The sequence below is a fragment of the Canis lupus genome, chromosome 31 (genome assembly GCF_011100685.1).
Source record: "Canis lupus familiaris isolate Mischka breed German Shepherd chromosome 31, alternate assembly UU_Cfam_GSD_1.0, whole genome shotgun sequence".
Lineage (NCBI taxonomy): Eukaryota > Metazoa > Chordata > Mammalia > Carnivora > Canidae > Canis > Canis lupus.
In genome coordinates, this window is record NC_049252.1 from 17,080,952 (window position 1) to 18,234,384 (window position 1,153,433).

At 34.2% G+C, this 1,153,433-nt stretch overlaps 1 protein-coding gene, 1 non-coding gene and 3 pseudogenes across 3 annotated transcripts; 2 read left to right on the plus strand and 3 right to left on the minus strand.

The window, feature by feature from the left end:
• Positions 1-215,594: 215,594 nt before the first annotated feature.
• On the minus strand, positions 215,595-293,103 carry LOC119877787 (annotated as a pseudogene).
• Positions 293,104-293,351: 248 nt separating this feature from the next.
• On the plus strand, positions 293,352-808,868 carry NCAM2 (neural cell adhesion molecule 2). Of its 2 annotated transcripts, XM_038581267.1 has the most exons (18): positions 293,352-293,602; positions 587,778-587,852; positions 591,251-591,457; positions 593,701-593,844; positions 599,328-599,465; positions 628,132-628,249; positions 639,463-639,623; positions 640,244-640,389; positions 670,059-670,209; positions 702,220-702,407; positions 707,382-707,478; positions 725,510-725,683; positions 750,808-750,927; positions 754,975-755,096; positions 765,414-765,594; positions 793,733-793,937; positions 799,302-799,421; positions 803,404-808,868. In XM_038581267.1, exons 1-18 carry the CDS (start codon positions 293,548-293,550, stop codon positions 803,513-803,515), a joined length of 2,514 nt encoding a protein of 837 aa, XP_038437195.1. In that variant the 5' UTR covers positions 293,352-293,547; the 3' UTR covers positions 803,516-808,868. The 2 variants fall into 2 exon arrangements, with proteins under 2 accessions (XP_038437195.1, XP_038437196.1); XM_038581268.1 differs by lacking the exons at positions 793,733-793,937; positions 799,302-799,421; positions 803,404-808,868 and adding an exon at positions 771,982-774,017.
• LOC119867124 lies at positions 642,170-642,271 on the minus strand. The gene has a single exon (XR_005382494.1). It is a non-coding gene; the product is annotated as a U6 spliceosomal RNA (small nuclear RNA).
• Positions 808,869-823,771: 14,903 nt separating the features above from the next.
• On the plus strand, positions 823,772-835,427 carry LOC100685106 (annotated as a pseudogene).
• Positions 835,428-1,068,785: 233,358 nt separating this feature from the next.
• LOC100685182 lies at positions 1,068,786-1,069,170 on the minus strand (annotated as a pseudogene).
• Between the last annotated feature and the right edge of the window lie 84,263 nt (positions 1,069,171-1,153,433).

Sequence of the window (1,153,433 nt, forward strand, 5' to 3'; positions counted from 1 at the left end):
AGATCAATGGAATAGAATAGAGAACCCAGACATGGACCTTCAATTCTATGGTCAACTAATCTTTGACAAAGTAGGAAAGAATATCCAATGGAAAAAAAAAAATGTTCTCTTCAACAAATGGTATTGGGAAAATTGGATAGCCACATGCAGAAGAATAAAACTGAGCCATTTCCTCACATCATACACAAAAGCAGACTCAAAATGGATGAAAGGCCTAAATATGAGACAAGAGTCCATTCAACTTACATATTTTTAATAAAACCTTCAGGAGTTCCCGATGTTGCTGCTAATAACCAATCTCTATTACATATTCACCAAACTCCAACTATAAATTCATTTCATTTTAAATAAATATTTGATAATAAATAGCTTAGTTTCAACCAAATTATCTCAGTTCTTGGTTGAGAAGTTTTGTATATCCTCTGCTGATTGACATCACTCATAGAAAATGATGAATCAGTACTAGGAATACCTTAAGAGTCAGATAACAATTTCTTACAACCCAAGGTGCCATCAAGGCAAGGTTTCATGTATTAGAAAGAAAGAGAAAAAAAGAAAGAAAGAAAGAAAAAAAGAAAGAAAGAAAGAAAGAAGAAAGAAAGAAAGAAAGGAAGAAGGAAGCAGGAAGGAAGGAAGAGGAAGGACGGAAGGAATAAGGAAGAAGGAATCGCAACGTATCTCCGAATGAAGCAATTACTTACGGACCGGCTTACCTGGCGAAATTATTTCCTTCTCCGACTTCCTGATCCTTCATGCGTCCTTCCTTCGGACTCCGGAACTTCCGGAAGGTCCTTCTTCCTTCATCCCGTCCTTACTAAATCCTTCACTTCCTTCGGTCCCTTCTTGCAGGAAGGAAGGAAGGAAAGGAGTTTAAGTCCATACAATGTTCTCTTTTTCTGAGTAACAAGCAGTCCAGGAGCAGAGCAGCAGTCTAACCTGAGCCAACTGTGAGCTACCTGGAATGTGTCAGAATCTGTCCTTAGCAATCTCCATTTCAAATTTGAAAAAGGGAGTCTGGTTTTATGTTTTAAGTGCAAGAAACCCACATGTGAAAAGGAGAATTGAAAAAGGATATTCTTTTTGACAATATTAAAGAAATAAAGGGATTCACATTAATGTTTTCTATGTAAAACATGAGCGATTGGCCTTTCAATTCCAAATAAGAACTAAAATTTGGGAGTTTGCATTTTTTATGATGCTATCAAATATGTAATAGCATCTAAGTTACAACACACCTAATGCATTTAATTTCAAATGCATGACAGATGGATATCAAGATAGGAGATAAATAGAAGGTTTGTCTGAGTTGGTCTTAACGAAACTAAAGAAGAATATACGCAACAAATAAAAACCTCAGCACACACATATGTCCAAAAATTCAACCCTAATTTCTTCTCCTGAAAATGCTAACATGAGAGTCAGCTCTAATGTGTGTGTTAATTCAGTGTAAAAATGGTCAAATAAGGGTATTCTCAGGCAACTCATCTTTCCTTTGCAGGATAGGTAAAAATTGAAAAGGCAGGTGCACAGTTGGGGCATTGACAGCGACACCCCTCATATATGGTCAACATATCTCCTTATATTTGTCCAAAGAGATATAAATGGTTGGGATGTCATGTCATCTGGTTCTAACATTGCCATCTCAACCCATTGCATGAGCTGAAATGTCCTTGGTCTGTCTCTTACTTTAGTCTTATGGTCAGTCTTTTATTTGCCACAACAGATTTTTCTACCTCAACCTATGACACTTCTCCAAGCCTCACTCTTTCTCATCTATCTACCCAACTTAAAGGCCTTTCAATGTGAGGCAACAGAATACTTGTTGAAAAGTGAGTTAAATAATATGCATTGATTTTAAAATGTAGTAAGTACAGGAATAATTTGTCATATAATTGATTGATCAAAATGACATTATCAGTGCTATGGGTGACTTTAATTTACTGTTCTTGCCTTCCCCTCTTACACATACACTGGGTGCTACAGTTCAAAATATTATCTAATCTTAAAATGTCAGCCTCTTAGGGACATCTATCATAAGGACATTGATGAAACACAAGAAGTTGTGCTTAATGGCCAGCTTCATTTATTAGCCCAGCTTCATCTATTACACACCAATAAGCATGTATCCTTTAACTCTATTGTTCTAAAATATTCAGTTCATTGTCAGGGTAATGCAGATTTGAAACACATTGGGAGAACTCTCAATTCCTATGAAAATGACTTAAATTGGAAATACTGAGGTCCCCCAAGGAAATGAAGGCGTATTTAAAAGAAATAGTCTTATGCATAAATATTTGTAGAAAAGAAATTATTTTTTATGGTATCCCAAACTGAAATAATCCAAATGTTCAACAACACAATAAGGGATAAACTGATTATGATATACCAATCATGGAATATTACTGAATCATCAAAAAGGGAAAACCAAAACTGTATTTACCACAATGTAAGTAATCTTTAGTAACATGCTGAGTAAAAGATACCAAACAGAAAAAAATAATGCTGCATGATTTCATCTTTTGAAGTGGGGAAAGGATAAGAATCCAAGTAATTATTCGTTGAGGAATTGTAAAGATGAGGATTGTCTGGGAGGGACTTGAGAAATCTTTCCACCTGAGATTTTAAATTTCGAATTTTCTCTATCTGTGTACCAGAATTGGTTACTTAGGTGTATACAAATATAAAAACTCAGCATACTATATGTCTTTTATAAATGTTATCTCAAATATAAAAAGAAGATTGACATACTGGTAGAAAATTGTAATTTTGAAAAGACATGCTGTATTTTCTTTATATAAGACATGCTTTGGGTGGGGCAGGTTGACAATAGTACCATGAGGTGAATAGTACCATTCACCTAAAGTGAATGTTTTGATATGAGTCATAAAAGAGTAATGATAATTACTCTAAAACTTTTTCCTCCGAACTAAATGAAACATGCCTCTTTAAGCATCAATGACATTCCAGAGTTGTATTAGGACATGAGATGAAAACATCATCTCCACTAATAACTAGCAACTCATCAAAGCTAACAAAAGCTATAATAGATAAAATTTGTTCATAAATATTTTGATAATTCATTTTATTGTTTGGATTTTATTGCCTATAAATAAAATCTGACTCATTGGACATGGTGCCTTATTGCACATAACAGGTCTGAATATGCAAATAGATTGGGGAAGCATTTGAGAGAACCTTGTGATAAAATCCAAATAAGTACAAGAATATAACTTGAATTTTGCTTTTTTATTTTGATACAAGAATTTTCTCTATATTATTAATCTATCTCATTATAATTATTTGAGGTAAAAAAGTCTTCAAAATGAACATTCTAAATTAAATGCTTAGATTTTTCCCCCTATAAAGTGTATACTATTGTTCATTATGACAAATTGCCTTTTAATTTGACAAATATACATACACTTAGGTAAAAGTACACATGCTTTTCACATAAATCACTTTTTTCTGTTTTTGTTGAAGTTATACATATAGTATAACAGCCAGTACTCATCCCATCAAGTGCCCTCCTCAGTGCCTGTCTAAATCATTTTTTTAAGTTTAGATATTATCACCTGTCATCAAATCATCTCACTTCCCTCACCTCAGTGTTTCCAATCTTTTCTCGATTTCTCTCAGCTTCAATTAGTTTGTGTGAAGATTAAAAGTAGAAATACAGTGGAGGTTTATAGAGGGAACTATAAAATAACTTTAAAGATGTCAAAATCACATTAATTAATGTACTTTATTATGTGACATTTTGAATTTATCTTCTCACTTTAAGAGAGTAAAAATAAATATGTTCTCAGACTCTCCAAAAAATATTTAGTCTGGAAAATTTGTTCTTGCTTCATTAGTCATTTTCTTTTAAACAAGCACAACATGTATACTATCCATATGTAGAAGAAAAGTTATCCATTGTCTAACTGGTGGAATAAAAGGATCATTGATATTCTTTGAAATTGCACCACCAAGAGGTGCTCCTCTGTGATCAGTAACATTTTTAACAAATTTTCAATACAGAATTCAGTACACTACATTTGACTTAACTGTTTACTTACATATTTTTCCTACTAGCTTACAAACTTCCTAAATCCAGGGACTACCCCTTTTGTCTATTTTAGTCCTTAGATATAGTTAATGGTCAATAAATATTTTTTAATTGAAATGTTCCTTACCCAATTTTTAAACCACCCAAAATTTGTATTTTTTAACTTTGTTTAGTCACATTAGCCCAAATATTATCAATTATATGTTGATTTAAGTTAAAAGTTCTCCAGTTTTTAAAATAATAATCTGATAGTTCAAAGGATGTCCATTTTGTACAGCTCTGTTTAGTTGGCTATTTTCCTTCTACCATTCTGAAGTAAATAGAAAAAAATGGGCATTTTTTTAGTTTAGTTCAAACAATATTACATGAGTTTGGGGTGTACAACTTAGTGATTTGCTAGTTTATACATTATGCAATGTTCACCACCAGTGTAGCTGCCATCTGTACCATTACCTTGCTATTACAATATCACTGATAGTGTTCCTTTATGCTGTGCCTTTTATTCCCATGACTTCTTCTATAACTGGAATTCTGTATCTCCCACTTACCTTCACTCATTTTTCCCAACTCCCACCCTCCTCATCTTTGGTAACCATCAGTTTATTCTATGTATTTATAGATTTGATTCTACTTTTTGTTTGTTTATTCATTCTTTTAGATTCCACTTATGAGTAGAATCATATGGTATTTGTCTTTCTCAGTCTGACTTATTTCATTTTGCATAATACCCTGTAGGTTCATCTATGTTGTTTTGAATAGCACAATATCATCCTTTTTGTGGCTCTATAATATGCTTGTGTGTGTGTGTGTGTGTGTCACATTTTTTTTATCCATTTGTTTATTGATGGACACTCAATTGCTTCATATCTTGGCTATTGTTTATAATAGTGATAAACAGGGGTGCATCTATCTTTTTGAATTAGTGTTTTGGCTTTCTTTGGGTAAATAGTAATGGAATTATTGAATCATATGATAGTTTTATTTTTAATTTTTTGAGAAATGTCCATAGTGTTTCCCACAGTGGCTGCACCAGTCTGCATTCCCACCAACAGTGCACAAGGGTTCCTTTTTCTCCACATCCTCACTAACACTTGCTGGTTCTTGTCATTTTGATTTTAGCCATCTTAACTGGTGTACGGTAATATCTCGTTATGGTTTTGATTGGGGAAAATGGGCATCTTAATGACATGTATGGTAGTGGAAGAAAGAAAGTGAACATTGAACTATGTGTGAATTTGGGCGAAAAATGGAACTTGTAGGGGCTATTTTACTGACTCAGAAAGAAATCTGAGGACTCAAAGTAACTGGGATAGGAAAAAAAGTGTATAAAATAAAAGTAGGAGATCTCTAAAAACAAGCATCTGCTCTTTCACATTTTTGCCTAGATTATGTGGCAGTTCTAATTGCCCTCTACTTCTTCCATCTTCTGACTCACATGTCACATACTATCACATGTGTGTTTGTCTCCCTGAATCCATCTTCTATTTTTACAGTGAAGCTCAGTGTAAATTCTAGCTACTATACATACTTTAATATTCTAAAGAGATCAAATAAGTATTTGATCAATTCAGATTCTCATAAGGATTGTTAAAAGTATGTGTTTCTATATCATATTTTTAAATTTAGTGTTATATTTTTTTTTGTAGGGCTTCTCTGAAGCATTGTTTTTCAAATCTGGCTGCTTATTCCTATAACCAGGGGAGATTTTTAAATGCACTAATATTCACACATCAGTATATTTTTTAAAGCACTCCTGGTGATTCAAATGCACAGCTATGGGTGAGAACTAGTGCCAAAAATCGACTAAAACAATTGATTCACTTAGTGGACATTTCATATATAACTAATGACATCTTCAAAATCACGCAAGGAAATGATTTGGTAGAATGGTTTCACCAAATGAACTGAGGAAAAAGCATTTACCATGTTTACCTGAAAAGAAAAATAAAATATCACTTTCCAAAACAAAGATTTCAGGAAAGCACCTTTGAAAATACAGGGAGTTTGCTCCTTATTAAAAAATGTTTACTTTTAAAGTCAAGGATATTCCATTTGTCCTCTTCCTCCTCTATTTCTTCTTTCCCCAGAACAACACAGAAGCTACAAAGCAGTGATCTATTTTTACTTTTCTATTTGTAGAATTCTTTTAAAAAATCGACCTGTAAGAAAAGTGGTACTTAGTGTTGCAAGCCATTCTTTTAAAAATTCAAGATTTGTATTTGGATAACTCTAGTTTGAAAAATTATTTATTTTAAATGCCTTAAAAAGGAATTAACTTGATAAATGCAGGTTCAAAAACACAGAATATTTTAAAGTGGTTTTAAAAATGAATGTGGCTCAGAAACACTTTTTAATATACATTTTCTTTCACTTACCACATATTTTCACAGGGCTAAAGTTCTATTTTCTCTAGAGCTAAGGTGATTTGATATCTCAATTTAACCTAGAAAGCTAAAGTTTTTACATCCCATATTTTAGGGAATGTCCAGGTCAGAGCAGCTTACCCCAGAAATAAGTACTCTGTGTATCTTAGTGATTTATCTAAGATGACCTCATTTTGTGCTCGTTCACAATGTGATTCATGATTCCTCATGCTTTGTTCACAAATTATTTAGTTTCTCTTCTAGCACTCGTTCATAGGATGAAAGAATGCTGGTTTCCAGAAAATTTTAAGATTTAAAGATACTTCGTATTTTCTATTCGTATATCAAGACCACATGCTTAACTTAGAAGATACTGACTTTTAAGACAAATAGTTAATCTGCTAACTACTGTTTCAGGCAGCCTCTGTTTTCCTTAATTTGCATTTCTCTGAGGATAGTCTTTACTCTCAATTTGTTCCGAAGTGTGGAAGTGAAAGAATAGTTCTTATTTAATTGATTTCCTGAGACCTGCACATTTTGGTGCATTAACCAGGCACCATGAGAAACAGATGAGGAATTACTTTTGAGGAACACGGCTACATACAGAGATTCAGAATCTTTGTTTGTCACAGGACCTGATTCTCAATGTGTGCCAAATGAGTTTGAGTTGATGGTTTATGGTTAGTTTCTACTGACTTTTATTATTATTAGTTTTTAATGATTACTTGACTAGTTCTAATTGAGCAGACATTAGGTAAGTAAGACCAACTACTTTGACTAGAATTTGTGAATCTGATTTTGACCAGCTTTAACTAGATACTGCTGAAACAGAGATTCATTTATAAGGAAGAGTCTTTGTGTATCTAGGCCTCTTAGGTATCCATGACTGGTTTCTCAACCAGGAGTACAAAATCCATGTTCCAGTGGGGGCTTCCACTGTATTGGCAAGTGCTATCAAGCAAGCACTTCATCTCTATGTTGTTTTAGACATTTTAAGAGCCAAAGAAAAAACTATGAATAAGCTAACCTCTTGGATCCATGTGGCTTTTTTCATAGACAAAAGATTCCAGCACCCACATGGTCTCTAGTTAACAAGGAACATAAACTCAGAATATGGCTTTGGGTGGCAGGCATCAAAAATTTCTCTTCACCTACAGAAAGAAAAGTAGTACACTGTGTAAACAGCAACAACAAATTTTCAAAACAATGATGCCTGTCTTTTATATGTGATATTTCTTGGTTGAAATAGATGAACAACTTTTTGAAATTATTCCAAACTGAAGACCAAGAAGGAAACTTCAGGAGCACCTGGCTAGCTTAGTTGGAAGAGCATGAGACTCTTGATCTCAGGATTGTGAGTTGAAGCCCCACACTGAGTGAACAGATTACTTAAATAAGCAAGACTTAATTTTTTTTCTGTACATATCTATAATAATCTAGAATTCATTTTTTCTCCAGAAATCAAGAAAGAAGTGGGAAGATTTCAATGAAAAAATCATTATCAATATCAGAATGGAAAAGAGGAGAGAACAAAATACTATTTTACCCTATTCACCTGGATTAAATTAAGGAATCTGAGGACACAAAGAGTTAGGGTAGCTGTGGATAAGAAGTTTCTTGCCAGTAAAACTACTTTGGAAAAAACAGATTTATTTTTTTGTTTTTTTAAAGATTTTATTTATTTATTTGAGAGAGAGAGAGAAAAAAAGAGAGAGAGAGAGAGAACAGGAATGGGGGGAGTGGCAGAAGGAGAAGGAGAAGCAGACTTCCCTCTGAGCAGGGCGTCTGACTCAGGGCTCAATCCTAGGACCCTGAGATCATGATCTGGGCCAAAGGCAGAGACTTAATTAGGTCACCCAGGCACCCCTCAACTTAGACTTATATAGTTAGATTGAACAGTTATATATACCTTTAGTTATAGCCATTTCTTTCTTATCTTTAATTTTTGTGTACCTAGAGGTATCTAGAGAAGAGAATCCCTGATTGTTCTAGTTAAACACTCAGACCAAACAAGACACTACCCCATAGGAAATGGGTAAACATATTGTAGAAAATCCCACAGGCAAATAGTAGTGAAAATGAAGAGAGCACCTCAATGAATAATACTAACAAATACTGTGTTAGAAAAGCAAGTCTCAGAAAACTATTTATAGGAGACAATTTTTTTACATAAACCTCAAATATAAGTAAAATAGCCTATTTTAGATACATACATATTGATTAAAAAATAAAATGGGCCATGATAAACCACTCATATTAAAGATTACATCTAGGAGTGATATGATAGGTGGGAGCACACATATCCATGGGAGTTGTCATCAACTACACCTTTTCTTTGGCAATGTGTTGTGGATGTTCATCTGAACATTACAATAAATCTTTTTAGATGCTAAATTACGAATAAATGTCCATATCTTTACCAATGAAGTTAGCGTGCAATGAATCAAAGATTTTGATCAATACAGCTTTTTGACCTTGGGTTCCAAAAGGTCAAACACATAAGCAAAAGAAATAAAAATTAAAATTAAAAAAATGGGAAAGAGTTCAAACTAGCCAAGCAGAAGTTTGAAGATTACATCATAAGTGAGCAGTGCACACATATTTCTCGCCATAGTTGGATTTTGACCATAATGAAACCAATATAGTCAGAAGTAACTCCAAGTAAAATTTTTCAGAACCACATCTGCAGTTTAGGCAACTGTTAAATTAGTTTGATGTAAATAAAATCAAACTACAAACTTATCTAATCAACTATAGATAAGAGTAATAAATAAGATTTAGTTTAGTTTTTCCTACCTCATGAAAACTTTGAAATAAATGGGGAAGAAGTTAAACAATACATTAGATGTTACAAGTTCCAAACTACATTATAACTTTTAAGGCACTATTTTTGTGGCTGCATGTATTTATGTGAAGTTGTGTGTGTATGTGTGTGTGTGTGTCCCCATAATTTAATTCAAAGTTACTATCTTCAACTCTAGATAATAGAGTCAATAATAATAATCTTCAACTGTATCAAATAGCTTGAAAGAGACAGAAATGGCAGTAAACTGGCTATTTCATTTGTTTCCCTGCCTGGGTGGGTTGGATAGGGATATAATTCAAAAGAGCATTGATTGGCAAGTCTTTTTGTCAGACTGGCAAGTCTTTTGTCAGATTTTTTTTTTTTTTTTTTTTTTTGCCTAACTACTATTTACCTATCTAAATAAAATGCCAATAAGAGCTAAAGAGACCAGTCTATTTAAGGATGGAAAGTAATCCTTTCTGCCTCCAAATAAAATTGAATTATAACAATCTTATCTTTCTGGGTATCCATGTTGTTTAAAGATTGGAAGTTAAATTTTTTAAAAGTGGGCAGAAGTTTGTATCTAGAACATAACATTTTCACTGTAATAGTCATCCTTATTGTAATGCTAGTAAAATCCAATCAATGATAAATGTCAAAATCATAAGTGAATATACTGTGTTCTATAATAAGGGTTGAGAAACATGGAAAAAAATCTACTCTGGAGTAGTAAAAAAGAAAAGAAAAGAAAAGAAAAACTATGACGGCTCTTCCCTAGGGAGTATTCTCTAAAGACAAATGGCAAAGGTGTACATGAAAGGGCCAAATTTTAAAAGAGTAGAATAAAATGGAATATTTCCATTTGTTTTCTACCTTTTTCCAATCAGTGTTTTACTGAGTAAGATTAATAGTACCATTTAAAATTACAGTAAGGCTGTGTGTTAAGGAGATGTGATAATAGGAATACTTGAATTAGAGCAAAAATTACAGTAAGGCTGTGTGTTAAGGAGATGTGACAATAGGAATACTTGAATTAGAGCAAAGTAAATTAAAATGAAATTGAATGCTAAGCAAAGGTTATCAAAGTGTTTGAGAGCTTACATATGTCAAGAACTTTAAATATAGTGTCATACTTACAATTCACATCAGTATCATACTATAAGCATCGATACCCCCTTGTTCAAATGAACAACAGCAAAAATAAAAAGTGGTTAAATAATTTGCAAAAACTGTATAACTTACAATCCTAACACCAAGTGTTTGCTTATTCACTGACATTCCTCACCCCCTCTCCTGCATAAACGGGGTGAAGAATGTTGTAGCATATGTATTTGATGAAGTAGTATTTGGCTGTGATACCGAATTCAGCTGGGAAAAATTGTAGAGCAAAAAATGTGTAATAAACTAAGAGATTCTGGAAGACTGGTCAAAGGTCCCTGGATTTGTTGAATTTTTAGTCTTGGCTAAATTGTGGCTGAGCAAGCACTAATGCATGGGAGTTCAATTGAGGTTAAAAAGGATCTTATGAGGCACTGTCAGGGGAGCTTAAAGACACAATTCCTCTAAGAACCTGTGTAACTAAGAATCTAGATTCATACAGTTAACTGACAAAAAAGAACTTTTAGAAATGTGTTGGGAGAAGTACAATGAGGTCACTTTGGGATTGTGAAGTTACAAAAGGCAAAGACACTGTTCCAGGGACCTGCCATCTGTAGGTCATGTTGACCTTTCTGCTCAGGGGCCCTCATTATGTGTATGTGCTGTGAACACATTCTGAGCAGTCTGCTGAAGAAGAGTTTGAGGAAAACCAGCTCCTCTCAAATTTTTACTGTGTCATTAGAGAAACTGGGTGATTGTGAAATATGATACAAGAAATAATTCTAGTAGAAAGTCACACATCCTAAAATAAAAGGTTTTTAAAGAAATAGAGCAGACTTAGGGTTATTGCCAGGATGCAAGGTGTGGTAGACACAGAGATGTATGGGCCCAGATGCCCCTTTAAGAAAGCCCTTGTGGCCAGTTCTGGGAAGTCACTTGCTGCCAATTCTGGGAAGTCACTCAATAGATAGACTACAGCTGTCAGTTCTTTTAAGGACCTTGTCTCTTCAGAAAGCTGACTTTCCAAGGCCACATTCTTCCTGAGCAGTCTACATTCAGTGACTTTTCAAGTAGGGAGTATAAAGGATTGGAAATATCAGCTCAATGTGGGCACTCTTACAGGCAGTCTTCACCCCAGAGCTTCCCATGGGATGGGCCCAGACTTTGTCAAGCCTGGAAATGCAATTTCATTCCTTCCTCTGCCAAATCCTGAGTCAGCATCCTTCCCTTCACAGGTATTGATTCTTATTAAATATTTTGCACCCCAAAGTCCATCTCAAAATCTGCCTGCAGAAGATTAAACTTGTAAAATCAAGGTTAGTAGATCACAGAATGTGCTTCCTAAAAGGGAAGAGAGAGAGAGAGAGAGAGAGAGAGAGGAACATTTAACCATTAGTGATACACACTGTATTCAGAAAAAGGTTAATCTTGGAAAAATAGCAATCCAAGTTACACTTATTTATGAGAATCTGAGAAAATGCCTGATCCTCTTCAGTGATCGAAGCATCAAGACTGGAAAGAAAAAAAAAACAGAAGTCAATCTCAAATCTGTCATTTCAGTTGCATGGCCTTGGACAAGTCTCTTATCTCTTCAAGGTCCCGTGTCTTCTTTGGTAGAATGGTCCATAACTTATGTAAACAGACTATCTTTTTTTCTTTTTTCCCTTGAAGAATTTAGCTTTCTACCTTTTTTGTTCAGATAGCCTTTGTTCGTTGCACTAGAATGTCCTAGCAACTAGAAAAAAAAGATTAGTACTCAATGATTGAGAGGAATTGTACGGAAGATATGATTTATTAAATCAATTGATCATTACTACTTCTGCTATACCTCTGAAAATAAAGCTTCTTACCAAATGTCTCAATTTCACCTGAAATAATTTTGGAATTTTTGTTGAAGGATTTTTCATGTATAAATGAATTTTTTCTTCTAATGTAATTTAGGTCATCGAGACAGAATTATATTGATCTCTCTAACTAAAGATTACTTAGAAGCTATAGAAAATATTATTTCTTTCCACGCAAAACCATTGAAAACCTCACAAGGCTTTTTAAAGATACACATGAAGAGTCACCCACATTATGATGATTCTTTCAGGCTTCCTGAATAAATTGACAATTCTTTTCTTTGTCTATCCAGTGTACATGTGCCTATTTCTTAAAGGGTACATAAGATGTGTAGAATTTCATTGCTTTCATATCTGTTTCTCCTTGCCCAACTATGGGACCTTCAAAACAATGACTCCTTGGCCTGTCTATCCCCAGCAGCTTTCAACTGTTTGACATATATTATAGGTAAATTGGTTATGAGTCAATTATGTACATCCTATAATTAACATGTGGCCTGCAAATTGTTCTTAGCTGAGTTTTGTTTTTTGGTTTTTTTTTAAATCCTTTAAAAGTTCCTTAAAAAAATAGAGAAGGAAAAGATAAAGAATTACTCCCTTTCCAGATTCTAGCCACAATACATTGGTTAAGAATGGTTAAACTAGGGCAGCCCGGGGGGCTCAGCAGTTTAGCGCCGTCTTCAGTCCAGAGCCTGATCCTGGAGACCTGGGATCAAGTCCCACGTCAGGCTCCTTGCATGGAGCCTGCTTCTCCCACTGCCTGTGTCTCTGCTTCTCTGTGTCTCTCATGAATAAAATAAAATCTTAAAAAAAAAAAAGAATGGTTAAACTATTTAAACTGGTATAGGTTCATTGCATATTTTTGCACAAATTCTGATCCCCTGAAATTTTTTGAATTTCAAGGACTTTGTCTTTACAATGGGTTTAGTGATTTTTTCAGGAAGTGGTTTTAAAGAATAAATGTTATTTACACATGCAAAGTCCTAATATAATTCCTAGCATATAGTCAGTATTCCATGGCAGTTACTTTTTTTCACATCAAAAAATTAAATAAGCTGCCTCATGTGATGATTTTCCTCTAGATCACTAGAAGATGTTTGTAGCTACCAAAATCACTTTTGCAGTAGAATCTTGGATTCTAGATAGTAACTCCTACATAGAATTTATTTTGGCTCTCAGAATCTTAGGCAATTTATCGAAACTCTGATGTTTGTCCTATCATGGGAGCTAGGTCCTGGACTTCTTCCATGCAGCTCAAACATAGACATTATAATCAAAAGTTATAAAATAAAAAGTGCTTCTCTCAATGCAGTATTTCACAACCTCTGCTTATTTTTAACTCCTGCCAACAAAATGGTTAACAAGGCTGCCACCACAAAGTTAGGCCTTAATTTAGAAATAATTAAATTCAAAATTTCTTATTCTCTCACTGTGCATTCTTTGTATCATCTATCAATAAGAATACATCTCTAAAGTTGTCATAGCAAGATTGACTTCATAGGAATTTGTGAGAACTAATGAGGCAATTTAAAGTTCTTAGTAAAATAATACATTAGTACATTTCATCTGTATCCTTAAATATTATAGTATTGTTACTAGGAATCTTATGATTATATTTAGCTACCCTTCCCAATCTTTGAAATAGATAAATATTAACTTACATACACTCTACTTATTGGCTTAGGGAAAATCAATAGCACAATAGTAACACAGAATTTTATATAAAATAAAATATCTAGATTCATATTAGCTACTTTTGTGAGACACTTGTAACACTTTTATGAGCTACTTTTGTAACACTTGCATGTTATCCTCTTCTGCCATCTTTGTACCCAAATTTTTGTTAGTTTGAGTGAATATAATGAGATGCATAATTATACCATATGGCTTTACTTCTAGATGTATATATATTACACAACTCAACCCAAAATCCAGACTGTATCTCTTAAATGTGACCTAAAAACTCCATGAAATAGAGTTTGATGACCAACTGACAGGAATATTAAACAGAAACTCTCTACATTGTCATGAGTTGAAACTAAGTAAAATATTCAAATAATTTTTTTGTCTTATGCTATTCAAAACCTTTTGTGACTTTGTAGATCATAAAAGACTTTTTTTTTTTTTTTTAGATTTTGTTTCTTTTATTTTAGAGAGAGAGAGGGCAGGGGAGGGCAAAGGGAGAGAATCTCAAGCAGACTCTGTCCTGAGCATGGAGCTAGATGCGAGGCTCCATCTCACAACCCTGAGATCATAACCTGAGCTGAAACCAGGAATCAGACGCTTAACCAACTAAGCCACCTAGGCACCCTACAAAGTACATTTTATTTTATTTTATTTTTTATTTTTTTATTTATTTTTTTTTTTACAAAGTACATTTTAAATGCTTATAATACATGAACACATTATAGAATATATAGAAGCCTTATTATGTGCTTACATAATTGGGCTTGGTAACTAGTTTATTAACAAACAAATCAGTTAACAAGGAGAATCATAAGACAGATGCATTGTTATCTATCAAGTTAGTACCTATATTCATTTATTGTCTGAAGTTCTTAAATGGTTCCAAGGCTATACAATCTTTCTTTAATAAATCCGCATATATTATATTGATTAAAGGTTTCAATAAGAAATTAAAGTCAAATAGGAAATAACTAAAAAGACAAGATTTTTTAAAACATCTGGATATCCAGTAAATTTTATGACTTTTACAGTTGCCTTATCTAATTCTAACATGACAATTCATTAAATGAATGCCCTTTTTCCAGTTAACCATTTAATTTCAATAGAATAAAAAAAAACCTATTTGCAAGCACTTTTCACTAGTTTACTAAATTATTCATTAAAATTAAATTAGTAATCACAACATGGCAATGAAAATGTGTATTAATTCTAATGGCTACTTTAGTGCCACCTAGTTGAGAGAGCTTTCATAGCAAGTAGATACTACCATGTGCAACATCTATATGGGGGATTTATTAAAATAATACCTATTTGTACATAAGAAGTACTCTCCTTACCTTTTTTTTTAAATAGATATTAATCCCATAGTTTCATTTTGATATAATGACTCTGAATTCATAATTATGGGATGATCTTCCCACAATTAAATAAGACTTCAGAGAGTACATATTTTTTTTCCATAGCAGTGAATAAGATTTCTTAAAAAATTAGTGAAGCCACAATCCCTAAAACTTTCTTCTCCAAGAAGTTATAGAAATATGCTTATAACTTCATTTTAATATTCAGTGATGTCAACTAGTAGACATGATCTCCGTAATACAGATGAAAAAAACTGAAGACTTGTGTTCAAAGATCCCTTGAAAAAACTTGTAGAAAGACTATTCTTATAAAGTAAATGGAATACTTTGAGTGAATTTGTTGAAGTTAAGGACAGTAGATTAAAAAAAAAAACAGTAAACTTCCTCATTAGGTGCATGGTCTTTGCTCTTGAGATATGCTTTCTTATATTCAGTTCTCTCTGAATATTCAGTGCTCACCTTTTATCTCTGAGTGACAAATGTGCCTCCAAATCTCATACTCAATGTCAACTCTCATGTATTTCCTTTAATCTCTTACAGCCTTAACATCAGTTGAATTATTTTACTTGGGTTAGATTACAATTATATCTTTATTCATACAACACATATTAATATTTTTCCAGAGATGGTTGACAGTTTTAAATATTATATACATTTTAATTTCTTCTAAATTGCACATTTAAGATATGTTTTGATAAAGAAATTCAAAGACATATATTCAAAGGTTAAAAATTATAAGTAGAATCTCTTTACAGATTAATATGCCAAAAACTACATTTAAAAAATACAGTTTAATTCTAAGGATATATCACTTGTATTGTACAAGTGAACAGCCTTAAAATATGGAGTAGTTTACCAAGAAGAGCATAAGATTGATTATGAAACTTTTTGGATTCTGTTCCTAGCTCTGTTGTTGCTTGACTTTGGCAAGATCTAAAATATAGTCAACTTTCACTTACTTCATGCATATGAACTAAATTAAATGATTCCCCTCCCACCCATATGGTGGACTTTCTGCACAGATGCAGTTAGTATTACATGCTGTGCAAAATCCCAGCTGTAAACTGAAAACGGTGCTTTCATTTATTTTCTATTGTTTTTAGTTTTTTGAAAACAAGCTTAAGAAGCAAATGAAAAACAGAAAACAGAACCAGAGTACTGGCTAGGTCCACAATTTAATGATGAAAGATAGAAAGGGCTGGAAACAAAAAGGAAAAAAATACAAACATATTTAAATGTAAAGAATGTCAAAAATGGGGAAACTCACATTATTTGCAAGCTTCTGAAAATATATATTCTTTAAAAAATTGTCCTGCAGAAGAAAGACTCAGAAGTGCCAAAATGTCCTCCAAAATTCTACTGGAGAAAATATGTTCTGAGCGAAAATCCTGTGCTCTGTTTTCTTTCAAGGAGTATAAAAATCTGAAAACAGGGTAGGGAATCTGTGTTACCTCAAATGTATACCAATTCATATTCAATTAAGGCCGGGGCAATTGTCATCTTTAATATGAAGGTCTAAAAAAGGTAGGTTAAAAATAAATTAACTCTTTACTGTAACTCAAGGCTTTAGCTATTCTTATGAGGAATTTCTGTTCAGAATCTACTTTCAGATCTCTATATGTGTTGCAGTAGAAAACCAGTTTTACAATTCCTCAGGCTAAAAGCCAACCTGAAATCTGGAAGGATTCAGCATAATCATGTGTGTGTGTATAATAGGCAGAGAGAGAAAGATATGCCTGAATATGCATGTGAATTTTATAAAATGATGCACCCAAAATCTCTATCATCCATTATCACTTTTTCAATAAAACCATTTTTCAGCTAGGTATTTAGTTCTGTCATAGGCACAATCTATTTTATCTCTGTCTCTGCATCTATCTGTATCTGTGTCATTTCTATTTCTTCTCTTAGTTGAAGAAATGGCAAAAGTCTGGCCTCCAGACCTTTAGGAAACTTTATTTACCTTGAGATATTTCATCAGCTTATAGTAATGCAACTTGGTTGAAATAAGTAAGACTGCAGAAAAGTTTGTATTTCCACCAAGTTCGTCTCCAGCCTTTGCTATAATGGCACAAGTAAGGATTAGGCAAAATTAACAAAAAAAGGTATGAACTTTGTTGTTTATTCTTTTGAGTCTCACATGTGATTCTATTTACCTAAAAATGGAGGTTTAGTATCTATTATATGATATATTTTGCCAAATCCTTCCCATGAAAATCTTAACTCTATCCAAATTGCTCACATTTCAGTGAAAAATCTTATCTATTCTTGCAGATGTTCAGCATCCTTATATCAAATAACAAACATTAGAAGCACAAAAAAATTCAAGAATTTTAGCTAGACCTCAGCCACACATAGATATTGAAAATATATTCTAAGTTCATAAAGGGATGCTGGATTGCTCTGAACTACACCGAACACATATAAGTGAAGTAGTATCAGAAGTTGGAAACATTTCTATTCTGGTTATCTATTGCTGTGTAGATAACTGCCTCAACAGTTATGGCTTTTAAAGCAACAACAGTTATTTCCTTTGATCACAGATCTGCAATTCCACCAGAGTTAGGGTGGGATGACTCCTCTACTTTAACAAAGCATTATTTGGTGTGGCTAGACAGTGGCTGGAGAGGCGACCACTTCCAAGATGTTCTGTTCATATATGGCTGCTATCTGAATCAGAATTGCCAGTCGTGGATCTCAGTTCCTTTTCTAATGGGTATCTCCTTGAAACTACTTAGGATTCTTCTTAGGATACAGCTGGGTCTAAGAGAGATATTTCCAAAAGACTGACGTGGGAATTGTTACTTTGCTAAGGCCTGAGCCTAGAAACTGTCATAGCATTATTCTGATAGATATACTGTCAAAGCAGCCATACAAACCTCCCACATTCAAGAAGAAGGAACATCGGCTCCACCTCTGGGTAGAAAAGTGTCAAAGAATTTATGGCCAGCTTTAATTTTCCATGAACATTAACAAAGCCACATAAGGCAGATTATATGGAAAATCAGTGAGCTAGATTTGAAATACCCCCAGTTTCATGTTTAGTCCTCAAACTGTATTCCTTGTTAGTGCACTCCAATTTTATGTGAGTGTAACCTTTTTCAAGTGTCTTCAAAACACACAAATATCTTGGTGAATAACTGACTTTGGATAAATTCAACAATTTTGAATACCTTCAAGACATTTTATATATGAGACAGATACAGTTTATCTTTCCTAGAGATCCTTCACTATTTTGTTAATAAAAATGCAATTAAATATAGTTAACATAGTTATGGTTTACCTACTACATTATAGCTAAATTATTTAGTATTTTAGTAATTATTTGTTTCTGGCAGCTAATTGAAATTAGTTATAATGTTATAATTTTATTTACTAATATTATAACCTATAACAGTAATAATGATGCATTAATTTTAAGTACCTTATGTCATCCTAGACTGTCACATTCTTAATGTGTCCTTCATAGTTTAATAAAATCAAAAGAAAACCCAAATTAAAATCTAATTAATGTGTAGTTCTCAGTTGGCAAGACTCAAAGCTAACCGTTGTCATGGCTTCTAAAATTTGAAGTGCATGTTTAAGTTGTTTGTGAAAAGAAGTGTAATAATTTTATGGGCTGACATCCGACTATGAGAAATACTGCAGTAGGCCATCATCAGGGATAGCCCAAATGGGGCAGAAGGAATCATTTCATTGAAGATTGAAACTCTGGCAGGGAGGCATTGTTGTTTAGCAGAGATGGAGTCCTTGGGTAGCTGAAAGTTATAAAAGGCAGCAAGCCCATTGTTTTCCTGACCTGTTTAATTTTTCATTCTATCTGGGATTCATTGTTCAACAATGAACTTCACCCCGGCCTCAAGAAGGCACTTGGAAAGCACCAGAAGCTGTTTCCCTACACGTACACCTGTATCTTGTAGACCTTTTATATTTCTTATTTGCCAGGATAGTGGTAAACCAAAGTGACAGCAACTTTAGTTGAATCTGAGTTGTCATTCTTGCCAGTCTTTGAACACTGATTTGGCTTTGTAGTCTAGCTCACCGCTGACAGAGCTGTCAAAGGCAGATATTCCATACTCGAGAAAGAATTTGATGCTCTGAAAAACAAGAGAACTTCAGAGGTCATATTTTAATAATCAAAGGGCAAATATTTTCTCTAGTCTCAAGACTACCTCTGAAATACATTTCCTTCAGTACATATGAAAAATAGTATACTTAACTGAAATATAAACCCCAATCTTTCAGGTGGAAGAGATGCTCAATACTGGCAATTATTTTACACATACTTTACAAATGAGAAAAATACTGGGAAGTGTAGGACCTTGCCTCAGCCACACAGCTTATTAGAAGGAGAGCAAGAATTGGGACCTCGGCTTCTAGGCCTTTAGTTTAGAGCTTCCTACGTGGTTATCACAAGTTAGGATTTTCTACTAAAATATGTGATCAGTATGAATGATGTGACAGCCTATTTTAAATTTTTATTGTTTTAGCAACTGTACATGGAAGTCTCTTTTGTTGAGTACTAATATTTCTCTGAAAAAGCAGTAGAATTATGAAAGGAAGCATGGAACGAACATCTGGCTAAGATAGAATGCTATGTTTCAGCTACTGAGACACACAAATGCTGAGTATATGAAAAATATGTATAATATGTAACATATTTAGATCTGGAGAGAGAGAGAGATGTGTGTAAGGTGACGTGGTCTGCCTGGGATGTTCTAGTGTTCGCCTGTTGTGCTGCCATAACTATTAGCACCACCTATAAAATAATGGCGGTTACAAGGCCACAGACCATGACAAAACCAAAAGAAATCATCCTTTCTGTGAATGGGCAAAGACACTGCTAACTATTACCAATTAGCGGACTGAAGTGACAGATGATGAATGGAAAGAGTGTCATTTGTGGATAAACAGAAAGCTAAGCCTGAACTCCAAAGTTTCTGGTGATAAATCTTCTATTTAAAAACCTAACTTAAAAATTCAAACATAAATAATTTATATAGGAATTTGTATCAGTCTTGATTCCATTGGGAAAACAAGTCACTTTAATGAAATAGTTGGCTTAATAAGTTCATTGGAATTATAGGACTGTAGGGAGAGATAGCGGAGCTGCCATCAGAGGAACCAAATACAAGGTCATTACAAGTGGGAGGGAAGGAAAACAAACATCAAAATCTTCATCTCAAGGGCTGGCATGAATAGTTAAAAGCTGTTATTGGCTGACTCATCAACAGCACCAAAATGGGAACTTCTCACGTTCTTGCTGAGAAGCTCCTGTGACTCTTCAGTCTGCCCAGAATTCTGGAAGAAAATACCTTCTAAATATTACATGAGCTCTCTTATTGGTAAACTATAAATCAGGGGTTCTAAAAAAATAGTTCTCAGCTTTTCCTCTACAGTGAAGAGGAAACTATAAAAAGGGGGTGCAGTTGATACTGGGCAAGGCCCCAAGAGAATTGAATGCACTCCAATTGCCCATAAATGTTTCCACAACCCAGGGAACCCATGAGACACCTTGTGAAGACAGTGCCTTTTAAGAAGGGCTAGCACAGAATATCAAAAAGCAGAGACATGAATCCTTTCCTCTGATACTGAATTAAGAGAATAAAAGGAAGATTCATAGCCAGAAAATGGAGATTTAGGACATTATGAAATTTAGTTTACAATAAGTTATTCAGAGAGATAAATGGAGAAATAGAATTTATAATGGGCCTAGGACATTTTAAAAATACATAAATTCCAGAAACAAATAATATTGGTGTTTACATTAAAAAGTGATGTATTAGAGAGTTAATTAGTTACTTGTTGGTTAATTGATTATTTGGCCAATAGAGCTGAGGAAAATACCAAGAATACATCACAGTGAGTTTAAAGACTGAGCTAAGGAGACAGGATAGAACCTAGATATATATCTTTATTTTTTTAATATTTTATTTATTTATTTGAGAGAGAGAACATGAGCAGAGGGGGGAGAGGGGAGCAGAGGGAGAAGGCAAAGCAAACTCGCCACTGAGTGGGAACAATATGTGGGGCTGGATCCCAGGACCCCAGGATCATGACCTCAACAGAAGGACAGCTGCTCAACTGACTGAGCCGCCCAGGCACCCTGGGATATATGTCTATAAATGAACACTAGAAATTGGGGAAAAGAGACAAGGAAGAGAGGCTATACTTAAATAGAAAGTGGATTAATTTTTCTTAACAGATATAGAAAGACATGATCTCAGACTAAAAGACCACAAGGAGTTCTGAGTAGGAAAAGTAATTTCCACTCTCGAAACATCTAAAATAGAGAAACACTTTTTTACTTCTATAGATATACAGGAATTATGGTAACATTTGAGTAATTATAAGATATAAGTTAACATGTAAAAGTCCCTTCCAACTCTATTGACTAGCAATTTGATCATAATCACATAGTCTTTCCACATTTGGAAAGTGGGAAGAGTACCATTGGTTCTACCTACATCGGTGGGATATGCTTAATAAAAAAGAAGGCATACTATCTTAAAGTTAAGAAACTGTGAGGGAATATGTGGATATGAATTGCTAATCTCCATCACTGATTTGCAACCTCAATGTGCTGTTACTTCTCTTTCATCCATCTAACCATTCTTCAAATATTAAAATGTTTATCAGTATGAAAAAATAAAATTGGGACAAGTGTTGGAGTGTGATGACAGTTATTTAGGGAGGAAAGGTGTAAGACAGTGGGTGAGTGACAATTTGTTTAAAGTTCTCATTTCAAAAAAAAATAAAAAATAAAAAAGTTCTAATTTCCATTAAAGCATCATAGTTATATTTAATGATGTTATTATATGCATTAAAATGTTGTACAAAGTTCGAGATCAAAAACTGCTTTCAAGTATAAGAATCACCAGTGATGAAGACTGATGGCTTCAGGTTATCCTGACCTTCTGAGAATTACATCTAAACAGACAAGTCCTCCAGCTTTGGAGATACCACATCAAATTATCACTTTTCAAGATTGAACCAAGTTATATGGAAGGTGAATATGAGGAATATTAACTGTATTAATTTAAGCATTTACTACTGGTTATATTCTAGGAAAGAATGATGATTAGGAAATTAAATGTAAATCTTTCTGCTCTGTTAAAGTACTTATATAAGCCATCTTAAATTTCGAGGACCTGACATTTAGCAGTAAATCAATCAATAAAATAAGTTGTAGCAAACCTGAGATTTTAAAAATAGAAGATGGAAAGAAAAAATTGGTTTTGGTTTTACTTTTACTTTTTTACAATGCATATTACAAAGTTAAACCTCAAATGTGTTTTGTAAAATATATAGTATTTGTAAAAAATAATTCAGAAAAATAATCAGTGTACAAAATATGTTTCCTCAAAGAACAAATTCCTTTAAAATCAAATTATCTTATTCAAACATAGACTGAATATTCATACTGAAAACAGCTGTCTATATAAGTCTTTTTTTTTTTTTTAATGGAAAGGCCTCAGTACCTTTTTCCCCAAAGAAGTTAAAATAAATTGGGTCCACCTTAATCAAGGTTATGACTTCCTTGAGGCTTATCTTCTGACAGAATCATTTTCTACAATCATTTTCTTTTCTGTTAGCAACTATTGTCTAGGGCTTTTCTGCTTCCATCACAGTCCTCTGTCTGTAAGTAAAAAAAAAAAAAAAAAAAAAAAAAAATCTGATATCCAATTATTTGTACTTTTTTTTTTTAATAGTCTAAACTCAATTAGAATTGATTCACAATTAGGCATAAATTAATTATAGCTTCTAAATTTCTGGTTTACAGGTGGCAGTCTAATTAGGTGAGCCTTAACAATGATGCCTGACTTCATTGGCAAGCAGTGAGATTGGAGAATTGGAGGGGAAAGAGGAAGGCAAGTCCTGAGAGCTGGTTTCATGTAGAAGGAATGGACATTTCACCCTGCCTGGATATCGCACCCAGCAGCAGGGCCTACTTGCCTCTCCTTTCCCAGCAAACGACACAAAGCATTCAGTATTTCCTATCTCCTAAAAGACTTGTTCAAAAATAAGCAATATTCAATGTTGATTTTCTAAAATATCACCAAAAACAAGTTGATGAGACACACCCCAATTCATTTCTTGCCGTGGTAAACAATACTACCCTGACAGAGGCAGAAGAGCGCTTAATGAGATTTTAAAGTCTTCTATATGGTCATTCAGTGTGGAGGCTTGGTTAGGATTGGGTAAAACCATAACAACATTGGTTAGGATCGTGCACAACAGGGAGGAGAGAATTTTGAAGTACTACAACGGGTCTTCACATTCAGAAAGATCCGAGAGTGAAAAATGAAATTATTTCCAAATTTTACCTTCTGGGGCAAGAGATTTCTGTAGTACTAAAGTTAAGTCCATGAAGTCAGTGGAGGAGCAGAGACATGTTAATGCAGACAGTAAGCTGTGTGAATGTAGTCTCCATTCACAGCAGGGAATCTCAACAAAACAATATCAAGACTGATGAAGCAAGACAGAAAAGCAGGCACCAGAACAGAGAAACAGCAGGCTCAATGAAGGGAAACATTTTAACACAAAGAAACAAAACTGTAAGATTGGATTTTAAAGTAAGCAAGGCTTTAAACGCACATACACATACAAATAGGGTAACATAGTAAAATAAAAAATTTTAAAAATAGCAAAATGGATGCTGCTGAAGAGTTAATAAGCAGGTGTAGTTGATATTGAGGATTGCTCTCCAAAGGAAAAGGGTTCAGAATGTATAAAGAAAGAGGTAAGAGATTTGAGGAAATCATGTAAGTTTCAACATCCAAATTGAAGAAATGCCAGAAAGAGAAAACAGAATATCGAGGAATCAGTGATACAAAAATCCATTTCACCTAAGAATGTCTCAAGACAGAATTAACTTTGCATTTCCATTCTAATGAAATATGTTTTTAAAGATTTATTTATTTATTTGAAGGAGGTAAGGGCAGAAGGAGAGAATCTTCAAGCCGACTCCCCACTGAGTGCAGAGCCCGATGCAGGGATCAATCTCATGACCAATCAGATCATTACCTGATTTGAAACCAAGAGTTGGATGCTTAACTGACTGAGCCACCCAAGCACCTGTGAAATATTTTGTTTTTAATATGGAATAAAAAGAGAACATTTATACTTCACAAAACAAGTCTCTGCTATTGCAAAAAGCCAGGAAATATTTGAGCTGCTGAGGAGCCCATGAAATCACACTCTGACAGTTCTAGAAAGTGACTGTTGCTTATGCATTATGCAGAATCTTGTGTCAGAGATGGTCTAACCCTACGATGGAAGTCTCTTTCTTCTTCAATATCCTTGGCACCATGACTGCTGGGAAGCTTTTAATGTCTAAGTGACCATGAGTGACCAGAAATTTTTAGGATGAAAAGTTTATAGTCTTCATGTATTACTTAGAATTCTCTTGCTTATAACTGGTACAAAGTATATTGATGGTCAGTCAATTGTCTCCAACTTTACTTAGCTTCTTTGAATCTCAATCCAGTCAAAGATTATTTTCAGAAGCATTTGGTGGAATTATTTTAACTAATTTCATAACAACTTCCTACCAACACCTGTGTTTCCTATTACCACAAAATAATTGTTTTATACCTTTTATTTCTGCATTTGGTTGTAAAATTCCTTGAAAGGGGTACTATCAAAATGAATCCATTTGGGTCACCTGGGTTGCTCAGTGTTTGAGGGTCTGCCTTTGGCTCAGGTCATGATACCTGGGTCCTGGGATCAAGTTCCGCATCAGGCTACCTGCAGGGAGCCTGTTTCTCCCTCTGCCTATGTCTCAGCCTCTGTGTGTGTGTGTGTGTGTGTGTGTGTGTGTCTCATGAATAAATAAAAAAAATATTTTTTTAAATGAATCCATTTTATTAAGAAAGGTATTCATGTTCCTTCAAAGTGGTTATTCAGAAAAATAAGTACAACCTGTCAACTGCTCATCACAAATGCCACAAGGCAGTTATAATGCTATTGTGGTCCAAGAGCCACAACTTCATCTTTGAGCAGCTAAAGAAAATCCTTACTGAAATCACATTTTATTATGAGCTGCATTCTCTCTTTAGATTCATAAAGATTGTTAGCTATGTTCACAGCAAAAAGAGAAGCATCCTGCCTTGCTCCAGGACCCACCATTAAAGCCAGGCTTAAATGACACCTACTAATTTTGATCTGTATGAAAGCATCTCATTTTATTCATTTTATTTTTCAGCACTAAAATAACACCCCTCTTCACACACTTTATCATAGAGGCTACCTACTAAGGGGATGAAGGTACTGTGTTTCCATTTTTTCATTATCATTGTCAAACCAAATCAAATGTGGACCTAGTATGGAGAGACTTGATTTGAAAGGATTATTCCAAGGGTAAAAAGGACTATTGCAAGAGAGGAGGGGAATAATTGAAATAATGAGAACCCTCTGATCATAAGATATTAGAGTATCTCAAGGATTAGGCAAAGAGGGTTTTTCTAGAAAGGAGTGAACAGGGGTAAAAGGACCCATGTGGGGGAAGTGCGATGAAAGGATCCAATAGGAGATCAGAGTAATGTCTGATCTGAGGCCAGCCTAACCTCAGGAAGAGCTGTTAAGGGGTTGCATGCCAGCCAAAGCTAGGGACCCAGGGAGGAGGAGAAGATTTACCCAAATTATTTTGTTCTGTTTTGTTTTGCTTTCACAAGCATTTTGTTCTTATTGACCAGTGGGAACAGGTAGTTCAGCTAATGATTTATGAAGCAAAGAATAAGGAATTTGGAGAGTTTGTCTAGTTTTGTCATAGGACAGCAAGGGAAACATCCATGAACCTTAATTAAGTCATGTGGGGAAGGGTGATTTATTAGAGTTGGCCTTTTTTCAGAACACAAGAGGGTGGGCGGTTTCTTAACCTTCGCTGTTGCCAGGATCACCAGGCTAAGGGAAAATGCAGTATTGTCACCATCAAGGACATTGTAGACAGGAGCCAGAGATGCCTAAAAATATGTCTTGAAAGTTCAAAGCACAATTCTGTATAACCACTTAGTCATCCATTGAGGTTAGAAATAAAGCATTTAGAAATTCTTTGAGTAAAAGAAGGTTTGAGCATAGCCTGAATCTGGCTGTGGCATTTAGTATTTGTCCTAATAGGCACAAATAAACACACAAAAACAGAATAATGGTGTCTGTTAGTGTTTAAAAGTCACAAAACGATAAGATTTCTATCTTTAAAATTGGTAATGCTTTTATAGATTACCTATGATGTGAGTTTTGTCAACCTACTATGAAATATTCACATTTTATTTCGTCTTAAAGAATGCCTAGAATAAGTGGCCAGGGCATCTATGTTCTCATTTAAAATGTAGCAAATGGGTAAATAATTATTGGAAAGTGAATATAGAATGTAACTTTGAAAATAGTTATAGAATATAGAATATAATTATTCTATAACAAAAAATACAAAGTTCTAAACTACAGATTTTGAGTGTGGCCTGTCTTCCAATCCTGATTCTATAGGTGACGGCATTAGTTTTGTCATTTTGGTAAGTTATTAAATGCTCTGTGCCTTATTTCCTATGTCTGTAAATTGATTACACCAATGTCTACCAAAATTAAATAGAATAGGTATGTAAAGTCCATTTACTGCATGTGGATTAGAGTCCCAGAAAAAAAAAAAAAAAAAAAAAAAAGAGCAAAAATAAGGGGTAAAAACCATTGTTTTCTTTTTTTTAACAGTATAATAGTTTGGCTTACATATATTGTGAAATGATTGCCACAATAAGTTTACTTAGCATTTATCATCTTATATACACACATTAAGAAAAAGAAGCAAAAAAAAAATGTCCTTTTTCCTGAGGAAAAAGGAAAGAGTTAAGAACTCTTAGAATTTACTGTCTTCAAAATTATCCCTATATGTCATATAGCAATGTTAACTCTAGTCATCATGTACATTTCATTATATTACATCTGGAAGTTTATACCTTATGACCACCTTTTTCCAAGTCCCCTTTCCAACACCCCTGCCTCTGGTGGCAACACCACTGATCTCTTTTTCTATGAATTTCATTTGTTTTGGGTTTTTTAGATTCCTTATATGAGATCATACAGTATTATTTGTCTTTTTCAGACTTATTACACTTAGCATAATCCCCTTAAGTTTCATCCCTGTTCTTGCAAATCCAGGATTAACTGAATTAATAAATTCCCCTATGAATCTCGGTAATATGGACAGTCAATACATGATATCTAAATATGACAACTGACTCAGTGTATCAAGTAAGGAGACCACAATTCTGAATCTGCTCACCTAGAGCAAACTCCCCTTGGTCTGCCTACATACCACATAACTATTCTTATTCTTGATTACTTTTTTCCTAGGTCAAAATCCAAAGGCATTTCAAGCTCATATATTTTTTTTAATTTTATGAAATATTTTTTCTACTAGCACTAAGAAAATTATGACAAATACACCCAATTTCAAAAGCAAATCATTTTCATGTCATACCCCTAGAGTTTCCTCAACGAGCATAATAATAACTGGGTCATTATTCCTCTGAGAACTGAAAATGAATGTTCATAAAGAATTGAGTTTTTAAAAGCCATAATAACAAGGACTTTTAAATGTCACATTTACTTACCCAATTCACCTTTTGTTCTGACATGTAATTTTAATATACTCGTCTATGTACTGTGCATGATTCCTTTCTGTAGCATTATCTCTAGAAAATGGTGGATTTTCTATAACCAAGCCTGCAAGGAAAATCTAGAGGAATCTTTGAGATTATTAGTTAGTTGTATAAAGGGAATTGTGATTCAATGCTGGGGAATTTTTAGTCTTTATGGGAATCCTTGATAATATTATTATACTATTTAATAAGAGTGCCACGGAACAATGGAGTGAACCTATAATCATTTAATAGCAATTAACAAGAAAACGTTTGTGCCTTATTTCTTCCTTGCATGTCTGTTTTTGTCAGGGAAATTTCACTACTGGAGTATAGCATGTCTTTTTGGCAACAATCATATGAGTCTGTTAAAAAGTAAATTGGGCAATAACACCAGAGAAAATGGGACTATTCAAGAGCTGTGTGTAATTATCTGAGGGCCCTGAGGAGAACACAGTGGAGCATCTGCTGCTAAGGAAAGAATCAGCAGTTGATGTCTACATGCAGTGAAAAATCAACCCAATCATGTGGGCAAGCATTTTAATATAGTATCCACTCTGTAACCTCAGCTCACCCCTCACCCTGTATTTAACCCTGGACAAAAAGCCACAGAGCCCAAAGACATAGTCCCTGTTAACATTTCATGAGGCAAAGAAACCAACTTGTATTCTAGTGCACTTAATATCTGTTGTTTTAGCCATTCTGTTGTAGTCTACCTGGTGAACCAAAGAGGGATGTAAGAACCTTTAAAAAAAAAAAAAAGAAAGAAAGTTAAAAAAATGCACTAGAGTTCATTTCTTCAAAGTCATTTTCTCTATCAAATGCCTGTATAGGCCATAGACACGTACCAATCAGTTGCCATTTAAATAAGTACCTAGAAGAGGTCTGTTTACAGTATGTTTTGTGGCTTGGAAAAATTAAAGAATGAAAAGCAAATCCTTATGTGTTAAACCCCATCTGATTCACGGCGTTACTAAATGCTTAATACATGAACATACACAAACTCATAGTGGATTTTTTTCCTCTTAAATGATGATATTTCTATGTTCTGAACACTAATGTTTCACCTTATTGTCACTGTTCAGATTAGTACTCCAAGATTCAAAAAGAGGAAGTGAATTTCTAGGGCTGCAACAGTTAAAAGTACCTATCTTGTAGGGTTGTAATGTGACTTAAATTAATATATATGACTTAGAAACGATGTAGAATGATGTCTGACACATAGAAAGCACTTTGGAAGTGTTTGCTATTATTATGACCCCTGTTTTCTCATCTTATATTATAGTTTGAAATGCCAGCTACTACTAAAACATCAACTGCCCTTTTAGAAGAACTGGAAACACTCCAGGACTCCCCTTCAGACAGGGTGCACTGCACTTTCGGGAACAATACTAGGAAAAAAGCAATGCTCATACAAGATAATGAAGTACAATATGATGGCAAAGGCAGAAATGTCTAAACCCCTGGAAATACAAGAAGGCACTTGATTTAGATTTTCACTATGCTTGAGAGAATAATTACTATAAGGCAGGCAAGGTCCAAACAATAGATGGCACAGGTAATGAAAAGGAGACCCTGGGGATGGGAGGATGTCCCCAAAGAACACCCTGACTCAGTTGTGACATTCCTGACAGCTAGACGTAGAAGCTGGCTCCAGGACCTAGGTCCCAGTTTACAAATTTCTTAAGTCAAAAGTGATGGAACAGAAGCAACTCAAGCCATGTTACTTTTTTTTTTTTTTTTAAGATTTTATTTACTTATTCATGAGAGACACAGAGAGAGGCAGAGACAAGAGAAGGAGGCTCCATGCAAGGAGTCCAACATAGGACTCGATCCTGGGACTCTGGGATCACACTCTGAGCCAAAGGCAGATGCTCAACCGCTGAGCCACCCAGGCATCCCCGTTTTTATTCTTATACCAGCTAAACTTGGTGCAGTGTTTTTGACATTTACAAAAACTTTTTCCAATATATTATCTTATTAATTCATCTGTGAAATATAAAGGGCAATATCTTTATTAAAAATTCACAATGTAAAAATAGGTTTAATTAGGAGGAAGGTACAAATTCCCATATTACCACACAGGCCATTTCCAATCTTATTCTTCTTAAAATAAACAAATAAACAAACATAGAGTTGTGACGCTAAATCTTCAAAATTACCAGGACTGGAATCTAGGCAGTCTGATTCTAGAGGCATTTATCAAAAATCCGTGCTTTTGGAATTGAGTATGCCAATCCCAACAAGGGTTAAGCAAGTAACACAAGCAAAGGGTTGTGTTGGGTTGAGTGACCCTTTCTTAAGGAGTCAAGTGCTACTGAGCTCAAGCCAATTGATTCCATCAGGGCATCAGCACAATATTTCTAGATCTTATGACATTTTGCAAGAGCTAGAAATTGAAATTTCCTATTTTTTTTTCTTTTTTATTCATGAGACACACACACACACACACACACACACACACACATAGGCAGAGGGAAAAGTAAGCTCCCTGCAGGGACTGATGCAGGACTCCATCTCAGGACCCCAGGGTCACAACCAGAGCCAAAGGCAGACACTCAACCACTGAGCCAGCCAGGCGCCTCTAGAAATTGCAATTTCATGTTAATTCCCTACATTTTAAAGTAGGCAACTGGGGCCTGTGGGTAGCTCAGTCACTTAGGCATCAGGTTCTTGATTTTGGCTCTAGTCATAATCTCAGGGTTGATGTGATCAGCCTTGCATTATGGTCCATACTTAGTGAGAGTCTGTTTGAGATCCTCTCTATCTGTCTCCCCATGCCCCTTTCCCTGCTCCTCTCTATAAATAAATAAATAAATAAATAAATAAATAAATAAATCTTAAAAAATAGTAAAAGTAGGTAACTGATCCCATTTTATGAAAACACTACTTCAAACACAACACTTTACAAGTGAGATCCTGCTGTAGGCAAACTCTTTACCCAAGTGAGTGGGCACTTTAAATCAGAAAATAGAATGAGCAGTGGGTGAATTTTGTAGCAGCACTAAGGCGTAGTGGTGGGACAGTGTAAATACTAGTTAAGCATTGAAGTGACAGTGTTGCTGCCAAGGAATGACTTAGGTAGACGTGCAGAGGACTTCAGTCTTTTACCGTCTTTATCTCTACCAGTGAAATAACTCAAATTCAATATATATATATATATATATATATATAAATATAATCATTTGCATATATATGCAAATGATTTTATTTAAAAAATTGAAAATATTGTGTTTTCAAGATGTTTAAATTTTAGAAAAGATTTTAGAAGTTATTAGAAACCAATTTAATAAGATTAGATATAAATGAAAAATTTTGGAAAAACTTGCCATTTTAAGGGTTATGCTACATAAATGAAAAACAGTTTCCTTCATCTTGGTGGGGGGAGGCAAAGAAAGAATTTCCAGAGAGGATAATGCTAAGTGTGCATTTTGACACCATTTTTTCAATTTGAGTAATTTAGGCTATGTTTGTAATGCTTTAGCTACACTCTAAGCAGTATAGAATTAGACATAACTAAACATAGCCAGCAAATCAAAAAGTTCTGTTTTGAAATAATATTTTAAGGCCTCAGAAGATAATTCTTTAGCTCCTGATATTGAAGCTTTCCTTTAATACAATCTATTCCAGAGGTATAAACCTTCCATAGGAAGTGGCTGTTGATGTTTGAAAGGATATTTTTAAGGAGTCATAAAGTAGGTGACATGTAGCAATGAAGCCATTTGATGCTGGGGTTTTGTTTTGTTTTGTTTTGTTTTGTTTTGTTTTCTGCCGAGAAATTTTGATTATATACTTTGCCCTCTAATTGACTTTCAGTAACCATTAGCTTTCAATCCAAGCACATTTTCCCTCAGAAATACTAACCATGACAGGAGCAAATCTCCTTTATAAGAACACGTTACTTTCTCTTTCTTTAAATATGTCACAGATGAAAGTCAGAAGCTCAGATAATGAATGAATGAAAAGTTGGCTTAAAACCATAGTTATTATTGTAAAATTAGCAATAACAAAATCAAGTAGTGTTAGAAATGTCATGCATCCAGAAATCTACAACAAAATTTCCTCTATAATTCTCAGAAATAGTTCTCCAAACTGGTGGAGACACATTCACAAACTGAGATCTTGCCCAAGCAAAAGGAACAACATCAAATTAATTAGTATTATAGACAATTACAAAGAATAGATGTCAAGTACCTGGCAGAGTGCTTGGCACATGCCTAAAACTTATTTAAAAAGATGGACTGATGAATAAATTAATACTATTTATCAGTCAAAATATCTTACTGCAGATAAGATTAGTGAACTCCAGCTAACTGAAGTAGAGAATAAAATCATTAGAAAGATAATAGAAGGATCAGAGGAGCTGGAAATCTTTGAGAAACTTAGATATGAAAGCTGATGGAGAAAATGTCCAAGCAGTAAGAAGTAAACTCAAAGATCTCACAGAAACAGTTGGCTGAGATATCATGTTGGTGGCATTTGTGTAGTTCACCACCACTCACCTCATAGTGCCACCATCTCTGATGAACATCCATTTTGCTGAATCCTGGTCACCTGCTCATAATCTGAGCATTATCTGGCCCCTTGAGATTCTTCAGTAGAATGGAAAGGCATATATGCTCTCAACCAGACCACACAATAGAAATACTGCTAAAGTAGGTGAATTCAAAGGTAGTAAAAATTAAAAAGTAGCAAAATTCACTATAATATTATACAATGAAATACCATCTATGTGACATATATATGATATATATATATCTTATATTTTTGTGTTAAAATTCAGTATGATTTTCTAGACTAGAAACTATCTTTGTCATATGTCTATATATATATAGGTATACATAGATATAGATGCTAAAATGGTAACCATGATTCATTTACATCATGGAACTTTGAATGAGTTTGCTTATTTTTAGTTTGTGTCTTTATATTTTAAATAAAAATAAAGAATTGGAATAAACCAATTATAAAGACAATTTATAGCTTTAGATTATTCATTCAACTCATTCTTTCATTCATTGGTTAATTTGAGAAATGCTTATTGAATAGCTACCATTTAAAGGCTATGTCAGAAGTTAGACAATGTATTGCAGTGAACAAATGAGACAAGTTCCTTGTCCCTATGAAATATATAGTTAATTATGGAGGGCATGTTATAAAAATTCATAAAAAACTACAAGGTTTTGATATGGAGAGAGAACATAGTTTACTTTTTTTTTTTTTTTTTTAAGATTTTTATTTATTTACTCATGAGAGACACAGAGAGAGCCAGAGACACAGGCAGAGGGAGAGGCAGGCTCCATGCAGGGAGCCTGATGTGAGACGGTCTCCAGGATCATGCCCGGGACTGAAGGCGGCTCTAAACCGCTGAGCCACCCAGGCTGCCCAGTTTAGTTTGCAATATAAAATCTAACTAAGTAATGACATACAAGATAATAGTCAGCTAAGAAAATTAGAGATAGAGCATTACAAACCAGGGGAAGCAAGCTTTTCTGTAAAAATGTCTTAGAGAACATATTTCTAACTTTGCAGGCCACATGGTTTCTGTTGCAAGGAAACACAGCCACTGAGGATACACAATAAATAAATGAACATAACTGTTTTCCAATAAAATAGGCAGGGAGCAGTTAGCTTACCCTTGAGGTAGGCCAAAGGAACATTCGGCATGTGTGAAAATCTTGAGGTAAAAATCTGAGTATATGGCTTACTAAAACACATGACATTTCCCTGAGCACTATGTCTGAAATAGGATATACAGTTTAGACTTATTATCTCATTTAGCCCTCTCAATGATAACTTAATAGATGCTCTTATTATTCTTATTTTACATATAACTATACTATATATTTTAAGTGCCTATTGCCAAAGCAGGGGACATCTATTGTTTGTACACTTAAGCTTTCTACCACTTATCTATCATTATCTAGAAGTTATTTATAAATGCCATTTGAGTTTTCTAGATAATTATGTCACTAGAGAGCTTTTTAAATTTATATTTTTTATTTTTTATAAATCATCAGTATTCTCTTCCCAAAGCATGTTTTAGTAATTTCAACACTGTTAAATAACAACAGTGAAAAGGGACAATCCTGTGTATTTGTTAATCTTAAGAAAAATGATTGTATTATTTCAATATTTAGGATCTTACTTGCTATTATATTTTGGTACATTAGTTTCCTTCTAAATATACCATTTTGCTTAGTTTATAATAAGAATGTTTGCTGTAGTTTATTAGTTTTTGCAGCAATTATTTTTTTAATATTTTAATTTTTTAAGATTATTTATTTATTTATTTATTCATACAGATGCAAAGAGAGAGAGAGAGAGAGAGACACAGGCAGAGGGAGAAGCAGGCTCCATGCAGAGAGCCTGACGTGGGACTCTCGATCCAGGGTTTCCAGGATCACGCCCTGGGCTTCAGGCGGCGCTAAACCGCTGTGCCACCGGGGCTGCCCTTTTTGCAGCAATTATAACTGGAATCATATTTAGTTATACTTGTAATCATCACTTCGATTCAGCATTGTTCTGGATGTACTGGCTAGTAGAATAATAACAAAGAAATGAACATATAATGATGGAATGGAAAGAAATAAAGCTGCTATTTTTTTCCTCAGGTAGAAATATTTCGTGGAAATTACAAAATAAAGATAAAGAATTAGAAATAATAACAATTCAGTGAAATCTTTGAATTCATGATCAGTTTACAATCATTAATTTTGTTTTCATATTATCAAAAACAAAAATTGGAAAACAAAATAAAATTATTATTTATAGTAATTCAACAATCATCTAAAGGCTTAAAATTATTCTAAAAATATACAAAATCTCTGTACAAAAAATACAAAGAACTAATTGAGAGTAATGTTGAAAGTAATTTGATATATATTTTGTTTACAGATTGGTATACTCATTGTTTTAAGATACTATTTCTCTATATATACCAAAATCGATATCAATTCATTATAATCTCGGACAAAATCTCAGCATTGTCTGAATGTGCATGTTCATGTATAGGTGTATAAAATTGTACAAATTGATTCTAAAATTGATTTACAAATACAAAGAGCAGCCAAAACTGAAGTGCTCACACTGCAAGATGACATGACTTATAAGTTTAACCTAATAAAATAGCATGGTTAATTACAAAAATGTCATTTAAGTACAAGTATTGAAAAATAATCCAGTGGAATAAAATAGTCCAGAAACAGTCCTACACTTATATAGACTTTTTGATTATGACAAGAAGAGCACTATAGACCAATGAGTAATCATAAATCTTAACTCTGTGTTATATCATATACAAAAACCCACTCCAGGTGGAGGGCAGAAGCAGAAGATGTAATTCTACAAGATAAAAACCATAAAGCTTCCAGCTGATACTTTAATAAAAAAGTTTCATAAACTTGTAATAGGGTAACATTTCTTAACCAAGATTAAAAAGTGCTAAACACGAAGAAATTATACAGTGTCTAAACTGGGACATGTTATTATCAATAGCTGTCATTAATCTGTGAAATTGGGACATGGAGGTGACCTACATTTCCTACCTATTTATTCATTAAACATAGCCTTGGATTATATAGTGTCATTCTCTAAACAAATTTAAAATAATACAAGTCAATCTTAACACAGAACAGAAGCCTTGAACAGGCATTTTGCTAAAGAAGATATTCACGTACCCCACAAATACACGAACAAGTACAAAATCTTACTAGTTTCCACAGGAAATCAAATTAAGAAGACAGCAGTACTCACCTACCCAAACATCTGAAAATTTAAAAATCTGATATTACTGAGTGTTGTTGAAGATGTACATTGAGTGAAACTCTTATACCTGCTGGTGAGAACATAGATTGTTAAATCGTTTTGGAAACTTCATTGGTATTTGCTACGAAACTTGAACATAAATATGCCAAATTATACAGTACTTTTATTCCTAGGAGCATGCCCAACAAAATGTGCACAAAATCATGAACTTAAACACTGATAGCACATTACTTACAAAGCTACATAGTGTAAATTTATCTCAATCAATAATAAAACGGGTAAGCAGTGGTAGTAAAATATCATACAGTGAATTACCTGTATGAAATACCTGGCAATAAAAACGAGCTAACTAGAGGACTCACAACAACATGCTTGAGTCCACAAACATAATGGATGAAGAAGGCAATAAGAAAACAATGCATGATTTCATTTATATAAAATTCAAACTAATCTCTGAACATAAAATCAATTCCTGGGTTTCTGGTGATTTTCATTTTGAACTATTAAGTGTAGTAGTTTAATGGATATCTTTATTAGTTTTTTTCTCCCAACTTTTTCATTGTGGTAAAATACACATAACATAAAATGTATCGTCTTAATCATTTTTAAGTGACTAGTTCAGTGTATATTCATAATGCTGTGCAAATATCACCACCATCCACCTCAGTAACTCTTTCCTCTTGTGCAACTGGAACTCTATGCCTATTAAAAAAATAACTCTTCGTTCCTCCTTCCCCCAGTCCCTGGCAAACAATATTCCACGTTTTTCTGTTTCTATGATTTTCACTACACTAAGTACCTCATATAAGTGGAATCAAACAACATTCCTCCTTTTGTGTCTAGCTTATTTTACTTAATGTAATGTCCTGAAATTTCATCCACATTGTAGCATATGTCAGAATTTCTTTCTTATAAGCTAATATCTCATAATATACATATAGCATATCTTGCTTATTCAGTCATCTGTTTATGGACATTGAGTTGCTTCCATGTTTAGCTGTTGGGTTTATTTTTGATACAATTCATTGAACTGGTTAAGTTTGATGTGTGCATTAACCTTTATATGTGTGTGTATATATATATTTTTGGTTTGAAAAATGAATATATCCATACTCAAAATCTTTCTCAATATACTGATCTCATTGTGAATAATCCCATGATAATTCTGTATTTTATAATATAATTTTTCTTGGTTTTTATACTTTCTTTTCTCAGAAAAAATGATATCAGAGATTGCATTAAAATAATCATATTTTAAATTACAATATAAAAAGTCCCACATATTGAGATAGAGATAGTTCAGATATTTCCACATATTTTTATTTTCCACAGTGTGAGTAAAAGGCTCAGTTTATATGTGGGCCACCCTCCAAGGATTTAGCATCTCAGAATACTAGCTAGCAAACCTTAGAAAACATTGAACATAACTGCTAGTATAACTGATAAGAGAATAGTAGCCAGAACATCAAAATAAGCACAGTTATATGATTACTATGAACACATATAAGTAAATAGGAACATGATTAAATAATTAATACATGGAAGAGCCTGAACTTGGTTTTCTGATTGTAAATTTATTTATTTATTTATTTATTTATTTATTTATTTATTTATTTATTTTTTTTTCTGATTGTAAATTTAATACTCTGCTCTTGGCACTCTTGTATACTTCCCAGGAATTCTCTTGCAATGGTAGGTATTTCTCCAATCTCTCATTTCTAAGTTTGGTACTTGTAATGGCTTGAGATATAATCCCACATAAGAAAAATAAGTGCTTTTTGTCATCAAGGATAAAACTGGATCTTCTTTTTCTTCATGTTTCCCTATAAGGAGATACTCAGCTTAGAAGAGGACAATCAATCAAAGTGATTTTCTCTGTAAATATTAAATCCGGGGCAGCCCTGGTGGTTCAGTGGTTTAGCGCCACCTTCAGCCCAGGGCGTGATCCTGGAGTCCCAGGATCAAGTCCCACGTCAGGCTCCCTGCATGGAGCCTGCTTTTCCCTCTGCCTGTGTCTCTGTGCCTCTCTCTCTCTGTATCTCTCATGAATAGATAAATAAAATTTTTTAAATAAATAAATAAATAAATATATATATATATATATAAAAGCAGAATTACATTAGGATATCAATTATCAAACATAAAATTAATAACTGTGTTTTCCTTGAAGAATATAGTAGGAAATGGTGAATTTTCTGATCATTTTTGTCTCAATTTGTAATATAGCTGTACCTTGCTTTGTGCTACTGATAGGTTTTAAATTTTAAATTATAAATCAGATAATATTTAGAATTTTCTAAAACACTTCCATTAAAGTATATCTATCGTGAATTTTTTAGTAAAACTAAGGTAATTTTATAACATAATTTTTCTTTAGTTCATTTGCTTACATGCCTAGTTTTCTGAAATTTAATTTTATAAAACTGGAGCTGAGTGGCAAAGGATCTGAACAGATATCTCATCCAAGAAGATATCCAGATGGCAAAGAAGCATATGAAAACATGATCAGTATTATGTCATTAGAGAATTGCAAAATGAAACAATAATGAGTTAACCATGATATACCTGTTAGAATGTCTAAAATCAAAACACTGACAATACCAAATGCTGACAAGAATGTGGGGCAACAGGAGCTATCATTCATTGCTGGTAAGATTACAAAATAGCACAGACACTTCAACAGAAAGTTTGCTGGTTTCTTACAAAATAAATATATTCTTGCCTTGCAATCCAGCATTCACACTCCTAGGTGTTTACTCAAATAAGTTGAACACATATCAACACAAAGACCTGCACCCAAATGTTTTATAGCCACTTTATTCATAATTGCCCTAATTGATGCAACCAACATGTCTTTCAATTGCTAAATAAACAAATTATGGTATATAGTAAACTAACCTGCTTTACGAATTGAATATCATTAATCAAAGGAAGAAAAACCCAGAAACACAAACACATTTCCACACCCCTATTTTTTTAAAGATTTATTTACTTGAGAGAAGGAGAGAGAGAGAGAGAGAGAGTGAGCAGTGGGGAGGGAGAGAGAGAGAGAGAGAGAGAGAGTCTCAAGCTGACTCTGACTCCACTGAGCTCCAAGCCCAATTTGAGGCTGGATCTCATGACCCTGAGGTCACGACCTGAGATGAAACCAAGAGTTAGAAGCTGAACTGAATAGTCCACCCAGGCACCCCTCAATGCTCCTATTAATCATGACTTTAGCTGCCAGATTCCTTGATAGAGGCAAAAGATTCTTGCAGAGCGAACATTGAAGTAAGAAGGAGCCACGGATTTGAGCCTTTCTTCCATCAATTATATAAGTGTTACTTCCAGACTCCCAGACACCAAAAGCTCTTACGTGTGTTCAATTTTTAAAAATGTAAGTTAAGATATGATTAATTTATTTAATCAATAATTTAGTTTATTCCTGGATCTAACTATTTATTGCCTTTTGTACTCTTGTTTGACCAAGGGAATGATTTTAGTTTAGGGGCAGCAAAGTTAGTTTACTAAAACATAAATAGTAAATTAATCTTCTCAAAGTAGTATAAAAGCAGTGCTTTTGTTACTGGGACTTGTTTGGGATGTGTAGTCATGTGTGTGTATGAAAGATAATTTGCAAATTTGAATAGCGAATGAAAAAATTAATAATTTTAATAGTATAGGGGTTCTGACAAATGTTAAAATATGATGAAATGGAAGTTATCAAAACTATAATTACTATAAAAGTAAAGAAATAAAAGCATGTTATTTGTTACTTGAAAACTACCTTGGTAGTGTGGACAGTTGTTTTCCTTACTCTTTACCATTAGTTGAATGGTATTGTTCGCTTTTAAAATCATTTATTTGTCATGAAAATAATAGGTGAGATTCAACATAAAAAGAAATAATGATACTCAGTTATGAGACTGACATACATGTTTTTAGCTTACATCAAGTTCAATAGGTATTATGCATATTACAGACAAAATATAAATGTTTACTCTTTTTGTGCATTCCAGGGATTATTTAGCATTATTTTTTTTTAACTTCTGGGTTGATTATCAAAAATACTCAAAGAAGAAACAATGTAATGTCAACATATTTTCAGACACAAATCATATACTATTTCCCATAAGAATAGTCTTTTTTAACCTTTAACAAGTACTGTAGATCATTCTGTTTAAACTTCCTCATAAGTAAATTTGAGACTGCATCTTTAACTGAAAATTTTAAGCATGTATTTCAATTACCATTGTGTCATTAGGTACATATGGTATTCCAGATTCAATCATTTCATGACTTGCTACTCATGCTGTTGTTAAGCCTATGGAAAAAGATTAATGTAATAACTTGTCTGTGCTTTCTCTTAATTAAGTTAGAATGTGCTTCCTTCTCCCTGTGTTTGATTGAAAATTAGCATGATCAGATCACAATTTAGTGCAGTATTTTTAAAAGAACAGGTTTGGGACACTACTTGTTCTATGGATCAGGATCCACTCAGGAGGTTCAGGTCCACCTGGTTTAGATGGAGCTCAGGAGTCTTCTTTTTAAACACTCCTCAGTGACTCCTGTGCACTCTAAAACTTGGGAAATTTAATGCATAGGAGGAAAAATAATATCTGTAATTCTCTCTCTACATTGTACTTTGAAACCAGTAGCTTATTGAAAAATTCAATATCTAGTTATTCAACACATATTTAATGAGAGCTTCCCAAATAATAAGACATTGCTGTGTAAGCATAAATAAAAATTGAGTCAGAAGAATATCTATGGAAACCTCACAGGTCAATAAAATTTTCAGGAAAAGACCAATTAACAGAACAAGCTCATGGTCAAATTTCTTCTGCAATTAAAGAAAACACATTTTTCTTTTTAATTCAAATTTGAAAAGGTCCTTTAGATAACTCATGAGGAGGATTTTGATTCAATCCTAAGTGGATAGTATTTATAATAATAGCAACAGAAACTAGAAATATTTCAGAATGTTTCATGTAATGTGTATAACAGATTATCCCATTTAATTCATACAATATTACAGTGAGGTATGTATTCTAAATTTTTCTTTCATTTTATAGTGAAATATTAAAAAGATTAAATAATCAATTCAAAATCATACAGTTTGTAAGTGGTAAGGCCATCAACTGAATCAGGATCAGATGGCCCTCTGTGCTATTTTATATCTCACTAAATGGCCAGAAAACTTCCTAAAATATTAAAAATGGTTCTAAAACTTCTAAATTGGGTTCAACTACATAGTGGTAGGAATCTTTAGAATCTTCTAGGAATTATGACAAAATATCAGAGACAGGGTTTATATAACAAACCATGCTAACATTAAGGAGAAATCTTAAAGCAAGTGTAAATATTTCATAGTCTTCATACCGCCTCATTCAATCCACTACATCATTTCAAGAGAAATGAGCTGTTGTATGTGGAGTCCTCATATTATAGGATCTCACAAAGGTCTATTCATAGAAGGCTATCATGCATTTGGAAATAACTAAACACATCTTAAGGGAGTATAGACAGGTCACTATTCACATGTTTAGTCATCCTTTAAATATTTTTTTTAATTATTTGTGTCAGGCATGATGAGAGGTATAGGAAAGTGTTTTGAGAAAAACAGAGTCATTATCCTGGAGGAACTTAAGTTTAGTTGAAGAAGTAAAATAATAAATAAATGAACAAACTAAAGACTCTGAAATAACAAAGTATATGGCCCAATAAAGGAGCATCGTCAGGGAAAACCTCTCTGGGAGATAAATTTCCCATGATTAATATGGTAAAGACTTATTAGAAAAAGCAGATAACATAGAGGAAGAGATAAGTATTTCAGCAAAGAGAAGGGTTTATAAAAAAAGGTCAAATTGAAATAGTAGCATTAAAAGTCATGATATTGACAGTGAAAAATTTCTTCAACCATCTCCAATAGGTTGGAAATATTTCAATGGGAATTGTCCAAACTGAAACACAAAGAGAAAATATATTGGAAGAAAAAATTTAAATCCACAAGACAATAGCAAATAGTCTAACATGTAATTGGAGTCCAAGAAAGAAGAGAGTTATTGATAGAACAATTAGACAGAAAATTAGTAAGGATACAGAAGTTCTGACAATACTACTAAAAAGAAAAAAAAATGGCACAAAATAAAGGACTAATAGTAAACAAACTGCAACAGAATAGACCAAAATATTATAATATCCATAATCACATTAAATGTAAATGGTTTAACATATTACTTAAGAAGCAATATTAATCAAACTAGATAAGAAAGCATGCTCTAAATATATGACATATATGAGAAATTCACTTTACTGTGCTGAATGTGGGATGATATCAGCAAAATAGAGAAATAAGAAACTCAAAACCCCACCCCTCTACAAAAGCAATGAAAAAAACTGGTGAAACTCCATTTTCTTCCAAAGTCTGGAATATAACTAAAGACTTGGAGCAAGACAGATAGTGCTTATTCAAGAAAAAAACAAAACAAAACAAAACTGAATGTTAGTAAGCACAGCGACCTGTGTAGTATTTTAACTTAACCCAGTTTGATACCCCATTCCCTAGCTCAGCAGCATCTATGAAAATAAAAGCCCACATTCCCAGTACTAGACGAAACAGACCAGACCTCATTTGCAAATACTTGTAATTATTACTTTTTTATCATTTTTTTCCATCTAGTCATGACTTGGAACACTAGCTCAAAAGTCTTGCATGTCACCACCCTCAGAACTGGTCCAGTGCTAAAACTGCTACCATAGGTTGTTTATCAAAAACATTTACAGAACAATCTTTTAGTCACAGCTGCCAGAAGCAATAAATAAAAACTGGAGCATGTGAAGGACTAACTGAAAAGCTTGGGAGAAGTGGATATTTAAGGACATGTTCATATGGGCTTTGACAAACCCCAACATATTTCTGGGACACTAGAAGGTCACACCCATGCCCTGAGGCATGTGCATACCCAGAAATGACCTGAGCAGGTTCTCAGCACTCAAACCTGACTAATCTTGAGTCTATGTAGAGACAGAAAATGAATGTTAAGGTAAAGTTATAAACTGCCTCTCTGAGTGTTGAAGGGGCACCCCAACATATACAGAGAACCATTTGGCAAACGCTAGAAGATTGTTTTGGTTCTAGGTATTTAAGGAAATTCTGTCCAATCATTAACGGACTATAAAGCCAATAGAATAGAGACTTCAGTGGCCAAAACAACAAAAAATGCTAACTTTACAAATTTAGTGAAGAAAAGTCACTAAACAAATAACAAAAAACAACTACATTAAGCAGCAGCAATAAAAACCCATGACAAAGAGGTGTATCTAATTTTCCAGTGTATCTTACGTCCAGTGTTCAATAAAGAAATGAAATGGTGTGCAAAGTAATTGAGATAGTATGGCCCATACACAAGATGAACAAGCCATTAATAAAACTATACTTGAGGAAGCCAGATAAGAAATTCTGGACAGATACTTTTTTTTTCTAAGATTTTATTTACTTATTCATAAGAAAGACAGAGAGAGGCAGAGACATAGGAGAGGGAGAAGGAGGCTCCCTGCAGGGACCCCGATGTGGGACTAGATTCTGGGACCCTGGGATCATGCCCTGAGCCAAAGGCAGATACTCAACCACTGAGCCACCCAGACATCCCTGGGCAAATACTTTAAATCAGCTACTTGAAATATGTTCAACAAGCCAAAGAATAGTGTGTCTAAAAGAGGAAAGTATGAGAATGATATCTTACCAAATGGAGAATATAAGTAAAGATCTAGAAATTATATAAAAGAACCAAATAAAAATTTTGGAGCTGGAAAGTATAACTGAAATGAAATAGTCAGTAAAAGCCTCAATGGCAGACTTGAGCAGAAAGAATTAGCAAACTTGAAGATAGGTCAAATGAGATTATCCAGTCTGAAATAGAAAATATAATAAAAAAAATGGATGGATTTCAAAACCTGTGGGACACCATGGAGCATATCAACATATGAATAACGGGAGTCCCAGAAAAGAAAGGAGAGAGAGGGGACACCTGGGTGGCTCAGCAGTTGAGCATCTGTCTTCAGGCCAGGGCATGATCCTGGAGTCCCAGGATCGAGTCCCACATCAGGCTCCCTGCATGGAGCCTGCTTCTCTCTCTTCCTATGTCTCTGCCTGTCTATGTCTCTCATGAATAAATAAATAAAATATTAAAAAAAAAGAAAGGAGACAGATAAAAAGGGAGAAGTAATTTTTGAAGAAATGGTCAAAATCTTCCCAAATTTGATCAAAAATATTGATATTGCTTACATATTTGGTAAACCAAAACCAGCAGCATACAAATTGTACGCCACAGCCAGGGATGCAAGGTTGTTTCAACGTATGAAAATCAATCTATGTAATATAACATATGTAAACAGAATGAAAGGGGAAAAAGGATCATTTCACTAGATGCAGTTGACAAAACTCAGCATGTATTGTGTTTATGATAAAAACAAAACACTCAACAAACTATTATCTGAAGGAAACTTCTTCAGTCTGATACAGGGCATCTAATCTACACAACCCTGTAGCTGCTATTATAGTTAATGGTGGAATCTTGGAAGCTTTCCACCTACTCTCTGGAACAAGACAAGAGTGTCTGCTTTTGCCACTTCTATTCGATGTTGTACAGTATTGTTCTAGCTGGGGCAATTAGGCAAGAAAATAAAATAAAACCTACATATTGGAAAGGAAGAAGTGACGTATCTCTATTCACAGATTATAAGATCTTAAAGTATGCACATACATACAATTATTAGAGCTGATAAATTATCTCAGAAATGTTGCAGGATTCAAAATCAACACACAAATCGGTTGTGTTCCTGTAGAGTAGGCATGAACAATGTACAAATGAAATTAAGAAGACAATACCTTTTACAGTACCATCAAAGAGCATAAAAATCAAAAATTGTAAGAGATACACTGAAAGCCACAGAGAATATTTTAATAAGAAAATATCCTAATGGCGAATAAACACAATAAAATGCATGAGGTAATTAGTGAGATGCAAATTACAATCATAATAAAATACCACAACAAACCTATTAGAATTAATTTTTTAAAAATACTGACAATATTAAATGCTAAAAAGGTTCCAAAACAACTGGAGTGCTCACACATTACTGGTAGGAATGCAAAATGGCACAGCCAGTTGGAAAACATTTGGCAGCTTCTTTTAAGGTCAAACATGTACTATTTATATTACCCAGCAATCCTATTTCTAGATATTCACCCAAGAGTACCAAAAACATATCTCCACACAAAAACCTATATCTGAATGAATATTCATAGCATCTATATTCCTGATCACTCAGGACTGGAAACAGCCCCAATCTCCACCACATTTTGAGTGAGTAAACACAGTGTTGTACATCTATGCCATGGAATCCTACTCAGCAATAAGTATCGAATTATTGATACATACAACATTAATAAATCAATGACGTTACACTAAGTAGTGCCACCCTCAAAATGTCATATAGTTTATGATTACCCTCATGTAACATTCTGTAAAAGATAAAATTCAAGGGACAGGAAAATGTTTACAGGTTACCAAAGACTGGGGCTGGAGGCAGGAGATTGAAAACAGACACAAAGAAGCTTTTTGAGATAATGGAAATTCTCCATATATTGACTGCAGCGGTGGTAACACAACTACATATGCTTTTCCAAATTAATAGAACTGTATACCTAGAGAGAGTAAATCTTACTGTATGTAAATTATACCTCAAGAAACCTGACTTAAAAAATAAGTACCACTGAATAATTAATATCACCTGCAAAATGATTAAATAAATAAATAAATAAATAAATAAATAGTCCTTCTTTTATATTCACAAGCTGTTTAAGTAAGATATGCCTTTGCAATTCTGTATGCTTTCAAAATTTATCCCCAGGCCAGATAGTTTTTCTAAGCCTCTCACCCAGGTATCTAATTGCCTAATTGCTATTTTCACTGATATGTCCCATAGGTAATTCAACCCCCTCACAATCAAGAGATCATAAACTTTGTCACCTCTGCCTCAAACTTGCTTTCTATCCTTTGTTTCCAATCGACTATTTGATAGTCGAATCCTGGATACTATGCTGGTATCTTTTTTTTTCCCCCTTTCCCTGCACTTGATCAGATCCAATCTGTATCTAACAGGTAGTAGAGATTCAAAATATATATTTGAATGAATGAATACCTTAAGGAATTCTGATCCTGGGAATAGAATAAATGTTTGAATGATACTGAAACATTAGCTCTGCTTTTAGAAACAAAATGATGTAATTAAGGGCGGGGGGGGGGGGAGGGTCAAAATTAACCTGCTGCCAAGATGCAGAAGTTAAATATTTTTAGAGAAATGAGAATAGATTGATTGAGGCTAACATGTCATAAACTCTTCTGTGTTTATCTCCTTTATGCTCTGCATCCTGTATCTTATTTATAATTCTTATATCTGTCTCTATTTATGAATTCATAACTGCCTTGTTCTCTCATAGGCACTCCATTTCTCTATATTTTATGCCTGGCTTTGCTAAATCAATTAAGTTCAATTGAATTTAGCCAAATAAGTCACAAAACTAAACCCAGAAGACCACATTAACAAAGACATACTGCTGCATTCACTCCCAATGAATATTTAGTAGTAACCATATTTCCTCAATCTGAGAGTTTATTTGATTTATTATTTAAGCCTGTAAATAGAATAAAATTGATTGGTTTTAAAATAATAGGCACTCTTATCTAAAGGAAAGAAAAATGTAGAAAAATGTAGTAAACTGCAAGTAGAGGTATTTGTGAGAGCTGTCGGGGTCATTCAAAAATAAAATTTAAATAGGAGTCCTACGGGATGCAACAGGCCTTCCCTGCCTCCCCCACACCCCCTTATTACAGTTTCTGTAGAGCTCTGTCTGCATTTGGAAGCTGAACTAGAAAGGCATATGACTTGTTTCCACAACCCGGTGATGGATAACGGCTAATGGGTAGCACTGTGTTAACGAAGCACTGTCTTTTGAACAAAATAGGAGTGGGACTTGAGGATATTTTAGTACTTCTTTTGCTTCACAAATGCACCAGGTTTCCCAGAAGAACTGGCCAATAAAACTGCCAGATCGGGAAGGTCAAGCACAAAAGAACTAATAGGATCTCAGGGGAAGAGTGATATAGCTAGTGGTTATTACCACTCATGCTTAGACCAGGAGGTCTGTTAAAAAAAAAAAAAAAAAACAGAACTTTTTCAGCAGATAGAATAAATACACTTATTCTGCTCCTGTTGATGTTCCTTCTCCTGTATATAATCAAGATCATCGTTTTTGTCTATCAGATTGTCAGACCTGTAAATTTTTTCAAAGGCAACCAACCTCAAAAGTGGAGCACTTATAATTTGACTCATTAACAGTTTTTAAAAATCCTAAAGTAGTAAACACCGGATGATCCAAGGAATAATTTATATCACCAGATTTTTATTTTATTGCAGACTTACAGTCTACATCCATAGTCTTCCATTGACACTAAACAATAATATGTTTTAGGGACCTCTTTCTCTTTGTTAGGGCATTTTTCCTGGGCTTATTAATTAAATCTTTTTTTTTGGTATGCATTATTACTGCTTTCCATAAAAAATAAGATACTAAGATCAGCAAGAAAGAAATTTTAACATGCTAATTAATCGGACACAATTCCTTCTTATCACTTAGAGCTTCTTAGACAAATTAGACACAGATTTTATTAATCAGCCATAGCCACTGTACATAAATAAGTAGAAATATAAGTAAAAGCAATTAGTTCAGGTATTCCTAAAATGTATTAACATTCAGAATATAATAGTTCATCACTTTTTGGTAATATTGACAATATTTTCCTCTGTGTCATTATGAGTTCACAATATTCCTTAAAAGACTTTATGAGCTAACCAAAACCACTGATGTGGTGTTAAGCTAACTTCATAAAACAGCACCACTCTGAGTTCATTGCTTAACATGTTTGAGTCACCAACTCTCTGATGCCTGCCCCAAATTAGGTCAATCTAGAAGGTAAAAAGAAAACTCCAGTGTTATCATTCAGATTATCTTCTATGCCTCTGCCGGCCATTATACAGATTTTAAAGCTGGATATCCATTTTTCCATTGTATGGACAGTGACAATTATTCCATGATTACTCTCTGGCTGTCTTCAATTTTAAGGCAGTATTAACTATAAGATATTGATATCAGAGATGTTAACATGTATGTGCAAACGTATACAATATGTTACTAACACCCGAAGATACACAACTAATTAATGGTCAGGACAGAATCCAAACAAAACAAAGCCATCAGACACAAGAACCCACACTTTAAACAACTTTTAACTAGACCGATTTCACATATGCATTTGCCTGTTCAATATTCTGGAGAGAAAAAAGACGAGAATTTAAAGTTGCATTACCTCAATCTACTTTCCTAGCTTAATTTCTGCTGTATTTCCCTAACTGCCATCCTATTACCATCAGGTACACAATACCAGAGTACTGCAACCATTAGAAAATTACTTATCTATTTTATAGCTGACTGGTTCTTTCATTGCTTTTTGCACAATTATATATTAGTTAGGGTATTACTACTGTAACAAATGGGCCTCCAAAATAAAATCATTTTAAAAAGAGTTTAAGTACAATCTTGCTTGAGAGTTTAATAAATTCTCAGGAGTGACAGAGTGGTGGAAGAAATGTTCAAGACACAGTTTCCGAGATTGCTTCATTCTACCAGTCATAAAAGAAAAAGACTACAGAGAGCAGGTGTACAATACTTGTGGCATGCGTGAACGAGTGCATGAATCTCGTGTTCATTTATCCTGAATCAAATATGAATTTTTTATTATATTTTTAAAAATTGAAGTAGAGTTAACATGCAATGTTGTGTTAGTTACAGGTGCGCAGCATAGTGATTTGGCAATTCTATACATTATGCTATGCTCACCACAATAAGTGTAGTTACCATCTGTCACCATACAAAGTTATTACAATATTATTGACTATGTTGCACCTTGTCCTATGCTGTACTTTACATTTCCATGACTAGAAGTTTCTACTTTTTTTTTGTTTTTTTTTTTTAAGTTTCTACTTTCTAATCCCCGTCACCTATTGCACCCTACCACCTAATGTCTCCCCTCTGACAACCACGAGTTTTCACCAGTTCTTGGAATGTATGATTCTGTTTCTGTTTTCTGTCTATTTTGTTTTTTAGATTCCACATAAAGGTGCAGTCATTTGGTATTCATCTTTCTTTGTCTGTGAAATTTTTATTCTTGATGAAACAACCTCTCCAGAGAAGTCATATTGACAGCATCTGCTTTTTAATGAATAAGTCCTGTTGATCCAGTTTAAGCCAGAAAAAAAAATATTAGAAATTAGGTACCACTTTCACTTTTACTAAAGAATATTTTCTCTTAGGACAGAAAGGGTTATTCCACTTTTGGTGGTTGGGTGAGGATGAAGATGATGAAGTGTGAATGACAAGCTAGTGGAAATGAGAATTTAAAATGGTTTCCAAAGACATAAGCCTATACCTTTCAAGGATATCGTGAATCACAAAAAAGATAATGGAAAAATGATGATTCCTAACATATTGATCTCACCCAAATCAATTAGCTCTTCAAAAATTAAAAAAAAAAAAAGAACCCACAGGTTTTCTAGAGGTATTATGATTGTGTACCACTATGTTCTTGAAGATCTGACCACAGATAAAAATCATATCTAATAACAAAACAGTAGAAGTTTTGCTTTTCAAACTCCAAAACATATGCTTTTCAGTGTATATTCACATTTACTAGGCCACCCTAGATTTTCAATTCAAAAGTTAAGTTAGGATGAAATTTATAATGGTTTTACAAATAAAGAAGGTAGGACTCAAATCGTGACAGACAAGTTTAAGAGTTCAACTCCATGGTCTTACTTTCCATCATTTTCATTATTACCCCTTAAAAGAATGAATCATGGGGGAATGCCTGTGTGGCTCAGCGGTTGAGTGGCTGCTTTCAGCTCAGGCCGTGATCCGGGGATCCAGGATCGAGTCCCACATCTGGATCCCTGGAAGAGCCTGTTTCTCCTTCTGCCCATGTCTCTGCCTCTCTCTCCTCTCTGTGTCTCTCATGAATAAATAAATAAATCTTTTAAAAAAATTAAAAAAGAAGAGAATGAGTAATGGGTAAAGTCATTCACTTACTTCTAGGAGTCATTTGTGGTGTAGGAAGCCTGCATATATCATTATGAATCTGATTCCTCAAAGCAATGATTCCCAAAGCTGCCTCACATATTTTACTCACCCAGATGTAAACTACCTTACAGGTACCCTACCTCACTATGGTCCATTTAGAGTCATCTGCTGCATACAGCCATGGCTCTCTAGAAGTTGGCCAGAACTAAGCTCTTGCTTCTTTGTCTAGGTTTAGCAATGTTTTGACTGCTTATCTCCAATATTGCTTCACATTTGCTTCAGTTCTGCTTATATCTAAAACAAAAATTCTCTACCTAATCCAACTGTTTATTGGAGATTTATTACTTCTGTGTTTTTAAGACAGAAGCAGCATAAAAACTTAAAATATAAAAGTCTCATTTCAGTCCAAAACTTCCCTAAGGAAAGCATCATGTCTTTAAAGGACTGGCTTACTCAAATAGTTCTGACTATACTACAAAGGAAGGACGCTATTCTGTTGTGAATTTTTCCACTGAAAATTTGGTTTGATTTAAAGGCCCCCTTCCAAGGGCACTTGTGATAAGCACTGAGTGTTGTATGTAAGTGATGAATCACTAAATTATATTCTTAGAAACTAATATTGCACCATATGTTAACTAAAATTTGTTATACACGTAAATTTTTCATATATAGGCATAAATATAGATATGAAAAAATAATGAATGAATGAATGAATGAATGAATGAATACATAAATAAATACTCCCTTCCAGTCATTTTGTAGTGAAATGAACAGAATTCTTCAAAAATGACCATGGACATTCACTCTGAATTTCCTGGTTACTGAGCCAGTTGACATAGGAGGCTGGGAGGCTGGACCCACATTCTCTTACCAGAAGAGGCTGCACCCAACCTCAGCTTCCCAAGGGACAAGTTGTTGCTGCTCCTTGACAAGGAGGATATAACACGTCACGGGAGCCAAGCTCCCCAGGAGCTGGGCAGCTGATATTCCCATACTTCTGTCAGTAGCTGGCATCAAAATTCTAGGTTGCTTGAGACCAAACTCCCTCTGTTTTTTCCATCCATAAGACTATATACTCACACTTACTCCATATAGTGAAGAATAAGAGCAGGCAATATCCCTTAGGACATAAACGACCTTGTATGTCCCTAAACTCTGATGATTCTCCCTGTAGGGAGATGGAGCAATCTCAGTTTTTTCTTCTCTTGCTGACTATGCCTTGCAAATAGGACTTAGTTGAATTCATCCAGAATCCCAACAGGGGAAAAGATAGAGACCCAGAAGAAGCATACTTTGCAAAGTACATTGCTTTGAACATTCTTTCTTCTGAGCCCTAGATAATCAGGTAAATATCCAGGCCCAGAGCAAGCAACTCAGAAGCAGTTTGCACTAAATGTTACGGCTCTCACCTTCTAACCAGTGTGTTGTTACTGGTATAAAACTAGCTCAACTTCTCATTTATCTCCAAGCTACCAATTCCTTTTATTTCCCTGGCTCTTCTATAATAGAGGCTTAAAAAACCTGCAATATTTACTCTTATTTAAGAAGAACTTTCAAATGTTTTTGAAAACTTCCTCTTCAAATAATATAGTATTTGGTTATTTTTTTGTTGGGATACTTAGGCACCCACCAATAAACATTTTTTTACCAATGCTGTTGATTAAAATTTATGTCATCATTTGCACTCAAAGAAAATGCTCTGTTTATTTAAAAATATATAGTTCAAAAAAATTTAAAAAAATAAAAAAATAAAAATATATAGTTCAAATTTTTATTACTACTACAATAATAACTTGATTGTGTAAGTTAAAATTTTTGCTGCTTTAATGTTTGCTGTTACACTTTTTTCTGTATTCTATCCTAATACCCGCAACAATGTTACCCAAGGTAATTATATAATATACAGAAGTATTGAACCATTATTGTTATACACCTGAAACTAATATAATATCATATGTCAACCATATTTCAGTAATAACAATTTAAATAGTTAAAAATGAAAAATAAGCCCCCCAAAATAATATTGCCCAAATTCCAGAGAACTAGAATTGAACATGCATTTTTTTATATATTAATGATGCTATATATTTATATTCCTTCAGTTCACCATCAAGTTTTCATTACTAGCTATTTTTAATATATGATTGATCTTTATATGCTTTTTAAAATGGCTAATTACATAAACAGGAAAATATAACAGTGGCTTTCTCTGAGTAGAAAGTTTACATGTGTCTTATTTTCTATTTATTGATTAACTACAGTTCTTTAAAATAAGTACTTATTATAAGAACATTTTAAAAATGCCTTAAGAATTCTAAAGCGGGGCAGCCCCGGGTGCTTAGCGGTTTAGGGCCGCCTTCGGCCCAGGACATGATCCTGGAGACTCGGGATCGAGTCCCCCGTCGGGCTCCCTGCATGGAGCCTGCTTCTCCCTCTGCCTCTCTCTCTCTCTCTGTCTCTAATAAATAAATAAATAATCTAAAAAAAAAAAAAGAAGAAGAAGAAGAACTCTAAGGGGGCATCCGAACAGTTTGGAAAAGGCTTTTTCACCACATATTACTATGTGTCAAATATTGTCCAACTCAGAGTCTGTGGGATGAGAAATATGTAGAAGATTTAGAAGTAAGACATACCAGATTCCTTATGCACTTAAAAAAAATCTTAATAGGGAAGAGTCAGTCATCTCCTAGGGTCTCAGTTTTCTGTTATTCACCGAGTATATTCACCGCTTTATCACTTTTTAAAGTCACGATTCTATTATCACCCTGTCCTTTTTGCTTGGTAGAACTATCTTTTTGATCCTTATCTTTGTAAACTAGCATATTTATGGCTAATTTATAATAGTGAGTTATAGCCACAAATATACATATATATGCCTGAAACTGTTTTCTATTTGTCACAAGTAACACAGAAGTTAGGTTTAATTAGCCCAGGTTTAGGTAACAAAAATTAAAACTACTATCATTTGGGGTAATTTGTCCAAGGTCACCTACAGGTAAGCAACAAAATCAAAAGTCAGACCTATTGTTTTTCCAGGGTCACCATCTTACACGTCCTTAGGGGGCACCATTCACACGGTGGCCTAAAAGGAAGGGCAGCAATGTTCCACCACCTACCTCTCTGACTATGGAGTTGCTGGCATTTCCTTCTCAATATACCAGCCTGCTTCCCAATCCCTCCCAGCTAAATGTGGCAAATAGTTTGGATTTAGAGCATAAGTATACAGGTGATCATAGACTTATCTACTCCCTCTGTGAACTCATAAATGAAGACAGCTGCTTTATCACTGGTATGAGAAAGGAAGCTACTGATTCAAGATTGCATTGTTGTCACTGTTTCTAACTCAGAAAAATAACATAAAATGAGATAGTTGACCTCTCTGTGGATGCAATTTTATTTAACAAAAGCCACATAAATGAAAGTTCTAGCATTCATATTTTGCCGGCCACTGGTGCATATTGAGGTTGTTAGTATCTGCTTGACCGTGTCCTATGAGGGGCTGCGTTCCCTAACCTTACACCACTGCTATTACTTTACTATGATGCTGGAGCTATCTGCCCTGACCATGAGGAAACTTGTTTTTAGATGAACAGATTTCTCACCTTCCTATAACACCTGAGTGATCCTCCTTGTTCTAGAGATAAAGTGCCCTTGTTTAAACTACCCAGGTAATTTTCCTGTGGCTTAAGTGAGGGTCTAGGTGCTCCTTTGGATAACATAGGATGATATGATGGTGGTAGAAGTAAAGGTGGAGAAGAGAAGTAAATGGCACCATTTGCTTTAAAATAAAGCCTCAGGCAAAAACTCTAACTGCCGAGTGCTTAAGTATTTACAGAAAAAGGCAATTGTTTCAGGAAATTACACAAGATGAAAAAAAAAAAAAACACAAAAAAACAAGCAAACAAACCTATACAGCTGCTTCATACCACACGTAACTCTTTTCTGAGCTAATATGCTTTGGTCCAAGAATTTTACCTCTAAAGAAGATATTCGACATATTGCCATCTTGTTATCCTGTGTTGTACATAATGAAATCTTATCAGGGTAAGAATTGATACCATTAGTTAATTCTAAGAGATTTTAGCATCTCGTATTGATTCTTTATATTCAGAATATTTTTTTTCTCCATTTAGCGTATTGTAGAAATGTTATAAATAGCCATATCAGCAGGACAAGATTTAAATATTGTTTGAAAAAATAAACGTCTTTCCACAACTAGTTATATTCATAGAACAGAATTTATTTATATTTACTGTGGCTGTGGGCTTCTGTAGAACCATGACAGAATAAATAAAAATATTTAAGAGGTGGAAGAAAGGAAGTACCACTTTAAGTATTCATGACCTTGTTAGATTTCATGAGAAAAGCAAAAGGGTTTAGATGAAATTTCAGTACCCTTAACAACTAGTAGTTGAAATAGTAGTTGAAATTTGCTAAACAGATTTGAGTGGAGAAATAGACTAGTATTAAAAGAAACAAGGGGGGCAGCCCAGGTGGCTCAGTGGTTTAGTGCCACCTTCAGCCCAGGGTGTGATCCTGGAGACCCAGGATTGAGTCCCATGTCAGGCTCCCTGCATGGAGCCTGCTTCTCCCTCAGCCTGTGTCTCTGCCTCTCTCTCTCTCAGTCTCTCTCTGTGTGTCTCTCATGAATAAATAAATAAAAACTAAAAAAAAAAAAAAAAAAAAAAAAGAAAGAAAAAAGAAGAAGAAACAAGGGAACAAAGGATATTGCTTAACTGAAACCACTGTGAACTGTCCTTGGTGTTCCTCTGAGACTGAAGGCTCTTTCTCTCATGTGTGTTCTTCACACACTGCTCCCTGTCTCCTGTTCTTCCCATACTGCTCCGTACCTCACATAAAGTCATACTAGATTTCAGTACGACATCTGCTCCAGCTCACCTTGAGATTTGCTATAGCAAAAGTTACCTATCTACAACCATTCTTTGGTCCCCTCACTTTCCAAAGTAATCTGCTTGGAAAAGATCAAAATACATCTGAATTAGTTTCCTTCTACTATGTCTACTTAACTCAGTAAAGGGCTCCTTATTTTTGCCACATCAAACTTTGGAAACAAAGATGGCTTTCAACACAATCTGGAAAAAGATTTTACTCTCATCAAAGGCAACTCAGAGCAGCCTCTCACCTTTATTTAGATTTGTCCTGGAAAGAGTCAAGCACGGTTTTCATGCTCCAAAAACTCCAATAATTCAAGTCATTCCCCTCAAGATTCTTTCTTGCTCTACTCTTGTCCCATGACAACATTGGACCTAGATTTGTTGATGAGAATTTGTCTTCCTCCTGGGAAACACTCCCATACCTCACAAGTCCTACAATTCAATCCCACTGTACATAGATGGCTTGTAGGTACAGAATGGGCAATGCACAGCAGTGGCTAGTACAATCTTTAAACAAATAATACTCTCTCTCATAACTGCTTCCCTGTCTAGATACATTGGCTAATGGCAGTTGCAGGATAAGAGTCAGAGAACCTGTTTTTGATCACTGCTGAGCAAGTCTTGCTAATTATGTTTTTAGAACTTCACAATGTCATCGATAGTCCCTCCCTTTGGATATTCAACCAATGTTTTGAGCTCTTATGAGAAAGTTTGGCCTGTTGTGCTTCAGAGAAGACTAAATCTATGTAAAAAAAGAATTTATTTGAAAGTATATATTAGGAATTTTGCAAATGGACCTATCTAGTAAGTTTTATACCTTACAACTCAAGATAAACAGATAGCTTAGTCAAAAATCTCTTCCATCAAAGATACTACAACTAAAAATTAATAACATTAATGAGGGAGACAGGCACCAAAGTCAAAGGAAGCAAACCAATATTTTCATTGATCTCTATATATAATTTTAACTGAATCCCTAAAGTAAGGATCGTGACTGAAGTGAGCATAGAGTCTGGAGATAAGACTCTCATTTACCTCCTATTCTTCATGTATATGTGAAGAATATGTGTGTGTGTGTGTGTGTGTGTGTGTGTGATGTAAATATAAGTGTGACACATACACATATATATATGACTGAACATATATATGATGTTTGGCATCAAATTTCGCCTCAGAGACAAGAGTCTATAACTATTCACATCTGTAAAAGAGCTATAAAGTTAGTCAAAGGCAAAATTGAACAAGTTAAACCTGCTTAATGGTGAAGTAGAAAGGAGCAGAGAAGAAAGAAAAGCCAGTTGAGACAGATATGAGAACATTTGTATAAAATTAGAATTATCATTTAGGATTAGACAGAGGAACAAAAAGATAGAAAATTATCTAACTTGATGTGGCAGTTATCATATCTCAAAGATAATTTGCCATAACAGTTCTTTAGATTTGGATGTCTTACTTTGGTATGTTAAGTACCATTCACCACTTGCCAAGGAGAAGAAAACAAGTTGACTATGGCTTCAAGGAACTGTCTACTGAAAAGACTGAAAGTAATACTAAAATATATACTGTGCCCAGACAGTTAAGAATTAGCAAAGGGATATTTTAAGGAAGATTATTCTGAGTTCTAGGATTCATTTTAAAAATCCAAAATCTAAACATTTTAATAAACTGTTTTTTCTAATATTAAGATTATTTTTAATATAAAATGTATTAGAAATTATTTTATATATTTTGTCATCCTCCTTTATTCCTCCCTCCCCTCCACATAGACTTATTGCTAGATATTGTGTATACCCATGTTTAGATCTAGATCCCTGGGACATCACAGGTTATGTTAAGAGAATTAGGTCTTTAGAAAAACTGAAAAGAAAAAAAATAGATATTTTTGAATAATGACACAAAAGGATAGTTCATATATTTATTAATTCATAAAATATTTATTGAAAACTAATTATGAGTTGCATATATACTAGGTTTGGGATTTCAATGGTCAATAAACACAGATGTGTCCTACTCCCAAGGAGCCCAGAGTTTTGCAAGTAAACAGTACCTAGATAATCACATATAAATAAGTATAATTTTACAAATTACACTTATCTCCATAAAAGAGAGATGAATTGTGTCATTAGAGTCTTAACAGTTGGATTTGACTTGGTTATAACCACTATGGAAGGCACCAGAGAGGAAAAAATGACCGAGCTGGGAAATGAAGAAATAATAGATATTAAATAGACAGAGTTGGGGAAAGTTGTTCCTGCATACAGTTTTCCTTGTGCAAATAAAGGGAGACAGGGTGCTTGAGGAACCAAAACACTGGAATATAGAAAGAAAGCAAAAGAGCAATGGAGAAGAGATCATGATACATGATCTCAAATAGCTAATGGCTCATTTTTTAAGGGTATAACCTGTGTTTTGAAGCCAACAGGAAGCTGGAGAATATTTGACTGAGGTTAGTGATATGATCAGATTGTATTTCAAAATGAACAATGTATTCTATCATGTGTGAAGGAGAGATTGTATAGGATCAAGATTAAGTTAAAAGTGATTATTCAGAAGAATATTGCAATATTCCAGATGAAGATGTTGGTTGTAGGGAGAGAAAGAGAGAAGACGAAGTGACCTATAATTCTGAGGTAAATTGTTAGGGCTTGGTGAAGGATTGATTATTAAGAACTCTGAGAGGGCAGTCCCGTGGCTCAGCGGTTTAGCGCCTCCTGCAGCCTGGGGTGTGGTCCTGGAGACCCGGGATCGAGTCTCATGTCGGGCTCCTTGTGTGGAGCCTGTGACACTCTGCCTCTCTCTCTCTCTCTCTCTCTCTCTCTGAATAAATAAATAAATCTTAAAAAAAAAAAAACTGAGAAAAGAAAGTGCCAAGGAAAACCTCTAGGTTTCTTATTTATTTACAAAGATGGAGGGAGATACACTGAAGAAGACTATGTTATGAATAAAAGAGTCAATCATGATCTTAATGTGGGACATGTTTAAATCATTCAGAGGTATCAAGAACAAAATTTATAGGCAAATTATGAGATGGAAGGATGTTTTTATGGTCAGATGCAGTGACCAAAATGAAAGTAAAAAATGAGTTTCATGGATATAGATAATTCAAGTCATGCACATTAATACCACAATTTGATCAATATAAACCATGGAAAGTTTGGGTTTTTGTGAAGGGTCAGGAAGGACATTATTGCTTACTTCCCTGTTTCCTTAAACAGAAATGTAATCTATTTCCAATCCCAATCCTTTTTCCCAGTGGAAGAAAAGGTGAGAGAGCAAAACAAAAAACAGTCTCAATCAGAGAACAAAAGGATGAAGAAGTAAGCTCATTGCAGAAGTTGAGCAGAAAAGTTGGAGACAAAGGAGAAAGAGAAAAAGAGATGCCAGAGAAAGAATTTCCTTCTACCTCTCTGAGTTGCATTTAGATACAGACTGATCAGAGCAAAGGAAAATTGAAAAATGCATTGTGTACCCTCTTTATGTCAGAGAGAAAGAGGACAATTTGATCATCTAAGACCCATGGGCTTTACTTTGCTTTCTTCTAAACTTTAAGGCTAAGCCTTTTAGAGTGTTCATCTATAGGAAAATTGACCTGGAATGCAGGATGTCTCCACATGTAGTATAGTGCTGAATTTGAATACAAGCACATTATAGGATTAAATCAATTTGCAGGTCATCATAACAAATAAACTGTTAATTTTTGTCAAATTAAAAAGGCATTTGGCAAAAGCAATAATGGCCCTGGGATTAACCCTCTCAGGAAAAGGCTATCATGGTAAAGAACAGTGATTTCAACTCTAGAGCTTTGTTAATTGGTGGGTCTTTAAAAAAATAATAATAATAATTTATTTATTTATTTGTATTTATTTATTTATTTATTTATTTATTTATTTATTTATTTATTTATTTATTTCTGTTGCCATGTGATTTTCTCATACAAGGCTCTATAGGAGACATCCAAGGCAAAGAAGCTTATGGACAATAGTTCACATACATGCCTTGTCCAACACATAGCTGTTTAACAAGTAGGTTTGCTTCTGGAAAAGGAAGGTAGATTCTTGAGCAATATCATAAAGTTGGTGGGAAGATTAAAAGCAACAGTTTTGACATAGGAAGCACCAGGTATCTGGACTAGTGCCCTGGAATAAAAGATGTATCAAGTGATGCATGCTGTGTTGTAGATCTCTATTACTAACACCAAGTTTAGTTGTTTTTCACTAGGGGGGCTCACCACATAGTCCTACTCAAGGATATAATTTTTATAGCAGAAGGATAAAGCAAAATTAGCAAAGGGAAAGGAGTGTGGGGCCTGTTATTGACTGAATGTTTATGTTCCTCTCAAATCATATGTTAATGCCCTAACTCCTAACAGATAATCTTTGGAGATAAAGATTTGGGGAGGTAATTAAGATTAGATGAGGTCGAGAGTAGGATTCTGGTCTGATGGGATTACTGAGCCTGCTTGCTCTCTCGGGCACACACACATACACTCTCTTTCTTTCTGGATCTCTATATATAGAAAGACAAGAAAGATACCCTGAACTAAGACTTCCAACCTCCAGAACTGTTATAAATTTGTTGTCTCAGCCACCCAGTTTATAATATTTTGTCATAGAAGCCCAAGCTAACTAATACAGCACTATTGCCAAGGAAACTAGTACAAGCTTCAGAGTCCTCTTCCAGTTGAGTCACACAGTGTGTGCTTACTTCCTCCAGTAATGAGCTGTGACACCATGTGTAAAATGTTGTCTACCAGAGAAATTCATGGAAGTCTCAGTACTCGGGGGTTTTATTTGAGAACTGGTCACAAAAGGCACCCTCTGCCTTGGATGTTCCAAAATTCCAGGTTCCCAGAAAGTAACCAAGTATTCAGTATAAATCATATTGTTTGTACAGTCTAGGCACAGTAAGCCATTCTAACTGATTTAGACAATGGTAGAAACCCCCCCCCCCCCCATCTCGGATGCCAAATAAGAACAATCTTGCAAGCAGGAATTTCCCAGGGTAACAGCTATGTTGACACTTTTCTACAGATAGCCGAATTTGGATTGTACCAGGTACAAAAAACTGAGGAATTTTAGAAGGAAAGAAAGGTGAGGGTTGAAAAATGAAGCATTTGAATGGTGCACTGAACATAAGAAAGAAATAGTATAGCATAAGATTTCTGAGAGCTGGAGAAATGTTGACAATTGATGTAAGCTTTGGGGGCCTAGTCCTGAAGTGGTGCCTGGAGTGAAAGCCAAGACTCCAACATTACCTGTACTTGACTGGTTACTGGCACTCAGTGAAGAGTTTGACAGCAGAGAAATTGCCAAGGAAACATATGTGGAATGTGAGACCATCTGGCATAAGAAGTTGAAAAGAATTTTAGCTTTGTAATAATATGAAAATATTATTTGCAAAAGGCAGTGCAGAGGGGAGTCCAAGGACTGAGTCCAAGGACTGAGATTCAGCAAGCCAGGCAATGATTATCATATTCAGACCTGGGTTATTCTAACCTCAATCCCTGATTCTCATGGAACTTTTAGAGTTTCCTCCCAACCAAGACTTTCTTTTATTTCTAGAATTAATTCAGGTAGAAAGGAGAAAGTTATAACACACAAATACTCACCCTACCAATTCCCATATATACACACACATCATTCATAGCATGAGTTTAAGATGATATCTTGACTCAAGTTCATATTACGCTGAGTAAAACAGAGGGCCACAGGGCAAAGCAGATTTTTACTTTGGTTGCCACATTAAAGTAAGTAGAAATTGGAACATTACTAACTTTACCTTCCACAACCATCACAGATGCATACAGAACTTTTATATTCTGAACATCTTGGATTTGGAAAGGCATATTTTTCACTAATTAATAGATACTTTAATAGCCCAATGCCCTGGGACACCTGGTAACTCAGTCTGTTAAGCATCTGCGTTTGGCTCAGGTCATGATCCCAAGGTCCTGAGATAGAATCCCGCATCAGGCTCTTTGCTCAGTGGAAAGTCAGCTTCTCCCTCTCCCTCTGCTGCTCCCCCTGCTTGCACTTTCTGTCAAATAAAAACAAACAAACAAAAAGTATAAAATAGTCCAATGCCTTATACTTGAAGCAGGGAACCCTAACTTCAGGGATACTTCATTATGAAAACTGTGGACACCGGGGAAAACATATATTTTTTAGTATGGGATGCTCTATTCTGATGCATTTCAAACAAATAAAACAATATTGAGATCATAATTTTTGGAAGTATTCAAATTGATGGGAATCAAAAACTCAAGGACTATCTCCAGACATTATCAAAGATATTTCTAAATAAGATATGTAGTAGAAATTTATTAAAGAAAAAGAAAATTTTTGGTCCAGAGCAGAGCAGACAGTGAAGCTGCCATGTATATTTTCCTCTGTAGTTATTAAAAATCATAATAAATGGAAACATAGTTTCATACTCCATTTCTTGATATTCAGGAGGGAGAGTGCATTAACGCCCACAAAGGAGTAAGTGACAAATTCAGGAACCATTTCCAAGTAGCATGCTAGTTAACAATTTTGGCAGCATAAGGATGATTTATATATACATGTACATGCACATAAACATAAAAATATGCATATACAAATATGTGAATAAGCACACACACACATACACATTCTCTGCCAAGGAATTAACTCTGAATATTTAGTCTTGATATGAAATCTGCTAGTCATGGGTACATGTAAACTACCAGCAGGTCAATTGTCATATAATGACGAACCCCAAGAAATATAACTAGAACCAGTTCTGGTTGGAAATTTCAACTATATAAAGTCAATCTACTACAGGACTGGTCGGAAGGAAATCTTCTAGGCCTTAGGGCACTTGTGATGATGACTATGATGATAAGTTTATCACTTGCCCTGCCCTTCAGAGATTGAATTTGGGAGTTAAAGTTTGAAGAAATGGAGTGGAAGCAATTGGGGATGCCCAGGGGGAGTATGTATATAATACAACTGCTACTTTGGGGATGGTAAATTCCTTCTATAAACTTATATTGAAGGTAAAATGATCAAGACTATGAGGACAGTATTCGTGTCTGAGTAACACAAAAGAAAGGCTAGTTTGATTATTGAAGGGAAGAGGTAGAATCTCAGAGAAACAGAGAAACAAATCCTCTAAAACACTGATAAAAATATAAATATAGGCATAGGTATAAGTACGTCCCAAAACATTTATGATCAGTAAATAAAATAACACAAGTGTTCACACTGTTAGTTAAATTTGAATTGGAGATGAGTTTACAAAACAAATATAAGTAGATAAATACTATTATAGAGTCATAAAAAAATAAGAAATACTTGGAATTTAGTTTTGGCTATCTTGTGGATTTTACATATAATACTTGAATGAAAACTTTACTGTGTTTTTTTTCCCAAGAAAGTGTTTTCTTAACATCATATAGAAAAAGGGAGAAAAAATGAAAATGACAGTTTTCCAAAAGTATGTTCCTTAAAACCTTTTTTAAAAAAAGCTTTTTAGTAGTCATTTTGTGGAGGCCGAGAAAAATTAAGGCCATTTCACCTCAAGTGTAGCATTAGCACAAGTACAGTCATCTTAGGCCCCTGTGAATAAGAGCTGAACTTTACAGGAAAAACTGCAGAATGTCCTCGGCAGGGAATTCCATATCAGAAAGACAACAGCCCAAGCCAGTGGCAGAAAGTCCCATATTAGAATGAGAACAGAGCTCAATGCCCTTGAAACCCCCATATCAGAATGTAAACAGAACTTGAGAAATTCCTCCATCCCTTCTGAAAATCCCCTAGACCAGCCTATAAAAAACCCAGCTGTAACCCACCTCGGCTCAAAGTCCCTGCTCCTGCTCTGTCGGGTATACCTGGACCCAAGCTCGAGTTTGCTAATAAACCCTCGTGCCCTTGCATCGGTGTCGCTCCCTGGTGGTTTCTCTGATTCACAATCTTGGGCACAATAATTTCACAAATGCACAAAAAAACATTATGTTTAGTAGATGTGTGGAAAACACTGGTCAGGTGAAATGACAGTTTCCCTTACTGCAAATAGGGAGAGAGCTGTAATATATTGTTGTGCCTACAAATCAGCAAAAAATAGATGGTGCTTCATTTCCAAAAGGATTTTTTTAAGTGAAATCTGATTTAGAGAAACACTCAAAAGCTGCAGAAGATTTGGAAAAAGGCAAATCTCAGGAGAATTTTGCAGCCTCTTCATAACTAGAGAATGTTCTTTCTAAAGAACTGTGTAATCACATGTATTTGGTCTTTGTTCTTCGTTTCTGACACAGAGCTCCTCCTAAAACCCTCAGAATGCCCTGGAGTGAGAGAAGGGTCTTGCTATTCATGAAGAGCCACACACCTGAGTTCACGCTATAGGCTTTAAGTCATGGTGAGGCCCCTTCATAGCTTCAGGATGGGGGCTGGTCACCAGGAAAGCCAAACACAGGATCAGAAGATTGGAACTTTCGGCCCCCTCCTCTGAACCTCTGGAGAAAGGAGAGCACTAGAGGTTGGTTTCTAAAAACTCCTGAACAATGAGACTTGGAAAGCTTCCTGGTTGGTGAACTTGAGATATATGGGGAACAAACAGAACTTGGGTAGATATGTAGCGGGACACTGGGGTACAAGAATACCCGATTTCAGGGCTCCCCCATGAACCAGATTCAGCTACATGTCACTGACCAAATCCAAAAGCAGAGAGACAGTGGTGGTGAAACAAGAAAGGAATTTATTTCAGTGAAGCCAACATGTGGAAGACAGCCGACTATCATCTCAAAGACTGTCTCCAAACTGCTGCTAATATTTCTACATTCACGTAAGGAAAATGTGGAACAAAGGTTGGTGGATACTGCAGGTGGCCAGTAAAGGTCAGGTGGATCATTGTCAATCTCGATGGGTCTTGCTGGCTCAGGGCAGTTCTTATTGCTGGAAGAGATAGTTTCGGTTCTCATCAGGGCATCCTTTGCCTACTAGGTCTTCAGCCTAGGTTAAGAAAGAAGGTAGAAAGAAGAACTTAATCAATTAGAAAGTTTGAAGTCAACCTGGAGGTAGGTGAAGTCCTCTTTCAGATAAATAGAATCATACTGCCATAATGTTATCTAAAATGGCTTTAAAAATATACCCCCATTGGCATTTGTTTAAGCTCTTATTGCTTTCCATCCAGAGTGACAATTAATGTTGTCTTTTCTATTTCTGCCATTTGGTCAGTGAATAGTAGCATCACCTTGTGGCTTTAGTGTGTATTTCCCTGATGATTACTAAGATTGAACCACATTTTTAATGGTTGTTGGCCTTTTGAACCTTCTCTTTTACAAGGTGTCAAAAGTGTTTTGCCCATTAAAAAAAAAAAAAAAGATTTATCTGGTTTTCTTTGATTTGTAAGAGTTATTTATTTTTGCTATAAGATCTTTATTAGGTATATGAATTCTGAATATCGTTTTCCACTTTGTAGTTCAAATTTTCACTCCGTTACTGGTGCCATTTGATGAATCAGAGCTCTTAATTTTAATGCAGTTTAATTTGTCTGGATTTCATTTTTGTGTGTAGTGTAAGGTAGAGGTGAACATACTTTCTTGTCATAAATTGATGTTCAATCGACATGTATTGATAGCACAATCATTCTCTCATCACACTGAAGTAAGACAGTGGTGTCTGTCATGATTAGATGTCATAATATAGATTATGATGTACCCCCAGAATTTATATCTGTTCCATAATGATTTTTTCTATTATTTTTTCAGGACACAAGGTTTTAATATAGATGTATAGATTTAAGTAGAATTACATTTGGTACTGTAATATCCCTAGATTTGTTCTACTTGAAGATTACTTTGTACTTGGCACTTTGCATAACCTTATGAATTTATAATCTGTTTACCAACTTCTGAGAAAAAAAAAGACTGAACATTCAGTTAGCATTGCCAATAAGTAAATAATTTGAGGAGAACTGACATATCTACCATATGGAGTCTTCATACATAATCATGATATTTATTTTGGTCATTAGTCATTTCTTTCAATAGTATTTTATTTAGTGTAAAGTCCTTGTAAACCTTTATTTGATTTATTACAAGATATTTGATTATTTTTATTGCTTTGTAAGGGTATCAGTCCTTAAATTTCCAACTGTTTTGGTTTATTTCTATAGAAATACAACAATTTTTTTTCATATTGATCAAGGGTTCAGTGATGATTGTAAATTCATTAATTTAATAAAGTTATTCATATAATATTTTAGAGTTTTTAGTTGTCATCTCCAAGAAAATAAGTTTTATTTCTTCCCAATCTTTATGATCCTCTGTCTCTTTTTTTTTTTTTTTCTTGCCTTAATGGATTGTTTAGACTCTCCACTACTATATTAAAGTGGAAATAGTGAGTATCTTCTTTCCTTTCTATAGGGTAAAATCTAACTTCTTTTTTAGATACTAAAGGTATACCCCCTCTAGATTTTCTGTAGGTATTCTTTATCATTTTAAAAATTTCACTTTTTCTCTGAGTTTACTAAAAGATTTTTCATAAGGAGTTTTGAATTTTAGTCAAATGCTTCTTTTTGTTTTCTTGGAGTGATTTTTTTTTTTTTTCTTTCTTGATTGTTCTTTTTTTTTTTTTTTTTTTTTTAATTTTTATTTATTTATGATAGTCACAGAGAGAGAAAGAGAGGGGCACAGACATAGGCAGAGGGAGAATCAGGCTCCATGCACCGGGAGCCTGATGTGGGATTCGATCCCGGGTCTCCAGGATCACGCCCTGGGCCAAAGGCAGGCGCCAAACCACTGCGCCACCCAGGGATCCCTTTCTTGATTGTTCTTGACAGGATTTAGGATTCAAGGTTTTGTTAGCCTCATAAAAGGAGTTAGGAAAGATCACCTTCATTTTTTTTTCTGTTTTCAGAAGATTTTATGCAAGATTGGGGTTATTTCTTTTTTAAATATTTGGAAGAGATTTCACTATTAAAGCCATCTGGTTGTAGAGTTTCCTGTGGGAATTGTTTCTTTTCTTTCTTTTTTTTTTTTTAAGTAACAAATTTAATTTCCTCAACAGATGCCTCACTACTGAGGTTTTATATGTCATTCTTTAACTTCAGTAAATTGTATTCATGGGGACATTTGTTCATTTTAACTAAATTATCAAATCCCTTTGCTTAAAGTTGTTAATAATGTCATTTTATTAAATATATTATAGTCCTATATTTATGCCCCCTTTTCCATTTTTATTTTTGTTTTACTCTTTACAATCTGTCTTGCCTGATGAATCTTGCTAAGGATTTATCAAATCAATCAATATTTTCAATATTTTCAAAGTTCTAACTATTGGCTATATTATTTGCTCTATTATACAATATTTTAAAATTTTTATTCATTTCTGTTTTTATTTTTATTATTCCTTTTTTCTATACTCTTATTCCTTAAGATAGAGAGTTAAAATGTTGATTTTTATCCTTTCTTTTTTTTCATATATGCATATAAGGCTATGTTTCCCTTTAAATATTCCTTTAGCTATATTGCACAAGTTTTGGTCTATCATATTTTATTATAATTTTGTTCAATAATATTCTAATTTCCATGATGACTTCTTCCTTCATCCATGAGTTGTTTAGGAATGTGTTATTTAATTTCCAGCGGGTACATCTTTTTTCTAGTATAATTTTGTTACTATTTACCATCTTAATTCTATAATTAGAAAATATGCTTTAAAATACCTCAAATATTTTAAAATTTCAATTTTTTCAAAGTTCTAAATTTTGTTGAGGCTTTGAGATGGCTCACTGTATGGTTGATATTGATGAACCTTACATATAAACTTGAAGGTAATTTCGATTGTTGTTGGGTACAGTGCTCTACACATGTCAATTCGTTCCAGTGTGATAATTTTGATATTCAGATTTTTTTGTCCTACCTTATTTTTGGGTGATTTTCTATCCACTATGCAAAGATACTCCAGACAATTCAACAAAATCCTTTCAGATGGATTTCAAATGAATTTTTAATATTGCTACAGGTGATTTTAATTTGTGTCCATCTCTAAGAAGATTCAGTTGAGAGATCCATGTTTTGGCCATTGAAATAATCCTTAAATGGATGACAGTATTCCATTTATGGCACAAGTTTATACTAAACACATATCTTGGGAAGCTCTGCAGTATAATCCATTAACACTATGTTTTTAATAAGTTTTGCAAGCAGATGCAATCAAGTGAAAGCATGTTTCTTTCACAGATAAATATTATTTTTATCAAACGTTATAGCATTTCATAAATGTATGTGGTTAGAGTAATAACAGAACATATTATTTCCATAAGATCTATCTTTGAATCTCAACATTTTGAAAACAAAACAAAACAACACATTTTAAATATTCTTTGCTAGTTGTCCTATGAATCACAAAATAATTTCCTTATTATGAATTATTTTTCTCACCAAATAGTCTCAGATTATATATGGGAGGAACAACTCATCAAAAAAAGAACAAAAATCAAGAAGCAAAAACTAATCTGTATATTAAATGTGGCAAACTGGTAGCCTAAGGGCAAAATTTGGCCCTCAGATATGTTTTGTTTCATCTGTGGAATTTTTTAAAAATTAGTCAATATTTTGACATTGGGAGATGTTACATAAAAATAGCAATGTTAATTCTTTTGAAATATTAGAAATTTAACAAAACCAATGTCTGCATCCCACCACCTCCTAAGTCAGAACAAGCCTCTGCATCCTTATAGTTTCACCTACTTAAATTTTCTGCCTGGCAAATATAGAGAGGTATTTGCAATTCCTGCCATAAATAACTTCTATGACCTTAAGCATCCTAACAATTATCATTCATTCCACATCTTATCAAATGTAGTGTGTTTGGGGTGCTGATTGGGTAGAAGATATTGTAGGTCAATCCATGATAGAGATTGTGGGGAACAACTGGCAAATAATATGCAAAGCAATATGCATCGAATTTGTAAAATCACATGCTTGGATATCATTCTAAAAAGTTGTTAGTGGAATTTTAATTAGGTTAAAGTTATATGTGAGGATTTTTAATTTTAAAAAATTAAATGCAAATGAATACCAAAACTCTAATAGTGGTGACATGGTATCAGAAATAGGAGCAGAATGGAAAACAGACCTAGAGGAAGAAACTGGGACTTAATTACTGTCCTCCAAGGAGTCTCCCTTTCTTCTCATGTTCCAGGTCTTTGAAACAGAAGCAAGAGAGAATTCCCTACAATGACTAACATAATAATATATTATTTGGGTTGCCTGCAGTGGTCAGGAAGTTCACTATTCAAAATCCAGGGTGTATGTTATATAACACCATTTAATATCAGCAGAAATTAATGGTAGCTTCTGGAATGATGACTATTATAAAAAAAAAAAAGTGCCATTTTCTTGAACCAGAATGTTAGTTTAGAGGGAACCTGAAGGAAAACTGACTAATCATAAGTCTCTGAGCCATGTGGAATCAGTGATTATAACATAATTCTGCCTGGAAATATTGTTTTTCAGGTCTAAGATAGGGATATATTTTCAGAGAAGGAGGACTTAAGCTGCCCAGCAGCTGTAGTAGATTAAATAGTTATTCATGTTATTTTTTTATGTTGACAGAAATAATTCACTGTGGAAGTTGTGTGCTTCTTTATATGTGGAGACACATTCCAGCACAACAGACTTTGATACACTTTTGAAATAAAAGAAAATCATTTGTCTGATTTCCCTGAGTCCATGTTGATTCTGGAATGTGCCTTGACTGAACAAAACCAAGTAGCAATATTTTAAATATTGAGGGCTTCTTAGTGGAAGCTTCCACTAAGAAAAATGGATGAGACCAAATCATGGTTTAAATATAAGACAGAGAAAGAAGTGCAATTGGAAAGTATAAAGTTTAAATAACTGGACAGAAAGCTGAAACAAGCATAACACTGTCATGTATAGTTTGAAAATTGACACAATACCCATAGTTAACTTTTAAGATATTTCAGGAAGAATAAATGTATTCATTTAACCAACATTTTTTGAGATCTTACAGTGTGTCATGAACTAACAGTAAAAAGAACTGGGAGGGCTGGAAGAGTAACCAAAGAATGAATATAGAATGAAATATACAACTGGTATAATACGAGTCAGAAGAGGTATTATTTATTCATGTAGTTTTTTAAAGTTGAGCAGAAACTAACATGGGAAAGAGGTGAAGAAACTTCCTGGTGGCAATGGTAGTGAGGCATAGAACAACTATAGAGAATAATAGTAGTAGTCTGCTATGGCTGAAACAAAAGTATGACTGGTGGATTGGTGATAAATGGGTTAAATAGGTCATAAGAAACCAAATCTCAAAATTCCAGGTGAAAAGTTTATACTGAAGCTATTGAAGAATTTAAATGAGAATAATCAAGTAAGACTGCATTTTAGAAAGATTGTTCCAGCAGCTATCTTGAGCATGGATGGATTGGATGACGGTGAAACAGGCAGAGACAACTAGGCAGTGATAAAGGGGATAAGGAGAAAGTAAGAAGTATATTACAAGGATAACAAGTAGAGTAGAAAGGATTTGGGTGTGGAGAAGAGAAAGATAAGATAAAAAATTTCTTGGGCAACAGGCTGAGTGGGTTTAGTAGTGATGTAGTGATTGCCTCCCTCTGAGTTAGAATTCAGATGAGGAGGAAAATATATTTTGGAGGGAAGATAAAGATATTGATGTTGGATATGTTAACTGAGATTTCAGTATGATTCCTAAGTTAACAATTAGTCAAATTATTTTTTGATATTCAAAAAATGCCATAACTGATATAAGACAAGCAGTGGTAGCTAATCAGGGTGGTTCCTTGGAGTAGGGTCCTGCTGGCTGACAGGGAGGATAAGAAGAGTGTAAGCACTGGATGGTTGGTGATCCATCTTAGCAGGGCTGGAGCAAGGATCTCCTGTCCAAGGAGCTGGCCCTTCAGTGTACAGCACAGCAGCTTTAACTGGCTCAGATAGTATATTTCACATGTTCACAACTATATCAATGCAACCAGGATGAGTACAGCCCTGAATATATGGACCTGCAAATTAAGAGAACAAGCTGTATTAGCAATAAAAGTTTGGGAGTCTTTCCCCTTTGCATCAGTTCCCAGAGTCCTTTGCATCAACAGACTTCCAACACTTTCTATTGTTTTTTTTTTTTTTTTATTGCATTATTCAATAGTGCTTTTGCTCATTTCTTACAGGCTTAAGAAACAGGGGATACTCCTTTCTCCATGCTTTACACTAAATTAATTAAATGGGTTTTTTAATATAAAAGTGCCAATGGAAGAATTTTTAAAATCCCAAAGACACTCATATTCATAGGGAGTTTTAAGCAAGTTTCTTTCAATTTTCTACTTGAGATAATATTAAGTAGTGACTGGATATCATCTCTATAGGTTTTGTAATAATATATATATTTTTTCTTCTTAAATAATAAGAACCGGGCTATCTATATGCACAGCAAGTCTCAAAGTGTCAAGTACTGAGAAGAAGGTTAGATAGTCTCCTTCTTGCAAGCTGACAAGTTAGCCTGCCTCTGTTTCGTGGATGCCAGCAAGACATGACATTCCCAGGTGGGGCACAAATGACTTTATTAGACACAACAATTTCAGTAGCCAGAATATCAACATTTCCTTGAGCAAGTTCCTCAGGCTCCAGCTCCCACAGGGCAGGGCAAAGATGGCCAGGTGAAGCTTGCACACGAGTGAGTTAACAGGAAAGAAACCGTGAGCTTAGGGAACTTCATCTTCTACTATGGGCACTAAGCATGACTTCCCTTTGATCCTGATATAAACATTATTTCACTGTACTGAACAGCTAACAAATCTTCCCTTTGTGTTGAAGGAAGATATTATTTCTATCTTCCAAGTCTCTTTGCTGTGCAAACATCATTAAAAGGAACCTATACCAAGATATGCAGAAATAAAAGACATTCATTAGGATTGTCTCCTAACAATATCTGCCCCTCATTTTTTATAATCTTGATTTCTGGGAAATTTCATCATGCGTACACCTTTCCATTGACTATTGTGGTTAATCAGATAGTGAGTAGCTGGTATCCAACCTGTTCAATTTTTTTCCTTCAGCATTTACCTTAGGCTGTTATCGACATGACTCCAAGCAGCAGGATGGAGCCTGCCTTCATATTTCAAACATGCCCTATCATCTTGGTCTTAACCAGCTGAACAAATCAGGGCATGTCCTAGAAAGCCACGTACTGCTCTCTTCAGGTTTCTGAACTGGCCAGTCCACATGGCCTGAGGCATTAATTCAGTATCACAGGGTATAGTACCTGGATGCAGTACCAATTACACAGATTCCATCTTTGCTTGCAAGAAAGAATTCTAGGACATATCAACTTCTAAAACAGGCCAGTGAATTGAGGATGACATGAAAGTCTTCCAGGCCAAAAGGAGTATTTCCTTAAATATTTGATGAACAAATCAACTGTATTTTTAGAAAGGAAGGCAGATAAATACCTGGCTTCCACTCAAGAACTATAGTCCGTAAGTTTTCAGTTTAGTCTGAATACTTGGATTAGTCCTTGTTTCTGAAGAATGAGGGTGTTAAGTTCAATTTACACTATCTGTCAATTCTAGCAGTCAGGAAGCCTTACTTTCCATATGATATGACTGCCTGTCAGTCATAGAAATGGGCATGGAGGAAGTAGTAAACTATGTTGACAGATGTTTTGCTTGGAAGATGCAAGATCAGTAGCCATCCTCTACTGCTTTCCATAGACTTTTCTATAAAGTGAAGGAGAATAGTGATCAAATTGTGGACAGAATCAGTGGGCATGGCACACAGCAGTACATTCAACCATTCTTTATCTTTATGGTCTCGGACTATGCTGATTTAACATAGAATCCAGGTAACTAAACCTACAAAAGGTAGGTTCCCTTTTCCAAGTTGCCACTCAGAGTATATACCAATCAAGCTGACCTGGTGTTGCCTTTAGGAAAAAGATAGAAACATCATGCCCAAGAATGGTTTGGGACTGAAACCTGACATAGATGTATATAACTCCTATTTAACTCCTATTTTGTTCATCCTAATCAGTGCCCAGGAAGCAACTGAAAGCAGATTATCCCTTTCTGGTTATAGTCACATTCAATGACAAAACTCCCTTACTAAAATGTGTGAAGAAAGAAGAGGTCAGAGTAGTAGTCAGAAAACTTTTTACACCAAATTTTAAAAGATCATTTATTTATTCATTAGAGAGAGAGAGCACATGAGCAGGGGGTAGGGTAAGAGGGAGAGGAAGAAGCAGGTTCCCCACTGAACAGGGAACACAATGCAGGCTCCATCCCAGGACCCTGGGATCATGACCTGAGCCCAAGGCAGATGCTGAACTGACTGAGCTATTCAAGCACCCCCTTTACACCAATATTTGAAGAGACCTTTCTAATGTTCAAAAATACCAAATGTCTATGGATGGTAGGAACATGGACTGCTCCACTGACTATCTTGAGAATCAGTTATTGTTGAATCGTTTTTGTATCAAGAGGTCCACCATTGATTTCAGATTAAGATGGTCCAGAAAGTTGGAAACATGACACATTTTAATTCTAAGAGCTATGGTGGTGGTGTGGCCAGAGTCAGCAGTTTAGACAAGAGCAGCAACTCTCTAACCTAAAATAGTATCAGCATGGTGAGGCATGATGTTTCTAGCTCTTCAAGTGTCCCCCTCTCTGTGAGTTGGGTTTTCTAAGTTCAAAAGCAAATGGAAGCTGGTAGTTATTACATAGAAAATTCCTACAAACATGACTTTTCTCATGCCAGTACATTCATAATTTCAGCTCGTATATTTGTTTTCGAGGGACATCAAACAAAATACAACATAATGGTTGGCTGAAACAATAGAAATTTATTTTCTCACAGTTCTGAAGGCTACAAGTTCAAGACTAATGTGTCAGCTGGTTAGATTCCTTCTGAGGCCTGTCTTGTTAGTTTTCTGATGGCTACCCTTTTGCTGCCTCTTCACATGTTGGTCCTCTGTGCACATATGTCTCTGGTGTCTCCGTGTGTGTCCAAATTCCCTCTTCTTGTTTGGACACCAGTCAGTTGGATTAGAACCCATCCATGACTTCATTTCTCTTTAATTGCCTCTTTACAGGCCCTATTTCCAAATATAGTCCCATTCTGAGGTACTAAAGTTAGAGTTTCAACATACGAATTTTAGAAGGATACAATGCAGCCCATAACAGCCTACATCCTTAAATATCCATGCTCTAAAAGATCCATCTCATAAGAGTCACCACCTTTCATTTTTTAGGTGTCAGGAAAATTTCCATACCTTCAATAGAATGGACTCAGAGAAAGGAGAATTTTAAAAGCCAAGACTCAGCAAAAGGAGAGGAGGCATGTTTTGCCCATCTTCTCATCATCCCTCAGAGGGATATGCTGGTGATTGGGTGATCCACCAGGTGCACAAGATGGGTTAACACTCTAGTGAAAAGATTCTCTCAGGGTAAGAAGTCTGATCCATGGAGGAAGATCCACATGTTACAGATATGGATGCCAAGCAGTCTGGATTGGCTTGCACTTGTTTTCAAGAGTTGTCTGAAAATAGGGACATCTTGAAAATTGAATCCCTCTCAGTTCTGCAGGAGCTAAATGTCACTGTGGTCACTGCTGTTAGAAAAATGATGGTCACGGTCCTGTGTAGGCAAGGCCACAGTACATAAGGCCAAGGCCAAGTTTGACAGTTCAGCAAATAAAGATACAACAGCCACTTTAAGACTCAGTTTATTACTTAATATATACAGTGAAAGGAAAAAATAGCCAAAGGTACCAACTCCTTATATCTATAACCACATACTGAAAAGGATAACACCGAAACAAAAAAGCACCAAGTGGCTGCAGTGCCAGTTGTGGGGAAATCTAAGTATCAATTCTCACCTGCAGCTCATTGTTTTCATAGTCTGTAGCTATACCCTGAGTGAAATGGAGACACCTCTTCAGAACCTTGGAGACAATGAGAAACTCTCTCAATATGGCTTCCTGGGGCAGGGGGGCAGGCAAGTGAGAGATAACCCTGAGGTAGTGCCTCACAAACTTCTCATCTTTTCCCACTCAGAGGAGACCACAAAGCAATCTACAAGATTCAGACAATAGGCTTTAAGCTCCCCCCCGCCCCATGGCCTAGGTAGACACATGTAAGGTTGCCAGAACACCACGGTGGTGTCATTCCCCTCCAGATACCCTTGAATCATTTTCCATGCAGTCAAGGCAAAGTTTCAAGGTCATTTTCAAACAGTCCCATTCTTTGTGTCAGTTAGATGTAATATTTGTAATAACCAATGTCCATGTGATTCTTATGCAAAGAGTGATTTCTAGGTATTGATTACAAGATGGAACCTATCATAGTCTATAGAAATAACTGGATCCCAGAGAGCAAAATAACTCACTTTAAGGAAAAAAAGAATGAAGTTTAAGGTTGAAGGCAAAGATGCAATTTTTGAAGATTGCCTGTTATTTTTGTCTTTGTTATTACTGACCTTAATATTACTGCCAGGAATTTGGTCATGCTACGGGAGGTTACTAGGGTGCTTTGTGAAAAGCAAGTTTTAGCAGATGTTTTAAATTTCAAAACACCACGGTCCTTTTTAAGTCATTTTGGACTTAAATTATTCAATGTTGGCAGATAGTTGGAGCCATTTCATTAATGGCAGCAACTATGGGTTGTTTTTCCTCTTTCATGTAAATTAAGGCCCATTGTAATGATGGGTTAGGTCACTTGGGGTGTCTGGAGGCCAGAAACCTTGAAAGAAACCCAGGATTTTTAGAAATAGAAAAGCTCTGTTCTACATTTCACTCTAATATGAAAAACCACAAGATTGACATCATCATACTGAGATTAAAATAGACTCATTCAACGAAATGTCTTTTTAGTTGTGGCATGTATATTATCTGATTTTTCAAAATGTGAGAAACTTAATCTTATTTCCTGCCATAACAGCATATGATTTTTCAAAAATATATATTCACACAGATAAATTAATGTCATTAGCCAAATGATCATATAATTTTAGTTCATCACCTTTGCAAATTGAGAAAGAAAATGCATTGCATCATAATACCTTTCACTGAAACATTGCAGAAATAGACAGTTTTAATAAGCTATAGTGCTCAAGAGACATGAAAATAGAGTATTAAGAGTCAGCTTGGGAATACACAATGAGGATTAGTCACATTGCTTATTCAGTATCATACCCCATAGCATCTAACTAAATCTGTACTACATTTGGCATTAATATCTCACAGTAGAAAAAGGAGAGAATCATTAAACAGTAGGAAGTGATCTGTACCGGTTATCTAATACAGTGGTTTCTAATGCAAGGAGCAAAGTTCCAGGGGATTTACAATATGGCCCAGGGAAGTGCTGAAGGAAGTGAAGGTATTAGATATTCTATTCACATATATTCTGTTTCTCCCATTTTAATTTCATTTTTGATCTATTAAATATGCTTATTTATTAGTGTTACATGAATATGAATATAAGTTAGATAGTCACACAGGCATGTAATCAAAGAAATATAAAATGTTAGCTCTGTATGATTATTTTTGCTCATGAAAATAAGAAAACAAGTTTTAAAAACTAAAGGGGTAAAAATGGCAAGTATATCACACTACTTATATTACTGACAATTGAATATTCAAAAATATTTCAAGGACACGAGACATTGATAACAGCCTATAAGCTCAAAACTCAACTGTTTTAGAAAAAAAGAACTCAATGATCTTCATAAAAATCATCATTCAAAATAACCATGCTTGCTTCTGATTATCACTAACAAATTACCACAAACTTAGGGGCTTAAGACAACACATACCCTTTCTGCAGGTAAGAACTCTAAAACGGGTCGCCAGGATTGTGTTCTTGGAGGCTCTAGGGAGATTTCATTTCCCTGTCCTTTCCATCTTCCAGAGGTTACCTACAATCTTTGGCTCACACCCTCTTCCTCCATTTTCAAAGCTCTAAGTGTAGAATCTTTAAACCTCTTTTCCAGTCTATTTTGGTACTTGCATTACCTTCTGTCTGACAAACTCCTCCTGTATCCCATATACATGGACCACTGTGCTTATAGGCCCACCTAAATAACCCCACATTTATCTTCCCATCTAAAAATCTTTAACTTGAGCACATCTGCAAACTATCTTTTGCTGTATAAGGTAACAGCCATAGATTCCAGGGATTTGGATGGGACGATTTAGGAAGCCATTATTCAACCTACCGCACTAAAACTTTCTTAGCTTTTAAAATCTTCTGATCAAAACATTTTTTTTTATTTAGTCCTGATACCTACTCAAAAATATGTCTTTAGTTCTTCCTTCTATTAATTTCTTGATGGAGAAGAAGAAATTGGGTGCAAAATCGGGTAGAACTTAGTTTTACCCCAGAGATGTAGAATCCAACCGAAATACTTACAAAATTCCACATAACAAAATTTATTAGACTGGGATTTAAACCAAGTGAGATAAGTTTAGATAAGCCATTTTTATATTTCTCTCAATCTTGAGTTATCAATGTTGATTAATGTCTTTTCTTTTGTCTAGGGTCTGTTTTTCAAAGGGTCTGTAATTTCAGTGTTCTTATATAGAAGAATATTTTTGTGACCTTCACATGTAAAAGACAAGCTCATTTGTGATAAACTTATTGAGGGAGCAGGTTATTTCCTTCTTAATTCTGAACACATTACCCCTTTTATTCTCAAATTATGGCCTATCTCATTTTCCTCCCATGTTGGAAAAATTTCCTGTACTTATAAAATGTTCCTTTGCCTAGTAAGCTCTGAATATGGGCCAGGAGCTTTCAGATCTACTTTACTTAGATTAGCACATTTAATTCTTAAAAAACTGAGTTATGTATAATCATTAACCATATGAAGATAAGAAAACCAAGTTATAGAAGGATAAACATATAATGTCACTCAATGTATAAGTGCCTTATTGGTTGATACAACTAAGTCATGTTGTAGTAACTAACAACTACAAAAATCCACAAAAGATCACTTTCTGTAAAAGTCTAGTCCAGAATCACGCAATTTTCAAGGCAGCTATGTTCCTTGTATTGGTTCAGAGTTCAACTACTTTGATCTGATGGCCCAATGTGTGCTTCCATGCCCAAAGCTGTAGGGAAAGAAAGTGCCAAAGGGTCTTGCACTGGCAATTAAATGACTCAAACAGAGTGACATAAATTGGCCAAACTCACAGGACAGAACTAGCACATGACCTTGACTACAAATATGATGATACAGAAGTATGATCCTATCACATGCTCTGGAGGAAAAGAGAAATAGTTATCAGTAATCTTTACAAGCATTTTTGATAATGGCAAAACCAGAGTTTCAATTCCAGACATTCTAGCTCCAGAGTACTCTTAAAGCATATGCTAAACTTCTTGGAACGATATATATATTTTTTAAAATATAAACTGGTGTCAGAATTTATGCAGTTAATTGAAAATATTTATTTGTTCTGATTATATGCCGGGCAACTTTCTTGGAGCTGTGAACACTATACTAAATAAAGCCCTTAACTTTATGGAACTTAAATTCTAGGTTCTGATCTCTGCTTGCTGTGAGGACTCCTTTCAATTTATATCAAGATTGAAATTCAATCGTTTTAATTTTTCTTTTCTTTTTTCTTTTCTTTCCTTTTTTGATAGTTTCTTTTCTTCACTTACCTAATTTTATCAATTCTATATCCCCATCATGGGTACAACATGCCATTGTTTTATATTTCACTATAGAAATATAAGTCCTGCCAATTAAACAATGACATTTGTTGTAAGTCTCTTCTTTTCTTTTTCTTTCAAGAAAATTAAAATGTAAGGAAAAATTTAGGGTATTAGGATTAAATATAGTATTTCTTGAATTATTTTGTTCTCATTTCTTTTTTTCCTAACTTAAAAAAAAAAAAATCTTACTTAAAAAAATAATTCTGTTTCCTTTACTTCATATTTATAAAAATCTATCTCTTTCCTTCATCTCTTTTGACTTTGCTTAAATTTGAACAAAGCACTTCAACAAATCCTAGATTTTAATATTCTTGGTCAATTCTCTTTTTAAATTAATTTATTTAAAAAGTTTTTCCAATCCTATTTTATTTTACCTTCTTTTTTATTTCATCTTATCTGGTCTTCATTTTTACTCCTATAATAAGTACATTTTTGGGTGTCTGTACAATTCCCAGTTTCTTTAATATAGTCCTCTATGATAGATAGTGAGATATGACAATTAGATAGTACTCAGGAAAAAACATACTATTCACCTGCAAGAAAGACAGTTATCACTCAGCCTCCAGCTGTTGACTCCTTCAGGGTCAATCTTCATTGCAAAAAAAACAAAAAAACAAAAACAAAAAACTGTCTTGCCCCTGGTCATGACTTTCCTGGGACAATCCACATCTGGTGACAGAGTGTGGTGGGAGTATAATGCCTAGCAATATCAGCCCAGAAGGGGGAACCTCATGAGCAATATTCACTTCAGCATTTACCAAAGCCTACATTGCAGTTCGATTTATTCCTCTGCATAATCTTATTTCCTTTCCTTTAATTTTAAAAGTATTATTCCCTAGTGAATATTTCGCACTCTGAAGTGTGTGTCAGTTTACATGATCAGGATGAATGACCCTGCAGCACCAACAATATACATTTAGAATTTAGCCTACCTCTGTCATAGTATTCTCTGTCCTAGACCAATTGGAAGTTTTGCAGAATATCACATTGATCCTTTATATGGATGAGGTCATACCTATTTAAGTGGGGTTCAGAGAAGGACAAGGGTCTGCAGCAGGTCTAGGTTTCAGAGGAAGTAGCCTATCATGTGGCCCATATGATCCAACAGATCCTGTAATATAGGAAGTGTTCATGAAAATGTAGAGTTTGGGGATGCCTGGGTGGCTCAGCAGTTGAGCATCTGTCTTTGGCTCAGGGCCTGATCCTGGGGTCCCGGGATTGAGTCCCACATCAGGCTTCCTACATGGAGCCTGCTTCTCCCTCTGCCTGTGTCTCTGCCTCTCTCTCTGTATCTTTCAGGAATAAATAAATAAAATCTAAAAAAAAAAAAGAAAAAAGAAAGAAAGAAAGAAAATGTAGAGTTTGTATTAAGACTCAGTGAGAAATTATAATGCCGACCCCTGCAGTTCTGGAACAAGATGATGTCATCAGCAGTAGAGAATTATGAAGCTTGTGAAAAACAGATCCTGGACTTATACTAGACCCAGGTAGAGAGGGAATACCTGGCCATGCAGTAGTATATGACCATAACACCAGAGAAGCCCAGGATTAGCCAGACCCTATCAGATACACCAAGTCATAAGGTGAGATGGACCCAGCACCATCCATTTTAACAATGAAATGGTACATTTGGGATTGAGCTTGAACATGACTATATGGCTGAAGTAAGATGGGCAAGCAGGTAGACCAGAGCTCCATGGCTTACAACACTGTTACATCAGTGCTTTCTTTGAACTCGTGATGAGACAAACATCATTCCATAAGAACATTTTAGGAAAATAGAGGAAAAAAATGTCCTTTGGTTATAGATAGCCTGGCTTTCTATGTGATTAAAAATAAAAAAAAAAATGGATGATGACTGCATTATGCTTCTTTTAAGGGTGATCTTCAAAGATAGAGTTCAGTGAAAATGCTTCCAGTGGGCAATTTCAGGAGCAACATCACATAATCTACTTTATATAGAACAAGGGGAACCCAGAGTCATTAAATTTATGGTCATATGGCAGTTGCAAATGTCTTGGTCAGTTAGTCAAGGAGTTGGAATGAAAAGGATTAGAAGAAGCCAGGAATTCAGGGGGAGAGGCATGAAGATGCCACACTGGAGTGGGCACAAAGTGTAAAGATCTGTCTATTATGTGTTAACAATCACCAAAAGACATTGGACTATAGATGTTAAACAAAAGGACAAAAATCACTGAGTAGATTAATATCAACAGCTTCTGCCATTGACCACTCCAGCACTAACAATAGGCGCAAGAAAGACATGGTCAATATGGCAGAAATGGAGGGTGTGTATGGGTCCAACAGAATGGATACTCATTAAGATTAATCTAGGACCCAGTGGGACACTATTCTAGGAATCAATCCAGCCACTCACTGGCAAGATATCTAGGTTCTTTCCATATTGGAATGATCACTGGTTTGGTCTCATAGAAACGAAATACATATTCTGGATTTGAATTTGCCTTTCTTGGCTTCAAGACCTCAGCAGACAACACTACTTGAGGGTTTGCAGAGTGTTTAATCCATTGGGTTGGATCTCACCTAATATTCTCTGGTACCAGTAGAAATGCTTTTAAGCACATGTATAGACCCATGACCATGGGATCTACTGATCAGATTACATTCTATACCAGTCAGGATTTCCTGACCTTGATATGCAATTGACCTAGAGGCAATATTCTTTGAAAATGGGATATCATCACCCAAGAGGCAGGATATACATGGATTCAAAGACCTTTATATGACTCTGTGTCCCAATAGAAATAATCACAGAGTACAAGGACAGGAAATAGGAGGATTCCCATGGGCTATTATTCCCATGACCCACTAAGGGACTTTATACTTCCTATCTCTGTAACCCTGGGCTCTTTAGAATAGAGTCTTTGGGTTTATAAAAGATTAATGTTTTTGCCAGGGCAAACAGCAAGTGTCCCACTGTAGTGGGACCTACTATAAACTATTATTGTCCCCTGGGAGCTTTGGGTTCCTTGGGCCAGACACAAATGGATAAGAAGTAAAGTCACCATCTTAGCAGGGGTAGATTCTGATCATCATGAAAAGGTAAGAGAAATTAAGACTATGTATGGAAGCCAGGTAGTCCAGTTAGGTGCCTCTTGGGAATTCCTTGCCCAATTGTTACTATAAAAAGACAAATGTAGCAACCTGGCCTGAGAAGTCATGATGATAATGAGATCAGATCCTCTGCAATGAGGGTCTAGGCCCAATCACTAAGGTACCCTGGAAGCCAGTAGAAGTGGTAACTGCAAGATGAAGGTGGTAAGAGACAGATAATGGAAGAAAGAATCTATGAGTGTCAGCTGGGCCTTGAGAATAGCTCTAGAATTGAGTCTGTAGTTCATCCAACTAATCTCTCTTTTGTTTCTCTTCCAGAAAAGAGCCCCATGGATTCATGGAGTTGCTGGTCACCAAAAGTGTATGGAGAAGAAAATCCATGTGCACAGAGGGTGGACTGTGGTAATTACAGGGATGCTCCATCCAGATTGCCCTTCAAGAAAGAACTTGGGGCTCAGCTCTGTTCTCCCTCGTTTCAGCCATAGAGAGTTGCCTGCCCGAAAGTCACAATCTGCCCAGGACAGCCTGATGACTGAGAGAGGTGGGAATGTAAAGGAATAGAGAGCACGTGATATCTGGTAAATGATATTTGCTCCAGGGCTCCAAGTTACGTTGATCAGAACATTGTTAGGCTTGTGTTGCATTGGCAACTGCTCTGTAGAGAAAAAAAGTGAAGCAACTGTGAAGACACATGCCTGAAGGACAAACAGAATGACTATCATCCTACAGGTTCCCAAATATTTCCCATTGCCTAGACAGAGATCCTTTGAGGGATTGCTACCCTTGAGTTCCGTAGCACAGTCTGGATCCTTTCATAAAATCTCCCCCATGTTTTTTACCCACCTTACTGTTGGTGTAAGTGGATTTCTATTTCTTACAACCAAAAGTTCTTAGACTTAGGCAAGCTACCTATTGTGCTTACTAGTTTATGTTCTTCTTTTATAAAGGTCACTTTTTTTCTTTGACAAAAATATCCTGACTTTCTTTGGGTTTCTGCAATAGGTAATTTTCAAATACTCGCCCTTCTCTTGCATCTTCCTGATAATGCTTTCTTTATTTCACGTAACCTGAAATTTCATAGGAACTTTTTTGCCTTTTTCTTTAATTTTTAGTTATAGATTGACCAAGTAGAAATTTATTCAGGTGCATCATTTTATTAGTCAATATGTGAGAATGTGCCTTATCTGGGAACACTTTTCATATAAGCTCTAGTTAAATCCCCTCCTCATATCTGGATCTGAAAGATGACCTACAGAATACAAATCTGCCATATTCCCATAAGCCAACTATAGCTGTAGAACATAGGTTTCTTGTATTAAGCTCTAACTAAGACCATTGTTTGGTTTTCTGATAATCTAAAATAAGGGATAGCAGGATGCTGAGAATGTACTATTTCCAGGAATGTTTTCATTTCCACCCCATTGAAAGTGCTTTATTTGGGATGAAAGTGCTTCTAGGTTGCAATGCTGTATCCTTCTTCACCACTTTCAGTCTTCCTGACTCCCTGCTGCCTTGATTTCTTAGCATTGCAATTCCCAAATGGCTATAAAACTATGGGCAACAGTACAAAAAAACCTCTTCAAACTGTATCAATTGTACAGCATAATAATAACTATCTGGTTTTCCAGAGAGTAGAGATCTGGGTCTCTGGGTCAGACTTTAAAGTTAGAAAATAAATGAAATTTCTTTCTGTGTTTCTGCTGGTAAATCTGCTCGATTTCACCAGTAAAGTATGGATAAGCCCATGATTACTTTTCCCAATCTAGTTCATTCACAGTTGAACTAGATTGGAAACTATAGAAATAGCTTCCAAATTTTGGTATCAATATCTCTATGTTTCCACTCTGGCTAGTTAGTTGTTTATTTATTTAAGCAAGCTACTGGCCTCAGTCTACCAGAACTATTTTGAAGTCATAAATTACTTTGTATTTGCTTAATCCATGCTCTTTCTTCTCTTACATTCTCACCATTTATGAGCATGCACTATCAGAGATTATAATAGCCTTCATACTCACCCCTTTGCTTGTGCCATTAATAAACTACTGTGAATCTGCTCCAAACTTAGCTTTCTATGTTCAGGTTTGTTATGCTAAGGCTAAAACTCTACAAACTATCTCTCTTAGCTGGCTAGCTGGTGCCTATGAATTATGAAATGACATGGATGAATTTTAATTATGACATGCTGGTTGAGAAAGGAGACAGACACACACAAAAATACATGCACACCACACAATCACATTTATATGAAATGCTAAAGCCAGGCAAAGTAAATTTAAGGCAACAGAAATCACAAAAGCCTTTGTCTATGGTGTGCATGGATGGACTAGAACAGGGCACCAAAAAATGCCTTTAGGTGATTCTGTCTCAATTGAAGTGTTCATTACACAAGAATGAACACTTGTCAGAACTTATCAAATTGTACACCTGTTATTTGTATATTTAACTGTGTGCAGATTTTAATTCAATTTTAAAAATGCATGAGAGAACAGTTCCATGCCTCAAAAAACAAAACAAAACAAAACTGAATCAACAATTACCAAAAAAATCCAAAACCCAAACCAAAAAACAAAAATAAATTTTAAAAAATGCAGAACAGAGGCCTAAAAATTAACATATGGTTTTAAAACTCAAAATGATGGTTATCTTTCAAACACTCAGATAGTGACTAATTGTCAATTACTAGCATTTAAAAATATTTCTTGAGAGAATTATCATAACTAACACAGAACCTAGTCACTCGCAAACTGGATTATCAGAAAAAGAAAAAAGGAAAAGCACAGAAGAGGAAAAAGGAGAGGGTGATTATCAACCAGACAAAACAAAGGTAATCTTATAGGAGGCAAAGTTTTGAGCCAGCACGGCACCCCCTTGAGTCTGAAGGAGTACTGAGGTCTGTCCCACGCTTCCTGTGATGTGAACAATAAATTTCAGCTCTGCCCTCCTGGCTGACAGCTGTTTTCAGGGTAAGAAAAAGAGAAAAGAGAATAAATTCTACTCTAAGAAAACAGATGGCTATTTAAGTGTATAAATTTCTGCAATTTAAGATTACGAAAGCAGAAAGAAATACACTTTGTACATAGTCCTTATTTTTAGACTTTGATTGAGACTTTCCCTCTAGCTGCATTGTCCATTGCCACTCCAGGTTGTCAATAATGTAGCCAATTTTAAAATGAGAAATAAATATCATAGTCACTACAGCTATTGCTTTATTTGATGTGCATATATATATTATCTGTCCAAAAGATGTATTTCTTTTATTATGTTTATTTTCCAATTTTACACATCTGTCTATGTGCATTATATTTCTATATATGTTAATAGATGCACTGCTAAGCTATTATTGGCATAAATATTAATAATTGAAAATCTGCTGTAAAGCCATAGTCATCCAATTTTTCTATACACAAGAAATGTTTTTGCTCCATTGAGATACCCTGGAATAAAGCTGTAAGCACTTAGGTTATTGCAAAGGTGTTTTAGCGAGTTAGCAATATTTTTCGTGAGCTTTACTGGAGGAACCAAAAATATTGAGGCTGTTATTTTACCATAAATCTGCCAGCCTGAGTTTCTAGAATGTCTATTGTAATCCCTTTCTCAGGTGCATTTCTAGATTGTACTGTTACTAGAGACTACACCTGATGTAGATCCTTGTTGAATCAGGTTCTTTCATCCCTAAAAAATAAAAAATTAATAAAATCCCATAGCAACCCTTCTCTTCAGATATTTCTCTTTTTTAAGATTTTATTTATTTATTCATGAGAGTCAGTGACACAGGCAGAGGGGGAAGCAGTCTCCTTGCAGGGTGCCTGATATGGGACTGGATCCCTGGACTTCAGGATCATGCCCAGAGCCAAAGGCAGACACTCAACCCCTGAGCCACCCAGGCATCCCTCTTCAGGTATTTCTAATAAGATAGAAAATATTCAGAAAGGGAACTGCTTAAGTGTGATATAGAAAAAGTCATGCTACACTTCTCAATATCCAGGTCTCTTTCCCTTCATGTCACCTGAATAGTAATGTCAATGTGAAGTCATTGAGAGAAGAGTTGTATGTCTATTTTCTGGTTGAGCCAGAGAGATAACTGATTCTTTGGGGAAGGTTGGTAAATCTGAGAGAGATTTAAAAATAAGCTAGTATCAAAGTAATGCCCTTCATTCCCTATCCACAGGCATAGATAATCTTTTAGCTTGCAAAGAAAGATGTTTCCAAATTTGTCTTTATTAAGCATGATCTGTTGACTGTTGTGTGTTTAGACTGGCTTATAGACAAGGAGATATATCCAGTCACCCTACAAAGAATAAAGGAAATAAGAAACACAGAGAGGAGAGAATCCACTAAAATACATTGGTGTTAGGCAGCCCCAGTGGCTCATGGGTTTAGCGCTGCCTTCAGTCCAGGGCATGATCCTGGAGACCTGGGATCAAGTTCCACGTCAGGCTCCCTGCATGGCGCCTGCTCCTCTCTCTGCCTGTGTCTCTGTCTCTCTGTGGCTCATGAATAAATAAATAAAATCTTTAAAAATATATACATATTAGTGTCATCATCTCTATAGAATTTGGAATATAGCAAGGATACAGCTGCTTTATCTAACACAGGTGCCTCAGTGTTAAAACAAACAAGCAAAGAAATGTTCTTATTCTAATTTGGACAATTTTAAATTATTTCTTGGTCTCAAAAATATGAGTTGTTTTCAGTAAATTTCTGTTGGATTATTCCTTAAAACCAAGGCATGATTGAGGGTATCTGTCAATTAAATATATATGGATATATATATATATATATATATATATATATATATATATATATGGTTTAAATACACATATAATGTATTTATATATGTATACTTAGCTTTATAGTTACTCTTGGCTTTATAGATATACTTGGCCTTTTATACGTGTATATGTGTATTTCCTATAATTATTGTTTTAATATAATACTGTAATACATTAATGTAATAATTATTAATATAAGAAAGGAAGAATATGTGTACATTTAACTTTAATTGGGGCAGAAGCTTCCAAACGTGTTTATAATTATACATACCTTTGTGTCTAAATGCTTACCTGGATATTTAATAGGTAATTCTCTTTTTTAACATAGTGATTACTATAAATCTAGATAATCTCTAGCAAGAACAGAAGCTAGAAGTAGTATAAAGAGCTCAGTTTCAGTATAAATATTTGAGACTATATTAACCAAGAAAATATTCCAACTTTTCATTTTATTTTGAATAACAACATCAATCATTTCATGAAAGTTTACATGAAAACAGTCTACGTTAATTTCTCTCTGAAACAGAGTGTTTTCTGTATTAGAGCTTTAAATTTGAAATTTAGTATCTGTGCATGTCCTATTCACTTTATAAACTATATTACACTATACGCCATGGAAAACAATGGAAGAAATACAGCAAGTGGATTTTTCTCAAAATTATTTTTTATGGGAAAGGAGGGTAATAGCAAATAGTTGAAAATAGCTAACACTATTTCATTACTTAATATATACTGTCTGGTTTTCTAAGTGATTTATATTTAATAACTCATTAAATCTACATTAAATTCATGGGAAGTAGCTGACTTTATAAATGGATAACACAGGGCAGAGGGAGGTAAAATAACTTACTCAGGTTCACAGCTGATTCAGGGTCACAACTTCCGATGTCAGGAATTTGACTCCTGACATCCCAGCTAAATTAATCACATGCTTTATCCTGTGCCATAAACTTTATTTTCTTGTTACAAATCATGTTTCCCTAGATTTATAGATTTAAATCTTTACTAGTCTTACTTTCTGAATTTTCAACTAACATGATATAAATTATAAAAAGAAAAAGTTTAAATTGTGTGTAATTTTGTTACTTCAAATTTTTGAGGAATAAAATTAGACTGTTAATAAATATATAAAATTGATAGAAACAAATATAATTCAAATTACTTCATTTGACAAAAAAATACAAAAAAAAACACAAATTACTTCATTTGAATGGGGTTTTTAAATCTTAAGACAGGGATCCCTGGGTGGCGCAGTGGTTTGGCGCCTGCCTTTGGCCCAGGGCGCGATCCTGGAGACCCGGGATCGAGTCCCACATCGGGCTCCCGGTGCATGGAGCCTGCTTCTCCCTCTGTCTGTGTCTCTGCCTCTCTCTCTCTCTCTGTGACTATCATAAATTAAAAAAAAAAAAAAAAAAAAAAATTAAATCTTAAGACAAATAGGTTAAAGGAAAAAGGAAGTCATAAATACTCTAATATCCAAATCCTGGAAAATTCAAAAGGAAAGATAATGCATGCAGAAAGTATCCAACTTTTCTTTGTGCTTTCTCTTACTGGTGATGTGTTGAGGAAGATAGAGAAGTTTACTCGTGCTCGTCTCTGACACCATCCCGTGACATTAGAGCTATTCCTGATCTGAATCATGCTTTCAAGCTACTTCGTAAACAATGAATGCAAGCATGATGCCTAAAAATAATAAGTGAAATGTGAAGTCTTAGATGATTTGCATGCCCCCAAAACAAGAACTACAAAGAAAAGTCAAGATGAATCGTGATCTTAGCTATTCCTGGAAACTCACTCTAGAAAGTATATTGTTAGACCTTTAATCTTACCCTACTCTACTTTGTGCTTGAAGTTTCAATACCTTTCAAGTGATACATGAGACCGGATAGGAGACATCGCTAAGTGATGTTCAAGTCGTGGTTCTTAATGGGGATTTTGTTCTTCTTTGGTTCTTAAAAATGGAATTTCCTTCTCACTCTTCCCTCAGTGATGGCTTTAAATCCTTTGAAAGACCCTCTACCAATCACTCTTGTCATACTTATCACTGAATAGCTCTGCGCTGACAAGGGAAGAAGAAACCAAATGTTTTAGTGATGTTCAACTAGAGGCATATGTCAAAATAGATATGTACAGAATCAAGATTTATTAAAATCACTGTCAAATTTCTACCCCCTGAAAATTTATAATTAGCTACATGGGAATATAAAATTGTTCTTATGGTGCATATCTCCTCCCTTTCTCTGTTTCTATCTCTCTCCCTCTCTCCCTCTCCCACTTCCCCACTGTGAGAAAAAAAAAAAAAATCACGATTTAGATGTGATGCAACCCTTATCTTTCTAAGGAAAAAGACTGATAACACTGACATTGCCCCGAGTGAAGTCTAAATTTTTCAGAAAAAATACAGGAATATGAACACAACATTTTTCCAACCCTAATTCTTAACTTGAAAAAGCAAGAGTTCATAGGAAAATCAAGTATGAATCAAGTATGCAGTTCCACCGGAAAATAATCAGTCTATTTTTCCTATTGAGGAATATTAATTTTATTCTCATTAACTTGTTTTTGTATTATCTAATTAACATGAAAATAGTTAACATTTTCAACAATGAAGTCATTCAGTTCCCTGTACACACATATATCCAATTTCCTCCATTCTTGAATTTTTTACTTCTTGAAAATCCAATAATAAGCTTAAGTTAAAATATAATACAGACTGTATAGTATTGTTTTAGCCTTTCCTGATGATTATTAATTATCCATTCAGCAAAATTTATCTCCAAAACTATAATAATTTTTGTTTGTTCTTACTTTCCTCACCATCCTCACCATTCTTGGCCTGTAAAATTTCTCATCATCCTTTACTAGGATCATTTCAGAATTGTTCTTATGCATTTGACCCCCTTAAATAAGCCTCTATAAGGTCCCAAGAATAATACATCTAAGAAGAAATATGGCCATGCCATAACCCTGATTTAAACTCCTCCGTGTCACCTGGCATATATTGTGGTGCTTCTCAAATGGAAAAGCTTAGCTACAGAAATTTTTTTAACATGAATATTCCCAACCTCTCCCATTTCCTTCCCCAATATTTTATGGCATAAAGTGAAGTTATTCCTTTCAAAATCTTCCCAGATGAATCTGCTTCAGACCTCATGACTACTTTTTAACTATCTTTTCTCACCCTGAGTTATGGGCAAAATTTAAACTGCTTAAAGTGATAAATAAATCCTATCTTGTTCTCCCTTCAATATGAAAATCTTATTTCAACTCTCATTATTTCTTAAATGTTCACAAAACTTATCACTAATAGCCAATCATTTCTAGATCCCTCTGCAAACTATGTTTAGCTACCCTTACATGCTAATGTCTTTGCCTAAAACAGAGGTCAGTGTTTTGCCTGTTTTTGTAGTTTTATGGGAACACAGCCAAATCTACTCCCTATGCTTGCCTATGTCTGATTTCATACTACATTGCAGAGTTGCAATAGAGAGTGTATGGCCTTTAAATCCTAAAATATTTACTATCTGGCTCTTCCTTTACAGAAAATGTCTGCCAACCTCTGACTTAAAATAGTCTTTTACTCTTTCAACTATCTAATCTGTATTTATATTCCAGATTCAGATGGGCAGTAGTTCTACAAGAAATATAAGAAATGTGCACACTGCATGCTGAAAGTGGGTCTTGTCTGAGCAAGTGTTTCTCCTAAACAACCATATACTTTAAGCATACATCTATTCTACTGAAGTTTTGTGTAGCTTTTCCTGTCTTCTTTACTTTGTAAGAGACACTTTCTTTTGACTTCTGTGTCACCAAGTGTTAGAACACAGCAAGTAGACAATATTGCTTGGACATCTGAACTAAATTAATACATGCCAAAAATCGTGCTGGGAAGTGGGGATTCCAAGATGATGAATATACTGTGACTGTTGTCAAGGAGATGACAGTGTAATAAAAAATTGTGATTATAAATTATTAGCCTACAACATAATAATGAGGCTAGTTGTGATAATAAAGGGAGAAGAGGAAAAAGTACTTGCCAGAGGAAGTATGTTAGGAAATTTCATACCAATAAAAGAGATAAAAGATTTGGGCACTAATCATGTACCAAATGTGTCTAGCTGGGATAGAATTAACAGTCCAGTTTTCTAACATAACTAAAAATCTGAGAGAAAATGATGACTAAGTCACAAACTTACAGAATAGATGGATATTGACTTCTATCATTTTCTGAAGCTTAGGCTCTTTCCACTTGATGAGGTCAAGTTGCTCCCTTATCCCTCTTTCCAAGACTGTGATGAAAGCCTGGATGAAAATACCAATCTTAACCTTGACTCAAATTCCATCTCCTGTGCTCCCCCAGCACTATGCATGCTTATACTGGGGATGTGGAGTGGGTGAGGAAATGTAGCCAGTTTTTCACTGGGCTTGTAACTCCAGTCTCCTTGAGTGGGTGATGGGGCAAGGGGTATGATTTCATTCTAGAAAAACTTCTCTTTCAACTTCTGGCACCTAGTTTTCTCTCTTTTTTAAATAACAATATTTTAAGTATTGTTCATTTGTCTCTATCAGAGTCTCAGCCTGTGCATCCAGAGACAAAGTATACAAATAATAAGTCCGTCATAAGTATAAAACTCAACAAATGTATTATTCAATACAAATTCAATGAATGTATACATTATTAGAATATAGGAATATATATTGCCTATCTTTGTAGACGATTATATTAACTGAATTTTTAATATATTCAGGAAAATATATGTGAATAATACATTTGCAGAACAATTTTAGAAATATTCAAGAACAATGCACTCACAAGGAAAGTATTCTTGAATTTTGTCTTAAATAAGAAAATTCACAGAGACTTCCAAAGTCTTCATTCTATAGGCTGTTAATTAATTCATCCTTTCTCATTCTGATGATGTGAGTTGCTTAAATCAATATTTCATGCTCAAACATCTCCAGCTAAGAAGCAAGTACCAGGCTCTGTGGTCAGAGTCATCCCCCATCCCACCCCAAAATTGCAAGATATTAAGCTGTCCTGTGGACCTTTCCCCCCATACTCTCCCCAGTTTGGTTAAACTGCTAATTTCTCAGTTTATCAAACTTCCTGCCAGGGATCAAGATTTCATTTCCCTTGTCTATAGACACTTTGATATCTAAGAGTGATTATGTATAGATTTGGCTTAGGCGTGGGAAAGGAACTGTCTCAGAAATCTCTAGGTAATGTGATTCTCCATTTATTCTTCTCTGCAATCTATATAAACAAAGATGAATGGGAAGCTGGGGCAATGAATGGTCAGGGGGTAACAGACCTAATGTGATCATCTTTTAGTAACTTCTCATAAATGTTTGTGTGATTATTAAAATGCTTTGATGGTTCTTTCTTGGGAGTACAGAGTACTGTCTCTTTTTCTTTATCCTTGAATCCTAATTGCCAAATCTAGGGCAACTGGAAAAGGTATCTTCATGATTATATTGCATAAGCATTGAAAGTTGGATCATTAGAGAGGAAAGGCCAATTGTGAATAGAGCATTTACCTTCCAGGGATTAGTAGAGTAAAATATATGGAGACATAAAAAGACGTGGCATGTTGAACAAATCTCAGTGTTCAGAATATTGGTATGTAAGGATAACAAAGAAGGAAGAAAGAAGGTGAAAAAGATAGGGTTAGTGGGAAACAGATAAAGTGTTTACATGCATATTTAAAGTTCTCAAAGATAGTTATGTTTTAAATTTGTTTTATTAAACATGATCTGATGCATATAGAAATTTTCAGAAAACATGTCTTATAATATTATCCTTTAAACAAATTCTACGAAATTTGAGTCTTTTATCTTTATCCGGAGGACCTAATGAGTTTCCTCTGTATTAGTGGTAAAATTTATGTAAAATTATTTTTTCTTATTTTCTATGAAATGTTTCTTTAAACAGAAAGCACTGTCAACATGATTGTTATATACTTTAAATGTTAACATCAGGATTTCATTGAAAGTGTTCAAGACAGTTTAATTTATAGCTCTATGGGAAACTCTTGAGAACTAGACCTGAAACAAATATCTAATCAGAAGATATTAAAGATGGCTTAAAAAATAAAAATAAAAAAATAAAGATGGTTTAACAACAGCATGGTATTAAGCTCGAAACCGGTTCTCTCTCACACACACACATACATACACACACACACACACACACACACACAAATGTAAGTGCAATGGGTGTTCTTGAAACTATAAATTACCCTGAATTACTTACCTATTTAAGAATATGATCTCTGTGGGTTTTTCAGTGATACTAAAGGAAATCTCATTATGCAAAGAGCAGATTTTTATAACTCTGGAAAGAATATGCCAAATAGTACAAAAATCTGGATGCATGGCTGAATAACATTATCAGTTTCAAAGGTAAAATAGGAAAATTCTAAAAATAAAAATGTCCATTTTTATGCCACAGACTCCAAAATAGCCAATGTCTCAAGTGATGACAATAAGTAGGAGCTAGAATGTCCAATTTAATTCCATAAATAAGCTATATTACATTTTTAAAAACCAAGAATGCATATTCAATGAAAATAGACAAATATGTATAAACATGAAATGGAATCTTCTTAATGACTCAGATTTTGAAATCTGAATAAATATAGACTAAACAAATGTTATACTTTCTTTTTTAATGATTTATGTGCTCAGATGAGAAAAACCTATTGCCACTTGTGGACATTTTAGAAAGTTGTTTTCATTCCTAATGAAATAAATATTATATTAATAAAAATATTTAAATGTTAAGCTAAAAAATAAAAACATTTGGAGGGCTTCATTGTTACTTCCACAAAGGATGTTAAAACATCCTTTGGCAGGACAGTGATCAGGGGTCATTCTTTATTTTATAATTTAAAATAAGGGGCTAGGAAACAGATAAGAAATGTTAATTTGCAGATAAGTTTTTCAAGAAAAATAGTCTAAAGTAGTGACATCCTAGTGTCTTGTCCTTTAGACACAAGCCATGACATACATTTCTTTAATGTCACAAACTCCTCTGTTTTTGTTTTGTGTCTGTTTTGTGTTGTTGTGAATCTTCTGTAAAATTTGACTTTTGAAAATAACTTTACACATTGACTGTTGACATGATCTCTAATCATCAAAAATTGCCAGTTCTTCATTTTGCTCTTTGAGCGTCTGCTAATATTTAGCTCTACACTTGCACTAAACACTTATGATAATTCCTATAAAACTACTTCATATAATAAGCTGCATATGTAATAGAGGAAAAAAGTTTGCAGTTATGACAAAGTATATCTGCAATTGCTTTAATTCTCCATTTTTATTTTCTACTAGATTTCTGAATTCATACATTTCCAATTCAATGTGTATTCTAAACTTAACATAGGACACTTTCAATGATTTATTTTCTACACAGATACTCACTTTATTTGATTTCAGTTATGATTCAATATAACTATCTTTATTGAATCATCTAGAGTGTTGATGTAGAATTTATTTATAGCTTATTATCTTTTGAGAATCTTATATAAAAGAGGCATGTGTAAGACATGAAGATCTCAAAATGAATACAAAAACTAGAGTTAACTATCCAGTCCTATGAGGAAGACAGACACTTATCAGATTATTTTAATAACATATAAAAGTACAATAACAGAGATAGTCACAGCGCATTGTGGGTTCACAATGACAATATTTTACTCACACTAAGAAGTGGATTTCTAAGTAAGATGCCCTCTAAATTGGGAAACTGAGAAAATAATCTAGTGTGGGACTGGGGAGATGGTTGAGAAAGTATTTGTCTGAGAAAACCGCATGAACAACAAAAAACAAAAATTAGCACAGTGTGAGTCATTCAAAGAATTTAAAAAAGAAATACAAGACTAAATTCTAGAGACAGAAGATGTAGAAAATACAGGAGAGAAAGTTCAGGTGGTAGAGATTTCCCTCAGCAAATGTGGTTTACAAAACTGAAGGAAGGGTATAAATTGGAATGTAAGAATATATTTGATGTGAGAAACTGGAGAAAATGAAATGACAAACATTAATCCAAGACTTGCACATTTGGCGCCTGGGTGGCTCATAATAGCACCAAAAGATACAGCAATATAGGAGAAGGATAATGCTGATGTGGTTTGCCAGTTAGAGACATGGGCCACAAGCAATAGGAGCCACCCTGGCTATCTTAAGCAGAAAGGAAATGTATTGAAAGGTATGATTGGTGCCCTCTAAGATGCCCCTGATGATCTAATTCCCCTAAGATTAGCATCCTTGCATAATCTGCCCCCCTTGAGTGCAGGTTAGATTTCTTGACTCACTTGGAATATACAGAATAAGGCAGAAGTGATGGGATGTCATTTCAGAGATTGGGAGTAAAAAAGACTGTGGTTTCTATCCTGGCTGCTCTCTCTTACTTCCTCTTAGGTCACCCACCCTGGTGAAAGCGAATTGCCATGTCCTCAGAAGGTCCTATGGGGAGGCCTACGTAGCAAGCTTAGATGCTCTGGGGCCTGCCAACAGCCACATGAGTGAGCTTGGAATTAGAGTCACCTGCCTCAGTTGAACTTGGTGATGACTGTCACCCCATCAGCAGCATGATTTCAAGAAACCTTGAGCTGGAGGCAACCAATCAAGCCACTCCTAGATTCTGGGGCCACAGAAACTAAGAGAGATGATAAACATTTGTCCTTTTAAGTTGCTACATTTTTTGATGATTTGTTGTACAGCAACAAATAACTAATAGAAATAACTAATAGAAAAAGATAACATATACACTATAACTAATAACTAATAACTAATAGAACTAACTAATAACATATACTAATAGAAAAAGATAATAACTAATAGAAAATAACTAATAGAAAAAGATAACATATACACTATATTTAGAATAGCACCCACAAAAACAGGACAGAAACCAGGAAAGGAATGAGGCTGCTAGAATGACTTAATCATGCATGAAGGATGCCACCATGGAAATCAATAGACTTTGAGTCTTCAATCCATGCATCACAACTTTCAGAAATGAAAGAGAGAATCTGGTAATGATGTTGCTCATATGCTCACCCTTAGACAACACAGGATGGTAAAAGAAAGGATCTAGCAAAGACAGCCTTTTTTATTCTCCAAAAATTCTTCTGTTGCAAGATAGCAGAGCCCCTGGACTGACTGACAAGATACATTCAAATGAGATTGAATTATTTCTACAAAATAAAACTGACACACTATCAAGAATAGCATGCAAATTGATGCTGGGTGGTCAAGATACAATGAATGTCCAAAGGAACTCAATATGGAACACGTTTTTCTGACAACCTAGTGACACGCACAGTTTAGTATGTGAATCTGACATGAGAGACCAGAGACTTAGTTGAGAGGTATCAGCACTTAGATGGTATTTGAGTTTAGGTAATTTCATTTGATCACCTATAGAGCACAGAGCGAATAAAAAGTACCTTTAATTGAGGAAAGAATGGCAATGAAATATTAATATTGCAAAGAACTGTCTACATTGTGGAGGAAAAGATAAGCACATAAAGATGAATAAGAAAAAATGGTCAGAGAGATTTGAGGAGAATCAGCAGAATCCTAGGGACCAAAGCTGAAAGATAAGAGCATTTCAAAGAGGAAATGAGTGGCAGTATCAATCGTATTAGAATATTTCAGTAAAATATGAAAGCAAAATGGTCCTCACCTCTGGAAATTGAAATTGATAGATTTCTTTTCCTAAAATGAATCATATCAACGGCCAAATTCTGGTCATAAACGTTGGCGCCTCTCCTTTGTACTCAGAATCAAGTTCAAAATTTTGAGCATGGCATTCAAGATTCTCCTCTAATCTACCTATTCAATTTAGTGCATACAAATACGGCTTACCTCCCTGACAAGATTATATTTCCCTTGAAGACAGAGACTATATCTTACTTTTCTATTTACTATACTATCTGCTAATATAACAAAGTAAAATATAGTAGGTTGCCAATTAATCAGTCTTAGATAAAAGGTTTTAATTATCATTCACTAGATGTATGAATGTATGCATCTATCTCTCTACCAATCCATCCATCATCTATGTACTTATCTGTTTTTACAAAGCCTAGACTGTTCACAAGCTAGCTTGATTATAGTTTAATAAGGCTGACACTTAACGAAGTCCCCCTCCCTCCTGGTGTTGTCAATAAAACAGAATTCTCTGTATCTTCATTCTTCCTTTCATTTTTTACTAATTAGCAAGACAGCAAATTGTGTGTAGACACCAACTTATGCTCTTTATAGTTTTCCATCTCTTCTTGATAACTTACCCTTTTTATTATAGAAAGCAAACAAAAATAAAAACAACTAATTGCCTCTGTATGGTTTATGCCGTAAACTAACTTTTATGAACTATAATCAGCACTTCCTTCGAAAAGGCAGCCACACTTTTATAACCACGATAGTTTTTTTGTGTAAGTCCCATTAATAAGGGTTTTTAAAAGCAGGCTGTAATACTTGGACAAAGAGAAAGAGAGAAGCCTGAAATAAAAGTGTATAATGTGTTATCTACACCTTTTCCACTTGTTAATTTAGGAAATGTCTCCTGTCTGCAGCTCTGCCAGTCCATGGCAACAGAGAAGCAAAGTGTAGGAGGAGCTGCTTGGGAACACACAAGCTACCAGCTTTTCTCTACCATTTGAGTCACCTGCCTAATAATCATACAAACTTCAGGAAAATATTTCATAAACTTGGTTTGAAAACTAAAACTTTTTTTCAGTATTTATTTTGTTTGGATATACATTTGGAAGATCTTTTCCCAGGTTAATAGTAATACTGATTTGTTTCAGTGTCTCCCGATGTTAATATTTTATAAGGCTTGCATGCAATTTGTGACATGACTTATTTAAAGTTATCAGGAGAACAGCCATCCTCCTTTGCCAATTTCAGTTCGCATACTAAATGCAGATTTTCTCATGCAGTACAACACCTGCATAAATTTGAAAAATTGAGAATCATGAAAATGGTATTTCAATAGCAGTTCAGTTCAGCAAAGGGACAAAATTTGCCATGCAGTATAACACTGTGAACAAGGTTAATGCTCTGTGGAAACTACATTTCCCTGAGATTTTGTTGTTGTTGATGATAATTTTAAGAAAATACATACATAATCCTTCTATTCTACATTTTTTTCTGTCAGATGGATATCAAAATACTGCTAAAATATGACTGTATCATAAAAAAGGGTACTATAGCTACGGCAAAAATAGTGCACAAGACACACATAAACAGCACACATATATAGCCGAGTGAGAATGAGTCAACAATGCTCTTTAAATAATGAGAATATTATGCAATTTTACTTTACTGAAAAAATAAATTACTTGTTAATTTTTAAATTTCCTTTATTCATTCCCTAATTCAAAGGTAATGACAACCCTGACCAAAAAAATTATAATACATTTACCTGAATTACACAGTAAATTATCATTTGTGTATTCTCATTTTAAGTGAGAAAACTGTCCCATTTTAGTAAACACACATGAACATAGAAAGGAGAGAACACAATAATATGTCCCCTGCTATCAAGTTATGAATCATCATGATTACAAGGAATTAATTGTCAGAGTTTTCTAAAATCTGGTGCTTTCTAGAACTTGAAAATATGTAATAAATCAAAAAAGACTATTCATTAGAAATGAATTTTTGTACTTAGCCTAGGTACTACACACATTCTTCCTATCCCTGTTTCTGTCTGTCTGTCTCTCTCTCTCTCTCTCACACACACACACACACGCACACTTTTTTCCACAAATAATCAAAGCAAATTACTAAATTTCTCTAAAAATCTTACTAGTTCTTAGCACAGAAAATAACAAACATCAGCAGAAAAATCTTATAGAGAAGCTCTAGAACATCAAATAAATATAGACTAACTTTTTCAATAAAGATTTATAAAGTTTCTGTTTCGTTTCATTGATAGGAAGGTGTTTGGAGGGTATAGCTGGCCTGCAAGTTTAAATTTCCACACATACAAAATTACAAAAGTAAGTCAATGTCAATTTTCTTTAGAGAATATAACACTACGGTTTCCTAAGAACTGAGGGAAACTTCTCTTCAGTCCAAGTAACTACCAGGGACGATAAAAGGAAAGCCTAGATAGGCCCTTTGCCACTCTTAGATTCAGTTTGATTTAACAATTATTTAAATCTCCATTAATTTCTTTGGAAATATTCTAGGAAATTATAGCTGGTCTTCAAATCTCTTCATTGTGTTGACAAAACATATATATTACTATATATTATATGTCATTAGTAAATATATACTTCAATAGGAAATGACTCTTTATTCAAGGGTTTAGATTTCTTATGGAATCTTGCTTAAGGAATTTGTGCCATTTGTACCATTCTAATTAACACATTAGAATGGTATTCGATTTTCTTTTAAAAAATTCTATTTGGTGACTGTGGTCTAGGCAATATGAGAAGATGGTGACACATTTCCTACATTTAACCTGCTAATAAAGTTATGGATCATCTTTTACTTTTAAAGATTTATTTATCTATTTATTTAAAGGTGGGGGAGGGGTAGAAGAAGAAGGGGAGAGAGAATCTTAAGCAGAGTCCCCACTGAGCACAGAAACCTATGAAGGGCTTGATCTCATGATCCTGAGATAAAGTTATAAATAGTCTTATTAATAGTGCAGAACTGAGTAATTATGGCATAATAACAGGCAAATGCATTATTGCTATAAAAGGATCTTATACTTCTCTATACAACTTCTTATTCTAGTAATATAAAGAGAATATAAAATAAAAACTTTAAATTATAGATGATAGATGATAGAGAATATTTTGGTTTGGAAGTACTAAAAGATGTGAAAGTCAATTGTAACTGTCTTAGAAAATCATTTTTCTTTGGCTTTTTCCTGAGTCAGTCTCTGGGAATAAAAAATCATCAAGTTGTATCGCTTACCTCAAGAAATTCAGTCTTATTTTCATGTTCCCTATTTTCCTTTCATTCTCTTACAAACATATTTCCTCTACTTACAAACACTTTCATCCCCTTTCCTGGCCACACACACACACACACACACACAGTCATATAGGTGACATTGTTGGATTCCTCTAGAGCAATGCTGATTGTATCAAGCAAGTCCAAGTCAATTCTTTCCTAGTGGTCCCTTTCAGTTCTAAGTAATCTAGGTAATTCATTTATAAGAATGAAGGCATGTTTTAGCCAATGTGTCTTCTCCAATTTATAGTTCCAAAATGCATTTATTTCAGGAATGGATTATTCATCCATGCATTTTTTCATTTCAGAAACATTTATAAGCCATTTCATCTATATCACATACTCTGTCATGAACTAAAAAAATGAAAGGAACTTAAAAATCTGAAGTAGAGACAATCAAACTAATAAAAGAAAAAAAGATTAGAAAATCAGTAAGAAAATAGAAGACAGAGAGGAGGATATGTCAACTCTTTCTGCGGTTTGGCAAGAAAGCTTCTATAAGGAGATCAAAATTGAGTTGATTATTTTAAGTCAAGTGAGATTTTACCAGATGGAACCTGGAATTGAGGATGTAGGAGTAGCCACTTCTATCAGAGACAATATCATATGACAAACTGTAGAAGAGAGAGAGAGGAATAAAAATTTTGTAGATTTGAACTATAAAAGTAAAAAAAGGTCAGATCACAGAGAGACTTATGTGTTAACAGTAAGATATTTAAGTCTTTGACAATCAGGAATTATTGCAAAAATGAAGTATGAAAATGTCACTCTTAATTTTAGTTTCATATTTTAAATTTTAGTTGCTTGACTTTTAATTTCATGTTGTAGTTAGATTTCTTATACTTCCTAAATGTTGTAGGAACAATGTAGAGTCAGATAACACTGGTGTTTGTTCCTCCTGAGTATTCTCATAATGTACTGAATTAGTTCTGTCTTCTAATATGCCACACTGGAATGTAATTTCTTGCTTATAGTCTTATAACACTCATACTTCAAGGATACCTACTATATTTCTGATCCACCTAGGTGTCTCTTAACGTTTCAAATAAAATTAAAGTATAACAATTATTTGGTTGAATAAATGAATGGATGATTTACTCTCCTCTCCCCCTGCTTGTAAGAAATACTTGCTTCTTATCCATTATCTTCCATCTCAGTAAATGTCACCACAATCCATCCAATTTCTCAGGAAATTTACTTTCAAAATTTTCTTTATTCCACTCTCATTAATCCATGAGGAAATTCTCTTGGTTCTTTCTAAAATTATATCATGATTTGACAACTTTTCATGGTCCACTATGGTCTGAACTATTGCAATATCCAGTTGATTAATTTCTCCCGTTTCTACTTTACAGTACTATAGACCAGCAAGTGTTATCTTCTAGCAAAGATATACAAATAAGATCATGTCACTTCTATTTTCAAAATGGTTTTCTAGTTCAACATCTGCCTATGATGTAGAAAATAGGAAAGAACATCACATCCACTTAAATAGGAATAAAACCTCAGATAAACTACAATGTTATAGATTTTCTTGAGACGTTTCTACTGTTCTACATAGATAGTTTAGGATTCAATCACAAAACACGAAACTCATGAAAGAAGAAAGAAAAATATATTACCAATAGACAAAGTAATCAATAGGACCAGACTCAGAGATGATCCCTATGTAGGAATTTCAAGAGAGATAATCCTTTTTTAAGATTTTATCTATTTATTTATTTGAGAGAGAAGGAGAAAACATGGGGAGCACAGTAAGGCAGAGGAGTGGGGAGTGAGGGAGAGGAAGAGAAAGAGGAGAATCCCAAGCAAACTGTGCTGAGAGTGGAGTCCAACACCTGGGCTCAATCCCAGGACCCTGAGATCATGACCTGAGCTAAAACTAAACCACCCAGACACCCCATCCCAGAGAGATAACTTATAGCATCTATGATTAATATGGTAAATTACCTGGTAGAGCATGGAAAAATAGATGGTCAATTACAAGAGTAACCAGAATGCTGTAAGGAGTAGTGAAATAAAAATACTCAGGGTAAAACAAAACAAACAAACAAAAACCCCACAAAAACATTACTGAAGATAGAAGTGTGAGACAAGGATACATAATCTAACATGCACATAATTCACATTTCAGATAGAGAAGAGAGAGAGAACAAGCCAGAAGATTATGATGACAAAGAGTACATTCAAATACAAAAAATGAAGGGCTCTGCAAGGTGTTGTAATACAGATAAACATACAAATACTTTTTTTTTTTCCTTTGTTAAATGACTTTAAAGTAGAAGTTCTCAGTCAGGACAATTTTACACACACACCCATCCAGGGCACATTTGGCCATTTCTGGAGATATTTTTTTTACTTTTATGACTGGGTGAGTCTACTAGGTAGGGACCAGAGATGATGCTAACATACTGTAAAACTGGACAGTCCCAATAGCAAAGAATTACCTGATCCAAAATGTTAACAGTGCCAGTACTGAGGAACTCTGTTAAAAGATATTTGATGTTTTAAAAAATAAAAGTAATGTTCTGTGGCATAGGTAAAATTAAAAAGAGTAAGTATAGTAGCACAATTGAGAGAGTAAGATTAGAAGCATAAACTGTAAGTTCATTACAGAAAAACGTAATATTATTTGATGAAAAGCTGTGATGTATGAAGGATGTTATTATAAACCCTAAGATAATCACTAATATTTTTTATAAAGATCCAAAATAATAAAGCAGTAGTAGAGATAAATGTAATAAAAAATAAACACACAAAATAAACATACAAACAAAAAAAGAAAAAAATGATCAGGGAAAGAAAAGAGAACAAATAAGAACAGGGTGATAGATTTAATTTGACTATATATATTAATATTACTTTAAATTATATAAAATAAGTAATATAAATAATACATTATTATATGTATTATTATTATACTATAGATAATTTATAATGTTATGTATATTTTATTAATTTGATAATCCTCTAGCTTAACTGGTGAAGAGAAAAAGAGAATATACAAACTACTGGTATCAGGAATGAAAAAGTAGCAGTTATCACAGATCATAAAGACATTAAAAGTATAACAATAGACTCTTAGAGCAAGTTTATGCCCATAAATTTGACAGGTGAGGTGGAATGGTAAATTAATTGAAAGACACAAAGTACTGAAGAGCACATTCAAGAACAAATGGCTGTGCTGAGTTGTCTGAAATCGATTAGAGAAACTGAACTTAATCATTAAAAATATTTCTTAGCTCCAGGCCCAGATGATGTCACTGGCATATGCCACTAAGTTTAAGAAGAAATAATATAGATTCTACAAAAAACTCTTTCAGAAAACAGAAGCAAACAGACCACTGTCCAACTTATTTTATGAGGCCATAATTACCCTAATAAAAAAGTGAAAAGATTCTACCAAGAACATACAGCTATCATTATATCAAATGATAGGGGACTAAACCTTTCCCTACAAAAATCAGGAACAAAGTAAAACTGTCCATTCATACCACTTCTATTTAAAATTATATAGTACAAAATACTGATGAGAGAAAGCCAAGGGTATCTAAATAAAACATGGTTTTGGATTGAAAGATTCAATATTATTGAGATGGCAATTCTAACGAGTCCATGCAAATCCAATAAATTTGACCAAGTTTTTTTTTTATTATTATTATTATTTACTTGTTTTGTTCTTTGTTTTTAAAAATCAACAAATAGATTCAAATTTTATTCAAATGAAAGGAAGTGTAATAAAATACATTTGGAAAGAATAAATATTGATAATTATTTCTTCCAGAGACTTTGGTAAGAAAATAAAATGACAAGCCACTGACTAAAAGAATATTTGCAAAACGCGTATCTCATCATGCACCTATATCCAAAGTATATAAAATATTCTCAATATTCAATAATAAAATACAAAATGAACAAATTTAAAATGAGCAAAAGAGTTAGTTGATATAAAAGAAGATATATGAATGGCAAATAAGTTCATGAAAAGAAGTTCAACATCATTAGCTTGTAGGAAATTGCAAAGTAAAATTACAATGAGATAATACTATACTTGGAAGTGCACAAAGGTTTTTGTCCCTTGGTTTCTTCTAGAAATTTTACAACTTCAACTTTTAAATTTAAGTCAATGATTCATTTGAGTTAATTATTTTATATGAGTTTTTGTTTGAGGCTTATTTTCATTTTGTTTTTTTGTTTTGTCTTTTTTTTTTTTTTGCCTATGATGTCATCTTGTCCCAGCACCATCTGTTGAAAAGACTATTGCTTCTCCGTTCAAATTGCTTTTGCAAATTGGTTGAGTATATATTCATGGGTCTATTTCTAGAATCTCTATTCTGTTCCTTTGATCTAAGTTTCAGTCTTTTTGTTAATACCACAATCTCTTGATTATTGTAGCTTTATAAAGGATTAGAATCAATGAGTGTAAGTCCTTCAACTTCATTACAGCACTTGTTTTAAATTTTATTTATTTTTGTCTCTTACACTAAAATATAAAACCCAGGATTGTAAAGTAAATATAATCTATTTTTGTCTATTTTGTCACAAGAACATTATTAGGCAAATGTCAGATGTTCAATGAGCATCTGTTAAGTGAACATTAACATGAAATCTATTCATTGGCATCACCATAGGAATGAAGATTTTTATTATCATTGTAATTTTTTAAGTATATCAAGAATCTAAAATTTCTTAGACTTCTGAGGTTTTGTACTGGGTATTCTTAAGCTTTTGTTTATTAATTTTTAAAGGGCTCTTTTGGCAATTGTATGGCACCTTTGGTTTACTTCTCAGAATATTTTTAAATCTTTAAACTAAAATGTTAAGAATAAATAGGAACACAAATATATTGAAATAAAGTTCTAAAATAATTTTTAAATTACATAGTTTAATTAGTACCTCATTATTAAATATATTAACATGCTTTAGCAGAAAGATTCTAAAAATTATAATTACAAATTAGCAATGAGTGTAAAATGAAGCACATATACAATATCTCTAGTGGGCTAAGAATAGAAAAATATGTATGATATCTTCTGGTAACAAAGTACTGCAAATACTGCTGTGATTGGCTATCCAGGCTTATAATTAGGAAAAAAAAAAAAGTGTTAGATTTCATTCAGACTACTAAAAACAAATATGTAATTTTTTTCCCATCTAAGTTCATGAATTCCTTATATTCTATCCATGAAGCTCTTGAACCACTAAAGACACCAAATTAAGAATCTATACTTAACAGAAATGTTTTTTCAAATGATTCTCATTTTCAATTGTAGAGAATACTGTCTGTAAAAATTTTGTCAGCAACAAAAAACAAATGAACAAACAAACCAGAAACAAAATCATAAATACAGAGAACAAAATGTTAGTTGCCATAGGGGAAGGGAGCTAGGGTAAAAGAACAGGTAAAAAGAATTAAGAGGTACAAACTGCCAGATATAAAATAAATAAGTCACAAGGATGAAAAGTGCAGCATAGGGAATATAGCCAATGACATTGTAATAACATTGTATAGTGACAGATGGTAACTATACTTCCTGTGGTGAGCATAGCCTTGTGTATAGAATTGTCAAAATCACTGTGTTGCACACCTCAAACTAATGTAGTGTTGTATGTCACCTCTACTTAAAAAAATTTTTTTAAATAGTCTACAACAATGAATAAATGACCTGACTCTGTATATTTATATCTATCTACCTCTCTATTTTTCTGAATCAATCTAATACTCCATAGGAATTTTGTAAAAGGATGCAAATTAACAAAAATGAAATTTATAGAAAATTTTCTTATCATGAGTGAATCAAAGAGAGTTTTCTGCCTTTACAACATGATGGTTGCTTTTAAAATAGGTATCTTGGGATGCTTAGCTATTTCACAGAAAAAAAGATCTGAAACAGTCTAGTGCTCAGGCTCCTCAAGTTGAGCTCCAAAATAGTTCTCTTGAAAGCATCTGATAAAATGCAGAGATAAAGAGCCAAAGGTAACAGGGAGGTCTGCCAAAAGAGTCTATAGAATTGAAACTATTTGCAGAGAAGTGCCCCTCAGGTAATTGATAAAAACTAGAGATATAGTCCACTGAGATAAGAAACTACCAAACAGAAGAGAATAAAAATTTCTGCTGGGAAATACTGAGTTAATCCATCAATTTGATTTTTTTTTTTAACTCCTTTTCTATTTCACTTTCCTTCACTAAAGTCTTTATTTTGACACATAGGTTTACACAAACAGCCTGTAATGGAAAAAGTATATTAATCTCTAAATTTATTTTCAAGGACAAATTTACTGGCTACAAAGAAGGCAGAAAGTTAGCAATTTTTAGCACATTTGGACTAACCATAAGCAAACAAGCTTTCACAAAAACATTGTGGAAAGTTAATTCGTTCGGTTAGTTGAATGAACTCTGGCTTTTAGTGGGAAAAAAAGTAGAGGTTACAATAAACAGCCAAAATGCATATCACCCCTACATAAGGCTCCATGCAATATGAAAACCCCTGCCTTAAAAATGTGTACACTAAAGCCATTTTCCAACTTATATAGGATGGGTTATAGAGTTGTCAGGGAAGGAATGGATATTTCATGATAACAATATTTACCAGATACTTTACTTGGTGTAAACAAATGTGCCTTAAGTTACATTAGCTTCAGGATCATAGGAAAGGCACTATAGCAGTTAACCCCTAATTTCATGGATCACTGGACATCACTCACCAAAAATAAAAGTCTCAGGTTACTACTCTGCTTGTGTTTCTAGGAATCCCCAAAGAAGGGCCACAAAATTCTAAATTACTGCCTGGCGGCCTCTAGTTCTCTGACCTCCTTTTCCCCTTACTATGCCTTTGCCTTTCTGTTTGTGTCACTTTTGTTCTGCATTAATCCACCTGCAGTGGTCTCTGCTACATGAGCAGTGCTTCCCTTGAGCAAACTCTTTTTTGGATTTGGATATCGCTGGACCCCGACAATCTTAGGGAAACTCTTCCTTCTGCAGTCACCACTCTGAGTTCATCATTATCTCTGCCTATTTCTGTATTCTAGAGGCTTCCTTCTTTCTGGAAGATAGGAAAATATATTCTCTTCAACATATATGGTTCTTGTAAAAAGAGATTACAAAGTAGAATTGTTTGCCACCTCCCTCCCCCTGTCCAGCAATATAGACTTTTTATCTTATCACATAGTCTTCTCCTTTCCAAGATGCCCAAAATGAGAATGTTAACAGGTTAATGAACAGCCTTGCATTCTGTGCAATATGACTGTTTCATTCTACCAGGTAGACCCTCTGCTCAGTCTGGATCCCATACCAGGGTCTTTCTTCATTAATATATTTTTTTAAGGTATCTCATGATCTTTTCCTATAATCTTGTTTTATAACATTACATAATCATCATTCTGTCAGATGGGTTTTGTGTCTCTTTCTCCTATATTCCATGGACATCTGTGACTTGAAATCTGGGGAAGTAGTGAGATACAAGCTTATAAAAATACCAAGCATTTGATAATAATTAAGGAATTTGTACTTGCCCAGAAATCCATTTGGTGGTACTCATGAGGCAATCCAATCACATTGACCAGTATAGCTAGCATACCTCAAACTCAAAGCTCTCCAGAAAGAGCAACATGTTACAAAGTCCCTTGCACATGTAACATCTCCCTAATGCTCACTGTAACTCGGTCATGTTTAGAGTTACTGTTTTATATTTTATAATAAGAAATCATGATGAATTGAAGTCACATAAGAAGTAGCAAAGTTAGAGTAAAATAGATATCTCTAAACCCCAAAATAGATATATTGTTACTCAAAATGTCATTGGCGTTATCATAACAATTGACTGACTACCAAGACTAATACAGTGCAACACAGCCTTTTTCCTCTGTGATCCCCGCACATAGACAACACTATCAAGTGAACTGAGAGTGTCTGAGTGTTTTCTTTCCTGTGTGATAATCGCTCTTAATGTGGGAACCTTAGAAGGCAATATAACCTTCTTTATTCCTCCTGCTTCTTAGCCGAACTGTTCAAACTCTTTTCAGTATGTTGTGGGAGGCATGGACCTAGCCCTTAGATAATGATCTCTCGAATCCACAATCAACTCCTCTCCAAATTCCACATCTATTGCTGGCTGAATGTGTAATTTGAGATAGAATATTTAACATCTTTGCCTACATTTTCTTATATGAAATGTAGATAATGATAGCCAGTAATAGTATTATTTTGAAAATTAAATGAGATACTACCTATAAAAAATGTAATGCATTGCCTGGCACTCAGCAGGCACTAAACATATAATAGCTATTTAAAATTGAAAGAAAAAAAAAAGCAATGCATAAGTTAAGTCAGATAGTAAAAGAGGAGCCTTGAGGAGCGTGTGTGTTAACTCTCACATTTCTACGTCCCAAATATATTTATTAAGTCATTAAGGAAACAATGATCACAAACTATGATTGATATCTAGCTTTAATGGATTAATACTTCTTCTAATACTATTATTACTTACAAACTATAGAAGAAGATGTTTGAGGACAGAAGAGAAGGTATATAATAGTTGCTTGTGAGTGGGAGGTTAAACAGACTAGGAAAATAAGGCTGGATTGCAGGGCAGCATTAAGGGGTCACATACTGCTAGAAGTCCTGAATTTAAAGAAATATCAGTCAGCAAGACTTTTTATTCTTTTTCAGCCACATTCAGCTGCATGCTTATAGTTATAATAAAGAATAGAATTTAACCAATCTAGATATTTTGCTATGGGGGAGCAAAGAATGGAAAGACTGGGTGCATCCATGAAATAAGCCAGGTCAGGCTGCTGAAAATAAAATAAATATGACTCAGCAGCTTAAAACATCCAGTTTTTTAAAAATCCAAGATTATTTCTTTCATGTTATGGGCCCATCATAGTCAACATGATTAATTATGTTCAGGAAGGTCTGAACTTGATAGTTAAATGCTCTAATTTCAAGGGACCCTTAAATCACTTCTAATCAGAACCCATTGACCAGAGCTAAGCTAAAGGCCCCACCCAATAGCAAGGAGACCAGAAAATGCAATCCTACCCCAATAAGAAAAAATCAGAATACCTGATAACAGCACCGAATGCTTGCCACACTTTACAAGTGGAAGAATCATCGGTATATGCACTGCTATCAAGAATAACTGTGATAGGATCTGTAAAGGAGTAACGTTCAGTTAGAGAAGAGTTAAAATCTTAAATGAAGGGTAGGTGATCACAGAATCTATAATTAAGTTTTTTAAAAGATGGAGAGCTGGTAATGAAATCTAGTAAGAAGTGTTTTAAGGGAAATAAAAGTATTTTAAGCAGAGATGAAGAGATGGGTTCAGCCTGAAAAAAGGAGAGGAGGAAAGATTGAACCTTCAGGTTCAATTTTATGAGGGCTACAGGTAAAAGATCTCAGGTATCATTTGAAGCAAGAAGGTAAGTAAAATGACGAGGGAAGTTTGGGCTTAGAAAAGTTTTAACTGTTAAAAGATCATGTGATTTAGAGGATACAATGGAAGGATTTCAGAAGTTGAGGAGCAGAGCAGATGAAGTCAGATTAAGCCACATACAGATCCATCTCTGCAGGATGTGTTTCCAGGGAAAGAGGCATGACCCTGGATTTCTAGGAATCTTATGATGCTTGAATTACAAAGACAAGGGGCATAATGAGATTTGTGTCCGGGATCTCCAAGACTGATTGTAGTGGTGATACTGTGGTCAGAGAGAAGAAAAACACTATTTCTAGGAGCACAGAAAACTCGTTGGCTTCACCTAATCTGTACCATCTTCACCACTGGAAGTGTTGAAGAAGTCAACAGCTCTGGGGATGGTGCTGACAATTGCTGAAAAGATTTGCACAGTAGTAGCAATAAATTCAGACAATAAAAATCCTAGAATACATTTAGTGTAAGGTAGCCTTTCAGTTTAGTAGGAAATCTGACCAGAGTTTAATTTTCTATATGGATGAAGATCCTAATAAAAGTCCTAATTAGCTTGACGTTCACTTCTGTGAAATAAGTAATGGGTAGATACATAATTAGATGTTGGACCAGAGAAATTGCTGGAATTGTGTGTATGATTTCATTGCTAAAGATTTGTTAGAGTGATGAGGTTTTTGCCTGTGTGTTTTATCTAGCAGCATAGTTGAGAAGGTAATTATTTTAAAAAATAGATCTATTCGACTAAAGGATTAGAATGGAAAGCTATTAAAGAAGATAGTGGTACAATTGGTTTCTGACCCAGTAAATGGTAACTTGAGAAAATAAAAATTTAAATCACTTAATTTATCACATACCTTTTTTTAGTTTCCTGTAATTTAAAAGCATCATTTCCCCATCTTTACTTTTAATGAACTCCCTACCGATTAGATCAACCTGAGTGCTTTCTTTAAATTTGAATTAATAGATGTTTATACAATAAACATCTCTATTGCATATTTCATATGACCAATTAAAAAGCCTGCTCTAAAAATAAAAGGTTTGAATTAAGCAACTTATAAAAGACCAACATTTTGCATTAGCATAAAGCAGAAGTAGTATGTTATCTTAAAATTAAGTTTAAAACTTTTCCTATAAATAATATAAAAAGGGGTATGTTTTATTAATATGCAGAAATGAATATTTGGAAAATGTTTCTAAAATTAATAGTAAAAGAACAAAACAATAAATAACAATCATCCTGGCTTTTTAGGGAACTGATGTATTCAAGTCACTTTCTATTTACCTCTAATCAACCCACAGTGAGATTGTGGTTGGCAGTGAGATATCACGGGATAGCACCTCTTTTGTAGTTCCAAATCCAAGATAAGATGGAACCTAACAGGCATTCTGGGAAGAAATTCAATCTGTGTTACCACTATTTTCAACCTTCTTGTTTTCAATAAGTATGTTATTTCTGCTGAGGTAGTTTAGCTAATGGAGTATATCTTAATGGCCTTAAGTATAACTTAACCACCTTTAAGTAAAAAGTATAAAATTTGGGGCCTACACTCATAGCTTGAATGGGGGCATCTGAAATGTACAAGAAAAGAAAGTTCTGGTCAGAAGGGGCCTGTGTACCAGGTTTCCACTTTATTCTTTATTATGAAAGTTTGTGTGCTAAGTTTGTAAATCAAATTCACTGCTAGAAGTGATGATGAAATTTAAAAAGCAATAAATATTTTGACATTCACACTCCTAAAAATCAATTGAAGAATTTTAAGAGGATTATAAAGATTTTATTTATTTTGATATATGCTCCTCAGCTGTGGTTAACGTGGTTGCCATCTCTTTCCTCTGGGACAGAAGCCATCAAGCCAATGAACCTGCAATTGCAGAGAAAAAACTGCTTTGCTGATTTTAAGAGATTAAATAACTTCAACCTTAGACTTGATTAAGCTGTAGGTAGTTTCAAATTGAACCGGTTCCCCTTGGCTGAAATGCCTTCAACTCAATAAAATCATGATTTCAAGAATTGCTGAGCCATTTGTTGATTATTAAGTCACAATTTCAAAAGTGATTCATTGATTTAGGTCAAACTCCTTAGAATATGAGCTTTGTATGAATTACAAAGCTTCTCCCCTATAGGTATGCTTCAGGTTCAAGTGGAGCTAATTAGACTAAAAGAAAATGTTTTGCCTCAAAACTGATGATATATGCTTAAGGTTTGGGGTGGTGAAAAGCTTATGGATTCAAGAACTATCTAAAAATTTGTATAAACAATTCTAGTCCAGTTTGGGATCCTTGGACTCTGTCTAACCATTGATCATATAAATTGAAGTCAGAAATACATTACCGATTTTAAATTCCTCAGATTCTTAAATACTTCAATTCCTCAATAAAGATACTGACAAGTACCTTTATTCTCATTAGCTTAACAAAAAAATCTGTTAATAATTAGTGTTAGGCCAAAAACTATATCACTGCTAAAAGAGTACACATTTTGAAGAGTAAAAATTATATTTAACACTACATCCCACAAAATTTCAAATCTGCAACATAACATTCCAAGCCCATCATGATCTTTTCCCTTGTTTTTCAAACTTGTTTCTTCTATACCTTACATTATGCTTTATATTCTAGTAATTCAAGTTGAAATAGTTCCTGGAATCCAGTCCACCATGTTATTTTCTACTTCTTTTCATATATATATGAAAAATTATATAACATTTATATTTATAAATTATATTCATAAAATATTATATTTACTATATTATGTTTATGTTATATATTAATCAGGTTTGAAAGACATACTCAACTCCAATCACTAAAGCATAAACTACAGAAAAGACATGAGCCACAAAATCAATGAAGACAAAGCTTTACTGAAAGCACCAAATCAAGGCAGAGAAGGAGAGATGATCATCCAGCTGTTTGCTAAGACTTTTCACTGACTTGTGAGAGAAAAGCAACCACATGTGTGGGCCCAAGGATGCCTGGTAAGATCAAAATGTTTATGGAGAAGTCTAGACAAAAGATAAGTCTCAAAAAGAATTGTGGGTGTGAATATTGGCAAAATCGAATAGCTAAATGCCACCACATTTTTAAAGCTTTATTTCCAAAAAAGTGTCACCAGGTTTGTTTGTTTGTTTGTTTATTTATTTATTTATTTATTTATTTATTTATTTATTTATTTATTTATTTATTTTTACCAGCTTGGTTTTAAAGAGACTGTGACTAAAAGATGAAACAATCCTTAGGCTCTCAATTTTCTAATAGCAGAAATAGGCAAAATTACTGAGCTTCCATGGTGGACATATTCTCTCTGCCTTTCTGATGTGGCCAAGGAGAGTGAAGGAAAAAGAGCCTCTCTGAGGCCAGAGTCAAATAAGAAACAAGGAGGGTCACCTGGATGGCTTAGTTTGTTAAGCTTCTGGGGTCACATGGAGGTGGCCCTCCACTCAGTGGGGAGTCTGCTTCTCTTTCTCTCTCCCTTTGCCCTCCACCTGCTCATGCACTCTCTCTCTCAAATGAATAAACAAAACCTTAAAAAAAAAAAAAAGAAACAAGGAATGGTTATTACTACACAGGAGTGAGTAGAATTGGGGTCTAATTAGGATACATGCCCTATGTTTAGTAATGATGGACTTGCACTATTGTGACACAGATTAACTACAGGGAACAGTGACTATGAGTGTGTCACCTTCTTCCTCTCTCTAAATGAGTATGTTTATTTGGTTATAGCACACTTGTTTTGCCATAAAATCTTTGGTGTGGATGAGGAATATACTTGTATTATTTATTCATTTGTTTTTAGATCAAAAGAAATTGCATCTGGGAGTGATTTAAATCGTGAGATACAGGCTTTTGCATCTTATGCCTTAATTAAACCCATCTGGGGAAGTACTGAGTGCATTTTTCACATAAGAGGAAAGCCCATTATATGGCATCAAGAGTGGAGATGGAAATAGTGTTATTATTTGAATATGTGCTCTTTCCCCTCTAAGAGTACTATATAATCCTATCTCCCAGAAAAATGAAGTATACTTTCCTACTCTAGTGTAAGGTACCATTTCTAGATGGTAATTTGTTTTAGCCAATGGAATGAGCATAGACATGACACACAAGATGTTCAAGCTGAATCTTCATGTACATCCATGTAATTTGTTTCAGACTCTTCTTACTTTAAAAACAAATTATCCCAGTTCTTGGTCAATCTTTCACACTGTGTTCTGGAACTGGAAGATGCATGGAGCTAATCTGAGTCCAGTCAAGTCCAGCTTAATAGAGCAGAGCTCAGTTAACCTAGAGCTGACCTATATAGCCTACCTTCAGCAAACCTGTAGAGTCGATTTTATCATAGTGAAAACAAATGTTTCCTTAAAGAAAGAGTAATCAGGAAAAGCTTTATACAACCAGGTGGAATTTAAGTCATATTGTGAAGATTTGGCATCTCTATAAATAAAAGGGTGAAGCAAAATATATTTGAAGCAAATTTAAGAGCAACTACAAAGGCAAGGTAATAGGAATAAAGTTGGCTTGTTGCAGAAAGAATAAAGCAGTAATTCTGATTACAGAACAAATTGCGTGATGAAGAACAACAAGATATAGACTGAAACTATGCAAATTGGTAAGATCCACCATCTGGGGCCTTATGTACAGCATAGTAATTCACACAGCCAGCCTATGTTACCACGATGTGTTCTAGCTTCTGTAGTTCTATAACTTATGTGTGTGATGTGACATGCTGTCCTCAGAGTGCCCCTGATTTTCACAAATAGGCTCTAGAAAAGCAAAGATACTTCCAAGGTTTTCACTTTCACATTATGATTTGTTAAAACATATTCAATTCTTAATTTGTTAATGTGAATGAAATCTTTTAAGTTTTCATTGATTCTGAGTTAACATAGAACCATAGGAATTGGTCTCAACATTAATCTGAATGCAGAAAAAGGTAATAAAAAGGCAAAACATCATTTCAGTTCCTCCCTTACATAACTGGATTTTTACTGCTAAATACTAGTATGTATTAGTTTGTGTAAAACAGTAGTAGTGGTATTTCATTCAATAAGAGAATAGCACTGTCAGCTACTGAGGAAGGTTATCTTTGAACTATGTGACTTAATGAACTGTGGTCCAGAGAGTAGAGGCATCAGTGACATTTCTTTCAGTCTTGATGTCCTCAGAGCCAATGTTTTGGGGACATGAGTTTACTTCAAAATGACAGGTGAGTTGTTGTAGCAATTTTTCTTTTTCTGTTTCTTAGAAATGATTATTTTTCAGTATAGTTAATATCTGGTTATCTTTTTCTAGATGGTAAGTAGTCTGCAATAGTGATATTGATACTTGTTTTTATTTACCCTATGAACTCCCTTTTACCATTAGATGATTGAATCCATCTTCCAAATAATGCAATTGTGTCTGTTGCCACAAAGAATAGTTTTAGCATGAGCAGATATTAAAGTATTCAACAGCGTGGCTCACTTCAGTAATCAATGACTCATTGATCCCATTGAGTTATTTTATTTTTTAATCCCAACTGAGTGGTATCATTTCCTCTGATTTAGATGTTACTTCACAGAAAAATGAGCCATTTATCTTTTTCTTTCTCTGTACAGTATAATTCTGAGATTGGCTTAGCAACCACATTTGAAAACCAGTCAGGTTACTTTAACATTAAATCTCATATTTACATAGTCATGCACGTGAAGTAATTTGTAGACCATTTATCTAAACACTGAAAAATGAACATATAATTTGGTTGGTTTAATTGAATAGTAATATAGGTTAAGATTTGCATTCCATAATAGCTGTAGGAATGCTGACACCATCTTTGGCCCTCCACATTGCTCATGTTTGCTCAATGGCCTCTCTTGCTGCTACCTGTTCTGGGCCCCTTTATTTTTTTATTTATTTTTTATTTTTTTTAATAATTTATTTATGATAGTCACACACAGAGAGAGAGAGGCAGAGACACAGGCAGAGGGAGAAGCGGGCTCCATGCACCGGGAGCCCGACGTGGAATTCGATCCCGGGTCTCCAGGATCGCGCCCTGGGCCAAAGGCAGGCACTAAATCGCTGCACCACCCAGGGATCCCTCTGGGCCCCTTTAGACTAATGCACATATCTTAGAAATATCCACCAGGGTCAGAATTGGGGTATGCTTGGTTAGGCCCTGCACAACTTTGTTAAGGTTTGTATAATCTCTTCCCATCCTGATGCACAGATGATGCCACAAGATCTAATTAAAGATCAGTTAGGTGCATTCAAGCTCTTTGAGGTGGATGCAAATCCTTTGAGATCACTACAGTACCCTCCCGCACATTCTCTCACTGTATAAAATTATTTGTGGACTAAGGTCTGGACTTTGGGGAGAATAGCTATGTAGCTACCTGAATCATCAGGCCTGATCCCCCCGTCAGTAAATTACCCTGAATAAAATTCTGTGTAACATGTATGGTTCTGCTTTATTTTCTGGTTTCAAATGTCTTCCTTCTCAGTTTTGGGAATTCTTTACTGCCCCTCACCCACCTTCTAACAATAGCACAATAAACAAAATGGCATTAAGGTTTTCAGGAGACTTTCTGGAAGTGCCTGCTACTGACTCAAAACAGTTGTTTCGGGCAGCCCCCGTGGTGCAGCGGTTTAGCGCCTCCTGCAGCCTGAGGTATGATCCTGGAGACCTAGGATCGAGTCCCACATCGGGCTCCCTGCATGGAGCCTGCTTCTCCCTCTGCCTGTGTCTCTGCCTCTCTCTCATTCTGTGTCTCTATGAATAAATAAATAAAATAAAAAATAAAAACAAAACAAACAAACAAAAAAAACAGTTGTTTCCAGATACCTGCTCACTCTTCTTCCCCTTTACCCTATTTCTGTCTCCTAGGAAGAAATACATGGATCTCCAAGTATTATTATTTCTATTTAGAGCCTGGATGTTTGGAAATTTAAAAATTATAACCTAATCAAAACACTTGTCAGACACTTTAGTACTTCTCAGGTGCTATTTAGACCCTTGAAAGTTTTTTCCTTTCTTGTAGGATATATTAGAGTCTCCATGTAATCTCAAAGTTCCCTTACAGACTGCCCCTTATATCCCTCTACAGATCATTCTACACTCCAAAGCCACATCCAATCCCTTTGATCTTCTTTTAATTCTTCTAAATTTCGGGCTTCACAGGGCCTCCAAGTACGGGACTACTATTCCTCCATCCCTGTTTACCCAGCCAATGTCACCTCAATCTGCGTTTCTCAGGACTTAGATCATTTTCTCTCTGAAAATTTTTCTGAAGTTCTAGACTAGATTAGATGATCCTGTTAATACTCTCTCAAAAAGAGTGTATCTTTCTTCCTAGTGTTTATATTCTAATCTTAATTGGTTTATTTATCTTTAAAGCTATAATATGGAATAACCTCTTACGTTTGCCAATTCTTTATTTATTATTTAAATTTATTTAAATTTGGGAAAAATAGTGTTCCTAATTAATTCATCTGGTTCTAGTCACCTAAGTTGGAGAAAAAGTGTCTGTGGCTGAAATGAAAAGATTGCTGAATTCTAGAATTACAAAACCAAACATGACTCAGGAGAAGTTCGAGCACATGAAAAAAAGATGTGTGATGAACTCTCCTGAGTATTTTTAGAATGTCTTACTCCATTTGAGAAAGATATTTGCAGTGGGTACAAGCTCTTCACTAGCCCACTTTAATTGCTTGTCTTGGCAGATATTTGGAAATTGCAATGCATAGGTCAAATAAACTCCCTAGTATGTTTTTCAGCACTTTTATCGAGCTTCCTGTAAGTTAAATATAAGTATCAAATAAGAAATTGCAGTATCAAGCTTTTTTTCCTAATTAGAGAAGAACTTTTTATTGCCGTTTAAAGTATTGCTATTTCATCTGTGATCTTGAAGTTGCTACTGCCTGATGACTCTGGTAGAGGAAAAAAGGTCATAGCTAACTTTTATTGGCATCTTGCCTTTGTCTCATCACAGCAGGAGCCATTGCTCTCTGCAATGCTTAAAGAAAAGAAATCTGTGGCTTTTATGTTGATTGAGAAACTGTACAATGCCTGGGCAAGGGGTTAATTGGGAATGAAAGGGCTTAAAATCTCTCTCAAAGAAGACCTCTTTGGGGAGGTCATTTTCAGAAGGATTCAGATTTATGCATCGCTGAAGTGTTTTTTAAAAAGCATATTCTTTTAGGGGCACCTGAGTGGCTCAGTCAGTTAAGGATTCGACTTTTGATTTCGGCTCAAGTCATGATCTCAGGGTCCTGAGATGGAGCTCTGTTGGGCTTGTGCTGGGCATGGAGCCTGCTTAAGATTCTCTCTCTCCCTTTCCCCCCAGCCTTCCCCCAGTACCCTCACCAGCACATGCTGTTTCTCTCTCTCTAAAAAAAAAAAAAAAAAAAGTAAATAATAAATTAAAATAAATAAAAAAAAATTAAAAGCATAGTCTTTTAGAATATAGAGAACCAGCCAAAAATCCTCAGGATCAGAATTACTAGGGATTCATTAATGAATAAGAAGTAATTTCAAAAGTCAGTTAAGGGGGATCCCTGGATGGCTCAGCGGTTTAGCGCCTGCCTTTGGCCCAGGGCCTGATCCTGGAGTCCCGGAATCGAGTCCCACGATGGGCTCCTGACATGGAGCCTGCTTCTCCCTCCTCCTGTGTCTCTGCCTCTCTCTCTCTCTCTCTACGTCTATCATGAATAAATAAATAAATAAATAAATAAATCTTTAAAAAAAAGTTAGGAAATCTAATAATGTCTGATAAAATAGTGCGATTTGCATGTATTTTATGGAAGATGTGATGAAATAATACTAATTTATGGCAGGCATTTTGTAATTGGTTGTTTCAGTCATTTTTCTCAGTTTACACTAAACAGATGGTTATTATTATGTTTGTATTTGTGATTAAATTGTATTCAAAGTAGTTATAAAAATTATCTTCCAGGGAGAGTCAGTTAATTTTGTCCTATTCACAACTCAAAATATGGACAAGATATCATTGAAACTATAAAAGGAAATTTGATTCATTGAATTTTCAAATGAGAGTAGAATCTTATGCTAACTACAGAGAAAAGAAAAAGGAAAAATAAATTTACATAAATATTTTCTACATCCCAGTAGTTTATAATCTACTACAGCATAGATGGCAGTTTTAAAAATTAGTATGAGACAATAGGTGTCTACTACCAGGTCTGGGAAAATGCTACCATAATAACATGTAGATCCAGCAAAGCCCAAGTTTATCAGGACTGCAGCCCTGGGAGCTACTGATTTGACAGAGTTTTAGGAGAGTCCCAGAAGGAGACATCAATTACCATTGATATATTCAAAAGGTTTTGGATATCTCATTTACGACAGGTTTTCTGTAAGACAAATATAAATTAAAAATAAGAGGCTTAATTTGTTCTGTTTAAAATAAGGGAAGAGAACCTGCCTCCTTCCTTTTTCTTGGAGCATTTACATTAGAAACTTGTAATTTTAAGTACTTTCTCCTCTCTTTGAAATGTACATAAGTCCTTTTGAAGAGTAGATTGGCATCTTGTTAGTGTATGACCTAGAAATGTCTTTCTCAAGGACCCTGGAACTATCTCTTTAAAATATGATGACCAAGGGAGATAGCACCCCTATCCGCCAGTCTCTGTGGGAGTGAAGAAGCTTAACTTCTGTGGGCACCTTGCTCCAACTTGCAAAGCCACCTCCTATCATAAAGATAGTTTGTTTTCTTCTGGATAGAGCAAATTAGTTCACACAGATGGTCACCCCAATAATAAGATAAGGTTAAGATGAACTAACTCTGTGTGACAAATAATGCTGTTAAGTCCTCTGATTTGAGAGGAGCTAGTCATTGCTTATGTTGAAAACATGTAAGTAATGGCCTGTATCTGCATGGATGTATAAAAGAGTGGCATTTATTTTGGTCTTCACATTCTCTTAGCATATTGCTTGTGATTCATATCAAGTTTTGGTTTACTTAAAGTTTACTCAAAAAAAAAAAAAAAGTTTACTCAAAATGAATGTGTTCTTTTTCTCTACTACCTTTGTAGAAAGGATTTCCGGGTTGGGATGTTTTGTTTGTCAGTGTATTTGCCCAACACTTCCAATGCAGGGGTTCTGTTTGGGGCTGGGTAAAGATTGTGATACAGTAGTTTAGGATTGGTGGCACAGTAAGAGAATGGTCTTAAGTGAGTCTAATGAGTAAAGATTTGTTGGTTCAGCTGAATTGAGCATTATTATTCTGAGAAGGAGCTATTTACTCTCACAGGGGCAAATAGACTGGCCTGTTCAGATAAATGGCTACCCGATAAGTTCCAAAACCAAATAAAAACGTGTTATAACTTGATCTCTCTGGGTAAAACATTTCTGAAGTATTAAATTCATGTTAATTGCAGGCAGTAGAATATTAAATTCATGTTAGTGTAGACAACCAGCTGTGTGGCTGTAAATGGTTTCAATTCTCATGTAGAAACTTGCTGTTTAAATGGTATAAGACAAATGCTAGTGTTCAGAGTACAGACGCATCATATTTCAGTTAGGATGAGAGAAAGCATGTTCACGATTCTGTTGGAAATCATGACTATTAATGAAGACAAGAAAATTCAATAGGAAGCCATGAGGAGAAAAGATGTTCTAACTAGAATTAATTTAAAGTGTGTGAAGCTATAATCTGGGAAGAGGAAGTGAATATTTAGCTCCATTGATTAGTAGCCTGAGGTGAGCCTGGAAAAAACAAAAAAAAAAAAAGGAGAGAGATTCTGAAGAATTCTGACCATTAACCTTAGGACTTTGGTTTTACTTGGTAGGACTTGGGGGTGGCAGAGGGAGGATCAATCAACAGTTGACTTAAAAAAGACTTCTCTATTTTTTTAAGATTTTATTTATTCATGAGAGACACAGAAATAGAAAGAGGCAGAGACATGGGCAGAGGGAGAAGTCGGCTCCATGCAGGGTGCCCAATATGGGACTTGATCCTGGGACTCCAGGATCACGCCCTGAGCTGAGGGCAGATGCTCAACTTCTGAGCCACCCTAATAGAGACTTTTTCAATTCAGTAATATCACTAGAGAAAATATACCAGCTGGGACTGCTTTAGGAGCAGAATACACTATTATTTACTTTAATTATTCAATATTAAAAGATGTCAGGAGCAGGTGATTCAAGGGTTACATAATTCAGTTGCTTAACAATGTCAGGATTCTAGGTCACCTTTATATCATTCTCTTGTTGATAAAATGGCTTTCCTGTGGATTAAGCCCCACATATTCATATGACCAAGTCCAATCTGAGACTTAAGAAGGTGGTTTTCTGTTTGTTCATCTCTCTCTCTCTCTCTTTTTCTTTTAATTAGAGAGGCACACCCTTCTAGAAATCCCCCCAGAAGACTTCACTTCAGATTATCAGATCAGGACACATGCTTACACTCTTGCTGCCAGGGAAGGAATGTGAAAAGAAGTTGAAAGAAAAAAAGAACGAGGACAAGAAACTTCCTCCACAAATTTTAAATTACATTGCACAAAGCTACAAAAACATTAAGAAACGTCATTTTGCCTGAAGTACTGACATAATGAAATGATAGACAACTTAATGGGGTAGTCAAGATAAGATAGAACAAATGATAATGATTATATAAAATGTCAGAGGAGTTGTGATAATAAGCTAACTAATTAGAAAACAATCAAAGTATACCCCAGTCTCATGTCATATCATGGCATAAATTCCAGAATGATTAAAACAATTAATTGTAAAAACGAAGCTATAAACTGGATGTTAGAATATGTTTTCAATTTGGGATCAGATCATATCACAGCATAAAAGTGATAACATAAAGGAAAAGAGAAATCACAAAGGAAAATATATATAATTTAAACTATATGACCAAAAAGCCCCAGAAAAACATGTAGATGAAAATGTTCTTGAAATACTTGCCATTTATTTTATGTATTTACTTACATATCATTGTATTCATCATTAGTTTATGTATTTACTTACATATCATTGCTAATTTAAAAAGGATTTTTAGAATTTTTAAAAATTATATAGATGCCCCCTAAGTGGGTAGAAGAAAATATACAAAGAAAAAAATATGAAAAGAAAACTAATAATAATGATTGCAAATTTGAGCATAATGATGTTTTCTACCATATTGTCAAAAAAGAATAAAAATGAATATACAAGAAATGTTAAGAATGTTGGAAAATCAGCATTTTGTATCTTACTCATCGAGGCAAAAAATGAAAACATGCCTGATTTCTAGAAGATGCTTTGGTAATATATATCACATTATTAGAATATGCCATGATTCATTATTAAGTCCTGTGAGTGTTGAGTAATAGTGTAGAAAAGTACTATTCCAAGTACTTCCTATACAGCAACCTGTGTCATCCTTGCAAGGCAATGAAACAGGAATCATTCTTTTTTGCTTTTACAGATGAGGTAACTAGCAAGAGGTAGAAGAGATTCAGGTAAAACAGCTGATAAGTATTGGAACCAGATTTCAAAACCATGGTGTCTGTCTCAAGTGCTCATACAGATGAATGTCATATTACTTGGCTCCTGTAATTTTAATAATCTTAAAGAAATAAGGAATTGTGAAAATATTTCTAGAATATATTTACATAAGCAATTTTTAAGTAGTTAAAACTTGGATATGAAGAGATTGTCCAAACAGAAGAATTTTGCTTAAATTGTTTACATTTCTTGGGGTGCCTGGAAGTCTCAGTTGTTAGAGTATGTGACTCTTAGTCTTGGGGTCATGAGTTTGAGGGTGTAGAGATTATTTTTTTAAATGTTTACAGTTCTCAAAATTTTCAGCAGTGATCCTTTTTTTCTGGCTGATGATTAAAATCACTCATAACCTTCATTTGAGAGATCTTAAGTAAATGACAAAATTCAAATTCTGAAAATATATAATCTGTAGTCTTTCTTTCTTTCTATCTTTCTTTTTTACTCTTCCATTTTTTTTTTTTTTCTAAACAACAGTTTGGCAAATTCTTGGCAGTATGTGGAGAAGCATGGATCTCTGAGACAGAGGAGGTAGGCTATAGGAAGGATAGAGTGTTCAAATTGTTCAATTGAATGACCTGTTTTCAATTTTCCTCCTTATCTTCCCTCACCAACCAAAATATTTCATTGCAAGTTGTTTCCCTATTGTTTTCTATTTAGCAAGTGATAACACTATCATTTTGTCATTTCAGGTAGAACTCATAGACTGAGCCTGTTTATCTGCCTATTCTGGGTTGCCCTATCCTCCTCTTAGGGGATGGTTAGACTGATGAATGATGATACTTAGAGATAGATAGATAGATAGATAGATAGATAGATAGATAGATAGATAATAGATAGAGTAGACAGAGAGCGAGAGAGAGAGAGAGAGTTCCTGTATCTCTATCCTCAGCTTGACTTATCTAACATCAAACCAAGAGATGGGAGAACAGAACTAGCAATTTTGGCCACTTACCTTCACTCTTTGTTCTTCTCTTTTTTGTTCTCTTAATCCATACAAGAGGGGAAAAGCATTCTTTCTGCCATGTCATATTATCCTTTACTCAAGAATAAATGTTATATAGCTCAACTGACAAAGGCTTCATTCTCCACTGAATTCTCTGCTCTGAATCTTTCAGACTGGTTCTTCAGGAATTTAGAATCTCTCTCTCTCTCTCTTTTAAATCTGAAACTGGATTTCAAACTACTGCCTTACTAAAGGGATCAGGTACCCCAGGTGTTTTGGGATGTTATACTCATAATTCAGCCACCAATAGGGTATAATTCAAAGGGAAATTAAAACACATTTTACTTATTTGTGTTATACAAGTGTATTAATATTAGACAAACATCAAGGTAACAACAATATTTTTTTCCTCTTGGGTTAAGTAGTTTGGAGGAGGAAGAGTTAAGTAATTTTTTAAAATGACATGCAAAACATTTTAAATCAGAATAATGAAAGTCATAAAACATTTGAAACCAAGAAGACCATTAGGAGCCTATGAAACTACAAGCTGTGCAATATTATTTTCATAAGGATTAAGTGGAAATTTAGATGACAGACTAATTAGAAATTAAGGAAGGGAAGAGAAGATGTGGCTACCGCGAAATGAAATGGGCTCACATGCCATAGTTTGCCTAAGAGTTGTAGTTAGAGACAAGGGGGGATAGCTGTGTAATAGAAATGCTGTGCCCGATGTTCCACTTTCCCTCAACCTCAACTAATCACTGTTTCTGCTTTGTCTGTGAGGAAAAAAAAAAAGCATTCATTCAAAATCATTAGGATTTGTGTTATATAAAATACCTGTTCTGATTTTTATTCTTAGTTCTATCACTAGAAAGCCTGATGAAATTAGAAATATGCGATCTGAATGTTTACATTTAAATGATATTTTATACAGTTAAGCCAATATATTTCTCTTTTATGCAGAACTTGATATCCACATTTGAAATGAACTCTATGGGATGTTGAAGAAGATTAAAGATGTAGAAGATAATTGGAAAAATAGAATTCTGCAGTTTAATTTTGTATTGAGGGATTTCTTGAATCTAGTTTTGTTTGGGTTTTAGTTGAGAAGTGGCATTATATTTTATCTCTGTGGAATACATTTTAGGGCAATATTCTCCTTTAAAACTATAAGAGATACATAGAAATGTATGAATCATTGATATATGAACATGATTAAGGAAACTAAGTTGCCCATGCCTAAATAATTCTTTAAAAGTATGCCATTAGAAAAATCATAACATGACAAGTTGTAATTATTACCTTTTAAAAATATCATTATATTTAGAAAATAAATATACTGTGGTAAAATAACCATTGGTTTTACAGACAACAAAGAAAAACTAATGCTAATAATATATATATATGTATACATGTTTTTTTCCTACCTAGATATTTTCTTAATTACCTTTCTTAATGACAAATTTGGATTAGTACAACTAGTCTTTCTATTTCAAATCACATTCTTTGAATTTTTTAAATCTAGAGATGAAGTGGCTTCCTTTGAAATATCAATATCAATAAACATATGCCCACAACTTATTAGCACCAAATTAAGTGAAAGAAGAAACAGACAAGAGAATATTTAAAAATTTAAAGATGTCACCTAGCTCATCTCTGCATATCAGTAAACTGATTTATACTGAGGAAATCCAGGCATCTATCTGCTATCAACTCACAAATACTAGAAAAATAGATACAGTACATGAGTGGGGCACCTGGGTGGCTCAGTGGGTTAAGAGTCTACCTTCGGCTTAGGTCATGATCCCAGGGTCAGGCTCTCTCTCTTTCTCTTGCTCTCTTGCAAGTAAATAAATAAAAATATTTTTTTAAAAAGACGTAGTACATGAGTTTAAATTATATAGATGAGGGGGAACTCCTGGGTCGCTCAGCAGTTGAGTGTCTGCCTTTGGCTCAGGGTGAGATCCCAGAGTTCTGGGATCAGTCCCACAGCCAGCTCCCTGTGAGGAGCCTGCTTCTCCCTCTCCCTATGTCTCTGTCTTCTTTCTGTGTCTCTCATGAATAAATAAATAAAATCGAAAGAAAAAAAGAAAGAAAGAAAGAAAGAAAGAAAGAAAGAAAGAAAGAAAGAAAGAAGAAAGAAGAAGAAAGAAAAGAAAGAAAAGAAAGAAAGAAAGAAAGAAAGAAAAAATAGATGAGGAAGCTGAAGCTGTACAAGTAGAATATCAATGCCAGAGGTATAATCAAAGCAGAGTACTTATCTACTATTATTGCTCCAAAGAGTAGAATGGTAGTTGCCAGGGACTAAAGGGTGAGAGAAATGGGAGATGATTGTCAAAGTGCTAACTTTTAGTTATAAGGTAAGTAATTTCCAGGAATCTAGGGTACAGCATGGGACTATAGGTAATAATATTGTATGATCAAACATTGCTTTGAGAGTAGAGCTCCCATGTTCTCACCATAACAACAAAATGGTAATTATGTGAGGTGATAGATCTGTTACCTAATCTTACTGTGGTAAACATTTCCTAATATATATGTGTGTGTATCGATTCATTACATTGTACACTTCACTCACACAACATTGTATGTCAATTACATCTCAATAACACTGGACAAAAAACTAAGGAGATGGCAGTTTCAAATTTAGCTCTTTAGAATCTTGGTGAGTAAATCAAGAGTAAACATGCTTGATATTTAGATTCTTAATTCACTCAAGCTAAAAAGAAACCACTCATACAGGGGGAGCAGAATTTGTTTGTTTGCTTGCTTGTTTGTTTTCTTGATACTAATACTTGAATGAAATGTCTATAGGGAATCCCTTAGGATATAGAAACATATGTCCTGAAGATACTGTATTGAGTTCATTATATTTTTTTTATAACTTTCCTCAATTAAAGACAATTTTCCAAAGGACCAAACCACTTATCAGTACTCCAATTGTCTGATTTAAGAGTAAAATTAAGACTACCTGGAGAACTGATTATTTGGTTAAGACCACACTACTGTTTCAAGACCAGCCCCAATATTTGGAGTCATAGGTAAGGATATCTCCAGTATTAAATTTTATATGTAATTGGTAATTCCCTGGTCAACTGCATGGATTCATTCTTATTTCTCTTCCATTTTTCTTTATAGAGTTATTTTTCAGCATAGTGTCTGATAGATTTTTTTACTTTGTTTATTCTTTGTTATTCTTCAAAAGCAGCTTGTAGATTTCCCAAGTTACAGGTGAGGAAATAGATTCCAACTGAAAAATAAATTGACTGAATATTCAATTTAGTCAAACAACTGCATGTAGACAAAGTCTGAAAAGAATCCACTTGCAGAGAATAAGTGTACAAGTTGTCTGCATTACGAAACTTGAGGCCAAGTTTACCCATGGCTCAGATACTTCTTGGTTGTAATTTTACAATCTCATTTGATCATTATTTTATTTTATTATTTTATTTTAAAGATTTTATTCATTTATTCATGAGAGACAGAGAGAGAGAGAGAGACGCAGAGATACAGGCAGAGGATGAAGCAGGTTCCACGCAGGGAGTCCAACGTGAGACTCCATCCCAGGTCTCCAGGATCACGCCCTGGGCTGAAGGTGGCACTAAACTGCTGAGCCATCCAGGCTGCCCCATGATCATGCTTATAGATAGAAACAATTTCTTTTTTTAACATTTTGTGATTTATGGTACTTCAAATAACTACGTAACACGTAGTACATATTTAATAAGTTTTATATGAATATATAAATGGTAAGTCTTAAATCACTGTTTTATTGTCTATAATTTGATTCATCCATTAATTAATTATTAATGCCATTCATGTAAGATTTCAGCAATGGGAATAAGTCTCCTAATAGTTACATTTTATCAATGAGAATGATTTCAGGTAAGTTACAGAAAAAAAATGGTTCAAACAGTAAGATATATTATCCTGAATACAAGAATGATCCAGGGAAGGATGGCTTTTCTATTGGTTAATTTACTGGCTCAATGATATTATTAAAGATCTGAGTCCATTTTATCTTTCTGTTCTATCATTCCTAGTGTACTTCTGGAAAACCTCTTGGATATGAGAGGAGTGAGGAACCTCCAGGTAATACATACCAATATTTTAATATGTAGAGTGTCATGCCATGTCCAATCACTGGCAAAGGGAAAGGGACGACAGATTACAATTTACTCCTGAGTTTAGGGCTTGATATTGACTAAAATAAAGAATAGTAAGATGAAACCATTTTGCTGGAAACATAACTAAGTCTGCTGCCCATATTTACATTGTATTGAGTTATGAAGTTATTAATTTTCATAGAATAATAGAAGTCAGAATCATTGATTACATTTTTGTAAGTGGAACAGCCTGCCTTTTGAAAATGTATCCATAGTTCTAGTGCTACTCTTCTATGTCCACTTAGTTTGGGATTATCTAAAACTCAGGTTTGAGTGTATCCAAAACAGTTTTTAAATTATCAATTTTTAACCTAGGACCCAAGTTTCTAGATTATGAAAACCAATTCTGAGCTTTCTTGAATTGAGCCCAGCAAGGTTATTTTCCTATCAGCTTTTCATATATATGGGCTTAAAGGGAACCATCTCAAATGCTTTTATAAAATACAAAGAAAGAAAGAAAAAGAGAGACAAAGTGAGGAAGGGATGGAAGGAAATACCCAAATTGCAGAGAATTTTGTCTTTTTAATTTTTTTGCTAAGAAAGGGATATTTAAAAAAAAAGAAGTCAAAGTCATTACAGAAATCATTTGAACATTCTTTTTACCTTTTTAGTCATTCTGCAGCCATGACTGAGTGCTCATGATATGCTTACCATGTGCCAAGCTACTATTTTGATTAAGATGATTAAGATATATTTGCTTCTCAAATTCTTTAGCTATTTTATTTTATTTTATTTTTAAATCTTTATTTATTTATGATAGTCAGAGAGAGAGAGAGAGAGAGAGAGAGAGAGAGGCAGAGACACAGGCAGAGGGAGAAGCAGGCTCCATGCACCGGGAGCCCGACGTGGGATTTGATCCCGGGTCTCCAGGATCGCGCCCTGGGCCAAAGGCAGGCGCCAAACCGCTGCGCCACCCAGGGATCCCTCTTTAGCTATTTTAAAATTTATTTCAGTAGAAGATATGTTTTCTTTAGAGGATGATGATTATTTATTTAATAAGGAGGATCCTCTTTTTTTTTTTTTTTTTTTTTTTACCAATGTTCTCAAAATCTAGGGGAAAAAATGTTTATGAATGAGAAAACACACAAATTTTGTTTTGGGCAGTATTCACCAGCTACACATTATCTAAAGAAAATGTGATGTGAATTTAGAATACCTATGTTATGTCTAAATAAAAAGCAAGAATGTTGTCTCATTGTCAGCAGAAGTAATGTAAAAGTGAAATAATTAAAAATAAAAATACAGGAAAATACATATCCAAATCTCTCTTTGTTATCAAAAAGGCGCTTGAAGCATCTTAATTATTTTCTCTCTTCCATTTACTGTACCCCCAATGAAGTATAATGATGGTTAGTACAAGGGCAAGAGCTTTCACTGATGCAAATTTAAATTTACATGAAGATTTTTTATTGTGGTAAAAATAAAAATAACAAAGGTATTGCTATGGTACAGAATAATTGGTTATGATGTGACTAAAATATGAGGAACTTGGTGGAGAGTTGAGGCTGAATGGGATTACATTAGAATTGGTAGGCAGCTTAAATTATGTATGATCTTCTGTCATGAGCTTTGGAAGAAACAATGATGTATATATACTGTGGATTACTTCCAAGAGATGTGGAGTATGAATTGGAAAACTGTTTTGAATCCTGGTACATCTATTCATTCATTTATTTCCTACTCATCTTTTATCAATTTATCTATCTAATATAATGAAGTGATGATTTTAAAGCATTTTACAATGGAATATGTTTAATCTAATTTTGAGTTGTTACTTTCTGCAGGTCAGATTTTCTTTATTAGTTATTTCATTTATCATCAGCAATAATATAGTCACATGATAGCAAAACTCTGATGCTGCTGAAGAATAATGGGTAAGTCTCCTTTGGGAATCTTTTTTGGGAAATTTGTTTCCTAACCACAACATCTTTTCCTTGAGATGCTGGATATTGCTGATGGTAATTTTGAGTGATTGTCACTCACATAAAGAATGCAGGGCTCTGGATTACTGATTGTCCACCACTGACCCTGGGGCTTGAATTGCATATGTAGGTTTTGGTTATAGTTCCTGCTCAACCTTGTTCCAACTAAAGTGCTGCCTCTGACTATATCATCCCAGAATCTCTGGGGAGGTAGCAAGGCACTCTTTGACCCTGTGTCTCCCAGCCTGTCACTGAGCATAGTCCACCCACTCCAACTTCATATTTTCTTTTTTTTTTTTTTTAAAGATTTTATTTATTTATTTATTTGAGAGAGAGAGAGAGCACAAGCAGGGGGAGCGACAGGCAGAGGGAGCAGGAGAAGCAGACTTCCAGCTGAAAAGAAAGCCCGATAAGGGACTGGATCTCAGTACTCCAGGATTATGACCTGAGACAAAGGTAGAGGACTTAACTGACTGAGCCACCTAGGCACTCTCATACTTATATTTCCTGAAGACTTTTCAGATCTTGTTGCTTCACAACATCAGTGAGGTCTCTGGACCATGCCATCTAATTGCTTCTGATCAATGTGATGTCATGCTTTCCCAGGTAGTTTATAAGCTGAAGTAGAGTAGGGGTAGACATTACTTGGGTGATTGGGAACATTCTTCTAGCTTCATTCAGACCTGCTCATCTGGTTCTCATTCCCCCTCCTACATGATGATTTGTACAAAAGTAGTATGGAATGTCAATATTAAAAGAGATTACAGGGCATCCCAGGGGGTTCAGCGGTTTAGCACCTGCCTTCGGCCCAGGGCGTGCGTGATCCTGGAGACCCGGAATCGAGTCCTGTGTTGGGCTCCCTGCATGGAGACTGCTTCTCCCTCTGCATCTCTCTGTCTCTCATGAATAAATAAATAAAACCTTTAAAAAAAATAAAAGAGATTACAGTTTTAAAATGCTGTGATTATTGCCTAAAGAGTATAAAACAATTAATATGTGGTTGAAGATATATTATTCTACATGCACATTATAAACTCCCAGTTGGGGGGGGGGGACTCCCAGTGGTAAATATAACATGACAAAAAAACTGTTTTTCACTCAAATTTTCCTGCATACTCTGAAAAACATTGTATGTGTGGTCATTATCAATGAAGCAGAGTCACATTTTCTTTATTTTTTTAGTTATTTTATTTAGTTATTTGATGGAGTCCTTTGAAGTCAGTACTCATGAGTGACACAATGAATAACACAGTATCATCAGTAATGATGTAGGTAACATTAAATAAATGACATTCAAGTATTGCAGAGGCAAAAAAAAAAAAAAAAGTCCATATAGTTTCAATTCAAATAGGCTGAGAAGAGCTATTTCATTAGGTATAATAATGATACTGTTATCTTTTTTCTTATTGTATAAGTTATGAAATTAACAAGAAATGACACATTTGACAATAAAGAATGAGAATACATGGTCTCTGGACCTGAATAAGAGAAGATGGTTTACTATTCTACAAAGAATCTTCTTGTGCACTATGGAACAATAAATAAATACATAAATACTGATTCACTATTTTAAATCTTAATTAAATCACTCTACCTCACATGGGTCCATGAATTTTTAATACATTTTTAAAAATCAAACTCTTTGTAGATCTTTATGGCCCTTGCAAAAATGTTCTGCTTAAAGCTTCGCATAACCCTGGGCTAGTCCAGAAATATGCTATTGATACAGTATATCAGTATAATCACATGATCTGGAATCTACTTTCTAATGTCCAGTCCATACTTCAGTGCTAGCAGATTTGGAGAAAATTAATCCTTTTGTATTTCTTTTTTACCTCTCTTCAGAATGTATTTCTTTTTATTTTTCTTATATCTTTAGTATGGTGTGAATACTAATTACTCATATAGAGTGTTTAGTAATTGTTGACTGATATTATTACTACTAGTCTAGTGCTCCATTAATATAGTACTAGTACTATACTACTACTACTCTATTGGTAGAAGATTTGTTCTTGATTTAAAGAGATAATAAGGAAAAATTTCCTGGAGGCAGAAATGTTTGAGAGAACTTTAAGAATACATTCTTAAATATTTAATATTACATTGTTGTTTTGCAAACTCTTTTGTGAAACTCCTCTATGCTTCTCATGTTCAGTTAATTCTGGTATATACACAGCCTTGTTGAGTCCATAGTCCCCGAGAAAAAGAAATGGCTTGTGGGAATTGGCACAATGTGGAGAAGAGTGACTTCTGGGGAATGACATCACAGAGAAAGTGGACTATAGGTACAGAAGAAGAAAAAAAAATCCAGAAGAGAGCAAGAGAACCTGAAGTAGGAATTTAGAGCTTGAGGCCCTTAGAACAAGTGTGTAGGCAAACTTTTCTCCAAATCCTCAGGATCTCTAAGGACATTGGAAACAAAGTTATCTTCTCCTACCTTCATCATATATGGAGAGATGATTTAAGACAATTTTACCTAAATAATAAAAGAAAAATTGACAAGCAACTTGGAGAGTTTAGGAATGCATAGCAAGTTGCATCTGGTTATATGAGCATTATTTTCCTGGATTGTAATAGTGAACGAGTCAGCTTAACTCAAGTCTTCACTCTGAAAATAAATGAAGCACGTATATGCTACTCACTAGAATACCATTTTGAACGTATTGAAGACTGAGTCATGAGTTCATGTGAGCTTTTTTAAATAATTAAATTTGATATTTACCACATCTTTGATTCATTAGTGTTAATTTTTTCCTCCAATAAAATCTCCCTGAATGTTATTTTTTTGCTACCATACCCATGAGGCACCTCTATGGCAAGAAAGCTGAGCATTTCAAGATTTTAAGACTTCATCTCTACACCAAGGCTTTCCTTATAGAACCTACAAGTAGGTTAGCACTTCTCACCCAGGTTCAACCTATTTTCTGATTACCAGCATTTTACTACCAGTATTTCAGTGTGTCTGCAGTCTATGATCGGCATTTCCATGTATGGTCCCTCATCCTGACATTCTGTCTGTGGGCATCTCTTCTCTCCTCTGTACTTTTCCATACTACTTCCATGTTTAAAGAGCACTTCCAGTTTTTTATCATTTCAGTGTACTCATTTATAAGTTATAAACTTACAGTACTTATTTTCCAAAATGCTACTGGAACTTGTATTTGAATATTGCCTAAGGAGGACCAATAGTGCTGACTTGTATCATCATTATTTTTTATGTGCCTAAATGTATTGTGTTCCTTACTAGATTCTCATCTCAGGAGGATTAGGTCCTTGCCATATACTCATTTGCTTTGCACTGTGGTCAGCATATAATAGCAATAATGAAGGGCTGATTTGATGTTTTCCTAAAAAATTAGTAATATCATATACATTTAGGATAGAGATAAGCAATAAGATCACTGAAGAAATTTTAGTGATACATAATTTAGGCCTAATTTTCAGAAAATGAAATATAATTGGAAGTTGATATGCACAAGTATACTTTAGATCAACTATAAGTTCTCTAATAATTAAACTGTATAAACACTCTCCAGACATTTCACACTTGAGATGATAAATGCCTGGCTAAATCAATTAATAAATAAACAAGCTAATAAAATGCTGATGAACAAATATTAATCAACTAGAATATAGATCAGAAAAAGTACTGGTAGTCACCTAACTCTAAAAGAGTGTAATTTTGAGCCTGGAATCTGAGCTGTTGGCTATAAAGGATTTATAAAATATGTCAAATGTAATTATGAGTAACAATTTTTTGGGAAAAAACTGCTTCCATATTTGCTGACTTTTTCCTCTGATGACAAAGGGCTGGTAAGTAGCAATTTAATTTTAAAATGTTTTCTTTAATATATAAGTGACGCTAACAATAAATAAGAAATATCTCTGAAAGAGATTTATGCTATAGAGAGATCATTTTTATAACAGAATTTGGAAATTTTTCATTGTATGTATTTTGTTATTGAAAATTATGTGTGTGGTAAATGTGTCACTTACTAAAATTCTCATTTAGGTAACATTTTTTTAAAACATTTTAAAGCCATATTATATAGCCTGGTGATATTCTAGTGCCTTAAGAGTCTTAATGTGTTTTGTATGTATTTATAAAATGTCATATAATATAAATATAATATATGTAAATATAAAATGTAACATAAATGTGTAATTGCAAAATAACTCACACTATTAGCTATTTAAAGTATCTGATAGATATTAGGGAAAATTGGAATTTTCATAGCTAAATTAAAACTATAGCTGTTGTTAATTTTTTTATGCTTTTAAATGAACATCTTGCTTTACCATGGACAGACAGTAGTAATGTTTATTTACCTTTGTATGTAATTGCAACATCTATTTCTGAAGTATTATAACCATTAGGACAAAATACCCACATAATCTGAATGTAAAATCTGATTTTTTTACTTTCTGCATCACAAATTCTTAAACCAACTTTAAATTTTAGTAGTAACAAAGCATGTTACTTCTTACAAAACATTATCATTCATTCATTAGCCAATTAATTAATATATAACTTAGAACAAGCTGTTTAATTGCATTAATAAAGTTAATAATTTGAAGTAAGTATATTTCATCTTGACCTGATACGTTTACATTTTTATTTTCTTCTCTATTTATGAGAATAGGAGATACCCTCCTTTTTTTTTTTTTTTTTTTTTTTTTTTTTTAGAATATTAGTTCCTCTTTATATATGGGGAGATACATTTCAAGACCCCTTTGGATGCCTGAAACTGTGGATAGTAGTAAACACTATGTTTACTATGTTTTTTCCTATACATACATACTTACGATAAAGTTTAATGTACGTATTAAAGTAAGAGATTAACAACAATGCCTAATAAAATAGAATAATTATAACACCATACTGTACTAAAAGTTACGTGAATGTGTCCTCTTTCTCTCAGAATATTTTACTGTACTGTACTCATCACTTTTCTCATGATGAAGTGAGATGGTAAAATGCCTACATGATGAAATGAAGTGAGGTGAATGACACAGGCATTGCGATGAAGCAGTGTTAAGCTACTACTGAACTTCTGAGAATACATCAGAAGCAGGATCATCTGCTTCCAGACTGTAGTTAGCCTTGGGTAACTGGAACCCAGAAAGCAAAACCGTGGATAAAGGGGGACAACTATATATAATATTACCTTATGCTATATAGTACCTTACTGTATAACAATAATACCTCATGTTATATACATACATAAATGCATAGTGAATTGCAAAGATTTTCTGTCAATCATCCATATTCTGAAAACATGTTTAGCATCCTTTGTATGTCACAGAAGATAATTTAATGTTTGTAGAGTGTATTGTTTTATACAACTAGGTAAATAAGTCTGAAGAAAATCCCTTGCAGGTAACTTTATTCAAGTTTGGGCTCTTTGTAAAGTTCTTGCTTACCCCAGAATCTTGAGGATTTCCAAGCAAAGTTCAGGTACTCCTTTAACAGATTTTTCTCAATAGTATTCTCTTAAAAGCCTGTTTATATTATTATTGGCAGCAATGAAATGAGTTAAACCATGATAAGTGTGATCTTGAAAGAAACAGTTATCACTATTTCTAACCTATATGTCTTTAAGGGAAATACAGTATTTAGAAATACAATTGAATGAAAATTTTATGAATATGACCTTTTCCTTCACTAACTCTCTTTTATAATGATGGCCTAACTCTATTGGGCCCCATTGTCCTTAGGATTTGACAGAAATATATTGTCTGAATTATGTGGTATTGATTTTAAGATACCAGTTGGTGATTTTAAGAAATAGAGATGCAATGATTTGCTAAATAAGAGGATTTTTTTCCCTAAATGTCTCAGATGATATATAAATAGAACCACTATCCCTGCAAGTGCCTAGTTGCCATCACAAATAATTCAGTCATTGCATTAGTCCACGATTCCGTAGGTTTGGAAGCTATATCAATACCATAAATCCACTCATAGTAAAAATCATTATATCTCCTGCTATAGAAAGAAAAGCAATCAGAATAAAAATACAGTTGATCACTGACTGAATATTTGTACTGGCAAAATTGAGAGTTAAAATCATCTGTGATACCCTAATGTAAATAATATTGTTTTATCATTTGATATACTTTTGCCTATAAGTAACAAAAATTTCAAATTAAATTATGTCTTAATGAAAAGATTTACCATCAGAACAGAAAATGCATGGTCAGAGTGTAGTGACACCCATAGGGTATGCATGGTCCTGGGAAAATATTTTTGGCAGAGAACCCATCAGTATGAAGAATTTTATTTTTTTACAACTGAGTTAAACTGTCATGGCATATGTGAGGTATAGTGATTTACTGATGACTGTTTATCTTAATAGTAGAGAAGAGGGCCATAAATATTTGTTCATTGTCCAAGAGTGCACTTGAAGATTTTTTAGTGTCCAGGCACTATCTCTTCCTGTGCAAGGCTATCAACAATCTCTTTATGTACTTTGCTGTCATTTGTGCCCTTCCTAGGTATATTAGTTTTCTACTACTGCAAAATTGACACAAACTTAGTAGCTTAAAAATTCAAATTTATTCTCTCTCAGTTTTCAAAGGTCAGAATTCAAGGCACAAAGTGATTGGATTCTCTGCTGAAGGCCTGGATAGTCTGGAATGAAGATGTGGGCAGGGACTGTGTTTCTCAGCTGGGCTCTAGGTTCTCTTCCAAGTTCACTAAAGGATGATGGCAGAATCATTTCTTGTGGCTGCAGACTGAGATCCCTGTGATCTTGCCACTCTTGTCTATAGACTGCTCTTAACTCTTGGAGGACACCTGAATGGAATTTATCACCGTATAGCTCCCCAGACAGTTCACCAAATAGATGTTTGCTCTCCTCCAGAGCAGCCAAAACCTTTTGTCTCTGATGTCCTCTTCTTCAGCCAACAAGATAAAGCACTCAGCTTTCAAAAGGCTTAACTGATTATGCCAGGCCCACCCAGGACAGTTTCCCTTTTGCTTTACATGTGTCATCATCACAAGAATGATATCTCCTTATTTTCCTAAGTCCTATCCGCACTGAAGAGGGAAGGGATGATACAAGGGCAAAAGTCATTGGGGTCCATCTCCACATTCTACTTACCTCACTGTCTAACTTTATATCGAGCACAATGAGAAAAAGGTAGTGAAAAAATATGACATAACTACTGCTCACATTGTGATTGTTTAGAAATGATCTGTATTAAAACCATACAGATATTTTTTGCACCTGTAGTTCCCTAAAATCATTTACTTAATGTTGTCTTATCCATATCTTTCACAATGTTAGGTCCCCTTTGCTTTGGTGCAGTGGTCTCAAAAACTCAGAGGATATAGGTGCAGCCACCCCTGGAGGACTGGTGCATATGTGCCAGGGCTCGCTGCTGTGGTGAGGCGATTGCCAGCATGCCTGGTAGGGTGTCACACAGAGTAAGGAATGCCCTCTACCCCAGGCAGGCATCTAATGTTAGCCAGAGACAGTGCCTTGTTCAACACATGCTCCCACTCACCCACAGCTCAAGCCAAACCTCAAAATGTGAAAGTAACCAGTCCAGAGTCCTGCATTTGCAGGGTCACCACATGACCAGTCATTCTTTCTTGATGGCCCCCATCTTCAGTGAGCCTGTAGAAATATGCAGCTCTAACCGATGGAGTGACTGGCTCCTATGCTCCTCTCCTGGAGCCCAGTTATTCACAGGACTCCACATGACCCAATAGGAGTTAAGCCCTGGAGCTCCCCTAGGCATCTGGTTGACCCCAGGCATTTGGTTTCTATAACCGAATGGACCATCAAAATATTTTACTAAACAAAGACAGTCTTTCTCCATTTCTCTGATTCTGTTGTCACTTTTTAATTCCTGGCTATATGCACTTAAATGCTTCCCACATTATTTCACAAGTGTTATGGGAATGCAAAACTTTTGTTTTGTATATGGCAGAGACTGACTGCATAACATAAAACAGACAATTTTCTGTCATTTTCCTTGTTCAAAAATATCTCAAAATCAAAATTTTTCTCTAGCTGGATTTTGTAATGACGTATGACTTTTAAATCTGATTTTATCATAGCCTCCAACGTAAATCTAAAACCCACAGGGGTAGCAAATTCCATTTGTATTCATCAGATCTATTATTTAACTGTTAGTCATAATCTCACCCAAATCAGTGAGATTTGGGTAATATAGATAGGGAGATATTTCAGGTTCTAAAGTCCTACAGTTTTATAAAATCCTTTAGGAGCTTGTTCACATATTTAACAACCTCTCTTGTCAAGAAGTTCATTTTTCTATATCACACTCTGTCAAGTGTGTTATTTTCCCCTTTAAAAATCTCTGTGAGCCTCTGCCTTGGGCATTTTGTGTTTTTATCCTTTAGTTGAACTATACATATATTGAGCATTATTAAATGGAAGAAGGACTTGTCAATTTTAAATTTCTTGAGACTTGATTTAATGATACCAACCTAAATAAAAATGAAAAACTAAGTTCAGAATATATGATAGGATGTTAGGAAAGTTTCTGCCCTCCATTAATTATCCTTCCCCTTGAAAACCAACATCATATTAGATAGCTGCAATAATGTATAAATTAAGTTTCATTGCACTTTTAGATCAGAAAATTGTGAAGCTATAATAAATTATGATTGTATATATTTAAAGTAAGCTAAAATGTGTAAATATTTAACCCACTATTTTTGGGGGCAAAAATTTTGTCTCCAACTTTACATCTAAGTTCTAAAATAACATTTTCTAATTTTTTCTTGATTGAAATTGACAGAATCTGTTGCAAATAAATAAAACGATTAGGTGACTATGTATTGGTTACTCAGTTTACCTCCTATTAAAGCTAAATGAGAAGGAAGTCTCCAACTCCAATGATCTTGTTTTATAAGAGAATCAAATTAATATCCTGAGATGTCATGTGATTTGCACACTTAATTTTAGGTGCAATTAAAATCAGGCAAAAACTAAATGTCTAATACTGCTGTCCTGGCCCAATAAATCCAATTATCTAAATAAATATGTGTATAGATGGTAACTAAATATATATGTTGAATTAAAAAGCAATTAATATGGGATCCCTGGGTGGCACAGCGGTTTGGTGCCTGCCTTTGGCCCAGGGCGTGATCCTGTAGACCCAGGATCGAATCCCACGTCGGGCTCCCGGTGCATGGAGCCTGCTTCTCCCTCTGCCTATGTCTCTGCCTCTCTCTCTCTGTGTGTGACTATCATAAATAAATAAAAATTAAAAAAAAATCTTTAAAAAAATAAATAAATAAAAAGCAATTAATATATCATTTTCTGATGTATTGACAAAAATAATATTACTGGAGTTAATGGAAAGCCTAACAGCCCTACTAGTCTTCCTCAAGATTATTTACTTCTCTAATTATAATGAACATGTAATTATTATCTCATTTCTAAAAGGACAGGTGCAAGATCAGTATATTTGGGTAATATAGATATGAAGATATTTCAGGTTCTAAAGTCCTCCAGTTTTCCAGGAAATTTCCAGAAAATTTAAGGTCTGTATGGTGAGACTAGAGGGCTAGAATATAGCAGGGGTTATGAGTGAGGTAGAGTCATGATTGTGGAAGCTGTTGTAGGCCAGGTAGGTCTGCTCCCCCAACATTGCCCAGCCTCCTGACATCAACTATACACTGAGGAAGATAGGAAATAAATGCAATTTCTACAAATATGTACTTGTTGGTTACCAAATTATTAAGAATTATTAGGAAGACAACATATTGACTATAGCGTTTCCTGACAGGAAAAAAAGAATGTCTTTCATCGTAATGACTGGGCTAAGAATAAGCATTTGTTACTGTTGTGACCTCTTATTCTGCTGGGTCCCTCCCTTCTCCTCAGTATACCATCACCATCTATACACCCAAGGAAAAGAAAGAGAAATAAAAACAAAATGACAAAAATCCTTAAAACCTAAGTAAGCTAGAACATCATGTTGGTAACTCTCAATTTCCCAGAACAAAATAATTACACAAACAGGAATTGCTATTCTGACTGTAGAAAGCATTTGAGAGTTAACTAGGAGAGAAGTAAGATCCATACCTCAAAACAAGATTTAATTGGAAAGTTCTGAGTCAAATTGCTATGGGTTGTACATAGTTACACAGAGTCGGTGCCTTGTTAAGAAAGTATTGGACCAAATTTAATGCACTTCTGTCATTGTAGTGGTGGACAAATCTGTTTTATTATTGCTATTGTTGGTTTGAAGGGATTGGGTTTTGGGTTTTTCAGTGTTTTGTTTGTTGTTCTTTTTTTGGGGGGGGCGCTTTTTGGTGTCTTTTTGTGGGGTTTTTTTGCTCTATATGTTTTTCTCTCTTCATTTGACTGTTGAAAATGTAAAAAGGGGGAAGGAGAGAATCTAACTAGAAAGCACAGTGTTTGAGAAGGAAGAGAAATAGAGTTAGCTAGAAAAGTAGTTAGGAACACATCTACAGGAGTTTATAAGGACTTTATTAAATAAATAAACATATTGGGATTATTTTGTGAAGTGTTCCATGATACCAAAACTACAATAATAAAACAATAATAAAATTATTAAGCAATAAATAAAATGAGGAAAGATGAAACCTGGACTCTTTTTCAAAGAACTATTTTACTGTTGAGAAAGGAAAAAAAGCTGGGTGGGTGGGAAATTGTAGGGACATTGTCAAATCTGCTACACTGCTAATGTGAAATGTTGGGATTTGGAGCAAGGGAGCAAGGAGTCAGGTAAATCAAGAAGGGGTTTTCTTTCCTTCTTTCTTTCTTTCTTTCTTTCTTTCTTTCTTTCTTTCTTTCTTCTTTCTTTCTTTCTTTCTTTAATTTTTTTTTTTAGCAGCATAAGTTAAGTGATTGGTGAAGGAATCATCCCCAGCAGTTCCATGACCATGTAATTCATGGTTCAAAGCAGCATATGTTGAGACTGAAAAGAATGCTATGTGTTAAGACAGGAATGAACCCGAACTGTCTGCAAACTGGAAACTTATCACAGAGCAAAGCATCAGAGCCTCAGCAGTTGTAGTAATAATGCTAAGTATAATAATGTCATCATGTCATCATCGCCATCTTCATCATCATGTCTTGTGTCGCCTTAATTTTGATGTTGCTGTCATCTGTTTTGTTATGTAGTTTAACCTCCATAGCTACCTGATGATAGGCGTTATTGTTATTACTATTCTTCTCTTGCAGAGAAGAAAATAGTGACATAGGGAGGTTAAATAAATCTGACAAATGTATACAGCCAGGAAGTGATAGAGTCAGAATCTAGGTCCTATCACCCCAAAGGTCTACTTAACACTATGTCCTATAACCTAACTCTAGCAAGGGAGTCAACTAAAACTTCCTTACAAATTCCATGTCACAATGAATAGAGGCAGCTGGAAAAAGTGCTTAAAAGAGGAGGGGACAATACAAAATTAAGAACTGAAGATGCACAAATAAAAATAGAGTTCTCAGTTCCTCAGAAGTAATAATTTCACTGAATTCTACAGTGAGTTTCTTTTTTTTTTTTCTGAAATAAAGGAGACTCATGAGAAGTTTTCTTGGAAAAAGAGGCAATCCAAGTAATCATAGGACATTATTTTAGGCAAATGCCCAGCATAGCTGCGAAGAATATTGCCTTGAAACTGAATCCTCTCTCTCAAAGAGATCTCATACGTTAGTAATATTACTACCCAGCTGTTGATTTACCCAAATGTTTCTTTTTAAAAAAATATTTTATTTTATTATTTATTAGAGAGTGAGAGAGAATACAAAGGGAGAGGGAGAAGGAGAAGCAGACTCTCCACTGAGCAGAAAGCCAGATTTGGGGCTTCATCCTTCCCCCAAGATCATTACCTGAGCCCAAGGCAGACCCTTAACTGATTGAGGCACCCCGATGCCTCCCAAACGCTTCTGGAATGCTTCTTTCTAGCCAAGGTAGCATATTAAAAGGTTACCAAACATTTTTACTCATTTCATTTCTTTATTTTCTTGGCTACAATGTTTCATCTTTTATACATTTCATCAGACAGCGTCTCCCCAAACCTCCACCTTCTTCCCATTTTGTCATTTTCTGTTTAGTACCTGTGTGTTCTCCCTTGTAGGCCTTTCCTGACCACCTTCTGCTTTCATGTACCAACAACTGTCTTAACTATGATTATAATTGTACCCAAAGAGCCTTATTGCATTCCCTGTATTTTTTTCTCAACTTATGTCTCCAATTTGAATTTTTAATATCTGTTTACATATGTTAAATTATTGCAGGGTTGGAAATATTTTATCCATCTTTGTACTTCCACCCATCACCATTTCCACCAAATCCAAACATTAGAACTTACACAGTAATCATTCAGTAAATTTTTGTTGCTTTTATTTATGGGTGTTCCTTTCATTAAGGATGTTCCTTTAGGTCGTTTTTTTCCTACACTGTTTTCTTTGGTTCCTCTTGTTCCATTATATTATATACATGTATATAATGTATTTCATATATATAAATGCTCTATTTATACGACACAAATGAATTAGGGAGTCTTTTATAGCAGGAGACTAACCATTAATGTGAAAATTTCAGAAGCAATGAAATGAAAGGAGTGCATTATCCTCATCCAACAGAGCTGGATTTACAAATAGCACTTTCCAACTCATCACTGTGAGATTTGCATTACATGACCCTGGAAATTTGGTAGGAATAATTTCCTATTCATTGCCTTCTCTTCCTTCATGTGCCCTTCAATAAAACTAAGCATACATCTCGATTAAGCTTTGCGTTTGGAACTGACAATACCCATGTAAAAGCTCAAGTGGACAGATATTCCCCAATAAACACTTTTTTTATGAAAAGATCAATGACGTATTATGCTGTACAGAGCTGAAGGTTCTAAGTACATTCTGGTTTTTAACAAGCAACAGGAAAATTACAAACTAAATCAATACATCCAACAGAATGCCTGTTCATTTGCTACTGACTCAGGCTATTTCTGGAGATTCTTGTACAGCTCTTTTTTCTACATTTTGTTTTCAGAACTGACACATGGAAACTTAAGGACTGAAATACTAAGACTTCAAAGCTCCCACTCTGTGTGGGAAGCATCTTTCACTGGCATCAAGGATGACACAATCGCTTTCATCATTGGGCTAAATAATAAGCCTTCCTCCAGGGGGCAACTCCTTGGAGGAAGCTCCCTGCACCCATAATGTCAGACTACAATTTAGCAACTTGAGGGATTGTGGCCTACTTGCACATAAGGCATTCGTATTTTTCTAAGGCTTTTGTCCAAGTGATAATTTTAAGGCTATATTTTGAGATTAAAAAAAGAAATTGTCACCGAAATTTCTATTCTGAACATTTGAAAAACAGAGCCCTATAAAATAATATTGTTGTCACATGAAAATATTACTTTTAATACATTTGTTCCTACAGAGAATATAACAACAGCCATAGAAAAATCAAAACTGTGTCTCAAGTATTTGAAATGGAAGGAACATTTAAAATTTTGCTTTTAGCTGAATACAATAGAAAAACATGATACAATACTGCTTTTAAACACATTTACCTCACAAATAGCAATTATGGAAATTAAGAGAATTTTCTAGATGTTGTATTATGTCCACACTTTTTAATTACACAAATATAGCTACTGCTTTTAAACAGCTATTTTCAAATATGTTATTAGCCAAAGTTCTCAATAATGTACCCTTTATGGACGTTATGATACATGCTTTCAATTAAATCTTTTTTCAGTCTACCTGAAGCATTGGAATCTTTGGTATAAGCCAAAATTACTAAGAAATTGGTTGCCTTTACTTTCTTGCAACATAAGCCTACTGTTTGCAAACTTAACATTGGATATATAATCTTAAATTACTAGATATAGTCAGTCTCCTCGTATTGGTGGGACAGAGTCTCAGCTCAGCCCTCTTTACTCAAGCCTACCTAATTGGCTACCTTATGGATTCATTTGGTTGGGCTTTCCCAGCATGGTAGCACTCCCACTCCCTACACACGCATTCCCAATGGTTATGGTAGACTCATCACCCCAATAGCTCTGGGCTTTTCCCTACAACAAATGCAAGAGTTTTCTAAGACTATCAAGACGTAAGGGAATTGGCTATACTCCTAGTGATATAAAAACATTTGCTATATTTAGAAAGTTCCATTGGTTCTTTGAGACTAGAGAACCATTTCACCACACTGTCAAACTGGAGAACCTTACAGAAAAGGTAGCTATAGTACAATTATACATTAATGTGAAAAGTTCACTTACTAACTACTATGAATGAATGGCTATTCTGACGGTGATACAAAGTATGAAAAGGAAAAAAAATCATAATTCATATAACTTTGGATGTTGAAGCTGATTTAAATAGACTATCATTGGGTTGATGCATCGAATTTATGACTAGTGTATATATGTAGTAGTAGTAGTAGTAGCAGCAGCAGTAGTAGTAAAAATATCATAGTAATAATAACAATAAAATTTATTTCTTCATCCATCAGTATTATCATCAAAATCATCAGTATCATACCATAACCAAACTGAAGACATTTTCCATAAGCAGATGAAGCCACTTACTCAATAAACTTAAGAAGGTATTGATATCCAAGTATTCTTAGTATCTTATATTAAGTTCACTCAGATTAAACATCACATTTGAAATTAAGTACTCAGTAGCTGGTTGTGACTGGAGTGAGCTAGCTATGAGCATGAGGTGACAATAAGGGGAGGAACCATGAATACTTTAAAATTTTGTATAGAATTTTAGATACAAATTTAGAGCTGGTGTCTGTAACTTCTCCTTTGTCCTTACCATAGTTTCCTCTACAACCTTCTGGTGCACCTACTTTGAGTGCTTTTTAAATTAGACAAACTTTGATACGACTTCTGCACTTAATGGTTTTATAGACATATATTTTTACATGCATATACATATTTATCATAAAATGATAGAAATACTGAAATTAAAAAAAAATACCTTGAAAACTCCTTTCCATTCATGCAAATTTTGTACTTTATTTGTAAATTGTTGTAATTTGTAATTGCTGTAAAATGTGTTGAAATAAAACTGTATAAAGATACAAAATGGAAATATTGACACAATGAAAGCCTGCTTCTCCCTCTGCCTGTGTCTCTACCTCTTTCTCTCTCTGTCTCTCATGAATAAATAAATAATAAAATCTTAAAAAAAAAAAAACCTGGTTTCTGAGTCTATAATCTTTATCAAATACTTTATGTCCAACATCTAGAACATTACCTGCCTGTTAATAAGCATTTATGGTAGAGCTTTTTAATGAATAAACAAATGTATGTATTTTCCTTTTAATTTAAGAAACTCATGTAGTATTTTCAGGCATACTTCTAAATACTTTATAACTGTGTTCCTATTTAATTCTTATAACAACATTATGGGGTAAATGCTGAAATGGACCAACCTTGCCAACACCTTGCTCTCAGACATAGGATCTTCTGAATTGTGAAAAATGAATTTCCTTTGTAAAGTACCCCGGTTTATTAGGGCAAGCCTTGGAAACTAATACGGCATGTAAGCCAGGTTAAGTTTAAAAAAGAACAAACCTAGGAATCTAAATATAAACAATGGATTTAAATAGTAACAAAATACAACTGCTTGCAGTGACCACCAAAATCCTTGACTCAGTAATGTAGTAGTTTTGTTAGTTTTCTCTTTTAACACTGACCATTTAAGTGTACTCCTTAATTAAGATTTTTAAGTGTGAGAATAAAAAGTTTTTCCAAACATAAACCATTGTGTTTAGCAATAATTTTATTTTGATAGGCATTGAATTTTGAAGTTATTCCTATTCCTATCTATTGCAAACATCAAATTTTGGAGAAATTTCAATGACTTGTTTAAAAAACCACACATCCAATTGTAGTATCTTATTATGAATCCTCCGAATCTCAAGACCATATCCTCACCATCAATTAAAATACACTCGGAATATTATTAAAGCCTAGCTAGTAGCTGATGATTTTGGTTCTGTTTGTATATTACAATATTTTTTTTACACTTTATATTACACTTTTTTTTTTCTCTTTTTTACTTTGGAAAAATAAGTTTCATGGGATTTTTTTAAATTTCAGCATTTTATTGCTTTTTCTTTTCTCTCTCTCTCTCTCATTTTAGATTTCTCTCTTTACTCATGGGCACAGTTCCCTATATTTTCAACACCTACTAACACTGATAGTTTGCCTGGTCAGTTAACCTTCAATCTTAGATATTTGGGTAGAAAAAGGGAACAGTAGGAAGCAGTCAAGAGAAGGTATCATCTGTGTGATGATGTGAGCATCATATCTCGAGTGAACCAAGGGTTTTAACTCACATTAGAGTTTTTGGAATCCTACAGAAAGTACTCTGGAGAGGTACCACATCTAAATTCTATAGACATTGCTACAGATTTCCATTCTTATTCAGATTGAAAGCTCACTGGTTTTCAGCTGGCTATTAAAATGGAAATTCAAAATACACTCTGCTAATTGTGTTTAAACGGAGCCAACTGCACGAGACACTGCCCCCTCCTCCAGCTCCATCAACAAAGAAAAAGATATTTATGACTTTGATTTTTATCTATGAAAATATGCATTTTTCTTATAGTAATTCTTTTAATTTATGAGCTAGGTACATTAAGTTAAATACAGCATAGCTTCTAGAAAAGTTTTATGTTAAAAATAGTGTCAAAATGGGCAGCCCGGGTAGCTCAGCAGTTTAGTGCTGCCTTTGGCCCAGGGCCTGATCCTGGAGACCCAGGATCGAGTTCCACATCAGCTCCCTGCATGGAGCCTGCTTCTCCCTCTGCCTGTGTCTCTGCCTCTCTCTTTGTGTCTCTCATGAATAAATAAATAAAATGTTTAAAAAATTCATTATAAAAAAAATAGTGTCAAAGTTAGTAAAATCATTTAAAGTTTTCTAGTCACTATATAGATTTTTTCAGATTTTGTTTCAGACTAAAAACTGCATGATAGCTTTTTTTCATCTTTTATACAATGACGCTATTTTGAATCAATCATTACCATATTTGATAACAGATTGAAAACATATTGTTATGTATGTATAATACTCAAATTTGATATTTTACATAAGCCTCATTTTGTATAAAAGCTTATAACTAGGAAAGTTATAATTAGAATATTAGAAAAAAAACTGTCTTATAATTAAAGTTGGGCTGTCCTTTAAATTCATATCTATAATATTCACATACATTCATTAACTTCAGATCTAATTGGAAGGCACATAATTAATGCAATGGCTCTGAATATTTGTCAAATTACCACCAATCATCATAGTTTCTTGATGATGCTCTACAACACAGGGCATGGACATCAATAAAATACTAATTATGAATTACTAATTATAATGACTCCACAAAGCCTAAAAAACAGCATTGCTATTTAAATTAAATTTAGTTTTATTTACTTAATTTATTAAAGGATGAGCTGTTTCAAGCTGTAGAATTTTGAACTGATATTTTAAATTATTTCTGTTATAATTAATGCCTATTCTTCTGAAAGTAGGAACCACAAACAAAAAGATGCTAAGGATGTAAGGTCATACAAATTAACACATGCTTGCTTAATAGATGCCATGAAGTGAGATAAATGTTAAAATATATTCATACATTTTTATTTCAGCTCTTAATTAAAAAACACACACATGCACCCAGAAATGTAGAAGTAATGACCTTTCAAGAATTTCTCAGAAAATCTTTTTTAAAATTCTATAAATGCAAACGTTCTAAAATGTATTGAAACAACAATAAAGACCACCACTGATTTTTTTCCTGGTATTATGTAAAATACTGTTATAATTAATCTGCTTCTCTCCAAGCCTGAAGTCCCCTGCTATGCATCAGCAAGGTGATCATTCTCTAATAAGTCTTTTCATAGTATAAACTCTAGAAGAGTAATCTTTTAATCAATTAAATTATGTATTTAAGGAACAATTCAAACTTAATTAATTTCAGAACTCATCAGATTGAAACTTGGTTCAGAAACACAGGTAATTCCAAATTGTTTCCAACTTCAAAACATTACTTTTAGCTGGAAACACATGTTAATTACTGAGGCACACGGAAATTAATATCTTAACTAATTTTTTTCAATTCCCACTGACAAATGGAGTACATTTACAAATGTAGACTGTGTGTTAAAGGATGCTTATGTCAATTCACATATTCAACTCCCTTTGGGGGTGATTAACTCAGGGGATCTCCATATAGGAGACCCTACAAGGCTGTGGATGGAAAGCAGAACTAAAAAAAAAAACAAAACAACTTCAGTACTGATCACTATTCCTGATTTATTTTTGGTACTTTTACCACTGTCAGGTTTAACAAATCTTTTCTAGAACTTGTGAAACTAAAAGAGGCCTCTCAGGTTATTTGAAAGGTACCAGTGCCCTTCTTCATCATCTATGAAATGGAGGATAGTTGGAAGAAAAGCAGGCAGGGGATAAGGGCCCGGTCCTAAGAGCAAAAAGGAAAAAGACCTTTAAAAGGTAGACCTTTTTCCTTTAAAAGGAAAAAGACCCCATCCTGTTATTCAACACTACCAAGGAAAGAGCCCTTCACGCTTGCTTTCCCATGTAAACAACTACCTGATTGGTATATGAGCATGTGGACAAAAACCTGATTATGTGACAGGCATCTGGAGGGTTAACCAGATTAAAACAACCTGTCAACATTCTCATAAAATCCCCTAGATGTGGAAACTTTAACGACATTCCTCTCAGGTCCCCTTCTTCTTCAGGAGTTTTGTAGTATCACCCAATAAACTTTGCTTTGCTGCCCACCACTCTTTGTCTGGTCTACTTCTTTATTCTTCCCAGTGGTGTGACCAAGGACTGGGCACTAAAGGAAAAAGAAATCTTGAAACATACATATTTCTGACATTGCAACAAAAGCTATATTATCTATTGCCTGTGTGTTCTTAGTGATGTAATTGGTCTAGGAATAACAGTGTCTTATATTTTGGATTGAAATAAGTCTAGTTAAAGCTGAACCCACTAAATACTAGATTATAATGTTGGTGGTTTTCTTAAAGCTTCACTGAAAATTTTCAAAGAAAACCAGTGTGTCCACAATATATGTCAGCTGGTATCACATTTCGAGACATAAAATGCTTCAATTTCACATACACTTTGAATTCGGTATTGCCTTATTTTCTAATTTGTTATCTCTCCCTCATGTGAAAAAATTTACCTTATTTGAGGTCCCTGCTGGAGAGCTTCTAGAACAGTAATTTCTGAGTAGTATGGGATATACCTTTATTTTACTCTAGAAAGGCTTTCCTGCTGTCTCTGAGGGCAATTTAGGATGAATGGTGCTGACCAAGATGTCCTTAATATTCTCCACAATTTAACTAAAATTTAGACAGGCTTTTTCCTGCCATTAGATCCCTGACCTCCTTTTCACACTGGACTTTTCAGAATAGAGGTAACCTAATCACAGAGAAAAACATTCCATACCAATGGCCCTAATCACAAACTCAATAAACAACCCAGTGCACTCAACACAACCCATTGATCAACCTTCTCTAACACCCTCTGAAACTCTGCCCCATAAGGTTAATGAAGTTGAAACTAACAGAGAATTTAAACTTGTTTTTCAGAGAACTGCTTGGCCCTTAGCAGCCAGTATGTCTTTTCAGACCCCACTAACAAATATGCCTGAATTCAAGGTCAACTGATATGTTTCCAGCCGATGAACAAGCAAGGCCCTGCATTCCTAACCCTAGATAATGAGCCCAAGACCTTATCCAGTTTACACTGGCTCTTGGAGCAGGTCTCAGCTCCTCTTTATCCTATGATAATCTCCTGACACCAGGCACTCAACTTTGCTTTGTTTTTTTTTTTTTTTTTTTTTAACTTTGCTTAGTTCTAATGTTAAGTAAGTCTTGAGACTTACTTAGAAGTAAGTGAGCATGAGATCTATGTTACATACATGTTTGCTCGTGTGTATGCTCCATCTTTCCTCATGAGTAGTCATAAGTTTCCCTACCCTTTTCATCAATATGTATGTAATCTCAATCCCTTATAAAAATTGTTCTCTCCCTATTCCAGGTGGCAGATTTGAACCTTATCCTCCTGTTTTCTCTTGACTGCCTCTCAAATAAAGCCTTTCCTTGCTGCATACTTGGTGTCTCAGTGATTGGCTTTGCTGCATATCAGGCAAATAGACCTGGCATCAGTTCCTCCAGCACTTTTCCACTAGCTCATCCCAGCCCCTAAAAACTTTACCATTCTTAGTTCCAGCAAAACTGAGTTCAGACTTATTTATGACCTCACTCCCCTATTACAATAGTTTCAAATAAACTCATCCTTGCCAGGTTAACATTGTCCAGTGTAATTTTCTTTGACAACCTGGAAAAACCCACAGTGCTGTTACTGTACTTGTTGCACACAATACTTGAACTAGGATGTACAATATGAGAATTTGGGTGACTTTTGTCTGTGAACACTTTGATAGTTATGAACAATGATGGCTTCTTTGGGGGAATGCTTATGCTTTCTAACAGTTGAAGTTATATTGGCTGTTGATATTAAGAGACTGAGACTGAGAAATAAAGTGAAAGATGTCAGAAATGACACCTGGGTGGCTCGGTGGTTGAGCATCTGCCTTCAGCTCATAGCATGATCCTGAGGTCCTGGGATCAAGTCCTGCATCAGACTCCCCACAGGGAGCCTATTTTTCCCTCTGCCTATGTCTCTGTTTCTATATATCTCTCATGAATAAATAAGAAAATCTTAAAAAAAAAGAAACGGTCACAAAGCAATAAATATGTCAATTATTAGAAATTATTTGCATTAAATTCTCATAGGACATTTAAAAACTGATGAAATGTGAGCTGTAACAGGGACGTGTGTCTCAGGTAAAAGGGCCTGGCTATAAACTAATTAACTGATTTCTTCAGTTAGTGTAAATTACTAAACAATAACAACCCTTCTTTGCACTGTATTGTTGATTAATGGACATTTCTATTTAATTATTTTCAAAATTAGACATTTGTCCAATGTTTCTTTTCAACAAACTAGCCTATCTTATGTGGACCTGCTGCCCTGCCCTGCCCTATGTTTATTAATGCAATTACATGTAAGAGTTCATTTTCTCTTTCAAATTGTAGGATCCATTATTTTCTGATAATACTAGTTGTGGAGGCCGAGAAAAATCAAGGCCATTCCACCTCAAGTTTAGCATTAGCACAAGTACAGCCATCTTAGGCCCCTGTGAATAAGAGCTGAACTTTATAGGAAGAACTGCAGAATGAATCCCATATCAGAAAGACAACAGAGCCCACGACTGTGGTACAAAGTCCCATATTAGAATGAGAACAGAGCTCAATGCCCTTGAAAGCCCCATATCAGAATGTAAACAGAACTTGAGAAATTCCTCCACCCCTTCTGAAGATTCCCTAGACCAGCTTATAAAAAAACCAGCTGTAACCCACTTCGGGGTCCAAGTCCCTGCTCCGCTGTGTCGGGAATACTTGGACCCAAGCTCAAGCTTGCTAATAAACCCTCATGGCTTGCATCGGTGTCAGCTCCTTGGTGGTTTCTCGGATTCGCAAACTTGGGCACAACACTAGTAAAGAATTTGATTCTGTTCACTCTGCACTTGTCCTAGAGATGCCCATGGGTGTAAAAAGAAGAATTATCAATGCATATATGTATAGTTCTGAGGGTATTTGTTTGTTTTATTTTCAGTGGCATCTATATCTCCTAGAATAATTAAAACATTAAATTATAATTTACTCCAAAGTGCTATAAAAATATTATTCTCTTTACTATATTATGTCTCTGTATTTATACATTTATTTTTCCAGAATGACTCAATTTATTCCTCTTACTGTCATATTGAAGAACAATGTGATTTTTGAGCCCACAGCAAGTCAACGCATATTTCCTAAAGACATCTTCATGTGATTATTTTTTTCTCACCTAAATATAAACTATCTCCCACAGAAACCTAGCAAAGAAGTGGGATAAAATATTAATGAGAAAACCTCAAGGAAAATACTCACCAAAATATTCCAATAAGTAAAATGTTGTAATCAAAGTATCAAACTGGGTTGTCTGACTCCAGATCTCTTGTTCTCAACCATTTTCTTCAGGAAAGATGAGTAAGAAAATGGACTTTCTTCAAAAAGGTTACAAATCAGTATGAGATGAAGATCTGTATGGAGGTATGTGATTTGAGCTATTTACAATTTAAGAAATATATGAAAAACAAACTAACAATAGTGGCAACATCAAGACTAATAATAAGTTGTAAAAAAAACCAATAGCTAATATTTGTTGAGCACGTATTGTGTGCAGGACCTTTTAATAAGCATTTACCTAAAATATTTAACTTTATTTTTGTTTAATCCTTGTCAAAGCCATATAAGGCCTACAGATGATAAAATGGGGAAAATATAATATAATTTGCCTAAAATCATAATTGTGGTGACAAATGCATCTGTATTTTTTTTTTTTTTTGACAGAATGTTGAGCTCAGCCAGGGAAATGTCAGTCTTTACCACTTTTTTTTCCTCAAGAGTTCATATTTGGGTGGACAACTAACCTTCCTATGTGTATATGAAATAATATGAAAAGTAATGTTTTTTTCTAGTAGAGAAAAGCAATAATTCGAGAATTTGTGGAATGTTATTGACACAGGCTATCACCCAAAGTGTGAGGAAATTCTTCCGATTTTGCCACTCACACAGATACACACACTCACTCCTTCTACAATGATATGGGAGAGCTTGGTTCATGTCTCACAGAGTCTAAGAATGTATCTCACCGACCAAGGAGAAGTGAGTAAAGCAATAGAAATTTAGATACAGAGAAAGCTCCTAGAAGTGAAAGGGGTCCCCACAGGTTTGCCACTGAGTGCTTGTAGGGTTGGCCTTTTCTGAAAGCCAACCAGGAAACCTAAATCTTTTAACATTATCTATTGATATCACCATTGAGTAAGGACTAGTAATAATACCTTCAAGTGGCTTACTTCCTTTTTAGGGTCTGGGAATTCTTTGTTGGTCACAAGTAGCTGTTATAACAAGACCCCACCTTGGGCATCTGGGACAGGATGGTCTTGTTTATTTATCTCTGGTTTACTTTCATCTCCACATTTTGGGGATTTTTGTGAGTCTAGTTCTGTGACCCTCTACTTAGCCCAGGCTAGCCCCAATTGTCCTTAACTCAACAGGATGATAATAATCATTATTTGTGGGCATGTCTGTCAGGGCTTTTCAGAATGAGATCTACATTGGAATCTGTGAACTCAGCTCAGTAAAATGGATTGCCCTTCCAAGGGTGGTGGTGGTGATGAAATCCAATAAGGACCTGAATAAAATGAAAGGCCGAGGCAATGTCCACACTAGCCAAACTACAGAAAGAGCCCAGATGTCCATCAACAGATGAATGAAGATGTGATATATATATATATGTACATATATATATATATGTACATATATATATATATATATACACACACACACACAATGGAATACCACTCAGGTATCCAAAAAAAAAAAAAAAAAGATATCTTACCATTTGCAACGATGTAGTTGTAACTAGAGGGTATTATTCTGAGTGAAATAAGTCAATCAGAGAAAGATAATTTCATATGATCTCACTCATATGTGAAATTTAAGAAATGAAACAGAATCATAAGGAAAGAGAGGAAAAAAATAAGACAAAATCAGAGAGGGAGACAAACCATAAGAGATTCTTAATCATAGGAAACAAACAAGGTTGCTGGGGGGGACTGGGTGGGGGTGTGGGGTGGGGATGGCGTAAGTGGATGATGGGCATTAAGGAGGGCATGTGATGTAATGAGTACTGGGTATAATATAAGACTGATAAATCACTGACCTCTACCTCTGAAACTAATAATACATTATATGTTAGTTAATTGAATTTAAAATTTTTAAAAAGCTGAGGAAGAAGGGATTAACTCCTGTTTTTTCCTGCCTCACTGTTGAAGAGGGACGCCTCATTTAATCCTTTCCTACCTGGCCCAGTGACTAGGATTTATACCATTAGCACCCCTGGTTCTGAGGCCTTCAGACTCAGACTGAATGATTTAACTGGTTTCCTGCGTCTCCAGGTACACACAGCACATCATGGGACTTTTCAACTTCCATAATCATGTGAGCCAATTCCTCAGGTCTAATCTCTTTGTCTGCCCTTCCATCTCCTATTGATTCTATTTATCTGGAGAATCTTGATTAGTACTCTCACTCAGACACACACACAACACAGCAGCACACACATACAACATTTGGGCATTCTCATATATCCACACTTAAAGAGTTATTTTTAAAAACATCTCTAATTTTTAATGTGTAGCACCTACCAAAGTGGCATTCAATATATGTGCAGATTGAGAAATGCAGCTGAAGACCGAACAGAATTCAGTCAAACTAAAATATCCTCAGTGACCCTATGGATTGCGGGTTTGTGACACGCCTCACATAATATTTCCCCTTAAATGTTTTGGAAATTGACTCTGAAAATATACAGATATTAAATGCTATGAAAATTTCTTCAACAGACAAGTGTTTAACTTGATCCAAAGTATTCCAGTTCCTGTTTTAATTTTAGTTGTTGTATTGTGTAATTTTGGCAAAGGAAATACTATGGCAATTTGTTCTAATTTTTTTTTTTTCCTTTCTTATAAAAGATCCATGACAGTTGTTTTTTGAACTGCTTCTTTCTCAGTGGTCAGAAATGCTTTTTTTTTTTTTTTTTTTTTTTGTCTTAAAAAGGAGTTATAACTTCCCTTTCCTATTCTAAAGGTACAGACTTTGATGCACTGTTAGGGCAGACCTTTCAGAAGTGGAGCTTTCTTTTGAACAAGCATAACCCTGAAGGGGCATGACCATGTGTCTTCAGTAAAAATGGTCAGATACGGAGCTGATGGTTTTCATTTTAGTGGTCCAGCTCTGCAACTCTTCCTTAGAAAATTATTCTCTGAATGCTTGACTGATTGTTACCTTGTATTTTTCTCACTCTAAATCAATAGAATTCCAAGAGTATTTACTCTCTTCTCCAGGAGATTAAATAAAACAGACCTTATATTAACTGCACATGTCTAGGAAAATATCAAGTAAACATATTCCATGAAAATTAAGACTAAACATTTTGTTTTAAAGTATATGTGAATATTATTGGAATCAATGTATATTTAGTCCAAAAAAGAAACTTCACATAATTTTGTCTCTAGTTTAATTTGTGATTAAAATTTAAATGTTCTCCATAGCCTCCCACTTAATAGCATGACTTTTTGTTTTATACTAGAGAAATGCACATAGAGAAATCCTGTTTTATAAAATGCGCTACCCCATGCCAGTTTCTCCAAACCATATAGTCTTGACACCTTTGTACCATGAGGGTCATGTTAGCAGAGTGGTCTAAAAAATGTTAATACAATTATACTTTTTCAAGTACAGTTTACAGCTCTTTGTGGGGACAGGTTTCTGTTATTTGATAATGCTTGAAGATTGCCAGGCTGCCAAAATGGTAAAAGTTCTTTTGTCTTTTGGGGAAAATCCTTAATAATAGAACAACGTGAACAACACCCAGAGATCTATGGCAAAAAAGGGTGAGGACGGAGGAGGAACAAATTAAGAACTTTACAGAGAAGGATTTAATGTGGAGTTTTAATTTGGAAGCAATAAATGACATACTTTCAAGCAAGAATAATTTTATTACAATGGTCTTTGCTTATAATATTTTTTTCCTGACTAGAAAATATGAACATAATAATTACATAAAAAATAAAAACACATGAAAATACAACTCGTATTTCACAAGCAGATTTCAGAATCCTTTAACATAGAGGATTTTTCTTTACCTATTACATCTAAGCTAATCTGACCTTTCTAGCCTCTCAGTGAATGTTCTTCATATCCTTGTCCAATTCATGCCTCATTCTTGGAAAACACATCCCAAAATACTTAAAGGTTTTCATATGTAAAGTCATAATATGAGTTTCCCATGTGAGAGAAACATTTGTTTTCTTGCTGATGTTTTATTTTTCTGTTTTCATGGCCAGCCATGCAGAGTAACCTATGAAATATCTCTTACATTTAAAACTTCAGACTGATATTTACTAAGGAATATCAGAATCTTAACACAATAACTTTGGAATGTATATTTATTCATTTTACCGAGGTCAATTTTCTCAAGGTGAAATTCAACTTACAATGGCATAGATAGAAAGTTATCCTAATTTTTGAATTTTGTTATTCAATTTTTTAACAGGTACAACTATATATGGATAAAAATCAAAAGGCACAAAAGGGTCTAGAGTAAATATTGAATTCTCCTTATTTATATTCTATAGCCTCTAGATTCTGGTGTCTGAGATATCTATTATTACCAATTCTTTTGGTTTTTTTTACTTGAGATATGATGTGATTATATTGACTCATACCTAAGTACTTTCTTATTTTACAGGCTTTTTTAAAACCTAGAATCATAGCTTAGGTATTGATTGTTATCAGCATATAGAGACTTATTTCACTTGTTTGAAAGGAAACATCCTACTGTGTTAAAATGGTGCACTTTAATATGTTCATCCAATCTTTACAGAGAAGCATTTAAATGTTTCCAAAATTCTTTCCTTTCACAGACAAGGTTGCAATGAATCTTTTCCAGTTTGGGTTCCTCCAGAAACAGAACCTAATCAAAGGTCTTGGGTACAAATAGTTTATTTGATAAAGACGCCAGAAACACAGGACAGGGGGTGACAAAAGAGACACAGGGAAAGGAGAGAATCTGAGACAGAGAATCCAAGTTTCAAGAAACTTGCCATTGTAGGTCACTGGATTTCAGTCTTGCTGGGGAACTCTGGCACATAAAGTAGAATATACCTTAGTTATTCCAAATCAGGGGCTGGGAAGTGATAGCACTTATCCACAACTCCTCATCCAGTCCATCATGGACTGTGAGCTGCTCACAGGGATCTTATCTTATAGTACTTTTGGTATTCCCTGTACATGGTCTGACCATGCTCTTCTAGCTAAGAAGAGGTGGAGGGTGGGAAACCCTCACACTTAAAATGCACATGTTCACGTGAAATAGTTTTTGGGTTTTTTTTGTAAAGATGAGAAGATGTAAAGCGGAAACTGACATGATCTTCAACATTATCTTTATTGGTGTCTTTTTGTACAAGGGCTGGGGGCATGTCCACTTTTAGTTTTCCAAATGATCAATATACCAGTTTTCCAAATGATCAATATACCAGAAGCAATGTGTGCTTCTTTCAATGTATTTTCCCACTGACAGAATTTTTGGTATTTGACATCATATTTTCATAATTATGATATTTGACATCATATTTGCTAATAATTGAAAAAATTAATGCTATTTTACTTCTGTTTTGGTTTGCAGTAGTGTCACTAAGGTTAAGATTAAGCTGAAAAAAAAAAACAAAACACCAGAAGCAGCCTGAGTCATTTTATTTACTTATTATGAACTATCTGTTCACATACTTAACCAATTTCAAAAATCACATTGTTGGTCTGTTCTTTATTGTTTATGACAAGCTCATCACATGTTGAAGAGATAAAACATTTGTTATATAGGAATTATATTTAATAAGATTCATCAAGTATTTTGAGTTTCAAATACTCTGCAGGAAAATAGGATGGTTTTTCAGAAATTGATTGGTTCATGGAAATTATTCAGCTCAGGATAGAAATAATCAAATCTATACTGTAGAAAGTCTTATCAATTTAAATCATCTCTAACAAGTTCCATGAATTTTGTAATATACCATAAGATTTCCATGCTATAATTTTTAATAAAAAATATTTGGCAATTTAACAGTATGTTATTATAATAAAGACCTAGGAGTGGGAGTAAAGCATAATATCACTGGAGATAAACTCAACACACCAAAATAAAAGATGATGGATAGAGGGTTATGGGCCATAGAAATCTTAGAAATCCCTGTGAAACTTCTAAGAATTCAACCATGACTTGAGTGGAATAACATTTAATGATCAGGGAAAAGTTAATTAGGGCAGTTTTGGTTCTAGGAATGGCATAAACAAAACCATGGCTATAGGGATAAATAAATATTTTGTGCCTGCAGATCAATGAGGAGATTAGTCTTGACTATATTCATGTTTTGGGCAAGAAAAGGTCATTGGAGATTCTTGAGTCAGGAGAGAGAAAGGTGACTAAAGAGATGTTTCCAAAATCTAGCCAGGGATATGTATGCAGTTTGTATTGGAAGGGAATGAAATAGGAAAGAGAGACACCAGATAATGATGAGTAAAGCATGGCAAATAATCTACTTGAAAGAATCTCTAAAGTTTCAAGTGGCTCCATGTTACACATACAAAACTATAAAATGGATTCCTTCTGAGAACCAAGTTCTAAAGCCATCAGAAAAGAGATGACCACTGTATAACTGTATTTTCCAGCAATATTTGCAAGGAGTACCCATAGAAGAGAAAAATATTGAATATATATATTTGTCAGCCTTTAATTATTTCAGTATCTCATTGTAAGTGGAAGAAACTTGTTAAAAATTTAATACCAAAGCTTAGATTTAGTACCTTTATACAGCTTTGTTTTTGCAGATGAAGAATTGCAGAACTTTATAAGGCAGATTTTGAGAAGTACGGATTTTGAATCTAATTTTGCCTCTGTAACATCCGATCTGCAATGAGATTTTTAGGTCAGGTTTAGTAACCTCTTTTCATTAAAAGATGAAATATTAACTAGAACATTAAGGGAAACCACAGTGCTCTTCCCCCGACAAGAGACAGAAGTCAACCACATTGGTCCTAAATAGCTAAATGAGCAGATTCCTTTTTCTTTACTGAAGTGGCTGTGACTGACACTAACTCCTCTTGCCTTAAAGCAAAATCATGGAGATGTGCTTTCCAGGGAATCTCAATTTGTTGTCTCATTAATCCTCATTTTTATTTGAAGAGTTCCTAGGCACTGGTGCCTCTGCTCCTTTCAGCAATACTATTTTCATTTTCGTTTGGCACTGATGTTAGCATTTAAAACCTTATACCGCATAAGCATTGAGGAATGCTCAAGGAAATAAATAAATTCATCAGACCTGTAGCAACTGGATACTCAGTATCAATTTTCTCTTTGTGGAAAAATTAATGGGTTTGGTAACAAAGTGCCTACAAGAGGCAATGTAGTAAGATTTACAATTTGGTTTTCTCATTCAACCCAATGATTTCTCTTAATGTAGGAGTCATAATATTGAGAGACATTATTTAATATAAAATTGATACTATCATAACATCGTATGTATACTCAGGGTCAAGGTTCAATTGACAATGCAGTAATTGGAGATAAACAGTAAAAGGATTTCTTTATTTCTAGATAATGACACTTCATAAACTTGAATTAAGAAATATCACAGAACTACCATACATCACTTAAAATTGAGCAGTTGTAGGCAATTAGTTTGATATCAAATAAGATCTAAGAACTTTTATATAATCCTGGTATGACACATATTACTAGGTAACCATCAAACCCATTTTTTCTTTATTCTGGGCAGGCAGACTGTTTTCTAGTTTTTCCTACAATTAAGAGGAATAATATGATTAAGTTCTAGCCAATGGAATGAGATCTGATATGATACACCAATAAACTCACAAAGTATTAGCCATGCAAACATTCCCATCCCATCCATCATGACCTTGGTTTTGATGCACTTTCATTGCTTCTTTTTTCTCTTATGACACAGCTATCAGCAGCCAATGAGGCAGATGCCCAGTGATGCTTACCCTCATTGAAGTTTCAGCAGCAGCCCACTGGGTAAATTTCTAGTGAGTCCACCCTAGTGGTCCTCAAATGACATTTTTGATGCTTTTCTCATCTGTACATGAGAGATGTGTTTACTGGTTAGCTGTTCAAGCCTTAGTTTCCTGACCATCAGTATCAAAAAGGGATGTTACTTGCTTGCCAGTCCTGGCTGTGGTTCTCTGCCTGCCAGACTCAGCCATCTGTATCCCAAAAAGTTTGTTTTGTTTTGTTTTGTTTTGTTTTCCGTTTGCCCAGCAACTGTGAACTAGTTCTGGCCTCTATAGAGCAACCCAAGATGTCCATTATCCGGTAGGCTGCAACCATATCTTCTCCAATGAGAATCTGGACCCCAGACTTGACAAAGGGGTCCATCTTCCAAGTTTGTTCCCTTCTATGGGACACTCTTTCTGCCAGAGGATATTCTTTAGAATATTCTTTACCCTTTATAGTTAATAATTCTTTATATATTACACACTCTGTTCAAATTACTATGTGGTTTCTATCTCCTAATTAGACTCTATTGATACAGTAGGATTAAGTATCTAATTAAGTATTCCATTTTCTGAGATACCCAGACACAATTCTACACAATCCTCCAATTGCCAGCAAACATATCTTTTCTCTACAGATAGGAAATTGCCAAATTCTCTGATGGGATACCTAATGAGGCCCAAAGACAAAAAGACCCTGACAGCTATGTTTCTTCAACTAAATAGGCCAATCACTTTACCCTAGAGTGAGGCTCTCAGAAGACAAGTAACATCCACAAATCCAGAGTTTAAAATCAGCTATTCATTCTCCACTTTAAATGCAAGCAAACAATGAAGGATTACCAGACATCTAAGGGAAACCTCTAAAGGAAAGAGAATAAAACAAAGAGAAAACAATTTGGATGAAGTAGAAATTATGTAAAGAATAGAAAAGCTTTAAAAGAAAATAACATTGATAACAGAGAGTCAAAAGATATTACACTGCAACCATGCAAAAAATTACTATTTCAAAGATAAAAGGACACTCTGGTAATTGAACCAACCATAGGAAATTAAAGTGAGGATGGCAGAATTAATAAAAGTAACAGATATATTGAAATAAAAAGCTGGAGAAATCTCCTTGAAAGAGAGCAAATTCTCAAAATAAGGAAAATAAGGAGATGGTATGATCATCAGAGGCCTGCTCCAAGAAACCTAATATCTGAAATTTATGCTATTTCTTACAAAAAATAATTTAAAAAACCAGAATATCATACATAAAATAATTAAAATGTTCCCCAAAACAAGTACATAGTTTGACAAGCCTAGCACATGTTTGAAAGTAGAACCACATCAACGCACATACAATTCTAGATCATTATGGACAAGGAGAAAATTCTGTAAGATCTGAAGGAAAAAAATAGTCACATACAAATGATAAGGAAACACAATGGCTAGAGATCCCTAAAGGATGACACAGGAAGCCAAAAGCAATGGGACAGTGTGTTCAAAACGTTGAATCAAAATTATTTCCAACTGTGAATATTTTTCAAAATTTATTTATTTATTTATTTATTTATTTATTTATTTATTTATTTGAAAGACAGAGGGCACAAGCAGGGGAAGTCGCAGAAGAAGAGGGAGAAACAGGGAGCCCAATATGGGGCTGGATCCCAGGAAACCAGGATCATGACCTGAGCCAAAGGCAGACGCTTAACCAACTGAGTCACCCAGGCATCCCTTTTCTTGTTTTGTTTTGTTTTGTTTTGTTTCCATTTGCTCTGTTTTAGATGGTTCTGGCAGATGCTTGTCACTAAAAAAGGAACAAAAGAAGGAAGAAACTGTTTTAGGATACATAAACTAGAGATCTAATGGAGTCCCCAGGAAATGGTGAAAGAAATCTCAAGATGGCATCTGTGCAAGTGGCACAGAGAGCAACCAATCCAGAACAGATCAGACCAAGTGTTCCAAGAGATAGCTTGAGAAAGATGAATAGAATACATGATGGTCTTCATGTTTTAAGAAGGGATTTAGACATGAATGAGTGTAGTAGAAAGTGTACATTGAAAACAAAGCAAAAAACCCAAAGCTGACAAAAAAGAAGGCAAGTAGAAAATTACAAGAATAAAAGGAAAATGTTTAGTAAAAATTTAAAGTATTCATACTTTACTGAATTTAGTTAATTATGAATTATCTTCATAAAGTAAACATTGGTCTATTCCAAATTATCATGTAACTGAATTGGGAGGGTGAGAGCATTTAAGTAGATGATGGAGAGGGAAACAAATGGTTAATTCTTCATCTTTTATGTTGGGAAACTGGTAATATTTAAACCTAAAAAATCAAAATACAATCACATAACTTAGCCATCAAGAGATAAAGTCAAAAGTAGAAAGCTAACCGAAATGAGACCTTAGAAAAGAGGGACAGAGGAAGTGAATGGCAGAGACTACACTTTTTCATAAGAAATTTTAGAATTGGGATCCCTGGGTGGCTCCGTGGTTTAGCGCCTGCCTTAAGCCCAGGGCGTGATCCTGGAGACCCGGGATCGAGTCCCACATCAGGCTCCTGCATGGAGCTTGCTTCTCCCTCTGCCTCTATCTCTGCCCCGCCACCCCCCTCTGTGTGTGTCTCTCATGAATAAATAAATAAAATCTTAAAAAAAAAAGAAAATTTAGAATTATTTTACTCTTTAAACTGTATGTATACATAACTGCCATACCAGACAGTTTAAAATACTAGAGTCACTGTTTTAATGGATTAAATCTGAAAAGCATTGTATGAGCCACATTTTTAGTTTATTTAACCTTTCTTTTTTCATAAGTTATGTAGCAGGGGTTTGGAGAAGTGAAACTTTGATGATGTTGATAACCTAACTTGAAATATCATGTGATATGAAATTTTGAGAGAAAAAATATAATGTATGGCATAGGTATATTTTTGCTATTTACTGTAAACATTCTTTTCTCTATAATTCAAATGAACCTTGGCCATCTTTTAGTTAGAACATGAGGTTCCTTAAAATGTTATCCACATGATAGAGAAATACCTCTTTACTTAGTTTTCCCTAGAGAATAGTCATCTTTACTAGCATTTTACTTTTTGTAACAAACGTCTCCTTCATTTTATTATTAGTGAAATTTAATTTCTTTATAAATCACATATTGTCTTCAAGGGGTATTCTTTCCAATAAAGATTTCATGTCTTTACCTAAGTGCTCTTGTTTGAATCACATGTTGATGGTGTTTCATAAATTGGAACCATAAAATTTCCTTAAGAGTTCAGCTTAATGTATTTTCATGTCCATTACATAAGTCAGTAAATAATAATTCTGTAAGGTGTTAATGGGCATAGTGGGTAAACTAGCACACCATTTGCCAATCTCCTGAAATTGCTGATTCGAGAATTCTATTTTTATATTGTCTCTAAAATTATTCATGTCTTAGAGTTTTTATGTTGTCTGGCCTAGAATTAGTAGGATCTTGTTGAAAGTATGTATTTTTTTCTTTTATTTTTCAGGGGAGACAATGATAAGAAGTGATAATTTAAACATTGGGACATAAATGCTGAATTTGGCAAAATATTATTGGATATTGTATCCATCATTGGATATTGTATCTTACTTTTTTTTCAAAATCAACAAAAAGGCTCTTAACATATTACTCCAAATTTCGTTTTGACTGTAGGATAAAAGAAAAGAGAGAGAGATAGTTTTACTGTGTCACTTTTATATGTTATACTTATGAAAAGGACCTAATTAAGATGCCTATAAGAAAACAAAAGGGTGTGGTTGTTATCAGTTGTTCTCTTTATGGCTTCCTGAATATAAACTTTTTTTTTTTTTGTCTCCTCCCTATTTCTTTTCCATCCCATTCCTAACCTCAGTGCCTGATTTCAAAGTCAAGTGGGTGTGCAGGAATAGCCCCAATCATGTTCTACATTTTGGTCCCTTTTCAAAAATCTGGAAATATATATCTTATGTAAGTCTGACAAGGTTATCTTTTTATATTCTCATTTTCATTTTTTCTACCAATCTATGCATTGATAGCACTGATATATAGAACCAAGGTATGAGCTTACTTAGCTATCTATACACAAGTTTGATGTAATCATTTTAATAAAATTAACACGGAACATATAACAAATGTTTTTCAGAAAAGGATACCAATTTGTCTACCAACCATTTATGAATGCCTATTTCCTATAGTCACAAGACACTGACAGTTGTTATATTTAAAAATATTTCGGACATGACAGAACAGACCATCGAACCCCAACATTGTTCTAACCTGTAAGATTATACATTTAACCATTATATTCTTAGCTTTGATTCAGATGAAGGTTAATATAATGTAAAGTAAACTTTTTTTTTTTTTATGATAGTCACACAGAGAGAGAGAGAGAGGCAGAGACATAGGCAGAGGGAGAAGCAGGCTCCATGCACCAGGACCCCGACATGGGATTCGATCCCGGGTCTCCAGGATCACGCCCTGGGCCAAAGGCAGGCGCTAAACCGCGGCACCACCCAGGGATCACAATATAATGTAAAGTAGACATAGGGAAACTAAGCCCCAGAAGTAGAACATCAAGTCCAGAGTATGTAAAAGTCTTCCTACACTTGCACTGTCTGTTGACCATATCCTAACATAGTATTTGGCAGACAAAAAATTCATGTTATTCCTATCTTCACAATGTTCAGTGCATTTCTGAAGATAAAGATGTGACACAGAGTTTTTAATACCATGGAGTCAGAAGTCAGGCAAATGTGGAATCATAAACCAACTTCTTTAAAAGTTGTTTGATTTCTCTAAATTATAAAATGTTATGTGTAAATATTATAATATATAAGAAGCTCTGTCTTAGATTTATAGAAAAGAAAATAAGGAGTAGTATGAAAAGTTCTGGGCATGATGCCTCAAACAATGTTGATTAAGACTGAAAATCATGATAGAGACACCTGAGTGGCTCAGCAGTTGAGCATCTGCCTTGGTTCAGGGCATGATCCTGCAATCCCAGGATTGAGTCCCACATCGGGCTGCACGGAACCTGCTTCTCTTTCTGCCTATGTCTCTGCCTCTCTCTCTGTGTCTTTCATGAGTAAATAAAAATTAATCTAAGAAAAAAATCCAAAACATTGGAAATCATGATATATAGAGTACATGATGCTTGAAGCAGAGTAGAAGGTGTTATTCCAAACATTGGCATGACAAGCAGATCAAAAAGGAAACAGATATTTGGAATTCCTTCAAGGGAAGAACTAAGACTAATGATCATAAATTTCAAAGAAGATTTGAGGTTAATAAAATGAAAACGATTCTAGATATATAAATTTTTGAACAATTTAAGCTGCCTAAAATATTTCTGATCTCCTCTTCATTTATTTAAGAGGTTGGATAAATTTTTGTCAGAAATCTTCAATGGAGATTTCCCATATATGAAAGGAGATTGCATCACGGTCAAAGAAATTTTAAGTTTTATGGTTTTGAAGTCTGGAAAATTCTTTGAAATATTTCTGTACACCAGATGTACTCAATATATCAGTCCAGGGTGAAGATAAAGTCTGAAATAGATGCATGTGCATAACAAATAGTTACATTGCAAAATGGTTTTGCTAGATAAAATTATTTGCCCTATGTTTCCAGATCTTTAAGTCTATGCTGTATAAATAAAAATGAACTTTTAATTTTATCCAATTAATACCATGTAGAATATAGAATTCCAAATTCTCAACCATTATACTTGGTTTTATCCTACATGAAATTTAGGTAATTGCAAGTTTTGGCTAATGATAACTGTGGCAATTCAATTTTGAACATAACTGTCGATGTAAGGCATTTTAGAAAGAGATAATGGATCTTGAGATTTCAGGAGCTGTTGGTCAAAAGTAATTACTGAAAATTCAGATTTAATAAAAATGTATACATTAGGAGAGATGGAGATGAGCCTGCCTTTTGGGTTTTCTTTTAAAATACAGCTAATTTTGCACTGTTCCTTCTGAGAAATTTGTTGGATATTTGGCTAATAAAGATGTAGAGGTAGAGCCTAGGGAGCTGCCTACTGTTCACTAGATACAATTGCTTATTGACTAACTCTACTCTAGGACAGCTAATATGCTTACATTATCATTTGGGAGACATGTTCACTTCATAATCTGCCTGAAAATGTCATGACTTTTTTTTTATGGCAAAGAAAATATGTGAACTGTTCCTTTAATTTGTACTTTCTCCCCTTCACTTTTTTTTTTTTTTTTTTAATCCAAAAGAACAGGTCTCTCAATTTGGTACCTAAAGACTCTCTTTTATTGGCCCATGAGATTTTTTTTTTCCCATACTACAGAACTTTTTGTTTTCCTATAATGTTTCTTTCAGGGTTTTTTACCCCTATTTCACTCAGTCTATACTCTTTCAGTCCTCTTATTGATCCTTGGTTGTTCTCAAAGGTAAATCATCTGAAATCTAAAACTTCTTGGCAGCAGAGACAGCATTTTTTAAATCTACAAGAGCAGCACTTTAAATTTTAGAGGCTTCCCCCCCTTTTTGAATAACAGTAAATCTGGTTGATGTCAGTTTCAGACTGCTCATGTTAAAGCAAATTGGAAGACTGCATTCATTAAGCATTTTGATGAGAATGGAGTTTTCTTAAATCCATTTTCACAATGGATAACTCGCAATGTACTCAAACAGCAGAAACTAAGGGTTATTCTCTAGAGGAAATTAATTATTTAGGTTGGAAGAACATGTAAAAATATTGGAGCAAAATGGTTTTCAAAAAAAGAGAAAGAAAAAGTGGTGATGTATTCAGATCCTAGACTGAGTCTAGAATAGAACTTGACTCTGCGACATTTTTCTCTAATTTTCAAAGCTTTTAGTATTTCTGTCTTTAGGACTAGGGAGTCAGATCTGCTAATAAACAAACCTCCCTCCAACTCAAAACAAATCTATAACTTCAAAGAATAATCACAAAACTTGTGTTGATATTGATTCATCATTGGAAATGATGAAAATTGTTAACTCTCTTTACTTATAGAAATGCATTATTTTAGTGTTAAAAATAAAACAAAACATACCACTTAAAGTCATCTTTAAAATAGTAGGTTTTCAGAGTTAGCTGAACCTACTTATATGTATATTCTCATGCATCCATGGGAAAGTAGCCCCCCAAGAATTCAATCGTTAAATTACAGTTAAATTATATTATAGTTAAAAGAAAAGATAAAATATACCCCAAGACACCAATATTTTTTACAATAGTATTGAATATCATAAATTTTAAAGGATATTTGATTTATGTTTCAGGTATCTACTGTCAAAAAATCATTAAATGTTTCAGAAAACTTTTTAGTTGAAAAAAATGATAGTCGGATAATTTAAGCAGATAAGTACTTCTAGTTTCTTGAAAATGCCTGAATGTAAAGATACATCTAATATAAAATGGAATGCCAAATGGTAACTTTATAGACCTATATTGCAATAAGGAACAACCATTTATTCCTCTGTAATATCATTTATGACATTCATAATCCAAAAAATTTCACATCAATTTTGATTCTAAAGCATTGATAAGCCTCATAGGAAATTTAAACTTGTTATTTCACACCCAAACTTCATATATCTACACCTCTCACTTAAGTAAACTTTCCTTAAGCCAACCTTGCTTAAATAAATATTCAGTTAGTTAGTAGTATATTTGTGCTTCTGTTTTAAAGTGTAATATTTATCCAAACTATAGATATTATCTCTAAGATACAAATATATCCTCTAAATATTAAGCAATTTGAGCACTAATACATTAGCATGCAGCTAATACATTGTCAAAGGAAATATATGAACACAAGCATCTGATCTCAACATCCATGCTCTTCATCACTGTGCTGCACTGTCTCTGATGCACCGATGTAAGAAAAACAAAATATAACAGATATAACCATAACTCAGTACCAAATTATAGTTTTGTATAGGTCACAGATGAGTTTATAAAATGTAAATATGCATCAAGTGAAAGGTACTTGGAGTTCTCAGACCCACTTGCAATGTGAGGAGAGTATGGGCAGTTTCCCCACACATAATACCAAGCAATTCTCAGATACCAGCAACTATGCAAAAATTCAACTCAATTCTAACACTATATACTTAGAGATACTATCAAATTCCATAGGGCAAAGGTTCAATCCTATAAGACTGTCCCCCACCCACTTTAGAGGCCAGTTGCAAGCCCCAAAATGTTACCAGTGCCTCTGATGGACTGGAGGTTCCAACGATCTCCTTAAGTTTTTTTAATTTGCTGAGAGATTCATGGAACTCGGAATCACTTTAACACATTTACTGGTTAATTAAAGAATATGATAAACAATACAAATCAACAGCCAGGAGAAGATATATGTAGGAAAGGATATGAGGAATGGCACAGAGCATCCACATCCTCTCCAGGCAGGCCACTTTCCCTTAATCTCCATTTGTTCACCAACCCAGAAGCTCTCTGAACCCAGTACTTCTTGGCTTTTGTGGAGGCTTCACTGCATTGGCCACTGGTGATTGATTCCTAGGAGCTCAAGGAGGTGTGTTTTAAGGTTCCAACCCTGTAATCACTTGGTTAGTTCTTCTGGCAACCAGCCTCCATCCTTAAGTTACCCAAGGGCTTCCTAAAGGTCACTCATTAAAATAATAAAAGACACCTTTGTGATTCATATCACAAGAATTTCCAAGGTTTATAGGAGCTGAGAGCCTGGAACTGTGGACCAAGACCAGATACATATGAGAAATATATTTTGGTCACCTGAATGGCCAAATAAACATTTCTTATAAATCATAAAATCACAGATGGAAAACTCAGAAACTAGGAAAATGCAAGAGGCATGTTAAGGATCATGCAAAACAGAAAAAAAATCAAATATATTTTCTCTTTTCTCTTTCAGGTAAAGTTTAAAATGAGGCAAATATTAAATGAAATGTAAGAATGAGGGGAATACCAGGGATAGTCGTGTGGTGTAGTCAGTGACTGTTCCCACAGCTAAAGACTTTACTCTGAATTCTCCAAGTGATGTAGGAGATGTGTCCCTTGAGAAACAGATAAAGCCAAAGGGTGACTTTTTCCTCAATTTGAAATAGGAAGGCATCGGAATAAGGGATTAAAAATATAAGAGAGGGAGAAAAAATTGACTGCAGAATTTCCCAGAGCAGTTACTAACATCCAAAGCATAGCCTTCTAGATTCTATTTTTAGGGGAGTAACAGGGAAGGAAAGAATGAGTGAGAATTGATGAGATAAAGGGGAGCAAATTCTGAACTCTTCACACTTAATGTGGTGACTATGTGCCATTACTTAAAACACCGTCTTTCATTCTGCAAAATTGTCATGACAGTGTATTGAGTGATCCTTCACAAAGGAAGAAAACTCTCTCAATGAATATTTAATATTTCCTTTGACAGAAGCAAAATCTTTCTGATGTACATGGTTACTTATTAAACCAATAAGTAACAACCATAAGAAAAAAATAGGAGCCTCAAATTTCCACTTCATGTTTGCCTTAAAAAATGCGAGGATGTAAACTACCAAATAACAAATCTGCTAGCATAGCTTTATTTCCATGATTAGGCTAAGCAGGTTAAATAAGCTCTTCACTTTATTTGACAATTACCATCAGTGGACACGACACAGTTATTAGAAAGTCAGATAAGTTATATGTTAAATCTGACATCCTCATGGAATACTAAAGTTTGTTTCTCTTGTATAAAAAGTTTTAAAAACACACTGCCTAATCATGTTTTAAATGACAATACGTGTTCTACAACAATCTTTCTCATTTTTGCCTTGATCTAAGAATGAAAGTATTTATGTACATAAATCAATGGCACAGTGTCATGCAGTAAAGTTCTAAACAGAGTAAAGGAAATGTGCTTTTATCCTTAGTAACTGCTACATATAGGCGTTTTGGACCTATAGGAGTTCACCCTTGGATGGTGACTCTCTTTGGGTTCTAATAGAACTAGATCTCTGATGAGAGATCATCTATCTCCATATCCATAATGGGTACTTGAAACAAGCCAGAGGTGAGTAGCTATGGGCAGGACACCATCATATCAGTGCTCTCTCTCATAATGCTGTAAGAATATGGAGCTCATAATAAATAGCCTCAGAAAGAGTTGTTGAAAATTCTCCAAGTAAAAAACATTGGTAAGGCAAGATGGTATGTATGCTCAGTCAGCACAGGCTTTCATCACATACAGTGCTGAAGACCTTCCCTGGTGCTCTGTGAAGTCTCTTCTTGTTCTATAGCTTGAGGCTAAGAATTGTGTTGATTATGCTGCTAAATCTATACATCCTTTTCTATTGTTACAACTCTATTTCCCTGCACTGAATTCATACAGTAATACTCATGTGTCTCTTCCTCTTGGTCTGAAAAATCTAACCAATTATACCAAAAATATTGAAAAGTCTAAATTAGGAATCAGATGATCTAATGTATAACTTTTTCTCTACTATTGAGTAAGAACATAGCAAGAAGTAAATCATTAAAATCCTTTTGCCTCAATTTTCTTACTTATAAATTAGGACTAATAGTATTTCCATTCCTTACCTACTTCATAGATATGATGCAAATAAAAGACCATATGCAAACATTTTTTTAAATTGAGCATATTATAAGGAAATTAGCTGAACTATTTTATGGAACTAGAAAGGACTATATGGTAATTTTACCATCAGATCAAGAGGTCTCCTTTGTATAAAGACAGGAGAGTAAGAAGCTATTTATCTTGTTTTCTATTTGTAATGTATATGGTTTTTTTACATGACAAATTTTTGAAAGACAAAACATAAGATAAATTTTAAAAAAGGTTTCTCCAACATATCTTTTAATCAGATATATATATTTTTAAGATTTTATTCATTTACTCATGAGAGAAACAGAGAGAGAGAGAGAGAGAGAGAGAGACAGAGACACAGGGAGAGGGAGAAGCAGGCTCCATGCAAGGAGCCTGACATGGGACTTGATCCCGGGACTCCAGGATCACGCCCTGAGCCAAAGGTAGGCGCCAAACCACTGGGCCACCCAGGGATCCCTAACCAGATATATTTTTAAGCAAAAATAAGAAGAATCTGCAGATAGAACTTAATTTTATAGTTTAGAATTAGGAACACCTTATAATTCATAGATTTCATCAATAAATTTAGACTTTTGGTCTTGGATGATCCTACAACTCTGGCTTATACAATGACATCCTACTTCTTCACAAGGAAACTTTATCTCCATTCAAATGAAAAATAAGCTAATACAATTTGGATTAAACTTTCCCATCTGAGAAGCTCTGGGCTATTAGAACATGCAGGACAGTGTCATAAAGACTTTACATGGTCCACCATGCAAACCATTGATATGTTGATTGAGACATAATGGAGTATTAGTAATGATAGATTATTTAGAGCAACATTGTGATGTAGAGACATACAATACATTATGGATAATAAAAGTGAACACATTAATACCTCTTGTGAGCAGGCATTATTCTAAATGTTTTACATGTATTAACTTAATCCTCATAGAACCCAGTGAGATAATGCACTAGTTCCCTGTTGCTACTGTAATAAATTGCCATAATCCTAATGGCCTAAAACAACACAAATTTATCTTTTTACAGTTCTGGAAATCATAAACCTGAAGAGTTTCATGAGGCTAAGATCAACATGTCAGCAAGTCTAATTCCTTCTGGAAGCTCCAGGAAAGAATCCCTTCCTTGTCTCTTGCAAATTCTAGAGGCCATTGGCATTCCTTGGCTTCTGGTCACATCATCCCAAAATCTGCTTCCGTTGTCAAATCCTCATCTCCTCTTCTATAGCCAAATCTCCCTCTTACAAGGGTACCTGTGATGGGATTGGACCTACAGAAATAATCCAGTATAATCTTCTTATCCCAAGATCCTTACTCACATTTGCAAAGTTTAACATGTAAGGTAACATATTCACAGGTTCTAAGCATTCATACTTCAATATATATGGGGGGCATTATTTTGTCTACCATGAATAACTATAATTATCCTTATTTTATAAATAAATGAGAAAACTGAGGTTAGAAAGAGATCAAACTTGTGTAAGGCTATTTAGCTAATGAAATGATAGAGCCTGAAATCAGTACAGTAATGTTCAAGTTCATGACCACCATGTCATTCTGACTTTATGCTAATTGAAGGAGAATAAAGCCGTGAATTTGAAACCTTGGTTAATCCATTATCATAGACAAGGATTCTATGTCACAATACTGGGTCCAATCTGAGATGAGCTCACTGAGCATGGGTGAGCTGGCTGCTTTTTCTGTCTGCCCTCATTAGTGTATATGTCAGTAATCCCTAGGTTCCTTTGGTGACACAAATATCTTCCTGGCTCAGGTGTCCTTGATAATGTGGATCAACCAAGCCAGATTTCCTATGATGCCTTTCCTACAGAGAGTCTACTTTTGTGTTCCTCTAATAGCAAAGCAACATGTTCCCTATTCTCTAAGATGGTGTTTCTCTGTCTTGTGCGTGTGCCCAGATCACCTGGGGATTTCACATAGAAGTGACTATGTGGACACACTGCAGTCCTACTCCATCAGAATCTCCCTATGTTGGGACCATCTAGAAAGGTTTGAACAAATTTTTCTGATTATTCTGACATACACCAAATTTTTTAAAGTCATTCTAGATTACATCTTGATTCATAATCTTAAGTATTTGTTCACTATGTTGTTTCCAAGGGGACATTTGCCAACATTTTAAGAGATGTTGTTTTGTTGTCACAAATGAGGAGATGCTACTGTTATTTAGTACATGGAAGTCAAGTTATTACTAAACATCCTATAGTGCACCAAATAGCTCTCTCACAATAAATAATCATGTGGCCCAAAAGAAATCTGTTCCAAAGGAATGTTAGGAGATAATGTGATATCTATTACTTATCCTAGATCCAGTCTTCTCTACTCAAATGTAGAGAAGAATTTCTTCACATCAATAATTTCATTTAGCATTGACTTTGAAGAAAAAAAATGCAGGAGAGAAAACAGGTAGGCAAAAGTTGAAAAACTTCCTACATGTAGAGGGTTAGAGATAATAAGCTGTCCACATTAATATTTTAAACATATTTTATAAGGAGTAATACTATATTCAGTTGTCTCCTAAGAGCAGAAAACACTGTAGGAAATAGTCGAGCAATCTATGCTTCTCTGACTGAGGTTCACTACCATTGTGTGAATGGTTTCCAGTTTCTAATATGATAACAGATTGAGAGTGGGCATTACCAACTTTTATAGCCTTTAGTCATTGCCAGAATAGTGAAGCTTGATTTTTGGTCTTGGATCTATCTACTCCGGTCAAGCTATATATCTATGAGAAGGTTAATTAACCTCTCCAATCCTCAATTCCCTCATTTAAAATGACTGCTGATTTTGAACTCCAATATCACATATATTCTTATATCTTCAAATGACAAGAGACTGACCTGTGCATGGAACTCCATCTGTTTCATGGGACTCATTTTATTGAGAACTTACTATGCACATAGGCATTGTGTTGAGCATTTTATAAATATTCTCCCACATTGCTCCTTTTTAAAATAACAAAGCTAAGAAGAAAACAATATGTTTTTTTTATTTTAAAATGTCTATAACACTTATACTGTTAAACATTGAGAATCTCAGTAATGATTATTCTGATTTTGAACAGCCAAGAGTTTGAAGAACCTAGACATATAAGGGGAGTATTAATTAAATCGTTCAATAAAAATTCTATTATTGATTTATGGTGCTTGGGACCCTGGAAATAAACAGCCAACAGAGCAGAAAAAGCCCATGCTTCCTGGGGGCTAATGTTCTGGTTGCAAGAAACACTCATTTTCCTGGAACAGAAAACAAGAGTCACCTTACCTCCTAGGTATGTGTGAAAACCCTGGGAAGGGACTTGGAGAGAATGCAGATTAAGCTGATTGAGTCTGTTTGTTCTATATCACAAAGGTCTGGATTGCATAAATGGATTTGGTTTGGGTTTGATTGCCCATATATTATAGTTGAGGGAATTGAGATTTGGTAATTGCGGATTAAGAAATTTGCCCATGGACACGCAGTTAGTACGTGTTAGATCAAAGAATGCAATTCAATTTTGCCTGATTCCCAAACCAGGATCCTAATGACCTTGCTGCAATATATTGAGCTGTGATGAGGAATACAGTGGAAGTTAAATTGATTGTCTCAGTGTTGCTTTGCATATCAAAAGATGGTCTGTGCTTAAAAAAAACTTAGTGTGGTTTGTAATTAGAAAGGTCATAGCAATTCAATAATATGTTTCATTGTGAGTTCCAGTTACATGTTACAGGTTTCTCCTGGATTTCAAACATCTTGTGTATTTTAAAGAAAATACATCTGGAGTGTTTTAAAGAAAGAAAACCAAATGAATAATCTACAAAAATAATTATAATGCCTAAAGTTAAGTAACATCTCCCAAATGTCAGGTACCATTGTAGAAACTGCATATATATATTTTTTATAATTCCGAAAGGCAGTGTTACTGGTTTGATGTTGTCATTTGAGATAATTGATATTTTCTCTAAATTTCCACAAATAGTATCAGAATTAAGATCCAAATCTAGGTCTATAGATTGCAAAAGGTAAGAACAGATGGTTTTAGATTTTTAAATAAAACTGTTGCTTTTTTTTAAATTTGTAGTTTTTAGACAATTTAGACCTTCAATCTGAGGGTCCAAAATGAAAAAAAAAATAAAATAGAATTTTTTTATTGAAAATTTACAAGAATAAATGAATGTCCAATAAATTAAATGTCAACTTTCAGTTTTATTTAAAGTTATACTGTTTATGCATCTGCAGTTACCAAAGCTTAAACTTGCACTGAAACTTTTGGGACAAGTGTGCTACTGCTTCTCCTTACTGGCCAATCAACTAATGACCAAGAATTACTATTTACAGGGGCACCTGGGTGGCCCAGTAGCTGAGCATCTGTCTTTGGCTCAGGTTGTGATTGATCCCTAAGTCCTGGGATCCAGTCCCACATGGGGCTCCTCACAGGGAGCCTGCTTCTCCTTCTGCCTATGTCTCTGCCACTCTCTGTGTCTCTCATGAATAAATAAATAAAGTTTTCAATAAGAGAGAGAGACAAAGAATTGCTATTGACAGAAGTAGAATTCAAAAAGAACTTTTAAAAAAAATACTGCTAGAAAGTGTGTGGGTGTAGCCAAACAATCTGAGCACTTTCCTTCCTCAAAGATTACTCCTGATATATGACATGATTTTGACATTTGACTCAAAATCGTCCTATTTCTTAGGCATAGCAGGGGGGGGGGGGGTGTTGCTTCAATGGAGAAAATAAGTTATTACTCTTATTTTTAATTCTTTTAGTCTTACAGAAAATCTGGATACATGCAATACCTATGTTTTATTTTTTAAATAAATTAGGCAATAGCTGCAATTCATTTCTTGCAAAAAGATGCCACAGGCAAAGCTATTAAAAATCTCTGTAGCTCTGCACACTATACCTGTTTGTAAGGTAGATCATTAAAAGGCAATTTGCTACAGTGAGTTGAATCGCAAGACAAATAATATCTACAAATATGAGCAATTAAATTGAAAACCGCTCACTTTACTTATTCTGCCGTATGACATTGAATCTATAAATATAAAACTTAAATTGTATTTAAAGTATAACAGAATTTTGGGGGGTCAAGGGGTAATTCCCTGGAATGTAACTGAAAGCAAAAATTTACAAAGGTGACTAGAAAAACAGACTTTGGGAAAACTACTGCTTAAGAAAAATACTTTAAAGAGGAAATCGTGTTTATAGTGTGCAGTGTGGACTTTAGTGAATTTCAAGTAGTTGCAGCATAAACATTTTCAGAAGTCATGTCTCTATGTTTTAAACACTAGAATGGGGAATAGAAGCTAAAATAAGAACCACAGGGAACTTTGTGTATGTATATAAGTATGTATGTATGTATATTTTTAACAGGGGAAATTTTTAAATGCATAATATTACTAACAAAATTTCTTTGAGTTGGGCATACTCTCTTCAAGGACAAGACATATTTATCTCGATACAATAGTGTTCTCATTTAATAATTATGAAACACTGAATAAGTAAAAGTATTGAGGAGACAAAAATATTGATATGAAAAGTTTTATCCCATTCTCCCCACCCTGGTTCCCCTTGAATTATCAGTTTAAAGTGATTTTTTTTCCGGTGGTCTTAAATTCAAATTTATTCTCTGCATTACAATGGCAGTTTGTATGATCAAAAACTGTCGTTGGGAGGTTGGAAACAGAGTTTCTAGGGGTGGGGTAGGAGCATCTGCTTCCCATAAGGACCAAGGCCTCATTTGCATGGTATTCTCCACACAGAGCAATCCACATGCAATCACCTGCTTGCTCTGTGATGGGAAGAAGACTTTTCTCTACTCTTCAAGAGTCTTCTGGCCATTTTAAGAATTAAATCAATATGGGATAGATTAACAGGAGAAAATAACATTTAATTATATACAATGGAGCTCCATAAGAATATGAAGCTCATAGGCAGTCAAGTAGTTAAGACTTTATATGTCATCCTGAACGAAGGGGAAGTGAGCAGGGGTTTGGGACTTCAAAAGGAAGGAGGACAATTCATAGGAAGATGAAAAGAGTAAATGTTTGGTAAACCAATTTTGCTAGGCCGTACAGAAACAATGGGACATAGAAATTTTAACAGAGTTTGCCAAGTTCCTCCCTGTCTACTACACCTAATTAATATTATACTGTGGCTATCTACAGTGATGGCTCCCTTCCTGGAACAGGTCCTCTATATAAATTATTTTAGGCATTTAGTGGGGAAGGCAAAATGAAAACCTTCTTGAGATTTCTGTTTCTTAAAAACTACTCCCCCAAACAATCCACATGCCAAAGAGACACACTGTGGGGCAGTCAATTCCATTCACCTACACTCCTTTGCATGATGTTTCTTTTATATGTTAAAATAGCCCAGAGGTGTATATATTTCTCTATCTCCTGTTTACAATTCAAGATAATCTCAAAATTATCCACTTTAAAATCTTACTTCTTCCAGGCTCTCCCACATCAGACCTGGTTAAACGCCTCTTACTGGAAATTACATAATACCCAGTATTTATAGGTATGATAACAGTTATCATACTGAGCTAAAAACAGGGTTATTTTTTCTGAATTAAAATTAAAAGCCCTCTAAAATGAAAAGTTCCTTGAAGATGAAGACTATTTGATATCAGAAATACTACCAGTCTGTCATTATAATTGACATTTTGAAGATGCTTGGAATTTTAGGATTAATGATGACATTTATTTCTGCCATAAATGTTGTTGGGTTGCACATACATTTAATAATATACAGTTGAATGTATAGATAGACACCTAATTGCATATCATCAATTGTATAGGCAACATATATTTATCATGTATGTACCCACATATACATACTTGCATATATGGCTACATATATGTATATACATACACATGTGGTTTTGTTTATATAAAATCATATGTGAATATATTTCTTCCAAACTGGATATCTCTTGTTTGTTCATTTAAGTAAGACTACCTAGCATATCTTTGCTCTTTGAAAGGACTCCATGTGACAGAAGAAATCAAAAGTATGGTTAAAATTCATTTCTAAAATGTTTTTTTTTTTTTTTTTTTTTAATTTTTTATTTATTTATGATAGTCACAGAGAGAGAGAGAGAGAGGCAGAGACACAGGCAGAGGGAGAAGCAGGCTCCATGCACCGGGAGCCTGATGTGGGATTCGATCCTGGGTCTCCAGGATCGCGCCCTGGGCCAAAGGCAGGCGCCAAACCGCTGCGCCACCCAGGGATCCCTCATTTCTAAAATGTTAAATAAATTTTTAAAATGCACCATGACTGCACATAAAAATTGAGTACTCACCTAGATGAGCATTATATGAATTATTGTTTTTGTGCTAATGAACAAATTTATTCAGTAGGATGAGATTGTGGGAAATTGCCATTCACTATAAAATTAATGAAACAGAAAAAATTTCTCTTTGCAATCTAATGCATTTTAAAACTCAACATAGATACTGAGATTCAAGTTTTTATTAAGTGCAGCTTGATCAAGTTTCAGCATGCATACATCACCGTTGTCCAGCAGTAATTGAAGATTTTGTTGCCTACACTATTACCAGGAACTTCATGTGAATATGAAAATGAGGTGAATGACTATGAGGATTGATATGGGACCTCCGGAGGGTGCCAAGCTCTTCATTTTCATAAGGACTTATTTTCAGATGCCTCATGAAGGTTAAATGCTTCTCAAAATTTCATTACAATTTGGATTTTGGAAAGCTAATCCTGGAAATAAAAGTATAAATCAGATCTTATTAAGCCCCATGATAAAGGAGTTCTCTGTTAGTATCCATTTGTGGAAACTGACACTGACTTACAGGTCGGCTCTGAGAAGGAAATGCTCATTAAACGTATTAAACATATTCAATGAAGTAAGATTTTCTTATGTGAATGAAAATGGTTGAAGTTTCTTTGTTTTATTCTTTGTGTGTGTGAGTGTGTGTATGAGAGCATGTCTATGTGTGTCTCTGTGGGCTTAATATTTGAATTCATATGTTTAGAAAAGACTGCGTTTGATCTTATATTGGACACACACAAATTAAAGCATAGGGATAAAGGCATGATTTGTTTACCATATGCAAATATTTGGATATTTGCACTAAAATGGTAGTGAATTTTCCTGAGTATATAAGGAAGACTGAAGGCTAAATTGATGTCAGAAAAAGTCTAATTGCTTATAAAAAATGGTTGGTATTTCAACAATTCCACAAAGTTAAGCACGGATTCAGCTTGTTGCTCTCCTTTGCTGAGGCCATGATCCTCTTCTGCATCAGTAAGAATTAGTCTAGTCATCTCGTGCCAGCCCTCTGCAAGGAAAGAAAAGAGAGAATGGGCTACCTCATTAATATTCTGTGCCCGTTTCCATTGTGTGGGTTTTTTCTTCCCACACTACCAAGCAATTCTCAGACATGGGGTTGGCATCCTACAATTCAACTCAATTTTGACTCTAACTACTTCATCAGATTCCACAGCAAGGGCTGAGTCCTACAAGATACCCTAAACACTCACCCCCTATACCCTCAAACAACACTCACAATTCAAGCTTGCCCACAGATTTTAGTGGTCCATGATGTCGTCTTTATGTTCAGTTAATTTGCTAGAGGGGCTCACAGAAATCTGGGTAACATTTTTCTTGCTGGATTACCAGATTGTGATAAAAGGATGTAACTCAGGAACAGCCAGATAGAAGAGATGCATAGAACAAGGTCTGGGGAAAGGGTACAGAGCTGCCATGTCCTCTCCAAGTGTGCTACTCTCCTAGCATCTAAACGTGTTCACCAACCTAGAAACTCTCCAAATTTCACACTTTTGCAGTTTTACAGATACTTCCTTACAAGGACATGATTGATTAAATCATTGACATTGGCCATTTATTCAATTTACATCTCCTTCCCTGGAGGTTTGTTGGTAGGAATGAAAGTTCCAACCTTCTAATCATCTGTTTGGACTCCTGGCAACCAACCCACAAGCTTAGATGGAACCCAAAATTCACTTCATTAACATAATAAAGGACACTTTTGCCCCTCTCCTCACTTCGGAAATTCCAAAAGTTTTAGAAGCTCTGCTGGGAATGGGGCTGGATACCAAATATATATTTCTTATTAGAAGTACAATATCACACTCTCACATAATACTTAAATGCCAAGGCCTTGAAGTGAAATGTGTCATGTTGGTCGACTCCTCATTGGCCAGAACTCATTTACATGAGCATTCCTAACTGTAAGGAAAGTTGTGAAATGCAGTCTCTGGTTATGTGCTCAGTTTAAACTTTGGGTGGGAAGTTCATTGATTAAAAGGAAGAAGAGAAAATGCATGCTGGGTGATATGTTGTGTCAGTCTAATATCTGGCAAAAGTTTAAAAATTCTCTGGTGTGTGTGTGTGTGTGTGTGTGTGTGGTTTTGGTTTTGTTTTGTTTTGGTTTGGGGTTTTCTTGCACTGTTTTAACCTGTAGTCTGTTCCCACTCAGAATTCCTCAGATATTAAATAATATCCTAATCAAATTCAGAATGTTATTATTCGATTGTGGTACAGTCAGTAGTCTAAAACATAGTTTCTGACTATGCTTATATTGTTTTGTGTGACTTAAGTCTTGGACACTGTCCACATTTAACTGTCATTTTAGAGTTACCAGTTACAACATTGGGCATATTATCCAGAATGATCTTATTATACTTCCTATTATGTTTGGACAGTTAATATTATAATCAGGGTTTATAGAAAAGATAAACTGGTCTAGAGGATACCTATTATTGGATATACTATTTCTAATATGTTATATATAAGATATATAAAATACATAATATGTATTTCTAATATATTAGAATATATAAAATATGTAAATATATATAAATTAAATACATAAAAATATATAATATGTATTTGTAATATATTATAGAAATGTGTAGAGGTTACACTACTCTGATGTAGTGGATACACTAGTGTATCCTCTATATCAGTTTATCTATTCTGTAAATCCTCATTGTAATGCTATTATATAATTACTGTTTATAAATTAGTATTGACTAATAATTATTAATATTAATCAGCAATCAATACAATGAATATTATTCATAATTAGTAATTATAAATATAGTATGATTATATTAGACAGAGAGTGAGAGAGAGAGACAGTGACAGACTCTGGGAGATTGAGAGAGACCATCATAAATGCAGACATAGAATTAGACACATCAGGCATCCCGGGTGGCTCAGCGGTTTAGCACTGCCTTCAGCCCAGGGCCTGGTCCCGGAGACCTCAGATCGAGTCTCAGGTCAGGCTCCCTGCATGGAGCCTGCTTTTCCCTCTGCCTGTGTCTCTGCATCTCTCTCTCTCTCTCTCTCTCTCTGTCTTCATGAATAAACAAATAAGATCTTTAAAAAAAAAAAGAATTAGACACATCTGTGAAATATGAGTCAGGTTAAAATATCTCAATTAACTCTAAACTTAAAAACACACTTTAGCAAATATTCTGCTAAAAACTACTTGTTTACTTAGATGTAGCCACCAATTAGGGTTACTGTATGTTACTCTTATAATGATTTATTTTTTTACATCCCCAAATCCCCAAGTGTCTGTGTTTTCTGTTCAAACCATTTTAATTAGTTTTAGCTAAAAGTATCCAGTGTTCTAGAAAGCTGGAGTTTGAAGAAGGGCTTATGAATGTGGTTGGCGGAACAAGATTTAAGGCCCAAGGAAGCTCAAGGACACTGGAACTATAATGGTTTCATCTGAACCAAGGTGATAAGGAATGATAATTGTGGCAAGAAGAGAAAAAAAAAATGGAAGAAAGGAATGGAGATAGTGAGGTTCAATGCAAATTCAAACTGTTTACCATGCTTCTTGGTATGACAAGAAAGTCTTTTCTAAATTAAACTATAAGAAAATTTTCTATTCCTAAAAATGCACCTATATGAGTTGGGATAATTTGGGGGTTAAAGATTGACTTATTGAATCCTATAGTCCCTCTAGCTCTACTCCCCTAACATACACTCCATGTGGCTACTCTATTTTTAGGCGGTAACAACAACAACAACAACAACAACAACAACAATGGAGTAACAGCTTTTAAAAGTTTTACATGGGGTTAGGGAAGACCTGTCCAATGTAGGATAATGAGGAAGGACCTCCTTAAAGCCCCCACCAAATACCTTTTTGATGCACTGCCACAAACTGGACCAGGAGCTCATTCTTTTTTTTTTTTTTTTTTTTCAGGAGCTCATTCTTGAACCAAACATTCAACAATGACCTTACATTCCAGTTTCCTCCAAAATGTTACCTGTTTTCTGTCATAATTAAATTAAATGGCCCCTTTCACTCTTAATATTGTCTAAGTTTGAATAATAAATTATATTACTGTTCTACCTAAAGTCATACTGGTCAAATCTTGAAATTGGAAATGTGATCTGGTTTTGTTGGGGCAAATGTGCAAGATGAAGAAGGGAGGATTCCTTAATGAAATCAGAGTTCTTTATGAAAGAGAAAGAAAATGAACATCTGCAAGAAATCCAAGTGTCCTGCAAGGTACAATTTTTGAGTTATGGGCCGGATTGTGTCCTTCTCACACCCTACATTGATATGTTGAAGCCCCAACTCCCAATGTGACTGTATTTGGAAATAGGGTCACTAAGGAGGTAATAAAGCTTAAGTGAGGTCCTAAGGATGAGACCTTAATCCAATAATAGTGGTGTTTTTCTAAGAAGAGGAAAAGACACCAGAAACCTCTCTGCACACACAGAGTTAGAAGCTACTTGAGGACCTAATGAGAAGTTGGCTGTCTTCAAGCCAGGAAGAGAGCTCTCTAGAAACCAACATTGATGGCACCTTGATCTTGAACTCCAAAACTGTAAGAAAATAAATCTCTGTTGTTTAGGCCACCCAGTCTATAGTATTTTGCTAGGGCAGTCTAAGCAGATGAATATGCCTGCTATATATTTTTATTTCTCTAATAAGAATATGGAAGTTTACCTATGGGTGTGCTGGGCACTTTCAACTGTGAATGCTTTGGGGGAACTGGGCTCTTCTTTTCTACTTCTTCCACTCCATCTACCTCTGCATTTAGAATTCTCCAATTCTCTAATTATGGCACCATATCCTCAACTCTGGATGAGAAGGCTACATGTACAATTGACCCATAGTCTCAAAGCTTTCAAAAGGCTATATGTTATGTATACATTCTTGGATAATTGTGACCCATTTTAGACTTCTCTGATGCCTTATTTATGAGGTGACTGACATGTGGTAGCTTAAATGGACTCAGTATAAATTTTGTCTGCCTTATAAAAACTAAAACCAAAATCAAACCAAACCAAAACAAAATCCCCGTAAAAAATAGGAAGGGTTTTTTGTTTGTTTGTTTGTTTGTTTTTTCTTTTTGAGGGTGGGGAGCTTCTAATATGAGATCAAAGAATATCAAGGAGAGGTTAAAAGAGAAATGTTTAATCAGAAGCGTAGTGAAATATATGCTGTGAATTTGAGAGAGATGTTTTTTTAACCTAACCTCAATTTGGATTTTCCCTATGTTTGTTTGCACCTTCTTCTACTCACTATTTTTCCCCTCAGTTGAAAAGACTTTTTGATGAAGAACAGCATTTCCCATATGCTGTATTTGTCTTTAAATAAACAGAAGCTCAGGTTAAATTCCTCTGAGGCTATATTAGATTTGCTCTCCATTAAGTTTGTTGTTAAGGCATATTTACCAATATAGTGACTATCTAATCTAGGCATTCATTTTAAATTTAATGTACAAGTTCTGAAAAATGCAGGGCATGAAGGGGTGGAAGATTTATGCTGGAAATATACAATTAGACCGAACTGGGACTCTCATCATCTAATTGTTAAGACTGCAGTTCATTGGTTTCTAAATATTTCGTTTACATACCACTATTGAGGATACAAGAAAGTATTTTAACGTGCCCAGGAGGATCTGAGAGAGCAACCTGTAATAAAACACACTAGTACTTCTGGAGTAAAACGTGAGTGTTCACACTAAGTATGAAGAAGATTATAAGATTAATTCAAGTCAGCTTTTGCTTCTGAAAGAATTTAGGTCAGGTCGAATTTGCAGCTGTCTGAGTTAACAAAAGAAGCCTTTACCTTTTGGAGAGTTTTAGATTTCAAAATTGGACAAGGGGTTATGGACCTATAATATCTTCACAATCCAGATTTACAAGGAAGAAACTGAGAAACAGAGAGTAAAAAAAAAAAAAAAAAAAAACATATTCAAAGTTTCACAGCTGGTCTCTGACAGAAGCATGATTTAAATTCCTGCAGTGCAGATTCATTAAGTCATCTCTATGAGATAAGTAACAAACCAAGAGAAACTCTACTGTCTCATGGGGTGAGGAAGGTGTCTTGGAGGTGGTGGCACTTGAGGTTTACTCTGTTGATTTTTAAAAATGTGTTACTGACTCAATATTTTTCCTCACCAAGTAAATAAAAACACAGTCAGCATGGGGAAGACATTCAAATGTGACCTTGACTTTTGGATGAATTTGGAGGGGACAGAGAGTTGGAAATAGGTTGAGAAAGGGAAGAGGGGCCAAGTTGTAGACTCTACTCATTCATATAGTGCTTAGAAATCCAGGCATGATCCTAGAAATAACAGGAACATGACTGAATGATGAAATGGGAGGTTTGGAGTTGTGGAGAATTAATAAGTTTACAATACATGAATAAAGAGAAAGGCACAAATTAGCTGAACACCTTCATAAATATAGCTTTCAAAACAAAGCAAATTAGTTAGGTGAAGTCTCCATCAAACCCTGCCCCTAAGTCATTGCCTAAGTTTACATGAGAGGTGCCTGGGTGGCTCAGTCAGGTTAAGAGTCTCCCTTTAGCTCAAGTCATGATCCCAGTGTCCTGGGATCAAATCCCACATCAGGCTCCCTGTTTAGTGGGGAATCTGCTTCCCTCTCTCTCTCTACCCCTGCCTCCTACCCATGCTCTCTCTCTCACACACATGCTTTCCCTGTCTCTCAAATAAATAAAATCTTAAAAAAATTTACATGAGTTCTTTCTATTACCTTTAACAAATCACATTTGTACTAGGTCTATAAATATTAAATTATGACATGACCTTGTCCTCACCAAGCTAGGATACAGTCTGTAGTACAGACTGTGGTACAAATATGGAATATGCTCCTTGAAATTTTTAAGTTTGGAGCTAATTTGAGAGACATTTTTAGAGAGTTCTAGTCAATGTTTGGTATTCAGTTAATACTTTGACTAGTTTAAGAATTCACTGTTAAAGGTGTTAGAAATGATATTATGGGGAAATGTCTTGAGATTGCTGGTTATCTTAAAAGCCCAGTTGTAATCCTATGATATAAACATGACCAGTTGGATTGATTGGAGGATTCTATCTAAAGACATCATTCGCTGCGTAAAAACACAATCCAGTGAGTTAACTAAAAATGTAGTACCAAATGGGGGAAGAAGGAATAAGGAACTAATATAAAGTAAATAGAAAATATCCTTTCTCAACATGTTGAAGTAAATCAAGATTGAGTACAGAAAGGGAGTCAGGCAAAATAAGGTGCCAAAATCTATAATGAAATATCAAAATTGTAGAAGGAGTTAATAAAAATGTGCTAGCTGCAGGTTACAAGTCACTGTTGCTTTTGTTATCAGTATATGAGAGAATTAACTATAGTAGCACTCAAATAACACCAGGGTAATTAAAGTTCTGTCAACATTCCTATTATAAAGCCCAGTTTTTCATGCTCAGCCATATAACTTGGTCCAAAGATAATATTTAGGGCACAACTGAAGGCTAAGAAATTTTAGGTTCTATATGGATACCTTGGATAAAAGTGCACACATTATGTATGTTGTGTGCATATTTATCTATATATGTGGATCTCTGTGTGTGCATACATCTGTGTGTGTATATATTCTAAAAAAGAAAAATAATTTATTTAATATAAGATTTTTCAAAGTTAATTTAATTTGAAAACTTCATAGAGCTTAATCAGTTAATCAGTAGTTGTCTATTTGTCTGTGAGCTACTAATTCTTTTTTTTTTTACCAGAAGCCTTTATTTTTGTGTGTGATATCACTTCCATTAATTGTTAAGTTCATTTACAGAAATTCATCTTACATTGTTTATAATCATGCTTTATCCAGTTTTCCATTTATCATTTACTTATCTCTTACTTTCTGCACCAACTCTGAAGAGCGTTTTAGAATTTAAACATTAAATTGTGAGGGCTGTTCAACAGTTGATAGGTGCACACAATGTGTTAATCATCCACAAAGGCCAACAGACCTTTGCTAGACCTTGAACTGACCCATCCCATGAGTCATGCTTATGTGTCATTCATTAAAGGATTTTTTTCTTAATCCCAAGTTTATTTTCATATTTTTACTCTTTATTATTGTTCTTTATTTTACTGATTAAAAAAGGAAATACTTATGGCATAAAAAATAAATTTTATGATAAAACATTGTTATGGACTAACAAGGAAAAAAAAGAAGCTACATGCTGAGCATTTTGGGGTTACTTTTCTGTTAATCTTCTGTCCCAAAATTACAAGAGAGTGTTTGGGCATAAATTATGTCCACTCCTAGATGAAAAGGAGTTTGTAAAATGGTCTATTTCAAAGATAGTTCTCTATCACAATAATAATAATATTTCTATTATATAGAATGCATCCCATTGGTATTAGTAAGAAGTCTCTACTGTAAATTACATAACTGTGAGAATTCAGCATGTGTCATCTCTAATTTTCACAGAAGAGTCCTGTTTGCTAAACAAGCTCAATAATTTCAATCATGATCCTATTGTTGAAAATCCATTAATATGCAAGCCACTATGCCAGGTGCAGGAGAAACTAAGTGATAGTATGATCAGTTCAAAGCTCTCTGACCTCAAAGATCCTATCACTTAACTAAAGGAGATAGATTACAAACAAAAAAAGATATTTACCAATTTAAAACATCTTTTCTTATGAAGCATTAAAAATTTCAGTATCCCCCTAGCTAATTATTTCATTTGTCAAAAAAAGCAGTTTACATGAGGTATATGCATACAAATTTATATACAAATTTAAAAATTACCTTAACAACTTTTAATATAATCAATAGATTGAACTATACCTTGAAAGTAAAACAGGACTCTAATCATATTTAATATCAAAGTTAAAAAATTCCATGTAACTTTCTTAGAGCAAACAAGATACCAACATTTGTTGTCTATAATTGGGGTTGCTAAGATAAAGAATCACTATTGAAAAGGAGTTATTTCAAAATATAATCACCCTTATTTCCACTCAGAAAGTAATCATTATTTCCAAGCTACATTGGGCTGAATTTCCTGCTAACAAATGTGATAATATAGAACTCTATGAAAATTAATGTTGCAATGAGAGCTCCAAAAATGATCTCCTCAAAAAATAATATTTGTGCATTAAAATAAAGAATTACACATTGAGTTCCAAGTTAAGCCCTCATGGTATTAATGCAAAAATAGGCTTTGATGTACTCATCTTATATTTTTTCCTTTTGAACATTTTTTAAAATGTTGGAAGTTGGTTAGAAAAATTAATCTATGTACCAAGATTAAGATCACAGTGAGGCTCATTTATCAGGAATGTTCAGAAATAGTATTTAATTTCCATTATTGATATAAGGCTTCCTTTTTTGCTATTGATTATTTCATAAATTTTTTGATTTGAGCTTTCAGACCATTATGGTACTCAGTTTGATTATACCTGAGCCATCATGTGTTGGTAACTTACTTTTATTTGTCTTAGAGAGGGTTTTCTTCTTCTTTATTTATTTTTTTTAATTTTTACTTTAAAGAATTATTAGACTTGGTTTGGAATATTCTTTGTGATTTGGAAATGAGCCAAAAAGATACAAACTCTGGAAAACAAATATTTTTCCATATTCTTCACTACATCCCTTTCCACATGTATACATAAACTTCTGTAAGGTAGTTTTTGCTCTTAGATTATTCTCTAAGAAGCAAGGAAGTATAAAATAGTGAATATTTTACATTAAAGATACCAGTTCTATTATTTTATAAGATGCAGAAAGGTAGTATGCAGAGAAGAGGCTGTGGCAGTGTAAAATCAGCAACAGCATGAGCTGCTCGGATTTGATACAGTCTCTGCTGAAGAATCTATATTTATTCTCCATGCACTAGCATGGCTGTGCTCAGTAACCAGTGCTCATTCTGATTGACTGATGCCCCATTTTGATTGGTTGATACCCAGCTGTACAAGTTGTTAAATATTTTAAATATCACTCTTCCTCTGCTGGTGAACATGGGCAAACTAATCCCTTCTTAGCCTCAGCTGTGAAACAAAAAATTTGAAGTGAATAGTCTTCCAAATTCCCTTCAGTCATTACAGTCTATCACTTGGGATTTAACTCCAGACAATGAGTAGGAGTCCAGATGCACAGTGAGAAAGGCATAGAGCAAATTTTTGAGAACATCACAACTTGACCACTGGGTTAGAATATATAATATCAACTGTTAAAATAGAAATTGAGTGCAGGCACTGCAGAGTCTTGTGGAGATTATTTTCTCAATTAGACAACATGGGCCTACATGGAGATGGAAGCCAGCTGGTTTTGTAAAACCAAACCTCGAGAGTATAAAGACTAATGTTGAATATGTTCTTCTTTTAGAATCTTGCCAAGCAACTCCAGTCTCCTTGAACAGAATTGCAGAGCCAGAAATTTCCAAAACGTTAAGTCTACATTTCTGTTTGTGAGTTATTAGGTTTTAGAAAAAGATAGAAAATTACTCCAACTGCTTTAATTAATATGATGGATAAAAAACATTTCAGTAATGTAAGCATACTAAGCAAATATTAGTATGCTATTATTTATCATCATTAACTATCATTCTCTGGTTCATAAATACATGAGATACGGCCTCTACTATATCACATGCATTGTGTTACTTGTAGGGGACACAAGTAAACTACTTGTACTCAAATCTTTTTCTCAGGATCTGCCTCTGGGAAAAGCTGGCCCAAGTCAGTTCTGTGTGTGTGTGTGTGTGTGTGTGTGTATGCATGTACATATGTACATGGTCATATGTTGGAACAGTGTGGGGGTGGGAGGTGAGATGTAGGGTATTCTAGATGGCTAGAACACCAAATATAAAAATGTGGAGGTGGAAAACAAAGAGAAGAATGCTAACAATACCTAATAACTCACAGAATGACAAAAGGATATAACATACAGAGTGGTAAGAGAACACACTGTAGTGGTTGTTAGAAGCAAGAACATAAATAGCCTTCTATGGATCGGTAAAAAGAATCTGCACTTGCTCATAAAGACCTCTGGGAACTTGCTTGGGTACAAGTGAGTTGGGTACAGAGGAGTTTGTTTGGGTACAAATCCTATTAAAGAAGTTTTGTGTATTCTTTTAAAATAATAGAGAAGTCTAAATGTGCTAATGAGAAGATGATAAAGGAGCAAGATACGAACACAATAGTTATTAGAATTGTTTAATGTCCATTTGTTTTATGTTGATCAGCACATATTGGCTACCAATAGGAAAACAAAACTGAACATCTGCTCTTCTATCATGTTAACAAATAGGGTAACTGATTTCCACAGCTCTGTGTCCCAGTTAACAGACCATTTATTCTGCTTGATCTAGTACACTGTTGAACTCCTCTCCTGAACTTTTCAGTTTAGTTCTTGTATTATTCAGCTTTATGATTTCCCTTTGACACTTTTTAATATTTTTATGCCTTTGTTGAAATTATCACTTTGTTCATGTACTGCTCTCCTAACCTAAGTGAGCATCTTTGTGACTATTATTTTGACTCTCTATTGGGTAAATTGTCTATCTCCATTTCATAAGGTTGGTCCATATCTCCATAAAGTTGATCTCTGGATATTGATCTTTTTCTTTTGTTTAGAAAATATTTCCCTGTTTATTTTCTTTGACTCTCTGTGTTGGTTTCTGTGTATTAGGTAAAACAGCCATTTCTCCCAATCTTGAGAGAGTAGTCTTACGTAGGAGTTGAATCTTGTCAATCAGTCTGACCAGAGATTCCGATCGCCTCTCAAACTTTGGTGATTGTCCAAGTCATGTTTTTTGTTCTTAGTAGCTTCCAGTAGTTCAGGGTGTGCCAAGACCCATCAGTATCCCAAAAACATGGGGAATGTCCATCTGCCTGTTCTGGATCCCAGGCATAATTATCTGGTCCCTCAGCTCTCTAATGCAGGCAAATTGGAAGCCTAACTTTCAGGCAGCAGTGGACATGAGATAATGCAGTCTAGCTTCTTATTGGGGAGGAACTGGGACTGAGTGTGTGTTCATTCACACAGTGCTGTGCCAGAGGGAATAGTTGCTGAAAATTTTTGTGCCCCACAATAGAACGACCTCTGTATTTTGTGTGGCCCTGGGAGACTGGCTGCTGAGCCCTATCAGCATTCAGAGGTGGTTGATTTGGAATCCAGTTTCTCTAATGGAAGCTGTAAAAATTGGAGTGCTATATATGTGACCAAGCTTCTTCTAAGGAAATACCAAAGACTTGGTTTTACTGTTGGAGAAATCTGTATTTGGAGTGGAGAGGAGACAATAAAGGACATGCTCAAAATCTCCTTCAGGCTTCTGTGAGGATTCCAGTTTGGTCCCATGTACAGAGGGATTAGAAATTGGAAGCACTGCCAGCAGCTGGGAAAGTATTCCATCAACTTGTTTCCAGAGAAACTGGGAGATGGGTGCTTTTGCCTATGCCCTCTGCACTGAGCCCAGGTGGGTAGCTGCAGGGAGTGTTTGTGCACTCATTTAAAAACTGCTTCTTTGTTTGCTATTGTTCTGTGTGACTGAAGAATGCATGGCCCATTGCCCATCAGAAATAGGTAATTGTGGGGAAGACATCCTTGGGGTGACAGTCTTAAATCCCTAAATGTTGCATTATTAAATTATTAAAGGTATGAATAAGATCCTTCTAGGGTGAAGCTGGAAATTTGGTTTTATTGTTGGAGCAAGACAGAGGGAGGATGGGCCCTTTTGGGCTCCTGGAAGGATCTCATTCAGCACTAGATGCAGACTAATTTGAAGCTGGACCCTCAAGCAAAATCTGGTAATGTATGCACTCAAACTCTTCCAGGGAAAAACTGAGAGATGGCCATTTTTGTCTGCTCCCTCTGCACTGAGTCTCCGGGCAATAGCCAGAGGGAGTGCTCGTGTGTCCTTTTAACAGCTGCTTATGTGTTTGCTATAGTCCTGTAGGACTCATGAATACAAGCCCCACTGGCTATCAGAGCTGGGTGATTTAGGGACCTGTCTCTTGGATGACAGCATTAAAAGTTGGAGAATTACATGTATGGTCTGAACCCTTTGCTCCTCAGGGGAAAGCTGGGAGTTGGGAGTGCCCAGTTGTAAGGCACTGTGCCTGGAATAAGGCTTATGGTGAGAGTGTCTCATCTGTTTCTACTTGTTTCAATGTGGGCATTTTCTCAGTGTGTAGGAGCTATTCAAATCTGGCTTCTGGATTTCTCTCAGAGGGAACTGCACCATGTGTAGCTGTGTATTCTGTGTGTCCATGGGAAAAGGGAAATTCAGGAATCACTTATGACATCAACTTGGTGGTATCACTCTCCTTTCCCCTTTTTATTGACTACAATTGGAAAATTGTGGAATATTGCCGCTTTTAGTTAAGTTGATTTTCCAGGAAAATATGCAAAAAAGGGAGGAAAATCATCACCCTACTAGGCTGTGCAATGCTATTATTAGTCCTGCTAATTGCAGTCTTACAGTCTGCACTGTAATTATTGTTCATAACTCTCAACTGCATCATTAAGATAGGTTCGGGACAATTCTATATCTATCTAGTTTGCCATGGCCACAGGTCAGCCACCATTCTATTTTACTGTTTTCCCACCAAACTGTAAACTAAAGTGCAGTAAGCTTTATATCTTTTTTTTTTTTTAACTGCTATGCACACGTTGTCAGTGTAAAGATGTACATGAGCATGGCTTTCCTCCAGAAACCAAGAAAAAATACCTTCCAGCTCATATCAGCTACACCACACCGTTTGTAAACAATTGCTTGTCTCTTTCAAATTAGGACTCATCAAAGAGTATTGGAGATCCTCGGTTTAAAATGTCTGGCCAAAATTCAGATATCTACTTAGTCCTGAAAAATTACTGGGACAGAGCTGACACTTAAATTTTCATGAACAATTCCATTATATCATTATGATATTTTTAGTCTGAGATTATTTTTTTCTTAAATGAGGCAGTAAGCAAAAATCTTAGTGTGCCATGTAAAAGTGTATTAATTTTAACATGGCCCTTTGTCCCTATTTAAATATTATATCCATTTATAAATGGGTTACTGGGCTGATAAGAGAATAAGAAATGGCCTCCCAGGCATTCAGATATAGAACCAAGAATGAAAATTAGCAGTCTTGTTTCAAAAACATAAGATATTGTGAATTCAAAATAATTTGAAAATTAAGTGTGAAAAACAATTGTTTTAAAGATTTTTGAATCAAATATTCAGAGTTAGTCTTTGGAGTCATGCTGAACCCATATTTTGGGTAAGCCTAAAATTATGATGTAGCAGGTATACTATTAGTAGATTTGTTTTTATCTTCAGTCTTTCTATCACACCGTTAAATCTCCATGTCTGACATTTCTGGAGGGAGAATACATTAAAGTCCCAGAGCAGCAAGGGTACAGAAGAAAGGGAGCCTACTTCCAACACAACGCTGATAAGCTCAACATTCTGTCCGCCCATCCTTCCGGCACGTTCCATTCCCAAATCTCTTGTTTGTAATGTCTTCATTCTAAAATAGTTGATACTCTAATTCTCTGATTCACTTCCACTTTTTTCTTAATTATCTATCCACAAAAATTGGATTGAACAACTATGTATAACTTCAAGGGAGGCGTGCGCACACACACACATACACCAACACCTTTAGATAAAACAACATTTGGAGTAATTATGTTACTCTCATAGGTTGTAAAACTGAAATGAAAATCTCTACTGGTTTGCTATACTTTCTCGGATATTTTTCTCCCAGAGTGATTAGCATTTCATTCAAATGGCATTTCATGAACCCAGTATAATTTATCGTTATAGGAATTATGCTAAGTATCAGTGATATGAAGGTATCATGCTCAATGTTGGAATTCTGATATAATATCCTATCCAATTATAATCAGGGAACTCATGGTATTAAAATAATCCATCCTATTTTTATTTTTATATTTTCAGAAAGATCTTATATTGAATCCCAAACTATTATCTTCCACTTGCTGGTATTATTTGTACATATAGGCCACACAAAACTAATCTCCTTCTGAAAAATGATACCTGTTCAGATATTTTCAAGGTATTATGATTTCTTATATTAACATTTTCTTTTCAAGATGATATCCACAATTCAGTGAACTATCTTCATGAAATGCTTTCCATACAGCTCAACAAATCTGTGATCCTTATACCACCATGGTCATGCTTTATGGTCTCATTTTTTTCCCCTAACTTTACAGTACTTACAACAATGTTCATTTTACTTACCACTTACTCATTGTCTCTTTTCATGCATTGAAATAAGTTCCCTGCAAAATGAAACTTATCTGCCTTCTTCATTATTAAAGTCTTAAAATATACCACAATTCTTGGCGCATGGTATATTCAATAAATACCTATTATATGAATGAATAAAAGGATGAATCTTGTAGCTCTAAATGATCCTAGGGAATAAGCATTGAACTTAAGCCCCTCATTTGATATATGATACTGAGCTTCAAGAAGACATGTGAATCACTTTAAATCATACAGTTTGCAGCCAGGTTTGTACTAAAATGCAGGTTAATTCATTCTAGGGCTTGCTGTTATTATACCACACAGGTTTATCCTTGACAATAGGAGTCTGCATAATCTCAGTTACATTGTGACATTTCTAATTAGATATGATTTTTATGTATTATTCCATACACCCTGAAATAATAATAGCTCCTATGATTGAAATATTTTAAATGTAGTCTTCTAAAATTGTGTCAATTTTTTAAGTAATTTATATCCTTGTTGTCTCTTACTTGTGACGAGCAAATCCTCCACAATTTTTAACATCCACTGGAGTTTGTGCATTTTTCACACTTCATTTATCTCCATTAAGATGATAGCTGTTGGTTTCATCCCATGTTTCCAGGATATTGAGGTAATTCTAAATTTTTAATGCTGATATCTATGATATTAAGCAGCAATTTCACATTTGTGTTGACTACAAATTTGATTAAAACGAATCTAGGCCTAAGGATGCAAAACAAAGTCTCCAGGGCTAAATTTGATTCATATAAGTATTTTCATTAGCCAGTACAGTTATTTTTTTTATTTTTTTATCTTTTTTTTTTTAGTTAGTTATTTTTTTTAAATGCCCAAGGCGGCATATTCATTTTCTAAGGCTGGTGTACCAAAATGCCAAAAACTAGGAGGCTTAAAACAACAAAAGTTTCTCTTTTCCTAGTTCTGGGGGCAAGAAATCTGAATTCCAGATGTTGGCAGAGCATTGTTCTGTCTGATGACTCTAGGGGAGAATCCTTACTTATCTCTTCTGACTCCTGGTATTTGACTGTGTAGGGGCCAAGGACAGGCTGCCCAAATTGTGCCACTTTGGCATACTGATTATTTTAAATAAAAGTCACTGAAGAGGCATCCATGAAGAAGGGATACCCACACCCTCCTCCATCCCCCTGAAAGCAGGTGAATATTCATTCCCTCCGTATACCAGGAGGTGAAGAAGACACCCTTATCACTAGAGAAGCAGAGAAGGGTATATACACACTTGTTACTTTTTAGCAATTTACTACCACAGCCCAAAATCTGTTTAGAATTCCTTACTAATTGAAGTCCAAGTTAAGCTTTTATTATCCTGTCTATTCCTCACAGATTTATTGTCTCTATTTAAAAAGCACAAGAACTGTGCACCTTGGTCATTTCTTTAGGTCTCGATGTCATTGTTGGACCTCCATGGACACAAAATAAAACTGATTTTTTTTTCTCCTGTTATTCTACCTCATGTAAATTTAATTCTTAATCCAGCTGGAGGCACTGTTGACATGAAAAATTTCACCCTCCCTGATATCTGCAATCTTTGTCATCTTGTGGCTTGTAGGTACATCGTTCCAGCCACATGGCCATCTTTTCCCTGTGTAGCTTCATTTTGTCTTTCCTCATTGTATGCCTGCCCCTGTGTTCAAACTTCTCCTTTTGATAAGTATGCAGGGCATATTGGATCAGGGTTAATGCTAATGATCTTATTTTAAAGTAATTACCTCTGTAAAAACACTATTTCCAAATAAAGTCACATTCTGAGTTACTAGAAGTGAGGATTTTAACATACTTTTGGGAGAAGAACATGATTCAATTTATAATAGAAAGCATTTAGATTTGTGATCTCTACTCATTTGTGGATATATACTGTGCTATTCATCATATTATACAGACTATGTCATGCAAATCATATATGTCATACATCTAAATCCTAAATGCATATATGTCCTAATATACAATGTATACACATTGTATATGTATGGCATTTTTTAAAATTTTATTTATTTATTCATGACGGGCAGAGAGACAGACACAGGGAGAAGCAGGCTCCTCATAGGAAGCCAGATGCGGGACTTGATCCCAGAGCCCAGGATCACATCCTGAGTGGAAGGCAGAAGCTCAATTATTGAGCCACCCAGGTGTCCCAATGGCATGTTTTATATATAGGTATGTATATGTGTGTATATGTGTGTGTGCGTGTGTGTATCAGCACAAAGTTACAGACTTTCTAGTCTACACACACAAAAAAAATGTTCTCCTTTGACAAAAGCTAGTGGTTAAGAATTTAAGGTAATTTTTTAGCACATAGTGTTTTATCTGATCGACTTAATTGTGAAGCTGGTTTTTATGACTTCATTTTATACACAATGATATCACAAGTCCTCATTCTTCTTTTCAATCTGGTAGCAGATTTTAAGATGGAGCAAAAAGTGGAATCCATTATCATCACCATGCTGAAGTACTGAGATGAAATAATGCCTGGCAATATTTTTATAGATCGAGTAACATCTAAGAGAAAGCACAAATTTTCTTTAAATGACTCTGACTTTGAGAAACAACAGTTTATAGATGAATGAGACTGAATTCAGACATTTTCTAGCAAAAGTAAGTCATTTTCTTATTTTCCTTATTTATAGCTTAATATTTGAAAAAGCAGAAGTCATCAACTTGCATATTTGTCACAGTTAAACATATAGAACTACAGTGGTTTCAATTAAGAGTTTTCTATTTTTACCAATGATACACATTGGAAAGTAGATGAAAATGGAGCATCAAATTCTAATTCATTAAACAGAATAATGCATTTGTCTAATAAATCTGTCCAAAGTATTTTAAATAACATAGGGGTTATCATGAGATTTGTTATGATGGGATGAAATATGATATATAGTGGAAGTCTTACCTGCTAAAATCTTAATTTAAATTACAGAGACATATTTTCTTATCTTATGATCCATTAAAATCAAAGTGTCAACCTGATTTTTTTTTTTTTTATTCCTGGAAAATGGTTCCTGTTCACATTGTTCAACAGCAGCACCTACTGGCTAAAAGCTCACCACTGACTTCACGTTGGGTGGATTTCGGTTGTCTTGTATGATCGAAACATCATTCCAGAGCATGGTGGTCAGTCGGAGGGTTGGATAAAGCGGGGAGAAATAGTAGATAATCAAAAGGGCTTGAGTGAAGATTTCTTTAATAGATTATAGTTTACTTTCATACCTAGAGAAAAATGAGATCTTTCCATTCAGGGTTTCTACAGTCTTATTGCTTACGTCACACACAACATGGCTATAGTTTAGAAAGTCTTTATTACCATTGTCTCAGAAGTAGCTACTTTATTTATACATATGAAACATAGTTGTAAAATAAAAAAGAAAAAAAGAAACATAATGTATACAGATGGAATAATAGGATCTATAAATATGATTAAAAGGAAAAAAGTGCTCTATCATAAACATTAGGACTTAAAGGGTACACTTTACAACATAATGGTGGTTATCACAGGAAGAGTTGAAGATTTGGAAAGATATCTTGAATCTCTTTATTATTTTCAACATACTAACTTTGAATTCCAAATACAAACTCTAAATATTATCCTAAAGCATAAATGATGCTTTTGATGTAGTATATCTACATCAACATGTAAGTAATAACTGCACAGCCCACTGATATGGATTCCTTGCCAACACTCTCTGACATAGACAATTGTCATTTTTTAATTGGGATGTTCAGCTTGCTAAATTTGAAATTTTGCTTCAATAACTTTTTTTCTACAATGAAATTACATTTAAGGAAGCTGAATTGAACTTGAGGTTTACTTTAGCCTTAAGAATTTTTATTTAAGAAGAATAAATGTAAGCATTCAGTATTCTAGAAGGGTTTCTTCCTAACACAGTATAATATTCATATTGCAGAGATAAAAGCTGTTCTTTTCTAGCTCTATCAAGTTATCATCTGGTTAGTTATTTCTGATAGTTTGAAGAGCTATAGCAGTAATATCAGTGTTTCTTTTAGTACCGGGGATATATATATATTACTGGAAAAACTATTTGCAAATTTGTTTAAAAAATGGATTTTGCAAATGATCACTGGTTGGTTTATTTATTTATTTTTATTTAGCAAACTCTTGCATAATATGTGTTTTGGATCAGAACTGCCCTAAGAGATTAAAACATTAATTAACTTAATCATTTAACAACCTTAGAAGGGTGTAGGATAATTTGTATTAAGTTTATTCACAAATACTCATTCTCTCTTCTACCCATTGTGGGTGGGTTTATTACCCTGCCTGATGAAGTGTGGGTTGGACTTGAGACTTACTTTTGCCAATAGATGGGGTTATCTGCTTAGAAAAATGTGTGCACATTTGATGGCAACACAGGTCTTCAGTGTGTACTCATGTTTCGGCTTACTTCTTATGCTATTATTATGTATTAGGCACTATTCCTTTAGCTAAAGTGAACAGTTTGAGAGGACCTAAACCCAACCTCCAACTTTAGTACCTAGCCAAGCAAAACCTCCTAGATAAACACATTCTAGGTCAACTGAACCTTTCTTAGGCCTTCACTAACTACTGACTCTGGTTTTCATGATAGGGTAGATAGTTGCAACACAGTAGGAACAGGAAGGTGGACAGCTGGATCTTAGTTTACTCTTTGGGTCTCCTCTTGGCAATATCTATGTTGGGTAACAATCATAGGTAACCATAGTTTGACAATGGCATGGAAACCAGAGTTCCAGTCCCTTGAGAATGAAGATCTACATTATCCCATGTGGTGAGCAACCTACACTTGACCAAATGTTAGAAAATAATATGATGAGCATTATTTGTAGCCTTAGTATCAATTGCAACAGTGACTACTATGGATTGTTTTATTACTTTTCCTCTTTAAGTTTTTTTGTTCCCTAAAGAAATTATGCTTTGCTGCCATCATGAAAAAGAAGCATTGTCAGCATAGAGAGAATTTATTGTGAGGAACAGGTGGATCTGAGTGTCACAAGGGTGAACTTCTACAGACTGTCAGCACCTTTCCATGAGTGTGGTACATTATAATTGATTATATATTATAATTATAACTGATATTATAATTGATAAAACAATATTGATATATTTTTAAGTCCATAGTTCACATTATATTTCCATTGTATATTTTATGGGTTTTGACAAATGTATAATGACATGTGTCTACCATTACAGTATCATATAGAATAGTTCCACTATCCTAAAAATCCTCTCTGTTCCATATATTCAGTCCTTTCTCCTAACCATTGATAACTGATCTTCTTACCATCTCTATAGTTTTGCTTTTTCCAGAAAAAGCAATGTAGTGGGACCCACATTACCCTTTTATTAATTGCTGAGGCTGCTATCACAATGAGCTCGGGGACTTTGAGGAGTGATGCAATTTATTTTGGGCTGTAGAGTTAGCCTCTCAGACTGAGTCTTTGGATTCTTGGTATGAGACTGTAGAAAACTACAAGTGGTAGGAGAACCTGTCTCTGACTTCCAGCAAATAAGTTATTCACAGCTTTTCAACTGTTCTATTTACCTTCAAGAGATACTTCAGCAGCAGTTGAAAACATGAGCAGCTTGCCCCAGGGAGAACAAAAATTGGAAAAAATATATATAAAACCATAAATCTACCAAAATTATAGGTGGAAAGTCCCAATCGAGAGTCACAGTTAGGGAGTAAACATAGGAGCCATAAGTATGCAAGCCTTTTGGTTTGCTTTCAAATTCATCCTTTTCATAACTATGTAAGTTAAATATTATGATCAACCATACCATTTCTCCTAAAAGGTATGCTCCATTAATCTTTTCTGGAGTAGTTCTCCAACATACCCTATAGCCACCAACTTGAATTGGCTGCAGTTGTTCTGCTACATGTGAGGCACTTCAATTTTTTAAGGGATTATATGTTGTGCTACTTGAAAACATGATCACTATTTTTATTATTACTTTATCTTTGCACTTGGAAAAATATAACCATCAAATTGCTGCCTCTGTCTAGCTTCTTTCTCTTGGTATTATAACTGCAAGCAAAGCAAACAGATGTTTATGTCACAAAAACATGCAGAAAATATGCTAGGCCAAGAGAAATAACAGGCGCCATGTGCAGTTAGCATTATTCTCTCCAATCCATTAAAGGTGATTACCCCAAAAGGGAACTACCTACCTGTTTGTGCTACTCCTATATTTCTAGGAAATTGTTGATTGATTACTAATTATATAGAAAAAATTGCTTTTCTTGGGTCATACTGAATCTAGAAAAGCACCAGTTATATATCAATGACTGACTTTCTGTGATACTTCAGCTAATATGGAATAATCTGTAATTTAAAATTCAGTTAGTTATAACATTATAATCAGTATTATCAGTCATCCTCTCAAGAAAAAGCATATACTGCATTTAATATTAGCTAATTTCTGAAACTAGTAGAGTTTAATCCTGAACACAATTTAAAAACAAAAGTAGAAATATCACAAATATGAACAATTGTACACAGTCTGATCTTACAAGCAGATTAATTATTGTCTCTCATTTAGATGGCTTTTGGATAATTATTGTATGTTAGCATGTAAGACCTAAGGTCTAAGTTTAGAAGGTCTAAGTTACTGAAAAAGGAAATATTGTGAAGTAATTATTTGAAAAAAAGGTTTAAGTATGAAAATAAGCTATTCTTTATAGAATATATATGTCAATTTTAAGGGAAATCCAAGTCCATCATATGCAATATATTTACACAATGTGCCAACCAGCAACCTGTAGACAGATATTCAATCTTTTTTTTTTAAAGATTTTATTTATTTATTCATGAAAGAGAGAGAGAGAGAGGCAGAGACACAGGGAGAGGGAGAAGCAGGCTCCACGCAGGGCTTCTGACGTTGGACTCAATCCTGTGTCTCCAAGATCAGGCCCTGGGCTGAAGGCGGTGCTAAACTGCTGAGCCACCCGGGCTGCCCCTAGATATTCAATCTTTTTATGTTACCACTAATTTTCTGAAAACATCAACTTTTTCAGATAATACACTTAATTGTCTAGAAGTTTATGTTATTAAATACATTCAATATTTTTTACAGTAAGTTCATAGAAGTAGAATTATAGGCCAAAATTTGAATATCTATTTAAATATATGATTCACATGGTGAAAACTTCCTCTGTAAAGTGTATAGCATGTGGTACTCCCACCCACAGGTCTAAGAAAGTTCTGAACTCCTCTACAACTAAACTGATATTTAGCTTTATTATTCCTAGATTCTATTCCAATTTAAGAGATAAGCACAAGTTTTGCATTTAGCTTTTATTTTTTTAAGATTATTTATTTATTTATTTATTTATTTATTTATTTATTTATTTGATAGAGGGCACAAGTGGGGGATGGGGGAAGAGGGAGAGAGAGAAGCAGGCTCTACACTAAGCAGGGAGCCCAATGGTCAGGGCTCAGTCCCAAGACCCTGAGATCACGACCTGAGCCAAAGTCGAAGGTTTAACGTACTGAGCCAGAAGACATCCCAAGTTTTGCCTTTGTTTAAATAATATTTTCTTCCATTAGTATTGGTGTCAGTATATTTTTCTTATGATTATCCCTATGTCTCTACTATATATAGATAGATAGATAGATAGATAGATAGATAGATAGATAGATAGATAGATATACATATATATACACATATAAACATGTATATTTATCCATGTACATATGTATGTATCTATCATCTACGCTGCAAATCCCATGATCGTAACCCCTTCTCACTTACATAGTGAAGTATTCCTTTTTTACTACTGACTTAAATTAACTCCTTTAGTAATGATTATTATGATTGTATATCATATATGCTGTTTTCTCAATTTTTATTTACTTTTCAATTTTGCTCATCCATCAGTATTTAAAGCACAGAAGTTAAAATGTTTGTGTAGTCCAATCAGCCAATCTTTTCCTTTATAGTTTCTGTGTTTGGCGGTAAAGAGTGATTTTGAGGCAAGAGTTTTCATTTTCAATAAACTTTTATTGAGCACTTGTCCTAGCTTAGAGGCAGAGAGAGAGTCAATTAAGTGCTTGTCCTGCACGAAATTTCAATCCAGTTGTGGAGATAAAAAAATAAATGTACATTCACACAACATTAAGAAATGTTTTACCAACAGCGATCTACAAATAAATGCAAATTGATACAGTGCAAATTGAGAACATATGTGCTAAGAATAAAGGAATGGGTAATTGAATAGAGTTTTACAAAAGAGGGAAATTGGAGATAATAAAATGCATAGGGCTTTCAAAATTTTCATGACTTCTTTCTCAGTAGTTTTTCTATGCATGTAAGAATTTTTCCACTTTGCACGTATTAAAACAAGCTGGACATTGCTGGACAAATTTTATATACTTTCTCCTGGGACACAAGGAGTTGACATGCTATAAATAGTTAGGTAGAAATGCTGTTTTCAGCATCTTTCCATGAGAAATTGAGAGTGTTGAATATGGACAAGAAAGAGAAATTAATTATTTCTCTTACCAACCATGAACACACTCCACACCACCTAATGCAATTATACCTTCCTACCCATCTACCAGACACTACTCTAGAGGCTTAGTTTCAAAGGTAAATATATAATAAGAAAAAAAATTGTGGAAGTGGCAATAGTATTATGAAGTCATCAAAAGAATAAAAGCCACAAAATAAGAAAACAGAACTGTGTACTTTTACTTCCAAAAATATACATCATAATCTAGTTGTCATTGTTCATGTCTGGTGCTCATTTAAGTGGTGGAAAAAAGAATTGCAATTTTGGTGAAATATGTTAGTACTTTCTAGTTGTCACTCAATTTTATTCTAATGTCCTCCAGTGATGTCCTGGGAGTTGTCCCTGCTCTGACTCCCTCCAACACTAATCTCCAACGCTCATTGCTGATGCCAAATGAAGCAGGAAGAAGTGATAATATTGTGACAGTGGCTTAGTTTCAATTCTTGTGCTTGCTGTATACCTTACCTTTGAATTTTCCTACACTTAAGTTCTGAATGATTCTGTTCAGAGCCATAATTTTTATTCTTACCTGGAGTATCTGTCATGGAAACTTAAATTCCATAACACTAAAGTGAGCAGGACAGGCCAACCTAGGGGAAAAACTCATGATAATATATCCATGTGAATTCTTTAAACCAAAGAAATTAAAATTATATTTCTCCTTCTAGGGAGCTAATTGATGCTAATGTGAACCCACCAATCATAGTCTTCTCAAGATAAAAATTCTAAACCACAACAGTTTTGTGGTATCTTCTCCAAAGGCAGTATGGAAAATAAACTGTAAAAGGACATTTGCTTTCATTCTGACTTACAGTAACATACTTTGGTTCCAGTAATTGCCTATTGCTAAGACGTATACCTATTATTTCATAGTTTAGGGTTTCTGACAGTTCTATGAAAGCTGCTTATTTCTTCCTTTATAATCCTTCTTCATATGACATTTATGTTTTTATGACCCCCCTTTCTCCATCCCTTGACAGAACTGCATTTAAAGGTAAAATATGGAACAGCCAAAATCTCTTACAATCAGGTAAAGTGATAACTTACTTTCAAGAAGCAACATACCAGGGATGCTGGGAGGCTCAGTGCTTGAGCATCTGCCTTCGGCTCAGAGTGTGATCCCCGGGTCCTGGGATCGAGTCCCACACAGGGAACCTGTTTCTCCCTCTACCTATGTCTCTGCCTCTCTCTATGTTTCTCATTAATAAATAAATGAAATCTTTAAAAAATACCATAAAATATGTTTTGTTGTCTAGTGTGTTCAATTAGAAATGTGTCTTATTTTAGAATTCAAAAAAATGTGTATTGTGTGTTTTGCAAAATTGTTTTTTGACTCTGTTTATCAAATTCTAATGAAAATAAATTTTAATTTAACAGAGTGTGTCTTAAGATATTCATTTTGATTCAGGAGGTTTCTTCTGAAAAATGTTTCCCATTTTGATATTGTCAATAAAAGCATATCTTACTACATTGTGATGGGATAAAAATGAAGGAAGAAGGAAAAATCTTTTATCTGGACTGAATATTTCATGCAGTTACTACTCATGAGAATAAACCTCAGAGGACCTAAATGTCACTAAAACCATCTTGAAAGTATAATTGCTTGCAACTCTTTATCCTTAAAAATCTTACATGCTTCTATGTTTGTTGTAACTGCAATATGACTCCAAGTAGGGTAAAGAAGATCAGAAACTCAAAACAAATGCTTGGTAAATTTAAAAATATTCTCCTTAAAAGCCTTGGAAATATTTGAAAGAGGAAGAAACATGAACTATTTTATAGAGATAATATAACCATCACTTACAAACTTATTGAAAAACTACTAAGTTACTATCCTTTCCAACATTTCTGTTTTGTTGTGATTAATATATTCCATTCCTTCATCATCTATAAGCATTGGTCTCATCTTGAATTCAAGTCTCATGTAAGACAGTATGAAATAATAAAAACTTATTCTCAGTTAAGGAGGCAGAAGATTGAAATAAATATGAATACATTTTATAAAAATAGTTCCAAATTTTGAAATTAATGTTAGTGTAAGATATATGTTATATGGAGTTAAAGAATCAATTGTTCTGGAGTTGTTATATGGGATCATATACAAATATAGGCTTTATGAAAATTTAAACATTCTTATGCTTGATTCTTTGTGATTAAACTTAACCTGCCTTTTTGGTCTTATTTCTGGAAACTACACTCTTGAAATCAAAGTTCCATTTAAATTGAACTCCCTTCTATTCCTGAAAAAATTCTACACCTGCCCCATCTGTTTCCTATACTGTATTTTCTATGGGCAACACTTTCTTTCACTGTCTTCAACTATTTAGTTCCTACTTAACCTCCCAGTTTGGTATTTCAGAATGTTTCTTGATCCTCCAAATCCAGGGTAGTTACCATTCCCATTGCACCCTCTGGTGGTCATTTCCATATCCACCTTAGTTGATTAAGCCAACTGGTATATTCCACACTCTACACCACTGGCAGTTTGAGGAAAAGGCATGTGATCTAATACTAAACAATAGAATGAGAAGCATATTCTGTTAGAAGATTTCTAATAAAAGTTTCCTCATTCACAAAATAGAGCCACTGGAAAATACAGTATCTCTTCTATTTTTAAAACATATTATTGTTGCTTCTGCCATTATTGCTGTTGATGCTATTTTTTACATGATTTCTGAGACTGTTGTTACTATATTTTAAAGAGCTTGATGTTGAAATAAATCAAAACGGTGGAATAATGAAGACATGAGAAAAAATTAAGTTTCTGTCCACATTATGGTGCCAATAAATCAGACACATTTGAGGTCAATTTTAGCAGTTATTAGCATTCCTCTTGTCTATCCAGAACCTGACTTGCTTATATATTTGCAGAATCTTCCACTTTTTTGAAGAAGAGCCTGAAACTCAGTATCAAATCTGAAAATGCCTTATGTTCTTTTTTTTTAGCCTTTCTGGTGTTGGAAGACATTTTCCCATGAATTGCATTCCTGTACAGCTGGAGTCCCTTGAGCAAAAGCATGTACAGTCAATTTTTATGTAAGGAAACAGTCCAGGATATTTAAGTCTTTTTCCTTTTTGTGGGGGGAGGGATTTGTTTATACCCCAGGATATTATACATAGAGATGGCTTCTCTTTCACTGTCATATTTCCTTATATATCACAATGAAGATAATATTCCTGTTGCTCTTTCTTTCTCTAGAGGGGAGGATAGACAGGTCATGAGCAGCCCCACACAAGATCATAGTTTACTAATTTTGACCTTTTTATCCTATGATGCACTTCATGGCATGTGCAGATAACTTCTGGCTCTAGTTATATTGCCCTGAGGGAATTGATGTATAGGGAACAAATACGGATGATAAATGGTGTTTGTCTCTGATTAAGGAGTCATCTGTATATTATTAGTCTGCCCTGGTATGTATTCAACATTCTGTCCCAACACTAAACAGAATGGACTTAGCATGGCAGTATGGTCCTTGACTATTTTTCAAAACTATTTACTTATTTGAGAGAGAGAGAACGTGCACATGGTTGGGGGGAGGGGGAGTAGGGAGGGGCAGAAGGAAGGGGAGGGAGAGAATCTCAAGAAGACTCCCCACTGAGCATGGAGTCCCATGTGCAGTTCCATCCCACAACTCTGAGATCATGGCCTGGGCTGAAATCAAGAGTTGGACACTGAACCCACTGGGTCACCCAGGGGAGCCCCAATCCTTGACTTTCTACAGCGGGCTAACTTGTTAGTTGGCAAGTATGGTAAAATTACAGACTTTTCATTGTTTTCCGCTTGACATTTTATGGCTAGAGCTTATTCTCATGACTAAATCCAACAATTAGCTACATTGCCCATTTTCAACTGGAAATGTTGATATGAAAATTCAGGTACAATACTGAATTTCTAGACACAGCAGCTATATTTTCCAGCACCCACTGGTAGTTTTCTCAACTATGTGAGCTGCCTGACTTCTGCCTGTTGGTGTTGGGAGCCCTGGGATCCTACTAAAACATGTCAGTTCATATCACACGGAAACCTTCTCCTCTTGCCAGAGGGTTTATTATTCTCCATATTACTCACCACACTTTGATTCACTTCATTCTTCACTTTCTATGTCCCCACTCTGGAATGTAATCTGCATGAGGGAAGGCATTTTATATATTATTATCTCCATCTGCACATACTAGGCTCTCAAAAATATTTCTGAGGGAATATCGGGAATTTGGAAGAAATCAACATCAACTCACTGTTTTTCTCTTGATGAAATGGCCCGTTGTGTGAAGCAAGTAGTTTTTTTCTAACATCTATAAATTTTAAAAAATTAAATATCTGGAGAACAAGTGGAAATGTGATCATAAAGAATAAAATATGCCAATACATACAGTTTGCAAACACATTTTAGGATGTAAATTACCACTATGATTAGCATTTGTGTTAGTTCTCTAGCTGCGCAAGGGATTATCCAAAAACTTAATGGTTTAAGACAATAAACATCATCTCACACAGTATCTGTGGGTGGGGAATCCTGGAGTAGCTCAGCTGAATGGTTCTGGCTCTGAATCTCTCATAAGGATCCTGTTAAGATTATGACTGTGGCTGCAGACATCTGAAGGCTTGACTATGGCTGGAGGATCTGTTTTTATGATGGGCTCCTTTCCAGAACTGGCAAACTGATCTGGCTGTTGGCAGGAATTTTCAGTTTTTCACCACATATTCCTCCCTATCCTTAGGGGTGTTAGGGATGACTTACAACATAGCTGCTGAATTCTCCCAAAGGGAATGATGCAATAGACACAGAAATTAATATGCCTTTTATGATTTAGCCTTGAAGTCATATTCTGTAATTTCCAGAGTGTCCTCTTGGTTATACCAGTCAGCTTGATGCCGTGTTGGAAGGGACCTGACAAAGGCCTGACCACCACCAGGTGAACCATACTGGGGCAATAGTGGAGGCTGGCTTCCACAGCAATAATGATTTCCTGCAAGTCTTATCTTCTTGTAAGGAAAAGTATAGATATTTAGAACATTTTTAAGACCCGTAAAGCATTTTTATTAGTGGACAAAGGAAATGGCTGGACAAGCCAAATAAAAAGAAGTGTGTAGTTTTCTGATATAAGAGATTCTTAATTTCTCTAGGTATCATTTTTCTTTAGCCACAATTTAATCAACATAGAGACTGAGTTAGTGATATGTTTCTGCTGAAATTTGTGGATGTTGGTAGATTATATAACAAGCTGACAGAAACCAAAGGTTTCCTCACACAACAGTGAGTGCTCATGTTATTATTTACTAATTTCAATCCCTGGCAGATATTTTCTTTAAAAGAATTATAAGCTCTAGCGAAGCCTAAGTGTATGACCATTTATTAGATGGCATCCATCTTGTCTTTACACTTTGATGCATTCAAAGAATTATGTAGATTCTTGCAGGATGTGTTGAAGAGACCTTAAAGTACATTATGTAATATATGGTATATTATGAAAGTAATACATTTCACTAAATTGTATATGGTAAATTATGAAAATGTGTTTCTTCTCAATATATAGAAGAACTATGAAGAAAGAATATGTCAGATAAAGCAGCATTTATTTTGGCCCACTTTCTATCTCACCAAATTTCATCTGCCATTTTGATCTCTTCATACTATATTACTTAGCATCTGTTAACCCGAAAATAAAGAACCACACAATTAGCAGTTAATGGGGGTTTCCTGGGATCAAAGAACTGAATTTCAGGAAGCACAGATTCAGGTAGAAACTCAAGTAATGTCCTGCTGATAGAGTGAAAGTACAGGGTTTTTATGAGAAAAAGGAAGAGGGAAATTCTATGAGTTGAAGAAATATGAGGGAAAAAAGTTTTCTGTGGATCTTAACAAGCTAAATTACTCTGGATTATACATTGATTGACCATTGATTCTATCTTTAGAAAGTCTACAACCATCAGCCTGTGATTAGGATGTCCCTCCACCCTCTGACTTCTCAAGCAATTTCATTAGACAAATGCCATTTTGCCAAATCCAAAGGTTTTGGCCCAGTTCAAACAAAGGTGGCAACAGTAGTTTCTCTGCAGGCACAGCTCTGGCTCTGTTTTAAAATGGCTCTAGTCATGTCAGTCTTTCACACTGTATCCGGTGCCTACTGAGATTATTAAAAAACCTCTTATGCATTTCCACTTATTTATTTATTTATTTACTTATTTACTTATTTATTTATAGGCACCACACCAACATGAGGCTTAAACTCATGATCCTGAGATCAAGAGTCCCATGCTCTACCAACTGAGCTGGCCAGGTGCCCCGAGTTTAATTTTAATTCTCTATCGTCAGACTTCTTAAAACTTGGATTTCTTAATATCATTCTGAATTTTTACTGAGAGTATTGGTCAACATGGTTAACCAAAATTTAAATTTGTACTCTAACTTATGCCAAATATGATATATATTTTTTTCAAAACTGTTCTCACTTGTATCCTCACATGCTTAGATGTTCCAAAATATTGTAAATATTTAAAAAACTAATTGAATGTCTTTAATTTTACTATTGTTAAAAAAGGGTGGTTCTTGTGTTTTCAATAATAAGAAAAATTGTTAAGCTGTTGTGATACTGGGATTTATAATAAATATATATTGAGTCTTCTGGCACAGAGGCTAAAACCCTTGGAATTTCTTAAATTGTGAGAGAGATAAAAAATGATTTTTGTTCTGTTAATGAGGTGACTTTTATATCACTCAAGTATGAGGGCTGATCTTTTGAGAAAGCAGCCAAGTGATTAAAAGGTTAGAACTTCCAGTACCATCCCACTCACCTCTAGGGAGAGAAGAGGGACTCGGGGTTAGGTCAATGGCCAATGGCCAATGATTTAATTAATCATGCCAATGTAATGAAACTTTTATAGAAACCCAAAAATAGGGAATTTGGAGGGCTTCCAAGTTGATGAATATGTGAGGATTTGCTCCCAGAGAGCACTGAAGCTCTGCGGCCTTTCCGCATACCTTTCCCTATGCATCTCTTCCATCTGGCTGTTCCCAAAATATATTCTTTTATAATAAATTAGTAATCCAGTAAATAAAGTGTTTAAATTCTGTAAGCCTCTTTAACAGAACCCAAGGAGGAGGCTCCATGATGGAAATCTATAATCTATAGCCATATGGTCAGAAATACAAGCAACAACCTGGACTTGTGACTAGTGTTTGAAGTTGGGGAGAACGGAGTCTTCTGAGCTCTGCCCTCTGGGGAATCTGATGCTTTCTCTGGGCAGATAGTGTCAGAATTGAGTTGAATTATAGGAAATTTAGCCAATATCCTGAACGTTGTTTGTTGGTGTGGGGGAACCCTCACCCTACTACATGCACATTGAAATTGGTGATCAAAACCCAAGATAGCAATCTTAAAATAAAACAGGTAATCTGGACTTTTTGTGTCATATTTTCCTCCATCAGTCTGAATGGGTACCTTTGTTTGGGTCAATGGCCTATATGAATGACCAGTATTTTACAGATTTATGACTTCTGTCTCTTAGCACTACACATTTTCGTGTACTTGAACTTAAAATTTTATACGGTTAAAAATAAAGTAGATGGAAAATTCAAAACAATTTAAGGCTTTTAAAAAAACTTTCACATTATAGGCACCTGTGTGGCTAGGTTGGAAAAGCAGCAGCTCTTGATTCAAGCTCAGGTCATGATCTCAGGGTTCTGGGATCAAGCCCTGTTGTGAGCTCTTTGCTCAGTAGGGAGTTTGCTTGAGGATTCTCTCTCCCTCTCCCTCTGTCCCTCCCCAGCTTGCACATGCTTTCTTTCTCTCTCTCTCTAAAATAAATAAATAAATAAATAAATAAATAAATAAATAAATAAATATTTTAAAAATTCACATTATATGTGCTGTGTAATTCACTGTTTGTGATTGTTTATGCAGTACAATATTCGATCTTGTTCCTTCCCCCTGGAAATATTCTCATATTATTTTTTCAAGATAGCACATATATTTTTCAAAGTTTAATCTTGCAGAATTTTCCCCGATTTTTTTTTTAAGATTTTATTTATTTATTCATGATAGACATAGAGAGAGAGAGAGAGAGGCAGAGACACAGGCAGAGGGAGAAGCAGGCTCCATGACGAGAGCCCGACATGGGACTCAATCCTGGGACTCCTGGGCCAAAGGCAGGTGTTAAACCACTGAGCCACCCAAGGATCCCCTCCTTGATATTTTTTTTTGTTTTTTGTTTTTTGTTTTTTTGTTTTTGTTTTTTTTGTTTTTTTGTTTTTCCCTCCTTGATATTTTTAAGTAAAATTTACTAATGATACAAAATTAATTAACAGTTTATGATGTCTATCTTATACATCTATAATGTTAATCAAAATAAAATTTGACTGGAATTAACAAGGAAAAGGCCAAAGTTTTCTTTTTCTCAGGAGCAAATACAAGATATAAAGCTTATATCATTACCTACATACTAATGAAATGCTTCCCTACACAACTAATTAAGCATTTCACACCATGTCCTTTCTTTGCATATTGAATCCATATACCTGGAGATTAAACTGGTCAAGCATTCAAAGGTGCTTATAAAAACATGGTATTAAGCTTTGATTGCCCACACAAATAAGCAATTCATGAAACCAAAGAAATAAATCTATTATATAAAACATGTTGCTAAAAAAAAGACTTTCTTAGTTTTATATAATAGATTTTTATTTAGTTTTCAAATTTAGTTTGACTTGGAACTTTTCGATATCCTGAGTATAACTCTGGCTTTACAAAAAGCCAACATCTATTTTTTTAAAAGATTTATTTATTTATTTATTTATTTATATATTTAGAAAGGGAGAGAGAGAGAGAGAGCACACGCATGAGAGATCATTAGTGCGAGGGGCAGAGGGAGAGGGAAAGAGAATCCCCAGCAGGCACTTCACTGAGCAGGGAACCTGACACAGGGCTCAATTTCAGGACCCTAAAATCACGACCTGAGCCAAAACCAAGAGTAAGTCACTTAACTTATTGTACCACTCAGGGACTCCGAGAGCCAACATCTATTTTTTAAAGCTCTTAAAAATGTTTTATAAGTATCCTTAGATTTCATCTTCTCATTTATAAAATATATTGCAATTATCTATTTTCTTTCTCCTCAGCTAAATGTTCAGCTCCATGATATCAAGCATATATCTATTCATTTGGTATCTCCATATTAAAAATGCAAGGTAATTATTAGCAGTTGGCAGCATTATAGTATTCTAAACTTTCTACAAAGTGATTCCCAAGCAATTGAGGTTACTAAAGAATAGTAGACATTTGGGACTGGAAATGGACTATGAGATCCAAAGGACTTTCTTATTTTTACACATGAGGCCAATTGTATCAGATATTTTCCGAGGTCATACAGCTTATTAGTAAAAGGCAAGATGAAAATGCAGCTCCCTCATTCCACAAATGTGCATAAAGTGCTATGCAACAGGCACATTGAATTGGTGTTACTCATGGGATGTAGTTATAAATTAACTTTCTTCATTCTTCTATTTTTTAAACCTTCCCAAAGTGAATAGTTCTCCTCTTAATCTTGACTGAAAAGCTAGAATGACTCCATGACATTTTTTTTTTTTTATCACTATGAGATAGCAAAAAGTCAAATAGTTGCTTTACAATGAAAATACACCTTCAATTCATTGATTAAAACCATCCAGGGATGCCTGGGTGGCTCAGTAGTTGAGCATCTGCTTTCAGCTCAGGGCCTGATCCTGGAGACTCGGGATCGAGTCCCACATCGGGCTCCCTGCATGGAGCCTGCTTCTCCCTCTGCCTGTGTCTCTGTCTCTCTGAGTGTCTCTCATGAATAAATAAAGAAAATCTTTTTTTAAAAAAATACCCAACATATTTTTTTTTAATTTTTATTTATTTATGATAGTCACACACAGAGAGAGAGAGGCAGAGACACAGGCAGAGGGAGAAGCAGGCTCCATGCACCGGGAGCCGAACGTGGGACTCGATCCCGGGTCTCCAGGATCGCGCCCTGGGCCAAAGGCAGGCGCCAAACCGCTGCGCCACCCAGGGATCCCAAATACCCAACATATTGATCAATACTGTAACTATCATTCAATGATAAGATTCCCCCCTCCCCCACCCTGCTAAAGCCAGCTATTTAGTTCATTTCTAGTTGCCTTGAAATAGAGCTATGGTTCTTCAACTGTTAGGTATCACTCACCAATTTCCCTTCCTTTTTCTGCTATTTTAGCACCATCTGAAACAAAGAGGTTGGAGAGATAAGAGGTGAGGAAATCAGAAAGAGTTAATTCTTTGGTACTATGAAAGATAGCTTTGTGTTCTCTTGAGTAATAAACATTTAAAGCCGTTCCTTCACAGATAATTTTCTGAATTCTCATTGGTTCTCTTGATTGTCCTGGCAAGGGCTTTGTTTTTCAATTAACCAGCTACCCAATTTGCAAACTTTAGCATATTCTCCCTGTGGAGCAGGCTTTAGCCTCCTACTGTTGGTGTCCTATCACCCTGTAGATTATTTCCTGTGCTGACTTCCTAATGGTGGTTGTCTCACTGGGCCCCAGGAATTGCACATCTTTGTTTCTCTGCTGTTGGGTAGTTACCTTCAAGTTTTAGACCTTCTTCCTCCTATTGTCACTGGTCACTACTTTTCTTAAGGATGAGTCAGAATCTCATTCTTTATGCCTTTCCAATGACATAAAGTATATAATAAGCTCCAGGAATGATTTAGTTAAAAGCACCTTCTGACTAAGCTTGAAGTTAGAAAAAGAGCCCCATCCTTATATTGCTACTTACTTTGGTAGAGAACTGATTAAGAATCAAAACAGTTCCTATCAATCTGACTCAGAAATCTTCCCTCAATCGTCATTCCCTCAAACATTTTGCATCACGGATAGGAGTAAGGGAACCACTTACCAGTCACTTGCTTTAAAGAACCCTATGAACCAGCAACTCTTTCAAGATACAAAACATGGACTTACTGAAAGTTTGAGTTTAACTTTTTGTTGTAGCTGTTATATATTAGACATTGCCATGGAGAGGCAATGGTGAACTGAAAGAGTCTGGTCCCTGTCCCCTTGGAGGTTAGTGTGTAGAAGGGAAATTACCATTATTCAAATGATAAAAATAACAATTGTAATAATAAAGTGTGAAATTACAACTGAGTAAATGCTTAGAAGGGAAGGTAAATGCTGCTGTGAGTCACATCCTGAAGATGGTTTGGACCAATAAAGAGGTTGGCTGAGCCTTCTGTAAGAGACCATATAGTGGAGGTCTGAAAGTTGAGTACAAATGAACTTGCTGAAATAGAGTGGAGTTTGGGGAGAATTAGGAAAAACATCTTAAGCAGAGAGACTTTCTCATTCAATAGTTTAGTGCTGGGACAAACAAAAACAGGCCAGTGGAGATGGTTTTGAGTGAGGATTCCTAGGAGCAAAACTTGAGGCAAAAGATTCTTACAGAGAATTTAGAATATGCAAGGCCTGATAAGCTATCTTAAACATTAATTTTTTTATTTTTTTAAATTTTTTAATAAATTTATTTTTTATTGGTGTTCAATTTGCCAACATATAGAATGACACCCAGTGCTCATCCCATCATTAATTTTTAATCTTAAATACAGTGCTAATCCATTAAAGGATTCTACACTGCGGATAGAAGTGGAGGATAAAACTACTCTTTTAAAAAGAGTATTTTAGGCTGTGACTTGGAAAAAGATCTGATGGGGAGAAGCATACAGACATAGGTGACAGATTAAGGAGGTAATCTCCGTATGAGATTTGTTTCAATGTGAGTGGTTGGAAAGCACTTCCAATTTTACCATAAAGCTTATAACCTCACTTTTCCAGCATTAGTTTTAAGACTGCCTGGTGGCCTAAACCAGTTATAGTTTTGGCCAGGTTCAGAAAGACACATTTTATAAAATAATAGGGTGACAAAGGTAACCTACTAGTGAAAGCCTGCTTAATGGCAATGCAGAAATTTCCACTGATTCTACACTCCTCAGTTCAAGTATTATCAATAATACTTTATGAAATTCAATGTTATTTACATTTTGAAAGTGGTTCACATTATATAACTAAAAGCAAAGTAAATGGGTTCTAACTTTCTAGCTCTATTACTAGATGTTTGTACAGCATATGATAAGGCAATAACATGCATAGAACAACTTTGTGTAAAACACTATATCTGCAGTGATATTTTGGGCAGCCTCCGCCACCTACTCTTAATCCTTGCAGACAAGGGCTTCCATGACATGGATGCTTTCTGTCACTGAAAAAAAGATGTAATCTTCTACTAGTCCCCATCTCACAATTTACACTCCAACTTTAATGATCTATTTCTGGTTCCCAGACCTACCAATTAGTTTCAAGTCTCTGCAACTTCACAAGTCTCTTGATCTGAAAAAAGAGCATTCTCTTCCCATTCTCTTGGATTCAGACTTCTCATTCTTTAGCATGTGGCTCAGATCTTACCTTAACCAGAAAGCCTATTTCTTATTACTATCTCAACTCCAGTCCCCAAGGCAGGTTTATATATCCTTCTCTTTTCTCCCCTAATGCTCTTTTTTCCCCTAAAGCACTTGACATTTGTAATTAGAATGTTCTTTTTGAATATGTAATTTTCCAGCTATAAACTCTTTGATGAAATTACTTTTATTTATTTTTTAATTTTTCTTTTAGCATTCTTTATTTTCATAGTTCCTTTTTTTCTTTTTCTTTTAATTTAAATTCAATTAGCCAACATATAGTACATGATTAGTCTCAGATGTCCTGTTCAACAATTTATCATTTGCATGTAACACCCAGTGCTTATCAGATCACGTGCCCTCCTTAATGATAAGATTGCTTTTAATTCACTTGTGCCTGCCTAGAACTTAGCACATTGTGTACATGATAAATTCTCAGGAAATATTTGTTGGAGTAAACTAAACTGACATCCCATAACATCTTTTCAGAAATCCTTACAATGAAAACATTTCTTTGAAAAATGTATCTCATTACATGTATTTTGGCCCTAATGGTTATTGTCAAGTGCAATCTTACATTCAGGACCTGTACCTTGCTTTTGACACTAATTAGATTAAATCAGTTAATAAGGCTGCCATGGCATATTTATGGTACAATACTGTGAATAAGTTATTACCCCAGCAGAGATATTTTGAATTAATCTTATATTTTCTTTAGCTCGTTCATCTTTAGAAATGCCAAATAAGGCAATTGAGTATTCACATTTTTCAGAATGCATTTTAGGAGCAATTCTGAAGTGTGAAGGGCTGAAATAATATACATTTATCTTTTTTTCTCTTAGAGCTCAAAATGATAATTTACCATATTGAGTTTTTGGGAGCTAGTACTATGGAAATGAATAAAAATAAAGAACATAAAACTTTTTCTAATAATTTGCTCTTTGGCAAACACAGTTGAAATTATCTTTAAATTCAGAAGGTATGTTTTGAACAACAAGCCTCACAATATCAATGTCTTATATTAGTGTGCATTTTACAACTGGCAAAGTCCCTTCAAACATATTATTATTTCATTCATAATAATACTTTGGGTATTTTGGGATCTGGTTCTGTACTCTGCTAAGAACTTGAGGCTACAAAGATAAATGTGACACAGTCTGTATTTTTCTGGAGCTTTCACTCTCATTGGAGGAATAGATAATGGATGATTAGATTTAAGGATAGTAAGTGTATTGGGTAAAGGGAGGTGACTGAGTTTTCTGTAAGAAATTTAATGTAAGGTAAACAACATTACCTTTTGAGTGATAAATGAAGTCATGAAAAAAACAATAGTCCCAAAGCCTGAAGACATAAGCAATAATTTACTGAATGGAAGTATCAGCTAAAGAAGGAAAAGGTTACTCAGAAGAAAGGCCGGCCAATGGAAAAAAAGATACAAAGATCATAGAAGCTAATGTAGACAGTTTGTTTTTGATTTTTAGAGTGAGACAGTGAGAGTGTGCAAGGCTCCATGCAGGGCTTGACCTCACGACCCTGAGATCATGACCTGAACCTAAATCAAGAGTAGGACACTTGACCGACTGAGCCACCTAGGTGCCCCAAATGTCAACAGTTTTAATCAAAGAGCTATCCATGGGAGTGGGCTTAGCTAAATTTAAAAAATTATTCTAGGTCTATCACTAAATTTGATCACATCAGTAAGAGATGTATAAGAAGTTAAGGCCAATAACTTCCAAGAATCCACTCTCATATTTAAGACCACACCTCATATGGATATGAAAGCCATTAAATATTTTATTCCTTAATTCTTTTCATTATTATCTGAAGATGACCAAGCAAACTTTAATAATGATGTGGCTTCCCCCATAGATCTCCCACAGGACAGAAAAACAGTGCTAGTTAGCCTGAGATAAACATTTCCATCTATGTGGGAATTACATCTCTTTTTGTATTAACAGATGGCATTCTGGTGTGAATTCCTTTAATGTAAATCTACTACTAGCAATGGAGTTCCAAAATGTTCCAAAGAAATCAAGTTCCAGTGCCTCTAAGACTGAAAACTACGGCAAATTTCGCAACATACTAGAGATCCTATATGTAAAGTTTTGGATAGAATTTGGGAGAGAGTGCTTGAGTTCTTGTCCTGGATCCACTGCTGTCTGTGTAACCTTGAAAGATTTACTTTCCATATCTAAGCTTCTTTATCCATGAAATGGGAGACAATTATGTTATTTACCTGATAGAATTGTTGTGAAGAGGCCAGCCTGGGTGGCTCAGCAGTTTAGCGTGGGCTTCAGCCCAGGGCCTGATCCTGGAGACCCGGGATCGAATCCCACGTCGGGCTCCCTGCATGTAGCCTGCTTCTCCCTCTGCCTGTGTCTCTACCTTTCTCTCTCTCTCTCTCTCTCTCTGTCTGTCTTTCTGTGTCTCTCATGAATAAATAAAATTAAAAAAAAAAACACAAGAATTGTTGTGAAGATATTTAGCTTTTTAGGCAGAATATGGTTTAAGATAGGAAGTGCTGTGTTCCGCAATCACTGGTAAACCTCAAGCAGAGTATACTTTTTTTTTTTTTTTTAACTTTAAAGATCAGATGTATTTGGAGAAAACGAAACAACAACAACAACAAAAAAACCCACAACCCAAAGGTTGGGATTTTACATCTCAAGACATTTCCCAGGTATTAAGTCTACAGATTACAAATCATTTTCATAGAATATATTTTGTACAAATTTTACATGTACTAAGGAGTGGGACAGGACCCCTGCTACTGTGATAACAGGAGGACAGGTGGGGAGTGGGAAAAAAACTGCTTTTTTGGATACAACCATTTGGAAGTAGACCTGAAGAGGGCAAAACCTACCTTTTCAATGGTTCAAAAAAACCCAACCAAACCCTTCAGCCTTGGGTATCTCTCTAAAAGCCACTTCCTGGCTACTGGCCAATCTAAGCCAATTATTTTAAGTTACTCCACTTGGTAAGTCTTTTCTGCCCCTGGGGCAAACGATTCATTAGCTCACTGCTGCAGCACTCCCACAATGCTCGTCTGCATGGCCTGGCAGGGGATAACCTAGGACTGATGGGAGGAGGGCTTGCCAACAAGAGACAGAGGTATCACTTCTCTGCCAGTGCAGGTATCACACATAAGGATGCCGGCTCCTGGGTTGACAGTATAAAGGTGCACATAAAAGCAGGCAAATGAAGCTACTATGTTGCAACAGAAACCAGGCCCTTGTTAAGAAGTTCTCTCCTGTATCATTTGTTCTCTCAAGGGAAGCTTAAAAAAAAAAAAAAAAGAAAAGAAACCCTCCAAACCCCCACAGCCCCCCAAAACCGCACATTGGTCAAGGCCACATTATAAATACAAACATTGGTGTGGGATTTCAGTGGAGAGAAAACTTGCCAGAACAAAACCAAAAAGCTCCCATCAAGGTGGTAAGAACAGCCCACAATCCATCCTTATTTATTTGCCCTCACTCACCAGCTAAGCCATTAATTCTAGAATTTTCTGAGGTGTAAAAGGGGTCAAAGAAGTAGAAGCAGGAATGGAGGGAAGGAGTGAGAGTCAAAAGACATGAAGGAGCCCCAATCTGCTGGAGAAGAGCAGTGATTCTTCATTTGCCTCTGCTCTTGGGGCAGATAGAGAACACCTGGATCAGAAACTGCTTCTGGGGAATGACGGCAAAGAGCATGAGGCTCAGAAGCCCAGGACAAGAGTCTACATTTTTTAAAGCTTCAAGATTTCAATGGATTATGGGTATGTGTGAACTTTCAGAAAGGACAGTATTTGAGAGAGGGCAAAACCAGGACATACAGAAGACTTGGGAATTCCCACGACCCCTAAGTGCTTCCTGTTCCAGGGATCAGTTGAGGTCATGTCATTCACCCCATTACTGGTGCAAAATAATCCGTTACTTCCCCAGAGCCTCTTTTTTTTTTTTTAAGATTTTATTTATTTATTCATGACAGACACACACACACAGAGAAGCAGAGACACAGGCAGAGGGAGAAGCCGTCTCCATGCAGGGAGCCTGACATGGGACTGGATCCTGGGACTCCAGAATCACACCCCGGGCTGAAGGCAGCGCTAAACCATTGGGCCACTGGGGCTGCCCCACCCCCCCAGGGGCCTCTTTTTAAACCATGATGTCCCTGCTCATTTTGGTCACCAAGCAGCCCTGTTATTTAGTGGCCTACAGACTCACTCTCAACTACCCCCCTGGGTGGTAAAAATGAAGGAATTCCCTCAGGCTGGCCCCAGTAATTCAGAATTAAATAAGAGCGTGGGGGGGGGGGGGCAGGCAGCCATCTGGAGATTACAACAACTTCAGAGACTAAGCCTACCTTTCCAAAGATGGAAAATTTGATAATGTCTGAGAATTCATACATGCCACAATAGGATAATGAGAATCAGAAGGTAGAAATCGCACTCTTCCTTAAGCCCGCCCTACTGCCCAACCAGATTCCAGACACTGCATCACTGTCACTGCCATTTTGCTAAATGGAGGCCCCCAGGCACTAATCACACAGGCAACTGCATGTGCTATAAAAATGCACAACTTTTCCCTTAAAAGCTGTACATCTCTTTCTCTCTGGCTACATTGGCGATTCTCCAGTTAGTTCAATACTTTAAAGGCTGCAGCAGCATGCAAAAGAATTTCATTTCACTGTTTTTTGTTTTAAAAAAAGTTAAGAAAGGTCTCCAGGAGATGGTGAGTTATATTGTCTTCTCTGGATAGAGGTTTGATTTGCTCTTGAACGTTCCAGGGTGGAGAGACTAGGAGAAAGAAAGCACAGGATGCAGAGGCCTATTCGGTGTAATCTTCTCCTTTGTTCTCATCTTCACCATCAATGGAGAGAGCAGCATACTTGCTTGCAGAACTGAACTTGGAAGCTGGATTTTCTTCAGGTTTCTTTTAATTAGGTGTAGATCGGGAGTCTTGATCCTTTTTACCGTCTTTCCAATCTGGCTCCTTCCAGTGGTCTTTGTTCCCTCCATCTCCTGGACCACGGCTGGAGTTCCCACTGGGGCCTTTTGGGACACTCACCCCATCTACTTTGTTTTCATCTGCTCTCCTTGCTGGTCCTCCCTCCTGTGATTAGGCTGGGACTGCTTTCCCCCCACCACCTGTAGGGGACTGCTGCTCTGTGTCTGAGCTCTGAGATGGAGCAAGAGGGTTAGAACTTCGCTTCATCCAAGCATACTCCTTTGGTGGAGGGGCTGGCATTACCTTCAGAGGCTGTTCAGATTTGGGTGGCTTAGAAGTTGGAGAGTGACAGTCTTCCTCCTTATTGGGTGTTTCATTTTCTAGACACTTCTCACTCTCTCTCCTTCGTGCATTTCTGCCAGATGTGGCCGAGGTCCCAGTCTGTGATGACTCACCTCCTGTCCTGGACCATTACCATCCCTGAGTCTCTTCACTTTCTCCAGCTTGGGTGTCTCTCTCGAGGCCGTCACTCTAGTTTTGTTTGGCTCATCCAGCTGGCGCTGCAGCTTCTCCTGCTCCTTCTGCAGCTGCTCTTCTACTTCTTGCTCTCTAGCAGCTGTGTCAACAGGCTTTGCCCCTCCAAAGACAGAGGCCTCTCAACTGGATTGGGAGGTGCTAGCAGAGGAACCATCTTCCTTAGGAGTACTCCGAGGCTTTAGATTCAGTTTGGGTCTTTTTTTGGGAGGGGGACCTCTATCATCATGCCTATAGTCATCCCGAGAGTAATCATCACTGGAGCTCCATCCCTGGTCATCTGGTCTGTCATATCTATCTTCATAGCGGTCCCTGCCTCCTCTGTAGTCATCATCCCTACGGTACCCACTACCAAATGCTCTTCTGCCACTGTCTATCCTGGAACCATAGCCTCTGTCATAGTCTCTGCTGCCTGGGTCATCATAACGATTGGTCCATATCTTGGCGTGGACCATCCCGATACCCATCCTGATACCCATCTTGATACCCATTCCAGTATCGGTCTGAATCATAAAGGTCTCGATACTTGTCTCCGAAGCTCTCATCACCTCTCCTAGGTGGGTAGTCATCGAAGCTGTCTGTGGCAGGAGGTGCCCTCCAGTCTGTATCTGTTTTGTCAGAATTCTGATTTCTATCTCGGCCAAAAGAACGATCATCCCTGTCTTTATCCTGTGCTTGATCAGCAAAGTCCACTCGAATTCTCCTGTTACCTAGAGACTCTTCTTGAGGCTCAGGGCACTGAGCAAAGAATCCGGGTCCTCAAACTCAGCCTAACCAAAACCTTTCAACCTCTCTGGATTGCTGGGTTCATGTGGTAAACGCACTGCACTGATATTTAATCCTCTAAAGAATTCCTTAATGGAATCATCTATGACACCATAGGGCAGGTTGCCTAGAAAAGCAGTATAGGATGGCGATTTTGGAAGACGGCTCCCGTTGACATTGGGTTCCCGAGCAGCCCGTGGAGCAGTGGGCAGGATGGAACAGTCAGCTGGAGGTGCCCTATACATGTTGTTGTCATTACTGTGCCAAGTGGTTGAAACATCTCCTTCCAGGTCGTCTGTTTCATCAGCCCAGCTGACTGGTTTGGGGACATAGGTGCTTCCTCCCCCAGTCCCTCCATCCTCAGCTGGAAAGTCTGTTAGGGAGATAGTTTTCCCCTTCTTATTCTTCTTTTTTTGCTGAGGCTGCCATGTTGGCAGAGGGTAAAGCAGAGTATTCTAAGGTCTGGTTAAGACTCCAGAAAAATTTTGAGAATGGGTCCATCTGTGCCACAATCAGGAAGTTGGGGGATGAAAAAAGCATCAAAAAAAAAAAAAAAAAAAAAGAAAAAAAAGAAAAAAGCATCAATACAGCTGTTGTCTCCAGAAATATGCCATTACCACTTCTGTCCATGGATCAGAGACCCACTGCTTCCATATTTCATTCTAGTACCACATCCTCTCTTTTAGATCATTAATGGCAAATGGATGGCTCATGGAGTACAAAGTGGTGGCAATCTATCTTTTCACAAATCCTCTCTAAATTTAGATTTTTTTTTTTTTTAGACTGCATCTGATTGACAGAACCTCAATATATCGATAACCCCAGTCACAAGGTGGTCTGGGGAAAGAAATTTAGCTTTCCAGACTCCATAACACAGAAAGTAAAACATAGGTTATCACTATACAGTATACAAATCTACTAGCAGATGACCCCCTTCTATCTTCTTTTAATCTCAAAAATTTATACAGATTGGGTAATCTGTATAAAGAGGCCTCCTAACAGTGGATGGATACAAACTGATTTTTTAAAGTATGTGAACAGAAAAACAAAAATACTAACTGGAGTTAGTAGCAAAAAAAAAAAAAAAAGTGTTAGGCGATCCCAGACAAAGAGGCAAACTGTAGTTAATTGCTGAATGGAGATCTTATGGCATATTTATTTATTTCCAAGATCCTCCTGTTTTCTAGAAGCTACTTCTGTTTGTATAGCTAGAGAGCAGAATTTGAAACATGGAATGATGAACTAACTTGAAGTTCTGTAAAGAAATCAAGGCATGGTGAGTCTTATAGCCATAGTAAGAACATGAATTTCATCCTGTGTCATTAGGGAGTTACTGGAATTATTTTAGGTACAGAGCAACTAATTATATTTGCATTTATGGAAGGACAATCCACAACTATATGAAACATGGTTTGGGTAGGAATGGGTGGGTATTCCAGGCAGGAGGCAGATAAGACAATGAGCAGTGAGATGAGATGAGTCTTTGCAGATCACTGAATAAAAATGATGAGAATATGAGGAAATTTTATGGCAATGTTAATGGAAAGAAGACAGTATGTATTTAGGGACTATAATTATATGTCTAAAAATACTTAAAGCATTGGAATTAATTTAGATTTTAAAAAATTGGATTGTAGAACTATTCATAGCTATAGGGACAGGTTTGGGAGAAATGATGAGTTCAAATCTACATATTTAATTGACTTGCCTGAAGGTCTTCCCCTAGGAGATATTTCACATATAGCAAATTACATGGACAACAAGTGGTACCTGAGGGAAAGATCTGCTTAGGACATAAGTATTTTGTAAGTCTTTATACATAGGTAATAAAATGCCATGGTTGTACCCTTTTTTTAGATAATGTAAATAAGGTCTGACATATCAAGTTGTGTAGAGGCAGACAAATACTCAATACAAACTTCAGAAAAAAACAGTTTTTCTGTCCAGTAAAAAGGAGCCTTCAAAAATAAGAAGGTATGACTTAAGCTTTGGCAGAAAATATAAGAAAAAGCCCTAGTTCAGTGGCTGAGAATCCTAAAGGTTATAGAGGGGTAAAAGATCATATTGACAGAATATATATGGGGATAATCCCTAAATCATTGGAAATCTTGGTAAGTATTTAGAATAAAATGACAAAGGAAGAAAGTGGAATTCAAGTTGTTGAGGGTGGAATAATTGATAAGGGAGAAGGAATAATGAGAATAAATCACTTTCCCAAAAAGTTTGGCAATAAAGCAACAGAGATATTTGGTGATGTCCAGTTAGAATCCATGATCATAGAAGCAAAAGTATAAGAGCTGTGTGTGTGCATGCGTGCGTGTGTGTGTGTGTGTGTGTGTGTTTTCTTTGATTGTTTGTTGATTTACTTATTTGTTATGCTAAGAGGTAATGAGTATACTTACATAATTACACTATAGGAACAAAAATGCTAAAGTCTATTTGTCATAGTGTGTTTTGCTGGGTTGATGCTGCTTTGTTTCTGGATTCATATTGGGATGATCTTAGGTTGGAGGAAAAAAACATGGAAGGAGGAGGAGAATCTAAACAGTTGATTTTCACTGGAGAACGGATAAAACAAGAGTAAAATCACTGGAAGGATCAAGGAAAAGGGAAGAGAGAGAGAATAAGTTGCCTCAATTTTGAGAATTTTTTTTTTTTTGCAAGGAGAAGCCAGCAGCCAGATAACACAGTAGAAATTATGAAGTAAAATATCAAAAGGATATATTAATAAAATGCTTCTTTGTGGTATAATTTTTTTTTTTTTTTGTCAAATTTTACGTCTTCTGGGGTAAGATTTTATTCACATTTTAAAAGCTTGGCATAATGAGATCTCTCCAAGGAGGGGGCAAAATTTAATCAAGTTATATTAATATGATGATGAGAAAAAGACAAGAAAGGAGTGAGATTGAAAGAGCAACTCACATTTAATCTTTACATGAAATTTCAGGTGGATATGGCCCTTTCTGAATTGCAGATGAGAAAGTGGTGATAAGCAGGTTGTAAAAGAGCAGAAGCAGGATGAAAACACAGAATTTAAAAATCTGTGAAAACTCCCACATGTTAACTCATTCATCACTATAAAAGAGGAAAAAACCCACTTTTTAGAAGTAACAGAACAAAGACTATAATTGGTCCCCCCAAAAATCTGTTCTATTCCTTTTTTTTCATTTTGAAAACTAAAACAAAAATTTCCAGATTTTACTCCAAATCGTTGGCTTTCAGGAACAAGAATTTATCAAAAGAAAGAAATAATAACAAAGAGCTTGAGTAGAGTAACTTTGAAGAAAGTTGTTCAGAGTTCATTCACATTGAATAAAGAAATATTGTTCATTTATTGAAACACATGCATGGTGCTATGTTCTCCTGACTTTGTAAACTTTTATTCATTTACTCCTTATCTGTATCTATTTACTTCTTTTATAGCAAAGGAGGTTCCACTGTATTTGAAAGAAAGGAAATTTAACCCATTGATCATGAGCTGAGCACCCAAACAGGGAAAGTTGGGATATCCCAATTAACAACAACAGAATTCTGTATTAGTTCTCAAGTGGGAGGAAAAATGACAGGAGCAGGGATAGGCAGGGCCCCAGGCCCAAGTCACCAAGAGAAGCTGGAAAAACAGAGATCTCTCCAGTGGTAGCTTGAGTATTATCCCTAGAGAGCTACAGAGCTCCCAGTGGAAGATGAACCCAAGGAGGATACACAGTGGTTCTTAGAGAAGCTACAGAAGCAGAGAGAGTGTTGTGGGCTCCATTATGTCCCCATCTCTCCCCTCCCCAAGTTCTTACGTTGAAGTCTTACCTCAGTGCCTCAGAATATGACTATATTTGGAGATAGGGCCTTTTAAGAAGGAATTAGATAAATTATATTATACAGGGGAACCCTAATCCATCGATCTGATGTCCTTCTAAGAAGACAAGATTTGCACACACAAAAGAGATGCACCAGGAGTGCATACATGTGGAGGAGAGTTCATAGGAGACACTGTGAGAAGGCGGCCATCTACAAACCAAGAGAAGGGCCTCAGAGAAAATAAACCTGCTGACACTGTGATCCTAGACTTCTAACTTCCAGAACTGTGAGAAAAATCTTTTGTTCACGCTGCCCAGTCTGTGGTATTCTGTTATGGCAGCCGTAGCAAACTAATATAGAGTGGCTAGGGATATACTCTGGCTTCTTTCCTACAGCTGGAAGATCCCTTCTCTCTTTCTCCCATGGGCAAATATTGCTGGGGAATGAAATGTATGGCCTGCAGGAGTAGCCCCCCTTGTGGTATAAAGCAGAACAACTGAAAGCTCAGGACAGCTTGCACTGTGGCAGCCTTAAGTATTAGACTATCTTTTTATCCCATGCTAAAGAGAAGACACCTCTTAAAAGGCTCGGATACATCAAGCTACTCACCTGAAATCACAGCTCGTTAGGGTTCCAAAGCCCCTGCTTTAGCCAGTCACTCTGCTGACTCTTGGTAATAAACTCTAACATTTCTGAAGGTTTATGAGATAGCAACCTTCCTTTGCTACCTCTTTCACCATTTTCAGTGAGAACTGGGCTAGGACAAGGAATATGGTACTTGCACAATACTAATGGTATCACTGAGAGAACATCCAGGTTCTCTGTGTGTGTGTGATATAAACCCAAACTGACCCAATTAAGCTGAGTGTTTCAAAATGTTTGAGATAGTAGTACCACATTTAATGTTATGCTTCATTTCCTTCTAATCCCCCTTTTTTTTTGGAAGTAGTATGCATTTATTTAAATTGAAACTCTGTGTGTGCACGGGGAGGCAGGGTGAGGGTGCTGAACAATAATACACAAGATCATTGAAATTAGACATTTCCTGGGGGTAAAAATTGTGTTGTTTAAATTGTACTGAAAGACATTTTGTCATTCCTTTCATTGGCTAACCAAATATCTACTTTTTTGCTTTGTAGACACATCTGACTGAAATTCATCAGCCTTAGTTTTGCCGAAATAATTCATTAAGGGAAAAACTAATAAACTGGTGAGGACTATTACACACACACACGCACACACACACGCACACACACAAACCACTGACAACCTAGCTTTGCTACATCTGGTCCAGGAATTTGAGTGGCTTACAAACATTTACATGTTAAATCCATAATCTTGTTTCTAATAGATCATCTGAATCCACTCTTCTGTGATTTCTCAGAATTAATCAGTGTCTCCACTGCCACTTGCGTGGCAGTGTTATTACTAATAATTCCAAATGTTTGGCAATCATTCTTTAAAGTATTAAAAGAGACATAAAAAATATACTGAATTTTGCCAGATAAGTAAGTATAAATTCTCATTGGGTGGTATGTTGTGCATATTAATGGAAACTTCTTCAAAGCACATGCTCTAACCAATGACATCACTGCAGCCATCAGGCTATTGCCTTATAAATTGTGCTCTTGAGCAAATCAGTGGCCTACCTAATAAATGATTTTTATTACTTCATCAAAAATAATTTTTTTCTGTAATGTTTCTCTTCTACCAGCATATAATTTGCAATATATTCTTACTTCCATTTAAAACTTTCAGACTCTGAGGATTTCTGATAACTCCGTAATAACCTTGAGAGGAAAGCTCAAATGGTCTTCATGTCTTAGGATCCCGAAGATGTATCGCCTTTTTAATAGGATCTCTTGGTTGTTTTGCATAATTCATGGCTCACATAAGACTTTAACAAGGAAAAATGCATAGTTTATATGATGTTTTGCTGGCATCCTGCATATTGATTGTCTATTATATTTTATGTCTTGATTGTAATATTTTTCCAAAATAATTCACTTTTAAGTGGTAGGACTATAATATCAAGAGTGACTCAGAAATCTATATGCTAGAAATTTTCATATTTGCATGCTCTTATCCTTTCTCATTTTGGATTACAAAGTAGAGGCATTTCTAGATGCTATATAAATGTATGACATTAAGGGAGTCCCCTTTCAACAGAGTTTCATGGTCTTCTGTTACCAATACAGAAAAACAGAAGAAAACAATGCTTTTACTAAATTTCACTCAAGAAACTTTCTGGAATATAAATATCATTTAAAGCAAAGCTTGGACTTAGTAAATTATTAATCATGCTTAGTAAACCATTGTTACCTTCCCTTAAATTTTAATCACAGTATAATGCCAATAAGTAATCATGAAATAAAGTAAAGCTAGAGAAATAATTTTTTCATTGATAGTTTAAGTGTGTATTATTTGTCATCTTTAAGGGGAAAAACAATAAAGCAATCAGCATGTAAAATTAAAAGTAGGAAGATATTTAAAATAAACTTGAACTTTTCTGTAATATAGTTTTACTAGTTTAATAATTTAAGCTTACTAGTTTGTGGTTGAAGTAACTATTCTTTCTTAATCATTTTCTTAACTTCCATTAATGGAAAATGTGTAGAAATAGCACTAAATCCCTTATTGTCTGTCGTGCTCTAGCTCTCATTTTCCAGGGTAAATATATTTGGTTTTGAGTTTTCTGGAATTCTGTTTCCAGGTGAATTTATCTTGAATGACGGAGAATCAGGAGATGTTAAGTAAAGGCTAATTATAAGGAGATTTTTTTTTAAATAGGGAACATAACTGTGTAGATGTATGTAATTCATTCTTCACTAAAATATATCTAAGCACATTCTCTAGGTCAGCCAGTTGAATTGAATCCATCCAAACGGCCCGTTAATTCATCCTTTATCTACTCTTCAAGTACAGCAGTGTGATTGCTTCACCTTTTGAAGGTAAAGACAATCATAAACATAAGAGATCCAAGGAATCTGTGCAAGGAGACAGTAAAAAACAATCAGTGAAAACAGCTATGGGTTCATCTTTTATGCAGCTGTTTGATTTTCTTCTTTGTTCAAATGGTTGTATTGTTAAGCAGAGACAGCCTGAGATGACATGATTATATGAATATGTGTGAGAAGTGAACAAATGTTCAGCTCCGAAGACAATGTTGCCTTTCTTTCCCTGTTTTGGCATCTAAGAAAGGCACATTTTGACCTTAGTACAATTTGTGATATTAGTACAATGACAGCGGAAGTAATATGCGAGCTTAACATGCCGAGGCACTATTCCAGGCCACACCATTTTAAAAGTATTTTTTTTTCAATTTAATATTAAAAAATCAACACATTCATCAGATTGGAAAGATTTGTTATTATATCAATAAAATAGAATCTCTATTTCATTTGTCTAATATGCTTTCTCAGGGTAGCTTTACGGATTATTGCATGAAAATTCACTGAGCTCCTTTGGGAAGAATAAAGGGAAATTCAGCCTGAAAATCTGATATATTTGTTTTAGATTTGTTTTAAAGCTGTGGTTCTCCACCAGGGGTGATTTTTCCCTCCAGGGAACATTTTGCCACGTCTACAAATATTTTTGGTTTTCGCAACTGGGAAGGTGTTACTGCCATTTGGTAGGTAACAGCCAGAGATGCTAATCAACGTCCCACAGTGCACAGAACAGCCTTCCCATGATTATTCAGCACAGAGGTTGAAAAGCCCTGTTTAAATGAATTAAAGGTAGAGATGCTCTCTACTCTTTCAGAAAGAAATGTTGCTGTGTGGAATGTGAAAACTTGTCTCCCCTCAAAAACCTGGTTATTGACTGTGCTCAGATGTCTATATAATTTCGAAATCAAAACCATATCTCCAAAAAATCCCTATACACCTGGACTGAGAAAACAAATGATTACATGACGTTTTTTTCTCTATGACCACATTAGGCTTTAGTGGTAAGTTTGAAAATTTCTGAAATATTGCTGCCAACCAGACATAAAGAAAGTGTACTTGTAAAAGGGACACTATTTGTGAGTAAATAAGGTAGGGTGGGTATAATGTAAGTGGAAGAAGGAAAAAAGTAGATAAAACAATACATTTAAAAGTATATCCTTAACATTTTGAAATAGATGACAATGATGGCAAGCATGCCCTTTGACAATTCCCTGTCTGGAAATACTGTGAAGATCTTTTTAAGAAGCTGATGGTGTCTTGATCCAACAACATCTTAAGCCTTAATGTTTGACATAGTAAAAGTGCTTTGGCATGTGAAAGAGAATGACTATATCAAGTATTTCTAACTATCAATATCTAACCACATGTTGGGGAACACTAGCATAAATGTTGCCAAAGGATGTACTTAATGGTCTACATGAAGTATGCTAACTTTGATGCACCAGAGGAGATAATGAAGCAAATGTCTATTTACATATTAGGTAATTTTTAGGCCAAATATTACAACAGGTTTTCCTGTCCTTAAAAGTACAAGGACATTCTAACAGTATTAATTCTTCCAAACCATGAACATGGAATATCTTTCCATTTGTTTGTATCATCTTCAATTGCTTCCATCAGTGTTTTATAATTTTCAGATTACAGGACTTTCACCTTCTTGGTTAAGTTTATCCCTAGGTATTTTATTCTTTTTGGTGCAGTTGTAAATGGAATTATTTTCTTAAATTTTCTTTATGTTCCCTCATTATAGTGTATAGATATGCTACAAATTTCTAGGCATTAATTTTGTATCCTGCAATTTTGCTGAATTCATTTACCTCTTCTATGTTTAGTATCATGTTATCTGCAGATAGTGACAGTTTAATGTCTTTATCAATATGGATGACTCATTTCTTTTATTTGTCCTATGATTGTGGCTCAGACTTCCAGTACTATGTTGAATAAAAGTGGTGAATATGAATACCTTTGTTAAAATATCCACAGTACCCAAAGCAATAGACAGATTCAATGTAACTCCTATCAAAATGCTAACAGTATTTTTCACAGAACTAGAAAAAATAATACTAAAATTTGTATGGACCCACAAAAGACCCCAAGTAGCCAAAGCAATTGTGAGAAAAGAAAACAAACCTGATTACAAGATACACCACAAAACTGTAATAATCAAAACAGTATAGTTCTAGTACAAAAAATAGACACAGAACATTGAAACAGAATACGGAGCACAGAAATAAACTCATGCATATATGGTCAATTAATTTATGAAAAAGGAGACAAGAATATACAATGGAGAAAAGGCAGTCTTTCCAACAAATGTGCTGGGAAAACTGGACAGCTACATGCAAAAGGAATGAAACTGGACCACTTTCTAACACCATACAAAGTCAAAATGGTTTAAGGATTTAAATGTGATACCTGAAGCCATAAAAATCCTAGAACACAGGCAGTTATTTTTGTCTCATTAGTTCTAGCAACAATTTTTCTAGATATATCTCCTAAGGCTAGAGAAGCAAAAGTAAAAATAAACAATTGGGGCTAGATCAAAATTAAAAACTTTTGCACAGTGAAGGAAACTATTAACAAAACAAAAAAGGCAAACTAAGGTTTAATATCCTTAAAGGTTAATATCCAACAAGGTTTAATATCCAAAATATGTAAAGAACTCATACCACTCAAAAAAACAAGCAATGTAATTTTAAAATGAGCAGAGGACATTTTTTCCAAAGAAGACATGGCCACCAGACACATGAAAAAAGATGCTCAACATTACATTTCATCAGGGAAATAAAAATAAAAAATACAATGAGATATCATCTTATACATGTCAGAATGGCTAAAATAAAAAATACAAGAAGTAAGTGAGGTGAAGATGTGGAGAAAAAAGAACTCTCATACTGTGGGTGAGTATGCAATTTGGGGCAGCCACTGTGAAAAACAGTACGGCAGTTCCTCATTAAAATGAAATGCTATATGATACAATAATTCTACTACTGGGTATCCATCTACCCAAAGAAAATAAAAAACACTAATTCAAAAAGATTTATGCAGCCCTATGTTTCTTGAAGAATTGTTTATAGTGGCAGCCAAGATATGGAAGCAACCCAAGTGTTCATTGATAGAAGAATGGATATATATCAATATATATTCCAATATATGTATAATGGGACTTGTGTATATATATTGGAATACATATATAATGGAATATAGAATATATAATAATATATATAATGAAATATTATGCAACCATATATTATGAAACCATAAAAAGGGCAAAATTGTGCTATTTGTGTCATGGATGGAGCTACAGTGTATTACGCTAAGTAAAATAAGTCAGTCTGAGAAAGACAAATGCCATTTGATTTCACTCATATGTGGGATCTAAAAATGAGTAGGGAAAGAAAAAGCCTAATCAGACCTGTAAATACAGAGAAGAAACTGATGGTTATCAGAGGGGAGGGAGGTGAAAGGGTGGGCAAAATTAGTGAAAGGGAGTGGGGGATACAGGCTTCCAGTAATGGAATTAGTAAGTCATGGGAATAAAAGGCACAGCATAGGGAATGTAGTCGATGATATTGTAATAGCACTGTATGGTGACAGATGGTAGCTACACTTGTAGTGAGCACAGCATAATGTTTAGAGCAGTTGAATCACTATGTTGTACACCTGAAACTAATGTAACATTGTGTCATCTATACTCAAATAAAAGATTTTAAAACATAAGGAGAAAGCCCACATTATTGCTTTTAGTTTTCAAAATGTTTCAGCTCTTTTTTTAATTTTAAAGTAGGCTGCACACCCAATGTGGAGATTGAATTCACAACCCTGAGATCAAGAGTCACATGCTCTACTGACTGAGCCAGTCAGGCCCCCCTCAGCAATTTAATATATAAATATATAAATAAATATATAAATATATAAATATATAATATATATAACTGGTCCAGTTAACCCAATTAGCCTAATGTTTTAAATTTACAAAGCTATCTCTTTAAATAACACTACCATGGAATCAAAGATAGTTAGACATTCAACCTTCTGATTGCATCTTCATAAAATTAACTCAGTAGAAATTCACCTTCTACTGCTGATGGGGCATAAGTGTCCAATTCATGAGTGTGCAACCTCTGCAATCATTCAGAATTAGGTCTGACTTAGAACTTCATTATCACTATCTTGAAGTTTGTAATGATTGAGTTTTGGACAAGGTTCCCTGCATTTTCACTTTCTGCACATTTATACAGCCAGTTCTAAGCATCATCCCGGGATAAAAGAACTAGGGAGGAGCTGTTTTTGCTGTAATGAATACCAGCAGAGAAACATCCATAAGGACAGGCCTGCATCCTGGTGGCAGAGAGGTACTACCATAAACAGTGTAACATTCATCCCATTAAAAAATAACCCCCCACACTATTATCAATTTAGGTCAGAAAATTCCCTGTTGAGGCATCTGTCCTGACTACTGAAGGATGTTTAGAAACATTTATGGCCAGGGTACCTGGAAGGCTCAGTCGGTTAAGCATCTGCCTTCAGCTCAGGTCATGATCTTAGGGTCCTGGGATCAACCCCTGGATTGGGATCCCTGTTCAGTGGGATGTCCCTCTCCCCCTACCTCTTCCCCTTGCTTGTGCTATCTCTCTCTGTCAAATAAATTAATAAAACCTTTAAAAAGAGACTTTCATGGCCTTTTCTGACTTGATTCAAGTAACCATAGCCTCCAGCCCTACTCTTAATTTGTAACAATCAGAAAAAAAGTTATCATCTATCTATAATATATCTGTATTTAGACATTGCCAAATGTCCCTTGGGAAGCAAAATTGCTGCTGATTATGAAGTACTGCCTTTTGTGATTCAAGACCCTCTTACTCCTCTTCTTATTCCCAAACAGGAAAGAAAGCCAGTACACAACCGACTCTCTATACACTCTGTAAGTAGGTGGACTTTTCAACTTATTTTTTTTTAATTTATTTATTCATGATAGACACACACGAGAGAGAGAGAGAGAGAGACAGGCAGAGGGAGAAGCAGGCTCCATGCAGGGAGCCCGATGTGGGACTCGATCCCCGGACTCCAATATCAGGCCCTGGGCCAAAGGCAGGCACTAAACCACTGAGCCACCCAGGGATCCCCCTGACTTCTCAACTTATTATTCAAACGAAGCCAATTCCTGAGTTAGAAGGGGCGTTATTAATAACACTGAGAAAACAGATGTAAACCAACCCTGTACTGGTCAATGGGGGAAAATTGGTCACATGACCTTATAAGCTACACACAACCAAAGCTGATCCTGAGAAAACCTTTTACTTGAGCTGAGTGCTGAAGCATAGACTGAATGAATAGGGCAGTTTGCAATGTGTGCTTTATGCCCATGCATCCAGTAACTGGACTAATTAGAGGGATCACTTTAACTGTAGTGTGTTCGAGAGTTGGTAAGAATAACAGGACATAATCTTCAAATTCTTGGCATTAGCTTGTAGAAGCAATTCTAGTACAATGGGCTCTGAGGTTTTCAAAAGACACACCCAGAAGTCATTCAGTTCCAGGTTTACACACAAGGGAACATGCTTCTCTGGCAACATATCTGCTTTAACTGATCTCAGACCATCTGGAATGTTGGTAGCAAATTGGACATAGTATTTTCTTGTAGTTCCCTTTACCTCTTCATATTGGCAGATATATTTATTGTTGTTTTGCTTGTTTTCCTGAAGACTCAATCATAGGACTTAATCATCACCTTTCCCACTGCCCACACTTTTGGGGGCCAAATAGTATTGCCAGCAGAAGGTAAAACATATGTTGCAGGAAAATGTCATAGATTTCCTTAATATCCCATGAATAAAAAAAAATTTCATATTTGACATAGACTTACAGCAGTGACAAAGCAGTGAAAATTTTTATAAAAAATACGATTAAAAATATAAATATTTTTATAAAAATACTAGACATCAGTTTACCTTTATTTGCATATCTTCATATGCCTCGATAATTTAAAGCATGAAGAAAATTTTTTTCCATCCAAACCATCCTTTATGCTGGTCTGTAGAGAGTGACATCAGGATTTCAGTAGTAAGAGAAAAATAGTGTGGTATTGTTCCTTTGTATAAAATTATCTTAATAATTTATATTTAAAGCAATGAAAAATACATCTTAAAGGACAGTGATTAATTTAAATATAATTTTCTGTTTTTATAACAGTAATAAAAGTATTTTTTGTTTACTATAATTTTAACTTATTTTTTTCTGTTTTACCTTACTTTATATTAAACATATAACTCATTCTAATTACTATTATATTTGTTTTTCAGGGCAATGGCATTTTTACATTTTGAATCCTCAATAATAAAATTAAATCTTGACAATATTCATCTTTATTTTCTTGTTCTTCAATTACAAACAGTAACTATCAAATGGTCTAACAGTTTAGTCCTGGATGTCATAATATAAACTTGATTCCTTTAACAGGAGAGGTTACAAGAAGTAACGTAAAATACTTTGAATCAATCACTAGACTTGAAAAAAAATGTATTTTTAGCACAAACCAAGCTGATTGATCTCATTTCCAGTTATAGGTATGCCCTGCTTTCTGAAAGTTTGCCTTATGCCACTTGCCTTTTATGAAGTACCTACATTAGTATAGTAATGGCTTGTTTTTTTTTTCAAAAGCAAAAATCCTTCTGGATTTTTTTTGATTAGTGAAAAACAGGTATTCATAAAAATGAAGTGGTATAACGTGAACTTCCAGAAAGTGGGGATCATCTTTCAGTTTAGGAAATGTTTCATAGGAATGCTCTACTTTGCTCTACTTTTATAGTGGGGGAAACCTGTTATAGCCATAAAGCTCAAGTGGGCTCTTCCTATTACCCAGAAACCCTATTTTACTTGCTCTAGTCCATTCATATTCTTACTCCTCAAGTGACAATTTCATAACTCTCCCAAGTTCCACTTTAATATGTTCAAATTCTACCTATGCCCAAATCTACCTTTCCTTCTTCTTCCCTTCCTCCTTCTTCCTCCTCCTCTTCCATCTTCTCTTAGTTTTGTTGTTATTGTTTCTCTTGTGGGAAAATTTGGTTGTCATCACCCTCAAACTTTCTGTCGAACTTTTATGTGGTAGATGTGACAATTCCTTTTAAAAATTTCATGCTTAGTTGGGCTTTACCTGTCCTAGTTGCAAGATATTTGGAGAAGGGGACATTGGAAGGGGTCAGGTTAACTTAAGTTAATGCCCCCCTCTCTGTTGCTTCTCTGATGGATCATTTGAGGCCTCTGTGTAGTCTTCCTTCCTCTATTCACACCTCCCCTGGTTAAGGATGGCTCCTTGTCCAGCTCTGAGTTACCCATGATCCCACTTTCTATTGAGTCCACAGCATGCCCATTTTTTAGGCTGGAGAGATTTGCTGGTACATTCTGGGATTTTCCACCTGCAGGCTACATACATCCTTTATGAGCCTTATCACTGTACCTTATCTAATGCTCCCACTCTGGTTGACCTTGGCCCTATTCACAATGATTCCCACTTGGGGTGAGGTGCTTCCCTTCTGGAAATCTGTTTTTACTGATTTTTTCTGAGATCTGCCACTACTAAGGCCTCCTGACCACTTCTATTCCTCCTTGCTGCTGTGGTCACAGTTCTGAATGTCTTCCCAAAGGGCTCTACTACTCCGAGTGGATGTGTGATGACTCAAAAGTGATGTGAATTATGAGAATATTTTTGTCTTCTAGTTTTGCTGAAAGGCAACTCAGCTTATAAGGCTTTGATTTTCTGTTTTTTTACAATTATTCTGTGCAGGCCAAAGGAGGAAACGCAGGAAGCATCAGAAACAAATTGCCTCTGTATCCACACCGCTCATGACTTTTTGAAGCTGGTCACAGAACAATTTAATTTTTATTCCAATAAATGTAAAGATCACATTCATTGTGATAGTGAATATAATCTTTCTCTTTTTTTTTCTCTCTTTCCCTCTCTGTGTCTCTCTTACCACCTCTCTCTATTTCTCAAGGATAGCATGTACATTGCAAAGAATAATAAATAATGAGATAATAAATGTTGAAGATTTGGATATACCAACAAAAAAAAATCTAGTAAGTTAAAAAAATGCAATAGATTTAAATGTCACTGAGTGAGTTATTAAACCAGAAGAGTATAAACATTTATACTTTAGCTACAGAAAAAAAAGAATATTTTTCAATATTCTCTGTTTAATAGGTACTATAAAACTATTTTTATTGTGTGAACCTTATAAAATGTTTTCTAATTTGTTTTTAATTTAAAATGTCATTTAAATTTACTTCTCAAACATATTTTCAAGTCAATGTGCAAAGAAAGCAGAGTTAGATGCACTAAATATTAATAAACTGTGCCAAACCTCAAAATGAATTACCAATATAAGAACATATACAGAATGTAGGAAATAGTATATGGATTATTTTCTCACTGTATATTTTCTCTGCCCCACAGAAACAGACTCTACATAATCTGAATTATTTAGAAGAACATTTTTATTGTTAGAATTCTTATTAAACTACTAACTCTGAAAAATTCTTTTCTGTTTTCTACAAAGAGGTTCAGATTCACCATGCCAGGAATTATTTTGGTTCAATTTATTGCAGATTTTATTTGCCTTTATTTTTATCGATAGCTTTTATATGCACACTTTTGAGAAAGCATGGCCTAACATATGTAGTCAATAAATAGTACAGATTCACAACCCCTTACTCAAAATCTTTGGGGCCAGATGTATTTCAAGATTCATGCTTTCTGTATTTAGTAAGATAGATTGACACAGATATGATATTTATCATTGACACTCAGTCAAATGATATCAGTAGGGTCATGGCAGTACACAGTAATATTTCTGAAGGAAAGTGGATGAAACAGACACTCCTTAATTGGTGTTAAAAATAGCAACACAATACAAAGAAAATCTTCTAAATAACTTCATTGTCATCCCAACCACATTTTGTCATTTAATTGAGTTATAAGAAAATTCTGATTGCGAAGTTTTGGATTTCAGAGTGGCAGATGAAAGTTAAGACCTGAGGTGAAGACCATCTCTGCAGTTCAAAACACCTTTCAACACAATAATAAAGAGTTTTTGGAGCATTTTAAGTGCCATCCACATGTCAGGAGAGAGTACTTAGCTATAGATGTGATAAGAATCTTATAATTCTATATATGAAATTTGGGGCATTTAAGTCTTACCTTTGACTTAGAAATTTGCTTTTGCTGCATCTGCAAGTCTTCTAAACAATCAGAACTGTGCACCCACTAAATATAAGGTGGTGTTTCAACCCTTGCAATTAGGCTTCTTTTTCCTTTTAGTCGGGAGAGTATGGCTAATAGAAATAAAACAATTTATACCAGCATGAAGTTGTACATATTTGAAGTGTCAAATGAACGGTAACGATGATAAATTCTCAGACAGCTTAGAGATTCAAAAATGAAAGTGACACTAGTTCTCCCAGTCCCCCTACTCTGCTCCCTCAAGAGCCCAGGAAATATTTAAGTATGAGGGAGGGAGGCATTTGGTGGTGATAATAGTTCTCAAAGTTCTCTAGTCAAAGCAGTATCTGTCTTCATTGGGGATTATATAAGGTTGTGTATGGGGTGAGTGGGTTTTCACACAAATGTATACAAGAGAAAGAAAAAAGAAAAGAGTGAAAGACGATAGTCTTTTGTACACATTCTAGGAGGTTTAAAAAGTAATCCTATGTCAAATGATTGTGATATACATTATGGACATATTGAACATTTTCCTTTGAAAATGTTGAACACTGTCCATTCACTAATTCATTAGTTCATTTATTTATCATTTAATTGTTTGTTGTGTGCCAGATATGGTGCTAGGCACACAATAAATGCTGGGAAAATGTGCTGACATTTTTTGGAATATCCCACAAGCCTTTTAGATCAAATTGCTTGTAACAGCAAATAGCAATTGAGTAGTATATTCAGAAAGTCAAATTAAGTTCAATTTATGGCAGAAGGAATATTCAATACAAGACAGTTATTTGTCATTTTTATGCTTTCCAATTTTCTCATAAGACATAAGTTCAAGAAGTCTATGTCCATTAATATTACAATTCCTAATTATCTATTCTTTTTTTTGCCAGAAAGAGAACTAACTTTTCCTTATGGAATCTACTTGACAGCAAGTTAGGTGTTTGCACTGAAAAATAGCATCTGTTCATTTTTCTAAAAGAAAGCTATAGATAAAAAAAAAAAAAAGAAAGCTATAGATAAATTTCCTTTAGTTACAGACATCCGTGTTAATTTTTCTTAAACAAATATTTCCTGTGTGATATCTAATATGCTATAATTACATATGTTTTGTTAATTATATACATTCTGATTAAAAAATAGAGTTAGCTTAAAAAGCTTTTCTTAAAATTAAAATGCTGCCCATACAATATCTGTTTCAAGAATACCTATACCTCATATTTCGGGATTTTTCATATTTTGGGTCCCGGATTACCAACTTACTTACGAGGGCATAATGAAGAGCAGTGATGACACTGTATTACTCACAAGCCTGTGAGAGTTTTTGTTTTGTTTTGTAAGATGCTATTTATTTATTTGACGGAGTGAAAGAGCACAAGAACAGGGGTAGGCAGAGGGAGAGGGAAAAACAGGCTCCAGCTGAGTAGAGGCCCCAACGTAGGGTTCAATCCCAGGACCCAGAGATCATGATCTGAACTAAAGACAGACACTTAGCTGACTAAGCCACTCAGGTGCTCCAAGCCTATGGTTTTCAACAGGTGATTTGTAGAACCCAAAGGTCCCATCAATACTTCTCCAGGTCTTAAATTGAAGAGAAGACTCCATTAGCTGGGCTTACTTACAAAAGTTTTTAACAACTGTTAATATAATAGCATAATCCTCTCAAAACAACTATATCTGCATATTTTTAAAACATATTTTTTACTTTTCGACTTACTGTTTTGGCTGGGGACATTATACCATGAATATTTATCATTTTTCTGAAGATACCTGGTACAATTGTGATTTGCCATTTGCACTGGTCCAATAATTCTTCAGCATGCCATTGGAACAGGATTAGAATTCCTGTGGAAAATGAAATGGCTAGCTCTGTATCCTGCATTCCAAGCTTTCAATTTGCTTCATTTCAAAATTACAAGCAGGCTCACATGCCCATGTATACATATATATATGTACATACATATATACATATTTTGTTTTACATAAGAATAAATATGAAAAAGATTACAACATCAGTAAAGGTTTGGATATATATTACAATGTAATTTCAAATTGAGCAAATTGAGTCACTAATATGAATATTTTAAATTATTATTTTTTCAAATCAATCCAGAATCACTGGAGATTTAGTTGGTTTTTCAGACAATGCTATGAAAATAAAGCTGCTATGAATCTGAGACCTGAATTCTTGACTTGTATACATGATAATCTTGAAGTAGAATTGGTAAGCATTAAGCATTTATATACAATGCTAAAGAATCTTCCTGTAACATTGTGTAAAAATCACAATTATGGATACATTTAAAAAAATAGAATGTACAGCACTGAGGGAACTCTAATATAAAAAATGGATGTTGGGTGATAATGATGTATCAGTGGAGTTCCATCAACAGTCACTGATAGTGAGTAATAGTCTCAATGGGGAGGCTATGTATATGTGGTGTCAGGAGGCTTATGGGAAACCACTGAAACTTCTGCTCAATTTTTCTATAAATCTAAAACTGATCTAAAAATAAGATCTATTGAAAAAATAGCAAAAGTGAAAATATTACCAAAAAATATAGGAGTGTAACCAATGCTGTGTCAAAATAAGAACAATTATCCTTAAAATGTCTTATTTAAAAAGAGGAATAGTGAAGGCATCTATCTCAAGAAAGTAAAACAAAAAATAAAATTAATAGTAGAGAGGCAGTTGTTAGGATACAATTTTAAAAATGTGTAATTTAATGAAGTTGCAAACTGAAAAATTGAGAAATAACACTATCTTTAAGTTCCTGAACTCTTCTCAATGTCAGACCTTGCGTTCAGTGTTCTGAATACCTTATTGCATTGGATCCTCATAAAAGCTCTATGAGGCTGACACTTATTTCCATTTTACATAAAGAACTAAGACTTAGACATTGGAAGGAAGTGCCAAGGTCAAACAGAAAGTAAATAGTGGATAGAATTTAAACCAGTTCTACTTGAGCGCACGCTTTTAATAACTAAATCAAAATATGTATAATATACAAATCTAATGCAATTCTTCAAAGACATCAGTGAAATGAATAGTTTCTGGATAGATAGATACGAATACAAAATTTTTCTATAAAGGATCACATAACTCCAAAATATAGACAAGAAAAAATTGGCATAATATGAAAGGTAAAATGGATAAACTTCATCATTTTAAGAAATATATTTTATTTATTTCAGAGAAAGAGTGAGAGCATAAGCATGGCAAAGAAGAAGCAGATGTCCCACTGAGCAGGAGGCCTGATGGGGGCTCAATCCCAAGATTTCTGGATCATGACCTAAACAGAAGGTAGACACATAACCAACTGAGCCACTTGGGAGTCCCAAGCTTCATCATTTTAAAATCATATTTCTCTTTAATTAAGCATATGAAAAAAACTAACCAATGCATCTATAGTAAAATCAACAGAATTAGAAAACAATTCAGTTACCTAATGAATATAAGTAGATTATTGCACCCAATAATTTGAGATTACATATTATTCTCAAGCAACCCAATAATTTGAGATTACATATTATTCTCAAGCAAAGTTAGAACAAGTTTTTTAAAGATTTATTTATTTATTTGAGAGAGATAGTGGGGGGAGGGGCAGAGGGAAAGAGAGTATCCTCAAGCAGACTCCCTGCTGAGCACAGATCCTAACACAAGGGGACTCAATCCCAGGACTCTGAGATCATGACTTGAGCTGATGTCAAGAATCTGCCACTTAACCAATTGAGTCACCCAGGTGCCCCAGAACAATCACTTTTTTAAAAGGCTGTGCCCAAGGTCCTACTGTAATAATTTAAAAAGGATAATTTAGAACATAAATAAAAATATATGAAGTACATTCACATTAAAAAAGAATTTATGTCAATGGTGAGATATAACATATTGTTAAATAAGAATTGTAAAAATCAAATTAAATAAAAGTCACACAGTTCATCATAGCACTGGACAAGATAATTTTGAACTTTATATGACATGACAACAGCTAAAGGCCATGAATGGATGAAGTGCTCCTGAAGGAACAGAAACACTATAGCTGGTTTACTTGAAAAATTTTTTGGTTCATGGTGGTAATAAAGTTCTAATTTATTAGAGACACATCAAAAAGTCAAAAAGACAATCTAAGGTTTGACTTTCTAATCAACAGGAAACCTGGAAGCTATACTAGGAAAAGAAAAAATATTTAGCTGTATAAAACTTAAAACTTTTGTAAGACAAAATATGTGACAAACAAACCCAGGTTATAAGAATAAATAAGAGGGATGCTTGAAACCCAGAAAACAAATGGTTAATGTCTCTATTATACAAAAGCATGTGTCTATTGATAACAAAATTAAATACAATGCAACATATAAACAGAAAAATTATATGAAAAAAATCACTAATAGGAAAACTCAATAGCCAATTAACATATGATGGCAAATGGAGCATAATCTTCTTAATGGTCAAGGAAATGAAAATTCAATTCACAATGAAAAACAACTGTGCATCCAGCTGATTACCAAAAAACAAAAAAATAGCTTCTACATTTGGAAGAGAAGGTGGGGGTGGGTAGAGCTGGCAACTATTTTAAATAATTGAAAAGCACAAAGTTTATTCCCAAATACTTAAAATTTATATCAAAGTACTATACAAATGTCTATGTGACACATAATAACACGGCATTTGCATTCATAACAACAACCACAGAAGACAAAATAGAAAGAGAGAGACACAGTATAGGAAAGACATTTTACTATACCTCCATAATTCTATGGCCAACCAAATGAGATGATAACATAATGACTTAACAGCAAGTCAGATCAAATTCCAATATGCTGTATTGTATTTCTTGAAAACATAAATTAGACATTCTTTTCACTTATACATGAAACATTTAAAGAATGTTATCTATTTCTCCACAAAGAAATTTTCACTCAATTCTGAAAAGAAAAATGAGTACAGAGGACATTCTCTAATCTCAATAAAATAAAACTACTTATGGATAATAAATCAGAATTTTAAAAGCCCACCATATGTAAAAATTAAAAAAAAAAACAACACAAATCAACAACAAAATTCTTCTTCAAAGTGGTTGAAAGGAAATCGAAACTGAATTTTTACCTGGGATACAAGTTAAGCAATTATTAGGAGAACAATGAATAACTCTAAATTTTTATATTAAGTTAAAAAGAAAATTTATATATATATATATATTTTTTTTAAATATTTTATTTATTCATGAGAGACATAGAGAGAGAGGCAGAGACACAGGCAGAAGGAGAAGCAGGTTCCATGCAGTGAGCCCGATGTGGGACTCAATCCTGGGACTCTGGGATCATGCCCCGAGCCGAAGGCAGATGCTCAACCACTGAGCCACCCAGGCATCCCAAAGTTAAAAAGAAAATTTAACATTTTTTAGCATATAACTCAAAAGCTTAAGGAAAAATCATAAAATAAAGATAGAAGATGGAAGAAAAATATTGAATTGTTGAAATAGATGAGCAGCAAAATAGTGTTACACTTAGTAATTAAAGCTTTAAGCCAATTATTTGAATAAAATAGTAAAATACATAAACAGCAATAATAATCAGAAATAAGAAGGAACATGCACAACACACATACAGAATTATAATGGGAAAATAACCATTGGCACACTGAAAATTTGAAGAAACCGAGAACTTTGCTGAAAACCATGAAATACTTAAGTACCTATAAAAATTTAGTGTATGGTAGAGGTCGAGAAGTAGATCATTTGATATATTAATGACAGTTGTCTGGGGAAAAAAATGCTTGAATCTCTTTCCATATGGATATGTTAGGAAAATTATACTTATTATTCACCTAAGAAATGCTTTATAAACATGTGATGCATGAGCCTGTTATTCTGTATATTTAGAAGCTAGTGTTAATTACTAAAAGGCAGAAGGCTATGAAAATATTTCCTCCCTATGATCAAGTTCTCTTCACATCACTGATTTATTTGTAAAGATAAAAAGGAATTCCATATTCATATCAGATGGGAATCAAATGGATATGGTTAAAGCTAAGAACGAAAAATGCTTCTTAAAGACATTGTTTGAAGGGGGCACTTGAAAGAAACAGAGGTAACTTCCTTAAGACTTAACTCCTCTGCTTCATTTTATACACTGAGTTCTAAGCTTCTTAGCATATCCTTTTCTCAGAAAATAAGTTTGGTTTTAGCATAGTGACTTCTTTTGTATTTAAACTTAAATGTATAAAGTCCTTTCTCCAGGCCTTATTTTTATGAGTATGCTTCAGCAAATTCAAAGATCCAAGAGATAGTCAATGAATTCCTCTTTTACTCAGCTTTTTTTTCTTCTAAATGTGGGGCTTTTGCATAAGAAGATAAATATTATGAGAGCAAGGGATATAATGGAAATCCATAGGTTTTGAGGCCAGATCATTTTTCCAACCGTAGGACTTATCCATGTCCAATTCTCCAACTTCATTTTTGTCCTCAAGGAGTGGGGATAATTTTTTCTTTCTCTTGCTCTCTCTCTCTCCATCGATCTGTAGATACACATACATATATATGATTTTTCTATATATCGATGTCAAGTACGTAGTATATAAGCAACTAATCATGGAAGTTATTAAAAAATGGAGGCTAATCCATATTTGTCTAATTGACAAATATTTATGGAATGCCAATTATGTGTTAGGGTTATTATTATGATCACTATTATTTTTTGTGTAAATTAATATACACAATAAACAAATCATTTTTGAAAAATAATATGGCTGATAATTTTCCTTTGGACAAGCAGGACAATTTATTTTGTTGAGGATTCATACAAACAATTACTTTTAAGCCAATACAATTTAGGCATTAAAATTCAAAGTAAAGTACTAGAGGTTTAAGGATTAGTTGAATTGCAATCATTCTAGATAAAATATGACAGGAAAGAACAAACTGGAAACAGCCAGTATAGTAATTGTTGAAAAAATAAGTAGTAAATGCAGGTTGGACAGAAATGTTAAGCACTGATTATAGGAAACAATGTAAGAAGTAATGAATAGCTTTTAAATATTGTTAAAATAGATTAGAGAGGACCAGTGGGTAAATCTCCATATTCTTGAAGGACGATAGTAGTTTTAATATATGTGCAGATTTAGCAGTAATAAGTTTAGTAAACTATTAACCACATAAACACAGATTTCTGGCATGGAATGATGATGGGATTTCCCACTGATTAAATGAAGTATACCTAAAAGAAGATCATGAAGTAAAATATAATTTTATTCACCACAATACACCTTTAAGTTAATGAACTAAGCTTTAAGTAGTTTAATCACTATCTATCTTGTATCAGAAAGTAACAGTGAATAAGACATAAAAATAAATAAAATTTACATGTTGAATATTTAAGAACTATTTTATATATTGGAAATATATAAAAACTTAAAACGCTAAGATACTGTGTATGTATGCACAGTGTGTGTGTACGCTGCAAATCTTCCTCTCTATCCATCAACAATAATTGTTAACAAATATTTTGTCTAATTCACATATGGTAACATAATAACATAGCACTATATTCATAAAGATTTCATTTTTGAAAATACAGGTATTAAATTACCCTGATGCGACTTTGAGTAGAAAAATATTCCTTCAGATTAAGCTCTTGAAAAAATTCTTCCTGTAAAAAAGATTGGGGTTTTAAGAGTTGGCTTATTTCTCACTCAAGTTTGTCAATCTTTTCCAAGTTGCTTGTTGTTTGTTTGTTTTATGAAATGCTCTTTATCATGTAGTTGATAGAATGCCCACACCATATTTGCAATGTCACAAAGTTTTCTTTCTCTTCTGAAGAACCTATCCAAAAAGAAAGGAAGCATGGTTTTTCTTTTTTTTTAAATACAAACATTTCTAGCCTGTTTAATTGTAATAATAAAACCAGCTATGGTGAAATAGCATTTCTTACTCACAGGTTTTATTATAAAAATTATGGCATTATAGTAGCATAGTGTCCACTTTGAATTGCTATACAATTTGGAAATAAACTTTCCTTCCCCAGTTTTCTTAATAGTTCTTTTTATTTTTTACCTAAAATATCCTCCAAAGTCTGTGATTCAAAGATGCTGAATATTAAAATTTAGTTGAAAGCAATTAAGAGTATTTATGAAAATCTCCTTAAAGAGGTTTAATAAATTCAATAGCCAAAATGAATAAGACTGCTAAACAAAGAGTTTAAATGTTTATTTAATGCTTAATTTGAGCTCCTTCTATTTAGTTATATTTTAAACATCATTTTGTGATACTCAGCAATTTATTTTGGTGTAGTTTTTGTTGGCAATTATTTATTGATTTAGCAAAGTGGAAATCCAGGTTGGTTCTTAATTTATGACAATTTGGCTAAGTCAAAAAGTAGTTTTCTTACAGTATAATGATTATCAACCATATTACCTGATAAGTTTATAGGAAACTATTCCATGCCTAAAGTGGTACAAATGATGATACTCACATATGAAATTCAATGAAATATGCAATGGTGTAAGCACAGTATACGAGCACTCCTGTGGTTATGGAAACAGGCATATGGATATTAGCTATTTAAATGAGTCTCCACACATTATCCAGTATATTTCAGCATGTTTTATTGACAAATACCATATGATAGAAGTATATGGTAGTTTTGCCTCAGGAAATTCAGAAAGTTTTATCTTGGGGTTCTCATTCTTAAGTTTCCTTGAAAGATGAGAATAAGACAATTCTGGGATTATTAAAAGAAAATATTTAGTAATGTAAAATAGGCAGTGTAATACTGTCAAAGATTTTCAAAATGATTTTTCCCGAGACGTTATATTTTCAAAAGATATTGTCTTCCTAAAATCCACCACAAGCTATATTGAACTGCCTCACACATTCATTTGTGAGCATCTCCTCATCCTACTCACTTCTAAAGATCATATCTTTGAATATAACTGGAACATCAATATAGTCATACTAATAAACCATATCCATTTGAATAAAATAGGAATCTCTGAGTCTTCACTGATGTAAATATACAAGTTAAATACAAATAGAGAGGGAAGTTCTTTCTCAAGATAAAATAATAAGTCCAGAAGTAATAAATGAAATAGCAAATCTCCATTTGGCAATCATCATAGTAGTATTTAACCAGAGCATCAATGAAGAATAGAGGTACTATGTGAAAGTTAGTTGAGCATTGGAATATTTGCATAGTCTCAAAGTACTTTCCAACAAAATTCTTGTTAATTATAAGGAGGAAAGAGTAGATAAAGAGTAGATAAAGCTAGCACACATTGAAATTCACTCATAGAAATGCAATGAGAATACATCATCAATTCTATGATTTTCCTGACAAAAAATGTGTAACCTGACTCTAATCATGAGGAAACATCAGACAAACTCAAATTCTGGAACATTTTACAAAATGACTGGCCTATACTTTTAAAAATCTAAGGCCATGAAGATCAAAGAAGCCCTGAAGAGGTATTTTAGGATGAGGGAAACTTAAAAAACATGGTGATCAATGCAAGGAATGATCAAGGGTTAGATTTTTCCCCCAAACCAGCATCATTGAGGAGATTGGTAAACTTGAATGCGGTATCTTGTGAAGAGTTTACGGAACTATTTCATACTATGCTTGCAATGCTTTATTTGCTTTTTAAAATATTTGTTTATTTATTTGAGAGAGAGAGACTTGAGGGAGGGGCAGGGGGAGAACCAAGCAGACTCCCTGCTAAGCATGGAGCTCCATGCGGGACTCCATCTCATGATCTATGAAATCACGACCTGAGCCAAAATCACCAGTCAGATAATTAACAGATTGAGCTACCATGGCAGCCCCTTATGTTTTACTAAGTTTGAAATCTTACCAAGACAAAAGAAAAATATCGTACTGATACTGCTACTAATCTATAAAGTTACTCCAAGCCTCTTGGATATATATTATTAAAGTAAAATTAGAAGATTAAGGACCAATTTTTATTTATCTATCAATCCTTTGTCATGCATACTGGTGTTCTAAATAAAGTAGCATTCTAATTTCTTAACTAGATTAACAGACACACTAATTGGGGAAAATTAGAATTTTTTTTCTGTGATCAACCACAGAGCCAACAATCCAAAGGAAAATATATTAAATTCATTTCTGCCAAGTACTTTTTAATGAGTTAGTCATCTGCACCACAATGCTATCAGGCTGTATGTCTATTATACATGAAACATACTTAGTTATTTTTTTATTTAAAATGATGAAAGATGCAAGCATCATTGGCCAAATAATTATCAATCAGGACAACATTCTTTTATAAAGCACAGAATATAGATTATATTGTATCACACATGAAATAGAGTTTGAGACAGATAACATGATACAGAGTGTCATTGCTCTAATTTTGATGATGATATCAGAGACATTATCTAACACAAACTTAAATCATCTGTAATGACAAATATATATAACCCTTACTCATATTTCCAACAGTTCATCAGTTATTAACTTTCAGATAAATGTGAAATTATAGGAGATTTGCCGTATTACTTTTCTCTGGACTATCTCAAGTATAGAGACCTATAACAACTTAAAAAGGACTCAGCAACATTTAAGTATGTGTGTTTATTGTATAATAACCTTCATCCCATGAAATTTTACTCAGATCACAATGAAATGTATTTTATTCACCATGTCAGGAAAAGAAATCATCACTAAACAGCTTGAATGTTATGTTCATTCAAATTTGTTATGGCTGAAAAGGAAAGGAAAGAGGTTTTCTATGCAGTTGTATTTTTCAATTTCAGTAAAACAAAATGAGATTATATTAGTTATAGAAAACACCTGAGTTCTGGTAGACAAGTCTTGTCTTCAAGCTTACATGTAGGTGGGAAGTCATTTAGAGAATATCATTTTCTTTATGCAGTCTACCAAAAATTGTGAATGAAACGAAATGCAGCAGTTTAGCTTTAGTAAACTGTCCACTTCTTGTTAAAGCCTAAGGTGAACATCTGGCAAAGGAATTGCAAATCACAAATTCTAGTGATTTCTTCCATTAATTTGTAAATACATAGCAAGCAAATATAAGGTATTTACTTAGAGAACATCTCAGTTATTGATAATGACAAATAATAAGTACTTTTCTAAAAATCCATATAGAGCCATAGTAATGAGCTTCCATGATAAAGGCAATGCTATAACTTGTTTGGACTATTTCAATTTCCTTCCGTGCACAGGAGATGACTCCATTTCATCACTCGCTTATTGACGAGATGGGGCCAAATAGCAAGTTCGGAACAAAGGAATATGGGTAGATGTGCTGTAGTGAACTTTCACTCCTGGTCCTAAAATTTTCAGTTTTCAGTGGCAGGATGGCAAGTGCTGGAGTTCCATAGACCCAAAAAGTGAAAGAAATTTCCTTCTCTAAATTATCCCTTGAAGGAGACTGGCCCCGAAGAGTTCTCTGACCAACCACATCCATATTGGACTATGACATAAACTTAAGGATGTTCATCCATTGATATTAAGGGTTCTTTTTTTATAGTAGCTCATCTAACTGACTAAAATAGCTTTCTATTTGAATCATAAGGTAATCTTGAAACAAACAGTAAGTATGTGTGCGTGTATTTGTATGTCTGTGTGTGTGTGCAAAAGTGAGTCAAATTGTATAAATTTCCCATTGCCAGAGTAAATGGATTTTTCCTCCCATTTTCACAGCTAATTTTATAAGAAAGATTTGAATTGTATACAAAATATCCTGATTGTGACTTATTTTTAAAAGAAACCTGAATTCAACACAAATTTGGCTTGGCTTTTCAACCGCCTTTATCTATAGTACCACATGATCAGTGTTCATTGATGTTTGAAATGATGGCTCTGAGAAGGTACAAGATGCTTAACCTTTGGGTCAAGATTTTATCCCAGGGACAAATCATGAAAATTATAAATCCAATGGACCAAATATTATTTTTAGATAGTAATGTCCATGTGAAGTATATAGAGTTTAATATGGAGTAGGTGAGAGTTGGTAGGTCCCCTCCACACATTGATCATCCAGAGAACAATGTCAGGTCTGTTAGCATAATAACAGAACAGACACCTAATATGTAGAGAGCTTGGCAGTACAGAGAACACTTTACATGGACCATCTGATTGAAAGAATCAGAAGGCCACTATTCTGAGACTGCCCTGGTGGGAGTAGTGTTACTGAAAATAGCCTCGACATTTCACTCAGTGTCTGACAAACAATAAATACTGGAAGATCTTTTTTGCAGAGCTAAGTAATCAAGGATTTCTTGCATGTCCTTTGATTCCAAACTCATCCTGTTTGCCAATAGTACTGATGTCACCAGCTGGCGGACTCTCATGATGTTTTAGTAGCATCCCTTTCCTGGAGCCCTTGCTGTGCTTCTTCCTTGAACTTCCAATAAATGATAACAAAATATATGCCCTATAATGAATGAATATCCTACTTCTGAACTGAGGAAACTAGAACTCAAATGCACTCATATGAACTTGTTGTAAGTTCATACTGGAGTTACCTCAGACTCACAGATAAAATAAGCCAGGGCTTTGCACTTTAGAAGATGTATCTTGGCTTTCAAGCCTTTCTACTCTATCCCAACCCCATGGGACTATGGATTATATTCTAATAGTAAAAGATCAAAGTAAGAAAAATTAAGAGCTGACCTCAGCGACCAGTTCCAAAAATCAATGTTCACACCCACCCAATCTCAAAATGCTGCTTCAGCCTGGTAAGGAGAATGGTGATCTCAGTGGAAACTTCAAGATAAAAACAACAGTATGTTGTGGGAGTTAATCAATAGCTTTCTGAGGAGGAGTAAGTCATTCAGCTGAGCTTTAAGTAGGATGCTTCTTCCTGTCAAAGTTTTAAGAAAGGGGTTTGAGGTATATAAACATAAGTTACATCTTAAATGTAGCATCTCAAGGCTTCGGTATTTGGTAGCTTCCTTTGCTAATTATTAGGGAAAAAAACGACAGGATGCATTCCTGTTTCAGCTCTGTTTATGGAAATAAAGAAGAGAGGGATGTATTGTCAGTAATTAGGGGACACCAAGAAGAATTGATATTGAGATAAACCTAGTGGCTATATCAATATGGCTTATATATTGGGGATTTCAACATGCAGATCAAGTATCATATTTCTTTTGAGATATAGTTATTAATTTGTGTTCATTAGTTTGAAGCATAACTTTATTTTTATGTTGCCATCCTTTCTACAATATAGAAGAGTCTGCAGCCCAATTCTCCTATAGTGAATTCAACATCCAGTTACTTACACTGTTTTATTTTCCTTGCATTAGGGATGGACAGGGATGTATTTATCCTTAAATGTTAAATTGTATCAGAAGGTGAGATGTTCAATTTAAATTGGAAGGATTTCCATTATTAGTTTATTTCTATGTGAAGCGTGGGTAAAAGGAAAGAAGTTAAAATTTATTTTGATTTTGAGAATTTTACAAATGTTACCTAATTTAATTCCCATGATAACACTATCTGAGATAGATATTGGTGTCTTCTCTCACTTTTTCCTCCTCACTCCCAGTTTTTAGTTTAACGTGAGGAAAGTGAAACTATGAATTTAATTACTGTGTCCATCATGACTCAGAGCTCTGTCTGATTTCAAAGCTACTGCTATATTTTTCTTTATTTAAAAAAAAAAGAAGAAGATTCATCCGGGAGCTACTCCTTACAGGATAACATTGAAATAAATTGTCCAATCTGCTTAGAGAGGATAGCTTTTCTTAAATGTAACTAATGAAATGCTCTTCTTATGAATATGAAGCAAATAAACTACCTCAAGAAGCAACAAGGAATTCTGATCATTTGCTTGTCCAATTTTTGTCAATATGCTCCTATTTGCCACGATGGATATTTAATATCTAATTAAGTTGTGTCTGTATAACATGGGTGACCCAAATTCTGACCACAGTTCTACCAATTGTGACCCAAATTCTAACTCAAATTTGTCTCACATTATCTCTTTATGCAGTATCCAAGGGGGAGTAATCTGACTTGCCCCTGGATGAAAACTTATAGATTCCATGGGGGTCCCATAGGAAATAGATACATATATGGTGTCTCATTGTCCTAACGCATCTTAGTTCAGGAAATGGAATGTCCAACCCAAGACATTAACCAATACTATGAACGTGATTTAGTTTCAAATCATCTTCCTTTGGAGATTAGGTCTGGTGGAGGTGAGACTGCTGAGTGACGTAGGCAGACATGACAGCTTTTTGTGTTTTATCTTCTATGCACTGATCTTCCTCTCTGCCCTTTCCTCCACAAAAGCTAACTAGCTAGCTTACCTGTGCAATAGTCTTGAGTGAGTGGGAGGGGTACTGGCAACAGAAGAGGAAAGATCTTATTTGAGCAGATGCTGTTAGGAGTTGGTTTCTCCTTCACTGGACCTGGCAAAGGTTTCTTTGGAAGTTCCCTGCTCGTGCTCCTTTCTTTCGTAATTGCCTTGCTTTGGATGGAGGCATCTCTACACTTTAATAAGTCTGGTCCCCTGTAACTGTTTCCTTAGAAACTGGTAGCTACCTGCAGTTTCTTTTGGCTGAGATTTCCCCACCCATCTGGACAGTCATCTTGCACAGGACACAAAGGAACCACTTACTAGATTGCTCTCACCAACATGGGATGCATCTGAATCATAGAAAATACATATCCTTTGCCTCAATACTCTGGATTATCGGGCCACTCCTGGTTACTAGACCTTTCTTGTCTCTGCCCTGCAGAAGGCCACAGTGCCGGAGTGACCCCAGGGCAGGAGCTCAGGCGAAGCCCCTCTGCCCTTGGACTTTGAGCTGAAGGAAGGAGCAACAATCTCTTCTTTTAGTGGAGTCACCACTTTTTAGTGGAGACTGAAATGGAATTAACAGTGTATCTTTTTGCAAAATACCTTCCTCAAATCACCTTCCCTTCTGTGTTTTAAAATGTTATTTGAACAAAAGAAAAGTATTGAAGAATCATGAAATAAGTTCTTAGACATTTCCCTTTAAAACTCTGTGCATGTTGATTTACTAATTTTGGACTCAATTGATATTAGCTCTTCAGTTAAACTCAGTCTGGAGATGGAATTTTTTTAAAGAATGCATTTATTTATTTGACAGAGAGAGAACACAAGCGGGGTGGGGGGGGGGTTCAGCAGGCAGAGGGAGAGGGAGAAGGAGAGGCAGTTACCTGCCGAGCAAGAAGCTTGATGCAGGGGTCCATGCCAGGGCCCTGGAGATCATGACCCAAGCCAAAGGCAGAAGCTTAACCAACTGAGCCACCCAGCTGTCCTGGAAGAATTGAATTTAAGCATTGTATTACAAGCATTGAAGATTTTCCCATTTGTCAAGCTACCAGCTAGCCATAAGAATTTGTGTCACAAATAAGAAAAACAAGATAGTAAATACATCTGATACCTGCTTTATATTAACATGAAGGGTAATTAGATATCAGATCTTAACATCACACATCAATATTGAAACAGTGGGCTGGTTGGTCAGGAAAACAAAGAACACTCTGGGAGCATTTAACAGGAGGGAGTATAAAGTAGGGAGTTTTAGACTTACAGAGTATTTTGGAAGATCTAAAAGATACTCTGGCATATTATCTGAACTTACTGTGGAACTAAAATGAATGCTTAGCTTATCTGGAAACAGGTAGCAGAACCTCAGATTTCCACGCACCTATCCACAGAACCCACTGAAGAATAGTGTTTTTTCATTCAGTGTTACTCATCAACAGGGTCTAACTTTGAACCCTCCTAAAATGATTAGCCTGTGTTAGCAGGGAAAAGTATAGAAAAGGATGGGAAGGTGTGAGTAAACAGCAGACATCCCTGCACAGAGATATGCATGTGGATTCGGTTGCTAGAACATACCAAAGAGAAAGTAGAAAATATTCTTAAATGTAAAATGAGAGTAGTTGTGAAAAATTATAAACCATCTTAGAAATATATGTGACCTCACATAAATGTACTACAATGCCTATAAAAATAATGTCATGCAATATGAAAGAATATAAAATTGAGTTCAAAGAAACTATGCACGTATGGTTTTTCTGAAAGAGAATTGATGATGATGTGAAGCAGTTCTTCCCAAAAACATGCACACTGATTAACCTATTGTAAAAGCACCTATTTATTTTTCTAATAAAGGTGACTTGCAGAGAAAACACATTTGCACACTGAAATTTTGCCAATCTGAGATATGATAAACATGGGGGCTTTGTAACAGACTTCAATTCATCTTCCTTTGACATTTTTTTATACTCACCAAAGACATCAGTAAGGCTCTCAAATAAGAGGCAATAAAACCTTTTAGCAAAAATTGAGATGAAATGTCGCCCTGTGTGTGTAGCCAGATTCTGTAGACTAGCCACCCTTGGCAAATACTTTTCAAGAGCTCCAAAGTGCAAGGTAGCAAAGGGAAGCCTTATCAGTCAGCACAGCGCACACTTCATTAACTAGATCACTAGGGATATGCTAAGGAGCTCCTGACATGCATCAGAGTATAATTCTGAAGTGTTTATTTTACATGTACACACACACACACACACACACACACACACACACACACACCATATGGCATTTGAGAATTAAGACATCCAGATTTTTAAAAGTTATTGCCCCGAAAGCTAGAACATTTTGTATTCTGTTATTCATAATATTAAACTGAGAAACTGGAATTGGCAAGTATAAAGCCAAGTGTAGCATATTATTTATTGCTCTCTTTGAATGGTAGGAGGACTTAGATTTCACCCAAGATTCTAATAGTACTATTTCTTCAAAGAATGTGAAATGAGCTTTCAAACAAAAACTGTGTTTTTTCTTGGGCTACTGTTATCTTTTTTCTTCCACCATGGAAATATAGCTGAGATTGAAAAAAAAAAAAAAAAAGCATTGATTCTGACAGTTTTTAAACAGTTTTGCCAAGAGCTATATTTTATAACAATGTGTATGCAGAATAACAAATATTATAAGAGTTAACATAATAAGAATTCTTTGCAGCTGTGCTTTTAACTGATGGCAATTCAAAGTAGAGTAAATGATCACCAAAAAAAAAAAAAAAAAAGAGTTTTCAAGTACAGAGTGCTCTCTTATTGGTGTCATCTTACTGGTGTCTTCTGTCTTCTGTTTAGTTACTAGTTTCCATAACGTACTTTCAGTTTCTCTCTCCCTTTCTTTCTTTCTTTCTTTCTTTCTTTCTTTCTTTCTTTCTTTCTTTCTTTCTTTCTTTTTCTTCCTTTTTTTTGAGCTAGATCTTTGTGAAAGTGTTGGGATTTATCTATGGTTGCTCATATAAAGAGGCTTCTTGCATTTGCCTGGAAGAACTTGAACATTAAAATTCAAGTTGTCAAGAAAAGCCTGCCAGTGTGGCAGCTGATTAAATGTGATTTGTGAACTCAGGCACCTTGTTCTCCTTTTGGTGGGTAAATTGAGAGCCAGCATCATTTATGGTGAGATCAAGGATGATAATGCCACTCTGTGTGCAACTGAACACTGCGGCTTTTACAGAATTCTGCAGATTTAAACTCCCTATGTTCTCTGAAAGTCCAGGAGATAATAAACTTAATAATTTTAGTAGAAGAACCTGTCTGAAGCTGATATACAATCCATAATAATAATGCCTAAGGACACATTATTCAATAAATACGTGGTGAGGGCCTATTCTGCTCCAGGTACAATACCATGACCTAGACATGGTATGGTGTAGAATAAGAGATGGTTTTAAGGAGATTAGCATCCTGACACCAATTTTCTCTGATGAAAAAAATTTAATTTATTTCACAAAGACCACAGCTATCACATATTCTCCTGAGTTGGCAAGTCTGCAATAGGCACTCATTTATTCATTGTTTTGACCAATACTGCTTATCAATGTCAGGTTTTAGAATCATCCTAATTCAAATAGTCTTTGTATATATATATATATATATATATATATATATATATATATTGTGGAAGAGGCAGTAAATCTCATGTTTTTTCTAGGCCTTTGAACTTGATCACTATGCTTTTGTCTATCACTTAAGGGTTACTTACTTTTAAACACCGAGGGCCTTTTGTGTCACAAATACATCACCCAAACCCTGGCATTGGGAGTTCAGTATCCATCATCTTTCCATCTTGTGGCTCAAACCTGTTTAATGATACATGAGAAAGTTTGGCCCTGTGCTAAATCAACACTTCCTTGACAAGGGAATAAATAAATTCTGGGGTTGGATAGCTTTGTCAGCTCCTACACCAGTCGGATTGCAGCAGGGACTGGGAAAGCCTTGTCAGCAATTTGTCTGACCTAGCCCCTTCAGGTGTGACCATACTTCCTCAGCTTATCTACAAGAAGGGGACATTCATACCAGGTAAGGTTATATTTACAGCCAGAAATTAAATCACCAGATATTGCATGGGACCCAAGCCAGGAGGAATGGCACTTGTATTGGTATGAAATGAAGAGCAGGTCAGTGAAAGCTCCAGGTGACAAGGCACTCTCTTATTACATTGAAGAGGTGATGGCAGGGCACTTGAAGTTATCCAGCTGGAAAATAAGCCCTGCTCTGGAATATTTATTTCAGCAGCACAGAGATGCTTAAAACCAGTTTCTTCTTTTCATAGGAAGAAATCCAACTGCAAAGGTATCTATTTAAAGTGATTTTTAGGGATCCCTGGGTGGCGCAGCGGTTTAGCGCCTGCCTTTGGCCCGGGGCGCGATCCTGGAGAACCAGGATTGAATCCCACATCGGGCTCCCGGTGCATGGAGTCTGCTTCTCCCTCTGCCTGTGTCTCTGCCTCTCTCTCTCTCTGTGTGTGTGTGACTATCATAAATAAAAATTAAAAAAAAAATAAATAAAAAAATAAAGTGATTTTTAGGTTGGGGCACCTGGGTGGCATAGTCCGTTAAGCATCCATCTCTTGATTTCAGCTCAGGTCATGATCTCAGAGTCCTGCGATCGAGCCCTGCATCAGGTACCTCCCTCCGTGGAGTGTCTACTTGAGATTCTCTCCCCTTCTGCTCCTCCTCCCTGCTCTCTCTCTCTCTCTAAAGTGTATAAATTAACCTTTAAAAAATAAAGTGACTTTAGGTTATGTATACCAGTGATTGAAGCATGAACTGTAGTTCTATCCTCAAACCTTAAGGCTAATTTGCTGCCAGTCCCTTCCATTATATAAATTACGTTCCAAATTCAGATAAAATGTTACTCCTGCTTTTCATTTTTTTTTAAAAAAGATTTTATTTATTTATTCATGAAAGACACAGAGAGAGAGGCAGAGACACAGGCAGAGGGTGAAGCAGGCTCCATGAAGGGAGCCCGACGTGGGACTCGATCCGGGGTCTCCAGGATCACGCCCCGGGCCGAAGGCAGTGCTAAACCGCTGAGCTACCAGAGCTGCCCTGCTTTTCGTTTTTATACATAAACACACACATGTGTGTGTAAATACACATATGTAAATATACATATATATATATATCACTCATCACATGTATAATCATAAGCTGCAATTCCCATATTCAAAATATAATGTTGTCTGCACCAGTACCACAGAATGCCAAAAAAGGAATTATAACTTACTTAATTCTACATGAATAATTATAGTTGGATTTCAAATATTATGACATTGTTTTCATAGCAGATGGCATTTTCATTGTATTAGTACCCCACTTCAGACCATTAGGAATCTGACAATGTATCTGCAGTTGAAAATGGAGTTATTTCAGACTTTTTCAAATATATTTCAGGACTACTCTCTGTTCCCCTTGCTGTTTATGAGTTTTTGCCTTATTTTGTTCTGTTTTGTCTTTGTGGCTGACTTATCCAGCTTCATGAAGAAAACATCTATGTGTTTACTCTATATTGACATACAGCTGAGCAATGGTAAAGAGAGAGTGAAAAAAAAAAGCATGTTTTCATATATTGATGAAGATATGCGCTGGAGAAACAATGGCATACAGATCAATCTGTGGCTCAGAAATCTGGAATTGTGTTTCTGTTGTTAAGCAGGCAGAGAATAGAGAGCTTTTCATAATGCTTTGTCAATAAAAAGGAATCATGACCCAAAACAAGCAATGCCTCATATTTTCAACTAAAGCTGTTTGGCTTTTGAGGTATTAGCATTAACTACATTTGTTAATATTGTCCAGTGATTACCATTTTTGGGGGTCATGCCATGCATATGGACCATGTGCACTTACAGGTAAAAATGCCAGAATGTATGCATTCTCAAAGGAATAACAGCCTTGACTGTATTGTTCACAATTATTTCACAGACTGATGTAATTGGCCTGGGCATGCTTCCAGGCATGGCTAATTTTTCAAAGCACCTCAGATTCTTCCAATGTGGTAGAGTCAAGGTTGAGAACCACTAGAGTAGTGCTTCCAAAATTTGAATGTGCATATAAACACCCTGGCTATCTTGCTATAATGCAAATTCTGATGTAGTAGGTATTGAGTGGGTCCTGAAAGTATGTATTTCCACAAAGGCCTTAGAGGATGCAGATGCCAGTGTTGTATGTACTACACATTGTGTAGCCAGAAGCAAGATGATATGGCAGCTACAATTTCCAACCCACCAAAACTTCAGTTTTAACAGGGCTATAATGCCCAATCTCCCTCTCTCTCTCTTTATTGTTGTTAAGATTTATTTATTTATTTCAGAGAGAGACAGAGCAGGGTGGGGAGAGGCAGGTGGAGAGAGAAACTTAAGCAGATGCCACACTGAGAACAGAGCCTCAAAAGGGACTCCATCTCATGACCCTGAGATCATGACCTGAGACAAAACCAAGAGTTGGTCTCTTAACCCACTGCGCCACCCAGGTGACCGCCCAATCTCCTTTTTAGCAATGTTATAAGCCTCAGAATTTCCAATTGCAAGTTTTTGTTTGTTTTTCATTTTTTAAAGGTTTTATTTATTTATTCATGAGAGACACAGAGAGGCAGAGACAGACAGAGGGAGAAGCAGGCTCCCTGCTAGGAGCCCGATGTGCGACTTGATCCCAGGACCCTGGGATCACGACCTGAGCCAAAGGCAGACACTCAACCACTGAGCCACCAGGTGCCCCTTTGTTTGTTTTCCAAGTAAACATTTATATTGCTTTGCCACATTGGTCCACAATCCGTTATGTGATCTACGCTCATGTTTCTAGGATCCCATGATGAACAAACATGCTTTCTGAATAAGTCACCTGTATACCTATAAATTTTGGAATACTTTACAAGGCCCAATATACTGAATATGCTGTAAGGTAATAATAGAATGAAACTCATTGGTGCACCTTAACAGAAGCACAATCTATTGGGGCATTATTGGGAAACATATTCCCTAAATAATCATTACATGGGATACCAAAAATATTACTAATCAGAATGTTGTCTATTGTTCAAATATATTTTCTAAAATATACAACTAGGGTATGTATCTGATTAAATTCTGAAGCATTTCAAACATTTTATCAATGAACAAATACTGGTCATTATATTATTTAATTCAGAATTTTGTCTGATACTTTCATAGTTGTTAACCTGTCAAATACATCAGGGAATTTGCTTTGTATTCATATTGTGAGTCTTTCTATTTGGTTTAATATAGGAAATAACAAATATAGTAGTTTGTCTTCATCTATCTCTTAAAACATTTTTTAACCTATGTTATGTTTTTCTAGGAGCAAGACCAAGGTTCATATTTGTACTTTGGCAAGTTGTATTTTGGCAAGTGCTTTTTATTACTTGGTTCAAACAAGATGTGTTCAGAAAAGTAGTGAAGTTTCATGCTATCTGTGCAGAATCCCTTCTTTGTTAGTGGTGTGTGCAAAGCCATCTGTTCTCTTTAGAGCAGCAGTGATGACTTGTGTGGGACAGTGAGTGCTTGTCAGCGCCTGGAAGCTGGTCCTCTGCATAAATCATTATCCTGTCTTTATGTCTCACAAGCACTGAACCCTTTTTAGGTTGCATTTCTAGCTGAGGTTGGCATACACTGGGGGAGGAGTATCAGAGTCAAGGAGAGTTTCTTATTAAATTACTCATCTCACTTTTACGGAACAGCTGCTAAACCAAACTGGCTAAAATATCATAGTAGTTATCCATAGCATATGTTTGAATACAGATGCTCACTCTAAGCAATTCAAAGAGCCAAGGCTGTGGAGGTTGATAAATGTTCAGCTTTTAGATACAAAGCAGAGGTTAAATGGATATGTCAAGATGCTTAGCTTGCTTTGCTACTTTGAGCTGAAGAATAAATGGTGGCAAGCTTACCACTAAGCTATCTTCCAATCCTAGCATGTGAGAAAAAAATTAATGAAAACATTCATCTATTGCTTTTAATAATGCATTGGCCTCATTTTATTTAATTTTTTAAAACTAAAATTTAAATTCCATTCAAATCAAGCAACTCATAGAATGATATGTTTATTTATGCAATAACCTATGCCAGTGCATAAATCCCTAATATTTCTTGTAGGATTTACCTTATTGGAACCAGACAGTTCACTCTAAAGGACTGTTTATTAAAGGTTGATGCATTAAACTGTAACTGTCGTGTGCATGAGCTTGAGATATGACAGTTTGCCTTCCAGATTTGAAATCAGACCACTAGCCAATTCCCAAGGGTCACTTAACATCCATTAAATTATAGCAACTTTGAGTCACAACTAATCTTGAAGGTGTTTGGACTGCTAACCTGGAGATGAAATGTTTTATAACTTATTACGAGTCTCTAATCAATTAAGTGATTCTGATTTGAAGAAGGAGGCATTGTTTTTTGACCAATCCCTATTTAATGCCTACATTGATTTTAGCTACAATATGAAGAGTAAAAAAAATATATATATATATATATACATATATATATATATATATATATGAAGAGTAAAAAAAAAAAAACTATTTGAACTATTTCTTCCTGCATAAAGAATTGGCTCAATTAAAGTCATTCTTATTTTTAGCAAATTAAGAAAATATTGATGATTATGTTGCCATAGGCTGCCTAGGTTGAGTTTGAATTCTATTTCCTGATGGGATTTTATTAGGAATTCCATTTCCTGATGCCTATTAGATGATAGGCATTTGATGGAAGTTCCTTATTTTTAGTACTTATGCATGCAAAAGTGTTCAGAGCTGCAGCAATTCCCTAGGCAGATATAAGTCCATGCAGTCTTTAATATATTCTTTGATTAGCTAGATAATTAATCACTTTTATTCATATGCTCAGTACCACATTCACCACTCAATCCACAATACCACTACTAATTTAAACAAAATTCTGCATCTGACATCTTTTTCATATGCAGATTCAGTTCATCCTCAATACTTTCTATCAAGAAGAAGGAGAATAAAATAAAGCTCAAGAAAAGTTAAAATAATCCATGACTGCATTATTCTTCAAAGGAATTCTTAAGCCATCCTTTGAAACATTGTGAGCAATCCCTTTGTGGAAAGTGGATTCATCATATCTGCAGGTTACTGAGATAACAAAATGTGTGGAAATGTGACCCTAATATTAGCAAGAAAGATCAAAGTAGAAAGTTAGAGTGACAATGGTCCACTCTTCTGTTAAAATATTAAAAACAAGATCACTTTCAAGCAATAGCATTATGATCCAAATTGGTACAAAGCAGGCAACACATAAGGCATAAAAAGACATAAAGCTATGTTAAAATTTGTTTTTTTTCTATAATTGTTTCTACCTTGTTATTAGTGAAAAAGGCTCTGTCTTTAAATGTTAAGCCATTTTTCAAAACTGAAATAAGACTCATTTGTCTTTATTTTGTTTACATACAGATACAAGAATTTTATTTTATTGAAGCATAATATATCTTTTCAAGCCTTTTACTTAAATCTGTGTTCATTTGATTTATAGCCCTTAAAGCAATCTATGGTTGTATTTATGTTTACTCAAGGCTGACAATCTTGAACCTTTATTCTGAATATTTAGTTCATAATTAAATGATTACTTAATGATACATTTGACATGTATGTCTTTCTAATACATTTTTTTCTATTTTGCTCACTTTTTTTGTTTTCTTCTTACTCTCATTCTTTCATTCTTTTGCACTAAGTCTTTTTAATTTTTTCTTTACAAACTATTAGTTACAGAGACATTAAAATGTTTAATGGTGGGGCACCAGGATGGCTCAGTCAGTTAAGTGTCTGCCTTTGGCTCAGGTCATGATCCCAGGACCCTAGGATATAGCCCTGAGTCTGGCTCCCTCCACAACAGGGAGTCTGCTTCTCTGTCTCCCTTTGCCTCTCCCCTTGCTCCAGCTCGTGCTCACTCTCTCATTCAAATAAATAAATAAAATCTCTAAAAAAAAAAAAAAGTTTAATGGTGAAACTAGAGATTACAAAGATTCATTCTTGAGTTATTACTACCTCTATAGGATAATTTACCTCTGGAAATTAACCAACCACTGAATTATAATAATTTTTGTTTGCTTTTAAAATAATTATGTTTTTAGAATTTTTTTCATTTCAAAAGTGTTCTAATTTAAGATTTAATTATCACTGTCCAAAGTCAGTGATCATCAAGGGCCAGAGATCAAACTTGCCTCTGAAACTTCTGAAAGCATGGGAGAGAAATAATTATGTACTGGAAAATAATTGTCAGACAAAGAGTAGGGAAAGAAAGACTAAGTGTGACCAAGAATAAGGCCCAGGAGATGTATTTATTTTGAAATTCAGGTATAGCTAATGCTCACTTAGTTTTGGGAAACTTAAAACCATCTTAGCAAGGTCCAGCAAAATAAATCATAAATATTTTAAAAATTCTTATCTTAATTCTTATTTTTGATAAATTCAGACCTCCTATGACAGTTTTTTACTTTTCTTATTCATGTTACCTCTCTCAACACCAGTCAAAAATTGAATACTGTTTGTTCAATGATATATCTGGCTTTTCTACTGATTTAGCATTTTCAACAGTAATTATTTTCCTATTCTCCTAAAAATAAATTTATATGCAGTATCTACTTCAAACAAATACCGTAAATTTCTGAATGCATGTCTTACTGATCAGTAATATTAGTTACTGCATTTAAATTACTTAAGTGATCATTCTGAACTTACCTATAATGAAAATTCCAAGATTGTACAATATAGAATGGTAGCTAAGAGGATATACTCTTTATATAATGAAAATTCCAAGATTGTACAATATAGAATGGTAGCTAAGAGGATATACTCTTTAATAGTTATGGTAGTAAATGTTTTCCATAATTTAATATAAAAATCTAACTCCTTATATTTTGAAGTTTTACTTGTATTTAAAAATTATAGAGGTCTCCTTTTAAAATAAAAATGTGGTTGGAGACCAAAAACTGATTATTAATACTTAGTGAATCTCACAAATCAGTCACACTAAGATTTCAAACTTACTTCTCTAACAAGTTGAGGAAAAACAGATTAAATATTCCAAATGCTATCTTAATTTAAAACTTGAGTGTATCTGAATTTGTGTCAGGTACTAATTTTATTTCTCAACTCTGGTCTCTGACTATGCCAATTATCCCTCTTGTTCTTACTATGAAATATAGAAAAATTTCCCCATTCAGATAATATAATATTCTCATAAAACTTTTCTCTTTAAATAAAATTTGCGTGTACTTTGAATCTTTAGTAAGGTAAGATGAAAGTGTAATAGAATATCTGTGATTGGCATTAAAAACAAGTTAATTAAAACCATTTTTCGTATCCTATTACAAACTAAAAATGGCTTCCCATGGCAAAATAATAAACAATATCTTATAGCAAAAGAACTGAAGATTGTGCATTGACTGTGAAAGAAAATTCAATTTGCTTTCACATGACATTTATGCATTTATTATATTAAAATTGAAAAGACAACAAAGAATATAAAGATGATGAATATTTGCCAAGATATTTATATGTAAAACCTCGGTTTCTTTCAATTTTAATAAATTATCATGCATGTTTCAGAAATTCAAATTACTTCCTCTCTGCAGGAATTCCTTTAAGTTTCCCATAATGCTTCTAAGATAGAAGCATTAGTCATTAGTCAAAATGGCAACTAAAATCCATAGCATATCATTGACTCTCAATGACATTGCAAGATGAAAACTTACCCTGATTTTTACAATATAAGTAACTAGAATAACATACTGCATCTGACTCTTGATTTTTAATTTTGGCTCCAATCACAGTCTCAGGGTTCTGAGACCCAGGGCTCTGTGCTGGGCTGGATGTTGAGCCTACTTAAAAGTGTCTCTCACCCTTTAGCCCTTACCATCTCACCTCCCTTTCTCTCCTGAAAAAGAAAAAGAAAATTCTGTGAATATATATAGTAACTTTTACATGTAGGCCCCAATTCACTAATTTCCCGGCTTTGACCTAGATCAATATTCCTTATCTGTTCTAAATTTCATTAAATTTGGGCAGGTAGTCTTGATCCTTTCTAGAAAAATGAAACACTAAAAAATGGCTGAATTGTCTCTCATAGCACAGGTCTAATCTACTGTGCTTCACTGTCTCTTTGATTGGATCTCAAGATAGGACTTGCATCTGATTCTGCTTAAGTTTATCCTTTTCATAATCTATGGAATTATTTATTTTGTACTATTTTGGAGAAACAAACAAAAATCCTGATTGCCTAAACTTTTAGAAACACTAAAAAGTGTGAGTTAGCATATATGGCATAAAGCGTTTCCCTTTACTTAAGCCTTTAGAGACATTTGAATGTCCCAAAGAAACTGTTTAAAATAGATAAAGAGGTAGGATGTTCTTTTGTAAATTTGTAAGTGTTCACAACAAAGTTAGGTTTTAGAATGCAAAGCTGCCCAGGGAAACACATGTGTTTTCTTTCTTTTTTCTTTTATTCTAAGATTTTATGTATTTATTTGAGAGAGAGAGAATGAGAGAGAGAGAGAGAGAGAAGGAGAGCACAGAGGAAGAGGCAGAAGCAGACTTTCTGCTGAGCGAGTCTGACTTGGGTCTTGATCCCAGGACACCACGATCATGACCTAAGCCAAAGTCAGATACTTAAAACTGAACCCCTCAGGTGCCCCAACATATGCATTTTCTATATTCTTACTTTTATTCTGATAAGATAGAAGAATAGAGGTGTAATGTGTTATTATTGAAGATATTACACTTACTATTTTTTAAAAAACCTTAGAGGGTCCAGCATTATATTATATGCTCTTGTCTTTTGTTTATTTGTTTGCTTGTTTGTTTTACAAGGGAATAATCAAGGAAAGATAGATTTTGGGGTATCACCTGTTTATTGTAAATGTATTTTATAATTCAGGACTTTTTATAATCTTGATTTAGAGAAATACATGTAACCATGACTTGAGAACCCCTAATCAAGGTGCTATTTTTATTTCATGAAGTGATGAAAAAGTTCAGGGTATAATCTGGGCACTGGATCTTCATTTCTCCAACCTAGGGTTATCATTTACCTCCCTTCTTGGGTGTCCTATCCCAAAATAAAATTCTTTTAATAAGATTGTCTTTCTGATGTCACTCCTGGAAAGACCCACTCACATTACATGTGTTCAAATCCTTCTTTTTCAGCAATTCTCCAACCCCCTTTTCATATTTATCTCTGCTTGTTCTTATTTTCCAATGCGGTATACAATTCTGCATTTAAAGTGTGTTGACTCTGGAAAATATTGTTTGAATCCTGGTTCACCAAATTACTAGACAATTAATAATTATTAATTATCATCTGACCTTTGTTTTCTCATCTGCAAAAGCATGATACAAAATATGACCTATAAGAGTGTTTTTTTTTTTTTATAAGAGTGTTTTGAGGGAAAGATGTCACAGTGTTTAGTGTATGGTCCCTAGCATGTGGACTAAAATCAAGGAATGCTTTAAAAATGATACATTCATCCCTTAACTCCCTGTCTTATATTTCAATTACCTAAACTTTGTTTTTTTAACAAAATTTAAACTTCATATTATATATGTTATATGGTATAAAAATGTAAGGAAATGGTATAAAATATGGTAGGGGATATTTATTTTGTTTTTACATTTGTTTTGTTTTGTTTTTGGACAATTGTTTTGTTTTTATATTCAGAGACATAGCCTCTAGGATTGTTTGGGAATGACCAACAGATTTTTAAGTTAATTTTGGGAGACAGCAATTTAAGCGTCTTAGCTGCAAGATATTCTTTAACCCTTTAGAACAGCCCTTTGAAATTAAAGATCAGATTGTTGCTAGAATGTGATTTTCTCTATTTTGAAAAAGGGATATAAAAAGAATTTAAAGGATTTAGTTACCTTTATTCTACCCTGGTAAGGTATAGAGAGTTATGTGAAAAACTAGACAGGTAAGTAAGAAGTAAGGGAAGTTAATATAAATAGTTTTCAAAGCAATATCAGGGAAGTGTCTCAGATAAAAATTTTAAAGTGAGCAAGAGAGAGCCCGATAGTAGCCCCTGAAGGAAATAAATTTGCTATCAACAAATTCCATCCCGTATTTTTCAGATGCTCAAACCGAAGATTAAAGAGTTTAAATTGTTTACAGAGAGTTAATTATGGTAGATAATATCAGAGCTAGATCTGTAATTCAAGTTTCTTAATAAATTATCTTTTTCTTATCCCATCATGAAAGGAAGAGCAAAAGCCATAAGCCATTTAATTGTTGCTCTTAGTACTAATACTGGAGAGCCCAAGGCTATGAAATACAGGCTGAAGGGATGCTCTAGCAATAATTTCTCAAAGTATGTTCCAAGTGATAGCGGGTCCTATGAGAGGTTTAATGGAAAACAACATCTTCAGCATCTAAAATATTTAGAAACTCAAGTCCTTGGCAAGATTCTCTCCTTGACCAACTTTTGGACAGGCTCTTCTGAGCTCTCTTTTTGATGAGGGCTTCCACATCCTTCTTTGTAGAGTCCAGTTCTAGCAAGAATCCTGCTAAGTCAATTTTGTAAAAATATCAACCCTTGATATCTGATCAATTCCTCACCACCATCTTTGGTATCTGATTACCCAGGCATACGTTGAGCAAGAATTCTTTTAGGTCCCTTTAGCCAGAATCCCTCCATATCTCTGATGCTTCCTGACTAATTTTCCATCCAACAACACCTCCAACCTTGCTCCTTGGCTGTCCATTCCCACTTGTTCATGCCGTATTCAGAATGCAGCCCAGTTAATAGTAAAGTCTCTTTTTCCCTGCTGCAATAGTTTTTATAAATAATATCTGCTTTTACAACTTTAACATCTATCCTCCTCTGGTTTTCTTTGACATCTCTCTCCATATTTGTGTTAGCATGTTAAGGGATCAGAAATATCCTGATGTAGATAAACCATTCAAATTGGTGCAACCCCTTGACTATTATAATTAACACATTTTTTGCTTATTTTTATGCAAATGTGTAATTGACGGCCTAGGCACTATTGTATTACAGAACATGTTTTGAGAATTGCAGTTCTATGTCCATTCACCGTGATTTGTGACAGTCAAACAGGAACTCAGATTCAGAGAAAGTTACCATTTGTTCGGCTTTTGGTCCTGGTAATGCTTTCTTTAATGCATTTGAAGCTTTCCTTGAACACATAAACTAGAGGATTAGGGTCCTAGATTTTAAATTTTCTTTACTGAAATACTTTCATTGCAAATATTCATGTAATTTATTATGAATAAAATACACCCTCTTGAAATTATTTAACAAGTCAACCCTAAAGTACATGTATAGTGATTTGTATATTATAGTTAGAGGCAACATTTTAAGACAAGTCTATGGGGAGTTATAAATGTGTAGAACCTCTAGGTCGACCCATAAAGCTAATCTTCACTGATTTTAAAAATGTATTTTCCATTTGAACCATTAATACTTAGAGTTTATTTTCAAATGGCACCGTTTATCTGAATATTTTCAGGTGTCTCTGAGATCACTCTGTAATAATTCAAAATCATTCAAATACAGGCCCTCTAGTGTAGAGATGGTGACATTGCTTTTGGCTAAACCGTATATTGGTGCAGTGGAAGGGAATCCTAGAGGAGTTCTTGCTTCCTCAGTCATCAGTTAATGACTTGGAGTCTCAATTTTTCTCACTGGTTAATGCTTTACTTAACGCACTAATTTACTGATTTGAAAATCAATGAAGTATGTAAGAGTTCTTTTTAAAGCCCACAATATTCTAGAAACTTCAACTGGGATTTTCATCATAGTGCTATATGTACATGATCCTCCTCTACTCTGTGAATACCTTGAAAGAAGTTCTGTTTTGAGAAACAAATATTCCACATTTTATCCCCAGAATCTGAAGGGATATTAAACATACCGACAAGAAAATGAGTTAAAAAATAAAACAAAAGTGATTAAAATACATTTCCCAGGACAAAAACACTAGAAAACAAGTATCTCCCATTAATATTTGAATCTCCATTGAGATTCAAACAAAATGCTATTTATTAGAAAGTACTCAGTGGGGCACCTGGGTGGCTCAATCTGTTGGATGTCTGCCTTTGGCTGGAGTCATGATCCCAGTTTCCTGGGATTAAGTCCCATATGGGGCTCCCTGCTCAGCCAGGAGTCAGCTTCTCCCTTTGCCTCTCCTCCAGCTTGTGTTCTGTCTCATACGCTCATTCATTCTCTCAAATAAATATATAAAATATTAAAAAAGTAAAGTACTAAATGAATTCAAGTTGCACTGAGTTGTGAAAGGAACACAGACAACAGTCTTTGAAAATGGTGTGGTATTAGCAATTGTAGTGACTTTTTGATATTTCCTACCTCCTTTAAAGCTTGGATCACCTATTTTTTTTTCCATTTGTTACAGGCCTTATCAAAGGAACTAATAAACATTCATAGATGCTTTGTTATTTTAAAGTTATTAAAATGCATACAAATGTCAGAATTCATATAGGAAGTGAGATTGTTTTTGAGAACATAGAGATTAAAGATCTGATCACTCCTGAGCATCATGAAAGTATTGAAGGGGTGTTATCTCATTTCCATGTGGGTAGCTTTATGAAAACGCAAAAAGTATATATCTGTAACTGGAGAAAAAATACAATTGTCTAGATAGGCATTGTTCAATATGAGAGACAATAGTTACATGTGGCTCTTTAAAGTATTGGAAATTAAATAAAATGTAAAAATCAATTCCTCATTTCAAGTACTTAACAGCCACAGGTGGCTAGTGGCTATTATATTGGATGGCACCAATTCTAGAACATTTCTATCATTGCAGAAAGTTCAGGAAGACAGTGCTGATCTAATTTTTTTAAAAGAGATAAACACACACAGTACATCATTTACATTCAGTGATCAGATTGTATATTTTTGATATCTCACTTGGAGTTTTAGATATTTAAAATCTCATTTTAATTTTTACATATTTATTGATCCTCTGTTCTGCATTGTGCTGGAAAAAAAGAGAAATGTGGGACATATTTATATTATTAACATAAAAGTCAGAGGGTCCATTCTTCTGTATATATCTTACATCTCGGTATTCAAAATTTTTTCTAAAAACTGAGACAATTTTTGTTTTAAAAAATGCTTAGAGAACTCCTTAGTATAATGTTGTAACTCAATAAACATTGTCTTCCCTTTAATTTAATTTAATTAATTTATTTATTTTTAAAGATTTTATTTATTCATGAGAGACACACAGAGACAGGCAGATACATAGGCAGAGAGAGAAGCAGGTTCCCCAAAGGGAGCACAATGTGGGACTCAATCCCAGGACTCCAGGATCACGCCCTGGGCCGAAGGCAGGTGCTCAACTGCTGAGCCACCCAGGGATCCCTTTTGTTTAATTTTAAAGGAAACCAGAACCATCTCCACCACTAATCAATGAAACCAATTACATACATGCAGGTTAAATATCAAATATTCATTCTTTAAAAGTCTTTCTTCCATAAGCTTTGCTAAATTTTCATAATTTTCATGTCTTGAATGTATATTTAGGGAAAAAAACAATTTAAGTTAATTTGAAAGGATTTTGTAATATCCTCCCTACAATTCATTTCCTGTCCTACCACCTGCCCTTACTGAAGACAGATTTTTCTTTATTAGCTTTAGTATTTGTCTACAACTAGTATCTGTCAAATTATCAAATTGTTTGAAGTAGAATGAGGATCAGCTAAAGATCTTTTCATACTCAGAAATTCTCTTAAAAATATTGAGGCTGTACAGGAATTTCAAGTTCAGTTGCTCATTGCTACATTCAGGATTTCAGCACTATTTTTTATCACTCTGTCCTGCTGTGCTAAAAGAAATAGGCAACTTTCTATTGAGATTTGAAATGATGACATCAGCTCACCTGGTTCAGGTAAAAAGGTAAAGGACACTATAAAAGGTAAAGATGATTCTATCATATGTCTGCATGAGCATGCGCACACCCACGCACACATCCCCAACATATTTTTTCTTTATTTAATATATTATAACCTTGAAGGATTTGACATTATCTTTTCTTTTCTTTTCTTTTCTTTTCTTGTCAGTGGCTTAACTGTCCCAGTCTTACTCCAACAAATAACATTCAAGTCATTGGTCTATTAGAATCATTGTTCAATTAGTATGTTCAACATAGTCTTGCCAAAGCTTTGAAAAGCTAGTGACCTTAATCCTTGAATGAATTGTTGGCTTTAGACTCAAAGTTTTTTCAAATGAACACTTGTTTATCTTGTTGGGTATTCTGCTTTCACATCACTGGTATCTAACTTTATACAATTGGAACTAATGTGGGTCTTTGATACATCGCACTTGTCACTCCTATCCATGCGAAGGTTTTTCTTCTTTTGTTATCATTTGTCTTCATTCTTCAAGACAGTTCTTTATCCAAGTAGCTGTCTTCCACATCTCTCCATAATGGTTGACCTTGTAGATTTAGTTTTCTATCTGGTCATTTAGGGAACGATTTGTACTGTAGGAAAATTATGTCCCCAATTTTCTCTGACAACTGTATTATTTTATCAAGCAAAATACTATCAGGTTTGTCAGGTGTGGTTGTCTTCCTGTGATCCAGGCTGATTTTCTTTAAACAATTCATCACTCTCTGAATGTTGTTTTCTCAGTTCTGATCAGCATTTCCTGTTATTTTCAGTGTACCTGAATTTATTCTGACAGGAAAAAAAAAACTTGCAATTCCTTTTCTACTGAAAATACTAGATTTTTCTTCAATAAGATATTTCTTATACTCCTTTAATTTGTTATTGTAATAACTCTATGTTTTGTTTGCAAAGGGCTTCAGAACTGGCAGAGCATTTTCACATACATTATCTCATTTAAATTTACGTTTTTTTAAAAATATAGTTTACAAGATAGTAGTAAATGAGTAGATTTTGTTTAAAAAAAATCATTTCCAGAAAAAAAATAAGCAAATGTTAACTGTTTATTTAATGAAGGGTCCATGCAGATGTTACATTTGGTTCAAAAGAGAATACAAAAAATAGACACATTTATAGATTAGAAATATTCAGATTAATATGTACTTGGAGGAAAGATGGGTTTTCTCTAGGGTAAGAGAGAAAAGTCAATTGAACCTCAACTACCTAGGGTGCAATTTGCATCTTAATCAATGACCTACAAATTATGATTGAAAGTCTAGAATCAACCCAAAAGGATATGCTGTAGACAGCACATGGTTTTCCACAGGAGTACAATTTTTCCTATAGTTTTCATAAATTAAATAGCAATGCTTAGTAATAAAAGTATCTTCCCATTGAACACACACAGGTGTGAATCAAAATAACTGCTAATATAGCATAAACTAAATTTTATCCTAAGTTTTAGGTACAAAGCAGATATTCATTAGCCTGTATTTTTAATTTAATTTATTGTTTTCATTAACAGAAGTCGGAATAACAATGCTCAAGGGGAGAGCTTTCTAGATCATATACTATGGTATCCTTATATGTTCCAAATGAGTAACATATGGGACATGAAGAAATTGATAACCTTAGCTTCTAAGGGATCCTGATAGAGACTGGGCAGCCAGGGATCATGGGCTAGTCATTTGTATCTCAAAGAGTGACCCCAAGAAGCAAGATCTGAGTTTGCACTCCTCCACATCTTACAGTCAGTGTGTACTAATTAGGAAGATCTAAATTTGATGTTCTGTGCACCTGTGGCTAAAAACATGCTCAGTTCTTCATCTTTTTCAGTAGCTTCTTGCAACACATGGCTCTATCCTTTCTAAACAAGAGGCCCGTGGGACTGCAGGGAGATTCTGGGATCTGGTTCCCAGGTAGCCCAGCGTGCAATTGAAGGAGCAGAGAGTGCACTGGGCAGAGAGGTAGGAAGACAGCACGGGTAGAGCCAATGATGACCTCAACTCTGTGCTTTCCTGTATACAATACTCTTCTTTATTTGCAGCTATTCTATTCTTATGTGGTACAAAATTCAACCTCGTGATGACTTTTTTAATACAACATGCATAGTGTTCTTTATTAATTTTAAATTCTTGACTTGTAAAGTTTGATTTGATTTAAAAATAATTCACATTATCATGAAAAATTTTAGCATGTTTTTGGAGTGTAAGAGAAAAGCAAAAGCCATAGATTGTGTAAATATAATGTCAACTAATTTACACTGTTCCAATAAAGTTTCTTATCAGTGGGTATTACCAAGTCGCCTCACTAACTGATGTCCACCTGGCCTGAAGCTCTTACACTTATTGAGTCAAATAGGATCACTCACCTATCATGAAAACCATCTATTTTTTTTTTAATTTTTTTTTTATTTATTTATGATAGTCACAGAGAGAGAGAGAGAGGCAGAGACACAGGCAGAGGGAGAAGCAGGCTCCATGCACCGGGAGCCTGATGTGGGATTCGATCCTAGGTCTCCAGGATCGCGCCCTGGGCCAAAGGCAGGCGCCAAACCGCTGCGCCACCCAGGGATCCCGAAAACCATCTATTAATTTTATTATGATATAATATTAAATTATAATGAAGAATACAGTTCACAGAATCTTGCTACTACAATTTAATATCTATATGACTCTGGGCAAAGCACTCAATGTTTACAAGACTTTGATTCCTCATATATAACATGGGAATAAAAATATTGTCTGCTTTAAAGATTTGTTATGACAATTGAATGAGTAACCCCTGCAAAGCACAATAACTGTCACAAAGTTAAATTTAAAGAAAAAAACTTTGCTCTGTAAATTAAATATAATTTCATTTACTTGTTTCCTAAATCTAGTCAGCTCCAGGCACTTAAAGAAGAGGCTGGCATTTTAAAGACTTTTTATGAAAGGGCACTGTGTTTAATCTCTTTCTCTTAATAGGCACCCTGTTACACTTAGATGAATAGTTAATATGAAGTTTGACAAAATTAAGATTCAAAAATCTCTAGGCAGTTATTTGATGATCATAGATATGCAGTGCACTAGCTATGAGTAAAAAGAAAAGACACTCTGGAATAAAGAGCCAAATGTTTCTTATAAATAAAAAAAAGAATGACAAAGGGAGTGATCAATTCCTATTGCTACCAAGCCTTTATGAACAGGGAATTGACAAATTTCTAAAATCCCTTCACTTCTAGTCTTTTAAAACTAGGTTTTGAAAGCATAAATTCTTCATGCCAAAACAATGATGGAACAGTGAAACCTCTAAATCACTTAAGAGGAATTCAGGCCAATCCTTACCCTCCATTCTTCTTCGAGGTGGTGAATAGGGACCTGCTTGACTGTCAGGTACAGAGCATTTTCAGAAAGCTTTAAAACACTGAAGGATCCCCAAGGTCTTGGCCAAGGGATGAGATAGAAAGGGAGTTTACACTGTGTTACCTGGTGCGAAATCATTTTCCAAACAAACAATTAAGTTGGGTGTCCCCATTGATTAATCTTTAATGGAATTTCTGAGCTCTGTGATGACCTGACTAAAGTCTAGTAACATGTCCTAAAATTCCTACAGACATAGGACCTCGGAGATCTACACAAAGTTAATGACCAGAGATGACTCCAGGATCTACAGAGACACTGTTCCAGTGAATAAGATTTGGTACCCAGTGTAATACTGCATCTTTGACAGATATAATTCAGTATATGTCATGTTTTGTAGAAGATTGGGGTGCATATTTTTAGAAAGTAGACTTTAACGTCGCAGAACAAAACAGTCTTTAAGTTTGTAATCCTATTTTCCATTTGAAACTCATACAGACTTTCTCACACAAAGGAGAATTATACTCTGCACAATCTTTTCATCTTGGTTGATTTTATTGCAAATGTTTTTGTTTCTGGCATTGTTTTTCAACATTCTATACAGTTTCTTTGGTGTTTTCAAATTTTATACTTTAATGAAACTGTCCTTAACATAGTCTGAGTCATCATTTAAAAGTTTGGCCCACGAAAATTTGGTGTTTATTTATATGTTGGTGCGCTTCAAATTTACTCTGTTTTCTAAATGATAGTCATAACTCATGACCACATACTTCTTAATAAAATGGTGTGATTTTTTTTTCATTATTTTTTGCAACCTATATGCTCTTTTTTCTTACCAGCAATTTCTTTTCACTTCTGTTCTATGATTTGCCATGTGTTTTTGATAAAGTTTAATTTCTTTATTTTCTTAGTTTTGCTGTTAATTTATCCCTTAATCAAAATATACGGTAAAAGATCACATACTTAAATTTGCTCCACAATTTTTTTTTCTCTTCTAGAGTTTGTGCAGCTTAAAAACAAGCTGATTTCTTTATCTCCATGAAAAGCAAGCATTAAAGAGACGTATATAATGATCTCCATGTTTGATTGTAAATCGAAGAAGCTAGCACTCCTGGTATGCTAGTTGTAATCATGAAAAAGAGAGGAATTTTATATTAAGAAATATATAAACTTTATATTTCAGACAGAGCTTAAAATGTTCCATTTGTATTGGAATTTTATGTCAAGAATAACTCTGGCAAACTCAATGTTATTTAAACTCGTTAGTTCTTTAGATATTTTATCACCTTTTATAATGTTCTTTAAATTAGTGACACAAATACAGGTATAGGTATTTTACTCTTAATTTATCAAAGTTATCCCACTTCCTCCTACCATTTTCATTATTTCCATAAAAAGGTATCTTATTTACAGAATTGTACATTTTTCAGAAATGCCAAATATCCACTCATAATCAGCTCCAATCACTGGATTGTAGGATGAAACTACTCAAAGGAAGCCCCAGACATACCCCTGGTTATGTTTCAGCCCATCATTTCACAGAGGGAAAGCCCTTCAATGGAAAGTATATAAGATTCAATAACAAGTATTGGAAGATTTTAGAGTTATCTTTAATATCATCTGACAATTCTCAACATGTCTATGACTGAGAGTACCTGGAGATAATATTCAATGTGGTTTCAAATTCCCATCAAAGCCACTAAACAAACTACTCCATAACCAAAGCACTGATGTTGCCTGATAATTGTTCTGGACTGTATTTGCTATGCCCTCATTCTCATTTTGTAGTTTTGTTTCCATATAGATTTTTTTTTTGAATTAGAGTTATTACATAGTAAGGCATAGAAAGCTGTTTTTTTTTGTTTGTTTGTTTTTTTAAGTGACTGCATGAGGCTTTCTGGTTGGAGTAGGTAAGACAAAAGAAATGATTGAAGAAGTTTACAGTATTGTTGGGAATTATTTTAGGAAGATGCAAGTAAATGTGTATGTGTGTATTTGCATGTATCTAAAATATAAATTTGGTATAACATGTCATAATATTTAGAACATTCAAACAATTACTGAAAATAGCTTTATTTTGTAAAGTATAAGTAAATAAGAGGAAAAGTGATGCCAGCTTAGTTTTTTAAATTGCAAATGCAAAGCTAAATGTAATTGAAAATTAAAGATTTGTATATTATTCATCACTTTGAATTACCTATGCTCTGGCTACACTCCATTCCTTCTGATAAGCAAAATTTTACTGGATGCTGAATTTTGGAGTAATTGCTTATCAGTCAAAACAATTGAAAAGGAATGTAATCTATTACATGGAGAGACGAATTAGCTGTTCCTTGACAAACCATTTCATGCAGGTATATTGAAAGCATAATAAAACCCACAAGAGAAATTAAAAAGAGAAAAAGAAAAACTCTATTCAGTTTCTATGTGATGACTTCCAAAAGTTACTGATAGCTTCCAAATGAATCTTTTGGTACCCCCACCTCCCACTTTCCCCCTCACAGTAAAGTTGACTGAACTTTTCTGAAGTGTGTGGGGGAAAGATTGTTTGGAAAATCAGGTCTTGGGCATCCCGGGTGGCGCAGCGGTTTAGCGCCGCCTTCGGGCCAGGACGTGATCCTGGAGACCCGGGATCGAGTCCCACGTCGGGCTCCGGGTGCATGGAGCCTGCTTCTCCCTCTGCCTGTGTCTCTGCCTCTCTCTCTCTCCTCTCTGTGTATTCTCATGAATAAATAAATAAAATCATAAAAAAAGAAAAGCAGGTCTTTTCCAGTTGTCTAGGTATAAATAGTTCTAAGATTTTCATTCTGAAAGTAAACACAGAAACTCAAGTCCTCATGGACTGCAGTGGCTCATACAATCAGCAGTCACTAAACGATCATGCGTCCTTTAATGCTATGCTGCCCATGGCAACCACCTGTTCTGTCTGAATGATGGAGAGTAAAGGAGCATGAAGGGGCAACTCCCAAGCACAACCTGTGCAGAGGGAATTGGATATACAGCTCCCTTCACTATAATTGAATGCCCTGTCTCTAAATCAGTATGTAGCAAATGCACCGCCTGAATGTCATGAAGACAGAGAAATACCTCTTCCCTCCGAGTTTGCTATACATTTTGTAAAATGGCTAAAATGCATCAATGTAATTTTTCAACAGGGTTTTAAAAATAGGGTATTGGTAAAACAATGTGCAAATTACAGGGACACTTCTTACTGCTTGATATAGGTAACTCACATAGTTTCAAAACTTTCCCTGTCTTTCTAAGTATGTACAATGGTTATAAAAATTAAGGATATACTTTTAATTTCTGCTTTCTTGTATCTGCGTTATCATGAATAAAGATTTTTTTTCAAATGCTATCAGTATTACAACTGCTATCAGTGGTTTTCTGTATTTATTGCATAGCCACTATGTGCCTAGGATTTTTTTCCTAGCTATTATTGAAGGAGATGGCCATGTTTTTCATTTTTACTAAATTTTCAACAGTCATGGTGCTACAGTACATAATTATTCATCAAGTATTTAAATTAAACTAGACATGTACTGCCAACAGAAACTAGTAATCCTCTTTATCAATTCTGTGACATGTTTTTGAACATTCACCTAATATTTTTAGGATGTGGTTTTAAATCCCAAATGAGTAATCAGAAAATGCTTATAAACTTAGACCAGATATACTGGGAAAGGTGCTTTGAGCTATGAAAGGCATGCTCAGATGCCAAACTGGCTGCCTGGTACCTTGAGCTGAAGTGAAAACAGGCCTAAGACCAAATACGTCATTGTGACGTGCTCAATCACAAATCCTGTGCTAGGGCTTTTCTTACCTACTCCAAAGGGGTAGAGCACAAAGGATACAGTACAAAGTGAAACCCTTTTGATGAGCTTCTGTTTTTTGTTGGCTTTTTTGTTATTTTTTCAATAAATCTCAGTGTGATGAGAGAAACTTCAGAATATAGGGAAGAGTGCTTGCTGTCCGTGACCCAGAGGAATGTGAAGGGCCAGGAGGCAAGGGTGGAGCATGCAAAGTGAACTACAGTTAAATATACTAAATAGAAACTCAGGATTTAAGCTAACACAGAATGTATGTTGCAGACTATAAGTGGATTTGATGTATCTAATAACTTACAAAGGTATCTACTTTCTATTGACTTATTACCAAGGGAAAACATATATATATATATATATATATATATATATATATATATATATATGAGAAATTTGGGGGAGAAAGGGACATGTAATACACATTCTGACTGACTTGTATTATCTTCTTTGGTACCCTTCAATAAAATGCCTCTATCTATCTATCTATCTATCTATCTATCTATCTATCTATCTATCATCATCATCTATGTTGGTAAAAATTCAGTACAGTATGCTAGAGTAAAAATTTTATAAAGTTGAAAATTTATTTCCAATATAATCTTTCACTTAGAGAACAGTGTAGTTATCTCACATTTATTCAGGAGCTACTAAGAAATATAGTATGGTATTTCTTATAAAATAATCCATTACCTTCTGACAGCATTTTCATGAGATACCTAACATACATAAAATTTTACAAATATGGAAACTGAGAATAAGAGGATCTAAGAAATGGGATCTGGATGGTTAATAGTGAATGGTGCCGGTGTATATGATGATTGAATCTTGTTAATAAATACCATACCATTTGCCATCAGCCTAATTAAACTTCAAAACATTTGTATATTGTCAAATCTTGTTAGCAAAAGAAAATTGGACTAATTTCTTGAAAATATAAATGTAAATATTTCCCAAATGAATGATTATGAAAGGAACATACACCTTTTTTAAATATGCTGGCCATATTGATAACGAGTGTACCTATTTTTTTAAAATAAAGCATTGCTCCTTCCAGATGCACAAATATTTGTCCACTATAAATTGTCACATGTAATCAAGAAGTAACATCTTCACCCCTAAAGGTCTGTTCTTCTTGAGTGATAATGCCTTTGTCAGTTTTAAAAATCCAAGAAATAAAAATATTCCCTACATTGTAAATGTACAGATTAAATTTGCTATTTAGTGCAACAGCTGATATATATTCCTTTTCTTACAGAAGATTATTTCACAAGCAGGTAGAGAGGATTGTTAATGGTGAGAAGGGGAGGTTGGCAGGAACTTGCCACAGCATGGAGGGAAATGGTGGCAGTAAAAGAAGCTCTCAGTAACTAAGATAAAGGTTATCAGTGGGTGACAGAAAGACCAGAAGGGAAACTAGATTAATGAAAAGGATCAGATATATGCATTAGAATGATTTCAAAAGAGATGTAGATTACAATTACCATTAAATTGATTTTTGAAAATAGTTTAGGTTTTTAAATCACTAGCAAGATTATCTTTAAATAAGGTTTTAACAACATTAATGAAAACTTCTTTAGGAATTTGGAAGAATGATTTCCAAAAAGGAGACTCTGAGAGTCTCATATCTGGATTAGTTCTAAATAAGCCAGAAATTTTTTCCCCCTCCACCACTGTGAAAAACACACTATGTGTTCTGATAGAATGTTCCAAAAAAACAAAAACAATAACAAAACCAAAGAACATTAAACATTCATGGGAAATAGGATATTATTTTCATATGATGTGGCATTAGAATTATTTTAAAAACATGAAATCAATAAGCACTTTTGAGAAGCTATAAAAGGGAATTTAGAAATTCTTTTTATTGTTCAGCTCACAGGCTCTTCCAGTCTTTTGCCTGGTGTGCCTGTTTCAAAGAGACCTTGTATCACTACATTATGATTATGGTAAAATGTTGCAATTTCTATTTTGTCATTGCCCAAGGCTCAAATAAAAAGTGAATTGCCTGAGTGCTAGGTTTTTTTTTTTGTTTTTTTGTTTTTTTTTTACATGCATTCGATTTAGGGGAAAAATAAAGTTTGGGTGGTGAGTGCCCTTTGCCAAAGTGGTAAAGGGGCTCAGAAAAGGGTTTCTTCACCTATAAAATAAAGCCAAAAGATAGCCTATGAATACTGCAAGCCAACATGTTCTCACAACAGGGCAGGGAGATAGACCTTTTGTCCCAACTGCACTGAAATTCAAACCTTAGAGGAGTGGGACTTTACCATTCATATCTCCTTCTCTCCCTCTAGATTCCAAGTGGTTTAGAAATTGTTCATGCCTTTGCATTTTAATGGAAACATTTCAAGTAATTATATTTATATTGATAATATAAAGTAATTAAAATATATTTAATTATATTAAATGGCAGTGTTAAGGAGTGTAGATATATAGTGCAGTTTATTTTTTATAAACCTCAATAAGTTAAGCTATTTGTTGCTTCCCTCCCCTGAATTCTTAGGTGTATTGGGCTGTGCCTGAATATTAAATTTACTCTTTATAAATAGGGCGATGGATGATGTCACATTAGTTCCTGAGATAGGTAGGTAACGTGGGCTCCCTCTGGTGTCCGCCTAGTTCCTTCTGAGTTACCTACAAAGGACAGAAGACAAGATCAAAGATTTAAAATATCAACTTCTATCATAAACACGAGGATAAAAAGAGCAAGAATAACGTACATTTTATAAAGACTTACATAAGAAGTGAGCATGACTTTTAATTAATTTGCAACAAGGAAACAGGTATTCCTAGGATAGACACTTATTATGCCCAGACTGCTGTTTACTGAAAATGAAAACATAAGATCAATGTAATTTAGGAATGGTCTTTAGAGATTTTGCCATCTAAGTCTCTAAACTGTAGAAACAAGTTGTTCAATGCTAAAAGAGTCAGTGCTTAAATTTATATTTAATAATTGAGCTCATTAACATCACCTATATTAAAACAAAACTATTTGTACAAAAACCACCGATATTTGTGTCCAGAAAAGCCTTTATTTAAGAACAGAGACAATTTCAGGAAACGTTAGAAAAAATTCACGGTTTTACAAACTTATAAAAGGCTGTTACGTGGTTTAAGAAAGGTAACAATAAGAGGTGGCAGGTTATAATTATATGGAAGACATTCCATGTCCTGATATTTTACCCTGCTTATTTCATTAAATTCTGGTGTGAATGAGTACATTTAAATCTACTTGACTTTGATTTACCAGTCACACAGTGCTAGGAATCTCTGCTCCATATGTATGTATATAATTATAAATATATATTATATATTTATGTGATCATGTTATATATTAATATAAATTATGCAATTTTATATAGATTAATGTCAGTATTTGTATAAATTACACATTAAAAAATATATATATAGCCACTGATATTTTCTCATATGTGATGATAAATTAGATTATGGGATCCAACTGCAACATGTTTGTGTGGAATGGGGGGCTTCCCACACAACACTAAGCAATTCTCAGAAATCAGCAGGAGGTCCAAGAATTCAAGTCAGTTCTATCTCCTGAAGATAATAACTGAGGGTTCAGTTCTATAAGACTACCTGCCCTTCCTCCACAACTGCAGATGCCAATCACAAGCCCAGGTTGTCACCTGTGCTTCTGACCTACCAACCATAGATTGAAGGTTCCCACAACCTTCTTCTTGGGCTCAGTTAACTTGCTAGAGAGGCTCACAGAACTCATAGAAACATATGACTTACCAGTTTACTGGTTCATTAAAAAGGATATCATTTAGGAACAGCCAGGTAAAAGAATGCATAGGGCAAGGAGCTTCTATGCTCCCTGCAGGGCACCACTCTCTCTACAGTTCACATGTTCACCATCCTGGAACCTCTCTGAACCCTGTCCTCTTAGGTATTTATGGTGGCTTCATTACATTGGCAGGGCTGATTATATCATTACCAATTGGTAATTGATTCAACTTTCAGGTTTTCAACCCCTCCCTGGATTTTGGACTTAGAGCTCCAACCCTCCAAACACATGGCTGATTCTTCTGACAACCAGCCCCCATTCTAAGCAGATCCTAAAAGTCATTGCATAAATATAACCAGAGACTTGATCAGTCTCAACAGTTAGGAAATTTCAAAGGTTTCGGGAACTCAGTGCCTGAAACAAACAAGAACAAAGACCTAATATGTGTTTCTTCTTATAATAATCATATCTTATATATCATAATATATAAAAATACTCTCTTATATAATAAAAATATCTATAATAATATATAATAAAATAATATTATTATATATAAAAATAATATAATTATCATCTCTGTAGTGCTATTTCAAAAGTAAATAAAGTTGAAAAAATATGCAGGGAACAAAATACACCTTTATAAATGTAAATATAATTCTAGAGTTAAATATACCACTCTTGTAAGAATCAGGCCATCATTAGTTTACAAAATAATTCAGCTCCAAAGTCAAAAGTACACACAGGAAAATAACGACTGGATGACGACTGTCAAGTGTTTAGTAAGCTATGCTGTGGTATTGCTGCCTCGGCAACCATTTTATATGACTGACAGCCTGCTGAGACCCTAAACTGAGGCTAGTCCCCTCAGGCAAGTTCCCAACACCACCCCCCTACAGCCCTTGTGATCAAGTCTCCTCTGCTTCCCAGTGACTTCTCTTTATTGCGCCTTAGATAAACCCTCCGTGTAACTAACCAAAACTCTGACCTTTTGGTTTGAATCAACCAATCAAAGGCATGTGCTCCATTTATAAGTACACACCTTATACTAATACTTTATAATTATAAAGTATAATGTACTCGATTGCCATATTAGGTATGGAGAAAGTCTTCCTGGAAGAAGAGACAAACATGTGCAAAAATTGTTTGCTATGATAGAAATAATCCATGAGTCCTCTGATCAAGGCTAGGGAAGGTTTGATATTAAAAAACAAATAAGCAAACAAAAAAATCCCAACAACAGAAAAGCCCAAGATCTGCACTTTTGTCAAGCCTTATCAGATATGCCACGCCAAGAGAAATCCACAGCTGTTTTGTAAAACAATGACATTGTTTTCTTTTTAAGATTTTATTTATTTATTTCACACACACACACACACACACACACACACACACAGCACACAAGTAGGGAGAGCAGTAGGCAGAGGGAGAGGAAGAAGCAGGCTCTCCTTTGAGCAGGGAGCCTAATGCAGGGCTTGATCCCAGGACCCTGATATCATGGCCTGAACTGAAGGCAAGACACTTAACCAACTGAGCCACCCAGGCATCCCAACAATGACATTTTTATAGTTTATTGTTGCCTTTAAGCAGCCCTATAAGAAACACACACACACACACACACACACATGCACACACACAGGAAAAATGTCTTCTCTTCTTTTAAGAATCTAGTGTATTATTTATGAAAAAAAAAATGCAAGTTTTCCTCTGTGAGATGTGCTTGCTTCTTGGGTGAACTAGTGAGAAAATCCTCTCCAGATCACTCCAGTGTGAAGAATGGAGCTGAGTGTCTGCTTTAGTCCCTGCTTTTCATACGGCTTCAGCCTTCACCTCTCAGGGACAGCAGCATATATGAACAGAGAATTCTTTCTAGCATCTGGCGGAAGTCTGAGCTGCTCCATTGACAGGGAGATTATAGTAAGAGATATGAAAAAAAGGGTTTTGGAAAGAGAGAGAGCTTAGTGGATGATCAATCTTTTTTAAAAGCCTAGCTCTAAAGCTTGATCCTTCTATGGTAAAAGGAACTACTCTGTTAGAAGGAGCTGCAAACTCTAATCTCTATTCCCCACACTTTCTTTTGCTCATTTGAAATCCATGTGACACACAGTAAACAACTTTATGTTGGACTCGATTTCTGCAAGTGTTTAGACTAGAGAAGTTGTATAGGGCATTAGATTCTCAGGAAGGTAAGAGAAGGGAAGGAAATTTATTCATCTTTCACGGACCACAGATAAGATAAATTCTTTCTGCTTTCACCCTAGGTTACCCTGTGGAATCACCAGAGGCCATGACAGCAGAGGAAGGACAAGAGGAAAAAATATCACCCTAGCAATGCTTCTCCCGTGCCCAGGTACAAGAGACAGAAATACAGATATAGAAATAGGTTTCCCTGACTATTAGCAAAAACCTCACCATTTAGGTGGAAAGCTAAGGGCCTTATCATGCTTCATCTAGATATTGACATAAATTGGCGCTTATTGTTTGCTTCTCTGAAAAAAAACATAAAATATGAATCTCATATATACCTTATTTATTTATTTATTTATTTATTTATTTATTTATTTATTTGTAAAGATTTTATTTATTCATGAGACACACACACACAAACACAGAGGCAGAGACACAGGCAGAGGGAGAAGCAGGCTCCATGCAGGGAGCCTGATGTGGGACTCGATCCCAGGTCTTCAGGATCACACCCTGGGCTGAAGGCGGCGCTAAACCACTGAGCCACCCAGGCTGCCCATATATACCATATTTAGTTGTATCATTTTGATAGCATTGTCTGTCATAATATTGCCTTGTAATTCTAATTTAAACTTTTGTGTTTTGTAAGTTTGTTCAGCCAAAAACATTGCTTTTTGTCAGACCTAAACACATCTCAAGGTGGAAGTAAGAATCTTCATATAAGCTCTGTTGTAGTATTCTCTCCAAGTTTAAGAAAAGAAGAAAAAGCGCAAAAGAAAGTAAAATAATATGTGTTAGGTTTAATAAATCTTCAGGTAATGATCAAGTGATGGCATGTCCATATTAAGGAGGATATGTATAACTCCCACATGCGGATTTAGTATAGAGGCAAAAATAGTGGCATCACTAATTATTCTAATTATTTTTATTTCAAAGGGGCATGAGAAAAGGTCCAGCAAGTGAGATAAGGCAAATGAATGGTGAACCAGAATGCATTTTTATTTCTAAGTAGATAACCCGTCTTTTCCAAAAGTCATAGTTATGTATGATCCCAAACTATAAAATCACATTCAATTGTTTGTTCCAAAGTGTTACCTATAATTCAGCAATCAGCACAGGTTGTAGAGGACTTTCATCATACGTAGCAAATAACATACAGGGAATAGCTTTCAGGGTGTATGATTACCAAGATTTTTAACCAATATTACTTCATTTGTTATCATAATTTTGTTGAAATTGAAAAAGACCCAGTGGCTACCTTAATATAGGGTAGATCATAGTACTCTGCCCTGAGTCCATTACCCAAAGATAGAAGTGTTGAAATGCAGTTGTTAATGTATCCAATGCTACTATTATTCTGTTATTTCGTATATCAGAGTAATGGGTCTGGAGAACCAAACCAATTATGAGCCTTGGATGGGCAATCAACACCCCACTGGGAAGAACACAGGATAGAAATCGCTTCAAGTAAGTGTTCAAAATAGCAGAGGAGAAAAGACAGGTATGGGGAAGTCACAACAAAAGACTGGGTTTTCCCACAAATACTTGAATGGTATCCAGTGATCAATATCATACCATTACATTACTTTCCCCACTGAACAGTGGTGTAGCAGTATTCGTTTGATTTATTTTCTCTCTAACTAAATATAAATATGGACAGGGATGAAGTTTAATTTTTAAGAGCAATATATAAAATACCAGGTCACCATTCAATACATGAAGGACTCTGGGCACACCACTTCCTAGCTCTGGGGTTCAATTTCAAGCTTCCAGTCTTGGGTCAGTTCTGCTGAAGGTCCTGCAGCTATAGAATCCTGTAGTCCTAGGGCCTGCTCTTTAGATACTCTCAATGGCCACATACCTTACGAGGACAGCACATGGCACACGCATTGCCTCAAGGACTGCATCTGCTTTGTGAGTCTCACGCCAGCCTTTTCAGGGAAAAGACCAAAAAAGAATATGGCATGTGAAGCCTGCTCTTTCTCTCTCCCACTTGCACTTCATTCACTTCAGAGTTCACTGCTTTGTTCTTGTCTATTATAGACAGAAAGTGCACTCAGGAGACACATGGTATTTTCCTGTAGGACAGAATGACCCCAAGTATAGCATATTCTTTGCTAAGCTAGATTTTTTCCCTACAATTCCTAGAGATAAGAAGGAATTGCCCTGCATAAAGACCTACATTGCTAATATTAAATTGATTTCTGTAGATTATTATTCAACACTTAGTGGAAATCCAACTGTGCGCCAGGTGCTGTCGGAACACAAAGTTAGTCACATTCTCCACCCAGTGGGCATAATTACAATCCAAATTAGACAGGTAAATCAAACCAACACAAACACTGACAGCTTTCCCAAACACAGTGGTCATTTCTGAGAGGGAAGGGGGCCTCAAGGTGAGGCTATGGAGCACCACAGCTGCCGTCACTTCATCAGGCCGAATTTAGCTTGAACACAACCACTTTTTAAAGGTGTTAGAACTAAAGTAGAACCAATAATAGATCCAATCTATGGCCGTATTCAAGATTTTTTTTTTAACCAAGTGAAAAAATACAAGTGATAGAGTGGTACACTGTGGCATAATTTATGTTAGTGCCTCTTTAATTGTGTTTGCAGTATTCACAAGGAAGCATTCTGTTTGGATAATTACTCATCTTCGTGAAGATCGGTAATTTGGTTCATGAACACTTCAGAAAATTACTCAAAATGTTGCAAGAAGAGGATTTCCTACAAACACTCAGACCTACAAAGTATAAATAAGTGCTTCTTTCATCCTCTTTCTACCAGAATACTTTAAGACATTTCTTCTAAGCATTTTGTGCTTTTAAAGTTGTTCATAAGAGTGTCTTTTTCGGCAAAATAACTGAACCAGTTATTTCTTTCTTTTATGTGGACAATTGATAATGCCACACACTAAAAAAATTATAAATGTTATGACTTAGGGGAAATTAAATATATGCTAAAGATACTTCTAAGTGATAAATATATCCAACATGCATAGTAAATAAAATTACTAAATGTCATATCTCTACATATATACAAATGTGCTGTCATTAATACTTATTTAACAGTACATTGGGTATTTTTCATTTGTAAGTTATTTTATTCTTTCTAATGCTGACAACTAATAAAATAATAGGTTTTCAAATTATAACTTTTATATAACTTCATGTTAATATATATTTAATGTGTATGCCATAATTAATGTGTCGAAACTTGATAATTGCTATTAAAGATCAACAGACTAATATTATTAACCTTTTTAATGTTAACTTCTCCATCTTGAATTTTTGATAATTTAATTAGATCATTCTCATTTTGGTCATTTGGTCATCTTAAGTAATTGAAATTATAGTGCATGTGGAGAATTTTGAAAATTGTCTACTTTTTTCCTTTTACATCATCTTTGCTTTTTTTTTTAATTTTTTTCATCTTTGCTTTTGAAGAGCCTTTAGTAGATGGCTTATCAGCACGTTATACTTAAAGAAGAGGTTTTAAACTGATTGAAATACAGATATTTGCTGTCAGGTATGCCTGAGTCCAAACCATAACTCTAGCACTTCATGTCTCTGACCTTACCCAGTAGCTAGAGCTTTCTGTCTTCTAGCATCTCATATATAAAATGGGAATAGTAATCCATATCATAATGTTTCTATGAGGAATAAATTGCATGATGTGTATGTACCAATGCCTTAACTCAGTACATAGGACATATTACCTATTCAAAATTTACTAAAATGCTGGGGCGCCTGGGTTGCTCAGTGGTTGAGCATCTGCCTTCATCCAGGGTGTCATACCAGAGTTCCAGGATCGAGTCCCGCATGAGGCTTCCCGCAGGGAGCCTGCTTCTCCCTCTGACTTTGTCTCTGCCTCTCTATGTATGTCTCTCATGAACAAATAAATAAAATATTTTAAAAAATCCTCAAACCAAAATTTACCAAAATGCTAATGGATGTAGTTGGAGGAGCTCATGGAGAGGACATGACCTCTGGTGGACACTTGAGCTGGCCTGGGCCATCTGAGGCTCCTCATCCTCATCCTCTCCTCTGTCCTTGGAATGTATATTCTATCCATCATTACCACAGTCGGACCCACTTTCAAGGATGTAGGCTTGAGAGAGCAATGTGTTCTTGAGAATATCTAGATGATATATATGATGGAACTATGTTAAAGCTACTGTATTTAACTTTTAAAACTCTGGCAGAGTGAGTACAGCGAGCTGCTCATCTTGTAGTCATTCAAGACAAACCTCATATGTCCATCACCTTGTTTATTAAATCTCTCACCTGCCAATCTGTAGTGGCCTGCTTCTTTCTTTGTTCTCTCACTGCCCTGCATGAAGGGGAGAGGGTTGGTTTCAGACCTCACCTGGGAAGCTCCCAAGGTTGCAAACCAACACATTGCCAGAATTAGTATATTCTCTAGCTGCAGATAGGATGCATACTTTATATTATATTAGAAAACATAATTAATGGGTATTTTCCTCTTATAGTTACTTCCCTCTACCCGATGCCACTTTTCTCATTACATTATAACCATTGCACTATTTAAATTATAGGCAAGTCAAATTTTTATTTTCCATAGACGTTTAGTAAGCACTTACAATCAAAAAAGCAATTCTTTTTTTAAAAGATTGTATTTATTTATTTATTTATTTATTTATTTATTTATTTATTTACTTGAGAGACAGAGAGAGAGAGAGAGAGAGAGAAAGAGAGAGAGAGAGAGAGAGAGAGAGAGAGAGAATGTGCGGGGGAGGGCCAGCAGGAGAGGGAGAGAGAGAATCTGAAGTTGACTCCCCACTGAGTGCCAAGCCCAATGTGGGGGCTCCATCTCATGATCCCATGACCCTGAGATCATGACCTGAGCCTAAACCAACAGTCAGACACTCAACCGACAGAGCCACCCAGGCATTCCTCCAAAAGCAATTCTGTATGCTACAGACAGCACAGAAAAAGGGGTTTACTTTTGAAAACTAATAGTACAATGCTTTCTGAACTACCTAACTGCATTAAATATACCCTACTTTAACTTGTGCGCTCTCTCTTTGCATTATGCTTAAGGAGGTGATTATAGCCAATTACCTATTATTTATTGAGCATCGATTTTGTTGATCAGACCCATTTAGAAAAAAATAAATAAACTAGTTATTTGGGAATTTTAGCCAATAATTTGTCAGCCTGTGATGATTTGGCTCAGTTTTGTACTTTTAAATCAGTTTTTGGCATTGGTAGCTATAGTCACTTTGGTAATTAGAGATGAAAGCTGAATTAAGAAGAAGGAATCTATTAATATATAATAATGGCATCAGAGTCACCAATAAATAAAACTGCTCCTCTGAAATCATTAGAGTGGAATCTAACTTTTAAAAAATATCTTAACAGCAATACTCTCACACTTCATTTAGGAAATAAATTATAGAATTATATTATGTAGTGATTAGGAAATTGATCTTGCATTTTTCCATTTTTAAGCATTCTGTAGCAGAAAAATTATTACTCTGATTCAAGTTATAGTTTTGCTCCAGAAGCTCAATGAAATTGGGCAGGTCATTTAATCTTTCTTAGTGTCAATTTTTTTCATTTGTAAATTTAGAGAGCCAGACTCATATGTTCCACCTAAACTTTCTCATCCCTTTGACTGACTATGGAATACAAATGATGATGGTGTATAGAACAAAATGTTTAGTTTACTACCATGTATTTGTCTGTAAGTAAAAGGAAATCCAGGCATACGTGGCTTATAAACAATTACGACTAGTAAGTCTTCTGATTTCAAAGAAGAAAAATGTCTTGTAAATCTACCAAATTATATATTCAAGTAAATGAAGTTAAGACAAAACATTGAATTAAACACCACTTTGGCCTTTCCAATACTGAGTGAACCTGATTTTACTATACTATACTTAGGTGTTACTGTGATACTTTCTTGAGACACCACCTGTAATTTGAAGAAGATCTACTTAAAGGTCAAATTTTCTGAACATTGATTTTCTTTCTTGTATGAACAATGACTTTTGAAGTTACATTTTATGACCACTCTTTAATATTGCCATTTGCTAATTTCAAGGTGCATTAGGTATAATTATTTTTTTAATAAAGGCGGCAGTAAAAAGTGTATTCAAGTATCAGGCTTCATGGAAGTTACCATATTCCTGCTTCCTCCCTACAGCATTTTCCACTCTGCAACCCTTATTAGCACTAGCTTCTCAATATCTCAAGATTCTTAAACATGACTCCTCTATTTCAGGGGTGAGTTAAAGAACAGATTCTCCAGTGTTTTTAAGACACCGTTGCTTCAACTCTGATGCATTCAATAACTCCACAATTCATTTCAGAATGACCCCAGACCTTCAGTACAGGTTCTGTAGCTTAAGTAGGAGCACTGCTATGTTTGCCTTTCTGGGAGCTGGTCTTGATAGCTATTCATTTGTGTTATGGAAACAGTTATGAGGGCAGAGGAGGGACTGAGCCCTAAACTGGTGAGTGAATACAGGCAAGGGACAGTTTCCATGCGAGGAGGCGTGAGCTCATTGTGAAATATCAGAAGACCTGATTTGAAGTGGTAGGAAGGGATGGAGTCATATCAAAGCTGAGGAAGACAGTATAAAACTGGCCTGCAAGGCTGATATGCTAAAAGGAGATGGGTAACTATAAAGCCAGAGTAGGGAAACTAAGAAAGACACTGGGGTTGTAGGCAATTCTGGAGCAATTATATGAATGGATCAGAAGCCTCTAGGCACATCCCTATTTCCTCAAGAGCTTAGTAGTCGAAGTAAAATAAACTGATAAAATTATCTTAGCTCTCTGGACATATAACAGTTTGTTAAATGGGGTCTGAATCATAATGTTTTGAAAGTAGCCATGTCAGCAGGCTGTTGGCAATTTCTGCATTTTTGAGCATGGGTCAGACATGTTTTCATTCATAAAGGGATTCCATTGATAACTCATTTCAGTAGGGAGAGAGAGGGCACATATGCATCTGTTTCTCTGGGATATCTCTGACTTAATGAAGTTGTCTCTGTGTAGCTGTTTCCACCTTGAATGTCGAAGACATTTTAAAAAATAAATTGAGTGCATAATTAGCAAACTGGATGTTTCCGGACATATAATATTTGTCTTTTTGCTTTTTAAAAATATTTATTTATTTATTTATTTTAGAGAGAGAGAGAGAGTGGGAGAGAGGAGGAGAGGAAGAGGGAGAGGGAGTTTCAAGCAGACTCAGCACTGAGTGTGGAGTCCAATGTGGGACTCCATCCCACAACCCCGAGATCATGACCTAAGCCAAAACCAAAGGACATCTAACCGAAGGCACCACTCAGGCACCTCTGTCTTTTTGTTTTAATGAAGATGGAGTGTGCTGGCTTCATAACAATAGTTGACTCTTTAAAGTTGCTTTCCCTAACTCTGTCCCCAAATCATGCCATTCCAAAACTTAGTTTATAAGATTGAAAGTGTCAAGTCAGTAGGACTTGCCAGACTGGGCTCTTTTAAGTTGCTATGCTCATAGACTTATGTTTAAATGAAGACATTTTATGTAAAGAATTTGGAGCCCCCTTGGGGTTGCTCTACTGAATGCATTTTTTTCTTTGAGGTCTAGCATATAACATTATTTAAAATGAGGGGAAAAAGAAACTTCAGGAAATTGATTTTCCATTATAATTATTGCCTTTTTTGGGAAAAATGACAAAGTAATGACAAAAAGTCACACTATATCTAGGGTCAAATTTGGTTTTGGAGGATGAGGATTGCACCATTAAAAACACTTCTGAGAAGAAAATGGGGCTGGCTTTGGTTTTAGAGAAGCAAACAAACAGCTCTTTTTCTCAGGACACAGGCAGTTGTTTCTAGACCCATCCTGAGAAAGATTTTTTTAATTTTATTTTAGAGAGAGAGAGAGAGAGAGAGCAAAGTGAGAAAGAGTGTATGAGCAGTGGTGAGGGGCAGAGAGTAGATGCAGACTCCTCACTGAGGAGGGAGCCCAATATGGGGCTTGATCCCAGGACCCTGAAATCATAACCTGAGCAGAAGGCAGATGTTTAATCAAATGAGCCACTCAGTGCCCTAAGAAAGATAGTTTAGAGCAGGACTTCTCACCCTAATATTTTGGATAATTATTCATTGTGGAGGGCAGCTCTGTGCATTGTAGGATGCTAAAGGATGCCAATAACATCTTCCTCCCAATCACGACGATCATAAGGGCTCAAGACATTAACAAATGTTTCCTAGGAAACTGAATAGTCCTCAGCCATGAAGGATTAGGTTAGAGAAATTCTTCTTGGGAGGGTAATTGGTGCCTAAAAAACCTCCCAGCACCGAGAAAGAGAATCCGTTAAGGGGATTCACTATGGAGAGATGAAGTGGCCCATGGTCTCAAGAATGGGTATCTATTTCTTTAAGACTTAGCTTTTTTCGGAACAGTTTAAGTTAACAAAATTGAGAGGAAGGTAAAGTGATTTACCATTTATTCCCTGCCCCTATACGTGCAGAACCTCCCTTGTTATAAAAATCAAACATTAGAATGGTACATGTTTTACCAAGGATGACAGTATACTGCACTTCATAATCACCCAAAGTTCATAGTTTGCCTGAGGGTTCACTCTTGGTGTTATACATTCTATGGGTTTGGACAAATGTATAATAACATATAATCATCATTATACTATCATGCAGAGTATTTTAATTACCTTAAATGTTGTTTGTGCTCCATTTTTTCATCTCTCCCTTAACCGCACTGATCTTTTTTTGTCATCTCCATAATTTTGCCTTTTCTAGAATGCCATATCATTGAAATCATACTGTATGTAGTCCTCTTAGACTGGCTTCTTTCACTTAATACTACACATTTAAATTTCCTCCATGACTTTTCATGGCTTGATAGCTCATTTCTCTTCAGTGCTGAATGATATTCCACTGTCTGGACATACTACAATTTTATTTATCTGTTCACCTACTGAAGGACACCTTGGTTGCTTCTAGTTTTGGCAGTTATGAATAAGGCTGCTCTATAAACATGTGTACAGGTCTTTGTGTGAACATAAATCTTCAACTATTCTGGATAAATACCAAAGAACACAATCGCTGGATTATACGGTGAGAGACTATGTTTAGCTTTCTAAGAAGCTGCCAAACTGTCTTCCAAAGTGGCTGATGTACTGTGGTATCTATTATTCAAGGTTGGGTTTTCTTTTTGTGTTTTATTGTGTCTCTATTACTCTCAAGCTTTCAATATGCTTTACTGAACATCTCTGCTTGAGCTCCGAGCAATTAAGGCAGGTGGCTGTTTTTTAGGCTTCAAGTGAAGTGATACAGAAAGGAGAGTACAGCCTTGGCTAACCATTTATAAGATGGCAAAAAGTAACCTCCGGGGAGGGAACAGCACAAGGTGGTGTTGGGATTACACACAATCACCAGGTTTTATGTGTGAAAGATGCCTCATTTCTCAGGCATCCACAGATGCAATACAAATCTAGTATCTACAACTGGTCATATCTTTAAACCAAGTTATACAACTTCTAGTGGTCTACAGAAATAACCTCCACTATGTTCAACGCTCTATGGAGAAAGATATTCACATTGCAGTGTTTCTCATAAGAATAAAATTACAGAAAAACACTAAATGTCTTAGGGTAGGAAAATTGTTAAATGGATTAGACTATAGTTCATGTAATCAAACGAAATTATTAAATTTATATTTGTCGAAGTTAATGGCAGTATAAAATACTGATTTCCAATATGAAACAAGGTGAAATAGGCCAAGTAGTATTATCTCAAGCCATGCTAAGAAAAACATATATATGTATGAAATTTTGAAGAAAATGGACCAAAGTGTTCAAAGGTAGTATCTGTCAGGTTGATAGGGTATAGACATTTTTAATTTCTTAGTTATTAGAATGCAGGTGTTTGGGGAGAGTAAATATTAATCTACAATAAAACATGGACAGATATATTGTTTCATTTCTCTATTTTATTTATATATTGTCAGGTCATTTTCTTCCATAAGTGTTGAGTTCCTCATTTTATGGAAGGTTATCAAACCCAGTATTAAGTACATATTCATTTAAATATGAGGACTAATGATTAAAAATGGTTGTAAGGAAAATGTATCATAATTTTTTAATGAGTGAGGATCATCTCATGTAAATGTAAAATGCAAGTATTTTTCACCTAACAATACACATTAAAATAAAAGTAAAAGAATGTGTATATTCAAATAATGTGCATTGGTTAATTATTAGGACATTATTAATGGTTTGTGGACATATAAGAGGGAATCCTATTGCTACCAGTAGCTTTCTGATTACTAGGAGAATTGCATATCTAACTTGAAAATTAACAGAAACATAATTTTATTAAGGAGAGAACCAAATAATCCTACGCAATAAGAGATTTTCAAATGTAACTACCTATTGTCCTGCCAAAATGCATTTGGTTGGTGTTGTTTCCTCTTAAACCTATACCTGCATGGAATCACTTGCCAGATATGAAGGATTTGCTTTTATCTAGGATGTAAAAACTGCCCCCCCATGATAGGATTTGTGCAGACATCACCTTGTTTAATATTACCTATGGACAAAAAAATGTGATTTCTGAGTGCTGTGATTAATATTTGGGCAATCAGCACTTTCCATTATGATCCTTGTCATATCAAATAGGCTCATTGCTAGCCATTGCTTGATTCCTTTTTCCCGTCTCACTTTGTCCTAACTATATTCTTAAAGTTGTGTCAATCACTGTTTTGTCAATGGGTAATAGGTTTGTTACATTATCTGCTCTGCCCATCATTATAGGTGCCAGGGATGTCTTGGTAAAGAAAAATATAATACCCCTTAGAGTTAAGAAAATATTATTCTGGCAAGTGGCAAATTATAGGCAGTTAATGCATAATTTCAGAGTGAAGTGAGCAGTTATTTGCCCAGAGGGAACATGAAGTAGCCATGAAGGAAAATGACCCCATGTATCTTGAAAGAAATTAAAAAGTAAGAGTCTGTGACAATTAGGGTGCCTCAAGTATCATAAATCTCTCCCTTCTGTTTCTTAATTTCAAGTAGAATGAATAAGAAAGTAAAGCATTTACAAAGGAAGGTGTTAAATCTAAATTCTACTGCTATAGTAGCTACTGTCAGATGCTCACAAGTAGCCTGATAAAACATCTAAAGTGCTGTTGTATCAAAAAAATTGAAATTATTTTCAAAGGGATGACCGTTAGAAAAAGTGGCATTAATGGAGAAGGAAAAGCAGTAGCAGGATAATCTATTTATAGAGGTATCAGGCTATCTGCCTATATATACAGTGGTTTTTTTTTTTCCTTTGTAATAAAAAAAAGTCAAAACAGGCAATTTTCTAGACAAGTAAATGAATAGGTATAATGGTTTATGACATTTCAAAAATATAAATGAACACACAGAATGTCCCATTTCCTAATAGTAAGATCCTAACACACATAGATTTTGTTAACAGAGACTAAACAAAAATAACATCAGAAATACACAAACAGAAATGATGTTTAAATCCTGCCCACTACACACCATTCATGCCTGGGATCTATGTGTGGATTATATGCCTGCATGCCTTTTGCAAGAACAGATTGCAGTTGGAAGAGTTAGAACCTCTCTGAGAAGATAATTTCCACACATAATGCACCTTATCGTTTTCTATCTTTGTGCTACTCCTTCATGTTCATTTTATTGATTTTTTAAAAACAAATTTATCTGCTTTCATTTAACCATGCATCCCGTCCTGTTGATATTTCCTACTACTCAGCTCTTCATAGCTTCTGAGTTCTGTTCAACTTTCTCTTACTTTTATAAATGAAATAATTAAAGCCCCAGCTCAATCTCTGAAACACTTCCCCAAATGGATGGAGACTATGATAATTTGTCTTAAATGTAATCATGGGACACATAAAGGAGGGAGGATGCATTTCTATACTTTTTATATCCTGCCCAGGACACATGGCTTAGTCATGTTCAGAGATTTGGCACATTTGGTAAGAGTACTCAGTGTCTGCACATGGGAAGCATGCATTTGGAGAGGGGAGGAGGACAGCGGGCAAAGACAATTTTTCTACAAGTTGTCCTCACACTGGCAATCTGTTGTGGAGCAGGAGTGACCAAGGCAAATGTCAGGTTGTGTATCACTTTGTCACTGCAACAGGGAATGAATGTGCTTCTGATGGAGCCCTGGAGAGACACTCCTACCTCTGGCTAAGAAGCAGTTTGAGCAAGTGTGGGAAGGCTTTCTTTGAGTATGTGTCACCCCGCTATTGAGACCCCACAGCAACATAAATTCAAGATAACTATGCATAAAACGCCTGAGAGCCTATGTTATAATCTTCCCATGGGTTCACAACTCAGACTTGTGTCTCAGGGATGGAGAGATAGCCAGCCTGGATCTTCTCGACCATGTATGTCTGGACCTTTATTTGAAGAGGGTTGTACATACTATTATGATTTTTTTTAGCATAACATAGTCCTACACCCCTTTTCCGACTCCAAACAATCTGTATATTTTACACCATACTTTTTTCAAATTAGACTTCTCTCTGTTCTCCATGCAAGCGGTGTGCTTTCACATTTCCAGGCTCTGCTTAAGCTTCTCTCTGACCTTCCCTGTCTCTACCGATCAAATTTATCCTCTTTCTTCAAAGCTTCCTGAAGCCTTTCTCAATCCTCTATTCAGAAATCATCCTCTCTGTTTATGTCCCAATAACAGTTTGTTTTCTATTAAGATATTTTCACAACCTGATTTATATGATCGGATCTTGTGTTTATTCTTGATCTAGTCAATAACACTATTAGCAAATTGAGAGTAGGATCAATACCTATATCACCTTTGTATTTTCCTGAATATCAGCGCTTTATTTGTTCATTGTTTCCATACACATTGGTGCATACACACACACACACACACACACACACACATTCCCCTTCTCTCTCTTTCTGCTTCTCACAGATAGTTTGTACGCATCTTATAAAATAAGCTTCTACTCAGAAATTTCATTTGTGTTTGATGGATCATTTTTACCTTCTCCCCTTCCTTTACCATATTCTAAGAAGATTTAATAGCTAAATCACCTCAAAGGACACCAGGCAAATTCTCCCCTGGCAAAGTTCAACCCTCCGTAAAAGTAAATTGACTTCCAATAATAAAGAACGGGATCTAATTGTCAAAACTATCAGATGTGAGTATGTGTGTGTGTGTGTGTGTGTGTGTGTATCTGTATGTCATAGGTACTTGACTATTCCTGGTGTCACACTGAAACATTTCAGGTTTTGTGGTGAAGGGGCTATTTGGCACAGGTAGCACGCTTTCAAATGTCTTCTGTGACCCTGTGTGTGTGTGTGTGTGTGTGTGTGTAGTATTTCTTGATTCCCTAGAGAAATCAAGAACTGGTGAAAATAAAGGAGTCATTTTCACACCTACAAATGTGCTGTTTCCACCCTTTCCCGCAAAGAGCTGACTGTGACCTTACTTAAGTACAGTTGGTGCCTCCCAGAATGAGGAGAGGACGTAAGGTGGGAGCTTTGACAAAAGAATCTCCTAAATATACTGTCCTAAATACAGTATTGTCAAAACCAAGCGAAAGAAGAGGCTCCCAAACGGAGAGGCGCTAAGAGGGCCGTTGGTCAGCGTCCAGCCCTGGGTACCGGACGGCTGCCTTGGCCTCCCCTCCTCTCGCAAACCCACCCCAGATGCCAAGCAGGTGGATCTCCCGTGCAAGGAGCCGGTTCCGCCTGCGGAGCACAGGCGCAGCCGACGCCTGCCCTTGCCTGTAAGCGCGTTTCTCCCTTTGCCCCGTGGGCCCCCCGAAGCAGGGACACCTGCATTTCAGCACCGAACCCCTGTGTGTGCGGGGCGGGGCGGGGCGGGGCGGGGCGGGGGTCTGGGCGCTGGATTCCGACTTCTACAATGTTGCCGTCCCCTCCTACTTCCCACTTGAGTGTCCTCGCTCCTAGGGAAGCGGCCAGTGGTCTGGCTGGGCGTGAAGCCCCCCGGGAACCAGGACGAACGAGTAGATGGAAGGACGCACCGTCCGCGGCAGCCGCGCCGAGCCCCCGCCAGCCCCCGCCGCAGGCCCGCCCGCGCCCCGACGAGCCAGGCCCGGTCCGCAGCCCAGGAGAGCTGGTTCTGGGCGCCGCCGCGGCTCCCCCGGCCCGGCCCGGCCCACGCGCGCACACGCAGGTGTGTACGGGAGGCGGCGGGCAGGGGCGCGTCCCCGCGCACTCCTCGCGCGTCCCCAGGTCCCCGCGGTCGGTCGCCTCCGCCCGGCCTCTCTCGCCGAAGTACCTGCTCTTAACGCGGCGGGTCCGCGTGGACGGGAGGCAGCGTCCACATCCCTCCGCCTCCCCTCTCCAGCCGGAGGAGACGGGCAGTGTGGACACTAGAGCACAGCTGCCTCCCGTCCGCCGCGGCACCGGGGAAGGCGTGGGGAGGGGCAGCCGGCCCATGGGTCGGCGGGGGGCGAGGCCCGGGCGGGACGGGCTCCCCTCGGGGGGGCGAGGGCCGCGGAACAGCCCGCCCGCCCCCCGGCGCCCCGCTCCGGCTAAGTGCGGACGCGCGTAGAGCGCGGGCCCGGCGGCCGCCCGCAGCCCCGGCATCGGCTCCCGCGGACTAGCCGGCGGCGTGCAGGGCTCCGGGCCGCCTCCGTCCTCGGAGGCCCCGGGGGCCGAACCCGCGGCTGCGAGCTCGACTGCGGACGAATCCCGGGGCCGCGCGGCGCGGAGGGATACGCCTCGGCCGCGCCCCCCTCCCCGCGCCCGCGCCCGCGCCCGCGCCCGCGCCCCGCGCCCCCGCCTCCCTCCCGCCCGGCTCTGCTGCCGCCGCGGCGGCCGCTGCTGCTGCCGCCGCCGCCGCCGCCTGGATATAGTGCGGAGAGGCGCGGAGCTCGCAGTCACTTGGCGAGGAGGAGCGCGCGGGCTGCGGGCGGCTGGGGCACCCGGGAGCGGCGGCGGCTCCAGCAGGCGGCCGAGGCGGCCGAAGGTTCTCTCTCCGGGGCTGGACTCAGTAACTTTGGAACTGTCCTCCGGGGTCACGTCCTGAACATGAGCCTCCTCCTCTCCTTCCACCTGCTCGGGTTGCTTGTCAGTAGCGGGCAAGGTAGGAGCGCGGTGCTTTATCGCATTTACTTTCCCTCCCCCTTCCACCCAACCCAGAGAGGCAGAGGCAGAGGCAGGCACCGAAGAATTAAAGGAAGGAACTTAAAGTTCTAGTTGCGGTGCTTGCCATTTCTGTGTTCCCTGTTTATTTTAGCTGCCGCTGAGAAGGCTATCGGTGCTGCGGAGACCCCTAAATAAGAGAAAATACGGGATTTGGAGATTGGCATCAGTGAGCAGGAGATCTAGGCAAACTGCTTCTTCTTTTTTTTTTTTTTTTTTTTTTTTTTCTGGGCTCTTGGCTTTCTCCGATTTTCATTATCAAAAATTGGATGAGTACGTTGGTGTGTATTCACAGTTAAAGATCTGAGGTTGCGGAAGGAAAGGGAACGACGATGTTTTACAGAAGGAGCAAAAACTATCAGCATCAAACTCGTTGGTGAAATGTCTCTGCTGTGCAAGAAATTCAATTCTTAAGAGACTCTTTTTTTTTTCCCCCCTTTCCCGAGACCCCAATTCCTGACTAGGAAGTGAACGATGATGGTTTATTTCTATTGAAACTAAGAGAGGGGCCCTGGATGTTGTGTGTAAGACGGCAAATGGATAAAACTAGGCATGTGTTGCAGTCATTCATTTTCAGCTCCCCCCCCCACCACCCTTGTTAATACATCAAGGTTGGAAATTTTTATAGCGTCAGATTGTAATTACACCTGTGAGGGATGCTTTAGCTTGTGGAGAACTGGGTGAGATTTTTATCTCTCGAGGGGTAAAAAAAAAAAAAAAAAAATGAATAGCTTACTAGAATAACCTGGGAGAATTTGTGGAAGCTACCTCTGTTTATCTGTATAGAGATAGATCTGAATTTATCTTGCTTTGTTTGGGTAGTTCGCGTTCACGTAAAATATATTTGTAATAAATGGAAGCATTTTCAACTGTCCAGACAAGTTTGGACATTTAATTGGGAACACAACATGCTATAAAGCATGCATTGGTGGAAGTCTCTAACGAAAAAGAAAATAGCAGTAATTTTGTGGTGTGTAATAATTGCGTAGAGTGTTATATTATTAGTATGGCATGAAAATTGTCTTTTGAGAAAACATAAATTACAAGACAAGTTAAAATATCTCCACTGTCTTCAATACTAAGCGTTTTCTCTCCTCCTCTGTGTTGCTCGTGTGGTCCAGCAGGGGGTAGTAGAACTCCATTTTAAACCCAGAAATGGTGGTTTCTGTTCTTCCACACTCCCTGGGTCCTTCTATCATTCTTCAGCAGGGCTTGACATTTTGGATATGAAGCCTTCCTTTCTCTGCCCTCACCTCCCTAAAGCTATACGGTGTTAGTTGCTGATGAAACACGATTGGATGCAGATTTTTATGTTCAGAAATCAGAATGCAAACACCGAATGTTGCCATAGTTTATAAAGTGTCTTGGAAAAGATGCTGCCCATTTTCCCTTAATAACATAGAGTATGCAAAATTTCAGTCACAGCGAAATTGCAGATGTGTCCATCCAAAGCTGATATCAGCCCAGTTAATTTAATCACTATTATAGCAAAGATCAACATAGACTTTATGCCCTACAGACATGCTGCTTTCATTTTGGCAGAGCTGCTGATTATGTTTAACTGTTCATTTATAACACGGACAGGTATTAGTGAATCCTAAGAAGCAGCCCCTGAAAATTGCAGTTAAAATAGCACTGCAATTAACCGAGTGTGGCTAGTGAGGAGTAAGACGGGAGCATAATAGAAAGCAAGTTTATGCAGACTTATGATTGCATTGTGACTGGTTTGGGGAAGAAATATGTCTCAGTGGTGGAGTCTGTGAATTTACAGCTATAGACACTAAGTGTGTTGGGATTTGGGGGACAAAAGAGAAATCTGGGAATGTTTAAGGATTATACGCAGACACGATTTAATTTGGCTCTGTATGTGTGACATATCTGAAATTGTGATTCCCCTAATACATAATTCAGAATGCAGAGTGATTGTAAAGAGGGGCTCTAAAACTAAAGCATGCCTGAAAGGGAGCCTATATTCACTGTAATGAAACAGAGAAGGAGGAGAGCATCGTTCTAAAGATCTCTCTATCTAGTGCGATTTAAAAATGCATGGCACTCATAGAGGCGTAGATGCATGTCAGAGAGACCTAGCTTTTGTGAAACTGAACATGTAGTACTTCTGTGCCATGTGTCCTAATGAAGTCAGAGATGCGTGGAAACAGCAATCCTGATCCTGGAGTCCAATTCTTCTATGCTAGTGTTTTGTTCTTCAATTAAGGATGCAGAAGCAAGTATCAGACACACCACTGGAGCAGTTTTTGAAAAAAAAAAAAAAAAAAGGGATCTAGTGTAACTCATAATTTTGTTTATTCTTTTATAAATGGGGCCACGGAAAAGCCTCCAGTTAGTGATCCCTGAGCTTGCCTTAGAAATACTAAAATCTCAGCTTGCTGATTTATGTTTCCAACAATATACTTGCAGGGGATTTTATGAAGCATGATTGAAGCTATTGCTTTGGAAAGTGGTGTGCAGTTAGACTGGGGAAAGGCAACGATGATGTATTCCCTTTTAAGTAGTCAAAACGTTTTGAACTGCAGCAGTTGAACAGCAGAAAATGACAGAAGTGAAAAACTGAGCAACTTAAGTGGATGCCAATACCATAATTAGCTAACAAGGTCTAATAGTTCTAACTTTCAACACAACATTATTGTTCTGCTGTAGTGAGAGCCTTTATTATAGCAGAAATGCTCCCCTCAAAAGCCTCTCATTTCCACTGCAAGATTAATATCCAGTGAAGTAAGGTTGGGATTTACCTGTCAAGTCTGAATTTAATTGTCAATGGAAGGGAGATTCTATAACTCTTAACTTTTGCAATTATTTTTCTTTTGTATTCAAAACTTGGTCACAGTCTCTTGTCATCGTAAATCTCAATCAGTAACCCGAGTCTGTGATTCTCAGTGCATTTGCTGTTCGGATCTGTGTAAATTCCAATTCCCAAACTGTAATATGTATGGGCTGCTTTCCTGAAGCTTTTTCACTGCCTTAAATTATTGTCTTCTCCTTTTAAAAATTACTCAAGTATGATTAATAAATATCTATTCCTGGATGCTTACATATATGAAACAGAAGGATTTTTGTATGAAACTGTAAGAACAGAGCTATTCATCTCTTTTGCAGTCCAGTTCAGCCATACAGTCAGAGCACTTACCTAAGCCAAAATCATGGGGAGAGGGAGGTGACTTGCCCAGTTAATTAGCTGAACTTACAGGCATCTGCTTACATTTTCTCTTTCTGGTGAAGTGCTAGTAGGACATCCTTCATTAGAGAAGTGTACCTGCTAAAAATAAGGCTTGGGTGGGTGTGTGTGGCTGTGTGGGTGACTACTAGGTTCACTTCTACAGGAAGTGTGGAGTGTGTGTGGGTGTGTGTGGGTGACTACGAGTTTCACTTCTACAGGAAGGTCTCCACAAACCTGTCTTCAGGGTAGGCTGTTACGCAGACAGCCTCTCTCACATCCTTTCTAATCTACTCTGCTCTAATTCTTTGATGTCAGCCTCTTGTGCAACGTTTCTATTGAAGCAACTCCATATGCATTTGCACTTAGAGAAGATAGGCGGTGTGAATTAATATTGTTATTGTCAATGAACAACCCAGAGGGTTTTCTTTCCTGCTTTATGTCAAAGGAATTAAGCAGACCACTTGGCCACTTTAGTTTCTAAAGCCGAATCGGAGCCCGGGAGAAGAGCAAGAAGGGAAGGTGGTAGGTCCCAGGGGGTCCAGTGAGCCTTTCCAGTGACACAGGGGGCTAATGTTCTTCCAGAGGTAATGTCCTATTAGAGAAGCAATTAATGGAAGAAAATGACCTCTTTCACTACAAGAATAAAGTCAAACTTCATAAAATTTAGTGAATAAAATGGCTTTCTTTCAAACATACAGCTAGTTTGTAATGGGACTGAGAAATGAGCTATAGAAATTGAGGCTGGTAACCAAGCCTAACAGTCTCATTTGTTTTTGTCTATTTCCTTGTGAGGGAGCAATGCGAATGGAAACAAGGCTGCCAATCAGAAGGCCCTGGAACTAGTCCTGCTGCTCTCTCTGGCTTTTGACATTTGGGAAACGATTTTAATTTATCTGTTTTCAGGGTCATCTCTCATAGTAGTGAACTTTTGAAAACATGAAGAAAGTGCTTGATAAGTGGTAGAGCAAGTTTGAATTGCTTGTTGTTGTTGTTGTTGTTGTTGTTTCTGTTTTGGTCCAGAATAAAATGAGTCCTCCGGGTGTTGGTGTATGTGAAATTAATTTAATAATTTAAATATACTTATAAAGGGGATACCGTCCGTTGTATTTCAAGTTTTACTAACCTAGATTGTACGTTCTTTGTGCCCTTCATACTATCCCAATTATATTGAAGTTAGACCTATTTAAAAGATTATAAATTAGTTTTAATTTTCCAAATTATATGATAGGAGAACACTTTGAGATGCACCCAGTGCTTTTAGGCTTTTATTAAATGTAATATTCCTGAGCTTCATAGAGCTAAGATATCTTTAATTGTTCAGCAAATAAAAGTGCTTCTATGTGGCACTATTTAAAATATTTTAATGACTTTTAACTATTTACAGTTTTACAGTTGTAATAGTGCTGATTCCAAATGGCTATCAACGTACTTCCTGGTGTCACATATTCACCTCTGCCAGTAGTGAATGGTTCATCAGCCATTACAAGGCATTTTAGAAAGCTATGATGTAATGAAACAAACATGTCTGAATTTAAATAGTTCAGAAGTCTAGTAAGGAATTTTATGAGTATTTACAAACACAACAATCAATAGATGACAGTTTTAAGGGTGTCAAATCAGTTGGTCAAAATTTTCTTGGCTTCATTTTGTTATTAAAACTAGCAGGGAAGCGGAGAGAACATTGAATTTGAAATCAGAGGACTTAGACCATTAAATCTCTTGACTTTGAAGAAACAACTTAAACTCTCAGAGCCATCATGTGCTTATTTGAAAATCAGACATAAATATATCTAATAGTTGCTATACCGCTGTGAGGAGCAATTGTGATAATAGATATGTGTACGCCTCCTATAAAATGTCAACCCTACTATGCCAGATGTTATTATGCCGGATGTATATTATGAATACAGATAAATCTGTTCATGGTTTAAAAATATTCCATTTATTCAATTTTTTAAGTCATTAAAAACTGCTCTGTGATTATAAACAAATATTGAGGGGGGGCAGAGATAATGTAATTCATGGATGAGTGGTTCATTCATCATTTACTCATTTATCTAACATTTATTGAATCCTTACAGTGCCTCAGACACCTTATTCAGCGATATTCAGAGGAATGGTTGTATAGGTTGCGTGATGAACAACTGCAGGGGGCGCCACTCATAGTCATGGTAATAGAATACATATTTATTTTCACAGTTTTCCAGCAGATGGCAGTAAAGGGTCTTGAGGAATGGATTTCTTATTGTATCTTAAATCCGTTTTATGGGCCAACACCAGGCTGAAATTAGTTGCAGAGAGGCTTAGAATGGGCACACAATTAGGAAAAGTGATTTAGTAAAGATCAAATAGTAACTAGAGCTCTGGTCTCCAAACTCTTGATTCAGTTCCCTGAACACCAGGCTTTTGCACTGGTTTAAAAAAATTAATCTAACATTTCTTCAGCTCAAAGTAATGGTGATATTTAAATTTTGTGCCATTTTGTCAGTTCATTGATTAACAAATACTTGTGCAGGCCTTATAATGAATACAATGCCAGCATCTTGTAACAGTATAGACCACTAGTTCAAAGTTCATACAACGTCCTTGTAAAGAATGCTCAAGAATCCAAAGGAATATTTATTTTGTGGATGAAGAAATTGAGGTACAGAGGAATTCCCTGATTTGCCTACATCGTTTATAGTTAGTAGTTTTCTGGAGTTAGGATTCGATTTTCTCACTTCTAGTTCAGTGCCTATATTTTAAATGTATTTAATGTATTCATTTGAAAATTTGCATGTGTGTGGGAGCGGTAGTACACAGAATTCAATGCTGGTAGTTGAGAAGGCAAAAAATATAAAAGCCAAATCAGCATAACAGAGATCAATAAACTTGGTCAACAAAATGCTGCAAAATGAGAAAATTTATATAATTAACTAAAAATTAAAAAGCCTAAATAAGCCCTTAGGAATTCAGCACCTAGAAAGAGCTAAAATTTGTTGAGTGTTTGCTAACTGCCAGGCTCTATGGTAAGCACTTTACATGTACTTAACTAGCTTAATATGTAAAACAGCCCTCTAATTATTATATTGCTATTCCCCTTTTACACTTGAGGGCTATGAGGCATAGAAAATTTAAATGACTATCTGAGGTTGCACAGCCAAGAAACAAAGCTGTGAACTCAGGACACATCCAAAGACTTGCCTTTTAACCAGGACCCCACCTTGCCATTCACTGAAGCAGAAGGGTATTCAGCATGGAAAATGGAGAAGATAAGACAAGGGATTCAAAACAGGTGAGCATGCTGTGAGAAAGGATGCCCCAAGTGTTCAGAGGACAGAAATGATCCAATTCAATTAATTTAAGAGTTTGGAAAGGTTAGTTGTTGGGCATGATTGTGGAAATATTGGTGGGACAGAGAGGTAGAAAGGTCTTGAGGCCAAGCTCAGCTTGGCTCTCAGGTCTATATCTTTAGGAGTTGTTGTTTGGGCAGGAAAAGAACATGATTAAAATTTGGTTTGTTTTTAAGTCTCCTGGCCATGCATGGGGTGGACCTGAGGGAAATGATAAAGGAGTTGAGAGGTCATGTCATGTGTTTCTCTGGAAGAATTAATGGATCTTCATATGTCATTCGATTTGGGAAATTGGGAAAAATGTAGTACCTGAAATTTTAAGCTTTTTTTTGACAGAAAGAATGATTATCTTAATAGAAATAGGGAAATATGGGATCCCTGGATGGCTCAACGGTTTAGCGCCTGCCTTTGGCCCAGGGCGCGATCCTGGAGTCCCAGGATCGAGTCCCACATCGGGCTCCCTGCATGGAGCCTGCTTCTCCCTCTGCCTGTGTCTCTGCCTCTCTCTCCCTCTCTGTGTCTCTCATGAATGAATAAATAAAAAAATCTTAAAAAAAATTTTAAAAATAATAAAAAATAGAATAAGGGAAATAGATAAATGCAACCACTTATTTTAGGCAAGAGGGTTTTTTGTTTTGTTTTGTTTATGTTTTGCTTGTTTGTGATTTTCTATGTTGATATGTTGACTTTGAAGTATCCATGAAACATCTAGATGGTAATGTCATCATTAACTTTGGAAAGGCCAGCTGTTGATCTTCATTTCAGAATTTGTCTCCACTTTCATTTAACTTTGCTCTCTTGTCTTCCATCATTGTTTGCACTCTAATATTAATTGGTGTGTATGTGTCTGGATTTTGAGTAAAATTTCAGAAGCATGTAGGTCAAAATTGCTTTTATTATATGTTCTTCATTTTTCTGTGCTTATACATAGCTTTTTATCCCTTTTTATTCTGGAGAAATAAAACATGAAATAAGAAAATTAAAAAGAAATGAAAATAAACTAAAATAAAAACTTAAAAAAATCTTGATATTAAATACATAGAATTGGACATTTTTCTGTGAATCTTCAAAGGAACTAGTATTTTTGAGTGCCTACTGTATGCCAGGTACTGTGCCAGGTATTTTCACTCATTGTCTCCTTTAATCCTGACAAAATCACCATTGATAGATGATGTCTTGAGATTGAGAATGTCAGATTGGCCTTGAGCTATTAACTAGGGTCTGTGGCTGACACCCAAAGTTGCAGCCAAAGAGCATCCTATGCATTTAAGATATACTTCTGTTTCTTTGTGTGTGTTTTTGATACATGATTGGTTAGTAGGGGGATGATACAGGAATTGTGTTGCTCCATATATTATTTCTTTAGCTCATTAAATTTTAAGTGATCAAGAGCAAGCTTTCTCACTGTTAAAGAGAAAGCCTTGGCAATCTATGAAGATGTTAATAAAAAATATGAAAAATTAACTCAAATGCTTTCCTTTACTGCAAGTATCTGTTTAGCAGTTTAAGAACCACCTTGATTTCCAGTATATTATATATCTGGAAATACTGAGAGTACAGCTTAAAAAACTGGAAAGTCATTTTTTCCTGTGTTAAAATGATGTGTTTGTTTTTACTTTTTAAAAGGCTACACCCTGATTATAGTTTTCATTTTAAAGTGAATGCCCTTCAGGCCCTGTATCTTGAAAGAAAATGCAAATGCTAGGTACAAGCATCAGGAAAGATTTAACAGTGCTAGTATTTTAATTAGGATTGTTATGGTTGTTGTTAGTGCTTGGTTACACATTTCTGTAGGTCTGGAATGTTCTGACCTCTAATCCTGTCTTTTCCAATAAGCCATGATATTTTTTACTGCGTAATTTTGCAGGCACCAGCGTTTTTCAGGAATGCAAATGTGGTGTTAGCATAGAAATGCATGCCACCACTTGTACAATAAACCAATGTAATAAAGCTAAGACTTACAGTAGAATAGAGTATATCCTAATTTAAGAAAATAAGCGCATTTATACTTTGTTCTAAGGATTAATGAGGGTTTGTGGACAGTGTTTCTATTGTTGTAACTTGTCCATTCTCAAGCAGTTTTCTAATAATACGGTACTACTCTTTCTGATTACTTTTATATATATTGCCTTCCTTAATCTCTCTCTGATTATTTTTATCTACCAATGACAAGTATTGAATATACTGCCTCAACAGAGCAAGTAGCATCTTTATATTATAGTGATAGCTTTGTGTCATTGACGAGAGAAATGTGAAACACAAATTATGTGAAAATTAGATATAACATGAAGTATATGCCATAATCTTTGTCAAAGTACTGATCAAGATATTGACCTGTTTTTTTTTTTAATTTTCTTTACTTACGTAAACCATATATAATTTTCTAATGCTAACTGAAAACATTTTCAATCCTGTTTACTTCTTTTTTATATTCTTTATTGCAGAATCACTGGCTTCACCCTACCTATTGTATAGATTATATATTAATACTTTAAACTAGGTTACACTTTTGAATTATCAAAGGGTTAGGGTTACCTTGTAGAATTTAACAATTTTGAGTGGATATATTATATGCTGAGATGGTCAACTTAAATTTACCTACCTAAAGTCCCACAATTACCCTGAAACGTAGATACTATTCCTGATTTAGAAAAGAGGAAAATGAATGCCGAAGAGGTCAAATTACTTGTCCGGGAAGAAAGACTTGAAAAATGGTTGGCCCAGGACTTAATATAAATATTTTATTCTTTATACAGCATTTTTCCTATTCTAAAGTCTGTGCTTTTGCAGAAATATATTTTACTCATATTAATGGAGCAATTCTCAGAAATAACTTTGTGGCAGGATGCGTGGGTGGCTCAGTGGTTGAGCATGTGTCTTTGGCTTAGGGTATGATCCTGGGGTCTGGATCAAGTCCCACATCGGGCTCCTTGCTGGGAGCCTGCTTCTCCCTCTGTGTCTCTGCCTCTCTCTCCCTGTGTCTATCATGAATAAATAAATAAAATCTTTAAAAAAAAAAAACAAGAAATAACTGTGGCACAGAAGATACTTTATGTTATTCGGCTCTTCAAAGTTATTTTTGGACTGCGTTTACACGTGCTGTTCATTTTAGAGGACTCCCTTTCACTTGAATTACTTGGAAGTTCCTGACTTAAAACTGTTAAGACATTTACCTTTTATTCATTTGCAGGATCTTGTTTCCTTAGCCTCATGCCTGTTACCATGCCCACCAAGCAGTTTTGCACCATTTCTGAGATCCCCAGACTTGGGCTCTGTGTTAACACAGCTCATGTATTTTACACTTTTCCTAACTTTCTTCGGTCAGACAATTCCCATTATTTTTCTTCAAAACTCAGCTAATCCATGTCATCAGTGAAGACATCTTTCTTTCTCTCAACAAATATACCTAATCACCAGTCAATGTGCAGGACACTGAAGATCCAATCATAGGTGGTAATATACCTGAATTCTGCATGTCAGACTTCACTGTAACTGTATGTGACCTTTTTTGTGATCTCCCTGAGAGCAAGAATGCCTTTCCATGCTGGCTTGCTATTAAATACAGTGTAATAGTTAGGGAGTTCACTGTAAATTCATATGTGTATTCCTGGAACATAGTAGATGTTTAGTAAATATGTGCTAAATGAATATTTATATATTACCCACCGAGAGTAAAACAAACTATTTAAAAATATATTTAGTTCTGACTGTTGGGAATATATTATCTGTTGGTCTGTGTGTTTGTTTTAAAAATTTGTTTATATCACTACTGCACGTGATAGGCCTTCACTAAATATTTGAGTATCTATTAAATAATCCAGTCACAGTGATTACTTAATTCGGAAGGAAAGAAAAGATAACCTGCTTTATCTCCAATACCGAAAATAAGTTAGACCAGGAGTAAAGCAAACTTTTAAATCTTACTGTAAGATTTGTTCTTTTGAAGCCTTATCTGAGGAATAGGAGACCATTACGTTGTTGAGGTTTCAAAGTCTTCAATACGTAGAAATAAATGAGGAAGATATAATATGTTGATAATGGTATAATTAAACAGATTAGATATTGTCAATAGTAAATGTCTGATTTGTCAATGCAGCAAGTATTTAAAGCCCTGAAAAATCAAGATAATCCCTGGGGTTAATTAAAAGTTGATTATTCAATCAATGATTATTGGAAGCCAATTTTAAACTGTATGTATAGGAAGACAAGTAAGATAAGAGTATTTTACCTTATTGTTTCATAGACACTTGGGTTTTGCTTCTTTTTAAAAAAATGAAATTCATTTTAACCTAAAAAAAAAAAAAAATCCCCTCCTGTCTGGTAGCCATGTTTTGTCCTGATTTTCTGATGTTTCTATGTCTGACTTCAGTGGTAAGAGCATTTAAGTTAATTGGGTTGAATACATTTTCAGATACTCCAGAATGTCTTTATCACCTATTTATTTGTCTTCCTTCCATTTATGCGCTGTTACCAGTATTGCATATGCCACTTCTAACGTGAAACACAGTTGGAAATTAGAGATATGACCACTGCTCCTGATTCATCCATTTTTACTTTCATTTCCCCCCTTAAATCTCACATAATTTATAATCACTTTAATTGATTATCCTCTTGAGTCATTTTATTTCGGAGCCCCCTCACGAGAGCCCCCATGCTAATGCATTTTACTTCTGTGGGCATTGTGTGTGGTCTGCAATTTAGCAACAAAACTCAGCACAGGCTATTACATGACATTATGTCACTCTCTGTGCTTTACTGAAAACTCTCACAGCCATATCCAAAGTGGATAGAAAGTATTCAACTTTAGTATTCTTATGATATTTAAATAATGTTTAGAACAGAATTCTGAGCAATTATGAAGTACCCTAAATTGCTCATGTATTTTCTCCTTCAAGTCCTTGTTCTGTTCCTATTTTATGAAACATTTTATTAAAAATACTCTCCATCCTACGCTGTACATGAATACAGATTATTTGGTAAAAGACGCCTTATTTAAGCAGAATGTCTCTCTTGCTAGGAAAATCAAGGGATTAAATTTACTGACTATGGCTGGTCAGGGGACTTATGTTAAGGTAACTTTCACTTGTCTCTTCCTGTTTGGCTGCCTCTCAGAAGGCACCTCATTTAAAAGTCTTCACATCTCAGATGCTGTACCCACACGTGGGTGTGTGATGGGAGAAGAGAGGTTGTTGTAAGACGTGTAAATTATCTTTTACTAATTGTGACTCCAGAATGCATTCTGACTCCTGAGCAGAAAGGCATGCAGGGAGCTAAGAATGAGAAAGGAAAGTAAATACTGTTAGTAAAGATCATTGTTTTGTTTCAAGGATAACTCATCAGCTAAAAGGTAATGAGGGAAGTGGATGGTGGGGTCAGACTTTGAAGAGCTGGGATCAAGTCTGACAGTTACATGTGTGCAAGGGGAGAAGGAGATGCCCAACAACATAGAGAGGGACAACAGACAACCTTGTGTCCTCACGGAGCAGTGTCTGTTTGTAAATATTTAATGGGTTAATTGAATGAAGAAGTGTCAGAGATAAACAAAGCAAGGCACTGGTCACAGCAGTTAAGGACAGATTTTAATCAGTAATAGACCATGTTGGAAATGAAGTATATGACTATATTCAGTAGGGTGAAGAGCTTAGTGTGAGCTGAGCTCAACTTTGATTTGTACAGAGGTGACTGGGTGTTGTTTTCTTTTTTAAGATTTTATTTATTTACTCATGAGAGATATAGACAGAGACGGAGACATAGGCAGAGGGAGAAGCAGGCTTCCTGTGGGGAGCTCGATGTGGGAGTAGATCCCAGGACCCCGGAATCACAACCTGAGCCAGAGGCAGATGCTCAACCACTGAAACACCTGGGTGCCCCAGACTGGGTGTTTTAAAAGGGAGAATGAGGGAATAGCAAGCGAGGTATGTGGGGGCTCAGTAGAATTAGGGAAGTGAAAAATTGCAAAATGTTAGAAGGATGGTTTGGTCTGTTTGAAATCTACCTGGGTTTGTTAACTGGTGGTTATCAAACGTTCCTACTTTCCCACAGAGGTTGGGAGACAGGTGTGGACTGGAGCAAATAGGAAGTCTTTGGCAGCCTTAAGTTTTCTCAGCCACTTTAAGTCATTCCAGGGATGCAGCCTTGAGCTGTTAAAAATGCTAGTGTTTCATTCAAATCTTTATAGGTCAAAGTTGAGGCCTAGGTGAGAGGAGAGCTAAGTGTAGTCTGGTTAGAGTTTGGTAAAGCAGAGAATGTTAGAAAAAAAAAAATTTAAGTCACCCTAAAGGGTACTTTCACATGCATTACTTCATTTTTATATTTGCAAGATATATAGAATTCTGAAGTATTATGTTACAGCTGAGGGAACTGAATTGCATAAAAGTTAAGTGGCATCTAATAAGTAAAGGGCTTGAAATTTCAGATTTAGTTAATACTTGGTTCTAAAACTTGACTCCTTTCTCTGACTAAAACATGGTACCTTAGAAACAGAAAGGAGAAAGCAGAAAGGAAGTACTAGGAGTAGCTCTAGTTTCAGGTTTTTACTGCTCTCAGACTATTTCTTTTGAATGGTTAAACTCTGGGTGAGTGACTACTAATTAGTAAACAAGTAAATCTTTTAGGGACTTAAAATGTTAATGAGCACAAAGAACCAGCAGGTTTTAGAAATATTGGGTTCATGGTGGCTGCAAGATGGGGCAGTTTAATTGTCCAGGTTAGTGTAATTCATTAAGGGCTAACATTAATATTTAAATATAAGTTGTATTTTTAAATGGCTTCTCTTATTGTAAAACATTATCATTATTAATAATTCAGTAGGTCATCAGTTCGTGGTTGACTTACTGAGTACTTTGATAATGAAATTACATCAGTTTAGGATGCTTTTAGGGGCAAATAAGAAAAGGACATATTTTATAGGGCTTAAAAATAAAAATCTATTATAGCATATAAGAAACCACCTAGAGGCAGGTTTGGACTTTTTCTCCTTATTTTTTTTGCTCTTTTTCCTTGACTTCATGGAAGAAAGGTGGCTGCAACAGTTTCATGTATTATATTCTTCTGCAATAAAATCTGAATTTAGGGAAGAAAAATATGTCACTGGCCTTGTATTACAAAAAAATAAAAATTCTCATATATCATTGATCAGTCTTCCTTCAGTTCTCATTGGCTTGAATTCTATCATATGAACTCCCCTAAACTAATGGCTGGTGAGGAGAATGTGATCACCATGATTTCCACTTACTAATCCACTCCTTTCTGTTGCTGAGGGAAAGGTTAGTCTCCCTTGGAGCCTATGATTGTTCAATCAAATTCAGTGTTCATTGACTAAAGAATGAGGGAGAGGACATAGGGTGCAGTGGGTGGCCAGATGTGTCTGCTACAGGGATGCTGAGAGGGCCTTTTTTGACAAAGAATGTAAACTGTGTCAGAAGTCAATATTTATGGGGCACCCGGATGGCTCAGAGGTTGAGCATCTGCCTTCAGCTCAGGTCATGATCCTGGGGTCATGGGATCGAGTCCCACATCAAGCTCCTCTCAGGAAGCCTGCTTCTCCCTCTGCCTGTGTCTCTGCCTCTCTCTTTCTGTGTCTCTCATGAATAAATACAAAAAATCTTTTAAAAATAAAATAATTCAATATTTATTAATCACTTACAGTGTGCCATTTCAGTGTACTTTGTATGTGTGATCTAATTTAATTCTTCAGACTAATTGTGAAGATGATTCTGTTGTAGAGAAGGGGCTGGGAACAGGTTTTGAAGTGTTTGAATGACCTGTCAAACTCACAAAGCTGCTCAGTGGCAGAGTTGGGATTGGAACCCTGGCTGGCTGGCAACAGAATCCTCTTTCCCTGCCAGGTCACTGTAAAAGGAAACTGTTAACACTGTGCATAGTTTTACTATTGTTAACTTGAAGAATGGTAGGTAAGAATACCAACTTCCTTTGTGAATAGGGTATATCCTGGGAAATTGTCTGAGAAAGCTGTTATACTTGATCTTATTTAATATGTGTTTATACATCTTTTACCATTTTTTAAAATTTTACAGATAATGAAATTAAGAGAGAGTAGATAAAGCAGTTTGCCTGAGGACACATAGCTATGAAGTGGCCAAAGTGGGATTTGATTAAAAGTTTACTTTTAATTTGAGGCATTGAATGCTTCCCACTATATAATGCTTAAAGATTGTAGTCAAAGTATGGCAGGGCTGGGGTAATAGACTTGGAATCAAACAAATTACATAAACCTGATCAGTCTTCCAGAATCTTATGATATAAAATAAACTCATTTTTTTAAAGGAAATATATTTCATTTTTACCCAAACTAGATAGGAGAATAATGTTCTCAAATTTAAGGAGGGCAAGGAAAAATTCTCACTTGGTCTCTGGAAGAGTTGAATGAAAAATAGAAATGGGGACCAGGGTCTCCTTTAGAAAGAGAAGTGGAAATTTTAAACAAAGAATATTGACTTGATATTTACTGATGAGACAGGCTAAGTATTGAAATGAGTAGACTCACTAATCAGAGTGCTAATCTACTACATGCCTAGACCAAGATGTGAACTACACCAGTTCCTGGCCTCTAGAGATGGTTTCTTCCTGAGACTATACAATGAATTAAAAGGCAGGATAAAGATTAAGATGCTTAGGGTATAAAACTGTGTGCATACTCTTAATTACTTTTTCTTCGAAAGTCATTCTAGTTCCTCCCACCCCCATCCCATGCCAGGTACTCTCATCAACACTGTTTTTCTGAATGGCCAAATATATAAAATATATATTTGTGCATGTGTGTGTGTGGGAGTGTGTGTGTATACCTTTGTGTGTGTGATATATATATATATACTGGAAAATCATTCCATCATTTTATGCTGTGTCAGAATCCTTGCTCTATTTATTGCATTATTTTCATTAGGGCTGAAATTCATGAATATTTAAAATGATTTGTTCTTTGCTGCTTTTTGCCTCTAAGAAGAAAATGTACTCCATGATAAAACATTGGACTTATTATTCACACTTAGTGTAACTGAAGACTAATTAGCTAGTGTTTAATTTCTCAAGACTACAAAACAATATCTGTTGTCTCTCTGTAACACAAAATGAACAGCTAAACAGCTCTCCCACCTTATTTTTTTTAAACAAACTCCCAGCACACAAACATTCATAATTTATGATGTTTTCCATCAAAACATATTCCCTGAATATAGATAAAATCAGCATTTGGAGCATGGATGCTTTGGTTCCAGCTCAGGGACTGTGATTGAAATGCATGCACATGCTTGAAAAATTCTTCATTTTCATTTTCCCCAGTTTGCAACTGAAGACATGAAGCCTGCTAAGTTCCTAGCAGTGTTATGCTCTCTTTTACATTGCTCTGTACAACTGAGTTACATTTGTTTCAATGCTGCTGAACAAATTGTTTAACATATTTGTAATATCACAATAAGGATTGGATCATAAAATTGTAGATACACATTCTCTTGTATCTGTGTTTGATTGCCATGTCCCTTTTGAGGATTACTAAGCAGATAGTCTGCTTCTATTTCTGATGACAGAGAACAAATTCATTTGTGTAAAGAGCTTTTGTGAGATATGTTGCTAATGTTTTTCATATAAAGCATTTCTGTCTTTGCAGGTATTCAAGACAACTGAGTTTACTTATTTGCAGCCAAATAATAGTGTTCAAATTAAATAGTTTCTATTAACTTTATCATTGACTGGTTTATGGTTTTATGGAGATAAAAAGTGTTTTGAGAGGAGCTTTCCCTTTCCTCTAAATGGCATTGAATGGTCCCATTTTAAAAGATTTTTTTGATATTCTTCTAGTCCTTATGGTTTGGTGACACCAGTCAAAATTGTTTTGGAAGTGTTCAGAATTCACATCGCGTGGCTGCTTGGTGAAGCATTCTCTCTGAGTGGTTGGGTACTAAATGAATTCGTGCCAGCACATGGCAGTTCCAGCCACTGAGGCCAATGGCTGCTTAGTGCTGGGGCAAAACTCTTTCCCATGCACAAGTTGGTAGTGGTTTCCTGTGATTAAATTTGGATCCTGTGGCCCAAATGATGTCTTCAAGAAATAACTCAACATCTGTGTTTTATTTCCAGCTCTGTTCCATACTCAGTGAAGCCCAGATCTCTACTTAGAGCTAAATATCTGAATATCTTTACATTTCCTTTAGCGTCAAGGCAAAAGTTTTGTTAATTTTACTTGCAAACATTTTTATTTTGATTTGTGGGCATGCAAATGCTTTGGGCCCTCAAAATATTCTTTCATATCAGTGGCTGTGAGATGGGGAAGAGCACAGACTCTGATCTCTGGCAGATTTAAATTCAAATCCTCTTCACCCACTTGCTCAATGAGAGGCCACAATCAAGGGATTTACTCCTCTATTCCTTAATATTCTCATCTGTAAAATGGGGATAGTAACAGCACTGCTTACGTAGTAAGTGTTCAATTATATTCACTACCATTAATATTACTATAAAGCCAAGGTATAATTACCTGTTTGATAATTTATTAACCAACCTTCCTTAAAAGGCTTCTTTTTTTTAATTTTTTTAAATTTATTTATGATAATCACACACACACAGAGAGAGAGAGAGAGAGAGAGAGAGAGAGGGGCAGAGACACAGGCAGAGGGAGAAGCAGGCTCCATGCACCGGGAGCCTGACGTGGGATTCGATCCCGGGTCTCCAGGATCGCGCCCTGGGCCAAAGGCAGGCGCCAAACCGCTGCGCCACCCAGGGATCCCCCCTTAAAAGGCTTCTAAAGAGAGTCTGGCTCTATGGAAAACAATGCTGTGGTATAGTGTCTCGATTTTTTTTTTTTTTTACATGATTATTAGTTTTGGAGAGCTGTGTTATCACCGCACCATTGATTACATTCTGTTTAGTTTTCCCACATATTGCTAAGGGTGGGTGACAACTGGTAAGTTTAGCATTTGAGACCTTTATGGTCTCCCTGCTGTTCTTTGTTAGCTGTGTGCTATCACAGTGCAGGGCTTCACAATTGAGGCAGAACAAGGAATTAAGGATAATTATGCCACTTAGTATGTGACCACCTCAGAGCTGTTTAAATCCTGAATCTAGTGCCAAGTTCTGTTTCCCTCTCAAGGACTTTCCTCCTCTTCACATAACCCTACTCAGACTCTTGTCCTGGTTTAGGTGGGAGCTTATTGTCTTGATTTGTTTCTCTACTCTTATCCATCCTTAAGTCGAGTGTGCCTCTTGGTTCTGCTTAGATTTGGGGCAGTATCTGTACCACTGGCCAGATGGTTTGCAACCTGGCCCACACACATGGGGGCGGGGCAAGAAATGATTAAGGAAAGAGGCAGATTGGGAGGGATCAGGCTTCATAAATGCACAGACAAGGCTTGTCTTGAATGGCTGCAGACAGTAGATCTCTACACCTATCTGCCACAATCTTGAACATTTATATAGAGGCCTTAACTGGATGCAATCATGAATACCATCCAGATGGTCTCTCCAACACATTGTTCGCTCAAGGCTGCATACTTGCAAATGGCTCCCATTGTGGGAACAGTTGGCATAGCATCCTCCCTCTAAGGCCTGGGGAGGGAATGAGGAGCCTCCAATTGCCCGGGTCCAGCTTGTGGGTCAGCTGGCAGTTATGTCCTCCTAATGACCTCCTTCAACATGGATGTTTCATTTTGGTCCCTTTCCATGATAGGATCAATGAAGGTGGTTCCCACACTACTGAATAAGGCTCTGCCTCAGCTCCCACTGACTCTGATATGCAAAGAGGCTGAGCCTTAGTAGTTCCTCCCTCATGACTTACCCGGTGGTGTTCCCCCCATCTCCTGTGCTACTGGGTTTTCTGGTTTAAGTTTTAACATCTCCTTCCCCTGGCCAAGGTAGTTCAGTGACAATTTATTCTCCTTTAAGATCTGCATCATAATAAAGGGGTTATAAGAACACACATTACATCTGTTGCATATCACAGTTGAGTCACTGAGGTCTTGGGGGAAGGGCACCATTTGGGCCATGTGGGGCTAATTAACCTTCCCAAACTTTGTTCCCTATTGTCAGACATGCTGGTGCCCTTTCCATGCTTACAGCTGGAAAACAAAGAAAAAAACCCTATTCTGCTCTCAAATCTCTGAGTGAGTGGTGATGGTAGTAGAGATTATGGTGGTAGGGATAAAAGGACAAGCCAGCCTGTTGCCTCCTGGATCCGCCAAGAATTACAACACAAAGAAGGAAAAGATAACTCTCTTAAGAGACACTTGACCATCACCTGTTTTATCTTTCCCCAAAACTAGCTGCAGTTCTTCTCTTTTTAGGAAATAGGAAACTGTCCTTATATTGGGTGTAGTCTTCCTTCTCTGTGGATATTTTATAACCTTTTTGCTCTGAGTCATCAGTTACTGATATTGAAAGGGTCACTTACTATGAAAATACTCTTTTCTTTCAAGTGCCTGGATTTCAACTCTAAAGATCTAGCATTCAAAGCTATCCATCTGCCATGCTCTATTTAAAAGTGCTATTTGAAAATCACCCCTGATAGTGACCTGTTGGTTCTCCACTCTTTCACTCTCTGTCAAGGGCTGGATGGTTCAGTGCAATGAGTGCAGAGCCCTGGACGGCAGGTTCCCAGAGCTGCAAGATGATAAAGACTCAGTGTGTAGACATATTAGAAGGAAATGGAAATATGAAAGAAAGGGCAATGAGTGAATTGTGATCATTACGTTTACAAAAGTAGGAGGATTGATTTGATCCCCCACTAGAAATTTCAGAATAATTTTCTAGAGGTAGTTTTTTAGATCCTTATAGTAAGATGGCAGTTTTGGATTTGCTCAGTTTATCATATAAAATGAAGCTCAAATCCTGCTTCATTTTTGAAACCTTTCTTAGTCATTCCAAACTGCCTTTCTCTTATAAACCGCTAGAATATAGATTAGTACTGCCCGTTTATAATCTCATATAAATCTCATATAGTCTTGGGTTGTGCTTTAATTTCACTTTCACTAATCTTGTCGTTTAAATCAGATTCTAAGCTTATACACAAAGGCTTTATGTTATGTGATACACATAGTGGATACTCAGTAAATAGCTGTTGAAAAAAAATAAGTGAATGATGCTCTTACAGTGCTATTTCTATTTGTAGTAAAAGTAGAGATTAAAAACTGTGACAAAAGGAATTTGTGTTAAATAGAAAAGATAAGTATCGGGCAGCCTGGGTGCCTCGGCAGTTCAGCGCCACCTTCGACACAGGGCCTGATCCTGGAGACCTGGGATCCAGTCCCACGTCGGGCTCCCTGCATGGAGCCTGCTTCTCCCTCTGTCTGTGTCTCTGCCTCTCTCTCTCTCTCTTTCTCTGTGTGTGTCTCTCATTAATAAATAAATAAAATTTAAAAAAAAGATAAGTATCTGGCTGTGGGGACTGCTATTTAGCATATTTTACTGATAAATGTTATAGAATATTTGTACTTTTTTACAAGAGTATTTTTTAAAAGGATAAATATTTAAAAATTTATTAATTTACTTGAGAGAGAGAGAAAGAGAGAGAGAGAGAGAGAGAGATTGCATGCCTGAGTGAGCAGAGGGAGGGCTAGAGGGAAGAGGAGAAAGAGAATCCTCAGCCAATTCCCTGCTGAGCTCAGAGCCCAATGCAGGGCTCAATCCCAGAACCCTGGGATCATGACCGAGCCAAAAATCAAGAGTCAGTTGCTTAACTGACTGAGCCACCCAGGTGCCTGATTAGAACAGTTTTGGTAGAAATATAAATTAAATAATCAAAGTTGCCTTGAAGTTCACTGAAAATATGTACTTAAATATTAAACTTCTGTGTTTTTCCTCTTTATATTATTTCAGTTGTTTGAGTCAGCAATTTAATAAGGAATATTTACACTTTTCCTTCTCAATGATCTCTCACAAACTTTTAGAAAAGCTATTAAGTAAGTGTAATAGTCAGAAACCCAGAATCATATCTTCTTGTATATACTCTAGTTACTTATGTGCATTCCCTTCTTATTTATTTATTTATTTATTTATTTATTTATTTATTTATTTATTTATTTATTTTTAAAGATTTTATTTATTTATTCATGATAGACATAGAGAGCGATAGAGAGAGAGAGGCAGAGACACAGGCAGAGGGAGAAGCAGGCTCCATGCAGGGAGCCCGACGCGGGGACTCGATCCCGGGACTCCAGGACCGCGCCCTGGGCCAAAGGCAGGCGCCAAACCGCTGAGCCACCCAGGGATCCCTCCCTTCCTATTTAAATTTGTACAATTTTTTCCTGACCCTTAATATTCTATAGCAAAAGTCTATTTCAGTTATAAGAAATATAAAATGACTTTTCAAATGGCACCATCTAGACAAATATTTGAATTATTTTGTTACTAAAACTATCATATTAATAAGACTTATACCCAAATTCATTCATTCTGACTACTAAATACCTCCAAAGAATACTCTGTAACATACGTATTTTGAAATAATTGTAAGATATTAAAAGATCATTTTTTTCTAAATACTCCATTTATGTTCATGTAATATTATAGAGTATTGACAATTTCTGAGTAATCCATTGTTGATTACTTTCAGTGTTTCCCTCTGATGAAACAAATAATAAAGCTCTTATAATCTCTTTTCAGTTTAATTTTAACAGGAAAAAGGTCAGAAGGTGAGAAGTGATTTGTATATGAATATATATCTTATAGTAATTAAATAAGCAAAACAGCTATAACAGAAGCACAGTAAAAGTTAAAGTAGGAGAAATTAGCCATCCCAAAAATGTCTGTGATTTAAAATAAAATATTCCTAAATATTTAATTTGCTTTAAAATGCATTAAGATTTTTAGCCTGTAAATGTGAAAATTTATCTGTGGTCACACTGTGAAAGATATACACACAACAGTACTCCTAAAAACTTAGATAAGAATATGAGAGGCAAGAAAGGTACTACCATAAAAATTGAAATGAGCCATATCAGTGCATTTGAAGTTATATTTAATTCAGAGTTCTGGGATCCCTGGGTGGTGCAGAAGTTTGGCGCCTGCCTTTGGCCCAGGGCGCGATCCTGGAGACCCGGGATCGAATCCCACATCGAGCTCCCGGTGCATGGAGCCTGCTTCTCCCTCTGCCTATGTCTCTGCCTCTCTCTCTTTCTCTCTCTGTGACTATCATAAATAAGTAAAAAATAAAAAAAAATCAGAGTTCTGGGTAAAGGGGAAGATGGGATATGTAATTTTTATTATCAAATGATCAAATTGTACCATACTGTTTATCCAGAAGGAAGATTAAAATTGATTTAATGTGTGGCATCTAAGGTCAGATAATTTTCAACAGTTTAATAGATGATGACTTCCATTCCAGTTTTAGGAAAGATCCAGATATTTTATATAGTGCCATTTCATATAGCTATATTTGGAAAGAGCCTAGGGCAGATCAGATTATGTTAATCTGTATCATTTGTTTGTATGTATATATTTTATATACATATAAAATATAAACAAAGAGATAAACATTCTTCAGTGTTTAGTGTTTATATTTTTAGGTAGTTCAGTGATGCTAGATTTTTTACATTAAATCAAGGTGTTAAAACACAATTTTGAGTGATGAATAATGAAAAGAAAAATTCACAAATGCATTTTTCAGAATTGAGTTTGTATATCTTGTACTCATTCCTATCCTTGAAGCCATTGAAGCCTACGGGTAATAAAAAGATATATAAGCCCTGAATCATTTTCTCCAGGGATTAACCATCTAGCATCAGTAATAATACACTTATTCCCAAAGCAATAATACAAAGAATATATGATCTTTCCATATAAGTGACAAAATGCGGTATCAACCTGTGAATGCAATTTGATTATATGTGTGTCCACCAAGTGCTAAGAATTTGATTGAAACAACACAGTGCAATGAAACTCTGACTCAGGAAGAACCATAAAATCAACCAGTTTTTCCTGCCACCACAACATACCAGTTCCTTTATGGTTACTATTATTGTTGGGGTCAGGCACCTTGCTTTTGCTCATGCACTTCTCCCTGGAGCCAAGAAGATGGTTAGGTTTTGTGTTGTCCAAGAATTCCTATAAAAAACAGGGTGACTTGAAATATTTATTCATAAGAAAAAGAGTTACAAATCATTTTAATCAACAATCTGATTTTACAAATGTAAATAAAAAAATCCTCTAAAGGGATAAGTGACTTGTTCAGTTGTTGGGAGCTAGAAGGTAGCATAGCTTAATCTAAATTGACTTTCAAATTAAGTACAAAAACTTTAAATAGTTCATATTAGGAGAAAAATTGTGTTTGGCCAAAATTTCATGTGCTTTTAAAATTCTTTTATTTTTAAGATTTTAATTTATTTATTCATGAGAGACAGAGAGGGAGGGGCAGAGACACAGGCAGAGGGAGAAGCAGGCTCTTCGCAGGAGGCCGATGTGGGACTCGATCCCGGATCCCGCGATCGCAACCTGAGCCGAAGGCAGCCACCCACTTGCTGAGCCACCCAGGCATCCCTTAAAATTATTCTAAATGTGCCAGATGGGCTCCAGTGTTTTATCCAAATATCCACTATAGTTCTTTATTCCAAAGGGAAGTGATTTAAAACTTAAAGACTAGAACTGTTGTAATATGTTCTCTTTCTCCAGTAGTGACAATACTTTTATATCAGAGAAGAGATTTTCGGGATACTGAGTATCCCACTATTTTTTTTAATATCTTGTGATTAATTGGAGGAATTCAATTCCTATCTTTTTTAAATACTAAAATCACTGTTAAAATTAAGTCTTTATTGCATCTGAAAAAGTGTGTTAAGTTTACCTGGAATCAAACCAGTATATTTTATCTTCCAGGATTTTATTATGTGATGTAAATATTTATTTCTCACAGAGAGGGGGCATTTTTAAGGAAAATTAATAGAAATGCTATCACCCTTCCAGGGGAGAGGAAGCTGTATTGGTAGGATAGAGCCAACGAACTGGGTATACTAGAGGTTATGAGCTGTTGTGAATCAGAATGAGAGAGTAGGTCAAGAGGAAATTGATTTGTGGAGTGTATTATGAAGTCTTGGCCAAAGAGTGTTAAGCAAATTGATAATGTCTTTTGGGAAATTATAGGAAGACAGAGTTGAGTAAGTTCAAGGACAGTCACTATTTTTTATTAAATTGTGAATGATAACAGACTGAGAACAATGTAAACCATTTTCTATGCTGGAGTCCTTTAGAGGTTAAACTCCAGAAATAAGTTTAATGAGAGCATTGAGAACTTGGAAAATATTGGCGTACGTGGACTCATTCTGAAAACATGGTGGTTAAGAGAGGGACTAATGGAGCTTGGAAGTAAGGCACAGAGTGACCATTTCCTAACATTGTGTTAAAGGCAAGCAGAAGAATACTTAACTAGAGATAGCTAGGGTCTATTTGAGAAAAGCAAGAGGTTGGAGAAGAAGGTGTAAAAACATTTCAAAGGTCAAAATCAAATGCTCAGAATGGAAAGTTCTCTTGACATCTTGGGACATCAAAGATCAAGGCACTAGCAGAGTCAGTGTCTGGTGAAAGCCCATTTCCTAGTTTGTAGATAGCTGTCTCTCTGCTGTGTCCTCTTTGTTAGGAGGGGCTAGAAAGCTCACTTCAATATCTTTCATTAGGGCATTAATCTCATTAATGAGGGCCCACCTCATAATCTAATCATTTCCAAAAGGTCTTGCCTCCTAATCTCATTACATTGGGGGTTAGGTTTTCAACATATACATTTGAGGCAGAGGGAGCTTGAGGAGGGCCACAGACATTTATTCTATATAGCCATGTTTAACCATGACAGCTTTCTTATTTTCTTGAGTTCTGACTTTTTTTATTTGACCACAGGCAGTCTGAGGTATTACTATATATTTTCCATTGTTAGATAATGTGAAGTCCCTTATGGATTTACTTATTTTAAGACCTCTTTGGAGAATCAGCTGTTTACCAGCCATTTTGATAAACGTTTGATATATTAGTTTATAGAGATGAATCAAACTTTTGTCTTTTAGCTCAGGAAGCTTTAGGTTTTCAATAGAGAAAACACTTAAGCAAACAGTTCCAATAAATTATTCTAATTATTATAACCAAGCTCTCAAATGGTTCCAAAAATGGAAGCAATTTTTGAACATGAAATAATACTGAAATATAATTTTATCATATTCTTTGACTAGTCTGCTTTCAACTTTGGAATTGTTTCCTCAAGTGTGGAAATGAGAATGTAGCTTTATTTCAGGCTTGCTTTATATCAAGGGAAGAACAGTTAATAAAAATACTTTCCCTAGTTTAACACAGTGCTCATCACAGATGTGTCACATTGCAAATATGTTCAAAAATGGACATATTGTTTGAACTCTCTGCACTTCCTTTTAATTACTCAGGAGCATATCCTGTGTTATATACATTACTTTCCTACCTAGTTAAGTAATTTTTTAAAAAATATTTTATTTATTTATTCATGAAAGACACGGAGAGAGAGAGGCAGAGACACAGGCAGAGGGAGAAGCAGGCTCTATGCAGGAAGCCCGACGTGGGACTCCATCCAGGGTCTCCAGGATCACACCCTGGGCTAAAGGCAGCGCTAAAGGCAGCGCTAAACTGCTAAACCACCAGGGCTGCCCTATTTAAGTAATTTTAATATGCCAAAGTGGGTTCCGAACATGAATACATAGTTCTTTAGGATGCCCTTTTTTCTGAATTGTATTTATTTCTTAAGTTTCTAGAGTGAACAGGACTGTTGCTAAAATACCTCTTATGCTCAGTTGGCTTGTTGATTACTTTATAATTTTGACATTTTTCCTATGTACCAAATTTGTTTTTTTGATTCTTTAGAAATTATATGAATCCCCCAGATCCAATCATCTTATTATTGCACAAATACCATTAACTGATAATCCTATTCAAAAATATATTTTGGGTGAAACTATTTACTTATTAGATTCTTTAATGAGGCCTGGCCAGCTCTTTTGAGTGAAAACCAAATACAGTGATTCACATTTCCCAAACAGACCTTCAGTCTAAATGATTTTGAGTCATATTTGAGGTCACTTTGTTGTTGTTATTGTACTTAATCTTCCCAGCATCTTGTCCTTCTCCCCGGAAAACTTTGGTGTGCAGCCGGCATGTAATCAGGGGCAGAAAGCTGCAGCATAGATTACCTTAACTGAATTAAAATGAGACAGGGCTGTAAGATACGCAGACTTACGCAAGACAAACGTATTAGGTTTGTACACAAAATGTCCAAATAGTCTGTCTTTTGTAATATATAACATCAGTAAGTGTACATGTCTATAGTATACCAATATTGTTGAATAAAAATCAATGTCTCATATGAGGATACCTGATTGTACTTAATATTCTCCTGGAGCATAGGGAAACAAAACGTGTGTGCGTGTGTGTGTGTGTGTGTGTGTTTGTGTGTAAGATGTTTAATGTTATAAAAATTTTAAAATGCAATCTACCATCAGAGATACATGTAATTTATATTTTTCATAATTACGAATGTTTAAAATTACTCTTAGTATTAAAATTCAGTATGGGAGGAACTAAGTTCCGAGAGAATTAATTTGATTGAAAATATAGCTCTTTAGCTGCCTTGAAGTGTGGACTTAGAAGTGTAGGAGAATGAGTTACGTGTAGCTTCTGTAGAAGGGTTGTGGTCATAACCCATAAATACAAATCAATGCGCTTTGATTCAAAAAACAGAAACTGTTCATTAGCAAAGGTATGCTCTTGTACAAATATTTACAGTTTTCTTTTTCTGTCTGTTTTGACTTCTTACCTTACGTGAAACTTTAATTGTTATATTTTTCAGATGAAATCTGTGACAGTGGTCAAGGTATATTTTGACTTAATCACAAGCATTTAATGCAATCAGAGAACAATAGATTCTTTCTGATGTAAAATTCTCAGTTGTCATGTTGCTAGTGTGCTGTTTGTGACTAGAATGCAAAGTAGTTTTAATCCATACATCCTTTTTTCTGTGCTGGGATGCCTGCCAAATCTATGTCTGCGATTAACTTTTGAGGTTGTCAGCTCGAAACAAATGTAGGGGCAGGAGAACTCAGGACAGTGGGTCTGTATTTGATGCATATTTAACCATAGTGTTAGCTTTCAGAATTAGAAAACAAATAATTATCTTCATAGACTAAAAGTTTCATTGGTATCATATTTGCTTTTTAAAATTGCTTTTAATCTAAATGTTCAAAAATTTCATGTAAAATTGATGGAATTTAATAAAAATAATCTGTCAAAAATTGTATTACATAATTATCCATGATATTATATTATCTAGAACTCCCTGCATCTGGCTGGAGGTGAAAGTCACAAAATTCAAGAACAGTGTTGCCTGATTTGCTTTAATTCCCTAATTGATTGGTTAATATTCTAGCCAAATGTGATTTAGTGAAAAAATAATGCTTGGGTTCAAAACAAAATTACTGGGTTCATATCCAATCTTGACTTAATTTCACTGGGAATCCATATCTTTGTCTATATACATCTATTTTGTTACCTGCTTTGAGGGTATTCACATCATTAGTGCTGAGTAGGAATGGAACGTAAGAAAATTCACATTAAATGAATACAACCCCTATATACTAGTTTCTGTTAGATACTTTGAATCCTATAGCTAATCTGCAAGGAATGTTCATTTTATATAAATTCCCAATTAATGAACTAAGACTCAGAAAAGGCAAATCACTCTTCCAAGGTTGTCCAATTGATAATGGTAAAATCTGGAATTCAAAAACTGTGATTGTCCTTTCTGCTTTCAAAATTCTTGTTCACATGACTGCAGACAGCCTTGACTCTACCTTTAGCTAGAACTTCAACTCTCATTTCTTACTACCTTCTTGACGACAGAAGGGAGGAAGTGATATTGAACATTTGAGCAAAGGTCTGTAAAAATATATTTCTTGAGCATTACCTATCCCAGGCACTGTGCTAAACATTAGACATATATAATCTCACTTGAGCCTAAACATAACCTTATAAGGTAAATTCTATTACTGGGCCATTTTCAGAATATGAAAACAATGCTCTGAAGTTTTAAGTGACTTTTTAAAATTTCAAGACAAGGTAGCCTGACTTCAAAGGCCTTATATTTGACTGCATGATATTAGTTTTCTTTTACCACAGAGTTAGTGGTTTAAGCAATACTGATTTTTTTAAAATTCAGATTCAATTTGGGTAACATATAGTGTATTATTAGTTTCAGGGGTAGAATTTAGTGACTCATCAGTTGCATATAACACCCAGTGCTCATTATACCACGTGCCCTCCTTAATGCCCATCACCCAGTTACCCTGTCCCACCCCCCTATCTCCCCTCCAGCAACCCTCAGTATGTTCCTTGTAGTTAATAGTCCTTTATGGTTTGCCTCCTTCCCTGTTTTTATTTTAATCTATTTTTCCTTCCCTTCCCCTATGTTCATCTGTTCTGTTTCTTAAATTCCACAGGTGAGTGAAATCATACGGTATTTGTCTTTCTCTGACTTATTTCACTTAGCATAATACCCTCTAGTTCCATCCATGTTGTTGCAAGGAGCAAGATTTCATTAATTTTTTTAAAGATTTTATTTATTTATTCATGAGAGACAGAGAGAGAGAGAGAGAGAGAGAGAGAGAGAGAGACAGGCAGAGGGAGAAGCAGGCTCCATGCAGGGAGCCTGACGTGGGACTCGATCCCGGGTCTCCAGGATCACACCCTGGGTTAAAGGCGGCACTAAACTGCTGAGCCACCTGGGTTGCCCAATTTCATTCTTTTTGATGACTGAGTATGTATGTATATCCCCTCACATCTTTTCATTCATCTCTTAAAGGATATCTGGGCTCTTTCCATAGTTTAGCTATGTGGACATTGGTGTTATAAACATTGGGTTGTATGTGCTCCTTTGAATCGTTATTTCTGTAGCCTTTCAATAAATACCTAGTAGTGTAATTGCTGGGTTATAGCGTAGCCCTACTTGTAACTTTTTGAGGAACTTCCATACTGTTTTTCAGAGGGGCTGCCGCAGCTTGCATTCCCACCAATAGTGTAAGAGGGTTCCTCTTTTTCTCATCCTTTGCCCACATCTGTGTTTCCAAAGTTGTTAATTTTAGCCATTCTGACCTATATGAGGTTGTATCTCATTGTGGTTTTGATTTGTATTCCCTTGATGGTGAGTGATGTTGAGCATTTTTTCAAGTGTCTGTTATTAAGTAATACAGATTTATTTTCTCTCCGTTTTAGAGGTCAGAAAACTGGGATAAAAATGAAGGTGTCGGCAGGAGTGTGTTCCTTTTTGAGGCTATAACTGGGAGGATCTATGTCCTCTCTTTTCCCAGCTCCTAAAGGCCATCAGCAGTTTCTTAGCTCATGGCCCATCTTCAGAGCCACTGGTGTAGAATGTTCACATTTCTCCCTTCCTCTCTTTCCCTCTGTCTGACATTCTGTCTTCACCTGAATCACCCACCTCCCCTTTTTTTATAAGGGCCCTTGCTATTATTATGGGTCCATATAAAGAACTCAGGATAGTCTCTCCACCTCAAGATTTATATTTATTTCTGCAAATTCTCTTTTGCCACATAAGGCAGCATTCATAGATCCTGGGGATTAGGATGAGGACATCTTCAAGGGCCATTTTTTTTCCCCAACCACCAGTGTATATTTTAGAATGTGTGATGTTAAAGGAGGTAAGTTGGAGAACATAATAGTCCTCTCTGTGGAGAGCTCAAAAGAGATTATTCAGTATTAATTGTTTAATCAGGGAAATATTAATACATTTATATTCAACAACCAGTGTTGTTTAAAAAATACAAAACTAGAGTGGAGTTCAAAAGCTGTATAAACTGTATGACAAGAAACTCATCACAATAATTTTTAATTAATAAATATTAATACCAATATATCACTTAATTAATACACATATTACCTCTCTTGAGGCATGACAACTAACATGTATCATTAGTTTTACCATTTATTTTTTCTGTCATTTTTAATCTTGTATTTGCCATTTTCTATTGAGTCATTTTATAATCTGCTGCAATGATTTTTAAAGACTAGACAGGGTATTAATCCTAATAAACAAAATGTCATCCTGAGACATGGTGAGTTTTAGTAAATTCCCCAGAGACACACAACTAATTGGTAATAGAAGCTCACTTGCTGCCTTATTCACTGGACTCTAAAGTGATTGATGTTCGGTCCAGCCACTCCCTAAATTCTAAGAGAGAACTTAATGAGCCCTTAGCCTTCTGATTTTACTGCCTAATCAGGTTCATTTGTGTAATATAGTAATTGGCAAGAGTTAGACTTCTTTTGTGACCTAGATCATCTTGATTTTGGTGGAGGAAATCTGCATGATATGAAACTCTTAAAGTAGGCCTCTATAAGAAACACTGCAGAGGACTATAGGGGAAGGTGGGGAAAACTGAATGGTCAGTCATCAGAGAGGGAGAACAACCATAAGAGACTCTTAGCTATAGGAAACTGAGTGTTGTTGGAGGGGAGGTAGGTGGGAGGATAATTGGGTGATGGGCATTAAGGAGGGCACATGATGTGATGAGCACTGGGTGTTATATGCAACTGATAAATTATTAAACACTACATTTGAAACTAATGCTGTACTATATACTGGATAATTGAATTTAAATTTTAAAAAGTAGGTCTTTCACATGCAAGCAGGCAGTGATGGTCAGTGGAATTGTCAAGTAAACTAGAATTATATTTAATGGTCCCAGTTAAGCTTTTACTGAGTTAACTCACTTTTACCTCAATATGCATTAGTATATTTTTTATTAAATATATTCTCCCTCTGTCCCTCTCTCTCACACATACACACACATACACAATTTCATTATCTTTATAAAAGTACACATTGAACAGTGTCATATAGTCTTTGTACAGTTTCAGTAGATTTTTTGGTAATATTTATGCAGATATCTTGATAATATCATGCTTTATAGTAGAGGAACATTAAGGTAAATGTGGTTTGCTAAATTTCAATATTGATTAGATATTTTTAAACTTAGCAAGGATTGTCTGTTCCTCTCCTTGATGTGATGTCAGTGTAATATTGAGCATATGAATTTAGGAAAATATCTAGCTGTTTATGACTTTTAAATTACGTTATTAAAAAAATGGTTTCATTCTAAATTACTCCATAGATAATTTTCTTTAGGGAGTGATTTCCAACTAGTAACGATATATTATAGCCAGTGATTATAGAAATAGAAATAAAACTACAGTGGCTAAACTATTTATATTTATTATTTAGTAAGGAAATTAAATTACAAGTTACGTTTACTTAAGCATAATATATAAATGGCTATTTTAAAGTTAAAGTTTTCTATGAGATTTCCCTTGTCATGTAGGCTAGGAAGTCTCTATGATTCCTTCATCCAGAAAACCACTCACTGGCATTAGTCTGTGAATTACAGGGTAGCTATCTATTTAAACACCAGGAAATGTTATTGTAATTGCTAGAAACACTATCAGCAAATAATCCTAATGTCTACAGTATCTCAGTTTGAAAAGAAAAATATGTGTTGACTATAGCAAATCAAAATAAACCTCTCAGTATTTCACATCAACATTCTGCATTTTGCCTTAGTTCTAAAATATGGATTAGCTCTTAGTGTTTTGTTGAAGGAATATAATTACAGTGCATTATGAAACTATAACATAATGTTATTTCATGGAAGTAGCCAAGTACTAATTTACTCAAACAATAGAATAGTCAGAGACATAATTATTAACTTATTTCATGAAGTAAATTAATGGTTATTGGTAGCTAGTAACAGACTCATCAGTACTGTATTGTGACCTTTAATCTCTTTTTCATAAAATACATTTAGAAACTTATCCACACACCTTGACAAAATGGTGTTCTGTTTTGTTTCTGGTAGTAACTTTAATTCCTAACAGTTTGTTCATTCGTTAGGTTGTGTTTTTACACAAAATTCATAATGTGCGCCACATTGTGTTTAGGCACTTGGGATGATAAAGTGTTAAATGGCTATAGCTAAGATCATGATGTCAGAGGAAAATGTTCCTATATTTCTTATATATAGAATGATATTGATTATAGAACGTAATTTTCAGGAGTAGTGCATGCTTTCCTCTTACTTTGTAGGTTCACCTTCTTCTTCTGACAGCCACTAAGCCAGTTAAGAAGTCCAAGTCCTTCTTGATTTCCAAGAAGTCAAATGATTTTATAGTTAGTATTTAAACTCTTCAAAATGAGAGAGTGAAATTGAATGATTTATAATTGATTGTTCACTTCAAGTTGTTTGTTCTATATATTTCTTAGATAATAAATAATTAGAAATAAGAAGAAATAAGAAATTGATAGGCATTTATTGGTATTTACAGGCTCTATGTTAGGCTACATGTCTAATAAAACAGTACAAATAAGCAGTAATTTGCTAATTTGCAGCCGTAGACTAATTGTTTAAGTCTTCATGATTACCATAAATGAAAGTCTGAGAGAACAGTATGGAGATATTACTAGAGCTCAGATTTTGTCAATTAGAAATTCTAACCTAAAAGTGGGGTGGATGGAGAATAATAATTTTGGTTTGAATGTACTGATTCATTTTGATATATAGTTCCTTTGTACACCACATACTTTTAAGTTGGTACTTTATGTTTACCTGATTAAAATTGGAAACGACAGAGTAGGATGATTCAATTTTCTGATAATTTTGATCTTGTGAAAACAGAACTTCTTTATTTTGAAAAGCAGAATCCCCATTTTAAAGACATATTAATACAGATAATATCATTTGCGTTGGGATGTCTTACAAATAATTCTGCTTTATCTGCTTATGAGATTATGAAAAATGGGAGCAAAAAGGTATTGAAGATGGTCTCTCCTATTTTCTGGCCTTAATAATGGTTTACTTCGTGTTGTTTCTGCTCACAATTGTCTTGAGATTTTTTTTTTTTCCTGCTGTTACTGTTAAATTACCAATTGGCATGATCCAAATCTGGATTTGTTTTAGTGGCTGACAAGATTGATTTTTATTAAGAGTACAGAGATTAAGAAGCAGATCAGTCAGCATAATAAGAACCATTTAGTCATTTACCCCCCAAAAAGAATAGGTACAGATCTTCAGAAAATGATTTGGCTGAAATATTTGTATGTGAAAGGCAATCAATCCATTGATTAATTTGATTTTAAATGATTTCATTCCATAAAAGAAATAAAAATTATAAATTGCTCTTTTCTGAGAGAACCTAAATCCTGATCTTCCACTGTCACTTTTGAAATTTACTGATTTATTTAATCCCATTTTGACTGTGGACTGAATGCACAAGCAGTCTTCATGCTCAGTAGGTTTCCATTAGGATGGCTCTGCACAGGAACACTTTGCCAAGCAGAACCTCGTTCTTCTCCTGGAAGACGTTCTCTCAATGTTTATCATCTTAAAACGTTAAGCAGACCACTCACCTTTCCAGCCACACTAACAACGGATATATTTCTTGGTCAGAGAAACTAAGACCTGTAACTCTGAGGTGTGTCTATTCCATTCATCTCTATAAAGTAATGTTTCCCACACGTGTTCTTTTACAGTTTCTGACGTTTCCTTTAATTAAGAAAGTAGATATAACAGGCACATTAATATCAATTTGTTCTTTGACAATAGTGGATCACTATGGGATAGCTTTTTGAGAGGGAACAGCAAATCTTGAAGAAAAATAATGTAACTTTAGGAAAAACTCAGGGTTATGTTTAAGTGAATGCATATGTTAACTTAGTATTTTAATAATCATTTGGGTTTTTGATGTGTGAAAACATTAAAAATTAAAATGAGAGTATTTTCCCAGCAATTCCATAACTTTCTGCCTTGGACGTATGCAAATCACTGAAGTTGCCAGAGGGTCACTTATGGTGTTCTCTCTCAAGTGCAGCACTAAATGTTAGGATTGCTTGTTGATATCCAATCCTCAGTTAACATCATAAATCAGCGCTTGTCAGATCAGGGAAGCATATTAACTAGAGTTATTATATTTCAAAACAGTTAGGAGTGTTTCTTATTCTGACAGCTTCCCAGAGAGGGGAGTCTGTGATGAGTAGCTGCAGATATTTTACACCGGTAAGGAGGCTACACATTGCCAGTTATTACTGTTAAGGGCAACCTCAGCTAGCACGTCGTAATTCTCTCTAGAATCCTCCATTTTAATTCTTGTCACGCCACAAAGTTATTTACTCCCTTTACCAAGCTAACAGCTGCCAGCCAAGTGCAGTTTTATGGAGTTATAGAATTTTAGAAAGGGTAGAGGAGGAACTGTACAGGATACCTTATGAGTGTTCCTTTTCCTGTTGAAGATCCTAATGGCTTTTCATGACTGAGGACTTACTATGCGCTGGCCTAGAGAAGGTGTTTAGTTTGCTTGCTTCAAATTATACAACTGACATGTCCTGTTCTAGCATCCAGTTCATTTATTTTCTGTCTCTGCCTTTCTCAGCGCACTGTTACCTACAAAAGAATTATTTTTTAATATATTGTTTTGCCATAAGCCAGTGGAAACCTATGTATAGAAATAGTGCCATGTCCTACAATCAGTATGTCACAAAATTAATGTAATTTATCCAGATTAAAAAAAACAAGAAAAGTATCAATTGAAAAGAGCTTTCTGATGCACATTTACAGAGGGCCTTAACAGTAAGTAACACAGAACCAGTGGATACAAAACAATATTCCCTATTCTATAAGAATAATACAAAATTAGTGTAGCCAAGAATAAGGGGAGGCTTTGGAGAATGTTGACAACAATAGAAAGTCACTTGGCGAAGCTGTGGTGTGATGTTAAAAGATGCTGTCACTCACTAATTATGTAAATAGATGGTTTTATTTTATTAAAGATTTCTTATTTATTCATTTGAGAGAGAGAAACAGAAAGAGCAAAAAGGAGGGGGATGGACAAAGGGAGAGGGAAGAAGCAGGCTTCCCGCTGAGCTGGAAGCCTGATATGGGGCTTGATCCCAGGACCCTGGGATCATAACCTGAGCCAAAGGTAGACGCTTAACCCACTGAACCACCCAGGTGCCCCAATTGATGGTTTTAAATAAAACAACTGTATGGTTAGCTAATGATAGAGATAAAGTAGATGTACTATTTTTCAATTCTTTGAGAATGATTTTCAGAAGAGAGAGCTGAGGAGCATTGGCAAGTAGAGTGTGGTGAGTAGTCTTTAGGAAAACAATTACCATAAATGCTTTTCATCTTCTTTATTCCAATAAATTCTATCACAGAATAATACCTGAACTTAGGTGAGAACATTTTATTCTGCAGTCTTTGAAGTAGTGAAAGTTGCTATGAAAATGTGAACTTTTTGAGTTTTTCACAAAGTAGATGTACCAAACTATATGTATGTGAACTTTGATTCTGGGTAAGACTTCAGAGTACATTAGGTAGCATGCGTGTGTGTGTGTGTGTGTGTGTGTGTGTGTGTGTACCCTCAAACACATGAGCTGAAAGAATGAAAATAGTGATTATTCAGATGTTGTTTGACTTTATTTATGGTTAGTCATTGGACTGACGAGTAGGGAAAGTTTTTAAATCTGGTATATCTGAATGTGAGCTCACTGTTTAGTAGAAGCTTACTTTGTGGGTAATATGGAGAAATGTGGACCAAAGAATTGATTTGTAGCAGGTTAAATGACTGTGTCAACCTTCATTAATTTTAAGCACAGTGAAACATTTTTGAAGATATTTACACATTTTTCTTAAACAGTAACACGTATACAAAGACAAGGATTGTGATATATAAACAGATTAAGAATCTAAAATTTGGAAAGTGTCGGGATCCCTGGGTGGCGCAGCGGTTTAGCGCCTGCCTTTGGCCCAGGGCGCGATCCTGGAGACCCGGGATCGAATCCCACATCGGGCTCCCGGTGCATGGAGCCTGCTTCTCCCTCTGCCTATGTCTCTGCCTCTCTCTCTCTCTCTGTGTGACTATCATAAAAAAAAAAAAAATTGGAAAGTATCTGGAGATTGTTCATTCTGACTGTTGAGGGGTAGATAGGACATAAAATTCTCATGGGGTCTTATGGGGTAAGCATTTGGTATTTCTAGGAATTAACAGGAAAGTAAGGTTTATCTTTCTAAATTTAGAAGTAAGAGTTATTGTGCAAAAATCTCAGGGATTCGTCTTTTCGTGTATTTTAAATTATTTGAGCTTGAATTTTTTATCTATAAATGAGGAATGTTGCCAGGTACAAAATGAAGTGTGAATTACTCCCTTCAGACTCTCCATCTCACATAGCAGCTGTTACTCAGGTTGATATTAGAAACCTGAAATCAGCTTGGTTCTAAATAATGAGGAATTGAGTTGGCTAGGTAAATGGAATGCAAGCTTTATATAGATCTTATTTTCTGCAAGAGCTGTCCTTGATCAATAGGTTTAAATAACAACAAGCTTAATTTTCTTAGAGAACACATTACATTTTATTTCTTTGAAAGCTTTATAAAAAAGGCAAGAGAAACAAAATAAAATGCCTGAAATCGAAATATCAATATCAATATTCAATTTTATTGTAACAGCTGCCATCAACATAACTTATCCACAATTAATGTTTCTGAAATCACTATACCAAGGAATGGCAGGCATTCTTTTTATTAAAAGATAAACTGAGGCACACTAAAATTTTCCAGAGTCAGAGCATGAGTTGATTCAAATGGCACAGCACCAAAGTTAAGGTGGTTTAGGATGACTCCACTAAAGGGAGCTAAGGGAGAGGTTTTTTTTTTTTTTTTTTTTGTGTGTGTGTGTGTGTGTGTTTTAAGATTTAATTTATTCATGAGAGACACAGAGAGGCTTAGACATAGGTAGAGGGAGAAGCAGGCTTCCTGTGGCAAGTCTGATGTGGGACTTAGTCCCAGTATCCAGGGATCACACCCTGAGCCAAAGGTAGGCACTCAACCACTGAGCCACCCAGGGGTCCCAGGGAGAGGTTTTTTTAGAGAAGATATGGAAATAGAGCAGATATATTGTTTGCCTGGCTACAGTTTTGAGCAGGTTCCTTATTTGGGAAAATCTTATTGGCTGTTTGTGACTGTTTTTACCTCTAATTTTTCTGAGATTTTGAGTTCATTGACTCTGGCTTTGGTTTACCAGGCTACCAAGGCTTCAGAAACATCTCAGCCTAATGGCTTCTATGTTTAACTACTTTAACATTTTTAAACACATCAAATTGTATCTAATTTACAAATATGAATTATACCCAGGTAAGGAGTTGTGTATGAAGCCACAGCCTCTGATTTAAAGGAACTGATTATTCCTTTCCCTGTCTCATGCCCCTCTATAAATGGCTACATTGAAGTCTGTAAATATCACAAACACAGTAATTGGATTTATATAGGAAATACAGTTCCGTGGTTAAAAACCAGGGCTTGGAGCACCTGGGTGGCTCAGTCAGTTAAGTATCTGACTCTTGATTTGATCATAAATCATGATCTCAGGGTCATGAGTTCGAGTCCTGCCTCAGACTCCATGGTTTGTGTGAAGTCTTGCTTAAGATTCTCTCTCCCTCTCCCTGTACCTGCTCCCTCTCTAAAAAACAAAAACAAAAATAAAACAAAAACCAGGGTTCTGGTCTCAGTATGACTAATATGGAATTCTAGTGACACAGTGTGGAATCTTGGATGAGTAATTTAATTATCTGTAAAATAAGAATCATTATATTTATTCCATGGGATTATTTTGAGAATTAAATGAGAAAATATAGATAAATTGGATGGTAATTCCTGGTACCTAGTGAGTAAATTTTGTTTTCAAGGAAAAAAGTATTTATGAAGAAATATGTGTAATGTTAGTAATTTCTTGTTAGAGTGATGCTGTCAAATTATGTTTTAATTTAAAAGGTAAAATATGCATTATTAGTCTTTGAAAAAATAAAAAAATACAAAACTACAAGTTTATGGAACTTACAACAGGGTTTACTGGAACACGTTAATTAAGTATTTTGGATCAATGATGATAATTTTGACTACTTTTAGCCATAGAAGTGTTTTTTCCAAATATTTTATTTAAAGACTACATGTATGTGTATGAGAGAGAGAGAGAAAGAGTAAGAGACAGAGAGAGAGAATAAGTTCATTCATGTGAAATTTCACTGTAAAATGTATTAGTACATTTTATCTACTAAAATATGAATTTCAGTTAATATGTCCTAAGAGTATGTTTATAGCTACTGCAATCTTAAAAAATATAATCTTGTGGCAGATTTATACTAGAAGGAATTAGTCTTTCTTTTCAAAGCCATGGAATAGCTTGAATAGCAATAGAAGAGCAGGGTTTGTAAAAGATGGTCTGTATTACTCTGTTGGTTTTTCTAATATTCTTTATTACATTTAAGATATGTAAGTTTAAGCTGATGACCATAGTGAGGAAATGCAAGCCCACTCCATCCCACTGGGGATGCCACTTTAATCTCCTGTTAAGAGTTGTATACCCTTTAAACATAGACAAAGGTGAAATAGAAACGCCATAGGATCGGTGTTTCCTTTTCTGTAAAAAAAAATACAGTAATTATTATAGATTTAACTGATTTAATATAAATCAAAGTGAATGTGCAAGACTTGTCTCATATTAGGTAGTACTAAATGTTAGTGGCAATGAATAAATCAATGTTTCTGTCATCAGATAGGCTTGCATTTAAAATCAAAGTAGGTCTATTTAAAAAGAATTAATAATCTGAGCCCTCAACTTATTTCAATTTAACATGGACACATATATCACATGCTGTCAGCTGTGTTCTCTTCTTCCTTGCCTATCTGCAGAAGTATTGCATGTTTTCAAGACCATGACCATTCTTTTTGACCTATCTAGTATACCAATATAGAGAAGATTTATACCAGATATATAGTCTTTACAAATACAAGTTCCACACTGTCTGGGTTTAAATTTTGGTAACATCACTTACTAGTGGTCTTCCTTCAGAAAAGTCACTTAGCCTCTCTTATGCTCATTTTCTTACCTGGAAAAGGAGGATAACTATGGGTCCTCACTCCTAGGATAGGCATGAGAACTAAAGGCAATGTGTAATGAGTAAAGCACTCTGAAAAACTCAGATCTCAATAGATGTTACCTATTGTTTTCTACATCAGGTAGAGAAATATCTTATGATACTAGTTTGCATGTCTGTCTTCTACAGGAGACTCTGAGTGCCTGAGCAGTAAGGAAAATGTTATTTACTGTTTTAAGTCTATTCTAATTTCAAGCAAATGGCAGAAAGTTAATTATTTTGACTGCTGTTATACTTAATTTTAAAAGAGCTTTCTCAAATGTAGATTCCGTATTTTTGTTTGGTTTTAATATTTTTTGAAGATATTATTTATTTGAGAGAGAGAGAGAGAGAGACCACTAAGGTGGGGGGGGGGGTCAGAGGGAGAGGAAGAGAGCCAAGGCCGACTCCCTGCTGAGCTGGGAGCCTGATAATGGGGCCCAATTCCAGGTCTCTGAGATCAGGATCTGAGCAGAAGTCAGAAGCTTAACCAACTGAGGCACCCAGGTGCCCCTACATTCCCTGTTAATAGGTGTTTATAATGCCTTAAATTTTTGGGTCCCCTGTAGATGACTAGAACTAAATTTTATTTGAAATGCCATTGGATTCTCTCTTCACAAATCCAAACATTTAAATCTCAAATCCTGCCCCGTAAAATCATATGTATTTTTCTCTTACAACTTTTAAGATAAATCCTTTCCTTCTCCTTTCCACTGATTCCTATTACCATAGTCAGGTCTTGTGATACAGAGCTCTGACCCTTTCTGCTTCATCTCTTGGTTTAGATTTTTTGCCAGTACCAAAAAGTGCTTGTAGCTCATTTCTTAGTTACATGTCTGCATTGATGCTGCAGTTCAGGGACACTTTATTCTTACTGATTTTTTTTTCAGTTTAATTAAAAATAATGTTTACAAGGGCATAAGCTAAGTAAAGAAACAACTCTATGGGACGCCTGGGTGGCTCAGCAGTTGAGTGTCTGCCTTTGGCTCAGGGTGTGATCCTGGGATCCTGGATCAAGTCCCACATTGGGCTCCTTGTGGGGAGCCTGCTTTTCCCTCTGCCTATGTCTCTGCCTTCTCTCTGTGTCTCTCATGAGTAAATAAATAAAATATTAAAAAAAAAAAAGAAACTGAGCTCTAGTTTCTGTTGTTTGACAAAGAAGAAAGTGTGAGGAAAGAGAAGCAAAACCAAACAATAATAGCAAAATATCTGAGAAAATTTAGTATTTTTCTCTAAATGGTGTTTATTTAGTTATTTTATTCTAAATTTATGTATTTCCTTTATTTAGTAAACTAACCTCTAAAGGAATTGAGTTAGTATTTGATGGTAAGATATACTACAGCTTCTGAAACACCATTTGAAATAATCTGTCTGCATTTGGATAGCTGCTTTATGAAACAGTCTGTACCCTTTTTCAGAAAGATTTTGTGTTATCACTGGTTTGTATAAGTTAGGAAAGCTATTACTAAATAGTTTTGTTAGATTTGCTTTAAATAATGATTATATATACTTAGAAATGCAATAAAGAAATTTCTATTTTTATTGGGGCATTTAAGACAAAGCTTGTAATTCTTCAGTGATTTCTTTGGTATGATCACATGAATTTGGCTAAACAAATATTTTTTCTAAATAACTACTATTTGAAAAATAGAAAAATATGCTTGAAAACAAAACTAGTTTTGCTAATAGGTTGTCATTTAGTTTCTAAGTATTCATTAACCAGGAGGTGGCTAATGAGCAGATGTTTAATGAGCAACAAAAATGAATAGACAGGTTTTTTGCTTGTTTATTTTACGCTGACGGAAGGTATAGCTGTGGTTGATGAAATAAAATTAAAAAACATTCAGTTTGATGTGACTCAATGGAAGGATGTTCTAATAATAGAATTGAATATGGTGTGGAAACTTGCATTAGAATTTCAGAAAAGTATTGATATAATTTTAGAGGTAAATGAAAATAATTCATGAATAGCATTAATAAAGGTATAGAAACAAATGTCAACTCATGTCAATATATTATGCGATGTTTTAAAAAATATTATGCAATGTTTTCTTGCCCTCTTTTGTATCTCATTAGGTAATTGCCATGTTATTGCTCATTTACGGGGGTGGGAAATTGTGTCACTTTTTGGTTTTTCAAATTCTGTATATCCATGGATTCTTCCATCTTGAACTCAAGTTTACTTACCTGAGATTTCTTATATACTGTGCATCCCTCATAAGATAATCACAAGGCTATTAGAAGAGCATTAGAAAGATCTGCACACACCTTTAGTCGTAAGATATTCGGAAAATTAAATGAATTTGCATTTTATAAAAGGGAGAATCCCAGTCTTCGGATGACTTTTCCATTTTGAGACAGCTGTTTTTTTTCACTTTCTTCTATTTGGTCTATCATTTAAAGCTAATTTTCAGATACAGAACTCTTAAATTTTGGTCTCCTAAATGAAATTTTTCAAAGAAGCCAGTTGTTATCCCTTTACCTTAATAAAAATCCTTTGCTGGTCCATCTGTGCAAATATTTCCTTTTATGGGCCTTCAAGCATTATATTTTATTAATGATCTGTTGTAATTCTACTTCACTTCCCTACAGTAATTACCAAAGCAAAAATTACAGCTTTTCTCTGAATTTTACCTTATGCCTGTTGATGAAATCAAATTGTTTTCTTTAACCCCCTTCTCAGTCTAAATCTGGAACACATTTTGGGGAGTATTGCAGCTGAATTAATCATAATTTATTCCATAATTTATCTCTGCAGCCATAAAGGAAATATTATAATATTATACTAATATATTTGTCTTTATTTTTATATTTAATTTATATGCTGATGCAGCCAAACTGTACAGATTAAATACCCTATAATGATCAAATTCAAGTGTAATTTTTCATGTCCATAAAATACCACAACATTAGGCTTCTAATTACATGTTTGATTCTTTTTAATGGATTTATAATTGATGGCAAAGACCCCTCTGAATTGCCTAATAAAAGGAGCGTGAGAATTGGAATCAGCCACTGAATACCACAGCCACTTCTTCCTCTGTGTTACTATAAAGGATTTATCTGTGTGTTACTCTAATGATGTTTTCATTTAATATTCTAGTTAATATTACGTAACATTATGCATAGAAATGAGCTTTGGAAAATGTAAATAGAATGCAAGTGGAGGTGTTAATATTGTAGTAGGAGTGTCTGAAGACAACCTAATTATTATCCTAGATTATTAGAAGCACAGTGATCCTACAGGTCTGTCTTGGGTCAAGTGACTGATTTAAGGACTGGACTGCTTACATTGACTAGAACTTGCAAAATTTAGATGTTTATCTAATTCACACTGAGTCCTGTATAACACAAAACTAGGTCTATTCCTCATGAATCCTCTTTAGTATGATCACTTCTTAATTTATTTCACAAACTCTCCCAATCTATACCAGAGATAGAAAAATGAAAGTTATAAATTTCTTTAAGGAAGCCCTGGAGAAATTATCATTTTAGAATCCATGTCATTTAATTATGCCAAAATCTATTTTCAGCAGAATTTAAGTCAGAGATTATGTGCTACGCATGTGACTTTTTTTGAGGAGGGTTTATGAATATCAGCAGAATTCTAGAGCCTCAAGAATATGCATTAATTCACATTGCTCTCTGTGTTCCTCATTGACCCCTTTGGTTCGTTCTTTTTAATTCCAGCTCAATGTTATGCCAACCCCACTTAGTCTAGTATTCACTTTTAGATTTGCAACATTTTTGTCTTGCTGGAATGTAAGATACTAAAGTCAGAGCCTGTGTCTTATTGATCTCTGGATTCCCCGTAGAGTTCATCACTGGTCTAGCAAGGGAGCTGAAAGATGTTTTAGTACTGAGTGTTTTACCTTCTTGGTGCTTTACTGTCTTGATCAGGGAAATGAAAACGAACACATTATAAAAGTCCCTGTGTGATTGTTAGAGTTAAATGAGTTAATGCCCTAGATTAGTGCTTAGAACATATAGGCATAAAAATGTTAGCTATTATTGGTTATCACAAGTGTTCTTTTCTTGGAGGTTGTAGGAACCCTGATAGTGCTATCCAAAATGAATGTGCCTGTGATATTAAATATTTGTTTGGTAACAGTATTTGAACCTTGATTTCTTTTATCAAGTGACTTTGAATTTGTCAGTCTTCAGACCAAGTAATCTGGGCCCAACCTCACTTGGTTTCCACTAAAAGGGGGGTTTGTACCAGCTACAGAGAAGGCTGTCAATAGCAGATTTTTAAAAAGTTTTTATTTAAATTCTGTTTAATTAACATATGGTGTAATCTTAGTTCCAGGTGTACAATTTAGTGATTCAGCATTTCCTTATGACACCAATGCTCATCACAAGTGCCCTTCTTCATCCCCATCACCTATTTAACCCATCCACTCCTCACCTCCCCTCTGATAACCACCAGTTCTCTAGATTTTTGTTTCTTCAGGAACTGCTTCAGTTGTAGATGATCCCATGCTTAAGGTCATTCCCTTTCTCTGGGTCTGTCTATAGCCTATAACAAGTAGAGGTGATATATAAAGGTCTGGCTTTCACTACCCAGCTCAGAAAATAAATTATAGCACCCCCCGCCAAACTCCAGAGATTCCACAGGGTTAGTTGAAGCTGCCATTGGGTCCATATTACAGTTTGGCATCTCTCTCTTCCATTTTAGAAGAGAGTGAGAGCTTGTGAGTGAGGGGGAGAGGGAGGAGAGAGAGGATCTATTTTTTTTTAAAGATTTTTTATTTATTCAGAGAGAGAGAGAGAGAGAGAGAGGCAGACTCCATGCAGGGAGCCTGACGTGGGACTCGATCCTGGATCTCCAGGATCACGCCCTGGGCCAAAGGCAGGCACCAAACCGCTGAGCCACCCAGGGATCCCAGAGAGAGGATCTTAAGTAGGATCATGGCTCAGTGCAGAGCCCAGCTCTGGACTTGATCTCACAACCTTGAGATCATAATCTGAGCCCAAATCAAGAGTCAAACGTTTCACCCACTGAGTTACCCAGGTGCCCCAACATCTCCCTCTTCTTAAGCCTGTATCTCTCCCTCCAATTTAACAGGTGTTGATCCCAAGAGCATACCTTAATAAATATCCTAAATGCTAAAGCACCTCAGAATCTGTTTCTAGGAAACCCAGCCTGAGATACATAGTACTAGTACTTTTCACATAGTGGATGTTTAATAAACAGATATAAAATTGAGCGGAGAGACAAAATACAAAGCATTTTATCTTCAGCGTGCAAACTCAGGTGTCCTGGATTACATTTAGCTGCGGATAAGACTAAGTCACAATAGGTGCTCTGGCTCAGTGTTGTAGCTTCCACACCTGGTGAAGTGTCTGATGCCCTAACAGGCTCATGGCAAATTCTTCTCTGCAAAACAGCAGGCAGAATGTTTCTGGCTGTTTAACAACTTCTGTTGCCCGCTCCTCTTTTTTTTTTTTTTAATATTTTTTTAATTTTTTATGATAATCACACAGAGAGAGAGAAAGGCAGAGGGAGAAGCAGGCTCCATGCACCGGGAGCCCGACATGGGATTCGATCCCAGGTCTCCAGGATCCGCCCTGGGCCAAAGGCAGGCGCCAAACCGCTGTGCCACCCAGGGATCCCCCGCTCCTCTTTTTTGTCAACCCTTTGGGCTCTCACAAAAGTGTAGAAATATCTTTACTGCAAGACAATGATTAATGTCCTGTTTTGCATGGTTAATATGTAACAGAAACCGTGGCTTGGGTAGTCAACCTCAAGACATTTCTCCATTATTGTTATTGTTGATAACAGGCTAGTGTCTCCAATGGAAGGAGAGACCCTTTTTTTTTTTTTTTTTTTTTTTTTTTTTTTAAGGAGAGACTCTTTTAACCATGATCTTAGTGAGCTCTATAACTGGGGACTCCCATGAAGCCTTTTTCTTCATGGATCCCAGAGATTTTCATCCAAGTCCTACGACAGGTATGACTTGTAGCATCTTTCTAGCACAGAGTAAAGATTCTGTGGCATCTGTGCTGGACAGAGTCCAAGAAATTGTCATCTACACTAAGCATTGAAAATCTTTCCTTCCTCCAAACCCATAAACTCCATCTTCCTTAGAATGAATTTCCTCCCGGAAAGACTTTTGGTCTCTTAGGCAAATAGACCTCTGGTGGCCCACACAGTAATCCTGCCAACCAGACAAGCTCAGACAGGTTAGAAACCCTATAATGAATCTAATTTAGGTTCCAGCTGGAGTTTCCACTATAATTAGAAAGTAAATGATTGTATAGTATCTTGCTTATTCTTTCCTTTAAAGCGAAAATAAAACTAGACAATAATAGACTATTAGTACAGAACTCTTGACTTTTAAGGAAATTTAGAGATAATAAAGGGTTCATAGGCTTCAGATGGTCAATTCTATTTTTTTTTTTTTTTTGTATTTTGGTGTTTTGCTGTGCTTCACTATTCCCATTACCATTTTTCACCATTTACTTACTCTTTAAGGGTATGCATATAATTTCCTTTACTTAGACACTTTTTGAATAGAAGCACAAAAAATTATAAGCCAAAAGCCAAAAAATCAGATTTTTTTGTGTGTTCTACTGTGAAGACATTGAGAATGGTTATTATAATTTTATAGAATAAATAAATTATCTTGATAGACTTATTTAAAAATTTAAAATTTGCTTCTGAGTATTTATATAGTAGTTATACGTTTAAATGTTGAAGGAGAAAATGAATTTGTAATATAAAAATTGGGGGTGGGCATCAGGGTATAGGTGATAAATTTTTCTAATCTTTTCATGCCAGCTGTATTTCCAAAATTTTTTTATTACAAATTCTGATGAAACTCATCTGTAAAGCTTATGGACTAGATACCCTTTTAAATAGTTAACATTTATTAATTTCCAGTTCTTTTTATGTGTTTTTCCTTGCTTAGTTTTCCTGAATTCTGGAGGTCAACTTTGTGGACTACATTTTATAAGTAACCTATTATTATTATCTCTAAATTTAATTTTTTGCAATTTATTTTTATGTGACATCTTTTAAAATTATTAATTTACATACTTATGTTATTGGCCTCTTATATTCCTAATGCTGTATATTTTTCTCTGTTTTTTTTGGTCACAAGGATATTCTAAGAAACTAGCTTTTATTTTTAACCACTTCTTTCTGTATTTTTGTGTTTAATATTCTATTACATTAAATTAATTTTTTATCCATATTGGTCCTCAAATTTTTTCTTTATTTTATTGCTCATTTTCTTCTTTATAGTATATACTATCAGTGAGTATGCAAATAGTATAATATATACATATATATGTAATATATACACACACATACTATATACATATACTCTTCCCATAGGTTTAGATTTGAACTATTCTTTTTTTTAACTCTGTATCTTTATATAATTGGGAATCTCAGTTTTTATTTCCTTGTAGGTTTAGAAGATGATCCTTAGAAATACCAATTACTCAGCCAACTCAACATCTAGAATGAAATTTCTTATTTTCAGTGGTTTGACTTCAGAATTAGAAACTAATTTTGATAAAATAAGCATTGTATACTACAGGTTATTATTCCCCAGTCAACTGTCATCACCAAAGCTTTTTGTCATTTTGTGCTATTGCATAATCTTATCACAAATATTTTTAATAATATTGTATATTAGGAGTCTAGGCATAAATATAAATTCATTGTTGAGTATAGTTTGGACAATACTTCCATACTGTGCAAGATATAAGATATTCAGATGTCTGAGTATCTTGTATCTTATATAAGGTAAGCAAACATCTGTTTGCTTTTAAAATTCATGTTAACACTTTTACTTCAGTTTATAAAACTTGCTACTAATATACTCCTGTGCTCTAACTTCATCCATTAATGTAAAATGTGAAGATTATAACTTTGATTCAGTACATGAAGATATACTACTCATATATAATAGCTCATGACGATTATAACAAAATATATAGAAGTATGATTTGTAATCATAGACTTAATGAAATTTGCTGAAGAGTAATTATCTATGTATTAATATTAACACATATACATGTAGAATCAGTATATATTAATACCTCAAATGTTCATGATTTATGATTTTTGGGCATTCAATTATTAGACATATTGGAGAGTTCCATTTCCAAGTCTGTGCATAAGTAGAAATAAAATACCACGGCAAAGTTTAAAATATGAGAGAAAAATATTGTTTCCAGGCGAGTTCATAACTGGCAACTCTATAGTAGTAATTCAAAAAGTAAATAAATTGGTTCCAAAAGAAGTTATATCAAGCTCCACTTTAAATTGTTAGAAGATAAATGAATTGAAAATTTGACGTAAGCAATATATTTTTGTAAAAGCTAACTCAAGTCTTCCCATTAAATTTAGATTCTGAGTATTTGTCGTGAAGAGAAATATTCATGTAGGAAAAGCATGACAAAACCCAAATGTGTACTACTTACTTATAGCTAACCCTTAACTTTTAAAAAATTCTTTCTCATCGTCCTGAGAGAATAATCAATGAGAGTGTTTATATCTCATACATCTTTACAGCTAAAAGCCTTCTTAGGGTGAAATTTCTTAAGTGCAGAAATAAAGAAGCTATCACTTAAAACATCAAGTTTGGATCATTTCCTTTTATTTTAAGATTCATAGGAAAATGTATATCATAAACACGTTAATGGAAAATGAAACAATGAGCTACAGGAAAGAAATTCATGTATGGTATCTCTTTTTCTAGCATTTCTTAAGTATGGAAAAACCCAACTTTTTTACCTGTTATGTTTGGTATATATTTGATATGTCTGGATAAACAGAGAAAAGAGATTAAAACAGAGAAGCCACTGGGGCACCTGGGTGGCTCAGTCCATTAAGCATCTGACTCGATTTCAGCTCAAGTCAGGTCATGATCTTAGCATTGTGAGATTGAGCCCCATGTCAGGCTGTGTGCTGAGCGTGGATCCTGCTTAAGATTCTCTCTCCTCCTCACTCTGTCCCTCACGTCCCCACTCTCTTTAAAATACATACATACATACATACATACATACAGAGAAGCCAGTAAGGTAAGCTAAATTACTTCCCGAACACTTAGACACCAACTATGTGATCAACCTGTGATGCCATTCAAATAACTTATGGATGTGTGTGTATGTGATTATGTTCACTGGGCAACTTAGTACAATAGTTTAAAAGTAACCTTATCATCTCTCTTGATCTAGCAAGATATTATTTAATAGGTCATGAGCAGGAAACTACACTGATGATTCCCTTTACTAAAAATAATGGTAGGTTTAACATATTAATAAGATATGTTTTAGGTAGAGGATAATGATGGGAAGCCCTAGATAGTTTGAGAGCAGTCCTATTTGATCAGTGTCTTCTTAGTCTGTGCTCATTAATTAGAGGTAGAATGAACTCTCAAAAGGACAAACAGTTTCTTGGTTACTTTTGTAAGTACAAAAGCATATCATATCTCAAAACAAAATGGGAAGCATTGGGGGAACTACTGGTAGAGGTGAGTGGTTAGGAGAAGGCTCAGGAGCCCCCCATGTGGGATTAGACTAATCACCTCATCACTCTGTGCCTGTTATTTACACTGCCTAAACCTTAATTTCCTGATTTGTAAGATCATAATAAGGAGCCTAACTCACAGACTTGGTAGAAGAATTGAAAGAGAAAACCCATGTTGATACAATGCCTGGAATATCCCATGCTCAGTAATTATGAGCTCTTATCACCATTATTATTACACTTACATATCTCTAAATGTATATTACACATTTCTATGGGACTAGAAATCCATCAGGATGAATAAAAGATAAAATAGTACACCTGTTCTTAAAGTACCTCATTTTAGGACTAGCTTTATATCCAATAAACTATTTTCTCTCTGGGGATAGATATTCTGGCTTAGGCATTCTTACTTGCACTGATTCAACTACTGTCTGTGCCCATGGTTAAAAAACAACAAACAAAAAATGAGAAAAGCCAGTGTCTATATAATAGAAACCTTATGAAGGCTGACAGGATTCATTTTAATATCTAAACATGGAGTCGGGTTGTTGTATTTATTTATGAAACTTCCCAAGAGTGTATACCTTGATCAACAACATATATTGAATATATTTGTGAAGAAAAGGGCAGAAACATTGTGGAATTCCAACAGAAATTAATGAGGAAATATATTTTATTTGACTTTTCCTTATTTTCTCCTACAGTGTAATTTTATTTTACATTTGTAGGACTATGTTGCCCGTTCTTCTAGCTCATTTATCAAGTTGCAAAAATTCCTCAAGAGACAAATTAAAATAAATAGATAATTGCCAGTGGAGAGCAAGTGACAGAGATATGTGTTGTTTTTATCACAAAAGACTTCTACTATTACTTCTAAAGAAAAAACTGATCTGAAAGGCAAGGAAGAGACAGTCTTGTTCAGGGTTACTTAATTCATTGAACTGTTGCTACTCTAGAAAGTTGGAGTGCAGCTTTGATTTATGCAGTTAAAAATTGAGAATAAACAGAGATAGAAATGGATATTGTAATGAAAAGGCAAAGGGCAACCTGCAGATTTGAGAAGGATACACTTCAGTAATTGGAACTGGAATCATGTAACATCAAAGAAACCAAACAGTTGGCTCTTTCTACCTTTTTTCCTCTCCCATCTATTTTTTGGCATTATAGAACCTCTTTAATAATATGTTGGAGTGAATACTTTTTATTATCCATAATCCTAATTCTTTGAAAAATACCTTTTAAGGAGTGTTTCTTTGTTATATATTTTGCCTGGAAACAATCTTAAATATAATTATTGAGTCACTATATTGTATACCTGAAACTATTAAAACACAATGTTAAATATACTGAAATTAAAATAAAAAACAATAAGCACAATCTTCAAGAGCAAAATGTATAATATTACGTTTATGGTAAACATATAATATGCTTATATAAATAAGCTCATATAAATATATAATATATATAACAGATGCATAAAATATAAATTATACAAACTTATAATACTAGAAAAGATTCATTAATCTAAGATCAGATATAAGGGCAAACTTCTCTGTATGTTGGCAAATTGAATTTAAATAAAATATTTTAAGGACACCTGGGTGGCTCAGCAGTTGAGCGTCTTCCTTTAGCTCAGAATGTGATCCCGGGGTCCAAGGATCCAGTCCCACATCGGGCTCCCTGCGGGGAGCCTGCTTCTCCCTCTGCCTCTGTCTCTGCCTCTGTGTGTCTCTCATGAATAAGTGAATAAAATCTTTAAAAAAATATTTAAAAAAATAAAAATAAGACAACAAATAGATGGGTCCTGGTTTTTTTTTTTTTTTTTTTTTTTTATCCAGTCTGAAACCCTGCGCCTTTTGATGGGGTCATTAAGCCCATTCACGTTCAGAGTTACTATTGAAAGATATGAGTTTAGTGTCATCATGATACCTATTCAGTCCCTGTTTTTGTGGATTGTTCCATTGGACTTTGTCTTAAAGAGGAATTTTAAGAGTCCCCCTTAAAATTTCTTGCAGAGCTGGTTTGGTGGTCACATATTCTTCCAGTTCCTGCCTGTCTTGGAAGCTCTTTATCTCTCCTTCTATTCTGAATGAGAGCCTTGCTGGATAGAGTATTCTTGGCTGCATGTTCTTCTCATTTAGGACCCTGAATATATCCTGCCAGCCCTTTCTGGCCTGCCAGGTCTCTGTGGAGAGGTCTGCTGTTAATCTGATATTCCTCCCCATATAAGTTAGGGATCTCTTGTCTCTTGCTGCTTTAAGGATCTTCCCTTTATGTTTGGAATTTGGAAGCTTCACTATTAAATGTCAAGGTGTTGAACGGTTTTTATTGATTTTAGGGGGGGGTCTATTTCCTGGATCTGAATGCCTGTTTCCCTTCCCAGATTAGGAAAGTTTTCAGCTAGGATTTGTTCAAATACATATTCTGGACCTCTGTCCTTTTCGGCGCCCTCGGGAACCCCACTTAAACGTAGATTTTTCTTCCTCACGCTGTCACTTATTTCCCTTTATCTATCCTCATGAGGTTCCTCAAAGAGTTAAAAATAGATCTGCCCTACGACCCAGCAATTGCACTGCTGGGGATTTACCCCAAAGATACAGATGCAATGAAACACCGGGACACCTGCACCCCGATGTTTCTAGCAGCAATGTCCACAATAGCCAAACTGTGGAAGGAGCCTCGGTGTGCATCAGAAGATGAATGGATAAAGAAGATGTGGTTTATGTATACAATGGAATATTCCTCAGCCATTAGAAACAACAAATACCCACCATTTGCTTCGACATGGATGGAACTGGAGGGTATTATGCTGAGTGGAATAAGTCAATTGGAGAAGGACAAACATTATATGGTTTCATTCATTTGGGGAATATAAAAAATAGTGAAAGGGAATAAAGGGGAAAGGAGAAAAATGAGTGGGAAATATCAGAAAGGGAGACAGAACATGAGAAACTCCTAACTCTGGGAAACGAACTAGGGGTGGTGGAAGGGGAGGTGGGCGGGGGGTAGGAGTGACTGAGTGACGGGCACTGAGGGGGGCACTTGATGGGATGAGCACTGGGTGTTATTCTATATGTTGGCAAATTGAACACCAATAAAAAATAAATTTATATAATAAATAAAAAATAAATTAAAAATAAAAATAAAGGCACACTTCTAGGAGTTAAAATGTTTTCTTTATAAGTAGTTTAAACTTCACTTTATAAACGTTGATGAAAATATTATACAGAATTTACAATAGCAATTACACGAAGGTCAAAAGATTACAGGCAAGAGGAGAGAGATTGCAACGAGTACTAATAAACTGTTGGGATGTAATAAAGAGATGGGATTACTTGTCAGTGGATGAATTGTATATTCTGCTTTCATAGTTTGAAATGGTTTAGTTCCATTTTCAAGATTTCATATATATAACCCTAATATACTGAAGTTTTCCAGACTTCAGAGGAGTAACCTCTACTTTTATTGTCCAATAGTTGAACGCTTATAATCCATAAGTGTAAGTGATCCCCAATCAGGACAAAGTATTTACACATTCTGCAAATCTGATTGTTACTTGTCATCTCTCATTTGATTTTTCTCTCAGTTTCTCCCTGGTTGTAACTGGGCTTCTGGGGGAGCATGTCCATGCAACTGATGCTTTTACTTTAACCAAGGCATTTCTAAAGTTGTCATTTTTAAAAGACTTTTTCCTAAGGGTTGAAGATAATATAATGCAGTGATGACACTAACTACCACAATCTGGAGATCACTTAGCTCTGCTCCTAGAGGCTTCAGGCCTCTCACCTTCCCTGGGATTTTTTTTTTTAAGCCATTTCTCTCTTTAGACCCTCTTCTTCATTATGTGATACTCCCCAGATGTTACCCTACCTACAAAAGACCAGAAAATCCAACTCCTCTATCTAGATCCCAACCACTGGGAAGAAAACATGATATTCCTGCAAAGAATTTCATCCTCTCAATCAAAATGACTTCTCTGTAATTAGGCATAATGCTTACCACTTCATCAAGAACCACTGCACCAGTGATCAGTAATGCTCAAGAACTCCCGGTGGATTGATGACAAATACTGTACAAAAAGAATGTACCAAAGTGGCCCCCAAGTACCTTTCTCTCTTACCACCTCCAAAAAACAAACAAACAAAAACAAAAACAAAAACAAAAACCTCTAGCTTTCCAAAGTAAAAAGAAAAAAAATAAATGAAAGCTTGTATAGCACTTTGTTCCCATTTTCAGTACTTTCTTTTCTTTTCTTTTTTTTTTTTTAAATACAACTGACTCTATTCCTACAGTGCATTCCCATTTTTAGTAGTTTAGATTTCAGAAATACTGGGATCTAGTTGTTGAGCGTGTGTGTGTGTGGTTGTGTGTGTGTGTGTGTCTGTGTGTATTCTGTGATGTTATTTCATTGTGCTCATGGATATCTAAGAGCAGTTTTTACATTATTATGTCAAGAACACCTAAAATACCCATACTCTCTAATAACACAAAGTATATTTTATTGTGCAATTTATATTAAAGGCATCACCAAACATTTGTTGATACACTCAAAGAAAAGAAAGAGTAACATATAGCAGTTGTCTATAGAGTTAGAAGTATGTTATGTCAAGGATAAGATTTACATAGATTTTGAAACACTTTGTTTTGTCAGCTATACATTCGGGTACTTGTGAAAGCAGGCTTACACTGAAATTCACAAGAATTGTTTTTCTTTTCTTTTTTTAAACTTCATTTATATATTGACTCATCGGGTCATGTTTTTCCATGTTGGCTAAACAAAAAAAAAATCAGTTTTTTCTCTTATAGTCCATTTTTTATTTTTTGATATATGAAAATAGCTTTTCCATTTTTCAATGCATTTCTTACTGCAGCCAACCAAATACAGATGTCTTCATATTAATTTGCATTACACTATTTTCTCCTGCCTTGTTTGAAGATTTCTTCTGCCTTGTGCTGGTGGCAGGCTGGTTGTGTTTCACATTTATGGACAGTATTTTCCAAGGTGTGTTTCTAGGATATTTAAGTGAATTTTAAGCTCTGTAACAGAAGAAACCCAACCTGAAAGGCAGCCAAAAGCAGAGTGGGGGAGAATCTATGGTTCAGATCCTATGTTCAAGGCTCTTCACTGACCCCAAAGCACTTCTAAGGACTTCCAAGGCTTTTCTGAGCAGTTTAAAAGCATAAAAATGTAATCATTTAAACCTACTTATGGGAAATGTCCTGAAGTGCTATCTATTATTTCATCTACTTATTGAGAGGGTCCTTGTGGGTGTCCCTTCTCCAAGCTTGCCCTTAAAAATGTATTGTGGTCCTCCTACCTGCATAGTGGATGGTGCCTTTACTCAGGTTAGGTTCCTTGCTTGTGGTCTGCTGCAGTAGCACGGGGCAAGGGATGGGAGAGCATGCATGGATTTCCTGTCGTTGCCAGGTGCACCACATACACATGAATTCCTCCTTGGTCAGATGAGGAAACACACCTGTGCTGTTCAATGGGTTATTAAATTTAAATTCATGAAAATTAAATAAAATTCAATTCCTCCATCAAACTAGCCACATTTCAAATACTTAGTAGTTGCATACTGCTAGTGGCCACAATAAAATTTTTTTAAAAAGGGAGGATCATCCATGATCATTGGTTTCCAATAGTTGCTTAAAATGTGACACTCAAACTTGACTTTAATAACCCAGATATTCCTTGACCATGGGTGAATGTATTTCTCCCTTTGTTCCTGTCTTTCTCCTCCTCTCCTCCTCATCCTCCTCTTTCCTCTTCCATCTCCTCTTCTTACAGTTGACTTGCCGACTCTCACTCTCTTGCTGTGGCATAGAAATTATTTCTTTTACAGCAACTTCAGTTTTCATTAGCTATTTCATCTACCATGTCACACGTTTGACTCTTTTTTATGCTTGAAATGAAGAACTTCTTTTTATCTTATGTATGTCAACTTCTTTGCATTTTTGTGTTTTTTGATCTAGTGCATAGCAGTTGAAATATAAGAGAAATATAGATGAAGGCAGGGAAAGAAGTTTATACTATGTCAGTTGATTCAGAAGAGAATTTTTAAAGCTAAAGTTTGAAGCTAAATGTGTCAGAGATTTGGGGACATTAATAAGATATGGTATTGGAAGAAAGTAGTGTGAGCAGAGATGAAGTCTTTCAAAATTTCAGATTTGACTTTGGTTAACTTAATTTAAAACTCCAATGAGGGCAGCCCAGGTGGCTCAGCGGTTTAGCGCCGCCTTCAGCACTGGCCGTGATCCTGGAGACCTGGGATCGAGTCCCATGTCGGGCTCTCTGCATGGAGCCTGCTTCTCTCTCTCTCTCTGTGTGTTTCTCATGAATAAATAAAATAAAATTAAAAGTAATAAAACTCCGATGAGATACTACCTAACACCTCTTAGGATGGCTATTACAAAAACAAACAAACAAAGAAACAAACAAAAATTGTTGGCCAGGATGTGGAGAAACTGAAACCTTTGTATACTGTTGGTGGGAATGCAAAATGGTGCAGCTGCTACAGGAAACAATATGGGGGTCACTCAAAAATTAAAAATAGAACTACCGTATGATCCATCAATCTCACTTTTGGATATTTATCCAAAAGACTTGCAATTAGGATTTCAAAGAGATATTAGTATGCAGATGTTTATTGCAGTGTTTTTCTCAAGAAACAACCTGTATTTCCATCAACAGATGAATGGATAAAGTACAATGAAATATTATTCTGCTTTAATAAAGTAGCAAATTCTGCAAATGTGACAACATTGATAAACCTCATAAAAAGACAAACACTGCATGATTCCATTTACATGATATATCTAAAATTGTCAAACTCATAGAATTAAAAAAATGGAGTTATGGTTGCTAGGAACTGAGAGAAGGGGAAAATGGAGAGCTACTAATCAATGAGCATAAAGTTTCAGTTAAAGAAGATAAGTAAGTTCCAGAAATCTGCTGTACAACATTGTACCTATAATCAACAATACTGTACTGTAGACTTAAACATTGTTAGGAGGTTATATGTTTTATGAAGCATTCTTAAAAATAAAAATATTTTTAAAAGTTTTATTTAAATGGAATTAATATTTCATTCTAGACTTTGTGTCTAAGAAGATGTATATGGGAGTATTTTGTAAATAGGAACGGAATTAAGCAATTATATTAGGGAACATTTTAACCTAAGAACCTTTTTATACTTAGAATACAATAGCCTGTTGTGTGTATTAATGTCATCTTTATCTTTTACATAGCATTTATGATATAAGCCATATTTTATTGAGAAGTTAAAAATGGTTTTGCACAGTATCCTCTTTGACTTTATTTTTTTTTTCCTCTTTGACTTTAACCTATTCTCAATCTCTAAAATAGTGGTTCTTAGAGAGGATGTTTTGTTCCACAGATTTAACATCTAGGGATATTTTTGGCCTTCACAATTGTGCATGAGTGTGGAGTGCTGTTAGTACTTAGTGGACAGAGACCAACAATGCTGCTAATCTTCTGCCTTGAACAGCATCACCACTGTAAACCAAGAATTATCCAATGCAAATTGTCAATAGAGTGGAGGTTGAGAAATACTGCTGTGGAAGTTAAAAGGTTGTAATGTCTGAATGATTGTTTTTGGCAGTATTTTTGGTCAGATGTAGAAATGTCCAACTTAATGGATTTTGTATAATTATATTTATTACGTGAAATATATTGTACACATGTCTGAACTATAATCTGATTATGAAGTTAGGGTTGTGTTTATACACTCTTGACATATATTTTTAAAGAGTGTCTATTATAGATACACTAATCATGTATATTTATTCCATTGGTACCAAGTTCAATAGGATTTCTTATGCATAATACTCAAAGTGGTAATATTTTATTTATTTATTTTATTTCAACTTACCACATCACTGAAAAACAACAAAAGGATCACATCATTGAAAATAGTCACTGATAGTCAAACCATTTTTATATCTATTCTGATGTTCAACGACATGTAAATGTGCTACATTATAAATGCATAATCGTATCTGTGTATGTATCTGTACATTTTCTCAATCCCCTAAGTTTTAGAACATATTACTTAAAAATTATTTTATCTGAAGAAAAATATTCCAATTGAAATATGTTTAATTGTCCCTTTTAATTTTCTATCCAGATGTTTAAATTTATTCTGAAGGAGATAATTTCAGGCATCAAAAATGAGAAACATGAGTTTCAAGACGTATAGGAACATTAGTAATATTAAATGCTGAGTAAAACTGTCTATCTGGACAAGGTGTAATCTATCACACAATATTAAGCAGATGTAGAAGGTGACAAAATTGGAATACTGAGATATGTCTATTTTTTCAATAACTGTAGCTTAATGGAGGGGAGTAAGGATGGTATATGTATGTACATATGTGTATACAGATATCCTCTACTTTTGGAAAGTTCATGCTAAGCCACTTCACTTTTACAAAAGACCTACATTAATACCTGTTTTTGCTAACTGAAAAATCCAAAAAGGATTTTCACTGTTATAAAAAAAAAGGTTCAAAAGCAGAAAATATACTTCAGTGCTTGTTTTGCAGCGAGGCTTTATCAGAGGCAGGACACACTCCAAGCAACAAGAGTGGCCCCACCAACCTGCTTCCCTGGAAATTATATTTAGCATCACATGATCAAGCAGCCATAGCTTGAACTGTGCCTGTGAGCATCTGTACTCTATTTAGATTTATTTTGTGCATCTGTTAGCAAGATATGCATCCTAAGGCATTGGAAAAGCTTAAGAAAGGTTATTTTTTGGGTCTGGGAAAGCTAAAGATTTTTTTCTTCCACGTAAGTTAATGTTAATTGTTTCTTTGCTTTACACTATTTCAACTTATGAAAGGTTCCATATACATGTTCTACTTTCAGATAGCAGGGGAGATAAAGATATAGGTATAGGTGTATATATGCATTCTTATTGGGAAAAGGAATACGTTTTTTTTTTTTAACCTGTTCACTGGCAAATTTTAATATAACAAACTTAAGCATAGGACTAGTAGAGAAGTGGGAGCTATAAAATGATGAGGAATTCCTTGATGGAGAGTGCTTTTGAAAGGAGGGCAAGTCATCCAGGATCCTAGTAAACTTTTTTGGGCAATAGCCAAATAGCAAGAAATGCTAAGAGGGAAAGGAAAAATCCAAATGAAGATGGGTCTAAAATTAAATTTTTTCTTTTTTTTCCAAGCATTTATTATATTCTGGTTAGTTAACATACTAATATTAGTTTGAGGTGTAGAATTTAGTGACATCACTTGCATACAACACCAGGTGCTCATCACGACATTTGTACTCTTTAATCCCCACCACCCACTTAACCCATCCCCTTCACCTCCCCTCCAGCAACCTTTAGTTTATTCTCTATAGTTAAGAGTCTGTTTTCTGTTTTGCATCTTTTTTTTTTTTCCTCCCCTGTGTTCTTAAAGGATCTTCTCAGCTGGCTTCCTCTTCTCTCCAAGGTATAAAGAGGCTTAGTGGGAAAAGAGAAAGATAGTATAAGGTTTAAAAGATGTGAAGGTTCAGAATAGCTATTCATAGCGAAGAAACTAGCTATGGACATAAGCTGGAAGTGTGAAGAGTTCAACTGAATGGTACCAATCTACATAATATGCAGCTACTTTGATATTTCTATTCTAAAAGAGAGTTAAAGGCCATATTAAATATTAAACAGTCTCTTTCAGAGTGTTCTTGAAAATACAGTCTTAGTGTCATTTCAAGTTATTGCTGAGGCTTGGCTTGATTGTTAGTTGGCTGCTGTTAACAACCACAGTTATAGATACTGAACACATCATTTTTGTTCTATTGTAAGGTGTACTTCTGTTTTTTTCTGGTTTTAGAGATAAAGGCCAAGACCATTTAGATTTAGGTGCATTTTATACAACTAGATTTGATCAATGTTAATGACCCCTTTCTTTTCTGGGTTGAAGGAGGGAGAGCTTTCTTATATTTAAAAAAACGAAATTCTCTATAGATAATCTGAATGGAAACCATTCATTCATTCATTCACTGATGAATTAGAATTTAGATAGATAATTTTGCTGATGCTTAAAAGCAAAATATCCTTTAACCTTTTATTTCTTTGAAACATATACTAACTATGGCAAAATAATAGAAATTAAATAGTTATTGGTATTGATTAGATGTTTAAAATATAAATTTGGTTTGACGTATAGTTGTGTCTTAAAGGTCTATTTATAGTCCTCTATTTGGGTCTGGACTGCTGTTATTTAATTCTGTTAATCTATTAAATATTCATGATGCAGTTTAAAAATAATATTTTTTTACAGTGTTTTGATATTCAGTTACAATAATATCACAGAAATAATAGTAGTACTTTGCTGTAATAGCAATTACCATCACACTGTACATTCTATATTGGAAAACAGGCGTAATAGAGAGTAGAGAGTGGGAGAGCACCAACTTTACAAAATAAGGATTGTCTAGGCACTTTTAATCTAGATATTCCTGCTCTCTTAACTTAAATGATAAAGCAAAAAAACACTCATACGTTTACTTGGTAGTCAGAAGTGGTCAAACATAAAGCTAAACATTAATTGGGGGAGGCTGCTTTTTAAAGTGAGGAGAATGTCTTGAAAGAAAGTTTTTTTTTTTTTTAATTTTTAACTGTCCATGTATACAGAAATGTAAACAAAGCTGAAGGGTAGTATTTGGGCATACATAAAATTATCACCATTTGCAAAACACTAATAGCAACATCTCAAAATATTTTTTTGTCTTTTGGGAATTTTTTCTTAAACACACAGAAATCATCATTTCCACATAGAATATCATATCCATAAAACATCTATTTTAAAAACATCAATAAATCACTAAAAAATACATTTGGTGGTAAATCAAATGATATACACCCAACATACAGTTGGCATCTACTCAGTGCCACATCTTAGGCAGGCTGGGATACAGCATGCCTGCCCTTTCAGGACTTGATAACTAAAGAGGAAGCTGGAGGGAGACAAATAATTATATAAATAATAAGAGCATTGTGATAAGTAGGAGAAGAGATGATACTATTTTTGTTTTATTTATAAGGATACTGAGCCTCAGAGAAAGCACGTGGCTCCAATGAGGTTGTTAGACTGGAAAAAAGTAGACAATTTGAGATCAAACCTATTTTATTTCTGGTTTTATATCCAGTACTCTTTTGGAGCTTTCATTGTATTTACATTAATTTAACTATGTTTTGACGTATTCCATGACTTTTTTTTTCCTTGAGTGAATGTGACATAGGTCTATCAATTGAGAATTATTTTCCAAAATTATCTTACAGTGGTCTGGTTTATGTTATATAATATTTACTTGCAATATCTTTTATTAATTTTTTTAAGATTTTTTATTTGTTTATTCATGAGAGACACAGAGAGAGGCAGAGACATAGGCAGAGGGAGAAGCAGGCTCCCCGAGGGGAGCCCGATGCAGGACTGGATCCCAGGACTCCGGGACCACGACCCGAGCCAAAGGCGCTCATCCACTGAGCCACCCAGATTCCCCTTGCAATATCTTTTAAACTTATTGTTAATTAAGTTTAAGTTTAATTAAACTTACTTGGAACATTTTCTTGAATTATTTGTTCTGTATGTTCTGATTGATGGCCTGTGAAGTTATGTGATGTCTTAAAACAGAGGCTGTTGCTACATCAAACTAACAGTGGGAGCCTGATTTGTATCCTTCCCTAAATTCCTACATTGAAGTCCTAAGTACCAATACCTCAGAATGTGACCCGGATGTGCAGACAAGTTCTTTCCAGAGCTCACTGCATTAAAATTAGGTAATTAGGGTGGGCTCTAATTCCAATATGACTTATATCTTTATAAAAAGGGGAAATCTGGAGATAAACACCCAAGAATAATTCCTTGTGGAGATGGAGGCAGGAATGGAGGTAATTCAGCTAAAGCCAAAGGCCACCAAAAGATTGCTAGTTAGCTACCAGAAGTTAGGAAAAAGATACAACAGATTCTCCCCTCCAGACCTCAGAAGGAACCAACCCTATTGACACCTTGATCTCAGACTTCCAGTCTCCAGAACTGTGAGACAAGCTTCAGTTGCTTAAATCACCAAGTTTGTAGAATTTTGTTAATAGCAGCCTGGCAAGCTGATACATCAACTAATAAGCAAATGTTTTGAATGAGAAAAATGTATTATTTGTTTTTATATTTATACTAATACAGAGGCCAATCATAGCTTGCTTAGAAAAGAAAGCCCTCATATATGGACGATTGCAAATAATAATCTAATCATTTTCAGAAAACAATTATTATGCTTATCTGGGTTTGAAAAGTATATTCTATGTCAGACAATGAGAAAGATGATTACATATAATATATATGAAGAAGTATGTGTGAAGAAAATAGTGTTTTGAGTTCTCAAAACGTGAAGCATTTAAATTTACAGATCTTTGCAGTGTTAACCTTATACTGTTATTTATCATAATGAAATGTAACGTGAAAAGAGAGCATTAACATTGGCATAAAATAATAAAATTTTAGTTTTTTTTCTAGTCCAAAGTAATCCTACTTAACTATTTTTTTTTACCCACTGCTGGCAAAACCAGTTCTGTAGTACCTACAAGTAAATAGATTTATAATCTCAGAATTAGAAGTAAGAAAACTGTCTTTACAGTCTTAACACCAGGGAGATGATGAAATGTGGAATTTGAAGTTTAAAAATCACATATAAATTTAAGTGTCAGAGGAAAGAATAAATTTCCCAGTTGATAAAATTCCCACCTTAAATGTGTGACAGACTCTAAAAGGAAAAAAGAAATAACAAAAACAATCCAAACAAAACAAAAATCAAATCTCATGAGATAAAATGTGCTTAGTAAATTATCAATGCTTTCTATAATATTTGTTAATGAGGTACCATTCTAATTAATATATATTTGCATTTTAAATAGCATTAAGAGCTTATTAATTATGAGGCACATTATTACATTTTGGGAATAAAATAAAAATAAAGGCTTTTTATATCAGTAGAGGCTTTGGTCTGGTGGCATGGGATATATGCACAAATGCTGACACCAGAAAGAAAGCAAAATTGGAGGATATAATGAGAGATAATAACAGGCAATTTTTTTGATTTAGACATGTAGGAAGAGATGTGTTATCTGAGACATGAGTGATGCTGGAGACTTCTGAAGAATTGAGCATATATGTCAGTAGAAGGAATAGGACCTATGAAAACTGTGAGCTGAGAGATTTTAGTACATGCTGAAAATAAAGTAAGGTCAGTGTGGCTATAGCACAGTAAATGTGGATGTTCTACAGCTGCAGATATAGAAGGTGTAAGACTACACCAGTCCCTGAAGGACATGTAAAACGTTTTGATATTAATCCAAGTACATAACCTTAATCATCCTTCAGGTGTCTGTTTAAGCTTTGAGTGCAATAAAAGGAGACCCAGTCCAGCTGTCCCAAAGAACAAGGTTTATCTTTATTCTGCTTCTTAAAAAGACTGACCTAGCACTTTTGTGGAATGTGCTGTGCAAAAGACTTCTTAGATATCTTTTCTCCAAAGTTTCTCAATTATAGCACTCATTAAAGATTACACTCCTTTGTCATTGATGTATTGATATAGGTCCCACATTATGGTTTCTTGTCATGTATGCCCTTTTGCTCCACCAAAAGCATCCTGGCTTCCATCTGCAACCATATTAATCACTCTAGGAATTGCTGTAGGTTCAGAACCCTTTGAGAAGAGTGGTTTCTCTTGCACTTTGATTGATTGTTTATTAGAAAATCAAGGGGACAGTTTTTAATAAAATTCTACATTGTGTTCCACTATGCTGAGAAATGTTAATCTCAGGTCTCCAGACATAGTTTTTAGTTTATTGTAACTTTGTATAGTGGTTGGGCTGTTACTGCATTTTCCCTTGTGTTAACCTAGACATCAAATCTGTAAGATCTTGGTCAGTTGACTGCTTGATTACCCACCATCACCTCTTTTTAGAGCCAAGAGTCTCATTTAGAAATAATAGAATATTATAGAAATTATAGGCCAACAGTACTTCTGTTCCTTGAGTTCCATTTAATACAGGTATTAACCTGAAAATCCTAAGTCTTGTGTGCCCTGGTTTTTCATTTTCATCATATGAATAACAATCTTAAAGAACTCAAGCTTTATGGTTTCCAGTGATAGCTGAGAATCACAAAAGACCCTTAAAATAACACCAAAGACAAATACTTGAAGCAAGTCCACAGCTGAAGCATCATAAGTTTGTAGGCAGACTGGCATTGTAGGACCATTTTTATTCACTTTTGAATAAATGAATCTCCTTTACAGAGTGTTTCTACTCATGTAAATATTCTTTGTTATTAAAAATGGTGGCTGTCATCCTGTATGACAGGGTGTCCAGAGTCCCAAGTCATTGAGGCTGGCTGTTACTAGTTAATTTAATATACATAGTTTGAAATTGTTGAGTACTAATTATTATTCAAGGTCATGAAAGTATTTTGTTATTTAGATGGAAATATGTGCTATGACTAATATATTTATTGTTAGCCATTTACAAAATGGCTTATATATAAGAATTGTATGTCAATAAATTTGAGCAAATTAGACAAAGGAGTGTTCTATTTCATTTCAAAGATAATTTTAATTCACTAACTCTTAGCTAGATTAATGCTCCTAATAAAAATTAAGCACTCCCCAATGCATGGCATGTGTACCAAATGACCTCATTAAATAGGTATATGGAGAACAGATGCCTCTATGACCTGTCTCCAGATTTACTGAGGAGGGAGTGTCCTTGTTTTAGTGTCCCTATGATCAGTGAATGAATCTCCAATTAAAGACACAAGGACAAATATTTCCTCATGGGATATTCTCTATGCAGTTTGGCAAAATTTGAAACGTTATACAAGATTCATTTTTTGCTGGAAAAAATTTATGATTTTCTTTAAAAACCAATAAATCCTTGATTTTTTAATCAGATTTTAATCTTTGAATATATTTTTTTCATTAGAATGCCCTTTCCAGACAATGGGGGTGTCAGTCTTTGGGTTCCTTTTTGTAAATATTACCAGATTTTAAAATGATACCTATTTTGATTTTTTCTATAACTTTTTTATTTTTTCTATAATATTAATCACTATGAATGATTGTTTTCTGTAACATACATAGGTGTCTAATGAAACCATTATTTTTTGTTGTTACTGTTGCTGTTGCTTCTGCTATTGCTATTGGTTTTATCGGTTTCTCTTAGCTAAGAAAAAATAGAACTGTTAAACCAATACCTGACTTTGTGTCCTGTTACCAATGGTGCCTCCATGTACAGGAATAATATGGATTATTAACTGAAGAGTGAGCTATCTCCCCTTAATTATGATGGTAGCAGTATATACACTTAGACAAGTAGTGATTCACTTTAAGTCATTATGTTGAAGATAAAGTGTAACAAACTGTTGACATAGTTCAAAAAATATAGAAGAATCATTTTCTTTTTGGCCATTAGTTTAAATTGTGCTTTCAATTTTAGAGAATTTGATTTTTTTAGCACCACTTGGGAGTTTTTTAATTAGAAAAATCCTAAATATTATAATTCTTTACAAACTTGGTTTGAACTAAGAACTTCTAATGATTTTGGAGGAAAGTAGATGGGGGAGACCTAAAAGGAGTGGTTTAAAAGGTATTAGATATAATTTTCCCTTCTGGGAGGTAAGAACTTGGATTTATAACTCTCTTTTCCTTCATGAAAAATAAATAAAAATCATTGGTTAAAACAAATGTGATTTATTTTTATTTCAATTTTTGAAAGTAAGTTTGAATTGGACTCTATGAAGGTAATCAGAATAACTGTTACTCAATGAAATCAAGATTTGATCAAAACAGAATGTTTCCCAAAATTATATAGAAACATTCCACTCCACATTCTTGAATTACTGTGTAGTATATTCTGGAGAATAGGCCCTCAGCTATAAATTGAATGAAGGATGAGTGATACCATGCTAGAATGGGTGTTGAGAAACCCTCTAGCAAAACTGCATTAGATAGATATATGAGGCTTATATCTATCTAATTTTATTTTCACTGAATCACTTTAAATGATTTCTTCTATAGGTCCTAATTTCCTTTAAGTCCTTTCAAGTAGAAATAGAATATATCTTATAAAATTATAGATTCATAGATTTTTGTTTTTTGTGATGGCTTATTTTACTCAGCTTAATGTCGATAAGGTATATCAGTGTTATAGCATGTGTCAGAATTTCTTTCATTTTATAAGAATGAATAATATTTCATTGCATATATACACATACATATATATGTAATAAAATGTATACATATGTGTATATAAATCATATACATTTATATACACATATGTATATATAATTATATATACACACATATATTTTGTTTATACTTTCAAATTTTATCCAAAAAATTTTAAAGTATATTGACATTGCATTAAAACATGTCATATCTGATGCGTCCTCCTCAGTCATAGTGAACAATTTAGTGTATAATGCAAAATTGCAGTGAATGTGGTATTATAATTCAGCATTTCCATTAGTCCCTGCACATGTTTACTTAAGTACCACAGAAGAGTTGGGTCTCAGATTTTCACTATACCTTTAGTATACCCAAATTGAACAAGTATTTAAGAGTTTCATGTTTCATATTTAGGACCTCAAAGTCCACTCTATATAACCACATTGTCCAAATGAGTTTTGGAAATTATCATTAAACAGTTTTCTCCCCATTCCAGCATAACAGAATGGCATGCCATGTTGTTGGAACCACTCCAGGTGATCTTCCCCTACCCTGTCAAGTGCAAGCATTTATAGGTCACTTAATGTGATCAATAAATCAAATATGTGCTTATATGTCTAGTCTTTGTGACCATAGTATGTTTTAGGCATACCTGCCTAAACATCTTTCTTATTTTATATAAAAGGGATCTGAAACTCTGAGGTTTTAAGTGACTTGCCTGAGGATCAAGTGCTTTTGTCAGTCAAGAATAGAACTAAGATCTCTTGATTCTCCAGCCATAGCTCTTTCTGTAATACAGTGTTCTTTGTGGTTTCTGATGTATTATTTTTATTACAAGTTTGTTTGCTTAGCCTTGGTTTGCAATAGCCACACTTTCGTAATTATGTCTTGAAATTATCACTTAATTAAAGCCATGTTTAATGCCTTATCTCCCAAGAAAAATATCCAAGTATGCCATATTCCTGTCTGAGATATGATATGTAAAGAAATAGAACTGCTTATCATAAATGTGTTGATATTACAAAAATGGTAATATATAATTCATTTTAATGAATTTAAAATAAATGAATTCATAAGATAAATGGTTAATACAAGGATACCTTGAAGATGTGCTTTAATGTTCAATATCAGTTGGAATGCTGATTTAATATTAGAATCCAGGTCAATTGACTGGAACTCTTCCAGTGGGTCAGGATCTAGAATTCATCAGTGGGTCAGGGTCTGGTAGATGGATAAGGTGAAAATCATAGTCACTTATTGCTTCTGAAGAACCATCCCTGTGACCAGATGGAGTTTAGCTAACACTTGTTCTTTGTTGTTTCCTGTGTCTTTACTCTGTGTTCATTTTGGTATTAATAAAATCAGATTAAAGGTATTTCTTTGACAAGATTGATTTGGAGAAAGTACTAAAGAATCATCCTTGTTAATGGTAGTTATTGTTTTATGTGTGGACATTACCTATACAAGATTCAGTTCCCATTTTTTAACAATTGCTGACAGAGCCACATTCTCATACCTGAGTCATGCCTTAATGACAGCATAGGGACAGATTCATTATATACTGAGATAGACTGTGATAGATAAGTAAGAGCTGAATCCTACAAATGTTTGTTGAGATGGATAGAATCAATATGTATTGATGATGTAATAGCTGATAGGTAATACCCAGTGAACATAAGTAGGTACCATACAGGATTATATAAATAGGTTTAAAGCCTAGGAGACAGTAATTTTATATCAGCCACAATGGCAAGAAGGTGATAAAAGCAAAAACTTACTCTAGGACAGCTACTGTTAATTCATAATCAGTTCTGTGTGTGGTCCCTTTAGATCTACCTGTGTTAATGCCCAAATGAAATCCGAGGCTTCCAGATAAGCCTGACTTTGCTACAATGTGGAATGGTTGTGGTAGATATAAATGGCAGTTCCAGAAATCTTCAGCATGTTGTTCTAGTAAACTTCTACTTTGCCCCAAAGTCACAATAACCTGGTCTAATTGCTCATGTTTTAAATGTATGTAAATTTTCCTTTTTGGAATATTCAGTCTTTAAATCCCATATGAACACAATTCAATACAGAAATATAAAATAAGAGAAACTTAACTTAAAAATGAAACTCTCGAAAGAAAAACTTGAGAAACGTATTTTTAAAAATGGAAAACTTTATGATGATGTAATTTAAGAATATGATCATGAAGATCAGCATTTTCAAAAGAAGTTTGATAAAAGTATAATTTGTATTACAAGGGGAATGGACTGAAAACATTCTTCCATAGTGCTTTTATGGGATTTTTAAAAGCTGAAAACGCATTTAATGCTGCACATAATGAAACTTGGACCTTTACAATTTACTAAAACAACAACAACAACAAAAACAAAAAACTTAAACAAAAAGGATCTCTTTAGTTTCTGTCCTGATCTCTTTGCGTGCTTTGCTAAGTAATTATTTCAGGCTTATATTTGCAAAAATTTGTTAGAAAATTAGAGCCATTAGATTTTTTTTACTGTTTTCTTTTGTGCACATTTTGCTTTGTCTAGATTTCTCTTTTTAAACATCTTTATAGCTCTTTCAGTTAAGTTTGAGACATGTCATTCCCTCTTCCTTCCTTTGTTTCTTTCCTAAATATCATTTGTCTTAAAACTAGGTCAGTCTGCTTTGATTTAATTTCCTTGCTTTCTGAAGATTATTGATTCCAAAATAAGTTCCCTGACATTTAATATTATATATGATTCATAAAATAGTTTTTAAAGTCCTCACAACTGGGCATGTGCACATATGTAATGTTTTCCAGGCTCCTAACAGGCTACGTTTTTTCAGGCCCCATGGGGGGGGTGTACGGAACATAATTTTTTTTTTTAAGATTTTATTTATTCATGAAACACAGAGAGAGAGAGAGAGGGGCAGAACCACAGGCAGAGGGAGAAGCAGGCTCCATGCAGGGAGCCCGATGTGGGACTCGACCCCAGGTCTCCAGGATCACACCCTGGGCCAAAGGTGGTGCTAAACCGCTGAGCCACCCGGGCTGCCCCAACATAATTCTGTTCAGACGGGCCCTTTTTTCTTGGAGTAAAATGAGCGGAATCCCATAGGGCACAAATTCCTTCTCAGCTGTTGTCTCCCATCTGGTCAGGGAGGCTCAGAGAATTGGGAGGCCTCTCGTTTGCAATGAGTACATTGACAGAGAGTATGAGATGCCTGTAACCTTGGCCATATTGTTTGGGCAATTTCTTCCCATGATCACAGATTGTCAGGAAAAAGGAGGCAGTGTGTTGAGTAGAGAAGTCAGAGAAAGGAGATATGGAATCATTTTCCACCTCATGTGAGATTGGTGATCTGAGACAAGTATTCAGCCTCTCTTAGTTTCAGATTCTTATTTAGGAAAAAAGCGGGGGGGGGGGGGGAATCCCTGGGTGGCCAGCGGTTTAGTGCCTGCCTTTGGCCCAGCGTTGTCCTGGGGTCCCAGGATCGGGTCCTGCGTTGGGCTTCCTGCATGGAGCCTGCTTCTGTCTCTCTCTCTCTCTCTCTCTGTCTCTGTCTATCATGAATAAATAAATTTTAATTTTAAAAAAAGTAGAAAAAGAAAAAAGGGGGACAACTCCTACCTTTTAAGAAAACTTTATGACAAGATATTTTAGAGGAAGTGCATGGCATAGGTTTTTCCATAATTTGCAACTCAGGTGATAATTACTTAAGGTAGATAACATGTAGCACTGGAATTGACTTAGTGCTTTGCTTCATCCCAGTATTTCCACATTAGATGATTTAAACCTAAGCAAAGAAAATACTCTGTCTTCTGTTGCAGATTTTAGGTTTGGATTTTTTTTTCCTTTTCTTTAATAGGATAGGCCTTCAGTTGCCTTTCAAAGATAATTGAAGGATTATTGAAAAGGAATCATCTTCTGGCCTTTGCACACAATTAGGAACAACATACCCCTGTTTTTCTGTCTTGTTTCTCAATTTCAGATTAATGAGACTCATTACCTTTTGAGGCTGTTACATTTTTTAAGTGATAATGCCCAGATGTTATCAATGTTACATAACCTAAAAAGTAAAATGGATTGTTTGCTTTAATATTTGCACATTTTATAAGTAAAAACTAAGAAGTACAGAATGAAAATTCTTTTTCCCTCTATAAAGAAATAAAATAGTTCAAACACATAGAAAAAGCAGGAACTCAAAATATTAAGATAAATTTGAGATAAACTCTCACTGACTACATTGCAAAAGAGATACAGGTATATTTTAACTGACCTTTACTAATAGACCACAGATCACTATTTTATGGCATTCAACTTTATTCATTCACTGGAACACCATGTTACTCATTTACTTGATGTAGAGAGAGGAAATTGTCATGTGACTTTTATAGGCCAAATTGTAACTAACTCTTTAGGGTTTTGGTGAAGTCAACAGTGAAATTTGAAGATTAGAATTTAGGGAAGACTGTAATCAAATTTTGAATTTAACCGAACAAGAATGGTAGCAGAATTATTTAATAGTAATAGTGAAATTGAAGTCAGTAAACTTCTAATTCATAACAGTTTAAGAATATAGGTTAATTTTAAGTGAAGGTGTTGTCTCACATGTAAGGGGAGTGTGTTTGATTTTGTTCTATGTTAACGTATAACAAAATAGAAGCATTTAGTATTACTACCTCTTACTTAGACTCAGTTATTTTTGGGGCTTGTGTATTTGAGTGCTTGTGTATGAATTTGAGGCTTGGCTACATACGTGTTTTTTCATGTAAAACAGTATGGTGTTATATGGATTCAGCCTACTTTTGTATTGAAGAATTGATTGTAATTTCTGAATTGTTTTTAATTGTGGATCATCATCTGACCATTGACATAAGTGGCACTTATTTTAGGTGTCCTGTTTCACAGAATATTTAATCTCTCTAACATTATGGCTGCTAAATTTAGTTTGAAAAGTAGTTTTTATTAAAATTGGTTTTTATTAAAGACTTCATTAAAAGTCATACTAAATGTTACTATTACTTTAGCTATTACTACTGCAGTTACTATACCTAACACTACTACAGCTAGCAATAGCTAAAGTGCATTTACCATGCACTGTCAATAGTACTTTTGGAGCTTACCTGAGCCTTTGCAGTTACCTGAAGGAGTCACTGGTCTGATTTGTTGTGGTCATCTTTATATCACATGTTTCCTTGTAGTAGAACTGTAGTTTGTCCATCTCCTTCTCTACTATATTCGAGATGTACTAGATGCCTTAGATTTTAGCTAATTCACCAGTCTCTTAGCCTCTAAGCTTTTGCACTTCGCTTCCACTGCCTGAAAAGCTCTTACTCTTTCTTTATTTCAGGATGGGGGACATATGTCCAAGCATTGTATAGTTCAGAAATCCCCCTAGCTTCTCCTAAAAATCTGAGTGGGAAATCTACTGTTTGCTCCTTCCAGAGTCTTTTCCTTCTACCATGGCATTTGTCAAAACAGAGCATCTGTTGATTTGGGTCTCTCACTGGCTCCTTTATTCCCTGAGGTTAGAAATCTCCATTATGATCAGTAGTAGTGATAGTAGTAGTGGCAACAGTCCTGGTAATAATAGTGGTAGTGGTAGTAGCAGTTTTAATAGTAATAGCATTTGTATTTCCAACGTGTTACTATAGGACCTGGAGCTCATTGCAGGCCTGATGTTTGAATGGATGAATGAATACATGAATGAAAGAATGGATAAAATATCTTTGTGGTAATTATCATCTCCATTTTACAGGAGAGAAAGCTAAGGTTTCGATAGGTGAAACTATTTCTTTGCAGACCTATCAGTTGAGCTTGGAAACTAGACTCCAGTGAACTCTAAAATCCATCTTTTTATTTAATGGAGATTTTTATTGATATAATTGTAGATTCAGTGTTGTGTTAGGGTTTTCCAGAGAAATCAACCAGTAAGAAGTGGGTGGATGGATGGATGGATGGATGGATGAATGGATGGATGGATAGATAGGTAGATAGAGATAGATCTAGAAAACATTTGTTATAAGATACTGGCTCACATGGTTATGAGGCTAAAAAGTGTCATGATCTGCTGGTCTGGAGACCCAGGAGAGCTGGTAGTGGTGTTTGAGGATTTGAGTGCTGGAAAGCCAATCATTTAGATTCCAGTCCAAGTTGAAAGCCTAAGAGCTAAGAACTGAGGATAGGAGATCAATGTACCAGATGAGAGAAAATTCAAACTTTCTTTGCCTTTTTGTTCTATTTAGGCCCTCAAAGAATTGAATGGTACCCACCATATTGTGGAGGGCCATATACTTTACTGAGTCTACAATTCCAATGCCAGTCTCTTCTAGAATTACCGTCACAGACACAACCAGATAAAATGTTTAACCAGCCATCTAGGTATCCTCTTTGACTCAGTCAAGTTGACATATAAAATTAATCATTGTAAGAGATCAGAAAAATTCCTTTAAACCTTGTCCAGTTTTCCTCAATGGTAAGATTTTGCAGAACTCTAGTATAATATTATAACTAGGAAATTGACATTGATGTACCTAGCTGATTCAGACTTTTCTCAGTTTTACTCATTTGTTTGTGCTTTGGGTGTAATAAGTTCTATACAATTTTATTATCTCTGTAGGTTCCTGTATCAACCAACATAGTGGAAATACTGAACAGTTCCAGTACCACAAAGATTTTCACACTGTGCCTTCACAACAACAGATATTTCCCTCCTCACACCCCCACCAGTTCCCAACTCCTAGCAATCACTAATCTGCCTTCATTTCTAAAATTCTGATGTTTTAAAAATGCTATGTGAATGGAATTATATTAGCATGTAACATATAAGAGTCTTCAATTTATAATATTCTTTAATCAGGGGCTCCTGAGTGGCTCAGTCAGTTGGGTTACTGACTTCACCTCAGGTCATGATCCTGCAGTCCCAGGATTAAGCCCAATTTAGGCTCCTTGCTCAGTGGGGAGTTTGCTTCTCCCTCTTACTCTGCCCTTCCCTGCTTGTGTTCTTTTTCTTTGGCTCACCCAGTCTCAAATGGATTAAAAAAATCTTTAAAAAATATTGTGGTAATCAATAAAGAAGTAGTAATAATATTAATAATTTACTTTCATCTGTGCATATTATATATATCACATTGATTAAGAGACTATCATAATTGGATACTTCTTTTCCATGCCATGAAGATAGGGACTATATCATCTGTCCCCCACTCCCCATTTTGTTGCTTCCAAATTGACTTGTAGAGCACACATCATGTAGTTGATAATAAATATTTGTCTAAAAGAATGAATAACATTGTAGTTAAAATTGTAGAGCTTAAACAATTGTTTATAGTAAAAACTGGGTTTATAGTAAAAACTCTGGGTTTATAGTAAAAACAGGACCCTTTCATGTTTGATAATTTTCACTCTGGGTTTATAGTAGAAACAGGACTCTTTCATGTTTGATAATTTTCACTCATGTAAATAAAATATTTTTATATTGAGTTACAGTAGTTGTCACTGCACTGGTGTGATTTTACAGATACCAGAGAAACCGATGCACCCATCCTGCCATCTCCACTTCTGCTTCAATCAGTGGTTAAAATTATTCCATTATCACATTATCATAGGATTCAGAAGGCCAAAATTTAATCTTTCTTAAAAATTGAATTATAATTGATGTTAGTATTATTAGTTTAGATTATTAGTATTATATTAGTTTCAGGTATACAACATAGTGATTCAACATTTGTATGCATTGCAAAATGATCATCATGGAAAGTCTAGCTGTCATTTGTCACCATACAATATTAATATAATAATGACTGTGTTTTCCATGTTTCACATTGTATCTCCATGATTAATTTATTTTATAATTGGAAGTTTGTACTGCTGATCTCCTTCATGCATTTTTGCCTTTCCTCACTCCCCTTCTCTCTGGCAGTCACTAGACTGTTCTTTGTATCTAGGAATCTGAGTTTTGTTTTGTTTTTATTGGTTGTTTTGGTTTTAGATTCTTCATATAAGTGAATTGTGCAATATTTGTCTCTCTTTGTCTGACTTATTTCATTTAGTATGATGCCCCCAGAGTCCATCCAAGTTGTTGCAAATGGCAAGATTTCATTCCTTTTTTATGACTGAGTAGTAGTCCATTGTATGTGCATGTATGTGATATCTAAAGATATCTTATTGCATATGTGATTTGCAAATATCTTCTTCCATTCCATAGGTTGCTTTTTCATTTTGTTGGTTTTCTTTGCTGTACAGAAGCTTTTTAGCTTGATGTAGCCCCATTTGTTTATTTTTACTTATTTTCCTTGGCTTTGGAAAATTTTAAAATTTTAAAGAAGTCACTAAAAACAAGCTTATAGCTTTTGTTTTCTTCTATAAGTTTTATGGCTTAAGATCTTACATATAAATCTTTAACCTGTTTTGAGGTAATTTTTGTATATGGTGTAAGGTAATAGTCTAGTTTCATTCTTTTCAAATGTAGCTGTCCAATTTTCCCAGCACCATTTATTGAAGGGACTGTCCTTTTCCTGCTGTATATTCTTGCCCCCTTTTTTAGATATTAGTTGACCTTACATGAGTAGTATGGGCATTTGACAATATTAATTATCCTGAGCCATGAGCATAGAATATCTTTTCATTTATTTGTGTTCTTTAATTTCTTTCACCAATGTCTTAGAGGGTTCAATGTATAGATTTTTCACTTTCTTGGCTAAATTTATTCCCAGGTGTTTTATTATTTTTGATGCAATTGTAAACAGGATTGTTTTCTTGACTTCTCTTTCTGATAGTTTGTGGATAGTGTATAGAAATGCAATGGATTTCTGTGTATTCATTTTGTATCTTACAAGTTTACTAAATTCGCTTATTAGTCCTAACAGGTTTCTGTTTGTTTGTTTGTTTGTTTTTGGTGGAGTCCTCTATAGTGTTTTCTATATGTAGTATCATGTCGTCTACAAATAGTGACAGTTTTACTTCTTTCTTTTCTATTTGAATGCTTTTTATTTCTTTTTATTGGCTACTTGCTGTGCCTGGAGCTTCCAATACTATATTGAATAGAACTGCGGAGATGGGCATCCTTGTCTTTTTCCTGATCTTAGAAGAAAAGCTTTCATCTTTTCACCATCAAGTATGGTATTAGCTGTACATTTGTCATACACAGCTTTCATTATGTTGAGGTATGTTCCCTTTATTCTCAATTTGTTGAGATTGGGCACATTGATGTTGAATTTTGCCAAATGCCTTTTCTGTACCTATTAAACAATCAGATGATTTTTAACTTTTATTTTGGTATTGTGGTATATCACGTTGATTGATTTTTAAGGATGTTGAACCATCCGTGCATCCCTGGAATAAATTCCACTTGATCATGGAGTGTGATTCTTTGTATTGATGAATTCAGTTTATAATATTTTTTGATATTTTCTGCATCTATGTTACTCAGGGACTTGGCTTGTAATCTTCTTTTTTGTGGTATCCTTCTTTGATCTTGGTATTAGGGACAATGCTAACCTGATACACTGAATTTGGAAGCATCTCTCCTCTTAAATTTATGGAAGACCTTGAGAAACATAGGTATTAAATCTTTGAGTATTTGACAGATTCATTTGTGAAGCTGTCTGGTCCTGGACTTTTGTTCATTGGCAGGTTTTTGACTATTTATTTAATCTTCTTATTAGTACCTGTTCTATTCAGATTTTCTGTTTCCTCTTTATTTAGTATTGGAACACTGTAAATTTCTAGGAATTTATCCATTTCTTCTAGGTTGTCAAGTTTACTGGCATGTAACTGTTCATAGTAGTCTCTTATGTGAGTATTTATTTCTTTATTTTTTAAAAGATTGTATTTATTTATTCATGAGAGGACACAGAGAGAAAGAGACACAGGCACAGGCAGAGGGAGAATTAGGCTCCATGCAGGGAACCCAATGTGGGACTTGATCCCAGGTCTCTAGGTTCACACCCTGGGCTGAAGATGGTGCTAAACCACTGAGCCACCCAAGCTGCCCATTCTTTTGTATTTCTGTGGCTGAATTTGTAGCTTCTCTTTCATTCCTGATTTTATTTATTTGAGCCTTCTCTTTTTTCTTGGTGAGTCTAGCCAAAGGTTCGTCTATTTTATTTATCCTTTCAAAAAATCACCTCTTAATTTCATTTATCTTTCCTATTTTCTTCTTGGTCTATATTTTCTTTATTTACACTATGACTTTAATTAATTACTTCCTTTGACTAAATTTGGGCTTTACTTGTTCTTTTTCTACTTCTTTTAGATATAAAGTTAAATTATTTAAGATTTCTCTTATTTCCTGAGATAGGCCTATATTGCTATGAATTTCCCTCTTAGGATCACTTTTTGCTGCATCCCATAGATTTTTGTGAGTTGTATTTACACTTTAATTTGTCTTTAGGTATTTTTATATTTGTTTTTGATTTCTAACATGGCCTAACATGTGATCTATCAGGGAGAATGTTCCATGTGTACTTGAGAAGAATGTGTGTTTTGCTTCTGCATGTATCTATCAATTCCATCTGATCTAATGTGTAATTGAAAGCTGATGGTTTTTTACTTATTTTCTATCTGAATGATCTATCCATTGATGTAAGTGGGGTTCTAAAATGCCCTACTATTGTATTGGTGTCTTTTTCTCCCTTTAGGTCTTTTAACACATGCTTTATATATTTCAGACCTTCTGTGTTGGAGATATATAATATTTTATCTTATAATAAGTCTTTATCTTAAAACATAAGATATATATATATATATATATATATATATATATATATTCTTGCTGAATTAAATGCTTTATCATTATGTAGTTCCCTCTTTGTCTTGTCCCCCCTCTATGGTCTTTTTTAAAGATTTTATTTTTACTTAATCTCTACACCCAACTTGGGCCTCAAACTCACAGAGATCAAGAGTTATACACTGCTCTGACTGAGCCAGCCAGGCACATCTCTACAGTCCTCTTTAAATTCTACTTTGTCTGACATATTATAGGTATACCAGTTTTCTTTTTGTTTCCATTTGTGTGTAATATCTTTTCCCATCTCTTCACTTTCATTCTGTGTGTGTCCTTACTTCTGAAGTGAATCTCTTAAATTTAGGCAGTATATAGATGTGAGATGTGTCTTTTTCTTTAACCCATTCTTCCATTCTGAAAGTCTATTTACCTTTAAAATAACTATTGATAGGGAGATACACACTTGCTGTCATTTTGTTGATTGTTTTCTGGTTGTTTTTGTAGTTCTTCTCTTTTCCTCTCTTCTGTTTATCTCCTACCTTGTGGTTTGGTAATTTCCTTTGTTATATTTAGATTCTTTTTTTTCTTTTTCATTTTCTTTTGTGTACTTACTATAAGGTTTTGTTTTGTGGTTATTGTGAGGTTCGTGTATATCATCCTATGTATAGAATGGTTTATTTGAAGTAATAGCAACTTAAATTTGAACATATTCCAAAACTCTACCTTTTTATTCTCCTTCCACATTTTATGTTTTGATATCACATTTTATATCCTTTTAAATCTATTTCTTAACTAATTATTGTATTAATTTTGCTACTTTTGTGTTTTAACCTTCATAGTAGCTGTATAAGTGATTGATGTACTACTTTTACAATATACCTTTCCCAGTAAGATTTTTACTTTCACGTTTTCTTGTTATTAATTAGTATGGTTTCTTTTCAGCTCAAAGAAGTCCTTGTATAGATGATGAATCTTTCTGTTCAGTTTTTCCCTAGTTGTTAGTTGACCCTTGAACCTTTGTGATTGTCTAAATTGCCTGGTTCACTATTGATAGGTCCCAGTTGTTGAGGGTTTTCTTAGACCTGTCAGTGTTCCAAGGCTAGGAATCTCTTTTAGCATGAACTTGCTACTTATAAGGAAATGCATAATGGTAGAATTGTATGTGCACAATAGACCACTGTTCAAAATACATTCTATATCTTAAATGGCCAGGAAAGGTTTATCTCATTTTCCTATACAACTTCATTTGTTTGTACTACAGTACTTAGGATGCATAAGGTTAATTTTGCAATGCTGCAAGGGTCAGGGCTATCAAAAAGCAATGTACAGTGCTTCAGTGTAGTAACGTCACCACCTCAGAATCTGTAATTAGACATTTTGAAAGATTTACATAATAAGATGTGTAACAGTAGTTTGGTGGTGTTTAAATGTGAGTTCTAAATAAAATGGACAGTTAATTCAACTAGAAGAGTGAAGAGAGCAGTTTTATTTGGGTTAAAATGTTGTAGTTTGTGCTTCAAAGAGTTCCTGATTTTATTCTTGATTTTTTTTCAAATACAAAAATCAATCCATCCTTTTAATAATGATATTTATCCTATTGTGGACATATCTAACATTCTAGTGTCTTTCTGGCAAGACGAGAATTGCATAAGAATTTAGGTTGTCTCTAACATTTAGATTATGCATGGTTGTTTTTCCTCTTAAATTCTTTAGTGATAATTGTGAGGAGTAGAAAAGAAATTTCAGGTTTGAAAAATATTATAGCATACTTTTTTGTATTCCCTAAGGATTTATGTTGCTTGCTTTCATTTACTTCTTCAGATCCCCTCTATACTTCTGCACCCTTCTCTTGTCCTAGAAACTGTCTTGTATTTTAGTCAGTTGGGATGGGCCAATAGGGAGTCCTTTCAAGAGACAGAAGAGAAGGGGATCTGAGTGTTTATTCTTTGACTTACTCTTTGAGACTGTGTCCTGCCCTAATGTCACTGTTTCCCTTCAGGTAACTCATCCACACATCTCTCCTGGACTTTGATATCCACTCCTTTCATTGAGGAGACTAGTGGTAACTGCTCCTTCCCTGTTAGCTCTGGTGGCAGAACTTTCCCTCATTGTTTCCCTATTCCTTGTCCACATCTTTGTAATTAGTCCCTTTGCAAATAAGATGCTATCTTAATTTGAGTGTACCAGCTGTATCCTGTGTGGACCATGGGGAGTTACAGCATTTTGGATAGTGCAGACAGGATATGGAATCCAGTGAGACAGGAAATTGTGCAATTATTGCATAAGGTACTAAGAATGCCTCTTATTTGGAACTTCTGTTTGGTTTTGGTCTTTGAGAGGCAGAAATGATGGTCTGCTTTCACATCATTTCTGACAAAATCTCATCTGTGTGTGATCAGTAATTGTGTGATCACATAAAGACTCAATATGACTAAGAATGGTGTATCAGGAATTAGTCATGTCCTCAAATTTGTCCTTACTATCTGAGCATTGTTTTTCAAATACATATAAATAATCTAAATTTATCTTGAAATATATATCTCCTCATTGGTTTTATATGTTGAAGGTCTTTAAAGTGCTTTGGAACCGTAATTACATTATACCAAGAATATGACACTATATTAAATCATAATTAATTTGTATGTAAAGTTAATAGCTTTCAAATAATTAAATATGATCCATATTTGCAATCAATACAAATATTAAATGTACTACCCAAATCACTTTAGAAGAAGCATTACCTCCTTTTCAAACTAAGCATATGTCAATAAAAATTTAAATAATGCAAAGCTAATATAATGGATATTAGGTTATGCCAAAATTATAATTCATGTTGCATTGTTTAATGTACTAATATCCATGATATCGAATAATCTTCCAGGACTATATTTAAATTATATATAATTGCATTTCTCAGCTGTAAATTTTCAAGAAAAAATTGTGTTGAAATTCTTCACATTGTGAAACTGAACTAAAAACAGAATGTCCATGTTGTTACTTCATACTTTCATATTAGAGGAAAGCTCTCAATCACATATAACAACCCTTGTGATCAATCATTGTTGCAAACAGAGAAGTATTGATAGTCTTATGTCCCAGGGGTTCGTTTTGTTATCAATTTTTTTCCTTCAGGGTCAGCTTTTGGGAGTTTTTTTTTAATTGAGATATAATTGACATGTCATTTTATGTACACTTAAGATGTACATGTCTTGATTTGATTCATTTATGTATTGCAATATGATTACCACCATAGCATTAGTTAACACCCTTATGATGTCACACACTTTTCTTTTTTGTAGTGAAAACAATTTAGATCTGGTTTCTTAGCAGCTTTGAAGTTGATGATATAATATTATTGACTATAATTACTATGCTTTGCATTAGATTTGCAGAACTTATTTATGATTTTAACAATCAGTGTTCACTGAAACTGATTACTGAGCACATCCATTCACAGCCAGACACCTTCATAGGTAGTGGTTTTTAAGCTTTAGGGATCATAGATTTACAATTTGGGTAGCTAGCCATATTATTGTAATCTTTTGTGAGTTTTTAGTTTGTTTTGTTTTGCTTTTTTAGTAAAAACTGACTGTTCAAAGCCTTCCACTCAATACACAGAGTTTAGAACTAGAGAAATTATGCTTTGCAAGAAAATGGAATCTTTATTTGAAAATACAATAAAAAATTACCCCAATAGAAGTATTTGGAACAATTACTGTTAATAAAGAAACCTACCTTTAAAAATAATTTTGTTTTCTGAAAAACTTTCTCCAATAGCATTTTGCTATTCTCAAAGTTATGGTGTAATTTAGAATATAACTGCTTATTTTGGCCAGAAAACTTCTATGTGCTTTTTTCTCCCTAATGTATCTATCCCATCTGCTGCCTATTAGTGGCAATCAAACCCACAATAAAGAATCACATTAAAAACCACCACTTTTTTTTTTCTGTTAGTTTTCTGAAATTATCACACTACTGGTAATGATGGAGGCTGAATATTTCTCTGAACATCTATTTGTAATTGAAATTGGATACCTATACCAGACTGTTTGTCTGAAACTGAGATTTGATGCCCATGACATCTGGAACAACTGTTGTCTGCCTTCTTTCATTTTCTCTGTTTCTCTGTTTCTCTGGTTCAGTTAGTGTGTCCCTCTGCTCTCCCACAGCATCCTCCACTGAGATCTGTCACTGCTCTTTACATAGCATATTTAAGCTGTCTGTCCATGTCCATGTGTTCCTAAAGGTCAACTGACAGTATACGTCAATGGTGAAATATGCTACTAATTTTTTTCTTTTGAGTTTATAAGTATATCCCCTGTGTGCATAAATTGCAACTCCTAGTTTAATAATTGCCATCCTCTTTACTTCTTCTTTCATCCAACAGATCATATTCTCAAACAAAGAATAAATATTCAGAAACCAACAGATATCAATACAGTAACACTAACAACATTAGCAACAACAGCGGGTTGCTAATGGGTTGGAGTGTGGGAATTGGAGGAAGGGACATGAACTGCTACTGTCCTCCAGCTCCTTTCTACTCAAGATTTGGGTTGAGGATCAGCAACATCAGCAGCCCATGGAAGGTTGTTGGAAATGCAGATTCTCAGGTCCTGCTCCAGACATAGTCAGAATCTGCCATTCACAATTTCCAAGCAATGTGTGTACATGTTAGTGGTTGAGAAGCACTGCTTTTCTCTCTTTTTCTAATTTCTTTGTGTCTTTCTATCCACGATTGTCAAATCTGCTGAAGTCTTTCTGGGTATGTGGATTTTTAATGTGAAAGTTCTTAATTTTCAAAAATTATCTAATTTGGTTTTTGTTGTTACTGTCATTTTTTCCCCCTATACTTTCTGGGACCAGTGAAACAAACTGAAAATATCATTAGGTCTGAGAGGCCATCAGTTCGCAAACTGTTCCAAAACATCTGATGTCAGAAGTAAATGTGGGCAGCTTTATTGTATTTTCAGGAAACTGTAGTACCTAAAAAATTAAGCAAACAATAAAAAATCAAGTATTGCTCTCTATAGATATGTCAAGTTTTGTTTAGTTTTTAATAAACAGCCCAAGTTTATTTTATCCATAATGCTGGTTGCTTTCACTATTGTACTGTGTGTATCGTAGTCATACAGCAGCTGGAGTGACCCTATCAGAAACAGAGTCGAAACTATCATTTTCTCCAGTGGCCTCTATATTTCTCAGGAATAAAAGTTGGCACCTTGCAAACTTTTTGAAAGACCGTCACTCCAGTTTCTCTTGTTTAAAATTATGTCCAGGCACCCGAGCAAGTTTGCTGTTTCCTCAACCACCTAGAAAAACTCCGCCTCAGTGCTGCTTACCCAGATTCAAGCATGACTCGCTCTTCAGCTACTTAAGGGCTGCTGCGAATGTAATTTTCACAATGAGGACTTCTCTGATGAAAACTGGAAGTTGATAGCCTTCCACTTTCACTCCAGCCCCCTTCTTCTATGCTTTCCTTCTAGATCATTCACCATCATCAGACTTCTGTGAATTGGTTTATTTGTTCATTTCCTGTTTCTCACCACTCCAGGGTTCATTCTATGAAAGGGACTTTTGGTCTTTTTTTTTCCTGATGTACATCCCTGGTCTGAGTGCGAGGCTTGGCACATGGGTGGTAGCTTCTTAATAACAGGTGTGGCAGAAATGGATTACATCCTTGCTTAAAAATTATGTGACATTACTCACAGGTTTTAGTTTGTTTGGTGATAGTACACAGTTGAAGGGGATTTTATTAAGTAAGTGTGTAGTGTAGGTATAACATGATTAGAATCTTTTTTATTCCGTAGGTTATATGTTTCTGTGGGTTATTTATTCCTCTGCTATCCTGAAAGTTTTATGACTATATTATTTTACTTTTAAATGTGCCCATAACATATCTTATCTTCTTTAATAAAATTCTTTTAAACTGTGAGTGCTAAATTGTGATTATCAACTCTATTCTAAATTGTATATCTCAGCTCTATTTTATTATTTGTTTTGAACAAATAAAATAGAAATATAAATAAAAATATAAAATATAAAATAAAAATAAAATTTGTTTTGAACAAATAATAAAATAAAATAGGAAATCCTTCAAATAAAATAGGAAATCTCATACGGTATAATTTAAAAAGTCCAGTTATCCTTTGAAAAGTTTTTTTCTCCCTAAATCAGAATGGCAAAGAAATGATCTTACATAATTCTTTCTTTAAATATTTTACATTTTACTGAGAATAACAAGTATGATTCTGAGTACTATTTAGTTATTAGCATAAGAAAGAGATTTGAAACCGTATGTTACTTTTCTCAAGTGCACTATCTAGCCTCATAATCATCTGACACTGAATAGGTTATTCTAAATAGAATATCTTTTTTAAAAAAAGATTTATTTATTTATTCATGAGAGACAGAGAGAGAGAGAGAGAGAGAGAGAGGCAGAAACATAGGTAGAGGGAGAAGCAGGCTTCCTCGCGGGGAGCCCAATGCAGGACTCGATCCCGGATCCCAGGATCGTGCTCTGAGTTGAAAGCAGGTGCCTCAACCGCTGAGCCACCCAGGTGTCCCATAGATAGAATATCTTAAAATGCACAATGTGATTTATTCCTCTAATTACATCTCAATATTAAAGAAATAATCCTTTTAAAAAAGATTTTTCTTTTTCTTTCTTTTTTTAAATTTTAATTTTTTTTTACTTTTTATAAAATCCTGAGAGATGTACACAGAAACCCCTTGATAGCTAATATTAATTTATGTATTCTCCATCAAATAGGGAATAGTTTTAGAAACATTGTTTTTAATGAATAAATTAAACCCTAACAAACTAGATGTTCAATAAATATTTGATAAGTAACAAATTAATTCATTAAAAATGAATTTGTGGTTAGTGATAGGTGGGGAACTTGCCTGTCATGAGAAGGGTCATGAAGCTCTTTCGATAAAATGGAATTGGTAGTGGGTAGTTGGTAGAGGGTCTCTTGACTTACAAGTTAATTAAATGTACTCAATGAAGCATTATCAGATGTTTCCACTGTGATAGACAAAAATAACCTTAAAAGAATGACAATTTTGAATTCTCATTTAATCTATGTTAATGATGTAGAATACTTAGTAGACTTCTTATAGCTTCTTTTGAGTTGAATTTCAATTTAAGCATTAAAAATAATTGTAAATATTTATTTTACCCTTATATGCTGCAAAATAGATGGTTAGGCTAGAAGAATTTACTGCACTAATAATTTAATTTTACCTCTCAGTCTTAGTGGAAATATCTATTAGCACGTATAGTTATTTTTATTTTATAAATAATGACAGCTTATAGTAGCTATCTGCTTTGGTGCTAGTAAGAAGACACATAAATGAGTAGCATTTCTCAGAATACTTATAGAGATATTAGGTTAAATATATCAAGTTAGTTGGCTTAATACTTCTGTTTTAATCTGGAAAACAAAATATGAGGCAAAAGAGTGATACAACTTGGGAAATCTGGATAGGAACTCAAATCCCTTGATTCTCAACTAAGCCATGTGTATACATGTAATATATAATTACATACTGTAGACATTCCCCAGAGATTAAGCTGATATATAATTCAGCTAGTATATAATAGAAAATAATACTTCATATCTCTTTATATATATGTTGTTTTTGTTATTTGTGTAGTAAAATTTTATTTAATATCATAGAAAATATTAAAATAAAAATAGCAATGTCAATTACAAGTACTCAGCAGAATTTTTGTAGCAATGAGTGGAATGTCAGTTACTTGACATTACCTATAGTTTTCATAACTTTTTTTTAAAATATTTTATTTATTCGAGAGAGAGAAAGAGAGAGAGAGAGAGAGAGACAGGCGAGAAGCAGGCTCCGTGCAGGAGTCTGATGTGGGACTTGATCCCAGGACTCCAGGATCACACTCTGGGCTGAAGGCAGACGCTCAACCATTGAGCCACCCAGGTGTCCCAATTTTCATAACTTTTTAATAACTTTTCATTATGTGTCAAGTCCAAAGATACCAGAAAATACAGGAATTAGAGGAAGGTCAGGAAGACAATTGGTTATGCCCAGGAAAATTGATAGGAGTAATAAATTGGGTCAAAGTTTAAATGGTATGGTGCTAAAAGGAGGCATGGTTGGTATATGAATAGCAAGGAGGCTGAGATTTTGACATCTTCCTCTTGACCTATCATTTTGCCTCTTCACTTTCTCCTCCCCTAGAATAGTATAGCCTTCTTTTTTTACAACTACCTCTCTATCTTCTCTAGATGCTATTGGACACTGCCATCAACTAAGATATGGACATGTGCTGTAATCTCATACAGTCATTGTTAAGTTTATTTCCAAGGGAGATAGCAGAAAAGAGCCTGTTCCTCTTCGGATCATGGGTTAATAGGATGTGTACATGAAGGGCTCTGTAGATAACCCTTCAAGGGAAACCATGAAAAAATGATAATAAAATTCTTTGTAGCATACAGGTCCTTGCCCCACTAGTCCTCAGTTTCACTTTGCCTTGCCTGCTATGTGGTTACATGAGCCAGTAATTCTTACTTAGACTGAAACTAGGTTCATTTAATTCTCAGCTCGAGTTTTGATTAATGCATCTTCTGTGGCAAGAATAGTTCCTAATAGTGCTGAGGTCAGATTATATATTAGGATATGCTATACTGAACTCACAATTTAAGGTACAGAAGAAACAGGGAACAAATATAATATAGGAAAATAGAACATAAAGATGAAAGGGTGTTAGCAGGCATCAAGTTCAGTATCCATTAATGTGGACAATGAAGTAAAAATTTCCATAATATTTTCAATGAGATGTCCCCACTCATTTAATTAATGAATAATCATATTGACCTCAGATCTGGAATCCCACAACTTTCCATAGAAAGCTGCTCCTTTCAGAGCTCTCTCATAATCAAGCAACAACCTAAAGCCAAGTAAAAAGGAGATGTGCATAATCAAGATTTGTCGTCTACCTAGGTCTTAATCTAGCAATGTCTGTCATACTTATTTCTTGAACAGGACTTCTTTAGCTTCTAACCTTGATCAAGATAGGGATTATTTAATATTTTGGCTCACTGTGTGTCTCCTTCCAGCCTAGCATTCAAATTCTCTTCTGAATACTCTTTCCTTTGGCTTTTGGTTTGGGAAGACTTTATGGATCATTCTCTTAAATCACAAATTTCCCCTATGGTTTTCTCCACAGAATCATTCATTGGACTGTGTGCATGTGGGGGAAAAGGGAGACCCAGACAGATATTTTGCAGTATTCTTGCTTATATGAATAATTTGAGTCCCCAAATCTGCATATTGGGACAATTCTGGTGAGCCAGTTTTGTAATTTCAGAAAAGAAATCCCAGACTGACCAGCAAGAGTGATGTTTTCATCAGGCCACTCTCTTAAAACCTCCCTTACCACCGAGGTCCTAAAAGATCACATAGAAACAAGTTTCAGAGACCTTCAGGGCATTAGATTGACCTCTTAAACAGGTTGGAAGAGAGTATCATAAAACACAGAAATGTGGAAGGGAAATCATATGGGTCCTAGTCTTAGCTCACAATACCCCATCCAGAGGTCACTTCCAGCTATGCTCAGCCTTCAGCACCAAAGGGGTACTTAGAAAATTTTCAAGGCATCAGGAAGCCTGAGGTCTAGTGTTTTAGGACCTCATCAGGGGCCCTGCTTTTCTACTCTAAAGGTATACTTGGCTTACTTGTCCCTCTTTTTGGGTCCAGTCATAATGGTTACAAAGATAGCTTTCCCTGAGTCAGGAACTTATTATACTCCCATCCCCACCTTCTGACCTTCTAATATTTTATGACTGTGACTAGCATTGCCAGTCATTCCATTGCCCAAAAAGATGAGTTGGAATCATCTCCTATCTATTCATCCTCCAATACACAATCCATCACAACTCATGCAGCCTGGACCTCTTAAATAAAATGATCTTGGATGTCATTCACTAGTTTCCATCTTTATAACCTCCTTCATGGACCAAGACAACAGTGCTATAATCACTTTGTAATTATTCACATCCATTCTAGTCCCTCTTCTTGAGAGAGCATCCTTTATAAACTGGAGGTATGATTATATCACGTTTGCTGCCAAAAAATTCACATTTAGTCACCTTTCAGTCTTAGAATGAAGTATGAACAGACTAGTCTAAGGACAGTTTCCTTACTGGGGCCTGTTTTTGCATTGCCTCATCTTTCCCATCTCTCTCCCTTAGCAGCATCTTTCTCTGTGACTGATGTTGGTCTCCAGGTTCCAAAATACAATCTGTATTTCAGTCCTTTGTACTTTCATCCTTTGCCTCTAATGATCTTATCTTCCTTCCTTGCTTTTTACATTTCATCTAGTATAATTTCCTCAAGGAGACCTTTTTCTCAAGGAAATGTCTCTGAGTGGGTCAGATGCCTCTTCTCTAAGCTCTCATTGTATTTTGTACTCATGAGATATTTCATCAAATTTGCAAATTTAATACATTTGCATTCCCCACTGTGTCAGCTTTTATGAGAAGAGATCCAGGACCTCATTTTGCCATACACTGTATATTTGACCTTTATATTGTGACTGGCTGTACAGGTTGGATATTGAAAAAAAAATCACTACTTGGAAATTGAAATTTATGACAGATAATGAAATTAAAGTGTTTATTGTTAAATTTATATGCACAAATATACATTTGATGATAACTTGTAGAGACATGGATTTGTTTTAAAAGCATACAAAAACAAAAAAAACAAATGATTAGCCAGATAGTTCAAAAAACAAATGTATTTAGGAAGAAAAAGGAGACATATGCCCTTAAAAAAGCCTGCAGGAAAGGTAACATAAAGATAATCCCAATGCTTGGACATTATTTGTTTTTTTACGTGAAGGGTAAGGTAAGGAATATGCTCAGTCATTAAATATGATTCTTCTAGGTAAACTGTTACTTAGAATATCAAGAAAGTGAGATTTGCTTGGATGAAAACACTTCAATGTGGTGTTATAAATGTAAGTTATTTCAGGGTTTTACAATACGCTTTTAGAATGACTATAAGCTTTATTTTGAACTTAAAAAAATCACGTGTATTACAAGGTAGCTTTCTGCAGAGATATTAGATGCGACATTATTTGAAGGTTTATGTATAGATGTAAGTCAGCATGTTTAAAGACAATTCTCAAAGGGTAGATTAACTAAAAGATTTAAGAAAATTCAAATTAAACACTTCTAATTGGCAAAATTTCCATAGGGATATTAATCATAATCAGTGAATAATAAAGAATATTGGTGTATATTAGAGACGTAATTGTTGACTTCTAAGAGAGTTTTAGGTTTCTCTGAGCATTGATATTTACCATTAAAAAGGAATCAGTCTGTTAGCTTTCTCCAGATAGATTTATTAATTAACATTTGATTAGTTAAATATGGTCACTTTCCTGAAGTAGAACTGTTGTCTTGAATGTCTTGAGAAATATTAAGTCAATTCAGATTATGTCTACGTTTTAAAAAATGAAGTGTATACCATTTCTAAGATGGGAGTGCTAGTAACTTCATTGTCAAAAAATATAAGTCAACAAATAAATTCTTTCAAAGCACGTATGCTACAGTTTAATTTTTTCATTTGGAGGGATTCCTGGGTGGCGCAGCTGTTTGGCGCCTGCCTTTGGCCCAGGGCACGATCCTGGAGACCCGGGATCGAATCCCACATCGGGCTCCCGGTGCAGGGAGCCTGCTTCTCCCTCTGCCTGTGTCTCTGCCTCTCTCTCTCTCTCTCTGTGACTATCATGAATAAATAAATAAAATCTTTAAAAAAAATTTTTTTTTCATTTGGAGGTGTATTTTTTGGAGGAGGGTATAGATCACATGAGTGACATTAGTCACAGAAGAAAAATTAAGGCATACATATATACATAAGATTTTTGATACTTGAAGCACTAGTGTGATTATGTTAAGCATATAAACATATTTCATAAGTTTTTCAGAGTCATCTATCAAAAGATGCAGCTAACTTTGCTTTTAGCAAAAGATGAGAAAAGGGAGAAAACATGAAATATATGGACAATGAGTACATGTTCAAAAAAGTATGGAAGCAAACGTAAAGTGAAACTAAAAAGATAAGATCTTTAAGGGAGAATGACTGATAAAATATTTCTCAAATAAGCCTGTTTCTACAAAAAGCCTGTACACTATTGTGTACCTGTGAAAATATAAATAAAATCATTGGAACATGGGTATTGTAAAGAAAAATATCAGTGAAAAATAAATATTAAATACTTGTGTATAATTTATTAAATAAAGAAAATCATGTTAATTTTTATCCTTTGTTTCAAATTTCAAAGTATCAGCTTTCCCATAGTATCTTTTAGAGAGCCATGATTTATCTTTTCTTTATATTTCTAATGTAGCACAGTATCTGATAGAGAGCAAAACTCATTAAGGATTGGCTGTTGAATATTATACTCTTCCCATCAGAAATTCACAGATGTACTTTTTAAAAAGAAAGGAAGTGAGAGACAAGAGAGAAGAAACTAATGAGGCAGATTGCATCAGACAATATGATCAGAACATCTGTTTATGGGACACTAAAAAGTCCTTAATTATCCTATGGGAAGATCCATGAAGATTCTTCATTTTCCCCTTGCGTTTGTCTTTGTCTTACCTAAAACCCCTTACCTATTACCGTTAATTTTATTTAATACATTAGATAACAATGTCACAATTTCTTATCAACAAGGGTGTTTGCCAGGTTTTTTCAAAGTTCATTATCTCAGACAGAATAGATTAGATGTTGACTTTAAGTGTTTTAATTCACTTCGTTTTAAATTCCCAATTGTTTAGTGTCAATTTCTTTTGACATTTTCACTGTAATGATCTCTCAAAGTACATTTGCATAGAACTGCAGGACCTGTAAAATGACACTGCAAAATGAACCTATGCAAACAAATCAATGGGAAAATTATGATTATTCCCATTTAAAATGTTTTGTTAAAATATTAAAACATCTCTTACGTTGTTCATAAATGCATAGAGGCATGAAAAAATAGTAAAACTAATATTTAAGACACTATAGTTTAAAACATTAGGCATATTAAGAATTCAAATGATTTCTTTTTTTGTAAAATACTTCTCCGGATTTGTGTGAACTTGCCTTCTCATTGTTTAGTTCATGGTTAGTATCATTTTTTCTGATGCCTTGGTGGATTGTCATATTTCTTTCTAAGTTTGGATCAACTTTCTAATATTCTTTGTCCTTTCAATATCGTGAAATATTTTTGAGAGTTCCTTTGATGTGATTTTTTTTTTTTTTTTGGCATCACTTCCTTTGGAATATCTTCCTCCTTTTTGTCACAATCAATTTTTTCATCTGTGCCAAGTTTTGCCTGACCCAACTTCCTTTGGCTAGAAGCCTCTTCAATGGCAGCAGTATCTGCATTCCCAAGTAAGTTATTTCTTCTATAACTCCATTTGCCTTTGACTTCACTTCAGCATTATTACTTTTAGTTTCTTCCTTAGTTTTCACTGGCCAGTTCCCTCATTGTTGATCCATTTCTGTGAAATATCATACGAGTTTATCACTGGGACACCATGAGACAATACAACCATTGGCTTTGCTTTTGGTTCATGAACTGAATGGGTTGATCTGACCAATCCCCGAAAGACTATAGAAGAAGTGACATGATGGGTCATTGCTCATGATAAACATCTGTTATTTACATAGTACTTTATGTGCTGAGGAGCTAGCGGTTACCTGTGTACTTAAGGCAGTTATGGTCAACATGCCATTGTAACAATATAGCCCTGGACCGTGTTTTAGTGGCTATTATTTAAGTGAACTGTGGTAACCAAAATTCATACACCCCGGAACTGTGTAAAGCAAAGACTTCCTGCATTTTTGTTATTTGGTATGGATATTGCTTGTACGGACATACATGTAAAATTATTTCCATTTTTAATTTAGTTTTTTTAAATTAAATCCATTTTTAAATTTAGTTTCTCTAAAATAAAAATATGTGAGTTTATGGAAATTAAAATAGAACCTAGTAAGACTAAGCACAGGCCCTGGCTCTACCATTGGCCTGAAGGCTTAAGGTCTGTTTCCTCTACTTCTCAGGATTACTTATTTTTTTTTAAGTTTTTATTTAAATTCCAGTTAGTTAACATCCAGGGTAATATTAGTTTCGGGTGTACAATTTGGTGATTCAGCACTTTCATACAACACCGATGCTCATCACAGTAAGTGCCATCCTTAATCCCCATCACCTATTATCTCATCCCTCTACCTACTTCCTTTCTTGAAACCATTAGTTTGTTCTTTATAGTATGCAGGTTCCTTAATAAATTTAAAAATATAAATACCCTGCATCTAGCAGTTGCACTACTAGGTATTTACTACAAAATACAAAAATACTAATTCAAAGGAATAAATGTACCCCGATGTTTATAGCAGTATTATCTACAATAGCCAAATTATGGAAGCAGCCCAAGTGTCCATTGACTGATGATGCATGGCTAAAGATGCGGTATACATATACCATGGAATATTACTCAGCCGTAAATTAGAACAAAATCTTGCCATTCGCAAGAACACTGATGGAGTTAGTATTATGCTAAGTGGAATAAGTCAGCCAGAGTAAGACAAATACCATCTGATTTCACTTATATGTGAAATTGAAGACATACAAAAAATGAGCAAGGGGGGAGAAAGGCAAACCACAAAACAGACTCTTAAAATTATCCATTATTAACAGAGATGTCACTTAAAACTTCTCATATGCTTACTGTTTTAAACACAGACTTTTCTGTATTTTATTTTTTTAAAGATTTATTTATTTATTTATGATAGACAGAGAGAGAGAGAGAGAGAGAGAGAGAGAGAGAAAGGCAGAGACACAGGAGGAGGGAAGAGCAGGCTTCATGCCGGGAGCCCGACATGGGATTTGATCCCGGGACTCCAGGATCGTGCCCTGGGCCAAAGGCAGGCGCTAAACCACTGAGCCACCCAGGGATCCCCAACTTTTCTGTATTTTAAATTGCACATAAATTTCAGTGATGGTCCTGTTTATGTTGCATGAACTTGGACACATAATAGATACCTGTTGGGTGAACAGTAAAAACCTATCTGGCTGTTTCAAGCATGCCAAGGCCAGTGACTATAAGAAGGGTCTGCAGACATTCTCTTGCACCAAACTAATTCTTTACCAGACCTCAGGGATTGATTCATCCTACCAAAGCACAAAAAAAGCAATTGATGAGTCAACTCAAATCTTTGAATTGGTAACAAAAATAACTATGAATTAGATGAATATTGTCGCACTGCATTTTGTAATACATTCTTTCACAGATAGGAATCTCAACACTACTTTCAGTTGTCATGTTATGGGCTTGGACAAAAAGCTAGAATTAGAGGGCTCTACCCTCAAAGAGAAAATGAGTACATGTTCTCATTGACAGGCCCCTCAAGAGGCAGGATGCCTGATACCTGAAAGCACATATTCTAGAGTAGTACATCACATTATGGTAGCCATTAACCACCATGGCACTTGAGCACTTGAAATGTGGCTAATCCAAATTAAAACATTTTCTGAGTGTAAAACACCAATAAAAAATAAATTTACAAAAATAATGTGCTGAATTTGAAGGATTACTATGAAAACATAATGTAAAAATCTCAATAATTTTTGTATCAATTATATATTGAAATAATATTTGGATGTATTGGTTTAAATAAAATGTTATTTGTATTAGTTTCACCTATTTCTTTTTACTTTTCTCAGTGTGTCTACAGGAACTTTAACATTGCCTTATGTGACTCAAGGGGTGAGCTTGGCTCCAGAGCCACATAGTGAACTAGGTTAAACTTCCAGCTTCACAATTTCCTTGTCATGTGACAGTGGCCCTGGCACATAACCTTTTTGTTCTGTTTCCTTATCTGTCAAATGCAGAAAATAACAATTACTAGAATGTAATTTTAAATGCTTTATTTAAATAAGTTAATAATAAGTATTAAGCACTTAGATATTTGCCTGACATTTACTTAAGCACTATATGTCAGTTACTATTGTTGAGCATTGACCAACAGAGGAAATGCATTGAACATTTTTTCTTTTAAACTCTTTTGTATTTTTGTGTTCTTACAATCAGCATCCTTTACTCTTTCCAGACATATTGCTGTATAATTGGATCAGATTATACTTTGTTTACGTCAGCCATATCAAGACATCTTTTCTTAAGAATACACACAGGACTGTGGACAGAGTTGAAACACAGCCCAATTTCATCACTGTCATGTTTATATTTCATCAGGAGCATATTCACACACCATACTACTTTTTGGTTTACTTCTATGTATAATAATTGTATCCATTGTGTGTGTGTGTGTGTGTGTTAATTATAATTATTTTCCTGACCAAAGGATGGCTTTTTTTTTTCCACATTGTGGCAAAATAATGGGAACTCTTTTATTTTTTATGAGAGCTCTCTTTTTAGTAAGAAATGATTATGCTATTTAGTTTCAAAAGTAACTTTTTTCAATATGCATCTACACCTATGTTTATTTTTTTAATTTTAATTTTAAAAAGTAACAATTTCCATTTAATATAAATTAAATAATATGTAACGTTAACTGGAATTTTGAATATAAGAATGTTTAGTACTAGTGTGTGGTACTGTGGTTCCTATTATAGTGCCAAATAACCACAGATGTTGTATGAATTTATAGTTTATAGGTTCATTGGTAAATTTAACTTTTAGATATATTTATGAAAAATATTTTACTGTAGATATGATTTCTAAATGTAGTTGGCTTAAATAGATTTCTGTGGTAAACCAAGGAGGAATTGCATTCATATCTGTTTTATGTTAAAAACATAACTTGTGCTTAGATGTTTAACAAAATAATTCTTTTAGGTATCTGTAATATAATTTTGCATTATCTCACCATAAGTGATGAGTGTATGTCAATTTTCTTCTCTGTGTTTTATTTAATGACCAGTACTTCTACAACTGGAATAACCATAATCCAAAATAACCATTCCTCAAACACAGACTTCCAATGACGTGACTCTAGTGTTTTTACATCCTTCTCTTTTGCTCAATGTCTAGGTTTATGATGTAGTCATAATAGATATTCACAGGTAACCACACTCATCTTTCATTATGTACAATGAAAACAGCAAGACTTTGGCAGTTTTTAATCACAGTTATGAATTTTTTCAGTTTGAAATATTTCTATTCTGATGTTAATTTTCTCTTAAAAAGATATCCTCTTATCTAACTCATTTTACTTCCCATTCTATGGTTAATTTATCTATTAATAGCAGATGATAAACTTCATCTAGAGCTTTCCTAAAGTCTATACTTTATGAATTGAATTTGAATGTATTGAGGCAGTAAAAACTTCAAAGTATTGTAATGGGTTTGTTAAGCATGAATTCTCCTGCCTGAATTCATGTTGGCTATAATTAATCAAATTATGCTTTACCAGGTGTGCATTTGCTATGCTCCCTAAATACTTTTCCATGAATTTAATTCTACAGCAGATGTTAACCTTTGTCACTCTTAATTCATCTTCTATTGTTCATTTTATATTACATTCTGTGATTTAAGTATCTGTTTAATGAACTAATAATACTCATTAAGGTAATAGAATAGATTATTTATTCCAGTGAACTTATTAGTTATTTTAACTGGAATTTCCCATGGATTTAATCTTAACTATGTCCTTAAACTCTGAATTCTTATAGTCAACAAATATGCGGGAAATAATTATTATAAATTAAATTCTAAGTTTTAAAAGGTATCATTCCATTTTTTTTTTCAACTTAGTTTTCACTTTAATCATGTGGACAAAGAAAATGAGACTTTCCGTAGTAACATTTATCCAGATGGAGAAGTATCATAATCAATCCCACAAAGAAGATACTTGAGCTCTATGCTGGGTTCTTCACGTAATGAGAAAACATTACAATTACAGCTGATCTTAAAACGTGCCTAATTCAAAAAGTAAAGAAAATAATTTAATATATTTATCTTCTGTTAGATAGATAGCACTATGACATATGCCATCAATCTTTAATATTGTCATAGATTATCATTATTTGGCTTTGCAGTAGGGGAACAGTTAAAAGCACAAAAACAATGTTCTATTGGTAATTTTAAATAGAACACAAAATATTTTGTCTGTTTAAAACTGTTATCTTTGTGCAGGTACAAGTGATGAGTAAAAAGAAAGTGTGGCCATAATAAAAAACAATTAACAAGTACCACAACTGGGTGACTTAAACAACAAAAGTATTCTTTTATTTTTTTTTTAAGATTCCATATATTTGAGAGAGAGAGAGAAAGCATGTGTGTGTGAGAGAGAGAGAGAGGGAGAGAGAGAGAGAGAGAGAGAAAGAGAGAACATGGGCAGAGGGAAGGGCAGAGGGAGAAGCAGTCTATACTTTATGAATTGAATTTGAATGTATTGAGGCAGTAAAAAAATTCAAAGTATTGTAATGGGTATGTTAAGCATCCCTGCCCCAAGGAGCAGGGAGCCTGATATGGGGCTCTCTGTGGAGCTGGATCCCAGGACCTGACCTGAGTTGAAGGCAGATGCTTAACCGACTGAGCCACCCAAGTGCCCCAGTGAAAGTGTTCTTTTTCATGGTTATGTAGGTTAGAGTCTGAGGTCGATGTTTTGGCAGAGTTGGCTCCTTTTGAAGCTTTTTATCCTTGGCTTGTAGGTGACCTTCTTTTCCATGTGTCTTCACATCATCGTCCCTCCTTATGTATTTGTGCCCAACTTCCTTTCTTAATTTTATTTTTATTTATTTATTTTTATTTATTTATGATAGACATAGAAGGGGGGGCAGAGACACAGGCAGAGGGAGAAGCAGGCTCCATGCAGGGAGCCCGACATGGGACTCAATCCCGGGGCTCCAGGATCATGCCCTGGGCCAAAGGCAGGCACTAAACCGCTGAGCCACCCAGGGATTCCCCCCAACTTCCTTTCTTATTATAACACTAGTCATATTGGTTAAGGGCCTATCCTAGTAACCTCTCTGTAACTTAATTACTCCTTCAAAAACCCTATTTCCAAATATGGTAACATTTTTGTGGTATAGGGGGCTAAGACTTCAACATTCATTGTTTTAAGGGGACACAGTTCATCTCCTAACACCCTGAAAAAATTTAAATTTAAAAGAACATGCAAAATATTTGACATTAAGTTTATTAAATCAGAACTTGTGTTGTCATTTTTATTTCATTTGCAAAAAGATTTCATTAACAAGATATATAATTAAATGTTATGCTTCAAATATAAACTGAAATTTTTGATGAAAGAAGATGCTTACAATGTCAAAATGTTCCTTTGTTTCTGACACCTGCAGTGTTTCTTGATTTTTCATACATTTGCAGGAGGCATTAAGTACTGTAGAACTCCACGCACAGTATTACTCATTAATAGATATTTTTAATAAATAAAAATGGAATATGGTTCTCTAGAATTTTTTGGAATCATAACAGCGTTATTTTTTCTTGAGTCCAACATAGATCTTTTTGTCTACTATATTTGTCTCACAAAAATATCCAGCATACAAATATTTAGATAGTAATCATTTATATAAATTTTTACTCATATTTTTCTATTTATTGGAATTATAACATTTTTAAATGTAATTTGTTTAAATAAAAAATAAGTGAATATTAAAGAAAGTACTTTACATTCTATTCTTGCTATGATATATACCTTTAGAATTTAATTTTATAAAATTGAAAGTACATGTTATATAATATAGTTCTAAACTATTTTTAGTTTTTTAGTACTGTATGAATAAAATTTTTGTAAATAGCTTCATTTCAATTTTTTGTTTTTTTGTAGCTTTTTTGGCTCTTATAATACTATAAATATTGAAGTCAATTTTTAGAAAACTTAATTATTTATAAAGATGTGCATTGATATTATTAGATAAATGCAAGTTTAAGGATCTATAATGCTATTGTTTCAATGCTATCACTGTATTTTCTTACTATTAGACTTATTAGCTTTTTTCTCTATATATCTTCATAATAGACCTATTTTATAATGTGATGAATTATGTTTTCATAGAACTACCCTTATTATTCTTACTCACATCTGACATTATATTAAAAATATTCAAATATATTTCAGAGCAAAAAGGGATGATCCATTTTTAATGTGTTACCATAGATTAGATATTAAACCTATTAACAGATTTATTGCTACCACTAGCTCTATTAGGGAGGTATTTTTGTCTTCATTTTACAGACAAGTAAGCTGAGGTTCAGTGGATTGAGCTGAGGAATTAGTTCCATTTCATTCCAAAGCTGAAATATTTTCTGTGATGTGCCCTGAGACATGAGGAGGAATGTATTTCATACACTTTCTCTTAATGTTCCTTAACCTTATTTGGCTGGGATGTAAAAGTTGACAAAAAAGAAATACTTTTGAAGTTTACATCAATATGGAAACCCTTTTATTAAATCTATTATTTCTTAGAGGCCTAAAGTGGACTCATCTAGTGCACTCATTTCAAGAAATTACCAGAAACTGATGGAGGGAACATTTCCTGCCTGAAATGTCCAGGCATAGGAAGAGCTAGGGGATGAGGTTTGGTGGCAGTACCAAGAGAAGGTTAGGAATCCAATGGGGAACCCATACCCAAGTGGAGTGACCATCCATGAATTCACTTGTTCACTAGTATGTTAATAGGCAGGGTATTGTTGAGCTCTCATAGTGTGTTAGATATTATCCAGAAGGCCGTGGAGGCAGAAGGAGTGAAAGAAATGAGAAAGAAAGCCAAACCTGAGATCTGTAATCAAACAGAATTCTAGACCATAGAAAGGTGGATGGATCCTGGATGCTGCCTTGAATTGTAGTGAAGTACACATATTTTGCCTTTATTTATCATTAATTTTGGAGTACTAGGGTCAGCCAACCTACATTAAATGTATAAACTAAGAGTAAGGAAATGGGATCTAAGAAAAGGGCCAGTTGTTACCTTTAATCATTTCCAAGTGCCAGAGGGAATCTTGGTAGATTTCCTCCATTTCTTCCTTTGGACCTAGAGTTTATAGTAGATATCTCAATGCCCCTAACCCACCTGTCATACCATAGTTACTTCTGCATTGCTGGACATAATTTAGTCATGACGCTTCTGCTTATCTTGCCTTTATTTTATTTTAATTTTCATTTTGAAAATAAATGCTATATAGCCTCTAGTTGCCTGTATTCCAGCATGATACCTTTGCCATGGGTGTAACTTGCCATGTTTTTTAAGCATCTTTTGTCTTCTTGTAGCCAGCACAGACTAAGAAATTAAGCAATGTTTTGGTTGTTTATTGATATATTTTTAATTTCTCCCTCCACCCCTTCCCTCTCTCACTCCCCCCTTTCCTTCCTTCTTCTTTCCTTAATTTTTTTTGCATTTTTCAAGCTTGAGTCCAGTTCCTCCAAATATGGACTTTTGATATAATTGGCCTCTCGTTCTACTCAGATTGCCTTCTTTTCTCCTTTCTTGTTTCTCTGGCTTGTGACTTCTAGTAAATCTCCTTCCTCACCTATGCAGGGCCTAGAGATGTAGATAAACATCCCTTTTTTGGGGAGCACACTTCTTTCAGGGATCCCTTTGCCCTTTCATTTGTCTTAATGTAACAAATGTGCTTCCCTAGGATTTAGTTTGCTAGGCCTAATACTTTTAATCTGTAACATTGACTTACTAAGCCCTAAATGTCCCCAACAGTACCTCCCAATGAAATCTACGTAGCATGGTGGTATTTAAGGGCACACTGTGTATGTAATGTATGATACTATCTATTTTCTGAGGAAGTAGTTACTTAATGGTCTAATGTGAATCTATAATATTTACTCTTTAAAAAATACTTTCACAAACATTATTTCAATATAAACTTTTATGTGAATAAATACTAAATAGCACGTGTCAGTTTTCCTTAAAAATTAATATGCAGAAGCATGCGCACCCCTAAGCTATACAGATAATAGACAATAAATATATGTTGTTTGTACATGGGAAAATATGCATGAAAAATATAACAAATACTTAATCATAGTTAATTATAAAACAGAAATGATCCTTCATTTCTCTTGTGTTTTTCCTTTGTGATTATGATTCCTTAGAGACCACTTGTTATTTTTGGAAGCATAAACAATGAATACTACCCTACTTATAACAAAATATGCATGTCCTTAAAGGATCAAGGACGACTCAATATAACCAAGTGCTTTTCTGTCTCTGGAGTCAGACTGCCCATGTCCGAACACCATCTTCAATGTTTCCTGGCTGTTTGACTCTGTGCAAGTCACCGAACTTCTCCATACCTCAGTTTCATAATTCAAAAAGTATTCATAACATACATAATTTATTGTGTTGTGGATTAAACGGGATAATGTGAAGCACCTAGTAAGCACCAAATAATTGTTATTTATGAATATTCTTTTTATAGATACTATAACTTTAAACTTTATTTCAAATCTAGATTTCTGACATCATAGGGTAAAACATGGCACCTTTGTTGGACAAGTAAAAGAAAAATTACTTATGACTCAGTAGCTAATACTGAGAAGTGAGATATTTAAATGTAACCTTTTTTCAAAAAATCAGAATAATGTTCTCTAACTTTTGCACTTGATCTTAGCCAAAAGGCCAAGAGCTGATGTGTTCTTTGACTTTTGAAGTAATGAAACAAACAAAAGCCGCAGAAATTAAGAATGAATTTAGGTGGTTGCACAAACAACTGAATAATCCAAAAAAAGAAAATTAATTTAAAATCATTAGTTTTGTGATCCCACTTTTATTTTTTGAGTTTATGCAAGGCTGCTACCTGAAACTACAGATTTTACAATTATTGGTCGAATTTATCAAACATCTCCAGTTCTCACCTTTTTTGGGTATGTTCCGGGATTGTATTTGCCTGCCTCTGAAGTTAGGCCTTGTATGTAACAAATTTTGGCCCGTGAAGTAGTGAAGTACGAGGAGTGGCAGTTGTTACCTTTCTTTGTTCTCCTCTGATGATCCCAGAAGCTCTAGTCAAGAGGAAGCTTCCATCATCCTGAGACTGTGACCATGATCAGAGAGCCCCCTGCTGACCTTCATTGGAGATGAAACGAAAGCAAAACATAAACCCTTTAGTTAAAATAAGACTTTGGAGTTGTAGGCGGACTATAACATAGCAAGCCTAAAGCTGTCCTGTCACAACATTTATTTAGATTTTAAATTTAAATGTATAGTATAATATGATATATAGGATATATGACATGACATAAAACTTTTTATTAGAAACACTATTTACTTATAATTTCAATTTGAAAGATTGTAAGAAGTTGACAGTCTAATTTTTTAGTTCCTCAAAATATACTACTCAAGTGGTAGTTCATGTATGTTATGGTTCTCGTGTATTACAGAAAACTTTAAACCGAGTAGCTTAAGGGAAGTGAATTGGGCATTTAATAAGACTCTTTTGCACTTAACTAATAATTCATGGATATGCACCAAAACAATTACAATGAAAATTGGTTTCAAGTGCAAAATATGTGTAGAGCACTGTGATAAGTTTTTGAAGGAAAAGAGTAAATGAAAATAGTGGAAATGAGATATTCTCATTTGATGGTTTTCTAACTTGATGCTGAGTTATAAAAATTCCAGTAGAAACTATCATTAATGTATTGTGAAACAGTTTGAAAAGGTCTTTCAGTGAATCAACCTGTCTTTGGTTTTGGGGTTTATTTAAAATGAGAGTAATAATAAAAGAAAGAAGGAAAGACAGAAAGAAAGAAAGAAAGAAAGAAAGAAAGAAAGGAGAGAAAGGCACCATTCTCTTGCTGTTGCTATTTTCCTGATAGATTTTAGGGAGAAATAAAAAAAAAATCCTTATATATAATTATGTGATATATCCAAATGTCTTACATACTATTGTGACTTTGCCATTTTTATAAAATCTGTCATAAATAGTTTTAAGTCTCATCATCTAATGCATGCATTCTTGTCTTGTCTTTTTATCAAAGGATTCATTCTTGTGAATCAACAAGGCATAGACCCAGACCAAAGAGAGCTTTCATCGTTTTTAAGAAAGTGACGCTAGCTTACAGTCTCCTAGGAAACTCAAAAATTCAGCAGCTGTAGAAAGTCCAAGTTTTACAAAACAGCTATTATTGGGGGTAAAATCTTCCTAAGAAGCCTTCCCTGTAACCTCACCTTATTTTTAAATTTAGTCTAAGAAATACTTATACAGTATTAATGGTTAGTCATTTGTTACAGGAAGAAAAAAATGAACAAAACCCAGATTTGGACAGTTTCCATATTCCTTGATCTGTGTGGAACTGCAATTAAACTCAGGAAACTTAACAAAAAGCTGATTATTTGAAGGGAATGGTCATCAAACAAACAGAAAAAAAAATACAAATTCAGTAGGCACGAACAGAATCATTAATGAGGCAGTATAATAGCAATTAATTAGGAGAAATGTATATCCATCCCAGAGAAATATGTATTTCAAAATATAAAATATAAAATTAACAATACATGAAATAGCCAATTTCTCTCCATGAAATTAAGAGCTTGAGCTAAATGAGCTTCAAAATTGCTTTCGAGAGAAAAAAAATCTACAATACTTTTTTTTTTTTTTACTTTTGTAAGTGTCTAGCATGCTCAGTTTGTTACTTATGTTCTCTTTTGGATGCTAAGAGAGAAGTACAAAGGAATATTGCTTTTAGAAATATGTACCTGTTTTACATGCTGCTATGGAAGATGGTTATACATTTTGCTTTCAAAGGAATATTAACTTTTTGTAATTAGGTGAACACGGCCTAATGTTAGTCATTTCATTTGTGTGTGTTAATGATTCCTTAAATATCAATGGATCTTGATGAGAAAAAATCCTACTTTTAAGAATGAAAAATTAAATTCTAAAACCATTTCCTTGACAACAAAAAAATAACAGCTGTGAAAATAAACATGCTTGTGGAATTTTCAGCATGTTGACTCATGCTTGTCACAGTGGAGTGGAACAACGAAGAGGGATGTCTGACATCCAGCAGATCTAAATAGAAACCCCCCCCCTTTGTTTTCAGTATTATTTCTGGGACTTTGGTAAAGTTAAGTAACTCCTCTGAAACTCAGTTTCTTTATGTGAAAAATTCAGTCATTTTAATTACCTCAAAGTTGTAGGATTTTTTTTAATTGAGATACTGTCTTAAGTTTTTAGTAAATGTTATTACCCTTTATCCTCTCTCTTCCTAAAGAAACTTAAGTAAGTTCTTTTTAAGCAGTTGCTATAATGTGATATATATGTGTATATATCATTATTGGATAATATATATATTCTGATATATGTTTTATATATATTAGTGTGTTTTGTATATTTGCATGTGAAATGCAAAATAGATAAAATGGAAAAATAAAAACAAGGAAAATATTTGCCATACATCTTATATAATAAAGGCTTCCGATCATCTATGTATTTTTTCTCATAGGTAGTTCCTTATATGTATACTTTTTATAGAGTTTTTATTAATTGCCATGCATTTACTTTAATCATGGCATTGAACAAGGCAGACACATTTTGCTGTCATGGGATATGTATTCCAGTGAAGAAGAGAAAATGAGAAATAATAAGCAATTGCACTACTAGGTATTTATGCAAAAGATTAATTGCAATTAATAAGTAATTGTACCACTAGGTATTTATGCAAAGGATACACACTGCATTCTGATGTTTGTAGCAGCATTATCAACGATAGCCAAATAATGGGAAGAGCCCAAATGTCCATTGACTAATGAATGGATAAAGCAGTCATTATTTTATGTATATATAGGAATATTACTCAGCCATAAAAATAATGAAATCTTGCCATTTGCAATGATGTGAATGGGGCTAGAGAGTATTATGCTAAGCAGTATAAGTCCGAGAAAGACAAAAACCATATGATTTCACTCATGTGGAATTTAAGAAACAAAACAAATGAATATGAGCATATGGAAAAAGAGAGAGGCAAACCATAACACAGACTCTTAATTCAAGAGAACAAATTTAGGGTTGCTGGAGGGGAAGTGTCTGTGTGTGTGTGGGGGGGTGTGGGTTAAATGGGTGATGGTCATTAAGGAGAGCACTTGTGATGAGCACTGGGTCTTGTATGTTAGTGATGAATCACTAAACTCTACACCTGAAACTAATGTTATATTGTATGTTAACTAACTGGAATTTAAATGAAAACTTGAAAAACTCAAAAAATAAATGCATTAATGTGGAGAGGAACTAAAGACTCCTGCTATGAACAATGAAAGTGAGCTTAGAATGGATTCTCTGGCCCCAGACAAGTCTAAGATTGCAACCCTAGCAGACAGCTTGATTGCAATTTTATTGGAGCCATAACTACTTGTTTAAGCTCCTGCTAGATTCTTGGCCTTCAGAAATAGTGTGGAAAATTAACTGCTTATCGCCTCAAGTACTCATGTTTGGAGATCTTTTTTATGCAGCAGTAAATGATGAATACACAAGAGTGCTTAGAAATGAAATGACTTGATGTAGGATTTCACAGACTTCGGTAGAGTTTGAATTTTAAGTTATTAAAAAAGCTTAAGTTATTAAGTGATTTGAAATTATGAAATATATATACATATACATATACATAAAGGGATCTGACTTTGTTATAAATAAAACTGAATTGATTCTTAAAACACAGTAATTTGAGGACCATAATAATTCATCAGGATGTCAAGTTAATTAGGAGTAAAACAGATGTGTGTATGATAATGATTAGAATTGAATAGAACAAACACAAGTGGAACTATTGGGTACAAAGGTGATAGAACTGGCAAGAAATGCTAAAGATGGGGATATCCTTAATATACATGATTACTTAAGATCGATGAGAAAAATAAAAGGCACATAACTAATGAATTTATAAATGACAAAATGCATTTGCAAAAGATGCTCAATCTCATTATTATGGGCAAAAAAAATCAATAATAATGACATTTTCATCCCACAGATTTAAAAAGACTGATAACCTCTTCATTGGCAAGCCCGGAAAACTGTTCATTCTCATTTATTGTAGATATGAGTCAAAACTGATATAAACTCTCTGAAGCTAGTCTGAAAAATGCATACACTTTGTTCCAGAGATCCTTCTTCTAGGAATTTATTCTAATGAAATATTTGAAATATTGATAGAATACTCATTGTTCACTCCAAGATTATTTATGTTTGTGGAAATTTGGAAGTAGTTGATAGACTCATCCTTGTATGTGTAACGAATCATGCTAATGGCATAATGTTAAGCAAAATAATGGTTTCAGGATGGTGTGTTGATCATGAATCCATGTATGTAAAATATCCATGCCATTATTTGTGTGTGTATGTGTGCATGTGCGTGCATTAAAAGGTAATATTCAGAATAATGTTCAGCGGTTGTCAATATTTCTAAGTAGTGGAGATCATTTTTTGCTTTCTTTAGATTTTTCTCTCTAAGGTTCTTTTTGCTGACGTGTTGTTTTTAATATTTTTTTGTATATAGACTTTACTTTTTATTATTTTTATTATTTTTTAGACTTTACTTTTTAAAGAAATTTTAGGCTCCCAAAGATATTGAGAAAAAGGTAGAGAGATTTTCCGTATACACTCTGCAAAATGTGCCTCTCTGCTTCTCCCATTAACATCCCTAATCAGACTAGTATATTTTTTTAAATTAATCAACCTACATAGACACATCATTGTAACCCAAAGTCCATAGTATCCTTGATATTGTACATTCTCTGGGTTTGGACAAATATATGATGGCGTGCATCTATCAATCTTTATAGTATATTTTCACTAAAAATCCTTTCTTCTCTGCTTACTCATTCCTCCCTCCTACCTACCCCCTGGCAACCACTGATCTTTTTACTGTCTCCATAGTTTTGTCTTTTCCAGAATGTTATATAGTTGGAATAAAACAGTGCATAGCCTTTTTCAGATTCATTCTTTCACTTAACAATATGCATTTAAGGTCCCTCTCTGACTTTTCAATGTTTTATAGCTCATTTCTTTTCAGCACTGAATATTATTCCATTGTCTAGACTTGCTACAGTTTATTTATTCATTCACTGGAGAACATCATGGCTGCTTCCAAATTTTGGCAATTATGAATAAAGTTGTCATAGACATCTGTGTGCAGATTTTTGTGTAGACATGTGTTCAACTCCTTTGGATAAATAAATACTAAGGAGTTTAATTGCTGTATCATATGGCAAGGGTATGCTTAGTTCTTTAAAAAACTGCCCAAGAAGCAGTCTGAGCCTGGGTGGCTCATTTGTTAACAGCCTGCCTTCAGTTCAGGTCAAGATCCCAGGGTCCAGGGATTGAGCCCCGCATTATGCTCCATTATACTCCATGCTTAGCAGGGGGTCTGCCTTCCCTGTCCCTCTGCCTGCTGATCCCCCTGCTTGTGCTCTCTCTCTCTCTGTCAAATAAATAAATAAAATCGTTTAATAAATCAATAAATAATAAAATTTTTAAAAACTGCCAAAATGTCTTACAAAGTGGCTGTACCATTTTGCACTGTCATCAGTAATGGATGAGCATTCCTGTTGCCGCACATTCTTCTCAGCATTTGGTGTTGTCAGTGTTCTGGATTTTTACAATTTTAATCTACCACAGGTGTTAGGGGTATTTTATTTGTTGCTTTAATTTGTATTTCTCTGGTAAAATTTGATGCTCAGTCTCTTTTCATATGCATATATGCTGTCTGTAGATTTTTTTTGGCGAAGTATCTGTTAAGGTGTTTGGCCTTTTTTTTGGGGGGGAGTGGGGGTTGTTTATCTTCTTATTGCTGAGTTTTTAGAATCCTTCGTATAGTTTGAGTAACAGCCCTTTATCAAATGTGTCCTTTACAAATGTTTTCTCCCAGCCTGTGGCTTTTATTCTCATTCTCTTGACAGTGTCTTTGGCAGAACAGGAGTTTAGATTCCAGTGAAGTCCAGCGTATCAATTCTTTCTGCGCCTTTGATTGACATGTTATTTTTACAAATACAGATAATCCAAAACTATGTAAAAAAGAAAATAAACTGAAGAAAAAATACTTAAAAGTCATAATCTATATCGTGATTTTCTAGTGTAACAAATAAGTACAGAAATGATTCTCTTGCAGTAGTCCTTTTCCCTATTCAAATCTTTTCTTTATAGTGATAATTTAAGATTCACAGTTACCTACCTTATTTACCTTTTCAAGACTTTAATAATCGTTCTTTGCATTTATTGATTTTAATTAGAGCAGAAAAATATAAGAATAATAAGAGAAAATAAAACTGGATTGATCATTGAGGAGAAAATAAAATATCAGAACATAGTTTTTTTTTTAAAGGAAATATATATATATATATATATTTGCTACAGACTTATTACAGATATCAAATTTCCTGGTTTTCAGATAAATCATGGACCAGGCACATATGTTTCATAGAGATTGCTAAAGTGATGTATTCGTTCTGTCAGTTTTTGCAAAAGAATTTAATTGGGTAAAAAGTATTTCCCAAAACTTATTCTCATGTTAAATGGTAGTTTATTCAAGATCTAATGTAGTAATATTAAGAGAATTGTATCCACTGAAATGCTGCTTTATAATTTTGGTTTTCGAGACTGACCAAGAATCATATTTAAAATCAGTAAGAAAGTTCTGCTTTCCATATTTATTTGATAGTAATGTATCTAGTTCAGGGTTTACTAGAGGTCTTAACCTTTCAGGCAATTTCATCTGGCAATAACAGCCATAATAATAATGTGTTACTTTTGTAATTACTCATCTCATTTGTGCTTTACATTCAGTGTCTCATTTTATATTTATCATAACTTGGGGTAGCTTTGATTAATGGCATCCACTTGAGAAATCAGAGAGCTGAGGCTCAGAGGGGTTAAATGGTTTATTCACCATTATAAATCTAATAAGTAGTGGAGAAAGAAAATAACTCCAGAGCTCAGAATGAAATAATGCCTCCAAAAGAGTAAATCAGACTTTCTTTTTTTTTTTTTTTCTTTTTGCATTCAAAGCTTGTATACTTATTCACACAACTTTCAGAATGTCCCATTTGGTTTCACTATTGAACAGGGACAGGAAATTATTTCTGAAAAATGTTTTCCCACTCCAGCTTCTCAACCTACACTTTTCTCTCTGTATAGTAAATATCGCAGTTTTAAATAGAAAATATGGCAATATTCTATTTCTAATAGAATATGGCACCTGCCATGTTTTCTATTTAATTTTTGTTTTGAGTATACTTATTAATTCAATTAAAAATGACTTCATATAAGTCCTAATAAACTGTACTTACTACATTTAAGCGTCTAAGACAAGACTGTAGTCCTACAGAGCTTACAAAGTTGATTGGGGATATAAGGCATGTTAGAGAAATCATTGAACAGAAACAACACCTTCTAATCAATGCTTTCATTATTGACAATTTGGGTCTTATCTCTTCAGCACTACCCAGTGAATATGACATGAGCTGAATTTACTTCAACCTCGATGTCATTGCTAAGATTTACAAGATATTTATTGGAATAGGAGTTATATTTGACTTCTTTAATCTGGTCACTTCATAAGAAACTTATTCATAAGATACTACTTGATTATAATCTAGTATTGTTCTACAGTTTATTAGTGTTTTAATGAACATTTGAAAGTTCCCAGTATACATTATTGCACATGTGAGTGGAAATATATTTGTTCTATGTAAAGCACCTGTAATATCTGAATGACCATGAAGTTTATTTTAATTTTATGTTTTTATTTTATTCATTTTTTGCATATTATATCTCAAGAATGTCCTTATGTTCAAAGGCTAAATTGTTTCACCCAATCATAATCAAATATTTTTAAAAAACAATTTAAATCATAAATGCTTTTATTTTTCATTAAAAGCATTAAAATGTACTGCCTGCCAGGTTTTAAGTTTCACTCAGGAATTCTACAAAGTGAGGCCGTATTTTAGACAACTGAATTTCTTTCACAGTTTAATTTCTGTTATAAAAGTTGAAAAACAGCAATGTAGAATACATTTGGCCATCAGTGGCACTTTTAATTTTGAAGCTATACAGAAGCTGTCACACTGCCATCCAAATGGTTGTCAAAAACGAGTATGCTAATTGAAAAGCTTTGGCTATGAAATGAAGTGTTGCAATTTTATCAAGCAGAGATAAGAACTCCATATAATATGTGGGTTTTAAGGCGAATTGATTATCAAGTTGTAAGACCGGGCCACAATTAGAAAATTCTACATAGATAGGTTTTTCAATTTCTGATTTGTTGTGAAGACTACACAGAATTTAGAATAAGGATATTTCTACCTGGATCTGAAATTCCTCACTGCCAAAGCTCATGAATCTTTTTGTTTTCTGTTGGACCTGGAGGACTATCTGGCACACAAAATACTGAATTTCAGGAATTTATAATCAAACTCAGAAATCATATGCTTTTATCTCTGAATCAGAGTATGTATCCAAAAAATACAGGAATAAATCAACCTCATTATTTACTATCTCTCAAATACCACCCAAGGTTGTGTTTGGGGTCAGAGTCAAATGTTTTTGATTGTAGTTATGGTAATGGTCTCTAGTTTTTGTGTTTTTTAAAAATATATGTTTCTGGTATCTAAATTATTATAACAGTAACATAACGTATATGCAAGGGTTGTTTAGTGGCTAGGGTCACCACTAATAGGAAAAGATAATACTGTTTGCAGTGGCTGGAATATATATTTTGTTTTAATTAGAAAGAAAATGTCTTGCTTTTAAAATGTCTTTCCAAGGATAAGTCTGGTATAAGTGAGATATGATTCTGTTGTTTAAGATTAATGATATAAATGGCCAGTTAAATATGGTTCTGCACTTCCTGGAAACTCTTGAATAAGATAATTTAAATATTTGAGTTGCATTATTTGACATATACATACACACATATCTTAGATTTTCTTTTTTTTAAGGTTTTGTTTATTTATTAGAGAGCACAGGTGGGGCGAGGAACAGAGGGAGAAGCAGACCCCCCACTGAGCGGGGAGCCCGATGTGGGACTTGATCCGGGACTCATGAACTGAGCTGAAGGCAGATGCCCAACCGACTGAGCCACCCAGGCGCCCCATATCTTAGATTTTCTAATTTAAAAGTTTGCTAAATGCTTGAAATGCATGATTAACTTTCATAAGATAAAAGTGAACTTCTTTCCCTGCATAGAAACATAACACAGTACCTCTATTGTTTAGTACCTAATTCCTAATACTATATTCCTTGTCTTTTTAAAAATTTCATTTTAGTGTTAATAAAACTATTATTTCATTTTAGTGAAATAAAACATGGTGGCTAACATTCAGTGAAGATACTTTTCCTTCTCATTAAAAAAAAATTCTACTTTTTTATTTGACACAGTGAGAGAGTGAGAGAGTGAGTGCAAGAGTATGAGCAGGGGGAGAGGCAAAAGGAGAGGAAAGGGTTGAAGGAGAGAGAGAAGCAGACTCCCCACTGAGCAGGAAACCTGACAGGGTACTCCATCCCAGGACCCTGAAATCATGATCTGAGCCTAAGACCGGTACTCAACTGACTGAGCCACCCAGGCACCCACTTTCATATCATTTTTTAATGTAGTGATAAGATTGACAACTTGTTGAACTCCTAAGCTTATTTGTTAAGCTTGAACTTTCTTATAAATAAATATATAATTTAAATAAATATATAATCAACTTGTTGGGGTGCCTGGGTAACTCAGTTAGTTGTGTCTGATTCTTGATTTTAGCTCAGGTCATGATCTCAGGGTCCTGGGATCAAGCCCAATTTGGTGGTCCAAACTCAGTGTACAGTCTGCTTGAGCTTCTCTCTCTTTCCCTCCTTCTGCCCCTCCCCCTGCTTGTGTACTTTCTCTTTCTCTGTGTCTAAAATAAATTTCAAAAAAAATCTTTAAAAATTCTTTTTAAAAATTGTTAATTCAGTCATAGGATTATCGTATTTTTCACATCTATTAAATTTTGAGGACAAACTATAATTCATCTCTTTTTTCCTCAACTGTTAATGCAATATTTGGAATGTAGTAACATCTCACTTAATATTTAAAGAGAAGAACCTTAAACATAGAATGCCAGTCCAGTGAGGTGAAAGAGAAAGGGTTAGTATTTCCTGTCCAAACTTCTATTAAATGTGAAACATATGTGAACATCACACACACACACACACACACACACACACACTAATTCTTTAAATTGAGGTATGTAATGAAAGAATAATTTTATCAGTGTTTTATGAACTATGTTTTATCACAGTAACATACCAAATTATCATTAACCTATACTTTTCATGAATGTCCCACAGAATGCCTTCTTCTGTGAATTAGTTTTGAAAACATCCTAATATTTTACTAAAACATTTGTTTGGAAACTGCATGTTTCCCTACTACAAAACTATCACTGAACATTGAACAAGGACAAGGAAAAGAATTTGTGCCTAAATACTGGCTCTACTAATTATAGATGGAGCAAATTTAGTACCTTAATTTAGAAGCTTCATCTCTTACTCCAGTACATTCAGACAATGACTACAGAATTGGTGAGATTATCAAAAAGTTTGGGGAAAAGAAGTGTCTGGATATGGTGCATGTTTAATAACAATAGTTGAATAACGTGGCATGCCATAGTACTAAACTAAAGAATCATTATGTAAATATTAGTTCAGTAAACAAATTCTTTGTTAGTTAACACACTGTAGTATGAGTTTCAGGTAGACAGTACAGAGATTCAGCACTTCCCTACAACACTCAGTGCTCATCACAAGTGCCCTCCTTAATCCTCATCACCTATTGCATCCATCCACCTACCCACCTCACCTCTGGTAACCATCAGAACTATCCTTTGTTTAAAAGCTGATGAAATTAATTTTTCATTGAATATAGTTTCAGGCAAAGCATTATTCTCTGAACAAAAGATTATGCTTACTTTCATCCAAAATAGGATATTGTAATATCCATCTTGTTTCCCTTTCTAATCAATCTTTCTACATTTGAAGAAACTCAAACCTAAATGAATAACATATTGCAGTGACTATGTTTTTCCAAGTGCTGATTATTCTGTTTTACTTTATTCATACAATACTGCTCCTTTAAAATATCAATTTCACTCCAGGGATCAGGACTAGAATTGTGCATTTGGAACTGAAAGCACAGAGGTATTATTTAAAGCTATGGGATTGGATGTGATCCATTAGTCAGGGAAATGGATAGTGGAAGAGATTCCAGGCTGAGCTCTGGGACATTGCAGCATTTGGAGGTCTTCAGGATGAGGTTCGTCTCACAAGAAGACTTAGGACCCACATGGAGGAGAAGCAAGAGAGAATTGCTCCAAAAGCCAGGTGGAGAAAGTGATGCAAGAAGGGGAAACTGGGGGATTCCTGGGTGGCTCAGTGGTTTAGCACCTGCCTTCAGCCCAGGGCGTGGTCCTGGAGTCCTGGGATTGAGTCCCACGTCAGGCTCCCTGCATGGAGCCTGCTTCTCCCTCTACCTGTGTCTCTGCCTCTCTGTGTGTCTCTCATGAATAAATAAATAAAATCTTTTTAAAAAGGGGGGAAACTGGTTGATCTTCTTACAGATCAGGGCAGATCAGATACAGTGCAGGGATAATCCACTCACTGGAACAAGAAGAAAGGCAAAGTGCAGGTGGTTACAGAAACTAGATGCTTGGTGAAACTGTGGTTAGATGGGGAAGGTGAAAGTTCTCTTATGATTCTACTATTTCTTTTTCTTTAATTATATTTACTTATTCATGAGACACACACACACACACACACACACACAGACAGAGACACAGGCAGAGGGAGAAACAGGCTCCATGCAGGGAGCCTGATGCAGGATTCGATCCCAGGACCCTGGGATCGCAACCTGAGCCGAAGGTAGATGCTCAACCACCTAGCCACTCAGACACCCCCCTACTATTTCTTTTTTTTTTTTTTTTCAAAAATAAAGTCCTATTCATCTGATAAATGTGAAGAGGTGGGAGGGAATGTTTGAGATGAGGAAAATGGAGAAGGCATGGAGCACTCCACCAGAGGACTCGGAACTCATTGACTAAGGACGTTATGTGTCCTCTCATTGACTTGTGTGTTTTTCAAAGCAAAAACTGCGCTTCATGACCAGTAGATATAAACTCCAATAGATTAATTATGGCAGAGTAGATTTTTAAAATATTTTATTTATTTATTCATGAAACACACACACACACACATAGAGAGAGAGAGAGAGAGAGGCAGAGACACAGGCAGAAGAAGTAGGCTCCCTGCAGGGAGCCTGACGTGGGACTCAATCCCAGGACCCCGGGATCACGGCCTGAGCCGAAGACAGACGCTCAACCACTGAGTCACCCAGCTGCCCCTATGGCAGAATAGATTAATGTTTATTGTGTGAATAACTCAATCATTATTTTAATGAATCATGTAATACAGGCATACCTCCTTTTATTACACTTTGCTTTGTTGCACTTCACAGATACTTTATATTTACAAATTGAAGGTTTGTGGCAACCCTACCTTGAGCAAATCTATTGGTTCCATCTTTTTCCAACAGCATTTGCTCGTACTATGTTTCTGTGTCACATTTTGTTTTTTCTCACAGTATTTCAGACTTTATTATTATTGTATTTGTTATGTTGACCTGTGATTAATGATTACAATTCACCAAAAGTTTAGGTGATGGTTAGCATTTTTTAGCAATAAAGTATTTTTTCATTAAGGTGTGTACATTTTTGAGACATAATGCTATTGCATACTTAGTACAGATTATAGTATAGTGTAAACACATCTTTTATAGGGACGTCCAGGTGGCTCAGGGCTTTGGCGCCGCCTTCAGCCCAGGGTGTGATCCCGGAGACCCAGGATTGAGTCCCACATCGGGCTCCCTACGTGGAGCCTGCTTCTCCTTCTGCCTGTGTCTCTGACTTTTTCTCTCTGTCTTTCATGAATAAATGGATAAAATCTTAAAAAAAAAAAACACACATCTTTTATATGCACTGGAAAGCCAAAAATTTCACTTGACTCACCTTATTACAATATTTGCTTTGTTGCAGTTATCTGGAACCAACCACGGTTATCTCTGAAGTAGTGTGCCTGTAGTTGTATTAAAGCCTGCCTTAATAATATTCTGAATGGTTGAACCGTTGTAATTTAGTATAGACATCCCGTTGTCATTTTAATTACTATATTTATCATATACAAATTTATTTTTTGCCTTCTCTGTTAAAACAAAATACTATATTCTTAACATTTGAAGTTTCTTTTTATAAGATATAATATTTTATAGTGATTCCTTGTGTTTTATTTCTACTTTGCCACTCTTTTCTCCCTCCCTCTCTATATATATGTATTTTCCTCTGTACCCCCTAAAACATATTTTTTCCTTACATTCTGCTCTGAGTTCTGAATTTTGTGTTTAGAACATTTTTTTTTGTCTGTAGAGAATAGAGGCAGCTTGAAAAAGGTAACTATTTTTCTAAAAGCATGACCCATCCTCATTCTTCTATTACTTACCTGTTTCTATTATAACTTCTATCAACAGTGTTGCTTTCCTATTTGAAATAAAGTTGAACTATCACAGGCAGCCTGAATGTACTTTAAATATACCTCAAAGGGAATTGAAATGTATCAGTTCCTTCTTATACTTCCAGGCCTGCAGTCACTCCTCTCTGGTAGTTATTTTGTGACACACTGATTGCCAGATGGTATCAGTCCTGATAACTCCATTTAAGAAATGTACGGAAGAGAAAACTTTATCAGTGTCACCATCAGGCCTTATCACCCACAAGCCAGTGGTCAAGCTAGAAGAATAGTGCAGATCATAAAGAATGTCCCGAAGCAGATTTTTATAGGAGATTGGCCAGTAAGATTGAAGTTCCACAGGATTCATCTTTTCACTCTTGAATCAATAACAAGTATTAGTAAAAGCATATCTTGAGGCCTCCTTCAACTACTTAGGTTTAGAATTGGCTTCCTAGGATTAAAAAGGATGTGGTGTGTTCTGTGGCTTTCCTACACCTGGCCCTTAAATGTGGCACCTCTGTTGCTGTCGACACATAGCCATTTATTCACAGAACAACTTTGTGAAGAGTTAGCATAAGATATTGGGTCTTTTAGAATTTAAGACCTATAGCAGCGGTTCTCAGAGTGAGAATATCCTCCAAATGCATGTACTAAAACTTTCAGGGGATTGTGAATTAAGCAAGCTATTTTCATAATAATGCTAAGACAGTAATTTGACTTTTCTAGTGTGTCGACACTTGCTCTTTCTAGTGGTCTAAAAGCAGTGGTGGGCAAAAGTGACCCTTAGCAAGAATTAGTGCCACAAAATTATTCTAATGGTCATTTTCTTCACTATCACACAATCACAGGGAGAAGAAAGCCAATTTCATTTAAGAATGTTCTTCAATAAGCAGTAAAATGTAACGTGCTCAACACTTGACGACACATCTTTTCAATATTTAGTGTGACAAAATTGCAACAACATATAGAGCATTTCTGCTCCAAACAGAGATATAATTATCTCGAGGAAGAAGCAAATGTGGGTTATTTCAGTGTGAGCTAAACTAGCTATCTGTTTAAACATGGGACATTATTCTAACTTGAGAAAAATGACTGACAAAACATGGTTATTCAGATTTGGGTTACCAGACATTATTTTTTTTCCCTAAAATGTGCAAAGCAAGCCTGTCACTTCTAGGAAACTAACAATATTTGTTGACATTCTTATAATTTGTGCTTTTAATCAGCTAATTCTAAATAGTGAGAAATATACTGCACTATGCATATTTGATGTGGGTTTTTCCTCCAATTATTTATCTCAGGTTTTAAGACTTAAATTAATGCCTCTTTCATTTTGATTGACCTTCTGGTAATCCAATATTAATGCTGGTTTTAACTAGGTATAGTAATATAGTTAGGCAGTTGATTTCAATTTGAATGACCTCAACTTCATCATAATTGCTGTATTTTAGAGTTAAGGCAGTCAAAAAGTGTCATATCATTCTCTGAGTTATAATCATTCATTTGAGTTCTAATCACTCAGGTGAATCAACTAATTTTGCCATGTCTATTTTAGCTCCTGTTTCTATTTCTTGTTTAATCTGTGCTTCCAAAATTTATTCTTACTATTTACTCTGGGAATACTCATGAACCAAACGAAAAACACCTCCCAATTTATATTATATAGCATTTATTAGAAAAATGATAAGCTTTTTGAGTATGCCTTTTACATTACATCTGACTGGCCAAGAACCTCACTCCTCCCAGGTTTTGGGAGAAGAGTGTGGCAAGCTTCCTCGAGAATATTAAGGCATATACACACTTGAAAGTAACATAAAACATCTGATATCTTATTTTTCTTTTGATATTAGTTTTTAAATAGACCTTTGTTCTGTATATAATACCTTATTCTTTTTTTTTTTTTTTTATAATACCTTATTCTTTAAATAGAATGTAGGCTGTTATAAGCAATATTTCATTTTCCTATATGGTACTTTTAAAAGTATCATTTGTAAGTTGCTTGCAAGTGGTTTTGCATGAATGTGTTTCTAAAATTGGGAATACAAGTGTGATCATGGACTAATGAATCTCCTGGGATATAACCCTTATTTTACAAGGGTCGGTGTTAATGCACCGCCATAGGAACACGTTAGTAATAAGGGTGGAGGTGTCATCTGTGCCAAATATGTTTCTTAAAACTAAAGAGCATGACAAACAATGTGGTTCAGGCTATTTTAATGATGCCAAGAGCACTGAAAAAGCAGTTTTATCAAAAGCTGTCATAATGAACCACTGAGCAGACTTTCTAGGGCAAGGGTGGGAGACTAGATGACAAACCAAACAGACCTCAGAGTTTTCCACAGCTTCCTCACCTTCAACTAAAGCATCTCTGCCTTTTTTTTTTTTTAATTTAATGACCTGTTTACTCATTTTGTCTATTGCTTTCATTTGAAGACATAGTGAAATAGTGTGAAAAAGATGCAAGAAAGCCATAATTAATCACTGTTCCTGCAAGTCATTGTTACATTTACTTGAGAAATTACCCACTGATGTTAGCTAGCATGAAAAAAGAAATTTTATTAGAGTTTTTTCTAGTCCATTCTTCTAGCATTAGTCTTTACTGTCTGCCCCCAGCCCTGAATGCTCAGTCACCATGTATCGCCCTTGTTGTTTAATTACCATATAGAGAATACTCAAGAAACAAGTTCTATAGGAATTGGTTAAGTTAAATAAAAACATTAAAAATGTCAAATTTATTTTTAGTTACCCATCCCATTTAATTCTTCACTGCATGTCTTCTCCACAGTTAAAATATTAGGTTCATTCTGGTTCTAATGGCCAGATCAGTTATTAAAACTGCTCTTCTCACAGGTAATTAAATCCCATTACCAGCTTCTGTAGGTAGGTTCATGGAATGTCTCTGTATTCAGTGTTTATTTTCCTGGTTACAGGCTCCTTTAAGAAAATCTTCTCTAACATGACTTTTCTGAGATTGCTATCCTATAATTCTGTATTCTGCATTAAGCACCTTCATTTTTTGGGTACTCATGATTCTAAAAACTTCCTTCCCAACAATTGTACATGGTTTTCCTGGAAAAAAAAATTGAATTCAGAACCATAGAAATTGTGTCCATGTGTATGTGCATGAGTGTACATGAGAGAGTAAGTGTGTGTGTGTGTGTGTGTGTGTGTGTGTGATTTGCAGTGTCTTCTGTGGAGAGAAGTAAAATCAATTCAAATTGGCTCAAAGATATTGAAATGTTATCTTGTGCGATAACAGGAAGTTCATGAGTAAGATTGGAGTTTAGGGTTCTAGCTCCACTTCTCTAGGATTCTTTTTCCTTTTTCATGGGTTGGGTTTTTCCTCGGTTAGACTGTTTCCAGTTTGGATACATCAGTTCTAGGCATCAAATCCAGATACAGTAATGTACAAAGGAAGATACTATATCTTCTATCCCTGCATTTCTTACCTGAGGATTAATCAATTTTCAGATCCTCCCAGCAGATAGATGTCTCTTTTACCATAAGTGAGTTATGTGCCTTGTATCAACAGATTATCATGATTGCTTGAATGAATAATTTAGGGAAACCACTGCTCTGACTAGTATAGTACTGAAGGGGGAAACAGTTATTTTCCAGAACATTGTTAGATTGTTTGGAACATGACATACAACAAAGAAAATGTACCCTTAAATACTTTGTAAGTTTATTGATATGTATAATAATATATGATGTCTAAAGGGAACTCACAAAGTTGTTTAGACATACTGGCCTTCATTTGATTTCTTTCAGTGTTAAGTCCTTTCCTTTGTTGACACTCTGGGACACCCCTTTTATTTGTCTGTTTAATTCTCTTCACTAGTTTCCTCAGATCACTTCCTTGAGGAGTCTTGAAGAATCTTCCTAGATCTTCGAAACTGCTTCAAGTCTCTCTGTATTTTTTTTTTCTATCACTTAAACACCAGTTGGGTAATCATTGATTTGATGGCTTTCATCTTATTGAACTGTATATTTAGTTTAATGTCATGTCAATTTTGGTCACTATCTTTAGCACCTATTTGGCCCATTTAACATAGTGCTGCAAGAAATAGTTGTTCACCTACTGACTCAACAAATATATTAATGAATGAATGAATGAATGAATGAATGAATGAATGAAGTCACAGAAAGAATTAAAATTACAAGGCAGTGGTCTTTGAAGAAAAACCAGAAACCACCAGTACTAGTCTTTATACAGAATCTACTCTTCCATCATTTGATTTGGCTTATGAAGATTTACTGAGAATTAATGGATGTATCACAGTTTGTGGTCCACATTTTTTTAAAAAGATTTTATTTATTTATTCATGAGAGACAGAGAGAGAGGCAGAGACACAGGCAGAGGGAGAAGCAGGCTCCATGCAAGGAGCCCGATGTGGGACTTGAACCTGGGAATCTGGGATCACGCCCTGAGCCAAAGGCAAGCACTCAACCGCTAAGCCACCCAGGTGTCCCATGTGATCCACATTTTTATATGTATTTCTTTGAAATCAAGTGGTTTTTCTCACTTAATTTCAAGTTCTATGAAAACAGCTTGTATCTCATTTGATGGACAACTGAAACAAGAGCATGACTCATTATTAGGCACATACTAAAACTTGAAAACTTAAATCCAATTCTGTTTGACAACTGGAATAATGAAGAGATTAAGTTATATGATATTCATGTCTTTTAATTATACTGACAGAACTAAAATAGTGCATTTATTTAGGAATAACTTTCAAATCTTAATGGAAAAATCAGTAAATATGAAATTGGAAAAAAATTGTCAATTTTTCCTTGTCAAAGTGCCCACCTGTTAGAATGCCTACTGAGACGCAACAAAAAATAGAGTAAGTTCTTGTGATGACATTGTTTGGTACCTTTGAATGTTCTTCAGAATGAGAATTTGTTACCTTCTTTTTATGCTCAATACTCTTGATGGTTTAAATGGATCACATCATCAGCATGAAAGTTCAGGTTATCACTGCACATACCCAACCACCTGTTCTAAGGAATTATTTGTTACAAACAACCACCAAGACATAAAGAGTAAGGATATGATTTGATCTGAAAATGAGTTTAAGAACAGGTGACTTAATGGTATAGGAATGGGAGAGGTCATTCTGTCTTCCTGCAAGATGGGTGATCTAAACTGCCTCTGAAGCTTAACCAACTCAGATGAGCTAACAGAAAGGAACATTTTAGGTGGAGAGAAATTAATAAGGGAGAATGCTCCATATTCAATTACTGTATACAGTCTGAACTGATCAGTAGCCATATCAATTAGAGTAACACTGAAAGAAAGGCTTTTGCCTTAATTTTCTCTCTTCTCTTTTTCCCTTCTTTCTTTTTTCTCATCCTCCTTCCATCCTCCTTCATTTTTCTTCTTTGTTTCTTCTTCTATCTCATTCTTATTTTTCCCTTTCCAGCATTTCCACTACTGAATAGTCCCTTCTCCATCTCCACCCCCCAAATACACACTTCTGTGCTTGTTCTTGTTGAGATAGCTTGCTTATACTCTCCCCACACTCACTAATTTCTGATGTAAAAAGATTAGCACCTTATTCCCAGTGATTTTGTATGACAGTGTTTTTAGGAACACAATTATGTTTATGTTGTGCAGGTTCTTAATTTTATACTCACTCCTAGTTTTTGGATTAGTGAGCACTATCCTATGGGTACCTGTAATCATTTTCATCCTCCGCTTTTTTGTTTAATGGTTCCTGTTTTTGTTTGTTTTCATTTTGTTTTAAGCATATTGTGGATTACTTTTTTGAAAGTTCAACTGTCATTTTTCATTTGGAAGATCATGATACTACATTTGAACTTCATTCAGAGCAAGGTAATTGGGCATTTTCTTTCAGTTCTAATTCTCTTTTTATATGTTCTTTTTAGCATAATGATTACTTCACAGTAATATTATAGTTTTCTTCTTACTTTAATTAATGTCACATCTCAATTCTAAGTGCTTGTTTTCAGCCCCAGGGTACTAATTTCATATCTTGTTTCTTAAATTAGCTGACTGTAAGCTCAGATTTCTGGTGGTTCTGATAGTCATATAGCTATTCCGTGTTCCCATCATAAGAAGAAATTAGTGTTTTAATGAAGGATTTTATGCTATTCTGTTAGGTATTTGATTTTAAAAGAACTGTAGTATTGTTTCATAGCCCTAAGTTGCATATTAAGCAATAATTGCTCTTCAGCTTATATATTTTTGTTATTGCTGGAATCATTCATAGTTTATAAAGTGGCAGAGAATGTACAAAATGCATCTTAAAATAACTGTTTTATTTTATTATTATCCTATTTAATAAGCCAATATAGAAAATAATGCAAGTTTTTTACAAGCTTTAAGATGATTTGTTTATGAACTCAATTTTTTCTTTGATAATAAGGTCTAGGAACAAAAGAAGAGATTCTCTAGAGACATCTTATTAGTGCTACATCTAAACTATTAGAAAAAATAATTACAAAAGCAGCTCATAGATATTGAGATTTATATTTTTATATTTATACCACTAGAAATTTGAATCTCAAAATATAAATAGTTTAGCTTCATATTAAGTAAAATCTATTGTTCGTGTTCAGGTATAATCTTTCTACTTTGATTTAAATTTTTGCAAAATCCCATTGTGACCTCATTCTGCCTTGGTCCCTAAGCACTGATTTTTCTCCATTACCTCAGTGTTTGATTTGTTGCCCAGTTAGTAGTGATGATTATATTGAAGCTCCATTGTTGTTATAATTGCTTTAATAAGTGTATTGTCTTTAGTTAGAAAGTTTTACCTGTTGCATTTGTTCCTTATGTACTATAAAGAATGCAAGATACTTTCTTAGGCTTCATTATTTTATTAGGGGATATAATGCATTTTCTGAATATAAGGATTTTGTTTATATTAATAGCTTTGTTATTGATTTCTGAGGATAATAACATATGAATTTGAGTTTTCCAGTATTTTGTTTAAAAATGAAAAGTTGAAAAAGACAGTGATGTCACTTGACTGTTAGCAGTTATATCATTATAAAAAAATACAAGTTATATGATGAAGGAAGTAACATTAATTTAGGGATGGAAAAGGAATTTCTGTGGTGTTGCTGTGTGCATGTCTGTGTGTGGGTGTGTAATTCCTTAGGACATGGTTTAAAGATGATATTGGGAGTGTGAGGTGAAAGTAGGAAATATGTACTTATAGGCAGTGGAAGCTGTTCATGCAGAACCCTTGCAATAAAAGGGAGCTTGGGTTTGACAGGATGGGGAAAAGACCAGCTTGGTCCAACATGGAAAGGAATGTAATAATCTTTTTAAAGGCAATGAAAAATTTTAAAAGAAACAATTTTTTTTAAAATGTTTTTTGTTTGTATACTGTGAATGACTTTACTGAGAATACATTATTTCTTTATATGCTTGTTGAATTTCTCTGTTTTTCATTGATATTTCATATGATTACTATTTACAATATTGTTTTCTAATATTTCAGAAGTTTCTCTCAAACATCATACAAGTTTCTTTTTATAAAAGTATGAACAATTACACTCTAACAATGTTGATTTCAACAGCTCTAATGTTTGCAGTGTACATCACAGATACTTCCTCCTTTTTTCACCTTCTCCCTTTTTGTCTTTAACCTACTTATTAAAAATTATTCTTTACATTTTAATATAGTTATAATCCTCCAAGTACATTAATTGCCAAGGAGAGAGTGGATGAAATTAGTAGTCTTATTTAATATTTGCTGTTTAATATAAACTCCAAATGATGAAAGAAATTCTTCTATATCATAATTTTATATTTAGTTGCATATCATAGCTAAAAATTTGGATAACTTTGACAAGGCTCTAATTGTGATTGGTAAAGTTATGGAAGTTTATTTACTCTGCTGTGTTTATTAAGCAATTAAAATGTGTCCAAATACGATTAAGGATACAAAAGTAATCATGATCCTTCTTTTAAGGCCAGAGCTCTGAAAGATAAGAGAATCCATTCTAGCCAGTTTAAACAGAAAAGGATTTATCATGGATTATAGCTTGCTCACTGAAGTGTTTTGAGAGCTGATGGAAAAGGCTATATATAGGCTGAGCTTTCAAGAATGCCTCCCAGAATCATGTTATTCAGGTGGCCCACCAATGGACCTGATGCCTCCATCATGATGTGGTATATGATAAATCAGGAAGCTAATACCGGAGTTATCTGCAGATTCACATTGCTTCAGAAGAGGTGGTGAGACAAATTGAAGGGAAAAGGACAATTAATTGAGCTGAGCTGTTTCCAAAAACAACTGTGAAAATATGAGTGTGAGCTTTGAAGACAATGCATTCTTACGAGGATTTGACCCACTTGTGTTTTACAAGGAGTTAAAACCAATTACTGTTATTACTAGAGGTCTGGTAATGCTTACAAGTTATAAAATAAGATATCAGAAGTAGGAAACACTGATAGGCTAGGAAAAGAATCAACCTTTAGTTAGAGGAATTCTGTCCTATGATTGTCCATCTGTAATTTAATACTAATTAGTAATTTAACAATGATAACAAACACATTTTATTAAATTTCTTAATATGTTCTGCTAAGGCGATTACATGAGATGGCACATGGTTCAATATGGGGAAAAAAGATCCTATTTTCTGTATATAGTCAAGGTACTCCATATACTATATAAAGCCTGAGTTTCATAATGCATGTAGTCTGGAGCCCTAATTTTAGTAATAGGCAAAAGATAAATAGTTGTGAATATTTTGCCCTCCCCCCCCCCAGTGCATCATTTCTCCTTATATAAGTTGTAAATTTCCACAATAATGCTATACAAAAAGCTATCCCAATAATTATTGTATAAAACATCAACTATTTAGTATTTCTCACAATTCTGAAGGTTGGCTAAGTGATTCTTTCTGAGCCTACATTGGCTAATTTGGGCTGGGCTTTCTGAGGTATCTGCAGTCAAGTGGTAGGTTGACTGGAAAACTAGCTGGGTCTTAGCTGGGCTAATTCAGTTTTCTTTCACTTGGCCTTATATCTTCTAGCAAGACAGCCCTGTGTTAATAAATCAGAGGCAGGAGTCCAAGAGTTTTGGAAGCATGCCAAACCTGTTGAACCTTCAGATTAGAGCTGACACACTGTGACTTCTCATACATTGTAGCCTAGGAAAGTTATTAAAGACTATTCTAGAAGTAAGAGAGAAATAAACTACAACTCTTGATAGATACTGCAAAACTGCATTGCAGACCATTCACCATACTCTCCTATACATTCTCCTATACAATTCAAGCAAGCTTATTACTCTCAATGAATTTACCCTCAGTGAGTTTTCCTCAACTACTTCTCCCTTATTAAAATAGCAACTTAGTTTCAAATAAACACATGTCTTAGCAGGCTATGTATTGTCCTTGCCAATAAAATTATCCAAGTGTAAGTAAATTTTAAAAATGTTTTGAGCACATATTATTCGAAAATTCTCCTATGCACAATACAAAATTGAAAAACAGAAACAAAACAATAATTTCCAGTATAGCCTGTAAGAAATTTGGAAGTTTTCATGTTATCTTAACAAATAAAAATTGAACAAACTGAAAAACAAAACAAAACAAAACATTTCTTAGATCTGAAGAGAAATGAAATCACAGGGTTTACCATTGCCCTTCAAGTTGAAGACAGGTGTTTACTGACAGGTGTGCACAGAATTACAGCTTAACCTAAGCAGGGTTGAAACCTCCTCAGAAACCAGTGTCTGGGTAGGGAAGCCTGCATTGTAATTGAAGAATTGCTAGAAGCTCAGCATGGAAATGTCAGAGAGAAATTCTCCAGAGAAATCCGCTCCTCGGGGGTCCCCATATTTCTGTGAATTTTATTTCCTGGAGTTATACCAGTTCTCTGTCACATGGTCTCACAGTGAATATCAGAGAAAAAGACGCTTGTGCTCACCATAGAGAGGGCAAAAGGAGCCATTTTGAAGTAGGCCAGAGCATTCTGTAGTTTTCAACAAGGTCTGTTCTCAGTAGAGCCTAAACTGCTGAGATTTTATTGGAGCCTAAATGGCCTGGGTTATAGTAATACCCAACGGCTCCTCCTTCTACCCTTCCTTATAGGAAAATTCTCAGCTCTTGTTCATCTAACCATCCTGTCCTACTTAAGAGAGAAGGGGGCCTGAGAAGCATATATAAAGTTCATAATCTAGAGGCAGAAAATCACAAAAAGACTGAGATCTAATTGTAGGATGACAAAATGCTCCTTTCCCCCAACACCTTACCATCACTTTACTAATGACTTATTTACAGCATTGTGTAGCCAGTACATCATGGCTAGCAATCAAGAAAAAAATTACAAGACATACTAAAAGTCAAAAACATAATTTGAAAAGACAGAGCAACATCAGAAACAGACTCATGTGGAAGGGATATTGAATTATTAAATTGGATGTTTAAAATAACTTGATTGATATGCTAAAGACTGTAGTACATAAAGTAGACAGACTGCAAGAACAGACGGGCCATGTAAACAAAGAAAATGTCTATGAAAGAAAAGGAAATGATAGAGGTAAGAAACTCTGTAAGAGACAGGAAGATATGCAATTGATGAACTTATTGGTAGACTGGACATTTCTAAAAAAAAATCTGAGATAAATAGAAACCTCCAAAACTGAAAAGCAATAGGAAAAATGATTGAAAAAAAGAAAATATTCAGATCTGTGTGACAAGTCTAGAAGCTATACTAGTATTGGAGATACCAGAAGAAGAATAGAAAGGGGGAAGAATGGGAGAAATATCTGAAACACTGAGTAAGGATTTCCCCAAATTAATATCAGACACCAAACCACAGAACCAGGAAGCTCAGAGACACCTAGCAGGTAAAATGTCAGAAAAACTATACGTAAGCACATTCAAACTACAAAGAAACCAAAGATAAGGACAAAATCTGAAAGAAAAAAAAATACTTGTAGAAAAACAAAGGTGAGAATTACATCTAATCTCTCAGAAACTATGCAAACAAGAAGACAGTGGAATGAAATATTTATTTTTTTTTGTTTTTGTTTTGTTTTGTTTTGTTTTTTGGAATGAAATATTTAAAAGGTTGAGAGAGAAAAAAAGAAAAAATATATAATTTTGAACCCCAAAAAATTATCCTTCAAAAGTAAAGGAGAAATAAAGACTCTGATATGAACAAAAATTTAAGGAATCTGTTGCCTTGCAAGAAATGTTAAAAGAAATTCTTTAAAGAAAAGGAAAACAATATAAATCAGAAAGTCAGATCTACCTAAAGAAAGGAAGAGCATGGGACAGGAAATAAATGCTAAGAACATTTATTATTCTTAATGGACCTAACAGAAAAAGTTTGTTCAAAATAATAACAGCAATGCGTTTGAATATGTATGACCATATAGAATCATGGGGAAAAGTGTTCAATCTCATGTCACTAGGGACTTGGCACCACCAAATTCTGGCAAAGATCTGGAGCATCATAGACTCATATTCAGTGATGGTGGTAATGCAAAATAGTACAGCAACTTTGGAGGATAGTTTGGCAATTTCCTACAAAACTAAACACCCTTACCAAATGATTTGGCAGTTGTGGCCCTTAATATTTACACAAGGAATTGGAAAATTTAAAAACCTGCATACAGATGTTTATAGTAGCTTTATTCATATTTCCCATTACTTGATAGCAACCAAAATACCCTTCAGTGGGTAAATGAATAAATGAACTGTGGTGCATCCAGAAAATGAAATATTATTCATCATTAACAAGAAATGCACCATCAGACAATGAAAAGTCATAGAGGAAACAAATGGATATTACTCAGTGAAAGAAGTTGATCTGAAAATGACATACACTGTATGATCTTCAAGTATATGACATTCAGAAAAAGGAAAAATTTTGAGAATAATAAAAATGAGCGGGTTCCAGTTGTTAAGAAAGGAGGATAAATAAGTGAGCCAGACAGGATTTTCAGGGCAGTATTCTGTATACTATGATGGTGGATATCTATCCTTGTATGTTTGTCCAAACCCATAGAATGTACAATATCAAGAGTTAACTCTGGAGTAACTGTGGACTTTGGATGGTAATGATGTTTCAATATAGGTTCATCAAAGTTCATTAATTGTAGCAAATGTGTCACTCTGCTGGTGGATGTCCATAATGGGGGAGGTTAGGCATGTGTAGCAGGAGGGAGCATTTGGGAAATCTCTGTACCTTCTGGTCAATATTGCTATGAACTTAAAACTACTTCAAAACATGTCTAGTTAAAAAAATAAACAGTAAGTGGTGTCTACATTTGTCCTCCTTTAACACCTGTTCAATTTTATCTTCTTTTTCAATTCTAAATTGTATACTCCAGGATTAAGGATTATATAACACACTGGCTACTAAACTTAACCTCAAGTGCTGTCCCCTGATGGGAATGGATGTCTTTGAGATATTTTGTTGCCTTCTTTCTTCTTCTTTTTTTTTAAGATTTATTTATTTATTAATGAGAGACACAGATAGAGAGGCAGAGACATAGGCAGAAGGAGAATCAGGCTTCCCGCAGGGAGCCCAATGTGGGACTCAATTCTGGATCCCGTGAGCCAAAGGCAGACACTCAACAGCTGAGCCTCTCAGGAGTCCCTCTTGCTGCCTTATTTCTTTAGTAAATATCTATGATGGATGTTGCAAATAACATGTTTTGCTGTATATGAAGAAATAAATAAGTTAGAAGAGTTAAAATATATTGGTTTTTATATTAATCACTTTAGTTATTCCTTATGACAACTTTATGATTTAGATGTTATGGCTATACCATTTTACAGATGATGAATCAGAGTCACAGAAAGAGGATAACATTTAATTTAATTTCATATTGTTTTCAAATTACATTCAAGTTGATAATTTTTGGTACATTAAGGGCAAAGATTACCCTTAAAATGGCTAGGTTATGTTGCCCAAACTTACTCTGTTTAGCACAATGCCCTTCAATCATTTACAGTGAAATTATACTGAGTTCTTATACAATATTTAGAATTTAACAGTATCTACACACATTATTAGACAGCCTGGATTTTGTCTGGCTTACATAAAGAAAGCAATATCAAATAGCATTTGTTACAGTCTTTCAGTAGTTAGTGTAGGTTTCTAAAATTGTAACCAACCATCAGTTCTGGAAGGTTATGCTTGCTGATTGAACTAGAATAATAGGGCAAAATATGTAGACATCAAATTAGGGAAATACCTTATCCTCACAAAAACTTTGAACGTAAATAAAACAGGACACCTGGGTGGCTCAGTGGGTTAAGCATCTGCCTACGGCTCAGGTCATGATCCTGGAGTCCCAGGATTAAGCTCCACATTGGGTTCCCTGCTCAGTGGTGGGTCTGCTTCTCTCTCTCCCTCTGCACTCCACTCCCTCGCTTACATTCTCTCTCTCTTGCTTACTCTCTCTCTCTCAAATAAATAAATATAATCTTAAAAAAAAAAACTTAAATAAACCCATTGCATTGAATTTCTGAATCATGAACCAAACCTAACATATAGTTTAAAACTTGAACCAGGGATCCCTGGATGGCGCAGCGGTTTGGCGCCTGCCTTTGGCCCAGGGCGTGATCCTGGAGACCCGGGATCGAGTCCCACGTCGGGCTCCCGGTGCATGGGGCCTGCTTCTCCCTCTGCCTGTGTCTCTGCCTCTCTCTCTCTCTGTGACTATCATAAATAAATAAATAAATAAATACCTTAAAAAAATTAAAAAAAAAAAAAACTTGAACCATGTTGTTATTTTAAGAACAGTTTTTTTTTTCTTCTTCTAGGCTTTCTTTCTAGGATATGACACCATTATTTCAGTTTACCTGAGTTCCAACTCTAGTTCTGCAGCCATCCTATTAGAATAAAGAATAAAACTTGATCCTACTTCTCTAATGAATGGTCTTAGTGAGTCATTAATGTTACCATTTTTACCCTGGGAAAAAAAGGAATGTGTAAAACTGGAGGGTGAGATCTTGCAGGAGCCTGTACCAATTCTCTCCATCAGTCACAGTTGCTAGGCAGAGCTCAGAAACAATAATCCAGGGTGCACAGCTTACTTTATAGCCAGAATGCTGTTGATGCTCAAAGCCAGATAAAAGGAGACAACATGGGGACACTTGGGCATTCTCTCCATGAGGGAAACTGTGGAGTGTACACTTGGCCATCTGCCCTCTAGAAGTACCAAAATACCAAATTGTATCAGTGATGGCCAGCTGGGACATTGCCATCCTCTATCCCTCCCCATCCTCCTTCCTACATTCGTTTGCTACTAGAATATACTGGTGAGCTGGTTGTTAAGCACAGACTTCAAGAATTAAGTTACATAAACTACAAATATAAATTTTATTAAAAACAAAGAGGGGCAGCTCGGTGGCTCAGTTAAGTATCTGACTCTTGATTTTGGCTCAGGTCATGATCTTGGGGATCATGGAACCTCATATTGTACCCTGGGATCCATAAGGAGTCTGCTTGGGGTTCTCTCTCCCTCTCCCTCTGCCCTTCCCCACCTCTCTCACTCAAATAGATAAATCTGTAAAAAACACAAAATCTAAAGATAACTCAAACTCCTCGTTTTGTAATTATTTCATTACACATCTCTATTTATGTTCTTTAGGTTATACATCTATTGTATATGACAGAAATACTATATAATTTAGTATTACTCTATGTCTTCTTTAAATGCCACATTTAGTAATGTCACATTTATGGCTGTTTAACTACTTTTGTGTGAGACCTACTATGCAGTTATTTCCCAGTAAATTCTTACTATTTCTCTACATAGGTTCTTCCTTCAACTATATCATATCCTGCTGTGAGATTTAGTTTATCTGACTGCTTTGTGGAAACCTAATTTAAAATATCTGCATGGAGATAAAAATACATTTTTTTGAAAAATCAAGCCATTTCAGCCAAAGTAGAAACCACATCTTCTTTTCTCTGTGAACCCCTTGACTCCAAACAAACCTTGTTTTCCAAACTTGTTGAACTGGCATGAAATCAGCACAGCACAATGGTCTCTAAATTGAACTTGAATGAACTTCATATTTCATTCATTTTCAGATTTGCTGGAAAGAAACATGGAAAAAGAGTTAAGCAAATACCTCATTTTTTTCTTCTCCAGTATATCAGGTTCACCCAACAAAACAATTGTCTGTAAAGCTTTTCCTCTAGCACTTACTCTGTTTGTGCCAAAGAATCCCAAAGCTTCTACTAATATTGTAATGTTTAACTAACATGCTTTCAAAAATTGGCTACATCCAATTATGTTTCTTAATAAGAATGTTCTATTAGTCTCATTTATAAAGGGTGTTTTTCTTAGTAAAACATAATGAAATAATTGCCTTCGACAGTGTTTAGTGAGAGAACTTTGACTGGGGTAAGTGCTGTGAAAAGATGAGGTCAGATTGGAGTTTCATTTGTCATGTGGTCATGGAACATTAAAAATATTTATAGAGAAAAATTTCTTTGAGTTAATGTAACCTAGTGAAAATATATTTTTTAAGATTTTTATTTTATTTTATTCATGAGAGGCACAGAGAGAGAGGCAGAGACACAGGCAGAGGGAGAAGCAGGCTCCAGGCAGGGAGCCCGACGTGGGATTCGATCCCCTGTCTCCAAGATCAGGCCCTGGGCTGAAGGTGGCGCTAAACCGCTGAGCCACCAGGCTGCCCAGTAATTTTTAAATTATTATGGTACTCTTCTCAGATTGTACAAAATGATAAAATACATCCAAATATATTTGCTTATTCATTAAGGCTAAACATATGTAGACCCATATGCACACACACATATATGTGTACTTTGAAAACAAGAAATTATTTTTTATTTTTTTATCTATATGTTTATATTTCTTTTTCTTTTTTTAAGATTTTATTTATTTATTCATGACAGACACAGAGAGAGAGAGAGAGAGAGGCAGACAGAGACAGAGAGAGAAGCAGGCTCCATGCAGGGAGCCTGTCGTGGGACTCGATCCCCGGTATCCAGGATCAGGCCCTGGGCTGAAGGCGGTGATAAACCGCTGGGCCACCGGGGCTGCCCCTATGTTTATATTTCTGTCACAGTTACATAATAACCAAAGTATAAGCCTTTCATTAAATATCTTCAGTACAACGTCATATGCATGCTTTGTGTGGGATATGTGTAAATGTATGTGTGTTGTGGTTGTATTGTGGAAAATCATATATTTGATATATTTGTTGAAGCCCACTAATCTAATGAACCTGAAATTTCACAGTCACTTCTGTGGAAAGAGAAGCTCATCTTGTCATGAGAAATCTTGCTATATCACATACATATATATGTGTGTGTATATATATATATATTATATATAAGCTTTATAAAAATTAATGGCCTTATAATAGGAATATTAGCAATTAAATAAAATAACAATTTATTTGCTAAGCAGTAATATTGAAAAAAACTCAAATGTATGTTTAGACTTACAATTTTATTTTTCTAACTGGTATAGATGTGCATTTTAAAAGTCATTGTCGGGATCCCTGGGTGGCGCAGCGGTTTGGCGCCTGCCTTTGGCCCAGGGCGCGATCCTGGAGACCCAGGATCGAATCCCACATCAGGCTCCCGGTGCATGGAGCCTGCTTCTCCCTCTGCCTGTGTCTCTGCCTCTCTCTCTCTCTCTCTGTGACTATCATAAATAAATAAAAATTAAAAAAAAAAAATTTAAAAGTCATTGTCATATTTTGTAAGTTCGAAGAAACACCTTAAAGGTCAGAATAATGGTACTTTTGCTTTCCAAAAACAAACCAATAAAAATACATATCAAAAAACTGCAACTAAATTTTAGTCTTTCAAGTATTTTTATCATAAAAACTTTCAAAAATAAGTAATATATATACATTGTTACTCTGTTTCATCTATGTTTTCCTATTATTAAAAAAGAATAGGAATCAGTCATATATATATATATACCTTATGATTTTTACATGATTTTGTTTTGTTTATAAATAGTTTTGGCCTGACCCTTATGGAAATCATCACATAAGTAATAAATTTAGTACAAGTATAAAATGAATACATCAATGAACATTTAGAAGTAAATATCAGAAAACAGGTATCCTGAAATAGAAGAAAGAGGCCAAAGTGAAACATTTCTAAATATGGTCAAGTGATTGATTATATCTTTATTTAAACACATTTAAATAAATAGAAATATATCTATTTGTCTATCTAAACATATATATTTTATAACAAACTGTCCAAATTACTTAGAGAATGCACAATGATATTAACAACTGGAAACTTGGCTGGCATTCAGCTCACAGATGGGATTGGTGTTTTGGGATGGCAAGTGCAGTATGTTTGCCACTCTATGTTACTACTACTGTTTCTCTTTAGTCAAGAAAAGGATTGTATGCCATGAGTGAAGTGTGTGACTATGCTACTATATACTACATCTGGTATGTGTGTTTTAAGGAAGGTGAAATCAGAAAGAAATCTGTGAATGGTAGACTGTAGTTAATACTGGCTTTGCTTCTTTGTGTGGTCGAAGAAAAAATACAGAGTGAATCAAATTTGTGCAGGAATAATTATTTTTATTATATTTCAAGGATAAGGCCGTAAGAGTAAGGTAAAGTCTTTAGTTCAGAATTAAAATTAATGCACACCTGGTATTCACAGATTTATCTAAGTATTATACATGTCACCATGACTTCCAACTTCACATCTGATAGGGAAACTTCGTTAGTATGCAAATGGAGACATGGGGTGGCTGATGGAGTAAATAAAACATGGACTGAGAAGATCAATATCTCTTCTGAATTAACTGTTGAGACAAATGAAAAATAAAGGATGAAGGAAGATAAAAGTAAGAATTCTATACAACCACATGTAGAAGTTGAAATTTATAAGAACCTATAGAAACAGAGCAGGAGTAGTATGTGATAATATACAGGTACTTTTAAGCATTTGATTTGATTCTGGATGAAATATGAAATAAATATAAAATATAAAATATTTGGACTTTGTGAAGCAAGAAATAAAAATGAATTGAAAGCATATCTCAAGATAAAAAGTGATTTGACATAACAAGATAGTAATGAAACAAAAGATCAGGCTTGCCTGAGTGGCTCAGTGGTTGAGCATCTGCCTTCAGCTCAGGGCATGATCCCAGAGTTCCAGTATCAAGTCCCACTTTGGGCTCCCTGCAGGGAGCCTGCTTCTCCTTCTGCCTATGTCTCTGTCTCTCTCTGTGTCTCTCATGAATACATAAAATCTTTTAAAAAGGAAGAAAAGAAACAAAATATCAATAGCTAAATTAAATCTACCCTTTGAGATGGTGAAGAACATAATTATTGCTGTACAAAATTGAATCAGAATTGTACAATAAACAATAAAGGAAATAAGGAAATGTTTAAAGTACTAAAGACACTTTAGTATATTATATATGTGCAAGATCAAGCTAAAAACCAAAGAAAGAATAGTGGATAGAAATGATCTAAAATAAATACAGCAAATACTGCAGATGTGTGTAACAAATATTAAATTATAAAATATGCTTAAATTGCTTCTTGAATAACAACCATCAATTTTGCATATAGACAAATTTTATGACATGAATTTGCAGCTGCTATTTATTGTAAATATATTGGTCACATTAATCTGTATAATATCACAATTTAACAAGTTTTAAACAATTGGTAGATTGAAAATAATTTAGAACAGTTACTATATTTTCTTTATGAAAACCTTATTAATTAGAGCAAATGAGAAGGTTATAATAATAATTTAACTTTTTATAAATTTTTAAGCTGCCTGTTAATTCTGCAGGCAATAGAAAGTTTGACATAAGAAAGGAATATAAGTATGATAAATAAATTGTATGATGAATCTACTTTTTTTTTTTTTTTTTATCAGAATCCGCTATAGCTTCTATGGTACTTGTTTTGGGTGATGTAAGGTGGATTATGGACTTAGAACATGCAATCATGTACAAGAATACATGAGCCTTTGCCTGAGACTTGAAGAAGAATTAATTAGTTAATTAAAGATTTATTTATTTATCATTTTAGAGAGGGGGAATGGTCAGCGGAAAAGGGAGTGAGAGCACTGAATACAGAGCATGACACAGGGTTTGATCCCAGGATGCCTAGATCATGACCTCAGCCAAAACCAAGAGTCAGACACTTTAAAACGATTGAGCCACCCAGGCGCCCTGGAATATCATTTCATTTAAAGAGGAATATGAAACCAATATCTTTAGAAAAATGAATATATTTTGTTAGATATGGACTTCTCTAGCCTTTTTTTTTTTAAGATTTTATTTATTTATTCTTGAGAGACAGAGAGAGAGAGAGAGAGAGAGAGAGGCAGAGACACAGGTAGAGGGAGAAGCAGGCTCCATGAGGGGAGCCCAACGTGAGTCTCAGTCCTGAGACTCCAGGATCCTGCCCTGGGCTGAAGGCAGGCAGTAAACCACTGAGCCACCCGGGCTGCCCCTTCTCTAGCCTTTCTAATTATATTGTCAGATATGCACACATAAAGATGTTAAATAAGAAAGAAACAAAAAATATATATAAAATAAAAAACAAGATAGTTTATATGGTCTAAGTATGTTTTCAACAAAAAAATTGTTCATGAAATGTCTTTCATTTCTTACAGTTTTGTTGTCTGTGGAACAATGCTAACATAATAATTTGCCAGGATTGAGCACTTTGTAACTCAGTGTTTTATACAACTGGAAATTATGCAAAAGTTATCCTGTTCATCTTGGGAAATATATAGCTTCAAGAGGATTTTTTTTTCAAGAGGATTTTCTTAAAGACACTTAATAAAATATTCAATGGAATACCTCTTATTTTAGAATATTTTAGTCAATATTGGCCAAAATTGTGGAATAAATTTTAAGTTTATGGGGATCAATATCCCAAACTCTTAGTGAGCCGTGCAATTGTCTCTCTTATAATTTTTTAGGATTAATATAAAAGCCTCAACATATGAAAAAGAAGCATATATAGTTAAAATTAATCCCAAGTGTTAATTGATAGCCTATAGGGGATAGTCAGTAGAAATTAGTTAATATGGTTAAATATTGACTTAATTTGACATGGTACAATATAATTGCCTTTGAATACTATCCATAGCTGAGGAAATACTTTAGTTTTGCTCACTTTCTCTGTACTATAACCTTGCTTTTATGTAAATTACAGACTATTGTGGTATTTTTTTAAAAGACATTAACTTATTACTTATTAAATCAAAACCAGTTGAAAATACATTCAATGGCATTTTTTTCTTAGTCATTTTATTTATTTATTTATTTATTTATTTATTTATTTATTTATTTAAATTTTTTATTTATTTATGATAGGCACACAGTGAGAGAGAGAGAGGCAGAGACACAGGCAGAGGGAGAAGCAGGCTCCATGCACCGGGAGCCTGACGTGGGATTCGATCCTGGATCTCCAGGATCGCACCCTGGGCCAAAGGCAGGCGCTAAACCGCTGCGCCACCCAGGGATCCCTTCTTAGTCATTTTAAATTCACAGAAAAATTGGGGGGAAATACAGAGAAACCCATATACTCCCTGTCTGCACACATGCATAGCCAACCCCATTATCAACATCACTTACTAGAGTGGTACATTTGTTACAAGAGATGAACCTACACTGCTAGATCATTATCACCCAAAGCCTGTAATTTATCTTAGAATTCATTCTTGGTGCTGTACATTCTGTGGATTTGGACAGATGTATAATGACATGTATTCATCATTATAATATCATACAGAGGAGCTTCACTGCCTGCTATCCTATTTATTCCTCTCACTTCCACCTCCTGGCATTTACTGATTTTTTCCTGTGTCCATAGTTTTGCCTTTTCCAAAATTTTATATAGTGGAATTATACAATATGTAGTCTTCTCAAACTGGCCTCCTTCAGTTACTAATATGCATTTAAGATTCCTCTGTAACTGTTCATGGCTTGATAGATAATTTCTTTTTAATGCTGAATAATATTCCATTTTCTGAATGTACCATAGGTTATTCATCCATTTACCTGCTGAAGGGCATCGTGACTGCTTCCAAGTTTTGGAAATTATTAATAAAGCTGCTGTAAACATCAGTGTGAAGATTTTTTTGTGGACTTAAGGATCAATTTTGGGGGTAAATATCAAGGAGCATAATCGCTAGATCATTTGGTAATACTGTGTTTGGAAACTACCAAACTCTCTTCCAATGTGGCTGTACCATTTTGCATTCCCACCAGCAATGTGTAAGAGTTCCTACTGGTTCATAGCCTTGCTAGTATTTGTTGTTATCAATGTCACAGGTTTTGGCCATTGTAATAGATATGGGTGGTATCTTATTATTTCTTTGATTTGCCTTTCCCTGATGACATGTGATGAGGAGTATCTTTTTGTATGCTCATTTTCCATTTATATATCTTCTCTGATGAAGTGACCATTAAAGTCTTGGCCCACTTTTTAGTTTGGTTGTTTGTTTTCTTATTTTTTTTATTTTTAAGAGCTCTTTTTATGTTTTGGATCACAGTCTTTTGCTAATTGTGTTCTTTGCCATTCTTCTGACACTATTGTGACAGAACAATTGTTTTTAATTTAAATGAAACCCAGCCTGTCAGTTCTTTTTTTTTTCATGGATCATGCCTTTGATGTCATATGCAAAAAAGCATCACTATACTCAAGGTTAGCTAGATTGTCTCCTATGTTATCTTTTAGGAGTTTTATAGTTTTGCATTTTACAGCTGGGTCCAGCCATTTCAAATTAGTTTTTGTACAGGATTTGGAATCTATATTTAAATTTGTATGTAGGTGTGGATGTCTAATTGTTCTAGCACCATTTGTTGAAAAGACAGTCCTTTGCTCCATGGTATTGCCTTGGCTTCTTTTTCAAAGAACAGTTGGCTCTGCTTATGTTGATCTATTTTTAAGCATTCTGTTCTGTTTCAGTGATCTATTTGTTTCTCTCTTTTTTTTTCCTGATACTAACACTATGTTGATTACTGTAGCTTTATATTACAACTTGAAGAGAGTAGTGTCAATTCTCCAACTTTGTTCTTCTCTTTCAAAATTGTGTTAGCTATTTTGAGTCTTTTAACTTTCCATATAAACTTTCGGAATCAGTTTGTCAATATCCATAGAATAACTTGCTGAGGATTTATTTGGGATTGCACAGAATCTATAGATCAAGTTGGAAAGAACTGACAACAACATAGAGACTTCCTATCCATGAACATGGACTATCTGCAATAATTTAGTTCTTTTTTAAGTCATTGGTTTTATAGTTGTTGGGTTTTTTTTTTTTTTTTTGCAGATTTTACACCTATTTATTTAGATTTATACCTACATATTTCAATTTTGGGCATGCTAATGAAAATGTTACTGTATTTTTTACTTCAAATTCCACTTTTTATTGCTGGTGTGTAGGAAAGCAGTTGACCTCTGCACATTAACCTGTCCTGGAACCTTGCTAAATTGCTTGTTAGTCTGGTAGGTTTTCTTTTTCAGTTATTTTGGATTTTCTACATAGACAATGTCGTCTGTCAACAAAAACAGTTATTTTGTGCATTTTTTGGTTTTTGTATTTTTGTTTTTAGAGCATCTTTATAAAGCTATAATTCACATATATAATTCAACAACTTAAAATAATTGATTTTTAGTATACTCACAGAGTTGTACAACCATTACCCTAATCAATTTTGTAACATTTTCATTACCCATCAAAAAACTCCAGTTTTTGATCATTTTCATTCCCCATATCCATTTATCTCTGAACAGTCACTCCCCATGTCCCTCTAATACTTCTCTTATCCCTGAGAGAGCACTAATCTACTTACTATCTATATGAATTTTCTCACTATAGACATTTTTGAACTTCTGTTTCTAATTCCTTTCATGTAACATGATGCATTCAAGATTCACTCATGTTGTAGCATGCATCGGTACTTTATTCTTTTTTGTTGTGTTATTTATGATATCCAAAAAAGTATAAAAACTCATGTCCATCAGTGGATGAATGAATAACTAAAATATATATCCATGCCATGGAATATTACTTGACAAAAACAATTTTCTATAACTTTTGCTTCTTAAAAAATTACCAAATTGTCATAGTATCTAAAAATATATTAGGTTATTAAATGAAAACCAGTAGACAGCTACTTCTGTCTTTAGAGCCACCTGTGGGGAGTCTTCAAATGAAAACCAGTTGACAGTGTGATTGAGTTGAATATTAAAAATGGTGTGTGTGTGGGGGGGGCAGACATTTATTAATATTTTAGTTCATATGCATATGAATTAGTGGTGCAGAAATAATGCTGTTAGGTTAAACTAGGTGTTTTAGGTGTACAGTGATTACTTTTGATTTTAGTTAAAATAGAGGACAATATATTTAAATTTTTATTGTGAAATTCCATAGATGTTTTGCTTACCTCTAAGATCTATATGTGCATATGCAAAAATGTAATTATATCATAAAAATTATATTTATTTTAATAAGGTTAAAATTATTATCTAGAAACTTCGAGCTAAGCTACTACCTATGAAAAAAGTAGCTGACACAGACATACCTGACTGATGCCTGGGGAAAATGGTAGGAGTAGTGGTAAAGACTAAAGTATTACCATTCAGTAACCATGTCAAGAAGCAATGCCAGATTAGTAACTTTATAACTAGAGCATTATATATATATATATATATATATATATATATATATATATAGGCCTTTATGCTGTACTATTTTAAAAATAATGTATTGTGGAGCACCTGGGTTGCCCAGTTGGTTGGTCGTCCAATACTTGATTTTAGCTAAAATCATGGTTCAGGGTTGTGGGATTGAGCTCTACATCTGGCACTATGCATGGAGCCTACTTGGGATTCTTTCTCTCTCTCTCTCCTTCTGCCCATCCCTGTCCCCATTGCTCACATACATGAGTGCACACACACTGTCTTTCTCTCTCTAAAAAATTTAAAAACTAAAAAAGTTATGTGTTGATTTATAATCTGTGTAGAATTATATCCTAGTTTTCTCTAATTAGAGATCTATTAACTACTGCAATTCTATATATAGGTGACACTACCTACAGAATAACACTGTATGAAAAATAAACAGCTATTCAATTTATATTCATATTCATATATTCAACTTATATTTCATTCAAAAGATTTTAACTTAAAAATATATGTAATAGGGATCCCTGGGTGGCGCAGTGGTTTAGCGCCTGCCTTTGGCCCAGGGCGCGATCCTGGAGACCCGGGATCGAATCCCACGTCAGGCTCCCGGTGCATGGAGCCTGCTTCTCCCTCTGCCTCTCTCTCTCTCTCTAACTCTCTCTGTGACTATCATAAATAAATAAAAATTAAAAAAAAATTAAAAAAATATATGTAATAAAAGTTACCACTTAAAATATTCTTACAAGATTAATTAAAAATTAGTAGCAACTTTGCCTAATTTTTCTCTTTTTCTTTTCTTGCCTCAATACCCATTCATCTCTTATACCTCATTCATTTATTTCAATATATATTGAACTTCTACTATGTGTAAGATCCTGTGTAAGATTCTGGATATATAGAAGTGAAAAATATAAAATATATATCTATGTAAATAACTATGTAGGTATATTAGTTTTCCTAAATACTGTAACAAATGGCCATAAAGCTGGTAGTTTAAAACAACACAAAATATAAAATACATATCTATGTAAATAACTATGTAGGTATATTAGTTTTCTATAAATACTGTAACAAATGGCCATAAAGCTGGTAGTTTAAAACAACACAATACTGTAACAAATGGCCATAAAGCTGGTAGTTTAGTATCATTCTGACTGCTGGAAGTTAGAATTTTGAAATTAATCGCAAAGAACTAAAATCTAGGTATTGGCATATTTTCCTTCTTGAGGCTGTAGTGAAGAATCCTTTTCTTTACCTTTTCTAATTTCTAACGGCTACCTGCATGTATTTGCTCAAAGTTACTTCTGTCTTTAGAGCCTCCTGTGGGGAGTCTTCAAATCCACCTCTCTTGCTTTCCCTCACTGTAGGTCTTGCTGTCCTTTTCTCTTTTTTCTCTGACCTCCAATTAGTCACAGGTTCTCTGACTCCCCTGCCATCCTCTTTCCCTTACATAGACCCTTGTGATCACATTTGGCTCCACACAAATAATATACAATAATCTTCCCATCTCACTTCAAAATCTTAACTTAATCCCATTAGCAAAGCCCTCCCCCCCGACCATGTAAATGAAAAAAATTCATGGGTCCTAGGGATTATAAATGGACATCTTCAGTTGAGGGAGCATTTTTCTGTCTACTTCAGGAGATATGCTTATATTTCTGTTACAACTGCATTTATAATATATGTGTGCATATTGAGTGGGAGAAAAATGTTCAGTATTCTAATTTTAGATTTAACAGAGTCCCTATACTTATTAAAATAAGTTATTATTAAATTTCATAAACCTTGCTAAAGATTTTGATGGAAAGTTCTTTATGGTATAAACACAGATTTTGGTTTTGTATTATTGTCATAGATAAATATCTCTTTTTATGAAAACATTTTGTTATGGAATATAAAACAGAGACAACTACATAAAGCAGGAATTTGCACCATAATTAACATTTAAAAAAAAGATCATCACATAAACCACAGCATAGTACAGAACCTTATAAGAAGAACTCTGCCAGCACTCTAGAAGCATTTGCATGTTGCTTCCAGGGCATACTCTTTAGAGATAACTGCAGTTCTACCTTCTAGTAATCATTTCCTTGATATTTTTAGCCCTTAGACGTATGGCCTTAAACAATATATTCATACCTGCTTTTATAATATAAATCAAATTACATTCTGTGTATTATGATATGTCTTGCTTACTTTTCTCAGATTATATTTATAAAATCCATCCATCATTTTGTATATAAATCTGGATTATTTATATGATATCTGTACAGAATTCCACTGATTTAATTTAAAATGCAATAGTCTTAGACTGGAACATATGAAAACCTACAAATTGAAATAACAAGATAGGATAATAGTGATGATAATAACCAGGAATTATGTTGGCTTTCCTATCTCATTACACTTCTATCACCAGTCTATACAACATGTTCTTTACTGTTAGTATGAAAAAGCAGCCATATCTGGGACATTTACCATTTCTGTGGCAAAGGAAACAAGTAAATGGTTTGAATTGGATTTTGTCCTTTAAAGCATCTTCCCGGAACTGACACAGAACTTCCATTCCTAATCATAACCCAAGTAGGTCACAGGCTCATACGTGATTTCAAAGAGAGGCAGGGAAGTACACAATTACACAAAGTAATTGTGTAGCTGGAGTGGAAAGGTCTGGCTGTATCTCATGAACTGCAGTAATCAGTTCTGTGACTACAGTATTAATTAGTCATCAGATACTCAATTTACTGTCCTTTCTTCTCACAAAATAATCAAGTACATAGTCATTGTATAAAAAGTACATTATTAATTGGTAACAATATTGGGAAAATGCAATTACTGAGTTTAAAGTTTGTGAGCCTATTTTAAGATGTAAGTTAAACATGCTGCTTGTATAGTAAAATTTAAAAGAGGGAACATTACACTACGAAGAGTGTGCTAAAAATATGGCTGTATATGCCAGAGTATATAAAAGTGATCTTACCTAAAAACATCACTTAAAAAATTAGAATTTTGGAAAGAATCATGCTTTTTTATATTGTGACATTTCACATCATAGCATATTTCTTAAAAACGTTAGTCCTTTAAAGTGCCTATAAAATATTTTAAATCAGGTGAGACTTTTGTGTCATTCAGTATGACTTAGGAAAATATTGACAGCATGAGGATGAGTTCCTTCTGGTTGCTTCCAAGCCTTAGAGGATATCCTTTGAAGACAGTAGTCAGTTTTAGGGGATGTTTTTTGTGTACATGCTGAGATTCTTTTCAGCGCTCTTTGTGATGGATGGCTTCTTTTCTTTCACTTCATGGGTGTAAGGTATTAGCAGGAAATTGGCACCATACTTTGGTATTGGTACATTTGGCAAGAGCATTTTTAACAGTGTTTCCTTAAACTCAGCTCACTCCAGGCATCAGCTTGCTGCCATCTTGTCTAGGGTCTATATTCCTAGAGCTGAGAAACACATCTTATGTCCCCCTTCCAAACTCTAATCAAGGTACTTCAAAAAGCAAGTTCTGCCACTTGCTAAAGCCTTATCTTGGAAATAGCTACATTTCATATTCCCTGAATGTTTACAAGCACAGACTTCATTAATTGTTGGTCTAAAATGTCAAAGTGAAATTTCCCCCATTGGTTTGCCTAGAGCTGACCCAGGTATTATCATTCTCTCCAATCCACTCTGTAAACTGCCTTTACAGCACTTTTCAAACTTGGTGTGATACTGAAAAACAAAAACAGGGGCTTTAGAGACAAATAGGCATGTTTGACATGCCTTTTCTATGCCTCATTTTCATTATCTGTAAATTGGAGATGATAATGATAATAGTTCCCAAATCTTAAGCTATATCTTCTGTTTAGTGTCTTTATTTGCCTACCACATTGTGGGAATCAATTAAAAGTAATTGTTTATATCAAATGACTGGCTCTCACCCCCACCATTTTGTGAACTACATGAGAATAAAGGTTGCATTTTTCACATTATCACCACCCAAATCAACAGCAGTATTGCAAACAGAATGCAATCTTTATATACCAGCATTAGACTCTAACAGATAACTGCGTTTAGCTGTGACATATTCATATTAAAAAAAAAAGTGTATGTTCGTTTTGGTGATTTTGAAAAATATTCCTAATAATTAAAGCACAGTTTTATAGCTAAGCATACTTATGCCAAAAATATGTTTCATGTTTTAGTATTTGGCTATTTGACATTGTGGTCATTGACTTTAGGTGATATTAAATATCTCTGCATTTACAATGCAGTCATTATATAGTAATTTTTTGCATAGTTATTCATCACTTTGTTCATGCTAGGATATTTCACAATAAAGAATGTAGTGAGTTGGATAGTGGCCTTCCCCAGAACCTGTAAAAGTTACCTTCTTTGAGAAAAAGCTCTTCACAGATTTATTTAGTTCATTAGGTCTACCCTAATGAAATATCACAGAATGGATGACTTCAAATACACAAGTTCATCGTCTTACCGTTTTGGAGATTAGAAGTCCAAGAAGGAGGTATTAGCAGATGTGGTCTGTGATGAGGCCATTCTCCTCGGCTTACAGATGGCTTCTTGGCTTAGAGATGGTCTTTCCTCTGTGTGCCTCCTTTCTGTGTACACATTTTCTTTTCTAATAAGGACAGCAGTCAGATTGTATCAGGACCCAAACATGTGGCCTCCTTTTACCTTAATTACCATTTTAAAGACCTTATTTCCATATACAGTTACATTCTGTGGTACTGGGGAGTAGGCCTTTAACATAGGAATGTTGTGGGGACACAGTTCAGCCCATAGCGGCAGATGTAATTGAATTAAGGATTTTGATATGAAGTTTATCTGCCTGGGCCCTAAATTCAACAACAGTTATTTTTCTAAGAAAAAGATAGTGGAGGTGACACCTGGGTGGCTCAGCGGTTCAGTCTGCCTATAGCTCAGGGCCTGATCCCAGGGTAGAGTCCCTCATTGGGCTCCCAAAGGGAGCCTGCTTCTCCTTCTGCCTGTGTCTCTGCCTCTCTCTTATTTCATTCTCATGAATAAAAAAATAGAATAGAATAAAATAAAAATATAGTGGGGGATTTGAGGTCAACAGAAAATAAGGAGGCAACATGACCACAAAGGGAGATATTGAAGTGAGTGCCCACAAATCAAGGAATGCACATAGCCACTGGAAGGTGCAAGAGGTGAGGAACTAGATTCTCCCCTAGAGCCCTGGAGTGTAATCCTGCCACATTTCAGAATTCTAGCCAACAGAGCTATGAGAGAATACATTTCTCTTTTTTTCCCCCCATTTTGAGTTTTTTTTTTTTTTCAATTAATTAACATATAAGGTATTATTAGTTTCAGAGGTAGTGTTCAGTGTTTCATCAGATGTATAAACACCCAGTGCTCATTGCATCACATGCCCTCCTTAATACCTATCACCCAGTTACCCAATCCTCTCACCTTCCTCCCCTACAGCAGCTCTCAGTTTGTGTACTATGATTAGGGGTCTCTTATGGTTTGTTTCCCTCTCTGATTTTGTCGTTTTATTTTTCCCTCCCTTCCTCTATGCTCTTCTGTTTTATTATTTTTTAAAGATTTTGTTTGTTTGTTTATTTGTTTTTGAGAGACAGAATGCTTGTGAGCATGAGCTGTGTGTACGTGGGGCAGAGGTGCAGAGGGAGAGGGAGAAGCAGGCTCCCTACTGAAAGGGAGCCTCTGATATGGGGCCCTATCCCAGGATGGTGAGATCATGACCTGAGCCAAGGCAGATGTTTAACTGACTGAGCTACTTAAATTCCACATTTTGTATTTTGATTCTTAAATTCCACATATGAGTGAAATCATATGATAATTTTCTTTCTTTGATTCACTTATTCATTTCTGTTGTTTTAAGCCACCAAGTTTGTGGTAATTTATTATGGCAGCCTCAGAAAACTAATACAAATTTGTTAATGTCTCTAGTTCTTGGCACCTGTTCCTGAAGATTTAGAATGATTTTTCATAAACACCCTTAACCTGTTTGTTTCTGTAGAAAACAAGAAGGAAATTAACATACAAGATACACAATAATATCCATATGTATACATATATAATTGCAACAATCTATAGATGTCTTTATTTTATATTCTGTCTTTTACATTGATGTAGGAGAAATATGTAAGAAATTTTTAAATTCTTATTTTTAGAATTTTAAAGTGCTGGAAAAAATTACGATTGTTTGAAAATATGTGTACAGAAAAGAAGTCTACAATATAAATTTATAAGAATTCGCCAGTAACCTATATATGCATATATCTATATATTAAAATATTTAAAATGCCAATACATAATGAATTTTAGTTCTATGTATGAAGAATACTACTACCTTTGTTAAACTCAGTTTGCTAATAATTTAATTATAAAATTTAGTTATCTAGTATAAACAAATCTAAAATTATTTTCAGTTTATTATTATCAAGATTTGCTTTGTTGGAAATATACTGGTAACTTCCATGTTAAGAAAGTGTTCATGATGAACAGTTTATTCACTGAGGAAGATGATATTCCAAGAATTTAGGACATGGTAATGATGGATTCTGAGATTTACCCAGAGTTTCTTTTCAAAGATTATTTTCCTATTGCTAGAGTAAATTGTCAGGCTACTTACTACTTAGAAAGTAAGAAAAATCTTGAAATCCACTTCTAAATCATTAAAATGGGTATAATGTTGTTAATTGTATCAATTTCAAAAGTCTTAGACTAAAATAAAAAAAGTCTTGAAAAATAAATGGTACTGCAAATTTAAACACAGTTTTGTGAGATATAAGGATAAATTATTGTATTGCAATACCTGGATATCAAAGATAAAAGTTTCTATTTTAGTAATGTTGGCTAGAGCAACTGAAAACTCCATATGGGGCCTCTGGGCACAGCAAATATATTAAGTAAGGCAGAACTTCAGTAAATGATTCTTAGTGAAAATAGAACTATTAACAGAAACATGATAATTTGTATCCTACTATTAGTGCTATTTTCCTTTTGGGCTTCAATAAATTACCATCATGATGTTAACATGATGTTAACAAGCAAGGTATATTTTAATTTTGGAAATACAGAATAAAAATCACATGAAGTCTACAGGTTTTTCTTCACTGTGAATCTCATCAACTGCTTTCTCTTAGTGGGATCACCAGAGTTCAGAATCTTGTACTCTGATTACAGCTGTTAGTTTACTCAGAGGTTATCAGCAAGAGCTTACATTATTCTTTAGTGCTCTTTTTTCTCCCTTTTGTTCAAACTGCCTCCTAGGAAGTCTTGAAAAATCACTTTATTTTTTCAGTATTTTTAACATGTTACAATTTCTGAATCCATACAGTATTAGGAATGCTGTCTAATTCAATTTAAGGACTGTCAAAGCAATAAGTTAATAAAAATCTCTGCATATTGCTGGTGGCACGGGTGCAGAGGTCGCCCTAAGACAGTGTATAGTGAACAATCAGGAATGGAGGGAAATGATTTCCTTAATTTAACCCTGACTTGAGATGCACCCAGTACCAAAGGCCTTTTGCAGCCATCCAAATGGACTGTTTACCATAGTCCTAGAGGTTCTCTCCATAGTATCTTAATTAATATTTTCTCATCTTTGCACATTTTTGTGAGTTTGACTTTGCTCCTGACAAAATTGGAGGACATGGCGTTTCATAATTGCAAAATTTATACTACGTAAAATATATTTGATTTTGTTGCTAGAAAACTTGTAGAGTGGCTACAAGTGTGTGTGTATAAACATGATATGTTGCCGTTTGACAAACTTTTCTATTTCCTGTAAATTGCTCTTCCATTAGGAGGGACAGCTTGTCGGGTGTCTCTTTTTATGATGCTACCAGCTGCTGGTGATCTTTGCTTAGATCCATTAATTCACCAACAGTTAGAAATGATGCTATTTTAATTCCATCATTCTATCCTCACTTATTAGTAGATATCTTTATAAAGAAGAACATCCCTTTAGCAAGGCTCCAGTGATTACCTGAACATAATAACGGAGATAAGAACCACTCATGCCCTGACATGATGAAAACCACCACATCACTTACACACACACATTTTTTCCTGTGGACAGTTCACTGTTCTGCACACCACCTGCCCACTTCCCCTCCCCACCCTGCTCCCCAGTACAGTTAGGATATACATATGTGCTCAAAGTATGAGAAGCTTTGTTATGATGTGATTCTGCTTTCATGACAATGATAAGCTTTAGTTTTAAGTATTTACTGAATGCCCTCTAGAACTTCTGTGCAGTTCATGAGGAAAGATTTCAAAATTGTGGGCTATGAGGCACCCATGAGTATAATTCCACAATTAGGATTACCATTTGAATCCAACAAGAGCATTGTAATGTAGGTGAGACTGGTATCATCACTTCTGTTTTACAGATGAGACACAGAGATTTCGAGGTCAGCTTGTTCCTGGACAAAACACCTGGGAAGAAGTAGGGCTAGGATTGACATCCAGGTATTCTTAGTCAACTGCCTGTCTTCGTGTCTTTCCAGTCCTTTTTTTTTTTTTTTTTTCTCGTTATTTCCTTTCCTTTCACCCTAAAGATCACCTTTATTCATATGCAAATGGAAAAAAGAAAGAAAACATTCCTCCACCAACTATATGGCTACTAGTGGTATCAGAAAGGCAGGGGAAGCGCTTGATTCATTCCTATCAATGACTAGGTTTCAGAATAAAGATTTGCCTATTTAGAACCTTCATTAGTGAACAATTAGTTTATATAAACATTGTTATGAACTCTTGAATATAAATGAATATGATGGATTTCCTTCCATCCACTCAGATGATTCTCATTTTTTGATACTCAAATTTTCTCAATTTCTACTCGTAGGAGCCTCTTCAGTTTAGTTAAATTCTTCGGACACAGCCCAACTAAGTCTTTGGTAGCTTCCAAGCTCTCTGGAATAACAGTGTTCCAGGTTTAAGTTATATATCTCCTTCTATTAACCAGAAATCAGACATATCTCCAAAATGAACTGCTTCCTTTTACTGGGCAACTGTATCTGGACTCTAATCTGGGTGCTAGGGATGCTTATTACTATTGCATTCTACCTTGTTCTACACACTTCAGAGAACAGAGCTATGAAAATAGATGCTAGATCTCTTATCTGACATAGCTACATAGATGAAATAAGTCAAGTCCCTGCTGAGTTTTCCAATTCAAATTCAGCCTTTAAGGGTTTTTGTATAATTGATTCATTTCACATCTTTACTTTTCTCCTCCTTTTCAACAACATTAGAAATAATTGAATTAGAGTAATATTTGCTGTACTTCACAATGTACATACAAGAGCCTCAGCAATACAAAAAACAAAAGAACAACCAATAATGAATACTGTAAATAGTTTATTTTTTGATAGTTTTTTCTGTCCTTAGGCTGTATCTCGCTATAAACATACAGTCAAATTGCTCTGGCTAAAGTCACTTGGAATCATTCAACCGTGTGTGTGTTTGTGGGTCATGTGTCTGTTCAATAACTAGACACATATTTAAGTTCACTTTTCCGTTTTTTTCTTTTGTTCTTTTCTTTTTCATTGTATTTGTGTAAAATATTTTGAATGGGTTTCCAGCCAAAAAGCAAAGCAAAGTGTGTATAATATGGATGTATTATTTTTCTCCCCTTTTTCACTTATGATACATGGGGAGCAAATCATAGTTATATACAAGAGTACTTGTTCCTTTGTAGAGCTGGATTTCAGAGATATAGCACACTTTATTCAATTGAATCTTCATTGGAAAAAAATGTGGCTTATTGCTAGTTTTGTTGGGTCCCACTCCATCCCATGGATGCTGCCATTATTTGCTTAGTTTACAAAAGATATTCTTTTCAAAAGTATTTTTGCTAGTGTATATTTTAGATACATTCCTATGAAGTTATATTGCTGGGTCAAAGGGTAAATAATTTAAAAATTTGTCATGTTGTTGGTTCATAGGCTCCTTGGGCGCTTCCCGGGTGTATTCTTAAACTGGTTCCTTTACTTAGAGGGCTCAGAGGTACTGAAGAGTCAGACCACTCCAGATTGGTAGATGGCAGGTTTAATAAGCAAGGATATTCATATAACAAGGCTTGTCTTGGGTGGCTGCAAGATGAGTAGATCTCCACACCTGCCTGCCAGATCTTAAAAGTTTACGTAGAGTCCTTAACTGGGTTCAGTCAAATGTACCTTCCAGATGGTCTTAATACCACATTACTATCTCAAGGCCATGTCCTGCAGGCAGCCTCTGGGATCAGGCAGGGCAAGCTGAATCCAAATTCCAATGACAGAGGAGAGGATGTCAAGCCTCTTATCACCTGGGTCCAGTTCATGGGTCAACTGGTGGTCATATCTTCTTGATGACCTCCTCCAACACACATAGGCCAAATTACTCTTTATAGTGATTTTATCATTGTATCATCCTGTCAGCAATGTATGAAGGTTAATATTTAGCTGCCCCCTAGTTAGTTGAATATGTTGTTATATTTTTGACTTTTTGCCAATGAAGAGTTGAGAAAATGGCATTTCAGTTTCTGGATTATTTCCATTTCTTTTTTCTAGAAAGTGTGTGTTCCTTTCTCTACTTTTTAGTGTTGTTGAAGATTTTCTCTAACTTTAGAGCTCTTCATTAAGCATAGTAGCTCCTTGATATTTTAAGTTCCAAATATTTTTCACAGTTTGACATTTGTCTATTTACTTATAGTGTCTTTTGCTATGCAAGTTTCAAAATGTAATCAAGTTTATCTCACATTTTCCTTATTGCTTCTGGATTTTGAATTATAGCTTTAAATAATTTTTCTTCTCCCATTTGTAAAAAAGACAGCCAAGTTTTCTTCTGTTATGTATATAGTTTTATCCTTTTATATTTAAATCTCTAGCCATTTTGGAATTTATCCTCATGTATCATATGATGAACAGATACAATTTTATCTCTTTTCTTTACTGTCTCCAGTTATCCAAAAACCACTTACAAGAATACATTTTTTGTCTTTTTTTCTAATATGCCATTTCCCCTTTGGAACCTTGTTTTTTCTTGCACCCAAACACAGTTTAGAGTATTTAAAATTTTTGGCATCCTGTGGACCTTTTCTCCTTTTTGTTTATTTTGTTTGTCCCTAAGATGTTTTGGACAAAAATTACTTCTACTTATTTGTTTTTACAAATAAACTTTTGAATCCTATTCTTATGCTTCAGATAATTGATGTGATTTCATTGGCATTGCCAAAAATGCTTAACTTATAGATAATTCACATTTTCATAATGTGGGATTTTCCTTTCACGGGATATAGTATTTGTATTTTGGTTCTGTGTATTACTTTTATGCCTGTTTGTGATTGTCCTTTTTTTTCAATATTTCAAAGTAAAATTGGTTTGTTTATTTATTTATTTATTTATTTATTTATTTATTTTGTAAAATTGGTTTATTATATGCCAGCATTATAAAGGCAAGTAAAAAATTAAAAAAAACATTTAAAATAAAATTTTAAAATGATATATTAAAAAAAAGTTCAAGATGTGTAAACTGCAAACAAAAGAACATTGCTGGGAGAAATCAAGACTCAAACACGTGCAGACACACCCTATGATCATGTAATAAATTACTCAACAGTAGCAAAGTGGCACTTCTTTCTAAATCTGTATATTCCACTTAATCTCAATATTTACATATAACATAATTTTATATAATTTTATATTATATATATTATAAATAAGTATATATTTTTAAAATTTAGGATGTCTTATTCATGACATGTCTTTGAATTTCTTTTATCTTACAACACAGGAGAAATCCTCTCCAGCTTAGATCAACACTCCTGCTCCCAAATGCCTAACACCATGCCTCCATCATTCCTTTTAACCTCTTTTTTACGTTTGTAGTTTTAACTAGAGACAAAGAAGGAAGAATACAAAATCTAAGCATCTTGATTAATAAAATGCTTAGTCAGTAACTGATATATGAGGAAATCTAGAGAAACAGGCAGAAAGTGTTCCAACAGTAATGGAACTTTTCCTTGAAAAGTCAAAGATTGGCTTGCATATATATGAAAAACAAACCAATGTGTGAGAAGTTGAAAGAAAGATTGATCACTGAGGATTGAAAAACTTTATTGCCACTGATATGAATATTAAGCAATCTTAGTCTCTGCATGAATGAATTCCTAGTAGAGAATTCAATGCATTTTGATACATCAGTCATTTTATTTTATGATGACTCCACTGAACTTTTTAAAAGTTTCTTATCATTGAAAAACAAGAAAACCTTTGGTAATGACAAAGCAAAAGCAGAAAGAAAGGCTTTGAAGCTAATGCTAACATGAATTGCAAATATTTTTACAATGGCTTCATTCAATAAAACAAGAAAAACAACAAAAATTTTAAATTGTGTTATTTGTTTTTATTGGTAAGATTTTTCAGCATCTTGAATATTACTTAGATGTTTTTAAGTTGAATAGTTATGAAATGGAGTATAAATTATTAATAACTTATTGAAATTTATATGTGTAATCACAATGATGAAAACAATCTTGATGTTCCCCATGTAACCATGCACTGTCTTCTACAGAATTAAATATTGATGAGAACTATTTTGATTTTGGTTTTGTTATGTAATATAATTTTAGTCGTTTGTTATTTAGGGTAGCTTATAAATCTGTATGCTACGGACAATAAGATGAAGCCAAAATAGAAGAGGGTAAAAGGATTATTGCAAAAGGAAACTATGAATAGTAAACTATGGCCAACACAAGAGAACTTATAAATTAAAGATTTATCTATAAGAGGTTTATGATCTCCAGTATGCATGGAACAATTCAAGACACTGAAGATAAAAAAGATGAATAAATAAGATTTTTTTTAACCTAAGGACTTTACAGTCTAGTAGGAAAGATAGGCAGGCAGTGACTCAGGTGAAGTATGATACATTTAACAATAGCAGTGTACTTAAGGAGTTTCAGAAAATAGTGAAGACTATGATTAAATTTGCCTGAGGGAACTAAGAGAGCCAGGAAGGCTTCACAGAGAAGCAGGCTTACAGACAGTAAAGATGGCAATATCTTTAAATAGCAGCTGTGCCTGGAAACTTTTGCAGTGGAGAGGCACATTTTTCTACAGTCTTCAAAAATAAAAATAATAATGGATCAAGTGAAAATATGAATTGAATAAATTCTCTCACTGTATGCTGCTGTACAACTATTAGAAATATAAGAATAAGCATCTGTGATTACCTAAAACATTCATAATATTTTTACTGAAATAAAATATTCTATTTCATTTTAACTTTAAGAAGATAAGCTATTTCTACAGGTAAGATCACAGCCTTACTTTACCTTTAGCTTCTATTCAGGTTTCTTTTGCTTGTTTTGTCTTGACTATTACACATTATAAAAAGCAAACTGTCTTTCTGACATAAATATGATCTGATTCTTTTGAGCAGGTGTTTAAGCCTTCTGTGGTGATCTTAAATACCTCATGTGGACTGAAATTACCTGAAGGGTTTGAGCATAAATATTAGGACCACAGAAATGAAGGCTTTCTCTATTTTAAATATTGTTGAACAGGAAGGAGATTGCACAAGCCTGGTTTGCTGGAGAGCAGATACTGATTACTTCACAGTATCACCTTTATTTCATTGCTATTTTCTCTGGAAAATTTTTTTCTCCTCTAAGGAGAAGATATTGTTAAAATGGAGATTTTAAAACAAACCCAAAAGAAGACAAATATAGCATTTCATTCCAGAAATATTTATTTATTTATTTATTTATTTATTTATTTATTTATTTATTTATTGGAATCTTTCAAAGTAGAGAATAATGCTGGACAGCAGTTTTCTTTGTGGGAAGCTTTTTTTAGCAACTGCTGTGAGTAGTCACATGTGCTTAAGTTGTCATAGTTATTAATAGTTCTGAGAATTTCCCTGAGTTTTCCCAGTATATTCAGTTAATGCACAGATTTTTGCATACACATTGACTTGAATGCATTTACTAATCTGCAAATAATTCTTAGAACAGAAATAGAAACAATTGTGATTCTAAAGTTGTATATCTCATACAATATTTACTATATTTGTGCTGTAAGGCATACATAGCTACCTTTTTTAAATTTTTCAAATAGGAATTCACTTTATCCACCAACACTTCTTGAAAGTCTATTTTTCCAGTTTTAATATCATAGAGCCTTTGTCAAAACCAGTAGACCATGTATATGTGGATCTATTTCCAGACTATTATGTTCCATTAATCTAAATTTCTATTATTATTCCAACACCAAACTATCTTCAGTTCTTTATGTTTATATAAATTACTGAAATTAGGTATTATGTATTTTCTTACTTTAAGTTTTCAAAATTGTTTTAGCTATTCTCTTTTTTTGTATAATTTAGAAACTTCTTGAAAATTCCCTTAAAAATGTCTGCAGAGAATTTTGGGAATATTGCATTGAATCTATAGATCAGTTTCCTCAGTTTTTTTAGAACTTTAATTTTTCTTGGGAATTTTTTGCTACTTTTAAGTGTTCAGGTATTGTGTGTAATTTGTTAATATTCTCCCTAAGTATCTTATGTTTTTATATTACTTTAAAAGTTACTATTTTTCAAGCAAAGATATATTTATTTGTTGATATGTGGAAATACAATTAGTTTTTGTATATTGACCTATGCTCTGCTGACATATTTACCTATTAATTCTTACAGTTTTTTGTGTTAGGTTCTATAAGTTTGTTACAAATCATCTGAGAATCACGTAGTTTTACTTCTTATAATATTTATAGTATCTTTCTCCATATTTGTTTTCTTTTTTAAAAAAAGATTTTATTTATTTATTTAAGACAGAGAGAGACAGAGAGAGAGAGAGAGAGAGAGCATGGGACGAAGAGGGACAGAGGGAGAGGGACATGCAGACTCCCTGCTGAGCAGGAAGCACTATCAGGGCTCCCTCCCAAGACCCGAGCCTAAGGCAAATACTTAACCCACTGAACCACTCAGGTGCCCCTGTATATTTGTCTTTTGCCTGTTTTACTGCTTGAGAACTCCAGGACAATGTTAAATAGAAGTAGTGAGAACAGACATCCTTGTCTACTTCCTAATTTTATGGAAAAAACATTCAGGTTTTCACCATTAAATATAATTTTAAATGGAGGCATTTTGCAAATATTCTTTATTAGATTGAGAAAATGTTCTTCTGTTTATGGTTTAGTAACATATTTAATTATTAGTGAATGTTGAGTTTTGTCAGATGCTTTTTTGGCATCTCTACCGATGATCATATGACTTCCCTTTTATTTTATAAATATGGCATCTTATATTGTTTGATATCCATTCTTGGGATAAATCCAACTTGGTCATGATATGTTATCTGTTTTATGTATTGGTTTCAGTTTGTTAATGTTTTCTTTTTGATTGCCATATCTATGTTCCTGACTGTGCTATTATTTTCTAGTAATATCTTTTTCTGTATTTGGTATAAGACTAATACTCTTTTTATTAGTTGGGAAGTGTTCTGTGTTTGTTTTCTGGAAGAGTTTATGATGTTTGTTCATTCTTTCTTTTCTTCCTTCCTTCCTTTCTTTTTTGATGCTATTTCTTTCTTAAATTACTTGATGAAATTCACCAGGAAAGTAATTTTGGTCTGGAGTTTTCTTTGTAGGAATATTTTTAAAATATCATATTTGTTTCTTTAATATTTACATGTTTATTTAGTTGATATTATTATGTTACTTGGTTTTTGTCTTTTTTAAGGATAATTAAATTCGCATCTTTATTTTCTAATATTATTCAAACCAAAACATTTTAAAAAATACTTCTGCATCTGATAAATTTTGATATATTTCACTAACATGATATTTTATAATTTCCTTTTTTGATCTGTGGGTTATTTAGAAGTGGCTATTTAATTTCAAATATTTGTAATATACCAGATATTTATTTTGAATTTATTTACCATATGTTTAGAGAATATACTTGGGTTGATTTAGTTATATCATACTTACTCAGACCTATTTTATGGCCCAGAAGATCATCTATTTTAGAGAATATTCAGTGTACACTAGAAAAGAGGTCTAGTCAACAATGATTTGTTATAGAGTACTATTACTGTTTTTTTATGTGAAGTTTGTTGATAGGACCATTCATATATTCCCATTTTTTTCCTATTTTGGCTGCTTGTTTAAATTACTCAGAGAGTAGTGTTAAAATCTCTAACAATATTGTTAATTTGTTTTTTTAAATTGTGTCAGATATTTCTTTTCAGTTCTTCCTTTATATTGAAGCTCTATTATTAGCAATATATTCATAAAGGTTTTCTTAACACAAAAAAATTTTAATGTCATTCTTGTGAAATTAGTCTTTTATTATATTGAAACACCCCTCTCTATATCTGATCATATTGTAATGAATTTTGTTTTGCCCCATAGTAAGATAGCCTTCCTTGCTGTCTTATGATTAATGTTTACATGGTATCTTTTTCTCATGCTTATATTTTTAAATATGTGTTTTCACTATTTTCTGATTAGTATTTTTTCTGATACAGTATCAGAATTCTCTTAAATTTGTTCCTCTATGCATAAATTGATTTTTTAATCTAGCTGTTTGTAAGGTCTTATCTTTATCATTGATTTTTAGCAATATTGTCATGATGTACCTCAGTGTGATTTTTAAATTTTTAAAATAAGTCTAATTAGTAGTGCCTTATCCTTTTATGTGGGTTTTAAAAAATATTGCTGATTGATGTATTTATCCTAATTAGAGATTGCTGAGCTTTTTGAATTTGTGGGTTTATATTTTTTCATCAAATATGGAAATTTTATATTTTTCTTCAAGCATGTTCTGTTTTACTTTTCCGAGACTCTTATGTAATGTATGTTGGATTTCTTGGTGTTAATTCAGACCACTGATACTTTATTCATTTATTTATTTTTATTGGTTAACATTACTGATATGTCTTCACGTTCATTAATATTTTTTCCTACAGTTTCAATCTGCTATTAAACTCATCCAGTGAATATTTAATTTTAGATTTTGTACTGACAACTGTTAAATTTCATTTAATTTCTTGATTTCTTTTTTCTGTAACTCCATTTCTCTTTATTATAATTCATATTTCCCTTTAAATCCTTGACATGTGTATTAATTCCATTTTATTTGTCATTTTCATTTATTTCTTTTCATATATTTTTCTCCTAGTCCATGATTCTTCTTGAGTTTACTATTTTTTGTTGTACTGGTCATCATGAGTGTCACATTGTTAAGTTTCTGGTTTTTGATGTTTTCCTCTAAAGAGGATTGTATTTTGCTGTGATGACGGTTTATTTGAGGATTAAGTTGACCTGTTTAAGCACCTTCTTAATGAGTTTTATGGGAGACTTTGAGGAGGCAGTAGTTTAGAACTAGCATAGCTGGACTTAACGGTCTTGGCCTTTTATAAGTCCCTACTGAATGTTCCAATTTCTCAACAAATTTCTCTGTCTTCTTCAAGTTTGGAACTCTTTCAGCCTTGTAAGTTGTAGTGTTTTTTAAACTTGTCATTCCTTAGTAGTTGTTCTTTCCCTCTGAAAGGTTAGTTTAGGACTCAGCAATAGACTCAAGGGGACTTATGTGATGCTGGAGTTCCTTATCTGTGTGGCCTTTTTTCTTTCTAATCCTCTAACACAAATTTTAGCTGCCTTAACTCCTCTGAGCTTAACTTTCTGTCTTCATAAATTATAGAAATTGTTGTCCTCTGTCACCACCGTGTACTGGTGTCTAGTTTATGCCTCTAGGCAGAAAGTTAGGATGATCTTAAGCCTCATAGTTATTTTTCATTTCTCAGGTCAGTGTACTGTATAGCCTGTTGTCTGTGAAAATATTTTGTTCTATTTCAGTTTTAAGTTGATTAGATAGAGGGTTTGTCTGGAACCAATTATACCATCTTGGCCAGCAATGGAAAGTCTACTATTCTTCTTTTTAATAATATATTCTTTATTAGAAGCCTTTACAAAACCATATTCTTTTAATATGGAACATAATTCCCTCGTCATTTTGTGTGTCTCCTTCTGATCTCAGTTTAAATGCCTCCACCCCATCTCCCCCTCCTCCCCAACACCCTAGAAGCTGTCTGGGATCTGTGAGTCCTATATCCTCTGTATTTGCTGCCATGGGATTCTGTGCTTTCTCCATTAATCCATTTGTTATACTACACCATGTTTATTTGACATTGACTTGTTTATGTACATAACTGGAGAATATGATCAAAATATTGTAATAGAAAAATAATGAAACATTTAGTTCCATAAATGTAAATAATTAAGCCCAAGTTTAGGGACAAAATGAATTAATTTCAAGTTCAGGAAAAAAACCATCATGACTTTTATAGGATATGACTGTGAGCAATATGGAATGCTAGGAAGCCACATTATAGGCATAGGAGATCATGTGAACAAAGGCACAGAAACTGGAAAATTAGAAAACATAGAAGTGAATATAAATCTAACTTGGGGAAAAATCTGAAGGATATTGAATAATACAATGATGATTGGAAAATTGCATTCAACTCAATCAGTTTTTCAGCAAAAGACCAATGGGTTCAGATACTTCTGGTCGCATACAGGTAGAGGAAGCAAATTTAATCAGAAGCTATAAGAGTAGAAAATAAGATACAATGCTCAGATAGATGTGTGGTAATGAGGAAGGTCCAAAGTGTATGCTTCATGTTTATTTTTCTTGCCTAATACCTGCTTATGCTTTTATAACTGAGCTAGAGAATATACAACATAAAAAGTTGAGAGGATGAAATCACATAACTTTTAGCATGAAAGATTGGAGAAGCCTGCTTCAAGTTTGGGTAGATATATCTATTTGGCAATTGGATTTGGATTTTCCAGGTAACAAAAAAGCATAGGACATAGAATAACATGGTAGATAACACCATAAAGAAGCAAGTAGTCAATTTCATACAGGGAATTACATCAATAAAATAACCCATTTTATGATATCCAAAAAAGGGGAATTAATATTGAACAAAAAAATGCATGCACTTTTACAACAATGCTATATATGAATGTTACTTGATAGTGGTTTGCACAAACCAACTCTAAAAAAATTAAATTAAATATGGATAGCATATTATTTGATACTGAAGAAGTATTTTAACTTAATTCAGCATAAGGATGGCAAAGTGGTCCTGTTCAAAAAGAAGTCTAAAATAATAGGTCTGTGTTAGCAAGATGTGTGATACAAATTGTGTTTTATCTGATATTTGCTTTAAAATACTGTAGAAAAAAGCCAAAAAGGGAAGGACATATAAAATTAATGGAAAAATATTGATCATTCTTGACGCCATGTGCTCTAGTTTTGTCTATGTTTGACAATTTCTGTGAGATTAAAAATTCAAGTGTGCAATTTAAAAGAAAGTTTTTGATTATAGATTTTAGAAAAATACACAAATATACTAATTTATGTACACATATATGTGTATGTGTATATATGACACTTTAAGTTATAAATTATATAAAATTGCTATAGGATGAAATAAAGAATTAGAAGACCAACACCAGATATCTTGAAGCTAATAATCGTTTAGGTAGTTGGAAAATGATTAGCTATAGAACCCATTAAAAAATCTGGAGAAATGGTGGTGAGTGGGGCTTTCATTATGATAATGAAAATAAAATTATGAAGAAAGGAAATGCACAAATGCACCATCATTTTGGTAAAAATACCAAGATTGGGCAACTGCTTCAAGTTTGGAGGGAAAAGAGGAGAGCAAATTCAGTTTTGAAACCAAAGTTTTGGACTTGACTGTAGTAATGCTGTCAACCAAAATAGCAAACGGGGAAAGGATTGTAGCTCTAGGAGGAAATATGATGGATATGATCTCACTCTAAGATAGTCCATTAAAGAAAAGACACTTCAGAAAATGCGTTCCATATGAGTCCTCACACAGTTAGTGACAACCATTATCTCTCCCTACACACTCTAATTTTTGAATCTGCTTAATGCCACTATAAATATTTTTATTTGAATATATTAAAAAACTGGATCTGGGCAGCCTGGGTGGGTTAGTGGTTTGGTGCTGCCTTCAACCCAGGGTATGATCCTGGAGTCCTGGGATCGAGTCCCATGTCAGGCTCCCTGCATGGAGCCTGCTTCTCCCTCTGCCTGTGTCTCTGCACCCCCCCTCTCTGATGAATAAATAAATAAAATATTTAAAAAAAATTGGATCCATTTAAATTTTTACATTTTATAGAAACTCATTAACATGTTGAAATTAAGTATACATTTGTCTATATCTTGTGGATCTTTTATTTTTACTTTTTAAAGAAAATTAGTACAGGATGCTATAGTTGTGTGTTAATCATGATTATTCATAATATCACTATGACTATCCTGGTGCATTTTATTTTACTCTTCTTTTTTGTCAACCTCTGGCTAAATAGATGATTTATTAGTGGCATGATGAAGTTTGGACGTTTACATTAGCTTTAGTATATTGTAAGAGCTCCTTTTTTGAAGTAAGACCTTTAAATCAATAAACTTAATAGAAATCACTGTAATATACAAAATATGCTGAGCAAGATGCATGAAATACCAGGAAAACCTGGGGAAACACCCTTTAAAATAGTTTAAAAAATTAATAATTAGTCTAATTTAATTTGATATGTAGAACAACCATATTAAACTTTTATTTCCATCTATGAAGAAGGTTCTTCTTTCTTTAAATTATCATTGATAATAAGGGTGTCGTAATCTGTACACCTCTGCTTCCTACCCTAGGACTCAATATCTGGAAAATGTTCAGAGACCACTCCAAGCCATACTGAATATTCATCAATCTTTTCAGACACCTATACACAATGATATAAAAAATAAAAATGGTCATGCTACTGTAGTATGCTGCTTCTATAATATTCCTGTCTCCTATTATAAGGGATGAAGCATTTTCTCTTCTGTTTAATAGAAACAAACCAAAATAAGGTAAATTCCAAATTAGTAGTGTTTGAATTCCAAAGGAATAAATTTATTCTGGACACACCTAAACATCTTTGGTTAGATGGTAATGAGGCCAACAAGAACAACAATATTTTGAACATTAAATCATTTCATAACAAATGTTTGTCCTTCCTATTTGATCTGGTATGGGAGTCATATATGACAACACAAGTGTGGCATGGCTTATCAGGAACTTCTTGATAATCCTATGAAAGTGATATTAAGGGGAGCCTGGGTGGCTCAGTGGTTTAGCGCTGCCTTCAGCCCAGGGCCTGATCCTGGAGACCCGGGATTGAGTCCCACGTCGGGCTCCCTGCATGGAGCCTGTTTCTCCCTCTGCCTGTGTTTCTGCCTTTCTCTCTCCCTGCATCTCTCATGAATAAATAAATAAAATCTTAAAAAAAAGAAAGTGATATTAATTGGTTGCTAATTTGCCTATAATACTAAGTCATTAACGGTGGAATTAGTTGTAGATAGATAAGTAGGTAGATAGATAGGCATAAATAGATGCATAGATGCATAGGTCCATAGATAGATATATAGATACAAAGATTAAGGTATAAAAGTGGATATGGCTATCATTATAGATATATGTCATGCTATCTAGATGGTATTCTTTTATGGACATTTTCCAGAGAAACAAAACAAAACAAAGAAAATTAGTTGAGAAGAACTTAACGTATCAAAAAGAATGGAGGGTTACTTCCAGAAACCACAATCATAACTGTTTACAAAACTATGACTATGATGCAGTTGTAATTTCTCCTAACAAAGGCACTGGGGAAATTCCTATACAGGGTTGGCCAAGGAGATGGCGTCTATTCTAATAAGGACTTATTGTCTCTTCTTTATTAATTGTCTAAGTCCCACCTTTCTTCTCTCACAGTTGCCTAATACCTTTTTTACAGAATCCAAACTATTACTGGTAGAAATTTCTGTTTCTGTACACACAGTTTTTCATTTCACCGCAGAGGACCAGCTGTATTCCTACGAATTTTTTTCCCACTTCTCTCTAATAGACTCTGTAACGTACCTGACACATGTTCCTTATTCCCATGGAATGGCTTCTCTATTCATCTGTGGACTCATAGCTGTATCTTTCACTCAACTGATGTGTTACTGCTGCATTAATAGAAAGGAATTATGTCCTGCCCAGAATTTTGGCAGGAAGAGTAATTCACCACTTGAATCTGAGCTAAAATTAGCCTCCACATTGGTTAGAAATATGAACACCTTGTTATGTCCTATGCAATACCATTGAACGTTTTTCCCTGGCTGCTGCACTATGGATTTGTCTTAACTATATTTTACACTCAATGTTATGGATTGCAGTAGCTCCAAAAGTTGGTAAAATTCTGCTTTTGTACCATCACAAATTATTTTGAACACAGGACTGTTGGAAGTCTTTAGGATGCTATCTATGTAGGCTTATGGTCGCACAACAATTATATATTTAGATTTCAGAGAGTAATCATGTATCACCATATTTGTACTATCATCATATTTGTGCATTGTCAAGTAAATGAAGGGAGAGAATTAAGTGCATTACACTTTATAATGTGTGCCCTGTTACAGAATCTTCAGAATGAGAACTTCCTTTATATGGAATAATCTGCGTTTTTAAAAAAGATCTTCATAAAACATGCAAAGAACAGCTGCCTGTACTTGCAGCTGCAAGACAGAAATATTTTGGTACACAGTTTCTATTTGTACTGAGGCAGGTGAAGGTTAGAAGGATCCACTCTAGGCAAAACGGTGAAGTCTTTGAAGTTTTGTTGTCGTTCTTGTTTAATTTCTACTAAATTGAACAACCTTACAGCAGCTCCTTCCTCAATTGCAGAAATGTGAAGCTTGGAGGCACACCTCATTCTCTCAGGCATAGATATTTGTACTTAACAGAAGGGAGCCATTTAGGTTAAGGTCTGGATTTTGAGCTCACCTTGATCTGGGTTTGAATTTCACCTCTGAATCTTTTACTGGCTGTGTGATCTTTGAAAGTTTAACATCAATGTTTTTTCATATATTTGTGGGGAGCCTCAGTGGCTCAATGGTTGAGCATCTGCCTTCAGCTCAGGTCGTGATCCAAGGGTCCTGGGATCGAGTCCCACATCAGGCTTCCTGCAGGAAGCCTACTCCTCCCTCTGCCTATGTCTCTGCCTCTCTCTCTGTGTCTCTCATGAATGAATAAATAAAATCTTAAAAGAAAAAAACAAAACAATGTTTTTCTCATGTATTTGTTTACTCAAAAATTATTGAACTATGATAGGCATAGATATAAAATACCAGCAAAGCCTCCCATCTTGGCTTATGAGAATTAAATATCGTAACTGATTTAGAATAATGAATTAAATATATTTGGAATAGAGTATGTGCTGAATAGAATTTAAATTCTACATATCGTGTGTGTACACATTGTGTATGTGTGTTTTGTTCAGTTAATTTTTATTATGTGAATATCTTATCAAGTAAGATAAGAATCTATATGTACATACATAAAATATTGAACTCTGACATTGAAATTGGACTGGATGAGTGATATATACAGGGAAAGAAAGGGCCTCCAAAAAGTAGGCATTTATCAATATTGAAGGAAGGAACAACTGAGAAAGTCAATTTCTACTTACCATGTTTCCAAATATGTTGTGCCTTTATGAACCATAATTAGACAAGGGTTCTGCTTCACCATTTCTCATTATCAAATTCTCTAACTATATGCATTGTGTAATTTTTTTTCTACTGGATTCAATTGTTATTTTATTTAATCTTCATGTGACTATTTAGTGTCACCATGTGAAAAATGGAAAAAAAAAAGATAATTTCTGCAAGTTTAAAATAAGCATAGAGAAACAGTAGCTTACCCAGTAGTGTCATTGATCCATCTATTTCCATGATATAAAATTTGACTTAAGTATCATTTCTTGTAGCAAAAATATTTTTTAAGTCCATGCTTATTTCAGTCAAGAATTTTACAAATTTTAGTTTGCATTGAATATTCATGCTACACGACAGATGAAGCTAAATTTAATAAAGGACATTTTATTAAAGATAAATGTTTTATTTCTTTCCCATACAAGATTCTAAAATCTTACAATATTTTCTAAAATATTTATAAAAGTTCAAAAGAATGTTAACATTAGTTAAACAATTTTAAAGATGAAAACAAATTAAAAAAAAAAGAAAAAAGAAAACAAATTTAAAGGTGAAAAGATTTATGGACTATATTATGCCCTCATTATCACTAAAATTGAATAAATCTGATCTGTCCAATCATTTATTAATAACTTACTATTTCCTTTTTTATATTTTAACTCCATAATACAGTGTTGTTTGTACAAGAAAATATTGCAAAAAGTGAATTTTCTAGGACATCACTGGGAAGTGTGGAAAAAAAAGCTCCAACATCATTACTTTTTAGTCTTTGTTTGCAATGGCATTTGCTTCAGTTGTTCATGTAATCATTTAGTCTTGTTATATATCCTACTGAATGAGCATGGGAACACTGAAAAATATTAGAAAGATTTTTGATTCAGTTTAGGTTACTGACTGAAAGGATTCTGGCCATAAATTCATAAGATCACTTCATGTTGTAACAGTGAAGTCCCTGAAATATTGATTGAGAACTTTGTATTCTCAACCTATGTGTTGGTTTTCTCTTGCTATCTGGCACACCTCCATTACAAAACACCGAAAGAAATTTTCCTATAAATCAATTTAGACAAAAGAAAAAGTTAGATCAATAAAAACAAAATTATAATACATGAATATACAATTGATTAGATAGAAAAAAATCAGTAATCTTAACACATAGAAAAAAAGACTAAGTTAGGAACTAAAATGCCAATAAGACACTGGCTTCATTTTTTTAATTATATAATTTTCATGTATTTGACAAATATGAATTAAGCTCTTCTGAAGTCCAAATTTTAGAGTAACTTTTTGGGAGTTAGAGTTGATTTTAGTATACTAACAATCAGATGATCACTAAAAGTTTCTTCCAAATGATAGTCCACCATACTAGATTTATGACAATCTCATAATTGTGGAGTTGAGTGAGCTGAGTGAATGTATCATCTTGTATATTATATATTAATATATCTTAGTGTTATTGTAAGGGCCAAATTTAAACATGAAGGCCAAAAGCTAAAAAGAAGAGCTAGCAAGCCTGAGGCACCCTTGAATAATAGATAAATGCATTCAGACCCCGGGAAGGCCAAATGAGCAGAGATTCGGAGTCATGCAAATCAGGCACCATTCTAGGTCTGTATGACCGATGCAAAAGCATTTGTGTGTTTCATGAGTGTGTTTCATTATATTAGATTTGTACTTTATTACTTTTACATTAGTTTGGGTTTTTTTAGTCAACTGATATTTGTTTGAGGAGTTCCTATCAAGTTAGCCAACATTCGGTGTACATGAAAATCTTTTTCTCGTAGGATTTGTATATATTTATGTTAGGAAAAACTTTCAATTTACTACATGGAATATATATTTAGGATATATGGTTTTAAATATTTTCCACCATTCTGTTCTGACCACAGTTGGTGTACTGTGATTTAGTTCTGACCCAGACAACTGCCTGGAGATAGTGCAGACCCCATGAAGTAAGGCCTCAGTTCTCCACAAGACTGCCTTCACTTGAGACAAGCTGCAAGTGAAGTCACCAGTCCACCCATTCTTCTGAATGCCTGAATTCAAATACTAGGGTTTGCATGACTCTCTCAGCCTTGAAAATTTGTTAGAATAACTCCTAGAACTCAGAAAAGCATTCAATATCTGTACTTTTATTATGAAGGATACAACTTAGGAAAAATCTTAATGAAGAGCCATAGAGAGTAAGGTCTGGAAGAGTCATGAATAGTGCTTTCATGACCATTTCTTATGGAATCCGGACAAGTCACCATCCCAGCACTTTAATGTGTGCACTTACTAGGAAGCTCCACTCTGTATGGTCCAAAGTTGAGGTTGCATTACCTATGGCATGATTGACTAAATCAATGGCCACGTGACTGAAATCAGTGGCAATGTGACTGAAAACATTGCCTAGATTCCACAGAGTTAGAATCTCCTTCCCAGGAACCAGGAATGAAACTAGTCAAAAATCTTTATTATATAACAGCTACCATTTACATCATATTTGAATTCAAAGCCAGATGCATGTGGATTAGAAGTATGTGGTACACGGGTACAGTTGAGACCGTTTTGGAATAATTTGGTTCATGAGATATATGATAGAATGTAAAAAGTAAAAATATTTCATATCTCATTTGTTTCTTATTTACTCTCTGCATTATATCTCTCAAAAACAATTGGGATTTTAGCAGGATGAATTCTATGACTAGAATCTTCATGTGTATCTCACTGAATTTATGATATATTTAGAGATATTTATTACAATATTCATATTTGCACATTCAGTTATTTCTTATCCTGCTTTAAAAAACTTACCCTACATCCAATTGAAAAGCAAATTCAGAGAATGATTTATTTCACAGAGATACTCATCTGCACCACATTTGAAATGTAATCATATTTTCACAAAATAAAATTCTAGGACATGATTTCAAAACTATTTCATATAATGAAGGACAACTCTCGGCAGAAGTTTAAAAAATATTCTTCCTGTGAAATAGGAAAATAAAATGGGTCATGTGTCTGAAAAATATACATAAAACATAGAGACGAATGTTTGCTGATTCACCAGATTGTACATTTTCATGAGCAGTTGTGCTTAAAACTTTGTTTAAATACCAGTTTAGCAAATTACTAGCATAAAATATCACAATTTACATATGACTGTAGGCTGTTAAGGGATTGGAGTTTATTTAGATCATGAGAAACTGCATGAAAAACGAAGGTCCTCTCAAGTTCATATACCTCCTCTCTTCCCATTTAGTTGAAAAGCCCAAATTGCACATTACTCTTTCCCGGTATTATACTTGACATATGTACTTAAATGATTACAGGCATAAAAAAGAAGAAAAAAATTCTTGGTAATGATTGGCATGTACCAAGATGTAGACAAAAGCTTGTAAAAAGCTTTGCTGGATTACCCCAAACCCTAGGAAGCAAGCAATTGCTATTTCTAAATGTTACCGGCATCAACACTGATATGAAATATATCCTTTATTGATAAAGAAAAAACAGGTGGACGTTTAATCTGTCAAAAAGTATCATGAGTAAGGAGTTTAAATTTTTCACTTGGAAGAAATTTGGCAGTTCCTGTGAGGAGATTAAACTGCTTTTATGAATAGATAAAAAAGGGAAGTCCCAATTGCTTACTCAGTCCTTGTGCTTAAAATAATGAAGTGTCCAATTAGCATATTCTTTCATCCCCTTTCCTAAATAGTAATGTTGAAGCAAAAAGAGACATTTATATAATCATATATTTCTGTCCTTGATATATGGCATTGAATTAATGATGTCAGGGGTACAGACTGAGAAATAAACTAAGCAATTCCCCTGAAGAAGCTTACACTCCAGTAAAAATAAAGATAAATGCATTATTTTCAGTGGTGACAGCCAAAATCAAGGTCAGTGATTACCTGTAGGAGAAAGCATGATTGAAGTACTTCAAAGGCCGTTCACTAGAAGAGAAAGATGTACAAAGATAGAAAGGAGGATAAAGCTCCGTGGTTAAGAATGCAGCCCACTTATCTGGTTCCCTTACTATGCTAAATGTGTATTAATCAGCACTCTTTCTCATTGAAGACATTTTGTTTAGTAAAAGTGAAATTTTATGGTTTTAATTCTCTTTATCTCTCTCTCTTTCTCTCTCTCTCACACACACACACACACACACACATATGTATATACACACACACTCTGCAAACCCAGCATTCTCATGTATTTTTAGTTTGCTTTTTTCTTACATTAAAGAGACACAAAACATCTGAGAGATGCAGTAATAAATGTGTAATCAAGTGTGTTATTATTGATCACAACTTATTTTAAAATCAAGAAAAGCCAGCAAGAGTCAGGCAGAACAAATATTTGATTATGCCACGTTTCCATGGGATGTAGACAGCAGCACTGAGTTACGGAATGAGACCCTGCTCACTTCCTTTCCGCCTACCTGGCAAAATTTTTGTTAGATAAGGCAAAGGATGAACAGTCTGAATCACCAGTGGTTTGAAGCATACAAGAACAATTACAAATAATAAGATAATAGGTGGGCAGTATCTGATTACTGAATTTGGGCTCAAAAAGGCAAGAAGAAAAATTATCCCCACAGAAGGTAATGCTCAGAAGGTATTTCAACTCATAATTTAAGAAAAAGAATGCAAGGGGTGTCTGGGTGGCTCAGTGGGTTCAGTTCATGATCTCAGGGCCCTGGGATCCAGTTCTCTGTGGGGGGTGGCTCCTTGCTCAGTGAGGAGGAGTCTACTTCTCCCTCTCCCTTTCCCTCTGACCTGCACCTGCTCGTGCTCTCTCTGTCTCTCAAATAAATCACATCTTTGAAAAAATTAATGCAAGAAATCACCTTTCTAGAAATGTCTTCTTGCACATTTACATGGGCTAGCATATCCTAAAGGTATATTTGTCCTGTAATTTTTTTAGGTTGATACAGAGTGGTCTACTTCCACCTTCTTTTGTTCCACATGAAGAGAAACACATAAAACCACCTAAAGCTTACTTACTTATCTATCTATCTATCTATCTATCTATCTATCTATCTATCTATCTATCTCTATCTATCTATCTATCTATCTATCTATCTATCATCTATTTAATGTGCCAGGAACACTTGTAAGAACTTCTATGAGTTATCTATTTAATCATTACAAAAGATCTATGGAAAATTATTATTATTACTTCTCTTTTACACATAAATTAAGGCCAAATTTAGGTAAAGTAAAGGTTTTTCATTTAGCAAGTGGTGGGATAAAGATTTGATCCTGACATTGCTTTCAGAAACTTGTGTTCTACCCCTTAATTATTGATGTGGGACTAGATCAGGACTTGATTACTCCAGTTTTCTCCTGGCCCAACATATCTGAGTTGGACTATTGTAGTGAAATGAAAACTGAAAAATGCTACTTGCATCGTTGAGGTCTACTGGGAGTCTCAACTAAGACTCCGGTACCCAAAAAGTCTCTCATTATAGATAAACTCGAGTGGAAAGTTGCCACTAGGTGGCACCAAATACAATCAGAAGTAGAAGGATAAGCTCGGGTCCCAAGGTATCAGGTCCTTTAGGTCAGTTTGGCTGAATAATGTGTTGTAATTCTGAGGTTTACAATATTGAGAATTTTTGGACTTCACTTATTCTTGTTTCAGTGGGGTTTTCTATATTTGATTGGAAATTGAAAAAAATTCCAGAAAGAAGATTATTAAAATTTTATGGATGCTTGCAAATACTTTCAGAGAAACTATATTTGATCATTTGAATCAGAATCTGAGACTTGCAAGGAAGTTTAAAGGCAATTACTCTGAAAAGATGGAATGACTGAATTCCTCTTAAAATAGCTAGGGTTTTTTGTTTGTTTCTTTGTTTCTCTGTTTTTAAGTAGAGTTATTGCCTGCACTTCTCTAATAAGAAACACAGTCCCTGAAGACTACTTGTGCCATCTTTGGTCAAATCACAATTAGAAAGTGCTCTATGAGGGTGGGCAGAAAGATAGAAAAAGAGTCCTAAGCAGACTCCACAGTCAGCATGGAGCCCAATGTAGGGCTCTATTTCATGACCTTGAGTTCATGACCTGAATTGAAGTCAAGAGTTGGACCTTTAACTGACTGAGCTACCCAGACACCCCAGAAAGTGCTTTTTTAAAATTGAGCCAAAATCTACATTTAAATAACTTTTACTTTACCACAGTTCTGTTGCTTCTTAGTCATGTTTATATTTATTCATTAACTTATTGAAGAAGTATTAATTCAGTGATTTACCTTATGCTTGACACTGTGTGAGATGCCAGATGGTTAAGGGGTCAGATAGTGAGTCAAACAGACAAAACTCTTGCCATTGTGGGGTTTATAGTCTAATGAGAGGAACAGACAATTATCAGCTAATCATTGTGATTGTAGATTGTGTTAAATTCTCTGAATGCAACAGAGAAAGGTTTGAGATAGTAATAAGGAAAATAAGACGATCCAGTTCTTACCGTGTGCCAGACACTGTTGTAAGTACTCTTCACACACTGTCATATTTCATTCTTACAACAACCTTGTTAGTGTTTATCCTCTAAATCACCTTTGATAATTCACTAGATAGAACTCAGAGGGCTCACAAAAGCTTTTTCTGATAATACAGATACAGTATTTGTATTACTGTTCATTACATTGAACAGATACAGATTGAAATGGGCAAAAGAAAATGGTACATAAGACAAAGTCCAGGAGAAGCCAAAGTGTAAGCTTCAAAGTGTCTCTTCCCAGTGGAGTCACACTGGGACACACTGAATTCTCCCACTGATGATATATGGCCATACACGCAAAGTGCTGTACTTCAAAGTGCTATACGTGCAAAGTACTGTCAACTAGGGAATTCACCCAAGTTTTGGTATGTAGAAATTTTATTGAAATCAGTCCATAGGCATGCAATACCCTCATGACTAACCATAGCCACTCGAACTCCAGTCTCCTGTCAGATCAAAAACAAACACTCACTGTAAATCAGTTTGTCCAAACTGGTTCCACATGGCCAAAGGGCCCAGGCGTACAAACACACTCTTACCAGGCAGATCATTCCAAGAGTTAGGAAATTATTCTCCAAGAATCAGCCAGTGTCTTTCTTTGGAATGTGAATAGTTAGAACAACTCAAGTCTGCTAAATTAAATTTGACTTCTCAGTCCTGTCCTAGGCTCTCTTATTGTAAAGCAATTATTATTTTTTCTGAACATCTGCATTTAGTATAGCATTTATATATCTGTCATACAACAAACCAATGAGAATTACAAGTGTATTTGCTATGTTTTCCCAACAAAATCAGCCCTTGCACATATATCAGATATATTATGGACAAGCATCATTAAAATTGGCCATTATTCAGTTATTTTTTGGGTTCTAAGTTGGTTGGCGACAAGCCAGTCACTCTACACAGGCTTGTAATGAGACTGATTAAGTAGGGATAATAATTCAGTTTCAGCCTTCTTTGTATTTTTAAAATAGGCTCATCCTCTGTGGCATTTTGGATTCATTCTGTGATGCTTACTGCTTTATTCCCATTAGAAACCATTGTCTTTTACAGTTCTGCTTCATAACTTTCTACCTACAAAAACACAGATGATAAGTATTTATGCACAGCACAATGTGGCCTATTGGGCATGCAGTTACCTATTTTGTCCATATTATCAGGGGCCCTTCTAAGCATTTAGTCATCACTGTTTATAGTTACATAGTGATTAGTATGCTAAGAATTATATACCACCTCATACTCTGATGACCTAATGGAGAAGAGTTTTTAGAAATTTCTTCACAAATGGTATCTTTTGTAGTAGATGTAACCAGAAAAATGAGAGCCCAAACATTCTGGTACAATACTAGAATTCCACTCAGTCATCAATGATTGGTTTGGATCATCATCATATTGTATGACCAAAATATCTCCCAGAACAATATAATTCAGTTTTATAGGTTTTCATTTGAACTTGTTACTTTCTGAAAGTAGGGATTGTCTTGGAAAACAGATGGCTTCACCCTCTTGGACATCTGGTATAATAATTGTGCTATAGGCCTTTCTTTGGAATATGCAGAGTTTGAACAACTCAGGACTGTGGAGATCACTCTTTACTGCCCAGATAGCTACTATTTGTATCCCCAGATGACATTTCGACTTGGACATGTGATTAATGACCTTCTCAAAATCCAATGATGCAACTTTAGAAAAGTTGATCAAAGAAGGAAAGAGTGACATTTAAACAAAGCATAAGGAGTGAAAAGGAACTAATCTTAGAAAGAATGGAATGGAAAGGCACTCCAAATGAGGAAGTAACTGGTATAAAGTCCCTGAGATAGGAGAAAACCCTGAATATTCTGGGGATTGTAGCAAGTTAAACGAGGATGTAGCATAGTCAAGAATGAGTGAGGGAAAACATGATGTGAGGTAAAATTCAAGAGATATACTGGGCCAGATTATGTAGGACTTTTAACATTTTTTAAGAGTAAGGAATTGTAGAATTGATATATTTCTTTTTCAAAAAGAATCCTTCTTTCATGTAAGTGCTGGATTATGGTAGAGGAAGAAGAGATTATGGATGAAAGTAGGTTGCAGTTTTAGGTAGGATGATGGAGAACAATGAAACAAGAGATGAATTCAAGTTAATTTTGGGGAAATAAAATCCAGAGCATGAGATACATCAGTGAAAAATCAGGCATTTAAAGCTTTGTTTTTACTGACCTTACATTCTGTTTGAGAGAGACACAATAAATATAACAAGCAAGCAAATTATATATTAAAGATATAAATAAAATAGAAAAGTAGAACAAGGCAAGAAAGATTATGAGTACAGAATGAAAAAGAAACACTGACTTGAATGGAGTGGTCAGTGTGGTCTTATTAAAAAAGTGGCATTGGAGCCATTGCTTCCATTATTTCTCCAGATAACTTGATCCTCTTCTCTGAACTCTAATTTGGTTCTTTTTGTGATGTGTTTTAAGAAAAAAAATACCAATTTTCTTTACCTGATTGAGTTTCTAATTGTCATAATCTATACTATAACATTTTATTTTGTTGCTTTTCCTTACTTAATGCTTCATGGGCTTCTAAGCAGCTGTTTATTTTTCACCATACTACATCTGTTTCTAAAAGATATTTTTGGTGGAACAGAGTCATTCTGGTTAGTTAGAATATTCCATTTCATCAAGTTTTATCAATACCAGTGTAAGAAATAGTCACATCCTTTGCCATAACCTGTTAAGTACTCTGCTCTAATTGGTGCCTTATCTCCCCTTGATGTTCTTAGTTGCATTTTTTTTCTCATTCCCTTTTTCTTATCTACCTAATCTCTGTAGAAATGGTTTTCAATTTTGGGGGGAAGTAAAGTACAGAAAGGAGGTTTTCCAGTCAGTGGGTGGGAATTAAAGTGAATGTTTTTGTCCTGTTTCCAGAGAGGCCTGCCAATCTTACCTAAAACAGAATGACATCCTCTCTCTCTTCTTGAAATTTATTATTCTTTATAATCAGATTATCAAAAAGCTTTACTCATGATTAGAAAATAGATTTTGAAGTGGAGAAAAGGCATATCCCAAGGTAATAGGATTTGCTTTCATATGACAAATCTTCGTTTTTAGTTTGAGTAATTTAGAAGAAAGATACTACATATTGTCCATAAAAATCTTATGAGCTTCCACTTTTGAAAACTAGAAAAAATAAGAGCAAATTAACCCAAAGGAAGTAGAAGAAAATCAGCAATAAAAATTAAAGCAGAAGTCAATGCCATTGAAAACAGGAAATCAGTAGTAATAACAAAACCAAAGCTTTTTTTTTTTTTTTTTTTTTTTTTAAATCAAAAAATTGATGAGTTTCTAGCCAGGCTGAGAAAAAAAAAAAAAAAAAAACACACACAAATTGCTCATATCAAAGGAAATGAAAAAGGGGCTATCACTACAGATTTCATGGACATTAAAAGGATACTAAAAGAATACTATGAATAACTTTATAGTGACAAATTTGAGAACATAGATGAAATGGACAAATTTCTTGAAAGTCACAGTCTGCCACAATGCACAGGAGAGAAAATAATCCAAATTAAAGACATCAAAACAACAATTAATAACCTTCCAGAACAGAAAGAGCAGGTCTAGACAGGTTCAATGGTGAATCCTATTAATAATGAAAGAAGAAATCATACCAATTCTCAACAATCTCTTTCAGAAACTAGAAACAGAGATAATTTCTCCTACTTTATTTTGTTAGTCTTGGATTACTGAAACCAGACAAAGTCATTACAAAAAAGAAAGAAAAAAGAACCACAAAGCAATATCCTTCATTTATATGGATGCAAATATTTTTTACTGACATTCAATAAAATGTCAGTAAATTAAATCCAACACTGTATAAACAAAATTATGTACCATGACCAAGTGGGGTTTATTCTAGATAAAGGTTAATTCAACATTTACAAATCAACTGATACGTTTTATCACATCACAAGTTCTTGAAAATCACATGGTGATATCAATAGCTACAGAAAAGTTTTTGACAAAATCCAGCACCCATTCATTACTAAAATCTCTGCAAACTAATAATAGAGGGTAACTTCTTTAACTTGATAAAGAAGATGTACAAAGAACCTACAGCTAACACCATACTGTACAGTGAGAAAACTTGAAGCTTTCCACCAAGAACAGGAATGAGGTAAAGATAGCCTTTCTCACCACTGCTTTTTGAAATTATACTGGAAGTCCTATCTAATGCAATAAGACAAGAAAAGGAAGTAAAAGACATACAGTTTGGGAAGGAAGAAACAAAACTTTGTTCATGGTTATCTATATAAAACTCTGAAAGAACCGTTGAAAAAAAACCCCCTAAGTACTAATAAATGGTAATAGCACAGTCACAGGATACAAAATTAAAGTACAAAAAGTACTTTATTTATCAGCAATGAACAAGTGGCACTTGAAATTAAAAATACATTACCATTTACAGTATTACTAAAAAGATATGCTTAGCTTGAATCTTTTTTTTTTTTTAAGATTTTATTTATTTATTCATGAGAGACAGAAAGAGAGAGGCAAAGACATAGGCAGAGGGAGAAGCAGGCTCCCATTAGGGAGACTGATGCAGAGCTAGATCTCAGGACCTCGGGATCATGACATGGGCCAAAGGTCACCACTGAACCACCCAGACACCCGCTTAGCTATAAATATAATAAAATACGTACAAAGTCTATATGAGGAAAAGAAGAAAACTCCGATGAAAGATATCAAAGAAGAACTAAATAAATTGAAATATATTTTATGTTCATGAATGATAAGATTCAATATTGTCAAGATATCAGTTTTTCCCAACTTGATCTATAGATTCAGTGCAATCCCAGTCAAAATCCCAGCAAATTATTTGGTGAATATCAACGGACTGATTCTAAAGGTTATGTTGAGGCAAAAAAGCTGGCATATCCACCTCAGTACTGAAGAAGGACGATGTTAGAAGACTAATAAAACTCTGCTTTTAAGACTTAACAAAGAGCTTCTGTAATCAAGACATGGTAGTACTGCTGAAATAATACACAAATAGAGCAGTGGAACAGAATACAGAGGGAATGAACATGTCCATATAAGTAGAGTCAACTTTTTTGACACAGGAGCAAAGGCAACACAATGGAACAAATACACCTTTTTTCACAAATAGTGAAACAACCAAGCATCAATATGCCCTCCCTCCCCCAAAAAAACTAGACATATACCTTACAGCTTTCAAAAAATTAACTCAAAATGAATCTTAGACTTAAATGTCAAATATAAAATTCAAAACTATAGAAGTCCTATGAGATAGAATAGAAGAATACCTACATAACTTTGGGTATGGTAGTAACTTAGTAGACACAATACTAAAGACATTACCATGAAAGGAAGAATTAAGCTAGACTTCATTAAAACAAACAAAACACACACACAAAACAAAACCTACAAAGACACTGTCCAGAAAATGAGAAGACAGTCCACAGACTGGGATAAAACATTTGTAGAAGACACAATGGACAAAAGATTGTTACCCAGAATATACAAAGAACTCTTAAAACTAGTAAGGAAATGGATAATGCAATTAATAAATGGGCAACAGACATGAAGAGAAACCTCACCAAAAATGATATGGCAATTAAGTATATGAAAAAATGGTCATTAGAGGATTGCAAGTTAAAACAGCAAGATACCCTACGAACCTATTAGAGTGGCCAATATCCAAAGTGCTGACAATACCAAATGCTGGTGAGGATGTGGAGAAAAATAAATTCTCATGCATTGCTGGTGGGAATGCAAAAAAAGGTACCGGCACTTTGGAATATAGCAGTTTGGCAGCTTTTTTGCAAAACAAACAGTCTTGCCATATAATCCAGCAGTCACATAACTTGATGCTTACCCACATAATTTGAAAACTTATATTTTTTTAAAGATTTTATTTATTCATGAGAGAGACATACACACACACAGAGAGAGAGAGAGAGAGGCAGAGACAGGCAGAGGGAAAAGCAGGCTCCATGCAGGAAGCCCAAAGTGGGACTCGATCTCAGGACTCCAGGATCACGCCCTGACCAAAGGCAGATGCTCAACCACTGAACCTCCCAGGTGTCCCTGAAAACTTGCACTTATCACAGAAACTTGCATGTGGGAACTTAAATGCATTTTACTAATTGTAAGAAGCAATCTGAAAAGGTTACATACCACATTTTTCCAACCATATGATATTCTGTAAAAAGCAAAACTGTGGAGATGGTTAAAGATCAGTGTTTGCCAGGTGTTGGGGCACAGCGAGGGATGAATAGGCTGAGTACAGAGGATTTTTAGGGCAATAAAAGCATTTTGTATATTACTACAATGGTGGATACATATCATTATACATTCATCAGATGGGACACCTGGGTGGCTCAGCGGTTGAGCGTCTGCCTTCGGCCTAGGGTGTGATCCTAGGATCCGGGATCAAGTCCCACATTGGGCTCCCTGCATGGAACCTGCTTCTCCCTCTGCCTATGTCTCTGCCTCTCTCTCTGTGTCTCTCATCAATAAATAAATAAAAATCTTCAAAGAAAAAAAATATATTATACATTCATCAGATACCAAGAGTGAACTATAACATAAACTATGGACTTTGGTGGGGATGTACCAATGTAGGTTTATTGGTACAAATATACCACTGTGCTAGGGGGTGTCGATATTGTGAGAGGTATGTGTGTGTGAGAATAGCAACCTTTCATACTTTCTACTCAACTTTGTTGTGAACCTAAGACTGCTCTAAAATAAAGATTATTTTTTAAAAATGTGATGTGATTGCAGGTGCCTGGTGCCTCAATTGGTTAAACATCTGCTTTCAGCTCAGGTCATGATTTCAGTGGCTTGGGATGAGCTATGTTGGGCTGTGCTCAATGGGGAGTCTGCTTCTGCCTCTTCCTCTGGCCCTCCCCCACCTGTGCTAGCTCTCCCTTGCTCTCAAATAAATAAATAAATCTTAAACAACAACAACAAAAAAATTAGGTGATCAGTTCCAAACTTCTTCCTTTTATTTTAGAGGTACTTGGACACATCTTCAGCTTTAAATTTTGATATTGTAATAGATTACATGGTCAATTAGACAAGGGTGTGGTAATACATTTATAATGTGACACTTTCAGCTTCTGCTGTGATTAATTGCCATGCATTAAACATTGGCCGAGAAACCACACTTGGTAATGATCATGGGATTATTACTTATTTGAACAGGGTTCTAAACTGGAGGAAGGCAAAGACTTGTAGGATGTTTTCTTAGGAAATTCTTTCAAATTACAAATACTGGTGCTGCAATGCCTTGTAAATGGTGAGACATTAGTAACAGTAATCTAGGAATAAAAACTAAACTGTATTGACCACTCCAAGTGTGCCAGACACTGGTATTAAGAGACATCACATGAATAATATTATTTTTGTCCTGGGAGTATCCTTGTTTTGTAGGGTCTATTTCAACCTGTTGTGGCATTAAGGAATTTGTGAGGCACCCAGGCCTATAGTAATTGCTTGAAGTCACATAGGTAGAGAATGTTGGAGTCAGATGATCACGGTCTTGCCTCCAGAGTATGATCTTGTCTTCTACCTTCCTCTTAACTGTCACTGACTGGAAATGCAAGAACAGTGAGTTTTAAAGAAAATATTTCATTCCCTTGTTTTCTAGGTCAGTAGGCACCTGAGAAGATTGATGGGTGAAGAGAAACAAAACAAAACAAAACAAAAAAAAATCTCAAATATTTTCTGTAGCCTAAAGATTGTGAAGTACAGTTGATTGAATAACAAACTATTTTAACTGAGAACACTAGTGTGGGCAGACAGAAAAGTTGATGTTAAATCAGCAGAATATTGTTTTGGTGGCTAGAGTAAATGGAATTCTACTAACTAGTGTAGTAGCAGGATTATATTCTGTTTATAATTTCATATTGCAAGGACTTCTCCTTATATTTTTAAAAAGCCCAATCATCGTAAACAAATGAATCACTTTTTATGTCTTTTTTTCCCCCAGTAACCTTAATAAATCAGCGTAGCCCAGACAGAATGTGACTCTTCCACATATTTATTTGCCTTACCAAATATAGATGATCTTATTTTTCTCCCTAGTCTAGTGTCCTATTTAAACTTTTTTTTAGCAAGCTTGCATTTGTTTCCAGTTGTTTTCTGACAGAATAGTGACAAAGTCATCAGTTTGGTAAATTAGGAGAAAAAAATAACAGATTTTTCACATCTGGAGCCTCAGGCTACATTAAAAAAAAAAAAAAAACCTCTACAGACACTCATAGCACCTTTATTTAAAAGCATCATAATAGTTTGTGATGTCTTACAAATCGTCCAATAAAAAATCATTTTCTTCTTTCATACATTTATATCATTTTGATCTAACTTAATTACTTAATTTTAATCTTTAGGAGAAGTTTCTTTTTTTTTTTTAGGAGAAGTTTCTTAAAGTAATATATGTATATATTACTTTAATATATATTAGTATATAAATAAATAATATATATTTATATATTACTTAAAATTTATATATATATATAATAAGTATAAAATTAAGTATATATATTATATATGTATATATGTGTGTGTATATATATATATTATATATATATATATATATATATATATATATAAAGACTTCTTATTCCTACTCACATTCCATCTATAAGTATGAAACATTGTCCTGTAGAAATACACATTAAAATAATGGCTTCTTAGTATACACTTTACATACACATTGCATATTGAACAGTTGAGGTCATATATAAATATATAATCAGTCGCCATTTATAAGGTTTGACATAATTATATGGAAGAAGCAACTGCATTGGCTTAAAGTACTTCAACATTGAAATGGGTGTAGTGTTTCCTCTCACTAACTAAATGGCACCATCAATTTCATCTAGAGCTTCAGGCAATTCATTAATACTTTAGCAGATGAATATATGACATTTAAAATATTCATCTAACTGAAAACTGAAGACATAAACTGCACCAAACATGCTATTGGCTGAGATTTTTCAGAAAAGTTACAGATGTAGAAATCACTTTTCATATGTATCTCATAATGTTGTTTTCCAGATGTGTATTTCATAAAGAAGAAATAAACAGTAAATATGAAACTATATTTGTTTAATTCACTTCTCCTACTTGATCTGCTCTTGCTTTCAATTTTTACCCCGTAATATTATTTATGAGACTCAATAATAGTGGACTTGACTAATGGTAACAGTGTAAAATGTATCTTCACTTTGCTTTCTTGCATGGGGATTTGAGAGGGCAAAGTAATGTAAATAATTAATATAACACAATGCCTAGAGCAGAAAGAGTATTTAAGAGTTGTACAAATGAAAAAATGATGGCATTTTGTATTTTTATTTATGAACATATAAGAACATTGCTCTGTTGATAAAGAAGTGTATCTCAGAAAGGAACTATTTGTACTCAGGTGTTAATTTCTTGCTCTTCATTGGAAAGGAAGTGGTTGAAGCTCAATGGAATTAAATATGGTAGTATAATGAAGAGTTATATATACAGCACTGTACTTTAGAGTAGCCATATATCAGCATAACACAAACTTACTTAGAGATATATTAAAAGCATTTTAGTTCCTTTAACTTCTAGGGTTGTCAGTGACACTGAGTCTGGTATCCATTTAGAGGTGCACCATGGCAGTGAGGTAAAACATAATGCATTTTGCACACCTTCATTTATCTTTACTGACAAATATAGTAGAGAATGGCCTGAAGGATACACTATGAAACATGCGAAGTTGCCTTTATTTAGTTATTTCTCTAGGTTTCCTTGCAGGAAGTCAAGAGCAGAACTCCAAAGGCAATGCCATGAAACTTCTTTTGTAGGAGGCCTAGACAATTTCACAGATATATGCTAATTTTCTGAGGTATTATTACTATTTCTTAAGATTTTATTTATTTATTCATGAGAGACACATAGAAAACCAGAGAGAGAAGCAGAGGGAGAAGCAGGCTCCCAGGACTCTGGAATCATGCCCTGAGCCCAAGGCAGATGCTCAACTACTGAGCCACCAGGTGCCCCCTATTCTGAGGTATTAAATCCTGCATTTTCCTACATCCTTGGAGTAACAAGTAGTATGCTTAGTTAAAGAAATATTCCTGATACTTTCAAAGTATCTGTATATACTACTTTTTATTAATCAGATATCTGGTAAATATTAGCAGGAGTCTGTTCACAGCCATCGTTCTAGCAAGCCTAGATATCATACATAGTATCATAGTACCCATGTGGCTGGTAAGTAGTGTATCAATAGGCTTAGAGGTCATGAAACTTAGAGTTGACCTATAATTTTGAAACTTAGAGATTTAAGCAAAGATTCACACCCTATTGACAATATGTTTAGTGGTAGAATTGTCAGAGTAAACAAATGCTGATACAATGCCTACTTAAATTTGAATTTTAGGTAAATAATGTGTAATTTCTCAGTATAAGTATCTCCCACACTCTATTTGGAACATATTTATACTTTTTAAAAATCAGTTTTTAGGGGATCCCTGGGTGGCCCAGCAGTTTAGCACCTGCCTTCAGCCCAGACCATGATCCTGGAGACCCGGGATTGAGTCTCATGTCAGGCTTCCTGCGTGGAGCCTGCTTCTCCTTCTGCCTGTGTCTCTGCCTCTCTCTTTCTCTGTCTTTCATGAATAAATAAACAAAATCTTTTAAAAAAATCAGATTTTATCTGAAAGTTTTTTGATTGTCCTACATTTAATCATATAGCACCCTATATTGAGTATCTAGGAGCAGATGAGGCTGGACATCATTTTTGCCACATGACCAGCACTGTTTGAGGGATAATGAACTTACCACAAAACTATGTTTCTGGAAGGAAATAAGCATGAATTTCATTTTAAAATTCAATTCATTCAACAAATATTTTTTAAGTGCCGACTGGATGTGAGGAATTCTGCAAGGTACTTGGCAGTGAAAACATAGGATCACTGACTTTGGCGAGAGAACATTATAGATAGGAGACAGATAATAAACAAAATGAATCAGTAATTTTAAATGAAGAAAGATGGTATGATATAAATAAAACACTAATGTGAAAGAAAGGAGGCCATCTTTAATGGCCTTTAAATAAAGAGGCCAGGGAAAGGCTGGCTGAGGGGATAGACATGACCTAACACCTAAAAATTAAGAATGATGTGAATTAGTCATAGGAAAATTGGAGATAAGAACATGCTTGGGAGTGGGAATTCTTCTGTAACAATGCCCTAATCACAAAAGGACTCAATATGGAATGTAAAGGAAAATAGTTATGGAACAGAATGAAACATTTTATAGAAACATTAAATAGGTCTTTGCGAATCATAATGAGAATTTCTTTTTTTTTTTAATTGTGTTTTCCTGTTTTACTTTTCAAAGTAGAAAGCCATTGGATTCCTCAAAGCAGAAAAATAGCAAACTTTGGTTTCTATTTTCAGAAGATGAGTTCAAGTAACACAGGGAGAGAACATAAATACAAACTGGCAGACAAATTAAGATGCAAATGCAGTAGTCTAGGGGGCAGGTAGGAAGATGGCAGATTTAGAAAACCAGAGTGGGGGATCCCTGGGTGGCGCAGCGGTTTGGCGCCTGCCTTTGGCCCAGGGCATGATCCTGGAGACCCGGGATCGAATCCCACGTCGGGCTCCCGGTGCATGGAGCCTGCTTCTCCCTCTGCCTCTGTCTCTGCCTCTCTCTCTCTCTCTGTGTGACTATCATAAAATAAATTAAAAAAATAATAATAATAATAAAAAATTAAAAAAAGAAAACCAGAGTGGTAGCAATAAAAATGACAAGAAGTGGAGAAATGTAAGGTTTGCTTTCAGGAAGTGACAAGGGCTCCTTAGGCCTACAAAGGAAAGGGCTCCTGAGATCTACAAAGGGCTGAGTGGTTGGGACTAAAAAAACAGTAATGAAGGATGACTCAGCATTCTAGCTAAGAGTAGTACCAGATCATAGGAAGAAGGATCATAGGAAGAAGGGGGTTGTGAAATAAAATCAAGTGTTAATTTTTAAAAGTGACAAATGAACATATGCTTTGGTAGATATCCTAATTATTGTTGTTATTATTTTTATTATTTTAATTAATTAATTAATTAATTTACTTTTAGAGAGAGACCCTGAGATCATACCTGAGCCAAAATCAAGAGTCAGATATTTAACAAACTGAGCTACCCAGGTGCTCCCTAATTATTTGTTGTTTGATTCCTAGCATGAAATAGTCTAATATTTCCATCTAATAGTCAAAACAATGATTTTAACTTTTTCTCCCCCTTATCTCCTAGAGGACTAATTCTCTGTAGAAACTTTGGTTCAAAACAGATATATCTAAAAATCAAAGTTCCTTAAATTTTAGGAAGACGAAGTGTGTTTAAGCAATACATGGTACTCTAAAAAAAGAGCACTGAGGTAGCTGTGAAATGATTCTGAAAAACCCAGTTTTCCAATCAAGAGATAACACCTGTGAATTATTTGATTTTGAATAGGCTCTTTGTATTACTCTGTTACCTTTCCCGAGTCATTTGTCTAGAGATCTTAGATGAAATCAATCATACTTCATAAGTGTATTGATGACTTCAGTGCCATTTCCAGTTTATTTGACTAAAAGTTATCATCAGAATAATTCACAGAAAGTTCTATAACCATAAATACTGAGAAATAGGAGTGTAATTTCAAAAATCTATATATAATTGAGATATCCTTCTAATGATGATGGATAATCATAATTGAATTTCATTATTAGCCATCTGTCTTTCATATCCATTTGCTGATTTGGCTTTCTAATAAAATCATGACAAATATTAATCTGGTTTTTAGAAACATTGACTTTACAATTTTTCCATGAAAAATGTAAATAGGCATAATACATATGATAATATAGTGTTAAAAGAAACTGAGACATACTGAAATTTTTAAGAGTGTATTAGAACAAAAATAAGTATGAATGGGCAGCATCTAATCTAGCAGATAAAAGGAGCTCCTAAAAGCTGCACAAAATGAGAGACTTTTATAGGCAACAAAGCAGGTTGGTTATTGCAAAGTTACTTATTTTTGGGGGGATGGGTGGAGTCTATCAGGCAGACGGTTTAACTAATGCTAATGAAGTGATTTCTTATTGACTAGTTTAAGATTCCACTACTGGGAGAGCTGAAACTATAATAAACTGTAATTAAGTCTCAGTTTGGTGACACAGGACTTTGCATAAGTGACTCATTTTGAGTTTGTTGTCTTAACTTTGACAATTCTTCTGTTTGATCAGCCTCACAAAACCCAAACTAATCACAATCAAATAAATCAGATGAAGACCTCATTCAAGGAGTCATTTTTTTAAGCCAATTTGTTTATTCAGTGATGTTACATAACTGGGTTTCAATTTCCCCAGAAGTATTAATTCAAGTGCAGCAAGGGTGTTGGCCATAGCACAAATACCTCCTTACTCAGCTAAAAGATAGTCAAGGGTTATCCTATTATCAAGAACAAAGCTGGGGCAGCCCGGGTGGCTCAGTGGTTTAGCGCCATCTTCAGCCCAGGGCGTGATCCTGGAGATCCGGGATGGAGTCCTGCGTCAGGCTCCCTGCATGGAGCCTGCTTCTCCCTCTGCCTTTGTCTCTGCCTCTCTCTCTTTCTCTCTCTGTTTCTCTCATGAATAAATAAATAAAATCTTAAAAAAAAAAAAAAAAAAAAAGAACAAAGCTACCCAGAGAGTTTAGGGATTTGGGGGGCCACTATTGCTTTCACAGAGATTCTGCAATATCTTCAAGAGTGAAGAAGTGATTCCTGATCAGAGCCTCATTTGTACTCATTTTTGCCAGGGGAGTAGAAACCCACCAAAGGAAGTGGATTTTGAATCATGAATGCTTCCTGGTAATTCCTGACTTGGGACTGGGAAGATGGCAGACAGCCATGGAGGCCAGTAGAATTTAAGGATGTGTAGACTACCCTGGTGGTTTTATTCTGGTTTCCCTGGATTTATGTCCCTTTCTTTGTACAGACTCTTGACTCAAGGCTCCCCAGGTTGGGGGTTGTTAACTAGAGAATAGGAAAGGGACCTCCAGGATTACGGAGTGTGACACAGTAGAGAGGGGGCTGACATTTTTCCAGAGGAACTGAGGCATTAAAAATCAGAGAGAAGTTTATGACAGGAGAAACTACAGGATCACCATCAAAGTGGCAAACACAACACTGGCGCAGAGGTTGGATCAACCTCCTTTGCAATGGCCTGAGACATGTGAACAATGGGATTATCTTTCCAGGGCAGAGAAAAGCAAAACATGTCCAAAAGAATAAAGACATTCATGATCTAAAAAAAAACAGGAAAAGAGTGTTCAGAGAGTGAAGGAGGGTTAGAATAAAACATTCTTGATTTAACATCTTGGGAGGAAGCAGACTACCTTGATGGCAGCAACTTCTCTGATTTTGAGATCTCCAACTTTTCCTCAGGACCAGATGCACTGTGCCATATTTTGGGGAGCCCCAACCTACTGGTTGCCATGCCAAGTTCCCAGGATGCAAAACAAGACAAACTAAAAGCAGTAGTTATCCCTGGGATAGAAGGATCAACAGCATGTGGACACCCGAAAGCAAATCCATGAGTCATAAATTCAAAGATCTAATTCTTACAAATGTGGAGGGTTGTTTTTTTGGGGGGGTGGGTGGGTGGGTGGGTTGGTTGTTGTTTGCCTGCCAATCTGAATTTGGGAAGAAAGGGACAATATGAAATGTTACCTTTCTCTCTTGACCAGGCACTATGGATAAAGATTTGGGAGACTTGGCTTTGGCAACAATTCTCACTCTTTGCCAGCTTCTGCTAGTTGAATCCCACTGATATGCTGTAAAGTGAGTCTGGGTGTTCTAGTCAATCTCATCCTGGTTACACGCAAATGTAGAGGAGGAAATTAATATTTCCTCTACCCTTTATGGTGAATACTTGGCTGAGACCCCTTTTTCTCTAGGCATCTCAAAAATGGATGAGGTTATCTGGATTAAAAGTTCCCCACTGTGGCCACTGTAATTCAAGGTTATCTTTGATAAGGTTAATCTGCTTGTTCAGCTTTAAAACAAAATTTTGTTCTTCTCTTGCCTTACACTGGACCCAGTCCAGTTTCTAAGTCAGACCCAATCTGATGCCAGCTGATTTCTGGGCTCAGTCTGGGAAAAGAAATGCTCTCAAATAAAATCTGGAAGCATATAATGTAAAAGCTGCAAAGCTAGATCTGAGAGGGACTTAACCCACAGCCTTAAGAGGCAGCAGGAAAGCAGTGAGTTTGCAGGGCTTACAAGTACCTAAACCTGGTTGCTTATTGCTCTTGGGAGCCTTCAGGGGCCTCTTTCAGTTCTTCCTTCTGACACCAGAATTGCTTAAAGATAAACTGAGGTGTATTAAAAATTTTAAGAGTTTATCTGAGCAAAAATTGATTCGAATCTGGCAGCATCCAATCCAGGAGATAGGAAGTGCTATAGCACATGAAAGACTTTTATAGACCGAAAAGAATGGAAACAAGGAAGTTATACAAGACAAAAAAAAAAAAACAACAAGTTGGTTATCAAGGGAATTTTCCTTTAGGGGATAGCTGGGGCCTATCATGCAGATTACCTGACTAGCTCAGATTAGGTGACTGTTGACTGGTTTAAGAATCCATTTCTGGGAGAGCTAAAACTGGAATTAGGCTTGATTTGATGATGTGGGTTTTAGCATAAGTAACTCTCCTTTGAGCCTGCAGCCTTGTTTTTGACAATAGAAAATTAAAACATGATCAAAATGTGAGTAAACTTACTTAGAGGAAGAAAATAACATAGTTTTAAGATAGCTTTTATGTAAAATGTTTTTTAAATTTGAAAAAATATATTAAAATGTATTTTTCAGAAGTTCACTGTCCATGAAGAAGGTTTGAGATTTTATATATTCAATATATATATATGGCTTTTGTGATAAATCCTTTTCCAAATGAGAATGTATCATATACTTTATTTTCCAGCTTTTATATACAATCATGAAATTGTAGTAAACCATGGTTTTGTTAAAACAGCTAGATGATGTGATATATTTTTCTTTACAGAATCAACATTTAACTGTACTAGATAATTGTTGTACTAGTTATTTATTACTGAGGATTATAGAGCTATTTGTTGATGTAATGATAAAAGAGAAAAAGAAGAAACCCATAATTTAGAAATTAAAATCTTCTCAACATCATTCTCTATTACAACCAAAAATTGCATCTAAATAGAAATATCTAAGTCATATTAAATACCAATGCCTATTTACCTAGAATATTTCTAGTCTTTTTATTGGCACAACTCTAATGTATTTTCTTTTTATTTATTTATTTATTTATTTATTTATTTATTTATTTATTTATTTATGACAGATACAGAGAGAGAGAGAGGCAGAGACACAGGCAGAGGGAGAAGCAGGCTCCATGCACCGGGAGCCTGACGTGGGATTCGATCCTGGGTCTCCAGGATCACGCCCTGGGGCAAAGGCAGGCGTCAAACCGCTGCGCCACCCAGGGATCCCTCTCTAATGTATTTTCATAAGACAATGCCAACCACATTGACAGAGAGGGAGAAAGAGAGGGAGAGAGTGAAAGAAAGAGAAAGGAGAAAGGGAAGGAGAGACAGGACAGATATATTATAGGAGCTATTATGAAAGTTTTCTCACAAACAACTAATTTATTTTTTCTTTTCTTTCTTTCTTTCTTTCTTTCTTTCTTTCTTTCTTTCTTTCTTTCTTTCTTTCTTTTCTTTCTTTCTTTCTTTCTTTCTTTTTCTTTCTTTCTTTCTTCTTTCTTTCTTCTTTCTTTCTTTCTTTCTTTCTTTCTTTCTTTCTTTCTTTCTCTTTCTTCTTTCTTCTTTCTTCTTTCTTTCTTTATCATCTTTAGCTTTATCAGAAACTTAGAGGATGACCATGTTGTACAGTCTATGTTTATTAATTTGGTGTTAGTGACTTATTTCCTACAAATAAATTAATGTTAAGCTTCATCTATTTTTCCTTTGTATTCCTGCAACTACTTTCTAATTATCAGTTAAAGGTTTAATCCTCATGTATCTCTGTCTCAAAATTTGGATCTATTCATAATGTTTCTAAGGGACTTAATAGAATATCTAGAAAACGCTATATTCTTCATAGAGTTATCTTGAACTGCTGTAGAAACATTAATTAATTAGGTTTACCAAATACCTTTGAAATGCTTATCATTTTATGTGAAGATAAATGAATTATGTAGTTATTTTTGTTTCATATTCTTGTATCAAAATTATTTATAATGCATATTTAAAGCCAATAAAATGAAATCATATATTACAATTTTTGTGAAAACTTATTTTATGTAATATATATTAATATAGCACAATATATTAACATATATCCCCCTCTTTTTCTCTCCCCACCCACCCCCCTGGCCCTTTCTTCCTCCCTCTCTCCCTCCTTTTCTTCCTTCCAACAATGAATGGGACATTTCCCCTTCAATGAAATGAACTGTACTTCATCTTCCTTGTCACACTGACCATCACTGCTTTTGCCCTGGAAAAATATTACTGATAGGTAAGTTCATAATATAAGAAGAGTATTTTGCTGTATAATGCCTAGCATATATTTTGGGAAAACATTTTACACATGTTTGTAATTCTCTTTGGGTAGGATTGGATAGGAATTAAATACTAACAATTGTAATGTTATTATTTTGGAGTTTAATCCCGTAAGTTGAAAATCAGTCTTTTGTATCTGAAGATAATAAGGATAATAACAATAAGGATATTGGAAAATGAATTACTTAATATAAGGCATATTACTATTTTCTTCTTGTCATGATAATTCACATAACATTTTTCTCACCAAAGCAACCAATCTGGATGCATTATTCCATTTTCATTTCTGATAGAACAGTTATAAGCCTGAATTTTAACTAGTGCTCTGATTTACCTTTTCTGAGAGAAAGGCAGAGACCAAGACAATGAGGAGTTGGGGGATAGAGTGGGAGGGATGGAGAGAGAGAGACATACATTAGTTCAGCTTATAGGAAACATCAAACATGGCAAACACGTCTTTCTTTTCATTTTAATTTAAAGATTTAGATTTATCGCTAACTTCTGATTTCTCCAACATTCCCTCTACAATTTTCAGTTCTTATATAAACTGTTCATTCAGTTTAGGAAAACTTTAATTTTCTGAATTTTTGTCAGAAAGATATTTTCTAAGAAGGTTATTTAACACAGAATACTCTATGTTGAATACATACTATGATCCTATCACTGAGACTTAAAGAGATAAATTAGACAAGTTTGCTGATCTCATACTCTAGTATTTCCAAGTGGACCTTTTAAAGTGTGGAACAATTTATAATCTGCCTTCAGTAATCATTTGGTTTAAACTCTTAATCTAGTCTTATATAATTCTTTAACACTGGTAGAAATTATTTTTAAAATAATAGTATTATAAGTACATTGTTTAAAATAATACATTTTTAGTATTTAAAAGATAATTAAGGATTACCTATTGTTACTACCTCTGACATGGCCTTCTTATGCTTAGGTCTCATACTTGAAAAGCACACATTTTGGCTGCAGACTAGTGTCACATATTGGCATAGAGCAGGGCAAAAATTTGTCACAAAGGTTGTGTCTGTCTTACAAATATTTGCTAGTTGTCTTAGAATTAGTGAGGGCAGATTCAGAGGTGAGGGACTGTAATATCTGAACACTGCAGTTTTGAAAGTTTCACTCATATCCTGATAAGTACTTTTCAGGGATGCCTCTCACTTCTAGGAATGTTTTCATGAAATTAAGGTTTGAAATGTTTTTTCCTTCTAAAGAACTTAAGAACTTTTGTGTTTTAAAAACTATTTGGAAAGTATATTAACTATAGTTTTTACTGCATTATTAAATTAATGTTTTCTGATGGTTTGCTTGAGGTATTTCTCAAATCATATATACCTAAAAAGAATTGAATTTATCCTACAAATTCCTCTTTTTCTCCCTTCACAAACTGCTTTGCCTTAAGAAATTTTTTTTTTTACTATAAAAATACTAATGAGAAATTCCAGTCAATACTAAAATGACATTCTCCCAAAATGCTCGGGTGTTAACTATAATTAATCCCAATAGCTCTTGTCTTCTTTTATGTGTGACATTTGTCAAAAAGCCATCCTCATACTTTTGGCTTATTATGGTGTATCTGGGCAGTTTTATTCAAATTAGAAAGTATATTAACTTCATGACAGATACAAATATCTCTGGTTATTACATGTGTCATTTTCATGAGGAATATGTAATTGCTTTATTTTATTTTTTTAATTTTTTTATGTTTCAGGTTTTTATTTAAATTCTAGTTAATTAACATATAGTGTAATATTGATTTCAGGAATAGAATTTAGTGATTCATCACTTACATAAAACACCCAGTGCTTATCACAAATGCCCTCCTTAATACCCATCACCCATTTATCCCATCCCCCATCCACCTCCCCCCAGCAACCCTCAATTTGTTCTCTATCTTTAAGAGTCTCTTATAGATGGTTTGCTTCCCTCTCCTTTTTTTTCTTCCTTCTCCCTATGTTCATTTGTTTCATTTCTTAAATTCCACATCTGAGTGAAATCATCTGATATATGTCTCTCTCTGTCAGACTTACTTTGCTTAGCATAATATCCTCTAGCTCCATCCATGTTGCTGCAAATGGCAAGATTTCATTCTTTGTGATGGCTGAGTAGTATTTCATTTATATATACCAACCATCACTTCTTTATTCATTCATCAGTCAGTGGACATTTGGGCTATTTCCATAATTTCGGTATTGCTGATAATTCTGCCATAAACATCAGGGTGCATGTATCACTTCAGATCAGTATTTTTTCTATCCTTTGAGTAAATACTTAGTAGCGCATTGCTAGGTCATAGCGTAGTTGTATTTTTAACTTTTCGAGGAACCTCCATACTGTTTTCCATAGTGACTGTACCAGTTTGCATTCCCACCAACAATACAAGGTTTCCCCTTCTCTGTATCGTTACTTGTACCTGTTGTTTCTTGTGTTGTTGATTTTATCCATCTCAGAGGTGTGAGGTGATAACACTCATCATCAGGGAAATACAAATGAAAGCTACAATAAGATGTGTAATTTTTTTAAGATTTTATTTATTTATTCATGAGTGACAGAGAGAGAGAGAGAGAGAGAGAGAGAGAGAGAGAGAGAGGCAGAGATACAGGCAGGAGAAGCAGGCCCCATGCAGGGAACCCGATGTGGGACTCGATCCTGGGACTCCAGGATCACGCCCTGGGCCAAAGGCAGGCGCCAAACCACTGAGCCACCGAGGGATCCCATGTAATTGTTTTATAGTCAGCGTTGCTTGTGCAGATATAGAACATTATGGGCTAACTCTGGAAGCAGTATGGTATCTAACACAGAGGGACCATTCATGTGTTATTTCAGTTCTTTACTGATGTGTAACAAAAACAGACCCAAACTTCATAGTTGTTTTAAAAACAACAACAATGTATTATTCCTCATAATGTTGTTGGTTCATTGGGAATTTGCTTGCATTGCCAAATGGAGCTCCTACAAGGTTCAAAATGACCTCATAGAAATGCCTAACTATTGTGCCCCTGCCATAGGAGAGATCAGCTGGAGTTTTGGGGCAGGGACAGCATTTGTTCTCCACATTGACTTCTTCTCAGCACTACTTGGGCATCCTTTGAGAATAATGGCTAAGTCCCAAGGAGGAGTATTGGCAAAAGCTGTGCAGCTCTAAAGAGCCAGACCTCACAGTTACACAGTATCACTCTTGCCACATGCAATTTTTTCAAGCCTTTGTGGATGGAGACAGAGAAGGGGAAGGAAAGTAAGTTTTCTTCTCCTTGACTGTGAGTTAATTCTATTTATTTATTCAGCAAATAATTGCTTGCTGTATTGAAAAATCTTGTAGATTTTGAGTGCTTAAAGATGAGTGTTTTCTCATGCATTTATGTATTAATTATTTTGCCTTGTTTCACAAAAGGTTAGCATATGTATTAGAACTTATGATAAAACACTCTAAAATAATATCACAAACAGAGCCACACCATATAGAAAACTATCGGCCTAGGAAATAGGAAGAAGGTCATATAAAGAAATCCATACATTGCATTGATGTCTTTGCCCTCAAACTATAGCAAAGCTATGGGCAATTCAGGAACATTCTCTTATGAAAAAGCTATCAATATGATGTGGTGGGTGTATGCACATGTGTGTTTTAAAAGAATGTTGTGGTATTCTGCAATCACATCAACTCTGAAAGTGGCATTTTTTTTTTCTTTTATGTCTTCTGTTTTGGGCACTGGGCTTCAGTTCTGTTGAAAACAAGCTATCATCTCAAAACTAGATCACTGATACAACTATACATTTTCACATTAGAAAAAAAAAGATTGATGGAATTACATTTTATAAAGATACAAACTCAGTTTCATATGCCTTTCCTACATGTTATTCCCTGGTGTTGAATTTCAATGCAATAAGGGGATGTGCTGATAGAAGGAAATTTACTTTTGATTTAAGTTCTAAAATCATACTGTCTTTTACAGAACACAATTCTGTAGTTTTTCTGTAAATATGTAGTAGTTGAGTGTGTCTCTTCACAAAATTACCACTTTGTTGCACATAATCTCAGCACTGTAGGCAAGTAAAAACCTATTCTGTTCTCATCTTACAATGTCTATTTAATAGAAGTGGAATATTCAGTGTTGATGCAGAAATATATAATTTACAATAACTAATGCTGTTTTCATACTTAACCTAAACCTTTTCGGTGTGTGCATTGCAATGAATAAAAATCTTTTACAATGTGCATTTTCTTTAAAATTTTATTTATTAATTCATAAGAGACACAAAGAGAGAGAGAGACAGAGTCACAGACAGAGGGAGAAGCAGGCTCCATGCAGGGAGCCTGATGTGGGACTCGATCCTGGGTCTCTGTAATCCTGGGTCTCTGGGGTCACGCCCTGAGCTGAAGGTGGCGCTAAACCACTGAGCCACCGAGGCTGCCCTACAATGTGCATTTTATGGGTATGGTGATGAGTGTGATGGCCCCGCACCCTTTGTAAGACTGCTGCTCGCCAATCAAACGCATTCTTGTATTAGGGCCTTTGCACTTTCTGAAACTTCTACTGGAATGCTTTTCTCCAGATACTTTCATAACTAGGCTTCTTCCTCCTTTGCTCAGATGTTTACTGAAATGTTGCCTTCTCTGTGACAACCTCTCAGTCTTTCAGTATTTCTTGTCTCCTTTTCTATTTTCTTTTTACACATTATTTGTTACCATTCAGACTGATAACGTATTAATTTATCATCCTATTCTCTCCCTGCTCCATTAGATGTAATCTTCGTGACTACCAGGAATATTTTTTAGTTTAATATTTCTCATAGCTATAGCCCTAACACCTACAATAGCTACTGATACATAGTAGTCACTTAGTAATCTTTTTAAATAAATGAATGGATCATTATTGAGGCATTGATAACTCCGCATTAATCCTAAATGAAATATTTAACATATATATTTAACTGGTGTTCACATAAAGCTTTTTATGTTGATTCCTCTAGAGAATTACTTAGTAACCTTATGACAAGGTGAATTCCCAACAGCAATAGGAAATACATATTAATTTGCACTTTGACACATCTCACTAAATGTAAGAAACATATATAATGTGAAGTCTCTGGACAGTATGAAAACATTTTAACTATTTTAGTGGGAAAGCTATTTTCATAATAATTTCAGAATACATATTTTGAGCCATTCAGTCACCCTATGTCTTTTGATCAAAGCATTTAGTCCTTTTACATTTAAAGTAATTACTGATAGGTATGTACCCCTTACCATTTAGTTACTTGTTTTATGGTTGTTTTTGTAGTTCTTTTGTGTCCCTTTTGTCTCTTGCTCTTTTACCCTTGTGGTTTGATGGCTTTCTTTAGTGTTATTCTTGGATTCCTTTTTCTTTTTTTGTGTGTGTCTCTATTATAGGGTTTTGATTGATGGCTACCATTAGGTTCCTATGTAACATCTTAAACATAGAGGAGTCTCTATATTAAGTTGATGGTTGCTGAAATTTGAATCCATATTTTCAGAATACATATTTTCATATGACATAAATCCCCATAGTTTTACTTTGGTCTTGGATTGTTGAGACAGTAGCCCCAACTTTGATATTCATCTCCATTATACCAGCTATTAATGTGCTTCATGATCCCAAATAACATCTATAAATTTTGTCATGTGTCTGTTTTAAAATGTTCATTAGTGTTTTGCTCTCTTTGAATTGGCTTTGATAAAATTTATATTAGCAATCTTCACCAACCCAGTTTTATTTTAGCTGTTCAATTTAGAATATTACTTCACACACAATTGCTATCATAGTCCTAATGCACTAGAAAGCCAATATCTTTGTAAAATATACTTTAGATATGATTTTGATGGAGATTGGCACTTGACAGCTCGACAGGCTGGGCAGTATTTTTCTATTAAGATGCATGTATGCCTTGTCCAAATCATTTTAGTCACTTGCTCAAAATGTTCAATGGAACATTTGAAATAATCTCATAATAACAATTTCCCTTCTGTGAAATAAAATATTCTAGGAAAAGTTAAGATAATTTTTGTAGTAACCTTTTGAAAATTAAAGTTAAATTTTGAAAGTTAAATTTTGAAAATGTATTTATGATATCTGTATTAAATAGTACCATACAAATGATAAATTCACTCAACCAACATAAACCGTACATATGTTCCATGACACACATGGTGCTAAAAATAGGAATATAATAATAGGTAGCAGTTCTTGGGATGTCACTATCTTAGGCACTGTGTTATCACTTTATATAAATTTGTGCATCCTGTACTCCTACTTATGATGCAGGCATTAATTTATTATTTCCATTTTACAGCAGAGGAAATGCAGGGACACCAGGGTTAAGTAATTTGCTTGGGTCATACAACTGATAAATTATGAAGCGAGGATTCAAATGCTGGTGGTTTGACGGTAGAAGCCAGTCTCTTAATCCCAGTGCTATGCTGCCTCCCATATAACTGTGAATAACTAGGCCACAGCAGTGATTATTAATGAAAGAAACAAACAGATCTATCTTTACTTTACTGTGCAGTGAGTTTTATGAGAAGGGTAAGTAAGGATGCCATGAGAACATGTTGGAGCAGCCAGCTAAAGGAGCTTTGGGTGGCAAGGAAATAAGTTGAGGAAACTTGGTGAGGATACAGACCTACTTTGTCTTTTCATTGTTAAATTCTTCAGCCTGGCCATGACAGTGCTTTGTGGGAAAATGCACTAAACAAATGTGACATCTAAACAAAAATCTTAAAAGTATGAAATATGGAGGATTCTCTCTTGAATATTTCATATGGATCTGAGCTGAGAGGAGCTGAAAGTATTTGTTTTAGCTCATGTCATATTCTTAATCTTTTGTATCTAAAAGAATACCACAATCTATACTGACCAAAAATAAGTAGGTGGTCAAAGTCCAATTTGCTGTACTGAGACCAAGTTGGAAAAGTAACAAAAATGTAAATAAAAAAGAAAGTAAATCTTACTCCACAGTCTCACATTTTCATTTTAATGATATGGCAATTTAATAGAAGTATAGAATTGGATGCTAATCACCGAGTTTTGAAGTTTCTCACCATAATAGGAGTTTACCAGAATATTTATTTGCTAAGATACTAAAATATGAGAAAGGAAAAAATATTCACTGGCTAATACATACATACCCATACAAATATTACAAAAAAAAAGGAAGAATATGCTTCAACATTTTTTTTTTTATGATAGTCACACAGAGAGAGAGAGAGAGGCAGAGACATAGGCAGAGGGAGAGCAGGCTCCATGCACCGGGAGACCGACATGGTATTCAATCCTGGGTCTCCAGGATCACACCCTGGGCCAAAGGCAGGCGCTAAACCGCTGCGCCACCCAGGGGTCCCTGCTTCAACATTTTTTTTCAGGGCCCTGGAAGGGTTTTACTATTATTATACAATTTTTTTCTGTTTTGTTTAAAATGCTTTTAAGAGAGGTAATTTAGTTTATTGGGTCATACCATTGACAAAAACATACAGTTAAGATTAGGAATCTGAAGAGAGTAAAATTAAGGAGTCCATTTCTGTGAGATATGGGAAATGCTAATGACTTCATATGCCAAGGTAGGGCTTTAAAGTTGGTATTTGTAAAGAAAAAAGAAAAAGAAAGAAAAAAAAAAGAAAGAGAAATAAAAAAAAAATAAGAAAGTATCCCTTAACTTAAAAGAACTTGAACAATTTCTGCCTTAACTGTAGAGTATATTTTGACACATGAAAGACTGATGACTTCATGCCCTGGTTCTCAAAACAGGCTGCTTCTTAGAATCACCATGGGGATGCTTAAAAATTACAGATGCCTGGGCTCCTCCTCTAGATTAACACTTAAGTGGGCCTGATGGAGACCTGGTCATGAATATATTTTTTAAAGCTCCCAGGTGATTCCAAGGCACAACCGTTGTTGAAAACTAATAACTCAGGGCTTTATAGCAAATTAAAGTTGGGAGGATTATTTCTTGGGAAGAGTTAATATTCTGATAACAGTGTCCCTACATGGTGGCCCTGTTTCTTGCCAGTTTTTCAATCTAGTAAATACTGAGAGTGTTAATAATTAAAGAAATTGTCCCATATTCCCAGGGAGCTTCTAATGAAATGAATCAATATTGAAACGCATAGGCTGTTTCTAGGAAGAGCAAATGAAATGTATTCTTTGGGAAACTGTTCTGCAAATTACTGTCATTATAGTACTTCTGTAGCCTTTTTTTTTTTTTTTTTTAACAAAAGGAGCTTAAGGTTTCAAGTGGAGGAATAACTGTACGTTTACAGATGGATTTGTCAGAGGTGATAGAGGAGTCAACACTAATTTGGTCAATGTGGACAAATGACACCATATTCTCAGTATGAGGAAAATAATATGCAAAATATATATACAAAACAATGATGCATGTTTTAGAATTTTCATAGTACCACATAGCAAGTTAAAATGCTTAATCCTCTATAGTTATGAAGTCTAACACTTAACACACTTTTAATACCTTAAGATATTTGCTATAGTGTTTTGGTTTTCAAATGTATACATATACATTTTTAAGAATGTTTGCCAAAAAATCACATTCATCCAGTTTACTCTAGATGTGGCTTTGTTCTATGCTTGTTACTTTTGACATTAGATGGGGGTTAGCAAAGACTCAGGCTAGAAGGTTTTGAAACTCCTATGACATGTGGTCATAAGACATTTTTTATTCAGATACTCAGCAAATTTATCCTTGACTAACTTGTCCATCATATTTAATTTCAAGCTTTATCTTTTTTGACTTTTAAAATTGCTATTTTTCTTTCAGAATTGTTTTTACTTTACTTATAGAAGATTACCTTTTCCATTATATTCAGTGACCCTCTATGGAAATACAATTATTAATGTTAATTATTTGCTTTTATCTTTAAAAGTTTGCCGTATAGTCACTTTGAAAAATTGTTTGACCATATCTTCCATAACTTCATTTGTAGTGTGCTATGACTCAGCTTGTCTGGTCTTAATTGTGGTAGCAACTGAAATGAAAAAGTTATTTCATAGTAGCACTATTTCAGTTAACCCCAAATGGCAAAACTATGCCAATCAGTAATAAAGTGGAAAAAATACATTGTGTTATATTCACAATAATTATAATATAGCAATAACAAATAAAGGCCTCAAGTTATATGCATAATATCAGTTGATTTTCTATACATCATGTTGAGGAAAAGGAATGGAAAAAGTGAAAGCATATGATATATAATTACATTAACATACAATTTACAAAAAGCTATTGTATTATTTTGGAAGGCAGGATAATGGCCTGGGGCAGATTGTGACTACAAAACAACACAGGAGGTATTTCTAGGCACAGGTACTGTCATCGTTCTTGATGTATAGTCTAATTATTCTCAGCTGTGAAAATTCAAAATGACATAATTTTACAATGTGTGTATTTTTCACTATATCTGTTGTACTTGAATAAAATGTTGAAAGAAACATCCAAAATTTTGCCAAAACTGAGCTACAATCCTAAAAATCCAGATAGATCCTTTTATTTTTTTCCAGTATTTTCTGAAAAATAACTTAGAATACAAACAAAATATGGAATTTGTAATTATTACAAAGAGCAAAATATATTTCATCAATTTTTCACAGGCCAAAAATCAACTACTCCTGGGGTGCCTGGGTAGCTCAGTTGGTTGGACAGATGCCCAGTTAACATAATTTCAGCTCAGGTCATAATCTCAGGGAGTTGGGATTGAGCCCCCTACTGGGTTCTGTGCTCGGCAAGGAACCTGCTTGGGATTCTCTCCTTCTCCCTCTGCCCCACTGCCTGTTCTCTCATGCTCGTGCTACCTTTCTCTCACAAATAAATAAAGAAAATCTTAAAAAAATAACTACTCCTTAAAAAAAAACAAAAACAAAAAAAACTACCCGTTTACTTTTTTATTTGTGATATTTGAACTAATACCATGATGATCAACAGGAGGTTTAGTAATGTATGTGACCCAGCAGGAACCATAGGATTTATTCTAGGTATACCATTATTCTTTCTCCTCCTAATAGGCTTCTAAACTTTTCAACTTATGTGCATTATGTACATTCTAAATGAGGTTTAAACTAACCTCTTATACATATATATATGATATATATAATATATATATATCATATATATATATCATATATAATATGTATATATAGTTTTTAAAGATTCAGTGAGACTTCAGGTGGTTGGCAAATGAGAAAACTATCTTTCAGAATTCATTGTGAATCATAAAAAATAAGTTTTATTTGTAGGAAATTTTAGTGCTTTTATTTCAATTTAATTATTGACTTAGTAACTAATTTAGGTAGTTTTATATGAGATAATCATGATATAAAAATAGTAAATAGAAATTAAGATCGCTAAAATTTAGAAATTATTAATATAAGAAAATAAATGTGTTCCTGATTTTTAAATGTAGTCTTATTATCATTGTTCTTTGAAAGGGTAACTCATGCTAATTAATTCCGGTAGTAGAGTATTACCAGCTTTTTATGTATGATAGAATTACCTATTTCTTATTTATATATCTTGTCTGCAGAATTGCCCCAGGAATAAACTAATCTTAGCAAAACATGCTATCTTTTTTTAAAGAGACGTGTGACAGCCTTATAAAAACATAGTATCATTTAAGTGTAATTTTTTTAAAGAACAAATGACAATTTTTTTAAAAGATTTTATTTATTCATTCATGAGAGACACAGAGAGAGAGGCAGAGATACAGGCAGAGGGAGGAGCAGGCTCCATGCAGAGAGCCCGACAGGGGACTCGATCCCGGGTCTTCAGGATCAGGCCCTGGGCTAAAGGCGGCGCGAAACTGCTGAGCCACCCAGGCTGCCCACAAATGACAATTTTTAAGAGATTCTTAAATGTAATAATTATGCACATAAATAATACTATGATTAGAAACTTCTGGTTTTGGGCAGCCCAGGTGGCTCAGCAGTTTAGTGCCGCCTTCAGCCCAGGGCCTGATCCTGGAGTCCCAGGACGAGTCCCACGTCGGGCTCCCTGCATGGAGCCTGCTCCTCCCTCTGCCTGTATCTCTGCCTCTCTCTCTCTCTCTCTCTCTGTCTCTTTCTCTCTCTGTGTCTCTCATGAATGAATAAATAAAATCTTTAAAAATATATATATTAAATTAAAAAAATCTTAAAAAAAAGAAAAAATTTCTGGTTTCAAAGTCTTTCTTGATGTTCAATTATTTTTATTATCTCAAATATACAATAGTTCTTGTATTATAATTTATCCCAATGTATTTTTAGGATTTGGAAATATAACATTGTTAGAAAAAAAGAGAGGGAGAAAGCAAGAGAAAGAATGTGTGTATGTATGTGAATTACAAACTTAAATGACATTTTAAGAGTACATTTTAAATATTAAAATATGCACATTTAAGGTAGACCTATTTATTTAAATATTTATGAATCTTGATTTTAAGTCATGTTGAAAAGACAGTTGAACTTTGATCAGTTTCTCTCCTATATTGCCTTATCTTCTTTTCCTTTTTTATTTAGATGCTTTGCAAGAAGACATTTTATTTTGTTTTGAATACTTGTAAAGTAATACTTGTAAAATAATGAAATTTGCTTTAGCTACTAATTCTAAAAGTTGTCCCCAGCAAATATCTATTTTAAGAACTCATATCTTTAAGAAAAGTTTGTAGACATTTGCTATTTTTAATGTACAGGGCACATTTTTCTAACGGCAAAGCTATAGATACTATTTGGAAGACGTCTGTGCTCACCACTAGACGACCAATGCTGCAAATGTAGACACCATTTGAGAATGATTTCCTTATTATTAACTCCTGTCATTCTGGAACAGACTAGATTGAGTATGTATAATGGGATGGGGGGAGTATAGTTTATTATTGATTGCCCTGATAATGAGGAAGCATTGTTATCAGTCATGGTTAAACATCACTGATGATATAGTGTATATTTGTGGGTTTGTGGATGTTAAAATTGATTAATTTTTTGTAAAAGTCTGCAAACACTGTACTCCAACAGCTACATAAAGCAGTAAATACTCCACAAGTTTAAAAATTTATAGTTTTCCATGTGTTTACCATTTTGCTTTCTCTCATTATTCTCAAATGTATTGTTTTTAGGAAAACTTTAAAGAGTAGGGAAAATAAATTATTATTAATCTATTATAAACAGAAGCAAATTAGGACCCAGATGGGTTAAATGGCTTTCCAAAGGTCACAAGGGTAATAGTTGTTTGAGTAAAGACCAGAATCTGTGTCTTCTAATTTTTGTTTGTTTTTTCTCCAATTAGCTTGAAATGTATGCCTGGATTGGCCAGGAGTTTATAGAACATGATCTCTGTTAAAAAGAACACTTCAAGATTATATTTGAAATTGGCCTAATTTAACAAAGTAAAAGAAAACAATGAAGTTTTTTTGAGTTCTGTGACATCCAATTACATTTACAAATCCTGGAATTAATTTAAATTTCATAAATTAAAAAATACATAACACCATCATATCTCATACCACTAATATATAAGAAACTATTTACTTTCATGGTAATAATTCATTTTATCTTGTTTTCCATCTATACAAAACAGCAGTAAGTGTGAACTTTAAGAAATTATATTGTAAGATTGTTGAATATACCTCCCTTCCAGTATAAATTTATAATGTGAGAAGAATTTTTACACGGACATAAGTCTTGACGATGCCCAAGCATCCATCCTCAGTAGTGAGTGAGCTGTGGGTCATGAAGGGCATTGAAAAGAGAAATCATCATTTTATCTCCTTTTTTTGCTGTCTGTTTTAATGATGTCATTATAAAGTCAAGAGCTAAATAAATTTTTTGTTCCAAATATAACTGTTATATGACATAAACCAAGCAAATAGAAGGTCATGACACAAATGGTTCTAGTTATTAAAACTTTATCCCTTCCTTGGGGTTATGCCATATGACTTTGTATAATCGTTGTGTCTTGGGTATTCATTAAACCTGTCTCCCTGGTAAATGAGCACATTAGTGAAATAACACATCAAATTGTCATGAGAGTTGAAATCAAAGGGGTAGATTATGTCACCATGGTTAGATAGATAATATCTGTGAAATTCTATACTGCAAACTTTATGTTATGTTGCAAAAAAAAAGTAAAATATGAAGGAAATAACTTTAAATATTGGTCAGTATAGCTGTTAATACATATACATATTTGTGGGTTTTAGCAAATACTCAGTAGTTTATGGAAATCAGGACAAAGTTCCTAGTTAATTATTTTTCATATTCAGTGATGGAATAAAGGTATAATTACTACCCATTAAAGTTCTTTAACAAATTTATTTTAAAATAAAAATGAGTTATTTCATATGGAAGACTGAAATGTTTCTGTAATTGGCTATGCTTTACAAAAACCAGCAATCTCATTTCATGGTATTTATCTCTAAAGGAAGCTCTTACTAAAATAAAGCTGGATATAATTCTGACTAGAGATGCCCATTAACAATCAGCAAGATGCTGGATTAAAATAAGTGTTTGATAAATAATTTCATAAGGGGCCCTTGGATTTTCTAGCCGTGAAGCAGTACCTATATTTATGCTCTTTGCCAATGGCAAAAGTAAATAAAGCCAGTGAATTGCAGGGAAGGACGGGGCTCATTGCCTCATATGGGTCCCATGGATCACCAAGAGTACCATGAAAAGAGATGAAGGGTTCCATCCAATGGTGAATACTTTAGTCCATTTTAAAAACAATAGCATACGAGAGCTAGATACAGTCACTCTGCCTTGAGCAGTCGAAAAACAAATGAAATATAAACCTTCAAAGTACAGAACCTTTTTGTCAAGTGCAATTTATGTAGAGTCCCTTGGTACACAAAGTATAAAAAGGAGGGCTGATTAAAATGGGGCAGGTGTCTTGGAAACCAGCCCAGAAACTTATGAGAATACTCCAGGGATCCCAAGCCTTCAGTAGAACACATGTGCATTTTAGCTTATACGATGTTAGACCTAATAAAACTTCAGTATTTATCTAATCCCACTCCTTCATTGTGCAAATGAGATATTAAAGTTCTTCAGGTTTGGGGGTTTGCCTTTTAATCCCAAAGGAAGTAGTCAGAAACTTTCTGTCTTCTGAAACCAAATGAGGGGTATTAAAATCATTTGGCTCTTAAAAATTTGCTCAGTTGATACCTATTTTAGTAGCAAATCATTTTTTGAAGACAACTCTTAAATATATAATAAAAAATGAGAAAAAACTGTGTCATCTCTTACAGAATGGCTTTGAAGTTAATAATGAAAATTTTAAAAAGAAAACTACTTCTAGATAAGATTTAAATATTGTGTAAGTAAGGGTGTCAAGGATTACTAATTGGATGTTAAAGTTTCCAGACTTGACTATAGTTGCAAGATATAAACAATATCATAAATCCAAAGTTAAGTGAGAGAGAATCACGTTTTCAAAACAGTTATTTTAAACCTGGTTACTTCTGGATTACTCTTGAACCCTCACCCACTAAAAGGTGTAAAAATGAGGAACTGTTTGATGTTGTGACAGAAAGATATTTTTGAAGTGCGCCTCTTTGGATAAAACTGCTAGGAATTTACTCATTTCTGTGCCAAAGGCAAATATGTGAATTGGTACTCTTGTCTTCTCTGATCAGCCTTTTATGGGACCGCTTAGCAATGTGTCCCTGGCTGTCAGGGGAAGACTGAAAAATAATGTCCACCTAGTCTTTGAATATTCTGTAGGAGAGAGATGGGCAAGTGGGTTGTATTGGTGATGGAATAAAGGAAGTTAGTTGTTAAATTGCAGTAATTCTTGACTTCTAGAATTATCCAAGAGAAGAATGCCTGTGTGTTAATAATGACCAGATTCGGGCCATGCAGAAGTGATGTATTGGGGAAGAGAGGGATTTATTTGGGCTGTATCCAAGTGAGCAATGAAAACTGACAAAACAGAATCTGGAAAGAGACCATTGGATTCCTAGGTGTTAAGAAGTGAGCAAACAGCAGCTGGAAAAATTACCTCAAGTGAGGACAGGTCTCCAAATACTGACAGACATGTGCTGTGAATAAATAAATTAGTTTGTACTCTTTCCTAGTTCCAGAAAGCACAGCACCACCTCCCGATATTGCTGGCTTACCTTTCTTATCCACCTACCCATCCACACTCCACTCCCTACCACCTACTTCAACCCACAAGCTTTTAACCAGGGCCAAAGAGAAGAAATTTCCCCACTAAACAAATTTGAAATGAGGCAATGGGGGAATATAAATTTGCTTTATGATTAGACCCTGAATCTTGTTTCTTCAGTATTGTAGTTATTGATGTAAGAACTTATCATTGATAGTAATAATACATTTGGGAACAAGATTAAGTCCACGCTCCTAGGTAAGATTATAAAGCTTCTGGATTCTTTTGTATTGCCTGAATTCAGTGTGTACATGCATGTGTGTGTGTGTGTGTTTGTCTGTCTCAGGAGTCTAGTGCAGGAAGTTAAGAGAACAGACTCTAGATCAAGACTAGCTGGGATTACATTCCAGCTGTACCACTTACTAACATTGTGACCTCTAGTGATTTAGTTAATTTTTTGATGCCTTAATTTGCTTCTCTTTAAAATGTGTGTAAGAATAGAACCTACCTTATGGGGCTCTTTCAAGAAATGAATAAGATGAATGATTCTCAGCACATGTAAAGTTCCATAAAATTATTTATTATTGCTAACACTGTTATAAATGAGAGTGCTGGTTAGTTGGATATCTTGTTACTGACAATGTTAGATCAAAGGTCAGACATATTTACATATTTATTAAAAACTGTCAGACTATGTTCTGAAAAGCCATTTACAAATAATCTCCCTTTAGATTTAAAAGCAAAAGCTACATATAAATGGAGGCCATGTGAAGGGAAACATCAGGAGGTTCCTTTGGCGATGAATGATAGTTTGTAGAGAGCCAGCCACTTTGAAAGTTATTTGGGAGAAACACACAGAACAGGTGGACTGTATGACCTGTTTGCCCTGTGAAAATTAGTATTTGAAGTGACCCGATTCTCAACCTGAGAATTTTCAAAGTGACAAATTATGCTCATTTGGCTTGTAATGATGTCCTGATTATAGGCTATAAGACCAATGATGGATTTCCTTGACTTCTTTTCTTAATGTTCTCAAATCCTGTTGTGACCTTTCCATATCCAAGTATGTAGCAATGTTTTCAGAAACAGCTAAAAGTTTCATAATTATATGTTTAAATATGTATTTCATGTCAGAGGATAAACTGACATGTTTTATTTTATATCAGTCTTTCTGTAGGTGTCTTAATCCTTATTTATTTATTTTTTATTTAAACAACTGTGTGATTAAAGCAGTTTCAGGAATTACCTAATTTCTCATGTCTTGGGTAAGACGTACTTTAGACATACCTGTGAAAAAGTATTTAAGATTTTTAAAATTTATTTATTTATTTTAGAGAGAGAGAGGGAGGGAGACAGCACAAGCAGGAGGGGCAGAGGGAGAGGAAGAGAGGAAGAGAGCAGTCTGTGCTGAGTGCAGAATCCATTGTGAGGCTCAAGCTCACCTTCCTGAGATCACGACCTGAGCCAAAACCAAGAGTTGGATGCTTAATCGACTGCGCCACCCAGACGCCCCTGTTTTAAGATTATTTTAAAATTATTTTCATTAGTACATTCTTAGTATTTATTGAGTTTCTGCTGTGCAGCAGGCATAAAGCCAGGTACTGGAGAAACAGATGTGAACAACAGGCAGACTAGCTCACTATCGTCATGCTGCTTACAACCTAGGGACAGAATGGACTGTCAACAATCTCACATTTGTGACTTGCTGGCATTTTGAGGACATGGATTAGATCACCTGGGGAAACTTGAGAAGAGGCTTGGTTTTAAAAACTGAAGATCAGAGAAGCCCATAAATTAGAAAGAGAAACAAGTGCGGTGGAATAAAAATCCTGAGTGCTCTAAAACGGAGCAGAAGAGATTGTTTCCTAAGGGGGATGGTGGTAAAGTCCACAAACACCACTAATGCTTGGTGTATGATGTAGAAACATAGAGGTTATTGGAAACCTTGACAGAGCCTGTTCTGACCAGGGTGGCAGTTGAACCCAAACTGAGGAGGATTTAGGAGTCAATCAGAAAAGAGAATTGGAGACAGTACAGCAACCAGAAGTTTAGCCAAACAGGACACAGAGAATTGGGATGTTTGCTGGAGGGACATGTGGCCCCAGGGTGAGTTCTAAAGACAGTGAATCTAAGAGCAAGACCGAATAAGCCCTGTGGGGCTGAAATGATGATGTGAGAAGCCCGAGAATGAATGAATGAAGGTTCTTGCATGGGAGGAGGGTGTAATGAAATTACAGATTGAGGTCAGCAATACCAATCTACTGCTAATGAGAAGAGACTTGACAGGGAAGGGATTTCAAGGGGCTGAGCGCCAGCCTCAAGCCTATCTCAGTGCGGTGAGGCTATTGGCATAGGGTAATAGACCAAGGTACGCTGCTTTAAGGAGGGTAAAATAATTCTTTTATATACTTAGAAATAATGGGCTATTTTAGTTTCTTCTTCAGGGTAGTTTGTTTATGTGAAATACTTAATTTTGAATTCAACAGATTTTGGCCTTAAACTTAAGCTCCTTTTATTTCTTTCTTTATTTTTTAAGATTTTATTTATTCATTCATGAGAAACACAGAGAGAGGCAGAGACATAGCAGTCTTCATGCAGGGAGCCCAATGCAGGACTCGATCCCAGGACCCTGGGATCAAGCCCTGGGCCAAAGGCAGATGCTCAACCACTGAGGCACCCAAGTGCCCCTTAATCTCCTTTTCTTGATTATGCCAGTTACCTAAAATATTAATTCTGTGCCCAGCTTTCTCCTTTATCCCAGTCCATCCAAACAGATTATGTCTCTATCACTTATGTCTAAGCCAAACTGGGTATAGAATGGACACTCAGATTTCAACTGGATGAATGAATGGGTTGTAGGTGTATCATATTTATATTATATTTAGTTGTTTCCTTCTTTATTATTTAATAAAATGTCCTGTAAAATCTGACCTGTTTGAATCATGCTAAGAGGAAGAAAAGATAAGCTTTTTTACCTATCACTGGCAGAAACGTTAAGGAAAATAGACTGTTCTGGGAATAATCGTGGCCATGAGAGTAAAAACAAACATGAGAACTTCAAAGAACAGCTGAAAATAAGTGGAGAGGATATATATACTTCATTTAATTTTCATTACAGTTAATATCACAGTCTATTTTCAGAAGTTCTCAATAATGAGTTACTATTTCAGGTGTAGAGGCAAATATAGTTAAATGTTGGTATTGAACTTAAAACATCTTTGTCTTAGTGATCATTTTGTAGTGAATTATGTTGCATGTGATACAGTTTCTCTTTCATATGAGAAGACCACAGTTTTTCAAAAAATATTTAAAAAGATAATAAAATATGATAATTAAACAACCCACTTTTAATTTTATCATATGAAATAGATTCCCAGTATATGACCTTTATCTTTACTAGAAAGAGTCTGACCTTAGTGAATAGTTCTAATTTCTCTTTTATTAAAACCATAATTGTAATTGATGTATAGCTTTTCTTTACTTTATAATATGGTTGATCATTTCTTTAATTTATCAGAAAAGCATTCCAGGTTGGAATGAATTTGAAGTATGGCTAAATAAATAAATAAATAAACACACACACACATACATACACACATATACACTTACACACGTGTGATACATGCACATACAATATCATTTATAATCATAGTTACGGAGTTCTCATAATATGCTAGGACTTGACTGAAGCACTTTACATCTATTAATTCATTAATTTTCATAAATGGGTAGGTATATCTCCCATTTTAAAGACAAGAAAACTGAGACAGAGAGATAAAGAGTTTAATATATATATAATATAAATAATTAACTGGAGGGATGCCTAGGTGGCTCAGTTGGTCAAGCATCTTACTCTTGATTTTAACTCAGGTCATGATCTCAGAGTCTTAAGATCAAGCCTCACGTGGGTCTCTGCACTGGGTGTGGAGCTTGCTTAAGACACTTCCTCTCCTTCTCCCTCTGCTCCTCCCCCTCCTAAAATAAATAAATAAATCTTTAAAAAATAATTAACTGGAGCTGACCTCCATTTTGCAAGGGAGAGAGCTGATACTCCAGGTATACGTTATGATAATGAAAGGATAGAAAGTGGTATTGTAAATTGAGGGTGGGGAATAAATTTTATAGCAATCACTGAGGCAATAAAGGAAGGACAACATTAACTACCATTGTTCATTTTTATTGCCATATTTCTGTAGAAAAACAAATAGAAATAGAAGGAAATAAATGTGAATGAATGTATAAAATTGTTAAGACATAAGAACTATAACATTTCACTTGGTGTCCTAAAGTTTAGAATAAAAGTAAAAGAATAACTCTGAATTAAAGTATTCCATGTTTATGCCTTTAAGGAAAATTTTATTCTACAGAGAAGGCTTCGAGTATTTACCTTATTCTTAAAGATCCATATAGAAATACATGAATAAGAACCTAGAATAATCAGTTAAAAAACAGAGTCAAGAGGGAAAGTAAAATAATTAGGTCACTGCACCTATCTTTTCAAAACCATTATAGTTTTGTTTCTGTGATGACATGATGTTCCGTCTATAGTAGATCATCCCAAAGGTGTGCAGTTCTGAAAAAATAATATTAATACAACATCATTAGCAAGAAGCATTTTTTTATAGGAGTAAAGAATAGGATCTGGAATGTGGAACACATTTTGTGTTTTATATAAAATGATAAAAAAAAGACTGAATAAAAATTATTCTGATGTATGTTTGATCAACTAACTCTTTAACATGTTTTTTGACAGTTTGTGCAGTGTTGCAGATATTGCTGTAACTGTAATGAACAGCTCAGTATGTGAATATGAAATATTAGACTTCAGTAATATTTCCTTGATTTTATATTTTCAGATACATCAAACCTAGGAGGGAAGTGATTGAATGGGAAATAAAACTGTGAGCTAAATTGACCTTATAAACTTGTAGTAGGGATGGAAAGACTTTTTTTTTTTAAGATTTTACTCATTTATTTGACAGAGAGAGAGAGAGAGGGGGGGAGAGAGAGCAAGAACCAGGGGAGAGGCAGAGGAAGAAGCAGATTCCCTGCTGGGCAGGGAGCCCCACACAGAGCTCAGTCCAAAACCCTGTGATCATGACCTGAGAATAAGGCAGACACTTAAATGATTGAACCACCAGGTGCCCCAGACTTTAAAATTTTGATAGGATTGATTAATATCTGAGTTTAGATTGTTAAAATAATCTGACTTCTAAAAATACATTTCACATTCTTAGTCATCCTAAGCTGCATCAGAGTGTGAATCAGCTAGTTGATCTAAGTTCTAACCAATCCCACTTTGGGTTGAATAAGGTCATATGATGTGTTAAACATGGGCAGGCACCATTCAGAGCCCCAAGAAAGGACTTCTGCTTCCGGGAGATTTGTCAAGAGATAGACTTTAGCTGTCAGCTCACTTGAGGATTTCCAACTCAAAAGTCATTTCACCCAAAGTCATATCCTTCTTGGAACAGTGTGGATCTGACGACTAAGTAGGGATAAAAAGACTTGAGCATTTCAGTCCAATACAAGATAATGCTGAGGAACCATTTAAGTTCCACAGCTCTCTCTCTCTCTCTCTTTTTTTTTTTCACAGCTCTCTATGAGGATTGCTGAACCCATTGTACTTACAACCAGCTTTGTAGCTCAATTCTTTTTTCTCCACCTAATCCTTCATTCCTCGCTTCTTTTTCAAAGGGGTTGACTTCTGAACACTAAATATTTCTTGGAGTCTGCTGCACAAAGGATTCAAATCATAACATAAGGATCTGGAGCTCTTAACAAAGTTACCACCTGGGCCCAAGATCAAATTCTATAGGAACTGTCTCAGTTTGTTTGGGCTGCTATATTAAAATACCACAGACTGAGGAGCTTATATATAGCAGAAATTTATTGCTCACAGTTCTAAATATTGGAAAACCAAGATCAGGGTGCCAGCATGGTCGGTGAGGGTGCTCTTTCTGTCAACAGCCTTCTTATGTCCTCACATGGCACAGGGCAGGGGGCACTGTGGGATCTTTTTTTATGGACTATAATCCCATTCATGAGAGCTCCACCCTCAAGACCTAATCACCTCCTAAAGACCTCACCATTACGTTAATACCGTTACAGTGGGTACTAGAATTCCAATATGTTCATTTTACAGGGACGCATTTAGACCACAGTGGGAGCCAAGTGGGTAAGTTGAAGTAAGTGAATCAGCCTAAATATAAAATAATAGCAAGTATGACAATGAGACCATGGGGACCAGAAACCGGAGAGCACAGGCCTTCTCTAAAAACAAATGAACAAAATATATTGCGAGGCAAACAAAATATATTTTCAATCCAAAAGGGAAGACTCACTGTTGCTAAATCTTCAAAGCATAAAGTCGTGTGGAAAGGGAGGGAGAAAGAAGTAAAGCAACACTCAGGATTTTCAAATCTTAAACTCTGAATAACATGTTACAGTTTCTAACTAAAATATGACAAAACAGAATTTAATGCAAATTATTTCTGCACTTTTTGTGTAAAGAATATACTTTGCCAAGTTCCTTCCTGTTCCATGGCTAAAGAACTGTCAGTATAGAAATGATGAAGGTCAGTAAAATACATACAGTAGACTGAGTTGAGGAATTTGCCAAGAAAACGCTGAGACAAAAATCAAAAGCCCCCTTGAACACAGTTAACATGGAACTGAAATATCAGGCTTGGTGAAATGGAAGCATTGCACATTTGGTGACAAAAGATTCGGGCTGAAGGTGGTCTCCATAGTTACTACAGCGAGGGATATAAGTGATATTTTCCATGCCTTGATCTTTATCTCTGTTAAAAAATGCTAACATAAATACTTTCCACTTTACCTGGTTCATTACACTCTTGTGAGGATCATCGAAGTTAATGTATATGAGAACACTTTATCAGTGTTTATTTCTTCATCACACACACACACACACACACACACACACATTCTTTAGGATTTTTTCAGCTGTTTCTCTTCTATCCAAGACGAATTCACTTATTTTCTTAAATATAATGTCTTTCCATTTAGAGATCTGTCCTTTTTCACCTTTTACTATTGTTAACTCTATATATTTGCATTTTAATGCAATTAAAGTTATTATAAATTTCTCTTGTGCATTACTTTGATTTAGTGTAACCATACAGAATACAAAGAAGAATAATCTGTTCAGTTTAGCCAAAATGCATTTTAATGGGGAAGAGAACTATATAACAAAGTGAGTTGAATTAGAACATTCATACCATGAATAGAGAATGACCTTATGTAAAGATGAATTAAAATGCTTTGGAAGTTGTAAGGAAACTTGCTGTTTCTCTTAATAAAATCAAACATTGGTCATTCAAGGCTAGCAATAGAAGAGGAAGAAATTTTACTGTTCTGACTCCTGTCCTCAAGATTAACTTTCTTCTCAAGGTCTGTTAATAATAACCACTGGTCTAAGCATATGGAGCAGAAAAAGGTATTATATTCTTTAAGGCTCCTGGCTGTGGCTATAAACTTCCCTGTGCTCCTCTTTATATTATATACAATATACCTCAATCAACAGCACAGAGCTCCCCATATAACAAATTCTTGATACATAAATTCTTAATGAGCATAAATATCAGAGACCAAAATGGAGCATTAAGAAGTGTTTTTACTATTGTTGCATGAATAAAACAAAAGCAATGTAAACACAGAGAATTAACATTCCACCATTAACCTTGAACTTAGTGTCCTTATTCAGAGGATGGACCTAACGAACTGTGGATGACCTTATTTCATGACCTCAATAGAGAACAAGATAAGAATAAAATAAATTTAACATATATATATATAAGAAATGCACATATATACTGCGTAGAGACTGTTTGCCATATAATAGGATAGGATGTCAGATAGTTTGTAAAAGATTTATTATACAGGTTTGTCTTTTTGTTATATAATTGTCTAAAATTCTGAGAAAATACTTAAGTCATAGCTATTTATGTCATATCATGTGTCTCCTCTTAGACAAAACACTTCAAAGCTAAAGCCTGGATATCCTTTGAATATTCCACAGCATTTATACAGTGACTTATGCAGTCTAATAAATGGCCATTGAAAGATAAAATAAAACTCTAGGATAATTAAAACTATTCACAATTTTACTGGTGCACATATTAACTGACTGTATTTCTGTGCCACTACATCAAGACTGCCCCCCAAACTTGAGGGATTTCTAATAAGAAAATGTTTCAGTTTTTGTTTTATTCTTTTTTTTTCTTTTTTTTTTAAATTTATTTATTTATGATAGTCACACAGAGAGAGAGAGAGAGAGGCAGAGACAAAGGCAGAGGGAGAAGCAGGCTCCATGCACCGGGAGCCCGATGTGGGATTCGATCCCAGGTCTCCAGGATCGCGCCCTGGGCCAAAGACAGGCGCCAAACCGCTGCGCCACCCAGGGATCCCTTATTATTATTTTTTTAATCTTTAAAGAGGCACACCTAAAAGTAGAGGAAAAGAAAAAAACAAACCAAGGCAGGATGGACTGGACTAACATAGCTGATAGATCCAATAACTATGCCATGCATTCCTGGCTTGACCCCTGGTAACAGCGCCGTCGTGAAAGGATAAATAGAAAATGCACTTGGAAAAGGGGTGCTTTACTTTGGATAGCAATGAAATGAACTTGCATTGGGGTCAACACTTAGTTCATACCAGGAAACACTGCCTGATGGTTCTCAGAAGTTGCATGACTCATGTAGCTGATCAACCGTTAGGAGTAGATTCTGAGAATTCCAAATGAGACAACACCATGCCAGTAAGAAAACTGAAATCTTCATTTGTCTTTCATTAGTAGTTTTCCCAGCTATTATTTTTTCTGGTTCTAAGAGATAAAAAGGATAGAAAACAGTAAGTGGCCAGATAAAACTGTCAGGTACAATTTGTTAAGCCTTAAGCTTTCTGCTCACTATGGAACAGGGGATCAGACACACCAGAAAATGCAGATCACATCTTTAGACAGTGTATTTGCTGTTTAATTTATCTTCTATTTATCAGGTTATGATATAGCTAAATTAGTGACAAGGCTCAAAATGTGATTGCTCTAAAAATAATCTTCTAATTATGTGAACCTTGACCTCTATGAACCTCAAACCTCTCAAAACATCTTGATTCTTTGAGAAATAAAATTGTCTTTTAAATGTGTGTGTGTGCATGCACATGCACATGTATGCTTATCTTACATTCTCCTAACTTTATAAATTTTTAGGTTCAGTGATAATGTATCTATAGATCTTTTCTTCTACAACTGTATTGGAGTGCATAGTAATCAGTAAATGATTTAAGAATACATTTTATGATTTTATGTGTATTTCCACCTCTCAAGTAGTTTGCTAGAATAACATAATGCATGTGGAATATAATGAGACTACTGTTGCTTGTTGATACTATAGGTGCAGATAATTAAGCCCACCTCTATAGTAAAACAATATTCCCAATTTAGTTTCATTTCTTTACCATACATTTATTTTATGAGTTGATATTAGAAGATGTGGGAGCTAATACTATAAATGTGACTATAGCCTCTAGTTTCAAGGCTCTTGTTTTGGGGCTGATTGAAATAGTCTATCAGGACCTAAAGACAAGACAGCTTCCGAAATTCATGATCTTGAGTTATGCTGCTTTCTCCCCTTTTAGCAAGGAATGCCTCTTTTAATAAGACAAATGTCATCCCCTATGGTTAGTGGGTGAAAGCCAGAATTCTAGAACAGCAGGTGTACCACCAAATGATCTCAAATCAGATAACCTAAACATGGCTCCATAACAACAAATGACCCCGGACCTTTTTCTGACAGAAAAAGGACAATAATGATAACTTTGTACTGTCAGTTAATGGAAAGAAAAACATAACCCAGAAGAAAGAAAAAAAAAAAAAACCTGGATGACTCAGGCAGTTTCAATATCTACTAAATATGAGTATCTGTGTTCCTTAGACTGGGTACACAATGTGCTTCACTGTCAGTTGTTTTTAATATACATATTAAAATTTTTTTTCCAACAATGGCAATGAAATAGATACTGTAAGAAAGCAGTGGTTCTCATCCCTGGCCTGCACTTTTTAATCTCTTAAGGAAATATACCCACACTCAGATTTTCTGTTTCCATTGAATGAAGGCAGCAGCTTTGGATCAGTTTCAGAGAGGTAACTATCTAGAATGTATACTGTTTTATCACATTTTTATCAGAGTATTTTGGATATAATTATTTGTTTCTCTGGTCACCATTATGAATACTAGTTGTCTGCCTCCAATTTCAGAGGCTCTTGAAATGGGCCAAGAACCTGGGGTCCAAGAACACCAATGATTTCATGGATTGAACTTTAAATGTAATTAGTATTTTGGAACTCTATTTTAATTTGTATTCAATTCTATATTATTTTATCTTTATTTATATGCAGTGGATAAATATAGTTATATATAATGTGTACAATACAATATTGTACATATTATATCTATTTAATAGTTACAGCTTATTTAAATTATAATTCAGAGACAGAGTCATCAGACTGTCAAATGAATCATTGACACAAAAAATTCAAAAAGATACAAAAAAAAAAAGTTTAAGGAATCCCATGTAAGTGTAATTTGACTTTTAAATTAGTTGCCTCCTCAGAGCTATGGTCTTTATTTCTTTTGTTGTTTTTGTTTTCTTGTCTCTCTTGTTAATAACTAGCTCTAGATTCGCTTATATATTTACTTGTTCTTGTGTATTTCACCTGGGAAATAAAAAACTAGTATACTCTAGAGTGATTTTCTGAAAGCTCATAAAAGTCAACTGTACAAACTTATCACACATAGATTTAATGACATTTATTTTGCCAGTCTTAAGGTTTTGGGGGGTATCACTTCATATACACAGTAAGAACCTCAGAGTAAGTTTGAAATTGCCCATAATATTCTCCAGTAGTATGATTTCCAATAGGATAGAAATTTTGTATTATTCATTCCTGAATCCCAGGAGTCTAGTGCATTTCCTAACACGTGGTAGATGTTCAATCTATGTTTGGGCATAAAGGCATAAAAAACATGAGATGATGCTGTTCTGTTGTAAAAAGCCTGAACTACACAACAGTGAGAGAGTTTTGCAGATATCTTTGCTTGAGATAATCCTCAATTTTGGAACAAATAGAATTTAATGGCTTTCTTAATTCCTTTAGAAAATGTATTGATATTGAGAAGTTGATTTTTGCTCTATCACTGGGATTCAGAATTGATTGATTTATAAATATAGAGACTTATTTGTAAGTTAAGTTTACTGACATTTATTTTAAGAGTTCTTCCTTTGGATCATGACAATTTAAAATCAATAACTTTTCTGTTTCTTCTTATTAATCAATACAAGTTTTTGACATTGTTATAGAATGTTTGACATATTTTTTAACACTGAAAGTCATTCATTTATTCATTCAATTAAGTGCCTGTTGGCTTTTAGCAAGTATTTCCTGATATAGCTGGTTACTTTGACCTCTGCTTACTACAATGCTCCATCTTCAATTTTGAAATATGCTTACCTACTGAGTCAGAACTCTCATCTAGAAGTTATTTTACTATTGTCTTTCTTAATTCTTAAAATTTTTAGCTTTAAGCTCTGACTCTGACATCATGACATAAGCATGACAGTTATTCATAGAGAACCATGCCAGCATAATAAAAATATAAAATGAATATTTATGGTTCTCAAGATAGTTACTGCTGAAATTATTTTTATGGGCATGTTTTTGAGATTTGCTTTGAGATTTCCAATAGCTTTGTTATATTTTATAAGAAACACATTCTCTATAACCTTGTGGTACATAATCTGTATAAATCAATGAGAACAAAGAAATTTCTTTGGAAGCCTGTTTTTTGTTTTTTTATTTTGTTTTTCTTAAATAATATTTTCAAGCCTGAGATAATTTTTAAAACTGGAAGAACGGCCACACTGGAAATCAGATCTGGATTCCAGCCAATATTCTGTTAAAGAGTCTTCCAACCTTGGCACTAAGGTTAAAATGGACCCCTTATATTGTACCATGAATATTTGCATGGACTGAAATGAAATCATCCTATTTGAAATAACCTTTTTCAGACTTCTGCTCTCTAACATATATAGTGAAAGGTTTTAGAAAAATTGGCTTGTTGCCAATGTATTCATATCATTGCATACAGCCATCTGGCAAATATTTTCCTTAATTGCTTTTTGGGGTGTTATGCATAGCAAGGAACTACTGTAGCTCTCTTGACTACAATTTCTACATTAATACGGAACTTGATCCTCTGATAGTAGTTACTTGCACTTTCCATTTTTCCTTTACACCCTTTGCTTAATTTCTAAATTTCCCTTTCATAGGTACGTGAATTACTATTTGTAATAAAAGACGTGAGATATTTACTGGATGTTTCAATAAAAATTATGTACTTATATGAACATATATACATGTATGTATGTTCATATGTATAGCTGTATAACATATAGTGAATCCACACACGTACACTAAAAATTCTGATGAGAAGACAGACATTTATTGTTCACATAATGTACCATTAATGATGTGGATTTTGTAATATTTTACCTGCTGAAGAAAGCTTTAATATATTTTAATATTCGAACTGAACATTAGCTTTTTTCTGTATGTCTTCAGACATTTTAATCATAAATTTCTCATAAAACCATTCAATAGCTTACAACCGAGTGTTGTAAATACTAAGTATATCAGAACTTTGGACCTATTAATTGTGGACGTTTAAAATTTTATTTAAATTTTTATCAGTGCTTGGCTACTACTGCAGACTGCCTGAATCAGAATATGCTGGAATATGGTCTAGACATATAATTTCCTTTAAATTTCTCACATCACTATGATGTGTATAAACTTCCTTGAAACCCACTGCTTTTTATGTAGATTATACCTCGTTTAAATCTTGTTTTAAGTTTAGAAACTTTTTAATAAATCATGATATTATAAAGCCTACTTTTTTCCTTTAAAATAGAATAAAAATGAGATAAAATCAGCACAGTGCATAACCTGCATTTGACTGCTCCAAAGAAGTTTCCAAAATCCCTAATTTTCTTTTTTTTTTAAGATTTTATTTATTTATTCATGAGAGAGAGAGAGAGGCAGAGACACAGGCAGAGAGAGAAGCAGGCTCCACGCAGGCAGCCTGACGTGGGACTCCATCCCTGGTCACCAGGATCACGGCCCGGGCTGAAGGTGGCGCTAAACTGCTGAGCCAGCCGGACTGCCCCCAAATCCCTGATTTTCAAAGAAACTTTAAAGTTTCAAGAAACTTTTTTTTTTTTTTTTTAAGATTTTATACTTTATTCGTGAGAGACAAAGACAGAGAGGCAGAGACAGGCAGAGGGAGAAACAGGTTCCCTGCAGGGAGTCTGATGCGGGACTCGATCCAAGGACCCAGGACCAGGGATCATACCCTGAGCCAAAGACAGACACCCAACCACTGGGCCACCCAGGTGTCTCAAAAAACTTTAAGAGTACTCTTAGCAGTTTATCCAATTTCATGTCCCCTAAAATACTTGCTATGTTTCTTGGACATAGTAGATATTAGCACCTATAAATTCAATAAATGAAGGGTGTTTAGAAGAGTATATAGAAGAGTATACAAATGATAGAATAATATTTATTTTGCAATGCATTGAATTCCACATCATAGTTGTAAATTTATATGTATTAATAAGCTCAATTTTACGTCATGATAGGTAGATTTTCATAGGATAAAGTTGAATATTGGTTCTTAGAAACTTGTCTTATTACTAAACTAATTCAAACTATATTCAACAGGTATTTAAATTATATTTATATATGGAAATATGAAAGCCCACTTTATAGTTGATTCACCTAATTATGCTCCACAATGCTACTATAGTAGCAGACAAAGACACTTGAAGCACAGTAAAATGTCATATAGCCCTACTAAGTCAGAACATTAATGGCATCAGAAATATTATCTCCAGTAAGTTCTTATAATTTTTTTAAAGAATCCATTTTTACAATACTGATGTTTTATGACTTCATGTTATAGATGTTATATGCTTCTGCAACATAAAATGTCATGCTTAATAATTTTCTTGATTTTGTCACAATTTGGAATCCAGGTTATTTTAAATTGATACCTTAGTTTCTTAGCATATAAATTGGAGATAATGTAACTATTTTGGTAATGATTATTAAATGAAAGGATAAAAGCACTGATTCATTCAGTAGGAACCCAATGCTGCTTGGTTTGGTATCTATAACATCTGCAGTTAACTCAGATTATTATAGATACTAAATAATGTCTTATTAAAACTATGAGGGGATAATTTGAATATGGATGAGGAGATAGCCAGTGTCTCTTTCTTTAGGATGTACAAAGTATTTATAAATGTCTACATAAGCCAAAATCGTATTAATGGATATCTCTCAGAATTTTAACATTGTCTTTAGAAAATTAAAAAATACATTATGCTGATTATTGAATATTAAAAACAAATAGGGGCTTTTATACCAAGAAGAGCTTAAATAATGTTTGATACACTTAATGAAGCAAACTTGGTTTTAGCTTTGACAGAAAAAAAGTTCTGGGACAATTGGATCTTCTTTAAATTCAAAGGAACCTGGGCCATGATAATAAGCACCGTGAGTGCTCTGTGAACAGTGATTTAATGCATGTTAAATTACTACTGGTTTTTAAATTTCATCATGCTTTAGTTTTACTTGTATTTAATTTGTAAACTCTAGATTTAATATTTGTATTATAATTTCTAAACAGGAAACCTAGAAAACATTTTCCTTTATAATCATACTATTTGATATACTATAATCCAAATACAGACTCTGCAGTCAATAAGGATGAAGCAGTTAATTCTGCTCAGGGGAGTGCTGGAAGGTTTTGCCAAGATGATGCCATTTTGAGAATTCTCATCTTGAAGAATGAATACAGGAATGGTAGGCCAAGACAGGGCAAGAGAAAGGCTAAGGGCAGTAAGATACATAAAAAGGCAAAAAACAACAAAACAAGAGAAAACTTACTACATGAGGAAGTGACAGAAATATAGATAATTGTTAAGGATCTTTTGTGCTCAGTGAGAGAATTCGGATTTCAATACATTGCCACTGAATCCAACAAATACAAAAAGCAAGGGAACATAAAATAGACATTTATAAGTCACTTGTATGTATATTGGCTTTTTGTAAATTAAATCATGTTTTATATAACATTAGAACCCAGTTGGGTAAGGCCCCCTGAAGTAAATGGTTTGTAATAGAAATAAATTGCCCTACCACTTGTGATGAGCATAGCATAACAACCAAAGTTGTTGAATCACTTTGTTGTACACCTGAAACTAATGTAACATTATGTGTCAACTATACTAAAAAATAATAATAAATAAGTTTTTATTTTTAATAACTGCTAAAATAAATTAAAAATGAGTAGTGATCCTCGTTTCAGAAATACCTGAAACATTTATCTGCTTATGAACAATTCTATTATCTGCCTTCTCTGCTGAGTAATTAGATATGAAACTTTTAGGTATTACAGAACCATATCATTCAAGATGGACCTTTGTGCCCCAAGAAAAAATACTACCCAATCAGAAAGCAACAAATTCCAAGTATTAGAACTGCTCAATGAGAGTACACTGTATGCATAAATCCAAAGCCACGTTTCAGTGTGCCTTGGCTACTTAATCAACAATCAGACCTTCTTTGAGAATTTTTTCATGGTAATTGTTTGCTGATTTAACTAACTTTGCTACCTTATTTTATTTATAATTTTATTTTTGTTTTCTTAGTTTTATTACATTGAGGACCATATAGTAATTTTCCATAATAATTTTGCATGGAATGTAGAACCTGCTAAATCAGATGGCTTGACAAAATATGTTTAATCTAGATTGTTTTCTTAAATAAACTTGGTGTAACATTGTAAAAAAAAAAAAAAAGATACCACCCTATAAATTATCTAAAAAATAAAATAGGGAAAGCAGAAACAAGACATATTGTAGATTATGTGGTCAAATTTTTTGCATACATATAACACATAGCACAGAATCATAATATTGTTATGTTAAAATGCAAATTGTCCCATTAATTGGGCAAAACTTCAGCAAAATTGAGGTTTAATTTAAAGGGTAGGAAAGAGGGGTGCCTGGGTGGCTCAGTCGGTTAAGTGTCTGCCTTCGGATCAAGTCCTGCTCCCAGAGTCCCGGGATCAAGTGCCCTATCAGGCTCCCTGTTCAGTGGGGGAATCTTCTCCCTCTGCCCCTCATTCTGAATGTTCTCTCTCTCTCCCTCTCTCTCTCTCTCCCCCTTTCTCTCTCAAATAAATAAAATCTTAAAAAAAAAAAAAAAAGGATAGGAAGGAATGTGTGCAAGGGTGAGTTTTGGCAGTCAAGAAGAAACAGTATTATCTATGCCAGATGTTTGTCTCCGTCTTTGCACCGTTTTCCTATGACTAGGCACTCGAAGACATGGAACTTTGGTGCTTGAAGGGAATTAAAGCCATTCTGTTGAATCTGTCATGCCAAGCCAGGGAATCAAGTCTAGGACTCTAGCACAAAGGGGCAAACTAGATTGTCCACAGAGAGCTGTGGGGTTTGCCCACAGAGAGCTGAATAAGAACCTGATTTTTAGAAGCAGGACACAAAGTTATTATGAGTCTTCAAATAACCAACCTGTAGTATATATTGCAGCTATGAATTATATTGGTTTATTCAGGTATTTGTTCCCAAGTCAAGTATAGCATAAGAACTTGTCAGCTGGTAGGAATGAATATGGATATGATGGCAGAGAACTAAACCTATAAGCATAAGAAGACCCTCCCCAAATGATAAAATATCACACAATTGAAGTGCATAGAAATTGTTGACTGCAAAATTCTCAAAAAGGTAAACTGCATATCATAATGAAATACAAATGTTCTAGACTCACCGAAAGCTATAATATAATCTGTTTAAGAAAAGTATGACTGTCAGTTTTCCAAGTTAAATAATAAGACTATGCCTCTGAATTATGAAGCAACTTTTTAATACATTATTATTTTTTTGTGACTATGAACTTAAGTAACCAATTAATGGAAATGCTGTTGACACATAAGTCGCTTTGAAGTTGATTACAATTAGTTGCTAGAAAGAATTCCAAGGAATATTGAAAGTCTAACAGCTATAAATATTTCCAGGGTATAAAGTGCAATAGAAAAATTTTAAAGTGTGGAATGTAGCATTGGACAATTGTATGTGACCTTGAATCAATTGACAATGAATAGAATAGAACATATTAAAGAAACATTTTAATTATCAGCTCAAACCATTTAAATGTCTTCACACTAATAAAATGCAATCTGTACTAGGCAGCAGGGGAGGATGGAATTGTCTGTCTCAGTTGTAATATTAATACCAATTAAAAGATTTTGTAATATTAAGAGCCTGGGCAGGCAGATATCTATTAAGTATCATGATTTTATTCTTAGTCCATTTTTAAATTAGAATGACTTGAGTAAAATACTTAGAATCTTCTTTATTTTAGCTTATTTGTAGCAAAATGTATATAAGTTTCAAGCCTTATTTAATGGATGTATTTGACAATAGATCAAAATTTGGTTATAAGATAATATGAGTGCTTGGTAAGTGGTACTACTTATTTGGAGATTATTATAAGAGAGATCTTAAGGAAAAAATCTTGGACATTCTCACCTGTATACAGCTACTTAGTTTATGTTCAAAGAGACCCATGGAAAAATAAGTAGCTGTTTAGTTCTTAAAATTCCCAGCATAAGTTTTCTCATTGCATCATTTCATCTCATGCAGTGTTTTTATATTCAACTAAAATTATCTACTTAAATTTATAAACATATTTTCTCTTTCTGTGGTTTATGTTTAGTGAGGTAAATGTTGAGAGTGGACTATAAGAGTTTCACACTTAATAAGCAGCGGTTGAACAGGATTTTTAAAAATCTGAATTCGTACATTGATACTTGTTTATGTTTGGGCTTAACATAAAAATAATCCTGAGTCTATGATCTATACTGATGTTGCATTGCTATGTGCTTGCTTTATTTACACTGTGAAATTTCTACTCTCAGTATCCTATCAAGAGGTAAATTTGAGAACATGAAATGGTAATGAGCAAGAGTTAAGAACTGATTCCCATTTCTGTGTTGATAATGGGCTTAGGTTGCATTTTAAAGCATAGTGGTACATCTGGTGCTGGGGAAGCAGATCTTGGTTACATGAAGCAGGAAGATTAGAGAAACTTTCAGCCAGTCATGAGAATGGATCTGTGCACAGACATATGGACTGGTGATATCCCTTCACAGGAGGACTGAGAAGAAGACGCAGTGGCAAATACTAGAAACCCATTATCCTCAAAAAAGTGGTACTTGACACACTTTTGCTGTCCACCCACCTCCAACCCCCTCGAAAGCAGCGTAGAATTATGGCAAAGTGGTCAGAGTGGAAGAACCTGAGAAACTTGTCCTGAGCATAGTCTCTGAGGAGTAGACTGGGATTGGAAGTGCTGGATAATATTTTATTATAAATTCAGTAATTTATGTCACTGTCATGGGTTTGGTTGAGAACAAAGAAGATAAACAGTTGTTCCTTCTGCCACACAATAGTCGACATACTATGATAGATAAAACTTGGCCATGCAGTTCACTGTTTTTCCTTATCTCCCATCAAGTTCATTTTACCTTGAGACATTTTATTAGTTGCAGAACATCACCATCTTGGTAATTATTGCACTTAAATTTGGTAATAGATTTGAAATACATACAAAAATACACTATTTACAAGTTATGATAATTCTAAGCTATCATGTTATTTAATGTTCATAACTTAAAGTTTTAATCACCTAAGGTCTACAAGCTGAAAGAATTGAAGTTGACTCTTGAACACAGGTTTGAATTGTGTGGGTCCATTTATACATGGATTTTTTACAGTACAGACTGTAAATATAGACTGTCTTTTATAACTTTCTTAATAAGCTTCTTTGTCTAGGTTACTTTATTGTGAGAATACAATATTAATATGCATAACATACAAAATATGTGTGAATTTACTAATTATTTATAAGCCTCTGGTCAGTAGTACACTATTAGTAGCAGGGAAATTGGGGGGGAGCATCAAAAGTTATACACAGACTTTCTACTACACAGGGGCATCAGCACACTAACCCCCATGCTGTTCAAGTGTCAACTGTAATTTCTTAAACACTTCTTCAAATAGTTACTTAAGAGCACTGGGCCACTCCATGACTGATGTACTGTAAGAATCTTTCATGGAATACAAATTCTTACAGATTCAAGAAAAATAAGAGAGCTAAATAACTCTCTTTCCAGAGTTATTTCATGAGTGTTGTGAAAGGTGAGCTTGTATTTGTGAGGACAGATTTACCTGTATTAATCAACAGGCAAGATTTCTTTGTTGACTGGAAACAAATGAAGCAAGCATTCCATTCTCTGGGCAACCAGAGAGATTATAGGACAAGTCAGCTACACGGTTGCCCAAGACTATAATCTACAAGGAGTGTTAGAATGTCTTTGAAAGGCAATAAGGTAGAGATCATCTTATTTACCAGAATTCCCCTTGAGGAAGAATATGTTTTGTAGTTGAAGGAGGTCCTTTGATAAGTCACTGATGTGTAGGTGTAAAGGGAAGAGAGAGAGAGAGTGAGTGAGGAGAATGGGAAGTGGGGAGGAACCACCAAACTGGGCAGTAAGGGGGCTTTCTATATAAGAGAAGTACATGGCTTTTTATTAATCTCCCCAAACAGAGACACATGCGCGTGTGCACATGAATTACTAATATCAGGAATTGCTACCAATACTTCTTTCCCATCTTTCTTTCATAAATCACTGAATAAATTTTCCTAAAAGATTTTATTTATTTATTCATGAGAAACAGAGAGTGAGGCAGAGACATAGGCAGAGGGAGAAGCAGGTTCCTCGCAGGGAACCCGATGTGGGACTTGATCCCCAGATTGGCATCACACCCTGAGCTGAAGGCAGACGCTCAACCACCCAGGCATCTCAATCACTGAATAAATTTTAACAGTCTTAAACTCTCTGCTAAATAAGCCTAAATATTATTTTTTAAATTATGCCTTTTTTTTTTTTAGGTTCAGCTCCAAGGTCAACAACATCCTTTCCCCAAATATAAACTTAGCAATTGATGGGCAGTTTCATCCAAAATCCATGAAAACTTTTTGCTTAACAGTAGTGCATCTGATTTTTTTGTAAAGCATTTTTATTATTAGAAACAATATGCTGTCATATTCACCAGGCATGGTGATAAATCATTTAGGAACAAGCTTTATTTAATCTGTACAACAGCCATAGGTAACATATGTTATGAGCCAGGATTCAAGTTTAATTCAAATCTGACTGACCCTAGAGTCCTTGGCACCTTGGTATTTTCAGTGTATTTCAGGAAATAGCCTTAATTTAGGTACCAAACCTATAGTTACACTCTTTGCCACCTAGTGTGTTAAACAGGATTATTTGTTTCTTTTGTGTTGAGCTATAGAAGTTATCTAGATAAAGAGAGGAAAATATAATGAAATATCTTGTAAAATCCATGTTATAGGAAGGGCAGCACATATTTTCTGAAAAAATACATAGGTCTGAGATTGAGATGCTGTTAATTTCCTCTCTCCTACAGTCACTGCTTCTCTCCTCATGTTCCTTTTATTGTCCTCTCTCTCTGAAAATGAGCTTCTTTTGCTCCGTAGACCTATAATAGAAATATACTGTCAAGTTCAGCCTGTAAAATGCTGTTCTGGCCAGATTATAAATCCTGACAGATAGAGCCTTGTTAGTGCTCTTTGCCCTGAGTCTTTATACCTTTATACTGTTGAAGATGCAGAGAAAATTACACATTATTGGTACTGATTTAAAATGATACAGTGACTCTAGAACTCAGTTTGGTAGTTTCTTAGAAAACTTCATATGTGGGGCACCTGGGTGGCTCAGTCAGTTAAGCATCTATTCTTGGCTCAGAACATAATCTCAGGGTCCTGGGATGGAGCCCTGCATCAGGCTCTCTGCTCCAAGGGGAGTTTGCTTCTCCCTCTCCCTATGTGCCTCCCCCATTCATTCTTTTTCTCTCTCTCAAACAAATAAAGTCCATAAGAAAAATTAAAAATAAAAAAATGAAACTGTATATGTAGTTAACCATATGACCCAACAATTGCATTCTTTAGTTTGTATTCCAGAAAAATGAAAATATGTATTTACATAAAACCTGCATGCAGGGCAGCCCCGGTGGCACAGTGTTTTAGGTGGTGCAGTGGTTTAGCGTCGCCTGCAGCCCAGGGCGTGATACTGGAGACCCCGGATCAAGTCCCACATCGGCTCCCTGCATGGAGCCTGCTTCTCCCTCTGCCTGTGTCTCTGCCTCTCTCTCTCTCTCTCTCTCAATCTGTGTGTGTTTCTCATGAATAAATACAAATAAAATCTTAAAAAAAAAAAAACCTGCATGCAGATGCCCATTTCAGCTTTATTTGTAATAACCCCAAACTGGAATTAGCTCAGCAATCTTTCAACAGGTGAATTGTTACATAAACTGTAGAACATACATTCCATGGAATAGTAGTCTGTTTAATAGGGAATGGTTAAATTTGTAACAAGTTTGATGAATATCAGGTCATTGTGCTGAATGAAAAAAAATCCAGAAAAGTTCTATACTGTATTATTTTATTATCTAAAATTTTTGAAGTGGCAAAATTTGGAAATAGAGAACACATTATTGAGTCATAGGGTCAAAGATGTTAGTGGGACAGGTGAAAAGAAGAGTGTATATGAGGACAAAAAGCAAGAGGACAGATCCTGTGGTGTTGGAAGCATTCCCTATTGTTATGACTATGGTGGTAGATTTACAAAATTATACAGTTAATAAAATCGTAGAGAGCTTAATAAACATATAATACACATACCAAGTGACTGTAAGCTAACTCGAGGAAATCTGAATAATATAGGTGGTCTCTACCAATGACAATATCTTATTTGTGACGTTATACTATAGTTTTGCAGAAGGCTGTCATCAGAGAAAATTGGGCAATGTGTGTATGTGGTGTATTTGTGTTGCTGTATTGTATTTTGTATCACATCTTCATGTGAATCTTCAATAATCTCTGTTAAAATCTCAACTTGAAAATATACATAACTAAGTAAATACTTGTCCCATGAAAGAATAAGTGAACAAGTCAGTGAAGAATTTCTAGCTATGTGTGGATCTGTAATAACTTATGACTGCTTTCTCTTAAACTTATTAAAAACCTAAAATTACTACTAAACCTCCTAGACACATAGGAGGATAGGCATTCTCATGTGACTGGTATGGATTTAGTATATCTAACTTGTAACTTTAGTACTGTTTAGAGTTGCCAATTATTGACTAAAGGTTAAGCTACAATTTGAAATTGTTTAAAATAATAATTTTTGGTAAATGCTTCCCAATTTCAACTGGTTTATAAATAACATTTTATATTGTTACCTCACTTAAAATATGATACGTAGTTCATGACCTCATAAAATATACTAGGAAGCCATATTTCTCAAACTCTGAGTATGGCATGCTATATCAAGAACTTTCAAGGTAAAAGCATTGGGATGATGCTATTATGAACAGTGCTTTTGAGTATATGTTCATATTATACAGCCTTTTACACCTTTTACTGAAGAAAAATCTTATTATTATTTTTTTTAATCTTATTTTTCTGTCTTCGGTTCTCCACAGGCTCATTATCATTTGAAACATGTTTTGTAAATCTTCGGGTTTCATATAAACATAGCTACCCATTATGTCAGAACTTCACAGAAGTATATAAATATCACATAGATTGACAACATGAAATAACTAGGTGCACCCCACATGCAATGGAAGAGTACACATCCTGTTTTTTGATAGATTTTATTTTAAAAAATTGCCTAACATAAATAAAAACATGATATTAGGGGTGATTCTTTGAAGGACATTCCAGACATTCTACAAATGAACCTTTTGATCAGCTCAGATCAATGGAACTGAGTTTTTGGCAACCACATATTGACCGCTGCCACTAAATATACATATGCACCTGAAATCTTGGTGATTTATTTGATAGGACAATATCTGAAAATCAATTTCTACTTTGAGTGCAACCTGCTAAGATATACCAAAGCTAAATTCTAAGTGTTTGTTTTATTTTCCTTCCTTCTGTGAATGAATTTCACTTACACTAAAGATGTGTAGGAAGTGAAGCTCATGGTACTGTGTGGGTGTTTTTGTGCTTTCCACCTATTTTTTGTGTAACTTTTCAATTTTTGAGAATTACAGTCTTTCCAAGTAAAGCATTTTATGAAATATGCTTGTGGAGTCCAGATTGTTGAAATAAGTATGGTAATTACCCATGCTTTGCATTCTTTAGTAATGTCAGCATTTCTAAATAGCCAGCTCCAATTTTCTTTCTATGATATCTAATTTCTATGAAGTACTTATTAAATTATACAACGGTTAGTGAAAAGTTAATTTGAGTAAAGTCACATATTTAATATGGATGCCAAGACAATTGGCAATGTAAGTACAATGTCTTAAGATTGAAGTTTTTTTTCTTCTCACTCAAATAATTACTGTTAACTCTTGAGAAACTCCCAGAGAGTTTTATTTCTTGATACAATACAGGCTGTGCTCTCAGCACAAGACATTATAATGAAGGAGAAATATTTGCAATCAAGTTTAGACCTTGAAATATATTTGGGTATTTGCATTAAAGGAAATCACTAAAATCATGACTGCCGCAAGTAAAGCAAACAAGTTTGTAAAAAAAAAAAAAAAGAAAGAAAGAAATAATGAAATTAGGATTAGTTTCTTAGAGGGACTTAAGTTCTGATATAAATAATTTTAGTTTGAAGTTACACAAAACAATCTCTTGGCAAGAGCAATAATGATGTCACTGGAAATACGCTGATTTTAGAAGTCTTTAATATATTTAACAATAAACATTGAATGTAAAAGGATAGAACCGATATTTTTTACTGATCAGTTTATTTGTGAAGATCAAAATCTACAGAATAAAAACGTGTGATGATGGAAAGATCATAGAGTATAAAGAACTTCTATAGAACCAACTCCAAATGTTAAGGATATTCTAAGAGAAGCTCCATGAATCTAGTGAACTTATGTGCTTCAGATTTTCCATATATGTATGTGTTCATTTTTCTACAAAGAGTAATACGTGCTGTGTCAGAAACTTTCAGGATAAAACAGTTTGGGCAATGCTGTCTGGAACAGAGCCATAGTGATGTACTCACATTAAAACAGCAACACAGCTAAGAGCTGTTCGAAGAACACACTTAAGGATTATTTTTAATGTAATCAGCTCATTGAAATGCCTATTTCTTAAATGTTGCTTGAATAAATAAAATAGAGCTTTTCATTCTTTGAGCCTGAGCAAAAAGATATGAAGATCTCTCTCTATATATAGATAGAATGATAGATAGATAGATAGATAGATAGATAGATAGATAGATAGATATAGATATATATGTATATCTTCTGGGTTATCAGATATTTGATGAAGATTCTTTCCATGAAGGATAAGAGGAAAATCTCTCTAATAACAGAATCTTTCTTCTCTTTTTCCTACCTCTATCCTATTTGCATGGGAAGAAATATAACTAGTTTGACCAAAAAAAAAATAAAAAATAAAAAATAAAATCTCCCCAAACCTAGAGAGAAAATTCAAGCTAAACTGAAGTAGAAGACTAGTAAAATAATTATTTTGATAACAGAAACAGGCATCATCCATATCGTCCATTTCCCAGACCTTTGGGTCTCAGGCCTCTAGATCCAATTTGAGCAGAGATAGTCAAGAAATCTGTAGTGGGTTTTGACTGTGTGTCGGCCACTGTGCTAAGGCACCAGGAAAGTATCAGTTAGTCTCGAGCTAGACATTTAATTATCAGTCAGAAGGAGCTTAGTGAATAAAGACGGGCAAGAATTAAAGGAGAAGACAAGAATATATAGGACACCATTGACAATAATAATAATGTCACCTGCCACCAGGGCATTGATAGCTCAGTATACGAGCAACATTTGGGGAGAATCACTGCTGAGGCAAATTATATACAGGAGTCTACATCTGTGTACAAACTCTAGAGCACAAAGTCTGGCACACATCAATGTGAAAGGTAACCATCCATCTAGCCTTGGAGCATAGAAATACTAAATACCAACTAGTATATGCTACTGATATTGAATCCTGTGTTTAAATATACATTTTTTATTTCTTTGATTTATTGAATCATATTATCGCAAAAGTGGAGGTGTGTAAGGCACTGTAAAAATGAAAAGATAATCTTAAATGTAGCTCCTACAAGTGGTAGAAGGAACTTTAGAAATAATCCCCCAAATTCTCATCCTGTAGTTATTCAGTTAAACATGAATCTAGGTACTGCTGGGAAGGGACTTTGCAGATGGAATTAAGAATACTCATCAACTGACCTTAAGTAGGGAGATTATCCTGGATCTAGTGTAATCACATAAGCCTTTAAATCAGCAGAGGAAAACAGAAGTGTCAGTTAGATAAGAGAAGACAGAGGCAAGGAAAAGGCACAGCCAAAGGAGAGGTCCGAAATTCAAAGCATGAGGAGAACTCAAGGACATCTGCTGGCATGGAAGATGAAGGAAAGGAACCTACAGCCAGGGAATGCAGGTGGCCTCCAGAAGATGACTGTAATCCCCGGCTGAAAGCCGGGCGGGGGGGGGGGGGGGGGGGGGGGGGGAGGAAAACTTAGTTCTACAACCATATGGAACTGAATTCTGTAAAACCTTAGAACCTCCAGGTTCTAAGGAGCCCAGCCCTACCAACACCTTGACTTAGCCCTTGTGCAGAGGACAAGTTCTGCATGTTGTCAGTACTTTTGAACCACAAAAACTGGGTGATATAATAAATGGGTGCCTTTAAGCCACTAAGTTTGTGGCCATTTGGCAATAGGAACCAGATACATTGCACAAGTGCATTTAGAATATACTCTTAGGCGGTGCCTACTTGTGCTTCCAAGCATGACCAGTATGCTGAACCAAGAGAAATCCAGTGCACAGAAAACTTAATCACCAGATTCCAGCTAGCATGCGTTGAAATAGTAGTATTAGAATTATTTCTTACTTTAAAGATTTGCAATGCAGTACACTTTCAGAAAGCCCTCTTGGAGTTCTAGTTCATTGCTAGTCAGACTTTTATGTTGGGCATTTTCACTTTGAAAGAATATTCAGGGGCTAGAAGTTATATAGAAATAAACCAAGTATGTGGCTTAATCCTAGCCTGCAGGGCAGACCAGTTCAGCTGTGCTGCGTCACTCATTACATTGCTTAATTTACTTTTAAAAGAAGAGCAGGAGGCTATCCTAATACTACCTAAATATCTAATACAGTTTGGGAAGTAAATTTGCCCTCCTGAATTTTCACAAAAGAAAATTAAAACAAAAACAAAAACATACAGTGGATGACAATGAGAATCATCTTGTATGTTGTTTCTGTGAACCAAGTTACCATTTGATTTCCTTTCTCAGACATACACCAGCATATCAGTACCACAGATTATGGACAAAATTTGAAAGCATTAGACTCCTTAATATGCAGAGAAAATGAGATGAGATCTTTATAGGGACATTTTTTTTTGATGACATATGTTATGAGCTTTTATAACATAGAGTAGGCTCAAAGCTTTGAAGATCCTGTTATAAATATCAGGTATCATTGAGCCCCTGAGGCCCAAAGATTATATTTGCCCAAAATCATCATCATGAAGGTTTCCTTTTTGATATTTTTGCCACTATAATGCTCATTAAATTGGTCTACATATTATTTTAAAGAGAGAGTAACAAGATTTATGTGAGTGTCTCATTAACAAAAATACACCCATTTGCAAATAGCAGTTGTAATAAAATGAGAATTTTCAGATAGTTTCTAAATGGCAGGCCCATTAGCTAATATTCTGTATATTTTTATTCTATGACTTTCTTCTACTAGAGATCAAGAGAAACTCCCCTAAGAGGACACACAGCCTTTTACATTTTCGTTTCCTCCTAAGAGGCTGCCAGTGTCAGCTGTTCCATTGGACACTGTTTGTCAACTATATAGTAAATAGTTGCACTGAAGGTTGTGTTTGGAAGAGAAAATGCCCCCTCCCCCAAAGATGTCTCTATCCCTGGAACCTGTTAATATGTTTTGTTACATGGCAAAGGAGAAATAAAGATGGAAATAAGGGGTTTTTTTTTGAGATTTTATTTATTTATTCATGAGAAACTGAAAGAGAGAGAGAGAGAGAGAGAGAGAGAGAGGCAGAGACACAGGCAGAGGGATAAGCAGGCTTCATGCAGGGAGCCCGAATGAGACTCGATCCCAGGACTCCAGGATCACGCCCTGGACCAAAGGCAGGCGCCAAACCGTTGAGCCACCCAGGGATCCCCCAGAAATAAGATTTTTAATCAGCTGACCTTAAAATAAAAATATTCTCCCCTAGTCTCTTCATAAAGATACATGGCCTTACTGATACCCTAAATTTAGCCCAGTAAGACCTGTGCAGGCTTGTGACTTAAAGACAGTAAATTTGTCTTGTGTAAAGACACAAACAAGTTTGTGATAATTTATTATAGCAGCAAATAGAAAGCTAATTCAAAAGTGAATAGTTGCATGCTATTAATTTGGTTCTACTCAATTTAAAATATTCACTTCAGTCCCTTAAGGAACTTTACCTCCTATCACCCCACCTTGTCTTTAATTCTATTCTATTCCATCTGCCAAATCTATTTCCATTTAGTGATCCTTCAAAATATTCCCCTGTACATCTCAAAATGTAATATGTACCGGAATCTCCATTTTATGTTAAAAAGCAAGTTCTTTTTCAATCTGGGCTGAGGTATGGATTCTGCATTTGTACCAAGCTGCTGGTCCACAGATGATACTTTGCTACCCTGACTCAAGTGAGTTTGCAACAGATAGAACTACCTTCAAACCAGCAGCTGAGTCATACGTAATTATCTCTCTATAATTTTAAAGAACTTATTAACAAACATATACATTATATATATATATATATATATATATATATATACACACACACATATAAAACAAAGGTGTATTTTTGGAAAACTCTTGTGTATTCTAGGAGTTCTAAAACTCTTAACTTCCATATTGAGAAAATAAATAGGTTTGAGAGATTTAGTAACATTGTCAGGATTAGAGTTGCTCATGAAAATCTCCCAAAATATTGTGCTACAAAGTATCCAGAATTCTAAATAAAAACAAACAAAACAGTTTGGCTACCTTTCTGAATTGTTTGTACAAAGAGCCTTTTGATAATTAGTGGTTAGTGTTTAGAGATACATACTAGAATATGAAATTTCTCTTGCATTGTAGCTTTTTAATTGATGTGCTCTCCAGAACTCAGTACAGATTACAAAATCAACTGACTATGTCTGCTATCATGACTAAGTGCAAAGATAACCACTTCCCTTTGAAAGTCTGCATTTATCTTCACACATAGTCATTATCTCCAAGGAGAGCTATAGATAGATGGTGGTGAAAGAAATAATAACTTCCCAGTAATTCCAGGAGATGATCTAAATAGACCAGTACACATCATATCGTGGTTTCCAGTTATCCAGGGACCTTTTAAAAACCAGTATTTACACTTCCTCCCAGACCAGCTAAAATAGAATTTTTAGTATTGGACCTAAAGCATTAATACTTTTTTAAAGCTCTCCAGGTGATTCCAGTGGTCTGTCAGGTCAGTGTTGAGGTTCATTGGTCTGGAACTGCACTATCTAATATAGTAACCACTAGCCACATGTGATTATTGAGTAGTTGACATATGTGTAGTTCAAATTGAGATATTCTGTAAATGTAAAAACACACCAAATGTTGAGGGCCTAATGTGAAAAATGAATGTAAAAGATATCATTAGAAAAAAAAATTTTAAAAAAGATATCATTAGTATTTTCTATATTGATATATTGAAATGATAATAATTTGGGTATATTAGGTCAAGTAATATGTTATAAAAGTTAACACCTTCTGTGTCTTTTTACTTTTTTTTTTTAAGATATTTACTTATTTAGCACAAGTGGGAGGAGGGGCAGAGAGAGGAAGAGAGAATCTCAAGCAGACTCTGTGCTGAGTGTGGAGCCCAACATGGGCTCAACTCAAGACCCTAAGATCATTACTTGAGCTGAAATCAGAGTTGAAAGCTTAACTAACTGAGCCACCTAGGCATACCTTTACTTTTTACTAATGTAGCTGCTGGAAATTTTAAAATTATTTTTGTGGCTTATACTTGTGAGCTTCTAAAATTCTTCTATTCAGTGCTCCTCTAGAAAGTCATATAGGCTTTTAATCTGTTAACTCACAGAGTACTTCTTTCTTCTGCTGTTACTTCACTCTGTCTTGCAATGTATTTTAAGCTGCTGGTGCTCAGACTATCCTGCCACTACTTTAGTAGAAATTGAGTGAAGCAAGTAGCTATCATTGACATCTCCAACTTTTGCCATATAGAACTTTCCTTCTTCCTATTCCTCAATGAATATATGGAATCCACAGATGATGTCATTATTTGATTATTTATGGGCAAATGGGTAAAGTTTCACTGCATATCTCAGTATGATATATAGCAATATTCTACAATTTTTTTCAGGAGAAATTCTCCCTTTATTTTTTATTTTTTTATTTTTTTTAAATTTTATTTATTTATTTACGATAGTCACAGAGAGAGAGGAGAGAGAGGCAGAGACACAGGCAGAGAGAGAAGCAGGCTCCATGCACCGGGAGCCCTGACGTGGGATTCGATCCCGGGTCTCCAGGATCGCGTCCTGGGCCAAAGGCAGGCGCCAAACCGCTACGCCACCCAGGGATCCCCATACCTTTAAATATAATAACCGAAGAACCACTGATTATTAAATACTGGTGAAATAAAATTAGGAAAAACGTAATCTTTTATCTTGGAAAATGATCATGGCTTCTTTTTTTTAAGTTTTTTTTATTTATTCATTCATGAGAGACAGAGACAGAGAGAGAGAGAGAGAGAGGCAGAGACACAGGCAGAGGGAGAAGCAGGCTCCATGCAGGGAGCCTTGACATGGGGACTCCAGGATCACGCCCTGGAATGAAGGCAGCGCTAAACCGCTGAGCCACCCAGGGATCCCCTGATCATGGCTTCTTATATTCAAAAGGAATATGGTGATATGGGATAAATGTACAATAATTGTATGTGTTTCTTTCTACTCTCCTTTTTATCTGTCTTTTGGTTTTGTTTTTTTTTTTTTTTTTTCTGTCCTTAATTCCATTTATGTTTTTAGAGGAGTAGGAGAATATAAATCTTTTAAGACTGTATATTTTCAAGTGAGCTAGATAAATTATGTTATTCTTCTTTTGTTTGAAGAGTTTGCTTCCTTAGTCAGTCCCCTTTCATTTTATGAGAAAATTTATTTATTTGTTTGTTTATTTATTTATTTATTTTTAAAGATTTTATTTATTCATGGGAGACAGAGAGAAAGAGAGAGAGAGAGAGAGAGAGAGAGAAAGACACAGGCAGAGGGAGAAGCAGGCTCCATGTAGGGAGCCTGATGTGGGACTTCATCCTGGGACTCCAGGATCATACCCTGAGCTGGAAGGCAGACACAACCGCTGAACCACCCAAGCATGCGTCCCTTATGAGAAAATTTAAGGAAAATATATACTCTGTCATTTTCTTTTTTACTCTTTTTCTACATTTTTTCTTTTGGGACAAAGGCTTTATTGATCCATGTGAAGCCTGACTATTATCCTACGTATTTTCCATTACTTTTACTTTTCTCTTTTAGAAAGGTAATTATTTTCCAATGAATCATGAAATACGAATTTTAAAAATATTTCTCTTAAGAATTAAAGTTATGCACATCTGGGGAGTATATGTGTATGATAAACACACACACACACACACACACACACACACAGATATCCCTTGTATTATTCATGGTTTTCCACAGAAACAGAATCAGTAAGACGTATATGGGGAGCAGCTCAAGATGGTGGCATACAAAGACCCTGAACTCACACAGACATACCAGATCTACAGCTAAAATACTTCTTTCTGAAAAAGACCTGAAACTTAGCTGAATGGCTCCTTCACAATGAAGGATAAAAAGACCATGTCAAGATGAGTAGATGATGGAGAGATGAGGTCTCACCAGAAACAACCCTGGTGTGATGACTCACAAGCAGGAGAGATCTCACAAATATGTATCATATCCCTGAAGAGCAAAGGGCTTGAGCTCCACATCAGACACCCCAAGCTTGGGACCTTCACCAAAGAGATGAGCCCCTAAAACATCTGGCCTTGAAAACCAATAAGGGAGACGTAAAGGCTATAGGAAACTGAGACTTGTCTCTTGAAGGGCTTGTGCAGACTCGCCTGCCCCAGAACCTAGCACAAAAGCAGCAGATTGAAAAGTGTCTAGAATATATGTGAAGGAGATTCATGTGGGTTGGTTTTAAAGCATTTTTTGGACAGGAAGAGGTCTGTTGGAATTGACTCTGGGGATGCAAGTTTTGGCTATTGCAATTGTTGTACTCTCTTTCTATCTTGCTAATGCCTTTGTCCTGCCCCTGTACTCTTCTGTGGCCTTCCCCTGCTAAACTTAGCAAGAAGGCTTGCTCCACCATGGTGCTCTTATACAACCCGTCTCATTAAACCCAGTAGGCAGGCAGGCATGCCCTAGCCTGGAACTTCCTCATGACCCTCCCACCACCGGTAAACTTGCTGGGAAGGTTTGCTGACACCCATTGTGCTCCACAGCCCCACCAAAGCCAGTGAGTGAGCACAGTACACACAGGGGACCCCCTTTTGAATGCCTAGCTCTGGTGGCCAAAGGAGCATGCATTTCTGGGCCTCAGGGGACTGAAACAATTAGAGAAACTGTTCTTGGAAGATTATCATCCCCCAGGGTACTGCACAAACAGCAGACTGAAACACACAGATCTTCCTGTGACCACTCCTTCAAGACTGGGAAAGATAGCTTTTCTGCCTAATATGTAAAACAAATACAGTGTTCAAGCAAAATGAGGAAACAGAGGAATATGCCTCATACAAAATAATGAAATAAAACCCCAGGAAAAAAATCCTCAATGAAACAAAAGTATTAGGTATAGTGAAGGGTTCAAAGTAATGATCATAAAGTAGCTCACTGATTTCAAGAAAATGAATGAACACAGAAAACTTCAACTAAGACATAGAAAATATAAGAAAGTGCCAAAAGAGTCACAGAGTTAAAAAATACAGTAATTGAACTGAAAAATACACTAGAGGGCATGAATAGCAGACTAGATGAAGCAGAAGAAGGGATCATTGACCTGGAAGACAGTGCAGTGAAATTCACTCAGAGCACCAAAAAGAAAAATATTTTAAAATATAAAGATGCTTTAAGGGACTTCTTGACAACATCAAGCAGAACAGCATTCATATAATAGAGGTTCTAAAAGGAGAAGAAAGGGACAAAAAACTTATTTAAGAAATAATGACTGAAAACTTCCCTAACCTGGTGAAGGAAACAAACATCCACATCTAGGAATTTTTGAGACTTCCAAATAAGATCAATCCAAAGAGGTCCAAAACCAGACAAAATGTCAAAAATTAAAGATAAGTAGAATTTTAAAAGTAGTAGTAAAAACAACTTGTTACATACTAGTTGAACTCCCTAAGATTGTCAGCAGATTTTCAGCAGAAACTCTGTAGGCAGAAGAGAGTGGCAAAATATAAAAATGCTGAAAGCAAAAGCACTTAAAACAAGAATACCCTGCCTGGTAATGTTATTCAAAATTGAAGGAGAAGTAAAGAGTTTTTTAGACAAGTGAAAATTGGAGTTCACCACCACCAAACTGGTCTTACAGAAATATTAAAAAACCTTCTATAAAATGAAAAGGAATGGTACAGATTAGTAACAAGAAACTCTATAAAAGTAAAAATGTCACTGGTTAAAGTAAATATATAATAATGGTAGTAGATTCATCACTTTTAAAGCTAACTTAAAGGCTAAAAGCCAAAAGAAGCAAAAATAACTATAACTACAACAATTAGTTAAGAGATACACAAGTAAAAAAAGAGAGAGATAAAATGTGACACCAAAATCATAAAAAACAACAAAAATGTAGAGTTTAGAATGCATTCAGACTTCACTAGCTACCAACTTAAAATAGACTGGTAAATAAAAAAAAATAAAAAAAAATAAAAAAAATAAAATAAAATAGACTGGTAAATATATTAGCTAATATATTTAAGCCTCATGGTAACCACAAAACAAAAGCCTATAATAGATACACAAAAAAATAATGTGAATGGATCTAAATATGACACTAAAGTAGGGTACAGACCACAAGAGAAGAGATCAGGGAAAGAAGAAACAGAGAACTAAAAATAACCATAAAATCATTAACAATATGTCAGTCAGCACATACCTGTCTGTAATTGAAATGTAAATGGACCTAATTATCCAATCAAAAGACATATAGTACCTGAATGCAAAAAAAAAAGTAAGACCCACCTATATGCTGCTTTTGAGAGAGTCAGATATAAAGACATGCACAGAATGAAAGTGAATGAATTGAAAAGTTATCCATGCAAATGGAAACCAAATGAAAACTAGCATAGCTATGCTTATGTCAGACCAAATAGACTTTAAAGCAAAGACTGTAATAAAAGATGAAAATGTGCATTACTGAATCATAAAGGAGTCAATCCAGCAAGAAGATGGATTTGCAAATATTTGTAAATATTTAAACACCCAATGTAGGAACACCTAAATATCTAAATCAAATATTAATTTGTAACAGATATTTGTAATATATTTGTAAATATTTAAGCATCCAACATAGGAGCAACTAAATAAAGTAAATATTACCAGATCTAAAGAGACAAAGCAATAGCAATATAATAATAGTAGATTTTAAGACTCCATAACATGGATGGATAGATCATTCAAACAGAAGATAAGAAAACATAAGTGACACCTTAGACCAGATGGACTTAACAAATATATACAGAACATTCCATCCCAAAGCAGCAGGATATACATACTACTTCTCAAGAGCACATGGAACACTTTCTAGGACAGATCATGTATTAGGCCGCAAAATAAGTCTCAATAAATTTAAGAAGGTTGAAATCACACGAAGCATCTTTTCAGAGCGCAGTGATATGAACCTAGAAATCAATCACAAAAAGAAAAGTGGAAAAGTCTGCAAATATGTGGAGATTAAACAATGTGCTACTGAAAAACTAACAGGCCAATGAAGAAATCCAAAGATAAATCAAGAAATACCTTGAGACAAATGAAAATGAAAATACGATATACCAAATTCAGTGGGATGCAGCAAAAGTAGTTCTAAAAGGAAAGTTCATAAAGGCCTACTTCAAGTTCAAGAAAAATATAAAACAAGCAATTTAATTTTATATATAAAGGAACTACAAAAAGAGGAGCCAATGAAGCCCAAAATTAGTAGAAGGAAGGAAACAATAACAGTGGAAATAAATGAAATAGAGACTAAAAAGACAATAGAAAAAATCAGTTAAACTGGAAGCTGATTTTTGAAAGGATAAACAAAATTGATAAATCTTTAGTTAGACTCAGTAAGAAAAAAAGAGAGAGGGTTGAAATAAAATCAGAAATGAAAGAAGCAAAGTTACTACTGGTACTGAAGGAACACAAAGGGAGTGAGACTAATGTGAAAAATCATATGCTAACAAATTGGACAACCTAGAAGAAATGGATAAATTCCTAGAAACATGTAATTTCAAGACTGAATCATTAAAAAAAAAAATAGAAAATCTGAATAAACTGATTACTAGACCAGAAAATGAATCAGTAATCAAAAACTTCTCAGGGGGATCCCTGGGTGGCGCAGTGGTTTGGGGCCTGCCTTTGGCCCAGGGCACGATCCTGGAGACCCAGGATCGAATCCCACATCGGGCTCCCGGTGCATGGAACCTGCTTCTCCCTCTGCCTGTGTCTCTGCCCCTCTCTCTCTCTCTCTCTCTCTGTGACTATCATAAATAAATAAAAATTAAAAAAAAAAAAAAAGAAAAAAAGACACTTGCTTAAAAAAAAAAAAAAAAAAATCCTCCCAGGGCAGCCCAGGAGGCTTAGTGGTTTAGCACCGCCTTCGGCCCAGGGCCTGATCCTGGAGACCCGGGATCATCTCCCACGTTGGGCTCCCTGCGTGGAGCCTGCTTCTCCCTCTGCCTGTGTCTCTGTCTCTCTCTCTCTGTCTCTCTCTCTCTTTGTGCCTCTCATGAATAAATAAATAAAATCTTAAAAAAAAAAACACCTCATAAAACATAAGTGTCCAGGACTAGACAACTTCACTGATGAATTTTATAAAACATTCAAAGATGATTTAAAATCTACCCTTCTCAGGCTCTCCCAAAAAAATTGAATAGGTGAAATGCTTCTAAACTGAAAAACTTCTAAACTAAACTAAAATGCTACGAAGTCAGCATTATTACCCTGATACTAAAATCAAACTACAAGGACACTACAGAAAAAGAAAATTATAGGCTGATATACCTATGAACATATATGCAGAAATTCTCAACAGAATATCATTGAACCTAATTCAATAATATATTAAATATATTTAAAAGATCATACACTGTGATCAGTTGGGATTTAGTCCAGGAATGCAAGGATGGTTCAGCATTCACAAGTCAATCGAAGTAATCAATGTGATACACTACATTAACAAAATGAAGGGTAAACATAATATGCTTATCTCAATAGATATAGAAAAAAACATTTGGAACAGTGGGTATAGAGGAATGTACCTAAACATAATTAAATCCATATACAAGCCCACTGCTAACATCATACACAGTGGTGAAAGTTGAGAATTTTTTCTCTAAGATTAGAAAGAAAAGGATGAGTATTCTTTCCACTTTTATTCAACATGGTATCGGAAGTCCTATCCAGCCAATTAGGCAGGAAAAATAAATAAAAAGGATATATATTTTAAAGGATAAGTAAAACTGTGACTATTTGCAAGCAATGTAATTTTATATAAAGAGAAATGCTAAACACTCCACAAAAAAAAAAGCCCTATTTGAAATAATAAATTAAGTAAAATGCAAGATAGAAAATCAATATACAAAGATCTACTATAGAGCATCTGGGGGCCTCAGTCAGTTAGGGTCTGACTCTTGATTTTGGCTCAGGTCATGATCTCAGGGTCATGAGATGGAGCTCTGCATTGGGCTCTGTGTCTAGCAGGGAATCAGCTTGAGATTCCTTCCCTCTCCTTCTCCTTCTATCCCTCCCCACCCTTCTCTCCCTCTAAAATAAATCTTTTTAAAAAATCCGTTGCATATTTTGTACCACTAGCAATAAGATATAAAAGAGAGAAATTAAGAAAACCATCCCATTACAATTGTATCCAAAAGAATGAAATATCTAGGAATAAATTTTACGAAAGCAGTGAAACACCTGCTCACTGAAAACTACAATATACTGATGAAAGAAATTAAGGAAATAAAATATATTCCATGCTATGGATTAGAATAATTAATATTGTCAAAATGTCCATAAAGATGTGATATATATATCATATATATAGATATATATTATATTGTATATATAAATATAATATATACATGATATATATAATGGAATACTCAGCCATCAGAAAATTAAATATTGCCACTTGCAATGATGTGGATGGAATTAGAAAGTATTATGCTAAATGAAATAAGTCAACCAGAGAAAGACAATTATCATATGATCTCACTCTTAGGTCGAATTTAAGAAACAAAAGAGAGAATCATAGGGGAAGAGAGAAAAAAATAAAGACAAAATCAGAGAGGGAGACAAATCATAAGAGACTCTTAATCATAGGAAACAAACAGGGTTGATGGAGGGGAAGGGAGAAGGAGGGATGGGATAGCTGGGTAGGGGGCAATAAGGAGGGAATGTGATGTAATGAGCAATTGGCATTAAAAAATAAGTTAAAAAATAATTTTAAAAGTCCATATTTTCCAAAGCAATATATAGATTCAATGTAATATGTGTCCAAATCCCAATGGCATTCTTTTCACAAAAATTAAAGAAATTATTCTAAAATTTGTATGAAACAAGAAAATATACCAAATATCCCAAACAATCTGAACAGAATAGAGAGCTCAGAAATAAGCCCATGCATGTATGGTCAATTATTTTCTGACAAAAGAGATAAGAATATATAATGAGAAAAGGACAGTTTCATCATATGGCATAATCAGCCATATGCAAAAGAATGAAATTGGACCATTATCATACACCATACATAAAAATTAACTCAGAGTGGATTAAAGGCTTGAGTTTAAAACCAGAAACTATAATACTCATAGAAGAAAACATAAGTGCTAAGCTTCTTGGCCCTGCTATTGGTGATGTTTTTAAAATGTGATTTCAAAGACAATGGCAATAAGAGCTAAAATAAACAAATAAGACTACATCAAACTAACAAGCATCTATCTGCGTGGCAAAGGAAATTTAAAAAAAATTAAAAGGCAACCTACTGAATGGGAGAGATATTTGCATATTACGTATCCAATAAGTGGTTAAGATCCAAAATATATAAAGAATTCAAAAAAAAAAAAAGAATTCATACAATTCAATAACAACAAAAACATACAACTCAAAAAAAAAAAAAAAGCACATCATCACTAATCATTAGGGAAATGCAAATCGAAATCGCAATGAAGTATCATTTCATGCCTGTCAGATGGCTATTATCAAAAAGAAAAGAAATAATGAGTGTTGGCAAGGATGTAGAGGAACAGGAACCCTTGTGCACTACTGGTGAGAACGCAAATGAGTGTAGGCACAATGGAAAAGAATATGGTGGTTCCTCAAAAAACTATAAGTAGAACTACCATATGAGGGATCCCTGGGTGGCTCAGTGGTTTAGCGCCTGCCTTTGGCCCAGGGCATGATCCTGGAGTCCTGGGATCAAGTCCCATGTTGGGCTCCCTGCATGGAGCCTGCTTCTCCCTCTGCCTATGTCTCTGCCTCTCTCTCCTTCTCTCTATGTATATCATGAATAAATAAATAAAATCTTAAAAAAAAAGAACTACTATATGATACAACAATTCCACTTTTGGATATTTATCTGAAGAAAATGAAAACACTGGGGTGCCTGGGTGGCTCAGTTGGTTAAGCTGGGATCAAGTCCCACATCAGGCTTCCACCTTAGTGGGGAGTCTGCTTCTCCCTCTCTGTCTACCCCTCCCCCTGCTCCTTCTCTCTGTCTCTCTCTCTCTTTCACTCTCTCTCAGATAAAAAAAAAAAGAAAATGAAACACTAATTTGAAAAGATATATGCACTCCTGTGTTCATTGTACAATTACTCTTTATAGCCAAGATTGGGAAACTGCCTAAGTGTCCATTAATAGATAAATCGGTAAAGATGTGATATTTATTTAAATATATATATTACTTTATATATGTATTTGTAAATACATATCTATTCATAAGTTTATTTTATAAATATTTATATATTATTTATATTTATTTTGCATATGTGTATTTATAAAAAACTATATAAGAAAGGAATATACTCTGCCATAAGGAAGAATGAAATTTTGTTACTTGTAACATTGATGGGCCTTGGGGAGCACAGCATTCACTATATTTCTCTCAGTAAATAATTCTTATGCTAAGTGAAATAATTCAGACAGAGAAAGATAGATAGCAAATAATTTCACTTATATGTGGGATCTAAAAAGTAAAACAAAGCAAAACCAGTCTCATACAGAGAACAGACTGGTAGTTGCTAGAGGGCAGGAGGGTTGAAAGATTGGTGAAATGGCAGAGGTACAAACTTCCAGTCATAACATATATAAATCATGGGGATGCAATGTACAGCATGGGACCATAGTCAGTAATATTGTATCCTATATAATGCAACTTTATATCCTGACAAGCGAAAGGAGACTTATTATATTGATCATTCCACATTGTATATGAATATCAGATCATTATGTTGTACTCCTGAAACTAGTATAATGTTATATGTCAATAATATCTCCAAATAGGATATACATGGGCTTATTAATAAAAGATTTATTTTAAGGAATTACCTCATGTGATCTTGAGAATGCAAGTCTGAAATTTGTAGGACAACCTCTGAGGTTGAAAATGGGATTTCTGTATTATAGTTTTGAGGCAGAATTATTTTGTTTTGTGAGAGTGTGTTCTTGCTCTTAAGATCTACTGATTGGATGAGGCCTACCCACATTATTGAGGGCAATCTTCTTTACTTACATCAACTAATTGTGAAAGTTAGTTACATTTACAAAATACTGACACTGCAACTAGACTAGTGTTGGATCAAACAACTGGCACCATAGGCACTTAGCCAAGTGGATATATTATAATATATATATATATATTTTTTTTTTGAAGCTTTTGTTCTTTATTAAATTCTCTTAAGTGTTACCAATATTATTATTCGAGTTTAAGACAGGGCATATCTTATGAACTACTTATGGGTTCTCTTCTTATAAATAAATTTATAAAGAACACATCCACTAATTTATCTCTACTTTCCCTAAGCTGCTCAATTTTCTAAAATTGAAACAAACGATTCTGGTGTACTAAAACCAGAGCTGAGGCTTTTCAATATGTTCAATTACAATACTTTTAATTTAACTGAGTGGTTGGTGTGTTTTGATGATTTTAACTATTACACAGCAGTATGTACTCATCACCCCGGTCTTCTTCAGCCTCAATTATATTAAAAATTTATATATATATATTATATATATATATCAGATATATATTATATATATATAATTACATGAAGTATATATATGAAGCACATCTATGGATCAGATATATATTATATATATAATTACATGAAGTATATATATGAAGTACATATATGAATCATTTAGAACTACTTTTAGTAGAATAAATTATATTTATATATACACATATATATACACACAAAAATTTATATTTTATTTATGTCAATCTCTCCATCTAAAAATTCATAGGAGAGTAACTATATTCTGAAGTGATTAAAAGCCTCACATAATAAAAATATCTAGGGATGCCTGGCTGGCTCAGTCAGAAGAGGCATTCAGCTCTTGATCTTGGGGTCATGAGTTCAAGCCCCATGTTGTGTATAGAGACTACCAAAAATAGATAAACTTAAAAAGATATCTAAATTATTTGGTATCTTAAATTACACCAAAATTTTTGTACATCCGCACACACAGACACAAGCACACACACGGATAAATATATCAAGTCTTGGAGGATCCAGAAGAGTTAAGAATCACAGAAATACAAACTCTACATGAAGAACACATAATTCTATGTTCCCATTCTCAATGAGAATATAACTAAGCTCAATCATGATTGACATATTTTTTATTAAATTCATATATACTGTTGGAAGTGAGCCCACTAGATGGAATCCAAACAAATGGGTCATTTAGAAGGATTTTTAGTAAAATAAATGAAATTTAAAATAGGCTTACAAATTTATTGAACTGCAAAACTGTTGGTAAAAAAAATTATTTGGGGTAATTTGTCAGTCAGAAAGTATAAAATTAAGTACTAATGAAGATATCACTTTGGAATAGTTCATATGTACATAGGTCAGTAAATACAGAAATACATTTTATCAGCTTGGGAGAAAAACACATAATAGTAATGATTTCAGCTCACTAAACAATTCTAAAAATTCTGGCTGTAATCACTTCTCTCATTTAAACATCATGGTTATATTATGTAGTGTTCATTGACTATGAGTAGCTGTAATGCATTTTTGATATAGTCTTACTATAATAAAGTATCGATTAGCTTTTTACATATTTGGTCTTCCATCAGTATATTTATTATATTTATTTTTCAACTTTGTATTGTTCTCTTGCCATATTGGGATGTTTCTATTCATTCTGGCTTATTTCTTTAGCACCATTCATGTTTTTAACACTTTGGCTTTACTCAAGTTAGAAGCAGTGAATAAATTAATAGATAGATCTGAACAGTTATATAATTTTATCCACTAAAACATTTAATTTTCTTATATCCTGCTAATGCCTATTAGAGCACATCATAAAATTCTTTTCATTAATGCCAATTGCACAAAAACTAATTGAGTGAATACAGTGGAAGGAAAATATAATGAACTAATTGGTATGCAAATCATTAGCAAAGTGAAGCTAAAAGATTTAAAAATGTAATAGCTTCACGTTCTTTTAAAGCAGAACTTCATATTATACATACTCAACCAGAAGAATCCCATGTGTTTTTAATATTACCATGAAAAATAAGAGAAACAGTGTTATTTTTAAATTGATGGCCACTCTGTCTCTTTGAATCCTTGTCTTTGACTGAAATCTGTTGACCTGAGTAGTAAGCTTCTTTTCATCGATTAAGTTGTGATGTCATTGTTATAGTACTTAGTAAGCAAGAAACAAAGATAAGGGATTGGCAAATGTGAATTTAAGTCCTTCTTCTGATAGTCAATGACTGTGACTTCATCTCTCTCAAATTTTAAGAAGGCTAGTCTATAAAATAGGGAAAATAGCATTTTCTACATGGTTGTGATAAAAGACAATGCTTTATGTGGTTGAACAATAACATGGGCTTGAACAATGCAGGCTCACATATTTTTTCAATAGGTGTATAAACTTATAGTATTGATAGATACAGTATAGTCCTGTAAATGTAATTTCTCGTTTTCATGATTTTCTTAATAACATTTCATTTTCTCTAGCTTACTGTATTGTAAGAATACATTATAATACATATAGCATATAAAATATGTGTTGATTATTTATGTTATTGGGAAGGCTTCCAGTCAACAGTAGTCTGTTAGAAGTGAAGTTTTTTGGGAGTCAGAAGTTATATGTGGATCTTCAACTTTGTAGGGTGGAATCAGCACCCCTAATTCCTGCATTGTTCAAGGGTCAACTATAATTATTCTCTATAATATCCAATCTGTTGTACCTATACTAATACATAAATGACACATTTGTATTATATTGTTGATGTGGCTTAGATACATGCATCCAGCCATCCTTACAAATGATATGCACAGACACATCCCTCTCTAAGTCTTATTTTAAAGAATATTCTTTATATCCTAGTATATTAAATTGTCTACCATATGATCACCTGTGTTTAGTGTTTTGTATATACCATCTCAGTATCCATAACAACCTCAAAGAGGTAGGGACTCTACTCCCCATTGTTGATAAAGTAACTGATATTCAGAAATAATAAGCATCTCTAATCCCTCTAGATATTAGTCACAGTTCATGTGGAAGGCTGTCTGAATATAGAACCTGCATTGTAGCACAATACCTTATTTTTCATGTTAGTTGTCTAACTAGTTGTCTGTTAGTTGTCTGTTACTCTTCAACATGACATCTGCTTCTACTAAGCCATTGATATTATTCATTCAAATACTGTCAATATCTGAAACGTAAAATCCAAGTTTTCTTAATCTTATTTTATGTCCTAAAGCTATTGACACTGTGGAAGCCCTCCTCCTTTTTTAATATTCTGCTATCCTATACCTCCTCAACCCTCCCCTTCTCTCACTGGGTGTATCATTAACTTGTAGCATATTGTGGAAGAAGGGGACTGGACTATGGATATGGACCTGGATTAGAATCCTATATCTCAGGAAAGTCACCTATTTCTCAACCATTGTTTGTTCATCAATGGAGAATAATGCTACCTATCTTGCAAGGATGTTATGAAGATTGAGTGGGTAACATTTGTAAAGCACCTAATAGTTTGTATGCCACTTCAAAATTTGGTTGCATTACCTTACTAACTTACTTTTGAGAATGAGGCCAGGAGATGTATGGGTTTTCTAAAGTTCTGCCATTGAACTCTCTTCTCCTACACATTTTATTTCTATTGTACGTTTCATCTACACTCATGTTTCTAACTATTATTTTATTTTTGGCTACCTCTAATTATTCTATTCTTCTGTTCTAGGTACTGCTCTCACTTTCTCATGGCTTACCTGACTGTTGCATTAATCTCTGCTCTTTTTTTCTTTCTTAAAGATTTCATTTATGTATTCATGAGAGACACACACACAAAGAGAGAGAGAGAGAGAGAGAGAGAGAGAGAGAGGCAGAGACACAGGCAGAGGGAGAAGCAGGCTCCATGCAGGAAGCCCAATGTGGGACTCCATCCCGGGTCTCCTGGATCACACCCTGGGCTGAAGGCAGCACCAAACCGCTGAGACACCTGGGCTGCCCTCTGCTCTGTTTTGTTCATTTTGTGTCACCCTATACTCCATTCTCAAAACACTCCTCTTAATACAAACATTTTATTTTAATATATAAATTCCAAAATGGCTCGTGACTATCCACTGCTATCCAAAAAACTAAAATATACCTATCAAAATGTTAAATTTATTTGAAAATCCCCCTGAAATCTGTCTTCCTAGTAAACATTGTCTATTTTGTCTATTCTTGAAATCAAACTCATTCAAGACTAAATCAAATGGTTCCCCATAACTAAATGGTTCCCTAATAACTAAAGTTATTGGAGATTTTTCTAAAGAGATGATGTCCTCATCACACATTTTTATTTATTACATACCTGGTTAACAACTTTCCCAGAAAACTTTCTCTAGCTCTTTTCTCATTTTACACAACACACATAGGTACATGGTGTGTACATATATCTCCCATTACTATTCACTAAATTGCCTTGATTAGATGCCACATTGGTTGTCACCATTATATAATTTCTTACATGGTTCTTGGTTCTAGAAATACTGAAAATTAATTAGCAAATTTCTAGAATAACAGAAATGCCCAAGCAATAAAGATAGATTCAATAACATTTAATAGTTTTTAAAATTCTACTTTTTCTGATTTTTCCCCTCTTTTATCTGTGGGAACCATTAGACACATCAATACCATCCTTTTAAAATCCTGACCATCCTGTTATATTGTCTAAGAGAACATACTTACTTTCTCATTTCTCAATAAAACTCAGAGGTTTTTTAGGTATATAAAAGAAATGGTGAAGAAGTAGAAAAGAAAACATTGCCCTTCTTTCTTTCAAGCCAAGTATACATGTCTTCAGATCAGTAATAGCCACCTTAGAGAGTACTAGAATGAGGATTTTGTGAGCCATGCAGTGCCTCCCTCTAAAGAATGTATAAAACAGGAGAACATAAAGCTTGAATTAATGTACCATGCAATGTTCTATGATATATAGAAAATTTTGTCAGTACCATTGAAACAGCCTTGCTTTGCAAGTTCTTTTCAGACTAGAGCTTGAGTGAGCCATACAATTGAAAAAGATAATAGTTATATTAATGAGATTCAGAAACTATGCTTTATCTCAAAACACTGCCAAACTAAATACAATGTAAACAGAGATAAAGTGGCATGCTTAAGAAGAATCAAGCATACTCTAGAAACAAAAAATAAAGCAGAAAAAGCATTTGCAATCATCACGTTTCAAACGCAATTGGAGAGATCTGAAATATAGCCCATCAGAAGGAAAAAGCAATCACTGAACACAGTGCATGACAGGGTTGGGGAGTGGGAGATTCAGAGCTCTGTAGAACATTTGTTATCATAGTGGAGCTCCATAAGTGCTTTTCTTACAAAACCACTGATACTGAGTGCTCAATCCAGCCACACAAATGTGCAGCAATTTGAATGTTAGCACAGAAAGTCAAAGACAAAATTTCCCCCCATGGGTGTTACCAAATACTGCAAAGCCTTTATGACTTAAAGGATTTTCACATTTGTTCTCATCTGTGAATAGGATATGAATCTTTCCAAGGGAGAAAAACAATCTTATTTACTGTAACTGGCACAGAGTAGCTCTGTGCTTCAGATGTTACTGAATTTCCACTATGCTTAAGATGTTTTAGTTGTATCTGGAATATATAGGATGGTCAAAGATAATCTAGATAGAATGTAAACAAATGTTTGGATGCTGTTATCTCATATTTTGTTTCAAGTAGATGTCCTTCACCAAGGGATTATTTTAAAGAATTAATTTTTTGTACAAATATCTGTAATCTTTACAGAAACACATAGATATATGTTAAATATATTTTAGAGATAATATATAACTCTATCCATAAGACTCACTTAACCTTTTGAATTTACATGAAATCCAAAGAAAATTAAAAGAAGGAGATTAGCATTTATATGGAGGCTATTTGGAACAATCTTATTTTTTTAAAAATTGTATTTATTCATTAGAGACACAGAGAGAGAAAGGGAGGAGGCAGAGATACAGGCAGAGGGAGAAGCAGGCTCCATGCAGGGAGCCCAACATGGGACTCAATCCTGGGTCTCCAGGATCACACCCTGGGCCAAACACAGCACTAAACCACTGAGCAACCGGGGCTGCCCTGGAACAATCTTATTTTTAACATATGATTGGCCAACAAAGACAGGACCTGGACAGATATCCTTGTTGATTCTTATGGAGAAATAATAGATTTTAAATTTTTTATATGGAACTATTGTCAGTAATATCACTTCTCTCAAATATTTTTAAAGTGATTAAAGCTGATGAAGTAGAAATGTTCCTTGCATATTATCTTTAAGTTAAATAATAAAATATTATGTATCGCAATAGAAACATGTGAAGAATTCTGCTTCATTATATATTTATTATATATTAGAATGGCAGTCACAAAAGGCTCATTGCTTTGCACAGCAGAGAAAGTCAACTTAAAAATCCTAGAAAATACTTAGATTCATCTGGCATGCATTATTTATTTTGAAGGTGAAGAAATTCACATATAAGAGAGGTTGCAGACTCACCCAAGCTCACATTGTTAAAGTCACAGTTGGACCTTTCTACCTTAATGTACTAATTAAAATAATGTTGAATAATCTATTATAGGTGTCAGAATATATATGTATAATATAACACTGATACTAGATATGAATCCTACTTATTCCTTTTAATTTTCTTTTTACATCATATTCTGTTTAATTTCTTAATCCTTACCTTTAAACTTTACCTAAAGTTAAAATTATAAATATACAGCAAATCAAAATGGAACCGAATTTGCAATACTGTTATTTTCCAGTAACAATATTTCAACAGTTGATTTGAATGAGGTGACACACTAAGAATTTGTATCTACTGTCATCCGTAGTAACATTTAAAATAACTATCCTAGGATTTTAGAAGAGGCAATGCAAAGAGAAACTGAGAAATAGATGTCCAAAACCTATGTTAATATACATTGCTTCAGACTTAATTTTAAGTAAATAAAATTCAGAATAACACTTTGAAATTCCTGACATAATTCTAACTACAAAGAGCAAAACTGTGAGATTATAAGAATTGCATGGCAGGCAGGTTTTGTGGACTAAATGCTGTAGGCTCTACTGTGCATATTCCAGAAATAAAAATGTACAGTGTCCCACCTAACCTAAAGAATAGCAAGAAGACAAATGTCTGGATGAAGTCACTTTGGATTTCCTTGTATCATCCGGAGATTTATGTGTGTGTGTGTGTGTGTGTGTGTGTAATCATGTCCATATACTCACAGCATTTGTTATTCAGAAAGAACAGCTTGCTCAAAAAAAAAAAAAAAAAAAGAAAAAGAAAAACCTATATATTCACATCTGAAAGTAATAGAGTAGAACATTTGGATCTCTGTATAGTTAAGAAACTTTAGCATGAGCATTCTTATAATTCAATAACTGAATGATACATTTTTTGTTATATAGATTTGGATATTTTCACATTAATTCAGAGATTGCAGAATAGCCTTCGTTCATCTCAGTAATACTTTAAAAATATCTTTGCATATTGCATCCAGGAAAAAACTATTCCATGATATCTATATCTTCTATCTCTAAAACCTCATAACAGTTCCAAATAATATCACCACACTAGTCAGAAAGAGTTTTCTTTTTAGTCACCATTGTACAAGTTTTGTCCTTCACAGTTTACCTTGACCAAGGAAGGCTAATGAGAGATAAAACCCAGATCTGTTCTACTCCCCAAAGTTAAGGACTGTGGTTCAGAGCCACATCAGCTGGTAGGACAGGGCAACTCTTTGTAATATCTTTTCCCAGGAGTTGCATCTTTTTAAAAATTTGTAAACTTTGAGTGATAGCTGCTGTCTTTGGATACTGGCCACTCAAGAATGTTTGTGAATACTCCAGGAGCTATACAAACTATACTGTGCCATTCCCTATGTATAGAGAGATGACTCAATTAGGAGATAGTCTTTGATTATCCTCTGATCATTTACATTGTCCTACCAAAAAGCAGGAAGACTACCCGTTAGAATCATTTTTGATTCTTCATTCATTCAACAGATACTCATTGAGAATATATTATTCTGAGTATATCTTGGTGAATAAATAGCTTAAATACTTGTACTCATGGACCATCTATTCCACTAACTCTAAAGAGATAACAAAGGTAAACAAGTAAGTTGTACAGTGTGTTAAATGCTGGTAAGGAATATTAAATAAAAACAGCAAATTAATCAAGCAGGAGTAGTCAAGGTGGGGGTCAAGATAGAGGTTTGAGCAAACACCGAAGAAGGTAAGAGAGTGATCAGTCTTCCTGCTGGACTCATAAAAGATCTTTGATTTTTATTCTGAGTGAAAAGTGGAGCCACTGATAAAATTTGATTAGCTATGTAATAAGATCTAACTCATGTTTTTACGTAATTACTGTTCAAATAAACAATCTTGCTGCTGTGTTGATCAAACTTCTGTTTTTAAGAGATTGAACTTACTACACTATTGATAATGGAATCAATTGTTGAAAGAGGAATGCCAATTAGACATTATGGCAAATATCCAGAGTGAGAGAGAATTGACTTTTGAGAGAATTTTAGCAGTGAAAATGGTGTAGAGTGATCAGATTCTACGTATCATTTCAAGGTAAACCCACAGTATTTTCTGATTTATTACATGTCAGTTGTGAAGGAAAGAGGAATAAAGATTATGAAAATCCATAGGATTTCCCCATCAAAATTATCGAACCATAATATTTCTCCATCAGTTTGTCTATTCCTTAAGGAAGCAAAACACATTCCACCATGCCATATATGCGTAATCCACCAAATTCTCACTGTCTGTCCAGCTCTACTATTTTATTATAGAGAGGAACTGAAACTCATGTTGAAAGTAGTACCAAATATTCACTATGACCAAATAATGGCCATCAGTCAGTAAACAGCCTCATCATGATCAGGGAAATGCAGATGAAAACAGCAGTGAGATACCATTCCAAACCCGTCAGTTTGATGAAAAAGTAAAAATATGTTAATGCTGAATGTTGGTAAGGATATGACAAAGGAATCACTCTCATGTATTTTTGATGGGAGTGCAAGACAGCAAAACAATTTGATAAAACATTTGACAATACTTGGCGAAGATGAAGTCCTCATGTTTACTTTAATGCAGCACATCTTCCCCTAGGTACAGATACTATAGATTCTCCTGCACGTCTTCTCAAGGAGGCAGCAACAAGAATGTGAAGCACATAATACTTTGTAATAGACAAAACAAAAACAAAAACAAATAAGACCCCGCAAAGAATAACCTTGATGTTTATTAACATGTAAATGCATATAATTTAGTATTTATACAGTGCAATTTTATTATTTATCTATTGTTATTTAACAAATAACCTAATATGTAGCTGCTTAAGACAACACACGTTTAATTATTTTATGTTGCTGTGCGTCAGGAGTCTGGGCATGACTTAGCTGAGTCCTCTGGCTCAAGATCGCTCATAATATTGTAGTCAAGATGTTAGCCAGAGCTGTTCTCTCATCCCAACATCCCAATCTGGGGAGAGTCTGCTTCCAAGTTCACTCAAGTGTTTGTTGGCAGGATTTGGTTCCTAGTGAGCTGTTGAGCTGAGAGCCTCAGATCCTTGTTGGTTATTAGAAGCCTCCCTTACTTCCTTGTTATATAGGTTTCTCACCACATGGCAGTGGACTTCCATCAGAGCAAACAAAAGGGTAAGAGAAGGTGAGCAAGAAAGAAGCCAGAATCTTTGTGATCCAATGTCAGAAGTGTCATCTCATTGCTTTTGATTTTCATTCCAAACAAGTCAGTGGGAAGCAGGGTTCATTGACATACATCTTAGAAACTGTCTACCACAGCTCATAAGAGCAATTAAAATATAGAACAATTAAAACATATGATCTAATGCTGCAAGTACCAGTCTCTGTATAAATGCCAAACATGCAATGTTGCATGTTGAATGAAAAGGACAAGGTGCATAAAATTATATACAGTGTAGTACTACTTCTATAAAACACAAATATATATATGATAGATGATAGATACATAGTAGATAGATGATAGACAGATTTAAAGAAAACATGGAAATATAAACACTATTCAGGGCAGCAGTTTTTTTGTTTGTAGAATAGGAGGGGATAATATCAGGAGGTTTAAACAGAAGGGTTTAATTGTTTTTGCAAGAATTTATTTCATACTCTGAGTGTTAAGTATTACATGATTATTTATACATGTTTTAAAATGCTTCAGAAAAAAATTGAGAACCTGCATTCTACTTCAAGAGGGACTCAACTCAACCATGTTATGGAATTTTATCTACAGAGTGAATGGAAAAGTCCTGCTCCATACTCTAGGGATAAAGCATACAGTGCAATGTCTGTTTGGCTCATTCTTAGCTCCTCAAACTCATGGTACATGCAAATTCATTACATCCTCACTGATTCTCAAAAGCAAGCCTCCAACACTGTATGAATCTCATTGTATCCCACTTATTTTAGTTTGCTGGAACCAACTTGCTTTCTTGATCTGTTTTCACAATTTTATCTGGACCACTTTACACCAAATTATGAGTATTATCGTCAAAAAAAATTTTTTTATTCCAACACTTGTTTCTAGACTGACTTTCAACATTGAGTCAATAGGAATACCATACAGCCTTTGCTATATTATCTTTCTCTAGCTACAAATGTATTCGTGGCAGTTTAGCTTGTATAAATAAATACCGAAAGATGTTTTCTTAAATTTGATTTGACTTCAACCAAAATTTCATATTTTTTTTCCTATTTTAAAGAGGCCATGGAACCTGTCTTGGGGCAAGTCATTGTCATTCTGTCTACCAATATACTTTTTTTAGTTTTCAGAGTAATGATTATGATTATTTTTTTAAATAAGGAGATACCTTTCAAAAAACAGACATAGCAATGATAACGACATGTAATGTAACTTTGTACTTATATAGAGGGGAATTTTATGTTTCTCAAAGAGAATTTTGCATTTATAGAAAAACATTTTAGATTGAGTATGAGGTTAATATATTCTGTAAGATACTCTGTATCCAGTTTTGTATGATTGGGAATATATCTATATTTTGTTGATAAATATCAACAATCATAATCAATGAAGTTAGATGAAATATACTTCTAAATTAAATTAAATTTGTGATATACCTGAAGATCCAAATAGAATATAATTTCTGCACCTCATTTGCAATCTTGAAACCAAACAAGAGTAGCCCAAGAAAATTAAATCATAGGCCTGTCTTCCAAAACTACATAAAGAAATAAAATAAAATATTAATATAACAAATACACAGACACACACATACATACACACACGACAACTTTCCCAGAATACATGGGTACTTTAACATTACAGAGACTATTAATACAATTTTCCACATTACTAGATTAAAGGAGAAACAAAGAAACATGCATAGGATTATTTTAGTTGACGTAAGAAATGGAAAAATTTTAAACTTGTTTATAAGTACTATTAGCAAACTGGGACTAAAAGTTAGCTTTCTTAATCTGATAAATTGCATCTACCAGTAGCAAATAGAGCAAGTATAAATAATGGAGAGACTTAGGTCATATTTTCTTTAAGAAATAAGACAAAGTTCCTGCCAACAATCCATTTTTATTGAACATAATATTAAAGTTGTCACGGGCACACTAAGTAAACACAAATAAACCAAAAAATTAAAAAGGACTGGAAAAGAAAGATAAATGGTAGTACTTGTAGATGACCTAATTGGTGACAAAAAATACAACAAATCAAACTAAGTATCCTTCAGCTAAAGAATAAAGAACTGTGATTTATTCCCACAACGCAATAATATTGTGTACCCATGAAAATGACTGAAGTGTATCTTTATGAATCACTATGGATAAAGTTTTCAAAATCCAGTATTTAGTGAAATGCTAAAATTTTAAAACTATTTAAAATAAGATATAATTCATGTAAGACTTAAAAACACACAATATATTATGTGGTATGTGTTCAAACTGTGCATATATGGCCTAATAACAAAACTGCTCCTGGGAACCATTTACTATCTTGGGGATAATTTTTATTCCTAGGGAGGAAAAAAGGAGAAGAAATGGGGGTTGCAAATTTTCTGCATTTGCTGCAATTCTAACACTTTTTTATTAAAGAGAACAATTTAGATAATATATAAATGCCACTTAACATTACATCTAAGTACAGTATCATAATTAAGTGTTATGTTTTTATTCTGTATTTTTTTAATGTTTGAGGCATTCTGTTGCTGTTTTTAAAAGCTAAAACAAGTAATTTTTCATTACAAATTAAAATGTTTAAAATTATTTTGTATATTTAAAATCTTAACTATGAAATTACTTTTTTTTGTATTTCAAAGTATGTATGTGCACACACATGTATGTGTGTACCCTTGTGGAAGTCTTGGCTTAATAATTATAGTGGGCCTTTGCTTCTTCAGTCACTTTTGCTGCCACTTGTCGACCAAAAACATATTGAACCATTAGAGGGTTTATTGTAGTATTTGAGAGGATTTTAAATTATCAAGTAAATTTAAAAATAAAAAAATAATACATTCTCAAATGCTTATCATTATATTATCTTAAGAACCTATGTTGACTTGCTAGGTTGATTACTATAGATCCTAATTGACTATTAAGCTATAGAGACATTTTCCTTGTAATCGACTGACTTTCATGTCAGAATTTTATTTCAGATACTATGAGTAATAAACTATAAAACTATTTGTAAGAAGCTACCAGTTTTGCAAAAGCTTAGTTTATTGGCTGATATCTTAAGCATTACAGTACAAATACTACACTTCTTTTCTTAAATTCCACATAAGTGAGATCATATGATAATTGTCTTTCTCTGATTGACTTATTTCCCTTAGCTTATTATTCTCTAGTTCCATCTACATCATTGCAAATGGCAAGATTTTATTTTTTTGAGTAGTATTCCACTCTCTATATAAAGCCACATCTTGTCTATCCATCTGTTTGTGGACGTCTGGGCTCCTTCCATAGTTTGGTTTTTGTGGACATCGCTACTATAAACTTTGGAGTGCAGGTGCCCCTTCGGATCAGTACATTTTTATTAGTACAATTGTTGGGTTATAGGGTAGTTCTGTTTTCACATTTTGAGGAAACTCCATACTGTTTTCCAGAGTGATTGCACCAACTTGCACTCCCACCGACAGTGTAAGGGGTTCCCCTTTCTCCTCATCCTTGCCAACATCTGTTGTTTCCTGACTTGTTAATTTTAGCCATTCTGACTGGTGTGAGATTTACCAATTACCACTGGTAATTGTGGTTTTGATTTGTGTTATTTACCTGATGCCAAGTGATGTTGAACATTTTTTCATGTGTCTGTTAGCCATTTGTATGTCTTCTTTGGAGGAATGTATGTTCATGTCTTTTGCCCATTTCTTGATTGGATTATTTGTTGTTTGGGTGTTGAGTTTGATAAGTTATTTATAGATTTTGGATACTAGCCCTTTATCTGATTAGTCATTTGCCAATATCTTCTCCCATTCCGTTGATTGTCTTTTGGTTTTGTCAACTGTTTCCTTTGCTGTGCAAAAGCTTTTCATCTTGATGAAGTCCCAGTAGTTAATTTTTGCCTTTGTTTCCCTTGCCTTCACAGATGTATCTAGCAAGAAGTTGCTGTGCCTGAGGTGACAGGGGTGGCTGCCTGTGTTCCCCTCTAGGATTTTGATGGATTCCTATCTCACATTTAGATCTTCCATCCATTTTGATTCTATTTTTGTGTATGGTGTAAGGAAATGGTCTAGTTTTATTCTTTTATTCTTTTATTCTTCTAGTTTTATTCTTCTGCATGTGGCTGTCCGTTTGTGGAAGAAACTGTCTTTTTATCCATTGGATATCCTTTCCTGCTTGTCAAAGACTAGTTGACCATAGAGTTGAGGATCCATCTGGGTTCTCTATTCTGCTCTTTTGATCTATGCGTCTGTTTTTGTGCCAGTACCATATAGTCTTGATGATTACAGCTTCGTAATAGAACTTGAAGTTCAGAATTGTCATGCCACCAGCTTTGGTTTTCTTTTTCAACAGTCCTTTGACTATTCAGGATCTTTTCTGGTTCCATACAAATTTTAGGTTTGTTTGTTACAGCTCTGTAAAAAAAGTTGATGGCATTTTAATAGGGATTGCATTGAATGTATAGATTGCTCTAGATAGCATAGACATTTTAACATTATTTGTTCTTCCAATCCATAAGCATGGAATGTTTTTCTATTTCTTTTGTTTTTCTCAATTTCTCTCATGAGTATTCTATAGTTTTCTGAGCACAGATCCTTTGCCTCTTTTGAGGGCGGGTTTATTCCTGGGTATTTTACTGTTTTTGGTGCTTATGTGAATGGGATTAACTTAATTTCTTTTTGTCCCATTGTGATTGTTAGTATATAGAAAGGCAACTGATTTGTGTGCATTAATTTTATATCCTGCCAGTTTCCTGAATTCCTGTATGAATTATAGCAATTTGGGGGTGGAGTCTTTGGGTTTTCCACATAAAGTGTCATGTAATCTGAGCAGAGTGAATGTTTGACTTCTTCTTTGCCAATTTAGATGCCTTTTGTTTCTTTTTGTTGTCTGATTGCTGAGGCTAGGACTTCTAATACTATGTTGAACAGCAGTGTAAAGTGGTCATCCCTGTTGTGCTTTTGACCTTAGGGCAAAAGCTCTCAGTTTTTCCCCATTGAGAATGGTATTTGCTGTGGGCTTTTCATATATGGTTTTTATGGTGTTAAAGTATGTTCTCACTAGCCTTACACTGTGAAGAGTTTTAATCAAGAAAGGATATTATGCTTTATCAAATGCCTTTTCTGCATCTTTCGACAGGATTGAGAGGATCATATAGTTCTTGTCCTTTGTCTTATTAATGTAGTGTATCACATTGATTAATTTGTGGTTGTTGAACCACCCTTGCAGCTTAGAAGTAAATCACACTTGGTCATGGTGTATAATCCTTCTGGTTAGTATCTTGGTGAGAATTTTTGCATCCATGTTTATCAGGGATATTGGCCTGAAATTCTTTTCTTTTTTTAAAAGATTTTATTTATTTATTCATAATAGAGAAAGAGAGCAAAAGAGAGAGGCATAGACATAGGCAGAGGGAGAAGCAGGCCACATGCAGGGGGCCCGATGTGGGACTTGATCCCGGGACTCCAGAATCACGCCCTGAGCCAAAGGGAGATGGTTAACCCCTGAGCCACCCAGGCATCCCTTGGTCTGTAATTCTTAAGCTTAAACCCAGCAAGAGAAGAGAATTAATAAAGATTAGAGCAAAAATCAATGAAATAGAAACCAAAAGAACAGTATAATACTTCAACAAAACTAGCAACTGGTTATTTGAAAGAATTAAGTTTGATAAACTTCTGGCCAGATTTATCAAAAAGAAAAGAGAAAAGACCCAAATAAATAAAATCATGAATGAAAGAGAACAGATCACAACCAATACTGAAGAAATACAAAGAATTATAAGAACATTTTATGAGCAACTATATGCCAACAAATTAGATAATCTTGAAGAAATGGATGCATTCCTAGAGATGTATAAACTACCAAAATGGAGACAGGAGGAAATAGAAAACCTGAACAGACCCATAACCAGCAAAGAAATTGAAGCTGTAATCAAAAATCTCCCAACAAACAAGCATCCAGGGCTGGATGATTCCTAGAGGAATTCTACCAAACATTTAAAGAAGACTTAATACCTACCTATTCTTCTGAAGCTGTTTCAAAAAATAGAAATGAAAGGAAAACTTCCAAACTCTATGAGGCCAGCGTTACCTTGATCCCAAAACCAGATAGTAATTACGTTTCTACTGGTTTCTCTATTCTGTGGACATTTCTAAGTACATTGCATACATTAATTTATTTAATCCTCATAGAATCCTGTGGTCACTACTTCTCCATAGGAGGAAGTGAAGTGAAGAGTATCAAGTTATGTGGCCAAGGTCACAAAGCTAGGAAGTGATATATTGGTATTTTTAGTCTGATAATCTCTCTTTAGAGATAAGCTCTCATCTCATCTCATTCTTTGTGATATCAGTCCCTTTTGTTCTTAATATATATTAATCTATTCTATAACTAGGTCAAAAATATTTAGTGAATGCATTCTTATATTAGTCATTATTTTTAAGTTGGAAACATGGAAGCAATACAGATTTTTAATGCTCTAAAAATTAAATTAACTATCTCAGAGGTGTTTACAAGCTAATAATCACTTAGTTGGGTTTTTGGAAATAGTATTAAATTAAATATTGAATAAAGACAACAAAAATGATACATTTAACATTTTGAGCATATATTATATGCCCGGGAACTGTTTTTTCTAAGGGCTTGAGGTATATTGATTTATTCAAAACACACACATACACACACACATGACATAATTACATTATCCCATTTAACAGTGAACAGTTTGAAGCAGATATTTTTAATAATTTGTCTGAAGTCTCACAGCTATAAGGTACCAGATTTGGATATGGGATTGGGCTCTATTAGTAGTCATCAAATGCCATACTTTTGCTATTTCTTTTTAAATTAATAATGAAAAAATGTTTTATTTTAATAAAGCCAGAACGTATTAAAAATAATATCTTATATGGTTATATAGACTGTATTTAGTCTATATAGTTTTAAAATGATTATTACTTAAAATTTTTTTCAATTAACATTCTTTGGGTTGTTTCTTGACCTGCAGACAACACTTTGCTATACAGATGATGCTGTGCTCTCTCACTTGCTATGATACCAACATTGTTTTGGTCTCGTATCTTTTCTCTTTACCCTCTTGCGATATATTTAATTTGTTTTTTAAATAAATCTCTCCCTCTCTCTCTTCTTTATTATTTTTTAATTTTTTTTAAATTGTGGATGGTAAAATAGTTTCAGATTTGCTTTATTTTAATGTACTTGCTTAAAACATTAAAATTAGAAACCTGTGTGGCCCTAAATTATTGTTTTGTTTTTATTATGTGATTTGGCTAACCATGAAATCCAAGTCTGTGGCCTAAAGATGTCAAAGCATTACTTTCTAATCGCACATTGTGCTTTGATGCTAAAAGTACAAACATGATTTTGTGATCATTTTTCCTTCTCCTCTATCCCTTTATTTCCATTCTCACTTCATTATGATGAAAATAGCAAGTCCACCTTACTCATCTTTGTAAAATTTTTATTGCTAGTGAGATGCTTATCCATAATTGTCTAAGAATTTTGTCAAAATTGAATTGTATTGTCCTCCAAAATGTTTCCACCAATGCACATAGTTGTATTGTAGGTGGATAGGATATTTCATTATAGCAATAGGCATATGAGAGATATGTAATAATGATTTGTACAATTATAAAATATTTTTGAAGACATTGCTTCAGTGTTTGCTGGCTGCTAAAATTTTGACATCCTCACAAAATTGCCAAGCAATTAAGAATGATGGCAAGACTAGCAATTGGAAATTAATCATTGCTAAAAACGTAGAAGTGTTATATTGATTTGCACTAAGAAAAAATTAAAAGTACAATGCCAAAAGTACCTGGTTGTCTAACTATTGCAGCTAAAGAGCTGATTTAGTAGATGAGGGGGCAGTAAATTTAACCGAACTTTTCATAAAACAGAGATGTGCATGGAACATTCAAAATATTGCCTAATAAATTGAACTGCTGTAGAATTTATATGACAGTTCTCCCTTTTAATAATTTAATGGGAAAAGTTCTGACAAAAACTTACAGGAATGTATGTATCATTATCATATACTTCCTGGGAAAACAGCATGAGATATGCACTTTTGGAGAAAGTAACAGACTATAAAATTAAATATAAAGGCCAAAACACTTGGCTTATTTTAGGTGTAATTTTATACTCTAGCATGAATGCATATTTTTGTAGATTATTGCTGTTTAAGGACTCTATCTACTTTATTATGTTTCATGGTTTAATCATTGCCAGAAATTATTAAAAGGGCAAAATTTAGGAGGAAGTTAACAAATCTTATTTCTGAAAACTTAAAAACACGAACTGATTGAAGTAAATCTTGTGTAGGATCATCCTGCTTGATTTAGGAGCAATCATGAGAAGATACTATTTATGGATATTATGTAGTTTGTACTGTTTCCAACCAAAATGATCTTACCTTAATGTGTTACTTTTCCAGCTGTTGGGAGGTCAGGAATTACAAAAACTGATGTATATTTCTTTAGATATCTAACCTCATTTAGGGGTGTATATAACTACTGTTTCTCACAAATATTTCTAATGCATTTGTATGTTCCATGCCTACCTAAATAGCAAAAACAGAACATAGTACTGAGTCTTCTTGTGTCATTATAAAAGCCAGCTTTGTTCATTTTAATGAAATTCTGTTCTCTTGAAATTGACCATTTCTCTTCTGGCTCTTGGGTTTTTTTTTTGTTTTTTTTTTTTTTTTTAGCTTCTAATTTAGGAACATACTTCTGCATATCCACCACATTCTTATTAAATGCATAATTTTTCAGATAATCTTAAGCCTTTTTGGGACACCTGCGTGGCACATGCTTAAGCCTCTGATTTTGACTCAGGTGATGACCTCAGAGGCCTAGGATTGAGCCCTGGGTAGGGCTCCTCACTCAATGAGGAGTCAGCTTCAGGATTCCCCCTCTGTCCCTTCCCCTGCTCGTGCTCCTGCTTTCTCTATCTCAAATAAATAAAATCTTATAAAAAAACATCTTAAGCTTTTTCTTCCCATTTTCTTGCACTAGTGTGCCACCTGTGACAATACCGGATCCAAACAGAGGTTCCTAAGAGGCTTTCAGATGGTCGATGGTACTAGATTCCTATCATACCCATAATTATAGCATTACTTAAATATAAACCAGTCCTGCATATTCGAAGTTTTCTATTACACCCAAATTATATGACATAAATATAAAAAAATTCTGAAAATAAAGTGTATATAAATACACATTTATATTTAGTTGCCACCAAAAACAGAGATTGATGACTTAAAAACAAGAATTATATTAATTTACAAAATTAATGTTAGTCTAATTATAAAGTCTTTGAACGAAATAATTTCGTATCTCTTACTAGAAGAATCAGTCAGTAAGTATTATGACTAAGTTATACAGCTATGTTTGAATATTACTTGATTTGCCACCTGATGGCAGTCGTGTGTTTGGTATCAGAAGGGCAGTTCGCTTCTCTTCTGGTGAATGGGGTTTAGGTGATTTAGACACATAGTCAGTGATCTTAGGAAAACTAAACTTGTTATGTGGAGAATAATATCAATTACCAAGACTAAAAAAAAAAAATTACCAAGACTAATTTTTGCTAGATATAGGAGGATATATTTACGTGAAAGTTTTTATCCACTTTATTGAGAGATCATTTGACAAATAAAGTTGTGGGATATTTAAAGTGTACAACATGATGATTTGATGTAATATGCTTTTAAAAGGATTCCACCTATCAAGTTAATTAACTCATCCATCTCCTCACAGATATATCTTTTGTGTGTGTGAAAACATTAAGTTCTTTCATGTTTCAATTATGCAATATGGTGTTATCAACCATAGTCACCATGTCATATAGTAGATCTTCAGACCTTATTTATCCTATAATTAAAATGTGTTACCCTTTCACCAATCTCTTCCTATCTCCCCCTCCCCCATCCCCTAGCAACCTCTTTGTTACTTCTTATTTCCATGAGTTCAACTGTTGTCTTTTTATTCCGCATGTCAATGATAATCATGATTCTATTTTCTGTCTGGCTTATTGCACTTAGCATAATGCGTTCCAGGTTCATCTATGTAGTTGCAATGACAATTTCCTTCTTTTTAAAGGCTGTATAATAGTACAGTGTGTGTCTGTGTGTGAATGTGTGTGTGTATAGACACCAGATTTTAAAATTCTTTTATCTGTTGATGGACACTTAGAGATTTTTTCCGTATCTTGGCTATTGTGAATCATGCTGCTATGTACATAGGAATAGTACATACTATTAATATTAATAGTACATACTAATAGTACAACATATCTCTTGGAGGTAATGATTTCATTTCCTTTGGACATATACTCAGAAGTGCAATTGCATCATATGGTGGTTCTTTTTTTTTTTCTTTTTTTTTCATATGATAGTTCTTTTTTTAATTTCTTGAGGAATCCCCACAATGATTTACATTGACTCTGTAGTACTTCACATTCTCACCAACAGTGTACGCGGGTTTCCTTTTCTGTACATCTTTTCCATCTTTTTGATAAGACACATCATTACATTATTATCTCATCATGGTTTAAATTACATCCTTCTGATATTAGTGATGTTGAGCACCTTTTCATGCACCTGTTGGCCATTTGTATGTTTTCTTTGGGAAAATATTTATTCAGGTCCTTTGCCGATTTTTTAACTGAGTAATTAGGTTTTTTGCTATTGAGTTGTACATGTGTCTTGTATATTTTGAATATTAATCCCTCATGAAATCTGTGGTTTGGGCTTATTTTCTCCCATTTCATAAGTTGCAGGTTTTTAAATAAAGAGTAAACATTATTTTAAAAATATTTTAAACAGGATTTTATCTTTTAAAATCATTCCCTGGTGTAATACCAAGATTGTTTCAATTATACAGGAGATCCTTTTCATCACTAACCCTCCAGTCAACTCCCTCTTATGAGTATTAACGATTTCTTGCTGTCAAGACACTGATATTGAGTATACTTAAATTTAAATTGGAATTGTTTAAATGTACTTTGTGTGGCAGATGAAATTTTGATATGACCAACCATGAAAAAAAAATTAAAAGTAAAAGCACAAGAAGTTATATATGCTTTTTCTTCTTCATGAAATTAGTAATTTTGGTTATAATGCATATTTTTCTTGCTATGTAGAGATTGTAACTAAAAAGATAAATTGTGAGGTTTGTTTTTGTTTTTTTTTTTTTTTGTATTTAGTAATGGAGGTTAAATCTAGTAATCATACCAAATAACTATCACTATACATATTCAGCCCTCTGAAATAAGATATAATTTCTATATAGTGTAATGGAAAGTATATACTATATTTAATAGCATACCTAAAGCTCATAACTTTCACACACATTGAAAATAAAGAATTATGATTAAATTGATGATTAACTAATATTTTAGAGTATTATATATTTAGAGTATTATGTATTCAAAGAAATGATGAATAATTATTGACCAACCATGACCAACCATTATGAAAGTTTCATTAACATCCACCCCTAGTAAAGAAAAGGAGGATCTGAGGGCTAGTTTTTAAAATATTTTCAGAGGTTTTACTAATAGCCAAAGTAAACATTAATATTGGAAAAATTAACAATCACCTCTTGAAGGATATTGGATATTCCTGCATTAATTTATTTTTCCATTTATTAACAATATACTATGTACCAGAAAAGCACCTTGCCTGGGAGGTGCCATGATTGGTGCAGAAATAGGGTAGGACATCTGCCGTCATGAAATTTATACTCTTTACGCAGTAAGAAAATGAGCAAGATGTGTGAGGATAGGAAAAATACAAGAAACTATATGAGCCTGCAATGAAAGTATCTTAGAGTCAGGATCAGGAAAAATCCCCTGTGGGAAAAGATACTAATATGCACTGAAATATCTTTTAAATGGGTATGTGTGTCTTAGGAAAGAAATTTAAATCACAATGTGAATGAACTCCTCTTCTTAAGAGAGTGTTTAAACTATTGATTCATTCCCAAAGAAAATTTTTATGTTAAAATACTGTGAAAGATGCTGATTTTCAATTCTATAATAACTTTTTTAGTGATGACATTTCTCATTTGCACATTATCCATGGTGTGAACCATATATGCACTTTTTTTTTCCCCCAGCATTAATGACCTCTTAGCCCAAACTTTCCCTAAGAGTTAATGAGTATCTGGAGTAGAGGAGCTTTTTTTAAGAGGAGTTGAGGACCCTTGATCCATATGGTCATTATGTTACAGGAAATGCCTGACCAGCAGGTCATTATTGCTGTTATTGTGCTGAGAATTTAAATAAATGATGAATAAATTGCTCAGTAGATTCTTTTGCAATTCACATAGATATTTAGTAAAAAGTAAATTGCAGCTAATGGTATTTGAGTTCCATATTTTACTTTTATAGTGGCTACGTTTATAATGACATAACATCGTCTATAATATTTTCCAATTTTATAAGTGAAACATTGCAGGAAAAGAGTTTTCAAGTAATTTCCACGTATCCATCTGGAAGTTAAAATAGGACATCAAATTTAATTATTCAAACACCTTTAGTGTTAGATGACTTTATGGCAGGTATACAAGAAAAATAAAGGATATTTAACATGAATATTGATATGCTTTGTTAACAAAGAAAAATAGCTTTATCTTTTTGCTTTTTACCAATTTAAACTTTTATTAGAACTTAATGAAATATAAATGTTCACATATTTTACATCTTAGGTTTGGACAAGTAAGAAACACTTGGGATTGAAAGATTTCCAGATATTTGTAAGGAAATTTAATGCATAGTTTATTTATTCTCAGATTGAATAATCTCAAAATTATTATTTTATATATGGATTTAATTGGCCAGTGACAAAAAAAATAGATCAGTAGATGGACCTAGTCCACTTCATTACTTCTAGAAATTCTATTAAATTAAATTCATTAATCATGAAACTCTCCAGAGATATCTAAAATTATGAACTGAAAATAGCATGAGTGGAAGTGATCAATACACTTCCAAATCAATTAGGACCCTTTGTATTGAATATAACAGAAAATTCAGATAAAACTGGTATAAATAATGAATGGAATTAATTCACTTAATTAAAAGTATAGTGGGATGATTGACTGTAGATGCACCTTCATCCAGCTGCAGTTTGCTTAGTTCCTCCTCCACATTCAGATCTTGGCTCAAAGGTCAATACCACTAGGATGACCTGGCATCAACCTCTGTCTTTACCGGACTAGATGAAGTCCCTTTGCTATATGTTCCCATAGCACATTCTAGTGTTTTCTTGTTGTACTTAGTAGTAGTAATAAGTGTAAGAGTAGTAGTAATCTTATTATTATTAAAGTTTGTAATTAATTATTTCCTTGCCTGGCATATCTTCAGCATATAGTCTGCACTTACTGAGTCTAATGAATGCTTCAATGAAATCAAGCACCCTTCACCTTTCTTAACACATAACATGACCATGAACATCAGAACTGTCAGTGTTACTTTCTCTTGGCCTTTGTTCGCTGTTTGTGACTGCATTGCTCTCTTCTGAAATTCTGCCTTCCATGAAACTTCCCTGATTCTCAAAACAAAACAAAAACTAAACTATCTTTGAAACCCATGAGATACTCTCTTTTTTTTAGTATTGATTATGGTCAAATATCCTCTAGTGATTTGAGGATGTGTGTTTTTTTCTCTACTAGATCATTAAATTTGGAGAGTATGAATTGTCTTGTGCTTCAATTTTCTATGGTAGAGAATTCACAGCTATAAATAAATATATTTGAGTTAATAAATAAAAGATGCACTCCTCTTATTTGACAATTTGATGTCGTTTACAGCTACCAGTGTTTCCTTGTAAATGTGAAGGGGATCTGAATCTTGATTTGGGTAGTTAGTGCTCTACAATATCATATTTAATCAAATTTGTGCAAATTACATTCCATAGACTGCCTGCTTTTAATTTTTTTTAATTTTTATTTATTTATGATAGTCACACACAGAGAGAGAGAGAGAGAGAGAGAGAGAGAGAGAGGCAGAGACATAGGCAGAGGGAGAAGCAGGCTCCATTAACCGGGAGCCCGACGTGGGATTCGATCCTGGGTCTCCAGGATCACGCCCTGGGCCAAAGGCAGGCGCTAAACCGCTGCGCCACCCAGGGATCCCAAGACTGCCTGCTTTTAAAAGAATTATCCCGGGATCCCTGAGTGGTGCAGCGGTTTAGCGCCTGCCTTTGGCCCAGGGCGTGATCCTGGAGACCCGGGATCAAATCCCACGTCGGGCTCTCAGTGCATGGAGCCTGCTTCTCCCTCTGCCTGTGTCTCTGCCTTTCTCTCTCTCTCTGTGTGACTGTAATAAATAAATTTAAAAAAAATAAAATAAAATAAAAGAATTATCCCTTAATAAAAAATAAAAGAGTAGATTTTTATTATATAATGGTCTCCCCATATCCATTTATAAGTGAAATAGAATGAGATAAACTCAGTTCTTTTTTATGATGACTTATATTTCATAAACATGCAATACTTACTAGGCAACTTCATTGTTCTCTTTCCCATGAGATAGAATCTCAATAACATCAGTAGATATGTAAGACATAAAAAAATCAGAGTTTCACTCTGATAGGTAGTTACTAAATCCAACATGTATAAAATGAAAATGTTTCTGTAGGTTTTCAAAAATGGTTCTTTAAAAAGTATTTTCTGTTTTTTTTTTTTGTAATTTTGTAATATCTAAGAAATATGTATAGCCATTAGTAGGTGGAGGTGTTGATTTTGATAAGCAAGTGTAAAATGTTTCCAAAATAATTTATATCTTTATTTTTATACTTAGTAGTTTTGCTTCTATTTATGAAACTTGGATATTCCTGTATAACTCTTAAATCATGAACATTATGCTCAGATAAAATAATTATTGATATACTTTATGAAAGACTGTTTCCTATTTTTGTAGGCATTTTCAAAATAAAATCTTTAAACTTGGGAGCACTGGATTTAAGCTTATGACACTGTAGTATTTATAAATCTTTTTATAATATTTAGTATTTATTTTTAAGAGAGAAAGAGAGGATGCACAAGTTAGGTGAAAGGCAGAGGGAGGGAGAGAGAGAGAGATAGATAATCCTCAAGCAGATTCCCAGTGAGCATGGAACCCAACATGGAGCTCGATACCAGGACCCTGAGATCATGATTTGATTTATTTTTGAGCCAAAATAAAGAGTTGGACACTCAAGCTGAGCCACTCAAGCTCCCAAAACTTTTTATTTAGGATTATTAGGATTGTTTGAGGTCACAGCATATCTGATGACCTAATAACACACATAATAATAGCAAACTCTTGAGTTTAAGCTATACCCACAGAGATCACTATGTGTGCCGATCCGTGTGTGTGTGTGTGTGTGTCTACATTTTACAAATAACATCTGGAGTCCTATGTTTTCTCTATTACCTAAAATGTCATTAATAATTACAAAATATTTAATGTAGACATTTTGGCAGTGTGGAGGTGCAGGACAGAAAACTAATGTTAAATATGCAATTCTGTTTGTGCACATCTTCTGTCTTATGTGTCCATTTTCAAAGTTCTCTCTCTCTCTTTTTTTTTTTTAAGTTCTCTCTATTTTTTTTTTTTTTTCCCTTAAGGCCTAAACTGTTAACCTTGGAATTCTGCCCCTTATTTATGTTTCTATCCCTGGTTTCTCTGCTTTCCAAGCCATTAATTACTGATTGATAGTTAATCCTATTTCTGGAGGCACATGGTTGGTATTTTCAGGAGAAGGAACAGAAATAATACAGCTGTAATGGGCATGACTACCTAATTCCATAATCCTTTCATTAGTCAGGCATCCCGTTTAGTAGAGTATTTAATCCTGCAGAGAGCCCTGAGGGAACGGCTCATATTGTCACTGTGATTTCGAATTTTTTAAGGGTTCATATCATTACATCTGAAGAAAAGTTCCATTTAACTACTTTCTATAATAAGCTATGGCAATAAGTAGGTGCAACATAAAACTTTTGGCATATTTAAATATTTCATAGCAAGTGGTGGTACAATGATGAACCTTGGGACTACTATTTTCTCTTTCTAGCATTCCAACTCCAAATTCTCAATTCCTTTATGAATCAGAAACCCATTTGCTAACTTCCGACAGTCTTCATTTAAATGCTCCTTTAACCTGCTTTATAGCCCAAAGTTATGTTGAAATAAAGAATTTCTCTCCCAGATTAAGAATATCTATTTTATATACTGTTTTCCACTTCATGAAAGCACGTGTTTCCAGAAGTAGGATCAGTTCAAAATTTACAGTTCTCCAGATTAATTTGAGACTTGTCTTTCCAGAAATTTTAAAGGTAAATCCTATTTGCTGTACATTATATTATCCTAATGAAGAGCATTGCTACAAAAAGAAATAAAGTTCATTCATCAAATCATGGAGTATAGTTATGATTTAAGTAGGGTTTTTAAAACAATATTCATATTTAGTGTTGCTTCACAGTTTTAAACATTATTAAATACTAGATTGCAGATACTAAAAAAATAGGATAGGATTTTTGGAGGATATTCTATTCCTTTGAAAAATTATATTCAATGCATTTAAATCCTTAAAACCAAAACCCACAACATCATGCTAAATTTGCAAAATGAATTACTTTGATTTTCTATAAAAGTTTGCCATACAAATTGATAATTAGGACAAAACATAAGAAAATTATTTAGATTTACATCTTTATGTTTCCCTTAAAATGATTAATAAAATCAGTTTTTCCTTAATCTAACAGTATTCTTCTAACACTGAATATTGGAAGTTTTACAAATAGTCTTTTAATTATGGAATAGAGTTTACTTTTGAACATAAAGATTGTAGAAGACCAAATATATTATCATAAATGAAAATACAAAAGCAGATTAAGATGAAATCATAGAAACATTTAAAACTATGAATACTTTAGTTTTGAGCATAAACTTAATTTTAAAAGCAAGTTTTTGTTTTTAATTGAGTAGAATCAGGGTGCATCAATATTTTTTTCTTGACATTAGTATTTGTTAGCTCAGACCTACATCAAATCACCTTTGAAGAGGGTGAAATCTGTAAAAAATTTTTGAAAAAGGAATCTTTAGTCACTTTTAGCAACAAACATTAGAGCAGTAGTCTTTCCTGTAAAGAGTTGTAATAAGTGGTCATTTTCCCTTGAAATAATCAACTGGAAGTTCAGAGAGTTGTTTACCTCAATTTCCTAGGGTTGCAAAGTAGCAGCTCCTCAAATATGTATTATAATACTGATAAAGGCTTCAATCGCGTGGCATAATCTTCTCAGAGCAATTCCCCTTGGTGGGTCATTACAGCAAATAATGGAAGCATTTGTAATCTCTAGATAAAATTGGCCTAAATGAAATTAGATTCCCAGTTTTCTCATATGAGAATATTTCCTAATGTTGTCAACATTTATTGAGCAATAAACTGGGGTGTTGACATTGTACAAAAGAGAGACACAGAGCTCCCCCATTTCCTTTAGCTTCATCTCTAAAATGTTTGTTTTTTAAATTAAACATTTATGCAAACTGTAAATTCAGATGCTGTAGAAACCCAGCGCAGAAAGGGCTGGTGAGCAGTTTTTTCCCTGCGGCATTGGCAACTCATAATTTTTTGTAAAAAAAGTTTCTGTATGAAAAGGAAGAGTGTGCATGCCACCACAGCCATCTTCAGGCAACACTCATCCAAGGAGACATCTGGAGCAGAAAATTTTAAGAGGGGAAAAAATGTGGTTGGTGGCAGAAAACAGTAGGCAAGCAGTCTGTTAGCCATATTCTATATATAGGGTATTATGCTTTGCAACCAGCAAGTATTCATAAAAATTAATGATCTACCTATAAAGAACTTATTGGATAGTCCTGATAATGATTCAGTGTCATGATTGTTCAGTTTTCGGTTGGTATTAGTAAAATGTAAAGCTTTCTCTGTTTAAACATTGAATTTGCAGGTACCATCTATCTAATTATTGAAACTTTTTGCAAACTTGCATCTGATGTATGTATTTATAACCACAAATTAGCGACCATTCAGAAATAACATTTGGACACTCATTCCCAAAATGGTGGGAATTTTTTCTGCTCTTACAGCACATTATATCATTGATCAGTCTGTACCTACAAGGCATGGCGGCTTTAAATGAAAATATTCTAATGTATAATATATATGTGATTTAATTTGGATGCATTTTATGGAATAGGATTTTAAAAATTAAGGTCAGAGATACTTTAAGATTATATATATAATTATATTATAATTATTAAATTACATGTTAATAGGTAATAAATATATAAACACAAATAAATATAAATAATTTTAGGTAATCTTACATGTTTTTCATTCCAAACAGCAATTGCTTTAGGAAAATCTGTGGCTAATTTTCTCTGTCTCTGTCCCTGTTTCTCATGCACACCGACACACACAGACACAATAACACCATCACCTTGCTTCCATTTCTTCTAGAAGAAGTTGTGTTGTAGCCAATACATATTTTTGATATTGCAAAGTGCTTGTACTGAAGAAGTACTAAAAGAATAAAATAAAACTGTTTTAAATGGGAATATATCAAGTGCCCAATAGACTTCTTTTAGCCATTTATGAATTGTAAACTCATCCCATTTATGGTGGCATACATACCTAAAAAGTAATGTGCAAAAGCCTAAATGCTTTCTCCCAAAAGTTTAGAAAGTTTCAGTGATTAAGGCACCTGGGTGGCTTAATTAAGTGTCCAACTTGACTCTTGATTACAGCTCAGATCGCAATCTCAGGGTCATGAGATGGCACCCTGCCTTTAAGGTGGTCTCCACCCTGTGCATGGAGCCTGCTTAAGATTCTCTCTTTCCCTCTCCCTCTGCCCCCACACAACATATGTGCTCAGTCTCTCTCTCTCTCACAAAAATAAAAATTAAAAAAAAAGAATTTAGGGATTGAAATAATATTAGCATGCAAAATTATTTCAGATGAATTTGCTAAAAATTTTTTAAAAAGCAAAATTCTCCAATCTGCATTAACTGCTTCCAAAAGAAAATTGGCTTTTGGACTACACTATTGCATATCCACCCTATGGAAAAACTACTTCATTTTTCTCCTTCTTTATCTGACAGGTGGTGTGGTAGAAAGTATGCTTAACCTAATTCTTGTTCTGTCACTAATTATCTAAATCATCTTTGGGGAAATCTCTTATTGGAGTGACCATTTATCCTTTTGGAAAATTGTGCTATTTATAATAGTTTATGAATTTATATTTTTATATCTGCCATCTTATATTATTCTTATATCACTCCTATGAGACATTGGGGAATCATGATTATATTTTTATATCTATTATCTTGTATTATTCTTACATCAATCCTATGAGACATATTGATCATCCCATGATCTCTGTTACCCATTAAGATGTCATGACTTGTTGGGGACTGGAAATGAATGTAAGCAAGTTATCTATCTTCTATATATCAACTCTCATCTGAAGAAACAAGGATAATTATATCTATTTCACAGGGTTGTGAGGATTGAGTTAATATTTATAAAATTTTCAGAATAGTCCTTGGCAAGAGTAAGTACCAAATAAATACACAATTATTATTCTTGTTATTATAAACAACATCATCATTAGCATTACCATAATACAGTTAAAATTACTAGGACCAGAACCCTTACAGGACTTTATTTCCGTGATTAGATTAAAAACCTATATAAAGGATTTGGAACTGTTTTAGGAAGTGTAACTGTTTTTTTTGTACAGTATAATTAATAAATTCAGAGCACATTTTGGACCATAATGTGTCTCAAATATCTTCAGTTAAAAACAAACAAACAAACAAAAAATCACTGACCTTTAAAAGGGCAGTAAAACAATGGCAACAACAGAAAAATGATTTTTAAAAACATATATTGTGCTGGGAATCCCTGGCTGGCTCAGTGGTTTAGCACCTGCCTTCGGCCCAGGGCATGGAGTCCTGGAGTCGAGTCCTGGGGTCCTGGAGTCCTGAGGTCAAGTCCCACATCGGGCTCCCTGCATGGAGCCTGCTTCTCCCTCTGCCTGTGTCTCTGCTTCTCTCTATTCTCTGTACCTCTCATGAATGAATAAATAAAATCTTTAAAAAACAAACAAACATATATTGTGCTTTAGGAGATTATTTTTATTGACCTTAAAACAACCATAGTTTCCTGATGATTTGTCTATGAGAAAAGTCTTTTAGGACCCCTTTCTAAATGATGAAAGAAGTATCACATCACAATCTATATAGGCTAGTCCTGTTTACTTAAACTTCTAAGTTCTATGAAATGTTTCACATATAGCTGTTACTTTACATATTTTATAAATTATGGAATTAAAACACGTATATGCAAATTAACTTAGCCACGCTCAATGAGGATGTGTGATAGAGTTTATGCTGTAACCCAGATTTATTCTGCCCAAGTTCCACACACGTGCTTTACCCTGCTGCAGTAGGGCAGATGGTGGAGACGACTCTAATGACAAGCTGTTTGGGAAGTCTTGCCAACTCCATTCATGTGAAGCACTTGCCAGGTTGTAAAGGGTTTATTCCAGGTAATTTAAGGAGCTGAAATAGAGACTGATTTAATTTTTAAAAATGTAACCCATGATTTGATACAAAAACTTGCATACTTCTGAACATCCTGTTGACCAAAATGTCGGCTTAGAGTATATTGTGCTTGTAATCAATAAAGTTTGGTCCTGAGAGTTCAAAAACTGTCTTCATTACTTGGTTAGCTTCCCCACTAATTGATGGTACAAGGAAAAAGAAAAAAAAAAAAAAAAACGACTAATTGTAAATAAGGTCTAGCTAGAAATCTAGGTTGAGAGCTTGAAGAATAATGTTATTAAATAAAGATTTGGAAACTATTAAAATAATATATCTCAGAAGAAGACTGTGGAAATTCATTCATTCAGCAAGTTATACCACATTATACTTTAATTGTTGAGCACCCATTAAAGTGCTGGAACTATTTTGAGTGGTAGGAATACGAAGACAGCACAGGAAGTCTATTGACAAATGTTTACTGGTTATTTGTTCTTAATATTTAAATAGGAGGTAAGACTTTTGGAATCACCACCAAGTGAAAGAGGTAAAGGAAAGCTTTTCCAGTCAGAGAAGAAATAAGAATAGCCAAGAAATGGTGGAAGAAAAGCTATAGAAGAAGATAATTGTTCCCTGTGTGTTCTAGACCTTCTTATTTCAAGCAAAACCAGATAAACTATCAGTTAAGCTGTCTTAAATACCTAAATTAATACTTCATACAAAGAGATAATTGAGAGATAAAAGAGAGGATCTTGAAAGAAATACAGAAAACCCATAGGGCAGATGCTCCTAAGGTTTTAAAAACCAAAGAAACGATCTAATGCCAGTGCATACAGGCAGTGTTTGCATGAAACTCAGTGTCCCAGAGGTTCAATATTTCTATTAGTGAAGAGCAAAAGTCTTAAAACTGAAGGAAGGAATCATTTAGAATGCATATATATGTTCCAGACCATTTGAGAAAGAGAGTTACACCTTGAAAAAATCATAAAATACTATTAATTCTTTGTAGGGGAAATATTATAGCTCATAAAGTTTAGCAGAGGTTCTATTATTACTGATTGAAAGATATTTGGGGCTGTATTACCTTTTTTTTGGATTTTAACAAGTACAGACATGCTTGGGCTTACCAGTTGATGAGAATTTATTTTACTGTTAAGATATGTTGAAAAATAAGTCTTCAAAGCCATTTTGTCTATCGTAATCGGCTAGGTTTGACTTTGGTCCTGACACTTAATCCTGACATGAGTGGTCATAGTAATGCAGTCATATGACCTTGTAGCTTAAGACATAACTGAGGCCATTTGCCAGCACTTAGATGCTGATTAGAAGTTGGAAGTATAAATTACTTGCAAATGTCATAGCTTGTCCTCTAGAACAGTCATAAAATACATGTTTCTGGGAAAGAATAGAGGAGAAGGGATGGGTCCTATTCGAGGAAAGTAAAATAGAGCCTATTTTACAAATAAACAAAAACAAAGACAAAAAAAATGTATGGGGAAAGACAGAGAGCAGGGGTTCTAATTCCAAGATGTACATCTGAACTACCTGCTGAATGTTTTTTCTATCCTTTCCAAATTCTGTTTTAATTGACCTAGGATGGTCCCCAAACATTGGCATATCTTAAAAACAGCCTAGGTAATCTTATGTAGAAACAGAGTTGATTACCATTTGTCAAGATTAGAAGGAATATTTTTCTGCCTATGTATACTAAGATGAGACCTGGTCAAAGTTGGTAGAAAGCCCTGGAAGTACACAGAATATCCTATTTTCTGCATTAGTTTTGGCTAACTAGTCAAAAGAATAAATTCCCTTCAACATGAAAGGAAATTTTCCTTCCTAGAAGGAAAAACCAAAACTTAGTCAAGGAATAGCTATGCTAAAAACTGTAGTTATTGGAAATACATAGTTAACTTAGTTTTGACATCAAGTTTGTAATCTATACAAATTCTAATATCTAATTGTAAACTTTTCAAGCACATTGCTGCTTTATCTTCTTAGAAAAAGATGAAATTTTGTTATTAACTCAATGAAGTTTCCAGGGGAAAATAAAAACCTTTTAAAATTTTTGTTTTTAATTGAATTTATATATACCCTCCACATTAAATGCTCAAATTATGCATAAAGAAAACAAAAAAAAATAAGGACTGCTGTATCACAGTACTTCATTATGATATTCACAGTACTTCACAGTACTTTATTGGTTAACTGAAGGATACTGATTTGAAGGGACACATGCACCCAGATGTTTATAGCAGCATTATCAACAATAGCCAAACTATACAAAGAGCCCAGATGTCCATTGACTGATCAATGGATGAAGGAGATGCAGGGCCTTTTGTGTGTGTGTGTGTGTGTGTGTGTGTGTGTGTATACATACACCATTATACATACATTATCCTCCTTGCTCAGGAGGGCTCGGTCCCAGAGGACCCCAGGAAGATGACGGAGGTGGCCACTGACTGTGCACATGGGTGTGGAGGAGGAGGTAGACAGGTGTGTGTGTGTGTGTGTGTGTGTGTGTGTATGTGTGTGGTATAATGGACAGGTGTATATATATATATATATAATGGATTATATGTATTATATAATATATATAATGGATTATCACACAGCCATCAAAAAGAATGAAACCTTGCCATTTGAAACAATATGAATGAAGTTAGAGTGTATTATACTAAGCAAAATAAGTCAGTCAGAGAAAGACAAATACCATATGATTTCACTCATAAGTGGAATTTAAGAAACAAAACATATGAACATAGAGGAAGTGGGAAAAAGGAGAGCAAGAAGCAAACCATAAGAGACTCTTAACTATAGAGAACAAACTGAGGGTTGCTGGAGAGGAGGTGGACAGGAAATGGGCTAAATAGGTGATGGGTATTAAGGAGGACACTTGTGATGAGCACTAGGTGCTGTATGTAAGAAATGAATCAGGAAATTCTACACCTGAAACCAATTTTACCATATATGTTAACTGACTAGAATATAAAATTTGAAATTAAGATACAAACAACTTCATTGGGTGACTCTTTTCCCAGCTTCCCCCTTGAATTGAATCCATGACAAATGATGTGCCTCCTCAGTAACAAGCACTGACGAAAAAAGTCAAAATTCTTCAAATCATGATTTAAAATAAATTGAGAATACCCAGTATCCAAGGAGGATACCGCCTGTAAGATCGGTGATTGAAATAAGGTTGAGAAACATCTTGAACCACTCCTTACGTGTTTCTCCACATTTCCATGGGCCAGCCATCACAGTCGCATTTCATGTGCATGCGTTTCTTCAAGCTTTAAGCTGTTTTCTCTGCCCAGATGCCCTTTCTCTCCCTGTATCACTCATTCTTCATTCAGAGATCAAATATCATAAACCTGTGAACTCTTCACTATATACTGCACTCACCACTTCTGGGGCTAAGATAATGACTCATTCTTTTGTGCTTCTATTAGCTTTTGCAGTTTTATCACACTGTATGTTAATATTGGTGTGATTGCATATGTGTGTGTGTGACAGAGAGATACATATCTCCCTTATTTGTTGGGGGGGTAAGTTATTTGAGAACGTAAATGTGTCTTTTTCCTTTGTCATAAGCATAAGTTTTTTTTTTCCTGTTTTGGGGTGCACATGAAAAGTTGTTCTATTGCCCAGATGGACTGGGCAGAAAGCTTCAATGGCCAGATAAGCCATCTCTTCAGTAAAATTTCTGGGACAAGACATGAAAATAATATAGGTCCGAGTATCTCTTTCCTTGGACCCAGATTACCAGAAATTACTTCTTTAAACATGTGCCAAAGTCTTTCACTCCCTTAAAATCATGTTGCAAATATCAGAGCTTATAATTTATTGGTTTATTTTATACCATATATTTCTCTGGTATTTTTCTTATGAAAACCATTATTTGCATTCTTCCTCTCTCTTTTTCTCCTCTCCTTCTGAGAGAGGGAGAGGGAGGAAAAGAGGGAGAGAAAATGAGAAGGAACAAAGGAAGGATAAAAGGAAAATAGGTAGATAGACAGATGGTAGGAAGTGAGATGTGAGTACCCAGATGGTGGATATGGTGGGTTGTTTGTTTGTTTGTTTGGTGGTTTTAAAATAAGCCCATAAATTCATAGTTTTCCTTTCAAGTGATGGAACCTAATTTTTCTTCCTTTTTGAGTGGATTGTAGTTACTGGCTCACTTCTGGCAAATAGAATAGAGGGTAAAATGACAATGTGCTGGTTTTGAGACTAGGTGATAAAAGCACTGAGCGTTCCCCCTCCCTTTCTGTCTTGGATGCCTCACTGCATGGGTAGTGAATTGCCATGCCCTCAGGGCACCCAAGCAGCCTGTAGTAGGGTGGATGTAGCCAGGAACTGAGGTTTCCTGTTGCCAGCCCTGTGATTTAAGTTGTCTTGGAAGTGAATCATCCAGGTGACATCCCAACTGCCACCACATGAAAAATGTTGGCCTAAACCACCCACCTAAGCCTCTTTTGACATCTTGATTCCAGAAACTGTTAGATAAATATCTGTTGTTTTAAGTTATAATGTTTAGGGTAATAATGATTTGCATCACTATATACTACAGTAAATTGGAGAGAAGTAGATATATGATACATCTGAGAGAAGTAGAAATAGAGAAAAATATTACAGATTTATGCTTACAAATTCATAAATATATGCAATAACAGAGCTACAGCTACCATATTTTAAATAAGTTTTGCCTCCAAGTTTTTGTTTTGTTCATTTTTTTGTAATTGCCAATTTTACAGAAACCTGCAAACTCTTCCTTTTTCTAACCTATTTCATACTTACTACATTTTCTGGATATTGACAATAACCACATTGTAATAAAGGAAACAGAACAATTCGGTGAAAAAAAAAACACTTCCTTACTCATTTGGCTCAAATTTTTAAATTTTAAAAATGAAGTTTTTTTTTTAACTTTCGGTGACACCATCAGTATCTTTACTTATATAAGCCACCTTAGTTTATCTACCTAATATTAGCATTTCTGTGATTGAATTGTCTAATACCTCTATTTTATTTTCCCTAGTACATTCAGACCCACTACAATATTTATCACCACCACTGGTTTAGACAGCAAACACATGATTCAAAATTTTTAGAACAGAAACCTATAAGTCATGACCTCCATCTACTTTTTGGAGAACAATGGATGTGAGCTTTATAGATGGAGGCTTAGAATTCTAAGGCTACATAGCTAGGATGTGACTAGTGTGTCACATTACACTGTCTCTATAGTAGTTTATTATGTTAAAGAATATGAATTAAACAGAGAGACTGTGGTTGTTTGGCTCCTTCAGACAAATCTATTAAAGACAAGAAGAAAAAAAGTTCAGAATGAATCTTTGATTTAAAAGTTAAAATCTATTTTATTTTGGAATATTTGTGTTTCACTAACTGTGTCTTTGATGAATGAAATTCTATCTAGGTAGACCTAAAATAGTTACTGTGAAAGTGAAATATAACTACCCTGTAATTTCTGATGAATTATTTTTTATCCCCTGAGGAACTCTGTGTTGAATGAAATGAGTCACCATATAATCATATTGTTTATCGTAACCAGTGCTTGTAGATTCATATTGCCATGTAATTACACTATTAAAGTATAAAGTAGGACAAATGCACATTCATTCTTATTCACACCTGCTTTTCTTCGATCATCCTGTTTGATGTGATTAACTCAGGGGAGAATTTTTCTACTACTGCTCATTACTGTACAGAGGCTTTCTTTCTTTCATTTTTAAAAACATGAGTTTAAACTGACTTTAAAGGCCTAAGGTTGGAGGAAAGAATAGACAGAAGGGTGACAAGGGGTGGAGAGGAAGTGTGCCCACGCTTGTGTGTGTGTGTGTGTGTGTGTGTGTGTGATAGAGAGAGAGAGAGAGAGAGAAAGAGAGAAAGACAGAGAGAGAGAGAGAGGAGAGAGAGATCATTGATGTAAAGAAAGACCATAGGCCTTATTATCTCCACGTAGAGCATCAATCCTCCAGAAGTGAGAATCTAACTTACTGATCCAAATGCGTAGTCCTTCCCTGATCATTGACTCCCACCTCTCCTAGAAAGCAGTCTTTTTTAGAGAACATAGTTATTCTAACTCCAGATGATGATCTCTAAGTCCCTTTGTTTTGCTTTCTGTCCATTTAACTAGTTGTCATTATCCTTTCACGATTTAAAGAATATCATTTTGCTTCTCATTAAACAATTGAGTAGCTTTCCTTTTTCCCTTTATAACCTTTTAGTGCTCTTCTACTAAATGTTCTTTGACTCATAAGACGAACCATCACACTTAAGAGTTCTTGCTTTCCTACAAAAGTATAGAGTTCACTAAGATTTACAGTTTTCTTCATGTACCAAAATGCTTTGCTCTCAAAATAGAAACATAAAACTTTGATGAAAACTTTCAGATGCTAAAAAAAAAAAAAAAAAAAAAAATGCAAGTCAGGTAATGCTAATTTCTGAAAAAGACTTTATTTCTCCTGATTTCTATCTCTTTTTATCTTTTCCAATAATGTGGCAAAGAATAGTAATAATAATAATAATAATAATTATTATTATTATTATTATTATAAATCAAGGTGATAAAGTAATGTTACCTAGGAAGTAAATCAAAAAGAATGTAGTTTTTTTCTGCATCTGAACCAGTTATTCAATAGCCTTGTACTCCAACATTTTCACATGGGATTCTGCAGAAAATTAAGTTTATAGAAAATGATTTGATTGATTCTTTCAAGCAAGGTATATTGCTAATATTATTATTGATGCATATGAGAGGAGTTAATAGGTTGCATATAATGCCTTGGGGCACTGGACTTTAATTCTCCTGTAGAACTGTGGTTCAGTAGAGCTCTTCCACTCTCAGGGTATGAAAAAATTATCTGCCTGTCCCATCTCCCTCCTTTTTGGCCAACCAGGGAAGGCAGTTGGAGTCCACATTAGGGCCTCCATCTTCATTATATTATAAACATGTTCTCACATTTCTGAAATTTGTGTTGTATAGCCAATGTGTACATTCAGTAAAGTAGTATTTTCTTTGTTTCATGATACACTTCCGCTAAAATGATGACCCTACCTTATAATAAATGTCTTACTAGGGTTAAGAAAATTGAATACCTTCTTTTTGCATCCCATCAGCATCCCCTTACAGATTTATTTTTCTCCCTCAATCCTTTGGCACTAAAATAGAATGTCTCTGCAGCAAACAAGATTTTTCTCTAAATAAAATATTATGACAATTGTTTAAATTTAAATTGGGTGAAATATTTATAATTGAATTGTTTCTTCTGTTAAATTCTTTAGATCTGTGATTTTTCCTACTGCGTGGATTATAGAATGAAATGACAGTAGATTTAATGCAACCAAATATATTTAATGGTTATAAGAGTAATGGATTAATAGTGCATGGTTTTCCACCAAGTTTACCATGCCTCTCTGTGGTCTAGCATTTGAATGATTTCAAGAACCAGTGCCCTAAGGCCTTTTTTTTTTGTGCTGGTTGATAATGTGCAGTAATAGGTTCAGATAGACTAATTTGTGTCTAAGTGATAGCTAATATATCTTCCTCCCAGATAGTATTTAACTTGATTAAAATGGACAGGTCAACATAAGGCATTTCAAGTGGGAATTTCAAGCACCATTGAAAGCTAATTGGGCAAGACAAAGCTTATAAGGAAGAAAGTATACTTGGAGTCGCCAAAATTCTAAATGGTTACTAGGAAAAATTATATTTGCATCAAATTTGATACAAGCACTTTGGTCCTCCTCAGTCCATGCTGCCAAGGGAGCTGCTTACTTTACCTAGAAATTTTACTTTCATTACTGATTAACAAACTGGAAAAAATGCGATTTGACTTATATAATGTGACCACATGTGCCACATGTTTCAAAATTTGCATTTGATAGTTATTTAAAAATATGTAAGAATTATGACAGTCTTTTTTTAAACATTTTTCCTAAAAGGGAAAAAGAAATAAGCAAACATATCAAGATACGCAGTACATGTGTCAACAAGTCTAATGTTTATATAGACCCTGGTAGATAACTGCATTAGTGAAGAGAGGAAATACAGATACCACCACAGACCTGGGCATGCATGATCTCCCAGAAGACATTCAAATTCACTTTTTGAGACAATCTTGTGAGCCAAACAAGACATTTCTACTGGCCATCTCATGTCAGTGGATTACCAGTCTGTAACCCCTGAAAGGAAATTTCAGCTCCAAATCTTCTCTTAATTTGTGAATATGTTATTAAGTATATTACATTTCTCTTTTTTTAAGATTTTATTTATTTAATCATGAGAGACACAAAGAGAGGCAGAGACATAGGCAGAGGGAGAAGCAGGCTCCCTACAAGGAGCCCAGTGTGGGATCCAATCCCAGGACCTTGGGATCATGACCTGAGCCAAAAGCAAATGCTCAACCACTGAGCCACCCAGGTGCCCCAAGTATATCAATTTTCATTCAATGTAATTGTAAGGATTATTTTATAAGATGTATAAGTAACTATTTAACAAATTCCCTTTCTGGTCTGGTTATATTTTATTCACAAAAAAACAATTTTGATCATAGATTTTTTTTTCTACAGCTAATCTAATATTACATTATTACAACTGCTTTGTTTATTAGATAATATGTCCTCCACTAGTGCAGAACTAGATTAAGCTAAGTGCATGATTCTGTTTAACACCTGACTTGTCTATTCTGTCTCATAGGGAAAGAATTAAATGCAGTTTTTTTTTTCCTTTTTGACTATATGTCATTAAAAAAAAGCTAAGTGCTCCTTCTCTCTTTTTCTCTAACGTGCATAAGCTAGAATTATTCTTAACAGATAACTTCATCTAAGGCTGACTCTGACTATCTTTGCTCTATAACCTATCTAAATATGTTCTTTAAAGATAGAAAATAGATTATGGAAGATACCAAAACAGGAGATGCACAGGAAATTCTTTCTAAAACTAAATCAAGATAAAACAAGAGTAATGTAAATACGGCAGTTGTGACTTAAGTATTCATGCTATTTTATATCAAATAATTAAACAATAAAAATATTTCCACGCCCATGCTCTCTTTTTGTGCTCTTAAACACGTGGGAAATTACACTGAATAAATTAGTAGCCAGAATCAGGGCACCTCAGTGGCTCAGTGGTTGAGCGTCTGCTTTTGGCCCAGGTCATGATCCTGGGGCCCTAGAATGGAGTCCCACATCAGGCTTCCTGCTGGGAGCCTGCTTCTTCCTCTGCTATGTCTCTGCTTCTCCCTGTGTCTCTCAGCAATCAATCAATCAATCAGTCTTTAAAAAAATAAAAACGAATAGCCAGAATCAATTATAAAATGAAAATGAAATCATCTTCTTTCAGTCTTCAAAAACTCTTTTTTTCTCTCTTCTCTCCTTCCCACTCATCCTCTCCTTACTTCCTTCTCTGTCCCTGTAGAGACATCATTTCCCTACCACTCAGCCAGATCCAAGACTTCCAGTTAAGTTCTAGCATATACAATAAGTTCAGCCTATTTTTGGGCCATTAGAAGTATCACCACCATCTGGCTCTAAATTGTTGAATCTACCAAAACCCCTGGAAAATGGCTTCCTCCTACCTTCCTTGTGTTTTTGATTGTATGGTCTAGAGGTAATTTTCTTTCTTTCCAATTCCAGTTGTTGCATAAGTATGTCTTTGGACTGCTTCTTCTAAAGTCCATCCACAAACTGTCAGTTTTTAATGTTGCCTTCTTTTTATTTTTTTAAGATTTTATTTATTTATTCATGATAGGGCAGGGGAGAGACACAGCCAGAGGTAGAAGCAGGCTCCATGCTGGGAGCCTGACATGGGACTCGATCCCGGGACTCCAGGATCATGCCCTGAGCCAAAGGCAGGCGCTGAAACGCTGAGCCATCCAGGGATCCCCTAATGTTGCCTTCTTTATGCTAGTGTCGCACTTTGCTTATCCATGTTTCTCACATTCTTTCTTGAACATTACATTGGTTGGGTATGGCTCATCTTTCCACTAAATTAATTTTTTTTAAGATTTTATTTATTTATTCATGAGAGACATAGAGAGAGGCAGAGACAGAGGCAGAGGGAGAAGCAGGCTCCATGCAAGGAGCCCGACATGGGACTAGATCCCGGGACTCCAGGACCACACCCTGGGCCCAAAGCAAGCGCTCAACTGCTGAGCCACCCAGGGATCCCTCCACTAAATTAAACTGAGCATAATCTCATTATCTTCTCCCCCTCTTTAAGTGTTAGTTTTTTATTCTAAAAGAGAATGACCAGAAACATTGAGTACTGAAGAATCTGTTTGTGGCACTTTTTGTAAAAATTCTTAATGGAGTGTGAATATTTTATTTTCTTATGTATCCTTTTTGTATTAATGATGAGGTTAATGAATGAATGCAAATACTTAATTTGAACTGCAGATGATTTATTTTTGTAATCCTAGCAATACCTAGAACCATTTCTCCTTTATATGGTAAGTCCTTAATAAATACTATTTAACCAAATCTAATATCAGTTCTTATATTAGAAAACTATTAAAATTAAATCGCCTACACTTTTAAACTGGTAGATATCAAGAACCAGCTTAAAAAAAAAAAAAAAAAGAACCAGCTTAGACACTGGAGTTCTAGGGCCCAGTAGGCATCTGGCCAAGATTTCTGAAACAGAGTTGCTAGTGATTATAAGCCCAGGCTTTGGCATCAGAACTCAGTGAGATATGTTAACTTTCATCTGAAGATGCTAGAAATTTTGAAACACAGAGGAAAAAAAAAGAAACACAGAGGAATTACAAAATCCAAGACCTGTATTGAATTCCCAAATAAAAGAATCAAAAAGTACAATATTAAAAAAGAATAGTCAAACTAATAGAATTGATCAGAAGCAAATACCAAAATAAGAAGTCAACTGCAGGAGTCCCCAAACCAAGATAGCCCAAATTTTAATTTCATTATATTTACTTTGTTTCTCTTACTTATTTTCTTTAATTGTGTGTCAAACACTGCATTAAGCTTGTCACGTTATTGTTCATTTTAATTCTTAGAAAGACTCTATAAATTCAGTGGTATCCATCTGCTAAAACTCGGAGACATCAAGAAGACTAACTGACACTTCAGAGCTATTGGGTGGCAGGCCAGGATCTCTTAATCAAGTCTGACCAATACTTGAGTCCTAATCACTCAACATTTCCTTAGAAATCTTGACTGATAGCCTATAATCAAAACTGTGATTTGTGGCTTGGATTTTATTTGCCAAATGAGTTGTGTTTGTGAATGATCAGAAAATGGCATGTTGGTCATTTGGCATTATCCTCTTGCTGAGATTCCCACCTCCAGAACATCTTTTGGTAAGAGATTGGGTTTAAAGACTAGACCATAACCATCATCTGGCCCGTAATCTTCTTATAATGCAAGTCACTGAAGTTGGCCCTATTCTGCTATGCAGTATGCTTCATTTCTTCAGTTGCCCAGTCTAGGTTTGGAGTAAAGAGTTGTACCAAAGCAGGATACTTCTAAGATGGAATAAATATACATGAAGTATTTGGGGAGTGGTAGTGCTAGAATTAGGGAACCACTTCAATGATTTCAGAAAACTCGGGGTGGTAGGTCCTCCATTTGTGACAAGGTTGGTTTTATATCGCTGTTGTGAAAACAGACATTATTCCCATCAACCTATTTGTGGTTGATAGTAAGCATATGTATTAGGGATTTTTTTTTTTACAATTTTTTTTTTCCTCCTAAACGAGTTTGATTCCAAGTTGAAAGCTTGGGTAGAATAAACCACAAGCTATCAAAATGACATAGACAACACAGTTAGGATGCAGCAAAAGTGTTGGTATCCTGAAGTCTTTTGAAGATTGAAGGTCATAATATCTCTATTCTTTTTGGGACTGGTCATGGCCCTGGCACTGGAATCATGCTTTCCTATACTGCAGAGTGCTACAGCTTATCAGTAGCTTCCAGACTTCCCTGGGAGGTATGCCCTATTTAATGAAGAGACTGGAGTGCTTTCTGTGCCTCACTTTGTTAAAGACTTGTCCTCCCAAGATCTAAGCTGGTGGTTTTAATCAAGCAGCGCTTCACCATCCTATGAACCCTCTATGCTATCTCTGCTTGCTTCTGCATCCCTGGCACTATGGCCAGCAGGAAGTAATAATCTGCTGCTAGCATTATATGCTGTCCTTCAGCTAATGGTGTTTTTTTCTTTTCTTTTTTCTTTTTTTTTTCTTCTTGCTTATGTGATAGAGTGCCTTTCAAAGTACCTGACTAGAAACACTTTATCAAAGTATTCTGAAGAATGCTCCCTATTTTCATCCCCCCCATAGCATGGTTTATTTCCCTAATTCATATTTTTTTCTATAGCATTACTTTTTTCTCATGTTAGTCTGTCTCCCACCTGCTAGAATGTAAACTTCACGAGGGTAGGGATCTCTGTCTGTTTTCTTCACAGATTTACCTGATTGCCTGGAATAGTACTTGGCATGTAGTAGATTCCTTGTAAATAGTTGCTGAATGATGTGGCCCAACGATTTGGCATAGTGTGAGCTATCCCTACCTACTCTAGGCTATGGTGATTAGGTCTAAGAGTCTTAGGATGCCAAGCTCATTCAATAATTGTCATCATCCCCCAGAAAATAGTTTTATTGAAAAATTTGCCCTGAAATACAATCCCTGGTATGACTGACACTGGATGGGTAAGTACTGAGGTAATTGCCTTTATATATATAAGCCCATGTTTGAAGATGAATTTTCTATAAGATAGGGATAGACTGCATTAGGATATCTCTTAATCCAGGCTGCTATAATAAGACTGGGTGGTTTAAACAGCAAGCATTTATTTCTCACAGTTTCAGAAGCCGACAGTCTAAGAACAGAGTGCCAGCACAGTCAAGTCTGGTGAAGACCCTCTCTGGTGAAGACAAGTATATTGTTGTATATTCACATGGTAGAAAGAGAATGAAAAAGCTCTTTGGAGTCCCTTTTATAAAGCCACTAGCTCCAGTCACATGATCTAATTATTTCCCAGAGACCTCACTTCATACTACCATCACATTGAGATCAACATAAGAATTTCAGGGGAACAGGGACATTCAGTCCTCTGCCGGGCAGACCAGGATGGGGATTGATTGAAATAATATTTCCAGTTATTAGAATACTATAAATGTTATGGGGGTTCAGACTAGTCCCCTTCCTTGCATACAGAGATCAGTTATTTTACCTGGGTTGTATAAAGTTGGATGATAGATTGCTTATATCTTCTTGCATACAGAAGGGCTATTGGATGCCTTTGATTGTTGGTGAGTGTTCACGCTTAGAGACTGAAATAGAGTCCCTTCTCCCTCCACTTGTTGATGACCTAAAATTCAACCTTAAATAATCATGTGCATTTCTAAAGGAATGCTATGTTTTCAAATGCAGAGAACAGAGGCTCATACAAGTCCAACCTAAAGAACAAGTTACAATATATTCAAATATATTATAGTTCTTCAGCCTAGAGATTCAAGTACTAACCTGTTAATTAACCTCTAGATGAAGTCACTTCTGTGTGTTGGACATACCTGTGATACCCCATCTGTATACTTAGTAACACTAGAAAAGCAACAGTCCTCTGTTCTTTACCACTAGTGTTTTTGATAATGTCATTGTCTGTTCTCTCCTTTGGCTTTCCTGCAGTAGACCTGCAATCATTCATCTTTTTAATCAAGCTGCTAATATAGAATAGAACTCTGCAGTGATTTAGTATGTCCTAGAAGTCATTATCATAGGGTTTCTGTATGTAGGAGGAGAATTTGACCCTGTTCCAGTTTTTCAGATAAACAAGATAAAAAAAGAAACCACTTGCCTGGAATTGCCATTAAACCGTAAACTCTTTGGCTTGTAAAATTAAGTGATGGATTGAATTAGAATACAACCGATTTCTCTGCAGATTAGGAGCAAAGACTGGTCACTGGAGTAATCACAGAATTGACAGCTAAGCACTCCCTTCTGTCAATTAAGTGGGGAGTGAATAATTGGAGAGACAGAAACTTCAGGAACCTCTGAAGGTGGATAAAATGTCCTATGGAATCCTTCTGGCTGTGATTAGAGTGTGTTATTTGCCATCTAAGACTGTAAAGGCTCAAGAAATCTAATAGTGTCTTCTAAATTTTTACCAGACCAAATGGTACAACAAATAAAATAAAGAATCCAGGAACCAAAGATGAAAGAGAAAGAACATGAAACTAGATTTTTTTTTTTTCTGAGCTAGCTATACTTATATTATCTTAGCTAGCATATATAGTGGGGAGGGGAAACCCACTTATGTAAATTTTCAATGATTGGGAGATCCATTGATACATGCATGATTCTGTTGTTCTTGGGTCAGTTGCCCATTTGGGGCTCTGCTCAGTTTCCTGACCCCTTGGACTCATGTCGAGAGGGACTAACTGATGAAATTTAAAAGTACCACTGTAAGGCAGAGTCACATAAATTTAATTAATATTGAAAAAGTAGACAAAGTTGAGCACTATGAGTTATATAATATATGGTTTTACTGTTAATATTCTATTTAAAAGTATATGTATTCAAAATTCACTCTTTCTTTACTTCTGTTAAGGTTCTAAGCTAGGTCACAAAATATTAAAGTGCAAAATACTTTTATCACCCCCAGTACTCAGTATTCAATTGCATGAGATGTAGTTGTTTTGAATGAAAAAGGTTAATGAATAGGTGAGCATGTTATTTTGGTTTTGAAACCTATCATAGAACTCACTGATACAGTAATAATCATCTTTCTTTGCAATCAACAAATCAATCAATCAAATAGTACATATTCAGATTTGCTTCTTTCATTATTTATATGATATCAAAATAGAAAGGTCTGATTATAGAAAATATTTAAAAATATAAGTTAAAATAAGTACCCTCTCTTTCCTGGCAGTGGGAGTGGGGAATAGATTTGTACCCTTTTATTTGACAAATTTAGATTTGAATGTGTTGATTAAAAAAAAAATCCAACTCATGTATACATTTTTTCTTTAAGAAATGAAATAGATGCCGGCAATATTCCAGATTATTTAATACATTTAGTAAAGCATTGTGTTTTCTCAGCAAAAATTCTAATTAGAGATAAGGCCATATAAAACAAATAATTATCCTTCAAATATGGTAGGTTAGACAGAGTGATATGCTGAAGGAGCTATAGACACAAAGAGACAAAGAGAATGAGGCAGACAACCTAATTCTGGAAGGTAGAAGAGAAGAGAAAAATAGGAGGCTTGCCATGTTGAAGAAGAGGAGCTGCATGAAACAGGTGTAAAAAGGGGAGACTTCTGATGTACAAATAACAATTTTCCAGGGGTCTTGTTGGAGAAGGAGTCATATGCACATGTGACAGAATTTGAAACATATGATACCCTGAAATATTAATTACTATACTAGTTTGGCAGAAATCAATCACTTTGATACTATTATAATTTTTCTTAGCACTGATTTAGAAATTTGGTTACTTCAGGTGTGTTTATTACATTATAATAGCTTAAGAGTAACTATCTCGTCCACAATTTTCTGCATAAATGCTGACAGAGACAATAGCTTTTATTTTGTTCGTAAGGATGAAACTTCAACTTTTACAATAGCATCCTAATGCCCGAGCTGATATGTGAGAAGGTGGGGCATTTGGGAGGTGATGAGGTTATGAGAGTGCAGCCCTCATGATGGGATTAGTGCCCTTTTAAAAGGGACCTCAAAGAGCTCTCATTTTCTTTTCACCATGTGAAGACACAAGAAAGTAGGCAGTCTGCACCCTGGGAGAGAGCCTTCGCCAGGGCAGAACCATGCCGGTGTCAGGATCTTGGACATCCAACCTTCAGAACTGATAAATTAATGTTCGTTATTGATAAATCACCCAGCTTATGGCATTTGGCTATAGCAGTCTAGGTGGACCAAGACTGAAGTGAACAAATCTTGCTTAAATACATTCTAACTATATTTGGATTGAGTAAACAATTTCTCAGTTTATTTGGGATGAAAAACGACCAGTACAGTTTGAATGGCAATCTTAGTGGTGTGCAAACATGGAGCAGTCGTCTTAGGTAAGAGGAACAAAGATACGAAATTTGTCTTTGTGAGCACCTCTGGAGCTAACGAAGAGGAGGTGTTCCAGTGATTGCAGTTAACATTCATTTGGTATTTACTTTGTATCAGACACTTTGTTTCATCCCAAAGACAGAATATGGGTTTATTCCAGTTTATACAATTAATTCAATATCATTCAGGTAAATTCTGAATCTTTAATACCACCTTCCTCAGATAGTAGCATCTGTGTGTCTGGTATGGTAGGGAAACCTTCCTTTTTTTCCCTCTCTCTCTGTCTTTTTCTATTAAAGAGAGAATGGGGAGGGAGAGAGAGCGAGAGAGAAAATATTCTTTTTTTTTTTAAGATTTTATTTATTTATTCATGAGAGACATAAGCAGAGGGAAAAGCAGGTTCCCCATGGGGAGCCTGATGCGAGACTAGATCCCACGACTCCAGGATCATGCCTGAGCCAAAGGCAGATGCTCAACCACTGAGCCACCCAGTGCCCTATAGGAGAGAGAGAATCTTAAGCAGGCTCCACATCTAGCCAGTGAGCCTGAAGTGGGCCTAGATCTCATGATCCTGAGCTCATGACTTGAGCCAAAATCAAGAGTTGGATGCTCTACAGAAAGCCCCTGTACCCCAAGGGGAAACTCTCCTACGTAAACTTGGAGACACTGGCCAGTCTCTGGTCTCTTAGTTCTAACTGTGGTCCTTGCTTCAGCTGCTTGGTTTGGTTTGGTTTGGTTTCCAGCCCTGCTAGGGTTCCTGATTCCTTGAACTGGTGTCTTAGAGAAATTGCTGGTGAATATGTGGTTTGTCCTGTGAACCAAGTCAGGGGTGAGAAATTCTCTCATGCGGCCTCAGCTGCACTTCAGCTGCTGTTGGTGCTGAGGACTTCTGAGTTCTCCTACATTTTCTGCCCTGTCCTTGGCGGGTGTGTGCCTCACTGTCAGTCACTCACCTCTCAGCAGGGAAGCCTCATGCCTGATGCTGCTTTCTGCTCCATGAGACTTGTGTGGGTTTGGGGACATTACATCCTCCTGCACCACACAGGAGTCAGGAACACACCCTGCAACAGTACTAACTCCCTCTCTTTTTACTCACTCTGTCACTCTGAGTTCTCTGTTGCCTTGGGTTGTTGCAGTCACCAGTCGTGGAGTTGCTGCTGTTCACACATAGAGCCTGTTCACACGTAGAGCCACACAAAATTGCAAGGTTCCATTTCTCTGATTCCAGCCTTCCTCTACACCTGTGGACAGCCTCTCATTCCGTTAGCCCAAAGTAGGAGGCTGTAGAAGATGAGTCCTGGCAGCTCCATGGTTTACATGTCTTTTCTGATTCTCTTGGCTCCCTGGAAGAGGGGGTAGGCTATCTGCTCTTTTCCCATCTGGAAGGGATTATCCCCAACTTAATTTTTCCGCCCCTCTGAGGAGGTAACCAGTCTGCTCTTTCACTCAGTCTTCAACAACATAGCACCAAGTATTTTGGAAATCGAACATTACTTCAGATGGAAATCGAACGTTACTTGGAAGTAGTCTAAGCACAGAACTACTTCTGGTTTATCTTGGCACCTGCTCAAATAGATAAACCTTCTGGACTCATTTCCTCATCTGGAACCTGAGATCACTAGACTAGAGATCCTGTAGACACCTCCAGGCTGTAATAATCTGACGGAGATGTTTAAAATGCTTTCATTTAAAAAGAAAAGTCAAGGGGTGGGGCACTGGGTGGCTCAGTGGTTGAGCATCTGCCTTTGACTCAGGTCATGATCCCAGGGTCTTGGGATTGAGTCCCCCATCAGGCTCGCTCCTTGCTTCTCCCTTTGCCTGTGTCTGTGCCTCTCTATCTGTGCATCTCATAAATAAATAAAATCTTAAAAAAAAAAAAAGGCTTCTCTATATTTAACGATCCAAACTAATTTGCTCTTTTTAAAAATTTCTCTGGCTTGCCTCCATGACTCTCTGAACACATTGGAATAAATCATATGTAAAACCTCCTTTTTTGGGTAATATTTAATCTTAGTATTATATGCTCCTGGTCATAATATAAAGTTATCATTGATTTGGAGGCCTAGGAAACAAAACTGTTGTTGACTTCTTAAAACATATAAATTACTTATTTCATGAAACTATAAACTTTCCAGCCTCATGAAATATTATTGTGGTTATATAACAACAAACTTGATATATATGTGCTCAGGCAAATCTACTCCATGATCCCATATATGGTTATTGAGTGAGCCACTCAATGAGTAACTAATTGCATATATCTTTGAATGATAAATGTCAGTTTTATTCTAGTAATTGCTGTTAGTTACCCTGTGCTATTGAAAACTTTTAAAAATATTATGACTCATGCCTATAGTCTTTCAAATTTGTTTATTTTAATGGAGTGTATTCCTATAGAAATATTTTGGACTCTGTGACATAATGTACTCATGTTATAGTAATTTTATGATCTGCACTGAGCAAAGGAAATTAGTATACTCTTACATTATGGATGACATCTTTCATCGGTCCTTTATAATTATGCTTCTGATTTAAAACATTTTTGTTCCTAAAGTTGCAGAATACATGTTCTTTCTTTTTTTCCTCAATATTTCACACTAGAATTTGCAATATCCCGATAGGTTTCACGTTTTCTGACAATGTATATCAAGGGAGGCTGATAAGCACTATTAGTGTTGAATACCCAGCCCAATGAGACGACTCAGGGAAGGAAGGCAGGTGAACATTCTGGCATAGCTGTGCTGTGATGGATGTTTGATTTTTGATTTGTCAGGCTTATAAATAAGGTTTAGACTAACCTCAATCTGGAGAGAAAGTCCACACACTTGAAGTAGACAAAGCACTTACATAGGCATCCAGACACTTAGGAATTAGCCCCAACGCAAACACTCTTCCTTAATTTAATTTATTACCGCATAGTATTAGCAGTGATTCAAAATTTCACACAATGTTCTATGCTGGTTTCATCAAGGCAGCTAATAAGTTACATGTCTAAGTGGTGTCTGTTGAAACAAACTTGGATTGGATGTAGAACTTGGACTTAGCTGCCACTTCATGATATTTTAGTTTTAATTAAATGTCACACTCAAAATAAGTGATGAGTGAGCTGTGCTTGGTCTGGTAATGGACTCCAAGCCTGCCCACCACGTAAGCACAGATTGCTTCACTCATCACTCAGACGACATCTTCTAGACTAATTGGCATGAAGGGATATTTTTTCACTTTTATTTACATTAAATGATTTAAGAAAAAAGATTTATTTTAAAATATGGGACAGATGGTATTTTTCCTTCCAGTTTTATAAATATAAAGTAATGCCATTTTTTTATTTTTATTAATGAACTATTTTGTTGAGTGTGCTGTGTGTTGAAGTTTATCTAAATTTGGAGTTTCAAAAAATAAGTATTGACATATTTGGAGTTTCAACTTCTATATTTCATTCTAAATTTATTGCATGCTATTTAATTTCAGACAATGGATTTTGGGAAAAATCATTTTGTCTGTTACAACAAAAATATATTTGAATCTGCAGTAACTTCATTTCACAAACACTTCCTCTTTGCTATGATTTATTCATAATTTCTTGATAAGCCCAGGTTTTTAAATGTTTGACATGTTGGAAAATCTCAATACATAAGTGATTGATTTTTGTTCAGTGCTGTGGTTCCATGACATATGAGTGTAATGATCATAAAATGTATTGTCTCACCATGATGGTCTTCCCAAGCTGATCATTTCTTGACATTTCTTTATAGACATTCTCACTTTCCTTTGGACTTCTTTCTTTCTTTTTATCCTTATTCACTCTTTCTTTTCCTTCACATGTCTCTTTTGAACATTGGTTACTTTTTGAGTACCAATCATTTGAATGACATATTTGTACACATATTCACGAGTAAAATGCATGTCTGATTTGAAACACAAACACTCACAATTACTGAATAATCCATGGTAGCAGAACATTTTACTTGAGTCACTTAATATGTCACTAATGTAATTTATGCAAATTTTTATAAATTTAGCAAGATCTAGATTCTCAAAAATAGAATAGTCTATAGAAAATAAAAGTAGATTTAAAACTCCTTTTTATTCAATTCAACCAACAGAAACATCCATGGAGGAATATGAATAAGAAAGTTTCATTTGTTTTTATTTCATTGCCTATAGTATCACTTCATTTATGTATACATTTTTTTAAGTTTTTATTTAAATTCCAGTCAGTTAACACACAGTGTAATATTAGTTTCAAGTGTAAAATATAATGATTCAACTCTTCCATACAGCACTCAGTTCTCATCACAAGTGCCCTCCTTAATCCCCATCCCTTATTTCACCCATCCCCACCCATCTCCCTTCTGGTAACCATCAGTTTGTTCTCTATAGTTAAGAGTCTATTTCTTGGTTTGCATCTCTCTATATATTTTTCCCCTTTGCTCATTTGTTTTGTTTCTTAAGTTCCACATATGAGTGAAATCATGTGGTATGTCTTTCTCTGGCTTATTGTCCTTAGTATAATACTCTCTAGGTCTATGTACACTGTTGCAAATGGCAAGATTTCATTCTTTTTTACAGTCAAGTAATACTCCATTGCATATATACACCACATCTTCTTTATCTATTCATTAGTAGATGGACACTTGAGCTGCTTCCATAATTTGGCTATTGTAGATAATGCTGCTATAAACATTGATGTGCATGTATCCCTTTGAATTAGTATTTTTGTATTCTTTGGGTAAATTCCTAGTACTGCCAACTGATTAAAACATTGCCCAGCACATAGTAAACATCATATATGTGTTTGGAGTAGAAGAGAATATGTAGGACTCCAAGAGAAGAAATCAAAGAAGAGATCACTAAGAAATGCAGAAATTCAGAGCATATATGGAAGAAGAGATGTATCCAAGAAGACTAAAATAGGAGGATGTAGAAAAGTGAGCAGAGAATAAATATGTAGGAATCAAGGAATGGGACAGTTAAAAACAAAATAGTCAGCAGTGCCTCATCCTTCATTAAGTCAGGTTTTTTTTCAAAGCTGAAAAGTGTTACTGAATTTGGAAATTGGATGATTGTGGTTGACCTTAGAATAGCAAGCCTATTAGTTGAATGAAAAGAACTGAGTAAAGTGGAATAGAATAAAGAATGACTGGGGGCCTCAAGAGTTTCTTTCTTTCTTTCTTTCTTTCTTTCTTTCTTTCTTTCTTTCTTTCTTTCTTTCTTCTTTCTTTTTCTTCTTTCTTTCTTTCTTTCTTTCTTTCTTTCTTTCTTTCTTTCTTTCTTTCTTTCTTTCTTTCTTTCTTTCTTTCTCTTTCTTTCTTTCTTTCTTTCTTTCTTTCTTTTTCTTTCTTCCTTTCTTTTCTTCCTTTCTTCCTTTCTTCCTTTCCTTTCTTCCTTCTTTTTCTTCTTTTTTTGTTTTTTAAGTAATATGATGAAGACAAATAGGATGTACCATAGTAATTTCAGAGAGAAGCAAGGAAAGGATGATTTTTCTTTTTATCTTATTTGGTTATTTTGTTTTGTTCTCTTTTTTGTTTTTGTTTTTGTTTTCACTTAATAATTAGGATGAAATTTTAGGATGGAAGCCCTTAGGTGGAGTCTATAGTTTGACAGGAAGGGGCCAACTGAACAGAAGCATTAGAGAGTCAGGCTTTTTCTTTTAGAAGCCAAGTGATCTAGCAACTGCGACATTTGTTTTCCTAACTTAGGATAGGAAAATTGAATTCAAATATCAAAACAAAACAAAACAAACCATGCAGCTGGAGAGGAATTACACTAAAAAGTTTAACTTCATCTTGATAAACTTAGATGAAAAAATTTATTTAAAAATAATTCTCATGAAACATTCATAGCATCAAATTTCCTAAAGTGTTTGATGACAGAGTATTTTTTTTGAGTATTTATTTCTTAAATGTTTCAAAAGTTCTGAATTTTCTTGAACATTTTCAAAATCTAATAAACCACTTAGACGGTTGTACTATAATGACATGAAAATTCAATAATAAAAATGTGAACAAGTAAACTATTTACATAATTCTCTTAAAGCAGGTAAGTTTTAAAACGTTTTCAATGAAAAATTGAGAATATCATACTCATTTGGTATCAGTAATTTATAAGGACTTTAAGTGAGTAAGATTCCTTGAGAGTTTCTGTAATTACTAGGCAAGTGCCTTCGTTCCCCAACTCCCTGGATGTAGAGGCCAAGGAATAAAAGTGCTTGCTTGAGAAATGTTACAAGTCATTGTATCAAGATAAATCAGTGCCTTAAGTTCTCTCTGCATGTCTGTTGAATTTTAAGTGAATCCAACTCTGCTTTGTGTCAGGCATATAGTAGACTGATGAAGTTGTCAGCTTTTAAACCTCTGTAGGTGATAAACTGGCCCTTTTTAAATGCCATTGTTAAATGTTGTATCAAACTGCAACAGGCTCTTGGGCCCCTCATGGCACTTAGAAATGCCAATGACTTCATTATATTTATATTCCTATGAATTAAGAAACTATTTCGAATATCTGCTACTTGATATGCATGCTTAAAGTTATAAATATTAATTTAAGCTTTGTTATGATAGCGATTACCTTTGTGTTGCCTGTGTTCTATCTTGAGAAATAATTTTCATTTAGGAAATAAATTGCAGTTCTGTATATTCTTTTCATTAGCTCTCCTCCTGATATTCTTTTCCATGTTGGTGACCTGTTTCACTGAAGTAGAAAATCTTAATATCTTTGACTTTTTCCCTATTCATCTTAATTTTCTAATTGATCCCAGGTGTAACTTCTATTTTGATCTTTCTTTGTTATTACATCTGTTCCGGTCTTTCCAAATTCTTTGCCACAAGCCAACTCAGATACTCAACATAACTACCCTAGAGTGCATGTCCCCTTAATTATTGTCAGTCATCCTATCTTTGCCTAACCTTTACTAAATGCCAATTTTGTCATGTCAGTATCTATTTATAAATAATTAATGAAGAAAAATTTAAGGTTTGACATTTACCATGGCTTTTGAGATCCTCCAATGTCTTTTCAAAACTATTTCTCCAATGATAATATATTACCAATATTATACATGAACTTAACCTCCTCTATATTGATTTACTAACTATCCTCTGAATGTTCCTTGAATACTATTACCTTACCTGGAATGTCCACCAGCATACATAATCCTTACTTGGAATGTTTATCCTCTTTCTGTCTATTATAATATCTTTCATATTTTTTAAAGTTTTATTGTCCACTATGCAGCCTTCCTGATTATAAATCTCATGATGGCCGTAATTGATACATGTCATCTTATTATTTATCGTTTTATGTAGTGTTAATCTTTGCAAATAAATTATAATTCCTTTGATTTTGGAATTATGGTTTATTATTTTTGTATACCACTGAATTTAAAAGAGTGATTTGCAAAATGCATATAGTTAATAAACACTGATTTTTATAGACAATTTTTAATTTTTTAAAATTAAATCAACCTTTTAAAGTTGATATTACATTCATTTCTTTGAGAATAGTTCACAGAGAACATAGGTTTATCAACGTTCCACTTTTCAGTCTGTGGGTTAAAGTTTTTTCTTACCCTTCAGAATCTTTCATAAAGAAGAGCACCTGGCTGGCTCAGTCAGAAGAGCATGTGACTTTTGATCTAAGGGTTGTGAGTATACCCACATAGATGGGGTATAAAGATTTCTTAAATAAATAAAACTTTTAAAAAAAGAATGTATTGTGAAGATGCATTTTTTTTACTATTCAACCTTAATTCTAATACAAAAAGATGATTTATTGGTTGAATTTTAAGAAATGCCATTATGTAATCAGTAATGACTTATAAGAGGTGAATCTATGAAATATTATACTCTACACAGTCTTCTTTAAAGTTATTATGTCTATTCCAAATATATAAAAAAGTAGAACATCAAAATGAGATTGTTGAGGATCAATGAATGCCATTTAAGTTTCAAATTCCATCCTACATAGAAATTTTAATTAGAAATGCTTAATATTATTTTTTCTAAATGAGATAAAGGCCTCATATTACTATCCACTTTCATTTTTTGTGTGTGTAACTTGAAACACCAGAAATGAAGGAGAGATTAACAAGGTAGGTATCAAATAGAAGAGTCCTATCCAGTTTTTTATGGACACAACTTTTGACACTACAAAACTTTAATTTTCTTCTGATATTTGGGTCCAAAATGAGACTATTGGAGGTGGCCATGGGGCAAGAATGATTACAAGGGACTCTGGATGTTAAATCACAAGAGCCATGATTAAGACATGACCTTAAATTTTAGTTCTTCAAGTTTTTCCTAATATGCACATGTTTTAATGTATCTATAGAGGTCAATAGTGCAAATTGAGCCTTTGGGAAATGTATTAAACTAGGTTATTACATATTTTCTTTATATATTTTAATAACCTGAAATATAGCAGTGTGTCTAGTCACCAAAATGTCCATGAAAAATATGTTCTTGATTAATGGGTGAATTGATAGTTTTGCTTAATGAAAAATTAACCAAGTATTTTAATATAAATTAACTAATTAATTTCAGGCTCAATTCCATTTTATTACAATGATAGGATATTTATTATACACATCAGCAAATTAATATAAAATTATCGAGAACTATATTTAACATTTAAAGTGCTTACATCCTTCAAGTTTTGTCTTTTCTATAAACTTTTCCTTAAGAAAGCAAATTTACCACAAAGACCAAAGATGGAAATTATTTAAACAACAATTGGCAGACATTTCTCAAACTGTCTGATATACTTAAATTCAATTTAAGGGAATGAAGTCATTCCAAAATTTTATAATGTCAATAATGTCAGTGTCCTGTATCTGCCATGTAATAAGCTCTTGGTGTTTATCCATTGTTCTGCCATATAGTCATATTTTTTATCAGTTTAATTAAGCAAGGAACAGAAGTGAGGTTGATGAGCCTTCACTTTCAGAAATTTACATTTAAATAAGGTAGAGAAATTAATATAAGTAGCTATTATGTAAGTTTGATGAAAATGCCTAATGATCAAAGATATTTATTTATTGATAGCATAAAGAAACTATCAAAGAATGTTTTGTAAAGTTATTGATATTTTACTCTTGCTTTGAGGATAGAATATAGCCAGCCATGTGAAAAAGGGAGAGAAAGCCAGAGGAAATAGGTTTGAGTGAATACATAGTGGCAGGAAAATAAGAGTCCATGGAGAAAGGGCAGGGATAATTAATTGCAGTTGTCTCTAGCTTCAGAACATTGAGAAAGATTAATTGGAAATAAACTTGGAAAGGTAAGTTTTCTTTCAATTAAAATTTGTATAATAATTAAGTGGGCTCAGTAAATCCACTTTGAGGAGTTTTGAACTAGGAAGGTGAAATTGAACAGTTTTAGAAACTTATGCATACAACAGCCTGAGAAATACTTCATGGAAAAAGAGATTGAAGAGAGAAAAGTCAGAAAAAGAAATAAATAATCTGATATATCACCATCTCAGATTAAAATAAACGTCTCACATCAAAATTAATGAGTACATGTATTAGGGGAAAAGTATTGGAAATTAATAAGAATGCAAGCAAATGATATTTCAGAGGCTGTATCTCCAAGACTTGAAAACTGATTGACGGTGACCAAAACATGGAATATAAACAGAGAGCAAGTTTTGGTGGAAGGGAAATGGGTTCAGTTTGCACATAGGAAATTTGAAATTAAAACATGTTGTCCAAACGGAATTCTAGCTGAGGGTTGGAAATCACAAGATTAGATTTTGGAAAAGCGCATACTAAAGATTCAAAGAAAAAAGCAGGGGCAGCCCCGGTGGCTCAGTGGTTTAGCGCCGCCTTCAGCCCAGGGCCTGATCCCGGAGTCCTGTGATGGAGTCCCATATGGAGCTCCCTGCATGGAGCCTGCTTCTCCCTCTGCCTGTGTCTGTGCCTCTCTCTTTCTGTGTCTCTCACGAATAAATAAATAAAATATTTAAAAAATAATAATAATAATTCTAGTTACCTTCTAAAATTTTAGAATATTCAGCTATTTAATTTCAACTTTGACAACAAACTTATTGAACATCTCTATTTTATTACTAGTTTCCTGGTTCCTTCACTTATTTATTTATCTTCTGAAAATAATGCTCATTCACATTTCTTATGTAATATTTTTCTTCTTTTCATGGAAATATTTTAGTAGATGGTTAAAATGTAGTTTATATTTTTATTGTTATGATGACAGTATAAGATTTACTCTTTCAAACAAGCCTCCATATGTTAGGCAAACATTTTCTGTAATTATTGCCCAATGTGGTAGTACATATACAACCAAGAATGCAAATATGAAAGTGAATATGAATTTACTTATTTACATGATCAACAAATTTCAACATGTTAGATTTAATAAGTCTTATATTTGGTCTGGTTGTGAATTACATCTAATCAGACATAATGCTGTTAGACTGTATTTTATAATAAGATTGTATTTTATAAAACTTCCATTTCTTTTTACAGGTAACAAAAATTTACAGGGAAAATAATTTCTGTTTGGACTGTGGAGTTTATAGATCATGTAATAAAATCTTAGAATTCATGTTGAAAGCCATACTAAATTATTATTTAATTTTTTTTCAGCTCTTCTTCAAGTGACAATTTCACTTAGCAAAGTAGAGCTTAGTGTGGGCGAATCTAAATTCTTCACATGTACAGGTATGTATTTCTACAAATATTTTCAGATGATGACTTGTTTTATGCTTTAATAATTTAATATTATATATTTGCAAAATTTAGATAGTGAAAAATTCTCTGAAAATAAAACCTTATTATCATTGGGCTTATGGGACTGGGAAGTGTTAATAACCATATTTTGCATGTTAAAAAGTATGAATTTTATTTGTTAATTCCAAGTTATTAATTTTTCCTGCCAAACAAACTAGCTCATTTATTTTGAAAATAACTTATTAGCAAATATATTGTATGCACAATAACTTAAATAAATTCAAATATTATTCTTGTATAAATGGTAATATGAGGATGAATGAAAATATTATAACTGAATTATCTTTGTAAATATATAATGAATAAATTAGATATGGCACACTGCATTATAGTTGTACCTGAGTGAAAACTTTGGGACAAAGAAAATCAAATCTATCCTTATGAAAAGTGAATTTAAAAAAAGTTAATATTGAATCAGCAAAACTTTTTGCAAGAATTTTGAGACTATTAATCAAAAATATCATATATCATAATACCTGTGGGAGGTTTATGGACCTCATTTAGTTTAATCATGCATATGCAGATTTTTTTCAGAAGACATTTAAATACCTAAGCAATGAATTCTAATTCAGAGTACTATAGAGCTCACAAATGCACACATTTGACTTCTATTTATATTCATCAAATTCATTTTTATGCATACAAGCCTTCATAGCCAAAGTTTTAAAAAGTATTCATCCAGTGCCAGAATTGCTTTTTAGAGTATTTTATTTTTTTAAAGATTTTATTGATTTGTTCATGAGACACACAGAGAGAAGGCAGAGACACAGGCAGAGGGAGAAGCAGGCTCCTTGCAGGGAGCCGGATGTGGGACTTCCAGAACTCTGGGATCATGCCCTGAGCTGAAGACAGACGCTCAACAGCTGAGCCACCCAGGCATCCCAACTTTTTAGAGTATTTTAAAATTGTTTGTATTCCTGATTATGCTTAAGTCATTCAAAATTGGCTTAAAATAGGCATTTCTGACATAAAATGAATTATAAAAGTCTTGAGAATTGCATGATTTTTACATCATTATTAAAATCAATAAAGATAGAAAGTTATAAAATTTATAAATAATATATACTATTTTATATATATATTACATGAATTATGAATGTGTAATATCACATTTTATAAAAAACTAATAGAAGCCATGATTCTTCATATGTTTGCCTTCCTAAAGGTCTGAATTAATAGGTCTATTGATACATATTTTTGCATATTGACAAGTAGAAAGGCAGAGAGGAAGTGAGATATTGGTTTATCATCATTTATTATGTTAGCAGAGCTTTAGCATAAGAAAGTAGATCATTGTTTATGAATCTCATCCATGTTTTATATACACAAGTGCACATATGCACACACAGCTCAATTGTGTCACATATTCACAGAATAGTAGTTAAAAATTTTGTATATACACAGCGATTTAAATTATATAATGTTATTACCTCTGTAGGTATTACATAAGGTCAGATTAAGACATAATTTTAAAGAATGAATTAACATCATTCAGTGGTACTAAGTTTCGCTCTTAAAATAAGATAAAATAATGAAATATTTTCTTTTCCTTGTATAAAGTTGCATAACCAAGAGCCATACTGTTGTCATGTAAATTTCCTTATATACATTAAATACAGTAATAAAACAAGAGTCTAAAAATCAGATGTGGGAAACCCTTGCAAGTCGGAATGCTTTCATATATTTTTTCCACTACAGTGCTGACCAAGTTGATATGACTCTGAAGTTTCCTAACACACTAAAGCATAGACATCTGAACTCAATAAAATATATGTCCAAAATTGATATATCGGACCCTCAGAGAGCTAAATAAAAGTATGTCATAACTAGCAAATGAATTTGTATACCACATTTTTAAGAAAATACAAAATTTAATGATATTTATCAGTATGTCCAATAGTCTAGTCTTAATAAATAACATAGAAAGTTTCACTGGAAATTAGTAGTTGTTAGAGATGACATAAAAAGAGAATCATGGCTGCTCTATGAAAATCCATAATAAACTCTCCATGATAATGGAATTTTATACCATATTATTAAGGAAAAGAATGCCCAAAATATTTCACAGAATATCCTAGTTACTGTATAAAATGAGATTTTTGTACTGTTCAAATTTAAAGTGCTACTCATTTAAATTATTCATTTGTAACTTCTCTGTGGAGAGAGGAATTAAAACACATACCTCCCCCAAATGAGTCATTCCATAACTCTAAGATTTTATGGTTCTGTCCAGAAAGAACTGAAGATAACATATCTAATATCCATTTAAGATTTAACTAAACTGTCTTTCATACTTTTTGCTCAAGCATGTCTAATTTGATATGGTAAGCACAATAATTTGTTCGTAAAGCCATTTCTTGGTAATAAAATAAGAAGGAACAATGTTTTTCAAAGTTGTCCTGCCAATGTTAGTTAACTTTATGCATTTTCCCCTGATACTTTTGAGTTAATAGCATATACTGCTTCCACAAATTATCTCTCAACTAATTAGGTGAAATACATCCTTTTCGTGAGTAAAAGCAAATATTGGAAGTTTTTATGAAGAGGATAAGAACCTGGATTCTAAATTGGAAAACTTAAATAAATGTTTACCCTATAATGATTTGGTTGTAATTGCCTAACAGTAGAAGTATCATTTCAATGTATTCTAATTATCGTATGATTAAATAGTTAACAGTTTTAGATTAAAATGATGAAATTATTCATTTCATTTGAGAAAAGAGATTAGGACTCCATTTCAAAAAATAATTATTAACCTTATCTGTATATGTTTAACAACTTGGGAAATTAATTCCAAATTCAGTATTATCAAAAGCCAAAGTTTATTTTGTGTAAGATTTACATTGTTATGAGCTGTACTTAATTGGGAAAAAAGTGCTATCTCCTGACCCTAGCAAGGAGAATTGGGAACAGGTGAAATCATGTTAGTAATCGTGTTTCTGTTCAGATGTATTGATCACATTTAATTTATGTCTGACTCGGTGGCCAAAGCAAGCTTCGTAACTTAACTGCAGTAATAATTCATAGATTGCTATGGTAAAATTTCAACTATCAGAGCTTAAATACCATACTGGAAGTTTCCTATAGAACTTCTGGGTTTTGCTTATGCAAACAGGATTGAATTCTCAACACTGAATAAATACGAATGAACATGTGTGCTAACATTTGTGTTTACTTTCAATTTCGTAAGATTTTTCAGACTTCCAGCCTTCTCTTATTTACATTTTCCCCAAAAATTGTTAAAAATTGTTACATAATAGTAAATGTCAATGCCAAAACAAACACTTGAAACATATTTTCAAACATTTCTTTTCCATTGCTCTTTGCAGCAATTGGTGAACCTGAGAGTATAGATTGGTATAATCCTCAAGGAGAGAAGATAATTTCAACCCAGAGAGTAGCAGTGCAAAAGGAAGGTGTTAGATCACGATTAACCATCTATAATGCGAACATAGAGGATGCAGGGATCTATCGTTGTCAAGCAACAGATGCCAAAGGACAGACACAAGAAGCTACAGTTGTTTTGGAAATTTACCGTAAGTCATGCATTTATTAGTTGATTGAAATTGTGGTTGTATAAAAACTTGAACAAAAAATGTGTTTAATAAAAAATAACACCCATGAAGAACTATGTGATAGGCAACGTTCTAAGACCATTACAAGCATCAGCTTGTTCATATTTTACCATAGTGCATCTCTAAAATAGAGTGGATAATGGATAATAGTTTATTATAAACACGTAGATGGAGCCACTTCTGTTGGTTAAATAAGAGAGATGAAAATGTTTTAATATTCTCCACCCATTAAACATCTGTTGGACAAATAGAAAACAGTAGATTATTTAATGTTAAGAAATTTATAGGGAGTACTTTTTCATTCTAAAATAAAGTTCAGGATTAGAACAAGTGAAATAACATATATGGTAACACTGAACAGTCTAGAATGAGAACTGAGTAAAGGTCAGTGAAGAAGAGTAGACACACAAAAAACTGAAAACTCATCTACTGGAGAATAATATCTAGCTGAATTCTTCAGCATCAGAATTTTCATTAACAAGGTTCCACACTTACACCTCATTTTATGACTTGAGATTGCCCACTCTCTGCATTCCTTCTCCCTTCTTACACTTAGGAATCCTTAGCCTATTTGTTTGTTTGTTTGAAGATTTATTTATTTATTTTAAAGAAAGAGAGGGAGAAGGGCAGGGTGCAAGGGTGGGGGGGGGGAGACAGTCTTAAGTAGACTGCTTGCTGAGCAGGAAGCCCAACACAAGGCTGAGCACAGAGCCCGACACAGGGCTCCATCTCATGATCCTGAGATCACAATCTGAGCCCAAACCAAGAGTCCAGTGCTTAACTGACTGCACCACTGTAGTGGCCCAGGAATCATTAACCTGTTTAAGAACACTGTAAAGCCTGTTGACTCCCTAGGCTGTATCACTTACTTTAGTGGCTTTGAGCAAATACCTATCCTCTCTGTCTTCAGTTTTGTCATCTATAAAATGGATATAATACTATTACCTACCTCATACACAGAGTTATTTTGAGCAGTACATTAATTAATATTGTACAGTGCTTAGAACAATGCCTTAAAATTATTACGTGATAGTATTTCTATTATGTATTAAGAAAAATATGTGAAAATCTATAAAATTTTAAATACTAAGTCATAAGACATCTCTTCCTTATAGATTTATTATTATTATTATTATTATTATTATTATCATTATTGAAATAAGACAGGAAGGAAAAGAAAGGCAAAGCATTCCCACAGCATGACTTCCTCTTTGATGCCCAGGGCAAATTGTTGGCATATTACTGCCCTCTCTGTTTCTGATTTAGATTTTCACCCCACTCCTTTTGGCTTCTAAGCTCCTTAAGAAAAGTTAGTGGACCTATTTATGTGACTCTACTGTACCTATTTCATAAATAGAAAAAAAATTAACTGAAGTGATCCTTTCACAGACATAGTATTTGGAAAGATTTTTCCTTACTTTGAATGATGCCTGGCATTTTGAAGATGCCTGGTGTTGTTTTGTAAACTAAAGAAATGACTTTTTTATTTTTCCTGGCAAAAACAGTGAACTATTTTTGTGAAAACTTATCAACAGGCATAAATACCCATGTTCATTCATTCTTTCAACACATTTATTGGGTGTCTACTACATAACAGACAATATTCTGAGTCCTAGACACTCATTAAAACGGAAATGTCACTGGCCACTTGGTGCTTATATTTTAGTGAGCAGAGAAAGACAAGCAATGAATGAGCTTAGAAAAATACATGGATGCCATATATACATGCTATAGAATTCTATAGTGAAAAAAAGTTAATAAGATAAAGAGATGGAGAGAAGTGGATTAGCAAGGGAGATAGTTATTTTATTCGTGAAGGTTGAGCAGAAATCTGAAGGAATTCAAAGGATCACAAGTGCCTGAGGATGAGAACAAACCTGAAACGCAATTCCTTGAATTGCAAAGACAGTTTGTCTGGATCACAGGTACTAGGAAAAGAGAGAAGAAATTGAGATCCAAGTTGTGGGTTGACTCCAGTTCACTTAGGATCTAATATGGCATTGTGAGGACTTTGACTTTTCTTCTCAGTGAGATGTGAAGTTCTTGGGTAGAGGAATTACATTATTTGACTTAAGGTTTTAAAAGATCTAGAGTTAACTAATGATTTAATCATAGCATCAATCAGCACAGATTTTGGAATATGTTATCGGGAGAACTGAGCAAGCAATAATACTTTTATGGTTTGTTTTACTTTCTTGATACAGAAAAACTCACTTTCAAAGAAGTGGTATCTCCTCAAGAATTCAAACAAGGAGAGGATGCAGAAGTGGTTTGCCGAGTCAGCAGCTCACCTGCCCCTGTTGTCAGCTGGTTGTATCATAATGAGGAAGTCACCGCTCTTTCCGACAGTTAGTATTTGGGTAACTCCCTAAATTATATGTTCTAATAACATTGCAATTTTTAGAAAGACTGGATCCACCTTGTTGAATATAGATTTTTTTTTTAATCCTGAGCATCAAATAACTGTTCTGAGGACTTTAAAGTTTTAAAGTAGGGATTGGCAAACCATAGACCTTGGGCTGAATTCAGCCCCTCTGCTATTTTTGTGTGGTATCATGAGATTGCAGCCAAACTTCACTGTTACATAGAATGCATGGCCACTTTGGGGACAGGGTAGAGCAGCTATGACACAGATGGTGTAACCTACCAAGCCTACAAGACTTACCATTTGGAGATTTACAAAAAAAGTTTGCTGACTCTATCTTATTCAAGAAAAAGTTAGTACAAACAGTATAAAGATAAGTGAGTGAAGGAATCAATCCTGATCCATTCAAATTCTACATATTATAGTTCAAACATCATCCCGTAGGCTCATCTACATAATCTTATAATAATATCTATAAGAATCCTGTTTATTATTCTGGCACTGTTCTTTCAGAGACATCTACGTGTTCTAAATATTATGGTAAAATGCATATGGATAATAGACAAAAAAGTACATTCATTCAAATTGTCTTCATAATTTTGATTCAGATTGAGCTAAAATTCCAGAATAATATGACATCTGAAATTGAAAGCATAATTTGCTTATATTATGCTACTTTACCATTGTGCATTGGGAAGCATTTTCAATTTAGAATATTTTTCAATGCACCTGCATTGCAGAGAGTTACAAAATAATTGAATCTTTTTAAATACTCTCCATCTTGGATGATTCCGTTGTGTGTTTTCTAGGAGATAAAACTTATAGCATAAAGGAGAGAGAGCAGATAGTATCTATTTTTGAATATGTACAGAGAATGTGCCATAATCATGTTTAATAGTCATTTTTTTTAAATTTTGAGACAATTTTTCTGGTCTTAGCATTTTCAGCACCTTGTCATTTATTGACTACCTCTCTTTTTTCTATTATAATAAGTTAGTGAGAAATAATACTTTATTTCCTCTGACTTTATTTCAGGATAACTGCTTTATATCTTATTAACAAATCACATGAGTACATTGTGCAATGTATTTTCAGCAATTTTTACCTCAATAGTAAAGAAAAGGCAATTCTTTTATAGCAGTTAAATGACAATGTCTAAACATTTTCAGATTGCCTCATCTTAGACTTCAAGTGTGCATCTGGTTTATTGTGAACCTTAATTACATGAAGGTTTTGAAATGAATTATAGTTTTTAAAAGACACGTAGAATAAAAGCCTCAAAGCAGAGATTGATAGTCAAGTGTGTTGGTGACGGAGGAGCGCTGCTTCTGTGATACAGCTCACACATTTTTTTTTTCCCAGTATCCAGGGATGAGATGATTTGAAGCTGGAATGCCATTATGGTTCTACTCCTTTCCTTGGCCTAGAAACTTTGAATCTTCTAAGTGCTCTGTATCTAATTCAGATTCCCTATCTGTAAACAATGGGTTATTATCTCCAATTTCAACAATAGTTGTTGAGTTTCAATAAGACTTTAGGCACATAATAAATATTTTTTAAATGAATGAATGTTGTGTATATCAGTTTCTCAACACAATGACATTCATCTTTATCCTCCCTTCTCATTGAGTTTTGAAATCTCAAGAATCAGTGTTACCAGAATTATATGCACTCGGCTATAACTAGAACAACAACAACCAAAAAATCCAATGCAGGGGAAGTGACTAGTCTAGAGTAAGCATGAAATGAAACATGGCTCTGAGTTGTATGGCAAGCAAAGAAAAAATAATTTTTTTTTCTTTTAAACTCTAGGATATAAAGGATTTAGGTGAATTGTGAGGAGGGACAAACTTTTCTAATCTTTTAATATTGAAGGAACTCACCACATAGTTCATTGTGGAGCAATTTGCAAATTCATAATGGATTTATAAGAAATAATATTCTTCACCTGATTATACCTTGTATGGCCCTTTTATTAAAGCTAATGGAATAAGATTACATTTATAACTATGAAAGGAACATGTAAAGAGATTTAGAATAATGTAGTATGTCCAGGTAACTTCCTAAAGCCTTAATGTGGTACGTGAGTAAAGTTTGCAGGCTCCAGATGATATAATGAAAGGTTGGAAATGTCCATCTTATTAGCCTTGCTTTTGGTAGCAGCTGTATGGCAGGTATTCATAATTAAAATTCCAATAGAATATTTGAAGTGGAGGTTTTCCATGTTGCTTGTTGAAAGGAATCCATCTGCTAAAGAACCCAAGCATTTAGGGAGTAAATGTGCCACTTTGTTACAAAGTTGAATATCTTGACTTAGTATCCTCAGGATGGAGGGATATGCTATTGCAGCTGCTCATTCAACTCAGCCAGTTTGAAAGTTATCTCTAAAATATCCTAGATGCCTTTATAATTGCCTAATGAAGTACCTTGTTTGCATCAAAAACTATGGATCATTTTGTTCAATATTTTTTCATGTAATCTACTTCCAGTATAAAAATTCATTCCATTTTAAACTAGTTGTTGAAAACCTAATGTGTGCCATTTAGCATGCTGAATGGTGGCTAGTCATAGTTATCAAGGTAAATAAGTACACTGCCTTCAAAATGCTAATAATTGGGCAGCCAGGGTGGCTCAGTGGTTTAGCGCCACCTTCAGCCCAGGGCCTGCCTGATCCTGGAGACCCGGGATTGAGTTTCTCCCTCCTCCTTGTCTCTGACTCTCTGTCTCTGTGTCTCTCATGAATAAATAAATAAAACCTTTAAAAAATGCTAATACTCTAGTAGAAAAGATTAATAGAGAATCAATGAAAAGGTATATTGAGGTCTATGAAAAGAAAAATGCAATGACAGAGGATGATTTAAAAAAAAAGAATACCTCAACCTGTTAGGGCAGGGGAGGGTGTTCAAGATGTCTGCTGAAGAGAGAAATAATCCTTAAATATGAAAAGGAATAAGCCAGGCAAAGAGTGGTAGGGACTTTTCAGAAGGGGAAAATGCCATCTGCAGCAGCCTGGAGGTAAAAGACACTATGAATGATGCTTTTAAGAAATTGGAATTAGTTCATTATAATGGGGATTTATGAATAAGTGCAACTAGAATACTCATACTAATAGACAAATATAAACTAGGATTGATCATAAAGGACTAATAAGAAAGGAAACTGGAAAGGAAGGTTGAGCCAAGTGATTATGGCCTTAACATCCCTGCTAAAGAATCTGGAGTTTATCCAAAGGGAACATCACTAAAGGATTTTAATCAAGGCAGTAACATGACCCAATATGAATTTGAGAAAGATATTAATGCTTCAGTGAGAAGAATGAATTGGATGGTCATCAAGGCAAAACTCCAGGCAGTGATAACAATTCAAACCCTAATGAAATAGTTGCTGAAGGAGAAGGAGATTTAGACTAAGTAATGATCAAGGCAGAAGTCACAGGACATAAGGTTTGATTAAATATGCAATGGAGGAAGATGGAGAAGTCAAGGATGACTCAAGGAATTTGACTTGGGCAAATAGTTCAACGTAAAGATGCGTGAAGACAGAACTGGGGAGACCATATGCAAAATTCCAGGGATAGATAGTAAAGTAAATTTTTCATTTGATGATTTTGAAGTACTTACAGTCCTTTTGAGTAACGACATCCAGTCTACTGTTAAACACTTTTATAATCATTTAATGGTCTGGTCTGAAGAAAAATTGCTAGTCTCAAAATATAGATGGTGATTGAAGCCATAAGAGTAGATGAGACCAATCATCAGTGGCTGGGGAAGGAGAAGAGAAGAGAAGAGAACTAGAAAACAATTTGCCTAAAGAAACATAAAGCAGATCACTTACTGAGTATTATCTTATTTTATTTATTTTTCTTAATGCAGTAATGAAAATTTGCATTTTAATAATGAAACTTCTGTATAATTGAGTGAAACAAATAGTCTCTAATAATCAAATAGTTCTGATATCCAGAGTTATGTGTGATTGACTAAAGCAGTGCCTTCTGAGCTGAAAATCATGGTTGTTGCTTTATAATCAACATTTCTGTCTCTGGGATCTTCTGAATCTAGATATTTCCATTCTGTGTTAATTATCTCTTGCTTACCCATATGAAGCAAAGTCCTAGTCTGATGATTCCCCTATTTGTGTTTGTAGCCCAAACTAGAATCGATATGGTATTAAGGAGTTGCATTAAGGAAACACGATAGCAGATCAATCCCAAATCTGAACTGAGCTCCAAACTGGCTGATATCAAAGTAGTTAATTTCTCATTTATACAAAGTCCAGTTAGCAGCAGATCTAGGGGTAGGACTGTACCCAATGCATCCATTCATCACTCTAGGCTGAGGGAGGCTCTACCTTTATCTCATGTGCCTTCCATGTTTGCCCTAACCTACCAAGCCACCAGATAAGGAAAGAGCAGTAAACATTGGAGTAGATCCAAAAAGTAAATTTCAATGGTATAACAATAAACAGTTCATCCCAGAGATGAATACCTTAAACTAATCGGCGTTTCTACTTTACCAAAAGGTCCAAGGGGGTCAAGGACATATTTCTCATATTTACCAAAGCATCTCAAATACTGTACATACCAAATAGATGATGTTTAATGATGTATTAATTAATGAAATTTAAGATACTGCTTTTGCAACGTTTTAAAATAGGACCAGATATCAGACTATTCTTTACTTGATAAGAAGAGAAAAGGTCTTAGCACTACGATAAAATTGTGATGATTCAAAAATCAGGCCAGACCTTCTAGAAGCACTGTCAGGCTGAGATGATGCCTAGGCCAGCCAGATTATTTTAAGCAATCTACTAATGCATGCCCTGTAACAGCTTATTTTTAATGTATATTCATGTGCATATACTCACATGTAAAATGGAATATTCAAATAAAAATAATCGAGTCTAATCTGTTCATTCCTAAAGTGAATTATCTTGCATTCAGAAAAAAATTCAAATAAATTCAGTATGTGGCCATTTTATATATCCTCTATGTGAATTGAATATTATTGTATCATTCAGCTGCCTCCTCAGAGTATACAAAATTATTAGTTTAATTATTGTGTGAGGAAGACTGTTCAATTTTCTAACCCTTTCCCATACACAAGTTGCTACATATTTGCAGTCAAAATGTCTTCATGTTTGCAATATCTAATCTCTCAGCATTGTTCTTTTGTGTATCATTTCTGCATTCAGAGTACCAAGGGGGAAATAATAGCCTGACCGTTTTATGTGGAAATAAAGTCTTGAATGTGTTTTAGAAAAAAAAAAAAAAAAAGGTGTAACAAGGCAGTGTGGAGTGGAAAATTGAAGCCATGAAATTACATTTTACTTTCAAATTTGAATTTGTTTGTTGATGAAAAGTTTAATAGTGTCAGACAAGTGCCATATTTTAACTCTTAGCAATTTAGAGCACACTGGACTCTGCTTTCAATTACTGATATCATTTCCTCCCCTTTGCTTACTTTCCAGATCGCTTTGCTATGCTAGCCAACAATAATCTGCAGATTCTCAACATCAATAAAAGTGATGAAGGTATATACAGGTGTGAAGGAAGAGTAGAGGCTAGGGGAGAAATTGACTTCCGTGATATCATCGTTATTGTTAATGGTAAGCAGAGAATACTTTGTATGTATCTTATTATTATTGCATGTTGGGAATATGTTTATTGAAAGGGCAGCCATGCACACGCAGCATTCTAATACACCTCTTCTTTACCTGGAGGAAATCTCCTCATCCCAGCAATAGAATCTGTTACATTGTGTGTAGCCTCAAGGACAGGATCCGTGACTTATTTAACACCATCCTCTTCTTTTACAAAGATTCTCTAAGACACTAGCTGCCTTTTTCTGGCTTTGTAGTTGTTGAAAGAATGCTAAATGAAACCTAGTAAAGTATCATACTAGATTTTACTTTTAAATTGCATGAATCACTTGTTGCTTAAACTAATCTATTTAACAGTTTTGTAGGTTTTCTCAAATTTAAATTTAATAATTGATTCCACAGGGAGATTGATAACTAAGTTTATGATATCACGATGACATCTCTTCTTCCAAACTTGGCTTCTCCTGCTATATTTCCTGCCTGTGTTAACATGACATTCTGTGAGCCCAGATGATATATTAATGTTATCCTGGTTGTCTCCATTTTGGTAATCTAATCTGTAAATGACATGTGCATTGCATACTTTTAACATCTTTAAATATATTCTACTATGATATCCCTCCATAAGAGTGAGCCTTTCAAAAAAAATTTTTTTTCTGGAATTGCTACAACCTTTTTCCTTTACTCTTAGTCTCATGATTTCAACAACTTTTTCTCCATCCAGCCCTCCAACACTTAAAATTGTCAATGCTTCCCATTACCTTTGAGCCAAAATCAAAACCACTTTTTTTGCTATAGGAATCCTTTTATGATCACCAGCCCCTCTTCCCTAACATTCAGCTATGAGCAGCCTACGCTTCAGCCATATGGAAATACAAGTAGTAACAGTACACAAATGCAGTTTTGTTTTTTCTTCTTCTTGAAAATAACACGTTAGGGGTGTCTAGGTGGCTCTGTTGGTTAAACAATCCGGCTCTTGATTTCAGCTCAAGTCATGATCTCAGGGTTGTGAGTTGGAGCCCCACATCAGGCTCTGCACTAGTCATGGAGCCTGCTTAAATGCTCTTTCCCTCTCCTGCTACCCCTCCCACCACAAAAAGTAAAATAACAAGTTAGTGATAACTATAATGATAGGATTCTGTAAGCAGAATGTCATTTGTTCTTTTTAGAATAGACAAAATATAATATTAAGGAGTTAGCCACATGTTTCCTGTGAGTTAGAGCAAGGACAGAGAAATGAATCTGTGTCTTCTTCTGTATTCTATCCCCATCCCACCATGAGCTCTCTCTCTCCAGGGTCTTGAAGACTGGAGAATACTAGGAATCTCATATAAATCTAAAAGAGTTCATTGGTCTTTTCTTACTTGCAGCAAAGGAGTTTAACCACAAAGTTCTTGCTGAAGGAGAAGGAGAATATTAAAATACTGCTATCTTTTTTCTCTCCTTCTCCAAGTTGTAATTCATTGGGATTTATGGATAATATAATGGAATAGACCAGATGGTATGACATGAAAACTAGACAGGCTGGTAAAAATTGCACATGCTCATGAAGGAGGCCAAAGGGCCAGGCTTTCAGAGAAGAAGCTTTTCTCTTTTAGAAATGCAGAGTCCAGTATCTATTAAGAGTACCATACCCCAGATGTTTTGACCTTCAACACAAGGGAACAGTTTCAGTGCATGAAAAATAGTTTAAAGTGTAGATGTGTATCTATATCTGTATCCCCATCTACTTCTATTACCATTAAGCATCTTTAAACTATTTCTATTATGTCCAGTAAACAAAGATAACTTACACTGTTTAATTATTGACATTTTATACTGTGCTTTATTTTCAAAATAATTTAAGCTGGCATATGTTAAGTATATTTTGTCACAGACAAATCATTGTGCTGAGTATTATTTTATGAAAATGGGGATTATAATATTCTTACATATAAAGTTTTGGAGGCAGTATGTAAATATTTACTATTATATGTTATATATATGGATATATATGTCAAATTATGCACATATTTTACACTAAAACATTAACTGAAGTCTGATACTACAAAAGAAATGTTATCTAGCCAACATAGCATGTTCACCCTTCATTAACTATTTTGTTATTGTAATTTCTCATGTAATACACTTAATAAGTGTTCTAATCCATTTCCATACTAGTTTAGCTGTGAATGTTTATACATGATTACATTTATTTCAAAAGAGGCATTATTTGGGTATGAGTGTGTTGGGTTAACAAAGTTTGAATCTTCAAGTCCATCGTGGTGTACGCTCAAAGTGGAATATTTAGTTCTGAATGTCTATTCCTATTATGTCAGGGTTCACAAGTAGATAAACATGAGATTTTATTTTTTTTGTACCACTCAAATCAATCATGTAGACGGTTTTCTGTTCTGCCTGCATCAGATGGAGCCTCCCAAAGTCAGGCAAATCATTCTCCTTCCATATCCCAATTTCCTCTAACAGAATCAACTACAGATCCTAATCTGACCTTTGCTCGATCATTGCTTTATCTCTGCTTCTTCTAATTAGTCACATTTTCCCTTTCTGGTCACAGACACTCATACCTTAGAGTTCCTGGTGCCACTACTCTTCAAAATAACAGTGTTCACAAAAATCAGCCATTGATTTATTTCACTTCTGGATGATGCAGTTGGACCCTGTCAAGGGAATGCATTGACTAATGCCACCAGTTCATCTGTGCTTTTCTCTCACATTTTGCCTTTACTTCAGCCAGAAAAATCATTCTGTTCTGGTCTTATTGACTCTGGTGCTGCTTACTGACTACTGGTTCCTTTTACATTTTGAACTCTTATTAGAATTATCCCCCTATTAATTCTCTCTAATAAAACCTCTTAAAGATGTTTCAATGAAAAGTTCAAGGGTACAAAAATAATTAATAATAATAATAATAATAAAGCAATAGCTTTATCCACATTATCTTATCTCTCTTTTTAATTACAAATTTGATTTGTTCTATGACTTTTTCCTTAATTTATGTTGCAAGCCCTCTCTCTTAATTGCTAATAATTTTTATCCTAACTGATCTGGATTTTATCCTGGACCTCCTTTACTTGTCCCCTATTCCTCAAGTACACTGGAGTCCTGACCAAAGGCTCCAGGCAACTCCTTATGTACATTTCACTACTTCCTGTAAAATCTTGGCTCTGGAAGAAATTCTTCTCTTTCTTCTATATTTTGCTTTTGAAAATGTTTCCCTCAAATTTCCTTTCTTCCAATTCATACTTTTTGTTTCAATAATTAGTTGAAAGATATATTAGCTAGGTTCCTCTGTGGTACCAGCAGTATTAAATGTTAGGAATATTTTTTCTTTTCTTTTCTTTTCTTTTTTTTTTTTTTTCTAAAGATGTGTTTATTTGACAGAGAATAGGGTGAGCCAGAGAGCACAAGCAAGAGGTATGGCAGCAGGTTGGGGGAGAAGCAGGCTTCCCACTAAGTAGGGAGACGGATGCAGGGTTTCTTCCCAGCCCCCTGTGATCATGACTTGAGCCTAAGGCAGATGCTTAACTGACTGAGACACCCAGATGCCCCAGGAATATTTTTTTTCTTAACTTCCTCAGTGACTTTCTTACTATATTTTTTAATGCCTGTGTACAGTTTTTCACAAATACTTCTCTCCTCCGCTGAAAAGGTTATATATCACTGCTCAATGATATGTGGATTATGGTGCTTCTGGTGGGAGAGTTATGCATCCCCACCCAATTGATGATGTGACTGGTCTGGTCAATGGCGTATAAGCAAACACAGTATACATTATGATTGAAATAAGCTGCAAGAAGAATCACATGTTTCTTATCCTGTTCTTTCCTTCTGACATGAAACTAACATGACACAAAGAGAGACTTCTCATTCACCTTGGACATCATGTTGAAGACATGTGCAGCAGAGTCACAGCTGGTCTGCAGGTGCAGACACGTAACATAAATAAGAAGTTAAAGCATGATTTTTTTAAGCTCTGAAATTTAAGAATCATTTGTTATCGCAGAAAAGCAGACAATGCAATGCAGTCTTTTTCCTACTTAAAATAAGCAAATTAAATACTGTTTAACCTAGGGGTACTTCTAAAATTACTTCGCTGACTGTGGCACAGGCATCTTATAATCCTACTTCCCCCTGATGGTGATCGTTCTTATGATTTTTTTATCACCTTATCAAAATATTGGAAATTCAACTGAAGACTCTGGATAGAAGTTTCAATATTAACTTATATTGCATTTGTATATTTATTGAACAGGTACATATGAAGTGCTAACTGTATGTTTCACAGTATGTTATGCTCAAAATACTAGTAGGCTTAATGTAACATCATTTCCCTCAAAGCACTTAGATTTTTATCGTAATAACTTAAGGTAATCAACTTTACTAAAGTCCTTTATTGTTTATGAGGCAGTTGGATACAAAAGCATATACTAAGCGCAATTTATATGGATATACATGGACTATTTTATAATAAGAAGAGGCACCTAATGTGGCTTAAAGGGAGACATGCTTGGTATTTGGGACAAATCTATTGATGAAAAAGTGTTGCCTTACAGAACAGAGAGAGAGAGAGAGTGATAGAGAAATAAAACAGTATCTACAAAAGAGAAGAGAGGTATGACATGAAAAAGCATCCAAAAACTGTGACTGGATGTGATATTTTGGGGAGGGAGTGATAGTAGTTTTAGGTGAAGATACAGCTGGAAAACAGGTAGGGCCAGATCATGGAGGACTATGGACTATCTTCTATGAGACGGAGATGAGCTGACATGGAAGAACAGGAAAACTAGAGAGCAAGGGCATTGACAGAAGGATAGAGGCAGGGAGAGAAAGTGAGTTGGTTAAAGTGAAAGATAATTAGGGCCAGTGCTAAAAGACAGAGAAATGGAGAAGGAGATACATAATCAGGTATTATTTGAAGCAAAGTCTTTGTGTTACGCATGTGTCACAGAGGCTAGAGCAATCAAGGGTAATTTGATGGTTTTTAGTGTAGATTCTAGGTTTTCTGTATAATAAATGCAAACAGAAATGACCAACAAAGTGAGAACTAAAATATATCTGCTGAATTTGACCATTATGAGATTACCAGAGACATTAGAGTCAATGATAGCATTGAATAGCCTGGAAAAAATTCATACTGCAATGTCTTGAAGAATGTACATTGTACATTCATTTGAAGAATGAAGGTAGCAAAGGCACAGCATTTGTTACCCCAGCTCATTGGAATCATTTGTTAAATAGGAAACATCACAAGTTTGAATTAAAGACTTGAGGAAATGGTTGGAGTATTAGGACATTTGTAAGGAAGATAGTCCTTGAACATAAGGAGGATATCTTTTATGCTGAGCCTGGAGCAAGAGAGTCAGAAATGAGTTAGGATGTGGATAAATTAATTCAAAGATAGGTCTGGTTGATAATTTGAGAGAAATGTTGCCACATGAGTTCACTATTCTATTTCCAATCACCTGGCTTCGTCACTAGCAAACATTGATATACTCTGGATATTGCTCAAATATTTCTCCACGGTTTTATGTGTTTACATCTGCTCTTTATTGGATTTTCAAGTAAGCTTTCTAACATGCCTAAAATTTTGTTCACAAATCTTCCAGTGGCTCTCTTCCTTTTATTATTATACCTTACTTTATTACATATTTGATAAATTGGCTAGCCATATTCTCTATAAATTCCTGGATGCTTTTTACTAGATAGTTATATTATGCACCCCCCCACAGACACACTACTACAAAATCTTAGTTACATTTCTTAAAAGAAAATCAAAATCATTTCTGTCTTTTTAACCCATGCCCCATCAGACTCCTAGCCCTTCGTTAAGTAGAACAGTCTCTAAAGCTGCTCAGAAAATGTCCATACAAATGACAGGTCTGGAAATAAGTCTTAAATTTAAAGTGTAGTCAATAGAAAGTTATTTTTATAAAATGCTCTTTTAAAGTATAATGATTCATTATTTTCCAAATCTTTTGTAAATTTGTGGAGAGTGATCCACTAATTGCCAATTCAAACTTGGGATAATGGAAGCAGGAACAATTCAGAGTGGATGAAAAACACCTAGTGGTATAATTTTACAGCAATTGTGTCTTTAGTCTTCCTTTGAACATTAAAATCAACAGTAAGTGACAATGGCCAGAGATATTTGTGCAAGTACATGTCAGAATGGATAGTGCACTTTGTTAATGCAGTGGCCTTCAGGCAGTGATTTTGTATTCCTACCCATTTTCTACCCATTTCTGAAAATTAAGAACATTGGATACTTTTCTTTAAAAAAAAAAAAATGAAAAGTCAGAATTTTCTTCTTTAAATTTTACACAATGTTATATAACATAAAGGATATAGAAAAATAGAAAAGATAGTGAACTAGCCTCTTTATCAATAATATAATTGAATCAACCATTCAGAGCAATAGGTTAAGTCAGTTTAATGACTGCAAATTATGATGGGATTTCTAAATAATGGCAATAATATGTAATTCACCAAAGAATTAGTAAATAGCATTTATCAAAACCAGACTATTTTCTGATGTTATTATTATTATTTTTTTACCCCTAATGGTCCCATTAATTTTGAAAGATTACAAGTCTAAGAATATAAGGTAGAATTTTTTTTTAATTTTTATTTATTTATGATAGTCACACAGAGAGAGAGAGAGAGGCAGAGACAAAGGCAGAGGGAGAAGCAGGCTCCATTTACCGGGAGCCCGACGTGGGATTCGATCCCGGGTCTCCAGGATCGTGCCCTGGGCCAAAGGCAGGCACCAAACCGCTGCGCCACCCAGGGATCCCTAGAATTTTTTTTTTCTTTTTACTTTTATCCAATGCTATTTTAGAAATTTCCAGGGGCACCTGAGTGGCTCAGTCAGTTAAGCATCTGCCTTCAGCTCAGATCATGATCTCAGGGTCCTGGGATAAGCCCCAAGTCAAGCTTCTGCTCAGCAGGGAATCTGTTTCTCTCTCTGGCTCTCCACTCTCCTGCTCATGCTGGCTCTCCCTCTCTCACTTTCTCAAATAAATAAATAAAATCTAAAAAAAAAAAAAAAAGAAAGAAATCTCCATAATATAGAAATGTGACAGATATCGGGACGCCTGGGTGGCTCAGCAGTTGAGCACCTCCCTTCAGCCCAGGACGTGATCCTGGAATCTCGGGATCAGGTCCCACATCAGGCTCCCCATAGGGAGCCTGCTTTCCCCTCTGCCTATGTCTCTTCCTCTCTCTGTGTGTCTTTCTCATGAATAAATAAAATCTTAAAAAAAAAAAAAAAGAAATGTGACAGATATGTTAGCATGAGAATCCACTTCCCCAGCCTCAGTGCTTGAGTTCAGCCAAGAAAGAATTCAGAGCCAAACTCTTAAATAAGCAAGGGTCAAAGTGAAACACTCAAGGTGGGGGAGTGGGCAGGTGTGACTGCATGCCAGGGGCGGGGGTCCAGGTTATCCTTTCTTTTTTATGTTTGCATAGGTTATGAGTCATAGCTAGGGTGGTCTCTGACTGAGGTTGCTTTCAGTCATCTAAGGGACTCCTCCTGCCTGTTGGGAGAAGTCTTTGGCTCTCTATGGTCTTTGTTGGAACTGCCATGGCAGCCTTCCCCCACAGGGAGGGAGGGTCAAAACAGCAATGTAAATGTATCAAAATGAAGCTAGAGTTTGCTATAGGACTGAATTTATAGGGAAGAATGCATGTGGATCCCCTGGGGTCTTTCCTTGCTGTTTGGAACTTGGTTTCCACCCTATATATCAGTCTGAAAGCACCTATTCCCTGCTCATATCTAGCTAACTGCCTATTCTATCAGATAGATAGACAGATGAATCACCTACGTATATCTAAGGACATTTTTTTTTTTGCCTTTCCCATCAATATAAATAATTGGGGTGAATATTTAATATAGTTTCTTCCTTTTCTTCAATCTGTATTTCTTTTTTGCCCAGAATTTCCTAGGCACAAAGGGCATAATATTATATTTGCAAGGTTGTAGAAAAGCATACATTTATTTTACAAGGTATTCCTTTCCAAAGGCAGAATTATCCCATTGTTTGAATCAGATCCCAGCTCTGATCTCAACCATCCTCTGAATGGCAGTTTCCTGCTGGTTAGGTAGAGATCGGTGATCGGTCTTTGTAATTTTTCTGTAACCCTTGGTTAATAAGTACAGAAGTGAATACTATCATTTGTGAAAGCAATAACAAAAATTTCAAGAAATCTATAGTGGCTACAAGATTCTGCAACGATGGAAATATTTTACATTTCATGGAATCAATCAGTAAAGTAAAAGACACCATCAGCCTATTATCTGGCATTGTGCAGATGAATGACATTGAGGACAATTAGTGTCTAAATTACATTCATGATATTCATGAGTTCTGTTCTTCAAAGTCTGCTACACTAAAGGATAACTTAGGAAGCAGTGTCACTATTTTATTCATACTGCAAGTTACTTATGACCAGTATTTCTTGCTTTCACTTACTATTTTTTTTGCATCATATCCTATGATTTTCAATAAAAGTGTAGGTATCCAGAGCATGTGTATTTTTAACAGTGGAAATAGTTAAGAAACAGAAAGAATTCCATTTAAGTTAAGTATGGATTAAATAAATACCCAGTTGTAAGTAAAATTAGTTCCCTAAACTGAACACATTTTTAAGTACAGTATGGTTTGCCCCTTTATGTAGGTACATTTAGTTTTACCAGGGTAAAGGAGTGTGTAGGCTCTATATAAAGTGAGTCTTCTGTCTCTGTCTCACACACATACACACACACAAAAGTAGCCTGATTTCTATTTTCTCTGTAAGACTTAATTCAAGTATCATGTCTAGCAAGCTTTTCCCAATTTTATCTGCCTCATTACCTGACTTTCTCTCCTTGAGATCTCATAGCACTAAGTTCATCTCTAAAATTTTCCCAAGTTCAGTTATTTGAGAGGACTCACCAAATTCCATACAGAATACTCACGGAAAGGTCTTATTTTAAAGGAAAGAGTATGCATGGTGCAGCAAGAGGAAAATAATGCAGGTGAACATCAGGCAGGCTTCCGGACACAGTCCCCAGTGTGAGATCCTCAAAAACCCTCTTTGCTCTTTACCTTGAACCACCATCTGAGTGAGGAATCTCCAAGAAGCCTTCAGTGGGGGTCCTTAAATAATTAAAGCAACTTTTATAAATTGGCCAGTCCAGGTTCAAGCTGTTAGGGCAGAAAATGTTTGGAGATTGCTAGGGGAGTTTCTGGCTCATCATAAATTTTAAAGCCTTTATCTTTGTCCAAAGTCAAACAACAGACATCCAAGTATGCCCAAAGGTCTTTTAGAACTTTCTCAGCTGAGCTATTAACCACCTCCATCTCTACAATCTCTCTCTCAGTGTACCTTTCACACTGATTTGAAATTATCTATTTGTGTGTGAAATTATCTCAGACTAGATCATTAATGCTTCAAGAAAAAAGGTAATATTTTATAGCATCAAGAAATACCTTAGAGTTTTGGAACTCTTAGAAAGCAGTCAACTTTAGGAATAATTTCTTCAGCTTTTAATTATGTTATACAAAAGTATCAGTACCCCAGTCACAAAAGACATTTTATTTGATAATTATCATGGCTTACTTTTTTTTTCTCCTGAGGTTAAATAATGCAAATTATCTTACTATTACCTTGAGGACGTTTCTCCCTTATATTACTAATCTACCAATCCAATTTTAGTTATGTTGCATATATTTTAACAGTCTTATTGAGTTATATATAATACATAATAAATTGCATATTTAAAATGCCATATATATACATATATATGTATATATGAATGCCATATATATAATATGACTAATGACAATCAGGATAATACCCATTATCCACAAGAGTTCCCAGAATTTATATAAAACTAAGCATGTGGGAATGCCTGGGTGGCTCAGCGGTTGAGTGTATGCCTTTGGCTCAGGTTGTGATCCCAGAGTCCCACATCGGGCTCCCTGCATGGAGCCTTCTTCTCCCTCTGCCTATCTCTCTCTCTCTCTCTCTCTCTCTCATGAAATAAATAAATAAAATCTTAAAAAATATAAAAATAAAAGTAATCATGTAAGGGTGCCTGGGTGGCTCAGTCAGTTAAGTGCCTGACTCTATTTCAGCTCAGGTCTTGATCTCAGAGTCATGAGATACACCCCTGAGTCAGACTCCATACTGGGCATTGGAGCCTGCCTAAGATTCTCTCTCTCCCTATCTACTCCTCCCCACCCCTCCCAGCTCACTCCCTCTCTCTAAAACTAAAATAAAGTAAAATAAAAATAAAAAATAAGAGTAATCATACAGTATATACTCTTCTAAGTGACTTCTTTCACTCAGCAAAATTATTTGGAGATTCATTCATGTTGTTCCATGCAAATAATAACTTTATTCCTTCGTATTTCTTAGTAACATTCGATTTTAGGAATATTTCACAATTTGCTTATCTATTCACCCAAATGACTATTTGGAATGTTTCAAGTTTTTGCCTTAAAAATGAAGCTTCTATAAACATTTGTATGTATGAGTCTTTGCATGGATATATGTTTTTATTTCTCCTGGAATAATACCTTTGAGAGGTATGACTGGATCATAGGATATGTATGTGTTTAACCTTCTTTTTAAAAAATCCACCAAATAATTTTCCCAAGTGGTTGGACTACTTTATATTCCCAAAAGCTATGTATTGGTTGTTCCACATCCTCAACAGAACATCCTATGGTCAGACCATTTATGATTACATGTGTTTAGTAGTTTCACATTTGAAGATTTAATTTGCATTTCTCTAATGACTAAAGATGTGGAGCAACCATCAGTTTTCTTTTTTTTAATCTTTAATCCACCTTTTTTTATTACTGGATTATTTTCTTATTATGGAGATTTCAATTGCCTTGACCCTAATCTTTCAGAGGAAATATTCATTCTCTCAGTATCAAATATTTGGTTAGGTATAGGCTTTGCAGAGCTGGTCTTTATCAGGTTGAAAAGTGACCTTTCCCTAGATTGGTAAAAAATTTCATCAATAATGAATTATGGATTTTTCCAAGTACTTCTTTTCTGAATCTAATGAGATAATAATATAGTTTGTGCTCATTTAATCTCTTAATTTGGTGAAATACATTGCTTGATTTTAGAAGTGTTAACTAATTTTATATTTCCACATGGCCATAATGTGTTATTCTTTCATATAACGTTGGATTTACTTTTCTGGGATTTTTGCATCTGTATTCTAAGCGATATTATTCTGCAGTTTCTTGAGGAGGGGTTGTTTGTTTGTTTGTTTTTCAGTTTTCTTCTTTTGTTATGCATTTGTCTTATTTTGGTACCAGAATATTATTGGTCTCATTGAATGAATTGGAAAGAACTTTCTTTATATTGAGAAAGTTTGTGCTTAGTTTATTTTTTCATTAAATATTTAGTAAAATTCATCATTAAAGCCATCTGGGTCTAGAGTTTACATTGTGGGAAGATTTTAAGCTGCTATTTCAGCCTTTAATAGATAAAAGTTTATCCACTTGAAGTTATCTATTTTTTCTTAAGTGGAATTTAGTGGTTTATACCTTTCAAGGAATTTGTCCATTTTATCTAAGTTGCTGACTTTATTGGCATAAAATTGTTCACAATATCCCACTGTTATCCTGCTAATACCTTTAGAATCTACAGTCATCTTGACTTTTTCAGTTCCACTATTGGCAACTTGTATCCTCTCTCTCCTCTTTCTCTGCCTTGTCTCTTTTTCTCTCACTTTCTCTCTCTGTCCCTCACTCCTCTCTCTCATCTTTTCTGATCAGTGTGGCTAGAATTTTGCTAGTTATATTGGTCTCTTAAAGGAACTGATTTGGTTTAATTAGCTTTTTTTTTTCTATTTTATCTTTTCTTGCTTATTCTGGGTTTAACTTGATCCTCTTTTCTGTTTTTTTTTTTTTAATTTAAACCTAAAGACACTGGTTTGAAATCTTTTTTTGCCTCTAAAGCATACATTTAATGCTTGAGAATTTCCGGGGTTTTTTTTTTAAGATTTTATTTATTTATTCATGAGAGACACACAGAGAGAGACAGAGACACAGGCAGAGAGAGAAGCAGGCTCCATGCAGGGAGCCCAATATGGGACTTGATTCCGGGAGTCCAGGATCACTCCCTGAGTTGAAGGCAGACGCTTAACCACTGAGCCACCCAGGCGTCCTGAGAATTTCCTATTTGTACAGTTTTAACTGCATTCCACAACTTTTAATATGCTGTGTATACTTGCCATTCAGTTCAAATGTTTTGCAGTTTCCCTTCTGATTTCTTATTTGTCCTGTGGGTTATTTAGAATTGTGTTAGTTTTCAAATACATGGGGATTTTTCCAAATATTGTTCTGTCATAATTTTTAGTTTGGTTCTAATGTGGTTAGAGAACCCACTTTATTTGGTTTAGATCTTTTCAGGTATATTCTCTGTAGAGTAGAAAAGAAAGTGTGATCTGCTGGTTTGGTTAGAGTCTTAATAATAATCAGTTAGGTTAAGGTCAATTGATAATGTTAATCAAGTCTTCTTTATCCTTTTTAACTTCTTGTCTGCTTGCTCTATTAATTATTGAGAGAGGGCTGTTCAATTTGTTAGATTTGTGTATTTCTCCTTGTAGTTCTATTAGTTTCTATTAGTGTTTCAAAACTGTTATTTTATGCATAAGTTTAGAATTATGTCCTCTTGATGAATTGACTTCTTGATCATTAGATTAGGCAGTATATAGATGGTTTAGTGGTCTTTTTTTTTTTTTTTAATGGTCAATTCTAACAATCCTTGACTTTGTATTGGAATATTCGCACAATTTATATTAAATGTCTTATTGATTTAATTGGGTTTAAATCTTCTATTTGTTTTCCATATATCTTATTGTTCTTTGTTCGTTTCTTCTATTTTTGACTCCTTTAATTTTTGAAGTATTTTGTATCAATCAATTAATTTTCTATCCTGGCTCTTTAATTATAAATCATTGTTATGTTATTTTAGTAATTAATTGTCACAGTCCTTTATCAAGTGATGTTATACTATTCACACATTGAGTAACAGTATTTCCTTCCAGCTTTTGTGTAATTATCATCATATGTTTTATATCTATATAAATTATAAACCTTGTATCAGTTCTCCATCTATGGTAACAAAGTACCACAAATTTGGTGGCTTGAAACAATACAGATTTATTACTCCATAGTTTCTGTAGATCAGAAATCCAAGTAAGCTCAGCTGGGATCTTCTCAGGGAATTATAGGTCCACAATCAAGGTATTAGTGGGATTGCCCTCCTTGCTATCAACTCTGAGGAAGAATCTCTTCTAATATTCAGATTGTTGACAGGTTTGTCCTCTTTTTGCTGTAGGACTGAGGCTCTAATTCCTTGCTAGATATCACCCACAGGAGACTGTCTTTGGCTTTGAGGGGCATTTCTGGTGCTTAACATGCAGACAAAGGTGTAGTCCATCCTTCTCATACTTGGAGTATTTCTGACGTTCACTTCTGCTGCATCTCCTTCTGCCTTCTGTTTGGTATTCCAACTGGAGAATGTTCTCTGCTTTTAAGGGCTCATGCAGTTGGTCTGACCTGGATTATCTAGGATACTTTTCCTACTATAATGTTTTAATCCTATTATCATCTGAAAATTTTCTTTGCCATTTAACTTAACATATTCATAAATGGCTGGGCTTATGGCATGGATGACATTGACATCTTTACAGATGAAGGGGACATTATTATCTACTACCACTTTTCTATGTATTTATTTGTTTAAACTGTCAATGAGCTCTTAAGGTGACTTTAATAAGGAAAGCAAATTTTTTATATATATCCACATTGTTACCATCTCTAGAGTTCTTCATTATTTTGTATATATCCAGATTTCTATCTGATATCACTCCTCAAATGTCTGATTGACTTCCTTTAGCATCTTTTTACAGGGCAGGTCTGCTAGTAATGATTCACTTCACCTGCTGTATATGTGTGAAAATCTTCATTTTGCCTTCATGTTTGAAATACAATTTTGCTAAGTATAGAATATAAAATTGAATTCTTTAGCCCTCCTAGATTCTCAACGATTTTTCTATCACTTGTTTTAAGCAATTAGGATTTGATATACCTTGGAGTAGTTTTCTTTATTATTCTTGTATTTGGGTTTTGTTGACAAACTTGTATTATAATCTTTATCAAATTTGGAAATCTTTTAGCCAGTAGGTCTTCACATATTGTTTTCTGTCCCACACTCCTCTGGAACTCCAATTTCACATAGACTAGGCCAATTGAACTTACTCCACATCTCTCAGAGTTCTGTTCATTTTCTTTTAGTCTTTTTTTTCTTCTTGATGTATTAATTTTCTGGATAGTTTCTGTTACTATTTTCAAGTTATCTTCTACAAGTTTAATCTACAATTAATTCTGTCTTGTGTATTTTACCTTCAGACACTGTAATTTTAATATCTATAAGTTTGATTTTTTAAGTCTGTAACATGATCAGCCTTTGCTCTAAATTCTTGAACATATGGAATGCAGTTATAGTGACTGTTTTAATATTCTTTACTGCTAATTCTATCATCTGTGCCACTTCTGGGTCACTTATGGTTGAATGCATTTTTTTTTCCTCATCCTGTCTCATATTGCCTGCTTCTTTTCATGGTGAGTAATTTTAAATTGGTTGCCAGAATTTGTGGATTTTACTCCTTTGCTGTGCTGAATATTTTTGTATTTATTTTAGTTTTTTTTTCAGAAATGCATATGAATTACTTGGAAACAGTTTCATCCTTTCAGTTCATGCTTTTAAGTTTTTTTAGGTGGAATCAAAATAGTCCAGAGCTAATTTTGCCTCACTCTTGAGGTAAAAATCTTTCTAAATTCCTTATTTGACAAATTTTATGAGATGTTTGGTTTGGCTTTGTTTTTCTCATTAAAAAAAAAAAATTCTGGCTGGTGGGAATAAAAACTATTTGTTTCTCTGAGCTTTGCAAATTGTTTCTCCTGAATCTTTTGGGAAGTTCTTTCTCTGACCTCAGTAGTTTCTTCTCATGGACAGATGTGAAACAGTACTCATCTGGAAGCCACAGGGAAACTCACTGCAGATCTCAGGATGTCCTTATTGCACACCTGTCTCCTGTCTGGCACTCTGCCCTGTGAACTACAGCCCTCTTTGCTTCCCCTGAGTGCGTTCTCTGCCTCAATTCAGAGAGACTTCTCGACTCCAACGGGGCTCCTCTTCCCTTCACTGCAGCATAGAAACTCTCTAGACAATTAGCTAGGGCAGTAATAGGACTCACTCATTTCCTCTTATATTTCAGAGATCACTGTTGACTGCTTTGTCAACTGATTCACAATGTCTTGAAGACTTGCTTTGTACAGTGTGTCAGATTTCTTGGTTCTTTTACTTAGTAAGATAAATTGGGCACCTCTTTCTGCATCTTGGCTGGAAGCTTACTTTTTTTTTTTCTCTTGTATTCTTTCAGCATAGTAAACATAATCCTAGAGAGAATGGTAAGAATTTTAATAATGTTAGTAATATGTTTCATTTAATGTGATGTTGCTCACTTGTACCTAAATCCTAACTTTAAAATATTACAGTCTCCTGTTCTGTACTGAATTCAAAATCATTTTGTATCTACATATCTGTGTCTAAATTTCATTTTCTGCCTATGTTACCCACACATTTTGCTTTGAAATTAATGTATTTTTGTTAATTAATTAACTTAATTGTACTCCAGTTTTGACGCTGGACTATTGCTAGCAGGGTGGCCAAAACCATGAACTGAAATGTGGACAAATTTCTAGGTGTTTCAGAAAACAGGAAGAATCCAGAAGCTGTGGAATCTGCAGTTCACGATAGATAAAAACAAGCAGCAAGAAGTGAAGGGATTTTCAGAGTACATTTGGCAGATAGGAGTAATGAGTTAAAGAAAGGGGAGGAGTTTAATAAAGTAAAGTTGAAAACAGCACACCCTAATGTGAGTCAAGACTCCCTCAGATTTTGGGAAATTCCTGAAATTTTCCTGCTTCTTTTTAAATTTTATTTATTTTTTTTATTTAAAGATTTTATCTATTGATTCACAAGAGACACAGAGAGAGAGGCAGAGACATAGGCAGAGGAGAAGCAGTCTCTTTCAGTGAGCCTGATGGGGGACTCAATTCCAGGACCCCAGAACCAGAACCTGAGCCAAAGACAGACCCTCAACCACTGAGTCACCCAGGCTATATCGATTTTCCTGCTTCTAAACGATGAGGAACTGACTTCTCCAGGAGTTGTGGATGATTTCAGATGTCACCTTATTGAATCTGGTAGATAATTGCCATACACTTAATGATACATTAAATAATGCCATTATTTAAATTATACAATGATAGTATTTATAATACAATTATAATTTCGTAAAACCTTAACACATAATTTTTTGAAGTTTGCCTATTTGCTTTATATTAACATCAGTAAAATTTACTTCTTTTTTATATTTACTGTACAGTTCGATGAATTTTAATGTATACATAGATTCATGTAACCACCTCCACCAGATTCAGTAACACTTTTATTTTTTTCTCTTTGAAGTCACATCTTCCTGCAACCTCTCAGCCCCACACAACCACCATTCCCTTTCCTTCACTCTAATTTTGTCTTTTCAAGAATGTCATGTAAATGTAATCATCTAAAGCCTAGCCTTATCTAGGGTAAATACCTTGGGTTTGGTTGCAGGGCCATAAGGTAAGTGCATGTTTTTATCTTCATGAGAAACTGCCAAGTCATTTTCCACAATGGCTGTGTAATTTTGAATTCTCTCTAGAAATACATACGAAGTCAAGTTGCTTCTCATTCATACCAGTGCTTGATTTTGTCAGTTTTGTAATTTTATTTTTTGTTTGTTTTTAATGTGACACATCAAAAGAGGTGTGTAGTGAAATCTCTGGTCCTAATCTGCATTTCTGCAATGCATTGCCATGGCTTTATGCAGTGGCCAAAGATAGTGCACTCCTTTTCCTGTTCTTATCTCTCATTTCTGTTATGGTATCTCCTCTTCAGTGAAATGTCTCTCTGCAATGTCTGTACCCATGTTCTAATTGGATTTTTTTTCTTCACTATTACATTGTTAGAGTTCCTTACAAATTGTCAGTGCAATTTTGCCTTCTAAACAGCCTCTTTAGTGATGTATCTGTTCACTTCTTAGGCACTTTTTTTCTCCTATTGTTGAGTTTAGATTGTCTTTATATATTTCAGATACAATTCCCTGTTTGGAGATGTGATATGCAAGTACTTCCCCCATGCTGTGGCTTATCTTTTCATTCTCTTCACAGTGTAACTCAGAAGGCAAAGCCTTTTAACTTTAAAGAAGTCCAAGTATTAATCTTTTTCTTTATGGACCATTTTTTTGAAAGTGTCATGTCTAAGAACTCTTCACTTAACCCCAAGTCACAGAGACTTTTCTCCCAAGTTTTCTTGTAAAAGTTCTATACTTTTATGTTTTCAGTTTAGGTCTTTGATTCATTTGAGGCTCATTTTTGTATGAGGGATGAGTTCTCTGTCCTCAGGTTCATGTATTTGCATATAGATATGCAAATATTTAAAAACCATTACTAAAACATTACTGTTTCTCAAAGTATTGAAATACCTTTGCAGAGGCATCTGGGTGCTTCAGTGGTTGGGTGTCTGGCTTTTGCTGTGGTCATGATCCTGGGGTCCTAAGATTGAGTCGTGCATTGGGCTCCCCACAGGGAGCCTGCTTCTCTCTCTGCCTGTGTCTCAGCCTCTCTCTGTCTCTCAGGAATGAATAAATAAAATCTAAAAAAAAAAAAAAAAGAGAGAGAGAGAGAGAAAGAGAGAGAGAAAAATGGCTTTGCACCTTGTAAACAAAATTTTAAGACATTGGTTGTATCATAAGAGTCTATTTCTGGGCTCTCTTTTCTGTTCCACTGATTTATGCACCTATCCCTGCGCCATTATTATGCTTCCTCAGTTGCATAGCTTTACCCATACCTTAGAATCAGATAGTACAATTACTATTACTTTGTTCTTCTTTTACAAAAATGTTTTACTAATTTCTCTGCCTTTCACTTAAACTTTAGAGTCATTCTGTCTACAAAATGGTATACTGCTGGGATTTTAATTAGAATTGTACAGAGTCTTGATAGCAATTTTGAAATATTTGACATTTTTTTCAATGTTGAGTCTACAAATATATGAACGGTATATCTCTTCATTTATTAAGGTATTTTTTCATTGATTTAATCTGTAGTTTTTAGCATTCAGATGTCATACATGAATGCTGTTTGATTAATACCTAAGTGTTCTATTTTGGTGCTATTGTATATGGTTTTATATTTTAATATGTTTTTAAAATAATATAAATATTTATAATATAAATGTATGTTAATATATAATTGTTCACTGCAAATATGTGTACAGAAATATGATCGTGTTTGTATGTTTTCCTCATATCTTGTGACTGTGTTATGGGCATTTATTAGTTCTAGTAATGCTTTTATAGATTTTTGGATATGCAGTGAAGACAACTATGCATCTGCAAATTGGAAGAAAATGATTTTTTCCTCTCCAATTGTCTGCCTTTTATTCTTATTTCTTGCTTAGTACTGGGTTCAGTATGATGTTAAACAGGAGTGTTGAGTGGGGACTTCTTTACTTGTTCCCAGTCTTAGAAATAAAATATTCATCCTTTTACCTGACCATCATATGGGTTTGGTTTGTTTTCATTTTATTCTGTTTCTCATTCTTCTATTTCCTCTTCCCTGCCTTCTTTTGGATTATGTGAACATTATTTAGTATTCTATTTTATCTACTATGTCATTGGCTATATCTGTTTTTTTTTTTCCTTATGGCTATTGTGATTACAATGTGCCTATTTATCTTGGAACCAATAGTTTACTGTTTCAGTTGAAATGTAGAAGCTGTAGCACCATACGTCCTTATACCCCCTTCTTCTTTGTCTTAATTGTCTTATGTACTATACCTGCATTAACTGAAAACCTCTATTATACAACGCTAAAGTTCTATTTCAATCATTAAACATATTTTTACAAAGATATTTACCATTTCTCTTGCTCTTTCTTCATCCCTGAAACTTCCTCTGATAAAATGTGTCTTTTGTCAGAAGAGTTTCCTTTTCCAGTTCATTAAGGATCAAATCTCCTGGCAGAAGTTTTAATTGTCTTTTATCTGAGCATGATAATGTATTTTACCCTCGTTTCTGAAGGATATTTTTGCTGGACATAGAACTTTTTCTAAAATATCTGTCTTTATGACACTTTAAAAATATTGTATCACCGCCTTTTAGCCTCCATAGTTTCTGATAAGAAACCTACAGTTATTTGAATTATTGTTTTCCTAAAACTGATACATCTTTTGTATTTGTATGGCTTTGGTTTTTAGCAATTTTATGATGTTAATATCTTTATTTTCACAATCTGTAGAAATTCAGGCCACATATTGTGACCAGACTTCTGTGGGGTGTGGATTAAAAATTAGTTACATTTTCACAACCTCTGCAGTATTTTCAGATCTGTATGCATGTGCACCTGGGGCCATTTCAGTACCTGTGTGGTGGTTTATCTCTTAGTTCAATTCTCAAAGTCTTGGGACTGTTTAAGATCAGATCTCCAAATGTACAGCTCAAAGCTGAACCCAATAACCTTTAGTTCCCTGAACTAAAACCTGGGGTTTTATCTACCCCTCAGTGCCACAGATGTGCCTTTATTGAGGGTCAACTAGCTGGAGGAAAGAGAAGGAGCAAAGCAATGGGATTTGCCTTGCCCTCTTGGGAGCACAGCTCTTCTAACTGATGAGAAAGAATTTCTTCTCGCTGAGACTCAGGCACTTGCAGGCTTTGCAGGCTCCCACTGCTGTGTCCCAGGAGAACTCTTCTGTTCTCTGAGACTGAACCAGAAGGCATCTCTGGATCAACATCAGGCCATATTGATTTTTTTTTTTTTTTCAGAGTATCCAGCTGCCTTCAGTCCAGGCCAAGGGTTCTGAAGGAAAAATAAATAAATAATAATAATAATAATAATAATAATAATGTGGGGATTTTTGTGTTTGTTTGCTTTTTACAGATTTTCTTATAGTATTTCAAATTCTGTTATTTTTCTAGTAATGATGTGCCTGCTACTATTTACATTTCGAAGTCCTCAAAAGAGATTATCCATGCGTGCTGTCTAAGCGTTAGGGAAGAATTAAGTGATACAGGCAGGATGCATTGGGGCGACTCTCATTAACCCAGAACTGGAAATCTGTAATATTATTTTTAAACTTGTTGACATGTAAATGATCAGAATTTTTTGTTGTTCGTTTTTTAAACTCAAAATGAGTATCTTCTCAATAAAGATATTAACTGAAATGATTTACAGCAGCTCACTTGATATTTAATTTGTCATTCAAGTGTGGCTCTGAACTTTTAGCTCAGACTTTAGGATGGCTCAGACTACTTACTAACTTTTTCCATAAGTATATTTAAGACCATTTATATCTACTTAGAGGGGAACAAAGAAAATCTGTAACTCTCTTTCTGGCAGCATATGACTGATGGAAATTATATTGGTCTTATAAAATCTGTTCTTCTAAAAAATATATAATAATTGTAACTTCCTAAAATTATGAACTGTATGATCATTTGATGATTTATTCTAATATCTATTCAGATTTTATAATAAACTGAACAGTTTTTAATATAATACCAAGATAGCCCTTTTCTCCCAAAGTTTTTGTCATCAGCCTTACCTTCATTCCTGTCATATAAATGAGCCAAAGAAAAACCCCTTCCTCCTATTTTAATTGTCATGTTGTTTTTGCTTTCCTAGCATGCTGGGACCATTAGCTCAAAGCCTCATTAGCACCAAATTCATATTTTTACACATCTATTGTTTTAAATATAGCCAAAATATGCATATTTTAACCATTTAGAATCTGTCTGCTTTGCACACCTTGCAGAAGTGCACTCACTTTCTGCTACCTGTAGACAAGACAAACTCTGGGCCACCCCAGGCCGCTGCTGCCCTCCGGAGCTCCCCTGCTGAGCTGCTGAGTGACATCACCTACACACAGAAGCCTCCCTCTCAAACCCACCTCTCCCAGTAGTTTCTTTGACCTCCTCCCACTCTGGAGACACACACTGTCTCTGGAAGGTCTCCTGCCAGGAAGATTTTACCCTCTTCTGCAACCTGTCCAAGCACCACCCAGATATAACCTATTGTCTACTGCTGCCAGCTTACCATGTCTTTTTCCTTGGTCAGTCCTGAAATCCTCTAATTGATCACACTTCACAACAAATTCACTTCTTCAGAATTTTTCACAAGTGATCATTACTAACTCTTTAGGAATGTGTTCTGAAACAGTACATATTAATTTTAAACATATGGCTTTGATTTTAAATTACTTTTCTTTATATAATATGATATATATATCATATTAGGTATTGAAATGGGAAGTTTTAAAAATAGTTAATTCATTTAAATTTTAAAATGTTAATTTATTGTCAAAAATAATAAGTATACTAATCTAAATACCATGTTAAAGAAAATAACATTTTCAAAAATACAGTTACATAGGAGCTTCTTTTTACATTAAAAAATTATTATTGTAGTATAGTTGATGTATAATGTTACTCGAATATACACCTTAGTGATGTGATAATTCTATATGTTATTCAGTATTCACCATGATAACTGTAGTCACCATCTGTCATTATACAGCATAATTACTGTATTAGTAATTATGTATTAGTGACTGTATTAGTGACTATTTTCCCTGCTACAATTTTTATATAATATATATTATGTATATATGTGAGTGTGTATATATACACATATATATATATACACAACTTTTCGTTCTCCATTCATCTATCAGTGGACACTTTGGTTGTTTCCATATCTTGGCTATTATAAATATTACTGAAATAAAGAGAGGGATACATATATCTTTTTGAATTACTGTTTTCATTTTCTTTGGATAAATACCCAGTAGTGAAATTACTGGATCATATAGTATTTTTATTTTTAATTTTTTTTTAAATTTTTATTTATTTATGATAGTCACACAGAAAGAGAGAGAGGCAGAGACACAGGCAGAGGGAAGGCAGGCTCCATGCACCGGGAGCCCGACGTGGGATTCGATCCCGGTCTCCAGGATCGCACCCTGGGCCAAAGGCAGGCGCTAAACCGCTGCGCCACCCAGAGATCCTTATTTTTAATTTTTTAAGTTTACTTCATACTGTTCTCCATAGCGATGCACCAATTTACATTCTGACCAACAGTACCTGAGGATTCCCTTTTCTCCATATCTTCACCAACACTTGTTATTTCTTATCTTTTTGATGCTAGCCATTCTGGATGTGAGGTGATATATCATGTGTGATTTTGATGTGCTTGTAGTTTTGATTTCCCCAATGATTACTAAAGTTCAGCATCTTTTCAAGTGTTTGTTGGCCATCTGTTAATGTCTTCTATGGAAATGTGTCAATTTAAATCCTCTGTCCATTTTTAAATAAGATTATTTGGATTTTTGGTGTTGAGTTGTAGAAGTTCTTTAAATGTTTTGGGTATTAACCCCTTATTGGATATATCATTTACAAATATATGCAATATGTCTCTTCATGCAAGGAAAACAGAAGGAAACAAACTATTGGGACTAGTCCAAGACAAAAAGACATCCTTTTGTTTTGTTTTGTATTTTAAATTTTTTGCAAGTTTCTCTAGTGTGTACTATAACAGAAGATAGGGAGATTCTTGTATCTGTTGCTGCATTCAATCTTCTGTGATATATTTTTGAACCCGAGAAAAATACTCTTTTAGATTAGGTGGTTATTGAGCTTTTCCTCCATTAGCACAATCCAATAACTGGGATTGTAAAAACTGTGGGAATTTTGCAGAAATCCATATTCACAGAGATATGTGGTTGGTAAAGGGTTTTGAGGGCTTCTGAGGTTCTTGAAACATACTTTGAGTACTATAGAATATTGTTGATATAAAGCGTACTCAGAAAAACATAAAAATGACCATGCTTAATTGTGAAAATATTCCTCAGCATGTCTAAGACTTTAAGACTTTTTATAAAATTTTTCCCTGAGGTATCTTCTATATTAACTTGAGTCTTTTATTTAGTTATCATCTCTTACTGTGGGAACAAAAAGAAAATCAAAGTAGTGCTTTCCATGCTTCCAATTGTAATCTTTTTATTTGGACTTTCTTTAATAAGGGTTATAATGCTTATAGACATTCAGCTATGGATTAACTTTAGGAATTATCTGAAAATTATTTACTTCAACTTTTATTGTTTTATTTTCTTATTTGTTCATTTATACTTTTTTCTGGTGATAAAAATAATCCATAGCTGAAGTCAAAAATTGTGTAGTGACAACTTTGATTTAATTTTCTTCAGTCAAAATTATATATATATATATATATATATATACACATATATATATGTATATATATATTTTTACTCCTTGACATATAAATTTTACTTCTAGATAATTAACTTGAGCATTGATTGCAGTAGATAAAGATTGTAATAGATAAATATTTGGATATTCTCAGGTGACATACACATGTCCAGTAGTTTATCCACAGGGTAAAAGACTGTGCAATTTGAACAGGAGTGAAAAGTTCTCTACATTGTGACATGAATATATCACTTTATTAGTAGTACTATTAGTTTGAGAAAAGAAGCATGGTATAAAAAAGCTTTATTTTGTAAAAGGAAGAAGGAAACAAAAAATATTAAAAATGTTAATATTTGCATAAAATACAAGTAATTAATTAAGTGGTTAAGGAGGAAAGGAGAAAAGTCAAGAATTTGCCTATCAATTTTATTTCATTATTGAACCTGTGAATATGATCTACTTTGAAAGTCAAAGTAAAAGAACATAAAAATGAGATTTATTTGACAAAATTTGGAAAATACAGAAAAGCATAATAATGCAACAAAGCTCCAGTTAACATTTTCTCTTTCCTTTTATACTTTCCACTGAAAGCAATATTTATTTGCCAATATTTATGACATTTTCCATATTAGAGTTTACTATGAATAGAATTTGATATGCTAACAGAAATATCTCCCTTGAGTTTTTTTTTTTTTAAAGCAACATTTTGAGCCAATTTTGTAATCAGATGAAATCAGATAAAACCCTTACTGTTTTCCTCAGATAGGTTTGATTTTAAAACTCAGTTTCAACAAATTATTATAATTATGTTACTATTTTACTATATTTACATATTAGGAAAGTATATGCAGAAAATGCCCACCAATGAGTTACCAATTCTCAGTCAAATACATTAAAAATTGTTTTTGATTAGATTTTATAGAAGGAAGTAGTAAGTATGCTAACACTCTGCATGAGAAACTATGTCTATTTGAAAAGAAATGACTATAACACTTAATTTACTATTATCAATGCGCTAGATTTTCTTTCAAAATGAAATGGTATAATATATTAGCTTTTCTTTATGTTAATCTTATATTTTGTATTTGTTAAATTTATGTCTTGAGTTCCTCAAAAAAACCTTATTCTTACTTAGTAGCACCTTAAATTGAACATCCTCATAAATACCAAGTGAAGGATTATTGCAAATAACTAGAATGAATATTAATGAAAATTGAGAGAAGTTAGATGATAGCCTATGAAACAGAAGTAAAGAGCAAAACAAAAAAAATAAAAAATAGAATAAAGAAAAATCCATGCACATGTGATATCAAGGCCTGATAAGACTATTAGATAGTATTAATCAAATGAGCAAAATCATGATGAGAATGCATTATACATAATTTAAATATCTTACTGCTTAGTGTCTACATAATATTAAAATACCAATCATTCTTTTACTACAGATTATCAGCCACTAAGTACATGAAAAAGTGCTGAAGAGTTAAGTTGTACTTGCTTCCGTGTCAAAGGAGTAGTCTTAAAATTAAACTGAAAAAAAAATGGACTTTTCTAGCATCCCTGAATAATATGAATCAGCTTTGCCAATGTAGTTTCCTAGTTGTTTCATTTTTTCTCTCTTCAGTGTATATGTAAAATGGAAAGAAACACATGTGGATGAACTCATGGAAAGACCTGAGGAAAGAAATTAAATTACTTTCCATATACATTAAGACAAACAATATAGAATATTAAAACCAGAAGGTACTTCAGTGTTAACATGATCTATCTCTTCTCTTGGGACTGAGATAGCATATATGATTTTTCCCTCTTCTTTTTTTTTTTTATTTTGGTAAATATTGCATAAGATAAAAATTTACCAACTTAACCCTTTTAAAATGTACAGTCAGGTGGCATTAAATACATTCATAATGTTGTACAGTGTTTAGGACCATCCATCCCCATAACTCTTTTCCTCTTATAAAACTGAAACTCTATACCCATTTAACAATAACTTGCTATTCTCCTCTTCCACCTCTTGTCCTTTCCATATTCCTCTTGTTATTCCACCTCACCTAGCAGCCCCTGGCAACACAATTCCACTTTCTGTTTCTATAATTTTCACTACTCTACGTACATAGTAAGCAGAATAACAAAGTATTTGTCGTTCTGTGACTGTTTTATTTTACTTAGTTTAGCTTCCTCAAGGTTCATCCATGTGCAGTATATGTCAGAATTAACTTTCCTTTTAAAGCTAAATAATATTCCCTTTTGTGTATACCACAGTTTGCTCATCCTTTCATTCATTGATGGACATTTGGGTTGCTTCTACTTGTAAAATACTGTGAATAATGCTGCTATGAATATGAACATAGCTGTGCAAATACCTCTTTGAGACTTTGCTTGCCGCTTACCTTCCATGTCTTCTCCTGGAAGCTGTAAGCCTTCAATAAACTCCAGAGATGCAAGACAGTTACGTGAGCCAGATTCTGCAGTTGCTGCCCAGGTCGGGAGACAGATGACTGGTGCTTACTATTTTACCATTCTTTTCAAATCTCCTCTTGTGCTAATGTCTGAGAGTCACATAGCCTTAATAGTAAAAACAAGGAAAAGTAAAAAACAAAAAACAAAAAACAAAACACATGAGTCTTAATTTTAGTAGTCTTCTGCCGGATAGAGAACAGACCTGTCAATTTATTTGATGATATATATTTTGGTCAGATGTGGTTAATCAATGAGTTATAAAAGAGTAGCTTTCCTGACAATGGTGGTGATTGGGGGTGAGGATGTTGTTACCCTTCTCTTGAATAAATTTGGAGGAATTATTGGTAGGTGGTCAATTTGAACCACAAGAGTTTTCCATAGTTAATACCATGTTTTCATTTTCTGAGAAATATTTAAGGGGTAATGCGTGGAGGGAGATTGTAAGACATAAAATATATGTGGAACTGCTAGGTGCTATTGTTGATGAAAGGGAATTAAGCTATCAAATTAGTGGGATCTTTGATTCCTGAACAGCCAGTGAGGGGAATTAGAACATGAAGATGGACCAAAATTTCCACTTAAGTCAGAGTTCTGGGGCTATCTCCCTCCCATTCTCATGTTTCTTAAAGCTAAAGTATGAGAACTGAAACTTGCCAGAAAACATTGACTACTTAATATATGTGGAATATAAATATTTGTAAAGTTATTAGAACTAGATATTTCAGATACTGTCAAATACAAAAAGTATTTTTAAGAAGTTAAAATAGAGTAGAAAAATTATACTAGATATGGGTCTTATGAGATGACAAGATGACAAGATGAAATATAATTGTAATCCCTTTTTAAATTATTTAATCCAACTAAATAGCAAATTCAGAACCAATGAGGTATTACACATAAAATGCTCCATAGTCTAAAACAGTGACTAATGAATTCTCTGAACATGTTGGCATCAGAATTAGTGAACACTTCTGCAGGTTTTGAATGCTGTTATTCTTCAGAATAGCTCTTGAATTACTCTTCAAAGTACCATATAAATAAGCAATAATAATATTGTTCGACAAATCCACATTGTAATTAAGAACGCACATTTCATTAGCAGAGTCACTCTATCATATAACATAAACATTAAGATTTTACAATTCTTACAGGTCATCCAGCGTATGCAGTTTACATTATAGAAAATTATAATAAATATTTGTTTAAGGTAGTAAAAATAACAGGATAAGAACTGGAGCATGTGATTCTCCATTTTGAAGTCTTTCTTTAAAATAAAAAAAATTTGTTTATTTATGAGAAAGATGTGTACAAGCATGTGGGAGGGGCAGAGAAAGAGAAGGGAGAAGTAGGCTCCCCACCAAGTAGGGAGCTTAGTGCAGGGCTCAATACCAGGACCCTAGTATCATGACCTGAACCAAAGGCAGACACTTAACCGACTGAGCCACCCAGGTGCTCTGAAGTATTTCTATTTACACAAATACTTTACCATAGAGAGAATTTCTATTAAAGAGTTCATTTTCATTATAATTATCTAATGGGTTACAAATATTTATTGTTGTAATAAAATGTAGCCATGATGCTATTGGAACCACTTTTATTATAACAAAATGAAAGGCAATACATTTTGATTAAAATGTGCTATAATTACAAAAGAAGTAAAACAAATTACAGAAAGTCTAATTTCATTGTAGTTAAAATGCAGAGTTAATATCTGAAAAAAGGTCCATCCTATTGTAATACTTGTAATTATTATGTTACTTTAGAGACACCATGTCAGATCATGTCCCTTGTATCTAAATTCATAAAGGCAGAAACTTGATTTATTGTGCTTAATTGCTAAGATACGTATCAGTTCCCATCCCTACCATCGATGGCAATGATACAGCATCAGTGCTGACCTGAATGTTATTGTAGATGTATTTAATTTTTATCACACTTCTAAATGCCTGTCTGGTCATGTTGTTTAGGATATACAAAAAAGCAATTCTAATAATATAATTAATTTTAGGAATATAATTTTGTCATATTCAATTGAAAATCATAAAAGTGTGCATTAAATAAAAATTTATGCTCTACTTTGAAATTTAGCATCTATTATGGACATGGACGCTATTGATTTGTTTATTGCAAACAGTACATTTTAGCAACAGTTTCAACATGTTCAAAATGTGCAGCCTATACAGTTTTTGCAATGTAATTAGTTAGAAATTGGGAAGCTTAATTTTAAAATTGAATTGTTCATGAAAATCTATTTCATACTCTCTATGGCTCCAGCAGTTTCTCTTCATAAAATGTTCTATAGTTGTATGAAGAAATTAAGTGCAGTTAATCAGAAAGAACATTATAGTTTGACACCTAATTTGAAAGCCCTGTCTTGAAGCAGTGAAGGATTGCTTATAGAATTACATACACCAATGAGAACCCAAGTAGGAAATCCATTTATGCTCCAAGTAGATCTCAGTGTTGATGTCAATCAGGGCGCTATAGTCTGTCTTTTTGTGAGAAATATTTCATAAACGTAAGTATATATAAATTTGTTAAAATGTCTAGTTTCTTGTTTCATCTAGTTTGATACGTTAAAAATAGTAACATAATATTAAGGTGAATCATCTACTTATTGTACATTGGAAGGCAGGTCAGTGGTCTTAAGGTCACTTACTGTGCAATCAAGTTCGTCCTGTTGATACAAAGATATAGAAGTAAGCTATCAGGTTCTGAAACTTAGCATTTTAACAACAACAAAAGTAGTTGTAAGAAAGTCCCAATTGTGTTGATGAAATGTTTTTCATCTCTATTTAATCTGCGTTCATCTCTTTTTCTCAGTGCCGCCAGCAATCACAATGCCTCAGAAAACCTTTAATGCCACAGCAGAGAGAGGAGAAGAGATGACGTTATCTTGCAGGGCCTCCGGCTCTCCTGAGCCCTCCATCTCCTGGTACAGGTAGGTTATTGTGCGTACATATCCTTCTGACTTGTGTCCAGAATCAATTTCATGGAACCGTATTTCTGATGTGATTTTATCAAGAATAAAAGTATTCTTTTGAATTTTAATAAAAAGTCATGATGGTTTTGTTTTCTCTTAAATTGGTTAGGTTAAATTGTTTGAGAGATTAACAGAGAGATGGAACCCAAATCAAAGGCTACACCCATTGCATTGGTTATTCTTTGTATAAGGCATGTTTGAGCAAAATGGGCCCAGAAATCTAATGACTGATTCAACTACATTACATTAATGTTACTGCTAGAGAGTGTCTAGAAATAGGAATATTAGAATTAATGGCACCATCATTGTATGTGTATAGAAATCATATTTTATTAGAATGTAATTACGTATTTTATTTATGTACCATATTATTCAGGAAAAAAGCTCATTATGTACAGTTAAATTTCCATAAATATAATGTCATTTTTAAAAAGCTTACTTCATCAAATGAAGAAAGTCTCTTTTCTAAATCTATTCTTTGACAGTTTACTTTTATATATTTGTTTTAGATTTTAGAGTGTTATTTGATTTCTATTAACATCAAACAGCTATCAACATATTTCATTCTTTTAGGTTGTGGATCTGCTGTTTAAAGGGAGACAATGGGGAATCCCTGGGTGGCTCAGTTGTTTTGCGCCTGCCTTTGACCCAGGGTGTGATCCTGGAGTCCTGGGATCAAGTCCCACATTGGGCTCCTTGCATGGAGCCTGCTTCTCCCTCTGCCTTTGTCTTTGCCTCTCTCTCTATCTCTATGTCTCTCATGAATGAATAAATAAAAACTTTAAAAAAATAAAAAAAGAGAGACAATGAAACTTTACAAATGGATAATGTTATTAATACATATTAGTTATTAGTTCAAGGTTACCACTCAAACATGGCTACAGATATTTATAGAATCTCTTCTATACTTCATAAACCAATAATGTAAGAATAATCACAAGAAAACAATTAGTAGAAATATATTCACATTGACAAAAGTAGCCATGGTGAGGATTAGATTTTTTAAAAAACTATTTTAAGAAGGATAATTGCAGTCTGATTCCCTTTTTTTCTATTACTTCCTGAAGCACTTACAGATATTCTACCCATTTCAAACTTTTATTCATTTAATATGGCAGGTAACCATAAACAAGATGTTTCTTCAAATAGGGAAATAGATATTCTTTGCAAACATTAATTCCTTGCTGACATACTATTAGTATATTTTAAAGGATTATACATCAAACATGAACATATTCACCCCACATAATGATCATGTATCTCAGAGACTTCTGGTTTCTGATGTGTAACCTTAAAAGTCAATATTACATCTAATTGCAGCAAGAAAAGCTCTTGGATCATTCATTACAATGAACAAATATTGTTCTAGAATCTCATTCTCATCATTGTATCTTTCCAGAGAGACTTCCTTCTGTTTAGATTTCTGTCTTAAAGTTCAATATTTGTTCAAAATTCTCATATTTAAGTGGAAACATAATTATCATAGAGGCTAGAATAAATCAAAATCAGAACCTAATGTAGTAAGTCATTTAAATCTATAATGTTTTTATCTTTATATTTATATGGCATTTGTTTCATCCCTCTAATGGTGTAAATAATAATTGTTATATTCTCTGGATATTTAATATATAATGGGAGAATGGGAATGAGTATATGATAATGACATCAACAAATTTAAAATTAGTATTAGCAAAAGTTTTTGTTTTTATATGCAGATAAAAGCATGTTATCCTTGCCAAAAAAAAAAAAATCCTGTAATCATTAGGTAATATAGAGTAGCAGCCCAACGAGAAAGACCCAGTCTCCCTGTTGCACAGAGATAATATGTCCAAGGGGTATGAGAGAAGCCAAAAAAAGAAAATAGTTAAGGACCAAAGAATGGGGGAAAATTAAAAAAAAAAAAAAAAATTCACAAAGAGAATCAGGAGCACTTGGTGACGTGGAGGCCAAAATGCTAGTAAAAGCAGCTACCTCTAAAGTATCTCTCTCTTTGTTCCATTCAAATGCTTCTTCTCTGTCTGTTGAGAATACCATATGGATTTTTATCATTAGCCCATTAATCAGGGAATTCCATTAGTTTTCAAATGTTAAAACAGTTTTGTGTTCCTTGAATGCACCCACTTGATTATGCTGCATTGTCTTTTTGATGTCTTGTTGGAGTCATTATGCTAGTATTTTGTAAAAATTGTCACATTCAGTTATGAGAGAGAACTGTTTTATTGTGTTGTTGTTCTTGACTTGCTTGGGATCAGGGCAATACTGACCTCACAGAATGAGTTAGGGAAGCGTTCTTCTTTTGTTTTCTGGTAGAGTTTATATATAATGCTTGTTATTTTTTACTTAAATATTTGGAAAATTTTCTAGTGAAACAGGCTGTGCTAGGACTTTTCTTGTGTAAAGGTTTAACTACAAATTCAGATTCTTTCATACATCTAAGTCTATCCCAGTAATACATATATCTGTTGATATATATGTATATATATTTCCAGCAATTTGTCCATTTCATTGGTTTTTACTAGCTTAAAGTCATTTATAGTATTATTTTATTATACTTGTAATTTGTGCATTATCTATATTGATATTCCCTCTCTCATCCTGATAACCTGGTAATTGGTTATTTATTCTACTCTCTTTTTCATCCTCATCAGTCTAGATAGAGGTTTCTGAAAAGAATGATCTTCTCAATGATCAGCTTTTGATTTCAATTATTTTCTATTGTGTTTTTCTATTTTCTAGTTCATTGATTTCTGCTCTTATTTTTATTATTGTCTTCTTTTGTTAACTTTGTGTTTAATAGTCTCTTCTTTTTCAGTCACTTAAAGTGGATACTTATTGGTTTCAATCATTTATACTTTTTATAATATAAGCATACCTTTTCTCCTTTAAATAATACTTTAATTGCACCTTACTAATTTTAATATGTCACAATTCCATTTTTGTCCAGTTCAAATATATTTTTAAAGATTTTATTTATTAGAGAGCTTGAGTGTGAGTTGGGGGTGGGGCAGAGGGAGAGAGAGAAGCAGGCTCCCCATTGGGTGCAGAGCCTGATGCAGGGCTCAATCGTAGGGTCCTGAGATCATGATCTGAGCCAAAGGCAGACACTTAACTGACTGAGCCACTCAGGCACTCTTAGTTCGATTATTTGTAATTTTTTTCTTGTCATGTTATTTTGTCTGCTTCAAATTTTATTTAAATTCCATTTAGTTAACATATGGTGTAATATTAATTTTAGGTATAGAATTTTAGAGATTCATCACTCTGGTATAATACCCATTGCTCATGAGAATAAGTGCCCTCCCTAATCCCCAATACCCATTTAATCCATCCCCCTCATTGGCCCTCCAGCAACCCTCAGTTTGTTCTGTGTAGTTAAGAATCTGTGTTATGGTTTGCCTCTCTTCTTTTTTTCCCCCATATTCATTTGTTTAGTGTCTTAAATTCCACATATGAATGAAGTCCTATGGTATTTGTCTTTCTCTGACTTATTTTGCTTAACATAATACACTCTAACTCCATCCACATTATTGCAAAAGGCAAGATTTCATTGTTTTTGATAGCTGAGTAATATTCTATTGGATATATATATATATACATATATATATATATATATCACATCTTTTTCATCCATTCATCAGTCCATGGACATTGAGCTCTTTCCATAATTTGGCTATCATTGATTATGCTACTATAAACTTGGGGTACATGTGTCCCTTCGAATCTGTTCTTGTAATGTTATTTTTGACATTGGTTATTTATAATGCTGTTGATTTGTTTCATATGTATTTCTGTTATTAGTTTCTAACTTAAATTCCATAACTGTCAGAAAACATACTTGCATATATTATCAATTTATTTAAATTTATTGGGTCTCATTTTATGATCTATATTTTTAAATATTTTGTTTGCATTTGACCATACATACACACACACACATCCATGTGTATACATATGTATGTATGTGTGTTTGTGTATATGTATATATTTATATTCAACTATTGTGTGGAGTAGTCTCTAAATATCAAATAGGTCAGCTAGTTAGTATTCTTCACATCTTCTATACTCTTACTGATTTGACAACTATTGTCTATATCTGTGCTCAGTTCTGTTTTGTTCCATGTCTTTTGAAGGTCTGTTGTATGTTTAGATATTTATCAATATCATAAAAATTATTAAAGAACTTTGTTTAGAAATAAAATGATACCAGATAGAACTTTGAGTACTTTTTTCTGTTTCCAATTTTTTGTCTTTAAACTCAATAAATTATATTGACATATTTTCAAGTTCATTGATAGTTTTCTTTTGCAATGTTTAATCTGCTCTCAAATCTATCAGAGTATTTTTCATCATCCCATTTTTTATCTCTATAAGTTTGAGGAAGGACTTTATTTTTGAAGCAAAATTGGTATATAATATTATTAGTTTCAGATATACATCGAATTTGATTTTTGTATACATTACAAAGTGATCACAACAATAAGTCTAGTTACAGTCTGTGACCAGGCAGTGGTTTCCCTTTACCCGTTTCACCCACCCACTGTCTCCCTCTCTGATATCTACCAGTCCATTCTTTGTATCCATGAGATTGCTGTGTTTGTTCATTTCTTATGTTTTTTTAGATTCCACATGCAAGTAAAACCATAAGGTATTTATGTTTCTCTATCTTTTACATCAGTTAGCATAGTACTTTTGAGGTTCATTTGTGTTGTCACAAATAGCAAGATATCTTTCTTTTTCTATCGGATTTTTCCTTTTTTTTTTTTTTTTTGTAATTGATTTCTAGTTTCATATCACTATGGTCAAAAAGATACTCAGTGTGATTTCAGTCTTCCTAAATTTATTGAGACTTGTTTGTGGCCTAATGCCATTTATCCTGGAGAATGTTCCATGTACACTTGAGAAGAATTTGATGCTGCTGCTTTTTGATGGGCTGTTCTGTGTATATCTATTACACCCATCTGGTCTAATGTGTTAAGGCCAATGTTTGCTTATTGATTTTTCTGTCTGGATGATAATATATTGGTGTACAGGGGATATTAAAGTCCTCTGCTATTATTGCGTTGCTGTCAGTTTCTACCTTTAGGTATGTTAATACTTGCTATATATATTTAGGTGTTCCTATTTTGGGTGCATAATTATATATGAATGTTATATCCTCTTTTTTGAACGACCCTTTTATCATTCCATAATACCCTTCCTTGTCGTTTTATATAGTATTTGTTTTAAAGTCATCCTTTTGTCTGCATAAGTATAGCTATGCTAGCTTTGTTTTCATTCTTATTTGCATGGAATATCTTTTCCTGTCCCTTCACTTTAGATCTCTGTGTGCCCTTAGGTGCGAAGTGGGTCTTTTATAGGCAACATATCAATAGGTCTTCTTTCATCCATTCAGCCACTATATGTCTTTTGATTTGAGAATTTAGGCCCTTTGCATTTAAATTAATTGTTGATAGGTAGGTACTTAGTGCCATTTTGTTCCCTGTTTTCTGGATGGTTTGCAGTTCCTCCCTGTTGTTCCTTTCTTCTCCTGCTCTCTTCCTTTGTGGTTTGATACCTTTTTTTAGTCTAATGTTTAGATTCATTTCCCATTGTCTTTTTTTGTATCTGCTATGCAGGTTTTTGCTTTGTCAGGCACACCTATAGCAGACTGTATCTATAGTAGTTTATTTTAAGTTGAGAGAAGCATAAGTTTTGAATACATATTAGAGAATCTAGATTTTTACACACCCCCACCACATTTTATGTTTCTGATGTTGTATATTACATCTTTATATTTTATGTATATAGCTTAATAAATTATTGTAGTTATAGTTAGTTTTACTACCTTTATCTTCTAGCCTTCACTGTAAGTTTTTAAGTGGTTAATCCACTATCTTTAGCATATATTTTCCAATCAGATTTTTACTTTCATGTTTTCTTGTTACTAGCTAGTACCTTTTGTTTTCAGCTTGAAGAATTACCTTTAACATTTCTTACAAAGATGGTCTATTGCTATGAAACCCTTTAGCTTTTGCTTGTTTAGAAAACTCTGTCTCTCCTTTATTCTTAATAGTAGTCTTGCTGGGTAGAATATTCTTGTTTGGAAGTTTTTCTTTTAGCACTTTGAATATATCATGCCATTCCCTTTTGGCCTTTAGAGTTTATGCTGAAAAATCATCTGAGAGTTTTATGGGGCTTCTTTTTATGTACCAAGTTGTTGCCTTTAAATTTTCTCTTTTTAACTTTTGACGTTTTACTTAAAATGTGTCATAATATGGATCTCTTAGGATTCATCTCTTTTGGAGCTCTCTATGCTTCCTGGACCTAGATGTCTATTTCCTTCCCTAGGTTGGTTAAGTTGTCAGCCATTATTTCTTCAAACAAGTTTTCTGTCCCTTTCCTTCACTTTTTAAAATTCTCTTTGTTGTTGTTCAAGACAGTTCCACTGTCTTGTCTTCCAGGTTGCAGCTCTGTTCTGCTTCGTCCAAACTGTGGTTGAAACACTTTCTATTTTTAGTTCAGTTATTATTTTCTTTAGTTCTTTGACCTCTTTGATACTTTCTTATATTTTCTGTCTCTTTGAAGTTCTCAGTGTGTTTGTCCATTCTTCTCCCAATTCAGTGAGCATCTTTATGACCATTACTTTGAACTCTTTGTCAGATAAATTACTCATCTCCATTTCTTCAAGGACTTTTTTTTTTCTTTTCTGGGGTTTTATCTTGTTTGTTCTTTTGGAATGTATTCTTGTTTTCTTATTTTGCTTTCTCCGTATTTTTGTTTCTGTGTATTGGGTGGAACAGCTACCTCTCATTCAGAAGTAATGGCCTTGATTGGATGATGAAACTTTTCATCCAACCTTATCCTAGTTTTTGGTCATCTCTAGAACCTTTGTGCTTACCTATATAGCCTGATTTATTCTTAATCAGGAAGCACACACAAGTTGAATGAGCAACTTGCTCCAGTGAGACTCAGGGAGAGACAGCATATGGGCAGAGTGAGCCTCCTGGGTTCAGAGAGGCTATGGGAGAACCCAGAGGGAGCCCAGGATAGGAGGGAACAAATTGGCAATAGTAGGGCCATCAAAGCTCATGGGCAGGACAAGCCAAGAAGTTGAAGCAGGGTTATGGTAGAACACAGGGAATGGAGGAAGCCCTACTATACTATTAAGATTGGGTAAGAATGTAAAAATCATCTTCTCCCCTGGAGAAAGTCCTACCAGACCCCTGTGTCTCCCGGACATGCTAATGAATCTCCACTGCATATGGAAAGATGTTTTCCAAACCACATATTTTTTTAGATTCCTAGGGTGAATGAGTCTGCATAAGACCTTTAAAAGCAGCCTCTCTATTTCTCACAGCTTTTTGGATGTCTGGGATGTAAGCCTTTTTACTTTACAGAGTCAGATATTTTGGGTGCTCATCTCTCCAGTATAATACCTAAGGGCTGAGGTGTCTGCTATGGGGTATAAACTCCTCACTCCTCACTTCGAAACTATAAATTTGTGATCCCTCCGAGTAGTGATTTGCCATGCTGAGGATAGGGATTTTGGTGAGACCATGTCTCTGCCTCTCTTGCCTATCTCAGTGTAGCCTTTTATCTTTATTGTGAAGAAGCTCTTAACTAGTTTTCCAGTATTTTTCAAGGAGAATTGATCCCTGTGTAGTTGAAGATATGGTGTGTCTGTGGGAGGAATTTAGGTCAGGATCTTCCTATACCACCATCTTGAACCACCACTCTATTTACTTGATATTTATTACACATTCTATCATAGAGGATTTTCTTTTTTCTTCTATTCCTCTCCTACAACACTCGTATTTAACTTCCTTGAACATACAGAATATATTTGAATAGTTATTTTAACAGTCTTTTCTCCATCATCTGTGTCATTTCTGGATCTTTTTAATTGATTGAATTTTCTCCTTGTTATGTGTCATATTCTCCCACTTATATACTATCCTGATTATATACTATCCTGGTAATTTTTGGTTGAGTGCCAGGTACTAAGGATTTTATGTTCTGGAGTCCTGGATATTCTTGTATTCTCTTACTCTGGTTAGATACAGAAAGTAACTTGGGAAAAGTTTGATATTTTGAGAATTGCTTTTAGGCTCTTTTAGTGGATGCAGAGCAGCCTTCAGCCTTGAATTAACTTGGTTCCATTACTGAAGCAATATTCTTCTAAAGAGGTGACTTGATGTCCTGCATTTTGGAAGGTCTTTATACTCTGGATGGTTGAGATGCAAATTATTCCAGGTTCTGGGATTGTTGTGCTTTGTCTTTTTCAATGGTTCCTTCCATATACTGGGAAAGCCTTACTGGCATGCAGTCACTTATAAGGAGTTAGTTAAAGATGATTTGGGGATGCACTGCAAATCTCTCTGCCCTCTTTCTTGTGTAGCTGTCTTTTCTTAAATTCTCTGATCCACAAATTCTAGCTACTTTAACCTCCTCCAGCTGAGAACTCTGCCTGGCTTGTGTTTTGGGTTCTCTCTCTGTGAGCTACAGCTTGGAGCAGTCTTTAAATAGTAGGCTGTGGTGGTCCTTACTGGTCACACTCATGAGCTATTTGTTGATAGTGTTTGAAAACTGTTATTTAGTCTATGTCTAGTGTTGTTTGCAGTTTACAATGAGAAGGTAGATATGAACCCTGTTACTCCATTATGGTTTAAAGTGGAATTATCCTCACTTCCTTATAATTTCTACTAATTCCCTAGTTCTAATCCCTATTTTATTGTGCCTAGAAAAGGGATACTTAGAGAATTGGTTTGCATCTTAAAGTATGGGCTTACAGAATTCAATCAGAATTCTTTGGGAATCTTTTTCAGGCATAACATTCCTCAGAAGTGGATAGTAAATAATAACAAGTATATTCTATATCACAGGCTTATTAGGAGATAGGTATTAAAGAGCTATTACTTTGGTTATATCCCTTGCTGATATTTTTAAATTGACCATAGTCTTTACATAGTGATTTCCTCTAAATCTCTTTAAGATCTACCCATCTGCTTCAGAGCCCAAGTCATAATTTTTTTTTCCCATGAAAATTTCCGGAATTTTCATCCATTATTCTTTTTCCTTCTCTCCCACTATAGAGATCCTTCCTTGCCCCTACCCAACACAAAAAAAGAATATGAAAAAAATTCATTAATGGGATTTTCCTTATCCTTTGGTACTGCTGTTACTGCCAATTTTATGAATTCTTCATGATAGGTAGCCATGTCTCACTTATTTGCTGTACTTCAAACATTTAGCACAATATTCCAAATGAGGTGGGGAAATAACTCTATCAAAAAGAACACTAGAATGTATTTAATCTGCTGCTTATATTACTGTGTAAATCTAGGTATCTTCATCTGTGATTTCAGGATTGGGAAAATCATACTTAAAAATTTAGTTCTCTAATCTGTGAATGAGGGTAGGAGTGAAAATGAACAAATGAGCTAATTGTGAGTTTTGAAGTCAGTAGAATACATAAGGAAAGTGTTTTATAAGGCATAAATTGCTTAAACCTCTAGTGTATTATTATTATTGTTCTTCTTGTTCCACAAATGAATAATTTCTATTGACTAGAGTAAGAAATACATTGTATCACTAGTTGCTGTGAAAGTTCAAACTATACATTATATTCTAGACAAAATCACTGAAACATCATTTTTAGTTGTTATGAGATTTAGACTAATAAAAATATGAATAAAATATAAAAAAAATACAAAGCAGGGAAATCCCTGGGTGGCTCAGCAGTTTAGCGCCTGCCTTCAGCCCAGGGTGTGATCCTGGAAACCCTGGGGTCAAGTCCCACATCAGGCTCCCTGCATGGAGCCTGCTTCTCCCTCTGCCTCTGTCTCTGCCTCTCTCTCTCTCTGTGTCTTTCATGAATAAATAAATAAAATCTTTAAAAAAAACAAAGCAATATATATACATATTAGTATTTTACAAACTCTACTTTCGAACCCTGCTCTTAGGAAATTTTTGCACATTTCGTGATATCTTTAGAGATATCAATAGAAATGGAAAAACAGATGTTAATGAGTCATAAAAGGAGAAGTATTATATTAGGATATGTGCCAATGCTTTCTGGAAAGTGAAACTAGAATTCACTGGAAAGATCATTTATTGTATTGAAGAAATATTCTCTTTCATTCTAGGAAATATTTGTTATAATTCTTTCAGAATTTTTTTTTTTAATTTAAACTTGTATGGCTAAATAGATGTCTCATCCCCTTAGGACATATCCTTAACGTTTTACATTAATGGGCCTTAAAATCAATTCAATTCTTCAAAATACCATTATAAGAAAAACATAGAGGGAAAACTAAATGAGAAAGAAAAGGAGGAGGAAGAGGAAATAAGGAGAATAAATTAGAATGGAAGAGAATGTACAGTATAAGAAGGTTTCACACGTATGAAGGGAAATTGTAGAAATAGTTTAAGATTTAAGTGTATTTAAAGTATTTCTTACTATAAGTTATTATACAAAGTTTGAAAGACATTGTTTTAATAGGTAACAAAAACTAGAACTGGAAGAGAGTGAAGACTATTTCAACTCAAAAAGAACTTGGAAAATATTGAAAATTATTTGTATCTAAGAGGGAACATATATAAGAAAAGTGGTTTCTTCTCATAAATGATTTAAATCATCATATTCAACATAATTTTTCTAGCTGCATTTGCACATAATTGTTTCATCTTACCCTCTACCATCACTAGTACTTATTTGCGATATAAATTTGTAACATATTTAAATTGCATTTACTTTGAAACTTCTTTAATGGATGTTTCCATAAAAATTCTGTTAATGTGTCCTAGGAACTTAGTCAATAAGCATGTGTTGACTTACCAAATAAAAAGTATATAGGGAGTTAAGATCAATTAAACAAATTTTTTTTTTTTTGCTAGTAAGCAAAGTAAAAATTGAACCAGTGTGCTTTTTTTGCCTAAGGTCAGTGTTAAGATTTCAGCATAGCTCAGATGTTATTCTTGTCTCTAAATTCAAAGCAATTTTCAAGTATAATTTGAATATCTAATAATTGAGATTCACTGGGCTATTCAGAGTATACTTAACGATTAGAATATAGCTTTGTCTATCAAAAGCCATGAAATGGATGACGACTACTGATCACAAAATGGAATACAATCTCCTCCTGAGTTACAAAGTCAGATTTATGAAGATCAACCTCTGTTTTCTTCTTTAGGAATGGCAAGTTCATTGAAGAAAATGAAAAGTACGTATTGAAAGGAAGCCATACAGAGCTCACTGTCAGGAACATAATTAATAGTGATGCGGGTCCTTATGTCTGCAGGGCCACAAATAAAGCAGGAGAAGATGAAAAGCAGGCATTCCTCCAGGTCTTTGGTAAGTATTCTAGCATAGTGGTTAAAATTATAGTGTCTAGAGGGAGGTCTGAGTCAAATTCTCCTCTGTGACTTATATGTCACTAACTTTTCCAAAATTAAATGTGTTTTCTCATCTGAAATATATTTTAGCATTGCAGCTACCGGAGAGAATTATTTTAAGAATTACATGAAATGATACATGTATATTCTTGCAAAATATTGGCTAACTCATAATAGTAGATGGAAATTTAAGAGATAATCACTAAATATGCAAATGTCACACATAAACACATATATACTCCTCAACATAGGTACCATATGACTTTAAAAGAGGAAATTTTTATTTTGTAGTTTAAGAGAGGAAGAAATATCTAGAGGTCTTTTAAATTGCAAAATTTCAAAAGGAATTATAATTTGCATGTTTGTTTCTAAGCCACTTCAAATTATTTTTATGATAATCAATGAGAATTATTTTCTAAAGCTTTTTCTCCTGTACTTTGCAAGTCTCTTGGCATCTCTTTCAAGCAAAGTGTGCTGCTGTAACGCTACAAACTTAAAAATTCTATACTATACTAATATGGACTTAAATGGAAGTATTTCTCTTCCAGACAGATTGAGTAACGTATGTATTCTTTACAGTACAGCCTCACATAATACAGCTTAAAAATGAGACTACCTATGAGAATGGTCAAGTCACTCTTATATGTGAAGCAGAAGGGGAGCCTATTCCAGAAATCACTTGGAAGAGAGCAGTAGATGGCATCACATTTTCTGAAGGCGATAAGGTAATAAGAACTCAGTATATAATGATTTTCAATGCCATTGTATTTTCAGAGTTTTGTGTATTATTAAATCTCATGGTGGACTCCAATTTAAGTAACTTGTAGGAATGCAAGAAATGGTTTAATTTTTAAAAAGGTAACTACCACAGTCAGCCTAAAACTAAGTGGAGGAGAAAAAAAGTGAAAGTGTGATATTTGAAGATGTTTTCATTAAGCCACAAAAATCTTAGGTTGCTAAGACTAGGTTGCATGGACTTTTAGCATACATTGAATCTATAAATTGTGTTATTACAATTTTAGCTCACCCACTTCATGCTGTGAAAATGAAAATCATTCAAATTCACCAGATTCTGCTTCATTATTAACTCTTTCCTCTTTAGAATTGTTGTTACACAGTGGGAGATTGGTTTTGGCTTTCATGTAATTTAGTATCTAATAAAGAGAAATAAGCCCAAACACAACAAAATACATCATTTTGGCAATTGCCATTCCCCTGTAAATAGGCAACCTGTTCTGAGAATGCATTAAAATTTCTAGCAAATTAATTAATAGGTTTCTTATTATTGTTATTTTTCATTATTCATATAAAACTCCAAAGTATAGACAAAAGTGAAGCAGAAAGGAAAAGATATTGAATTAGTGATATGATGAGCTGACATTTCACACATGTAAAAAGGATAAGATTAATATTACAGATCTCTTCTTAATATTAAGGAGAACCCCTTTTAAACTTTTCATTTATTTAAATCAGATCTGTGACGGACAGTGATTTCTACAATATAAATACCTTTGACTTACCAACATTGATAGCAGAAAAATTTGAAACCAATTTATCTAAAAGACATTCTCTATCCCTCCAATTCATCATGTAGTTTTTAACAATATGATAACTCCATAAATTGACAAAACAGCTACCTCCCTGCCTATTTACTGTTTATTCTTTGCAAGAATTGTATTCACATATGTGATATGTACATATGTATGTATCATACGTATATATGATATACATGACATGTATTCATATATATCTATATATCACACTTCTTTGCCTCATTTCCTCCTCATAATGGCATTTTTAAGAGTTAATCCTTTTTGGTAATAGTTATGTTATTTTGGTATTCGTATTTTATATATACAAATTGAAAATCAAATTTATAAAATATCTTCTGGCAATCCAGAGAAACCATAGAGTTTGCCTTATATTTTCTTGTTAGAGAATCACAGATATTATTAAGGCATAGTTGCCAAATCTGAAAGGTATATTTCCATAAAACTATTTAATTTTTTCTAAGATTTTATGTATTTATTCATGAGAGACACAGAGAGAAAGGCAGAGACATAGGGAGAGAGAGAGAGAGGCAGAGACATAGGGAGAGAGAGAAGCAGGCTTCTCACAAGGAGCCCGATGTGAGACTCGATCCTGGCACTCCAGGATCATGCCCTGAGCCAAAGGCAGGCGCTCAGCCACTGAGCCACCCAGGCGTCCCTCCATAAATCTATTTTAAATTATATATATAAAAATAAATAATTAATTATTAATTAATTAATTATATATAAATAGATATATAGAACTGTAAGTAATTGTCAATTCAGTACATTTCTTTAGACAAGATCACTCAAGAATAATGATTGTCATGTCTATAAGCCCTTATCAATTATACGTCCATATTCCTACCTCATGCTTCCATTATTTTCTTGTCCGCTGTAAAATTTCTAAAAGTTCTCATCTTTTTTTTTTCATTAGTAGCTGTTTATTGATGAATGATTTGATGTAAAGTTATTTAAAAATATGGAGTACTTGACGAATTTGCATGTCATCCTCACACAGGGGCCATGCTAATCTCTGTATCTTTCCTATTTTAGTATATGTGCTGCCAAAGGGAACAAGCCAGCAACTAAAAGTTCTCATCTTAAAGATAGTGTTCACTCTTCATTTAATAGATGTTTCCTTATGTGTATACCAAAAATGAGAGACACATTATGTTCAGTTTTTTTAATCATGAAGTTTTCAAGTAACTAGAAGGCTGTGATATTTTTTTCTACACTATAAACTCCAAACCACCCAAAACATACAGAAATTTCTTCTCTAGTAGGTATGAACAATAATCAACAGGTTTTGTTTGAACAAAACTTTCTCGATTAAATAACTCATCTTTTCTTGGTGGGGTGGGGGGATTATTTGTTACCACAATTCTAGAACCCATATACTCTTTGGTTTTTCCAAATGTTTTTTCTTTTTGTTTTTCCAAATGGTTTTTCTTTTATCCAGTATATAAGAAATACAGGTTATTCACTTTCTATCTTGACATTTCTCCAAAGTTATTTTAAGATTCATATCTTATTTTCTGCATGGTAAGCCTCCTTTCTCCTAACATTACTAGCTTCTTCAGCAGCCAAAATTCAAAACCTGAATGTTTGACCTAAGCTTTGAAATAAGACATATCTCGTTTGAATCTCACCCCTGCCATTTGACAAGATTATTTGAACTCTATTATTAATATGAGTTTCTTCATCTTTAAAATGTGGATAGTAATAGTTCCCTTAAAGAACAAGAAATGAGGAGTATGCCAAACTCTATATTTTGTAAATATTCAATAAACTTTATTTATCTTTGTTATATTACTTTGCCATATTACATAATTTTCAAAGCATACTTTATCTTATTTCTGTTATTTGGAACAAATTCTAGTTGTTAATAGACTCCATAAAGTCTGGTGCCTAAGATTTGATTAAACAGTATCACAGAGTATATTCAGGTCCTATCTCTTGTCACGGAAAGCATGAGATTATATTTTCAACAAGAATCATTTGGAGAGCCTGTTAAAATGCACTCTCTAGAATCCCATTTCCCAGGGTTGATTTGGTAATGCTAACACAGGACCAAGAAGTACATATTTAATAAACTTATAAGGTTGGTATCATATGCATTGAATTCAGGCCATACTCTGGAAAACAATTCTCTAAGTCAAATGATATTTAACAACTAATCCTGTCAACAGAAATATGCTCTTAACAGATTACTTGGCAGCTGATAGGGGCTTGGGAAATACTGAACAAAACATATCAAAACTTCCCATCATGCATACACTATCAAAGTTTAATGAAACTGCTAATTATTTAGGCCATAGACAGTGAAACAACATCAGTGCAATATGGCTCAAATTTATAGCTTCGCCCAGAAATATGACAATGCATTTAGCAAATATGTTCATCAATGTAGATTTTCAAAGTATGTGGTCTCAATCAATAGTATCCACTTTCCTTGCCTAATTCTTAATCCTCAGCTAAGACAAAAGAAATAAATAGGGATTAAATGTCATGTGGCTTAAATCTGCAGGTAAGTGAATGTCTTATACCAAACTAGAGCATTAGACAGACTTACACAGCACAGTCCTGAATAGCATTAAACCTTGTAGCCCTCCACTGTGGGAGACTGAGACTAGGTGTCACTGCTAAGGTTACCACCATGGCTGAGAGCAAGGGAAAACCTGAGTCCATTCTGAAAATACAAAGAGAATATCTCAGAAAAGCATATTCAGTATGATGTCCCCATATTTACCAATAAAACATCTGCCTAGTTCTCATGGGGGGAGAGTAATTAAGGAATTGGAAAGTCCAGTACGTATGTTAGCAGAGCTCCCTTCCTATGGAAGTAAATGTTAGGAGTCCATGAGAAATGTGCACTGCCTGACAAACTTTATGTTAATAACATCTTAAAAAGCACTGTATATGCATTGTTGCAATTTAACTTCTGGTATTCTTACTGCATGGTAAATAACCTCAAAACATAGTGGCAAAAAACAACCTTTTTCTTTTGCTCATGATTTTGTGGATCAGGAATTTGGGGAGGCTTGACTAAGTGGATGAGGCACCTCAAATGGGCTCACATGTAGTTGTTTTCCATATCTGTAGTTTTGCTGAAGACTGAATGAGGCATATTTAGATACCATAAAAGATCTGTGCATAATAAAGCATCCTTCAGAAATGATAACAAAAAATATGGTACTTAAATACAGAGTCCTTTTAAACTTATGACTATATCATCTAATCCACTTTAATGAATCCTATCTACATTTAAAATAGTATATATAATTTTTAAAACTTCAGAAAATTTCAAACATATGTGTAATATGTAAGAAAAGGAGCTTTAAAATTTTTTTTAATATTGTTATTTCAGAAAAACAATTCATTGTTCATTTTATTATTAAAAAATTCAGTTTTAACTAACTTTTAATTACCCATGTATTGAAAAATTTCTAGGCACTTTAGTGCAACTTAAGTATTATTTATGATTTTCCATAAAAAATATTGATTTACCTGGTGTTATCCAGAAATTCATTAAACTGACAGCTTAATATTGGCATATTATTTTGGAGTCATCGTAAGATACATTTGTTATAAAAATCATAAATCACTAGCCCTTTCATTTAATAGATATTATACACGTAATTTTAATAATATTTAAATATATATATATATATAAAAAGTTTAAGATACAACCAAAGCTATTTTTATGGAATATAAAACAGCCATGAATTAAAACTAATAAATTGTTTTGTAATTTACAAACTAAGCAATCTAATTTTATATTAAAAACTTTATTTTTAAAATAAAACCATGCTTCTTTCACAGAATTGATCTATGGATTATGTAAGATTATATTTCTAGAGTGTTTTGACATAGTCCCTGGCATTAATTCTTATCATCTATTTTGAACCTGTTTCTTTAAATCATTCCTTCTTATAATTCTTATTACTCAATAAACGTTAGTGTATGTAAGATTATAGGTTTTGATGAATTAGTATGGGATATCATGCAAAATGTCACACAAGTCAAAGTTTAATCCTAATTTTGTCACTTTGGTGTGTCATTCACTATATTACTTCTTATATCTGACCTCAGTTTTTGCAGGTCCAAATCAGGATAATAATGAAATGTCCCTGGAAAAAGTTTCTGGAGATGAAGATGTTATGTTTCCTCATAACTATATGCCAGACACAAATTGAATATCTTAAAAATGTTTTTTTTCTTGTCCTTAGGGGTATCCAGTCTTCTGATATTTTATGCATGAGAAAATGATCATATTAATTCCCTGTTAATGACTGCTGTCACAAAGGAAACCAGTTAAAAAAATTGAGCATGGTCATATGTCCCGTATGAATAACACAAAAACAGGAGAATAGTGTTATAGTTTTTATAGATTGTGCTTCTATGACATAACTGTATATGGAAATTTACTATAAAATCATCTCTAGCAATATCAATTCCAGATCTTGTAACTATATATCACATTCCGTTTGGAAGTTGACAATCTGAATTTCAGTATTCATCTTACTGTACATTTGATGTCAATCTCCATCCCTGCAAGGGAGCGCAGATGAGGGCTCAAACTTCCTGGCTTGGATGAGAATAGGTTTTATGCTAAAGAAAGGCTGGTGTTTCTTCTTAAAAGACATCAAATATCATAGATTTCTTTCTGCTCTCTCAGTTCTGTCTTCTCCTAAACCCCCAAATTTTCCTCTGTAGGAAGTGATTCATTTTTTTTTGGACCCATGTAAATCTCCCACATTACATAGCAATAAATATTGATTCTAAATAAACCCTTATGCATTGTAATAAAGAGTATACAGGTCATTAAAATAGGAAGAAAAAAATGTCACACTCCACAAAGCAAGATGACTTAACAGTGCCTGGTCCATAAGTTTTCAAAATATGGTTTCATAGTCATCTGATAAGCCTGATATCTTTTAAACATTTATTAAAGCAATATTGTTACTTGTTATTTTAAGAGTAAATGGAAGTAAAAAGATCTACAGGGAGTGATTTTTACTTTTAGAATTCTTACAAAATGGTAAACATGACAGCATGAAACCCCATCTATACGAGTAGAATGTTTTATATAATAATTATAAAGTGCTTATAATATTGTCTGGGAGATGACATCTTACACATGCCACTTATATACTCTTAAGATACGGAATCTATAATTATCTTATTCCTGGTACACTTGTCCTGCATAATAAATTATAGGCCTTCCTCTACTAGAAATTAATCCCACCCTACATTGTATAAGAAGTATTTGAAATGTATAGCAGTAAGTTATAACTGTCTTACAGCAGAATTTCTCAAACATTAGTCATTTGACAGCTTCATCTCCTCTGTAATCATGTGCTGCCTGTTATGCACTTATTTTTTCTTTAAATTGAATTAATTTTTCATTTATTCTAACCCTACCCCAAAATGTCAGTGGAATCAAAAGTATGATTATATACTAGTTATGTTTTAAATATCATTAAATAAATATAAAGCTATAAGATAAAATTGTTGTTCAAAGTCATACTAAACATGTGTACCTTCACTGGTACACAGACTATACTTTTAAAATGACTATTTTTTGTGTCAAACATACTTTGAATTAACATGATACAAAGTTTAGGTATGAAATTTTGTGGAGTAGAACACATTCACACATAGCCTGATTAAGACAAAAACCCATTTCCCGTCCTCTTCTTGTTGGGACCAAACACTTCCCTAAACAAACATGGTTCATTATTAATTAAAGGCAAAAGAGATTACAGATACTAGTAACAGAAACTCATTTAGTAACAGTCCTTAATACCAAGTGATCCTTTCAAAATGATGCCAATAGGGCAGCCCTGGTGGCTCAGTGGTTTAGCGCCACCTTCAGTGCAGGGTGTGATCTTGGAGACCGGGGATCAAGTCTCATGTCAGGCTCCCTGCATGGAGCCTGCTTCTCCCTCTGCCTGTCTCTGTGCCTCTCTCTCTCTCTCTCTCTCTCTGTCTCTCATGAATAAATAAAATCTTCAAAAATAAAAAACTGCTTCAAAATGATGCCAATAAACTCAGTACATAAAGTGGAGTGGTTAACCTCAAAAACAATTTCTTCCTATTTTTTGCTGAAGTAAAACACCGAATTCTACTCCTAGTCTGAATTTAAATTTAGATCAAGTCAAAACTTTGTGATTAAAATAATAGGATTTTCCATTCTTTTACATTCCTTTTGAAAAGGGTGTCTGTGTCCAAGAAAGCTAGCTGATTCTTCATCAACTTTTGTATTTTAAGCCCATATTGCTTTTTGTTACTTCACAGTATTTAAACTGAAATTTAAGATTAAAAATAATTAAGTATGAATACTTTAACATTTCATTATGCACTTATGTACAGAAGTCATAGTTGTACTGAAATGTCCCTTTCTATTTTAATATTGTAGAAGTGGTGAGCAAATTTCTCCAGGTATTTAGACACTGTGATCTGGACAATACTTACTTAAAATGCTCTTGTAGACTAAAATACCAGGTCAAAGAGATTTCTGGCAGTAATAAGGATAGGCAGTTCTTTCATACAACAACTTTTTTTTTCATACAACTTCTTGAACAAAATATGACACTTTAAATTTTATAACAATTTAAATATCTCAGCATATATTTATTACATGATTATATTCATTATTATATTATTATTTTATGCTTTGGGATATTATTACTTTTTATCTATGTACAGCTTTGGACCTAAGGAAATGTCCAGTCTATTTTTTTTTTAAGATTTTATTTATTTATTCATGAGAGAGAGGCAGAGACATAGGCAGAGGAAGAAGCAGGCTCCTCTCAGGGAGCCTGATGCTGGACTCGATCCCGAAACGCCAGAATCACGCTCTGAGCTGAAGGCAGATGCTCAACCACTGAGCCACCTAGGTGTCCCGGGAAACTTCCCATTTAAAAAATGATTTATTTAAATCCCTTCTAATGAAAAGCAGAAGGTAATGGATTGAATGTTTCACATCACATGAAAAGCTACACTGAAAATTCTGAGATCTTTTATATTTAAAATGAGAAGATTACATTAACCTTTTCTGTGTTTCTCTCTTTTTTTTAACTCTAAAGTAAATATGACTTCTTAAAAAGATAAATTTCATAAAATGTAAGCAGTAAAATAATCTTTAAAGTGATAGGGTTTTATATGACTAATGTTTTCTTTATCATTTACCCAAATTCATTTAACAGCTATCAACAAATACTACTGAGAACTGTTATGTTTGCATGAACTCTGCTAGGTACAAAGAATGCAGCAGTGGGAAAAAAAATCTTCTACATTATGGTGCATACAACTTCGGAGGGAGATGGAATCAAAGCATATTTAAAATCAGTAGTCTTTTCCCTATGAATATGCAATTCTGAATTATGCAATTTGCACATCCAAAATACCAATTTTGAGTATGTAAGTGCGTTTTTACAAGACTACAGATATTGCTTTGGCATATTTTTTTGTGCTATCGCAGACCCAGTTCAACTTGTTCTTCTGGTTGGCCTGTGTATCATGCACCTTGGAGAGTAGGTCTACTCTCATAGAATATCTCCACTCCGCTTGCTCCAGAATGATAAAAATTGCATAGACTGATTTAAAAACAAAAACAAAAACAATGGCATAAGTGGCTGCGTCTTTGTATTATAAGGAAAAATGAAAGATTTTCAACTTCATTTTCCTCTTTAAATAGAAATTACCAAAATAAGACCAACAAATCCACAATTATTGATTTAAAAGAGAGACTGTAGAGTTTCAAATATCTGAACTTTATTATAAATACTCTAGTGAAATGAAAAGCTAAAATATGGCATATTTATAGCATCATCTTTAAGTATGAAGGACAGAATGTCTGTATCTTTTATATATCTTTTAAGTAGCTATACTTCTGGGCAAATTTTTTACAGCTGTATTTTTATCACTTTTATGATGAATTTTATTTATACCTTTTTACCAAAGCTAGAAGATCCATTTGGCATGCAGTTATGGGCAATTCTTAGTGCCTGATTCTGAGACCGATAAAACAAAACAAAAACACAGGAATAGAGGTCAAGGTGAGAACTATAATGTAAAAAAATAAATAGGCAAATAAAATCAATAAAATGTTTTAGTACAAAATTGAAAGAGCACTGATGATATATTTGTTCAAATATTTTAAAGACATCCATACATACAGTTGAACTAGCTGTATTGCTTAATGCAGGTAATCGTATGACAAAAGGGTAGAAGTTATTAAAAGGCATAGACTTTCCATGAATCAAGGATTACAGATAATGAAATTGTTAAATTTCAAATGAAAGAATGCTTCCTTGAATTCCTCTAGCGCAATTTGCAAAATCAATGTCTGAAAGGAACACCTTTCTTTTAATGTGCTGTGCGTTAGAGGATCTCAAGGAGCTATCCATAGAGTAAGATACATTAAAAAAAATAATCTGCATAACCCATGGGTTCCTAACTACGTTAGCTTTGGTATTCCCAGTTCATTTAAAATACAGTGTTATGAATTAGTGCTATGTATAAGTCACAACATTGAAATAATAACTTAGTATAGTGAGGCAGTGTTTGCAATCTCCTTTTTCTATATAGCTTTTCCATACAACTCAGTTATAAGAAAAATTAAGATTACTTTAGTAAAATCTTTACATTGGGGGGGAAAGTCAATTCTGATTGTAGAGAAGAATGCCAAAGAACATAAGTCTGGCACCTGTAGATTTTAAAGCCTGTATTTTTTTTTCCCTTTGTAGAGATAATGGGCTTTTCTGAAGGATTTTGTATTTGAATGACATTTTTAAGGTCCTCCTAATGCATTTTTTCATACTAGTGCTCTGAGAGCAATATTATAGGTCCCTGCTGGGCAATAGGCAAAATGGATACTTCTATCCCCCATCTGATGTAGGTGGTAGAATAGAATTAGGCAGGTTGGAAATCTTCCTGGATGCTACTGAGCTTGCTGAGAGGTGGGTTTTCAATCATTTACAGCTTCCTGAAATTCTGTTTCCAGCCCACAGCTTGAATAACAATTATCAAAGAAGTCAAGCCATAAGTTCAACATATGCTTTTAAAAACTACTTTTGATAAAATTCGGTGAAATATTTTAAAAATAGGAGTGTCATTATTCTTTTAAAAAACATTATTTATTAATGAACTATTATTTTTAAATGTATTATAAGAATTTCTACTTGAAAGAAGCCGTCATCAGGTTTGTAAGATAACAGTAGTTCACGATTTCGCAGGAATTGTTCTGGGGAAACATATCATTTATATACTGAAAGTGATTTTAGTATGGCTTTGTAGCAGAAAATATTTTTTTCTTGTAAATACTTTGTCCTACATCGAGTTCAGTTGATATTTATTTCTTCTTATGAAGCAATCTAGTACTGTCCCCGAAAAAATACAAAATCATATAGCTATAAGGAAATATGGAGGTGTCAGTGAATATTAATAGACCAAAAAATAAATTTTCTGGTATTTGTAACTTCTTTATTTTAGTAAATAATATTAACAAAATTCAAGAAACAAGATGAAGCAAATTTGAATAAATGCATGACAGTTATGCAGTCATTTGGGTATGATTTAAAATAATATATATGAAAACTAAATTCAAATTACTATATAATAAATGCAGCATATCTGAGAAAATATTTAATCCAATATCTAATAAACAACTTGCATAAAAATAATACATCTGATGTATTTCGTTGTCAACTTTAAGCATCCAACAAAAACAGGTGCATAAAAGAATGTTACTTTCACAATAATTAACAAATAAAACTGAATACATTTTAATGAAAATTACCTTAGCATAGTTACTGCAGTGCCTTCATTGCCCTTGACTCAGAGGTGAACAGTAAAATTAAATGATGTATTAAACAAAGATATTCAATAATAGCTGTGTTCAGCCATCTTTTGAGCACTGGTGTTTATGATAGGGGTTCAGGGTGGGACAAAAATGTTTTACATGTAAATCAGTTTTGGCTATTAATGTTACATTGTCATGATCTACATCTTGGAGCAGCATTATTACTGTTGCTTTGTAATCCACAGAAAGTTCTTTCGAGTTTCTAAATCTCTTATCCTCAGATTATTTTTAGATGCATATTTAATAGTGCATATACTTATAAGAAAAATGTATTTATACTCTATCAGATATGTAGAAGCAATGCATTTCTAATATTTGTGGATTCTACTGTTTTTTCCCTGACCTAGACCACTCATCTTGCTCACCTTTTTTAATCCCCAGCCTAAAATTTCATTGTCTATTATTATAATTAGGACTTCATACGCATTGCTCAATTTTTTTTTTTTTTTGGCTTCGTGAAATGTTTCTGGCAAAACAGCACTCATGGTTTAATTAACCTCCACATCTATTCCACACATGTGGTAGGACAGCTGAGCTTACATGGAGGAAAAGCTTGTAATCATTCTGAATGGTCTCTCCTTAAAGTTGTGGTGCATACCCTGTGGGCATTTTGTTGTTGTTGTTGTTGTGTACCATTCATTCCACATTTTTCTGGTCCATTTTCTTGACCAGTTTTAGACAACTATCTTCAGTTCATTTCCTACATCCTCAAATTTGCAAATTTCCTCTATCCCCAAAGTTTTGCTGATGATCTGCTCTTTTATTAAGAAGCAATCAAAAAAAAACTTTAACAAATTCCTACTACTACATCTACACTCATACATATCTGAACCTGTATGTTACCATGAATGCAAAATCTGAGTTTTTTACATGGCTCCTAGTATGCTTTCTAACATATGAATATCAGTCCAGTAATTCAGATCCTTATTCTCAACAATATTTTTACCCAGTACCTTATTTATCATTCCTGTCAACATCCAAAAATATTCTATTATTTTTCTTTTATTTATATATTGCATATAAAACATATGCATTTTATATGTATATCTGTAACATACACACATACCTACTACACATATCCTTCATATATGTGAATATATGTGTGTATAACATATAGACAGGCAGAGGATGGATGGATGGATGGAAAGATAGATATCTCATATAGCTTCCACATGCCATCTGATTTTCTATCCTGTGTAGTCAGCAAAATCCCTTAAAAATGTTGTTTAACCTTGCTCTAATTTTTTTCCTCCAATTATTTCCTGAACATAAGCTTTGATCATATCACCCCACTGAAGCTCTCTGACAAATTTACCAGTAATGTTCATCTTCTTAAAACTCAGTGGTAAATTATCAGTCCCCCCCCTTTTTTTTCTACCTAGTAACAACAGTGACCCAATGAAATTATCTCTTTTGCTTAAATCTTGTTCTTTAGCTTGCAATATACTTCTGGGTTTTCGTTTGCCACACTTCTCTCTCCTTTCAGTACCCTTTGATTAATCTTTGCCTTCTAATTGGCCTCTAAGTGATTAAAGGCCTTGGTTTGGGGCCCATTCTTGAATTCCTTTCTCTATGCTTATTCCCTTGACTTATTCATCTAGTCTTATGGCTTTGTTTACCACTTGGATCCAGTAAACTCTAAATCTCAACCAATGGACCTCTTCACTACTTCCTAGTCTTTATCCAGTCATGTACCAGACAACTTCATTTGGATATTAAATACGTAGTTTAAAGTGAAAATATCTAGTACAGATCTGTCCATTATCTTCATATTTGCTTCTTCCTCCATCATCTCAACCTTATTAAATGGTGACACTTTCCTTATAGTTACATAGACTAAAATTCTTGGAGTTATCTTTGATTGTTATCTGTTATTACACCCATATTCTTTCTTTAATCTTCTAGCCCAATTTTAAATATATTCAAAATTTGTTCATTTCTTAACACCTACTTATTACTGCTCTAGTCCAAGCCATCATAATTATTTGGCCTAGATTATTACAATGGATTTGAAGAGATCTCAGTGCATTAGTCTCCTTAAAATAGCTAGATTGCTTCACTTGAAACAAGCCAGATAATATCATTCTTTTGTTCAGAAGCTTCCAGTAGTTTCTCATATCGTTTGGAAATTCCTTCTATTACCTGCATGTCTCTGTAGGTAGGCCACTCTTCCAATCTCTGTTATCTCCTTTTTTCCCATATGTCCTACTATTAAGATTAATTAGTTTCAACCAAGTAAAATTTCACATTCCTCCATCAATCCTTGAATATTGCAAGTTTTTCAATAGTGTGTCTACTATATCCATCTAGAATATTAACTGCACATAGCAAGTAATAAGTGTAGTGAAAACTGTCACAAATCTTTGATGTACTGACTACAGTTTCCAATTACTTTTGAATCTTCTGAGAGTCCTTGACCGACAAACTGAGGTCTATATAATAGATGGTTGATTTTTAACAGGTATTAACTCTGAATATATTTTGGTTAATTATTGAGTTCTTCATGTAAACTAAGGATAAGTTGCAGACCACTGTTCTTTCAATTACAAAATTCAGAGCCACTTAAGAACTTAAATATCTCTAAAACACGAGAGTTAATTTCCTCTCTGGATGTTTGCATTCAACTCTGAAGTTCACTGTATCTATCATAGGAGCTGTGATGATTCAGGAACAAATTTTAATTATAGAGACATGTAATGCTAAAGTAATAGTAGCATATCTATTGATCAAAATTTGAATGAATTGATATAATTGTTTGATTACTTAGTAAGTTAATAATCTGTTTATCCATAAATTAAAATGCACTTTGGAGTCAAGTGATAGATAAGGTGATAATTAAGGGGATCCCGTTCACAAAATGAATAGAAATAGGAGATTATCAAGCCATTAAATTGCACATTTTTTGTATGTGTATCATGGAGATGTTGGAGATTTATTGAGGCCTTATCCATCTCTTCCTATATTATAAGAAAACTGCCTGGCTGGCTATTTTGATCAGCACTTTGAGATATAGGACGTTACATATTTATTCACTAATAGTATGCTTTTTTAGTACCTTCTCATAAAATTACAACACTCTGCCCTATGTTATAATTATTTGACCTCTTCTTATGCTTGCATATTCCAGCACACAATTAGAGGCTTGATGAAAGCTGTTTCTCATCAATTTTATGTCTTGTAGCCAAGGTAGTATAATTTCCCAGACCATCTCTGATCCCTGGGCATTTAGTTTCACCAGATCTCCCTTTAATGATAATGTTCTTAATTTTTTCATGGTCTAATGATTGATACAGAACACTGTAAAGATTCACCACAGGCATTTCTGATTTATAATTTTTGGATTGTTTTAAGGAAAATTACTACAATATAGAAATACAAGATGCTTTATCTTCTCCTAATGTCTTTGACAAATTCCACACAGTACCTTCTCTTTTTCATGGTTTCAGGTTGCAGCATTGATTCATTTATCCCATCAAACATTTTTAGTTCTCCTCCTCCTTTGCATTATCATTTTAATAACTTCTATTATATCCTTTCTGAAGAGTTCCTTCTCTTTAATTGAAGGCTTCTAACAATAATAAAAAGTTCTCTTTGCATATGCATTCTTTCTTGTAGCTTACCTATTCTTTATGGAGGATTACTTTATTTGCTATAAAACAAGCAAAATCCAAACCAAAAGAAAAGCAGCTCAATGGAGTTTATATATTTGTTACATACAGTTTTAATTTTTAGCCATTTCTTGGAGATAGGTTGTTTCTGTGTCTGTGTAATGATTTGATGAAATTGTGGTTTTTGGTATTTTGGTGCATAGTGAGTAATTTTTGGTTTTTACATTCATGCCTTATATAAAGCATTTCCAATAAATATACACTGCTTTCATTTATGATAATTATGTTCATTTGCTATGAGTCAAATAGCAACACAGCTACCCAATGCCTGGTTATGAGACTTTGAAATAAGGTTTTAATCACTCAGCATAGCTCCCTGTTCAAAAAGGAGCATATATTTGCTATAATACTAGTGACACATATAATAATTATATATATTAGCTATATAAGATTTCTTATATATCCAATGATGTAGACATTTAAATATATATTTTGCATGATGTAATTTAAAAAGGAAGGAAAAACATACACATACATTGCCAGGTACTTTTTTTCTTCCCTTTATTTTTTTGTTTAAGTTTTTATTTAAATTCCAGTTAGTTAACATATAGTATAATATTAGTTTCAGATATAGAATTTAGTGATTCATCACTTATAAATAACACCCAGTGCTCATCACAAGTGCCCTCCTTAATCTCCAACACCCATTTATCCTATCCCTCCACTTTCTTCCCCACTAGCAATTCTCAGTTTATTCTCTACCATAGTTGATTCTCTACCATAGTTGGTTTTATGTTCTCCCCTCCCCCATCCTTTTTTTTATCCCTATGTTCAACTGCCCAAGTATTTCTTGTGGTTGACTTCAAGTTTCATAGTGTTGTGCTTGAAAAATATGCATGGTATGATATGAATCTGTTTGTATTTGTTGAGGTATGATTTGTGATCCAGTATGTAATCTGTTCTGGAGAATGTCCCATGTGCACTCAAAAAGAATGCTACTTTAGGATGAAATATTCTGATTATATCTGTTAAGTCCATCTCATCCAGTGTGTCATTCAAAGTCATGGTTTTCTTAATTGATTTTCTGCTTGGATGATCTGTCCATTGCTCTGAGTGGGGTGTTAAAGTCTCTTACTATTATTATATTATTATCCATGAGTTCCATTATGTTTGTTATTAATTGTCTTATATATTTGGATACTCTCAAGTTAGGGGCATATTTACAATTATTAGATCTTCTCATTGGATAGACCTCTTTATTGTGATGTGGTGCCCTTCATCATTTCTTGTTACAGTCTTTGGCTTAAAATCTAGTTTGTCTGATATAAGTATGGCTACTCCAGCTTTCTTTTGTCATCTGCTACCTAGATAATGGTCTCCATTCCCTCAAGTTCAACCCGTAGGTATCATTAGGTCTAAAATTAGTCTCTTGTAGGCAGCATATAGATGGATCTTAGTCTTTCTTATCCATTCTGATACCTTATGTCTTTTGATTGGAGCGTTTAGTCCATTTGCATTCAGAGTGGTTATTGATGGATATGGACTTAGTGCCATTGTAATACTTTTTTAAGTCTTTGTTTCTGGAGATTTTTCTCTGTTCTTTTCTAGCCTTTGTTGCTTTTCATCTTTCTTTCCCGCTAAAAGAGTTCTCTTTACTATTTCTTGCAGGGCTGGTTTAGTGATCACAAACACCTTTACTTTTTGTTTGTCTAGGCAGCTTTTTATGTCTCCTTTTATTCTGAATGACAGCCTTGCTGGATAAAGTATCCTTCCGCATATTTTTCCCATTCAGCGCATTCAATATATCATGTCATTCTCTTCTGTCCTGCCAAGTTTCTGTAGAGAGGTCTACTGCTAACCTTATTTGACTTCCCTTGTAAGTTGGAGACTTTTCTCTTGTTGTTTTTAGGATTTTTTCCTTATCTCTGTATTTTGCAAATTTAACTACAATATATCTTGGTGCTGGCCTGCTATTGATTTTGCTGGAAGTTCTCTGTGCCTCCTGGATTTAGATATCAGTTTCCTTCCCCAGATTGAGAAGTTTTCAGCTATAATTTACTCAAATAAACATTCTGCCTCTTTTTCCCTCTTTCTTCTGAGATTCCTATGATATAAATGTTTTTACACATTATGGAGTTGCCGAGCTCCCTAAGTCTACATTTGTGATCCAATATTTTTCTCTCCCTCTTCTTTTCATCTTCATCATTCTCTATAATTTTATTGTCATCACTTATTCATTCCTCTACATCTTCCATCCTTGTGGTCATTATATCCAGTTGGTTTTATATCTCAGTTATAGCATTTTTATTTCTGTCTGACTAGTTTTTAGACTTGTGCTCTTTTATCTATGTGGTAAGGGATGCCCTGTTGTCTTCTATGCTTTTTTCAAGCCCAGCTAGAATCCTTATGATTATTGTTTTAAATTCTGGATCAGGCATATTACTTATATCTGTTTCAATTAAATCCTTGACCTTTTCTTGTCCTTTCTTTTGAGATGAATTCCTCTGTTTTGGCATTTTGTCTAGGTCCTTGTTTTCTTTCTGTGTTAGGAAAGCCTGTTATGTTTCCTGCTCCTGAGAGTAATGGCTTTATTAAGAAGAGGTCATATGCTGTCCAGGGCCTGGCACTTCTGTGTCTCAGGTGTGTGCTGTGTGCACTATGCTGCTGTGTTTTGGCTGCTCTTTCTCTCAGGTCAGCCCTCTGCAGAATTTCTCCTTGCCTGCAGTAGGAAGTGTTTGGACTTTGGCCAGAGTGTGGTGAGTTTTAACTAGATGTGCCCTAATCTGCTTGTTAAAAAAGAGATTTGATGTTATTTCCACTAGAGCTGAAGCTTTGCAGAGCTCTCTGGTCAGTAGATGTGGTGCATGTGGGGAGGGGAGAGCATTGTGCTGGTTTTCTGGGTGATGAGCCCGCTGTGCTAGTTTTCAGGCACACTTGCCCAAGAAGAGCAGCACTTGCAGAGCCTAGGGGCCAGGACTTGGTGTATGCAGTTTAGGCAGCCAATGTTGGCTCTTTGCTGCTAACTGAAGTTAGTTTATGCTGAGGAATAGGGGAGAGAAATGGTGTTACTGGCTCTTTTGTCCCCAGAGAGGAAATGCCACCTATCCCAGATCCACTCCAAAGATGAGGAACCCTCTCTCCCATTATGTCGCAGGGCATCCTTACATCATGCCATTTGCCGCTGGGCTATCTGCCCTTATCCACAAGAGCACTGCAGTGCCCTCAGGGGCTTCACACCAGCCATTGTGTGTACCTCCAAAACTCCACTCTTTGAGCCTGGCTGGTGGTAAAAACTCACAAAAATCAGCTCCTCTCATTTTCCCAGTTAGTGACTTTGGGGAAGTGTTTTCCTTGTGTGATCCCCTATGTGTCCCTTCCCCCTTCACTCTCTCTGTGATCAGGGCTCCCTCTCCTCCACAGCACCCTCAATCCATTTCTCCCCCCAAACCACATCTCTGCACCTCCACAATGCGGCCTCTTTACCTCTAGTTGTACAGTTCTGTCAGCCCTCAGATCAGTTTCTTGGGTATACAGAATGATTTTATATTTATCTAGCTGTGTTGAAAGGATAAGACAAGGCTGGTGTCCTCCTACTACTCTGCCATTTTAGCTCCTCCTAACAAAATACGTTTTAACTTACGGTTTCAGTCTGATGAAAATGATGTTAAAAGTGATGTGTACTCTAAGAGTTTTCATATCTATGACAAAAAGTGATCATTGGAGGGTAAATAGGTAAATTTTCTGATGGTCGTGTGGAATTAGTGACAACTTAAAATACTTGTTGGGGCCCCTGGGTGACTCAGGCAGTAAGGATCAGACTCTATTTTGGCTCAGGTCACAGCCTCAGGGTCCTGGGATTGAGCCCATGTTGGGCTCCCTACTCAGCAGGGAGTCTGCTTGTCTCCCTCTCCCTCTGCCCCTCCTTGTGCTCTCTCTCAAATAAATAAATCTTTAAAAATTACCTATTAGAGCTTCTCTTTTATAATGGATAAAGCAGGGCTTGATTTATGCTCTGGATTTAAACAACAAGTACAATTTATGACATTATGGGCAGCACATTGATCCCTGAGAGAAGAGAAACAAATGATATGAGTCTTATGATTGCTCAAGCATAATGTCGGGAGAGTTTCCAGGCTACAGCAAAGAGATGAATGGTCTGGTTGTTTCTCTTAGTTGAAGAAACAGTGTTCCAAATTTGAGTCATCCATGGTGCTAGAATTCGCAGTATGGAATACTAGAGAGGAGAGAGCTCTGTAGGAAAGAGGGAAATTCACACACAGAGAGGTCCAAAGATCTTCAGTATTTTTCCCTGATGTTTTAAGCTGAGTACCAATATGTGTATGTGTGAGAGACTATTCAGAGATATAGAAAGAACCACTGGAATACTGAACAATGTTGCTTTAGTAGTGTGACCAAATTAGTCCTGAACTAAAGATTGCTCCCACCTCCCCTAACAAAATTTAAAATTTCAAAAGAATAAAATAGTTTTCAAGGATTTTAACAGTGTCTCAGAGAAGAGACCAAACACACTGAAAGGAATTAAAAAAAAAAACACTGCACTCAAAGTGTCTGGCACCCTATCAAAAATTATGGCAAGAAATATATAACGAATAGCAAACAAAAATACATCAATTAATATAAACAAATCCATTAATGACGTAGGAAATAGTAGATAAAAATATTCATATATGGGCAGCCCGGGTGGCTCAGCGGTTTAACGCCACCTTAAGCCCAGGGTGTGATCCTGGAGACTCAGGATTGAGTCCCTCATCTGGCTCCCTGCATGGAGCCTGCTTCTCCCTCTGGCTGTGTCTTTGCACCTCTGTGTGTGTGTGTGTGTGTGTGTCTCTTATGAGTAAATAAATAAAATCTAAAAAAAAAAAGAATAATCATATATGTATTTTTTACATATATACTGTCTAAAAAAAAGCATGAGCATAATAAGGAGACACAAAAGAAACAAAGTAAATAATTCTAGAGATCAGGAAACGTCTGAAGTAAAAAAAGAAAAAAAACATGGAATTAATAGCAGATTACATACTACAGAAGAAAAAAATTAAAAAAAAATTAAGAATTTTTTAAAAAAAGATACTACAGAAGAAAAGATTAGTGAAATCAAAGAACAATATAACTTATTCAAATGTATATGGAGGAAACAGACTAATATATTCTTTCAGTAGTCCTGTCTTTTTTTTGTTTTGTTTTGTTTTGTCTTAAGTATTGACCAAAGATGACATAGGATAAGGGCTCTATTTGTCCCATTAGTTAGAGCAAAGAAAAATGTTCCCAAAATATTTTTAGTTTCTTCATACTAAAGTGGAAAAAAATCCATTATAGAATATCTTGTAGGATTTGTATAAAGATATACTAATGGAAAAGCATAGTGACCTCAATTAACATTTATTGAATATATGGTATATGTCAGGTATTTTTTAAGCACTTCATATAACATTATTGTATTACTTCCTATTTGATATTATGCTTCTGCTTTTAAAACTTCTTTGTCTAGAATTTGAACTGGATTACCATACTCCTTAAACTGGTTACATAATTGACTATAACATTTTTCATGTACCTAGAACTGAGCTTACCTAATCTTATATGATTCTAACTAGATGTGGGAAAAAGCAGCAAAGAGTAAATACTCTGTATTAGACAACTTGTACTGTGATAACTCTAGCAAAATAAATGACATTGAAATATCAGTGCCTTTCAATTAAGAATTTTATGGATTTTTATGTATTGACTTTGGATTCAGATCTTCTCTACATTGTTCTAACAGTTCAGGAAATGATCTAAAGGAATAGATCCATCTTGACTGTGCTGTTTATAATTTCCCATGGTAAATGTATGATGTAACTGAAAACAAAGGCAAAAGATTAGAGAACAGTATAATGAAATATCATGTCTATTCTTCACCTTTACAGGTATTAATATTGTGTTATTCCAATTCTAGTATTTTTAATATTGTGCTTCTTCTATTTCCAATGACTATCTTTGTGCTAGATAGTAAAACATTTTAAATTTTAGAATAAAAAACATGGAACCAGGTGACCTATGGATTCTTCAAAGCCTTAAAATCATGGAATCTGTGCTTATTAGTGATTACTCATATTACTTCCAGAGCAGTATGACTTAATAACACGATATCAATGTTCACAAGTTAAGTTCAGTTATGTGACATAAGTCATTGCACTACATCTGAGTATCTTATAATAAATGTTGACTAGGAAGGTTTAGAGTATAATGTGCCTCATTTTTTCACAACCCTTTTCTGTCTTTTCATGGTTGTATGACATGAAACTAAATTTTACCTTAATAGAGGATGTGATTTTTGGATCTGAGTATCTTCTTGGCTTCATTACTTCTTATTGATTTTTTGATAACCAGTTTTTCTTACATATCTTATTTTCCATTATAAAGGATACACAGAAAAAAAATGAGACTCCAGAAATGATAGTGACCATTCTATTTTTCTTGATTTCTTAACCTTGGAAAAACCACTGGAATTTTACATAGATGATACTTTGAATCAGTGGTATATTCTAAGTCCTGACTTTCTATTCTAGTCCCATACTTATGACTTAAATTCGTGTGTTTTGCATTTTCTAAACAATCCTGATATCAAATATTTTGTTTCATTATCCTTAGGTTAGATTAAAATGCCATACATAATTACACAACAAAAAATAAGTCTTGTCAGGCAGATTAGCCAACAGTTATGCCAGAATTATGGTCAGTTATACTATAAGCATATTCCTCTTATTCAAATTTACTTTCTTGGAGCTCTAATCACAATGAATGGCCATAATAAGTAATAGTGAATATCACAGACATGGGGTCATGTTACTTTATATGGCTTTGACCAGTATAAATTTCAGGAAGGTGATGCATAATCATTGGAATCTTAAAATTTTAAAACCATTGAATGGTATCATTGAGTTCATATCAATGTAACACTTACAAGACTGACCTTTCATACCAAAGTCATGGCCTTTGAATAGGGAAGGTCATCCTGATGAAGAGCAAAGTCAAGGATACATGCAAACTGTCCACAAATGTGATGGCAATTACAGACAAATTTAATATCTAGAGTTTTATTTTAGCATTATGGATATAATAAAATATGAATCCCATTATTCAGTAATTTAATTATTTATGTGTGAAATGTTTTATCATTTATCAGTAGGATTTTGCTCTCCTATGGTAGTTTCTTTGTCCTATTTTAATTTTGTTCTTTACTGAATATATTACAAATTTTTAATTGACAAAATATTATAAATAATTGGGATGTAGCTATGGGACTGTGAGAAAAGTCTAGCAGTAGTAATGCACTGGTGAGTAAAAAGAAGATAGGAGAGTTATTATTTCTCTGTGAGACAGAATACCCTTCGCTATCACAATGAAATGGATGTTGTATAAACTTATATATTTATCTCTTGGATATGGATATCAGATGTTTTATGCCAATTTATTTATCATGTAATAACACATCCTAAGCTCTTTACAAATACTCGTTTAATCTGCATAGCAGATTATGAGTGTTGCACTCCCATTATACAGAGACAGAAACTAAGATACAACTAAATTAAGTAATTAACTCCAGGTCATAAAGGTTGTAGGTGGCAGAATTAGGATATAAACTTTCCAGTCTGGTTCTGCCGTCTTAGCTGCTATGTTATGCTAAAGTTGGCATCACACTCGGGCATTAATATGAAATAAGCAGTTCACATTCTGAAAACCATCATTTTGACAACTGTTAGTTGGAACCCACCTTATATAATTTTTTTTGAAATTAAAATCTGTGAAGAGTTTATTCTAGTTTCACTTTATATCAACATCTCATTTATTAACATTTCAATTTTAAATATCAATTTTAAAGTACTGAAAATATAATATGGAACAGAATTATCCCAGTTATTAAAATATGGGTACATATCATAAAAGATGAATATATGCATGCATATGTATAATTTATAGACATACAATAGTTTACTAATGATAGAGAATATTTCCCATCCTGAGCTCTGTGACAGAAACCTAGAAATACTCTCTTCCCTTTTTCTTTCATCACAATTTCTCATCCAATCATTCACTAAACACTGTTGATTCTCCTTTAAAGCATTTATAGAATGTATTCACTTCTCTCCATCTCCACTACCACTACCTTTTCTTAGCACCTTATCCATGCAGTATGCTTCCATGGGCCTCTCTTCTCCCTCTTGAATTCATCCTTCACCCCACAGCATGAATGATCTTTTCAAAGAGCAAACACATTTGCCTTGTAGGCCTGAAACCTTTCATATCCTTTTCCAATTGCTTATGGAACACCCAAATTCCTTCTTTAATTTTTAGCAGTTTTATTTACAAATAATCTATGCAGGATGCAATTCACTCATTAAAGAATACAATTAAATGCCTGTTAGTATATTTGCAGAGCTGTGCAATTATCCACAAAATCAATTTTGGAATATTTTTCATCATCTGAAAAAGAAATTCCTCCCCTCTTGGCCATCACTCTCAATCTCCCCAAGCAGCTGCCGATATACTTCTGTATCCATAGATTTGTCTATTCTGGAAATTTCATATAAATGGAAGCAGTCAATATGTAGCCTTTGTTACTAGTTTTTTTCACTTAGCCTAATGTTTTCAAGGTTCATCCATATTGTAGCCTGTGTGTAAGTATTTAATTTCTTTTCATTGCCATATAACATTCCATTGTATGACTAGATCATTCTATTTATGCATGCAGTAGTAGATGGACATTGTAATGCTTTAATTTTGTGGTTTTATTAATAATGCTATTATGGACATCCATGTATAAGATTTTGTGTGCATATATATCTTTAATTCTCTGGTGAGTGTAATTGCTAAGTCATAAGATAACTCTGTGTTTAATATTCAGGATAACTGTCATATTTTTTTTTATCCAAACCACCTGCTCCATTTTTCATTCTCATCCACCAGCCAATTTGTCCACAGCTTCACTGATACTATTATCTATCTTTTTGATTACAGCTAGCCCAGAGGGTGTGAAGTGGTATTGTGGTTTTGATTGACAGTTTCGTGGTAGCTAATGATGTTGAGCATCTTTTCATGTTATTACAGGTCTTCCTTTGACTTTTGAGCCTCATTACAGCAGTCCTGTCCCTCTCTGGCCACTTTATCTCTTGCCCCTCTCCACTTTATATTAAGTATTCTAGTTCCAGTGAGCTTCTTTCATCTTTCTGAATGTGCCATTTTTTTCCTTCTAGTTCAGGCCTATGTAGTTCCCATTTCCTTCCTCCTTTGTTTCTTCTTTTAGCTTGGCCAGAGCAATTTTGTCAATGTGTGGTGTGCACAGTTGTGCAGAGCCTGACACTCACAAGGGCCCTGTGTGCTTCCATGTATTGCTGTGGTTGCCTTGAAATTCACAATAAGTTTTAGACAAGATATCCCACATTTCATTTTGCAGTAGGTCTTGATAATTATATAGTCAGCCTGGTGCTGGACCCATCTTTATTACTTATCCTTCAGATCTCAGTTTAGACAAACATACCTGTAAGACATTGTCCCCCACCTCCATAGACTGTATCATGTGTGTTTCCTGAACCTCATCTATACCAGCATGCATTATGATGTCATGTTTTTCATCTATGCCCTTTGACCTATAAGACTAAAGGCTCTGCCTTTCTGATTCATTATGATGTCCTCAGAAACCAGCACGGTGGTAAGATATGTAGTTCAACCCCATAGTTATGGCTCAGCAAAGGGCCACATAAGGAAAGTAATTCCAAATATGAACTCCAGGGCCAGACAGCCTTGACATCCAGTGCTATAATTTGTAAGATGTGTGGAAATTGCGTATTTAATGTTTTTGTTCCTCCATTTCCTCATCTTTATTTTTTTAAATATTTTATTTATTTATTTATTTATTTATTTATTTATTTATTTATTTATTCATGAGAGACACAGAGAGAGAGAGAGAGAGAGAGAGAGAGGCAGAGACATAGGCAGAGGGCAGAGAGAGAGAGAGAGAGAGGCAGAGACATAGGCAGAGGGCTTCCTGCAAGGAGCCTGATGCAGGACTCAATCCCAGGACCCTGGGATCACGACCTGAGCCAAAGGCAGATGCACAACCACTGAGTCACCCAGGTGCCCCATTTCCTCATCTTTAAAGTGGGAAAAATAATAGTCTAAATCTCATAGTAGTAGTATTAGGATTAATTGGGGATTTAGTGAACTAATAAATGTAGAACATTTAAAATAGTATCTTAACTACCACTGTTACCTGCTATCTGCGCTATATTCAGTTCCTATTTGTTGAATACATTATTGACTCTATATACAAAGAGAGAAGAGGGCATTAGAACCTAGGGAAAAATTATGTAAATTAAGAAATTACATTGTTCATATCACTCTTCCTTATATGATTTTGCAATGCTAGAAAGAAGGGTAGTTGTACAAAAGTTCAGTTTAGGGAATCAGAGCAGGAAGAAAATTAAGAAGCTGGGAGCAAGCTCAGAGGAAAGAGAAATTAATGCTAAGAGTAGGTATAGGAATCTTATAAGGAAGGAAGAGAATCTTTCTGTTTAAAATTCTTGCAGAAATTATTCAACTTAACCCAATGTTAACATAATTTTGAGAGGTTAGCTTGAGTAAATTAATACCAGTAACCTTTGGAACATATTTCCTTGTTTATGTAATTAACAGTTATGCTTTTACATTACCTCAAAGTATTTGAAGTTGCATTTAATTTACAGTCAATGAAGCTAGAATGCCATTACAAAAAGGCAAACAGAATGTATGATATAGGGATGCATGGTTTCTGTGTGTCTGTATTTGTCTTGGGTCCGGCGTGCTGTCTCTGTTTGCCAGTTCAACATCAGGAGAGCCTATGTACCCTCACTCTCTTCTCTGTGCCTGCTGGCTTCTCTCAGTTGCTTCATATGCCTTCTGGGGGCACCAGTTTTAAGTTCTCTCTATAAACTGTTCCTCTTTCATTATTCTGAGATCATAATCCAAACCTCCGTTTATCAGGGAACATTCTTCTCACTCTACCCCACCCCTCCATTTACTCATCCTTAAAATGGAATTTTGGCATTCCTACATGGTACTTTTCAGTTTGTTTGTATTATTTTTTCAAATTAATATCTGCCGAATTTTAATCTCCCAAAGGGTAAAAATGGTTCAGTTTTGCTCAACATGTATCTCCAGTGCCTGGGTGCTTTTTGTAGAATAATTGCACAAGAAAACAATTGCTGAGTAACTAAGTGACATAATTCACAAAACTCCCAAAAGGCCAGCCAAAGGGGCCAATGACATCAGTATATAGAATACAGATAGGGAATATCACCACGTCAAATGTGTTGTATACTACAATTGGGTTCTAAACCTGGCAATAAATATCTGGTCAGTATGGTCACAAAAACAACCTGTAAACATGATACATTGCATAATTTCAACAGTCCAGCAATTAAAATTGACAACAAAATATTTGTGTTGGAACTAAACTCTAGAAGGTAGTTATCACATAGATGTATTTCATTAAGTGATTCTTTTTTTTATCATTAAATGATTCTTGATTGGACAGTAAACTATCAATAAACATTTTTTTCAGTGCACTCTATAAATAACCATTTTATAAAAATATTGAAATATCATTCAAATAAGCAGTTCTTAAATTGACCTTTTGGAAAGGCAAAGAATATAACATTAAGTCAAATCAGAGTGCCTTTCTGTAAAGGATTGGAATAATTTTGTATAGTCAGGCACTTTACTTTCTAATCATCTTACTTAATGCAGTGATATAACCTGAAAATACTAGATGGACAGCTAATATGCCCATTAACCTGTCTCAATCAAATATCAGATGTCTTGCATGAATATTTGGTAGGTGGTGAATCAAAGCCAAGATATAAATTAATTTTCTCTCAGAAATATGTAATGCCTTTTTGTAACACAAAGAGAAAGATGTCCTTTGAAATGTCAGATATGAGAAGGAATGACTTTGGTCTTCTAATGTAAGTATTTGAGACAAATGCACATTGTAATTATTACAGAGTCAATGTCAAGTCTGAAAATGACTTATGATTTCTCAGGGAATCACACACTTTCCCAAAGAAATTCTGTTCTTCCAGAATTTCTGTTAATAATTTCAGATACATTGAAAATAACTTTTAAATTCCAACATCTTTACTAGTATCATACTAATTTTTAAAGATACCAGTTTTTCATAAGTCAAAAACCATATCATTTACAGCAGGTAATAACATGAGGACCTGTTTATTTTCAAAGGAGGCATATTTTCTCTATCAATTCTGTGAAAGAACAATACTTTTCGTAATAGAAAAATGAAGAATTTGTTTTGTATTATTAAAACGGTATTTTATCACATTAATAAAGTTACTAACTGCAAATTTTTAATTCATAGTAAATAATAACTGGAGGAATACTTTTCCTTTACTCAACTATATCTAAATTTCACTATAACTTAATTTGCTTTAAAGATATTAGAATATAATGGCCCTGTTCTTGGTACTAGTCCAGGTGACTTTAACATAAAGTGCCATAAAAATAAAAATGTTCTCACATTTGTTCAACTATAATATCCTACAAGATGAATTCTGAAGTTCCAATTAGATTAGAAAAAGTAGTGTGTTCTAAGAAAAGCACAGAGTTCAAAGTAGTACATTTAATAATTATATAAAACAGTTGATTTATTTTGAATATAAACTGATATTTTCCCAAGAAATTAAAGGGATGATGACAGAACCCTGTCATGTAAACATAGAAGAGGTAAAGGGGCAAAGGTTGAGACAGGTCTATGGAGGGTGCTTATGGAAATGACAGTAATTCAGATTAATTGGAATCCAAATTAATGGTATCCAAATTATAAAGTGGGCTTAAACAAAAAATCGATGTCTTAGACAGAAAGGAGATGTCACATGGAAGTCCTTAAATGTCAGGCTGAGACATTGGGATTTTATTCAGATGTCAGTAGAATGTTATTCATGATTATAGAGCACATGGTATATGAAACCTTCATGAAGTTGTTAGGAGAATTAAAAGTTTGCTTTTAGAAAAACTTATTCTTAGCTACACAAGAAATAATTTCTGCATCTGCAATGAGACTTTGCTAAAGAAACATAGGAAATAACATTATGCTGATGGCTTTTGCAGAGTCAGGGAATCTTTTTCAGTCGCATTCACCCTGAGTGTGATTGTTCTCTCTGAAACCCAGAGATGCCCGTTAGCATTCTTCCAACTCAGCAGCACAACTAAGCTTACAAATAGGAGAAGCAGAGAGCAGATAGGTCCCTGGAAATACAGTTGGTAGACATTGAACATGATAATGTTGAACAAGATGATAAACTGAGATTTATCATCACTTACCATGTAAATGGATAAAGACTTAGCAACTGATCTAAGACTGAAGACATGGTCTACCATGGAGCATGGAAAACAATTAGTACCATTCATGGAAGGAAAGACCACAGGAGTAGATCGTGTTGTGCTGGGTGACCGAGTGATATGTTCAGATATACCCATGCTGGTTGAGAAACATCAAATGGGCATGTCCTGAAAGAGACATATCTGGTTCCATAGCTCTCCCGGGAAAGAGGAATCTTGCCTAGAGAAAGAGTGACTACAGGTCATGACAACTGCTAATATGGGAGGGGATGAGAATGTCTAAGCAGAATTCATTGGCTGTGTTCAGGACAGAATACAGGGGCCCCCAAAGAGAGGAAACCTCAACCCAGACTAACAAGTAGTCAGAAAGTGACACTGGGAGAAAACACAATAGAGTGTGGGTGTCCTGAAAGCCAAGGGAAGTTTGCACATAAGGACGGAAGGGTAGTTTGTAGGGTCCAATGATAGAGATGCAGTAAGATAAGAAAATAATACTCATTTAGTTATCAAAAAGTAGTTACTTTGTATAACAAATTGGCCATTCTGTTTGAGATTACTCATTCTAATTTTTACTTCTGTGAGTTTCTGCATTTTTTTTCTCTTCAGTATGTACTCGGGTTGGCCACTGAACATCTTAATTATTGGAAAAAAGAGAATGTCTTTTGCTTGAAAGCCTTACCTTACTATTTTTTAGCAATACTTGAGAGTTGAGGAGCATATTTTTGGTCTGATCTGGGTCACATAATACATTCCCTGCATGTTTTTGTTTCTTTGTTTTTGAAAACCATTTTTACGATCATGATAGTAAATGAATTATGAGTGGCTGATATGATTGTATAGTAATTGCATTCCTTTATAAAACTAGAAGGCAAAAAAGTGATCCTACTGTGTCCCAATCAACTTCATGTTTGAAAAGGAGCTTTAAAATAGTCTTTTGATATTAATAAAAGAAAATAAACAAATTTTAATGATACAAAGACACATATTGAAATTCATTTGAATTTCAGTTATATAGAAAATTAAACAGCCATTATGTTATTACATAATAACTTACATATTTCAAATTAAATGTATGGCATGTAGTTTTTATTGAGGCACTAAAACCTCAAATATTGAAAATAATCAATTCAATAATATTAAAGTACATATTACAAATGAATTATAAAATGGCAGATACCACTATATTTCCTGATTGTGCAAAGTAAAATTCAGTAAATTAACTACCTCTGTTTTAACATGTGTGCTATCAAGGTATTTAAATGATTTAAGAAAACAATTGTAGGTATACCGATTAGGTTGCACACAAGAATTCTTATTTGAAATATAATCTCTAGGCTTTTGGATTATGAGCAACTCCTTGATTTGCATCAATATTCATAGGGCATGTGATTAATCTTTTTCATGTTGATTCCATTTACTTTCTAAGAATGACTTACATAGTGCTGTTTTTAATAATTTATCTGTTATAAATATGGTACCTAACAGACTTTGGAGCAGTGCTGTTTCATGCATTCAAAATAAATATAAATTCTTCTTAAAGCTTTAATTTCCATACATCTTTGTACACTGACTTTACATGGTGAAATGGAAACTAAAGTGAAGGAGGAATATCATTTTCACTGGTGGGTTTCAGCCAGAATTGAATGGGCATTGTTGTTCCATTCTGTTTGTGAAGAGCATAATTGGAAGCCAACAAAGCCCTTCCTAGAACATGCAAGCTTTTTAAAAAGCAAAGAGTGCACTAAATAAAGAGGTTGATAAAATATGTGTTGAAGTTTTTACTACATGTTGGTGTCCCTGTAAGCAAGTGGGTGGGTAAAATGGAAAAGCTAAAAACAGAAAGTCATAAACACAGAAACATTGGTTTTTAAAAAAGTAATACAGGTAAGACTTTATTTTCGTTTATTATATATGTGATAAACACCCTATGTTTGGTCATAATTTTGCACAAAACAAGCGTAAAATCTTTCTTTTTCCTGAATCGATGTAAACAGAGCCCAGATGGTCGTATCGAAGTCAAAGGGCAGCATGGAAGCTCATCACTGCATATTAAAGATGTGAAGTTGTCAGATTCAGGGAGATATGACTGTGAAGCTGCAAGTAGAATTGGAGGGCACCAAAAGAGCATGTACCTTGATATTGAATGTAAGTTATTTTCATTTTGTATGTTTATTAAAACAACTTTTTCTGCTTTGACAAGTATGAATTTTGGTAGGATCATCGAAATACCTGTGTAGTTCATGATTTGATGCATAGCTCTAGAACTATTGTTGGCATTCAAAGTCAGTTTTTAGAGACATCTAGTGGATGTTATAGGACACTTCACAGTACTATATAGATTTAATGGTTTTGATACTACTTATCCTGAAAACTTTGATTTTCTTTTTTGAAGTGTTTAACCCAAACACAATACAATTTGAATTGCATTAGTTATCAGTAATTGGTCAGTATCTTCTTAAAGTTTTATCTGTTTATTTATAATAGTAATAGTCCTGTGTATCACCTGTGTATTTTGTTAAATTATTTTGCATCCTCATAAGATATGAAATACTGTTTTTAAGATGATTGTATCAGCATTCATATTTTATCAGAGTAGTGTTTATTGTCTGTAAGTGGGAATTATGACAAGGAGATGTAATATTTGGGGAATATGAAGGCTAATGCACAATCCACCTTCCATCACTGAGTGGGATTTTAGAATAATTTCACATATATGTTTCTAAAAAGGAAGAAATTTAATATTATTTTCAGTGAATATTCAGGAATCATCAATGTTGGAGATTCTCTGATGTTTGAGAGGACATAACGGTCATAGTGGGGATGTATAAGATGCTCTTATTCACAAAACTTTGGAGAATTTCTTGTGCATTAATATTGATAAAATGTGATTAATAACTGTGAAATAAGATGTATTTTCATGGAGAATGCCTTTAGAAAGTAAATATTTCCTCAAGAACAGACACAAATAATCCATGTTATTTTACATATTCATAAGTGTTCTTGTTAAGAAATTCATGGAAAGGCCAATTAATTACAAAAAATGTGAAGGATATTAAATAATTATTTCACAAATTGCAGGTTTCATTTTCTAAAGGTAGAGAACTTCCAAGAAAGTCCTTTTATTGTCACCATACATCTTAAAAAAATAGAGACCAGCAAAAAAAAAAAAAAAAAAAAAAAGCCATAATAACGGTACGCACAGAGGAAGAAGTGATACTGATAACTTATTTATTAGCTTTATTTCCTAACACTATTTTCTGCTATTTTCCCATTATTTTATATGTATTAATATGTCACATATTAATAGATATATCTTTTTCAAGTCAACAGCATTTGTACAAATTATGAACATTTCTCAAATTTTCAACATCTTTGTTTATATTTTGTAATTCAAAATAAGTATTTTAAGTCAAAATTTACCTTACTATTTTTTTACTTTTTTAAATGTGAACCTGCATGAGCAAAAATTTAAGGGTGCCAAAACATGATTTATATTAGAGCTGCCCAACCAGTTTGGAGGGGCAGTTCATAGAATACTTCCAGCCTTTTCTCACTGTGCCAAAGAAATGGTAGGCATCATATTCTCTTAATAAAACTTAACTTTAGGGCTTTTTTCCTTCGCATTTTGTAAATATTTAAATGCTTATTTAATATATCCTAGAATTACCACTAAATTATTGCTATAAGTACTCAGAAAAGTGGAGCTCATGAGAAATGAGCATTGTTGATATTTCCAAAACAGAGTAAGGCTGACTGGGTCCTATAGGCAATATTAGGTTAATATATCAGTGCTAGGTTTGGTGCTAATTAGTTGTTTGACATGCATCCCTGGGACCTTGATTTCCATATACGTGAATTAAGAAGGTTAAAGGAAGAAATTTGTGGGGCTTCATTATACTTAACCATGTAAAAATGCTTTTACTCAAGCATAGTCACATCCTACAATCCTAGAACTTCTTAATTGTCCTCCATGCATGCCTACCTGAGTTTTCATTATGAAATAAATAAGTTAAATTAAGGTCTACAATTTCTGTTCTGTTTTAAAACTTCATTGAAAAGAATTTTAAAATGCCATACTGGAACAAACCGAGAATCTTTTCATTAAGCTGTTTAAGATTTAGAATTGGTACTGAGTGACTGTAGACACAAAATGAATAAAACAGAGCTCATGCTTCATTAGAACACTGGGATTGAGAGAGATTTAAATCAAACCTCAACTTGAATTCAAATTTCCAAAAGATAGGTGGAGAAAAATATCAAGATAATGTGAAATGCTGATGTATAATGACATGAGATTTTTAGTTATTACTGATTTCAAATAGGTAGAAAGCAATAGGGTAAACAAATGATTGTATATTGCAGTACAAATTGCATGTTCTTGTGATCTTCTAATAGCATGAATACTTTAACACACACACACACACACACACACAAAACATGCTTAGGATACTCTTTTTCAAGGACTAATATAACGAAGTACAAGTTGCTTTTGATCACAGAGGCATTTCTCCTTTGCTTAAAGGTATAGACATTGGTTGGCCTGTTTAATTTTCTGAAGTATATGTTTAGAATAAAGCTCACCAGCAAATTATACAGTATCTCTTATTTAGCCAGGATCAAAAAGAAACAATTTTCTTTGTAAAAGAATGTTTTGAGAATTCTTTGAACATTCCTTGAGATTGTTGTTGCTACCTGTTGATTAGAAGCTGGCTAGGTAAATCTATTTCAAAGATAATAAAATACTTTGTTTCAACTATTGAACCATTGTCTTAATAATTTTTGTTTTATGGATAGCTTTTAGAGCATGTGATCAATTTTTCCTTTAAACAATTAAACATTGAATTTTATTTTTCTTTATTAAGAATAATTAGAGAAATAAATACCCCTTGTTGACAATTTTATTAAAATATAGTTGGATTGTAGTTATGATGCCAATATATAAAGGGCAAAATGTTAACAGTTTTGACATATGGAAGTGCCTGCATATGTGTCACCATTATCTAAACAAACATTTACATAACCTCCAACGATTTTCTCAAGCTCCTTTGTAATCTGTTCTTTCATTCTCCTCCCAAGCAACTGTTAGTCTACCTTCTATCACTATAATTTAGTTGCACTTCCAGAACTTTATATGCATAAGTCGTACATTAATTTTAATTTTTTACTAAGCACTTTCAGGCAACATACATTGATATGTTGACTATGAATAAAAATTTATAATTTGTTTCTGTCTTTGCATTGTGTGAATAAAACAAAGTTAGTTTATTTAGTCACCTGTTGATGGGCATTTGGTTGTTTTAAGTCTGGGCCTATTATGAAAAGCTCTTGTGAACATTTTTGAACATTGTGTAGAGATTTGTTCTTTATTCTGGAATAAAAATGTCTCTTTGAAGAGCAAAAGATTTTAATTTTGTTCCAGTCCAACTTATCATATTGGACTCATGATATTTTTCATGTTCCATCTAAGAAATCATTACCTAACCTATGACCACAAAGATTTATGACTAGGCTTTCATTTTATTTTATTTTATTTTATTTTATTTTATTTTATTTTATTTTATTATTTGTTTTAAAGATTTTATTTATTTGAGAGACAGAGCACAGACAGTGGGGATGAGTGCAGTTAAAGGGAGAAACAGACTCCCTGCTGAGTAAGGAACCTGATGCAAAAAAAAAAAAAAAAAAGGAACCTGATGCAGGGCTCCATCACAAGACCCTGAGATCATGACCTGAGCTGAACGCAGTCACTTAAGCAACTGAGCCACCCAGGCACCTCTAGGCTAGGCTCTATTTTTAATGTTTTGTTGATTTGATTTTTGCATGATAGTCTATGATCTGTTTTGGATTCATTTTTGTGGAGTTAATATATATTATTTTTTCATACATATATCAAAATGACTCAGCACTAATTTTGACTTTCCTTTTTCTAGCTAAGGATTTGTCAATATTGTTGATATTTATAAAATACTAGCTTTGGACTTTTTTAATTTACATTCTTTGTATATAAATCTATTTTCTAGATTGTTGATTTCCATTTTATTTTCAATATTTCCATTCTATATATTTTGGACTTACTTCGACCTTTGATTATATTATAATATTTCCTTGAAGTGAAATATTAGGTCATTTACTTTAAATATTTCTTATTTTCTAATACCATATAAGACTCTACATTTGCCACAAAACAATACTTCACCACAATCCAAAAATAATAATATGTTATATTTTTATTGTCATTTATTTGAAAATGTTTTCTAATTTTTCCAGTGATTTCATCATCGGTCCATAGTTATTCGTAAGGATTTAATCTCCAGATATTTAGTGTTTTCCTACATATTTTGCTATTATTTACTTCTAATTTAATTCAGTTTTGTATAAAAATACCCCCTTAGGTCACTTGGGTGGCTCAGTGGTTGAGCATCTACCTTTGGCTCAGGCCATGATCCTGGGGTCCTAGGATTGAGTCCCGCATCAGGCTCCTCATAAGGAAACTGCTTCTCCCTCAGCTTATGTCTCTACCTCCCTCTCTGTGTCTCTCATGAATAAATAAGTAGAATCTAAATAAATAAATAAATAAATAAATAAATAAATAAATAAATAAGAAATAAGAAATGAATAAACTCCCTTGTGTTATTTTTAGCCATTTTTGTTTATTGAGACTTATGCCCCAGTATATGATCTATCTCAACAACTACACAGTGTATATGAAAAGCATATATATTCTGCAGTCATAGAATACTGTGTTCTATAAATATCCATTAGATAGAGGTAGGTGACAGTGTTGTTTAAATCTTCTGTCTTTACTGACTTTTTTGTATAGCTGTTTTATGACAGTGAGAGTTGTTAAAATCCTCTACCATGATTGTGAACTTTTCTCTCTCACTTTAATCTGTTGCTTTTTGCATCACGTATCTTTAAGTTCAGTGAGGCCATGCTCATTTATAGCTTGTATGTTGTATTCATTTTCTATTTCTGCTAAAACCAATGACAACAAACTTAATTGCTGGAAACAGCCCAAATACATTATTGTTCAGTTCTGGAGGTCAGAGGTTCAAAATTATTTTCACTTGAATAAAATGTCAGAAGGGCTGTGTTCCTCTATGGAGGCTCTAGGGCAGATTGTTTTCTGTCCATTTCAGCTTCTAAAATCTGCCCACATTTTTTGGCTCTTGGTCCTCTTCCATCTTTAAAGCCAGCGATGGCAGATGGAGTCTCTCTCACATCACCTCATCTAATTCTGGGGCTCTTCTCACTTCTCTGTCTCTGACTTTCCATTACATGAGACCCACATTGGATAATCTGGGATATTCTTCTCAAATTAACATATTTAACTTCATCACAGCTGCAGAGTTCCTTTTGACATGTAAAATGACATGCTTGCAGGTTCCAGAGATGATGATGTGAATATCTTTGGAGGGGCAGGTCACTGTTTGCTCTCCCACATATGTTTTCCTCATGAATTATTTCCCTTATTTTCTCCACTAATCATTTGCCTAGAATTATTTTGTCTAATATTCAGATAACTAGTCATACCTTCTTGTTTTTACTGTTTATACACCCTTTTTCATTTATTTACTTTCTGCCTTGCTGTATTTTTATGTGAAATTAAAATGTGTCTTTTTAGGCGGCTTATGACAGAATATTGCTTTTTCATTCATACTGTCAATCTCTAACTTAACATTAGAGTGTTTAAAGTAGGAATCAGTGATAAGTGGACCAGTTAATAAATATTTTAAATTTTCATGATATAATCTCTATCACCTACAAACTATCTTAAAGGCTCATACATTTTTCTCTTACAAATGATTAAAAATGTAAAAAAAAATTCTTAACTGTAAGCATACATATAAGAGATCCTTGGAGTATATTTTGTCCATGGTTCATAGTTTGTCATAGTTCATAGGCTACACTGTTAAATTGAATGCTGTTATTGATATAATATCATTCAGGTGTAAAATTTTGTTTTCTACTTTTTCTCTCTGTTTTTTCATGTTCTGTTTGATTTTTCTTCATTATTTTTAGTTATATAAGATTTTAATGATTTATTTTAATTTGTATATTGGCTATATATTTGTATGTTGGCAATATATTTACTTTAATTTTTATGTTGGCAATATAGTTGTGTTTTTTTTTTTTTTGGTTTGTTTAAGTGATTCTCTAGGAATTATAATACACAAACCTAACATTTCACAGTCTTACATTGAGGTAATATTTTGATACCTTATATTAAATAGAGGAGCTTCACAACCATATAGATACCTTTACACCTGCCCCACCACTGATCTTTTTATTTTTTATTTCATATGCATTATATCTATATTCATTGAAATCTCACCAGAAAGTATGTTAAATTTCTATTGAATGGTCATACATATTTTTGGGAACTGAAAATAAAATATTTTAATTCACTTATCCATTCACCATTTATTTTGCTTGTCTTCATCCCTTAAGTTCTAAATTTCTTTTTGATAGTATAATCCTTCAGCCTGAAGAAATTTCTTCTCCATTAATTTTAGAGCATATATGTTTGGGATAGACTCTATTTTTTTTTCATCTGAAAATATTCTCCTCATCCCTCATTCCTGAAGGATATTTTTCCCCCCTGGAAAGAATTCTGGATTGACATTTTTTTTTTTAAAGTTTGGTTCCACTATCTTCTAACCTCCTTGTTTCTGATGAGAATTTCATGATTATTTGAATTGTGAATTCCTTATATGCCACATGTCATTATTCACTAACTACTTTCAAATTACTTTCTTTCTCTATTCTTAGCTCTGAATGGAATGTGTTAGGTGCAGTTTTCTTTGAGTTTTTTGTTTGGGGTGTACTGAGCTTCTTAAGTCTGTAAATTTATATTTCTCAATCTATTTGAGCAATTTGGACATTATTTCTTCAATTATTAGTTCTTTCCTAATCTTTTTCTCATCTCTAGGGCTTTGCTCAACTCATGTGAGACCTTTTGAAATTATCTAAAAAATCCCTGAGGTACTGTTCAGTTTTACACATTTTAACTATTCACTGTTCTTTAAATTAGGTAATTTCTGGTGTTTTCTCTTCAAATTAACAGAACCTTTATTCCACTATTTCCTTTCTGTTCCTAAGCTCAATCAGTGAGTTCTTTGTTTTAAAATATTAATTTCTGTTCCTGAATTTATTTGTTCTTTTTTTTTTCTGTTTATCTCCTGACATTTTTTATCCTTATTCATTTTATGCATGCTCTCCTTTATCTCATTGAGCATAGTTAGAATAGCCAGTCCAAAATCTATAAATCTAAAATCTGATAGAATCAACATTTGGGTCATCTTGGAATACATTTGTTGATTGTCTTTTCCCTTTAGAATTGATCATATTTTTTCTGGTTCACTGAATGTCAAGAAATGTTGGATTGAGTCCTGGTTACTATAATTATTATGTTGCGCACACTGTAAGACTTTTGACAAACATCTGGAAAAAGAGTATTGAGCAGATATTCACTCCTAATTCTGTATTGCCTACTGTGAGCAGTGACTCAAATCTCAATTAACTTCTTAAAGCCTTTTCTATATAAATTTGTGCCTGTCCCATACATTCAAAGTTCAGGGGTTAGGTTGATTTCTGTGGTTTATTTTTTAATTTTTTAAAAAGATTTTATTTATTTATTCATGAAAGACACAGAGAAAGATGCAGAGACATAGGCAGAGGGAGAAGTAGGCTCCTTGTGGGGAACCTGATGCAGGACTCAATCCTGGGACTACAGGATCAGTCCCTGAGCTGAAGGCAGATGCTCAACCACTGAACCACTCAGGCATCCCAATTTCTGTGGTTTATGTGCAGAATTATGGTATCTCCTCTATGACCCCTATTTGGAATTGCCCCCTTGCTATTCATCCTGTATTGGCTTCTTCCAAGGAACTGCTCTATTTCTAGACAGATTTTAACTCCAGTATCACTGTGAAGCTCGACTAAGGCCTGCCCTTTAGACAAAGCCAGGAGAGAGAAAAAGAAGTGGGAAACTAATTTTGATTCCCTTCCACAATGTCCTTGATTTTGTTTAATCTACAGAAGTCTTATATAGTGACTTTTGTTATTGTTTTTGTGTTTTTGTTTAATTTGTATCATCTCTAAAGCTTTTAATCATTACTAGTAGAGGAAATGGACAATCAGATTTATACTGCCATTACGGAAGCAGAAATTTCTATATATTATATTCATATAATTTTAAATCACAAAAATATTTGGTTTCCCTAGTTTCCAGAATTGAGGTACAAATGTTTTAATTTCAGTCTTTTGGAGTGTTTAGTATATTTCTTCCTTTCACTTTTTTTTTTCAAATTTCATGTTTTTGATTTTATTTTTTATAAATCATATGTTCTCAAATAAAGCATTATACTGATCAAAGATTATTTAAAATCCAAAGTCCTAAAAAGAAGTAGAGTTTCTTTTCTCTCTTTTACTACTTTGATCTTCTGTGCAATTTCATTTATCTATACACAAACCTTAATTATCCTGAAAAGTGTATTAAGTTCTTCCTATGTAAATCATTTCAGATTTTAAATTAAGAAATAGGATAGCTTTAGCTGAAGTTTAGAGTTAGATGTTCAAAGTTTTTAATAGTATCCCTTAGAAATTATCCTATAGAGAGATAATTCTAATTCTACTGATACAGGCTATATTTCATGTAAAACAAAAGAAAATATCTTCTATTTTAAGATGAATAAATACATTTAACGGTACATTCCATTGACATTCTTTTTCCATCTTTTTTTTTAAAAATCTCCAATTGAAAGGAGTTTTTCCTGCGGTTATAACCTACACACAGATGCTACGTATTAGCTATCTCCTTTTGTTTTCTCCTCCAGATGGATACCTTTTAAGTAGCCGTTACAAATTATCGATAAATCTCTAGAAGTCTAGCTTGCTTTGATTGATCCAAATTGTTATGCTATTTCTTCATATACTTTAATGAGAATTCCTTATTTTTCACAATTGAAATTACTCATGAATTCTAGGAGGATACAAAATATGTTGGAATCCTAACCCACTTTTCCACCCTTATATTACATTTAAGAATAAATTTTAGCTTTAGCATGATAATACTTTGTCTATCCATGTGGCTAACCTCTTCTCTATTGTATGTACATGAGATTACTACCTCATGGGTAATATAATGTATTAAAACTGAATCATAAAAATGCTTAAAGTTGATGAGAATTATAGTGGAAAATCCATTTATGCTAAGTTATGTAAATATGCTGAGAGATGAATTTTACCTAAATCAACATAATTATTAATCTTAATTCATTAATTGCTAAAGTTCAGATTTTATTCTTGTGATAGAAATAGAGGAAATGCCACAATGTTATCATTTGTCTACAGTAGTTAACATTATTTTGGGGTGTTGTTAAATGATCATTTGGAATATGTAACCATGGTCATAATTTAAAATATAGTTGGCCTGCTCTTCTCTTCCAATTATTTTCCTTGTAAATTAGTGTAATTATATTATGAAATTTGGAACTCTCTTTATATTTGTGATAACACTATTGTAACAAATCTTCATCTTCTTTCATATAAAGACTAGTAGAAATTTTGATTTTTGAATATTGCACCAATATAAGTACTGAAGCTTATTTCCTGGTAATTAAAGCCTATGTTGTTATAAGATAGGATGTTTTATTTAGCAGCTAAATTACAATAGCAATAAAACTTTTGGAACCTGATAGGCAATGCTATGATAAGTTATTTTTGTAAATAAATATTTATGAATGAGAATGGTAAGAATATTTTTATTCTGTTTAAATCAAAAACAGTATAGGAACTATGAAAACTACAAAGGCATTGCACAATGTTATAAAACACTGACCAGAACAATCTTCATTGCCTGACTCAAGCAGCTACAGTCTTATTTCTAAAAAAGAGTGAAAAAGAATCAAGCCGTTTATAATTGATACCAACTGTATTTACTGTAATAGCACTAAACTTAAAGTATTTAAATTAAACTCCCTTTTTAAAATATTCAAAACCTCTTTTATGTTTCTCTGAAACAGATTTCTTGGCTTCCTGCCAGTTCATTTTCAACATTTCAAAGGCATTACTTTTACGAAGAAACAGAAGTTCAAATAAAGTTCCAATTTATAAAACAAAGGAGACAACAGGCATGTGATTTGTGGCTTAATGCAATAAGCACCGATTACATAGTACATTTGATTGAAATTAGGATATCATTAAGCTTTGTGACTACAGACTCATTGCATATTACCTGTTAATTAGACTTAATTATTTTATGTGATAAATTTAACAGTTACAATGTAACAATGCATGTTAAGAAATAATGAATTTTTCATTTACATTTTTTTCTCATCCAGCTCTCTGCACCTGCTTTTATTTCTTGTTAGACTAATAGCAATAGTTATACTCATTTTTCCTGTGATATAAAAGCATTAGTAATATCAGAAACTGTTTAAGGATGTGGCAATATTAATTAATCTTATAACAGACTCATGTTACTTCCATATTTACATGTGTTTCATAGAATTGATACATCTTTCATCACATAAATTATTTCCTCACATTTTGCACTCTCAAGATAACAGTGATTCTGGTAGCATGATCTGCTGCATGTACAAGATGAGGTAGATAAAATGTGAATTCGATTTTAATATTTAAAAAATTATCTTAGTAAATACTTTGAAATTAGAAAACCTTCTTGGTCATAGTAGACACACACTTATATATGTGATTGAAATCTTGTATTATGATCCTAACTTTTATACTAACCATAATAATTTAAGCTGTCCAGACTCTAAAGAAAATGGCTTATTTGTAGAAATAAGTTGGTTCTAATGCTACCAACAGCTTAGGTTTTATATCCAGTATGATAATTTCAAGGACAGTATTTGAGAGGCATATAAAGCTTATACCTACATGCAGATGATAAGAATAGAATATTAAGGAAAAAAGTGAAAAATCTTTTACTGCTCTGCTGTATTTTTTTAACCCAAACTTTCCATGTATCTCCTGGGAAAATTTGAAATACCATGCTCCTCAAGTAAAGATACTATCAGTTATTCCAATCTTATTCCATTTTTGTCTATTTCTGATAGACATCATCTGATTCAAATAAAATCATGTTGAAATGTACTTCAGAGATTATGATGATAAATTGTTAAGGAATTTTAGGAGATATCCAGCTCTTGAGAGGATAAACCTTAGAAATGAATAAGCAAATATCAAACAAAGAAATAAAAATAGCCATATCATATAGCCCCTGAATTTATCACTGCCTCTTGGCACTTGCTTAACTTAACTGCCCAGAAATAGTGAGCTCTACCTCCAGTTTGCCACAGTTGTCCATCCTTCCTCTGGATTGATTCCTTTCCCCAGGAATCCCAGTTCACACTAGCAAGTGAGTGTCTCAATTTGAGCTGCTATATAACAAGGTATCATAGACTGAATGGCTTAAACACAAACATTTATTTCTCACTGTTCTGCAGGCTGGAAGTCCAAGAACAGGATGCCAGTGTGGTCAGGTTATTGGTCAGAACATTTTTCTGGTTATGTCCTTATATGGCCTTTCCTTGATGCAAGCACAGACACACCTTCTATCTCCTCCTCTTTTTTTAAGGACCTTAATCCCATGAAGGGATTCTACTCTTTTGACTTCATCAAAACTAATTACCTCTCAAAGGTCCCCCCCACCTCCAAATCCCATTATATTAATGATTAGGGCTTTAACCTATGAAATTGGGGTGAGGTGGGAACCCCCTCATTCATTCCATAGCAGTGAACTTTCTGGATTTGACAGAGAAGATCACTTCACAGATGGAACTAGAGCACAAGTTCACAGAGTGAAGCTGTCCACCAAGATCTCCATCACAGGATGGAGAGCAGGGCCCAGAAACAATGTTCTCTTCTGACTCTTACAGGGCACTGCTCCCATTCATGAGAGGTCCACCCTTACAACCTCATCTACTCATCATCTCCCAGAGGCCATGCCTCCTACTGCCATCATATTGGGGAGTAGAGTTGCAGCATATGAATTTGGTAGGGATGGGACACAAACATTCAGTTTGTAACAGTGCTTCTCCACTTTCCTCCTCTTCCTTGAGACATGGTGCCAGAGATTTACCTTGTTGTATTTGCCACTTTAATTCTTAGTCTGCGATAGCATGGCCACCAAAAGTTGTGATATTGATTCTTGAAAAAGACCACCAAGGGCTTGAATCCAATGAGCCAGAACTCTGTGGCCATAAATCCTTTAATCTTCTAAATTCTATTCTTTAATTTCTTTGGAGCAGTGGCAAGGACAAGCTTTTCCTAATATTATCTATGTATTCTTGATATCTATCCACTGACTGAAGTCAGCTTTTGTTTGTGATGATTTGAAATAGATAGTTTTCTAATATATTGAGCTTTACAAAAATATTTGAATATATTAGTATTAGCAGCTTTCCTTACATTTTAATGAATCTGCTGGATCTAATCCTAGGATGGTGCTAATTTAAATTATGGAAACTTCAGTTTCCGGATTTGTACAGAGGGAGAGAGAGAGATGGATCTAAACTCATTATTTTATGAATTTAGGCATATTGAGGTTAGGATCTTAATTATATATTTTTTCACTCAACAGTATTTATCAGGCATGTAGTACAAACCAAGCACTTTTCCAGGTGTTGAGTATAGAGAATTAAACTAAGCAGGCAAAAATGACTTTATAAACCTCACCCTGTTTCAAGGAAAACAGATAATAAACAAAACAAAGTTGTAAAATATATAATATGGGACAGTGAAAAGGATCAAGGAGAAGAAAATAGAGCAGTGCAGTGAGATGCAGCTAATGCTATGATAATCAGACATAATAAACATCCCAGAACTCTGCGGCACTTGATAATAATTCCCATGCTCAAATGGAACCAGCTGATACGGGCAGGCTTTCTATAGGGAGCTCTGTGTCAAGCAACAAGGCTAAATTCCATTCTATGGATCCAATGACACTTGTAACCAGGCAGAAGAGGTGACAACTACAGGGAGGAAGCCGTCTTGTGACAATGACAGAGGCACAAGAGAACAAGCCCCATACCGAGAGCTGATTTCATGTGTCTGCTCATGTCACATCCAAAAAGTCATGTGGCTAAGCCTATCATCAGTCCAGCAGGAGAACACACTCCTACTGGGAGGGCTTTGGAAGTGACTATCTGCTGAATATATCAAAAGTATATACCCGTGAATGAAAGATAATTTTAAAATGATATTCAAGTTTGTGAAAACCTATGTATCTACAGTTTTTCTCTAAGTTGCTTCAGAATTGTTGTATCATCACATATCGAATAAGGAAAAACATAATTTTCACTAAGTTGTTTTAAAGATATTAAAGAAGTAAATGGTATTTTTGTATCTTCATTTAATGACCATAATAATTACTTGGGTTAATAATATTTATTGTATAACATTAGAAGTAATGTATTATTAGGGCTCTTCAAAGATGCAAAATGATTGAAGGGATATACAAATATTGCTATATATCTAGGTAACCGGAATCCATTTATGTGGATCAGCTTAGAAACTATTATAAAATAACATATAATTTAATGCAATTATAATTAAAAATGTGTCATAGAGACTATACAAATGAGCAGTAATAGAAAAAAAAAACACATAAAAGCCTCTTAGAAATGCAATATCATCAAAATATCCTGAAGTAGAAACTAAGATCAGATAATGTGGATTCTATATCCATACAACTTCAAAAACCTATGTAACTCATTTGCCTTACTACATTTACTCATATGGATCATTTTTAGTTGTTTGATTTTGTACAATGAAATATTCTTTCCTAGAATAAGTGGAGATTTTTCCAGTATAATGTAATATGCACAAAGCCAAAGCCAATTATTTTGAACATCTCTCTTTTTCTAAAGTGGGGTTAAAAAGAAAGTAAAAGGAACACATATTTGTGATTTTCTAGAAGCTCTCTGGGAAATCCCAAAACTATTTTTGTATGTAATAGGTATCCTTAAATCTTTATTTCTTTTTTTCTAAATTTAGAGTTTTATTTTGGGAAAGCAAAATCAAAAGCACTTTCACAGGTTTGTCCACCTGCTTGAATTTAATCAAATTGACAATAAACTATTTTAAAATAAACATTAGAGGTAAAAAAAAAATGCTTCCTTGGTCAAACCTTCATTATACATTGGTATTTTTCTTTCAGACTATGGTTTACAATGTGTTGTTTCAATATTATTTTCATTTAATTCTCTACTTCCTAAACACATTAATGTTATTATAAAACTGTAGATTATTTGTAATATGAATTTTGTACATAATAGTGTAATACCAGCTGCTTGATACTTTTTGCCATATACATTCATTAAATTAATATTTATTTAATGCTTACTATATGCTAGGCAGTATATTGGCCCTGGGGAAACCCAAATAAAGGATGCACATTTTTTAGCTCAATAAAAGAAACAGCTGAAGATGGAGATCTATGTCAATATTATTTTAGGAGAGACTGTACATTTTTTGTTTTTGTTTATTTTACTGTGATGCAGTGCTCTGAAAATATATCACACATGATTCATTTCTAATCATAGCTTGAATTACTTTTCTATTTGGCTCAAAATATTTTGCTATGTTATGTAAAAATAATTTAATTTTAACAATAGCTTCTCACCTCTTTAAATAAAAGAATGTTCTAATCAAATACACATTAAAAATATACATGTCAACATAAACAGCAGTTAAGCAGGAAGAAATTGTGATCTAAGTCCAATTAAATAATACAATGAGGGCGCCTGGGTGACTCATTCACTTGGGTAGTGGACTCTTGTTTTCAGATCAGGTCATGATTTCAAGGTCATGAGAGCCAACCCCACCTTCTGCATTCAGCAGGGAGTTGACTTGATTCTTTCTCTCTGTCCACCCCCCACACACACACTCACTCACACTTGCACACTCTCTCTCTCTCAAGTAAATAAATCTTATAAATAAATAAATCTAATACTATGATTCTTTGAGAGTTAAAAATATGTGATAATTGATACCAATTTTTATTCAAGACATTTAAAGGAAGATAGAAAAGGTTTACATAATTCCCTGCATTTCAGCCTTTCAACTAAGAGGCAATAAATATAAAGTAGTGATAATAATAATATCTAATGTAATTGCAACTAAATTTGTTCATTATACAACATGCTTAAACATTGATAGGTCATAAGCACCACATTAACTGTTATCATTATTATTATTATTATTATTGTTGTTGTTGTTGTTGTATTATGGCAATAATACTGAGAGTTTTTGTTTTTGGTTTCCATTATTGTGACCCAGACATTCCTTTATGCATATAAGCAACATTCTAGAATACACAATAATGCACTTTGAAATATAATAGTGAAAATGTTTTAGTTTGTTTTTGAAATCTTTTAGCTCATCAGTGTTTGATAAGTTTGGGAAAAGAATTAAACTTACTGCATATAAGATTAATAACCTAGACATCAAATTGAATCACTAGAAAAAAACTGTACTTTTAACTTGATAGGGCTTTCTTTTCAATTCTAATAGTAGTGACAGACTCCAAAATTATTTGACATGAATAAGCACAAATAACATAAATAACAGAATGTGCTATAGTTAAATTAGACTCTGAAGAAACTAACAGTATTGTTATTTATAAAACAACTGTAACACTGCTATATCCATATGTCCAATCAATCTTCTTTTGACAACTCAGAAATTTTTACCAAAGAGATCCACTCAAGCTTTCTTTCCTAAATGTCTATGTAAAATTGTGCATAATAATAATACAGTCCTTAAAATACTGCAGTTTTATAGAAAATTGAATTATATCAAGCATCAATAGAGGAAAAATTAACCATAGGTAGTAAAATACTTTTATTAGTATACATATGTATGGTTTAAGGAAGAGAAATATTAAGACAAGAAAAAGAAGAGTAGTAATAGAAATAATAATTCACTGTACTTGAAATCAAGCTTTTCTTATTAGTAATAATTATATCACTAATATTAGTCAAATTAAAGAGAACCCCAATGTGTGCTAAAAATCCTATATAAGTTTTATCTTCATATGACACTTAGGACTCCAGGGTCGTAAAATATGCTGAGGGTTATGCATTACTGGATTGTTCAAATTTGGTATAGAAAATGCACATCCAACACTATGGTTGGTTAATTGGCAATAAGCACACATCTAATTTAGTATTCCATGTAGCCACTAGAATTCCCATGATACATGGACTGAATCCAGTTAATTGCCGTAGCTGATTCCACCTATGAGTGAACATGCAGTAGAGCTGGGTCTATGAAATTATTAATTGAATTATCCTCTAAATGTGCCAAAGGATATATTAGTTTTTATTCCCTTGGTAGTTTCCCTCAGCATAAATCAAATGAGAAAATTCAGTGACTGAAAAAAAGCATCAAGGTGTTTTAGATATTAAAAAAACATGTGCAGTTAATTCTTAGTTAATTTAAGGGGCTGGCTCCTTCACAAAATAGGCAATCGGAATCTACAAAAGACAATGTATTAGCACAGAATTAATACAGGATTAAAGTCCTAAATTCTGTGATACTAGGAAAATGAAACGAATGTTGATATACCTTACCTTTTCTATTAAATGCAATGATAATATTTAGAATCTATACTTAACCTGGATTTTCATTCATTTATTTAACTGTTATTTACTGAATGTCAAATATTAATTCAGGTGCCATACAGAACTCAGAAAAGATACAAGAAGCTAGTGCAAAGTGCTGAAAGCAGGAAAGTTAGGGATGGTCCTCACCATCCCTCATCCGTCTTAGGATGGATTGAGTTAACTCAGAGACAAAGTAGACGCAGAAATAGGCATAGGCCAGCTAATGTGGAACTTTATAAATCTTTTAAAAAGTTTTTGATTTAAGAAGTGTGAAGAGAATCTTACAGCAAGGATTAATCAGAATAGTGACGTTATCTTAAAATAGAAGCTGGTAGGCCAGGAAACCAGTAAGGACCAGCCTTCTAAAGTTAACCAGGTAATGATGATGGCCTCAACCAGGGATATAATAGTGATAACTGGAAGAAGTGAATGGTATTTTTATATGCTGTGATTTATTGGTGAGGAATAAATGTCAAACTTTTAAGAATATTTCACTTTATTGTGTTTCTTAAAAATCTAATATTAAATAAAAAGAATTTGAAAATTTTGTGCCAGAAAGTATGATGATTAGAAGAGGGGGTGGTATTTCGTGGTAGTATAGAAATTATTTGGAGAGTGTGTGAGACAGATTCGCTATATGATTTTCAAAGTCAAATCATGATTTTCAAAGTCAAATTTATTTTTCATCGATTTTAAATCTTACCCTCTCATATGCCTTTCAATTTGATTCACAAAATGGATAGTGTATAGTGTGTGTGTATAGTGAGTTGCCTGATTCTGTTATTCATGAACCTTTGGAAATTCAGGTCAAGAATTTTTATAGATCAGATCCCAGAGCCTGTGTGTTGTGTTTTGTTATCAGCTCCAGCCTGCTCATGAGCAAGCAGAATTCAGGAATCCAGGCCAGCACCCAGCGAGAAGTAAGACTTTACTTAGGTCACAGGTACCAATCACAGATAAACCATGTTCAGAAAAAAGCCTTCAGAGACTACGAGAGAATGACAGGAGAAAAGTGAAAAGCTTGCATTAAGCAAATAATCCAGGAGGGAAGTTTCGTGCAGTGTCAGGAATGCTGTGATGAGTGCTGGCTGCACATTCAGCCCTAAGTCTCAGCCATAAGACAAATAATAAGGCAAAATAAGAAAACACATTTACCAAACAAGAGTAACTTGGCACCAAGTCTGAAAAGTTTCTTTAATGTCTCCTGGTACTCCTGGAACATGCTTTTCCTGATCCCCACTTTGAGGAAATGACAAAATCAGATACTGACACACTCTGCTGTTTCTTCTTATGCTGGCAAATTTAAATTAGAGATTCAGTTAAGGTCATGGACATAAGTACTGTTGAAATGTCCTAGCTCAGCTACCATTTAATTAAACATAAATAACTTCTCTTTAGAGATCTTCCTGTTGTGATAATAGCTAGGAGAACACAGATCCTTGATTTTTAAGGTCTGTTTTCATTTTATATTCGGTTTTACATGTTCTCCTTCTCACAGTCTGTGCAATCATATATATAGTTTTATTAATCATATTCATAAGTAGAATATATGGAAACCTGAAAATCATGTGCTTCCTAGTATTTTCACCACCAAGGAACTCATGATTTTCTCTCATGCACTCTTCAGTTTTTTAAAGATATTAACTTATTAAAAAGATATTTAGTAAGAAGGCTTATTCTTCATTTGTATTATATGTGTACATATATATGTAATTACATGTATGTGTGTACAGTAAACTACCAGCCATGAGATAATTAACTATCCTGAAGTATTTATAATTCTAAGCAAAAGCAAATGTCACTTTTATATGGTCCAATGCCTCTTTATATATGGTAAATATTATCACCCTCTTTCTATATTTTTAATTTGTCCAAGACATATTTTCTGTGTTAGTAAACTCCTAGAGTTAAAGAAACAAGTTCAACTATTAGTTCTAGAAAGAAAAAAATTAAAAACCCAAAGCTCAAATTAATAAACAGAAAATTAAGGGGACATAATTGCTATCTGGCATCATTGGGACCTGAATCCAATAGAAGGCCTGACACTATTTTGAATATTTTATTATTGTTATTATTATTATTAATTATTATGTATTATATAATAATTCTAATATAATTATATTCACTTATAAACAGTAACTGCAAATTTCTGTCTTCTATTATAGTTCAGCCTCCAGTCTGTGTGTGTGTGTGTCCAGATTCTTATTGTCAGGCTTGATGGGAAGATTCAAGGTTCAGTGCTAATACCTTTGAGACAAGAACCTTGCCCATTCCACTTCCATTGCACTACATATTGCCTTCATTATAGTTATGTATTTTTGCATCTTCCTGATCCACTAAGATAGGATTCCCTGCTGTCACGAATCCCCCACATTTTAATAGAATTTAGCATAAAATAGACAAACAAAAATAATTTGGGTAATTAGTGCAGCAGCCACCCCTCCCAGAGCAGTGCATTAGAATATTTAAGAGGAAGCTTTAGACATCTGATTTTTTTTTCCCCACAAGCTCAAAATATGATTTGATGGATAGCCAGGTTGGCAAAACTTTTATACCTAAACAGTTATATCCACACTTACTAGTGGTAGCTTTGTGTCAGTGGGCATAAATTACTGCTTAAATCTTAAGCATATTACCTCATGTGCAGTAGCTACAGTTTTTGAAATATGAAAATGAAGCCACTTATGAGTTATTCCAAATAATATTTCTCAACAAATAAAACAGATTGCTTAAAATCTCCCTGAAATGATACATATATAAGTGTTTGCACTAGAGCAAATACACAGACACACACATGTAAGTTTGTAAGGCTTGTAAGTTCACTAAGACTAAAAAAGTATCAAAAGTAGAATTACACTGTTGAAAAGATACAGAATGAGAAAGATACCAGTATATATGTTTGCTATTTTTAGAATATGCAATTTTATGTTCACTATTTTTGGGATATTTTAGAAAAATATCCTCTATCTTAGCAGTTACATTTAGTATTTTTTTGCTATATCCTACAAGTGATATTTTTAATAACAAAACCCCATGTTTTTCATTATATTCTAAAATAGTCTTTTATTAGAGGCAATATATGTGCAAGTGTATTGACATACAAAAATAATCTATAAATCATAATTATCAGATTCAGATATGAAGAGAGCATATTCAAAATGTCAGTTTCATAGCACATGTTAGTAATTATAATGATAGAAGCAATGTAACATATTTTCAACTCTTAATGTTTTGAAAAGTAATAACAACCTACTTTCTTCATAAATGTCCTAATAGGAAGTTGAATATCAAGCTCAACTTTGGAAATTCCAATGAATTTTCCTCATATAAAAATTACATAGTATATGCATTTTGTATAGATTATTTATTTTAGACAGAGACAGCATGGGGGAGGGAAGGGCAGAGGGAGAGGGAGAAACTCCCCTCTGAGCATGAAGTTGGAATAGAGGCTTGATCTCAGGACGCTGAGATCATGACCTGAGCCTAAATCAAGAGTTAGACACCCAACAGAATGAGCCACCCAGGTGCCCTAGTAAATAAAAAAATATAATTTAAAAAGTGTTAAGAAACAATCATTACATTTTAAGGCACTAGTAAATATGCTCATTTGGGGATTAAATGTATTCTTTATTGAGATGTTGAATGATATCTTCCATTTATGTTAGGAATTTTAATGCAAGACTTCATTTATTATGGATCAAGAGCAAAAGTGCTGTGGCTAGCTTATTCATAATTTCTTAACCATGAGAGGGCCAGACAGCAAATTTTGAGATTACTTTGAAATATCAATTTATATATAAGCAGCAACCAAACAAATTTTATACACTACTTTAATATATCTTATTATTCAAAATGAAAAGTATGTTCAAATTTCCACACTGGAGCTGAGGGGATTACCTTTGACTTTGATATTGAAACAGTGAATTAATTTTTCTCCCTATTTGCAATTTTAGTAAACTTCTAGTTTATTATTTTAGTTTTTTGTGTCCTGATGCTGATAATGATGTATCTGTAAGTTCTTTCAAGTTACCTCAAATTATAAAATAAACTTGAAAGAACATATAAACTTCAAGAAGGTGGGGAACCTTGTCTTTCATGTTCATCATTCGATCCCCATATGCAGAAGAGAATGCAAGTTGAAATCAGGAAATATTTATAAGATGTAAATTCTACAACGAAGCAAAATATACTTTATTGTCTTCTTGTCCTTGCTTTTATTTTCCTTCTTCTTTTCCTCCTCTCTTTTCTTCATCCTTTACTCCTTCTTTTTCTCCCCACTCCAGATTTCATTATTCTCTATTAACCTTAATGTGAGATTAACTTTCCTGAGTTTTTATCCAAGAACTATTTATTCAAGGATATATTGCTTAAATGCAATTCTAACCGTAAAACCATTAGTGCAGAAAATGACTGCTCTGCTCCAGAATACATTTATTCTTACATCATAGCTTCTCATACATGAACAGAGAAATTGGAGAAGTGGTCATGATTTAAATCATTTCATTTTATTGGCATCACCTGGACATAAGTGAGTGTGCACTCGTTTCCATCAAATTTTTTTTCTAAACCGCATACATGTTTCTTTTATTGCTTAAATATAGCATACAGGAGTAATAAATATTTCCTTGATTACTTGGTATAATCACTTCAAACTTTAATTTTCTATTAATGATCTTTAGGAATGAGTCTCTGAAAATGTACTTAGTTATTAATAGAATAACTGTCATAACATGATCATAAAGAGCCAAAAGTCTATGGGTTGGCTCTGCCACCACCTTCCCAAATATCCCAGAATCAAGTTTCTTGTATGTGGAACAAAGATTTGTAGATGACTCTCATGTTCCTTTTCAGATATTAGATGCTATGAGATCTGTCTAGTTCTGCCAAACTTGAAATGACCATGTACACAAAAGACAAGTTTAATTTTGTTCATAGGTAAATACAATAAATACAATAGGTAAATACAATAAATACAAAGATCTCTTCACGTAACGAGAACTTGGTGAATTCACACACAGTTGGGTGTTAATCTTTCATATCTCCTCCTCTGAAAGTCTGGTTGGGGTAAATTTCTTTTTTTTTTTTTTTTGTTTTCTTCTAGTATTTGTAGTTTCATATTTTGTTTTAAAATTAATAATACAAATGCAACTAGTTTTGGTGTGGGGATGAGGTAGGAATACATTCAATCTCTAACTCACTATTTGTTGTTTTTTTATTTCTTTTTTTTAATTTATTTTTTATTGGTGTTCAATTTACCAACATACAGAATAACCCCCAGTGCCCGTCACCCATTCACTCCCACCCCCCGCCCTCCTCCCCTTCTACCACCCCTAGTTCGTTTCCCAGACTTAGCAGTCTTTACGTTCTGTCTCCCTTTCTGATATTTCCCACACATTTCTTCTCCCTTCCCTTCTATTCCCTTTCACTATTATTTATATTCCCCAAATGAATGAGAACATATAATGTTTGTCCTTCTCCGACTGACTTACTTCACTCAGCATAATACCCTCCAGGTCCATCCATGTTGAAGCAAATCGTGGGTATTTGTCATTTCTAATAGCTGAGTAATATTCCATTGTATACATAAACCACATCTTCTTTATTCACTCATCTTTCGATGGACACCGAGGCTCCTTCCACAGTTTGGCTATTGTGGACATCACTGCTATAAACATCGGGGTGCAGGTGTCCCGGCGTTTCATTGCATCTGTTATCTTTGGGGTAAATCCCCAGCAGTGCAATTGCTGGGTCGTACGGCAGGTCTATTTTTAACTCTTTGAGGAACCTCCACACAGTTTTCCGGAGTGGCTGCACCAGTTCACATTCCCACCAACAGTGTATGAGGGTTCCCTTTTCTCCGCATCCTCTCCAACATTTGTTGTTTCCTGCCTTGTTAATTTGCCCCATTCTCACTGGTGTGAGGTGGTATCTCATTGTGGTTTTGATTTGTATTTCCCTGATGGCAAGTGATGCAGAGCATTTTCTCATGTGCATGTTGGCCATGTCTATGTCTTCCTCTGTGAGATTTCTCTTCATGTCTTTTGCCCATCTCATGATTGGATTGTTTGTTTCTTTGATGTTGAGTTTAATAAGTTCTTTATAGATCTTGGAAACTAGCCCTTTATCTGATACGTCATTTGCAAATATCTTCTCCCATTCTGTAGGTTGTCTTTGAGTTTTGTTGACTGTATCCTTTGCTGTGCAAAAGCTTCTTATCTTGATGAAGTCCCAATAGTTCATTTTTGCTTTTGTTTCTTTTGACTTCGTGGATGTATCTTGCAAGAAGTTACTGTGGCCGAGTTCAAAAAGGGTGTTGCCTGTGTTCTTCTCTAGGATTTTGATGGAATCTTGTCTCACATTTAGATCTTTCATCCATTTTGAGTTTATCTTTGTGTATGGTGAAAGGGAGTGGTCTAGTTTCATTCTTCTGCATGTGGATGTCCAATTTTCCCAGCACCATTTATTGAAGAGAATGCCTTTCTTCCAATGGATAGTCTTTCCTCCTTTAGCGAATATTAGTTGACCATAAAGTTCAGGGTCCACTTCTGGGTTCTCTATTCTGTACCATTGATCTATGTGTCTGTTTTTGTGCCAGTACCACACTGTCTTGATGACCGCAGCTTTGTAGTACAACCTGAAATCTGGCATTGTGATGCCCCCAGATATGGTTTTCTTTTTTAAAATTCCCCTGGCTATTCGGGGTCTTTTCTGATTCCACACAAATCTTAAAATAATTTGTTCTAACTCTCTGAAGAAAGTCCATGGTATTTTGATAGGGATTGCATTAAACATGTAAATTGCCCTGGGTAACATTGACATTTTCACAATATTAATTCTGCCAATCCATGAGCATGGAATATTTTTCCATCTCTTTGTGTCTTCCTCAATTTCTTTCAGAAGTGTTCTATAGTTTTGAGGGTATAGATCCTTTACATCTTTGGTGAGGTTTATTCCTAGGTATCTTATGCTTTTGGGTGCAATTGTAAATGGGATTGACTCCGTAATTTCTCTTTCTTCAGTCTCATTGTTAGTGTATAGAAATGCCACTGATTTCTGGGCATTGATTTTGTATCCTGCCATGCTACCGAATTGCTGTATGAGTTCTAGCAATCTTGGGGTGGAGACTTTTGGGTTTTCTATGTAGAGTATCATGTCATTGGCAAAGAGGGAGAGTTTGACTTCTTCTTTGCCAATTTGAATGCCTTTAATGTCTTTTTGTTGTCTGATTGCTGAGGCTAGGACTTCCAGTACTATGTTGAACAGCAGTGGTGAGAGTGGACATCCCTGTCTTGTTCCTGATCTTAGGGGAAAGGCTCCCAGTGCTTCCCCATTGAGAATGATATTTGCTGTGGGCTTTTCGTAGATGGCTTTTAAGATGTTGAGGAATGTTCCCTCTATCCCTACACTCTGAAGAGTTTTGATCAGAAATGGATGCTGTATTTTGTCAAATGCTTTCTCTGCATCTAATGAGAGGATCATATGGTTCTTGGTTTTTCTCTTGCTGATATGATGAATCACATTGATTGTTTTACGGGTGTTGAACCAGCCTTGTGTCCCGGGGATAAATCCTACTTGGTCATGGTGAATAATTTTCTTAATGTACTGTTGGATCCTTGGCCAGTATCTTGTTGAGAATTTTTGCATCCATGTTCATCAGGGATAGTGGTCTGTAATTCTCCTTTTTGGTGGGATCTTTGTCTGGTTTGGGAATTAAGGTGATGCTGGCCTCATAGAACGAATTTGGAAGTACTCCATCTCTTTCTATCTTTCCAAACAGCTTTAGGAGAATAGGTATGGTTTCTTCTTTAAACGTTTGATAGAATTCCCCTGGGAAGCCATCTGGCCCTGGACTCTTGTGTCTTGGGAGGTTTTTGATGACTACTTCAATTTCCTCCCTGGTTATTGGCCTGTTCAGGTTTTCTATTTCTTCCTGTTCCAGTTTTGGTAGTTTGTGGCTTTCCAGGAATGCATCCATTTCTTCTAGATTGCCTAATTTATTGGCATATAGCTGTTCATAATATGTTTTTAAAATCGTTTGTATTTCCTTGGTGTTGGTAGTGATCTCTCCTTTCTCATTCATGATTTTATTAATTTGAGTCTTCTCTCTCTTCTTTTTAATAAGGCTGGCTAATGGTTTATCTATCTTATTAATTCTTTCAAAGAACCAACTCCTGGTTCTGTTGATCTGTTCCACAGTTCTTCTGGTCTCGATTTCGTTGAGTTCTGCTCGAATCTTTATTAACTCTCTTCTTCTCCTGGGTGTAGGATCTATTTGCTGTTTATTCTCTAGCTCCTTTAGGTGTAAGGTTAGCTTTTGTATTTGAGTTCTTTCCAGTTTTTGAATGGATGCTTGTATTGCGATGTATTTCCCCCTTAGAACTGCTTTTGCTGCATCCCAAAGATTTTGAATGGTTGTATCTTCATTCTCATTAGTTTCCATGAATCTTTTTAATTCTTCCTTAATTTCCTGGTTGACCCTTTCATCTTTTAGCAGGATGGTCCTTAACCTCCACGTGTTTGAGGTCCTTCCAAACTTCTTGTTGTGATTTAGTTCTAATTTCAAGGCATTATGGTCTGAGAATATGCAGGGGACGATCCCAATCTTTTGGTATCGGTTCAGACCCGATTTGTGACCCAGTATGTGGTCTATTCTGGAGAAAGTTCCATGTGCACTTGAGAAGAATGTGTATTCAGTTGAGTTTGGATGTAAAGTTCTGTAGATATCTGTGAAATCCATCTGGTCCAGTGTATCATTTAAAGCTCTCGTTTCTTTGGAGATGTTGTGCTTAGAAGACCTATCGAGTATAGAAAGAGCTAGATTGAAGTCACCAAGTATAAGTGTATTATTATCTAAGTATTTCTTCACTTTGGTTAATAATTGATTTATATATTTGGCAGCTCCCACATTCGGGGCATATATATTGAGGATTGTTAAGTCCTCTTGTTGGATCGGGGTAAATTTTAGTTTATCTGATATAAGGATGGCTACCCCTGCTTTCTTTTGAGGACCATTTGAATGGTAAATGGTTCTCCAACCTTTTATTTTCAGGCTGTAGGTGTCCTTCTGTCTAAAATGAGTCTCTTGTAGACAGCAAATAGATGGGTCCTGCTTTTTTATCCAGTCTGAAACCCTGCGCCTTTTGATGGGGTCATTAAGCCCGTTCACGTTTAGAGTTACTATTGAGAGATATGAGTTTAGTGTCATCATGATATCTATTCAGTCCTTGTTTTTGTGGATTGTTCCACTGAACTTCTTCTTAGAGGGGAATTTTAAGAGTTCCCCTTAAAATTTCTTGCAGAGCTGGTTTGGAGGTCACATATTCTTTCAGTTTCTGCCTATCTTGGAAGCTCTTTATCTTTCTTTCTATTCTGAATTAGAGCCTTGCTGGATAGAGTATTCTTGGCTTCATGTTCTTCTCATTTAGGACCCTGAATATATCCTGCCAGCCCTTTCTGGCCTGCCAGGTCTCTGTGGAGAGGTCTGCTGTTACCCTAATACTCCTCCCCATAAAAGTCAGGGATTTCTTGTCTCTTGCTGCTTTAAGGATCTTCTCTTGATCTTTGGAATTTGCAAGCCTCACTATTAAATGTCGAGGTGTTGAACGGTTTTTATTGATTTTAGGGGGGGGATCTCTCTATTTCCTGGATCTGAATGCCTGTTTCCCTTCCCAGATTAGGAAAGTTTTCAGCTATGATTTGTTCAAATACATATTCTGGCCCTCTGGGCGCCCTCGGGAACCCCAATTAAACGTAGGTTTTTCTTCCTCAGGCTGTCGTTTATTTCCCTTAATCTATCTTCATGGTCTTTTAATTGTTTGTCTCTTTTTTCCTCAGTTTCCCTCTTTGCTATCAACTTGTCTTCTATGTCACTCACTCATTCTTCCACCTCGTTAACCCTCGTCCTTAGGACTTCTAGTTTGGATTGCATCTCATTCAATTGATTTTTAATTTCTGCCTGATTAGCTCTAAATTCTGCAGTCATGAAGTCTCTTGAGTCCTTTATGCTTTTTCCTAGAGCCACCAGTAGCTGTATAATAGTGCTTCTGAATTGGTTTTCTGACATTGAATTGTAATCCAGATTTGTAACTCTGTGGGAGAGAGGACTGTTTCTGATTCTTTCTTTTGAGGTGAGGTTTTCCTTCTAGTCATTTTGCTCAGTGCAGAGTGGCCAAAAGCAAGTTGTATTGGGAAAGGGAGAAAAAGAGAGAAGAGAAAGAGGGAAAGAAAAGAGAAAGAGAAAAAAAAAGAAAAAGAGAAAGAACGGAAAAAAAAGGGGTGGGGGAAGGAAACAAATGAAAAAGCAAAACAAAACAAAACAAAACACAACAAAACAACAAAAAAGAAAGAAAGAAAAATGAACCACGGGGGGAGTATCTTCTGATTCTGTGTACTGTAAGTCCCTTGGCTTCCCCTGGAACTTGTCCGTCTAGCTGGTCTTCTGGGGGAGAGGCCTGTTGTGCTGATTTCCAGGTGTGAGCACTTGGGGGAGCTGCTCTGCCCCTGCCTGGTGCAGGGCTCAGTGGGGGTTTTTCACCCCGTGAGGCCCCAGGAGGAACCACCGCAGTGGCGGGGCCAGCTCTGCAGCCCTGGAGTCAGCTCCCGCAGTAGCTCCGGAGCTCTCCGTCTGCAGGGCCTGGAGGCTCCGGGCGGGGCCGCTGATCTGCTCAGCTGGGGCAGGAGCGTCCTCGCTGTCCTGGGCCCTCCCGGCCTCTGCCTGTCCCGGGGGAGGCCGGGTCCTGGGCTGTGTCCCTGCGCCCTGTGCTCCGGGGCCTGCGCTGTTGGATTCTCGCTCCCGCCGCTGAGCCCCCGCCCCCCCCCCCCGAGCTGCTCCCGCCCCGCAGCCCCCTCCGTGGAGCCGCCCCGAGCCCCCCCGAGCTGCTCCTGGAACCGCACAGCCCCCTCCGCACGGAGCCTCTTTCTCTGCCCGAGCCCCCCCAGCTGCTCCCGCCCCGCAGCCCCCTCCGCGGAGCCGCCCCCGAGCCCCCCGAGCCGCTCCCGCCCCGCAGCCCCCTCCGCGGAGCCACCCCCGAGCCCCCCGAGCTGCTCCGGGTCCCCCATGCGCGCTGCAGCCCTTAGGGAGCTCGGCGCACTCTCCCGGGGCACAGGTGCCTGTTACTGTCCCGGGGAACCCGAGGGCATCCCCGCCCTCCCGGGTCCTGCTCCACCTCCCCGCGAGCCCCTTTCCGCCCGGGAAGGTCGGTGCAGCTCCTGCTCCTCCGGGACGGGGCTCTCCTGTCCTGGGGACACTCGCCCCGGCCTCAGCCCGGCTCCTCGCGGGCCCCTCCCCCTCGGAGGTCTTTGTTCCTTTATTTCTTTTTCCCCGTCTTCCTACCTTGATAGAAGCGCGAACTCTTCTCACTGTAGCGTTCCAGCTGGTCTCTCTCTAATTCTCAGGCCGAATTCATAGATTTTCAGGATAATTTGAAGGTTATCTAGGTAATTTGGTGGGGACAGGTGACTTGGGGACCCTACTCTTCCGCCACCTTGCCTCTCCTTGCCCTGAGGTAAATTTCTTTATTGTGTGATTGATTTTTAAAAATTGTCTAATTCTAACAACTTCAATTACACAAAATATAGGAGATATTTTGTATTTTGACAACCAAGTCAGCATCTTAAACTATGTAAGCTATCTGATATATAATTGTGACCAAAAATTAAGTAGTTCTTAACGCTGCCATATTTGCTTGAGATCTTTGTTGTTGTTATTGTTCTTGTTTTCTTTCCTCTTAAAAGGAAATAAGTTTTTCTTTAATTACCTTTTTTGGGGGGGGATACTCTATCTTTTGTCAAAGAGAAATTATACTGACACTTAAAAATAGTAAGGAAGACTTTATTGGAATGGGGGTCAAGACTGTTGCAATAGGAGAGAGAGATTGAACTCAACTCCAAATACAATAAAGACAAGTGAGGATTTATAGCCAAGGAGCAGAATGACAGAAGTCAGTGGATGGAAAATGACTAACAGAAACTTTATTCAATTTCAGCTGTAATGTGATTCTCGCTAAACTCGCATGCTAGAATTCTCACGAAAGGCAGGCCTGGGTCATGGGCTTTAAGGGTGAGTAAGAAGGAACTTGATCAGATTTCAAAGATATTCAGATATCAATGCTTGAACGATTCCCACTAAACAGACTTAGCAGGATTCTTCACTAAAGGAAGAAGCAGAGCAGGGCAGGACCTAATCACAAAGCCACATCCCTATAGAAAGACTTATAGAAGCCTGACGAAAGTTTTGTCAAGGAGGGCATTGTTGCCATTTTCCTTGCTTCTCATTGTTACCAGAAGGTTTCTAAGGGACGCCTCTACTTTTCCATGCCATGAATGAAATATTTCATCTTGTCACTATATTGATTTCACTGACTTTTTTCTCTACTTTGCTCAGATAAAACGTTCTTCCAATAAAGTGATTTCTGCTCATTGAATTTTTTAGAATTATTTATTTTGGACTTGAATAGGATTTGGAGGACATATAATGCCTTGGGAGAAGTTTCCACTACTTTGTGTTCTGTTTATGCCATATTCTTTACTCCTCTTCCTTCCCCCTGCTGTTTTGTTAACTGCTCAAGTTTATTTCCTCTGCACAATATTTGAAGCTTTTCATGATGGGAAAGGCCTACTTCTTAAAAAGGCCGATTCTCTGAAAATTACTATATTTGATTTATCAACATGAAATATGGCTACTTGTTTCTAGCCTGAAGTTTTCACATGCTGCCTGTGCCAAAGTCACATCCTTCTTCAAACAGTGACCCAGCACTAATTGTTGGATTTTATTAACATGCCAATCTTGTGCCAGTGAATATTGGTGCCTTGCTACAGTATCTGGTTTGATATCTACAAAGCATATAACATATAGAAATTTACTTTGTGTTTAATTGTGGATGGAAATTATCAATATTTTCTTGCCTCACACCACAAATATATTTTTTTTAATGTGGCTTTCAGAATAGCATGTACTGCCTGTAAGCATGTTTGCATTCAACATCAGTGATTCCAAATTAAATTCCTACTGAGATCATCAGGCAAACAATTAGCAGCAATTGCTTGCTTTTATAGAAAAATCAAATCTTGCCCTAAGTTTATGGTTAAATTATAATAACATAATACATATTCACACAGATGCCACATCGTGGACAGAGTAGACTGTGAGTCAGCTATTAATAGTTCCGCTAGCATGTATGATTTTCATACTGAGCTATATTTATATGCAAATAAATTACCCATAAACCTTTCCTTAGAATATTATAATATTAAAGAGATTATATTTCATATTTAGTAAGTGTAATAAAATGTTTTATAGATAGAGCTAGAGATAAAGATATAGATATAACCTAAGCTTTTGACTCTGAATATCAGGAACTTTGGTTTCTCTTACAACTGCACCCCTAATTAGTTACACATCCTTAGATTTTTCACTTAATCTTCCCAGACCTTGAAAAAGTTTTTGTTTTTGTTTTGTTTTGTTTTGTTTTCTATTCTCCTTGAAAATACCTTCTGTTCAATATATGTGAACTGTTGAATTGAAAACTCATCGATGGCTTAATTTCAAGTAAATTTGATATACAGTGTTTGAGAACCAAGTCACCATCTTACACTATGTAAGCTATCAGGTATATAATTGTGACCAAGACATATCTTAGCTCCTAAGATTCAAATCATTTGGTGGAGAAACAGTGATGTAGATCCTCTCACTTCCTATTACTGGGCTAAGAGAACACACAAAATCTGTGGGAGCACCAAGTACAGAAGCTCACTCACAATAGAAAGTCATGGAAAGGCTGTGTTTAGGTAGTATGGAGGTTAGTTTTGAAAGCAGCCAGGTGAAGGAAGGACGGGCACATTACAAGCTGAAGGATAATCACAGAAGATACCTTTATGTAATATTCAGCATACCTGAGTGCCAAGATGTGTTACTACATAGCTACACAATTCTCTTTGGAGGGACAGTAAGCTGTTTTTGAGTTTTGTTAAGATAACAATGCATTAAAAGTCCTGTGTATAAACTTTAGATACTTCTATGTATTTTTCTGGAGAGATACCTAAGACTGGATTGCAGAATCAAAATTATAAGGCTTTTTAAGATTCTTTATCTTCTGAGGAATTGTTCAAATTGTACTCACTTCAATAATGTATGATGGGATCCACATCACCAAAATGTTGCTAGCAGTGAATAATATAATTTTGTTCCTGGGGCGAATAGATATAGAATGAATGGTCTCTGGTTAAAATCACCCTAAATTCACATCCCAGACCTACAACTTCGTGCTAGGATAGCTTGACAGCTCTTACTCCAGATCCTTCATGCTTACAACAGGATGACATCTTCCACACAAGATTATTGAAAAGATAAAATAGAATAAAATATATAATCTTACTGTCTTACATAGAAAACATTCAATTAATATTTCATACTCCTCTGTGAGACTGGCATAACAAACATACACTAAAAAAAGGACAAGAATTTTTAAATCACTTGTGCATTTGTACTACAGATTATAATCTGTATACAGATTCTTTTGTATCTTACATAAAATCCTTTGGTACAACAAAATTACTTTAGCTCAGTTTTAAGTAATTAGGGGTAGTAAAACAAAACATTTAAGTTAGATTACTGAAATTGATAATTTACGAAGTGATACAAAGTTTTTAAGGTTAATAACAATAATAGTATAAATACCAGCAACATTTTATCTACCGCTTAATATAGGATTTTGCTTTTATGCAAAAATTTTAAAGGTGAATTCTTTCAAATAATAATATAGCCAAAATATTGAGACTAGAAGAAGTTATAATTGATTGGCATTTGTGCTACATCATAGTTCTAGATTGGAACAGGACTAAAAACTACATTTGTGTGTCTTCACAATTAGGTTATTTCAATAAAATAATATAATAATATTGTATTTTTCTCTTAAACTATTTTTATATAGAGGTCTGACGTAGGATCCTGAGAATTGACAGAGCTTCATAGGGATTGGTTAATTTTCAAATCAACTTTGTGGATTAAATTAAATCATTTCTGGTTTAATTAAAACTGGAAATGATATTTCAGGAAAAAACTATTTCTTAATTGTGATATTAACATTTAAAATTAGATTTTATATGTTTCAAAATATCTGAAAGAAGAAATTATATGAGTAAGACAATATTTAAAAATGACACAAGACCACTGATTTTGTTATCCTGAACTTACACTTTATAATGAGGTTTGTTTCACAAACAGATTTCACATATATAGATAGCCATTAATTAACTGGATTGATAATTTTTTGTCTGGGCACTAATGTTTCATATTTTAACAATTGGCCAACTTTGAATATTTCTATATTAATTTTAAAATTATTTGATGAGACAGTCAAATGACATATTATCATGAATTCCAATGTCGTGTATTAATAAATATATGAAATTAGAATTGTTGCAGCTTCTTTTTGTAGTCAAGTAGTAATTACTATTGTTTATACTAATTAAGTGATTATCTTAAAGAAAAGGTCTATAAATGTTATGTTATTTTGCTTTACAGATGCTCCCAAGTTTATATCAAACCAAACAATTTATTACTCTTGGGAAGGAAACCCTATCAATATAAGCTGTGATGTGAAATCTAATCCACCAGCATCAGTCCATTGGAGAAGAGAGAAATTAGTCCTGCCAGCTAAAAACACCACTAATTTAAAGACATACAGTGCAGGGAGAAAGATGATATTAGAGGTAAGTCTTGTACATATGAATAAGTTGTATTATTTTAGGAGTTATCTGCTATTTTAGAATATATATAAATATGTTAATATAAATATATTTATATAACAAATATATAATATCTATACACATACAAATCTCATTAGATATCTTTCTTGTGTATTTACTTAAAAGGGAAATTTTATGTGTTTGGACCATGGCCCATTAATGATTAATATCTCACTATTTACTTATATAGAAATATGAGTGTATAGCAAAAGCCATTATTTATCATAAATTTATTTTTGGAAAAAAATTATATCAGGACAAAATAGGGTGAGAGAATGAGTAATTCGTCATTTATTAAGGGCCAGTAGTTCAATTTCAGTGTTGATACTAGCTATTGATTCTGAGACCATGCCTTCTAAGACTGGCATATGTAACTTCTTGCTGGGTACATACTTAGAACTTTCTAAATAAACCAGATTTACTTTTTCAGTGCCTTATTTTTTTAATTTTTTAAAGATTTTGTTTATTTATTTGAGAGGGAGAATGAATGATGGGGAGGGAGAGAGAGAGAGAGAAAGAGAGAGAGAGAAGGGCAGCCTCCCCCTGAGTAGGGAGCCCTGATGTGAGCCTCGATCCCAGGACCTGGGATCATGACTTTAGCTGAAAGCAGGTGCTTCACCGACTGAACCACCCAGGCACCCCTCACTTCATTTTATATTATATTATTTTATATTTACATTTAAATTAAGATTGTAGATAATTGTCTTTTGTTTGTTTGTTTGTTTATTTTTTTAGATAATTGTCTTTATGCTGTCAAGTGCCTGGCATTTAAATTCTGTTCGAATACAATGCCTTTTATTTATTAATTGTAGATTGTGTGTGTGTGTGGCAATTCACAAAGTTTGTGTGTCCATGGTCACAATCATGAACCCTTCTAATTTATCATGCTTTCGGTACAATTGGAATCTTCCTTGGATAGCCTTCTTTCACTGAAAGTATACTGTGTTTTGTTTCACTAAAAGGATACTGTGTTTTTCCTTGTGATTCAATTTATAGACATTTAATATATGCATGTTTTAAAATAACATCTGATACTCCTAATTCATTAACTTAAAGGTATTCTAATTGGTGCCACATTAACTCTTTTATCTGGTAATAGGACTTCATAAAATGTTGGTTAATGGAAGGAATTAGCTAGCACTTCCCCCAAATATTTGGGTAACTGACTCTTTGCTAATTAGGCAATTGCTTAATCTGTTTCTTTTTTTTTTAATTTTGCATTTTATTTATTTATTAATATAGCCAAAAAGATAAAAGGCTAGACTGTAAAAAGAGCTATTGTTTTACATTCGATATTCGAGGCCTAGGGAAGAGAGGCTTTGACTATTACTTATATATATGCCCAACAAATACACATATTATAAAATATTAGTAAGACAAACATCTGTGCACACCACCCATCCCAGAGGATTTAGACACCTTGGGGTGGGTGGTGTCTATATCTGTTTTGATTTAAATTGGCTTCTTTGTAACTTTATTAAAATTAACTGGGTGAGTTGACACAAAGGTCAATTTTACAGACATTTGGGTAGATTTAACTCACCCAAATTTAAAAACAGGTTAGGTTTAACTTTAGTTCTGGACACTGTGTTATTGTGTTTGGGCTGCTGTAATGAATACCACAGGTGGGGTAGCTTAAACAAAATAACTTTCTCCCTCCTGCATATTTCTGTAGGCTAGAAGTCCAGATAAAGATGCCAGAGGATTGGCTTTTGGTGAAACTCCTGTCCTTGGGTTGTAGATATGCCTTCTAACCATGTACTCACATGGCCTTCCCTCTGTGCACGTAAAGAAAGAGGTCTGGTGTCTTGTTATCTTATAAGGACATCAGGGCCCATTTTTATGATTTCTTTTAACCTCAGTTACTTCCTTTAAAGACCATATTTCCAAATAACCTTAAGCGGTTAGGATTTCAACATATGACTTTTGTTGGGTGACACAATTTATTCCATAGCAGATCAGTATAAGTTCATGTTTAAATAGCAGACTAATCTGTGATTTCTGCTTTTGGTTCATTTTACCACTTTTCAGTTTCTAGGATAGCTCATAATTCTTCATAGTCAATGTCAAGCAACATGTTATAAATCTGACATTTAAATATTTTAATTTTTTTATATTTAAAAATTGTATTCATATAAAGCTCTCATTTTATTTACTTTTCTGCTTAAATAGCATTCCTCCCCACCCAAAAGTGAAAACGAAGCAATTTTTGTTTATACGTACCACATGATCTGTTGATTAAAGCATTGACCTTGAACATATACTTTTATGTATATACTATTTTTTAAAACAAAATTAAAATCTTGAATAAATAACTAGAGGGTAGCTAATACAACTTAAAAACAAAATAATAACTACAAAAATGAAAAAGCAAAGATAAGCATTACTAATTTGAATTAATAGCATACATCGTTGCTTAGGATAGTGCAGTGTTATTTTTTGTTAGTACTCATAATAGTCACGTAACTGGTAATTCTTAAGAATATTTTATACATTTAATACAATATTAAATTTGCAACTGATAACAAGTTGATCAATAACAGATTTCTTGAATTGATTTTTTAAAGTTTTTCATTGAGTAAATATATATATTAAGTCTTTCAAATTTATGAATTCTTAAACATAAAAAGTAATCTATAAATCTTTGGATTAGTGTCAATAAAATCATCTATCTGTAAAGGTCATCCATTTTTTTTCCCTGAGCACTTTCTCAGGTAATAAGTCAACATTTTAATATATGGGAAAAAATTTGTTGTAGGAATTTTGTAATAGGTTGATTGGAATAATATTGTGCTTTTGATCATTTATATTGCTGTTCTTTGCCCTAAGTAAAATGCTAACTATTAAATATGTGATTTTCTCACCATGGAACACAAAGAAAGAGGAAATCAAATTTTTGCAGATTTAGGAGAAAGAACAGTGAGCTCCTTTATTAACACTGTACTCCCAGCTCATATTTTGATGTTAAAAACTATATCAAACTATATCTGATTTATTATATACTATGAAAGCCCAGTATCTTAGGTAAACTTGAATTGTTAACTGAATATTAAAGTGTGAAAAAATTGAACCATATGTAGATATTCCTACCACTTCCTGGATAAATATCAGCAATTCCTGATATATTTTAAACATTTAAATATGTTTAAATTAATGCCTTATATGTTTGTTGTATAATATTTCATTTTTGACAAAATTAACTATCATTTAATTGTGCTGGGATTGGGTGTAAAGCCACTACTGGGCGTTGCATTCATACTGTTTTCCTAGAACACATCAGATAGGCTGCAGAGCACATGATTTGATCAAATTATATCTAGGCCTTTGGGCTTGTTTTTTTTTTTTTTTTAATACTCTGTGCTATTAGAGGTGTTTTCTGTATTTGTTAATCATACATGATAAAGAAGTTATTTCAGATAAAACTGTAAAACTTTTATCTTTTGATTAGTGAACTCCTGGGAACAGAAGACAAAACAATCAAATGAAAAAACCCTGAATTGAGCCTTTTAAAAGTTGTTCCAATTAAACTAGCTATATTTGAATTACTTTTTTAATACTGAGGGGCTGCACAATATTCCTGATTCTCTGTCATGGCCATCCTGTCTACATTTTATCAGTACAGCATACATTATTCCCTGTGGACTATACAAATAACCCCCCTATGCCTGTAAATTGTAGAAAAATTTTTGGCAGATTCCTTTCTCTCTGGTAAAGTTATTTTCAAGTTAAATTAGCCTGGTATATTAAAAGCTGAATGTAAGAAAAATGAATGTTTTAATCACTCAGGAGTACTTACATAAGAATGATTAAAGCTTCTAATCCTTAAAACTTATGATCTATTCCTAGATAGACAGCTAACCAGAGAATGAATGACACAGCTTTTTTGTACTTTTTTCAGAATCACCATCTTCAATGGACCTCAAAATTACACTTTTAGTTAATAGCCTCCCATTACCACAAAATCATTTTCCCCCTTTTGGGATAGAGTTGAAATTAACAGCAACTCTTGTTGTAAGCATATTCTCTCTTAATAACAGTTACTGGGATTGAAAATTATATCTATTACTATCATCAGATCTCTTTTCTGAATTGATACTTCAAAATTTCGGTACATTTGAATTACAGGGTTGGTCACAATGTTCAGCAATAGATTCCTGGAAGGTTAACTTAATTATGGATTTCAAATGTGTGAGGACTGAGGTCAGCTATTTTCCACCTAAACTGAAAGAGAATGATACAAATTGAACAGAAATGGAGGCAAGATACTGTTATTAGCTATCCATATAATGTGCCTGTCTGCAAGGATTGCTACACAAGGGTGACATTTTCTTCCAAAATACTTCCTGGAAAGATTGATTGATTGATTGATTGATTGATTGATTGATTTTAGAATGAGTCTTCATCCTTCATTAATATTTCACAATCAATAAAGTCATGAGAGGGAAAGAAAACTGATGCATTTCCTGGCTTTCTTGAACTTTAAATCTGCTTGACTTCACGCTAAAAACAAAACAAAAACAAAACAAAAAAACCAGAGGGTTAATTAACATTGCTTTTGGTATAGTGTTCTGTTTTCAAGTTCATGTCGGCAGCAGTTGCAGAATATATATTTTTTTCAAACTGTGTTCTACTTTCAGAGGTTTACATGCATAAATATCTAATGATTTTTTCTTTTGAATAGATGTAATCAAATTGTGGCATTGTCTACTGACTAAATTATTGGTTAACCTATGTTTCATCTAGTCCTGTGGAAATATGGGTCCATTTCTTACATCTTAAAAGGTTGTGATGCTTACTAAATACAGAAAAAAGGAGTTATGGCAAGGCATTGTGAATAATTGAACATGTGTGAAGTTGGTAGTCATATTAGAGTCTATTTTAATACTGCCATGATACTGTTTCAAAATTGTTAAACTTTTATTATTATTAATATTTTAGATAGCACCTACATCTGACAATGACTTTGGACGATATAATTGCACAGCCACTAACCGTATAGGAACAAGATTTCAAGAATATATTCTTGCTTTGGCTGGTAAGTATAGCACAATAATTTCTGAGATCTCATAAAATATTTTTATAAGCAAATAGCTTTACATTTTTTTAGGTCATAATACATGTTATAATTAGGATGAATGGGCCAGTGCTTAAAAATTAGGAATAGTTGCATCTGACAGATAGTGAGGACTTAGAACACTTTTACAAATCAAGATTGATTTTAAACCCTGATTCTAATCCCCCAACTTTACAAGTGAGCTATCTACGAAAGAAATAGGAAAGATATATCTTAAGAAAGCAAATTATAGGGATCCCTGGGTGGCGCAGGGATTTGGCGCCTGCCTTTGGCCCAGGGCGCGATCCTGGAGACCCGGCATCGAATCCCACGTCCGGCTCCCGGTGCATGGAGCCTGCTTCTCCCTCTGCCTATGTCTCTGCCTCTCTCTCTCTCTCTCTCTCTGTGACTATTATAAATAAAAAATTAAAAATTAAAAAAAAAGAAAGCAAATTATATTTTATGTTAAGTAAGAATCCTATCAAAAAATTTAAAAGACCTCTTGAAAGAAAATACACTAAAATTAATCTATTTTAAAATCTTAAACTTGAAAGTACAAATAATCTTATTTTCAAGAAAATTTGGAGCTTACATAACATTCACTGAAAACTATTGCATTTTGTGCATGAAAACATTCTAGTTCTTCCTCAAGAGCTTAAAGATATAGAGATCATAACTTGTAGATACAACTTATTTTAACTAGAAACTAGTTATGTTTTTATTAATATAAATAAGTTATATATAAGGCACACATATATATTTATAGAATTTGCATTATGTTTTACAAGACTGATTGGAAGTCTGAAAATATACATAGCAGTATATTTACATAGCTCAGAAGATACAAAAACATGATTTATTGTCTTTAGGGCTAGTTAGAGAAATATCAGAAAATTATTGTAATGTTCTGTTTTAATAGAATAAGTAGCTTCCATGAAAATTTTTAGAATGTTTTATTAGTGTTCTAGTATATAACTATTAACTTGATTAAGAAATATGTTTCCTTCTATTGATATGTAAAGTCACATCATTAGTTTGAAAGACCAAACGAGAAATTTAAAAGTTTACAAAGCAAGTAATACTAAAATTATTATGTGACTGAAATCTGCTTATCTCCAATTCGGGTTTTTCTACACGAAGGAGAAGGGAGAGAAGGGATTGTGTGAAGTGCTTTAGGGAAGAAGGGGGGTAAGGAAAATATTGAGATGAAAGGGAATTTAATTTAGGGAGAAAAGAGGGAGAAAAGGATTAAGGAAGAAAGGAAATAAACAAGTATTTATTGCCTACCATGACATCATTAGAAAATTGATCTCAATGAAAATCATAGGAAATAGACTATCAACATTTAGATATATGAATAAACCATTACACAAGCATTAATTGTAGGAAAATTAAATGTGCTAAGTCATATCAAAATTCACTGATAATGAATTGAAGTGAGCATCATCTGTACTGATCAGAAGCATTTACTCCTTACATTAATTCCAAGCCTCTAAAATTAGGCAAATTTTCTTGTAGTTAGTATGAACTTTTTTATAAATATAGCTATAAATGTGATCAATATATGTATATACAATTAATTAACATTGATATACCATTTTACATTGTTTTCTTACAAATCATATACGTTTGGATCTATTAGGTAAACTTATTAATGACAAGATATGTTTTTTAAATTTTTAAGTGCTTGTAATTCCAGAAAAATGAAAAATAGAACATTATATTCATGAGATTTTAATATCTTATTAAATTCTCAAGAAATATTTAATGCCTGTACATTTTCATATCTCACATTTCTTATGGTAACATTTTTTATTGAAAAATATATTTGATATGTATCCTTCTAATTAAGATATTAACTTAATGAGTTTCCCTCAGCCTAACCATAAAAAAAAAAATAGAATATGTTCACTCAAGCGAAGAGCTAAAATGTTATTGGAAATATTTCTTAAATATGCAACTTTCCTAATATTTCAAAATTTTGTGACAAATACATACTGAATATTTGTTTCAGAAAGAGATAGATTCGGGGGGATCCCTGGGTGGCGCAGCGGTTTGGCGCCTGCCTTTGGCCCAGGGCGCAATCCTGGAGACCCGGGATCGAGTCCCACATCGGGCTCCCTGCATGGAGCCTGCTTCTGCCTCTGCCTGTGTCTCTGCCTCTCTCTGTCTCTCTCTCTCTCTCTCTCTCTGCGTGACTATCATAAATAAATAAAAATTAAAAAAAAAAAAAAGAGAGATAGATTCGGGGGATCCCTGGGTGGTTCAGCAGTTTAGTGCCTGCCTTTGGCCCAGGGCGTGATCCTGGAGTCCCAGGATCAAGTCCCACATTGGAGCCTGCTTCTCCCTCTGCCTGTGTTTCTCCTCTCTCTCTCTCTGTGTCTCGCATGAATAAATAAATAAAATCTTAAAAAAAAAAAAAAAAAGAAAGAGATAGATTCGACTGAAATTGTAGCAGAGATATAAAAATGAATTAGACCCACAGACTTAGAGGGGAAACATACATTTAAACATCAGCATTTATAAACATTATTCATTTGATGGACCTTTTTATTTAATGCTTACAAAATTAATGAAGAATTTGAAAAATGAAAGTGCAATATGATTTTAAATAAAATGTAAGAGAAATGTTATGTAGAAATTTAAATATTTCAAAATAGATGTAAGTATCACAGCTCAATATCTCATTAGTTTATCTGACCTAGTAAAAGGTCCAGATCATTTGGCATATGGTACTTTATAACAGATTACTTTGATTCAAAATGTCAATAAATTAAAACAGTGACAATTAAACATGAAATGATGTGCTATCTATTCAGTGAAAAATACAGCAAAAAGCTACCTTTTAAATTCCCTTTGTTTCAAAAATCTTTGTTTCCTTTTTCTTTTCCGTTTTTCTTTTCTTCCTTTTTTTTTTTTTTTTTACCTCCTTTATAATGAAGTCTTACATCTGAGCAAGTAGACATCTGTATGCAGGTTGGAGCGAAGCAGCCCAGCATAGGATGTCTGACTCTCAGCAGAGTTAAAAGACTAATGAGGGGTCCAGTGGTCTAGTGTGGGTGTTGGAGTCTAGGCAAGTGAGAAGGATTTGCATGTGCCAAGACAGAAAGAGCAACTCAGAGAGGAGTGTTGGAATCTAATCAGTGTAAGGAGAGGCCCAAATAAAGTGGTGGGAGCAGTGATGGGTGATTCATTTCTACAAGCCTATGAGTAACATCAGTAATTGCATACAGACACACAAATTAGAATGACCCTAGGGTAATGGTTGGGTATTGGAGTTATTGATGTGAAATCAGGTTTTAATGTATGTAGCTAGATATAGAAAGGAGAAAAGAAGTAAAGGAGTGTGTGTGTGTTTACTCAGCCATGTCTACAAGGAACTTCTTTTTGTCAGGAATCTTACTTAGAAAACAATTTCTGTATGTGTAAGTGATGAGCCACTAAATTCTACACCTGAAACCAATTTTACCGTATGTGGTAACTAACTAAAATTGAAATAAAAACTTAAAATTAAAATATATATATATATATCGCTGAGCTAGCTCCATCCACTGGGAGAACTTGGGAGCTTCCACACAGCAAAGCACTACATGTCTCTGGCAACCACATCTTGGTTTCTAAATACTGTTTTTCACTAAAAATAACCAAGATTTCTTGTACAATGGCTGATTCTAGGAGTGGGACAAAGAGAGTACAAGATAAGCCTGGAACAATGTGTTGTGCCAGGAGGAAAGAAATTTAAAAAAGAATAAAGACATGTCGAAAACAAACATCAACTGTTTTTTGGGGTTTTTTTTGTTGTTGTTGTTCTTAAAGATTTTATTTATCTTATCTCTCTCTAGAGAGAGACAGAAATAGCAAGAGAGAACTTGAGTAGGGAGTGTCAGAAGAAGATGACTACTCGCTGAGCTAGAGAGCCCAGTCCCTGGACTGGAGCTCAATACCTGGACCCTGGGATCATGACCTGAGCTGAAGGCAGACAGTTAACCAACTGAGCCACCCAGGTTCCCCCATCAAGCATTTTCTTCTTCTTCTTCTTTTTTTTTTTTTTTTTTTAAGATTCCATTCATTTATGCATGAGAGACACAGAGAGAGAGAGGCAGGGACACACAGGAAGAGGGAGAAGCAGGCTCCATGCACTGGGAGCCCGACGTGGGATTCGATCCTGGGTCTCCAGGATCGCGCCCTGGGCCAAAGGCAGGCGCTAAACCGCTGGGTCACCGGGGCTGCCCCAATCAAGCATTTCTAACAAATGCCACCATACAAATGAATTCACCTGAGGGGCATCAATGGTTGCTAATGCAGGTGTATATTGAAAAAAAAATAGCGAGCTAGATGACCAAAAAATAAACGGAAATACTTTTAAAGTGCCTATCTTCAAATTATTTTTTAATTACAAAGGAAAAATAGCAACATTACATTTGTAAACCTACCAAATCCCACTTTAATTAAGTGATCAAAATTAGCATCACCAGTAATGAGAAAATTAAACTTGGGCACTGTCAGAAATAGGCAGCAAGAACACAGAATAACAATTGTAATATTCCTGCCAGAAATGCATAACCAGAATCTAGTATGAGGAAATAGAATACAAACCCAAATTGAGGTACTATCTACAAAATAACCAGCCTTCGAAGTGTCAAAGCCACACAAAGGAATGATTAAGGAACTTTCTGTATTAAAGGACAGTAAAGATAAATAACAAATAAATGCCATGCCTGTATCTTTTGTTATAAAGGACATTACTGGGATGATAGGTGAAATTTGATTGCAGTCTTTGGATTAGATAGTAATTTGTTTTATAGAGCTTATGTAGGAGAGTGTTTTGTTATAGTAAATACTAAAGTTAGCACCATATCAATTTATTTTAAATGGCTCAGATTAAAAAAGATAGGTTCTACACACTATTCTTGTACATTGTCTATAAACATGAAATTATATTTTTAAAAAAGAAGTAAGGGCACCTCGGTGGCTCAGTTGGTGTCTGACTCTTGAAGTCAGCTCAGGTCTTGATCTTGGGGTTATGAGTTTCAAGTCCAAGCCTTGCATTGGAGTCCACACTGGGCATACACTCTACCTTAAAAAAGCAACATAACTTGTGAATATAGGTAGCATTCTTGATTTTTAAAAAATCCGAAATTAAACAAAAAAATTTAAAAAAAATCCAATCTTTTGTGTGTACATACATAGCTTCATATATGATCTTATAGTTTTAAATACTGAAAAGAATGTTTGCATATTAAATAATTAAATAATTAAATAATTCATTGATTCACAGACACGTGGTGTTTCAAATATGGAGGTATAATTTTTATTCTAAAATATAGAATTTTATTCTAAAATAGATGTTATTCGAAATAAAATTTAGACACTTTTCAAAAATATCTTAATAGATATGATGATAATACTGTTCTTAACAATCAAGGCATAGACTTAGTAGGATATCGAAGTGTATGGTATAATAGGGTATCAAAATTGGCATATCGACACCACTTATATTCATGTGCTGGATATTTTACCCATGTGCTTCCAACTTAATTTTCCTTTATCTTTGCTGGGAAAGAACAGCTTGATAAAGTTCTAGCAAGAAGATGCATAGGAGTGATTAACTAAGTTGAATCTTGAGTAGTCATCAATATAATTCTCAAAGTACCTCATGGAAGTACATGAGATACTATTTATACATATTTTACAGAAGAAAAATACATTCAGAAATTAAAAAACACAATTTATAATAATAATTATAATTATTTTTATACCTATTCTGATGATGATTTAAATAGTAAGTAGGATAAAATACTGGCTAGTCCGAGGTCTCCAATGATTAAAGTGTCAGTGAGAAAACAACATTTTGTTTTTTTTTTTCTGGTCATGTTTCCTACATGTGATCTTAAGGGGCCAAGTACTAATTTTAATTTCATTTTTGTTTTTACAGTCTCACAATTAATATCAAGGAACTTATATCCATTTGTCAAATGATTTTTTAAAATAAAATTTATTTAGCTGTGCTTAGATTAAATCAGAAAAAACTTGAACAAGATCTTCCTATCAGGCCCTGGCTTCATATTTAGGAGCAAGGATTGTTTCAGTTCTCTTTGATTTATATCCTGTCTTTGGAAAACTACAATTAATGGGAAATATCAAGTATTTCCCATATGTGTTTGATAACAATTTTGTTATATTAACTTTTTACTAAAATATCAGATACAAATGCAATTAGATGAAGAGAGAGAGGGGATCCCTGAGTGGCTCAGTGGTTTGGCACCTGCCTTTGGCCCAGGGTGATCCTGGGGTCCCGGGATCGAGTCCCGCATCAGGCTCCCGGCATGGAGCCTGCTTCTCCCTCTGCCTGTGTCTCTGCCTCTCTCTCTTTCTCTCTGTGTCTATCATAAATAAATAAATAAGTAAATAAATAAATAAATAAATAAATCGATCTAAAAAAATGAAGAGAGAGACAGAGAGGTGGGTTTTTTTAGGATTTATTTTTTTATTTACTCATGAGAGACTCAGAGAGAATAGCAGAGACATAGGCAGAGGGAAACGCAGGCTCCCCACTCAGAGCCCAATGTGGGACTTGATCCCAGGACCCTGAGATCACAGCCCGAGCCAAAGGCAGATGCTCAACCACTAAGCCACCCAGGCACCCCCTTTTTAAAGACTTCTTTTTTAAAAAAATATTTTATTTATTTATTCATGAAAGACACAGAGAGAGAGAGAAGCAGAGACACAAGCTGAGGGAGAAGCAGGCTCCATGCAGGGAAGCCCAACATCGTACTCGATCCTGGGACTCTAGGATCACTCCTCGAGCTGAAGGCAGGTGCTTAACTACTGAGCCACCCAGGCGTCCCTAATCTAACTTTTGAACATTATCAAATGATTCCATTAATAATTTTAGTATTCTTAATTCATTTCATCTTTAACTCTTAACTGTAAACTTTTTCTTATTTTGTCAGTTAATATATTTTATAGTGAATTTTTTTGTAACCCCTTCTTCTCTTCTGTTTCTTTTTTTTAATAAATTTATTTTTTATTGGTGTTCAATTTACCAACATACAGAATAACACCCAGTGCTTAATATAATGAGCTCCCATTTGCTTCATTAGTGATGTGCTTTTATGATAAAGTCACCTTTTCCTGTGCACTTTTAGGGGAAGGACTCTGCTGTAAGCTGTTAGGCAACATATCACACATTGGGGAATGGGTGCTTCTGTCCTGAAGGGGGTTTCAGTGCTCCACAGAAGCCATTCCAAGATCCACCTGATCAGAATTGTGTGAAAGTTAAGTGAAAAAATGAATTCAAAGCACCAGCACAGGGCATGTACTCAATAAGTATTAGCTAGCTACTATTATGGCCAAGTTGTTGTTCATATTGATTACTTTGGGTAAAAGTCAGTTTGTTAAATATCTCTTTAGATATAACACGTAGATCTAGAAAAAAAATACATAGATCTAGACACTGTAGACCAATGCATAGTAAAACTGGATAATGTGATAATGACCTCACTTATATGGAGGTCATTACTTTTCTATTAAAGGATACAAAATTTCATTTGATTTTGCCACGTTTTTCCTTTTGTTCCTACATCTTTTTCACACAAACTGCTCTTAAGTGAGTTCTCCTGTGCTGTACTTCACAATTGATTTTTATTTTAACCTCAGTCAGGACCCTGTACTTAACCCTATTAAATCTCATCTTGTCCATTTGGGCTCACCTTTTTAGCCTACTGAGACCCTGTCAAATTCAATGTTTTAGCCCTCTTTCCAGGATTGACTTAATTCAAAAATATCAAGTGTGGTCATCTCTATTTTCACCTAAGTCATTGAGAAGTCTATCAAGTCATTTTTGAGACTAGAAACCTGCTTATATGCTAACCTGAATCAATTGAACAGAATTCTGTATTTATGGAATTATAGTCAGTCTACTTGTCCTTATATCTGAATCATATTTTTTCTGGACCCTTATTATATATAAAGCTTGAAAGCAGATTCAAGTTTGTTCATTTAGAAACACACTTTCTTCAGCTGAATATAAAGTCAGGTTTCTTTTACATGATCAGTTTTATTATCTAGCCTGGAAAAATCTACATCTTGCTCTTTTTTTAAAAAAAACTATGAGGCAAATTTTTGTGTGTCGTCAGAAATTATTTATGGCTTAATCAACTTAATTTTGTAATTCCCCTGATCCTCTGAAAAAAGGAAATTAGAATAGCTAGATATTATTTTTAAGGAGCTCATGCTTGCATCAATTTTTAATCATTTCTTAGTTCACTCACTCAAAACCTGTATAATGAGTTTCTAATAAGTGCCAGGTACTGTGTTAGATCTTGAGAATCAGAAGATGAGTAATATATGGCCCCCACTCTTTACATTGAAGTAAGAGTACAAAATAAAAGGGTGATGATAGAAATGTAGGTGAAATATTTAGGAATGCAAAATGGAATTCTGTTTAGAATTCTTGGGGAAGGTTTCAAACAGGAATCAATTTCTGAGTTAAGTCTGAAAGACACTAGAAACAGATCCATTGAAAAGAAAGGGAGAAATGGCAAGAATCAAAGGTACCATGCTGTGGAATGGCATGAATTGTACAGTAATGAGAGACAGGAGGCCATATTATGTGAGGGGATCAGTGGTGGTGACGCAAACAGGAAAGTAGCGAGATGGTCAGATTATGCATGTCCTTAGAAACTTTTAGCATGTTTGCATTCTCCTGCATCATGTTTATAGCAAGGGAAGTTTGGAGTTTTTAGTTATAAAGCAGCATGATCCTTTTATGTTGGTAGCATTGTAGACATTGATCTCAACATGGCCTAGATACCGGTATGTGGCAATTGCCAATTTCCATGTTTCTCTAAATATCCTAAAATTTCTAAGTGTAAACTCAAACGTCTTAAAGTAATGTCCTTTGTTCAAGAAAGGGAGATGATAGAAAAAGAATGTGTATATATAAACATATATATATTTTATATGCATATATATATATATTTTATGTATGTATATGTGTGTGTGTGTGTGTGTGTGTATAACAGGCAGATGGATTGCTTTTATTTTGTTCTGGAGGGTATCAGTGTGGGGAAAAAAAGTAAGCTTTTTATTTCTGTAATGAAAAATAATTCTTATCTTTAAAAAAATCATCCTGACCTTATAAATTCTTCTGGCCACTACATAATTTCTCTGCCTCTTACTCTTCCTTAATAAATAAACTTCACAAAAGAATTGATTATATTTTCTGTACCTAATTACTTTCCTCTTATTCTGGCACACATCTTCCAGTCAGGTTTTTACCTCTACTGCTCTATAAAACCTATTATTAAGCTATCCATTGAGCTGCTCATGCTCAATCAGTGGCCCATTTTTCAATCCTCATACTTCTTGATCTAATAGCAGAATACTACCCAGTTGATCATTTCTTTCTCCTTGAATAATCTCTCCAGCCCCCAACTCAGCTAGCATGTCACCATGCTTTTCTGGTTTTCCTTCTTCCTCATTGGACCCTACTTGATATTTTTTGCTAGTTGTTATAAATCTCCCTGACCTCTTAAAATTCACTAGGACTCCATTTTTGGATCTCTTTGTTTTTATATAAACTTTCATCCTTGATACATTAAGTTCATATGGATTTTTTTGCTTTTAATTTTTTTTAAATTTTGAGGTAGTTGTAGATTCACATATAATTGCAAGATATAATACAGAGATCCATGTACCCTGTACCCAGTTTCTGCCAATGGTAACATCTTGCAAACTTGTAGTACGATATTATAACCATGATATTGGCATCAGTACAGTCAATATACAATCAAATACAGAATACCACCATTTGTATGGATTTAAATACCCCTTGTATTCCACCTGTAACTCTAATATACATCTTCAGCTTGGATCTTTTCCCTGAATGCTATATTTTTATATCCAACTGCTTAATTCCCTCTCTACTTAGGTGTTCTGTAGGCAATGCAAATGTTAAGATATCCAGATATCCAAAGCCAATCTCCTATATTCACCCCTACATATCTTCTTTTGTCATTCTTTCCATCTCAGTAAATGGCAACTGTCTCTTTCCACTTGTTTGGGCCAAGAAACACACAGTTATCCTTGAATCTACTTACTTACTCAGGCCCAACCCTTTGACAAGTCTTGTTGATTCTGCTGGCAAAATATTTCAAGAGTCTCATTGCTTTCATGTCAAATTCTGCATTCTGGTTGTTTTTATTTGTTTGGTTGGTTGCTTTACTTTTGCTTTTAATATAGATAGTTGCATAAATTCCTAAACTGGTCTTCCTGCTTTGGCCTATGTCACCCTAGAGTATAGGCTAAATTTAAAAAATAAATAAATAAAGAGGAGTTCTTTAAAAACTAAAACAAGCAAACAAAAATCATAAGTCTCTTCTGCTCAGAGCATTTTGGTGGCTTACCATTTTGTCCAGTGATGAAGTCATCATGATTATAAAGGCTTCATAATGTTTCTTCCTACACTGTCTTCATTGGCTTCTCTGACCTTTGTCTCCTTTTTCCCACCTTAGTTATGCTCCTACGCATATATCATCCCCTTCTTTAAAACTCCAAGGCATATGTAATTTTTGTACTTACTATTTTCTCTTCCTAGCATTTTCGAGTTGAATTTTTTTCTCCTTTAGGTCCTTGGTTAAATATTACCTTTTTTAGCAAAGATATTCTTGTCCACTCAATTTAATTTTTTAAAATTTTTAACTTTTATTTAAATTCAGTTAATTAACATATAGTGTATTATTAGTTTCAGAGGCAGAGTTTAGTGATTCATCAGTTGCATATAACAGCAAGTGCTCATCACACATCACACATCACATGTCCTCCTTAACACCCATCACCCATCTCCCCACCCCTTTCCTCTCCAGCAACTCTGTTTATTTCCTATAGTTCAGAGTCTCTTATGCTTTGGCTCCCTCTCTGATTTCATCTTATTTTGTTTTTAAAACTCCAACACTCCCAATTCTCATCCCTATACTCCCAACCATCTCCCTTGCTTGCTTAATTTTTTACCACAATATTTACAATAAATAATTTGTATATATAATTTCTTCTATGTAGTTACGATATAACCACCATAAGATAATGATTGCTGTCTCAGTTTTACCCCAGACATAGAAAACTGCCTAGCTCATAGTAAGTTTAGATGAATTATTGAAGGTATAAAGGATTTAGTATACTCTATTTAATTTGCTGATTGAGGGATCCCTGGGTGGCGCAGTGGTTTGGCGCCTGCCTTTGGCCCAGGGCGCGATCCTGGAGACCTGGGATCGAATCCCACGTCAGGCTCTCGGTGCATGGAGCCTGCTTCTCCCTCTGCCTATGTCTCTGCCTCTCTCTCTCTCTATCATAAATAAATAAAAATTAAAAAAAATAATAATAATTTGCTGATTGATCATAGTTGAATTGTCCAATTAATAAGGGACATAGGAGTCAGTGACTTGTGAGAAGGGTCCACACTTGACTATTATAGAAGGTAATAATTTCCACTGGTATCTCAAGAGTAAGTGAGCATTTCAATGGACAATATTAGAGGTAAAAATGATGTAATTAAAAAGAGATCCCTGTGTTACTTCAGTTTAATTGTTGGACTTAGGATAGGAACAAATAAAATGAAAAACAATTATTCAGAGTTAATATAATCACTTGTACAAAGAAAAATTTAAATGTGTGATCAAATGCTGTGAAAAGATTGGTAGACTAATGCTTTGGATTTGCAATTGGAGAAAAACGGATAGGTTGTGAAATTTATAAGGTTTCAGATGTGTTGCAAATTTTCTCTTATGTCAAATTAAGCTTACAATTTAAATAGGAAAAATATATACAAAATCTTATTGGAAATAAAGTGGCTACTCAGAGCAGAGGCCAATGGAACCCATCTCAGCATAGTTCCCCATGGGCATGCAATTAATATGATACTGCATATTCCATGGTCTTGCTAAATTCAGGAGGGTCAATCCTTTATGTGACAATTCCTTTAATATTTGTGTCTTTTATCACATGGGAGACTGAGAAACAAACCAAGCAGAAAAGAACTTCATATTGAGAGTTGGGTGGTTATAAAATCATTGGAGAGGCAGAGAAAGGGGAAGATAAGAGAATCACCAGTCTTCCAGCTTCAAGGTCATAATCTAGCAAAGTACAAGCTCAGAGGTCAGGTCTTCAACTGTTAACCAACCGGAGGTCAGGAAGTCCTACTGCCAAGCTACCCCCTGCTGACTTCACAGCCACCCTGCACCAGAAACTGTGTGAATAGACTTGGAGTAGGGAGTACAGCTTCTGTCTTCATTCACAGTTAGGTCCTCTTGTTCAGATGCACCTCCATCGAGAAGTGGAAGTAGTGTTCATTCCTCTTCAGTATTCTAAACCACTTACTTGTGCATCTCATCCTGAGCTTTTGTGGCACTTCAAACCATACCAGCAAGTGAGTCTGGAAAATGAAAATTTTATCCTTCCATTTCTTATGATAAAGGGGAGTAGCTTAGATGATAGAAATGGATGTGATGTGTCAACAGAAAATGTCTAAGGTACTTCTATTACCTAGATTTAAAGCACCATTCTGGACACATATTCAATCGAGTACTTCCACTTAAGAGAAGTTTGAAAAATACTGAACTCTTCCAACTGATCTAAGTTTAGCAATACCACATCCTCATCTGGGGGGAAAGAGCTGAGTCAGTGATTCTCAGCCTTACCTTTGTCACTGGCACCCCAGCATTTCAGGAAACCAAATTGCCAAAGTAAAGTAAAGATGCCAGGCCAGAAATCAGAGATAGCCTGTTGGAACAGCATGACAGGGAAGCAAAAGAAGAGTTTATGGCCTGAGAAGAAAGTAGGGTGAAGACAGTTTGTCGTGTGAGATTTATAGTTCATGGTAGCAAGATGCAAAAAGAAGTAAAAACAAAAAAGAGAAGAAGAGGGAAGAGAAGAGCTCTCTGGCGATGCAGTGTCCTGGAGAACAGACATGTTAAAGAAATGGAGGGCTTGCCCTTCAAAAAAAGAGGAAGGCAGCCTTCCGTTACAGGTTCATTCAGAAGCCATTGAATACAATTTGAGTGAGCTTACTTGACGACTTCTATTTTCCCTATTGATATTAAGGTCTTTTTATATTTGCTGAGAATTGTGGATGCAGTCGAGGAATAGTTTGAACAGTTGAAACACATATACATGCAAACACACACATGCACACACCACAGCTAATCTTTGTTGTTGCTGTCATTTCAGCATATCTCAGCTTATCCTGAATCCTGAAGAAATATTATTTTGTAATTCCATGATTCATCTCCTTTTAAAAATGTTTCTAAAACATTTACTCATCCGTGATTTCCTATGCACTCACATTATATTCATGAGTTCACGACCTTCCCCTTCACATGAGTATCTTTGGACATATATTTTCAGAATTTTGCTTTTTAGAGTGTATCTTTACTTTGGGATTCTTTTGTTATTGTTGTTAGAAAGAGGAATATGATATTTGATGTATTATTTTGAATCTGTTTTCACACATCTATGTATATATCTGATTGTTGTACTCTTTGTTGTTTTAAATAAGACTCCATGTAACAAGTACTTCCATTTCACTTACTAGTTGCTCTTTTTTATTTATCTATTTTTAAAGATTTTATTTATTCATTCATGATAGACATAGAGAGAGAGAGAATCAGAGACACAGGCAGAGGGAGAAGCAGGCTCCATGCAGGGAGCCCGATGTGGGGACTCGATCCCGGGACTCCAGGATCTCACCCTGGGCCAAAGGCAGGCGCCAACCGCTGAGCCACCCAGGGATCCCCTCGTAGCTCTTTTTTAATTCCATTATTTTATTTTATCAGTATTAAAGTCAGAGAAGCAACTTTTTCCATTGTGTTGGTACCTTTCACAAGATAAAATAATCACCAAAGCATACTTTTTAGAAGTTTCATTTTTATACTTTGGCTAAAGGCATATGTATGCATATCAAAATGTTTATTATATTTGTTACATTATAGCTGTGGCTTTAAGCATATATATAAATATCAAAATGTTTATCAACATTATTTATACACTGACAGCCTTTTTAAAGAAAGGATAAGTGAAAATAGGATTTATGAATTTCCAGTGGTTTATGTCCATCAACTTATCCTCACAACAGCAATTTATAGTGTTCACTTTGTTACCTTTTGTGTAGGAGGAAACTAATAGTCAATGCATTTAATTTGCCCAGGGTCATACAGCAACTCCTACAACAATCTGCTGAAGATTGTTTCTGTCCTGCTCCTACATCATGGCATTCTTTGCTATCATATAATGTCCATGTCTCTAAGCTGAACCTCAGGGTTCTGTCTCTTACCTTCCATGTAACCAAAATATTGACAATAGCTGTGGATACATAATAATACAATAGAAAGGGTGTGGCTATCAAAGAGAGATAACAAAATGGCAATGATTAACATTTACTTAGTCTATCTCAGGTTCTGTTTTGTGTACTGCATTACTTGATCCTTATAGCAATCTTAGCAGTGGGTATTATTCTAATCTCCATTTTAGAAAGAAACAGGTGAAAAGACAAAGGATTTGCCCAAGATTGCTATTGAAAAAAGTAGCAAGGCCAGTCTTTGGATCCATAGATTCCGATGATATAGTTCCAGGCTCTTCATCTAGCTCTATGCTGGTTCTAGTAGAGGTGAAAAGAAAGAATAAAGAAAGAAACGCATGTTTGTACAGTTGTTCTATTCATTTAGTGATGGGTGGCATTCATTAATTATTGAGATGGAAGGTGCTAGGAAGTAGTTTAGAAAAATAGGCTAACAACGATGGGAGTTTTGTTTATGGAATTCAATACCCACAAGCCCCATTGGAAACATAGGACTGTATTGGATAGTCTTCAACAATACAATCCTCTGTTTGCATAGATCCAGTGAGGTCGATAATTCAGGGTATTGGAAGCCAGACTGAAAAGTCTAAATTTGATATTATAAAGAGGAGGAAGCTTCTGAATACCTTGCTCAGGGAAGTGACATAATTAGAGTGGTGCTTTAGAAAGATTGATTTTGCATTTACACACCATATGCATTGAAATTTGGTGGGATGTCCAATAGGAAAGGAAACCAAGAGCCACTAATGGCATTGGACTTAACTAATAAGCCTTGGGCTTAACAGTGGAAACAGGAAGGAAGAGTAGAACACAAGAATTATGATGTGGGAATGATGAAAATAATTTTGTGACTTATTGTGATGTATATAAGAGAGACTCAAGGATGAACGTGACTATAAAACAATTGAGATAGTGGAGGGAAGAATTAGAGATATTGGTTTTAGGCATCTAAGACCTGAATATGTTCTGTACCTTTGTATACTATTTTTTTTTGTATACTATTTTTAATTCTAATCTCCATTTTAGAAAGAAAAATACTGGTGAAAAGACAAGGGATTTGCCCAAGATTGCTACTGAAAAAAGTAGCAAGGCCAGTCTTTGGATCCATAGATTCTGTTAAAATGAAATGTTTAATTCATCATCTATTTCCCAGGGGTTGAGTATAGTCCAGTTATTTTTCTCAATGGCATATATATACACATAAGTATGGAATAATTTGATAGTCAGGAAGTGGTTGAACATACAAAACCAGAATGTAAAAGAAAAAATATTTAGGAAGTTCCTAGAGCTGCAAGTCATAAGCATGTCTTTTTTTTTTTTTTTTCCTTTTAGTCAGGTAACAGAAAGAAGAGATCAACAAAAAATAAATACAAATGAAAAACCAGGGTAAGAGTCAGCCCATCTGAAAATAGACTATCTGGCTAGAAAAAAATATGTACTGCTCAGGTTTTGGTAATGGTATCTTTGTGCTAAGAAAAAAAAAAAAGACTCTTATTTTTCTGTAGTTGTATTATGTCACAGGCACAGCTCAGCTAATGTTGCATACCTCTGTGGTCAGAGTAAGAACCAAGAACCATGTCCATTCTGAACGTGTGGTCAAAGGTGGAGCCCAAGAGGTATCATATGTCTCCCTCCACGAACCGCTCCCCCCTCCCCCGTACTTAGTACCTTTCCTTTTTTAAATGTAACCTTAAATTGAAGATTATAATTGCTATGATGTCCAATTTAGACCTGACTGACATTAGAGAGTCTTGAGCATGAGGTGAAGAATTGGCATCTTATTATGAGCAATCAGAGTGTGGATGTATGTTTTTTTTTCCCCTGCAAATTTTAGATCAGACCTACAGATTAAAAAAACCTATAGTCATAATCTAAGAATTAAAGAAACATGAGGATATAATAATGTTTATGTATGGCAGCTTTCATAGATTTTTTAAGGTAACTTAAAATTTTTATTTCCAGATAAGATTTTAGTAACAATATGACTTTGGGATGCATCAGTATTCTGCACATTAATTTCCAAACCTTTGAATTTTTCCATAATACACTTAATAGGATATCCAAATAATTTACAGTTACTAATTAAAGCTAAAATGTACACTGTTACATTTCTCTACAATATTCTTATCCAGAGGCCATAAGCCTGTCTTTCTGGCTCTTGCCCAGTCCCATTTATAAGGCATACTTTTATGTGATCTGCAGTGCTCTCTTTCAACTCTAGCAAATAAGGCACACTTGACTTTTGACAGCCATTAGAGATTTTTATAGGAATGTTTGATTGTATCAGAACAGGAATTTGCATTTACTGCATTATTTTTAATCAAGTTTTTTTTTCTCTTTTTATAAAATTAATTTCAGAGATATATTTTTATATATACATATATTTTAAAGATTTATTTATTTATTTGAGAGAGAGTGGGGATGAGGGGCAGAGGGAGAGGAAGTCTTAAGCAGACTCTGTGCTGAGCTGGGCTCATTCTCACAACCCTGAGATCATGACCTGAGCTGAAACCATGAGTCTTATGCTTAACCGATTACACCACCCAGGTGCCCCTTACTTACATGTTTTTATAATATATGTATATATTTTATGTAAATTATATATAAATTTCCAACTTTATGATGATTTCAAATGTGGTATTGAAAAGAAAGAAAGAAGGGTGCACCTGGCTGACTCAGTTACTAGAATGTGTGACTCTTGATCTCAAGGTCATGAGTTCAAGCCCCATGTTCAGTGTAGAGATTACTTCTTTAAAAAGGGGTAGAGGAAGAGAAATTGAGAGATAGATATCCCTTCAATGTTTAATTGCCTCTAATTCTTCGTGTTTCTGGAGTAGATGTTTCATTGATTTCCTCATAGGACTTTTTTCTCTATTTTTTACCATTTTTTATAATTGTTTATAAAGTTTTGTATACTGGAAAATAAAGTTTAATGCAGGATACATTATTGAGCTTGAAATAAATGTGAGTAATGGATTGATACAAAAACACACACAAGACAGATTTTATAGCTGTTTTAAAATATAGGGGTTACAATTTAAATATTCCAAATAAAGCTTTATTCTAGTAAATAATATATAAGTGAAAGTAAACCAGGTCATGTGCAGCTTTATTTAGTTCATAATGACATTTACTCTAAACACTTTCCCCAAAATTATTAATAGAATTTTAATGAACAAAAAGAAATCTCAGATCTTCACAAAAGTTACTTATGCTAATGATTGAATAAAGTCTTTGTTCTTCTTGTATTTTAACTGTACCTACATTCTCCTTTCCTCTCTTTCTGTCACACATACTTAAATACACACACATACATACTCATATACACATAAGAGCTTGTTTTCCTTGAATGCAAATGAATCCTCATATTATATAGAAAAGGCAGCAGTAAAATTATTGCCAAAATCAATGGAATTTCATAATGAATATTTTACTCTTTATTTGCTGTAGTTAAAAAGATTGATTAATGTATACTTCTTTGCCATTTGAAGACATCATTCAGCAGTTTATGCAAGCCTTCTAATTCAAATATATTAAGCAACATGGGAAGCAATTTTCCTTTATTCCTAATTAGCAGAATACCATTAAGTCTTAATAATGGCCATCCATATTAAGCCATCCATTATCCTGGCTTATATTTCCTTTGTTTTCACTTTTTCATAGATGTGCCATCCAGTCCCTATGGAGTGAAGATTATAGAGCTGTCACAGACCACAGCCAAGGTTTCTTTCAACAAGCCGGACTCCCATGGAGGTGTGCCTATTCATCACTATCAAGTGGATGTCAAAGAAGTGGCATCAGAAACCTGGAAAATAGTACGCTCCCATGGAGTTCAAAGTGAGTCAGTGATTTCAAAGTATGTTGGTTAATTCAAGCTGATCTCCAATGTTCTTGTGTGATTGGGTTTTTATTTTCCTTCAAAATGTACCTTTTTTTTTCTTTTAATAAAGTAGAGCTGAGAAGACATTTCTTACTGCCCTACTCTTCTTGAGAATGACTTTAATAGGAGTTGGAAAGTTTTCATCTTTAATAAAGATGGGAGAGTTTAACAAAATCACCAAAGTTCAATTTTATGGAAGAAAAGTTAGTATTTAGAATTGTGGTGGTGGAAAAACAACTCCTGACATGTCAGATTTGATGATCCAATATTCTGAAATATCTTTGGCTTTCATTTATTAGTAAGATGTCTTCCAAAAGTAGGCATAAAAGTCATACTATAAAATGTGGATGTCTTATCGTATGTATTTATGAAGCCATCTATAAAAACTCATCTGTCTACTAAACTTTATTTCAAAATTGTGTTTTGAAACTCAGGTTTTTATTACCAATTATGGCATTTTGGAGAATAAGCTAATTCTGGGAAGTTAAAACAATTTACAGCACTTCTTTTCACTTGTATAGAATTTCATCATGTTGTAAAAATGTGATTTGTTTTCCCACTAAAAGAAGAAACTAAAGTATAAAATCATAATAAACTATGAGAACTGGACTCTATTGGCTGGGATGTAGAACTACATTGCATAGCCGAAAAGGATAGTAAGGAAAATAGTGAGGAAATGATGGTTCCATAGTGCCCCTTCTCTGCTGGCCCTGGCCTGGGGCCCTGGCTGGATCCTAACATGTATGGTGTAAGGGAGCTGTAAAAGCCATGAGCTGTCCTATGAAAAAAGTATGAGCCCTCCTGTGAAGAATTGTCCTAGTCATTCCAGTTTCACCTATGCTGGCACCTACTTGTTCCGTTTTTACTGGGATCAACTATATGTTTTTGATAGAAGTGCCAGAAATATTAATCAATATGTCACAAGTCATTTACCACATGCTTCAAATAATGCTCCCCAAACACATCAGCTCTTATCATTTATTTCAATGATGAGAGGCTTTGCATAAGTAATATTCTTTGTGCAAATGCTGTGTGGTTTAGGAGAGAAGACAATGTCCCAAAGGAATGAGCAAGTGAGTTCTTACTCTAGGGGAAGAAACTATTATCCTAGATTCAAGAATAATTTTTTTTAAGAGAGAGGTGAAAGCTGAGAGATAGCAAGAGAAATGAATTCTTTCTGACACTATGGAACACTCAAAGTGGGTGCTTGTGCACAATCCTGAGGAAATGTGATGTTAAAGCTGAATATTAGAGACATTAAACTTAGCAAAATAGTATTGCCACACCTAACCCTTCCTCTCTGGGGAAGAAGATTAACAGAATCTCTCACCACTTCTTACAAAATAAAACCCCATGAAGAATGTTTAAGGCCCTGATCTGGCGGAGTTATTCCTGTTCAAAAACCTGATGTTGGGGATCCCTGGGTGGCGCAGCAGTTTAGCGCCTGCCTTTGGCCCAGGGCGCGATCCTGGAGACCCGGGATCGAATCCCACGTCAGCCTCCCGGTGCATGGAGCCTGCTTCTCCCTCTGCCTGTGTCTCTGCCTCTCTCTCTCTCTCTCTCTGTGTGACTATCATAAATAAATTAAAAAATTAAAAAAAAAAAAACCTGATGTTGTTACTCCATGCATCCATCTCTCAGAAGCAGATTTCCACGTTCATAAAACAGGCATATAAGAAAGAACATATGTGAATTCACAACAAGAAATCACTGTCCTCGAAATTAGTTGGTTAGAATATCTATGATAGGTATACTCTTTACCTGTGAGTATTTTATGGAGGAAAGAAAACATGAGTCAGAAACCTGTTTGGTGAGTCTTGAATATCAGTCAGGGAAGTTACACAAATGAGCTATCTAATGCCCTCAGACTGGGACACCGTAAAGCTTGCCAGTGAGACTTGAGTACTCAAAGTCCTGGTTTCTCTTCCTCTTCATATAAGAACACTGATCCCATCACAGGGCTCCACCTTCATGACCCATAAAGCATAATTACCTTCCCAAGGCCCACCTCTAAATACCATCACATTAGAAATTTGGGTTTCAACATATGAATGGGGGGGTGGGCACAATTCAGTTCATAGTGCCAAAAAACTCATTTTATTTTAGTCACTGTGTTAAGAACTGAAAATAAATCAATAGATTTTGAGCACAAACTGAAGAATGTGGTATTATCAATATCTTCTCTTTTACAGAGTATGAACCTGAGGGTTATCTATATAAAGGAGAAAACTGAGACTAGAAAGTGTAGCTTCTTATCTCTAAAGTAATATGGATAAATAATAGAGAAATTAAAACTCAAGCCCTAGCAGAAAATCTGATTCCAGAGCCTGTACTGTCGACTCTTATGCACCTTTCATCCTCTATTCAGTCAAGAGTTGAGAAAGTGTAATAGAAATTACTGCTCTGTAAAGTATTAATATGACCCATTATATCTATGTGTGCATGTGTGTGTATATATTATATGTATATATATATATATATATAGTTTGAAGGTATATAATATAATTTTATGTACATTTATATATAAATAATTTTATAGTATATATATATATATAATGTGTAATATGTGTGTGTGTGTTTGTTACAATATGTTTTAGAAACTTAGTAGAAGGAGTTACATAGAGAATTTAGGGAATGATTTGCCTAACCAAGTTAAATATGAATTAGAGTTGAAATATCCCTATTATTTAGAAGTTTCTTCTTAAAAAGAGGAAAGCAGGAAGGAAGGGACAGGAAGGAAAGGAGGGAGAGAAAAAGGAAAGAACAAGAACCTGTCAGATGACTATGGTTTTACATCTTAAGCATGTTTCTTCACTCCACCCAATATATGTATGGTTAACTAGGTGACAGGATCCAGAATACGTATGATAGATATTGTGTACATGTGAGTTGTGAGATTATGTGATGTATTAGTTGGTGGTTTCAAAAGGATTACAATTGGGAGAAAAATTGGGTTTTGGCCCAAGGCCAAGACAAACAATTTTTTTTTCTGGTCCACACTTCTACATTCTTCCAAAAACTTTGAGATTCTTGGCTGCATACAGGGGTCTAAGCCTTAGATCTCCCTCTCTCTTCTTTCCCCAGTGGCGACATTCAAACCCAATCTCCTCTATTACACATCTGTGCAAAAGCTCTCAGCTGTCTGAGTATCACTGATAATTTCCACAAGACTGCAGTAATTGATAGAAAAACAATTGCATGACTAATCCTCTAGCTGCAGGTCTCACCATTCACGTCATTTTTTTTTCATATCTCAGAGTTTGCCTTCCTTTTCTATGAGATAATATGTGCATTTAAAGAGATTTTTGAAAATGGTATGTAAAATTGCAAGCATATTTTAAAAATTTGATTTTCTTGCTGTATAGGTGACCATATTGTTGAAATTCTGAAGACGTATTTTAAAACACATACATGGTTTTGAATAATGGAGAAATGCTTCTTCGGTACCTTTGTTTTATAGTTTGTACTTCTCATTCATTTTAAAGCTTAAGAGAGTTTTGTAAGCATACTTATTGTCTTTGAGACATTTGTTAGAAGATAAATTTAGGTTTATCTATGAAAAGACAGTTACTATGGTCATGAACATTTCAGCTACTACTTTTTACCCTCACTTGGTTTTATTTATTTAATTTACGTGAGTTTAGTTGATGTTCAGTTATTTTTCTTTGTTCATAAATATCTATAATTCATTATGTACTGTTCCTGTGTCTACTTCTACCTAGAAGTAAATATCAGCTCTTGTTTGATTGTGTTAGCATAAGCAAGAAAATTTTAGCAAAAAAAAAAAAAAAAAAAAGCCTGTTAGTAGAGTCTGATTCTAAATAACTCATTAATTAATTTCCAGTGAATTTCACCTGCTTACTCTGCACCTGGTCCTAGGTTTAGAGTGCAATTGCAGTCTGGACCAGTTATTATATTCTTCAAGGTTTAGCTGAAGTCTTACTGATCATCCCAATCACTGATGTGACACAAAACCAAATTTCAAAAACATGAAGAATTATGAACAGATCTGATATCAACAACTTGAACTATTTAAACCTGTGAGTCATTCTGACATTTAATTTTGAGTGAAAAATATGTAGCACAGGTGTAGCAAGACTTTTTGATTGGGAGGGATACATGACATTTTCATTACCCTATCATTTAACACTTTGTAAGCATGTTCTATATACTTCATTGGGCACAAATGAAGAGAAGATAATAATCTTGCAAAACAGCTACTCATTTTTCAGTATTCAAAATAAAAATGAAAAATTAACACTTTGAAATATCAGGTTCTTTTTATCAGAGAATAGAACAATTCTTCAGATAGCATAATCTATTTCTTTTAATTTTGAAATGTTTAGCCAGATAGAATCACACACAGACATCCTTTCAATCTCAACCAAGATTATTATATGCTCTGCTTCATTTGGGTCTAAGGTTATAGTAGAATTTCTCTTTGTTCCTGAAAATAAGGGAGATAATTTTTATTTGAAAATAGTCGCATTTTGTAAATGGGACACTCATTAGGAATATATTCAAATTTTTACCATTTTTATTAATTGAAGGATGTAATAATAACTAACTACAATTTGAAAGTAAGTTCACAGTTGGACTCTACAGTTCATTCATTGCATAATTTCACTAAACCTTCAATATGACTTCACAGGTTGCAGTTGCAGTATGTATATTTTAATCTGTAAATGGTAATTTTAACATTATAGCATTTAGTTTGTAAATGTTGTGATTAAGGTTATGTACATGGTTCATTATTTCATATAATGCCAAACTTTTTATCCAGGTTTTGGTTTTAGTTCTATTTTAATTAAAATCTAAAGGAAGGGATGCCTGGGTGGCTCAGTGGTTTAGCGCCTGCCTTTGGCCCAGAGTGTGATCCTGGAGTCCTGGGATTGAGTCCCACATCGGGCTCCCTGCGTGGAGCCTGCTTCTCCCTCTGCCTGTGTCTCTACCTCTCTCTCTCTATGTCTCTCATGAATAAATAAATAAATAATTTTTAAAAATAAAATCTAAAGGAAAAAATATCAACTTATATGGTAGATAAATCCATTTTCAGCTTTATGAAGGAGTTTTTCCAAGATTGTTTTGAAGTATAGGTTTGGATTTATAAATTATATGCCTGTGTCTGATAGGCCCACAAACTTATTTTAAATAGGAGCTTAAAATGGAATAGAATGAAAATTAATCAAATCCTTAGAAAGATTTCAGTGCAACTGAAGAGATGCTACTTCCCGGTGTCTTCCTTTGTCTCAAGGGCGGGGGGGCGGGGGGTGCCCTTAATTCAATGGCATCAACAGCTCTCTTGGAATAAAGAATCTTTCTGGCTTGAATTCTCCCAAACCACAAACTTAATATATATATATATATATATACACACACATACATATACATATATATATTCAAGCTGACTCTCCACATAACAATGATAAGTTTATTTATTATATGCATGGAATTTCCTTGTACCAACAGCGCTGTTACATATTCCTCCATATTTTAGTTTTTCACCAGAAATCACCTCCATGCCCTGCTGTCCTTTCACCACCCCACCCCTATTCACTTTCTCTTAATGTAACAGGCTTGATATGGCCTACAAAGTGTTCTTTTACATTATTTGCCTCAGAGAATTGTTTAGCTTTTAAAGCTGGACATTAATGCCTTTTAGAAAGTTAAGATAGATTTTGGTACAGTTTTTTGTAACTTTTTCCCATTGTTTTGTATTAGAATTTCTTAATCAAATGTTACATTTTTTAAATTAATCCTCCTATGTTACCAGTGTTTTCTCTCATTGTCTCTACTTTTATCTTTTACTCTGCCCTGAATTTTTCAACACTTATTTTTTATAGTTTACCTATCAACTTTTAAAATTGTTAAATCTTCCATTATCAGATAACTTAATTCATGTGTGCAATATATTCTCTTATCGCTCTGATAACTGTAATTATAATTCATTGTCAGAGTTATTTTTGCTTTCTGATTTCATTTATTTTCTTAGGCTTACTTTGTTTTTATTGTTGTTACTTGTTTTGTTCTCTGTCATTCACATTGAAAATTTTCACCAAGTATTTGGTGATCCTTGCCTTGGATATGTGCATTTAAAAGTGAAAAAAAAATCATGCCTGAGCTCTATGCAAAAGGCAGGGTTTTTCAAGCCTTGACATTATATGGGTTTCTAACTTCCTCATCAACAGAGGTCTGTGAAATAGTAATTATTTTCGGATATCCTTTTTGAGGCTTTTCGATTATTATTGGCATACCTGGCTACCAGGACACTGTGGAAAAGCAGATTGTGTCATATGGAGTCAGATGCTTTCCACAAAGTTTTGTCTAGCACATCAACTCCATGCTCTCTCATGTTTAGAATTCCAGAGCACAAAACTTCTTAGGTCCCAGTTATCCAGGTAATAGACCTATCATCTTCCTTTTAGGTGAAAGTGAGGAATTCATCTTCTTTTAAATCTGAGAAGAGGGCAGGATAATACAATTGTTTAAATGTTTGATGATCATCCAATCTCGTGCTTTCATCTTTTTGGACTTAAAATTCCTGAGACTTTCTTGACTTCTGTAGGTCTAGTTTACCTCTCCTTATCATCTCATCTTATACAGAGTTTTATAATTTTTGATGTAATATTATATTTTTATATGTGGGTTTTTCAACTTTTAAAACAGACAATATTAAATTAATTTGTTTACATATTGATGACATAGTATTGAAAATCACACTTTTAAGAAAAATGAGCATATCAGTGTTACTTACTGAGTAATGATTAGCACCTATAACCAGCTAATCTTCTTACTCTGTTGTGGGTTTATAGGCAAAAAGAAATTCACATTTTTCTTGGAAACTGGATAGCTTCATAGGCACATTCAGTAGAAATTTTAAATATAAATTAAACTTCAATATTTGACAGTTTTTCTAACAATACTAAAAATAACAAAGGCCATTAGATGTGGACACAGTGTAAGGTTGCATATATTGTATAATATATCACCACAAAAAGAACTATTTACAATAGACTGTGATATAAGGGAATCCACTGAAATCATTACAGTAATTCTGCCTACTGGTAGATATTATTACATTGTGCAAAAGAACCTGTTAGAGTCCAAAGATAATTTAATACAACCAGCTCTTTTTTGAAAAACATGCTATTTGATATTCATCTCATTTTTTTTGTTCAAAAACCCATTAATTGTGCTATAGAGTTCAGATTACTTAATAGTTCCTGTATTCTTCAGTGGTAATTGAGGAACATTCTGTATATATACAATGCTATGTCGACAAGGAGGGAATGATAATATAATAGTGCAGATTTCTTTCTTTTAAATTATTAATTCATTTTCGTAGTGAAAATATAGAGGATTGGGCTTCTTCTGAATTGTGACTCCAAAAAAAGTAACTTATTGTCAGTGGAAACATTATATTAAAGTTATTGTTTATAAATGTTTTGCTGTGATTATTATTGAATATAAAACCTTCTTGCTTTTGTTCATACTTAAGAAGGTGGCCAGTGTTTATTTAAAATACAGAAGGAAAATACTGAGAACAAGCATCATAACTCAACTAAACCAGAGTAAGCCCACCCAGGTATTTCTTCGAATGTGTGACTTTCCTAAATTTATCAGGAATTTTCTATGTTGTGTTACGGCACCACTAAAAATAATGAAAGAAATAATTGATAGGTCTTTGTTACTTAAAACTTTTTTTTCATTTTTTTTGTCTTTTTATTTTTTTTGGAAATACATCTCAGATGTCCCTGTGTAACAAATGACATGATCATACTTTTAGGTTCTTTCTGTCTTCTGTCTCTCCTGTCTACCAACCAAATACATAATGGTTTCATTTAACTATAAAAAGGAATTTCCTGGGATCCCTGGGTGGCGCAGCGGTTTGGCGCCTGCCTTTGGCCCAGGGCGCGATCCTGGAGACCCGGGATCGAATCCCACATCGGGCTCCCGGTGCATGGAGCCTGCTTCTCCCTCTGCCTGTGTCTCTGCCTCTCTCTCTCTCTGTGACTATCATGAATAAATAAATAAAATCTTTAAAAAAAAAAAAAAAAAAAAAGGAATTTCCTTTTTCTTTTCTTTTACCTTTGTGTGTGTTATGCCTGTGTTCTTGAAACACAATTATAAATTTTCTTTTGTTTTGTGATATTTTGGTAGGCATTATTTTCTAAATAATGAGCAAAGGGTTAATGTGGTACAGTGACATGAACATGACAGTTACTTATGTTTACAATGCTATATTATACCAGGTCTCAACAAACTTCCTTGGCTACCAATTGTGTTGAAAAGGGTCTGAGAGGGTTTTGGAGTTTGTTTTTTAAGTAATCTGTAGCCATTACTCTTTTTTATTTTAGTAGGAATGATTTTTCTGTAGGAGGATGTATAGTTTTCCTATTGTTTTCCAATGGCTAAAAGTTATCACAGCATCATTTCCAATTACATTTAAGATTTTTATTCCAATATTTCTTTAATAAATGTTATTTATAGTTGCCTGGGTGACACTGGATTTTCATATATCGTACTACTAAATATTACAATTTTAGAAACAATTTTAAATAACCATTGTTTAAAATTAGTTCTAAACTACTGCAGATTTTAAAATCTTAGTAAATTCCAGTGCTTTTAAAAATTCTCCACAAGGAATATCTTCTACAATTATACTATTTTCAACATAAATGCTCCTGAAGAAAAATGGTTATCATTTTAATGACTGTGTTTCACATGGTAAAAGAGTGACTACAAAAATCATCTGTCTATATTAAATACAAGTGCAATAAGCTTTTATAATTGCAAAAGAAAGTATAAAAGTAGTCCACATTAATTCTAATTATTTTCAGTGAATGGAACTTTGTTCTTTTTTTTTTTTTTTTTTTTTTTTTTTTTTATTCATGAGAGACACAGAGAAAGAGAGAGAGGCAGAGACACAGGCAGAGGGAGAAGCAGGCTCCATGCAGAGAGCCCGATGCGGGACTCGATCCCGGGACTCCAGGATCACGCCCTGGGCTGAAGGCAGACACTCAACCGCTGAGCCACCAGGCGTCCCGGAACTTTGTTCTAATTTGAATGTAATAGAAAGAATTCTGTAGGTTAAAAATCTAAACAAGAATATCTTGGATTTTTCATTGTGCCTGTTTTAAAAACAATGAGCTAAATTAGAAATTTATGTATAGTAGAAATCTTAATGAATTTAAACTATATAGATCTAAATATATGGGGAATGAGACTAAGAAGGAACTTGAGTGAAATAATACCCTTAAGTAAAATTATTTGTATGTTAGAAACTTCCCCTCACATCTCAGTATGAAGACCCAAGTCATTTATAATTCTGCACTCAGCCTGGTCTCTTCTATAATGATAAAGAGAACTTCTACACAAATAATTCTTAACTTTTTAATAAAATTAAGGAACAATTCTGTGTGTATATAATTTTATAAATCAGAGAAATAACTGGTATAAAAAAATGAACTTAATTTATATAAAAAGATGTTTGTGAGTAATGAGAAAAGAAACATATTTCGTGAGTGTTTTATAGGAATTTACTCCACAGAAGGATGGCAGTATTCATTGTTACTAGAAACTTAAAAAAAATAAGAGTCCATCTCGCTGCTCAAACACTTTTTTGAACACCTTAATATTCAGTGTAAATATAATTTTTCCTAGAATATAGCTCATAAATTTTTCTTAATTCTGACAAAGAATCACTGTGAGCTGACCATCATGGTTATTTTAATAGTGAATTTAACTAATAGGGAATCTTAGAAGACATGATTAAATTTTATATCCCTAAAATTTTTAAAATCATACCTAACACATTTCACTTTATTAAATAAATATTATTTGATTTTTTGATTGTTAAGGTTCAATATTAGTAACAGCCTTTTCTGTATTATAGTAAATAAATATTCTCAAAGTTTAAGGAGGAGTGTAGAGCTTTTCCTTTATATGCTAAGTGGCTCAAGATTCTTCTATCTTTGGAAGGGTTCTAAGGCCTTCCTCAGGAGTGCCATCCTGTAAGCAGGATGATTGTCATGGACTGGCATGACCAGAAATGGTTTCAAAGACTGACAATACTCTGGTTCTCAACTCTTGTACATCACATGTGAACCATGGAGATAATGTTCTTTAATATCTTGCCATCTCATATGTTCCTTAGTTTTTCTGTATACACAGGTCTGATTAGCATTTTATACTAATAATGCACCGCTTTGACTTTTCTCACAGCCCTTTTTAAAAATCACTATTATGTATAGCAGTGATATCGAAATAGGATTCTTGTATTCCACGATATATAAAGGATCAGCCATTAAGGTCCATTTCTCTAATCAAATTATATGTTATGATTCAGATAACCACATTTACAAACAATTGGCAATATAAATATGTATGTGTGTGTACATGTATGTGAGAGTGTATGTGCTTCATATGTCCCTTTTCTTCATCTCATAAAACGTCCCTAAATAAACATATGGCACATCAAAGCCTTTCCACTCACTGTGTCATACATGTGTTCTATGTTCTTATGGCCATACTTGAGTTTGTGTTACTCCTTCCACTCTCTTATCCATCCTTCAAGATCCAATATAAATTTGAGCTTTTTGGTAAGGGTTTATTTTTTAGTAGAAATATTTTTACATTCCTTTGAAACTCTAGAGTAAATATTGCTTATACTAGTATTTGCCAGCTTCTCACCTCATAATATAAGTATTAAGGCACAAGTCACATTTCTCTATCTTGATTGCACATTTGAGAGCCTGTGTAACATATTGTATGAACCTTTGAATCTTCTACATCACCTGAGATGAATGAATGGATTACTTAATTACTAGGTTTACTTATACTCAAATAAAATTATATCGTTTTTAACTATTTCCAAATATCTGTAAATTATTAGTGGGTCCCTGCTAAATTAAATGGAGCCATCTAAGCAAGTTGGTTGTTTTTTCCTTTCTTTAAAGTTTTCAGATTCCACAAGCTTTTCTGGATACTAATGTTATGGAATTTGCTGTTCCATAAAATCTGATGCTATTGTATATTAAAACTCCCTTTCAATTATTAAGATTTTAAAAATCTTTTGTAGCTTTTTTAAAAATAGTCTAAATCTAGACATAAGTAGACAATTGAGAAAATAGAGACAGCAGTTTATCTTTCCCTAAAAAAGCAGCCTTAATTATTCCTGTTTTTCTCCACACTTCAGACCAAAGGTAAGCATCCAACCACTGTAGGTCATGTACTTCTGCTACTTGCTCACCTAACATTAAAAACGAAGACCTCCTTACGTGATAGAACATCCTTGTGCAGTTCTGGCAACTGGGCATGTCAATGGGCAGTTAGGATATCTATCACATCATAAAAAAATTAGTATGCTCTGTAAAACTGTGTCCATTTAGCATATTTTACTAGAGATGATCATCCTCACAACTGGGTATTGTGACACAGACACACATAGCAAGAACTTTGGAATCGGAGTTCAAGACATGTGATCTCAAGTCCAGGGTAGCATTGTTTTATCCCCGAATCTATCGGTGAAGCTGCTTATCCTGCATATATCTAATCCATGGATATGGGATGTATTTCCATTTATTGATTTCTCCTCTAATGTCTTTCACAAAATTTTTACAAAAAATATTTTGTAGTTTCTGTTGTGCAAGTCTTAAATTTATTTCATTGAGTTAATTCCTGTTTCATTCTTTTTGATGCTATTAAAATGGAATTTTTTTTTAATTTTCCTTTTTAGATTGTTCATTGTTAGTGTACAGAAAAGCATCTGATTGCTTTGGAGTGTTGACTTTGTGTCTTTTCACTTCATTGAATTCATTTTTTTAGTACTAAAAGTTTTTGTGGGATTTTTAGGATTTTCTACATATAAGATCACATCATCTCTGAACAGAGATAAGTTTACTTCTTTCTTTCTAATGTAAATGCCTTTTATTTTTTCTTGCCTAATTGCTCTGGTTAGAAATCCCAGCATTATGTGAAATAGAAGTGATGAAATCATCTTTGCCTTGTTCCTGATTCTGGAGGAAAAGATTTAATATTTCACCATTAAATATGATTAACTGGAGATTTTTAATATTATGCTGAAGTATTTATTTTTCCCTAGTTGTTTGAGTGTTTTTATCATGATGGTTATTAAATTTTGTCAAATGTTTTTTCTGCATTAGGATGATGATATAATTTTTTATCCTATAATTGTAGTGTTTAATTTTGTATGTTGAAATACCCTTGCTTTTCAAGAATAAATTCTACTTAGTCATAGTGGATAAACTTTTTAATATGCTGCTGAATTTGGTTTGCTAATGTGTTTTGAGGATTTCTGTATCATAAAAGATAAGTATCATAAAAGTTCATAAAAGATACTGATTTGTAGTCTAATTTTTTTTTGTAGTGTTTTGTCTGGTTTTGGCATCATGTTAATACTGGCCTCAGAATGAATTAGGAAGTATTCCCTTCTCTTTGTTTTTTCGTTTGTTTGTTTTAGGAACTTTTGAGAAAAATTGTTTATAGTTTTTCTTTTTATTTTTAAAAAAGATTTATTTGTTTAATAAGAGAGGACGCAGGGCAGCCCCAGTGGCGCAGCAGGGTCGTGATCCTGGAGACCTGGGATCGAGTCCCACGTTGGGCTCCCTGCATGGTGCCCGCTTCTCCCTCTGCCTGTGTCTCTACGTCTCTCTCACTCTCTCTCTCTCTCTCTGTGTCTCTATGAATAAATAAAATTTTAAAAAAAATGAGAGAGGAGGCAGAACAAGAGAGAGAATTCTGAAGTAGACTCCTTGCTGAGCATGGAGCCTGACTCAGGACTAAGATCATGACCTGACCCAAAATCAAGAGTTGGCCACTTAACCAACTGAGCCACCCAAGCACTCCAGTATTAGTTTTTCTTTAAATGTTTGATAGAATTCATCAGAAACTTTTGAGTCTAGGGCTTTTCTTTGTCAGGAGATTTTTGAATACTGATTCAATCTTTGTACTAGATATGAGTCTATTCAAATTTTCTTTTTATGATTTAGTCTTAGTAGGCTTTATGTATCTAGAAATTTGTCCTTTTCATCTAGGTTATCCAGTTAGCATACAGTTCATAGTAGTCTCATAATCCTTTTTATTTATGTAAAATTTATAGTAATGTATCCAGTTAATATCTGGTTTTAGTAATAGAGTATCTTTTATTTGTCTTAGTCTATGTAGTTAAAGTTTTTTTTTTTTTTTTAACTTGTTGATCTTTTTTGAAGAATCAACTTTTGGTATCATTACCTCTATTATTTTTCTATTCTCTATTTCATTTTTGTCTGTCCAAATTATTATTATTCTTTAACTTTGCTGGCTTTGAGATTAGCCATTTCTTCTTTTTCTAGTTCATTAAGTTGTTGATTTCAGATCTTTCTTGTATCTTAATGTAAGCATTTAGTGCTATGATTTCCTCCTGAGCCCACCTTTTGCTGGTTCCCATTAGTTTTTCATACATGATATTTTCATTTTTATTCATCTCTAAGTTTTCCTAACTACCCTCATGATTTCTTCTTTGACTTGTTGGTTTAAGTATGTAATGTTTGATTTTCATGATTTTGTGAATTTTTGAATTTCCCTCTGTTACTGATGTCTGACTTTATACTGTTCTGGTCAGAAAAGTTACTTGATATAATATATATCTTTTAAAGTCTCTTGAGACTTAGTTTGTGGCCTAACATATGGTCTATCTTGGAAAATACCCATGTGCAGTTAAGAATAATCTAATTGTTTGGACAGTGTTCTATACTTAATTGGTTTATTTTTTTGTTTAATTCCTCTATTTCTTTACTTACCTTTTATCTGAATGTGCTATCCATTATTGTGAGTGGAGTATTGAAGACTCCAAATACTATTATTAAACTATTTCTCTCTTCATTTCTGTCAGTTTTTGCTTCACATGTATCTTGATTATCTGTTAATACACATGTATATTTTTATAATTGTTGTATTTTCTTGCTGTATTGAAACTTCCATTAATATATAATTTCCTTTTTGTCTCCTGTGACACTTTTTTATTTAAAGTCTGTTTTCTCTGATATTAGTATAACCAGCCCTGCTTTCTTATGGTTATTATTTACATGGATAAACTTTTCCATCCTTTCACTTTCAGTCAGTTAGTACTTTAGGATCTAAAGTAAATCTCCTATAGATTCTAGTCATTCTGCCAATCTCTGTCTTTTTATTGGAGAGTTTAATCCATTTACATTTAAAGTAATTATCAATAAGGGGGAACTTATGTCATCTTGCTGTTTGTTTTCTTTATGCCTTACAGCTTCTTGGTCCTTTGTTTTCCACATTGCTGTCTTCTTTTGTATTTAGTCAATTTTTTGTGGTGAAATGTTTAAATTCTGATCTCGTCTACTTTTGTGTTTATCCTCTTTTCTTTGTGGTTACCATGGGAACTTCATTTAACATCCTAAAGTTATAATGCTTTAATTTGAATATATACTAGCTCTACTTCAGTAATATACAAAAAGTCTACTCTTTTATAGCTATAAGGATGGAGACATCCTTTTTGGTTGTTGATATCAAAAAATTACATCTTTATGCATTATGTGCCAAAAAATTACATCTTTATGCATTGTGTGCCCAAGAACATGAATCAGTAATTCTTTTAAATTAATAATATTTTAATTATGTTAATATTAATGTTAATGTTAATGTTAATATTTTAAATTATGTTAATTATGTTAATAATTATGTTAATAATTATGTTAATATTAATTATTAATTAATAATTAAATTAAATTATGTTAATAATTATGTTAATATTAATGTTAATGTTAATGTTAATATTTTAAATTATATACAAAAACAAAATTTGGAGTTATGAACAAAGTTACAATAATATCAGCTTTTAGAATACTTAAAAAATATCTCTTTAATCACTTAGAAAACCACCAGTGCAGTTATTAATCATTGTTCTAACAGTACCAGCTTTTGTGATTATCTCTGTATTTGCCTTCATTTTTTATAAGACTGTGAGTTATTGTCTTGTCTTGTGTCCTTTTCTTTTACTCTGCAAGACTCCCTCAAGCTTTTTTGCAGACTAAGCCTAGCAGTAACAAAGCAACTCAGCTTTTGTCTATCCAGAATGTCTCAGTTTATCCCTCATTTTTGATGAACAATTCTGTCAAATATAGCACAGTTTTCTTTTTTAGCACTTTGAATAAACCATCTCTCTGCCTTTGGCCTTCACAGTTTCTGATGAGAAATCTGCTAAGAATGTTATTACGGATGCCTTATATATAATGAGTAACTTCTCTCTTGCTGCTTCCAGATTCTCTCTTGGTCTTCAGCTTTTAAAATTTTGATTAAAATGTGGCTTGATATGGGCCTCTTTGAGTTCATTTACTCTGAAATTCATTGAACTTCTTGGATATTTACATTCATGGCTGAGGTTTTCAGATATTATTTCTCCAAATATTCTGTTTCTTTCTTGCTTTTTTTCTTGTGGGACTCCCACAATATGATTATTTTGCCCCCTGATCATGTCTCACTGGTCCCTTAGGCTCTGTTCATTTTTCTCCAATCTTTTTTTCTTTCTATTCCTTAGATTCAAGATTTTTTATCATTTATTTTCAGGTTCATTGGTTCTTTCTATAGCTCACTCAGATATACCTGTGAAACCTTCTAATAAATTTCTCACTTTAGTTATTGTACTTTTAAGCTCCACAATTTTTTACTGGTTTCTTTTTAGATTTTCTGCCTTTATTTTGGTCATAGATTGTTTTTTGTTGTTTTGTTTGTTTTCTTTGTTCACATCTTCCTTTAGTTCTTTACTTAGAACTAAAGGTGGTTGTTCTAAAAATCCTTTTCTGGTATATCCACTATGAGATATTTTTCAGGAAAAGTTTATGTTGATTAAAATTTTTCCTTAAATGGGCCATAATTTCCTGTTTCTTTGACTGCCTTGTGAAACTTGTGTTAAAAACTGGACATTTGAATTTAATAATATGAAAACTCTGGGAATCATATCTCCCCCTTCCCTAGCATTAACTCTTGTTATTCTTGTTTATTATTTTTAAAAAATATTGTTGTTGTAGGCTATATCTGTGCCAAGGATCAGACTGTCGTGTAAATGTAAGGTCTCCTTAGGTCACCAGTTCCTTTAATACTGGGAAGTCACTTTGGCCAGAAGAGATGGGGCATGCAACAGTGAAGGGGTGTGCAACAACAATGGCTGCCCCCCTCCTTGTCTGCATTTCTGTGATGAAAAGCAGCAATCAAAATCAGAGTAAGATCCCTGGTATTTAGAGGAGAGTGCCCTTTTTTACCCAGCCTGACTCCCACATGCTGTGTGCAAGCCACTCTAGAAACATGTGTGCAGCTGCCTTCTATTTGACTGCGGTGGGAATGGGTAGCTGCTACTGTGCTAACAGGTGAAATTGAACAAAATTTACCAAATTGGCATCCATATCTTCCCTAGAATTTGCATGCTTTTAATAGACTCTAAGTTTCCAAAATATTTACATCAGACTGATTCTGCTAGTACAGTTGTTGTTTAGGTGGGGAGACAAGATTCCTGGTGCTTCCCCCTTCACTATCTTCCTAGAATCCTCCCTTTCCATTTATAATTCTTCACATTCATTGACAATTTAATTATAGACATTTGTTCTTTTAGCTTTAAAATTCAAGATTCAGATGATTTTTTTAAACACTTTCATGAGAGGTTCCAGTGGAATTGTTCAGATGATCATCTTCAGTTTATATGAAGTATTCATAAATAAATGAATTATGCACATGAGTATTTAGCCATAGAATTGTCTGGCTCAAAATATAAATTCTCCAAAAAACACTTTAAAATGCTCTAAGTCAAATAATTTGATAGCTTTAGAAATAGCTATATAGAAATATTTTCATAAAATACTCCAAATATTTACAGATAAATTTTTGACAGAAGTTGTTAAAGGATATGATATTTATAAAATATGAATGGCAAGCATTCATATTGACTGACTTGAAATGCTTAAGGTTTGATGGAAAATGAAATACATACATGTTAAACAAGATAAAGAAAGGAACATACATGATCCAAAGTATCTAGATAAAGTAAAATGTTTCTATGTTCTCAAATTCATTAAAAAATAGCGAGCAATTGATTAGAACTAATGGGGATGTCTGGGTTAGCTATAGAAAAGCATGGTTTCTTTAGATGAAATTTCAAGTACTGTTACGAATTTTAAAAATACTATATAACTTCCTTGGAAATAGAGAAAGAAAAGTTTTTTAGAAGAAACTAGAGAGGGATCCCTGGGTGGCGCAGCGGTTTGGAGCCTACCTTTGGCCCAGGGCGCGATCCTGGAGACCCAGGATCGAATCCCACATCGGGCTCCCGGTGCATGGAGCCTGCTTCTCCCTCTGCCTGTGTCTCTGCCCCCCTCTCTCTCTCTCTCTCTCTCTCTGTGTGACTATCATAAATAAATAAAAATTAAAAAAAAAAAGAAGAAGAAGAAACTAGAGAGAAAACTGCCCAAGTTGCACTTGGTTCTGATAAATGATAAAGGATAGAGCAAAACCAGTTAATCCCTCATTATATGGAAAAGTGGCTAGGAATATATGGGCTTGAGTGGGATATATGAAATAATCTGTTTGATTTAGTTTAAAAATAAATAAGACAGAGTAAATTAGACAAAATGCCCATAAGCAGACCCAGCTGGTAAAAGCCTCTCTCCAGTGACAGGGCTCAGACTCTGAACTCAGGGATCAGATAGTCTGATCTAACTTTGCTTTGAATCTCTCATCATTGCATTTTGGCTTTTATTATAATATGCTCCTGTGAACTAAAGGAGAAAATCACTGAGTTGTGTTTATTTTATGTTGCTCAGAATTTATGAGGATCATCAGCATGCATTTACATTGTTCTTTCTGATAACAATCCAGAAATGCGTGAGTATTCTAAGAGATTGTGTTCTCTGATAGCTTAAATTAAATTTAAAAGGCATATACATTATTGCCATTTTTGTTAGTTTACCATTTTTAGTTTTATATGTAATTAGTGTCTTTGGGAAAATGGAACACATTTTCCTACATTTAGGTTTATGAGGATTTTTCCAATTCCTTTTTTACAAAGGATTTTCTGTACTCTGGTTTTAAAGGCCAGGATTAGGTTGGGGAAGGATGTAAAGTTTTAACTCTAAGACAGAATCTTGTTTAAATCTAAGCTTTGCTACTTAGTGGCTGGTTGATCTTTCTGAGCTTCCATTTATTTATCGAATGTAGAATACAACCAAACTATACTAGTCGAAGTGTGAAATGAATAGCATCAAATGGAATTTGAACAGTGGATTTCCCCAACCCCCAACAAGAAGTTTTTCTTGGAGAAATAAAATGTACTTTTAGTGTTCAGCAGTGTAAGAGTAGAGTCAATAAGTGATAAAGGATACCAGCTATAGATTTAGCAGTGCCCTCTTTGGGTCAGTTTCTGTAAAGTGATGTTTTCTTTGGCGTATTCTTTTAAATATGCCATATCAATTCAAAAACTATTTAATTCTTGCTTTGCATTCAAAATGTGAAGCCTCTGTAAGGGGTGGAGACTCTCCCTGTATATATATAAACAGCTTACCAGATTCTTACAATAAAATGCTTCCAACAATTACACAGTCAACTACAAAAGTAGGGAGCATAATCAATGAGAAAAAATATATATGTTGTGAGGAGATTAAATACCTGAAATGTAGCTTAAAGTTTCTATAGGCACAGTGGAGGGCAGGGGCAGAGGGGGGCATTTAATTACAAAAGCTTAATTTAGGCTGACAACCTCTGCCAAACAAACAAACAAAGCTATAGCAACAAAAAGTTTGTAGCATTAAAAGTTTTGTGGACACGGACATTTTAAGAAATTAGCCTATTTATAAATGAAAAGTAATACTCTGATTACTTTTAATCATCAGGAGATTTCATGAATATTTTACAAAAACCTATGGTTTAAACTATAGAAAGAGATGTTTGGTAATTATAGATCTATCATATTTTACATACCAAGTGGGTCCTGAAAACAAGTATCATTTGAACTTTTGAATAGTAAATTCAATGAATAAATTTTGTGTCCTAAGAAATATATTTGAAGTGAGAAAAGTATGAATTGTTTGTGAAAAAAATATTCTTTGATGAAACCATCCTGTTTTGAAATCAAAGTTTTTATCTAGAGTTACTTCAAAGGGAAGCCATTTGATTTCAAGAGACAGTATGTGTTTCTTATGTAAAATCCCATGTCAGTTAAAACTGACTTGTTAAATTGTTTTTTTATGCATAGTTTATACTCATGATGAAAAAGAACATAAAGCGGTACAATAAAGAAAAAATTATGAATATCCTAAGTGACGATCTGTGGTCTTAAAATAGTGCCGTCAACATACTGTTTTGAGTAAAAGTCACAGACAAACCAGATAATTATTTGATTAATTATTCCTTCTGCTTTTCATCAGTACATATCAATATGAATTATGTATTACACAGAATCTATTCATAATAAATGTTATACATCTCAAAGTATGTATCTGTGCAAGTTATATATTATGATTCATAGAAATTTTTAGGCACTTTTGAAAAGATGAGATTATATTCTTTTGCAACTAATGGAATCTTGAAACACAATGTGATTTGTACAAAAATGCATATTTTACTTTTCAAACGTAAATGAAAATCTAACTGAACTGAGAAGGTTGCTTATATAAACTTCTTAAAACTTAAGAACACTTTGCACTGTTAATGGAATAATTCCACAAGTCATTTATATGTATGTAGAGAATAACTGGAGTAAAAGTATTTAATAAATTCTACATTATGGATAAATACACTTTTATTTAAACCTATTGCAAACTCCTGCAGAAGACAGTATGGTAATTCTCTCTCTCTCTCTCTCTCAAAGAAAAAGAAAAAAAGGAATGAAAGTTTTTTGTTTTATTTTCATTGTGTAGAGAACAAAAGCTGAATCTTAGGTGAGAAACTTCAGGGAATTTTATTATATTTTCAGATTTATCTGAGGAGATAAGCAGCAAGTGCAATTTTGAATGCTGAGTCCCATCTTAGCTAAGCTTTATGATTTCTCATAGCTGTCTGACATGCCTCACAATTCCTGACAACATAAATAAGTGGCATTTCAGGTGGGTAATAAAGCACTTCTCCATCCAGGGAGTCGTTATCTGCTAATATTGACTAGTTGGAAAACCCTATGGAGAGGCCTGAGGTTTTAAGAGAGCCAAAAGAGCATAGCTAAATTTAATCTCACTTTACAACTTTACTCAACCTAATTAGTTTGCAAATATGTAATTTATTTTGCTCTGAGGGTCATAAGGATTCTGTAGCCTCTGCTTCTCTTGACAGTTGAAGGGATGGGATTTATAATACCTAATTTGGACAAACAAAAACTTACTTTATTCAACTCCCTTTAATGAACTCTGATTCCCTCCTTAAAGGGAAAATGAAACTTCATATTTTTCTCTCTAGCAATACTATTTCCATACTTGCAAAAGTAACGTAAAAAAAGTTTCTGTTTTCCGTCATTTGCTAGTTTAAATGTCATTATTTTATGCATTTTAATATTTGATGCACCTTTGCATTTGCAGCCAGGTGACAAACGGTCTTTTATGAAACTCAATTGTATTAAACCAGGCAGAAACATTAAATTAATGAGGAAAACCAGAACCTTTACAGAACCAATACCTATTGCCATGTCACAGAAAAATTCATTGTGGTTTATAATTTTCAGAAGAATTGCATTGTGATTTCCAAATCATGCTGACTGAATGTAACTATAAAAATACCTTAATTTGTGCCATTTTTCCTTAGAGAACTTGTAGTAGTTTGTAACCTAGATCTACTTTCACCTAATTTCTGAGTTCAAATTTCTAACAAATTATAGGGAAAGAACCCATCCCACACCTCAGTTTGTGGTTCTTTTGTTGTATTGTATGGGCACATTTGGGGAAAGCAAGTCTTCTATTAACTAACTTCATAATTTGAGGTATGAGTCTATTATAGAGTACACAGCTTTCGTTTTTCAAGTGGTAGTTTGCTTTCAATCTCTACCTTGGGTATTCAAAAACCCCGTGTTTGGTAATATGCCAGGAAATTGTGGATGACTTAATGTATATATCCTCTCATTTAAGAAAGGCAAGTCAAATTACAGATTCGGGCTTTGCCTCCCCTGAACCTTTTCCTTTACCTCTCTTTGAATTGGTCCCAATTTAAGAAGTTCTTTCTATTTCAACACAATAATCTTTATGTTCGCACAATGTTAATAAGCCTCATAATAAGTGTTATTGTACCGAAACCCTTACAGTCAGAACTCAAAAACCGACTTCTTCTTGTATATAAACTTCGTAAAACTTGCTTCAATAGGTTTACTTCCATGCTTCTCCCCTATAATTTTGAAGGCCCTCCATCAGGCCCCCTCATCCAGTTTACCTATGAGTGTTGTAGCTCAGCACTGTAATAACAGTTCAGCCAACATTTAAGCTCTTTGCTGTTCTCCTCCGTGCACTGCTCTTAGACACCAGAGAGGGGGGAGTCTAACATGGAGAACAGCAGAATATGAGGAGACTTGATTTCAAAATAATTATAATGTAATTAGAGAAATGAGTTTCCCCTGGGCAGAGACAGAGGGACACTCAAAGCTCCTCACAAGCCCTGTGAAATGGTAAAAGAGGAAGAATGCTGACCAGTTAAGCCAGAAAGAGCTTTCACTAGAAACATTCAGATAATTCAAGTAAATGTGGGAGGTATTTGGGAAGGGAGAGGAGGTTGTTGTTTTCATTGTTTAATCTAAAAACCTCATTTCCCCCTCATTGGATAAGCTCTGATACTTTGCTAGCTCTGTTTTCCATTTTTAACCTAAGAAGATGAAACATCTGATTTTCACACTTTTGGTTTACAGATAATTTTATTTACGATTAAAATTGTATGATTTCAGTTCTACTGTTTTACTTGCTGAGTTGTATGAAGACAACTAAACATACACATTAGGGATTGTTCTCACCTACATTGCTGAGTTACAGAGTATCAATGATCTTAAAATGATGACAGCAGTTGCATCTTTACATCATAGAAATATGGACAGGCATAGCACAGAGCAAAGTGGTCTGCAACAGGAAGACAATTTCTCCTATATCCTTATGTAGCATACTGCCTAAATAGGTATCTATGCAAATGTTAATATTTATCAATAAGTGTATAAATACAGAGTATTTTGCCATTAAATGGAGGCAAAGATGAACAACTTTTGTATGATCCATTATTTTGCATCATGAGCAGCATAGATCATCAGTGCATGGTGATGATTATTTCACAGAGCACAAACTATTTTATCTGAACATTCTTTCAATTTATTTTTGTACTTTTGTTTCTGTGACACTTAATAAAACTGTCTTCATTGATGAGGTGGGAGACTAACTCAGCCATGAGACTTGGTGGAATCTCAGTCAATGGTAGAATAAGGCTCAGAACCAAATGACTTCTTTCATGATTTTAAAGCATGCATCACAACAGTGTCTTGCAAGAGTTTGTGTAGTCAAACTAATACCTGTACGAGTCTTCTATGTCCCTATGCTACATTAAGTCATTCTCCAGTAGGGTAAAGGAAATGGCAATCAAACACTGACTGTTCCATGACAACACGTTGAACATTGACTAGTCTGTGAAAGTATTGATTGTCCAAAGGCATTTTTATTACAAGCCCTGACGAACAAATATGTTCGTCGTTATAAAGCTTTGAAAATCTCTGCAGAATAGTAAGCCTATTTCGTATTGGCTTTAAATTTGTTATATTTATTTACTGGGAAAATTGGTAAGATATGATGACTTTTAAGCTCTTGAATTCCTTGTTATACTAACCTTGAATGGAAGCTTTCTTTCAAGGACAGTAGGATTCCAACTTCTCAGCATTTTAGCTTTCTAACTTTTCATTTTATTTCCTCCTCCCTTTCCATAATCTGCATGATCTAATTCACTAACCTCTCAATTGTAGCTATTTATTTTTCTTGGACTGATGTTATATATTCACTGATTTCAGGTCACCAACCAACTGGATTTGGGTTTCTTGAAAAAGCTCACAGGTTGTTAGCTTGTCAGCAACAGTTGGATTCAAGATACAATAAACAGTTGTATTCTCATTTATCCTTATGGCTTATAAAAAGTCAGATATCCCTTCCCATCAGTTCTTTCCCACATGACCTCCTGTAACTTTGACACCAAGTACTATAATCTGAGGTTTTGACAAAGCAATGGAAACTCCAAAACAAGATCAGTTTTTGTTTTTGTTTTTTTACTTACAAATTTATTTTTTTTATTGGTGTTCAATTTGCCAACATATAGAATAACACCCAGTGCTCATCCCCTCAAGTGCCCCCCTCAGTGCCCGTCACCTAGTCACCCCCACCCCCCACCCACTTCCCCTTCCACCACCCCTAGTTCGTTTCCCAGAGTTAGGAGTCTTTCATGTTCTATCTCCCTTTCTGATATTTCCCACTCATTTTTTCTCCTTTCCCCTTTATTCCCTTTCACTATTTTTTATATTCCCCAAATGAATGAGACCATATAATGTTTGTCCTTCTCCGATTGACTTCTTTCACTCAGCATAATACCCTCCAGTTCCGTCCATGTCGAAGCAAATGGTGGGTATTTGTCGTTTCTAATGGCTGAGTAGATCAGTTTTATTACAATGTAGAGAAACAGAAATACGAATGTCAATTTTACCAATTGGAAATATATCCTTTCTGCTGGTCTTAGAACATCTGTCCTGTATTAAATAAGGTTTGGTTGATGTCTTTTTCTTTTTTTGCCATTAAGAATTATCTGTCACATATGATAGAATATATCAGATACATATTATATATATATAATTTTTATATATTTTAATTCTGCATTTTAAACAAAAAATATCTTTACTGTGCATTCAGCAACTTTTTTCTTTTCTGTAGTTTAATAAGTGATTCAGTGAGATTAAATAATTATAATAAAAAAGCTAAAGAGATGTCATGATAATGAATATTAGGGAAAAAAGGAAACAAGGAAATATCAAAACAAATTCATTAAGTATATTCATAAAATGTGGAATGAAATATATCATCTAAAATCTATAATTAGTTTTCAGAAATATGTTAATAAATAATGTATATCAGCTTCACTCATGGTTGATATAAAGCAGTATTTGTACAGATATGTTCCTGGTTATCTATGATTTAAGCTTTTTTCACGATTGATTATATCTTCTATTATGAATTGGTCATTTTACTTAGAGTTATTGTATAAGCCAGATATAATTTCTTTGTGATTGTTTTTGAAGGCGTTGCCACTTCCACTGGTAAATTTTTGCACTACTTAGCAAAAGCAGTAAGACAGCTATGAAATTTTGTTGGCTTCCTCAGAGGAATTTGTAAGGATATATTTTAAAGCTGCAATTGTACCCAGAATTCTTTGGCAAATGGAAGAGATTGGCATGACCCAAGAAACATTTCTAATAACTTTTTTGGATTCTCTCTTATTGGTGTCTTGTTGAATCCAGGTCTGATAAAGTATAGAATTAAGAAATTCAGAGAGAAAATACAAGAGGTGACAACTTTCAAAATAGCACTAAAAATAATTTGACTTAATTTGATTTGATATTTTCAAATAAATGATCTACTTTGGTTGTAGAGTCAGCTTTGTGACACTTTTCTGACATGAGTTGAACACCTTATACTGGAGGCCAGAATTCTGTGTACTTAATTCTACATCTTATGAAGTCCCATAGAAATAATCAATTTAAAGTAGATAGAATATTTGGAATGCAAACAGTAAGGATGTTTTGCTTAGCTCACTCTTATTTCTTGAATACATTGTGAATGTAAGAATCATAAAAGAAGCTACTAATTTTCTTCTTTGGAAGTTATTGCATAGAATTAGAAAACTAAATGAAATAGAAATGAAAGGGGAGTGTTCACAAATCATTCTCTTTTTATATATATTTCCTATTTTTTCAGGTATTTTCTGGAAAGATTTACAGTGAAATTGTTTACTTAGCTTTGTAATAGATCAATTTGTTTACTTATTTAAATATATTAACCATACACACATATATTTTTTTTTCTTCTTCTAGCAATGGTTGTTTTGAGCAACCTAGAACCAAATACAACTTATGAAATCAGGGTTGCAGCAGTAAATGGAAAAGGGCAAGGAGACTACAGTAAAATAGAAATCTTCCAGACATTACCAGTTCGTAAGTAGTCATCTCTGTTTTGCTCTCTTTCACTATTCTCTTCACTAGCAAATTGAAGGGATCTTGAAATGCAGAGAGGTGTTTCAACACTTTGGGGAAGTGAATTATGTCTTTGGTGAAGTAGTTTCTGAACATGGTGGCATCTGAGATTTATAAAAATAACTTTTCTCTGGAACAAAGGCAAAAAGGAAAAGGTGCACTATGATACAGTAAAACTGCCCTCAGGAAATTTTCCTCATCAGGAAGGTATCCTATTCATTTATAGCCTGATTAATTGGATTATATTGCTCAGACCATAGTCTGTGAGAAAGTAAAAATAGTGACTTTGTAATATGTCCAATATTCCATTCTTTTGATGAGACATGACTACTGCCTTTATCCCCCATAAAGGGCCCATTTAGGCTGTAAGTGTGAGAGAATGACACCACTGAATTAATCCATTATCATGGTGACTGCAGGGATCCCTGGGTGGCGCAGCGGTTTGGCGCCTGCCTTTGGCCCAGGGCGCGATCCTGGAGACCCGGGATCGAATCCCACATCGGGCTTCCGGTGCATGGAGCCTGCTTCTCCCTCTGCCTATGTCTCTGCCTCTCTCTCTTTCTCTCTCTGTGACTATCATAAATAAATAAAAATTAAAAAAAAAGAATAAATAAATATCATGGTGACTGCAGAAGATTAACTATTGTATCCTTATCCCCACTACTATCCTTTTTCAGGATATTGTAAATCAATTGAGTTATATAATGCAAAGATAAATTTGAAAAGACCTCTGTTTCCTTTATGCTTAATAAATTATTTGAAAATGTGAGAAATTTGTCTGTGACTCAACAAATGCTATTGCAAAATCTATGTATCACCCTGCTTCTTATATACACCTAATTTGACAAAATGGCCACAATAAATCATCTTACTCTAATTAGTGACCTACTCTTGGTTTTCATAAAATCTGTCAGATGTCTCATTTTTTCCATTTCCAATGCCTATGTCTTTTTCAGTCCCTCCCTATTTTCTCTCCAGGATGACTGCTGGTACATCTTGACTCACAACCGTACTTTCAGACTAAAATAATTCTAGAGCAACTTTACACAAATTTAAGCAAATCTGTCCCTTCTTTACTTAGAATCCTCAACATCAGCCTTCACCTTCACACCTTCTGTGCACACACACATTTGCCTGCCTTTCCTCCTCTTACCCCTTCCTCTGGCCATAGTGCTCTGGGCATCAGTAGGTGAAAATCAAGTTTGATCCAGCTGTATTCCCTTTCCAATGTGCTGTGCATTCTGTCTTGATTCCTCTCTCCTGGTCACTGCACATCAGCCTCCAAACAGGGACCAGTAAGACCCTGACTAACCACTCCAACTTCTCAACTTCTCCTCCTTCAACTCAGCATGATTCCCTTCCTTCATACCTAGAACACCCTCCTAGGTGTTTCTAACATAAAACCCCTCTCCTTTACTATTTTTTCATCTTTCCTTTTTTAAATTCTAATGCTTCTGGGATGCCTGGGTGGCTAAGCGGCTGAGCCTCACCTCTGGCTCAGGACGTGATCCCAGAGTCCCGGGATCGAGTTCCATATCCAGCTCCCTGCATAGGGGGCCTGCTTCTCCCCCTGCCTGTGTCTCTGCTTCTCTCTCTGTGTGTCTTTCATAAATAAATAAATAAATAAATAAATAAATAAATAAATAAATAAATAAACAAACAAACTTAAAAAATCTTTTTAAATAAAATAAATTCTAACACTTTTAATTTCTTAGTGTACTGACTGCAGTTGACTTGCAGACTTCTGTCCTAGACATTGAGACTTTAAGGGCCAGGTCTTAGTGTTTTGAATAGTAAATATATATTTTAGTTGCTTCGCAAGATTTTTTTTTTAATTTACTTATTTAAGAGAGAGAGAGAGAGAGAGAATCCAAGTGTATGGAGGGGCAGGAGGAGAGTTCTATGCTGAACATGGAGTCCATGACAGGCTCCATCCCACCACCCTGAGATCATGACCTAAACCAAAACTGAGATTCAGATGCTTAACTGACTGAGCCACCCAAATGCCCAGTAGCTGCTTCTCATGATTTTTTTGAAGTTTAAATGAGATGGTATATGCCAAGTACTTAATATGACATAACTATCCATTATTACTTCATTATTATTTATATTATTACTCTTGTATAAACATTCCATTAAACTGCTAATGGAAACCTTATTTTGATCAATTCCTTTTTGATAGCATTTACATTTGTTTGGAACTTTGTTTTCTTTTCAAGAAATAACAACTGTAATGGAATCACAATTTTAGAATATTGTAAAGGTTAAATGTAGACATAAATATTTTAAATATATATATTAAAACATTTGTGACTGAAAATACAGTTCCTACTGTATAATTATTGTCTCAAAATGCTATTGTCAAAATAATATGATTACAGTATTATTAAATGAATTCATGCTATACAGCATACATTCTAAAATTTAATTTATAAATTATACTAAACTGAATATAAAATTCATTTTACAATACTTAAATTTTCCATAATCTCTTAAGTCTTTTAAAGAAATTATTGTACCAGTTTTTACAGACATTTTAATTCACTTATTGAAAATATGTTACATTGAATACAGATTGTATTATATCATAATATCTGAACACTAATTAATTTTAGCAAAATCACTCCAAAATACCTCTATTTACTTTGTTTCTATATGGCTCTAGTATGCTAGGCTGCTTTATTTTTTATTTGCACATCAACATATTCTACTGGCATATTTCTTTAATGATATGCCTTTTCTCAAATAAACTTCTCACTTCATAGGTTTATAAACACCATATTAAGAAAAGATAACCTGCTGAGAAAAAAAAAAACAGATCCCCCAAGTTTGGATACATAAAATCCTCTTCAACTCTATTCTGTTTACTTTGTCTTAACATTCCTCTGAGTAGACCCATACTACCAGTTTCTGGAACCTTGCAAACTAAAGCATGTCCTTAGAAAGTTCCTTAGTATTGCTATATTCCTATCTATATGAATTGGAGGAATTAAAGGTAGAGAATGCCAGCACATGCCAAAGGACATCACATAAGTGACACGCAGCAAATAGTTCCCATTCCAAGTTGCTAAGCAGTGATGGTATCTTTCACATAGAAAACTCTTACATTCCACTAGATCCCTATTCAGGTTAAACATATAAGCATCTTTGTTATAAGACCACCTCCATGGGAAGAAAAACATCAAAGGCAAGTATGTTCATGATGTTAAAAGAAAAAAAAAACATATTGGAACACATGTCTATCAATTGGATACAACAAAATTTCTGTAATTCAAATCTACATCTAGTTAAAAAATACTCAGTATGGAGTGCCTGGATGGCTCAGTTGGTTAAGCGTCCAACTTGTGGTTTCAGCTCAGGTCATGATCTCAGAGTAAAGAGATTGAGCCCCATATCAGGTTTCATGCTCAGCATGGATTCTGCTCGAGATTTTGTCTTTCCATCTCCCTCTGCTCCTCCTCCTTCTCACATGTTCTCTCGTCCCCTCTCTCTTTTCTTTTCTCTCTCTCTCTTTCCCTAAAAATAAATAGATAAATCTTAAGAAAATACTCATTAAAGCAATATGTAATTGCTAAGCCATTATCTTTCTTGGGAAGTATGTATTCTTTATAGTTTGATAACTTAATATGTTTGTATTAATACATATGTACACAATGTAAACCAAAATTACATTATTAAATATGATTGCTCACTATTAATAACACAAGAAAAAAATTTACATTTGTATAATGCAGTAATATTCTCAGAACTTTTGCATATCAATTTGAATAATATTTTGATTCTCAGGTGTCACAATTTTGTCATGACACTTTTAGATTTATCTAGATTTATGAATGTTGCTGTTTCTTGAATGGGGAGAAAGGACCAGAGGTTTTATCACACCAAAGGGTAAATTCAGGATCACATCATGTTTTTTTATTACATGACATTGTTCTCTTTATTAGAATGCAGTTTCTCCAGGTGTCTGAGGTGTGTGTAAACATCAAGAATGTTGTTTTGCTTATTAAGGTGAACCAAGTCCTCCATCCATACATGGGCAGCCAAGCAGTGGGAAGAGCTTTAAACTCAGTATCACCAAGCAGGATGATGGAGGAGCCCCTATTTTGGAATACATTGTGAAGTATAGAAGTGTAAGTACCTTTTTATTATAATCTTTGTACAGTGTTTCCAAATTGCATTAAATTTGCATTAAATTCATAAGCATATTAGGTGTTGATGTATATTAAATAGTAATGATCAACAGTTCTCATAGAAATTCAACTGCTAATTGTCCATTGCTGAAATTCATCATTATAAATTGTGAAATACTTGTCTTTTGAGTCTGTGTGAAAAATCATTATAAATTGTGAAATACTTGTCTTTCGTATCCGTGTGAAAAATCTCAGCATTAATCATGCAAATCATGCCATGTATTCAACTTGTGCTTTCTAAACTTCACATTTCAGAAGTGAAGTAACATTTCCTTGTTTTTCTGACAAGTTTAACAGGACATTTCACCTTCCATTCTGCTTGATGTTAGTAGCTTCAAGCTAAGCCCCTCTTCTCAATTTAGTTATTGTATCAAAAATGTTTTATTTTTATTTTTATGAATTATTAAATTATTAGTACCTTAACTTTATTAGGTATATGATATTAATAATTTCATTAAAAACAAATTATTCTCATCAACATTTAATAAAGAATGGCCACATTGAACTTGTGGAAGAAGGATTAGTTTTTTTTAAGTTTAATTAGCACTAGCTAATATGGAATTTTGGACAGCTAAGAACTCCTTTGGAACTTATACATGTAGGGGTGAAGGACATCTGCTTGTAGAGTGATGAAGAAAATGACCCAGTGGATTTTGCCTTTGGCTGAAAATTATGTCAAGAGCCACTAAAAGTGACTTCTCTTAACTTTGTAGTAAGTGCCATCGAATATTTGTGTCTATTGTGGAATATATTAAAAGTGAAATGAAATTTTAAATTAAATTTTATAATGTTTATTTATTAACATTTATGATTATCCGTGTCATACAGTGTCAATTTTAAGTTTATATTTGCTGGACACCTCATAATACTTTCTAAGTTTATTATATTTTAGCAAATATATATTTTAGCAAATTATACCAAGTAATTGCTCCTTAATAGTCTATAAATGATTTTCAGCTGTTTCCCACAAATTCATAATTTTGTAAATTGTAGTATTTTTTAATTCAAACATCTAAGTTTTAAAGTTTAGTAAAAAAAAGAGTTCAGTTTTATTTAGAAGTTTGATATTGAATAGCATACTTAAAATTATTAATTTTAGACATCAGTCTTTTAAATTTAAAATTAATATCCCCTTCCGGGACCTTTTTGTTGCAGGTTTCATGCTGGGAATGATGAGCAGCTGTGGGTATTTTGTGGCTAATTGTCTATGAAGGTTTCATGCCTCTACCCCAAAATGGCTCTGAATGGCTCACCAGTCTTTCTATGAATTTGATGGTTTCATGCTACTCAAGCCAGGTTTCATGGCCATTCTTATTTGACCATCTGGAAACTCTTTGGAAGGGAAAGAGTCCTAAAGGTCATAGGCCTGAGCAGAATCATGAATTAAACGGGGGGAACAGACCTCAGTGCAGATTGTGGCCTACCATTGGACAGAATTTTTGGCACAAAATACAGGTGGATGATAGGAATTCATAGGCAACTCCAATAAAATCCCATTTTTAAACTGAGCTACAATGAGGAGTTATAAAAATACATCTAAAATTTGCTATGAATATAATTTGTACCTAAAATTAAAAGTGATGTTTGACTTATCCTTTCTAAAGAGTTTGATACTGGAATTAATACCAATGCTATGTTGAATTCAACCAGAATCATTTATTTCAACTGATGATAGCAAGTATTTATTATTTCCTATTGTATCTTTTCTTCATATACTAATGGCTTTTATTAATGCAGCATTATATTTTAGGAATGTATGACTTTTTCATCTTATAAAATCAGGCATCCATAATATTTTTCTTCATGTCTTTCATCTTTAGCACGTTGGCTTTTATCTTCATGTAGATTATCTTGTGTTTTAAGACAGTGGATTCACATCCACATTCCAAATGTAGAGAAGGTAAAAAGCACAAAAGAATAATAGGCTATTTTTGTCTTTCTTTTCTAGCAATACAGTACAAATTTTCCAAAAACTCCACTGAGCAAAATTAAAATTATGTCCCATTAGACAAATAGTTCTCAAGACTGTCACTAAATGAAAAATCGTTAGTTGGGAGTTAGGTCAACTAAATAATAGGGTCTGGGATCTGCCACAAATTGTTAAAATAATTATCTTTATTGTCACAACAACTGTCTTAGTCCACTAGGGCTACCAAAACAAAATACCATAGTTGGCATAAGCAACAGAAATCTGCTGTCTCACAGTTCTGGAGGTTAGAATTCCAAGATCAAGGTGCCAGCAGATTTGGTTTCTTCTGAGGCCTCCCTCTTTGCCTTCTTCCTGTCATGACCTTTTGTTTGTATACATACATCCCTGACCGCTCTTCATCTTCTTATAAAAATATCAGTCATAAGTGTTCCATCCAAATAACCTCCTTACAGACATATATCCTAATAAAGTCACACTGGAATTTAGGGATTTAATATATGAATGGGGGAGGGACACAAGTCAGTCCATAACAAGTTATCAGTCATGAATCCTGTGTATCTGAAAGGACTCACTATTGGCATTTTAAATATAATAGTGAGCCCTCCAGATATCTACCCCCTATTACAGAATGTTTAGTATCCCTGCCCTCACTCACTATATTACCAGTTGTGTCCTTGATCATTATTGAACCCAAAAATGTCCCCTAGAATAGCACTGCATCTGTTTAGAACCAATTATATTCACAAAATGGGGGGGAAATGGCATTTTAGATATTCAAGGGGAAATTATAAATATTATAATAATTTATTTTATCATTTTATTATCTATTTTTAGTATTTATTATTTTAATTAATTAATAATACAAGCCATTTAATATGCTGCCAAATTAATTTTTATTTGTTTTACATGGATTAGAATTAATGTCTTATGCAAAGTTTTGTGTGAAACATATGGATACAAGTAAGTTAAAGTGTTAAGTATAATAGATTCAAAAACATGGAGTAATTCAAATTTCCATAAAGATGATGTAAATATTTTTTACATAATTGTAACTTTCATTCTTTTTCCCTTCTCTCCCCCTCCCCCCAAAAATAGGGGGGGAGGGGAAGCCCTAATAGCAAGGGAGCTCTATTTTGCCTATTTACTCAACATCTATGTTTACTCTACCAGTAAAAAGTTTTACTCTCTTTTCAATTCCATCTTACTTCTGCCTTGCCATACCTCTCCTCTTCATTTCCAATCCCCAGCCCTTTCTAACTTGAAAAAGTGCTGAAGGATTTGTTTTTAAATGCCATAATGAAAATAATTGGTTGCATAATTAACGCATAGCTACAAATGACTGATAATCAATTAGTGTGTTAGTACTCTTAGAACTAATAGCATTTTAGATGGAACACTGTTGTAGTAGCAGAATTTTCGGCTCCTATGGCAAGATTTATAAAAGTAATTCATCTCCATCCTTTGTACTTCATGCAAGGCATTCTACTCTTGGATACTATAAATATAAGTATACACATAAACGTAAACCATTAATTAAACATTCAGTGAAGGGAAGTGGGAGACATAGTTATGGGATACATAAGTCATTGGAATAAAACACATAGCATAAGGAATTGACATAATATCATTGCCTGTAGTCCACAATATTGTAATAGGGATGTGAAATACCTGGACAGATGGTAGCTACACTTGTGATGCGCAGAGCACAATGTATAAACTTGTTGAATCACTACTTTGTACACCTGAAGCTAAGGTAACATTGTGTGTCACCTATACTAAAAAAAATTGATACCTTTTAATACTTTCTAATGGGCAAACTGTACCCTACACAATATGGGTGACTTAGTGGGCATGGGGAGCAGATATCAGAACATAAGACTTTATAATCTAAACATTAGTTTTGCAGCAGTAAGTGTTGAATTGAAATACGCTTACGGAGATTGTATCGACCCCTCAACCACTCTCCCATCTCACTTCAAATGACCAGCTTAGCTCTGTACATCCAAAATACAGCCATTCTGACCCACTTTATCTTTACCATATCATTTATGGTATGTCTTCTACTTAAACACATCAACATTATGTCCATATTTCTGTTTATTTTTCTTTCCCTTCCTTCTCTGCCTCCTTCATCCTACAAACATCATGCTCTGCAGGTCTAATTAGGAAATTCCATGATTCAATGTAAGTTCAATTAAGGTGGTCAAACAGTAGCAGATCTTGGGAAGGAATAACTTTCTCCACATATTCTTTCTCAATTGATTACTTCATCACATTTAAAAATTTGCATTTTAAGATTTGGTAGCTAGATATTCATGGCAGCATTTGCCTTGATATTTGCACTTGTATAGAAATAGTAAACTATTTCAAAAACGTTTTTAATCATCTCTTCTCTTTGTATGATTACAAGCCCCTTCATCTATTAGTTTCTCAAACTGGATGAATTCCACAGTGGAGTAAACTACAACTGAAAAACTTGAAAAAATATTTAGCTATATGCAATGTATTTTTTTAATTGTATGACCTCCATGGAAGGAAGTAGAGGAATTCAGAAAGTAAACATTATAAGGATTTTAATCTTGATTGCCTCTTTGACCCTATCTTTCAATTTCTCCATGTGCATGGGACTGTATATTTAGGAACACATGGGAACACATCTAGGAACAACAAAACTAAGCTAATATATTCCTAGTGTGAATGTTGACTGCTAGCAGACATTGAATCTAAGTATGAAACCTGGATTTCACCAGAATGAGGATAAGACAAATCATATCCTAATATAGAGAATGTGTAACTCAATATAGACCAGGAACAACATACTATTCCATGTTATCTTATAGTAGATAGAGTACATGATTTTGTTCAGTTACACATTACGAAGACAGAATTTATGAGATCAGAACTAGAGTAGTAAAAGAATTAGATGTCTCTATGGATTCTTTGTGAAAATTAATGTCTGTAACAGTAAGTCAGTAGGATTAAACCATGTATTTGGAGAATAGACAAGCTTATTAATTTCAAAATGTATATGGAAAAATGAAAGAAATTATTTTATGAACAGAATATTTTACACCTACTTTGTGTTGTAGAGTCAATGTAACTGCATATAATTTAATAAATAGCTTTTTACATGCTTCCATAAGTTTTTCACTGTTTTCTCCCAGATTTGATGATAGCTGTGGGATCATAACTATCACTTAGTGTTGGCACATTAAATAAGTTTCCTGAGCTGAGAAGGACTAAAAAAAATTAGTTGCTTAAAATCAATTGTGAAGAAGGTACTTTAGGGACTAGCAACAGTGCTCTAGCATACGTTTCTGAGTCTTAATTGACCTTCTTAAGCTACTTGGAGTCTCTGGAAGGTGTATCTCAATAGCCATAGGAAAAGAAAATTTTTAAAAGGATATTAAAATGATACCTACGTAAAATTGAGTTCTTGTTGTTGAGATAACTTATTTTCTAATTAATTATTAATGATAATAACCTATTTTCTGATTTTCTTGTATTTAGGTGGGTATACTGAAATTTATTTAAAGCCATCAGTATAGTTTTGAAGCATTTTCAAGTAATAACTATGGCCATTAAACAATCCTAAGCTTTTTAGGATTTTTCCTTTGCACCTAGTGAAAAGGATAAGTTTTATTCATTCTCGTATTGATATCTTCAAAAAGACTTTGTTGTCTGAATGAATAAAGCCATCAAAGAATCAATGAATGAATCAGTCTGTGTTGAATAATTGTAAGTAATTATATAATTAGATTAACAAATATAAGAAATAATGCAAGAGGAAAAAACACTTGCATTGGGTGAATTTTTATGGGTTTCGAGAAAACAAAGTGATTAATAGGAAAAATTACATTTTAGTTTTCCCTAAAGAGATATGTGAGTGATGGAGACTAGGAGTAGGTTAAGTAAGATCCAGTTTACAACATTTTATCAAGCTTCAGGAAATGGAATAAAGGCAATTTGAATCAGTTATGACAATAGAAAAAAGGAAATTAGAATTTGCATCAACTGTGCTGATTCAGTTAGAAAGAAAGAAAGTAGAATTTGAAACTTTACTAAAATCCTCCAAATGTTATACCTTTTCAAATCACAATTGTGTGTGTGTTTGTGTGTATTTGTGTGTGTGTGCATGCATGCACGGGCGTGTGTTTGTGTATGTAATTGCCAGGTTACCTCTCCTATAATCAGAGTAATAAATGGAGCTGTAGGAGATTCTGGGATGATTCTTACAAAAGATCATACAAATAGTGAGTAGCTGAACCATGCTACCAGGTAATCCAGGAAGCAGAAACTGCCTTTCATGGAAACACAAAATCTTAAAGCTTAACACATTGGAGGAATGTCTGGGTGGCTCAGCGGTTGAGCATCTGTCTTCCACTCAAGTCATGATCCCGGGGTCCTGAGATTGAGTCCCACACCAGGCTCCCCATAGGGACCCTTCTCTGTCTCTCTCTGTCTCTCTCTGTCTGTCTCTCCCTCTCTCTCTCACGTGCATGCAAGCACTGTCACTCTCTCTCTCTGTGTCTCATGAATAAATAAAATCTTAAAAACAAAGCATAACACATGAGATTCACAAGAACCTTAAAATTCATCTACTTAGTACAAGCACATTGCCTCTCCTGTCCTCTGCTGATTCTACTTTCATTTAAGATGATATTGACCATATATTCTCTGACACTTGCAAAAGGATTAGTGAATTACTTCTTATAAATAAATGCAGTCAGCAAGTCCTCTGCAAATAAAACCAACACACCCTTTATCTCCTCTCAGCTTTCCTCCCTAGACAGATGATAGCAAGTATTTCCCCACATGCTGATATTATGATTTCAAAATAACTATTAAGGAGAAATCTTAATTGTCATTTGGCCCTGCTGTCTATTTTCTGAGAAAAAGGATTGCTTAAGAGAAGCTATATCAAAGCAAAATGGCCATTTTTCTTTTAGTAGCTGCCCTTCAACATTAATTGGCTTATTAATAATAGCCCTATTCAGCAAATCATCTCATTAAGTTACCTAGGGGAACATTTTGCAACTAGATTATCTTAAATCATTCCCTAGGCATTTAAATTCTGTAAATTAGGCACTCTACAGATGCATAATTGAGATTTTGATACCTAGGGGAGTATTTGGTAACACCCACTTTAATTTTTTTCCCTATTCCCCAGGAACAGCAATTAAAGGATTAAAAAAGCCTCCTTGTCTAATATTGAATGGAAAATGAAATTGACTTAAATGGGGGGAGATATTAGGACTCCCTTTGGTTCCTTATGCCATCAGTCCAGCTACCTAAAATGATGGAGGGGTTTTTAATTTATCATACTAAGAGCTTCAGCAATTAAGAGTTAAATGATAGGTATTTCAGAAGAGACTATCTACATGTCTTATGCTTGTCAGGAAGTATCACTTCAAATGCTCAGTTCCCAGAAATACTATTTTTGGAGGATTATGTGAAGGACATGAAGTGTCTCCATCACTATGAAGAATAAATTTTATCCTGGGATAATCCAGACCTCAGCTGTTGGCTCATTTTCTGGCTCTTTTACCCGCATCTCTATTCAGATCCAAAGCAAAACTCAACTCTGGATTTTCATCAAGATATTCATTCTCAGCTGACACGTTGTGTTTTGGCGACAGACAGGCAGACAGAAAAGATATTCATTCTCACCAAGCACTTCATAGTTACTTAGAACTTATGGAATTATTAGGGTAAAAAGAAGGCCACAAGGGCAGCTCTTTCCTGCTCTATGTACCCCTTGTCTTTATCTAACCTTTCAACTCTCCTATTTCTCACCCATTCCTTCCTATAGATGTGTATGTGTATACACAGTATAGAACATATCAGATATTTATGTTACATAGATTTTATTGTGTCTATGTATGTGTTTATATATGTGTCACACATACACACATATATAGACACAATATATATGTCTATACACACACAGTCCTCTACAAATAATAAAACCACTAAAATCTATACATACACATATGTATACACATATGCATATAATATGTCCTCTAATGTCATTTTTGAATAAATATTTTAAGGGTTCTTTTTGGTCCATATCTATAGCATTTTTACATTTACTGAAAACAATAAGCCTATAGTGTGTATCTTACTATCTCCCAGTGTTCATGCACCTTTGTGAGATTTTCATCATTGCGCTTATGTTTGCGTCTAAACCACTGTGAAAGAATCACACTTTTTTGTTAAGTTAGGACAAATGAAAAATGGCACTGGAGTTTATTATTTCCAAAGAGGATGATGTCACCTCCCTAGAAGAAACATTCCTAGCCCTGGGATTTAATATTAAGTTTCCCTGTTTCATGCTCCCAGAGCATTCTTGGTTTTTCAAAGAGCTCATGTCTTTCTTCTCACTTGATGTGAACTCCAAGATGAGCATATTCTACGTGTGTTGTTCACTACTGTGTTCATAGTTCTAGAACAGGCCCTCTACCCAGTAAAGGTAGAATGAATAGTTGATGGATGGATTGATAAGGAATGAAGGTGGTGGGAAAATCATGGCTGTTTGGCACAGCTGTCCCAAGCATTTCAAAAGCATGCCTAACCTCCTTTCTTAGACTTACTAGTCATGTAGTGATGTAGGCAAGTTACAAGCATTCTGGTCCAAATTATTTGTTTTTCCACTGGTCTCTTCAGTATTCCTCATATTACCTTAAAATAGCAATGGACAACAATGTATTAACTTAATCCATTTATAAGCTTCAAAAAGCAAAGGAAATGTCTCTTGTTTATATGGCTAACTTTAAGTGCTTTTCCAGAACTCATGGATTCATTAGGGGTACTAATATCTTTAGTTTTAGATGAATTATCAAAATAGCCTGATGCTTTTGTAATAAAAGTTCTATATAACCAAAAATAATTAAGTAGGAAGATAGAGTAATAGTATGGCATCAAATTAATAACGTCTTCTTGTCTCCTTTTAATGAGCACTTCATGTTTGTAGCACCATCAATTTAATGCAATCATGCATTTAACTTCCATAATTTCATTTCAGAGAATAAATCCTCAATTTTTACCATAAATGCTGAAAACATTGTTATGCTTTATAGCCAAAGAAACATTGTAAAATATTGGCTCAACATAAAGTAATACTGGGCTGAGCTCTGAAGTTAAAAAGGATTCATCTGTCTGCCCTTTATCTGTCTATCTACCTACCTAAATCTATCTATCTATCTATGTATCTATCTATCTATCTATCTATCCATCTATCTATCTATCTATCGCCAGGCTCTAATTTACTTATAATTATATCTCTGGGAAATTGAGTTTTGCAGTTTCAGTGATAATTTATTAAATACATCATTCCAGAAAAATATTATTTTATTTTCATACAGTTATTATGGAAATAAGTTCTCCTTAATAATGGCTGTCATTTGTTAAGTGCTTATGATTCCTAAGGCCCTGGACGACCCAAAGTACTTGGTTTTCCTCATTGTTCCCTCATGAAAGCTGACAGATGCAACTGTTACTATCATTTCTATAATAGAAACAAGGCATTGAGGTTGAGGAACTTACCAGTGTTTAAATGGTTAACATGGCACAGCCAAATGTTCACATTATTTAGGATAGTTTGTCACTAAATTGTATAGATTTATTTTTCTGTGTTAATTGTAATCATAGTATATTTTTGAAATAGAGGGTAATTATAAAACACGTTCTAAAGCCTTTATTTTAGAATCAGGATTTAAGTGTAGGTGTCCAAGGACAGCATACCATATTTTATTTTCTGATGCTAATAACATTTTTAACAGGTAATAATATTTCTTACATATTATTTTATTATGACTCTAAAACATCAGAGTAATAAAAATTTAAATCTATAAAAAATATCCAGCCTCCATTTGCAAGACATTGTATCTCCCCCCACACCACCTCAAACCTTAAACAGTAGTCTCTGGCAATTATTTTAATGGATATACTAGACTTTTTCTGTAAATCATGTCTTATTTTTTCTGCACACATGACTATTAATAATTGAAAAATGGCCAAACAGTAAAATTATACCTGTGAAATAAAAATAAAGATATTAATGAGGGTGAATCATCAACCACTGAATTATCAGGAATTAATTAGGAAATCATTGTTTGGCTAAAATTTTAAAAATATTACATATATTATAGAAAATTCTTAGAAATGACTTCATTGATAAAGCAACTTTATCAACTTTCTGTAGATGATAAATATCTTTTTTCACTATTAATAAACCACTTTTTCTATCTGAAGATAAATTATTGTTTTTTTTTAAATTACAACTTTAGTATATGGGTATTTACAAAATATTTGTATTGCCTCTACAGAAAGATAAAGAAGATCAGTGGCTAGAGAAAAAAGTCCAAGGAAATAAAGACCACATTATTTTGGAGCATCTACAGTGGACAATGGGGTATGAAGTTCAAATTACAGCTGCCAATAGATTGGGATATTCAGAACCAACAGTCTATGAGTTCAGCATGCCACCAAAACCGAACATTATTAAAGGTAAGCAAAACTATATGCTTTCTTAGGCTGGCAATAAAAACGATATCATCTTTTTTTATAACTCCTCTGGATTTTTTCTTAATATTGAAAACATAATTTTATAGAAGAAAAGTGTAAATTCCAAGTTCTAATCATGATTATTGTGACATGTCTTACTCAAGATTTCTCAAGTCATTCTTGTCATGAAGTATCAGTTAACTTGTAAATACACGCTGACAATTTTGGTGAAGTGATGGAGATAGGATAAACGGTGGGGGTGGGGGGGTGGAAGGTAAGAGTGAAGTGTCAAAAGTCAACATGAAAGATTTCTGATGAGACCAAAAAATCTTTTGCAAAGAAGACAACTTTTCTACCAAACACATGGAGGCTGGTCCTTCACTTTTGGAAAAATGTGGTCAAAGATAACGATAAGCCCATCCATGACTAATCAAGCAAGTTGATTTTGGAAAGATAGACTCAAACACACAATGAGGCAGAAAGGGCCACAGACATAGCCTTAGAAAAAAAATTAATTAGAGTTAAAGGAGGCTCGCAATGTTGCAGGACACCCTACATCCATATTCACAGCACACTAGTGGATTCTACCTTTATTAAGTAACAATGCTTGCATCATTATATGCTTGTGATATGATCAAAGTCCACAGAGGGATGTTAACATTTTTTTCAGATACATGCTGTAGAGGTAAAGATGCAAGAATTTTCCTGATTTATAGTCATATTTGACTCTGTGATTGTCACATGGATCATATTTTAACATCTATCGTTCTTTTAAATATAATATGTAATATTTACTGGGAAATTTTAAACATACATGTATGAATATATATAATATACATATGCTCTTCATATGCATATATGTAGACATGAGAGCAGCATATTCGTAAGCATGGCTTATTGGAGTCATATGAGAGTATCAGTATTGTTACATAACATTTTTGAAACTGGGTTAAAAATAAAGTTTGTCAGTTCAGTCATGCTCTTTAACCCTCTTGTAACTTCAAATTGATATTAATATCATTATAATGAGCTTGTGATCCGTATATCTTCTCTTTCAAATTGAAAGGATTTTTATATAGTTAATCTTCCTATTAAAAAATAATTATTATTGGTTATGTGGTTTAAAAGTAATTGATATTTTGACTTTGCATTATTAATATTAATTAAGTGCTTCCAATTATCATTTGAAATTAGGAAGTTGGGAGCATCTAGAACTAATATTGATATAATATCATTTTTAAAAATTTATGAACTAAAAAAAAAAAAAAAAAAAAAAAAAAAAAAAAAAAAAAAAAAAAAAAAGAAAAAAAAAAATAAAATAAAAATTTATGAACTACTTTTGCATTTATTATCTCATTATTTAATTCATATATCTCTGACTCTGAATTGAACAAGGAAAAGTTATACTCACTTTACAGATATAAATTTGGGGGTTAAGGGATCTGTTCAAGATCAGAGCTACTTTAGTCATATGACGAATCCAGTACCCTTATAAGATGATACACCTAACCAAGAATAATGGTTGAATACACTGTCAGGTTCATTGCCTTGGTGACTTTGAAACATTGGTAACTACTTCTACAATTACAATGTTTTATATTTGTAGTAATTATCCTCTATACAAATATCTGCAGCATGATATAAATATGATTCTAAATCTGAGTTAAAATCTTCAAAGGATGATCGCAACAGTGTACTCTATTTCCTAAATCTTTAATTTAGCTAATATGTTTGGAGGAAATAATTATTTTTATTGAGATAAAAATTAATATTGTATGAAGTTAGAAGACAACATTTTAATGACATTTTATAGGTAACACAGAAACTGTAAAAAAATAGATTTTATGCAGGTTACTTTATGTTATACTTTCAGAGTCCCTGCTATTTTCAAAAAAATTGTTAATAAAAGCCAAAAATAAGTATAGAAAAAAGGATAAATAAATAAGAATATATGTATATACATATATGCATACATATATAGATACATATAATTACATACATACATATATATACCTAAGATATATTATGATACATTTACTATAAAAAAATATTTTGTTTCAATTTCAAAATCAATTTGTGGGAAGTACCTGGAAGAAAAATGGAAAAATTATGGTTTATAGTTTCAGCTTTGCTTTTGTTACTTAATTTCTCTTGATATGCTTTTTCTTATCTCTGAGTTAGTTCTTCTGGATCTGCAATGTTAAGATTCATTCATTTGTTCCAGATATTTATTGGGATCTTGCTTTGTGACAAGGACGGAGATGAGTAGAGAGGAATGACCTGTGAAAAATACAGAGCTGGCCTCTGTCCTCAAAGATTTTACAATCTCCTAGGGAAGATAGACATAAAACCAGAGTTAGAATAACCACCAAATAATTACAACTAGGAGATGTGCTGGTACTGTATGCTGCCATGAGGGGGGTTGGCATTTGCACCTAACTTGGGGTGATAGAGTGGGGGTAGGGAGGGGTTCTCGTAGAAAGTGCCTTCCCAAAAGAAACTTACTGGAAATGAGCCTTCCAGGGAAAGTGTCATATATAGAAGAAGCCTTTAAGGAAGAGAAAAAAAGTTGATCTGCTTTAAGAACTTTAAAAAACATGGCCAAAGAGAACCTGGAGATATGTGAACAGAGATAAAAGATAGAGAGGGATATAATCCAAGGTCTTCTGAAAACTGCATAAACAATCATAAGAGAGTACTCACTTCAGCAGCACATATACTAAAAAAAACAATCTTAAGGGAGATCTTAAACGCAATAAGAACTCATTTCAAGCAAGGACATTATATGAGTAGATAGGCATTACCGACAGATTGATCTTACTCATATGGGTAAAAGGAAGAGATGGATGAACAAGAACACTTAAAAGAAAGTGATAGTGGTAGAAAAAGAAAACCATGAATAAATTCTGGACATAGTATAATGTAGGTTAACCTTAAATGTGTAACAGATCAAATTCAGTAGATATTGATGACTTTTGCGTCTCCTGCTTGGAGGTTGGAACAATGTTGGCATCATCTCTCAGGATAAAGAATTTGAGGAGCAGGATTTGGAGAATAGGATCAAACATAAGATCAGTGTGTTATTCACTAAGTTTGAAATGTCAAGTAGTAGTTATATGTGTGCATTAAGATAAGAAGACTATCATAGACTGGAAACATACATTATGATGTTAATACTAATTGAATGGTATCTGAAGCCTGAGTGAGGATAACAATTACACGATGAATAGTGCCTAAGTTCTATGAAAAGGAGTCAATGTCTGAAATACTCGAAGATATCTCCCTGGTACCTAGAAGGGTGACTGGCACAACATATATGTCAAGGAGTACTTCTTGGGATTACTGAGTAGAGAAGAACTGAGCCCAAAAGGAATTAAAATAATATAAGAAAGAGCAAACCACATCCCTCCCATGAGAATAAGATGTTGTAGAGGTCCTGTAAAAAGAGACGACTGTAGTATCTTGGAAGTTAAGAGAGAGTCATCTTTCAAAAAGAGAAGCTGTAAATCGCATTTGCCACTTTAGATGCTGCTGAGAGGTCAGTGGAACTCAATTGAAAGAGATGTGAAGTGTCCTTCGTACAAACAACTTTGCTGAAGTGGCTGAGAGAGAAATTAGGTAGGAGTGGAATGAGGATTTATGTGAGGTTAGGGAGGTTTAGACTCCATGTTTATTTAATGCTTTTAAGAAGCTTCGCTATGAAGGTGAGCAGAGTTTAAAAAAAGAAAAACAGTGTCAGAAGGACTTTTAGGATGAAAAAAGCTGGAGTCTGTTTCACAGCTGATGAAGCAGATCATGCAGTCAAGGAGAAGTCAGAAAAAGCTATCTGAGAAGGTAGGAGAAAGAATTTCTCCTCTCTAAACTGTGCAGCTGATGCAGAGCAATAACAGCTTCCTGAAAAGGGGAAAGAAGAAGAAAAGATTAATTTATCTATAAAAATGTCACAAGATGATGTCTAATTAACTATAGCCACCAACTTGAATCCTGAATCCACTGGCTGCAAAAGCCTTGTGGAAAGCCACATTAAAGATGTGCCTTTATAGTTTAAGAATTGTTCGGTTTAGCTCCAGAAGGTTTCTCTGGGCAATTTTAAAGGCTGTGAAGAGAGATGGTGAGTTTGGGAGTCTTTATGCCAGCAGAATCCGATAGAGTTAAAATTATGTATTGGTAAATAAGGAAAATGATCTGCATGTGCCTTCACCAAAATTACTCTTGTAGCTGTACGATTTCTTATACCATTTTAAAGTAAATATTATAAATTCAAACTCATATCTGAAATATGTTATCTATAATAAACTAGCAGACCTTAAGTCTTTCTATCCAGTTTTAGAAGATGTGAACTTTCCAAGTTAATTTAGTTTTAATTCATTTTTGGTAGCAGGCATTGCACACTGTCTAAATAAGTTTATGGACTTTTGAATTTAAAAAGTCATTGCTCATGTGCATTCAATATATTTAACTTTTGTAAGCAACAGGCTAAATGTAAAGTACACATACTTGTTGGACTGAAGAACTATTTTTTAACATTATGCTCACCTTCTGTTTATATATATTATATTGATAATAATGGCCTTTCTACATATATAAATTAGTGGATATCACACTTCTCCATAGTGTATTATCCTAACTTAAAAAGTACTTTGTGATGAATAGTATTTTCTCATTTTCACTTATTAAACATGTGTTTACTTTGAAAGATGTGTTTCTTGATTTACATAGAAATAGGGTGCAAAATAACAATCTTGTTCCTTTTTGGAATATTCACACAGCATAATGCTGTCTCTTTTTATTTATGACCAATGAGAATATTCAAATGTTATGACTCGTTCTTATAAAATGATTACAAATCTATAGGAGGAGAGTCTGATAAAATGACATTTATGGATTCATTCTATAATCTCTCTGATTAAAAATACTCCTAACTTGGTGGAATGAATATAATCTAATGTTTTAAAAAATCCTTTAAAAATAAATGCATAAAATAAAAAATCCTTGATGATTTTATGTATTTCAATTTATTTGAAAAACATTTCCCACCATTTCTTTTGGTTTGTGACATGTTTAATACTGTTTCTTTTAATCAAAAAGAGGGAACTTTTTTCTTTTAATATTGTTCCCTTTTTCTGCTTTTGTTACTATGAATTGAACACATGTCTAATTTTAGCACTATCAATATAATTTGGGAAGAAAGAATTCCATTCATACATTGTTAAGATCTGATGATAAAATAATTCTACCATCTGAATTCAAGCATGTAATACATCTCTGAGAGTTCCTCAAATTTAAGAAGATAACAAATAAATTATATAATCACCATCACTAAATATATTGCTACAAATTTTAGGTCTTTTCTTTTCGTGTTTTCATGGTTTTTTTGATTATACCTCTAATGAACTGTAGAGGAAAATTATCTTGATGACGCTCAGTCTAGTTCCAAGAAACCTAGTATAACTCAACATAAACAAAAACAACTCATTCAAGTGCATGGCCAATACTAAAATGTCTTCTTAAAGTTTAATTTATGATCTGTTTGGAATATAAATAAGAGAAATTTTAAAACAATGGTGAACTTGAAGTTTATTTAATTGGCGAAAACTTCTTTTTAACTATCTGGAAATCTCAAAGCTAAATGTTAATACTACACCCAAAGCAATATTTCTTTGAAGCATGTAATGAAAAAATAAACCTATATTTTTATGCTTTTTTTTAATTTTTAAAGAGATTATTTTTAAAGAGATACAATAACATATGTCTAGAGTTTGCCTTTGGTCTGTTGGGCCAGTGCTCCTTGCTCTTCTATTCTTATGGCAAATTTTCATTGTGTGAAATGTAATTTTCACTGCTATTTCTTGGTAGTTTTATTCACTGTTAAAAATCTACTTTTATTAAATGTTTTTTCTAAGATAAAATGGCAGCTAAAAGTACTATCAGTAAACACTGCAGAATGTGACGAGCTCAAATTAACAGTAGCAATGTGAATTTACCAGTAGCCCAGTGATATGACAGCTGCCTGCCTCCTGGCTCATAAGTTACATCTTCATTAGAGAATAATTAAGATGCTTATATTAAATAATCAAAGACAGAACTATTGTCTGGTTTATGTGAAATAAGAATAACTAATATCATGGCTCAGATATGTTTTTAATATGTGACAGCTATTTAGAAATGTTCTATACCGATTTTAGCCATTCTTTGTCTTGTATCAATGTAATTTTTTTGTAGGTAATGTGTAACGGCTTTGTGTAAATCTTGCATTAATTATTCTCTTTTTTTTTTCTTTCCTACTGTCACTTTTTTCCTTTTCTTTACTTTCATGTTTGTAACCCTACTCTTTTCTTCCTTAATTATTTTATTCTTACTCTATTTTCAAAAACAATTTCCGTCATGCAGATAAATGCTGTGAAGCGAATAAAGGCGAAAATGGAAGCCAGTCATGGCAGCTGAATGCTGCTGGGTTTTCTTTCATTATAGCCATAAGTTTGTCTTGGATGTTTTAATGTTGTTGTAATATATTTCCTTTTATGCCTTGCAAGTTTACAAGACTAATCGGGAATTCTGATAAAAGATTTTCTATGGTCCAACTAATTATGCATGTATTTTCACCCATGAACAATTAGCCTATTTTCCTTTCCGCAAATTGTCAATCTTTAAAGTAGATAATTTGTCAGAAAATCACTGAAAGAAAGAGAATCAGGAATGTTTCTTCCAGGATACAGTTCACTGCATAACTTGCTTCGTTCTAAAGTTTCCTTTAATTTCTAAGGTTGACCTTGTTAAATATCATGTCACTTTTACTTGAAACATAAGCATTTGCTGCATCTAATCTTCTTTCATTTGATTATTTTGCAAATATAATTCAATATCCATGACCATACACTGTATAAATAGTAATTTTATTATGTAGAATTGTGGATCTTTTATATTGGTTTTCATTGTTACTCTTTCAAATGTAAGTTTCTAACTTCATGGACATTTATAAAATTTCATGGTGTTTACCATTTATATAGAACATAAACCTGGTAACTTTTATTATATTAGATGTGTATCCCTACTGTGCTGCCTATTTTTCTTTTATTGACCTAAAATGCCATAGGAATAAAGTGAAAGTGTTTCCTCTTTTAAATTTGAACACCAATTTAAAATATCCAGACTTTTCATTAAGTGAAAATATATCTCTGCAAATATCCCAAAGTAAATAATAAATTAATTTTGAATGTGTTTAAAAAGTTGCACCCTGTTCACTGGTTATGGATTGTGCTGTGAGCTGGCATCAAAAATTGATGTTGTAACAACATATACGTATACTTATTTTTCACATCTTTCTGGACATGTAAGAGTCAATATCTTTGCAAGGACCAGAGACAGAAGTAAATAATTTAGCTACTACTTGCAAGAAGATGAAACTGAGTTCCATTTTTCAAAGGAACCTGGATTTGAGGGAGTATCATGAGTAATGATTTCAGTTTTCACATTTTCATGCATTATAAAATAAGAAGTGTTTTGTGCTTTTCACTCCCAACCACACCCTAGTAAATGATCTTACTACTCATTCTGGATAATTAGAAAGCAATCAGATTTACATATGTGCGCAAAAGTGACCATACTAATATGGTAAATCATATTATTGGATTCTAGGCTTTGAGAATCACTCATCAAAAACTATTTACTTTTTTGCATGAAGGTATTCTCTTACTCTTTCAAAAAACTAGCTATAGGATCCTATTATGTAAGATCTAAGGCTAGACTTCTCTTTAGTAGTCTATCTTCTTTATCTTTTCTAAACTCTGCAGTGCACTGCTGTCTTTCTTTCTTCTTACCTAGCAATAACCCATCCACAGATTAAACATACTTCTGCCTCCTTCCCTTCTCTTCTGCTGACACAAAGGAACTTCCAGACTTTAGTATGAAAATCTAACCTGCTTATGGGGAATGTTCTATTTTTAAAATCACCATAGCCAACTTTTTGTTTTTTATTAAAGAACTAATTATAAGTGCATATAATATTCAAGGATATCTGTGCTTATAAAAGATATGTAGACTTATTGGTTACTAATATGTAGAAAGTGTTGGGAAAAAAGTTTCAATAACTCTTCCAGGAACAATTTTTCTGTTCACTATAACCTGACTGGATCTTTCCAATAAGATAAATGCTTCTTCAAGAAAGTCATGTAGAAATTATTTTGACATAGTATATGATAGCAAAATATTCTTAAGAACATGGAATAGGTCTCCTATAAGATAACATAGTTGATTTTTTAAATTTAATATTCTATGACTTAAGGTTACCAACAGTGATATGAAGAAGACTCGAAATCAGGTTTATATGATACCTAAAATAATATTTTGACAGTTGATAAAATAATCTAAAATTAAACTTTTATTCTCACAGAATTACATTTAATAAATTCAGCATTTAGTTTTTTTTTTTAAAGATTTTATTTATTTATTCCTGAGAGACAGAAAGAGAGACAAAGACAAAGGCAGAGGGAAAAGCAGGCTCCTGCAGGGAGCCAGATGAAGGACTCCAACCCAGGACCCTGGGATCATGACTTAAGCCAGAGGCAGATGCTCAACCTATGAACCACCCAGGAACCCTTCATTTAGTTTTTATAAACATCTAAGTACAGATCAGGTTTTTAATCCTGAAATTAATGAGCAACCTTTCATTTGACCAAATGTTTATGCTTAGAAGACGTTATTTTACAGTTCTGAGAAATGCATACATTCTTGAAAATAGATCCTTAGATATCTTAAAATACAGGCTCTGTGCTTTGGTTTATTTCCACAAGAAATAGGAAAGCACAAAACTCTGAACAGTATAGCTATAGCATTTCAATAAACAAAACCTTAGGGATTGTAAATTACCATCTCTGATTTAAAAAAATAATAATAAAGTGTAAGTGTTGCTAAGTTATCTTTTTTATAATCTGAGTTTTAGTCTTTAGTCTATATGCAACCATGTAATTTGACAGTGCTTTTTAGTCTAATTAGTATCTGCCTATAAGTCTAAGTGAATGTGAATATTGGTAAGCAAAACATAAAAATTCAGCTTATTTTATGTCTCTCCCTCATATTACCCAATGATTTTTTTTCATCCAATAGATTTTTAAATAAAATGCTGTGTCTGAAATGTATAAAATATGAACTTGTGTGTTAAGGTGAGTTTTATGTTAATCATTACATTTAATGTGTCTATGTCTATTGACATGTATATCATATCTCCAAATGTTTAATCATTCCAAAATTTTGTTAACGGGCATATTATATGAGTTATTAGGTTAGGCTGATTTACTTATGGATGATTGCAGCTTTGGCATGTGGAGCATCAGGGTTAGTTTCTTGTATAAACATAGATATCTCCTTTTTTTTTCCTCCCAGCTCTTACTTGGTCTGTCTTCTTTTCTCCTTTAATTATTCAGTGCTACTGGTTTCTCTACCCCAAACCAAACTCTGTAATTATTCATCAGATCACTATAAAGCGCACCAATACCACGTGCCAGATGTGCCAGGAGAGTATGCCTAGCAAGTAGCAGTAAATTCTTTTCTATGAAACTTCTTACATGGGAGATTCATAGGTCAATTAACATTTTTCATCCTCTCTCCTCATATTAGTCATTGGGAATAGCTATACTTTATAAATGCTACACTCATACTATTTCCAAAAACATTACACAAAAGAACATATATGCATTCATTCCTGGTAGACATGGACAAGATTAAAATGTCTTATGGCTTTATTTTTTTAAATTTATTTCCATTATTTCCTTCACCTAAAGTATCTTAAGTATTTTAAAAAATGATATAAGTAAATAAATATATTCTAGACATTGGGTTAATAGTGTATGTATGTAATTTCAGTTGGACATATAAAATGAATACATATGCAAATAATTTAATTGCAAATAGTTTTTACTATTTAAATATACAGAAGATTTTTTTAATTAAGAGTTAAAAATACAAGTATGCACAGTAGTTCATAGGTTCTACAATTTGGATCAATTTGGAAGCCATTAAAATTTAACTCAAATATTTTCCATATAAGAATGGCCACTTACCGTATTTAACTAAATTAAAACTGAAATACGGAAAATTCTACTGTAGTTTCAACTTTATACAATTGGATTTGTGATTAGTCAGTTATATTCAACAAAACAGAGTTGCAAGAGGTAATTAATCATTTTTGAGTCAGGATGAGCTCTATTATGTATCTGAAAAGCGTCTTATTTATAATATGGTATACCTACACTGGGAATTGAAAAATAAATTTTAAAATTACAAATGATTTTAGTGATTTAAGGTAGATATTTATATTACCAATACAACCATTAACTATGTTTGGGGCGAGTTTTCAAGAAGAGTTAGCTCATGTTACCTATAATAGTACTTGCAGTTTGAAGTAGTTAAGAAACCTCTCTAGTTATGTAAAATTATCTGAAAATTTCCACCTGTTTGTTTTTGGTTATGATATTGGCAGCACTGGGAGCTTTAGTGTGTTACAATACTACCTAATTAAATGTTATTTATAATTTTCTTTAGCCCTTATGTATTATAATTTTGCTTAATGAATAAAGATATCAGATCATAAGGTTATATCTAAATGTGCCATTTTATGCATCTTATTATTATGGCTCAAATCTGTGAGGTATAATGTAATACCCTTCAAACAACCTTTGAATAGGTACAAATTAAGTAGGTTTTCTCTTATTATGGCTTAATTCCTTCCTTCATTCTTTTCTTCCCATTCATTCCACCATTTCCTCTCTTCTTCCCTCCCTCCCTCCATTCTTTCCTTCCAATTTATAATTTCTAATAGTCCCTCTCTTTCCCTGTCTCTTTCCTCTATTCCTCTTTTTTCCTCCTCTTTGTCTCTCTTACTCTCCTCTCTCTCTCGCCCACCCTCCAGCCTTCCTTTCCTCCCTCTGGATTTCTAGCCATAAATAAATAGGAATAGGATGTATTTTTTCTATTCCTTTTCCATTAATCAGTGGTAAATATTAAAGTCTTAGCATTTGTGGTTTGGATATATGTCTTAAAACCTTCAGAAAGACTAACGTATTGAATGGGTAGCTCAAATTTGCATAATTCATATGACTAGAGATGCAAATATTTGACAAATCGCCCTTGAAATTATTTCAGTATGAATTGAAATTAGTAAAAATTCCATTTCCAAATCAGCTGATGATGTCATAAAAAATAAAGAGAATTATTTAGTCACTATTAATTCTTGATAGTTTATCATAGAATTCAGAAGATATTACCACAGTAAATTTTAGGATCTAACTAAAGAAAAAAAAAATCTAATTAACCTGATTTCTTTTGTATCGCCATCTATATTGGTAGAGTTAACATTTAGAGTTAATATTTTTTTTAACTTTTAAATATAAAGCTTTAGTACTATCTCTTTTTAATTTATTGTACCTAAAAACTTGATGAAATACATAATGTTTATTATAGTATATTAAGCAGCATCTCAATTTTTATCTAAGGTAAAAAATTCAGTAATCTTAAATCTAATTTAATTGTTCTGAAATAAGAGATGTGAGTGTAATATCAATGCTTCATTTTCCAAATGCCTTTGGTTTTAATATCTTCTTATCTAAGATGAATCAGATAAAGATTTTTTGATAGTAGTCCACTCTTCTTCTATAGCTATTCATTAATTTCAAAGCCCAAACTGAAAAAATTGAAATAGCCAAGGAAAACTCATATGTTTAAGAATTCTATTATTATAGCTTCACTGATCTGAACTGCAACTGATGTCCTTACTGCTTTGTTGATAGACTATAATTCATAGACTATTATTTTACCTAATTTTAAAAGATAGATTCATTCAAGTATAATCAAATTTCATTTTAAGTGTGAACTAATTGTATTATAGGTATATTGTAAATTTTCTTAATTTGTGTGTGTTAAGTTATTCTTTATCATTCCATTTTAACTAATAAAATATAAAGTTACATATTTGCAAGCACTACATAATGTTAAGAGATAGCATCTTTTTCTTAATTATATCATATTTATTTTTATTCTATACCTGTACTAAATGGGAACTATGAAATAAGTCTCCTAGCTAATTTTTTTAAATGCAAGCAATTAAAAATTACTGTTTTAAGTAACATCCATGATTCATGAGCTTCTTTAAGAATATTTTTATCTCACATCTTACAGATTTTATGTATAACACTTGTGTTTTAAAGTGACTATTTCTGATCACTTTAATTGCATTTGTTTTCATCATAGCTTATTTTCTTGAAAAAAAAATGTACGTTGTAAATGTATTGTCTTCAGTATCATCTCTTATTTGAAACCCCCAACATAATATCCAGCACTATGTGTAATCCTATGCATGTGTTTCATAGTATATTAAATGTCATTTTATTTTCTGTACCTCTGTGTCTCCATTGTTGTAATAAAGAAAACTGAGGAAAATCTTTGTTATATGTGTTTTCTTTATTACTGGTACAAATCTTTTCTGTCCTTGTTGTGTGTTTTCATTTCTAACTTGGTCAAATCCAATCTCTCAATGTAATAAACATATAATCATTGAGTGACTTCTTTTTGGGATAAATAAATACATCATCAGTCGGCTGATGTAAAATAATTTAGATACACTATTAAATACTGTTTCTTTCATAGTAAACTAGTTCAAGTGTTCTTAGAAGACTTCGATAACCAGTACGAGATGAAAGTAATTGATACTATCTTAATAAAATACAAGAATATAGTTAATAATTTTAATAATGCAAGCATTGTTAAATAGTTTCCTTTCCTAGCAAAAGTTTATAAAGGCAGAGATAAATGCTTAAAGAGATTTTTAAATGTCTTTGGTTAATGTATTGCTATAATTTGGTTTAAGCACCATAAGAATAAAATTATAGAAAGTTCCTAAGTTTCTCTGCTTATACACAGCCAGGGTATGAAACAAAAATGACTTTGGTTCTATTCTTTAATTAATTCTATTTTTTAATGTGTACTGCCACACATGCTGTGTGGAATATTTAATTGACTCTTCATAAAGTCTCTTTAAAGTTTCATTATCCCATATTTTAGATGAGAATAGTGAGGTCTAAAGAAGTTGAATAATTTATGTAAAGAGTCACAGTTAGAATCCAGGTCCAGTGCTCTTAATGAAACATTATATTTCTTTTTTTGTTTTAGTAGTGGACCTGGATTCAAATGACAATTCTTTAATATGGAAATTATTCAGTTGGTTTTTACAAAGGACAAATTGCTGCATTAGATATGAATATGTATTTCTCTTATATAAATAAGTCAAGTGCTGCATTGCCAGATAAAAATGAAACAGTGTAGAAATTACAAAGGAGGAAATGTTCATTTTCAAGATTTGCATAATTTTAAGGCACATTTAATCTTTCTTATTCCAGAACAGCCTAGTCTTAAATGTAGGTCTTAATCTATATATCCCCCATTAAAACATATTTATATACATTTCAAAATGAAAATTTTAACATAATATTTTGTTATAACTTTTGAGCTCTTTCAGTTGATTCAACAGTTACAGAGGTTTTAGATGTGGGGAGAGAAAGAAAGTTGTTTTTCTTTGCTGTTCTTATTTTTCCTGAAACCCTTTGACAATGAGACAGTATCAAAAGGGAAGTATCTGGGAATTATTGGACATTTTTATAGTGACTGTCACAGAGACTTTACATTACTCTATTAGCTGTATATTACTTTCTTGTTTGGGATCACCATGAAAAAGCTAAAGAGATTTGAGGAAATCTACTCGAATAGCGTCATCAATACCAATTATTTTATGTAAACAAATTGAGGATCAGAGAAGCCAAATTGGGAGGCATTAACTCTCAGCATTCTTCCTGTCTTTGTTTTATCAAATTACACTGAATCAGAGAAAGAATAACTCAATCCCTAGTCTATAATTCATACAGACTTTGTCTTTGTCCCACTTCCTTTAATTTCTTCTTGATTGCCTCAAAGAAAAAACAATGTGAGTTAGGAAAGGCCATGTATAAATCAACTACAGTTCCTTCCAGTAATCTCCATACTCCATTCAACAAATCAGTTTACCTTTCTCACTTCCACTTTTATACAAAGCTCCTTTCCCATGATCAATGTAATATAATAAACTCACACTCAGTTTCTAGCTCTAAAGGAATATCAAATTAAATGTGATCACTTTATGATTTTTACATATTTCCTGAAAATACCTTATAAAATGACGTTTTTGCATTGTTAGTGGAAAGAGGTCATTTTCTAGTAATATTTTTGTGTACTGTCTAATAAAGACTAAAACAGGTGTTTTCATATCAGCATCTGTCCTTTTCATTTTAGGAAATCAAAATAAACAGCTTCAAACCAGAATTTACATAGTGACTATATGCTTGCTTCTCTACTGATTTCTCATTTATTATTACAAAGAGAAACAAAATATTTAAAAATTCATATTATAATTAATATAGACTATTTTTCCTTACTTAGATAAGGTTAGCAAAAGTAAAAATCAGCTCTTCAAACTAGCATTTCTGCTTTGAATGCATGAACAACAACTTTGAATTTACTATTGTCTCTATATAATTTCACAAAGGCTAAATATATATGTTACATAGAAGATTAAATGCAAAACTCTCTGATGTTCTTGAAAAATGCTAAGAAAAATTTTTCACAGTGCTTATTGGTGGAAAACAGAAAAAAATATTGTGGCATTTTTATATACTGGCCTGTTCCATCAAATGGCTCAGACATGAAGAAAAGTTTATTTAAGGGAATATAGCCATTGCTCTACAGCAAGGGCTGGTCTGGTTCATCGGTGAGTCCCATAATACTAAAACAGGAAGCCAAAAATGTTTAAGACTTTCCTGTGTGTCATCACTTAGCAGGTCATTTTTTTTTAATTAATGAAGGACATAAAAGATTGTTTATTGAATTTATAGACTTTCTCAGTCAATTGAGGCATGTTAGCCATTTTTGGGGGGAAGATTTTCAAGATATGACATTGTATTTTTTTCCCATTTTTGGAAAGACTTTACTTTTGAGAAGTTTCAGGTTCATACCAAAACTGAGAGGAATGTACAGAGTTCCCCATTTCTTCCTGCCCCAGTACATGTATAGCCTTCCCCTTATCAACTTGGAGAATGGTCCATTTGTTACAATTGATCGACCTCGATTGATACCACTGACATCGTTTTTACTCAGAGACCAGTTTTTGCATTAGGATTTATTTTTGGTGTTGTCCATTATATGGGTTTTGATAAATGCATAATGAAATGTGCGCACTATATAGTATTATAGTATTTTACAAAAGTTTCACGGCTCTAAAAATCCTCCATTGTCTACCTGTTTGTCCCTCCTTCTCTCCTAACCCCTGGCAACCACTGGTCTTTTTTACAGCCTCTATAGTTTTCCTTTTCTGTAATGTCATGTAGTTGGAATCACATAGCACATAACTTTTTCAGAAGATTGGCTCCTCTCACTAGGTAATATGCATTTAAAGTTCTTTCATGTCTCTTCATGTTGTGATGGCTCATTTTTTTTTCAGCATTGAATAATATTCCACTATCTGGATGTACCACAGTGTATTCATTCACCCAGAGGAGCATATCTTAGATGTACTTTTTAAATATATTGAAAATCTGCACTTCTATTTTAAAGTATACTATATGATATATTATTTTGAAGTACTATGTACTATGTAATAATATACATTATAAGTGGTCTTACATATTTAGATGTTTCATTTTAATAATGTAATGGGGGTTTTAAAATAGAACCCTAAGGCAGAAATTGAAATCTCTACAACTCAATATAGTGAATGTCTAATGCTGGAAAATTTTCAAAACTTAGTGTTATAAATTCCTTAGAAAATAATAGGATCTATATATTTGTTCATATTTTTTCATTTATTGTCTTATATATTTATAAAATTCAAAGGTCTGTATATTTAATAATTTTGCAATAGATTAGTTTTTAATTTAAACAAACAATTTGTAAAATATTGTAGTTTAATCTTATACAGTTATGATTCAATTTTGTAATATAGAGTCTTTAAGAAAAAAAGTATTTTGGGGGCACCTGGGTGGTTCTGTCAGTTGAGCGTTCGACTGCACTTTAGCTCAGGTCATGATCTTAGGGTCATGAGATGGAGCCCACGTGGGGCTTCACTCTCAGTACAGTCTGCTGTCCTTTTCCCTCTGCCAGCACTCATGTGCACTCTCTCTCCCTCTCTCTCTCTCTCAAATAAATAAATTAATTAAATCTTATTAAAAAAGAAAATATGGTATTTTTTACCTGTGCAAAGTATTCCATATTCAATAAATGGAACTAACTAATGTTAACAGAAAAAAAAATGAATTTGGCCAGTTAATGGTTAAGCCAAAGAACTAAAATTTAAGTTATTCTATTCTTTAACACTGGTTCATGTCTGTTTTTATCATATTCATTCCAATCTAAGAAGTTTTCTTCCCTATAAGTCAATAAAAACCTTCATTATCTTATGAGAAATACTCAAATCATCTTCACCAAAGAAAAATAACACATACCATAAGATTTAAACTGCATATGGAAAAGTACAGTTAGTGAGATAACAATAAATTTCCAAAGTAGCAGTTTGAATAAATAGTTATGACATATAAAATATTTTATATCTTGCATTTTTTTGTGAAATGATCAGTGGTTTCCATTCCAACACACTTAGCAATTTGAAATGTCAGTGTAGTTAGGAGCACAGGTATTCTGTTGTGGAAGGACTCTAGATATTTCACAATCTCTCATGGTTTGTTGCACCAGATTTATAAAAAACACTTAGAAATATTCATTTCTAAAGTTTTCAGTTATTTGAAACATTTACCAAAAATGTGCTGTTATCTATTAGATAATACTTTTTTTTCCAAAATCAGGACAGCTTATATCTTTAATTCCTTTCCTTATATTAAATATACTACTTTAACTTTTTCTGCGAATGTGACAAGTTTTCATCAACACTCTCATAGAAGAATAATAACTTTATATTTTAGAGTGTTCCTTTTTACAGGGAATTGTTTTCAAAAGATAAATACTAAAACCTTAAGAAGGATTGTGTAGATAATAAATTTTTAAAATGGTGTGAAAGAGATGAGCCACTTAGAATGTCATTCCATTACAAATTACACAGAACAGTTATATGTAATTATAAATATATATTATGTAAATGATAATACTTTATCTTATACAGTGTCCATTTTTAAAACATATTAATGGTCACTAATTAATGTTCTATCACTAATCACATGTTCTAGGCTAAGTCTATTTTCTCACTGCTTCAAGTATCAAGTAGAGATTGACAAGCCTGGGTGCATTATGGAAATGGAGGTGGAATAGGAGACAGGAAAGACTGGACAGATGTTTGAAGCCATAGCCCAGGCTTCCACTAGCTTCTTTCCTGCAACAGATTCTAGTTCCCTTCCTATGTATCTCTAACAACTCTCTACCATCTTTTGTGAAAAGATCACACGTTTGAGGTTCTGTTAGTGGTGGTGACTAATTTGGTTTGGGTGATTTATTTATCTACTCAGTTTGCAAGGTCCACATTTTTAATTTCATCATTTTTATCACTTCACTTTGACCTTTTCAACCATCTTCAGTATTTTATCTCTAATATTTATATATATGCTAATTTAAAAACATACCATATATTTTCATACATTTTCACATTTACTCATGGCGTATTCTGTCAATAATCACTTCCTGTCATCACATGGAAATGTTCTCATTCTTCAATACCATTTCAAGCATTGTCTTCTCTATTACGTCTTACTTGACCACGAACTACTAACATATATGATTTTCCCCCCATCTGCTCAGGTTACATTAATTTTTACCACTAGTAAAGCAATCAATTGCATTGCATTTCAGTTTCCAGTTACATGTCTTACTCTACTCTTCTCAATTTAATGAGTCCCCAGTGAAGAGAGTCTTTTGCCTTTTTCTTATTTCATCTTCACAACTGCTTGATAAGATTGTTTAATAAGATTGTGCTAAATTAAAGGATGATCATGTATTTTGGCCCAATTCAGCCTTGGGCAAAAATATTTCTGTATTATCAAAGGAGAAGAAGATATTTTGAAAAGATATTTTATAATTCTGCCTTTGTAAACAAACAAACATTCCTTGTCTAGGAAAAGACATTCTTAGGAAAATGTATAGAGTTTTGTAATTATAAATAATACACACACACACACACACAATTCTCTTCCCATTACCAAACCAGATATCCTCAATTAGCTAATTAGCTAATTATCTTGCCCCAAATCAGACAGTAAATATAAGTAAGTAAATAGATAAATAAGTAAAGTCTGGTTTATCTGTGCTGCCCTCTCAACCTACCTTCTCCCAAATAATACTTCCTAGTAAGGATAAGTGACTTGAAGGGAAATTTGTATTATCATTGAGTGTGTGTGTGTGTGTGTGTGTGTGTGTGTGTGTATTTGTTATATGTGTAAAGAACATATTGACGTAAGAATCAAAATAACTAAATAATAGAGACACAGAAACACAATGGTAGGAAATAGATGATATAAAATACAATCTTCACCCCCCCACAAACAAAGAAATTTGGTAGTAAGCAAGAATACACCTACATCAATATCGCTTAACTGAGTACACCCAGAAAAGACAACACCACCTTATTAAAATGTACTGAAATATATTGAGGATTTAAAACACATACAAATAGTAACAGTAGGCTTTGTTAATATATTTGAATAGTACTGAAAAATCATTGGTAAATTTTACTTATAAGATTAAAAACCTGAAAATTTCAGGAGTGCCTGGGTGGTACAGTTAGTTAAACATTCAACTCTTGGTTTCAATCAAGTCATGATCTCAGGGTCATAAGATCAAGCTCTTCATTGGGCTCCACACTCAGCTTGGAGTCTGTTGGGTTTCTCTCTCTCTCTCTGCTCCTATATCCTGCCCCCTACATTCTCTTTCTTTCTCTCTAAAATAAATAAATCTTTAATAAAAATCTGAAATTTCACCTTTTGAAATTAATGTGTGGATACACAAATAGTGTTATCAAGGATTATCAGATATTAATCTCGGACATGAACTTTTATAATTTGTTTTTGGATTACTGAAAGAGCTCCAATAAACTCAATACATGTTCTTTCAATACACAGCAAATTACTTTTGTGTGATCCTAAAACTCAAACATCTGTCAGGCTGATCACAATGCACTTATAAATAGTGCAATTTCATACAATTAAATACTCTTCTCATGATTATAACTTTTAATTTTTAATATAGTTCTAAAGATTTTAAATTTTAAAATCCTAAGACTCCTTTCCCCAAATGCAATCCCTTATAAAAGACTCCACAATTTTCTTTTCACCATTAACAATACTCTTACACAGCCATCACAGATATTAGTTGCATTGCATACTTTTTCTTTACACTGTTCATTGAAAACTGCATGCCTAAAAATTCATGTTGCACCCACACAGTTTTCACTCAGTTAGTTCACTAGGCAGTTAAATATCCAAATAATATGAACTTGAGTGAACTTAAAAAGTTGCTAATAAGTGCACTTTGTCAGGAAGCTGAACGATGTACTTTCATTATCTAATGAATATTAGAAGCTTTTCCAAGAGGGAACCAAGATACAACAGAGAAAAGATCAGAATACAAAAGAGGTACAGTCTTTATTTCAGGGAAGAGGTTTTTGATTTGTTAGAAATAATCTGTTGCAAGTTTCAACCAATTTTTGTTTCAGTGAAGACAAATGTGTCTAAAATGCACAAAATAACCATAAAAACAAATGTAACAATAGTAACAGCAAGAAAAAAATCTAATGGTGAAGTAAAGAGGGAAGGTGAATTACAGAATAGAATTATATGTATATATATACCCACTATATAATATATATATTCTTGTCCCAAACCAGGCAAAAGCAGTTTCATCTATAAGAGTCAAAAAGAGCATTTTTAATAATTCTCTTGCTTTCATTTATTTTAACATCACCCTTACAAAGATCAAGAAAGATTATGACATACAGAAGTATGGGAATGAATGACCAGAGAGATAATTTGCTATATGAATAATGAACAAATGAAAAAGAAATGGTATTTAACCATGCTGAGTTCTAGTCATAGTGAAATTCACATCTAAAACCAGAAGAATGAAAATGGTTTTAAACCTTAGACCTTAATGAAGACAGTTTATCAAAAATAATGATACAAAAACACTTGTAAAATGTAAATACATGTTTACAATTATTTTTATGCATCGCAGTTCATAAGTGTTAGCAATATTCAAATGTTTAAGCTTCTAAAATATAGGAAGGTTTGGGGTAAAAGTGGGGAAATTCTATTTTTTTAAAGAAAATACTGTAAACAAAAATAAAAATAAGCTACTATAAAAATGAGCATAAAGTAACAAGTATAACAAATGAAATAATAATGCATTTGTACAGTTCTTAGGAATTCCCAAATCATTTTCATAATATGATTCTCAAATAATATTTTAGCTAGGATACATTAAAATTATTACTCACATTTTATCAATAATGAAAAAGAATAAAATTGTAATTATGATCTAGTTATATCTAATTGCAATGTGTGAGCCACAAAATGCATGAACAATGCATTGCATTGTGTGTCTATCAAAGTGCAAATGTCATAAAATATTACCTATTTATAATTTAAATGAAAAAAATGTATCTTAGGAGAGTACACTCCATTTTTTTCCTGGGTGTATGTGGAAGCAACAAAAAAATAGTTTAGACGGAGGAAGAATATAAAATCCAATATAGTTGCTCGTCAGTTTGCAGTTTGATTTTTAATTTTTTTAAATTAGCAGAAAATAGTTTTAATCCTTGCTGATGCAACTTGTAATATTTTCCTTCTTTTTATTTAATACAGTTTAAAGAGGGTATTAACCACACATTGGAAACTTCAGAAGTCCAAACCTTTGTTTCAAACAGGGATATTAAATATGAATCAAAATAAAATGGATCTATCAATTCAGGAATGAACACCAGGCACCCTAAATGGAGGAGGTCTGTGGTCATGACACAGAGAAATGTGGTATTTGGAAAAATGGAAACAGTGTTACATGTGCTCAGTTTACTAAGATGAGTGGTTTTAACACTTCCCTCTTTAATAGTGAATTTTATAATATGAATAAATCAACATTTACTTTTTTCCTCATTTATGATTACTACTACCAAGGTGACCTGAAAGTCATGTTTTTTGTTAAATATATAAAAATAGATATTTATAATGATTTTTTCTAAATACAATATATAAATATCACATTTACAAACATATGTCTGATTCTCCATTTAGTTTAGCTGAGAAAAGGCTATCAAATCCAAAGACAAATCTTAACATAATTTAGAATCTGTTTAACAGATCTGTTATTCCCAGTAGAGAATAGAAAGTCTTATAAATGCGTAATAAGACATTTATTTACACAATTCCATAGGTTGGAGAATATTATTTTCTTTCTTGACAAGTGGGTTATGTCAAGAAATGTAAATACTGCAGCTTTGTCTATAGTGGGGGAATGTTGTGATTAGACTTTATTTTCAATATCCCCATCATTTTTGAAATTGTGAGGCTTATTAAACTTTTTATAACTTTTTAAAAATTATTATTTTGTTGAACTAGTCTAGACCTTGTCTCATTTCTATACTTTTGTTCTTTCTGCTACACTTTTTTATTCTTTGTTAATGTGGAGATCCTATGGAAAAATCATAAAACATTAATTTACCAATTTAAGATAATTTCCAAGTCTGTAAGTGACAGATGATTTTTGAAAACAGCTTGTTTATCAACAGTGTGAGAAACTGTGAAATCCTTAGGGATGATAGTTGGTTTTGAATCCAGTGCAATGTCCTTTTTTTGGGGGGGGGGGATGTATTACTGTAGAGTGTGCCTTCTATAATGCAAGATTACCACTAATTCTAGTGAAAACCCTTACTATTAACTGTATGCCTTTATTAATATAAAAGTCTTTTTTTTTCTTTTTTTGAGCTCTTCCTTTATTTTTTTAATAATAAATTTATTTTTTTATGGTGTTCAATTTTTCAACATACAGAATAACACCCAGTGCTCATCCCGTCAAGTGCCCCCCTCAATGCCCGTCACCCATTCACCCCCACCCCCCGCCCTCCTCCCCTTCCACCACCCCTAGTTCGTTTCTCAGAGTTAGGAGTCTTCATGTTCTGTCTCCCTTTCTGATATTTCCTACCCATTTCTTCTCCCTTCCCTTCTATTCCCTTTCACTATTATTTATATTACCCAAATGAATGGGACCATATAATGTTTGTCCTTCTCCGACTGACTTATTTCACTCAGCATAATACCCTCCAGTTCCATCCACATTGAAGCAAATGGTGGGTATTATTCTTTTGTTCTTTGCTTGTATTTTTTGGAGCTTAATGAATGAAATTAAATTTTAGGAACTTGTGCTTTGTAAGTAGAAAAGGACTTAAAAGGATGTATAATCCTAAAGATTTATGTTGATTTCTATTAGTTCTATTTTAGTACGTATCAGAAAGCCCATCTAGTTCTACACTAATTAGGCAGGCACTCAGTGAAAGTTTGTGAAGCATACATGGTTTGATAGTCTTTTTTTTTTAACTATACAGCCACAAAGTCTTTAGTTAATCCAGATCTGATTTTAAAGTAGCTCCCATTGTGGCTCAGATGGAGCCCAACTCAGAAAACCACCTGCTTCACCTCTTTTCACATGGGACATATATGAGTAAACATGCATGCTTATAGATTTACACCTAGATTTTCCATAGATCAACTGATGTTTGAAAGTGTGTTACTCTGAGCAGGATGAAGGAAGAACAAACATACAAGAAAGGAGACAAGTATACCTACTGCGATTTTGGAGGATATAGTACCTAGCAATGTTATGAGAAACACCAAAAGTTTTTGAATGTCTTCTTGTCTTTCATAGACTAACACTATTTACTTACCTATATTTAGGAATATCTCTTATGGAAAGAGCTACCACTATTCTGGGAGGAAAAAATAAATCTCCCCTCTTAGGACCCATTAAATTAAGAAAATTTTTTTCTTCATATCTTTATTGCCTTTCCAAGACTGAAAGTCATTTTCAATCTATTTGGAGGAGATGATATGTACACATAGAAAAATAGTTAAGTAAAATACTAAACTATTTAAAGAGTCAAAAAACAAGGCTAGTTTTATAAATATAATGTACTGGTTTTTGAAAACTATTATCAAATGTAATACATTTCACAGAAGATTAATTCCGTGTTTTAGTTGTGAATTAATTTCTACAACAGAAACATAAAGATATACATGTGACAAATTTTAAATGAAGGTTTTTTTCTCATTTTAATGCTTTGAATTTATGTTTTTATTTCAGTTAGGATGTGATTACACAAGGTCTGGGGACTAATATGGCTTGAGCTTGACAATTTCTGAATTTCATGGGACAGAAGGTCAGCTGGGAGGGAAGTTATAGAAATACAATTAGAATGACTCTCCTATTTGCTCTCAATAGCAAAATATATACCAAAAAAACAGATGTTTAAATTTTATAATTCCTAAATTATTTATTCTTATTAAATTCTAGTATAAAATACTCTATCAAAAAGCAATACAAAATGATCACTAAAAAGAGAGCTAATGATACATAGATAAGGGGCACCTGGGTGGCTCAGTCAGTTAAGCATCTGCTTTCAGGTCAGGTCATAGTCCCAAGGTCCTGGGATCAAGTCCCACGAGGAGCTCCCTGATCTGTGGGGGGCCTGCTTCTCCCTCTGTCTCTGCCTTCTCCCCTCTCTCTCTGTCTTTCATGAATAATTAAAGCTTTAAAAAACTAAAAAAAAAAAAAAAAAAAAAAAAAAAACTAAAATAAAGAATACATAAATAAATGATTTACACTGTTGTACCTCATTTAAATTGTTGTTCCTCTAGTAGTGTAGGGAAAAAATAGACATTTTCCTGTTCAAAAAAACTACATGTTTTATTTACTATGTTACCCCTCTCCTGATTTTTTTGAAGATTTTTATTTATTTATTCATTTGAGACACAGAGAGAGAGTCAGAGACATAGGCAGAGGGAGAAGAAGCCTCCCTGGGTGGAGCCAGATGTGAGACTTGATCCCAGACCCCAAGATCATGACCTGAGCCAAAGGCAGATGCTCAACCACTGAGCAACCCAGGCATCCCTCCTCTTCTGATTATTTGATGAGGAATATACAATACAAAACTGACACAAGTACAAACAATATAAAACCTGAAGCTAAATAGTCTTCACTGATACTGATCTAATATCAAGGGTTATCCTGAGACTTAGGCCACTATACTCTCTGGACCTCAGTTTTCTTATCTGTAATGTAGAGATAACACCATTTTCCTATGTCATGGAGTTGTAAAAATTATCATAAAGTATAGTATCATAAAGGACATGTGTAAATATTCTGGAAAGCTAAAAAAGAAAAGTTGAACTTAAAATCTTTTACATTATCACTAGGCTCAGTTTCAATTTGTTAAATAATTAAAACTGTAATGAACTTAAAAAAGAAAGTATATTCTATATGTCACCGAAAAAAATAAATCATTGCTAGTCCCCAAATCCTAGTGATGTAATTTACATGTGTTCATGATTTTGTTTCTGAAAAACCCAAAGACAAGTAAGTAAATTTTCACACCAGACTAAAAAGGTGGTAGAAAAAAAAAAAATGAAAACATTAGAAAATTTGGCTTTCATAGTTATTGTCATGGGATGTGAGAAAATATTAGCATTTAAATACATTGTTAAGCCAATTTTTAAAAACCATAACTTAACAAGAAAATTAAATATCTATTACATAAACTATCTTGCTGTCCACCCTATCCTCTGCAATGACAAAACATATTCAGTTTTCCATAAAAATAACTTCAAGTAACTCTCAACATTTATAATCATGAGCTTAAAAGATATAATTTTGTTTCCTAGGAAAAAAGTAATTAGCATTTTAGCATCAATATTCCTTTACCATAAGTTGCTTTACAAATATAATGTTTCTAAAGGCTTTTCTAAAGATGGTAATAAAGCAGATCAGTATGCTGGTTTAATGATAAAAAGGTCATAAATAAAATATTTATTATTTAAAAGCTAACTAGCTAAAACTAAAGAAAATAATGTGACTGTATTCTTAAGAAAATAATAAGTGTTTAATAAGAGAAAGTGTCCCACATTAGGGTGCTGATGAAAAAAAATATGCTTACAGAATAGATTAAATTTAGAAGATCAATTTTTTTCTAGCAAAATTTCATTTCCCCAGAATTTTATAATAGCAAAATAGTAGTAGCAGTAGTAGTAGTAGTAGTAGTAGTAGTAGTAGTAATAGTAATACTAGTGCTAATATTGCCAATATTTGTTAAATTTTTACTCTGCACTGGACAATAAATGTAGAGGTGTTAAGTACATTAATATGTTCACAACACTCTTTCCAAAACCCCATGACCAAGTTTGTGATTGTTGCTGTTTCTATAATTGTTCTCATTTTAATAAAGTGACATTGCAGCCTTGAGAAGTTAGCTGCCTCACTCAAAGATATACAGCAGTATGTGATGGACACCAGGTTCAGTGCATTTAAGTAGAAAGCCAGTCCTTTCATACTTAAAAATGGTGAATAAAAGGGTGCCTGGGTGGCTCAGATGGCTAAGTGTCTGAAGCTTGATCTCAGCTCAGGTCTGGATCTCAGGGTCACAAGGTCAAGCCCTGCATGGGGCTCTATGCTGGGGGTGGAGCTTACATTAAAAAAAAAAAAAAAAGGTAAATGAAGATTTAACAATGGGCCAGGTAGATCATCATTGACCCGGGGGATTTATTGTCTAGAACAGTGCTGCATGGGAGAGGATCCTAAGTGAAGCAAAAGAAAAGGCAATAGTTTATAACAGAAGGGTCATTTGGTCAATATATCCAGAAGGCCTAATGCCCGATCAGATTTCTATTTTTCAACTCCTCTTTTTTCAGCTTTAGTTGTTGAATCATGTGCAGTAGAGCAAAATGAATTTCCGTGGACTCTGAAAAAAAATTTAGCTTTATATGTAATCAAAGACATTTCATAGATGAATTGTCCTTATTATATTGTAATGGTACATTCAGGTAGGAATCGCGTATATTCAAAAAAGGATAATGGAAGAAAATGTATAAAATGATTCTCTAATTGTCAAAAGAAAGCCTGGTTTGCTTAATGTATTATTTTTATAGCTTGAGACGCTAGGTTTTTTTTTCAATCTTGCCTATAGATATATCTTTGATAAATAACATTTAGAATCTCACTCTCCATTTGTGTATTGGAACTTTGCAGAAAACTTATTTATCCTCCAACACAGTTATGTGTTTGCTTCCTGTTTCTCTTTATCAGAAGTAAAAGAACTATTATCAAAATTTCACTTGCTTGGAAGTGTAATTGCTTGGAAGTTGCAAGTTTGTTGATTTAAGACTTCAGGAATTCTTACCTGCAATTTCACAGAAATGCTATAGAAGTACCTCCATGTTCTAGCACAGGTGAACCACAAAGTCACCTGGGTAAGAAGCCAGGAACTATGTCACAGATAGAATGAATTCTTTTTTTTTTTTTTTTTTTAAAGAACATGCATTTCCTGGAGAAAAAAAATAAATATAGATGTCAGGCTCAGTCATTCAGTGGAAAAATCAACTAGGATTTATACAGGTCTGTCATCATCTAGCATCAGCTTGATTTAAAATGCAAATGAGTTACATTGATTCCTTTATATCACAATTTCTTCAAGTCACTATTAAAATATTATACCTAATTTTAAAAATATAACTTAGAAAAACTTTGTTTTACATAGCTATTTTTCAGAAGTGATTTTCTCCAAACTAAGTGTGCATCTGTCCCTATCAATTGCATTGCACACATCTTAGATATTTAAGATGCCATTATGATGCTGAGTAATAAATATATTTTATCATTAAAAAGGATAATTATAATTTTATAATGTTATGTAAGCAAATGTTAACTTAATTATGTTAAGAATCATTTTGAATAATTCTCTAACACTGTCTTACAATAATTATTTTCTTCCCTCAGATAGATAACAAAGTATCACCAGTTTAATCTCTTTCCATGGTACTTATTTTTGTGCCAACACTGTTGTGATTGTGTGGTCTAACATCAGTTTTGACTATAGGCATGAAACACTTGATACATCCTCACTTCCACTCTCCTTCTTGCTATTTCTACTTTGTCAGTCAGCATATTCCATCCTATTCCCAGTTACCTCTTTCATGGATAGTTTCTGTATGACTTTCAAGAATTTCCACAACCACAGGTCAAGGAAAAATGACTCCCATCGTCCCTAGCCTTCCCATGATACACTTCAGAAAGGTCATAAGTACCATAGCTCTGAAAAAGTTTGCTTCTAGTCTAATATGATTTAGTAAGATATTAGCTGAAAAAATATAAGTAAATCATTTATTCTAAAATGATGATTTTCAAAATATTCATACACAGATATTTTAAAATGTATTCTCTGTCAAAACAAAGTACTTGGAGTGCACATAATTTGAAAGTTCAAGGCTTAACTGAGATAATTCTATATGGAACATTTATTTAACCTTCTCCTACAGGAGTTTTGACTACATTTTCCTCTTAATAATGTGATGATCCATTAATGGTTATGAGTTTCTAATAGAGTACAGTTGGGGCTATAATAATATTCATTATCTTCCCCTTGGGAAATCAAAAAATATATTGGAAAGAGTGCTACTTAAGAGTATTTTTCTAAATGAAGTCTGAAAAAATATTTCAGGGACCCCTGGGTGGCTCAGTGGTTGAGCATCTGCCTTTGGCTCAGGGCGTGATCCCCAGGGTCCTGGGATCAAGTGTCACATCTGGTTCCCCATGGGAAGCCTGCTTCTCCCTCTGCCTATGTCTCTTCCTCTGTCTCTCATGAATAAATAAATAAAATCTTTTAAAAAAGAAAAAATATATTTCAAATCATTAACATGTCAGTTGCTTGAAATATTATTAGAAAGCCAGAGAATGGTTCCCAAAAATCATGAAATTAAAATTTACCAGTGACTCACTTTTTTCCTGTCTCTTTAGTTAAGATTTACTTTCAAAATAACTATCTATTTTTTTTTCTAATTTGGAGCTTAGTAAAATTATTTTCTTTTATTTTTTTAAGATACGCTTTTTAATGGTCTTGGGCTCGGAGCAGTCATTGGCCTGGGCGTGGCGGCACTCTTGCTAATCCTTGTGGTAACGGACGTCAGCTGCTTCTTTATTCGGCAATGTGGGTTATTGATGTGCATCACGAGGAGAATGTGCGGGAAGAAAAGTGGTTCTAGTGGGAAAAGTAAAGAACTCGAAGAAGGAAAAGCTGCATACCTGTGAGTAGCAGATATTTGCAGCAATTACATTACACAAGTGCCACAGTCAAGTTTGAATATTTTGCTCAGGGACTTTGCTGAGCAGAGTAAAGAGCTCAACTCTAAGATCAGTGAACACTACTGTCTGCTTTCTGATCTTCAATCTAATGACCTTAAATAATATAACATGTTATGGAGCCAAATGCTTTTGAAAACAGATTATTAAAAAATAAATCTTAAAATGGGATCCACACAAAAATTAGTTACTGTTATGATTTAAATATAAACAGATGGAAATATAGACAATGGTACAAATATATTTATCATTTCTTCCACCGTTTTTCAGTTTATGTTGAATAAAAGAAGGATATAGATGGTAATTTGAGTTAAAAACTTGGGTAAGCTGAGTAAAAATATGTATTATGCAAATTCCTTCAAGTGTAAGAGGCTACATAGAGGCTTCAAGATTGTATAGAGATGTTGTATGTGCCATGCAATACATTATTACAGATTCTAAACTAACTCTTCCAAATTTTGATCAAAAGATGACTATATGTTAGAATTTGGCACTCTCTGTGGCATCTCCTTCAGTTAGAATATGAATTCCAAGAAAATACACAGAGCAGAATACTATAGAAAACTTTTGTTATGTAAAAGATCAACTAAGAGGTTTTAATACTTTTTGTTTTGTTTCATGGCCTTTTGCTAGATTTTATCTAATATCAAAAACACAAAAGGCTCAATTAAAAAAAAAGAGGACACAGGAGAACATGCACATTCACATATAAACATGCAATGTTTATGTATATGTGTGTTTGCATACATATACATATATGTGTATATTAAACCCTGTAATCAAAAATAAGCATTCTTAAGAATTGAGAACATTTCCTTTACTTTTTAAATCTTAGTCTTTCTGTTCCACATCTAACACATACAAAAGAGTTAAAAGAATTTCATAGCCAACACCCATTTATCATCTATGTGGATTATAGAAAAAATATTTTATTTTATTTCTCTTATCACATATTTATCTATTCCCTCAATCCATTATTTTATTTTTTGCATTTCATAGTGTATCTATCCACTGAACCCTACATAATTCATTGACCTGCCTATCACTGCATGCAATTCAAAATGTGTCAATGTTCTCTTTAGGTAAAACTTGCATAGTGTAAAATGCACAAACTGTTCCATTTGATGAGTTTTGACAAATGTTTATATCTGTATAATCCAACCCCTATCAAAATTCAGAAATAGCATCATCCACAAAATTTCTCTCATGTTTCTATCCAGAAAACTAACATTACCTCACCCTGCCACAGGCTACTATTATTCTGATTTTTTAAATCATAAATAATTTTTAGCTGTTATAGAACTTGATAAAAATGGGTTCCTGTAATGTTGACTCTTTTGTATCTGGCTTCCTTCATTCAGCATCATGTTTTAAGATTCATTCATAGTGTTCTGCTTATTAGTAGTTCATTTATTTTTATTGTTGAGTCATTACTATTTGCTTCTCTATGCATACTTTTAGGCATCTACAGTCTCATGCACTAATTTCTAGGCTTCACAATATAGGAGAAACCATTCTTTAATAGCTGTATTGAGTTTTTTTTTTTTTTACTTTGTTTTGTTTTGTTTACATCTCCAAGCTTATTTCAATCCTACTAAGCAATTTGTCTATGACCATTTCTTATGGATTCTCTACAAGGGATATTTTCACCTCACAGGATTCTAAATCAGATAGTATACATTTTCATTTCAAAAACATTAGATTCATTTCAATATCAAAATGCCACCTACTTACTTGTTGGACAAAGAACAAACAGAAATCAGGCTCCACTTCACACTTTGAATCAGATAGTAATGTGTCCCATAGTAAATGTAGCGGGATCAATTCACTATCCAGCATCTCTTGCTAGAACAAAGTCTACTTTTAATAACTTGCTGTGCTTTTACATTATTACCTAAATATATATATATATATACCAAACTTAGTTTTAGTCTCTTTTTCACATATTAAGAGAACCATATATTATATAACATCATACATATATGATTTATATATTGTATAAAACCATGTATCACACACATATATGTATGTGTGTTATGATATGATATAATACATATATATCACTCATACAAATATAACTCAAAGCTTAATTTTATGTATCTCTATTCTTTTTGAACCACTGAGCAAATATTTCCTGGATAAATACTAGGTAATAAGCACTGCTATACAACCAAGCAGTAAAGAGATGACAAAAGTAAGTAAGAATTTTATTCACATAGAGTTCTTGTTCTGACTTATGAAGACAATAATAGGCAGTAACTAAAAAAGGAAGTGTTTAATAGCAATAAGCACTAAAAAGAAAAAAAAAAACAAAAATAGAGTGATAAATTCTTACTACAGATTGGGTCATGAGACGCCTTGCAGGGAAAATGAAGGAGGGTGTAGCATGAGTGATAGTGGGCAAGAATATAATAATCAGGGCAGGAATATCCTATAAGGTGGAATAATTAATACAAAAGTTGTTAAGGCAGAAATCATCTTACTATGTTAAAGGCCAATGAACATGAGTGATGCCAGTCAGAGAGAGTCTGGTACAAATGTCATGTTAGAGAATTACTAGATACCAAAGTATTAAATTTACTTCAGTCCAAGTAAGAAATATTTTTAAATAGAAAGCTCCTGTAAGTTTTTTTTAATTGATTTTATTTATTCATTCATTTATTTGAGAGAGAGAGTGAGGTAGGGTAGTGGTAGAGGATGAGGGAGAGGGAGAAAAAAATCAAGCAGACTCTGTGTTGCATGTGGAGCCCCATTTGAGCTGAAACAAAAAGTCAGATGCTTAACTGATAAGCAACCCAGGCATGCCCAATAAGTTTTTAAAGATTGCTTTAGCTACTTGTGAGGAATGCATTACAGAAAGGTTGATAGGTATAGAGGAATTATTTAGAATCAGAATGATGGAGTGGAAGGTCCTTGAAATAATCCAAATAAAAAATAACATTTTTTGAACCAAGGTATAGACATATAAAATGTATGGAGTCTAGATACAGCTGAGGTAGAGTCAAATACTATGTGTTGATTTGACTTTGGGGTGAACTAAAGAGAGAAATCATGTTTTTGTCTTAATTAACTGGAGGATATTGGTGACCATGTGCAAAACAATGAGGATATTCAAGTTCTGCCATTTATTTTTATTTCACTCTATTAATTGGTAATTTATCCATCAACACTTTGGTTTATAAGTCCTGCTGGGTTTAATTAACCTTAAAGACTTGGGAAGATGAAAACACAGGGTTCATTCCTTGCTTGTTATCCATCATAACTTTTTATATCATTATTTCCTGTGCTTTGAGAAAACAGTTTTCAAATATTTTTCAAATATTCAGTGTTTGATTTGGGAAAACATGATATATATTTTTCAAGAATATTACATAAAATTGCAATGAGAAATAGAATATAACTGATTTGATGGATTGGATCTCCACTGGCCTTTAAACAAGATCTGAAGCATTCTTAGACTAGTACTTTCATGTTATCACAATTAAAAACTATACAGCTTTATTATAGAATACGGTAATTACACACTTAGAGAATTCTTGTTTAAAGAGTATAAAGTTCCAGAAAAGAGAAATTAAAGTCCATAGCATACAGAATGACATTCGTGTAAAGTTATAGAATATTATATCATTTGGCTCTTGTAAATTTAAATTTACATTTATCTTGCATTCTTATCATGTATCTAATAAAAATGGTGAATGATTTCTATTTTATCAAACTGTACCTATACTCTTGCTTACCCAAGCATTAATTTGTGCAAATAAATATTTATTGAACACCTACATAGGCACCATTCTAAGCCCCAGAAATACAACTCTGAAGTAAAGCAAACTAGTCCCATCCATCATCTAGCTTTTACTCTACTGGGAAACACATTTCAGTTAAAAAACAACCAAATGGATGAATAAATAAATAATTTATGTTATAAATACTACATAAAAAGGAAAGGATTTTCCTGATTAGACTTACCTGAGCAAGCTGTAAAGGAACTAAATTATTAAAAATTAATAAGATGTAACTAGCCAAGGTGTATGTGTGTGTGTGTGTATGTGTGTGTGTGGAAATGGCTTTTCAATGTTCAGAGAGATATCCAAATCCAGCCCCCTTTACTGGCATGTGAGAGAAAGGAAATACATAACTCCAGTCCATTACAGCCATTCTGACTCACTTCAGGACAGAAGCCTGAGAAGCAGTTGTGACATTTACAGTCCAGGGGCAGAGACTTAATGAAGCCCAATGATAAGACTATTGAATGTACCCTCTCCACACCCCACTTTACCACCATGTTAGTAAATGCCTGTATTTAGCAGTTCCTTCTAACTAGTACATCATGTCCCAGTATCAAGAAAACTATAGATTATACTGAAGGCAAAAATCATTTTGAAGAAGCAGAACTAGCATCAGGGCCAGATTCAGAGGAGGGGAGGGATGTTGGAATTATGAGACCAAGATTTTTTTTAAGTATATGATTAATATGGTGAGAACACTGTAGGACAGCATGAAAGAATAGATGGCCTGTGTAGTAGAGAGATGGAAATTCTGAAAAAGAATCCAAAAGAAATGCTAGAGACCAAAAACATCCTAGTAGAAACGAACAATGCCCTTGATGAGCTTGCCAATAGACTAGACATAGCTGAAGAAAGAATCTCGGAGCTTTGAGAGATTTAAAAGAAAATACCAAATTTAAAAGCAAACAGAAGGGCACCTGGGTGGCTTGGTCAGTTAAGCGTCTGGCTTTTGATTTTGGCTCAGATCATGCATATGTTATGATATTTTTATTTAAGCTATTTTCTTGAAAATATGAATATCACATTATAGTTAAAATCATTCATATAATTCATGGAAACATTTAAAACAATAAAACATCTCATATATAAATTTTATCTTCTGAATTGTAATATAGGAACAATATTTTTGATGCTATATTTCAAATAAAAAATTTAAAGCATATGGCTAGTTAGAGGGAAAAGCTACTTTATGTCATAATTTTCTTTAGCAAACATTTTTTATTTATTTCACAAAATAAACTACACCATCAAATTTAAATTTGGACTTTTGTAAAAAATTAACATAGCTTTGAGGAGAAAAAGAATTCTAGACAAAATGGAACTTCTCCTTTCTATTTTTTCTGAGTGAAAATTATGTGGGTGAGATGAATTTAAATTAAAAAAATTGTTAGTGGTATTCTTAATCTGACTGTGTTGGACTTTTGGCAGAGGGAGGTGGGATTAAGTTGAGATGCTAAACTATGTTTCATAATGCTTCTATTTTTGCATTACATGAGTAAGGTTTTTTGTTTATTTATTTTTTAGGAAAGATGGATCAAAAGAACCAATAGTGGAGATGAGAACAGAGGATGAAAGAATCACTAATCATGAGGATGGGAGCCCAGTAAATGAGCCAAATGAAACCACACCACTAACAGAACCTGAGTAAGTAAATTCAAATGCTTAATTATTTTTGGATAAAAGTTAACATGATAAATTATAACATGATCTAATGATAACATGTTGTAATTACTTATAGCATATATTTCCAAATGACATCATTTGTAGAAAAATATTTCTTTTTCAAATAAAATACATGTGAATATCAAAAACCATTTTTTAAAAGATTTTATTTATTTGAGAGAGAGAGACAAGCAAGAGAGAGAGAGGGCTAGCATGAGTGAGGTAGGGAGGGGCAAAGGGAGAGGGAGAAGCGGACTCCCTGCAGAGTGGAAGCTGGACTTGGGACTCCATTCCAGGATCCTGAGACCATGGCCTAAGTGGAAGGCAGACACCCAACTGACAGAGCCACTCAGGTGCCTCTGTAAACCATTTTCTTACTTAGACATTTCATATGAAAATGTTATATCAATACCAGAGAAAATCAACTGTTCAAACATGTATTTATAATTTTATGTAAAATTATCAAAAACATGGAACATGTTAGAGTCAGATTTTCTTACACTTATTTTACTCTTTAAGAAAGTGATACTTTCAGGGCATCCAGGGGGCTCAGTCAGTTAAGGTTTAAGCATCCAACTCTTGATTTCAACTCAGGGTCATGATCTCAAGGTTGTAAGATGGAACCTCCTGCACTCAGTTGGGGAGTCTGCTTGAGATTCTCTCTCTCCCTCTGCCTCCCTGCACCCAGCTCATGTTCCTTCTCTCTAAAATAAATAAATGTTTGTTTGTTTTTAAAAGAATGTATACTTTCAAAATGTGATATCTGCTGAAATATAAAAAAAGGGTCAGGAAATAAGTTATTATTCTGAATATGAATATCACAATTTAAAATAAAAATTAATAGTGTGAAAATATACACAAGTGTACTTTAAAAGGAAAGAAGAGTCATTAGGAAGAGAAAGAAATACTGTTAAATTGTCTATCATTTTAATGTCTATATAGCAACTGGTGCTTGCTCTTCATTCAAGATTATATTATTTACTTCTTTCTACACCCATCAGAGGTCCATTGTAGACATAGCAGATATTTATTTCAACTACATCTGCAAAGAGGATGGACACATTCAAAGATGACGATGTTCATCAACATGAAAGTTAAAGTGATTAAAGTCAAAGGCATTATGAGGGAATGGTAATAGTATTCTATGGAATGTATTAGGTACCAACAAAACCATAGCTATCACATTATTCTTTAAAAACTGCTCACTAAAGTGACTTCTAAATTTTATTTTTTTTAAGGATCCCTTTTTCTTTACCAGCAAAGATTCCCTTGCAGAGAAATTTGATTTAGGCGTCTCATCCTGAATGGAAGGCTGTGAGTTGTCACAGGTGAAGAAAATAACTTGTTGCAGAAATTCCCTGATATCTGCTCTCAAGGGGCTGAAATAATTACTATTTAGAGAAATGCAAAGTACTACTATGTAGCTAAAATTTCAGTATAAATCCTCAGGTCATGTCAGTGACTGCATTTAGAGATTATTATCTTCTAAATTGAAGTTTACTCTTTAGAGGCAGCTTTTACAAGATGGGTTCTATAGTTTCCCCTTCAGAAATTAGAAGAATTTTAAATGAAGCAAAATATTACAAAACAAACAAATTTCTATATACTTATTAACACCTGCAATCAGATTGGTGTGTATGGAAACTAGCTAAGATCTGGGTTTTATATGTAAGCTATGAATCACTAAATTCTACTCCTGAAACTAACATTACACTCTATGTTAACTAACTGGAGTTTAAATAAAAACTTGTAACCACAAAAAAAAAAAAAAAAAAAAAAAAAAACACTAGCTAAAAAATATCCTTACATGTGGCAGGATAATATTTTGCAAAAAAAAAAAAAAAACAAAAATAAAAAAGATGATTTTATAACTACTCCAGTCCTCATTATAGAAAAGAAATAGTCAACATAAAAACAATAGAATTAACAGTAATCTTTAAAAACAATTTAACATAAATGTAAGTAGTGAAAATTATATATGCAAATATTCATCATCCAAGAATTAGTTGAAAACACTGGTTAATTACAATGTTACAGTTCTTCAAATAAGAGATATATTAAGCATTATGCTAACCTTTTATCCAAGCTCTAAATTTCTCTGTGTTTTGCTGCTTAGAAGTGACCCACTGGTTTTATCTTTTATTATGAATATTTGCAATATTTGGGAATGGGAGAACTGAAGAACTATGAAGGCATTATTATAATATAAATTAAAGAAACTGCCCTAGTAGGTACAAAGTAGATGGTACTTCATTCCCAGCAATGGGTTGTAGTAACTTTTACCTGTGACTTACTTTTGTTTGGTTAGTTTTCACTAATAGCTTTCATCTTCAGAATACAATACATTCAAAAATAGAAAAGAAATTACAAGTAAATCCCAGAGAAACTAACATAGTAACATTCACTGCACCACAAAATGATGACATTATTTTTTATGATGACATTAAAGTACAGAAGTGAACTGGAATTTGTTTTTGATGTGGAAAAAGTATTTTGTCAAGGGAGGAAATTTTACCCCCAAAGCCATGTACACAAGGCATAATTGTTAACCATTGAATTCAAGAGTGGTAGAAAAAATTATACACCTTGAATCATTGTCATGATAGTAAGATTTGTGAAGCTATCATAATATTTAGAAATAAAGGGGTGCCTAGGTGGGTCAGTCGAATAAGCATCTGTCTTTGGCTTGGGCCATGATTTTAGGGTCCTGGGATTGAGCCCAGCTTTGGGCCCCCCATGTAGCAGGGCGTCTGCTTCTCTTTCCTTCTGCCCCTCATGCTCCCCCTTCCTCTACTCGTGCTCTCTTTCTTGCTTTCTTAAAAAAATAAATAAAATCTAAAAAAGAAGAAGGAGGAGAAGGAGAAGAAGAAGAAAAAAGAAGAAGAAGAAGAAGAAGAAGAAGAAGAAGAAGAAGAAGAAGAAGAAGAAGAAGAAGAAGAAGAAGAAGAAGAAGAAGAAGAAGAAGAAGAAGAAGAAGAAGAAGAAGAAGAAGAAGGAAGAAGAAGAAGAAGAAGAAGAAGAAGAAAGAAGAAGAAAGGAAGAAAGAAGAAGAAGAAGAAGGAAGAAGAAGAAGAAGAAGAAGAAGAAGAAGAAGAAGAAGAAGAAGAAGGGAGCTTGTTTTTCTTAGTTATAATTGAAAACAACTTTCAAAAAGTGTGTTCATAGGGGATCCCTGGGTTGTTCAGCGGTTTGGCGCCTGCCTTCAGCCCAGGGTGTGATCCTGGAGTCCTGGGATCGAGTCCCGCATTAGGGTCCCTGTATGGAGCGTACTTCTCCCTCTGCCTGTGTCTCTGCCTCTGTGTGTGTGTCTCTCTCATGAATAAATAAAATCATAAAAAAAAAGAGAGATTCTTTCTCCTTTAAAAAAACATGCTCATAAATAATACCAAAATAACAACAAAAAATAATAGTGTCAAGAGACTAAAGAAAACATATATAGTAAATGTAGAAAAGTGAGAAAGTCCTTAAATGCATTTACTTCCATTAAGTTCCAAAGAATATAGCTAATTCACCCAGCTTTTGAATTCTGTAATAGAATATGGCAGCAACTTTTAACAGTTTTTGTTTTATTTTTAAACTGTTTTTATTTGAAAAAATGTATGTACTAGTAACTCACCTATTTGATATATAAAAATACTGGCTTGTTTAAATTCCAAACAATTACATTTTTCATACTAATGACTGTTTATCAATTCTAAGCCACCCTATAGTGAACGATTTGGTGCATGTAAATCTACAAATACCTCAAATGTCTCATTAATTGTTCTGTGCTATATCACACATTTACAATGGACAATATTAGCTAATTATTTAATTATTTTTCTATCAATTTTAACAAATCTGATTTTTTTTCATTCTAATAAGTGCGGGCATTGCCTTCTATAAAGCAATAATGTAAGCATTAAAGAATACCACATTAATTACCTTAGAAAATGAACTTCATTACTTTTATATTTCCTTCCAGAAAATTGCCTTTAAAAGAAGAAAATGGAAAAGAAGTCTTAAATCAAGAAACTATAGAAATTAAGGTTTCTAATGACATCATCCAATCAAAAGAAGACGACAGCAAAGCATAACACCAAGATCACAGAGGCTTGGGCAATGCTACAAAGAGCATTTGGATTGCAGTGACCCTATGACCAAAACTATTCCATTGACCTTAATTTCTTGGGAAACTTCTAGCTTGGAATAGCTTGTACACATATACATATGATCAAATATTCCTACCCATGGTCCATTACCTTTTGTTGTTGTTGTTATTGTTGTTGTTCATTTTGTTATGAATTTCAGTAGAGAGACCTGACTGGCATCAACTCTTGGGTATCAATTTGATTCTGTGATTGAAGTACTGCAATTTATTATACATCTAAAGTGCTCTGTTTCTTAAGAAACATATATTTCATTCAATGACCTCTCCAACCAACAGGGGTTTAAGAAAAAACAAAAGGAAAGAAAAACTTTGTGAGCTAAATGTGTAAGAAAGCCCTGCATGTTTTTCATTCTATCTTGGGCAAATAGATGATTAAAGTAGATTTCAGTTTAAGATGAAAACAGTTAATAAAGGTTACACTTTTTATCAGGAGAATTTCAGGGAACATGGGCTTGAAGGAGCCAGTATCTTTAGCAGATAAGTTGAGAGAAACTGGAAAATTCTTTTTAAGTTATAATTACAGTGCTATTTCAATGTTCATTTTTGGTAGACTAAAGTGCCAGATCAAAATTGTTACCCATTTGAACGAATATTAGTTGTGTGTAAAATTAGATTAGAAAGATTCCGTAAATCTCTCTTTATATATGCCATAATCACTCACAATGGATTACACAAAATAATAAATGTATTGCAAGTGAAAATATGATTTCTGCCCTCAGCTTCAAATAAAGTAAATTGAAATGGTAACAATATCAATGTTGTCTTGATATATTTATAAATATGTGATTATCTTTTACTTTTTAAATAATTTTATCAAAAAATAAGTCCTTAGTGTTGAAATACTTCAACTCGTATCCTCGGATATGCTTTTGGACCATTGTTTTAGATAATCATTGTTTAAAAATTCATTTTCCCAATGTTATAGGTCAATCATTAAATGTAATTGGCTACTGGAAATTAAGATCCTTAGTGGTTAAATTAAGAAGAAATCAACATTTACACATGCCATAAAAATGTCAGTGATAAACAATTGAATTGCCACTCTGTTTTTCTTCTTGATATTGTAGCTAGAAGTCATTTTAAAATTTTGATAAATAACTTTGGTTGAAGAGATTCCTTGGCTGTTCAACACAAACTTTCTAATGTTACTTGATAGGGCCTAAACCAGAATAAAACACTTATTAACTTCCAAGCTATGCAAGCTCCCAGAGGTAAAAGACTGAAATGTGATTTTCATTCATATGTGAGGTAAAATAAATGTATTTATGTTTATAAATATACATACCAGTTGGGAGCAGGTTTTAGATTATTTGTTATCCTAGAGAGCCAAAGGTTTCTTTAGGCCCCATTACATTCATAATCTTTAGTGTTTCAGGTGGTATTATAGCTCAAATATTGGCTGGTTGGGAAGTGCATACCAACAGAACAGTGAAAAAGAGTTTTAACAGTGCAGAGCAACCTGCTTCGCATGTCTCTCTGTAGAGATAACTTGATGAATACATCAAATGCAATATTAATGCTACTCATGAGCACTTTTCTCTACAAAGTGCTTGAAACTGTCAGACAAGGAGAGACAACTAATTTCACAGAACTTTAGTTATTAGCAGGACAGAATGTGTCCGTCTGCATGTTTGTGGACTAAACTCCAGCATCATTTTCATAATTCACAGGATTATAGTGCAGGAATATCCCCCTTGATATTTTTTTCTGACATATTCTGAAGAAATGCTGTGCCTCCCTAGGAATTTGAGTAGAAATTATCCACCTGGTCTTTTGATAGACTTGACTGTTGCTATCTATTTATGTTGGTTTGATCACCTCTTTGCTTTATTTGACGTTTTTTTCCCCCTTTTGTACCAATGTGCTGTAACTAGTCAAAGTACTTGAATTTATTTGTGCAAAGTAAACAGGCTTAGTAAAATGTCCATGAAGCAATAGCCATGAATGCTAACTTTTCCTGGATAGGGCTGGTTTTAAACTGATAATGGTGAAAGAATTAGAAAAACTGAGAAACCAGTTTAGCATGTTTACTATTATTATATTTGTGCTATATTTCAAGAGCAGAGAAATCATAATAAAGAACAAATATTTTTGTGTTTCCTCAGTTTGAAAGTTTGTCTCTCTCATTTCTTTGGACTTTCCATGTAAAGCAATTTACTTAAATATTTCTTTTATATATATATATATTATATATATATACATATACATATATATGCTGTTAAATTTCTTGCCACTAATGTGGAGTAATGATCTGAGGTTAGCAGATAATTTGAAACTAATTGTAGACAAACCGTTTCAAGTGCACTGTTTCAATTGTCTGAGTGGTCCTTATCTCTTGTCCTTGAAATCTATGCCATGCAGGAGCAAGGCAATACTGTGATGAAAAATAATAATAATAATAATAATAATAATAATAATAATGTTTCAATGGAATGCTCCAACTTGCTCTATTTTTAAAAGTTTCCAAACAAGAGATGCCTGTAGTAAATTGTAAAATATGAGTAAAACTGAAATAATCTGTTCTTATTTTCATTCTTATTCCAAACATGCCATATAACTGTATAAATGTTATTTTTACTGTCTGAGAGTGCTCTTAAATATTAATATAAAATGTCAAAAGATTTGACTGAATATAAGTGGGTTAAATAATCAGAACCCTATGCTAATTTAAACAAAGAAGAAAAAAGTAACTAAAAATATTGATATTTCTTGATAGGTAATGTGCAATTAGGCAATGACAATCTATATTCAACAACATATAGGAAGGAACAGTAATATCAGCATTTTGACACATTCTGTTTTTAAAACTGGCATAAATTAATGTGTCAACATATTTTACAATGATCTGCAAAAGAACTTAAGAATTGTGATTTCTATAGATTTGTTATTTTTGTTGATTGATTTATTGCCATTCTTTTGATGCTAATGCTAACATTAATGTAATGTTTCTCTAGTTTTCCCTTATTTTTAATATTAATAGTTATACATTTTTTCAAAGATGATTTGATCCAGCAAAGTTTACATGAATCTGAGTCTTTGGTTTAAACGTTTATATAAATAGGATTTTATTAATCAAATTATTTATTTGAGTGCCAACAATTAATTGTAACTTTATAATCAGACTTTTATTTTATGCTTCTTATTTTAAATAATTAAGATGTATTTGTGCCTTTGGATTAGCATGATATTCTGCTTTATTAAAGGAAAAAATCAACTGCAATCTTTATTGATTAATTTTGTTCATATCTGTGACACTTAAGTGGTACTGTCTTATTTACATTTAGTGAATAAGCTCAATTTAAATTATTTTACTTTGAATACAAAATCTAAATATAATAAATAATACTGTGCAACTTATTTCATTTATAACAAAGCAATTCCTTTAATGCACATGTAAAATATATTTCATTTTGTCTACACTATTGTTCTAGATAATAAATACATTCTAGATATTGTTAAAATTGAGTTCTACCACTTGTAAGACAAAGACAACATGATATTTTAGGATAGGGTAAATTATTTTAGTGTCACTTGGGTCTACATTATCTTGTACATTTATTTGGGGTTCATACATCATCCTTTATTATTGATAATCTAACCACTGATAAAAATATCTACAAGAGATATAATAGAAAGAATAATCTCCATTTCTTAAGAAATATTGGAATAGCATATTACAATTACTTATTAAAGTTGCAATGTTCTTTTTCATGAAGAATAATGTAAGTGCTCAATGTCAGTTGCTCATGGAGTTCTTCCTCATAATCATATCCAGAATGTTTACTCAACAAACTTTATGAGTAAGGGAAAATATTTTTTAAATGAATTGTTTGCATTATTTATATTTAGAGAGGAAAGATTTGCATCTTTGTGTTAATCCTTTGAAGCATCATTACATTGTCTCTCACACTGAAATGGCACATGGAAGTATTAGGGTATACTAAAATTAAACTATGTAAGGTCACAGAAATGAAGTACTTCAGTCCTGAAGTGAAAATCTTTCAAGAAAGCTTTCTACTCATGCATTTAATCATGTTCTGAGATGAAACAATGATATGTGTAAACGGGAAGCTTATAAAAAGAGCCTAGACGTAGTACTCGCTGAACACATACAATTTTTCCTTCCAGGTCTTTCCAAATCTCCTTTTTTAAAAATGCATTTACCTATGTAGATGCATTCTTTTAACAACACTATATGAGAATGCAGATTATTTCCCCTCTGAGATTTTTATAATATATATAATGTTTAATATTTGTTTGATAACACATTTAACGTTCTTAAAAATAGCTCATTATTCACTATAAAATTTTATCAATAACTTAAATACCTTAGCTGGTACCACCACTTTAGTTTTTTTAATATAATTTTCAGGTTTTTGGCCATGGACGTTCATAATTATTAATATAAAAACTGCTTATATAAATTTAACATTGCCATTTTTTTTAATCTAAAATAAAAACATATAATACACTAAAAGTAGCATCTGGTTTTAGCCTTCTTTGGGAAAAAATAAGCCATGCAATGGCTTGGAGCATTTCAAATCACAACCAGGCATGGGAGACTAAAGAAACAAAAAACTGAAAGAATCAAGAAAGGCAAACTGAATTCCTATATTTAGGATAGATTGGAAGGATGTAAGTGTGAGAAGTGGTGGACCAGGGACTAGGAACACCACTTAGATAAAAATTAAGGCCAATTATACTGGTGCAAAGAGAAGACTCAATTAGATCCAGAGAAAAAAGTTAACTTAGAACCTAATAACCTAATATTCAATTTTGCAGATAGGATTTATTTCAAAAACAATATGCATTATATAAAATGGTACTGTTAAGAAAAAACATATTTGTTCCAATTCTTAAAGGAATGTTCATGGTTTAGCATTTTTGCCTCTAAACTGTGTTAGGAATATGTGAACTTCTTACAAATAAAATTAGAAAACCTTTTTGTTCCCTTTTGGTGTATGAATTCTATGCTGTGTTCAGTATGCATAAAAACATACTTTTCTTTAACGTATATATCCATTCAAATTCTATATTCTTAAGTTAGCTACCACGAAGTTTTCTTATTGTTTCAATATAGTATGTCCCTATGAAATGCTGTATATATATGTCTAAACTGTAAAAATTATACTGCAAATGTTGAAGTTTTGTATTTATGAGAGACATTGAAAGTATGGCTTACAGTATATCAAAATTGTCACTCTTCACCATTTGTATATTAATAGTAAAGATACTTTTACTTTAATAAAGTGTTGCATTTATGTTTATTTTGAATAACATCTCTGCATTGAGTGAGCTTATGACTTGACATTTCTTTTTTTTCAGATATTTTCATTTTTAAAGAATTTCCAAATTTATCTCTATACATTAAAAAAAAGGAATACTTTCTGCCATTTTGCCCTATGCTGAATCACAATATTTTGATAATAAACGGTTGGTAAGAACAGTACTTAAAATCAAACCAGCAGCATTAGCACTTGGGAGTTTGTTAGAAATGAATATAAGTTTCTGGACCTCACCCCAGACCCCCTAAATTAGAAGAATCTGGGAAGGGCTACAGGAATTTGTATTTTAACAAGCCTTTCTAGTAACCTAATGCACACAGAAATTTGAGAGCGAGTGGATTGGAGACACATTTGGGTGACAATCTAGAAGTAAAAACTTCTAGTTCATGTTGAAATTTTACTTCTCATTATTATATAGATTATGTTCAAGCAGGACTTCACAAGTTATAAGAGAAGCCAGTCATTCTTCACATGCTTTTATAAGGTGTTTTCATTTTTTAACCAGTGTAAAGTTCAACTTATTCTTAAAATGAAAAAAAAAATTAAAGAAAGGAAAGCAAATACCAAATTTTCACAAGGGAACAATTCTCAATATAAGCCTTACAAATACCACAAAGTACATACATATGTAGAGTAAAAATAATATTAATAGTTGGTCAAGAATGAAAAAAACTTTATATATGGTGCTTGTTCTGTCAGTTACCCTGTATTTCATTAAAAGAACAGTTATAATAAAATACAAAATATACCATGAGAAAGAGGCTGAAACAAAGTCTCTGATATATGATAAAAATGCATCAGGTAACTCTGTTAATATTTTAGAGAACTTCTTCTATTTCTTTTTAATCTAAGCTATCACCTACTATAATCCTCTTTATTTGTAATATAGGTAATGAATGTATGTCTCCTAAGAATCATGTCATATATGGAGTCAGCACTTTAAATTTCTTTTTAAATTTAATTACTTTTTCTAAATGCATTTTCAACACACAAGTTAGAATGTTCTCAATCATAAATGTTTTCTGTTTTATGTGAAGGGTCTTATATATGTTCTTATCCTTGGCATAACTTTGTTCACCAAAATAAAATGCATGCATTTGGATATTTTCACTTTCCTGGATAACTTAAGTCATTTGCCAGAGTCAGAATTTGGGGGTGGGGGATGCAGGGAGGAGGCAACTGTGCTATTATACTAGAATAATATTAAATTTAATCAAAATTTAATTTACTTTGTCATTTTATTAATCTAGCAGGCTATAAAGGCAGAGGTTTCTAGTATTAAGATATTAAGATTTGGGGAAAAAAGACTAACCTGATGATTCAACTAATATCAACATCTCTTCTTTCACCTTGAATTTTCACATTCCTCTGCAGATCCCTTTATCTTCCTTTATCTGTCATAACAAAAGCATGATCAATGTCTAGAACTGACCTGGCAAGACTGAGATATATAGAGGAAAGAATGATAGCTAAAATCAATCCACTCACAATGGAAAAGTCAAGCAATTACAAACTTTCTTGGAAGAATTCATTTTATAAGTAGAGGGTTGTAAACGGAAGTGGTAATGTTCCTTCTAATTAAAGAGGATGGACCAGGGCAGCCTGGGTGGCTCTAGTGGTTTAGCACCGCCTTCAGCCCAGGGCCTGATCCTGGAGTCCCGGGATCGAGTCCCACATCGGGCTCCCTGCATGGAGCCTGCTTCTCCCTTGGCCTGTGTCTCTGCCTCTCTCTCGCTCTGTCTGTGTCTCTCATGAATAAATAAATAAATAATAAAATCTTAAAAAAAAAAAAAAAAAAAAAAAGAGGATGAACCATATGCGAGAGATCACTCAGTAGAGGTTGGGGAAACTTGGTCACCATGTCTGACCGTGTGAAGCTCCCCTAACCATTCTAATGAAAACAACCCCTGGAAAGCATAAAATTTTCATTAAGTCAGGAACCAAGAGACCCATATCTTTTCTCACCAGAAAAAAAGATGAGGAAAGAATGTCTCACAAAGTTGCAGTGGGGATAGAACTGAGATTACTAAAGTAATAATAGGAAACAGATAAGAATCTAAGTATTAGAATTAGAATATACTTGGGCTCACAGTCCAATTCTACAACCTATTGCAAGCTCTAAGCTTAAACAATTTATGTAAAAAATTAAATCTTGATTCCATCATCTATAAAATGTGGTTAGATAATAATCATCTCCAAGAGTTGATGTAAAGATTTATTGAGATATTATTAATAAAATTCTTTATGCAGTGTCTACCACAGAAAATAACAATAAGATAGCCATGATTATCTCTATATCTGCCATTTTTTAATACTGATTCTAATTAAGTTGTGCTAGACAGCTACTTCACATTCTTTAGAGACTGACCATAAATAAGTCAATTGTTTACTAATTTATTAAATTATCTATTAATAGGTTAAATTTGAGTCATTAAAAGCTGAAAGTATGGCTTTCCATTTCATTATTTCTTTTACTTCTGTTTTAATTATCTTTTGTTAAATATAAATCAAGCCAAAATATAATGGCTTAAAACATCAACAATATATTATTTTTCATGACCATATGTTAATTTGACTCGGATTGGCAATTATTTTCCTCCATATGGTGTAGCCAAGTTCACTTATATTGCTACTGGTTTCTAGGAAGAAATCCTACAAATGGAAGCCTCATTGTGTATATACTTACCAAGACTTGCATCACACTTGAGATATCCAAGTAGTGAATAACATATAGTCAATGTGTGAGCATAATGTAACAAGAGCATGACATATTTGAGCAACACTCCTAAGTATGGAAACATTCTCTTTCTGTCCCCTAATGTTTCACATCTTTTCTACATGCAATGTGTACTTATCCGTTTCCCAAGATTTCCAAAGTCTTATTTCATTAGTTTAAGAGACTTGAGCTTCAATTTCAGACTTTAATCAACTCAATAACTTTGAAATGTCAATAAGGCTCCTTGGTTATTATAACTTGGGTGGAACTTTCCAGTACAGAGGCACTAAAAAGACAATATAACTGCCCCAGGGAAACCCTACAGATAATTAATTGTAAGATATAAGCAGAAAAAAAAAAAAAGCACTAGACATTGCCATTTAAGATAAAAAGGGAGGAAATTAAGGAATTCAACAATTACCACGTCTACAGAAAATTTGAAATCCAGCCAATCAAACATCACCAGTTCCCCCTTGCTTCCAACAGAGAGCATTTTAACTTTGGTTTGAATTTGTGCCAGTCATTACTAAATCTGTTGCTCCCAGTGGCTCCTAGGAAAACTCTTTGAGGTATACTTCTTTTCTGTGGAAAATGGTGTGTGTAGCTAAGTAAATTTCTTGTCTTGCTACCTGGCCAAATATATCTAGTACTTACAAATCTATTTCCGTTTAAACCGAGTCCTCTTAAGTTCAAGCTAATACAATTCTTTTATTTTATCTTATATATATATTTTTTAAGATTCCATTTATTTATTCATGAGAGACACAGAGAGAGAGAGGCAGAGACACAGGCAGAGGGAGAAGCAGGATCCCTGCAGGGAGCCTCATGTGGGACTTGATCCCGGGACTCCAAGATCACACCCTGAGCTGAAGGCAAACACAACCGCTGAGTTACCCAGGTGTTCCACTAATACAACTCCTTTAGAAACTGAGGGGTGTTTTTGTTTTTCTTTGTTATGGTTGTTTTATTTATTTATTTATTTATTTATTTAAGTTGTTGTTGTTGTTGTTTTTACGTATCAAATTATAACCATTACATTTGACAAAATCCACACTCTCAAATCTTTTTAAGGCAGTGTCTTCTCTGTGTTGGGCTGCAAAATGAGTCATTGAATAATGCTCTTAAGATTCTTTAAAGCCCATTTGTCTAATTAAGAAAGTCTACAAAACACTTCCTTAAGTGTCTTAAGCAATTCCTTAAATTCTATGTGACCCAAAACAAAGGAAACCCTTGTGATTTTTTACCTCAAGATTATGTTTTACTGACAATAGCTTAATTTGATATTTATCCTTATGCCATTTATTGCTTTGTGAAACTTTTGACAGCTATAAGTGTGGGGATGGAGAGAACAAGTCTTGGATTAAAAATTGTTCCTCTTAATTCTGCTTAAAATTTGAGTATCTGTCGTGTTAGCAAATCTTTCTCTTGAAAGATCTTATCATACCTGAGAGGGAAAAAAAAAAAAAAAAAGAAGATAGATACCACTTTCAGTATGTTGCCTGGATATCTCCTTAGTCAGATTTACGAACTCATTAGTTACATTTTCTGTTTCCCAATTTATCACAGGTAACAGTTTGTTACCTAACTGTTACCTACCTAATTGTTCTGCCTGATTGTTACCTGATTGTTCTGCCAGTATAAAAGGTAGCTTTGTCTCTGGTATCTGATAGTAACTGTTCTAGTGGACTTCATGGTCTCCTTACCCTATTCAGTCCTCTAGCTCCTATCCAGTCACAAAGCTAAAGACAGAAGTTTCAGATTTTGTTACAGTAGTAACTCACTTGCAGTTATACTTTGTGTCTCACTTATCTGAGCTGTATCAGTTTCCCACTGTTGCCACAAAAAAATACAAGGAAGTTGGTGATTTAAAAAATAAAATTAAATTAAAAACCCAACCCAGGGTGCCTTGGTGTTCCAGTCAGTTAGCCATCGATTCTTGGTTTACGTTCAGGTCATCATCTCATAGGTTCTGGGATCAAGCTCCACCTTGGGCTCCATGCTCAGTAAGGAGTCTGTTTGAGACTTTCCCTCCCTATCCCTCTCCCTCCCACTCATGCTCTCTCTATCCCTCTCTATGTCTTTCTCTTTCTCAAATAACAAATCTAAAAAAGAAAAGAAAAAAAAAAAACACTGCCTGCAAGTGTATTATTTCATATTTGTAGAGGTGAGACTCTGATATGGGCTTCACAGGGCTAATATCAAGACGCCAGAAGGATTGTATTAGTCTGAAGGCTTCTAGAATTCCTTAGTCAGTTCAAGCTGCTATAACAAGTTACCATAGTATTGGTGGCTTAAACAAAAAAACATTTATTTTTTACAGTTATGGAGATGGGAAGTCTGAAATTAGGGTGTGAGCATGGGGGTGGGGGATTTGGTGAAGGCCTTCTTTCTGATTATGTTCTCACATAGCCTTTTCCTGGTGTGTGTATTCAGACAGTAAAAGAAGAAGGGGAGAAGGAAGGGAAAGAGGAAGACAGAGAGGGAGAAGAGGAGAGAGAGAAAGAGCAAGGGGAAGTCTCATTTTATAATTTTCTTTTTATGAGGGCATTAACTTCACCATGAAGGCCTGACTCTCATGACCTAACCTAACCTTAATTATCTCCCATAAACTTCACCTCTAAATACCATCACATTGGAGATTACAGTTGCAACACAAAAATTTGAGGGGGATACAAATATTCAGTTGATAACATGAACACTGCCCACATTCCTTGACTCTTAGTACCCTTCCATCTGCAATGGTACTACTCAGGCCTCTGTTTTTGTCAGCAAGCCTTCTCTGACTCCTACTGCCTGCCTCCCTATTTCTTATTAAGAAGCCTGTGATCATATCGAGTACAACTGGATAATCCAATGTAATCTCTTTCTTCTCATAGCTCCTAACTTAATCAAATACACAAAGCTTTTTTTCCCCTCACATGTAAGGCAAGATATTTGCAGGTTTTAGGGATTAGGACCCCGACAGGCTTTGGGGGTTATTGCTCTGCTTACCAATCTACATTATAAACTATTATCAAATATAATGGTAAAACAACAACACTATTATATTATGATTCTTTTGTGTTGACTTTGCACAATTTGATGTGATTTTTTTTTCCCCTACTGATGTGCTAAGGTCAGTAACACAACCACATTCAGCTGGACCCTCAGGGGAAACTAGAATGTGGAAAATTCTCTCTCATCCTCTAGATCTTTCTCCACAGGGCCCCAAATCATTCTGTAGTCCAGTACAAAGATCTTTAGAGTATGGTGAATGGCTTTCAAAAGAGAGTTTTCAGGAGCACAAATTCCAGTGTGCAATTATTTATCAACCGTCTGTTTGCATTACTCTTGTTAATATGACAACAGCTTCCAAATGTTGTGCCTACTCAGTCACTGTGAGAGAGGGTTTCATCAAGACACATGATGGATTAGCAGCGACAAATAAAACATATCCTACTAAGCAGTGAAATGGCTCAAAATATTAAATTTGCAATAGATAAAAAGAGGTTTTACACTCAGAAAGAAAATCATAGAATAGAATGAAATAATAGAGTGTATACAGGCACTAGACACCTCCTTGTTAATTCCCATTATCTTTATAACTGAAATTCTGATCAGCAAAAAGATGAAATGTTTTTTCTTGGATTTATATATCTGGGAAGTAGCAGAAACAAAATTCAAATTCAGGTCAATCTATTCTGATTTTTTCCACTAAGCATCACATATCAAGAGACAACATATATTAATGATGAATTTAAAATTAATCTCAGAATATATCTGGTTTAAACTCAAGATCTTCAGTTATGCTCTCCATATATATATTGGATTTGACAACAAAGCAATGTTAATAGAATCAGATACATAACTTCAAAATATACTCTTTGGTGATATATTTAAGTGTAAGAAATAAAACATGTACAGCTTAAAAATATAAGGACCGATATTATAGAACATACGTTAAAGCCCGGTTATTTAAAATTCAAAGAAAAAATTATCAACCTCAAATAAAATTATGTGAATAATCACCTACCTTATTTTTACTCCAGAGTGATAAGAAATGTTGAGAGTCAAACTCTGCAGTCTAAGAATGTTTGAAAAAACATTGATTACTTTAAAATAATCAGTAATATTTATTTTTCAAAAGATTTTATTTATTTATTTATTTATTCATGAGAAACAGAGAGAGAGAGAGAGAGAGAGAAGCAGAGACACAGGCAGAGGGAGAAGCAGGCTCCATGCAGGGAGCCTGACGTTGAACTCTATCCCGGGTCTCTAGGATCAGGCCCTGGGCTGCAGGTGGCGCTCAACCGCTGAGCCACCCGGGCTGCCCAAAATAATCAGTAATATTTAAAATTCAGTAATTGACTTGACGGTGTGAGCACTGGGTGATATGATATATGTTGGCAAATGAACTCCAATTAAAAAAATAAAATAAATAAAAAATAAAATAAAATAAAATTCAGTAAATGAAAGGAGAGAACTGGCTATGTTTTGTTGTTGTTGTTTAGTCTTTGTTCTATCTCTTGTTGACAAGAAATTATTCATAGGTCGTGACTTAAAAACATATTCTAAAAATCATATTTATTGGGGATTTTACATTAGTTATTTTATAATTTATTCAGATTTTAAACTATCCCATACTTTATAAATTGAGCAATAATTGTGATTTTCAATTGTACATAATAGGTAAATGAAAAATCAAATTATGTTCAGAGAACACACTTTGTTATGACTTGACTACTTTTAAATTTATTGAGACTTATTATATAACACAGAGCATCATCTATCTTTGCAAACATTCCATCTAAACTTGAAAAGAATGTGTTTGCTTCTGCATTTTTGTGGAGTATTCTATGAATATCAATTATATCAATTTGGTTGATAATGCTATGTAAGGGTTCTGTATCCTTACTGATTTTCTGTCTCCTAATTCTATCCATTATTCACAGAATGGTGTTAAAATCTGCATCTCTAGTCATGAATTTGTCTTTTTCTCTGTGCAGTTCTACAGTTTTTTCTACTTTTGTTTTGAAGCTCATTATTACATATAGAAATATTTAGAATTGTTATGTCTTCCTGACGAATTGGTTCCTTTATCATTGTAAAAAGATCTTACTTATCCCTCATAAAATTCTTTGCTCTGAAATCTACTTTGTTTTATATTAAGACAATACTAACTACCAATAAAAAAAGTAAGCTATATGAATAATACTGCAATAAACATGTAGTGCTGATATCTTCTGGATACTATGTTTTTATTTCCTTGGGATATGTACCCAGAAGTGGAATTGTTGGATCACATAGTAGTCCAAATTTTCATTTCTTGAGGAACCTTTAGGGGCTGTATCAATTTACATTCTAATAGTGCACAAAGGTTCCCTTTTCTTTACTCCTTGTCAACATTTGTTATCTCTTGTCTTTTTGATGATAGTCATTCTAACAGGTATGAGGTGATATCTCATTGTAGTTTTGACTTACATTTCCCTGATGATTAGTGATGTTGAACATCTTTTCATGTACCTATTGGCTCTTTGTGTATCTTTTTTGGAGAAATGTCTATCCAGTTCCTCTACCCATTTTTTAATCAGATTGTTTGCTTTTTATTGAGTTGTATGATCCAAAATATGGAAATTACTTAAGCACTCATCAATTGGATGATGACAAAGAATGGACAAAGAATATATGATATATAGTTTAAATATATGTATATAGTATACATAATATATATGTATTTCTTATTCAGCATAAGAAAGAACATTCTGTTACTTGTGACAACATCATGGACCTTGGGGGCACTATGCTAAGTGAGATAAATCAGGTAGAGAAAGTCAAATACTGTATGATATCAATTATATGTGGAATCTCAAAAACCATACCTTGTAAAAGAAGAGTATAATGGTGGTTACGAAGAGCTAGAGACAAAACGAAGAAATTGGGAAAATATTGTTAATGGGTATAAATTTGCAGTCAGAAGATGAGTAAGTTCTGGAGATCTAATGCACAGCATTGTGGTTATAGTCAACCATACTGTATTATACATAGTATATCTAGTTAAGATATTATATACCTACACAATATGTCCTTTATATCTGAGTTTAAAAAAGAAGTGAACTATTGCCACAATGTACACTATTCTCAAAAGTATTAATTTGAGTGAAAAAACCGGAAACAAGAACAGATTTTATGATTCCATTTACTACAGAAAGAAAGAAGAAACAAAAACAAAACAAATTTTATGAAATGTAACCTAATCCATAGTGAAATAAATGTCAGTGGTTTTCTGGGTGTGGGGAAACTGGAGTGGAGCAGAAGGAAGAGATTTCAAAGTGGTACAGGACAAATTTGTGCGGATGATACATGTATTTATTATTTTAATTGTTTTGATGCTTTCACAGTTATATACATTTGACAAAAATGGCCATATTGCATAAATACACATGTACATTCTATTGTTTACTAATTATGCCTCAACAAATTTGTCAAAATGGAACATACATTTTTATGGCTCTGATGAAAATATAACAAAATCTGTGCTGTGTAACAATTGATGAGGTCAAGTTGTAACTTCAAAAAAGAACATGCATTTTTTTCACTAAAGATATCAAAATAGTATTCATCAAGTGCCCCTCAATTTCTTGGTGAATAATTAATGAAATATACTATAAAGATTTATCATAATTTGGCTGTTATATTCACTTTCTTTGATATCCCATCTGAAAAAGTCTCATTTTATTCTGACAGTTATGAAAACTGAATTTCTTTCTAAATGAAATTGCATATTTATTTTGTAATTTGGAGATTTTCTATTTTTTTTAATTTTATTTATTTATTAATGAGAGACACACACAGAGAGGCAGAGACACAGGCAGAGGGAGAAGCAGGCTCCATGCAGGGAGCCCGACGTGGGACTCAATCCTGGGACTCCAGGATCACACCCTAGGCTGAAGGTAGGCACTAAACCGCTGAGCCACCCAGGTGTTCCTATGGAGATATTTTAATATATCTATGATAGAAAATTAAGTTTTAATTAAAGTGAATAGGATGTGTAGCTTAAAAATTATATTTAACAGTGATTATTGTGAATAGAGCACCATTGCTTAAAACTCAAGGTGAAAAAAAAGAAGTAAAATAAGTTACTTTTGTCAGTTCATTAAGAATGAATGAGTGAATGGATGAATGAATGAATGAATGAATGGTCATAGACCTAAATGTTAAATACACAACTATAAAACTCCTAGAAGATAACAGAAGAGAAATTTAGATGACCTTGGTAATGGCAAGACGTTTTACATATGACACCAAAGACATGATTCATGAAAGAAATAATTTATAAGCTGGACTTAATTAAATACTTCTGCTTTGTGAAAGACAATGTCAAGAGAATAAGAAGAGATGCCACAGGAGCACCTTCATGGCTCAGTTGGTTAAGCACCCAATTCTTGGTTTTGGTTCAAGTCATGATGATTTCACGGGTTGTGGGATTGAGCCTCACATTAGGCTCCATGCTCAATGGGGAATCTTCTCAAGAATTCTTTCCTTCTCCCCCTCTTCCTACTCACATGTGCTTTCTGTCTCAGAAAGAAAGAAAGAAAGAAAGAAAGAAAGAAAGAAAGAAGAAGAAAGAAAGAAAGAAAGAAAGAAAGAAAGAAAGAAAGAAAGAAGAAAGAAAAAGAAGAAAGAAAGAAAGAAGAAAGAAAAAGAAGAAAGAAAGAAAGAAAGAAAGAAGAAAGAAAGAAAGAAAGAAAGAAAGAAGAAAGAAAAGAAGAATGGAAAAAAATGAAAAAAAGAAGACACAGACTAGGAGAAAATATTTGCAAAATACACATCTGATAATGGACTGTTATTCAAAATATACAGAAAACTCTTAAAATTCAACAATAAGAAAACAAACAACTTCATTAAAAAATGGACTAAAGACTAACACATATCTCACCAAAGAAGATATATAGATAGCTAATAAGCATATGAAGAGATGCTCCACATCATATAATGTGAGGAAAATGCAAATCAAAACAATAATACAATATTACTACATACCTATAATGGCCACAAATCTAGGATACTGATAAAATTGAACACTGGTAAGGATGTGGAGCAAGAAGAATTCTCATATATTACTGATAAGAATGCAAAATTGTACAATCATTTTGGAAGACAGTTTAGTGTTTTCTTACAATACTAAACATGCTCTTACCATATGATCCAACAACTCTGCTTCAAGGTATTTACTCAAAGAAGTTGAAAACATGTTTGCACAAAAACCTAGCACAAAGACCTCTAAACATCTATGTTTATTTGGTGACTTTATTCATAAATGACAAAACTGGGAAGCAACCAAGATGTTTTTTCACAGGCGAATGGATAAACTGTGGCATATCCAGACAATGGAATATTATTTAGCATCAAAAGTAAATAAACTATCAAGCCATGAGAATAAAATAGATGGAGGAAACTAAAAATCATATTACTCAGTGAAAATAACTAATCTAAGAAGGCTACATAGTGCAGGATTCCAACAATATGACATTTTGGAAATGTCAAAACTATGGAGACAATACACAGGTCAGTGACTGCCATCTATGGGAATGAGGGAGAGTTGAATAGGTAGAGTACAGAGAATTTTGAGGGCATGGAAAATATTCCATATGGTACTATAATGATGGACATATGTCATTATATATTTTTCCAATTCTGTAGAATGTACAACATTCAAAAGTGAGCCCTAAGGTGAACTATGGACTTTAGTTGATTATGATGTGTAACTGTAGATTCATTTGTGGAACAAATGTACCACTCTGGTGACTGCTGTTGATAATAGGGGTGGCTCTGCATGTGTGGGAGCAGGACATATATGTATCTTCTCATTTTTTTTGTGAGCTGAGAACTGCTCTTAAAAAATAGTATAACAGAACCATACATTAGGATACAAAACAAGTGTTAATAAATTTTAAAAAATGAAGTCATCTCATGTACTTTTTTCAACCACAGGTCTATGAAACCAGAAATCAACCACAAGAAAATATCTGGGAAGAACACAAAGGCATGGAGGTTAAAAAGCATGCTACTAAAAAAAACCAAAAAACAAACAAACAAAAAAAACATGCTACTAAACAATAAATAGGTCAACAAAGAAATCAAAAAGGAAATAAAAAAGTACATGAAGACAAATGAAAATGAAAACACAATAGTCTAAAATCTTTGGGATTCAGCAACAGTGGTTTTAAGAGAGAAGTTTATAGTAATATAGGCCTACTTCAAGAATCAAGAAAAATCTCAAATAAACAACCCAACCTTACATCTAAAGAGCTGGAAAAAGAACAAACAAAATCCAAATCCAGTAGAAAGAAGGAAATAGTAAATATTAGAGCAGAAATAAACAAAATATAAATGAAAAGAAAACAAAAACAAACAAACAAACAAAAAACAAGAGAACACCAATGGAACCAGAAGCTGATTCTTTGTAAAGAACAAAATTGATAAACTGTTAGCCAGATGCAGCAAGAAAGAAAGAGGATTCAAAAATCAAAATAAGAAATGAAAGAAGAGAAATAACAGCTGACACCACAGAAATACAAAGGATTATAAGCGAATATTATGAAAAATTATATGCCAACAAATTGGACAACTTAGAAGAAGTGGATAAATTCTTAGAAACATGTAACCCCCCAAAACGAACCGGGAAAATTTAATAGCTTTGAACAGACCAATTACCAGCAATGAAATTGAATCAGTAATCCAAGACGCCCAAAATACAAAGGTCCAGGGCTAGATGGTTTCACAACAGAATTTAGCTAAACATGTAAAGAAGAGTTAACACCTATTCTTCTTAAACTGTTTCAGAAATTGGAAGAGGATGGAAAGCTTCCAAATTCATTCTACAAAGCCAACACTACTCTGATATCAAAACCAGATAAAGACACTACAAAAAAGAGAACTACAGGCCAGTATCTCTGATAAGCATAGATGCAAAAAATCCTCAACAAAATATTAGCAAACTGAATCCAGCAATACAATAAAAAAAAAAACCACCATGATCAACTGGAATTTATTTCTAGGATGCAAAGTTGTTTAATCTTTGGAAATAAAAGTGATACATCACATAAACAAGAGAAGATAAAAAACATTTGATCATTTCAATAGATGCAGAAGAAGCATTTGATAAAGTACCACATCAATTCATGATAAAAATCCTCAAGAAAGTGGCTTTAGAAGGAACATTCTTCCACATAATAAAGTTTGTATATAAAAAATTAACAGCTAACTCATACTTAATGGTGAAAAACTGAAAGTTTTTCCCCCTAAGATCAGGAACAATACTAATATGTTCCCTCATTATGTTTATTTAGCATAGTACTAGATGTGCTAGCCACAGCAATCAGACAAGAAAAATAAATAAAAGGCATCAAATAGGTAAGGAAGAAGTAAAGCTATCACTATCTGCAGATGACATGATAATATATATAGAAAATCTGAAAGACTTCACAAAAAATTACTAAAAGTGATTAATAAATTCAATAAATTTGCAGGGGACAGAATCAATATACAGAAATCCATCGCATTTCTATACATTAATAATGCAGTAGCAGAAAGAGAAATTAAGAAATCAGTCTAATTTACAACTGCATCAAAAATTGTAAAATATCTTGGAATGAACTGAACCTTGGAGTTGAAAGTCTTATACTCTGAAAACTATAAAACATTAAAATATCCATATACCCAAAGCAATCTACAGATTTAATTCAATCCTTATCAAAAAAGCAACGGCATTTTTCACAGAACTAAAACAAATAATTCTAAAATATATATGTAACAACAAAAGACCCCAAATAGCCAAAGCAGTCTTGGAAAGGAACAAACCTGAAGGTATCACAATCCCAGTTTTTAAGCTATACCATGAGGCTACAGTTTTCATAACAGTATATTACTGGCACAAAAGTAGACACACAGATTCAGTGGAGCAGAAGAGAGAGCCCATAAATAAACCAATGAGATGGTCAATTAATATGAAAAGAATGAAACTGGACCATTTCCTTATACCATATGTGCACAAAAATAAACCTAGGCATCCCGAAACCATAAACATTTTAGAAGAGAGCACAGATAATATTTTCTTTGACGGTGGCTACAGCAGTATTTTTCTATATATGGCTCCTAACGCAATGAAAGCAAAAGCAAAAACAGACTATTGGGACTATGTCAAAATAAAAATCTTCTTCACAGAAAAGCAAAAGACAACCTACTGAATGAAAGAAGATATTTATAAATGATATATATCCAATAATGGGTTAGTATCCAAAACATATAAAGAACTTACACAATTCAATACTAAAATACACAAATAAGCCAATTAAAAAATGGCCAGAAGACATGAACAGACATTTTTAAAAGAAGGCATACAGATAACAAACACACACATGAAAAGGAGCTCACCATTACTGTCAGAGAAATGCAAATCCAAATCATAATGATATATCACCTCACACCTGTCAGAATGGTTAAAATCAAAAGCACAAGAAACAACAAGTTTTAGCAAAGAGGTAGAGAAAAAGAAGCACTTGTGCACTGTTGGTTGGAACGCAAACTGGTATAGCCACTTATGGAAAACTCTAGAGTTACTTCAAAAAATTAAAATCAAAAATAGAAGTACCATACAATCCAGTAACTCCACTACTGCATATTTACCCAAAGAATATGAAAATGCTAATCAACAAGATATATGTGCCTCCATGTTTATTGTTGCCTTATTATAATAGCCAAATTATGGAAATAACCCAAGTATCCATTGACAGATGAATGAGTAAAAAAGATGTAGTATATATGCATAATGGGACCTTACTTCAGCCATAAAAAAGGAATGAAATGTTTCCATATGCAGCAGCTTAGATGGATCTAAGAGCTCTAAGAGAATATAATGCTAACTGAAATAAATCAGAGATAAACAAATGCCATATGATTTCACTCATATGTGGAATTTAAGAAACAAAACAAATGATCAAAATAAAACAGAGACACACAAAAAAACAGATTCTTAAATATAGAGAACAAACTGGTGGTTACCAGAGGGGAGGTAGGTAGGGGGATGAGTGAAATACGTGAAGGTAATCTCCTTCAGAGTATACTTGTCATGACATGAAAGTTATCATGGCCACAAACCGAATAGAAACTTAAGATCTAGACCTCATCAGAGAAGGCCACATTGATGGGTAGATTTGATTTCCCTCGAATTTTTGATGTAAAATTGAAAAAGTGCATTTTTCAGATCCACAACAGCAGAATGATGCTGGTTGATGATGTAACCTGGGACAACTTGATCATGGCTAAAGATAATCTCTCCAGTGCCCATATCAAGGCGTTCTGCACAGAAACTAGTCTGGTGGCTTGGAGAGAACGTAGAATGAAATTAACAAATCACTTCAAAAATCTAAAGAAAGTGTTCTTTATTCATAAAACAAGGAGGCACCCCTGAGGAGCTCTGTTTCCAGCAGACCACAGTTGCCTTCAAGGAAATGTTTGGGAGTGTCCCCACCTCTCGGAGGGATGAGGTTGGGAAAGTTGCCCGGATGAACCCATGTTCCAGTTGCTCTTTCTTAGCAGAACCTGCTGTGTCAATTTTTGAAGTGACATGTAGGATGCCCACAAGGCTGCCTGCCTTCATCCATGGCTCATATGTAGTGCTTTCTCTCCAATAAAGTGTGTTTTTTCTAAAAAAAAAAAAAGGGGGGGGAGGGAATGTCAAAATTAAGAAAAAAAAATTTGATCAGGCTGCTTCAAAAGTATGTTTAAGTTTTCGCTTTATTATTTTTTTTAAGTTTTCACTTTATTTACAATGTTTTTGGATGGATCTCTGTATAGTTTCTGAGTGGATGCTACAGTGGATAATACAAAATACATATTTGATTTATAGAAATCTACTAATGATATTTTTCCAGTTGGGACAAAGTGTGGAAACCTCATTTCCATTTAGATTCTTTTGCCTGTAATTTTCCAAAATTTAATTATGATATCTTTTTTTTTTAACTGTTAGGGATCCACTCTGTTTCTTGGATCTGTAGGTTTGCATATTTTGCCAACATTGGCAGATTTTCAGCCATAATTTATTTAAATGCTCCTTCAGCTCTACTCTCTTTCTCCTCTCCTGTAGGACTCTGAATATGCCTGTGTGGGATCTTTTTTTTATTTTTCTATAGGTCCCTGAGACTGTGTTCAATATTTTTCAGCTATGTTTTTTATCTCTTTTGTTCATACTAGGTAAATTGTATTGCTTGGACTTTAAGCTTATTGATTCTATCCTTTGTCATATCTACTGTTGAGTCTGTCTAGTGGGTTTTCAAAAGTATCTTTTATTCTATTTTTCAGTTATATAATATCAATTTAATTCTAATTTAAGCTCTACAATATGTATTCGATTGTTTTACAAATCTTAGTTCTTTGCTGGGATTTTCTTTTCTTTTTTTAAAATCTGCTTCAAAAGAATCTGTAATTGATCACAGAAGCATTTTTGTGATAGGTGCTTTAAGATCCTTGTGAGATGATTCATTTCAGTGTTGGCATCAGTTGGCTTCTCTTATGTAAGCCATTATTTTCTTAGTTCTTAGTATGGTGGGTGATTTTCAACAGAATCCTGGGCATTTTGTCTATTGTGTAATACTACATTTTTAATATTTATCTTTAATAATTTTACACTGAATTTATATATAAGATATTCTTGAATTAGAGGAAGATTTCCTATTAAATACTTTATAGTAAATAAGAAGTGGTTAGTCCCCCTAAGGGACTTTATCTTACTCCTAGGGCAACAAAATGATAGCACACAGGATTTTTTTTGCTTTGTGAGTGACTTGACTTGTCATAGGTGAGGGAGAAGAAAAATTTTTATCTGCTTCTAAAAAGGGGAAAGAGGTCGATATCTCTGTATTCCTGAAAATGTATCTTTATTCCAGACATTTGTGATGTAAATAACATGTTTGATGGGTGCCAGATAGCCCTACACTATAAGGAAGAACGCTTTTCAAGGTCCAGGTCCAAAGAATTCTTCCTTGAAATGTAAATATTGAGGAAAATAACTCCGTGTGCTCAGGGCTCATTTGTAGCTTACTGGGAAACTTAGCAGGAGTAGAATCATTTGGTTCTCTTAGAGAGGAGAAATTTTACTCTTATTTCACATTAGAACAATCAAGTAGATAGAAGGCTGCAGATCTAATTCACATGGTATATAAAGAGTCTTTGGAAACTATGACCTTTTTATAGGAATACTGAGAAATTCAGAGAAGTTTTATGTCCCCACAATTAGGAGATTCTGGGATATATATATATATATATATATCCATCATAGATAGATGGATAGATAGATAGATAGATAGATATGAAAGAGAGAGAGAGAGAGAACTAGAATATGAGCATGAGCAGAGGGAGATGGAGGGAGAAGCAGACTCCTAGTTGAGCAGAGTCCTTGCAGGCCTGATCACACAACTCTGAGATCCCTACCCCAGCTAAACCAAGAGTCAGAGGCTTAACCCAGCTACCCCTACTTCATTGTTTATTCTTTTCACCAGTGGGCACCTTATTTAAGTTTAGGCCCCAAGATTTAGTTGACTTTGTAGGCTGTCAGTGGACTTCTCAGAGTCTTTGCAATTGTCTTGGTTGACTTGGTTTATCTGTTGCAACTTGCACTCGCCTTTCCCTTGATCATGCTGCCTCAGGTGGCAGTAGGGTGTCCCTGGATTGGGAGATTAGAGGAGGATTTTGTGGGATTCCACTAAAAATCTCTCTTCTTTCTACCCCAAGCCAGCCAGAGTCTCTGGGCAGGAAAAAGAGATATCAGGCCCACGTAGACAAAGAGGCTGCTAAGAGGGTTGTCTTCTTTTTGGCAGGAAAGAAGAATGCTTCCCCTGCTGGCTGCTTGTCACTATGGGGTTCCCAATTGACCCCCTTAGCTCTGATGCTGTCAGAGGGATTCTGACTCAAGAAAGAAATCAACCTCCCTGGACTGCCTTCTGTCGTTAGGCTGGAGATCTGAAGGCATGGGATCTGGGTGGTCTCTATGTCTGTGTTGTTGTGGGGGTGCAGCCAAACTACCTCTGTGTTGTTCTTCAGATCTTGGCTTCTCTAACCCACTCTCTTCTTTCTATCTGTCAGTTGCTCTGTTGGTTGTCTCTTATGTTATTACCAGGGTTTATAGTTGTACTTTGTGCAGAGGAACAGGAAAGAATAGGGAGAAATGAGTCTATACCATCTTGTTTTGACTGTAAGCCCCTCTAAAGGAAGCAAAAATGGAAATCTAAGAAGATGTATTTTGGGTGTGCTTTAGGGAAAGAAGATAACCTGTTATAATATGCTATGAATGTCTAAAAAAATTACTGTTGATACAAGCATATAAAATTGAAGGAAAAACTGTTTAAAAAAAAAGCAATTGTGACATCAGACTATTTTCCAAGTATCTTTAAATGTTTGCTTTACAAAAGCAACAATGGAAAGTAGAATGTTGATGGTGCTATATTTTAGGAAAGAAAGATACTTTTGAGAACATCATGCTTTAAGAATTGTCTTGAGCCTGAAAACATGAAAATAGTAGTGAAAAATATATACCTTTATAAGATTTACTGTTTTAAAAAATATATATATATATAGTTTTATAATTTTAACGGCATTAGCTTTAATTTATTTTGGTGACTAAACTATCCACTACTGATATCAATCATATCTAGGTTATTTTTTAACTCTATCTTATTATTGCCTTATCATTGTTGTGGTAATTTGTTGCTTTAACTAACTGGTTTCTTTTCCATTTTCTATTCTTTTGGCACATATGAACTGTGTGAGCCAGAGTAAAACAGTTTTCACACTATCAGAATGTCGCTCTGTATTCAAGGCCGAGCAAAAGATGCAATCCCATGCAAAGAGATATACTTGGATTTTGGCAGGGAATATCAGGGCAAATACAGTTTCCTATTAGATGAGGATGTTAATACCAAAAGTTGAGTGGCAATCTTGAAATCGCATGTGTTTTTTACCTGAAAAAAGGTAACCTAAAGAAACAGAATCAATTGGTGGAGAGAAACTAAATTTAATGACATTAATTGAACTCTAAAAGAAGTTGTGTTGGGGCACCTGGGTGGCTCAGTTGGTTGAACATCTGACCCTTGATTTTGGCTCAGGTCACAATCTTAAGGTCCTGAGATGGAGCTCCATGTCTGGCTCCATGCTCAGCAGAGACTTTGTTTGAGATTCTCTGTCTCCTTCTTCCTTTGCCCCTTTTCCCCACTCTCTCCATCTCTCTTGCTCTCAAATAAATAAATATATAACCTTTAAAAAAAGTTGTGTCAAAGTTGTGCATTCCTCTGGAATTTTCAATTAGAGAAGTTAATACATTCCCTAGCTTAAATCAGTTTGAGTAAGGTCTTTCTGTATGTATCCTACATATTCCTAAGTAATGCAATGATTACAATGTTCTTTCACTTTTATTTAACTCCTTATCTGTATCTACATCTTTCCCAGAAGATTGAAGTTCAAAAATTGGGGTCCAGTTTAACTGCACAGGTTTCTTTGTGAGGTGTGGTCAATTGGTAATAACTTGGAATATAATTTATTTCTTCCCACTAGCTATTTACTTACAGATAGGGTACCCTAGGAGGACCCATAAAAATAATGATCACTCTTCATTAAGAGGGTCAGAAGGAAACTGGGCCATCTGTGATGTTCCCAATGGTAAATAATAAGCGGATGTCAAACAAATAACAATGAAAAGCCCCAGCAGGGTTTTTAATGTTCTGATAATAACAGAAGCTGTGAGTGACCTATGCTGTAATGGCTGTAAATGACATGAACATGAGTGAGTCATTAAGGTTTTGCTATTCAAAATTTTACTCTCAATAGAGGACATCCTAAGATGGGAATGAGGTTGAGGGAGAGTATAGTTATATTAAGGACCATAAAAATTTTACCTCGACAGCATACATTATATCAAAATTGAAGCATTTAAAAGATAATTATGCTGTTTAAATTCTTAGCCTTTCCAGATTTGCAAACCTAAAATACTTTTTAAAAAACTATCAAATAGCTGTTTTCTGGCTCCAGTTATATGATTTCAAATGGATATCGCTTGTAGATTATTAGGTAGGTCATCAATGGAACCTGACGTGTTCTTGTGTCTTCATACTGTCACAAAGCCAGAGAGGTAGCAAACCCGGTGACAGGCTCTTATTCCATGGAGGAACTAAGTGATCACACTCACATTTTCCATTGTGGTTTTCCTGAAGTTGTGCTCAGTAGCAAATCAAATATATTATTTCTATTGCCAGCAGTGAGCTCATTTGGAAGAGATTCAATTCCATGCCAAGGACAATAACCTTCCTTGTTCAGCTTGTCCATTTCAGTCCTATTTTGTGCCTTCCCCCTCCCCCATCAGTCCTGTACACCACAGCCTGATACATACAAATTGTTAAAGCCTAATCTCCCAGCTTCTTCTTTACCCACTGTCCTGATCTCTACATGTTTTTTTTCATAATGGGATCTCTATTCTTTTTGCCTACCCACAGACCCTCTCAAGACCTTGCCTGCAGTGATTCTTCTATCTAAAATGTTCTTCCTTTCTTCTCAATCTGTAAAGCTCTTTTCCATTCTTTATGTCCAGCTCATGTCTTAGTATCTATGCACTTCCTGTCCTGACTTAGCTACTCCTTTCTCTTCTCCCACAGTACCTCTCCATGCCTCTATTTTATTTGCCTCGTTCCAATTTCTCAACAGACTGAACTGGACGAGAAGGAAAAAAAGTTGTTCATTCATTAGAGTTTCTTTGATTATTTATTTTTTACAAGAAATCTTTCTTTAATGAGTCAATGATTTAAAAATGACTCCAAGACTATTCTGGAGGTCAAATCCTTTCTAAGGCTCAAAGATAGACTAAAGGCTGTCTATGAAACCTACAAAATTATTCAAAACCATTGTGCATGTTTCCTTATGTACACAAAGAAACCATCATTTGATCAGTTTCTCAAATTTGTCCCATGGACAAAAGAGGTTGAGGTCCATGGCTCTAAGGGGTTAGGTAAGAAAGCTGAGATCAAGAAACAGTGGAGAAACTCCTCTCTTATTTTTTTTTCACACATTCTTAGGATTTCTTTTTTTATTGTGACAAAATTAAATAATATTAAATTTATTATTTTAATTATTTCAAGTTTATAGTTCTGTAGCATTAAATACAGTTGACCCTTGACCAACACCAGTTTGAATGGCATGAGTCTACTTATGTGCAGATTTATTCCTGTAAATATAAAACAGTTCTGTAAATATATTTTTTCTTCCTTATGAATTCTCCTAATAATATTTTCTTTCCTCTAGCTTACTTTATTATAAGAACATAGTATATAATACATACAACATACAAAGTATGTGTTAATTGACTGTTTGTGTTATTGGTAAAGCTTCTGGTCAACAGAAGCTATTAATAGATTTTGGAGAGTAAGAAGTTATATGCAGATTTCTGACTGCATGGAGGAGCCATGTTCCTTGCCCCTATGTTGTACAAGGGTAAACTCTACATATGCATTGTTCATCCTAAGTTTTTTATTAGATAACATTTCCACAAATATCGAGCTAGATCATAATGCTTTATTTAATTTGAATTTAAAAATGACCACAAAACTAAATTATTACTAATCCCTAATAATATTTTTAGAAATGTTGGCCTGAATTAGCAGTCTCAAAGACAAAAATAAAATTCCAGTTCAATTATGGGTTTTGGCATTTTATTTTATTTTATTTTATTTTAAGATTTATTATTTATTTATTCATGATAGAGAGAGAGAGAGGCAGAGACACAGGAGGAGGGAGAAGCAACTCCATGCTTGGAGTCCAACGCGGGACTCGATCCCGGGACTCCAGGATCACGCCCTGGGCCAAAGGCAGGCGCCAAACTGCTGAGCCACCCAGGGATTCCTGGGTTTTGACATTTTAAAATAAAAATGGTCATTCTATGCTCTTTGCAATTTGCAATTTGCAATTAATGAATGATTCAAAAGACAATTCAAGGGAATATCATCATGTGACATACAGTGTACCTCCAACTAAATTATTAACTGATCTGTTTCTGTCCCAAACTGAACACAAGCTAAAAAAAAAAAAAAAAAAAAGAGATGTGACTGTGAAGAATAATAAACTGCTCCATTTGTGTGCTTGCTGGATAACCTTAGACAAACTATGCAGTCATAATTTCTATATATTCTTCTCTTGCCCCATGGCACAATAGTGTCTTAAATAAGCAGGAGTTACAGGAAAATTAATGTCCCCTTTTTATATAATGAGTAGAATTAATGATGTATTTAACTTTGTTCATTTGATTGACTATCTCTTTTATTAAGCCATGACTAAAGTGTTCATTTTATTTGCTACAACATACTCAGATTCTAACTCAGAGCCTGGCACATAACCAGAACTCAATTATATTCTTGGTAAAGGAGTGTTTGTTTCATTAGCTATGTGACTGACTGTCTGAATGAATGAATGAATGAAGAATGAATGATCTCTTCCTCCCTGTGTGACCTGGCTTCCCTCCTAGCTTCACCTCGCCCATGTGCCTCTCTGTCCTCTAATTCCTTCTTTTTTATCCCTCTATTCCTTCTTATCTAGCAAATTTTGGCACATCCTCTGCTCTCTGTTCTCTCTGTTTCCAACACCTTTCTTTTTTCCTCCCTTAGAATCTTCATTTCTTTCTGTCAATGTACCTTTCCTCAATTATGTGTGATTTCACACTAAAATTGCCAAAGAAGCCCTGTTGCTTTGTCTTCTTACAAGCAGAATATGCAATAAAAATATTGTTGTTATGCAACATCCTTTTGTTTCTCTTTTGAATTATTTAAAAGGTAAGTTGTTATAAATTTATTTATAATTTTTTATTATTTATAAAATTTATTTTTTATTCCTAAAAAAAAAAAAAAAGCTTCTTTTTCTTGCTTGCTATACTTGATTGTAGATTTTTCTATCTTGTGGGTTTGGAATCCTTGACATAAAAATGGTCTATATACCACAGAAATGGAGGATGAGAAAAACATTATTGAAAGAGAGATCAATCTTACCAATCTAAGCAAAAACTAACAGACATGCACAATTAAAATCCTTACATTACATAGTTTTTAATGCGTTAGAAATAGATTATGGGTTTAAGTAGTTGCTTCAATTATTGGTTTAGAAAGTGATTTTTCTGTATACCAGAATCTTGACAATATTTTTTTAATTTTTTTTTAAATTTTTATTTATTTATGATAGTCACACACAGAGAGAGAGAGAGAGAGAGGCAGAGACATAGGCAGAGGGAGAAGCAAGCGCCATGCACCAGGAGCCCGAAGTGGGATTCGATTCCGGGTCTCCAGGATCGCGCCCTGGGTCGAAGGCAGGCGCCAAACTGCTGTGCCACCCAGGGATCCCAATCTTGACAATATTTAAGTTAAATTTTTACACAGTGAAATATACATAGATACAAAATAGATAAAAAATTCCTTAGGCTTAAGGATCTTAACCACATGCAAAGCCAAACAAATGCATTAATTAAAAACAAAATCACATTCTCAATAAAATTTGAGTTAGCACCACTACATTTATGTGATGTGTACTATTGATTTATTGAAATTGTAATGTTGATGTTGGGTTTGGCTGTAAAATGCATCTTTTGAATTTTCCTTCTTTCCTTGATCACTGCTATTCAGAACATAATATATTCCCCTTTGAGATGTTTCTATTATTTCTATGATTATATATCCTTTAAAATTAGTTTTTTTATCAATTCCTCATATTTTATGGGATCAATTAATTCAATAATGCATTCACCAAATATGATGATTTTAAATTAATACCAGTTCTAAAGAACAGTTATAAGTTAGTAAGTAAGGGACCATAGTCAGATAATATTCTACTTGAAATATCCAGTTTGGGTGGCCTGTTTTTGTTTGTTTGTTTGTTCAGTTTGTTTTGTTCTGTTTTAGTTCAGTATATCCATACTAGTTTACCCTTTAGGACAACTTAAATCCCCTACTTCTTTCACATTTTTCCCTCAATTTAAACCACAGTGAAATCTTGAACTCTGAACCATAAATTAATTTTACTTTTACTTGTTACAGACAAGCTCATATACAAAAGCAAGTAAGTAAATGCGAAAATCACATGGCAATGTTTGCTTATGAAGTTTACATCTAGAATATTTTGATGCTGATTTTTTTCAAGACCATCATACAATTTAAATCCCATGACTAAAAATATGCTAGACCTTTGTAGAGCCTTTAGAAACTTGTAAGAAGCACTTTTGTGCCTTAATAAGTTAAGTCTTCAGTAGAATCCCATAAGACGTGACAACTTCACTTTATACAGATTCTAAAATAAAGATTTGGAGAATTTCAATTTGTAACAACATTCCACCACACGGTTATAATCTACAAGACTAGCACTCAGTATCAGCTCTATTTGATTCCACTTTTTATTCTCCCCATCACTGCTGATCAGTTTCTGCTGTACTTATTTTGATATAGCCTCAGTAACACTATTTCACTACTTTGATAAATGTAGCTCAGCATTATGCATAAGCCACAAGACATTTGAAAATATTATATTAAATTCCAAGATAAAATTGACCCAAATCCTTCCAAGTGCCACGAATTACGTCTGTGATAAACTCTCAAAATTAAAAGAAAAAAATATTTAATTCAGCAATGCTCATTCATTTATTTCTCTTTTAGACCTACAGTGTTTGGATGTATGGCCCCTTTGAGTAGAATCCCAAAGAAAGTCCTGGGATTAAAAAAAAAAAAAAACTCATAGAAATTTCTATACTTTATAGATGTGCTATGATTAACAGGACTGAGAATTCCTAACAGAGAGTAGTAGAAAGAGAGGGGAGAGAAAGCTTGAAATTTGGAAGATAATGATGGCTTATCACAAACTTTAGATCATTCATTCATTGTGCCATGTTGTGTAACATGTACTCATTGTACTTATTGTACTTATCTATTCCATCCTCAAAGAATGCAACATGAAGTTGAGTTATTCTCCTTTATTCAATGTCTCCTTTACTCGATATCAATCAGTATGTACTTCCATTAGTGTTTAAATGAACTTTTCTTTGTGTTTAGCACCATTAGATTGGGACCTGCTATGGTGACTGAAATGGTAGAGAGGCAATGGTATAGAGGTATAGTGGTAGCAAAGGCAGAGGAAAATTATGAGATATTTGATCTCAATGGCAGTCAGTTTGGTATCTGGTATTTAATGGAAAATAAGAGAGCATTCTCACCCCTGACCTTTTCATTATAAATTGCATTACTGTTATATATTTTCCTTCATTAGTTTTTCTTCTAATCTTTTTTTCCTCATGGAAAGCAATTGGCTTGAATAAAATCCCATCTTTTCTGAATCGCAGCATATATTCTGTTTGAATGTGGATATTAAGTTATTTTTTTTCTAAAGCTATCGAACATGGGTGTTCTTACATAGCCTCAGGATAAATGTTAGGGCTTCAAAGGTTTTAGTTTAGTTTTGTTTTTATCTCACCTTTAGCCTGATGTGAGCCTTTTTTCTTAAAGTTGGAAAATCCATTCCTTTAAATTTAATTGGCACTGACTCAAAACAACGTATCCTAACTTTTGCTGGCATAGTTTGTGCCAATTATGCCCTAAAGAGTATTAGGATAATTCAAATCTACACAACAAAACAACTAAAAGTATTGAATAGACATAACAAATTAAAATATTTCATAGGGTATTTGAGACTAAATCGACAGCCAATTAAAAAAAGAAAGAAGCTATTCTGCAATATAATCTGAGAAAAGTGAAATCCTACTATAACAGAAGAATGCTGCTAAATTTTCATAGGAGCACAGATTTGCCAGATGAAAGTAAATATTTGACCTGTAGATAAGACAAAGTCCCAAAATTCTGTCACTAGCATGTCCATGTGACCAGTTTGTGAGGCTACCAAGATATGTATGGGTCTTTAAGAGTGATACAGGCCATTAAGGACAAGTTTTCTTTGGAGAATTAAAAAAAAAAAAAAAAAAAAAAAAAAACCAAAACCAGTAATCTTTTAGTGCCTAGTGTAGCCATAGCTCATGGTCCCAAGGAGCATCTAAAGCATGTAGCAGCTCCATCGGACACTGATTAAACTGACTAGTTATGTTTGTCTGTCATCCATCTACTTGCCCCCAGAAGCTAAGAGAAGGTCTCCTTCTCATCATTTTCCTGAGAAATAGACATAAGTATGCCCTAACAGGAGATGAAATAAAGAAGATCTGTATTCAGTGTTTCATCAAGAGTGATGGCAAGGTCCAAACTGATATAACCTACCTTGCTAGTTTTATGAATGTTATCAGCACTGACAAGCCTGGGGAGAATTTCCATCTGATCTATGACACCCAGGGTCTCTTTGCTGTTAATTGGCTTACACCTAAAGAGGCCAAGTATAAGTTATAGAAAGTGAGAAAGATCTTTGTGGGGACAAAAGGAATCCCTCACTTGGTGAAACAGAATGCTCACTCCACCCACTATCCAGATCCCCTCATCAAGGTGAATGACACCATTCAGATTGATTTGGAGACTGGGAAGATTACTGATTTCATCAAATATGGTAATCTGTGGATGGTGACTAGAAGTGCTAACCTGGGAAGAACTGGTGTGATCAAAGAGAGATACTCTTGTTCTTTTGATGTAGTTCACATGAAAGATACAATGGCAACAGCTTTGCCACCTGGCTCTCCACCTTTTTTTTTTATTGGTAAAGGAAACAAACCATGGATATCTCTTCCCAGTGGAAGAGGTATCCACTTCACCATTGCTGAGGAGAGAAACAAGAGACTGGCAGTCAAACACAGCAGTGGGTAAAATGGCCCCTAGGTAACATGATTGGAGGAAGTCTTTATACTTAATTAAAGATCAGACAACATGATAAAAAAATAAAATCCAACTAAAATTTGTTCTACTTTTTATTGTCACTGTATACTAACAATTTCAAACAATATCAGTGATAAAATGCTCCTCAAGACAGGGCAGATTGTTTCCATGGCCTCTCTCTCTTGATATGTCACTGATCAGGAGTCAACACTGGAGCCTGCCATGTATGGTACTAGAGGGTGCATTTGACTACCGAACAAAAGTGGAATCTGTGGGCCTTGGTCATTTTTTTTCTCCTTTCCACTCTTATGGATTGAGAAGGAAAGAGCTAGCTGCTGGTTTTTCTCCAGGCGTTACTTAAGAGGATTTCATAATAGTCCATTTTTTTCTTGATAAGGATAAAGAAGTCTAGAACTTAAAGCAAAACTGGAACATTGAGAAATTTGTTCCAGGGACTGTTTTAAAATACTAATTTCTTTTTCTTTTTTTTATGATAGTCACACAGAGAGAGAAAGAGAGGCAGAGACACAGGCAGAGGGAGAAGCAGGCTCCATGCACCGGGAGCCCGACGTGGGATTCGATCCCTGGTCTCCAGGATCTCTCCCTGGGCCAAAGGAAGGCGCCAAACCACTGCGCCACCCAGGGATCCCTAAAGTACTAATTTCTTAAAGCTTATTTCTTAGTTTGTTACTGAGATGGAGAGTTGGATTTAAAAAAAAGAAAATTTAAATGCTTGACTCTTTGGGACACCAATTGGTGGCTCATTAGTTGAGCATCTGCCTTCAGCTGAGGTCATAATCCTGGGGTCCTTGGATCGAGTCCCACATCAGGCTTCCCATAGGGAGTCTGCTTCCCCCTCTGCCTCCATCTCTGCCTCTGTCTCTCTCATGAATAAATAAATAAAATTTTAAAAAACGCTTGACTCTTTGAAGAAATAATGCTGTGATGTTACAGATATATTTATGCCTTAGTTGGCTTTGGTTCAGAAAGTTTCTCATTCTCCACCTAACTCTGGGAAATGAACAAGGGGTGGTGGAAAGGGAGGTGGGCAGGGGGTTGGTGTGACTGGGTGATGGGCACTGAGAGGGGCACTTGATGGGATGAGCACTGGGTGTTATGCTATATGTTGGCAAATTGAACTCCAATAATAAAAAAAAAAAGATAGTTTCTCATTCTCCATTTATGTTAACCCCTTTCTCATGTTCAATTTATTTTTCTCCTTTTCTTTCACATGAGAAAAAAAAAAAGCCTCACACTTTGGTTTAGGGGCAGTAATAAGAAATAAATCTTCTGAGATTTTACTTTAATTAAAAAGAGCTATGTCTGCTTATAATGTTTTTCTTTCTACATGCAGTGAAATTCTATTATGGATGCTGATGGACAGAGAAGTAGAATGTGTGCATCTATATATGGGTCCATAGAAAAAAAACAAATATTAATCTAGTAGTTTCACATTACTTGGGAGGCTCTATGTTTTATAACATTTCCCATTACAATTAGATATCATATCAGGATACTCAATTTTTAAATACATTTTTATATTTTCAGAAAGGCAAAGATAATTTCTGGAAGGAAAACCCATGACTATCTTTTTTATTTTTCCCCCAAATAAATTTTGTTTTTAGCAACAGTATATAGTTTTTTCTCAAAGTATTTATGACTCAGAAGAATTTCAGAAGCCACCTCTCTATATATAGAATGTACAGAATAAAGAGGGAATCCATCCCTCATACTGTTTGATATCATCTGTGATGTTGGATATGTTCTTGTTGTCCAACACAGGAACCACTAGCCATGTGCCACCACTGAATACTTGCATTGTAACTAATACGGGTAATTAAAACTTAAATTTTGTCATTTTAATTCATTTAAACTTAAATGGCCATAGGCAGTTAGCTGCTACCCTATTATTCAATGCAGCATGAACAGCAGTGCCTTTAAAATATACTTTCTCTGGAAGATGGTTTTTCTCCTTGTATTTAATAATACCAGGAAAAGATGCTACTTTCCTCCATATATTCTAGCCAATATAGTTCTAGTAGCTTAACAGGTATTTGATTTCTCTTTCTCTGTCCAGCACCAGTTGCTGGCTGCACACAGGGGTCTGCTATGCCAGTTCCATCTTCACAGCTCCGCTACATGCAGTCAAGGGCTGCATCATTGGTGAGCAAAAATGTGGATAACTCCCAAAGGCTCCTAACTGACTCGCACCAGAAGTGACACGTGTAACGTTGCCTCACAACCCATTAGTCAGAATAGTCACATGGCCTCTGTGTACCTGCAGGGGGGCTTGGAACTTCCCAGGGTCCACAGCAAGGAAAGCAGATAATGGTGAGCAGAATAATCACTATTGCCCTTTATTTCACCTGTGTGATCGTGGACATATTGGACTCTCCAAATTCCAGTTTCTTCATCTTCTTAAAATGTGAGAATTCAAGCTGATCTAGAAGTTCTTTGAGGATTAAATAGGATAATCTTGTGGAAATTGCATCACATACAATCTGGCTCATAGTAAATGCACAATAAGGGTCAGCTCTATTGCTTTCTTAGGTCATTGTTCATTTTTTGTGCTGAGTTTTCCTTTCACTCTCAGTTTAAATGTATGCATGCACTGTAAACCTATCTACTTACAATTTCACTTGGTGTGATATTTGTAAACTTTTTTCTAATAGGATGAAATTATTAAGTGACAAAATATTAAAGAAAACATGAAATATAATAAGTCCTTTAGAATAATTGTTGACACAACGCATTTATTACCTAGTAGTATATCTATCCACTTGGGAACTCAATTAATATAGAAATACGTATAAAAACTGGAAAAATATGAAAGTGTCATCTTTTGGTAATCATTTTTCTCTTTACTTTCAGTAGTAAAAGTTTCATAAATCTGAATTACTCTTCAAAAGAGAACCATACAGTATTTTCAGGCATGGTGTGGGCAATTTGAGGGAGGAAGCAAATGGAAAATTAACTATGTATAATGAATACTTGAGTAAATATTAAAATAAAAATATGTTTATATAGCTAGAGGGTAAGTTCCAGCTGCTCCTAGGCATATTTAAATTATGCATTCTTATTTTAGAGGATATATGACCTTTATATTGCTCTATTTTGGAAATGGCTTCTGTTCATGATTTTGGTAAGAAAATGCCATGTGTGCTCTTATTTAATTGTTTCTAATCAGATTCTAACTAGTATTCAATAATAATAAGGCTGTTTGATTAGTGTCCTTCACTTTAGTGATGGCTTAACAGTGATGGTTACTTTATTTCATATGAACATGCTAGAAAGACAAAAAAAAAAAAACAAAACAAAAACAAAAACAGAGGTCATCTTAGTTCTTGAGATTGAGACTACATGACCAGTATAATGTCTCATTGATGTATCATGAGAGCTGAGAAGAGTTTTAGTCTCATTATAGTGAAGATATTCAGTGCCTTCTGGTGAGTATTTGATCACAGTAGCATATGGTGGAATCACTCTGACTTCTCCTCACACCCATTGTCCCCTTACACACACACACACACACACACACACACACACACACACACACATACCCCAGCACCTACTCTTCTCTGCATTTTTCTTCTTTCTACATTTCTCTGTTGTAGTTCGTAGAATGGAGACTCTTTCAATCCTGGTTTGGACATAGACATATTCCAATGGGGCCTATGTTACAATGACATGTCTTCACCTACCATTTGTTCATTCACAACTAGTTTGAGGATGAAATGCAGTAAAGGATAAGCAAAGGCTGGTGCCAATAGCTCTTCCTTTAAATAAACAATCCCATTTCCAATAAACTGCTATCTGCTGCTCTGCTACCCCACGTTTAAGAACTCTCTGATCCCATACCCAAACTTGAGAAAAAAATAAACTTTAAAAATGTTAAATGTGGCTCTAGTTATCTGACGCAGGTTTTACAGTGTCTTCGCTTACTAAGGTTTATATCCCTTTCAGTATAATATTTTTAAGCAATATTTCCCAGCATGATTAAAACTCGGAATTTCAGGATGCTTGTGGGGCTCAGCGATTGAGCTCCTGCCTTCGGCTCAGGGCATGATCCCAGGATCTGAGATTGAGTCCCACATCAGGCAACTTGCATGGAGCCTGCTTCTCCCTCTGCCTTATCTCTGTCTCTCTCTGTGCCTATCATGAATAAATAAAATTTTAAAATAACTTGGAATTTCATAAACCTTAGTCAATGTAATTTTAATATAAAAGACAATTTTCATTCAGACAGAAAACTGAGCTTCCTAGATGCCACTTTGTTTTCTGTGTGTGTTTGCATGTGCATGCAACTTATCAGCCCTATTAAATCACCTTGTTATGCTCAACCTTGCATCTGAAGCACTGAGCACCAAAGACCATCATTAACAAGAAATAGCTTCTATTTCAAGTTCCTGTAAAATCCATTGTTGTGTCTCTAATTTTCTTGTTAGTAGTTCTAAAACTAATCAGGATATGTTTCTCTCTCTATCTCAAAATTAATTGTGAAGTTATGTACAACCCAAGGAATCTCTCATTTGCTTCTTTGCCAGGTGGGAAGATTTTCAAATTGAACTATAGTCTTTAAAGCTGAATTTCATGTTTGCAAAAGCAAGGGGAAAAAAAAGAAACAAACATACCATAGAGTGGACACTGCTCTTGTAAGAAGGGACTGAGAGTATTCAATGAAACATTTTAGCAAAATATACCTTTCAAACCAGTCTATCCTGACAGAAGTTTCTAGGCAAAATTACTCATTAGCATTTAATCAAGACAGTCCGGGGCCTTGCATATGCCTCCAGCAACTGTCAAGATACCGTATTTATATGATGAATAAAGTGACAATGGAAACAAAGGTTCTTCATAGTCTAATGTGTCAAATTTAGAACACAGTATAAACCATTAGTTCCAGAGTATGTGCATATGAAGTTAATATTTCCCTGTCAAATTCCAGCACAACTTTAACGTCTATTTCATAGTGAGAAATATATAGATTATAGATTTAAAAAAAGAAACAGTTAAATTGATCTAATGCAAAAGGTGCATAAAAGTAAGGTATAATTGTTCATAATAATATGTATACTTTTAGCTCAATCTGTTTTACAGTTATTAATAAAAATATGAATATTTATAGATCAGATACCAGATTGGGTACAAATATCTTCTCCTTGCCGTCTCAAGGTCTCATTAAATGTCAGAACTTCTTAAGTTTTGTGGAGATAAAAAAGATTTATACTAGGTATATTTCATATATATTTTAATATTTTAAAATATACTAATACACATGTATAAATGTAATATATTTCCATATTTTTGCTCTATTGATAAACTAAGCAATGTGTGTCAGGTAAAAGTTATTTGAAGGTAACAAAAAGCATATTATACACTTTAAGCAAAAAGTAATACAGGGAAATTGGTAAACACAAAAATGTTGGAAGATCTGGAAAAGCAGGCTTCAGGTTGGGCCACCATTATAATGACTCCCAAAACTGTTGTTGAAATCAGCATGACTGCTGCATGCTGATCCCAGGCACTGATCCACCAGAACGGTGGGCCCTGGAGCAAGTGAGTCTCTGCTTGCTTATTACTGTCTAATAAAACCTTAGTCATGAGACTTTCAGTTGTATATCAGTGGACCATATGCTTGGGGGATGATTGCTAACATATATCTTGGGGGTTAGAAATAAAAGAAATTTCCAAAGGAATTTTTATATGTTAAAGTAGATGTACAGGATCCTCTGGGGTTGGGATAATATTAAGCTAAGATTGCCTTTTGCCTTTAGCAAAGTACCAACATCGAGGCATCTGAGTTCCTAGAGGAAAGTCACTCTGCCTGTTTCAAGGACTTGTCAGTGGGCTATAAGTCATAAGGAAATTTAATTTTTCTTTTGCCTTTGCTTCCCATATCAGTGGATACCTCTCCCATTCAACTGTTACTTCCTCAAATCAAATTCTTTTGATTTTTTTCCATGCAAATATTTAATCTCTTCTGCCCCTTTATCTCTCTTCATTGTGTTATTTTAGGCTTTCATGTTTTCTGGTCTAGAATCCTCCAGTAGAACCATCCCATATCCCATTCTTTCAGTCCTCTTGAATGTCAAATTTCAACATGGCCATCAGAGAGATCTGCCTAAAATACAAATCTAACTCAGCTTCTTCTCTGCTCTAAAGCATTCAGGGATCCTCTTACCTAAAAGGTACAGGCTAAGAGCCGTAGCATAACAATTATATGACTCTCCATATTATCTATATCTTCAGGAACCTTTAAAGTTTCCCCCTTTGTATTTGTATTTCTACAATGCCAAATAACTTGCCACATCCTATATGTATCCAGATGCCAAAATATTTCTCTTCTTTATGCCCTGCTTGCCCTCTGACTATCCTGTTCCTGAGTCGCCTTACCTGCTCAAAAGAGGTTTCCATGACTACTCCTTCTCCATGCTTAGTAATATATGCCTTCTAAACACATATTATCCTATATACTTAGTACTCATTTAACTTGCCAGATTATTTTAGAATAATCTCTTTTTTTGTGGGTCTGTTTTTCAGATAGTTGGATTCTTTGGATCAGCATCTATATCAAAATTATCTCTTATCCTGTTAGCCCATTAAATAAGTGCTCATCAAATAAATTATTTAGTTAACAAATGACTTATTAATGATTCTTTTATCATTAAGAGGTATAACACACCTCTTCCATGTCAAGAGTGATATTCTTGAACTACCAGTATTGCTAAGCTACCAGCATTGCTAAAGAATTCATAGCTAAGGATATTCTAAAGAAATAATTTCCTAAAAATTGAAAATGTTAACTGATATATTTAATGGAAAGGAGGGTAAACATAAAGCTTTTTTTCTCATCCTGTGTGTTGCTCCTGTCCTAAGAAAGGTGTTTCTTTGAGCAGGTGCCTCCAGGTGTCAGCCTGCAGGGAGTCATTTAAAACTGGGGCACACCAGGGTAGTTTCCATGGAAGCAGAAATTAACCCCCAGGAACCTCGTATGTTTTAAGAGCCTTCAGGAGCACATCTGGTATAGCCTCCATCAGAGACAACAATTGAGGCAAATTCTTATTATAAAAGACAAGTAGAAGGAAGAGCAACCACCTTAATCATCATTTCCTATACTGCTATAAATCTTCCTTTGAAGTGGCATGTGTTTTATAAGAATATTCAGGGTAAATAGACACTCTTTAGTTTGATTTTTAAAATTTTCTTTTTTCCAAAATTATAAATTATTTTGATTTAGCCTATTTTACAATAGTAATAATAGATATTTAAGATTGATAAACACTTTCTGTCAAATAGTTTATCCATGCTATTGCTTTTAGCCCAAGTTTTTCTTTTTTTAATATTTGTAAATAGCTTTAGTCATATTTTTCCAGGAAAGGTTTCAATTACCCCCCAAAAAAGACTGTTTAGGGACAGCCCGGGTGGCTCAGCGGTTTAGCGCTGCCTTCAGCCCAGGGCCTGATCCTGGAGACCCGGGATTGAGTCCCATGTCGGGATCCCTGCAGGGAGCCTACTTCTCCCTCTGCCTGCATCTCTGCCTCTCTCTCTCTCTCTCTCTCTCACTCTCTTTCTGTGCCTCTCATGAATAAATAAATAAAATAATAAAAAAAAAAACACGAAAAAAGACTGTTTAAGATTGCTACTCACCATGAAGGAAAATACTGTGACCTAACAACTCTCATTGTTAGGAAAAATTATTTAAGAATCATATTAGGTTTATTTAACAATCTGTGCCAAGCACTGTTGTGTTTTATACATATTAATTCATTTAATATTATACATTTATAAATATGAACTCATTTAATCATAGCAACCTTCTCAAATAGAAACAATTATCATCTCCCCCTATTCACATAAAAAGGAAACTCTGTCAGAATCTGCTTAAAAAATTTGCCCAGATCATGTAGTTAAAAAGTTGTAAAGCCAAAGGTTGGCTTTTATCCTTTTGGAATCAGAGTTCAAGCTCCTTGCTGCTGTGTCCTGTCACCATTTTCTTGTTTCTGGTGCAGAGTAAATGGAGATCCCAATAAGCAAAGGCTTAAAAAGTCCTGTTTGGATCTAGTTTCATGCAAAGATTTAAGATTTGGAAAGAGTGAAAAGAACATGAACAAAATTCTTGTTACAAATTCTTCCACAAGTGTTTGTTCCTTGCTCTTGTCTGGAATCTGCAACTGCTTAAACTCTCCTCTTTGCCTTATTTCTGTGACTTTCACTGGAATATCAATGGATAATGAATTCCTACAACCCGAAAAAATTATTTTACTTAATAAGTGGATCCAAAGCAAAGGCTAACTCTCACACTCTCACATCTATTTCAAAATTGACAGTGAGTAGTATAATTAAGGAAGCAAGAGTCTTAAGGAGAACTATGTCCTTTTACCTGTATTATAAGTCTCAATAAAATATTATAAAATAATACTAAATTAAAAATCCTCCCCCTTTTCTGGCTATATCCATTGAAATGTTCCAGGAGGAATTTCAAACCTGTGATTCATCTAAGTGTCCAGACTCTTGTTCTTCCATACAATAATTTTTCCACTAAATGGAATCATGACCCTTTGGAGAAATGAATTCATCATGTTTGGAATTGAAAGGTACAAAGTAAGCCCAGAATGCATTGCTATGTCAGAAAGTAAGACAGCTTTTAAGTTTCATTGGTTCATGTCAAATACTCAGAGACTAAATTGACAGAGGTTCATACTGTCCAAGTAGCAATAATTTTAAATCAAATGGATATTGACTGGATTTGCCTTATAATTATATTAAAGTTATATAGTTATATTAAAAATAATAAGTCCATAATGAAACATACACACAAAGATGCTAGCCAATGGTACTGATAAAGATGAAGAGGATAGAATGCATTGTGCTGAGTCTTCCTAATCAATTATTTTGTTATCACTAATTTGTTATGCCAAGAAAGAACATGAAAATTAGTAATGTAAATAAAAGAGACATTGTTTACCTCTACTGATTTGAAATCATCCTCTAGATTGTATCTTGGGTCGCAAAAAGACATGCAAGGTATCTTGAATTCACTTTTAAGTATCTTAAAGAGTTTTATGATCTTAAGATTACAAAGGGCTGGTGAAATTTAAAGGCATCCAAACTTACCCTTTTTTAAGGGCTTCTGGAATGTCAGCGTCATTGTGTGAAGAGCCCAGTCAATGCTGTCTCAGCTAAACAATCATTTAATAGGCAAAAATCATAAATAATCTCTCTAAATGGCATTAAGGACATACATCAAACGGAGAAGTACTTGTTCAAGAAAATCTACTATATCATAGTACAAGCAAAGTGTCTGTGGTGCTTGACTTCAACTTGCCCTCTTTGCTCATACCTTAGACAGAACCCCTCCACATAGCTCTCAGTCTTAGGGCCATTGCTCCAATCTGGGAGTGACACCAGAAACTTTTATACCATGTAGCTCTATTTTGCAGAAGCTGTATTCTAGCAAATGCATTCAGGAGTACTGGAGTTCACTTCCCCACAATGCCCAAAATAATAAGGCAGGCCAACAAAAACAGATTCTAATCACTCTGACAGCTCACACTTAGGGTGAAGGTTCAAGATCAACTATTACTCAGATAAGAAACAAGACAAGGATGCTCACTATCACCACTTTTTTTCAGTAGTGTAGTGAAAGGCCTACCCAAGGAAATTAGGCAAGAGAATGAAATAAAAGACATTCATATATAAATATATAAATACATATCTATATATCTATAAGTATCTATCATCTATTGAGAAAGAATTCTAAAGAATACACACTTGCACACAAATTAACTAATAAATGCTCTCAGTAAAGTTACAAGATACAAGATCATTATACAAAAGTCAATTGTATTTCTATAGACCATCAATAAAAAATGCAAAAATGAAATTAAAACAACAATACCATTTACAACAGCATGAAGAACACTAAATCACTTAGAAAACGCAGCAAAACAAGCTCAAGACTCTTACATTGAAAACTACAAATCAGGGACACCTGGGACACTCAGTTGGTTAAGCATCCTATTCTTGGTTTCCACTTAGATCTTTGGGTCATGGGATCGTTCTCAGCATCTGGTTTCACATTCAGCATGAAGTTCGGCTTGAAATTTTCTCTCCCTCTCCCTTTGCCTCTTCCCCTATTTGCCCACTCTCTCTTTCTCTCTCTCCCTCAAATAAATAAATAGGTAAATAAAATCTTTTTTCAAAGTTCCTACAAATCATTATTGAAAGAAATTACAGGAGGGGATCTCGGGGTGGCACAGTGGTTTGGCGCCTGCCTGTGGCCCAGGGCGCGATCCTGGAGATCCGGGATTGAATCCCACGTCAGGCTCCTGGTGCATGGAGCCTGCTTCTCCCTCTGCCTATGTCTCTGCCTCTCTCTCTCTCTGTGACTATCATAAATAAATAAAAATAAAAATAAATAAAAAAATAAATTACAGGAGATCTAAATAAATGGAAACACATCACATGATTTTGAATCAGAAAACAATATTAAGATGGCAATACTCCCCAAAATGACATACAGATTTAATACAATACATAACAAAACCTTGGTTTCTTTTTGTTTTATGAAAAACTGATCCTAAAATGCACTTGTTTATGTAAGTATCATGAATCGTGTTCTCCTGAAACTTATACGTTGAGTTCCTAACCCCTAGTACCTGAGCATGTGACTATATTTAAAGGTGAGGTCCTTAAAAAGGTAATTAAGTTAAAATTACATCATTAGGGTGGGCCCTAATCCAGTACTCACAGTATCCTTATAAGCAGGAGAAATTTGAACACACAGAGACATGAAGAGAAGACCATGTGAAGAGACAATCTATAAGAAGAGGGCCACCTATAAACCAAGGATAGAGGTTTCAGAAGAAACTAATCCTGCTATTTCTTTCATCTCAGACTTCTAGCTTTTACACTTGTGAGAAAATAAATTTGTTACTTATTACCTACTCAATAGCATTTGGTTACAATAGGTCTAGCAAGCTAATGCACCAAAGGATATAGAACAACAAAAACAACCTTAAAAATGAAGAGAAAAGTTGGAAGACCCACATTTTTTTATTCCATTGCTTACTTCAAAGCTATAGTAGTCAAGACAGTGTGGTGTTGGTATTGACGAGATATTTGGGCCAATGAAGTAGAATTGAGAGTACAGAAATAAGTCCTTATATTTATAGTCAACTGATTTTTGGCAAGTGTGCCAAAACTAATTCAATAGGGAAATAGTAGTCTTTTCAACAAATGATATTGGAACAAGTAGATATACTCATGGAAAATAATGCCATTGATGCTGTTTTTCACATCATTCACCAAAATTAACTAAAAATATACTGTAGACTTAAATTTAAGAACAAAAATTACAGAACTTTTGGAAAAAGAGAAGTTAAGAATAAATGTTATGACCTGGAGTTAAGCAATAATTTCTTAGATATGACACCAAAAGAAAGATAAATTGTATACTTCATCATAGCTGTAAACTTTTGTGCTCCAAATAATACTACCAAAGAATTGAAAAGGCAACCCACAAAATGGGAGTAAATTTTTGAAATTTATATCTCTGATAAGGGATTTGGATCACAAAGAAAATTTATAACCCAATATAGAAATTTAAATAATATAATTGAATACCGACAAGAGATCTGAATGGATATTTCTCCAAGGAAGACATGTAAATAGCTAATGAACAGATGAAAATGCACTCAACATTACAGTTAGTAGGGAAATATAAATCAAAATCTTGAAATGATTTCTATGGCTATAATCACAGGCAGATAATAACAAGTGTTGATGAAGATGTGGAGAAAATGTTATCCTTATACATTTCTGATGGGCTTTGGAAATCAAAGGGTTTTCCAAATATTTTGGCAGTTTCTCAAATGGTCAAATACAGAGATACCATATGACCTAGCAATTCCACCCCTAAGTGGACCCAAGGGTCATGAAAACATGTCCACACAAAAACTTGTAGATGAATATTCATAGTAGCATTATTCATAATAGCCAAAATGTTGAAACAATCTAAACGTCCATCAAATTATGAATAGATAAATAAAAAGTGGTATATCCACACAATGGATATTATTTATCAACAAAGTATTGATCAGGCTACAATATAAATAAACCTTAGAAACATTGTGCTAAATGAAAGAATTCAGTCATAAAATACCGTATATGCATATAAATTATTTTTAAACAAATGTAAATTTTAAAATATTTAACTGTATTTTCAGAATATATCTTTAAATATATTTAACCTTAATTCTGCCTCCCGTTTCTTCAAAATATGTATTTTAAATATCTTCTAAAAATCTATATGAATTTGACTTCACTTCCTGGTTGCTTTTTATGTTGTCAAACTGTATACTTTGACACTTTTTAAATATATAATATCACTTTTTAAATATATAATACTAGCCAATCCTTTAAAGTTTGTATATTTTTGAGTAAAAGTGTCTCCTTTCTCTGTGGATCACAGGATTCCTCAACAAAGTAAGAGGTGATTGAATGTATCTTGGCTTTTATCTATGAATAAAATGAAAAGCCATAGCAGTGGTATTTTAAGAAATGGTGTGAAGTAGCCTCCTGCCTTCTGGCCTTCCAGTTATTTAATGTCCAACTGTCTTCTTCCCGAATACAGGGATTTCTTTTTAGTTATTTGTGGAAGCCACATATATAAAATATATATGTGTATGTATATTGTTTATTGTATATATAGTATATAAAATACTACATGTCTGTGATATGTGTGTACATATATACATATATATATTTATATATATGTGTATATATATATTTATATATATATATATATACATATACTCAGAACATTTGCCTTCTTCAGGAAATTTTAAAGTCATTTACTTTTTTTAAAAAAAGATTTATTCATTTATTTTAGAGGGAGAAGATGATTAGGGAGAGGGGCAGAAGAAGAGAGAGAAGGAGAGAAGTAGACTCCCTCCCCACTGAGCAGGGAGCCAGGTGTTGGGCTCAATCTCATGACCCTGAGATCACAACATGAGCTGAAACCAAGAGCTGGTTGCCTAACCCACTGAGCCACAAGGTGCCCCAAGGTAATTTACTTTTAAAATTTAGGGAAGTATCATTGTAGTGGAACAGTCAAGAATATTAACGGTGCACTGGTTCCAGAAGTTACATGCCTTCCCTCTCTTCAACACAGAGCACAGAATATCATAATCTATATATTCATTCATTCATTTATCCATTCCTGAATATAATCAATAGCATTTATTATTAGTGAATAATAATTGGGTGAATAATAATTACTCAACTTAAAGCTAAGAAGCCATCTTCTTGAAGTGAATGCCTAGTAGAAGAGATAAGCTAACATTTAAAATTGTGTCTTTAAAGCATGCAATGGAGATTGAGAATAACTTTAGTAACTGACTAATTTAACCTTAAAGGTGGTCTAATTAAGCTGTTAAAATGTGTTTTTACGTCTAATTTCCAATCCTTCCTATAAATGCTGTATATTTTCAGATATCTAATTTATATACAAAACAAATTTCTAGGTTTATGTGTTGGTTGAGCTTGAAGAATCTTTTGTAGGGGATCAATTTAGCTCTTATAATAAGTTGATCCTATTATTCAATTGTGTTGGCAAAACAGAGCTATTTTATTGTTTTCATTTGTGTCAGTTATGGTAACACCCAGTTGATGTTTATAATACTTCATTTACTCTTCCTGTATGTGTATTATGTTCACCTGGCCTGTTCAATACTTCTGCTCCATCATTGTTTATATTATTATTCAGAGCATTTATTATCCAGAAGAGTGAAGCTATCTGCTTCTTTAACTAGGAAATAAACCTCAGGAGAGTACGTCATGGACTGCGACATACTACATGTTCAAGAAGTATTTATTTAATAAACCATTGACTTAGCTGACTATGCATTTGGGTGCTAGTTTTCAGTTCTCTAACTATGTGCCTTCCCAGATGTTCACATATTCTAATACTGATTTATGCTAATCATGCTTCTCATTTAATTTGTCCCCTTCTCACAGAAATAAACTTCATTTTCTTAAGTTACCTATAATCAATTCTTCAAGTTTTTAATTACTTTCTTTGCCCCAAAGTGAAAGTCTTATTTCTGAAAATGATGTATTATGCTGGAATATGCTTTATCAGTGCATGTAAGTTTAATTAAAGTAGCGAATTCTAGGTAAGTTTTCTTGTCAAAACAAATTTGTTAAACATAGTGACATTTGGAACCACTGAAAAACAAATTATGCACTGTAATCCTTGATTCCAAGGATTCTATTATTTTTTATTTTGCTTTCACGTCAATTTATTTTTAAAATCCTAGTTGAGAGCAGCCGGGGTGGCTCAGCGGTTTAGCGCCGCCTTCAGCCCAGGGCGTGATCCTGGAGACCCATGATCGAGTCCCACCTCAGGCTCCCTGCATGGAGCCTGCTTCTCCCTCTGCCTGTGTCTCTCTCTGCCTCTCTCTCTCTCTCCCTCTCTGTGTCTCTCATGAATAAATAAATAAAATCTTAAAAAAAAAAAGTTGAATTAATATATTGATCCAATAGTGAACTAAAACAATCATAAATGTGTAGTATAGTTTATTAGTTTAAAATTTGTGATTATACTATCCATTAAAATTCTAATAATATTATGTCTATTTCATGAACATAAATTATTATGAATTCTATTGCCTTACACTTATGTGACAATAAAACACATTTTACACATGTTTGTTTTAGATAAAAAAATATTTCCCAGATTTATAAAGTATATAAAACAGTTCCAGAAGTTTGATATGTAAGAACATTTATTGACTACTGTGGATCACAAGTGGAAGGATCATTTTTATTCCTTCATCAAATTTAAATTGAGTAATTATAACGTTGCAATATTATAGTAGGCAGAGTAATCAGGATTTTTTTTTTCTAGGAATAGGTTAATTTAGTTATTAGAGCCTTGACTAAGATACAGAAAAAGCAGGGATCCCAAATAAATTTGAGTCAATAATTGAGTAAACAGGAAGAGTCAAACTTTTTTGCATAGGAGTAATTTAAGAACCGAAACAGAAGAGGATTGTGATGGTGGAGGTGGAGAATAGGAGATGGTATGGTGGACATTACAAAATCTAGGTCAGCAGATCTTTGCTTGACTGTGAGTAATAGCAAATGGCAAAAACAAAAACAATAAAGCTGGCCTACACAGTTTTAATAAAAGCATTATGTCTTACAATTAGAAATCCAAGGTGGAGTGAAAGTGAGATCAGTTGCTTAGTAATATCATAAAGGGTCAGATTATTTTCACCATCTGCCCATCCTAAAAGGGAACAATAAGGAACAATTATGTATGTCTGGTTTCCTTTCTTGTCACAAAATGAATGCTTATTATGACCATAACTACATGTTTCATTGTTCCTACTGAACAGGCAGCTTTTCAAAGTTCATGACCTCAGCCAGACATATTCAGCTTAGGTCACATGACTGCCCTTGGACAAAGGGGAGTCACCATCAGAATATCATGCATTAATTGGCTTAGAATAAAAAAGATAGAGCTTTGCAGCTAAGGATGGGGTCCTGAGGCATATGGGGCACAAGGATATTAAATGAAAAAATAATTTCTTTAGGAATGAAAGAAAGATTCTATGTAGGTAGTCAACATTTCCAATACAACAACTATGGATGTCATGTGCAAATAGTGAACAAATATATAAAATGAACAAGCAAATAATATATGACTAACAAATGGACAAATGATTATAAATAATAATACAAAGGAAAGTAAAGAAGTTTACTTTTAGTAAAGAAGCTCAGAAGTTTCAGAACACACTGCATGGACTATGTTACATTTTGGGAGATTTTCTGTATTGTTTGTAAACAGATGGTGCAGAACAATTGGAATGATAACACTTTTGGAGTCAATCAACATGGGTCAATTTATCACTCACCATTTTTATTATCTGTACAGCTTCTCTTGAGTAACTTTTTCTTTTTCTGAGTTTACATTTTTAGCAATAAAATCTTAACTTGAATAATGTTGGTGTGAGAATGAAATGAAAGGATGTATAAAATATATTAAACTCAGAATCACCCCTGTCCTTAGTCTTATCGAGGAATGTCCTTCTTTCACCTAATGCAAACTTCAAGAGACAGGTCAAAATCACTTCTTGTTTTTAACCATCTGCTGCAATTAATTGCAAAAATGGCAATAATTATCACCCTCTCTGTATCCATGCTCCTTTGCCATATGTCTTTGCAGCTCTTTCTTTCAAAAGATAGACTCCATGTTCCTACCCCATGAATCTAAGCTGGACCTAAAACTTGCTTTAACTAAAAAGACATTTTAAAAGACATGACATAATGCCAGTTCCATGTGTAGATTTCAAGAGTCCTTTTCACATTTCTGCGTTCCTTCTTTTGTCCTCTGTGACTGCCATATAAAAAAGTCTGGACTAAGGCACTGAAGATGGAGTGGCCCATGGACCAGTATTCAGCTCAATTTCTCAGCTGAAGCCTCAGATATATGTTAGCAAAGTCAGGATCAGCATATGCAACATAGAGCAAGGCCAGTTGCAAGCTGCTTTTCAAATCTGAAAGCTAAATAAATGCCAGTTGTTTTAAGCCACTAAATATCAGAGTGATTAGTTTCACAGCACTACCTAGCCCACATGTCCTAGGGCACATTTATGCCTTTTGGTGTGCCAACAGTACATTGCACTCTTTCGTCAGCCCACTTATCACATCTTTCTTTGACCTGATATTCTCTCTTTTCTGTGACTCATCTATCCCACAGGGACAGAGACCTTTTTTTTTTTTTTTTTTTTTTTTTTTTGCTCATCTTTGCAACCTTATAACTAGGTTAAATTCCTAACAAATAATAGGTATGTAGTAAATGCTATTAACTGGTGAATTCAATCAAAGTGGTCAGGCTATTTGTAACACATTGGCAAAATTTTAGATACCTCCTGTTAATACTCAGATAATGCAGCCATGACTTGCTTTACGTTTTCTCATAGCTGCAGAGGCATGAAACATCCTGAGAGATTCAGTGACATTTGCTATCCAAACATTTTTGTTCCAATTAATAGTGGTGCTTCTCAAGGGGAGTGCAGCACAAATGAGTGGTCTCAGAGACATTCTCTCCCTGGGAAAACTGAAGTGGAAAATCAAAATATGCCATGGTTTTAATGAAAAACAGTTTGCATAACTCTCAGTAGAAGTGGAAAACTGGGAATTATATTGTGAAATAGAGCGTGTCAAACACAATGTGGCCATTGCTCTCTGCTATTTTCTCTGGAATAATTCAACAGAAAAATCAATGAATTGACCGATTTATCTCTAACAAACCTGTAAGGATTCCATTATTTTGACAATGTTACTCTTTTAAAAATCACTTTCTTTACCTTTCCTACCTATTAGCCATAAAGCAATTACAATTTGCTTTATGTATATGCTACATGTGTTACCATTGTATAGGAACTCAGCACTTAACCACATCTACACAGAAATATTATCATAATAGATTTATAAAACCCTTTCAACTACATGAAATGCCATTTTTGTTTTAATGATGTAAATAATTGAGGGAGGTGGCTTCAGAAAGAACTGCCACTTTCATTTCATATTAAAGACAACAAAATGAAAAGAGTTAATGTATTAAATTTCAAAAAGTAGTTAAGAGTCAAGATTAGAACCAAAATCTTACTTGAAAATCATTGTATTTTTTAACAAAAATATGATTTTATCTGATCTTTTAAAAAATATTGAATTTTTTTATTATCCTCACCATTCTTCAATTTACCCTTGAGCACCAGCTTACTTATCTGACTCATGGTTTTACTTCAGGGCACTAAGGAGAGTTATGGAAACTTCTAAAACTGATTTCCAATGATAGAAACTTTACATACTGAGGAAGTCATTGCCTGCAAATATAAACAACCTTAAAGCTGATCATGAAGAATATTCAGCTCCTGATTTGTCAAGTAAGTAAATTAAAGAAATTTGCAGCCTGAGATGACTCTGGAATTGTCAGTAATTATATGTGATTTTGCCTACTTATACGGTCAGATATACATGTTAGAGAAAAATTATTCATTACCTTTTCCACATATTGTGTGATATGTGCCACACAGTGCCTATTATGTTCCAGGTGCCATGCCAAGTCCTGGCTCTATGGTAGTATATAAAACCAACATAGTGCCTGGTTCATGGAGGTTGTGCTCCAGTGGGAGACACATATTTTTAATAAATAGAAACACAAGTATGAAATTTGAAATTGCAATCAATGTTTTGGTGAAAAGAACATCCAGGTGCTCTGTAAAGAAACAATGAGGATAGATTGAGAGAGAATTAAGGGATGAGCATGCCAAGGAAATGGAAGAGTGAAGTCTGAGAGACAGGTGAGAGCCTGGAGCTCTGAGGGGCTGCTGGAGGGAAGCGAGTGAATCTAAGACGGCCAAGTGTTACATTTTGGGAAGGTGGGAGAAGCTAGGTCATATAGAGCCTTCAATATCAGCTTGTCTAAGAAGACTGAGAATCTAATTTTTTTTGAAAGATCACCATGGCTGCTATGTGGAGATGGTTGAGAAGAATAGAAATGGAGAAACAAGGTAGACAAGTTATCAGAATAGCAGAGACAAGAGATTTTGTTTACTAGTATTCATATTGGACCAATGAAGATGCAATGAAGCACACACAGTTTTTGATTGTTTGGGGGGTAAAGTGATACAATAACAATCAATCAAGGTGATTGATTGCATATGGGGGTTCAGAAAACATATATGTCAAGTATGACCTGCAGCTTTGTTGAAAGCATATCTTCTATCATGAAGATTTCCAAGATTCCTAGGAACAGTGTGATGGATGTATTTAGGGAACGTTCAACATAAGACACATGCTACAACCACAGAAAAACCTAGAAGATGAGGAAATTAGGATAGTGAAATAAGCCAGTCACAAAATGACAACCATTTATATGAGGTATGTAAAGTAGCCAAATTCAGAGAATGAAAGTAGAATGGTGGTTGACAGGGTCTGAGGGAAGAAGGGAATGGGATATCAGTGCTCTATAGATACAGAATTTCAGTTGGGGGAGATGAAAAATTTCTGGAGACAGATAGTGGCAATAGTTTGCAACAATGTGAATATGCTTAACGTGCACTGAACTTTCCACATAAAAATGGTTGAAGTGGCAAGTTTATATTATATATATTTTACTGTAATAAAAAAATAGAAAAAATATTGAACTCAGCAAATCAATGAATCTTCTCACTTGAATGAATTCATGAAAAACAGGCATGAATATTTAGGAATGTATTCCACATCAATTTAATGTATAATATATCAATGTGTGTATGAACTAAAGTATAATGTAAGAAATTGTGCATCGTTGCTTTGGCTGCATTTTGAATTTTATTCAGCAATGCTCTGAGGATGTTTTGCATGCTCTGTGTGTCAGGTTTTAGGCATTGCCTTGTTCTTGTTAAGATCTGGTGTTCCACTTTTCCTCATTTTAAATAACTTTCACCTGACTTTCATTTCCATACCAATAAGTTCATTCTAGCAATAAAATTTTATTGTCAGTCTTTCCAAGTTTTTATTTTCACCTTTTTATGAATACTATCAGGAGACAAGAAAGAGCTTTACCCTTATATAACAATGTGCCACTCAAATTTATTTCCCAAAGTTAATCAAAAGTTTTGGAGGATTTACTTTCTCTTACGGTTATCCAAATGTGTCAATTTAGTAACATATAGGTGTTCTAAAAATTCAGCAGCACGAAGACCACGTTAAAGCCATTGCAATTATTAAACTGAATGAAAGCTGAGCTTTTTGAATGTAAAGAAGGTATCTCTACCTACCCCCAGTCGGGCTCAATGTCTTACACATGAAAGGTATAGACCAGTAGAGAGGATATGTATCATTGTCTATTATCTTTGGATTAGCCTTCTTCTTATATTTGGCTAAGCTCTCATGTTATTCAACAGAGAAGTGATGTAACTTGAAATCTTTGCTTTCCTTACAGTCAGGATGTGGGCATGCAATCTGTGTATCCCCAATCAGATGTCCCCATGTGAGACCTTAAGTGAGCAACATGAAGGCACAGATCTGTATGAAGACCTAATTTGCTGAAGCAAGTGATGTTAGAGGTGTCTGGTGTTAGGAAAGCAGTGCGTCAAGGTCGCATTCTTGAGCCAAAAGTAGTATCTGTGTGGGGCAGTTGTGTTTGCAGAGTGGTAAAGTTCTACGTACCACCTAACATAATTAATTATGTTTCTACTTCAAACAGTGAAAACTGATTCTATTCTTCACAACAAAGAACAGATTTATAAAACTGATAGAAACATTTGTTCAGTGGTCTGCCAGTTGTTTATCATTAGATTTGTAAAGAGCATTTATCATTCATGCATTCAGTCATTGAATCAAGCACTTATTTACCATCTACACTATTGCAAGAACAGAGTTGGGTCCAGGGTAGGCAAAGACTAATAACACATCACATACTTCTTTGCCTAAAGCATACTTAAGTCTAGTCAAGAAGACTAAGTCAATGTACAAGCATAGTAATAGTGAGATCGGGAGTATAAGTAATCAAACAGAATGTGAGATATGAGAATACAAGAGGAGCACTTTCACTAGCCTTGGGAGATCAGTGAAGGCTTCTGAGAAAAAATGGTGTTTTCCAGTTTGGTTAATAGGTCACCTGCATTACGGCTACCTTCTGGTGCTTGACCATGCCAGGTTGCTTGTCCTGCTCTATATATACTATATGCAAATTTTTGGCTTTTTACTCAGGAATCATTGACCTGTGGAACTAACACCCCAAGAAAGTTGGGTAAGGAAAGGAAATGAGTCTGGAAAGCTGCCTGTTCAAATTCCCAATAGAGGAGCAGTAGATTGGTTAGTGTCCCAGACCAAAGACTAGAAGGTACAGATAGGGTTAAGCATCTCTAGGCTGATAGGTTTTGACATTAATGTAAAGTGCCAAAATTTTGTGTCAAAGAGATCTGAATTCGGATCTTCCACTAACTCCATTGGCTATCTTGTTACAGTTGTACAAGCCAATGTGTCGCCACCTTGACAAAAAAGACAATGATACCAAACGCATTAGATGATAGTGAGGATTCAACATTATTAATTGTTTGAAGACACTGACTTTCAAAAAAGATTAGTCTCTTCCTTACCTTTGGATGTGTTTCTGCCAAAAAGAGTTGCCTCTATTTTTGTTGGTTTGTTTTACAGATATTTGTCTTTAATTGTTAAATATGGATGTCAAAGAAGTGTACTGCCAATTCACTTTATGCGATGCACAGGAGAACAGCTGAACAGATGGGAGCTTAATAAATGACTTTCAACAATAGTCGTGATAGTGGTTCATACCTTCTTAAGTCATGTGTAATATTATTGAGTTCACATTCTACTAAAGAAACATAGCCTTAAAAAAATATATGGGAATGTGCTTGTTGATTCCATGAATACTGGCTCCGACCTAGCCTGCAAAAAATAGCAAATGAGAAAAAGACATATTTGGCTAAATGTCAAAGAAAATATTTTAAAATGTACTCGGAAATATGTTAGCAGATGTTTCCCAATATTTAATATTGTTTTCGGGGAAGCTTTGTGTTGGCATAATATTTTCACTCAGATTTAAACTGCTTTGTTCCTAAGAAAATAAAAAGTGTATCCACCTCTCTGATTATGACCCTTTTGTTACTTATTTGGATAAAAGAGAGAGGACTAGAACAATTATGCCTGAAATCACTCTTTATTGAAACTTTCCAGTTTGATATTTCATGCTGTCCTTGTTTTCTTGATTTCCCATGAATTCAGATATTATTTTCTAATTATGGCAGCACAATAACAGCTGAGCTACAGCAGGCTTTTCCTATTACTGAGTTTGGTAAACAAGGTATTCATGATTTCAGCAAATGTCTCTGATCTGAGACATTTTACTTCTTTCTAAGCAACGGATGAGTGAGACACAAGTCCATCATTCCAGGAACAATATGCTAATTACATAGTCCCAGCCCCAGGACTTTAGCCATTACTCCTCAACCATGAACTATTTGCTCATCATTGCTCATCTACCATGTTGGTCATGTGCTCCTTTAAAATTGTTTTCATTTCTTTTATCTTGTAGATCATTGCCTAGAACTTTCAATACAGGGGCATCTGGGTGGGTGCCAACTGCCTTTGGCTCAGGTCTTGATCCCAGGGTCCTGGGATTAAGTCTGACATTGGGATCCCTGCAGGAAGCCTGCTTCTTCCTTTGCCTATGTCTCTGCCTCTCTCTCTATGTTTCTCATGAATAAATAAATAAATAAAAATCTTAAAAAAAAAACCAGAACTTGCAATACAATTTCATTGTTACCTAACAGTAATTCCTCCCTCATTTTATACTATTGCTGTTAATATGGTACTACATTGCAAAAGTGCTTGTTCACAAGTATTTGTTATGGATCTTTTTGCCTTAAGACATACTTATTTTTAAATATTTTTTTTTTATTTGAGGTGGGGAAGGGGCAGAGGAAGAGAATTTCAAGCAAACTCCCTAATGAGTGCCCACCTTGATCCCACAACACATGAGATCATGACCTGAGTGGAAACCAAGAGTTTCACACTCAACTTTCTGAGCCATACATGCACCCCTTTAGACATACATTTATTGTCTTCATATTGTCTGTGATTGTTTATAGACTCACCGTCTTTACTATCTACCATCTGTAGACAAAAGTATGTATTTCTTGTCATGTCACACAAAACCTTCCACGATTTGATGTTAATCGGCCTTTTACAGATATATCACATGTCCTATCCTTTACAAATCCCATGCTCTAGCTGACATGAATTTTTTCTAAGACATGTCTAAATTTTCCTAACCTTTTGTATTGATTACTCTGTTTCTTCTCCCTGCGACAGATACCTTTTGTTCATATTTCCATAAGTTCCACCTTTAAGGCCATTATAAATAGAATCCCCTCTCAATGGATATGAAGGAGAGTTCTAATATTTTGCTATAACAAGCTGCAGTGGACATTCTTGTCTATGTCTCCATATGTGTATATACAAGAGTTTCTTGGGAATACACACATACTGCCTAACTGTCTAGTTTCCCTGATGCTTGGTAGATGGTGTGATGGCCCTCGGCAGATCCATCTTATGCTAGGAGGTAGGTGGGCTTTCATTTCCCTCACTGCTCTCCACTTGTTCTTACTGGAGCCATGTGACACCAAAGGAAGCATGCCACCCACTGCAGACTTCCAAAGAAGCCCATTGCATGTGCACCACTTTCAGGGAGCTGTCGGTAGAGTTCTGTCTTAGTGGGAGGCAGCAAAAACTCAAGCAGGAGCTCCTGCAGATTTTTCATTTCTTTCAAGGGAGATCTATGTGAGCCAACTCTTCTGAGGGCAGGAGCTGATGCTGGGCCTGACCAGGGGTGGGCCCTGGCTCCTGAGTTGACCATTCACTGACACTGAAGGGGAAAAGCCAAGTGTGAGAGTCCTTTTCCCTGCTCATTTGGTCTTAAGAGAAGACTACCATAGTCTCAACAGTTTATTTTTGCTTTTGTTTCCTTTGCCTCAGGAGACACATCTAGAAAAATGTTGCTAGGGCCCATGTCAGAGAAATTATCACCTATGCTCTCTTCTAGGATTTTTATGGTTTCATCTCTCACATTTTAGTCCTTAATTCCTTTCACATGTATTTTTGAATGTGGTATAAGGAAGTGGTCCAGTTTCATTCTTTTGCATGTAGCTGTCCAGTTTTCCCAACACCATTTGTGAATGAGGTGAAGGGGAATAAGAATAGACTTATAGTGATGAGGACTGAGTAATGTATTGTTGAATCACTGTATTATACACCAAAACTAATGTAACACTGTATATTAATTATACTGGAATTAAAATTTTAAAATATGCATAAAATAAGAAAATAAAGTATGTTAAGAAAAAAAAAAAGAAGAGAGAAGACTGCTGGACATGCTGACATGATAGCAGTGTAACTCTGGCCAAGACCTATTTTCCATGAGAATGTGTCTGAAGCTAGTGCCCTTTGACCACTCTTTTTTTTTTTTTTTTAATTTATCCATTTGGGGACAATGGGATAATTTGAGCTTAAAATTTTTGGTACTACTTAAAACCACATCTTTAAAAAAAAAACACACATCTATTTACATTTACATCTATATTTATCTTTGGAGGCCAGGAAAATAAAAACAAAAATGAACTATTGGTGGGAATGCAAACTGCCACAGCTGCTCTGGAAAACAGTATGGAGATTCCTCAGAAAATTAAAAAAGAAAATTACCCTACAACCCAGCAATTGCACTAGTAGGTATTTACACAAAGGGTACAAAAATATTGATTCCAAGGGACACATGCACCCAGATGTTTATAGCAACATTATCAACAATAGTCAAATTATGGAAAGAGCCCAAATGTTCTTTGACTGTTGAATGGGTCAAGAAGGTGTGGGATATGTACGTGTGTGTGTGTACTGAATATTATTTAGCCATCAAAAGAATGAAATCTTGCCATTTGCAATGACATGGATAGAGCCAGAGTGTATTATGCTAAGTGAAATAAGTCAGAGAATGACAACTATCATATGATTTCACCCATATGTGGAATTTAAGAAATGAAACAAATGAACATAAGGGAAAAAAGTGAGAGAGGCAAACCAAGAGTGTATTGAAAAGAAAGTCTTTACAGAGAACAAACTGAGGGTTGCTGGGCGGGGGTGGGGGGGGGGTACTGGGCAGGGGGATGGATTAATTGGATGATGGACATTAAATAGGGCACTTATTGTGATAATCTGTTTATGGCAGTAATGAATCACTCAATTCTACTCCCGAAATTAATATTACACTATATGTTAACTAACTAGCATTTAAATAAAAACTTGAAACTACCAAAAAATATTTCCTATAAATGGGAATTTATAGGAAATTGAAATAAATTTTCAATTTTATAAATTATGCTGAATTGGTCATAAGTAGTAACAATTTAGATTTTTACCTAACAGTAATAATCTTACCATAGTAAGATCCCTAGTTTTGGTAGATTTTAGATACTGCTAGGTTTTAAAACATTTTAATTTAAAAACATTTCACAAAATGTGATGCCAATGATCTCCATGTAGCTTTAATTTTAATTTCCCTGAATACAAGTGACATTTCCTAAAATTCCATGATCATAGAAATTAGATAAATTTATCCATACAATAAACAGTGTAATCAAAGGAACTAGAGCTATATTATAAACATAGATCATTCTTAAAAATTAAAATATTGATTTTAAAAAGATGTGTATACTTATACATCCTGCTTGCTATATAGTAGCATACCCCTTATATAAAACTTAAAAGCAGGTAAATCAAGCCTACTTATAGTTTATGGACACATTTATAAATAGCAAAAATGGCTATTTCTGGGAACAGCGGTTAAGGGCTGTCATTGTGGAGGGGGACACAGACTTCTATTGTTTCTAGAATAGTTTATCTCACCAGTGGGCTTACAGGTATTTTATTTTTTTTCTATAGCTTCCCAGCTCATAAATATTTTTATGATTAAAAAATATGGATTGCATACAGTTGATTGCTATTTTATTCTATGATCCTTCATTTTTCTTTCCATGACATAGAAGACAGAAAGTGAGCTATGCCTAACCTAACTCCATTCCATTGCTAAGCTACATGGTCTGAGCCACCTCAATGCCTTGTCCATATTGTGGCAAGTGCATGACAAATGGTCTCCCTGCTTCCTTCCCTACCCTTCTTTTAAGGAATCTATTTCATTTGAAAACTGCCATTAGTTCTTCAAATATTTAAGTCAGATCATGTCATTTTTTTCTCCCCAAAGCCTTGTGATCAATTCCCATTCCAATCACAACAAAAAACGTATTTCATCCAATGGCCATAAGATGTTAATTTTCTCAGCTTATCTCATACTATTCTATGATCAGAAATACAGGAGAATATCATAGGGCATTGATTCCAGATATCCATTCCATTTGGAACACTATTTCCAAAGATATGTGCTTAACTAATATCCCTTACCTCCTTCATGTCTTTTTTCAGATCACACTTTCTCAAAGGGGTCCACTAAACCACTAATTTAAAGTCTTAACTTGCTCTCAATGACACCACCTTGTTACAGATCTCTTCTCATTCTACTCCACTTTCCCCATTTTCAATAGCACTTGTCAATTATAACATGCTACACATTTACTTATGTACTAGGTTAATTATTTACTACGTGTTCCCTTCCACTAGAATATAAGCTCTCCAAGGCTGTGAATCTTTATTTGGTTCAACAATGATCTCAAGTAGCTATAATATGTGGCACTCAATAAATACTTTGTGTCATGATACCTAAATAACTGAGAGAAGAGAAAATTTCCATATTCTATCTTATACTTACTATGGGTAATTGCTCATGTAGAACAAATCAGGACAGTTGGTGGCACTATATAAATATTTTCTCTCTGTGTGTATATTTGTGTATTCTTATGACTTCATCTGGCCAAATTTGTCAAAAGTCACCATACATATGATGACACAAATCCATGAAGGTATTGCCAGGTTCTGTATTAGAGACATGAGGTTCAAGAATTTTGAACTTGCATGAGAAAAGTTCCTTCTCTAGAGAAGCCCACAATAATAATAATAATATGCAGTAATGATGATTTGAAGTCAAAAGATTGCTGACCTAAAACAGTGTAGAAAACATGCACACACCACTTCTGATTACATTTTCTAAGAAAAATCCTACAGCCTTATCTAATTATATGAGAGTAGGAAAATCCAATCCTATTATGTTCCAGAAGCATAACCAGAAATATTTGGAACTATAATAATGACCATCTAATTGGCCTCACATAATTTAAGGCATTCTTCCCTCACACCCACCTTAAATGCTTCTTCTATAAACAGCTGCAGAGGGGGAAAAGATCAAGCTCTGAGTATCTCATTTTAGTCAGATGAAAGAAAAGACTTGTGCATCTCTGAGACATCCACCCTTATTTACTAAAGACCAATTACTAAAGGACCAATGCTAATCCAAAATATCACAGCATTGAGCACTCAGGAAATTACCTTTTTTGCTAGATTATAACCAGAAAAGCATCTAACCTAATGGTTTCTATTCCTGAATTCCTCTTGGAATTACCTGCAACATTTTTTAAAGATACATCTTTTGGCATCACTTTAGGAGATCAAGATTGAGTAGATCTGATGTGAATATCATGGATACATGTTTAAAAAGAATATCTCAGCCAACAGATGCTGATGTTGCTATGTGGACTAGAATTTGTACCACTCTCCCGCAAAATGTTGAAACTATCAAGCTTTTCTGACTTCCAAAAGATGAATTCAGATATAGTCTGGGGTCAAGGAATCAATATTTCTATCTAGTACCTCAAGTTATTCTAGTCATCTGGTCATCTGACAGTATTAACCCATTATTATAGAGGAAAGAACTTTCAGTGAAAGTGAGTTGATCCCTTGTCTTTGAGGCTACATAGGGAGGTGCAATATTGTCATTAGAACTAAAGAATAATAGAGAATATTCAAATTCAAAAAGTGTAGAGATAATCTAGTTGCCTCAGTTAAAAATGAGAAAATTTTAAAAATTAAGTGGCTTACCCTCAGGGAAAGGAGTTTGCAACTCCTGAGTCCCATAAGAGTCCATGGGACACTTATGACTAAGTAGGACATTGTTTTTTTTTTTCTTCCTTCCCTCCCTTCGTCATTTCTTCCTCCCTCCCTCTCTTCCCTCCCTCCATTTATCCTTCCTTCTCTCCTTCCTTCCTTTCCTTAATGGTTTTCTGTACTAAAAAACTATTTTCAATTATTTGCTTGCTAGAGAGAGAGAGGAAGGGTTTGAGTCCTGAGCACCTGTCCAGAGTGGCAGAGTTAGTTCACAGGGCACAAGGAGGTGTCTTCTCGGGGCCACAGCCTTTCTTGAGCTCAAGCTGCTGCCTACAGATTCATACTGTCTTCTCAGCAGGATGCAAAATCTCAGCTGTTTGCCATTTCTCCCTGAAAGCTGCTGTTGCCCAATTCTTAATGTTTTTTAGGCTCAAGACTTTTAGCTGCTATTTGCTGCTATTGAAGGAAAGAAGTGTCCAAATTGATTTAGTTGAGTATTTTTTGTTAATCATTGTGAAAAAATAGGAAATAAATAAATGAACTGATAAAATTTGAAACATAAGAAAATTTTCAAGTTTGTTAAAGACATCTTTTCTGGTCCATAATTGCTGATCTAGATCCTAAAGAAATAAATTGGAATCTCTGAGATTTTGCACCCAACTTTTATTAATGATGAAAAGACTCACAAATAGTGACCACCACATCCCAGTTTCTCAAGCAAAATGATAAGGCATCATATGCTATATAATAGGCATCTCCCCTCCTTGATGATAGACATTACAGTGAATACTAATGTGTCTTTTCAAAAATTAATTACAGAAAAAAGATACTTGAAAAGTTAATAAACTTCTTCAGTTATATCTCCAATTGTCTTTACTATTTCTCACTTTTAGCTTCTGCAGAATAAGCAGAATATAAGTGAAACCAAATTTCCAGGTCATGGAGTCCTTTCTGAGGGATGAGAGCTGTCCTGGAAACTTAAACACACTTCTTGAGCTCCTATGCCTTTGCTGCCTCATTTCACTAGCAATCAAGTCTACTCCAGATTTTTATAGGCTCAGGCCTTCAGTTAAAGGAAAAGGAAGTTACTGAGGAGAGGTGGTAGTAAACACTCATTCACATATCCATCCATATGATATGGATGTTCTTTTTTAAAATTCATATATATTTTAGTTGATGTTTCTAAAAGAAATGATTCAAACATGCACATGCAATATCCATCGTGCAATAACATTTGCAAACCTAAAGAAATATTCATAATAAAATTTTAATATCACATTTGACAATTATTACAGGTTTTCTGATAGCAATTTTTGCTATTTCAAGTGGAAAAGAAAATAAGGGAAATTATTAGGAAAAAGGATTACTCTTGATTTTCTTCTGAAAAGATGGTAAAAACAAAAATTGATGGTCAGGTTTCACTGTGATTAACTTAACAGCAGACCCATTATTTATAGTTGCCCCCAAGGCTACACTGTATGTTAAGCCCATTTTTATAAAATTGTCTTTATACAATTATTCTTAATTATTTTGCCATTTTGTAGAAATGACTAATCCATGTGTCCTGAATGAAAAATATCTGCACAATTACCTAACTGCATTTTAATTCTTACCTACTGTTCCAAATCAGAGACTCAAACACCCAATGCCTCTCTGAATTAATACTATAATTTTACATTACAAAGAAAACTATCAGAAGTGTCAATTTAATTACTGAAAATCAGCCAGTTTTCTTTCTCTTTTTTTACTATAAAAAGCTTTATCTATAATATACAAAAATATTCAGATAGAAAGAATATTATTTTCCTTACAAAGTTCTTAAAAGTACTAAATGTCTTTTTTTTCCTTTTGAGAAAGAGAGAGAGAGAGAGAAAGAGAGCGTGTATGGTGGATGAGGAGGGACAGAAGGATAAGGAGAGAGACAATCTTAAGCAGACTCTACATTTGGCATGGAGCCCAACTCAGGGCTCAATCTCATGACCATAAGATCATTACCTGAGTGACAATGTAACTTGGGTGCTCACCCACACAGGTGCCCCTTAACATCTTTATATTTTGGCCAAAAATGGACTAGCTGCACTCACCTAAAACAAAACTCCTTCTGGATGACTGACAACTTTTGTAGACACAGCTGCAGTGTATAATGATGGTAGAATTGATTACTTAATTTTCATTTTATTCCTATTACAATTATAAATATATTTGGAGAAAGGTAATTTTCATAAAGATAAATCATTATGCATTCTTTCCTTGATTCAATCAGTGTTTGTTTTAGTTTGAAACACCAGTGATGCATTTACTTCAGCCAGCAACTAAGTAGCATTAAGCAAAAATACTCCCCATTATAGAGCTTTCAGAATGTTCTAACATTAATGTAATTAAGAATTTCCCAAATGCCTGTAAATATGAAGACTTCAGGTCCCCACCATGAGAATCTTCTCTTTAAGTAGGTTGGAAAAGAGATGGAGCATCTGCATTTTTAACAATTGTCCCAAATTGACGGTTAAAGGAATTGCATTTGGAGAAATACAGGTTTGAAACCCAGTGAATTGAAATTAAACTTTATTTTTTAAAATCTGAAAGAGTAACTCTTCTAACACTTGAAACCATGCCAATTTTTGTCTTGCCCAATGACTTTGTTAGCTAGTTTCTGAATAATTCTAATTAAAAGTGTTTATTACTTTGCACTTTCAAAACAAAAACTGAATTTCATCGACCTGTGAAAAATTTCTAATTGTTGAGTAGTATTTATGTAAATAAAATATTTAAATTAATTTAAATAGAGGGAATTTTTAAATAATTTTTTTAAGAGAGAAAGAGAGGATGTGTGTGTGTGTGTGTGTGTGTGTGTGTGAGAGAGAGTATAAGTGGCATGGGGAAGGGCGGAGGAAGAAGGAGAGAAAGAATCTCAAGCAGGCTCCACTCCCAGCATGGAGCGCAAGTAGGAGCTCAGTCTCACAACCCTGAGATCATGACCAGAGCCATAGAGTTGTGGAAACTTTCCTGACTGAGCGTCCCAGGCGCCACAAGGTTGTTTTTTTTTTTTTTTTTTTTTTTTATATGTTCAAAAACTACATTCTTAAATCAAATTTGTATGGAATATACAGTTTACTCTCAGAAAGTAATCAATACTTGTTTCTCACTTGGAAGTATTTTAAAGAAAAGTATATTTTCAGTGTGTAAACTTGGGACTAATGCTCACAATGGTCATATTGAGAAATATTTAGTTAGGTGATAAAAATCTCATTATTTCTTTATTTCCAAAGGTGAGGACTGGTTACAATGAAATAGGGTAGTTTATTCTTCAGTTTTATTTATTTTATGTTATAATTTTCAGTGCTTACAATCTCTTAACAAGAGACCATAAGCCACTATGTCCTCCTCTACACTCAAAGGGATGTAATGATAGATAGGAAGGGGAAACAACAGCAGAATTTGGTATTTTTTAAAAAAACTATCAGATTTTTTAATTAAAAATCTATCAGTTATATGCTCCTTTCATTTCCACTTTCTTCTCCTCCCTATTCCCATTTCTCCATCCTTCTAGTTTATCTGTAAGTCTTTGCTCTTTTGAAGTTCTCCCTCACCACGAAAAGAACATAGGCAGCTAACCTGCTGGTTCCAGGAAGAAGAGGAAGGACCTGGAAACAGAGTCGCTCCACTCACTGCAGACACAATCTCTACATCCTCAATCTGCCAGCAGAGCACCAGTGAGGAGCAGAGACAGTGAAGGTTCACTGAGCACCTGGCCAACTTGAACATATATGAGTGATGATAAATGATTGCTGCTTTAAACTGCTACGTTTTGTGTTAGCTCTGCAGCAACAGCTGACACAAACAGGGGGGCAGGGTACAACCACCAGAAGCAGAGCTGGTCCAGGAGATGATGCCACTGGGGACATAGAAAGTGTAATCAGGAAAAACAGACTTACAAGAGAAGGAAGATAAGAGATTTTTAGCTTAAGTCATTATGGAGATAAAAAGTTAGGGAATAACCAGTAAAATTCCATAAATTTTCATCCAAACTGTTAGGACCAAATATATATGGAATATAGAATTTGCAGACTTATGAAGTTATTAGAGTGTATATGTGATATATTTTGTAGCATTCATCAGCAGGTTCGAGGATGATGTCTCATAATAAATTACTCTGAAGCAAAACAAATAAATATTCACAGCAAATAAATCCTATAAAATTCATGTCAATCAGGTCAGGTTTTGCTTCTAAATGAGTTATTAAAAATATTTTAGTTTTTAGAGCTTTACAAGTTTTGGAAGTATAGATGAAGGCCCTGATATGTCAACATAGCAGAAAATTGCCAAAGTATGGAAAATTAGAAGAACCACTGAATTGGATGTTAAGGCTAAAACCTTGTTGGACTACCTAAGATAAGAAAATAAAACTAAAAATTAGTTATGTTTAGTGAAAACTCTAAGCTATTGATGAAATAGTTGATAAAGAATACCCATGCTTTCCTCTGTAAGTAGGAAATTACCCGGCCCCAGTTCAAACTCCTTGTAATATTGTGACTTGAATGAAAAAAAAAATAAATGGAAAATATAGTTTACTGCCTTTTCCATACACTTAATTGAAGAGATCTGCAAAGCCTGAGCAGAGTGTGGACTGTGAAATGAGAGGGCAAAGTGAAAGGTGGGTGAGTAATTTCACTCCAACTCAATTGTATGGCCATGGTCCGTCCCCAAGTGGCTTTTCAGCATGTGTTTTAAAGTAGTCTCTAGCTTATGAAAGACACAAAAGCATAATCATCTCCAGAAAGGTAACCAGAACTGTCAGAAAACATAGAATTGTGTGGCATCCAGACGCTCAAAGTAAAGACTTGTTACGGTCCAGTTCAAATCCACCTGATAATTTAACAGTATGATACAAGCTTAATTCACATCTGCTTATTTGTATGCCAACCAGAGAACTAGTCACTAGGCCCTTATTTCATGGTCTTTAGCATCATATTTAAAAAAAGTTCTGTAGTTTTGGGGCACCTAGGTGGCTCAGCTAAGCAACTGCCTTCGGCTCGGGTCAAGGTCCCAGGGTCCTGGGATGGAGCCCTGGAACAGGCTCCCCACTCAGTGGAGAATCTGCTTGGCCCTCTCCCTCTGCCCTTCCCCCACTGATTGTGCTCTCTCTCTTTCTTGTATACTCTCTCAAATAAATGAGTACATTTTTTTAAGAAATTAAAATTAACAAGTAAAAAAAATTGTGTTCATTGAAATCCCATCCTGTTATAAAATGCATTATCATTACTACTATTATTGATAATATCATTGGAAATGTAAAACTCTCTAGAATTATTTTAAGTGGTATTAAATGGAATAGCATATAATCTTGGGAATGTTCAGGTGCCATACATGGTAATTATATTTGGTAAATAAATGAACATGGAAAATTATGAGACTCATCTTACTGTGGTTCATTTATTGGTTTAATAATGACATGTTCTTGACTAGATGAATGAATGATGAGTATGTTTTTAACCATCCATTAATATTGGACAGCTGAAAATGTTTTCTTTAGTATTTAAACAAGCTGTGTGTATTTGAATGCCCATGTTTTCCTGTTCTTAATTTTCAGTTTGGTTTTTCAATACTTTTGTTGATATGGTCCGAATGTCAAATTTTTATGTATTAGTAAAATTTCCATGGAAACAAATAGAAAAATTTTCAGTCCATGGTTTGAATTTATTAAGTTTTCTTTTATCAAACTAGTGTGACCATTTAAAACTGTATTTCCATGCTTGCTTGTCTATAATAATTTCTAACAATTCATTTCTATGTGCAATGCTTTTTTTTTTTTACCACTTTGCTGAGTTATGATTGACAACAAAAAGGTGTATGTATTTAATGTATACAACCTGCTGAGTTTGAGGTTAAGTATATATCTATGAAACCATCACTACAATCAATGCTATAAACACATTCATCATCTACAAAAGGTTCCTCCTCTCTCTTTATTTTAATTTTTTTGTGATTAAAAACATGTAAGATCTATCCTCTCAGCAACTGTATAAGTAGAGAATGCAATTTGTTAACTGCTGGCATTATGCTGTACAGTAGATATGCATGACTTAATCATCTAAGCACAATGTTTCAAAGTCACATCTATTCAGAGGTTTGACTATATTAAAATCCAAAATAAGTATGATATCAGGTACAATGTGTATATATTAAAGCACTCAGAACATATTTGATATTAAAAAAGTGAATATTGCATATTGACTCTCATATTGCCATTTTCCCCAAAGTTGTTAATAAATGAAAAGGCTCTATAGTGTTTCTTTTTGGTAAAAGTTTGAGAATATTTTTCGATTACTTCAAAATATGAAGAGCTTTAATAAGTTAGCTATCCTGATACTATTTTATAAATGCTATTATTTCAAAGAGATGGATATATTCTAGGAGTCTGTTAAAAATGAACTTAGTTCAGAAGAGATTTGATCTTTGTAGGAAACTAATTATATGGAAAATGAATCATTCAAGATATCAAGTACCGAAAAAAGACAATTCTAATTTTTGAAATTCAAAGATAGATCTTCTGAATAGATATAATAAAGAATAGCAATTACAAATAGAAGAAAAATAAATTAAAACCTATCTAACTCTGCAGATGGACAAAAGAACAAAACAGAAATTACAGACAAGATATATTATTAAAAACCAAGGATACCACAGTTTAAAAAAAAACTTTAAAAATTTATTTTAAAAACCTTAAAATTTGTATTTCCAATGTGAATTTTGACTTCAGATGGATATATTCCCTAAAGATGTAAAAATGAACTTTTCCATTGAGAACAGAACTTGTCTAAGAGATATCAAAACTGTATTTTCCATATTATTATATCTGATTATAGCCAATTGATACTCCTAAGTTATTAAACATTAATAAATGACACAGACACCAGACTCTTAGGATCTAAAGGCTCCTTCCTGATCAGTGAACAATGGGAATAGCAAAGAGCTAATCTTGATTTCCTCCTGATTCTGAGACAGAAGTAGCTCTAGTGCTGTTCCTATTTTAACAACTTCATGCAGAGACCCCACAGTTCATTTGAAGTAGTGGTCTAGAATTCTTTCATTTGATGAATTCTTACCTTCTAAATTAAGGTAGATCAAGTCCTGTGAAGGAAGGGTCAAGGAAGCTCTTATTTGTGACTTAGTATTGCTACTGAACCTTAATTTTAAGAAGATAAAATACAGATTTCATACAAATACAAAATTAACATGTGTCGAATGTCTTAACTCATTAACGCATGTGGAAACTAGAAAGATGTGAAAATCAGTTCAAAGAGAAATTTGAAAAACACCTATATCTATATATTCGAAAATACATTTGCTAAAAGTTGCAAAAATGAGTTCATATTTTATAGGGAAATAAAATGCAAATGCAATAATTGGGGTCATATTTTCTACAGAGCAGAAGTCAATTGTATTTCCACTAAAAAATTGTACACTTTGCAATGGATAAAAATTATTTGCATTTCCATCCATTTTATACAATTTAAATTCCACCCTTACAGAGTCATAAAATTATCTATTTAAGGAAGGCAAACAAAGGTGAAAACACAGAAAAAAGTCCAATAACCCTTGAAGGATGACTAGGCAATGTCTAGAACTGCAATGTAAAGAAACTCAGTAATCTTATTTGCCATTTACATGTTGTGGAAAAATTTTTCCTGAGAGTCTTTTAGTTGTGTCCAAGCCTGAGAGGTTTTCTTGATTTAATAACTCTTGTTTGGCTACCTTTATCTTTCTAATTTCTCAAAGTCTGTAAACACCTAATGGTGATGTTAGTCTAGAACCTCCCACTAGACTGAGGGGGACACTTGACGGGATGAGCACTGGGTGTTATTCTGTGTGTTGGTAAATTGAACACCAATAAAAAATTAATTTATTAAAAAAAAGAACGCAGCTAGTAAAAAAAAAATCAATGCACAAAATCAAAATATTAGTTCACAATTTTGCTTTTACCTCAAAATACACTGTGCATCATAAATTTAAATAAAAATTTAATTTTGAGAAAGACACACTTACAAAAAAAAAATGCTTTTAGGCGTAATCCTAAATGGAGTCAAACATTCTCAAACACAGAACTGGAATTAAAAAGGCAATTTTTAGCAATCTGCCCTTTCAACTCATAAGTAGAACCCGAAGTGACCAGATATCTCAACAGGACAGCAGGCATGGCGTGATACAAAAAACTATGGCTAGAATTAATAGAAAATAAAGGAATGCATTTCAAACACTAAGCATTAATTGACCTGTGCATTGCTTGGCACAAGTTGCATCTCAATGAATAGTTGGGGATATAAGGACATAAATGCTCCAGGAGAATACAAAGATGCATAAGTAAATATCCTCAACTCCACAGGTACTCATAACTAATAGGTTTTTTGAGGAAATGGGAGGAAGTTATTTCAGCCCTAGGTCTCATGGATTGCAGACCTAAAGATCCTTAGGGATTCAAAGCGCCATTAAAATAACAGATAGCTATTGTTCTATCATGACTGGCAAATGAATAGAAGGGATTTGTATAAGGGGGAAAGCACTTCAGCTGAATAAATAGAGTGGTGACAGAAGCAAAAGAAAAAACATATAGTAAACATCACTCTCAAGGGAAGGCACAGTTACACAATAGATTAACTAGAATAGTTACCATTTCAGAATTAAGTCTACACCAGTCTACACTTGAGCAATCCATAACCTCTGTCACTTCTGAGAATTCCGGATTCTATAACTGTCTCAAGATTGTGTCTTATCCTGCTGAATCTATTTAGCTATAGTAATTCAAAATAAAGCCCTTTATTTCTAGAGCAAAATAAAGAGATGGATACTTTGAGTCCCTATCTTTAGTTGTCATCGGGTTGGACAGGGGGCATGGTGGAGAGTCAGGTAGAGAAATGTGTTTGCATGTGTGTGTATATACAGAGTGAGAAACAGAAAAACAGAGACAGGAAAAAAGGAGAAGGAGGAGAAAGAGTTGAGAATAAAAATAAGTAGGAGGAGAGAAAAGAAGCAGGGAGGAGAGCCAACCTGGGCTTGAAACAAAATCTGGAATTCAATAGCAGAAAAGCCACATAATTATTTTGATATGGCACAAAATAGCTATATGCTTATACCTAAATTCACAGCCTCAGGTACATCTGCAGTGGGACAAGAGAGGGGAGAATGTCAAAACATGTGCCCATTAGGTCATGGGTTTAGGTTATAAGAATCAGAAAAAATGTTCAGCATATTACATAAGTGTTCTCCTGCTGTTGATATGTTTGTAATTTTAAACCCCCTAGTTTTTTCTCTCTTCTTTCTGTTCTTTTGTCCTAATTTCTATGAATGTGGGTTCAAATCTTTTTTATATCCTTAACACCACTTTCCTTATCCCTAATTATCACAGCTGATAGCTTTAGACCTTAGAGACTATTTAACTAAGAAGGAAAAGTCTGCATTATGAAATAGTTCAACTCCAACCATGCCACCTCCATCAGCTGCTAAAATACCGAGCCTCTTCTGCTCCTACCAGCTCCAGGAGAACTGATGGAAACTAAATTTGTAGAAAGGATTTTGGTTGAAAACAAATTGATCAAAATAATGAATTGGTCAAAACAAGAATACTTATAATATGTTCCCTTTCACATAGTGATAACTTTTAATAGACAGAGGACATTTATGTACTTTAATTTGCCATCAGCTTTTTAAACCATTTGTCCCGTATATCCAAATTTATCATTTAAAACTTTAAATGTAATGTTAGTCAATTATTTCTACTCTATCTAATAGCAATGTTTTCATAACATTTTAAATACCATTTCCAGCTCTAAGTAATTTTTTGAAAACAAATTTGTTGAAATGAATGTTGTAATCATCAAAGTTTATTTAAATAAATTTTGAGCAACCCAAGGTAATGCAAAACTTGAAAACACTAATAATTCCATAGGTTACTACTTGTATTTTTTTTTGTTTTTTATGTAATCACTTAAGGCCCATGTTTCCTATTTGGCCATAGTTATTATACTTTTAAAGATTATAGGAAAAATTTTGAACAGTTTTTCAATTGGTATAATTTGCTTTGGTTTGATATAGTTATTATTTGCAGTTATATTAAGAATTGAATTTCCATTGTTAAAAATACATTCAAGATTTGGAAATAAGCAGAAGGTTAAAACATGCCAGGTGTGTAAATAGAATAGTATTTCTAAGTGAAACTAAAAATCTTTAGAATAATCTAAATTTTTGTGTTTGGATATTTACTGAATATTAATTAACAAAACCAAAGGATAATTTCTGAATAATATTTTGTGTATCCAAATTATACTCAAGGACATTAAAAATAAAACTCATATTGATACATTCCCACACCTTTTCTCCCTAAGAGAATATAGAGAGGAATGTTGAAATTCTTTTCAATAGCAAAAGCTAATATCTACTTGGTGAATTCAAAATGATTGATGACCTTTCCTTACGGTTATTGATAGGGCCCCAAGAATAAATCCTAGAATTCTACAAAGGAATACTAACACTTTTAAAAAGAGTATGCTAGGAAGATGTTTTTTATTGTGATAAAATATAGATAAGGTAGGATTGACCATTTTAAACATTTTAAGTGCACAATTCAGTGCATTAAATTTCATTGAGTGCATTTACACAGTGCATTACCTCACCACTATTCCTCTTCAGAAATTTCTCATCATCTCATACCAAAACCCTCTACCCATTAAAAAATAATTCCTCATTCCCTGCTCCCCTCAGGCCCTGCTAACCTCTACTATACTTTCAGGTCTCTGAATTTGACTATTTTTGGTACCTCATATAAGTGGAAGAATGTAATATTTATCATTTTGTTGTCTGGCTTATTTCATTTAGCATAATTTTTCAAGGTTTATTCATGTTATAACATGTGCCAGAATTTCATTCCTTTTTAATGTTAAATATTCTATTATAAATAGATAGATGATAGATTAGATAGATAGATAGATAGATAGATAGATAGATAGATAGATAGATAACATACACACACACACACACACACACACACACATCTCATTGGTTCTTCCATCCATCTGTTGATGGATTGTTTCCACTTATTAGCTATTGTGAATAATGCTGCTATGAACATTGGTTTGCAATTATCTGTGGGGGCAAGGGTTAGTCAAAACACCACAAAATTTCCTACTGGCTTGAAGGTCACATTTTCTTGATTAAGGATTTGCTTGATTGCTGTAGACCGTGCATCATTTTTCAGAGACCCTATAAGGTTTATAAAGCCAGCTTCTGGTTGTTTTTTGATGTTTCTATGAGTGCAAAGGGGCTTGGAGTTTCATAGACCATTATTTTGCTCTGCAAGAGAAATCTTTAAGCAGAATTGTCTCAAAAAATTTTTTTAATCTAAAAATGAAAATCTTGTGATATTGAAAATAATTTACCTTACATTTAGAAAATGTATTACACTTTTATGATATTCATGGTACACAGATCTAAATCTACCAAACTGTTCATATACCAGAGAAGTTCCCAGTATATGGCAGTAATGTCACACATTTTGTTTTTCAGCAATTGTATGAGGTTGGTGAGGCAAAGACTATTATCATTGTATCATGTATAAGAGAATTTAAACTTAGGAACAGAATGTGATCTATATAACTCCTAATTGGTGATCTGAAAACTTCAACACATGCTGTGTGATTTCTTCCTATCAGGACATTTTCCAGCGCCTTCTCTAGTTGGATTTTTTTTTGTTTAAAGTTATACACTCAAATGTTTTGTCATAACTTTTCTGCCAATTCTCATGATAGCTGCCAGGATATATTCAAGGGCCATAACCATTAATTGTACAATCTTCTTGGTCTTCCTGGGCCTTAATAAGTTATGAAAAGATGAATAGAAATGGTATTTATGGTTTGTTAGTGGAATCAGTGGTTTAAAATCAAGTTCCTATTGCTTCTGTCTACTCAAAGTTAAACACTTCACCAAGTCTCTACTCATTTTGCAGTGAAAATCAGCTCTCAGATTTGGACCAAGACCTGAACCACAGGCAGCTGAAAGAGTGAGTTCGGTTTGGCTTGGGAAACCATGGGTGAAATAAAAACAGAGATTATTAGATCAAACTTAAATAAAACTTCAACATAACAATATGACATTACACACCCTTCCTTCTTCACTTTACAACATAAATATGAATAAATATGTCTCAACAGAAAATGATTATTTTCAACAGAAAATGATTATTTTCAATAGAAAATGATTATTTTCAATAGAAAAAGGATTGTAGAAAGGATTTTGGTTGAAAACAAAGTGATCAAAATAATGAATTGGTCAAAACAAGAATACTTACAATATGTTCCCTTTCACATAGTGATAACTTTTAATAGACAGAGGACATTTATGTACTTTAATTTGCCATCTGCTTTTTAAACCATATTCTAAGGCTGAGATCAGTCATATGTCTATAAAAAACAAACTCAGTAGACTTTCCATTTCATTTTATTTGATGTCTCTTTGTTTTTGAACCACTGTTTGCTTTGATTCTCCTTTTTTTCTGGCCACTTCTCAGGAGAAACTGCTGGCTCTTATTCCTCTCACACACCAGAATTTGCTGATATTTTTCAGGCTTAATTTTATTAATTTTCTCATCTCTCTTTTCATGATCTGCCTGATGATCTAATCTCATTGTCTCAACTGTGATCTACTTACGGAAGTTTATAAAGTCTTTCCTGAACTCTAAAACTGTAGTTATTCATTCTCACATTTATTCATATTATAGGCTTCTTTGGAGGTATTGTTCAATGGATCCCTGGGTGGCGCAGCGGTTTAGCACCTGCCTTTGGCCCAGGGCGCGATCCTGGAGACCCGGGGTCGAGTCCCACATCGGGCTCCTGGGGTATGGAGCCTGCTTCTCTTCTGCCTATGTCTCTGCCTCTCTCTCTCTCTGTGTGTGACTATCATAAAAAATAAAAATAAAAAAAAATAAATAAAAAATTTGATCAAGCATCCTTTTCAACTGCATCTTCTCAGAATTTTCAATTTGATTTCAAATTTAAGAAACTTAAATTTAACATGTTATATTGGGGCCCCATTCTCTCTATTTCCAGTGCACTCCTTTTTCAGATTTCCTTATGACTATAACTGATATCCTCATGAATGCCCTAACCAAAATCCTAGCTCCTCTTCCCTTCCCACCCTGATTGAATCCACATTGATATAAATCTCCATCTCATCTCTTTTTCTTTTAAATAGGAATCATTGGGATCCCTGGGTGGCGCAGCGGTTTAGCGCCTGCCTTTGGCCCAGGGCGCGATCCTAGAGACCCGGGATCAAATCCCACATTGGGCTCCCGGTGCATGGAGCCTGCTTCTCCCTCTGCCTATGTCTCTGCCTCTCTCTCTCTCTCTCTCTCTGTGACTATCATAAATAAATAAAAATTAAAAAAAAAATAAAGCAATCTGGCTAAGATTCTTAGAATCAATTTAAAAAAATAAATAAATAGGAATCATTTGCTATAAAGAAACGATGAACTTACAACTAACAGCTATTGAAATTAATTTGAACTATAAAGGCACAGACTGAATCATGAAGATGATACTAAGAAGTGTAGAATTTGAGTCCAAAATTCAAACTTGAATGACTAGAAGTTGATTAGCATCCACAACTTTCATAAGGTGCTTCAAAGGTCTTAGATCTTGGAGCCTTTATTCAAAAGTTCTTATAGAACATGTTAGGATAACTACAAACAAATTAAAAATCTATCTATACAGAGGCAATGTGTTTGAACTTCTGAAATCAATTCTTAAGGTATTCTTCCTGAGGTTTCATTATATTCTTTTAAAATGGCACTGGAGAATGAAAAAATGGAAACAATAAGATTTTACAAGAGTGAAAGCATTTATGAAACCATATAACTGCCAAAGAACATATTTTAAAGCATCTTAAATGGTTTGATTAATGAATAATTTAAAAAGTCATTGTAGCTAACTACTCCATGTTAAATGACCTTTATCCCTTGGGCATCTGATAAAGAAAGGTTCAGCTTTAAACAATATAAATTGAATTAGAAATTCACATGCTTATCCCAAAGTCATTCATTTTATGAACTGATTACCTCTTTTTTCTCTCCATTGATTTCTTTATGAATTTTCATACAGAATGAGTCATATGATGACTATGAGAAATTAAAAAAAGAATATTAGAGAAGGAATCTTGCAATAACCCATCTATGCTTGTAGCAAAATTTCCTGAATCCCTTGAAATTGCATGTCTAATTTCTACATATGTCATACTTCCAAGTCTGTGTTTTTGCTCAACTACTCTCCTGGTGTAGAACTTGCTTTTCTCTTTCTATGTCTAAATTCCTAACTCACAGGTCACCAACAGTGTAAAATTTACCTTGATTCTCTTGTGATTAATACATCATCACTTCCATGCATTCTCTCCTGTAACACTTTGTCTATAATATGAGTACCTGCATCAATATTAATGTGCATTACAACTGTTTACATATGCTGATATAAACCCCATATATTCAGTAATATTCCCTTTCTACCTAATAAAGTGTTAGCTCATGAGGTCGGACACTATAACTTTAGCAGTTTTACATGTCCTTGGAAATAGCAAAATGCCTTGAACATGATAATTACTCAAAATTATTGACTTACCTGAATATACTGCTCTACAATATTCATATTCTGGTTAAACAAACTGACCTGGGAGCCCAAAACTTTCATAATCTGAATTCAATTTGGTTATGACTATATTTTGTATTAGTCCATACAGGTATTCTTTGGCTTAATTTAAAGATAGTAAAAAAAAAAAAAAAAAAAAAAGTTAAGAAAAAGACTGTATTAGTCCATACAGGCATTCTTTAGTTCAATTTAAAATAGTTAAGAAAAAGACTGTTATACTTATGTATGTTGTATTTTCTATTTAGTTCACATGATTATATGTTTATTATATGTTTATATATCTGTTATTACTGCCATATTAGCTGTAAGAACAACAAAAATAAATGTATAAAATTTACCTATGCATAAACACTGGTAAAGCTTTCTTACATTCTTTCTGGATATTAAACACATTCAGAATCTTCCTGTGGTGATGATCTCTGCAGCTGGACATCTACTAAAATAGAAATGACTTTAATTAAAGTTCCTATTGAGACAGTTGCTTCTAGAACACAGGGTAATCCTCATGGATCAAGCAGTGGCCATCCTACTTATTCTCATAGCTAAGGTTTTATTCCTGATAGGGTAACCACTGTTCACCTTACTTTTAACAAAGAAATCACCTCCAGTGGGCTACAACTCTATTACAGTTCTACAGGTTGGAAACATGGATATTTATTGCAGTTAAGGAACTAAGAATTTTAAAGAGGTGCTTTGCCAAAGCTAGCTGATAAATGACCTCATTCTCCTTCATGTTTATTGTCAACACCGTGCTGTGCTGGCACTCCAAGATGTATGATGTGCTTCATGTCTTTCTGCATGAGTTTCAGAGGCACAGCTCTCGATAAAGAAGCGTGCTTAAATGGCTGATTTTATTTGTTTACCAAAGACTATATCTTTTGTAATTCATCAAAGTATAAAAAGACTATTTCAAGTAGTTTCTAATAATTACAAGTTAAAATACCAATATAGAGGCTTTCCTCTATATTAGCTTTCTTCTTCTTCCTCTGCTGAAGGTTGGGTGGGCTTGATGAGTTTGCAACCCAGGCAACCTTATGGAATCCCACACTCAATAGGGCCTTGTTGATGGTTTCCTGTTCTGCCATCACCATCTTAAAATTCTTAGTTGTTTTTGAACAAAACCCATGTAATTTCATTTCATTCCATTTTGAAATGCCTCTGGCATCATGGTTTAGAATGATTCAAGTGATTTTGGCTCCTGAGGCAGACAGATACAAACCAATTAGGTAAAGTTTCTTTATTTCCAATTCCTTGAACAGGCAGTTTCTATACTATGATCAAGAAAATTGTATTGCAACCTTTAATTATCTTGCAAACTCCACATCCTTTGTTTTTTCCTTTTCCTAATGAAATGTTAGAAGCTCAACCTCTGAAAACATTAAAAACTATAGCTCATCTTGTTCGGTGTGGGTTGAAAGGAAAGGATGGTCCACTTTTCTCTGGGCATAGAGGTGGAGAGGGTAATTTGAAGATCATAAGGCAGCACTGAGGAACCCATGCATGAGGCAAAACACTGTTTGGAAATAAAAAAATCAATGAAGGCCAAAGCTATTGGAATAATTGCAAGTAAGTGAAAGTCTGTTAGTATTCAGAACCAAAACATTTTATTTAGAGGACTGAAGAGACATTTGAGTTGAATGGGCTTAAAAAACGTACTAGTCTTGGCTACTTGATAATAAAGTACAGCAGGCTTTCCAGAGGCTTACAATCTCTGTGTTAGAATTTTTTTTTTTTCTGTGTTAGAATTTTAAATCTCATGGGGCACCTGGGTGGCTCAGTGGTTGAGCATCTGCCTCTGGCCTAGGTTGTGATCCCAGGGTCCTGGGATTGAGTTCCACATCAGGCTCCCAGTAGGGAGCATGCTTCTCCCTCTAGCTATGTCTCTGCCTCTCTCTCTCTCTCATGAACAAATAAATAAAGCAAACAACAACAACAAAAAAGAATTTTAAATCTCAGATGATTTTTATCTTTACATCTAAATACAGAATATAATTAATTATAAAGCATACAATTATGTACAAATTCTAAAATGTTATGGTAGTTTAGAATCTATCAAGGAAATATAGCATAATTCTTAATATCAGCTTTCAGCATATTGCTATGACCTCATTTATCATTGTGTAAAATTGTTTGATTAAAACTGGGTGTATCATACAAACATGTTGCACTTTATTGGAATTAGAAATAGCCCAGACACAATGCCATTAACAGGAGTGCAATGAACTATTCCATCATGAAGGGTCTTAGAATATTGGTAAACATTGCTCAGCATCCAAATTGAGCTTTAGACTCAGTATCTCATTATATAAGTGCAAGGCGTGAATTTTATATGCCGAGACCATGTCAAGCACTATTAAACTGACAAGGGTATAGAGAATGAACAATACAGACCTCTTGAAAACTCTCATTATTGCTTTCAGTCAGGTGGCTACAGGTATATATAGTTTCAAGAGAAAAATGGAATAATTTTTGAAAGCTGTCACTGATCAACATTCTAAATGCACACTTTTTAGGAAAAAACAACACATGGTGATTCTTTTCCAATATGCTTATCAGTCTGGTTATCAAAGTCATATTTCAACATTGGTTGTGCTCATTAAATTTGTACTTGAATATAAATGTTTGAATATGCATTTTTATGTAGCAAAAAAAATCTTTAAAATAATCTAAAGTGGATTCAAGGACATGCTTTGCAGTTGATGATTTACTAACTAGAGATATGACATTTTGATGATCCCTCAAATCTGTTTCCCAGAAGACCCATTGCCCTTTTAAAAGCCATGACGTGTCCTAATGCCTCAGTCACACCTGGGCCCTTGTGACTGGATTTTTTGAGCAATAGAAGTAATATGGATGACATCATTTTTCCTAAAAGCCAACTTGAGGAACTTTGAAGGCTTCGGCATCAGTGGGAGAAAGCCTAACCAAATAAATGATCTCTTCTACAGAAAAATTGAGCCTGAGAGAAGCATTGAGAAAAATACCATTTGACAACCAGTGAGATCCTTTGGGTTCTCATCTTACTTTGAGAATTCTGATTTTCCTTTATACTTCAACAGTAAGGAATCTATTCATTCTAATGTTATGTCAACAATAGAGTCCAACATTTGATATTGCCTTTTCCTTTTTCTTTAAATAAGTAACTACTGGGAAGTAAAAGTATGTCTGGTTGACTGAAAGTGGTTAGAATGAGCCAGTAGCAGAGGCTAGAATAACAGAAAGGTAAACAGGAAGGGTAGGTATTTCTCTAGACACATTCAAAGCTGGATGAAGGCCCTCATAAGGCAGAGTTTGGTACCAAAGCAACTACTAAAGGGAAGAAGACAATATGATGTAGAAGCAACACCCAGTAGAGCAAGGACAACCTGGGTTAAAGTCATGACTCTGCCATTTACACATAGCTTATGAATAAATTACTATATATTTGTTACAGGATTTTTTTTTCCTTTAGTGGTGGAGTTCTTGGTCATACCAATTGGAAGAATGTGGGCAGCAAAGCAAAGTTTATTGAGGGACAGTACAAAGCTCCCAAAAAGGAATAGGACCTGTGAGGATTGCCACCAAAATTTATAAGTCTAGGGGTTTTTATGGGTTTGTTGGCAGGCTGTTTTAATCTGATTAACCCTCCCTGAGCCTGTCACCCAATCAGGTTTTTGTCACGTGGGAAAAGGTGGAGGACTCCTTCCAGGGTGGTGTAAAATCCTTTAAGGGTGGTTTCCTCTTAAGCTGATGGCTCTTTGTCCCTGTCTGACTTTCTTCCGACTATCCTTCATGATATTTTTGAGCTTCTTTTTACTCTTATGGAACAGAAAAATGGCAATATCTTCAAAGACAGAAGGATTGAGATTACCTCCTGTAGTTAAAGCATCTGATAGAGTAACTGGTACTTTGTAATTGTTTCTAAATTTTGGTTATTGTTACTGCCTTTTCAAGGAAAAATATTCCCTATATATCAAAATTAATAAATGCCCATAAAATACATTGTTGCACAAACTTGGAGACAAGAAAAAAAAAAACAAACTTGGAAAAAATTTTATCAATTCACTTTTTCCTCATTCTGGGGAAAAATATTTTGATTTTTTTTCTTTCCTTTCCTGTGGCATTTTAGTGAAATAAGTGATAGCATGAATTCTGGGACTAGTCTGTATCAAATGTTGCCTATACCACTTTCTAGCTGGGTGATCTTCAGCAAGTTGTTTTCCTCTCTTGATGTGTCCTGGTTTCCTTGTACTTGAGTAATATGAGAGTGAATTCTAGGTTTTTATGAAGACTAAGTTAATCTTTAAATAGTTTGTAATAGTATTTGGCATATAGAAACTTCTATGTAAATAATAGATGTAACTTTTCAATAAAATGATTTTGGTGGCATTTTGAGATATTCATCGACATTTCATGTTGCAAACTACTGCATACACATTTTGTGCAGATTTTTCATTTTAAAATATTTATTAAAATTATGTAAATTAATTTGCTAAAATACTGATGTTGTTATTATAGCTTTAAATTTTATTTATTTTTTTAGCTTTAAATTTTAGCATCAATTTCAGAATTAGTAAAATAGACTTCCTTGTTTTTTTTTTTTTAAGATTTTATTTATTTATTCATGAAAGATATGAGAGAGAGAGGTAGAGACATAGGCAGACAGAAAAGCAGGCTCCTTGCAGGGAGTCTGATGTGGGACATGATCCCAGAACCCTGGGATCACAACCTGAGCCAAAGGCAGATGCTCAACCACTGAGCCACCCAGGTGCCCCTTCCTTATTTTTTTTTTTTTTAAGATTGTATTTATTTCCTCATGATAGATACACAGAGAGAGGCAGAGACATAGGCAGAGGGAAAAGCAGGCTCCCTGCTGGGAGCCTGATGTGGGACTTGATCCCAGGACCCTGGGACCATGACCTGAGCCAGAGGCAGATGCTCAACCACTAAGCCACCTAGGCATCCCATTTAGACTACTTTAGAATCTGAAAACATACTGCTTCCTAAAGTCATTTGGAACAGGAGAATGGCAACATCTTCAAAGACAGTAGGATAGAGATTACCTCCTGTGGTTAAAGCATCTGATAGAGTTACTGGGACTTTGTAAATGTTCCTAAATTTTGGCTATTTTGGTTATATATAATATTTGGTTATATATAACATATATATTCATGTGTGTCTTAATTTTAATTTAATTTAATTTAATTTAATTTAATTTAATTTAATTCAATTCAATTTAATTTTACCCATTCCCTTTACAATTGTAAACTTCCTAGGTGTACTAACTTTCTTTGTTTTCAAATACACATTTGAGTCTTCATTCAAATGTGTACTTAACCTCATTCACTATTACTACCTTTCCCATTGTTTAAAATATATACTTGAAGCACTCTTCAAATGCACATAATCAACTTAATGGTTGTCCTCCTTTTTGAATTCCAAAACAGTTGTTGAAATGTGTTTGTGGGAGGAGTGAGGCTGTAGTAGGAAAGCGTTTCTTAGCCCAATATGAATGAGAATGTGAAAAGGAGGACCCACAGAAACTGAGGTGTGGCAAACACAGCACTCAACAGACCCTTTGATCTACTCCTGCATAGATTCTGGGGTAAAGAGCAGAGATGTGGTTCAGCATTTCCAATTTAACGTTTCCACAACATGCCAAAGTCAATATGGATCTTTTGACTGAAGTCTTCAATCAGAAAGGGTTTTTTGTTTTGTTTTGTTTTTGTTTTAACCTTTCACAGAAAAAGTCAACTTATTTTCTGTTTAAAAGAAATGGAATTCTGAAATAATATCCTCAAAGAAACTCTGAATATTCCTTTATTACCTACAGAAAGAAAAATCAGCCAAGTGTTGTGCCCAAGATTCCGTATCCGAGAAACCACCAAGGAGCCGACACTGATGCAAACACACAAGGGTTTACTTACAAGCTTGAGCTTGGGTCCAAGTGTACCTGACACAGCGAAGCAGGGACTTGGACCCCAAAGTTAGTTACAGCTGAGTTTTTTAGGGCCTGGTCTAGGGGATCTTCAGAAGGGGTGGAGGAATTTTTTCCATTCCAATATGGGGGAAAGGTTGGGGAGTTTCTTAAGATCTGATACGGGATTCTCTGCCCAGGGCATTCTGACCTTTATTGTCTTTCCAATATGGGATTCTCTGCCCAGGACAATCTGCAGTTTTTCCTGTAAAGTTCAGCTCTTATTCCCAGGGACCTAAGATGGCTGTACTTGTGCTAATGCTAAACTTGAGGTGGAATGGCCTCGATTTTTCTCAGCCTCCACACAAGAAGGATTGAAAAAGTATGTATATAAGATGGACTCAGAAAGCAACTAAAGTGTGTTAAAGCTTTCAGGTTTTAGGCATTGTGTTGGTTACATAATGCAGTTTTTTGTTACTTTAAGAGGTTCTGTGAGTTGTATATTATTAACCCTTCTTCAGAGGGGAGAAATTTGAGTTAGAAAAAAATTAAGCAACTTATGCCCTTGAACATAGTTTCTTATTAAGATTTCAGTACAGTATTGAAAATGTCTGCATAGGTTTATATAATATATTTTATTTATATAAGGCATGTTTGTTTCTTCCCAGGAAACCCAAACTCAAATGCTTTCTAACAGCATCCAGGATTGATGGAGGATATAGTCAGCTAAAGATTATTGTGCTTAGTAATATACCACTTAAAAATAAATATATGATTCTGCTTATATGACATGTACAGACTAGGCACATCTATAGAGATAGGAAGTAGATTAAGGTGATTTAGGGCCAGGCCTGGCAGTTGGAGGGGATAGCTAGAGGGTATGGGGTTTCTTTCTTTCTTTTTTTAAAAAAATTATTTATTCATGAGAATCAGAAGAGAGAGAGAGAGAGAGAGGCAGAGACACAGGCAGAGGGAGAAGCAGGCTCCTTCAGGGAGCCTGACATGGGACTCGATCCCGGGTCTCCAGGATCAGGCCCTGGGCTGAAGGCAGGTGCTAAACTGCTGAGCCACCCAGCTGCCTGTATGGGATTTCTTTTTGAGGTGATGAAAGTGTTTTACAATGATAGTGGTAATGGTTGTACAACATTATCAATATACTAAAAACCATTGAGTAGTACACTTTATTTTCCTATTTTTACTTTTTAAATGTGAGTATGGTTGACACACAGTGTTACATTAGTTTCAGATATACAACATAGTGATTCAACAACTCTATACATTATGCTATGCTCCCCACAAGTATAGTTACCATCTGTCACCATGCAGCACTGTTACAATACCATTCATTCAATTCCCTAAATTGTTCCTTTTTTTTCCCCCTGATTTACTCATTCCACAACTGGAAGTCTGTATTTCCCACTCGCCTTCACCCATTTGCCAATCCCTAACCCCCTTCCTTGTAGCAATGAACACAGCTGTACACTTCAAATGGGTATATTGTATAGTATGTGAATTATAACTCAATAAAGCTGTTATGGGACACCTGGGTGGCTCAGCAGTTTGGTGCCTGCCTTCAGCCCAGGGCGTGATCCTGGAGTCCCGGGATCAAGTCCCACGTCAGGCTCCCTGCATGGGGCCTGGTTCTCCCTCTGCCTATGTCTCTGCCTCTCTCTCTCAGTGTCTCTCATGAATAAATAAATAAACTCTTAAAAAAAAAAAGCTGTTACAAGGACTTAAGACAATCACAGGAAATTAAAGCACAAGTCTCCAATTTTGTTAAACTTGTGTCCATTCGGTTTTGGTAAACATATATCTTGTCCTCAGATATTACAGTAAGAATTAAGGGAAGTACCTGTGCCTATTTTCTGAATGAAGAAATTAGCTATGAGTTTTATTTATTTATTTAGATTTTATTTTTATTTATTCATGAGAGACACAAAGAAAGAGGCAGAGACATAAGCAGAGGAAGAAACAGGTCCCCTGTGGGGAGTCTGATGCAGGACTAGATCTCAAGACCCAGGATCATGACCTGAGCCAAAGGCAGATGCTCAACCACTGAGCCACCCAGATGCCCCAGCTATGATTTTAAATCAAGACCAGTCAACACATTTTTTTTCCTCTTTGTCAATGCTCAAGTTCAAGGAGCCAAAGGGAAGCAAAAAATTGGATTTCATTAAGATTGTGCTTTAGAGAATACAATAGTGCAAGAGAAAGGCAAGCGAGTTGATGGAGTATGCAAATAATTGCTTGTGATCAGATTATGGAGATTTTGGTTTTATGCATAATGATAAAATCAAAGCTTGGTCATGAGAATAAATTGTGGAAGGCAAGTTCCCTGCAGAAGAAAAGATCCAGGAAGTAAGAGCCCAGGGGTCTTGGGAGAATCATTGTAGATATTGAAATCACTTGGGATTTTATATGAATTATCTTGGGAAGACAACCAGTAGGTGAGGAAATAATTCTAAGAATAGTGGTAACAGGTTTGGGTTTGAATAGCTTAATCACATAAAAATCAAGGATTTTAAAAAATAATTTTATCGACTTCCTTCCTTCCTTCCTTCCTTCCTTCCTTCCTTCCTTCCTTCCTTCCTTCCTTCCTTCCTTCCATTCTTCCTCCCTTCCTTCTTCCTTCCTCCCTCTCTCTCTTCTTTCTTGGCAAATTTTCAGTTGGAATACTTCCTGCTTCTTTGAGATGTAAATATTTTCCAAGCCTCCTGTCAGTTTTATAATACTAGAATTTTTTTTTTCCCCCCAAGGACCTAAGGAACCATTCCTTTGAAATGTAATTATGAAGAATGATAGTGTCCCTAACAGTCTCTGTGGGATAGTAGAGGTCTAACTACTAAAATGGAACATTTAGCAAACAAGATGCCCTGCTCACATCCAAAGACCTATCCCTTGATGCCCTCCAGTACTTTTTCATTAGCTGTGCTCAGTGCTTAAAAATGCTCTCAACCTTTTATTTCCATGGAGTTAAGCTCACCCTCTCTCTCCTATTGCAATAGTCTTGAACAAAGTATTCCTTGCCTATTTAAATCTATGTGGTGCATTTAAAAAACATTTTATTTTTTTATTTGACAGAGAGAGAGAGGACAAGTAGGCAGAGTGGCAGGCAGAAAGAGAGGGAGAAGCAGGCTGCCGGCTGGGCAGAGAGCCCAATGTGGGACCTGATCCTGAGACCCTGGCATCATGACTTCAGCTCAAGGCAGATGTTTAATGGACTGAGCCCCTCAGGTGCTCCATTTATGGTGCATTTTTAAAGATAATTTGTAAGTAATTGTGTTGTTTGCCACTGTAAAAAGGAGACTTTAGGTATGCCTCAATAGAAAGTGCTGAGAAAAGAGTTCTTGCTGGGTTATTGATAGGCAAAGTGAGATTTAACCACAATTATCTCTGTTCACTGTACATGCTCCTCAATATCACTAATAGAGACCTTGACAGGAACTGGAATGCAAGTGAAGTTCTACCGAAACCTCTGCCTTATTATAATGCTACTTATTTAATGGGGCACCAAGGTGGTTCAGTGGGTTAAGCATCTGCCTTCAGTTCAGTTCATGATCTCTGAGTCCTGGGATTGAGTCCCGCAGCATTGGGCTTCCTGCTGAGCAGGGAGTCTGCTTCTCTCTCTTCCTCTCCTCTTCTCATTCCCACTGTTCATTGTCTCCCTCTTTCTCTCAAGTAAATAAATAAAATCTTTTAAAAATATATAATGCTACTTATTTTAATAAAACTGATTCATTAAACACTGAAAAAATCCAATATAAATATTGAGGCAAAAGGTATAACCCAAGACTGATACAAACTAAGTACATAGGATGACACAAAAATCTTGGGGATGAAGCACTGTCCTTTCCCTCCCATCTCCTGCAGAGAGTGAGCAGCCAGCATAAAACTCAATAAGCAAAAGCTAGAAACAGCCATTAGACATCAGCAGTCAAATTGAAGTCAGTTGACAGAGTCACCCAAATTTAGTGCAGAGGGATGGAGCCAACAGGGCTACATTCAAAAATTACTATGTTTCCTCAAAATATTGTAACAGAAATAGGGTTTTTGTTAAATTTGTCTCTTAAAGATTCTATTTGTCAATGTTGGAAAAGAGAAGAGAAGAAGAAGGGAGAGAAGATGCATCTTGCTCAATTACCATGTAATGTATTACTGAAAAGTCAAAAGCATAAAAATACAAAATGAAAAAATTAGAGTGAAAAGTCTTTATAAAATACTTATGTATGATATATCTGTTCAAAAATACTTTAGCATTTTTACAAAATGCATAGTTTTTGCTTTGCAGGCCAAAGAAAGACAGTTTGAATATTTCTATTCTCTCTTATTTCCTCCAATCGGCTATTGAATCAAAGTCATGAATCACTCTTAAGTATTTGAAGTTCTTTCTTTAAGCTACTTTATGTCAAATTTCTCCTTGATTACTAAAAAATTTCATTTTAAGAAAAGACTTATTTTTATGTAATCAGTGGAAATTTTGGAGCTGTAATCTTTTTTTCCTAGGTATTTGCAAATATATTACATGTGAAACTGTAGGGATTAGTTTAGTGGCATTTTTGCAGGCAATATTCTCTTATCCTATTCCTGGCACACAATTCCAGAGTGCTCTAGGCTAATTAAACTAAACAAGACAGTAGTCTCCAAAACAGCCAGGCATTTCTGAGTATGTCAATTTTACATTCACTCAGAATTACATTTACTTTAGGTGGAGAGCTAAAGGCATATAAATTGCTTTATTTTATTTATTTTTATTTTTCCTTTAAAGGATCTTGAACTCTGAAGCTTGCTGATCTACTGGATTCAAATCCTGCATCAACCACTATTTAACTGTGTGGCTTTGGGCGAGTTAAAAAAAGTTATTTAACTGGCACTCCAGGGGGCTAAGCGGTTTAGCACCGCCTTCAGCCCAGGGCCTGATCCTGGAGACCCGGGATCTCCCTCTGCCTATGTCTCTGCCTCTCTCTCTGTCTCTCTCTGTCTCTCATTAATAAATAATTAAAATCTTTTTTAAAAAAGTTAATTAACAATAAGAACTCTCATTCATTTACTACTGGGAATTCAAAATGACACAGCCACTTTGGAAGACATTTTGACAGTTTCTTACAAACTTAACCATACTCTTACTGTTTGATCCAGCAAACATGCTTCTTGATATTTAACTACCTAAAGGAGTAGAAAAGTTATATCCACACAAAAACCTACAAACAGATGTTTACAGCAACTTTGTTCATAATTGCCAAAATGTGGAAGCAACCAAGATGTCCTTTAGCAGGTGAGTGAATAGAGAAATTATAGTACATACAGTTAGCTGTTATTGAAAGCTAAAAAGAAAAGAGCCATCAAGCCATGAAAAGACACGAGGAAATGTAAATGTGAAAGAAACTAACCTGAAAAGGCTATATATACCTTATGATTTTGAGTATATGATAATTTGGAAAAGATAAAACTGTAGAGAAGGCATAAAGATTAGTATTTTTTAGGGGTTAGAGGGAGGGGGGATGGATAGGCAGGGCACAGAGGAATTTTAATGCAGTGAAACTATTCTGCAATGATGATTCTGTAATGATGAACATATGTATTTATACATTTGTCAAAACCTATAGAATGTACAACACCAGGGATGAACCCAAGTGTTAACTATGTGTTAACTAAGTGATAATGATGTGTGAATGTAGGGTCATTTTTTTTTTTTTGTACAAATGTACTTCTATGCTGGGGGATGTAGATAGTGGGTGAAGCTATGCATGTGCAGGGACAGGGGGTATATGACAAATCTTTATATTTTCTGCTCAATTTTTCTATGAATGAAACTTCTCTAAGTTAAATTTTTTTCTAAGTTAAATTTATGAATTAAATAAAGTTACTTAAATGCTCTCAACTTCAGTTTTGTCCAATGAGGAATGTAGGTAATGATCACATCTGTTTCATATAGTAGTTATAAGGCTAAATCAGCAGGTACCATTTGCTTAGAACAGTGCTTGTCTCTTAGTACACATGGGTTAGCTGTTATTAGTGGTAGTATATCAATTAGATTTACTAGGACTTCTTTTCCATTTCTTTTATTTTTTTTCCTTTCAAAAGTTTACTTAAATTCAAGTTAGTTCACATATAGGAGTGTAGTATTAGTTTAAGGGTAGAATTTACTGATTCATCACTTGCATATAACACCCAGTGTGTGTCACATTAAGTGCCCTTTTTAATGCCTGTCACCCAGTTACTCCATCCCCCTACTTACCTCCTCTAGCAATTCTTACTTTGTTCCCTATATGTAAGAGTCAATTATAGTTTACTTCCATCTCTCTCTTATATTTCCTTCCTTTCCCCTATGTTCATCTGTTTTGTTTCTTAAATTCCATATGTGAGGGAAATCATATAATATTTGTCTTTCTCTGATTGACTTATTTCACCCAGTATAATACTGTCTAGTTCTATCCATGTCATTGCAAATGGCAAGATTTCATTCTTCTTGATGGCTGAGTATATTCCAAGATGGGTATAGATATACATATGGATATGGATATGGATATAGATATAGATATAATCTCTTCTTTTATCCTTTCCTTAGTCAATGGACATTGGGTCTCTTTCTGTATTTTGGCTACTGTGGTTATTGTTGCTATAAACATTGGGGTACATGTGCCCATTCAAATCTCTATTTTTGTATCCTTTGGGTAAATACCTAGTAGTGTAATGGCTGGGCCCTAGGGTAGTTCTATTCTTAACTTTTTGAGAAACCTCCATATTGTTTTCTAGAGTGGCTGCATCAGTTTGCATTCCTACCATTGGTGCACAAGTTTTCCTTTTTCTCCACATCCTCTCCAACACCTGTTGCCTCTTATGTTATCGATTTTAGCCATTCTGAAAGGCTTGAGGTGATATCTCATTGTATATTTGATTTGTGTTTCCCTGATGATGAGTAACATTGAACATCTTTTCATCTGCCTCTTGACCATCTGGACATCTTTGGAGAAATGTCTGTTCATTTCTTCTGCCCATTTCTTGGCTGGATTTTTTATTTTGAGGAGGTTTTAGTTTAATAAGTTTCTTATATATTTTGGACACTAACCCTATATCCTATATGTCATTTGAGTTTCTTCTCCCATTTACGTATGTGGCTTTTTAGTTTTGTTAATTGTTCTCTTTGCTGAAGCTCTTTGTCTTGAGGAAGTCCCAAATAATTCATTTTTGCCTTTGTTTCCCTTGCCTCTGAAGACGTGTCTAATAAGAAATTGCTGCAGCTGAGGTCAAAGAGGATACTGTCTGTGTTTTCCTCTAGGATGTTGATGGATTCCTGTCTCACATTTAGGTCTTTCATTCATTTTGAATTAATTTTTGTGTACAGTGTTAAGAAAGTGGTCCAGTTTCATTCTTTTGCATGTTGCTGTCCAGTTTTCTCACCACCATTTGTTGAAGAGACTTTTTCCCGCTGAATATTCTTTTCTGCTTTGTTGAAGATCAGTTGACCATATAGGCGAGGATCCATTTCTGGGTTCTCTATTCTGTTCCATTGATCTGTGTGTCTTTTTTTATGCCAGAAGCATACTGTCTTTATGATTACAGTCTTGTAATAGAGCTTAAAGTCTGAAATTGTGATGCCTTCAGCTTTGTTTTTCTTTTTCAGTATTGCCTCATTACGAGGTCTTTTCTAGTTCCATACAAATTTTAGAATTGTTTGTTTCATCTCTGTGAAAAATGCTGGTGTTATTTTGATAAGGGTTCCACTGAATGTCTAGATGTTTTGGGTAGTATAGACATTTTAACAATATTTGTTCTTCCAATCTATGAGCACAGAATGTTTTTCCATTTATTTGTGTCTTCCTCAATTTCTTTCATAAGTGTTTTATAGTTTTCAGAGCACAGTCATTTTACCTTTTTGGTTAGATTTATTCCTAGGTATCTTATGGTTTTTGTTGTAATTGTAAATAGGATCAATTCCTTGATTTTCCTTTCTGCTACTTCATTATTACTGTATAGAAATGTAACAGCCTTCTATGCATTGATTTTTATCCTGCAACTTTGCTGAATTCCTGTATCAGTTCTAGCAAATTTTTGGTAGAGTCTTTCAGGTTTTCTACATAGAGTATCATGTCATTTATGAAGAGTAAAAGTTTGGCTTCTTTGCCAATTTGGATGCCTTTTATTTCTTTTTGTTGTCTGACTGCTGAGGCTAGGACTTCCAGTACTATGTTGAGCAATAATGGTGGGGACATCCCTGTCATGCTCCTGACTTTATGGGAAAAGCTCTGTTTTTCCCCATTGAGAATGATATTAGCTGTGGGTCTTTTGTATATGGCCTTTATGATGTTGAGGTGTATTCCTCCTATCCCTACTTTCTTGAGGGCTTCTTAATCAAGAAATAGTGCTCTATTTTGTCAAATGCTTTTTCTGCATTTATTGAGAGGATCATATGGATATTATCTTTTCTTTTATTAATGTGATTGATTTGCATATGTTGAACCATCCCTGCAGCCCAGGAATAAATCTCATTTGGTCATGCAGTCTAAAACCTTTGGGATGCACCAAAGGCAATTCTAAGAGGGAAGTAAATAGCAATACAGGTCCTCCTCAAAAAGCAAGGAAAGTCTCAAATACACAACTTAACCTTACACCTAGAGGAGCTGGAAAAAGAACAGCAAAGAAAGCCTAAATCCAGCAGAAGGGAAATAACAAAGATTAGAGCAGAAATAAATGACATAGAAATTAAAAAAAAAAAAACAAAACAGATCAATGAAACTAGGAGCTGGTTCTATTAACTTATCTATAAATTAACAAAATCTATAAATCCCGCACTCGATTTTTCAAAAAGAAAAGAGAACGGACCCAAATAAAATGATGAAGGAATGAGGAGAGATCACAACCAACACCACAGAAATACATTTCTTTGTTCTTTATAGTCACCACCCACCCACACTTAAACTGTGAAGCACACTAAACAGAAGTCCTTATCCCTTCTTTACATCAAGAAACAAAAGGTAAGAACTCAAATAAGTTCTATAGATCATAGGTCAGACTGGAAATAGGCCTTCTGTCTCTTAAAACATTTTTTTTTCCATTACACACTTTGTCTAAGGCCACCTTTACACTCTTAAAATTACAGCCAACTCTGCATAGTACAGTATTAATGGAAAATTCATGCATATGAGAACCATGCAAAGCAAGGAATGCCTGCATTGATGAACCCAAAGAACTTGTTGATGTAGCTTATATCTCTGGATGTTGACCTTATGAGATATTTAAACTGAGAAATTTAAAAATCCAAGACACATAAGAGTGTGATTCATGAGTCTTCAGATTTTTTTTTAGTTTATATCAGATTTTTAAAATTTTTATTTTATTATAATTTTTTTATTGGAGTTCAATTTGCCAACATATACCATAACACCCAGTGTTCATCCTGCCAAGTGCCCCCCTCAGTGCCCACCACCCAGTCACCCCAACCCCTGCCCACTTCCCCTTCCACTACCCCTTGTTCATTTCCCAGAGTTAGGTGTCTAATGACACCAATAATAAAATTACACAGTATGCTCCTGAGAGAATAAGAGTGAGAGGCAAGAAAAATCTTCATCTTTTTTATAAAAATAAATCAATTTGACCTCTTAGATGTTAATGAAAATGTTTTGGAATACCTAGCAGTCCCCAAACCAGAGTTTAAGAACAACTGCAACATACAGTATGTCATGAGAAGGCTTCATACATGGCTGTCCCTGTCCTCAGATACCTCAGTGGCTCCCCGCTCTTTAAAGGAAGCTTTCTCATATTCTTCCAATTGTCTTTCAGCTTGATCATTAATTTCACACTAGACAACTTCTGAGTCTATGTCCCCTTCATGTCCATTGATATCTTTCCCACAGGTGTATGCTCCCTTGGGAGAAAACAGGCCTTAATATCTAAGAGCTTTCTGCCTGTATGAAACTCTTAGCTCAATTCATGCATAGCAGAGCCTGGGAAAGGAAGCAGCTTTGGTCTCAGCTAAAGAACCAGAGAACCCTGAGCTGAATAGGCTTCAGAAGCCACAGAGGTGGCCTAGGCCATACTGGAGGATGAAGTGGATGCTTTGATGTAATTAAGTGAGTAGAGGCCACAGAATGAGGTATAGAGTTGAGCAGGACAGGGCAGTGGATGAGCCAACTGAGACCTATCCAGAGGCTTCATGAATAATCAACAGTGTGGAGAAACACTGGTTGGCTACTTAATGCAGTTTATACAAAGTAATTTCCTTTGTTTTTAAAACATCATGAATGTCGATGAAATGCCCTTTCATTTCACATTTAAGCTATAAAATGTCACCAGCATTTCCAGTTTATTAGATGATGTGTTTCTTTAAAACTTTTGGTTTCACAAATACCATGCTCTATTGTTGCATAAGGTCAGAATTATTTTCTGCCTGTTTATGTGCAGTTTGACAAACTAAATCAATTTTTGGTCTTTAGGAGAATAGAGTCAGAGCTGATATGTTAGACTTTGTGTACATAGCAGTTTTTCATAAGGGTTCCTTATACTGAGGGATGTGATAGGTATTGAAACATCTCCATATCACAGGCTTTCACATGCAAGTTGGCATAGGATATGCCGATTAATAGTTGGATATCCTGTCCAGAATGTAATTCTGCATTATCCACAAATGTTTATTGAACTCTTATTTTGCACATATCATTGGACTGAGTGCTGAGTATAAAAAATAAGTGTAAAATGTAGCCTTCTATAAAGGCTTATCATGGTCTAGATGAGAAAACACATAGGCATTCATAAACATATGTGGGTGAACACAATGTAGTTATAATAATGTAAGGTAAATGCTAAATGTCAAGGTGCTATAGACCAGAAATATGGGAGGCTAGAGAAGGGATCTATGGTGGAAATCTGTTTAGGAATGTATCTCTTCCCCGGCCCCTGCCATGGGATATCATAAGAGCACAATAAACCCCAGTAGTATGTATATGGCTCTTGCCTGGTTAATTAGCATATTTTTCTTGCTAGCCACACTGCTTCAAACTGGACCAATGAAAATCTGCTTCCTGATCTACTGAAGTGAATGTGGATGGAACTATTTCTGTGAAGGTCCTAGGCTAGTAGGATTAAATCATGGAAGTCCTCCTGATTATCTTTGCTACTCAATTAGAAGAGCCTTCTGGGAATAAAGTTTAAGACAAAGAAAACAGTATTGAGAGATGCAGAGAGAGAGGTATTCCTGTATCTCATTATACCTAGAGTTTCTTCTACCCCTGCACTTTTCTGGGGATGTTGACCAAAAAATTCTTCCTATTCTTAAATCAATTTGAGTTGAATTGACGAAACCAGCCATTAAATGAGTCCTGATTCACAGAGGAAGAATAATCACTTGAAGACTGAAATTGCCCAAGAAGGCTTCTTGGAATGATTTGAACAGAATCCTGAATGCTGTTGAGACCCAATTAAGACGGAAGGATGAAAAAGGATATTTAAGACAGGGAAAACACAGAGGGCGAAATCCAGAGTGGAAAGTTTAAAGTCTAAAAGTGTGTAATATAGAGTGGCTTCACGTATGGAAAGAGATCCAAAGTTTTAGGAAAGGGAAAGAATTCAATTTAGCAGAGATAGAAGCTGGTAGATGGCTTTAGGGGTGCTCATATTTAAGCAGTGGAATACAGAATTGAAATTAATGAAGGAAATCTACAAAGAAGAGAATCCAAATAACCTAATAGAGAAGTAAAAAATGTATATGTTTTATATATATATATATATGATAGAGATGTATCTATATCTGTATGTATGTATTTATCTATTTATCTACCTGTATCTGTATATGTATATCTATTAGAAATATGGGTTTTTGTCTTGCCACTGGCCCTGTAAAATTGTACATGTAATCTTAAACCATTTACAGACAGGTGCCAAAATCCCCTTCCAGCTTTAATTATTGTTTTTGTTTCATATTTATTTTAGCAAAAATAATACATTCAAGTAAATTTATAAAAAATAAATGTTACCAAAGTTTATAGTAAAAACTACCTTTTTTTTCCTGTCTGTTAATTGTTTCTCTCTCTCCACTCCCAACTTCAGCACTAGAAAAAAAATACTTCCAAGTCTTCCAGCTCTTTCTTTATATATTAGCTTCATATTCTACATAGCATTTATACTGTTTCATTTTAAATTTTCAATTTCAAACATCATCTATTTTCTTCCTGCCAAGTTGACACCCACTTCTACTTTTCCTCAAATAGAATCATGATTTTTGGTCACATTCTGAGTCAGTATTTATTTAGCCTATGTCAATATTTAGCCTATGTCAATACTCTTCTCCACTGAGTCACACAGGGCTGTGAGTATGATGCATTTTTTTAATCAAATAGGTTTCACTTTTCTGCTTCAACAAACTAGTCAAATACTTTTTAGGAATATTGTTTTCTAAATGCTCAAATATATCATGGTAACCTACCAGCTTCACTTTCCTTTCTTGATCTTTCTGAAGCTCTCACTCTTCTCTTTTCCTTCTCAACCTCAAGCTTCTTATCTTCAATCCTGTTTGCAAGGTATCCCAGGGCTCCAAGTTGTCACCTGTCTAGGCTTCAATGGGATCATTTTGCTCTGGAGTTGTTCCTCCCCTTTCTCTGCTAAGTCAGCTACTGCTTCTGTATCTGCTGACTTTTACAAAAACATGTTAAAATCTCATTAGGGTTTGTACATATTAGTTTTCACGTTTTTTTAAAAGCTTCTTTTCTCTGTTTTAGTTTTGAATAGGGGATAACCAGCATGGAGCTAACCTACCTTAATTATCTAGAAATTCCTCCATTCACTTTAATCTCTTGGTTCCTGCCTCCAAATATCTGAATTTTATATTCTCCATATTCTCTTTGGAATATAAAGTTGTTGGTTTTTTTTTTTTTCCCCAGAATCTTCAAAAAATTTTTAAAAGGTTCTTTTATCCCTTAAAGTCACTTCTTGGCATTTAGTGTTATCCCCAAATGCACTCATTTTTGTCCCTTAAATTCACCATTTGTATTCCACAGAGTCCCCACATTTCACTTTTTATTAAGAATTATAAATAACTCAGAAATGATTTTCAGATCCTTATGCTTCTGCTAATAGATTTTAGTAACGTCTCTGACTTGCTTTATAGTCACATATAAGGGTATATCAATCACTTTGAAAACTGATTATGGAATAATGCCTATACTTTAAGAATCTTCTTAAAATTAGTGGCCTGCAAATATATACAGGTATCTTAATAAGTTAATAGGCATTTGCCCTTAGAAAACAGCCACCCCAGAAGACTGTGGTATATTATAACTTTAACTATTGGCAGTTTGAAACATGAAAACTTGAGTAATAATAGGTTCCAAAGCTTTTTTTGCAGTCTCCCTGATGGTCCCATACTACCGGATAGGTTCACTATCAATCAACTGGAGATGGCAACCCCAACTCAATACAATAGCTATTGATTTCACCCACAGCTGCTATGGGCCAGAAATGCAAATTTTACTTGTTATTTATTTATTTTTTGTAGAAATGCAAATTTTTTATCAATCCTTCCATGCGTTTTTTTCCTTGTCAATGAAAGCAAAACCAAAAACAAAACAAAGAAACATCAAAACAAACAAACAAAAAAACAAAATTAAAAGAACCCTCCCATTTAATTTAATTAGCAAAAAAGTTGATAGATGTGCAGCTTAGTTTTAGTTGCTAACTATGGTCTTTTGTGTCTTTATTCAATGATACAGCCCTGAGAAATTCCTCTTAACCTGTATGTGTTTAATTTTTTTAAGTTTTTAAGTCTTCCAAGTACTTTTGACAATTACTTAAATTCTAGTTGTCCATGCCAATTGGAGCCATTTGTCAAGGACTGGCAGCAGAAAGGGAGAGATTCAGTCAATCCTCATTATTCTTAGATTTTGTATTGCAAATTTGTCTACTTGCTAAGATTTATATATATATCCCCCAAATCAGTATTCCCAGCACTGTCAAGGTCATTCACAGGCATGCCCAGAGCATCAAAAAATGCAATTGGCCAGAATGAACTTCTGCCACTGACATGGACCAAGGCCACTCTGGCCACTCTGGCTTCTAGTGTCAGCTCTCATACTCTAAGTGAGCATCCTTACTCTACATGAGCAGTCTATTTAGTGCTATGTTTTCTGTATTTTCGTTTTTGTTATTGTTGATGATGATTTAGCTGTTTAAGATGGCCCCGTAGTTAGCGTTAAAGTTACTCTAAATTTCCTAAAGGCATCTTCTTAGGTGATGATATGCCTTTCTGATAAAATACATGTGTTAGATAAGCTTCATTCAGGCATCAGATATACTGCTGAATTCAATGTTAATGAATTAGCACTATATATTAAAATGTCCTTAAATAGAAGCACACATAAAAATAAGATTATGTATATGGTTGTTGCACATGTTGTGATCAGAGTCTCACAGTACATAACTCTGTATTTTCCCTGGAACAATGGTTCCCCACTTGCTACATCAGGGTTCACAGAGGCTTTATAAAACATAATTACCAAGTATAATGAGAATGGACTGTATTTACTTATTAACCCCACAGATGCCTATTCTAATTCAAAAAACTTGAGTTAAAAGTTATTGTGCAGATTTCAAGTCAAGGATGGATAAATAGGTTAGCCTCCACTACTTCTTACTGTTATATGAAGACTCAAAATAACAAAGTTAATAGTTCTATTTTCATATGTATTTGTTCACTTTTGTTAAAAAAATGATTAAACAAAACAATAGATGATGTAAACAAAGTGTATTTAACCATGAGACTGTAGTTTTCATTCTGAGAACTGCAAAAGGTAAGGAAGGCAGGAAGCATTTTTTGGGTAAAGAATAACGAAAAAGGAAAAGACAAAAAGAAAATATCAGATTGGCTAGGGCCACATAGTCAGCCTTGTTAGTGGTGAGAAGGAACCAGAAAGTAAGTATGGTGCCCAGACCAGGCTTTGTGTTTGGGGATTGGCTGACTGGATTTATAATACTACATTTCTCCTCTAACAAAGTATTTATAGGGACATGAAAGTTTATCTGAGATTCAGTTCCCTGATGTACCACCTGGGGCAGAAGCAAACTCCATGTTGCTTATTGCTTATGTAGAAACTTATTTCAACACTTTAATGGACCACAGGGAAACAAAAGGAATGACTCAAGTATCTTTGTCAAAGCAAAGCTGCTTTTTTTTTCCCTTTTATTTATGTCATGAACATGTATATAATCTTAAAATTGTCTTTTATATTAATTTACTTTCAAATTTATTTCTTATGTTTTTTGATACTTGGAATTATAGCAGCATCTGAACTTTTTTTTTTAAGAAGGAAGTTTTTGTTTTTGTTTTTAAAGATTTTATTTATCTATTCATGAGAGACACACAGAGAGAGAGGTAGAGACATAGGCAGAGGGAGAAGGAGGCTCCATGCAGGAAGCCAAACGTGGGACTCGATTCCAGGATTCTGAGATCACACCCTGAGGCAGGCGCCCACCACTGAGCCACCCAGGCGTCCCAACATCTGAACTTTTAAACCCAAAATATTATGTTGTTTATTGGCTTCAAAGAGTATGTGCTGAGTTACCTTTTTGGTAAAACAATCAAACCCCTATAATATTTCTGTCCTTTTCTTGAAAAATTCTGAAATAGTAGTTTTAAGTTCTATAGAATCATATATTGAATGTAAAATATATTATTAATTGATGCTAATACATAACAAAACTGAGTATTTAACTGTCATAATTCATCTGCAGTTTCATTTCAATTAAAATAAAACAGGCTATAAATGAATGTTTCAAATTATTTTGCTACGCTCTGATTTGTTTCCTCACTAGGAATTACAGCTGCAGTAAAATAAACTACAACCTAATATATAGGAAATAAGTTAGTGGTTTATACAGTCATGTGGATTTTTTTATGTTAGTTTGAATATTTACGGACTTGGATGCATTGAAATCAGAGTGGTTTTTTTTGTAACTCTACATGCAAATAATTGATTAAATGACCCTTGTCAATGACACAAAGTCTTGAAAGTTAGCTTGTCAGGTCTATTATCAATAATTAAGATAAGACTGAACATACCTTGCTTCCCCAGTTCTGCTTTATTTGCAAAACTTTTTTTTTTCCTTAAAAAAATATCTTCCCAGTTGCTGAAGCAGAAAAATTACTTTATTTCTACCTCAGTGGAGCTTCTGTTTTGGTGTTTGAAACACCTGCTATGCATATATTATGTAAAGAACATACCAATCATTTAGAAAGAAAATTTGAATATAAGTGCCAGACATTACTAAAACCTGTTTCATAATGTGCTTATGTATCATTTTCATTGTTTTACTATTTTATTGCTGTAGAATCAGGCAGGCATGTGTGTGTGTGGGTGTGTGCTTGTGTAATTAATGGATGAGAGTAACAACTACGGTTAACATAAGCCAATAACCTTAGTTATTTACCTGTGCTAACACTATTTGACAAGAATTCTATAAAAATGACGCAAAAATTTCCAATCCTTGTGTTTCTGCTTCATTCTATTTGCATTGGGGTATTTGCATTTAATCATTGATGCTTTTCAAATTGTCTTTGTCTCTCAGAACACAGACTGAGAATGCCCTACACATTTTAAGGACATGTAGATGTATTCCACAAACTTCAACTAAAATAGAAAGTGACACTAGAAACAAGTGATATGTGGAGAAAGTGAAATTTGACCCACTGCCCAAAGCTTGTTAATTACTTCCTTTATTTCAATTGTGATCATGAGGTCTCAAGCAACTTATCCATCCCAACCAGCATTTTACAATTGATGTTTATATATGCCCTGATCTTTCTCATCTTCGTTATTTCCTCATTTGTTTTTTTTTTTGTTTGTTTGTTGTTTTTTGGTTTTGGTTTTTAAGTCAAACACTTGAGAGGGTATATGGATGCATTACCTGCATTGTAAACAATCTGTTTCAGTCTGGATTACATTATCACTGATTTGCAGAAGGTACTATTACAATTGGCAAAAATGGGAGCCTATCTCACTAACATCCTCAACTAACGTCCTCCTTGAAACACTTTTTTTTTCTTGTCTTTTATGACATATCTCTTTTGGTTTCCTCCTACTTCTTCGCCTTATTTTACCCAGTTTTACACATCTTTTAGCTGGACTTTTTACAACCCAGTCCTTTAATCTTTTAATCTGTAAATTCTGCGCTATTTTCAAAGGAATTTTTCCATATTAACTGGCTTTTTTTTCTTGCTCTACAACTTCTATGACTTCCAGCACTGACTTCTCCTTGAATATCCACATTCCTATGTTCAAATACTCACTTCAGATCTCCATGTTATTTCCAGATACCTTTAATTCAGTCTGTCCAAAAGTGAACCCATGAATTCCCATCTGCCATTTTTTGTAGCCCAGTTTAAAGTGACTTCATTGGCCTTCAAATGATCAAATTTAGACAAGCTAGATTTTTCTAGATTTCTTCTTTCTTATCCTCCTTATCTAATTGATTATCAAGTTTTATTTATTTTACTCATTAGATGTCTTTAGAATATGCTGTTTTCTAAATGTTTCACTCCTTTTGTGGTTCATGTTATTATCATTTCTTACCTAGATTATGGCAGCAACCCAATAACTGGTTTCTGTCAATTCATTTTTTTATTCCTCATCCAAATTAATTTTTTGTCTGCATGTGTAATTAATGTTATACAACGTGAAGCCAAAGGCAATGGACAGTCAATAAAATATATAAAGTTGGATGTTGTTATTGTATGTATGAGAGAAGATATTTGGCACTACTGAAGCATCTGGGTTGAAGGAAGACTCTGGTTTGAGGGGTGATGAGTTCATTTTAAGGGCCTGAGATTAGTAAATAGTAATAGAAATGAAAAAAAAAAAAGGAGTTAGATAAGTAAATACTTTTCAGAATGGTGTTTGTGGCTAGTAGATGTGGATATGGTGGTGAGAAGGACTCCTAGCAGTCTGAGCAAGTCAAAGATATATCCTGATTAGATTTAATGCAATCTTCTTTAGCAATGCCTAAGAAAATGACAGTATTCTCTTTCTTATCAGTTAGCCACCATGTGCATGTGTGTATGTAAATATATGAGTGTATGAAGGTACACATTTATAAATGCATATGCCATTTATATGCACACATGCATACACATGTATGTACATATATACATGTATGCTTGTAATGCATATACACGTGTGTGCACACACGTGTGTATGCATTTATACATGTGCATACATACATGCACATAATACATATATAAATATGCCTAATGTATAGATCATGACAAGAATATTTGTTTCTCTTTGTCTGTCTCAGTAATCTAATGCTTTCTAGGATAAATTGAATGTGGGAAATATGGTTCAGAGAGAAATTGATCAATACTTTCTGAACAGATCAAATAGCACTATCTAGAAATCATTTTCTTTCACAGGCTATAATGAACTGTTAAACCTAACCAAGATTTATTAATTTCTTCATAACTTTTTGTGTCTGATGATAATTGTGAGTCTAATTTATTTTCTGAGCCCAAAACTTACCAAATCATCTTTAGCAAGTTATTAGGCCCACATTAGCTCTCTGAACATCTACATTTATGTATAAAAAAATCTGTTTGGATATCTAGCATTAATGAAGAAAGATGAAAACAAACTAGTTCTATGACATTGTAATTGTTAAGCTAAAGACTGGAAATTGTACAGATTTTGATTCTTCTTTTGCCTTTCTTTTTATATCATTACTATCTCAGTCAGTTCATGCTGTTATAACAAACTACCATGGACTAAGTGGCTTGTAGATAATAGAAATTTCTCTCTCATATTCTGGGTGATGAAAGTTCAAGATCAGGGTGCCAGCATGGTCAGGTTCTGGTGAGAGTCCTTTTCTGGATTGTAGATTGCCATCTTCTGGAATCCTCATATGGTAGAAAGAGGGTGAGAGAACTCTAAAGGTCCTTATTATAACTAAGCCTAGTCATAAGGACCCCACCCTCATGACCTAATCACCTCTCCAAGGCCCTCCTCCCTCCTAATAAAATGATGGTGGAAGTTTAGATTTCAACCTATGAATTTGGAGTGGGGGAAGAGACACATTCAGTTTTGTAGATAGAATGTTTAATATTCCAAGCTTGTTAGTCTATGTGAATTCCTTTCAAATTTTCATCATTCATCAACAGGGTGAGTGATAAATTTAAACAACTAAGTTTACATATCTCATGGTATTGACATTTTTCTTTATGAAATAATTTTGTAAAAAATAAGATCTTTGGGTAGCCCAGGTGGCGCAGTGGTTTAGCGCCGCCTGCAGCCCGGGGTGTGATCCTGGTGACCCTGGATGGAGTCCCATATCGGGCTCCCTGCATGGAGCCTGCTTCTCCCTCTGTTTGTGTGTGTGTGTGTGTGTGTGTGTGTGTGTGTCTCATGAATAAATAAATAAAATCTCTTAAAAAAAATAAGATCTTTGCAATATAATAAGTATTTCAGAGGAAGTAACAAAATTTCTCAACTTCAATAATTATTTTGAATATTCTTAACAGAAATTTCAGTAAAAAAGAGAATAGATTTCATATTTAATATGTAGTTTCACTGGTTTTTTTTACTCAATCTTTTTTTTTATGTTATCCCTATGTGCTAGAGATATATGTAATCTGCAGTCACATATATAAACATTTACTATTATTTTTATTTAGAAAATAATTATTTTTCAATATACTAAGGTACAAAGTAAATAAGCATAATATTAATTGAAACCATAGTTTTCCTTAAATGTATGGGAATAGTATTGTAGCATAGTGGAAGTATGTCCAAATCTGGCTTTTCGTTGTATAACTATTCCGTTATATATTATTGGTAAAGAGAGAAATCATCAAATAAGATGGGCTGATTTTTTCCTATTTTCTTGTCTTGAAATTGAGGAATACCAAGACATAAACAACTAAAGGGGGATCCCTGGGTGGCACAGCGGTTTGGCGCCTGCCTTTGGCCCAGGGCGCGATCCTGGAGACCCGGAATCGAATCCCACATCGGGCTCCCGGTGCATGGAGTCTGCTTCTCCCTCTGCCTGTGTCTCTGCCTCTCTCTCTCTCTCTCACTGTGTGCCTATCATTAATAAGTAAAAAAAAAAAAACAAAACTAAAGGATAAGAATCCATGTATACTCCATGGTCAGAGTCCTTTGATTTTAATTTCAGCCCCTTCCACTTGTAGGTAGATGATCATAGAAAAATTCCTTTCCTCATTCTACCTCTAAACCAGAGATATGTATAATGCTGTCATAGGCCTACTGAGAGTTTACTTGAAATAATTCATGGAAAATACTTGTCACTCAATAATTTTTTAAAAGGTAGCACTTTATAAAAATCTATAGAATTTTCAGCTTCTTTAAAGACTACTGAAAAATATAGTGTACGTAAGAGTATTGAACCAATGAAATTCTACTTCGTAATGAACAAATGGATGTTTTCAGTCTTGACTTCTTCAGAGGACTCAAATTTCCATAAGTATGTCTAAGCCATCCCAATCAATATTTAATCTGTCTTTAGTTTAGTAAGAATCTATATAAATGAGGGATACCTGGGTGGTTCAGTAGTTGAGCATCTGCCTTGGGTTCAGGGTGTGGTCCTGGCGCCCTGGGATCGAGTCCCACTTTGGGCTCCCTACATGGAGCTTGCTTTTCCTTCTGTTTATGTCTCTGCTTCTCTCTGTACCTCTTATGAATAAATAAATAAAATCTTTAAAAAGAAGAACTTATATAGATGAAATACAGTAGATATATTTTTAAGCAGACAGCTATACTTTATATCTTAGGTTTTAATAATTACAAAGAGTTTAATATCCAGCCTAAGGTATATATTGGCATTTTAAAAAAAGCATTTACATCACTCTTTTAAACATTTCCAATGGAAGCAAAGTACTCTAATGATTTAATATCCACTATTATATATTTTTAGGAATATATATCAACATTGTTTTGCTTAACCAGCAGAAATTTTCCATTTTTTCTTCTAAATACATTTTTCTTCTAAATACATTTTTTCTTCTAAAACCAATTTCATTCAACTTCTCACACTTAACTTTTATTATAAGGTGATAAATTTTATGCAAAGAAGAGTTTTATTGATTTAATTTATTTTTGTGGCCATAAGCCCCTCTAAACATTGAAAAATTATTTTTTTAAAAAAGATTTTATTTATTTATTCATGAGAGACACACAGAGAGAGGCAGATACATAGGCAGAGAAGTAGGGACCCCAATGTGGGACTTAATCCCAGAACTCTGGGGTCACATCCTGAGCTGAAGGCAGATGCTCAACCACTAAACCACCCAGCCATCCTTATTATCACTATAAGTTTAGTGTTGAGGAGACATTTTATTTTTAAATTTGGAGATTTTTAGTATACAGTGGTGGAAAATTAGACTGAAAACTCCATTAAAGACCCTTAGCAAAGATTTAATATAAAAGGTGTAATTCCTTCAATTCTCTTAAACTACCTGTAGCCACATACTCTTGAATGTCTCCATATACTTTAGTGGCACACAAAAGCCGGGTGGTAGACCACTGATGTGAGGAACAGCACCACACTGGTGGCTAAACAACGTCACAAAGGATCTTTTTGGCTTGCTTCTTTCAGATTTCCTCTCCTAGGCTTGCTTTTAAATAGAAATTCTGGAGACTCATAGGAAAACTTAAAAATAAAAAACAAAAAACAGAATTCTTTAAAAGCAGCTGATGTTTAACATTTTTAAAAATCTTACCTAAATTTGTTAGGGCTGTTGTTTTCTTCCTCTTTCTTTCTTTTTTTTTTTTTTTTTTTAAGGATTTTATTTATTTATTCATAGAGACAGAGAGAGAGAGAGAGAGAGAGGCAGAGACACAGGCAGAGGGAGAAGCAGGTTTCATGCAGGGAGCCTGATGTGGGACTTGATGCCAGGACTCCAGGATCAGGCTCTGGACTGAAGGTGGCACTAAACTGCTGAGCCATCCTGGCTGCCCTCTTTTTTTTTTTTTTTTTAAATCAAGGCTGGATAGTCTCTTGGGGCATAGTCTCTTTTGTGTACAGAACAGTTTCTTATTTTAATTTCCTACATAATTTAAAACTTGATGAATTGATTTCATTAGCACATTAAGTCTGCACAGCACTTACATTGCCCATTTCTCTTAACACAAACTAAAGTAAAAAAATAACCTCTGTTGTTGTTTGAGATTTCATTTGAGTAGATTGGGTTCTGACTGATTGCCTCATCACAAGTTGCATTGATTAAGATGAAAGTAGCTACACTTCTTACATCTTCTCAACATCTTATTTAAAGCTTATTTCAAACTTTTATTCGTTTTAGAAATTGTGCATTATACATCCTTGGAAATAGTTTCCAAAAATTCCTTAAGCCTTTAATGTATTCACAAGTTCTTGATTTTCACCTTGGCCACACCAACGCCTTTCATCTAGGGCAATTTTTAAAAATCAGCTGCATTCTTTATCGAATGAAAGTTGCATACAACTGATAAAAGCAAAGATCCATGGTCTATTTCTAAAAGAAAGAAGTAGTCTCCCTGTCCCAAGATCTGTACAGTAATTGTGGACACATTAATTTTCATTCAATTGGATATCCATCAAAAGGGGTAAGTAGTATTTGAAATACTACAGTCCAAGACCTCTTCTAAAAATAAAACTTAAAGGGTTCCTTACTGGTTTGGGGGGCTAGATCCTGATACTTTGGACAAACATTATGTTTTAAACATCTAAGGGGGTTGAAATTTTAATTATTGTTATTGAAGAGGGAAAATTTGAAACAACCACACGTAGATTAAAGTCCTGAAACATTTAGGTGCACTTGGGTGGTTCAGTTGGTTAATGTCTGACTTGATTTCAGTTTAGGTCATGGTCTCAGGGTCATGAGATTTAGCCCCTGGTTGGGCTTCACATTCAGTAGGGGGGTCTGCTTGAGATTCTCTCTCTCCCTTTCCCCCCTATTCCTGTTATCTCTCTCAAAATAAATAAATAAAATCTTAAAACAAAAAACAAGTCTTTAAGGGCTTTCTATTAAAAAAAAAGTCCCGATATGTTTGTCATGAAAAGATCTAAGTCATAATATCGCATCATAAAGAAAATGTCCATTAATATGGCAATCTGAATAACTGAACTTTCAATTTTCAATGTGCATTGTGGAATAATATTGAACAATAAATAGGATTAACCAAGCACTTATTATATACTTGGCTCTGGGCTAAGGATTTTAACTATGTTACACCATTTAATCATAGCAACTCCACGAAGCATGCATTTTTAAATTGGACCTGACAAAGGTGTAAACTGAGGTTTATGTGATAACAGATAAATCCAGGATTTAAATCTTCAACTACATAATGCTGAGGTCTGTGCTTGAAAGCCTTCACTACCTCTCTGAAAAGGAGTTTATTCTAATATCCAAGGGGAGGATAGTTAGGGGGAAACAAGAAAGGGGATTAAGACATACAAACTTCCAGTCATAAAATAAATAGGTCACAGATATGAAAATTACAGCATAGGGAATATAATCAATAAAATTGTAATAATGGGGGAGCCCCCATGACTCAGCAGTTTAGCGCCGCCTTCAGTCCAGGATGTGATCCTGGAGACTTGGGTTCGAGTCCCACGTCAGGCTCCTTGCATGGAGCCTGCTTTTCCCTCTGCCTCTCTCTCTCTGTGTGTCTCTCATGAATAAATAAATAAAATATTTTTAAAAATTGTAATAATGTTGTTTGATGACAGATGGTGCCTGCACTTCTCATGGTGAGCACTAAGTAATATATAGAATTCTTGTATCAATGTAATGTACACCTGAATCTAATACAACATTGTATGTTGATTATACTTCAATTAAAAGAGGGAAAAAAGAATTTCAACAAAAAAGAGGAGAGATAAATAGTACAAGTAATTAAAATGAGTATGCTTATATTTTTTTCTTGCTGTGTTTTATTGATGAGGACAATAGATCCTTCCTGAACTGCTAACTTGATTTCTAATAGCAGGGCATAAGAGGTCTGGGTAGCAGTGGCTTCATCACAAATTCAATGTTGTGGTGATTCAATAAGATGTTACACTTTTGAAAGTTTGTATCATCCTGCTGAAATAGAAAAATGAAAATGCATTATCTTTCAAAGCAAAACTAACAAGATAGTAAATGTTGACTATACCTTTTCCTAGAGAACTCCACCCCCGTCATCATGATTTGTTGATTTGCAGCAATGACAATTCTTTTAGATATTTTTCTTGAAGGTCAGTCAAATTTATCCCCCTAGTTGCGTTAGGATTTGGGACAGTTTCTCTTATAGTCATGAAACCATAATCTTACGTGGTTGGCATAAGGTTGGAGGATCAGTAAAGTCATGATGACTGCAAGGTTGGGACTCTGTGCACGAGAGAGAAACTCTAGGCATGAAAGGTTTATAAGACTTTAATACAGGTATTGTTTCTGGTAATGAAAAAGACGAACAGAGATAGACACTGTGGAAATTCATTAGTACTAAAAACCAGTAAAGCACTATGTCAAAACCCATTTCTTGTCAAAAACCTTTAACTTCATCTTAGTTCTTGACTGGGGACAGCCAATCAATCACACAATCAACACTTGCTGAGTATGATACAAGGCAAAACTCTAAGCATAGCCTCTGCCCTTCTCAATATGTAACCTACTTAATCTTTCTACAAAGACAACTTCTAGACATAGCTCTTTTAGTGTCCTTCAAAATCTTTAAAGCAAAATTTTCTGCATAAAAATATTTAATACAGTGATATGTTTCTAATGAAAAGATATCCAGTGTTTCTTTCCCTCAAACACCTTACTTTTTGTTTGTTACCCCATTTCAGAGATGATCTAATAAGAAAATACTAACAGCTGTTTCATTGTGAGTTTTGGTGTCAAGGCTTGAATAAGTTCATATTTAATTCAAGAAGACACACAGTAGGGACTGCTAGTATCCAAGATCAAACCACACTCATACGTAATTCAAAACCAAAGATTTAGTAGGACTCTGCAACTGGTTTTTGAATGAATTAGCCCAGCTGTTTTAATGGTAACTGACAGTTGTTATTCAGCAAATTAGGATTTAGCAGGAAAGAAACATAAATTATACTGCAAACCTACTCTGTTGTCCATGATATATGTGAGTTAAGATTTACCACCATCCTTAAAAAGTTTAGTTCAGAGATTCTTAAGAAGTTATTCAAAATGGGTGGATCCAGTGATCACACACTTTTGACTTCAGAATTCATTTTATTCCACTGACCTATATAATGTACTGTCTTATTAATTTATCTCTTGTGGAGAAACATGGGATATTGAAAATATTATGTAAGTAGTCTCTCTGTATACTGACAAACAAACATGATTGTATGTTTGCTCTTACTTGGTTCCTATGCCTAGTAGTTTCACCAGGCAAGCATTATATAAAATCTACATTCATTTGTGTATCCCACCCTAGAGTTTTAAAAAATGACCATGAATATACAAGATACAATTAAAAAGGAAAAGAAAGAAAAGTTATTTTAATGCAGATGCTGCAATAATGCTGCATGCCATTACGTACCCTATAATCTTTTTCTGTGTGTGTGCACATATATGTCTTTTCTGAATTTTGAGAATCCCCTGAAGTTAAAGGATGTTTCATGCAAGATGAGATAGATGAGTCTATGGAGAAGTTAAAAATTAGGGTGATTATTAATTTTGGCCCAGATTCTCACACTATATTTCTAGGAGAAACCTAAGCCAATACCATAATTCTCATAAGGTTGAAGTTCAACCAGAGCAAGAAATTGATCATATACATGTTCAATCACTAAACCTACATCCTGACAGAATAATGATGTAGATTTCACATTTCAAAAACGGTATTGCATACTAAGTATAAATTCTAAATTTATTCCAGAAACCTTGAGCTCGATAATTTAATAGCAGTGTTACCTAGTAATTGGAACTAAAAAGATTTAACATGCTGTCTTTTAGTTTTACTTATGCAGGGCAAATTATTTACATCACTTGTCTCCAATTATGGAGGCTGACTTCTAAGGGCAGAGCAATTTTTCAGAGCTGCCTCTGGGAAAAGAGGATAAACTAAAAGATAAATTTGGTCTGGAAACTCTATCTTATAGAACCATCCTGGCTAATACAAAAATTAAAAACTGATTTTAATAAATATTTTTTGTTATTAAGAAAAACAAGGATTTTACATTTGCACTTTTATGAAGACCTAAAACCCTTGTTTTGTACTCCATTGTCATCTTGCACTTGTAGGAATCTGAAGATTAAGCATGTCTTACAGAGCTGTAAAACAAACAGAATCCTTCAGGGTTGTTTCTCTACCCTTGAAGTCAGAAGCTGATTTTTCAAACAGTGGTGTGAAGAAATTAAACATGACCTGAAGCAGGATAGAACAATACTGTAGAGATAAACAAATCCCTTCTGCTCTACCAATTTTGTTATGAGTGATTCAAAGGAGCAAAGTTATAGAGCAGAACATGGTTGCTATGAAATTGCAGATCACTTCAGCAAGAGAGAAATGCTGTGGGTTTATAATTGTATTTGAAGAGACTTAACTTGATTTTTTCCCAGATTAAAAAAAAAAATTGATGTCATTAAAGCTTTACACAATTTAGATTAATGATAGTGTGACTTTTTTCCTCGAAAACAATCTAAACAAAAAAAAAAAAAAGAAAACAATCTAAACATTAGTGAGTTATTAGGCATTTACTAATTGCTTAAGAAATTTAAATATTTAGTGATGATTTATTAAAGTATGGGACTTTCTGCAGCTTTTATATATTTATTTATACAATGACCATTCTTGTCCAATTGATATAGTTACTGATGTAGCAAGCATAGCTGGATTGAACAAGAAATAAAATGGGACGCCAGGGTGGCTCAGTGGTTAAGTGTCCGCCTTTGGCTCAAGGTGTGATCCTGGAATCCTGGGATTGAGTTCCACATCAAGCTCTCTGCGTGGAACCTGCTTCTTCTCCTTCTGCCTATGTCTCTGCCTCTCTCTCTCTCTCTCTCTCTCCCTTTGTGTGTGTCTCTGGTGAATAAATGAATAAAATCTTAAAAAGAAAAACAAGGAAATAAGATGAAACAGAGGTGTTGGCAAACTTGGATAAATGTTTTTTGGTTGAGATCATAAAAATAAAATGTGAAAAGAAAACAAATTAAAAACGTGATTATATGGAATTTTTGCAAAGATAAAAAGATAATCTTTTTTAGACAGTTACAAGTTAGTTCTCTACCTGGGTCTCCACCCAGAGTGTGGAGTCTACTTGAGATTCTCTCCCTTTGCCCCTACTCCTCTCACATATGCTCTTTCTCTCTCTGTTTGTCAAATAAGTAAAATCTTTAAAAAATACATCAACTTTCTACAATGTTTTTTTTCTACAATGCATTTTTTGCTCTCAGTGTCCAATAAACCTGAAATTAAAATCTCATTAATGATTTTCATCATCTATTGTTATAACCATATACAAAAACTCATGTAAAAATTCTTCATATAATTCTTAAATAATTCTAACATACGTGTCAGGGAAATATTTCTAATCTGACTAAAGCCTACTGCATAGTAGTCCTACTGCATAGTAGCAAAAATATATTATATAAGAAAGTGGAGAATGGAATCCCAAGACATTGACACCTCAGTAGAAATATTTTGACAGTGAATATGTAGAATGAACAAGAATGGAAAATGATTAAAGCAATGTTGAAATGATAAAAGACTAGTTTTGAAAATTAGGGAACTATGTAAGGCACGTAATGAATGCTCTCCTTTCATGCTCAGTTTCCCTTACTAGTTTATTTTAGTATATGTCTGTCTATACCCTTCTTTGGATTGGTTATATGAAAATTTTCAAACACCATTTTGTCAATATTAGATATGATCAGTGGAATGCTGGGACTGCTATTCCAATAATCTACCTAGGTTTTTACTGATAGGAATATTGGGCAAAGTCTATGGATGCTGGTAGATGTGATGTTCACTCTAGACAATGATAACCAGAACTGTGTGTCCTATACTCACAGAACACACAGACCAAGAGAAGAGGGGAGAAAATTGACAAAAAGGGGAGTTTAGTATACTACTAATTATGTCATTCTCTCCATTTGGGGATATGCTGAAATACTTCCAGAATGTACAAATAATTTACAACAGAGTACGGAAAGAATCTTATTTGAAAAAAAAAAAAAATAGAAGAGCGGCACCTGGAAGGCTCAGTTAAGAGTCTGCCTTCAGCTCAGGTCATGATCCCAGGACTGACCCTGCATCAAGCTCCCTGCTCTGCGGGGAGCCTGCTTCTCCCTCTCCTCTCTGTGATGCTCCCTCTGCTTGTGCTCTCTCTGTGTCAAATAAATAAATACAATCTTGAAAAAAAATTAGAAGATAAAGAACTAAAAATATTATTCAAATTCAACATCTCTTATTTCAATTTTATGGCTTTGTTTCAAATAAATAAGCAAAAAATAAAAAAGATGAAAGGAAATTAATGTGAGGAGATAGTAAATTTCATTTTACATGCATTTGTCTCTAAGATAATACAATGGGAATATGGAATTGGTTTTTGAGGAAGAGTGAAACAGAGAGGAATTGGCCAAATGCAGCCAAGAAGTCAGACTTGAAGACTGAAAAAGTTTGTGTTCTCTCCTGAATTGAGCATATAGAGAACTGAAACAGACAACCAAGAACTGAGCCTTAATTGAGACCTTACTATGCATTTCTCTTACTGTATGCACGTTTCCAAAGCCTATGTTCTTCTTCACATTTCACTAAATCAGTCATACCTGGGCATATAGTGATAGATTTCGACATTTGGTGAAGTAAGGCATTGAGTGTAAATAGAATCAAAACATTAAAGAAATATACAGAAACACAAATGTAAGGACTTTGAAGTTAAACTTTTACTTTTTGTGACCACTACAGCTTATCAAGCCCCTAGTATTATGCTGGATATGAAGAGAAGCAGGCATTGGATTTGATGTATTTGTGTTTTCAACATTTAGCATTCCATACCATAGATATTAACTACAAAAAAAAAAATTGAAAAAGACCTCACCTTAGGGAATCCATCATTCAGTTTGGAAGAGTAAACATATATGATTCTAAAAATGTGAAACATATACATAAGTAATTTATACTAAGAGTTTAGTAAAAATGATAGGCATTCAGATAATATATATTTTTGTGCATCAAAATAACAAAATAAAATGACCATTAAAGAATACAGTTCAATAAAAATTGTGATATAAATAAACAAAGAAAGTATCAGAAACAAAATTTCAGAGTTCATGATAAGCTTGTCATTTGATCATGGTGTCAAATCCTCACTTACTGAAATACTGAGAGAAGAAAACAAGACATATTCTACACTCACAGCTTCCCTGTCATTGTGAATGGATCTGACCCCTCCTCTCCTTTCAGTTTCCCATCATGCTTCTCCTTCAAGTTTTGCCATTATAACTTGCCATGGATACAGGTTTCCAGAGTCACTCCTTTGCCGTTTCCAAGTCTGTAAACAATGTCTATGCAGTGTTTCTAAAGTGGTAAGGTGGCAGTTCACTGCTCACTTGGTCTTTTGTGGATTTCCACTGCTATGAATTTTTCACAGGCAATTTCTAGTTGTTTTGTATAGGATGGTTCATTCAGAGGTTTCATGGAATATTTCTGGAAGTAAAAGTGGTTTGTGGGACACCTGGGTGACTCAGCTGTTGAGTGTCTGCCTTTGGCCCAGGGCATGATCCTGGAGTCCTCCGATGGAGTCCCACATTGGGCTCCCTGCGAGGAGCCTACTTCTCCCTCTGCCTATGTCTCTGCCTTTCTCTGTGTCTCTCATGAATAAATAAATAAAATCTTTAAAAAAATAGTTTGTAAACAGTTTCTTAATGGGAAAACAAGCTAAGTAATACAAGGAAAGGGTATTTTAAATGGCTTTCTTTTATCAATAATTAAAACTTGTCCTAAAGTGTCTACATGTGTCCATGTAGTAACAAGTGAGAAATGCCATGGTCTTAAATGGAAGCAAGAGAAGCAAGGTAAGACAGATTAGCCACAGAGGCTCTTACCTGGAAGCAGCAATTAAATTGGTTTACTCTTCAACAGGTCTGTGAGTAGGGTGCATTGGAAGAAAGCAGAAATACCAAATACCCACCTATCAACATAGCCCTTTCCATCTGGTTTGATGTTAAAAGTCTGAAAAGTGCCAATAGGCCAAATATTAGAGAAAACAGTGGAAGATATGATGGAATGAATTTAGATAAGATTGAACAGATAAGATAATCATCTTACTTGGTGATTTTCTTTTTTCTTTTTTCTTTTTTTTTAAGATTGATTGATTTGAGAGAGAGACAGCTGAGGACAGAGGCAGAGGGAGAGGGGGAGGGAGGAGCAGACTTCAGCTGTGCAGGGAGCCCATTACGGGGCTGGATCCCAGGACCCCGAGATCATGACCTGAAGTGAAGGCAGATGCTCAACCAAATGAGCCACCCAGGCACCCCTGTATTCAGTGATTTTCAGGTTTGAGGAATGTTATTTGAGGTTCAAGGACAAGTCTTGTCTTATGTTGCTTTGTTTTAATTCAATTCTTGTTCAAAGCCCTTGGAAGTAATGGTGTGCCCTCTCTTGGACCACATAGTAAAAGCAAAGAAGAGCTGGACATGTGTGTTATAGCTTTCCAGGCAGTTCTGATAGGACTCCACTTTTCACTAAGTATCACTGCAAAGTATCAAATTGTGGAATTCTGAGTCCAAATAAAAACATCAGCCAATTTTTTCATTTATTTCTAAATCCTCAGATGGCTAAGGCAGGATGCTACATTGGAACAAAAATGCATTTATCTCTTCTAAATATTTGTTAAAATGACAGCAAAGGAATAAGTAAAAGAGAGCTATGATGTCCTGTACGTCATAGGAAATAGCACATGCAAGATTTTCAACAAATCAATGGAATTAAGAGAGGAGAAGTGAATGTTAATTGAAAATGAAAACGAAAGCCCACATAGCATCATAGTTTGAGAATGTTGGGATATGAGACATTTGTTCAGGGAAGGGAGGCAGTCCTACCAATAGAATCCTGGGGAGGTTCTGGATGAAGCAGAAGCAAATACCGGTAGGGCAATAGTGAGAAGTGAGGCCCAAATCATATAAATTAATGGAAAAATTTTAAAAATAATGGGAAAAAATATTCTTCTAGTTTATTTCCCACTTTAACCTTCCAGAAGAAAAGGATAAAGCCCCCTCAGCAAAAATGGCTGGTTATCCACTCATCTAACCTGCCACCAAAACAGCACTAACAGACCTTCCACAATCCTACTTCAAAATGTCAGTTAGCAAGCAAAAGGCATGATTATTTTAAGATATGAAAGACAAACTCTAAAAAAGAATAAAGAGGAGTAATTTTACCTCAGCGTTATTAGAAGGAATTGAGGGACAAAATATAATTGGGGGAAAAACAAAACTTAAATCTATCCTTGGAAAGACTGAAAGGAGATACTGCATCCATGAAACAGACTATTTTGAATTCACTAAAATTAACAAGAAAATTAGGATTGGGAGAGAAAGCCAAGAAAAACTCCAGAAACAAAAAGGAAATGAGAAAAAGGCAAGAAAGGAGCAAAGAAATAAGGAGATTCCATACCAGACTTAAGAGATTTCCCAAAACAAAGAATCAGAAAGTAGAGCAGAGAAGAATATCAAGCATTAATTTTTTTTGCCATTGGTGAATAAGGATCTATGCCTCTGAATGAAAAGGCCTATTGATGGTTCAGAACAATTATTGGGACAACAACAAAAAGATCTAGGTAACACATAACATTGTGGGATTCCCAACTTCTTAGGATCAAGAGATTACATAGAGTATCCAAACAGTAAACCAAAAGCCTGTAAAGAGTAACAGTTGTCAAATTGGTGGCAGGTATTTTATCAGGAAGAAATTAGAAGACAGTGGAGTACAGATCTCTGAAAAAAAAAATCACTATTTATCCAAATTTCCATATTCTGCCAAACAATATACCCAGTGAGGGTAGAAAAAAGTTGATAGATGAGGAATGAACATTTTATTTTATTTTTTTAAAATTTTTTATTTATTTATGATAGTCAGAGAGAGAGAGAGAGAGAGAGAGAGGCAGAAACATAGGCAGAGGGAGAAGCAGGCTCCATCCACCGGGAGCCCGACGTGGGATTCGATCCTGGGTCTCCAGGATCGCGCCCTGAGCCAAAGGCAGGCGCTAAACCGCTGCGCCACCCAGAGATCCCAGAATGAACATTTTATAAAGAAAAATGGAAATAATGAATACAGGAAAAAGAATAACTACCAGGGAAACAGAGCAGAAAACTTGCTGGTTGTCTTGATTCTAAGGTTCTGGAAAGTAGTGTTCCCTGGTAAAAATGAGGCATTGATAGAAAGGATATATGGCTGGACACTCTGAAAATCTTGTGGATAAATTAAAGGCATTGTGTGTGGCATTAAAAATAGAGATGTAACTTACACTTAGCTCATCAACATTCTCCCTGAGTGGTACAGGAGTTGTGACATTAAACCCAAAGTGAAATAAGTAAAATCCTTGCTCAGTTCTGAAGAATATTTGGAGTCAGAGCGAAAGGGAATGTTTTCTGTTGACATGCATTTCTTAGAATCATTTCATGGACACTGTCTAATAAACATAACCATGGCTTTAGTAGAGAGTATAAACCTCACCAAAATTAATGAGTTAGAAATGAGAGTACAGCCAGCTGAGTATGACAACTGTCATTAGGGGTAGGTTGTCAGAGGGACAAATGGAAACAGAAATGTGTCCTTTTTAGAAAATGAGAATTCAAGAGTTACTACCTGTGGTAGAGGGAACAAAATTGGGGCTGAAATCTTCAGGGGCTGGAAATGGGGCAATTTGGTATAGTGACATAAGCATAGAGAAGGGTTTTATTATACAGCTGAGCTACTGTAGCACAGAGGATGAGGCAAGTGGCAAACACCCACAATTTTTTGAGAACTTTTTTTCTGGGTCCAATCTTTTAGAATGTTTTCCTGGTTAAGCTGCAGAGCAATGATATGCATAAAACATCAATCACTGTTTTACAGAAAAATAACCAAGGTTCAAGGAGATTAAGTAATCTGTCACATTTATGCAGCTGTAAAGAGATATGAGCTGGGTTTGAATGTGTTTCTACTGCTTGTAAAGCTCCTACTCAATGCACTGTCTCATGCTTCTTTCTCCAAAGGTCACTTCTTCAGTAAAAAGTGCTGGGGCATGAATCTGGACCTTCTGATTCCAAAACTGGTTTACTTACTGCTTCATAGTTCACACCCTGAACCAAGAACTGCTGTGTTCAGGGAGTAAAAGAAGAAAAGAATCATCAAGGATTAAAAAAAAAGAAGTCCGTGCTCCATGCTTTTTTATCAAGACTCTGTCTGGAGGTAGCCTGAAGAAATACCACTGCTGTTACAATTATAGGAAATCATGAAAGCCAAATCCAACCATTAACTATAGTAAAACCCTGACCTACATAATGACTTTCCCAAGCTTTAGGACAATAAAGATATCAGATTAGTCCAGAGAAAGAAAGCAGATACTATTTCCTTTTAAACATGCATTGACATTAATGCAGATTTGTGAGAGAAAAATTATACCTTTGTGTTTATTCAAAAAACTGTATAAAAAGCCCATATATTTGGTACTGACCTCTGTGATTTCCTATATTTTCTTTTATGAAAATATATGGAAATGAATTTTAATAATTCCCAATCTTCTTATTTTTGATCTTTTAGAAGTAAATATTTAAAAACACTGCCTATTATTTCCCTATTACAATATCAAGATAACCTAAAATACAATTGTTTCTGTGATACCTGGTATTGTATAAGTTGTACCTAAACTCCATATGAGAATTTTCCATTAACATTTAAATGTCAGAATTTCTATTTTATTTCAACAATGGAAATTAGGACATCCATATTTTTTTTTAAAGTAAGTACCATTCAAAGGACTTCATATGTTAGTTTGACAGTGGCCTTTGTGCTTCAAATACTTTTAAATTCTATATAAATCAGTTCCAAAATGCAGTTTGCTTTGCCAATAGTACACAACCTGTCTCTTACCTGCAGGTGACAGATACACAGTTTTGTAGAACTTCTTGCAGCATATCTATATTCAAATGAAGAGGTTTGGGGATACACTACCAAAATACAGTTAGAGTTTTTAAAATATTTTATTTATTCATGAGAGACACAGACAGAGACATAGGCAGAGAGAGAAGTAGGCTCCCCACGAGGAGCCCAATGTGGGACTCGACCCCTGGACACAGGATCACGCCCTGAGCCAAAGGCAGAGGCTCAACCGCTGAGCCACCCAGGCGTCCCAATACAATTAATTTTATCAGACTAAATCATTGCAAAATAATGTCTATAATGGTTATTTTAAATTTGTGATCTACTTTGCCTTTGAATATATACTAAAGATCAGGGGGGAAAAAGGGAATATGTTGGTCATCTAATGTTTAACCCACCAAATCTACTTCAATTTTATGTATACTTTAAATATGAAGAGACATAGATTTTATATTAAAGTAAAGCTACATGGAGATTTTTGTTTCAAGCTGTTTTTTTTTGAAGTTTTATTTAAAATGTAAAAGAAACAATTCTTGAAAATGCTAATAAATAAAGCAAAAAGAGACAGCGCTCTCTTCCTCCTACTCAGCCAGCCTATCCATGGATATGTTCATATTTGGACTCAGAATTCCACAATTTGATACTTTGTGAGAGACACACAGAGAAAGGCGGAGACATAGACAGAGGGAGAAGCAGGCTCCCTGATACATGAGCCAGTTTTGAGCCTTTGAATAAGAAGTTTTGAGACAGAAAATACTACTATGGAAAAATCAAAATACCATTGAAAAGATTCAAAACAGTGTCACAGATTTAGTTTGAGACTCAGAAGACAGGACAAGAACTGTGGGGATGGCTCCTTGATACAATATTTTTGAAAGGAATGGAGTGATTTTGTGGAGACAAAGTTTGTTAATCAGGGGTCTTGTTTGGTACATTTGAATTTGAAATGCCTGTCAGATCACCTTGTGGCAATATCTGTTTATTTCCCGCAAGGAGCTAAGGAGGATGGTAAAGAACCAGCTTTCCTCTGCATCTCAATGTGGTGGGAGGAAGGAACTGTGGAGGACAGTTAACCAATTTAGGCAGAAGAGGGAGTTCCAAGGTGAATATTCTGGATCCTATGTGTGTTCAACTACCTGATAATTTTCATTATCAACATCAATCATATACATTTAAAAATGATGAAAAGAATATTTCAACTATATAATGTAAGAATAGATTAATCACTACATTATACAGGTCCAAGCCATTAATCATTAAAAACAACAACAACAAAAAGACAGACTCCATTTCACCCAGAAACTATCTAAGCAACAGCAACAAAAAGCAGAAATTATAAAAGCAAAACTTTTTTATAAAAATAAAACCGCTGTATAATGAAATATACTATCAGTAGTAAACAAGCAACAAATTCTTAAAAATAATTGCTGTATGTATAAGATACAAAGAGTTAACAGAACATTTAAAGACTTATTATAAATCAATAAATAATAGACAAACTTTCTAGTGAAAAAAATTGAGCTATGGTTAAGCCAGACAATATATAATACACAAAAGAAAATTGTATTTTGAAGAATACGTCCAATATTTTAAAAATCTAGTGGTGGTCCAAGAACTGCAAATAAAATAGCAATGCAGTAAAACAACAAATCAAATGTCTCACATGTTTAGAAAATACTCCCTTCAACTACGGGTGCAAATTTAAATTGGCATACATTTTCTGATGGGCAGTTAACTGAAAAAAGTTTATATTGCCCTGAACCAGTGCATTAGAGATGGCTTAGAAAGCCTTGGCTGCCAATTGAATAATACAACGTTGAATACAATGACAAAAATTAGAAAGTAGTTGATGTCCAGCAGAAAGTGATTGATTTAATATTAAGTGGAATACTAATAAGTCATTAAAATAGCATAGCAGATGTAATAGACATATGTTGCAGGGGTTGGAAGCACACCAATTTGACCTTTATTCTGGGTACTCATAATAATTAGCCTTTGCGAACTATCACCCCCTTCCCTTGCCACACATAGAATGGACAGAGTCCTGATAAGAAATGTCAAGATGCCCTATCTCCCCTGGGTCTTGAGTGGAGTGACACAGGCACCCAACACTTAGAGCTGATTAATCCCAACAGAGGCATCTAGCATTGACTGTGCCTTGGTCTCTGCTAGTTATATCTTTGAAGCTTATCCATTTTCTGTACTAAATATGACAAGTATTTTTTTTAGCTTTTCTGTAAGTTCTATGAGCCAGTCTATATACTTAAGATTGTTTGCTTGCTTAATGGACTATACTTGCTTTCTGTTGCTTGCTATCAGAGAACTTGAAATAAATTAGATATATTTACTGAGAAAATATGGTCACCAAATATTGGTGATTATAGAAAGAAACCTCAACACAACATATTCATGTGGTTATATTTTTAATTTTTTTCCAGTATATTTGCTCTCCAAATAAATAAGCATATTTTAATATTTAGCTAATGAAATATAAGTAATATATTTAATAAAATATGAAGAATAACAATATATGTTTAGTATATTTGGTTTAAGACATAATCCATATTGTATATTATAGACCCAATAATTGTATTTGAATCTACAATTATCTCAATAAAATTTATAATAAAATGCCTTATGAGTATATAAAAGATGTCAAAATTCATTTATAAATAGATAAATGCAAATTAAAATAGTAAGGAACCATATTTTACATAATAGATTGGCAAAATAATAACCTTTGAAAACTACAGTCGATCAGGGTGCATTATTTCATAATGTGTGTGTACCAGTGTTCCAGGCATGAAACAGACAGGTTCTCTGCTCAGGATTTCACAAGGCTGCAGTCAAGTTGGCAATAAGGCTGAATTCCTTTCTTGAGCTTGGGATCTCTTGAGGTTCATGTGATTATTAGTAGAATTCATCTTGCTACTGTATGAGTATGGTATTTCTTTTCTTGCTGTCAATTGAAAGCAATTCTTAGCTCCCAGAGACCGTTCACATTTTTCTGTCATGGATCTTTCTTAAGCCCCTCTCATCATGACAGTTTGCTTCTTAAAGACTAGTACACTCTCTGGTTTTACTCTGCTAAGATGGGGTCTACAACATAGTCTTAGCAATGACTATCCCCTCATCTTTCCTATCTCCTATCAGCACAATCAAGCCAGAGTTTCCCCACACTCAAAGTGAATCGATTTTAAAGGGCATAACACATAAGGTATATGTCCACAATGAGTTACTTTATAATTCCTTGTTTCAATCTCTCACTAACCCTGCTTTTAAAATAACCAAATCAGGGGATGGGGTTAACAAAGTCCAGTTTATTCATATTAGATTCAGTCTTGCAATTTGACTGTGTTGATCACAGTGAACAAATTAAATATTTTCAGGTCATTTGAACATGTCATGGTGGAAACATGCATGGAGAATCCAACTTAATATAAAATACTAAATTTAAAGAATGTTCAAAAGTGTGAACTATTCTCTTTATTTTAATTTTTATTTATTTATGATAGTCACACAGAGAGAGACGTGGGATTCGACCCCGGGTCCCCAGGATCGCGCCCTGGGCCAAAGGTAGGCGCTAAACCACTGCCACCCAGGGATCCCTGAACTATTCTTTTTAAAAGATTTTATTTATTTATTCATGAGAGAGAGAGAGAGAGAGAGAGAAGCAGGCTCTATGCTGGGAGCCTGATGCTGGACTTGATCCCCGTCTCCAGGATCACACCCCAGGCTGAAGGCGGCACTAAACCACAAGGCCACCAGGGTTGCCCAAGTGTGAACCATCTTGATCTAATATTAACTTTGCATGATCCTCTCTAAGGTGGAAAAAAAAAAAGCCCTCTTGAATTGTTCAGAAAATCTTTGATTTGAGTGTGTAATAAATAAATGTCCTTCAAAAAAAGAAATTTTGAGTTATTTTTGGAAGTAGTTTGAAAAAAGACAAGATTCAATCAATCTTACTTGATGCTAGAGAGAGATTTTGGTTAAAATAATACAGGATATTCATATCCATTCTATATTTATATTTCCCTGAGCTAAAAATCGATTTAGCCAAAAGGATCATGTTTATTTATACATGAAGAAGGATATGACATAAAGACAAATATAATTCCTAACCTCATGTTTCACTTTTTCATAGTAAGCATAAAATATACAAATGGAACATAAATTTGAAAAAAGTTAATATTTAATAAGAAGTCTAACAATTTTTGAAGCAGATATTCTGCTGTAAGGACATGTGTAAAATATAAGACTTAATGATTATTGAGATCTGGCTGAGAATGTGATAAAGTAAGGATAGGATGAGGTATACCCAAAGAAAAATGAAGGCTGATATATTAATTTTAGTGCCTATAATTCCTCTAATCAAAGTTTTATTTGGAGCTTTAACAAAAATAACTTAATTTTCTAATTTTCTTTACTTAACTATTGTCATTTTTATTTATTTATTTATTTTTTAATTTTTATTTATTTATGGTAGTCACACAGAGAGAGAGAGAGAGAGTGGCAGAGACATAGGCAGAGGGAGAAGCAGGTTCCATGCCGGGAGCATGACGTGGGACTCGATCCCGGGTCTCCAGGATCGTGCCCTGGGCCAAAGGCAGGCGCTAAACCGCTGCGCCACCCAGGGTTCCCTAACTATTGTCATTTTTAAATGGAAAACGTCTAACGATACATTCTTGTAGAGCTTTTATATTTTTATTTTATTTAGATTATACAACTCAAAATCAGTAAATTGACATACTAATTACCTTAATTTTTTATTTTTCCTCTGGATTTTATTTTGGCATGTAAACTTATGGATGTTTAAATCAATACATTTGTCATTTTAATTTAAGGATGCATTTATTTTAAGGCATTTATTTTATGCCTTAAAGTGTGTGTGTGTGTGTATTTTTCCGCCTGAAAAATTTGTAGTAAAGCTAAGTAATTTTTTTGTCTCTTTGAATATGGGTTAGCAAAAAAAAAATAATGATAATATAAAATGTGAAGAATGATATTATTGAGGGGAACATTTATGGTATGCATAGCTGGAAATTGCTGCTTTTATATTATGTTTTCCATTATAGAGAATAATTTTTTGAGGATAAATTGTTTGAATACAAATGAGTAAGTATTCATATTTAAGATTAACTACAATAAGAGTTTAGTCATCAAGAATTGAAAAGATAAAAAAAAAAAAAAAAAGAATTGAAAAGATAATACATTCACATAGTACTATACAGATATTCCATACATGTGTAAACTAAGACTGAATATTAATTTTCTTTCAAATCATGTAAAAACAATTCATAAATGTATGAACTGAGATTCAATGTAATGTGAAAGAATATTGCTTCTTAACATAATTTTATGATTGAGATGTTCTGTGTGGAAATGCCCAGCATGGTATGGTTATAGTAACATTTCAGGAGCAGTTTCAACCATAATGGTTGATAAAAAGTGTGTGAATGACAATAACTACACTTCCTGCAAGGAGACAAAGGATGTTAGGTGAAAGTTTTAGTTTAGTTCTAGGCAGCTACACCAAATTGCTGGAAGAATCAGAAGTTCAACATACAGGTCCATTTTCTAGGAAGGCAGGGCAAGAATTGTTGACATAGTTTTGAAGGAAACTATTTGCAAGGAAATTTGCCGGAGGCTTAAAAAGTACAAATTCCAAAAGCATCTCTTATAAATTCCACATGGCTTTAGCTTCCTTTAGGAAGATTTCTGGGTTGGCAAGCTGTATCTGTTTTGATGCTAAGATCTTTCTCAGGACAAAGGAAATTCAATTGCTCAAATCAGGGAAATCCATGGCTGAGGCAGAACTAGCGAGGGTCACCCCTAGTTTTGCTTCTCACTGTACAAATTATCTTGGAATATTTGCAAGAAAAACATATGCCCAAGCTCTTACCAACAGACTATTTAAATTGATCTGGGGTGGGTCTCAGGTATTGTTTTATTGGTTTATTACTTTATATTGCTGCCGTAACAGATGACCACAAACTCAGTGATTTAAAACAATACAAATCTATTACCTCGAAGTTCTGCAGATCTGATTGGCTGGTATTGCATGACTTGGCTGGTCCTTCTGGTTAGAATTTCAAAAGACGAAAAACAAGGTGTCAGCGGGTAGATCCTCATATTTGGAAGATTTGGGGATGAATTCCTTGCTTGTTCAGCTTGTTGGCAGAATTCAATTCTCTGAATAGGTAAGACTGAGTTCCTTGCGTCCTCATCAGCTATAGACTGTGAACTATTACCAGATCCTGGAATCCTCTTGCATTCCCTGGCTCATGACCCACTTAACTCCATCCCTGGATTGGGTCATTTATTTATTTATTTATTTATTTGTTTATTTATTTATTTATTTATTTAAAGATTTTATTTATTTATTCATGAGAGACACACAGAGAGAGAGAGAGAGAGTGAGACAGAGACAGAGACAGAGGCAGAGGGAGAAGCAGGCTCCATGCATGGAGTCCATCCTGGGTCTCCAGGATCACGCCCTGGGCTGAAGGTGGTGCTAAACAGCTGAGCCACCTGGGCTGCCTATGGATTGAGTCCTTTATATGCATCAAATCCCCCTGAGCTACCCTCTCTCTGCCTCATCTCTGCTGCCTGTTCTTCCACATTCATCTGACTCTTCTCCTTCCTCTTCTAATCCAAAGAGCCATGTGATAATATGGAATCCGCCTGGGTAATTCAAGACCATCTCCTTATTTTAAGGTAAGCTAATAACCTTACTTTCCCCTGTAACATCCCTTCACAGCAATACTTAGATTGGTGTTTGATTGAATAACCAAGGGATGGGAGTTTTGTGGGAATATCTTTAGAATTCGGCTACTACATTTTGGTTTAGGTTCTCTGAGTAATTCTATACTACAGTCAGGGTTGAAAAATATTGGTAGGGATGCATCCCTCCTTTCCTCCTACCTGACCTCAAATACTTCCATCCTTCTACAAGAGTCGAATATACCCAGTATGGAGAGAAATTTAAAAATCTCTCTGGGACTTCTGGTTTCAGTTCTGACAATACAAAGAGCTTAGAACCTGTATTACACTTCTATTGCTGCTGTAACAAGATTTTACACAGTGGCTTCCAATAGCACAAATTTATTATCTTACGTTTTTGGAGGTCAGACATCCAAAATCAGTCTCACTGAGCTAAAGGAAAGGTGCATGACCTATCTTTTTTGTTCACAAATCTTTACCCAGATAAATAAGACCATAAATCAATAAACAATTTTATTTTTATTCAGGAAACCCTTATAAGCTATTTTTTTTCCAAGCAAAGAGCTCATTTGGGCAAAGAAGTCTCCCTTCAGACAATAGGTTGTAACCTAGCCACACACCTTGCTTGTTTTTTTTTTTTTAAGATTTTATTTTATTTTTTATTATTTATTCATGAGAGAGAGAGAGAGAGAGAGAGGCAGAAACACAGGCAGAGGGAGAAGCAGGCTCCATGCAGGGAGCCCGATGTGGGCTGGGTCTCCAGGATCACGCCCTAGGTTGAAGGTGGCGCTAAACCACTGAGCCACCCGGGCTGCCCATACCTTGCTTGTTAAACACCAGTTTACTTTCAAGATCCTCAACTCATTGTTTCCATTAGTCTTAAATTATTATGTCACAATCTTTACCTAAATCCAATTAATCTTCCTCTCTGAATAAGGGAAATAATCTGAAATATATGCTTGATCTCAGACCCCAACGATCTATAAATGTCCTTCTTGGTAAATCCCCTTCTGAGACACTGCAAAGACTCTTAAGTCTCTCTTACTGTAGTAGGACCAGTAAACTTGACTTGATTAACAGATTCTTCTGTTGCTTTTTTGATGGTGTCAGCCGTCAATACTTGTTTTATGGTTTGACAACTTGCACCCATTTTGTACACTGAAAATGTAGAACTGCTTTATTTTACCATTTAATGAAGAAATAGAGTCTCAGAGAAGGTGACTGATTTGTACTATTATTTAGAAGAGACATAGAGTCAGGTTCTAATCCCTGGTTTGACTCAAAGTTCTCCAATGTGTCCAGTCATTTCTGTGCTCTACTACTTTTTTCTCCATATGGGTAAGCATATTCTATGTAATAGAATAATTGATCTTTATCTCTCATTTTCATCATTCTCTGAGCATCCGTTCTACATTTTCAACCGCCTGCAGGACTTTTCCACTTGAATGCATTTCCATCATCTGACACCATTTAACTGATACCGTTTAAACTAAACTCTTCTACCCCAAAAATGTAATTCTCCAGACTTCATTATTATACAGAAATTTGACAGTGGTTTTTAAAATCTTAAGCATACATTTCTTGTCTCCCCATTAACATTGTAAATGTCCTGAGGAAAAGGATCTAGTAAGATACTTCTCAATATTGTCCTCTCTGCTAAGCACTGTGCCGTGTGAGGCATTCAGTACAAGGGAGAGAAGAGGAGGGTATCTAAATTGAACAGTGAAAAATGATTGAGCTATAAGTCATTTTAATTACTACATTAAATTAAGTTCAGTGTGACATTTAAAATTACAATTCAATTTGATTCAATGGTCATGAGCTAGCATCACCAGGGGTGCTCAGAAAAAAAAAACAAAAAAAAAACCCAGGGGTACATGCAAAGGATAGTTACTAAACCCTCACCCCTAGGCAAGCTGCTCTCAGGTTTCTGGTACAACACAATGAGTTCTTGAGGTGATTCAAGGGAGGAAAGGAAAAAGGAAACAGAAAGGTAGAAGCTTCTTTTTATTATTTTTGCATTTTTTCAGCTGAAATTGTCGACAGAAGAGGGACTTTTCAATTTTCAAGGATATTTGGAAAGGAAGCACATTTTAAAGAGAGAAGAGAAAGTGGAATACTAGAATGGGCCTGAAGGATTAAGACCAGCAGTGCTATCACAGGAAGAAGGCTTTAAAATTGCTGAGCTTTCTTCTCTAGAATCACCTCAGTTGACTCCCATGCTGATGATGTAAGCAAAGGCAGTCCTCCATTACTCTAAGCGTGCAAATGCTTCCCTGAGGATGATTAGCCACAAATATAACAAAAGTCATGTACAAGGGAGTGCAACGTTGTCCTACACCAGGCCTCTATCCAAGTCCCAGAATCAGTGGTGAAGGGAAATCAGGAAATCAAATGTAAAGATTTTCTCTCTGTGATGGAAACCTAGAAAAGCTTTAGACATCATCTATTAGGTCAGGGATAAATCTCATGATACAGCATTCGTTTTCATTCAACAAAATCTAGCAAAGATATACTAGATACTCTATTAATATTGTAGGCACACAAAGGAAGTGAATACATAATGTATGTCTGCCGGGAGATGCATTTGCTTATAGATATAAGCCTTTAGTGCTATGTGGGAATTCTACATTTCCCTATTCCATTCTCTGATCCATGCTCCTGGATGATTTCATACTTGGTCCCATCTTCTCAAACTTTCCAAATCTTCTCCACCATCCTTTCTCACAGAGGGTCATCTTGCTTTCTATTTCACTGAGAGAAGATGAGCAAACTGAAGAGAACTTCCACATGTTCTGACCACCAAATTCACCCACCTGCTCACAGGGTGAGTACACCAGATTTAAATACCACCTGTTCACTGAACATTCCCAGATGCTTAACCTTGGCTCCAAACTTACCCCTGAACTCCAGACTAATATGGGTGGGAGCTTACTCACAATAACTGCTGCCACCTTAGGTGTCTAAGAGGCATCCACATTTCAGTGTGCCCAAAAGATCTTCTAATCCTCATCCTAAAGGGAGGGGGTAGTTTCATTCTGCCAATTCCTTATGTTCAACATCTTGCATTTATCCAGGGCCTTTCCTTTCATCTGATGTCATGTGTCTTGTCCATTTGCAAATCTAATCTACCTTTGAAACACACACAGAATATTTTTTTAAAGATTTATTTATTTATTTATGATAGACAGAGAGAGAAGAGAGAGAGAGAGAGAGAGGCAGAGACAGGAGGAGGGAGAAACAGGCTCCATGCCGGGAGCCCAATGTGGGACTCGATCCCGGGACTCCAGGATTGCGCCCTGGGCCAAAGGCAGGCGCTAAACCGCTGAGCCACCCAGGGATCCCCACACACACAGAATCTAATCAAGTTTTACTGTTCATCGATATAAGCCAGGCCTACCACACCATCATCCCATGTGGAATGTTGCAGTAGATCCTAACTGTTCTCCCTACTGAGCTTTCTCTGTGATGCTCCATGCTTGTGATAACATTAAGGAGCCCAAGAATTCTAAATACAAACAGACTTCTCGGTTGTTTGGAAAGTAAGTTTGTCAATGTAAGAAACGTCTAGGTATTTTATTCAGGAATTGGCTGCACCAATTTATTCATTTTACATATTGGACATAAAATTCTTGAGCTCCACTTGAATTATTACTCTGCAGCCCCTCATGTTGGGTGGAAGTGGGTGCCCTCCCCTCTGACTCTTTTCCTTCTGCAGTCTACTGGCCTCTCTGCTTTTTCTCAAACATGCCAACATTGTTCCTACTTCAGGATCTTTTCACCTGCGTTTCTCTCTGCCTTGGACTAGCTTGCTCAATTTTCACCTGATTCAAATGCATCTCCATTCCTGTATTCCCTTTTCTCCTATGCTGTTTTATTTTTATTCTCTACAAAAATACCACCAGCTAACTTTTAGAGACTTAGTGTATGTTTGTTGTCTGTCCCATCTCACTTGAATGCAAGCTCTGTGAGAACAGAGACCTGACCTAACGGATAGTATTTGGCACTTGGGATTACTGCCTGCCATAGAATGGAGCTGCCATAGATATATTGTGAATAAATGAAGACTATTTCAGAATTGAGTATTTCTCTATGTCTGGGATTTCTATTTTTTCCTTAATATAAATATGCTTCACCTCCCAGTAGAACACCAAATATGGCCAGTTTTTCGGGAGTTAAGAAGATGACTAATAAAGTTTAGTGAGTAATAAGTGAAATACTATGGTAGGATGAGGCTTTCATATGTTTTACATTGAAGGCCTCTGATTTGATACCATGTGACTTTTAGTCTCAGGTACACAAACATACCCAAACATCCAGAATATTATAAATTCATCTTAATCTCATGAATATCAAGTTTATTTCTGTGACGTTTAAGTATGAGTGACCTATGTTTGCCACCTCACATGTTTCATTTTAGTAGCCCATAATCCTGGGACACATACTCCTTTATTTTATTTTATTTATTTTATTTATTTTATTTATTTTATTTTATTTTATTTTATTTTATTTTATTTTATTTTGACTTTATTTAAATTCAAGTAGTTAACATATAGTATATTTTATTAGTTTCAGGGGTAGAATTTAGTGATTCATCAGTTGCATTTATCATCCAGTGCTCATTACATCAAGTGCCCTCCTTAATGCCCATCACCCAAATACCACCCTTCCCCCACTTCCCCTCAAGTGACTCTCAGTTTGTTCTCTATGGTTAAGGGTCTATTATGGCTTGCCTCACTCTCTGTTTTTATCTTATTTTATTTTTCCTTCCCCTATGCTTGTCTATTTTGTTTCTTAAATTCCACATATGAGTGAAATCATATGGTACTTGTCTTTCTCTGATTGACTTATTTCGCTTAGCAGAATACGCTCCAGTTTCATCCACATCATTGCAAATGACAGGTTTTCATTCTTTTTGATGGCTGAGTAATATTCCATTGTATGTGTATACAGACATAGAGATAGAGGTAGAAATAGGGATATATATACCACATCTTCTCTATCCATTCATCAGTCAATGACACATACTCTTTTAGCTCAAACATGTGAACATGAGCACACAGTAAAGAAACCTAAATTGCATTCTTATGAGTTTCTGTGCTAATGTGACACTCATTCTGTTTTTTTCTCTTCTCTCTTGTATAAAAGCATTTGACTTTAAAAAAAATTAAACATATTTATTACATACTCTAGGTATTGATTTTCAGCCATTTTAAATATAAACTATTATCTTTTGGTTTATGTCACTGGTCGAATGAATCTATTTTAAAGTATGGTTTATACGTGCAAATAACTTCTCAAAAAACATCATGTGTGATGAAATAGTATTTGGAGGTATTGGCCAAAATTGTGTTACATATATTATTCCCTTTTCCCCAGTCTTCATTCATTCAACAAACAATAGTGTTAGTTTCTTTGTAAATCTAAAATAGAGAATTTCTCCTCCTATATACAAACATGAAAATTAAGCTTCCACTGTAAAATAAGGAACAAATGTTTCTATAATATTATAATAGTGTTGCCACTTGTAGCTTTGCAAATTTGATTAAGTTTCGGCATTTCTATAGTTACAGAAAACTACTTTAATCTTAGGAATATAACAGAGTAAGATTAATTTTAATTTTCCCAATGAATGCCTGAAGTTCATTCCTCAGCTATGTGACTAGTGAACATATTTTCCAAGGTCCAGTGGGGTTGCAATATTATTGACACATACAGATTTTAATACACTTATCTTGTTTCATTCATGTCAACAAGATAAATACTTTTCAAGATACCTGATTTTTCTTCCTATTCTCATACTTAATCAAGAGTAAATCAGATAATCTAGACTGTGACTTAATTGCACTGCTGAACTAAAGATCAGTTTTGGTCATTTATCTAATCTTACAGAGTGCTGAATTACTCCCAGCTAAGTTTAATAAACTCCTCAGGTATATATATGTGTGTGTGTATGTGTGTGTGTATATGTGTATGTAAATCTAAGCTCAATATATTTAATACAATTTTTAGATTAAAAGGTACATTTTGATAAAATAACTTTGATTACTTTGTTCTAATAAATATTTTCTTGCTCTGAACTGCCATGTGGAATACAAATTAAGCTTCTTTGTAAATCTAGTACCTATAGGCTAGTATCTCTAGCAAGAGTGTCACATATGAAATATGGTATAATACCCTCTGTTAGTAGAGCACAGACTTTGAATTTTTTTCTCTTAGAAGTTTGATGGTTGGCATGAAATCATGCATATTATCTTGGCCTAGCCACCAAGAAGCAACTAACACTTATTCATAAAAAGTTTGGTTGACATTAGTGTTGCAGTCAGAGGGCAGGATAGAGTGATGCTAATTGACCCATATGAGAATTGGACTCAAGAACTTAGTTGCAGTAGAGCCAAGTGTCACTTACTTAATTAACTAGCTATTCTCTTGATATTATTCAAAATCTGCTTGCGTTGTGCATCACAACTCAAATGCTTCCTCACTCACCTTTGGCCTTCAGCAGGAACCTAAAGGTATTTTAGGCTGCTTTCATAATATATATATAATATAAATAAATGTAAAATTATAAATGTCTGTATATAAAATTCTTTAAGTAAATAGCCCTAAGGATGTTTTCTTAGGGTAACTTACATGGTGAGAGAGTCCTAGAAGTCCAATTTGTAGAATCTGTGATTTCACACATGGCTGCATAGGTTTTGGCCCATTGAAATCATAAATATGCTTGAGAGGATGATGAAAACTCATGGGAAACACATGACCAGACTTATTGTCAACTGCTAAGACCTAGAGTCTCAGAAAGACATGGACACTAAGGACCTTCTCTAATACCCTACGCAGTGTGCATTGAATTTGGGATGAATCCCCTCTCTTCTTCTACCTCCCTCTCCCTGGAGAAACTACTAGAATGAGTATTAGGATAGAGGCCACTTATGAAGCTGATGGAGGATTTTGAAAGCAATATTGAAAAATATTGCTTGAATGATAATTCAATCCAGCCTACCAAGATAACTTTTAACAAGCTCCTCAAGAGGGGGTATATGTAATGAACTGAGCATGTAAATGAAATAAAATAATTACAATCTTAATGGGTAATGTAAAAAGTGACAAAAACAGTCTCTGGATTTTACATACTTTTTTTTGTAAATAATTATTATCTTCATTGAAATGCTTATTAATAAAATTGATAAAGAATCTCCAGTCTAGATAACAGTCTAGGTAAAACTAATTAAAATCAATATATTACAGACAATCTAGTTGACTAATACTATAATTTGCTTTTGCATGTGAATACCCAACTATAGACGTTTTAGTCAAAGTTTTTTTGTAAAAGATGTCATACTGGGGACGCCTGGGTGGCTCAGCGGTTTAGTGCCTGCCTTTGGCCCAGGGCGTGATCCTGGAGTCCCAGGAACGAGTCCCAAATCGGTTCCCTTCATGGAGCCTGCTTCTCCCTCTGCCTGTGTCTCTGCCTCTCTCTTTCTCTGTGTCTCTCATGAATGAATAAATAAAATCTTTAAAAAAAAAGATGTCATACTGAATAAAATTCAATAACATTCCTTTTTTAATTTATAGATTAATTCAATGCTTGAAAAATGTTAATTTGTATATTAACTATGAACAACTTAGTTTCTTCTATAAATATGTTTATTGATAGGGATGTAAGTTATATTTATAGAATCATAAAATATTTTCTAATGTGAAAATTATGATTTGTTTACCAACAAGTAAACAGCTTTTGCTGTGTCTGTTGAAAGTAGCGGTAATTCTTGTCTTCCTTCTCTCTTTTTACTTTAATTGACAGGAGGCTATTTTTGATATGCAATAATAGCAAGTATCAGTTTAGGTTTTGCCTGGTTCCTCTTACTGCAGTGGTATATAGTTGTCTGTATCCAATGCACTGGTGCAGACAATTTGTCCCTGACAAGCTAGCAGACCTAGGAAGTATTTCTTTCTAGTCAGCTATGGGAACTGTGTTAAATGAAGTGGCTTAAGGGATCTACCAATGTAGATTTTTTTCATTGATGAATTTCCAGTATTTATTTATCTTTTCATGATGAAAGAGTCAATGGTAATCTTAAACTTTGAATTGCTCATGTAAATGCATCTTGACTAAAGAAGAACAGATAGGTTAGGGGCAGTTGTTAAGTGTTCAAATTATTTACTAAGGTATAACAAACCCATAGAACCTAATGGCTTAAATAACAACCATTTCCTTATGATTGCTCATTTTCTACATCCTGAATTAGAACCAGACACAGGGGGAATGGCTTGTTTCTAATGGAAAGACTCCGATAACAGGAAAATTGAGTATCTGGAGTCTCCCTTACTCATATGTCTAATGGCTGAGTGGGAATGACTCCAAAGCTGAGGTCAGCAAGGAAGATAGACCAAGGCACCTATATAGATGCCTGTCTTTGAGTCTTGAACTTCTCCCAAAATGGAATTTGGAATATGAGAAGATACATCTCAAGAGGGACCATCCAGAGGGTAAGTGAAACAATATAACCAGGTGGTAGTCACATGACCTGTTATAAATGAGCCTCAGAGGTGCTATAGCTCCATGTACTCTATTGGCTGAGGCTGACACCCACCCTTGCAGATTTTAAGTGAAGGAGATAGAGATACGACTCTTGATGGAATGAGTATCAAATAATTTCGAGTCATGTTTGAAAATTGTCAGGGGCTCTGGTGAGAGTAGTGGGAGAATAAGCCAGAGGTAGTTCCTTAAATAGAGCAGGAAATAGAGTAGTGTCCCAGCTAGCATATTTAATTTAGATAGCCCACATCTAGGAAAAAAAATTATCTGATAGGGATGAGATACAAGTAAAAGGATGTGTAAGAAAGTGGTAATTAAGTTATTATCTTTATTATTAATAAACGATGTGTATGAAAGATGAAAAAAAGGCAAATTCTCCATTTTTTGGTTTTATTTAGAGCTACATAATATATTGGAAAAACACTAGAATTATTTATTTTACTATTTATTGCAGTGTCATGGTGACTCTTTTCACTCAAATATTTATGTTCTTCTAGCAATTTGTTTAATGATTTCTTTTTATTCTGAAGCTTCCCAGGCAAATGCTAAGTGAAAAGGGAATTGAAACACATTACCAGGGATGCCTGGGTGGTTCAGTGGTTGAGTGTCTGCCTTTGGTCCAGGGTGTGATCCCTGAGTCCCAGGATTGAATTCCACATTAGGCTTCTTACATGGGGCCTGCTTCTCCTTCTGCCTATGTTTCTGCCTTCCTCTCTCTGTGTCTCTCATGAATAAATAAATAAAATTAAAAAAAAAAAAACACATTAGCACACTTTTTAAATATTTAATGTTAAAAAATAAAATAATGAATGGATGAATACAGATGCACACATATATACATACATACATACATACATAAAGTATTTTTTTTTCCTAAAGTGGGTCCTTTAAACTTGATTTTATACTTTCAGAAAATATTTTTGTTCCAAATTAATTTGAAGGAAATTTTAGTTCCTTATTTCACTTAGAATAATTCAAAATCATTATGAAAACAGTCAAAATCAGTCATCATAGGAATACTGTGAGCGTAATACTCCTGTGTATATATTGGGAAAAGTAAAAATCTGTATCATAGGTATTAAGAAAAAAACAAATTCTAATATGCTGATAAATACTCAGCTTTTAAAAGGAAATAGGTAATGTGCTGGTAAGTGTCAGCACTTACAAATGGGTAGAAAATGAAAGTTATGGGCAATAAAAATCAAAGTTGATATTTTTATCTAGTAATATGAAAGTTTTTTATCATTATACTTAAAGTCTCAAAGTGATAACTTTACTGCACATGAATATATATTGGTGCAAAGAATTTCAGGAAAATTTTGAAGATGATATACCTCTTCAGAGAAATTAATTATGCTCAATTATTTTTTACAAATACAAAATTCAGATTCATAAGCAAAAGAAAAGGAGATTGGTTTCAAGGTGTATAGGAGAGTGTTGTGCTTATTTGGAATGATTAAACTTTGTGAATAAAATATACTCAATATATAGTAGATGCTCAGCAAACTTAACTTATTCATTACCTGTCAATGTTGAGGCTTAATATAATTTATTTATAAATTTATTTAAATTTATATTGTTACTCTTATTTTTTAAATTTTTCTGCCAAAGCTTTAGGGCTTATAATTGACCTTAACTACCATTAATTACATCTAAAAGGATTTTGACTAACATTTTTTGAAATTCAAATCAGCATTATAATTCTTTGAAAAATCTGATTATCTCGCTACTTTCCCTTTATGTTTACCCATAATTGATCTTTCTTTCTTGACAGCATTTTGGGGACATTGAGTGGCATCTGAAGGCAGTCATGACAGCATCTGTAGGAGATTTACAGCACTTAACCTGTCAGTGTTTCGTCCTTAGAATTAAAGAGGAACAGGATATCTTTAGAGCTCAGGTCTCATGCTTAGTTACGTTCAAAATATCTTGTAAAATTAGTTTCAATGTCAGCATACTAATGCCTATGTCAGCTTTTTAAAAAAGAGTGGCAATGATATACAGCCACCTAACTGACTACAGACTATAAAATAGATGGAGTGGTCAGATTTAATCCTAAGTAACCTTTTATCCAATGACAGTAATTACTTATTTGAACCTTTAATTCATTTAAATTTGCTTGAACTTTTAAGTGACTACCCACATATTTTCCCTTTTGACAGATAAAATTAAATGACTAATATGTAGAACAACCTACCTAATGCTATGGTGTGATTGACAGTTGAAAAATCATAAAGCACCTTTTACATTTCCAACTTTGAAAAGCTGAATCTTTAATAAGATCAATTTATATTTGTTACTTTATTACATTAGTTTCACAGAAACATCCATTAAACTAAAAATTCAGGATTATGAATGAGATTCCAAGAGGTTCTGGAACATATGAAAATTTCCTATATATACATTCTTTGCCCGTGAGAAGTTCAAAATCATCCTATTTTCAAGTTTGTCTCTGACTTTGGTAAAGTTATGGTCATTACTTTAAATAGCATTTAAAGCATTTATGGAACAAATGACAAAATGATCCTACCAAAAACACATTGTAAATGTATTGCGCCAATGAAAAGATCCAATATAAATAGTCTTTCATTCCCCTCCTCAAATATACCATTCTCTAACTCACTTGTATCTCTTAACACTGTTGGCTATGTTTATTGACAGTTCCTCCTAATTCTAATACTAATTCTTCGTGGTTTTCTGATGTCATCAACTATAAGAATAACTGGAGCAACTTGTTATAAATGACAATTGTTGTGATCCATCTCAAGTTTCTAATCCAATAGCTCTTGGGTGCAGCCCTGGAACCAGTATATTTAATAAACTCCCCCTAATTATTTTGCTTCTAGTTTTCCAAAGATCTTGGTTTGAGAAAAATTATTTGAGAATTTCATTTCCCTTATAGGAAAGATTATCTCTTTTCCCTATCCTCTATGTGAATTGCAAACAGCAGACATAGTTAATAACTCTTATACAATTATGAAGAAAAATGAAGGCATAATTTATACCTGAAAATTCTTGCTTTTGCATGTAAACTTTGGTGAGCATAATGCTATCAGTTGATTTTTGCATTTTTTCTATCTTTTCTTTCATGAGTATTCTGACTTGATTATTATTTAGAATCAGAGGACATTAGAATTTTATATTGGACATCATATTACCTTATAATGAAGTAAATAATTGCCTCACTTTACAGATGAGGAACCTGTCTAGAAAACATATGGCTTTTTTTTTTTTTTAAGTAATTAGAGGGATGCCTGGGTGGCACAGCGGTTAAGCTGAGCATCTGCCTTTAGCTCAGGGCATGATCCCTGGGTCAGGATGGAGTCCCACATAGGGGCTCCCAGCGGGGAGCCTACTTCTCCCTCTGCCTGTGTTTCTGCCTTTCTGTCTTTGTCTCTCATAGATAAATAAATAAATATTTTTTAAAAAGTAAAAATAAAAGTAATTACATATTAACATCATTTAAATAAAAAATTAGTTATAATACTTGTTCTAGTATCAAAGCTAGAACTGACACTAATTTTAGTGTTATTTCTGAAATCTTCTTAAAAGAAATTTCTTGCTAAATAAGAACTTTGCCCAATAACAATATTTAACTTTATTTTTTATTTTGAATTATAAAAGTAAAAATAATACAAATATTCTCAACTAAGAAAGAATAGAAAGCTAAATAATTTCTCTGATTTTTCAAATGTTAGTACTCAGAGGTAAAAGGTATTTTCCAGACTTATTAATGGAATGCAGCTTTTATATTTATGTACTTTTTATGTACAACATAATGTTCATATATATATGATTGATATATATCAATCTATATGATATATATAATTTATATATGATTGTCTTACAACTTGTTTTATGTAACACAATATCATTGATATTAAGCCAATATACTGGTCCTAAAATTGTTGTTTTCAACAGCATCTAGCATATAAAAAGCATTAGCAAATATTATATTAAATATATTGAATAAATAAACCAATAGATTAATGAATTATATCTCTCAGTTCCTACATCCCTATAATACTACATTTTTGTTTATTGCCATAACATTTTTCAATCAATGTATATAAGCAGTAATATTTAAATGAGGTTGGATAAAGAATAACTAGCATAGATGTTCAATGCACATTTTTCTTTAAGAAAGAATAAATTATTTTATTTTTCCTTATTAGGAAAAAGAATAGGAAATAATTTTATATCATCAGAAGATATATCCATTATCACACTGCCTTTTAAATATTACAGGATATAAAATAAGCTGCCTTATATTTGCCTCTTCAGCATATGTATGCACATATACATAGTAAATGGCTAACAACTAAAATAGTAAAAAATCATCAATGTACTAAGCTGAAGACATGATATTATATTTATTTACTCACCAACCATCTATTGGATATGTACGATCAAGCGTCTATTATGTGTGTGAGTGTGTGTGTGTGTGTGTGTGTGATATAACAATCCATAAGATAACATGATCCCTATTTGAAAGCATAGATTTTTAATGAGGTACTCTTACAGGCTCATATGGTTTTTGCCATTTTTTAATTGTATAGCCGTATTTTATAGTCATCAAATAGTTAAGACATTTCTGTAAAGCTCATGTTGCCAAAGTTTACAGACATGGCGACTAAACCACCCATTTTATTGATAAACTTAATCTTCAGAATGTACTTATCCCTAATTTATTTACCCTTAGGGCATGTGCTTCTCAGAACTGGTGGTTACTCATTCATTTTTGTCTCATACTCGTTCCCCAACAACTCAAATTCTTGCTTTTCTGTCCCTTTTCACAAGACCAACCAAAATGTGTGTAATATATAAATATCTAACTCATGATCAGAAAATCAAAGTATTCTTACTTTCAGAATAATCTTCCCACTAGCACTAATTAAAACTTTTTTTCTCTCATTTTTTTTTTTCCTTTGCTCTTATTCTAGAGTACTTGATAGAAACTCACTAAAACTTCTAGAAGCTTAATTTTCCCTATTTAAAAGTATGGGGAGTAACAAAACTGAGACCTAACACTGCCTGCAGACACAGCATGTCTGTTAGGACTAAGAATGAAAAGTGCCTACATTTTACTATTTGTTCCAGGAAACTCTTTCCCTGGAAGACAAGTCTATAAATCAGTAAATAATTTCATTGTTTGTTTCTGGAACTTCTCAGAAACCAATTTATCTGAAGACTAACTTGCTCAAGTAATTTCCTCCTCAGGATAGCAATTTGCCCATCTGGGCCCAAAGCCCCCTTTTCAGGACAATACCTTGTTCAACCAGACAAAACCATTCAACTTTGGAACAAACTGTTGTTTGCTCACACTCACTTTCAAAACTCTCACTGTGCCCATTAATCTTAATTTTTTTCCCATAAAATTGGCTCATTTCAATTAAATGTCCACATTGAAATTCTACCTTAAATTCTCCACTCCCAGACGCTGAACACCTATTGATATTTGTCCTGTGGCCACACCAAGATGCATCAAACTGATGCCTTGTAGTTACAGACAATAGACTCAACTTTGCATGATCAATTCTGGCAATCTTCTGGAGATCTATAGCCAACACTTTTAGAAGTCCTGGCAAGATAGAATTAAGTTCCTTTACCACTGTTCAGTTTTCTGTCATCTAGTTCTCAATTCTGAGTGTGTTTTTTTCCCGTAGGAATAAGAAACCCCTTTCAAGAATTCATTAATTATTAAATAAGATTTGCACATTTTTATCCTTGGTAAAAATATGTCCTATTACTGATGACACTGCTATTTGTCCCTATTTTCCCCTTTCCCAGGAGAGTGCTATAACCTTGCCAAATTGATACTCTCCTTTAATGCAGCAGGTTGTAAACTCAACTTCGGTTGATGAACTTTTGGGAAGTCAGAGGTCTAAGCTGCTTGTGTCATAGGTTTACTGTAAATGTGAGAAACAAAACAAAACATTTGTCAGGCATTTGAGTGGCTCAGTGGTTGAGCATCTGCCTTCAGCCCACAGATGTCAGCCCCCTGAGAGCACCCTCACCTCCTCCGCACAGAGGATAGGGGATGAATATTCAAAGCCAGAGAAGGGAGATGCACCCCAGGTCTTGATTCTGAGGTCTTGGGATGGAGTCCTGCATCAAGCTCCATGCAAGGAGCCTGCTTCTCTCTCTGCCTATGTCTCGCCTCTCTCTCTCTGTGTCTCTCACGAATAAATAAATAAAATCTTAAAAACAAAACAAAACAAAACAAAACTTTGTCAAATAATAAGTAGTCTTAAAATTTTCCCCAGTTGTGATCAAATCCATGACCAGCTATAGTATTTTCCTCTTTATTGTCTAGGATTTCTTCTTTTAGTCTCATTTCTCAATGCAACCTATTTTTAGCCAAATATTATACACAATAGTCCACAATTGGATAGGAATGTCTTTATATCTGTGTTGAAACAGTAATTAGAGGTTGTTTGTGAATGTCTTCTGAAGTTTCCAAATCTCACTTCACACACCATCTTTTTCGCTCTATGACAACATAGATTTAATTTTTTTTTTTTTTAATTTCGTGTTACAGCTCTTAGGTTGCTAATTTCTAGTTGTTCAATCCACACAAATGGTTGAAGTTCAGTTCTTCCCCCAAACAAATGCTGTGTTAACACCTTAACAAATACAATTGCTTTACCTGTCTGTCAATACCTGCCATGGCTTTTAACAAAAACTTATTTTTAAGCTATTTTTTGACTAAGCATAAGAAGGATCATCTGGAGGTTGATTAAAGTCTAATTGTATTTAGGGCAGACTCTAAGAACGCCAACAACCATCCCTGTTCCTGATATTCAGTCTTGAGCTATTAATTCCCCTGTAGTCATTCGCTTCCGATCAACAGTACACGGCAAGGTTGAGGAGATGTCATTTCCCAGATTTTTTATAAAAGACCGTAACTTCTGTATTGCTAACACATTCTTCCAATGACCTTCTTGGTTTGTTCTTTAACCAAACAAACTGTCATGTGAGAGGACCCCAGCAAGGAACTTTGAGCCATCTCCGGCTAACAGCCCACAGGTAACAGGGGCCCTGAATTCAACATCCCACAAGTGACTGAACAAGAAACACTAAGTGAACTTGTAAATGGTTTCTTCCTGAATCAAGAATTCAGGAGACGAGGCACCCTGGCCTGTACCTTGAGTATAGTCTTCTGTGAGAAACAGAGGGCTCAGCTGACCCATAGAAACTGTAATATAAGTATGTATTGTGTCAATTGCAAAATTTGGGGGTAATGTGTTATTCAGCCATGGAAAACTAATGCACATGGTCTAATATATCAATTAGAATTCTTTATTTTGTGGTTACTTCTTGCTGTCTTTCAATTTTATTCTTCTCTGAGTGCAAGGATGATTTTAAAAATAGGCTGTGTATCACAAAGGTTTTATGATTTATCCTTTTAGAAGCCATAAAAATCAATTTTTTTGTAGCGAACATAACTCTTACTGATTAAACACTAAGTAGAGAGAGAGGCTTTTATTTTTGTTTTCATAGTCTGTGGAACAGCACAGGGAGGAGTCCAGAGAGCCCAACTTGAAACAAAGCTTTCTCAAACACACAACAGGCTGTTGAGGAAACCACTCAAGCTTCTACTGCCCCACTAGGCTCTAGAGAAAGATTCCACAGTAATAGAAGCAGATTTGAGAAAGGACTCAAAATTACTACCACTTCTGAGAGTTGGATGTGTGTTTCCAACTATGGTTAACCTTGGAACAATGTGGATTTTAGGGGCACTGACCCCCATGCAATTGAAAATCCATGTATATGACTTTTTACTCCCCCCAAATTAAATACCAACAGCCTGCTATTGATGAAAAGTCTTAACTGATAAAAGTAAATTAACACATATTTTGTATCTTAAGTGTATTATATACTGTATTCTTACAATAAAGTAAGCAAAAGAAAGAAAAGTGTTATTAAGAAAACCCCAAGGAAGAGAAAATACATTTATAGTACTATACTGTACTATAGAAAAATTTCCCATATAGGTAGAACCACAGAGTTCAAGTCCATGCTGTTCAAGGGTCAACTGTAGTCCCTTCCAAACTGAAGTCTCTCTTGAGTGTTCATATGACTGGCAAACCAATGCTATATTATCTGAAACTTGATTCCAATAGAGGCTGATAATTTTAGGTATTTTGAGATAAATCTTGAGTTGATGGGATTCAGGAGCTTGAAAATTCCCCCGGTATAGGATCTAAAGAAATAAAAGAACAAGCTTCAAAGAAATGAAAGCACATGTCCTGAAGCATGTATTTTGTTGTTGTTTAATGAGAATCTTTGAGCACCATCCCAAAGCAGGAGATATCACACCAGTTGTAACATTTTAATATTATGAGTGAAATTCAAAGTTTTCCCACATTTCCTATTGCTAATTTTGAGATTAGAAAGGACAAGTCTTTGCACTCGAAAGCAAAGGAAATTACAATGCTTAATAATATAGATTTGGAAAGTGACTTAACTATGCATTTTGGGAAGAGAAAGGACTGAGCAATGTGGTAAATTTACATCTGAAAAAAATTTTAAATACTCATTTTCTTAAAAGGAAAATTTTGAGAAAAATAAAGTATACATAGGAGAGATTCAAATATGTATTTGAAAACAAAGTGAATCACAGTCATTCTGAAAATAAGAATAAAAAAGAATCAAAAAGGAAATATGACACTAAAGAAGTATAAATTGTTAAAGATATATTTTGATGGGTTAGTTACATATATGATTATGCATGGGAGGTTTTCCCTCATTGCAAAGCAGTCAAAACATAGTTGTCAACTACGTAAACTCCCTTATGATATAAAATATTCAAATCACATCTAGTTTTCTAGTAGTTTTTAGTGAGGATTCTACACTATATTTCCAAGGCTTGGATAGGTCTTCCTCTTCTAGTTCCAAACATTCATTTTAATTTTTATATTTGGCAAATTATATTACAATTTCCTGTGTCCTTTTCTGGAATTTCATCTGAGCATAAATTAGAGTACAGAATGAGTCTCATTCATCCTTACATCCATACTGGTTGCCCAAATCTGAAGCTAAAAATCATGGATGCTACAGAGCTTTCTGTGGGCAAAAGTGAGACTTGATGTTTCACATACATTTATTTGACAGACTAAACCATATCAATCTGTGAGATAGGAATACTAAAACTTTTTTTTTTTTAATTAGAAAGTCTACTAGAGGAAAAATTAGTATTGAAGAAGTGATTTTTTGAATGCTTTACATTTTAAGATGTTGATTAACATGATATTAAAATGGAAAGATGAACTTTAGTAATCAATTCTTAAAATAGCTTCAAAGAAGAGAGATCTGTATTTGAAATTATTTGGTATGCATAATAAAGGGCCTATTTTTTCTTATTATGCAATAAAGAGCTTTAAATAAACTTAAAATACACATTTTGTCATTTGACAGTAAATTTTTTAGGTCCCTCTTACCTTAAAACTGTATTATTTTTACATATAGGTTATGGAACTAGAATGCATGTACGATGCCTCTCTCCCATAAATGCTGTCCTTAAAATGCAAAGGCCCTCTATTATGTCATTTATGGTAGTCTCTAGTAGATATTATAAAATACAGTTTGAAATCTATAATTGTTATATTTATTAAAATTGTCTTATTTCAAAGAGAATATATATGTCTTGATTTATTCATTCACATATTTATTTAAAAGCTTTAACTGTGAGTGTATGTCAATAGCCAACTTCCCAAGACATCACTAAAATCACTTCAAATTTGGTGCACCCAAGTAGCTCAGTTAGTTAAATATTTGACTCTTGGTTTTGGCTGACTTCAGTATCTCAGGGTGGTGAGATTGAGCCATGCATCAGACTCCATGCTCAGTGCAGTATCTGCTTGGTTTTCTCTACTCTTCTCTCTCCCACACATGTGCTTGTGCTCTCTCTCTCTCTCAAATAAATAGAATATTTTTTAAAATAAAATAAAATCACCCCAAATTTATTACTTACTACAGTAAGAAAGACTACTACCATTTTAATCTTGATAGTGATTGCTCTGAAAAGAGGATGATTACTTTGACTAACTAGTGTTTGTATAAAGAGATATATGGAAGTTACTTAAATAATCAATAATATTATTGGCAACCTCATCTTTCTGGGTGAGAAATGTCCTGGAATAGTAAAATTAATTTAACAGAGTTCTTTTTTTTAATATTTTATTTATTTATTTGAGAGAGAGAGAGGGTGGAAGCTAGAGAGAGCACTAGCAAAGGGTGGGGCAGAGGGAGAGGGAGAAGCAGACTCCCCACTGAGCACGGAGTCAGACTGGGGGCTCCATCTCAGGACCCCAGGATCCTGATCTGAGTCGAAGGCAGCCACTTAACCAACTGAGCCATCCAGGCACCTCTGATAAAGGCTTTTTTTTTTTTTTTTAAGATTTTATTTATTTATTCATGAGAGACACAGAGAAAGAGAGAGGCAGAGACACAGGTAGAGGGAGAAGCAGGCTCCATGCAGGGATCCTGATGTAGGACTTGATCCCGGGACACCAGGATCATGCCCTAGGCCAAAGGCAGGTGCTAAACCACTGAGCCACCCAGGGGTCCCCCTGATAAAGGTTTTTAATTAATAAATTCAACTTAATGTAAACAGTGAGCTTTGTGGCTATGGATGAACCTGCTATCTTAATAATTCACTTTATAGAGCCAAAAGTTATAAAAGTAGGTCAGACTTGTGACTAGGTCAAAGTCAGAGAATACACAGGATCAGGCAAATATTTGCTGGGCCCTATCTATATATGACCAAAGTGAATTATGGTCAAAGTGAATCATGGTAGCTCATCAGTGAGGTTTTAAAATAAAGAGTAGAGAAGAGGCACTGGCATATTTATTTATTATTCAGTAAGTGCTTGTAAAGATTTTTCCAGTGTTTAGGCACATATCTTCCTTTGCTTGTATAGCAACTACCTGTGTCTCTGTGTGTGTGTACTCTGTGTGTGTGTGTGCGTGTTATCATCAACGGTAGAGTTGTTGGCTAATGTCATGTCACTGACGTTGAAAAAGGACAGCACAAAGCCATGGCTCTTCAGAATCTGTATTAAAATTATACAAATCTAAAAAAAAAAAAACACCCACTATATAAATCTTTTCTCAGTTTCTTGACATCACCTTATTTAATGCTGGCTACCTCACTTCTCATGGTGCTGTGTCATCCATTGTGCCACTTGTTAGTACTCGCTCCTCATGACTCACTCAGTGTTTATTATCAGGCTTCCTTGATGACAATAAATAATGCAAAACTTATTCACTCTATGAAAGAGGGTGCCTAAGGTCATTTATTATCTATTTCAGTTTTCCTCATACTAAGTGTGGTACTGAACCAAGTCACTTGAATACTACTGCTATAGACCTTTGGAAGCTCAGTTTGAATAAGGAATTTCTTCATCTTCATTTTCCTTGGAGCATTTTCTTTTTATTCTAGTCCACAGATTCTATAGATAGACCCCTTGAAAGTCAGATCAAATCAAATATATTTTTTCATTCCTTGGATTCTTATAGGTTCCCTTAAACTGAGTATAAGGTTTGGATAGAAATTGCAATCATCACTGTTTTCACGTTTAAGAAATATCTCTTGAAAGTACTAGTTTAGTTTTTTAATAGTTTTACACTGTTATGGATTATGAGCTTTCTTCCTTTCTTCTCTGTCTTCCTTTCTTTCTTCTTATGTGACTAATGCTGTAATAAAACATGTCTTCACAATAAAAGACATTGATTGAAGATGGCAGAATGATTTGTTAAAAGAGTGTAGTGTCGAGAAAATTACCAAACATTTGGAAATAAAGCAAAACTGAATATTCACTATAATGTTCTCTTAGTATTCTAATTGGGCATGTTTGAAGGTTTTTTTAAGATTCAGATTTAGAGAGAGAGAAAGAGAGAGAGAGAGTGGAAGGAAGGAACAGAGGGAAAAGCACAGAGAGAATCTCCAGCAGACTCTTCACTGAGCCCAGAACTGAACTATACAGAACTCCATCTCGGGACCCTGAGATCATGACCTGAGCAGATATCAGGGGCCAGAAGTTTAACTGACTGAACCACCCAAGTGCCCCCAATTGGGCATGTTTTAACAGGCCCTTCCAAGAACTATTTGATCCTCCAACTATGGGTCCCAAGAAGTACTCCAAATCCTTTCAAACATCTATGAGACCTTAATTTTTCCTATTACGTAGTGTATGAGGCTGAATTTTCATCATATATTTCAAATTAAATATTATGTTTCATCATATCAAATGCAGAAACAGAAATAAAAATCCTGCAGTTTTATTCCTAATATTAAAAAGACTTGCAAATAACTATAAAATAATGTCACACTTTCCACTTTTTGTTATGGAAATGCATTTATTTTTCAGAATGATATATGTTATTTATATTAATGTTCAATGGATTTATTATTTTTAATGATTTTTTAGATTTAATTTCTAATATTGTAAATTTCAGTAGCTAGAATCAAAAAAACACAAAACTCATTAGCATCTTGAATTTTTTTCTTTTTTTGTAAGTGTTCTATAATTTTTAGTATAAAGGATTACTGAGAACATTTTAAGAAGTCTAGCTATAGGAGAATATAACTAGTTTAATGTTGCTATTTGGATAGAGGCTATGAGATTATATATAAAGTGATATACTTGTGTCTGTAAAAAAAAAAGAAAAAGATTCAAAAGATAGGGCTTAATTGCCCACTAAGACACACATTAACCAATTTTGCATCTAAACTAGCATTACCAGTTTTTTGCTGTTTTTTATACATAAGCAGTCCTTAAGTGCTCTTAGAAACAACTTTACCATCTTATTGGCTCCGTCATTTGTAAGTTTAAAAATCTTTGATATGTGTTAAATCTGTACCTGGATTAGAGTCACATTTTTAACTTTTTGAAAGTTTACTTTGACAGCAGATTAACTGAATTTTATATTTTATGTGAGTGGTAAAGACCTTATAATACACATGACAATACAACCTTTGTTTTGCCCCATAAAGGAAATTAAAACATAATATTGAATGAGAATGCCCAGATCTTTTGTAGCATTCCACAAAAATATAGTTTCTTCTGAAATTCAGGTTTATTACAAGTTACTGTTTTTGAGGAAATGAAATAAATGTCATCTTCACAAAATTCAATTCTAGAAGTCTTGATTTCTATTTGAATTTACTAAACAAGATTTTGGGGACAGAATTGGTTAAAAGTATTAAAATGTATATAAAGCTAAATGTATTTTTAAAAATGAGTAGTAGAACAGCAAATATAGGATTATAGAATGAGGAAGGCTACAGATTTATTTTGTTTCTCCATAACACTCAGTTTAAATTTACAAATAATACAATAAAATGCCTTGAACATTTGAGAAAGAAACACACACACACACACACAAAACAGATGGAGAAATGTAATAATCATCTTTAGAAATTATTATTGGAAAATAAATCTTTAAAATTCTGATATTCTGTTAATTCTGATATTTAATCAAACATATTTAGGTCGGTTGGGCAAAGTCTATTTATATTGCTTATGCAAGTACTACATATTCTGGAAAAAACAACAACAAAAAAGAAAATATGTGTAACAAATAACAAAATATTGTATTTTCTATAAATATACAATTACCTAATTATGTAATGAGCATGGGCTATGGGCTAGGTCCTAGAAGTACTGAATAAGTATATTATCAAAAATATGTATTTAATTACTAGAAACTAATATTATTTCTGGTACTTTTAAATCCATAATTGGTCCAAGCATTGGTCTACTTAAGTTAGATTGTATCTGGTGATAGGTCTTTCTGCACATTATCTAGTTTTGAGAATTGTTAAATAGCGACATAAACTTTTAACAAAATAGCAAGAAATATTTTCCTTGATTTTTAAATTATTAAATATTTAATGAGCATGAGAAGTTTTATCTTATTCCATGTACTACACATGAAGAAGGGAAAGAATACTGGTTTTTTTTCTGTTTTTGAGAGATGTACTCTAGACTTGACACAATATGATACATAAAAATATTTCAATATGTTTTAAAACTGGAAGAAAAATGAAATACTAGTAATTTTACATTACTATTTCACTATTGGGAAAACTAAAACTCAAAGTATTTCAGTGACTTCGTTTAAAAGTAGACACAAATTTATTCAGTGGCAGAACTAAGACTAACACACAATCGTTATGACTCTGTGGAGGCTGAGAAAATTAAGGCCATTCCACTTTAAGTTCAGCATTAGCACAAGTGCAGCCATCCCAGGTCCCTGTGAATAAGAGCTAAAATTCACCTTACTTCAGTTACAGGAAGAAAACAGCTTACAGCTTAACGCCCTAGAAAGCCCCATATTAGAATGAGAACAGAGCTCAATGCCTTTGAAAGCCCCATATCATAATGTAAACAGAACTTGAGAAATTCCTCCACCCCTTCTGGAGGTCCCCTAGACCAGCCCTTAAAACTAGGCTGTTACCCACCTCCAAGTCCCTGCTCCGCTGTGTCGGGTGCACTTGGACCCAAGCTCGAGCTTGTAAATAAACCCTCCTGCGCTTGCATCGGTGTCGGCTCCTTGGTGGTTTCTTTAGATTCGCAATCTTGGGCACAACATTTGGGGGCTCATCCGAGATCTGAGAAACCCCCAGGACCCCATCCGGAGGGTTTCATGTGTGATGAGTTCACTCAACTTTTTCCACTTTTTGTGCGCATATTCCCTGAGAGCTCTAAACTGTACTTTTACCTGTAGGAATTCCAGTCTGTATTGGGTCGGCATTGGCTTAGGCAGAGCGCTGGTGGGCTGTTGTCGGGGGTCTTGAGGAGACGGCCTTTGCCCCTGCCTGGAGGACTGGGTCCTCATCTGTAAAAAGGACGGAGGCCCTCATCTGTAAAGAGGATGGGGGTCCTCATCTGTAAGGGGGACAGGGCTCCTCATCTGTAAAGAGGATGGGGGTCCTCATCTGTAAGGGGGAGGGGGTCCTCATCTGTAAGGAGGGCCGGCTGCCAGCCCTTCAGATTACTTTCTGTTGTGTCTCCGTGGCCGCACTGGAACGTTTGTCTGTGTTACTATGTCCTTGTTAACTGTGCATTTGTCTGTGTTCTGTGTCTTTGTTAACTGTCATAACTGTTTACATAAGGAGAGGGAAATTTCAAACTTACTGCATGTCAGAATGGCCAACCTTTGGCGTGGGATGGCCCCGAGAAGGAACTTTCCACCTACCTATTATCTTACAGGTTAAGGCCATGATCTTCAGGGACAAACCGACAGCCACCCTGACCAGGTGCCCTACATCCTGGCCTGGCAGGACATGATCGAGAATTACTCTCCTTGGCTAAAATCCTTTTTACCCCACAAAGTGCACAATTCGGCTAAAGGTAAGGAGAGACTCTGGGTCTACCCACAGACTCTAGGGGCAGGTCTCCAGGCTGCCATGCAAGCCTACCAATCTGGCCAAGGTATATGATGTGAGACAGGGTAAGGATGAGAGTCCAGCAGCCAGCCTTCTTAGAGAGAGTCATGGAGATTTTAGGCAGTACACCCCTATGAACCCAGAAGCCCTGGAAACAAAGGCCGCAATTATCATGGCTTTTGTTAACCAGGCTGCTCCAGACATTAAAAAGAAATTGCAAAGAATAGAGAGATTAGGAGAGAAGAGCTTGCAGGACTTAGTGATAGTGGCAGAACGAGTCTATAATAATAAAGTCCGGAAGAACAACAAACCAAACTAAGTGACTGGCAGACCCGAAACCTGGCCAAGATCCTGCTGGCTACAACCATGGACGACCCACAGGAAAGACGGAGGCACCTCAAGAAGCTGGCTTCAGGGACAAGTAAGGAGGATGGCCCTGGTCCCCATTGGGAGCACCCTAAGCTGAACAAAAACCAATGTGCTTATTGCAAAGAAGAGGGCCACTGGGTGAAAGATTGCCCTAACAAAAGATCTAAGGCCCCTGCCAAGATCTTAGAAATGGAGGACCTGGACGCTTTCATAGATGTCTGCTCCTTGGTGGTTTCTCGCATTTGCAATCTTAAGCACAACAACTCCAAGTCCAATTCTTGCTTTACTGCACAATATTTCCTACAGAAAAAGAAAGCAATGGAAAACAGAAAAATGTGTTCAGTATCAATGTCTTAGCAAAATGGATTATTGGCAGTAACACATACAGAGAAGTAATCTCCTCAATCAGGTTTCTGTGTGACCCTCCATTGTAAGTGATAGACAGATTTACAAAAGAGATTGACAATCTTTTTAGCCTCTTTTGGAAGGAGCTGCCATTCATTAGCTAATCATGGAAGGAAGAAGAGATAGTTAAGAAAATTAATATATGGTGAACAAGAAAAGACAACTTGAAAGGAGATCAAGAAAATAATAATGACCTAAATAAAATAGAAGAATGTATATGGCATGAACCTGAGGACACTTTCTGTCTGAGATAAGAACACTCAGGAAGTTAGATACCACTCATAGATACAACAGAGAGCTGGGTGAAAGGATCAGTGAGCTTGTTGACCAATGCAGATTTTGAAAGGTTGACTGCATAAACTGGAAGATGGCTGCGATGGTGATATGTAATGATTATAATTAAAGTGGTAAAATCTACAAAATGCGAGATGAATATTGTGAGGTCACCAGAAATGCAGTATGTTGCTAAAACTCTTTTTTCCTTGTTGGTTTTTGTTTAAAAAGAGTAGCTGTTTTACAAATAGCCTTTGGATTTCAAGTTGCTTTTGTAGGTGAGCCATATTTGATTGAGCCCACTGTGTGAGGAATCTGAAATATCTAAAAATAATATCTTAGAGTAGGAGACCTCTTATTAAGCTCAATTGCTTCAGCAGTATGTTTAGCTAAACATAGATTTTTTTTTTTTTTTTTTTTTTTTTTTTTTTTTTTACTTTGTAGCACAATTTCTTCTTGACATTTTTGGATGTAAATTTTGCAAGGAAATACTAAAAGTATTTTTTAAAGTTACTTTTAATGTGTATGTTTTTATGACTCCGTGGAAAATATCTCTATGTCATATTTCACTTTTCCTCAAGGATTCGCCTAGGATAGCAATGGTGAGAAGAGATTAATAATGCCTTTAGCCCAAGAAACTAGTATACTGGGGATATTCAGGGTAAAGGATAATCACAAAGGTTTAATGGCAGTGTGAATCTACTGAGTATTGGCAGAGAAATTAAGAAGAAAAGCAAAAACAGAATTTACTCTTAAGACATTAGTGAGACATCTATAAAGAGACATCTGAGAGAGTTGGAGACAAGATTAAAACAAACAAAACAGAAGAACAGAGGAGAAGACAGGATTAAGGTACTGATTTCTTTAATCATTCCATGAGTTTTAAAGTCCTTGTTGATATCATTGGGGGGGGGGGTGAGATACCTGGGGAATGAATATAAATAAGCATGGAAAAAAGGACTAATGTTAATCATGAGACGCTCAACACCAGGAAGTAAAAGGGGAATGAGAAATTAAGTGTCCATATATCTTTCAAGGCATTTTTTACTAAGCCTGGTCCAAATATGTACAAGGAGATTGTGGTTTAGGGTAATGTCTCAATTCAATTTGTGTTTGGAACCAGATATTCTAGGTTAAATCTTTTCTTCACTCTCTCCAGCTATTGCTCTTTGAGCATTGATGAGGGAACAGGGCTAGTTTTAGGACAAAGGAGAACTGATATCCCACAAACAGCCCCCACTCAGGATGGGGTACTTGTGACATTCTTCAGGAAGCTTCCAGTTGTCTTAATGTTAATGCCTGGCTAGAAGGAAAAACAATCTTTAACTTGACAATTACATGGCCTCTGATATCTTGTAGGTCCTCCTTAGCATATGAAAATCCTTTTGCAATCTCCCTGTTGCTTGCATCCCAATTCCTATATAATCAGCCACCCCTCACAAGCCCAGGGCAGCAGCTCTTCCTGCTCACAGGTCCTGTCTTCATGCTTTAATAAAACCACTATTTTGCACCAAAGACGTTTTAAGAATTCTTTCTTGGTCGTTGGCTCTGGACCTCACCTATATTCCAAAACTTCATCAAGCATGACTTACAACTTTTTTTGGATTTGAGTTTCCTTGTTTGTGAAGTGTAAATAATAATACCCATACTTCTGTACTAACAGTAATTTGAAAGTTAGGGCTGCAGTTTATGTAAGTTCTTAATTCAGAGTTATATACATAGGATTTTATGGAGTGATTTGACTAGAAATCACATTTTCCACTGATCTTAGAACTTTTAAGGCGGTATTGATAAAGTCAGTCAAGTCACCAATGAACTCCTTGCATTTCCTCGTTATTTTAGTAGACAAGACTAGGAGCTGAAACAGTGAAGACGATTGTCAATGTCTCTGTTTCTTGGGTGAGGCATAGTAAAGTTCTCATAAATAGGAGTTTGGCCACCTACCACGCATCTGGAAATAATGGCTTAGAAAGAGGGAGATGACTCATTTAAAGATGAGCAATGGAACATTATGTTGACTGATAAACAATTTTCAGCCTTAAAATAACAATCTGTCAGTTCAAAAAACAAATCTCCATATCTAAAAAGTAAATTAACATTTTTTGAAAGGATCTCTAAACATCCTAAATTTGGAAAAAAATAATCTATCATCCCCCATTTATATGTAGGGCCTCCCGATAATGGAATGCAATACCCTTAAAGGGAAATTCAGATTAAAGTTTCATCTCTTATAAACTAAATCTTTTATCCCAAAATGAAAGTGTTACGTTTTTCAATGAAATGTGGTTTCTTCGATATTTAGAATTCAATATCTGCAAGAGCTGAATGAAAAGGAGCTTAATTGCTTAGAAGGACAATATATAACAGGGAATGGAAAGGAATAAGATATTTGATTCATGCATTTTCCCTCAATTTTGTGGATCTCTTTTGTTATGATTATCTTTAAGCCTCAAGGTACTTTTTTCCTTGTATATCATAAAATCTTTAATTAATCATTTGCTGGTGCATATAAAAATGAAATGAATTAGATTCAGCTCTGAATTATCCATAGTAATGGAAGAGTCACATGTAATTTAACAATTATAATATGGAGGGAATTGGTAAATATTTTTTGCAATAAAGTTAGATATAGACTCTATTCAACATTCAATTGCCTACCCCATACATACACTTTCAGCTAGTCATTGCTCTGCTTTTGTATCTAACAACTTGAACTTCATCCCTTTCATTGGATTCCCCAAAATCAAGAAGTTGGAAAAGCAGCTTATCTCAACAGCAATATAAGCTCATGGAATTTTTCAAAACATGATTCATTATCATCATCATTTATATGCCGTCTTTTGGTCCCTGTCTCAATATGCTAATGTTTTGTGATGATGGCTTACTAAGTGAATTGTATATCTCCCTAACTAGATGATACAATACTCGATAGAGGTCAATATTATGTATCAATATTATCTATATTTAAAGAAAAATTGCATTTCTTATGCCTTCAATCTCTTTATTGGAACATTTTACTAACACTATAGTGACCTTTGCCCACACATGCTCTTATTCCATGAGTGTATCACTCTAAGCTATTGGTGAGAATTTTCTTTTCTTTTTAACTGATAAGTCCTTGTTCACATTCTTGAGTGCTAAACTATAAATAAAATAATATTCAGTTGAGAGAGAACTTATCTCCCAGGTGTTTACTTTTAAAATATGCAGTCTTGTTTATGGGGTATTTAGTTTTTAAACACACACATGCACATACATATATGCAAAGGATCCATCATTTCTGACCTCATAATGAGTTATTGCAGGAATCCTAGCTCTCTCTTAGTGTGTGTAATATCATTTTGGTTTAAAGCAAGCACATTTAAAATTCCCAGATGTGCAATGTAACAATCACTATTTCTAGTAGGTTTGTTTCCAGGCATTTTGGACATGCAAATTTTCTTTGGAGAGTGTAAATTTAAACACCTGACAAAATTCTCTGATTGGAGCAAATGACACTCTACCTCAGCCATCAACATCTCTTCTCTTTTGTAAATTTAAGAGAGGAGATGGATGGAAAAAAAAAAAAATTTAAACTAGTTCTTTGGTAATTAGCCATGACTGGAGCAATTCAAATTCACAACTTAATGGCAATTCTGAATTGGTTTACATTACTTAAAGCAAAATGTTCTCACTTGGATCCATCATCCATTAAATGAGACATATTAATAAATGCTATATTAAAAAGCAAAGCTTAATTGAATGCAAGATACTTATAGAAGATAGGTTCATCTTGCTTGAGGGCAATTTTTACTGCCTGCTGGAAAAGGTATATTCTCAAACTTAAAGGAAATGAGAGGTTTTTAGAAACCACACTCCAATTTCCAAGATGAAACAGATACAATGGCCATTTTTTTCCATCTCTAAGCAACAAAGCAACTCTAACATATCTTTACCCCCTTTTCTAAAAGATTGCCCTGGGTTCAAATATATATCCCAATAAAAAGTCGATCATATAGGAAAACCATGTAACCTTCCCTTCATAAGGAGACAATAAAGTTTTATCTTTTTGGATATATGTAAAGTTCCTACTTCAGAAAGTTTACAATAAATAACACAAAATATAAAATTGTTTCATACTCTTTCAATCTATGCAAGAAGTTCTTTTGGCTAAAATATTTTTGAATTTAAAAAAAGAGCATTTGATGTCTATATATTGTTATGAAATGATTTATAGTATGATGCAGTTTACCTAAGAAAGACGGAGTATACAAAAACATTTGCTTATAGTAAGTATAGCATGAAAAAATATACAGGAGAATTAAAAATAAGGGTTACTTATAATGAAAGAAATAAAATAGAGGAGATTTCTGTAATAATTAGGCTTCTTTAAATAGTCCTTGTTTTGTAAATTCTACTTTGGAGCTATGCAAATATTTCATATAATTATTAAACAAAATTGAATTAAAAATCCAAAATAATACAAACAAAAATAAAATGTAATAAATGCATATGAAGATGCACAAAGTTGGTCATAGCCACACAGGTGGGAATGATGCCAAATGGATTTAAAATACAGTAATTTGTTAATTTGTAGTAGAACCAAAATAAGTATTGTGAAAGTTATTAGTATTTTTCAAAATTTATATTTCTTAAAGTGGTACCTTTCTGAGGTAATTGTATGTATTGTAAAGTATACAAATTGAGTAATCTTAGAAAAAAATGGTTGCTCCCCTAGAAATAGCATGCTGAGATCAGCCTTCCACAAGATTTGATCCAGGATATGGAGGAGAAATGTCTTACTCTAACTAAGGATAATATACACAAGAGGAGTCTGCAACATCCTAATATCAGAGAGCGAGGAAACTCTGGAAGAATGCTAGGATCATGTCAAAAAAATTCAGGAACCTAAAAAAAGAAGCATCCACTGGCCAAAGGTGGCACATGCTTGACATTACCAAAAATAAACCATCAAATATATTCACACCACAAGTTAATTAAAAAAAAAACATTTTGAAGCTTGAGTTAAAATTATATTGAAAGCTCCTAAAAATCAAAAAAAGAAAGAAAAGTATTTAGGTTTTTCTCTTAAAGATTGTATGTGATACTGGGTAATCAAGTAGGGAATGATAGGAAACTACTTTTTATAGAAACTTTCTAGGTAATACATAAAGAATGAACGATTGGATTAGAATTTTTTTTTTTGCTATCCTCAGTGAATTAATGGATTTATGCATTAATCATCAATACTTGTTAACATCACACACACACACACACACACACACACACACATACATAACCAGACCAGATGTGTTGCCTGATAAAAACTATGTGTCTCCTGTTGAAAAACAACATTTAGATATATTATAAAATATTCTTGTTAAAAAAAAAATCCAACCTGAAGCTAGATTCACCTACCAATGTATAGGGTATACCATGAAGAGAAAAAGCAGTTTTATTACTTTGTAGCAATACAGTCCTCCAAATCCAGAATGTGGGGAAAACTATAGGAAGGCAACATTCAAAAACAAAACAAAATGGGAATAACATAGAAACCAAAAACAGTATAATCAACAAATGAAAGAAAAGGAGAGAAAGTGGGGAGGAAGGAGAAAATAAGAGGATGAAAGTCTGTAAAGGAAAAGTAACTCAAAATGTAATAGAAATTTACACACATTTTCTTTTATTTTATTTTTTAAAGATTTTATTTATTTATTCATAGAGACACAGCTAGAGAGAAAGAGGCAGAGACACGGGCAGAGGGAGAAGCAGGCTCCATGCAGGGAGCCCAAAGTGGGACTCAATCCAGGGTCTCCAGGATCAAGCCCTGGGCCGCAGGCGGCGCTAAACCGCTGCGCCACCATGGCTGCCAAGAAATTTACACATATTTTAAAGTATTGTTAAAAAATTGTGACACTTTGAAATGATTAGAATTCGAAAAGTGACACTGAATATTAAAGTATTTGTATTTAGTACATATTAAAGTATTAAAGTACATATTTTAGGTGTATTAGAGATACTGTGGTTACATTTTTTAAAAGGCTTATTTTTTAAAGATACATAGTTAACTGTGTGAATGAAATGTTATAATTTATCTAATTTGCTTTATAATAAAAATAGAGGTGGGAGTGCAGTGGAGATATAGATGACACATGAGTTGAGGAAAAATACCACAAGTGGTAACTCTGGCAGCTGAGTGATGCCCACAAGGGATCTATTACATTATTGAATCTCCTATTCTTTTTCTTTCTTTCTTTCTTTTTCTTTTTCTTTTCTTTCTTGCGGAGGGGAGGGAGGAGAGAGGGAGGTTTAGGGAGGGAGTCGTGATTCATGAGGGGCTGTTCTGGTGTGGGCGCTCTTTTGTCTTTTCTGTCTTCTTCTTTATTCTTTCTTTTTCTTTCCTTCTTTATTTTTTCTTTTTCTTTCTCTATCTTTTTGTCTTTCTTTCCTTTTTTCTGAATCTTCTTTTCAATTAGTTGGGAATTTTCCATTATAAAAGTTAAAAACAATGTTAACATTTAGAGAAAGTGAGAATACTTGAGCACTTAGTTTAATTAAGCCATTTTTAAATGCATTTTTTTGGAGAAATTTAAAGATATTCTGGGGCACTTGGATGGCTCAATTTATTGAGCAGCCACCTCTTGATTTTGGCTCAGATCATGGTGTCAGAGTCCTGGGTCTTAGCCACATGGCTCTGTGCTCAGAGAGGTCTGCTTGAGATTCTCTCCCTCTCACTCTGCCACTCCCCCTGCTTGCATTCTCTCTCTTCTGTCTCTCAAATAAATAAACCTTCAAAACAAAAAGCCACTTTCTGTTTTTGAGAACTGCACTGTCCAAAATATGGTATCCACTAGTCATATGTGAATACTGAGCACTTGAAATGTGAGCTTTTTTTTTTTTTTAAATGTGAGCTTTAATTAAAATGTAAAAGCACAATAAATTTCATATACAATATAAATGTATAATATCTCATTCATAATTTTTCTATTGATTACATATTGAAATGATGGTATTTTTGGTATTGGTTCACGTAAATATCTTACTGGATAAATTGTCCTTGTTCTTTTAACTTTCTTAGTGTGGTTACAGGAAAATTTAAAATTACATGTCATTTGTAGTATGTTTCCATTGTATAGTGCTATTCTATATAATATAGGAAGGCAAACTAAATAATACTACTAAGGGCTCTTGAAAAATTAGCTTTAATGTAGCAATATACCTGATTTAAATATGCAGATAATTATAAATGGCTAAAGCATTTAAGCCATCAAGAGAAACAATAACAAACAAATTACTTATTCAGCTAGCAGGATGTACTATATAGAAATGAAAAAAAAAATGAATAAATTCAAAATCTGAAATACTCTCTGAGCATAATTTCTTGAATGTTATTATTTAATTGATTAAGTATAGACAGTAAAATATACTTTTGTTAAATGTTATCTCTGGAATGATTGATCATTATTGTGCATAATCACAATTTTAACTGGGAAAGTTTTATTATATCTTAGAGAAACCCTAAGAACTATAATGCTGAGATGCTCCAGAATTATGTTTAAATATTTAGTATTGAATTATTAAAAATGTCCTTCTATGTTTAGTACTTTCTCACAAGTTTCAAATGACAAATGAAACTGCAACATTTAAGATGAGATTTTTGTTAATCAGAATTTATTCTCATAAAGAAATTTCAAAGCTAATTTGGAAAAAGAATAAAGTAATGCACATAGGTTTAGATGGAAAAATGACTTAGCCATATCCCATATCAATTTCTATTATTTTTCAAAAAAAAGAACTTTTAGAAACTATTAGTACAGGGCAGCCCCGGTGGCTCAGGGGTTTAGTGCCACCTCCAGCCCAGGGCCTGATCCTGAAGACCCAGGATAGAGTCCCATGTCAGGCTCCCTGCATGGAGCCTGCTTCTCCCTCTGCCTGTGTCTCTCCATCTCTCTGTCTCTCTCTCTGTCTCTCATGAATAAATAAATAAAATCTTAAAAAAAAAAAAGAAACTATTAGTTCAATTATACCAAAAAAATTTGGGGGCACTTGGGTGACTCAGTGGTTGAGCATCTGCCATTGGCTCAGGTTCTGCATCGGGCTCCCTGAGGTGGGTGGCTGCTTCTCCCTCTGCCTATGTCTCTGCTTCTCTCTCTGTGTCTCTCATGAATAAATGAATAAAATCTTTAAAACAATTTTTTAAACAGTTTCTTTAAAACTTAGCACTTCATAATTAATCATGTATCGTTACATGTATCTACCTACATTTTAAAAAAGTAACTCTTTTCTGTCAAAAAGGAATGATTCCAACTCTTTTCTCTCAAAAAAAATTCATACTGCTTTTCATTACTCTCTTTCTCTTGTCTACCTCTTTGTGCATGGAGGTCATATTGAATTTGGTCTTGATTGAGTCTGAATCTTAATTCTATTATTATGTATCTGCTTTTTGCAGTTCTCTGACACTCTTACTTCTGAGTAGCTGGAAAATACTGCGATCACGTTATTTATTGTGGTTTGTTGGGAATATATGAATCTGAGAGAATATTTTACCAATGGGACATCCTACTCATTCAAAATTAAGATAATGGATATTGTAATAAAAGTTAGGAGAATGTGGTTTCTCACTCTCGAAATATCTTACTGTACTGTACTCATGTTTCTCTTGTAATGATGAGAGATGATACAATGCCTACAGAATGAAGTGAGGTGAATGGAATAAGCGTTATGACATACCCCTAGGCTACGATGGACCTTCTGACCACATATCAGAAGAAGGATCATCTGCTTTCTGACTGTGAACTGTAGTTAACTGGGGGTAACTGAAACTTTGGGAGGGGGACTGCTGTAATCAGTATCAGCCTGTGTGCCCATTTATTTGTCTGAAGTTTTTCAAAGATAATTTACTAATGGGGAGGAATGGTAGGTATAACAGGCATCTCTGGTTTCATTACAACACAGATCGTGGATTCTTATGTTTTTCATGTATGGATGAAAGTCTTTACAAATTAGAGGATGGACAGTAGTATTGAAATCACATAGTAATGATGTATGGGGTCCTTGCCTTAGAGAAGAATATGAGACAATAATAGATGACTCAATAGGGCATTTGTAAATGGAAAGAGAATATAAATGTGGACTTGTCTAATCCCTAATTATGTAAATAAAAGTAAATTTGAGTATCTATCAGGATTGTGTTATAAAATGGAGGGGGATAAATTCCAGTGGCTAAATTGCCTCAGACGAATTGCCTCCCTTATATTTTATTCATTTTTAGACATGACTGCACTACTTAATAGAATGGCCAAACTAGGGAATTTTGTGTAGGCTGCATGACTAAATAGAAAAAGTCGAGTCACATCTTTTTTTATCCAATGCATACCAGCATATTGTTCTACATAGTTCTTTGAATGTCTGTTTTAAAATTTTTTTCATCAAGTATTTACCCCTGTGCATTGCTGAAGGACACAGGGAATATACCGATGGCCAATTCAATTTTTAATTCATTTAAAAAAGTTAATTCAAAATGATTAGTTATGTGATTCTTTTATTTTCTTAGGAAAACTCTTTTCCTAAGTAATAAAACTAGAAAGAACATTTCAACTTCATTTATATCAGCTTCTCACATCATTCCCCTTTGGCACAATCAGTGTAAATGAGTCTCTATTCTGGTTTCCATTGGCATTAAAAAAAAAAAAAAAAAAAAAAGACTAGCAGTTCCTCTCTGGCAGCCAACAAAACAGAAAACACAGAAAATCAGTTCTTAAAATTTAAAGTACTCTTTTTCTTGGCAGTTGTAACTGTGACTCACAGTTCAGGAGTGTGGTGAAAATGTAGGTGTGACATATGTGTGACATATTGTGAAGTTGCTTGCTTAAGAACATCAACAATCTCATGTACTCAAGAATGCCTTAAAAAAAAAAAAGAAAGAAAAGCAAACCTAGAGGAAGTTCACTTCTTCTTCTAGGTAGTTTCTCTAATTTCTTCAGGTATAAAATTAAATAGCAATAAAGGATGTGGTTCCTGAAAGAAAGGAAGAAAGAAAGAAAAAGAAAGAAAGAAAGAAAGAAAGAAAGAAAGAAAGAAAGAAAGAAAGAAAGAAAGAAAGAAAGAAAGAAAGAAAAGAAAAGAAAAGAAAAGAAAAGAAAAGAAAAGAAAAGAAAAGAAAGAAAAGAAAAGAAAAGAAGGCAGGCAAGAAGGAAGGAAGGAAGGAAGGAAGGAAGGAAGGAAGGAAGGAAGGAAGGAAGGACATTAAAGAAAAGAACTTTATTTAGGAGGGAAATATTTCTTAGAGTGCCTGCCGGCTATTTCAAATTCAATACAATCTTCTGGATTTTATTTTATTTTATTTTTTTTTAATTTTTATTTATTTATGATAGTCACAGAGAGAGAGAGAGAGAGAGAGAGAGAGAGAGAGAGGCAGAGGGAGAAGCAGGCTCCATGCACCGGGAGCCCGACATGGGATTCGATCCCGGGTCTCCAGGATCGCGCCCTGGGCCAAAGGCAGGCGCCAAACCGCTGCGCCACCCAGGGATCCCTGGATTTTAAATTACAGTAAATCGACTTGAGGAGGAACAAAAAGAAACTTCAGTGCCAAATCAGACCATTGAAAAGAACATATCCTCCCAAGAATGATGATCTATAATTAATGCCAATCATTTGATAAAGATTAGAAACTATACACCAGCACCAAGGAAAAGTATAGTGATTTCCACTCACTATTTTAATAGAAAGAAACTGTGATTAGATCCATGGAAAAGCATATTGCAGGGTATAAGAATGATGATGATGATGATGATGGTGGTGGTGGTGGTGGTGGTGACGATGATGGAGACTTAGAGCACTCTAGAATGGTTTAAGTAAAAATGGTAAAAGCAGTCAAAGACAATGAAACATTCATTTTAGTTTAAAATAATAATTCAAAAAATTCTTTATTTTGATCTTTTACTCTTTTAAATGACTTTCATTTTCTTATACCTACCCTGGGTATCCTCTCCTTAGATTATGAACAAGTATTTTTCTTTGTGTTCAATGCTCATACTTAGCTCATGATTACATCTGGCTAGATTTACTCAATTGCACTAGAGTTTCCAAAATAAGTTTAGTTTCACACCCTATTTAGGCTTTAAAAGCTCTGCTTCATAGCTCCTACTGTATCTTTCTGGTTAGTTCAGTCCAGAACCCTCTAATACAACATATTTGACATTGTTTTCCAATTAACTATTCCCAGGTAACAAAGAATCCCCAAACTTAGCAGCTTAAATAAATAATTTTTCATTAACATGTCTCATAGCTCTGCAGGTTGCCTCTGCTCAATTGAGTAATCATCTCTTTTAGTTGCAGATAATATCTAAGGATAGATCCGTCTGAATTCTTAAGTGTGCTGGACATTCAAAGTGGGTACCTAACTCAGATGTCTGGTACTTTGCTACTTCTGTCTCTACCTCTCTGTCTTTGGTATCTCATTTCCTCCTCATGGCTTTGCCTTCTTAGAGCATGCTGGACTCAGGATATCAGCCCCTTTTATAAGGACTTGGCTTCCAAGAACAGGAATCAGAAGGTGAATGCACAATTAGAGGCTATATCTGGAACTGGCACAGAATCGTTTTGCCTATGTTTTATTGGTGAAAGCAGTCAGTATGTCTGCTTAGATTCAGAAAGGTTAAAAAATAAATTCCAATTACTGATAGGAAAGTGGTTATGCCATAGTGCTGAAGAGTATAGAATATGGGTGATACTGTTGTGTCTTTAAATAACCATGTGCCATCTGTGCACTATTTCTTCAAATATACGAGCTTCATTCCTGATTGCTCACTCATATGTACACCAAAATTTTCTAAATGCTCTCACTTTTACTTTATAGAAAATATTGAAGACATAAGGTGGGTGCAACCTCAAATTTCAACCCCTAGTTCTATATGGATTTTTGTATCTGCTCTCCTATTACAGTGGGGAAGGATCTGTTTGTGACAAAAACTAAACCTTTCACTCTGCTATGGATTTTTTCCCTATATTCTTTCTTGGCACCTCATCATGCCACTTAATTTCTTTTCTTCAAGATCTTTGCTTTCTCTCTTTCTACTCATGAATTCTCTGTTCATACAACACAGCTCAGTATTCCCCATTGTTAAAACAAAAAGGCACACATTGAACAAAACAAAAACAGAAGTTTTTCTGTATTCAATGTACTCATTCAATATCTATGAGGATATAATCTTGCCTATCTCTTGGTTTCACCACAAAATTTTTTGGAAGAGTCATCATCATTCCCTTCCTTTGTATATTCATTCTGTTCTAAAGGAGCTTGTCAAATGTCAATATAAACTCTGTAGTTTCTAAGTCCAAAGGGTACTTCTTAGTGTATCATATTAGAAATCTCAGCTGCCTTTGACAGAACAGACCATTTATTCTGGCATAAAGTGTACTGAAGTATTGCTGTTTCTGCCTCAATGTCTCACAACAGTTTTATTATTTTTTTTAATTTTTATTTATTTATGATAGTCATAGAGAGAGAGAGAGGCAGAGACACAGGCAGAGGGAGAAGCAGGCTCCATGCACCGGGAGCCCAACGTGGGATTCGATCCTGGGTCTCCAGGATCGCACCCTTGGCCAAAGGCAGGCGCCAAACCGCTGCGCCACCAGGGATCCCTCACAACAGTTTTAGAGAGATAGTTTTTTTCTGAATTTAGTTAAATTTGTCCTAGGGGCTAAAGAAGAATCTGAGGACAGAAGCAATGACTAGTTCCTCCAATGTCTTAGTTAGATCAGGTTCATTATGTCCAGCTTCCTTATCCTTTAAAATGACTTTGTACTAGAAGTTTCTTCACCATCTTTTAAAACTCTAGTTGTTTATTACCGTCATTCCATTGGACAATTTTCAATCACAGTTTAAGCTAAGTTTATACCAGTAATGTACTAGAGGAATAAAAAAATATTTTTTTCATAAAAATAATGGAAAATAAGGGCACTATAGTCATTTCTGATTTCAATTTCTTAGGAGAGAAAATAGTCACTTCATAGCAAATGTATTTGGTACCATAAAGGACAATACAAAGATTAATATCTAATACGTTGTCTTAAATGGGAAAATAAAAACTAAAAATCCATCAATAACATGATCCCTTTTTCATGAGTTGTTTAAAATTTAGCTATGGAAATAAATCCATGAGCCTTTAAAAAATTCTAAAACTATGTTTGTAGTGGATTGGTATCTCAAAGGTGGATTAAATCATTCTTTTCTTGTATAGTTAAACAAAAATTTAGTGTGGTATGCTGAATCACTCTGACCTATATCAACTCTTTGATTTAATGCCTTGCTGCAATTTCAGCAGGTAGAAGTACAAATGAAAAATGAAATTTGGTATATTCTCTTCTCTGAAATAGACGGTGATTGTAAGGTGTGTTTGTTGTTTTTTATAGAATTTAGAACATAAGAGGGAAAAAAATTAGCTCAGTTGGCAAGCTATTGAGGAATATTAAGAAGATCAAATATTTAGAGTTCTGATTCCAACTCAGAATTCTAAATAAGTTAAGATCTTCATTGAATGATCTGGGACTGATAAAGCATGTTTATGGGACCTGCGTGGTTAATTTTATGTGTCATCTTGATTGCGACACAGGATGCGTAGATATCTGGCTAAACAGTATTCCTGGGTACTTCTATTAGGGTGTTTCTGGAAGAGACTAGCATTAAATGATGACTCTCCTCAATGTGAATGGTCATTATCCAATTTGTTAAGGGCATGAATAGATCAAAAAAGTAGAGGAAGGTTGAATTCACTCTCTGCCCGACTGAGCTGGGACATTGGTTTTTTGCTGCTCTCCACATTCTCTTGGATCTCAGACCTTCAGACATGTACTGAAATCTGTATCATTAGCTCTTTGGATCCCAGGCCTTCAAATTATACCACCAGTTTCCTAGGATCTCCAGCTTGCAGATCTTATGGGGCTTCGCAGGCTATATGAGCCAGTATCTTCTAATAAATCTTATTTTCTCTTTATATAAAATACGATCCCATCTGTTCCATTTCTCTGGAAAATACTAATACTGGATCTCAATGGCAGAGGATGCTAATATTTGGCTAATTATTGCTTCTACCCAAGGATCAATGGTGATATTATAACGCATAAATAGCACTTCTAAAATAATTATTTTGGTAACACCATACCTCTAAGATGCTACACATATAAATGGATTTTAAAATTCATTAAATTCTAGATCATTATTTGTGTGAACTATGCCATATCACTTAGTCTATTTAAAATAGGATGCTTTGATATATTAGCAGAATACACATGCGCTTGTGAACACAAGACCAAAGATAATCAAGAAATGAACAGGATAAAAATCTCATAAATGACAATAAAATTGTGAAATATTTTTATGATAAGGAAATTTGGGAGAAGACAGTGATGGAAAATATGAAAAATAATAATTTACATAAAGTGTCTTGTGTTTTTACATTGCTTCTAACTATTTCCTTCAAGAACAAAATAACATCTATAAAATGTATGGCCTATACTTAGAATATATTCCAAAACACTATATACATATACTTAAAGGTCTTAAAAACTGAAAGGTCTTCAAATAGTATGAAGGTCTTGAATTTTTTTAACATAAATTCCTTATTATTAAGAAATTATATATATATATAATCTTACACATATGTAGTGATAAAATATATATAATTATAATAATAAAAGTTAAAGTTATTTGGCTTTTATGATTATCTAAATTTGTGTTGTGGCTCACCCCAAGTCACATTTCTATAAGATACAATTTTAAAAATCAATCATATTGTGAATAGTAAATTGTTTGAACCCTCTGGTAACTTCTTTTAAATTATACAATAATATATAGAACACAAAAATCATATGGGAAATAATTGATTGGGTAGAAAAAAAAGATGGAAGGCAAAATACAACTTACCAAATTTATATTTATATTTTGTATGGACCAGTAATGTAGGAAGTAGGAAAGCTTAGGCTATGGGTAAGGGAAATGACCTTCAGTTTTGCCAAAGACAGTTCCTTCATTTGTATTCTTGGTTCCTTCCATATCATCTCTGGTGATTTTGTTTTCCTTATTGTGCTTTGCTTCTTAAAACTTTCTCCATGAAATCTTTCTTTAACTACAAAAATACTTCATGACTTTCTAGCCTCAAAATACTTTTCCCTTGCTACCACCACAATGTAATGTCTTCTCTTCATCATTATTACTGACATCAAATTTCCTTGCCAGTCCTTTAACTCCTTGCTGATCTTGTTTCACAAGCCTTTTAGCACTACAGCAATGACTCCAGGATGGTACCTTTCATAGAATTTTCAGAAACATTTTTATTCCTCAGTTAGTCAATAGCCTCTTGTAAAGGTTTACACTTTTCTAGATTAGTAGTTTCTTCTATAGGGTGGATGCAGACTCTAGAGTCTAGACATGCTCACTCTAGAATTCAGACATGGGGAAATATTTGCATATCCAGAGTCTAGGTTGGGACATTTGGGTAAATGCTACTGGGAGCCACTTTTCATAAGTTACTTCCTGGGAAATAACTAGCCTAGGGAAGGAGAAAATTGAAGCCCACTGATTTCAAAAAAGGATGAAGATTCAGAGTTAAGGTGTGGATTATTCAAAGATATTACATGTTCCACCTGAGTCATTTCCCTAGGTCAAGTTTCCATAGAAATTATTAAATGATGGTGAGAGCTTAAGAACATAAGAGCAAAAAAGAAAATTGTCTCACCGGTATATTCATGAAAAACTGAAAAATAAAATTCTGTTGGCTTTGCAATAGCGAAGGAAAAATTACTGACAGAGATCTTTCCATGTCACAAGCATTTAGAACATTTGTTCTGTAGAGAATTTATATAATTAATGTATGAGACTTTTTCATGTTGTGGTTTAAGAAAGAGTGTCCACATACATTTTTGGGATTTCTTCAGGGAGCAGTTACTCAAAACAAAACAAAACAAAACAAAACAAAACAAAACAAAAAAAACATGTATCATTAAACACATCAATCTGACTCCTGAAATATATACAAAAGTAATAAAAGTAACAGTATATAAAGATATATACATAAGAATATTTATCCCAGAATTATTTCTAAATAGCAAAAATCAGAAATAGAGTTCTTATCATCAATAAGAAAATAGCTAAACAAAAATGGCCTATTTGTTCCATGGTAATATACATCATGGAAAATTATGCAGACTTTAGGAGAAGAGATCTTCTTTGATTTGGTTTGAGAAAGAGTTCTCAAAGTTATTTTTGGATAGGAAATCAGCATACAGAAAAAGTTGTATATCATTTCAATATTTCAAAAATGAGGAAGGTTGAATACTAAATGTGATGGTTAATTTTATGTGTCAACTAAATGATGGATATCTAGATATCTGGTCAAACATTATTATGGATGTGTCTATGAGAGTGTTTCTGCAAGAGATTAACATTTGAATTGGTAGACTATTAGATTGTTCCCCACCTCTGCTCATGTAAGTAGGCCTCACCCAATCAGTTGAAAGCCTGAATAAAATAAAAAGATTGACTTGCCCATGAGTGAGAGGGAATTCTTTTTTTTCTGATTACACTGAGCTGGGACATTGGTTCTTTCCTACCTTCAGACACAAACTGAAATGTTGGTTCTTTCTGGGGTCTTGCCTTCTTACTGGAAATGCACCATCAGCTCTCCTGGGTCGCTAGCTTACTGACTATAGCTCTTGACACTTTTTAGGCTCCATAATCATATGAGCCAATTCCTAATAATAAATATATATCTCATTAGTTCAGTTTCTCTAGAGATCCCTGAATAATACACAGTTTATGCAATAATGCAAAACATCAGACTAGGAAATCAGGTACACACAAATTAGAGAATTTACCCAGAATTAGATTTTTATGAATAGTTACAAGGATACAAGCAATCACTAGGCACAAACAATGCAGGAGATGCCAGAGACAGTAAAAGAGCTCACCGGGTACTTTATTTTTTTCTTTCTTTTAAGATTTTATTTATCCATTCATGACAGACACACAGAGAGAGGAGTGACACAGGCAGGGGGAAAAGCAGGCCCTCCCACAGGGAGCCCAATGTGGGGCTGGATCTCGGACCCTGGGATCACACCCTGAGCTGAAGGCAGACGTTCAACCACTGAGCAACCCAGGCATCCCTCACCAGGTGCTTTCTTATGACATCGAATATGTTGTGGCCCAGATTAAAATGTGAGGTTTCCAAAAAAATGACAGTGGCCACATAAATTATACCCAAAAAAGCCATCTTAATCATAAACCATCTCCATCATCCTCGGATGGTCACAAGCTTACACATTTCCCAGGAAGCTATGTTTAGCAAATGCCATTAAATTGTTTGCCAGGAAGCCTATCATTACCAAGTTTACAAGAAACATAGATCACATTACCTGAATTTTATTTCCTGGGAATACCAATGCCTTTCCAGAATTGAGAATAGATGGCAGATCTGCTGCTTTCACCATTTACTTTCTAGATGCTGATATGGATTATGTAGCAGTTGAAGCAGAGGTATGCAAAGGTAAGTAGGTAAATAAAATATAAACAAATAAATAAAGCAAGCTTTATGAAAAAAGAAGACAATATATATGAAAAGTCTTTATTTATGTAAAATAGTTATGCATTGGATTATAGATATTTTAAAAGTTTCTTCCCTCAAAAAACCTGTTATAGTGCCCTGTATATTGTAGGTACTCAAATATTTCTTAAAAGAGTGCAAATGTCTACTGTTCAAATAATAACTCAAAGGATTAAAAATTTTCTTACAAAATATATAATAATATAATACTATTTTAAAATTAAATGTGGCCCTCATTCCCCACATAATTCTGTTGAAAAATTTCTGTGGAATGTGTTAGACTGAAAAGAATAAATTACACTAAAAGATTTTGGGCATCTGATTTGCCAGTGAAAATTGATGTGGGACTAAAACAGACCAAAAGTTCTCCAAACTTTACTTCACCAATTGCCTTGGAAATGTGCTGTGAGTATTAAAATTGTGAGCATTTTCATTTTTCTCATTCTCCTAATGCACATGCAAATTTCATCTGATTCACATTGGGGGTAGTCATTACTTTTAACCTGATTGTCTTAAAAGGCAAACATCTAAATAAATGTCCACATTTATGACCAAAAGTGTTACAAGAAAATTGAAATGCTTCTCATATTGATGTGGGAAACAAAGGCAAAAGAAAATATTAAATTTCCTTACTACTTGACAAGTCCTTGAAACAGGCAGAGTGACCTTCCTCTAAGAACTCAGTTGCCTTGATGTTGATACTTCGCTGAGGGCAATCTTAGCTTAACATTATCCTGGCCTCCAGTATCCTATAAACCTTCTTTAACATATAAAAATTCCTTTGGAAACTTCTTGTATCTCTATCCTCTCAAAATGTATGCTAGCAATCATCCTTCAAGCATATGGCCCATTGATATAAATTGAAGGGTCTTATGACTGAGGTTTTACTGGACTGTAATAAATGACCTTTTCCTAACAATAACTAGCCCCTCAAGGTCCTGGAAACTATGCTTCCAAAGAGACTTAACGCTATCCCTAACTCCTTTCCAACTTGACAGTATATAATCAGCCACCGCTCACAACCCCACTGCAGCTCTTTCTTTCAATGGGTCCTGTTCCCATACTTTAATAAAATCACCTCCTTGCACTGAAGACATGTCAAGAATTCTTTCTTAACCATTTGCTCTAAACCCCAACATTTCCATATCAATATAATCTAATACAAAATAAGATAAATTTATGCAAATGTTGTTACATAAAGCAATGTCACAAAAAGCACTGCATCTCCTAAAAATAAAGTGTAGAAAGGAAGACATAGCTTTCAAAATTAGCAGCAAAACAGTGCAAAGATATTTAAATTGCTCATTTCCTCCTTTACCTCCTTCTCTTCCCCCTCTTCCCCTTCCTTCCCCTTCTTCTTCTCCTCCTCTTCCTATTGTTTTCTTCCTGCTTGTCATGCTGCTCTTCCTCTGTATTCTAAGCTTCACAATTTTCTCTGATTGGGTGAAAATAGTTCTGAGATTTGATGAAAGTTTAAAGGTAATAACTGTAATTTATTTCAGTTTTTTACACTGTAATATAATTTGTTGGTAGATTTTTATTTTGGAGATCTTATTTCTGATCTTGTATACTATGACACACAAGGAGTTTATCTAATTAAATGAATTGAAACTATTATCAACAAGTATCAACAATGAAAAGTTGTTGACACTTTTTCATGAAATACACTTCCTAAAATCCTAATATCCAACTATTTTGTAGAAATGTTGTTGAAGGGGATCCCTGGGTGGCTCAGCTGTTTAGCGCCTGCCTTTGGCCCAGGGCGTGACCCTGGAGTCCTGGGATCGAGTCCCGAGTCCGGCTGCTGGCATGGAGCCTGTTTCTCCTTCCTCCTGTGTCTCTGCCTCTCTCTCTCTCTATGTCTATCATAAATAAATAAATAAATCTTAAAAAAAAAAAAGAAATGTTGTTGAAAATGTGTTCCATTAGTATATCATTCTACCTAGAACTTTTTTAAAGAAAGAAGCATGGATGAACTAAATAAAACATTAGTTCTCAATTGATTGCTTCTAAAACATATTTGTAATTCTTTGATTTAGTTTATAATACATATAGATTACTCTCCAAAATCAAAACAAATTGAATATGTATGGGGAAAAATATGAACCAAATTTCATTTTGATACCAAAGATCAGAAAACTTAAGAGGAACTTAGATAGAATATTTTAGTCTCTCTTAATATGTTTTTATAGTTCAACTATATTCTATTCATATAGTTCCCTGTTCATAGACTACAGCATCCTAGGTCCACTGTTTATCCTACAGTATATACACACATATTTGCAATAAGATTCTGCTAAAGTTTTTTTTTTTTTTTTTTAAGATTTTATTTATTTATTCATGAAAGACAGAGAGAGAGAGGCAGAGACACAGGCAGAGGGAGAAGCAGGCTCCATGCTGGAGGCCGATGTGGGACTCGATCCCCGGTCTCCAGGATCATGGCCTGAGCCAAAGGCAGGCGCCAAACCACTGAGCCACCCAGGGATGCCCTGCTAAAGTATTTTTAAGAAATTTTCTTAAGAGGGGTACTTGGGTGGTACAGTTGATTAAACTCCAACTCTTGGTTTCAGGTTAAGTCCTGGTTTCAGGGCCTGAACTCAGGGTTGTGAAATTGAGCCCCATATTGGGCTCTGCACTCAGCACAGAATCTGCTTAATACTCTCTCTCCCACTCCCTCTGCACCACCGTGCCAGGCTCACACATGGTCACTCTCTCTCTCTTTTTCTCTCTCTCTTTCTCTCTCTCTCTCAAATAAATAAATAAACATTAAAAAAAGAAAGAAATTTTCTTAAGAAACTTGAGAAAATTCTTCTCTGCTGCACAAGCTTATATTACCTGAGTACTTTTTAAAAACATGGTATTTTAAGATTTTCAAATCATTTATATGTGTTCCCATGCATTTACTTGTAGTTATTTTGTTGTAAATTCATGTTATAATTCCAACATTATTCCCATATACCATAAAATAAGTTCTTGTAACTTACTTATAATATGGAATTATGTAATATCCATATTACCTGGTTTTCAATTCTTTGCCTGTAGTAGTTGATAAAAGATTATCCAGTATCATTAACGTGTAGTAATCTTTAAAAAAAAAAAAAAAAAAAAAAAGGGCAGCTCGCGTGGCTAGCGGGTTAGCTCCGCCTTCAGCCCAAGGCCTGATTCTGGAGATCCCGGATCGAGTCCCATGTCCGGCTCCCTGCATGGCGCCTGCTTCTCCCTCTGCCTGTGTTCTGCCTCTCTCCCTCTCTGTGTGTCTCTCATGAATAAATAAATAAAATCTTAAAAAAAAAAAAAAAACGTGTAGTAGTCTATCTAATTTGGTTTGGTTTTCACACTTTTGGTCATATTTGCAGTAACTCACATTTCTATTAGAATGTTAATATGTGATATGGTCTTAGTTTCAGTTCTAACTCCTCACCCACTGGCATAAGTACTCACAGTTTCCTTATTTTAGAAAGTGAAGAACACAATCTAGATTTATGCATCTCTCATTTCTCCATGGAGGAACCTATAATGGTTGTGGAAAAAACATGGTCTAGTCTGCAGGATTTACCTTACTTAAGAAACATTTCAGTATGCATTAGCAAAAACCTGCTACATTGTAATTGTCCTTTCTGTGTTATTGCTGAAACTTGAAATTTATACTCTTCTGAAAATTGAATAATTGGTATTCTTCTTCAGTTAAATCTCTAAAATATAATTGGTAAAATACTTGTAGCCAGGTGAATTATTTCTATTAAACATCCTTACAGATGATGACCAAGATACTTGTTATTGTTTCAACTGAATTAATTTACAAACCAATGGGAAAAAATTTCTTTAATATATATGTAAGATGTTTTGTGTGTTTATGTGTGTATACTTATCTATAAGTAACCCACAAATCAGTAAACTTCTTCATTAAAAACTTGCCAATCAATAGTCAGAGATGTCATGTACCAAGACAACCATAGTATTTCGAATATTTTATTAACTCTCTCTTTTTTTAAAAATAAAGATTTTATTCATTTATTCATGAGAGACACAGAGAGAGAGGCGGAGACACAGGCAGAGGGAGAAGCAGTCTCCGTGCATGGAGCCCGATGTGGGACTCGATCCTGGAACTCGAGGATCATGCTCTGGGCCAAAGGCAGATGCTCAACCGCTGAGCCTCCCAGGTATCCCTAACTCTTTCTACAATACTCTTAGTTTCATTTTTTCCATAATTAAAAAATGGAAAACTAAAAAATATTTATGATCAACACAAGTCAGCATTTCTTTTTTTATATTCATTTTTAATTTCTGAAAATTCTTTAGGTTTGTGAAACTAATGTAGACAAAATATTCTAAGACAGTACATTATTACAAATATTTTATATTAAAAATAAATCCAAAATGAATTAATGACCTAATGTGAGACCCCAAACCATGAAAATCTTAGAAGAGAACACAGGCAGTAACTACTTTGGCATAAACTGCAGCAACTTTTTTCTAGATATGTCTCCTGAGGAAAGAGAAATAAAAGCAAAAATAAGCTATTGAGACTACATCAAACAAAACAAAACAAAACAAAACAAAACAAAAAAACAACTGCATAGAAAAGGAAACAATCAATAAACCTAAAATGAGAGAAGATATTTGCAAATGACAAATATTTGATAAGGGGTTGGTATCAAAAATCTATAACGAACTTAACTGAACATCAAAAAATCAAATAATCCAGTTTAAAAATGAGCAAAAGGCACAAACAGACATCTCTCCAAAGAAGACATCCAGATGACCAAAAGACGTATGAAAAGATGCTCAACAGCATGTATGATTAGGGAAATACAAATCAAAACTACTATGAGATATCATCTCACACCTGTCAGAATGACTAAAATCAACAACACAAGAAGTGACAGGTGTTGGAGAGGACGTCAAGAAAAAAAAAAAAAAACACTTGTGCATCATTGGTGGGAATGCAAACTGGTGCAGCTACTGTGGAAAACAGCATAAATATTCCTCAAAAAGTTAACTATAGAACTACCCTATGATCTTGCAATCATGCAATTGGGTATTTACCCAAAGAATCCAAAACACTAATTCAAAAGTATACATACACCCCTATGTTTATAGTGGCATAATTTACAATGGCCAAGATATGGAAGCAGCCCAAGTGTCCATCGACTGATGAATGGATAAAGAATAAGTGGTATATACATACAATGGACTATTCAGTTATAGAATAGAATGAAATCTTGCCATTTGCAACAACATGGATGGAGCTAAAGAGTACACTGTGAAGCAAAATAAATCAGGCAAGGAAAGACAAATATCATACGATTTCATTTATATGTGAAATTTGAGAAACAAAACAAATGAGCAAAGGGAGAAAAAGAATGAGAGAGAGACAAATCAAATAACAGACTCATAACCACAGAGAACAAACTGATGGTTATCAGAGGGGCAGGAGAGTGGGAGAAGTGGATTAAATAAGTGTTCATAATTTCCAAAGTATTGTATCTTAAAAATCATGAATGAGTTTTGAAGTTTATCAAATATCTTTTCTAAATGTATAAAATAATCATGATTATTTTCCATTTATTCTATTAATGCAGTGAATTACAATGATAGGTTTACTGGTGTCCTATCATTCTTCCGAAACAACACGAAATCAGAGAGGGAGACCAGCCATTATAGTCATCTTTTAAGTCCAATACTATGAGCCATCAATAGAGTGTATGGATTGGGTACTGTAGGATGGATTTTCTGAACTATCTCATTTATAGCCTCTAAATCTCAAACAAAACATTATTCCTTCTAATTGGGCTTCCTCACTGGTAAGTGATGGGGATTAAGGAGGCACTTGTGATGTATGGAGGGTTTCAATCAGTATCTTGTATGTCTGAAATGAATATAACACTGTATGTTAATTAACTGGAATTAAAATAAACACTCAAATATATATTTCATATCAGTCAAGAAAACAGAAATACCAAAATAGGTATTTTGAAAGAAAGATATGATTTAGTGTAGGGTCATTTGTTTCATGGTTGCTGGCAGGTTGGAAAGTCAAAAAGGGAACATTCAGATTCAGAGCGACCAGGCTAGAGGAAGCAGCACTCATGGAAACCTGGAGAACAGGAGAAGGGATCCTATGAAGACCAAGCTGAGATGTTTCAGGAGGAACCATTGCCTGGCTGTTGCTGGTTGCTCCAGGAAGGAGGGTGCCTGAGGCTTGCCCTGGAGACCTGAAGGATCTGGAACTGGAAACAACAGCTGCTGTGCTTCTGTCAGTTCAGGTGTTCACTATGGGAAGAAGCTGGTAGGAGCGGCATGCAAATAAAACAGAGTAGGTCCTTTCTCAAGACTCCTTTCTTTCTGATCTCCATCTGGTTCCCTCATGAAAAGAAACAGTAGAAAGCCCGAAAGAAAGAAAGAAAAGGGCATGATGAGGTGCAGTCTTCATCTCACAAAACAAAGCAAAAAAGAATGTTCTATATTTAGAGTTGAAAGATAGAAGATAAAAGAATGGCACCTTTTTGGTGATTCAAATATGGAATCCTAAAATTCCATTACTCAGATTAAAGGTAAACATACTTCTTCCAAGGCGAGGATGTCTTAAAGTCCCAGGAGACAGTGAAGTGTTCATTGTATTTTTTAAAGTATGTTTCATCTGCCACATAAGCTATGTATGAACTTAGATATGGCTCTACTCCCTTCACAACTATAAAGAAAAGTCATTGGAAATGATTTTAAAGTGTGCTTTGCCATCCGTGTCTTTTCCAATTCTTTTAAATATGATACATGGTTGTACATCCTGAGTAAATGTATATATTTAAATAGAAGGCACATTGATGGATCAGTTCTAATGTTCACATTTTAAATATTCCCCATATTGCTTCTATATAAATCTTGATTCATAAGCATTGAGAAAATAAATAAGCAAAATGTAAAGGGATATTTTTAGCTTTAAAATGTATATGATCTGCTGCAAAATCAAATTTATTTTATAGCTTATGTCCAAGTCAGCAAATTTCCACCAATATAGACCATGATTTGACCATTTGTGGGTTTTGTTTTGTTTTTTTTCCAAGAATTACTCACAGAAACAGAGAACTTCTGGAGCACACTTTAGTTATGGAAATTTGAGAATATTTTGAATGTAAAATTATGTTCACTTGATGAAGCAACTGAGGCATAGCAAATTACTCACCCTTGGATACCACACCTGGAGTGACAGAGCCCCTCTGCATCCCAGATTTCATGATGTCTAACTACTGTACTAAGTTCCTCAAAAAAATTATTTTGGGGCAATAGTATATACTTCAGCTATTATATAGGGAGTCTGATTTATAACATGTCAGACTAAAGAATTAGGCTTTACAAATCATTTATTTAACCTCGCTATTAATTTAAATTTTTTTTCTGCTCTCATTTCATTTAACCTCTTCCAAAGTTCTCAATAGATAAATTCTCCTAGCCTAGCTGTCTGTAGAACAAATGTCTGTAAGTTGGTGATGGCATTATTACTATCATCAGAACAATCAATATTCTAATTTAATTCAAGGAGCCTGCATTCAATTGTCTTCACACTGTTAGCATGGGTTGAATTATATTTAAGCACTTAATTTGATATACTGTATGAAATAGCTAACAATTAAATGGGGTTTCAATCTATCAAATACATTTTCATGACCTGCTCACTCACTGTACTTTATTTTTTAAAAATATTTTATTTATTTATTTAAGAGAGAGAGAGAGAGATTGAGAGAGATTGAGAGAGAGGCAGAGACACAGGCAGAGGGAGAAGCAGGCTCCATGCAGGGAGCCCAACATGGGGGACTCCAGGATCACGCTCTGGGCTGAAGGCAGGCACTAAACCACTAAGCCACCCAGGGATCCCCTGTACTTTATTCATTGAATACAGAACATTTAACATGAGAAATGTTAGCTTTTATTTAGGAAAACAGGATTTCCCATGGCCTTGCCAGTTCTTGAAAATTCACTAGGTTATACCTTTTGCATGATATAAGACTTAGGACACACTTCCCCATTAAAAAAACAAAACAAAACAAAAAAAGTCTCAGAGGACAGTTTCTTATCTGTTCTATTTCCTCATGGCCTGAAAAGTGCCTGACCATAGTTATCTCTCAATACCTATATGTTGAATGAATGAAGAAATTAATGAGCAAATGCACTGTTGTTCTGTATGAACATGCCATGAGTGAAGGAATATAGGCACATACTTGATAGCTGATCATTTATAGAAATGGTATATTGGCAGTTTACAATATATTATTGAGCATTTAATTTACTGAGATTTATAAAATCATGAAAATGTTGGATTTATAAAATTAAAAAAATACTATATTAAGCTAACTTGATGCAGCATATGCTTTTAACATGACTTATAAAATTAAAAAAATACTATGATTTATAAAATTAAACATGATTTATAAAATTAAAAAAATACTATATTAAGCTAACTTGATGCAGCATATGCTTTTAAAGCCCCATATCCCATCACTGCTGCACACCTTCAATTTCAGCACAGCCTCCATGAAAATATCTGGTAGGCTGTCCCACCTGAGATCATGTTTCTCTGCCTTTGTACAAAAAGCTTTTTTCTAAAGCTGAACAGGGCCCCTCAGTTTTCCTGAAGGTGCCACACAGAAGTTCAGGGACATTAGGACTACTGGGAATAAGCTTGTCTCTTGGGCATGGGCGTCAGTGGAGAAATGTCCCAGCCTCCTGCCCTAGGCAGGAGATTCTAAATCTGCTTTATACAGCTCTTTACAGGGTCCCCAAGGGAATCAACCCAGATGCTCATGGCAATAATAGCATTTCACCTACAATGGTGACAGGAGGGGTGATCAGCTCTACATGGTTTCTTTAGGTTGCTGTTTATGACAGCATATGACAGACATACAGCCCTTTAAGGACTGCCCGTTTCATTTATATTTTATCCTTTAGGTTGACTATGTCTACTTCTGAATCTCTTCTTTTGCTTCCCTTTCTGAACCTCTAAAGCTCAGACATTTTGCCTCCAAGTATTGTTCTATTCCCTATGACTTATATCTCTTTGATATGATAAACACTCAAAATCGTAAGTTATGGATTTAGCTATTCTCAAATTTTGTTTCAAATTTCCACTGCATTTTTATTGCTTCAGGTTACCTTGGATTTTTCCTTCTTCCTGATTTGATAAATTTCGCAGGACCACCTTAATCTGTTTCTGTCCATCCTGTGTGCTGTAGATTTTGTTCCTTCCTGGTTTACCCTGACCTTTAGAAAATACTCAGATATAACCTATTACTCACTTGAGACCAAAATATATATATATTTTTTCGAAGTTCTTTCTAATTTTTCTCATTACTCAGATGTGAATGGATTTAATACATTTAAGTATACTTATCTCTAGTGATTGTTTTTACTATAGCATAATTACTAATAGCACAAAAACACTAATACTGAGTCAAAATATTTCAATATTCAAAATATTTCAATAGTCCAATTAATTTTTTAAATTATGTAACAATATGATTAAACTAACCTTTGCTTAACTTTTCAAGAGTGTTATGAAATATTGGAGTGTGGAATTCAATTATTTTTCAAATTGGTAGTAAAAGTACAAATCAATCTACTACATCATCATCTATTTTGGAGACAGAGACTGCAACATTTTCAGAATACAGCAAATGGACTAATTGTTGGCAACATTTCTTCTTACTCTCATCAGAACCAGATTTTGAAAGCTTAGGTCATCCTTTGTTTCCTAAAGGCCATTATCCATTTTCAACTACAGATACATTTTTAAGACTAACAGGACTAAGAAAGAATTACCCAGGCATGGCACACTTCCATAAGTATCCTTTCTATGGTCCCACAAGGACTATTTCTCATTGCACTTACTAGAATGTGACCCATCAATGGCTTTTAGATTGTTGGTGCCCCCTTTTCAATGCTTATACCATGGAAGAGTTGGCACTGTCTTTCCAATTTCTATCTAGTTCCAGAATTACTTTTCAAAATATACTCATAAACTTATCATTTGAATATTTAAAATGGTACACTTGAAAACTTTTATCCATCCATGCATTTATTTATTCAACAGCCATTTATTCTATCCCTACTAGAATGAGAGGGTGGAAAATGAGAAGGAAAGAAAATTAGAAATGAACTCATCCAAGTTCCATCATTTTTATTGTACTAGATTAGATCACAAAAGCCCATATTAAGTAACTTGTCCAAAGTTAGCAAAATCAATTACAAACCAAACAAACAAACAAAAAATGACCCAGGTATCATAATTGTTCATCAGTATTTTTTTTTCTAATAATCCAACATTTTCTCAATTCAGGCTGAATTAAATTGATATTAATCTCATTATTTTAGTCACTTGTTCATTCACATAACAAATATTCAGCAGGTGCCTATTATGACAAAAACTATTATATAAACTTGGCATTACATAAATCCCTACTATTGTGACTATTATGTAAATAAATAATACATTATGTCAAAAGATTATATATACTATGAAGAAATACATGGAATGGATTAAGGGGCATTTAAAGTGCAGAGAATGAGTATACGGAAGGCTGAAACTTGAAAAGTCAATGACGTCCACTTAAGAGGTGAAATTTTCTTTTTCTTTTTCCTTTTCCTTTTTTTTAAAGAAAGGCAGATTGCCACATGCAGCTTCTCAATTGGATGTGTCTAGAGTCTTGAAAGCTTGACCATCCCACCTTCTCCTATGAATGGACCTTGAGAGCTTGTTTGGTGGCTCGAACAGGAGAGCACAGCCACTCATATCCTTGACTTAAGAACAGTCATCCTCTATCCGGGAAGACTGTCCTCTTCCACGGAGTGCCCAGCTTTGGGAGGAACACACATGGAGCAGTAAAGGAGAAAATGCCTAGCCAGCCAGATTAGTCAATAGACCCTGCTGATCAATGGAGTGATAGATATCCCAGCCAAATTGCCTTCACTTCCTAAGAGATGACATTTTAGCAAAAAAATTAAAGGGTGTGAGAAAGTTCACCAGGTGGACATTTTAGAAAACAACATGTTAGGCAGAGGAAGTAGCCTGGAAAATTCTTAGGCTGTGTGAAAGAAACCACCATGAAGAGGCCAGTGTAGCTGGGGAGAGTAAGAGAGTGTGTCATGGAAATCGAGGTCAGAGAAGCAGTGGGTGAAGCCTGGATAGAAAGGATCCTAGGGTCAGCAGAAGGAATTTGTATTTTACCCTGATGAAAATGAGAACCACAGCAAGGTTTTAATGAAAGGAATGACATGACTTATACCAATTGCTTTATTAAGAAGAAAATTTAAGGGCACAACAGTGGGCAAAGGTTCACCAGTCAGGTGGCTCCTGAAATACTGAGATAACCCTAACTCAGATTAGGATGGTCAGATTTGCATGCTGCATTTTATGGGGAGTTCTGAATGGGATGTAATGAAACAGTTTCTTCCAACAAAATTATTATATAGGAGCTTATTTCTAGCACTTAGAGAAGAGAGGTGACACCACAGCTTCAAAATATGGATAATGAGACTGCCAAAAAGTAAAATAGTGAGGTAGTGTCATCCAGATAGATGTGACTTCTAGGGAGGACAGTAGGAGATATAGTTCCAAGGTCAAAGAGCTTTCATAGCTGTGATCTTGTTACAATGAACTCAGAATGAGAAATATGAGGAAAATTTAAGATGCCTTTTATTTACTTACTCTAGAATAATATCCTTGTATCTTTTTCCTTTGAGGTAATTATAAATAATTAACAATTGTGTATATTTAAGGTATACTAGTTGATGATTTGATATACATATACATTGTGTGAAATAATCATCACACTCAAGTTAATGAACATATTATTACTTTATGTATTTATACCATTTCCTCTTTTTTTAACTTTCAAAATTTTAATTTTTTAATCTCCATGCCCAACATAGGGCTCAAACTTACAACACTGATATCAAGAGTCATATGCTCCACCAACTGAGCCAGTCAGGTACCCCCATCTTCTTTCTTTTTGAGTGTATATGGTGAGACACTTGCTATCTATCCCCAGCTAATTTCAAGTATACAACATGGTATTGTTAACTATAGTTACACTGTTTATCTCTAAAACTTACTCACTTTGCAAAACATAAATTTTGTACCCCTTGACCAACATCTCCCCATTCTTCACCACCTCCCTTTCCTAGTAACTACCATTTTACCTTTTGCTTCTGTACCTTTGACTATTTTAAATTCTACATATAAGTGAGATTGTGCAGTATTTCTCTTTCTGTGTCTGGCTTATCACTTAGCATAATGTCCTTCAGGTTTATTCATATTGTTACAAATGTCAGAATGCCATTCTTTTTAAAGGTTGAATAATATTCCTGTGTGTGTGTGTGTGTGTGTGTGTGTGTATGGATGTGTATCACTTTTTCTGGATCAAGATGAAATGCAAAATCTGAACAGACCAATAGCAAATAAAGAGGTTGAACTGGTAATTGAAAACCTCCCACTGAAACATAGCCCAGGACCAGATGGTTCCAAGGGTAAATTCCACCAAACATTAACACACACACACACACAACTTTTTTAAACTTCTCCAAAATAAGAGGAGCACCTTTAAATTCATTTTATGAGGCCAGCATCACCTTGATACCAAAACCCAGAATACTACACACACAAAAAAAAACCAAAGAGGTCAATATCCTTGGAACACAGGAGGAATGGTCCTCAATAAAATACTAGCAAACCAAATCCAGCAGTGCATTAAAAGGACCATACCATGATTTATCCCTGAGATACAAGGATAGTTCAACATATGCAGATGAAACAATGTCCTTAAATCTTTATTCATATTCATACTGTTTTTTTTTCTCAAACCCATAAAGCCAGATATATTTTAGAAATTAGAATTTTGGAGATGCTTTGATTAGCAGTATATACAGATCCTGTGTACCTAACAGTCCTAGTGGGATCTATTATCAAGCATAGTGTTATATTCACAGAAAATCATATGGATAGTCACTCTAAGTGGGAAAGAAAAGCTATAATCTCAAATCTATTCACTTCTGAAGTGAACATAGAGCAAGTCAAATAATATTGTCCACTGAGTTATGAAAATACTTTCAATTTTAAGAGGTTTTTGGGTTTTATAATCACAGATAAGTGATTATGCATCTGCATTTCATCATATGTTTTATCTCAGTTGCTGCAAATATATAGTCACTTGATCTAGAAACAGCTTAATGAAAGAATTCAAATGTACTTTGTGGTGTGTGGACTTAAATTAACGGCCAATATTACGTGCTGTCTTGACATCTCATAAAAACAGGCTGCCATGATAAATTAAAAAACAATTTAAAGATTTTTAGAATAAAAATACTTTGAGGAGCCTGAAGATTTAGTTGTCAAGTCTAAAATGAGACTATATATAAAAACTTAAGTTCTCAGAGTTTTATTTGATCTAAATTTTAATATTGACAGAGTTGGAAAGACTATACTGACTATCCCTAATGTGCATCTGAGCACCGGTTGAATAATAAAATGTATATATAATAGAAGACATGCTTAATTGAAACGTGTTCATATTTTTGTAGTTTATTGGAGGATATGTTTCTGGCATGACGAGAAACATAAAACATGTGCAGACATTTTGATATATTTTTCATTGATGTCCAGAAGATGACTTCCCAATGTATTTTATGTTGCCATAATTTTATGGCATGGGAGACACTTGTTTTCCATCACTTTTCTGATGTATTATTCCAAAGCCTCTGAAATGGAGATAGTTCAGTTGCTTACACAAAAACATAATTCACTTACCATTAGATTTATTGAGGGAAAGAAGCTGCCCTATTACATGTGTTCGATTTTTTATAGTCTGGGCTATACTGCTATTAAATTTAAATATTGGAAGGTAGACTCAAAACATGGTGGGATAAAATATTTATTCTATTAGCATTTTTCACCAGTTTAATTCAGAAAACGTTACTTGTTATTTCAATTGCTCTTACTTTTCAAATATAATATTCTTATTAATATTGTGAGCAGTAAAACAGTCAACAAAAATTTCCTTCCCATTATACATTTTTATAAAAGATACAAAAATAGCATTTTCGTACACGACAGTAACTAATCATAGATTTTTTTTCCTGTTACATAAATTTATTTCCCAGAGCCCTCTAGCAAGAAAAAGTGTCAATTTAAAAACTCTTACTAGTATTCCTTAAGTCTCTGTGAAGAAAAAGCAATGCAAAACTTCATCAAAAATATGTATTAGCCCCCTTGTTAAGTATTATAACACATATAAGTGTACAAGTTACATTTATAATGTATATATAATGTGTGTGTAAATATATACAAATAAACATTATATATAAAAATATAGGTCATTATATTATGCTAACCTTTCTTTATCCTTACCAGGTGTGTTCAATATTGCTCCCCACATATTTACCAAGTGTTACTTGCTATTTATCCTAAGATTTTTCAACATTTTCTTCCTTCTTTATACAAATTTTGCTCTCTTCATTGATGCTAGTCTTAGAAAACTCCATGTGAGGATATCAAGAGCATTTTTATATGAGTTCTGCCAACTTCATTTTGTAGTCTAGAAGTTATACATCATGTATTTAAAAGTGCTTGGAAACAGCTGATGCATCTTTTTTTTTTTTTTTTTCAAGATGATGCTAAAAGTCCCATCTAATTTAATGGACAGAACAGTTCTTTACAAGTTATGTTGTAAAAGTATTCATTAACATTGATGGAGAGTGCTACTCAAACAGCAAAAAATGTGTCTGGAAAATCTTATTAAGATTCAGAGGCTCAAATAATGCAATTCAAGAGTTGAAAAACTTCAGTTGAAATTCAGCTACAAGGGTTCTATCAAAGGCAGCCCGGGTGGCTCAGCAGTTTGGTGCCACCTTCAGCCCAGGGTGTGATTCTGGAGACGTGAAATCAACTTCCACATCGAACTCCCTGCATGGAATCTGCTTCTCCGTCTGCCTGTGTCTCTTCTTCTCTCCGTCTCTGTGTCTCTCACGAATAAATAAAATCTTAAAAAAAAAAAAAAAGGGTTCTATCAAATGCACATTTCAAAAATGGAATTTGCTACAAATATGATGAGTTTTTGTGTATTATTTTACACTAAGATATTTTACTTGGGCTTTGTATTTCTCTAATGTATTTGTAATACAGAGTGTCTACATAATCTCTCCTTTTAAAACAATATTTTGAAATATCTTTATTCTGATTCCATCATGCATTTTATTTTATTTTTTCATGAATTGACTTTTGATTATGTTTCAGTCTTTATCTACATGCCACTACTCATCTATGGAACACATGTAAATACTTTAGAAACCAAATAGTTGAAACATAATTAATGTTACATATAAGACTAAATGTCATCTGTTTTAATACTTTTGAAACAAAATTGTAAATATTTTGTTGCTATGTGTTAAAAACTTTGTTATGAATTAAAATATGTTTTTTATGCAGTATTTTTATGTCTTTGGAGCAAAAGAAGTACTGCTCATATCAGTTTTGCCTGCCATATTGACATAATTTTTCTTTCCAAAATATAAATAAGGAAGGCAGTTTCAGGGAAGCTTAACAGTAAACAGTAAACATTCCTAATATTGCTAAATAATTAAAATTAAACTAAGATTATGTATTGTTAGGGATTTACATTTTTGAAAATTCGGTCAAGTATTCTTTCTCATAGTTGTAATTAACAAACAACTACACTGATGACCAAAAAGCCTTTTGTCACTATATTTCTGTAGGAAATGATGAAGAACATTTTTAAAATATTGGATCAAATATCACATCATAACAGAAAGTCTTTCTCCTCCAAAAATAAATTATGTATGAGGGACACAGAAGATTAGATAATGGTCTGGACTATAAAACCAAATCTCTACCAACAAATTTATATTTTGAAGAGAGTAAACACTCTCTCTATATATATTCCATTACCCATTTTTACTTCTAACCACTTATAATACTTCAATCCAATTTAAAAAAAAATCAATGTGGTTTACTTATTTATTTTTCTCATTTAAACCTTTTACAACTGGAAGTAAGTAACTCAAAAGGTTAATAAAGGAAATGACTTTATCGTGGTTTTGTTTTTTTCATTGTAGAATTTTAAGAAAAACCAATTTATTTTTTTTAAGATGTATTTATTTATTTATTTTAGAGACAGAGAAAGAGAGAGTGAGAGAGTGCACAAGCAGGGGAAGGAGCAGAGGGAGAAGGAAAAGAGAGAATCTTAAGCAGACTCCCTGCTGAGCACAGAGCCTGACCCTGGGATTGATCCTACTACTCCGAGATCATAACCTGAGCCAAAATCAATAGTTGGTTGCTTAACCAACTTAGCCACCCAGGCAGCCCTACATTTTAAATATTCTCTATTAATTGAATTGAATCCAACTTGAGCATTGAATTAAAGAAATCTAAAATGTCAGAATAGTTCGCTTTAAGTTAAGACTGGTTTCTCTCCACCAAGATCAGAGACCGTAAAGTGATATTAACAATGAAAAGAAAGATAATCATAAAAAAATGACAATGAAGGGGATGTCTTCACCTTCCCATTCCAACATATATTCTATGGTCATATATCTATGCTATTTTTTCCTATAAATGTGCAATTATTATAAATATTACATGAATATTGGAAAATTTGATATGTTTAACTCAGGAGAAGACAGTATATCTAAAATAAAAATACAAAGAGAGAATTTAAGAGGAATTGTTACTATCCCGGATTTAAAAACCAAATGACAGTAGGACAACAAACCTCCCTGTCTATTCCTTTAGCACATGTAGAACTTGGAAATATAAATATTAAGTTGTCAGAATCAAGTAATGTTCATAAAGAGGAGGAAGCTATTGCCATAGAGAGGAAATGAGCCAGTTCCACTAACTTTAGCACTAAGGTATCTGGACTTCTTTACAAAAACCACTCCACTCTCCTACAGCAACACCCAGTAAGTCTACAGATGGACTTGTTATAGAGTATAAAATTGTTAGTATGGGACAATACTAACAATATTTGGCTTCCAAGGTCAAAGATGACGTAAGATTTTAGGTGTTCTTAATATTAAAAAAAAATAAAATAAAACTAAGTTCTTTGAGAATTGCTTGTGCGATGCCAGCATGTACTTCACTCTCTTCTGTCACGAGATTTGTACCTGAGTGCTTAGGTAGATATTGTTTTCTGTAAATCACTTATTTTTCCCTCCATTCTCTACAATTTGTTTAAAGAATAAAGTCCAAAGTCAAATTTAGTCTTGTGAACCCAGAGATACTTCTGCCTTACTAGAAATACTCTTAATGATTTTCATAACAAAAAGGTTTGACTCTAAGTACAGTTTCAGTAACTTTTTTTTAAATTAGGGCTTCAACATTTTAGAGGAACACAATTCAGCCCATATATCGTCCATTTAAAATCATGAAAGGATACACAATCTTTACATTAATTCATTAGCATCTTTCATCTTATATTAGTTTCCAATTTTTTTCATTTATAATATTATTTCAACAAATATTTAAGTAAATACCATGTGCTTGACATTGGGGATATAGAGGGAAAAGAAAAACTCGACTCTCCTGCTTTTTTTTTTTTTTTTTTGAGACTGAAATTCTTGTATTATTTATGCCTAGAAATATGTATTTTCGTGCCCAACAAACATCGGTTTGGATATATATCCCAGGTACATGAGTGTGGACAAGTCACTTAGTCTAGTTAACTGTTTCTTGATTGTAAAATTGAGAATGCTGATAGTATTTACACACAGAATCATCATCAGAATTCAATGTGACTTAAGTACTGAATGGGATCAGCATGGTTCCCAGCAGAGAACGCACCAAATCCCTGATAATACCCATCATTGCCTTTTTCAAGATCACTAGAAGGCTGGCATTCATTCCACTGTGTCAGGATTGCTTGAGTGTTAGCCACTCTCTCCACAGCACTAGTGTGTGTGTGTGTGTGTGTGTGTGTGTGTGTTTCTCTGTGTAAATATTCATACTGGAAAATATTGGTTTTTAAAAAATCATTTTGTCTGACCCATAATATCAAAATGTTTTTATGACGGATAAGAGTTATTCAAAAAGGTATTTATTTCATTTTCTAGTCAATAAAATTTTACTTAAATCATTCCAAGAAAATTATAATCAGTTCTAGTTTTTATCTTTGTGGCATTTCTTGCTGGTATAAAAAAACAACTATTAGGGAATCATTCTTCACAACATAGTCTATCGCATCACTGTTTGTTTTCACTGCCTTCCAAATTTTGAGGGGAAGTGGCCTGGACACCACTGTTTGCAGAATGTAACCCTCAACCACTATTAGCGTGGTCACTCTTATTTCCTTTTCCTTTACTGGGATTTCCTTTATTAGTTAACCACTTAACAGATTATATTTCCCTCCCCTGAATCTGTCCCAATTTTCTACAAAGCTGGAAAAAAAAAAGAAAAAGTGGAAAGAGTGGGAAAAAAAAAAAAAAAAAAGAAAAATAAAAAAACCCAAAGCACTGAGAATATGATTTGGGAATCACTATATCATGTCTGAGTGCACTGTTTCTTCTTAGGATTCAGCACTATATTTGCTTTCCCTGGAACTGCATCACTGATCTTGGCCAGTTCATTATCTACTCTGACACTCAGCTATGTATCTGCCACATTGCGCATCTTACATTTTTGCATTTGGAAATTTATTTTCCTCTCCAGTTATATTTCCCTCATCTTATATTTAATGCATTTTGTTCTGTGTGTCTTTACACTCCTGGAGGTCACTTTAAATTGTTATCAGATTCTTTTAGTTTCAAGCTCTTTCCTTTTCTCTCTTGCTGTTTAATGTTATCTGAAGAGTCAATGAGCACAGTTGATATTCTATCATCCTGATTTCAGAATTCCTTCTCTTAAATGATTCATGACTTAACTCTGACCACACACTTCCAGTAAGATACCAGTTATGTAGTTATTATTCTGGTTATCTTTAATTGACCAAGGCCTGGAAATCAAACTCAAGGTTATGCTTGAAGACTTCTTCCACATTGTCTAAAAAATTAAGTCCAATTTACCTTTTCTAATATTTGTTGTTGTCAGTTATTTGATCCTAATATATTTTTCAGATTTGTTTTCACTATTTTTATAACCTTTGAAGACCGAACTGGAAAGGGGAGAAAACTGGAATAGATGGAATCAAGGGTTTCTTTCTTTCATGCATGCACTCATTTATCTGCTCAGTATCAATATAGACCTACTATGGGCCAGACATTTTGTAGGTGCTGGAGACACAATAATGTAATGAGACTATGATGCTTTGTTTTGAAGATAAATAATTACAAATACAACTGTGTTACAATGTGGGCATAGTGACCAGAAAAAAAAATCTAATTTAGGATATAAAATGTGAATAGAAGTAATTGGAAGAGGAGCATAGGAGAATACAAAAAGAGGGAATGATGTGGACAAAGGATTAGAGGAAAAAGAGAAAATTACCCCCTTTGCAAAGGAATTTTGAATGTATGATGAGGAATTCTATGAGATGGTATAGAAAATTTCAGCTCATGAATGACAAGGATTTGGATTGTGAAATCAGAGCATCTACATGGACTTTTGTGTCATGTAATAAGATTGGTAGTACAAAAAAATCTTTTGTGTAGTTGGTACGTATGATGTTTAATTTGATCACACTGAAATAAAGATGCATTCATGTTTCAACTAGAAACGGCAAGTATTTATTTCTGATATATCTGTGGTACTTGATCTAGATTAGAGATGAAGTTTTGGGGCTCATTGTCATAAGTATGGTTAGTAAAAGCCATGCTGTAGAGGAGATACCACTGAGAGGACGTTTGAATTTTTTTCTTTCGTGAAGTCCAGAGATTGTCAGTCCAAGATTGGAAAGTTCTTTTTTTTTTTTTTTTAAGATTGGAAAGTTCTTTCAGGGGTCCAGGACTTATGATATTCCTCTATTTTATTACCCATTGAACATGCCATTGCTTTGGACACTGTGATATGCCATCAGATCTCCGTCGCTGAAGGATTTGTTTTCCCAGTTATTAATGAACTGTCAGCACATTGTTGTCAACCACTCAAGGGGTAGTTTTAGGAGCAAAGAGCTGTCTCTCCTTGGGTCTCATACTCCCCTGGATTACTGACAGCTAATGACTTATCAATACAGGAGTATGAAGCCTTCACCACTTCAAACCCACCTTGAGACTCTTTCTGAAGGACAACTCTTGCTCCATAGATCTCATGAGATCACTGGAGGCTATTATGGGACCCCCATCTCAGTTCAATTTCTACCTCTGTCCAGTCCTGTTTCCTTGCCCTACATTCTATTGTGGATGATCTAAAAGGTACTATTAATAAATATCTTGCATACCAAACTCCATTTCAGTATCCACAACTCAAATTGTGAAAGACTCTGTTCACAGGAATTTCTCATAGTCCATTTTCGCCTCTCCAGCTGTATCCATTATGTACAAATTCCAAACAACTTAAAGGAATTAAAAAAAAATAGAAGGTTGACTCTTATACATTAAAGTCATTGCAAAGGTTATGCATTTTTATATCCCAGTGTCTAGAACTTAGTTTCGAAACTATACCTATCAGAAACTACCCTCAGAAATGTCATTTTTATTTTGGTTGGCTATGTGCCCAGATAGAATAGTCTGCGTAACATCTTTCCTTCTTCCTTCATTATGAGAAGCTATCTTAAGCCCTTGTTAGAAATCTGAGTGGTGTCTATGAATTCAAGTCATGAATCTAAAGGGTGGATGAAAAATGAGGAGGATACAATCTTCAAACCATGGCTAAGTGCTATTATTTTTCCAAAGCAAAACATCACAACACTTTATTTATCTAAGAATTTCCTGATGTGAAGCACTGGTTTTTTGGCTTGTTTTGGAAATAAATTATTTAACTGAGTGCAGATTATTTTATAAATATTGCATTAATGAGATCTATATACTTTTACTGATTACATTCTATGTATCAATTGCTATGCTAGGCATTTCAATACATGAAAAAGATTTGCTTGGGTGACTTTAGAACACAATTCATTTTGAACTCTTGGATTTGCAATTGTTAAAAGGGAAACAATATTTTTCTCAGGATATTTATTGCTATGCATGCCCAAGCTATGTTCTATCTCATAAGCGGCAAAACTCCTAGTTGAAGAGATATTATGTAAACACATGAAGTATTAACTATGAAAGATAACAGTACATAATATACTAATTAGTGGCACATAGACACTAAGACTCATATCTTGATTAGGAACTTGTGAAAAACTGAATTTGCATATTTGTCATGCCATGATAACCCTATGCCAAAATATGTCCAGGTTTCTGTTTGTCAAAACATGATTGTCCATTATTATTTGAAATTGAAGTTTATGCCAGCTGGTCTTACTGATTTGTGATTTCAACAAAATATTTTAAAATACATTTACATTTTCTGATATTAATGTCTGACAAATAACATGAAGTCAACACCATTAACCCAGACTGTCACATAACACATACTTGAAATATAATTATCAATTTCATGTATATATTACCCTCTCTTTGCAAATTTCTCAGGATTTTTCATAACTTTTTCCAAACATTATTCTCATTGCATTTTAAAGCCTCTTGGTTCTTGATTTTGATTTGATCTCATGAGATTTTGCTTCCATTGTGGCATTTCTGTTATTTTGTTCATGGGCAAACACTTGCTAGGTAGTGTCTTTGACAGAAAGGCTATGGCCTAAAGATGCCCACATAGTTATCAGTTGTTAAAGATTTGTGGAAGAAGTAGGTGACAAGTCTTAGGGTTGGAGTAGCCTTTGTGTTTTATGGGTTTGTACAAGCATGGTTTTCTGAGACCATATGCTCCTTTCAGTATGCCAGTTTTTAACCATTAAATGTTTTCCTCACAATTTCCTTTTAATACACCAGTTAAAAATAAAAATACATTAGATACCACAATATAGATTATTGTGTGCCTTGCATGCTGTGGTAGGATGAATAATGGAGCCCCAAAAGGTATCCACATCCTAATCCATGGAACCTGTGAAAGTTACCTTACATGGCAAAAGGAACGTTGCAAGTGAAATTAAGTTAGGATCTTGAGATGAGGGAATATGTCTGAATTTTCTAGATAGGTCCTAAATGTCATCACTGTATCCTTATAAAAGAAACATTTGCCGCAGACTATAGAAAAGGAAAGCCATATGAAGGAAGCAGAGAGAAACAGAAAGAGAAAGAGATCTGACACTGACTTTGAAGATGAAAAAGGTATCTTATGAGTCAAGGAATACAATTCTAGGAGCTGGAAAAGGCAAGGATACAAATTCTCCTTTAGTATCTCCAAAGAGAGAGTGGTCCAGTGAACATCTTGGTTTCAGTCAGGTGAAGCTGATTTTGGACTTTTGGCCCCCAGAACTCTAAGAGAATAAATGTGTATTATATTAAGCCATGACGTTTGTAGCAAAGTCTGTTATACTTCATTATAGCAGGCATAAGAAACTATAACTGCATATTGTATCATAATGGACTACTTTGAACTTTGTTTTTGTGGGTTATAATATATTTAGTGAATGAATATTCTGGTTATAAATGAAATCAATTTTCATTTGGTTTCTGTTTATAGTCTCAATTTTCAGCTAAAATTTTGATAAAGAATTCTCATATATACTTGATATATATTCAGTATATAGGATAATTCCACACTGAAGCAATAACCAAAATAGTCATTATTGCACAAAGACAATATTTATGTGGTTTTGGCAGAAACGAATTAGGTGCCATTCACCTCATCTCATCCCTCTAATTCTTGTATATATTTGTATCTAGATTTTCTTAAAACTCCTTAGGAGATTCTACAATTATATGTTTTGCTAAAGCACTACAGTCAGTCTAAATTCATTTGAAAATTTAAAAGTCTCAATTTACATTCTCTTACTACTTCTACGGAATCCACAATTTATAAAGAAATTAGGTATTATAAGGAACAAAATTCAGTTATTATTTTTCTCTCTTTTAAATGATTTTTGTATTTTTTCCCCACAAGAGCTATGTAGCATATTTTGGACACTCAAATAGATGAAAAGTAGCTTCACAAATTGAAGATGGAAATAAATAGAACTGAAATAATTAGAAGAATGAGTTTTAAAAGTTACCCTGTTACACATGTAACTTTCAGTATGAGATAGAGTAACAGTGAAGTCCTTATGGACTTAAACATTAATTGATGATAAATCATTTAGTGATTGGCTTTACTGCCTTCTCTGAGCTCCAGTATAGATTACAGTAATTATTATTAAAAAATCTCTTTCCATTTAACATTTTATGATGACAGAAATCCTTTACTGGCCCATTTGAGAATCCATTCAGTCTTTCTTAGATTTTGCCATTGGCTGCCTACTTATACAACAATTAAAGGAATATCTAAAAATTTTATTATTACAGTGAAATATGATCCTTATTTTTTAAATTTTAAATGATTGAAGCAATTAAAAACTATATTCTTACTAAAAGTGCCTTAGACAGAAAGCTGACGAATACCACAATTTTTACTGAAAATGGTACTCTTCGTGACTTTGTAATACATTTCCTTACATGTCTATACCATTTTTTCTTCTCAGTACTCTTCCCTCATTCCATATTCTCAACAGATTAATTTATCAGTTAGCTACCTTTCTGAAGCCAGCAACCTCAAAAAACTTTTAGATCGCTACCCCATATTTCCTACTCAACCTTTTCTTATTGTACCAGTTTGTCCATAATCTCTAATGGGAAGGGAGGATAGGATATTCTGATATCATTCACTCATGTCTCAAGGAACATAATCGATTTACCATCCCTTCCTGACTTATATGCTCTAATTCATCTTTCTTCATTAGTTCTATTTCCAAATATGCTCTAGTTTGTTCTACCCCTTTATTATTTTCTTCAATCTGACCAACTCTTTTAATCTCTTAATCTTTTTTTTCTTTTCTTTCCCTTAAACTTCTTGAAAATGCAGAGAACTTATCGATTTCATTAGCTCATCATCCACTCATAACTCAAACCCTTGAAATCTAGTTTATATTTGGATCATTTCTCATGTCTGCAACCATTTCTTATTTCTGACTGCTTCCTGAGCTGTCCTAGCATACTTCTCTGCCCCATATGTAGCTTTATTTCTGAGATTAAATAATATATAAGGTTAAATAAGGTTATATGTGACAAGAATTCTAGCTGTAAACTACAAAATAAATATAAAAGGAAAGAATTACTATAGTATAGATATTTGCAATAACAATTGTTTTTGTTAGTAGTATTATTTCTACTTTCTCAGTTTAAATATCATCTCTAGTAAATGAAATATGTCTCTTCTGATTCCTGTGCCAAGATTTAGTTTCATATATTGCATATATTATTTTTCATATATTATTTCATATATTTCATATACATGAAATAATATATTTCATATACATGAAATAGTATATTTCATATACTATTTCATATATTATTTTTCTTCAGATGTAATTTCTATTTGGATATCATACCTTTTGATGACTCAAACATAGCATATGTAAAACGCTTACTCACCTTCATTTTTTAGGGGGGAAATTGATGAGACCGCATTTGCCTTCTTTATTTCTACCACAGTCCTCCCAGTCACAAAACTGAAATGTCAGCATTTCCTTGGACTTAAAAGCAAGAATTCTGGACCCACTGCACGAGCTTGCCAGTTATTAATTTTGTGTCCTTGAGAAATGCATTTTTTCTCTATGCTCCTCAATTTCTTCATCTTGAAAGTGGGATTAATAATAAAAACATATCTCACATAGTTGTTCTGTGGATTAAACACATTGAAATAGGGGCAGCTCGAGTGGCTCAGCGGTTTAGCACCTGCCTTTGGCCCAGGGGGTGATCCTGGAGTCCCGGGATTGAGTCTCAGTCAGGCTTCCTGCATGGAGCCTGCTTCTCCCTTTGCCTGTGTCTCTGTCTCTCTCTCTCTCTCTCTCTGTGTCTCTTATGAATAAATAAATAAATAAAATCTTTAAAAATAAATAAATAAACACATTGAAATATATAACATTAAGGAAGTGTCTAGCACACAGTACACATTATGTATGAGCCCATTATTATTATTTGCTCTCATCTCTTATTTAACCAGTCAGAATCCTGATAATTTTCATTAGTAGGCTTTATGTTCTTACAAAAATAAAACAATTTAATTTGAGAAAATCGGGATCTGGTCCCAATCCCAATACTTTCTGGATCTTTTGGCAAGTCACCTCACTTTAAAGAAAGTCAGTTTTATTATGTAAAACGGTAAAACAAAAATGTGTGTGTTTATCTCATCTTTTTCTTTTAAGTTTTAAACAACATTCTATGTCAAAATGTGTAGACATTTTAATATTATATGTTGTATGTCTCTCCTTTTTTATTAATATTGTACTTAAGCTATTCTGAAGACTTACTATCTTGTGATCTGAGACAAAGAGGCTATGGAATAACACTGTCTTGTTTGGATCCTCAGCTTCATCACCCAAGATTAAGCAATTGTAGGTGAATTATTCAATGTACCTGAGCTTCATTTTCCCCCTATAAAATAGTGCCAGTAAAGGATCTCCCTGTGTGGACATCAGGAAGATTGATTAGGTAGTCAAACACCACAATGTCAAGCATATAGTAAATATATAGTAAATATGCATTGTTAGTATTCTGATTACTATCATTAACATACTCCCATGTTCCTTTTTTTTAATAGATTTCATTTATTCATTTATTTAGAGAGAGTGCATGCACATGTGTGAGTAGTGGGTGGAGGGGCAGACGGAGAGAGAGAGAGAGAGAGAGAGAGAGAGAGAGAGAAAGAATCTCAGGCTGACTCCATGCTGAACGTATAGCTTGACTGGAGACTTGATCTCATGAACTTGAGATCACGACTTGAGCCATAATCAAGAGTTGGTTGCCCAAAGAACTGAGCCCCTGCATGTTCCTTCTAATCCATTTTCAGTATATGCAAAATAAAAGTTGTTAAAGGAATAATATGGATATCAAGAGGGATAGGTTAAATTTTTACTTTTCCTATTTTTTCTTCTTTAACCAATTTAAAGATCACCTATATTATTTTGTTTTATATTTTAATATATACAACACTTTCAGTAACTTTCTTAATCAGCTCAGGGTTAAGGAAAAAATATAAAGCAAATGCATGCATTTAAGTTAAATCATATGGATGAGTGCCCTCAACATTTCCAATATTTTTAAGAGTCCTTCTTTTAAAAGAGAAGAAGAAGCTTGGAAATAATTTAGAAAACTCTCATAATGAATAGCTATTTTTAATATGAATGAAAAGTCAATTTCTACAATATAACTGAAAATTATTTTAGCATCATTTCATAGCAATCCAGTAATTTATTGCTTAAGCAGTATTTTTTTTTTTTCGGTTTAGGAAAAATATTATATGAGTTACTGATAGTTCAGTATGGTAGAAATATGTGATCTGTTTGACATAAAATACAGAAAAGATCACATTTAAATTGAAAAATTATTTTAATAAATTGTTCAAATTTTAATTGATTTCTAAACTTGCCTGTAAATCAGGCTATTTTTCTTTTCTTTTACAAACCTATTAAGTAGTATATATTATTTAAATTATATCTCATTTATCATGCATCAGTTGGAATATCAAAATATATATATAGTTGAAAATATACATATATACATATATATTGAGGTCTTCCTGCATCATTCTCAGAATAATTAAATAATTAAATTTAATTATTTTCTAATCATTGCTAGGTGTGAAAAATGTTTTTTTACTTATTAACTCCAAAAAGTTTCATAACTACTAGCAAATATTTTCTCTAACCTGAATTAGTTTAAAAATTACAAAAAATGCTTTTCCTTCTTCTCTTACATTTTTTCTCCCATACCCAGAAATTTGAAAAAAAAAATAACATTGTCATTTTTATTTGCTACTATATTGCCAAAGGGAAGTCCCTGTCAAGAAAACATCTGATTTAATGTAATTTTATCTCTTGCAAATCTTAACTATTTTATCAGTTTAGTCCATGAATACTCATGTGTATTACATATACAAAGAAAAGAACAGTGATTAACATGGGCCAATGAACTAGTGACTGCTTAGGAAATTTTTAAGTAATTTGGATGTATATATAATATCGATATTATTTGATCACTACAGAATTTTTATGTTAAGATTATTAATATTTATAACAGAGTTTTTCTTAACAAATATTCCCAGCAAGGTAGAAAATATTATTTAGGTTTTCTCTGCATTAAAAACAAAATAATAATGTGTTCCAACAAAAGGCACCAATGTTCCTTGGAGAAATGACTGATTTTATACTTAGGTGAGGCAAGGTGGAAGATGGGCATGTAACATATTGTTCCAGAAAGCAAGGGAGTATTCAAATTCTAATGTGAATGTATGACAAGGGCAAGAATCTGGTGCAAAGGTGTTTTTATGGGACAAATTTAGGACAGATTGTGTATTTAAAGTGAAAAAAAAGCACAGAAAGAAAGAAATAAGAAAATGATTGATGTTAATAGATTTTAAAAATTTGAATAACAAAAGTTTCCATGGATCCATAATGATATTTGAACAAAAAAAGGAGGAGGGTAAAGAGAAAGCTCTTAGTAACAGAGCAATGATACTTAATAGCAGAGAAAGAATGATTGAAGATACTTTGCCACCATCAATGTAATAATCATCAATGGAGACAAAGATTGGATAAAACTCTACTGGAGAACTAGGATATTTATAAGATATTTACAACATCTCAAAGTATCACCTTACACATTACTTGTTGACCGCAAAGAGAAAAAAATTCCTTTACAACAGAGAAATCTGACAAACATCTTATCAAAGTGATTTGACTTAAATATTGGGACACATTGATTCTATATATCTACCTACATACATTATGCAAGAAAAAAATATACATCACGGTAATGCTACCTACAACAAAGTTCAGTGTAGTTGTAAAGATGGGGACAGATCGCACATATCCAGATTGTCTGATATTTCATATGAGAGACTGAATATATAAATAGGCAGTGTCTAGATCATGCATAAAAATAGAATTTTGAGCCATAGTCTGAAAAAACAGGCCCAAGAATTCAACCCATTATCTATAGTAGACAGTCCAGGAAGTCAACCTACAAGATTTGTAGTATATCATAATATTTCCTTAGCAACCAGTCAGGGAAATCAAATAATAACCTTTGTAAAAAATTGGCCCCAAGTGGCCAGGGCTTGATTAATAAGTGACAGCTTTGTTAATTTTTGTTCTTACTTTTAATTTAGGATTAACAGGAGAAAGCCAAATATGTACCTTTAACAAATCACACAGGCTACCTCACTTCTAGTTAACTCAGCTATCAGCTTCCCTAGGTAAATGCCTCACACTAGGGCGTACTTGAAGCCTTATCTTTTTCCCACTATAATGCTTCCCCACTCATCTGCCTGCCTTTGAATGTGCCAAAACACAAATAATGGTGATGACTCCCTTGCACAAAAAGTTCTGAATAATGCTCATTCTCATTTGTGTGGTCTACTGAACTCTTAAAAAATATCAATATCTTAAAGGAAGAAGAAACTACAGGTTTTATTTTACAGTACATAGGTATACAGTAATAAATAGTGTAGTCCATTTTTTTAATATTTCAGTATGTGTGTTATTGTGTGTGTGTGTAAATGTGTCTACTTGTGTTTGTGCATTCAGGTAGAAGAAGCTAAAAGATTAGATATTTGTAAACTGTGCAACAAATTGTTTTATGCTGTTTTTCATTAATTTGAAAATTAAAGGAATAGCAGGATGTGGAGAACAATTTAAGACTGGAGTTTGTTTGAAATAACTGAAGGATTGTGATTGACAGAAAGAATTTTAAGAAGTATATTCAGCTAAAAGGAATGTCATTGAAGAAAGGATTGATGTGTTTCAAGAGTTCAAGGCACAAAAAAGGAGGGCAAAACAGTATGTAAACAGTACGTAAAAAGTCAATATTTCCTGATGGCAATGAATAAAAACATGTATGACTGCTGAAATATATAATATATGTAGTATATATCTTTATATAATATGTTAAATATTATATTATTAATATAAGTATTATTGTTTATTATATTAGCATTAGATAATATATAATATATTAAAATACAGTTGTACATATTTATATTTAATATATATTACACTTTATATATTCCGTATTTCTTGAGATAATCTGGCTATATTTGTAAATAGAGCTCTGATGCTACATAATGGTAGGACAACATAGATCAATGCATTTTATAAACCTTATTTCACATTAGATTTACACATAAACACATGAATATCTTTATAGGAAAAACATCATAACTAATCCACATATGGCAATATACTCAGGATAACAATTCACTCTATTTCTCTCTTTATACACAGAACACATATTCTAGTACCTGTCTATAAATTTAGCAAACTCTGGATTTTTTTTTCTGTAAATTAAATTGTTGCTAGTAGTGTATTAGTTTTAAGTTGCCTTGCAATCCAGCTATTTTAATACACTTTATTATTTTATAATCTTACCTTAGAAATATTAATTCAACATATAGTGGAATTAATACATAGATAGGACTATCACAAATCTTTAAAGACCTGAAACAACCAGAAACAATATTGCAGAAAGTCACAGAAATAATTAGTGTTGAAACAGAAGTAAAAGAAAAGACTGGTAATTGTTGTGTTACAGAAATCAAGACTAAGAAGAGCCTTAAAATTTGTCTTCTGCTATATTAAATATTATTTTTCACATGACATGAAGTCAATAAAAACATTGGAACCATTTATGAGGAACTGACACCAAGTCTGCATAGTGTGTTATTAACAGAATTTGAGAGTGAGACAGAGCTAGGTTTAGAGTTTAGCCCTAACAGCTGCAAGTCCTCAAATATGTTGCCCACATTCCTGAGCTCCATTTTCCTTTCCACCAATGGGATTATGAGTATTAAAAGCCATGATATATAAAAATAATTAATATTATGTTCAATTTCTCAGAAAACTGGTTATTTTCTATTTTTTTTTAAAGATTTTATTTATTTATTCATGATAGACAGAGGGAGAGAGAGAGAGGCAGAGACACAGGCAGAGGGAAAAATAGGCTCCATGCAGGGAGCCTGCTGTGGGACTCGATACCGGGACTCCAGGATCGCGCCCTGGGCCAAAGGCAGGCGCTAAACCGCTGAGCCACCCAGGGATCCCTGGTTATTTTCAAATAGTAATGATAATGGTCATTAATGTTACAGGCAAACTTGAGATATCACTTATTATATCTCCATATTGTTCAAAGAACTTTATGTATGTGAAATCACTTACTCTTTACAACATAACTATCAGATCAATGTGGTAATTATCTCCTTTTGAAATACCAAAAAAATCCCCCCAAAACAAAAAAATTGACACCCAAAGTTACTAAGTAATTTATTTAAGAGAGTAAGTGCTGAATCCAGACGTGTGCACTTGGGTCTGGTTTAAGTATCCATGCCCTTAACCATTTTGCCGTAATACTTGTTTGTCATACCCGTTTGCCACTGTTACCTACAACAAGGAGGTGATTGCAATCCTCCAGGGAATGTTACCCACAAACACTGAACACAAGAGGGCATGTGTTGGATAGATGTGCTGACAGTAGCCGTGACCAAATATAGCTGAATTGGAGCTCATCATGCACTGTGCTGGCCCCAAAAACCTTGTCATGGGAGTGGGGGCTGATGAGCTTTGTATAAAAAGTAACATTCATAATGTGAAAGTGACAGAAAGGGCTCCCAGGATGTTCCCAATATAGAACCCCAGAAGTAAAGATGGCAAAGAAAGAATATGCAAGTAGTATTTAGGGGCCAACCTACATGGGATGGATTTTAGGAATTGTGGGAGATTGATTTGGGAATGAAGTTGAGGAACAGATTGTCAACAGTTTGGGGGTACACATTTGGATATGATATTGCAGAAAATGGAGAAACGAAAGAAATAATGACAAACTAGTAGTATTAAGCTTAATTGAAACTGAGTATTGAAATTAATGTGATAGTTTTTAGGTACCTTTAGGGTAGGTCTACAGGGATTCTGGTGCCTAGAAATCATTAAAGTAGTGAACGTAGCAATCTAAATATGATGGTAGAGGCAAACATTTAAAAGAAACATGAAGGGATTCCTGGGTGGCTCAGTGATTGAGCATCTGCCTTTGGCTCAGGGCATGATCCTGGAGTCCCAGGATCGAGTTCCACATCGGGCTTCCTGTGTGGGGCCTGCTTCTCCCTCTGCCTGTGTCTCTGCCTCTCTCTCTCTCTGTGTCTCTCATGAATAAATAGGTGGAATCTTTTAAATAAATAAATAAATAAATAAATAAATAAATAAATAAATAAATAAAACATGGATGCTTTATGGGAACATATTAATAGTTCATGAGTAGCTATTGAAATCTGTGTCAAAGAAAAGTGAATTTTTAGAAGTCATTCTGGGGTTAAACTAAATGGAAGAATATGGTACAATTGAAAGAAATAGGATTAATCTCTACTGTGAAAAATTGGATGATACCATACCACAAAGTTATGTTTAAGTTGAAAGAAGAAATAACTAACCATAATAGAATAGTATCAAAGAGGGATTTTGAATGTTAATCTCACTGGAGTTTCTGAAAGTCTTCATTTTCATTCCTTTCTTTCTCCTTTTCCTCCCTCTCTTCACTGCCCCCTCTCCCTTTCTTTATTTTCAGTTTTTTTTCCTTCTCTCCCTATCTCTTTCCTTCACTGTTTTCAAATTTATTCTTTTTTTTTTTTTTAATAGATACTCAGTAAGCACTATTCTGTGAATATTTTTGTTTCCTTTCTGGGTCAATAGCAATCTTATGAATTAGCTTAACACTGGATTAGATATGTGAGTTTCAGATCATGAAGTTAGCTTGTTCAGTCTAATAAACTACCACTTCATTTACATAGATGATAAAAATATCAATTTCATTATTAAGATAAATTTGAAATGAGCGTATGAATTATTAGCTGCAATAAATAAACCTACATAACCAAAACTGTCTGTGGCCTAAAGGTTATTACAATCATATATCAAAAGTAAAGGATGTGTGCATGGGGTGTGTGTATATGTGGGTGTGTTTGATGATGTTCAAGAACCAAAGCCAATTATCGTGTTATGAGTCAATGCTTCCTAACAGCTGACACTTGGGCTTGCTGGCATTTTGAACTTCTTTCTGCCATTTGAAATAAGTTCATCAATTTGAATTAACATTTTCTTGTTAAGCCTGTTTTCCCCCTAACTCCCCACTAATGTATGAGCCATTATTAATACTCTCCTTTTTTCCACATTGCAGGAATTTTTAATGATTTTTTTCCTGTATTTCTTGAGATTTAATCACTAACATTTGAATACCATATGTTCCTCCTCATTTTCCTCCAGGGTAAAAATTTGAATCTCTGTACTGGTGCATGCAAACTTTTTTCATTGTTGCCAAACACATTATAGATAGGAGAATTGTGTGTAGCTTGTGTTCCAGTGAATTGAATTAGTTTATCAGTTGAATGGTTACTTATTCATTTGTTTCGTGAAGGAAAGCTAAAAGGCTTAGATGACGCAGACTGAAGGTGAATTTAGAAGGACGTATGACTTAAGCTTTATAATATTACACAAAATATGCTATGTTTATATTGTGTGTGTCATAAGTATTAATATATTTTTTGTTCTTTCAGTTGCTCACTCTATCACACAAAGTATTTAGGCCATTTTATGTATATATTGGGGAATTGAAGTTTTCAGCATTAAGCAGATAAGGGTCACAGGTAACCTTCCAGGGATTTTCATCCCCTGGGTAACAAAGAAGCTACAGACAATGCCCGTGACTCTAGGTAAAAATAGCAAAAAAACAATAGAATCTAAATAAAGTCAGCAGATAGGAAAGAGGAATGTTTCAATGTCAATCTGAATGGATCCCTGACTGAAGACCAGAAAGGATGAAGAAAATCTCAGGATTCTCATGTTAGTAGACTGTTTCAAGGGTTAAATCATAATATCTGGGCACTTAAAAAGAACTCCAGATGGAGTGACTTCAAGTCTTAAAGACTTAAAGTCACCTCAGTGATATGAGCCCTCAAAATAGAAAATAAGTTGAATACTTGGGAAAAATACATTATTTCTTTAATGCACTTGAGTTTGAGTTGACATTCATAACTACAAATAAACTCCCAAAGAAAAATATCAATAGGCCCATATAGCTGTATATTTATTGTCATCTTTTAACCATGCTTCCAGTTTGACATATTGAGTTACTACTCTCCAAAAATGATACTCTCTTTGCATTATTTAATAGTATCTGTAGTTCTTATCAAATGGCTGAACTTCCTTTTCATTTATGTACTAATCATTTCTCTAAGTATTTTGACTTCTCTTGAAATAGAAGCTATTTAAGTAGTAATATTTACTTTGAAAATTGTATTCATTGGGTTATCAAACTGACTCATAGTTTAATTTTGGTTTCATTTTGTAATCCTTGTGATCCTATTAGTCTACCTCTTCTTGTCTGTTTCCATCTTCCTAAAATGAGAATAATACAATACCTCACAGCTACCTTTTTAGTTTTATTGTAAAATTAATAGTAATGGCCACAGTGGTATTAAACAGAGTTGTGAAAAAAATAAATAAATAAAAATAAACAGAGTTGTGTAGCAACGTAACAAAAGAAATAGCAAAGTATCAAAGAAAAAAAAATGCCTAAATTATTTGAGTTTTCTAATACAATGAATTGTATTAGACATTTTCTATTGATTAACTTATTTAATATTCACAGCAACTCCTGAGGTTGGCAATATTTTACCCCATTAAATAAATAAGGAAACTTAGGTTTAAAAGATTAAACCACTTCCTCATGCTACCTAGACGATCATGTTGGCTATTATTCCCATTCAGAGCTGGCTCTTGCAGTCACCATATGAGGCAAAGGGAAAACATTAGTCAGGTAGCAAATGACGGCTCTTTCTCCGACCCTAGTAGTTGTTCTCAAACTTTGGGACATTAGAAATATCTGAAGGACTACTTGAAACATGGATTGCTGAGTCCTTCCCCTGAATTTCTGGTTAATTAGGATTTGAGTGGAGGCCCAAGATTTTGTGTTTCTAACCAAATCCCAGGTGACAATAATGCTGATAGTTCCAGGAAAACACCTTGAGAACCACTGTTCTAGATCAGATATATATAAACCCATCAAGGTTATAAAGTGGCCTCACTGAAGGAATGGTAGGTGCTACTTATGTGTAGATAAGACCAGCCTACCATCTAACTGTAGGATACATTCATAAAATATTTGGCCTTGTCTGAAATTTCATCACTAGAAAACCATTACTTTCCAGTATTATGTTTTCACTTGTTAAATTGAATTAATATCTTGGAAGGGATAGTGTCTATTCATCCAGTTTTAGCCCTTTTGGTGGACACAATCACAATACAAAGATGAATAATGTATGGTCCCTGGTTTTAAGGACCTTATTATCTACGGAATAAAACTAAACCTATAAGTGAATAATGCATAAAGATGTCATGCAAATTGGCAAAAAGTTCATTTATGGCACCAAAGCAGAGAATAACAATTCAACTTGAGTTAGAGCATGCAGTTGGGGGAGTTGAAAATGTGAAAAGTGAAAAAGGTTGGATACATGAGTTGATGTTTTAGTTTAGAAATGTTGAAATCCAAGGTTGGTGAAGCCTGGACTATAGGAAAAGTAGATCTGAAGAACTAGGCTGGTACCAGACTGTTGAGTTATGGCTGCAATAAGAATTTGGACTTCATGCAAAACAAGATTGTCAATTTCCAAATGTTTTGAGCAAGTGTGAAATATCTGTTTTGTGATTCTAAAGAGTAGTCTGATGACAATTTGCAGTGTTTATTGACCAGCAGACAGATCAAGGTTGGTAAATTAATTTTATTTATGAAATAATCCTGAGAAAAGAGGAATTCCTCGGATGTCTGGGTGGGTCAGCAGTTGAGCATCTGCCTTCAGCTCAAGGAGTAATCCTGTGGTCCTGGGATCAAGTCCCACATCAGGCTTCCCACAGGGAGCCTGCTTCTCTCTCTGCCTATGTCTCTGCCTCTGTCTGTGTGTCTTTCATGAATAAATAAAATATTTTATTTTATTTATTTATTTTTTTAAAGATTTTATTTATTTATTCATGAGAGATACAAAGAGAGAGAGAGAGAAAGGCAGAGACACATGCAGAGGGAGAAGCAGGCTCCATGCAGGGAGCCTGATGTGGGACTCGATCCCGGGTCTCCAGGATCATGCCCTGGGCCAAAGGCAGGTGCCAAACCACTGAGCCACCCAGGGATCCCAAATAAAATATTTTAAAAAAGGAATTTCTCAAATAAAGAGGGGGCAGTGTGTATATATAGAGGGAATAGATATGTCAGAGAGTCAAAAAGCAAGATTCATAGGGCTTTTCTGTTGTTAATTGCATGCAACTGGTATCACTAGAGACTGAAGGATCAGAATCAGGCTCTGGCTAAGAAATTATACAGATCAATGGTTCTCAAACTTTTGCATATTAGAATATCTGGAAACAACTTTGAAGCATCCTGATACACAGGCCATACCCTTTATAATTAATTCGGGAGCTGTGGTAGCAGCAGTAATCCCCAGATGAGTCCAAGTGCAGCCCACGTTGTCATCCATAATTACTATCGATAATAGCACCGTTTCCTAGATAGAGAATAGATATGTAATGTGGATAAGAATGTGTCAAAAAGAATATAAGTAGCAAAAGAATTTTAAAATATAACAAATGGCCTAATAATAGAATAAATGGCCCTGGAAGTGATGAGAGAATGTAGGAGGCAGAGTAGGTGGAGACACTAAAATTCCCATTTAATGATACATGCCTCAGTTTCTGAAATTAAAGGAAAGGAGGTAACACATTACCTACATATAAATAGAGTATCTACCAAACAGCAGGAAATTGGAATGTTCATGTCCAAAATAGCCTTGCATTCCACTGTTAAGAAGTAACAATGCCATCCCCAGTGACAAAGGGAAGGAGGAAATTGGGGTAGGAAACTTGGCAAAATCATTTTCAGCTATAGAACTGCATGGCAGGGAATGCTTGGTGGTGGGGGCCTGGTAAAGATGAGGCATATCTTAGAGAGGAAAATCATTTAGAAGAAGAGAAAAGATCATAGGAAAGTGATTGTTTGCTATTGTTTGCTCTGAACATGAACCTTTTTCTTACTTTTGGAAACATCTTTTTAAGTACTACATGAAAAAATATAGTCTGTAAGAGAGCTCTCATATCCTGTACACCCTGAGTTTTTGATCAAGTAGTGTGATCCAGAATAAGTACCTGACCCTCATGGACCAATTAGAGTCCTTCCCCAAGACTTCAGTAATTTGAAATAAGAATAAGCACAAGCCATTCCTTCTCTAGTATTAGAAGCTAGCTATCAAATGTGAGACTTGGACTCTGTGAGACCACTTTCTTCACCACATAGAACTCAGCTCAGGTCTTGCTCTTGGGTTCATGAATTCAAGCCCCAGATTGGGCTCCATACTGGGCATAGAGTCTACTTAGGAAAATGTAAGAACCCTATAAACTTGCCATTTGAAAAGTACATTTCCTGATCCCCTTGCAATAAGTTGGGCCCATGCCCAGTAGAATGTGATTGGAAATGCTGCGTGTTGTTTGCAGGCCAAATGAATTAGGAAGCATGAATGCCTTTTCCACTCTCTCTTTTTATTTAACCTGGAAGAAGACTGATCTGAGATGCTAGGAAAATATAGAAGGTAGTAGTCTAAATCTCTGAATTTTTAAGTATAAAAAACAGTTATATGAAAACAAAAACTATAGTAGATATTTACGTGATGAAAAATAGTTCTGATTATGTTAAGCTACCAAAATTGTAGAATTTCTTATAATAGCTAGTGTTGCTCTAACTCCCTATATGATGCACTAGGAAAATCTGATTTGGACTTATATATATTATAACAATGAATGCGAGTATGGTAGTCATTGTCTTGTTCAAAATAAATATTAACAGTCTTTAGGAAACATCAAACTCTAACTAGTCCTTTTGGGAGGCCATGTGACTAGATCTGGTCAAGCGTTGTCAGCATAACTAATATATGTTGTATTCCTGTAAGAGCTTTAATTTGCAGTGTAAAACATAATTGAGCTTTTTTTTTTTCCTAGTCCTCCCTTCCTTTGGTGACTCTAATTACATCTGTATTTGATCCCAAAAAGTTGTCACCCATCTCTCTCTCTTTTTTTCTCTTTCTCTCTCTCTCTCTTTTTAAGTAGGCTCGATGCCCAGTATGGAGCCCAATGAGGGGCTTCAAATCATGACCTTGAAATTAAGACATGAGGGGGAGATCAAGAGTCAGTCGTTAAACCAACTAAGCCACCCAGATGCTCCAGCTATCTCTGTTTATTATATTACTGTTATTTTTTATTTCAGTGTTTTGTTTTAGAAAGTTTCTCTTGCTATATCTCCAAATTTACTAATCTTCTGCAATGTTCAATTGGGTAAAAATCCCATCCAATGAATTTTTTATTTTGAACATTGTATTTTTCAGCACTTACAGCTTGATATGTGCCTTTCTGATATCGTCCATGTCTCTCTTAATATGTTCATGGTTTCCTCTAGTTGCTTGAATACCTGAAATTTAATGTCTTTGTCTAGTAATTATAGCATATGTATCAATTCTATGAAAAGTTCAAATCATAGATTGTTCTTTTCATCACGCATAGACTTTTTCTACCTCTTTGTATGCATACCAGACACTGTGATGTTACTTTCCTGGATGCTGCATTGTGCATGTGTGTGTACTCCTATAGATAATGTTTCTGCTTTGTTCTAAAGTGCATCGAAGTTATTTGGAAACAAACTGATCCTTTAGGGACTTGCTTTTAAATTTTGTTAGTTTGGACCACAGCAGCATTTATCTCAAGATTCAACCCAGTGCTTCATGAATGATGAGGATTTCAACTCTGGCAAGTGAGAAAGGTCCCTATTCTCAGCCAGGTCTCAAATTATTGTCTCTTCTGATCCTTTCAGGTCCTCTTCCCAAGCCTCCTAAACTTTTTGTTACGTGTCTGCTAAATTCTTAAAGGCCACCATCTGTGGTTTTCTGGAGTTCTCCATCTGTATAGTCCTCTTTGGTATTCTGCTTTGTCAATTCCAGCTGTTTCTGCCCCCTCTCACTTCCTTTCCATCTTTCAAGGAAATCCATTAGTTGGGATTCCCCCATTTCACAAGATGATATAGAAAATCTCAAAGTCTGAACCAGTTACATAATTTGCAGGCTCAGTGCAAATGGGAAATGCAAAAGCCCTTTTTCAAATACTATTAAGAATTTCAAGGCAGGGACGTCTGTGTGGCTCAGCGATTAAGTGTCTGCCTTCAGCTCAGGGCGTGATTCTGGAGTTCCAGGATCAAGTCTCCCATCAGGCTCCCTGCATGGAGCCTGCTTCTCCCTCTCCCTGTGTCTCTGCCTCGATCTCTCTCTCTCTCTCTCTCTCTCTCTCTCTCTGTATCTTTCATGAATAAATAAATAAAATCTTTTAAAAAAGAAGGAATTTCAAGGCTGTGACAGCAGGCATTGCACTAAGTGTTCAATCTGTAGCTGCATAGGTTTCATGACCATAAAGCCAGCATGCTCAAGGCAATAATTAAGGACAATTGCAGTGTTCTTCCAGCTTGTTTCCTATCTCATGGATTGTTAGCTTCTTTGTCCAATGTCAATGTTTTAAAAACACCTCGTCTTATATTTTGTTCTGATTTTTAGGTTTCTCAGATGACAGAGCAAATCCTTTGTTTTTCACTCTCTCTTGCCCAGAAGTAAGTTTCCCTCATTAATCAGCTGACTAGGAAATTCTCCATTAGGTAGGGGCCCTTTATATTGGGATGACCTTAGTATATCAACTATTTTTCTTGGATTTTATCAATTTATTTTATCAAGTAATGTTAGATGGTAAATGATATAATTTTATTTAGCTTTCCTTTAAAATCTGACACATATATAGGCATACCTGTATGCTTTGCGGATATTGTATTGTTTACAAATCGAAGGTTAAAGACTTCAGTGGAGGAAGTAACCACAGATGTAGTGGAAATAACAAGAGAGCTAGTATGAGAAGTGGAGCCTGAAGATGGGACTGGATTGCTGCCATCTCATAATAAAACTTGAATGGATGAGGATTGCTTCTTATGGATGAGCAAGGAAAGTAGTTTCTTGAGATGGAATCTACTGCTGGTAAAGATGCTCTGAAGATTGTTGAAATGACAACAAATGATTTAGAATATCACAAAACTTAGTCAAAAAGCAATGGCAGGGTTTGAGAGGATTGACTTCAATTTTAAAAGAAGTTCTACTGTGGGTAAAGTGCTATCAAACAGCATTGTGTGCTATGGAGAAATCGTTTGTGAAAGGAAGAGTCAATTGATGCAGCAAATTTCATTGTTGTCTTGTTTAAGAAATTGCCACAGTCACCCCAAACTTCAGCAACCACCACTCTGCTCAGTCAGTTTTAGCCATCAACACTGAGGCAAATGTTGCTCAAAAGCTTGTTGAAAGCTCATATAATGGTTAGTATTTTTAAATTCAGATATGTGCATTGCTTCTTTAGACATAATGCTATTGCATACTTAATATATACTACGGCATACTATAAACATAACTTCTATATGCACTGGAAAACCAAAAAATTCATTTGACTCACTTTATTGTGGTAGCATGGAACCACATCTATAAAATCTCTGAGATATTCCTATACCTGAATTATCATTTCTGGCACATCTATCAGAATTATTTATTAATGGAATTTTTGTTTGGTTGTGATATATTTTGAGATTTCTTGATGAATTATAATGTTTAGTGTTGTTCAAGTATCAGAACAAAATAGACTTTCACTTCATATGAGCAGATATTGTAGATGTCTGGTCTTGGATACTATTATTAATGCTGGAGAACAAATTGCACGTTTAATTTTCTGCAGGTACTTGGTAGATGCGTAAGGAAGTGTTGAGGATTAGTAACAGATACTAGCTCCAGAGGAGCTCCTGGGCAATTGTGGGATGGGCATGCAAGGGAAGTGTAAACCAATATTTTTTTTTTTCTTTTTGAAAGAAACTACAAATGTAGCTGTTCATGTGAGAAATAATAATAAAAATATTGTACAGGCCCCAAATATATGATGTCCATGATTTTTTTTTTCTGTTGATGGTTTCTATTTTATGATCACTATCATAAAATGTTGTTATTTGAGATTATTATTATAAAATATAACCAAGAAGAGTTTGTTCAAAAAGAATAATATAAAAAATATACAATAGCTGACTAGAATATAAACTAGAATGACTCTAGTTGAAGCTGTAAAGCTGTGAAAAAAGGTAAATATTCACAACCACCTCTACCTCCACCACAGAGGACTGACAGTCACTGGTAAGAGTACAACAAGTTGTTTTCTAAGAAATAAAATGATTAAATCTTTGCACTTGATGAATGATTAGATTGTTTTGTTTGTTTAGCCAAAGATGCTAAAAGCATTAAATTTAAAATATTTCTTTCTAGTATGGTAACCACTAATGACATGTGGTTATTAGGGCCTTAAAATGTAACTATTACAAAATATAATATAAACACTATATTTTATAGGCATACTAAAAATAAAAGGTAAAATACATTAATAATTTTTAATATTGATTACATGTTGAAATATTATTTGGATATATTAGACAAAGTAAAATACATTGTTAGAATTAATTTGACTTTTTTCTTCATCTTTTTAGTGCAGCTACTAAAAATTCATTCATTTATTTATTTTTAAAGATTTATTTATTTATTTTTAGAGAGAGATAGTGGGGGAGGGGCAAAGGGAGAGGGAGCCACAGAATTTTAGGTAGACTCCTCACTGAGAGCCAAGGCCAACATGGGCTCCATCTCATGACCCTGAAGTCATGACCCGAGGGGAAATCAAGAGTCAGAGAAATAATAATAATATTATTATTAATAATAATAATTATAATTATAATTATTATTATTATATTATAATTATTTCCACCAAGGCACCAACCAAATTTATTTATTTATTTATTTATTTATTTATTTATTTATTATTTATTCATGAGAGACACACACACACACACACGCAGAGAGAGAGAGAGAGAGACATAGGTAGAGGGAGAAGCAGGCTTCCTGTAGAAAGCCCGATGCGAGACTTGATCCTGGATCCTGGGATCATGCCCTGAGCTGCAGGCAGACACTCAACTGCTGAGCCACCCAGGTGTTCCCCCGGCCTAATTTAAAATTAAATATGTTTCTCACATTTTCTTTTAATGGTCAGTGCTGATCTCAAAGCACTTGGACATTGAAAAACATCAAAGAATAACAATGCAAAGAGCATAGCAGCAATTAGTTGTTTGCAAACTTTCAATTTTGTAAAGATTGAACCAAAAGTTTCTTTAAAAAGAGAAATGATTAAAGCTATTGCTACTATTGATCTTTTTAAGAATTTTATAGATTATCAATACAAAAGATAGATTTTTCTACTATCTCTACTTCTCTTTAGTAGGTTTGTTATTTTTAATAAAGGCCTGTTATTCCATATTTATGTCATTTCAAATATCTTTTTTTTATCTAATTTTATCTTCATAATAACACTATATGATAAGACAGAAATTACTCCATTTTATCTTTACATTTCCTTTACTCCTTTGTCTCTCTCTAGGGGACAGAGCAACTTAGAGAAACTAAACTCCTAAGTGAGTCATTCATTCAACATTCACAGTCAAGAAATCCTTCTTATTTTAAAAAAATTGATACATCTTTGAAGAATTGGCTGTCCTCAAAATCACTCTTTTAGAGCCCAACATGCTACTTCTTCATCTACATGAACTCTCTCTACTTCTCAAGCTCTCATTTCACTTTGGATATTACTTCTGTCGCCCATTGGAGACAATGGCATTGCTAAGCAACGTCTCAGAAATGCTGAAGACAAGAATTCTAACTGATGATAGGCTGGGAAGGAAGACAATATTATGAAGTCCAAAATTTCTCTCTCCTTAATTAATGTCTCACCTCTCAAATAACTTGGTGACAGCTTTAAATCAGGTCTGCTTCATGGGAATAAGAAATAGTTCCAACTGTGCATAGTCACCAACTGAATCATCTAAGGTGTGAACAATTGCCTGCTGTTGGGAAGATGTCAGTGGTGAAACACTTTTCATGTTCTAGGTGACCTTATTTGTACTGTGCAGAGAAGGAGAAGTTCTAGTTAACTATCAATATAACATATATATTGCCCAGTTTAGGCTATCAGTGTTGCAGAACATGGGAAAGACACTGTTAAAATCTACCCTGTGTTTCTTTCTGTTGTATTTGTAACTTTATGACTATGTATCCACATCATAATTACTTTGAAAACCTCCATATTAGTTTTCTAATAATGCTATAATAAGATTACCACAGACCTGGGACTTAGTGGCTTAAACAACACAATTTATTATCTTGCACTTATTAAACAACATTTATTAAACAACACAATTTATTATCTTGCATTATCTTGCATCAGATAAGTATCTGACATGGACCTCACTGAGCTAAAATCAAGGTGTTGGCACATACTACATTATATTCCAGAGACTCATAAGAGAACCTGTACCCTCTATTCTACAGCTTGTAGAAGCCACCCACATTGCTTGGCTCATGGTCAACTTATTTCATCTTCAAAGCCAGTGCTTTGCATTGTCCAACCTTTCTCCCCTAATTAAATCTTCCTCTGATCACAAACGAGAAGGTTCTGCCCTTTTCAGCATTTGTGTGATTATACTGGGCCAGACTAATCTGCACATCTCAAAAGTCTTAATCACATTTCAACATCTTTTACAATGGAAGGTAACATATTAATGGATTTTGGAGATTAGAATGTGGGCACCCTTTTTGGAGGGATATTACTCTGCCTACCACAACTTCTGTTGCTCTGAGTCTTTCCACAGGACATACACCTGTTAAAAGCAATAATTCTTTTCCCTTCACAGAGGTATTGTGCCAAAGAATACATTGCAATGGCATAAAAAATATCCCTGCCCATATAACAACCAAAAACCTTTCAAAAGCTGTTTATCTCAATGTGATATCTTTAAATCATCTAATCTTCATCCAAACCAACCAAGACTTGGATTTATACATTAACAAGCTTACATAAGGAAAGCTGTTAAATAGAAAGATTTACCTTGTTTTATATATTTTTTCTCTTTTAGCTATAGCAGATTTTGTAAATCTGACATTTTTACTTTGCTTATCACTGACAAAAGCATTTTTTTTTAATTCAAAGAACAAATCTTAAAGATTCAAAATCTTATTTAAGGTCCAAAATCAAGAAATTACATCTCCTGTTGAATTGATAATTTTTAAAAGTGGGTAAATATTAAGCCATCAAAAATTAAAATTTATTCACTGTATTAGTGTTCTCCAGAGAAAAGGAACCATTGACCTATTAAGAAATACATCTCATCTGTATCTCTATGTTTCTGTTTGTGTATCTATCTATCTATCTATCTATCATCTATCATCAATCATCTATCTAAAGGAAAACTTATTTTAAGCAATTGACTCACACAGTTATTTTGTATGTCCCAAATATGTAGCATTACTTAGCAGGCTAGAAATGCAGGCAAGAGTTGATGCTGCAGTCTTAAATTCAAAATCTATAGGTGACTCAGCAGGCTAGGAACTCATGCTGGGTTCCTAGCCTGCAATTTGTATATTGCAGACTTGAGGAAACTTTGCTTCTTCTTCAGGAACCTTAAGTCTTTTTTTATGGTCTTCAACTGATTGGATGAAATGTACTCACTCTATGAAGAGTAATCTGGTTTACTTCAAGTCAACTGAATGTAAATGTTTATAGCATTCACAATTACCTCTATAGCCAAATCTAGAGTAGAGTATGAGTAAACAACTGAGCACTAACCAAGCTTCATCTGAAGGACTCATTATTTTTGTGAAGGCATTTAGATTAAATGTTTTCTTACATATTTTGACTTAGTAGATCTCTATTGAGGGCCTACTACATAGATGTCTAAACACAACATTTTAGGGGTGTTTGGCTGGCTCATTTGGAAGAACATGTGACTTTTTTTTAGAGAGAGAGAGACTCTTAAGCAGGCTTCATGCTTAGCATGGAACATGACATGGGGCTTGATTTCAGGACACTGAGGTCATGACCTAAGCTGAAATCAAGAGTTAGATTCTTAACTGACTGAGTCACCTAAGTGCCCCAGAAGAGCGTGTGACTTGATCTTGAGGTCATGAGTTTGAGTCTCATGTGGGGTAGAGAGATTGCTTAAATAAATAAAGTTTTTTTTAGAAAAAGATTTTATGTATTTATTTAATTGACAGAAAGAGAGAGAGAGCATATATAAGCAGGCAGAGTGGCAGGCAGAGGCAGAGGGAGAAGCAGAGTCCATGCTGGGCAGAGAGCCCGACATTGGGCTTGATCCCAGGACCCTGGGATCATGACCTGGGCTGAAGGCATATGCTTAACCAACTGAACCACCCAGGCACCCCTAAATAAAACTTTTTTAAAAAAATAACATTTTACAGATGAATATATGGATATCTACTAAGCACTGACACATAAGGCATAAACACATAAAGATGAATGAAATACCCTGAAGTCAAGAAAATTGTTGTCTAATGAAAAAGATAAATATATGTAAAAATCATCACAGCACAGCATTCTTGACACTAAAAGAAGAATGAATTCAGTAGCATGATTGCAGTGTGAAAGGAGTGCTCATCGACACAGCCTAGGGAATCATGCTTGAACTAAAGAAACAGGCTAGTGGACAAAGTAAGGAGGGACATTACAGGCAGACCATAGACCAAATGGCATGACATTTTGTTGCTGTTCAGAGAGCTGAACATGTTGGTATATCTTAAATGCTGGCTAATGTTAGGGGGGTAAGTGGAGTCATACTGTGAACAGCCTTGAATGTCAGACTACATTTCATCTTGCAGGAACTAGAGTGCCATTAAAATAGTAGTTGTTAATTGGGAGAGTATTTCAGATTTGTCTTTACAGTTCTGAAAAAGCTACTTCCATTTGAGGAAACGCACTAGCTACTTGTTCCCTCCTCAGTGTCTCTAAAGAAAGAGGATGTGGAGATACTCATTCAGTCATCCAAATATTAAAGGATTGTGAATCATTTTTAATTTTTATCATGACTTACTAATAACATGAACAGATGATTCTGATTTACAATGCTTCTTTAGAACCATAGCATTTAAAGATGGTAAATGAGGGGAGAAGAATATCTCCTTTTCTTTATCTGTGTTGGTGCTTATTCTAATGGGTCTAGGGACAGTTGAACGGGATTCTCTGGGTCTCACCAAACTACACCCTAGGTGCTAGCCATGTCTGCATTCTCATCAGAGGCTCTAGTAGGACAAGACACATTTCTAATTTCTCTCAAGTCATTGGCAGATTTTATCTCCTATGTCTGTGGGATAGACCTTCTTGGTTTTTAGCTCACTACCTGCTGAGAACTGGTCTTGGTTCTTAGAGTCTATCTATAATTTCTTGCCACATGACCCTCTCTATAGACCCTCTTGCAAATGGTAGCTACTTTCTTCTTTAATTTTCTAAAGATTTTACTTACTTATTTGAGAGTAAATGAGAGCATGAGAGAGTGAGAGCACAAGAGAGAGGGGAGAAGCAGACTACCCACTGAGCAGGCATCCTGGAAGCTTACTTTCAAGTACAGGAAGGGAGAATCTTTCATTTAAGGCTGCTAAAAATATGAAAGAGGTACCCTATCATTTTTGTCATCTTATTTCACCTAATCAAAGGAGCGACATTCCATTACCTTTGCCATATTCTGTGTGTTAGAAGCAACTCACAGGTCCCACCTGCACACAAGGAAAGGGAAGTGCACAAAGATGTGAACATCAGGAAGTGGGGATTATTAGGGATCCTCCAGGATGGTCTTCTGCAATGTGATATGCAAAAAAAATCATGTCTAAGTCTTTTGGAAGCCTCCAGAAACTTCTTAAAGCATTCTGGATCAACATGTGAAAATTATTTCCAGAATGTATAAATAGAGCAATGTGTTGAAAAATGCTTCAAGATGCCTAGGTGACTCAGTTGGGTAAAAGGGCTGCCTTCAGCTCAGGTCATGATCCTGGTGTCCTGGGATTGAACCCCAAATCAGGCTCTCTGCTCAGCAGGGAGTGTGCTTCTCCCTTGCCCTCTGCCTGCAGCTCCCCCTGCTTGTACTCTCTCTCTCACTCTGTCAAATAAATAAATAAAATCTTTTAAAAAATACTGCAAACACAAACACTACATTCATCAAATTACTAGGAAAAAGATGAAAATGCAACTTTTTAGTATAAAAAGAATTACGGATTAGTAATCTAGAAGGATTTCTAACAACAATCAATACTGATAACCATGTTCCTTAGTCATATTCAGGCTATTTTACATCAGATAACTTTCCTAATATATGCACAAGTTAGATGCATAGCTTAAAAACTATCTGATGTAAAATAGCATATATATATATATATATATATATATATATATATATATATATCCTAAAAAATAGAAATATATATTCTTAACCCCTGAAAGTGCTGAAATGGACGTTTTATATGTTGGTAAAAAAAATAATTTTATGTTGAATTGACATAAAAAGTAATTTTATGTGAATTGACAATCACAGATTTGCATTGAACTTATCAAAATTCAAAGTGAAGTATATAATGATCCTGCCACATGGCTACAGTGAGTTTAATGAATCAATCTCAAAGTCCCCGCAGGAAAGCAAGAGTTGCTACCTTCCAGGGGTGACAATTTCAGTAGAATGACCACGCTCTACAGGCACACCGGGGAGCAAACAGTTTACATATTGGAGCCCCCGAAGCACACTGTATCATATCACAATGAGAAAAAGTCCACAGAAGATGAAAAATGCCCTGTCGGGCTTCAAAAGGTACTACAGTTATAACCAGAATTAGATGATTGTGTGACTTTTGAGTGTTTTCCAACAACTGAAATATTGTGTTGCTAAAGTTAACTCCTGTTGGAGGGGCAATATTTGCAGAAATATAATGGGCAGGTTAAAGCTGTTCAAGTCTCCTGGAAATGCATCTTTTATGTTATTTCTACAGTTATAATCAGTGGATCAAAATCTCCATCTTGTGCCTGTCTACCACCCAATTGTGTAAATCCTAATTGTGGACAGAATTTCAATCTTTATATGAAGCATTAACCTGAGTTATTTCTTTGTTACTAAGATTTGTATCCAATGGCCCTTTTTGTCCTACATAGAGAACCCAATTTAATGAAAAATAACAGAGGAAAAATATATATGGTGTTTTGTGCATCATTTTGTCAGCAAACTTTTGTGTTATTTTCTTGTATTCTGATGTTATTTCCCCTTTCAGGATCTAGCTACACAAAGCAAATATTCCTAACTTATTCATATCATTTTGTCTTGATCAGCTTCTTCCACCCTGCCTTTCTCACTCTTCTATGCCTATCCTCAAATATAACTCAGATAATCATATAATATTTTAAAATATTGAGTATACCTGAATTGAACAGAATATTTCTAAAACCTGATTTATTGAGCTACTATGTTAGTTATTCAATGTTTTATGCAGGATAATTCATGTTATCAGTTCATAAGGATGCACTTAAGTGGAAAGTATTGTGTCTGGGTCTTGATTAGGTATTAAGCTTGAAATAGTTTCCTTTAATAGGCAGATTTGAGCACACATACCTCCTGATAATATGTTTAATAGCAAAAATTTAAATAATTGATTAACCAAGCATACAAGCATTTGCATTACACATTCCTTCTTTTCCATTATGTAGAAAGTGCCTGACTGTAGAAAAATCCTTGAAAATTGTCTTTTATCATATACAACATGGTTTCATATCATTATAAATAAGACTGACATGAACTCTTCTGACCATAATCTCCCAGTGCTATAGTGGCAATAGTAAAGACTATAACCTGTTGGTTCCTTCATTCTGTCATTTATTGATGTATATGACATCGGTGGAGTATTATTGTGTGCCAGCCATAATACAGAATATGAATCAGACATGTACCCTGAATGCAAAACAGATGCAACATAATAAGAACCCCCATAATTAAAATACAAGTTCCATTGTCATTTTGGATATGTTAATATTTATGCCTGCTCATCCATATGCTTTTGTGATGGAAGATGCCTATTCCTGTTTTATCCCCACCTTGTATCCCTCCAGTTCCATCTGCCTTAGTGGTTAAGCTTCATACTATATGACCCAGAACTTCTACTTTAAAGTCATGGTGATTTGATCAAAAAGATGATATATCATGAAAGCATTCAATTTACAGGCACCTACAGTTTATGCAAAATGGGCTTATAAAGATGATAATACCCAAGGACAATTTCTGACACAGAAATTTAAGCTAAGCCTATATAAAGACTTTGAGTGATGTAGAAATTTCTGAAAGATCATTAGATTGAGTTAGGCTAGAGAAGCTGTTATGGGTCACGTTTCTCTGTAAGAGTACATTACTTCCTAACAGTACCTGAGTTACATTGGATATTTGAGAACTAGGCTAGGTAAATTAGGATTAGTTGGCCTGGACCAAATCTGTTAAGCAAAAGAATCCTCACTGATATCATTATCTCCAAGTAAACAGAGCTGAGAAGACTTTATAATCTTGGTGAATGTGGGCTGACTTTGGGGGGAAGTTGAATTTCCAAAAAATATTTCAAGCCTGTTCATCATTATTTTGTGTGTGATTCACATGAGGAATACATTGAGATTCTTCTCATGATGTCATTGCTAGGCATGAGTATAAATGGGGAAACATATGAGGAAAAATACTATTTATCATGTTGTTAGATGGTTGATCAAATATATTATCATTAAGAAATGGTTGGTTGCTTTAAATGAGAGCCAGAAATTTCAGTGATATATTTTAGAATGTGGGGTATTGAGTTTTCCAATGATGAGTACAACAGAATCTGTATTCCGTGTGTTCTTTTTACAGTGTGACTTATGATAGGATCTGTGTCCTCTCCCCTTGAAATTGAATGGCTCTTTGTGACAGTCTCAGCATAAGAATGTCATGCCCATCCACCATGGTCTTTTGGGATGCTTGCTCCTAAAAAGGAGAGACAGTCCATGGAAAGGCTGTGTGCATGAGCTTTGGCTAACAGTATAGATGAGATTCCAGCTGATAGCTAGTCCTAAATTCACAGCGGTGACTGTGAATTAACCACCAGAAAGTAGATCTTCCAGCTCTAGATGAATTGTTTCAGCTGAACCTCTTGAATTAAAGACAAGGTACCTGCTGAATCCCATCCAAGCCCTGCCAAAACTAACAAACAAACAAAAAACAAAACAAAATGAAAAAACAAAACAAAACAGATACATGAACAAAATGATGAATAAATAACTGTTGTTCTACTCTACAAAGTTTTGTGATTTTTCTCTATAGCAATGGATAAATGATACAACCAGTAACTGATATATTGTGCTGCCCTTGACCTTTTTTAAAAAAATTATTTTTATAAATGGGCCTTACTATTGCAGTTTCTGCTCTTATCCTAATACTGTACTTTTTAAAAAGATTTTACTTATTTACTTATTTATTTGTGTGTGCCTGCCTTCAGCCCAGGATCACACCCTGGGCTGAAGGCAGGGACTAAACCACTGAGCCATCCAGGGACCCCCTCCTAATACTGTACTTAAATAGTCAGTGGCACTGGTAGTTATATCTACCATTTATTTCATATGATTCGCAAGATCTATAAATAATATCAGAATGGGGTTGTGAATGAAGTCGGAAATTAAGGAACACTAGAAATCCTAGACTTTAAGATTGGCAAATGCCTTTTTTTAATAAAGAATTTATTTATTCATGAAAGACACACAGAGAGGGGCAGAGACACAGGCAGAGGGAGAGGCAGGCTCCTTCAGGGGAGCTGAATGGGAGACTCCATCCCAGGACCCAGGAATCACAACCTGAGCCCAAGACAGATGTTCAGCCGCTGAGCCACCTAGGCACCCCAGCAAATACCTTTAAAGAGACTTGTGTCCTTACTTCTAGATCTAGTAACAAGTTATATTTCTGATCAGACTCTGTGAGGTGACTATGAAGGTGGGTATGGTGGTTGTATATGATGGTTAGGCCACATTCAGCAAATGCCATCTTTATAACTGATGTCATGAGTATCAGATAAATGGAAGCATTCATAATAGAGGATGCCATATATTGGGTTGATGCTCATTTCACCCATACTTCCTTATCTTGGAAACTTTTTGATTCTTGGCCAATTTTACCCAGGTAGCTTTGTTTTATACCATGTATCTATGGATGCAGAGTAAAAAATGTAGAACAAGGAATCCAGAAGCTTCTCTAGACCTATACAGACTTTGTGACACATTTTATAGAAAGATTCACTGGATTATTCTGATTATCTTTCCAAAAAATGAACTAAAAGCATATGATTTGCACAAGGATATTGGAAATATACAAGGACATTTGAGTTTTATGAATATCAAAATATGGGGGTTTTATAAAGCAAGAAAGAGAAGCACCTGGGTGGGATCAAGTCCCACATCAGGCTCCCCACAGGAAGCCTGCTTCTTCCTCTGCCTGTGTCTCTGCCTCTCTCTCTGTGTCTTTCATGAATCATCATCATCATCATCATCATCATCATCATAACAACAACAGCAAAAGAAAAGAAAGATATTTGAGCAAACTGAGGAATAGTAAAATGTCTTTAGTTTCAGGTGTACAACACAGTGATTCATAAAGTTTATACATTGTACTATGTTCACCACAAGTATAGCTACCTTCTGCCACTGTACTATACTCAAATTTTTTAATAAAACAAAATTACTTTCAGCTTTATTTAAAAAAACATTTCATTCTGAATTAAAATTAAATTTAATGTAAAAAAATTAAAAGGCATGTTTTTTCTCAAAAGAAAAAAGAGGGATTGTTAGAATATGAATAGGTCATATAGAGCAAAAGAGAATAAATAAACAGTAATTCATGTTGTTAAACTTGCCACAGTGACCTTGAATCCAGTTGAATTATAAAGCTAATCCTGATGGTTGGCTGTCTGTGAATCATGTCTTTAAATCCCCGTGAAAACTGCCTCTTTCTTATTGTACCATCCGTATCCTTATAACATTCATCTCTGCTACCAATGAGCAAATTTCTTACAATCAAAAGAGCTAAAGAGAAACAAGAGTATACAATAGCAAATGGGCTCACAAAAGATACTATGATCAATAAGGGGCAGGTGAACCTCATTAGGATATAGCCTTGAACTGAGTCTTCAAAGATGAATAAATGTCCAATGGTGGAGGAAGAAATACATCTAAGGGAAAAAATAGCATAGATAAAATTATGAAACATTCAGATTTAAAGGTCCACAACTATTTTAGAATAGCTGAAGCAGGAAATCCTAGATAGGACATAGTAAAAGAGAGGTTGGAGGTAGAAGCAAAAGCCTTTTGATGGAGGCACATATATATCTCATTCTACAAGGTTTAGACTTGATATTGAAGATAATAAAAAGTTACAAAAGACTTTATTCAGGACATGGCATAGCTGGATTTGCATTTTAGAAAGAACATTTCAAGGAGAGGATTAAAAGTAGGAAGGTCAGTGTATATATAGCTGATAGTATTAACACAGGTAATATATGACTCTGGTACAGAAAGTAGGTACAAAAATATTAAGATCTTATAATCAACTGAATCTGATTATTAATTACATATGAAGACTGTAGGTAATAAAGTCTAAAAAGAATTATTTTCCTGGTAATGGATGAAAAGGTTAAAATTGGGAAGGCAATACTAGATTCAACCTTTGGGTTACACCTGGTCACATTTCACCTCTTAATCTAGATCCTCACACCAAGAATCTTGGGCACAATCTTGATTTTCTTTCTCTGTTATAAGAACTCCACAGAGTAGAATATATGATGATCATATGCCAAATCTAACCAATTTTTCACCTTTCTTTTTATATCTTAGTACTCAAAAATACTGACTGCAAACTGACAAACTGGCATGTGTGTTAAGGATTCTACCCTTGACCATCAAGTCAGTGTGAGTGAGAAGACGGATGGAAGATGTCAGACAGAGTCAGGACTCAGGCTGACTTGGCTTGGCAGATGAGTTAAGTCTGAATGCAGGGTGGCAAGGAGAGAAATAGAGAATTATTCCTGTAATGTAAACTAAAGCTGGTTGAATTTATTTTCCTTTGCTGAATCAAACTTGTTCCTAGTTTCAAGGCATTATCTTTGCATTTCCTTTACATGAAACATCTTTCCCTTAGATTTTCATATGATTTATCAATAAGATCACAGGACTGGTCAGCTTGTCAAGGACTCCCTTCTTTAATACTTTACTCAAGGAGTTGGCTTCTTATCATTCATCAACCAAGAACTCTGTTGTGGTTTATAAAAGGACATAGTACTCTCTGAAATTATAGTCTTTCTTTCATTTTTATATCATGTATTCCCCCATTAAAATATGAAGCCCATGAGAACAAGAACATTATTTTTCTTGTGGACACTGTGTTTTCCATGTTCACCATTGCCCTTAGAGTGATATATGTATACACTGCAAGCTTCTGAATGGATTGACTAATGAAAGAAAAATAAGATGTGAGATATTTGATAGAGATAAGAATTGAATGAGATTCTCCAGAAATAATTGTATTAACCTTGAAGATAAGGGGAGGACTTTTGACATGCAGTGGCAATTTGTGAGTTGAGAGTAAAAAATTTTTTTTAAAGATCATAGAATATAAATCATAAACCTAGAATTGATAAATAAAGAAATTGAAAGAAATAATTTTCTACCAGGCACTGTGCTAGGTACTTAATGTATTTAAACTCATATAAACTTTCAAGAACCATGACATACTTTTCTAATTAATTCAGAATTATATATTTTATCTAAAATATAAAGCATGAAGAGTTAAATTGTTAAAATTGATGTGCTTATAGAACAGTGGAAAAAAAATCCCATGTAAAACATAAAGCATGTACTAAATTCAGTCTTGATAAATATTTATATCTCTTTCAGTATGACAAATATGAAAGTTATTTTCATTTGGAAAAAATATTTTTGAAAATATTGGTCACTAAACTATGAAGTAACATGTCTTTGTTGTTTTATATTTACCTGCCATCCATAAACCTAGATATGACTAACAATAAACATTTCTACTGTTAAAATGCCTGCAGAAGCATTGTTCATGTTAAATTATAACCAGATACTCATACTTACATTGCTGGACTATCAATAAAACAATTCAAAGTTTACGGCACAGTGGCACATTGTACCTAGTGTTGTTATTGTGACATATTATGTTACCTTGTAATATGTCATACTGTAATTCAGACATTAACTTATGTGACTACTATTCTTTATCTAGAAAAAAGGATAGTATTCTCATTTCTTCCAAAAGCTGTAATTTGCATATTTCAGACTACAAAATATATCTATTTCCACAGTACTAGTTTCAATTATTTATTGGGATTCTTCATAATATACTGGTAAACATATTTTAAATTAACTTGTGAAAATAAGCAAATACATAAATAAAATAAGCAAAGAGCTGCAAGTTAATGAAATTCTGGGACATGAAATATGCTATTTAAATAAAGCACTGCTTGTACAATAGTGTTCCAGTTCTTCTTCAGCTATGTTTCTCAGATGGGGGGTATGCTTCACAATAGTTAAGTATGGAAAACAATTTTGTTTTTCTCTTCAAACTTAAAAAATTATTCCTTAAAGATAAATTACTAGGCAAAAGAAATAGGATAATAAGAAGTTGCTGGAAGTAATAGTGATCCTTTTAGGAGTCAAAATTATCACTCCAGGGTTGAAGATAGGCACATAACACCATCACCATCCACTATACACACACACACACACACACACACACTACATTCATATACATCACACACACATCACACCACATACACATACACACACTACACACACACACCCTAAATCTTAAAAATGTTAAATTCTTATAGAAATCTATACCTAAGAAAACAAAGAGTTCAAATGTAGTCCTCCTATAAATATATTCCCAGATGATTGTTTTTAAAATAAATTCTCTGGAGGGTTATTGGTATGGGGGAAAGGTAAAGTGAGACTGACTTACCAATTCACAATTAAATGTTGACAGTTTTGGTTTTATTTACTCCATCTTTTGGTCATCAGGGATCCCTTGTGAACAAGGAATTTCAGGGCTGAGTACTAGTGAGAAACACTGAAGTTTATTTGTGGAATTCAACACTAACATGTTAATCTGCAAGAGAAAGCCACTGTAGAATGCATACAATGATAAAATGAATATAATTACCAGTCTTGTGTCTTCATTTGGTTTAATGAGTACCTTTGAGAAAGGATGCTAATATATATTACAAATGATACACAAAGTTTTAATGATGAAGTAAAATTTTCAGGAGTGCCAGGAAATTTAAACCCATTAATTAACTAAATAATTCATTAATTAATGCATTTAGTTTGAAGACTTTAATCTATGTATTAATACTTCCATTTAAAAATGAGTTGAGGATTCATAGAAGTAAAAATATGCAATGTTACACATTGAATTGTGAGAGAGAAGATTGCACAGCAGGTTAGAAATACTTCATAGCCTATTTTCTTTATACTACACTGCTACAAAATTTCATAAAAATCTCAAATTTTGTGTTAAAACACTTTCAAGTATTGCATTCAATTATTTGAATACTTTTTCATGTTTTTTCAACTGCAGAGAGACCATAATAATTGTAGATATGTCTACAGAATTAGACAACAAAGGACAGAAAATGCTCCCTGAACTGTATATTTTACTAGAGAATTTACATACCATCTTTTTGTGGTTGTTGGACACAATAATGCATGGAAAAGACTTGGAAGGTTTTTAGAAGAGAGCAAATATAACAATAATGGAAAGTATGGTGTATGAAGAAAGAGAAGCATCAGAAGTATCTTTCTTGAAAGGCCTACACTGATTTAATGACTGTCCTCAAACCCAGGGAAGGATGTGCTGGGGAATGGCTTCCAAACAACTTCACAGATAAAGGCAAATAATGGCTTTGAGAGCTTAAAGAACAGGATGCAACGTCTCATGCCGCTCAAGATAACTATAACTAAATCATTACAGTTGAAATGTTTTCCTGTTTCTAGAATTCTTCAGAGAATAGTAAAGATGCTGAAAAGAATATATGGAAGAGAATAAAGGACTATAGATGAGAAAACAGAGGTTCTGATTTTAGTTTTACAACTATCTGCATGATTTTGTAGACCAAATGATTTCATTGGTCTGAATTTCACTTGCCTCTATTATAAAAAGGATAAAGATGGACTACAATGGTAGCTTTTGATCTTTTTGAGTCATGAACATTTTGTAAATTTGATGATAATCATGTCTCCTCTCTCCAGAAAAATGTCTTGCAGTTCCAATGTTACTTTTAATTTTAGGAATATAGTTAATACCTTGCAGCTTATTTATGGATCATCTCCAGAGATTCCTACTAGTAAATAATTTCAGACTCAAAATCTACAATTGCATGAAATACTAGAATCACTTTATTTAAAAGATTTTATTTATTTATTCATGAGAGACACACAGAGAGAGACAAAGACATAGAGGATGCAGGGAGCCTAATGCAGAACTAGATCCCTGTACCTAGATCACACCCTGAGCCAAAGGCAGATGCTCAACCACTGAGCCACCCAGGTGTCCCTAGAATCACTGTTTTGTTTCCTTTTCTTTATTATTATTATTTTTTTTTTGAGAGAGAGAGAGAGAGTGTAGAAGGAGGAGCAAAGGGAGAGGGAGAGAGAGGATCCCAAGCAAGTTCACACTTAAAGCAGAGCCTGAGGCAGAGCTTTATATCACAACCCCCAGAAAATGAACTGAACTAAAATCAAAAGTCAGATGCTTATGACTGAGCCACCGAGCAACCCCAACTTTTGTTTATAAGTTATCTCTAATCAGAAAACTTAAACAAAGACCTGGAAGAAAACTACATGTTTTCAGTCCACATTTCTAGTGGCCAAAACCTGATCACATTGTCTCACTTCCTAGAAGTTAGAGAGAGGGGCAATGGATGCTTTAGCTTTGTATGTTTACATACATATCTGCAGATATCTCTTTTATCTGATAATAATACAATTCCATCATCTTATGTAAAGAAGATTACAAAATAATTGCTAATGATTTCTTTGGAACAAGAGGGCAGAAACACTGTATGCTTTTATTCATATGGACTCTCTTAGTGTCTCGAAAATATTTGTTGCTCAAATTTTCGTGATATCCATTGTGATTAAAACACTATTTTTAAGGAGTTATATGACACAATTTTAATAATTTATCTTCCTTTATGAGTTAATCCACTTCTCTCTTAAAATAAGAACACTGAATTAATTGTCTCCTGTCATCAGTGAATTTTATAATAAATAGAAATAAAATTTTGAAATTTCCATCATGTAAATATTTAATCAATATTTTCCTGGATCTTATTTATTTTATTTAACCTTTCAATTTGAAAATCTCTACTCTATTATACTGTTATATTTTTCTTCCATAATCAGATTACTTTCATCCTTTATAAATACTTATCCTCCTTTTGTTTCCTAATTTTGTTGTTTTCTAAGGCTCTATTTTGGACCATTGCTTGTTTTGACCTTTTTCTTTTTCATGGAGAGTTCATGCATTTCTACTTTTTTTTTCTACATTCTACATTTATATTTCCAGCCTTGCTTTTTTTCACATTATCTCTCTACTATAAACTCCATATACTGCCAAAATAAATAACTAATATCATAGCACCACAAATGCTTATGCCCTGCTCTTGGCAACTTGAAATCTTGATCTTGATTCTTGATTCTTCCAGAAGTGATTCCCATGCTCTCTAGGAAGATGTTCTCCACAGGATCATCTTCATCTACCTAGCTCTCAATAGAAGAGAAGGGGTAAAGAAAACTTAAACAAAGACCTGGAAGAAAACTACATGTTTTCAGTCCACATTTCTAGTAGCCAAAACCTGATCACATTGTCTCACTTCCTAGAAGTTAGAGAGAGGGGCATGGATACGTTAGCTTTGTATCCAGGAAGAAAAGCATCATTTGGTGAACACTTAAGAAATTCTTCACAGCAGTTCCCCTTCTCCTTTAATTAATCCATGTCCTTCCCATATTGGTTGACTTCCAGGTTTATTGAAGGCCTCAGTGAAGGAACATTTGATACCTCTGCTTAAAATCATGAAAGAGAAATCTGCCTTGATTTCTTTTTTAAGTTCAAATGTAAAATGCAAAAGACTACATATTTTTAGTAATTAGTGCCAATCTTAACAACTGAGACTCTTTGAAGTATAGAAGACATTTACTTCCAAGGAATTCAGAGGTAACTGTCAAATTGAGATTGCTTCATTCCTTGGTTTCCCATTGTAATGATAGCCTACTTACCAAGATAACCTTACTATTTTCCTCTGCTTTATTAAAACTTGGACAGGCTTCTTCCTGACTCTAGGCTTCTGATTTCCTTTTTCTTAGAACATTTACTTTAAAAAATGTATAATTGAAAATTTTTTCTCTACCCTTCTAAAATGTATATCTTTTTAAAAAGTCTCTTGCCAATATTACAACCAAAGACTATGTTACTTAAGGAGCTGGGAGCCATCTTTTTGAAATGTAATCATTAAGAAGAGAAAGCTTTTACCTTCCAGTCTAACTCCAAGTTGTAAAACTCCTTCCTGTCATGAAGATAGAAGAAAATTTACTTAAAAAAAAAAAAGTAGTAAAGCCAATTATCAAACAGAAATAGCCTACCATCCTCTACCCCACATCTGAAAAAATTTTCCCATCTTTTTTCCTTTTTTTTTCCCCCCAACAGATTGGAGTTCTTTTTTTTTTTTTTTTTAAGATTTTATTTATTTATTCATAGAGACACACAGAGAGAGAGGCAGAGACACAGGCAGAGAGAGAAGCAGGCTCCACGCAGAGAGCCCAATGTGGGACTCAATCCAGGGTCTCCATGATCAAGCCCTGGGCTGCAGGCGGCGCTAAACCGCTGCGCCACCAGGGCTGCCCCAGATTGGAGTTCAGACTGCACTTTCCCCTTCACTATTACAAGAGTCTTTAATAGTCTTCCTTATCTGTTCAACTTTTCAGGTTTAAGTTTTGCTTGATACCATCTGGGAACATACTTAAGTCTTGCCTCAAACCTTGATCCTACTGCTTACTTTACTTGCTGCTCAGACTTTTCTTAATTTTAATTGTTCATATGATTTTGGACTTTATTTTTGATCAATTCTAAAGCTGTTTTTTATTTACTAATCTTGCTAAGTCTACTTAGAAGTCCAGGAAACTACCAATCTTGTATATCACCAAGCTGTGGTATTGCTAGTACTGTCAAGACTTGGTCAGGACTTCTTCCTCTGTCTCACACCAGTTCAGATCTGAACCAGCCATGAAATCTGCCTGTTTATGACTCCAGACTTCCTCCCCCCACATGTGTAGAATAGAGCTATTCTTATTACTTCTACCTCTTCAAACTCTGAGTTCTTGAATAATTACATGTATATAAGTTCTCTCGCTTTGTTTTCATACTTTCCTATGATTTTTGGCTTGTAAGACTCAACTGATTGCTTTAACTCAATATATTTTCTATCTTGGATTAGCTGCCTTGCCTGACTTGATGATTACATGGGTGAGAGATGAGGTACTTAGATTCAGCTTTCTCATTGTAGCATACTCACTTTCTTTTCCCATTTCCAAAGCCACACTAATTGCAAACATTTTCCTAACTTTTTGCGGTGATCTTTCTTTAAATAAGTGAGCCTTGACTTAATTTTTTTTCATGAACTGGAAATAGAAATAGAATGCACAAATCAACTAGAAGAGGTCCTGGTTTATAAAAATAGTGATAAATTGAGGCTGATAATGTTATTTGTGGGCTATTACTACTTTGAATTTGATTCTTCTCTTTATTTCCACAGAGTTTGTCACTGAACCTTTGGCCTAATTAATAAACTAATTCATAATTCCCATTATGCATTACAACAGAGACCCTCTCCATCTTTTACTTTTTGTGACACCCTTAGCATAGACCTTGAGTCTTTGCGGCAAGTTCAAGAAAATAACACTTTATTTTTTCCCTCAGTCATGTTAGAGTCAGCTTCTTCTCAAAAAATATAATACCATAAAGTGTCAATCTAGGTCCACATATGAAGGTGAACACACCTTTGATTATTTTTATTACAAAAAAATCCAGTTGTTCAACTAGTAGAAAGAATAGAATAATAATTCCTCAAACATCCATCATTCAAATTAAAAATGATCAATATTTTTCTGATCTTGTTTTTACTCTTTTCAATTTCTTCCTTCTTCTCTTATTTTCCTTTATTTTTCTATAATTGATATTTTTAAACAAATTTCAGAATTTCATAGCCTTTCACTCATTGTATGACTATAAAAATAGGGTGGGGTGACTGGATGGGTCATTCAGTTTACCATATGACTTTTTGTTTTGTCTCAAGTCATGATCTCAGGGTCCTTGAATGGAGTCCCTCAGTCACATCTGGGACCCATGCTCAGTGAAGAGTCTGCTTGAGATTCTCTCTCCCTCTCCCTTGGCCTTCCCCCCACTCAAACTCTCTTTCTCTCTCTCTGTCTAAAGTAAATAAATGAATGTTTTAAAAAATGCTGTTCTTTTCTTATGTAATGTCAGTGTCATTATCATACCTAACAAAATGTATAACTCATTAGTATCCTTGGTATATGATCTGTATGATGAATTCTTGATAGAATTTATTTAAATTTTCTGAGAGGTTGTCACAAGGTTAGATTTAAAATGAATTTTTTGGAGGTCTAATGAAGGTAATGAATGCCTGGCTTATTTGACAGTGGAGTGGATCATTTTTTAACATCCACCTTATCTACATGACATAATTTTTTCAGGAATAATAATAAGGTGAAACAAGTGGCAATAATGGCCAGGAAAATGCAGAGTGAGTATTGCATTTTATGGAATTTCACATGTATTAAATAATGACAGAATACATATATTTATATTTAAAAATATTGATATATATATATATATATATATATAAAATTGAGGAAAATGATGGATTAATGCTTTTTAATTGCACTTTTTTTTTAAAAAAACAATCATGCTTATGTATTCTTCTGTTGCATTGATAAACAATCATTACAATTTGTGTGTTTTGAGCTTTACCCTACACAAATTTGTCAATGACTTCTTTAAAATAGATCTTCTTCATGTCCAATAGACAGTATCAGCAAAATTATCAATCTTTTTTTCTCTTGTTTGTTGCTCAAAGAAAGGTTCTTATTAATTTTAATTTTTAAAGCATTTTAATTTTCAAAAGTATTCTTTCACATGAAGTAAGTTGTTAAGTTGTTAAGAAAAGACTTAAATATAATTTTTGTAGAGATTCATAAAAATTTATTTGGAAATCTATATAGTGTTTTGTTTTTATTCTCATTCTTTTCCATTAAAATATCTGAAACAAAAATAAACATTATAAATTTCAATTATATTTCTTAAAAACTTCTGAAGTTATTTTTCTTCTATAATAATTATTTTAAAATGGCTGAATGATAGCAAGCTGACATTATTGATTCATTAATTTAGAATGAGTATCAGTTCTTGATGAAAATAATCAAGGCAATACAATATTTCTTTTGATGTCTTTGACAGTATGAGTATCTTTTGTCAGTTCTCCAAGCATTAGTCTTTGAAATTTGATTCTACTATTCTTTGGAAGATTCCATTTTCTTACTTTTGCACCTGCATAATTAATGACATACTCCACAATTTCCATGCACCAATTTTCAAAGAATGATTTCAAAGCTTAGTGTTTCATTGTACATTCTTTAAGGCTGATTCTGGCTGTTTGTGAATATATTTTGTTTCTGATTAACCTCATTTAAAACTTCACATTGGGAGAAAAAGATAACTTATAAAAGAAAAATTGCATAAAAATTATATAATACTTTGAGTTAGAGACACAAATTGCACTGAAAGAAGGTCAAACAGTTATGAATTCTTAGTAACTTACTCTCAAGATGAACATGCCTAGCTTAGTCTCAAACCACTGGGAGATGTATGTTACAACTATAGAAATTCTCTGTATTAACTTCCACACAGAAATACTCTGTATTAATGTTTGTTAAAGGGTAAGCATTACAAATGTGATAAGTTGGGGCTTACTGAGATATCACTGAAACAAAACATTAACTGCAGCAATTGTTTAGAACTTAGGCTAATGAAAGATATTTTCTGATATTATTTAGCATTATTGGCTCAAGGCAATAATAAAAAAAGACTGATTTTTAGTCAGCTTTATTATTGTTTTCAATTTCTCTGCAGACATTGTACCCATTTGCTTATCGCCTTTCCTCAGAGTAAACTGTTCCTACTACCCCATTCTTGACATATAACAATAAAGATACATAAGTCCTCATGTGTTTATACTGTCAAAAGTTGGAAAGGTTAAATTATGGCAGCTAGCATCTCTCGCATTCAGTCCTTGCAAAAAACCCCTGTTGCTGCCTTGCATCTGAGTCCACGTCTTGAACTGAACCCAAATCTTGTAAAAACAAATCTGTTTACAAATCCTTCTGTTGCTTCTTCTGCTTGTAGAATGATGTTTTCAATTCATTAACCTGATGAAGCATTTCTCCTGACTACCTGCCCCTTTCCCTCCAGAATCCTCGCTTAACCCATTCTCAGATAGTAATCTTTGCCTCTGTCTGCAGTACACCACATACTTCCGCACCTATGAGCCTTGTACATGTCGCTCCTTTTTATTTAGTTTAAAGCTCTTGGTGCTTCTGAGTGGAGAGGTTAAGATATATATTTTTTTTAATTTTAAGACCCAGAAAAAGGCCTGTTTATCTGAGAATGTTCCTGATATTTCTCATGTAGAAGGCATTTTCCTAGGTCCACAATTTTAGGACCATTTCTTATTTCTCTTTAAAATCTCTAGTGTGAGAAATATGTCCACCATATATATATTCAGGAAATACTTTTTGTTAAAAAAAGTATATAATGGGATCCTATTAGAGCAAAACACATTTAGATATGTTATGAAAATTTTCAAGTGATGATTTAAAGGTAAAAATCAGTAACTATGTCCAATTACATCTTTAGAGATATTCTAATACATGTAAAACTTACCTATCTTGAAAAATTTATTTGCTACATTCTGTTATAACAAATAACATGAGATTCCTTATAATTTTTTCTCTCTGATGCCTAAAATCTAGTGAATTGTGTATTCATTATATGACTGTTGAATATACTTATTTGGTAAGCACCCTATATTACATGCATTTTCTGAGAGAAGACATAGTGTGTGTGTTTAAATTCTTTAAACATTGTTTTTGTTAGTACTATCACAAATTCTAGAAAAATTACCATAGTGTAAAATATTACATTTTTCCAAAGAAAGTTAAAAAAATTTTAAAAGATTCGTTAAAACTTCACTCTTGTTCTCAGGGCTTTGAGAAACAACAGTGAAGTTTGGGAACAGGGGCAGGAAAGATTTTGTTTTCCCTCCAATTGAACATTGTCATTTCTTTCTTTCTTTTTTTTTTGAACATTGTCATTTCTATCAAGTTAAAGGAAATTGTGTTTATCTGTCTCTCAAATCTTTTCTGAAGGTATTGATATGGGAAAAAATGTGAAATGTAAATGGGAATGATTATTTTCAGTTTATTTTCTTACCTCACAATTAGAATAGCAGTTAGAATGAGTATGTTCAATTGCACACATCTATGATTTAAAGATTCAAAGTTTCATTACTTATGAAATGTAACAGACAAATGCAGTTTATTACAGAAGCAGTTTTTATACTTTTATAAACATAAGAAACAATTTGTAAACATGGAAGAGATAAAATATAGGCAAGAACATAAAACGTTACACATAAACCAAAGGGTACATTTTATATATGTATTTCTTTTATTTTGCATGCAATATGCATTTGCTTTTTCTGAAAACTTCTAACACATTTCATATAATGAGCTTTGGGCTACAGATATGCAATGTTCTGTGTTTCATTTTGATACTAAACCAATATTCAGTGCTCACTTTCAATGTTTTGAGTGTAAATTAAGTAAAATCTGCCACATTTTTTATTTTCAGCGGATTGATTTTTATAATTGTGTTTTGATTTTTAAAAATATGACTTCTTGTTATCCTGTATCTCTTAATAATTTAAGGATCATGATATCTTCTGAGATTGTATTGAAAACCATTGATCTTTTCCTCACCAATTAGCAGAGATGCACATAGATATAATTCTTCACATGCATTATCAAGATATCCATGCACACACTGAAATATATCCAGTAATAAGATCCTTACAGCATAGTCCAAAGTATCTTCATATTTACTCTAAGCAAATTGTATTAACTATACAGTTTGTAAGTAATAACTTTTCTTTATTGCTAGTTTATTATTTAGGGGAGGTAGGCAATAGTATTTAAATAGTATTCACCAATTCTAATTGTTTCTGAAAGTACCCCAAGATAGGCATTGTTACATAATATTTCCCATGTTCCAGTGGATATAGATTATCATCATATTATATATTCATATGAGTATATGTACGGACAGGAAAATAAAAATGCACACTCTCTATGACGTGCTAGGTTCAGTGATAATGGTTATCCTCCCATTTAAAGTTATTATGGCCTCCATTTTGGAACAGATGTTAACAGGAAACAATGGAATTTTCCTGATGAGATAGTTTGGTTTTAGAAGTGTTTTAGAAAACAAGTAAAGTGCAAAGTTTCACTAGGCCCCTCAAATAAAAATGATATAAACCCACAGATGACAGTTTAATGGGTTTAGGCAGGAGGATGGGGCTATATAATATCAAGATAGATGGTGTTGAATCTCATGGATAGATTCGGTTACTGACTCTACAGATCAATAATGGCAATCATGATGATGATTTACTGTTAGGGAAACATATTTTGGTGGGATCTAGGGCTTGTCTGACAATGCATATTCAAAAGACATATTGAATGCCCTGAAATGTTAGCCTTGTCACTGATGATTTTAGTATATTTTTTGAAACGCTCTAAGAAAAGGCTGGGCTTTCTTTTTAAAATTATTAGGCTGAATAAAAATATTTAGTTTTATCAATTACAACTGGAGATTTTAGTATTTTTCAAATATGACACTAAAGTTAAATTGCATTTCAATCAGAAGATCTAATATTAATCTTTATTCTTTTAAATACAAACTTACTATAGATTAGGTAGTAGAACAGTTTCACATCTGTTTACTACATTACAAAGAGAAAACACAACATCGAAGCATTTTCATTATAATAAAATTGAAAAATTATGCATTGTGTTATATTAGGGGAGGGCATCAAGATTGCATGAATCTGGACACCATTCCCACTATTACAAAAACAATCATTGACACTCTTACTATAAGAAAATGGCACTTTTGCTATAGACATAGGCAAAAATGCAATTAACCAAAAGTCAATAGCAAGATATTTGAGAGTTCCTCCCTCTTCCTCCAAAATAACAGATAAAAGGATATTCAAAACTTTGTCCCCTCAAGTTGTCAATTTTCTAACTATCCTTTATTTTGTATGTCTCAAAATATATATATTACATATATATGTGATATAATGTTACAGAAAATAATGATGCAAATAATAGCTTAAATAATCTGCACAGGAGAATGCCTGTCATTTGACATTGTAGCTCATTTTTCCTGTGTCTATTGCTCTTCTCATAGAATGGAATAAAGAGATGTGACTGAACATGTTTATGAGGGAGGATTTGTGCTCTTTACTGGAAGGTGCTAGCAGAAGTTGATCTCTGAGTCTAAGCTCTGGAACTTCTATCAGCTAGCTATTTCATACCTGTGCCTTTATTTCCATACCTGCAAATTGTCAGACAATGTAGTAAGAGAAACAAATGCAAACTTCCAATGTTATCGAAATGAAGGATGTTAAATTTCAAATAAAATACTAAAACATTTAGTATGTTTGATTATGACATGATTAAACTATGACATGACTAAAATGATTTTATTTTGGAGTTCCCGGGAGGCTCAGTGGGTTAAGGATCCTACTCTTGATTTCAGCTCAGGTCATTATTTCAGGGTCCTGAGACTGAGCTCTACATCGGGCTCAGCAGAGAATCTACTGGGGAGTTTCTCTCTCCCTCTCCATTTGCCCTGACTCCTGCTTGTTCTCTCTCTGTCTCTCAAATAAATAAATAAATAAATCTTTAAAAAAATAAAATGATTTTATTTTTCCTAATAAAAATACTCAATAATTTACTTAAGATATTATTTTATTATTGCTTTGTGGTTTTATAGAAATGCCAACAATTTTTACCTTTTCTTGATAAGAATCTTTATTATGTTATATATTACCAATATCTATCATAATCTTCATTTCACATAAAGATCCGGGTTTAAAATAAATGCATTCCCTCATTTAAATCACTTTTTGACTCACCAAACATACATTTCATTGATCCTACATACTGTTTCTTTCAACTAATCTTCACAGCTTTATTATGCTTCTTTCCTTTACCTACTAGGTTTAATGCTATAATCAGTCATAATAATTATCCCTTGCCTGTGTCCCCAAATCACTTTTCCCTTTCTTGATTTTACATACTAATTTCAAAAAATCTGATTAAATTCACCTTCTAGACTCTTCCATGCCTATACTGCATGCAGCGGAATGTGGCTAGAAAGTAGTTTGCAAAAAGATATCCCCAACCACCTTTATCTACTCACTCTCTCTCTCTCTCTCTCTCTGTCTGTAGTATTCTCAAAACGCTTACTTGCTTTCAACATATTATATAATTTTCATATCATGATTACTATTTATAATAATTAAAATAATAAAAAAATGAGTAGTAGTGTGTATGTTTTGCAGATAAAATGTTGATTAACTTTTTTCTCATTCACATTTTCTATCCTGGATGAATATATAGCTATTGAAAACCCTCAGAATAATTATAATGGGCTCTGGACAAGTGTTCACCCTTTTGATTCCACCTTGCTTCTGGGGCATATTCTTTTCCAGAGATGCATGGTGCATAGGAGAGATAAAAGTTTAACTTTAAGAGGGGAAATACTGAGTTGCATTTTAACATTTTATTATAAGTGGGAAATATTAGAAAGGGAGACAGAACGTGAGAGACTCCTAACTCTAGGAAACGACGTAGGGGTGGTGGAAGGGGAGGTGGGTGTGTTGGGGGGTGACTGGGTGACGGGCACTGAGGGGGCGCTTGATGGGATGAACACTGGGTGTTATTCTATGTGTTGGCAAATTGAACACCAATAAAAAATAAATTTATATAAAAAATAAAATGCTGTTCAATTAAATTTCAGCTTTCAATCTCAATCAATCTAACATTGTGATGCCTTCAATCCTATTAAATTGCTAAAATCCACTAAATTCTTCTCTTACTTAAAAATAATTTCTGGACTCATAAAATCCTTGGTTATTATTAATATAGTGAGGGGATGATTTGATTCATAATTCTCATGTTAGGGATGAGGAAACTGAGGCCTTAAAATTAGGAAACTAGCTCAAGGTCACAAATATGATGTACTTTACACTTTAAAATGGTTCCTGAGACTTTTACTTTCAGAAGCTTAATATAAACCACTTCATGCATGCAAGAAATTATACCTTCATATCTCTTTCGGGAAAGGAAAAATTACAATTGAAAATATTTCTTATTCAGATAGCCTTGGTTCTATTTGACATTTTAACTGTACTATCTTTAACCCATATAATGAATGGATTAGGTAATTACATTACTCTATAGATTCTATTAGCATAGGCACACATTAGAATTTGGGAAACCAATTTGGCTGGTAAATTAGAAGAAGAAGTTAGTTGGAATAGCCTGAGGAAAATGAAAAATAGAATTCTTTTACGTTAAGTCACAGGTTACAAAATTAGAAGTCTACATTGTTCTTTGTTAAAAAACCTATCTCATTCACATTATGATACACACTACTCCATTTTATACAAATTCACTGTAGAATATCATATTTTTCCTTCTTGTTACCTGATATTATAATTCTTTCCCTTTAATGTAGTTAATAAAATGGTTGAGATTCCATAGTTCTTTCTTGTGTTCCTTTTTACTATAATACACATCACTTGAGAATGGAGGCTAGATGAACTCCACTTTTTGGATTTATTTTTTTACCTGAATATGCACATCATATGGTAATAGAGTAACCCACTGTCTGTTGGGTCTGTGGCCACAGCTGTGATGATCAGAAGCACCATATGTTTGTAAGAGATACTGATTATTTCATAAGTATTCATTTGTAACATGAAAATCAAAGCAAACAAAAGGGACTTGTTAAAGATGTTTTAAAATAATTAAATAATTCTAAATGAATTTTATATTTCAAATAATAGTCATTATGTCTGTAGAAAACTTCATGTCATAACTAATGTGAGATTCTCTTCTGTCTTTGGGAAAATCTTTACAACTTCATTATTTTGATTGTTCTTCACATTAGATGCAGGGCACATAGTTCACAAAATGTAAGCTCAGTTATGTGTTTGACACATGTACAATGACAGAGCTAGAAGGACCTACATTTTAAAAATATATATTTAGCTACTTTGAAATATATAAAGATTATGACTAAGAAGAAATGTCTAGGCTCTCATAATAGATTCCACTGAGTGAGCATTAACTACACATTTCACTGATAACTCATTTTGTCCTCAAACTGTCTAAATTAGGAAACTGAAACTTAGAGAAGTTTAATATTGAGACATGGCTCAAATCTGTAACCAGGAAGTCTGAATTCAGAACCCATTTCCTAATGGTTTGTGTTGATTAGCTTTAGACTAGAAATTGTAATAGAGGCTAAATAATTAATATTGCAAGCTCAATAAGCATTTTCAAAATGACTTTAATGTCTGTTTTTATTCAATCTTTTGTCTGAGTTTCACATATGTTTAAGACAATTCCAGAAATAAAATGATGCTTAATATCAATTGTTCAGAGTTTTGAATGCACATATCTGTTTTTAATTGATATGAAAGCATAAATAATTGTATTAGCAGGGTATACTAATTCTTGCCGAGAAATTATGTATAAGTTCATTTTAAAATAGTGAATATTTGATAATCTCAATTGATCAATTAACCTAATTACTTTAAGAAAGCCAATAGTTGTTTAACTACTTTAGTGGTTACTTTAGACAGGCTAGTTCAGAACAAGTTTATGAATTAAATTTGTTTTTTAAATATGAAGTCCATGGAAATAATCTAAGGTCAGGATCTTGAATCTAACCAAGTAGGCTTATCACAAGAATATACACTCTCTTGTATTAAACGGAATTTTCAGAGGTAATCAATAGTATTTGAAATTTCTAATTTCCTAGAACAACAGCAATATATTATTTTCAAATGTCTTATTCACTTCCATAAAAATCCATGACATATTTCTATTTTGTAGCCATTTCATTCTTGACACTTTGATAGAATTTTTGTTAGGGTATAGGACTGTTCTATCTTAAAGGAGAGAATATAATAGGATTATTTATACAATTTAGGGACAACATTAAGTATATATGTAATTGTTAGTGGATTAGTTGTATCATCTAAATGTTTTTACATACTTGCTCTTATGTTCATTTTACAGTTCCTTTTTAATGCATTTAATTTTATTATTTATTTATTAATGCAAGTATTTATTATTTTTTAATGTACGTATTTAAAGTGCAAAAGAGTTAGATTCTTTTTCCTTCATCCTTGCGATTCTTACTAAGTAGTTCTGGGGTGTGAATTAACAGTTTGCATTCCTTACAAATTCTAGATGATTCAAATGAGTTAGGTATTGTACTTGGAGAAACACTGGCAGCATTTTTTAATTCCAACACACATAACTATAAATATAAGTTTCTGGGAAGCCTTGGTATTAAGAGTCATTTAGTTAGATTAGATAATTTACTAGGAAAAAACAAACAAACAAGCAACTGTCCTGATATTTTGAGTGGCTGAGTTGATTGATGACTTAACAATATGCTCAGAAAAGTTCCTTGACTTCACCTTGATTCTCAACTTTGATGTACATATAGGTTAAGAATTATGCATTTGGTGATTTGGATCTAAATACAGTTCACAAAGATTGGAGAGATAAGAAGAGATGTTTGTTTTGCTTCTGGATTAAGGAAGGAAGGGAAAAGCTATAGGAAAAATGTAAGAATTACACAAGGAAGCTTGTCCCTAAGCAGAGCTGTATCCCTGGGATTGAGGCTAGAAGGGAACAACTGAAACTCAGAAACTTGTAGGAAAATGAACTTCAGGACAGGCTTATGCTCAAGATAATGGCATGATCCCAGATATTTTGGATGCACAATCATGACTCAAGTTAATAGAATAGAAATTGTTATTGGGTTTCCATAAAATAAGAGTGTTAGATAATTCCACGGATTTTCTCTATACCCCAGAAGCATAACTACATAGAGGGTAGAATAATTTTCTATGTAAAGTAAAGTAAGACTGGGAGAGTGTAAGGCCTAAGACAATCCGACTGAATTTTCTAATTTTCTGTATTCCTAAAGGGCTTCACAGCTAGGAAAGAGAAGAAAAATAGGAGAATTAATGGCAGATTTTGAAGAATGTTTCTGAGATGCACTGATTTATATATAAAAATTAGTTAGAAGAAAGGACTTTTGGGATCCCTGGTGACGCAATGGTTTGGCGCCTGCCTTTGGCCCAGGGGCGATCCTGGAGACCCGGGATCGAATCCCACGTCGGGCTCCCGGTGCATGGGGCCTGCTTCTCCCTCTGCCTGTGTCTCTGCCTCTCTCTCTCTCTCTCTGTGTGACTATCATAGATAAATAAAAATTAAAAAAAAAAAGAAGAAAGGACTTTTCAGATGTTGCTTGATGGATAGAAAATGAAGAACAAGTAACAAATGTCACACATTTCTAATAACTTGCACTGCCCGCATTCCTTTAGTGTTTTTCTTTTATTTTTGAAGTATAGTTGACATATAATATTATATTTGTTTCAGGTGTACAACATAGTGATATAATAATTCTACACAAGTTAATGTTCACCAATGTTAAGTATAGTCACCATCCATCACCATATGACCTTATTACAATATTATTAATTATTTTCCCTGTATTATACTTTCTCATCTTCATGACTTACTTATTTTATAACTGGAAATTTATATATTTTATAACTGGAAGTTTATATCTTTCGATTCCTTTCACCCATTTTGCCCATTCTCCCATAGCCTGAAAATATCTTTAGTCTTATTTAAAATTCAGAGGCTCACAATGCCATACATTTAAAGAAATGTAGGGTTCACTACTTAGTGGAGTTGGGCTTTGAAACAAAAATAAATTCACTATAGAAGAATAAAGATAATGTTTATTGATCACCTGCAAATACATCTAGCAAGGACTCAAAATTGTATCTGAGAGAATTCATAAAGAATGAGTGAACATATTAAAGAATGACATGGACAGTGTATTTACAATTACAGATACACTCTTCATTTCTTTCTTCATTGTTTCAAATATATTCGTTGATTTCCTACTATTTGTCAAAAAACTGCTCTGGGGGATATGAGTGAAGAAATCAGATATGATCATGCTCTCCTAGAGATTACAGTATAGTGGAAGAAGTGCAAACAATAAAGAAACAAAAAATTGGATGGCCACTAACGTTATGCAAATAAATTTAAGTGGGATAATATGTTTGAGTATTGGAAATGCTATTCTAGAATGACATTATGAAAATTCTGACATGATGTTAGCTTTTGCTCCTTAATAAACCATCTCCAAACTCAGCGAATTAAAGCCACAACCATCTCTTCAATCTCTCAAACCTACTATATGTCTGTCTATCTTAATTTTAGGCTTTTTCATGTGTCTGTAGTCAGCTAGAGAGTTGTTTGGGAGTGGATTACATTGAAAGATCTTTCTCACATGAATGGAGGTTGGTAGGCTGTTGGCCAACAGAAAAAGAACTACTGACCATATGCTTCTTATCATCCATAAGCTACTGTGATCTTGTTTATAATGCCATAGACTAAGCACAATGATTCCAATTTTCACAAAAGAGAGTGTTGCAGAGTACAATTGGAAAGCTTTGCTTGTACCTCATTTGTTATTGTGTCATTGGCTAAAGCAAATCACATGGCCAGTTCCAGCATTAGTGTGGGAAAGCACTACCAAAGAAAATGTATAAAGAGAGGGGAGGTTTTGTTTGTTTTGGGCATGGACCAAGATGGCAAAATAGATGGCTCCTGACTTTTCCTTCTCCCACAGATGCACTGAATATACAACTACAAATGATCAATTTCCTCTGAGAAAAATCCAGGAACTAGTTGAATTAATCCTACACATCAGGTGAGTGAGACGATATCACACTAAAACAGGAAATAAAGACTGAGATACATGATAACCATAAACCCCATTCCCAGTACAGCACCTTAAAATGGAGAGAAAATACCAAACTCTCAGTTTCTCTGTAAGGAGCAAAATGTTTGGACCACACAGATAGCACCTAAAATTTAAGACTTATTGCTTTCTTCATCTATCCACTCCAGGTAAGCATAGGAGGAGCAGGCAAAAGTGTCCATTTCCTAGCCTTTCCTTGGAAGAGGATAGACCACAACTTTAAAAGCACCTACCCTAAGGCACCTGGATGGCTCACTCAGTTAAGCTTCAAACTCTTGGTTTTGGCTCAGGTCATGATTAGGATTTTCACCTAGAGCCCCTGTATCTGGGCTCTGGGCTCAGCAGGGAGTCTGCTTGAGGTTCTGTCTCTCTGCCCCTTACCCTGCTTACACTATCTCTCTGTGTCTCTAAAATAAATAAATAAAAATCTTAAAAAAATAAAAAAATATAAATAAAAACATTGAAAATTCACAAGTTGATAAAGATTAAACAACATGCTCCTGAAGAATCAATGGTTCAAAGAAGAATCAAAGTTATCTTTAAAGAAAGAAAAATGGAAACACAACATACCAAATTTATGAGAAGCAGCAAAGGCAATTTCTTAAAAGGGAAGTATACAACAACAAACATACTCAGAAAGGTCTCAAACAATTTATCTCAAGAAACTAAAAAGAGAAGAACAAATTAAGTCCAAAGTAAGCAGATGGACAGATATGATAGAGATTGGAGTGGATATAAGTGAAAGGCAATAAAATATGTCAATGAAACTAAAAGCTAGATTTTTTTTTTAAAAGTAGAGAAAATATTTACAAGTCTTTAGCTAGACTAACAGTGGAAAAGAGAGAGAAAATCCAGATAAATAATATCATAAATTAAAAATGAGACGTTCTAAATGATAGTATGCAAATACTAAGGATCATAAGACATTACTATAAGCAATTATATACTAACAAATTTAATAACCTAGCATTGAATGTATTCCTAGAAACATGCAACCTAAAACATAAATCATAAAGAAATAGAAAATATCAAAAGACCTATTATGAGTAAGGAAATTGAATCAGTAACCAAAAGCTTTCCAACAAAAAGAAGTCCAAGGCCACATGGCTTCACTGATGAATTCTACAAAACTTTAAGAAAAATTAATACTAATCCTTCTCAAAATATTCCAAAAAATTGAAGAGGATGGAACACTTCCAAATGCATTTTGCAAGGCCAGCATCTCCTTATACCGAAGCCAGATAAGGAAACAACAAATAAGGAAAACTATAGGCCAATACTCCTGATGAACAGACATATAAAAAATTCTCAAAAAAAAACAAAACAAAACAAAAAAAAACAAAAAAAAATAAAAAAAAAAATTCTCAAAAGAAGAATTAGCAAGCTGAATTCATCAACACATTAAAAGGATCATACACTACGATCAAATGGGATCTAGTCCTGGGATACAAGGATGGTTTAGCATATGCAAATCAATAAATGTGATATACCACATTAGCAAAATGAATAAAAATCATATGGTTATCTGAGTAGATGCAGAAATAGTACTTGACAAAGTTCATTATCTCATGATAAAAACTCTCAACACAGTGGTTATAGAGGGAACATATATTAACATAATAAAAACCATATATGACAAGCCCACAGTTAACATATTCAAGAGTGAACCAGCTCATAAGAACAGGTTTTCTTATGAGATCAGCAACATGACAAAGATGCCCATTCTTGCCACTCCTATTCAGCATAGTACTGGAAGTCCTAGTCAGTGTAATTAGGCAAGAAAAAGAAATAAAAGTGATTCATATCAGAAAGCAAGAAAATAGATTCTGTTAATAGATCAGTTCAAGAAAATAGATTATTCTGTTCATGATTTTTATATGGAAAACCCTGAAGACTCCACCCAAAAGAGTTAGAAACAATGAACAAATGTAGTACTGTTGTATGATATAAAATCAATATCCACATATTGGCCATGTTTCTATACACTAACAACAAACTACCAGAAAAGGAAATGAAGAAAATTAACCCATTTGCCAAAAGTATTCAAAAAACAATAAAATACATAGGAATAAATGAACCACAGAGGCGAATGTTCTGTGCAATGAAAACCATAAAACATGGATTAATGAAATTGAGAAGACACAAATAAATGGAAAGATATTTGAGTTTATGGATTGGAAGAATTAATATTGTTAAAATGCCCATACTATCGAAAGGGATCTAAAGATATAATGTAATGCCTATCAAAATTCCAACAACATATTCCACAGATATAGGGAAAAAAATCCTAAAATTTGCATGGAACTACAAAAGACCTCAAATAGCTAAAGTAATCTTGAATAGGAAGAGCAAAGCTGAGGCACCACACTTCCTGAGTCAAATAATGTAACAAATCTACAGTAATCAAAAAGGTATGGTATTAAAAAAGAAACAGACACACAGATCAATGGAACAGAATCAAGAGCCCGGAAATAAACCCACATGCATATGGTCAATTAACATTCAACAAGGTTCCCAGAATACACAAAGAGGAAAGGATAGTCTAATAAATAGTGTTAATACAACTGAATATCCACATACAAAAGAAGGAAATTGAACTCCTATTTAACACTATACATAAAACTAACTCAAAATGGAAAGTCTTGAACATAACATTAAACTCAAAAACTCCTGAAAGAATACCTAAGGGATAAGCTCCTTGACACTGGTCTTAGCAATATTCTTTGTTGTTATAAGAAATCCATGCAACTCAATAGTGAATGAACAAACAAACAAACCCGAATTAGAAAATGAGCAAAGGACCTGGACAGACCTTTTTTTCCAAAGAATTTCTACAACCTGCCTAAAATTTCAACATCAGGGAAACACAAATCAAAACCACAAGGAGCTATTTACACCATTCCTATTAGTATCTATTATGAAAAAGACAAGAGATAAGAAATGTTGGTGAGAATGTGGAGTAAAGGGAACCTTTGCACATTGGCTGGTGGGAAGGTAAATTGGTAGAATCAGCACGGACAAAACAGGATGGAGGGTCTTCAAAAAATTTAAAAAAGAGCTACCATATGATTCAGCAATCATATATAAATAGAAATCATATATATAAATAAATTAAAACACTATCTTGAAGAGTATTTGCACTCCCATGTTCATTGCAGCATTATTTAAAATGGCCAAGATAAAACAACACATGTCCATCAAAGATGAAAGAACAAAGAAAATGTGATATGTATATAACGGGGCATTTTCAGCCTGAAATCCTTCCTCTTTGGACAACATGGATGAAACATGGATGAAACTGGCAGACATTATGCTAAGTAAAATAAGCCAGACAGAGGAAGATAATTACTTCATGGTATCACGTATATGAGGACAAAAAAATTAAATGCACAGTAACAGAGTAGAATGGTGGTTGCCAGGTGCTGAGGCATGGGAGAGAATAGGGAAATATTGGTAAAAAGGTATAAACTTTCAGTTATAAGATGATGAAGTTCTGGGGCAGCCTGGATGACTCAGTGATTTAAGTGCCTGCCTTCAGCCCAGGGCGTGATCCTGGAGACCTGGATCAAGTCCCACATCAGGCTCCCTGTATGGAGCCTGCTTCTCCCTCTGCCTGTGTCTCTTCCTCTCTCTCTGTGTGTCTATTGTGAATAAATAAATAAAATTAAAAAAAAAAAGATGATGAAGTTCTGAAGATCTAATCTATAGCATGGTGACTATAATTAATAATACTGTATTTTATAATTGAAATTTTCTAGGAGAAATCTTAAATATTCTTACCAAAAAAGTGAAAAAAAAGTAACTGAGGTGATTATTAATTAATTAATTAATTTGATTGTGGGAATCTTTTCAAAATGTATAGGTATAGATTTGAGAGAAAAAGAGATGGCTGTGTTTAATTCCTGGGTTTGGGGATGGCTTTTTATGAAGCAAAAGCTAAACACCGGGTGTCTGAGTTTCTGGTGAATGAAGAAGTTGGACCAAAAAGTTGACAACTAGATATGTTGTGCTGTGTGTGTACTCGTGTGTGCAGTTATGAGTAGTCATGCTATACTATTTCACTTCATGGGATATTATTATGTTTGATATGATAGAGTGCCTTGACAGTTATAACTGGTTTATGAGTTTTACTTGAAAAAATTTTTAAAGAACAGTTCAGAATGCTACAAATATTTATAATGGTACTCCTTCTACAACTTAAAGTTAGATGGCAAGGCTTTTCTATTTCATTAAGTGATGTGCAGCAAAATTTTGTGCAGCTCCTTAATGGCAATTTGCATCATAAAGGAAAGAATGGGAATATGTTAATTGGTTTGAGAATTATTTTTCTATTTAACCACATTCATTTCCATTTTGGAGTGAGGCTTCAAAACTAAAATTCAAGCTTACTATATTCAGTTGTGTCCTGGGTGACCTTGTTTAATGCATGGTTATAATTACACTGAATAATCAATGAAAAAACAGGAAACTTCAAAGTCTAATGAATAGAGTACTCTATGTATTTAAGATAAAAATGACTAGCTTTTCATTTTTTTCTGTATGCTTTTTGGAAAACTAATTCCCACCTTTCACCTGCATGAACTCTAACTGGGACACATGATACACTTTTGGCCATGTAGGTTACTTCCATTAAAAACTCTATTGCTCAAACTTATAAATTTGCACTTTCCATCTAACACTTATCACTATTGATTTTTAAAATAACTTTGCTCTGATACAGGTTGCTTTTATGCTTCATTAAGACAGGACTCCAGGTCAAAATGATACCTCATGGTCTTTTGTTAGGGCAATTAATAGTCTCTGATTATATCCACTAGTCTATTTTGCTAATCTAACACTAAAAATAAAATTTTAAGAATGACCAACTTTCATTTGCATTGAAAGTTTTCCTAGATAAACTAGAATATTTGGATCATTTCTAAAAATGTTTTTTTTAAAATGGGCCAAAGAAAATTATAGGTTTTAATTCATCCAAAATTCTTCATAAAGTATTTTTTTCTTTGCTAACAAGCCAATTGCTCTAAAGGACAGTTGATGGCTTCATGATGTTTGCTGAATAGAAGTAATGTAATTTTTTGGGCTAATCATTATTTTACAAATCTGCATAAGTGGGTGGTGATAGAGAGCAAAGACAAGAATTTTCTAGTACAGGGACGCCTGGGTGGCTCAGTGCTTGAGCATCTGCCTTCTGCTCAGGGCATGATCCCAGAGTCCTAGGATCGAGTCCCATATCAGGCTCCTTGCATGGAGCTTGCTTCTCCTGTCTCTGCCTCTCTCTCTGCCTCTCATGAATAAATATATAAAATCTTTGAAAAAAAAAAGAATTTTCTAGTACATATTCCCCAGAAAACACTAAATCCACAGAACATTTTGTAAATGCTCCTATTAATATAAAAATGTAGAAAGAAGTTTAAAACAAACAAAAAGGGTAATCTATTATACTACAAGTATCATATAAAAATCTATACTTTGATTAATTAGGCTTTTAGCTGACTTCAGAATATTTGGTTTTCAAACATTCTTTTGGCTTTCCAGGTCCATCAAGTTTCTGGCATCATGTGTCCTGCTTTCATATCTATTACAAATTCAGTTTTTCTTCCTTTTCCCCACTTTCCCCAATCTAGTCATTCATTTAATATGTCCTTATCAAGTGCCTACATTTTGCCAGACGATTGTGCTAAGTGCAGTGCTAGATAATGGTAATTCTGGTTAGATGTAACTTCTCTGATAATGCGCTTTTCTCCATTGCCTGGACATGGCAGCTTCTACTATAGTTACACTCAGAAACCATGAAGGAACTCTCCCAGCCCCTTCCAGTGATCATCATATAGCACTGAATTTGAGAACTTAGGTTTTGAAAATAGAAAACTGGTTATCAAATTCCTTCATGGCTTTGCAATGTGTCAACTTGGCTATGCTTAAATATGTTTTCCATAATATCCTCGACTGTATATTTTGAGTTAGGGTGAGTTATAGAAGAGAATTGGTGAGAGGTCTGGTGGGTGAAACTGAGGCAGAGACATTAGGTAGCTCTCACACCTTCTTGCTGATCTGTCAACTCATCTTCATGTAAGACAGCAGCTTCACTTTCCCCTTGTTCCTTTTCTGCTTATCCAACTCCTACATCAGGCATTTGTTACCTCTGATGGAGAGCCTCGCTCCTGTAGAATGCCCGCACAGCTCAGGGTCGAGACAACCACAACTGACTCAGGCATTAGCTCTCCTCATGGGCTATACCTTGGGCTTTGGGTTCCATTTAGTGCTTGCTCTCACCCTGGTATCTCCCCTCCCTTCCCTGCTGCCTGCCCCGCTGGACCTCAAACCCTAGCATCAGACACTAAGCAAACAGATTTAGAAATATGGCTTCACCAGTTCTGGATAAGGTCAAATCTCTGAAATTCCTGAGAAGATTGAATCTCTGAAACAATTTCTCTCTCTCTCTCTCTCATAAATATGAACATTCAAACATTGTTAGGAATACACGTTGGTCCAACTATTAAGGAATAGAATGTTTCAATATATATTAAAACCATATGTGTATTTACGTTTGGATTCAGAAGCTTCACTTGTTAGAGTGAAGATATATCTCCAACTATATGAAAATACATATGCAACAGGTTAGCTACTGCTACATTGTTTATAAGGGCAAGGTACTGGAGGAAGACATATTCACAAACAGAATATTGGCTGAATAAATACTATAATTACACACTGGAGTCTATGCAGCTAATAGAAAAACTCAGGAAGGTCTGTATTAACTGATATGGAGTAATTTTCATATAATGTCAGGTGAAAACAGCAACAACAGAGATACATTGTATGCTAACATTTACATGAGAAAGGAGAATTAGGAAATCTATATGTATTTACAACTTCTAAAAAAAAAAATCCTAAGAATGATTGGTCCAAAACTTCTCTGATCTCCCTTTTTATATATACATATAGTTTTTTTGTTTAGAACCACATTAAGGTTTTATACAACCAATAAAATAAAAATAAATGAAGTTTGGGGAAAATGTTTAAAATGGAAAACAAATTAACCTAACTGTATTTCAGATGCATAGCACAACCAAACAGAAAAGTGGAACAAAGAAATAACCCAAGTGACTTATAAACACATTGTCACAGTATTTTGACTATAAAGCCTTCAGTAAGAAGACCGAAACAAAAAACAAAACAAACAGAACAAACAAAAAAAAGATTTCTTTAAAAATGTTCTGAAATATGGCTGGCAAGATTTCTGTATCGGCATAGATTAGTACATTGGAAACTAATTACTAATCAGTAATTAGTACTATATATTCTGAGACTGTCAAATGCATATTGTGGACAACAGCAACAAGGTGTCTCACTATTGTGAAAGGGAATAACAATAATGAAAGGGGTTGGACATAGAGTAGATCTTGTAGTATAGAACTGGAATGGGAAGTATCAGTTTGTTTAGCTAATGAGAGGATAGTATTTCTCAGATTTCCACCCAACAAGAGTGATTCATCTTATCCTCTGTTTTGAACATTATTAATAAAAAGTATTGAACACCAACAAAGTATTGAACAATTTAAAAATGTTCTAATTAATGGAGTTCAGTTTTTATTTTCTAGTATTTCCATTTTCCAAACTAAAAATTGAGTAAAAAAATTATATCAGAAATCAATATACTTTCTCAGAGTATGTGGACACTGGAAAATGAAACTTCTTTGAATTTGTGATCATTTTGTCTTTTATTATGAGGCAAGTTAGTAGAGTGGCTTTTCTTTCTGGTTTATTGCAATCATCCAAGTAGACTGTTGGCACGGATGCTACTGAAGCCTTACTATTGAGGGTTAATAGTAAATCACTATTCTTATATTCTTCTTCCTCATTAGATCAATAATGCAAAAGGTTTAATGTAATATCAAAAGACTTGCATTTGTCAAACTGGAAATATCTTGTGGCATTCCCCACCACCAATTTAAAAAATTGCTGAAGGAATGTTTTTGAATCAGTGAATACCTTTAAGAGATTTTATAAGCCAAGGTAGCAAATAAATTAGGGAAAATGCATGGATAATTGGTAAATAAAATAAAACATAATACATGTAAGATTATGTAACATAAGTTCCTTCCTGTTCTATATTAAAATTGAATATATGTAAGATGTTTCAGAACACATATATGATGGATGTGAAGCCTCTACTCTATCAGAGTTTAGTAGGTATAATAGTGGTGTTTAAAACACACTGAATAATTTGAAATAAACTTTGCGGTGATATTTTATTGAATTTACATTTAGTTTTTATTTATTGGTTCAGTGATATTCAGTGTGGTGACTCTAGTCTGAAGCAGTTGTCTGAAGTGTGTTTTGAAACATAAAAAATGTCCAGTGGACCTGAAATCATCCTTTAGTTTTGCCATTTGTTTTGGGCAATATGTTTAACCTCTAACAAATGCCTTGCTTAGTGCTATGACAGTCCAAAACTTGTTCTACTGTTTCCTAAAAGCAGCTTTCTTTAATTAAGAATCTGCCACCTTAACAACTACACAACTTTTAACTAATTGAACAATATGCTACTGCTTTACTGAGTTACTAAGTCAGAGGATGTTTATTGAAATAATAAGCTGAAAAAGAGTTTATTTAGCTATGTCTGGTGTTTAAAGAAGGAACAGACAAACCTAGAATCATTTAAGTCATAGAAACTGTTATAATTGGAAATGTTAATTTTTAGGTAAACTGCAAATATACATCTTAAAATATGCCCAACATCATTAGTCTTTAATGAAATGAAAATTAAAACTCTGGGATACTATGATATGCCTATTCAAATAGCTAATAAATAAAAAAGGCTGATCATATCAAATACTAAGAGAGATGGAAAGAACTTAAACTCTTTCATGAACAGTAAATAAACAACCACTTTGGGAAACATTTGACAGCTTCTCTTTTTAAAGTTAAGCACATATAAGCCATATGATATAGCCATTCTATTACTAGTTTTATTCAAGGAGGAAAAAATGAATTGTATATCTATACAAATACTGGTACATTTGTCCACAGCAGAGATATTTATAATTGACAAAACAATCTAAATGTCCATTACCTCATGAGTAAATTGTCGTATGCCAGAAAAAAAATGGAATCCTAGCAATAAAAGTGGATGAGCTATTGATATAACCAACACCATGGATGAACCTTAAAATTATGTTGAATGAAAGAAACCAGACTTCTCCTTCCCCCCCAGAAGAATACATACTCTATGATTCCATTTATGTAAAACTCTAGAAAATGCAAACTCATCTCTAGTGATAGAGAGGGTAGATCAGTGGTTGTTTGGGGATGGAAAGGTGGGGTAGGGAATGAGAGGGAGGAAGGTATTATAAAGTAATATGAGGAGATTTTGGGGGAGATGATGATATGTTCCCTATCTTGATTGTTCTGTGAGTATCGCAGATGCATGGATATGCCAAGCTTATTAAATTTTGCACTTTAAATTTGTGCAGTTTACTGTATATCAATTACATCTCACAAAAGCTCTTCAGAGATGAAACAGTGACATTGTCTCCCTCATCTTCAGCTGACACCTGCTGAAAACCTACAGTTTTGGAAGTAGATTAAGAGTCCTGCTCTCTTCTATCTAATATCCCCTTTCAATATAAGATTCCAGAGTTGATCTAAGGGAAGAGAGGAAGGGAAAGTAAAGCCAAAATGTTTTACTGGACAGAGCTGTTATCTTTAAGTGTCTTTGCTGACATATTATAGTGCTATTTTAGCCTATGCTCATGTGTCCTATGTTGGGTCACTTCAACTGCAACTCTTTCAATGTAGACCATTCCAATCGTTTATTTGCATACTTCCAACTCCCTTTCTACTTTGATATTTGAAGATATTCTCCATCTCTTTCTTCTGTGGATGAACGACCCTCTGGTAGAATTCTTTCGGAACTGGAAATGTTGTAGAGGTTGTTGGGATTCACACACCTTTGACTGGTTTGGAAGAAAAGTGCAGATCGTTCCCAAAACAGTCCTGGTCTAGTCAGGTCCCACCCTCACCTTTGTCAGTCATGGGTCAGACATCAGCCCCTGCATCTCCAGTGGCAGGACACAAAATAGTAAGCTTTTCAAGTGGTACTGTATTGCCATGGAATTGAGAAAAGTGGCCTGGATTCTCCACCTTGCTGTGGAATGGAATTTTAGTACAGATCTTTCCAATTAGACCTTTCTTACAAAACTCTACAGACAAATCTGACCCTTTTATAAAATAGATAAGGTGAATCCTCTAGCTGGTTCTCAACCACCTAATATAAAATGTCTTCTTGGAGTTACAAGCTACTTTGGAATGTAGCATCTATTAATTTTATGCCTCAGACAAAAGTGAGTTAGGAAACTTCCTTTAACAACCTGTTATAGATTTACTAACACAGAGATATTTATGGAACATTTACTCTGTGTAAGACATTTTACCAGGTTCTGTAGAAAATAAAGAAATGATAATAAACATATATCCTCAAATACTTTTTATATAATATAATATAATATGGAAAACTACATATGTGGGTACTTGAATATAATTCAGATAGAAAGCAATGTGCCACTAGAGAGACATAAATAAATTATGAAAAAGTCCTTTATTCTGGATTTGTAGGATTTGGAATAGTAGAAAGAGTAGGGGAAAATCTATATGAGTAAAAAAATGATTAAAACTAGGGAGTATGATATTTTATTTAAAAAATAGTCCTTCATCACTGGTAATTTCCATTAGTATAATAATTCAATTTAAAAACCTCAGACTTCATGACTTTAGTGTTATCCAAATATCTATTAGTATGTTTCTTAATATATTTGAAATGAGAAAATTGAAATATTTATGTGCACATTAAATTCTAAAAATATAATAAATCACTGAGTTTCATTTACAGTTTATTAGTGAGTAGACTACCTCTTATGCTTCCTGGCTACATTCATATTGATCAGAGAGCTAATAGTATCAGATAGAAATGATACTTACACTTTATAATTTGCCTTTAATCATGAGGGTTTTTTTGTATTTTATGAACACAGCGATATCTTATTTTGGTTAAAATTGTGTCATGAAAAGTAGACATGCTAAAATATGTTGAAAAAACAAAGCAGGCAACATTATATAATAAATCTTGCAAAATAAAAGTTTCTCTTATCTTGATATGACTATATGAGGATATTTAAGAAATGGAAATATGTTAGTCAAGCTTGAGATACCAGGTACTTTTAGGGTAAAAGTTAATTTAGTAATAACTCTAAGGGGCACCTAGGTGGCTCAGTTGTTGAGCATCTATCTGCCTTTGGCTCAAGTTGTGATCCCAGGGTCCCAGGATCGAGTTCCGCATCAGGCTTCCCACAAGGAGCCTGCTTCTCCCTCTGCCTATGTCTCTGCCTCTCTCTGTGTCTGTCATGAATAAATAAATAAAATCTTTTAAAAAGTAACTATAAACTGGAATAGAATGGTGATTGGTAACAGATGGCAGAGTAAATGATCTCCTGGAGACTCTAGTTTGAGCATGATAGAGTGCATACTCTCTATAAGGAAAAAAAAAAACTATTAAGTGTGTGTATATGTGTGCTCATGCATGTTCTTCCTGTGTATGTGTGTACACACATTCCTTCATGTCCCAACTACTGGCAGTAGTGGTTTTTCTGGCCCATAATCACTTCTTTCTGCATCATTCAGGTGTCTTCTCTTGGAACACAGACCATTTCGTTATTTAAACTAGATTTTGTTCTCAATGTCATCATCAAACACTTTCTAACATGTTTTCTTTTTTTTAAACCTCATGTAGCTCTTTTATTTCAAAGGAAGATATATAGAAGCAATGATGTTAAATCACAGATTAGTGGCAGTAAACACATGACCATGATGAATGCTTTGACCTATGTAAGCACCATAAGTTGGTTAGAGCCTAATGGCAAATTAGGGGAGAATAACTGTATGAAAGCTATCAATATAGATGTCATGCTAATTCAAGGATTTAAATGTTCAATTACATTTTAATCAAATATTAAAATAATGAATTAATTTGATGAATTATTGACATTTGAAATAATGTATAAAGTATGATGTAGCTTTAGTTTTAAATTATTTACAGAGTATTTTAATTAGTTGAAACTTAGATAATTTTTAAATTTTTGATCTTTTCAAAGAATAACATTTCTATAATTCTTCACGATTTAAAAGCACTTTCATATATTTTTCTAGTTGGTCTTCACAATGAAAAGATAATAGATTTTCCATATTTTAAAGAAGGTGCTAAGAAGCTCAGAGGAAAGAAAAGAGATCATTATCTGTCTCTGGATTCCAAGTATTTTATCTTTTCTACAATATTTTAGACATGTTATAATGATATCCATATGCAAGGAATATGTATATTTTAAATGAGTGATCACATAGTAAAATTTTAAAATAAAACAAAAACAAGCAAGCAATATAAACTAAAAATGAAAATTTGTCTGAACAACTATCCAAAGTATAAAATCAGTAAGAAAAGTACACTTGAAAAGGAAATTAATCATAGTATGGGATTAAGATGTATGGTAAAAAAAAATAATAATAATAACTTCTTGAAACTAATAAAATAGACCTGGAAAGTCAACACTGACCATGAGCTCAAAAGATTGTTCTTGCTAATTAAACTTCTGCTGGATGTGGTAGGATTTATTCAAGAAGTGTAAATTGTTGCATACTTTCCTAAGAAATCTAAAGTCTAATTGTTGAACAAAGTCTAGTAAATAAACATGAGTAATACAGGTTCACTTAAGAGCTAAGTTGTGCAGCTCTGGGATCTTACTATAGAGAGAGAAGAATGTGTACTAGTATCCAGAAGGTAGAAGGTTACCTAATTCTTAAAGATCAATGGTAGCGGGATCAGAAAAGGCGAAGAGAAGGTCAAGTGACTCACAAATAAAGACTCCACAATGGGGAACAATGCAATACGATGAAGAGATTGGTATGACTATAGAAAGTTTACTTAGCAGGATATATTAGTCTGCTGGGGTAGCCATAACAAGATGTCACAGGTTGGGTGGTTTAAACAACAGAAACTAATTTTCTTACAGTTCTGGAAGCAAAGAATTCAAAATCAAGAAATTTTTCATCCTGGCCTACAGATTGCCACCTTCTCCCTGTGTCCTCCCATGACCTTTCTTCTGTGCGCTGACAGAAAGATGAGTTTAATGTCCTTTAAGGACACCAATCCTATCAACTAGGGACTCACCCTTATGATCTTATTTTACCTCAATTACCTCCTTAAAGGGCTTGTCTCCAAATACAGTCACATTGAGAGTATGATTTCAACATATGAACTTTGATGGGATACAATTCAGCCCATAAGAGGGGGTTATAGATATAAGGTGAAGTGGATGTTAGGTTTGTACCACTACTTTAGTTAGAGCTCGATTTCATGGGAAGGTTTTTACACACTGACTCTGCATGCAGCTTTAGAGTGGATACCTAGAATACGTGTAGGAGTGAGAAATTCACATGCATCCACTCCAGTGTCAATGGGGCATGTGGTCTTTTCATTTACCTCTTGCTGATGAGAATTTTTTCATAGTACCCTTTAGGTTTTCTGAAAAAAAATGCATGAGTGTTTTTTCCTATGAAAACTTTCATTAAGCTCATTTCCATTTCTACGGAGGATAGGGGAGCTTTGAAAGATTACAGTTAAAAGGGAAGAAGCCCATTTTCATCTTAAAATTTTCTCCTTTGAAGGAAATGCCCAGTCTTCTGGATATTCTTCTTCTTGGTAGGCCTGCTGTGTAGAGGACTGCCTATGTGCCTTCATTATGACAAAAAAAAATGAACCTGAGCTCTGAATTAGAACTTCCTATTGTCCTCTAGGTACTCATGGGCTCATACAATGATACTCCATGACACTGGGTGTCCTGTTGTCATTCATGGTACCAATTGTGGCTAGAAAAGCTCATCTGTGTTCTGGTCACAGGTGGAACCAGCTGGGACCTCCTTTTGGACCCATCCTCAACCCAGTTCTTGCTGGCACTGCTGAAGCCTGGGAACTCAACATGTTCTCTGTTCAGTACTTGTTCTAGGTTCTTTGAACTGTAGCCCTTGTCATGGGGTGATCACCTTCTTTCAAAACATTGTACCTACCAGCTCTCAACTGTCTCTTTACGGGCTAAAAATTGACTTAGATGCAGGAGGGATACTTTTAAACACCTCTCTGGGTCTAAATAAGTCAAACACCATTTATATTCTCCTAAAATTATATAGGTACAGGGCTCTTTACAAAGTGCTCTAGAGTTTCTAATGGCAATATAAACAAAAGCTTTGATAGACTTAGCTTTCTCCTCTATTTGGGGGAATTTGTAGTTTTGTGACCCTCTACTCTATGAAGTAATAGCCCAGATGAGTGATCAGCAACCTCAAGTTTGACAGCTTTCCCTCTTTCTCTTTCTCCCTCCATAAAGCAAGAGTTTCTTTACACAGGAGGTGCTGCTTTGTTATGTTCTCCTCCTTCCAAAGTAATAATCACACTTGTCCATTTTGTAGGATAGACAAAAGTTTAGATTTAGACATGTCTAAGGGTGTGGGGAGAAATTTTAATTATGAAACATTTAAAATACACCAATTTAATATTTCCATGATATTATTTGCATGTTAATTAACTTATGTATTTACACTTGTAACAAAAATGTATTGAAAGTCTTAGTGCTAGTACAAAATGCCAGGCTATCAAGATAAGTAGTGAATCACACAGTCTAAGTTCCCGAAGAATTTAAAGTAGGGCAGGGAAGAGAAAAACATCACAGAAGAGTATTATAAATGCTACAGTAGAGGAGAAAGAGAGTATTATAGGAGAAATTGTCAGAGAGCACAATTGTATAGGCAGCTCACCTTCATGTCCAAGAATGAAATAAGGAACATCTTACAAGTACCCAGAAGGGCCATGACTCAGTGTGACAGTTAACAGGGATTGGTTTCCCATAGGTTATTGTGAAGCAATGCTACTTTAGAATGATTAATCTGATGGTAGAAGATAGATGGGTTGGAGAGGATAGAGACAGAGGTAAATGACACTGTCAGAGCCTCAAAATTGTTGATATATGAATGAATTGAGAAGAGAAATCCTTGGGAAAGGAGGATGCTCTAAGATTTAGAAAAAAAAATTAAAAGGATCACTGAAGATGGCATCTATGGCCAAGGTGAAATCTACAGTGAAATGTCATGATAAAAAATAATCCAATAGGATAATGAGAGGTATTAAATAAAACAATTATGGAAGAAGTGGAAAGTAATCTTCCTGCTGTTCGACATCAATCAGGTTTTTATAATTGTGTCTAGTTTTAGATATTGAACTTTAAAAAAATTTAAAAAAAGATGAAAGAACAGGAGATGGTCAGAGAAGAGAAGCTAAGATAATTAACCTCTGGCAAACAGAAATTAAATGAATTAGATTTGTTTAGCTTAGAGAAAGGAAGGACAAGGCTGATCTGATTATAGAAATGAGTCATTCATAGAGCAATTAGGAAGGAGAAGCAGTTTTCCAAGTCCCCAGATAACTAAACAATAGGAAATAGATTCTGATACAGTGGTAATTTTATTTTCAGATATAAATGAAAAAAAAAAAAACACTTTAAAATCTACTGCAAAAGCACTACTATATAGCTTCCTATGTGTTTGTAGGTTCCCACAGGATTGTCTTTCAGTTCATTAGCATCTGTCTGTGCTGACTGGTTGCTTAGGAGTAAGGGAGGGGAACTAGATGTGCTCATGGGTCTATGATTTAAACAAATCTGCAAGTTTCTTAACTTGATTTAATGTGTTTGTTTTTGAAAATTCATTTAGAATAATGTAACTGTTTCTTCCATTGTTTTTTAAAAGTCAATAGCTTCCCCAGTAAAGTGTGATTTAAGTTTGAGGGAAAAGAAAATAGTCTATAAATTGCTTTACTTTCTTACCTTACTACAAATAAAAATTTTGAAATCCAGTCCTTAAAAATACATCATTAAGCAAGAGCAATTTCAATAATTTTCTAGTAATTTCACAACTGTATAATATTGCCTTTTGTAAATTATATGGAAAATCTTAATTTACACAAATTTGAGGACCTTTTTAGAACATTCTAGGAAGCTCAAGATATTCTTAATTTTATGTTTCTTTCCAAATGCATCTAATATTCCTATACTTGTCCATAAACTGCTAAAGCTATCTGTACTAACTGAACATAATCTAAGGTCAATGGAAAGAGAATAAAGCTCCACTTCCTAAAGGAGTATCAACAAATATGAGGACAAGTTAAATTCTCTACAGTAACAGAAATACATACTTTGATGAGGATACTTTAGACTGTGCATAAAACCTGTTTCTTGGTCAATGTATTGAATGAGTCAGATGTATCCATGAGTGACAATCAGAAAGTTTAGAGTAGGAAGATCACAGGATGCTCTGCAAAGAAGGTTGAGTTTGAGTGACAATCTGGAACAATTTCCAGGAGGAGATTGGTTAGTATGTTTCAGGAGAAGGTAAGGAGTCAGGACCACATGCTTGTCTGGTAGACCACAGGTAGGTAATAAAAGTTTGTTTAGACATCCTTGCTTGCTTACTATTGGTGCTTTTTCTTCTTCAAGCAGAGAATGCCAGTAGTATCTTTGTTTTTAAATAATAAAATTTAGTTTGTGTCAGTGGAGGTTGGTGTGAACCCACCATTAAGAATAAGGGGGATATTTTAATAGAAAAGTTTAGAAATTACATCGTCTCACTTAAAAGGAACTACAGTATATTACACATGGGAAAGATAGATGAGATTATGATGACAGAAACTTTGGAGGTAAAATTGACCCCTTTAGTTAACATTTTAGATATGGGAGAGGCCGTGTCCTAATATCCAAAGCACAGCATAGCCTTTTTACTAAGATGTTTTCTCTAAGGGTCAAATGCTTACAACCATGTGAATTATAATTGCTCTTGATTATTAGATAGTGCAAACATTTTTACAGAAATGCAATTTGTGTGTTTAAGGTATTAAAAAATTTCACCCTACTTAGATGTTACTCCAAATACGGAACTTCCCTTGAACATGATAAATATTAATGCCTGGACTGCTTTGTGCTTGGGTTTGCCATCGGTTAGCTCACTTTATTATTTGCACACTAAATTGAGGATGATTATATTAAGAGCACTTCATCTTTTCATTATCTTGCATTTATTTGACTACCCTACTTGACTACCTCATATTTAATTGAAATACCAATTGAGCCTGGGGGTTGAAAATAGAACTGTTGTGTATTTTTTTGTTTAAACTTTTTTTTTTTTAGATTGACAGTTTCTTTCTCTGCCTTTTTTTTTTTTTCTACTTTTTAGATTCTGCATCTGAGAAAAAAAATATAGTAGGCTTAAAAAAATTCTATAAATGCTCAGGATATTCTTTCCCCTTCAGTCGTCTTTCAAAATTCTCCAAACATCAAAATAAAAAACACAGTTTGCAAATAAAATGTAGATCATTGTTTTCCAACTGAAGAAATAAAATAATAATTTAATATTATCTACGTTAGCGTGGTGTAGGAATTTCTCCAAGTCTTTTGGAGAAGTTTGATTATTCTAGGTACAATAGCTCTGTTTTATTCTTTTTACTTCAAAATGTAAAAAAACACAATATATACATTGATTCTAATTGGGAAGTCTAAAGACTTTATTGTAGGCAAATACAACTGAAAACGTGTCACAGCATGATTTAGTATTTTTGTGGCAATTTCTTGGGTTCTTTTCAATATACCTGTGAATTATAAATAATAAGCATATAAGAACAAATTATTTCTCAAGACCACATTTTAAATTAATTTTGAGTATTAATTCTAAGCAGAATACAATAGCTGTTTTTCTTGCATTTGCAAAATAATTTTTATACTTAAAAAGCTTAAATATGAACCATTAGCATGCACAGAAATTTAAGAATTATACTATTATTTTTATAAACTTAACATACATTATACATTCAAATAACAATATTAGTAATAACTTAGAGATACAATTGCATTTCTGTAAAAATATTCTAATAATGTGGAACAATTATAATCCATATTAATGTAAGCATTTGTATTGAAAATGTTTAATGTTTAGGGCACCTGAGTGGCTCAGTCAATCTTCCAATTCTTGATCTCAGCTCGGGTCTTAATTGCAGGTTTGTGAATTCAAGTCCTGCATTGTGCTCCATGCTGAGTGTGGAGCTTACTTAAAAAAAAATAAAATGTTTAATGATATATAGTATTAATTATGTAATGTGTTTATGTTAAATTTACCAATTTATTATACAGAAACAAGGGTTTTGGAGTTGCTAGTCAATGTAAGTTCATTTGTGCATGTGTAGCTGTTTTTTTTTTTTTTTAATTTGTTTACTTATTACTATGAATTATTAGTTGTTTTTACTTTGTCATTCTTTAGGATGCCTTTTCTTTATATTGTATTTGGAGGAATATTTCAGGCTTGTGAAATATGATAAATTAATTTAACTACATGTGAGAAAAACTAGCTAAAACATTATCAAAATTCTCATTTTTGAATACAGAACTTTTTAGCATTAATGCAATCATTTTCTTTTTTTTTGCATGGAGCCAAACAGTCTGTTTAACAGATTTTAAATATTTATCAGACTAACCAATTGTGTGAATAAGCATATTCCATTTGTGGTTTTAGATTTGTATAAATATGTATAGACTATGAGCCATTCATATCCTGAGACAGTTATTGCCAAATCATTTTCATTATGTACCTCTATTATCAAATGTTTTGAGTTTATACTCCTAATAAAAGTATACTACTTGTTTATATATTATATATTTATAGTGATGTACTGATATGTACGCAGCTGCATTCTAAAATATACAAAAGGTGAATTTTTTTAAAAAATTAAGTTTTAAAAAAGGAATAATTATAAACAAGCTCTATTTCTACATGATTTGATATTTTAATTGTATCATTAATTACTGACACAAAGAAAATCCCAATACAATAAATTACTGATACTTATTGCTCAGTAAAAATTGACACTTTTCAGTAGTTCTTAACAGTTTTGTTAACAATGATGGCTTAGCAGTATCACTAACCATTATCTCAAGGCATAACACACACTTAAATGAGAAATAAATGCACTTTTCCAGTTGTTTTCTGATTATTTCAATTTGTTTCATCTTTCTTTTAAATCTTATACTGGCACTGTTTTTATCCTGTAGTTGCTGACAAAGTGCTTATATTCTCTTTTATTTTTTTCCAAAGTGCTTATTATATTCTAAGTAAGAAAAGTATATACTCTGCTATTGCTTGTTTGCTCTTACTTGTACTACTAGTGATATCTTCAATTCACTGTTCTTTCTAGGCGTATTTTCTCATCTACTTGTCCACTTTAGACTTTTTTTTTTTTTAACTAGATAATACTATCCAGAAATTTACTGAACCTGAAAGAGGTATATCACAAAGCATGACAACCTGTTCAGGGGGAAAAAAGATGTTTGTCACTGTAAATCCCTTCTGGTTGAACTCTCATCCTTTCCCTCAAGGAACATTTTAAACCATGTAGGCTAATCCTCCATCTGTTGTTAAGATGGAGTGAGAAGATCAGTATTCATCCATATTTTATATATTATTAGTAGAATCACTTTCTTTCTCTATGTTTAAATATTATTTATTGTAATATTTTCTTCTTGTACCCTGATGGATTATCTTACTCACATCCTGTGAAAATACATACACCTCCCTTTGGAGACAATTTATTTTGAGAATACAGAGAACAAATTAACACAGCCAACCAAGAGCATACACCAAACTTTTCAAATGATATCGGGAGATTTTCAAACTGTCTTAGTAGGAGATCCAGTAAATCAGCTTTTGTCAAATTCCAGACTTGTTATGGTTGTGGAATAGTTATTCTTTTCTGCTACTACCTTTGCATAGAAAGGTAGTTTCTAGAAAACTTCATATCAAATTATCCCATAATGTGTGACAATATTTTTTCACTTAGATAAGCACCTAAATCTCACTTTCTGTCTAAAAGGAGATGCATAATGTGATTTTTGCTTAATTTAAACTTTAGGCTAACTACAAGGTATCTGGACAACTTAGAATAATTTTAGTATATGCATGGACTTCTAATTTATTCAATAAATATTTATTGAGTATCTACTAATATTTAGTACTCTTGTAAGAATAAAAAAAATATTTATTTCCTAGTGGAAATAAAAAAGAGGTGGGGAGGGAAGAAAACTCATCTGACCTAACAGAGCCCTTGACTAAGAAAACAAGGTCAAATAATAAGAGAGAGATTGCTGTTATTTTCTAAAGTGTGTTAAGGGACAGCTTCTCTAATAAAGTAATGTTTGAACAGACCTGATGGAAAGGAGAAAGCAAGGCAAGCAGGTGTCCAGAGGAAAGGTTTCCCAGGCTGAAAGAATCGCAAATACAGCTACAACAAAGCAGGGTTTGAAGTTGGCAAGTAAAGTCTCCTCCCTGGGAGTGGGAGAATGGTAAGGTGTGAAGTCAGAAAGGAAAGAGAATGATGGGGGACAGATCTACCCATGCCTGTAGGATAAGGATTGTGGATTTTTTTTTTTTTTTTTTTTGAGAGACAGAGATGAAACGGAACTGTAGGGATTTGAGCAGAGAATATGATATTATGTGGATATTTTTAAAATGCAAATCATTCTGAATTTGAACTACAGAGAGTAACAGTAGAAGCCTGGATAGTAATTAGTGGAACATTGCAACACTAGAATTAGACAGTGGTTGCTTAGAGCAAGTCAGTAACTGCAGACCTTGAGAACTGATTAGGTTGGCTCTTGGCTATATTTCATAAGACTAAGACTAAGACAGACTTAAGAGCATGTACACTGGAGATAGACTACTTTGGTTTAAATACCAGAACTGACTCATGTTTTATAGCCAGGTGCTACTTAAACTTACATGATGCCTTGTCTGTAAAAAATGAAAAATTATGTTTCTTACCTTAGTTATTATAAAAATTCATTGCTAATGTGTGTGTTTATGTGTGCATAACAGTTAGAACAGTGTAATCACATAGTAATTGTATAGTTTGCTACTAATGCCTGAGGAAGTAGAAAGAGGTGAATCCATGATGAGTCCAAGGCCTTGGTAGGAGCAACAGGAAGAATGGAGCTGTTATTTACTGAAATTGGGAAAACTGAAGGAAAAGTAAGTTCAAAGAAGAATGAAAACTAAAATGAAGATTCAGGTATGCTAAGTCTGTGATGATCCAGAGGCACGGAAGTGACTGTTTTGCATAGGTATATTTCAGATAAGGAATATTGACTAAGAAAATAAGGAAGTGCTCAAAATGCAGGAAAGGAATTAGCATAAGTGGCTGAACAGTGAGGTTAGAAGAGAATTGGGAGGGCATAGGTCTTGGATACCAGGTAGAGAATCTATTTCTATAAAGGGAGTGACCAGCTGTGTCCATTGTTTCTGATAAATCAAGTAAGATAAGGACAAATAATTGTCCATTTGATTTAACAAATGGGGACTTTAGCTTAGTCATTGAAATACCTCGCATGACTGAGATCAAGAGAGAATGGGGAGGAGAAACACTATATACAAACTGCAGACAACTGTTGAAAGAGTTCTACTGTAAAGAGAGGAGAGCAAATGTTGCTGGTGATAATCGATAGAATGTAGAGTTAACATTTTAAAATGTATTCTGCATTTAGTTTTAACTAATAATAAATTTAAATTGTATATAAAACAAAGGAAGTGTGCAACAAGATAATTTGAAAAGGAATAATTGCATTGCAAAAGTGTAGGATTTGGCCTTTGGCCTTAGTAATATAGTTAAGAAAAAATTAAACCAAGAGGAAAACCAGAATATGAGTACAAATGCAGGTAGATGGGTAGAAAGGTCCTTGAATTTTATCTCTTTTTTTTTAAGATTTTATTTATTTCTTCATGAGAGACACAGAGAGGCAGAAACAGGCAGAGGGAGAAGCAGACACCCTGCGAGGAGTCTGATGCAGGACTCGATCCCAGGTCTCTGGGATCATGACCTGAGCCAAAGGCAGATAGATGCTCAACCACTGAGCCACCCAGGTGCCCCTAGAATTTTATTTCTGATTCAGTATACTTTTCCAATGTTTTTAAAGGATGTTTGAGAAGAAAGACAAAGTTGTGATATAGTCCTTGAGGTTTTAATTGGAGTATGTATAGGCAACCAACATTAAGTAGGCTCTCTGAGCAGGAAGGAAGTTGAGGTTACTGGCCATGAGTTAAAAGTAAGATCAGTTGGTAGACGTTTATGTGTTTTCCTCCAGCCATGTTGAGTCACACAGATGCAGCAACAGGACAGGTAGAGAGTCAAACTTAATTAAGGTTGGGGTTTTTAGAAAAATGCATAATGCATAAAGGAAAATGGGAAGGGAGAAGGGGATTTCAAGTTCATGCAATAGAGTGATTACAATGAATCCAAGTCAGGCAATAAAGACAGTAAAGACATGATGGGAATGAATACCAGTCAATGGATTGAAGGAGGTTCAAGTAGAAAGAAAGTAGAGGTTGTTGGAAAACTGTAATAATAAGAAGGGAAATTGAAAAGATAGGAGGCAGTGGTTAGAGAATGGAATTATTGAAGTTGATATTAAGGAAAGGGTATGGCTGCTGGGAAATAACAAGACTAGGGCATAACCACAGAGTGAATGGCTGAAGGGCAAGATCATTGGAGTTGAAGCAGTTGAAGGACTTCTGGGGTTAAGGAACTAAAAGGATTTTTAATATTAATCTTGAAATCACTAAAATTTTTAGTGAGAATTCTATTGGGGACATAGTATGACAGGTGCTGTATCTTCATACGGGAAGCTTATGGGAAATAAAGTCAGGATTGGCAGATTGGATTATTTTGCTATAATTTTTAACAGATAGTGAACAGGATTTTTATCATTTGGCATTAGAAAAAAGCCAAGGTAATAGAGGCTATCTATCTATACTGGACTTAGTTTATGTGGCTAAGATAAGACATTCCATCAGAGAGACAGTGGAGGAGACTATAAATGGGAAATTCCTATAAATAGTTACTTTATTAACAACAATGCTCTAATTATTTTTTCCCTATAGAGCACTTGACAGTTTTTACAGCATTTACCCTGATTTCATTTGTCCTTTACAACAAATGTGTGAAGAATGGGGAGACAATTTTATGCTTATGTGTGGGGAGAAAGGTTTGAGATGTTAAAAGTCTGGATCAGAAGCTTATGATTACTAAATACACAGAAAACTCAAAATTTTTCTGAAAATATTCTTTGATCTTTGCTCTGAAACACTATGTTTATTTCATTTTTAAGTCAATATTTGTTTACATTTTATAGCACTCAACTTCACGTTAAGTAGTTAGCGGTATTGAAATACACTAAACTAGGATGTAGGAAACATTTATGACATTCCAAGATAATTGTAGGACTCTACTTAGGAAGATTCCATGCAGCAGCAGAATAAATTTTAACAGATAGGTTTGTAGATAGATAAGTACATTGATACACCTAAAATATAGATTTTTATATAGGGGGATGTTTATGAAGCAATGAAAATAATCTCTTTGGAAATTTTATAATATAATTTTAAAAATTTAAACAGCAGTTGCTTTTTAGATGCTGGTATCTTTATTATAGTACTATAGAATATAGAGCATTATGGTGAAGATTTGTATTAAATACTTGAAACGAAATATAATTTTTGATTCAGGAAAATAGTTTCAACTTCATCCTCTTCCAAGATGCTTCAGTTTTCCTGCTATTGAGATCATGTACTTCAGAATAACTTGGGCACGTTTTGTCTGTGGTGCAATTTACTGAATGTATGGAAACTTCAGTTTCTTCATCTGTAAATTAAAAATTGAGGATAACAGTGTATAACCCCAGGGTTGTGATGAAGAGAAAAGACAGTATATATAATGTTCTGAGTACTAAGTCTTTGTTCTAGTTAATAGTTGATAAATGATAGTTATTGTTATTATAGTAACACTCAATTTTTACAATTCCCTCCTGCCTTCAGAGTTGCAAAATAAATCATATTTTGATGTATCAACTATTTATTTGAATACTTAAAGCACATGCTCGAGCATAAACTATTTCTCAGCAATTTATAATTATTTCCATGTCTTTTGGTCTGGTAATTTGAATCATACCCTGGAATTGTCTTTTTAATGCTTGCTATAGTTTAACATATAAATTTATTTTTCTTCTTTGTACTAAAACACATTTTGTAAAAGATTATTTTTATTTATTCATGAGAGACAAAGAGACAAAGGCAGAGACATAGGCAGAGGGAGAAGCAGGCTCCCTGCAGGAAGCCTGATATGGGACTTGACCCAGAACCCTGGGATCATGCCCTGAGCCAAAGATAGATGCTCAACCATTGAGCCACCCAGGCATCACTAAAAAACACATTTTACTCCTGAAATTAACTTCAAGCTTCTTCTGGATTTCCCTTCTTTCAGGTGAAATTAAATGGAGATAAAAGTAAGTTCAAAATAAAGTATTTTGTCTCTGTGTGTACTCCAAGTAATAAAGGGAATTATAAATATGGGGCAAATCAAAATAGTAAAATAGGATGGTGAAATGAACTCTAATTTATCAAAAATCGTGATAAAAGTAAGTAGAAATAAATTTTCTATTTAACAAATTGATTATTGGGAAATTAATTATCTCTGCTGGTGTTCCCAGAAGCAGACTTGAAGATAAGGATTTAAGTAAATGTAAATTTTCAGTGTTTTCATGAACACAAGCAAAGACCTGAAGGCTAGGGAAGCAGTCGGTAAAGAATATGCATTCAGTTGCTAATGAACAGAACAAGTACAATTTTATCCTAGAAACAAAAGAAAGGAAAACAAAACAAAACAAAACAAAACAAAACCAAAATCAAACCAAACAAAACAAAGCAACCACTTCTGGGAAACTGTGAAAAACATACAAACCAGAATTACTTACTAGAGGACTACAGGAGCTGGGGTATTTATATACCCAGTCTGGCAAATTGGTAACTAAGAGCTGTCTTTGATGTTGGGTTTGGAAAGGAAGTATTTCACTCTTCATATCCATGAAAGAAACCTTCACTCTTCTTTGAGATGTGATGTCAGTAGTTCAGTCTTCTGATGCTGAATCTGCTGTATTAGCTATTGGGTGGTGTTGTGCCCAAGATTGCGAATCTGAGAAACCACCAAGAAGCCGACACTGATGCAAGCACACGAGGGTTTATTAGCAAGCTCGAGCTTGGGTCCAAGTATACCTGACACAGCGGAGCAGGGACTTGGACCTCCAAGTGGGTTACAGCTGGATTTTTTATAGGCTGGTCTAGGGGATATTCAGAAGGGGTGGAAGAATTTCTCCAAGTTCTGTTTACATTCTGATGTGGGGCTTTCAAGGGCATTGAGCTCTGTTCTCATTCTAATATGAGACTTTCTACCATGGGCGTGGGCTCTGTTGTCTTTCTGATATGGGATTACCTGCCGAGGACGTTGAGGACATTCTGCAGTTTTTCCCATAAAGTTCAGCTCCTATTCACAGGGGCCTAAGATGGCTGTACTTGTGCTAATGCTAAACTTTAGGTGGGATGGCCTTAATTTTTCTCGGCCTCCACAGTGTGGGTGGTGGAGGTAATGGGGTTCCTTATATGCTATACCCAATATAAACAATCAACACGGGATCCCTGGGTGGCGCAGCGGTTTGGCGCCTGCCTTTGGCCCAGGGCGCGATCCTGGAGACCCGGGATCGAATCCCACGTCGGGCTCCCGGTGCATGGAGCCTGCTTCTCCCTCTGCCTGTGTCTCTGCCTCTCTCTCTCTCTCTGTGACTATCATAAATAAATAAAAATTAAAAAAAAAAATAAAATAAACAATCAACACACTCAGAAGATAAGATCACACAAATTTAAAAATGAAACATGGAAAATAATACTAGCTTATGTCTTTGCTTCTCTCTTTGTGTCTCTCATGAAGAAGTAAATAAAATATTTTTAAAAATACACCGTATTTTAATGCATTCATATGTATATGTGAATCAGTCTATCTCTCAAATCACAATTTCCACCATCGAAAAAAAGCTATTCAATGGAATTATTGTATTGGAAAAAAAAAAGAGACAGTAGATTTAGGGGTGAGAGTGAAGCCCTGTGTTGAAAATCTGAAGAGTTTGTGGAAAGAAGTAAACAGCAAAAATACATAAAGCCACACTAAAAAAACTATAAAGCAGGTATTTATCTTATCAAATTTCTAAAATCAAAGTTAATAGAAACTCTTTCATATGCTTTTCTTTGTAGGTGGATGAGACTTTTGAATAAGGAAACCCATAAGATTTTTAATTCTATTTATAATATTTGAGATCCATTCCTAGCAGTTACAGTTTATGTGAAATAAAATTATATTAAAAACTACTGTATGGAACACTAGGCTGAAAGATCATAGATTGGACTCAATAAATTCCCAAGTTTTAATCAGCAGGATTGTGTTGTTATCTGGAAAAAAAATTCTTATTTTATGTATTAACATCTTTGGAATGGTTTCATCAGCACAAATTTCAGAATGATCTGGAATGTATTTCAAATAAAGATAGTCTCAGATTTTGCAGGATTTTGTAGGCTAAAGTTTTTTTGAAATTAAAAGCACTTTAATCATTAAGATATGTATTAATTTTGAAGTGAATTCTTATTCTGGCTAACAAGAAGATGTTTATAAACAGACAAAATCTCATCATTATGTAGATATTAAAAGAGAAGTAGTTATTCATGTATTCATGAAATTAAGTTCACAAAGGATGTTATCAGGACATACAATCAAAATAGTTAAGGTACTATCTGTGAATTAGGATTTGAAATACAAAATGAATGATGACCAGAATGGAAATGTACAAAATAAATGAAGAAATATATGAAGAAAGTAATTTGCATTGATAGAAATATCAGACAATGGACTTTACTATCATTACTGTGTCAAAATTATTTTAGTGTGTTTCTCATAAAGTTAGTTTCAATGAATAAAAAAAAAAAAATTACATCTTAGTGCAAAGGTAAGCCTTACCTTTGGTGGTGAGAATTTTTAATTTCTTTATATGAGCTAGAGAAAATAATATATTTACCACATAATTGATGATACAATTTATGACTGTGTCACATATAACAGCTTAATTCTCTAGTCTTATTATTCAGTACTATTAAGGACTTTGTTGCCATTTTCTATTTTATTACTATGTGATCAACAGATGATTTACATAGAGTTAAGAGTAAGAGTCAATTTTAAAACTTACCAAATGTACATGAAAAATGTGTGACTATAATTTGATACAAAATAAACTATGTTTTAAAAGTAGTATTCAGTATCCTTCATATAGTCTCCTCCCCTTAAAAAGTACAAAAACTTACTGAGGGAAAAAGAGATTTACTTTTACTTGCCATATTAATTATACAAGTATATTCACTTTAATTCCTTTATATTAATTAATTAATTTTTATTTCTTTTTAAGGATTTATTTATTTTTTCATGAAAGACACAGAGTGAGAGAGAGACAGAGACAGAGACACAGGCAGAGGGAGAAGCAGACTCCATGCAGGGAGTCCAATGTGGGACTCAATCCCAGAACCTTGGGATCATGATCTGAGCCAAAGACAGACACTCAACCGCTAAGCCACCCAGGCATCCCTCCTTTATATTAATTTTAAATTTAATAAAACACATTTAAGCAATATTTTGAATTTTTAAACAAGTAAATACTAAGCAGCTATATTCTATATGTAGCCTTTAAAAATAACTACTTGTTTTAAAACTATATTAGAGCAGACTTTTATTAAATATAGCTACAATTTGGTAAATTTTATTCACTTCACACCATACAGAATTTTTTTTTAAGATTTTATTTATTTATTCATGAGAGACACAAAGAGAGAGGCAGAGGCATAGGCAGAGGAAGAAGCAGGCTCCCTGGATCCCAGGATTCCTGGGATCATGACCTAAGCCAAAGGCAGATGCTCAACCACTGAGCCACTCAGGAACCCCCAGAATTTTTATTAATAGACCATCTGTATTGATAAGATACTTTCATTTGCAAGAAATAAATACTAAATAAAAATGACTTAAGCCTTAAAGAAATTTGTTATAATGCAAAGTAGCAATTTAGAAGTAGGCAATTCAGTAGCTCAAAGCTTATTTTCATCTTTTTATGCTAACATCCTTGAAGTATTGGTTAGTTTCTTTCATGGTCACAAGATGGTTGCAGTGGCATCAGGCATCACATCACATACCAATAACCAAGCTAGTAAAGGACCTTGCATTTCTTATATGAGGAGGTAAAGACTTATGCCTAAAACTTCCAATGACTACAGACTTGTCCCCATTTCACACTGCCCAACATTCGGTCACATGTCAGTCCCTAGAATTCATTCATGTCCCAATCATGGTGGTACCACTGTGGGACCACTGTGGAATCACCATAGTTTGTCTTTTCAACAGTATTTACCAAAGTCTCAAAATTGAGGGTTGGGAGCATAGGAAGAAGCAAATAGGGTTGCCTTGAAGGCTTTCGGCAGTGGAGGTATATAGCATTCTAATAAAAATTAGATAAAGAAAGAATAGTAGCAAAAAATTTCTAACAAAAGGCAACTTTATTTTCAGGTTTTGCTTCAGCTCCAAATGAATATAGATCAAAATATATACAAAAGGTAAGTAGTAGTCAGGATCATGCATCCACCAATTAAATCCTGGATCAATCATTTCCCTTTCTACCCTCCACTCAATAATCTACCCATCCTTTGTCTAAACCTCTACTTTAAGGCCAGCAACCTAATTGCTAGTCTTTGCTATGGTCCCCCATTCATTATAAAGAGCAGTTGCTAATGATGTTGAAGATATAAAGGGAAATGATGATCATCACAAGTTTGTCACATTTTCTTGGCTTTTATAAAAAGGAATTAAACTACATATGGAATTTTGGCGCTTGGGCATATATTCTCTATTTTTCCAGCAAGATTACTAGATCTACATAAGTGGCCCTACCAGAAGAGCCATCTTAGCCAATCCTAATTTTTTTTTTTTTAAATGTATGGCAGGAGTTTTCCAAGAAAGAATTCTAGGAAAGTATTTTCTAAAATTAAAAATATAGATGTGCAATTACAATCCGGTGAGAATTCTATATCCTGGCAAAGAGACTCTATTTACTGATTAAACTTGAGCTCTCACACAATGGGAATATATAGATATAGACCTTAGGATCTTCAGTCTCTCAATATTCTCCAGATTGGGGAAGACAAGTAACAATCATGATTGTCAATTGAAATTTGGAAAATAGTTTAGGGTAAAAGGGCAAATACAGACAGTCTAGGGATGTAGGTGGAACTGAAACAGAGTGAATCACAGGGACCCTATTGTGACCATGTAGAATGGACACCAGAGGAGGAGTGCCAAGGCTGATCCCACACAGTGACTGCTGGAGGCCCCGAGCGCCTAAAATCCTTTCTCAGTACTAAACAGTGAATTGATTCACTTTTAACATAAAAAAAAAAATTCTGAATGATTTCTTAAATATTATTTAACTCTGTGAAAGAGAAATGCCAGAAGAAAGCCAAAAGACAGTCAACTTGAATTCACCTTGACCTGCCTATTTTTTTCAATGCCTTTATTATTAAGGTTTGGATCTTTTAAAATCACCTTATCAGTATAATTCTTTAGAGAATGTTAGGTCCTTCTCCTTTAAGAAAAAAATTGCACAAGCACAGGACACCATGATTTGCTAATACATACCTTGGTGTACTCAGCTTCAAGCCTTGCCATCCTTTAGAACATTGTGGTATGAATGTGTTTGCTAGGCCTGCATAATAATTGATCTATACACCTTTTGCACCTTGACATGTAGCAGTTCACACAAGTTAATACTGAATGTAAGCTAAAATTAGAATGAGAATTGTTGTATTCAATTATATTGGCTGTAATTTATGCAATTGGTTTTTTTGTGATTTTTGGAAAAGGAGGCACCTGTGTTCTTTTATTACTGTAAAGTTTTCTTCACAAAAATTTGGTGAATTTCACTAGTTGGTCTACCTCACGTTTTTTTTATGATTCCAAATTGTCTTAAGTTGTGTCTACAGTATTATGTTGTCCTTTCATTTAATCTGGTGAATGAATTAAAATTTTCTCCCACCTCTTAAAAAATATTTTTATTTTTAATAAAATATTTCAAAGGAATACCAGATATTGCCTCCTTGGGAACAAAAACCACGTTAAAAAAAAAACAAAAAACAACTCGGCATTCATGTCTTGGGAAGGTCCTACTTGGGCTTCAACACTGGCAGGACAGCATCCTTGAGCTCATCCTTCACCAGCATCCTCATGAGCTCTCAGGGATCCCGTTCACAAACCCTCTGTGATTGCCATCAACCACAAAGATGAGACCTTGTGTGGTCTGGAAACAGTGGTGCCACAGAGGGTGGGTCTTATCTTGGCTGCCCACATCCCACGCAGTGAAGCTGATGTTCTTGCACTCCATGGTTTCCATGTTAAGGCTCTAGTGGGAATGGCGGTCACTGTCTTACCTAGCTTCAGTTTGGACAGGATGGTAGTCTTCCCCACAGCATCCAGGCCGACCACGAGAACTCGCATTTCTTTTTTGCCAAAAAGGCCCTTGAAGAAGAGGTTTGTGTAGATATTTCCCATGCTGTGGACTGGAGGGAGAGACACTGGACAGAGAAATCCTTGGAGACCAGCGAGCCCTGGTGAGGCTGCTGCTCCAAGCCAGGAGTTGGTTTCACTCCCACTAAGATGTTATACCTTCAATCTCATATTCTTTCTGTTTTAGTACCCCATACAGGATATCTTATTACATTTACTCATAGTATCTCTATAGGTTCTTCTAGAAGGTGAACAGTTTCTCAGACCGTCCTTGTTTTTGATGATCTTGACAGTTTTGAGGAACACTGGTCAGATACTCGGTAAAGTCCTCATCAGTTTAATCCTGTCTGATGTGTTTCTCATGGTCATACTGGGCTTATGGGTTCGTGGGACAAAGATTACAGAGGCAAAGTGCTGTTTTCTTCATGCCATATCAAAAGTACATACTGTCAATATAACTTTTCACTATTGATGCTATCATTCATCACTCACCTGAAGGGAGTGTTTGTCAGCTTTCTCCAGTGTCAAGTTACTCTTTTATTCTCAACTTTCTGTACTATACCCTTTAGAAGTTACTATGCACATCACATACTTAAGGGATGGGGACTTTGTTAGCCAAGTAATTGTACTGGCAAAGAAACAGAGAGCTTGATATGCAGAGGCATCCTATAACTAACAAACAACCTCCAGAAGACCAAACCTGCACTAACCTCCCAGGAGAATATTCCCCAATTTCCTCTTAAATGTGACCTGGGGCTTCTCTATATAAGAAAAACTCTCCAAAGGCAGAGCCAGAATGCACATTAGACAATGAACAACAGAGTTGTTTCTAAAGTGCTGTGTCCTACCAGTGACATTTGATAAATGCCTTGGAAAAGGGGACTGTGTTTCTTTTTTTTCCTCTTTCCAAATGAATTTTTATTACAGTGTTCTTATTCTTTTTTTTTAATTTATCTTTTTTTTTTAATTTTTATTTATTTATTTATGATAGTCACAGAGAGAGAAAGAGAGGCAGAGACATAGGCAGAGGGAGAAGCAGGCTCCTATGCACTGGGAGCCCGACGTGGGATTCGATCCCGGGTCTCCAGGATCACGCCCTGGGCCAAAGGCAGGCGCCAAACCACTGCGCCACCCAGGGATCCCAGTGTTCTTATTCTTATTCCATATTTCAACATGGGGTGGATAAACATATTACTTGTCTCCTAGTTGTCTAAACTAAACATCGATACTGGAACTTGCTGAACATTATTCATTCTTCATGGATATTTAGTTACCATACTAATTTAGGATTTTCTTGCTGGAGAAAAAGAATTTGTTCCATGAATGAGAAGTGAGTGCATGGCTATTTGGATAGCCACAGAAATAAATTAACAACAGCAAAAAAAGGTCACTGTCCCTTTATGTTCTTTCATGGTAACAGAATCTTGATTCTGAGTGTATCATTATCCAGAAGAAAAAAATAACATTTCCTTCATTCCCTAGCATGTAGGTATCGTCATGGGACTAAATTCTCTCCAGTAAGATGGAAGTTCAAGAACATTTTGTTAAATGTATACAATTACAGGGTTTTCCTATTAACTAAATGGGATTTGCCTCTCACCATTGACTCCCCTGCCTTCTTTCTATATGGAATAAGAATGTATTGCAGAATTGTTTTGGCATATATGAATGAGGGCAACATCTGTAGAAGGGTGAACCACCCAAAATGAATAGAATTCACGGCCTTGACAATACCATACAGTAGGAATCCCACTGGATGGAGATTTTAAGTGATAAAAATAAATATTTGTTTTTTATAAGGTACAGATTTTTTGGAACACTCTCTCATACAACCAAACTTTACATTAATTAACACAATTGACCATTGTTTCAAAAATGTATATGGGTGTTCAGAAGGCAGAAAAGGAAAAAAAAAAATACATTTTTAGAACAAGGTTCATGATACATTTATTTAGATATTAATAAGTGATATAATAGTAAATAAAAGAGTGAAGTAGTTTTTCTCAGAAATATAACTAAATTAACATGGATCTCAGAAACAGACCCATATATATTTAAAACTATGCATGAGATAAAGTCACATAAGTGGGAAAAGGATAAACACTTCAGTTAATAGCAGTGAAACTGATTATAAAGTTGGAAAATTCATTTTAGGTTTATATGCACATCAATTCCAGATGAAAAATAATAAATATGAAAGACAGTATCTCAAAGCCTTTTAAAAAGATATAGGTGATTAATGACACACCACTCAGCATTAAAATATCTGCAAACAAGACAAAAAAAACACAAATAGAACAGAAAAGATTGATAATTTGGAATATATAATAAAATTAATGTTTCTGTTCATTAAAGTGCCCCACGAAAATATTGAAAATATGGTCACAAATTTTTAAGTTTGTTCAAAATTGATAAAAAAAAAAAAAAAAAAAAAGGAACTCAGGCAAAGATCATCCCCTGAAAACTTTGGAGAGACATCAACAGACTTTTCACAGGATAAAAACATGCCTATCTTCATTTGTAAGTGGAAAAATGCAGATAAAACCACGATGAGAAATCACAAAAATTAAAAGGTCTATAATGACAAACATTGTCACGAAAATAGCAGAATGCATACTTTCATACCTACATGTGTAAGTGTAAATTGTGAGGGAAAAATTGCAAGAGAAAGAAAAAAAAAATCTTTAGCAAGTAATTTGGCAAAAGCCTAAAGAGTTGAATGTGTGCAAATATCAAGATCTACCAATTCTGTTCTTGACAGATACACAGATAATAGATACAGATAATTACCATGTTCATGATAGATATCATCGATCTATCCATCTACATCATAGACTAGAAACTTTTTTTTAAAGATTTGTTTATTTGAGAAAGAGAGAGCAAGACAATGAGAGAAAGCATGAGTGGAGGGGAAGGTCAGAGGGAGAGGGAGCTGCTGAGCTGCTGCCCTGCTGAGCATGGACTAGACATGAGGCTCCATGTGAACCTCATGATCCCAGGACCTCAGGATCATGACCTGAGCAGAGAAACTTTTGAACTCGTGAACAAGAAGGCTATCTTCCTCTCTTTCTTTCCTCTTTCTGCCTCCTTTTCCCTCCTTCTCTCCTCTCCTTTTCTTATCTCACCCTTTCTCCCTCAGCCCCCCACCCTCTCTATCTTTCTTCTATCTACTCATCCATCCATCATTTTTATTTACTTAACATTTGCTTGCTGAATACTCTTGTGGAAGCACTACCATAAGTACAGTACAAACACTACATTTAATCATCACAGCTTAATGAGTTAGGAACAGTTACCATCCCCATTTTTCAAATGAAGAAAATAAAGCAAGTAATTGATGGCAGCTCCTGAAGGAAATACAGTTGTTATTGTTGTTTTTAATTTGCACCCACTTGTCTAAGGCTACTGTGTGTTGTATAAGTAGAAACAAGTTTTCCCTTATTTAAAATTCTTCATTTACTATCTTTTTACTTTTACCTTATCCTTTGCCTGGCATATAATTCATTTTTTTTTTTTTTTATCTTAAAGCTGTCTTACTTAGAATTTCTGAGAAGCTCAATGTATGTTGAGTTGTTTTAGTTTTCTATTTTAGAACTTCTGATAGAGCTAATTTATTGTGCACAAATAAAATTAAATATAGTAATTTGTATTTGTCTTATTTTTGTGTGTTGAGTGATGAGGGAACAGAGGACTAGCTGAGGACAATGCATAAGCCCAGGGCAGCACATTGACAAGTCTTTGAAATAGGCAGAGGGACATTCCTCTATGGACTCAACTGCCTCAATATTCATACTTTGCTAAGGGCAACAGGCAATCTTAGCCTGACCCCCAGAATCCTATCAGTCTACTTTAACATATGAAAATTCCTTCAGAAATTTCCTTTATCTCTAACCCCCCAAGATATGTGTTGGCAATCATCCCCCAAGCACATGGCCCATCGATATACATCTGAAGAGTCTCATGACTCAGGCTATATTAGACAGTAATAAGTCACCTTTTCCCAACAATAGCTAGCTCCTTCAAGGTCCTGTAAGTCTTGCTTCCAAACTTCCTTAGAGAGTGTGCTATCCTCAAACCCCTCCCAAATCCCAGGTATATAATCAGCCATGCCTCACAGGCCTGGAGCAACAGCTCTTCCTGCCCATGGGTCCTGTTCCTGTGCTTTAATAAAACCATCATTTGCACCAAAGATGTCTCAAGATTTCTTTCTTGGTTGTCAGCTCCAGTCCTCACCCCACCAAACCTCACCTATATTCCAAAACTTCATTATTAAGTACAAGTATAATACAAAGTATAATATTATATGATCATACCTATATAAAATGTATATGTGTATAGATTGTAACATATAATAATATAATTATACTATAAATCATTACATAATGTAAATAAAATATGTGTTTCATATGGTTAATAACTGACACCACGTTGTAAAACTCATTAAGAGCAGCTAATATTCTTGTTTTAATTGTTATTCTCTTCCTATTGGTTAGCCCAATGCCTATATAGTAGAGACACTCAATATTCATGATGTAGCTAACCACTATCGTACTTTCTGGGATCACACGCTCTTCATTGCTTTTCTAGAACTACCTAGTGACATGCTAAAAGTGGGTGGTGGTTGCCTCAACAAAGAGGTCTATTATATCACTATCATTGTTTGGAATTGTAGACATGTGATGATGATATAAAGTAGAATAACTTAGTCTGTTTCATTATTATTGATAAATTCTCTGCAATGCAAAGCCCCCCTGGTTGGACTCAGGGCAAAATGCTGCCACCCCTTTCCCATTGCAGTCCAGTACCCTTCCAACAGTCATCTGGGATGTTCTAGGTCAGAAAATTGATGCATGCTTATGGAATATGCTTTACCTGTGGACTTTCAGAATTAGAACTAAGAATACCTTTTTGAGTGTCTCACATTATATAAAACATTATATAAAAGTTTTGGTGGGGGTGGGTTGGGGATGATGTCAGAAACTAATCTTTTAGTCATTTGATAAGTTCCACTCAGCATTGCAGCAATAGTGAGCAGAGAAGCAGAGACAAGAAGTTCATAAAACTTCTTCCAACTATTCCTGGGACTACGATGTTTTTATATAATTGAGACCTTAAGAGTTCCCCATATCTTCATCCAAATCCTTATCTTGATTTATATATTTTAAGTTGGTTTTATGACATTTTCAACTCATCTTCTCTATCAATGAAACATGGTTTGGACTGTAACAGAATAAAAAATTCATAATGCCTTAAAAATAACAACATTAAATTACACATAGTAAGAAGTCTAAATATTGGCTATTCCAGAATTGATTAAAAGCCTCAGTAAGTTCTAAATTACCCAGGTTCTTGCTGTCTACTTTTCCATCCTGTATGTGGTAGCAGTATCTTCCTTCATAGGTGAATTCAAGTGTGTCTGAAAGGATCTGAATCCAAACCTGGTAGCTTTCCAAGCAGGAAAAAGATGATGAATAGAATCCAAAAGTTTTCTTTTTTCAGCTCCCACATTTATTAAAGTGAAAATCTTTCTCTGAGTCCCTCTCACCCGCAAACAGTGTTCTCGCACAGATCACTGGTGAAGACTGAGTTGCTTGGCCACAGTGATTCACAGGAAGTTTGGGGAGATACACTTCAATAGTGTTCAGTCTCTGTCACGGGAGGTTGTTTTTTGCAAGAAGAAAGGAGGAAGAAAATGGCTGCTAGGAAGGCAAGCATCTGACATTTACACGTTAATACGCGGCTGTAAGAAGCCTTTGTATATAAGATGTTGAAGGGGAGAGATTTTTAATGAGAGTGATGACTCATCTTCTATAATTTCCTGAAGCTTCCATCTCCCTCTGTGCAAAGGATAAAATATTTCTATTGAATACATGAGGATAGTGACTACTTTAAAAAAATTACCTATTTATTGAGTTGTGTACCTAATGGGATTTCTGAGGGAACCAGTCGAATACAGTACCCAAAGTGGATGAGGAATAAGTAAGTGTACAGTGACCTGGACTTGGTAGCAATAGAGCAATCACCAGCCATGACCCTGGAGGAAAGAAAGAGAGAGGCACAGTAACAATAACTTGATAAAAGAGAATTGTACAATATAGGATTCCTTAAGAGTAGCAGTGACATTCAATTAAGATACACAGTTAGTTCAAAGCAACCTCAGAGGGAGAGGATCAGGGGCACAAGTACCCTGACCTTTCTCTACTTCCTGTCAGAGCATCTCATGGATTGAGCCCAACCAGAACACCAGAGTTCAAGGAAGCTCACTGATGTAGATAAGGGCTCAGCCTCACGTGGCAAGTGAGAAGGTAGAGAAGGCCGGAGGGTGAATTGAAGATAGCAAAGGGAAGACACATTGCACAGCAAGGAAAACCCCTGCATGTGAGAAATTCAAAGGGAGAAGTGTCTGTGCGGTGTCCCCATGACTGCTATTCAGTTCACTGCTCTAAGGAGCCACCATCAATGGTGCATTATGTTCTGTTATATAAGTACTGACAATAAACCAGCTACCATTTTTTGTTTTAAAACAGTAAAAGTTGATTTGTTGAAATGAAAGTAAACCTAGAATAAGTGCATAGAATTCCAGATATATTACAAGACTATATATAGTGATCCGTGAATCAATAAGTTCAATTATGAACCACTTGAACAGGGAGGCTTGATTCAATCCCATATCCTTTTGCCAGTGACTTTAATTTCTCCAAATCCTAGTGCAATTTTGTTGGGATTAATCTTGCTGACTTTTAATTCTTTATTACCTTCTTTTTACTCAGTTGTACTTTTTCTCACTTTTTTACCACCATACTATATCATGCCCAACTTGGAGTCCTTTTTTCCTTCTGGTGGTTTGGAATTTTAGCACTGCGTTTGTACTGTGTAATTACCTTTAGTGTACATATTTAAGTAAATTTTTTTGTATTCGGTGCCTCTGGCCTTTTGCTATAAAAGGAAAAACCTTAGCAAATTTTAAAAAGACTTAGGAAACGCACTTTTTTTTCATATTATCCTTAATGATTCTAGCTAGAAATTAATTTCTAATGTTTTTTAAGAAATTAATTTATAATGTCTTAATGATGGACATTGGTCACAATTACTATTCCTGTGCATGATAGCTAAATTGATACTATATTTTGGTCTTTTTTATAATGGTCTTTTTAACTTTTTTAATTTTATTTTATTTTTAAGCAATCTCTACACTGAGTGCGGGGTTCAAACTCAAACCCCGAGATAGAGAGTTGGATGCTGTATGCACTAACCCAGTCAGGTGCCCCATATATTGATCTTTCATGTCACCTCACTCCTTCCATATAGGTTCACACCTGACACAGTCTTTAGTAGATTTTAAAGTGAAGGTATGTTGTATGTGAACATTCTTCATAGTCCTCTATTTGACATATACCTTTATTTGGCCTTCAATTATGACTAATAATGTACCTGGATAGGGAATGTTTTGTTGACAGTTCTTTTTGTAAATTTAAAGATTTTACTCTACTGACTCCTGGCATATATTGATGGCAAAAAACTTATCATCAATTTAATTATTTCTTTTCCTACGATCTTTTCTTCTTTTTTTCCCCCCATCAGGTTTTATGACTTTACTCATTATTGTTAATTGTCTTCAATTTTTTCAGAGGGCCTTGGTATATTTTTATTTGTGTTTATCATTCCCAGAACTCATCAAATTCTCAATCTGAGGTTTCATAGCTTTTAAAATCAGAGGAATTTTTAGGTTATTTTTAACTTTGTGTACTGTTTCTTTGACATTTTCCTCTATAATTAGCCTCCAGAAACCCTATTAGACATGTGTTGTTTCAAAATTTTGCTTATTTTTATTTCTTTATTTTTTTGTTATTTTCTCTTACTGTGTTGTTCTGTAGGTAAATTCCTCAGAACTGTCTTTTGATATACTAATTCTTTCTTTATTTATATGTGTCCGAGAGTTTTTTACACTCATTCTTTTTTATTAATCAAGTCAATGATTACATTTTCTCATTTTCAAGATTTCTCAGTTCACTTGATAAACATATATTCATGTAATTTCTACCCTATAAATTGTTTTATTATTTATTTATTTATTTATTAATCTAATTTATTTTAAAATTTTTATTTATTCATGAGACACAGAGAGAGAGAGAGAGAGAGAGAGAGAGGCAGAGACACAGGCAGAGGGAGAAGCAGGCTCCACACAGGGAGCCTGACATGGGACTTGATCCCGGGTCTCTAGGATTAGGCCCTGGGCTGAGGGCAGCATTAAACTGCTGAGCCACCTAGGCTGCCTAAATTGTTCTTTTTATTAATGCTCTTCCATTTTTTCCCCTGAAAGTATTAAAGTCATTTTCTGTTTCCTCTAGTATTTTCATTTTATCTAGTGTATATTCACCTTCAATTGATTTGGTTTGTTATTTTCTTTAATATCAGTTTGAGTTTCCAAATTTTGGGTTGTTAAGTTCATACTGATCAGGGGTTTTAAAAATTTTTGTGTATGGTTTACTCTTTTAACTATGTGTGTGTGTGTGTGTGTGTGTGTGTGTATACTCATCCTTCCTTATAATATGAATTTATATATCATATATCTCTCCCAACCACAACCAGAACAATCTGATATGGTTAGTTCAGAGTTTTATCCCATGGTGATATACATGCAGAATTTATCCAACATGTTTGGCTGCATGGTTGTACCTGCTTCATTCATTCCACCTAATTAAATATCCACCTTATATAAGTCATAGCTCCAACCAGAAGATTCATCACAACTTTTTTGCATCTCCTTTCAGATCAGGGAATCAATTTGATATCTTTACTTCATAGAAATATCCCAGTTCTGCATTTCAGGGAACTCTTAAATCCTGTTACTTCAAAGAACCCTCACCTCCTTCTTCCTCTGCTTGTTTTCTGGCCCCAAAACTAGCAGGGTTGCATATTTAAATCTGCCTGTTGCTGTATGCTTATATTCTATTTGGCCCTGGAAGATGTTTGTTTTGAACTTAGGTTATTTCTCTAAATAGTCTTTTTTTATAGTTTTTCTAATATCATTAAGTACTTGAAGTGGAACAGAGAAGTCTAATTGTAACTCTTAATTCATTGTTTATTGGCTAATATTTTCTAAGTGAAATATATCTATAATGAAATTAAATATGTTAGTTCACTTATTGAGATAAAATGTTTTATAAGTAAAAATGTGCAATGCTCTGTTTTCTTTATTGATAGATGAAGCAATTACCCTTGGGAACTCTGCTACTTAATCCTGTGAATGGATGATATATGAGATATAGCTTCTGTAATGAATAAGGTGTTAATTATGGAGATTTACAGATTATATGGGATAGAATGTATTAAACTTGGCAACATAATGACTATAATAGATATTTAGGGTGATGTACTACATATTTTATTTCTGCCAGGTACTTTTCTGCAGAGCTAAAGAAATTGTAGATAGGTAAAATCTATTGGGTCATCTGGATCATCACCTTGACATGCAGAGTATTCTCCACAGTACATTTTTTAGGAATTTTCAAGATTTAAATAATATAAGCTATAGTTCTTCATAAGTGGCTCCATAGCCAGAGTAAAAAAAGATCAAATATTGATAATACTCAAGAAATGGTACAGAAATATTCAGACTGCACTTTCTTCTCTCAAAGTTGCATAGGTGAGCACAATAGTTATGTCTATTTGCACACAATCACCATATTTAGAAGAAAGTCTTAAGGTCAGAAGTTCTATTGCTTCCATATATCTAGATCCTTCAAAAAACATGTCCAGTACATGGTAACCCAAATTTAGTATCCATATTTTCAAATAAAATTATTCCACAATGCACAATGAACTATGAAGGGAGGGTGAAATTATTAGAAAGCATTTTCTTACTATGGCATCTGTTTTTTTTATTTTTCTTTTCATCACACTAGATAGAACACACCCAAGTCTTTATCCAAATTTCCTCCCTTCAAATATGTGTTTGCAATTGTCACTCTTAAGTGTCTCTTTTATTAAATGTCTTCGTTGCTCCTCAGTTGCATAAATTTCTTGGCTTTAATTGTTGCATCATTTTTATACTTCCAGAGATAAACTGCTCTAGTGTGTCCGTATTTTTCTTAAATATATTTCATGAACAACTTATCACAGTATTCCAAATGAGTACAACCAGCACAGAAAGTAGTGTACCTGTTATAGGCAATCCCAATTTTATAACATTCCAGATTTTCAGCATTTCTTTTCCTAATTGCCTCCAAATTAATCAGCTGATACTGAACACTATCTAGTCTAGAATCTGAGTTTCATCTTCTTCCTTTCTGAAACTGAGCCAACCTTTTGCCTCTTCACCAACTCCTTGTCTTCCTATAGTTCTCACACATATTTGACATCCATTTAATGAGCCTATCAAATTCATTCAGTGCCTGGGTTGTAATTTGCCTGAGCCAGGAATCTTAAACTCATTTAGGTAGCTCAGGAATTCTTACTTTTCTTTTCATAACATTTTTGTTTACTTTGCTGATATTTTCTTACCAAAGTGGTTTTCATCTCATTCCCAAATTACAGAGAAAATGGACTCAAAATAACATTTAAAGACTTTATCTTATGTTTGTTTGTCTTTTGACTGTCTCTTTGAAGCACCAGACCTATGACTTCTGTGTTCATTTTTTTCCTCCAGATATAGCCAAGAGTTTCTGTTCCTGTCTTCTTATAAGTAGCAGTTATAATCTAAAGTTTAGGTATCCTAATACTATATTTATAACCTCCCGACATTTGTATTTTTTCTTGGGTATGAACTGTCCTTTCACTTCTCCTAACCTTTAGATATGTTAATTTTGAAATTTCATCATTTCCATTTTCATTCTCATTTGGCCCATTTAAAATTATGGTTTCAGAGTATAATTCTCAAAATATTTAAAATATTTTTATGATTTCAGAAATTTCAGATATTGATTTAATACCTATTTTCTCTGCCTTAAGTCTAGGATACATGTCCAAATCATTTATTCAGAATCACAGATTTTAAGTTATAGTGCTTTCATTTTTACATTTTTTACCAGCCAATTCATCTTTCTTATTCAAAATTAGTATAGTAAATTAATATCCCTTACTTCTTTTACAGTATCTGGGAAATAAAATTTTAGACATGGTAGATCAGGAGTGGACCAAAAAGTTCTTCCCTAAATAGAGCATTTATCAGCTTGATGTTTTACCACTGCTAAGTCCTATCCCTATTCTAATTTATTGATCGTCATTGAGGACATATTCCTTGTATTATTTTATTTTACCAGTTCATGGTGTTTGTCTGTTATATTACGCTATTGTTGCTGATTCCTCTCTGGGTGGAGGAGATGGTGGGGAGATTAATTAACATTTTTTTCCCTGAATCATCATTAGCCATGAGTACATACTTGTTTCCTTTTATGGGATAAACTGGGGTAGGGAGATGGGCAGGATAAATCTAACATCTAACAGATAAAATAACTTGGTATTTCTGTTTCTAGTAATTTTATTAAGCTGCTTATATATCATCCGTGTAATCTCCAGATTGCATCCACCAAAGTTTAAATTGCCTTGTGATTTTGTTTTGTTTTGTCTTCTTGGTTTATATTCACCATTTTAATCTAAAATGTAAAAAGTACATCCCTTTAACTGATATATTTATATATTTATGGTTCCAAAGATGTTCAGGATCCTAAGAGAGTCTTAAAAAAACTTGAGGGGCAGCTCACGTGGCTTAGCGCTTTAGCGCCGCCTTCAGCCCAGGGCATGATCCTGGAGACCCGTGATCCAGTCCCACCTCAGGCTCCCTGCATAGAGCCTGCTTCTCCCTCTGCCTGTGTCTCTGCCTCTCTCTCTCTCTCTCTCTCTCACTCTGTGTCTCTCATCAATCAATAAATAAAATCTTTAAAATAAATAAATAAATAAATAAATAAATAAATAAATAAATCTAAATAAATAACTTGAAAAAATAAAAAAAAAGTTTGTATCATATTTTAGCCATGTCTCTAACATTAAATTTGTCTCTTGAATTCATTTTATCACAGATATTAATTATAATTTATGCATTATTAGAATTGATACATGATGATCTGGATTATAATTCCTTTTGTTATATGAATGACGTTCAGGTTTATATTGAAATATAGGGAGAGACAGAAGGGAAAATGAAGTAGAGGGAGGGGGATGGGAGGAATGAAGAGAAAGAAACAAGTTATTTTTTTGTAGAGTCAAGGCTACCCTTAGAGGTAAGATAAAGATCCCTTGTTTATTATCCTTTGATACATAAACAAATTCTCAAGGTTTACTCTCGCTTTGAAATGTAAACATGTTATCTCCAGGAAGATAGGAAGATAACACTTTGTAGGTCTGGAGAGCTCTATCTATTCAATCACCCTTTAACTCTGCAAGCCTTGTTCCTTAGCAGAGATTCTTGTTCAAATTTTGACCTTTCCAAATTCTTTGGATTTTAGAATTGGTTTGATAATTTGTACCAAAAAAAAAAAAAAAAAAGTCTGATGAGATTTGGAGATTTTATTCAAATTTGCCAACCATCAATCAGAGGAGGGAAACTAAATGTTAACATTATTATTGAGATTTCTCATCTAGGAACAAGATGTATTTTTCTATTTCTTTAAGTCTCTCATTTCTCTCAGCAATGCTGTACAGGATACAGTGGACAGGCCATGCATGTATTTTGTCAGACTTATCTCTAAGCTTTTCACGTCTTAAAACCTTTATAGGGGATCCCTGGGTGGCTCAGCGACTTAGCGCCTGCCTTTGGCTCAGGGCGCGATCCTGGAGTCCTGGAATCCAGTCCCAGGTCGGGCTCCCGGCATGGAGCCTGCTTCTCCCTCTGCCTGTGTCTCTGCCTGTTTCTATGTCTATCATAAATAAATAAAAAATCTTAAAAAAAAGAAAGACAAAACTTTATAAATGTATTTTGTTAATTAATTTGGATTTTCACTCTGTAAAAATGCAATGGATTTTGTATGTTAGTCTTGGATCCTGTAAACTTTCTAAATTCACTTATCAGTTCTTTAGTTTTAGAAGCTTAGGATATAAGCAATATAGGAGAAAGGTATGTAATTCTCCTTACCACAATGCCTTATATCAGATTACATGCTAAATTTATGAGATTTTATTATGAATAAATTTTGGATAATTTCAAACATTTTTCTGCATCTATGAGATCATCTTATGTTTTTGTTTTATTATCTCAATATGGTTAATTACATTAAATGATTTTAAATGTGAAACAAAATTTGCATTTCTAAAATAATTATAATGGTGAAATATCTTTTTTTTACAGATTATCAGATTCTATTTGATAAAAATTTGATAAACATTTTCTTTGCATCTGTATTCAAGAGGGATACTGAACTATAGTATTATTTTCTTACAGTGTGTTTGGTCTTGGTTTTAACATAATGCTGGTCTCATAGAATGAGTGTTTTGCCCTCTTTAACATTCTGAGATTTTATAAAAGTGCTATTATTTCTTCTTAAAGTTCTCTAGAGGTAGGTGCCTGGGTCACTCAGTTGGTTCAGCCTTTGCCTTTGGTTCAGGTCATGATCCCAGGCTCCTGGGATGGAGCCTCATGTTGGGCTCCCTGCTTAGTGGGGAGTCTGCTTCTCTCTCCCTGTGCCCCTCCCTCTGCTTGTGAGCACCTTCTCTCTCCCTCTCAAATAAATAAAAACTAAATAAATTTTTTTAAGAAAAGTTTCTCTAGAGGAACAATTTAGGCCTAGAGTTCTCCTTGTAGGAAAAATTTTAACTAAAATTTCAATGTCTTTCATTGATATAGAATATTCAAGCTATATGAAAGAAACTGCTTTCCAGGTCTGTTTTATTTTCAAGTCTATTTCTACTTTAGTAAACTTTGGTCATGTTTGCATTAAAGAAACTTAAAAAGCTGAACTTAATTTAAATTTATTGGAATCAATTTGTTCATAATATTCCCTAGTTATCTGTAACCATCTAAGTTTTGTTACCTTTCTGATTCCTTGTAATGATGGAGTGTGACTTCTACTTTTCTAAGTAATCTGGCTAGAGATTTATCAATTTTATTCATTTTGTCATAGAACTAGTTTTGTTTTGTACATATTTCTTCATTTTTTATCTGTTTTCTATTTCATCGATTCATGTTCTGATCATTATTTCCTTTCCATTGCTTTATTTTTTTTGAACAATAACAAATCCTCTTTACTGATATTTTAGATAATTAACATTAACTAACATTAACATTAACTTTTAAACTCATGTGGCATTAATTTGTTGACCTGAGGCAAGAACCTAAGCTGTTTCCAAATAGCTAATTGCCCTGATACTATTAACTAATCTTCTTTTGTATTAACTTACAATTTTAATATATCATTTTATTTACAAAAATAAACTAGCTAAAAAAAAAAACCCTAGCATCTGAATATAGTAAAAACCTTAGAGTTTTAAAAAAAAGTATTAGTGCATTTTTATATTTTCTTTTTTTCTTTCTTTTTTCTTATATGTTGACACACAAATGTTTGTAACTAATGTTACATTAGTTTCAGGTGTACAACTTAGTGATTTGGTAAGTTTATACATTATGCTATGTTCACCATAAGTATAGCTACTATCTGACCTGTCATCTTGCTACTGCAGTGTCATTGATTGTATTCTCTATGCTGTGCCTTTTATTCCCATCAAACTGGACCACTCTCTAGTATCATACACAAAAATAAACTCAAAATGAATTAAAGACCTAAATATGAGACCTAAATCCTAGTAGATAGCCAAGGCAATCATTTCTCTGACATTAGTCATTGCAACATTTTTCTAAATATATCTCCTAAGGCAAGGGAAACGAAAGCAAAAATAAGCTATTGGGACTATATCAAAATAAAAAGCTTTTGCACAGCAAAGGAAACCATGGGCAAGACAAAAAGACAACCGACTGAATGGGAGAAGATAATTGCAAATGGAATATCTGATAAGGGATTAATTCCCAAAATATATAAAGAACTTATACAACTGAACATCAAAAACCCAAACAATTTTATTAAAGAATGGCAGAGGACCTAAATAGACATTTTTCTAAGCAAGGCATACAGAAGGGGCAACAGATACACAAAAATATGCTCAACATCACCTATCATCAGGGAAATGCAAATCAAAACCACAATGAGATATCACCTTATACCTGTCAGAATGGTTAAAATCAAAATGACAAGAAAAGTAAGTATTGAAAAGATGTGGAGGAAAAAGAACTCTCTTGGACAGATGGTAGGAGTGTAAATTGGTACAGTGACTATGGAAAATAGCATGGAGGCTTTTCAAAACATTAAAAATGGAAATACCATATGATCTGATAATTCCAGTACTGGGTATTTACTTAAAACAGAAACAGTAATTTGAGAAGATATATGCACCCTATTCTTATTACAGCATTATTTACAATAACCATGATATGAATGCAACCTAACTGATGAACTGATGAATGGATAAGGAAAATGTGGATAGAATATTACACAGCCACATAAAAAGATGAGATGATGTCATTTGGAACAACATGGATGGAACTAGAGGATATTATGTTAAATGAAATAAGTCAGATTGAGAAAGGTCAATTTCATATCATTCCACTCATAAGTAGAATTAAAAATATATTGAATAAACAAATAAAAAGTAGAATCAGACCTATATATATACAAAGAATAAACTGATAGTTGCTGAGAGGAGTTGAGGAGGAGAATGGGAGGATGGGCAAGATAGATAAAGAGGAGAGGGAGATACAGAGTTCCACACGTTGCTTTATTTTGAGGTTTTATTTATTTCTCATATTCTTATATTCTCAAGTCAAAACTGAGAGTGCTGATTTTATTTATTGCCGTGAATTTTCCCTTTAGTATTGCTTTAGTAGCATCCCACTAATTCAGATTCATGTGCTTTTATTTTCACTATAGTCAGAAATAATACTTCAAGTGATTACAATCCTCTTCAATTTATTGAGATGTGACATATGGTCCAACTTGGTAAAATGTTTCACATATACTTCAAAACAGTTTGTGTATTGCTATCGTTGGTTAGAAAGTTCCATAATTGTCAATTAGGTCAAAGTGGTTGCTAATGTTGTTCCAGTCATATATTCTCATGATTTAAAAAAAATAATTTTATTTGAGTATACTTGACAGATGATGTGACATTGATTTCAACATAGTGATTCAACAACTCTATAGGTTACACTGTGCTCATCACAAGTGTAGCTAACATCAGTCATCACACAGTGCTATTACAATACTATTGACCATATTCCAAATGCTGTACATTTTGTTCCTATGACTTATTCATTCCATAACTGGAAGCCTGTAACTCCCGCAACTCTTCACCCATTTTGTCCAACCTCCAACTCCTCTTCTGCCTAGCTACCATCAGTTCGTTTTCTGCATTTATGGTATGGGTCAGATTCTGGTTTTTGTCCATGTATTTATTTCTTTTGCCTTTTAAGTTCCACATATAAGTGAAATCATATTATATTTCTCTCTCTCAGTCTGATTTATTTCACTTAGCATAATACCTTCTAAGTCCATTCATGTTGTCATAAATGACAGGATCTCATACGTTTTTATGACTGAGCAGTAATCCAATGTATAAACATACTATGGATTCTTTACCTATTCTTCTTTGTCTATTGATTTTTTTTTTTTTTGTGTCTATTGATTTTAAGTCTATTCTCTTCAGTTGTTGGAAAATGGGTATTGAAATTTCTAACTATAATTGTAGATTCTCCTATTTCTTTTTGCAGTATACTGGCTCTGCTTTCATGTACTTTGAAGGTGTATTATTATGTGCATGGACTTTAGGATTATTATATGAATTGGCATTTTTATTATTATGAAATTATCTTTTTCATACCCCAAAACACTCTTTGAGTGGAATTCAATATTCTTTGATATTGATATCATAATTTCACCTTCCTTCTCACTTTCTGTTAATTTCTTTTTCAATCTTTCTACTTTTTATACTTGTGGTTATATTTATAGTTTTCCTTTCTCTTGGGCAGCATATAGTTAGAGCTTGCTTTTAATGCAATATGAAAACTTTGTCTTTTAATTGAAGACTTTAGACCACTACATTTAATATGTTGTTGATACAATAAGATTTATGCCTATATCACAATATTTATGTTCTGTTTGTTTCATCATCTATTTATTCACTTTTTTCTTTTTTCTCTACATTTTTTGGGTTAACTGAGTATTGCTATGTGTGCATTTTATTACCATGATAGCCTATTCTGTTTTATCTCTTTGTTTTGTTATTTTAGTGATTGCTTCAACTTATCACAGTCTAATTGCAAATGTTATTATGCCACTCTACATAGTCTATAAGAACCATAAAATAGTATACCTTCATTTTTTATTTTCTAGCCTTTATAAAAATGTTTTCATACCGTTTATATATGTGTAGGTCTTTTAATATTACATGTCTGTATGAATTTATATACATATTTGTGTACATGTTATCAATTCCACAATGCATTATTAATTTAAGCAGCAAATATATTTAAAGAGCTTTAAATAATAAGAAATATATCTTGTATTTTTATTTATGTAGTTACAATTTCTGATATTCTAAATTCCTTGTATGTAAATCCATATTTTCATCTGTTGTCATCTTTCCTCTGCCTGACAAATTTCCTTTAACATATCTTGTAGTTTATGTTCTAATAATAACTTATTTTGGCTTTTGTGTACTAAGATATAATTTTATTTTTTCTTTATTTTTAACAAATAATTATTTAATCAATTACATATTTATGAAATTATATATTTCATGTGCCCATTATCACTCTGTTTTTCCTAGAACATCTTCTGAAAGTACATGGAATATAAAGACAAATTAATTCATGTGTTTAAATGGGCAGGCATGCTAGTTTCTGAATCAAGAAACAAGCTAAGAAAGGAAAAACAAAGAAGACTTTTCTTAGGATATAGGAATGAAAAGGGATACCTACAATATGAGACTTTACTGACTCCGTGAAATCAAGGTCTGAAATGTGTTTCATATTCTAAAGAGATGGGGGAAAAAAGTAACAATGGATTTTTGGCTAGTGTTAGTACAATTTAGGTAATACTGATAGTGAGATGGAAAGAAACAGATACAGCCTTATACCAAACCCAGTTGATTATTTAAACATCAGGAACCCAAAGTTTATGCATTTTAGACTTTGTCTTTTAATACTATATATTTATCAATTTCTATTTTACTTTCCCAAGTTTTAGGTAGCTATGCAACGTTTTGTTTAATTTTAGCTTGGTCTTCCAGATCATTAACTTTTCATTTCAGCTTCATGTAATGAACATTATAATCAATCCAGAGTTTCTAACATAAAATATATGAATTAGTATATATGTATATTATATGTAAACATATTTTCTATTTTTATAGAAATTCTAGTTAAAAGAAATTCTAGTTTTAAGTTAATTTTTCTTTTTTTTTAATTTATTTTATTTTTTTTAATTTTTCTTTTTAAAATAGATTTATTTATCTTTTTATTTATCTTTTTGAGAAAGAGAGGAGAGAGAGATAGGAAGAGAAAGTGGGGGAGTGGCAAAGGTAGAGAAAACTCAAGCAGAATCTGTGCAGAGTGCAGAGGCCCACACAGGGCTAGATCTCATGGTCCTAATTTCATGACCTGAGTCAAAACCAAGAGTCAGAAGCTCAACCAACTGAACCACCCAGGTTCTCTTAAGTTAATTTTTCTTATCTCATTCATAATGAATTATGTTTTATTCTTGAATTGCCCTTTCTGCTTATTTCCAATAAAATAAGAAACATAAATTTATACTGACATTCTATTGTATAAGTCAGATTTTGATATTGAGATCAACTATTTTGCTAGTACAATTATCTAAATGCATGATGCACTTTGATTTTTGATCCATAAATTTCATATTTCACTTATTCGTATTATAATTTTTGAACATATCAGTTGAGTTTGAAATTTCTTTCTGTGTGACAAAAAGAACAAATATATATTTTAAAAGTGTTGGTATACCATGGGCTTTTATTTCTTGGGAGGTAAAATTAGGCATGACTCAAACCAAAAACCTGAATTAGGGAAATAGATTACATGACACATGACCCATCCAAAGCACTTCTAAATAAATAAAAAAGTTCTTAAACCTACAAAAAAAAAAAAAAATTAAACATGAACTGGTTGAATATACTAGGATGGAGTAACAGAAAGTAAGACTAGGTAAATAATATGCTGGATTATATAGCTTTTACATATAGAAGCAAAAGAAGCATAAGAGAATATGAATAGTCATCACTGATAGATTATATGATTTTTCACTAAATGTTCGGTGTACCCATGACCTTTGGGGAAAGAATGTAGATCTCCATTCAGTGGTGTTGAGCTTAGCAATGCAAATTGCTTTGGCTAATGGTATTTGAAACATAACACTCCACATCTAAGTAAATTATTTAAATAATTTGCATGATTTAACTTGGTCCCTTAAGCCTCTTCCCTCTGCCATGAGAAGAAGATAGTCCAAGTGTTATTGCTCCATCATCCTAAGTTTTGAAATCAGAAAACTGGAGGATCAAGCCAAATTCAACCCACAGCTTGACCAGAGCCATCACAGCCAATTTACAGGTATATGAGTGAGAAATCAATGATGGCAATTGTGAGGCAGTAAAACTTGGATCATTTGTTTCATTATTATAGCAAAAGCCAACTAACACCCATCCAAACACTGTCCAGAGATTTTAGCCAAGAGATGTCAATTATTCCAGTTTCATTGGCAAGGTTCTGCTTAATGTAGAGGATACATACAACTATTCTCCATCATTTCCCTTTAAAGTTTAGTTTGTTTATTCCTCTTTGTTTTATTTAAATGTTCACCAGCAACCTACTGAATATGATCTGACTACCCACATAGCCTACTTAAGAAGAATGGACTGTTTAATGCTACAAATCTACATATACTTCCACATATAAAGCTTTTCCTTTTCCTTTTGAGTAAGTAAAATGACATTTTTGCTCTCTAATAGTGTCACATACTTGAAAAATGAGATTTCCTTGAGACATGCATCTCCTCTTAGTGTGCTGACATTGCTCTTCAAATCAATATGTGCCAAATAAAAATGTTTTTCTAATTTTTATAACACTAAGTATAAATTATTATAAAAATAAATTCTGTTAACATTATCAGTAGTAAGCCATGTTGATATCATGAATCCTTGAAATGATGTTTTGAAAATGCCAGTTTACCTTTATTGTCTTCCTCCTCAAAACCTATAACTCCAGTCTAATTCTGAGAAAAATATCAGACGAAACAAAATTGATGGGCAACCCAAAAAATACTAGACATGTCTCCTCAAAACTGCCAAGTTCATGAAAAACAAGGAAGAGAAATCATCAAGAATACTCTAAGGATTGATGACAACTAAATATAATGTGACATCCTGTATGGGATCCTTGAACAAAAAAAAAGAGAGTATTTGGTAAAAACTAAGATCATAGAAAAAAGTGCAGATTTTAGTTAATAAAATTGTATTCATATTGGTTCATCAGTTGTGAATAACTTGCCATACTAAAGTAAGATGTCGAGACACCTGTGTGGCTCAGTGGTTGAAGGTCTGCCTTTGGCTCAGGGTGTGATTCTGGGATCCAGGATCAAGTCCCACATCAGGTTCCCTGCAAGTTCTGCATCCAGCTCCTTGCAGAGAGCCTGCTTCTTCCTCTGCCTATGTCTCTGCCTCTCTCTCGGTGTCTCACATGAATACATCAATAAAATCTTAAAAAAAATAAAGTAAGATGTCAACCATGAGATAAATGGTGTGCAGGATATATGGGAACTCTGCACTATCCCTGCAGCTTCTCTGCAAACCTAAAACTATTCTATAATGAAATATTACTAAAAATAGAAAAAAAGTATTATTTGTATAAGGTGACAATAGAATTTATTTTCATTAAAAAAAAAAAAACACATCTCATTCCATACCAAGGAATGTTTATTGTTTTATTTTTCTAAAGATTTTATTTATTTATTATGAGAGACACGGGGTGGGGGGGCAGAGACACAGACAGAGGGAGTAGCAGATTCCATGCTGGGAGCCAGACGTGGGACTCCATCCCGACTCCAGGATCACGCCCTGGGCCAGAAGGCAGACGCTTAACCACTGTGTCACCCAGGCATCCCCATACCAAGTAATGTTTAAATAATAAAAATATGGAAAGTCAAACTATTTAGACATTTGCTTATATTAAGCAGATTTAAAAATAAGAATTTGACATTCTTCCAAGGAACCTTTCTTTTCCCCTTTTTAAAAGTTGATTGATTGATTGATTGATTTTTAGTAGTCTCTGCACCCAACATAGGGCTCCATCTTACAGGAGATCAATAGTGGCATGCTCTTCCAACTAAGCCAGTCAGGCATTCCCCTTAGGGTAACTTTCTAAGATTAGATAAATCACTTTGAAACTGGATAAATTTGCCTCAGTTTCTTTACAAGACTTGTACATACTAAAGACTTTCAGAAGACAAAGGATAGATTTTAATTATTGAACAGGGAAGGGTCTGAGAACTGGTGCCAGTCAGCAACCATGTTTTATTTGAAATTGTATTATATTTAAATACATGTGTGTCCAGATTTTCATTATATTTTAATTTATTTTTTCACATATATGTTAACCTAAAGTTTTGTCCCAGATAGATAGGAAAATCAGAAAAGCTAAATAATGCAGATTGATTATACTTTAACATCTATGCAAAATTAATAGACTGGTTATAATGTGCCAGAGAGAAAAATCAAACTCTCGAAAAAAGCTATTGTATGTACTTTACATAAAAAATATTGAAGCCTGGGATCCCTGTGTGACTCAGCGGTTTAGTGCCTGCCTTGGGCCAGGGCGTGATCCTGGAGTTCCCGAGTACCACCCAGCATGGAGCCTGCTTTTCCCTCCTTCTGTGTCTCTGCCTCTCTCTCTCTCTCTCTTTCTCTCTCTCTCTGTCTATCATAAATAAATGAAATAAATAAATCTTAAAAAATATTGAAGCCTTATAAAACACTAATAAGAAAGATGATATAATAAGCTATAATATTCATGAAAATTGAAATATAATTAGGACAAAGAAAGGTACTATTTATTTCTATAGAATATAATATCAATTACTTTTAAGGTGTCTACACACATAACTAGAAGAAAAAAACAACCAGGTAAATCAGGTCTTAAACTATTTTAAACTTAACAGTTGCAGAATTATCATGAAGTCTCTACAAAATTGAGTTTTTAGTTTGTTGAAGTGGTTAGTAAAAATTCATGATTATGAAATTATTTGATATTACAAAGCTATACCCAATAAATTCTAAAGTCTTTCTGCTTAGTATTAAAAAGTTATGTTTCTTTTTTGATATTATATTATTTACAAAAGACACAGAATAATTTTATGAAGAAAAATATATGACTTCCAAAATCATGTGAACACAATTGACCAAACATCATGTTTTTGGTTTTTATTTCTCTTTCTCTCAATTTTGTCAATGTTGGTTACATAAATAAATTTTGGATAGTTAGCTGACATTTCATTTTAAAATATTAAAACATTCTGCAGGTGGGTATCCCATTAGGTAGTTTTGCACAAATATTTTTTGGTGAATCTTATATTACACAGCTAAAGCTTGATATAAACATTATGTTGTATAAATAACCAATTTTCTGATTGGTAATTGGGCTGATTTTAAAATAAGGGGCCAAAGCATGTGTTTCATACTACGGTATTTTCTCATTATTTACCAAATATGTTGTAAATTATTAAATGGTATTTTATTAATATCACATTTGCATTTTAGGCTATGAGTGTTGAATGCACCAAATAATTTATTATAATGTAATATGCTGTTTTCTCTGTGCTTTAAAATAGATTTGAGGGATCCCTGGGTGGCTCAGCGGTTTAGTGCTTGCCTTTGGCCCAGGGCGCGATCCTGGAGACCCGGGATCGAGTCCCACGTTGGGCTCCCGGCATGGAGCCGGCTTCTCCCTCCTCCTGTGTCTCTGCCTCTCTCTCTCTCTCTATGTCTATCATGAATAAATAAATCATTGAAAAAAATAAAAAATAAATAAAATAGATTTGAAATGATAATGTAAGAAAAATTATACAGCTTTTAAATTACTATAATCTCTACTGTGATTAAAAGAAATACTTGAAGTTATTTTAACATCAGGACTGCCAAGGTTATGGGTTATTATGTTGCAGTACTATACATCCTTCACATTTGGCATCTCTCTCCAAGGACAATCCCATTACCTAATTGATATATTAAGTCAAATAGCTGCCCAAAACATTTTGCAAGTTTGTATTCTCCTCTTCTAATCCTTCCTTAAGGAAGTATCAGTTGGAAAATCAGCAGTCAGTCTAAGTTGTTACCTATTGAAAATGCTGTCATTCTGTCCTCTACCTGAAAATAAGAAAAGTATATCCAACAAAGCCTAGTTATGATTTGGTTACACATTTTTCCCCTTGCCTCCTCCCACCTCCCCAAAGACAGAAACTTAGACACAATTCCCATCATGTATTTTTCTACATCCTCCAAGATTTAGGGTCATTACACATAAAAGTCATTCAATTAATATCCCTTGAAATGATGAATAAAACATGTAACCCCAATTTCATACTATGATCCTGATATCTAAACTTTCCACTTGATATGTAATGTAATTCAGGCTTCCATCCTTATTAGTGCTTTCCATCTGCCATCCTGTTTGGTTGATATCAATTATCCATTCTAGAGTGTGATGTGATTAGTTTTAAAAGGTAACAACTTCTCCTAAATTATATATCAATGTATTCATTTACTGAACAGTCCATCTAAAATAATATGCTAGTTTACTCCATGAATAATAGTAATTCTATATATAGTTCATAAGGTAAATAGGATTTAGGCATACCATTTCCATCAATGATTTTTTGTTAGATGTTCTATCATATTGTGAAAAAGGCTCTCAAGACAAAGAACAAATTTGTTTGTGGTGTGATTGGACCTTTAGCAGGATGATATTAAGTGGCCTTGAGAGTTCTTCCTCCAGCAATAAGCCTTATCCCTCCCATTCCTCCATGTAACTGCTAATATGTTGTGTCATCAGATAGGACTTTCTGTAGCCATCCTTTTATAGTATGCATCCTCCATGTTCTATCATTTCCATTACTACCTTTAATATTTTAAATTGCAAATACATATATGTATATATTAAATTGCATTACCCTAAGTTGGAACAAAATATACTTTTTTTTTTTTTCCTGATTTGTTTTTCTCTTGCTACCAAAATATAAACTGCATGAAGACATGAACTCTTCTATCTGGGGTGCCTACACTAATGCTGGGACATACTGTAACAAAATACCACAGACTGGTCACTTATTAATAACAATTTGTCATAGTTCTAGAGATGAGGATGTCCAAGATCAACATGCCAGCATGTTATGATATGACTTGTCATCTTAGTTCATAGTTGGCATCTTCTCACTGTGTTCTCACATGGTGTAAGGGGCTAGGGATCTCTCAGAAGCCTATTTTATAAGGCACCATGAAGGCTCCACTTTCATGACTTAATCACATGCCAAACACCACACCTTTTAATATCATCATTTCTGGGAATTAGGGTTTCAACATATAAATCTGTGGGAGCATAAATGTTCAGACCTTAGCATGGTCCTACATTCTTATAATATTTTTGGCCTTGTGTAAAGCCACATGTCTTCTACTTTCAGAGAATAATAACAATGCAGAAAGGAAATAATCTACCATAAATTAATTTTAATTATTTAATAATATGGGTAAGTGATTTGAAAAAATAAGCTCCAAATTTATGCTTCCCCATGTTAATCAAAAGTTCAAAAAATTGTAAAAGAACAATTTTGAAAAATAAATTGCCAAACATATCTGGTACAATGCGAAAGTTTTTTCTTAGGTAAAATGAAGAAATTTCACCATCAGTTTCTGTAAGGTTCCACCACAAAAAATAAACTTATGGAGTAGGCAAACTGTAAGGCCAAGGTACAATGCAAACTGGAAAATATGCCTTGTTTATAGAGGTAGCAGATACCCAGGGTTTTTATAGAAATAGCAGATACCCAGGGAAGAAGTGCCTGGTTTATAGGTAGGAATGAAAGCTATGTGGTGTCATAGATTCCAGTGTGGGGAAAGAAGTTTGAAATCTGGGTATCAATTTAATGTTCTTAGATATTCAAATTTTGGAAGCTAATTCTAAACAGTTTAATCAGGCCAAAAAATGTCTGTCTGAAGACAGGTCATCAGTTTTAGCCACAGAGTTCCATGTCCTCATAATTCTAAGGACTTTTGAAAATAATTTTTACTCAAAAACATAATATTTTGAGAGATGTTATAAGAATTCATATTTGAGAAGCACCAGGGTGGCTCAGTTGGTTAAGCATCTGCCCCTGGCTCAGGTCATGATCTTGGGTCTTGAGATAAAGCCCTGGGTTGGGCTTTTTGCTCTTTCTGTCTAAAATAAATAAATAAAATAATTAAAAATCTATTTTCTGAAATTATTATTGTCGTTATTATTGGAATAATACTAAAATTTTGTTTATAGGATGAATATACACTCTTTAGAAAATTTAACTTAGTTCTTTAAGCATTTTTCTCCCCAGATATTGGTGTATTTTCATTTTACAAATACTATGTATTAGTAATAATCCAGTTTGTGATGGCTGCAGAGAAGCCATCTGCATACAACTCAAGCAAATACATAAATATCATGACAAGGATTTTTGATGACTTTATTACATCACTAAATTCTAATGAAACAAGATATACTCCAAATCTCTAAGATGATATTCTCTGTGTATAACATTCCTGTCTACAGTGCACATATCTGCATGTATAATATGTAAGATACAACTATAAATATAGGAATTATTTATTTTGTTCACATTGCGTGTCCCAGAAGGGTGCCTGGCACATAATAAATACTCAATATATATTTTTGAATGAATGAATAAACAAATAAATCCATTAAGGTGTAAACGGAATTCCCACTAAGTGTTGAAAACTATATTAAGTCACTTAAGCAAAGTGATTATTTGACAAAAAGGCTTTTGAGTTTTTGATATGTGTGTCTTAATCCTCACTTACAAATGATAGAAATGAAACTCAAATAAGTTACAAAATCTGTCAATTCTCACATATTTAGGTTAATAATGTACTTCTTAAAACTCTGTGCTATTTCCATTATCTATTACTTTATTTTTTATTTTTCTTTTTTCCATCATTTAAAAAATGACTTTAAATCATTAGATGATTTAGTAGTTTATTAAATCTGTTCTGCATTGCTTTGTCTAAAACATTAAAAGAAAGTATGTCTCTTTAACCAATTTTCCTTAAAAGGTAATTACATTAAATAAATAAATAAATAAATAAATAAATAAATAAATAAATAATCAGTAGCTTGGATATTAAAATTCATGGTAGTAAGAATATGTCATGCAAATAAGACACACAATTGTTACTACACATTTTACTTTTCAACAATCCATGTGTTTTTAAGAAGGTGACCAAATTTTTCAATTTATAAAAATAAAGTAGTATGTATGGTGCTGCTTTCACATTTCCAATACCTGTTATGTTTATAAAATTATTTACAAACAAAATGCTTAATATAATAATGTTTTTTAATTTCTGTGTTGCCATTATCCACAGTAGCTCCAAATTCTATTTTTTTTAGCTCCAAATTCTAATTAAGATTATTAAAAAGGTCTTGAACCAGAATTATAGATATTGATAGCTGTTCTGTAGTCAATGACAACATGGTGGAGCATATATTTGGAGAGAGAAATCCTGATGAAACTATTGGTGACTGTTCAATCTTTTCCTCTAAGGTTGATTGAAATGCAGAAGAAAATCCTAAAGGTGTAAGGATCTGAAACATTTTGATTATAGAAAATCTGATGATGACTCAGACATTTTTACTTACTTATTGTTAGTAATGTTATAGGTCTGGATTTTCAAGAGTCTGGGGTAGGTTTCAAGAGATGGGTTTGTCTGAGTTTATTTTGTAGTACTAAATATAATGCTAAATATATACTAAGTGCTTTCTTGTTGGGATCATAGATAATGTGGAAAATGGAATTTACTTCACAATAATTGCTATATAATCATCATAAAATTCATTTTTGTTACACTTTTATTGCAATAATTTGAAAATTTAATAATGAATGGTGTTTTTTTACTGGAAGGAGATGCTCTTGCTTCAACTTAAAATTGTATATATTGCTAGATACATATTATGATTTTTAAATATTTAAATTGAAAATATATCTATTTCTCTGGACATAAAACAAATGAATAATTTAAAAAATAACACTGTATTCTGGAAATATTTAATGTGTATAGTATAAGATTTCCAGATATTCTAGAAATATTATGAACGAACAGAATAGATAAGCCACTTTAAATATCCATTCTTACCTTTGAGAATAGATATAGAAAACTGTATAAGCATAGACTCCGGAGTCAAATTGCCTAGTTGGGTTTGATTTTGTACTTATGGGCTCTGTGGATATGATCAAGTAAATTAATCTTTCTGTGACTTACTGTCTTATCTTTAAAGTGGAAAAAATAATAGAAACACCTGCAAAGGACAAAAGAAGACAGTGAAATTAAAATCCATAGAAAACATTTTGATTTACACTTGTTACAGAATAATCATTCAATAATTCATTCTTCAATGTGAGTACCCTTTAGAGCCTTCAAAAACTTCCATTTGATTCTGTAACATCCAGCACTCTGAAATGGGGTTTGGAGTGGATTACTTTCTATTTCAATATAAATCAATGTTGTTTGATCTTAGGATGAGCATTACATTCCAAGGAACATTTGCCCTTCTAAATGTGATCATCATTACATTTAAAAAAGAGTTGTTAATTCCCCTTTGGTTTCTACTGATCACTTTTACCTCACCAAGGAGCCTTCCACCTTGGCCTAGGAACCATTTAAAGTGCTTTGGCTATATTAACTCATTTAATCCTCAAAAATGTCTCTTAAGTAAATACTATTAGGTATACTTTATTAATGAAAAAGCAGATGTCAAAACAGTTAACTTATCAAGTGTTATACAATCAGCAGAAGGTAGAACCAGGATTCTGAACAAGAGTTTTCTGACATGAAAATACATATTCTTTATCATCTCCTTAGATTTAGTCTGATTGAGCATTTGAGGTACAAGACTATGGAAGAGGTTCTTGCTACCTAGAAGGTGATAAAAAATAGAAAGCATGATCAACTTCAATAAATGAAAATATGTATGTAATCAACACTAAATTTCTTCTCCTCACAGTGAAGGGAGCTGTTATGGACTGAATATTTGTGACCCTCCCCTCCTAAAGTAATACTTTGAAGCCCTAATTCCCAGTGTGATGGAATTTGGAGTGCATTTGGAGTTAATTAGTTTTGAAAGGACACGGGGGCGGGGGGGGGGGGGGGGGGGGGGGGGGTGAGCTCCCAGGATGATCCAGACTAGTGTCTTTATAAGAAATAATAGGAAGAAACTCCAGCTCTTTCCCTGTGAGGACACAATAAGAAGGTGGCCCTCTGACACCCAAGAATAGGGCTCTAACCAGGAACCAAATCTGCTGGAACTTTGATCTTGGACTCCCAGTCTGCAAAAGTGTGAAAAATAAGTATTTGACATTTCAGACACCCAGTCTATGATATTTTGTTGCAGCAGATTGAGCTAAACCAGGAACATATTGCAACTTTTGATCTATTATTCTTTGATTCTATTATTCTCTCTATCCTTCAAAATTACTCCATTATTATTACATTTCCAAAGCAACACTTGCTCTAGTTCTTCTGACAACAAAGTAATGTTTTACTTTTCCTTGTTTCTATCGCATAAAGATTCCTAGCACATGATAGTAGATATTGTAATTTATTATCTCATCTGTCAAGTTGTGATTATTTTCATTATTTCATTCTCAAAATATCTCACTTATAATTGAATTGATTTTCCTGTCCCTTTCTCTGCTACTATTTCCACTCTGTCAGGAATTGCAGTTTTTAATACTAACTCTTTCATTAGTGTGAATTCCAATGTCAGAGAACTTTCCAATTGATAGTGTGGGAGTAAGTGCTCTCCTTAAGGCAAGCTAATGTAATTATTGCCCTCATGGGCATAGTTATAACATTATCATTCACATTTTCCTACAGGCTTCTAGAAAAATTTCAATTGTTCTTGGAGTAAGCTGATCTTAAAGTATACAAATGCTGAGTATTATTTTTCTGAATTAAAAAACATTACATATTTTTTATTCAATTGATGTTATAGTAACCAGAATTATAGGAAATAGATTGATGAATGATACTTTTTATAACTATATTTTGTATGACTCTTAATCCTCCTATTTTTTCACACAGATTCATATCATAATACTTATGACTGTCACTGAGATCTCAAAATACTGATATAATAAAAACATTTTTAAAAACTAAGCTTCTTGGGATGCCTGGGTGGCTCAGCATTTAAGTGTCTGCCTTGGGCTCTGGGCGTGATCCTGGAGTCCTGGAATCGAGTACCACACCAGGCATGGAGCCTGCTTCTCCCTCTGCCCTTGTCTCTGCCTCTCTCTCTCTCTGTCTCTAATGAATAAATAAATAAAATCTTAAAAAAAAAAAAAAAACTAAACTAAACTTCTTGAGAGACTTGAAGTATGCTATTTAACTTTATCACTTACTGAAATAGCAGCTACTGTGCCCTCAGATTATAGACCAATGAGACCATGACATGCCCATGAAAGGGTTAAGCTTTCTCCAACACCTTTGAAAAATAAAACCAGCGCACAGAATATTTAATCTTTGATCTTAGGATCTTATAATCAAAACGAATCACAGGAAATTCTTTTTGTTTCAGTAAAATTTATAGACTATTGAAGATTAAATTAGGTAGCACAACTGCCAAACTATTCTTTGGTTTATGTGGTAACACAATTTGAGATTATAAGACATAGTGTTAAAATATTTTAGGACCATATTTGCTGATCATATTCTCATAGCCATAGAATGTTAAATTATGGTAAAGTGATTGTTTTAAAGTATATACTTTCCTTTAAATTTGGGGGATCAAAAATAGTCTATTTAATTAATTGTTTTTTTAAAATACATTTTGGAATTTATGTGGGGAAGTAAATGAGCAATTTTGTTTGAAACATCTAGTAAATTCAGAATAGAATGACTAAATAGGTATGTGTATGCTTGTTAAAAATTCAGATAAATTATTTGTAAGTGTAGCAAAGTCTAGAAAAAACAACACTATACAATAATTTTATAAAACCCTTACCACTTGGACTTTTCCCCAACATTACCATGCCAACTTAAACTTAGGGCTTAGTTACACTTTTTTTCTCATTCATCAAGTCACTAATAAATATGTCATTTCATAATTAAAAAGTCTAAAGTAACATGACTTCCTTTATTTACTACAGACAACATATTTGAGAGGAGTAGTTTTTCAAAGCGTTAAATTACTTAGAGATACAAAATAGGACAAATAAACCTCTTACATTTTGGGATGAATTTATTGCTTAATACAATTCAATCAACTGGACTCATTTATCTTAAAAAAGAAACTCTCTAGTAAACAGTAAACTGCTCATTTTATGTTGAAAAGGTTACAAAAGCCACCATGCTGGGCTACAAAGAAACATTTAATTTAGTGAAAAAGCAAAACAGAAATCATCTTCAGCAACAATTACTGCAATTTTCATTGTAATGTTGGAAAGGTTTTTTGAAAATTTTTTTTTAATAGGATAAATGCGTATCCCTGCTGAGGTTAGGCAGTCCAGTGGAATGTTATACAGAGAAAATCCATTGGCCTTTTAGTTGTGGAAATGGGTGGCATATTCATTTGCCAGAAATCCAGCTGTAAAATACTAAAAGCAAAGCAACGAAATTTCTTCTACTACCTTTGTCAAATAAGTAAGAGGCATACTCAATTGCTGTTTGAATCATTTACAACAGGCGATTGTCATGATTGTAATGTGTCATTTGCAATTACAGTCAGCTTTTTCATTAGGTTTTCAGACTTAATTTCGGAAAATGAATTCATATTTAAAGCTCAGAGCACCTGGTCTATGACTCAACCATGCATCAGCACAAACAATTGGACTGTTTGATGAGAGAAACATGCTTCTGTATTTAGTTGGCATTTTGTGACAACGGGTGTTAATTGTTAAATGGCTTGGCTGGTTTGATGAACTGACAATGCTTCAATGTATATAAATTCTTTCTAGCTACACATATCTTACTGTGTATTGAGCATGAGTTTTCCAAGTTGTTCTAAAGCTTAAACAAGGTAGAATTTTACAGAGTAACTTAGAATATTTTTAGGGACTGAGGGTTTAGGGTCCACAGTGCTAAATTTATTTGATCATTTTTGTAGCAACTTCAAATGGAAAAAAAATTGGATCAAAAAGTCAAAATGGAAAGATCTTTGAGGTCTTAAAAGTAACAATAGAATATTGTTTTTGAATGGTTACGATTAAAGATATATATTGTTTATCAACAACTCAATAACTTCCATGTTTACATTTTTAACTTACGAAATTTCAATTCTCTAAAGAAAAATATATAACTGTTTTTTGCAATTGATATATTGATTAAAGGAATAACAGAATGATGTTTCTGAAACCCATCTTAGTCATAATCAAATTTAATACTCTATGGCATAAGGTAGATTTTATTTTTATTGAAGTACCATTTATAGCTGTGTAGACTTAAACATAAATAAAATAAAATAATTAATTATAAAAAGAACCTTTCAAATGTTCTCCTTCTGAACTCTTCCTTTATTTATTATGGTTTCTATTCTACACATGGTTCCAGGCTTCACAGGATCACCATCACTGGGAAGTTTGTAAGAAATGAAGAATATTGGGCCCTCTTCAAGATCTACTGAGTTATAATCTTCATTTTAAATAAGATTCCTAAGTGATTCATAGGGGCATTAAAGTTTAAATAGCACTGATATAGACTACCTTCATTTGTAGCAGAGGGAATTTTCATTTGGTCTGAAGATAAATAATAGTCTCTGATATTGAAGCTAGGTCTTATGCACCAGGCCACAGATATGATTCGTAATTTATAAATGTCTATTTTTGTGTGTATGGGCATAGAAGTGAGTCACATGTCTATACCAATTTATTATTAATTAGCATTATTAATAATTGTTATTCTAGACTGTATAATCCAGAAAAGAGTAGAAAACTATATCTAATCACTTGAATAAGAGGCATACTAAGTTAAATGACTTAAAAGACGTACGTAATTAAATATTACTAGGGACCAAATAGTAACAAGGAAAAATAATACAACCAATGGAGACAATTCATTATGGAGAAAGCTTTATTCGAATTTTAAATTAAATATGAACAGAATGTCAACAGATATAGCTAGGAACTTGTTTCTCATACAGGTTGAAGTATGCACAGAAGCCCAGATAAAGGAGGAAGGTATTTTTGATGAATAAGTAGTCAGTCTCTGACTGACTTGGAATATATTACATGATAGGAAGTTAAAAATTAAGACTTCTGGCTTTAGCAAGTTCCTCCCTTGTTCCCATAAAAGGTTTCTCCAACTTGCTTTGTATCTTGAAATCATAGAATAGATTTTATGAACAAGATAAAGGCAGAAGTTACTAGGAGCCCTTCAAAGAGAGCTCACCAATTCCACACCAACCCCATTTGTGTTTTGCCTCCTTACTTTAGAGGAAAAACCATCTTAACAGCTGAATCTCTGGCAGACATTTCACAAGTGTAAAAATGATACTCATACAAAAAGGATGGAAACAAATAAGGTCAGAAAGTACTGGTTTGCTCTGAAAACTAGTCAGAGCCATAGTATCTCCTGGATTTCTTTCCTTGAAAAGTCCCTATAAATGAAAACAATTTTAACATTCGTTTAAACTGTTGTTCGGGGGCTTATTGCTTCTCTTGCCCAAATGTGATTCTTTCACTGTGTCTTGATTCTATTTTAGTCAATCTGAATATGTAGATTTAACATCATCATGGGCAATGTGGACATTTTAAGGGAAAGAAATCTTAGTGTATGATGCTGAGCCTCATAATCCATGTGGCTAGCAATATATGTTAAACTAGGGGTAGATTTTAAAGAAAGATGTGGTTTTTAGATGACAGGCTTATTTATCACTTTAATATTACTTCAGCTTTCTGTTCCAATCGTCTTTTGTTGATAGGACCTAGCATGAATTCCATGTTAGCAGCCATAGCATCAATCATAGGTACCAGCTGAGAAAGCATGACATCCTAAAGTCCCTCAATTCCATATTCTTATCATGCTGGCCTAGTGCAGTGTGAAATGCATGCTGATCTATTAGGGGATGATAAAAAGCATAGTGATTAACTAGTGATTTATATCCTTTGAGATCGACAGCATATAGAAAATAGTGACTAATGGGGGATCTAGTGGGACTGCGAAACATTATATTAAAAATAGAAAGCCTGATTACCTTATCCTAGGGCATTCATCACTCTTGCCTTCATCAGTTATCTCCTCTTCACCCTGCACAATAATCAATGATGCAAAAAAAAAAAAAAAAAGGAAAAAAGTGCATGCTGAACTTATATTACATACTCTTAGGACAAATGCAATTCTTAGTTTTTCTAAATTTTTATTTTTTAAGATTTATTTATTTATTTATTTATTTATTTATTTATTTTAGAGTGAGAGAGAGAACAAGAGAGCATGTGCAAGCAGAAGCCAAGGGAGCAACAGATGGAGAGAGAGAGAGAATCCTCAAGCAGATTCCATTCTGAGCACAGAGCCAGATGCCAGGCTAGATCCTAGGGCCCTGAGATTATGACTTGAGCTGAAATCAAAAGTCAGATAGATACTCAACCAATGGAGACACTCAGGTGTCCCTGCAATTGTTGCTCTTAAGGAACATCTAAAATCTCTCAAAGTGGATCTTGCAAATGATGATATCATAAAAATATTCAAATTGAATAGAGATATTCAATTCGGCTCACATTGCAAGCATTATTTTTGGTTTATCCACTAAAAATATCTAAGGAATACAAACTGCAGAGCTTATTTATTAATATTCATGAGATCCAGGTGAAAAAAAAGACACAATCTTTGTGAATTATTTGAAGGAAAGCTTAAAACCATAACAGGAACCTCTGTTGCCTGACCAGTAGATATTTACTTCTTTGCTGGAGAAATCAAATTTTTATGTTCATCCTTCACTAACTCAATAGTTACCTGTCTCCAGCTCTGGGTTTCAGAGCTGATCAGTTTGAACCAATTATTTAGGCGTCATTCTCATTTCCAATGGATTTAAGCATTGACTTGTAAAGCAATTCTAGCCAATTAGATAAAAAGGCATGTTTCCCAGGAATCTCTAGGATAGGATTCTATTTTTTTTTTTTTTTTAAGTCTTCCCTTCACATTCACTCTTCTTTTCCATTTCTGAATGCGTTGGCTGGAACTACTGCAAGTTTCCTATGCTTTGTGAAGAGTTAGCCTGAGAAAAGCCAACATGCTAAGAGTGGCATCACAGATTTTCAAAGGTTCATTGATCCTTCAGGAAATAATTTAGCAGCTAAACTCATAATCCTGGAGATTTCTACTGTTAGCCTATTTGAGAGATGATTTATTTCTTAGTTATTAAGTCAAACAAGTAGGGTTTTCTATTACTTGTTTTTTGCTGATAAAGACATTTGAGCAAACAAGTATCAATCGATGTCTAACCTGTGCATGCCTATTTCTTGTTTATGCTTTTCTAATTTTTTAATATAAAATAAATATTTTCCATTTTGTATTAACTCAAAGAGGGTACAGAATATTCTGGAATATGATCCCCATTGGCGTTTTTAAACTGTGATCACTTGAGTACTAATTCCTGGAGGTTAAGATTTCAGATTTCTAAGTACTCCATTAGACTTACTATATCAGCCTATTTAAAGATGATAGTCAAGATTTTTTAATTAAAAAAAACGCTTCCTGTTATCTGTAGTTGTTTGAGAAACAATGATAGATATATAATGAATTCTTTAGCATTTCAAAATCTGGGCATCTTTGCATATTCTCCATTAAATAAAAATCTTGTGGCTTAAAAAAAGAATCAAGAATTGATCATTTTTATGCATAAAAGTAATATCTAAAGAATTTTGTATGAAGCTATTGTACCCAGAACACATCTTTACGTCAATGTATTAACAAGTGTAAAAGAAGACTTTTTAAAAATGTAGCCTTTTCAATTACATTACTCTCATTGAAATATTATTAATGTTCATATTTATTTTCATTTCATTTAATCATAGTATTTTGTGAAAGCAAATGATTATGCCCCTCTAATAATAAAACCTATTTTAAAATATTAAAAAATCTAATGACTTAATATTGTCCCAAAGACTATTTTTAAAATGTCAAAATCTTATTTTACAAGTAAGTAATTTTATAAAGGCTAGCCTTCTCCAGTCCCAAAGATATGTGTCTTACGCTAACACTCATGAACACGATTAGTGTTAGCATCAGCAGTTTCTAAGATTTTGTTAAACTTACTTTTAGCTACCTTAATCAATTCAGTACATTTTTGAAAATTCCAAACACATTGAAATTGTACTATCTTTATAATAGATAAATGACATTAAAATTTTTAAGTATTTAGATGGTTAGAAATGAGATCAATAATACAATTCCCAAAGGATATAGAATCCCATTTACAAGTGCGAATGAATCAATTTTAATGATGGTTAATTCACAGAGGATTTAGATCATTGCAACTGTGATGTCGCATATGCTGGCTCCCTGAACTAATTGTAGAAGAAAATTCATTGTGTTCGAAGAGGAAAATGAAAATACCATCAATGATCAGAGAAATGTGCTTTCTACTTGGGCGTTGGGCCCACAACTAAGCTTAATCATCTGCCTGCTGGTCATGAGAGCTGCACTGGGAGCAGAAAATAACTCACTGCCCTTGATGCAAACCTGAGAATTTATGTGCACTCCTCAGAGATACAACTGCAGAGAGGATTTGAACATTTGCCATTCATAACATGCTATGGTTTGTACTTGTGATCAAACCAGTTTAGCTGCTGAAGATGAAGGCCACCAAAGTCATTACTAAAGATGCAAAGAAACAGAAATTTAGCATGTCAATAATACTCTGTCAAGATGTTCCGAGATGTTCCATGGTAATGATTTGTTGTGATACAGCACTTGCTGTATCACACCTTAGGATGTCTTTGTGAACTAGGTCTAAGGAGAATTTAATATGCAAATATGCCAGCAGAATTGAGGATACAGCACATACCTACTGCATAATGTTAAATATGCATGAAACATAATGTCTTCATGTTTAATTCTATTATAATTTTGGGAGTTGTATTTGCACATTCAAATTTTACATTTCTACTTTTTATTATTAACATAAGGATGTGAAAGCTATTTTCTGTAGCTACAATAATGTAGGCTATCAGGGCTTCCTCCCTGACAAAGATAAAGTTATTATTATGGGATATAACTGAGGTAACCACCTTCTTCCTGTTGAATCACTAGCACATTGCATGAGTTTCTCTTAAAACTTTTATCAAAATTATTTATGCACAATATGTGCTTAACAACCCATAGTGATAAGTAAAAATTCAAAAGGGAATTTTACCATAAACATAAAAAAGGTGTTCAACTTATTTCAAGGCACATTAATAATTTATCTAATGCCATCTTTGTAAAGTTAGAAAACCAGCTCTTATTTCTCTTGTTCTGCAAGATGAGTTCTCCAATTATTAGCATTTTTAAATTGTATTGTATTGTAGGGTTTAATGGAAATATAAAACTAGATTTAATTTATTTCTAATTAGTGTGCTTATTTTTCTCATGTCCTAAATCAGAGATTAGTCTTGTTCCTAATAGAAACATGATACGTGCTCCCTGAATATACTTAAAGAGACTAGCAATACTCTGGTATATGTTGCCACACATAGAAACATAAAAGAGAAAACATTCTTGATCAGTCAATTATTTTGTGAATGATCATAAATGATCATTAAGTTTGGTTCCTAATTATAGGCTGATGATAATCAGATATCCCTTTATTATGCCAGTTTAGAGGCTAGATTGGTAAGAAAAGTTTAAGATAAACCATGTCACTTAAAAAAAATCACTTTAGTGCTACAGGTGATGAAATTGAGATGAAAACATACTTTTCACATATCAAAACCTGATTAATGTAAGATGCATAGAACAGCTAGCCAACTTCCCCACACAGATCAACTCATAAATCAACATAGACTATTTTTACTAGAACCACTAACATTGGTGCAGTTGTGATTTTAACATTGATTTACTTTTTTTTTATTTTTTTATTTCAAATATGACAACCACTAACCCTTGGGTTTCCAATTTATGAGGCAGTTGAACATAGTCATCGAAAATTCAGGGAAAATGTATCAAAGTTCTCAACTACCTGAAACACATTTTTCTTCTTTCTGTACCTATATTCTTTAGAGTAACTCATCCAGTTCTCTCAATCCCCACTCCTCTTTCCTGAAATCTAAACCTCTCTTTTCCCATCAAGATTATCAATGACAATTTTATTTTCTTTCTCCATTAAACTTCTTTCTTGTCTCAGTTAATGCTTTTTTTTTTTTCTAAACTGTACTACATATTGTTTGTACCTCTCCTTTTGGCACAGAACCTGCACTTTCCATAAAATGATGGAAATGATGATTATTATCAACTCTCGGAAATAGAATTGAGTATCTGCTGTGAGTCAGAGATTTGAGGTCATTTCCCTCTCCCTGGCTACTTACTACATCAGCCTAGGGATGAGGGGGATACAGCAGGGGGCACAGCTAGCTACCCAGATCTATCTTAGATATAGTGGCTCCATGCTCAGCATGTACACATACACACACACATGCATGCATGCACATTTACTACTATTCCTATCTCTCCATATGTTAGGTTCATGAATGAGAATTAGAAATTACACATTGTCACATGGCACATGTAGAAGGTGCTTTGGTTTAATGGATGATTCTTTCTCTCAAAGGCCCTTCTGTGGCTTTCTCAGATCCTTTTTGCCAAAATTCCAACTAATAGTCTTTTGATGAGGAAGCCAGTATTTCCAAGTCTGGCTGTTTACAATCTCCTCTACAAAGATATTTCTGGTAGCACACTCATAGAGCACCTCCAATCAAACTATACTCCCTCTCTCCTTAAGCCTCTTCATGGTTTATTCATTTCTGCTCTCATGATAGGGTAAGGGTGCCAACATTAAATTTTAACATTTCTTTGCAATTCCTACATTAGTTGATTCATCCTTCAATACATTGTTTTAAATTAGTGCCTGAAAACTGCCAGCACTGGGAATATATTATAAAACAAAAGGGAAATCAAATTCTGCCCTCATTGACCTTAGAAACTTTAAAAATAAAAGTTAAATGCATAGTGTGCTACATGGTGATAAGTTGTAGGGAGGGAAAATAAGCAGGAAAGATAACAAGATGTATATATGTATGGGTGGGTGCAGTTGAAATTTTAGATAGATGTATCCAGGGTCAGCCTCTCTGAGGACATGACCTTGGAGTCGAGATCTAAGGAGGAGAGAGAATGAGTGTGGGTGATTTGGAGAAGATCTTTGCAAACTGAATGATCGATCATGTGTTCAAAATGCTGAGGTAAGAACATGCTTGGATGTTCAAGGCATCTTGCAGGAGCCAGTATCAATGGATTGGACTAAAATGAGTTAAAGAGAAATAAAATGGTGGAGTTGAGAAGTACCCTTTGCCGGTAGTAGGCCTTGGGGGCTTTAAGAAGGACTCTTGGGTTTTATCCTGAATAAGTCAGAAGACCACCAGAAGGTTTTGAGCAAAGAATGGAAATGATACTGTTTACGCTTTATTATGGCTGTGTTGAGAAGACTCTGAAGAGGGCAAAGATAGGATTAGGGATACCAGTTATCAGACCCTTGCAATAATTCTAAAGAGAGACAATGTGACCTGTCTTGGGATGGTAACAATGAGATGATGAAAAGTTGTCAAGTTTGCAATAGTTTCAAATGTAGAATCAACCCAACTCACTGAAAATAGACATGTGTGAATGAGAAGAATCAAGAATGACATGAAGTTTTAAGTCTTCAGCAAGTAGAATAACAGAGTAAGAAGTAGTTGAATGTTGCACACTGCAGGAGCAGGCTTAAGGGGGGTAGATATGGGAAACATGTACAGTCTGAAAGTCAGCAGATAATTCAGTATCTCAGATGCACTCCATCAAATATTACTTTTTGTTCTCAGGACTGCAACCACAATAGAGAATTGTGATCATAAATATTCTAATATAAGCTTATTCTGTGTATATCTTCTAATTTGATCCTAAACAAAAAGAAATTCTAAGACTGATATTATTTCCCCTAGTTTAAATGATTAGGAAGAGGAGACTCTAAAATTTTACGGTTATTTTGTCCTTTCCAGAAACAGATTAGACTGCTTGTTGTATGTCCCTTAGTGGCAGCCTAAATGGTTAGAATCAAAGTGCTAATTAGCAATCAGGCCATTTTTTGAAAGTCACAAAACCTTTTGAAAAGCAAAACTTATGTTCTAGCTTCTCTCTTTACTAATATTTTTTTAAATCTAGATCACAAGTGCTTCTAGATTTCTAGAAACGTGGAGAAATTTTATTTTTCTATGCTCCAAAACTCTAATTCAGCACCTGATCTCAATTGTCTCTGATTTAAAAAAAAAATTTTCTTTTGATTTTTCTTGTGAGTTAGATTTTAAAATTTTCTTTTATACAAGATAAACATCCAAGAAAATCTTTACTTCTTTACATTCTATATCAGTGTCTTTGATTCAGTGATAAACAACCTTTAATTAAAACTCAACATATTTCATTATATTCTTACTCATATTAAGTGAGGGAAATGCTTAATCTGCATCTGGACTGTGTGGGGCTGGGCTGGATCAAGGTTTTTAGGTCTTCTCTTTCTAGGATCCAGGACAAAGGTGCAGTTACTATATTGAACAAGCTATTATTCTGGGTGAGGACAGAAGCTGGAAGTGGTAGGGGAACAGACTTGAACCACACAAGTACATTCATAGCTCTAATCTGAATGTGACTTATGCCATGTTTATTCACATTCTATTGAGCGAATCAAAGTTTGACCAAATCCAAAGTCAATGGGGCAGAGAGTATACACTCCCAGTGACACAGCCCAAGAGGAGCAAGGAGGAACTTAATAAATGTGAACCAACTGCACATTTTATTTTACCCTTATAAGGTAAGTTTATCTTCACAGCTATAAATAAAATCATCCCAAAAAAGTAAAAATCTACTGATCAAATACTGATCTCCCTTGATGAACATACACATCCATCTCATAATTACCTTTTTCTCTACAGCCAAATGAATGCATGAAAAGTAATTATATTTCAATTATGTATTCCATTCATTCTGAACATAAGTAGGCTTATGTCTATTTTCTTCAGTAGTTGTTATTTTGATATTAGTAACATGTAGCATGTCTCATCATACAGAATCTCCTCAAGATACAAAGATCTTTGGCACTTTGTTCAGGAATAGTATCATGTATCCATGGTTGTTGAGATATTTTTCACAGACACAAGAGACCACAAAGCCCAACAAAGGAAACAAACTATTGAATTTTATGAAATAAAATAGTTCAAACAAGCTGGATATGACCTTCTTACTGAAGGAACAAACCTCTTGATATTCTTATATAATGATGTAAAATAGATTCTTATCATTCTGAGAGAAAATTCTAAGAGCTTCCTATCTCTTAAATAAAGAGAAAAACCACATGAAACCATGTGTTTTAGAATGAGCACAATTGCATCTTTTTAGATTCTATGGGGAGGGGAAAAAGTTATGGGAATATGAGAGAGAACTGAATTCTTTGGATATGAGAGGGATAAATTGATTTCATGACTCATCAGTTTAAAAAAAAGTGTTTTAAATCATTTGTTTCACTTTTAGTTATGAATAACAGGATAAAAAAACACTGGTTTAGAGAGAACATAAATGTATGAAATGATATTTGCTATCTCAGGAAGGACAGGAGAATCAGTATTGGAGTTTAGACAATTAGAAGTTGTACTCCAAACACATGTAATACTATTCTCCAGACCCATAAGCATAAAGAGCTGAGCTAGACACAAACATCTCAGTTCGTGTCATAGACACTGGACAAGGTACATTATCTTTGGAAGCTCTGCATTTATGGACACTGAAAAGGCATGAAGGGTGGAGGGGTCATTTCTTGGCATCTCTAGTTTAATGAACAAAAGGCTCAAGTGAGATTCTGATTGTTGGGACTCATTTCACATGGCTGAATAATGACTGATAGAAAGCCTAGTTAGCTGATTCTCCAGCTTGGTGGGTGGGGGGGGGGGGGCAGATTCTCCATATGATCAGTTTCACCAACACAGGAAGCATTTCTAAACATTTCAGACCACCAAAAAGTGTGACTGATGTCTGTATCATATAACTCAGAAATATCTTCCCTATACTTATAGATTTTCACAAAATGACATTTCCCAGTCTAGAAACCCATAGGTTTCTAGAAAACCACAAAGAAACAAGAAAACCACAAAATTAACTCCAAAACTATAATACAGCATAATATATTGATTTGGCTGAATTTAATCCTGTGTACAGTGTTACATATTTTCCACTGATATTTTCAATACAGTCTTTCTCTTGTCTTTTGCTTTATTGCCCTTCACAGATACTGATTTTCTATTTTTTTAAAAATTTTATTTATTTATTCATGAGAGACAGAGAGAGAGAGAGAGAGAGAGGCAGAGACATAGGCAGAGGGAGAAGCAGGCTCCATGCAAGGGAGCCCGAAGTGGAACTCGATCCCTAGACTCCAAGATCACACCTTGAGCTGAAGACAGACGCTTAATGGCTGAACCACCCAGGCATCCCTGCTTTTCAATTTTGTAGGTTTGGGGCAATCCTGCACTAAAGAAGTCTAACAGTGCTTTTTTTCCATTAGTATTTGTTCATTTTGTGTCTCCTGTGTCACATTTTGGTAATTCTCACAATATTTCAAACTCTTTCACTATTATTCTATTTATTATGGTATCTGTGATCAGTGATTATGACTCAAGGAAAGCTGAGATGATGGTTAGCAACTTTTAGCAACAAATTGTTTTTAGTTAAGGTATATACATTTTTTAAAAGACATTATGCTATTGCATATGTTGAAGACTTCAATGTAGTGAAAATATAACCTTTATATGCATGTGGGAAACCAAAAAATTCACTTGACTTGTCTCATGGCGATATTCACTTTACTGTGGAAGTCTGGAACCAAACCTGCAATATCTCTGAGGTATGTCTATAATTCTTTCGAGTTAATGCTTTATTTAGACAATGGGAGACAGTCCAATTTAATGTGTGATAACTACAACATATTTCCCGGATGACATGTATTATGCCATCCTAAACGACATAATACATCTGCTGAATCAGTGATAATTCAGTTTACCTGAGAAATGCATAACAAATGAAAACAATTTCACACTTGAAAATCGTGTTTACTCTTTTCCATTTTATAAATAATAACCTCCTAGAAATACTTGTTAAGACATTTATTTAATTTTGATAGTTTTATTGAAAATTAAGGGGATCCCTGTGTGGCGCAGTGGTTTAGCGCTTGCCTTTGGCCCAGGGCCCGATCCTGGAGACTCGGGATCGAATCCCACGTCAGGCTCCCGGTGCATGGAGCCTGCTTCTCCCTCTGCCTATGTCTCTGCCTCTCTCTCTCTCTCTGTGACTATCATAAATAAATAAAAATTAAAGAAAAAAAAGAAAATTAATTTTATAGATAATGTGGTAATGATTGTAAATAATTGTACGATGACTAAAAAATGACGTATAGGATTATTATAGAGCCTTAATATCACTCTGTGATGCATACAATTGACCATGTTGACATGCATAAAAGATAGTTTAAATTATATCTGATAAAACATACAGCAATCCATACCCTCCTGATATTTAGATTCCCCCATAACCTACATGGGCCTGATCAACAAAAGCAATTTTTTTTCACTCTTGTAAAAGAATTCATTCTTCTGTAGTATATAAAATTAGAAAATTTAAGTGTCCTCTCCAATGGCAAACTCATTACTAGGAAAGGAAATTTCTAGCACACAGCTTTACAGAATTGTAGATTTCCTTGTTAAATAAACGAAATAATAAAATAAAATATGAAGGAGAGAATAAGGATGGAATGGGCCATCAATTCATTACAGTTTTGTCATCTTAGCAAAATTTTACCCATGATGAGACTTGACACTTACAGTCAACCTCCGATCATATTTTCACATCTTTCTTCCTTTTCTTAGATTTATCAATCTATATTAGAGTCAAAACTTATGTCCTAGTTTTTTAGCAAATGGTCTAAATAAAAGATTTCACTATATTTGTGATGTTTGCATACATCCACATTGAAGAAAGAAAGAAAATAGCTATCAAAACTGATTGTTCCATTCAACATGGAACAGTTTAGAGAAGTAGGAAGTAAATTGCTGTGAAAGGAAATACTTTAATTTTTTCTGTGTTTTATATTACTTAACTTGTAGATCATATACAAAGTAGCAGAGTTCTCTGAAATGAAAAAAATAAAAAGACAACAAAAAAAGTGTATTCCTGGGACTCGAAATGTTCTCAAAATAAGAAGACACTGGGAAAATTAACTTTTATCTATGGAAATACTGGTGGATCCCTTTATGCAAATCTACCAGGTTTTTTCCCCCCACTTAAAAGTCAATTCTCAGTGATTATATCATTAGGAATAAATATTTATATCCTCTCTGTGAAGCTCCATCTAATACTAACTAAACTCCTAAGAAAACTTAATGGTCTGCCAGCTGTCTACTCTATCACATTCTTAAATGCTTCACTTTGGGATGTTACAGCCGCCATTACAATATAGAAATGTTACTTTTGGCCTTCATATATTTCTAAGTTGTATATTAGGTACAAAATTTTTAAAAAGTACCCCTGTCACCAAACACACACACACACACACACACACACACACATACACACACACATTGTAGTGAAGGAATCCGGTGATTTAAAAAGAAAGTTAAGTCTGAAAACCTTAAAACTACTTTAAGCAAATATCCTTTGGTATACTGCATTTGCTTTGTAATATGGTGTGACACAATCTGGGTAACATCAATAGGAATAGTCCAATACAATGAAATAAATGGACCACACTATTGGACCAGCAATTATGGTAGGAGAGGACCAAGATTCTCGATGATGAAGGCAATAGAATCCATCATTTTTGTTTTGTTCTGTTTTATTTAGGACCTTATGTATTTGAGCAAGAGGAAGTGTGTGTGTGTGTGTGTGTGTGTGTGTGCACATGCAGGGGAGGGAATGCAGGGGGAGGAGCAGAAGAAGAAGGAGAAGCAGAGTCCTCACTTAGCAGGAAGCCAGATGCAGGTCTGGATCTCAGGACCCTAGGATCATCACTTGAGCCCAATACAGATGCTTTAATGACTTCCCTAAAAAACATCTTTAAAACAGAGAAACTTAGTTGCATTTTCTTCATATTCTTTTTTCTAACAACTATGTATACCAAGTCACTATTATTAACTGATTGGCATGACTCCAAGGCATTGCTTTATGATTACATGGATTTTTCTCTTTCAGCTAGATGGTTAGAGGGTGTACATGCATACAAACTACACACAAACTAAGGCTTACTAATTAGTACTGGTTTTTAAATTATTTTTATTTTTATTGTTTAAGATTTTATTTAATTATTCACCAGAGACCCAGAGAGAGAGAGAGAGGCAGAGACATAGGCAGAAGGAGAAGCAGGCTCTATGCAGGGAGCCCAATGTGGGACTTGATCCCGGGACTCCAGGATCATGCCCTGAGCTGAAAGCAGATGCTCAACCTCTGAGCCACCTAGGTGTCCCAAAACTCTAAGTTTAATATTTGTTTTGATATTATTGTTACATATAGTTTTTACTCTTTAAAAATGTTAAAGAGATGCAGATAATGGGGACAAACTCATAAATAAAGAGAATTAGTCTCAGATTACTTTATATCACTTTTGAATAAATCAGGGTTGTCTCACAAACGCTCTTTTAGAAGTTTTACCCGCATTTCTCTGCCTATTTAGCATCATACAGCTAAAAAAGTGGACTATCTGCAATATGTAGGAAACAATGACATTTGTATATTGATTCTCATATTCTGGAGATGAATCTATTTCTAGAAAGTTACTTTCTATATTCTAGTTTAATATCTGAATCTATTTCAGGATTTTCAGGTCTCATTGATATTTATATCTCAGTCTCAAAATAATACACAAGAATTAGAGTCAGAAAATTTTCCTAGTTCCTGTCCTTGATAATGAGTAACGTCTATTACTTTCCAGGGTTCCACCTTCCCTTGGAAAGGAAAATGCTTTCTAATCTGGATACTGGTTTAATTGGGCCAAAGTGAGGTAATCTTGGGTCTTTGTACATGGTCCTAATCGGTTTTCCCTGATACACTTTTGTTATACTTCTGTTCCACTTTCTCCTATTCATAAATTCTAGGGATTTTTCTAACCCAAGCTTGATTAATGGACTCTTGGGGTTCACCCCGTATCATTTACTCCACTCTAATTCTCCATTGGTTATGTGGCCATTACTAGTAATCATAAACAAACTCTTACTTTTTACTAGAGCTGCTGCAAGCCCCACCATTGCCATTGGATCTTGTTCTGGTTTCACACTCTTTCCGGCTATCACATCATTGGATTACTAATGCCAACGGTTCTGCTGTCACCCTCAAATCTAACACTACCTCTATGAGTTTGGGGTTTTTTTATTCTAGCATCATTTGTGGTCGATCTCTGGACTATTTCTTCTTTACTGGCTGCTTTCTCTTGATATGGCCTCGATATTCAGACAATACAAAACTCCTGATGGTGAATTTATGTCCTAGGTGACTATAGCTTCTTAGGTCAGTTGAGTTCACCAGATATTGTTAAACATTCCAAAACTGCTCAGTGCTAAGTGTTAAGGTAAGACACCATCCAACTTGTTAAGGAACTATTAATTTGCTGAGAGGAAGAAAGTAAATTGCAAATTGATGTCAGTGCTACTTGATAGCACACATGAGTTCACTATTGCTTCGACTCCAGCATGTACCAAGCCCTCATCTTTACTGGTACACAATCTACAGAGAGCCATTGTGGACAATCTAGACTACAGGAATTATTTATTCATTAGCAAAAATGGGACCTAGCCTCTGATCTCTCTGACAGATCATCTCATACTGCTTCCCTTTCATAAACCCTATACAATATTGACAGCATGTTCTCCTCTGCCTAAAAATAGAAGTCATTAGGCTCTAAATAGTAAAACAGATCTTTTTTTCTTTTTTGCAACCGCCACTTCAAACAAGTATCTTTGACATGCTTTATTCATGTGATAAATAAATTCATCTGGCTCTTTAAAAACACTAAAATCTATGAGAAGATCTACATTTCTATATAGACAAAATAGAAATTTGAAATGGATCCATAAACTTCCAGAATGCTGTATCCCTTTATGGACATTAATTAAAGAACCACACTTTTTACTTCATGTTTATAGTGGTGTTGATGGTGGGGTGATCTTTCCAAATATTTTCCTCACTTCTAGAATAAAAATAGATATCATAAAATATAACGAAGGATAGACTTTACATTTTAGTTAGTATCCAAAGCATATAGCATCTTTAATTTTTTGAGCATAGTAATAGCATCAGATGAATTCGTCATTATCTATAATTTACCCTCAAATAACAAACTTGTATTCAAGTCAGGAAATTTTCTCAGTTCCTGGCCCTGAGTATATCTATTATACTTTCTACACAACAATTATTGCTCATGAATTTTTATGAAAGCAACTTAACAATATATTATAACCAAGTCTATATGCACACAGTGAATTGGGGAATTGTCACACTCATAGATATAATGCCACTTGTATAACACTTCCAGCTAAGGTACCTGCCTATTTCAGGTCAATGTTCTTTTGGCTTGAGCTACAGAGAATTTTCCAACACACTATTTGGCATGTGTGGCAATGATCTTAATCAGTGTTACTATATCTAGCTTCAGAATGTCAGTGCTTTTAGGTACTTAATAATTAAATATGGATGATACAACACTCTCTGGCATTAAAATGGCACACTGGACTGTAAAATTCACAATAAAGACACTAAAAATTAAGGTGACAGTCAAGCCAGATGGCTTTTCTGATGTTCTAAAATACACGTGAAGGATTGTATTAATTTAATCACCATCTGGGATACAGTTGAAAATTAGCGTCTATGGGCAGTTAAATCCGGATATAATCTGGATGTCACAATGTGTTCTACTCCAACTTCTGTTATTTTTCTCTTTGGTGACACTGCATGGAACCACTTTAGTTCTTTCCCATGTGCAGGCACAAATAGGATACCTGCCTTCTGTATGGATGATATTATTGAAAGCACTTGAAATTGAAATGAGAAAACATTTATGTACATATCCATAAGGTTGTAATTGATTCTTTTATAAATCCTAGATCATTGTATCATGGAATCTATTGTTACATGCTTTCACCAATTAACACCATTTTGATTTCATCTTCAATGGTTTCTGAATTTTTCATATCAAATGTAATTTTCAAATAAATAAGGAAGATATGGTTTTCCAAAATAATTGTATATGCAGAGAAGTGGATCAGACCTAGACATTGTGTACTTGGTCAAGCAGGTCAACCTTCCTTAAGTGTAATTTAATTACTTACCTGTAAATTTAAGGTATTGAAGGGCCATATGGCATTAGCGTTACAAAACCAGGGATTGGCAAAGAAAGACTCTGGGGCCAAATCCAGTTCACAGCATGTTTTTTCTATTGCCCTCAAGCTAAAGTTGTTTTGTTACATTTTAAAGAGTTGAAGACAAACACATTAATATCAAAAACAGGAATATGAGACAGAGGCTATATATGCCTGCAAGGATATTGACTAGCCTCGCATATTTAAGGTATATTGTTTGCAACCTGAGATATTTACTATCTGACTCTTAATAAGAAGTTTGCCAATTCCTGCACTATATTCCATTAGCCTACAAAGCGTAATCATATGTCTTTCAAAATGTAAAAATCAACAATTTTGTTGTGCCTTTGAATTTTATATTATAAACTCCATTTATCTATGTCTTCTCATCTGATATTCACAAAGATCCTGGGTTTCTGTGTTTTGTATATAAGACTTACATAAAGTCACACAGTTACTTAGTGATAAACCTTGAGATTAATTATTAATTGAACTTTCTGTCCCCAACACCCACTCATTTTTCTCTACATAGGGCAAAAAGCAAATTTAAAAGAATAACAAAACAAAAAAGAAACTCCAAAATAGCAATTAATTTAATCAAGGGAAAAGAAAAAGAGCTTTTTTATGCATGTAAAAATGAATGGAGTTAATAGCATACCAACCTCAAACATGCAAGTTGGTGGCAGGTAAAATAAATTAATTAATCATTTTTTAATTTAATTAGACTTTATTTTTCAGTTAATACAAATAGAAGCTGAAAAAGTGAAGTGAAAAATCATAAGCATTAGGTTGTAAAATTACTGTCCGTTTTTAAAGTAACCTAAAACAGCTACTGTAAATCTGTATTCGGTATATTTCTACTCTCAGAGGAACAGATCAAAATAATTAGATGTAGATGGCTGTGAATGTAAAGAATTAAGAAATTTGCATAGTTCTTCTAATATCTTGTAAACCAGAAATATACAATGTAGAAATACCGATAGTATGACATTCACATTTTTCCTTCAATTTCTCATTTTTTTGACTAAACAACTTGTTTAATGCAAATAAAATATTAATGTTCCATTTAATTCAAATCATAAATATATTTTAGTAAAGGGTAGGGGTTTGCATTTCCTCATTGATATTCATTAACTTAATATAAAGTAAAAGTTACAGTATTTCTGAATCATGTAGACATCCTTTTTACCACTACCATTAGGGTTGGTTTGTAAAACTATAGCTTTATTACTCTACTAAAATCTTTTATACAACATTATATAATATGGGGCACTCTAGTTTTCCCTGTGGTATATAATCTTCCACACTTTTAGGTTTTTATAATCTCACTGAGTAAAACACTCTCCAAGTTACTGATTCTTTTTTAAATATAAAATTTTAAGTCTCAATAGCAAATACACATGGTAAAATAACCAGGCTTTTAAATAGGCTTTTATAGTGCAATTCATGGCATTAATTCCAAACCAGAACTCCCAAACTTAAGGTAAGATTTTTTCTGAGATCTGCATAAAAGATCAGAGAGTATTTATCATGAATTTCCTACAAAGGAAGTTTATTATCTTATATTTCAACTTTATATTTAGAGAAAGTTTTCAAAAATATTTCACAAACCTAAGCATACAGCATTTGCCTTATAACCACTACCCCCGTAATACAACCAAAGAAAACTTTCCAAGTATTAATTTTGAAAACTAAAGCAAAAAGTGCCAGTCAATTCCCAAAGTTCAAGCATACCTTTTTAATTTCTGTGGTTTATTTGACCCATAAAGACTTTCCTGCTTGAGCATAGCAGAAACATTACTGTGACTTTCCTTCCATAACTTCAGTGGAAAATCAAATGACATGATTATATCACTGTAACAATGATAGAGGGTCAACTTTGGTGGTTTTGTTTTGTTTTGTTTTACAACTGTTCAGTCTTTCAAAGAGTAACTGTTCGGCCATTGCACTTGGCATTGGCTTAATTTTCTTACTTGTAAATAGAAAGAGAAAGTTACAACCTAAATAATTAGGTAATATCCCTATAGGACTTATCTCCTCAGGGAAAACATAAAGCAGAATAAATGTGTTTAATATAATTTGGTCATGCCTAAGACTATCATGGCCTGCTTATGTTTTTTTATTTCACTATAACATGCACAGGATTATGGCAAGTAAACTAACACAATGACAATTCCAAATGGCTCCAGCAAACAAAATGATACATTACCTTGGAGAAGTTAGCAATTTGGAAAGATGGGCATATATTTAAATATATGATAAATTCAATTATACTACAAACACATTTTCACAAAGAATCATTCACGGTACAAAAGAAATTCTGGATTTCGTTAGCCTCAAATTGTTTCTTCTCTAAAAGAGAATAGGCTTCCCTGCAATATTCACAGATAAGTCAATATTGCCAGCCCCTGCACATCTAAGAAGGCTCGTCTCATCTAGGTTGTAGCTCTAAGACTACAGGCTCTAATCTTAGGAAGAGAGTGTTCAATGTACAGCTCCCTTACCATTTACCAACAATATCATCTCAAGCACAATTAGTTCATCTATCTGAGCTTCAATCTCCTTATTTGTAAAGTGGATTTGAAAATATCATTTCATACTCAGAGGGTTGTTGTGGGAATAAATAAGATAATTCATGTAAAATACTTGAGTTAGCTCTTGTTACAGAATATGTACTTAATGTACCAATGCTGTCTATTATTATTATTATTATTATTATTATTATTACTATTACTATTATTATTAGCTTTCTGTTATTTATTTTCCAGTTTATATCTATATACAGCTGGGTGTATGAAAATTTAACCCCAATTGTGTAAACCAGTGTTGAACTCTATATAATTAAGATTTTCCAGTCCAATTTCTGAGGCTTTGTTCTTGTTGTCACTTCTCTCCTTTTTCCCTTTTGAAACACTAGTGTTATGGCATGACATGTTGGAAATACAGATCAATTTATTTTTTAATTAAGACCACTTTAAATATATACATACAACCCATCATAATTACTTTAAAGTATTAAAAATTAGTAAATAGTATCATCGCTGGATTTTTTTCTCATTTTTTGTTAATAAATCTAGTGTGTGGATTATTATTGGGCAAATATGATCACTCAACAAATATGTATTGGATGAATAAATAAGCTATTACTTTAATTAGAAACTTGTGCATTAGAGCTGATTTTAAGCTACCAGACAGCTATAATGCCCTCTCTCCTGGTCCTCTCCCATCTATCAATATTGTTAAGAGGACATAAGCAGATATGCCTTTATAAATCAAACAAACAAGGTGATTGCTTGACACAATATTTAAGTTAAACTGAGAGTCTTCTTTAGTCACAGTGGCTTAGGGTTGAAAACATTCCTTAGTCTTAGCTCAGTACTCAGTATTTAATAGGAATTCAACTAAATGCAATTTCTTATCCTCTAATTAGATATGAAATCTTCCTTCTAAGTTCTGTATGATTCTCCCAAATACTTTTTGTCATAACTGCATTCCATTTATTAAACACAATGGCTTAATATGGATTCAATATTGCACTGTATGTGAACTAACCAGAATTTAAATAAAATCTGAAAAAAAAAGTTGTTAAACAATAAAACACGTGATGTAAATTTTCATCAACTTTGGAATATATTTTTAATAAGAGTCATACAAATTCTAATATCTTAATAATTGTAGTCCTGAGATGTTATCTTAAGGACATTTTTTAAGGAAGTAAAAATTACATGAACCAAGATACCAATTATTGCAGTACCCTAAATAGTGAAATATTGAGATGATATCTTTAGCTAAATGAATATTCATAAATTGTTAAAATACTGTGCAGCATATAAAAGTACAACTGAATATTATAACATACAGAAAATGTTTTCAATACAATTTCATGTAAAACAATGCAAAGTGCAAAATTATATGTTTTCTCTGATTAGAAGTGCTCAACTAACGTTTTAAAAAACTAAAGTTCAATAAAATATTTTTTTGAATTTCATACAGATTGCTCAATTCCCAAATGCCAATTTTCCCATATAGAGGATGATTGGGCACTCTGCCAGCACTGATGATTTGGAAAAGTAGAATCTGACTCATTCTTCTGCATGACAATGAGAGGTTGGAGGGATGATTCTGTTTCTTTTGCTAATAGAATAAGCAACACAAATTACTTTGCAAGCAATCAGCTGAAAACCAACTTGTCCGGAGGGTGTGGATTTATATTTGGTTGTAAGAATTTGTATTTTTTATTTTATTATTTTTTAAAAGATTTTATTTATTTATTCATGAGAGACACAGAGAGAGAGGCAGAGACATAGGCAGAGGGAGAAGCAGGCTCCCTGCCAGGAGCCCAATGTGGGTGGGACTCGATCCCAGTACTCTAGATTAACGACCTGAGCAAAAGGTAGAAACTCAACCACTGAGTTACTCAGGTGCCCTGGAATTTATATTTTTTTAGAGATTTGTTTATTCCCTTCCCCACAAAGAATTTAAAGTATGGCACTGAGATGGCAAAATCAAACATATATATACACACATATACATGTACATATACACACATATATTATCGTCAGGTGATTAAATAATATTCATATTAAGATTATTAAACTGCACATTAATAAATAAATCCAGACAAGATAAAATATATCTTGGAAGCACTGAGCTCCCATAATTAAAGATGTAGTTTATCCATGGGGCTCTTTTAGACGAAGCTAATTTTTTCTCTCTAGTGTATTATTTAAAATTATGACAGGCAAGCAAAAATTCTCCAAGAGGAAGAACACTGGAGTTTTGTAAATTTAATCATCCTGTGTTTTTAAAATAACGAAAACAGTGTTCATAGAATAATAAATGCTAACCTTTTAAACCCTTGCTTTTGCTAGTCATTGGCTTAGTATTTTCCATGTGTTACCATATTTGAACTTCAAAAGATATTGCAATAGGTAGGATTCTATCTCCATTTTACTTGCGTGGAATCTGAGGCTTAGAAGAAATTACTTACCTAATATGTCCATTTCAGAAAGCCAGATTTTCTTTGTTGAAGAGCAGTTTCCCCAGTAAAACATTGTAATTTGTAGTAGTTGTTATTGTCTATAAAGTTGTCTGGTTGATCAAAAAAGGCATTCCAGGGCTAGATTCAATAAATTCAGTAAAATTTTACTTAGATCAAAGACTAGAAATTCACAGTGGTATTTGACATCTGTCTCAAAAATTCTTAAGAAAAATACTAGAATCCAAATGCAAGACCACTGATATCTCCTTTGTTTTATTATTTTTTAAAATGTGTTCTCCGTGGATATGTCTGTTCTTTTAGACTGTGAGTCTTGAGCCATATGTAACACTTGCAGAAATGGGAGACTAAATTTAGGATGTCACAATTTTTCTCATTGTATTGATTTCTTCTTTTCTACAGAATACTCAGATTTCTAAAACTGAGAGAAGTCAGGGAAAAATTTCAACTACCATAACTAAGAAGTGTAAGAACTGGGATTTGAACTAACAGATATTTGATTTTAAGTCTGTCCTTTACCTAGTGGTTATGTAAAAGAAAAGATGCATAAAAGTATACAGGAAGAATTTATAGCAATTGTCAGTGGATTCAACTGAAGGTGTGGAGTAATAGGATTTGTCACTAGAGACTACCAGGTGACAAAATCATTCACATTTATGGTTAGATCTGGCGATGGGAAAACCAATTTTAGCTAAAGTATGAATAGTCTACTTATGAACAAGCTTTAAGTGGACCAGGAGATATGTTTTTTTTAGTCCTGGTTTTTATGCAGTGAGAGCCTATACTGCGCATACAGAGATATGATAAGGATTTATGGAATCTCATGAATTTATGTATGAATTATAATGAAATACACAAGGAAGATAACATCTTCAAGATACAACGTAAAAAAAAAAAAAAAAAACTCAAGAATATCCAGTCTTGAACATTGTATGCTGTCTCTCTCAAAGAAAATATGATATCTTGTTAAGCTGTAAGGTTTGTTCAGATAAGCTCTAATATATTGCTTTTTCTACCATAGCATAAAGATCTTTTTAAGTTCTTAAGACAAAGACATCTAAAGACCCAAGGTTTATTTAAATATATCATTTTGAATAGAATATTCTACCCCCAAGAGTTAAAGATCTATATACCAGTATTAGAGTAGATGATTGAAAATGTTATTCTATGAACATGACCCTTTTCATTATATTCTCTTAATTTTCTGATAGCTATGCCATTTTTATGGTCATTTGTATGTTTAAAATGTGTTTTAATTAGAAATGACAAATACCCACCATTTGCTTCAACGTGGATGGAACTGGAGGGTATTATGCTGAGTGAAGTAAGTCAGTCAGAGAAGGACAAACATTATATGTTCTCATTCATTTGGGGAATATAAATAATAGTGAAAGGGAAAATAAGGGACGGGAGAAGAAATGTGTGGGAAATATCAGAAAGGGAGACAGAACATAAAGACTGCTAACTCTGGGAAACGAACTAGGGGTGGTAGAAGGGGAGGAGGGTGGGGGGTGGGAGTGAATGGGTGACGGGCACTGGGTGTTATTCTGTATGTTAGTAAATTGAACACCAATAAAAAAATAAATTAAAAAAAAAAATTGAAAAAAAATAAAATGTGTTTTAAAAGAAGCAACCTACTTATAAACTGAGTGAAAACACATTCTTTCGTGTGTTGACATAACATCGGTAATTAGAAGATTAAAGCTCTTAAAAAACCTTAGGCTCTAATTTCATGTAGGTAGAAATGAGATATCAAGGATTCAATACAATGGTATAGAAACAAAAGATTGATTTAAATGTTAAAGCTTCTTAAGTGAAAATCATGACAAAGGAATTTTCCATTTACTGTATTTTTATTTCTCAAGCTATATTCATCAGCTGTCTAATAAAAACTAAAGAAAGCAGAAATCTTTATCTTCTTTGTTCTTGTGTATTTGGGGAGCAGGAAGAGAAAATAAAAAGCCAAACAAATGTTATAGAAAGAGTTGGAAAATTGCAGTCACAGAACAAAGGTAGAGTATAATACAGCAGGACTTATGTTTTAAGTAGTTTACTTAGTTACGAGCTACATAGAAGTTTTAACTAAGATGCTAAGTTTCAATTTAATCAAGTGTTGGAGGATTTCTGACTTTCTATGCTACAAATGGAGAACAGAGCCAAGAATACAGACTCACGTATTCAGGAAACAGCTAGTTCTGCCTTTGACAAACCAGGTGGCAAATCTTAGTGGTAACCAAAATATTCCTGCTTCTTTACTTTCTTTGTGATGAATTCCCAACAAACTGATTTCTGAGAATGAGGACAACTTCAGTATAATGGAAAAATGATAAGGACAGGTTGGCAAGCATCAAGATAAACAAGGCAAATGGTGGGTATTTGTCATTTCTAATAGCTGAGTAATATTCCATTGTATACATAAACCACATCTTCTTTATCCATTCATCTTTCGTTGGACACCGAGGCTCCTTCCACAGTTTGGCTATCGTGGCCATTGCTGCTATAAACTGGAGGGTATTATGCTGAGTGAAGTAAGTCAGTCGGAGAAGAACAAACATTATATGTTCTCATTCATTTGGGGAATATAAATAATAGTGAAAGGGAATATAAGGGAAGGGAGAAGAAATGTGTGGGAAATATCAGAAAGGGAGACAGAATGTAAAGACTGCTAACTCTGGGAAAAGAACTAGGGGTGGTAGAAGGGGAGAAGGGCGGGGGCTGGGAGTGAATGGGTGACGGGCACTGGGGGTTATTCTGTATGTTAGTAAATTGAACACCAATAAAAAATAAATTAAAAAAAAAGATAAACAAGGTAAGCAATTCAAATAGGGAAGGAGTGAGTGAATCGAAAAATGGGAAAATGGAACAAAGTACTGAACAATGAGTAAATAATGAAATAAGGAAAAAGTGAGGAGAACAAAATAGAGTCTTATGATGTGTCTTTGAACAAATAAAGATACAATAAAAGTGACATATTTTTAAGGAGAAAGTGAGTATTATAGACCTCTGGACATTTCTTTAAGGAACAAATGAACTAATACATTTAGAATTGAATGTATATTGGAGAAGGAAGTAGGGATTCTGCTGTTATGTTATTAACTTGATCAATACCCATAACCAAACAGACAATTTAACACCACCTTCACCCTCAATTCACTTTAGTGCTTGTAATCGCCTATTGATTGTCAGCTAACCAAATAATTACAAAACTCCATTTTCTATCTATTGAGTAAACATAATCTTAGTGGCAACTATGACTTATTTAAAATGGATAAAATATGCATCTAATAAATTGCAAATATGCAGAGTATGATCACTTTGAAAATTCAGATTGTCTTCAATCATTTGAATAGAATTATAATAACTATCAAAATAATATAATCAATAAAATAGCTAAAAGAGCATTATTTATTGTGACAGTCTATTCATATTGGAGCATTTCTCTGGAAATTAATACACTTAAATACCTCTGCCCAATCTGAATTATATGCTATGACCCTTAAAATACCATAAATAAGTAAATGTGCATTCACATATAAATAAGATAAAGTTTAAAATATGTAAGTTGAATATAGCATTTTAAAATAATAAATTTTCCAGTTTCTTTAAAAATTAAAATAAATAAAGTTATTTACTCTAGCAAAGATAACATGTCAGTTTCTTCATAATATGTTTTCATAATAGACTACAAGAGTCCTTAAGAGTAAAAATGGGCCTATAGCACAAGGATGCAACCTAATGTCCAGGTTCTTTCCCTACAGGCTGAAGGAAAAGAATCAACAAAATGCAAAAACTCAGGAAAAGTAAACCCAGACTCCTTCCTTGCCTGGCAGTCCTTGCTTGGAGAAATTAAAAAAAAAAAAAAAAAAAGGATCTAGGCAAGTAGAATCATCTTATTTGCAGTGTAATTAGCCTAGAAGATATTATTCTTAGTCTTTTGAGGAAAACCTACCTGTTTTCCTTCAGTTTCCAGTTTATGCCAGATACATGATATTCATTTAGGGATAATCCCTCATCTTCTAATTTCCTGAAGAATTTGTGTAACATTGGATGATTGATTCTATGAATATTAAGTAAAACTCAGTTGTAACACATTTGTATGTGGCAGGGTTTTTTTTTTTTTTTAATGAAGTATTTGAAATTACAGATTTAGTAACTTTAAATAATTAGAGATGTTTAGGTTCCTTATTTCATGCTGATCTGTTTTCAATCAGTGTTAATTTTCCAAGAATCTATATATTTTACCTATCTTTTCAAATGTATTTATATAAAGTTTTATATCATATCCACTGTATTTTAAATCTGTGTTGTATACATTAATTGCTTATCTGTACTGTTTTCTTTTTACATGGTATTTTCTCCAGAGATTAGTCTATTTGATCAGTTTTTCAAATAATCAAATTTGTATTTTACTTTTTTTTTCTTTAAAGATTTATTTATTTGAGAGAGAGAGAGAGAGAGAACATGCAGGAGGAGTAGAGGGGAAGGGAGAGAGAATCTCAAGCAGACTCCACACTGAAAGTGGAGCCCAAAGCAGGGCTTGATTTCATGATCCCAAGATCACAACCTGAGCCGAATCAAGAATGCGTCGCTTAACCAACTGTGCTTCCCAGGCACCCCTTAATTTTCTTCTTATACTTGTTTTCTTTTAATTCATTTGTGTTTTTCCCTTTCTTCTAATAGTATTCCTTCTTCTTTTTTTTTTTTTTTTTTTTTTAGGATTTTAGTTTGTTGTTCTCTTCCTTCTTTGGGGTGCTTACTTTGAGCTTTTTCTAATCTTTCTAAGTTATTTGTTAATTTTGATCCATTCTTATCTAAATTCTTTAAGAGAAATTTCCCTTTAGATACTTATTCAATACTCCATCCTCTAAGTTTCGTCATATGTCCTTTTAAAGATAATTCTAGTTAATGTATCATTTCCTTTGTGAATTTTTCTTTAAACCATAAATGTGTTGAAGTGTGGTCTTCTAAATCTCAATCTGTTTTTTATAGTTAATCATAATTTTTTAAATTTCTAACTTAATTCATTATAGTCAGGCTGATATGAGTTATTTAAACTTTGTTAAAGTTTGCTTCATGGTCTCACGTATATGTACTGTTGGTAATGTTCCATGTTTTCTAGGTAAAAATGTGGATATTTTTGTTCTATAAATGTACAAACATGTTTACTATGTTATTCAAATGTTTCATTTCTTATTTTTTTCGGCTAAATTTATCAGTTACTGAGAGAAAGGTGTTAAAATATCTGCACGTAATGGAGAACTTATTGATTTTGCCTTGTAGTTGCTCTTATAATTATAGAAGATTGGTTGCATTAGTTACTTTGATTATTTTACTCTCCTTGAATCTGTACCCTTTGTCGTGTGCCCTATAGTGCCTTACACTACATTCCCACTTTACTCTGGCATTTACCTTTCTTGGTTAATGGAATTTTAGGAAATATGACATGAGCTTGAAAGTGCCTGATGGATTGTGCTAGTTTCTTACCATCTGATAAGTAACGTGAGAAAGTGCCCATATCATTTTTTTGCAGACATTTTAGCAAGACCAACCAGAGTGGCTGATAGTGGATGACCAGTAAATTCATTTTAGACCAGAAACACTGCATAGTAAAACCAACCTTGATCTATATATAGATCATGAGCTGAATATATATGCATTTTTATATGTATGCATTTTTGAGTGCCTCTGATATTTTGTGTGTGGGGGGATGTTGTTTGTTACTTAAAGATTTTTTTTAAAGATTTTATTTATTTATTCATGAGAATATACAGAAAGGAGAGAGAGAGAGAGAGAGAGAGAGAGAGAGAGAGACAGAGACACAGGCAGAGGGAGAAGCAAGCTCTACACAGGGAGCCCGATGTGGACTCGATCCCGGGACTCCAGGATCATGCCCTGGGCTATAGGCAGCACTAAACCGCTGAGCCACCAGGGCTGCCCTAAAGATTTTTTTTTAAAAGAAATATGATATAATATTTTAAGCTTTTATGGCTACAAATATGCATTATTATTTAATTGGGGATTGGCATTTTAGTATTATATAGATTCTTTTCCAGAAAAGTAATGTTTGACTTTATTGTTTTTTTCTTTTACATTAGTAGTTGCTTACTAAAAAGCTTTTTACTCCATTCTATATAACTTGACTTCTATGTTTTGTATGGCATTTTCATACAATACATAGTAGAGAAAACAGTTTCTTTCAGTCAATAGAAAATCTTACATTTTATGTTGCCTTACATGTGCTATTCATAAAATGGAGAAAACTGTGTGCAAAAAAACATATAAGTAGAACCAAAGTTGGAGGCTTGTTCCCCACTTGCAATTTAATTTTACATTTTGTTTGCAAAGATTCACAAAATACCAAAATCCTTTTAGCATATTTCTTACTTGGTAGGCTAACATTAGAGTCCACACTAACTTAAATATTACAGCTGAATGACTGAATCCATGTAAAAGAATTCCAGGAAAGTAAGTTCCTTGCCAATATGTGGGCTGGATCATTCGAAGTTGTCCCATGATTTCTCATGACTGTATATTGCAATGGAATTCCCTGTGGAAGCTCTGAAAGACACACATATGTTGCCACCATCCTGTGTTAGTTTTAGTTTAGAGGAAAGAGTGGGTTAAGTTACTGCATTCATAGTGAGCAGGTGAGGCAAGTGAGGTTTCCCTAAAATGTAGATTAATGATTTAACTAGATAAATAATATTTGAATGCCATATATTTTTAAAAGTAAAAATTAATACAAATATGCATAAGAAAGGAAAATCTATATTTTAAATTTTAAATAAAGGCAGGATCTGATAATGCTCTGAGCTCTCAGAGTTCTCACCTTTCCGACCTAAATATCACAAGATCCTTTCCCAATTGCTTTCTACAGGAGAATTTTTGGAGTAATAGGTTGTTTGTATGTGTAAAAGAAAACCTGCAAGTCTTATATTGAGAGTGTGAAGTCTAATGCTTTCCAGTCTCTGGAAATGTGGGTGGCTATACTCTTGAAAAGAGGGTTTAAAATTCTTTGACTCTGGAATGTTTTCTTCACAAGCTTAGCTGAATATTCCTTTTTTTTTTTTTTTTTTAATTCTGAAAATCCTTTTCTTTACTGAGTTTCTTTTTTTTTTTTTTTTTAAAGACTTATTTATTTATTCATTCAGAGAGAGCGAAGAGAGAGGCAGAGACACAGGCAGAGGGAGAAGCAGGCTCCATGCAGGAAGCCTGATGTGGGACTCTATCCTGGGTCTCCAGGATCACACCCCGGGCTGCAGGCGGCGCTAAACCGCTGCGCCACCAGGGCTGTCCTCTTTACTGAGTTTTGTTTATTTATTGTGATTTCTGATCTTTGATTTTTCAGATTTAATCTGTCAACTTTTTTTTTGTGATTACTGATATTTTTGGTCTTATTTCTAAGATTAATTTGTCTTCTGGTACCTTTATTTGTCTTATATGTTGATATACCTAATTATCTTAACACAATTTAACTTGTTCAGTTTCATTAACCCCTTACTAAATAATCCATAGTTTTAAAGTTTATGTGGTCTTATATTTCATTGGCATTAACATTATCTGTTTTAAATAAGCAAAATAGAGAAATCCTATTTGTCTTTTCAGACCACATTTGCATCTTTGGATCTATCATTTAGTTCAGTAATTTTTTTCTTCAGTAATATTTAGTCTACTGCTTGACTAATCCATTACATCCCAGCTTCTTTTTTTTTTTTACAATTATCGCCTGAAAAATTTTATTGTTATTTACTTTTAAAATTGGTCTGTTATTTCTTATAGATTCTAGTTTTTCTTCCATATGTTCAGGCATCACAATTTTATTTTATTTTATTTTATTTTATTTTATTTTATTTTATTTTATTTTATTTTATTTTATTATTTTATTTTATTTTATTTTATATTTTATTATTATTTTTTCACAATTATATTTTAAAAGAGATTTTTTTAAAGATTTTTATTTATTTATTCTTGAGAGACACAGAGAGACAGAGAAGCAGAGACACAGGCAGAGGGAGAAGCAGGCTCCATCCATGCAGGGAGCCTGATGTGGGACTCGATTCGGGTCTCCAGGATCATGCCCTGGGCTGAAGGCGGCGCTAAACTGCTGAGGCACTCAGACTGCCTGATTGTTTATTTTAAATTTTATTTCTAATAAGCTTAAATTCTTTTTTTAAAAAATAAATAAATAAATAAATAAATAAATAAATAAATAAAATTTGTTTGTTTGTTTGTTTGAGAGAGAAAGAGCAAGCAGGAAGGAGAGGGATAAAGAATCTGAAGTAGCCTCCATACTGAGCTCAGAGCTGGAGATGGGGGCTCAATCCCACAACTTCAAGATCATGGCCTGAGCTGAAACCAAGAGTCGGACACGTAACTGACTAAGCCACCTAGGCACTAAATAAGCTTAAATTCTAGAACCTTTATGGGTTTGGTTCTATTGTCTATTGCACCTTATAGTAATTAATCATGGTATTGTACCTATTTGTGTTTTATTGATAATTTTTGAATTTATGCTGATTATTATTTTATTGGCAATTACTGGAGGCTTGGATAAAATTGTGTCCCTCAAAATAGAATTTGTGTTTCTCTCTGTTTCCAGAGACATTATCAACAACATAAGAGTTTAATTCTTCACTTAATATTTTCAGATTTGCAAGTAGAGTGAATTCAGTCCAAAATCTACATTGAGCTAGTTTTTCATGGTTTCTCAGATGAGATTGTTTTTCTTTCAATCTAGTACTAAGACCAAGATTCCTTGCTGCTCTTTTCTGTTTCATGGATACAGTCACACAAATCAAAGGTGTATTCCTTTGGTGTCTAACTATATATGGATTGGGTCTTTGAAATATTAATTTGGGCATTTCCTAACCATTCTTGGGTCTTTTCCTTTCTTACTTGCCCTAAACAGGCTAAATTTCACCAGTGTTTTTCCAAAAGCCACGGGGAGAAATATTTCCTCTGGGGTTTGCTTATCTCCAGGGATCTTACTTTTACTTTATTGTTGCCCTCAGCAGATACCTTGCATTAAAACAAAACAAAATAAAACAAGCAAACAAAAAACAGATCAGTGATGTGTTTTGAATATCATTTAAAAATATTTTACTTGACAATGTAATTATTTTTTAAAGAGTTGACTTCATTAAATTGTTTCCCAAATATTTTATATCATGGCATGTATTGGAAATGTGAAAATTCTATGACATTTTAAAAATGAGTAAGTTACTTGATGTTAGAGGCAGCTGGCTTAATATTTCGTGTCTTATTCAGCTAACTAGGTGCCCAGTGGTAATAAATACTTTTGCATACTCTTAACCTATTTGTGCACACTTGTAATACGATTGTGGGAAACAAGAGCACAGCAGCAATACACGGATTATGAAGAATTTTTTTTTGTTGTTTAGTACTTTTTATTCATCACATTGTCATGATGTGAAAAAGTATTCTCTACTTGTACTGGGAAAATACGCCCAACTACAAATTTTTCAACTGAAAATTCTTGACTTGTTCAAAATCTGTATTTTGTAACAAATAACTTTTAATAATATACTAAAAAATAAAATATTGTTGATATAACATTAAATATACCAAAAAATCCTCTTGTGAAAAGTAATATATGAAATCTGTGGTACATGAGCTCTCCCCTATTCCATTTATCAAAGTCTAGTTGTTCTCTAGGTACAAAGAGATAACTCTGTTGTTTCCCAAGGGTATATAAGCAGAGCACTATCTAATACCAGATGAAAAATAAATGTACCTATTCAAGTGAAAAAGTACTGCAAGTGCATCTGTTATTTATGACACCAATTATATCCTGAATTTGCTGCTTTGTTTTCAATATAAAAATGACAAACTAGGGCCATAGAGCATTTCTATATAAGCCTTGTCTATGTATGTAAATCATAATAGAAATTGGAGAGATTCACGTGGATAATTCAAGCCAAAATTGGCATTTCACCTAGAGTAAGGGTAAATAAAAGGTAAGAAAACAGAATTTTATTATCATATGACTTATTATTTTAATATCTGAATTTATAAACAAACATATGTAGCCACCTGGAAAAATTCTGTCACGTGTGCTTTCAGAAATGTCATATAATTTAATCTATATACATACACATACACACGCATGGCCACACACTTGGAATTTGATATCTCTCTGAGAATATTAAAGTTCAGAAAGATAATTGCATAAAGTCACATAACTAAAATACACTGATGAACTTTATGATCATTTCTGCTGGATTGCAAGGCCATATTCATCTTAGCATATCATGTTATATCATTAAAATGGAAATTTTACACTGGATTATGATATACCACGTTACAAATAAGGAGCTCTCAAAATGAAATATGTTACATGATTTACAAATATAATTATTTCATTATGAAACTTTTTCTTAACATATTTTTAATCTTTATGTATTATTAATAAATTAATAAATAATGCTATACTAAAGTTTACAAGTTTAAATTTTTCATATTATCTCTTATATTTAATTAACTTCCAAGTATACGAATTTTATTTATATTATGTTGATGAAAAATTTGACTTACTGTAAGAGAGAGGCTGGATTGTTTTGTGTTAGTTGTTAAGTTACACAAAGAATGTTTTAATTTACACCTCAAATCTTGTTTGTAAAATTGTTTTCTAAAAACTAGTTACTATATATATAAAATGATTTGAAAACTCTGAATTGTCAAAAATGGGTCCCTGACAAACTATGAGATTGTTGTATTCTCTGAATAATTAACATATTTTTTCAAGTTTATAAAGAATTGTCAATAATAGGAGAGATTGCTTGTGTATATAAAACACACAGTAGGAGCAAGAAAAGCATAATATATTAATTCATTTTAGGTAACATTGTTTCCATAAATAGTAAAATAATTTATAAATCACTATAATTTACATAATTAATAATTGTAAAATAAGTTTCCTCAAACACATTTATAATAAAACACATTTTCTCAACAATCTTTCCTTATCCTGGTGCTTCACTTCACCATCGACTGCTCTGGTTCCCAATTTTTAAAGTGAATTTTGCCTATCACATGAATTCTTTCCACAGGAAATATGGTGCTCCCTGAATGGACATTCCTTAATTTCTTATGAAGGCCAATGTTTTTCAGGAGAGAGATGGTAGCTAGTGTATATACAGATTTGGAGCTCAGAATCACAATTATCACCCCATGCTCATGGTTAGATCATACAGCCAGTGGTCTTAAGTACATGCAAGGAAGACCAAGTGTTGCTCCAAAAATTTTCATCTTTGACATCCTGGTAAAGACATCAATATGGCATTATGAGAAAAGTACGAATTAGTTTAGACTTCCTGATAAAACCTGTAAAAGTCTTCACACAGAGATGAATAAGAAACTGCAAGTGAATCCAGGACCCCGCTGACCAAAAGAAAAGCAGAGATTTTTTTTTTTTTTTAAATGCCACCTAAATAAGGAAAGAGGGTCAGATGATCGCTAACCATCTTGGCTCCTGTGTTTTTCTGCATTCAGCATTTAGCTAGCTACCCCTAGGTATGGGCTGCTGGAAACAGTAGTTTTTCTACCAACAGTTGTTTTTACGTGCATTTCTTTTTTACCTAGCCGAAGTAGTTTCTTTTCCAGTGTCTCGTTAGTACACTTTTCCTTATTAAGAAACTAGTGAGGAGCCAATACGTGACCTGAATTCTTTGCAAGGTGGCAAAACAAATGCAGTTCTTCAGAGCCTTCTGACATGTAGTGGAACCACTCTCTTTTGAAATACCAGCTTCTTTGTGGTCAAAACTGGGAGACAACTTATGTTACTTTCCAGCATGACTGGCATACCTCTCTGCTGTGAGAGAGAAATAACCCCTAGATACCTTTTCCATTTCAGTGGAGATAACGATGCACTGAAATAGCTCTCAGGTGTACCCAAAACCATGACATTGCAAGGAAGTTTATATTTTAAAGCAAAGAAGTTACATTCCATTAGGTGTTAGTATCTAATAAATATGCAGTGCACTGAGAGACTTCCGAGAAAGAAAGAGAGTTGGTGCATATTTCCAAAATTGTTTGACAGACATTAAAAGTGATATAAATCACAATAAAATAGAGATGAAAACTTCATCTACAGTAAAACTAGACAAGCTCCCATCATCATCCCACACATTTTGAAATATCTACTGATACAATGAAATTTAGATGAAGCTGAGAGAAGGTACCAGGGGCTAATACTCAATTTTTTGGCAAGTGGGGAAAGTGTATTTCTAAAACTGTATACAAGACATTAAAAAAAAAAAAAAAAAAAAAAAGCAAAACAGTACTATTTCTTACCTCGAAGAAGCGAGAGATGAAGCCCTGCATAGAATATCAAGAACATAAGGAACAAACTATTTGGAAATCTGACTTTTAAGTAGGCTAGGGATAGAATTCCAACATCAACACTGCGCATCTCACGTTTTAGCATGCATCATTATGACCAGAAATACTTCTTCAAAGGTGATTATTGGATCTCACATGCAGAATTTCTGATTCAGTAAGGTGAGAGGAATGTCTGAGATTCTGCTTCTCTAAAAAGTTCCCAGGTGATACCAAAGCTGCTGCTCTGGGACTTTGAGAATGTCTTGTATAAATGGCCTAGATTGTTGTGCTTCATGTAGTCATTGTCTAAAAAAACTTTATTTTGGGGGGACACCTGGGTGGCTCAGTTGGTTGGCAACCAACTCTGGATGTCAGCTCAGGTCTTGATTGCAGGGTTGTGAGTTCAAGCTCTGCCTTGTGCTCCACATTGCACATGGAGCCTGCTTGAAAAAAAAGTAAATAAATTAAAAGATTTTATTATTTTTTAGAGCAGTTTTAGATTCACAGAAAAATAGAGGGAAGGTATAAATTTTTCCCATGGTCCCTATTCCTAAACATGCATAGCCTCCCACATTATCAACATACCCCAGAGAGTGGTACATTTGTTATAATTGAAGAATCTACACTGACACACCAATATTACCCAAGGTCGTAGTTTATATTAGTGTTCACTATTGGTGTTCTGCACCACAAATGTATAATGGCATGTATCTATCATTATGGTATCATACAGAGTAATTTCACTGCCATAAAAATCCTCTGTGTTCTAACTTATCTGTTTTTGCCCTCCAGCTCCTGGTGATGATTCATCTTTTTATTGTCCCCATACTTCTATCTTTTCTAGAATGTCATACTGTTGGACTCATATAGTATGTAGCCTTTTCAGATTGTTTTCTTTCAGTTAATAACACGCATTTAAAGTTCTTCCATGTCTTTCATGGTTTCATAGCTCATTTCTTTTTAGCACTAATATCCATTTTTTGGATGTAACACAATTTATATATCCATTTACATAATGAAGGACATCATTGTTGTTGTACACATGACTTTTAAAAAATCTTTTGATTTTGTCTTCAACCTAATTTCCCAAGGAGAAAGAAAATATTTTTGTTTAAGATTTATTTATTTATTTGAGAGAGAGAGAGAGAACAAGGGCACAGAGATGGGGAGTGGCAGACTGCCAAGCTTGGAGCCCTAGGTAGAGCCCGATCTTATGACCCTGTGATCATAACTTCAGTTGAAATTAAGAGTCATATGCTTAACCAACTGAGTCACATAGGCACCCCAAGAAAATGGTTTGAAAATGAGGAGACAAGCTCACTCTAATAGCTATGGGACAGAGTGAGGGAGAAGTGAGAAAGGTACACTAAAAAGCTACCATGTTGAAAAAAAAAAAAGGAAAATAAAAGTCTGGAATCATGTGATGGCTTTGCACTGTATCAGCATGGTTACACTAAATGACATTCCTCAGAATGTCCATTCTAGTATGCTTCCAGGTAGGGTGGGCTATGCAAATATATACATCAACACAACTACTTTAAGTTTAACCCAAATATAACCAACCAACAGATATTTAAAACTATTCTAATATTCCAAATTATAAGGAAGATATATTCCACCAATCAATCAAAAAATTTTAATGCTATATAGTAAACTTCCACATTTTTTAGAGGAGTAGTCCATGTAAGATTTCAAAGGGAGAAGAAAAAAATAATCAATTGAAAATTTACTGTAATTTCTCATACATTTTCCGTGGTGGAAGAGAAAGTACATGAAGTTGAGTTTGCAGAAAAAAAGAATAGCATTTCCCAAGGCTAGAAAGAGGTGAACTCTTTAAGAAGTTCCAGGCAATAAACAGCTTGTTAACTACCGATGAAGAATTAATATTGAATGATCATGAGACCCTCCACAAAGACACTGAAAGAAACTTGATCACCTGAAGTCACTAAGGAAACAAAGCAAAACAAAACAAAACAAAATTTGTCACAGTATTAGATGCAAATAAATTTCAGTTAAATTTTAAAATGATATTTTTTATAGAAACAAGAGGGTAATTCAAAGGTAAGTCATCAATTCATATAGTTTGTAGGGAAATAAATTTTATAATTTGCTTTTAATATACTAATGTCTTTAAGAATTCTTTATAAAAATAAAAAAGTGAATAAAATTGTTTTTAGTCCATAGCATCTTTGTTTATTGATATTTTCTTCCTTTTTAAATTAAAAAAAACAAACTAAAATAGCAAGAAAATGCTAAAAATATATTAATTCATTAAGGTGTTACATAGCTTTTCTGAGGATCTCAGCTAATTCTTCTCATTACTCTCTTTTTTTTTCTTTCTTTGTCTGAAGGTTCCCTACTGCTTTGCTTCCCAACAATATTATATATCAGTACTATGCTTAGATACTGGCAAACTGAGGCCTCAGGCTGTAACTGCAAAGAAAATTTAAAATTATTTTTTTATGTATCTTATGGCACACATGTATGCAAACACACACAGATTTATTTTATCTAAATGGCATAAAGTGGGGAAAGAAACTTTCATTTGGTCATCATTTCTTAATTGATCACATTAGAGTAGAATTTATAGCAAAATAGAGATAGAATGATTTTAGGTAAGTTAACAAAAACAAAAATAAAAACAAAATAACTACATTGTTGTTTGGTATACAGTGCAGGTGCAATAAGATGATAAAGCAAGGGTAAAGAATATGATTGATTCTGATTCTAGATACTTCAAAAAATTTTAGAAGGTAAATTGAATATTACCAAGTTTGAATCTCTAAGCCTTTGCAAAAATAAGGTAATTGCTGGTGACTTAGCTATATAAACAGAAATATACTTGAATTAAGTAACCTTAAAGCATCACTTTATGTTTCATAAATTCGATCATTTTGGCAATGACTCCTGAGACATTGCAAAAATAAAGAAAAATATCACATTCTGTGATCTTTAACTTTCTGTTCAATAATATGTGTTGTTGATGTAGCAAGATGTCCATTCTTTCTCTGCCCCAAGCATCAATGATAAAGGAAGGCTGAGGGATTATGAGAGTGTTTGGTCACATATTTGTATTAATTTGGTGACTTTTATAAATCTTTGTCCATTATAATAGTAGCATATGTTTTCTCAGGCTGGGATGGGGTAGGGTAAGGTGGGACATGATTATGGAAGAGCTGTCTCTACAACAGAGGAAGAAATGGCAGATTGCTTCAATATATATTTTTTCCCTTAATAGTTTTAGTCAACTGAAAGCCAAATGATTTATGGCCCTTCATATTCTCATTTGTGGCTTTTTTCAAATTTACCTAAGCTCTGTGTTATTCTCTGACAACTTAAATTGCTTTTAGAACAAAAACTATTTAAAATAAAATCATATTATGACTTATTTGACAGAAGCATGTGAATGTGACAGGGGCATCAATAGAAATTGGTAGCTTTACTAAGAAGTGTCTCTCCTTCTAAATAACACAAGGCATGGAGAGCAGCCACATTTGATCAAAACATGGTCAAAACTGCAACTGTACTGCACATGCTCATGCCTTCACAAGAAATGAATACTCTTCAATGTGGTTCTTGGGAATTGAAATAGGAATTGAATTGAAGCTTTCAGCAAAATGCTATTAACCTTGTGCTCCGTATGTGTGATATTAGGTATGTATTTGGTTGAAGAGGTAGTTGATTAAAATCATTATAGCATTACTAAGTAAAAGTGTGGAGATCCTCCTGAAAAAAAAATAAAAATGCTCTGACAGATAAGTAAAAGAGAACATTATATTATTCATTCTCTAGGAAACAGGGCATCCCGGTGACATACGTACTAATTCAATGCTTGCTGTTCTAACCTACACATAACCATACACAGAAGGAATGTTCTAAACCCTAACAAATATTTACAATCTGTCCAAAATATTAATGACTCCCACTTATTCCCTTTATACAATTGATGTACAGAAGCAATATTGAAATATGTGGTATCAGTTATTTTAGAATAAAGATTTATCTTAAGAAAATTTAAAATAATTTGATATATACACACATATGCCTCGAACAATAAATGCACATAAATCTAGACACATACCTGAGTTGGAAGAGTAGTGTGTATATTGTAACATGTGCTTTTCCTTTTAAGTCATCTTTTTCCTAACCTTGTAAATTAATTGCAATTTAGAACCCGTCTTATGGGAAGAATGTATAAAATACAAAAACAACCAACTTGCACAGTGATTTTTCTTCTTTCAATTTCTTTTCTTTTTAGATACAATGTGTATATATTTTGGAGATTACCAACATTCAATTAGCCGACCAATCTCAATCGATAATTTGTTGTGTGAAAGTGCCCATGTGCTATGAGTACTTTCAGGGGGAATCTGGTGTCATTGATGACTTTTATGTACTGTTTCAACAAGAGTGCATTTGGAGCCCACCATGAATCTCATACTTGGCTAGGTATTGTGCCTAATAATGCCTAATATAGGATCCTTTCCTTTGCATCTCAGTCTAATAATGAAGCTGGGAATACAACAAAAAGGGCCTGATAAGCTTTGGTATGTTAGGTATGTTAGGCAAATAATTCATTCCTGACCACTTCTCTTTAAATCTTGCTGAGTTAAAAAGAGTCAAATCTGATTCTCTGCTTCTTTCCCACTCTGTGACTGTGGATAAACATTTTAACCTTGCTTTTCTCCTCTGCAAAATGGAGATAAAAATACTTGTACATTTTGCCTACCTCATCGGCTTGTTATATATATCAAGTATTTTGTTTTTATATCAAGTTTTTTTTTTTTTGATGTTGTTGCCAAAAGTAGCAGCAGCAGCAGCAGTAGTAGTAGTACTATTTAAAGTAGTAGTATTACTAATATTACTGTGGACAAGGTATATTTTAAATACCTTTTAAATAGCTTTTTAACATCGTAATCTACTCCAATCCACCTTAATCCACAGATACATCAGTGAAAAAGGAATAGGCACAATAGTGAGAGAGAGAAAGAAGAGGAGGAGGGGAGGGTGAGGAATATCAAACAGATACAAAAGATCATACCCACAAGTTCTGAACCAAATGCAGCAGCAGGAGCCTGGAGAGGTTACAAAATTTGCCTGTGTCCCCTGTTCCTTCAACTAGCCTCTTTTCTTTCCAGCTCATCTAATTGGGATATTGTCAGTAAAAATAATTTTCACTGGATTTTTATGTGTGCAGTGTACATTTGAATGAATAATGATTTTCTCCTAGTGGATAGGTAGCAAAGCCAGAAATCACATAGTGCAGCATTTATAAATCACTCATTATGTGGAAAAAAAGCAGGCACCCTGGAAGATGGAAACAATTGCATCTAACCCCGATAACTGCATGGGTTATGTGCACCCAAACCTCGCTCTTTAAAACAAAATAGGAAAAATGTGCTTTAGAGGAGATAAATGACTCCACAGAGAGGGGCAAAAGACATATTGCTCTGTGAGCTCTAAAACATTAGTTATAAGAGAGAAAGATTCTTATCCCTATAATTCCCTGAGGAGGAAAAGCACTGGGGAGTAGAGAAGATAGGCACAACATGAATTCAGGGAACATTTTCATTTCAGTGAGCATCTGCTGACAGATAGTAAATCCAGTGATAACTGTCATGCAGCGTGGGTGCCTTTCTTTCTAGTAAGCATGGTGAGAGTACCTTATCCCTCCTGGCATAATTGTTCCCGTTCCAACTGAGCAAAATGGGGATTTAAAAAGTATAAGAGGAACTAAAAAGTAAAGAAAAACGTGATTGTTGAAAAGAAAAACTATTTCTAACAAACCTATTTTCTGTTGATGCAATTAACCCTTCCCATTTTATAATTTCAAGGGTATAGAATATCTTATGAATATTCTGAAATTTCTTTTTATAAATCTAGATGGAGACTCTTTATATGTATACTACTACTTTCAAAAGGGAGAATGGAAAGAACCTAAGAAACAATAGTAACAATAATGATGTTTCTTTGGATTCGGAAAGCTTTATGGACAAGAATTGCTTAGAGACAAATGTGACTACTTGTTTCAACCTGCAAGTCTAAAAAAAGGTCATAGACATTTTAGATTTACAGTTAGAATGAGGCTATTCCTGAAGAACAAATGATAGTATCTTTCTCCTCTAAATATATCTATTATGTTTGATCCCATAAAACATTTATTTTTATTAAATATGATGAGTTATACTGGATACAATGAATTAACATTAAAAACACCGATAATAATGATTCATTATAATTCAAACACTTATACTTAGTGCATTTCCAAAGCAAACTAACTATATAGTAAAAACAATAAAATTGATGCTGTATTATGGGATTTCTATAAGTGGGAATTGTCCAAAATTTATTTACTGGGAGTCCTCTTGGATCTCATAAAAACAGCATCATCCTAACATGTACAAAATTATTACATGATTATTCTCTGTCAAGGACTGTTCTAACTGCAAGCTCATCCTGACACCTCTGAGGAAATACCTTTATCTCAACTCCAACATAATATAATTTTTCCCTCTGGTATAAGTAGTTTTAGTTTATTGATTTTTAGCAATTAAAATATATGTCTTCAAAAAACCTGGAATAACAGTGTTGCCAAGGTCAAGAAGTATTTTGTCGGTGAAGATTGCATGTATACCACAGAGATTTGCTGTCAGAGTTAATTTTTCTCACTGAATAGTCACAAGAAATCATTTAAATATTTGATTGTGTCATTACCATGCTGCACAACTTCATAGAATATTCACAACTGCCACTACTTTTGGACATTTCCCAGAGCATGAATACCAATGCCCGTCATCGATAAATAACACTTGTTAGCTAATCACATACTGTCAGGTCATGTGTCTGAATAATTTACCTTGTAATTTTCTTACATTAGTCAAATTAAAACATAGAAATGCATATACTATCCCAGAGAGTTAATTTGATGATAGATGATAAGTTAAAATTAATTATCTGCCATGTAATATTATTCCAAACTTGAATGAATTTCCTATTTGATTCAAAGATTTGCAAGTATTGTATAAATATGGGTGACTGACTAATTTATTCCATACATGTTCGTATATATTACATGGAATATAATGTCTTCAAAATTTATACATATTTGATTGCATATTTTTTGCAAGGTAGTGTCATGTACAGATTCACATGCGTCACTAGAGTCACATGATGTGAAGATGACCCAGGGCTCTTCAGGGAAATGTACTAGAAATAACAGAGTGGATGCTGTCTCCCAAATTCTCATCATTCTACATAATCGGTTTAAATTCTACCTGCTGCAGGGTCAAGGTTCCAGCAGAGAAGCCTGTCTATAGAAATCCTTGTTAGAGAAGCTGGTATAGTTGCAAAATAACAAAGACTTTACAATAACAAAAACATCCATATATGTCAAAATGCCATAGGGCAAGTGATAGTTGTACATATCTGATAGTCCCCATGACATACAAGTTTATATGTGAATTGTTGTACTTGGGGGTGTCATTCTGAATATGTTCTTTAGTAGCCTAGTGGTCTTACCTTAGAATTAGGCTATTAATTTTTGGCCGATGAATTTGTATATATCTTTAATAAAATTCGAAGTAATATGCTTTATGGCCAGCAACACCACCTGAGTTCAGATCATTAAGCAAAGTACTAAGGCCATGGATATTGAAAGAGCTTTCCTCCATATTATAATGACTGCTGTATTCCAATGGATATGGAGGCAAATTATTTTATCAGTAAATCATATTGTATTTTTATGCATCAAGACTTGAGGGTAAAGGCCCATTGATCTGGTAGTTTAGCTAAAGTAGTAAGCATGGTTGTCTCTGTGTTTAATGGATGAGCAGACACCTATTAGTAGTGGAGGCTAAAACTGAGGGCCAATATGTGTCCTTAATTGGAGATTTAATCATAGAATGAGAAAATGAAGCTGATAATATTTCTTTTCCTTTTGTAAACTTTTTCTGTTAGAGGCTAGGAACAGTCTACATGTAGACATCTGGCAGCAGAAAGATTTGTAGCAAAGTTTTTTGACAAAAGTTTCAATCTACTGTGAAGTTGATCCAGATATTTACAATTTCATGGAGTTTGAAGGAGATATGAAATTCCAGGTCAGGCCTTGAGTTGTTGTTTGGATCACTTTCAAGGCGTCTAGCTGTGGACACTTCAAATTTAGCTATCTAGTGTCTTAATACAGAGTCTAATAAAATGTGCAGATGTGTGATGCATTGTCTCTATTACCCAAGGAAGTCAATTCAATATTGAGTCTTTCTCTTGGTAGTTGGTGGTTGCAAAGGCAACTTTTTTTATATTTCTTTGTGTTACTCTCCATACAATCACTTGTATGGTGCAAACTTGAGCTTTATCTTCATTCAGAGTCACACTTGGTCATTTGTGCCAGGATGCAATACAGTAAAAACAGTTTTCTGTTATCAAAAAGCCACCATTTAAGAGAGTATGTCTATGTCCACCTACAGTTCATCTTGTAGTTGGGTTTGTCCATCTCATTAATAGCCTGGTATTGGCATGCCTTTGTATGTAAAGGGAAATTGATTTTGGTCTTGTTTCTAGTGGATATCAAAAATAAAGCATCAATAATATACAAGGACATATACAAATGCCAATAGTAGAAGCAGAAGTAATTATTATGATGTTAAGTAAATGGGAGCAATAGCAGCTACTTTATTATTTAAGTTTCTAAATTTCACACAGACTTCAGGCACTAGCAGCTTCCAATGGCCAGTCAGGGATGTTACATTGGAGACAACTTTCGGTAGAACAGTTGCATCCCAGGCTATACTAAATCTCCTGTGAAAAGATCAAGTACTTCTTTTCTTCCTAATTTGGGACATCATTGCAACTGTAGGATCCTGGAAAGCTTCCTGGGTAAAGACCACACTTGGATGTGTTCTACTGACTTTTGTAGAAGCAAAAGATGAAGATATCATTGATTCCAAAGAACTGATTTGTCTGTACATTTGATCACCAAAACATCCCTAAAACCTGTACACACTGGTGAGAGAATAGCAATTATATGCAGGCATAAAAATAAAAGTAATAACTATATCCTGTTATCCTGGGAACTTTAAGAATACTTAGAGTCTTTGTTTAATAGAAAGGGGAAGAAGCTACATCTTACTTCTCCTTTATTCTGGCTCATCCCATCCCTAGAATTTTCTAAAATCGAATCTGGGTCTTTGTATCAGCTTATCCACATAGCAATGTTTTCAATTGCTAAGCTTTCACTTCAACAGACCATATGTCCCTTAATTTTTATCAATCTCTAAGTCTTTGCCCAAAAAACACATATATTTTGCACCTTTATTCTTTTTTTTTTTTTAATTTTTTTTTTTAATTTTTATTTATTTATGGTAGTCACAGAGAGAGAGAGAGAGAGGCAGAGACACAGGCAGAGGGAGAAGCAGGCTCCATGCACCGGGAGCCCGACGTGGGATTCGATCCCGGGTCTCCAGGATCGCGCCCTGGGCCAAAGGCAGGCGCTAAACCGCTGCGCCACCCAGGGATCCCCTGCACCTTTATTCTTGTTTCCTCTTGGCCACCAAAAGTTTTACTAATTTTCCTTTTAGACAAATCCATCTTGGCTTCAAATATCCTACTTGTTTTGGAATTTTAATGACTGACAGATTTATCCACTATTGGTCCATCAGAGGCCTGGAACAGACATGTCTGACGCTTTACTGGTTCTGGTTCTAATGGAATCTATAGGCATCCTGCTGCTTCCTCTTGAACTCTGAAAAGACAGCTCAGTAGTTCCATCTGAGGTCTACAGGCTAGTGGACACTGTCACCATCATGCTCAGTCCTGAGTTACAGGTGACCAGGTCACAATACTTCCTGATTACCTGTCAATTTTTCCTAAATGGTAAGATGGCTAGGTAAAATTCTCTCAAACAAAAAAAAAAAAAAAAAAAAAAAAAAAAAAAAGCAACAAAAAACAAACAAAACACAAAGCAAAACAAAATGAAAAATGAAAACAAAAACATGGCACGAGGATGAGTTGAATGTGACTTGGGTTGAGTGCCGATTGTCTTCCGTCTTTTGAAACACACCATTGGTGCCTCATGTTGCACCTATAACACACATTTTATTGGGCAAAGTTCACAGACAGTGGTGAAATATAGTGAATACTGTCCTCTGAACTCATTATTCCATAGCCTCTGGCACAGCAGTATATAATTTTCCAACTGGGAGAATCACAGGCCCAGGCCAGCAGAATGGACATGTGACTCAGAGTACCGTAAGAAAGAGGATAGGAAAAAAAAATAATAAATAAAAAAATAAAAAATAAATAAAAAAAGAAAGAGGATAGGCCCTGTTCTTACTCTGCATTACATATCTATAGTGCATGCGAAGAAGTGTTGGATAACTACTTTTTCCTAAGAAATAAAAGATACATCAAGAAATTTCCAGGGCCAGGAATATAGGGAGTGTGTACAGCAAGGACCATATCTACACACTGAGAACTGTGAGAACAGTTTTGCACAGTGGGAAACCTGAGATGAGCCAACGCTTTTGTCTCTCTATAGAAACTTTAGCCTAGCTAAGTCATCTCTCTGGTCAACTACCAACATGGGAAGGAAATTATCTTCCAGAGACATTCAAATCATTTCTTGTCATGTGTCTATTTTTCTTCTGTATTTCTTATATGACTAAGAACAAAATCATGGTTAAAAATACATTTTGTTTGAGTTTTGATTCACTTGTAATCTATTAAGAAGGAGTTTTACACTGTACTTTACTTCAATATAAGTTTGTTTATATATGAATAAGGCTCTTTCCATCTTTCCTTTATCCTTTTACTAAGTCTAGGTCATCTGTTATGCATCAGGCCATTTTGCAAGTTGTTGGGGACATAAAAATCAATAAAACTGAATTCTAGACTTTTAAAATTTTAGAATTATGTAGGGCTCATTCCATAAGGATATAATAACCAAAAACTATATGGGGAATAAAACATAGTTTACAGAAATAATGTCAACCCCTTATAATAGTAGAAATGTCCACAGAATACTGTTTATAATAAAATAAAAAGTTATAGACTCTTTGAGGGAGGAAAGGGGTGTCAATAAGTCTTACAGTAAATCCAACACTTGAAAAAGGAGTAAACAAAATAAAGTATGAGCTGATTTAGTCTGTTTGAGCTGCTATAACAAAATCCCATATACTGTGGCTTACAGAAAGCAGAAATTTATTTTTTACAGTTATGGAGGCTGAAAATCCAAGATTAGGGTATCAATATGGTGGGATAGGTAAGGCCTTATAGGCTGAGTCATAGGCTTATCTTCATATCCTCACAAAGTAGAAAGGGCCAGATAGCTCTGTAGGGCTTCTTTTATAAAGACAGTACACAAAATCTTAAGTGCTCTGCTTTTGTAAACAAACTCCACCTTTCAAACAGCCCATCACCTCAGGGGTCAGGATATCAACATATTAATTTGGCAGGACACAAACTTTCAGACCATAACAGGTGCTTTACAGATGGATGTAGTTGTAGTTGGAATTTCAGGTTGAAGAGCAGTATGAATTAAAGCATGAAGTTATGAGTAAATGGATTGTTGGGGAATTTAGCATACTTCATAGAATGCCTGGAACATGGTGTGTGTAGAGAAGAGGGAGGTAGTGGTAAGGTTAACAGAAACAGATGTGGACCATCATGCTTTTCTAATTTCTTCCTAAATTTCTGCAACTTTGAATTCTAGGTCATGGTCAGCCACTCACAGATTTGATGCAGGGGGAGAGATTTCAATAGGATTGTATTTAGAGCAAGCATATAGGAGAAACAGGGAGGGTGGATTAAGAATGGGTGAAATTAGCATTTTGGAGACTGGCTAGGGAATGATTATAGGAGACTGAAGGAGTTTCTTCCATTTCTATCACAAATTTCCTAGCACTTTCTCAGATTTTAACCATTTGTAACTTGATTTCTGTTCACAATCTAATTCAATTTGAATGACTGGAACCCTAGAGCTAAAGTCAGGCAATGAGAGGAAGATACAAGCAACAGTGAAACAAACATGAAACAAACAAATATATGAATCAATGGGAAGGGCAAGTGCCCCAAAATATGGAAAGCAGCCTGGAGTTTTAAAATATCAAAGCAAAATTCAGTCAATGTAAATAAATTAAACCCAAAAAGGATTATGAGTAAATATTCTTAACATAAAGAAACAATACTTTAGAAAATATTCACACTTACCTTATTTACAACCTGCTTGTTCTTTTATGACAGCAAACATTCAAATGGAACAATATTATAGCCACAGTTCCATTGAAAAAACTTATCAAAAAATGAATTTGCCACTATTTACCTGCAAAGAATCAATTCCTTCTAAAGCCCGAGGGCCTTCAATCTCTTCTGAAGCTATAGATCATCTTCACAGATGTGACTGTGATGTGCTGGTCATTTTTGTGAGGAAATCTTCCTGTAAACAGTGTCTATCCTGATCTCCGTGGAGATACCTATTGTAGTTTAAAAAGTCAGGGTACTTCTTAGTTAAGATTTTCCTCTGAGATCTCTTCATGGTCAACAGAACCTCTGAGATCCAGGTGCAGCCTACCTGCAGACTAATGTTTCGGCTCCCCCTGGAGGATATTAAGATGTCAGAACCTAATAAGCTACTAAGTCACAGCTAGTTTCCCACAAGCCACATGAGGTTGAAAAGATGAAATGAAATAACAAAAATCAGATATTTCTGATGATAGAATAACTGGACTTGTCATATTGAAAGCTGGACAGAGCCTATGACACTAGTTTCTTTAGTCAAAGAAGAACAAGCAACAAAAGGACTGATCACTGAGTAAAGGGAAAATCAGGAGAGGAACTTCATAATCACCGTGGCTCTTTGCCAGATGAAAATCTCACCAGCACAGCAAACTGGAATCTTAGCAGAGCATGGTGGTACTACTGAACTCTCGAAGGAGAGTTCAGACCGGCAACCTGAAATCTGCAGATGGGGAGGCAAAAATCTACATGAAGGATTCCTGCAAATCTTTGATGCATGCTTGGCTTGTGATTGTGTAGGCAAAGAAGGCAGGAGGCTTACAACAGAACAGTTGTTACCAGATTAAGAAGAAAGGATCAGCAGTAAGAGAGGTCAAACCTCTCTGTAGGACCTGAAAGATTCAATCCAGCCTGAAGGGAGAGAGCTCACTAGGGGCTTGCTTTTTTCTTTAATTTAAATTCTTTTAGCCAGCACATAGTACATCATTAGTCTCAGAGGTCTCAGAGGTAGTGTTCAACAAATTATCAGTGGCATATAACACCTAGTGTTCATCACATCATGTGCTCTCCTTAATGCCCAGCACCCAGTTATCCCAACCCACACCAGCTTCTGCTCACTAGCTTCTTCTTAATCCCCAGTGCTGAAGCCAGAGACAATGGAAAGGCTCTGATTTGGAAAGAAGGACAATGCCCAAACATATGCATTAGAATTAGACATTATTAGATTTGATGTAAAACAATGCATCGCAGTCTTAGCAAATTTAGCGTGCTCAATGCATGAGCAGTCTTAGCAAACTAATATAGATTTTTGTAGAGAGAAGTAGGGATGCTGCTGAACAATTACCTAAAAATGTAAATATGGCTTTAGAATCAGGCAACGAATAAAGAGTAGGAGTTTTCAAATGTTTAATAGAAAAAGCCTAGATTGCTTTGAAGGGACTGTTGGCAGAAATAGAGTCATGAACGACGGCTAAGGCTTAAAAAGACACAAGGAGAGCTACAGAGAACCTTCTCTCATCTTAAAGAATACATATATCATCATGACAGAATGTTGATAAGGATTCGAAATGTTAATGATGCTTCTGGTGATGCCTTGGAAGTAAAAGGTGAGCATATTATTGACATTGCCAAAATCAGGACTATTAATTGGCAGGAAACTTGGCTAAATTGTGTTCTAATGACAGGGTGGAAAGTGAGGAACTTGGGTATTAGATTCGATTTCCAAGCAAAGTGTGGAAGGTGCAGTATCAACCTTGCTGCTCATAGTAAAATGTGAGCGGAAAGAAATATGTTGAAGAAGGGCCTGCTAAGTAAAAAGGAGTAAGTGTACTTGATAATTTTGAAAATTCTCTACATATCCAGGTAACGTGTGGAGACAGATAAAGGAACAACTATTTATTAAAGAGATTAGTCATGTGGTTTATGCATCCAATTGTCCATATTGAGTCTTCAAGTGGGAGTTCTACAAGAATATTAGATCTTAAGTTATTTTCCCACAAGTTCCTACTGCTTCACTCATTTTTCCCCTAGTAGTTTTCCCTTCTGTTGTTCAGATTAGGGAGTCTATTGATCTGTCCACAAGCTTGATGATCATAGCCTGTCTTACATCCCTGTACACTTGAACCCTTCCAGAAAGTTTTTCTTCTCTGTTATTGTATTTCATTTTTATAATTTCCATTTGGCTCTTTTTTGTACTTTGTGCATCTTTGCTAATTTTTCCACTTTTCATTTGTTTCAAGAAAATGTGTAATTGATTATTGATGTATTTTTAGTAGAGCTGTTTAATTTTTTTTTAAGATTTCATTTATTTATTCATGAGAGACACAGAGAGAGAGGCAGAGACATAGGCAGAGGAAGAAGTAGGCTCTCTGCAGGGAGCCTGATGGGTGATTCGATCCCAGGACCCTGGGGGTCATGACCTGAGCCAAGAGCAGATGTTCAACAACTAAGCCATCCAGGTACCTCAGTAGAGGTGCTTTAATATCATTAGATACTTCCAACATTTGATTCATTTTGATGTTCGTATCAGACAAATGTCTTTTTTTTTACTTGGAGTTGTAATTTTCCTGATTTTAGGCATAATGAGTAAATTTTTTTTTTTTTTGTATTCTGGATATTATTACCATTATATTAGGAGACTAGAGTCCTATTTAATTTTTTATTTAGCAGGAATTCACTCTGTTTAGATTTACCATACAAATTCTGGCCTATATTTGTGGTCTGTGGGTCCAATGACCATTTGATTTTTAGAATCTTTGTATAGCTAGTTTCATCTGCTTGGTTTATTTGGTTCCAACTACATAAATGTGACTCTGGGCTTCCAGAGTCACAGTTGGTGGTGCTTGAGTAGATAGAAAGTGTTTAATCAGACTGGGCCGCTGTGGGGGAGGTGAGTTTCTAGTCTGTGATAATAAAAAAATGCTTCTGGACCTGGACTGCTCTCTATGGAGAGATCCCTTTGTTGTTGCCTACTGGCCATTGGCTTTCTTTAGGTGAGGAAAGGGACACTCATACCCATAAGGATATACAGTTTTCCTGGGTGAGGCCTCTTTTTATGGTGGGACCCCCTTGGTTGTAGGGAGACAAGGGGACAGAGAGTTCTTCCCTGGTTGGATGTTTGTTTCGGAAGATTCTCACTTGCTGGTGACATCTATTGCCTGTTGTTTCTATGTGTGAGGGGCACTGAGGTCATGTGAGGAAAGACAACACTTCCCCTGGTTGTTCATTGTCAGTGGCATTTCTATCAATCTCTCCTTCTAGTACTACCTGGTTCACCTGCTATTCATGGTAATCCTACTTGATCTAAGTGAGTGATGAACATACCTGGCCACATCCACTTGCTAAGTTAGAGGATGGAAAACAGCAAGCCTAAGTCACATCCTTCTGTCAGGTGGGGCTTCATAAGACACGCCAGTCCTTTAATCTTGGAATCTGTAACCTTCTGCCTTCCTTTTTCCATGTTTTAGGATTCTCCTTTCATTACCTTCTGAATTACTTACAGGGCTTATTGTTGTACTAAGCAGGGAGAAGCATGGAGAAATGAGTGTATGTCATCTTGTCTGGAGCATCAGTTTTATATTTATGTTTATATTTTTATGACTTTTAAAAGGAATAATGCCAACACATCATAAATTCTTTCAGAAAGTAAAGAAAGAGGGAACACTTCTCAATTTATTTTTACAAAGTTGAACCGTAATGACAAACTTAACACAAAGATTTTTTAAAAACCTGAAAATTAAAACAAAATTCATATAAACATAGATGCAGAAGTCTTCAACAAAATACTAGCAAATCAAATCCAGTAACATATGAAAATTTTAATAAATTATCACCAAGAACGCTGTATCCCAAGAATTCAAAGGAGTTTCAACATTTTAAAAATCAATCACTGTATTTGAATACATTACTAGAATTTAAAAAACATCATAGTATTATTTAAAAAATGCAGATAGAAAAGAAATCACAAAGTAATATGGAAGAAGGGGATATAATGGAAACATTTTACAGACAGTCTTGTTTGTAACTGGGTCTTCATTGGCTATCATTGGCTATTAAAAATAGTATCTTCTTCATAGAATGGTTAAAAAAGTCTAGACAATAGAATCAATGAAATCTGGAATTCAATTTTCCTGATTTTGTTCTCTATGAGGTCTACAATACTAACATATTACTTATTAAGCTTACTTAACTTTATCTTTTTATTTTTATTTTTTTAATCTCTATAATTAGTGTTCCACTCAGGATTTTTGTAAGAATTAATGCAAATACATGCAAAGGTCTTAGTACATAAAAACTACTTGTTCAATAGTTTAGTGTTATTGCTTGCTATTTTTGTTGTTAATGTCAAATTTACAGTAGGTGACTATTTGTGTTTATAGAATAAATATATGCATGAATAATTGAATAAACAGATAATGCAATTTAATCCCAATCCAACTGTTCCTTTTTAATTACTCTACATGCGTATAAAAGGTTCAGGATGTATTTAATCCAATAGAGATTTTACTCAGATAAAAAACTATTTATTGAGTGCCTCTGTATGCCTGGCATTGTGCAAGTTGTTAGGGATACAGATGTGTCTCATGGCTTTGTTCCTAAAACTTATATGTCCAGTGCTGAAAAGTAATAAACAAAAAACATTAATAAAGTATGATAAATACTTCTGTAGATTACAGATATCTAATCTAGACTGAAGTTTCTCAGAATTATTTTTTCAAAGATTTTATTTATTTGAGAGAGAGAATGAATGGGGTGTGGGAGGCAGAGGGAGAGAAAGGGAGAAGTGGACTCTCCACTGAGCAGGAAGCCCAACATGGGGGCTTGATCACAGGACCTGAAGATCATGACCTGAGCCAAAGGCAGATGCTTAACCAACTGAGCCATCCAGGTGCTCACCAAAATTATTTTTTGAAAGTGATTGGAAAGGTGAGATCTGAAGTAGGATAGTAGCAAACTGAGAAGCAAGAAGAATGCTCCAAGTGCTGACATTCTCCTGGGTCTCTGCCTGGGGCAACACCTTGCGGCAAGAAAGGCAATAACAAAATGCAAATAATTGAATGATGCCTACTCATTGATGGAGTATGTACGGCAGGAGAAGAGTGGTGGGAGATTTCTAAATGAATCAAAGACCAAAAAAAGAAGTCACAGAGTTGCTGATAATCTAACTGACCCAAATCCTTAGAAACATAACAGAAATATGGGCCTAGAAAATGAACAAGGAATTAATAAATTACTGTGAAATGTGTTCATTATTGAAGAAATGAAAAGCAAATAGCCAATATGATACTTTATATAATCTGATATCATATATTATACTGATGAAATATATAATAGGGCTGGGTAAGCAATTACTATATACTGTATTTTAAAGATGATGGCACACTATGTTATTATTAGAAAAAATAAGAAAATTATATGAAAAAATCTTCTAGATAGATGATTAACTGAAAAAATCTCTCAAAGGATACATATTTATATATAATTTAATATATAAATAACATTATATACATGTGTCTATTTCACTGTGTTTACCATTATGGAGTGCTCATTTCTAAAGTAGTGAGTCTGATACTTTTCTGGCAGAGAGAGAATTTTGCTTTTCTTTTTAAATTATGCTTTTTTTGTTTTTTTACTATGTTTACTCTTTACTGTTTTCTTTTTTTGTTTTTCTCCCTGAGAGAGAGAGAATTGTTGGGGAAGTAGCAGAGGAAGAGAGATAATTTTTTTGAAAGATTTATTTATGTATTTATGAGAGAGAGAGAGAGAGAGAGAGAGAGGCAGAGACACAGGAGGAGGGAGAAGCAGGCCCCATGCCGGGAGCCCGACGTGGGACTCGATTCCAGATCTCCAGGATCACGCCCGGGCCAAAGGCAGGCGCCAAACCACTGAGCCACCCAGGGATCCCCAAGATAGATAATCTTTTTTTTTTTATTATTTATTTATTTATTTATTTATTTATTTATTTTATTATTCATGATAGTCACAGAGAGAGAGAGAGGCAGAGACATAGGCAGAGGGAGAAGCCGACTCCATGTACCGGGAGCCTGACGTGGGATTCGATCCCGGGTCTCCAGGATTGTGCCCTGGGCCAAAGGCAGGCGCTAAACCGCTGCACCACCCAGGGATCCCCAAGATAGATAATATATATTTTTTTTCAAGATAGATAATCTTAAGAAAGCTCTATGCCCAGCATGGAGCCCGAGGCAGTGCTTGATCTCATGACCCTGAGATCATGACCTGGGCCAAAATCAAGAGTCTGATGCTTAACCAACAGAGCCACACTGGCACCTTTTACACTTTACTTTTTTTAAGAGAAATAATTTTAATGGTGAAAAAGAAAGTTGAAATTAGGAAATCCAAGTATACTCCCAAGTAGTTCTGTGAAAAAGAAATTGAATAGAACCCTCAATATAAAATTTGCTTTGACCTGGTTATAACGGCTTCTTGGAAATATATTGAAGAATTTGATTATATTCAAGCTGTTCCCTGAAATTAATATTCAGAAAACATTTCATCACATTTTGAGGAAAATAATATACAGGATCTTGAATATAATTATGCCTCTGATATTTTATTTGGTTCCAAAATTGTTTACTTATTCCTTAGTGATCATGGAAAATCATATAACTTTTATGGGTTTTGGGTTGCTTAAATGCAAAATGGAAACAATAGCCAAATACACTTCAAAGTGTTGAGGCTTGATTGTTTGAACTTCAAAACTACTTTTAAAAAACTGACTACACATTTCAACTGATTTGAGAAAAGTAACTACTCTCTATCTGGAACTCTTTGCAACAGTTTTTTTGTTTTGTTTTGTTTTGTTTTGTTTTGTTTTTTAACAATTATGCTTGGGACTATTAATATTACCTAGCTCAAAAACATGATTCTAGATATATTTTTTAGCT

Bases quoted from the DNA above. Each gene is read 5' to 3' on its own strand.
- NCAM2 (XM_038581267.1), top strand. From the start codon at position 293,548: ATGAGCCTCCTCCTCTCCTTCCACCTGCTCGGGTTGCTTGTCAGTAGC. The intron at 591,458-593,700 runs GTAAGTCATGCA...TTCTTGATACAG, and splicing joins AGTTGTTTTGGAAATTTACC to AAAAACTCACTTTCAAAGAA. The intron at 755,097-765,413 runs GTAAGTACCTTT...TTGCCTCTACAG, and splicing joins ACATTGTGAAGTATAGAAGT to AAAGATAAAGAAGATCAGTG.